The 977287-nt window shown below is 35.6% G+C and overlaps 1 protein-coding gene and 2 non-coding genes across 11 annotated transcripts; all 3 read right to left on the reverse strand.

The window, feature by feature from the left end:
- Positions 1 to 14352: 14352 nt before the first annotated feature.
- DGKB (diacylglycerol kinase beta) lies at positions 14353 to 729193 on the reverse strand. Of its 9 annotated transcripts, none has more exons than XM_027574758.2 (26): positions 728978 to 729193; positions 662502 to 662761; positions 576264 to 576340; positions 572376 to 572396; positions 564382 to 564535; positions 549086 to 549226; positions 530452 to 530501; positions 527138 to 527212; positions 523879 to 523998; positions 515021 to 515138; positions 512783 to 512871; positions 512584 to 512700; positions 502421 to 502519; positions 477115 to 477147; positions 468856 to 468972; positions 458231 to 458304; positions 454432 to 454506; positions 431982 to 432067; positions 428717 to 428806; positions 423517 to 423677; positions 331154 to 331218; positions 208523 to 208613; positions 198325 to 198520; positions 50858 to 50978; positions 49805 to 49865; positions 14353 to 15068 (listed from the first exon to the last, which is right to left on the reverse strand). In XM_027574758.2, the coding sequence occupies exons 2-26, from the start codon at positions 662569 to 662571 to the stop codon at positions 14961 to 14963; spliced, it is 2409 nt and encodes an 802-aa protein (XP_027430559.1). In that variant the 5' UTR covers positions 662572 to 662761; positions 728978 to 729193; the 3' UTR covers positions 14353 to 14960. The 9 variants fall into 9 exon arrangements, with proteins under 9 accessions (XP_027430559.1, XP_027430556.1, XP_027430557.1 ...); XM_027574755.2 differs by having other exon boundaries at positions 477115 to 477150; XM_027574756.2 differs by lacking the exon at positions 728978 to 729193 and adding an exon at positions 728453 to 728644 and having other exon boundaries at positions 477115 to 477150.
- Positions 687642 to 687744, reverse strand: LOC113912051. The gene has a single exon (XR_003516680.1). It is a non-coding gene; the product is annotated as a U6 spliceosomal RNA (small nuclear RNA).
- LOC113912089 lies at positions 718339 to 718491 on the reverse strand. The gene has a single exon (XR_003516709.1). It is a non-coding gene; the product is annotated as a small nucleolar RNA SNORA57 (small nucleolar RNA).
- Positions 729194 to 977287: the final 248094 nt, after the last annotated feature.

Consider the following 977287-nt stretch of genomic DNA (forward strand, 5'->3'; position numbering starts at 1 on the left):
TTAGACCCAAAGACACCTCCAGATTGAAAGTGAGGGGCTGGAAAACCATTTACCATGCTAATGGACACCAAAAGAAAGCTGGGGTGGCAATCCTTATATCAGACAAATTAGATTTTAAACCAAAGACTGTAATGAGAGATGAGGAAGGACACTATATCTTACTTAAAGGGTCTATCCAACAAGAAGATCTAACAATTGTAAATATCTATGCCCCGAACATGGGAGCAGCCAATTATATAAGGCAATTAATAACAAAAGCAAAGAAACACATTGACAACAATACAATAATAGTGGGGGACTTTAACACCCCCGTCACTGAAATGGACAGATCATCTAAGCAAAAGATCAACAAGGAAATAAAGACTTTAAATGACACACTGGACCCAATGGACTTCACAGATCTCTTCAGAACATTCCATCCCACAGCAACGGAATACACATTCTTCTCTAGTGCCTATGGAATATTCTCCAGAATAGATCACATCCTAGGTCACAAATCAGGCCTCCACCGGTACCAAAAGATTGGGATAATTCCCTGCATATTTTCAGACCACAATGCTTTGAAACTAGAACTCAATCACAAGAGAAAAGTCAGAAATAACTGAAATACATGGAGGCTAAAGAGCATCCTACTAAAGAATGAATGGGTCAACCAAGAAATTAAAGAAGAATTAAAAAAATTCATGGAAGCAAATGAAAATGAAAACACAACTGTTCAAAGTCTTTGGGATGCAGCAAAGGCAGTCCTGAGAGGAAAGTATATAGCAATACAAGCCTTTCTCAAGAAACAAAGGTCTCAAATAACCCTACACCTAAAGGAGCTGGAGAAAGAACAGCAAATAAAGCCCAAACCCAGCAGGAGAAGAGAAATCATAAAGATCAGAGCAGAAATCAATGAAACAGAAACCAAAAGAACAGTAGAACAGATCAATGGAACTAGGAGCCGATTCTTTGAAATTCTTTGAAAGAATTAACAAGATTGATAAACCCCTGGCCAGACTTATCAAAAAGAAAAGAGAAATGATCCAAATCAACAAAATCATGAATGAAAGGAGAGATCACAACCAACACCAAAGAAATACAAACAAATATAAGAATATATTATGAGCAACTATATGCCAGCAAATTAGATAATCTGGAAGAAATGGATGCATGCCTAGAGACGTATCAACTACCAAAATTGAACCAGGAAGAAATAGAAAACCTGAGCAGACCTAGAACCACTAAGGATATTGAAGCAGTCATCAAAAATCTCCCAACAAAAGCCCAGGGCCAGTTGGCTTCCCAGGGGAATTCTACCAAACATTTCAAGAAGAATTAATACCTATTCTTCTGAAACTGTTCCAAAAAACAGAAATGGAAGAAAAACTTCCAAACTCATTTTATGAGGCCACCATTAACTCGATCCCAAAATCAGACAAAGACCTCATCAAAAAGGAGAATTACAGACCAATATCCTTGATGAACACGGATGCAAAAATTCTCACCAAAATACTAGCCAATAGGATCCAACAGTACATTAAAAGGATCATTCACCATGACCAAGTGGGATTTATCCCTGGGCTCCAAGTTTGGTTCAACATCTGCAAATCAATCAATGTGATATATTAACAAAAGAAATAACAAGAATCATATGATCCTCTCAATAGATGCAGAAAAAGCATTTGACAAAGTACAGCATCCTTCCTTGATCAAAACTCTTCAGAGTATAGCGATAGAGGGTACATACCTCAATATCACAAAAGCCATCTATGAAAAACCCACAGTGAATATCATTCTCAATAGGGAAAAACTAAGAGCTTTCCCCACAGCAGGGATGTCCACTATCACCACTGCTATTCAACATAGTATTAGAAGTCCTAGCCATAGCAATCAGACAACAGAAAGAAATAAAAGGAATCCGAATTGGCAAAGAAGTGAAACTCTCACTCTTTGCAGATGATATGATACTTTATGTAGAAATGTATCATATTACCCAAAAGACTCCACCCCAAAACTGCTAGAACTCATACAGGAATTCACTAAAGTGGCAGGATATAAAAATCAATGCACAGAAATCAGAAATCCACCACCAACAAGACAGAAGAAAGAGAAATTAAGGAGTCGATCCCAATTACAATTGCACCCAAAACCGTAAGATACCTAGGAATAAATCTAACCAAAGAGGCAAAGATCTGTACTCGCTGAAAGAAACTGAGGAAGACACAAAGAAATGGAAAAACATTCCATGCTCATGGATTGGAAGAATATTGTGAAGATGTTAATGCTACCTAGAGCAAGCTACACATTCAATAAAATCCCTATCAAAATACCATCCACTTTTTTCAAAGAAATAGAACAAATAATCCTACAATTTGTATGGAACCAGAAAAGACCCCGAATAGCCAGAGGAATGTTGAAAAAGAAAAGCAAAGCTGGTGGCATCACAATTCCGGACTTCAAGCTCTATTACAAAGCTGTAATCAAGACAGTGTGGTACTGGCACAAAAACCAACACATAGATCAATGGAACAGAACAGAGAGCCCAGAAATGGACCGTCAACTGTATGGTCAACTTACCTTTGACAAAGCAGGAAAGAATGTCCCATAGAAAAAAGATAGTCTCTTCAACAAATGGTGTTGGGAAAATTGGACAGCCACATGCAGAAGAATGAAACTGGACCATTTCCTTACACCACACACAAAAACAGACTCAAAATGGTTGAAAGACCTCAATGTGAGATAGGAGTCCATCAAAATCCTTGAGGAGAACACAGGCAGCAACCTCTTCGACCTCAGCCACAGCAGTTTCTTCCTAGAGACATCGCCAAAGGCAAGGGAAACAAGGGCAAAAAAGAACTACTGAGACTTCATCAAGATAAAAAGCTTTTGCACAGCAAAAGAAATAGTCAACAAAACCAAAAGACAAGCAACAGAATGGGAGAAGATATTAGAAACTGACTTATCAAATAAAGGGCTAAAGGGCTAGTATCCAAAATCTATAAAGAACTTCTTACACTCAACACCCAAGGAACAAATGATCCAATCAAGAAATGCACAGAAAACATGAACAGACATTTCTGCAAAGACGACATCCAAATGGCCAACAGACACATGAAAAAGTGCTCAACATCGCTCGGCATCAGGGAAATCCAAATCAAAACCTCAATGAGATACCACCTCACACCAGTCAGAATGGCTAAAATTAACAAGTCAGGAAATGACAGATGTTGGCGATGATGCGGAGAAAGGGGAACCCTCCTACACTGTTGGTGGGAATGCAAGCTGGTGCAGTCACTCTGGAAAACAGTATGGAGTTTCCTCAAATAGTTGAAAGTAGAGCTACCATAAGATCCAGCAATTGCTGGGGAGGCGGGGGGTGGGGAGGGAGGCGGGGGGAGGAGGAGGAGGAGGGGGAGGAGGAGGGGGAGGAGGGGGAGGAGGGGGAGGAGGGGGAGGAGGGGGAGGAGGGGGAGGAGGGGGAGGAGGGGGAGGAGGGGGAGGAGGAGGGGGAAGGAGGAGGGGGAAGGAGGAGGGGGAAGGAGGAGGAGGGAAAGAAACCAGTGTAAGATGGAATTCTAGGAAGGAGAACTAGGAAGGCATTTTCAAGTGCCTACTCTTCCTTCTCTAAACTTGACAGGGCTTTTCAGTTTAGGAGCACTTATCAGCTAGGAGAAAAACTAAAAATTAATGTAAGAACAAAGACCTCAGTTTATTCTTGAATTTACAAGTGTCCATGTTCTCAAATTTAATATTAAGTGATTGTTTTCAAATAACTTTATGTTTGCTGTCAAAGGATTTAGAAACCTAATTTATGCATTTATTAATAAAACATTTTTTACATTAGAGTCACCACTGATCTTCCAGCTATGTGATCAAAAGGAACCTCTATTTTGCCTATGTGTTTTCTTAAAAGAAAGCTAGGGTAACAATTGAATGAACATTGCCAAATATTTTACATTATTATAAATGTTAATGTCTTGAAATTAATATAGGCTGTACAGGACTCTCCTATTCTTCAATTAAATTTTCTTTGCCAAATTATGAGGCAGCATGTACATATGTGTGAGTAAATGTGAGACAGAATTTGTCTCTTTTTCCAGAAAGGTGTCTAAAAAGTAGAATATACATACTGAGAAGAAAAAAAAAAATCTATGCTAGAAAAACTTTAAAAGAAATGCCAGATATTTAGAAGTACATATGTTAAGGTAATCTAAAACATTATAAGCCAAAACCCAACTAATTCTTCACAGATGTGAAAATAGAGCTCACAGCATGTAGTTACTAGAGAGCACAGAAAAGTTACAAGCATGTATAAATATTCTGAAAATATTATTTAGCCCATCTGCAGATCTTTATAGATGCTAAGTGCTTCAAACTACAATTTTATCCATTATTTCTTACACCAACTCGTTTGTTTGATGACTGGATGCAGTGAAACAAGCTTTGAATGCATTAAGTTCTCTACTAAACAATGAGATATTCTAACCCATGTATTTTTCTAAGATGGCAAGGATTTTAGAGGGTAAAGGAAATCTGAGGGCAGAGGCCTTGGAAATCCTTGGAGAGCTCCAAGTTGGGCTGAAAGTCTTCTAGATCAGCTATAATTCAGCACCTTTCTATATCAATTTGGTGGTGAGGGTCCATGCAGCACTACCACATGCTTAACTCCACTCAGGACCTTAGGGTTTTTTGGTTTTCAAGTAGGCTCCATGCCCAGCGTGGGACCCAACACAGGGCTTGAACTCATGACCCTGAGATCAAGAGTCAGACACTTAACCAACTGACCCACCCAGGCACTCCTCAATTGGGGTTTTTGCTAAGATATTAAGTGGACTTCTATTATTCTTGTCCTTTCTTTCCTCACTCAAAATAGCTTATTTTAATATAAGAGAGAAAAGACAGTCTCAGGGAAGAATTTTGAAGCTATGCCTATCCATAGGAAAAATAATTCATTTTATTGAGTATACACTGTAATTTCTCTGTATTAGTAGTATATTAATAGTATCTATTGTAGAAAAAAATGTTTACATCATGTGGTAGGATCAAGCAAAAGTAAACCAAACGAAAAGCAGATAGGTCTGAAAAAGTTCTAATGAGACATAAAGGTCAAAAATTGTACAATACACTGGGGGTAGAAATAGAAGGTGAGTGAAAATTAAAGAAATAAATTGAATAGAAAAGATTTGGTGACTGATTAAGAAAGAGTGGGTCATGCTTCCATGAAGTGGAAAGCAAGTAACAGACAGGGAGGCAGGTGGTCATATGAGAATGTGGATGGGTCAAGAGTCAGGAACATTGCATATGTGATGCCCATGGAATATCCAGATAGAGGTGACAGTGTGTCCTTAGATACAGGTCTGCAGCTTGTAAGTGAAGTCCAGAATGTGGTCAAGATCTGACTATGAGGCACTGTTTTCCCCCAAAGCATCTTCCAGAGTTCTGATAGTATAAGCCAGGAAGCTTGAGGGACTATTTTAAGTGACCCATTGCAAACCTGTGGTTTTACTTTAATATTTGTTCCATTTTAAAATGTATATGGATCTATGTTGGTTTTTGCATTAAATTTATTTTTTCCCCACAATCCTTAAATGTCAGGGGTTCCCCAAAAATACTCACTGGCAGATTGTTATCTACCCTCCATTAAGAAGCACATAGGCAGTGAATGGTGAGAAGTACTTTGTGGAGAGTCAAGCCTGTATTCAATTCCTTGTTTTTAGTTGTCTATGCAGAGATTATCCTCAGCTCAATAAAAAACAACATTATAATATATAAATAAATCACCCACCACATTGGACTTGTCCTTTTCCTTTCACTGTGAAGTGGTAAAAGCCCTAAGTCAAAGTTGATTAGGGAAACTGAGTAGAGTAAGTAGAGAGCAAAGAATAAAAAAAAAAAAAAAAAATTTCAAACCTAATACTACCATGAAAGTTACTCCTGCTATAAAAATATTTGCTTGCAAGCATCCCACATATAATATAACCTCATGAAAATTTTTAATTGAAACAGATATTGCCACTTTAAATGGCTTACAGAAATGGTTTAATGGTTGTTAGAGCTAGTATATAATCCACATGAAGACAATGGACTTTGTTTTATTCACAGATCTTTCCTGAGTTCATAGGCATTCAATAAACATAGTAAATTTGTTAAAGGAATCACTAAGAGATACCCAGTATTTCTGTCTCTGTGTTTTGGCACATTTAATTTCAATTGAAATAATTCACATGAACGAGTTATCTAACCCATAATGGAGTCACTTATGCTAAGCCCACATCACCAAAATGAGACTTATAGTTTCAGCCTTTCCAGAAATGGAATCTTAAATCAGTCAATCAGCAATGGCCTGATCAGCACTAGTTACATAATCTGCCTGATAGACCCCTGCCATCCTTCTCCAAAGTGAAGTAACCGTACAATAACCAATCTGATTTTATGCCTCATATAATTTCCTTCTTGTTCCTGCTCTCTTCTGCCTATAAAAGTCTCTCATTTTATACAGCTCCTCAAGCTTCTTTCTATCTCTGCTGGATTGGATGCAGCCCAATTCTAATCAATTTTTGTTCAAATAAACTCCTATAATTTTTAATGAGTCTCAGTCTGTCTTTAATATCCTCTTGGCCTCTTCAGCCATTTGATTTGCAACTTTTTTTTTTTTTTTGACACAGGTCTTTTTGAAAGAGTAACAGCCTTAGGTGGGACCTTAATACTGTCTTTGGGTTCAAACAAGGCTTCCTCAAAACAACACTTCCTCAAAAGCAGAGCCTGAGACAAGGATTTGGATGTTGGTAGTTTATTTGGAAGACAACACCAGGAGACACAAGACAAGTCAATAAAGGCCACATTAATGAGTGCACTACTGGGGCATAGTCCCACTAGGAAGCCTAAAAATTTCAGTGGACCATACCTCTGAATTGTCAAACCTGTAAGAACAGGGAGACTGGGACATTTATCAGTGGTCTCTCATCCCAATTGGCTGAGGATTGAGCTGGGGGTATTATTCTGCCACATTTCAGGGTTCAACCTAGGAATACCCCAGCATGTTTGCTTCCTTGAAAGAGTTTTTTCAGAAGAGTGCTGTGTGTGCAGGAAACTTTCCATGGCAGCAGGTAAACTCAAGGTAGGATCATGGGCAATATGGTTCTCTTACAACCAACTATGTTATGGAATTGCAAATCATCAATTGTTTTAAAGCTTCACATGGGCAATAGTAACTACTCCTACATTCTGTCTTTTTTTAAAAAATGTTTTTTTATTTTATCAATTGTAATATAAAGTAAATTCCCTTGAGAATATTCTTTTATATGACTGAATTTTGCAAGTCTTTAACTTCTGATAATATGCTACCATTATACTGATTTTCCATTATACCCAAAACTAATGTTAAAGAAAAATTCTTGAATGACACTTGTTAAAGCAGGGCAAGAAAGATTTTATTCAAGTGGGGGAGGGGTGGCTATCAGAACAGGCTTAGGGACCACTGAAACGGAATTTGACAGGAGAGAGAGACTGGTTTCAACTCCAAACACAGCATGGTCAAGTGGGCATTAATAGCTAAGGTACAGTGTAGGGGGTCAGTGGATGGCAAATTATTAAAAGAAACAAGAGGGGCAAGGTTAACAGTTATCACCTGGGGATGGTGGAGGCTGAGAAGCCTGGTTAGATAGATACTGAAGGTGATCAGATACGGAGGATGGGGAACTCCAGCTAAACTGACTTAGGATTCCTGCTCAAACTGGACAATGCAGAGACCAAGAAGTCTAGAAGCTAAAGCCTGGGTGAAACAGAGTTCAAGGGAGCCTCGTAGAGTGAAGTCAAGGACAGAATCTTTGTGACTTAACTGTACAGAAAATAGCACTGAATTAATTTCTCCCAGGTGTGTGGATGGCGAGAGAGTCTCTGATACCTTAAACTCACAAGAGAAGGCTCTGGTTAGGAAAAGGACTTGAGTTAAAGGTCTCAAGTTAAAGACATGCTAAGTTTTCATGTGGCTGGCAACCTTTCTAGATGATTCAGGCAAGTCTCATCTATGAACAAGATGAGGCCCAGAAAACCGTTTGCACTGTAAAATATTTGCAAAGTACTTCAAATTTCCCCTCCAAATGCGTAGTCATTTACGCGTAAGCCAGTTTAAATTCATTAGCATTTGCCAAGCACACACCTCTTCAAAAGCTTCAAACCGGGATAGCAATCCAAATGGCAAAGTAGGGCTCTGACCCAGCATGTAGGCGCGGCTTCATTAGCTGACTCTGTTCAGCTGTTGCCCCAGCTGAAGCTCAACTTGTGAAATGAATGCACAGGAAAATGTGGGGCAGATGTACATAAATAATTTAACTTGAGAAGATTACTCTAAACTGCTCATTTACAGTCACCTTTTATTATTTTCTTATTCCTACAGACTCAAGTAGAAAGTGTCCTAAGTGCCCCAGGAAGGGTAAAAAGCATTAATACAAGCAAATATCCAAATAACTAAAAACCAGGATTATAGATATAATCTGAAAAAAATAAATTTTTGAGATTGTTGTCTTCAGCAAAATAAATGTCATCACAACAGAAGCTTTTATTTTTTCTCTTTTCCCCTATTAGAGCACTATCAATCAAAAATGAATGAACTGGAAATAAAATATCTCTCCCTTTCTCCACCCCTCATCAGTTTATCTACATGGGTCAAAGGTGAGGCCATGTGTACTGGATTCTCGAAATTCAAATGCATTTAAGGGAGGATTAAGCAATTCAAATGCATTAAAGATTAAGCAACAGCACTTTTATTCTATTTTAAAAGGCATCAATGCTTCAGCAACAGCCCTGCACATAGTATTCTACCTTCCTACTTCCCTATATTGGTTTCCGATTTACGCGGTAACAAATTACCACTAATTTAGTGGCTTAAAAAACACAAACTTATTATCTTAGTACCGCAACTCAGAAGTTCAAAATGGGTCTCACTAGGTTGAAATTAAAGCTTTTTGTTCCTTCTGGAGGTTCAGGAGGAAAATCCTTTTCCTTACCTTCTGCGGAGACCCCTGCTTTCTGTGGCTTGTGGTCTCCCTTCCGCCATCTTCAAACGAAGCAATACAGTATCTTCAAACCTCGCTCTGACTCTGACCCGTTCCACCTCTCTCGTCCACTTTAAAGGACGCTTGAGATTACATTGAGCACACCTAGATAATCCAGGCTGCTCTTCAGCTTGAACTCAGCTGATTAGCATCTTTAATTCTATCTGTAACCTTAATTCCCTGTGGCTATGTAACATAACATATTCAAAGGCTCCAAATATCAGCATGTGAACATCTTTTGGGGGCCATTATCCTACATAATACCTCTCCAGCATTCCTTGGGAGAATAGAAGACAGCTATCCATGACTTCCAGCCCCACCAGGCACGCGGACCCTGTGCTGGCCCAGTGATAACCACTTATGAGTTAAAGTGCATGCCATTTTGGCTACCGAATTAACCGAAAAGTTGGAAATGTTGTACTACTGCATGTGGGAAAATGACAAGAGGTGAGAAAGACATAAGAATGAACTGTAAGTTTATTCAGCCAAAGTTTATAAGGGATAATAAAATAAAATTGTAAAAAAAGGTCATACTTTTATGATTTATTGAATAGACTATATTTATATAATTTCTTCTGAAAGGAGTAATATACGTTTTATGGGAACTTGGGAATTTTGGTAGCTCGTATTTATTCAAAGATTATTGGATATCTTATAGGGATGGCCCCAGGAGAACAGCAGGGACTAGAACCCAGGGCTGGCTTTCACATGACTCACCAGTTTAACGAGACAATCAGACAAGTAACCATTTGAAATACGGAGGGAAAAACTTTAGCATAGGAATCAGAGTATTAAAGGGGCACAACAGAGACTCACCAGAACTACTCTCATGCATTCTGGACAAAGGTGGGTCCAAGAAATCCTCCCAAACAGAAGTGAACCAACCATTGAGAAAGGGAATGTGCCAGTGAGTATAAAATTTGCCGAAGTGCATAGCCATGAAAAAAACATGGCATATCTGGTGAAATGCAAGTGGAATGGTGTGGCTGGAACCAAGTTTGCACATGGGGTTAGGAGGAAAGTGGACAGAGGAAAGGTTAAGAAGATCCAGCTCATGAAAACCCTTTGCCTGAGGATTTTGGACTTCTATCATGTAAAACAGGGTGATGTGTTGAGGAATATCATCTATTTCTAGAAAACTATCGTTGGTATTGCAGAGGAGGGCCCGAAGTGGGGACGAAGAGGAGTCTCCTGCCACTGCTGATAGAAAATGAGTTAGGGGGGCACCTGGGTAGCTCAGTCGTTGGGCGTCTGCCTTTGGCTTGGGTTGTGATCTCAGGGTCCTGGGATCTCAAGCCCCACATTGGGCTCCCTGCTCACCTGGAAGCCTGCTTCTCCCTCTCCCTCTGCTGCTCCCCCTGCTTGTGTTTTCTCTCTCTCTCTGTCAAATAAATAAAATCTTAAAAAAAAAAAAAAGAAAATGAGTTAGAAAGTTCTCTCTACTTAAATCCTCATAACAACCCTGATACAGGGCCTGTATTTCTGCCTATTGTATGGGTGAGAAGACTGAGGCTTAGAGAGATTAACTCTCCTCTGAACTACATTCTGCCAAATGTGCAGCTAGGATTAAAGTTGACACCTCCGTCTCAGAACCTTCTTACAGCTCCCAGAGGCAGATTCACCTTGAGGTTGTCAAGCTCAATGGGCATGGGCCTATTCCAAAACTTGATGAAGAGAAGGAGGAAGCAGCATTCTGGTCAGTGACATGGCAGTGTCGCAGAGTGCTGTCCCAGCTCTGGGGGCCACCACATCCACGGGGACACCCAACACCCGGGGTAGCCAATCTTGACCTCAAGTAGAAAGAACGCAAAGAACTACTGCCCTTTACCTGCTGTAACCCGTTTGTAAAATATTGGATCCCCAGTCAATGCCCAGGAGAGATTTGCTGAAATCTGCTACACAAAATGAAATTCAAAATGGGTTTCATCCGGAAAATTCAGTTTAAGTCCTCCCAGAACCCCTGACCCCATCTTTCAGTCTCCAATAGTCTATCAGCCGGTGTGTTGGTGTTCCTGGGATCTCTGAAATTGCTGGAATAATGTTCACAGCAGCAACCCGGGGCCAAAGCAGCACAAAATAGAATGATTCCATTCTTAATGACAGAATTCAGTCCCCAGATGCCCAGACTCCTTCCTCCCTGACAGAAGACGGAGATCCAGTGGGGTAGACTGATGGCAACTGCTTGGAAAGTTCAGGTACAGACCAAATCTGGCCAAAATGGCAGGAAGGAATGACACTTAACTGAGTGGTTAACACTTTTATTTCAAAAAGCACGATATTGTATATAACACTTTCTGAAAAATAATTAATAAGATACTGTAATTAAATGAATTCTGTTTTTAAACACAATAAGGATGTATAGAATCCCTCAGTGTGAGTTTATTCAAATTTTATTTAAATGGAATGCAACTTAGTCGGGAGACTAAAGGGGCGATTTCTGTCTGTCACAAAATAAAAGCTCTTTTGCGGGTTTTGTTTGCTTATTTATTTATTTAAATTTTACATCCTTAACATATATTACAAGGGCTTCATTATTTGGTTTAGAATATACATACTGTATTTGAATAATTGTTGGGGAGTTCTATGTGCCATGAAAGGTACATTTTCCTTTTTATAATCAATAAACAATAAACTGACACAAAAAGGAATGGAACCATTTAAAAGTTTTGTCTCATTCAAGTAGAATACAGTCTGAAATTCAAAACAGGTTCTCCCTTGAAAACTGCAATTATTTCCCATCCCCTTAAAAAAGAACAAAATGCAGAAACATATACACAATTCATCAGATTTAAATTTCTACCTGCAGTAGACGACACTAAACAGCTGAGCCTTCTGCTTTGTTATGGCTATAGTCACAGAGATAGTTTAAACATGAAAATTGTTTTAAAAGTTTGTTTTCTTCACCTTCTACAAGATACCTTCTTTCTCCACAAATATATTGACCAGCACTTTTTGCATCGAATACACATGGTATACACATGTATGTGGAAAAATACACTTACGTCCTTTAAACTTTCTGGATCCACATAGACATCTCCATTCCTACTGGAAGCTTGGATAGCCAGGATTCTCCTGGAATGTCTGTTTATCAACTCGGTGTATTGCACTGTTGAGCAAAATGCATATCTCTTCCCCTGTTCCTCTGACCCCTGCAAGTCCAGTGTTAATTTTTTACTTTAGGGTTTCATCTACTTAAAACTTTGTACTATGATGTCTACTATATTTAAAGAGGTTGACTCAACAACTCCAACACCCACACACAGAGAAGAAAAAATTCCATCTTGAAAAGCTAACATTCGTTATTCAATATTTTAATATACCATAAAACTTTCCGTTTAGAATTTTCCTTAAAATATATATGCTTCACTTGAGGCTGCCATAAAAATGGAAAGAATATCTTCTCTGATTTCAAAACCATCAAAGTCAGTTTTTTTTTTTTAAACTACTTTCTAAATCCCAGGAGTAGTGTACTTGAAGGGCAAGCATGTCAGTAGCTTTAGAAAATGAGTTGAAGGCAGTCACATTTGATCTCTATTTGAACATTTATTATTTGTACCAATGAATTCTGACTGAAAATGTAACTACTATTATCACTAATTATAATTCTGTAGCTACACCGAAGTGAAGCTGCATCCCTTGATTTCAACTGTGGAAGTCTGATAGGCAGGTTGTTTGATTTGTCCTAACCCACTGTCTCCTCAGGAGCTTTCCACTGCACAGATTGTTAAGAATGATTCACAAACTGTTGCTGCCTTCACACAACATACTATAAAAGGTAGCCAAGACATAATTGTATGTGTACTGCACATAAAATAATTGGTGGCTTCAGAATATGTTTTGATACAAAGCCTGCCTGCCCATTGTAGAAAATTGTGTCAATTTATGTAAAAATATTTATTACCTGTAACCATAGATACACGAAATCAATGTGTGTGTTATGTAACATTATGTCAGTAATGCATTTGTTACTGTTTAGAGATTTCTTTTGCTCCAGATTACTGCTCTGCCAAATAACTTTTTTTTTTTATTATACTAGGGCAAGTGATTGCTGTGCCACATTTGCAATTGTAATGATAATTTTCCTGGGAATGCTAAATTATGTCTTAATTTTATTCAAAAGCTTTTATTTTCAGAGCAATTAAACTTATTGTTGATTGATATTTACCATCTAATGTTCCTGGAACACTAAAATAATACGCTTTATACATAATCTTCCATTATAGTACATTGCTTGAGAGTAGCTATTTGATATAACAGCATTCAGTTGAGTTTTCAAACCAAAGAACAAAAATTATAGCAATTTCACTTGAAATCCATAAATCCATGCACAGGAGTGTGTTCAACAGAATCACTAAATGCTATTTGTTATTCAAAGATGAATGAATCAATAGAAAAACAGAACTGATAAATCATTAGTACTTTAATGCAGAGTGGAGAGAAAAACTAATAAATCATGCATTTCAAGCACTTGTTTTCCTTATGGCATGTTTAAAAACATAAAACATGCAATGATGAGATGCAGGTCAATATGAATGAACAATACCCAAACTAGTCAGAATAGCATTTCATTTTATAATCATAGATTTAATGAAACACTAAGAAAAGTACATATTCCATAATTTCTTTAAACAGAGACTCCAACCATACCATGAATACCGTAAACGACGATTTGGGCCATCATTTCCAAATAAATATCTGAAATGCCGTAGAGATGGGAGTGGCCTAGGCTGATGGGAGAGGGTTAATTGCATGCATGATTTGCTTAGGTGAACTTGGTATTTCTTACAGGTATCAATTTATACTAGAACAAAATTGATACAATCATTTACTTTCTCAAGTGCACTTAACTGATCCATTAAAAATTACAGATACCTATATTTATAAATGATCAAAAAAAGCTAGAAATCAGCGAATTGAGCTTTGACTGTGTTGTATGGCCTATTGTCTGCATAAGGTGAGAACTTTAATTATAATTAATGGGTAATTCACTCTCTTTCCAGAGTTTAAGTCATCAAAAAATTAATCATAAGAACCATAAATTTTCTCCACAATGCTAATTAATTATACATGAACCCACTTCTCTCAAGCATCTTTTTCTGAATCTTTGGTGGGAGATAGTATATTAGGCACATAGTTTAAAACAGCTATTTGGTTACTGGTGTGGTTATGAATTTTCTTCTAGATCCACATGCAGAAAGGAATAAGGCTTGTCATATTACCACAATTTACTGCCAAGTAACTTATTTCTGTTTTCACTTATTTCTGGAATTAAAAACAAAATGAAACAAAATAAAAATCACTTTTCTATTTTTTTTTAGCACAAGAAAACTTTATACCTGAAATTTTAAAATCCACTCAGAAGCATCAAGATGTTGAAGAAAAACTATTTAGATACAGCGAGGTATCATAGACAGCTATTTAATAAAATCTTCCAATTAAAAGTTTCTTCTCAAGTCATAGTTCAAAGGTCATTGAGACACTGATTCTAAAAGGGAAAAGCATCGCAATCTGTGGTTATGACCATCGTAGCATTACTGATTAGTGCTTATCAATAATTGGAATCACACAGAGAATCACATTTCCCATGGTATTTCCTTTTATGGCTCACAGATTTCTCTCCCAGGTCAGTAAATGGAAACTGGGGGAGGAAGAGTTGGGGGACATAAAAATCTATGGGAATGCATGCAACAAAAATATGCAGGACCACTTCATGTAAACTTCTGCCTTCTTCATGCAAAGATGCCTATAAAAACTGAGACAAATTTTCTAATAGCTGAATTTTACGTTAGCTCAGTAACAAAAACTGTTAAACCAATTCCATGATTTTGCATGAGCAAGAGAATTGAAATGGTTCAAAGATTTCCAGCATAAGTTTCCATGGCCCAATTATGCTAATAAGATCTCGAAGAATAAAATGAGACAGGTTTATTCCTTGCTTCGGTTTCTTGTTCTTTTGACGAGGGAGCAGAACAACCCGGTTTTTGGAGGAGGACCCATCAGCATTGGGGCTTGGTTCTTGTGTGTAATTTTTATCTAGGGAAAGAAAGAGAAAGAGAGTAATCTCCAGATATAATACCGACTTCAGAGAATCTCTGTTAAGGTTAATAATATTCTATGGGCTACTGGAACACCATGGGGGTAAAATGCAGCTTCAGAGTTTTCATTACTTCAAAAATATTTTTAAGGAAGACAAGAATTTGCATTTAAGCCACATTCTAATGCTCAATGTATTAACAAAAAATAAAAATTGACTGAAATCACATTTTAAATATCATGTTACCTCTAACCTCACTTGTGGTAACAGCCCAAAACTCTTTGTTTCAGTCACATGATTACCTAGTATAATTCACTGACCATTTAAAGCAGGATAGGCTGCACCATTCCAGTGTTCAGAATCCTAGTTACAGTCCAACATCAAGATATACCAGGGATCAAGGCAAGCGTTATTTATCTTGCTAATCAGATTGTTTCTCTCTTTCCACATGAACTGCAAGGTTTAATTTCAAAACAATCATTAGGAATGAAAGTCAAAATTTAACGCACAAAAAAGGTCAGAAATGATGAACTAGCTTTCTAATTTGTTAATTAATTGGTAATAGAATAGAATCAAATATTGAAAAGCCTGCTTAAAATACTTTGAGAGACTGTTCTAAAGCTACTCGTTTTGATTTCTTTGATATAAAACTACGAATCACCTTAAATGAGACAACCTTAAAGTAGATTATGTCTGCAATTTTCTCTAATTCAAGTCTAAATTAGAGAAGACATTTTATGAATATATGCTATGCTCAAAGCTAATTGAAAGCAATTATCAAAGTGGCATTTTGTCTGTGACTTTAAGATACATTGTAAGATAATAAATGATTCTCATTATGTAATAAAAAGGTCACATCTTGCCTTTGGGCTAGTGATGCTAGGAGTTTTTCAAAAGCAATCTGAGACATTTTCTTTAGAGAACTGCGACTAATACAAGAACCATCGCTTATTAAATATCAGTTGTCACCTGCACAGCACCCACATCAGAGATGAGTATTTCTTTCAAAAAGAAACACCACCTCATTAAAAGCTGCAAAAATATATCTCTTAAAGTGCATCCCTGACATTTTCAAGTTAAAATGAATATCCTTCACTTGTCATTCATTAATAGCAATAAAACAAAAAAAAATGTATGTCACGTGAACAGGATCATTAAAATCAGCACTGGGGCTTTTGGGAAATGGAGATTCACTTCATAGTCTAGAAAGACAGAAGTATGTCAAAAACCTGGAAAAATGAACAATTTTATTTAAGTCTGTTGGAATCAGGTTATTCTGGGAAGACTCAGTGTTCTTCTCTTTACTGTAAAAATAAATTGCACCTGTAAAAGGCCAGTAGGCTAAGCCAGCCCCAAACTCTCTGAATGTATGATTTTATTTTATTTTTGTTATCTTATGAACTGTGGAATTGATAGCTGGATAGTTAAGATCCCAGAATGTGCACATCTTTATAGATTGAAAAAAGATCTCTACCAGATTTTCTCTCTTAATAAATTCAGTTTTAGATTATGCCATGAATTTTTAAATCCCCCTGAACCCTAGGTTTGTATAATATCTAATACAGCATCATTCATTCATTTATTCATTTCATAAAATTTATTGCACCCCTACTATGCTTCCGACACCCTACCAGTAACTTTTAATGAATAATGCACAATCTATGCTCCCAAGAAGTTCTAGTCAAGTAGGAAAAAGAAATTTAAACAGGCATGTTCAACCTATCATAGGAATTGAAATAGGAGGTTAAGCAGAAAGGCACTATTTTTTAATGATGAAAATAAAAGTGATCTTTTTTTACACAAAAACACAATGTTTAAATGAATGCTTGGGGAAGAAGTTATCACATATTACTTATATGATAACCTTAGATTCAAAAAGAACATTAGCAGCTAAAGTAAGAAGATATACATTTCTGACTCACAGTTGCTAGACTAAATTCCTTGGAGTGTATGAATAGTATTAGGACATTTTGGAAAATAAGTCCATTATTAGCAAATTATTGTTAAGACTTTGGAAGAAATACATCATTCTACTTACTTATATAAGCTTAGTAATAATTTATAACTAAGTGTAACCATAGTACCACAAATTATTGGCTATGAGATTTTGTTCACTCTTTGTGTTATTTCTGCATTTGAATTTTTTTTTTTTTGATCATGGCTATCTTTATACTGGCAATTCTTTTTTGAAAAAAATAACATGTTGCTATTCCTTCATTCAGTGCTCTTGATACAACGGGATCCTTAATCCATGTTACTATTGTGGAGTGCTAGTTTTCAGTTTCTAAGCAAGATGACGGCCACTCCTGTTTTTAAAAATTATCTAAAACCTGTCCTTTTGGTTGTTTGATCATGCCTATGGTCTAAGTATACAACTACTTCTTTAATCTAACATTATTTCCATAAAAAATTAAATCTTTATCTTTATTGTCTATTGTTTATGAAAATGAAAAACAACTGGCTGTGTTTTCCTCTTAGCGGAGATAACATGAAGGAAACTAGCATTCATGAAATGCCTATTATGTATCTGGGCTCTTTGCATACGTAATCTCATTGGATAGTTAAATGTCCTTGTATATTTGAACATAAGCAAAAAGGACTCCATTAAGGATGAGAATAATTCCAGTTCAAATGAGTTAATGGTGTGGTCACAGAAAGTCCAATGTAGGCTCCGGAAAGCTGTAGAGACTTAACTAAGAGTATGTTTAGGTTCAGATTGCCCTTGTGAGGGAACCTGGTTAAGAGGGCATCTCCAGGAATGGAATAATGATTCAGATACCTATTTTGTATACATTCCATACTTTTTGTCTTAAAGATTTTATTTATTTATTTATTTGAGAGAGAGAGAGAGAGAGAGAGCGTGTGCTCACAGGCACGAGTGAGGGGTGGGGCAGAGGGAGAGGGAGAATCTCTCTCTCTTTTTTTTTTTGAGAGGGAGAATCTCAAGCAGACTCCATGCTAAGTACCGAGCACAACCTGGGCCTTGATCCCATGATCCTGAGATCATGACCTGAGCCAAAATCAACAGTCAGATGCTCAAGTGACAGAGCCACCCAGGCACCCCTACATTCCATACTCTTGTATTTTATTTATTTATTTATTTATTTATTTATTTATTATTTAGAGACTGTGATATCTACCAGAAAAACAATGAGTAAGGAGCAGATTTTATCCCTAAAGACTTTAGAATATCTAAGTTTCAGCAATCTGAAGACATGAGCCCAATTTTCAGCAGTCTTCGACTGCTTCCATCTTTCAACAATCAGGCAGTTGCTTCTTAGCTGTTTTTCAATACATCAAATATTTACTGAGCACTGGATATCAGCAATTTGCAACTTGATTTTTATTAGTTTGGAAGAGAATCTGAAATTTATAACTGAGAGAGAATCGTGGGCACTCATAAGAGAGAATTGTGGGTGATGGGGCTTCCAGAAGCTGGGATGGCTGCATGAAGGTAGAAGAACTTTGCTTTAAAAACGAAAGATAAATACTGTCAGTAATACAATACTATCCTATAAAGACTCTTAATTTCTGTGTATTACTTATTCCTTTGCAAAGCAATGGTGGCACAAGAGAGGCACTTCTACAGTTGCATGACTCTTTCTATTTCTATCTTCCTATTACCTATTAAGATTGGACACATCTAAAAATCTAAACATGAAAAAAATTTGGAGTTTTCAGTTTTATAAGTTTTCAGTACAAAATAAAGATGCACACAGGGAAACCAAATCAAGGATTACAAGGCACAGTTTTCTTGTTTCTACTGCATTATCAGTGTTATATAGTGTAACTTCATAATTATAATATTGAGAGTAATAACAAGATCAAAAAATAATAAGATTTGACTCTTGCTGTGTGCTGAGCATTATGCTAAGTATTTTACACAAGTAATTCAGATGCTACCTGTTTCATCTCTTTGAGTTGCCCTCAACAAAAGTCTATTCCCATAAAAGTATTATTGTTGAAGAGTGTAGGACTGAAGTATAATTTCATAAACACGACAGAATAGGGGGTTTATATCTCATAGCAGTAAACAGTGTTTATTCCCATTAGACATTTGTATTCTCTATGAAGAACTTTCATTATATGTCTGTTTTTGTGCCAGTACAGTGCTGTCTTGTGATCACTGCTTTGTAATATAGCTTGAAATCAGTCAACATGATGCCCCCAGCTTTGTTTTTCTTTTCCAACATTTCCTTGGTGATTCGGGATCTTTTCTGATTCCAAACAAATTTTAGGATTGTTTGTTCCAGCACTTTGAAAAATGTCATGGAATTTTGATCGGGATGGCATTGAAGGTATGGATTGCTCTGGGTAGCATAGACATCTTAACAATGTTTATTCTTCTGATCCATGAACATGGAATGTTTTTCCATCTTTTTGTGTCTTCTTCAATTTCTTTCATGAGTGTTCTGTAGTTCCTAGAGTATAGATCCTTTACCTCTTTGGTTAGGTTTATTCCAAGGTATCTTATGGTTTTTGGTGCTGTTGTAAATGGAATTGTTTCTCTAATTTCTCTCTCTTTGTTGCATTGTTAGTGTATAAGAAAGCAACTGATTTCTGTGCATTGATTTTGTATCCTGCCACATTCCTGAATTGTGGTATGAGTTCTAGTAATTTGGGGGTGGAGTCTTTTGGGTCTTCCACATAAAGTATCGTGTCATCTGCGAAGAGAGAGAATTTGACTTCTTCTTTGCCAGTTTGAATACCTTTTATTTCTTTTTGTTGTCTGATTGCTGTTGCTAGGACTTCTAGTACTATGTTGAACAATAGTGGTGAGAGTGGGCATCCTTGTTGTGTTCCTGATCTTAAGGGAAAGGCTCTCAGCTTTTCCCCATTGAGGATGATATTCACTGTGGGTTTTTCATGGATGGATTTTATGAACTTGAGGAATATTCCCTCTACCCCTATACTCTGAAGAGTTTTAATCAGGAAAGGATGCTATATTTCATCAAATGGCTTTTTCTGATCAATTGAGAGGACCATATGGTTCTTCTCTCTCCTCTTATTAATGTGTTCTATCACATTGATTGATTTGTGAATGTTGAACCACTCTTGCATCCTGGGGATAAATCCCACTTGGTTGTGGTGGAACAGAATAGATATGGACCCTCAACTTTATGGTCAAATAATCTTTGACAAAGCAGAAAAAAATGGGCAATGGAAAAAAGACAGTCTCTTCAATAAATGGTGCTGGGAAAACTGGACAGCTATATACAGAATAATGAAACTCGACCATTCTCTAACACCATACACAAAGATAAACTCAAAATGTATTAAAGACCTCAATGTGAGATAGGAATTCATCAGAATCCTAGAGGAGAACATAGGCAGTAACCTCTTTTACATTGGCCACAGCAACTTCTTTCAAGATACATCACCAAAGCCTAGTGAAACAAAAGCAAAAATGAACTTGTGGGACTTCATCAAGATAAAAAGCTTCTGCACAGCAAAGGAAACAGTCAACAAAACAAAAAGGCAACCCACAGAATGGGAGAAGATATTTGCAAATGACACTACAGTTAAAGAGCTGGTATCCAAGATCTATAAAGAACTTTTCAAACTCTACACCCAAAAAACAAATAATCAAGTCAAAAAATGGGTAGAAGACATGAACAGACACTTCTCCGAAGAAGACATACAAATGGCTAACAGACACATGAAAAAAATGTTCATCATCATTAGCCATAAGGGAAATTCAAATCAAAACCACATTGAGATACCACCTTATACCAGTTAGAATGGCAAAAGTGGACAAGGCAAGAAACAACAAATGTTGGAGAGGTTGTGGAGAAAGGGGAACCCTCTTACACTGGTGGTGGGAATGCAAGTTGGTACAGCCACTTTGGAAAACAGTGCCTCAAAAAATTAAAAATAGAGCTACCCTATGACCCAGCAATTGCACTCCTGGGTATTTACCCCAAAGACACAAATGGAGTGAAAAGAAGGGCCATGTGCACCCCAATGTTCATAGCAGCAATGTCCACAATAGCCAAACTGTGGAAAGAGCCCAGATGCCCTTCAACAGACGAATGGATAAAGAAGATGTGGTCCATATATACAATGGAATATTACTCAGCCATTAGAAAGGATTAATACTTTACATCAACATGGATGGGACTGGAGGAGATTATGCTAAGTGAAATAAGTCAAGCCGAGAAAGTCAATGATCATATGGTTTCACTTATCTGTGGAACATAAGGAATAGCATGGAGGACATCAGGAGAAGGAAGGGAAAAATGAAGGGGGAGAAATCGGAGCGAGAGACAAACCATGAGAGACTATGGACTGTGAGAAACAAACTGAGGGTTTTGGAGGGGAGGGGTGGGGAGATGGGTTAGCCTGGTGATGGGTATTAAGAAGGGTCCATATTGCATGGAGCACTGGGTGTTATACGAAAACAATGAATCGTGGATCACTACATCAAAAACTGATGATGTATTGTGGTCACTAACATAACATAAACAAACAAACAAACAAACAAACAAAAAACCCAACTTTTGTTAGCCCAACTAAAATTGAGATAAGAGAGGAAAGTCTTTTCTGACTCATTCTCCAGGCAAGTTCCACATGACTCATTGGATTTTTCTTTCCTAGTTCCCTATTCCCTAACACCAAATATTCTCACTAGCCTTTGTTACAAAGCATAGTGTTTCTTTTCCTCAGGTCATCTGAACACTTTGTTCAATATCCAGTCCCTGGAGGCCCTGGCTACTCACCAAAGGGCTTACTAAGTTTTCTGATAAGAGGGGCATCCAGGATGGCAGTGTAGGAAGATTCTGAACTCACCTTCTCCCATGGATATACCAGATTTGCTACTACATATGGATCATTTCCCTCTGAAAAATATCTGAAAACTAGATGAACTGCTCTCCACAACAAAGGATAAAAGAACCACACTGAGATGGGTAGGAAAAGCCCCACCCTGGTGCAGCAACACACAGTAGGGAGGGATATCATCAGACAAGCACTTCTCCTGGAGAAGCAGGAGGCAGTGACTGGTTCCCCACATTGGATACCCCAGCTCCTGTGTGCACTGGAGAGATGATCCCGAGAAAGTCTGGATTAGAAAACCAGTGGGGCTGACATTTGAGGTTCCCAAAGTGGTACAGGAAAGATTCCCCTCTTGGAGGGCTTACATGCTGTCTTGCTTGCCCTGACACCTAGCAAATTGAAAAGCACCTAGACTATACATGAGGAAGATTCCCATTTGCTGATCTGGGGGCATCAGCTGGAGGGGCAAGGGACAGTTGAGATGCTCTCTGGAGACAGCTCTCTCTCCACACAGCCTACTAGCAAAAGTGGATGAGGTTGGATGTGGCACCCTCCTGTTGCCTTGCTGGGATGGACAGGGACAAGTGGTTGTGGTACTTGCTGAGGCAGGAGGGCATGGGTGGTTGCAATGCTCCCCTTCTCCCTGACTGGGGCAGGGAAACATGAATGGTCACAGAGTCCTCACACTTGCTAACTAAAGTCTGCAAGTAGGGGGGATTGCAACACTGCCCTGGCCTCTGGCTGGGGCTGATGAGTTGAACGATCCCAGCATTCTCCCTTTCCCAGCCTAAAGCTGGTATGTGTGCACAGAACAAACATTCTCCATCTGCCTTACTGAAAAAGTGGGCACAAGCAATCCACATATTTGGGAGCACCCCTTGATCACCTGGCCCTGGTGGCCAAGAGACCTGGCATTCCAGAACTCCACAGGACTGTAACAATTGGAAAGACAGTTCTTGGCAGTCCATGACCCCCAGTGCACTGCACAGACAGCAGCCTGAAACACAACCCCAGTCTTCCTGTGAAAAAGGCCTATTTACTTAGCCTAGAGCTTCAGCTTGAGGGACAGGCTTTAGGTTTCCATACATCTAGAGGCTAAGAAGCACCCCTAGGGAGTGTAAGTGGAGAACACCATCCTTGAACACCCCCTTGGCCTTTCTACAGCTCCACAAAACTTTCCAGAAAGAAGCTTATAGGCTCATCTGAAGCCCTAGTTTTTGCAACTGTTTCCCAGGGGACACCTCCAGATCTCCTGGTCTACAGACTAGCAATGATTACACATGTGGCCCCATAGACTGTAAACATTTCCATCCTTTAAAAGCTGTTACCTGAAAATAGATCCTAAATGAGATTCCTCCTTTTGGATTACTGACAGGCCTTGGCACACACTTAAAAATAGAGACATATCAAGAACAAATTATGTAGTTTAGAAAATCAAAAAGGTTCAAGAGACAACCAAAAACTAGGGCAAGGTTAAATGAGAAGGATCATCACCTATACAGACCATTCCCTCAAGACTGAGAAAGGTAGCAGTTTCAGCTAAAACATAGAAACAGAGAGTCAAACAAATTGAGAAAACAGAGAACTATGTTTCAAATGAAAGAACAAGACAAATCCTCAGGAAAAACATCTTAATGATACAAATATAAGTAATTTACTTGATAAAGAATTCAAAGGAATGATCACAAAGATGCTGATGGAACTTGAGAGAAGAAAGGATGAACATACAAAACCTTCAACAAAGAGATAACATATAGGGAACAAAAGTAAAAAACATAAGTCACAGAACTGAAGAATACAATAATTGAGCTGAAAAACAAGTTTGAGGTGTTCAACAGCAACTGACTCAAGTGGAAGAATAGATCAGCAAGCTGGAAGATAAACGAAACTCACTCAGAGCAACAAAAAGAAAAAAGAATTTTAAAAAATGAAGACAGCTTAAGGCACCTACAGGACCATATCAAATGGAATGACATTTGCATTATAGGGGTCCCAGGAGAAAGGGGCAGAAAACTTATTTGAAGAAAAAATGGCTGTAAACTCCCCTAACCTAAAGAAGGAAACAGATATCAGGTCCCAGAAGAACAGAAAGTGCCACATAAGATGAGCCCCAAAAGAGCCAAGCTAAGTCTCATTATAATTAAAATGTCAAAAGTTAAATAGATAATCTTAAAACCAGTGAGAGAGAGAGAGAGAAAACCAACTTGTTATATACAAGGGAAATCCTATAAGAGTGTCAGCAGATTTATTGGCAGAAACTTTGCAAGTCAGAAGAAGGTGGCATGACATATTCAAAGTGATAAAAGGAAAAACCTTCCAACCAAGAATACTCAGTACGGTTATCATTCAGATTTGCAAGAGAGATAAAGAGTTTCCCAGAAAGCAAAAGCTAAAGGAGTTTATCACTATTAAACTGGCTTTAGAAGAAATGTTAAAGGAACTTCTTTAAGCTGAAAGGAAATGGTACTGGTTAATAACAGAAAAACATGCAAAAGTAAAATTCTCACTGGAAAAAGTAAATACATAGTAAAGGTAGTAGGTTAATTAGTTATAAAGCTACTAAGAAGGCTAAAATACATAAGTATTAAAATTAACTAAAACTATATTAATTAGTTATATAAAATAAAAAGATGTAAAAAGTGACATAAAAAACAAAATGTGGGTGGGATAAAAATGCAGTTTTCAAATGTGTTCAAATTTAAGTTGCTATCAACTTAAAAATAAACTGTCATATACATAGGATGATATATATGTGAATCTCATGATAACCACAAAGCAAAGACTTACAGTAAATACACAAAAGTAAATGAGAAAGGAATCTAAACACAACACTAAAGTCACCAAACCACAGGGAAAGAGAGAAAGAGAAGAAAGAAGCAGACAGGACTCATAAAAACACCAGAAAATCATGAACAAAATGGCAGTAAGTACATACCCATCAATAAATACTTTAAATGTAAGTTGACTAAATTCTCCAATAAAGAGACACAGAGTGCCTGAATGGATTAAAAAACAAACAAACAAAAACAAGACACACTTATATACTGCCTACAAGAGACTCACTTCAGAAGTAAAGACACACACACGGAAAGTGAAGGAATGGAAAAATATCTCCCATACAAATGGAAAAGAATGTTGGTGTAGCTACACTCATATCAGACAAAACAGACTTTAAAACAAAGACTGTAGCAAACTGCATAATGATATAGGGGTCAATCCAGCAAGAAGATATAACGTTTATAAATGTATAGGCATACAATATAGAAACACCTAAATATATAAAGCAAATATTAACAGACCTAAAAGGAGAAATCAATAGCAATACAATAATTGTAGGCGATTTTAATACCCCACTTATATCAATGGATAAATCATCCAGACAGAAAATCAGTAAGGACACTTTGGTCTTAAATGTCACAATAGACCAGATAGACTTAATAAATATATATAGAACAGTCCATCCGAAAGCAGCAGAATACACAATCTTCTTAAGTTCACACAGAACATCCTCCAGAATAGATCACATGTTAGGCTACAAAACAAGTCTCAATAAATTCAGAAAGTGTGAAATCATATCAAACCTCTTTTCAGATCACAATCGTATAAAACTAGATATCAATTACAAAAAGAAAACTGGAAAAAAACCCTACTTCTACATGGAGATTAAACATATTACTGAGCAACTATTGGGTCATAGAAGAAATCAAAGGAGAAATAAAAAAAAATACCTAGAGACAAATAAAAACAGAAATAGGACATAATCTATGGGATGCAGCAAACATGGTTCTAAGAGGAAAGTTCATAACAATGCAGATAGGCCTACCTCAAAACACAAGAAAAATCTCAAATAAACAATTTACCTTTATGCCTAAAGGAATTACAAAAAGAAGTAAAATGAAGCCTAAAATTAGGAGAAGGAAGGAAGTAATAAAGATCAGACTGGAAATAAATAAAACAGAGACTAAAAAGGCAATAGAAAAAAAAATCAATGAAATCAAGAGCTGCTTCTTTGACAAGATAAACAAAATTCACAAAACTTTAGCTAGACTCTCCAAGAAAAAAAGAGAGAGCTCAAATTAAAAAAATCAGAAATAAAGGAGAAGTTACAACTATTACCACAGAAATACAAAAGATCATGAGAAACTACTTTGGATAATTATACACCAACAAATTGGATAGCCTAGAAGAAATAGATAAATTTCTAGAAATTTATAATCTTCCAAAATGATTCATGAAGAAATAGAAAATCATGACTAGTAAGGAGACTGAATCAGTAATTAAGAACTTCAAAAGAAACAACAGTCCAGGACCAAGCAACTTCACTGGTAAATCCTACCAAATATTAAAAGACTTAATACCTATGTTTCTTAAACTCTTCCAAAAACTCAATAGAAGGGTATGCTTCCAATTTCATTTTATGAGGCTACCATCACCATGATACCAAAACCAGACAAAGACAACAAACACACACAAATTACAGGCAGATATCCCTGATGAACACAGAGGTAAAAGATCCTTAACGAAATATTAGCAAACTAAATTCAATACTATGTTGAGAAGATTACACACCAAGATCAAGTGGGATCCAGAGATGTAATAACGGTTCAACATCTGCAAATGAATCAATGTGATACACCATATGAACAAAATGATTAACATAATTATTTCAATAGATGCAGAAAGGCATTTGACAAAATTCAAGATCCATTTAAAGTAAAAACTCTTAACTGAGTATAGATGGAACATATCTCAACATAATAGAGGACACATATAAGTCCACAGCTAACATCATACTCAGTGGTAAGAAGCTGAAATATTTCCTCTAAGATCAAGAACAAGACAAGGATGCGTACTACTCCCACTTTTATTCAACAAAATATTAGGAGTCCTAGACAGAGTAATTAGGCAAGAAAAAGAAATAAAAGGCATCCAAATTGTTAAGAAAGAAGTAAAACTGTCACTATTTGCAGATAACTTGATACATAGAAACATAGAAACCCCTACAGATTCCAACAACAACAAAAAACTGTTAGTACTAAATAAATGAATTCAGTAAAGTTGAAGGATACAAAATTAATGATCAAAATTTTGCAGATTCTACACTATTAATGAATTATCAAAAAAAATCAAGAAAATAATCCCATTTATAATTGGATCAAAAAGAATAAAACATCTAGGAATAAATTTAACCATTTGGGTAAAAGCCCTGAACATTAAAAACTATAAGACACTAAGGAAAGAAATTAAAGAAAACACAATAAATGAAAAGATATTGCATGCTTATGGATGGAAGAATTAGTATTGTTAAAATGTCCATATTACCTAAAGCAATCTACAGATTCAATGCAATCCCTATCAATATTCCCTGGCATTTCTCACAGAACTAGAACAAATCTAAAATGTGTATGGAACCACAGAATACCACAATAGTCAAAAAAAAAAAAAAATCCTGAGAAATAAGAACAAAGCCAGAGGAATTATGCTCCCTGATTTCAAAGTAAATTACAAGGCTAAAGTATACCAAACATTGCAGTATTGGTAGAAAAACTGACACAAAGGGTCAATGGAATAGAGAGCTGAGAAATAAACTCACACATATATGGTCAACAAATTTACAACAAAGGAAGCAAGAACACACAATGGGGAAAGGATAGTCTGTTCAATACATGCTGTTGGCAAAACTGGACAGCCACATGCAAAAGAATAAAACTGGGTCACTATCTTACACCACATACAAAAATAAACTCAAAATGGATTAAAGACCTGAATGTAAAATCTGAAACCATAAAATGCCTAGAAGAAAACTTAAGTAGTAAGCTCCTTAACATTCGTTTTAGCAATAATTTCTGGATCTGACTCCAAAGGCAAGGGAAACAAAAGCAAAACGAAACAAAGACAAATGGATGACATCAAACTAAAAAGCTTCTGCCCAGCAAAGGAAACTATCAACAAAACAAAAAGGCAACCTACTGAATGGGAGAAGATATTTGCAAGTCATACATCTGATAAGGGGCTAATATCAAAAATACATAAAGAACTTATGAAACTCAGTAACAAAAAACAACCTGATTAAAAAATGAGCAGAGGATTTGAATAGGCATTTTTCCAAAGAAGACATACAGATGGTCAAAAGGCTGATGAAACGATGCTCAATATCACTAATTATCAGGGAAATGGAAATCAAAACCACAAGGAGATATCACCTTACACCTGTCAGAATGGCTATTATCAAAGGACAAAAAATATCAAAGGTTGGTGAGGATGTGGAGAAAGGGAACCCTCATGCACTGCTGGTGGGATTATAAATTGGGGCAACCACTCTGAAAAACAGGATGGAAGTTTCTCAAAAAATTAAAAATAGAACTACCCTATGATCCAGCAATTCCATTACTGGTATCTATCTGAAGTAAATGAAAACACTAATTGAAAAGATATAAGCAGCCCCATGTTCACTGCAGTATCATTTACAATAGACAAGATATGGGAACAACCTAAGTGTCCACAGATGAGTGGATGGACAAAGAATATGTGCTATATATATATACAATGGGAGACTACTGAGCATAAAAAGAATGAAATCTTGCATGTGTGACAACACGGGTGTACCTTGAGAGTATTATACTAAGTGAAATAAGTTAGAGAAGGACAAATACCATATGATTTCACCTATATGTATAATATAAAAAAACCAAAATGTACAAAACAAAACAACTCAGGACTCGTATATACAGAGAGTAGATTTGTTGTTGCCAGATTGGAGAGGGCTTGAGTGGGTAACAAAATGTGTGAAGGGGATTAAGAAGTACAAGACCTCCGGTTATAAAATAAATAACTCATAGGGATGTAATGTGCAGCACCGGGAATATAGTTCATAATACTGTATTAACTTTGTAAGGAGACAGATTGTTAACTAGATAGTATGGTGACCATTTTGCAATATATACCAATGTCCAATCATTATGTTGTACACCTGAAACTAATATAATGTTGTATGTCAATTATGCCTCAATAAATAAAAACAAAGAGCAGAAAGGCATTCTAATATGATTAAAACAGAGGTGGATCTGTTCTCTTTTCAAGGAGTTCTCAGACCTGCTAGTAAAAGCATAATTTTTTTAATAATTCTTACATTATTTCATTTTATCTTCCTGCAACCCTTGGAGGTCTGTGTCAACATCCTCAGTTTTCAATATATGACAAAAGTGTGGGTTCTGTAACTTGTGTTACACAGCTCATGTTGGTGAGTGCAAGAACTGGGTTTGAGAACAGACTCTCCAACCTCCCCAGCACTCCTCCTGAACTCCTACCTCTGTGCCCGTGCTACTGCCCTGGAGAGCCTTCCCTTTTTTTCTGCTAATGAAACTTTGATCTCTGTCCTGTCCAGTTCAAATCATGTATTATTGTGAAATTTCAAAGCATAGGGATAAAAAAGAAGATTCTAAATGCCCTCTGAGAGGAAAAACTGGTGACTTACCAAAAAATAAAAGTCACATGGCATCAGGTTTCTCAAAAACATTAATTTTAGAAGAAAATGGAGATACACCTCCAAACCCCAGAGGAAAAGTTAATTTTATCATAGAATTCTATACTTAGTTAATGTATTGATTAAAGGCAAGGGTACAATGAAGACGTTTTCAGTCATAAAACGATTGAGAGCATTTACCTTCTATATGCCCTTTAAAACATATTTGAGGGTGTTCTCCAGCAAAACAAATGGGTGAGCTACAAAGGAGATTAAACAAACAGAGGATCACACTGCCAACACTAAATGCTGGAAGGATGTGGAACAACAGGAACTCTCATATACTACTGGCGGGAAGACAAAATGGTATAGCCACTTTGGAAGACAGTTTGGTAGTTTCTTATAAAACTAAACATACTCTTATCATAGGATCCAGAGATCACACTCCTTGATATTAATCAAGTGATTTGAAAACATGTTCATACAGAAACCTGGGCATGGATGTTTATGGTAGCTTTTCTCATAATTGCCAAAACGTGGAAGCAACCAAGATGTCCTTCAGTAGGCACATAGATACATCAACTATGGTATTTCCAGACAAGGGAATATTATTCAATGCTAAAAAAGAAATGAGCTATCAAGCCATGAAAAGACATGGAGGAACCTTAATTACATACTACAAGGTGAAAGAAGCCAATCTGGAAATACTACGTACAGAATGATTCCAACTTACTGCATTCTAGAAAAGGCAAAACTATGGAGAAGTAAAAATTTATGGTTGCCAGGGGTTATAGCTGAAGTGGGATGAAAAGATGGACCACAAAGAATTTTTAGGGCAGTGAAAATGTTCTCCATGATATAATATTGATAGACATATGTTATTATACATGTGTCCAAACCCACAAACTGTACAACACTAAGAGGAAACCCTAATGTAAACTATGGACTTTGAGTGACTATGTGTTAGTGTAGGTTCAGTGATTATAATAAATGTACAACTTTGGTGAAGGAGGTTATGCACATGTGTAGGCAGGGGGTATATGGGAAATCTGTGTAACTTCTCAATTTTACTGTGAACTTAAAAGCGCTCTAAAAAATCAAGTCTATTAAAAACAATAACAACAACAACAACAAACAGGAGGTCCAACTGAGAGCAAGGATGATAGATTTGCAAGAAACCTAGAAAGACATCTCCAGAGAGGGACTTTTCTATATAAAGAACAAGAGTTGGGGGTTGCCTGGGTGGCTCAGTCAGTTAAGAGTCCCGACTCCTGATTCCAGTTCAGGTCATGATCTCAGGGTTGTGAGATGGAGCCCTATGTTGGGCTCCGTGCTGGGCGTGGAGCCTGCTTAAGATTCTCTTTCTCCCTCTCTGCCTCTACACCCCTCCTCCACTCTCTAAAAATAAACAAATAAATAAAAAATAAAGAACAAGAGTGGGGACAATAGGTAAATTGGTATCTACTTTTAAAAATGAGAATTACTACAATGATGACTTTGAAAAAAGAGATTCCAAAATCTTTATAGAAAAGAAAATGTAATTGTGTGTCAGCATTAGGTTCTGTAGTTGACAACATTTTCATAATCTCAATGATTATATATTTTGTTTTGATTTAAATAAAGTCATTACTTTTTTTCAGAAGCAGAAGAGCATAATGGTTGAAAAATCACACTGCCTGGGTCCACCACTTCCTATCTGGAGACTTTAGCCAAGTGACTATGACTCATTTCCCTCATTAATAATATAGAGACTTTAAAATAGTGTCTGTTTCATTGGTTTCTTGTTAGGACTAAAAATGAATCAAGGCACACAAAATGCTTGGAATGTTACCTGGCACATAAAAATCACTCAGTACAATTGACTATTAGTAAGAGAGTTAAATGGAGTAATGTAAGTGTTAAAAACTACTTTTCTATGCATGAAGTAAATAGAATACACCTAAAAGTAACAGGTGAAAAAAAAAAAAAGATCAAAGCATATTTCTTACAGATGTAGAGTAAATGACAAGAAAAAGCCAAATAATTCAAAGAACAGACCTGGTGACAAAGAAATGAATGATGGGACAGAAGCTTGCTATTTTTCTTGCAATTCTATCCATTCTGTTTTTTTCAGTGTGCATATATTATTTTGGTATAAACATTTAAAAAATTAACAACAACAACAGAAATCCCTCTGTGGATAATTCTCTTGCACTCTAGTGTTCTGTTTCTCCAAATGTGGTCTACAAACCAGGAGAACTGACCTCACTGTTAGAAATGCAGACTCCCCAATCCCAACCCAGACTTTCTGAATCAGCTTCTACTTTGGAGCAAGATCCCCCAGGTGATTCTTATGCACCTTTAAATTTGAGAAGCCCTATCTATTTACACTTGTCATTTTACTTCTCTTCCTAAGGCTTAAGGTCAATGAGTCTGTTGACCGGCTGACGGACTGGCCAGCACCTTCTTATACTCGCTCCCAAAACCTAGGGCTAAGAAATAACCGAATTTATACAACTTAAATTAACTCTGTTGTTAATCTACTAGATACCAGCTTACTTCAGTTTAGTGCTTGGGCTTCCAAGTTGAATAGACATTTTTTAAACATAATTAAGGTGCTTATATTCTAATGATGACAGCATATGCAGTGGTAGAATGCGGTATGCATTGTTACAGAAATATTCTCAGGGTGCAGAGGGAGCACAAAACAATACCATTGAGATCATGGTGGAAAGACAGGATATAATTAAAGTCTTAGCAACATCACTCTGGAAACATAGGTTAGGGGCTGGGTGCCATATAAGAGGCAGGGGATTAGATGGGGGGTTAATATAATAATCTTTTAGGGAAGAATTAAAACGGATTTTAATTGTGGCAGTGGCAATACGAATGGAGTAGGGGGTAGATTTGAGAGATATCAAGGAGGAACATATAGGACATGACCGAATGTGTGGAGTATTGGAAAACGGAAAGATTCTAGTATGATTTCTGTGCTTTTAGCTTTGTTTGCTATGTGTCTGGTGATGCTTTTTAAGAGAAGGAGATGCATTTTTGGCAGGGGTGGAAACTGAGAAGTTCGTGAACTCTGTGTTGAGTGTTGCATTCTGAAGGTGGTGTTCAGTATCTTTAGATATGTAGGTCTGGAGTTCAGAAGGGTGAACGGGTCTTGACTCAGATTTGGGTGGGATGAACCTATAATAATGTCATCCATCGAGAATAGATTACTGAAGGACAGTTTGGCAAATACAAATATCAGATATTAGACTGTGTACCTGGGGAAAGCTGACATTTAGAGGTGAAGCAGGAGAATGATATTCTATGAAAGAATATGAGTACAAATAGCCAGAGACGTAGGAGAAAAACTAGAAAAAACACCATGATATAAACATTCCCAGTCAATCTGTAGTGTGAACTATTCCTCTTCCATGAAGGAGGGCGAGACCTTCAAATTGCATGTTACTTGGCTAGTCATGGCTCAGATTCTCACAATGGTTTGCATATAAGTGATATAAGCTATTGAAATTTTATACTAATTCTAAATCTAGAAGTAATTATATTTGAGATTTATATGCTGTAGGATGTTTGGGTGGTGCTCATGTCATTTAGGGATTGACAAGCATTTCCTTTAAAGCATCTTCTGCTAGATGGTAAATATTTTAGGGTTTGTGGGCCATGGGATCTCTGTAACTACTCATCTCTGCTATTGTAGCACAGAAGTGTCATCAGCTACATGTAAATAAACAGGTGTGACTGTGTTCCAGTAAAACTTTGTTTGAAAGCTAAAATATGAATTTTATATAATCTTAACATTATGAAATATTATCCTTCTTTTGCTTTTTCAACCATTTAAAAATGTAAAAAAAAAAAATCTTAACTCTTTTGCTATACAAAAACAGGCAGCTGTCCAGATTTTGCCCAAAGGCCATAACTTGCTGACCCCTGATGTAATTACAGTCAAATATAATCACATCTAGAATTATAAGGCATAAAGTAGAAGAAAGAAATTTTAATTTAAAGTTATGATTTAATGGGTCCAGAGCTAGAAGATGGATAAAAGTGGAAATAATTTCATATGGCCTATCTCTGATATGCTGAGTGTCACCATTCAGAAATCCTTCTGCAAAGTTCTGGATTAGAATATATGTGAACTTTCCCAATTTTGATAATGTATCAACTGATCATGTTTGGCTCAAATGCACAATCTCTTTATTGCTTTGTACCAGGGTGGGCTTAATAATATTGTGATTCTTAGAAAGTACCTCAGCAGGTAGTATTTTCCTTTTTAAAAATTTCTTCCCATATCTAGCCAACAAAATGTCCTTTTCCTGCTTCTTTTCTTTAAAAGTTTATTATTGCTGGATTTATTCAGCTACCTTAGAAATGAATGGAGTTTTCAGAGCAAAATAAATGTCATAAAATATCTGTGGGGAGAGCTTAATTTTGGAATTATCTGGAACAATCAAAGTTACCTAGCTTGGTTCTGGAATAAGATGGTCTCCTTCCAATAATGGAAACCATTTTGAATTCATGCACGTAGCTGAGCCATATGACAGCAGGAATAAAGAACATGCTAAATTTTTCAGGTCCATAACTGCCAAAAAGCAAAGCAATGGAAACATAACAATTTTCTAAAATCCCTGTGCCAGCTTCTTTATGATTCCAGTCATTATTTTCTGGAATGATAGTAATATCCAAGTTCAATGTTAAAGTCTTTGATCTAACAACAAATTCAGATAAATTATTGTGAAGATTTACAATAAAATCTTTAAAAAATGGGTTTAAGAGGTTTACTCACTGATGAAATTCAAAGCAATTTTAAATACGTATGGTAATGAGAAAAGAGAAACTTTTTCTTGCAAGTGACAGGCTCTTTGGCTACATTAGGAAAGAAATACTTAACACCTGGATTTGAGATCTCTTTTAAGATATAAATTTGGCTCTCCTTTCCAAAATATTTTATGGTTATAAGTTGGTTGCCAGGGAAGGTCAACAACATTTATAAACCTTTTTATAATGTCCATATCTCTAAAGAGAAATTATACCCACAATCTTAACCTAGTAACTGGTTTTCTTTTCCCAGGGCCTCTCCAAATCTTTGGTCATATGGAAAAAATAAAACAACAAACAACAAATAAACAAAATTAAAACAGAACAAAACAACACACAAAAAAATTCCCCTCCTCAACTACAGCCAGAGAATATTCATAATATTCACAACTTATGACTATACTTTTCCTAATGAATAGTATTTTGTATGCCCTTTCCTATGTGGTCTTTTCACATGGCTTAGGGGTTAAAATCATGGACTTGGAACAGGAGGCAAGAGTTTGAGTGCCAGCTTAGCCACTGGCAAAAGGATCTCACTTTTTTTTTTTTAAAGAGGAAGAAAGACAGAGAGAGAGGAAAGAGAGGAGGGGCAGAGGCAGAGGGAGAGAGAACCTTAAGCAGGACCCATGCCCAGTGCAGAGCCCGATGCGGGGCTCAATCTCATAACCCTGAGATCATGACCTGAGCTGAAATCAAGAGTGGAACGCTTAGCCAACTGAGTCACGCAGATGCCCTAGGATCTCACATTTTTGAGCCTCAGTATCTATTTATTAAAGGAGGCTAACAGTACACCTACTTTATAGGACCACTGCAGGTACAAATGAGGTTCTGCATTTCATATATTTGCTTAATAAATATTACTGTTATTTTTAGTGTAATTATGTATAGTCCAGTGGAAAATACATTTTCTTCACCCCTCTTCTATCTGAAACAACAATGCATTTGGGATTCCTCAGGTGACATTATGAAATGGCATATATGGCCATCTGCCTTCTCTCTCAGGCGGCCAGAAGCACCTGGTAGGATTCCAGTGACATTCCAGGCTGTACTTCCACCCAAAGAAAATACCAGAAAAAAAAAAAATCCATGTGTGACATTTAAAAACCCACAGAATGTATTTTCTTTTTAAACCAAGGGAGACCAATATGTGAGAACATATCTCTTTAATGACCCAATTCCTAGACTCAGCTATACCCTTGGCTATTTGAAGCATCGTGGCATTGATCTTAGAGTTTCTCCCCAATGTTAAACTATTTCATGGTAATCCAACAAACATTTCAACATCCATAAAAAACTGCCATCCCATGGTGTAATTGACATTCCTAACAATGTGCCTAGGACTTTGATTAGGGAGTATAATCTAGTTGAGTTAAACTGGAGCAGAGAGGAAATAACCTGATTATTTTCCAGATTCTCCTATTTTAATGAATTGTCCCATCATTTATTCAGTTGTTCAAGCCAGAAATCCCGATCCTCTGTGGTATCTTCTCCTTAACACCCATAAATAACCAGTCTATTACTAAATCTGATCAATTTTATCCCTCAAATATTTTCTGTATCTCCTAACTTTTGTCTTTCTACTTCCACGACTCTAAGGCCTGAACAATTGCAGAAGTCGCCTCACTGGTTATTGCCTTCCCCTCCTATCCATTTCCCACCCAGAATGATCTTATCACCATGCATATCTGATCACATTGCTCTCCTGCTTAAACTCTATTTATAGTTCCACTTGACTCTTAAGTTGAAGCTAAACATCTTTCCTGTGGGCGTCAAGGTCCTGCAGCCCTGACTCCCACTGAATCTCCTGCCTTGCCTCACACCTCCTTTCCTTCTATTCCACACCCATCATGGCATCTTTCTGATCCTTGTACACATGCTCCCTCCTACCTCCTACAGCTCCCTCTGCATATGACACTCTTCCCTCTTTTTATCCTTAGTTCTATGCTCCCCATCCTATGCTTAGTTCTATGCTCCCCTCAGGCCTATTTTGAGTTTCTTTGAAAGTCTTCTTAGACCTACTTTGATGAGGTCAAATCCCTCTTTTATACCCTCTCATAATATCATAGTATCACAGCTCATAGTACCAAAAACATTTCACACACAGACCTTGCATCATTACTGAAATTTTGTGTGATTCTCTGAGTAATGTGTATCTACACTGAGCTCAGAAACCATTCTCTTGTTTGTTTTACTTTGTTTTCTCTCCATTGTAACACTAGGACAAAATATCTGTACCTTCTTAGAGAAGGAATTCAATAAACATTCGTTGAATGAAAAAATGAGTTACTGATATTCTTGATTTGGCTTAGATGAGATAATTGTATTCCATTCTTAGTTTTATTTACTGATTTGAAAATCATCTTTAATAATATCTATTTAATTCACCCCATGGAATTGTCATGTGTATAAGACAATGTAATATGTTAAAAATTTTAAAATTTTCTAAGTCTTCTCAAATAAAACATGTGAGGTTATGTTCTGAATATTCAAGAAAACAAAAACAAATATTATTATATTCTACTCAGTGTATTTTTATTATGAATTTTTTAAATTCAAATTTCTGTTTGAAATTGTTAAGCCATCCAGGTAATATCTCTATGAAACACTGGACCCTGTTCTCTGTTAGTGGATAAGAAGTCTTACTCTTAAAACTTTCAACACTACAGTATGTTACCTTTTGAGGAAAAACTTAGACTATGTTAGCCATATTTTCTAATTTTAATATATAAAGTCAAAGGAAATGAACAGCCAGATAAGATATGATCCCAAGGCAAAAGTGGGAGAAAAGTCAGGCCTTGTGATTCTATAGTTTGTATCGACCAGAAGGGAGACCTCTAAGTGATCTGGAAGGAAAGAAATCAAATCTATGTATTAGTTTGATGATGCCCATCAACTAGGAGACACCAGTAACTACCCATTCTAAAGGAGTATTTTCAATTTTGAACTAGATGTAGATATAAATAAAATAACTATTGGTTCTCTTAAAAATCTAATGACAAAAGTCTAAAAACATACAATTTGATCATTTTTAGCATGTTTAACAATCCTGGAATCAATAGAAATCAATAGAAATGCATAAGGGATTACATATTTAGTATATTTCTCATTTCAATTTCTGATCTTTTATGTTTTTGGACATTGTGTCCAATTTGGGTTAGAAGTTATCATCAAAGCATATGAATATGAGAGACACTACCAACTGAAATGAAATAAACTTTTCTAAATTTAAATTAATAACCAGATTAATTCAGATTTCAACATGAAAAATGAAAGAACAATTTAGGTTTATTTCATAGTACTTAGGTAGAATGTATTCAAGAAAAGAAGTACAAAAAAGGTAAGTCCAATTGTAAACATAATGTTTGGGATAACTTAAAATATAATATGGTAAGAAAAAATTCTTTAAAATATTTTAGTGCAAAATGCAATCAAATCTAATCAGTTTGGCATTAATTAAGCTCTAATAATGTACTTCAGTATCTCTTCTAAGTAGTGTGATCCGTTTCCCCTTCATCCAGGTCGATTTGTGCACATTATGGTGTCATCATAATTTTAAAACATACTGAGAAAATGACAGAGCTGCAAAATTAAAATAAATGATTAATGGTATTTTTTTCATGTTTTGTACTAATAGGTATTACTGAGCCTTTAAATTAATAGAGCTGTCAAGCTCATGGGTGTTACAGATCCAGCAATGAACCAAAATGGAAATTATATATTCCACAGACACCTAAAGATGACACTTTGGAATATTTTAAAATTTAATTAGTAGGTGCAATTGTTTTGTTCCCCATAACCACTGCAAATTAATTGGAAATTAGTCACAACCAATGCTTTTTTTTAACAATCTGAAATGAAGAGATTGGTGCTTTACAGCTTAACATTCTTGTTTGGGGGCCAGAATGCACACATGCAGTAAATTGCATTGTCAATTACAAAAACAACTGTTGTGAAATTAGGAAAAATTATGCACAGGTAAACAAAACTAATTAATGCATAACTAACAGGGGAACACACAAAATAATGCCCAACTAAACATTAACATGCCAGTCTTTGAAAAAAAAAATAAAGGTTTGGAAATGAAAATTTATGCAAAAGAATTTACCAATGAAGTCTTAAGTAAAAGAAACGTTTAGTTTATGTTTTATTTAACTGCATTTGGAGTCTCATTATCACTCACACCTTAAAAAATATACCTACTAGAACAGCAGTCTGCTTACTCAAATATATTTTAAGATGTCAGAATACTGTTAGTTAATTTTCTATTCTTCAGAATATCCACATTCAGACTCATTAAATAACAAATGGTGGTATTTCCTTCCTTAACATTTATCCCTATTCTGTATTTAAATATTAGGCCAAATGCAATTTCCAGGCACATCAAGAAAATATTCATTATCTACATATACCTGTTAAGCATTTTCCTACTGATAATTTACAGGTTACTCTTTCTTCCATCACTAAAACTATACATGTTCCCTTGTCTGCTTTGTCCATCCCTTTCTAAAGTAAGCCATTAGGACAGTTTAAGATTCCTTAAAAATAGTGTGTTTACAAAGTCAACATGCAAGTGCCAAGTTACAAAGGCTGCATAACTTCAAATGAGAAAACAATATTTTATTAAATTGTCAAAACAAGAATAATTTCTAAAAAATCAAACTGGTGCATTAAATATTATTTAGTACTATTTAAAGTAATCAATTTAATGCAAGAGTCTTGGGAGATTCAAGAGTTAGGTAAACTTGCAGATAACTTTCACAGCGCTATTCTGTTTGGATGAGTTATAATATGATTTTCCTTTTAGATAATAATTAAAGATGTTAAATGTTATGGTGAAATGATATCCTCTTCCAATATGAGTTATATGTAAATGATTATGGGAGACAAACCATGAGAGACTATGGGCTCTGAGAAACAAATGGAGGGTTCTAGAAGGGAGGGAGGGGGGTGGGGGGATGGGTTAGCCTGGTGATGGGTATTAAAGAGGGCACGTATTGCATGGAGCACTGGGTGTCATACACAAACAATGAATCATGGAACACTATATCAAAAACTAATGATGTACTGTATGGTGACTAACATAACATAATAAAATTAAATTAAATTTAAAAAATTATGGGAAAACAAAAAAGTCACAGCTACGTTTTCTATAACACTATGGCCAAATCTCAAAATGATTTCAAATTTTGTCCCACCATAAAATTACATTGGTTTAACTTTTTTTCCTACATGACTCAAGATCACAGGGAAGCTAGTTTGAACAATAAAAAAGAAGAAAATTCAAGGGCATTATTAAATATAACAATACTTAACATACACCATCAAATAATACTTTCTTAGTGTTGGAAAATGTGATGTATAGTAATTTTCAACAACCCTTCAATACTACCTTCTGATTTGTAGGTAGCTAGTTTTAGGAATAAGGAAATAGTTTCAAGAAGATTAAGTAATTCTCTGAAGTCTGGAGGTCACTGATATAACAAATATGAAACCCTGGTCTCTGGCTTTTATTCCTGTTTTCTATCCATTGGGATATACTTATTTCTCATGGTAATCTTCCTAAGCAATTTTTTTTTCCTTCCCTCCTTATGGAAATCCCATAAAACTTTGCTTTTAAGAAGTGAAAAATATTCTTAACCCTAGACTACATTAAATTTCTGCTAAAGTGCTAGAAAAGTTTACTATTTCAGTTGTAGATATTAGCTTGTTCAAAATAACTTTTAAAATATTAAACTTTGAATGGGTTTCAGATATAAAGCTAATATATAGAAGTTTTAATAAAATGGTTGTGAATCTATAATAAAAGAATGGTAAGGCTATTTAACTTCTAATCTGTTTTTAGTTCCCAGGTGTGTGATCAGTTAAGTTAGGTAGTAGGTATAAGGGGATCCACCTATCATAGGCAAATTTTAGCTATTTTCCTACTTCCTAAATTTGCACCATTCTCTTCATAGATATTCTCGTGTACTGTTTATCGTTAGGCTTTAGTAGCTTCTTGTTAAGAAACACTCCATGCACAATTTGCCTACACCCATATTTGTTGTATCTCTAGCAATCAAGAGAGGTCTAGATACATAAACTATGGAGAAAATCATTACATTCAGTACCATTATATCTTCTAATATAATATTATATGAAATGCTCATTTAAATGGTATTCCCAAGTAGAAAATATGGTCGTGGTATTCAACTTTATGAGTGGGTTGAGAGGGCCATTAAAATAATCTTTTCTTAAAAAGGTTTATTTTGCTTCTCAACACAAGGGTCCTACACTGTTTGCTGTGGTTACAGCTGCTAGAGAAAGTCAAAGTGCCAAAGAGTCTCTTTGGCTGGCTGCCTGTTTACACTTGGGCTCTTTACTCAACACTATGCATTGCAGAAAGCTTCAGAGACATTGTATTTCCTCCTCTCTGAACTTTTTAACCTTAAGCAAACAGGTTTAATCAAATGCTGACCAGTTTGGGAGTAGAAAAACAAGTTAGGAATAGACCCAGTCTTGTAACTCTGCTTGGTGACCTTAGTTAGACATTTAACTAACCACACCTCCATAGTCTCTAAGTCCCCCATACAGCCACATGGCTTATTTGCAATAGTCTTAATATATGTTCTCCTACAAAGTAATCTAAAAAACATATCTCATGTAGTCATGCACCTCATTACTAGCCTAGAGAAACACCTAAGACTTTATCCTTACAGGTGAGTAGAAAAACTATGCCTTTTTGATCCATTATTTTCAATCAAACAAGGTACATGCTGTCTTAGCTACTTAAATGCAGGACACAAGAATGGACAAGTAATTTATGACATTTTCTCAATGAATAAGATTTAAGATTCAAGGTTTAGTGCATTTCTTAGACGTACTTAGTTCTTTTTTTTTTTTTTTTGTAAGAAATTGGGATTTTGCTGTGAAGTCTCCAAGCTGGCAGATATGCACTTCTGACTAATAATATACCAATCTGATGGGGACAATTCAGACAGATCTTAAAATAGCCATCTAAGAAGAGTGGTGACAGTTTCAGTTCCAGTCAAGGAGCAAGCAAACTCCACCCTGTCTCTCTCACTAATGGCAACTACAAATCCTACATAGAAGAGAGCAGCTATCTGAGGATGCTGAAAGCAAAAGATAGCAGGTAGAATGGAGAAGGAAATCAGAGCATAAAGTGCCATTGAACCAGTGATGAGTTTTCTTTTTTTTTTTCTTCCCTCTTGCATTTCCTAGCCAGAGATCTTGGAGGAGAGGGCGAGCACAAAAAAGCTATTCCTTAAAGTTCCATACAATCTCCTGAGTTTACCCCTGAGCTGTGTATGAATAGATTTGTCCTTAAGAAGCATACTGACAACTTAAAGAACCAAAATAGGGGGTAGAAGACCATCGAGGTTCCACACCAGCCTATGGATCTTGTACATGTAAAATGAATCTGAATAACACTGCAAAGACTTTTCAAGTTGAACTGACATTAGAAACACAACTCACAGGAAGCAGCTCAGGATTTGTGACCTGAACCTCACTGGATTCCATGACCTGCTAAAATAGCAACAACAATGACAAATCAACATTTCCCATAAGAATTAAATAAAACCCGGAGTTCGGCATACATCTCAAAATTTCTCAACATAGGATGATCCAGGAAAATCTCAAAAACTCACAAGGCAAAAGACAGCCAATGATGCAAAGCCTGAGATGATCCAAGTGTTAGAGTTACCACCCAGGACCTTACTGCAGCTACTAAACTGTGCTCCAAGAAGTAATGAGAGATACTCCTGAACTGAAAGGAAAGATAGAAACTATTGACTGAGAAATAGATGATATTAAAAAAAGGAACCAGTTAGAAATTTTACAGCTGAAAAATACAATGGCTGAAGTAAAACAAAACTTACTTGGATGGGCTCAAGAACAGAATGGAGATAAAAGAGGAAAAAGGGAACTTGAATATAGATGAATAAACTTTATCTGGTATGAACAACAGTAAAAAGTAACAAAAAGGAAAGAGGAAAGAAACAGGAGGAAAGAAAAAAAATATCAGACTCAGAGATCTAGAAGATAATAAAAAAAGTATCTAAAACAGGTCATCAGAATTTCAGAAGGAAAGGAGAAAGTGTGGGGCTTAAATTAATATCTGAGGAAATAATGGCTGAAAACTTTCTAACTTGGCAAAGTCATAAACCTAAAGATTTGTGAAGCTCAGAGAAACTAAAACAGAATGAGCCCAAAGAAAGCCATGCCCAGACTCATCAAAATCAAACTACTGAAAACTAAAGACAAAGAGAAAAATCTTGAAAGCAGCCTGAGAAAATGATGCATTACATATTGTGAAGCAATGATTCAAATGACTGTGGATATCTCATCAGAAACCACATTATGTAAAAGACACTATGCGAGATATGAAGGGGAATTAAGGATGAATCTTAAAATGCTTACAATTAAGTCAGAAGAGCTGGATATGTGTATGCATAGCTGAAATACAAGACTGTGCATTGCAGTGGCATTAAGAAGATATCAACAGAGAGCCACAGAAGTACAAAGGATAAGGCAAATATTTCAGACACATGGGGAGTTAAAAAGGCTTCATGAGGAAATTGCTGCTAAGCCTGGCTTTGAAAGAAGGAATTTTATTTTATTTTTAGTTTATATGTATTTATATCTCATTGCCTTTCAGAAAGATTTTGTAGTAAATTATAAAAATACATATATCCCAACAGGATAGGATAATTAATTCAGGCAATCTGAATAAAAGGGAAAATAAATATATCGGAACTAAAAAAACCATAGGTTCAATGAAAGAAATGCCAACCATGGGTCCTACAGAATTGCTGGAAGAAACCACAGATTTCTTGGTAGGTTGCTTGGAGTCCAGGAGAATGAGTTTATTACTAAAACACAAAACAGGAAATGGAGATTTTAGGCACAAAATTAATAGGTATGAGTGGAAAGCTCCTGGAAAGTGGTTCCTATGAAGCATGGCAGCCTCGGGAGAATTATTTAATGCCATTGCAAGGATTCTAAACTTTATTCTGTGTGAAAAAGAAGGCATTGAACTTGGACATCCAGGAGTAAAATGATCATTGTCGTTCAGTAGTAATTCTGGCAGGAATGTGATGGATGGCCTTGGCTATACTGGGAGGCAAAAAATAATATATTAAAGAGAAAAATGTAAATAAGCTGAAAACAATTTGAATTCTGTTATAAATGACAGAGTTGTAATTGATTACTAATATTAGAGCTACATTAAGGGCCAAAAGAGTGACTGAATGAGGCAGCAAAGCATCATAATTAAGAAAAAAGGCATTAGAACCCAGTAGCCTGCCCTATCTCTTACTGCGCAGCCTTGGAAAACTTGCTTGATTTATCTGGATTGTTTGTGTTTGTTTGTTTTTAACGTATAATATGGGGATTGTAATAACCTTACTGACTTCCTAGGGTTTTTGTGAGGATTAAATAAATAATAAACACAAACATACAGAACAGAACCGGTTTTGTGGTAAGTACTCAATAAATGTTAGGCATTGTTACCACGGTTTCCTCCAAACATATCTGGGACATCCAAATGTCTTGAAAATTCTATCAGCCTTCATCTAGTGGAAAAATTTTATAAACTAAAACTTTGGTCTGAGATTAATTTGTATTTAGCTAATAATTTCAGATTAAATAATACTTTCAATTATGATGATTTTTAATAATTACAACTACACACAAATAAAAATTTAATGGACAACAAAACACTGTTCCTCTTTCTAAAGACTTTGCATTTTAAAGTTATGCTGGATATATTCTCTTTGCAAAAACAAGTCAAAATTCAGATAAACTCCAGATAACTGCAGCATCTAGAGCAATAGGAAAAAGATCCAGTCTTCTTAAGCGAGGGTGAAAGCAAAGGCTAGGCAAGTAGCCAGCGTCTGACTCAAGTGGCTGCTAGTGCCAGGGGAAAAACTGGCATTCAAGTCAGAAAACAACATCTCATAGAATGGCCTACACAGTAGAAACGGGACAGGAGGAGACAATTGCTCTTAGGGTACTAGATGACCAAGTGTCTGCCCCAGAAAAAGCAGGCATCAAGCCGAGGGCAGCAAGCACCAACCCGACTTGGCAGGAATTGGCTGAGTATCAGGTCAGGGCTGAGTTTTGTGTTGAAGGTATTCAACTTTGGAAGCTGAGATTGGGCAAGTGGGTTATGGGTGGCTGAGAGGTAAATAAAAAAAGCAAAGAGAGACCAAAACACATGTAAATGCTTTCCAGAAGTTGCCTTGACTTCAGCTACCCTTTTGAGGAGTCTTTATATATTATCTGTGGTCATTTCATCATTTAGCTTATGATCTGTTCATGACTTCCTTCCCATTCTCTACCACACAGAAGAAAGTTTTCAAGAATTTCCTTCATCTTAATCATAGGTGAAGCACCCACAGTAATATTGCATTACAACCTCTTTGGCATTATTTTCATAAAAGTACCACAATTAATAACTAATATATGACTGTTAATATTTCAAAGTATTAACAGAATGCAGTCTATATAATGTGTAAAATAAATACATAATTGATAACACAGAAAGAAATTTAACTGTACCATACCAAAAAACAGAAAGATTAAAGTTTTGAAGGTTAAGGATGTATCTCTTCTTTGATACATTAAAATTCTTTGCTTTGAGAATGAAATGAATAAAGATAACTCAAAATAACTTTTACTTGTACTTATATATGGAAAATATGTGAATGAATTGCTAGCCAACCTACATTATGTTCAGTGAAAGAAGGTTTAGTAGAAAGCATTTTTTAAAATTGCTATACTACCTCAAGAAGTATTTAAGAAATTCACAAACTCAAAATGCACTTGGCATTGGCTGTGTAATTACGTGTAAGGCACGGTGCTATGCTCCAGGGATATAAAGATGATCAAAATTATGGTGCATGACCCCAGTAAGCTTATATCCAACAAGGAACTGGCCGATAAGCTGATAATTTCAATGTAATATCATTAGTGCTTTCATAAAGCTATGACGCACTGAGGCTGGGCTTTCAGACTAGCTGGGGTCAGGGATGGGGTAGAGGAAGTGGCGATGTTCTGGAAGGGCTTTATAGAGGAAGTGCAATATGAAATGAGTCTCAAGCTAAGTTGTGTAACTCAACCAAAGAAGAAAAGCTTATTTGGACACAAGGGAAGTAAATGAAGAGATTAAAAAGAAGTAAGGGATGATATTGGTGAAAGAGGAAGACTGATTCAAATTATATTTTATCAGAAAGAAATTAAGTGATTTTAAGTAGAAGAGTATCATGGTGAGCTTAGTATTTTAGCATGATCATTCTGGTAGAAAGGTAAAGAAAGGATTTAAACAGAGAAGGGAAAAATTAATGTGGTTATTGCCAGGAGTGTGAGAGAAATGAAATGGGCCAAATCTAGGACAGTGGTCATGGGGATGGAAGAAAGGAAAAGATTCCAGAAATATGTCATATTGCTAGGTGGACATGGCATTTGAATTTGAGGGTATGCAGAGAAGTTTGGAATGGCTCTCAGATTCCTAGCTTAGGAAACGTTGGGTACATAATGGTTTCATTAACTCATATGGTAAAGGGAGGAACAAGCATTTTGGAATGTAAGAAGTCAGTATTTGTTTGGGGGAAGGAAAGAGGGAGGCAGGTGATGAGTCCATTTTAGGTATATTGAATTTGAGGCTTAGTAAGGTCACTCCTAACTTCACAGAACTTTACTGGGCACCCATCACTTGTAATGAATGGATACAAAATGAAATCTGACCTAGTTTATGATCTCCCATATCTTACTTTTCTCTTCTCTTCTCTACTCCCAAGTTGCTCCTTTTTTTTTTTTTTTCTTCCCTATGAGAGAAATATATTGATACCAGAATCAGTATGTTTGATATGCTCAGGAAGAAGGATTGCGGAGGAGGAAGACAAAAAGGGGAAAATAATTAGGCTCTGGAGTCCAGCCTAAAAAAAGGCTTTTCTTGAACTATTTTAATATAAAGTCTTCTGGAATTGATTGTCTCTTTAGATTGATATGCTTGTTAACACGGCCAATAGGTATATGGAAATCCATTCTCTGTTAACTCAATGACTATTATGAAACTGTGAGCACAGGAGTACTTGACACATTTCTGTTGATTAGTTTATAGTGAGACAATTTAAAAGTTCATAAATATAATTATTAAGTATTAAGTATATATTGGAAGTTTCAAGTGTTACGTATATATTGGAAGTGTCAAGCTCTTTGGTTTTGCTTTTCCTGATATTTTAATTCTGGATTGGTGAAATTTCTAAGTAAATATTACCTTAGGGTTTTTTTTAATTTCTTTTTATTGTGGTAAAATATATGTAACAGAAAATTGAACATTTTCACCATTCTTAAAGTATACAGCTTAATGACATTAAGTACATTTACTTTGCTGTGCACCCATCAACACTACTGATCTCCAGAACTTATATTACTTTGATTATTTAAAAAAAATCATTTGATGTAAAAATCAAGACCCATTTATCACCTGCGTTTCCATTTTATATGCTCTACTTAAAGAAAAAAAGAACTTCTGCTGTGCTCTAACATTATATCTAAAGCAATTCCTTCAAAAATTAGATATCAGCTAATGGATATTTAAATTCAGCAAAGAATTTTAACATTCTATCAATTCTGATATTCTGTATGAAAAAACATTTCGTTATTCAATTGAAACAAACAACGCTCTTTGGCTAAACCATACCAACGTTATGAAGACTAAATGCTCTCTTCGTTTAAAGTGAAATTTAAAGTTCAGAACTCCATGTGGTTCTAGGAAAAGCAGAGTATGCCAGAATGTGAAATGACAATAATGAGCCATAGTCTAGTACAGCTCTTGGCCCACTATAGACTGGAATAAATGTTTTTAAAAGAATAAGAGAGTTTAAGGAGAGAAAATTAAATATAACTTATATAAAATTATTATTAATTTAACAATTGTAGAGATCACGATAATTAATAGGCAAAATAAATATCCTCTTACTAATTGAAAGGTAAGTTAACAAAAGTATCTTTAGAAGTGCTTGTGTAAAATAAGGTAAAAATTATTCTAAAATACTAGTTAGATTTTCATAGACATAGATTTTTTGAAGCTGGAGAAAGGCAGTAAGTGATTTACTGGAAGTCACACTCCCGCGGGGGTGTCACAAGGATAGCCCAGGGCCTTCACAGGTTGAGATCCATGGTGGGAGTAAGACTGTGGGGCCAGACTACTTGTGTTTTAATTTCTACCCTGCCACTTTTCATCTGTGTAGAATCAGGCAAACTATTTGACCTTTTTCTGCTTCAGTTGCGTTATCTGTAGAGTGAAACTAATCATAGGGTTTTTGTGAAAATTAAATGTGTCAATACAGGACAAGTGTCTCAAACTGTACGTGGCACAAACTAAAAGCTTAATATATGTTAGAAATTATTATTACCATGAATCCTTCTGGATTTAAAACACGGAGGAAGGACGAAACTTCCTTTCCCCCTGAGAAGAATCCAAAAAATACAGAGTCCTTGTGGAAGGTGTTTGGTGTTTCACTGTTTTTCATTTATGATCTTATGAACCAAGCTGATGAAAACTGACCTTTCATTACAGACAATACTGCTACTACCCCCACCACCATCATCCTGCGTCACAACCACCGCCACCACCACCACCACTACCATCGCTACCACCACTTGTAGCAACAGTAGCAACACCTTCAACATTGGTGTGAGTATAAACGTGAACTTAGAAGTGTCATTGGGAGCGTGAAGAATAACAGACAAGATGCAAGTGCCTACATGCTGGTAAAGGGAGAACAGGAATTCTTTTAAGGGTATTTGGAACCAAGTACAAAGACAGCAGAAAACAGGAAGTAGTCAATCAACAGAGATTTTTTAAACAAGTCTGTTTTACGTTATTAGAGAATTAACAGATTCACAATCTTGGGGTTGAAAGTGGCTGAGAAGAATATACCAGGAATAAACAAAAGGTGATATTTATCTGCTGTACACAAAGAGGAAGCCAATAACTTTCGAGTAAAACCACTGGAAAGGTAAAATTAAAAGCTTCCTTTTACATGCTAAACTGCACTGTTTGGAATCTGTAGCTAAATATGTTTAAACTGGTGGTCAAGAGAAGGGGCCTTAGTCAAAGAGTCCTGGGTTTGAGTTCCATTTCTGCTACATATCTGACCTTGAGAAAGTTATGGAACCTTCCAAAGGCTCTGTTTTCTCCATCTGGAAAATGATGAGATCCATTATTTAATGTTTATGTGACTATTTAATAAATACTAATACAATCTTATATGTCAACTATATCTCAACTTAAAAAAACAAAACAAAACAAAACAAAACAAAACTTACATGTAACACCCGCACTTAGCACAGTGCTTATACCAGTCTAAGAGTAAGACCCACCCCCGCCGTCACTCCCTGACTGGCTGCCCTCCCTATCTTAACTATGCAGTAAACGCATCATCGTTCACATGTAAGTGCTAACCTGGATTCATCTCTTTCTCTCAGCCCCAAGGGAACTCAATAGCAAATTCTTCTTGTTCCATTCCAGAATGTAGCTCAAATCTATCCACTTCCCTGTCACCGATCCATGCCCAAGCCCAGACTACTCTGATAGACTCTCTTCCAGCGGCTACTCAGTATAATCCATTCTCCACAAAGCAGCCAAGGTGAACTTTTAACATGTAAATGAGATGATGCTTAGAGGCTTCGAAAGCTTCCCATTGCACATAGAATCAAAAGCTAACCCTTTGCTATCATTTTTTTCTACATGATTGTCCCTGTCCGTCCTTTACTGTTCTCCCTCTACCTCTAGAAACTTTGGTCACACCACCCTCCTTATGGTTTCTTTAACATAGTGAGCTTTTAACTCTTCTTTCATTGAGGTCTCCTAGACCCACTTATCTAAAGTAGCGTCCCCCATACTGCACCCAAATCCTCACCATTTCACCTTATTTTTTTTTCATAACTCTCATAGTCTGAAGTTATACTTACGATGCATCTGTTTGTTTATATTTATCTATGTAATCTGTTATCCAAAAAGAAGTTCCTTGGAACCAATTATATTACTGATCATGTTCTATTACCTGTTCTATTCTTGATTATGATGTATATTACTGATCTTGTTTCTATTGTTGGTGCCAAGAGCAGCGCCTAGCATATGTTTGAAATATAATAAAATATTCACTATACAAATGGAAATTGGAATTTTGAGGGGTCTAAATATTTGACTTAAATAATATTTCCTTCTGGAGAGAACAGCGATAGGGGGAGTTTTCTACAGAGAAGGATGCCCTCAACTCCCCAAGTAGAGGTAAAAGAACAGATGGGTAATAATTCGGGGACACTTATGTCTGAAGGCCCCATAAATAATTTTCTCATAAGGTGTTCTGAAACAAGTACAAGAAAGATTTTTAAAGTTTCATTAATTTCGTTTAGTCCCAGAGTTTATAACTGATCTATGGTATCTAAAAGCTTAGACTAACACAAACATTCAAAAGTTAAATCATTGCCAAGGGCATATAATGCCCCAAACCTGAATGCAATAGCTCTGTCACAACAATAATAAAAAGAAAAAGGTACTTGGTGATAGATCAAAAGCTTAGATATTGTGGTTATTTATTTAGGGTATGTGATTAGTTATACAAGTACATGGTATCTGGAAAGCAAAAATGAAGCAACATAGCCTTTCAACTACTCTGTACTCACTGTGCATGGGGTCTGCATCCATGGTTCCCCGTCGATCTGCATTGGCAGAGACTTGCTAGTCCTGGGGGAAAATATTTCATTTTAAGTATAACACTGAAATATTTTACACAACAGACTATATGTAAGATGTAAGATGATGAGACCAGGGAATGCAAATATGGTAAGAGCTGGCCTTAAATTGATCTCTTCTGAAAGGGACTTCAATTCTTGACTATTAATAAGTACCTGAAAGGTACCTTGGTCACAGGAATATTAAGAGCTTCCTGGTAAATGTGATGATATGAAAAAATTATAGATGTCAAAAGAAAAATGTAGGGCTTATGGTGTTTTCAAATTTTTTATTATTTTTATTTTTATTTATTTTGGGGGGGTTATGTTTAATGATATAATCAGAATTCCTATAGCCAAAAAAGCCTCCTTGGTTTCATCAAAACCTACGCAGCAAACCTGAAGGAAAGGTGTTTGATGTCTCAGATTTTCCAGTATTAACATTTTCACACAAATAACACCAACTATAACTGTGCTATCACCCACGGTTTCACTGTACGGTCAAAGTAGACTTTTTTTCCCTAAAGGTAAAATTCTGGAAAAATGTTTCTTAAAAAGGTTTAAATTTAATACACATAAAAAAATCTGACTTTACAATAAAGTAATTACTTAATTTTATAGAAACAATGGTGTACTTTAGTCCATGAAAGAAGTTAACGGTGCCTCAACAGTGTTTTCATTGGGCAATATACCCAGTAGATCCTTTCATGCTTCAGGAAACTAAACTGTGTGGGAACCATTTGAAAGGGGATGAAGTTTGTATGTTAGAATTGTATCCAGGGTCTGAACAAGAGAACATCAAATTTCAATCAACCTGATAAGTAATAGCTAACCAAAACTTTGTAAAATCTGCCAATTTCCATTATGTGGAAATATATCAGTATTAGTTACTGATAATTTGAGGCACAAATTAGACCAATGTTGTTATCTGAGCCCTGCATACTTTTAATTAGGTTGTACTTATACCATGTCAACCCCCTTTCTCAATTATAAAGAAACAACTACCTGACGACCACAGAAGAACACTGCGCCAGCCGCCGCCCAGCACTTTTCAGTCCTGTGTAGATTTGTCCCATCTCCATGGCTCCTTCCAAGCCAACCACCTCCAGCAGCTGATCACTTAGATCTGAAAGAAAACAGAAGCCTTGTCAGTTACAGTGGAGATCCATATGTGCACAATTTAATGCCATTAGATATTATGAAGATGAAAAATGAAAGCCACTTGACAAAGAAAGCTTGTCTTGGATTCTGAAAGATGGCCTACGTCTAAAGCTCTCAGTTTAACTAAACCTCGCAGTGCTGTGGGAAAAGATCTGCTGTCAACTTGATCTAAAACAAAATAGGAAGAATGAATTCGGAGCCAAATAATGCCAAAAAATATACCAGTAGTTTTTAACATCAACAAACCTAATGTTATTCCACATGTATATATGGAACGTTTATACATTTGGCAGCAAATACACACTTCAACACTATAAATAAAGTATGAGGATATGCTGTCAAACATGATTTTGTTAAATTACTTGAACAAAAGACCCTAGCGCTCATGGAATTACAGTTTCTCATTTTAGAGGTAAGAAGATTGAGTCTCTAAATCATCAGGTGACTTGTCCATAGTCATAGGTAACTTTGTGCAGAAGTTCAAGAAACAGTTTCTTGAAATGTTTTTCTGATGATAAGAAGTATGTTACTAAAATACTATTTGGGAACCAACCTAGAAAATTAGCACAGTGCAATTATTTTTTCTAACAGAGGGCAGTAGAAAGAGGCTAATAGTAGTAGCTTTTGCTTGATGAATGTTTACTAAGTAGTGCCTGTCACTGGACTAATCACTTTATTACCTCATTTGCTTCCCTTTAAAACCAATTGAAGGTAAATTGATCATTCCCTTTTATAGACAGGGAAACTGAACACTAGAGAAGTTAACTAATTTATTCATATTAACATACCTAGGAAGTCACAGAGCCAAAATTTGAACCCAGTGACTTAGACGCATAACCGCTATGTTATATTTGATAAATCAACCATAGAAGAAAAAGAGATGTGAAAATTATATAAATGCTTCTTATATAGAGAAAGAGCCTGGATTGGGTGAGCTTCAAGGTCCCTTCCCAACCTGAAGACTTCTGCTCAGCCAGAGGTAGAGGTTGCACTCACATCAGAGGAATCCCACAGAGCCCAGCCCTAAAACAAAGCCCCTATACAGCTTACCTATTTAGCTCAGAGTACGTGGACCCTTGAGAGAGAGGCAAAATTCTAGGTTCATATATATGGCCCTTTTATATTTTAGTATTCTCATGTATTCCCATGTATTCTCAAATGCAAATAAACAGTTTAATATTATTTTAGTAGCAGAAAAACCTGGTGATTTTAGCACAGGGCGGGAGGGCATGATGATTTTACAAGATAATAACATAATAGCTGGTCATAGCTGAGGCTGGACTTGCAGAAAAACAAGTGTGTTTTATATGGGCTCCATTTTGTATGGAAAACCTTCATTCCCCACGAATGAATCCATTTTAGCATGGAGCTCACAAATGTAGAAGACGCATTTTTAGTGTAGTTCAAGTATATGGCAAATAAGCATTCTGAAATCTCAAAGTTTGTTAGGCTCATGATCATTGGCTAATACAAGCCCTTAAAGCTGAAAGTGTGACCAAGCCATTGTCTTTTTTTAGATGAACTGATAAAAAAAACAATTATTATTTTTTTTAAACTTGAAGCATGAGATTTCTCAACACAACATTCTAGCTACAAAATCAAATGTTAACAAGTCATAATAACTTAGAGCATTCACCTTGCTGTTCTAAACCCTATTTAGACTTATTTCTCATGAAACTTATTCTGTGTTTCTAGTTTAAATTTATGTTGCCAAGAACAGATGGACAAGGAATGGAAACATATTCTTTCAGCTGTAGCCCGCACGAAAATGTACTTGGCTCTATAGCCTGGGTGTTAATATACGCATTTCTTAGATATATGTCAACCAGAAAACTACACTGTGGCAAGCACTAAAACCCCAGATGTGTGTCTGGTGATATTTATAAAACAACAACAACAACAACATTGAAGTTCACATGAAGTATTACATATTTTGCAACTCCCTGATTCCTAAATAGGAATTTTGTGCTAATCTTGTAATGATCTGGTTGATGGGAAAAATTCTACAAGAAATAAAACACTTTCTCATGACAGTTAATCTGTGAGCCCTAACTTTTCCGTGAATCACAGGGATTGTCAATACCCACACCATATTGCTGCTGTCTACCACCCTCCTTCTGATTTTTTTCTTTCTTTTAATTTGTCTTTGTTTTTCTCCCTGCAAAAAATGCCCTGAAAATCAATCTCTACCATTAATAATCAGTAATGAAGATATTTCTTACAGATTTAGAAGACAGGCTTTCAAATCTTCATGTTCTTGATAACACAAAGAACTGCATAGAAATAGTGGAATATTTACTAACTCTAGTAAAGGTAAATTAATACCATATGCTTTTAATTAGGTGTTCAGAAAAAAAAATTAAAAAGAAACCCTAAATTTGTGCTGCACAAATTTGCTTCCATAACATTTCAACATTTTTTAATAGTCTGCACTGTCTATGTAAAATTGAGGCTTCTTACATATTGTCTCTGAGAGCTGGATCTTGATTGATTTCAGACAAAGATAGTTTCCATCTATATAATTTCGAATTTTGTTTCTATATGTAGTATCATCTAAAAACATCAAAGACTTTCTCACTTCATATTCTAGCTAAAATTATTTTACATGCAGGTCCCACTGGGATGTCAAAACCAATCCAAAGAACCTGCTTAATTGGTTTGCTACCTGGCTACAGATTTCACACATAAGAATTGAAGCAGCAAACTACAGCCCACGGACCAAGTCTGGCTGGCTGCTTGTTTTTGTATGGGTTGCTAGTTAAGAATGGTTTTTACACATTTACAAAGTGGAAAGAATTTAAAAAGAACAATAGACTGTAACATCTGAAGGTTCTATAAAATTGAATTTTAGTGTTCATAGTTTCGTTTTGATGGGAGCACAGCCACACTCTTTCATTCGTTTTGTCTATGTCTGCTTTCATACTACAATGGTGGAGTGGTTGCAACAAAGCCCATATAGCCCACAGAGCCTAAGACATACACTATCTGGACCTTTAGAGAAAAGTGCCAACCTCTGCTTAAGAGAAACAATTAATTAGGCCATTGAAATTTTCACTTTAGTACTGTCACTATAAATGCAAAATGGCGTCATAGTGACCTGAAAGGCATAACATCCTTCCTTCATCAGTGGATATATCCTTGAGTAAAACAGTTGTTCTCAACCATAGAATCTCACCACCTTTGTATACTGTGAAGTTCCTCATCAGAAAATTTGTTGTTAATCATGAAGTACTGAAGTTTCCAAATAACTTTATTATAAAATAAATGAGCAGCTTAATGTTCAACATTATGTGCAGTCATTGCATCCAGATCGGACTTTTTGAATGTGAAGGAAAAAAAAAAAATAGTAATACACAGGAATGAACAAATTGTGACCAGACGTGTAGATTCAGGTCAGTATTAGCTCCACCTGTGAGAGTACAGAGTATTGAGACCTCCTGACATCCTGGTAATCAGAAGGGTGCATCTATCCTGAGGAAGAGATTGCTTTTGTTCAGGGGAAAAACAGTACATTTTTGAAAGAGTTAACATGTCTTTCCAAATAGTTCTATAAGGGTAATAGAGGCGAGAGAATCTGCCAAATTTGATATTTTCATATTTAAAATAGAAAGTCCAGAACAGGTACTTCAGAGGGAAGAAACTTAATGAAATAACCTAAATTGAGTCATATTAGGGCAACATTTTTAACACAGGGTCAGTGACTCTTCAACAGTATTTCAATATAATTGGTGTCCTTCGTTACCCTATATATTTTATTTTTATGAATTTTAAAACATGCTCTGAAGAGTTAGTAGATTTCACCAGACTACAGCACAAATATGATAAGAAACACTACTTCAAATTTTAATTTGCCTTTGATTTTATAAATCATTTTCTAAACATTGTTAGTACTGTATCATTTTGTTACACAGGCAATCAGAGGGTATGAATGTAAAACCTGAAAGTAAGGGGTGAGGTATAGATTCGAGGACACAGGAGCAGCACAGCTAATAAGTGGGTAATATTTATTCACAGCTCCGTCTCTTCATTTTTGACAGTTATGCCCTGATAGTATGTCTCATTATGTAATTGTTTCAGACTGCCATATGTGAAGGAACAGAAGAGGATGCATTACAAACACAGACTGAATGTGGGTTGTAGCATTTTAGCATTTCGTAGAATATAATGTGTACTGAAGTGAGGGGAAGGGGGGCAGGGCAGGGCATACTCCTTTCTACATGGTATCCAGCCACATGCTGTAATGTGGTGGGAGGCCATGTCCTGGGGTACACTCAGGGACTCAACAGGGACATTTTGTAATCACCATAAACTGCTAATTATATCAACATCTATTAAGTCCTTATTTGGCCAGGGCGAGTCCAGGATATCCATGGAGTTGTACCTCCTGAGTGTGAATAGATTGTATGCTTTCTAGTGATGCTTCATTTATCTAGCATCTATATGAGACATGCCTGAAGATTCCAGAATAAACTTTTTAAAAGCCAATGTATATATGAAATCCATTCACCTAAGTGAATGCTTTGAGGATTTTTCCTTAATATGTCCATCTATTGTCCCATCAATTATTTAGATGGCTCCTCACATGCATACATGGCTGTTTTCCCTGACCTCCCTAAATTAGAAAATGCAAAGAAGAAAAGGGGGTGATTAGAGAGAACTAAAGCAACAGTTTATTAATATGGACTTCATTTCACATCACAGTATGTAAGCATTAAAGAAGACTTTCAGCACCTAAGGTGATAACCCATGCAATTATAGGTCTATCAAGGAAATGGGGAGAGTTAATATATATATACTCTATGCCCACTATGGGCAGGCTCTCCTTAGGAATTTACATGCATTTTTTCATTTAAGACTCCCAACAATCCTTAGAAGCTGTTATTATTCTCTTCATTTTATTGATGAGAAATCTATGTTACTTGTCCAAGTCTTTACAAATCTGGTTTTTGAACTAGGTATACGTGACTCCAAATTCCATGTTACTGTACTTGCTGACAGTAGTAAGAACTAACCATTAAATGTTATCAGTGATGGGAGAGAGAAAACAAAATGAATAGTACCATCAATAATCCTACCAGTAAATTGTTTCAGATGTTGTCACTAAATTAAATACAGTATAAAACTCTCATTCACAATGACTGTTCCAGGTCATGTGTGAGTTATACTCTGAAGAATCTTATAAGAGGGCTATGAAATGCAAAATGCTTTTTGGAATAATTTCCATCCAAAATGGTTAAAATGAAAAAAACTTAGAAAATTACAGTCTGGTATATAAATGGATTAACTAGAGTTTTTGGAAAATCTAGCTGTATGAAATACCCCATTCCCTTTAAAAACTCTGAAAATAAGGGGTTAAGGTACACATACAGAAATTATATATATATATAGTAGAACCACATGCCTGCTTTTAAAAATGACTTTTAAAGAATGGATTTGATCATCTCTTTTAAAGCCATCTGGTTTTTGAAAACAACCAGCCAGAGCTGACTATAACTTTATGTATTTTCATTCTAAAATTCTGAACTTTCCTAAATGGATCCAAAAAAAGTAAAGACCAGAAATCACAGTGTGGCATACTGTCAACAATTTTCCCTTATTGGGACCAAAGTGATTCAGGGCCTGCAAATCATTTTGTTACATGGCATACTTGAAAAGTGATCTTCACCCCAGGGCACACAACCCAAGAAATCGTAAGCATTTCATTCACAAGGCCCATAGAGAATCAGCTTAAAGACTTCCCATAGCAATCTATTGCTGCACCTGACAATGTGTATCATGAGTAAACGTAAGCAGAGCGTTTGCAAGCACAAACTAGCAGTGATTCTGAACACTGCTCCTTCTGGGTTCTTGAGTCAGTTTGTTCTCGTTAAGCTTTGTGGAGGGCCTGAAGGCTGTTGCTTGTTTTCTGTGTGAATGAGCCATTAGTGTGGGGGGGGGGGGATGTTTTCACAGCACCATGCCTCTGCTGCCCTCTTCCATAAACCAAACTACTTCATGTGTCTCCTCATATTAGCACCATCACTAAACAAAGCAAGCGCTCATGAATGATGGCTGATGTCAGCAAATTCTGAATAGCTTCTGGAGGGGCATCCTGCACCCCAACACTGATGCCTGCTAAGAGGGTGAAGTCACCAGGGAGATGACAAACTGCCGTTCTTCTAAGAATTAAACAGTTCCAACAATTAAAAAAGAAACCACCCCAATTCAAACTCAATTTATTTAGAAGGCGGTGCCAATATGATTTTACATATGACTATGTAGTCTTTACATTCAATTTCCAGAAGCACTATGAAAACGTTATTTTCCTGACATATATTATAAAATATTATGGCATGTTTCACTGTCCTTTATTTTAGTTTCAATGAAGTATGAAAAACACTTGTGCATCAAAAACTAATGATGTAATATAAGGTGATTAACGTAACAATAAAAAATTAAAAAAAACACTTGTGAAAAACAATAAAATTTTAGGAACATGGTAATGCATTTGACCTCACTTATAAACCTAATGCTGAAAATTAAAATAAGGACAAAATATAGTAATGAAGCATAGTTATTTATTGTATAACAGAGCTGAGTTTTATGTCTAGTTTATCCTGGTTACATATAAGTATTGTACTCTGAGCAAGAGATTGAAAGATTCCATTATATTGGGGTTACTGTGCTTTTTCCCACCATTTGCATAAAACCTGGCGGCTCAGAAGGACCTCTTACTCTCTTGGCAGTACGTCTTCAGAAAAGACGTTACACATGACTAAATAAAATTAAATCCCAGTAACCTTCATTTGGAACTTCTTGGTATTGGTAGAATATGGGATTATCTCCTGAAATCTGGTGTGCTGCCAGAGAATCCTTGAAAACCTGCTGGCTTCAGGGCTCTGCACAACAGGAATGCCACAGTCACTGGTTAAAACAGTGTGTGTGTTTAAGGAGTTTTGCTGTTATGCAGGACTGAGGACCCCCTCTCAAATGAGAACAGAACATGAACGCAGATCTGAGACAGGGACTCTCATGGTCTCAAGTTCTAACAACACACTTAATATGATCATTGCCTCACCATTTAAAGACGAGCCATTCTTGACTCACTCATCAGTGCCTCTAATAAAGAATGATTCGAGTCAGAGAAGATTCTGCTTAATTGGTTTTTTTATTTTTTCAAGCTTAAAATAGATTATAGACAGATGGACCATCATACCTAAGAGGCTACCTGTTGACAAGTTAGTACAGCTTAGTGTATGCCTAGATTCTTCTATTTTTATTTTCTTCTGCCTTATAAGATAACCATCTTATTTTGTAACTTATGGCTACAGAAAAAGAATGATATTATGTCTTGGATTACTAAATTGAATTAATGTTGACCTAAGCAGTTTCATTTGGATGGGATTTTAAAATTAATCTCATTTGTAAATACTTGTAAGAAATACAATATCCTTTGTCATGTCAATTACAAAGTTAGCAAAGAAATCCTTTCAACACATGAAATCACTTAGTAGAGAGAATTTGCAATCAACTACTGTCTAGGAGAGTTTCAGTATCTATTCACCTCATGATCTTATTAATCATGTACTGACAAGTTTCCAAAGAGCTTGAATTTTAAAAAAATAAAGAATAAGCCCTTGTATATGGACACGTTGAGGGATTCCGATAAGTACAAAAGGTCTCTGTGAGAAAGTTTTCCTTTACATTTTAAGAAGCGTGTCTTTTATCTTTGTAAAAGAACTGCACTGATATTAATCCAACTTTTAGAAAATACAGCAACATTCATGACTAATAGTTATGTGAAAAGTAGAAGTGGAGCATTCAGAGTACCTTTGCCCCTAACAACACTTGAATACATAGGAGAAGTTCAAATGCAAACTTTCAGATTTTCAACATTGAAAAACTAAGGACTTTATCTCCCCTTTCAAGGAGTTGCTTTGTGGGTAGGGAAAGCCAAAAGCTCTTTTATGTTCCAAACTTTGTTAATATAATTCATTCTTTTCCTACCTCTTCTAATAAGAGATATATTCGTTTTAAAATAGTTTAAAACACTTTTGCATTGATACTCTTGGTACAAAGAAAAATTATTCCATTTAGTTGTATTCTTTTAAAAGTTATTTATTTAAAAGGGCTTCACTGTATTGGTCTTGTAGCCCTTCATACAACAGAACAAAAGCAGTTCTATGAAAGAAGTCTAAACTTGGACAAACCGTAAAAAAAAAAAGCAAAGTTCCTCTCTGTTTTTATCAAATTTGATTGCTGCAGCTGTTCCCAGTTTCTGTATTTTAAAAATAGCCTTATTCAGTGCCTTGTTGGCTAAAGGCCAGAGTGCCATTAGAACATGCTGTACGGAAAACCTCTATTCAGTTACAGATACAGAAATATATTTAAGATCAGTGGGGGTCATCTGCAGCAAACACTTGTAAAAGAAAATAGAATTTTAATGTGTTTAGACTGATCGCCACTTTCGCCACATAATTTAAAGCTCTTGTGCAGAATCTTCCTATTAACCTTTTTTTTTTTTTTTTAATTTCAGTCAGGTAAAAATGCAGAATGAGTATCAAGTTCATTGGAAAAATATTATTAGAAAGGTCTTGTTTCTCAAATAGCAGTTGGATAGCTGAGATGCACATTTCAAAGAATGTTACCAGTGGTTTCTCTTCAACAAGTTCACAGGTATGCATTGATCCAGTGGAAAGGTATGTATTACTGAGCAAATGCTATGAATGGAAACACAACTTGGTCTCTGACTTAGGCCACCTAATCAAGATCTCCAGGTGTGAAACAAACCAACGTGCAAGGAGAAGGAGTCTAGGAACTCATTTCGTACTGATAAATTTATATCTTTGGGCTCCAAGTGTACGGGGATAGGGTCAAAGAACTGAATTATTAGTAGACTTTCACAGCCCAACTCTACAGATATTCAGTTCTTTCCTTTTTCCTCAAGAAATAATTGAAACTAGCATTTGGGACTAAACAGATTCATAAAGAATGCTAATTTGAGTTGTAAGTAAAAAGAATCTGTTCTGCATGGATTATCAATAAAAAAGAAGAGATTTTTGAAGCCAGGAAATGAGAACAGTAAGAAAGAATTAGAAAGCAGGGGTCTAGGGAGAACATGAATGAGAAGAGAAGATTTCATTAGGGAAATGTATATCATTGTCAAGAGGTGAAACACCTGAGATTTTACCTTTCTTGAAAGCTAACATGTTAGTTTTCCACAGTTTTGGGTGGGCTGGCACAAGACAGAAATCTCTGGAGTGAGACACCCAAGACTTCATTACCTACAACATTTATGTCGGTCTTCTGAACCCCAATTTCCACCGGGTGAAGCAATGAGCAATTACATCATAGACTCGAAGGGGCATAGAGAAACTAGGTCAACATTCTGTAGGCTTCTTGGGACAAGATTAGGTCCACTGTGAACCTATGAGCAGAAATAAGGCACAGACTGCTCTTATTTCCACAAGGAATGGGGATGAAGAGAAGCTGCTCAGGTGTTCTAGGTGCAAGACATAGTAGAACCAAAATTCAGTGGGATTGAATTGGTAAGAAGAACAAAGCTGTACTATAACTGGACCATGTGGCAACCCACAGTAATAAAGTTCTTTATTAGGCTATTAATATAATTATTTTACTCTGCCATTGCTTTATGATTTCCAAAATAAAAGTAGTAGTGAGGACAAAGTATACAGTATCTTAGAACTCTGGATAGCAATATTACCAAAAAAGACATTTGCTATTTACCACATCCTTATTATAATCTCAAAAATAGCACCAATAGAAATGTCAAAACAAAAATAAAAATACTAAAATCATATATAGCAATTGCTAGACTTGGTGTTGAATATATATATATATTCATATATATAGTGATAAGCAAGACTCAACAGACTTTTTTTTTAAAGATTTTATTTATTTATTTGAGAGAGAGAATGAGGTAAGAGAGAGAGCATGAGAGGGGGGAGGGTCAGAGGGAGAAGCAGACTCCCCGCCGAGCAGGGAGCCCGATGCGGGACTCGATCCCGGGACTCCAGGATCACGACCTGAGCCGAAGGCAGTTGCCTAACCAACTGAGCCACCCGGGTGCCCTCAACAGAGACTCTTAATACTATCATCAGAAAGGAAAGGTTCTCGGGCACCTGGGTGGCTCGGATGGTTAAGTGTCTGCCTTCGGCTCAGGTCATGATCCCAGAGTCCTGGGATCGAGTCCCGCATCGGGCTCCCTGCTCCTTGGGAGCCTGCTTCTCTCTCTCTCTCTCCCTCTGTCTCTCATGAATAAATAAATAAAATCTTTAGAAAAAAAAAAGAAAGGAGAGGTTTCCATTTACTGTACATTCAGAACTGGGCATAAGTCTGGAGCTTCTGGAGGGCAACTTGCTACCACATGGGAGGAGTCATTCTGGTTTGTAAATTGTTTGAGCACTTGGATTCAGCCATTTCCAAACATAGTCATGGATTTTTCCATTACATGAGCAAATATATCCACTTTGTCTCTTTTAAAATCACTTTAAATTTAAACATATAAAATAAAGACAGACTAGTTTTGTTTACCCGGTTGAATTGGTTTTCTCTCCCCTGCAGCTACATAACACCTGAGTGACATGACTTCCAGTTCTAACTACTGCCAGATTCATTGTCCTCAATATACTTCGGTAATGTCATTCTCCTTCACTGTCACCTTTAATTGATTTATATTCCTTAAAGAGGAAGAGCAAGAACCTTGGCATTCAGCTACCCATAATCTTAACTTTATTTCCAATACTCTTTCATGCAAATTCTCAGACCTTGTCCAAACTACTATTTTCTGTTCCCTTAAGTAGGCTTGATTGCCCCTACTCTGCTGCCCTCAAGTATGGAAACTTTTTCGTCCTCTCCTATTTAAACTCTGTCAGTCCTTTAAGGCTCTGTTAATAACATCTCTTCCGTATTGTTTTCTCTTATGTCATCAATCCACTGCTAAATATTACAAAAACACAGTATAACATTATGACCCTTTCGGCACTCAACTTACACAGGGAGGCAATGATCACAGAATCAAAGATTCACAAAGTGTGGCTCCAGAGTGTAAGACCTAGCAGATAAAAAATGACACAAATCACTTTGCACTTCAGTCATCTCATTGTCTAATGGTCTACATGAGACTCCTTACTGTTTTGCTTGATCATTATCAATATTTTAGTCCAAGTCTGTTTTTTCCTCCACACCACTCACAAAAGTAGTCTCCATTTTGAAATAACTATTACAAATTTCCAATTATCTCATTTGTTTCATCATGATTAGGGATTTTGGCAAGAACTTTTATTTTCCTGGCTTAAATTTGATCTCCATATTTATTTTGTTATATCATACATATTGTTTCATAATATTACATAACTTCCATTGTTCATCTATTCATTTACTTCATACAACACAGTTCCATGGAGTACAAAATAGATGCTCGGTAGATCAATATATGCCAGGTAGTGTGGAAGGTAAGTGAGATGGGTGTGAATGAACTTACAGTTCCTATTCTCAAAGAGCATATTATCCTTAACTGACCCGCAAAAAAATGTACTCTAGTATAATTCATACTACAATAGACATATTCAAAGTACAAACTGTGAAAAATGGAGTGTGTAGCTCTATGGATGTTGACTGGTAGTAGGGAAAGTTGGGGTAGTAAGAGTTTAGGGAAAGTCTTCCTGGAATTGATGATACTGAAAGTCAATTGTAGTTATCTGATGTTGGGATGAGTGAAGCTCTCTCAAAATGAAAAACATGTATGAAAATAAAACAATGTTTAAATCACATGATATGTCCAGTGAATTATAAAAATCTCAATTTTTCTGGCTTATAAATAACAAGGGAAAGAAGGGTTGTGAGAAATGAGATAATGAGGACTCAGTCATGAAGGGCCTTATAAACCTTGCTAGGTTGCTTGAATTCTCCTTGTAGTTGACTTGGGGCCAGTTAAGATTTCTTACTGAAGTAGAGAAGTGATTAGATTGCATTTTAAAAAGGACATCTAAGGAGTCATGTGGAATCTGGATTGTAAGGAAATGAAGGTAGGAAGCAAGGTGATCACTTCGAGAGAAGCACTGAAATAATTCGGGTGAGAGATGACAAGGAGTTAGGTAAGGCTGAGGCCATGTGTAGAAGAGGGAGAGTTGTTTATGAGGCAGAATTGGCAGTAACCAGGACCTGGGAGGTGGGGAGTGTTAGAAGGTATGATGATGTCTAGATTCAGGCTTATGAGACAAGCCGATGACAATGCCACCAATCAATATGGGGAAAATGGTGGTACTGAACTGAGGGAGGACAAGTGAGGAAGTAGGAAACACGATGAGTCTGATTTAGAATGTGCTGATATCACGAGCTCTGTGGGACACTCACACAGAACTCTCTGAAACTCTACAGAGAGGACTGCTTGGAGAAAACATGTCTGTATGTATGAATGCTATTTTCAAATTCATTTAAAATCTTTAAGGGTAAGAATCATATACTGTGTCACTTTATAGTTTGTTGTTGGTTTGTTTTTTAGATCTCCAAATGCACATCCTGGCATAGAACAGGCAATCAATAAGCAAATGTTGAATTAGTAATAATGTACTGTATTAAGTACACTTGAAGCTTTACTGATAGTCTTCTTTAAGCGTTGCCAAAGGATAGACTCACCTTTGAATTTCTCTTACAACGAGTACTAGCTGGAGGGGGAAATGGCCCATGACTTCAGAGACAGTTTCATGAAGTGACAAATGTATTCCTTTGGATTAAACGTAAACATGGAGGGATTATCTTTTATATGGAATGATTTCTTATACTAATCTGGCTCTATTTAGTTTCCGTTTTTTTTTTTTCTTTTCATGACTTACTATACTTGTAGTCTTAAGAACTGTGCTTAAGCCATTGTTAGATCTGTTTTATTTTTTAAACTTGCAACCAAAAAGCATTTCTTATTGATATAATTTTACAGATGGGGAAAAGAAGTCAGAGAAGATAAATTATTTGTCCAGAGTTATTCAGTAAGTGTCTACAGTTCTGATCATGATATCACAATCCCTCCCTGCCTCGCAAGGATACTAATGGAAGATTCTTTGGACAACTGCCATTAATTAATAATATCTCATCATGGCAAATTTTAAAGGCAAAACTTTTTATCTAGCCATTCTCTTTGTTGGAAACTCCTTTGTCATTATTAATCATTCTCTATTCTCATCCTGATTCAAGAATGTTGATAATTTCATTTTTACTGGTTGCTGTAAAAATTGACATCAATTTGCCTCATTCTTTGTTATCTGCACAATAGAGTAAAGAAGTTAGGATTACATCTGTAACAATAAAGTATTATGTAACTACTAAATGTTTTATTTTCAAATATTTTCAAAAATAATTACAATTTGATAGCATTTTAATATTTAAAAATTCTTTAGATCAGATATTTCTGATTATTTAACCTGTATTGCAGGTTACCTATTGTCATAAGATGCTAATCAGATCATCACATTCTTAGTTGTTAGAAGTATTTTATGGATTTGGAATTCTATTAACTTGATGAATTATTTTTTCCAGATAAGTCACCATGCAAGAGGCACTTACTTATTACACGTTTTTCAGCATATGTTGCAAGTTTATTTTAATGCTGAAGAGGCACATTATGATCAAAGCAGAATTCTGCCCAATTTAAACTGTTCCAAGCTATTTTCATACATTCACTCATGTAATACTGTAAAATTTACATTAAAATGAACGCTCCTCTACAATTAAGTGATTCAGTCAACATTAAAAAAAAAGGTGCAAATGTGTGCAACGTGAAAAAAAATCAACAGATGTGCGAATAATCTCTGCTTGGGGATTAGTATCAAAAAGAACAGTAGACCCCCCCCCGAAATTCCAACATTTATTCTTTTTATACTCTGAAGTTTTTCTGCACCCATGTTAAAGGACATACACAAAAACAATCATAAGATCTTCCCCTATGGTGATAACTGGATTAGTCAATAACGAATTGAAGCGAGGAGCATATAATAGTGTCCCAAATCATCAAAAGCTCTTAGAGATGGACGTATATTTTTTGATTTTGCCTCATTCTTATACTCCTCTCTCCTGATAATGTATACATTTCAAAAGTAGCAATGATTCACCCACATTCAGAGAAAATTCATATGTATATGACAGAATATTTAGCATTAAAGCATTTAAATAGGAATTAGCCAGCTAGGACAGAGCAAAAAAAGAAAAGCTTGTCATCCTAGAGGATCTGGCCAATGCATGCAGTTGTCCAGATCGTGTCCCACAATTCACATTCTAGTGATATGAATGGCATCTCCCTAAATTTTACAGAGCATGTCCTTTGCATTCACTTACACTGAGGCCCTGGCAAATATCATGAGGCTATAGGAAATGTGAAGAGATTTCTTTCCATGGGATAAATGAGATCAAAGTGCTTCCTAAAGCTTCTTTTATGTTCCCAGGAGGTATATTTTAGTGACCATTGGAAGAATGTTCAGTCTTCACCTACTTCAGTAGGTGTGAGACAAAGAATAACTTGAAGTGTCAATTGTCAATCTGAATTATTTAGACAATTTGAAGCTTCCTGTCAAATAACACTGGTAAAAGTTACTTAAGTATCATCCTTATTCTCTCCTACCCCGGGGAAATGCTGGATATTTATCCCTCCGTCATTTTAACTGAGCTCCCTAGTGCCATCTCTGAGCAAATACAAAACTAGAAATCACACTAACTGACAAGGCTATTCCTAAGCAGGGGGAAAATGAGTTGATGGAATTGTACTTAAAAATATTATCCATTAATGTTTTTTCAGTTAAGTCACATTTATAGAAATCATTGATATACATCATATTAAACCACATGCTTTAAAACAAGGAAGTGACCTTGTTCACAAATTTCAACATGTTTTATTAGAGTAGGAGAAATTGTAACACATGGAAACGTGTATACTGAGGCTTAACATACCCATCCATGTTCAACTCTGACATGACCCAAAGTTTCAACTATTCTGATTTACTGCAGCTCTTCTACACAGTTCTACAAGTAACATTGGTGACCTGAACCTTCCAAGTGTGTCTGTATGTGTGTCTATCTAGATAAATATGAACGAGGACAATGATTAGCCGGAGGTCTTTGATTGACCATACTTCAATCCATTACATAAGACCGACTTTCCACAGAGATTTTAAATTGGGAAATATAAACCTGCTGAGAAAATACAAGGTTTATGATTTGGTGAGGAGTTAACATGACTTAAATTGTTTCATAAAAATCTTCATTGGCTCTTTGCCCATGAGAACTAAAAGGTTCAAGTTCTCAGTCAACTGGCTAAAAGGAAGTTTAGAGTGTTTCTGGAACATTATGAAACAGCCAAGACCGATGTTATACCATTAGGACAGCAATTATTTTCTGTACAGAAAAAGGATGTTAATAGTAGGGTCATGGGTATGGGAGGGGAACATATGCTCAGGTGGATTAAATCAAGGAGAAAAAGAAATGTATTACTATGAATTGTTTCCGTTTTTTATCTCTGGTAGTTATGTGCATGTAATTCTTTGAAATTGGGAAATCTTTATTTGGAAAAACTTTAAGCACTTGAATAAGCTTTTATCATATGTGTATATGTGTGTGCATATTCACAACATTAGGTGTTCAACAAAAATATCATAATTTTAATTTCCTGCTAATCAACTTAATTCTGCCTCTACGTTCCCATTACTCTATTTTACCAGTAAATTCTATCTCAGATATTTTAAAGGCCAATTAGCTCTCTGAAGTTTGAAAAATAGCCAGGAAAATTTGAAAACAGCCTCTCATTCTTAGTGTGTTATATTGCCACTAATATTCCTATTATATAAGCTGGCCTTCTGATGCACCTGTGGGACTGAGGGAAACTTGCCAAAACTTGTCTTAGGGCTGCCTCCCAGCTCTTCCACTGGAGATGGACGATACCTTCCCAGCTCTTCCATTTGAGGATGTCATACACTCTCCTTGGGACTATTCCAGGGAGCCACTTGTGGTTCTACACTGTTCTTGGGATCCATCACTGTAACCCTTTCCCTCTGCCTGGCCCAGCAGAACCTCTCTTCTCTCTTTCTTGACCCCTAAATTCTTTCTCTTTCTTTGGAATCTCATATCATCTCTTCAGGGAGAAAAAGTCATCAATTGTTGGCCAGATGGCTGAATCTGATCCACAGAATTGTTTGACTTATACTATACCGTGTCGCAAAATTTTAAGTTGTTGCTGACTTTTTTTAATCTGTCAAATTTTTCTTTTTTTTAAACACCTTTACCGAGGTATGATTGCCATACAAAAAGCTGCATATGTTTAATATATATAATTTGATGAGTTCGGAGATTAGTATATCCCCATGGAACCATCACCACAATCTATGCCATAAACATATCTATCACCTCCAAAAGTTTCCTCCTTTTTTTGCTGATAACAACAGCAACGTGTCAGCAACAACCTAAAGAATGAGTCTCAGCCAGGTGAACAGGTAGGTGACGGTGGTTGCAGGTAGGAGAATAGTATGTGCAAAGGAACCATGAAAGGTGAGATAAATCCTGATGCTTAAAATGACCTAGAAATTTTTCAACTTGGCTGCAGCACAGAATTTCATGGGGTATGAAGAAAAGGGCAGGCAGGGTCAAAGAGTAAGCAGATGCACAAATACATAATTTTAAAAACCATGTTAAAGAGTTTAGACTTAGGTGAAGGGCTGTTGGCCTCCCACTGAAATACTGCATGCAGTGGAGAACATAATCAGATTTTTGGTGTTGAGAAATCTTATGATCTCTCCAAAATCTAGTTTCTTTATCTGCGAAGTGAAAAGAATGTCATATATTCTGTTTGCCTCATTGGATTATCACAAAGATCAAATAATATGATATATGCTAAAGCTTGGCAAACTCTAAGATATAAGCAAACCTTATATTGAATAAAATTTAATGATTCAATTGTATTTGTAGGAGGGGAGTGAAGAGGATCTCTGATAAATTTTATTAGGTAGAACAATAGTACTAAAGTACAATGTTTGTAAGTTACTAGCAAATAGCAATAAAAGTACAATGTATATAAGTTACTAGCAAATATTAATTAAGAGAAAGATGATACAGATAACATGAATATTGGGGTAAAAATGAGATGAAGGGTATAGATGTTGCAAATAAATTTAATTTTTTAAAAATTTTAAAAAAATTTTAATTAACATATGATGTATTATTTGTTTCAGGGGTACAGGTCTGTGATTCATCAGTCTTACACAATTCACAGCGCTCACCATAGCACATACCCTCCCCAATGTCCATCACCCAGCCACCCCATCCCTCCCACCCCCCTCCACTCCAGCAAGCCTCAGTTTGTTTCCTGAGATTAAGAGTCTCTTATGGTTTGTCTCCCTCTCTGGTTTTGTCTTGTTTCATTTTTCCCTCTCTTCCCCTATGATCTTCTGTCTTGTTTCTCAAATTCCTCATATCAGTGAGATCATATGATACTTGTCTTTCTCTGATTGACTTATTTCGCTTAGCATAATACCCTCTAGTTCCATCCACATCATTGCAAATGGTAGGATTTCATTTTTTTGGTGGCTGCATAATATTCCATTGTGCATATATATAGACCACATCATGTGTATATACACACACACACACACACACACACCCCACATCTTCTTTATCCATTCATCTGTTGATGGACATCTAGGCTCTTTCCATAGTTCAGCTATTGTGGTCATTGCTGCTATAAACATTGGGGTACATGTGCCCCTTTGGATCACTACATTTGTATCTTTGGGGTAAATACCCAGGAGTGCAATTGCTGGGTCATAGAGTAGCTCTATTTTTAACTCTTTGAGGAACCTCCAGAGTGGCTGCACCAGCTTGCATTCCCACCAACAGTGTAGGAGGGTTCCCCCTTCTCCACATCCTTGCCAACATCTGTCGTTTCCTGGTTTGTTAATTTTAGCCATTCTGACTGGCATGAGGTGGTATCTCATTGAGGTTTTGATTTGGATTTCCCTGATGCCAACTGATGTTGAGCACTTTTTCATGTGTCTGTTGGCCATGCGGATGTCTTCTTTGCAGAAATGTCTGTTCATGTCTTCTGCTCATTTCTTGATTGGATTATTTGTTCTCTGGGTGTTGAGTTTGATAAGTTCTTTATAGATTTTAGATACTAGCCCTTTATCTGATATGTCATTTGCAAATATCTTCTCCCATTCTGTCGGTTGTCTTTTGGTTTGCTGTTTCCTTTGGTGTGCAAAAGCTTTTTATCTTGATGAAGTCCCAATAGTTCATTTTTGCCCTTGCTTCCCTTGCCCTTTGGAGATGTTTCTAGGAAGAAGATGATGAGGCTGAGGTCGAAGAGGTTGCTGTCTATGTTCTCCTCAAGGATTTTGATGGATTCCTGTCTCACATTTAGGTCTTTCATCCATTTTGAGTCTATTTTTGTGTGTGGTGTAAGGAAATGGTCCAGTTTCATTCCTCTGCATATGGTTGTCCAATTTTCCCAACACCATTTGTTGAAGAGACTGTCTTTTTTCCATGGGACATTCTTTCCCGCTTTGTCGAAGATTAGTTGACCATAGAGTTGAGGGTCCATTTCTGGGCTCTCTATTCTGTTCCACTGATCTATGTGTCTGTTTTTGTGCTGGTACCATACTGTCTTGATGATGGCAGCTTTGTAATAGAGCTTGAAGTCCGGAATTGTGATGCCACTGGCTTTGCTTTTCTTCTTCAACATTCCTCTGACTATTCGGGGTCTTTTCTGGTTGCATACAAATTTTAGGATTATTTGTTCCATTTCTTTGAAAAAAGTTGATAGGGATTGCATTAAATGTGTAGATTGCTCTAGGTAGTATTGACATCTTCACAATATTTGTTTTTCCAATCCATAGCATGGAACGTTTTTCCATTTCTTTGTGTCTTCCTCAATTTCTTTCATGAGCATTCTATAGTTTTCTGCGTACAGATTCTTTGCCTCTTTGGTTAGATTTATTCCTAGGTATCTTATGGTTTGGGGTGCAATCATAAATGGGATCAACTCCTTAATTTCTCTTTCTTTTGTCTTGTTGTTAGTGTATAGAAATGCAATGGATTTCTGTGCATTGATTTTAGATGTTGAAAATAACTTTTAATTAACCTTTTCTCTTATTATATTGTTTCTCTTATTAGGTGTTGAAGACATTTGTCTTCTGCTTTATTAGGAGTGGGTTTTTTTTTTAAATTCCAGTTAACATACAGTGTAATATTAGTTTCAGGTGTACAATGTAGTGATTCAACACTTCCCTACATCACCTGGTGCTCATCAAAACAAGTGCACTCCTTAATCCCCATCACCTGTTTCCCCCATACTCTCCCTCCCCACCTCCCCCTTGGTAACCAGTTTGTTCTCTATAGTTGAGTCTGTTTCTTGGTTTGCCTCTCTCTCCTTTTTTCCCCTTTGCTCCTTTGTTTTGTTTCTTAAGTTCCACATATGAATGAAATCATATGGTATTTGTCTTTCTCTGATGGACTTATTTTGCTTAGCATAATACTCTCCAGCTCTATGTCCTTGCAAGTTTTGCCCAATACTTTTTAAGCAACCTCCCTATGTTTCAAGAATATAGATTCTGCTTCAGTAGAAGGCAGAAGCTCACTCCCTCTGCCTCCTTTGGGGTCAGCATGTGATTCATCAGTGTCTGATACATCAGTATGTGACCCATCAGAAGGTGACCCATCAGAAGGTGACCCATTAGATTGTGATCCACCGGCATGTGACTACACTTTACCAATCAGGTGCATCGATGTGAGACTTTAGTTTGGTAATCAGTGGCTTGAAGGAGGAGGTGTCAGGAAGAAATGATTCTGGCCAGGATGGCATGGTGATATTCTGTTCTCTGAAGGAACAGTGTCAGAAGTCCCAGGGGTAGTATCCTGTCTCTAATATCTCTGTGTTAAAGTGTTATACTCCTGCACAGAAGCAGTGACAGTAAAGTTCCCTTTGGAACTTTAAGTCAGGTGATTACTTTGTGTGTGGTTTCTGGCTGAGTGGCTTTTAAGCCTGATCCTCTGTCCCCTGAAGAGACTATGGGGCTACTAATATTATATACACTTCTTTTTTTTCTTACACAAGCAAGGCATGATTCTGTTATTTGCAACTAGAAACTCTGGCTGATATCTGTGTCAAAGTAAAACTATGATATTTATCCTGAAATGGCAAACTTTTTAGTTCCACTCCCTTATTGTACTTGGGAACTAGGACATGAACACAGCGAGGGTGAGGGCATAAATGTGGAACAAAAGGAAGAAATGGATTCCAATGTTATATCCTCAAAGTAAAATAGATTTTTTAAAATTAACAACCTCAAAACTTAATATGGCTTATTAATACAATTTCTCATGTGACCCTTGAATACTTCTACAATATTTTGTAAAGTTCTACTCTATATTCTTCTCTGTAAAATGTTGTAGTGATTAAATATGCCAGCTTTATAATAGGAGTCTGGGTCCAGATTGTTACTCCTTAAGTTGTTAATTGTGTGATCTTGAAAAAATATTTAATCTTTGCAAGCACCTGTCCCTTTGCCTATAAAATGAAATAAAAAATAACCTAGTGAGAATATTTTCAACATTCTTAGTACTGTGCTTGGTACAGGACAGGCACTCAATAGTTTCTTGCTAATGTCATAAATAATAATGACATTATGTTGAACTAGAAAAGTATTCCAAGGATGAAACAGGAGTAGTGAGTACTGATGCTCTGGATTCTTGAACTGTGATGGGAGTTCAGTATTAGAAAGCCTTGAAAACTTGAAGAAAACATAGACTAGTCTAAGATGAAGAAGCATATTTGATCTAACCCTCACATTCTAAGTAGGAGGCAGGAATAATTAACGGGAGTTCAAGTGCTATTTCAAATAGCTCTCACCTATTTTTTTGGTTGCCAGGAATTGCTGACAGCCCCAATTTCTCCCTCTTTATAAATTTTCTCCTTTCCTCTTCCTCCTAAGTTATGGATTAATATTTCTTTGTGCCTGTGTGTACACAAATGCTAGTATTTCTGTACTGAACACAAGAGTTCAAAATGAAGGGACTCCTGCGTGGCTCTGACAGTTAAGTATCTGCCTCTGGTTCAGGTCATGATCTCAGGGTCCGGGGATCGAGCCCCGCAACAGGCTCCCTGCTCCGCGGAGACCCTGCTTCTCTCCTCCCTCTACTGTTCCCTCTACTTGTGCTCATCCTTCTCTCTGTCAAATAAATAAATAAAATTAAAAAAAAAAACAGTTCTCAAAGTGAAGAGTTCAAATAGTTGCATTAATTTTAGAATATCTTCTAAATATTCTGGGTATTTATATAGAATTATATATATAGAATATATATATTATATGTACTATATAGAATATATTATATATATATGGACTACCTGGCTTCTATTTGTTTCTTTCTTCATTTTTCTGCATTCTATCCTTACGCATTTAGCTTTGCAATACAGGGGTAGTAGGTAGTGTCAGCAGCTAACTACATTCTCTACAAACTCTCTGAATTCACTGCTAATGTTTGCTCAGTCCTACTCTAGTGCTCCAAGAATTGTCAGAAATAAACAAAAGGACATTCACAGCCATCTGGATATGGCTAGTTGTTTTTTTTTTTTTTTCCCCATTTACCTCTTTGCTTCTTCATTCTTTCTTTTGCATTCTCTTCTCTTTCTGCTCCATCCCTTGATTAGCTGGCTTCTTAGTAGCCTATATATTTTACACAACAGATTACTAAATTACCAGAGTAATACTGATATAACAGCATGTTCTCTTTTCCCTGTGGGGCACATGTGTAACTCTCCAACAGAATACAACCATGGCTATATGCAGAGTGGAAAACAAGCAGGACATGAGTATAAACCTGGGAAACTATTACTACTGATGAAAAAAAAAACTTTAAAAACCATCACCACTCATCAATTTTTAAAATGTAGCTCATGTTTAAACATTTATTTGTTTCAAATGAATAATGAAAGGCAGTTCTATCTCCCCCCAAACCAAAATTAAGTAGCACTGAAATTCCTTTTCATAAAGCAATATATTTCAAAATTAGGTATTTGGAAAGATACAGACACTGCTTGCAACTATAAAAACAAGATCAAAACATTTTGATGCCCTTTCCCCACTTCAGTAGGACAGCAACTATACAAGGCTATTCTCTAGAGTAATGATCTTCTCTCCCTCCAAAGGTTTTTTTTTTTTTTAATCCCATATTCAGGAGGTCATATCCAGTCTTCAGCTGCACAAAGCTCCACTCCTACTAATTTAAAATGGGGGTTTCAGAGGTTCACACACAGGAAAACCTGCTTCTTAAGAGGCAAGTTCGATCAAAATCCCATCTGAAGAAAAAAATGAGACTACAGCTTTGAGAAAAATAATCTATTTATATAATCTATCTTCTTCACCAATAAAAATAAAGAAAAGCTTAAAACAGAAATTAATAATGTATCATTTGCTTAAACAAAGCTCAGTTTATCTCCATGTTTTAGTAACATTGTTTTGTTTTGTTTTGTGTTTCTTTTTGGATCTGGTATTATTTTTATCATCAACATCATCATCATCATCATCATCATCATCATCATCATCACTCTGTTAAGCTATCTGACATATACAAAAGGTTATTCACCCTATGACTGTCTCATTTAAAAAAATGTTGCACATTCATCGAAAAGAATGAAAGAAATCTGGTTGAAGATGCAGGTGCACTAATAAATGGGTGGTCTTTGGATTACAGTATTTATGTGTACTACGGCAAAGCTGAACAGAAACCTAAATGTTATACATACGAAGTGGTACAACAAGAACATCTGTGTTGGGGGGATTGAACTGGCATGGCTAACACCTCCAGTGCCAGGTGCAAAGGAAATTTCAATACAGCTTGAGTAATCTTGACTGCTAGCATCTGCCTGCATCAGATTATCTCCTATGTTCCTAGTCCACCACTATCCATTAGAATATTTATATGATACATCTGGTGGTGCAATGGCCAAGCAAGAAGTAGCAATGCCTCCATTACTGGGGGCAAATGCCCGACTCTTTAACTCAACATAAAGGCAAACAGGAATTCTTTTCAGGTCCAAGGGCAGCCAGCCAATTCTACAAGACTGATTAGCAGACAGCACTCCAAAAAGATGGCTGCTCTGTCTTTTCAGTATTAGCTAGACACATATTCATGTGCATAATGTGGAGAAGGATAATTCTTCAGTTTAAAATTATGTCTTTAAATATTGTTGCCAGGAAAATAATGGAGTTTTAATGTGTTGCAAGAATCATTACAGAGTTTTACTGTGACTTAGCTCAGTCCAAAGTCCCAACATACATGTGATTTTCAGAATCAATCTGTGCGGGTAGGGTGAGGATGATGGAGATCCTCCATCCAGCAGTCTCCACAACATGAAGCTTCACATAACCAACAAACCATTCTACACAAGGATTATGCCTCTTTCTTCAAATCAGCAAATCACCCTCAACTCACCTTCAATATATGCCCATGCCACTTACTGCAGAGAAAATAGAAGTCAGAAGATGGGCCTGACTTCAACATTCTACCATCTTAGAGCCTACACAAATCAATGCCTACCCTTCCCCCTTGCTTCTGCTTCCTGCTAGAACAGATTTATGGGTCTTTATCTTTATAAAGCAAACCCATCTCCTCCTGATTTATTATCCTCACCTTTTTCTGATTTTTTTTTATGCACTCTCCCTCTCTACTGGATCCTTCCCACCTGAATTTTAAGCCGCTCAGGATTCTCTCCTTAGAAGAAAACCTCTGATTGGCCTATTCTCCTACAATGGTCACCTTCACCATTGTTCTCCTCTTTTTCAACTGAACATCTTCTCAATTTCCTTTTTTTTAAGTTTTTCTTTTAAGATTTTATTTATTTTTGACAGAGAGATAGAGAGCACAAGTAGGCAGAGGGGCAGGCAGAGGGAGAGGCAGAGGGGCTGAGCAGGGAGCCTGATGTGGGGCTCGATCCCAGGACCCTGGGATAATGACCTCAGCCGAAGGCAGCCACTAAACCAACTGAGCCACCCAGGTGCCCCTCTTTTCAAGTTTCTTACCTTGTTCCCCTCCTACTCACCACCCAAACCATTAAATTCTGGCTACTTTCCTCAACATTTCATTAAAATTCACCATTTGTAAGTCATGTCCCTTCATGTTGCTAAAATCAGAGGACTTTATTATTCTAGATATTTCAGCAGCATTTGGCCTATGTGACCACTGTCTTCACGTAGTCTCTTTTCTTAGCCTCTGCTTTTGTGACACTCATTCCCATGTTTTGTTTGGTTTCACTTATTCCTATATCCTTGCACACTTATTCTTGGTCTTCTTTTATCTCCCCCTTTTCTCTATTTAACAATGAAAGGATGGAATGCCACAGGTCTCTGTCTTGGGTTGTCTTTCCACTATACTCTAGCTTTAGAAATTTTCATTCACCTACATGGCTTCAGTTACCACCATTTTTCAGCTGACCTACACATTTTAATCTCTGGTCTTCTAAAATTCAGGCCCTAACAACAAACTGTTCATCCAACATCTGAATTTGGATGACTCAGAAGTACTTCAAATCCAGCACTTCTGCAGTTCATTCCTCATTTCCACTCTCCCCAAGATACCTATTCATTTTCTCAATCCTTCCAAATTTCAATACCATTGACCCAATTCATTAACCCAGATAACTTAAGTCACCTTTGACATTTTTCTTCCTCCTTTCCCAAATCTATCAATAGCCAAGAATTTCCAATTAACTGTTAAAATTAAACAAGTTATAAATAAATATGTACTTTTTACAAAAATGGCAACTTTCACCATGGCTCCCAATCCTTGTCCGTCTTCTTCTTTCTCCAGCCAGAGGTAAAATTAATCATGGATTTGGTGTATATTTGCCCACATATCTTGACTATCCTTATACGTACTCACATATGTACAAGTTCAATTTCAAATATATAGATTGGTTTGTATGTCAGTTTTTAACGAACAAAACAAAAAAGGTAACATACTCTGCAATCTGGTTTATTCAGACAAAAACATGTCCTGGGGAGCTATTTTTGTATATATAAATGTGTTTCATTTTAATTAATGTACAAAATACCACAGTATGAACATTCCACTATTAGACTTTCTTCTATTTAAAGTCAGGCTTTCTCTTTTTTTTTTTTTTTCTATTACAATGGTGCAATGAAAACTTTTATACAGAGCTTCTTCTGTGACTGTTTCTCAAGGTTGAAGAATACAGTTTTAAAAGACACTGCCAGATTATACTCCCAAGTTGTACTAGGCTATTCTTCATGGATTTGTCACATTTTTGTACGTCTGGCAAGTAAGGCTTTGTCCTTTCTCTGCATGATCTTTTCAAAGATGAATAGTGAAGAGTCTTGAAAAAATAACATGTCTCCTGGAGCAAAAGGGAGACATGCTTACTCTACAGTATGATAACGTTTCCTCCAAGCTCAGTAAAGTTCTCTTGCAATACCATCCATTGTACAGGCGGATGTTCTCTGGCCTTCTTTGTGTTGTCCTGTGGCAACTGGAGTTTGGGGAACCAGTACAAAAAGGCTGATATTCTAGTTACTGCTATTATTATGAGTAATAAACTATACTTCATCTCTAACTCAGGATTTGTGTGTCTTCTGCCAGCATTCACAAAACTGTGGTGGTGGCCATACAGTTTGTATCTTCATCATAAGGTTATGGCAAATATAATATTCCTCATATTATAGCTAATAATTGATAGGAATAAACTTTTCTTTTTTGTGTCCAGTACAATAGAAGAAAAAAATGATAGTTCATTGTTTAATTTGCATTTCCCTGGTTATTAGTATGATGATATTACGCATGTTTCTCTCCTCCTTCCCTTCTTTTCCCTTTCCTTGCTCATACTTATTTGCTTTTGTTCATCTCTGCTACCACCCTCCTACTCCAAAGTAATTATAATAGCTTCCCAAATGGTGGCCCCATATCTACTCCATCTCTCTCAAATGCAGATCTGATTACATTACTTCTCTGCTTAAGAACACTTAGTCTTTCCGAGTGCCCTTAGGATAAAACCCTGAAATTTTGGCAGGGCCAACACAACCCCAGATTATCTTCTTCCTGCTGACCTCCCCAACTCTGTCTGTTGCCATTCTCGTCTTCATTTCCAACAGTAAATATAAATGTTCATTTTCTTGAATATGTCTTACTCTTGTTTTTGGGATGTTCATTCATTTATAACATCACATTTCATGTGCCATTTCACATTCATGTTTTCAAAGAAATTTGTTATAATTTCATGTTTTTGGAAATAAATTTTGAAGAACCATGTGTTTTGGTTGCAACACAAATAAAAGAAAAAAGTATAGGAAGAAATATACAGAAATGTTATATGGCAGTTATTTCTGGGTAGTAGTGTACATACATATTTCTCATTTTAGTTGTTTTAGTTTTCCACATTCTTCCCTTTTGTGCAAACATATTTTACTCTATTAGTTAGAATTTTTTTTTCTAAAAAATTGCTTCTTTGTATTTTGCTCTTTTCTTTCACATAATTACAACAAAACAAATAATAAAGATTTGGATGTAGTACCTGATTCTTTCCGTAAGAAGGTAGCACAGTTTTGAAAATACCAAGAGAGGATTAAGTGCATGAATTGCTTTGTCCTCACCTAAATTAACTTTGAGTCAGTAAGTTGTAATGAAATATGGCGCTGAATTGAGAGGAAATTCCACTGATTGCTTCTCAGATTTTAGAGTCCCGTAATACTGTCTTGGCTTCCATTTATGTCTCCCTCCCTCTCACATTCCTTTGCTCTTCCTCCCACTCAACATTGAATAAGCACTATCTGCACACCCGGGAACCTGCTAAGCAAGTCAAAGGAATTCATGGTGAAATGGAGGAGGTGATCTATAAAGACCTTATCATGATGGCCAACGGTAAGAGAAAACATGAAGCCAGTGACTATAATTAGAGGTAGCATTTGAGTGGAATCTTGAGGAAGACATGAACACTTGCTTGGTGGCTGAGGGATATAGTGAGATTTTTTCATTCAGGGTAAACAAGAAGACTATTTCAATTTAGGGTAAATATAAACAATTTCACAAGAGAGATACCTGCAGTATTGGTATGCATGCATGACAAAGTAGTTAATGACAAACTTGGGAGAAAATTAAAGTTTTGAGCCACATTTCCCTCAATGGTAAAATAAGGGTAATATGTTAAAAGCATCTCACAAAGTGCAGGGTCCCAGAGTAATAATATATATTAGTCATTTTTCCTCTTTCTTCTCTCATATGAAAATTCCCTTTCTCTCAAATTTTCTACCAGTCTATTTGTGCAAATGAGCCCAGAATAATAATAAGGATGGTAATAATAACAGAAATAATTATCACTAATATTTTGAGCATTTGTTAAATACAGTTAATATACAACTGTTTTACATGTTTCATCTCATTTAATCCTCAAATAATCCCACAAGGTGGGTACTAGTATTATCTCCATTTTATAGAGGAGACACAGAGTTAACTAACTGGCTTAATTAATTAATTAATTAATGGTGCTACTAGGATTTGCAAGGAGGAATTCTGATTTTGAATTCAAGCTCTTACTTAATAAGCTTACTACCAATGTTATTTCTCTGTGCACTGAAATAATATGGATATAAAAAAAAAGACTTGAAAGGCATTCATGTTATTCACAAAAGTCAAGCACTTTCAAACATATTTGTTTATACAGTTGTAAGCTTTTTTCCCTCTATATGTGTGCCACTGTGTACATACGGCCTGATATTATTTCTTTAAGCAGATTGATGTGCAGATTCACTTACCAATAATAACCAAGCTTTTACTCTGTGTCAAGCCTGTGCTAGGACTTTAAAGGGTTGAAATGGTAGATATCATTCTTGCCTTCCTGGAGTTTGCTGTCTAATAAAGATAACAGATTTAAAACAGAAACTAAGAAATACAATTGCAAATTATAATGAATACTCTGAGGGAAATGAAAAATAATGCCATGATGAGAAAAAAATGATAAGGGAAGAGAGTTTTGATACATTTTCTTTCTTAAACTTATTAACCTCATCAGAAGCTGGAGGTAAGGGATGTGTTTCAGAAGAAGTAAAATGACACTGGTAAGATATGGTAAAATACTTAAATCTCAGTCATGCCCATTTTTTGGACTTCTTAAGGCAAACTAGTGTATTGCTATGGCATGAGTAATAAATCTGGTTTAGAATAGTATTATAAACTCAAATTATAGAAGGAAAAATGTGGATATGAAAATACATATGGTAAGTTACCACTTTTGTCAATGAATATGTGTGGAAGGGGTTTGGGGAGGGAGATGTACGTGTTCAGAAAATAAAGTGAAAGATCTGTATCTTGAAGGATGTGCTGGGCATGGTTATCCCTGAAATATGGAATCATGAATGATATTTTGTTCCTTTTCAACACTATATATTTTCTATTTAATCAGTTGTATATATTATATTTAATAATAAAACCACACAAAAATGTATTGTTTTTTAAAAAATTCTCCTGAACCTCTAACCTAGCTGATTTCATTTGCCCATTGAATGAGAACTTGAATGGACTGATAAAGTCACTTTTTTCTTTACATTCTAACCTATATATCAAATGACAAGAGAAAGGGCTAGAGGGTTTCTAAGGCCCCTTATAGATCCAAAGTGCATTTTATATTTAAAAAATATGCATAAGGATACGAAAATGCCTTTTTTTAATTTACAAGATTTTGTTTGTCACTTTGGTATGACACCGAATATTATATAATCAATACATTTCTCCTAAATATAACAATGCATAAAAAATTCATGATATGGACCCATGTTCTCCATTAGCACAGGTTCTTCTGGATAGATAATGGGCATGATGATGCCTTATTTTCAAACTATGGGTGTTTTGTATAGGAAACCTTCTTTTATTTAATTGAAGTATAATTAACATGAAGTATTATATTAGTTTCAGGTATACAATATAATGATTCAAAAATTCTGTACATTTCTTGGTGTACCCTTAATACCCTTTATGTATTTCATGCATTTCCCCCACCCCCTGCAACCACAGTTTGTTCTCTGTATTTTAGAGTCTGTTTTTTTGTTTGTCCCCTTTTTTCTTTGTTCATTTGCTTTGCTTCTTAAATTCCACAAGAGTGAAATCATATGGTGTCTTTCTCTGACTGACTTATTTCACTTAGCATTATATCCTCTAGATCTATCCATGTTGTTGCAAATGGCAAGATTACATTCATTTTATGCTAAGTGATATCCTACTGCATATATATGTACCACATCTTCTTCATCTATTCATCTACAGATGGACAGTTGGGTTGCTTCTATATCTTGCCTATTGTAAATAATGCTGCAATAAACATAGGTTGCATATGTCTTTCTGAATTAATGTTGTTTTCTTTGCATAAATATCCAGTAGTGAAACTGCTAGATCATGTGGTATTTCTATTTTCAATTTTTTTAGGAACCTCCATACTGCTTTCCACAATGGCTGTACCAATTTGCATTCCCACCAATAGTGCATAAGGAATCCTTTTTCTCTACATCCTCACCAACACTTGTTATTTCTTGTCTTTTTTATTTCAGCCATTTTGACAGATGTAAGGTTAAACTGTGGTTTTGATTTGCATTTCCTTGATGATTAGTGATGTTGAGTATCTTTTTATTTATCTTTTGGCCATCTGTACGTCCTCTTTGGAAAGATATCTGTTCAGGTCCTCTGCCCATTTTTTTAAAAAATATTTATTTATTTATTTATTTATTTTAGTGGAGAGAGGCAGTGGGAGAGGGAGAGAGAGTCTTAAGCAGACTTCACATTGAGCACAGATCCCCACATGGCGTTTGATCTCAGGATCCTGAGATCACGACCTGTGCCGAAAACAAGAGGTAGAAGCTGAACCGACTGTTCCACACAGGTGCCCCAACCTCTGCCCATTTTTAATAGGATTATTATTATTTTTTTTAGTGTTGAGTTATATAAGTTCTTTATGTATTTTGAATATTAACTCCTTATTGGACATATCATTTGCAAATATCTTCTCCCATTCAGTGGGCTGCCTTTTTGTTTCATTGGTGGTTTCCTTCACTGTACAAAAGCTTTTTATTTTGGTATAGCCCCAATAATTTAATTTGCTTTTGTTTCCCTTGCCAGAGGAGACATACCTACAAAAATGTTTCCCCAGCCAATGTCAAAGAAATTACTGCCCATGTTCTCTTCTAGAAATTTTATGGTTTCAGGTGTCACATTTAGGTCCTTAATCTATTCTGAGTTTATTTTATTTTTTTGTATTGTGTAAGGAAGTAGTCCAGTATCATTCTGTTGCATGTAGCTGTCCACTTTTGTCAGCACCATTTGTTGAAGACGCTATCTTTTCCCCATTGTATATTCTTGCCTCCTTTGTTGTAATTTAATTGACCTTATATGTATGGGTTTATTTCTGGGGTGTCTATTCTCTTCCATTGATCTAGATTCCATTGATCTATTTTTGTGTCAGTGCCACACTGATTTGATTACTGTAGATTTGTGGTATACTTGAAAACTGGGATTGTGATGCCTCCAGCTTTGTTCTCCTTTTCTCGAGATTGTTTTGATTATTCAGGGTCTTTTGTGGTTCCATAAATTTTAGGATTATCTGGCATAGTTCTGTGAAGAATGTTGTTGGTAATGTGATAGGAATTGCATTAAATCTGGAGATTGCTTTGGGTAGTATAAATGTTTTAACAGTACTGGCTTGTCCAATCTGTAAGCATGCAATATTATTCCATTTGTTTGTGTCACGACTTTCTTTCATCAATGTTTTGGTTTTTGGAGTATAGGTCTTTCACCTCCTCAGTTAAATTTATTCCTAGGTATTTCATTCCTTTTGTTGCAATTATAAATGGAATTCTTTTCATAATTTTTCTTTCTGCCACTTCATTAATAGTCTATAGAAATGAAAGCAATTTCTGTACATTAATTTTGTATCCTGAAACTTTATTGAATTCATTTGACAGTTCTAGTAGTTTTTTTGTGGAGTCTTTTGGGATTTCTTTTTTTTTTTTTTTTTTTTTTTTTTTTTTTAATTTTTTATTGTTATGTTAAGCACCATATATTACATCATTAGTTTTTGGTGCAGTGTTCCATGATTCATTGTTTGTTCATAACACCCAGTGCTCCATGCAGAACGTGCCCTCCTCAATACCCATCACCAGGCTAACCCATCCCCCCACCCCCCTCCCCTCTAGAACCCTCAGTTTGTTTTTCAGAGTCCATCATCTCTCATGGTCCGTTTCCCCCTCTGACATACTCCCCTTTTCTTCCTCTCCTGTTATCTTCTTTTTCTTTTTTCTGAAAATATGTTGCGTTATTTGTTTCAGAAGTACAGATCTGTGATTCAACAGTCTTGCACAATTCACAGCGCTCACCGTAGCACATACCCTCCCCAATGTCTATCACCCAGCCACCCCATCCCTCCCACCCCCAACCACTCCAGTAACACTCAGTTTCTTTCCTGAGATTAAGAATTCCTCATATCAGTGAGGTCATGTGATACATGTCTTTCTCTGATTGACTTATTTCACTCAGCATAACACCCTCCAGTTCCATCCACGTCGTTGCAAATGGCAAGATCTCATTCCTTTTGATGGCTGCATAATATTCCATTGTGTATATATACCACATCTTCTTTATCCATTCATCTGTCGATGGGCATCTTGGCTCTTTCCACAGTTTGGCTATGGTGGACATTGCTGCTATAAACATTGGGGTACACGTACCCCTTCGGGTCCCTACATTTGTATCTTTGTGGTAAATACCCAGTAGTGCAATTGCTGGATCGAACGGTAGCTCTAATTTCAACTGTTTGAGGAACCTCCATACTGTTTTCCAGAGGGGTTGCACCAGCTTGCATTCCCACCAACAGTGTAGGAGGGTTCCCCTTTCTCCACATCCCCGCCAACATCTGTCGTTCCCTGACTTGTTAATTTTAGCCATTCTGACGGGTGTGAGGTGGTATCTCATTGAGGTTTTGATTTGGATTTCCCTGATGCCAAGCGATGTTGAGCACTTTTTCATGTGCCTGTTGGCCATTTGGATGTCTTCTTTGGAGAAATGTCTGTTCATGTCTTCTGCCCATTTCTTGATTGGATTATTTGTTCTTTGGGTGTTGAGTTTGATAAGTTCTTTATAAATTTTGGATACTAGCCCTTTATCTGATATGTCATTTGCAAATATTTTCTCCCATTCTGTCGGTTGTCTTTTGGTTTTGTGGACTGTTTCTTTTGCTGTGCAGAAGCTTTTTATCTTGATGAAATCCCAATAGTTCATTTTTGCCCTGGCTTCCCGTGCCTTTGGCGATGTTTCTAGGAAGAAGTTGCTGCGGCTAAGGTCGAAAAGGTTGCTACCTGTGTTCTCCTTTAGGATTTGGATGGACTCCTGTCTCACGTTTAGGTCTTTCAACCATTTGGAGTCTATTTTTGTGTGTGGTGTAAGGAAATGGTCCAGTTTCATTCTTCTGCATGTGGCTGTCCAATTTTCCCAACACCATTTGTTGAAGAGACTGTCTTTTTGCCATTGGACATTCTTTCCTGCTTTGTCAAAAATAAGTTGACCATAGAGTTGAGGGTCCATTTCTGGGCTCTCGATTCTGTTCCATTGATCTATGTGTCTGTTTTTGTGCCAGTACCATACTGTCTTGATGATGACAGCTTTGTAATAGAGCTGGAAGTCCGGAATTGTGATGCCGCCAGCTTTGCTTTTCTTTTTCAGTATTCCTCTGGCTATTCTGGGTCTCTTCTGGTTCCATACAAATTTTAGGATTATTTGTTCCATTTCTTTGAAAAAAGTGGATGGTATTTTGATGGGGATTGCATTGAATGTGTAGATTGCTCTAGGTAGCATTGACATCTTCACAATGTTGATTCTCCCAATCCATGAGCATGGAACGTTTTTCCATTTCTTTGTGTCTTCTTCAATTTCTTTCCTGAGTATTTTATAGTTTTCTGTGTACAGATCCTTTGCCTCTTTGGTTAGATTTATTCCTAGGTATCTAATGGTTTTGGGTGCAATTGTAAATGGGATCGACTCCTTGATTTGTCTCTCTTCTGTCTTGTTGTTGGTGTATAGGAATGCCACTGATTTCTGTGCATTGATTTTATATCCTGCTACTTTACTGAATTCCTGTATGAGTTCTAGCAGTTTTGGGGTGGAGTCTTTTGGGTTTTCCACATACAGTATCATATCATCTGCAAAGAGTGAGAGTTTGACTTCCTCTTTGCCGATTTGGATGCCTTTGATTTCTTTTTGTTGTCTGATTGCTGTGGCTAGGACTTCTAATACTATGTTGAATAGCAGTGGTGAGAGTGGACATCCCTGCCGCGTTCCTGACCTTAGGGGAAAAGCTCTCAGCCTTTCCCCATTGAGAATGATATTCGCTGTAGGTTTTTCATAGATGGCTTTTATGATATTGAGGTATGTACCCTCTATCCCTATACTCTGAAGAGTTTTGATCAAGAAAGGATGTTGTACTTTGTCAAATGCTTTTTCTGCATCTATTGAGAGGATCATATGATTCTTGTTCTTTCTTTTGTTAATGTATTGTATCACGTTGATTGATTTGCGGATGTTGAACCAGCCTTGCAGCCCAGGAATAAATCCCACTTGGTCGTGGTGAATAATCCTTTTAATGTACTGTTGGATCCTATTGGCTAGTATTTTGGTGAGAATTTTTGCATCCATGTTCATCAAGGATATTGGTCTGTAATTCTCTTTTTTGATGGGGTCTTTGTCTGGTTTTGGGATCAAGGTAATGCTGGCCTCATAAAATGAGTTTGGAAGTTTCCCTTCCATTTCTATTTTTTGGAACAATTTCAGAAGAATAGGTATTAATTCTTCTTTAAATGTCTGATAGAATTCCCCTGGGAAGCCATCTGGCCCTGGGCTTTTGTTTCTTGGGAGATTTTTGATGACTGTTTCAATTTCCTTAGTGGTTATAGGTCTGTTCAGGTTTTCTATTTCTTCCTGGTTCAATTTTGGTAGTTGATACATCTCTAGGAATGCACCCATTTCTTCCAGGTTATCTAATTTGCTGGCATAGAGTTGCTCATAATATGTTCTTATAATTGTTTGTATTTCTTTGGTGTTGCTTGTGATCTCTCCTCTTTCATTCATGATTTTGTTGATTTGGGTCATTTCTCTTTTCTTTTTGATCAGTCTGGCCAGGGGTTTATCAATCTTGTTAATTCTTTCAAAGAACCAGCTCCTAGTTTCGTTGATCTGTTCTACTGTTCTTTTGCTTTCTAGTTCATTGATTTCTGCTCTGATCTTTATGATTTCTCTTCTCCTGCTGGGTTTAGGCTTTCTTTGCTGTTCTTTCTCCAGCTCCTTTAGGTGTAGGGTTAGGTTGTGTATTTGAGACCTTTCTTGTTTCTTGAGAAAGGCTTGTATTGCTATATACTTTCCTCTCAGGACTGCTTTTGCTGTATCCCAAAGATTTTGAACAGTTGTGTTTTCATTTTCATTGGTTTCCATGAATTTTTTTAATTCTTCTTTAATTTCTTGGTTGACCCATTCATTCTTTAGTAGGATGCTCTTTAGCCTCCATGTATTTGAGTTCTTTCCGACTTTCCTCTTGTGGTTGAGTTCTAGTTTCAAAGCATTGTGGTCTGAAAATATGCAGGGAATGATCCCAATCTTTTGGTACCGATTGAGACCTGATTTGTGACCTAGGATGTGATCAATTCTGGAGAATGTTCCATGGGCACTAGAGAAGAATGTGTATTCCTTTGCTTTGGGATGGAATGTTCTGAATATGTCTGTGAAGTCCATTTGGTCCAGTGTGTCATTTAAAGTCTTTATTTCCTTGTTGATCTTTTGCTTAGATGATCTGTCCATTTCAGTCAGGGGGGTGTTAAAGTCCCCCACTATTATTGTATTGTTGTCAATGTGTTTCTTTGCTTTTGTTATTAATTGCCTTATATAATTGGCCGCTCCCATGTTCGGGGCATAGATATTTACAATTGTTAGATCTTCTTGTTGGATAGACCCTTTAAGTAGGATATAGTGTCCTTCCTCATCTCTTATTACAGTCTTTGTTTTAAAATCTAGTTTGTCTGATATAAGGATTGCCACCCCAGCTTTCTTTTGGTGTCCATTAGCATGGTAAATGGTCTTCCACCCCCTCACTTTCAATCTGGGGGTGTCTTTGGGTGTAAAATGAGTCTCTTGTAGACAGCATATTGATGGGTCTTGTTTTTTAATCCAATCTGATAGCCTGTGTCTTTTGATTGGGGCATTTAGCCCATTTACATTCAGGGTAACTATTGAAAGGTATGAATTTAGTGCCATTGTATTACCTGTAAGGTGACTGTTAACTGTCTGTTGTCTGTGTTCGTTTCTGTTCTTTGCTGCTTTTAGGTTCTCTCTTTGCTTAGAGGACCCCTCTCAATATTTCTTGGAGGGCTGGTTTCGTGTTTGCAAATTCCTTTAGTTTTTGTTTGTTCTGGAAGCTTTTTATCTCTCCTTCTATTTTCAATGATAGCCTAGCTGGATATAGTATTCTTGGCTGCATATTTTTCTCGTTTAGTGCTCTGAAGATATCTTGCCAGTCCTTTCTGGCCTGCCAGGTCTCTGTGGATAGGTCTGTTGCCAATCTAATGTTTCTACCATTGTAGGTTACATATCTCTTCTCCCGAGCTGCTTTCAGGATTTTCTCTTTGTCTCTGAGACTCGTAAGTTTTACTATTAGATGTCGGGGTGTTGACCTATTTTTATTGATTTTGAGAGGGGTTCTCTGTGCCTCCTGGATTTTAATGCCTGTTTCCTTCCTCACATTAGGGAAGTTCTCTGCTATAATTTGCTCCAATATACCTTCTGCCCCTCTCTCTCTCTCTTCTTCTTCTGGGATCCCAATTATTCTAATGTTGTTTCGTCTTATCGTATCACTTATCTCTCGAATTCTGCCCTCGTGATCCTGTAGTTGTTTCTCTCTCTTTTTCTCAGCCTCTTTATTTTCCATCATTTGGTCTTCTATATCACTGATTCTCTCTTCTGCCTCATTTATCCTAGCATTTAGTGCCCCCATTTTTGATTGCACCTCATCAATAGCCTTTTTGATTTCGAGTTGGTTAGATTTTAGTTCTTTTATTTCTCCAGAAAGGGTTTCTCTAATAACTTCCACGCTTTTTTCAAGCCCAGCTAGTATCTTTAAAGTCATGATTCTGAACTCTAGGTCCGACATCGTACTAATGTCCGTATTGAGTAGGTCCCTGGCTGACGGTACTACCTCTTGTTCTTTTTGCTGAGGTGATTTCTTTCGTCTTGTCATTTTGTCCAGAGGAGAATAGATGAATGAGAGAACAAAAGGCTAACAGGTTTACAACGTCCCCAGCAAATATACTGTATGCAAATCAGAAAAGACCTGAAACCAGGGGAAAAGAAAGGGAAAGAAAGAAAAAAGAAAGAGAAAAAGAAAAAAAAAAAAAGAAAAAAAAGATAAAAACAAAAACAAAACAATTCAAAAAAGGCAGAATATGATCAAATATGATCAGGCTAGTGCATAGATCAGTGCCACACACTAGATTTTGGGCGTATTTTGGTCTGTTAGAAAAAGTGCCTCCTAAAATTTTAAAGGAAGAAAGACATATATGTACAAAATAAGGGTTGATACAATGAAGGGATGGAAGATGACTGTAAAGATGAAAATTATAAAAGATTTTATAAAAGGACTTGGTAAGATAAGTTGTTTGAAAAAAGAAAGAAGATTTAAGGAAAAAAAAAAAGGAAAAAGGGAGAGAATGTGATCAGGCAGGAGACTAGAACAAAGCCATACACTAGTGGTTTAGGGTATATTTTGATCTGTTAGAAGAAACTGTACCTCAAAATTTTAAAGAGAGAACAACTTATATATATATGCCAAAAACAAGGATAACTACTATGAAGGGATAAAATATGACTCTAAAAATGAAAAAAAAATAAAAAATGTTTTTTTTTTTTTAAAAAAAAGGGATTTATAAGATGTTGGTTGAAAAAGGGAAAAAGAAAAATAAAAAAAGTCAACAAAAATTAACTTTGATGAAATAATGAATCATGGTAAAAAAAAAAAAAAAAAAAAAAAAAAAAAGAAGGCATGAATCTATGTGTAGTATTCCCCTAGCGCTGGAGTTCTCCTATTCTCCTTGATCGATCAACTTGGTCTTGGCTTGCTGGCTGTTTGTGCTGATCTTCTGGGGGAGGGGCCTGTTGCTGTGGTTTCCAAATGCCTTTGCCGGAGGCGGAATTGCCCCGCCCTTGTCCGTCCGGGCTAAGGAAGCTGCTCCAGTTTGCTCTCAGGAGCTTTTGTTCCCTGCAAGCTCTCGGTACAGCTTTGGAGGACCAGGGCGAAAATGGCGGCCTCCCAGTCTCTGCCCGGAGGAGCCGAGAACTCGGGGCCCCACTCCTCAGTGCGCACCCAGAGAAAAGCAGTCACTCCCGTGTCCCCGGTCTCTGGCCGCACTCCGTGCTCACCTGGCCTGTGACCGAGCGTTTCTATCTCTGGCACCCGACCCCGCTCGGAGTCTCCAAACCCAGCAGATCCCTGCAGTGTGTTCCCGCACCGCTCCTCCCCGGGAAGGAAGGGGAGTCTCCCCGGATCTGCTGCTTGTTGGGTCCCTGCTGGGGGAGCCGTGCCCCGACTGGGCCGCAGATCACAGTTTGTGGCAACCCCGAGCTGAGAGCCCGCGACTCTGCTCCGTCTCTGCAGCCGGCTTCCCTGCTCTGATACCTGGGAGCTCTGCCGCACTCAGGCACCCCCGGTCTCTCTGTGACCCCGAGGGTCCTGAGACCACACTGTCCCGGGAGGATTCCACCCCCCGCTTAGCCACTGCAGCGACGTCCCTCCGCCGAGCCAACTTTTAAAAGGTCCGATTTTGTGCTCCGCGGCTCTAGCACTTGCCAGAAGCGGCCGACGGAGGCCCCTCCCCCGCCGTCTATCCTCCCGAATATCGCCTCGGATTCACTTCTCCGCACGTCCTACCTTCCAGTAAGTGGTCGCTTCTCTGTTCAGAGAGTTGTTGCTACTCTCCTGTTCGATCTCCTGTTGAGTTCGTAGGTGTTCAGAATGGTTTGATCCCTATTCAGCTGTATTCCTGAGACCAGACAAAATCTAGGTCTCCTACTCCTCCGCCATCTTGCTCCGCCTGAGTCTTTTGGGATTTCTATACAGAGTATCATGTCATCTGCAAAGAGTGAAAATTTTACTTCTTCCTTACCAATTTGGATGCTTTTTATTTCTTTTTGCTTTCTGACAGCTGTGGCTAGGACTTCCATTACTATGTTGAATAAAATTGGTGAGATTTTTCTCACCTTGTTTCGTTCCTGATCTTAGATGAAAAGCTCTTAGTTTCTCTTCATTGAATATGTTAGTTGTGGGTTTTTCATATATGGCCTTTATTATGTTGAGGTATGTTCCCTTAAAACCTACTTTGTTGAGAGTTTTTATCAAGAATAAATGTACTTTTTCAAGTGCTTGTTCTGCATCTATTGACATGATCATATGGTTTTTATCCTTTCTCATGTTAATGTGACATATCATATTGATTGATTTGTGAATACTGAACCACCCTTGCATCCTGGAAATAAATCCCATTTGATGGTGGTGAATGATTATTTTTAATGTATTGTTGAATTTGGCGTGCTAATATTTTGTTAAGGATTTTTGCATCTGTGTTCAACAGAGATATTGGCCTGTAGTTTTCTTTTTGTGTATGTCTTTATTTGGTTTTGGTATCAGGGTAATGCTGGTCTCATAGAATGAATTTGGAAACTCTTTTCCTCTTCCATTTTTTTGGAATAGTTTGAGGAGAACAGGTATTAACTTTTCTTTAACATTTAGTAGAATTCACCTGTGAAGTCATCTGGTACTGGACTTTTGTTTGTTGGGAGTTTTTTGATTAGTGATTCAATTTCATTTCTAGTAATCAGTCTGTTCAAATTTTCTATTTCTTCCTAATTCATTTTTGAAGGTTATATGTTTTTCAGAATTTATCCATGTCTAGGCTACCCAATTGATTGGCACATAATTTTTCATATTTTCTTATAATCCTTTGTGTTTCCATGGTGTTGGTTGTTATTTCTCCTCTTTCATTTCTAATTTTCTTAATTTGAGTCTTCTCTCTTTTTTTCTTGTTGAGTCTGGCTAAATGAAACCAGGAGGTGGTTCTTTGGAAAGATAAACAAAATTGATAAGTCTAAAGTGGTATTTGGATATTAAATTTTAAAATGTGAAAACAATTCAAAGGTTTATTTATAAAGAATATTATCTTTTCCAGTAATAATTTTAAGAGTTATAACTGTCAACTAATTTTCTCTGCCTTTAATTGAATTTAATGCTTAGATTTTTGTGTGCTTCCTTGACACATGGATTTTTTTTTAGATACCACATCTCTGAAGCTAGTACTCTAGCACAATTCTCATAATTTCACCTTTTACCATTTTCATCATTCACATTAACCTATAAGAAAAGCAACCATCAGCAATATTCTTTGTGGTTAATCTGAACCAGCATACTAAAGTATTACAAACTTTTCTGATCATTGTCAATGATTAATCATATTAGATTTATATGAAAGTCTATGGTGAACAGTCACATTGGGAATTCCAAAGACCTATTTAGAACATAAATGGAAAACAGCAGAAGAGGTCTCAAAACAAGCTGAAAGCATGAGAGATGTGAGCAGAAAAATGATGGCATCACCCTTCCACATATAGACTTGTATGAAATGTTCCACATAGGGCTCAAGCTATCTATTCCCTTTTTCTCTCTGTGATTTCCCCACAGTTTTGCTAGGCTCTTGACAGAAAGCTATACATCTTTCAAGGCAGTTGATTCTCTACAATTCTCTTTTCCTCATTTTCCTTTTCTCTTTTTCTTCCTTCATCCACTGAAGTATAGGTGGTGACAACTCTACTGAATATGACTCCATGTTCCTGCCCATATCCTATAATAAGTCCCTTTGTAAGTCAACCCTCCATAAGATATCCTAGCTTGAGTGTTTAATCTGTTTTCTATTAAGATCTTTACTAGTAAGCAAATAATAGATTTCATTTGGCTTTGAAACAAACTAAGTTTTACTTGGTAGGATAGATTCATATAAACACACAGATACACCTACCAGACACAGCTTCATGATCTTAAGACTCCAGCCTTCCAAAAGAATTTGAGCAAAAAGAATAATCATTTTCAATATGAGGTATTCTAATATTAATGTGTTCTAAATAGATAACAGAAAAACAAATGTACTGGTTTATTTAAAGGAAATGTTGAAAGAATTTAAAATCTTTTCCAAATAGATAATAAATTTAAGATCTAGCCTAAATTAGCTGTGACACTTAGAGTTATATTTACAAGGTCACAGATTTACAAAGTTATAAATCTTCATCAAGATTGCTCTGTGAGGCTCAATGCAAAATCCATCTTGCAAAAGCACTTGATAGTTAAATAAAAATATCACTCTACAGTAAAAACCACAATGATATTTGCTTAACTTCATAGGTGAATTTGTTGGTGGTCTAAGACGTCTGCCAACAAAAGATTTTTTTGTGCTGTGAAGTGACCAAAGGCCAAATGCTAATGGAAATAAAGACCTGATCTGCTTTGGAAGTAGCTCTCGCTCATAATGAATAAGAGATGGCTTGAAGGAAGAGAAGGGGAAGTTAATCACACTTCTGTCCATTTATGGACTTTCTAGACTGAAATATTACATTACATCCTTTTAAGAAGAAGCTAAACCACTATTCCTGGGACAGAAACCTTTTTCAGCTTTATTGTAATGTAATCCACATATTATATAATTACACATTTAAAGTGTACAATTAAAAGTTTTTCAGTATATTCAAGACATGTGCACCAAAACCAAATAATTTTAGAACATTTTTATTGCCTCAAAAAGATTCCTCCATCATTTAGATATTGTCCCTTTATTATTCCCCAACTTCCAGTCCCATTATTTTCCCAGCAGCTACTAATCTACTTTCCATCTGTAGGTTTTCCTGTTCTGGATATTTCATATAAATAGAATCATATAACATGTGGTCTTTTTGATTTGCTTGTTTCACTTAGTGTAATGCTTTAAGTTTCATCTATGTTGTAGTACAGATCAACAATTTATTCCTTTTTATGGCTAAATGATATTCCGTTCCATGATTATACTAGATTATATTTTATTTATTCATTCATTGATGGACATTGTGGTTGTTTCCATCTTTTCACTGTTATAAGTAATGTTGCTATAAACATTAATGTACATGTCTTTGTGTGAACATATGCTTTCTTTGCCCTGGGACATTTACTTAAAAGTTGAATTGCTGGATCATATGCTAACTCTATGTCTAACCATTTGAGGAATTTCTAGACTGTTTTCCAAAGTGGCAGCACCATTTCAAAATGCATCTAGGAGGATATAAGGGCTATTATATTTCTCCACATCCCATCAACAGTTGTGATTATCTGACTTTTTGATTCCAACTATCATAGTGAATGTGGAATGGTATTTCATTATGGTTTTGATTTGCATTTCCCTGATGCGTAATGATGCTGAGCACCTTTGTATGTGCTTATTGGCCATCTGTATATCTTCTCTGGAGAAATATCTATTCAGAACTTTTGTCCATTTTTGAATCGGGTTACTTATCTTTCTGTTATTGGGATGCAAGAATTTGTTGTATGTTGTACATACAAGTCTCTTATGAGATATATGACTGATAATTATTTTCTCTCATCTCTGTGTTGGTTTTTCACTTTCTTGATAGTGTCCCTTGAAGCATAAGTTTTTAATTTTGATGAATTACAAATTATATATTTCTTTTGTTGCTCATGTTATTGGTACCATATATAAGAATCCACTGTTGAACCAAGAAAATAAAATTTACCACTATGTCTTCTTCTAAAAGTGTTATGGTTTTAGCTCGTACATTTAACCTTTGGTTCAAGTTAATTTTGATATGTAATATGAGGTAAGGATCCAACATCATTGCTTGTATGGGGCTGTCCAGTTGTTCCCTCACTATTTGTTGAAATTACTATCATTTCCCCATTAAATCAAGTCCCCCATTCTTGGCACTCTTGTCAAAATCAGTTGAACATAGACACATGGGTTTATTTCTCAACTCTCATTTTCTATTGCATTGATCTATATGTCTGTCCTCATCTGAAGGCCACACCGTCTTAATTACTAGTGCTTTGTACTAAGGTTTGAAATTGTGAAGTGTGAGTTTTCCAGTTTTATTCATCTTTTACTTGACTACTTTGGCCATCCTAGATCTTGTACAATTCCATATGAATTTTAGAATCAGCATATCAATTTCCACCAAGAAGCCAGCTGGGACTCTGACAGTAATTATGTTGAATCTGTAGATAAATTTGGGGAGTGTTGTCATCTTAACAGTTTTACGTTTTCTAGTCCATGTACAAGAGATGTTTATTTATTTAGATCTTTAATTTCTTTCAACAATGATCTGAGGTTTTCAGAGTATGAGTTTTGAATTTTGTTAATTTTTTCATAGTATTTTATTATTTTCTGATGCTATTATAAATGAAAATATTTTTAAATTTCATTTTTTATTATTAATTGCAAGTGTGTAGAAATACAACTGGCTTTAATATATTAATCTTATATCTATCTTACAAGCATGCTGAACTCATTTATCAATTTTAATCGTATTTTATTAAATTCCTTAAGATTTCTATATACACAATCATGAGAGTGGAAATAGTGTAACTCTTTCTTTTCAATCTGTAGTCTTTTATCTATTTTTCTTTCCTAATTGTCCTTGCTGGAACCTCCAGTACAATGCTGAATAGAAATGATGAGAATGAATGCACTTGTCTTCTTACCTTAGGGGGAAAGCATCCAGTCTTTCACCATTAAGTATAATATTAGCTGTGGGTTTTTCACAGATGCCCTTTATCAGCTTGAGGATTTTTATCCTAGTTTTTTGAGTGTTTTTATCATGAAAAGATGCTGAAGTTTGCTGAATACTTTTTTCTGTCTATTGAGAAGATCATGTGATTTTGGGTTTTTAGTCTTGATATGATGTATTACTTTAATTGATTTTTAGATGTTAAATCAACTCACATTCTTGAGATAAATACCAGTTAGTCATGGTGTATAGTTCATTTTATAGGTTGCTCAAATTGGTTTGCTAGTATTTTGTGAGGTTTTTTGCATCTATATTCATAAAAATATTGTAGTTTTTTTCCTTATTGTGCGATTCTGGTCTCATGGTAATACTGCCCTCATACCATCAGTTATAAAATATTCCCTCCTCTTTTATTTTTTGGAGGAGTTTGTGAATAACTGATATTAAGTTTTCATTAACTGTTGGATAGAATTCACCAGTGAAGCCATCTGGGCCTGCACTTTTCTTTATAGGCAGATTTTGATTACTGCTTCAATTTCTTTACATATCAATTCAGATTTGTTTATTTATTTGTGAGTCTATTTCAGTAGCTTATGTCTTTTGGGGAACTTACCTATTTCATCTAATTAGTCTGATTTATTGGCATACACTTTTTCATAATATTCTCTTAAAGTCTTTTTCCCCTCTGTAAGATCAATAGTAATATTCCCTCTTTCATTTCTGATTCTAGTATGTGAGTATTTTCTCTTTCTTGCTCAATCTGGATAAGGGTTGATTATTCTTGTTGATTTTTAAAAGAACCAGGTTTTGGTTTTTGCTATTGTTTTTCTATCCTCTGTTTAATTATTGTTTTTCTCATTCTCTATTGTTTATATTCTATTTCACTATTTTCTGCTCTATTTACTTTTTTCCTTCCTCTTGCTTGAAGTTTAGTCTGCTCTGCTTTATTCCATCATCTTAAGATGGAAGGTTAGCTTGTTGATGTGACATCTTTCTTCTTTTTTAAAATATGTATTCAGTGTTACAAATTTCTTTCTAATCATCACATCCCATAAATTTTGTATTTTGTATTTTTATTTTCATTCATCTAAATTTCCCTTTTGATTTTTTCCGAACCATTGGTTATTTTGAAAGGTGTTGCTTAATTCATATACTAATGATTTTTCAAATTTCTTTTGCTATTGATTCCTAATTTTGTTCCATTGCGGTCATAGAATATACTTTGTATTCTCTTTTTGTTTTTTGTTTTTGTTTTCTTTTACTTTGTATTATTTCTATCTTTTAAAACTTATCAAGGTTTATTTTATGGTCTAGTATGTGGTTTATAATGGAGAATGTTTCATGTGTTCTTGAGAAGAATGTATAGTGTACTGTTTATTGGACGTACTTCTGTATAGATACTATATAGATGTTCTATAGCTGTTTGTTAAGTAGATGTTTATACAGATGTTATACAGCGGTTTATACCATTGTTCAAATTTTCTATTTCCTTGTTGATCTTCCTACCATTCCTACCATTACTGAAATTGAGATATAGAAGTCTCAATTATCTATTTCTCCCTTCATCTCTATCAGTTTTTGCTTCATGTCCTTTGGTATGTATGTTAGCCCATATATGTTTATAATACTTATATCCTATTGATGAGTTAACACTTTGTCATTATAAAAGGTCCCTCTTTATTTCTGGTATCATTTTTTGTTTTAAAGTCTATTTTTGGTGCAACATTAGTACAGCCAATTCAGCTTTCTTGTGATTGCTATTTGTATAAAATAAGCTTTTCTCAGTCTCTTACTTTCAATCTATTTCTATCTTTGAATCTAAAGTGTGTCTCCTATAGACAGTATATAGTTGGATCTTGTTTTGTTTTGCTTGTTCCATCCTTACAATCTCTATCTTTTGACTGGGTTGTTTTATTCATTCACATTTCATGACATTTTTTTATACAGTTGAATTCATGTTTATTATTTCATTTTTTGTTTTCTGCATGCCTATTTTTTGGTACCTCTTTTTTGTTGGGGAGGGGCAGTGGGAGAGGGCAGAGAGAATCTTAAGCAGCCTCCATGCGCAGTGTGGAGCCCAATGGGGAGGCCTCAATCCCACAACCCTGAGATCATGACTTGAGCCGAAATCAAGAATCTGACTGAGCCACCTAGGCACCCCAATGTTTTAGTACCTCTTTGATGCTTTTTTTGGTGACTGAATATTTTTCTAATATAGCATTTTAATTACTTTAATGATCTTTTCACTATATTTTTGTGAACATCAGTGTTTGCTCTATCAAATACATCTTAATTTATCAGAATCAGCTTCAGATTTATACTAATTCAATTCCAGTAGCTATAGAAATGTAATTACTACAACTGCTCTATTTTCTATATTTTGTTATATTATTTTTACAGTTATTAAATCTGTAAATGTTAAAAACATTTTAACACTGCATTTATAATTATTACTTATATAATTTTATATCTTTAAAGAAGCCAAGAGAAGAAAGGAGAGGAAATAAGAACAGCTTTTGCTAATTAACCTTATTTGTTATATCTGGATCTCTTCATTTTTTCCTGTGGATCTAGTTACTATTTGGAATTAACTCCTTAGCTAAAACAGCTTATATTTCTGCTCACCTCCTTTGTGTTATTATTGCCAAATGTATTACATATCTATATGTTTTAGGCCAAATAATACATTATATGCATAATGTTTTATCTAATAGCTTTTTAAATCAGTTAAAAGGAGAAATGTGCACTTAAATTATACAGTTACATTATTATCTTTACCACTGCTCTTTGTAATTTCATACAGATTCAAGTTATTGTCTGGTGTCAACTGCTTTTAAACTGAAGATTTTTCATTAGTATTTCATGTAAAGTGGGTTTTTTAGCAACAAATTCTCATGGTTTTGCTTATTTGGGATTATGCGTATTTTGTCTTTATTCATGAAATATAGTTTTGGTCAGTATAGTGTTCTTGGTTGACCTTTTTTTCTTTGAGTACTTTTAGTGTTTTATCCCACTTCTTTCCAGCTTCTGCTGTTTCTGAGGGGGAAGTACCTACTAATCTTATTTGAATTCCCTTGTAAATTAGAGTGTTTATTTTTTCTTGCTGCTTGAAAGATTTTTTCCTTGTCTTTGGCTTTCAACATTTGTTCTGTGATGTGTCTGATTGTGAATCTCCTTGTGCTTATACCACTTGGAATTTGCTGAGCTTCCTGGATGTGCAGATTAATGTTTTCAATAAATTTGGGGAGTTTTTAGACATTATCTTTAACATGGTTTTTCTAATCCTTTGTCTCCTTTCCTTATGGTACTCCCATTTTGCATATCTTGGTGCACTTGACATGTCTCATATTTCTCTGCATTGCATTTTTCTTTATTTGGTTTTCTCTTAATTCTTCAGATTGTATAATCTTCATCAATTAATTTTCAAGTCACTAATTTAGCTCAAATCTATTGACTTTTCCACTTTGGTCACTGTACTTTTCAACACCAGCACTTAAATTTGGTTCTTTTTTATAATTTCTATTTCTTTTTTGATATTGTGTTGATATTGTCTATATGATGTAACATTGCCATCATGTTTTCCTTTACTTCTTTAGTCATTGCTTCTTTACTTCTTTGAACATATTTATAATGGTTACTTTGAAGACTGTTGAATCCCACATCTGGCTGTGATCACAGGCAGATTCTATTGTCCACTTTTCCTCCTTGTGTATAGACCACATTTATGTGGGGTTTTTTTCAGTTCTAGTAATTTTTTAGTTGGAAATTGACAATTTAGATTATATATTTTTAGCTACTCCCCCCCACCCTAAGGGTGGGTTATTATTTATGTGCTTAGTGATTATTTTAGTGAAGTCTATTTTACCTTAGTTATCAACCCCTCACTCCCACCCCCTGTAGCAAGAAGCCTCTGATGTTGTTCCTTAGACAACACAGTCTTGGACAAGCCCGTAGTCACTCTGAGATGACAAATATTTTACAGAGCTTTCTCTGTCTCTTACCCTTAACCACAGTCAGGTCCACTACTTAGTTTCAGCAATGCTCTCAGGCACAAATTGTTTGGCAGATTGATAAAACCAAATTTGTGATCATTTGAAGGTATAGTTTCTGCAGTCCATGTCTGAGATTTGTTCTCAACCCAGCTGTGTACTCCCACTGGCACATATGCCGGGTTCTCTCAAGCAAAGTAGCCAATTTGCAGGTTAGGGTGTATCTCCAATGAATCTACCAATCTCCTACCCATTGCCTTTCACCATAACCAACACTGCTTTTTGAGGCCATCCTTCACCTGGAACTTCTCCACATTCTTTTGCAAATGTAATCAGTTCTTACGGAAAGAAATATGAAGTTCTCTATGTTATAGTCTATTTTTTTCCTATTGCAAAATATGTTAGTTACATACAGCTCTGGAGCTAGGGGTGGGAATAATAGTACACTTTTCTCTGCGCCTGACATTACACCTCCAATTTAGGAGTTGAATGTTCAATTGATGGGGGAGGGCATGATAGTTTTAGCAGGTTTCCTGGAATGTTTCTTAATTTATTCATTATATGACCAATGTTTGCCTTCCTTAGAACTATTTCAGAGATTTTGAATGTTTTTCTAGGACCATTTCTAGAAACTTAATTTTTTTTTGGACAATTTTGACCAGTTTCACTAGGGAGTGAGTCTACAGAACTTGTGTTATCATGCTGAAAGTAAAACTTCAACTTTTTTTTTTTTTTTGGCTGGGAGTTGGAGGCTGGATTTACATAGTTCAGCCACATATACTACTTGAAATGTTTGTCCTCCTTTTTAAAGCATGGAAACAGTCAAGGCCACAGAACCAAATAATTATTATATAAAGACATTAAAGACAGAGTGACTAGTAGCATACTGTAATAAATTAGTTTGGATCAAGTGAGCTAATGACATAGATTATCACATTATCTATTAGGAGAAAGTCAAAGAAATCAAGACAATAATAACAAGGAGTGAATTAATTAAGAGTACAATTTTCTGCTTTCCCTATAATACAGTGGCCTAACTTTATTCTCTAAAGTCAGCCAGGTTTATGCTTATGAAATTTGCTGTTTTTACATAACGTGAATATATTTCTGTTTAGCAAAATAATTCAGATTATTTAATATTATAATTGGTTTCTTTAAAGTGAATTAGAAAAAATTACTCTCCTCCATACTTAATAGAATTTCTATTTATTTTTCCCTCCCCCTGAGGGAGGGAAAAATACTACTTTCTAGACTAGATACTAACTTGCAGTCTGAAATATCTGAGGGTCAAATTATTACTTGACTACAGAGATACAAAGATTGAGAAAATCTCTAATCCCATGATAAATAACCTTTCAGAATCCCAATAAGGTATAATAGAAATGAAATAAGTAAAAATAAATCCACACACACAGACAGAAGCATATCAAAAATTATTACAAATGGTTGAATTTCAGGGAAAAATGCTATTACAAATACATAATCCCGAGTTACTCATTTTCCCCTAGATTCTTAGATTTAAAGCCAGATTCCTTCATTATTTCTGACCTGATATGAAACACCATCTGGCATGTGCATGTTAAGAGGATTATATGTAAGCAAAATAGATATTTTCTCCCTTTCTGACTATAAGACTTTTTAAAGGCATGCAGATCATTTATCTTTGAAATGTGAATTACAACAAAACCGATAAAGAGAAAAGATGTTTTTTAGTTTCCATTTTTTTAATTAAAGCAGTTATACATTTAACTATTTTAATTGGCATTCTATAATTTCACTAAAATTTTAGCCTCATGATTATTTTTTTTGAACAAAGATTTTAAAGGGACTCCATAGGGCAAATGGTAAAGAAAATATTTTTATACTTATCTTGTGATGTCAAGCCCATGTCAAACTGAATCACATAATTCACCAAATCTATGTTGGCTAAATTTTCCAGATAATTAGGAAGCATTTATCAATATCCAGCATTTTACTTATAATGTAAGGGAATCATATGTAAAAAATGTAATATGGCATTGGAATCAGCATATGATTACTTTTTTATAGATGAGGCATTTCTGCCATTTTTAACATTTACTTGGAATCATAAATTTTTTAAAACTAGTAGCTAATAGGTCCTGTGGTTAAAAACTTTAATATTAAAGACAAGAAAGCTGAGGTCCAGAAGGTTTATGTAACTTATGTTAGGGCCTACAGTTCTTTAGTGAGAAGTCCAGGGTTAGACTATAAGTTGTCAAACTCTTGGTCCATTTTACTTTGGACTCTACTGTTCTTCATTTATAAATCTGATGAACTACTGTTGTCCAGAAAATGTCACTTTGCAAGGTCTTAGGTATATATAGTTACCCCATCCTCATGCATACCACACTGGAAATTGAAACTAGAGTCACAGTTTCAAAAGTTCTCTTTTCTTAAATTTTTATTCAAACAATCATAGTGGCTAAGTGTTTGAGTTTCAAAACATTTTCCAAATGTGCAAGCTACTAGAGAAATCTATGAGCAAATAGCCAAACAAAACTAGCCAATTCAAATAAAAAGAAGAGACCATAATAAACGTAACCAAAAAGAATTTTCTAAGGTCAGTTCATCAGGAAATAAGCATCAATTAAATTTCCAGTTCAAATATGGAATAACTAAGGCTCATCGGGTTCTACCTTGATAAAATTACACAAGGAGAAGAGAGAAAAAAAAGGAAGTGGAAAGGGGATGAGCAGCAAACTAGTCCAATCCTTTATGCTGGAATATATAAGAAAAAAATATGCAAACACTAAAAGCATGGAACAAGGGTATATAATTACATATATATTCCACATATACCTATGTGACATATATCCATCATTTATTAAAACAAAGCAGCAGAAAAAAATAATGGGACACTTAAAAATTTGAAGTCCTATTAAAGTTTGATCTACTCTTTCACCTTTTACATACAAAATCAAATCTGTCTTCAGAATTCTGGATGACTCTGTGTGCCATTGGAAAATATTAAATAAAATAGTTTCACAAAGTTCATTTGTTGCTGTTAGGGTGTGTCTGCCAAGAATACGATCAACTAAGACAATATTTATTAAGCCATTGTTTATGCTGAACTAGCTACAGTACAGAGTGATTTAATCACTCTCATTCTTTAGACTCAGAGAACTCAAATTAAGCATAATAGAGAATTTCTGGCTTTGAAGACAAAGGTTATTATGTCATCAGCTTCTGTGGCACACTAATTCTGTGATGACATGGTTCTTTGTAATTTATTTTTATTTTATTTTATAACTGATGCCTCTTTGCCTTGTAGATCACAGGATAGAAACAACTGCAGTGCATGTTACTGATTATTTCCCCAATTTGAAGGAACTAAAGATAGAGGATGACAACAACAAAGGACAAAGACTAAGTTGTTGCCGGACATCCTATGGCACACAGGCCAATTCCTATTATAACATGCTCTAAATTAATGCAGAAATTATTTTATATTATTGTTACTTTAATACTACAACCTTTTGAAGTGGCCCATATGTTGTAGTCAAAAGTTTCACCTCCTTTTTCTTTTTGTAAAACCAAAGACCCTAATTTGAAAAGACACTACATTTAGCATGAATAGTCTGAAAACATCTTTAGGGCTATGTTGATAGCATGCATGTGCATGTGCAGTAATACACACACACACACACACACACACACACACACACACACACACACACAGTATAATCCTACATTGGATGCATCATGATGATGGCCATCCAGAGAGTGCTACCCACAAAGCAAGTGGCATTGCCCATAACAGTGGATGTAAGAGAATGCGAAACTGGCAGATGATTTTGCCCTTTGTGGCAATCAGAAAATCATAAGAGAAAAATGAACACTTAACTTGTGTCACTGCACAAAATATGTTAAACTTTTTTTAAAAACTTCTCTTCTGCTTCAAAACTCATTATCTGTTACCAACAAATAGGACTAAAGTTTAAAACTACTTGGCATCAGGTTTTCTTTCTTTGTGCTTGTGTGTGTGTTTTAAAATGTTTTCCTATGAATGATGACAATGAATTAAAAAGGAAAGCATTTAGGATTATTTATTAAATTTGACAATTAAAATTTAATTAAGAATATGATCAGATGGTACTGAAATCATATATACATATATATGTAAATACATATATAATTTGATTTTATATGTATATACATGCACATAAACAATTTAGTATAATAATTAAGACTTGAGGGGCGCCTGGGTGGTTCAGTTGGTTAAGCATCTGCCTTCGGCTCAGGTCATGATCTCATGGTCCTGGGATGGAGCCCCACATCCAGCTCCCCACCCAGTGGGGAGTCTGCTTCTTCCCCTGCCCTTCCTCCCTGCTTGTGCCCTCTATCTCTCTCTCTGTGTCTCAAATAAATAAGTAAAATCTTAAAAAAAAAAAAAGATTTGAGACAAGCCATAGAGATCATCTAGACTGGTTCTTATATTTAATAAAGGAGAAAACCAAGATGCATAGTGTAAAAGTATAACTTTATACTGTATATTCCACAAAACAGGGGCAGAACACATTTTATATTATACCATACATTTAATTATCTTCTATAAAAATCAAATTTGATTATTTATTTACTAAAGATATTCTCCAGTTTTAATCATTCTACATTGTTATAAAATTTTTCATCATTACTGATATATACATATATAAAAATATGTATACATATATGTATGTATATACATCTCATTCATTCCTTTTATTCTATGGAATTTACACCACAATAGAAACGCAAGAAAATTAAGCCATCCAAGACGAGTCTTTGGGTTAGTTTTTAGGGAATATTTCTTTATAAGTAAGTACAAAATGTTATCTTTTGTTCAATGACTGTCATTCATTCCTGAGAAAACAGTCTCTAAATTAAAAGTTGTTCAAAAAATTTTAAGAATTAAAAAAAAAATTAAGAATTAAATAGAGCTACCCTACAACCCAGCAATTGCACTACTGGGTATTTACCATAAAGATACAAATGTAGTGAGCCAAAGGGGCACATGCACCCCAGTGTTTATAGCAGCAATGTCCACAATAGCCAAACTATGGAAAGAGCCTAGATGTCCATCAACAGATGAATGGATAAAGAAGATGTCATACATATACATACACACACACACACACACACACACACACACACAATGGAATATTATGCAGCCATTAAAAATTAAATCTTGCCATTTGCAATGACATGGATGGAACTAGAAGATATTATGCTAAGCAAAATAAGTAAACCAGAGAAAGACAAGTATCATATGATCTCACTGATATGAGGAATTTGAGAAACAAGACAGAGGATCATAGGGGAAGGGAGGGAAAAATGAAACAAGATGAAACCAGAGAGGAAGACAAACCATAAGAGACTCTTAATCTCAGGAAACAAACTGAGGCTTGCTGGAGTGGAGGGGGGTGGGAGGGATGGGGTGGCTGGGTGATGGACACTGAGGAGGGTATGTGTTATGGTGAGTGCTGTGAATTGTGTAAGAATGATGAATCATAGAACGGTACCCCTGAAAAAAATAAAACATACATCATATATTAATAAAAAATTTAAGAATTACTTGTAGTGTGATATTATGGTGTATTCCATCCTAAGCCAAGATAACCAAATAATTTTCTTTATTAGAAAAAAAATAATAGGAAAAGAGTTTATTTGTAATAAATGATAATCCAAAAGTAAACAAATATAGTCTGCATATAAAATGCAATGCACTGAGATTTTTTTTCCAAAAAACAAAACAATTTTATAATGAGACATGGTTTGTGGAGTAAGTATAAAAGAGAGTTGATTCTTGAAAAGTTCATTCTTGCTGCATTAGTTTTTATATATATATATATATATATATATATATATATGTATACATATATATATATACACTTAACTCATATGGGCTCATGCTTTTCCTATACTAAAACTGAAATTATAATAAAGTCACAGGGGTTGGAGAATTTTGGTTCCAAATGTGAGGAGCTTGGAAGTCACCACTCTGTCCTAAGAAGTAAAAACCTGAACACACTGAAAAATCAACACTGCTTCTTGGACCATGAGAGAGGAAACACAGGGCAAACCATGACGTTTAAGACTGGAGAGAAAGACATGCAAATACAGGGAGTCCAGGCAGGCTCAACTTATAAGCAAAAACTGCTGGTGTAACCAGTGCTGGGGTAGGAAAGCCTGAAAAGTAATTGATGAACTGCTAGAGGCTCAGTGCAGGCAAGTCTCAGAGTCAAAAACTTCAAGGGGAGACAGTCACAGGGGACCGCCACAATATTGTGAGATATTGCTTGACCAGATTGCCACAGTATCAGAGAAAAAAATCCCCTCAGGCTACCTGCATGGGGATGGGGGAAAGGAAAATATTTTAAAATATACCAGGGTATTCTGTTCTTTTTTTTTTTAATTTTTTATTGTTATGTTAATCACCATATATTACATCATTTGTTTTGGTGTACTGTTCCATGATTCATTGTTTGTTCATAACACCCAGTGCTCCATGCAGAATGTGCCCTCCTCAATACCCATCACCAGGCTAACCCATCCCCCCACCCTCCTCCCCTCCAGAAACCTCAGTGTGTTTTTCAGAGTCCATCATCTCTCCTGGTGCGTCTCCCCCTCTGACTTACTCCCCTTCATTCTTCCTCTCCTGCTATCTTCTTCTTTTTCTTTTTTCTTAAAATATGTTGCGTTAGAAAATTAACCACAACCTAACCTGCTACAGTATTATCAGAGCCTAACTGACCTGGGGAAGGGAAATACCCAGTTTCAGTTCATTCTAGCCATTCTGATCCATCTAAAGAGGAAGGGAAAAACAAAACAAAATAAAAAAACAAACTAAGAAATACTATTGAAGTTCACAGTCCAAAGGCACAGGCTCACTATAAGACCGAGATCTAATTACAGGACTATAGAATGCTCCCTTCCCCCTACCCCTCACCACCACATTACTAAATGTCTATCTGTAGCAGTTCCTTTTACTTGGTACACCATGTCTTGCTATCAAGAAAAAAAATTACAAAGCATAGAAAAAAGCAGAAAACAAAATTTGAAGAAGCAGAGCAAGCATCCGAAAATCAGGGATGTTGAAATTATCAAACCAGGAACTTAAAACAACTATGACTAATACATTAGTACTCTAATGTAGACAGTATGCAAGAACCAGGAATATTAGCAGAAAAATTAAGATCTTAATAAAGAACAAAAAAGAAATGCTAGAGATTAAAAAAATTGTAACAGATATGAAGAATGCCCTTTAAGAGCTTATTAGTAGACTGGATATAGTTGAGAAAAGAATCTCTGAGCAAAGATTGAAAAACATAGAACAATATACAAGGACTACAGGGCACCTACAGAAGGTGTAACTTAAGTGTAATGGTAATATCAAAAGGAGAAGAAAGGGAGAAAGGAACATAAGAAATATTTGAAGACTGAGAAATTTCCCAATTAATGCCAGACACCATATCAAAGATCCAGGAAGCTCAGAGAACACTAAGTAGGATAAATACCAAAAAAAACTATACCAAGGGATATCATTTTTAAATTACAGAAAATCAAAGCAAAGAAAAAAATCCTGAAAGAAGGCAGAGGGAAAAAAAAATCTTACCTATAGAGGAGCAAATGTAAGAATTATGTCTGACTTTTCCTCAGAAACCATGCAAGCAAAAATATGGGAATGAAATATTTAACATGCTGAGAGAAAAAACAAAACAAAACAAAGAATATAACAAGATAGGATTCTGTACCCTGAAAAATTACCTTTCAGAAATAAGGGGAAAATAACAACTTTGTCAGACAAACAAAAATTGAGGGAATTCGTTGCTAGTACACCTGCCTTGTAAGAAATGTTAAAAGAAGTTCTTTATTTTTTTTTAAGATTTTTTATTTATTTATTTGACAGAGACAGACACAGCGAGAGAGGGAACACAAGCGGGGGAGTGGGAGAGAGATAAGCAGGCTTCCTGCCAAGCAGGGAGCCCAATGCAGGGCTCAATCCCAGGACCCCAGGATCATGACCTGAAGGCAGACGCTTAATGACTGTGCCACCCAGGCGCCCCTAAAAGAAGTTCTTTAGAGAAAAGGAAAATAATACAGGTCAGAAACTCAAATCTACATAAGAAAGGAAGACCATCAAGAAGCAGTAAGTAAATATAAAAGAAAAACTTTTATTCTTATTCATTTTTTTCTTTTCTTTTAATTATTTATATGACAGAGAGAGACAGAGAAAGAGTGCACAAGCAGGGGCAGCAGCAGGCAGAGGCAGAGGGAGAAGCAGGCTCCCCGAAGAGCAGGGAGCCCGATGCGGGGCTTGATCCCAGGACCCTGGGATCATGACCTGAGCGGAGGGCAGATGCCCAATTGACTGAGCCACCCAGGTGCCCCTTTTATTCTTATTCTTAATCTAACAGATAAGTTTATTCAAAATAATGCTGGCAACAATATATTTGAACACACACATAAGCTAGAAACTTATATATGTGAAATTAATGACAGCAATGTTACAAAGGATGGGGGGAAGGAATTAAGATTATTTTGTTATTATAAGGTACTCACACTTCCCATGAAGTGGAAGGGTGTCATTTGAAAGTGGACTTTCAGTAACCACTAAAAAAGGTAAAACAAGAATATCTGATATGCTAAGAAAGGAGAGAAAAAAAGAATCATATACAATGCTCAATTAAAAAAAATGCTCAATTAAAAAAATGCTCAATTAAAAAAATACTCAATTAAGCCTACTGAGGGTGGAAAAATAGTGGAAGACAAATAGGAATGAAGAACAAGGGCAAAATATACAAAACAGTAATGAATAGGTAGACGTTAATCCAACTATATCATCAATCATTTTGAATGTCAAAGGTCTTCATGCACTAACTAAAAGACAGAAATGGTCAGAATCAAAAACTACAACCAGTTATGTGTTGTCTATATGAAATCCACTCAAAATATAAAGACATATAAATTAAAATTAAGTAGAGGAGAAAAATATGCCATGCTAACACTAAATAAAAGAAACCAAGAGTAGTTGTATTAGTATCAGATAGAACATACTTCAAAGTAAGGAAAGTTTTCAGGGAAAAAAGTATACTACATAATGATAAAAGGATCAATTTTCTAAGTAGGCCAAATAATCCTTAACTCATATGTACCTAAGAAAGTGCCAAGCTACATGAAGCAACAACTGATAGAACAGTAAGAGGAAATAGATGGATCCACTATCATAGTTGGAGGCTTCAACACTTCTCTTTCAGAAGTGGACAGATAGAGCAGGCAGAAAAATCAGTATTGACATAATTGAACTCAGTGATACCATCAATCAACTGAATATATTTGACATCGATAGAGTACTTCATTGAACAGAGGCAAAATATATATTTTTCTCAAGCTCACATTCACCAAAACACACAACATTCTGGGCAAGAAGACATACCTTAATAATTAAAAAAATCTTAATCATGCAATGTCTGTTCTCATAACAGAATTAAATTAGAAATTAATAACAGAAAGATAACTAGAAAATTCCAAAATACATGGAGATTAAACAATATACTTTTAAATAACACATAGGTCAAAGATGAACTGAATGGAAATGTAAATATAACTTATAATTTGTGGAATTCAGCAAAAATGATATTTAGAGGGAAATTTCTAGCAATTGAATGCATATATTACAAAAGAAGAAAGATCTAAAATCAATAATACAGTGTTCCACTATAGGAAACTAGAAAAAGAAGATCAAATTAAATTCAAAGTAAGCAGAAGAAAACAACTAATAAGAGTTGAAGTAAAAAAATCAGTGAAATTGAAAACAAGAAATCAACAGACAAAAATCATTGAATCATAAGGTATTTCTTTGAAAAGATCAATAAAATAGATAAACTTCTAGCTAGGCTAACTAAGAAAAAAAGAAGAGAGAATACACGTTACTAATATCAGAAAATGAAGAAGGGGTATCCTACAGATGCCATAGAAATAAAAAGGATAATAAAGAAATAGTATAAGCAACTCTGTGCTCACAAATTTGATAACATAGGTGAAATGGACCAATTCCTTTAAAGACACAATCTGTCAAAACTCACACAAGAAGATAGAGATAATCTGATGAGGACTATATCTAATATATATATAGAATCTACAATTAATAATCTTCCAACACATAAAGGCCCAGATTAGTTCAGCAGTTAATTTTACCAAACATTTAAGAGAGAAATTATACAATTTCTCTTAGAAGACAGAAGCAGAGAATATTTCCTAACTTATTCTGAGGCCAGCGTTGCTCTAATGCCAAAGCTAGACAAAGATAATGCAAGAAAACTACAGACCATGATCTCTCATGAACTTAGATTACAAAAAAAAAATATATATATATATATATATATATGAAAAAATATACATTATGACCAAGTGGGATTTATCCCAGTTATGCAAGACTGGCTTAACATTTGAAAATCAATTAACATATTCCATATCAACAGACAAAATAAAAGAAAATCACATGATCATATTAATAGATGCAGAAAAAGCATTTGACAAAATCCAACACACATTCTTGACAAGAATGCTAAGTACACTAGGAATGGAAGGGAACTTTTTCAACTTGATAAAGACTACCTACCAAAAACCTACAGCTAACATCAAATTTAACGGTAGGAAATCCAAAGCATTCTAAGATCAGGTACAAGATGAGGATGTCTACTTTCACTGCACCTTGTCAACATCATACTGAAAGTCTTTACTAATGCAGTAAGACAGGAAATGGAAAATAAATGGTACACAGAAAGGAAAGGAAGACATAAAACTGTCTTTGTTTTCAGATGATATGATCTTCTATAGAGAAAATCTGAAAGACTTGACGAAAATGAACAAACAAACCCTCCAAAATTCCTGGAGCTAATAAGCAATTATAGCAAAGGTGCAGGACACAATGTTAATATACAAAAGTAAGTTGCTTTCCTATATACCAACGAGTGGAATATGAAATTAAAAACACAATACCATTTACAATACTTAGGTATAAATCTAACAAAACATCTACATAATCTGTATGAGGAAAACCACAAAATTCTGATGAATGAAATCAAAGATAGGAAGATAGGAAGATTCAGTATTGTCAGGGTATTAATTCTTCCCGAATTGATTTATAGATACGATGAAATTCCAATAAAATTCCTAACAAGTTATTTTATGGATATTGACAAACTGATTCTAAAGTTTTGTGGAGAGACAGAAGACTCAGAATAGCTCAGACAATATTGAAGGAGAAGAAAAAAGGAGATTGATGTTATCTGCCTTTGGGACTTATTATATATTAGCAAAAGACACATCTGTTAAAGGACCATTTTCTAAAATGCACCAAAAACTCTTAAAACTCAATAATAAAAAGAACTAAGAAATAGGCCAAAGATCTTTTCTTTTAAAGATTTATTTATTAATTTATGGGGGGAGGGGCAGAGGGAGAGACAGAATCCTCAAACAGACTCCCAGCTGAGGGGGGAGCCCAACGTTGGGCTCAATCCCAGGTCCCCAAGATCATGACTTCAGCCGAAATCAAGAGTCAGACAATCAACTGAGCCACCCAGGCATCCCTTGGCTAAAGATCGTAAAGAACACCTCAACAAAATAATATACAGATGATAAATAAGCCTATGAGAAGATGCTCCACATCTTATGTCATCAGGCAAATGAAAATTAAAACAATGAGATACCACCACACACTTACTAGAATAGCTAAAATCTGAAACAATGGCAACATAAATGCTGATAAGAAAGTGGAACAATAACTCTAATTCATTGCTGGTGGGAAGGCAAAATGGTACAGCCACTTTGCAAGACAGTTTGACAGTTTCTTATAAAACTAAACATACTCTTACCATACAACCATACAATGCAGCAATAATGTTCCTTGGCATTTATCCAAAGGAGTTGAAAATTGATGTCTGCACATGGATGTTTATAGCAGTCTTATTCATAACTGCCAAAACTTGGAAGCAACCAAGATGTCCTTCAGTAGGTGAATGGATAAACAAACTGTACCTCCAGACAATGGATAATTATTTATGCTAAAAAGAAATAAGCTATCAAGCCATGAAATGACATAGGAGAAACTTAAATGGATATTACTAGGTGAAAGAAGACAATCTGAAGTGGCTACATACCATAGGATTCCAACTACTATGATATTATGGAAAAGGCAAAACTATGGGGATAGTAAAAACATCCGTAAAAATATCTGTACAATATTATAACGGTAAATACAGGCCATTCTACACTTGTCCAAACTCACAGAATGTACAATACTAAGATAACGCTAATGTAAGTTATGGACTTTGGATAATCATGTAGGTTAATCGATTTTATAAACAAACCATTTTGATGGGGGATATTGATAATGGGAGAGGTCTGCACGTGTTGATGTTATGGAGACATGGAAAATCTCTGTATCTTCCTCTCAGTTTTGCTGTAAACCTGCACTAAAACTGCACTGAATGTTAAAAAAAAATAAAGTCATAGACCCAAGAGCCAGAAAACATTATTAGGACAAAACAAATACATAACACAAGACTACCTTGAAACTGGAAGACTAGATTGAAGTGTGGTAAAAGATGCTTCCTCTTTAATTCTTCACTTGGCAAATTCATACAATTCAAATTTATCTCATATGATTTATTAGAAAATGTGACTTCCCATAAATTGGTAAATGCACGTTCGCCTAAAACACTAATGTCAACATAATACTTCTTATGGTCTAGTTATTTGGTCAATGTTTTGGGAAAAGGTCATTTCACCGGGAAAAATGGAAATCTCGTCTGAAAAAAGTATATATTTTCAAAAGCTGTTATGGTAAAAAGTCATTAATTGAAGAATTATTATGTGATGTAATCTGTAAAGTCAAAAGTCCCCCATAAATTAAGAAAAAGGAGTAGAAATGAATGACATCAAGTTAAGACAGAATAACAAAATGATTTCAAGTGAAAAATTGGTATAACCTGAGAATTGCTGTAAAATTAACAACTTTGCCACATTTTATTATAGCAATACAGACTCACAAGTATTTTAAAATGTTAACTTAAACTTCAGAATAAATCTGTTACATCAGTAGATCACCCTCACTAGTATTCTCTTTTCATTCTCTTTGAGGTTTACTTTCCTTATTTCAGTTCCTAAAAAGAACCAATCTCCTATACGCAGCGTAACTCACACATGCTATTCTATTTGTCTGGAATAGGACCCTCTCCATAATTACTGCTAAGTCCAAACACCTGAGGGCAGTTTCCCTTCCTCTCCTACCAGATGAGATAAATCTCCAACATGTAGGTCTATTACAAATATCTTTACAGCAATTTGTATCTTCATTACTATGCCATAATCCTCCTCGAGGACAACTGTCCAGTCTCTGTTGTTCATTTTCAGTTGACAAAGCAGATTAAGTAGCAATTTACTTTTGAATGACTATTCAGGTAATGCTCTATTTCCTGATAATGTTCTAGAAAAAAAAAAACTAGTCAATAAAAAAGTACTTAATTAGCATATTGAAGAAGTGATTTTATCAGAAATTCATCAAAAAACTTCTGCAGAATAGTTTGGCATACTGTAAAATCAATTAAATTTTGTGATGTGTGTATATATATAAACACAAACAGAGTATGTTGGTATGGAATGGAAGGTAATTTTTTGCTATTCAGGAAAAATTTGCTTAAAATTAATTACTGCATTATATTCCCTGACAATGCCCAAAGGTTCACTATATTGTAGTTCTGATTAAAGATAATCATGTGTACTGGTTTTGAAAAAGAAAAGTCTAGCTGATGTGCAATTTTGACTTTTCTAAGGAAAAGAGTATATCGTGTTGGAAGCATATCAATATTATTCAAATACCCCAAATTTATCAAGTCTGTCTTATAATGTTCAATTCAGCCTAAGCCCCATCCTATGAGTCTGAGAGAAGTGGATGGAGTTTTATTGAATTTTCTATTAATGTTTCTAATCTAAGAATTCCTAGGATTGTTTTCATGCCACAGAAATCTGCCAGGTGCTTACTTCCTGTAGACCACTGCCCCAACTCTTCTGCTGGTCCACTCCAGCTAGCTCTGGACCACTTGTTCAGACTGTGGTACTCTTTCTGCAACCTTCTGCCTTTCCTTGGATTACCTCCCATATATGATAAAATTAAAAAAAGATTTAAGAGAAGGGAATTAAATGAAGAAAAGTAAAAGGTTAAAGTGGATATTAGATATTCCCTCATCAGTATTGCCTTTCCAGGGACCCCCTACCTATTGGCCTTTTTTATGCTCAATGCTTTAGTCCTTGGGAGTTTTATGAGTCATATGCAAATGACAATTTGACCACTCAAATGACTGCTCAAAATTCCTTCCCTTCAAAGTCCAGAAAAAGCTTGGGAGAGAAAAAAAGAAAGTTCTTCCCCTCAGCAGTCCAAGGCTAACTTCTTAATTTTTGTGAACTTGGGATAATTGACAGTATGACTATGCATTTGTTACAGGAGAAAGTTCCCATCCTACCATATAGGGTGATCTGGACCCTGGACACAAAGGCAAGAAAATCTTTAAAGTAGACCAGGTGCTTTTTAATATCTGTGATTCCATCTTTCCTTACCTGGCATGGAGCATGCACTAAGACAGAACCAGCTCACCTTCCTAATTTGAAAAGCAAGAAAAATAGCTTAAGGGCATAGTCCTGCTAAGGAAGCAGCCAAAATACATTAAGAAAACTTAATATTTACTGTAAATTGCCTGATTATTTTACTAGTTCAAAGCTTATCTCAAAGCCATAAAGAGGTACTTCTAAGCACTTTCATTAAAGTGGCAACTCCCAGAATGATGAGTGTGTCTGCTTTAAGGATAATTTCCAGGCTCTGTCTCATGAGTAAGAGTTTTCTAGAAGCCCTAAGAGATCAGTTTCCAACCTCCAACAATTTTAAGATCTAGACTATAACCAGAGCAACAGGAAGAATCTGCCAGCCACTTTAAAAGAGCATTTTGTTCTTGCTACACAGAGACAACTCAAGCTTATTATTCATGCTTGATAATGTGTCTTAACAGTTGTAAAAAGGAAGAGTGATTTCTTGAGGTGTCTTGGCTAGAGTTGGAAGACAGGGGGGTGAACATGAAGGACACTCAAGACAGTGCAAGCCTGTGTATGAAAAAAAGGCTTGCCTTAAGCTATGTGCAGGCAAAGAAAGAAGAAAAAGGACATATAAAGGAAGTAGGGGGGAAATGATTTTTTCAGACAATTCTCCACCCTAGTCTGGCTAGCCCGTGACAAGTGGAACTATCAAGAGACTCTGAGTACAGAGTTGTGTAAGTCTCTCTGTGTCTTTCTTTTTTCTTTGTACTTTATATCCTAGCCAAGGAGGATGTTCACATTTGCTATTTTGTCAAGCAAGAATTCAGTCTAATGTGGTTTCTTCTTTCCCATAAATTGAGTCGCAAAATTTTTATTTCTGATGTCCCTTTGAGCCCCAGGCCTCATTTTTCAGCACTCTGAGTCCCAAACTGAGCAAGGTAAATGCTCTCACTTGCTCCTTCTGTTTTCTTAGCAAGTGTGAGAGGGTGGACCTGGGGAAAACTTTTCCCCAACAGTGATGCATACTACTCAGTATTAACTCTTCTTAGAAGCACTATGCCTGAATCCCTGAGGTAAAGGTAATAAAGTAGGAATGCATTTGTATTCACTGAAATGAATGTTCTATGCTACTCTACAAACCGCCTAAAGATGATGATCATTATTGAAGAATAATAAGCGAAAGCTATGGTGAGGTAGGAGGAGGGCCGGAAGTCCCACAGGAAAATTATCTATGTAATTAAGAACTAAATGTCAAGAGATAGGAACCAGAGTCTGAGGAGAGCGAGCAGGGTGCACCCACAAGTAGATAGAGAGAAGAGTGCTTGCCAGCCCTCTCCTTGTCATCCTTACTCCTACCTCTCAGAAAGGGAAAGAAAGCTAGAAATAAAGCTTCTGTTTGTCAGTCCCCACATCACAGTGGAGGAAAGGCCTGGCAAGGGCAATTTTAACTGTGAGCTCCAGGGTGTGAAGTGTACCTACGTAAAGCTGGAGAAACCCAAAATGCCTAGAGGGCGTGGTATCTTCCATGCAACTCCTTGCCAGGCAAGTAACAGTCCCTTGTGAGCTATGAATCTCTGCCTCTGGGTTTGTCCCTTGACTTCTCCTTGGGATGAAAGTATCCAACATGGAGAAAAACTAGGAAACCTTGTGATGGACTTAGAAATTCAACACCCTATCTAAATAGCAAAGAAAAAAATAATCCTCTATGTACCCCCCCACCCCCACAAGCATAGTTACATATACACTTGTCGTTGCTAAATGGCTAGGGAAGGAAGGTAAAGTATTAGCTACGGATTTAAAAGGAAAAGAAATATCATACACTCTTCTCCAAAAGTAAGTGTGATTTCTGAAATCCGTAAATACACATGTATTTTATGGTTCTTAAACTATTTGGCCCTATCTTAGCAATATCTCCCTTGCTAAAATAGCCTTTTCTTGCAAACATGAACTACACAATGCTAAGTGAACTACTTATTGTAAATATTTTTTTCCACTGATAAAAATAAACGTTCCAAATGCCTAATAAGTTTCTAGGAATAAAGATAATATTTTTGAAAACCACTTCATGTGAATGGATTGTTTATACAAGCATAGATTTAATAATCTGAATCCAAACAATAAAAATCAGTCCAATATCCTCATTATATTATACCACCCTATTTCAGTTTTTATCAACACTTATAACCGTGGAAAGTTACCTTCTATTAACACTTTTCCACTAGCAACAGTAAAATCCAAAGGGACTAAGAAAAGGTGATGGAGGGGGTGTATGCTCAATCTTATATTACTGCAGTATTCACTTTAAGGCAATGTAATCCATTTCTGTTTCTGCCCCAACATTTCATAATTATGTCATTTTACAAGAATTGTGTAATTTACATAACCACCTAAATTGTCATAATTGCTAGAAAGTGCTGAAAAAGCATACGTTAGGCATTTCAGATTCATTTCTGCTCTGTGTTTTAGACTCATTTGAAATGCTTTTTGCATAAAAATTCTTTTGGTCAACAAAAAAGTAGCTTGGGTGTGATTTGGAAGGAACCATGTCTTCTCAGGCTCAAGCCCTTTTCTCCTCCTCTTCTTCCAGGAGCCCTTGGCCAGGTGGATGCTGAAGTTCTGGCTAAGTACTTAGGGACTACCAGGGGAAACAAGCCCCTCCTCTTGCTTTTACAGAAGAAACTGAGACCCACAGAAGTCAGCTGACTTGATCTGAGCCACACAGGTTATCACCAAAGAGTCAAGATTAGAGCCCCTGTTTTTTGACTTACATATTCTGTTCACTGTCCCACTGCATTTAGAAAGAGGAAAAAGGGAAGATAAAAGAATGGAATGGCCTCTCCACAGTTTTCTCAGCATGCCATTTCCATTATAATTATCTTAACCATCTGTTTTGCTTGGAACAGGCAAAAGAATTTGATATTAAGAAACTAAACTGTCATGCTATACAACAGAGAAGAGTTTCAGAAGTGAGACCCTATATCAGGATGCAGGAGTGAAGATCAATTTTAATAGAGGTTTCACGGGCACTGGTGAAGAACAATGCCACGATCAGATTATTCCTTTTGGAAAATTAATGGCTCATAATTTTACAAGTAAAATTTTATAACTAAAAACCATTGCAGCATATTGTATATGATAGTTGCTAAAAGTGTAATCAGGAAACATGTGAAGTAAAGCACCACTAAACAGTTAAGTCAATGAATTTTTTTGATCTAATTCTGCTTCAATTTCTCCTCTAAAAAGCGAATCTATCCTTGCATACTTAGACAATGTATTAATATTTAGCTTCCTGAAGCTAACTTGACTGTTATATGAAGCTATAAAGTTTTGTGGCAATATAAGTGAGAGATATAAATAGCAAACCACCTTTCTGGCATGTTTACTTCTTGCATGTGCATACATATATAGATCTACATACTGTGCCCAACACACACACACACACACACTCACATGTGCACACACACACACACACACACACACACACTTTAGGATACTACTTATTCAGACTGATGTTTGAAATGGAATACACAAAAAATAACCTCATTTACTTATCTGATATTTTTTGTCAAAAGTTACTACAAAATATGTATTTTAATCCTTATTTTAACATAGAATTTAAAGAGCGGTATTTCTATTTTACAGTTACAGATTTCAGACTTCTCAAATTATAGATTTGAAAGAACCAATAAAACTTCATATTCATCATTTAAAGTGAATTATAACTGTTACTACCTAATCGAGCATCAGAACAAGTAACTATCAACCGAAAAGGCAGCTGATCATTTCCCAAATAAGGAGATTTTCTTAGAAAAATTTTCTTCATTTTTCTTAGAGAAATGAAGAAAGTATTCAATTTAATTAAGAAAGAACAGGAATAATAAATTATCATTTCTGCCCCCCAAATTGGAAAAATAGTAGCAAAACTAAGAGGAAGCAGAAACTCTTTGAATAGCAGTGTCTTTCAGAACATATAACTTATAATAACACTAAAGAAGAAAAAAGAAAAAATACATACATTTAAATAAAAGGACAATTTTGAGTGTTCAATAAATATCGAGAAGCAAATTTTATACAGCTGATAGATAAAACTTAGTCCTGTAATTTTAGCCAAATAATTTTAGAAATGATGGACAATGTTCATCTGACAGAAACAAAATTAAGTTCATAAAATTTACTAAAAATCAAAACAATTAAACTTTTCCCAACTATTTATTACACATGAGAAACAATTCCAAATTTCTCTTTTCTGACATCGTTACCACAAGACGTATCAACCAATGACTTGAAACACTTAAGCCAATTCAATTCTTACAGCAGCAATACTAGTAGCTTGATCAAATCTCAAAAATTAAAATTAAATGGAAAAATTTTTAGTGAAAACAAGCATATATAATATTAAACATTTTCAGAATTTAACTTAAGTGTTTTTTTTCCTTCTGTTCTCTTTTCCTTTCCTAAGTCTTAATGTAATATTTATCTTCCATTTTCTTAATTTTTTGGCAATATGATAGAAAACCAATAAGTCAATCTGGTGTGCTAACCCTAGGAGTACAGAGAAACATCTTTCTGAGATTTCTTACATTTATTTTCTTCTTGTAAATTATGTTCATTTTTAAAGCCACAGGGCACATCTTATAGTATAGCATTACACTTATGTAACACTTTCCTACATTAATCACTCATAATAACCTGTTGCTCTGTTTCAAATATATATGTGTGTATACATATGTAAATGTTATATATATTTGTTTATATATAACATATGTAAATAAAAAATAAGTTGAAATTGACTCTGCTGGAACAAGGAACATGGATATGAATGGTGTGTTCAATTTGTTCATGCTTTTCTTTTCTTCCTTCCTATTATTTTTTATTTTCTAGTTTATGTATTGTCTTTTTTGTTGTTTTCCTTCAAGTGGCTGGCTGTGAAAGTGCTAATAAATGAGGCACTTATTCTTTTTGTTGTTGTTAGTATTTTATTTATTTATTTATTTGAGAGAGAGAGAGAGAGCGCACTTGTGAGCCAGCCAGCAGGAGGAGAGGCAGAGGGGGAGGGAGAGGGACAAGCAGACTCCCCACGGAGCATGGAGACTGACCTGGGGCTCGATCTCAGGACCCTGAGACGTAGGCGCCCAAATGAGGCACTTATTCTTTAAGATAGTATGTTTAAACCACTAATGTGCTTATGTACCCACCAAACAGCCACTAATATGAGAAAATGTTGTCTTGAGTAGGTATACACTTCAATTTTCCTCCTATTTTATAATTATTCAAGATAATTTTTAAAAATTCCATTTGAAGGGTTCCTGGGTGGTTCAGTTGGTTAAGCATCCAACTCTTAGTTTCGGTTTAGGTCGTAGTCTCAGGGTCATGAGATTGAGCCCCATGATGGGCTCTGCACTAATCATGGGGCCTAGCTTCTTCTGCTTAAGCTTCTTTCTCTTCCTCTTCCTTTGCCCCTCCCTCCCCATTCATGCTCTCTTTCTCCAAGATAAATAAATAAATAAAATCCTAAAAATTCCATTTGAATTTTAATCCATATAGGGTTCATGTAATTTACGTAAGATATTTTGAATAGAAGTCAGAAATAGATCTGATAGCAACAAAATCATTTGTAGGGAAGAACCAACAATGTGGTTACCTGAGATATGGAACAAGCCATTATTAAATGCATCTTTAACTTGGCAACAAAGATTAGAAAGTATCAGCATTTTAAGTTCATTAAAATTAAGTTCATCTTTTTAAGATGACAGAAAAAACAAAGTTTTTTTAAATTCATATACATACTTTTCTTGATAGAGTTTTCTTTGTAGTTTAGTGAATCTTAATCATTCAAAATCAATTAAAACACAAAACACAATGAAGAATCCTGTGGTCGTTAGTAGAGTTTATATTAAGGGCTATTTGTATTACTACATATGTCACTGAAACCTTACAAAATAATTTTGATGTTAACACATTTTCAATGTATCTATTACATTGATTAGCATCCTCTATGTACAACCGTATCATAAATACCTCTCAGAGGTGTGGTAAAAAAAAAAAAAAAAAAAAAAAAAAAAAAAGCTTCTCTTAAACCCATGAACTTCCTTTTATCAGAAATAAGCTTAATAAAAATTGTGTTATTTTTGCCTTGTTTTCCAGAAATCCCAGGGCTAAACTGTGGCTTACTTACAATAACTTTTCTTGGAGTGCATTTTCTGATTTAATAAGAATGAAACTTAGCAATGCTATTGCAAATAAGCATTCTCAAAATAGTACAGGACAAAGGGTTAAATTTTTATCTCCTGGGGGAGCAGAGAAATAGGGGGTGAATTTGAATCCAGGCAGAAAAGTTATAGGCAACATTCACTGTGTTGGGTGTCTGGACAGTGATGGGCTGGTCCTCATTCCTCCAAAGCTTCCTTGCCCAATATCCCTGGATTAGACCGGTGGGTGGGAGCATTTTTAGCATTACTACTACTGGCTAGGAAGTCCTTGTGAGTCACAAGACTCATACCATCCATGCTGATATTTAAACCAAAGGATACAAGTGTCTCCATGGGCCAAACTCAATCAAGATGCAAAGGATGTACCCACACCCATGGTTCTCCCAGAAGAGTAGCCGAACAGAAGCCCCCAAAGTCACTTAATTAATTTTACAATGACACAACACCACAGTTTATGGAATTGGATTCACCATATTATGGTGGGAGTTAACAAAGTTTTTCCCCCTTCACAACAGTCTATCATTTCATCTTTCATTTTGGTCCCTTTATTCCTACTTTAAAGATTTTCAATTGTATTGCATCTGTATCTTTTACTGTAAATCTTGAAAATCTTATGGAAATGGGGATAGTCTAAATTCAGGTATGATAATAAGCTTAACAACTCCTGAACTATTATGCTAGTCAGAGACCCTGCAGGAGATGAGAAGGAGAAAAGCCAAGTGAAGTGCACATAGTAGGTATTCAGGAAATGATTCTTATAGCTATTATTAGTGTGAGTAAAATAAAAATTATTTAAATTTATGAAAAATTACACACAGAATGGGTGAATTCAGTTAATCAAGACACGTAATTACTAGTAAGAGCATATATCAAAGCAGCAGTTGAGTACTATGTGAGGAAAATATTAGTTGATATACTACATATTATATCTATATATACACAGTTTAATTTTTAGAAGCTTGTTGAAGTATCATAGGAATATAATATGCTAAGAAAGTTAGCATGCTTTGTCTTAAGTCTTACTTTTTTTTAAGATTTTATTTATTTATTTTGACAGACAGAGAGAGAGGGAACACAAGCAGGGGGAGTGGGAGAGGGAAAAGCAGACTCCCCGCTGAGCAGGGAGCCTGATGCGGGGCTCGATCCCAGGACCCTGGGATCATGACCTGAGCAGAAGGCAGAGGCTTAACGACTGAGCCACCCAGGTGCCCCAAGTCTTAAAATTTTTTTCTTTCTTTCTTTGTCTAACTTGTCAAAAGGAGCTAGAGACACATAAAGCAATGATTATATTACAGTGAAGAAGGATTTTGTTTTGTCAGCAATAGAGCATCTTCCAAGGGAGACAGATGAATGCCCACTCCCCAAACCTAACTTTCTAACTGCTTTTGCTGTTTGTTTCCTCTCATTCATTTTGCATCCGTGTTAGGCTTGCATCTGTTTATGCACTTGTCTATTATTCATCTACAGGATAACTGCTCAGCAGTCGCTACTTCCTTTCATATCTTTTCTGCATCTTTTGTTTCCATGGGTTGTTTTGGCAATAAAACCAAGGAAAGGGTACAAAGCTTATTAAAAAAAAAAGTGCAATTGGAACATCATGTTTTTACAGCTCTAGGAACATTATTGCTGATTTCAAAAAGTTTAAAAAAAATGTGAAAGTGTGTTCAGCAAAGTTTAAAGCTCATAGGTATGATAAATTTGAGAAAATGGAATTTAAAAAGTGTTTTCTAAAATAGCTCACTACTCTTTGATCTTTACATGGCAAACTGCCTTGTGCAATTTTCTATAGACTGTACATTTTAATACCAAAATCTCAAGCAATGCAGTCACAGTAATTCCTTACATTTATATAGCACGTAATAATTTTATTATGTGTTTACTCATTCATTATGTCCTCTGATCTTCCCACGTAGATAATTAGCATTTTCATTTTAAGAATGAAGAAAGGAGAGTGACTATGTTAAATGATGTGCTAAGGGGTCAAAAAGTCAATGAACCTCTGAGCCTACACTGGAATCTACATTTCCCTGACACCCATTCAGCCAGGTGTGGGCTAGGAGAATCCTCACAATATAGATTTGCCCCAGACTTTCTGTGGGCTCAAGGGGGTAAAATATAAATTGGGAATCTTAGATTATGTAAGCATAGTTCTGTATGTGATTTTTTAATTATTATTGTGTTCCTAAATCCAATTAAAGTCCACTACCCCAAAACACAAAAAATTTGTCTGCTGTATCAGAGGGTTCATGGATTCTCTGAAGCCCTTCCAAACACCCTAGAATAAAAACTTCAACTCCGTATGATTAATTTGGTCTTCTCAAACTATATTATTTCTTAAGTGTCTGATTCAACATGCTAGTTTGGGCCCAAGAATACTTCTTAGGTTATTTTCAGAAAAAAAAAATGAAGATATGTGAAACCAATTCAAAGAATCAAAAGCAAGACGTCTGCATTAGCCCATGCATTGAGAATATGCTTATATTTGTTTCTTGGTGAAATCTTCACATAAGATGATTTGTAGATTTTGGGAATAATAGCTTTTTCCCAATTCAGACACTTGTTAGTTCATTCAGTAAGTTTTCATAACTATGAAAAACATAAAGAACCATCAAAAGCAACCACAGTCTCATTCCTTCAAATGCAAGGCATTTAAATCATGAAAATAAGAAATTCTTTCAATTTTGATAAGCACAATAAAAGAAACAATGAGAATCATGATAAAATTCTTATGTAATATTAAGGCTTGGCTGAGATAAAAATGTTGAAAATGATCTGCAGAATTGGTTCTAGTTAGGATGGGGATTTTATCTGAACAATGCAAAATATTCCATGGTTTGGGAAGCCTAAAGGAACTTTCCAGATTTAAAGCAACACAATTCTTTCATTAAATGCCAGAGACTTCCACTGAAGCCTATTAATATAGGTTATGATTTCCAAAATAATGCTAAGTTAGGGTCTCTGGTGATAAGGCCATCCCTCCAGGGGGCCCGATTATTATGAGATTGGATTTTAGTTGGCACTGGGGATTCATATGGGATTAGAGTTTAAAGATAAATCTATAGAGGTAAGTGTACTTTATCATATTACTATTTGTGGAACACATTTTCGGTTTAACTGTTGACATGTAGATATAATTTTAAAATAATTTGATCCTGTTACCTTACTGGTCACTGTACAATAAGTTTTGTTTACAACAAAAGAAGTGAGGACATAGCACACAAGTGAAGAGGCAACAGTCCAGGTACACATAAGTCCGAAATCTGCCTTCATCAATTACATATTGCCAACATATTGCCCATTAATCAGAAAACATGTTTCTGTTACAGAGATTTCATTATTAACTCTCCTTATTAAATCATTTCAACATCCTAGATCCCATAGTTGTAAAAGAACACCAAAGCAGTCCTCCAAAGCCTAGCTTTCATTTAAAAGAAATTTTCTGTTACTGGTCTAGTACTGGTGAAAAAATCACAGAATGTGTACCCAAAACAAGTATGAATGTTTAAACAATTGTGTAATTATTTTAAAAGTTATTATCTTTGGAGTGAGTAAGCTATCATTAAATGATAAATGGCAAAATGATGTTATTTTGGACTGTGCCAGCCAGGATTCTCCAAAGAAATCTGTTTGTGCTTCCTTATCGTCAGAACTCTCACGGTGGCATAACATGACTCGTAAGGAAAAATAAACTACCTCCCTCTTTCAATCCCCTCAAGCAGAAATGTCAGAAAGTGCCCCCTTACCTTTTGTTCCCTCCCCAAAAGAAAACTCCTTGGTGAAAGAACTGAGCTTCTGCCATTTGGGTCTCCTATTTGCTTATAGCAATGAAGAGAGAGAAAAACCAGGGGGCTAGAAGAGATTGCCTCTCTGCTCTGACATCTTGCTCTCCATTGCTGTCTTTCAGTCACTGAGGATTTACTCTTAATATGCTAGCTGACATTTTTCGGTAAATGGTAACAGTGTAGAAAGATTCACAGAACGAGCTATTAAAAAACAACAACTTACTAAGCCACAAAGGTCTCTGAAAATTTTTGCATGTGGCCCTTATTAAATTTACAGGATCTGTGAGTTAACCATTTCATCATCCTTTTTGTGAGGGTCTCCCCAGCTCTCTTTCAAGTAGCTATGGTTATGGCCTTAATGTCTATGTGACTTTGTCCTCTTTTTTGATTCTCACTAATAAATGCCTACCAGTGGTTAGAAACTCAAGCACCATCAAGAAATGATCTGGAAGTGTGACTTCATTGTGTTCTGACTGAGTCTTTCAAAGCATTAATTAAATATATGGAGCTTCTTCTAACCTAGGTCCATTGTCATTTAAATAAATCATTATTATTATTGTTATAAATCATAATATTAATAACTATGCATACTGTATATCAGATAAAAGTTCATGATATAAAAATAATCGGTAGCTTTATTTCATTTAGTAGTTTAAACATACATTTTCTCCTACTTAAGATTTTCATCTTAGCATTTTCTTCCATGGCAATCTATAATTCTGTAAAAATTATCAAAATTCTGACTACACTGACCATGTGAATAAGGGTCCTACATAAATCCTGATACATTAAATTAAATATGTGAATGTTACGTTCCTAAACCCTACTCATACAGCTTATGAAAAACGACATATAAGTAATATCCTATAGCACTTATGTATGTCCTAAAATTGTCATTAAAAAATAAGCTCACTTTTAAACAGCTAATATACACTTAACAAGAAATAGTGCAAATTAAAGGCCTTTAAAAATGTTACTAAATTTGAAAATATTTTGTTTGAAACGGTTGGCTTTTACCCAAAAGTAGGAAAGCAAAGGAAAAAGAACAAGTAAAATTGATTTACCTGAACTCTAAGCAACTTATCATTTTATCAGGAGAACACGTATGTAGACATAAGAACAGAAAGGAGGTGTGTTAGAGAGATAATATGCAGAGTCCAGGGGAAGTTATTAAGAACAAGAAACAATTTTACCAAAAGGATAAAATGACTGCCAACTAGTGATTAAATAATAAAATATAAAGAAAATTCCTTGTAATAAACTACTTTTAGAAATAACATTTATAAAATAACTAGTTGAAATAATAGGAAAAATTGCATTAGGTTACTGACCTCCAGTAATTTATATACTTCAACACATCTATATAAAAAGGGCAATGTGAAGCGAATTGACATTCTTTAGTCCATATTTATTAGGTAGATGATGCCCAATGAATGAGAAAACCCAAGCCAATTTCACTTGATCCTGTCAGTCCCTGACCAGCCTGCAGGCTGACATAATTTTCCTTCACAGAAACCAGTCTCCGGTGGTTACCAGTCTTGATCTCATCCACTGTGGGGTGAGTTCTCTTTGAATTACTGGAGCAGGGTGTATGCTAGGATGGATAAATCAGCCAAACAGAAAGGCCCAAGAGGGCAAAAAAAAAAAAAAACAGTAGGGCAACTGTCCTTATATTGTCCTGAAGGTGACCTCAAGAGTGACTTTCCGCGAGGTACGAGGTAATTCTGTCTCTACTTTGGCTTAGCTTATATCGCTCACAGGAAAGGTCACAAATCGAGACAGCTTTCTGTGCTTGAGAATCAGATTACTGTTTGTCTGAGAAGGAATGGAGAGCCGTGAGGCCGCTTCTCTCAGGAATCTAGGTCAGAATTCATCCAGTAATGCCACCCAGGCCCTTCAAAGCAATATCTTACATTGTGGAAATACTTTGAGCAAATCCTGACGGTTGTTCATAAATTATATTACAACCTGAAGGGAGAAAAAGTTATTCTGTCCCTTTTTTGACTCCAGCTTTTCATAAGATAAGTCATAAAATTTAATTGGTGACCTCAAAGAAAGGTCATAGTCCTTAAATTCAACCATACCCTTCATAACTTCCAAGTCAATAATAAGTGAAGATGATGTTAGTGCTTCTAAATTCAATAGAAATGTCAGCAGCAGTAAATATACAAGAACCACATCCAAATATATGAAAGTTTTTCTTAAAAAAAGGGTTTGATCTTTCTGGGTGCACCTGAAATACTGCATATGCTTAGAATCTGGACTTTACGCAAATAGGGAACATATGCACATGTCTTAACAGAGGTGATGGTATGAACACTGGAGATGGGATGAGCATCTGAGAGACAGAGAACCGTAGTCACAGAAGAATTCTCTTAAAAGCAGTTTGAGATATTAAGTGTAAAAAAAAAATGAGAAAGTCCATAAGCAAATGCATTAAGCCTATTTTTAGGGGAATTTAACCTTTTTCTTAGACCAGAGAGACGAGAAAGAAAAAAAAAAATACTAAACTGGAAAAGGAGAGACTTCTGGGGAAATTTGCTTACTGCTCTGGGGTAGCCAAAGCTATACCCAGTGCATACCAAATGTGGGAAACAGAAATTGGCACTTAATAGAGTATCATGCACATGCGATTCCAAAGTCTGGAAGCCCATTGCTAAGAACTTTTAGTTCCTTCAAGGGGCGGGCAAATCAAAGAAGGTGAATAAGTGCTAGAAATTGGTGGTGAGAAACAAGCAATACAGGGACATTTTTAAATTCCTAGAATCATATGGATGCTAATTATTTGCTTTATAATAACTAACTCATTTAGACCCTGGTATGGCATTTCAGTTCCCCCCCCAAAAAATATATTCAGTTATGTCTTTTGAAGCATTAGTATGTCAAAGCACACCACCATTCAAATACTGCATTCAGAAATAAAATATTTAAGTTGGATTATTTCCTTAGCACACTCTAGCTGATAAATAAAAATCTCCCCTCTTAATATAACCCCAATTCTCCCAATAAAGCTGAGACTACAATTGCCTTTGACTAAAGCCTCTTGCTCAGACTACTCGATGACATTCTTATCATTCTTCCTTCAAAATGACCCTCACCATGTCCTTTTTATTTCTACAACTACTGCGAAAATTTGAAACTAAACTGGGATCATAATTAATTCGGGCCCCACTTTTGCTCTCCTCTCCCTTTATTCTCTAATTGTGAAATGAAGAAGTTGAAGAATGCTAAATCTACTTTTCTATTATTGATATTTTTCTTCTAAATGCATAAGGTACGGGCGATTCTGTGTGCGGGCAGGAGGGTACTTTCCAGGTGCTTATTATCATAGAAAGAGAATAAAGTGACTTCTGGCAAAATGAGAACAATTGGAGAAGACACAAAGAGGAGATGGAACATGGCTCAGGCCTTGAATAATGAGAAGGATGTTAAAAAAACTAGAAGAGAGAAGAACAAGAAGTAATTTATCTACACCATTGGTCTTGTTAACAGTTTTCTCAAAATTCGTTTTTTGTAAAATCTAGCACCATGTCACTAAATACCAGCCACTCTTAGTACTCACGATTCTTATTACCTTTACTCTTTATATCTCATCTGCAGAGAGAGAGCATGTAGGAAGTAATTTCTGAGTGAGAGGAGGAATGAGATTCATGGAGATGTCATAGAAGAGTTGTCCCCAAATTTGAAATGAATTATACCTCAAATTTACTTATATTAGAGAAATACACATACACAGACACTCACACACATGCACACACACTGTGATAACCTTTGAGGATAACAAAGGAAATGGCTATCTGCTATAATAAGTATCCTACTGAAAAGTTTGCTAAATCCCTGACCTCTAATTATGATTATATGATTATTTAGGGGAACTGTCAGGTAAAGAAGATTGAAATATCACTGGAATTGATAAAGCTGAAATATAGAAAACGTGCCTGTTTAATTACATTCCTGTTGGGAAAAAGACCTCACAAACTAAAAGAAGGAAGTTGAATAAGCCAGGTAGTTTAGGGAAATGCGAATCCTAGAGATAGGTGCAGCCCAAAAGGTGAGGAGCCTGCCTAGTGGCCTCCAACTTCCAAACATTGTGGTTCTCTTGGCAAGACCAATGATATAATGAGTAAGAGTGCCCCGAGTTCTGGGGTATTTACCCCAAAGATACAAATGTAGGGATCCGAAGGGGTACGCGCACCCCAATGCTTATAGCAGCAATGTCCACAATAGCCAAACTATGGAAAGAGCCAAGATGTCCATCAACAGATGAATGGATAAAGAAGATGTGGTACACACACACACACACACACGCGCACACACACACACACACACACACACACACACACAATGGAATATTATGCAGCCATCAAAAGGAATGAAATCTTTCCATTTGCAATGACATGGATGGAACTGGAGGGTATTATGCTGAGCGAAATAAGTCAATCAGAGAAAGACATGTATCATATGATCTCACTGATATGAGGAATTCTTAATCTCAGGAAACAAACTGAGGGTTGCTGGAGTGGTGGGGGGTGGGAGGGATGGGGTGACCGGGTCATTGACATTGGCGAGGGTATGTGCTATGGTGAGCATTGTGAATTGTGTAAGACAGATGAATCACAGAGCTGTACCTCTGAAGCAAATAATACATTATATGTTAAAAAAGAAGAAGAAGAAGAAGAAGAAGAAGAAGAAGAAGAAGAAGAAGACAGCAGGAGGGGAAGAATGAAGGGGGGGAAATTGGAGGGGGAGACGAACCATGAGAGACTATGGACTCTGAGAAACAAACTGAGGGTTCTAGAGGGGAGGGGTGGGAGATGGGTTAGACTGGAGATGGGTATTAAGGAGGGCACGTTCTGCATGGAGCACTGGGTGTTATACTACACACATGTATATATACTATATACATAGTTATAGTATACATATATACTATGTCAAAAACTAATGATGTCATGCATGGTGATTAACATAATAAAAAAATGAAAAAAAATAAAAAAAAAGAGTGCCCTGAGCTATTTTAACAAAGGGACAAGTTTACGAACAAAAATTATAATAATTTTACCCTCCATTTAACATGTCTTCATTGAAGAGACTGTGTTGGCTAGATCAAAGTGAAAACAGATTGATTTGTCAATTATACCTCATTGCAAATAAGAATTAGCTTTGTGGTTATAAATTGGCTTTCTACATAAAAAGAGACATTTAAGGGATTTCTTAGCTGGTTTGTTTACAGTGTTCATGAAGGCTTCAATCAGCCCAGGGATCTATGTGTAACACTACCTGATTTTGTTTTAATGTATATATACATATATAATAAAGATTGAATCTAAGTGTAATGGCTAATGTTTATTGGATGGTGACCACTCGCCAGAGGCTGCTCTAAGTGTGTCACATATAATCTTGACAATAATTTTGTTATGCATTTAAAAATTCATCCCATTTTACAGATGAGGAGACTGAGGGACAGAAATTGAAGTAGCTTGCCCAGCTGACACAGCCCTTAAGTGTAGGAGTCAAAATTCAAAAGCAGATAATCTAGTTTCTGTGGCCATGTTCTTAATGACCGTGCCAAAGTGCCTGTTGGATTGTACAGAAAATGCCTAAATCCATCTTCTGTGCTAAGATGGACATACCATTCACTGTAAAGCTATACAACAAATTATAAGTCTAAAGAATCTCCAGTATCTTCTGAAATCCAGCTGTCTGTTTTTTGGCTAAGGAATGAGGAGTAACTTTAAGAAGAATGGCACAGAGATCAGTTCCCTCACTTTGGGATCTGTGCCCTTCTTTGGTCCGCCAGCCAGGTTGTCTGGACTGTCTATCATTTCCTCGAGGGCTCGCATTACCTATTACCTACTCTTAATAACAGATTATTAGCTACCAAAATAGCTATAGCTCTCTTTATGTCTCTATCCTCAATGCTCTGAGGTCTGAAGTCTCTCTGGCAACCAATGTTTTTTCCCTCATGTGGACAAGAGTTTTGAGGACATTTTTAAACACCTTTGGTAAAATCTTCTTTTGTTTCGAGTTGTAAATTAAAATAACTCTTCCCTTCCTGTGCTCTCTCAGAGTGTGTGTGTCTACTCTATGGAGGCTATCTGATGCTACCACACTCAGGGCTCAACTCCTCTCACTCTCCTTTGTCTGCCACCCCTCTTTGTCCTCCCTTTCAGATCCCACAAAAGAAAAGATCCAGTGGGGTCAGTCAGCCACCTACTGAAGTGGACACTTCTGTTAGGCAGTATCTTGTGTTAGGTTGCTTCCATGGTCCACTGTTCTCTTAAATACACTGTACAGATATGTGATTTTGGTTTAAGAACTAATGCTTGTTCAGTATGAGTTATGACCAATGTAATAGGATTATATGAAGAAAAAAAAAAAGACATTTTATGCTCAGACAACAAAGTGCAACTACTTAGAGTTATGGGTATAAAGTTCTTGAGTTACTTATGGCTATCCATAAGAGAGAAAGAGGTGGGGTGGGGGGAGTAAAGGCATGCAGGAGAGAAGGAGAAGCAGACTCCCTGCAAGCACAGAGGCCCACACCGGGCTAAATCTCACGACCCTGAGATCATGACCTGAGTCGAAATCAAGAGTCAGGTGCTTAGCCAACTGAGCCACCCAGGCACCCCCAAAACTTTTTTTTTTAAAGATTTATTTATTTGAGAGAGAGAGAACACATGTGAGCACACGAATGGGGCAGGGGCAGAGAGTGAGGGAGAGAGAATCTCAAGCAGACTCGTCACTGAACATGGAACCCCACCCAGGGCTCTGTCTGACCGTATTGAGATCAGGACCCTGAGATCATGACCTGAGCCGAAACCAAGAGTTAGATGCTTAACCAACTGAGCCACCCAGGTGCCCCTTATAAAGAACTTTTATAAAGAACCTGAAAGTTCTTCTCTACTCTCTTGTGTTCTCCATGTTTTATCATCTCTCTCCCTAGCCCCTTCCATCTTGGTTTCTGTCTCTCCCCCATACAAGCACACACACTCAGAGTACTTTATATATTTCACTTATTATTATTTAAGACTACTTTTAGATATTTTAAAACCTTTTCTAAATATCCAAAACTGTGTTTCTTTCTTTCCTTTCCCTTTTCTCCAAAGCAAACACAATGAATGGTGTGTTAGCAAGTTTATTCTAAAAGATAAGAAATAAATAATAGAACCTAATAGAATAGGATAATGGAATAAAATAGAAAATATAGAAAAATAGAATCCCCCTTTTGAACCCATCCCAAACTTTTCCCTAATACCTCGTAAAGAATTCTTCCTACCATAGGTATTTAGAAATACTGATGATTTCCCTAGAATGAAAAATGTTTCTTAATAACTACAAGGGTAAACAACAGGGCTTTTCTTTTCTACTTGGCAGGGGAGCCAATGGAATCCCATATTTGATTCATCATATAAACTTAACATGAAAAATTCAAAAATTTTTCAGGTAAAGAATGAATTACACCAGGAAAGAAGGTTATAAAGGAAAAGACAGATGTGGAGGACAATGTGATGAAGTCTAAGTGTGGTGTAAACCAATTAGTTAGCCTTCTCTTAAAACTGCTCCGCATTGCCTGGCTAAGAATTATTTGCAATCAACAAACTTGGAAAAGATAGATGTAAATGTTGCAATGAAAATGAAAACATTCCCATATTAAGCCTTGGGAAAAATAAAATAATTTAATTAGAGGCGTTTTAATGATTAAAATATTTTAATATTCATCACCCTCCTATTGCTACTACACATAATGCAATCAGCACAGTCAATATGTGTATACACATGATGATAAAGACCAAGACACAGAATCCAATTAAAGACATTTCACTCTACTCAAAGCGTCTCCCTTGGCCCTTAATTAAGTGAGAAGAAAGAAAAAAATATAAAGACTTCTTGAAATAATTTCACAGAACAGTAAAACAGGAAGCATATCCAGAGTTTACTTGGAGACCTCCATGCTGTTGCAAAGGTAAGAGTGAAAAACAGAGAGACATAAAATAACGTCCTTGACAAAGACTTTCATGCACATAATAATACTATCAGTACCTACTCCTAGTTCCTGAACTCTCTCCCAATGATTCTTTCACTGTAGTTTGTGAAAAACCCTTCCTCTTCATTGTACTATCCTTCCAGTTTTTTTCTTTTTTCTGCCTCTTCTCTTCACAGCTAAGCTTTTAGCACAGTTACTTGTGCTTTATTTGCTACATGCCCTCAACTGCTATCTACTCTTCTGTAAACTGCATCCAAACTTTGACCATGTTGAACTCTGCCAGCAGAGATCACCGAGGGCCTCCTAAGTGTGAAACATAATGCATGTACAAGTCAGTCCCTCTTCCCTTGACCTTTCAGAGGCTTGTTTAACAACTCTATATTCCAGAAATTCTCTTGTTTCAGTATCTTTATCATAATGGTCTCATGATTCTCCTCATTCCTCAAATGATCATTCTATTTAAATCTTTGCAGCAATTTGTCCATTTTTTTAAAATTTCAAAGAACCAGGTTGTTTTATTTGCTTACCTATTGAATTTTTGATATTAATTATTTTACTCTTTCATTTCATATTATTTCTCCTTTCAGAGTTTTTGCATTTGCTCTACTATATCCCTAGCTTTGGTTTGTTTGTTTGTTTGTTTATTTATTTAGATTTATTTATTTAGATTTATTTGAGAGAGAGAGAGAGGGAGAGCACATGAGCAAAGGGAGGGGCAGAGGGAAAAGAACAAGCTGAGTCCTTGCTGAGTGAGGAGCCCAACAGGGGTTCCATCCCAGGACCCTGAGATCATGACCTGAGCCCAAGTCAGATGTTTAACCAACTGATTTACCCAGGTGCCCCCTATTTCCCTAGCTTTGTGAGTTGATTTCTTAGCTCATTAATTTTCAATCTTTCCTTTTTCCCTAGTACTTTTATATTAGAGCTAGGTAATTTTTCTCTACATACCACTGAAGCTGGTACTCTTAAAGTCAGTCTATAGTATTTTATATTTAATTCCATTCTAATATTTTCTTAGTTTCATTTTGGTGTTTTTAAAATTTCAAATGTATAGATGTGTGAAGCGCAACATTTTTGTATTTTATAAAAAATATTTTGAGAATGGAATAATCTGCTTTATGTGTTTTAAAAGATTATTCTGTGGCACCTGGGTGGCTCAGATGGTTAAGCATCTGCCTTCGGCTCAGGTCATGATCCCAGGGTCCTGGGATCGAGTCCCGCATCGGGCTCCCTGCTCGGCGGGGAGCCTGTTTCTCCCTCTGCTTCTCTCTCTCTCTCTCTCTGTCTCTCAGGAATAAATAATAAATAAAATCTTAAAAAAAAAGATTATTCTGGCTTTTGTGTTGACGGTGAATGAAATATGGCCAAAGTGGGTGTTGGGAGGTAAACTGGAGGTCACTGCAGGAGTTTGAGAGAGAATGATGGTCTTATGAGAAGAGTCATAATGCAGATAGAGAAGAAGTGGACTGATACAAAATTGGAGGTAGAATGGAACAAGATAAAGTAGTAGCAAAATGAAAGCATTAAGAAAAAAGGAAATGGGGGATGAGCAAGGGCCAGGAGCAAGTACCTTCTCTCTGCTTTGTCTACATGTGTCCCTTCTAATTAACTAAGAGAAAGTCAATCATCATATGGTTTCACTTATCTGTGGAACATAAGGAATAGCAGGGAGGACATTAGGAGAAGGAAGGGAAAAATGAAGGAGGGGAAATCGGAGGGGGAGACGAACCATGAGAGACTATGGACTCTGAGAAACAAACTGAAGGTTTTAGAGGGGAGGGGGTGGGGGAGATGGGTGAGCCCGGTGATGGGTATTAAGGAGGGCACTTATTGCATGGAGCAGGGGGTGTTATATGCAAACAATGAATTATGGAACACTACATTAAAACTATGCTGTACTGTATGTTGACTAACATAACATAATAAAAAAATTATAAAATAAATAAATAAGAGGAATAACTCATTGGGTCTAAGCTTTAAGTTATCTGAGCAGTAACTGCACTTACGACTTTCAGGATTAACAGAAACACAGATATGATATTTATTATGAACGTTGTAAACAGACTTCAAATGATGTCAATACAAAATAATGACATTCCTTATGTGGAAGGTTTCTGAGTAGAATAAACACATGAAATAAAGGAATATGATGAGCCAAAGTTGACGTATATAATAGTAAGGAAACTTTCACTTAATTGTGAAAAGGCTTAATATAATTCTGTTCAACGTTTACTTTTTTTGTAAACCAATAGGAGTTTGTGATACAATTTACTCAATGTATTTGGTCGTTCTTAATTTTTAATGGGCACCTAGAATAAGAAGAATTTGTGTGTGTGTTAGGGGTAAGGAGGGTTATGCTTGGGGAAGGTACTCTGGATAAGAGGAGGAATACAGATCCTTTTTGTTGGAGCCTTAAGATTTTTTTCCCACAGTCAAGAATCAATTACTAGTCTGAATTAAATAATATTTTGGATTTGTTACCTAAAGGAATAATACATTTTCAAAGACCCCAGATAAAATTTATAGGCAGTTGAAATTAGAGTGAAATGCAATAGAGCATTCACTGCCACTTTGTCCTATGGCTTCCTTGCATAATCCAAGAACATTTAATCAGTTCAAATGTGCCTGAATGGAAGAGAACAAAAATTGCTGGAGGGTGAAAGGGATGGGAGGGAACAGCCCAGAGACGGTGACTGCAGCTGTAGCTCTCCAATGGCAACAAGTGTTATGGAAATACACATAAGCACAATCAAGTCTATGTACAGCAGGAACTTGGTCTTTGGTGCAAAGAGGAACAGACTTTTCACAGTTGATTTAATTTGTTCATGTTACAAAATGGAACAATGACCATATAAAGGAATAAAAAGAGAATCTGTAGCTCTAGGCTAAGTATCTTGCTTCATCTAAGGCCCACTCTTTTAAAAATATGTGATAGCCCTAAGAAAATCAGCAGCTTTTCAAATTATTTTTGGGAGGCATTTATTTTAAACCACGAAACTTTTGATTCTTAAAGCCTTGTTCAAATTTTGTCCTAATTTGTAATGTAAATGTCTGAGGTATTTGTCTATGAAATTTGTTCAAGAAGTTTGAAGCAACTATCCTACAGCAAAACTTCCTTTTTTGTTGTTTTTTTTTTTTTTTTAACTATACACCATTGCCTGTTGAATATGGTTTAAAAAGTCCCTCGGACAAAAATTTCTTTCCTACCTGAAGTATAGATTCATTAATGTGCATTGACTGTCTCTGTCCTACCTAATAAAATGTTCCATCAAAAGACAAAAAGTTAAATAAAAACCCAAAAGAGTAAAGTGCAACTATGTGCAGTAATTTTTGACTCATAAAGACCATTTTATATATTTATCAACAAGAAAAAAATGCAATACTAGCAATGTAACAAGGTCTGTTAAGTTAACCTCAATGAGATTTTTTGCATTTGTTCAAAAAAACAGTAAATGTTCTTCTAGTGAAGAGAATATATTAAAATGTTCATTGCTGCCATTGCATTTCACTTATAACTGTGGAGCATGTGCAATTGCCAATGGCTTAGCGATGGGTTTCTCTTTTTTGGTAAGTAATGGGAATTTCTGATATTGTCACTGAAACATTTAAACATTAAAATTACAAAAATTTCTCATTGTGCTGCTTCCCATTTTTTTTACCTTTGATCTGATGTTAAATGGTGTTTCTTAATTTCACAAGCATCTTATTATGGAAAATAAACACATTTCAAATTGTTGAGCACTTTTATCTTCTAGGTTTGCAATTATGCATGTCTTGACTTTGAAACTTTATTGTGGATTAAAAACAGATTAACACACACACACACAGACTCACACACACACACACACTCACACGCACATATACACAACCTTGAATTTGCTTAGGAAAGAAATTCGTCAAAATAAATAATTCATGTTGGGATGGACTGAAATCTAGTCTTTTAGAAGGTGCCAACAGATGGTTTACATTTATAGAATGCACACTTGCTGACTTCCAAACAGAAATTAAAATTCATAAAGTATATCATTAGTACTCCTTATAAGCAGCATTATGTTTATGATATGAATTTGGATTTTCCCAGGTGAACAGTTTTCCATCATAATTTTACTAAGAAAAAAAAGTGAAACAAATTGCTTTGCAGTTACTATTTTGTGTTAGCAAGTTTTAAATTAAACCCTGCTGGTGACCATCCAGCAACATAAGCCAATAGGCTCAGAGCTAGTTGAGGCTGTTGTTTTCTTGATATTCAAGATCTTATAAGAACTCTTGGACATTTTTCATCATTAAAACAGTAGGCATTATTACAACTAATAAAATAAGGCAGCCTTTCTAGCTTCCATTTCTATTACATCAGTTAAGTTAGGAACTTCCAACCAATATAATTAAGCATGAGACTTCAGCTCATTAAAGTTCAGGCAACTAGGCATTTTTAGTTAATTTTAACAACTCTTTGGCTTAAGTGTGGCCACTTAATACAAGGAATTACAGTAACATTTCATTTTTAGTGGAACTTGCTACCAACCAAAATGTTAACGTTTAACTTGGGTGTGGTTATGATTAAAACTTGCTTTAAGACCATGAAAGAAGATGATTTATTGCTCATTAAGATTTTGTCTACACAGAAAAAAGGAGAATACTGTCAATTATACAATTATACATTTAATAAAAAATCAAGAAAGCCACTAAAAAATTTTAAAAGGCCAAAACTTTATTCACTAAGTATAGCTAGTGGCTTCTTTGATCGAATTAACTAAATAAATGACAAAGCCTCTTCAGAATGGCTGTATTTATACATGCAGAATATAAGAAAATTAACTAAGTCAACCAAACAATTGCTAGATGCTCTTAACCATGTTTTAACTGCTTTAAATTATGCATGCAATTACTTTCATTCTCTTCTTCAACATGCTGGGTTCCACAATGCCAAAATAATTAAGACAACCATGATAGTAGCAAAAATCTGTCATATCAGGAAAAAATTTTTTTAATAAAATAAAGTCACATATAAATGTTTTCTTATCACTAGTGCTTAAGCTAGATTTGTTGCTTTTCAAGCAGTAGTTTTAATAATGTATAGATAGCTCCCATCATATTTTTATGCAGAAATATCTAAGTGCTGGTATGAATCATTCTAAGCAAATATAATATTCTTCCTTTGTAAACTTTAGATATCATATACCCTAGGGCAAATGATGAAGGACAGAAGTTTTGGACACATCTATTCAAAAACACCTAGAATTGAGCTGATATTTTTGCCTTTTTAGTGATTTGATATGCTCAACCAGGGATTAAAAATAGACATATTTAGATTTAATTAATCCAATTATAATTTAATATATAGTATACACATGGAAATATACGAATGCAAAATAAGATTAAGTAAGATCATCTTCCTTAAACTGGGTATAGGAAGCAAACCAAAACATATTTTATATAGCTATATTTTATACTTAGGATGAAATATAGAATACAATTTTGATACTTTAAAAAGGATACAATGATCTGGTGGTATATTTAAAATTTTATGTACCAGAATTTAATATTTCTGTCACTATGGTTCTTTTTCAATTAGACACGTAATATTACAAAAGTTTATATTCTCTATTCTTTTTCAAAAGCAATTGGCATTAAATGCCCTTAAGAACACAAAGCAGAAATAAATTCTCCATGTAAGGCTTCCTAATTAAACAACTTAAGAACAAACTCTGAGAATGAAATTAAGCCTAGTGAAATGTACTTTATACATTACAAAAGACCTTGAATAAATCCTCGGTTCTGTGGTGAATAATTAATAAAATGGATTTATCATCTTTGGCCTTAGGTTAGGAAAGGGTATTTTGAGGGCAGACGGAGCCCTCAGGAGAGTAAGAACTCCCCAGATAATAATAGAGCAGTTGAATTTTCAGCCTAGCAAAAGAAACTCAATAGTCTAGTGGTGTTGGGCAGAAAGAGTTTACATTTTTTAGCTATATCTTTTACCTCTAGCATGTGTAGAACTCAGATGCACTCACTGTGCCTGGTGGAAAGGCTTGGAAGACTTGGGGGCTCAGAGTCAGGGACCTGCCACAGGGCTATTGGAAAGAACAGTTCAAGCAGATTAAGATAAAACACTCCGTGGATATGGAATGACAGACTCAGAATTCTGGACAAACCAGCTCTTACCAGTCAAATCACATTAAACTGAATCACACTACAGCAGAGAACAAACTGGGTAAGCAGCAATTAACTAGACAAGGGTTATGGCCCCAGGAACCAAGGGAGCCAGAAGCTATCTTATCCAACAAGTTAAATTTTCCACTCCCATAATGAGGTGGCTTAGACCATACCCCCCATCGCACAGTAAGATGACATATTGGAATAAATCTGAGGAGGGGGCCAGGTGGCTCAAAACTCCGAGAAGCTACACATTTTATTGTAGAATGACTGAGCATTACATAAAAGCACATTTTAAAACAAATAGGACTATACTATGTTTTTCTTTCCTGCTACTTAGCAGAGGGTGATAAATTAGACTCAATTAATTATTGATAAAATAAATGTGTTCTGTATACCTGGAGTGAGTGACAACCTTACAAAAACAGATAGTATTATTACAGTTTTACAATCTTTATTGTGTGATGTCATGTCCCACCATCCAGGTGAAGGAGGGGGACCATGAAAAGATTGACTTTTTAGTATTCATGTATTTTATCAGAAATATCCCTGAAATAGCCATATCACATGTTCTCAGGTTGGTCCTTGTTTCTACATTAAATACCAGAAGCTAAATGAAAACACCTGATTCTAGGGACCTCCGTGGTCTGACTGTGAGGCCTCTAAGGATGCTCTGCTTGCTTTGTTTTCCAGGCAGGGATCCTAAGAAAATGTTTGTGAGTCCTAATCATAATTAAGGATCTCACTCCGAGTATAGGCTCAACTTTTGTGAGCAGTAGGAATCATCAATGAACAGGGTCTAAATCCTTAAAAAGCTGAGTAGTTACTGTTTTTGCACTTTTTGGAACTCTGAGTCATTTTTTGGAACTCTGGCTATTCTAGAGTGACCATTAAAGAGGACACATGGAGAGTAAGAGTCTCTGAGACTACATGGGAAGAGAGGCCAAGGTGTCCAAGTACGCCAGCATGGGTGAACTATGCGAATGAGCCATCTTGGTGATTGCAGCCCATTTGTGCAAGGTGATGTTTTAGCATCGGCCAACATCCCTAGGAGCAGGAAAATTACCAAGTGGCTCAGTAAATGCACAGAATCTTGAGGAAAAAGAACGACTATTGTTGTTTTAAGTCACTGAAATTTGGGATGGTTAATTATATAGCTGTAAGTGACTAAAACTGAAACTTCATCAGAAGTAGAGTTTTGCTGAAACATAAAGCAAACATATCTCACGTTGGCTTTGTGATAAGGACTGGGTAGAACTTGGGAGAACTTTGAGGAGACTGCTAGTAAGAGCTAGAAAGGCTCCTTTTTTCAGCTTTCCGTTCCCTTCTTGAATTTATGCAACAGTCTCTTGGTCTTTCTGTCTCCAGTCCATTTTTTCCAAGTCAGAGATCATTCTAAAACCAAATATGATGTCAAATTTAAAGACCTTCAAAGATAACTCTACTAAACATTACATAGTATTTTTCATTTTCATACTGAGTGCTTCATGATCTGGTTTACATTTACCCCTCCGGTCCTCCTGGTTAGCTTATACTTTTTGGCTTTACAAAGATTTCTCTGGAATGCTTCCCTTTCTCTTGCATTTTCTTTTAAAAATTTTTTAGCTTAGTAGTGTCAGTTCAGATGTTACTCATCTTACTACTTAAAGCTCCATACGCCTCTGCTACCCTCCCTGTACCACGCTAATTGCTCCAACCAACACTTTTTTTTCTCATCTCCCGACATTTTCATATTCCTTTCCATTCTGCCTTCCACATCTTTTCTTGGCCAGTCTAATTCCCAAATGTCTTTCTGGTACTTCTTTTGGGAAATAGCTCCCCAATTTTTCCAAGACTGAGTTAGATATTCCACCTATGGATCCCATGGTGTCCCATCCTTACCCCAGTGATTGTGTTTTTCAAACTCTAGTGTAACCACCTGTTTATATTTATCTTTCCCTTTAGATTCTCAGTATATCAAAGGCAAGAGCTGTGTATATTAACCTCTATGTCTAAGACTGAAAAAATTATCTGACACACAGTAGGCTCTTTATAAACATGTTCTGAATAATGAATGAATAAAAAATAAATAAATGATTGGGCCAAATACTTTTTCCCAAGTACATTTTTATTCTGGCAAGGTAAACATACATAAAACATCTCCCAACCTGAGATGTTTATGTGAGTTTTAGTTGGCTTCTTGCTTTTACTGAGAGGGGATTACATAGTGGGAATGGTGGTAAACTAGGGGAGCCTGGGTTGTTATTGAAATACCCTCTTGCCCTTGGCCCAGACTAAATAGGTAAATGCTACTGAGTGCATGTTCTACATAAAAGGCAACCTTTTCTATGGTAGTCTATTCTCAGTGCTCATTCAATTGTTATTTTTACAAGGCAAATAGCTATCAGTGTATAAAGAAGCCATCAAGCTCTTATAGATGGTTTTAAAATACTGTTTTTAGTTTGTATGCCTTCAAATTGCACCTAAATAACACAGTTATTTTTGACTGATTGATTCTAAGAATTTTGCTATTACAGCCAAACTATGACATTTTACATCATATATTTTTAGCTTTTTTGAAGAATGAAATGCTTTTCTATTTTTTAAAATGATTTTTCATTTTGAGTTTCAGCCAAATATCTGAAAAATCCATAGCTCCTAGAACTCAGAGAATATTACCAAGGCCAAATAAAATATATGTGGCTTGCTGCTGCAGCTGTATATTTTAAAGAAAGCTAATATATCGACTAATTCTTAGAAGAGCATCCATAAATTGCTGCCTTTGAAAAATGTTTGTGGCTATAAAGGCTACAGATGATGTCATTTTGCTGCTACAGGTAAAGAGGCTTCTGTGTGTTTGACCTTTTAAGTATTTCTATTGAGATTCTAAATACCAATGTACCAAAATATATCCACCACTATTTATCCAACAAGACTCAAAATAAAATGACAACATTCCACTGTATCAATTTATATCCTTATATATTTTTACTCTCTGATTATTTTAATGGTTCAAGTGCCTTTTAATACACAAAGGAATATACATTGGTTTAACTAAATGGACAATACTGTTCATTTTAATACAGCTTCATAATTTAAAATGACTGTTGTTTGTCTAATCAATTTTCTTGATATTAATGGTCACTATTGGCATTAAAATACATTTATATTTAAGCAAACTGACATGCTTCAGTGTAACTGAAGTTTTTTGTTTTGATTTCCTTGTCATGTGAACATTACCTTATATTTCATTTGAAATATAGATGACGGATAGTTTTAGTTTCTCTCTAGTGGTATCTGTGATATATGAGCCATATTTGTATATAAGTGTGTATCTTTGTGTACATTTTAGGGTGTGGCAGATTAAAGATGTCACATTTTTTGATGATTTTTCTGTTAAGTCTTAGAAGGTTCTATAACAGTTTTAACCAAAAGACAATGGCAGAAGTAATACTGTAGGAATTTCTGGGCCAACCCCTTAAAAGAGACAGGCAGCTTTCTTCTCCTTGTCTTGTAACTACATAGAGAACTAGATGGATTCAGATCCACCCACCCTTTCAGCTCTCCACACTAAGGTGCCAAGATGAACACCACCAAGTGATGCCAGTCATACCACATGGGCCCAAGAATTAGCTGCCAAATTACTAACCCACAGAACCATGAGTCTTAAGAAATTGTTGCTATTTTGAGCCACCAAGTTTTGAGTGGATTGTTACACAATAATAGATAACCATAACATAGGGTAAATGGTGAATGCTTTGGGTTGATGCTCCATTTTGTGATTCCCTTTCATCAAAGTATTTCAGAACCATTCTCCTACCAAGGCTACAATAAGACAATCAGAAAGTGATTCACAAGGGTATATGGAAATATTGAAACCATTAAGTCTGTAATCCTAGGGCTAAAGAAGAAAATCAGAGGTACCAGCCACATATTACCCAATTTTAGAGATAAGTCAGGTCACTTTTAGCCCACTGATCTAAGCACTAAGTAGAATTATCTAACTTTTAGATTTTAAACATCTACCTTACACATTCACACACACACACACACACACACACACTCCAAATATTTCTTTCACATCACCAGATTATAAGGTGCTTTACAAGTCATCTTAAAAAGATTCTGTGAGATAAGCAGTGAATTTACCCACCACCCACAGGCAGCTGCTTCTGGCGAGGAATTAATCTACAAGAGCAATAAATAAATAAATAAATAAAATAAAAATGGAACGAAAAACAACATATGCATTTTAGTATTCATATATATGTACATAAATACAGAGATACTTCAAGCATATGCAAGGTTATTGATTTAGAATTCAGCATGAAGAGGTGCCCAAAGAATTCTCGGAATAACAATGTAGAAACATGTAAGAAATTCTTCTTCCCTTTGGTTTCTTTTAAAATTTAAAATTGAAACTAGTGCAATTTAAGAAATGAATAAAAAATATGTTAGAAGATGTAGAATCTTTGGGGATTCCTAATGTTACTAATCAGTTTTGGAGAAAGTTAATTTTGCTTTTCCTTTACGAAAAACATGTAAATCTTCTGTTGATTGAACAATTTAATCCATTTAGCCTCTACAAAATATAACATATTTAGAATACATACTGAACATTTTGAGGATAAGTTATTTTATGTCTAACTTATGATAGACAAGGAGTTATTGAAAAACAATTTGAATATTAGAACATTAAGGAACTTTCACTTTGATGGTGTCTGTGTATGATGTCAGGACAGTGTATTAATTATTATGGGTAACAAATGACCTTTAAATTTAGCGGCTTAAAACAGCAAATATATATTAGCTCCCAGTTTCTGTAGGTCAGGAAATTGGGAGTGGCTTCACAGGGTGTTTGTGGCTTAGAGTCTTTTATGAGATTGCAGCGAAGTCATCAGGGAGTATCTGAAGGTTTAACCAGGGGCTGATCTGCTTCTGTGATGGCTCACTCACATGGTTATTGGCTGGAGACCTTGGTCCCACACTGGCTGTTGGCAGAGGTCTTAGTTCCTTGCCATGTGGATCTCTCCATAGGACTATCTGAGTGCCCTCACGTAATGGCAGAGTGAGGGATTGGAGAGAAAGGAGAAAGCTGCAACGCTTTTATGACCTATTTTCTGCCTTCACATATCACCACTAGCACCGTATTATAAATTAACCACTGAATCCACCCCTACTCAAGAGGAGGGGAATTAGTCTCCACCTAAGTCTTAAGGGGAGCAGTATCAAAGAATTTCTGGGCATATTTTAAAACCATCACTGGCAGGTTCAAAGACGCAATAAGAATCAACTTCTTTTGTCCCAAGTTAGAGGTGACAGTTTAACTAATGTACATCTCATGGTTGTGGACAGTAGTTTGTGTATATTTCTGAAGACTATATTCTTTTAGGAGCTTTTTCTGAATTCACCATTTCTACAATTCCACCTCCGAGTCTCACAAAAATCAAATATATTTTCTTAAAATGCAACTTCATATTCTGACAGCATGGGAGCAATCCAGGTCAAGGTGTTAGCTAGATCAGAGGAAAAATAGTGCATGGTTGAAAACAACCAGCACTGAAATGCAGTTCATGGGTTTAGAAGCTTCTTATTGAGATGCAATCCATTTGTCTTCTTTATTTGATTTGTTAGGGTGATTTTGTTTATAGTACTGAGAAATACTGTAATACAATTTGAATACAAAACAAATCTTAAAATCAACTAGCCAAAGAAAATTTTATAATACATCTTTAAATAGGTGGCAAATATTTAATTACCTGTGCTAAAAGTCCTGTAATACTCCATAAGATAGAGAATTAATAAGTAGGCATTGTGGAGTCATGGAAATACACTCACCTTTCTTGAGTCAGAGGACATGAATTCCTATGCCTTTCTCTAAGTTTATTATTATTATTATTACAAGAGAAGGCCATTCCTCAATTTACCTCATGAGAAAGGGTTTCATTTTCAAGATGCATGTGGAGAGTAGTGGAAACAGAAAAGTAAAGCTGTCAAAAGTGATGCAGGCCCAGCTTCCGGCTGTTCTCACTGTTTCTCTCTTCCACAGGCTTCATCCTCTGTCTCTCATGGCATTTCCACTTTTTCCTGCACATATGCTACATTCTCCTCTCCTTCTCCTTCCTAACCAGGTTCCTCTGCTTAGTCATAGTTTCTACACCCTCCTAGCATTAGCTGGTGTTTGGCCAGCCTATTATAGTCTCTCCCACCCCTCTACATGTTATGCTTTTCAGCTCATCAGCCTACGTTCTGCCCCATGTAATCTGGGTTGGGTCCCTGCCCACCCTTTCAACCTAACAGCTCTAGTTAGGGAAGACAGGGGCATGGGGGTTGCAAAACACTGCCTCTTCAAGAAGGACTATGGCACAGTTGTTCCTCTCAGAAGGGCCTTGTTGGTAATATAGGCATTCTGAGTCCTTGCTCAAGTAGTCCAGTGTTAAACAAATAGGTGATTACATGAATACGATATTTTAGTCCTAACTCTTCTAAAGTCCTATATGACCTTGAGAAAATATTTTTATATGTACACTCTCTTATCTGTCAAAGAGAAATTCATTTATTTATTTACTAAATAGACACACTGGAGGCCTATTTCTGTGAAGCCAAGTGCTAGAACTTGTGGTGTCTTGAAAGATGTTTAAGAAGTTTCCTTACCTTGGGAGCCTCTGGGTGGCTTAGTCAGCTAAGCATCCAACTCTTGATTTTAGCTCAGGTCATGATCTCAGGGTCGTGAGATGGAGCCCCAAGTGGGGTCCACACTGGGTATAGATCCTACTTAAGATTCTCTCTCTCCTTCTCCCTCTGCTCATCCCTCCCTCCCTCTCTCCCTCTCTAAAAACAAACAAACAAAAAGAAGTTTCCTTACCTTCAAAAGCTTTTAGTAATTACTAGAAGGGATGAAGCATGTAAGCAAATAAGTAAAATATGAAGTAGAAAGTGATTTTTATTTATTTATTTATTTTTAAAGATTTTATTTATTTTATTTAAGAGAGAGAATGAGAGATAGAGAGCACGAGAGGGAAGAGGGTCAGAGGGAGAAGCAGACTCCCTGCTGAGCAGGGAGCCTGATGTGGGACTCGATCCCGGGACTCCAGGATCATGACCTGAGCCGAAGGCAGTTGCTTAACCAACTGAGCCACCCAGGCACCCTGGAAAGTGATTTTTAAAAATAGAGTTTAAACATAGCTATTGGGGTTCAGATTAGGTAAATCTGAAATAATAATATTTCCTTTCACTACCTTAGAGAACTGATAATACGTTATCTGATATAATATGGGTACAAATTTGAAGGTAAAAACTTGTATGGACAAGTTTTGAAAAGAATAGAGTCTTAAAGGAACATCTGCTCTCTTATGAGTAAGCAATCATTTACAAATTGATAACTGACCAAAAATTTTTTAAAAGCTGCCTCAAATTATTTAAAATATTTTAATAAGACTCTCAGACCTTTTCTAAAAATGTTTGTGACACTACATCAAAAACTAATGATGTAATGTATGGTCATTAACATAACATAATAAAAAACAAAACAAAAATAAATAAATAAAAATGTTTGTGGCCAAATTTAAATTCATTGTCTTTACTCTTTCAGTAGATATCAGAAATTCTTTTCAAAGAGAAATAACATGGGAAACAGAATGTTCTGTGGTCCGAATGATGTTACTTGCTGTTTTTTTATGTTCTTATGCAAGTCTTTTAATTGCCAAGGCCTCAGTCTTCCTTGAAAACATGAGCTGAGCAGGCCAAAGAATTTGAAGATCCTTGTAGCTCTGTGATTCTATTGAGTCTGGTCCAATTAGTCAAACAGTTACCTGTCATTACAGAGGCTGTGGTGTATACATTTTAGCACCAAACCGCAATTTAATAACAGGGCACAGGAGCCGCAAAACCTCCTATTCTGTTCCATTACTAATTTATCAGAGACTAAAAGCAACCAAACTGAGGAAACCAGGCAGACAATGGTGCCTTTGAGGGGCAAAGGAAGCATCATTTAAAAAGAAAGCATTACCATTCTAAAATAATGGCAAAGCACATGGCCTGAGTGCTTTGAAAGAGAGCACTACAAAAAAGGTATTCTTGGCTTAAATGTCCCAAACATAAAAGCTTTTGGTTGGAACTTTTGAGGGAAAAAGAAAATAGCTCCCAATAAATTGGTTTCACCAGGATCCTTTTGTATGTGTGCTGTTGCCAAGGGGGCGGAGGTAAAGGCAAAGTATAATTTTCCAAAATCTAACAATATTATGGTTCTTATTTGGAACAAAATCTCAACAGCTTGCTAATGAGGATAAAGAAAGCAAAAGAGATATTCTTGTGCTCTTGCCTATTTTGGTTATTGAGAGATCATGCCTACAACCTTATTTGTTCAGTGTGTTAGCTATATAGTTAACATGTTTTTTGCCCACTACTTTCCTTGATACTTTGATTTAAATCAAGTAAATAAACATATAGTACTATATGTGCATGTGATTGAATCTGATCTAATTTGAAGGGCAGCAATAAGACTAGAAACCAAATAACTTACGAATCAAACAACATAAAATGATAATATGTTTATTTGTAGAATTAGCTGAATTGATGGTCTGTCAATTTAAAGAAATATCAAAGATGTATGTGAAAGTAATCTTTTAGTAACCTGATCAGTTTGGAAAGGTATTTGTTCACAGATTCTCAATACTCAAGTTGTTTAATTGTGAAAAATTCTATACACATGCCAGGCATTATCATTACCATACACATACATGTAAAACTACAAGTTGAAAGAAAAATCTGGTATGATAAAAAAGGAATGTTTTTTCTAAATCTGTAAAATCTATGAAGGAACATTTAAAGATTTAGATCAGAGGGGTGCCCAAGTGGCTCAGTTGGTTAAGTGTCCGACTTGACTTTAGTTCAGGTCATGATCTCAGGGTTGTGAGACTGAGCCCCGAGTTGGGCTCTGTGCTTAGCCAGGCCCTGCACTTAGCACAGTCTGCTTAAGATTACTTCTCGCTCCCTCTGCCTTTCCCCCTGCACTCTCTCTCTCTCTCCCGCAAATGAATGAATAAAAATCTTTACAGACTTAGATCAGAAAAACACATTTTCCAATCACTTTTCTGTTGAAATTTATGTTATTGAAGAAGTTATAGACTCAATTACTTGACAATTATAATTGTATAACAGCTTTATCTACCACTCGTTAGAACCTCCTTAACTATACTTTTTGTCACTGTCACTTTGCTTTTGTTGTTTAAGCCAGATGTCATCCATGATTAAAAATATTTTCTGTCTGACCCATTATTGTCTTCATATAGCAAAGTCAATCCCGTAAGAACCAGGAGATGTTCATAATGTATACTGTTGATTAACTATTTAACAACTTGACTTATTTTGTAGACGCTGCCCTAGCATCCTTAACCGAAAGATGGATTCCAACTGCAAATCCCTTCTAAATAATCACAGATTTAAAAAGGAAAGAAGGATAGAAAGTCTGTAGATTATATAATTGAGGGAGCCTATTTGGGGGGGGTGGTAATTGGAATAGTTGAATGAAAGGATGTTTCTGATAATAGGATATCTGGTGTAGCACAACCAGGAAATGAAGGTATTGTAACCCAATATGTTTGTCCCACTATGAGTTCTAAATCCATAAGAAGTGCCACAATTTTCCTCAACAGGACATGTAATGAAGTGTTGGCATCATTTCAGATGTAACAATAGAGTAAGGGCATGAAACTTTGTGCATGTGTAGTTTATGGATTCAGATTGATTGCTTTATTCTCATAGCCAATATATTTATAACAAGCACTGTGGGCTCTCCCGTTTATCATATTGTTATAATGACAGTAAGGCTGGAGTGCTAGGTTTGAAGATAATTTAGGATCTTACTTTCTGGCTAGCATAGTTTAATGCTGGGTCTTCATGTGATATGGTTCAGAGAATAAAATTTAATTGAATGAAAACTCTATATACAATGCTGTGGATATATCCACTGGCTAAGCTCATTTTTCTTGTTTTGAAAAGGCATGTCCTAAAACCGTATAGACATGCTATCCCTCAGTTGTTACTAGTTAAGTGGCTCTAACTTAATCTTTTCTTTCCTTCTTGCTCTTACTCTCATCTATTCATAGTGAGGTGAGTGTGCGTGTGTGTTCAAAAATATTAGAAATTTCTCATGATCCCAGAGTCCTGGGATCCAACCCCATGTTGGGCTCCCTGCTCAGTGGGGAGTCTGCTTCTCCTTTTCCCTCTGCCTCTCCCACTGCTTATGCTCTCCCTGTCTCTCTCTTGTTCAATCTCTTTCTCTCTTTCAAATAAAGAAATAAAATCTTAAAAAAAAACAGTATTAGTAATTTCTCATTGCACCCACAGAGAATCAATACCTAGAATTATTTTAAAATTTTTACGTTCAGAATTATTTTTCAGTATGATTTAAATTATTGGAAGTATATTTATATTTCAATGGTTTGTGTAAGACTGTACTAGACTTGAGCAGCTATGTCCCTTTTGGATGGACTTGAGTAATGAACTTGGGAGGGGCTTTGGCTAATATGAGAGTATCATGACTTGCATGCTCAGTTGCAGTAAGAGTCCAGGATTTTAGGTAGACTGCCGATGTGGTTACTGACTACTGGCCTGCTCTAGAAGAGCTCCTCAAAATAATGTGACAGTCCCATGCTTCACATCCTTCCTTTGGACTTTGTCAATGTGTCCAGAAGATTTCCTGCAGGTGATATGCAATGATTAGTTCTGTTTGGCAATAGCCTCCAAATTTTATCTTACTTTTCTTTCTGACAACAACTAATTCTACCTTTATATACCTGATCAGAATTTTCCTACTAAGATGCACAACTGAAGTCACTTCTTACAAAAAATCTTCAATGATTCCTACTTATCCAAAATTCAATTTGTTGGCATGGCATAAAAGACTATATGAACTGACTTGTCTCTACCTGCCTTTTATTGTCTTTATCAGTTGATACCTTTGCTCATTATCTCAGACTAATAGTTTCTACCTCAATACTGTTTCTACCTGTATGTGTGTGTGCGTGTGCGTGTGTGCACATGTGTGACAAATGCAGTTTCTTCTACTTCAAATGGCCTTCTCCACTGGCCTAGATAAATTCCTCTTCGGGGCGCCTGGGTGGATCAGTTGGTCGGGCATCTGCCTTCAGCTCAGGTCATGATCCCAGGGTCCTGGGATGGAGCCCCACGTCCAGCTCCCTGCTCAGTGGGGAGCCTGCTTCTCCCTCTCCCTCCCCCCACCCCCATGCTCATTCTCTCTCTCCCACTCTCTCTCTCAAATATATAAATAAAATCTTTAAAAAAAAAAAGAAAGAAAAAAATTCCTCTTTGTTGTTTAAAATTCAGATTAAACATCACCACCTCTGAAGTATCCCTCTATCAACATTGGGCAGAAGTAATTAACACTTTTTATGTTACCATTACTTTGATTATACTCAACTTCTACGTTTATCTGCCTTGGATTATAGTTTTGCTGCTGTCTTTAAATGTGTTTGTCTTCTTGAATCCTGAGGCAGGTACCATATCTCCACATCTCTGCAGGCCAACTCCTACCACAGGCCTTGACATAAGGTTGCCACTCAATGAAAAGTCTTTGTAAGAAAACTTACTGAAGTAATATTTATTTAGTTATTTAGTTTTTAAATTTACTTATTTATTATTTTTTTGATGTAGTGTTCCATGATTCATTGTTTGCATGAAGTAATATTTATTAAATTATGAGCATTTTTCCCCCCAGAGATAGATAGAACACAAGGTTCTAGGTCAAAAGTCAACATGAACCTATTTCTTCCGCTAAACCAAGGCTTACACTTTAATCTTTCCACATTTTCCCCTCAAATTGCTTTTCGTTCAGAGAGGAAAGCAACATTTAGCAAGCACTTAATTGCAGCATGTATGGAATGGTCAAATGGCATCTATCTGTGGAAATTTTAATAGTTTCACTTTACATATGGTCTCTGACTGCTGCAATGGCCAGGCTTTCTAGGCCTTAGACATTTGACAGAAGACAAAAAACAGCTAAAACAAACATCTCTTAACAAAAAACAACAAGCAATTCTTAATAGCACTTAACAAATCTAAGATGTCAATGATGTCCTGCCAGTAACAGATTAGAAAAATTCCAGAAGTTTGGAGACACATCTCCAAAACTAGTTCATAATGATGATGAGGCTAATTAAATTCTAGGACAATGTAAATTTTGAGTAACAAAATAAGTTGTCATTTAGTCATATATTTTATAGTATGAGAATATTTATCTAATTCTTAATTCATAAAAAGTAATTTCTTTATTTTTTATGAATATAAATGCAAGAAGTTCTGAAATCTTATTCACAATTTTAGTTGCTAGCCTCATCTGTAGTACTATAACTATTAGTATACAAAAAATATTTTGTTCTTTTTTAATATTCAAAAATTAGATGGTATAAAATTCATATTGTTGTAAAAGTAACAGTTGAAAGTTTATTTTTTTAACTTAGCACTGTTATGTGTATCCCTGGTAAGAAATATAGCCTATTTAGTGACAGAATTTTTTTTGATCCATGATACCACAGAGCTCTCCATTCCACATAATAAAGGCAAGTAAACCTATGCATCATTCTTGTTGAACTGTAGAACTACATGTTTTCTTATATCCTTTCCACTCCCATCAAAGGAACATCTAATAGGTAACATTTCTTGACATTCTACTTTTTTTCAAAAGTATTATTCTTAGTTGATAAAGACACAATAAAACATGAGGTGAATCAATTATAATACATCTACATGATATTTAAACACCACTGAAATACTATCTTAAACATATAATTATGGTATAAGGTAACTACCCAAGGTAAATTTTAAATGAAAATCTTACTTTTGCAATATTATATACAAATTACAAATTGCAATATTATATCCAAATTTGTGCCACATATATATGTGTGTGTATATCACAAACATATGAGAAACATTACTGGAAAATACACACTAAATTATTAGAGGGTTTATGTCCAGATCATCTTAGTATGAATTATTCATAATTTTTCTTTGGTGCTTTTCAGTATTATAAAAATATTAATCATTAACATTTGGAGAATATTATATACTGACCACTTTGCTGAGGTCTTTCCTGTTTATCTCAATTGATACAACAACTAAATGATGCAATCACTATTATAGTCTCTATTTGACAGATGAAGAAACAGAATTTTTTATTGTTTATTACTTTGAAAAAATAAATTGGAAAGTTCTACCCCTAAACATTACTAGCCACACTTTTTCACTCTGCACCCACACAGACCATTATTGCTTTACATTGAATCAAAAGTAACTTGATTTAATCCTAGTTCCTAATATATGTATTTTATTGAGTCTCCCATATATGTATACCTTGCCCTAAATGAGCTCCTAAAATGTACTGCCATTGCACAGGTGCTACGAAATTGAACAAGACACGAAACTTGCTTGTCAAGAGGCAAGTCACTGATGGATTGTACAATTACTGCCATAATAGGGGCTAAAAAGTGCTAATGCAGCAAACTAGTGGGAGGGATGTAGTAAGTAAATGTTTGAGTCTTTTCTATGGGGTGTTTAAGTTGCTCATCCTATTCATCTTTCTTGTAGGCATTCAAAGTACAACAGACTGAATAAGAATGAGAACTAAAATTAAATACACAATGGGTTAGCAGGGACCAGGAAAATGTTATTTTCAGACAAGAAAGTCTCACAGACCACTTTGTGGATGACATATCAGTAGGCTGTGCTCACTGATGGTTCTACCACATTGCATCTTATAATTCATATTGTATATTAAGTAGACATCAATATGTGCCAAAGGACAAATATTAAATGCTTTTTTATTTTGGAAATCAATTATGATACATATTTTTGGAAGGTACACTTATATATGTGGGGAGATGTTACATAAATAATTTAGAGAAACATAGAACACATTTATGAGACAAATTCACATTTAGCATGTTTGAGAAATCTTTGACCTTAACAGCCCTAATCGTTCTCAGCATTTCTGGAGCAGCTTCAAATATTTAAACATCACATCTTCTTTGTGTTTAAAAAAACTTAAAAAGGAGACTTATGTTTGAAACTTCCTTTTCTGTATTACTAGTATTTGTATGCATCAATAGACTAGTATAGGTTTTTACTGCTGTTTTTTTTTTTATATTCCCTTTAGAAGGTGACAGCAATTAGATGCCTGAGACCTCCTTGCCTACTGACCCACAAAGTTTGCAATGTCAGAAATCATTATTTATAATTAGTGCCAGTGCACAGCCAAACATTTTCTACAACCACTGTGGGAAGCTCTTCATGAAATCTATCTTATATAACACACAACACCTGTGAGCCAGCTTTCCCCAGAGCTGTGTGGTATTATTTCCTATCTCTCCAAAAAGTGTACTTCACTGAGCACTGAGGCATAACACTTTGGAAAGGAAGAGTACAAGGGCAAACTTAGGAAACAATATAGCTTCTCATGCTGGCATGGTGATGATATAAACTTTATAGGATCTAGACCGTGAAAGGTGAAAGAATAATGGGAAAGTATTACTTGAGCACTAATGTTTTGCACTAAAGGATATGAGAGCAATCAGGATTTGGAACTGGATTTCAGAATCTCCTCTGATAACTACTGATCTTCAAAAAAGGGAAAGATGTCTGAATTGGGAATTGGGTGAATGTCCATACATGGAAAAAGTCTGCTGACTTAATCACTTATACATTCCATTGCCCTAAATTCTCATTTTTGCAGTCCTTTAAGTACGTTTAAGACAATTCTTTTTTCAGATTTTTCTGGTAAGAACTATTCATAAGTTCACTGAACATCAAATGTCTGGATAATTTCTGAGATTCCAGACTGTGTTTCAATAACTGCAGTTATAAATACATAAGCATATTATAACTTAACATATTTTAGTTATTATTAGAATTATAAAATAATGTGCCAAAAACCTAAGACAATGTTAGAAAAATGTGTTAATGGACAAAAAGACACCAACATCATAAATTTTTCTTCACCTACAACCAGCACATTAGCCATTTAGGCCCATATATTGTTCCTCTATTTGTCACATTTTTGCATATAAAGTGATATACACATATGAACATTTAAAAAATATGTTTATTTTTGATGTGTGTGGGGTGGGAGAAAAGTAGGACCAGGTGATTTCTACCATCTCCTTCAGCATTAAAATTCTGTGACTAGGGTCTAAAATATGCTATTTTTGTCCATTAAAAAATAAAGTGGGAGTACAAAAATAGACATATGGATCAATGGAACAGAATAGAGACCACAAAAATACACCACATCTATATGGTCAATTAATCTATGACAAAGGAGGAAAGAATATAAAACAGGGAAAAGACAGTCTCTTCAGTAAATGGTGCTGGGATGAAAGAACAAAACTTCACCACTTTCTAACCCTATACCAAAATAGAAAGAAGGAAGGAAGGAAGGAAGGAAGGAAGGAAGGAAGGAAGGAAGGAAGGAAGGAAGGAAGGAAGGAAAGAAGGAAGGAAGGAAGGAGGGAGGGAGGGAGGGAGAGAGAGAGAGAGAGAGAGAAAGAAAGAAAGAAAGAAAGAAAGAAAGAAAGAAAGAAAGAAAGAAAGAAAGAAAGAAAGAAAGAAAGAAAGAAAGAAAACAAGCTCAAAATGGATTAAGGACGTACAAGTGAGACTTGAAAGCATAAAAATCCCAGAAGAGTGCACAAGCAGTAATTTCTCTGACATTGGCTATAGCAACATTTTTTAAAGACATGTCTCCTGAGGCAAGGAAAACAAAAGCAAAAATAAACTACTGGGACTACACCAAAATAAAAAGCTGTTGCACAGCAAAAGAAACCACCAGCAAAACAAAAGGACAACCTACTGAATGGGAGAAGGTATTTGCAAATGACATATCTGATAAAGGGCTAATATCCAAAATATATAAAGTACCTATAAAACTCAACACCAAAAAAACCCCCAATCAGATCCAAAAATGAGCAGAGGACCTGAATAGACATTTTTCCAAAGAAGACATACTGATGGCTAACAGACACATGAAAAGATGCTCAACATCACTCATCAGCAGGGAAATGCAAATCAAAACTGCAATGAGATGTCACCTTATGTCAGCTAAAATGGCTAAAATCAAAATGATAAGAAATAAGTGTTGGTGAGAATGTGGAGAAAAAGGAACCCTCATGTGCTATTTGTGGGAACACAAATTGGTATAGCCACTGTGAAAAGCAGTATGGAAGTGCCTAAAATAATAAAGAATAGAAATATCATATGATCCAGTAATTCCACTACTGGGTATTTACACAAAGAAAATGAAAACACTAATTCAAAAAGATACATGCACCCCTGTTTACTGCAGCACTATTTACAATAGTCAAGATACGGAAGCAACCCGTGTCCATCAGTAGACAAATGAATAAGGAAAATGTGGTGTACACACACACATACAGAGGAATATTATGCAGCCACATGAAAGGATTAAATCATAAAATTTGAGACAACATGGGTGGACTTAGAGGGTATCATGCTAAGTGAACTAAGTCAGACTGGGAAAGACAAATACCATATGATTTCACTCATATGTGAATCTAAAGAAAATAAATAAACAACAAAAAAAAGCAGAATAGACCTATGTAGAAAACAAACTGGTGGTTGACAGAGGGGAGGAGGTGGGGGTGTTGAATAAAATAAGTGAAGGGAAATGAGAAATACAGGCTTCCAGTTATGGAATGAATAAGTCATGAGAATAATAGGCACAGAATAAGGAATACAGTCAATGATGTAATAGCAATGTAAGTGGACAGATGGTTAGCTTCACCTGTGATGAACAGTATAATAAATAAATTTGTCAAATCGCTAAGTTGTATACCTGAAACTAATGTAACACTGTGTGTCAACTTTATTCAAATTAAAAAAAAAATTTAAAAAGCAAACAAGTGAATGGATAAATAAACTTTGGTATGTCCATACATTGGAATTAGCATACACCAATAAAATATACTACTGATGCATGCTGCGATATCAATGAATCTCAAAATAATTATGGTGACTAACAAAAATGAACTATTGGGACTTAACAGGATAAAAAGCTTTTGCACAGCAAAGGAAGCAATCAACAAAACTAACAGGCAACTTATGGAATGGGAGAAGATATTTGCAAATGACATATCAGATAAAGGGCTAGTATCCAAAATCTATAAAGAACTTATTAAACTCAACATCCCAAAAATAAAAAATAGTCAAAAAATGTGCAGAAGACATGAACAGACATTTCTCCAAAGAAGACCTTTAAATGGCTATCAGACACATGAAAAAATGTTCAACATCACTCATCATCAGAGAAATACAAATCAAAACCACAATGAGATACCACCTCACACTGGTCAGAATGACTAAAATTAATAACTCAGGAAAAAACAGACATTGGTGAGGATGCAAAGAAAGGGGTACCTTCTTACACTGTTGGTGTGAATACAAACTGGGGCAGCCACTCTGGAAAACAGTATGAAAATTCCTCAAAAAGTTAAAAATAGAACTACTCTTTGACCCAGAAATTTCACTACTAGGTATTTATCCAGAGGATACAAAACTAGTGATTTGAAGGGGTACATACACCCCAATGTTTACAGCAGCAATGTCCACAAAAAAAAAAAAAAAAGCTAAAACATGGAAAGAACCCAGATGTCCAACAGATGAATGGCTAAAGAAGAAGTGGTGTACACACACACACACACACACACACACACACACACACACACACACACACGGGAATGTTACTCAGCCATCAAAAAGAATGAAATCTTGCCATTTACAACAACGTGGATGGAACTAGAGAGTATTATGCTAGGTAAAAAAAAGTCAGTCAGAGAAAGAGAAATACCATATGATTTCATTCATATGTGGAATTTAAGAAACAAAACAGATGAACATAGGGGAAGGGAAGGAAAAATAAAATAAAAACAGAGAGAGGGAGGCAAACCATAAGAGACTATTAACTCTAGGAAACAACCTGACGGCTGCTGGAGGGGAGGTGGGGGGGGGGATGGGGTAACTGGGTGATGGGCATTAAGGAGGGCACTTGATGTAATGAGCATTGGCTAAATGCTCAAACTGATAAATCACTAAATTCTACCATAGAACTACTGATACACTATATATATATATATGTTAACTGACTTGAACTGAAATAAAAAATATAATGAATGAAATAAGCCATTTGGAAAAGAGTATATAAAAACAGATTTTATTAACTTCTTATCATGGTAGAATGCATTACTCAGAATCTACAGACTCCAAAATTCAAATATGGCATAGAATAAAAGGTATGATTTGAGCATGTTATGTCAAATATGTCTAACAAAATAAAAAAGGGAAAGTATAGGTTTTAAGACTATATTGGCACCTGTTATTTTTAGATGTTTTAATGGTTTCTTGAGTTCCACATTTCCGGATTTCTCATCTGTTAAGGTTAGATTGAACCCAACGAAGTAGGGTTTGTGATGCCACCTTTACTTACATTTTTAACAGAAATTTTCAATGGAAAACTATAGGAACCCCTAAGTTGTTCTAAATGTCTGTCACCAAGGTTGGCATTTAGTAGATGCACAGTGAAAATCTGTTGAACTAATATTTATTCACCTATTGTTGTTTTTTACCTACTTCTATTGCATGGTTTATAAATTTTGGTGCCACTCTTATGGTACATTTTCTGAGTTCATATATAATTCAAATTCCTAATTTGCAAAGAACTCACTCAGCTATTGACTAGAAGTATATATTTTAGTAGTGAGGCCTAATTGATAATTGCTATTATTTACTTTTGACCAATGATATATTCCCAGGAACTTTTAACCATTATCCTCTCCTGTTTTCTTCCTTGACACTTTTTTCCTGCTTTTCTATGTTTTCCTTTTCTGCATCCACCTTACTCACACCCTTCTTTCTACTCTCTCTACCTTCATCATTTTGTCCTTGTAGAGCAGCCAAAGTCAGCCTTTGGTTGTTAGTCAGACTCCATGGGCAAGTCCCTCAATGTTTTCATTGTTTACATGAGAGCATCCAAATGTATAGCAAATACACCAGCTGGAAACCTCCCCACAGACAGACGCATCCAAACAGCAGGTTTCTTGGTGTGTTATGGTAGGTCAGTCTGGTTCTGCTACCAGAAAGAACAGCCTACGCCCATATGCACTGTTGCCCCTGAATGCAAGGACTGTGTTAGCATCCACATGGGCTGGACCTCAGCCAAACCTTAGCCCTTAGCACATACAGTGATACCAAAAGATGGAACAACGACAGAGTTCTGGAATACTGTTTGTGACATGCTGTTCTTTGGCATAGTTCTTCAGAATCTAAGAAAAGATTTCTCCTAATTATCCCAAGTCACATTGTTTATTATAGAATCAGACTTTTATAATGACTATAGATTTGAAGGCAATTTATCAATTTAATACTAAACTCAATATTTATTGTAGGTATTTTGGAAATTGTTTTTGAAATGCAACAGAGATTCAGGCTTGAAAACAATACCTAATTTTTAATTTTTTTTTTCAGAATGGAACAAAAGGAACACTCGTAATGGGACAAATACAATAATCCTTGACTTGACTTAGGGAAATACAGTCAAGATTTATCAATAAAAGCAAGTGGCTTAAAAACTGAAGCAAATATACTTAAGCACATTTCACAAACAGAGGCAGTTTTTGAACAAAAATATTTTGTATAAGTATGCATTTATATTACACACGACACTAAAATCCTGTTTAAAAATTAAATACTTCATGCCATTTTAATGATGATAGATATGGGCAAATAACACATTAAATCAGTAAATATTTTTTGTTATAAGTGATTTGAAAGAGTAATCACTTACAAATTTCTAAGTCACAGTAATATGCCATAACAAAGAAAGAACACCATTAATTAAAAATCACTGTCTTAGTTTTAGCTTTAAAAAATATCCCTTTCTATGTCTAATACTATACTTTGAAAATAAAATGAGCAAAAAAAAATATGAAAATGTCTAAGAAAAACCCAATGAAAGCAATTCTGTAATGGTGGTATGGTTAGAAAAATAGATCTTTAGTTTCTTCTAAGCAAATGCCTTATGGAGAGACAATGAGATTTTGCTTACCTGATATGATTATTGTCAAGGAAAACACAGCTGTATTTTTCTGTCCCTTATGTATGTTACTCTAGAATGGTTAACATGAACTACAAACTCAATAAGTGACACTCGAGAAATGTACAAAATCAAATGCTATATCCAAAATGTATTTAGCACTTTCATAAATTTGGCATAAGCCACAACCAACACCAAACTACCCGTGTGGATGATTTGGAACTAACTCCTTGCTCATGCTCACAGGCACACACAGGGAGGCCCTGGCCCAAGCTCAGAGCCCAACAAAGGGTCTGGGTAAAAAGCTGTATGTCTCATTCCAAGCAGCCTCAGATTTTCAATGTGTTGCATTCCAGGAAAGAGTTTTGGAAAATATAAGAGTGAAAATTAAATATCTTATTCCTCTGTGAAAGACATGAAAATGAACCCCACACACTAATCTGCAATTTGAACATCTAGTATAAGGGTGATTCCTCAGACTTTACTTCTGGCCTCAGAAAACCTATAAAAGGTGAGATGAATGTTCTACCAGTCAAGAAAGGCCGGGCTATTTCTCTTTGACAAACAACTCAATGTCTTGGAGGCTTACAATCAAAAAGTTTTATTTTTCCTTCATGCACATATCTGAGATGAGCTGTAGGGTGGCTACATATTTTCTTCAATCTATCTGGAACACTGCTAGTTCTTTTCACAAGGGGAAAAAGGGACACACCAACTACACATACTTTGTGTATGTTCTGCCCCAAGGAAATGCCAACCACTTCTGGGCAAAGAGAGTCTTCATGACACACTGGAGGTCAGTAGGTTAAATGAAGAAATATAATCCTTTCTCCCATCAGGAGAAAGTCTTTATGAACAATAGTCCAGTTTACCACAGATAACATGAGGGAACATAATTCCCAAGGGTAACAGAGAGGAACTGCCTTCTATTGTGGACTGAAGTAGAGAATGTTGGATTAGTAGGCACTTGGATGGATTGTGACCTCCTGACCAAGCAAAATGACCACAAAAGCCAGATTCATTTTAACAGCCCTAAAGTATCGGGGAAGAAGTGCTAGAATACCATGTTATCTAAAAGTAGACAAATGCTGTTCATTGTTAGACATAGGGCAATGGAACATTAAGCAATTTCCTAACTTGTGAAATTTCCTTATTACTGGCCCAGGTATAGAAAAGAATTTATGTCTCAAATAGCCATGAGCTAGAAGTGAAATGTATGTCCTAAAATGTACATTCTCAGATTTTGGCCCTTTCCTTGATAATCCCATATTTAGTTTGGTTCAGGAATCTTGAATCTTCCTCAGAGTGAATTCTCCAATCAGTTTTATAAGGAATCCATAGTTTTGGGGACCCAAAGAACTAAGCCTAATGGAAGCCTGAAACTCTTTCTCTGACATTTTTTTTGTTTTAATGAGAAAATATTTTAGTGTAATCACTTTATGGGGCTGAGATAAAAGTTCCATTTATAGATTTTGAAATAGTAAATAGCAGGAATACATCCAGGTGAATTATTCAATGTAAGCAGAAAATTCTGCCATTAGTAGTAAAAATCACAAACCCTATAAGCAGGCAACAAAGATCTTGTTGCCCTAAACATTTTGCTTCTCTAAGCAGCAGACCATAATGTCATTTTAGACAACAAAGAAAACATTGGCATAGAAAGGCAAGAGCTAATCTCAGGAGTTTCAGATAGAGTAACTTCTGGAAATTGTAGTAGCATCTACTATTTACCTCCTTTTCAATTTCTTCACAAAAGAGGCATAATCTCTGAGGGACAAGTGCTCACTTTTGAAGTTTGAATGTTATGTTTATCAGTGCTACAGAAGGCAACATTTGTTCTGTTTCTGAAAAGTTATGTTGGTCTAGTATTTTTTTGTTTTAAAGAAAAAATCGTGAATATCTTTTTGGAAGCTATTAATTACAGTGTTTGAATTCAAGAGTGCCTGTCTGTGAGACGTTCTCATTCACTGCATTTTCATTTTGGTGGATATATGACATGATTCATTTATGTTGTCTTTTCTCACCCCTGCTGGGTCTTCCCTCCCAAAATGGCGCTGCACCGTCAGCACTGACTCAGAATGAGGAATGTGGTCAGGCTGCCTTTCTCACAGCATTTATGTGTATTCAAGCTGTGAAAAGTGTCACAGCAATACTCCCATTCTGTGTCAGCTGAATTCTATTTGCTCATATTCCTATCTTGGATTGACTACAATTCAAACCTGGTTATTTGCTTTTTTTTTGTTTTTGTTTTGATTTTGTTTTTTTATATAAATTGTCACAAAATAAAAGGCATACTTCAGCAGCATTTTGGGACCCCTAAATAGGAAACCAATTTTTAGACAGATCTATACCATTCCCTCTTTGGGAGTATCAATCCTCAAACCAGCAGGTGAGAGTACATTTTATTAAATGGCTCATTCTAATTCAGGTCCTGAATAGTCTTACTTATGGATGAATAGTGTTGCCATCCCAAGAAAGCCATCTAACTTCTCTGAAATGAGAGGCTTCTGGTTTTGAAATCAGGTTTCTCAGAGGTGCTGGCTTTGACGCTGGCTACTACTTCATTAAAGAAAAAACAAGATAAATACACAGAGTTTTGACCACTTCTCATTTCACATTAGGCCATTTTTACAAGATACAAAACGCCTGATCAAAAAAAAAAATGAGTCATCCAGTGTTCTGCGTTTTCTGGATGGCCAAAGCAGACACTTAGAAAACTTAAATAATTGTGTATAAATCATTCTTATGATGAGAGAGAGAAAAAGGAAAAGAAAAAACAAACAAAAAACCTTCATTGGATACCTATTGACATGTCCTTTAAATATATGTTTAAAAATAATTTTCTTTATATTTTACTAGAGATATTGCTATATGTTGAGTACGTACATTATAGTTTAATACATTATGCTTAGCAAAATGGTAATTATTGAACAGTCTGGCAATTAGGCTTCTTGTATAAATTCGCTCACATAAAAATAAGAAAACTCCTCAGAAATCATGTCAAGAGAAAACAGTTTACCTGAATTTGCAGGTGCATGATAAAAATATCTCAGTGCCCAGCTCCTATTTGTACCTGCCAAGATGAAGGCAAACAGGTAAAACTGTGAAATCTTCCCATGGTTTCTGTGTTTCATTCCATCTTCAGTCATCCAATGTCTTCTTTATTCACAGAATAGGAACTGATATCTTATACCTGTGGCTGATTCATTCTCTATGTGGTAGGGCCACTTATTGTTATTTTTAAAAATATTACTATGTAAAATGTGCTCAACAAAGAAACATGTGGAATAGAAAGAAAGAATGAAAAAGAGAACACATAAATTGTCTGTCATGTCACCACCCAAAATAGCTGATGGTAACATATGGTTTGGCCTTCCAGTAATTTTTCTGTGTCTATTCCTCATCTCTTCCTGGGCTCCCTTCTTTTTTCTATCTGTATACTTCTTCTAGGTGATATCCTCCTAGCAATCCATCCTCCACAGAGCAGACTGAGTTTACTTTTAAAAACTCTCCAGTTTAAAACCTCCCATGGCTTCCTACTGCCCTTTGAATAAATATCAAAGTCCTTATGCTGTTCTTGTGGAGTCTTTACAAGTTTCCTCCATGACTCTGTACAGTCTGGTTGGTTTTCTCTCTTCCCCTTTATCAGTTTTCTATTGCTAAAACAATTTGTTTCAGCAATAATTTAGCTGAGACTTAGTGACTTAAAACAACACAACTTTTTTATCTTTCAGTTCTGGAGGGCAAAAGTCCAAAGTGGGTCTCACTGAACTAAAATCAAAGTGTTGGCAGGCTGAGTTCCTTTCTGGAGGCCCTAAGGGAGAATCCATTCCCTGCCTTTTCCAGTTTCTAGACACTATCTGCAGTGCCTGGCTCGGGCCCCATTCAAAGCCAGCAATGTTGGGCCAAACTTCCCAGGCTATCATCTCTCTGATTTTCTCTCTTCTACTTCCTAATTCCAATTATAAGGACACTTGGAATTACATTGGGCCCACTCAGATAACCCAAGATAATCTCTTTAAAATCAGTTGATTAGCAACCTTAACTCAATCTATAACCATAATTCTTCCTTGCTATGTAAGGACATATCCATAGATTCTGAAGATCAGGATGTATAAATCTTGGGTAGAGGGGCTGGAGCGTGGTATTCTGTTTACTATACTCCTAAACATTCCTTGAAAAGTTGAAGATAGCTTATCAATATCCTCAACATCATCAAGCATGCAGACCCTGGTGGCCGGGCCAGTGACAAACACTGTGATATGAAGAGTGCCATATTGTGCCTAATGAAGTTGGAAATGTTGGAATATTGCAAATGAGAAAATATAAGAGGTAAGTACATTCAGCTAAGAATTATAAGGGATAATAAAAATACTGCTTCATTGTACCGACATCCTTTTATTTTGATTTACCAAATAAATGTTTATTTTTCTTTTCTTTTTATATAATTCCTTTGAAAACAGGTAATATGTTTTATTGCCACTTGGGAAGTGCTTTGGTGGCTGTCTGTTAATTCAATCAGTCAAAGATTATGGAAAATCTATTATGGAATGGCTGTGGGAATATAGTATTGAATAAGACCCAGAACTAGCTTTCAGCAGTTTATTGAGAGAATCAGACAGGTGATCACAAAGTGAGAACTTTAGCATAGGTTTCAAAGGTTCTTATTGGAATTCAAGAGTTTATCCAGGAAGCCACCTAACCTCTGGATCAGGGAGGTTACAGATACCTTTCCAAATGAAGATGACCAGCTGTTGAGGGAGGGGATCTGTCCAAGGGTATCAGATATCTTTGTTGTCATTTTTCTCAATGAGCTTCATGAGAGAAATAAGATTATTTCTCTTGACCATCACTGTTTCCTTAGCACGTAGACTAGTTCCTGGTACACAGGAGGTTCTGTACGTATTTCTAATGAATACAAGAATGATCATATGCTTATAAAAAATGCCATTTTCTCTATTAAGAAGACACCATGCTGAATGAGCTATTGGATAGCATGTTTTGCTTTCACTTATAAATATGTCACTATCATTGTCTGTTCAGATTTTGACTAAAATTCCATCCCAAATAAATGCTGCTTTAACCAAGCCTTTTTATATTAAAGATGCTTTTATGCCTGTCACCTCCCTTATATTTTTTCACACTTTCCCATGAGGCATGCCTTCCACTCCTTCATTCCAGAAGTATTTTCTATCGAGCTACTATTTGTATTATATTTGTGAAGATTACTGAAACAAAATGAAAACAAAATGAAAACAAAATACCAAAAAAATTCCCTATAGTTAGAACTATAGAAACAAAATGAAAACAAAATACCAAAAAAAGTCCCTATAGTTAGAACTATAGAAACAAAACATTTGAAAATGGCATGGTCTTCTATAATATAGGACACATGGTCACTATATTAGTATAACAACTACTTCCAAACACAGGTGGAAGAGTGTAGAATTGTACTTTTATGATTGCTGAAAGAAATCTACCAAGAACCACTAAATAGCTCTAGTCTAATTTCCAAAGTCCACCAACAATCTGAAATCCTGTGATATAAATATTTCCTAGCAAAATTAACGCAACAAATGTTTGTTCCGATTTTAGATGTCACCATTGTTTTAAATGTTGCCATGTAACAGCAAAGTGTACTTCCTTCTTCCTATATTTCAATTCTTTCTCCATTAATCATTATTATGTCAGTTCTTAAATGGCTAATGATTCATGGGTTAGTATATACAATGATACTATTATAATCATCCAGGGTATCACTTACTCTACATTTAAAATGTCTGTGTGAAAATGATCACTTATTTTTATTAGTAATTAATAATTACAAACCCTTTTGATGAAGTTATTCTATAAATCTCTGAATACTTTCAGTCAAGTCTATAATATTCTCTTAAACTTATATTTCCTTCCTCTTTTATTTATTTATTCTTTAAAAGTTTTAAAATTCCAGTTACTTAACATATATACAGTTAATATACTAACAACGTATTAGTTTCAGGTGTGCAATATAATGATTCAATACTTCACACAACACCTGGGGCTCATCACAAATACCCTCTTTAATCCCCATCACCTATTTAACCCATCTGCCTACCCACAAGAAGATGTGGGGTGTGTGTGTGTGTGTATGTGTGTGTGTGTATGTATATATAAATGTGTATATTTATATAATGGAATATTACTCAGTCTTAAAAAGCAATGAAATCTTGCCATTTGCAATGAAGTGGATGGAGGTAGAGAGTATTATGCTAAGTGATATCAGAGAAAGACAATTACCATACGATTTCGCTCATATGTGGAATTTAAAAAAAACAAAAACAAACAAGCAAAGTAAAAAAAAGAGAGAGAGAAGAAAACTAAGAAACAGACTCTTACTTCCTTTCTATTTTAGAAACTTGTTCTTTTTTTTTTTTAAGAGTTGCCATTCTGGATTTTAATCTTAAGCATACTAACTTTATTAAAGACATCCAGAATCCAGTTCTAACAAACATATCATTCATAAAAATATCTCCTCTATGGCTCTACTCTTTTTCAGTTTCCTCCTAGCTTTTAACAGTCTTATTTCTATCATCAACAATGAATTTTAAGGTACCTCATTTCAACTAGAGCACATGATTGTTGAATTTAACAATGAGTTAAATTCAATGAGTCATTCAACAGAGAAATTCATTAGACATTGGTTTATCAGTCAAAGATGACATTTGTTTTGAGCCAGATGGGTTTTCTTGAGGAAATCCTTTAACAGGATGCAGATTTGATTGGATTTTAGCTTTCCTACACTATTAGGCATCAGAGTTTCATATGGCACACACAGCCTGCAATATATTTGTATACAGTTGTCATGATTTAAATAGCTAAGGTTTTAAAAATACAAGTTTGTACTTTTCCTTGAGTCTATTCATCTGTGGTATTTGACATTTTAGTTGTTTAAACACATTCATCATCTTATAAATGTATTTTGTAAACCTAAAATTGGAGAATGTATTTTATTTTTTTAATTCTTTTTTAAAAAATATTTTATTTATTTATTTGTCAGAGAGAGAGAGGGAGAGTTAGAGACAGAGAGGGAGAGAAAACACAAGCAGAAGGAGTGGCAGGCAGAGGGAGAAGCAGGCTCCCTGCTGAGCAAGAAGCTGATTAGGGACTCTATCCCAGGACCCTGGGATCATGACCTAAACAGAAGGCAGATGCTTAACCGACTGAGCCACCCAGGCATCCCTGAGAATATATTTTTAAAGTCAAATGTTAAACAATAAAAACAAAGAACAAAATCTCATTTGACTAGGATGCCTACTAACAGTGAAATAGGAAAAGTTGATCCTGGAGATTCCTGCATAATTTTCCTGTGGATATCAGTCTCCTTAACTCCTCTACTTCCCACATCCTACATATCCTAACAATTAGCAAGCCCTGACATTTCTACCAAAAGAAAAAAATATTTCTCTTCACAGCTATCATACCCAAAGACATCTTTATCTATTATGAAAACAACAGCAATATTGATCTAATTTACATCCTGTCTTCAAGTCTTATCACTTAAATCCATTCTCCTTCAGGCAGTCAGTAATCTTTTAAAAATATAAATTAGGATGACACTCTGTATTGTAATAAGAACTAGGTAATTTGAGCCAACCCTATAAAAAACCGCCACTATATACATGCATATACATATTCATATACTTAAACATACACATGCATGGATACATGTATATGTTTGTGTATGTGTATAAATGTATATATCTGTCTATTTGAAGGTTTATAAAGTTAATAAGAGTAAAAAAAAACTGGGCCCTATCTAAGAATGGAGATCCCCTACAGAGGTGGACTACTTTTGCCCTGTGGGCTTTCATTCATTCTAGGAAGCATGGCTGATAAAGTCAAGAATGTAGTTGTCAGACTCATGGGACTGAGTTTAGGGCCACCAAAGTAGATGTCTTGGGTTGGGACCCCAAATGGCAGTATGCTAGCAATCAGAGTCAAACAAAATTAAGCAGACTCACAAGGACTGCAATTCTGTTTGATTCTCTCAGTCTCTGTGATACTGTGTAGCAACAAATGCAAACAAACTACAGCCAAAAACAACAAAATGAGCAAATTGAGTAAAGGAATGCAAATACAAAAGAATAAATACTAAAGGACTCTATTTTAACACAAATTACACTGCTTAGAAATGCATCCTCAGGTGTTAAAATCAGATGGAAAAATCAAGAAAGCATTTATAATCCAAGCCAGGATAATGTTTCCTATGGTGGACAGAGAATTGCAATTGAGGACAGGGTGTTAAGAAATTTTCTTGGGTGCTGCCAATGTTCTATTTTTGGGTGATATTTACACAAGTGATCACTTTGTGATAAATCACTACGTGTATTTTTTTGTTTTGACATTTGCGTACATCTGTATTATATTTTATTCTAAAACTATTAAAGTATTTAATAGATCATGTTGCTCCCTATTGAAAACCTTCCAATAACCTGCCATTGTCTGTCTCCTACTCTCATCTGGAAATACTTTGCTTTCCCCCAGCTCATTTTATTGTAGGCATACAAAATTTCTTGCTCTTGCTCAGAAAGACAAAAAAAGCTTGCCTACTTTAGAGTCTGTGTTTGAACTTCCTTCTCTTATTGAAATACAGTTTAATTGCATTGTCACAAAAATCTTTCCTTGTTCTTCAGCCTCAAAATAGTTGTAGCTTTCTCTGAGATGCATTCCTTGACCACTCATCCTAAACGGAAAGCCATCCATCAATTACTCTTTATCACCTTGTTTATTTCCTTCATATTGGGAAGCTCCATGTGATGAACTGAATTTGTAAATGTTTGTATATATCTTTTACCTAATGTAAAATCTTCATTATTATGTAGGATCCATGAGGGTAAGTACACTTTTGGTCTTTGTTCTCAGCACTGAATAGATCAGTGTCCAAGAAAATTATTTTCAGAAGGACTTTGTGGAAATTCTAAAGATTAGTCTCTTATACTATGGTTGGAAGGAGAAACCTAAAATCTTATTAGATAACCTGATTATTGTAGCTATGCTGCTAGGCAATAAGGAAATACTTATTTATCCCAACTATCTAGAATTGCTGTAGATAAATTTTCATATGTATTCCAGTTCTCATTTTCAAAATCCTCTCCTTCCCCCCCCTTTTTTTATTACACCCGAGTGAAGTATTTCTTTCAGAGACATTATAAAAACAAGAAAGGAAAATGCCTTACTTTAGTAAGTAATGACAACTGTTTTTCTTAATGACAAAGTTCATTTATAATGTAATATAATGAAAACATTATTGTATTTCATTTTTATTTCAGAAATTCCATATGCCCTTTAAGGAAATCAGCCTTGGTGGTTATGACTATTTTCCCCCCTCCATAGTTAGCTTTATTTTAGAATGTTTCACATGAAAGCATATTCACCTTTCCACAATACTAAATGGTATTTAGCCTTGAACTGAGAAATTATGTTTTCCTTATTGATTATTGATCATTTGAAACTGTGCCTCCTCCTACATCATTAAATACTTACCCGCCATATTTATTAACTGAATATAGTTTACTTTCCCACTTAATTTGTTTCTTTATTATGTGATGTTTCTTTGCTCTGACCAAATCTGGTCTTAAACCAGCTGTACTCTGCTTGTGTTTCAGTTCAAATACATCCACTGAATCATTGTGGCACTTTCTGTTAATTTACAAGCATCAAAGAAAGTCATCCAGAACAGGGATAGAAATTCCAAAGGTCAATTGCCACTTATACTAGAACACCAGCTCTAGGTAAACACTTAGTCATTTCTGTAGTTATGAAGAATGACGTGGCCCAGGAACCTTTACAATGTAGGTTGGCTTAGTGCTTGCTGCGGACTTTTCATGCACTTTGCTTGCAAACACTACTTTTGCCACCATGGAATGCCATCTGAGGATTGAAAAATCTATCAAGAATTAGAGGAGGAAATCTATCAGGTCCACAGATAATTTAATGTTTTAATAAAGCCCTCACTTGGAAAAGAGGCTTCTTCACTCTCATTTTGTCTTATTTTTTTATATTACCTGTCTGCTAGTCTACACAACTTCCTCTTGGAGAACTAACATCATACACACATACACACACAAGCCTCAGGCAAAGAGGAGTTTGCAAACTTCTTTTTCAAAAATAACAAGCCAATCGGTAATTCTTCGTGTGAAAGGTAAGTATTTGTGCATTTGCTTCAAGTTAAAATGACTACCTTTCAAATGAATTATCTTTTTATTTTTAGGTTGTTTTTTTTTTTTTTGAGACCCACCTAGGCTGTCAAGCTTCTACATTTGGCATCATTATGCCCAGTTAATGTAAGACAGCTTATTTTTATTTTTTTTAATTTTTTTTTAAAGATTTTATTTATTTGACAGAGAGAGAGACAGCGAGAGAGGGAACACAAGCAGGGGGAGTGGGAGAGGGAGAAGCAGGCTTCCTGCTGAGCAGGGAGCCCGATGCGGGGTTCGATCCCAGGACCCTGAGATCATGACCTGAGCCGAAGGCAATCGCTTAACAAACTGAGCCACCCAGGCACCCCGACAGCTTATTTTTATAGTGTGGTGTTTTATAGATTTTTTTATTGCACCATTAAGAGCATTTTGATTTCTGCAATATTCCCAGATTTTCTTGTCATAATACACAACATTCTACAGTCCCACTTTGTGCTAAGCCTCACAGCATTCACTTACATTTGGTTTTCTGCCTCAGAAGGCCAGGTAATAAGATGAGTTTTGGAAAAAGAAATTGCCGGTTTAGCTTTTTACATTAGAACCCAAGCAGATTGTTTTCTCTTCAATTGCTAGCCAAAGCTCAGTTCACAGTTATTTCCCCTGGTAAGTAATCAGTGCCAGTTTAGTGTCCAGTAGTGAGCTTAACAGGTTATCAATATCATTTGATTTTCAATTTTTAAACTGAGAAAGAAAATGTCTATTTCAATATTCTGTGAATTTGAATAGAAATTTTGTGAAATTTTTCAATTTCTCAATAAAGTTAAAAAAATTGTCCATTTATGACATGGTAGGCCTATTTTAAGCCTAATGAAACCCATTAAGGGATTTATATTATTAATGTTGATCAGTTTGGATAACATTATAGAACTATTTCCAGGATACGGACAGTCTCCAGTTTTGAAGTTTACAGTTTACTACTGTCTTATCTGTGACTTTTCACTCAAATTACACACAGAATTCATAAAAATACCATTTGAGATTTTTCCTTCCTTTTTTTATGCTAGACATTATTCTTTATTAGTTAACTTAATGTACTTGAGGAGTTTTGGGGTTTTTTTTGGGGGGGATTGGGTTTTTTGTTGTGATTGTCATCTTTTTATCTCATTTCTTTTTTTTTGTTCTGTTTTGTTTTGTTTAGAGAGACAGCGGGAGAGTGGGGGAGAGCAGCAGAGAGAGAAGGAGAGTGAGAATCTCAAACAGGCTCCGCACCCAGCACAGAGCCCCACCTGGGGCTCGATCCCTTGACCCTGAGATCAGGACCTGAGCCGAAAGCAAGAGTCGGATGCTTAACTAACTGAGCCACCCAGGCACCCCTCTTATCTCATTTCTAATGATATTACATAGAGGTCTAATCTTGGGCAGTTAGGTTTCAGGTTGATTTGCCACGGATCTTACAGTGGTAACCACTGTAGTCCTTTCAGGTTTCTTGTTTTACAAGACAAATATTAGAAAGCAGAAGTTTCTGTAGTATTTGCCCTAGTTTGAACAGTTTGTAATAGAGGAGATGACTAGACTGCTAGCCTGCTTGACTGTTTTTCCAGAGGTCTATATTTAAACTTTTACCCAAATGATTAATGTCAGTTTGCATGAAACTAGCAAAGATGAACTTCCAAGGGTTAAAAAATAGGTGAGACATAGTTTAGAACTTAATTTTGAAGATTAGATTTATTCATCTAGTTGGTCTGAAATGTGTTTCTTTCTCTTTCTTTCTTTTTCTTTCTTTCTTTCTTTTCTTCCTTCCTTCCTTCCTTCCTCTTCCTTCCTTCCTTCCTTCCTTCCTTCCTTCCTTCCTTCCTTTCTTTTTCTCTTTCTTTCAGGTGACTGATAGTCCTAAGTAGGATTTTTAAATTAATTCTAAAGCCGTTAAATTTTTTGATAAACAGTTAACTTATTTGGAATCATTCAGTTTTTTCCCAGGGACACTGCGTCTTGATAGATAGATAGACATATAGACAGATGGAAATGGATATTGTCAGTAAAGCAAGATAATGAAGTTAAATAGATTGGAATTGACAAAAGACTTAATAATAATATATACAACTAAACTGAAATGAGCAAGAAGGTAATAAAATAAAGTATATTAGGGGAAAAGCAGAAAAGTTAGTGGAGGGATTAATGATTCTACATTTGATATCTAAGAAGGAGCTGCTAATTAATGTTACAAGAGTTGAGCTGGGTTTTGAACATTGTTTTTTTGCTTTTTGTTTTTGGCCAATATGAATAACAATAATATAGACACTGGTAGAATATTAGCCATCAAATGGTTATTCTGTGTTCACAACTGGGCCTTCATCAGTGATGTCTTATCTCAGAATGTGTGAATAGCTTAGTTGACAGATTAGAGAATGGAATAAAGTGTTCCCTGGATCCTTTAGTTCCGTGTTTCAGAACCAGGCCTATGGTTTTTCTTTCAAGAGTTGTCATATACTTCCTGGGAAACAGACTGGGGTGAAGGAAAATAAAAAAAGAGTCTTCATATATATTGGAAACCACACTGGCTTTGGTTCTTATCCTCACTTCACTCTATACCCACTTTGTGAGTTTGAGCACTGTTTTAAAAAGCTGAGTCAGTTTCCTCACCCGTAATAGGTTGGTTTTGTAAGGATAAGCATTAATATCTCCTTGTGATATGCACAGTTTGTCCTCAGGCTTTCTAGTTGTCCATTTGTTTTTTCACAGATAAGCATTAGGCTACCACTGTGTGCCAGAAACTAAGTTCAGGCCTGGGAATACAAGAGGAAACAAAACAGATACATTCGCTGCCCTCACGGTGTTTACAGTTAAGTAGGACAGAAAGGAACAAAAGCCAAGTATTCAGGTCAGTAATTAGCTAAATCCATTGTGATTTCATACTAAGATGCCTCTGACTCTTCAATGTGTCCTCTTGCCGTACCAGAAACCTGGAAAAATATGAATATCCTTCTCTGTCTTTGTGTACCTAATTCATTCTCATTCTTCAAATCTCAACTTAATCTCATGTATTTTCTAATTTCCTTAATGTCCTCAACAAGATTTGGTGTTCCTAGTATGTATTTCTGTCACCAGTACTTCCCTATCATAGCAGTGACTATACTTACAATATTACTGGTTTAATTTTCTTTTCTACCTTTTTTCTATTTGAATCAACCACATTGCTTGGCACATTATATTGGTACAATAATACTAGTGGCAAAATAGATATATAATTGAGTACTATGCTTAATTTTGTGTTTGGAGCATAATAGGAATCTGAAACCTAACAACTATTATCACTATCTCAAACTATACTTCTCTCTAATTTCTAAAACAGGAGACTTTTGATAGTATAAAAAAAAATGCTTATAGTCATTTAATATTTTCAGACTTCAATTAATTAAAGTCTTCTATAGAAAATGATGTGGTGTTATAAGCTTTCATTCAAGACATTTAATTCTAGTTTTAACATATTTCTAATGTATGACTGGGAATATTAATTGAATAGTCAAATAACAGTAAAGGTTAAAGACTGGAGGATGTTCTAAATGAAAGATGAGCTGTTGGCTGTTATATATGCAGATAGGAAAAGAAAGCTGGAACTTTCTTAGGATTAAAGAAATGTGGTCATACGTGTACAAATTAAATATAAATCTTTTCCATGTATCTTATTGAATTCTAACTTATAAATGAGCTAATCTGCAGACAAAAACTCAAAATCAGTAGTTCATATGAATAACAGTAATGTTGGCAGATTTAAAGCAAGTAATTTATTTTACTTATACTAACTATATCCACTGTGCTTTTCTCTAAATATTGCATCACTCAGTTTTTCTTTTTCTTTTAAAATAATATCTTACTCAAAATTTTATATAAGATCTTTAGTTTTATTTGAAGCCATTCAACTATTCCTATAGTGACATTCTCAAATGATATGAAAGCTTCCTTCACTTCAGCTCAAATGTATCAATAAATTTATCTAATGATGGTACTGGCTTAGGTCTTTAGGGATAAATCCAGTAAGAATTTTCTTTTAAATAAAGAGCTTTTGAAAGAACACATTTTCCTGATGTTAAAGAAATACAAACTACTTTAAAAAATTTAGGAAAATAAAAATAATCTACACTATAGGTTTACTAACTTGAATTTAAATAAAAAATAAATAAAATAATCTATTATCTCATTGTGTGAAATAATCACTTTTAATATACTTCATATATGTGTATATACTAAAAATGAAATAACAATATTACTGCCCATGTAATTTAATGCTAATCTTTCTTAGTGTAATTCCACATCATAAATATTCTCAAAAGTTATTAAAATTCTTCATTCACATTGCTATATATAATGCATCAAATCAACATGTTGCATATTTTAAACTTAAAATTGGTATATGTCAATTGTATCTCAATGAATAAGGTGAAAAAAATGTAAAAAAATAGGGTGCCTGAGTGGCTCAGTTGTTAAGTGTCTGGCTTTGGCTCAGGTCATGATCCCAGCGTCCTGGGATTGAGCCCCACATCGGGCTCCCTGCTCGGCGGGAAGCCTGCTTCTTCCTCTCCCACTCCCCCTGCCTATGTTCCCTCTCTTGCTATATCTCTCTCTGTCAAATAAATAAATAAAATCTTAAAAAAAAACTGTAAAAAAATAAAAACAAAACAGTAATTTAACCTATAATTTGTAATGGCTATGCCATGATTAATTTAATAATTCTCCTAAACTTGGACACTTAAACAATTTATCTTGATGCAATGAACATATTCAGATATAAATCATTTTTATATTTATTAACTTATAATAGATTTCTTTACTAGTGCTTACTAAGTTATATGACCTAAACTTTCTTATATATTATGTCTACTATTAAAATACTATTTAAAGGTACGAAAATATATGCTCAAACGGATAGCCAAATTAAATATAATTTCTCTTTAATTACAAATTTCTTTGCCAAATCTTATAACCACAAGGGAAGTAATATTGAGGCATAAACATCTGCTTTAACATGTGGTACGACCAGGTGAGGATACAGAATTAGTTGCAGACCACAAGCATTAGTTAAAAAGGTATCATGTGCATCTAGAAACAAGTGTGAAACCATAAGACTTACATGGAGAGGAAATGTATGGGCTATATTAGAGTCATGAGAGAGGGCCTAGGGATTATTAAATGTGGTGGGAAGCTTAAGGTAAGAAAGCAATTGGAAGACTGTGCTAGAGTAGAATGAAGTCTTGTCTATCGAATATAGTCGAAATGTGGGACACATTTTCCTCAGTTCCACAAGTAGGTCTCTAACAGTCTTGATGCTCTTTGTTCTACTATTTGAGATAAATGTTCTGAGTTTTTGTCAGCTTAAATTGGCAAAATATTGCTTCCTTTGGAGGACTGTTGTTAGGATTTAAAGGAAATAATCTGCTAGAAGCAGAGCACCATCTTTCTTGGTCACTGTGTATTTTTAGGAGCTAACACATAGTAGATCTTCAATACACTTTGAGGGTTTTTTAATGGCTCTATTGGAAAGCAAATACAACACTGATTAATCACCAATTCCAGGCAAAAAGTGGAAGCCAGAGGGCTTCTTTTGTAAGATTTAAGGAAATCTAATCTTCTTCAGCCGGAGAACAAGAACAAAGGACCAGGCCAGGTACTTAATGATAAAAGCAGGAGACTTCAGAGAAGTCTGGTCTCCTATTCTAAGATCAGAACCCTGAGAGTTACAATGGTGATAAGTGGATACCTGGATAGATGCAATTCAGAAATAAAATTTCCTAGATCTTCTCTGGGCCTGCAGAAATGACCTAATCCCTCTATTTACAAGATGTTACCCTCCCTACCCACTTTTGAAGATCCTGGAGAAACCGAAAAAGAGGTAGATTTCTCACAGATAGTCCTCGCCCTCTGTCAGTATTTACTGCCATCACTTCCCTTGACAATCAGACAAATACTCAAAGTCAAATACCAGTAAACCAGAACAGGGATGCTATGGGGCTATTAAGAGAGAAGGGGGGCTACCACTGAAGTTGCTAAAGGATCTGCTGGGAGATGATGCATAGTGTTGATGTTAAGGATCCTCAACAACAGGTGACAGAATATACATTTTGATACAGTAGTTAATTGATATGGAGCACTCTCCTGTGATACAGGATTTAAAACCCTGTCATATACCCTGAGAGAGAGTGTAAATAGCTGCTAAGAAGCTTGGAAAATTTATTACCCATGCTAAGTGAGGTAGAAATTCCAGAACTGCCATGGAAGATGAAGGAGAAAAGGATCAAAAGACTCAGGGTACTCGGTATGCCTGAGAAAAAATACATATGTAAGGCTAGAAGCCCGTCCAGGTAGCTATAATTGATAGGATAGACCATGGAGCACTCCACTTACCAAACAGTAAGGAATATTCTATGAGGAGGGACAGCAGTATCATTGAGAAGCTCAGTAGTAGCCACTTCCGTAGTCAGGACAAGAGATGATATTACAGAACTGGGATTCCTGATAAAAATGGGAATGACAGAATCTCTAAATAAGAGATACCATAAGGTGTCACTTAATGGACAGGAGAAAAATTAGTGTGATTCTTGCAATGAACAGGAAGACAGAAGCAGCAAACATGGGATCTAAACTTTAGAAAAAAGATAAGAGCAAATAAATAGAATACAGAGTTCCTACAGGCAATACAGATGGGCAGCCACCAAGGGGGTTGCTTAATTTATACAATGAAAATAATTCAGAATAGAATCTAAGGGCAGGTTTCCCTCCTCTCTCCCCTCTCTTCCCACCCGAAGACACCATCTTTTGCCCAGTTTCTAAAGCTGAGCTGATTCTCGGACTTTTGATTGAAGACTCTTGATTACAGGCTAGATCAAATCTCTAAGAGGAAGGACCCAGTTATACTATGAGAGTATGAAGCAGCAATTTCTCAGTCCTTCTCCAAAGGACCTTAGGTCATTTACTCAAGCGACTATGCATGAAATAAAGGAGAACATCCAGAACTTTTTAAAGATTGTTAAATTCACAGTCAAGACCCAAAATGATCCAATAACCCCCCGAGTGAAATGAAGGTATATGGGAGTCAGATAATAAATGGAGTTTGGGGCCTGCCACTGGCTCATGGTAGTCCACAGATTCACCAGGTGGACTTTTTCAAGATTGCCCACGGTGTTTTTGGATTGTATATCTGGTAATTGGTGGATTCCTCACAGTGGTTTCTCGTCCTGTATTTAAAAGCTATCAATACTTGCCACCCATAGTGATTTAAAGAAGGCAGAGGTGACAGTCTGTGGTATATCCTACTTATAACACCAGTCTAGCAGCTCCTAAAAAAATGGATGGACTGTGGCATATGACTGGATAACTGTAAACTTTACCAAATAGTAACCCCAATTGCATTTGCTTTATTAGATGTGGTATTTTTTCTGGAGCCGAGTAAGATGGGTATGAGATACAAAGCCACTGAAATGAAGATGCATTCATTTCTATTCCTTTAAGAAAGGAGAAGCAAAATAAGTTTAGATCCATGTGGAACATACAGAGTCAGCAACATAAAGAGTTTTAGGCTGGGGGTCTGTTAACTCTCTTAACCTCTGTTCTAATCCTTTTAGAAGGATCTGACAAGCCATAAGGTCAGAAATCCATTGCAAGAAGGAAGTAAGACATGGGTAGGGCAAGAAGCACAACATGTGCATGAGAAAGCAGCCTTGATCCCACCACTGCTGGATGAGCAACTCTCCTTCAGCTCCCACCTACAACTTTTGTGTTGGGATGTCAGAAAAGGAAAAAAATCAAAGCATAGTTCATAAATGGTTTGTCCTGTTATGTGTATGTGCATCGAACATGGGCTGCTATTCTACTCCCAGGCTTCTCAGGGATGGTAGTAAAAGAAAATTCTCCCAATGAGGAGAGTTCTGCAAAGCATGTCTGCTCTTCCTTCATGTGAAAAGAGGAGTAGCCCAAGGTGAAAAAATACATGGACTTACATATATCTGGACAGCGTGTTCCAAAGAAGGTCCTAATGCATGGATTTAAAGGAATGGGAACAATGTCTGAAGATCTCTGTATCATAGATTAACATTCACCCCAGAGCTTCCTCCACAATATAACCAGATAGATAGAATGATCCAGTTACTTGATAGGGGAAACTACATAGCATTGTTTGTCCAAGAGATCCCTCTTTCAGCAAAGGAAATAGAGCAGAGGGTATATGATCATAGAGTATACTGGTCCAGTTAGTTATCACAACACCAAGAAAATGCTGAAATGATAGAAGAGTGAAATACCTTTTAAAGAGTCAGCCAAAGTACCAATCAGGAGCTGATATACTACAAGGGTGAGGTGCCACCCTCTAGACACCTAAATCAATAATCATTACTTTGTTCCCAATAAGTAGAATGCACAGATCTAGAAACCAAAGAAAGGAAGTATAAGTGCTCCTATTTACCATCACTCCTACTAACCCACATGGGAAATTTGTGCATCCCATCCCTGCAGCTTTAGGCTCTACAAAACTAGAGATCCTTGTACCGAAGGAGAAAAATATTTCCACCAAGAGACACAGTAACAGTCCCTTTGAACTTTAAGCATTGGCTGCTACTCAGTCATTTCAGTGTCTGGAGTGTCTGTTAACTCTTGTTAACTGAGAGACCAGGAGCTAAGAAAGGAATTCAGCATGCTGGCAGAGATAATTGGTATAATCATCAGAGGAGGTTGGACCATAATGATACACAATGGGGGCAGGAAACAATGTGTTTGATATTTCGGTGATCCACGGTATTGTATCCTGGTGCTTCCATGATCTGTTTTAATGAACAGTGAATAATTGCAGCATCCATGGCCTAGGAAAGATGAGGATCTGGGCAAAAGCATCAGATAAGCCACCCGGTCCAGCAGAGGTGCTAGCTGAATAAGGAGGAGCTAGAATGAGTGATGGTGAAAGAAGAGCATTAGTATTAGTTATTAGTATCAGCATAAGTATTAGTTGTGGCCTCAGGATCAACTGTGGCAGCAAGTATTTCTGTTCATCTCATTAATACATCTCTTATAAGTTCCCCAGGAACTAACATCTAACTTGAATCCTGCATAAGTTGTCCCTACCTGGAAAAAACTGTATGAAGCGGAATGAATGGTCCAACGGGTGGATTAGATATTCTGTTGCCCCACCCAAATCTTCATTTCATGACCAAAGCACGCTGCCCCCAACTTCTAGGAATACTGGTTGCTGGTCACTTCACAGCTGCCCTCCTTGCTAGGATTTGTCATTGCTCCCTGAAAACTGCTTCAACCAGACCTATTCTCCCTTTCAGGAAGTGCCTGTCCAATAGGTTGATGAGAATGTTCAAAAGCCCAACATGTGCCATCCAGCTAGTGACTACGTTTCCCAGGCTCTTTGCTAGGTAGCCAACTAATCAGACATGAGTGGAAGAGAGGAATGTAACCTCCACTCTTCAACCCCTTTCAAAGACCTTTCTTGCTGCTAGAATATGGACCCAGTGGACATGGTGATGAGCCACATTCAACCAAGCGAAAGACGGCCACCCTCTGGGGGATGGGAAGTAACGAGAGAGAGAAAAGCTGGGTTCCTAATACCATACGAATAGAGCCCAGGTCAGCCTTGGACTGTTTGTAATCAGACTGTTACAAGAGGGAGAAATAAATTCTTATCTTGTTTAAACCACTCTTAATTTGGTATCTGTTCAAGCTGGTCAATTAATATTCTATTACTATTTTCACTGTGCAGCTTTTCTTTCAAGAATTCTCACACTTACGTATTTTATAACCATAATTATTAAAATGTTCACTTTATTTTGCTTAATATATTTCAGTGCTTGCAATAATCCTTAATGCCTGAACATCACTCTTTTCATAAATATTTCATTCTAATCATGCTCAGTGGCTCCACTGATATCTTTTCATACCAAAAGACAAATATGGGTGATATATTCCCAGATTTCTTCATCTTTGAATGACAGTTTATTTTTAGAATTTTTGAGTCAAGCCCTTTCTCCCTTAAGTCTCTGGGGATTGCTTATTATTTATTTTTATTTTACTTTATTTTTGTTGTTGTTGCTATCTATCAGGCTACCAGGAGGTTTGAGATTAGCATGATTCTTTCTTCTTTTAAAATAACCTTAAAGTAACCTGACTTTTCTACTAGGGCACTTACAGACTGTAAACTTTAGAATAACAACTTCACAAAAGTTAGGACAGCATTGGTCAATATTTAATCATTTTAAAAGAACACTGTAGACTCTTCAATGTATAGATTTCTGATTTCCATCATTTTTCTTATTATATTCTTTAATTTTTTTCTTCTACTTTCATCTTCAGAAATACCAATGATCTATTTTAACTTATTCATTCATTCAAAAAATACTAAATAAATACTGGCTACTGTGTGCCAGACATTGTTCTATATGCCAACAATAATGAACAGGATAGACAAAGTTTCTACTCCATGGAGCATACCTTTTAGTAGGAGGAGACAGAAAATAATTAAGCAAACAGAGGACCAAACAAGATAATTTCAGCTAGAGGTACGTTCTAGGAAGAAAAAACAGAATGATAGGAGAGTGTGACTGCCACGATGCAGTAGATCAAGGACAACTTCAGTGTTTGAGCTGAACCCTGAATGACCTGAAGAAGCCATTCATCCAGAGATCCTCAACTACTCTTTTTTTGTTACAGTTCACATAAAACACCTCAGAAAATTCTGCTAAGGATTTGTGAAAGTAGATTTCAAAATATATCTTGAATCAGATTACTTCTCACCACCTCTGCTGCTACCACCCTAGACCAAGCTGCCTTTATCTCTCAGGTTTTTCTGCTTCTACTCTTGTACCTACTCTTCTGAGTCTACTTCTCTTTAGCATCCACATTAACTTCTGAAAAATTAGATTGTGTCACTGCCTTGCACAAATCCCTACAATGCCTTCCTATGACAGAGAGTGTTTTAGCTAGGCACAGTTCCCCGCTTCTCTTGCAGCCAGTTTTGGCCATGTAACCAAATTCTGGCCAATAGGATAAGAGCAGAAGTAGTATCAACACTTCTGGGATTATGGTCACAACAAGAAAAGAGGTGTCCTCTCTTTCTCCTTTCTTCTAATTCTGTTGGCGGACATGTGAACCCATGTGGTCCTTCTACCTTCTGCCATGTAAAAAATGGCAAACACTGGGGGAAAATGGAATAACAAAAAGAAATATGGTTTCTAACACTGTAGAGGCCCTTGGGCTGCTTACCCTCAGACAGTTACATGAAAGAGAAATAAACTTCCATACTATTTCAGTCATTGCTATTTTAAGGATATGAGCAAAAATGACGTGTAGCACTTCTGGATTATGTCATTAAAAGAAAAGAGTAACTTGTCTTTCCCTGACTTTGCTGTCTGGGATGCAAACACAGTGGCAGCAGAGGGAGCAGAATCAGAAATGGAAGCATCATCTTGAGGATGACAGAGCCACTTACTAATCCTAAACTGCCTATTTATGAACAGTTATGCGAGAGAGAAATAAACTTCTAATCTGTAGGAACCCTATACTTTTGGGACCTCATTGTTATAGCATCTTATATCCTACCTAACTGCTATATTTCCTTTCAAGCTTAAATTCAATCTGAAGTCATTAAGATGAAGATGGATTTGTCTATCTCATAGGAAGGCTACCACCTAGCACAGTGCTTGAAACTAAGTAACTACTAACAATATACCTGCCCTCTCCTCCCCTCACTTCACTCAGTACATCATTTTTAATGCCTGGAAGTCCTAAGATCTGTGTGACTAAATTTTAATAGGAAATTAAACACCTGTAATTAGAAAACGTTATTCTTAAGAGTACAGCATCACAGCGGGAGGGTGGAGTGGGGTGGAAGAGAGAGAAAATAAAAAGAAAATATTCAAAAGCCCAATCATCTTGACTCAATTTGGGACGACTCTAAAGGGCTGTCACAGGTCCAGGAGGATCACCTTGAGGTCTCAGTGGCAATGCCTTTGTGGTTCTGCCTCTCTACCTTCCCAAACTTGATTTCCTCACTCCTTGAAGGTGTTAACTTCTGAAACTCTTCCCCAGTAAACTTTCTGCATGAAACTCTGTCTCACAGTGTCCAAGGAATCCAATCTAAGAGACAGTATACTTGAATTCCAGGAAATATGCTGATATAAGTAAAGGGAGATTGATAATAATAATAGTGTTTTACAATATATGAATAATTAAATGTGACAAAAATATCATACAAGTCAGGCAATAGTAAAAAAATACTAATATATTTTAGACTTCTATAAATCAAGGATATCCATGTTGCCAAAGAATGTATAATTAAAAAGACAAAAGAGGAAAATGGAATAATTAAAATACTATTTTAATCCAAAAGTAGATGAAACAAGAGAGGAAAGGAACATAAAACAGATAAGAAAAATTAAAAACAATTAAAAGATAATAGATATATCAATGATTATATTAAATATGAATGGATTAAATACTTTATAATAGTATTGTCAGTCTTGGAAACACAAACCTAACCATATGATGCCTATAAGAGACACACCTTAACATGATACAAAAAACAATAAGAATAAAGGATAGAAAAGGATTTACAACACAAGGATAATCAAATAAAGGCAGTCCCACTATGCTAATATAAGATAAAATTGTCTTAAGTAAGAAAGATTACTATAGATAAAGAGGGATATATCATAATGATAAAAGGATTATACCACCAAAAAAAACCATTCTAAGTATGCATGTCTTAAACATATATGCACCTAAAATATAGCATTGGCATAAACAAAACAAAAACTGGCAGAACTATAAGGAAAAATATGTTAAGACATCATCATAATGAAAAAATACCTCCATCCATAACTGATCAAAATCAGTACAGCCAAAAAAGCTTTGGTGAGCACAGTGACATTAAATACTCATTGATCATGTGCTGGGCTGTAAAGCAAGCCTTACCACATTCTGAAAGACTGAAATCCCTTACAGCCATTTCTGACCACAATGATATTAAGCTAGAAATCAATGACAGACAGCAAAAAGCTATTCAAACTATTAGAAATAAAGCAATGGATCAAAAAAGAAGTCAAATTACAATAAGATAATAGAACAATAATAAAACAACATCAAAATCTGAGGGATCGCACTAAAGGCAAGTTTAGAAGGCAATGCAGAGTCATCAATGCATATATTTAAAAAGAAAAATAGCTGAAGTCGATGAGCTAAGTATCCAACTCGGAAAGTTAGAAAAAGAAGAGCAAACTAAAATCAAAGAAAATAGGAGGAAGAAAAACATATTATAAAGGTAAGCAATAAAAAGCTGCATCAATAAATATAATACAGATGTTAATGAGAAAATCAGAGGATACCTGGAACAATTTTATGGCAATATATTTGAAAATGCACATAGCACACATTCTTAGAAAAACAATGCTTCCCAAAAGTGAAACAAGAGAAAATATGGAAATTTATACAGTGTTAAATATACTTTTTAAATAATTGACTTTTTATACAGTGTTAAATATATTTTTAAAATAATTGACTTTTTAAACCTTCCCAAAAAGAAAACCTTGAGTGTAAATGGCTTCAGAGAATACAGTAGGACTGTATACTCCCTAACTTGTATTTTGAGGCCAGCACAATAGCCTTAGTTAACCTTGTTAACTAAATCTAATGATGATACTATAAGAAAAATAATTACTGACAATTCTCATGAAAATCGATGTAAAAATCCTAAAACTATTATTAGTAAATTCAAGCCGGTACTGTGTAAGGAAGGTAATACATCATGCCAAATTAGATTTATTTAAGGAATACACAATTGCCTTAAAATCGAAACATAAATAAATAAATAATAAATAAATAAATATTAAGCAAGGTAATTCACCACATTCACAGAATGGAAAAGCAAATTTGTATGGTTCTCTCAATAGATACAAAACAATAATTTGGTAAAATTCAATACCCATTTGTAATGGAAACTTAGTACACTTAAAGGGGAAATCTTTAATCTGCTAAAGTGAAACTATAAAAGTACAAGGGAAACATCAGATGAATGGTGAAATATTGGAATCTGCCCTCCCACCTATTAATGTCCACTATCACCACTTGTATCCAGCACTGTATTGGAAATATTAACTAGGGAAATAAGAAAAAGAAAAATGATGACACAGTCTAAGAATAGAAAAAGAAAAAAATAAAACTTTCATCACTCATATATGACATGATTACATATATTTAAAATCCACCGATAACTGGCTTTAGAAAGTTTTGTATCTGTATGACAGTAAAGGGCAATTACAAAGTAAATGTTGGAAAACATATTAACTAGAATAGCATACAAAAATATCAAATATCTAGGCATAAGAAGACTACATGGAAAACTATAAACCAGTATCATGAGAAATTAAGAAAGACCTAAATCAATGTAAAGATATACCATGTTCTGAACTGAGAAACACAAACCATAAAGATGTCAATTTTCCCTAAATCATCAGTGCAATTCCAATCAAAATCTCTGCAATTATTTATTCATTTTTTTAGAGGGGAGAAATTAACAAGCTGATTCTAAACTGTGTCAGAAAAATGTAAAGGATATGTTCCTGAAGAATAAAACATTAATTAGGACAGCACAGATTAGCATTTGGGATTGATAAATAGAGCAATGGTGTTGAACTGTTTCAGCAAATTGCAGCCTTGGGCCAAATCTGGCCTGCTGCCTATTTTTGTAAGTAAAGTTTTATTGGAACACAGCCATTTAGGTATTGTCTCTGATTGCTTTTGTGCTAATGTGACAGAGTAGAGTAGGTACAACAAAGAGCATATGACCCCAAAGCTTAAAATATTTATTATCTGACATTATAGAAAAAGTATGCTTAATTTTAGTGCAGAATAGAGAATCCAGAAATAAATCGACACACAAATGGACATGTGAATCAAGATTATATTACCAGTAATAAATGGGGTAGGAATTTTTTCAGTAATCAGTGCTATGTAAATTGATTATCTGACAAATAATATTCCTGGCCTGGATCTTATACCATGCTCAAAAATCAATTTCATTTAAAAGTTGAAGTTAGGATGCTTGGGTGGCTCAGTCAGTTAAGCATCTTGTCTTCAGCTCAGGTCATGATCCCAGGGTTCCGGGATTGAGTCCCGCATCAGGCTCCTTGCTCAGCAGGGAGTCTGCTTCTCCCTCTGCCAGCCATTCCCCCTGCTTGTGCGCTTTCTCTCTCTCTCTCTCTCTCTCTAACAAATAAATAAATAAAATCTTAAAAAAAAAAAGTTGAAGTTAAACAAATAAAGCGTCTCGGAAATAACAGAGATGTTCAACAGATTTAAAAGAAAAAAATAACAGAGATGTTCAACAAATTTAAATTTAAAACTAACCACAGATTTAAAAGTAATAATCAAAAAGGAATAAATTAATACACTGGACTTGAATAAAATTAAGGTGTGATTTTCAAAAGATGCCACTAACAAAGTAAATAGGCAAGCCAAAGTGGGAGAATATAGTTGCAACCCACAGAGCCAATAAAGACTCTAGTTTTTCAAATACAAATAGGTAGATAGGGATAAAGCCAATTAAAAAAAAATTGACAAAAGATTTTGACATACATTTCAAAAAAGAGGATATCCAGTAACTCTGTCACATAAAACACAATAAACTAGAATGGCTAAATTTAAAAGACTCATCATCCAAAGTGTTGCTGAGGGTATGCAGCATCTGAAAGCCTCAGATCCACTGGCTGGAGTGTAAATCCATACAACCGCTTTTAGCAGTATCTAAGAAAATTGGACATACATATACCCCATGACCCAGAAACTTTCTTTCTTCAGTCTATACCAAAAAGAAATACATGTACACATCTAAAGACCTGTACAATAATGTTCACAGTGGTTTTATTTATAACAGCTCCATGCTGGAAAAATAAAAACACAGTAACTGTTTACTCATATAATGGTTACTACCAAATAATGAAAATATGAAATTAAAGAAGCCAGACATAAATGAATATATGCTATATGATTCTGCTTATATCAAATTCAAAAACCAGCAGAACTTAAATTCGTAGCAACAGAACTCAGAAGTAGGGCATGTGCTAGGGGATGGGTGCTTCTGTGGTGTTGGTATTCTATTTCTCGATCTGGGACAGTGGGTCAATAGATGTGTTCACTTTGTCAAAATGCATCAACTGTACATGTATGACACGTGCACTTTTCTGTGCAAATATTAGAGTTCATTAAAGGGTTCAAGTTTTTAAGAAGGATAACACATAGTGGGAGGGTTAGGGAACAGGAGGGACTTCATGGTATTTTAGAAAAATGATCAGAGAAGTTCTCTCCCAGGGGAGCATATTTTTACAGTGACCTGCAAGAAGCAAGGGAGAAGTCATGTGAAACTATGTGAAAATTTGAGGAAAAAACATTCCAAAGAGAGGGAATATCACCGGAAAGGCTCTGAGGCAGTATCATGCTTGGGGTATTTGATGAGCAACAAAAGGGTCAATTGGACTAGAGTGGAATGAGGAAGGCAATCACAAAGCAGACTGGCAGTGCACATATTAAGCTACTGAACGAGTGACTTATGTGTATGTTGACATTTCTGTCTTAATGTGATTGGTCTTTGTTATCTGTCCATTAAATACACAAAGCCCTATGTAAAATGGTTTAAAATCCCCTATCTACTGTCCTTAGGGAAAAAAGATTTAAAATCAGGGTAATCAATTTGCTCAGTTTAAGAGCTGAGCGTCATTTTGTTCAATCTTTACAATTTTGCCCTTCCTACACAATTCTGAATGAAGACAGAAACCAGCAATTAATCAAGAAAATAGGTTGAGAAAAAAGAGGGGGTTAATAAAGCATAATCTGTTCATTCACTGATCATTTATGAGTTATATGTATATTTTATATATATATATATATATATATATATATATATATAGGGTTTACAGAGAAAGAATGCTACATTTAAGACATGACACCAGCAATAATGGAAATAGAACAATAGAAAATTACTTTTTGAAGGGACTTAATTACTCCCAAACACATAATCTACCGTAGGTTGTCCAGGAAGGGCAGGCAATGACATTTGAGACAACTGAAACTTATCCTGTGATGGCAAAAGAATAGGAACAATGATTATACTTTCTACATTTTATGAGAACCTAGACACCCCACACTTTAACTCTGTGAGACTTTTTCCTTTTTAATTTAAAAGTAGTAGCGTCAACATTACCATCAACAATAACACAACACATGCAGGAACACTAAAATAAAGATTCAAAGTCTTTAGACCATGCAAAAGTCTTCCCTGAGAATTCATGCCATGAGATTTCATCTCTGCTGCCCAGAAAGAGTTGTTCAAAAGCAGGATGCACTAAACTTGAAACAAAATCATAGAACTCCTTCAACTTTCCCTTCTTATGGAGTCAGTCTTCAAGGGCCATAAATCTTGTTGACAGTTATTGCCACATCTATTGGCACACAGTCAGTGCCAGTTTGAAAAGAGTTTTGCAGCCTTGCTAGGGCCCATTACCTGCCCCCTGTCCTCCCTTCCAATTTATTTTCACCCCAGCAGGCAGCACCTCACAAGGTCATTAATTTGTTAGGCCGCTTGTGCTTTCCAGTACAGCCTACTTTAGAAAGGGCTCTTATAAACTTCATGGTGAATCACAAGTAACGCTTTGTACCACCAAGAGGGAAACCGAAATTTAAGAGCAGCAAGCACAGTCTGGACTGGTTGCTAAGGTGACTTGTCTTTGCTGCAAAATCAATGGGAAGTGGTCATGGGCAATTGGCTTATAAGGCTCCCAAGGAATCAGAACTATGGGCACCACAATTTTACAATCTTTGTAAGAACGTGAGAGATGAAAGACGTACAAGCAAAGGGAATGCAGAAAGTAAACAATGTATTCCATGATTCACCAGGAGGAAGGAAGTAACAAATGAGTAGACAGGAAGAAACTAACCCGACAGGCATCAGTTAAATATTTCACTCATTTTAACACCTGGGAAGAGTCAACTGTATTTTAATTAACTTCTATTGGTATAAGCATTCTAACAGGAATTGTGCCTTTCTTGGGAAGGGATGATAAATAACTTTTAATTCAAAGGTGCCTCCGAATGCAGTCAGTACCTTACTTCTCCTTTAAAGATTGCAAGTATTGAGAACTTCACTGCTTAATCATAATGCAGTTTTTCAGAAAAGGAAACATTTGTCATGATCTGAAATAGAGATCCTATTTACTTATAATTTTGTGGTGTCAGAATTCATTCTTAGAAGGGTTACTGGTTCCATAGGTAGAGAATGACCACTTAATCTTGGCCTCCTCTCTCACAAATGCTGGCCAAATACTAGAAGTGCTTCACGCTAATTCTAGTGATAGTCTTGTACTATTTTTAAGTTGATGAAATAATAATAAGGCCATCTTACATTTCTATAGTAAATTATTTGAAATGTATTGAAATGTACAAATCACCCTATAAGGTAAAAAAAATCAGAAACGATTATCTCCATTTACACAGGTTAGGAAACAGACTTGGCCAAGTTAATAACTGGTCTGAGATAATGAATTTCTTTCTCTTTTTTACCAAAGCACTTGTTATAGCCATGCACCTATTGAATTGAAAGCTAGAAACTAAAGCCAGCCTCAAGAAATTCACTAGCCGGGGCGCCTGGGTGGCTCAGTCATTAAGCATCCGCCTTCAGCTCAGGTCATGATCCTAGGGTCCTGGGATCGAGCCCTGCATGGGGCTCCCTGCTCCACGGGAAGCCTGCTTATCCCTCTCCCACTCCCTCTGCTGTGTTCCCTCTCTCGCTGTGTCTGTAAAATAAATAAATAAAATCTTAAAATAAAAAAGAAAAGAAATTCACTGGCCTTATGTCCCTGTCAAAAGTCTTTCCCTTGAGAGGCTGCTGACTTGAAAAGAAAATAGGAAGAAGAGAGCCTAGATGAAGATGAGGATTCTATGTAAGACCAACAACTGCTGTGATACGAATTCCTTTGCTTCTTTTCTTCTCATGGAATATAACTTCTTTTTATCATTGGAAGATAGAGAACGAAAAGAGAAAGAAAAATCACTGCAGCATAGTCAACAGTACATCCTATAAACTTCAAAGTTGCTAAAAGACTGGATCTTAATTATTTAATGTGACAGAGGTGTTAGCTAACTCTACAGTGGTAATCCTATTGTAATATATAAGTGTATCAAACCAACAAGTGGTGTAACTTAAACTTACACAGTATTGTATGTCAAGTACGTCTCAGTTTTAAAAATGCAAAAAAAAGTATCACACACACAGTCATTACAGTATTGGAACAAAATTTTCCTACAGACCTTTAGAAGCTACTGTCTTCCGATCCATGAGTAGATGTAAATTTGCTACAAGAGCCAATCAAGGGAGTAAGTTGTTTAGCTACAGGGGCAGGATCATTCTAGAATGAGCCCTCTCATATGGAGGAGGAAGAATGATGAAATCTGAAGAGGGCATTATTCTCCAAGGATGACGTGTAGTAGAAGAAAAGGAAAGTAAGACAAAAAAGGGAATTCCCTTCTACCTGTTTTCATCCTCCTCTTCCCTTGGGATAATGATTTGTACTTCCCTGGGAAAATGTTTAGAGAACATGTTTTACTATCACTGTCTCTTCTGCTATTAAAACAAAAATAAAAGTTATTTTCCTCTTAAAACAATGCTTCATTTGGTTTCCTAGTTTTCTGATTGGAACTTCCAAAATAATTTGTGTTCAAGAGATGTTTTTCTACCACGCATCATTTTGTAATCTGCATGCCCATTATTCTTTCCCCATTAATGAATTCAGTATATATGCACACCCATACAGGCACATACACACCACACAAACACACATGCACTTACACACACAAACTGTGTCACAACACATAACTGATAAAGGCATTTTCTGTGAGTACTCACTAGTAAATATCCTGATTTATTAAACCCTCATCAGAGACATTTAAAATGTCAGATTGTTTTTTAGTTTAATTCAACTTTTATGCCTAAACTAATGTTTGTTTGTAATATTTTGGATAACTGAATAGTTTCTTGATTTGCAAAGGAAGTTAAATTTCATGATAAACACCATAAATTTCAGGATTTACCATAAATCTACCATACCATATTCATTCCCTTCTTCAGGAATGAAGTCAACTGTTTAGAGTTCCTTTTTAATTGTTGACTTCTGTATGAACATTTGGATGAAAAGTTTACAAAGGCAACATATAAAATATTCAGAAGCCGAACAGTAAAAATGAAAAACAAAAAAATGCAATAGAGATCTAAACTGATCTATTTTAACAAGATAAAGATCTTATACAATTCCTTTAGAACAAGATTAATTAATAAAAAGACAGAAAACACATTAATGAAGAATTATAAATAACACCTAACTACAAAAGTGTACAAAACCTCAGACTCAACCTCTGACTCAAAACAGCCCTGCTAATATGTCAGTATATTTTAGTTACACACTTCTAAAATGGTACAGTTAATGCCTTTCATCTCTCTGAGAGCTCTTCAAATCCTACACATGGTTAAAATTGGTATTTAAATTTGATACAGTTACTGTCTTTTAAAAATCAAATAACATTTTTTATACTTTTATCCTGGGTAAAAGATGGTTTACTCCTTTCCTTGCTTCCCACTCTGCGCACTAGCTATCCTGGTACTTCTATTTTAGTGAGCTGGCAGGGCAATGTTAAGAAAAGACTATAATGCAAGGACTCTTAGGGAAGAAAGTGCTTATAATCAAGTACAAAAAGCTTGGCAAAACCATCAATGATTAATATATTATTTCATTACTGCTTAATTATTTACTAGAGAACATTAAGATAAGAGTTAAGGTATTTACTTGCATGTGACCATGGATAGCTTTTTGCACAACACCGAAATGTTTAAATATGAAGTGACTTGTGTCAGACCTAATTTTTACTGAAGTCACATTTTTGTGCACATGACTCTCTTTTTAATTTTGATAAGACATTTAATCACAAATCCCATGAACCTTTCTTGCAGTAAGTTTAAAAACTAAATGTTCATTATATTGGTTGATTTTCTCTCTTACTATTCATCTAACAAGATACTCTGAAAATCTGAATGTCACATACTCAGAAAATGTCTTATGTAGTTTTTTGGATGGAGAAGTACATATTCTCAAGCATCATCAGCAGGGAAAAAAGTCAGTATGCTAAGGGATTTAACCATGAGAAAAGAGATGAATTTAAATCATTGTGCATAAAAAGATTCTTAAATATATTTTGTTATTCAATATTTTGAAAACACTGTGTTTTTCTCAGCCACAGAAATTGAGTTCTACAAATAGCAGCTGATTCTTTCATTAAATCAGAACCAAATTACTAATTTCAGTATTAATGGTTAGCTTTGACATGTTTAAAAAGGGTAGAAGGTACTTAATAGACCTGTCTTCCACCTTGAAATGAACAACTGTTCAGGGAAATGGAATTGTTCAAAGATACATTTTCTTTCAGCCAATCTGTGAAATATAATATAATTATTCTCTTTTAATGAATCTCTCAATGAGGAGCAATCTTTCAGAGCTTGAACAGGTAAAATATAATGATAATGGGAGCAGCTTTGTAAATAAAAGGATGAAGTGAGATTGTTACTTTATGTCATATTACGAGATAATTAGAATAACAGTGCAGTATTCATCAGGCATTTGAACTTTCTAAAAAAATTCCCCAGGGCTCATTTAAATTAGTCATGTTTATCCATGGAGATTATTAGTCTTATTTCAAATGACTGTCACCCTTATAACATTTAGGCCTCGGTTTTTACCTTACTCTGATTAATAGGTTTACTGTACAGCAGCCAAGAGACTCTGCCTAAAATAGACACCAAAAAACCCCTAAGTTTATAAATCCACAGTTTACCAAAAAAAGAACAATAGAACTATTCTTATTAAGCCAGGAGGATAATTATCCAAATGGAGGGAATGATGATCTATATGAATCTCTATCAACTTCTACAAAAATAGTTGGCTGGTTGGGGCGCCTGGGTGGCTCAGTTGTTAGGCAACTGCCTGCGGCTCAGGTTGTGATCCCGGCGTCCTTGGATCGAGCCCCGCATCGGGCTCCCTGCTGGGCGGGAAGCCTGCTTCTCCCTCTCCCACTCCCCCTGCTTGTGTTCCCTCTCCCGCTGTGTCTCTCTCTCTGTGTCAAATAAATAAATAAAATCTTAAAAAAAAAAAAAAACAGTTGGCTGGATACTGTCTAATAAGCTACTACTGATATGTTAACTAGCTCTATATAATAAAAGACTTTATTGATGAAAACTAAATTCATGGCAATGAAACTCCAGTGGTTAGTTGCTTTGGTTAACTCAAATTCATACAGCTCAAAGATAATTAAGTAGGTGGTGGAATTTAATTCTTTTCAAGAAAAAGTTCTCTTTGCTCCCTAATGGACCACCTATGCCACCCTTTGGTAGTTAAAGGAATGAGTGCAAGAACCAGATGATAGATTGTTGTGGTTTCCTCACCTCCATTAAAGTAACTAGAAAAATACTTATAAATAAAGGCAAAATACAAGTCTAATATCTCTCCTGGTATGACTTGAAATCTCTAAATAAGGTGTCATTCCACAAGATGGTGCAATTGAAATTTCATTCTCAATGAGATTAGTTTTTCTTGGTTATTATTTTCTATCTTGATGGAAAAGAAAATATGATTTTTAATACCAATGGAAAAAAAAAGGAACCATGACTCAGGTTTTAACAATTTTTGTAGTTGGTTTTATATCTTTTTGATAGTTCTTTCATGTTTACTATTCTTTTAAAAATTCTAACTATTGCCATATATCCTCATTATAGGAAAAATTATTTTACGTTCCCTGGGGCACATCTATTACATGAGTTTTAAATTATCATTGTCAACTGGCAAGATTACTGTAGAACTTTATATTTAGGAAACTTCTAAGAATGGCCTCATATATAGGAACTTCATGTTACTGCTATTTGAAAGCAAACTCTACAAGTATTATTTAATTAGTTGAGGCTTATATAATCAGTCAATATTTATTTAACTTGGAAATATATTTTATATTTCCACCACTGCGTAAGTTAAATTTACTTAGAATTATAATGCATCCTTAGCCTGGGTAGATGACCTGCTATAATTTTCAACAGACTCAGGGTTGGATACTATGTCACAGAAACAAGTAAGATGGTCCTTTTATCACTGGTATTAGACATCAACCTCATAGAGAAAATGACCCATTAGAGCATTTATATTTTCCATCTTTCTCTGAAGTTGCAATTAAAATCAATAGCTAGAAATGTAGAAGGGTATCAGAATAGCATTAGCATTTGAAAATAAAGAAGGTATTCAGCCTCAGAAGTCAGAAGGTAACAGCTGAGCTTTGATTTAAAACCTCAAATAAACAAATCCCTCTCCTTTTGCATTTACTAGATTGATTGCCAGCTCACATATTTTTCAAAATGCGACTGCTACAAAAATCCAATTTGTTTCAAGTTTTCCCAGATTCATTGTTCTGCCTTTTCCTACTTACCTATTATTTGAATTTTCTCCATTTTCCTATTTCAATCTGTTTTCCAGAATAAACCCTTAATAGCAACAATCTCATTTATGTATTAGAAAACACCACTTACCTGTTTAAATGATTACTTGTCTGTTTATATCGAAATGATTATGTGGACTTACCAATTTTACTATAAGAAGTTCTAGAATTATCCGACATGTCAGATTTTGTTCCCAGAATTATACTACATGCCAGACTTTGTTTCTAGAATACTGCATGTCAGATTTTGAAAATCTGACTGTTGGACATGGGGAAAAAGGACAACGATGCTAGTTCTAAAGACTGCCATCGGATGTTTCAATTGTTCATAAATAATCATTTACTCATATTTATGGTTTCTGATTTCCAAATTTTTAGGAGGCTAGCAGTTTCTCTGCAGTCTTATAGTGCCATGACAAATAGGAATTTCATAAATGCTTATTCATAATATATATGCTTTTATAGGACAGCTAAGCCAAAGATAAGAGTACACAGTCTTATATTTCAAAAATACATACCTGTTTTTATGTACAAGAAATACATTTTATATCCCTTAATTCTTTATTACTGTCTTATACTTTAAAAGCGTGCCTTTTGTAAAAATAGGGAGCTATCACATTAAGACATCCAGGTGTATGATTCAATATACAATTGCAAACAGAAACTTAGATATTTAGATAGTTTTATCAAGTATGTGATATTATTTGCATTAACCACTGCTGGAAATTTTCAAAGGAGGTAGTTTGAAAACGTACAATTAGGAACTCATGAGAGACATCTCCATAAAGTTTACTAGAGAGCAAACCAAATGTTTGGATCTATCTATTTTCAACCAATAAAATTATCATGGTATTAGTATATGCAGGTATTTTTTTGAAATATAACATCTCAAATGCCATAATCTTTTTTCAACAATTTTAAGATTCAGGTATAATAATGCAGCATGAAATCCTTTTCTTGTTTCTAAATTTAATTGATTTAATCACTGAATTTAAATGCTTGGAAATTGTTCTGCTTGCCAGTGTTTGAATGCCAAATACATCATCTACAGTTCTAAAATGAATATTGCAGTTTATATTTAGACAACATAAAACACTGCCTTCTAAATTACCCCAAATAACCCATAGAAATGTCTAGAAAAATTGATAATATTGGATGACAAATGTCCTTACCATCAACTTTCAGAGAAGTATAATTTCTACAAGGCATAGAAAGTCAGGGTCTTACTATTTAAATGCTATTTGTGTACTTATCCAGGTAACACAATGCACAGAGCACGAAGATGAATCTCAACTCTTTCAGAATCCACCATTCCCGTTTTAAAGACAGAGACAAAAGAGCCAATAACCTTATTTATCTTCACAGGCAAAAGAAATTCAAGTTTTGCCAAGTTTTCATAGATATCAGCTCATTTATTCTCTTTGACCAATCTGGTTTAGACTGACTTTTTCTTTCTCCTACTATCTCAGAGTTTTCAAAAAACCAAATAATAATAAAGTCATTTGATGTAGAGAGATTCCTTGACAGTCAGTCAGAGGCGTCGTCTCTCTCCTCTGGCTTCTAAGAAGAATCAGGGGTTTAGTCTTCCCTAGCACAGGGCATGAACGTCAAATAAGGAGGGGTGTAGGAGCGTGGGCAGTGCAAAGTCCACGGAAAAGCTTGTTCTTGGGGAACTGATACACAGTAAATTGTAGGCACGATGATGAAGAAGAAAAAGCATGTTCACAATACATGTTCAAAATCAGGGCTGTGTGAACGAGAGGCGGTGATGACCGAGAGCTGTCATGTTAGCTCAGTGTGACTTTCTAAACTTTATTCCTCCTTGTCCCACCTTTACAATCTTGGCCTTGCTCAAATACCTCCTGTATTATTATTCATTTGGGTTTTTACCCTATTTTTGCTTCGATTTATTTTAGAAATAAACGTGAAGTTAAAATTAGAAATTAAAAAAAACAAACCAGCATCCTCTACCATAAAGAGACAACAATTATAACTGTACATATAAAAACTACTAACCTTTGAAATATCCATCTGTGTACTGCTTAAACCATTTCAGTTCTCCATCAGTGGAGTGCATGCTGCACTTCGGGGAAATCTCCCCAAAAGATTTTAGCATTGGTAAATGGGAGTGAAATCACTGAAAATTTCATGGATAATATCACATGTTAATTAGTTTTTAAAATAAACTTTTATATGACTGGTACTTGGCTAGTTGTATCCATATGAGTGGAGGACAGTCACCTAGTTAATGAGGTTTCAAGCAGGAAATCTAGCTGCTCCCCCACAGTGTCTCCAGTAGCTTCTGGCAAACGTCTGAGACTCTTTGGCTTGAATATAATTACTTTTGCTCAGTGGTTTCAAACTTTTTAAAGTAGTCAACTTTTTTTTAAAATTTTTCAAATGAAACAACACTTTAAAAATCCGTAAATGAAAGAGAAAACTCTTATTTGTACAAATAAATGTTCAAGGTTGAGTTTGCGAACACTTTTAGTACAGTCGATCCATGAAAAAAAACGGAGTTTTTCTGATCAACAGCTGCAGTGTCACAAGCATCCTATTTTCATTGATTTCTGCATTTTGTTTTGGTTGTGTGATACTGAGAATATCCTGATCCAGACAAGTATGTGATTGTAAAGGCTGTGGACTTTTTACATCTCATGCGACTGTTTTGCACCATTTCATTTCTGGAAAGTGGAATAGTTGGACTTGTATCTTCAAAACTAAAACCTTTAGAGTAACTCAAAACTGTTCATATTACTTGAGAGGTCCTCACTGTTTGGTTAAAAGATACTTTTCAAAGGTATCTTTTTAGGATACATGAATCCTTATGTTTATAGCAGCATTAGTTACAACAGCCAAGATAGGGAAGCAGCTCAAATGTCCATGGATCGATGGATAAAGAAAATATGTATATATACATACATAGATACATACACACATATATACATACAATGGAATGTTATTCAACCATAAAAAAGGCTCTTTAGTTACAGTTGTATGTTTATACCACAAATCTCTGATAAAAGTACACTTGATGTATAAGCTAATACAAACCTATTGTTTCCATGAAGTAGTTAACTAATGCAATTTCTTTATGAGCAAGAAATTTTCTAAAACGTAGCATGTCCATTTTCATCAGACATTGGGGAGGGTATGTGCTATGGTGAGTGCTGTGAATTGTGTAAGACTGTTGAACCACAGACCTGTACCTCTGAAACAAATAATACATTATATGTTGTAAAAAAAAAAAAAAAAAACAAGAAGATAGTAGGAAGGGAAAAATGAAGCGGGGGAAATCGGAGGGGGAGACGAACCATGAGAGACTATGGACTCTGAGAAACAAACTGAGGGTTCTAGAGGGGAGGGGGGCGGGGGATGGGTTAGCCTGGTGATGGGTATTAAGGAGGGCACGTTCTGCATGGAGCACTGGGTGTTACACGCCAACAATGAATCATGGAACACTACTAATGATGTAATGTATGGTGACTAACATAACATAATAAAAATAAATAAATAAATTCATAAATACATAAATACATAAAATATTAGCACTTTGTTTTCACTTCCATTGATTGTAATGTACTGTTTCTTGCTTATGTCAAACAGAAGTACCTGAGCTCATGGGCCTTTTAATTGTATGTGATTCACACACACTGTGGTGGCAATGTACCCATTTGTACAATTATCCTCATTAAATATGCAAAGACGTATATTTTTTTAACCGACCATTGCAGAGCTACAGACTTTCTAATTAATGGCACAGTTTTTACTTTGTTTGTTTATATGTGCATTTGGATATAAATGTGTACGTGTAGATATGCATATCTATGTTTTTATCTATCTGTGGAGGAGGAAGATGAGGAGCCGGAGGACAGGAAGTTATTTTTGTCTGGGAGCAGAATTTAATGCTGTTAGAGTCATTAATATGACAAAATGTTTCTATAGAGCACACCTTAGTATGTTTTTATTATAGGGGTTTTTTTGTACTTCCAAAATGAGGCAATAATTAGTTTGAACCAAGTTTTACAGAAACTGTGAAGAGATGCAGTTATAACTCAATGTAACAAAGTTTGAAAAATAATGGTTTAGCTGAAGGCCTTTATTTCTTCTTAAAATGCAAATACCTCTACTTTCATCTGCAATCAGTCATTTATACATTAATGTGAGTGAATTTATTAGACATCTTTCCAAGGCCTAGATTTACTTCAGTGGAGGGGGAAGCAAAGATAAACTCGGCAACAGAAAGTCGTGGGCAAGATTGAGGATGAAGGCCAGGAGTACTGAACAGCTACTTGGCCTACTTTACAATTGTGCTTAAAGACCATGCCAATTCTTTTTTTTTTTTTTTTTTTTTTTAAATTTTTTATTGTTATGTTAATCACCATATATTACATCATTAGTTTTTGGTGCAGTGTTCCATGATTCATTGTTTGTTCATAACACCCAGTGCTCCATGCAGAACGTGCCCTCCTCAATACCCATCACCAGGCTAACCCATCCCCCTACCCCCCTCCCCTCTAGAACCCTCAGTTTGTTTTTCAGAGTCCATCATCTCTCATGCTTCGTCTCCCCCTCTGACATACTCCCCTTTTCTTCCTCTCCTGTTATCTTCTTCTTTTTCTTTTTTCTTAAAATATGTTGCATTATTTGTTTCAGAAGTACAGATCTGTGATTCAACAGTCTTGCACAATTCACAGCGCTCACCGTAGCACATACCCTCCCCAATATCTATCACCCAGCCACCCCATCCCTCCCACCCCCAACCACTCCAGTAACACTCAGTTTCTTTCCTGAGATTAAGAATTCCTCATATCAGTGAGGTCATGTGATACATGAAAGACCATGCCAATTCTATAAAACACACTTATTTGTATTTCCAAAAGCAAAAATGAAACAAAACACAAAGACAAACCCACAAAGAAAATATCTATGGAATCAGATGAGTCTGAATATGTTTCAGAATTGCATCCATCTGTTCTAGAATATTCTGCTAGAACAGTAATGTAATTAAAAGAATTACTTATAATTTTGGTCAACTTGAGTTAAATCAAGCATAACATTTCCAACCAGTGAAATTATTAACTGACGATACTCTGATCTTATGCTGTGAGTATCCTCAAAGACTGCAAACAAATTAATTGTGCAGGAGTCCCAGATAATGTACAGCATAATACAGTTGAGGATTTAATGCTCTAAAATGTGATCCTGTACCTTTGGTCTATGACATGTCTTTAAATTGAAAAAAAGTGTAAACCTATTTCTTAATTTAAATGCTTCTACTAAATAAAATAATTTATCTTTATTATAAAATTCTAGATATGTATGCCTCCCCTACTCTCTGTCCCCCACCAAAAACTTTCTAAAGTTGATGGAAATAAGCATCCATTTCAATACAGTAAAAGTTTAGTTTAAACTTCAAATTTTTTGCAGCAGCATATCAGAAAAGTTGTTTGTTAATATATCAAGAAAGTACTTCCTGAAAAGGAAATTATATTAAGTTTTTTATTTGTTTATATATTTTCTAAGAGTGAAAAATATATTAATGTGAGTCTGGGCTAAAGAAACGTGTTGAACTAGAATTGTATTTTTCATAATTCATTCTAAAGTCAATACTTATAATCATTTTATGTAAATTTGAAAATATATTTAGATTTAAAATACTGATTGACTCTCACATTTAATACTATTGTTTTTGTGTCAAGATATTGAAGACAAAATCAAGTGATAGAAATATGTACCATTTAGGAAAGGGATCTATGCAGATATTTTAAATAGTAAATTTCACTTCTTGACTAGTAAGTATAACATTTACCATTAAGAGAATAGATTTGCAATCAAATCTTAGAAGCATTTTGAGATACGTCTGGCTATTTTGTTGCCAAATATATCAATATGAAAAAAATCTACATAAAATTAATAAAAAAGGAAATACTGGTTAATATAGTCTATTTTTTATATTCAGCTGATAAGGTCATTTTTAATGATGAAATTGTCCTCATCTTGAAATAAAACAACACTCAAAATACTAGTATCGTCGGCTTCAAGAGAGGCAACAAAATGTTGAACCAAATCAGTTATGAACATACTTCTGTTATTGCTCATACAATGATCTTCAAACAAAAACTCTGATTTCTACACTTTTTCCCTACCTTTGTACTGAGAAAAAAATGTATTCATGTCACAAACCCTATAGGTTCCCACTTTCTCTTTCGCCAAATTTATGGAGACTTAGCCCTAATAGTTCCACAACATTAAGTAAGAAGACAAAATGGGAAGAGAGGTCTTTTTGTACAGTTATAAGCAATGACAGTCTATGACAATACTTCTGGCTGATTTGTCTGTGCTTTATTTCAAATGTGTATTACTGAAAAAAGCATACAGAGAGGGGCATGAGTGAGGCCAGCAAATAGTAAGCCTGTAGTAAGCACCATAGGGGTTATATAGACACTTGTCCTGGTTGAGCATAATCATGAGTCTTATAAACTTCAATAGCTCAATAGGCAAACATAGTTGGCAGCTGAACATTGACAATAAATCAGATTTATATATGGATTATCAACATGCAAAGGACATGCCAAGTATTGGCATGTAGTGACCACATTAAAAAATTTAAAATTGTTATAGACATATATAAAACTTTTTTAATTATATGGACTATATTACTCTGTTTTATTAATCTCCTTAGAAAGCTATTAATCTTACATTTAAATATAAATACAATATTAATGTCAATAACCCCTATGAAATAATAATTATATCTAACACTCTACATTTTAAAATCCTCCATGTTTCCATATAGTTATATTCATTCTGAGTATGAAGCATTTTAATTAAGTTGGTATAAATTTGCTTGTACTAAATTACATGACTCTTCAGAATTTACCTCTTTAGGATTACCTATATATTTAAGGGGCTTCAAAAGCTTCTGTCATTGACAGGTTGTAATAAGCACTTCTTTCAAGAGAATAACAACTAATACTTTCTCTGCCAATCTTTGTCACACTCATAGTCACTATATTCCATATAACAGAAGTAACTGCTGGCTACCAGAACTTGAATCAGATACCTGAAGACCCTGAAAGATAAAGCTGTGTCCTACCACCATCAAGCCTACCAACCATCTTCACATTTTTTTGTTATTTATTTTTTAAATATATTTATTTTTTTATTTTTCTTGGGCCCATAAAGGGTTGCCAACCTCTCCATATTCTGCCTTTGCTACACCAACCTGGCCAAGATGCTTTCTTGGCTATCTGAACGGCATCAATAGTATTAATTAGGTAGATTCTGGAATACACAAAAACTATTGGGGCATGACTGCTTATTAGAATACTACCAATTTGAGATCTCTGTCTATAAAATCTATCGACAAGAATTAGTTGTCATGTCCGAGCGTGACCTACATTACAGTGAAATTGAAAATTCTGATGCACAGCTATTCTCTCCCCTTTTGCTAGTCTTTTTTGATCTGTTTCCCAGGTCTCCTCATTGTTGTTATAAAATTTCTGGAAAAATAGCTGCAGATAACCAAAATTTTTTGTAGGGTATTTAAACATGTCATTCTACGTGGTTCTTAGAACAACAGCTTAATGTAAGAGAGCTTTGATGTCTTAACCTGAGTGAACACAGCCGAAGACTAAAAAATCTTGCAACACAACATTGGAAAGCCTTAACGAGGCCCTTGTTACAACAATGAAAACATCCTGACCAAGATGATCACATTTCAGAACTTAATGTGCAATTTATCCTACATTATTATCCACTAACTACCCACACGTATTCTGTTTTCTGTGGGAAGGAGAATAAACAGAATGAAATCCAAAGAAGGAGAATAATGGGAAAAAACCCATGAAAAATATAGCCAGTTTATATACGATTTTAGAATATATTATGATATATTTTAATTAAATATAAGAAAACTTACCCTGACTTGCAAACTTCAATTCTTTCGCATCTGTGAGTGTGGTCCTTTTGTCAGACCCTTTTTTCTCTATTCGGCGATGGCTTCGTCTTTTCTTAGACTCTCCCCAAAGATTGGATCCACCATGCATGCTTGGTATATTCAAAATAGCAATTCCTTCCAGGGAGATGTTTATTAAATCTATTTGTACTCCATCACACTGATCAGTGAAAAGAGAGAAAAAAAAAAAAAAAAAAACAGAAACAGTAAGATATTTGATCTTTTTTCCTTGATTTCCTCTTTTGCATTTCCTTATCTTTCAACAGGAGTTTTTAAGTCCAAAATCCTGCCATATTTAAATAAAACTTTTAAGAACACTTAAATCACTACTCTAAATGTCAATATAAAGGATAAAGCAGCCGCGAACATTAATCAGTTATCATTTAAACATGTCTTTAACATGATCAAATTAAATCATCAGTCTATCTCTGTTTGCAGAAAACCGCTGGGAAGGACACACATTAGTGTCTGCATAACCAGCTACAAATTTCCCATGTGTTACAAAAGAGGTTGAGTCTAAGAAGTCTGGTCAATGTTCAGGCAGAAATTTTAATGATGCTGCCTAGTTAGAACACACCGCAAGTCACTATTGGGACAAAGTAAGGAAACAGAATTCATAATTCGTGGTATCTCTTGTTTGGGCAGAGAAAGAAGTGGCTTAATACACTTTGGGGGAAAAAATAAAGTAAAAAACACCAGTTCAAAGAGACCTGAATGACATCACAGTGGCCAAGGATGGTTTCTTGTACTAGATTAAGTTCCAAGCGAAGTGTTACAGGCAATAAGAGGCACTGTTGTCTAAATGAATATGGAGGACCAGTGAGCCTGAGTGAGAGAAATGCCAAGAACAGCAGAAGCAATGTCCAACCCACCTTTACTCTATAGCTGTAACAATAGATCGAGAAAGGAAAATAATCAGCCAGATTTTTTGTTTGTTTGTTTGCCTGGTGACAAAACACCCTTTGATTGTGAAAAATATGAAACTTGGTAACAGACAATGCTTTGTGATATTCAGAGTGGCCACTTTTTAATCTTTTGATTTTTCTGTCCATTTCCACTGATGGACATGTGTGAAGAGTGCAAGGCCATGCTGTATTTTTGGAATTATTACTTATTTATTCATTTGCTTTGAGGTTTCTAAAGTGGTACTTATTATAAATGCATCCCAGATATCGTTCTCCCTTTGTCAGTTGTAAGTAAGCTGATAGGAGAAGAGATGCAAATTTATAACTCTTTGTTTTGCAGAGAACTTTGTTAGGGATATGCATTTCCTAGACTGAAGTATATTTGCGGTGGGACTGTTATTTGCCACATCTTATTTCAGAAACAAAACAAAACACTGATACTGACTTCATCTTTCTCTTTCTCATGGCAATGATGATTTTTGAACCTAGAAGAGATAATGCTCCACCAAAATGAAAAAAACAAAAAAACAAACAAAAAACCGCTCTTTTTCCACATTTGTCTCTTCGTACTGAATCTAATATTGCATCTTGTTCACTAAAATATAAAAACTGTGAAATAAAGCAACACGTCTTGAGTCTACTTGGCAGGGCAAGAAACAAATTCTAGAGAAGGTGCCAAGTTTTCATTCAATTTGTTTCAAAAGGGGTGAAACCGAGGTCTGGATGATGCCTTTTTTTCCCCCTAGAAACAAGCGATTTTGTTCCTCCTTTTCATGTATTAAATTAAGATGATTTCTTTTTACTAAAGAATTCTGCTCATGTGTATACTCACTTACCGCTATATATTCTAGATAAACAGATATTAATTTCATAATTAAAAGTAATCTTGTGTAAATACCCTGCAGGCCTCAATGAATCAAACACATACTGTGTGTCAGGCCTCCCACTGTCTTCAAGTGGAATGTACTGGCTGGATAATTAGATAGTACATATTTTTTAACCTTATTTGCATGCATATTATATCTTTTGCACACTGACAAGCAGCAGTAACAACAAAAGTCAGATTACCACAGGGAATTCCCACAAAGAAGTCTTCATTCCTTATAATTTGCAGCCTAAATTAAAATAATTTGATCTTTGACAAGGATGAAATGTCAAGCAGAAGGGGGTCCTCTACAAGCCACGGCCTGTGGCTTCTGAAATCTGCCTAATTTATGTCAGTCACTTCTTAATACATATTTAAGTATTACACGAAAAAGATGATAAATATGCAATCTGACACCTTTGGTATTTCCCTGCTGTTAATTTATAAAGGTCTGGCTTTCCCCAAACTGACTAAAATCATTTAAATAACAGAAGAATTGTGAAATAAGCTAGAGTTAGGGCCTGGCTTCCATTTTCACTCAATATTGAACACAGCAGGTAGTACACTAAGACAATTATTTGACTAGGCCTTAGAACCCCACTGTGACAAGTTACTTTCAGAATTAGTGAAGGAGTATTCCTTTGTTCATCTGTAGCAAAGAAGAGCAGTTGCAAATAGGCTTTTTGTTTTAATTGAACCAGGGGAGTTCCATGTGACAGCTGAAAAATATCAGCGTATACTATTATTCATGTTTTCACTCTTCAGAGTCTTATCACGTGTAGTTTCAAGGAAACGGAGTGAGCAGCTTTTCAGAAAAATGAAAAAAAAAAAAAAAACAAACCCTCAAGTTCCCAAAGAAGGACTGATGAACACTGAAGTTCCTAGGAGAGCAGGACAACGTCCTTACATAAATTGCTATTTATTAATGATTTGTTTCCACTAGTTCTTGACCCCAGGTTACCTTCCTCTGTTTGCTTTAACATTATGTTCATTAGTCTGGAAAATTTTGAAGCTAGCTCTGATAGACACCAGGAATTGTAGCATACCAATTGAGTGCATGGAAATAAAAACTGAGGTGAAGGAACAAGTTACAATACTTGGTTAGATAATATTTTCATCCGCTTTGAAAATTTATGATTTTTAAAAAGGTAGCTACGGAGGAAAAGAATATAAAAGCTTAAAAGCTAACAGCCTTGGTTAGTCAATAAATCCTGAATATTTTTATTATGTAGAAAAAAGGTCATTAACATATAGTAAGTACTATGGGAGCTATTTGCAGAGTGCAATTCTGCGAGGCCATTGTCCATTCTTTTCAGTTTTAAAATGGAAGATCTTATTCCAGAGACAAATTTACTTAAAAGAAACGAAGATGATTTAAATTTTTCTGCCAATGTATTTTAATCCTCATTTATAAGCATACTTTGTACCATACTATACAGAGGTGTTAAAGACAAATTTTTTTTAAAATAAGTGTATTATTTCAGATTCAGTTAACATGTCATTTGATAGAAAAATTCAAAATTGTGAGGAACTTTGGACAGCTGTAAGTACGGATAAATTTGATGAGATACAATTAATGATACACCATAAATATTTTTTTCCATAATGAGTTTAATTCTATGCCCAGGTCAGATAAAAATCATACCTAATTGCATTTAATCAAATGTAAAAACATTGCTTTGTTCATTGTATAAAATAGCATGGAGTAAAATGACTCACATAAGTCCAATTTTTAAGAGTTTCTGCAAATTCATATGTAATTCATAAGACAAGATTATGTACGTGTTTGCAGAAAACAACAGCGGCAAATCTACAAATTAAAATACCCATGTACACGTTAATGGCCGAACAGTGTCTCTTCTGATATTTGAGGGCTGTGGTACTCTGTAAGTTTGATGTTTTTTGAAATGCATTTTATAAGTTTTATCTACAAAACACAGTGTGATACGGGGGCTCGGGACATGCCTTTTAGGTCAGTTTACTATTAGTTGGCAGTCCAGTGGTGGTGATGGAAGTGTTGATTGTGGGTAATCACAAGACAGGTCTCAGAGCAGAATGGAAGCTGGTAGGTCAGCAAGAGGAAGATGAAAGCAAACCCGGAAAAGAGGAAAATTTGAGGCCTGTACCATGCAGGCACACACACAGTTGCTCAACATGTTGATAATAATAAAATACTGCTGGCTCAAGATATCCAGTATTAGCCTTAAATATTAGCAAAAAACCAGTCTAGTTTTACATGTTTTCCTCTTTTAGTAGATTCTGTGAAAGCTAAAAACTATTGCTGGGATATTAGAATTCTTACCAGAAATTATCTTATTAAAAATAACTTCTGGTAAACACAGAAGAGAATATTCACCTTTTGGTCATTCGCCCCCTTTTTCCTTGTTTCATTTCTTCCTCATTCTAAGAAAAATTATGATGTTTTATCTTAATAAAATAACACTGTGCCCCACCCCCACTAAATTTCTTACTCTTTTCTGGAATAAGGAGTTATTTTTTATGTTTTGGATTAATGAGCTCAACTTTTGTTTTTAGTGACCATCTTTGTTGAGGTCCACATTTTCACTGTCTCTTTTTATTATTGTTTCTACAATTTCACTGGCCAAAAAAAAAAAAAAAAAAATCACCTAGTAAGCTTTAGAAGAGAGGATAGATCTTTTAAGTGTTCTTATCACTCACACACACACACACACACACACACGTGTGCACACACACACACAGGGCATGTGATAGATATAATGATGTCACTGATTGTGATGATGGTTTCATGGGTACATACTTATACTCAAACTCATCAAGTTGTATACATTAAATATGTACAGCCCTTTGTACGTCAACCATGCCTCAATAAAGCGGTTTATTTTTTTTTAATTTTTTTTAAAGATTTTATTTATTAGAGAGAGAGAATGAGAGATAGCAAGCACGAGAGGGAAGAGGGTCAGAGGGAGAAGCAGACTCCCTGCTGAGCAGGGAGCCCGACACGGGACCCGATCCCGGGACTCCAGGATCATGACCTGAGCCGAAGGCAGTTGCTTAACCAACTGAGCCACCCAGGCGCCCAGTAAAGCGGTTTAAAAAAATATCCATTCACAGTTTCACTTCTCCAGCCCCAGACTGTGGTTTGGTGTGGTGAAGACCAGGCTCAGGTACTCTAAATATGTGTTGAAAGAGCATCCAGGGTAATTGTGATAGGTGGGGCAGAGAATGAGCTATGAAAGTCTGCCCCATTGCCTTTAGAAGCTCTGTGTTTTCCAGATTACCGGGTAATAACAATCTTAACTGTAGAATCCTCCTAATTTATTTTGTATCCCTGATGCTTTTGCACTCTGTTAATTCTTGACATCATTTTGGTTTTATAGAAGTAATTAATCATTAAAACAAATCCTAGTACTTTAGAATGGATATTCTAAATCTTAAAATACACCATCCCTCCCAGTCTAAATGACAACCAAAAGACTGAAATACTTTGGAGAATGGGCTATTTTATTCTCTCATGAATTTTGCCTGGTGCATGGAACAAATTAGAAGTCTACAAACTTTATAACTTCAATTCCAGATGTTGACCTGAGATTCTTAGGTGTACATCTATGCCCCAAATGGTTTAATACAAACTTTGCTTTTAACATAGTATTTTGTAAATTTAAAGTTTTTTCTTCTATTAAGTTATTTATCTTTTGTAACAAATTTAGAAGATTACTGAAATTTTTAACTTTGAAAATTTCAACTTTGTTAATCTCTCTTCCACACCATATATATGTATGCATATTATGAATATGTTATATATATCATATATATCTTGCCATATATATATGTATATACATTATTATATATGTATATATAATTTCCAATTTATTTGTTTCCTTAGATTTAAACATTTTGGCAGCAATACAATTCTTATTACTCTTAAGTTATTAAATAAAATGCTCATCTGCTTATCTCTATAGTGGAGATATTTTAGAATCTCTCTAACTGATAGGATTTTGACAAAGACTTAAATCAGATAATGTATATACATTGCTTATACCAAAAATCAGGTATAATTAATAAGAGCTAAAACATTAGCTATTATTATTATCAACTATTATCCCATGATACTCAAATTTTTCCAAATATTCACCCCCTTGGAAAAAGTTTCCTATATGAAAGAGGAAAGTGTAATAAAGGGTCACACAGCAAATAGCTTGTTTTGAAGAAGCTGCTAATAAAACATATATCTTTTTGAGGTACTCTCGTACTTTTATCCTCTGTTATATATTTTCAAATCATTGTTGGCATAATTTTAGGCCAAGTAGGGAGCAACAGCAAACAGAATCAAATTTCCAAATTGATGTTTTTGTTATATCTAATTATAAAGCAACCTTGAGGGTAAAAAGGCATATTTTGCTAATATGATAGACTGGATTCATTAAAAAGTGAGGGGAGAAGCAGGTTTTGCATTACGATCTATACACAAACACACATACACCTCCCCAAGTTTTAGAATTGAGATAAATATATAACATTATAACAGTATTTTCAAGATATGCAACAATAAAGTGGGGAAGGCACAGTGCTGGTTCTGATTTATAAATGCTAATGCAATGGGCACCAGAATAAGCCAGCAAATGCAGAGCTGGGAAGCCAGACTTGGAGGGCTTATAGAAGCATGACCCCAGGAAGAATAACTTATTCTAGTTGTCCAGATTTCTTGGAGAAGATTCTAAATAGTTTTTCTATAAAATGTAAAAAGCTCTGTGGAACAAAACCACTCAATTTATCATTATAATTTCTTTTTTTTTTTTAAAGAGAGAGAGAGCATGTGTGCATGCAGGAAGATGGGGAGGGGCAGAGGGAGAAAGAGAGAGAGACTCTTACACAGGCTCCATGGACAGCATGAAGCCTGACCCGGGGCTAGATTCACAACCCTGAGATGACCTGAGCCAGAATCAAGAGTCATACACTTAACCGACTGAGCCACCCAGGAGCCCCATAACTTGTTATTTTCATTCAAATGTCCTTGGCTATATTTCCTTAATCATTTTTAAAAAATTTTTTGACATACATATTATACTCTAGATCTAGACTTTATTTTTTTAGAGCAGCTTAAGGTTCACTGCAGAATTGAAGGGAAGGTACAGAGATTTCCCATCTACCCCCTGCCTCCCTCGACATGCACATTCTCCCCATTTATCAACATCCCCAACTGAGTGGTGCATTTATTACAATGGATGAACCTACATTGACACATCACAGTCACCTAAAGTCCACGGTTTACGTTAGGGTTCACTCTTGCCATTTATTCTTTGGGTTTGAACAAATGTATAATGAGATTTATCCACCATCATTGTATTTTACAGAGTATTATAACTGCCCTAAGATGCTCTTTGCTCTGCTTATTCATCCGGCCCTCCCACTACAACCCCTAGCCACCAGTGATCTTTTTACTGTCTTACAGTTTTACCTTTTCCAGAACGTCATATGTTGGTATCATACAGTATGCAGCTCTTTCAAATTGGTTTCTTTCACTTAGGAAAACATATTTTAGTTTCCTCCACATCTTTTCAAGGCTTGACAGCTCATTTCTTTTTAGCACTAAATAATATTCCCTTGTCTGGAAGTACCATAGTTTATTTCTCTACTCACCTACTGAAGGACCTTTTGCTTGCGTCAAAAAATTTTGGCAATTATTAAACTGTTATAAACATCCATGTTCAGGTTTTTGTGTTGACATAAGTTTCCAGCTCCTTTGGGTAATACCAAGGAACATGACTTCTGGATCATATGATAAGAGTAAGCTCAGTCTTGTAACAAACCACCAAACTGTCTTCCAGAGTGGCTGTACCATTTTGCATTCCCACCAGCAATAAATGAGAGTTCCTGTTGCTCTACATCATTACCAGCATTTGGTGTTTTCAGGAATTTAATAGGTACAGAATTGTATCTCATTATTGTTTTAATTTGCATTTCTTTGATGACATGATGTGGAGCATCATTTCATGTTTATTTGCCATCTGTATATCTTTTTTGGTGATGTATCTTTAAGTCATTGGCCCATTTTTTTCAATGGGGTTGTTTATTTCCATATTAAGTGTTTAAGAGTCTGTGTATTTTGGATTAACAGTCTCTTATCAGACATACCTTTGCAATTATTTTCTGTTTGTGGCTTGTTTTCTCATTCTCTTGACATTGCCTTTGACAGAGCAGAAGTTTTTTAATTTCAGTGAAGTCCAGCTTATCAATTATTTTTTCCACTGATTGTGCCTTTGGTGTTGTGTCTAAAAAGGCATCACCATACCCAAGGCCATTTAGGTTTCCTCCTATGTCCTCTTCTAGAAATTTTACAGTTGCACATTTCACATTTAGGTCTGTGATCCAACCTGAGCTCATTTTTGTTAAAGGTGAATTCATTTTTTTAGATTTTTTGTTGCTGTTGCACGAATATCCAGTTGTTCCATCACCATTATTTTAAAAAAAAGACCTCCTTTACTCCACTGCATTGTCTGTCTTACTTTGTCAAAGACAGCTGAGTGCATTTATGGGTTGGGTCTATTGCTAGATTCTCTGTTCTGCTCCACTGATCGATTCATCTGTTCTCAAACCAACACTGCACTGTCTTGATTATGGTAGCTTTATAGTAAGAGTTGGAGTCAGGTAGTATCAGCCCTCCAGCTTTGTTCTCCTTAAACATTGCGTTGGCCATTCTGGGTCTTTTGACTCTCTTTATAAACTTTAGAAACAGTTTATTGATACACACACACACACACACACACACACACACACACATATTGCTGGGATTTTGGGTGAGATTGTTTTGAATCAATTGATCAAGGTGGGTAGAACTGACATCTTGACAATACTGAGATTTCCTATCCATGGAACATCCATTTCTCCTAGTTCAACTTTTTTTTCAATCTGTATTCAGTGGTAGGATGAGGTAAGGAGAGGTGCAAGAGGTTTCAGAGTATCCACCCTACATTCAACCAGAGGCCATACATTTTTTTTCATTTTTGCCTTCTGCTACAGATTGTCTTTGAGCATAGGTTTCTGAAGGTAAGAAAGGATCAAAATCCACTATATTAAGAATTTTTTAAAGTAATGATTTTTGAAGGTAAAGGGATATTTTTATTTTTTTATAAATGTATATGCATATATATGATTACCTAAATATATCACTCTCTACAGATGTACATAAAGATATACATATATAAATCTTGATGAATACTAATCACAGAAAGTCCATGCTGAGCCCCAATTCCTTCATCTTTTGTGATTATATTCCTTTTCGGAGTTATGATCTGATTCAGTCAAGAAGGGTATTTTCCATTCCAAGATCATCAATTCTACTTCTACTTCAATTTATCCACCAAAAATTCCAAAAATGTTACATTTTGAAATAGTGTCACTTTTGCTCTCATTATCATTTAACAGTAAATTAGGAAGCTAGAATAATGAAAAACTTAGCCAGGCCTTTATGATCTAATGGGTCCATAACTACTTTTGTTTACCAAACTTATTACCTGAGTACGTGCCGCTAATGATTTAGGTCTCATGACCATAGTAGACAAGTTATGCATTTATTTTTAAAATGAAAAGTGTTGAAGCCAATATTTCACAAATCATATCAGCTAGTCATTAGGTGTTCTGGTTCCATAATTCTATTCCTTTGGTTTGTCTTTGCCACTCATCAAAATATAACTTTTCCTTTTTCTTTACCCCCTAAAATCTCTCAATAAAACTAAGTCATTTTCTATTATAACCCATCTCCAAAAATTTTAGTCGTACCGTACCTATATTTTTTGGTAGACCTGTTTGCTCCAAATCTTTTCAAAGTGTGTCTTTTCTTGCTGTCTTTGCTCTCTCTTTTTGGCTTTTCCACTTCCTATAAATGTAATGGGGAAATGGCAACCTCAGGAACTGAGAAAAATCTAGTTAATGAATGGGAATGGAAGGAAAAAATATTTTTTTAACCTTTATTCATGAAAGTAAGTACAAATTTTGCAAACTGTGTTTTAAAGGTTATAAGATATTGAGACCTGAAAATAAGGGTTGTTTTTTTTTTTTTTGTATGTATCTTGCAATTTTTTTTCTTTCTTTTCAAATACTTTCCTTTATTTTACATTTTTCTATCCACACTATGCCTAGTAACTTCTCCATTGAGTTCTAAACTTCTCCATTGTTCCACCTCTCATCCTTTAATACTGTATTAAAAGAATTCCTACTCAAAACTTAACTTTATACTAATAATTCAGAGTGCTATTCTACCAACAAGTGACAGAAATGAAATTTTAGAATTGTGAGTTAAAGCTATGTGGATTGCTCAAAGTGTAACTCCTTACATGGGCTGTCAAAAACATATTGATAAACAAACTCAAGTAATTTCATTGTATTACAAAATATAATTAATTTTTCTTACTTCTATTTCTACAGATTCATGTAGCTTCTTGCAGGTGGCTGAGAAAGTTTCAGATGTGCCAAACTCAAAATACCAAAATTTGTTCTTCATTCTGAAAAAGGAAAGGAAGAAGCAGCTTAGGCAATTATCAATAACAGAAGGGATTTTTTAAAATTAAGTAGCCCTGTCTTGTATTATAAGTTATAAAAAAGGTTTGAGGACATATAACATTCATAATGTAATAGATGGTCACATAATTTTCAAAGCTTAAATGTTGGTGTCAAACTGTATGATTGCCCCTGAGGGAATTACAGGAATGTGTTGATCTGACAGATTCAAGTATACCTTTGACTTTTCTATGTATTGGTTGCTCAGATTTTAAAATACGATTTTAGTGCTTATAAATCTTAGCTTGATCTTACACAACTTGATTTAGACCTGCCACTCTATAATCATAAAGAGAAAAAACAATTGGGCTTTTTATGAGAAAAATGAGATTAAGCTAACTATGTTAAATTTTTCTTGATAGTCATGTACTCGTTAGAAATTGGCACGATTGGATAGCATATTAAAAAGAAACAAATCGTAGTTATCCATTAAGCTAAAATTTAGTAACTTTGGGATAACTATTCATTATTTTTTAAGATAGTATCCACCTTTCTATGAATAATAGTGGGAAATTATGATACAATATACAAGAACTAAAGAAGTGGTAATAGTATTTTATCAATATAACAAGAGTTACAAAGAAAGTATGGTTTAAAATATTTCAGTATCAAAATTTATTTTCTCCCATGACCCAAAACCATCTCTTTCTTTGTGCCTGGTAAATAAATTTATGATCATTTAATGTAATTTTACAAGGACTGACTAGGTTTTTATATTACCCAATACTGGATTTAAAAATTCATTCTCATGAAAAAAATGCAGTTCTTAATTATACATATTTTAACAAGGTGTTATGCCCTCAATTAGAAGAAAATACAGGTAAAAGGAGATACATGTTTTCACACACACAGGCAAAACAAAAATTTTTGTCATATTCAAATCTTTCATATTATATTCTTTTTGACTTAGAAATATTGATAATGTGCTTTTCACATTACAACATAAAACATTTCAGCAATTAAAAATACATTTGGCAAGGACCTTACTATTTAATTCAGCCCTATTATTTGTTATGGAAAACAATATGGAACCTAATTCAGTGTTCATTATTACACTGTGTTGAATAGAGTTCTGTGATATGAAACTACAAATTATAAAAGTAATCTCATTTACCTAGACATATTCAGTAATACAGCCTCATACAAGATCTTATTTCCTTACAAGATTTTCACTAGCCATTCTTGTATCAATTGCCTTACCTGTGCCAGTAATCTGAAAATTTCCTATTCCTAGGATTCTGGTACCATGAACCCTCATTCTTTTCTAGAGAATATTTTCCTTGAGTTATGACCTGAGTTCATATATCTGAGTAGTTAAAAATAGATGATAGCTAATTTGATAGAACAGGGGCAAACATTTAACATCAAGATCTGTGGGCCTAAGCCTACATGCAAATTTATATTAATGCAAATATCTGCTTCAGAGAATATATGTAATTTTACAAATTTATTCACTGACTGAAGTTACAAAAATTAAAAATATTTTCCTATTGACTCATCATTCTGATGAAAACATGTTATTCAGTAATTGAGAGAGAAATATTCGTCATATGCAGTAGTTTTGAGACAACCTTAGAATAATAATAAGCAGATGTTTTATGACTGTTTGGAATTGTCTTTCTACATTCAGCAAGTTTTCTGGTAACATTTTTGCGTTAGCATTTTATCCAGACCTTCCTGGATTCATTTACTCATCCATTCATTCATTCAACAAATATTTAGCAAGGACAGCAACTTCCATATGCTACTGTAATAAGTTCTAAATATATAAATATGAATACAATTATCTTTGTCTCCAAGGAACTCAGAATGTTGTAAGATGATGGGCACATAAGTTCATTAAAAAGTTAATGCTCTACAAAAATATGAGCCAAATGTTATGGGGAAACATTTCAGTGTGTCAACTACTTTTACCTGGGAGGGTCCAGAAAGCTTTAGAAGAGAAGGTGACATTTGAATTGGTTAAGTCAAAGGAGGCAAACGAAGAAAGACAAGTTCTGGGCAGTTTTAGGAGTGCAGAATGACTTAAGAGAATGCTGGGTATGAGCTAACAAGGGCCTGTTTCAGAACGTGTATGTCAAGTTAAGGGGTTTGGACCTGATATTCTAGATTAATAGGATGCTGACAGAAGTTTATTACCAGTCAAGTGACATGGCCAGTTCTGTTATATGAGCAACAAGTTTAGCAGAAATGAGTAAGAGGGCTAAAATGTTGAATGCTAGTAGTGTGAACAGAAATGTGGCTGTTGGAATAGTACAAATGAAGTCTCACTGAAGGCCTCAACCAAGTAGGGAGGGAAATGGAGAAGAGAGGCTCAATCCAAGGAGCGTAAGTGAGGTAGCACCGATAGGAATCTAATCGTATTACTAGATTGTACTAATTTCTGCCATACCCAAGTTATTTCTAAGTGTACATGTGGGAATATCAGAGCATTACTCCAGCAAAAGAAGGGCTTTGGGTTTATATTATGACAGGTTCTATCAGGGATATAATGAATACTGTATCGCAGTTTGAATATATATATATATATTCACACACACAGACACACAGACATATGCACACACACACATATACACACAAGACTTCTTATTGCACATAAATGATTACTCCCTATTTTTTTCCACTCTACCCATCAAAATTCTTCATAGCTTAATTAGGATGATGGGGAGCTTGTATCAGCTAACCAAAATATACCAACTTTAGTAAATACATCACAAAAAAAGAAATTCTGAGAATTTACATTCAGCCTTTACTCACCGTATTAGTTAGCATTACTGCTCATGTGCAAAAGCTGCTTTAAATTCTCCATTATTACAACCGTTTTATGTTTCACTTAGATAAATATATGGAGGTAATAAAAAACACATAGAATCAGATTCCACATGACAAATTAAGAGCTGTTAAATTTTATTTTTTCAACCAAACTGGTCTTTAGGTTGTAGAAATGCAAAAAAGCACATTTAAACATGTATGCTATTTATTTTTATGGCTCACATTAGAAAATGATCCAAATAATTCAAACTCAAATTTGTCAAAGAGAACCTATAGCTTTGGACTTTAAGAGTAAGATATCTGGATGTTTGACACCCTATGAAATAGCCACACCAAAGTCAAATTTATTGTATTCTTAGACAGGTTTTGTGATTGTAGGTATGATGACAAATCTCCTACAAAAAAGTTATTCATACTACTATAATTTTAATTAATATATTAAATCCTATTTCAATGAATTTAATTGTAAGTCTACAAGTTTCATTTTAATATTTAAAGTGCTTGGTTACCAGATGTTCAGGTAAAAATTCAGAAAAAAATTAGCGCACATTTATCAAGATTTTCTTACTAATAGTAGCTTTGCCTCTTTTACATATCCTCAGGGAAATGTAAATGATCAGAAATTTTATTCAAGCAAAGACTCATTCTCATCATTATGAAATTTAGGTAACGTTTAGTTTTCTAAGTTCTGAACTTTCAAATAGGTAATTTAAGTTCTAGCAATATACTTCCCTTGGAATTTTTCTTCCTGGTATACATGTCTTTTGATCTGGTTTTAGTCTGCTAAGTATTGTAAATGCAGCAAACACAAAACAAACAAACGGAACATGAATTGGCTAGTACATTTCCCAAAAAGAATAACAAAGAGCCTAATTAGATATTAAGCTCATTTCTAATGAAGATGCAACATTCAGAGAGGGGTCAAACTGCTTCATTTATCTTGCTGTAGAAAGCTCAAAAGTCATAAACACACAGAAGAAAGTTTTAATTCAGTGAAATTACTCTTAAAGGTCAACTTTTTTTTCTCAGAAATGTCTTGCTTTTATTTTTATTATATTATAAATACATATAAAATTACTAATATATTACTACTTAATATGTATAAAACTGAAAAGCCTTCTATTAGACACCTGAATCCCCTTTTCAAGTCCCTTTAACTAAGCTATTCTATCTACATTATATGGATAACAGGCTCATCAGAGTAGAAAATAAAACCCTTTTGATCATTGCTTTTCATATGAAAGTAAACACACAAGGTCTTAAGTAGCTTAGGGTTAAGAAGGATTTAAAACCAATACACTTTTCTAATCATTAAGGATGTTTCAAAAATCTCATCTTTTTCATTAGCTTTCTTTCACTTTTGTCCTGTTACGAAAGTATTTCAACAGTTAACTTCAAATCTGGTTTGAAAATTATTGTCTCGTGGAGAACAAGGTTTCTAACAACTCTCTAACTTTAATGGTAAAATTCAGTCTCCCAATTCTATGGAATAAGCTAGGAGCAGAGCAGGAATTGTAACCTTGTCTAACAATGCCCGTGACAAGAGCTGCAGTACTCGTGGCTCACAGCGATAGGGTCGGTGTTGAAAGTGGGACATTTATGTCATAGGATCTATTCACTTTTATTTGTTTTCACTCTCAAAAGGCATTGCACATAACATTGGTTATAAGGTTACTCATTTATTCCGAAACGTAGTGAGGTATTATGTTTAAAAAGACACCACAAGCCGAGTAGTAGCCCACCCCCCAGTGGAAAAAGCACTCACGGGGTAGGGTGGGGGACAGTAGGGGCCAGTAGGGGTGGGTAGGGGCCGGTAGGGGCGGCCGGACAGCAGGGTGGCAGGGCAGCAGGGCCGCGTTAGGGCCACAACTGACCATAGGTTAACAGAGGGGTAATGGCTGGGGACACCTGCAGTTTATCACCTCTTGAAATCGGTCAACTGTCATCTGTATGGACTAGAGTAATAGGCATTTGTTAAGAATCAACACCATACCCAAGCAAATGAAATGAGCAACTTCTTTTTTTTTTTTTCTTTATTCCTTTTCTTTTCTTCTTTCTTTCTCTTTCTTTTCCTTTTTTCTTTTGATTGGTAACTATACCAACACTAATAAATGGTTGTGAAAAAATAAATGGTTCAAAGTTTGAGATTTTGGAATGAGTGGCAACTTTTACTCCAGTTTATAAAAAAATCATAGTATCAAAGATTTAAGTATAGGGCGCCTGGGTGGCTCAGATGGTTAAGCGTCTGCCTTCGGCTCAGGTCATGATCCCAGGGTCCTGGGATCGAGTCCCGCATCGGGCTCCCTGCTCCTTGGGAGCCTGCTTCTCCCTCTGCTTCTCTCTCTCTCTCTCTTTCTCTCCGCCTCTGTTGCTCATGAATAAATAAATAAAATATTAAAAAAAGATTTAACTATATAAAGAGTTATATTTGCTTATAGAAATTTCAAACATGGGGTGCCTGGGTGGCTCAGTCGGTTAAGCATCTGCCTTCAGCTCAGGTCGTGATCCCAGTGTCCTGGGATCAAGTCCCACGCTTCTCCCTCTCCCTCTCCCTCTGCCTGCAGCTCCCCTTGCTTGTGCTCTCTCTCTCTCTCTGTCAAATAAATAAATAAAATCTTTAAAAAAATAAAATTAAAAAAAGAAATTTGAAACTATAATTTTATGGCAATTACTACCCATAAGAACATACTAGTGGCAGAGGTGACCATACATCTATATCATCAAATACTACACATTTGACTGATACCTTGAAACCCATGTTGTTGTTTTTTAAATAACAATTTATACTCCTTTCATAGCAAGTGAATAATGTTGATAATATTATTTCATGAGGAAGCATCACAGCTATAATGACTACAGTGGGGATATTTTGTATTCATACCAAAGAGAGCAAACATTTTTCATCTCTCCAAACAATAGGTAAAGATACAATTTTTTTAAATGACATATAAAAAATGCTTGTATCTAACGCTTATTCATAAGATATGCTTGGTAAGTCCCTCGAAGACAACGAAACAAGCTATAGAAACTTCAGAAAGAATCATATAATACTCCATCTTAGTTTGTAAAAAAATGATGGATATTCTAAAAATACAATTTTTAACCTGAATTACTTATATAAGTAAAGAAGTTTCTCATACAAAAGGATGCATCCAAAGATCAAAAAATTTCAGTATGATTTTTCAATTATTTTTTCATTCTCTTTATAAAAGAAAGAATATGCGGTGATATAGGAGTGATTTCATATATAAGAACTTTCTATAGTATTGCAAATCGATTATTTCTTTCCTAAATATTTTCTCTTTTTTATTAGAAATAATTAGGAGAATTACAATGGAAAAGTACAAAAGCACTACTGATGCCACATTGCAAAGTCCATACCAAAGAAATATATATACAGAGTAAGTTCTCAAAGAGTAGTGATAAATTAATAATTATATAAAATGTAAAACTAAACCTATAAAATGTGTAAACAATGTCAAAGCATGTTTACAACAGAATATCTTTCAATAATAATTAGATCTTTACTATTAAATATTTCATAATATTAAAAGTTTCTCTAAGAAAATTGTTAGAAAGATTAAATGAAATTTGTGATAGCAATAATTGCTACTGTTATTGAGCACAGCACCATCACAGGTGAACCCAGTGAGGCTGAGAACTCATTCTCCCAACATCACATAGGAAGGAGCATAACCTAACTCAAGAAATCCTAGCTCTTTTGCCATACTGTCTCTCATTAAATACAATAATGAATGCAGCATCACCTGAAGCTTTTTTTCTAAGCCAAAAGGGAAATGTTAGAGGTCAGATAGGTCATCATTAGATGACTCCTTTGTTCATATTTCTATTTTAAAAGAACTTTTATTCCCCTCTCCTGAAATAAGCCAACTAAAGATAACAATGGAATCTAGAGCTGACTGATGGGACCCGAAGGGAGTACACTGTGGGTTTCTATGAAAGATTTTCTACTCTGGTAAAGAGACACACACAAAGTGAAAGCTTGCCCCTCCTTTCCTGTTTTTGCATGTGGTCAAGTAAGGAGGTTATAACTGGAAATGGAGCAGCCATCTTGCCAACACGAAGGAAAAGGCAAGGGAACCCAGAGATGCTAACCCAGATCCCTGAGAGAGTTAACTGCCTTATCAGCCAACTCTAAAACAGTCCATCTCTGGATTTCTACTCATGTGATATTTATAAACAAACTTTGATTTATTTTGTGTAGTCTGTTACTTGCAGCTGATGCACAGCTCATTTTTGTTTATAAGAGAATTTTCACATAAGTTATTATGAATGAGATATTTGAAAAATCTAAATGAGGTCATCTATTTGTCATACAATACTATTTTTCTAGATGTGAAATTCTATGGTAACAAATAAAGGAGTTAAGAAGGACAATTTCTATTCAGCATAATGACTCGTGCTTATCTTTTGACTAGACATGACACTATAACTGAATTTGCTCTTGTCATTTGACTTGCTGCCCCCCCCCCGAATTTTCTAAGAATTATTTCCATGTATATATATTTGAAATAATTTTGGAAAAAAACTAAAAATAAAATCCCTTTTTGAACTGTCTCCATTTGTACCTGATGCTTTTATTATATTCAATGAACTCTGTAATGACTATTAAGCAGCTAGTAAGTTCGTAAGTCTTACTTTAGCCCATATCATATATTCAATAACTTAGAAACAGAGTCACCTGGTGATATGTGAATTGATGAAATACACCAGAATATCTGAGATCACTGTAGAAATATTTAAGATACAGTATTTTTCACTAATAAAAACAGGAATATCTAGGGCCTACCCAAAATTGATAGTCAAAATGTAATTAAGCCTTGTATGCCTCAACATAAAAGAAAGCTATGCTTTATTTATATTATTTTATTCATAATTAGAAAGTGGCTACTACACGAACACTGTCTTCAGTATGTTTAAAAACAAAAAGAGGAGGGGCACCTGGGTGGCTGAGTCGGTTAAGCGTCTGCCTTCGGCTCAGGTCATGATCCCAGGGTCCTGGGATGGAGTCCTGCATTGTTCTCCCTGCTCATGAGGGAGCCTGCTTCTACCTCTATCTCTGTCCCTCCTCCCTGCTTATGCTCTCTCTCTCTCTCTCTCTCAAATAAATAAAATCTTTAAAAAATAAAAACAAAAATACAGAAGCACTACAAATGTGAGAATTAGCATGTCTCTATACTTAACTCTATATCAGGAAAAGCTAGACTGCTCTTCTCTCTAGTGGGATAGGAACATCATTTATTCAATATTCTGAGCACCTAATCTAGGCATGGTACTACAAAAGGCATTGGAATTACATTTGTACATAAAATAAATCTCTGCTTGCACAACACTTAATTTCTAGTCAGGAAAATATATTAAATTATTTCAAATTAATAGTTGTAAGTGTTAAAACAAAGGTTTACAGGATGCTGTAAACAGGTACACAATAAAAGGGAATAGCAAGCTGAGGGTTCGGGGTGGAGGGTGGGGCATGGGTTAGCCTGGTGATGGGTATTAAAGAGGGCACACACTGAATGGAGCACTGGGCGTTATATGCAAACAATGAATCATGGAACACTACATCAAAAACTAATGATGTAATGTATGGTGATTAACATAACATAAAAAAAAAAAAAAAAGGAATAACAAGACTTCTTAAGGAAGGAGATTGGTCAGGTTTTCCAAAGACTCTAACACAGTTCCTCAACCCATCCCTTTTGCCTTTTTTTTTTTTAAGATTTTATTTATTTATTTGACAGAGAGAGACACAGTGAGAGAGGGAACACAAGCAGGGGGAGTGGGAGAGGGAGAAGCATGCTTCCCACCGAGCAGGGAGCCCGATCCCGGGACCCCGGGATCATGACCTGAGCCGAAGGCAGACACTTAACGACTGAGCCACCCAGGCGTCCCCTTTTTGCCTTGTTCTAATTCCATGACTACCAAGCAATCTGGGAGTTAATTTGGTTTTCATGGATTTTGATGTCTACGGCTTTGATGTCCTGAATGATGGAACTGTATTCTAATCCCTGGTAAGGAATTACCACCTCCTCTCCTGTATTTTAAGTGATATATAGAATTTATTACTTGGTAAACGAGCAAATGAGTAAGAGCCTAATCACTTCAGAGTGCCATGATACAATTATGCTTTTGCATTTACCAAAATGAGGATGAGACTATAATCACACGCGTAAAATACTGCCCGCTGGGAGGCCTGCCAGGGAGCCCAAAGAGCCTTCAGAGGCAGCAGGGACAATTCGCTGGATAAAATGAATGGAGTATGTTGAGCTAGATAGTGAAAGAATTGCTTGCTCACCCCCTCTCTTTCTGCCATCTACCAACTGACTCTCCTTCCTTCTCTTTCACTTTTTCTGTCTCTCTGTCTCTGTCACCCTCTCTCTCTCTTTTTCTCTGTCCTATTTGCTTTTACTGAATGTTCTAAACCAATTATTTAAGCACCAGTTATAAGAACATAGTGTTAAAATAGTTCAACAGATACTTAAAATGTACCTACCTAGCTCTGGGGAAATTAATTAAATGCAAAAAAGTTTCAGCAGACTTACAGTAAAGACAGTTCCCGTTTTTTGTCCTGACTCATGGACAACTCCTACAACCAGAATATAAATTGACTGGTAACTTTATACATTTAAGCACTACAAGGAGTTCGCATTATTAAATAGCTCTGTTTAATGACATTTGCTTTGCATATTAAAATATGAATGACAAATCACTAGACAAAACAGCTTCGTAATACATTAGGAGTTCAACATGAGGAAAAAGATATTATACAAATATTTTTGAAAACAGATTTACTTTCCATCACTGAAAAGACCATTAATACTTCTCTATTACTACAGTCAGTATTATAGAGTAATTTTAAATTAGTAATTATGTTCATTAGAACACATTATACCTGGTTGCATTTTAATGTTTCTCTTAACCAATTTTTAGGTGTTATATTTTATAAAACTTGCAAAAATAAAGAAAAAACTTACACCTCTCTAGCTCCTTCACACATTATTTCCCTTACCTTTATTCTGTGAAGACTACTGCGGTTTCATAACTTAAAAAAAAAAAAAAAAAAAAACTTCAATAAAACTTGTTTCTATTTGAAAATTAGTTAAGTGTTTTACCTTTTGTTTTTCTTCACACATCAGCAGTCCTTTTCCAATTCTGTGATAAGTATAACTTTGCATTTTGAAAATGCTGTTCACCTTAAAACTTCTCTCACACTACAACTAAAAAAAAGGGGACAATTCTCCTTTTTCCAGTGTTACAGAGGAGTGGTGTTACAAACACATTAATTATTGTGTATAAAAATGATATGGAAAGGAATCAGATATTTGAGTTATATTGAAAATATTGGTACTTTTAATCAAATTGAAGAATTATATAGTCTAACACCTGAGTCAGTAAATCCATTCTTACTTAGATTGCATTTTTTGTCACTGATTTATATCTTAAGGGACCCAGATGACTCCCTGAAATACCATGATCTGTTTTTGTTTATAGTAAATATGCTATAACTTATATAAAATATTCAGGCTGACTTGTACATAAACTAATTGACAGAAGTAGACTTTATAATTTGGAGATTTATCATTGTGCTGGTATATTCAAGTACATGTTGGATAATTCTAAGACATGTGAAAGAAACATTTCCTCTCTTTTTCTCTCTACTATTATCTACTATTTTATTTTAAAAATATGCCTAGCCCATACTGTTTCCTTCTATTTGAAATCATGCTCATATAAACAGATAATAAATGAAGATGAAATCCATTTGGAAATATTTTATAAGATAAAACTATTTTCAATTTATATGACCAATATTACCATAAACAAATCAACAAATCACCATTTTTTTTGCTATATTAAAACACTTAGGAACAAGTTGCATTGTTTTCCAGAATTTAAATAAAAAGCATCTTCATTTTTCAACTGAGGTAGACAAAATGAGATCCTTGTCCACAAAACTGGTACTACAATCTGAACCTAGATACAGTGTTGAAGTCATTACATTCTGAATAGTATTGGATATTTATAGTCACTCATTTAGGTTAATGACTCATTTAGAGATGTTTCCTATTCTGAACAGATTATACAGATTAGAGAGAATATCTCATTGTCATTTTGCATCCATCAATACGAAAAGAAAATTTCTTGGAGGCACTTTTTAGTGAATGGTCAAATATTCATAAAATAACAAGATTATTCATAATTATATAATATGTTTTAGTGTCGCTAAATCTCGCCAGAGTTCATTATCATGGATTCATGAAATCACATATGTGAGTAGGAACTCTACTTCCCATTCAGCTATTTCCCTAAAAATTTAGAACCTAATCATTTGAGACAGATGAAAACAAAAAGCAACTTCCTTAGGAACATGAAAGAAAAAAACAAAAAGGAATGTCTATTAGCTGTGTTCACTCATTCATTCAACAAATACTTACTGAAAATCTCTTACGTGCCAAGCACTGTTTTAGTTGCTGCAAATTCATCAATGATTAAAATAAAGTTCCTATTTTCATATTGCTCATAGCCATTATTTGTCTAAATGTGAGATTAGATTGTCTACTCTCCCTTTGAATTAGTAAACCACTCTCTCCAACTCTTATTCTTAGAGCAGAGTATATATAAAATAAAAGCCCAAAACAAACATAACAAAATATAAACATTTTAATCAGCCAATTCCTGGACTTCAAAATTAAATGACAGTTATATTAAATAATTAAAGTAGTGTTTAACACAATGTAGATTATTTAATGGACACAAATTCTTCCCAGTCCTGTATGTATGCCCCTATGCAGTGGAACTATGCCACTTTTCCCTTCTGGAGGTAAGTCTCTTTCTCCAACCCCTTGAACCTGGGCCTTAGGGAATTACTGTGACCAACAGAATGAAGCAGAAGTGATGGTGTGCAAGTTCCAGAGCCTAGGCCTCAAGGGGCTTGTAAATGCCACTTTCCCCCCTCTTGGAGCACTGTGCCAAGGACTCAATGCTGTGAAGAGGCCCAGGATGGAAAATGATGTGAGGAGGAAGATCCAATATACAAGTTGAACCCTGCTCATCCATTGGTTTCCTGAAGCTGAAGAGCTGCCCAGCCAACTCACAGAAATACAAGAAATAATAAACTGCTGTTGTTTTAAGTCACAAAGTTTGATGTGTTGCTAAAATGAAGAAAAGACACAAAAAGATATTACATATCTTATAATGTGCTAAGCACAACACATACAAAAGTCAGTAAAACTTTCCATAGCTCTGCTTACAGTCCTTGCCCTACAGTATAGTGGAAAAGATAGGAATTTCTCAAATACACAAATATTGTGAAATTGCTATGGTAATATGAGGCAGAAGGAAAAGTAAAGATACTTCACGAGAAGTTATAATTACTGGGAGGGAAGCTCATTTCTGGCACAGGTGATTATAAGCACAAAGGCACTGTGGTAGAAAGCAGATACCTAAAACTAAATGAAAGAAGGCCGAAGAGCCTAGAAGAGACATTGTAAGATTGTACTAGCATGTTAGGGGCAGGTATTTATCTGTATAGCCTATGTGTCTTATGATGAATACTGTTAGTAGCAGTGCATATATAATATTTATATTTCTTTGGTCTGTGGATGTTCTTTGATGCAATTATTGGCGTATGAACATTGAGGAAATGGCAGCAAAACATGTTATAAAAAGATCACCAAAGCAATAGCTGAATTTCATTCTTCAGAATCTTTGTGTATTCAAACCCTCTGAGTTGAAACTAAATAAATATAATAATGGAAATGAATGAGAGAGAAATGAGCTCCAGTGATTGTGGTTGTATTTGTCTTTCAATTGAAAAACTAGACCTTTACTTTGAAGAAAAGAGTATGATAGAGCAAATCAATATAGTAATATCCAGGCAAATCAACAAGTTTCTCTTCTATTTGTTGGCTCTGTACTATGTGGTCATCAACTTTATTAATTCAGTATAATGTAGAGACTATGCAAAATTCTTAAAGTGTGATGAAATTTCCAAACTCTTACTGTTTTCACAAAAGTGCCTTGTGAAAAAGTAATGATTATTTCCAATCAGATAAAACTAGTGAAATATTTCTTTTGGAAACCAACTTTTGCTTTCCTCTCAGTTAAGAAAACACAGATTTTGCCATTAACAACCCTAAAGTTCCCTTCCTTTGCCTTCTAGACTCACAATAATATTATCGCCCAAAGTAGAGGCAAGTGACAATGAAGAGGACACATTTTGAGAGATTACTGATTTAAGCAATAACCCCTTAAAGAAAGGCAAACAAAAAGAAAAAAAAGAAAGAAAAGAAAAATTCTGAATTCTTTTTGTTACATTCAATCGTCACAATAGAGTAATTTTCTCTCATCATCCATAAATCTATCATCTTGCTAATACTTTAGTAAAATCATTTCATTGTAGCACATAATATATATTAATAAGCTACTAGACTTTTTCTAATAATCTACTTTCCTTTCCACTTTAGATTTAACAATCATATCATAATCACTGTTCTGCTTGCAAATGAATCATATGCAATAGTAAGGAAATAGCTGTGAGAGAGATGCAGCCCAGGAGAGATTTAATCATAGGAAATGGCTGACTTTTTATTTCCAATAACCATCTGCACTCATGGTAAATCAGGTGCTAATGAAGCTTAGGACCAGACTGCACAGGAGCATAAATCTCAAGAACCAAAAGTCGTGGAGCAACAGACTTCAGAAAAAAACAGAATTTGCTAAGGAAATGCACCAAGATTATCATATAGAAGGTCACCATCTGCAAATGTGTCACATAAAGGAATATATTTGGTAGTCCAAACACCACTTTATGACACTGGCTACAAACATTAAATATGTATCTTTCTTTTGAAACTTACCACTTTAAAATATTAAGAACATTTATGGGTTTCCTCCTAGACAGTCAACATCTTGAGGGTAGGGGTTATCCCTGCCAATTTCATTTTAATCTCCTTCATAGCGCCTTAGACTTATAAACACTCAATATTTGAAGAATAAATGACGGGAATAAAATTATTACTTGTAGACTTCCACTTTTAGTACAGAAAAGCATTGCAGAATTTTTTTTCTAGTAGATGAAGAAGCCAAATCTAAATTTGTTGGAAGTTATGCCAGACATGAGATTGGACTCAAGACTTCTCAGCATCAGTCAATATGACTATGTTTTCTAAGACTATGGTCTCTGTCATTGCAATCCTCAGCTTCATGCCTCCCTCAGTCATTGTTGGAGTGATATCCAAAATATGAATTAGGATGGAAGTATAGTGGCAGAGGCCAGCCCAGAACCACCAGTATAATTCAAATTCTGTATCACAGAAAAAGAATTGACAGCTGAGGACTTGACAAAATATTGACCTTTTTCTGTATGCTAGTATAAAACATGGACCATATCTATACCCATGATTATTAATGATTGCATTTTTAAACATTTGCAAATAATACAAAAGCAAGAACCTGGAATCATAGGTAAAGATGATGTATGAGATTTCTACTAACACTAGAATCAACTTGAATTCCCCATCATCCCCAACTTAATACGGCTTAGCATTCTCAATTGTTTACCATGTATGCAGAAATCCTAGTGAAGTGCTAAAAAGTCCTTTCTCCCACTTTTGTAAAAATAAACCTGTAAAACACACACACACACACACACACACACACACACACACACACACACAATCTAGACACTTGAGCCAATTAGTCTGTAGTTAGCTTTATGAATTACATAAGGTAAAAAGAGCAGCAGTTCTTAATTTTCAGTGGGCCATGATACTTTGAGAATTTGATAAGAATCATGAACCTTCTTTCCTAAAACATACACATGATTCATATGTAAAGGATCATGCCTAAAATTTCAGAAATTTTATAGTCTCCTTGAAATCAACTGACAGTGCCCACAACTATATAAACCCAGGTTAAAAGTCCTGACTATGATTGTATTTGCAACCTCAAGGATCAACAAAAATCCCCAAGGTGTCATAAATGACAGATCTTGAAGTAAATTATTTTTTATTTCTTTTTCAAAGTCATTTGGTATCAGCATGTATCACGTTAGATCACAAATGCAATTTTCAACTTGTGTTTTCATATATCTCCATGAAATCCATGTGAAAGAAAATAATTGTTCTCATTTAAATTGAGAAGACAAACGCAGTTTACCATTTAATAGATATGATAGATTGAGAACAAAATACATAGAGCTACAGTCAGATATTTATTTTGCTATTCTAATGAGAATTCACAAAATTAGAGTTGATTACATTTTATGGGTGGGATTTAACCCTCAAGTATTTTACTTGAAGCCAAATCCTAGTCTTTTCTCAATTCCACAAATAATACAAACTGAAAAGGGATTTCATAGTATCTCATATTGTTATTAGGCATCTTTTATAATAATGAATTATTATTAAAGATAGATTTGAAACCTAAATATTACATTTATTTTTTAAACTATTTTTTGAAAGATTTTATTTCTTTATTTAACAGAGAGAGAGAGAGAAAGATCACAAGCAGCGAGAGTAGCAGAAGGAGAGGGAGAAGCAGGACCTCCATGGAGCAGGGAGCCTGACGCAGGGTTCGATCCCAGGACCCTGGGATCATGATCCGAGCCGAAGGCAGATGCCCAACCAACTAAGCCACGCAGGTGCCCCCTAAATATTAAATTTAAACTTGATGTTTTCTTCAAAAATTTCCTTTAGAAAGCAATATATTTTCATAATTATATCCTTTATTGTGTTAAAAAATAGAAATAATTAAAAAATATGTGAAGGAACATACAATTAACAACACAGCCTGTAATGCAAATAACTCATAACTTGTGGTAACAAGCAGCAATGAGTTTAAGAAACACATGCCAGGGATGCCTGGGTGGCTCAGTCGGTTAAGCATCTGTCTTCAGCTCAGGTCATGATGCCAGGGTCCTGGGATGCAGCCCCGCATCGGGCTCCCTGCTCGGTGAGGAGTCTGCCTCTCTCCTGCCTGCTATTCCCCCTGCTTGTGCTTGCTGTCTCCCCCTCTTTCTCTATCAAATAAATAAATAAAATCTTAAAAAAGAAAAAGCAACACATGCCAAAGCACTGCAGTCGTAAGTATCTGCATCCTTGTGACTTGGCTTTTACTTGTTTTGTGATATCTGTACCATTACGAGAGATGTGTATAATAGGATTTACACATACTGATGATTTCTTAGAGCATTTCCTAGAGCAATTAGCAGGTACCAAATCATGTTTGTATGTATTATATTAATCTATCACTTTATATATTCACGTTGTTTTAGTACTCATATACTTTCTTAGAAAACATACAAATGGTGAATATTCTTAACTTTGAATATTATTCAGCCATAAAAAAGAATGGACTCTTGCCATTTGCTAAGTGAAGTCAGAGGGAAACAGATACCATATGATTTCACTCATATGTGGCATTTGACAAAGAAATGAGCAAAGGAAAAAAAAAAGAGAGAGAGACAAACCAAGAAAAAGACTCTTAACTATAGAAAACTGATGGTCACCAGAGGGGAGGAAATTGGGGGATGGGTAAAATAGGTGACAGGGATTTAGGAGCGCACTTGCGATGAGCACCAGGTGTTGTATGGAAGTGTTGAATCACTGTATTACACAACTGACGCTAATATTACACCCTATGTTAACTTCTGACCAACGACCTTTCTGACCGAGGCTACTTCTGTCCAAAGAGGTGTTAGTTAATAAACATGATGTGAGTCATTTCAGGAGTGGAACATTTAATTGCCAAGGTGAGCTCCTCTGGAATTCTTTTCTTTCACACTGAATGGCAAGGTTCAAATATGTGGCTGTGCTATCAATTTGGATTTTCTTTTTTTTTTTTAAAGATTGACTTATTTGAAAGAGAGAAAGAGAGTGGGGAGGGGAAGGGGCAGAGGGAGAGAATCTCAAGCAGACTCTCCAATGAGTGCCACGTGGGGCTCAACCTGGGGCTGGATCACAACCTGAGCCAAAATCACAAGTTGGACACTCAACCAACTGAGTCACCCAGGTGCCCCTTGACTTAGATTCTTGATTGAACAGAGTAAACAATGTTCCCCTGCCCTTGCAAAGAACTTGGAACATGAAAGAGATACTTTGTGGTCGGAACATGAAAGAGATATTTTGTGGTTTTCAGTCACCTTTATTTCTGGGGTTGTTTCTTGTCTTGGCATACCACTTCCTATCATGTTGAAACATGCTCTAACATACATTTTCAAACATTGTTGCTCCACTCCCAGACTATTCTCCAAAGAGGAGCCATGTTGTGTTTCATTATTTCAATTTGTGAGTTACTGTTATATTGAATCAAACTGGTTGAAGCATTATCACACACTAAATCATTTTTGAAATTTGTCTTTAAATTTGTTCTATAGAATTAATTTTTTGTTCAAAATAAAGTTTCAGTTCATTAATTAAAATGTTAGTTTCATCAAAACTCCTAACCTAAGGCTGAAATGTCTCCCCTGTCCTAGTTCACGACTGATGAAAGAAGAAAGTTGATAAGGAAGAGGGGAAGGTTCTTTCCTCATTTCTCACCTAGGACTTCTTTTCTTCCTGCTCCACCTTATTATCCATGTTCTCTGACTCTTCCGATTTAGAGCACCAGGTAGGATAAGAGGTAAAGAGATAGTTCTACTTGATTTGTATCACAACTTCAATTAGTACTTTCTAGTTTTGTCATATTTTTAACATTGACTGTGCTCTTGAGCCCTCCTTGCTTTCATTTTCTCAGAGATTCCTCCCTGTACAGTCCTCCACCCTTTACCTCTAACACTAAAGATACTTCTGCTGCAATCCTTGGCATGGTCAAGAGCTTTGCCACTCCTCATTTTGACCTCCTCCACATCCAGTGGACGGCTGCCCATCTAACTTCCATAATCGTTCTGCTGAGGTGACTTTTTTCTTTCTGAAAGACTCAAAACAATCCCAAAGCAGCTCATGGTATTCCCTCTCCTCTCTGCAGAGCTCACACATCTAGCCTTCAGGCTACATGTCTGCCTGATGAACTCAGAGACCACACACTGCAGTCTTCTGTTCTATTATCAATAGCCACTTTAGTCAGCTTCCTGCCCTTTACCTCACCCAGACCTGACTCACACACGATGTGCTTGCTGCAAAGCAGTGGACACGTATAAAGATCTCTAAGTGAACTTCTTAAACCTCCCCTCCCACTTTTGGGTTAGGTGGGGTTAGCAGGGATTGGCTTTACTGGGAGGACTGAAGTGCACCTGACAGAGTATCTCCCTCCAGAGAAATCCTCTTGGAAATTCTTCCAATCTCCACCCCTTGGCTCTTTTATACCTTTGGTGGGGTGGAGTGCTTTAACTGTCTTAAAACTGGTTCTGTATTAGCACCTCTCTTTGGAATGTGCCTCAACTGAAACTCCCATTATAATAATCTCTTCCAAATAAATATAAATCAAGTTTTACCAACCCCACCTCTCCCCCAGGCTCTCACCCACATCCTTATTAAAATCCTTCAGCGACTTTATGTGAATTTAGCATACAATCAAATTAAGCCTATGAAGCCCTACATGATCTAGAGCCTACCTGTTTTAATAATGTTGTGATAATAAGAGCTAGTTATAGGGGTCTTCTTTGATTCTTATATGAAGGCACTTTCTGGCCTTAGAGCAGGGTTCCTCAGTCTCGGGACTACTGATAATTTACTGCCAGATTATTCTTTGTTGTGTAGGACAATGCTGTGCATTGCAGGATGCTCAGCAGTATACCAGTCCTCTCCCTACTATATGCCAGTTGTACTTCTGCCTTGTGACAATCAAAAATGTTTCCAGGCACTGCCAAATGTCCCCTGAGGAGAGGGCAAATCATCCACCTGTTGCCTTAGAAATTTCACATGATACTCCCTCTCCCTAGAAGTTTCTCTTTCTCATTCTTCACTTAGAAAATTCTTACTTGTCTTTAGCCCTGGATGACCAAAACTAAATCTTATTATAAAGCATCCCATACCTCACTTTTTCTTTGCGACCAGACAGGTTTTTAAGAATCTCCTTCCCATCCTTTCCAAGGAGATCCTTTCTGAAGGTTGGTACCTGGCACGTGGCACACGCCAAGGTTAGAACAACAAAATGAGGCCATTGATCAGGCAAGTGAGGGGTGAGGGATGAGGGTGAGGGGTGAGGGTGAGGGGTGAGGAAAAGCCATGTCTCTGTTGGGAGAACTCTCCAGGCAGTATAAGTTTTAATTTTCTTTTAGATATGCAATTTGCTAAATCCCAAGCCTTCACTGATGTTTCCTCTGAGAGTGGAATAGATACAAAGGAATGAGGAACGAGAGCTAACGTGGAATGAACATACACTATGTGCCTTACACAAAATGACAGGTTCTGTCCTCACAATGGATTTGTGACCAGCCTCAACTTTATTTTACAGAGGACAAAACTGAGACACAGAAAAAAATAAATTATTAGTTCAAAGTCAGGTATTGGCTTCAATACTGACAGCTTTGTGCAGGCGAGGCACAGACCTGTCTTCGGTCTTCATACTTGCTCTACTCTCTGCCTGCAATTTTCCTCCCCCTGAATAACCACATGCCTTTCAGGTCTCTGGTCACATGCCACCTTCTCAGAGAGGACTTCTTGACTACTGTGTTTAAAATTCAACCCCGGCCCTGTCCTGGCATTCCTTGCCATGTTTTCTTCCACAGAACTTCCTACCTTCCAAAATACTGATGTTTTAGTTGTCGATTATCTATGTCTCTCAAAAGACTAGAAATTCCTCGAAGGTAAGGATCTTGTTGCATGGCTCTGTCCTCAGTGCCTACAACATGCTTTAAATGTGGTAAATTGTCCACAATATTTGTTGAGTAAGTTGAGTACATTTCCAACCTCAACACGGCGGTCTTAGTATTTGAGTCAAACCAGACAGCATAGAGACCTGGGCTGAAATGTTGGCTCAAACTTGTTTCAAGCATGATTTAATTTTAGTTTTCTACAAATAAGGATACCAGCAGTGAAACGGTATACAGATAATCCAGGAGACAGGAGTATAGAAGTGGCCCTCTCATGCCTCTCTAGTTTCTGCTCAGAAAGCAAAAGCAGTGGACACCCAGCTTGCACTTATGGGAAGCTGCCCCATGAGTTGAACCTAGGCTGGCACAGAACATCCAAGACAGCCGTGGCTGAAATCAGAAGGAGCCTGAGAGGATTCTTCATGGGGCACCAAAGTCACCTGCTCTGATAATCCACAATAGTAACCTTTTCTAGTTCTCAAAATTCTCTTTAATTTCATAACTAATCTAACTCTTCATGCAATATTTTAAATATATGTTCTATCCTTCTTGTCACAGATATTGTGAAAACAGATGCTTACTCTTATCACAAAAATAACCTTTTATCAGATGAAGATTTTACTGCCCCCCCCACCAAAAATTAACGAAGTTACCAACTAGGCAGTTTCTCATTTTAATTAAATCATAGGAATAATTTTCCTCTCTCCCTAAACCTATTAAAAGTCCAGTACTTTATAGCAGAGATGTCAGGGAATGATTCACAAATTAATGAAACTGTAGTTACAGTGCTCTAAACTTTAGGGAAGAGAATTATAAAGGCCTTATACAATCATGATTGCACCCCTCCCCTGCCCCTTCAGCAGCATGTGTGTTGCTTATTTAAATACTAAACCTATGTAAAGCCACTTTATGAACAATTTTGCACTAATTTTCTAAGGTGATTAAGGAATACCCAGATATTTCCATGCAGGCAGATTGGCGAGTTTGATCAAACATTCAGACCATAATCTTGTTCCTTGACGCAGAAGTGGGCTTTCTATAAATGGCCAAACTTGGAAATTTTGTAGACAGCGTAAGAGTATGGGGCCCCTTCCTCGCTCGCAAAGCCATGGAGGGAACATTTCCAGGAAACCCATAGCACAAGGCTGCATGTGGCCTTTGAAACTTAAAGGCAATACTTAGAAAGTGTTAAGTATAGGACTATCTCTGTTGTGCAGTCCAAGTTGTGATGTTAGAGCACCCAGATAATAGGATAGGGGGTTCAGAACCATGAGAACCCCTAAATTTGAGATACTTTTGTGTCATAATGTTCTGAGTTCTGTCTCCAAGGATTTTATCCTTTGACCCAGTGTGCAAAATTGTTTCCTGATTAGGCCGTTTCAAGGCTAAAGGGACAAAAATAGGGCTGAGCAGCCAGCCAGCCAAATGTACCTTTTATAAATCTATCTCTAAACTTGCAGAGAACTCTAACAATGGTTTCATTAATTTAGCAATCATTCAATGTCATATCTATTATAATGTACTGAGCTCTTAAGAGAGAAAGAAAAAAGAAAATTGTTTTATTCTCATGATTTAATTTAAAATGGAAAATGAAAAATTGCATTGATGGTAGTCTTGTTAAACTTTTTTGATTTGCTTTATGATTTAAAGTATAGACTTTCTTTTCCTGAGGCCTGTGCTTTTGTCTACTATTTTACAACTCCTCGGTGAACATTCTTATCTTTCCAGGACAGATATGAAAACACTTAAGCGATTTTAATAAAACTGGTAATATGTACTTAAAACTTGGTAACAAGTACAGTCCCAAAAGATAGTCGTACTAAAACAGTATATATCAAAACAATATACCTAGCCAGGACGCTTGCAAGTCATCTGTGCTAATGATGAAGCACTGTGTTCTCCGTCAACCATCATGCACCTTACCTTGGCTGGGCCCCTCTCCCGATCCCTAGAGCCCTCCTGGGGACATCTGCCAAAACCAGTGCCCCACTCCCAGGGTGAACTGTGCTCCCCTTGGCTGTGTGCAGAATTGTTCACAGTGGGGGCTTGGGATTTTCCCTCTGAAGTTTTCCTCAGAGTGCTTCTTTGATGATGGTCTAAAATTTCTGTCTTTCTAATTCACAAAAGGTGTTCCTAGAATGGAAATTTCTTGGATCTGCCGGCCTACTAAGGGTCCCCTATGATTCTTCAGTGCAGTTGAAGTGTATCAGACTCACTCAGTCAGACACTCTTGGGATAGCTCAGACTTAACCCAGGCTGGCCCAGCAGAAACTGTGTAAATTGTGTGACTGGACTCCTGGACAAAGACTTCTACTGAAAGCAGCACATAATGAAAGACAAATGAATTTAATTCTGGCTCATGAGGCCTCTACTGATTTTTAAAAGCTGTTGTTTTTATGAACATTGGTTCTCTTTGGAGGTTCAGCCATTTCTAGGGGACAAGAAGATGACATTCTAATCCATCCGCCTATATAAACAGACTCAAAAATATAACAATGTTAATTTCGTAGTTGTGAATGTTCACTTCTTAGTTTGGTAAATGTATCATAACTATGTAAGGATGTTAAGGGTAAACTAGATAAAAGGTATACAGAAATTTTCTACACCACTTTTGAAAATTTCTGTAAATTTAAAATTATTTCAAAATAAAAATTGTCTTTAAAAAATTAGTGGCAGAGGAGATATCCAGTAATTCAAAAAGTCAAACACACCCTAGGGAATGATGTAATCAGTCTTTATAAAGGATGGAAAATTATCTGATATCTATTTTTAGAACCACTGACTATTTTTATTAAAGACTAACACTAAATTCCTCAACCACTGTATTTCTGTATAAAACACTCATAGATTTAGGGAAATGCATATGGTAGGATAGGTACTGAAAACTTAAAACCTCAAAGGGACCCTTACAGATCCCTTATTTTAAATAAATGATGTATTGGAAAGCATTTACCTACTTTTTTTCTTTAGACCTCCTTTTACTAGGTGATTATGCAAATAGAATTAAAAAGGGGGAAAAAAACAATCTTTGTTTTTGCTCTTGTCCATTATAATTATTTACACAATTTGGTAAAGTACGAAAGTGGTTGTTAGGAAAACTAATTTGGAACGATAGGAGGAAATTTTCATTAAAAATAAGGTAAGGCCTAATGAGATTGGGAAAATGTCATCTGAAGAAAAAAAATTAACATATATATTTAATACCTATGATGTATTAATATTATTGTAAACATATATATGTTAAATATATATATATACTAGTTTTACCAACATCCTTTTTAAAGAATACTGTAGACAATTATGCCACACACACATTTTAAGACTTTTTCCCATTACACTAGATTTCTTCATTTTCTAAATTTGTTATTTGTAAATCTAATTCATTTCTCTGGCTTCATTTTCTTGTCTCATTATGCTGAATTCAGTGAGTGTTTGTTTTGAAACCCTTTATAAACAAGAGCTTCCATTTCTTTTCATCATCTTTAAATCCTTACTCATGTACAAAATCATTTTTGTTGGACCAACTTTCCAGTTCACACACCAGTTACCAGAAATTCTAGAATGAAATCCATCATTATATGCCTCAAAGAAAGTGTAGATTTATTTTTTTCCCCACTTTCTGTTTCTCGTCTGTACTTGGGAAACTTTCAGGGAAAGAAGAAAGAGGGTGGCAGGACTCCTGATTGATGCCAGGTGTTGGTGAGTTCAGTTGGCTTTAAGAAATTGCTTCTAAAATAATAATTCCTCCTTTAATCTCTGCTCAAATAGGTCCCTACCTACTTCTAGAGCCTGGACAATCCTCTTCTCTGATGACAGAATATGCTGGTGTGTACCTTTAGGTCTAAGGTTGGCCAAAGAGCCGCTAGATGCAGGAGATGTGTGCAGATTTTTATAGATGAAAGTGAAGCTTCTCAAAGTGCCTGATGGAGCTGGGGGTGGAAAAAGAAGAGAAAAGGCTATCACTGAGAGCTGAGGCCAGGGGCTCATTCCCTCTGTGCTGTCACCTCCAGGTGAGAAACTCCCAAAGAGTTAGAACCTGGCCTTCTCTTTTGTGGCACCAAGGTAATCAGAGTCTATTTTATTTAACATCAATAAGCAAGCTGGTTAGATGGATTTAAAACTTTTAAATATTTGATATATAGTGTGTGGACCACCATTTGTACTTTTGCTCCAGGTCCTGAAAGCCTCAAGGTGCAGCCTTGAGGATAATAATTCTAGTGATTAAGATTTATGGAATGGCTTCTACATGGCAGATACTATGTAAAACGCTTTGCATGTACTATTTTATTTAATTCATATAATAATCGTTTGATGTGGGAACGATTCATATGCACATCCTACAGATGAGAAAATGGGAATTAGAGGAGTAGAGTGATCCCACTAATAGATTCTCCTTTTAGCCACACAGAGTTTTCAGGAATGTTCTCTCTTTGCCATTCAGGAAGCAGTCATCCACACAATTTCTTCTTGTTTTTAGCCATGTCCTAATCATAAACTTTTTCCTAAATTATATTGGTCTTACAGGAATGGTGATAATGTTTGCCAGTTATAGTTTCCATCTGTGCTTGAAGTGGAATAGCACCCAAACTCAGCAATCCATGGCTTTGCTTATTGATGCAACCCATGGCTTTGGTTATTGATTCTGCAAACTTTTGATAATAATGCAATCTTTCCATTCTGTCAGTGTGATTTCTCTTTGGATCCTGAGGTGTGTGTTTCACATGGGTTCAAATTCAGCCATCTTTCTTCTCCATCTTAATTTTACAAGACAATTTATTCTTAGGACCAAAAGAGTTTTCATCTCTGATCTCACCCCTGATAGGCTGGTAGCAGCTGCCTGGGTGGTTCTGCTAAGGGCTGCATGTGGATGTAGCAGGAATGAGCAACATAGAAATGTGGAGTGAGAGTACGCTTTCTATAAATTTCTTATCCACAATTAACAGAGTTCTTATGCACAGATACATAAAAGATAGCCTTTTTGTCCACCAGAGTGTTATTCAAAGAGGCATATACAAAGTACAGAGGAAAATGCTTATGTATTTGCTCATAGATATATTCCTTTTGCATTTTTCATCATTTACTCCCAATGATCTCTTTAATATTTGCATAAATGTACACACATGAACACACGCACTCATGCACTCATGCACACACATCACAAAGTCTGTAAAACGTAAAGTATAGGTGCCTTTATAGAAAGAAAAGGCTTGATCCTGCTCACAAGAGTGTTCCTATACATCCTACTGATAGGCATGACCAGTTAGGAAAACTTACTAAAGGACAATCAAAGGCCGGAATAGCAAGTCTTAGGAAATTAAGCATTTCAAAAAACCCAACAGATATATTTTAAAAGAGGAGTGTTTACAATATGAAGTGCCATAAAGTGTATGAGTTTTTATTGCCCTGGGCTTTTTCCTGTAGTTACAGATCAAGAAGAAATAACAGAAGGTGCCTGGGGGTTAGGATGACTTGGTTGGGACAACATCAAGTCTTGGAATGGCCAGCTCTGGTTAGTCTCAGTGAGGCTAACTGTGCAGCAGCAGGAGGGCACAGTGGAAAGTGACAGCAGAATAGACAGTGAGGAAGAGGGGACTCTTTAGGAAACTGAAAATATGTAAAATAAGATAACAGCATGCTGGTTAGGCAAAACAAAACAAAACAAAACAAAAACAAAAACAAATAATGTCATTCCTCTTCTGATTGTTGATTTGGTCATATTTTGATAGTTCTGAGCAAGAATAACTTCCTTTTCCTTTTGTTTTGGAGTAGAATGAAGAGGAAGATCTGTGATAAAAACACAATTCAACAGAAACTTTTTTTTTTTTCAGTAACTGTTCCTGTTTATAATGGCTCCTCTCTCTCTCAGAAAAGAACATCTGAAGAGAACAAAGGGTCTCTAAATACCATTCCATGTCTCTTCACCTCCTCTCCTTTGGAACTGATGCCTTGGTATTCTGTCTGAGGTATAGCAGTTCCTGAGGAATACTTAGAAACTCAGGGTTTCATATGATCATCAAATGAGTATTAGAATCATTTTGAATCCTATAACTAATTCAGTCAATTATGATATTTTACAATCCAAATCATATTAGCTTAAAGATTATGGGAGTTTACCTATTTTCCATTTAGACAGCATCAGGAGGTGCACAGTCCTATGTGTTGGCTTCTTGGTGCCCTCAGGGAACCAGATTTCTATCTTTTGTTCTGCCATCCTCAGTGTATAGTTTCTATGCTCATGGTCCAAAATGGCCCCTGTTCCTTCAGTCCTCATTTATTTATGTGCCGAGCCAGCAGAATGAAGGAGCAAGGAGGCTCTTCTTGAATCAACATTTTTTTTTAAGCAGCCTTCCTGGATGTCCCACACAACGTATTTGCATATGTCTCACAGGACATACATTCTCTTAGTCACACAGCCACATGGAATTTCAGAAGAAGCTGGGAAGCATCGTCTTTTAGCTGAATGCACTATCACCCTGAATTAAAGCCAGGGTTCTAATTCTAAGAAAGAAGGGGAGCATGGCTATTGAGCGGTGCCATTTAACATAGCCTATCTATAAAGGACATGTTAATTGGCATTCACACTGATGTTTTAATAAACCATGTAGTTTGTGTACAAAAACCAAGACTGACTATACTTTGTGGCTGTCTTTGGTCATCATCAATCATGAACTGAGAGGCTTTTATAAAGATGAGGTCTGCACTGCCTAGCATTTCTGTAAAAACCCACTTAGTCATGTCCACGTTAATTTCAGACACAAGATACCAAAATGTTAACAAATTTGTGAGGAACTGGCCAAGCTGATTCATTAATTTCTGTAAACAAATTCTTAGATAAAAGGCAATGCCAATTTTGAAAATTAGTATGGTTTAATGATTAATTAAATGTATATCAAATACATAAAATCATATTTTCTTCGAAAACATCTTTCCTTATTCCAGACCTAAAATTAATAAGTAGTATTTAAGGCAAGGGTTGGCAAAGACAGGCTGCTGGCCAAATTTGGCTTGCCATGTTATTGTGTAAAGAAAGTTTTATTAAAACAGAGTCACTCTTAAATGCTTGCATATCCTCAGTGGCTGTTTTCACCATATAATGGCAGATTCAAGTAGCTGTGTCAGACAGTCTAGCCCTAAAGCCTTTAATACGTACTATCTAGATTCATACCGAAAAGGTTTGCTGATACCTAGTGTAAAGTATAACAAAATAAGTACGAGACATATTAAATTCCCCTCACATTTAAAAGGGCCCACAGAACTTTCTTGAAAAATATCACAGCTATATTTTTAAATTATATAGCAAATTAATCAGTTTTTATCTTGGCTCTGACTTGTTCCTAGAGACTGGCAAATTCCTTCTTCTTATAAGTTAAACATTTATTCTAATGGATCTCAAATGGGGGACATTTGGCAACATCTGGAGACATTTCTAGTTGTCACAACCAGAGCAAGAAGGAGGGTAAGCGGCTGCCACTAGCATCTAGTGGGTAGAGACCAGGAGTGCTGCTAACCGGCCTACAAAGTACAGATTCCCACCATAAAGAACTATCTGGCTCAAAATGTCAACAGTGCCAACGTTGAGAAACCGCGCGGCAAGAGAGAACTCCCCAGGACCAAACAGATGATTGCCATTAACCAACCATTTTCTTTGGAAGAAAAGCGTCTTATGGTTTTCTGCCTCAGGGGCAATATCTTTGTCATATTCCCTCATCTCTTTTCTCTAAAACAAAACACCATTTTTATCTGCACTTAGCAATTCAAAGTTTCCATCTATCACTTAAAATGTACTGACACAGTATTTCACACGTGGGTGTCATACCAAAGGCTAGCTACCGAGCTCTGTTCTGAAAGAGAAAAGGGTTTCATGGACAAAAGAACTGGGGGAAGGATGCCTATAATATAATCATCTTGGAGATTCACTGTGAGCAAGGATATTAAAGGTCTGGTGGTGAAGACACCTGTGAACTTCGGGCTTGTTGATCCTGTTAAGGCAGCCTGTCATAGGCAAAGTTCTAGGGCAAATGCATTAGGTCAGCAGAACAAAGGTCCTGCCAAAATTTTCCAAACAGTATTCCTTAGACGACTCATTCAAACATGGCCATCGGTGGGAAAAATACAAGGATTCCTAAATAAAGAAGTTGGAAGATTACCAGGTTGGACAGAGTTTAATGAGTTTACTTATAACAAAGGCTTTTAATCATTTTTTTGTGTGAAGACAGACCCTCTTGACAGTCAGAGGTCCCTTTTCAGAATAATGTTGTTAAATATATAAAACAAAGTGTATACGGTTTTAAAGGAAATTAATTGTAAGGAAGTACAATGATCAAAATAGAAAAATACATTTGTGGCATATTAATGCAAGTATTTCTTTGTTAAGACATTTAAAAAAATCTAGTAGTGGGGCCAATAACTACCATAACTGTGAAATAGTAATGAGTATAAACAATATTTCACAGTAATCTCTTATGAAAACGTGTGATTGTTAATGGGGACAAAGTCTCAGGTATTGTTCTTATTACTGGAGCTTGTCTTCAATCAAACTGGAAATATTGCCAGGGAGAGGTTAGTAGAAACTAAAATGTAAAACATCACAGAGCTTTTCAAAATGTTACGTTGATTGTAAATTTCCAAGAGTGAGGGTTGTGGGACTTATTTGAACTTGCTTGAAGATGGGAACTATTAATTTATTCTGAAATACAGTTCCACGTGCCATGTGGGAGATTCTGCTCTGAACTCATGCTTTAGGCCTAGAAGTTTCTAATGTCATGATGCGGTGTTGCATTTTTAATCATTGTTTTAATTTAGCATTTTCAAATCCAGTTCAGCTCCATGATAACAGCTGTTGTTTTCTTTACTGATGTATTTCACTTTCAGAAGTGACTTTTTTCCTTTGAGTTTCATACTTGTTCCTAGCAAGTATCTCCACTTACATGCCAAGGATGAAAGGAAAAATGAGATGTCTCACACCTCTACGCTTATGGGATCTAGGTTGATTGTGAACTTTTGCCCTAACATGTGACTCAGTATCAAGTATAATCCTCTTCTCATTAAGGAACCTCATTTGTCAAGAAGGATCTGTGGTGATGAGGTATTTTTTGACACAGGAATCATGGTCCAACCATGTGCCAGTTGCTGAAATAGTTGCACAGATTTTAGTGAAAAGCAAGAGATAAGTGAGAAAGAAAGTGTAAATTGTCAGCCCATAAATTACTGCTGCCCTCGGTCTACAGTAATTACAGCAAAGCTGTAGCTAACTGTCCCTCTGGTGAACTCCAGCAAACACGGTCTTTCAAGCTTATCAGCATATATATGTACAGCTCCTCTCCCAGGAGGGCTGGCCTCTTCTAAGTGATCAAACATTTTGATGGGAGAAATAAAAGACAAAGAGGGGTGGAGGGAGAGAGACAGAGAGAGAAAGAGTAACATTAATTAATTTTTACATTTATTATATTTAAAAGGTCTATCTCATAGGAACCTTCTATCTATTTTATGGTTTCCCTAAGTGGTGCTTGCCATTTTAATGACAATTAATAGGCATGACAGAAAACAGGGAGCTAGATTTTACACTGTGAGAGCAAAATATACGAAAGACTCACATAAACAGTTTCTGAATTGCAAACTAAAATGATTGATCACCATTCCTATTACTTCTTTTTTACATTTTTATCCTCTCAAAAATCACAATGAGGTGCTCTACTATGATTCCCATTCTACAGGTTAGTAGTGTCAATTGGAGAAATGTCCTTTTCAAGCTCCCATTGCTAGGAATCAGTGGAACCATGATTTGAAGGAAGACTCTATTACTAATTATGTAAAAGGCTTCTGAAACAGCGTTAAGTAGAAACAATGTGCAGTTGTTCCATTTTTTTTATCATTAAGCAAATATACATAAACACCTAAGCAAAAAAAAAAAGAGCGAAAAAGACTGAAAGGAAAAATACCAAAAAAGACAACAGCGCTTACTGCAGGCTTATGGGATTATGGGTGCTCTTTTCAATATTTAAAATTTTATGTATTATCTAAATTTCCTACAATACTCAACTACAGTTTTATTGTCAGGAAAACATATTATGAAATATAAATGATTGTATATCTTTGCAAAATGTAAGAATAAGTAGATTGATGAATGCAAAATTGTAAAGTGATTTTTATTGATAGGATTTTTAAAATTCTTCTTTAAGGTGAAGAAAATAAAGAACATGGACAACTTTCCCAAACAGCACCATTTCATAAAATTTACAAAATGGTGGCTGCAGGGATGACAACACAAAAAAGCAGAGATGAAATCAGAAGCTTGCCGAACTCCCTTCTCCCTGTCTTGCCAACATGGAACAGACAGCTTTTACAAAGAACGTCAAGTGCTGTCCTTCACTCCTTTGTTAACTCATTCTAAACGTGAAGGCAAACACTCTTGGAAAGATCATTTAAAACACTAACTGACCTCTCATCAAAGCCTCTTCACATCTTGCTAGCATGAAGAGTCAATGACAAATCATTTTTTGTTGTTATTGTTGAAGCATATTTTTCCATATTATCACTGATTTAAGAGTTGATGTCTTTTTGAAAGTCAGACTAACATGGTAGCATTTGGGATGAGGCTTCTTTTGTGTGTCTGCTTCATTCCTTTGTTGGAGTTCCACATTTTCTGTGTGTGGGATTGAGGAATCATGGAAAATTGCCATTTGTGTGATAAATTACTGTTTTCACCCATCAAACATCAAAAACGCTCCATACGAGCCTTGCACACCATTATGTTGTCCCATCTAGGACCCTTTGAAAGTCAGCAGGGTGCATCTGGCTGAAATTCAGTCAAGCGATTAAATTTATTCAAGCTTGGTGAACTTGAGAGCTTTCAAAAGGAGAGTAGCTGAAGGGATGAGATTATAGTCCTGACAGGGCTCTGGAAAGGTGTCTGACATCTGACTGCTCAGAGTGAGGCATGATACCTGTTCCCATTGATTTGCAACAAAGTCTCTCTCAATAAGTATTTCCACTTAACATTTCCTCTCAGGGAACCTGTGCAGTTGAAGATATTTACGAGTTGCTTTCAGCTTAAAAATAAATCACCTCTAATTCCTCTAAGCGAAATCAATCAAAAACCTGTAAAAAATGGACTGGTTGTTTGGTCGATTCTGGCAGAAAAGTAAACAGCACTTCAGCTTTTCTCCGCCATTAAGGCCTAAATGGCCTAGAAAGTAAATCAATATTTCTAGTCAGCCTCTGGCTATTGTTTAGCCAGTAGATATAGATTTGCTCTGGCTTACTGCACTCCTTTGGGACCAACCTATAATCCTCCGAGAGAAATAATAAGTTCGTTATCTAGTTCAGCTCTCTGTTGTACATTTAAATGGACCACATCCATCAGCGGTCTTTGTTAAAGTTAAAAGATGAGGGCATCCCATTCAAGCCCCTTTAGAGTGAAACGCTTCCAACGTAGTGAGGAGGCATTGTAACTCAAAGTTGTACTGATTGGCAAATAACCGAAAAACCCTAAGAGTTGGGGTACAGACAGTAATTTGAGTAGGAAGAGGCATATGCCACTGCTGTTGCAAGACAGGAAATACTACTTCCTTTTCCGAGCAAACTATGATACAGTCATAAAGCTATAGGGCTACAGAAATTTTCATTCTGTCTACTAATCCTTCTTGACAATTTCTGTTGAAATACTGGTGTGATTCCAAACAGGAACAGCTAGTCAGAACTTCCTTCTCTTCTGATGTGGCAGACCAAAATGCCTCCCTGTCTCCATGTCAGAAAATGAAAGTCTCTGACATTCTTATGACTTTCACATTAATAATTTGTTGTAATAACTTGTCAATAAAGTTCTTGGGGATTGTGGAAGCAAAGAATCTTGGGAAAAAGATAATTGCTTAAAGGAATTAATTTTTACTCGCTTTTTCAACTTTCTTCTTTCAATGCCATCTGCGTTTCCTGGCTTTCCTGGCTTAATATGAGGATGTTATCATGAAGAAATAATGTGTCTTTGAACTCTTTTATACACTTAAGCATATGTCACTCTATGGATTTCTGGATAAGAGCCAAAAAGAAGATGAACTGTGAACCACTAAGACTTTCAAATATAGATATTTATGGGTCACAAGATATTTCTTCAATAAAACAACCACCACCACAACAACACAGAAGAAATTTGGGGTTATTTTTATTCACCCAAGAGTGACAGGGATCTCTCACTATGCCTTGGTCTGGTTTCATTCAGATATTCTTCACAATTTTAATTAAATAAAATTATTACAACAGATTGAGAAGGGGAAATACAATTATTTAAGTAAAATATCACAACAGAACTTACAAGATGGAATATATTCCAAAATATACTCATTTAGGAAAGGAAGTGCACTAATGAATGAATATTTAGATTAGGTAAAATGACGTTCTGTTTTTGCCGTTTCATTCTTTATGGACTCACCTCTTCGATTTAGGGGAAGTTTGTTTCAGCTTCAAATAAATTAGATCTTAAATTAGAGAAAATATTTAATCCTTCAGAAATTCATTTTTTGGGAAAAATTTAATTCAGGAAAAATCAACATAAAACTAGTATATACTCAGTTTGATACATTTATCACCTATTAGAGGTATTTTTGTGATGAAAATAATAACTTCAGTAACAATATGGCATTATTTCACTTTGATGACTCAGCTAAAAATTAATGGGGCCCCTAGGTGGATCAGCCAGTTAAGCCTCTACTTTAGGCTCACGTCATGATCTCCGGTTCCTGGGATCGAGCCCCACATGGGCCTCCCTGCTCAGTGGGGAGTCTGCTTCTCCCTCTGCCTGTGCCCTTCTGCCTGCTTATGCTCTCTCTCTCAGATAAATAAATAAAATCTTTCAAAAAATTAAGTTTGTATGGAATTGTACAGCTTTATCTGTTTTGTTTTTCACTGTATTTTGAGTAAGTCTATGGTGAGAGTCTGTGCAAGATCTTGCTACTTGCAAGTCAAGCCAACTTTCTCTCTCCCCAACCTTCCATGTTCTCCAACCCTGCTCCAACCTGTATGAGGTTCTAAGGAACAGAGAAGGTAACCTGAAAGGTAATGCAAAAGGGCTATTTTGTATCTTTCAGATAAAATATATGAAAACTTAAAATTCGTATTTTTAATTCTTTTGTAATGTATATGTTAAAAATAAAATGATTGTAGAATGCTAACTATATTCTCATTGCATCATTGGATTACAAATATATAATATTGAGAGACTAATCATATAAATGAGAATTAGGCAAATACATGAATTTATTTGGAAAAATGAGTTGATTTTTATCTTTGATTATATTTGAAAATCCCCACATTAAAAGAATCTTAACTAAAATTGCCTGAAAATTAGCATAAGAGAAATAACTCCCAGCATATTTATAATCTAAATTAGTGTGCTTCCCCAAGAATAGGGTATAAATAGCCTGACAGCACTGAAGAGTACCTGACCATTTTTTGTCTATCAAGAAACTTTTATCTATACTTCCGATATTGACTGATCTGGAAATTTTAATGCATATAAATTTGCTGTTTTTATTTGCTTCATTTTTATTCTGATGTTTAAAAAACACTAATTGATATAAAAAATAAAAAATACTGTTATATCGATAGGGCTGAATTTGCCAGTTAAAACTCTGTAAGAGGGGCACCTGAGTGGCTCAGTTGTTAAGCAGCTGCCTTCGGCTCAGGTCATGATCCCAGGGTCCTGGGATCGAGCCCCGCATCAGGCTCCCTGTTGGGCAGGAAGCCTGTTTCTCCCTCTCCCACTCCCCCTGCTTGTGTTCCCTCTCTTGCTGTGTCTCTCTCTGTCAAATAAATAAATAAAATCTTAAAAAAATATATAAAATAAAATAAAACTCTGTAAGATTATAAGATTACAGCCTTTATCCGGAAATTGTCACTACTAGAGGACATGGCTAAAAAAAGTAGCATGTCTATGGAAAATATTCATAAAATATTTCTGTACCCTCAAAATTATCAGTGAGTAGAACATAGCATGTACTGAACACATGATTGTTAAATAAATAACTAAATTAATAAGTAAATGAATGTGTATGAATATAAATTAACACTATTATTTTGTTTCCACAGTGTAAGTTTAGACCATTTATCAGTAAATAGCTCAGATCTCACCAGGGCATCAAGAGGAAGCTGTCAGAGTGAGTTCACCAAGTAAAGCAGACTTGGTGATGCTATCTGCACTCAGAAAGTGAAGAATGGTTGAAAATAAATGAGTTTGGTCAATTCCTATCAGAAATTCCAAATTCCACTGGCAAAAGCAGTTCTGAATTACAATTACAACTAAAAAACAGAACTCAAGGATATTCGATTAGTCAAATTTAATTGATCAGAAAACCTTTATTCTATACTTTGGGGGTATAGATATACTTTGGGGTAAGAATTTCCCTACTATTCTCTCATACAGGAGGATAAAACCTCTAGAGAAATAGCTCTATCTCAGGTCAAAAGTGGTTTAAGAATGGACTTGGCAAACTATGGCCTACAGGTTTGTTTCTCCATAGCCTTTACATTTGCAATTGATTTGAGGACAAAGAACACCAGCTTTGAACCCCAATCAAGCAAAATGTTACTGCCCTCGAACAGAAATCCATTCTTTGCATTAGTAAACATGTATGACCAAAAAAGCATTCAATGAATCTTTTATTTTAATGTTATCAATAAAATTATATGGAAATTTGTTTTCTTTCCTGTTCTATAATAATCTATATAATACCCTTAAGTTTGCATCTTGGCCTGCAAATACTAAGTATTCACTCTTCGGCCTTAAGAGAAAAAGTCTGTCAAACCCTGTTGCAGGGTTTTTGCACTTCTCTCTAAAGATCATAAAACATTTACATTGCTAATTCAGCTAAGGTAACATCTTTGGGCCTTTCTCTTTTCTCCCTTTCCCTCACCATTTATTTATCTATCTTTCTGTTCTACCACTTGCTATGGAGCAGCCAAAGATAATGCTTTCATAATTTCTAATGACGTACTTGTTTCTAAATCAGGACCAGAAACCCTGTGTCTACTATTTTATTCTAGAAATACTGTAAGCCAGCTCTCTGACCTGACTTATTTAACATGAACCGTGTGTCTACCACCTCAGGGCCACACAAGTAGGAACCCTGAGTCTGATGACACAGGCAAAAAGGGAAAGGAGACTGCAGACATAGCCTTATGCTGAATTAAAAAAAAAAAAAAAAATGTAAGCACTTGTAAGTTCAGTTCATTTCTTTTTATCTTAAACAGCAAAAAATTAACCTTTTTTCGTTTAATTCATACCAGTATCTAAAATCGGTGATGGAAAAGAAGATCAATTAGGTCATTTAGTTCCTTTCCTAGGTTCCAATTTTCTCATTCAGCATAATAACTTTGGCCTGTCCAAATTTAAGTGACTGAAGAGATGGGTTTCCACAACTTAACTTGGGAGATATTTCTAAATCAAATTCATCTGCACCAAAGCATCATTAAAGACTTTGCTATTAGAATTATACTAAATTGTTCTCTGCCTAATTGCATCTCATTTGTCCTTTATTCCCCTTGGCTACCCAAAGCAAACTTTTTTTTTTCTTACACTAGATTTATTTTAGACCAGCTAGTCCACATATATTATTGATAAAGAATATATCATTAATGGTTTCCGTTTAGTGGATGTGTTGTTTTTAAATATTTGTGTTTTTTTTGCTTAAACTAGTGTGAAAAGGAGATGTCTTTTATTAAAAATTACATTTCATAGGAAAATTTCTTAAATTCAGCAAGGATTCCAGTGGCTTATGTACAACCCCTTCTAGCTTCATTTTTCAACACATCAAACCATGAACACCCATATAATTTGCTATTATATGTGCACTTTCTTCCTGCTATCCATTTCCCCATCAATGCTTATATTTTGACTTTCTGAAACCTCAATCACATTAAGCTTTTCTTTTTCTGAAATAAAGCATAGCTCCCCTACCCCTCATTGATTAAGACTAACTCAAGAAATTGTAAGGATGTTAGGTTCAACAGCATATTGTTCTCTCTTCCTGCCCAATTGATGGATATCCTGTAACACAATCTTGAATCCAAAAATGAGCTGATTAAAGAAGTATTAAGAAAATCCATATATACGACTAAGTCAATCCATCAGTGTTTTGCTCAGTAGGGTCAACTTTTTCTGTATGTAGAAAATACCACTGCCAGGAGATAGTAATGAACTACAACCTCTGAGAGTGTTGCAACAGGAACTAACGACAAGGAAACATTTGCTATTAGAGCAAATAGACTCCTAATCAACATATTATCGATTCTTCATTTTTGTCAAGGTCATTTTGTGCTTTAAAAAATGATCCTACAGTATGGCTTTAATAGGAAAAGTGGACTAATTTGATTTAAAGAGTAAATGCTATTAATTATGAAAGACAGTCAATAAAAAGCTTGTTCTTCCAAACATAAAGGCAAATCTTACACTGCCTTTGATTTATGGTAATGAATACAATGATGAAATATTTTCACCAGTATCTCTTACTCACTTCCATCCCACTTTTTGCTCTTTTTCTTGCTCACACATTAGAAAAATCTCATCTTTGTAATTCAAACTGAATTTTGGTTAATTTTATTACTATGCTTTTTATTTTCATTAGATAAATCTGTTATTCAGTAGTTTGAAGTTATTTCTGCAATAAATGTAAGAAAAAGAAAAAAGTTCCATTTTATAATTAAAGATCTAGGTAAAATTTTTTAAGTAGCTTATCATAAATTGTTGACTTCCAAACTTCCATATAGTAGTAAGATTTAAGAATTCTAGGTAAGTACAAGTTTAGAGAATGATACATATAAGTAATATCTTACCATATGTACAAATATGTATTTTACCATATGTATAAATATGTACAACTACCAAATATGTAATATTTTAGATTCTTGGAACTATTAAAGTCATTCTACTTTCAATTAATTTATTCTTCACATTATTTTACCCAAAAGAAACTAATGTATAAATTACTTAACTGGTAATAAAATAAACTCAGTGAATATATGATAAGTAAAATCCTTGACCACCTAGGCTTACCCTATTGAGAATTACTGGTTTCTCCTAAAAGTGTAAATGGTTTTTCCTCTGAAAATGACTTCACGAAAGCAACACAAGCTATTTATAGATCACCTCAATAACATACAATTTCTTTGTTATAAAATATGCATTTGAAAAACTGCCTTCAATGTAAGTTTTCCCATTGTGAATCACGAATATGTGAATTAAAGTTTGCCCTCCCGGACTGTAATTATGTGACTATGTCACCAGAGATTGGTAGGGCACGTTAACCTTACCTATATATAATGATACTATTTTCTTTTTTTTTTTTTAAGATTTTATTTATTTGACAGAGAGAGACACAGCGAGAGAGGGAACACAAGCAGGAGGAGTGGGAGAGGGAGAAGCAGGCTTCCCGCGGAGCAGGGAGCCTGATGTGGGGCTCAATCCCAGGACCCTGGGATCATGACCTGAGCCGAAGGCAGCCGCTTAACAGCTGAGCCACCCAGGTGCCCCTATTTTCTTCTTTTTATAAAAAAGTTTACTGATTAGGAAATAATACATTTTAAATATAACTAAATGTAAGTAAATGCAAATTCCCAGTCTACTTTGCTTGCAAACTTACCTGAGAACTCCCAAGTGTTATTCTAAATTTTACTGAAGATTTACTTATTTGAAAAAAAGTGGAAATGCAGTAGTTTATCTTGTAGGAAAACAAAAGGCACAGAAGTCTAGCTTTGCATGGTGATTAAATGATCAAAACTTTATACCAAACAAATATTTCAGGCCACTTACCTAAATTATTAGAAGGTTGTATTTTCAAGAAAAAGAAATTATGTTGGTTTACCATGAGTTATGAATTCATAGACATTATTAGTCAAACCTTATGTAGTTAGTTAGATTTAATGTAAAGACAATACTCAAACTCACATCAAAGCAGGAAGAACCCCAACTTTATGTGGCCACGGACCAAAAATCTGTTGTGAGCTTTTATTTTTTGATGGGGTTTCTCCAATAGCATAATATTTAACAATACTGATGATATGTAGGTCCAAGGAGATAACATATTTAAACAGAATCAGTATTTTATTTTTAAAAATGCTACACGCACTGTGTTTTATAGTGTTTCTGGTTGTATTTCATGCTAGGGTGACAATACGTTTCAATCCACACCCAGTCCTCCCATAGCTGAAGCTGCCATGCTATGCAAATATCTCCTAAGTTTTATAGAGTCATAAAACTTTCCAAAACCAGGACCAGAATGAAAACATACAGGTTTTCACTGAATGACAGAAGAATATGTTGCTCTGTATCTGCCTGATTCAGAGAAGGGAGAATTCCCAACTCTGAACTGGACTGAGAAACTGCCTAATTAATTCCCATGCTTCTTATTATAAAAATTGTTATACGTAAATATTGAAGGGATGAAATATTCTGGACAAGGTACTTTTCAAGATTTCTGAGAGACTTTTGTGTTTTGTTTTGCTTTTACTGACAGACTGGAACTTGGAAATCACAGTAAGAATTACTGGTTTCCTTGCAAGTTCATGTGGTGCGACTGGACATGACTTAAACTTTCTTGATGACAGAAGATGAACATTAGTACTTGGGCTATACTACAGGAAAAGCTGAAGTTACAAATGTCAATGTTATTGGGGAAGAACCATTCCTGCACTGAGCTGTGGATGTTTGCTGCCTCAGACTACTGAACTACACTGGGGTTATTTGGGGGATACAGAAGTATCAGTGCTTATTCACCTCTTTCCCCTTTTCTATAACCCAATCATTGGAAATATTCTCAGTATATCTTCAGGTTTTTATTGTGGTTAGTTAGCTCTTTGCTTCTTTTCTCCTTTTAAGGTAGTAATGATCACCTCTAATGTATGGTTTCTGCAAGTTCTGTAGTCAGAACCACTGTGTCCTTCTACCAACAGAGCTGCTTTTCCTACTGTGCTTCTTCATTGTTCATTTTCTTCAGCATTACAGGCTCATTCACTCTTTCCAACACTACTGTTGACCTGCATCATTACCACCATGGCCCAGTGGACCTTTCCTTGCTGTGTTCTTTTTATTGCACATTTTCACTTCTGTATGGTCACATCTTAATATTGCCTCTCTTATGTTCTCACTTTCATGTGAAAAAACTGACTTTTCTTATCAGCTACTCAGAGCATTTATTATTTGGCTGCTTTCTTACACCAGGTGTAATCTTTGGATCTTCCATTTATTTTAGGGAAATTAATTGTTCCCGGGGGCCCCAACAATTAGACGTTGTTTTAAAAAACCTGGGAGGCTTCTTTTGTGTTTATATTTGTTCAAGATGAATGGAGGTGCAAGAAGTCTGATTTTAGATAGACAAAATTTTATTGCAACCTCTGAACACTTAACATTGATATAAATATTGGATTCACTTCAAAGAATACCTTACACATTGGGGAAAATGTGACGTAGGCACCATAAATGCTCACCTTCAGCAACCACCTAAATACCTACTTTGATCTCATCCTCCTGAATGATTTTGATCAATGATAATGACGGGTTGAAAAGATTAAAGATGGTAAAAATGAAGAAACGCCAAGTTTTATAGTACTCATTGTGAAACTTTATGCTAAACCACATTTACCAATAAATAGTCTCTTCTGTTTCCTATGAGCTGAGGCCTTGAAAATGTCCTTGTAAGTACAACATGAGTAATTAGGAAAACAGAAAGGCAACTTCATAATGAACATCAGTATGATTAGTATATGATTTTTAAAGGCATAACTCATTCAAAAGGCTGAGCAACTGACAATCAATGCTTTAAGGACAAATTCACATTATGATTTTGACAAATTTACACTATTATTTTGAAAATGAACAGTGTGACAAAGCTACAACTTTTATAAAAAGGAAAACTAACTGCCATGTGTGAAGGTAAAGTCTTAGACTCTGTTTGTATTAGTATTTTGTTGTTCTCAAATGAGCAAATCATCTACACAAGTAAAGGACTTAGAAATAATTTATTTCTGACAAGCTAGAACGAGGGTGTAGCCAGAACAATGATTAAAAACATATCATGGGAATGGAATTAAAGTGAACAGTGGTTGACATTTATTATCTGGAGTCATCTATAAAGTAATGTGAGCTCTGATTCTAACCCATAATCTTTGACTGAAAAAAATGCAGGAACAAAGATAAAGCAAGGTATTTGTCTATGCGAGGCCATGATTTTGAAAGCCATTTAGGTTTTAAGTTGGTTGTCAGTGGTGGGCCCAGTCTGAGGCTCGGGAAGATCTAAGGGCTACTTGAGTGAACCTTCAGCAAGTCACCTGAGATGAGACATGCTTGCAAGTCCTACATATCTGGAAATCCTACTCACAGTAACACCTGGTGGACATGGAAGAAGGGTCTGGTGAGATCAGTAAAAAATTTGGAATCAAGAGATGAATCCATGAGTTTGCTCTGTAACATGTAAAACATAAGAATCTGAATTAATATTTGAACTTCTCTAAGCTTCATTTTGTCACTAGCAAAATAGGAGTACTATCATTCCTAAACAAAAAACTGATCTCAAACTTTTCAGAATATATAGAGAATATACCTGAAAGCACTTTCGTATACAAAACAATATAGTACTATCTATTACTATAAATAAATAAGAATAATTCTATATCCACAATGTTTTTGGATATGGATCTAATTATTAAAAAAAAAATACCATTCCACCTGAGTATTCAGTTCTCCAAGAATTACCAAAGCTCTATTTATTGCCATAAACATAAATATTAATTAGACAGAAGTATTTAATTTATCTGACATTAGTTAAAATCAGAATTATATTTTATCATTAATACAAGATTACTCATAGTACCTTCAATTATGAAAAAAAGATATTTCTATAATTAAAACAATGATGACCATTTAGAAACCATATGGAACCACATTATAACCTTTAACTAATTCTATACCCAAGCATTAAAGTTTGAGGAAAAAAGTGAGTTGATTACCATGTACAGTGATTGTCCTATATATTTGCTTCCATGAAAAAGAGATCTTTGATTTGGGCTTAAGAAAAAAGAAAACTTAAAGTTGATCATGCTTTAATTGAGACAGACTACAGGATGACATCCAAATTATATGTTTCTAGAATGGCAAAGAAAATGTACTTCAATAGGGTGTTCTTTGAAAAAGCCATTTCTCTTGAAGTTCTCAAAAGAGACAGAAGAGGGAACAGGCTATTCTGAGGCCTTTGAAAATAATAAAATGAAAAAAAAATTAACAATCCTCAGACTGCCAGATTTTTTCCCCTTTGATAAAAGAGATATATAAAAACAATAGTAACAAAAGTTTTAGATTATTATAAAAGCCACCATGAATTTTGGCAAAAACAATAGAATTTCTTTTCAAAGTATTTTAAGGGAAGTCCTACTCAAGTATTTAATAAGACTCAAAAAAAAATAAAAAAGCATTTGTACACTGAAGTGTGTGTAAAGATATTTTTCTAAAAATCCATTTTGAAGTACCATATAAATCTCTTCAACTAAATGGGGAGTCTAAGATAAAAACATCCTTAAGGTCTGCCTTAGAGTCAGGACCATGATTTTACTTCTTTCCGACTCTCAGTAATGCCAAACATAATGCATATTCTGTAAATAGTCAGAAGAATCCACAGATTTCCTGGCATTATGTTTAAAAATTTGTGACTCTTAGAAAAGGTAAGCAACAATTCCTTGGAGAAATCACTCAAGTAATCCAATCAAATTTTTGTGTATTTCAGGCCTCTTCTGCTGTTTCTGCACTGGCCAAATACAAGCACATACCCTGGCATTTGGACAAATACCGGTGCCTATAGAGAAAGCACCATATTCTCCAGAGATCTGGCAAGTAACAGACTTTATCTTGCCAGTGTAGAAATAGCATTAGAGCAAGACTAATTGCTGGAAAGCCTGTTAAGAAAGATTTGTCATTCAGGATGATAAAAATAATCCCACTTTTCAGAGTACATTCAAACTTTTTTTTTAATTTCCAGTATTTAATAGAGATCAAAACATTTCCATTTCTACAAGTGAATGCATTTTATGTAATACAGCTTTTTCCTTTGATTTGAGTTCAAGCAGGGAAGCTAAAACGAAAAAAAAAATTCTGTCTAGACGTACCATGTTTGTTCCTTGTATAACATGAAATTTATTAAGCCTGAAATGTGGCTGAAGGAAGTATTTATGTGTTCCATAAATATCTTACTGAAAAGTAGTAATTCCAAGAGGGAGAGTACTCTTAGACATACACTTGAAAATACAGTAGAGTGTAAGCAGGTTAGACTGCCGTGATGAGTCTAGAAATTTATAGTGAAGGGAGAGTTTCAGGGAACCATTTGCCAAGCTATCCTTGACTACTTCCCAATTCAGTGTGCTGCCCTGTACTGGCAGTGATGTCTTCTAACTTACAAAATTAGGACCAAATACGCCTGCTTATAGCAACAGCTTCCAGCACCTCTCATGACCTTATAACCTGATTCGGCCAGGGACAACATCTCTAATAAAATCCACGGCCTCTGATGATTTTAACCTTTGGTTCAAACTTCTGATTTTTAGAAGAATGTTCATCCTTTGAATTATAGTCAGAATCAAAATGTCTTCTCTTGTGCAGGGCCAAGTTGCCACGGTCTTATCTAAACAAAGTCCAGATTAAGCCACTTTCTTCACTTTCAAACTTCAGTGGTAATGTGAACACAGTCGTTGGATTTCCAGCATCCAGTTTCCTTAGCTACCCTCCCATGAGCCCAAGAAAGCACATCCGTAACACAAGAGAGCCAACATAACCACAGTAAATAAAAGAGAAACATGTTATGATGTTAAGCCATGTGCACTGCTTGGCATTCATTCAGTTCACTGTAGCTGAAAAAATAACTGTGAGGCTCCATATCCCATTAACACAGTGTTAATTATTGTCATTGTCTCATCAGTGGTTTGTTTATGACAGCTCTGGCTGACAGGAATAGTGGGATGTTCTGTCAAGGCCATCACCTGATGAGATTTTTATTGGCAAAAGATCTTTCTTTCCTTTACTCAACTATGTTAGGGGAATCAGTGCTTCATTAACTCCAAACATAATCGCTTGCATTAGGCCAGTTTTTAAAAGTCTCAAATAACTGGTATAATAGCTCCTTTCTAGCATTATTAGTTAACCAACCCACTTTCTATAAATGAGAGACTCTTCAATCTTTCTTAGCTCAAAAGGATTCTACTCGATGGCAGTGAAAGGGAAATCCTGTCTTACTGGGGGAGACTTTTTAAATACTGAGAGGATTTTTAATTCCCTTATGTGTGACACCTGTGAGTAAGAGTGATTCCACAGGGAGAAGAATTTACATCAAGAAAAAAAGCACAATAATGTGTATACATGCACACACACACACACACAACACACACATCCTATTGAACTAATATGAATCACTGCCCCACCCCTTTTTTTAAGATGTGGGGAGAAGACTTTTGAATCTTTCTCAATGAGAGGGGTATTTCATATTTTTTGGCAGGAATAAATATTTACCACTCTGTATCTCTAGATATAAAGATTATATAAGAAAAGTACATCTATTTGATTTCTTACATGATTTTAATTTTTTAAATAAAAAGGTATCAGTCATACCATTAAAACTGCTTTATCACAATTTACCTATTTCTATAGGTGAAAATATTTCAAGCTAAATGTAAGTTGCTTACAATTTCAAATTAATATCATAATTCTAATTTAATGATAAAGATGACACTCCCACCCACATCAAATAATGTCTAATTTTAATTCCAAGAATATATTTTCTTACATTGTTTTTAACTTTTTCTTTTATTGGCTGCTAAGAATATTTTTTATGACATTGGATATGGACTTCAATCTACAACTTAAGAACTATGTTTTTCAAAAAACAGAAAGAAATTAAGGAGAGAGAAAATTAACTTTTAGAAAAACAAAAAGTTGTATATGGGGGGAAAAGTACTTACAGTATAATACACGGCTAATGTGAGTAAGTTCACTTGGTCATGATCATATATTCACTAAATATTGGTAGGATGGAGGGGGCAGGAAGTGTGCATATGTGCTGTGTAGGTATGGTGAAAGAGTAAAATCCTCAATTCCCCTAGTAAATGTCAAGAGATAAGGTCTCACATTGAAAAAACAAGATGTAACAATATAAACATGTTATTCAGAGATCTGGAGAGACACCAAGGAATTAACTGAAGTGAAGGTAGAAGCGACTGCCTCTGACAAATACGAAATGAAGGGAAAACAGGAGACTGATCTTTTTCTAAACAAGCCTATTATTTAACTCTTTAAGCTCTTTAAATTTTTATTTATAAGTAAATGTCACTTGGACAAGAATAAAACTAAAGCAAAAGAATTAATATGTTTTTAATGATTCTGTTTTCTCAGGTAGGTCATTGGAGTCAAATTTGCTGCCTGGCTTAACCTGCAATTCCATCATGAGAATATGAAATTTATGACTATGACTGTGTAAGAACAGTTATCAAAATATAAGAGATTATGATCAATAGCATGGAGCTGGGTGATAGGTACAGTAACTGTGATGGTTAATTTTTGGTGTCAGTATGGCTAGTCTATGATGCCCAGTTGTTTGACTGAACACTAGTCTACTGTGAAGCTGCATTTTTTAAGATGTGAGTAACATTTAAATCAGTACATTCTGAATAAAGCGGATAACTCTCCATAATGTGGGTGGGCTTTATCCAATCACTTGAAGGCCTTAAGAAAAGACAGCGGTCCCTATAGAAGAAGGAATTCTGCTATGCAGATTGCAACATAGAAGTTCTGTCTCAGTTTCCAGTCTTTGGATTCATGACTGCAACACCAACTTTAGCCAAAATTTCCAGCCCACCAGCTTGCCCTGTGGATTTCAGATGTACCAGAGCCCACAATTCAATTGCATAAGCCAATTCCTTAAAATAAATCCCCCTCCATGTTTGTGTGTCTGTGTATATGTATATATATTAACATATATTATAATATATATATTTTACGTACACGTCTGTGTATGTATACACACACACATCTATATCTATCCTATTAGTTCTGTTTCTTTGAAGAACCCTGACTAATACATTATTTTCAGAAGAAATTATATACATTTACATACCCCGCTCACAAAGTGAATTCAGAATATCTCCCTTAAATAATAAAAAGCCATGTACTTTAGAGTAAGGTCTCTTGTGTCATAATCATTTTCTGCTCCTAGACAGCAGTACATTTCTTCCAAAATATACCACCTCCTCCTTCCTCTAGCCTTATGCAAGCATGAAAGTAATTAATTCTCATGCTTACTTGAGTTTGGTTTGGCTTTGGCACAGCATGCTTTCCTTAGCAAACCATAATTGATTCTGAATAATTGATCAGTGATGAACATTCAATTTTCTTTATCTTCTCTTCCTCTCATTCTCCTATGATATATGTTTTCATTGGGGAACCATTTTCCACTTGAAAAGAAGCCCCAAATGCAAGGCCTTTTAGTGATCAAATCAATTTATGCTGCTTTCTGCCAATTCACATCAACTCCAATACAACTCCTCTTGGAGAACTCTTAGAGAACACTAATTCGCATTCCTTGTACGCATTAGTTTTCAATAAGGAAGTAAACTTCTCAGGTAAAGATCTAGGAAACTATTTACGTATGACTGGTTTGCCATCTATCTAACCACCACGCTGATTTGCTCTTTTCATATATCCTTTGATAAGGATTGTTATTGAAACCACCAAGCCCCACACGAGTCACGGTATCTGGCAGGATGAAGAAACCTAAGATCAGGACCCGTGATACCCATGTAAGGTTTGCTAATTTGCCCAGTGATTATGCTCTTCAGTTTTCTCTTATGTAAAATAAGGTTACATTATAATCATGCCCCACTTACCTAATTATTACAATTCTTTAGCTAGCAGAATGAAACCTCTTTTTTCCAAAGAAGTAAAAGATTCCTTTGAGGAAGGTAGTTTTCAGAAAACCCATGTATTCTATTATGTCATAGAGAAGTAGGTGGCTTTTCAACCACAGACATGCTTTGCTTTTCTTTTTTTTCATCCAAAGGCATGCTTAGTGAATTATGCAAAGTTGATTTACAAAGGTTGAATATCTACATTCCTCTTATAGTCAAACACATAGTAGATCAAACCTAAGAATGGAATAGATTAGAAACTGTTGGATGCTGACACTATGAGATGTATCACACATATTCTCAGATATCTCCTTTTAACCTATTGTTCCCTTCAGATGCAATGCCCTTCCTTCCTCCTTAAACTTCTGAAACAGGAATGTTGACCATGCCTTCTCTTTATTGAATGCTATGCTTGCCATGCTATGTGATCCACATTTGCCAGTCTGAAGGAACCAACGGTTAAAAGGGCAAATCCACAAATGGACTTTTTCCATTGTTCGTTCACCCTAAGAGCAAATTAGTATGTCCATTCAACTGCTCCCTCTGCTATAATTCCTCAAATCAAATTTTAATTCAATATTCAGTTCAATCCTGTTGTGTGAAATCAACATTTGCTGGGTAGGCACTATGTGCCAGAAACTGAGCCCAGTGATGAAAACAGAGCTGCAGCCTTATTGTATAACAGAACTTCCCAATGCAGTGGTCTCAAATCACTTTTTCTATTACCTTACCCCAATTCTCACTCTACCTCATCCCTTCAGTAGAACTTCTCCAGTACACCACAAAAGTGTTTTTATGCTCTGCTCTTGTCTTACCTTGACTTCATCAAAATCTGTTCTTCTTGAATCACTCTTTCCTGTTCATGTTTATGAATCTATACCTCCATTATTTTCCTTTTACTGTGCTGGCTGTTCCTTCTCAGTTCCCTCTGTTCACTCCCCCTTCTCACTTCAGCCACTGAATGCTGGTCCTCCAGTTTCAGTCAAGTATTCTGAGCCCACTTTCTCTCCCTGGACACTCTCAGGATGATCTCATACAGCTCTGAGGCTTAAAGCATCAGGGAGAACGTGATCATTCCCAGATTCATACCTGAAATCCCAAACTCCAACAGGTTACTTGATATCACCATTCAGATCTCATATCTAATGTGTCTAGGCCTAAATTCTGAATTTTCACATTTTTAAATCAACCCCACCTCTGGCTTCTCAAAACCAGTAATTGTACTCATTATGGCACATCTGGATAGCTAAGACATTATAGATGGAAAAAAAAAAAGAAAAATTCTCTTACATGGCCACGTCAATTATCTTTATTTTAGATGATTTTTCAGAAAAAATTAATTCTGGTGAAGAGTATGAATTAGGGAACCAAAAAACCTCTCCTTTAATACAGAATCCACCATATATTAGCTTTTTAATAAGTTACTTAATCTTATGACTTCTGAAATAACTCATGACAAGCTACTTAATCTCTATAAATGTCAGGGTCCTCACTTGTTAAATTGGATAATAATAGTAATTATGACATTGGCTTGCAGTAAGAATTAAATAAAATAGGCTTCCTAACATCCATAATCAGATTTTATTAATTCATTTGTTCTTTTGACTCATTCAAGAAATATGTATCATAATTTTACTATGTGCCATTCTAGGTGTTAAAGACAGATAATCAAGACAGACAAGGTTTCAGTCATCATGGAGCTATAATCCAATTGGAGAAGAAAGTCAACATGCAAGTTAAACAATAATCATAGAAGTTATACAGATTGTGATGCACAGAATGAAAGGATTCCATGTGACAGAGAGTAACAGAAGCCAGGTACAGCTTTGCAAGGACAGGACACTTGGGATGAGAGCTAAAGAAAAAGCAGCTCTCCACTCAAAAAGTGAAAAAAAGCCATTCCACATCACGGGCACTAGAAAGGACAAAGGAACTATGGCGAGAAAAAACTTGGTGTCTTTTAGGAATAGATGTGACTCCAAATGGGGCTGGGGGCATCGCAAGATTAGCAAGAGCCGGAAGCCACTACTACCTCCAACATGCTGGGGCAAAAAAGGAAGGTGGTATGACCAGAGCCCAGGAGAAGGGTCATTTGGCATAAGGTGAAATTTTAGGTGGTCTGCCCAAGGAAAGCTGGAGCCAATGAGGAGATAGAGCCACTGCTAGAGATGCTGGCCCCGAGAGAGGAAAAGAGATAGCTTTAAAATTCCCCTTCATCCTTCCTATATCATTCCATTATCAGTGAAAGTCTACATTATCAATGACATTCAGTGGCTTAACCAAATCAGTTGTCAGATGACACAATTTGTCTGGCAAATATAACCCAAGAACTAAGGCCCCTTTATACCAGGAGAAAAAGCAAAGGACAAGGAATTGATCTGAGAGCAAGTTGGTTCAGAACTAGAAGATCCTTCAGGTTCTTAAGGGTTACCTTCTTTAATACTTTGGGAAAACCCAGAAATGTTTTATTTTTAGGGACATAAAGAAAAATACTGCCTGGGCCTGATACAAGGAACTCAGACAAAAGATTTGGGACTACTCAAGACCACACTTCCTGGTCTTATCTGGTTGACGTTGAGAAAGATGGCTATGTATGTAAAACCAGAAAGAAAATTTTGACAGTGACCATCATTTCTTAAAAACAAAACAAAATAAGCAAGTAAACAAACAAAACAAAATAAGTGGCTCTTAGGTTGAAGACAACTGGCCCACTTTGGGAATGTCTAAACCTAGGGACCTTAGAAAATGCACAGAGTGAGAGAAACCTCTAGAAGATTTTAAACTTTCTGTTATTATTTTGCTATGATTTCTGCTAACTGGCATCTTGAATGATTAATTTGTATGATATGAAATATAACCAATTCGCATCTCATTTTGTGGAGTTATTTAAGTTATATACAATTTTCTCAAGTGCTATTACTAGTCTGGATGAAGGAGTGAAGAGCATAAATTGTGGGGTGGATCCATGCTTGGAGTTTTCAGGGAAGCTATAGCTAATGAGAGATTAATGGATTGGTTGAGGATATAATCGAGTGAGGACCTAAAGTTTTTGTATTGAACAGAAAATCTAGTTCAAGAAGATGCTGATACTTACGAGACAAAACATAGGAAATTTGGAAAATCCTTCCAAATTCATGGAACAAATGCTATTTCTGACTTATTTTATAATTCTATTCTAGTTCACTGATTTTTTTCTCATTTTATTTTTTAAAATTTTCATATTTTTTTGTTCATTTATAGCAATAGTCATTGGATTTCCATAAATAAAACTGTGGTGCCATAATAAACAAAACCTCTATTCATCCTCAGATTTCTTAGATATTCTTTCATCAATTTTTATGAACTTTTAATCACACTAAGCCTGTTTACAACAATAATATATATATACTCTTTTTTAAAAATAATCTTCCAGCAGAAGCTCTTAACGTATTTTAAAATTTATAATATAGCTGTATATTTTTATAAAGTCTGGTTCTGGGTAACTTTCTTATCATTTTGCTCCCAATTCGTCTCATGTGTACATTCATTCTATTTCTAAAACCCTTTGCTATTCCTATCTCTAAGACATTTTTATTCAGAAAGACACATCTAAAATAGATTTCATCTACATTCACTTATATAACCAACCATATTTATAATTTATATTTCTAAGCACTTTTCTTTCAAGAATTATTTAACCTTTATCCATCATTAAGATGTTTTCAAAAGTCAAATCATGCATATGGTAAAAGATGATGGCTATGAATTTTTGGCTATACAAAAGAGTTAAAATGACTGTCATTGAAAGTACACACACAGATGCACATACATATCCCCATAAACAAAATTAAAAGTTAATTGACAAAATGGGAAAATATTTGCAATATATGAGGTGCACAGTTAGTGTTCTTAATATAGAAAGAGTTCTGATGAATCAATTATATTAAAAAAGTATACCAATAAAAATGATTAAAACCAGACAACGCACAGATAAATACAAACGTATTGAGCCTTACTTGGATTCAAACAGGTAAGGTACTAAAACTGAATTCCTATATTTTTAAATGCCAAAATATTTTTCCTTAGTAATAATAATAATCAAAGCAAAATAATAGTGATGGCACAGATAGAGATGTACAGAGTATAGGTTAATAAAAATCTCTGGTGGGCACATGACAATAAAATTAAGAAATTTAAATAAGTACAGTTCATTAAATTCCACACAAGTGAAATCATATGGTATTTATCTTTCTGACTTATTTTGCTTAGCCTAGTACTCTCTAGCTCCATCCATGTTGTTGTAAATGGCAAGATTTCATTCTTTCTTTTTAATGGCTGAGTAACATTCCAGTGTGTGTGTGTGTGTGTGTGTGTGTGTGTGTGTGTGTGTGTGTGTGTATCACATCTTTTTTTTTTTTTAAAGATTTTATTTATTTATTCATGAGAGAGAGAGAGAGAGAGAGAGAGGCAGAGGGAGAAGCGGGCTCCCAAGGGGCAGGGAGCTCGATGCGGGACTCGATCCCAGGACCCTGGGATCATGACCTGAGCCGAAGGCAGACGCTTAACCATCTGAGCCACCCAGGCGCCCTGTGTATCACATCTTTAACCATTCACTTCTCAATGGTCACTAACACATAAGCAAAGGAAAAATAAAAAGAGAGAGGGAGGCAAACCAAGAAAGATTCCTAACTATAGAGGACAACCTGATGGTTACCAAAGGGGAGGAGGGTGGAGGGTTGGGTTAAACAGGTGATGGGGATTAAGGAGTGCACTTGTGATGCGCAGCAGGTGATGTATGGAAGCGTTGAATCACTATATTGTACATCTGAAACAAATACTACACTGTATGTAACTGGAATTTAAATAAAAACTTAAACTTTTAAATAAAAACTTAAAAAAATAAAATGATCTACACAATCAGATCACAGTTTTGTCCAAATATACAGATTACATTTCAATGCATGAAAAATATTGGAAAGAAATATATATATGAATGTTAACAGATTATATTTGGATGGTAGAATTGTAATAATGAAATGCGCATACAAGTACTTTGTAAACAATAAATCACTCCACAAAAGGAAAAAATAATAATAAAATAAATGATTACAGTTTATTATTATCAAGTCAAGGGTAATCATATAGTCCAGGGCTCAAGTTGGTGGTCTTTCACTTGCTTGTTACATAATCTCAGTAATTTACTTCATTCTCTAAGACTAGCTCCTGTATAATGGGGACCATAATAACCATCTTCCAGGGTGGTTATAAAATAAACAATATAATACATAAGTACATCTTGGCACATTTTTTAACAAATGATAATTTTTCTTTGGATGAAAATTCTAGTATCTCATCATTCTCCTCTGCCTCATTTTCCTCTGGTAATAATTGCAGCTATAAACAAAGCTTAATATACAAAGATATTAACCAAGGTATCATCTTTAACAGTAAAATAAGAGGGCACTGATTTAATGTATCTTGGCACATTCCTAAAGTGCAACAATATGTGGCCATTTAAATACTATTATATAAAAAATAATGAAATCATTTAGTAAAAATAGGCCATATTGATACAACAAAAAAATCCAGTTGTATAAATAATAAGTTTTTTATCACAATTTTGTTTACATTCATATATGGGGTATGTGTAAGGGCAGGTATATATGTGTGCAGATCATATGTGAGCATAATGTGATGTATATGCATGTGTAATAATATGTATGTGTGAGCAAAGAGAAATACCAGATGTCTATAAACATTCAACTATTCAAAAATATATGATGAGGGGCACCTGGGTGGCTCAGTCGTCAAGCATCTGCCTTCGGCTCAGGTCATGATCCCAGGGTCCTGGGATCGAGCCCCACATCGGGCTCCCTGCTCAGCGGGAAGCCTGCTTCTCCCCCTTCTACTCCCCCTGCTTGTTTTCCTTCTCTTGCTTTGTCTCTCTCTGTCAAATAAATAAAATCTTATATATATCTTATATATATGTATATATATATATACATATATATATATAATGAATTCCTGCTATAAAGCAGATACCATACTAATTTTCAGTGATAAAATTCTCAGAAAAGATAAATACAAAACACAAACACAAGCCTGTTTCTCGAACAATGTACTGGGGAAACAGATACTGTGAGAAAAATCTCACGAATAGATTTCAAATTGCAAGTGGAATAAGACTACAAAGTGAAGACATATGGGAAAGCATATAATGGGGCACTGACTTCTAAAATGAAGTCAGATCAGGCTTCCCTACTAAAGACACATTTGAAAACTGAATTTTGAAGGAAGAGCAGGAGATAGTAAATACTGGAGGAAAGACAGCTCAAGGAATACCTGAGGTAGAAAGGACCAAAGGAATTTGGTGTGGTTTTAATAGATGAACATGGTACCCAGTGAGGCTGGAGAGTCAGGTGCATGACAAATCTCACAAGGTTTAGAGGACACTATTAAGGAGATTTAAGGAGGTGGTCATATAGGTGAAATAATGAGAGACCTGTTTGAAAAACATCACTCTGGCTACAGATTGAAGAGAGGCAAAAATCAATGAAGAGTATTGGGAAGTTATGGGGCAAGTGAGAGACTGCAAAAGCCTGGATTTGAAAAAAAAGTTGGTAAAAATAAAATGCAGTGATGGATCTAGGAGCTACTTACAAAACAAAACTAAAATGACATAATAACGAATTGATTATAGAGAGGACAATGTGGAGACAATATTAATATCTTCCTTACATGGTTATGAGAATTTTTAAAAAGTATGTCATGTAAGCAGTCAGGATAAGTCCCAGACACCTTCTGATGGATATTAGGTGAGAAGGTGGTTTATAGGATCCTAACCGGTATAATGAGATAGACAGCATTGCCATTCAAAGGATGGAAAATGCCTGAACAGCATCAAGTTTGAGGAGGAAAATCTTAAGTTCAGTTTTATATGTCCTGACCTTGAATTACCCTCAAAATATAAAAGAGAAAATGTCAATGAGGTAATTGGAAAAATTAGCCTGGATTTGAAGAGAGCTCCGAATTGTATGCCAAATTTAGAAGTTATATGAAGGGGTCAATAAAGCCAAAGGTAAAAGGGCCTAGTAAAAAAATCTATTCCAGATAAAGGAGAATTATCCTGAAGAGGAGACAGAGCAGGAGAGACCAGAGATATGGTACTAGAGAAGCCAAGTGGAAAAAGTGCCTCAAGAAGTATCCAACTACAATGAATCCTGAAGACAGCTCATGCAAGATGTAGTTAAAAGATGTCTCACTGAAAAAAGTTTGATGGAAGTCATGGGTGCCCACAGCAAGAGTGATCAGTATGTGGACAAGACTGGATCAGACGTGAGTAGTGAAAATAAAGGGTATTACCTAGAATGGTATGAATGAGGCAAATGAAAGTGGAATTTGTTTTTTAATGGGAGAGATTTGAGAACATTTAGAACAAAGATTTGCTCTTAGGACTTAAAGGCTAAATATATATTAAGCTTTTTCTTCAATATTCAAAAATATCTATTGTTTATTTTCAAGAAGTCATACTGTTTTTAAAAGACAACGTGTTTTATGATTACAGCATTACAACTTTTCATAGATAATTCAAGATAAAGAATGAGTAAGTAGATTCTAGTAAAAAGTGACAGGTTTCAATATTTAGCAATAAAAAGATGAAGGAGATGGATTGGGGACTATTGTGTATCCTTTCCAGATGTCTAGAACTTGGAAAGTGAACACTCACTGTAAGTGACTGGGATGCGACAGATCAAAGATAAGTGAGCATAAGGAATCTGAAAGGGAGTTCAGAGAAGTTTATCCTCTGAAAGCAGAAAGGAACAGGCTTTGGAAAGATTTAAAAACTTACTTGAACAAGTAAAAATAAAAGAAACGTGGAAAGAATCCCATGATGTTAAGGAGGCCATTTCATTATTATGTGACATACAAATATTCTGCAGAGGTACAGTACAGGAGAAAAAACCCTTCCCTTGAATCCGGGTACAAGGGTTTGCTCTTGTCTCTGCCAATAGTAAAGAAAAGTACTTTGGATAAGTCATTTAATTAATCCAAGCCCTAGTTTCTTAACACGTGTAATTAATAAATTTCCCTCTATTATCTGTAAGTCTCTTACATTAAAATTCTTTGCTTCCATTAATAAAAGAAGAGGAAAGATATGCTAAAAGAAAAAATACATCTGTATAGCATGATATTTTCAGAACTTATATTATAAATCCCCCTGTAAATGAAGATAAAAGCTCTACATATTCCTTGACTTAATTCTAATAGGTTGGCAGGGATGTGAAACGACATTCTCCAGCCTTCGGGATGTGTGAGGGTACTTCACATTTCTGACAAGCTGAATCATTTGACATTATTCCCTATGCAACTTATTCATTAAAATCCTATCTCTTGTGCACATGATTTTTAACTACATAAAACTTAAATACTCTGAATAAAGCAGCCAGTCATTTTTGAGACTTTTTTTATGTGATCTGTATTGAAACAAACAAAACCAAAAACTATAGGAGAGTATCAGAAAAGAATAGATTTAAAAGTAAAAACAGATTTCTAGAAGTAAACATACTAAGTAAACATATTAAATAAGCATATAAAATAATTAATTTATGATATATACTGTGATTACATGTAAATTTATTCCTTTCAGAATTTGTATTTTCCAGTGAATATTAAAATAACCTTGACTTAAGGCATCAAACTAATGAACATTGAGTCAAATGACATTCATGTATTTTTTAAATAGGATTTTGCTTTGATACCATTATATCTAAAAATATAAAATTCTATGCTGTCTCTTCTCAGCTATGTTTTATAGAATCTAGGTAAGTTCTGAAATTTTGGAAGATAAGAGGAACTCACTTCCATTCTTAAACAGTGCTTCTTAACTTTGTAAAAATATATGTTGTTTAAAAATATATACTTTTAAATTTCTTTACATTATGAATCAGGACCAAAATCTTACTCTTGGCCTCAAATTCTTTCCTGAAGTGTTTAAATTAGTTCATTTCTATTACTTCAAGTAATTTAATTTTAATTCCAGTGTAGTTATGTTTATGTGTAACATAAACAGTGTTATGTTACTTTCAGATGTACATTATAGTGATTCAACAACTCCATTACTCAGTACTCATCAAGGTAAGTGTACTCTTAATCCCTCAACCCACCTCCCCTCTGGTAACTATCAATTTATTCTTTAGAGTTAAGAGTCTGTTTTCAGGTTTGTCTCTTTTTTCTTTGTTCCTTTTGTTATGTACTTCCACATATGAGTGAAAGCACAGGGTATTTGTCTTTCTCTGACTGCCTTATTTCACTGAGCATTAGACACTCTAGATCCACCCTGTTGTTGCAAACAGCAAGATTTGATTCCTTTTTACGGCCGAATAATACTCCATTGTGTGTGTGTGTGTGTGTGTGTGTGTGTGTGTGTGTGTGTGTGTGTGTGTGTGTATACACACACCACATTCTTTATCCATTCATCTACTGATGGATACTTGGGCTGCTTCCATAATTTGGCTATTGTAAATAATGCTGCAATGCACATAGGGGTGCATATATCCCTTTGAATTAGTATTCTGATTTTTTTGGGTAAATAACCAGTAGTGTGATTCCTGGAACATATGGTAGTTCTATTTTTAATTTTTGGAGGGACCTCTACGCTGTCTTGTGCAGTGGCTACACCAGTTTACATCCCCCCTCCCCCCGCCAAATGCACCAAGGTTCCTTTTTCTCCACATCCTTGTCAACACTTGTTTCTTGAGTTTCTTTATTTTAGCCATTCTGACAGGTATGGAGTGATATCTCACTGTAGTTTTGATTTGCATTTATTTCCCTGATGTCGAATGATGTTGAGCATCTTTTCATGTGTCTGTTGGCCATCTGTATGCCATCTTTGGGAAATGTCTGTTCATGTCTTCTGCTCATTTTTTAGTTGGATTATTTGCTGTTTTGGTATTGAGTTCTCTAAGTTCTTCATATATTTTGAACACTGGCCCTTTAGGTATGTCATATGAAACACAATTCAGTAGTTTAGTTTTAGTTTTGTTGGTTTTCTGCTTTTCTATGCAGAAACTTTTAATTTTGATATAGTCTCAATAGTTTATTTTTGCTTTTGTTTCCTCTGCCTCAGGAGACATATCTAGAAAAACATTGTTATAGCTGATGTCAGAGAAATTACTGCCTGTGCTCTCTTCTAGGACTTTTTTTACACTTTCAGGTCTCACATTTAGGTCCTAATTTGCTTTGAGTTTATTTTTGCATATGGTGTAAAAAAGTGGTCCAGTTTCATTCTTTTGCATGTAGAGGTCCAGTTTTCCCAACACCATTTGTTGAAGAGACTTTTTCCCATTGCAAATTTTTGCCTCCTTTGTAGAAGATTAATTGACCATAACACTGTGGGTTTATTTCTGGGCTTTCTATTCTGTTTCATTGATCTATGTGTCTATTTTTGTGCCAGTACCATACTGTTTTGATGACTACAGCTCTGCAACTTAACTTGAAATCTAGAATTGTGATACCTCCAGTTTTGTTCTTCTCCTTCAAGTTTGCATTGGCTATTCAAAGGTCTTGTGTGGTTTCATACAAATTTTAGGATTCTTTGTGTGAATCCTTTCTGTGAAAAATGCTGTTGGGTATAACACCCAGTGCTCCATCACCAGGCTAACCCATCTCCCCACCCCGCTACCCTCTAGAACCCTCAATTTGTTTCTTAGAGTCCGTAGTCTCTCATGGTTCGTCTCCCCCACCGATATCTCCCCCTTCATTTCTCCCCTCCTACTATCTTCTTTTTAGCACTGGGTGTTATATGCAAACAATGCATCATGGGACACTACATCAAAAACTAATGATGTAATGTATGGTGATTAACATAACACAACAAAATAAAAAAATGCTCTTGGCATTTTCAGAGGGATTGCATTAAATCTGTAGATTGCTTTGGGTCGTAGGGATATTTTGGTAATATTTGTTTTTCCAATCCATGAGCATGGAATGTCCTATTTCTTTGTGTCAGTTTTATACTTTTCAGAGTACAGATCTTTCACATCTTTGGTTAAGTTTATTCCTAGGTATTTTACTATTTTTGGTGCAATTGTAAATGTGATTGTTTTTTTTTTAATTTCTCTTTCTGCTGCTTCATTATTCATGTATAGAAACGCAATCGATTTTTGTACACTGATTTTGTATTCTGGGATGTTACTAAAGTCATTGATCCATTGTAGTAGTTTTTTTGGTGGAGTCTTCAAGGTTTTGATATTTAATAAGTCACCTGCAAACAATGAAAATTTTACTTCTTCCTTACCAATTTAGATGGCTTTTATTTCTTTTGTGGTCTGACTGCTGTGGCTAGGACTTCCAATACTATGTTGAAAAAGTTGCTGAGAATAGACATCCTTATCTTGTTCGTGACCTTAGGGAAAAAGCTCTCAGTTTTTCCCACTGAGCATGATGTTAGCTGAGGGTTTTTCATATATGGCCTTTATTATGTTGAAGTATGTTCCTGCTAAACCTACTTTGTTGAGGGGTTTTATCATGAATGGATGTTGTACTTTGTCAAATGCTTTTTCTGAATTTACTGAAATGATCATATGTTTTTTACCCTTTCTCTGATTTATGTGATGTATCATACTGATTGATTTCCAAAGACTGAACCACCTTGCATCTCAGGAGTAAATCCCACTTGATCATGGTGAATGATTCTCTTAATGGATTGTTGGATGCGGTTTGCTAATATTTTGTTGAGGATTTTTGCATCTATGTTTATCAGAGATAATTACCTGTAGTTCATTTTTTTGTGGTGCCTTTATCTGGTTTTGATATCAGGGTAATGCTGGTCTAGAGAATGAGTTTGGAAGTTTTCCTTCCTCTTGTATTTTTTGGAATAGTTTGAGAAGAATAGGTATTAACTCTTTAAGTATTTGGTAGAATTCACCTGTGAAGCTGTCTGGTCCTGGACTTTTGTCACTGGATTTTATTTATTTGAGTCCTCTCTCTCTCTTCTTTTTTGGTTTGTTTTCTTTTTATGACTATGGAGAGAGGTTTATCAATTTTGTTGATTTTTTCAAAGAACCAGCTCCTGGTTTTATTGATCTGTTCTATTGTTTTATGTTTTTTGTTTTATTTAGTTTCTATCTATAATTCCAAGTAAATTTACTCAACATTTCCTTTGTTGCTGACCCACTCAAAACTTTTCCAAAGTTCTAATCCATGCCTTCAACTGACAATACTGGACTCTGCGCATCAAGCATCACTCCTGGATAATTTTCTTCCTTTGTGTCAATATTCCTATAATATCACATTCTAAGTTACCATGAGTATCACTGATTTTAAGGATACACATTTCTAATATGAAAAACTAGGATTACAGGAAGAAATATTATATTTTAGTTTTTCCATTAACTCACTCTTTCACCTTGGGAAAGTTCTCTGCTCCCCTACTGGTTTTAGCATAGATTAAATATAGATTAAACATTTTCTAAAATTCCTTTCCCTCTCAAGTTCTGGGGTTCTACGTTTTTCAGTATATTGTAATTATGATGATTAATTCCAGTATATCAAAGATTTCAGTGTTTACACTTTTTTGATACTGTTAAATACAGTAATACAATAGTATTAGAATAAAACTTTCTGAATGGTTTTTTTTTTACCTCACCTGGGAAAAATTATTCTCTAACTTCAACAGAGAGATTTGATAAGTAATATTTAAAATAATTAAAAATCATTCACCCAATTTAAGGAACTCTAAGTAATGATCTACAATTCAATTGTGCTTAAATTTTTATATTGACATGTGAAAACTGGAAAGTATTATGAATTATTTCTGGTAATTATTTACTCTTTCATTTGCAAACTATACATTTTTTCTACTAAAAATGCTAGGAAGGAATTAAAAATAAATTTCATTAGCTATCTTCTCCAGAATTTCAGATGAGTAGGATGTTTGAATAGCTGTTTTCTAGATATCTGAAGGTATGTAACATTCAACAACAAAAGAAAGAAAACAAAAATTTTTCACTTTGTTTGAATGGAAACCTGAATGTATTATGTATTCATTTGGTATTTTTAGAAAAACCAGGGAATCACAAACATAAGTAAACTTGGACTTGCTTATGCAAAGCTATTATTTGTTTATCAATGACTGCAAGCTTTCTGCATCATAGAAGTGTTTGTAGGACTCTGTAGAACTTTTATGCCTCAGATTATAATGCTTCTATATAACACTGTATAGATCTACACAGATCTACGCAGATATATACCTTTCCTTTATAGTACAGTATATAATATCAATGCCCTCTAATTAAAATAAACAAGCATACAAGGCAAAATGAAAGTGTCTGGCACATAGCAACTACTCTATAGATGTTAGTTATCATTACTACTATTAAATAACTATAGAAAGTTTGACACTTTATATCAACCCATTTATTTGTTTTTAATATACTACTGTTCTGTTATAAAAAAACAAGCAAACAATCTTGAACTATGTTGAAAAATGATCTAGTTTTAAGTAAAAAAAAAAAAATCTTGGGTTTAAGATAATGTTTCTTAATTGCTGTGTTAATTTCATTAGCCTTGTTATCCCTCTGAGCTTACTGTCTTACATACCAAGTAGGAACAATAATATTTACCTCAAAGATTTGTTATATAAGAAGTAAAATAAAAATCAACTTGAGAACAATTAAAACAATTAGAGAACAAATTGATGGTTACCAGAGAGGAGGTGGGGGGGGGGGCTGGGGGAAGGAGGGGATGGAGATTAAAGAGTACACTTATCATGATGAAAAAAATAAAATGAGAAAAATCAATTTGATAAAAATATGTGAATTGGCCTATCACATAGAAGACATTCAATAAGAGCTAGCTGAACCTGAAATAAAGAAATAAGGTTGCTTCTTGAAACACAAACATCTGTAAACATTTGTGATGTTCCAGGCCATATGTTCTCTATAGCTCATCACAGAAAGAGGACCCACTTCCACTGAGAGGCCCATCATTGAATATGTTTATTATAATTGAGAAAGCAGAAGAGAGAGTATATTAGAATCTTTACTCTAGGGCAGGACAGTGTCCTGTACCATTAAAAACCCTCTTCACACAATTATAATGAATTATTATATTTGAAAAAATAAATTCATTATAGTTAAGAAAGTATACACAAATTAACCTCTACAAAAATTATTTCTCCTATGGGAAAAGGAAAAGAATATAGAGTGAGAAAGTAGTTTGAATAAATTCTATGCTTAATATGATATATAACACATTTCTTAGTTTAAAACCTGTTAAAAATATGAATAAAGTTATGCTATGATCAAAACTTTACTAGGAATACATATGGAAAGATATTCCAAAATATTTTTCATCCAATTCTCATAAATTATGAAACTACTGAGTTTCTTAGATACAAACTGGTTTTGCAAAAGCTCAAATCACATTCCTTTTTGGCTTTTACTTAAACTGAAGGAAATTGTGATCATCTGTTTGTTGCTACTGGCTATGTGGCTAAAGGCAATGTAAAAAAAAAAAAAAAGTCATTTTGCCAGGTCTTGGTGATTATCACTAAACTCAATGTTTTCTTTGAAACTGTGTTGAGACTATGCAAAATAAAGTCACTTAATTTGAAAAAAAAAATCATGTGACATTGATGGTATTCCAGTGAAGTTGAATGAAACTATGAGCAAAAAAATTTTTCACTAACAATCGAATTAGATTTAAAGACTCCTAATTAGCTGTAAAAAAAGGCCCCCTCCCTTATCAAGATATAAAGTATGTGAAAAATAATGTTAAATACCAAATAACAGTCCCAAAGGCCCTGAATTTCATACTCTGGCCCATGGGTTGCTAAAAAGAAATATGCTTGGCCAGACCAAAGAGCAACATGGGTATTGTATCTGGTATTTGGGCCTGGGAGAGGAGGGGAGTAAGGAGACCATCCAAGTTCTTAAATAATGTCAACTTGTACTGTAGCACTTTCACTTGGCAGACATATTTAACGCTTTAAATATATCCAACCTGAAAAGTCAAGTGACAAGCATCAATATTTTTGCTTATTTTATATATTTTAAAAATTCAAACCAAAATGCAGTCATTGACATGGAAAACTAGTGTTTAAAAAGGTTCATATTTTAGACTTGCTAAATGAGAATAAAGCCCCTAAAAATGATCTCATGAGCAAAAAAACGAAAAAAAGTGTTGGGAGGAAATCAAATATTATCCAGTGTATATTAAAGATGAATTTAGGCGACAATATTTCCCGTGTGATAATACTAAACAATATTTTGAGTCTTGTGAAGAAATCCTTTCCTCAATGATCTTCAGTCTTTTAAAAATAATCTGCAGGAGGGTTTTCAGATTTCAGTTTCAATCCATTTGCCAATATAACTTCTAGAAAATCACTTTAGAGAAAATCCGGGTAAAGTGTCTCTCTGCTTACTAAAAATTCAGTGAGCAGACTTTTTGGGTCTCTGCCTATTTATATCAATATAGCTTCCAGAACGTGTTTTGTTGTTTTTTTCCCCTATACTTCTGAAATGAAAAATGAATCATCATGGTAGATTTGCATGTAAAAGAGCCTGCACTGTCCATAATCTTCTACCTGATCCATGATATAAACTCAGAAGACTTGGCTCACTTGGACATCCTTAGAGGCATCAACTACTATACTCAGCTTTATTTACTTGAAACTTGAAATTTAAGTTTCCACTATATATGGCTGAGATAATCTATTTCAACTCAAATACTAGGTAACAAAATCATTATCTAGCTGATAAGAAAGAAACATATGAACATAGAGGGGGATAAGCAAAAAAAGAGGGAGGCAAACTGAGAAACAGACTCTTAACTATAGAAAACTGAGGGTTGGTGGAAGGGAGGTTCATAGAGGGAATGGGTTAAATGGGTGATGGGATTAAGGAGGTATGTACAGGTATGTAGTGAAGAGCTCTGAGTGCTGTAAGTGATGAATCACTAAATTCTACACCTGAAACTAATACTATACTGTATGTTAACTAACTGGAATTTAAACAAAAATTTGGAGATTAAAAAAGAAGAAATTGCTCATACTTTACATACATATATGCTCATTTTAATTTTTAAAGTAATTCCATGGAATTCACTTGCTCAGTCAATGAAAAGTCCCATAGTATTTTGGAAATGTTAATGTAACTCTCAAGAACAGGGACTCTAATGCTCAAAGTGTTCAGTCAAGCCTTGTATCTGTCATTTACTAGCTGTTTGAACATCAGCAAATAATCTTCACCAATCAGTCAATTGATAGATAAATAAATAGTGATAATAATAAATATATTTCACAAGGTTTTGCTCAGGCTTAAATAATTTATATTAAAAGTACATAGTAAACTGTAAACTATTATGTAATGTATCACTTATTATTTTTTTTCTGGTCAGATAAAATAGAAGGTAGATATTTGTTCTAAAATAAGCTATTCAAGGGCGCCTGGGTGGCTCAGATGGTTAAGCGTCTGCCTTCGGCTCAGGTCATGATCCCAGGGTCCTGGGATCGAGTCCCGCATCAGGCTCCCTGCTCCTTGGGAGCCTGCTTCTCCCTCTGCCTCTCTCTCTCTCTCTCTCTGTCTCTCATGAATAAATAAATAAAATCTTTTAAAAAAATAAAATAAAATAAAATAAGCTATTCAAACGACTTCGGTCAATTGCCTCTTGAATTTTTAATTAAAAAAAAGGAAACATTTTGCCTTTCAACCTTTATCAATGGATAACATTTCACTCAATCTCAGAATACAATTTCCACAGATATTTTATTGGGTAGAGTACTTCTTAAAAGCTCTAAAATAAGAATAGGGTGGTAATGGAAAACAGTTTAGTATCAACATTGAATAGGCACAAAGAGCACTTCTGTAATTAGACACACTTAGACATGTAGCTAAAGAAAATATACCTCTGGGAGAAACTTGAACTGCTGTTACTATTTTCAAAAAAATATGGGACTCAAAAGTACCTATCTCAGTGCTGATATTAAATGTCTCACCATGTTTCCATTGGGCTGCAAAAATTCACTACAGGCACTCCTTAGCATCCAAAAAAGCTATTACAGCCTCCTGAGAAAATAATAAGCATATTTATAGAATATATATATATATAGATATATTGTGTTTACCTATTTTTAAAAATGCACTTGTGAAAACTAATCTCCTTTATCAATTTGCTGAATCATATTACCTTCTTCAGTTCCATTAACCTAAAAGGAAAACTACAATTAAATTCAGTGTCCTTTCAATTGTTTCTAAATATGATTAATCTCATGTCAACAAAGTATCACTGTAATTCAAAATTTGCTTGCTGGCCTCTAAAAAAAAATCAAGAGAGGAGCCAATCCCCTTCAGTGGTAATAAACTCATATTTATTTTCCTCAAGGTTACTTTACTTTATTATTGTTGAGAAGTGCTATTGCAAAAATTGTGTTCAATCAAAAATGCTATTATATTAAAGAAATTTAGAGACTTAATAAGGAGTACAAATGTTGTCTTTGGATCATTTCTTTAGAATCGAGACAGCTTGAAAACCATCAATAGTTTTTTCAGGTAAAAGACCATTCAGTTTTTCCACAGTTAATCACATACAGCACCAAGGAAACACAAACTTCTTCGGCTTTATTTCAAATATCAAAGGACCTTCCTGAAAATAAAATGCCTTTATTGTATTTTATTTGATAGTGCAGTCCTAAGATTCTATTTCTCTGACAGGATATTTTTAATCTTAACTGTTGAAAAGTTCTCCCCATTAAGGCATTTTAAAGTGCTTAATCCTGTGATGTTCATATAGGAGTCTGTGTCATTACAAATGCTATAAATATAACTGTATTCAAAGTATAATAATAAGAAGGAGGAGGGGGAGGGGGATGATGAAGGGGAGAAGAAGTAGCAGCAACAATAATAGTAGCAGTCCTAGTATAAGGAATACTAACAGCAAGCTCCCTTTACTGATTACTTTCTCTATCTCTGGTAGGGTATGAGGTTCTTTGTATGCATTATGTCATGAATTATATCCCCCAAATCACTCCATGAGATCAGTGCATACTTTGATGGGAAAACTACTCTCTAAAGAACAAAATGACTGATACAATATGATATAGCTAATCACTGTCAATGCTGGGACTCAAATTTTATTCTGAGGCTAAAACCTATGTTTGATGATCATGTTCTACATATCCTCTCTACGCTAGATGAATACCATTATGATTTGGTAAATTAAGTGTTCTAACAATAAAAACAGTATAGCTGACCCAAGTAATAGATGAATAACTAGATGGCAAGATAGCCAGATGGCTTGATAGTAAATAAAACTATAGAATATCTTTTTTTTCTCAAATTCAGAATACATTTTTGCCACCCTAGTAATTAGTCTTTAAACTTACTACAAACCTTGTTATTCCAGTCTGAAATGTAAGAGGAAAAAAGGCCTATCTTTAAAATAACTGTCAAAAAGAATAATGCTATTTATCTTTTGAAATCAGCAATGGAATATTAATTACATGAAAACTAATAAAATTATCTGACATTTCGGAAGTTGTAAATTGCTTCATAACTCTCACACTTTTAGTCTTTACCAAATAGGTACTCAAATATCATCTGGTCCATAATGAGTATATAAAAGCCAATGAATCTAGTTATGCATAACTAATTAGTTTTTTATGTAACAGTGTAATTACTCCTTAGCAGTTCATAAAATTGGCTTGGAAAAATTCTAAAAGACTTAGCAATAGCTTTACATCTTTTAACTCCAGAGATTGTGATTCCTTATAAAGTTGGACTAAAATTCATAAAGGAGAATTTCTAAAAAAAAGTTAACAGAAACCATTGATATTTCACACAGTGATGATTACATTAAAACCACTGACATACATTTAACATTTATAACTGCTCCAATCTTTGAATTTGGTACATGGAAATATAATGAAAATAAAAGTCTTGATGTCCTCCTTATCAATCTGTCTGCCTACAACATTCTCCTCTTAAAATGCTTAATAATTACTCATCTAATAGCTCAGGCTCAAATATTTAAATTTATTACTTATTTCTCTTTCACACCCCATTTAAACCAATCAGCAAATCGTTAACATCACCTTCAAAATGTTCCAGAATCTAGACACATCTCACCAACTTCACTCATCACCACTGCCCCAGTCCAACCAATGTCTCACTCCCTACTTGCACTTGGGCAGTAGCCTCCTAACAGGTCTTGCCACTTAAATCCTTACCCCCCACTCAGTCTTCCATGCAGAAATCAGAGTCGTCCCTGTAAAACTTGCCAAACGCCACCATTCAGTAAAACTTAATCCTCATCACTATCTATGAGTCCACATGTGGCCTGGACCTCTGCTCTTCCGTCCTTACTCTCCCTGCCCCCACTTTTCCATTTGCTCACTCTCTTCCTACCACATGGTCTCCTCACTCTGAATACACTAAGCCTGGATCTGTCCCTGGGCCTTCATGCCAGTTCTCCTCAGGACTCAAAACACTCTTCCTACAGATTTCTGCATGTCACACTCCCTCCCTTTTTTCCAAGTCTCTGTTCAAATGTCATTTAGCAACAAGCTTTCTCTGACCTGCCCTACACAAAAGTTAGCTACATCACTTTCTCTCTGAAAGCTTTATTATATTAATATTCTGGGCACTCTGCTACATGTACTATATATGCTGCCATAACCTCCAAAATAATTCTAAGAAGTAGGCTTTATTTTTTTATTTATACTGGAGGCTAAGAACTTAAATAACTTACTAAAATTTACACAGCACACCTAGATATATGGCTAAGATTCAAGCCATTGTTCTTTATCAACTACCTCATCCTATTTATTCTTTAGGATGCTCCCAATTTTATAAACAGAGATGTGAGGGTCAAGAGTTTAAGATAATTGTCCAAGATCACACAGCTAGTAAATGGTAGAACGGAGATTCAAATGCAGGTCAGTCAAACCTGATGATTACTCCCCTGAGTCACACTGTCTTCTTAAGGAAGACATGATGTCACTGTTGTCAATCAAGGGCCAAAGATAAAGCATTTGTTCACCCTGCATGTATTCCGGGCTTTGTTTTTACTCACTTACCCAAGCTCTCCTGTAAACAAATGCTTATTTCCCATATACAATATAGCTGCTGTAGAAATATATGTATACACATGATATAGAATATTACCAATATTGACTTTATCCCCAAAATTATTTACATTGAGATTTATGGTTTCTATTGATTTTCCCTTCTTTTATTTGCTAATATTCTATCCTCTTAATGTAACGGGTAAACTTCCCATTTTTCAAAGTTCACACTATACTATTAAATTAAAACCCCTGTTAAATAATAACTTGGATATCTTTTACACATACTTTTAACCATGATATAGAGCACAGTTTTTCAGAATCTTTGTGATGAACCATTGCACTAGGGCCATAATAAAAATTCCCTTTTATTGTCTGTGTACTTAGTGAAAGATAAAGGTCAATTGCCAAATATTCATTTGTACATGTAAATCAGTCTTTACATATTTAACTGCATTTCATAACTGTCATGGGTGAAAATCCCCTTTACATGCTGGAATCAAATATAATCTAACACAAAGGGCATAAATTTACAACTCCTGTTATAGCCATATCCAACACATAGAACCAATCAACCACAAGCAATAATCTGACAGTCAGTATTAGATATAGTCATTGAAATAGAACTTGGTTACAAGATTAATGCCTCTTGCTCTGAGTATCATGTTTCAGTTTGTCTCAGCATTTATCAAATAGCAGGAAAAAGACCAAGTTATCTTTTGACAATATTCTGCAGTATCATTGACATTATTTCATAATCAGGCTTGCATTAAAGAGGATTAGGAGTGTCTTTGGGGTCTAATTGCATTAAAGAGGATTAGGAGTGTCTTTGGGGTCTAATCAGGGTAGTCCCACGTCAGTGTATACAAAAAGGAATATTTTACATAATTTTAAGTCAATATTAGCAATAACAGTTTCATTCCATTCTCCTCAAAGTCATCTCAAATTAAATAACAAAAAAAAAATTTTCATGAACATTTTTTTGCAAGTTTGAGAGGAAATACCACAAGTATTTAGTATTACTGAGATTTGACTTTTATGTAATTAACCTCAAACCCCTGTACTTTTTTAAAAAATCCAGATTTAAGCTACTACTGTAACCACAGCTCCTATTTATGAGTTCATAGAAAAAGGGATATATACTTGAAGAGAAATAAACCACAGACTAGTTTTATGTGTAGTCAACATAGTTTCATGAATTTCCTAATCCAGATTATCTGTGGGCATGGGAGAAGTGGCTCAGTCTACTATTAGCAATACAAACTCAATGCGGTAGAAATTTGCTCTCTGTGCATTAAAGAGTAAGACTGGAATTACAAAACTAGGCTAAGTGATTTAAAGTCATGCAATCTGCATCTGAGAGATATGAAATCAAAACCTGGTGCTTTGCTGTAATGTAAAACTGCCGAGGAAGTAACATTCATGTGTGCCTAGCATACAGTGGGAAATCAATAAAATTGTCGAACCAATGTATGAATGGATGGAGTGGATTCAATGCACATGAAAGCCATGTATCACAAAAGTTAAGGGGCAATGAGAGAAATAACAAGCACTTACAAAGTGACTGGACTAAAAGATCTTTAACCTCACCCACTATCTGTCTGCTGTGCTTGAGATTTAGGTGATTTCTTGATAATGAAGTAGTCCAATCATCTCTGCTAAAATTATGAGTAGAAGAAAAATAAACTCTTAAGCAGGCTACAGATCCTCATGAAGGCTATCACTGAGCCTTGAGTTTGAAGTTTGTTGAATCTAATATATTTAATAGTTCCAGGAACTCTGTATTAAACAATACTACTATGGTAACTTTTCTTTTCTTTCTTTCTTTTTTTAATTAAAAGGACTGCCATATCTCCAATTCCATTTGTTTCATTATTGGTATACGGATCAACAAGTGAAAATTTAAGTAACATTTTTTTAAAGTGATTTGAAACAAGTCTATCTACAGGACAAATGTAAGGATTCAAATATAAATAATAAATATTTCTTACATCACTAAAAAGTATCACTTAAGATTTTCTCAATGTTTTTAAACCATTTCCTTATTCTATTTAATTTTACTTTAAAATTTCAAAAAATATGTTCAATTTTCAATTAACTTGCATTTGTTTCTTCCTTAATTCAGTTTTATTTCTATTTGACTGTTTGAATAATTGACATTTCTTCAATGTGAACATTAAAACTGACCATAATGTTCATATAAGTGCTTAAACAATGGTAATATAAACAGATGACCACTTTGCTGTTTCTAATGATAAAGTTGCCATTCTAATTTATTTTATTAACCATATTTATGTGAATCTTGATGTCCTACATCCAATTCTTCTCTATTAAAGATGGAGTAAATGCAGCTGGGTAAGACAGACAAGGGGGCTTAGTGCTCTGGTTTCTCAAAAGCCCTTATTTGAACAATGTTCTTGAAATCTCCGTATATTTTTCTGACTTGCTTATGATTTCAACTAAACTTTTAACTAAGGTAAACTAAAACAGTTAAGTTTAAAATAAATGCATTTATTATAATAAATTCACTTTATAAATTATTAAATATATATTTGACCTTTATTTCTTCATTATCTTAAAACAAATTAACTGTTCAGTTCGTATTTGTTTTCATTCATGCCTTTTTTTTGTTTAAATAATGTGTACAGAATTTTATAAGATTTTTTATTCTTAGTCTATGGTTAAATTATTTGTATGCAACTGCAATTCTTTCATTGTAGCATCCCCAGTAATGTTCTTTGCCTATTCAAAAATATTTGCTTAATATTGATAGATTTGTGTCCAAATGACATTTTGGCTGGTTATAAATTTGGGCGTTCACCCTTTATACATCTAATCATTTTGTAAGTAAATTTTCCTAGTACCTAGCTTCTAGAATTGTTTGTGAGAAGTCTGAGGCCAAACAGAGATATTTTTCTTTAGAATCAACTTGAAAATTTTGGCCCAGACCTTTTATTTTTTCTGTATTTCAAATTCATTTAATATAATATAGTAAGTTTTAGTGTTGGTCATTTCATTTTAATCTTTGAACACAGTGTCCCTATAAAACTGTAAATTCAAGTCTGCATTCATTTCTGGGAAGTTTTCTTGAAGTATATCTTTTCATGTTATCTTTTTTCTATTTGTGCAGATGTTTTCTTCCAGAACACTAATTTTGTATTGGTTTATTCCTTTGTTCAACTGGCAATCAGTGATAATAGGCAATTATTTGATGCCATTAAGTACTAGGCACTGTTCTAGGCTGTATGTTTTATAAGTTTTTCTGATATATATATATATATCACATATATATATATATACATTTATATATATATATAATTCTCTATAATGTTACTCAGTTCCACTTTCCTTCCAATTTGCTTTGCTTACTTTATCAAATCTGTTCTCTGCTTCCCTTACTTCTTCTATTCTATCAGTGCCTTTTTGTGCTGCTCCTATTTTGGGTTTCATTCCTGTAATTTTTTTATATCCACATCATTCTTTTTTTTTATTATGTTATGTTAATCACCATACATTACATCATTAGTTTCTGATGTAGTGTTCCATGATTCATTGTTTGCATGTAACACCCAGTGCTCCATGCAATACCCAATACCTCTTTAATACCCATCACCAGGCTAACCCATCCCCCCACACCCTCCCCTCTAGAACCCTCAGTTTGTTTCTCAGAGTCCATAGTCTCTCATGGTTTGTCTCCCCCTCCGATTTCCCCTCCTTCATTCTTCCCCTCCTACTATCTTCTTCTTCTTTTTTTTTTTTAAACATATAATGTATTATTTGTTTCAGAGGTACAGGTCTGTGATTCAACAGTCTTACACAGTTCACAGCACTCCCCATAGAACATACCCTCCCCAATGTCCATCACCCAGCCACCAATCCCTCCCAACCCCTCCCCTCCAGCAACGCTCAGTTTGTTTCCTGAGATTAAGAATTCCTCATATCAGTGAGGTCATATGATACATGCCTTTCTCTGACTGGCTTATTTTGCTCAGCATAATACCCTCCAGTTCCATCCACGTCATTGCAAATGGCAAGATTTCATTCCTTTTGAGAGCTGCATAATATTCCAATGTGTGTGTGTGTGTATGTGTGTATATATATCACTTCTTCTTTATCCATAGGTGTATATATATATACACATATATATCCATATATGTGTGCGTGTATATGTATACCACTTCTTTATCCATTCATCTGTGGATGGACATCTTGGCTCTTTCCACAGTTTGGCTATTGTGGACATTGCTGCTAAAAACATTGGGGTGCACATACCCCTTCAGATCCCTACATTTGTATCTTTGGGGTAAATACCCAGTAGTACAATTACTGGATCGTACAGTAGCTCTATTTTCAACTTTTTGAGGAACCTCCATACCGTTTTCCAGACTGGCTGCACCTGTTTGCATTCCCACCAACAGTGTAGGAGGGTTCCCCTTTCTCCGCATCCTCTCCAACATCTGTCATTTCCTGACTTGTTAATTTTAGCCATTCTGACTGGTGTGGGGTGATATCTCATTGAGGTTTTGATTTGGACTTCCCTGATGCCGAGCGATGTTGAGCACTTTTTCATGTGTCTGTTGGCCATTTGGATGTCTTCTTTGGAAAAATGTCTGTTCATGTCTTCTGCCCATTTCCTGATGGGATCATTTGTTATTTGGGTGTTGAGTTTAATAAGTTCTTTATAGATTTTGGATACTAGCCCTTTATCTGATATGTCATTGGCAAATATCTTCTCCCATTCTGGTTGTCTTTTGGTTTTGTTGATTGTCTCTTTTGCTGTGCAACACTTTTTATCTTGATGAAGTCCCAATAGTTCATTTTTCCCCTTGCTTCCCTTGCCTTTGGCGATGTTTCTAGGAAGAAGTTGCTGCAGCTGAGGTTGAAGAGGTTGCTGCCTGTGTCCTCCTTTAGGATTCTGATGGATTCCTGTCTCACATTTAGGTCTTTCTACCATTTTGAGTTTATTTTTGTGTGTGTGCTGTAAGGAAATTGTCCAGTTTCATTCTTCTGCATGTGGCTGTCCAATTTTCCCAACACCATTTGTTGAAGAGACTGTCTTTTTCCCACTGGACATTCTTTCCTGTTTTGTTGAAGATTAGTTGACTATAGAAGTGAGGGTCCATTTCTGGGCTCTCTATTCTGTTCCATTGATCTATGTGTCTGTTTTTGTGTCAGTACCATACTGTCTCGATGATGACAGCTTTGTAATAGAGCTTGAAGTCTGGAATCGTGATGCCACCAGCTTTGCTTTTCTTTCTCAACATTCCTCTGGCTATTCGGGGTCTCTTCTGGTTCCATACAAATTTTAGGATTATTTGTTCCATTTCTTTGAAAAAAGTGGATGGTATTTTGATAGGGATTGTATTGAATGTGTAGATTACTCTAGGTAGCATTGACATCTTCACAATATTTGTTCTTCCAGTCCATAAGCATGGAACATTTTTCCATTTCTTTGTGTCTTCCTCAATTTCTTTCATGAGTATTTTATAGTTTTCTGAGTACAGATCCTTTGCCTCTTTGGTTAGATTTATTCCTAGGTATCTTATGGTTTTGGGTGCAATTGTAAATGGGATCGACTCCTTAATTTCTCTTTCTTCTGTCTTGTTGTTGGTGTATAGAAATGCCACTGATTTCTGTGCATTGATTTTATATCCTGCGACTTTACTGAATTCCTGTATGAGTTCGAGCAGTTTTGGGGTGGAGGCTTTTGGGTTTTCCACATAAAGTGTCATATCATCTGCAAAGTGTGAGAGTTTGACTTCTTTGCCGATTTGGATGCCTTTGATTTCTATTTGTTGTCTGATTGCTGTGGCTAGGTCTTCTAATGCTATGTTGAATAGCAGTGGTGATAGTGAACATCCCTGCCATGTTCCTGACGTTAGGAGGAAAGCTTTCAGTTTTTCCCCATGGAGAATGATATTCGCTGTGGGTTTTTCATAGATGGCTTTTATGATATTGAGGTATGGACCCTCTATCCCCATACTCTGAAGAGTTTTGATCAAGAAAGGATGCTGTACTATGTCAAATGCTTTTTCTGCATCTATTGAGAGGATCATATGGTTCTTGTTCTTTTATTAATGTATTGTATCACATTGATTGATTTGCGGATGTTGAACCAACCTTGCAGCCCAGGAATAAATCCCACTTGGTCGTGGTGAATAATCCTTTTAATGTACTGTTGGATCCTATTGGCTAGTATTTTGGTGAGAATTTTTGCATCCGTGTTCATCAAGGATATTGGTCTGTAATTCTCCTTTTTGATGGGGTCTTTGTCTGGTTTGGGGATCAAGGTAATGGTGGCCACATAAAATGAGTTTGGAAGTTTCCCTCCATTTCTATTTTTTGGAACAGTTTCAGAAGAATGGATATTAATTCTTCTTTAAATGTTGGGTAGAAATCTCCTGGGAAGCCATCTGGCCCTGGGCTCTTGTTTGTTGGGAGATTTTTGATGACTGCTTCAATTTCCTTAGTGGTTATAGGTCTGTTCAGGTTTTCTATTTCTTCCTGGTTCAGTTTTGGTAGTTGATACATCTCTAGGAATGCATCCATTTCTTCCAGATTATCTAATTTGCTGGCATATAGTTGTTCATAATATGTTCTTATAATTGTTTGTATTTCTTTGGTGTTGGTTGTGATCTCTCCTCGTTCATTCATGATTTTATTTATTTGGGTCATTTCTCTTTTCTTTTTGATAAGTCTGTCCAGGGGTTTATCATTCTTGTTAATTCTCTCAAAGAACCATCTCCTAGTTTCGTTGATCTGTTCTACTGTTCTTTTGGTTTCTAGTTCATTGATTTCTGCTCTGATCTTTATTATTTCTCTTGTCCTGCTGTGTTTAGGCTTTATTTCCTATTCTTTCTCTGGCTCCTCTAGGTGTAGGGTTAGGTTGTGTATTTGAGACCTTTCTTGTTTCTTGAGAAAGGCTTGTATTGCTATATACTTTCCTCTTAGGACTGCCTTTACTGCATCCCAAAGATTTTGAATAGTTATGTTTTCATTTTCATTTCCATGAATTTTTTTAATTCTTCTTAATTTCCTGGTTGTTCCATACATTCTTTGGTAGGATGCTCTTTAGCCTCCATGTATTTGAGTTCTTTCCGACTTTTCTCTTGTGATTGAGTTCCGACTGTGGTCTGAAAATATGAAGGGAATGATCCCAAACTTGTCCCGAGCTACTTTCAGGATTTTCTCTTTGTTGCTGAGACTCGTAAGTTTTACTATTAGATGTCGGGGTGTTAACCTATTTTTATTGATTTTGAGAGGGGTTCTCTGTGCCTCCTGGATTTTGATGCCTGTTTCCTTCCCCAAATTAGGGAAGTTCTCTGCTATAATTTGCTCCAGTATACCCCCTACCCTCTCTCTCTTTCTTCTTCTGGGATCCCAATTATTTTAATATTGTTTCGTCTTATGGTATCACCTATCTCTCGAATTCTGCCCTCGTGATCCAGTAGTTGTTTATCTCTTCTTCTCAGCTTCTTTATTTTCCATCATTTGGTCTTCTATATCACTAATTCTCTCTTCTGCCTCATTTATCCTAGCAGAGCCTCCATTTTTTATTGCACCTTATTAATAGCCTTTTTGATTTCGACTTGGTTAGATTTTAGTTCTTTTATTTCTCCAGAAAAGGTTTCTCTAATAACTTCCATGCTTTTTTCAAGCCCAGCTAGTATCTTTAAAATCATCATTCTGAACTCTAGTTCCGACATCTTACTAATGTCCGTGTTGATTAGGTCCCTGGCAGTCGGTAATGCCTCTTGTTCTTTTTTTTTTTTTTTGAGGTGGTTTTTTCCATCTTGTCATTTTGTCCAGAGAAGAAGAGATGAATGAGAGAACAAAATGCTAAGAGCGTAACAACGTCCCCAGAAAATACACCCTAAATGAACCAGAAAAGACCTTCCACAATGTGGTTGCTTTTCTGTTCAGAGAGTTGTTGCTACTCTTTTCTTCGATCTCCTGTTGAGTTCGTAGGTGTTTAAAATGGTTTAATCCCTATCCAGCTGAATTCCTGGGACCAGACGAAATCCAGGTCTCCTACTCTTCTGCCATATTGCTCCCGCCCCCATATCCACATTATTCTTAATCTCTCTTCTGGTTCAGGTTTAGCTTTGTCTCATTGTAAATTCTGAGGTATTGAAATTTTATTTGATCTGTTGCTCTGAGGTTTTTGGCAGGCCTGGGGGAGTGAATGGTTCATGATAATAAGATAGTTGTGATTACCTTCTGCTCATGGCCATATTGTTCTAGCCTATTTTCTCTGCCTGCCATTTTTTTCCTTCTTTCTTTTCTTCCTTTTGTTTCTCTATATCATTGTACAGAGTTTATATTGATTTATTTTCTTCATTATTATTCTTAAATGAAGTAAGTAGTACCTGGACCCTGGGGATAAATTGGGAATGCTAGTGCAAGACAAAAGAAAAATTTCCAACTTAGAGAAAGCTAAATGTTAGGACAGAAACAGAAGTTTGTATAAGTGTGTTCATGTGTGTGTTTGTATGTTACACTGTACAGTCCCTCCTCCTTTAACCTTGACAGTTACTGATTTAGTTTAAGGAAAGACCTAAGAGCAAATTAAATTGAGCCCTGTAGCCAGAGGCCTTTATAAAATTACTAACCAAGGCAGTTATCCTGGGAAGGGAAAATTATATTTTGAGGGGGGAAACAGGAATTTCTGTATTATTGACAATACTCATTTACCAATGCTTTTAGATGTTTTTAGTCCTTGAACTCTCATGTAGGTTATATCTTAAAGGGGCTGATCTCTACTTCATGTTGGGCCCTTTCTACTATCTTCCAGGGTTCCAGAATATATATATATATATATATATATATATATATATATATATATATATATATATATAAAATCTATTTTGGAGAAATCCCTGCAAGCCTGGGAACACATATTGGTCTGGCTTCACTTGGTAACTTATTGTTTCTTACTAGTTTTTCTTTTTTGCCTTTTCTAGACTTCTTACTTTTATTCTTTCACAGGAACTATGTTGAATTAGATGAAGCTGTCTTTTGTTGTTAATGAATGTATGGAAAGTGACTTTTTGGTTCATTCTGGGTCCTGGCAAGATGATGGTTGGCTTGCACTTCCACAGATCAATGGCACCTTCCTGAGCAAAATAAAGTAAGACACCAAAATACATGCAACTATACATGCTTGGATACATGCAAAATACATGCAAAATTTATCCATCTATAAATTAATCTTTCAAAATATTATTTCAAATTGTAATTCTGTCTTAAATGGCTAATAATTTGTATAAAACTTTCATTAAGTTTTTGAGATTCATGTGACTTGCATCTATATTTTTGAATCATTAAAATAAATAACTGCATAATTAGATATCATATATAACTTAATCTGTCAATTTATCATTCTTTCAATGACATCCAAAATCAAAATCCATGATTGTTTCCCATGTGCTGTGTTTCCATTTACCTTATTCAGAATAAATTATCAGAAGCCACATCCAAAGTTTTAAATCTAAAATTTCACAGTTCTCTTTAAAAAAAAAAAAAAAGATTTTATTTATTTTGAGAGAGAGAAAGAGAAAGCGTAGAGGGGAGGGGCAGAGGGAGAGATTTAATCTCAAGCTGACTCCTCCCTGAGAGCAGAACCCGACTCAGGGCTTGATCTCATTACCTTGAGATCATGACCTGAGCTGAAATCAAGAGTCGGATGCTTAACCAACTGAGCAAATGAGGTGTCCCTAAAATTTCATAGTTCTCTAATTTATAAAGCACTCCAAGTCAAATCTCTAGTACACTGAATATACAAATGTTTATTAAAGTTATTTCCAATACAAAGACACTATTAGGCTGTACTTTAAACGGGTATAATATAAATTGAATTAGTGATTCAATATTTATTGCATAGAGGATTAATATGTTCAGGTAACTCTATTCAGACATACAAATTTTATATACATCAATCCCTTTACATTTCTGAGTGATTTTATTGGCACATTTCCACGCTTCAGAGAAGATCTTTATAATTTGATGGAAACAATAATTATCTAATTTTATTCATACCATGCGACAGCCATACATAAAAATCTGCATTTATTTTCTGTAATAACCTCCCTGTAGACAATTTTACCTCTAGATTTGTTTTCAATTCTACCTAGAAATATCTACCTGCACTTGCCTACCTCAGAATTTCTTCTAATGCATCATTTCCTTGGAGATATCTCCCACCTTTTTTTTTTTTTAATTTATCAGTTGACATAACTTTTCTAACTGTAGTTGATTTCCTGGATCTCTAATCATCTCACAGCGTAAACGGTTTCTTCTACCTTGTACCACCTTCTGGTTTTCTATTTCATTTTTATGTGTCCTCTGATTTCTCCTTTCTTGATTGGTTGAATTTCTTCCCTGGCCCATCTGAGTCAGATGTCTGTCTTCCTGAATTCTTACCTGGCACCTGACCATTATTATCTGTTCTACAATATCACCTTTACAACATTTTGGGGTTCCTTAAACCTCACACTTTTATCTACCTCTAGTGTGATGCCTTTAAACTCTTTTTTTAGATTTATTTATTTACTTACTTATTTATTTATTTGAGAGAGCGAGAGAGAGAGCACACAGGAGAATGAGGGGGAGGGGCAGAGGGGCAGGGAAGTGGAGAGGGAGAGAGAATCTTGAGCAGATTCAGCTCTGAGTGCGAAGCCCAACTTGGGGCTCAATCTCAGGACCCCAAGGTCATGACCTGACCTTAAATCAAGAGTCAGATGCTGGAACAACTGAGCCATCTAGGTTCCTCTGGAACTTTAATATTATAGCTTATAATATTCACTTGAAACAGAAATTATCTGCTTGTATAAGCGAAAAAGTGGTTGAATAACAGCAATTTAATTGGATCAACCAATTAAGTTAAGTTTTGTTGCTGAAAATATTTGGAAATTAAAACTCTCTACTTCAAAGCTCTGACACTATTTCATGAACCAAAGGAGCAATCTGGTATCTCTTACATATTAGACGTTTAACTTATCATCAAATAACTTTAAGTGTTTATTTTCTTTAAGGTGATGCTCCAGGGGCTTTAATTGTTAAACCTTACCTGTAATTAAATACTAAACAAAAATTTTCTGATAATATTTAAACAGTTTTGCATTTAGTTCAATACTTAGGTTATATCTATATTACTTAAGAATTGACAAATTCTTGAGAAAACGATGTACACATTGATGTATACAAAACTTCTCATAAAAACTATATTAAAGCAAAATAAAATATTTGTATGTAATCATGGGTAAGCCACACTAATACATAGTATAGCTATGGCATAGGAGATCATGTGCTTATTATAATCTTGGCTTGTACATTTATACGATTATATATAAATGTACCTTTTGCAATGTCTTAACATTGGTTAGCTGTGAAAGGTTACACCAGATATGCTTCAGGGGAAAATGAAAGTACTTGCTGAGAAATATTAAAATGATGATGTCTCTTCTCCCAATATTTACCCACTTTTATTTCTGTTGATAAAAATAGAGCTCAATACACTTTCATCTATACATGCAAAATTTCTGACTTACAAAATCTCTCACAATTACTGGTTTCCCATTGGTAAGTATAGAAATTGCTACCATCAAATAAAAAGATACATCCCTTTGTGACTATCTATCCTGCTGTTGCCCTATCATCCCTATAAAAGGGTCCTCTTTGTCACTTTGACTAAGAACTGATCCAATTTGCAAAAAGTAATGAGGAGGCGTGGACATCACAGCCTCCCTAGAGCCATGCACTCATGTACCACCACTACCTCTTTTCGGTGAAAAAAAAAGGGGAGGGGGCTGCAAACACTAGCAATGTCTGTAGCTGTCTTTTCCAGGATCTGTGCTCTTTCAAGATATACTCCTAAACTGACTCAGCCCAAAGCTATTTCCCATTCTTCTGTCCCTTATTCATGATTCTACTTCTACTTCCCAGGTTTGGTCTGTGGCTCTTCTCTCTATAGTGACTTTCAATCTCCCTTCATGGACCCTGGCTTGAATTTTACCCACTGGATTCCCTGGCTTGCCACTACTTTTTAAAATTTATACACAGGGGTGCCTGGTGGCTCAGTCATTAAGCGTCTGCCTTCAGCTCAGATCATGCTCCGCGGGAAGACTGCTTCTCCCTCTCCTGCTCCCCCTTCTTGTGTTCCTGCTCTCGCTATCTCCCTCTGTCAAATAAATAAAATCTTTAAAAAAAATAAAATAAAATTTATACACAGAAACTGACCTCTAACAAGCAGTCCACTAACCATAATCCCAAGAAGGATATGTGAGGAGTGGTTCTTATGTATGTCTCCATCTCTGCCTGAGTTCTGACTCTCTAATACTCCTCCTCCTTTCAAGCTACTGGAGGGCCATTGTTCTTTCTCAAATGACATGTTCCACCTGTGTCACCTGGGAGGAATAACTATGAAGCCCAGAAATCACATCTGAGGGAAGAAAATCAAGTGCAATGAATGCAAGGAATTTTAATAAGCACACATGGAAAGAGCACAGGTATAGTGGACACTTTGGTGATCTTCCCAGACCTCTCCGTGGGTATCACTGTACTCATTCCTCTAGCTGCTGGGAACACTGACAGTTGACAACAACTGGGCAGCGGAGAGCTTCTTTGAGGTCACAACTTCTCACAAGGAGTAGCTCATTTCCACTAAATTGACAACTGAGGATAAAAGACTTGGCTTCTTGGTTTAGGGATTACTCTCAAGGGCCATTACAGTTCCAGAGCTCCGCAGGGAATCAGGTAAAGTCTTTTTTGAGATTTTATTAAAATTCAGATCTTCTCAATCCAATTTCATTTGGTCCCTCTCTGACGCTGATTTCCAAAAACTTCCTGCATGCAAATCTCCATCTCAGAATTTTTTTCCCCAGGGCACTTTATGTGAAAAAATAGGCTTTTGGGTCAGATGGATCTAGGTTTGAAACTGATCAATTTAACTTGCTGTGTAACCCTGAATTCTTTAGTCTCTTCAGCATCTTTTAGTCTCATAGTCTTTTAGTTTCAATAGACATTCCTTATTATATAACAATTATCCAGCACCACAAATAGAGTCTTTTTCCTTAAGGCTATATATGATCTGTTAAACCAGCAGTGGAATTTTATATAATCAATAATCCAACTACAAAAATTAGCTAGATATTTAAAGAAAAAAGTAATCTCACTTGAACATAATATATTTAAAATACTTCATTTTGCAGGATACTCAGGAAATTTTATTTTCATTTTTTAACCTCGGGGAGATTGAGAAAAATGAGAAGGTAATTAAGCACAAATAGTTAACTAAAATAATTGTATTACTGTGTTTAGAGTATTATATAACCTAGTCATCTCATAATCAAAAAGATCCTCACTTGCTCTAATTGAACCAAAAAATTAAAGCTAAACAAGCATACCATTTGACATTTGCTGAGTTATAACTGCAAATCTTAAATGCTTTGTACTAGGCAGAATAATATCTACCTTCTCCAAAGATATCTTACCATTTTTTTGTCTAACCTTCCAGAACCTATGAATTTGTTACTCTATAGAGTAAAGAGGGCTTTGTAGATTTGATTAAATCTAGGACTTTGAAATGGGGAGATTATCCCGGATACCTGGATGAGGCTAAAGCGGTCACAGAAGTCCTTAAAAGTAGAAGGCAGAAGAGAATCAGAGGGACACAGGACTACAACGAGGTTAAAGTGATGTAATGTGAGAAGAACTCAGCCTGTCATCGCTGGCTCTGAAGATAGAGAAAAAGAGGCTATACTGCAAAGGACCTAGAAATCAATTCTCAGGGAGAGCCCACATTCCTAGAGCCTCTAGAGAAGAGTGCAGCCCTGTCAGTACTCTTGTTTTTAACCCAGTGTGTCAAGCTTCTGACCTAAAGAACTGTAAGATAACATGTTTAATATATTTTTGTGTGTTGTTTTAGGCTACTAGGTTTGAGGTGATTTGTTACAGCAGCAAAATAAAATAAATACCCATTCGTGATTCATGGGAAGGATGACAACAAGTAGACCAGGTATAGCTGTGTGTGCAGGGACCAAAAGGCCTCAACCATGTGGAAAGGAAGGGACCAAAACTGGGACACCAGTGAGCACGTGACATAAATCACTCGACTAAAATATATTTGGTAACAGACCTTCCTTGACTTACAATGTGATGACGTCCAGATAAACCCATTTGACTTGAAAATATTTTAAGTTGAAAATGCATTTAATACACCTAACCTAAGAAACATCAGAGCTTAGCCTAACCTACCTTAAAGGTGTTCAGAATACTTACATTAAAATTGGGCAGACTCGGGGCGCCTGGGTGGCTCAGTCAGTTGAGCATCTGCCTTCGGCTTGGGTCATGATCCCAGGGTCCCCTCATCATTGGGATCCCTGCTCAGCAGGGCGTTTACTTCCCCTCTTCCTCTCCCTCTGCCCCTCCCCCCACTTGTGTGCACACGTGCACGCGCTCTAATAAGTAAAGTTCTTTGAAAGTTGGGCAAAATCATCTAATACAAGGCCTATTTTATAATAAAGTATTTAATATCTTATGTTGTTTGCCGAAAACCATATTGAAAGTGAAAAAGAGATTTTTTTGTATGAGTACAGGATGGTTGAAAATATAGCAGTTGTTTACCCTCATGATCACCTGGCTGACTGGGAACTGCAACTCGCTGCCACTGCCTACCATATAAAAATATTGTATCACATATTTCTAGCCTTGGAAAATACCAAAATTCAAAATTCAAAGCACAGTTTCTGCTGAATGCATAACATTTTCACATAAAGTCAAAAAATCCTCAATCAAACCATCGTAAGTGGGGGACTGTTTGCCAATGGTTGAGTTTAACATTTATGCCATAGTTTTTCCACTCCAGGCTTCTTTGGCCAGTTCCATGCTCCCGCCCTTCCAATGTGCCCTCTCTTCCCTATCTCCCCTCAAATTCAGAAAATTTTGTTGTTTCCAGTCTATAAAACTATCACATCAGAAAAGTTTATTTCTCTAGCTTTATATTATTATTGCTTTTTGGCCGAATATTAACACCTAGTTAATTCAAGCTAGCTCTTGATTTAGATTTGTAACTCTTTCAACCTCTACCTAACTTAATCTATATCTTCTTACTTCTTGAGAAATAAGCACTGGCTCTCATTTGCTTTTTTGCTCTTTATTTGTACCACAAAGAAAGACTATAATCATGACTAACCATATATTGATTCATCAAAATAAAATAAAGAAAATCTCTGAATTTTATGTGATTTGGGCATAAACAAAGTTCAAGATAAAGGTGCAATATGCAGTGGGCTGAATGAAGTCACAGAAACCTGAGTTCGGTCTCTGTTCCGCATGTGGTCAGTATCTGATGTCAACATTTAAATATTTTTTTTTTTCTTTTTTTTTTTTTTTTCATGGTTAATGTATTTTATTTTATTTTATTTATTTTTTTAATTTTTTATTGTTATGTTAATCACCATATATTACATCATTAGTTTTTGGTGCAGTGTTCCATGATTCATTGTTTGTTCATAACACCCAGTGCTCCATGCAGAACGTGCCCTCCTCAATACCCATCACCAGGCCAACCCATCCCCCCACCCCCCTCCCCTCCAGAACCCTCAGTTTGTTTTTCAGAGTCCATCATCTCTCATGGTTCGTCTCCCCCTCTGACATACTCCCCTTTTCTTCCTCTCCTGTTATCTTCTTCTTTTTCTTTTTTCTTAAAATATGTTGCATTATTTGTTTCAGAAGTACAGATCTGTGATTCAACAGTCTTGCACAATTCACAGCGCTCACCGTAGCACATACCCTCCCCAATATCTATCACCCAGCCACCCCATCCCTCCCACCCCCAACCACTCCAGTAACACTCAGTTTCTTTCCTGAGATTAAGAATTCCTCATATCAGTGAGGTCATGTGATACATGTCTTTCTCTGATTGACTTATTTCACTCAGCATAACACCCTCCAGTTCCATCCACGTCGTTGCAAATGGCAAGAACATTTAAATATTTAAAGCACAGTTATCTCCTCTGAAAAAATGGGTTGTGCTGATCCAACAGGGTAGTTTTGAATAAATACACATAAAGCACTATGTCAAGTAAATTAAAAAAAATAAACTTTCAGTAAATGTTACTGATTATTTTTATTACAAGAATCAATGGCATTAATAAATAATGCCCTGACAAAGCTTTCAACATCATATTCAATGTCATATGATCTTCAGTGGTCTATTTGCTCATGTCCATACACTCTTTACAAATTTTTCCCATATGCAAAAGTGAGATTAGTTGATTTTACCAACTTGAAAATTTATCTTTGCAAATAATATTTAATTTTCTATTGTAAACAATGACAGAAAGCAACATAGCTTACTTAATGAAACCTATCTCTGGAAATATGTTCTGAGCTCCCAGCAATCATGTGTAGTTGAATTTTTATATATATTGTACTAATATTTCTTTTATAGAAATATAGGGCAAATGGGTACTCTAATAGATTATGATTTAGAATAATATCAACGTAAAGATCAACAAGAATCATCATTGTTCTCCAGGCACCAAATATTTCAAGTGGAATTTAATGCCTAATTTTCCAATTATATGTATTAGCATATGAATTTAGAAATTGTAGAATTAAAAAAAATTAATCCCCAGTACCAATGATTATTTTAAGAGTACTAAATATTTAGCTCTTTGTACAAATGTCATTAAATAAATAAAAAGCTAAATATTAAATTCAACAAACTATTATTTATTACAAGAGTTGGATTCATTTGCTAACACTATGGATATTCCTCCTCCTGTGGGCCATGGCTGAGGACAGAGAATTCTTACTCCCCCTCCTTTTTTTTTTTTTTTAAAGCTTTATTTATTTACTTGAGAGAGAGAGAGAACACGAACAAGGGGAGGACCAAGGGAGCGGGAAAGAATCTCGCAGAGCCCAGTGTGGGATCGATCTCAAGACCATGACCTGAGCCGAAATCAAGAGTCGGCTGTTTAACCAACTGAGCCATCCAGGCACCCAGCTCCCTCTCTTTTAAAAGCATTTCTAACTCCCACGACAGTTGTCTTGGCATGTTGTCCACTTGGGGACAGGTTGCTAGAGCCCTGCCTACTGTTCTCTGGCCTCCTGACAAAGAAGCCACTCTTCTAAAATGCACTATTTTGTTTTTAAGCTAAATTCAGTAATTACAAACTTAAACGTTATTAGATGTTCTTTTGATTCTTCACTTCACTCTTAGTGACTTCCCAGTGATTCATCCGCAAGTTTTGCACCTATTTCTATGATAAATTCATTCAAGATAGTCTAGCCTTAGCTCAAATTCTAGAAGCCTAACCTCTGCCTTAAGAGTTTGTAGTATCATATCACTAGATGTAATTGAACCAAACAAAGCAGGTATCATCCTTGAAAATATATATTTTTTTAAGTTTTTATTTATTTGAGAGAGAGAAAGAGAGAGTGTGTGAGAGAGAGAAGGAGCATGGAAGGGGCAGAGGAAGAGGGAGAAAAAGACTCCCGCTGAGCAGGGAGTATAATGCTGGGCTGGATCCTAGGATTTTGAGACCATGACCTGAGCCGAAAGCAGGTGCTCAACTGGCTGAGCCACCCAGGAATCCCCCTTGAAAATATTTTAATGAACCTCAGAGCAAAATTGCCTAGGTGAACTATTAAAAATCGTATCATTGTTAAAATGCTTTCACAGTATTTACTAATTAAGACAACTAATTTTACCTTCCTTAATGGACTGAACTCATTTGGCCTTTCGGTTTTTCTTCCTCTTTTTTGGATTTTTTTTTTGTGTGTGTGTGGTTTATTTGTGTATTTTTGCAGTAAGGAATTGCAACCTCAGCAAACCATAAATTTTGGTTTTTATATACAAAATATTTTTCTGGGAATAACTTACTCATTTATGGAGATACATTTCATTTTTAAATATATAAAAGAGATGGAACAATGACAACTACAATAGAAAAAAAAACTTATATCAGACCCAGAAAAAGTGATTATATTTAAAAATTAAGCTGGAGTTGATTAATTCAGTAACCAATCCATGGGAGTAGAGATTCAATTTTTATATTACTTACTAATGCAGAATTAACATAAATTGACTTTGATAATTCATTCATGCTTGTTTTTATTTGAGTCTCCTACACATTTACTTATTACTTCATTAATTTCTGGATTAGAAAAGTAAAATTTAGCATGAACTGAGGAACAGTACTGACTCTACAGAAAATATGCTCCACTCTTAAAAGTATGCTAAACGTACTCCTTAAAGTTTCTCATTAGAAATTATTTACTTACCAAATGTGATTGCACATGCCAGCTTTATTTAACTGATTATTTTGATTACATACCTCTTAAATATGTTTTCAACTAAGATAATTGTATTAATTTGCATCTTGAAAAGTGAACCTTTCAAAACTGAGAATTGTCTTTAAGATAATCTCTGGAGAGTTAAAAAAATATTTCTAAAAATTTATCATGAGATTTTTTTAAGTTAATTCCTCACTCTGTAATTATTCCCTCGAGTTCTCTTTTAAACCTTCTCAGAAAATAACTGTACGATCATGCTTTAGAGAATTCTAGGGAAAGTATTTTAAAGGCAGAATTTACTGGTCTTTAAGGTGAAATATAAGACAAAGAAATAGAAGCTGAGAGTTTTTTTTTCCCTTCAGCATAGAAAAGATAAAATTACAAAAAATGGATTTTTTTTTGCAAGATTACAAAGTGACAAAAACAATTAATATGTCATAGTGTCCAAATGACAAAGCCCTTGTAATCAAGCCTGAAGCGTGGAATGTTTCAAAGTTTCCAAACAGAATTTTTTTCCCCTTGCAAGTATCTATCTAAAATAAAAACTCAGGGGTACTAGAACAAATTAATTCAGACTTGACCAACTGCTCATGCAATTTGTCATTGTAACATTAGAATAGCCAGGATTAAGAAAACAGGGCTCAAGCTCTCTGCCTTGTTAGCAGGTTATAAATTGTCACTTAGTGAGGCTGATGGAGTTGCATTAGTAGGTCAAGAGAGCCAAGCTAGTCATTTTTTTTTAAAACAACAGTCCAACCAAATATGTGACATTTACTAAGGAGGACTTGGTAAAGAACCTATCAGGAACATTTTGTTATTTTTATACTCATGTTCTATGTTCTAAAAAAGAGAAGTCAATGCAGATTCTCTCTTTTAAGGGATACTGTCAAGTCAGAACTTTTATCTGTTCATTGAGAACGATTTACTGCTAAAACCCTCTACATGGTTAACAAAATAATTTAGATTAAAAAAAAGAAATCAAAGTTCATGAATCTTGTTTGCTGGAATGACAAAGGTTGGAGCCCTGGCGAGATTTCAATCAACTACACTTACGAGTAGCCATGAATTACAGATGTCAGCATAGCTAACTATGCATTATTTTATCTCAAATTAGAGCCAAGACTGTGAAGCAAGATGCCCTTCTAGCAATCTTAGTAAGTGTTGGCAGCAAGAATAGGTTTCAATGAAGCAATACAGTCCTTAAAGAAACAGACAATTAAGTATCTCCTAATTATGTTCTCCATAAATTTTGAAAGGAAAGACACTTCTATGTTTTAAAATCTAATAAGAAAAATATATATACAGTGACCTGAAGATATTCTCTAACCTTTAACTATTTCTAGAATGTTTTTAACTTTTCAAGTCCTATAGTAATGGATAAATTATATAATAATGGAGAAAAGCTTACTTTTTTTTTCTCTTTCAAAGAGTGCCTTGTATTTTATGGAAAGATAGCCAAGTAAAATGTGTTTAAGGGAAACAAACAAACAAATATGAGGGGGGGGGGTGGGTTTCCTCAAAGAGGACTTGGCTTTTATTACCTGTATTTATATCCAAACTGCATCTTTACATTTTTTCTTCATCATACTCATCCCTGAATACAAGTTGATGTATTGTCAATATTACTTCTACTTCAGTAGAAAAGAAAACAAGGCTTCTTATGACATTTGTAAATGTGTGTTTAAGCAGAATTTTCATATAAAGGCAATAAAATATTTTTATTTCTAGTGAATTATCATTACAAAGGATTTTAGATATACAAGGATGAATAAAAATACCAAAAAAACCTGGGTTTCCTTCAGATATTGAAAAAATAAAATGTAACAAATATAAGTGAAGATCTCTGTGACCTCCTCTTCACTCATTCTCCCTACCTCTCTCCACACAGATAACCACTATCTTCAGTTTGGCATTTACATCTACATGAATCTGCTTTCTCTATGTAGACATGGATCTCCAAAACGTTTAACAATTTTTGCAAGTTTTAAAACTTCATGAAAATGCTATCAAAGATACATATTTTTTCTCGCTTTTCTCTTTTAAAACCCATCATTGGAGTTTGTGAGATAGATCCAGGTTGACAGATACAAATTAAATGCTTATCACTGATGAAAGATAATTCTATTGTTTGAATTTGCTAACACAGGTTATTATCGATCCACTGTTGACGGCACAGTAGGTTGACTCCAATTTGCAAGTATAAACAATGCAAAGAGTACTTAACTTTCTTAAACAAGTCTCATGGTACACATGTGAGAATTTCTCTACAATGTATACCGAGAAATGGAAGTTCTGGGTCTTAGTATATGCACATCTTTAAATTTATATTTACTAAGGTGCTCTTCAAAGTGTTTCTATCAATATATATGCATGACAGTATTTATTACCTGCCTTTGTTCCTCAATGCATGCCAACACTTGGTACTGTCAAGGGTTTAATTCTAATTATTTTGATAGCTGTGAAATGGAGCTTTTCATGTGCTTTTTCTTAATGCAATGTAGTTAAATAGCTTTTCTTCTGTTTATTGGGCATTTTTTTTCCTCTTTCAGAATTGCTTTTTTCTGTATCTTTTGCCCATTTTAATACAAAGTGGCTCATTTTTCTCCTTATAATCACAGAAGTCCTTTTCATATTCTAAATAATAATCCTTTGTCAGTTATAGACATTACACTGATTCTCTTCCTAGCTGCAGCTGATCTTTTGTTTTACTGTTGCTTGACATACGGAAGTTTTACACTTTTAGGAAGACAAATATTTTAACCTTAAAAAAATAAAGTTCTGTTTATTACATTTACATCCTCAGTGCAGTAAGAATTGTGTGTGTGTGTGTGTGTGTGTGTCTGTATGTGTGTGGTATTAAAGAGGGATTCAATTTAATTTTTTTTTCCAAAATGGATAACTCATCTCCCAATACAATTTAAATAATCTCCCCTGATTTGCAATGCCACCTCTCTCATAGATCAGTCTTTCCTATGTGTGTGGGCACATTTCCAGCATTCCTTTGTAATGGTCTTTTTTTGTACTTGTAACACCAACACCACATTCCACATTGGCTTAATTATCATTGCTTCATAATAAATACTGATAATTTGGTTAAGGCAAACTTTGTTTTGATTGTTATTAAACATTTGCCTTCCATACACATTTTAAGATAAGCTTCTCTAGTTTCTTTAAAAAAAATACCCTTTTAAGATTATGAATGGAATTAGGATGAGGAGAACTGACATTTTTATGATACACAGTCTTCTGATAGGGTCTTGCACTCCACTTATTTAATTCTACTTTAATGTCTTTCCACAAATGCATCGTTTTTTTGTTTTTTGTTTTTTTGTCCTTGAAGGTCTTGTGCAACTTTGTTAAATGTATTCCAATGTAATTTGCACTTTCTGACATATTTTTAAATAGGATCTAGTTTCTTTTTCAATTATATTTCATAACTCCCTGTTAAATAGCAGATTGGGGCAGGGGGTAAGGGAGACCAGGGAGGCAAGTTGACCAAAGTAAAGTTATTTTTGGTTTTAGGCTGACCCTCAACGTAAAAGTCAGCAGGTCCTAAAAAGAGTCACAAGATCTGCCTCATGGAAAATCACAAGACCCCATTCCCTCAGGCAGTAAAAGCCACAAAGGCTGGACAGTCTTAAAATTGCTCCCTGTGGGTAATTCCACAACCTTAAGACAATGGAAAAACTAATTGCCCAAAGTGAATGATAAACCCAAAGTTAAAAAATAAGCCACTCCCTATACAGTTAGCTAATTAAAAAAAAAAAAAAAAAAAGCTTAAAAAACCCTTCATTAAAGGCAACAAGGGGTTGGTTCCCTTTCTCATCTGAGAGGAGAGACTGCTACTTTATGAAGTATCTGCTTTCTTACTTCTTTGCTTAATAAATCTTTCTTCCTTTCTCTAAATGGCTTGCTTATGAATTCTTTCCTGCACAAAGCCAAGAACTCTCTCGGCAATGGGCCTTAGGCCCTTCTTCAGGGGACATGAGCTGTCTGGCATTGAGATGACATACTATTTCCAGTAATTTGAATGTAGACTCTTTAGTGTTATCCAAATAATCATGTATGTGACAAATAAGGATAATCTAATTTCCTTCCCAATCATTATGATTTTTATTTTGTTTCATTTCATGTTTTTTACTTACTGTTCTGGTGATAACTTCTACTACATTATTTCTACAGAAATAATGATTGTAAGTATCTTCATCTTTTATTGATGATATGTTAAGAATTTTAATTACGAGTGGATATTTAATTTCATTTACTCCCTTTCTTTTTTCAATGAGAAATTTAATATACTATTTCCAAACATATTCTCTCTGACATATGTGTCTTCTATAATAAATATCCTAATCTTGAGCCATCCTTGTATTCATGGGATAAACCAACTTGGTGTAAGTTAATAGATATTTTTATTTATTTATTTTTTTAAGGTTAATTTTTTTATTTTAATATGTTTTTAAATGTTTTATTTATTTATCCATGAGAGTCAGAGAGAGAGAGAGAGAGAGAGAGAGGCAGAGGCAGAGGGAGAAGCAGGCTCCCCGCCTAGCAGGGAGCCCAATGCGGGACTCGATCCCAGGACCCTGGGATCATGACCTGAGCCTAAGGCAGATGCTTAACCATCTGAGCCACCCAGGCGCCCCGGTAATAGATATTTTTAAACTTATGTACCTCAGGATTTGATTTCCTAGTATTTGCTTAAAATTTGCATCTATGTTAGCATTTGAAATTAGATTTTAAATTTTCCTTTCTCATTCTGGCTTGAATTATTTTTATCAATATATTCAAACTCCATAAAACGAATGGGAAGGGTTTTCTCTTTTATAACCTCTAGCTGGTAAAGATTCTGTTTAAATTAACTCCTCAGTATTTGTTCAAAGCTGTCTTTAAAAATTGGTGAATAGAGTGCATTAATTTTTAACTACTGACTCAGTGTCTTCAATAATTTTTGCCCAATAAATTTTTATTTTCTTTTTTTATCAGTTTTATAAAGTGCATTTTCTTTTCTTTTTTTTTTTAAGATTTTATTTATTTATTTTAGAGAGAGGAGAAGCGTGAGCAGGGGGAGGAGCAGAGAGGGAGGGAAGGAGGAGGAAAGACACTCAAGCCCACTCCTCACTGAGCATGGAGTCCAGTGCAGGGCTAGATCTCAAGACCCTGAGATCATGACCTGAGCCAAAACCAAGAGTTACACACTTACTGGCTGAGTCACCCAGGTACCCCTAAATTGTATTTTCTTGAAAACTGTCTAGGTTTTAAATGTACTGAAATAAAGTTATCATATTCTTTTATTTCTATTATTTTGATTTCCCCATTTTAATTTGCAAATTATATTCATAAAATTCTTTATCATTTTTTGTGACCTATCTTGATGGAATTTCTGTCATTTCAATAAGCAAACATTTAATTTTGTTTATCCTCTCGAATTTAGGTTTTTATTCTATTCCTTTAGTATTGTTTCTTATAAATATTTTTAAATCTCCTTAAATTTCTTTTAGTTTAATTCTTAAGTTAAATGATTGGCTCATGAAGTTTTTGGCCTTTTCTTTCCATAAAATTCATGTTTGCAGCTATAACTTTCCTCTAATTATTTACCAACTCTATCATAAAAGTTTTAATATATAGTGTTATTATAATTTATTTCTACATATTTTCTTTCTAATATACATATGACTTTTTTCTTTGATCTATAATTTTTATGTATGATTCTGAATTTCTAAATAAGGGCTTTACATATTTTCTTTCTGTGACTGATAATGATAATTGATATTGATGAAAATATCACTCACATAATAACAATTCTTGAAAACATAACATCATGGGGCACCTGGGTGGCTCAGTCCTTAAGTGTCTGCGCTCGGCTCAGGTCATGATCCCAGGCTCCTGGGATTGAGCCCTACATCGGGCTCCCTGCTCGGCGGGAAGCCTGCTTCTCCCTCTACCACTCCCCCTGCTTGTGTTCCCTCTCTTGTTGTCTCTCTCTCTCTCTGTCAAATAAATAAATAAATAAAATCTATAAAAATAAATAAATAAAACATAGCATCATTTACATATTGGTCAATCTCATAATTCCAAACAAGTAATCTCTGTTTTGAAATTTATCAAGTTTAATCGAAAATGATACGCTGGATATGCCTTTCTTTTGTGTTTTCTATTTTTATTGCCTTTTCTATAGTCCTTTTACAAAGTCTGCCTCACCTTCCTTTGCCTCACTTGAGGTTTATTTCCTTATTTTTTCCCTTAGTGGTTTGAAAAGTAAGGGTCCTATTCCTGAAGCATACAATGAACTTAGAACATTTAAATTGCATCATTTCTCTTTCAACTCACATGTCTGAATTATATTTTATTGTCTACCTCTCAATTAGACATTAGTTATTCAGCTGGTTTAATGTGTTCATTTTTATACAGATTTCTTATATGCTAAATTTTTTATTGTGAGAAGAAATAAATTTTAGGATGCTCTGAAGAGAAGGTTTAATGCGGGTAAGCTCTCTTACTTTCCATAGGAACATATTTTCTTTTGCTTTTTGGTCCCCAAATTATAAATTAGCTTATTTTCAAATTATGGGCTGACAAATATTTTTTCAGAACTTTGAGGATACAATTCTGTAGCACTTGGGCTTCTGTTGTTGATGTTGAATAATTCAATTGCCTCTTTTGTTGTGTTTTGAAGGCTATCTGTCCTTTCTCTTTGACACTCTCAAGATATCCCCCAACCCTTCTCTCTTAATTGCTCTATCTGGTCCTCTGTTGTTTTACTAAAATCACTCCAGAGGTTTTGCCCGTTTCTTCGTTTCTGAGCTGTTGTTGTTATCCTGCATAGGATTTATTATGATTCCTGGATTTAGAATTTATGTTCTTTATTAGTTCTGTAAAATTTTTATGCACATATTTCCAATATGAGCTCTCTCACCTTTTGTTTATTACTTCTGGAATATAATCACACACTTCTCTACTTTGCTTTTTTTATCATTTTTTAAATCTCTATTCCTCATGTGTTGCTCCATCTTCCATTTCACTAACACTCACTTAAGCTGTGTTCTAATATGTTTATTAGTTTTCCATTGAGGATTTATTTTTTTCAAATTTCAGTAATCATATTTTGCATTTACAGACATTTGATGTGGGTTGTTTTCCAGTCTGATTAGAACTTTTTAAAAATAATCATGTTCCTTTCTGAAATTTTGATTTTTCTTACACTTGACCTTTTAAAAACATTAACTTTATATACTTGCTTCCAGTTAAACTTATATCTTTAGTTTTCCTCTCTCTCTTAGTTTATGGACACTGGGAAATTTCCTCTTACTTGCAACACAGTCATGCATTCATATTTTATATTTTACCATTTCATCATAGCCATGCAATTTTATTTTACCCAGCATCTTCATTGGTTTGAGATTTTTCATAATATCTATCCACTGTAATGTCAAGAAATAAAAGACTACATTTAATTATTTTCAATTTTGACTTTGGAAAAGAAATTTACAAGTAAACTGGATTTTATATGAAAAATAATATACTTTATACATCTTAACAAGCTTATACACTCCTCTCCACATACATACGGATGATGTTGCCAACCCTATTACCTGAATTTTGTAAAGACCTTTATATCTACAACTGCAGTAATTTGATAATAATGCTTGTTAACAATATTAATAATGATTGGTCATCTGTAAAATAAGTCACATGAGAATTATTTATTTTTCTTCCCTAAAAAATTCTAAATTTTTTGTGTCAAATTTTGATATTGTATATGATATTTATTACTTTTAGTATTACTCAGTTGGTAATGTATGAACATAATTTTATCTTACTAAAAATTGCATATTATTCTTCTTAGTACAATTATAATTTAATGTTACAGCAAAGTGATGTATGACAAAAAGATAATCTGTGTGTTCGTTAACATTATAGCATGGCTGCCAAAAGCAGGGACTCTGAAGGTGCACGGATAAGAATTCAAATGTGGTATCCAACAATTACAAGTTTTAAAAATGATTTGACCTCTCATCTTCAGTGTCTTCTTCTGGAAAATTTGGATAGTAAATATTGTAGCATGAAGTGCTAAAATGATGATGATGATAATAACAATAAAATAGATAACATAGGACAGTCATTAAACACTGTTGTAAGCACTTAGTATTGATCAAACATTTTCATCTTCACAGGAAAGTATAAAAGAGGTCCTATTAATATTCCCACTTTACAAATATCTGTGATGCATGCAAAGGTCTTAGCATAACACCTATTGTGGTATAAATGCCTTAAATAATAGAAGCTAATATTATTAAACTTAAAACCCTGTAATTTCAAGATGAACTTATGAATACTGTGTTCTTAAGAATGGCATGAGAAAGGAATAAAAATAATAAATAATATACTATCACATCTGAAATGTCCTGAACCACTAATGGATATATTTGTTTATTCCCTATAGCCAGTTGAGAAATACAATTATTTGGTTACTAAATTAAAAATGCTTCTTTTTCAATTAATGAGTGATAGAGGCATGGAAATAATTCAGTACATTTCAGGCTGTCTACCAGTACTATGGTTCCTCACCTCTGTCATTTATATACTTTTAATTCAAATAATAAATATAAAGGAGCCATCATGGTTCCCTTATTTTCTATAGAATCCAAGGCTGAAATTTTTTCTGGCCATTATGGTTACCTGATAACAAAATCCTAGCTTTTATTACAGTATTAAAAAATGCACAGTGGTGTATTTTTTTAAGGTCAAAATAATAAAAATCAAGAAGAGAAGTTAATTTTATTTTTCTAAATTATAGGTTCTATAAATGATGGTTTTATGAAAGATCTTGTTCCATATTTTCTATGTAATAAATGGAAAAGGACTGCATTTATCTTTTTTCCTCCACTGAAAGAATGACTTTAAATTATTACAAGGTACATCAAAATGCATACGTACATATTAGTTGTAAAATGGAGGCTTACAAATTATAAAACACAAAGACAAAATAAAATAAAACTTTAATTTGGAAGACTAATATATAGGATCATACACCTGAATAACTTCACTATCAAAAACATAGTATAGAAAACAAAAGTAACTTCGAACGGTTATTCATAATGTCAGTTCCTAAATGATTCCTTACTTTAAGTTCATACAATCATATAAATGACATTGGATCTTCAAGAAAGTAATTGTTCAAAGATAAAGGAAGATTTAAAGGTTATTATGACCAAGTTAATAACAAAAATTGATTAAATATTCGCATGAAAAATTTGTGAGGGCAAATTTTAGCAACATCTTTTAGCAGACAACCATTGTGTAGAGATATTTAGTGGAAAAGAAATTTGGGTAAATGTGCTAATGCCTCAGGTATATGCAAAACTCAGTTTAAATTCAAATCAACTCATTAAATACTTTAAAAACATTTCAGGAAAAAAAGTTGTAAGAATTTGAATTAACCTTTTTCGTATCTTGTTTCATTATTTTTGCTGTTTCTTTTCTTTGTGGCCCCTTGTTATGATATATGCTGTAAAACCTGCATGTTGTCTAAGATGACAAATACTGAAGGAAGTAAAGCAAAGCCTCTGACCTTTTGATGTGTTCTTTTTCCACTACATATTTTAGATATATCGTCTCAAAGACTGCCCACATTCCATTGCATTATTGTGTGCAAAGTCAAACTAGTAATCATTATGAAGCAAAAGTCAATCAATGCTAAGAAAAAAAAAATCCAAATAGAAATATTCTCCAAAATTTGTAATAGAATTTATTATGAATTTGTCAACTATATTTCCTCTTATTTTCCCAAATTATTTAAAAATGTTTACTAGGACACATAAATTCAAGAATGTACTTGAATAAGAAGAACTAGCAGAAAGGAGATAATGGAAAGATGGCCATAACAATATAGCCCAAAATAAAGCTAAAATGCAAAAGGTGAACTTTGTAATTAACCATGACTATAAGATTAAACCCTTTCTGATCTTAACAAGTAAAAACCGCTTCCAAGGTTCATAAAGAGAACCCTGCCTCTTAAAAAGAAAAGTGTCCCTAATGACATGCATACATTAAACATAGCCACAAGTTTCATGTTTCTTATAAACCATGACATCTATCAAAATGCTATTTTTTTTGAGAATCATGATTTGCCAAAAGCAAGTCCTAAAATGCTGCTTTCCATGAAACTCAACTAATTTTTGCTGACATAATTCCCTAGAACTCCAAATCCTACCAGAAGAAAATATCTGTATGGAATTGTTCAGAGGCATTGCTTTGCTGGTAAGTTAAACTCCAATCACTATAATTTGTAACATGAGGAAAAGCCATGTTTCATTGGTTTCCTTGGCCATTTAGTCTCTCTTTAGTTCACATTACAACCAAAGTTTCTCCAAACACTTCTCTCAATCTCCTGTTTAGTGAATGTATACGGTTTCCCCCTATTTCAGGAAAGCAATTCCCTTTGAAGTTGATTTGTGCTCTGAAAAGCATGGAGAAAATCCCGTCAATAATGGACCCAAGAGCCATACAAATTTTTTTGTGTGTTTTGAAAAGCAGCTACTTAACTGAAGTTCCATTCAAGCAGAATGTGTCCTATTTTAGGATGGTTATTTGCAAATCCTTATAAACTCTTCTAAGAACCTTATTAAACCTTCAGGAGAACGTAGATAAATTGGTTTAGTTTTTTATCCCATTGTTCTATTAACTCCTTAAAGTGATATAATAGGGTAAAAGGGTATAGTTTGCTTCAACTGAAACTTGCCTCCTTAGCTTTTACACACTCCACATATTACTTTAAACACATGGCATACTGCCAGAAATTGAGTGTTATCATAAGCGGCAAGGTAAAAAATAGTTCAACTATATACTGACAAATGATCAAATTTTTGAATAATAATAAATCCAACAAAATATACCAAAAACACCAACCTGTATGCCATGTATCCTGAGAGCTCTCTGAATTTCTCTCTTACCCAGATCAACATTTGCTCTATTTGTACCTAGGGTCCTGTTTAAAGTAGTAGGCCCAGGGTTCTGGGTAAGAGTTTTGTCTATGGACACACAGAGGTTCATATAAAAACAAGTTCATAAATTTGGCTTCATTAATGCCATGCTTGATTCCAATAGCTTCTAAAATGTGGATCATGGGTGGGAGACGTCACTATATTACAAAGGGTGTGCAAATTCACATATACAGAAAGACAACTGTAGGAATACTATTTTGCATTTATATACACTGATAATTTTCAAAAATACTATTTTAATTAGATTCTAAAATGCACTTATTTTGTACATTTTCTAAATATACATATTGGTATATTTATGATACTTTGTATCATTTTATATTTTCTTAGTCACGGGGCACTAAAAGTACAACTACCAACGTGTAAATCTCAGACCTGAAACAGTGAAATCTCAGATGTGAAACAGTGCTAACTCTTCTTCTAGACACCTACATTGATAATCACACAACGGCTACCACAGGTGCATTTGCCATAGCACACCCACTGGTTATCAGAAAGTTATAACCCATCAGCTGTTCCTAAGCTTCTTTGTATATTAGAATATTTCCCTAACTTTGGTGATCTCAGGAGACAAAAATTCTGTGCTTTCACTGGGAATTTTAGACTATTTATCCAATTTTTAAAGATATCACCTAAAACCTGACAGAGTAACGTTGGCATTCCAAGAACCTTACACCTTTCAGGCTCTTTAAACCACAATAAATCCACCTCAAAACAAAACAAAACAAAACAAAAACAAAAAACCCACAATAAATCCCTTTGATGAATAGTCCAGTTTATGCATGTATTTACTTATGTCTCATTCATTTTCTCATTCATCATATACTTGTTGAGCACCTTTTATGTGCAAGTCCATATACCGAGTGCTGGTTCTATGTTCTCTAAGAATTCAGCACCTTAGTTGGAGAGAGATTATGAATTACAGAAACAATAACAACGTTATACACATGGCTTAAGCTAGTAATGTCGGAGGAATTTGGAAGGAGAAGATAGGAAAAATATGAAAAGGGAAAACATTGCATGGGAGGAAAGATTAAAGGAGGACTCTGAAGTTGTGCATGATCTAGTGTGTAGGTTGGGGGTTCAGAGATGGGTGTGGTATTGGAATGTCAATCAGCATCCTAGTTTGCAGAAAGCAAAGGGTTAAAAGATGCAAGCAAGAAAGCGCCAAGCAAACGGAATACTGACTGAACAGAATGCTTGCCTCTAGACAGAAAGTTGGGTAAGACTAGAAAATGGGAGGCAGATGGTTGAAAAGACAATGACTAAGAATCCTGAACTTTCTGTTATGAAACAGGGAGTCCTAAAGTCTCTGGAGCATGATCATGACCATTAATTAAACACTTATAGTTCACTTGTAATGTGTCTAGCACTGCTTAAAATATTTTACAAATAATTACTAATTTGTTCTTCCTAACAACATTCTAAGGTAGATAATCTTATTACTCAAGCATTTTATACTTGTAGAGGTGAGAAAGTGAGAAGTTAAATAAGCTGCCCAAGGTCACAACGAGAAAGTGGCAAGGCTAGGATTCAAATGTAAGGACTCTGTTTCCAGATTCGGTGTTCTTACTCATGACACTATCAAGTGAATGAGCAAAATCAAATTTTAAGAAAATCAATCTGAGAACAACATATGTGTTTAAAGAACTGAAAAGACCGAGAAAGGAATTCAATTAGAAAAATTTTCAGCAGTATGAGCATGAGGTAATGTATTTTAAACCAGAATGTTGGCTGTAAGAAATATATTGAATAGGTTAGATTCAGGAGTCAATCTTGAACTTAAAACCAAATATAATGACTATGCAATAAGTTAAACCATGTCATTTTTTATAATGTTATGTTAATCACCATACATTACATCATTAGTTTTTGATGTAATGTTCCATGATTCATTGTTTGTGTATAACACCCAGTGCTCCATGCAGAACGTGCCCTCTTTAATACCCAGTACCAGGCTAACCCATCCCCCACCCCCTCCCCTCTAGAACCTTCAGTTTGTTTTTCAGAGTCCATAGTCTCTCATGGTTCGTCTCCCCCTCCGATTTACCCGCCCTTCATTCTTCCCCTCCTGCTATCTTCTTCTTCTTTTTTTTTTCTTAACATAATTGCATTATTTGTTTCAGAGGCACAGGTCTGTGATTCAACAGTCTTACACAATTCACAGCTTTTTAAAGAATCTATGCCTACCAAATATACAAATAAGATATTAGAGTTTAAGACTCATATCTTTTATTTTTTTTTATTTTTTTTAAAGATTTTATTTATTTATTTGAGACAGAATGAGAGAGAGAGAGAGAGAGCACATGAGACGGGGGAGGGTCAGAGGGAGAAGCAGACTCCCCGCTGAGCAGGGAGCCCGATGCGGGACTCCATCCCGGGACTCCAGGATCATGACCTGAGCCGAAGGCAGTCGCTTAACCAACTGAGCCACCCAGGCGCCCAAGACTCATATCTTTTAAATACTTGATGAGATCTGTTCTTTTAAAAATCAGAAGTGGGGGCGCCTGGGTGGCTCAGTCATTAAGCGTCTGCCTTCGGCTCAGGTCATGATCCCAGGGTCCTGGGATTGAGCCCTGCATCGGGTTCCTGCTCAGCAGGAACCCTGCTTCTCTGTCTCCCGCTCCCCCTGCTTGTGTTCCTCTCTCACTGTGTCTCTCTGTCAAATAAATAAATAAAATCTTTAAAAATATATATAAAAATTAAAATAAAAAAATAAAAATCAGAAGTAGTTTTAGTATAGAATTAGGAAATAATTGTTTTTTTGTGGATGAGTAAGAGAAAACTGTAAATGTGAAAATATTGGCCATGGTTGGCTTAGTTCTATTTTATGCGGTGTTAGCTCTCTGTTTGCATAATTTTGCATTTTACTGATTCCTTACAGACAAAACTGTGTCTTTGTGAATTGTCTGTAAGTTTTTGGAGATAAAAATTCCAGGTTATTTTGAAGTTATGCCTGTTTATCATTCGCCCACTCAAGACATCACACATTCTTCCAACCACCCCCTACACTTGGAACAGGCACCAAGTTAATATACGCCAGGCAGGCCACCTTGCTCTTCTCCTTCAAAAACTCCTATAAAACCATCTGCTCTGGGAGTCATTCCAACTACAATAACCACCTACTACTTTCAATTGCCTATAATATCTACATCCACTTTTGTGAGCACTGCTGACATATTTTACCATTAAAAAATCCATAAGACAAGATATTTTCTAGATATCTTATAGTGATACTTAACCTCCCACCAGACATCTACATTCTCTTAATGTAATAGCGTATTCTTCTAAGCCTTTTTTTCATGACAGATTAAGAAATATCAGCTTCAAAAGAGTAAAAGAATTAACATTTAATATGTATGTGACTCTTGGATCAAAATGTTTAGCCAACCCAGTTAGTTATTCTGATTCAGGTTTTGTGCCAAACTCTCATGGAAAAAATGTTCAGTGAAATTATCTAATTGGATACTTTATGAACATATATAGTGTAGAAAGTAAATAATGTAGTGAATTGTTTTTAAATCAGTAGACTCTGATTTTCAAAGTTCATTATAGATTACTTTCTAGGCAAGAACTAATTTTGATCATATGGTTTTTAAAAAGATTTTATTTATTTATTTATTTATTTATTTATTTATTTATTTATTTATTTGAAACAGGGAGAAAAAGAGAGAGAGAGCACGGGGGCAGGGAAGCAGAAGGAGAGGGAGAAGCAGACTCCCCACTGAGCAGGGAGCCTGCCACAGGGCTCAATCCCAGGACCCCGAGATCATGACTTGAGCTGAAGGCCGATGCTTAGCCGACTGAGCCACCCAGGCACCCCTGATCTTATGATACTTTTGATAAACTATTCCATGGAATAAAAAAAACAAAATATAACAAAACCCATTTTATCATTACGAAAAAGTGGTTATGACAGAATAATTCCTTTTTATGTTTGAGACATTAAATCTATGTATTCTCATGCTGCTTAACACCAGAATCCCAATGCCCGTGAACTCCCTAATAATTATATTAACAACATGCACATCTTCATTGGGATGGCATTAGCCAGGTAATAATCTGAAAACATGCAGTTTTGACTTTTGCAAAAGTCCCACCTCACTGTAAAATAAAGGACCTTTCTTTATATTTCCACAGCAAAGATCTACAGATCAAGAGACAGGTACCAGAAGACTGAGAACAGAAGAATTAATACACTGAAGCTACAGGGGCACCTGGGTGGCTCAGTCGGTTAAGCGACTGCCTTCGGCTCAGGTCATGATCCCAGGGTCCTGGGATTGAGCCCCGCATCGGGCTCCCTGCTTAGCAGAAAGCCTGCTTCTCCCTTTCCCTCTGCCTGCCCCTCTGCCTACCTGTGCTCTCTGTCAAATAAATAAATAAAAATATCTTTAAAAAAAAATACACTGAAGCTACAGAATAAGGAAGCACAGCGGGGGATTTCTGCCAAACTAAAAGGGCAAAGCCTTGCTGTTGCTGGGTGGAGGTGGTGGGTGGGAAGATAAGAGAGCCAAAATACTGAAAACAGGAAGACACGATATTAGATATACTGGCCTCCTCATTCTTCTGATGGAAAAGGAAAATATCCAAATAGGGCAAGGCAATCAAAGAATCCTAGGAGTAACCTCCGACAGACCCTATCTGTGACTAAGAAGAACAATGCTGTTTTCATAATTCCATGTCCTCTATGGCATGGGAGCAGTGAAGTAACAATGGTTGAAGGAGATGTCCAGTCAAGTGGATCTGAACAAAGCTCTTGCAAGGTCACATAGACCTTACGGTGAAAAAAACACCCAGAATTACAAGGCCCTCTTACAACATGGACTCAAAATAGAAACAATATAGGTTCAGGACAAGTAGGTGGTGAGTGTGGAACATTAAGAATAAAGACCATTACATGGTCCACAATCATCAGAACCAAGTGTCAGCCAGAAACCCACAATATCAGGTAGGTGTCCACAGAAGACACCAAAGGAAGCTACACAGTGACCACGTGACTTCTGTTACACTTCACCAGGGAGAGCAGGGACAGTGTCTTCCTCCATGTTAACGGAAAATATAAGATGGCCTTTGTACACAAGTACTCTCTGTGAAGGAGCGTAAAGGCAAAGCCAGTGAGCAGAGAAAGATACCCAGAAACACTGGTAGTTAAATGAAAGAGAAACATTTTTAAATCAGAAAAGACTCAAGTATCTTAAATGACAAAACCAATTGTTTTTTCCATCAGTGAGAGTGTTGACTCCAGAACAAGAAAAGACCAACCAAAGAAATTACAGCACTCTTTTGCACAGTTTAACTTTTGATTACTTTATATTTTACTGCTTGTATTAATGTGTTTCTTGACACTGCTAAGTTTTATGTAATAATGTGAAATTAACTTAGCTACTCTTACCAACAACTCTAACCCACAAACACTTAGATACAAAATGAAAGAGATCATTAAAACTTACATTAAAAGACAACTAGAGAAGTTTAAAATGTCTATCACGTAATGCATATTGAATGCCTACTGTGTTTTAGGTACTTGTGAGCAATGAAGGAACACAGATTGAATAAAGCATGATTCTTACCGTTAAAAACTTTAATATGATAATTATTTCTAACAATATTCCTAATCTGAAGCCTTTCAGGACAATTTTTACTTTATTTTTTTGAGTTTTTTTTTGAAGTCATTCAACAAGTTTGTTTTGAAATTTATGTGGATTTATTTGGAAAGGTACACCTGTTTTTTGACTGTTTAGAAAATATTAATTATCATCATCAATATGTTTGCAATATTTCCTGCCAAATAGAAAAGAGCATGCATGGCATACATTTCTGTGCTTACACATCTCAAGATCACATAAAATAATAAACATAAAAGCAAAATTTAAGACAGCAAATCAGTACATGTACATACCTTCTCATCTGAATGTTAAGAGTAAAAAAAAATCTTAGAATATAAAAACAACCAGGTAATTACCTAGAATCTGTTAACTTTTTTCTCATATGACTCCCAATCAATTCAACTATATATTTTTAAAATAGTAGTTATTTTGAAAGTAAGGAAAAACCTGTGACCCTAGAATTGTAAATTTTGTCTTTTAGTACCAAAGTATTTAGGCTTCACTTTAATTTATTAAGGCCCCAAAGAAATATTTATATAGCAATTAACATTTGGATAACTATTATTTACTAATCATTTTATAGTACAATTTCTTAACTTAAAGATTCCATTTGTCCAAACAGAGAAATCTATTTGAAGGTAAATTTAAATAAGAGCCCTATAAAGACAAAAATGAATCAGATGAGACTGACTGAATTCACACTATACGCTGAAGATCAGACAATATATATAATAGACGCTAAGTTGTATATGTGCATGGAAATGCAAGTAGCAAAGACTTGCACATAATATGACTACTACATGCCAGGAACTGTTGAGTTTTACACGGATTAACTCATATATCCCTTTATACACTTTAGGGTAGGAACTATGGCTACACCTTTTTACATAGAAGGAAACCGAGGCACAGAGAGGAGTAAGCCACTTACTTTCTCAGGGTCACCAGGTTGTTAAGCAAAGTATTTGGATTTGGATTTAGACTACCAAGTTTCAGAGTGTGTCCTCATCATCACTACAGCCCTTTCAAAGATCAAATGACATGGTTGATATGTATTGCCTTTCCTAACAAACAAGTAAGAAAAGCTGACACAGATACAAGACTGTCAACTCAAGAGTTTCTATTTAACATACTGTCCCCATTCACTATTTTGTGTAGCACACCATGAATCTGAACTAGAATTTATTATAGTCTGCAGAGAATCTTAGTTTTTCCACATTACTCAAAATTCACATGGCACTTGAGATTAGATTTCTACTAAAATTCCTCACCCACTCTATTTCTCAATTATCTTTATTGTAAAGGTCCCTCTACTATAGAACGTGAGGTTTCCACTCCTTTCATATGCTCTGGAAATCTATCCACACTCTTCTAAATACTTTCTCTCACAGTTACAGATTTCCATCTGTAGCAGGGGTAAACTTTTTATGTAAAAAGCCAGATAGTAAATATCTTAAGCCATGTGGATCATATGGTCTCTGTCACAACTCAACTCTGCCCTTGTGGTTAAAAGGCAGGCATAGACAGAAGGAAAGCCAACGAGCTTGGCTGTGTTCCAACAAAACTCTATTGACTGATTGACTGACAGACTGTGCAAAGCAAGCATAGGACTGGAATTACTGTGTGTGCCATAGTTTTCCAACCCCTTATCTCTCCTGTTACACAACACTGGGAAGTGTTTATACTTTTGGGAGGGAAGTATGATTTAAAAACACTCTCCCATTTAAAAAATTCACTTAATTCTACAACAATCTCTGTGTATCTCTATTTTCTTCTTGACCACGATTTCAGCTGGAAAATGGTCTTGAGCCAATTCTTGTACAGCCTGTGTTTTTACAAACATTATTACACTCAAAATAGCCACAATAACCCTGTGAGTTATCTAACTAAAATTATTCCAATTTACAGAAGAGGTAACTTCCACACCAGTAAGTATAAAATGGATTCTTAATCTAAATCCTGTGCCCTCTTTCCTATTAACACAATTTTTGCATTACACAGAAAAATCTTATGTGCTTATTATCAGACACACGTTACCTCTTAAATAGTATATTTTTCCAAAACTTCCAACTCCATTTCCCACTTTCTACAAATCATTTAATATTTCTGACCTGCCTTCCTAAATACCAGAGAATTACTGAACCCCTGCATCATGACATCAATGCCCCTCATGAGCATGAGTCAGATGATAGTTTTGATAGCAAATTCTGGTGGGGATAAAAACGAAAGGAAATGGTATTATATTAGCTACATTATATGCATTATTAAATTTAACTTAATCTTATAACAACCCTAAGAACTAGTAATTAGTAATTACTATTCTGTTATAGGTAATGAAACAGATGATCATAAATTCTAAATAATTTACCCAAGGTTTTAGAGCTGGTAAGAAGCAGAATCAGAATTCAGACATAAATAGAAGTGAAAATTGGTATACTTTGTATGACATCATATCGTGTTTCATGGTTGAGTTATTTATGGAACCCAGTATCAGGTCCAAACTTCCAAATCATCAGTGTACTTTTTCTTGCGTAAACTCTGCTTAGAATTCTCTACATTTCTTAATGAGGACCAGAAAAAGTTGCTTGTATCATTTGAACAGTGAAGTTAAAAATCACAAAAATAGCTTCAATATGAGTTTTATTACTGTTTATGTCCTAGAGAACTTGGAACATTCTGAATGAAATTAAAATGCATTTCACTGGTGTGGAATCATGAACATTTGTCAAAATTGTTTTGTACAAAACTAGGTTTTCACAGCTGTATAAAAGCTTCTTCAAAGAAATAAGTGCAGGATGAATAAAAACAGATGTGGCTTCTTTGTATATTATCAACAAAAATCTCTTTTTTATCTTGCCAATATCTTACCATAACTTCATTTATGCCATAATTCTGTACACAACATGTGCAAAGCAAGTACATGACATTTTCAGTACATATACAATGGTCTTCAATAAGATTTCTTGGTTACTTATATTTCTCTAGAGATTACCTTTGCACAGGAACTAATTTTGTATGTTTTCTAACTAAAACCAACCATTCATGCTATGTACTCAAAGCTACACCAAACATTCTTCACTCTATTAAAAGTAATTGAGTCAGAACATTTAAAGATATTTTAAATGAAAGTGCACTGAACAGTCTCCAACTTGGTTCAGGAAATAGATTTGGAGAAGTTTTTAATACTCTACAAACTTTAAGAAGCAGAAATTACCTTTGGTTTATGTAAAGCTAGAGAAGATAAGGCTTTATAACAATGAGCTATCATCAACCCCCAAGGCAATGAAAGAGTCTTTCTTTTTAAAAAAGTCACTTAATGGCTTGTTTTTTATAAACAGTGTTTTCACTGTTGGACATTCAAACACCATGGAGTACTTTTTAAGGTATTCAGATGTGGGATCCAGTTAATGTTGTGTAATATAAGGCTAAAATTGAAATGTAATCATGTACAATATCTAACAATAATTTAAGCTCTCCAAAACATTAGAAATTGAGGGTGTTAATACACATGCACAAAATGATTCTATGTGATTTTTCAAAGATTAAATTGCACATTTTGTATGGACAAAAGAAGAAATTAAATCAGTATATGAATGAGTGCTATTTTATTAGGTAGATGTTCTGGCACAGCCTAATACCACTGTTTTACTTGAAAAGATAATCACTTCTTATATTATTTTTTAAATTGTTAACTTTTCAGAGAGTCACGCTAGCTTAAAATTAACTTAGTGTATTAGCTGTGTTCACCTAAAAGTTCACACGGAAAAATATTTTACAGCTTTTAATTGTTTCAGGTTTATATAGAAGATTAAATATATTTTAACAAGCATCTACATAAGTGACATGATTATTTTATTATAATCTGAAAACCTAATTATCACCTTTTTATGGAGGACAAGGAACAGCTCTAGAGGCAAATTAATGTATCCTATCAGTGGGACAGTTTGTCACTTTATTAAATAATCCTCATCTTGGCAAATAAAATTGTTATAAGCTTCATTGAATGAAGACAAGAGATGGGACCCCCTCACACTATTACACATTAAAATTAACTTCCCACAGGTTTTTAAACAGTTTACTACACTTTCACTGTGTTGGATCATAAGGTAAAAATGACAGCATTAACTTCTCTTTAAAACATAAAAAGCAAATATGTTTCATATCAGTGTTTAAAAGTAAACATATTTCTGGCATTACACAGATATATCATATATTTAATTGTATATAAGTTTAAAAGCATGCTGTGTGTTATAATAACAAGAAGTCATGATATACTAGTAAAGAGGTATGTAAAAGGTTGTTCATCATTAAAAACAAGTCAATATTAAGTGATAACCTAAAATACACAGTGGTCAATAATTTCTGCACATTAAAGAGCCACTATATACTTAAAAACATAAATGTATTCTTTACCTGTTTTTATCTAAATGGGAAATACAAGAAAAATTATAATAAATGTAAAATATGAGATTTTTTTAAATGCTTTTAAAAAATATAGTATTACTTGCCTTTTTGAAATATTTATAAAATATTTTGAAAGATCATTAAATACTTCTAAACCAGATACATACATAGAAGAAAAATCCTTCAAATAATCTATGCATTACACCATAGCAAAGCTCTTGTTCCTAAATTATCTAAGAATTTTTTTTTAATAAGAATTTTTTCTTAGAATGCCCTCAGTTCCAATTAGAAAATTGTTTCAGACATTCTGGCATTTATTTAATTAGAAATGCTACAATTACAAAGGAGTCAACACTTTGACTTTTAGTTTCACTGAAGTAAAGTCCCTTCCACATCAGATTAAAACTGCTCTTGTTCATCAAATGTGATGGAAAGCTCCTTAATTAGTCATCAGGACTCAGGTAACAGATGGCCTTTGACCTCCACCACAGACTGCTCAGATTTTGGCATTTTATTTCAGACTCTCAAGTGTGCTGGCTGGCATTCAAATACAATTCAAAGTACACTTTGCTAAAAGACAAGAAAACTTCCACAAGAGAAACACTACTGGCATAAATATCTAAGTTCTGACATTAATACAACACTCAACAAAAAAGACTGCTTTGCCAGTGTGCTTATTAAGAAAGGACTCTTCCGGTGTTTTCTTGATCACAAGGATCACTGCAAAGATGGAGTGCATGTGCGCCACCGCCCTCTGCTGGCTGTATTCTTCAACTTCATTAAATCAGAAAATCTTTTCAAGCCTCGCTTATATAAGGATGCCCTAAAGCTTCTTTCTTTCTGGAATTCAGAATGTATGGAAACTTTACATAAGGATATGGATTTTGACCTGAATTATAAGCATTCTGACAACATGAATTTTCTGTGAAGGTCACAATGAAGTTAGATTCCTAAATTGCTTGTACCAAAAATTAAAGGAACAATTTAATAACTTATTATGCCTAAATAAACAAATACTTCTAACAGTCTAGATAAACAAAATGATTTAAATAAATGCTAAATAAATGTTTCTGATAAAACCAGTAATTAACAATATCTATATAATTATAGTACTTTAATTATGTATAATTATATTTTATAATACATGAAAATATAATTCACCATTGATTTTAAGTCACTGTCTTCAAAATCTTAACTAATATTTATAATAATAAGTATAGTTCAAATCCAGTCAAATAACCCAGTTATCACTACTCTGGATTTTATCAATGCTCCAGTTTACAGATGATGGAGCAGGAATTGCTCCTTTATTATACTAGCTCTTCATGTCCATCCTAGACATCTCACCGAATCCTAGGCCAGTAAAATGACCTACTGTCTATGTAACTGACCTGGATATCCCACAGATACCTCCCATTCAACAGACACAGAACCAAATTCATAATCTTCCTCCAACCACCATCTCTTCTTCCTACAGTCACCTCTTAATTAGTATTGCTACTATTCTGCCTTCCTTCACATCCACATTCATACCCAGATCAATCACTAAGCTTGGGAACAGTAACCACTTTTCTCATCTAAAAGTACATTTCCTTAGTCTTATGTTCTTGTTTAAAATCCCATGATTATTTCATATTACCTTAAATATGAAGTATATGTTTCGCAAAGGACTACCTGAGATCTTTTTGATAGGAGTATGATCAACAAATCCCCTTCAATCCTTCATTTCTCACATTTCAAATTGACTTTCTCTCCTCCCTACCTTCCTTCCTTCCCTACCTCCAACCCTACCTCCTTCCTTCTTGGTCCCTACCACATATTGATATTTTTATGCCACTTTACTTTAATACATGATATTCTTCTACTGACTCCAGTTATTTGTAAAATACCTCATCTTTTAGAACCATATCCAGGTATTATGTCTTTTGTAAAGCCTTCTTAGCACCACCACCCCACCACTACATGAGAGTTATTTTCTCCTTTGTATTCTTTGTGATCCGATGAGTACTGCATTCATCTCACAACACTTTGTTTGTTTACATGCATCTTTCCCCATACTAACTCAGAGATTGGAATGGTATCAAGCTCATCTTTTACCCTGAGCAATGAAAATCTTTTCTGGTTAGCAGATATGTATTAACTATTTATCTGGACCATTTTTGGTTAGGTAAGGGCAAATTACTTATATTTCTGTATTCTAATAGGTAAAGAAGGGATGATAGTAACCAACTCCTAGGGTTGTGTGTTGATTAAATAAAATAATTCAGCAGAACCATTTGGCATACTATCTAGAACACAGTCCCACCTTCGAGAAGAATTAATGATGAACTTTGTTATAATACACTGGTATAACAAAAGACAACTATTCGATCTATAAGTCTATGTACAAGGCTACAAGAATTCACAATAAAAATAAGATGGGTACTAAGTATTGTGGCATTATTTTAAGTTTTCAGGGTAACCCAAGCCCTTTTTTCCTTCCAAAATAAATTTTAATAAAAAAATGGCAAAATTGGAGCACCTGGGTGGCTCAGTCAGTTAAGCGTCTGCCTTTGGCTCAGGTCGTGATCCCTGGGTCCTGGATAAAGTCCCGCATCCAGCTCCCTGCTCAGTGGGGAGTCTCCTTCTCCCTCTCCCTCTGCCCCTCCCACCCACTCGTGCTCTCTTTCCCTCAAATAAATAAATAAAATCTTTTAAAAAATGGCAAAATTCATAGATATATAGAAAGCTTTTATAAGATTGTGCATTCTTTCCTTTATGTCACATGATAGTTTGTTTAAATATATTTGAACATTGCTTAAATCATTGGGTGAATACAAAACAGATTAAAATATCTAGTATGAAATGTAAAAAAAAGCCAATAAAATTAAAGTAATTGAGTGTGAACATAGATTTCATATTCATAAATTCACAGATTACATGAATGTTTCTGTGCCTTAGATGTTATTATAAAAGCTCCAAATGACCTTCTTAATTCAAACATGGCTTAAAAATTAATACAGAATGGAGAAAAATGTTAATGACAGTAAGGTGAAAATATGCAAAAAACTGTGTAAATAATTGAATACAGCTATGTGTAAAAATAAAATAAATTATGCCATCACAGTGAATAATAAACTTATCAGCAAATTACAAGGGTGGCATAAGTGGTATGTGCTCTGCTTGAAGATGAATGGACATGTAAAGATTTAAACTTACAGACTTATAAACCATATAAATGTGGTGCTGACAGCTTATGCCACAAGCAGGTTTTATGTCATAGTTTTCTCATAGTACCTAGAAGTACTTCTATTACATTATTAAATAGATCCAATAGAAGATGAGAGCCTTAGAAATTTAGATGTGACTTGCTTAAAGCCAAGAAAATGAATTAAGAAACCTGAAGGCTATGAAAAGCCAAACTCGTTTTTATAATATAGGAAAGTTTTGGTGAGACTGCTGGTTGACCCCTATTATCCGTTTTCTTTTTTTTTTTTTTTTAAGATTTTATTTATTTATTTGACAGACACAGAGAAACAGCACAAGCAGGCTCCCCTCTGAGCAGAGAGCCGGACGTGAGGCTTGATCCCAGGACCCTGGGATCACGACCCAAGCTGAAGGCAGACCCTTAACCGAATGAGCCACCCAGGCACCCCTATCCATTTTCCTTTCTTTCTGCAAATACTAACACCTCCCAGGCTTTAGGTGGGCACACGACCCCTCTCCCTCAGAAGGAGATGGCATTTGTTTGAATTCCTCCTGCCTTGTAGGGTGAGTGACTCACAGAGTGAGGCATAATGTGAGTAGAAGTGATATGTTTGACTTCTGGTGGAGGAACTTGGTGACAATGCCTAAGGAGTGGATATAAGCACAAGAACACCTTTTGGAGGGATGTCTTCTCTCCTTACTTCAGACAGAAATAGACACTTACCCCTGGCAGCACATTGCACTCAATTCTGCACTTAACCTCAGTGACAGTTTTTATCACATTTTATTATGATTAAATGTTTGGTTTGTCTTCCCCACTGGCCTACAGAATTTCAAGGGCAGGCAGAATATTTAATTATTAACCTTACTTATCATATTATAATAAATATTTCTCAAGTTACACATTAAAAATAATGGAGAATAATATAAAATGGCATTATGGGTGCTTGTGTTAAAGTTGTGGGCTTTGTTTTTGTTTTTCAAAATTTAGTAGTAATCGTTTTGTTTTCAAAATGAAAAGAAATATGCAAATCTTTAATTCTTTACTGAATAAATGATAGGGAAATGAGTATTTTTAGAATATTTGAACAGTGGACCATAAAATGAGAAGTCATTAATTTCTTATGAGTCAATCATTTGTCTAAGGAAATTATATATATTTTATGTATGTACATAAAGCATTTACATTTTGGTTATGGGGTACATCTCCTATCTGGTGATTACTTAGTTTCTTAAATACTTATACTCAGTTTTCTCTTAGCACTTATAAAAATTTTCAGAGAAGAGCAGTGACCTAGTTTTAAAAAGACATATTACATAGCAAGTAAAAGAAATACTAAAATAAGAGGATCATCGAGGCTCTAAAGAAAAATCAGTGTTGAACAAATACTTCTCTTTCTGTTATATTCCAAAGATGGGGGGATGTGGGGGAGAGAAACAGAGGGGGGGGGAAGGAAGAAATGAATAAAGAAAGGAAGGAAAGAAAGAAGAGAATGAAACCCAGAAAACACACAATTAATTAATTATTGGAAGACCCAGATGTCCTAGGCCCTATCTAATGTCCATTCTGGAATAAAATTATTCTAATGTAGATTATAAGTCTTTTTAAACTTGATTTTCAAGAGTTTAAAATGCTTTTAAAAATTAGCTTAGGACATGGACAGATATTTGTACATCACTATTCACAGCGGTTTTATTCACAATAGCCAAGAGATGGAAACAACTCAAATGTCCATCAGCAGATAACTGGATAAACAAAATGAAATATATACATACATTGGACCATTATTTAGCCTTAGGAAGGCAGGAGGAAATTGTGACACATGCTACAAAATGGACTAAACTGAAGACGGTATGTTAAATGAAAGAATACAAAAAAGGACAAATATTTCATGGTTCCATTTATAGGAGGTATACCTAGAGTAGTCAAATTTATAGATACATAAAGGAGAATGGCGGTTGCCAGGGACGAGGAGGAGGGCAAAGATAAAAGTCATTGTTTAACAGGTACAGAGCTTTAGTTTGGGAAGATAAAGACATTTTGGAGATGGATGGTGGTAATGATTGCACAACAATATCAATGTACCTAATGCCACTGAAGCGTACACAAAAAATAATTAAAGTGGAACATTTTGTGTTATATATATTTTCCCACAATAAGAAAGGAAAAAATAGTTTAAAAATACAAAACATCAAATTGCAAAAAAATCTCTAAAACAAAATAAACATCTGACTTCCTTCCTATAACTTTAATAAAAGCCACATACATGTGTCTACATAAACAAAAATAAACTTTATTCTCTACAGAATTCTGTAAATTTGCTAGGCTTAGAATTATAGCGAAGCCTATATTAAAAAATGAAGTTGAGAATTGTGAAAATTTGAAAGTCTGACAAAACCATAATCAGATTTTTAAAAATAAAAATGAAAAATTCTAACAATCAGAAACAATATCATAAATAGCAATCAGTAAAATCTGCCTTTATTTGTAATATTTGCCTGGCCTAGTCCCACTATCATGCTTTCCCGCGTACCACCAGTTTCAACAGTAATTTCCTAAGTGCTACGTAACTCTTTATTGCCAAATTCCGTGGAGGTGCCATAAAAAATACACATATTTTGGGGCACCTGGGTGGCTCAGTCGTTAAGCATCTGCCTTCAGCTCAGGTCATGATCCCAGGGTCCTGGGATGGAGCCCCGCATCGGGCTCCCTGCTCCACGGGAAGCCTGCTTCTCCCTCTCCCTCTGCTGCTCCCCCTGCTTGTGTTCCCTCTCTAGCTGTGTCTCTCTCTGTCACATAAATGAATAAAATCTTTAAAAAAAATACACATATTTTTAAATAAAGCTTTTCTATTATTTCAGATTGCTTCAAGGACTCTATGATATCAGAATCATGATTTTAACACACATCTCATACTTTGAATCCTTCAGGACTTTACTTTTGATATTTACAAGTCAGAATTATGAAATTTCCAAAACTATTCTCAAACTTTTGTCCCTGACATGAAGTTCAAGTCTCTTGAAATTTAATCACTCAGAACTGTGATCTCTTTCTTCCTAACCCAGCCATGAAGTGGTAAATGCATTAGAGCATTGTTTGGGAAAAGGATGGGCCAGAGAGTTAAATCAAAATACATGAAGGAATTTAAAACAATATTATCAAATAATATTTCAAATTATTAATCCTCTACAAACTCTACAAAAAGAAGTGCAGGGTGGTTTGGGAGTCCGATCTAGATGGTAGAACAAGGGAGCACTATCCTTAGGAAGTAGCATCTAAGCAGGTATCTTCAGTCTAATGAGCCCCAATAGCCAAATTAAAAGGCTGGGAAGGGCAGACATCATAACAAAAGACAAAGATAAAATTCAGAGAAAAGGCCAAAAGTCAGGCCAGGAACCAGATGGTAGAGGGCCTAGTAAGGATTTGAAAAATTAATGGGTTTAAAAAAAGAAAGTGGGTCAGCATTTTAAAAAGATCACTCTTTTGATGCAGTTTCAAGAGATTTGAGAAGAGAGGGTAAACTAAGTGTATCTCAAAATTCTGAGGACCACTAACAATTAAGGATTGATTAGACAGAAGTCATAAATAAGCTCGAACTGAGTAGGAACAGTTAAAATGCTGTATTTTATGGACCAAGCAAGAGAAGTTTTAGGAAGAGAGAGTAAATGACAAATTCAATTTCTGTAGAGGCCAAAAAACCCCACATATTCCATATATATATATATGTATATACACACCCACAGACACACACATATATATGTGTGTATATATATATATATTCCATATATATGTATATATATATATACATATATATGGAATGGTTTTCAGAAGGGAATGAATGAGCAATGGGACAGTACTGAAAATTTATTCAGAGTTTGGTTGTGAAGAGGATAAAGTACATGAGGCAAGCTGAAGAAAAGATCAGGAGGCTTTTTTTTTTTTTTTAAACGATGAAGAGAAACCACATAGAGCTTGTTTGGAAGCTGTTAGAATTTGTAGTGGTAGGGCAGGAAAGATGTAGGAGAGAGGGATAAAGTCTCTCTTGCCCTCAAGGTCGAGGGAAACAGAAGGTGGCAGTGGGACAGAACAGATACTGGTCACAAGGTGCAGTGGCCCCGGACCAATGGAAGGCTAGCTTATCGGCCGTAATCGAAGGATGAGGGAAGGATGGATGTGGACGTAGACACATTGTTGCTTTGGCATTGGGAGTTCAGTTCATCACGTTTGATTGGGTGTTTTTTATTTTTTCTTATTGAAATAGAAGTCAGGGTATCTCTAAGAGTAAATCAAGAAGGCTTGAAAAGAATGGAGGAATGTTGGAAATGGGTGTTGTGAGGATGGAGAGAGGAAGAGGATAAGGAAATATATGCAGGATTAATATTCGATGCTGAATTGTCCGGTTAGTTTGGTGATCATAAAAATCTGTTAATACAAGTACAGTGACTATGAAGCTGTAAGACTTCCAAAGCTAAGTGAAGAAAGGGCATAGAACTTCCTCCTGTTCTCTTGGGATACTCACTTGTGGAGGCCTGAGCTGCCATTCACAAGTACGGCCATCCTAGGCCATCACACTGTGAGAAAGCCCGGGCCACATAAAGAAGGCAACAGCAGGTGCTGTGATGGTTAATGTTATGTGACAACTTGACTGACCACAGGGTGCCCAGATTAAACATTATTTCTGTGTGGGTGTGGGTGTGTGGGTGTGTGTGTGTGTGTGTGTGTGTGTGTGTGTGAACATTTCTGGATGAGATTAGCATTAAATTGGAGGACTCAGTAAAGTAGATGACCCTCCCCAGTGTGGGTAGGCATCATCTAAACTGTTAAGGACCTGAATGGAACAAAACACAGAGGAAGGAGAGGACCCTGACCAACACAGTGCTCCGGGTAAGGTCTCAACCAACAACCAGCATGAGCCACCAGACATGAGAGTAACCATGCCTCCAGCCAATCCAATCACTTCCAATCCTGTTTCCCCGGCTGAGGACCTGGAGATGATGAAAGAGATAAGCCATCCCTGCTTTGCCCTGTTTGAACTGCTGACCCATGGGAGCCATGCACATAATAAAATGGCTATTTTATATTGCCAATCTTTCAAGTAGTTTGTTATGTAGCCACAGTAAACAGAGAGATTTTGAAATGTTGAAGTGGAATGTTGCCACAACATTTGCTTCAGAACTGAAGGATGAACAGAATCTAGAAGGACAGGTAGACAATGACAAGCCTTAGGAAGCCATTAGTGAGGGCATAGACTACACAGGAACAATCTTAACTGGTAAAGGAAATTGAACCCTAGTTATATGGTGGCAAATAGCTTGTTATGAAATGATGGTAACAGGGATACCTTGACAGTTCTTAGCATATTTTTGGTCCCTTATAAGGGGTTGTCAAATAAAATCTTAAAAAATATAATAAAGCTATGTAGAGTTTCTGGTATTTTTCTTGCTAGAAGCAGAGATGGGAAGAGAGAAAATTCAGAGAAATTAGAATTAGAAGTCATAATAAATCAAAATGTTGTACTTCTACTTTCTGATTCTCTTCAGAAATCTTATCCATTGAGGAAATAATTTCTTCATATTTTAGGACTAGTGTATGTGTATATATATGGGTTGCTTAAGTAAGATTCTCCACCATGTGAAAACACTAGTCATGTAGAAATATAAAACAGAATAAACAAACTTCAAAATGTTTCCTAAGTGAGAAGATGATTTTTCTCTTCAAAAAAAATTATGTCAGGGAACTCTTTTTTTTTTTTTAAAGTATATTAGCCATTGAGGTTAATATATTAGGATTAATTATGCTCAGTCAGAAAATAATGCTGAACATATCTATATAAGAATATGTATTCCAGAAGGAAAGGCATTAGTAACTGATGCTCAGGTAGAGCAAGGGGCAATGGAGAGCACCAGATTAGTTCCAATTAGCCATGCCAGGGATTATTCCAGGCAAAATTACCTTATAATGAGGTGATTAACTTCTTTGGAAAGAGTTCAAGATAGGCTTACTTTATACTTAATATGTCCTATAAAAAGGGGATATAAAAAGCGTTCTCAAAACTGTTTCCAGGGATAATTTCTACCAAGAATCAAGAGATTTTATTCTCTAACAACCAAAAAACACTTTTATTATATTATTGATAGACTGAATTCTAAAGCATATGGATATTATAAATTAGATATTTAAACTTAACATAAAATTAACTAACATATGTAATTAGCTGTATCTATACGAAAGAATATAACAATTGGATGATACTCAATTCCAAATATCTATGAAGATCAAAAGCAAATTTTCTGTCATTGACATTGGCCAAGGTCAAAGGCTCATTCCCCAAAGTCAGCTGTCCATTGTCTAATTAGTTTAGTGGATCCCCTCAGTCCCCAGGGCACAACTGGCTCTTGTTACAGTTTGACAGACTAATATGAAATAGGGAGTAGGCCTGAATACAAAGGAAATGGGAGCTTTAGTGTTTTTAATACAAAAGCACTTTGTAAACTAGGGATAAGGTTCCCAGAAACAGCAGCTTTAACTGCTGGCTAAGCTTATCTTTGGTTGTTGCCTAAAAATTGATCATTTATTTACTATGCACTAATTGAAATTTACATATATATATAATCATACATATATAAATCTAAAAATAAAATTTATACACAAATATATGTAGGTGTGTGTGTGTGTGTGTGTGTATACACACACACACACATACACAGATGCTATCATCTTGTAATAAACAAGAAATAATTTACTTAAGTGCTTTAATTTCACAAATATTTCCCAAAAGTTTCCATGTAGGCGTCAAATATGTAATAATGGGTAGAAATGTTTTCCCTGAACTCCTTTCTTACTGTTTAGTACTCTTATAGAAAATATACTGTATCTTAGATTATTCAGTTGTGATTTTGTAGACATCCCTGAATTAACTACTGTCACTTCACAAATCTCTTTTCTTAATTTGGTATCCTAGGAAGTGACTGTGTGCTTGTTTGTGTGTATGTGAGTGTGTGTATATGAAACTTTTGCATAAAACACATGCAAATTCATGTAAAGCAAAAACACAAATCCTAGGAAAAGAAAGGCAAAATCAAACAAGAAAATTTTTAGAATATTTGCATGAAAATGATACTAATAAAACGTATCTCGCAAACAGAAACTAGAAATAAATGTTTCTTTTTCTTCAGCTAAATCAGAGAACATATAAGCAACCCCTACTTCCATATATATCCTTTAGAGCTCAATGGTCACCTTAACTTGGGAACCTCAGGAAATATCCTCTCCTCTGTATTAATATAATGTAACTTTTTCTTCCTGTTTATATTTTTCTGCACAACCTATGATTAAGTTTCCTATGTAACCCCAAATTCATTTTCCTCATTTGCCTCAGATATATGAAAGATTAGTGTCTAGCTGGATGTCCATCATATAAAAAGAGCTCCTTAAATAAGTGTCTGCAAAATAAATAATCAACCAAATCAATAGTAGATAAGCACTATTTTATCCAAACTTCAGGACCTTCCATTGATACTTGTGTTACTCCACTGTAGTAGCAAGAGTACAGAAAAAAAGAGAGAGAGACTGAGAGAGAGAGAGAGAGAGTAGAAATAAGAACTTAGGAGAGAACAAAGAGAGGCAAAAAAGGAAGGAAGAAAAGTTATTGGATCTCTTCCTTATTTATCCTCGAGTTCTCACTCCATCCCAAAGACCTATCTTATACACATGATTTTGAACAGCCTGGACAGAAAATGAGTATACTGATTTAATAAAACCAGGAAATAATGCAGGAAGATTCAGGTGAATTGAATCCCCTGCATCAGTATGCACACAACTCTGACTCATTTAACCATTCATATTTCTACCTGCTCAGACGAAATATTTAAATGTGTTCCAACATACAAATGAAAATATATGAATAGAATGGCACAACTACTAGTAAATTATTTTAAAAGCCTTATATTATAAATTTATGTATAATAAGAATATAGTTATGAAAAATTTACATAATATGAAAAAGTGAAACTCAGAAAATATATATGTACACATAGATATAAATCTATGCATCATAAATATATATGTATACAGATATATAAGTCTATATATTACCAATCCACCTATTTATCTATGCACTAAATGGCTTATACACAGATCATGGTTTAGTCATGTGGGAACACTGACTTAGTGATAGTGCTGACACAAAAAATTTCAAGAAATGTTATTTAAAAGGTATAATTGAGTAGTCTTTCTAGGTGAGAATGAAAAATGAGTATGTTTCTATTTTTTAAAAAGACCAAAATTGGTTAGGTACAAAGAAAATGAAAACATAAAAAAAATGATTTAGGATACAGAATTCTCACGAGAATATAATCTTGTCCAAAAAGTCCCTGTACAACACTAACTTTTCTGATGAATATAGATTTTATTCAACATACTAAAGATGAAAATGTTTAACTTTTAGTATCAGTAGTACTATTTCCCTAATTTATAAAAGATGGTACCCCTTACATAAGGTGGAATTATGTACATTCTTAAATAGATAAAATGTTTCACTATACAATAACAAAGGTGTCTTGACTGATGGTTGCAAAAGTGAGGTCAAATGCCTTAAAGACAATGCAGACTCCATTCTGTCTTCACTTACATTGTTTTTAATGGAGTGTGAATATGTCTTTAATTTAAAAATCAATTATTCTACAGATTTAAAAAATACCAATAAAAGTTATTATGTAAATTTTTTTAATTTCTATAATTTCAAAGTATAAGAAGAAATGAATTCCTACAAATGAAATTCTATAAATATGTGTACTTAAAACAGAGAGAAAACAGAAGGAATATCTTATTTTCTTTGCTATATTGTGATTAACTTAAAAATACATGTAACCTCACTGATACGAGGAATTCTTAATCTCAGGAAACAAACAGGGTTGCTGGAGTGGTGGGGGGTGGGAGGGAGGGGGTGGCTGGGTGATAGACATTGGGGAGGGTATGTGCTATGGTGAGTGCTGTGAATTGTGCAAGACTGTTGAATCACAGATCTGTACCTCTGAAACAAATAATGCAATATATGTAAAGAAAAAAAAAAAAAAGAAGAAGATAGCAGGAGGGGAAGAATGAAGGGGAGTAAGTCGGAGGGGGAGACGAACCATGAGAGACTATGGACTCTGAGAAACAAACTGAGGGTTCTAGAGGGGAGGGGGTGGGGGGATGGGTTAGCCTGCTGATGGGTATTAAAGAGGACCCGTTCTGCATGGAGCACTGGGTGTTATACACAAACAATGAATCATGGAACACTACATCAAAAACTAATGATGTAATGTATGGTGATTAACATAACAATAAAAAATTAAAAAATATATATGTAAGTTTATATTTTTCTGCACAACCTATGATTAAGTTTCCTATGTAACCCCAAAAGTATGTAAGACACTATATCGTGACATTCATTGAAAGACAATTTAAATTGGATTTTACTAAACACACATTAAAAATATTTATCGTATATGAAGAAAGTTCAATATATGAATATGTCATCATGATATAAGACAGAATTTGAGCATTGCTCTTAAAGCTTTGAAAAATGTATTTTACTTAATTCAGAGAAACAACTTCTCATTGGTCTTTAAATAATAAATAAAAATATCTGGCTACGATACAACATTTTTCTATCACTACTGAAACATTTTATTCTTAACCCCACGTTCTATTCTAGAACTTTAGCTGGAACTTTTTTGACTAGATAACAATCAACAATTCTATTTCATTATTCTTGTCTGTCTGCTATGCCTCTACAACACCAAGGTGGAAAGTTTAAAAAAAAAAAAAGGATTCGGAAGTTTTATTTCTCTATTAACTTGGAAATTATAGTATGTCACATATAATGTAGTATAGAATACATGGAAAAATATAATTTCCAAGTTAAGAACAGATATACATATACACAGTTTAAAATAAATACAGGTATAACATTGCCATTTCAAGATCAATAAGAATATTTTATGAGTTATTTTGACCAATAAAAATATTTGCTTCCATAAAATATCTTTTCTTATCATTTATGCAAAATTTGTTTGTCTTTAGCTTAATATCACAGGATATGCAACTTATAAAATTACTACATAGAGAGAGAGAGAGAGAGAGTGATTTTTTTATACTCAGTCTTCAGTTCACCATCACCAGGAAAATATTAATAATTGGTTGATAATTACATATTGTTGACCTATAAAGTTGATGATAACAAGTGCTAAACAAATGTACAAAGCTTGTATTATTCATTAGCAAGACATTCACAGTGCTCAGAGATTTATACATAGGATTTTCACTTGTTTATTAATATTGCTGGGATTTTTGTAAATGAAGTACATGAACACTGTAGTGAAAAACTAAAAGGCATTATTAGTTCCTGAAAAAATAATTATTTATAATGAAGACTCATTCTAGGCATATTTCAACTTTATTTTTCCTATTCATTTTTGGCACTATAAAAAGGGTAAACTATAAAAGTAGTTAGGTATTTAAAAGACAAATATACCACTCAATAATAAATAATTTAGTAAATAAATTTAGCAAATATCTACAAGGGTGCTCATTATGTTCCATGCCATGTATAGATACTAAAGTCCCAGAAAGTCTCATTCTATGATCTCACCAAGCCTATTGTCAGGGGAAAAAAAAAAAAAAGAGAGAGAAAGAGAGAGAGAATTACTCCACAGAATGAGTGTGATTTTTAAAGGCAAAGGCAAATTTTCTAAATTCATGTCTGCTCTTAATTTCTTGGGTAATTTGGAGAGCCTATCTTCTTTTTTATATCAGGTTTTATTAATATAGTGATGAAGTATAAGTCTGGTATACCAATTTGTCAGTTTGGTTTCTTCCTTCACACACGTGCAGGCTAAGGCACTCTGACATATCTGGTACCACTACACAGATTATGAGTTAAACTGCTTTATTTAAATTCACACACCAATTTCAGTTTTCCAGTTGTAGATTTCTTCATAAAAAGCAGAAAGTAGAACAGGAATGAAGTATATTCCTCTGAAAAGGAGGCTAAGAAAACGATCTTTGTTTCATTCAGGGGGTTTGAGACCAGATACTTTTAAATAAGTACTTACTTGTGGACTTAGTGAATTAGTATCTTTGTGGAGTACTGCGGGCCATCAGTGTTTGCTAGCAAATGGTATCAAGTATTGCTTATTAAAAACTTGAATTAGTTCTTTGAAAACAAGCTATAACTACAATATTAATAAATCTTTGTAAGATCACCAATACTTTTTCTATAACTAGTTCCATTTTGCATATTACTTGTAAGTCCTTGTTAATGTTGCAAGATTTCACTCATGGATGAATTAAACGGTTTTGTATTTTTTTTCAAAATTATTATAAGCCTTCATAATGATCATTTTAATGGATGCATATTTTATTGTGCCAATATACAATGATATCATTTTTTTAAAGTAAGAACTTACAGTGCTCTACTCTACACTTGATCTTAGCCAAAAGGCTGAGAAGGAATACAATGCTCTACTATCAATAGACCAGGAGAACCAGTAATATATGTTAATTATAAGGGCACAAATGTGATTGTTAATAGTAATAGTCAATTTAATGTTTTAAATACTGATATCATGTAATAAATGGTTTTAAATAATTGTAGCATAAATACTTTAAGGATTATTTGAATCTAAAATAATGAAAAAGATTTCTGTTTGACTCAAGAATATCTTAAAGTTTAGAAAGTTAAACAGCATACTTCCTTTTAAAAGTTAACTTAGATTCACATAAAAATTTGGAAAAGAACAAGACATAAACCTCTCAACTAGCACTTTCTTAAGCACCGGAAAAATCATTATCTTTCCCAGTTCTTTCAATTTCTGTCAGAAGAAGCATGGAGAGAACTATATATTTTGGTAATTAATTTCCTTAAGATAATGTTAGAAACATCAGGTTCTTTAAAATATAAATGAATTTCAAGGTGAGCATGCTAGAGGATAATATTAATGGCATATGATTTATTGTGACAAGAGATCTGATCTGAAACACCATTATTAGGAGTATTTAAAAAAATCCATTTGCAAATTCCTCAAAATACGGAAGAGTGCTATGGCTGAACGTATCTCAAAGTTGAAATCTGAAAATCTGCCCTTTTAAGTATAAAATAGCTTGTGCACAATATGTGGCATGTCTTCCTCATAAAAATTTATTAGAAAATTTTCATATTCTGAATATGTTGCATTACAGTTTAGGGAATTATCTAAATAATAATAATAATAATAATAAATAATAAATAATATTAATAAATAATAATGCTTGTAATTCTGAGTGAAGACAATCTGCAAAAGTACAGATTGAAATGTATATGCCTAACTGACCTGGTAATATATGCAATTTTAGAGCTGTTAACTGAAAAACAGATAATACACTGAGCATCTACTATATACCTGGCATTCTTCGAACTCACAATAGAAACATGTGAGCTGTGTCAATCTAAAAGGTGTTTTCTAAAAAAAAAAAAAAAAAAAAAAGTGTTTTCTATATTATCACTATTCCAAATGAAATATTCCCTTTAAACTATGCAAGATTTATTCATCTCTCAAATTTACAAATAAGCTTCAATAGGATGTAGTTTAACACCTTTAAAAAACATTGGGATGTACAAACACATCGCTGTACATAGTATTCAACCACACATTGGGCAGTGAGGAATGTCATAAATTAGTACTGCAATCAATAATAAAAAATTAAGTATATATATGCGAACAATAGAAGTCTTATTAAGCAGAATTAAAATTATTCTGGAGAACAGATTGCACTAACCTCAGATACTTGAGAAGGATCATAAATATTGGCATTCTTATATATAGTATGTTAATTTGATTATCACATAAATATATTGATACACTTTCTCTATACTTTTAATTCTCCTTTCTTCCCTCTGCCCTCATCTCTTCTGTTTCTCCCTTTTTCTCTCTCTCTCTCTCTGCTAAGTTTGGAACCCAAGTTTTTTTTTCCCCAGGTATTTCTTAAAGCCTTAATGGACTTTTAAATTGTGAAACTCCTGGATGGGGGACACTGCATGCCTCATTCTCAAACAACAATTATTTTTTTTTGAAGTCTATTTTAACATATGAATATCAACATATGAATGCTGCATGGGATGGCATTTGAGTAAGCATAGGCTAGATTTTGTAATATGGTTTTATGTACATTAACAAATACGTTCATTTTCAGGACATTCAAGGTATATTAATATGTGTTGAAATCTATAAGGTGAATATGATTTCATTGTTAGATCAATTTATTTTCATATATCACATGAAACAAAACTAAATCTTGTAAAATGAAAATGTCTATTCTACACACAAAGAAAACTTACAGGTACAAAATTTAATGAGATCGCTACTAAATTTTATAATACACATGGCACAAAATTCACACAAAAAAGTATACAGTAAAAATTTAGTCTCCACCTCAACTATTTAGTTCCCTTTTCCAGGAGGAACCAGAGTTAAGAGATTTTTGTGAATTCCTCTAAAGATATGATGTGCACATGTACATACTCATATATACATTTCCTCCATTTTCTATAAACCAAAATTGTACCTGGCTGAACTATGAGAGAAAAGGCAAAACATAATATCATGATTTATGATTTCCATTGTTAAACTAGCCAAACACAGGGACTATAGAGACTTGGGCTTTGAACATTAATATATAAATCACTCAAATATCTGCATAGAAAGGCAGATTATGATTTTCTAACTTTGTGAAATGAACATAGTAGAAATGGGTATAATTGAAGCAAAGATGATTCACTTTTCTGTCCCATATTTCTAGGGGGTTGAGGGGAGATAGCCCTATTTCTGTCTAGAAATGGGAAAGATACAAAACCAAACCCTCCCCTAAGTCCTTGAATATCCAAAAAAGTCAACATCTACATTTGGAAGGGAAAAATGTGTATTACTATAGTAGCAAAACTAATTCTGATTGTCAAGGCTCTTCTCCTTAAAGAATAAATCTTTAAAATTAGTTTATGTTAGCATTGATAATTCTCTGGTTTATTTTCCATTTGGTTGAGGTCAATACTGGACAGACAGTACAGAGATGCCAGGGCTTAACTGATGCCTTTGTAATACACAGTTACTCAGCATTATCAAATCACAGTCTCATGTTTTTCTTTGGGATTTAGGATGATCATCCCTCATACCCTTAGCCATGTAAAGACTTCCCATGAATCTTATTATTTTCACCTTATATACTTGAAATTCTTATTTTCAACATGAGAATGGACCAGAGATCACAACTGCATTCCTCAGTGTAGTCTCATTAAAACCAAAGAGGAAAAATTAAATTCATTTACACTTTTGTCCCAATATTTACACACACCCCAATGTTATTCAGCCATTATATGTAAAATGTTTTATACCATATAGTAATCCTTTTCATGACATAATTCATCAACAGCAACCACAATTATAATTCTATCATTTGTTACCTTACCTACTGTTGAATTTTTCTGGGTGTTTTTCTCTCATGATGTGGAATCTGTGTGCAATGGAAGCATCCTAAGGAGAAAAATAGAAAAGTAAAATGAAGCAGTTGATGATCCTACTATCTTGTGGAAATAAAGATTAAAAGACAAAAATTAACTAATAATATTTTTAAAGTAACTCTTTCTTAACACTATCACTGCCCAGAAGATAGTCTGAAATTAGGCAGAAATGAGTAATCTACACAAATTCAGTGTGTGATTCATGTCATCATTTCACCACTGGTTACTTGTCACATTGACTTCTAGGAACTGATTTCTATTTAATTTATGTATCTCCTTTACTACCTGGTTTTGGCCTCATGATCAAAGTATGTTTAAGAGAGTGTCCATGAACATAAATGTTAAAAGTAGTTGAAAATATTGTTACATGTAGCTGGAAGAATGGCCTAAGTAGAGGAGTAATCAGGTGGAGTATTTTCTAGTCCTGTGAGATTAATTATGAGTAAAAAAATAGTATGAGGGTGCATATATAATAAAGTTAAGTATAATACAGGACTTCAAAGTTTGCTGAGTGTCTTGAATGTGTAATTATTAACTGTTCACTCCACAAGCAACTTTCTGACATATCTTATCTTGCTTAATGGAGAAAAAAAAGCAACAAAGAGAAAAAAAAAAATATTTCTGGAAAATTGATGACAAGTGTAACTAGGCTCTGAGACTCCAAATGCACCAGTTATGAACCCTAATGGATTTCTTTCTTTTAAGAAATCCACTCAGAGTTTCTATGAGACAGAATCACACTGAGCATGGGAGATTGGTGAAATAGTGTGATTCAAGCTTTTCAAATACAGACTGTCCTTGCTGACTTTAAACAGTTGCCCTTGTTATATTCCAAGCAAGAAGATATTTTCCCATTCTTCATCTACACAATTAATCACGCCAATGAGAAACTAATATATTTACCAGTCATCTCAGTAGAAACAGGGCTACTGTTGCGATTAACTGTTAATTTTGTTTCATAGTGCAGATAAAAAAAAAAAAAGAAACCAAACACAAAGGAAATAAAGAAGTTGTGTATTTGAGAGAATCTAGAAAACATCAATCAAGGATTAAAAGTCTAATGAATGAAATGAAAAGGCTAATGTGCTTACTCATGCATAACAAAGCATGAGGCACAACAAGAGAGGGACCAATGCCCACTGCAGATGGCAGACTGAGTTGCTTTCCCTACAAGATAAAGCTGTAATAGCAATTTTTCCCGTACATTTTATCCTCTAAAAATCATTAAGGAATTGAATTAATCTACAAGAGAAAAGGACACAAAGATACAGACAGGTGTACATAGAAGCACTTAATAAAAAGTTACCAAAAAACCCCTGTATGGTTTGATATTGTAAGATATCTTTGTTATATATACATGGTCAACTTCCTGGTTTGCTAAGAAGTAGGCATATCAAGATGGTTCACTTTTATTGGTTCAATAGCTCTCAAATCCAGTCACAGAGTGTCTTCCTTTTTTTTTTTAATTCTCACTAATAAGTCATAAATATATTCTATCTTAGAGTGTTGTCTTATTGTGGTATGAAATTATAGATAAAAATGTGAGCTGGGCTCTATGATATATTATGTGCCTTGATCATTAATTTTTTAAAACCATTTATTTTGACTTTATCCCTAATCTGGTTCAAAATCAATTTGTAATACCTTATAATTAAATGCATACATCCAGTAGACCAGTTGAACAAAAAGCAAAGGAATATGATTCAAGTCCTAAGAATGGATGGTCAATTTTGGTTATCCATAGGGAGATTATCATTGAACTTACTTCCTCTTGAATTACTTGTTCCTGCTAATGTAGAGAACTGAGATTTTAAAAATAGACTGTGTAGACTCATTTGCTTCACAAGCATCTATTTTTGCAATAACAGATCTCTTCCTTTTCAAAGCAACATAAAAAGGACGGGGTGGGGGAAGAAGGAAGGAGAGAAAAGGGAAAGAAGAAGAAAAGAGAGTATCTGAAGAAGATCATTTAATTAGACTGGATATAACTGAGTAACCGCCCAGAAATATAGAACACCAAATAGCCAAGGATAAACTGAATGTTAGCTCTATCTCCAAGATACTTGGGCAATGGATTACGTGGTAAAAGAGGGGATAAATAAAAACTAGTGAGAAACACTGGCATGCCTTTTCCATGTGTTGAATGGGTTTCACCACAAAGAGAGTGTTGGCATTGCTAACTACAGGATTGATAAGACACAATGACAGCAGGTGTTCATTTGGATGAGAATTCAGACCAAATTCCCATGGGACCCTGTCCCTTTGGCATAACCCCAAGAGGCTTAAAAGAGAACTGCCAAACACTGTAAACTTATCCAGCAGCCATATTTCAGAGACACTTAGGACTTCCTAATAGGAGACCAAATAAGAAAAAGATAAAGTAATGTCAGGTTTTTACATAAATTTTGCCCCTTCTCTATGTACCACACTCTTAAGGGACAAAAATTAATCAACATAACGTCCATACCCGAGAATGGACAAAATTTAAATTTAGACAGACTTTTACTTCCAAGACTTGTAACTTTGAGGCAATTACTTATTTACTGTAAGTTGCAGCTTCCTTATCTTTAATAAAGGTAAATGATACTCCATTACAGTATTTTGGTGAGATTTTTTGAGATTATTTTGTATAGCTGAGGTGTTCATATATTTTATATCCACTTCAGAATTTTATTGAAAGTAAAAGGGGATTTTGAAATATGTATTTAATGACTTTCAAATTGGTTTTATTATTTCCTGAAATATAAAATACTTTTATTTTAATTTAAAACAAAATCAGATTTAAGAAATAAAAATAAAATATACCCATCTTTATTAAAGCAAAACAAATTTAAATATCATGTTAATTTTCTAAGCAGCAGAAAGTACTAATACACACACACACACACAATATACAAATATTCATATATCAGAGAATCAGCTTCTTAGCTGTCACTGTTATTTTTCTGATGAGTGTTTCTTCTTTTTCTATAAGGGCTCATTATTTTATTTTTTAAAAAATAAAGTCACTCTAAATCTCCAAAGTTGCATTTTGAGTTATTAATTTAAAATTTTTGACTATTTCTGTGGACAACGCTGGGTTTTTTTTGGATCATAACAATTTAAATTGAGAAAATACTCTATAAGTGCTGAGATACTTGCACCTATAACAAATTCTACTAAATATTTCCAATGGGTTTTTTTGAGGTATTATTTACATACCATAAAATTCATCAATTTTAAGTGTACCATTCAATGAGTTTGAACAAAGGTATACAATAACCACTTTCATAAACATGATATAGAAAATTTGCACCACCCCAAAATGTTCCCTAATGCCCTCTGCATTTATATACTTTTATACTTACACATATCCCCACCACCACCCTCAAAAGACACTGATCTGCTTTCTCTCAACATAGATTTCCTTTCTAAAAATTCCTGTAAATGGAATTTAAAAGTACTTTTTTATGTCTGGCTTTCTTCACTTATTGTAATACTTTTAGGATTCGGCCATTTGTTCCAGTATCAGTGGTTTGTCAGTATTCAATTGAATAGACATACCACAATATGTTTACTTACTAATTGTTGGCATTTGTCTTTTTATGAATAAAACTGCTATGAACTTCTGAACACAATTCCTTTCATAGATATATGTGATTATATCTTTTGAGTAAATACCTAGGATTGAGACTGCCCAGCTGTATGATAAAGTTTAAATATAACTTTATAGAAGACTACATTATTTTTCAGAGTAATTGTACCACTTTGCATTTCTACCAGTAATTTTTGAGAGTTCCAGTTACTCCACATCTTTACCAACATTCCACATCCACAACAACCCTTGACAATTTTTTTAAATTTTATCATTCTAATAAATATGCAATGGTATCCTTGCTTAGCGTTAACCATTTGAGCCAGCACCATCTGCTTCACTAGAGGGGTCAATTCTGATGAAAATATAAGATATGAAAGTTCTGGTGTAGACTTAATGGATGTTTCCAGCTCTACCACAGCCATTCATCCGTGAAGCTCTTACACGTTCTCAGCAATGAGCACTCTCTGGAATCCCACCTCACACAATTACCCTACATACAGCTTCAAGGGTTTTAAAGGATTCTTCTTTTTCTATTAAATTTCTCTGAAAAAGATATGCAGAGACTATATGCTTAGAATCTCCCTTGAAGAAGTTTATTTAAGCTGTCAAACTGATAATGATCTTTTTCTTTGGTTTAACTAAACTTTAAATAAAAAAGTTAAAAATTCAATATATCATAATTGTTTAAATAAATTTTCCTTATCGTTTACAGAAGTTGATTATCTTTTCATATATTTTTGTCCATATTTATTTTTGTGTGGAGTACCTAGTCAAGTCCTTTATCCATTTTGTCTATGCACATTAAAATAATTATTTATATTAATAACCATAATGACAGTGATTAATAATAATTAAATATTTACTACTCTTAAGGCACTATTTTAAGAGCTTTACATGTAGTATCTCATTCAATCTTCACAAAAAAAAATTTGTAAAGATTTTATTCATTTATTTGAGAGAGAGAGAATGAGAGAGAGCACATGAGAGGGGTTAGGGTCAGAGGGAGAAGCAGACTCCCCGCTAAGCAGAGAGCCCGATGCAGGACTCGATCCTGGGACTCCATAATCATGACCTGAGCCGAAGGCAGTCGCCTAACCAACTGAGCCACCCAGGAGCCCCTAAACTTCACAAAAATTTTTTGAGCTATCTACTGTTATCTACATTTTATGAATGAGAAAACAGGATTATGGATTTTAGAACCCTTCTAAACCATACAGAAAAAGCTGTGGAACTCACAGGTGAATACAGGTAATTGCCTTCAGGTCTTTTATATTTTTTGCTAGCATTGAGAAAGCCATGCGATTGTAAATATTCCCCCCCCCTTTTTTTTTTACTTTTTTTTTGTTTACCTTGTAGTGTTCTGAATTTCTGTATTTCATACATATCAACCCTTTTTTGAGTTTTGAGTCATTTTTAGAAACAGCCTTTTTCATAATTAAGCAGGATACTTTTACCTTAAAACTTCATATTTTACACTGTATTATTAGAATCATTTCAGATTTATACATATTATATATACTAATAGAATTTGTTTAATAATCTACTTTCCCTCTTTGTTTGAATACAGTTAATTCTATAATAAATTTCCACCTCTCTCCATATGTTACTTCTGAACTACAGCAAACTATTTTAAATATTCTAGTTTTGTACTACATTTTCAAATTTGTTTTGGCTAGAATCACCCAAATTGATTCTAATCACTGGAACTTGGTAAAGTTTTTGCAGATGTGATCAAGTTAAAGATTAATATTGCTTGGGACCAATGATTCCTTTCTGCCTTGCACTTTCTTTCTTCTGGAAAAGGAATGTCTATTCTACTATGCTATTTTGAAAGCAGATAACTTGTTTTCTAGTTTCACAGGTCCACAATAGAGAAGAAACTTCCCCAGTATGAATCATATGCTGAGTCTCACCTATAACAATTTCAATGATTGAAGCGGTAAGGTTTGGGACTTGGAGCTGAAGATACTGATGTGGGCCTTTTGACTCGAGTTGATATAATGGACTGGGACGTGGAGATACTGAAATGAGGTGAAAATATTTGCATGGGGGATAGAATAAATCTATGAGGGACAACAGGCAGATACTAGTGGGATGAATGGCGACTCCTAAATATATCTGTCCTTAATCCCTGGAACCTGAAAATGTCACCTTATATGGTAAACTTTTTACAAATGTGATTAAAGATCTTGAAATGAGGAGATTATCCTGAATAACTTAAATAAGACCTAAATGCCTTTACAAGTGTCCTTATAAGAGAGAGACACAGGGAAATTTGACAGACAGAAGAGGAGGAGGCAATGTGACCATACAGGTAGAGATTTCAGTGATGCAGCCAGACAACAGGCAACGCTGACAGCCACCGAAGTGGCAAAGAACAGATGCCCCCCTATAGCCTTTCCAGGACCATGAACCTGTTGACACCATGATTTCTGCCTAGGGATATGAAATTTGGACTTCCAGACCCTTGCACTGTGAGAGAGTACACTTCTGTTGTTTTAAGCCACCAAGTTTGTAGTAATTTGTTACAGCAGGCACAGGAAATTTATACATCATTTATTCTTATAGCTTGTTTCAGGAAAGCATTATCTTAATTTTGTCTGAATCCTTATTTTATTCTCTCAATTCCAATTGCATTATTTTTCTGTATTTAACATGATGTTCAGAATCTGTAATTTAACAAAAAGGAATATAAGATGAAAATAGGCATCACAAATTCTATATGTCAACTACCTAAAGTGGGCATGAAACAAACAGCAAAACCATAGAAAGGTAGAACTTCTTGCCTTTACAGGAAAGACTTAATTCAACCCCAGATACTCCTGCTGAGTATCTATTTAACATGGCATTGGAGGTCTTTAGAAATACAATAGATAAAAAAGAGATATATGTATTATAAAGAAAGAGAAAAACTACCCTTATTTATAGGTGACATAATATTCTATATAGAAAATCCAAAGGAATCAAATGAAATCCACATAACTTAAGGGTTTAAGGAGCTGTCCAGATATACAAATAGTGTATAAAATTAGTAGAATTAAACACATTAAAACAAAGTAATAGAAAATTATCCTATTCACAATAACGATAACAATTACAAGTACCAGGGGAAAATACTACCAGTTTGAGTCCTACAGAAGAAAATGATAATTACTGAAAGACACAGATGCATACTATTCTGAATTGCAATGATTTATGGAGTCGGAGTTAGAGGATATGAGTGGTACAGTATCTTCTGAACCTGAGCATCAGTGGAAGCACATGGACTTTTCTCTATTGCATGGCATTTACTATCTCTTGGAATTGGTTTTTGAGGTGTGTGTGTGTGTGAATCCTCAGGAACTCTGAGGCATCAAGTCGCACATCTGCAACTTATCCTGTTGTGAAAACTTCAGATGCAACCCATTGTGGACTTCTGTTAGCTAGCTTTTGATTATACTCCCAGGACAACCAGGGCATTTTTCTAGAATTAAAAATTTAGACTTAGAGAAATACATTACTGAGAGCAAGATGACAGGTGTTAGTCATTTAGAGCCAGTCCCTGAGGTAGGATATGAGATTTGCTGGATGGTAGATGCAGCCTCAAAATCTTTCAATGAAGAGACTTTTGCAAAGTCTTCATTGGCTTCATTGCGAGCAGACTTCTCATGAATTTTTTAAATTAAGAAATTTCTTTAAATTACCTTCTCTTGGATGATGGCAAAAATTATAATTAAGTTTCAGTTTAAATTACTGCTCTCAAATTTTATAATTCTCTTTTGTTTTGTTTTGTTCCCAAGTATTCAGTCAAATTGGAGAAAGCCATGCCACTCACTCTGTGTGTCCATGTTCTAGAGGGAAGTGAGACTTGGGGTTATATGTGAGATGAAGCCTGTCCCCATACAAGCATCTTCCCACTCTCTTTTCCATTTATCAAGAGACCCTTAGGAACGTGGTAGCTTTACACTGAGAGAAGCTGCATCATCATTGTCCCATAAAAAACAGATGATATACTAGGGGCTCCTGGGTGGCTCAGTCGGTTAAGCGTCTGCCTTTGGCTCGGAGAGAGAGAATCCCAAGCCCCTCACATGGCACTCAATCTGATGATCCTGAGATGATGACCTGAGCCGAAATCAGGAGTCAGGCGCTTAACCATCTGAGCCACCCAGGCACACCAGTATACACTTTATTCTTAATGCATACATCTAAACTTACAGGGTGCTTTTAGGTAATGACGGCAACTTTGGTTTCATTTTTTGAAATAAAAACACAAATTATTTCAGGTGTTTTGCTTTTTAAAATGATAAAGTTTAGTATTTATTTCCAGGTACCATGTAATGACTATTTTATTTAATTAAGCATTTTACTTTTTTATTTTTTTAAGATTTTATTTATTTATTTGACAGAGAGAGAGCGAGCGAGAAAGGGAACACAAGCCGGGGGAGTAGGAGAGGGAGAAGCAGGCTTCCCGCCGAGTAGGGAGCCCAATATAGAGCTCCATCCCAGGACCCCAGGATCATGACCTGAGCCGAAGGCAGGCGCTTAACTGACTAAACCACGCAGGCGTCCCTAATTAAAAATTTTAAATGCATATTTTATATACACATATACGCTTCTTTATTATAGTTAATTGATACTTTTGTTGATATCACAATGCCACCTGTCAATCCTTTTCCATATATTTGGTGCTTATGCTTCTTAGACTTGTGTACTTTTACACATAGGTTTTTATTCTGCTTTGAGTATTGAGCCTTAAGGACTATAATTCCTCTATTCTGGATTGCTTCTGTTTGCTTCTCTAGATCCTCTCTCTACCCTTCTCCATCATGCTTTCTGACTGGGCAGTGTCCTGTATACCTGTCAGATTCCTCTTGTTCTTTGGCTTCTAATTGTCCTTGCCAGTTGAGAGCCCCAGCTAGAGATGGGAAGGAGACATGTGAGTTAGGGTAATTAAATCCCTGGCCCCCTCACTGAAAAGTCAGTTGCGACTGACTGGATGTCTTTTTCTCTCGGGGCTGTCTTCTATACGTCACTCCATCCTTCTGGGTCTAGTAGCTATCTTGTCATATGGTCTGCAAGGATTTAGTTGTGGTAACAGCTTCCATTTACTTATCCCAGTATTCTGCATGACCCTTTCGGCTTCCCAAAGACTTTTTGAGAGTGATTTAACAAGAATAAGCTTCTTTCCATTTGGGATAATGCACTTCCTCAGATTAGAGTGTATCATCTGCTTTTTTTTTTTTCTTAAGATTCTATTCATTTATTTGAGAAAGAGTGAGAACTAGAGAGAGAGAGAGAGAGTGCACACAGAGGGGGAGGGAGAGAGAGAAGCAGACTCCCCACCAAGCAGGGAGCCTGATGCGGGGCTCGATCCCAGGACCCTGAGATCATGACCTGAGCTGAAGGCAGATGCTTAACCGACTGAGCCACCCACGCGCCCCTAGTATATCATCTGTTTTTTATGGGACACTGATGATGCAGCTTCTCTCAGTGTAAAGCTACCACCTTCCTAAGGGTCTCTTGATAAATGACCACCCAACCCTGGCATGTACTCACTCCCTCTCTCTTAATTAATGAAGTGTATACACAGAAACTTTTCCAGCTTTATCAAAGAGTGATGCATCCCATATAAATATATTTCCACTATATGTTACACACCAAACTTTTCAATTTAACTAATTTGGGCTAAAAACTATTTTGTTATATCTATAGATGTAACTTAGTTAAGCTTAATAGATCAATCCCTTGTCTCAATAAAATTGATATACAGCAGCACCTTTAAGCTACTCTTAATGGCTTGGGCCATCCTGTTAGGTATCACAGACCTTGTACAGCGACACACCGTGGCCCTCAGTGTGAGAAGGTCTGTTCACACTACTGTGAATCGCTTCAAACTATTATGTTGTGCTTTTTAGTGTTCTAAGACTTTTTTTTTTATTCCTTTCTTTTTGCATCATATCAAACGCTTAACTTTCACTTCTTGCTATAAAGAACACACCTTTCCTGCTGAGGAAACTGCTAAGTTTCACTGATTTCAATTTTCATATTTTGAAAAGAAATGGAGCCTTAGGATCTGAAAACTAGAATTGACCATAAATATTGCTCATAGCCTGGACGAGCAAAAAGGATTAAACAAAACCAATACAGGTATGGAATATGGCCAAGAAGCACAAAAGAGGCTGAAATAGTCTATGGGTTCTCCTACAAGTGAATTTCAGAAATTTTGCACATGAACTTTTTAGATAATCTTTATAAGCTAAACATTTTATTATACATAATTCCTAGATGGCCATTTTACTCTGAAAGCAAAAGCTAGTAGGACGATTATCTTTGATAAGTAAATATTATTGGGATGTAAATATTGTATTTTCATCTCCTATAAAAATTTTTAAAAACTGTAAGAGATTATGGCAAGAGTGAAAAGAAATGTACAAATGATTAGTTTGAGTTTCAATTCTGAAACAGAAAACCCATACTTAAAATTACATAGTAAAATGAGAAGATTCTACTTACATTTTAATAATCTCATTAAAAATCCCTGTTGTTTAAATATATTTTATACAGAAGAGATCATGAAACCAAGCAAACTAGTTCAAGGCATTAGGAAAAAAAATCTGACCTCTGAGAATCTAAAGAGACATGCCAAGAAGGGAACCTAAATCATAAATCTCACTCTTGCTCTATAACATGTAACATTTGGGATTAGAACTATCAGAAAACTTCTAGAACAGTTTCTTCACCTTATCCTTAAGCTTCATGAGCAAACTTATCAAAAGAATAAACTTAGTATACATATACCATTATCACAACTATATAATTTCTATGATCGAAATGTTCCTTTAAATACAAATTTTGTTTTACTAAACAAATTCTAACTTGTTTTTATTGGATTAAAAAGACTACATTCCTCTTAAAGTGCTTCTTTTGATTAAAAAATTCCTAGATTTGGAGGCCTAGAAATCTCAAATGAAGCAAACAGTATAGACTACATAAGTAGTGAATGAAGTGTAATTCAAATAAATTGCTTTATAATTTTAGTTTTATTCCTAATGTGGAACAATCTAAGAAGATCTTAACTACATGAAAATCCATGAAAGCCAAATTTATAACAGATTTAGTAACAGTAAATCATTTGATCAGGAGCTCCCTCTCTAAAATGCCTAAGGCCAAAACTAAAGAAAGGCGTGTACAGTAATATAGACAAATTGGTGTCTAAGTAGCAAAGCTAATATTTATTTTTTTTATTATTATGTTATGTTAATCACCATACATTACATCATTGGTTTTTGATGTAGTGTTCCATGATTCATTGTTTGCGTATAACACCCAGTGCTCCATGCAGAACATGCCCTCTTTAATACCCATCACCAGGCTAACCCATCCCCCCACCCCCCTCCCCTCTAGAACCCTCAGTTTGTTTCTCAGAGTCCATCGTCTCTCATGGTTTGTCTCCCCCTCCGATTCCCCCCCTTCATTTTTCCCTTCCTGCTATTTTCTTCTTCTTCTTTGTTAACATATAATGTATTATTTGTTTCAGGGCTACAGATCTGTGATTCAACAGTCTTGCACAATTCACAGCGCTCACCATAGCACATACCCTCCCCAATGTCTATCACCCAGCCACCCCATCCTTCCCACCCCCCCACCACTCCAGCAACCCTCAGTTTGTTTCCTGAGATTAAGAATTCCTCATATCAGTGAGGTCATATGATACATATCTTTCTCTGATTGACTTATTTCACTCAGCATAACACTCTCCAGTTCCATCTATGTTGTTGCAAATGTGGTATATACACATTTGATGCAGCCATCAAAAGGAATGAAATCTTGCCAAAGCTAATATTTAAATCAACATGATTATTTTAAAAGCCTGCACAATAAAATTTAAGATTTTCAAATTTCACAGTTTTGGTGAGGCAGTGATTAAATTAGCCTATAGTAAAACTCTCCACATAGTAAAACTCAACTCAAACCACGACATAAAGCTGAAATTCTGGAGAGACACTAGTGTTACAGAGTCGTCCTGGAAAGGCAAACTAGACATTCCTCTTCAGAGGGTACAGAGAGAATCAAACCCATACGAAAATGTCCTGCTTTGGGTCTACACAGGAGGACACCAGCCAGTATGGAAAGATACTCTTCTCATGCCTAACAAGTGAGAAGTCTATACCTTTCTCACATGTAAGGTCTAGGATAGGCCCAAAGTCAACGAAAACAGGCCAAGGCCCCCAGGAATGAGAAACTGGAATGCTACACATGATGTTAAGGCACTAAGGACATTAAACAGTGTCCAATTTACTGAAACAAGAAAGAAAGTGGCTTGCTCCTTGCCAGGGAGCACAGAAATTAAAAGCACATGCTCTACAATCTCTACAATCTGACAAATAGTTCCTATACTCATGCCATCACTACACTGATGTTTCTTCATCTGAAAAATGAAAACAGCCCATATCTCCCTCATCAGGTTAATACTAAGATCATTTATCAAGGATCATTTTTGTAAGGATTTTTACCCCTTGGCATAAAGCCTGACAGTAAACAAAACAAGAAAGGTATTATTCCATTGCTCAGGTCCTGGGCAAATAAAAACTACTAGTCTAAGAGAAGAAGAAACAAATTGATGGCACCTTAACAAAGAACAGATCTGCTTCCTTATGTATCACCTGACTAGAAAATATTTACCAAAAAAACTTTGCAAAGATGACCAAATGCCTAGAATATTTCACAAAATCTGCTAGTGTCCATTGAATATTGAATAACGTGTTGGTTGTTAAATTTTTTTTTAATCTCTCCATAGTAGAATTCTTATAATTTGCATTCTTCTTTTCCAATTTGGGAAAAAATTAACAAGTATATGACCTTAGATACTGAAGTATTTTTCACAGTAAACTAGATCCTTAGCTCTGTTTTAGTTTCCACAAACCTTGGGTATTTTGTTGATATTTGTTATCTTCAATAATCAAGATATCTTTTTCAGTTAAAACATAAAGATTGAATCCATCAACTACATTTATGTCTGAGGTTGACTTGGTCATTACAGTACTCATTCAATCTGATACAACCTGCAAATGTATTCACTGCTTTGATGTAATTTCAGTATATGTGCAAAAAAAGTCTTGTCTTTGAATACCCAGGGGGTTGAAATGTGAATAGCATTTTCCATAATACCTGAAAAGGCCTATTTCTTGCATTTGCAAAATAAAGTTGACGGCTGCTGTGTGACTGCCAGTCATTAAACTGGGTTGGTAATGACCAAGGTGGTATGACGGCCACCAGTGAACTGAATAAAATGGGGTGAAGGAGAGTGGGGAAACAAGTAGGCATGGGGACTGAGGTAGAGCAGAGTGGGGAGAGAACTGAGACCGAAGAAAACAGAAGAAGTTCTACCTACTCTCTGTAAGTAGAAATGGGAGTAGGTCTCAAAGGTGAGGGTGAAGAGAAGCCTGCACATGCGAGACCGGGGTGGGAGGGAAGGCAGAGACTGGAATACCATATTGGGGCAGGGAGATGGACAGTTTATTAGAACCCAAAATAATTTGTATGGAAAAAGTATAAAAATAAGGATCTCTATAGAATATTCATGAAGCCAAATTACAATAGGACAATCATCGGTATTAAGGATAAGGTGCAATTATATCATCTTTATCCCATTTAAATCTATAAGGTAAGTACTACTGTAGAGAAAAAAAGGGAAGGTTCATTGGTTTATATAACTACATAACTCAACAAGTTGGAGTAGCCAAACATAAACCAGAACATATGTGTCTATATGTAAATAGTTTACAGTCCTATAGTCTACTGCTTTAAAGGCCATATCTTAAAAATTCCTTCAAAAATGACTCTAGCTTTATTGCAGGAATGGTTTCCAAATAGGACTATATATTCTTTGTGTCTGAACAACAATTGATACTACTAGTTTGGTTGATTTCAATAAGATATCTCAGAGTGACACCACATGATCTATTTATTTGCTTCATCTCAGGGGAAAAATCACTGAGGAATATCACACCACACTGCATTCTCCACACTGCATTTCCCTGTTCCCTCTCCCACCTCCACCCCTCCACCTTCTCCTCTGTCTGTCTGTCAGTCCTCATTCTGTGTCCTCCTAAATACACCATAGGAAAGTCCCTTAGGAAGAGTTCATCATGTTTTTAGAAAATATTTCTTTCCTAGAACTGTATACCTACAAAAGGCACTTACAGGGTAAAACTGGGCTGTGGCAGGTGCTGCTTGTTACCTTCCAATACATATTTCCTTCCTCTTTCTAATCAAAAGAACTCTTACTTCATCTGGGCTGCCATGTACCAAGCTAATCAATAAGCAAACAACCAAGCAACGAAACCCTAAATCCCCCAGGGTTCTTTTGTAGCTAGGAAAGGTGATCTAGATAAAATTCCTTTCCACCTTCGACCCCCATCATCACTACCATACTCACAAGCATATGGATGTAATACCTAAAAGCTATAGCAGATAACTTGAAAAAATAAGAATAAAAGCTATTGCTGAGAACTGCTGGGGGCCAAAAAAAAAAAAAAAAAAAAAGATGCGCGGTCCTATCAAACATCTTGATGGCCAAGATGACTTCCTCCAGATGAAGAAAGCTCAGACAGGAAGCCCCTGACTTGTAACTTGGTTACTGTTCCGTTCAGCCAAACCCAATCTTCTCTGAAACATAGATGATCACCTCCCTAGCATCTCATTCCTCTGAAAACATTAAGATACAGATTCTGTGAATTCTGTAATGGTGTTTTCTGAGAAATATTCCACTCGATTACTTTTCTTCATGGTTAAAACTACAAAACTTTGTATTTTTGTACAGAGCTCTGTGATTTCTAAAGGGTTTTCTTGCAAATTATATATGTTGACCCCATTACTCTTGCTAAATTAAATATCTGACCTTTTTTGACAGAAACTGCAGATATAATATCTTTATTTTAGGGGAAAAAAAGTCTTTCTGGGCTTAAGGCGCATTCCTGAGGTTATGAAGCTTGCAGGGTGTGACTTCCTTATTTATCCCTGCAATATAGTCAGTTCACTTGATATTCATTTTTACAATGGTCTTGTATCTAAGGTATTCCAACATCAATTGCTGTTAATGCCATTAATAACCCATATGTCCTAAAACAACTAATATTACTCAGAAAATCAGGAGAAGCTGCTTGCGTCCATAATTCTATTCACAGTCTAACAGCAGGTTTCATTTAATTAATGATGTATTTCCTAGATAATATTAGAAAACAAAATAATGTTGATTGGTTCTCATTAAATAATAAATAGCAGTTTTACTTATTCTTTGTTCTCCAGAATAAGTACAACTTTGAGTGTCCTTTCCTGTAATCATAGTCCTTAAAAAAATGAAATCAGTAAGTCAGTAGCTTGAGACCATAATCAAAAACTCCTAATTTACTTAAGTAAGAAGAACTTGAATTCAAAATTCTTCAACAAAGATAACCATATGCCTCAATGCTACAAAGAACATCATACAAAGTGACCACAGAGAACTCTCACATCAGTAAACTAGTACTTTAAAGAGGACAAAGAGCTATGATATCATACTCATGAATGAATAATACTGGTAAGTGAATTTGCAGCAGACTTCAGGTATAAAATTACATTGCTTCAAATGTAATATAAAATTAAAATCTACTCAATATCTAGAAAAAATTAAACTTATAAGGAAAACTTGTTCCTGTTAGTCTGCTTTTACTATCCCCAAACAAGGCTGTAACTAGTCTATTAAGAATCTTCCTATGGGCAGCAAGAGAAAGGAACAATCACCTCAACAGGTTTTATGTACTGGACAAGGGAGCAGCTCTGCTGGGGAGTGACGGGTGAGCAAAAGTCTGAGGTGAGAGTTCTAGCTCAGAGACTTAGGAGAAAATCCATAAATAACAATCAAAGAGCATATATCAAGCACTACTTCACTAATATTTAAACTACTTGGTGATGTTTTCCAACTTAAAAGTAAAGGCCTAATCCTTATGAAGGGAAAGTATCTTGCATTGTGGCTCATTTGAAGTAAATACAGTGGTCACATTCGTTAATACAGATGACACAGATGCACAGAAGTAATGGATATTAGAAACATTACTCTCTGCCTTATACAAATCATGAACCCCAGTGAAGTGGCCCCAAAAGTCCATAACAGGAAGAGCAACAAAATCTTAAATTCCTAAATATCATCAAATTACAAATATCAAATTACACAGGATTCAGTACTCTGTGTTCTACAAATGATTTATCATAGTGGCAAGCTGTTAAGACATACAACCCTTAAAAGTTATATACAACTATATTTGTGACAGAATGCCAATTATTAAAACACAGGACTCATAACTTCTTCCTCCTCTGATTGCCCATTTAATATCTTTATCTTCCCATATTTGCTGCGGAAACAAAGTTCAGATATCATTTGATCTGATTTTTTCTGGAGAAAAGCACTAGAAGAAAAGGATTTATACGTCTTATATGAGGTATCTAAAAAAGACAAATTCACAGAATCCAAAAGTGGAATGGTGGTTGCCAAGGGCCGGGGAGAAGGAGACATAGGAGTTACTAATCAAAGGCAATAAAGTTTCAGCCACACTTGGATAAATAAACTCCAGAGATCTGCTATACAACACTGTACCTATAGTAAATGATACACAGTATACCTAAAACTTTGTTAAGGGGTAGATCTCATGTTAGTGTTCTCTACATAATAAAACAAAACAAAACAAATTAAAATTAAAAAAAAAAAACGGATTACAATCCGCAGGGGGCTACTTACTGAAAAAAACTGTGGGGCTGTGTCATGAATAAGAGTGAAGAGATCAGGATGTTAATACAATGGAAGGGAAATGAGGGAGTTCTGTTTAAAGTGAAGAGGTTAGAGGTGCTAGGGATTAGGAATAGACAATGTTTATAGGAGTTGCTGTGTTCAAGGCAAATATGAATACAGATGAAAGATTCTGTTTGGGTCATCCTTTAAATTCAAAATAGGACTTCAGAGGTTATTTCTTTATAAGCAATTCAGAGGCATTTTATTTTTTAAGTAGTTTTGAAATACTTAAAACTATTCTTCTGTGAAACCTTTCTTCCATGAACACCTATTTTTCATGATGAAATTACCTACAAGGAAAAGAACATAAGAAGATTCTCCTAAGAATAGAACTGAGTAATTATAACCTTATGGTTTTGGAGTGCTAATCAAACCTGTGCTTGACAAATATGTGGGCCAACTGCCTGAACTGAAAGTAAAGTTTTCTACAGGTGTTGTAAACCTGATGTCTTCCCACGTCTGATCTTTGACTGATGGCATCCTACTGGGTTCTGATTTGGGCTTGGAATCTGCTCAAGCCCTCTCCACCCTAGTTGGCCAAGAGAGTTTCACATACAGACTTTGACCTTTTGGACATAATAGACATTCTTTTATGATAGAAAAATAGACTTTTCTCACACCTGTGCAGGTGGCCTCATCTCCTACACACACACACACACACACACACACGTGTGTGCATGCACACGAGTGCACACGCACAAAGCTAAACTAAGGGACTTGCCAATATCCTGTCACCAAACCTAACACATATAACTGTTTTCAAACACACCCTGTTCTTTCAACTGTTACAACAGAGGTTTCCTTCCTTCACTCTAAGACCAGTCTCCTGTGCTTGAATCATATTCCTTCTAAATCTCTTAAAAACCATAATACATTAGGAGTTTATGTCCTCTCCTGCACTTCATACTCTCTCTCTCTCTCTCTCTCTCTCTCTCTCTCTCAATAGAAACTGTTTAGGTATCAAAATGTAAACAAAAATCTCTTAACCTCCTGTGCCTGCAAAATACTGGCACTTTGTTTTCCACCTTTTACCCCGACTTCTTAAAACTACTGACTAGAATCTTTCACTTCACTTCTACCTCTGACTCTCTAATCCACTGCAATCTGGCTTTCTACTTCACCGCTTAAAAGTATTAGCCATTCAAATAAATAAATAAAATATTTAAAAAAAAAAAAACAAAAAAAAAAAGTATTAGCCATGTCTCCTTGCTTCCTCTACTAACTTCCACTCCTTATACAACCAGAGTTTGGAGGGTAATTTATCAGTCCATTGTAAATTACATCCCTGACCTCTTGGCAATTTTGCCTCTGTTTCTTTTCCTTCCCTCCTATTTGCCCTGACTTGAATCAGACCAAGTCCTGGTTTTTCTCCTATTTCCCAGGCCATCTACCTGTTTACTTGGCAGGCTACTCCCCGTTCTGTATCCTCATACTCTTTTTTTCTAACTCTGCACAAGTGGGTCTGAAAAGGAAAGGCTTGGAATCATATTAGGGAGATGAAACTTGATTTGAAAACAAAGTAAACCACAGAAATGTTTCAAACAGGGCATCGTATTTGCATTTTAGAACAATCACTTGGATGCTGCATGGAAGATTTATGTGGTAGGCTCAATACTGGGGAGCAATCAAATAATTGAATTAGAATAGTAGTGGTAGTATGGATAGAAAGGAAGGTTCTCGTTCACTAAATATTTAAGTGGTAAATACTGACCTTGATGATTGATTATGCATTGAGTGATTGAGTTGTAAGAGGGAGGAAAGGATCACAAATGACTCTGATTTTTGACTTGGGTAACTGGATTATTTTGGTGCCTCCAACTGAAGATAGAGAAAGAATAGGAAGTTCAGCAGAGATGAGAGTCAGCTTGAGTCACAGTGAAGCTCTTTGTTTGTGTAACTTTACATTGAGATTTAATATCTAGTTTTAGAAAGTATACACAATGAATAAATGGATATAACTGTGTTAACCACATCCAAAATAAAAAAAAAAAAAGAGTACATTTGTATGGTCTCCAAAACTCCAGTTCCATTATAAGAAGTTGAGTTTTAGTCCTTTCCTAATTAGCCTTGACTCTGGCTCAAGTATAGATCATATATAAAAATTACACACACCCAGAGAATAACTGCCTTCAGCCAAATATTATGGTAAATATGACATTTGACAATAGTCACTGCCTATGTCTTTAAAAGGTTGAACAACTAAAAGCCTATCTAAAGTTATTTCTGGCACCCACAAACTTATGTGTATTTATAATCATGTGATGGTGGGTGTTAATAACTTTCAACTAATTAACCAAGTAGGAGAGATTGATGGTTATGAGAATACTTAAAAAGACTGTGTCAACAAGAAAATATTATAAAAAATATTAGAATCTCAAATAAAAACTTATGTGACACATTGCAATAATATTAACATTCATTTCTTTCCAGAATTTATCTTTCCTTTGAAAATTGCCAATTATTATCGATACTTATATAAAAACTTAAAATATACGAACAAATTTATGGAATGTTTACATATGATGGATGATGAATGATTCAAGTAATACTATTTCATTTTCCTACAATGTTGATTTCTGACTTTATTTGATACAGTTTGAAACAACCATTCAAACTTTCAGTATGAAACAATCACACAAATTAGAGATTTTAAATCATATAGTCCTTATTTTCTCTGTCGCTTGCAAGCAGTGAGATTCTGGGAAAATTATTTTCTGTCTTAGAAGTTACGGTAAAGAATAAGTAAGAAAACAGTTTGGTAAAAAAGTCAAACCAATACCTGCCAGACAGAAAATATCTAACAATGATATTTATTCTTTTTTTTTTCATTGTATTTGGATTTGCTAGTGTAAGACTCATCACTGGAAATTTGGTATAAGAAAAGTATCAGATTTCTGATTTCATAAGTTGTGACATTTTTAAATACCTACATATATTTATTTTTATTTATATTTTAAGATTTTATTTATTAATTTTAAAGGGAGAGAGAGTGAGCAGGGGGATGAGCAGAGGGGGAAAGAGAAAGAGAGCAAAAGAATCTTAAACAGACTCTGTGCTGAGCGCAGAGCCCGATGTTGGACTCGATCTCATGACCCTGAGATCATGACCTAAGCCTAAACCAAGAGTCGGTTGCTTAACTGACGGAACCACCCAGGCATCCCAATATTATCTTTTAAGTATATCAAACAAACAAACAAAAAACTGTTTTTGCTTGTGAGTTGCATACAATATACTGACCTAATTAAAAAAATAAGAACTAGAGCATTTTCTTTAGTAAAGCAACTTCACACATAAAAATTTGATACAATTATTGGTTTTGTCCCTGGCTTTTCCTTATCTTTCCAATAATTCTTAAAGTTTCTGCATTTAAAACATGTCATACATTTGTTTCAAGACTTTTCTAAGTAATACTGGGACATATTTCATTGACAGTTTTCATGAGAGATCAAAGTTACTAGAAAGCTGACAGCATGAGAAAATAACCCAAATCACTAAACCCCAAAGGCTTTTTTAGAATTGTTCTCTGAAGCCCTTCAACATTCAGCACTGCGCTCCATTTCTTTCAAACTCATAATCTTAAAATCACAACATTTTTGGTTACACTTTCTTCTACAGATTTCAACTTTTGATACAATCTAGTTAAGTATTTGCAGCTCTGACTACTCTCTTAATATTCAGTTGCATTTTTCCAAATCCATGTTTTATGTTGCCATGCAGGTATCATGCTGATAATTCAAACTCAGCATTATCTTTTCCCCCAAAATGGATCTTCTTCTCAAAACTGTTATTTCTAACAGTCATGTCATCATTCTACTCCTGGTGACCGGCTTCAAGTTCAAACTTATTTCTGATTCCTCCCCTTTCTCCCACGACTTGTCTATAACCAGTCCTGTCAATCTACTTGTATCTTTTCATTTCTGTGCCCTTGCCTTAGTCCAGGTATGATCACATTCCAGCTAACCCTGCTACAGAGGTGCTTTATCCTGCTACTAATCTGACACACTAATACAATCCATTCTAAGTGATAATTACTCTGGGCCATCAAAGTTTCAAATCTGAGATCTAGTTTTCAAGGACTTCCACTCTCTGGCTACTCTCCATTCAAAACTTATCTGCCTCTAGAATTCTACTCAAATATTTACAAATATTTAAAATATAATCTGTGTACTTCTACCTCATAATGCATCTGTTTCTAATTAACAAGAAAACAAATCTAATCTGCCATTAAAGTAATTTCACAAACACAAAACTCTTTTAAGCATCCCATGTAATTATTGAACCTGTAAAATAAAGATACATGGGTCACCTCAAAAAGTAATAGGTGCAAAGAAATTTCAGTCATTTTCACATTTCACATTCAAATAGCCATAAAAACCAAAACAAAAATTACATATTTGTGGTACACAGAAATAAAATAAACTATTATAGTAGTTAAATAGTAATAACCACAGTCAAATTTTGTAAGATTAAACTATCCACATTTACTTACAAAAACATAACCATTTTTCAATACATCTACTTTGAATGCTTAACCTATGCAAACTCTGTAGAGGCATGTTTGTGTAGTGTTGCTATTTCCGATAAAATAGTCTTATATTAATGTTTTTAGCAAAATGGTTCTACGATTGGGCACAAAATAATTTCAGGTATGCTTATTTGAATAAATTATGTGTTAAAAATGGAGTTTCATGTCTCCGTTGCTATCTGAAAGCTAAAAAAAGAGACACTAATGCTGGATAAATTAATGGATAGCTTTCTAAGACTCTGGACTTATTCAGCTCTCACATACAAAACTATTACTATTAAATCTAAGAAGAAGAAAAAAAAGTCACAGAATTACATATTATGGATATGTATACATCAGAGTAATTAAACAAACACAACCTTAATCAAATGCCATAATCTAACATAAAATCTATAAATACATAAATTCCATTTATTTTGGTGCCAACATATCGGTTTAAATTTTTAAGGGCTCTGAAGATTTAAAATGTATGAAAATGCTCTTCAACTAAGATTATAAAGTCCCCCCGCTTAGAGCAGATATATAACCACAATATATTGTTTTATGGAAGTTTTCCTTTAAAAAGTGCATTTTCTATTACATTAGTATTTTATATCATTTACCATTTGCCTTTTCATTTTATATGTTAATGTAATATTTTAGTTTAATGTTTTATAATATGACCAGATTTTAGATGTCTAACTCAAAATGTATGAACAGCTTGAGGCAAGTTATATTTAGTATTTCCAGTGGGATAATTTGTTTCTGTTTTATGCTGATCTTAATTCAGGACCCCACTATCCAAAAGGGGTACAAAATCACTGTTTTTATAAATATAAGAGTATAAATTTAATCCAAACTTTGGTCCAACTCTTTTCAAATAAGCAACATTGGAAAAAATTATTTTCGCTTGTTAAGAATTAGAATCACCTTAGTCTCACAAACAAAATAGTATGGTGCACCTTGGACTGAAATGTTTTGCCAGGCAAAACATCACTGACTCTCTTACATCAAATATGCAAAGTGAACACGAGGAATAAAGCTCCTATGACTCTTCAAAGATATTCAAAGTTTTACATTTGTAAAACAGTACTTTGTTTCCATGATTTAGTTAAATCATTTTATGTATGTCAAATTATAAGCCATTCTTTTGCTATAATGTGAAATGAAAAAATACACATAGACACTAACCCAGTATCTAGTACTACCAGTGTTTGCAAGCCCAGTGGATGTATGTGATATGGCTTCATGATAAACAGTTACCCTCCCATGATTAACAATACTGGTTCAAAAAAAGGTCTTGAGAAAGGCAAAAAAATTAAGAGGGAGTATAAGTCAAATTTGAAAGTATTATTTGTATTATCATAATCACATTATTTTTATTGTTTAAATGAAAAGTCCAAATACATTCCTATTATATTTCAGGTTGACCTGCGAGTCGGTAAATGTAGTCACCACTAATTAGTGGCACCATGGAATTCAGAGAAAAATCCTTTCTAATACACACAATGGAAAAGACTTTAATAAGTGAACACCTAAGAATCTATAATACCATTACACAAAGAGAACTATAATAATGGTCAACAAATGGCTCTTTAAAAATGCACTATTTGTCACTAAATACACTGCCATTATAACAAGAAACCTTTTGTGCTTTAAAAGGGTATGTTTCTCTCAGTGAAATATTTATGTTTTTAGAAATTACCAAGCTATATAGCTCATCCACAACAATTTCACTGTTATTGCATAAAATTGTAAATTATTTCTTTTAAATTATTAATGCAATAGAAAAAAAATCTTCAGGCTTATAGTCTTTTGAAAGGACAGCAAAATAGATGAAACAAAACCAAGATGACAATTTCAGCATTTCAAATCTACACATGATAATTCAAACAAATGTTATGACATTTAAGATAATGAAACCCTTCGTTTATTCTACTATCTGGTATGAGTTTTATTTCACATATAAGGAGTCAGAACAGATGTCCAAGTATTGTAATGCCAAAAGAAAGTTAGGGCATATCTTGATTAATACCCCCAAAGCAGCCTGTAGTGTCTCTTTAAAACTGGCATGCATTACCTCAAAACAACTATTCAAAATTCATTCTAGGAAATAAAGCTAGACAAAGCATTCCCAAGACTAAAGGAAAACAATAAAGCTCAGTATAACCCTTTTAGCAATGTGAGTTACATATTATTGACAGACCATTCATTGCAATCAGCAAATGATTAATTGCAAATTTGTTGCTAAATTGACCACAAAAGAAAAAAAAAATGACAAGCTTCAGGGTACTGTTAAAGAGGAAAAACGTATGTTAAAAATGACTGGAGACTTTTTGTAGTGAATTAATTCTAATCAATACGCTTGTTGACTATACAGTGGAATAATGACTTCCTTAAATAGCAGAAGTACCCATTATTGTAGACATTCAAATTAATATTTAACCTACTGACTTGCATTTTTTCCAATTTATTGAAGTAGCATTTTCTTGCCTTACCTTTAATAAATGGTCCAGGTTTTATCAAATGTGTGCCTAAGATTTGTTTTTTCCATTTCAAATGTAGATTGCAGAAGCAAGGCCCATATGGTCAAACTTACAATAACTGCCTGAAGCAATTTGTTCTTGGATTTTTTAAAGATAAACCTCAGTGGCATATTAGAAATATAAAAGGTGATAAGATAGTAAGATGGATGAGTATTTGTTTCTTAGTTACAAATGGCTCTTATTTCTTTACAAACATAGCACCTTTCAGGTTCTTTACTCAGAACAGTGATTCAACTGAAAAAGAACGGTGCAGTGGGATATTATGATACTTTGTTCAAAAGTACCATTTTCATCCAACTAACTTCAAAGTCATTTCCTGAATAAATATTTACCGAGCACCTACTATGTGCCAAACATTGTGCTGGGTTCCAAGCTGACAAGATCAAAATAAAACAAAGACCTGCACTTAGGAAAATTTACTATTTGTAAATCTTTTCTTTCCAATCTTACTTGTCCTTGAACCTTATTGGGTATGCATCAGCAATAAAAAGGCAGAAACAATATTCTGAAGTTCTTGAAAACAATAGAAGCAGTATTTTTTTTAATAAAGCTAAAAACAGAAGGAGAGAGTAGAGTTGTTTTAGATATTTCTAGTAATTTAATTATTACTAAAATTATATTGGTATGTTGTCTCTTTTTCAGGTATGATATCAAAAGTCAAAACACCTATATTTTTTAAAATATGTGTGGGTGCCTCAAGGTGTAAATTTTACAAGGAGGGAGAGTGGTTAGAGAAATGAGTTTCTTAAGTTTTCAACACAAGCCTTCCATGACAACACTGCATTATACTTTTGGGAAAACTACATCAAGCTTTCTCAACTCCATTCCCCGTATCACAAAAAGTATCTCCCTAGGTTCTTCATCAGGGCACTGAACAGAATGTGTCACTATATTCCTCAGTATACATCCAGTCAGGTACAAGTGAGCATAAAGAGCCTCTGCTAAATCACCAAGTGAACACCAAATGACCCAGAGCTAGTGGGTAAGAATCATAACTTGGTTGGATCATCTAGAGTAATAATAACTTATTGAAGTTATCAAAGTTTGGATGTTATTATACATATAATTGAGCAAACTGAGGTTCACCAATATTAGTTGGGCAATATTACAAAAGCATATATGGTTTCCACTGCTATTTAATTAAACCCGGTTCAAATGCCTCCCTCCGCCCAAGAGATGGCTGGGTATCTTACGGATTCAGTCGCACTGAATGCTCCAAGAACTGGTGTACATCACCAAGTACCACTCAAAAAAGGACTACTGATATGGCGCTAATAAAACTCAAATGTTGTTGCACATTTAACACTAAATATGTCTTTACTATTTTTAGATTTTTATTTTCTATTTGTATTGACTTAAATTCTTACCCTTTTAAAATGCATGGGGTAAATAATAATGTTTTATTCTTTCTGAAGACTTTAAGTCCAGAATAAGAATATTTTCCATTTTAAGAAGTATGTTAAAAAAAGCATGTAATTTGTATCTATTCCTTTTAATTTGTGATAAATGTCTTTTAAAGCAAACAAACATTGTCTTAGTGAAGCAAATTTGCCACCTTATACATTCTCCTTAGGAGAATTCGTTAAAGATGCTTACCTTGCTTAAATGTCTTTAAATCTCATTAAAATATATTCAAAAACTTAAGTGCTCCATGTTTTAAAATTGCTGTTAAGAATATATTAATACAGCCAGCTTAATTAACACACAGTATCATAAAATCATAGCGACACAAATTTAAAAGAAAAATAGCACAGGTAACAAGCCATGGAGTTTTAAAAATTTGGACCATTTTTAGAGATACAAGCTCAGAGATTCAAAGAATAAAGTAACTTGTCTAAGTGTCAGTGCTGAACCAGGAGTTAAACAAAAGTCCCCAAAATTAAGATGCAGGTGTCCTTTTCATTTTATGATAAATCATCCAAATTAAGGTCTATTGAAAGTAATTTCAGGGAATCACCAAACTTGTTAGTTTTTTGGGGTTTTTTGTTTTGTTTTTGTTTTCTTTTCTTTTTGCCTCAAAATGTGTACTATTATGTCAATGAGCACCAGGATTAATTCATGAGCACCTCTCAGATTTTTGCTAGCAAGGACAAACAGGACCAAACTAATCTGGATTTTACCATGAGAAAATATTCATTTCAACAGATTGAAAATATCAAAACTAATTATTTTACAGGGTTAGAGTTTACTAACTTGTCCTAAATTTACTAAATTGTTTGCATGTGGGAAGTGAATTCCAACTGGTAGAGGAGAGGAGTCATCACTTGGAGACAGCTAGAAGAAAAGAGGGTTTGAAGAGGACAAAAAGACACTGAGGAAACATGAAAGCCTTGAGAATGGAAAAGAGTTTTAATTTGATGTGATTGACAACTGAGTCCTCATCATAAATTCTTGAGCAGGGGGAGGGAAAAGGTATTTCTTAGAGATGGGCCTCATTCTAAAAAGGTAACTGTGATTCTGTTTTGGAGAGCTTACATTATTACCATGAAAGAGAAAGGTTTTTACAAAGGTTTTTGAAGTGATAAAATGTAGCAAATAATGCCCCAAACATATTTATGCTCAAACTTACTTTCTGTCCTTTCTACCAGTTTTTACCCAGAAATATAACTCTGTTCTGGGTTGGCATCTTGGAGTTGTTTGGGGCAGAGAATTACCAGCTTCGGTGGGAAGCAAGGTTTCATTTGATTAAAAAAATATACGGTTCCATTTTTCCGTATGTTTGCTCATTTGGAACTCTTCAAAAAAAATGTAAGTTCTTTGCTACCCTAATCTATAAATATATAATCTATAATTTTTACTGGCTATCAATATCACTCCCCAAAGATTCATTTTGGTCTGACCACTCTCTCTTCTGGTCCGTGTTCTTGAATACCAAAAATGAAAATGAAGACATCCCTGATCAGGGATAGACTAACATAATCATAAAACCATAAATTTGGAATATCCCAAGTCATCTTGTTTGAAAACTTCTCTGACAAGCAAGAAAACTGAAGTAAACATCTTAAGAGGAATGATTTGCAAACAGTTAATGTGCTGGTGGCATGTCTCTTGATTCCCACTATATATCCTTTATATTATATAAACCTAACTTGAATGCCAAGTAATAAAGAAATGAAATACCTTCTGGAAATGCCTACTTCTGGAAAGCGAGTGGCAGAAGTTGCTCAAAGCATGGCCTTGTGTAGAAAGATAAGGGTAGTAACGATAAGTATTTTTCCACATCCTGAAAAGAGAAAACCTACGAACTGTCAGACTCAGTATTTTCTGTCTCGCAGGGGCAATGGAAAAGGTCACATTTCTTCTCCCACAGGTCAACCTCAAAAGTTAGAAAATAAAGTAAGTTGAATCAAGACTATAACTCAACATCTTATTTACCCTTGTGGAGTTATTATTAATAAATTCTGTGGCTTTAAACATTTTTTTAAAATATCTTTCTGTTCCCCAATTTGATGCTCCATAAAAAATATTCTTGATTGAGTTTTCATTTACTGAAAACTAACTTAAACTTTTAAAAATCACACAGTGGCCCTTTTTCTATTTTTAAGGTGATTAACATCTTTGCCTGTATCACATTATTGACCTAGACTATAAGTTATCTTAAGCTTCATCTTTTTGAATGAAAATGTCCATAAGGTTTTCGTATCATTTTTACTGATCAGCCTTTCAAATAAAATTATTTAACCTTTCTCTGCATTTAAAATTGCTCACTTTTTACTCTTAACTCATGAATTTATTCATTGAATCCTTAATATATGTTTGGTACTGGAGTAGGAGCTTCGAATAAGAAAACAAACATGACTGAAAAGGCCCTTGGTTTCCTATTACTGTTGTAACTTTTCTCAAGTGATATAAGCAGAAGTAAAGTAGGATCTCTAATAGGATTTCCATACACTTTGTAAAATCATTGTTAACAATAATAAATATAAAGCATAAGTGATATACACTACTCCCAGACATAAGCAGTCTGTGATATTATAAGCATGGTAGCTGCGAGTGGGGTATGGCATTGGCTTTGGGACTGGCTGATGAGCAGGAGCTCAGAGGGCTTTAGGGAACCTACTGGTGAGGATCTGAACTACAGTGAGGAAAATGTGACTAGGAGCTGGAGAAAAGGGACCCTTGTTCTACAGTGGTGAAATGCTCAGTGACATTCCTCCTTGTTACATGAAGATAGGAATGGGATTTGTGAATCCCAGCCACTTATGAATATGGCTGCAAAAATTCCTAGGCAAAGTGTAGAAGAGTACCTACTCATATCTTCTAGATGTCTATAATAAAATATGAGAGATGAAATGACAAACTTAACAAGTTCTAAAGCAAAATTTAAGAAAAAAATTAGTAAGCGAGGATTTAATGGGTTTAAAAATAAAACTGCTTCTCATCCCCTGTCCTTCCCATCAAAAAATTCTCAAGAACTGGCTTCAGGGAAAAGATCAAGTCTGGGCACTCCAAATAATCCATGGAATCAGAGTTAAAATCACAAGGTTGTGACTAAGACTCTTTATTAAAACCTCAAAAATGTAGGGGCGCCTGGCTGGCTCAGTCCATAGAGCCTGCTATGCTTGATCTCGGGGTCATGAGTTCAAGCACCAGGTTTGTTATAAAGCCTACTTAAAAAAACAAGACCTCAAAAATACTTAAGGTGCTGCCTGGTAGAACTTCTAAGGCTCTTATGAGTATGCTTTATAGACTCTTACAGTTAATAGGGTTTGTAAGAATCTTAAGGGCACTGTCTCACAGCAGCCTCCTAAGGAACCCAAGTTAGAGAAAAGTCTATCAGGAAAAGCCAAATGGGAACAATCGTTGTCTAATGGAATGGATTTATAATTTGACACATAAGAAGCACACAAAGTTTTTAAAGGAACTCTTCCAGCTGGGCTGAAAGGGACAGAAACCATACAAATTGAAAAGAGGTTGCTGAAGCCCCAGCCCACTATGGGAAGTTAGCAGGTGGAGTAAATTGTTTACAAGAATATATCGATTACCTTTTTCTGGTAAAGACACAGTGATCAGGATGGTAGAACCGAGAGCTCAGAGACTCATCTCCAAGAAGCTGAACCGAACACTAACCAAGAAATGGGTACTATATGCTCTGTTGGATTTTAGAACAGCCATGAATCAAGTGACAGGTCTGCAGTTCACATTCCCTCCCTTTTTGAATGGGAGCAGATACGGCTGTGATCCTAGGTCTGGTTATGTTGGCTGTGCCTACAGAGTGTAGATAACTTGTCTCTGTAGCTAATAGGTTTTTATTTCAAGATGAATCATACTTAAGGAGCTGAACCTGAGTACACTCAGGAACGTCATCTATAACTGAACCTGATTTAAATAATGAGGCTCTGGACTTTGAGCTGATGCCATAGAATAAGTAGAATAAGACTTTTGAGGTCTTGAGAGACAGTGATTATATTTTGCATATGGGATGGCCACAAATTTGGGGGGCAAAAGGGTGGATGCTGTAGTTTATACCAATAACTGTCATTAATTTTATCCCTATCTAATTACACATGTCATACCCCAGTGAAAAGTGCAGCCTATTTCTCTCTCCTTGAATCTGGGCCTAACAGAATACAGTGAAAGCAACATTCTAGGTCGTAAGGCTTCCAACTGTGTCTATTGGAAATCTTACTTTAAAAAAATAAAATAAAATAAAATAAAATGTTTGCTTTGGAGGGAGCCAGGCTCCATGTAAGGAGCCCAACTAACCTGAAACCTCCATGTTGTGGTAAGAGAGAGAAAAGACCAAGCAGAATCGAGCTATCACATCTGTGGCTGAAACTAATTTGGAAGTGTCTCCAGCTTCAGCTGCCAGGGCCAAAGTCTGTGAATCACAGATAAATCACCCACTCATCAATTTCCAAATTCCTGCCCCACAAAACTGTGAGCAAAAGAAAATGGTTTTTGTTTGTTTGTTTAAGATTTTATTTATCTGAGAGAGAGAGAGAAAGAGAGAGAACGAGTTGGGGGAGGGGCAGAGGGAGCAGCAGATTCCCTAAAGAGCAGGGAGCCCAACGTGGGACTCGATCCCAGGACCCTGGGATCATGACCTGAGCAAAAGGCAGATGCTTAACGACTGAGCCACCTAGGTGCCCAGAAAATGGTTGTTTTAAACCATTACCTTTTGTAGCAGTTGCTGCACAGTGCAATAGATAACTCTTAAGCAAGCTAAACATACCTTCACTGTCATTTCAGTATTCATTTATGATTTGAAATATTTGTGGGAATAGTTATTTTTCTGGTACTAAATCGTAATTTACAAAAGCTGGAGCCTTAAATATATCTGATAGAAATGTAAAGATCACAAATGTTGAAAGCTTATTTCGATGTTTAATTTTGACCGTCTTGGGTTTTATAATTTTGGTTAAAATGTCATCACACAGTCTTTGAACATACAATATAATTTATACCACCGTTCTCATCACAGTGTATCCTACCTGCAAAACCCCTCCTGGTAGCACTCATCATTCAAAGAGCCGCACAATTCTTACCGTCTTACACTTCCTTTCTCTTCTCCTTGACCTCAGAGCTTTATACTACCTGCAACTTTAACTCTTGCCAATCTTCCCTTCAAGGATTTGTTTACATAGAGGAAACTGGAATCAGTGAATGCACCAGTAGACAGCTTAACATTAGAAAGACCTTGTTCTGGTCCTTCTTTGACTTTTCACATTCACTCCAGTAATTAAATTATCTCGTGTGATTACATGCCTCTCCAGGATCTAATTCATGTTAAGTAACTCTATGATGTCCTGAGTTCTTGCTTTAGAACATCAGCACACCTGTACCTCTGCCATTTTTTAGCAGCTCAACTTCTCAAAAACAATAACAAAAAGCTTCTTATGTACTTCAACATCTGTGTAAGATCTACTGCTGAACCTACCTGATATTAATTGTTCTTACGAAGAAACATATTTGGTAAAACATTCTTCTTAAATTTCTTTGCAAAGACGAACTCCCTATGTATGTGACCATCTTTTCCAGAATCTTATCAATCCTTGTCTGTTTTGTTGGGCTGAAGAGGAGATAGTGGTTTTAACAAACTGCTTTTACTCTGCTGTAACACGGCGTGGATTACTTATAGAATCTGATTTTTCACATGTTTTGAAGTTATATCATGATCTATGTTTTGGCTCATTTTAAGTAAAAGTGTTAATCATTTTATTAAATTGGGACTACCCTCAAGGCAAGAATTAGATTATTATCTGTGGCATCCTTATTACAGAAGTAATTTTCGGAGATTAGTATAAATGAAATTAACTCCTCCACTAATTCAGTGGGTCTGGGATAGAGCTAAAATAGCTGCCTTCCAGTTACTTCTGGATTCCAGCTGATTCTCGCACAGATGGCCTGAGACCAAATTATAAAACACAGGTGTATGCAATGGGGATGTGATTTCAGACAATTTTCTAATAGTAACGTAGGGCCGTGAGACACTAGAGGAACAAGTCCAGTTAGAAAAACTTTACAAAAGTGCAAAGGAGAGCTAACAGAGGCCGATCTAGACAGTGGCATTGGGGATAGAAAGGAGGTGACAGATGGAAACTAAACTAGCTATTAACAAGTTCCTGAAAGTGTTTTCTATTAAAGCTGCCTTAGAAAATGAAAATGCACTGTTGTAAGCACTAAAACAAACACAACCCAAAAGACGTTTTCTTAACTGGGAAATTATGATGTGCAGTTATGTTTGGTATCTAAATGCAAATTTTGCATGTAGGCTGCATTTATGGAAGAACTGAAAACAACCACAATATACTATATCATAGTGGAAACAAAACAAACTAGCTGTACTTGGCATAGTAATGATAAGCCCTTTAAATTAAATCTTTATGCAGATTCTATTTTATACTCCAAACTTTTCATGGAGACTTGTGTAATTCTGATGTGTAAACCAACAAATAGATATGCTCTGTGTATTGAGTAGCCGGTTTGGGTACCAGCTGGCTTGGCTGTATGCCTTTCTAATGGTAATGAAGTCACACAGCTGCTAGGACAATCAGCTGGAGTTCAGATTATCACTAGCTAAATGGATATCCATTGACTAGCTTCTTATCCGGACTCATTAAAGTTCAGTATTGACAAATGAAGAGTGGCTAGAGGTTTACAGCTAAGAGGCATCTAGAAATGAACTTGTTGACTTTTTTTTTCTATAGCTCTCTCCTTGTGATTCACACAGTATCATTCATCTATTTGAGATGTGCGATTACTAATGTACTGTAAAATTTTAAGCACTCTTCCATTTACGGTTTTTAAAGTAAACAAATGCTCTGAAGCAAGTAGTCACATGCATCACTGAGAAGCTATCAACATAGGAAAACAAAAGAATTTCCAAAAAGTGCTGTTTTTTCTTTAAAACAAAGAGAAAAAGACATGATTTCCACAAAAAGTTTAAAGTTAACTTGAAATTTATTTTTATTTCAGAGGCTCACTTTAGGCATTTGCATGGATAATTTCCAAGATTTGACTCCATCTACAGTGGTCAACAGGTCCCTAAGAGCTAAATTTTCTCGTAAATAACAAATTACATAAAGTGCAATCAGTGGTAACTTACTTAATCTTATACTCATCCACTGAACATGCTACAGCTTTTCTGAAACTTCAAACTAACAAAGACTAGAAATCTAAAGGTTGGAGGCAGAGAACAAGCCTTCACATTATGGCCATCTCGTACCCCACGCTGAAGTCCAAGTATAGAGCTTGAATATAATGTCCATTCCTTGCACTCATATCCTATTTATTTCATGTATTTAAACATTATTTTTGTTTCATTTTGTTCCAGGATTTCCTAACCTTATTTCGCACACTTATTTTCATCCTCCCGTACATCGTGAATGAGCATCTACCTCCTAAGTTTACCGCCTTGTGAAGATTTTGAAAATACTTAGCCCACGTTATGCAACTCCCGCCTTCCTAAGACTCAATTGAAAATTGTCTCCTAACTGAATACATATCTATTTGCCTTAGCCTTTGATTAAATATCGTTTAGACACTTCCTCTTCTTGAAACAGAAAGAAATTTTAACAGACATTCCTCAAGAAAATATGTAAGTAAAAATGGTTGGCACAGTACAAATGTGAATGTCACTCAAAAACCCAGGGTATTCACTTTGGACAATGTCTTCATGAAAATTCTCTATCCCCTCTCTCAATCTGCAATAGACTTAATTTCCAAGTCTCTTCACTGCTGATAATAAAGACAAAACAACATTCTTCCCTTGCCAGTAATGAGATTTAAAATGCTTTCACTTTCAGCTGTGCCCAGATATTTCTGTAGATCTGCCTAATATTTTCAAGTGTTCCTTCTTTTCAACAGGAAGGAACATCAGCAATGTGAGGCTAGGAGTGATAAGACAAACGTCTTACAGGAAATAAATATGGCAAATCTTCATTTAGCAGCAACACGGTCGCGGTTTGGTCCCTGTGACTCAATGTCACCCCTGGCTTAGGTATTTTCCCTGGGGTATTCTACCATATATTTTGCCTCTTAATATCATCAGAATCTCTTTATCCACTCCACCTCCACCCACCCCCCAGGAACACACTTTCCACGGAACCAGCAGCTCCCATTTTGCATGACCCACCACTACAAGTTTCACTACTCAGATATGCAACCTGAATTCGCCTGTTGTTGTAGGTAGGTCCAGATCCTATAAAATGCAGGACTTATGGCGTTATTAAATATATATTCTCTAGCTCACAGTGTGCATTACACAGTGACTAACCACACTTCCTGGTAACTCAGACTAAAGATTTTGGTAGAATCCTCTTATTAGAGAAGAACAAAATTCCAGGCCTCCTATAAACCAGTAAAGGTAAACTCACCCACATGAAGGATGTTGTCCTGACTCCACAGAGCATGCTCACAGCAAGTCCAGAGCTTCATATAAACTACATTTTGGGGGAAGACAAAATGGCAAATTCCTACAGTCAAAAACTACTTCCTAGTCAGTTTTTAAAATTTCTTCAAGGGGACAATTAGGTTGTCTAGCTTTAAAACATTTATGTGAAAAAGGTAGATGATATGTAAATAAAGTTTCCCAAGATTGGCAAAAAGCTGCACCAGGAGTCAGATGATCTAGATAACTCTGGGAATTTATGAGAGTCATTCAATCTCTTTCGAGCTCATATATAAAACGGGAGTTTAGATAATAATCATTCATTTAAAAAACAAAGTTGTGCCATAGGCTTCGCAAGGCACCACGAGGACGGAGGTAGAAAGCCATGCACAGATTTCTGAGGAGATCAGATCTAGCATCCCTAGAACCCCTGATGATTCAAGAATTCTGTAAGTAGGTGAATGGGTGGAGATACCATTACTTCTTTGGATTTTCCACACACACAAAAGACAGTCTCCGCTACAGCAAAGGCTGTTGATACCCCCTGATAATCTGTGCTCTGCAGTATTTCCCAGGAGGTTGGCCATTGACCAGCTCTAGCCAGTAGACTCTAAGTGTCCAAGATTCCTTCTTTTTGCCCTCTTTCCCATCCCATCTGTAGTCTGGATGATGCCAAGGTGACACTGTACTTACAATATGACAGAAGTACTAGCTGCAAGTACCTGGGGCTTGGATTATTTAAAGGATAATTTAAGCTGCCTGACCCATGGATGAAATACATCTTCTACTGTGTTAAGCCCCAGAGATTTGGAGGCTTGCTTGTTGTTGCAGCATAACTTAGCACAGCATGCTTGATTCAAACAATTCTAAGTCTCACTCACTGAAATAAAAAATTAAGATCAATATATTTCTCAGGGCTTTTCAAGATAATTCCAAAACCTAGCATCTCCTTCTCTGGCCCTCAAAACTTAACAGTAGCATTTAAGCTCTGTTATTTTCTCAAAGGAATAGTGTCAATTTTAATGAAATACTTAACTCCCCAGAGCATCCCGTGAGGGATGATCCTGAAATATTAAATATGCCGTGTAAAAATCTTAATGATCTCTTACTAATCATTTTCATGGAGAATCCACATATGATTTAATGTTAAATATGTCAAGCCATAAGGTGTGTGAGGATGTTTTCATTTCGTACTTTGCACAGAGATTTTTCACAGTGTTCTTATTTTTGTTGCCATTTGGAAGTATCTGTGGATTTCATGTCTTTGTTCAACCTTTCTCCTCAGGTATCCACAGAAGGCCATATGTTGAACCAATGTGGTGCCCCTGAAGCAGGTTTTCCTTTTTAAAATGCTATATTTTGCAGCATTCAATGTACCATCCATCGACATTCCACTATGTTGGCACAGGTCTGCCCAACTTGCTAGCAGGCACAGTGCCAAACACGCAGATGGCATGAGGGGAGAGAGCCAAAAAAAAACATGTGAATCAACTGTGGGTACTGATGGCATAATTCCCAGACATGGAGGTCCAAACACTTGTCCATCCTAAGCTTATAGTACATACTTACAGATACACAGATTTGTCAACAATATTCTAGTACTGACAGATTTTTTTTTTTAATATTTTTTTTAAAGCTACCTTTGGCTGCAGAGTATAACTCCAGGGCAGTAGTTACAAAAAGGCTGATGTAGGTTTTTATCTTGACCCAGGTGACTCTTCAAAAGATAAGCAAGCAGCACCTTTTAAAAATATATATTTCTAACAAAATTAGTTAGAAATAAAGTAAAAGGGGGCATTTTAGCTTTATTCATATAAACTGTATAATAAAAACTGAAAACAAATGTTGAAACAAACAAACAAACTATATGCTAGGACCCAAGATAGTTTGCCCAGGAGGCTTCAAACTGTGGCTCTAGTAAATATTCATCTTTGACCCTTCTGCCTGTATGTTCAAAAAATATATTGTTCTATAAACTAGTAAACTTTATTATCAGGATTGGACCTCTGAGCCCATAAAGTGGACAGTATGTGATTTGAGGATCTTTAAATGGATCATCCACTTAAAGAATCCCCTCCCAGCTGTTCTGGCAGTTTGCCTGAAATTTCTTAAAATATGGAGCCACTTTAGTTAGGTTAAGCTGTTATATCTGCTGAAGGTGCCTAGTAGAAGGAAAATATCCTACTAGGGAAAGAAAAACAAGTAGAACTTGGATTTTTGGGAAGGATGAGGTGGAATTATTCAGCAAAGTCCCGCTGGACCTGTTGCAAAGGACCCCCCGAATCTCTTCATCTTACTCACAGACTTCACTGTGAGTAAATTGGTTTTAGGGTTAAGTATCTATTAGAGAACTTGGCACTGGCCTTCTCAAGGTGGAAAATACTTACAAAGTTCATTTGGGACATAAATAACCAAATTAATATGTCCAAAGTGACTCAGTGAGTCATATATTTAACCCAGGTTCTTGACCCCAAATCCAGCACTACTCTTATTATTCTATCATCCTGCCATTTTAGAGCTGAACTAGTTCATTTGTGTAACTTTTATTGTTTAAGATGTGAGCAGGAATATTACATTCAATTTTCAAGTGAGCATTCATTATATGACCACTGGCATATAAACTCAGGATTTCAATCTAGCATGGAGAAAATTGTTGCCCTTTCTAAGAGGGTGGTTAAATCATGTTACATTCTATAATTTACTTAAATTCCATAGCATTTAGTACACACAGACATCTTGTCTCTTCTATGATCAGACAGCACACCACCACTTTAGTCTTGATTCCTGGTCAATTTATGTCCATTTCCTATGGATACATCTATCCCACTCATCCATGCTGAATGCATACTTGTAAAACAACATATTCATGTTTTCAGAACATCAAACACAACCACAGAAACTGGTATTTGAGAAGTCCGCTTAATCCTTATTATAAGATGGAATTATGTGGCTTGCTTTGATTACAAAGAAAGATTTTAATAACTGATACATATATTCAAAGACTACCCAGAGAGTCAAGTTTATCTATCATAACTGTTTTTTTCTTGAAAGACACTAAAATGTTTATAGGCTTATTCTTCAAGCTTAACGTGGATATGAGACATATCTGTCTTACTTACTTACTGGAACATTCTTTCTAAAATCTCACCCTGAAAACTCACTCTCTTTTATTTTTAATTTGTCTTAAAACATTCATATAGACAGCTCAGGCTTTAGAAAGTGACTATAGCCATTCCTAAAACAAAGAAGTGAGTACAGTACTATATGTTTTCTCAAATTATATTTAAGATAAACAGCTTGTAAAAATTTAATTATATTTAAGATAAACAACTTGTAAAAACTTACTGTTTTATCAATTTTTCCTTACTAAATGAAACTGAGAAATTCCTTATTAAAATATTGTAGAACTCAATTATAACACAAGTCATCGTCACATAGGTTTTAAAACACCACAAGTCATAAAATCTCCATGACAGCAAAAGTTTAAACACCAAACCTGAAACAGCCTATTCGAACTAAACAAAGTGGTTTTGCTCTATGACAATTCATTTATTCTTTTTTATTCCTTCCTTCATTCAATCATGTGGTCACTTATTCATTCACGAAGTAATTGTTGAACATTTATTACACATCAAGAACTGGGGCAGATACAAAGAAGATATGGCATGTAGTAAAAAAAAAAATCCTTTGGTACAAGATTCGGAATTTAAAAGATTATATAACTTCTGCAATGAATACATGAAAGGAGATGAGGTTTTCATTCAAGGTAGAAAATGACATCCATTATAAAAGTGCTATTAATAACAGCTCTTTAATATTTAATAGAGAAGAGTGATTAAGACGGAATCCATACTTTATTATTCTATCTTCTACATGTATTAAGTAGGTTTAACCACATTTGGGGGTATTACATATAATTAAGAATAAAACTAAAAAGTTTTTAGGTTTTTTTTAATCCATATGAGACATAGTAGATGGCTGTGTTCATTTAAAACAATCATATTCATGTCAACAGCTTTTGTGCTTTTATTGATGTAAATTTGTTGTGTAATTTCCACTTTCTCACCAAAAAAGATAATAATAATGAATTAGCTATGTGAGCATGATGAGGGGAAGGTCTTTGAGAGTTTATTCACCTGACCTGAAGACAGAGTCAAACTTAATCTAATTATAGCAGTAATTAAGACTCATAATTACTACCTATATTACAGTAACACCATTTTTGTTAAAACAAGATTTTTTTTTTCAGTACAAATGGAGGATTTTAAATACTATAGCTGAAGGTCTTTTTTATTATGTTATAAATTGAAATACAAATGAAAGACCATGCTTTCCTAGATTATAAATGTTTTTACAGGTAGAACTATATGTTGTTCATCTTTGTATACCCCCCAGGACACAGCATAATGTTTCATTTAAGGAAAGAGTTAGAATGAAATTAAAATGGTGAACATATGGATGGGTTTTCTAAATATAAAAATATTCTATGTAGTTACTATGTTCTTCTGGTTACTAGTGGTTAAAACGTTCTACCTGCTATTTTGTACCTAAATTTGCTGGCATTGCTTTTGGTCTACAGACATTTCTAGGCAGTTAATTACCGAAAAAGTACTATGATTCTCTTTTTAAAGTTCCATTTCTTTTCAGTGTAAATTAAAACCTTTAAATCCATGATAAATGTTAAACATGTATGAAATGCCAATGAAAATCCTACTAATTAACTGAGAACTGATTATATTTTGGATACTACTTCAATCACAAGGCAGTAATAGTTCTAGTCAAAGAAATACTTTCTATAATATCTTTTTTTTAAATTATGATGTAAATAAGAAGTCAAAATTTGATCTTACTGAATCATGCGGTAGTCCCCCACCCCATGTACAAAACAATGAATAAATGTTATTTCCCAAAATTCAAAAATTTTCATTCAGCTTTGATAAATGAAAACATATATATGAGGATCATATTCCCACCTCAAAATAACTTTTAAAAATAGGCTATTAACTTGACTTTCTTAAAAGCTACACACAAATAGAACTCTAGAAATATCAACTGCATTATGTAGACAACGTGTGCAGATTTCCAACTATTACTTGCACTTTGTACAATTTGATTATAACTGCAAATAATCCCTTATCTAAATATTTGAATATAAAATTTATTATGGATTAGTAATCTAATTATAAAACAAGCAAGTGATTAAACATTTCTGCTGTTAGCTAAACAGATATCTATCAGAATCATAAAGACATTATTTAACATATATTTAAATATTATTTTATATCAAGTGAACATATTAATCTTACCCTATCTATATATTTGGTAATAAATATATATATACATACATATGTATATAGTAATAAAATGAATATTCTCAATTTTTACCACAACATAATAGTAGAGTACTACTAATTTCCCATTTAAAAGATAAGTAGAGTAAGAATTAGTGACCTCAAGATCCCCCATTCAGAGCTGGGACATTCTCCCAATAATAAAAAATTCTTATGTAACAATTCTCATCTTTAGAGCACTAGAAAGTCAGTTAACAAACATTAAAATCAGATAACAAAAATAAAAAATGGAAACACTCATCAGGATATAAATATATTGTTTCATTATTCCTATCCCATTAGCAATTGCAGGAAAGCTACTCAACATCTTTGAGGTAACCGATTATAGCAGATTTTGTGACTATTTGCCAAGAAAATAATGAAATCAGTGATGGCAGTGTTCAAGGTCCTATAATAAGAAAAGAAGTCGTTTGCTTTGAGATGGATTGTCTCTTAGGTGTTCCTGACAGGCAGACCAAACACTTTTTTCACCCTATTATTAGGAATAAATCAAAAACAACAATTCAAACAATCTAAAATGTTTAATAATTAAAATTTATTAAACTATTTTTTCATTTATCTATTAACTTGCATATCAATTGGTTTCAGAAAGGATTTAAGCACCTCATCCAAAAATGTATGAATCAGGGAGAGGAAGAAAATCAATAAATTTCACATTTCAAGTATCTAATACCAAAGTATTCACACAGCTTTGCTACAATCTGGCCAACATACTCAACATTCTGCCTTTTCATCTAGAAGTAAGAACTTTATCACTAAATTATTTGAATAATCACCTTGGCCATTTTTGTTAAAACTAGTTGGATTATAAATAAGTGACATGGTTATTACAGAAATGCAAGAAGACTTCTCATTCTAAATTGCTAGCGTAGAAGTTAGATTCTTCTAAGAAGAAAACAATTGTTTCACAAGAGAAGTAAACAAAACAATCTATTACTCTGGGAATGAGTAAGCTATTGTTGGAATTCCCAGCAGATGAAACAGAAAAGTGAACAAAAAGTAAATGAAGACATGCACCATTTGAACAAATCATTGAACTAAAAATATGGCTATAAAATCAAACTCTATCTATAATGGTACTCCCTCAGTACCATTATAGCAACACTATCTTAAAATATTTTCTCATATACCCTTTGAAGAATTCAATGTTCCTTACAAATTCCTTAATTTTCAATCAAATGGTTCTGAATTGCATTAAAGATCAGGGGTAAACAAATTAGATAGAGATGGTCCATATAAATAGCAGAGTTGAGTGAAGAAAGCTGTGTAAATGGAGGCACATTGAAGAGCCCATGCTGTCTCAAGAGCTACCTAGAGCCTGCTCCAGCTCAATACTGCTATGCAGGGAACATGAAAGAACTCTTGCCTCATTACGTGATTTTTCAAAAGAAACATGAAAGTTAGAATTTTATAGATAATACTTCTACTTAAAATTATTTGCCTAAAGGGGAACATAGGCAGCAAACTCTTTGACTTCTTGCTAGACACATCTCCAAAGGCAAGGGAAACAAAAGCAAACATCAATTATTAGGACTTCATCAAGATAAAAAGCTTTTGCACAGCAAAGGAAACAATCCACAAAACTAAGAAGCAAACTTCAGAGTGGGAGAAGATATCTGCAGATGACATATCTGATAAAGGTTTAGCATCCAAAATGTATAAAGAACTTATCAAATTCAACAACCAAAAGAACAAATAATCCAGTTAAGAAATGGGCTGAAGACACGAACAGACATTTTTCTGAAGAAGACATCCAAATGGCCAACAGACACATGAAAAATTGCTCCACGTCACTCAGCATCAGGGAAATACAAATCAAAACTACAATGAGATACCACCTCATACCTGCCAAAATGGCTAAAATTAACAGGACAGGAAACAACAAATGTTGGCGAGGATGTGGAGAAAGGAGCACCCACCTACACTGTAGGTGGGATTGCAAAGTGGTGCGTCCACTCTGGAAAACAGTATGGAGGTTCCTCAAAAAGTTAAAAATAGAACTACCCTATGATCTAGCAACTGTACTATTAGATATTTACCCAAAGATAGAGAAATACTAATTCAAAGGGATGCATACACCCTGTATATAGCAGCATTATCAACAATAGCCAAATTATGGAAAAAGCCCAAATGTCCATCGACTGATGAACAGATAAAGAAGTTGTGGTATATTTACACAATGGAATATTACTCAGCCATCAGAAAGAATGAAATCTTGCCATTTGCAATGATCTGGATGGAGTTAGAGTGTATTATGCTAAACAAAATAAGTTACAGAAAGATAAATACCATATGATTTCACTCATATGTGGAATTTAAGAAACAAAACAGATGAACACACAGGAAAAAAAGAGAGGGGGACAAACCATAAAACAGACTCTTAACTATAGAGAACAAACCGAGGGTTACTGGAGGGGAGGTGGGTGGGTGGGGGGTGTGCTAAATGAGTGATGGGTATTCAAGGGGGCACTTATTGTGATGAGCACTGGATGTTGTGTGTAAGTGATCAATCATTAAATTCTACTCCTGAGACTAGTATTGTACTACATGTTAACTGAAATTTAAATAAAAACTTGAAACAAACAAAAAATTAAGAATAAAAATACTTGCCTATTCAACCCTTAAATGTTTTTTTAAAGCATTTGGTTTGCAGGGATATAGGAGATACAAGCTTTTTCTCAAGAAGAAAGAGAACCATACTGCTACAGGAATCTGAAGGTAAGGGGCTCTCAAATTTTAGCATGGACCAGAATCACTTAGAAGGCTTGTTGAAAGACAGTTTGTAATTCAGTAGGTCTGGGTTAGGGTTTAAGAACTTACATTTCCAAATTCCTCAGGGCTGCTTCTCCACTGACTTACATGCTGGGTCTTCTGTTTTAATGAAAAAGAACAAAACCGGGCCCCTGGGTGGCTCAGTCAGTTAAGAAACCAATTCTTGATTCTGGCTTAGGTCATGATCTCAGGGTCATGAGATCGAGCCCCATGGGTGGCTCTGCACTTGACATGGAGCTTGCTTATGATTCTCTCTCTCCTTCTTCCTCTGCCCCCTCCCCCCACCCACCCATCACTTGTGTGTTCTCTCTAAAAAAATTAAAAAAAAGAAAAAAGAAACAAATCATGAGCCTCCATTAACTTTTTAAACATTACTTAGGTATGATATACACACAAGTATTTGCAGGGACATGAATTTTCATTTCTCTTGGTGTATACTTGTAGGTGTGGTATTAACTTTTCAAGAAACTACCAAACTGTTACTCAAAGTGGCTATTTTACTTTTCCTACAAGAAATTAATGAGTGCTCCAGGTTTTGCATATCCTTTTCATCACTTCATATAATCTGGCTTTTGATTATAGTCTTTTTAGTGGGTTGGTAGCAGTATCTAATGGTAATTTTAATTTGCATTTCCCTAATGATTGATAATGTATTCCTTATAAGCTTATTAGCATTTAAAAATATTTTTGGTGAAATGTCAATTCATTTTTCCGTTTTTTTAAATTGGCTTAAGATTTTTTTTTATTATTTGACAGAGAGAGAGAGAGCACACACACAAGCAGGAGTGGGAGAAACAGAAGGTTCCCCACTGAGTGGGGAGCCCAACGTGGGGCTCGATCCCAGCACCCCAGGATCATGACCTGACCTGAGGCAGATGCTCAACCAGCTGAGCTACCCAGGCGCCCCTAAAATGGATTGTCTTATAATTCTTGGATATGATTTATTTCTATAATCTGGATGCAAGTCATTTATCAGATATATGATTTGCAAATATGTTTCCTACTCTGACGTGTCTTTTCATTTGCTTAATGATGTCTTTTAAAGGGCAAACATTTCAAATTTTATTGGAGTCCAGTTTATCATTTTTTAATACATAGGTTGTTGTCACACTGTGCCTAACCCAAAGTCAGAAAGATTTCACCTGTTTTCTTCTAGAAGTTTACAATTTTAGTTCTCATTATACTGGATTTTGGTAACCTGTACCATTTATCATAATTTCTTGGTCAGTCTAGCTAAGTTTTGTCGGTTTTGTTCATCTTTTCTCAGAAAAAATCTTTGGTTTCATTGATTTTCTCTATTGATTTCTCTATCTCTATTATTTTTATATTTTTATATTTCATTGATTTTTGTTCTAATATTTATTATTTCATTCCTTCTGTTTGCTTTGAATTTGCTTTTTCTTTCCTGGTTTCCCAAGGTGGAAACTTAGATTATTGATTTGAGATCTTTGTTCTCCACTTATACAGATGTTTAAATCTATAAATTTCCCCCTAAACATTACTTTAACAGCATCCCATAGATTTATAAATGTTGGGGTTTAATTTTCATTTTAAAATATTTTCAATCTCCTTTGTGATTTCTTTCTTTGATCATGGGTGATTAGAAGTGTCTTGTTTAATTTCCACTACTTGGGATTTTCCCAGATTCCTCTCTATTGTGGATTTTAAATACAATTTTACTGTGGTCAAAGCAACTCCTTGTATGATGTCAATATTTTTACATTCATTGAGACTTATTTTGTGTTACAGCAAATGGTTTCTATTGGAAAATATTCCCTGAATGTGTTTGAATACAATGTGTATTCTATGGTCATTTGGTCGAATGTTTTATATAGCTCAATAAAATCAAGTTGGTTGATAGTGTTGTTCAAGATTCCTATATTTTTGATATTTTCAGCCTGATCTTCCTATACATTTCTAAGAGTAAAATACTGAAAACTCCAAGAAATATTGTATATTTTTTTTCCTTTCTTTTTCATCTTTCAGTTCTTGCACCACAAATTTTAGGGACTATTTATTCAGAAATGCATATATGTTTATAACATACTCCATAGGCTCATACACATTTATAACTATTATATTTTCCTGATGCACTGACATTTATTATTTTAAAACATTCCTCTTTGCAATATATTTTATCTTTAAGCATGGTAGTTCTTGGGACGCCTAGGTGGCTCAGTTGGTTAAGCGACTGCCTTCAGCTCAGGTCATGATCCTGGAGTCCCAGGATTGAGTCCCACAACAATCAGGCTCCCTGCTCAGCAGGGAGTCTGCTTTTCCCTCTGACCCTCCCCTCTCTCATGTGAGCTCTCTCTCACTCATTTTCTCTCAAATAAATAAAATTTTTAAAAAAAAGCATGGTAGTTCTTTTATGGTTACTGTATGCATGGTATTTTACCATTAGCCTATCTACACATTTGAATTTATATACAACATATAGTTGGATTATTTTTTGGTTGATTTTTTAAAATTCAGTCTGCCAAATCTCTGTTTTTGTTGGGTATTTAGTCCATTCCCATTTAATGTAAGTATTGATACAGTTGGATTCATGTCTGCATTTTGTTGTTTCATAACTTCTTGATCTTCTGTTTCTCCTATACTGCTTTCTTTTGTGATATTCTTAAGTGTATCCATTTAATCTCTCTGCTGAGTTTTAAAATTAGAGCTCTTTTCTTAGTGATTTTGCTAGTGTTAACACTATGTATCTAAACTTACCAAAAACTAATTCAACTTAATTCTGATAAAGTATAGAAACTTTGCTCCAGTATATCACCTTTTCCTCCCTCAATTTTATGCTATTATTGCTACAAATCGTTATATGTTATAATGAATATTACACCATATATTCACACTGTGTTATATTCATTGCCATACAGCATATTATGTATTTTAAATTAAGGGAAAAAATAAGAAAAAAATCACAGAATATTTTATATTTACCCACATATTTACCATTTCCAGTAATTTCTTTCTGTGAATTTGAATTATTTGCTGGTATTACTTTCTCCTAACCTGAAAGACTTCCTGTAGTATCTCTTGTATGGCAAGGAATCCTAGATGAAATCTATCAGCTTTGTTTATCTGAAAAGATCATTATGCACCTTCATTATTAAAATATAACTTTGCTAAATATACTATTCTTGTTTGACAGAATTTTTTTCTTGCAGCACTTTGAATATGCTATCCCACTACCTTTGGTCCTTCACTGTCTGAGGACATGGTAGCTATTTCCTGAATTATCATTCCTTGCTATGTGAACAGTTGTTTCTCTCATCTACTTTCAAGATTTTCACTGTTTTTCAATAGTTTCACTATAGTGTCTCTATAGGGATCACTTAGTACTTATCTTACTTGTAGTTTGTTGACTTCTGGAATCTGTAGATTTACATGTTTTCATTGAATTCGGGGAGTTTTCAACCATTATGTCTCACACTCTTCTACCTTTTTACTCTCTCTTCTCTTTCTGGGACTCTCATTATGTTTAGGTTGGCATCCATGATATCGTCCCACAAGTTTCATGCTCTTAATTGATCTTCAAGTCTTTTTTCTGTGTGTTCTTCTGATTAAACCATTTCTACTTATCTGTGTTTATGTTCACTGGTTGTTTATCCTTTGTGTTTCAAAGAACTGCTATTGAGGCATTCCAGTGCATTTTTTTTAATTTTTCAGTTATTGTACCTATCACTTCCATAATTTCCATTTATATAATACTTATGTTTTTCTTTTTTGAGATCATCTATTCATTGATTCACTGTTTTCATATGTGCTATTTATTTTTTTATTTTTATTTTTTTTAAAGATTTTATTTATTTATTTCACAGAGAGAGACACAGTGAGAGAGGGAACACAAGCAGGGGGAGTGGGAGAGGGAGAAGCAGGCTCTCCGCGGAGCAGAGAGCCCGATGCGGGGCTCGATCCCAGGACCCTGGGATCATGACCTGAGCCGAAGGCAGACGCTTAATGACTGAGCCACCCAGGTGCCCCTGCTCTTATTTCTTTAAACAAGATTTATTTTTAACGTATTTACAATAGCTGCTTTGAAAACTTTTCTACTACTTTCAAAATCTGGAAAAGAAACAGTTTCTACAGACTGCTTTTTTTTCTGAGTCACACTTTCTTACTTCTCTGCATATCTCATCATTTTGAACACTGGAGTTTTTAGATATTATAGCAACTCTATAGATTATGACTCTCCCCACTTAAGACTGCTGTTTTGCTGAGCTTCTTGTTTAGATAACTTGCCTGGACCATATATGTTAAGTCTATCTCTATAGCAGTGCAAGATCTTCTACAATGTATCTCTCTGCTCAGTTGTTTTGTTTTTTTTTTTTTTTAAGCCTGATATCCTAGAGGACACCTGTGTGACCATATAGCTTAGTGTTCCACCAAAGATTGGTCAAAGTTTGTGCTCAACACTCTCAGCCATTAAGGGTTTTATTTTCTGCTGATGGATCTGCGACCCAGACAGTACATTAAACCTTTAAACTGTGTTTTCAAGTTTGTACAGGCTTTCCCTTTCTATATGGGTCTCTGATGTTGCTGCCACACAGATAGAGGCTTTATAGTCTAAGAAGGTGTGAGTGGCTTGCTCTGATCTGTTGTGTATGTATACAAACTCTTGTCAACTTGGAATATATAAGAAGTTTATTAAGCCTTCTGTGTCTGCCTGACCTCCCATACTTCTCTATAAAATTCTTGGTTCTAAAACAGTTTCTTAGGAGATACATTAACAGTTTAAACTTGAAAAAAATCCAATGTTATGGGAAAATAGCATTCCCAGTGAACTGGTTAGAGTCCCTTCCTCTGAGTTTAGGAAACTGCTCTCACTCCTCACTAAACTGAGGCCAGGGGAGTGTAGAAGGCAACACCTTTCATCCAGATACAAGCCAGGCTACTGAACTATCTCTTGTCATTTTGTTATCTCCTAAATCCACCTACCTCTTCTGAAATAGTTTATTCACTAAACTCCACTTTAAAGGATCCCAACTTGAATGTGGGATCCTATTGGGATTATGAAAATTTTAGGGAATTGTTAATTTTGTTAAATATGATAAAATCATGGTAGCTATAAAATAAATAAAATGTCTGTAAGTTAGACACACATACTAAAATATTTATAGGTAAGTGAAGATTGGCAACATGCTGGTAGTTACTAAAGCTGCACGGTAAATACAATACCTTCATTATATCCTTCTCCATTTTGTGGCACAGTTGAAGGTTTCCATAGCAAAAAGTTAATTTTGGTTACTACTAATCCTTTGATTCCTTTGATTAAATTATAAATTAGTTATAATTATTATCTCTGGTTTAGTGGCCCTGACATGAGTACAAACAGAACAAGCATTTCTAAGACAAATAAGTCTAGGTAACACTCTCAGTTAAAAATTTGTTTGTGCATGATCCCAACCTTCATCTTCAGTTGGTTCCAGGGCAACTCGAAGATGTACATGTGTCCCAGATGATAAAGAAGACATTCTAAGTGGTTCAAGGTAGACTGCTCTGGAAATGAGAATGACTGTTCTGGAAATTATACTCTTTTGCTCCATTTATACCATGTATTGAAAAGAGTGTTATCAAGTTGTCTTCATTAAGCAGCAGAGGAAAAATCATTCTGTCCAACAGGGAATTCTCTCTCATTTGGTTAATGATTGGGTACACATCCTTGGTAGGTCATTTAAGTGACTTACTCTGATGACCTTTAAATTAGAGTCATAACATTGTTGATTGTGGGCAAGACATGATCCAATCACTGTAATGGATTTAGAGACATTGACAATTCACAAGAAATCTAGAGTAAAATAGTTTTATTTTTAGGAAAATATTTTCGGGTTTTTTTGTTGTTGCTGTTATTTAACTACCTATCTCACCTTATTCTAGGACTTATTATTCTATATTAGTAATACCGTAATAATTAGTCCAGTGTTGAATTATGAAGTAAAAGGACAGTATTTGAAAAAAGAAAACAGCATTAAGGGAAAGTTTTGGAATTTTTAAGTCATCAAAACTAATGATTTAATATAGCATTTTACATATGCTGGAAAGTATGTGCCCACTCCTAAACAACTAGATGAACTAGTTTTTGTTTCATATTTTGTTTAATATATTTTTCAAACTCAATTGCAAGGAAATATGTTTCATTTGTGGAATTTTGAGGAAAAACAAACATTCTGCTAAAAGTCCCTATGATTAATTATAAACTATCAAGATCAATGTATGTTCGTTCCTTTAAAGCGAGGTTTTCCAACTTCAAAGCTATGGAAATTGGGCTGGGTAATATTTTGCTGTGGAGGGCTATACTGTATACTATAGGATATTTGGCATTATCATTGGCCTTTACTTAATAGAAGACGCTAATATTCCTTTCACCAAGCTGTGAAAACTAAAAATGTCTCTAGACACTGCCAGATGTCCCCAGGGATGCAAAATCACTCTCCCACCCCAATTACAAATGGATGCTTTCAAGTGAGTTTTGCTTTACATCTGCCTAAATTCCAATTATTCCCCAAGGATTACAACACAAATAATGACAGAAAAAGAAATGATGATACTGAGAAAGGGAATCTGATAAGAGACAGCTTTTCAATTACAAACATTTTTTAAACTAAATAATTTTAAGTAGCGTGCGCTGAACGCGAGGCTCTGTAAGGGAAGACCACAAGAAGATGCTGTTTAAAAACTCAAGTTGCTTGTTAAGCCTGGAGAAGTTGTAGGATGGCAAACAAAGCCGTTTTCGTCAAATTGCTTGGATCTTTCTTCATCTAGAGCAGTTCACCATAGAAAAAGAAAAATGTTAAACCATCTCACATGCATACCAAAATTGGTCAGATGTAAACACACACACACACACACACACACACACACACACACACATTTTGATACAAATAAACACCACTTTTTATTTACCAGTTCGCCTATTTTTCCTCCCTCCTTTTTTTTTTAAGTCAAATGATAATGTTAAATGGGTTGCTTGAAGACCTAATTAATCTTACACTTATGTATTTACAAAGCCTATTAGTAATAATATATTCATTTTTTTTTTTTTTTTTTTTTTTAGTTTTCAAAGATCTTTATCTTGGGCGCCTGGGCGGCTCAGTCGTTAAGCGTCTGCCTTCAGCTCAGGTCATGATCCCAGGGTCCTGGGATCGAGTCCCGCATCAGGCTCCCTGCTTCGCGGGAAGCCTGCTTCTCCCTCTCCCACTCCCCCTGCTTGTGTTCCTGCTCTCGCTCTCTCTCTCTCTGTCAAATAAATAAATAAAACCTTCAAAGATCTTTATCTTATTCTAAATGTAATCAGCATTTATGTTCAAAGATGGGTCTAAAACTACACTGAACTTGTTGGCATATCTTAGCATTGATCTCTGGTTGATTTATTTCCTCTCTACAACCACATATACATAGGAAGCTCATTTTAGCATTGCCCACTGTATACTGAAAGGCACTGGGGACAGAATAAAACCTGAATAAATATTTGAAGACTCAAATTGAGAGGTTTTTTTTTTTTTTCCTGTTTTGTGGTCAAATTAGCTTTAGCATCTCCATCAGACAAGCCAAAATTAAAAAAAACAGTAAAATTAAACATCTAAATTGCTGGCAAACCAGCAACTTTGCAAATTTTGGCACTAGAGAAGGCACTAAGAAAATTAAGGTTAGAATGTATTTCAATTCAAAGTTTTCCTGGGATTCTTATATATGCTTAACTTTGCCTAAATCACCTTTGGAAGTTTCAGGGAAAGTGCCAGACAATATTATCATAAAGTGTTATAAGTCTGGTTGGCTTTAAGATGTATTTTTCCCTGTTAACACAAATAATTCTAATGTCATTGAATAAAATCTGACTGTAATGAAGATGAACATGTAGAAAATAAAACAATACAGAATTAAATAAATTACATAGTTCAGTAGGAAAATACAATCATGTAAAACTATTTCTAAAGCAACAACATTTATTAAACTCTCAGAGTGGAAAATATCAATTCTTGTCATGCAACAACTCAATAAAAAGAAAATGTGCTAACTATGATCTTTTGTTGAGGTGCCAGGTGCTGGCACTTAAAACTTCTTGCTAGATGGAAGCGAGATAGAAATTTTTGTTGTGAACCTTATACTATATAATTTTAAATGGTCCATTAGTAGCCCCCTCCAAAAAGCATCTTTGGGTAAAGTGAAAAGAGATACTTTAGAGAAAATGACTTACGGAAAAGAACAAGTTGATGGATTTTTTTAAAATGTCAACAGTCAGTATAAACTCTGGGTTTTCCCTTTCTGTCCATCTTTTGTATTTATTAACCATATTTTAAAAATCCTAAAATCCAGTTACCACTACTCTCCTTTAAAAGGCTTTTCCACTGCCTTGCCACATATTCTCACCTTTACAAAAGGCCCGCTTTCTCAGGCAATTTCCCCAATACAGCCTGCAGTGACCTTTCTATGACTGAGTCATAAATCCCTAAACATAGGGGATGAAATCACTGACAGTGTCTTGCATATGGTGTGAATGCACTACGATAACTGCTTGGTAATTACATGGTAATTATTGACCATTTAAGTACATTTAAGAACAGGGTGAGTACTATGTAATCAAAGACTAATTATCTGATTATTTCTGTCTTTTAAACTGCAGGCTTACAAGATATAAAAATTGCAAGTAACATGGTGATTAGTCATTGAACTATGTGGTAACTTGAAGTGTAATTATGAAGTAATCCGTAGAAATTGTATTTGTATTGTGGTCCTTCTGAACAGTAATTGCAGAGTAGTTATATTGTAATACACATTCTATGAAGTGATAACAAAAAATCATCAATACATACTAATAGATCATAAATATATAAATACCAAAAATATTACACAATTCATTAAAGAAACATGTGAATGGGGATTTTTATTTTGTTAACAGGTAATTGGTATCTGAAATATGGACTGTTACAGTATGCTTATAAAATACAGAAGTGCTATTGTATCTTTTAATAGTGTTATGTAATTTCTCTACACATTCCTTAAAAAAACTCTGATAAGGCAAATAAATGAGACAAAGATAGAGAAATGGGATTAATACTGTAAGGTCAAAAGAGATGAAGTTCAGAAATTGGTCAACTGCACTGGGGTTTAGTGACTAAATCCAGACCAACAGTGTAACTTGACTTCATTACTAACTGATGGGACCCGGGTCAGAGTCATTCACAAACCCTTACTCTCTTTCTCCTGAAATTACCAAGTGACATGAGAACTATTTGGATAACTATTTACAATGATGTTAAAATACTCTAAAGATATTAAAATTATTTTCAAAGCCTCTACCTTAAGTTTGAAAGTTAATAAATAAAGGATTCTTTCCTCGAACTTTACCTGATATAGGCTGAATGTACCTACTTCCCAAACAAATACAAAATTTTTGAGTGGTGAAGATGGGCGCCAGGATAAGTACTGGGGGAGTGCGGGGAGCGGGAGGGAACACTATGGTATACGCATGTATTATAAAAGGCAATCAACTATTTTGATGTTCAATGGTGCTAAAAATTAATAATCCATAAAGTCTACTTAAGTGAGTAACTATTTCTTTGGTAATATCATTGAAAACACCAATAATATGAGCCCTGAAATTATCTTATTGATTCTACTACTAAGTAATTAGGATGATATTTTGTATGTAATCATGGCATTGAGCTCTGAAATATGTTATTACCATCACTCTCCATGAAAAATATCTTTGAATAGATAAAAATTCCTTACCTAAGGAATAAGGGTGATTTGCTAGCATCCAAAGAAATGATAATACTCCAAAATACAGGTTGGTAGCTTTTAAATTCTTTCTAGTATTTTTCAACATAAGCTTAATGTAGTTATTTTTAGTGTTTGTCTATTTTCTCCCACAGTGCTATACAACACAACATACCTCCAAGGATTTTTGCATGTTTTATTTTAAATTAAGCCTTGATTTATATCATTTTGCTTGTTATATTCCTTCTCCATGGAATTCTACACTACAGTAAATTGCCATCTAAAGTACTTTCAGATACTGTCTTGTACAATTAGCTAGATACAAATGCATAGTCAAGTGGAATGCTATTAGTAGTCACTTATGAACTTGTTAATCTTTTGACCTGAGCAGCTACTCATAAAGTGAAATCCAAAATGGACTGGAGAAGATTTATATGATCACCATCGATTAATTCATGTATCATTACTGAAGTATTTCCTTTGACTGAGATCTCATTAAAGGTCTTTGCCTTATATCAAAATGTCAATAATCTTTCTAAGACAGGAATGTCATTTTATTAAGACTATATTTTTTAATGTAGAAACTAAAAATTATTTACAACTGCCTTCCCAAAAGTGAATCTTTATACTTTTAATTTTTAAAATAAATTGCTATATACTGTTTTGTGAAATATAAAAATTGGGAAGTAATGAATAAAGATCATATATTGAGTAATGCCTTTGGTCAGCCTGAGGAAAGGGGTTAGTAAGTAATTAACATGACTTGCCATTTTGTATAAACAATAACTCATGTCAAACTGGCTCCCCCCTTGATCACTTCTTAATTGATACAGCCTACAATTTAAAATTCCTGTATCCTTCATAGATGGGTGAGTTGAAAAGTGGATGGCATATATAAAATGTGAGAAGATGCTTAAAGTGAGTTTACCATATAATATTGGGTGTCCCATGAAAACACAGATGAGATCAACCTACCTATTATATTAAGTTCTTAAGGAGGAATGTGCTATCATAAAAGATACAGCAAGGTGGTTCAAACTGCCTTCTTAACAATCTTGCCATGAATCATTTATATAATTTACCATTAAACTGAGCCTCTCCTTTGTCTTTCTTTTTCCCTACTAATTCACTGCTCTTGTATACAATGATATTACTCATACAATAAAAAAGCTAGCCAAAAATGTCATAAATGAATATAAACTAAGTTTCCCAGTTCATTTTATCTAACTTAAGAAAATATATAGTATAGGGCGCCTGGGTGGCTCAGTCGTTAAGCGTCTGCCTTCGGCTCAGGTCATGATCCCAGGGTCCTGGGATCGAGCCCCGCATCGGGCTCCCTGCTCCACAGGAAGCCTGCTTCTCCCTCTCCCACTCCCCCTGCTTGTGTTCCTGCTCTCGCTATCTCTCTCTCTGTCAAATAAATAAAATCTTTAAAAAAAAAAAAAAGAAAATATATAGTATAGCTAATAATCTAAATCTAAAGCAACACATATAAAAACTTATTACATAATAAGGAGTAAAAAGAAAGTAATTTCAGTCTATAGTAACATTACCAGTGCTATCACAATGTTTTGCAAGAATTTCTACATCTCTATACTGACGAGCATATAAAGAGAAACATATGTCCCCCAGATATGCTTGAATCTATCCCTTGAAAGACTGATACACCAAAGGGAATATCCACTTTGACCACTTATATTCAATATTTCACTGGAGATTATAGCAATAAAGAAAAAAGAAATTTAAAACATGCAAATTGGGAAGGAGGAAAGAAAAAACTATTTTGTTCACTTGATTCTGTATGCAGAAAGTCCCAACCCAAAAAGCCCAATAAAAAATTACTAGAACTAATAATAAATAATGGTCACAGGGATAGCATGCTCACAGAATACAAAAATCCATCCAGAAAAATGAACTGTTTTTCTCTATACTAGCATTGAAAAATCTTAAAGATTAAGAAAATAATTTCATTTATAATGGTTCCTAAGATTAAAATATTTAGGAATATATTTTTTAAAAGTAGAAGGCTTGCACAATGAAAACCACAAAACACTGCTGAGAACTGAAGAAGACCTAAGTAAAGCAAGAGATATTTTATTGGAAAAATGAATATTGTCAAGATAGATTTCTGTAGAAATGACCTATAGATCTAATGAAATCCTTATCATAATGCCAGTAGGATATTTTAGAGAAACTAATGAAACAAACTTCAGTATATGAGAAAATAAAGGACCCGGAATAGTCAAAACAATGTTGAAAATGAAGAACAAAATTGGAGGACTGGCACCATCTGATTTGGAAACTTCCTATAAAGCTATAGCAATCAGGAGTGCGGCATTACCATAAGGATATACATGTAGACCAACAGAACATATTTATAGTCAACCAATTTTTGACAAAGATATCAAACTAATTCAATGAGAAAGAGGACAGAATTTTTAGTCATTGGCAGTGGGGTAAACGGTTATCAATAGGCAAAAAAAAAAAAAATCTTTTGAACCACACATAAAAATTAATTCAAAATGGATCCTACGTCTATATAGATGTGTTTAATGCACAGAACTTCTAGAATAACATACAGGAGAAAATCTTTATGAATTTGGGTTGGCAAAAGAGTTCTTAGATATGACATCAAAAGAATAATCCACAATGGACTTCATTAAAATCAAAACTACTCTACATCAAAGGCACTGTTAAAAAATGGAAAAGACAAGTCACATTGTAGGAAAGTATTTGCAAATATATATCTAATAATGGGATTTTATCTAGAATATATAAAGAATTCTTATAATCAATAATAAGAAAACCAAAGATCCAACTTTTTAAAATGGGCCAAAAATGTAAATACATATTTTATCAAATAAGATATTTCAATATACGTAAGAATAAATGATCACCATCAACAGTCAATAGGGAAATATATTTAAAATCATAATGAGATCCCCCTACATACCTACTACAATGGCTATGATAAAAAGCAAAGATTCTATTAAGAGTTGGTGATGATACAGAGAAATGGGAATGTTCACGTTAATTCTGATGGCAATGTAAAATGGTACAGCCCCTTTTGAAAAAAAGATTTGTAGTTTCTTAAATTATTAAAGTTACTTGTCAAACAACTTAGCAATTCCATTCTTAAGAGTTTATCCAAGAGAAATGAAAATATTTGTCCACGCAAAGAAACGTATATAAATGCTGCACTGTTTATAATAGCCCAAACTGGGAAAAACCCAAATACACATTAATTAATGAAGGACAGGTAATATTTGATATAACCATACAGTGAAATACCATCAAATAACTTCTTCAAAAAATTACTGATGCATGCCATAATATTAATGAACTTAAACCATGCTAAGTGAAAGAGAGCAGATGTAAAAGACTGCATAGTGCAGGATTCCATTTATATGAAATGTCTAGGAAAGACAAATTTATAGATATAAAATATGTTTCTATAAACATACGTGTTTGTGGCTAAAGATGAGTTTTTATTAACTGCAAATGAATATTAAAAAAACTACTGAGTTGTATACTTAAAAATTTAGATTGTAAATTATACCTCAATTGCCATCAAAAAAAATCAGAGGAATATAAACTATACAGAACAAAAATTTGCTTAATAGCCATTAAAAACAGTAAATGACAAAGGAACAAAATTTCATGATACCTACAGAAAAATAAGACATGGCAGATGTAAAAACAGCCATAACAATAACAATGGAAATATTAAAAGGGCTATTACCTGAATCAAATAGCAGAGATTGTCAGCCTAAATCCAAAACAAGATCCACCTATATTCTGTCTACAAGAAACATGCTTTAAATTCAGAGACATTGGGGCACCTGGGTGGTTCAGTTGGTTAAGCATCTGCTTTCAGCTCAGGTCATGATCCTAGGTTCCTGGGATCAAGCCAGCAACCCATCCCTACCCCCACCCACTCCCTGTTCAGAGGGGAGCCTGCTTCTCCCTCTCCTTCCTCTGCCCTTCACCCCTGCTCATGCTCTCTCTTGCTCTCTCTCAAATAATTAAATATAATAAATATAATATAATATAATTAATATAATAAATTCAGGGACATAAATAGGCTGAAAGCAAATGGATGGAAAACAGCTATACCAGGTGCCCAGCAACCATAAGAGAGATGGAGGAGATAGAGTAACATATAAGAAAATGAACTTTAAAACATGAAATACTGTTAGAGACAGAGAATGAGATTTCAGGTTAATAAATGGCCAAACATAAAGAAGATATAATAATTATAAACATATACACACACAAAAACTAATCCCTAGAAGTAAAATGACAAAAGTGAAAGAAAAAATTAAGACACTTTATCAATTACATTTGGAGATTTAAATACCCCACTTTTTTTTTTTAATATTTTTTTTAAAGATTTTATTTATTTATTTGAGAGAGAGAATGAGAGATAGAGAGCACGAGAGGGAAGAGGGTCACAGGGAGAAGCAGACCCCCTGCTGAGCAGGGAGCCCGATGCGGGACTCGATCCCGGGACTCCAGGATCATGACCTGAGCCGAAGGCAGTCGCTTAACCAACTGAGCCACCCAGGCGCCCTAAATACCCCACTCTTAATAGTTGATAAAACAATTAGAAAACCAGTAAAGACATCAACAACTAAAACACACTACCAACGAAATGGACTAAGCAGATGCTTTGTGAAGACCCAACTACAGGAGCTACAGTCTTTCCAAGTGCCATGGGGTATTATCCAGGCTAGACCTTACATTAGATCAATAAAAAGTATCAATAATTAAAATTTACTATAATCATCCAAAGGATGTACTTCAAACCACAACAAAATGAAGTGATAAATCAACCACAGCAAAAAAAATTGAGAACTCCCCAAATATTTGTTGAATCCTGCACTTCTAAATACCCACTGATCATAAAGGAAATCATGAAGAAAACTAGAAAATTTCTGAACTGAATGCATATCAAAACATAAAAAAATGTATGGATTGCAGTTAAAGCAGTGTATAGAGGGAAACTGATATCTTTAAAAATGTTATCATTTCAGTAGACAGAAAAATCATTTGATACAATCTAATGAAACTCATTATGATGAAACAATATCAACAATCCAGGATTAAAAGTGAATTTCCTCAGCTTTACAAAATATTCTCATAAAAAGCTAACCTCGCATTTAATGGTGAAAGACTGAATGATTTTTCCCTAAAACTGTTAAAGGAAAATACACCTGCCCACTGGCACTACTAGCCAGTGCAAAAGGTAAGGAAAGGAGAGAAAAAAGGAGATTGGTGGCTGCCACATGTTGGAGGTGGGGGCAGGGACTAAATGCAAAGGAACATAGGGGAACTTTGGGGGATGGTAAACAGGTTCTAAAACTATTTTATGGAGATGGATACACAACTGTTTAAATTTACAAACAAAAATAATCATTGAATCATATCCTTATAATGAATTCATTCATTGGTATATAAATTATGTTTCTGACCTCTGTTTTAAAAATATTGCTGAGGGACACCTAGGTGGCTCAGTCAGTTAAGCATCTGACTCTTGGTTTCGGCTCAGGTCATGACCTCAGGGTCGTGGGGTCGAGTCCCATGTCAAATTTGGCACAGAGTCTGCTTGTCTCTTTCCCTCCCTCCCACCTCTTCCCCTGCTCATGTGTGTGCTCTCTCACTCTCTCTCTCTCTCTCAAATAGAGTCTAAAAAAGTATCACTGAGATACAAAAGTTGAGCAAGTTACTTATTGTCTTCAAGAATTTTTTAAATTTTCATTTTTAAGTGGACAGCCACATGCAAGAAAAAAGAAACTGGACTACTTTCTAACACCATACAGAAAACTGAATTCAAAATTAAAGACCTAAGTTTGAGACCTGAAACCACAAAAATCCCAGACTACATCAAAATAAAAGGCCTCTATATAAAACAAAGGAAAGAATTAATAAAACAAAAAGGCAACATACTGAATGGGAGAAGATACCTGCAATGATATCTCCAATAAGGGGTTAATATCCAAAATATATAAAGAACTATACAACTTAACACCAAAAAACAATCCAATTAAAAAATGGGCAGAGGACCTGAATAGACATTTTTACAAATAAGACATACAGAATGGCCAACATGAAAAGATGTTCAACATCACTAGCCATCAGGGAAATGCAAATCAAAACCACAATCAGATATTACACCTGTCAAATGGCTAAAATTAAAAAGACTAGAAAAAACAAGTGTTGGTGAGAATGTGGGAAAAAAGGAGCCCTGTACACTGTTAGTGGGAATGTAAATTGGTGCAGTTACTATGGAAAGCAGTATGGAGTTTCCTCAAAAAATTAAAAATAGAAATGCCATGTGATCCAATAATTCCACTACTGGGTATTTACCTAAAGAAAACAAAAACACTAATTTGAAAAGATACATGCACCGCTATGTTTACTGCAGCATTATTTATAACAGCCAAGCTACGGAAGCAGTCCAAGTGTCCAATGATAGATCAATGGATAAACACACACAATGGAAAGTTACACAGCCATAAAAAAAGAACAATGAGATCTTGTCATTTGTGACAACATGGATTGGCTTAGAGGGTATCATGTTAAGTGAAATAAGTCAGACTGAGAAAGACTAATACTATACGATTTCACTCATATGTGGACTCCAAAACAAAACAAATGAATAAACAAACAAAAAGCAGAATCAGACTTACAAATACAGAGAACTGCTGGTTGCCAAGGGAAAGGGGGTAGAAGGATGGGCGAAAAGGGTGAACAGGAGTAGAAGACACAAGCTTCCAGTTACGGAAGCAAAGGGTTCATATGATATGTACATAAAAGGTACAGCATATGGAATATAGTCAATGATAAAATAGCATTGTATGGTGACAAATGGCAGTTATACTTGTGGGTGAACAGAGCATAATGTATAGAGACACTGAATCACTATGTTGTACACCTGAAACTAATGTAACATTGTGTGTCAACTATACTCAAATTCCATTAAAAAATAAAATTTTCATTTTTAATTTCCAAAAACTCATGTAATGCACATTCAAAGCCATGGTAATTCAGAAATAAAAAGCACAATCCTAGAGTTGCTATCCAGTTCTTCAAACAGCACATTAAAAAGGTTTATGCTTGGTACATCTTTTATAGAGTTTGACACTACTGATTTGCTTCAATACTTAATCAAGATCCAGAGATGCATATTGGACCACTACCTGTGGATGAATTTTCAGGGGTAAACACTTCAGGATATAATGCTCAGACTTTTTATTACTGACCAGAATACACCTTGTTAATTCTCTGTAATAATTTGCAAAATAATTTTGACTAATCTCCTGTAGCATGAATTTTCAGGTAACAAACAGAAAAAAACATCAGCCGGCCTGTTTCCCTGTTACCACTCATTTGTGGACCTACCACATCAGTGGTCTCATTTAAGTGAACTATTTGATAGCATGCACACACCCTATATTTGCTGAAGGTGTAAGTCAGTGATAATATGTCAGAATCAACAGTATCATATGAAAAAGGAATTTTCCCATATATCATTTTTGGCCTTATAATATTTGTTACTAACCCTGCAGTTGTTTTGATACTTTCAGCGACCACGTGACATACTTACAACAAAAATGTGACTTAAATGATGCTTTTCAAGTGCTGGTCTCTTCCTTGCCTTTGGCAAAAATAATAGTAATCAGTTTTGTAAACTCTATATTATGAATGTTCTGAAATAACTCAATTAAGGTTTACCAGAGAGGTTACTGCGCTTTGTTTGAAAATTAAGCAAAAGTTCATGACCCCCATTGGCAGAGATCTCTAACCTGAAAAGTTCTAGGGGAAAGTAAAAAAAAAATTTTCAATCCAATAAAATCTAATTTTAAAAGATTTTTATCTTCATATTACCCATCATATCACTTTCCGTTGTGGCTACTTGTACAGTCTTCACACACTAATTTGCTTCTCTGCAAATATACAGTTTTACCTGTCACACTTGTAATATAGTCTGGTTCGCAATTTGAGTTACAATTTCATGACTGATTTTATCATTACATTTATATTCCAATAGCTTATTTCAATGCTTTCGTTCATTTTCAATGAATTGCGGATAAAACTCACAATAATAGTAACAACAGCAAATGCATATTTAAAACACACAAGCAATAAATGCAAATAATATGAAAATATTAGGTGAGAGGAAACTTACCCTATTGTCTGAACATGGTCTGAAACAAACCAATCAATATTGTCTTTTTAGCATGGATATAACCTTTCAAATGCAGTGATGATTAACAATATCACAGAGTATGTATAAATATAGTAATTAATGCTACTTTTCAAATTTGTGCAATATATGTGAACAAAACTACTTCATTGTGGTTTCATCTGAAGCTATGAGATAGCTTATGGACCATTTGATAGAATATAAAGATCCACTAAAAGTCCACGGTTTACACTTTAAGAAATACTGCATTAAAAATGTTTTCTCCCCTGGCCCCGACATACTCATGTGACAATGATGCCCTATCTAAAGATCCGTGATAGTCCTTCACTCATTGGAGTTGCCAAGTGAATAGCAGCTGCAGTAGTATGATGATGACTAGGATTCTATGCTAATAAAAATTAAAATGAAAACCATTCACAAACATAGGTCACTTACAGTGCCATTTCATATGTGAGCCCCGCTGAAGTGCACATAACCGACATTCTCTTACTCAAGTCTCAGACTACTTTCTTTTACATTCTATAGGATTTTTCCAACAATCACATCTACATCAATCTACTCTCAAATTTTTTCCCACCACACCTTCTTTCCTGTGTTACAAACCTGAAAGAGTTTCAAATTGGACATCAGTATGTCAGAGAATGTTTTTGAAGTCATAACATTTTTTAAGATTTTATTTATTTATTTGACAGAGTAAGAGAACACAAGCAGGAGCGCCTGGGTGGCTCAGTTGGTTAGGCGACTGCCTTCGGCTCAGGTCATGATCCTGGAGTCCCTGGATCGGGTCCCACATTGGGCTCCCTGCTCAGCGGGGAGCCTGTTTCTCCCTCTAACCCTCCCCCCCTCTCATGTATTCTCTCTCTCTCTCTCTCATTCTCGTTCTCTCAAATAAATAAATCTTTAAAAAAGAGAGAGAGAGAGAGAGAGAGCACAAGCAGGAGGAACAGTAGAGGGAGAGGGAGAAGCAGGCTCTCCATGGAGCGGGGAGCCCAATGCGGGGCTTGATCCCAGGGCCCTGGGATCATGACCTGAGCCGAAGGCAGTCGCTTAACCGACTGAGCCACCCAGGCGTCCCGAAGTCATAACATTTTTAACAGACACATTAAACTCAATTCATTATCAAATTCTATCAATTGTTCCTTTTGTCCTTAGCACATTTTGACTTAATATACCCAATGTAATAATCCTATTCTGGTTTATTATATTAACATCTTGTACCATGGAAACTGTGCTAGCCTGTGAATATGTTGTTGGCTGCTCTGCCTCCATTTCTTTAAATTTTATTATGTTATGTTAATCACCATACATTACATCACTAGTTTTTGATGTAGTGTTCCATGATTCATTGTTTGCGTATAACACCCAGTGCTCCGTTCAATAAGTGCCCTCCTTAATACCCATGCCTCCGTTTTTAAATAAATTTTCTTGGCCGTAGTCATCTTATTCTTCCTAAAACACCATTCCTTTCAAATGACCAACTGTTTCTTCAGAATCTCCCCATGGCTCCTTTACACTACATCTTAACCCCCAACTCATATCAATTTTTGAAGGTGCACCATATTGCTATTTTGAAGTTCCTTAGGATTATTTACTTCTCCCCTGTATGAACCTCTTTCCAGCCACAGTGATCATTCTCCCCTAAACATGGCTTATACTAACTGGATTCTCCACTGTAAAATTTTTGCTGATATCATTCCTCTTATTCAGAAAAGCTCTGCATAGTTTATTTCCCTATTTAATTCCTACACTCCCTGAAATGATCCTTGAGAAGATTTTCTCAGTTTTAAATTTCACTACTTTGCCTGGTCACCTAAACCAACCTGTAACTGTCTCTCCCTTGCAGAGGCAAAAGATTCAGACAGCCAAATATGAATAATACACTTCTGCTTGCCAGTAATCCAAGCACAAACTTCAAGGGTTCTCTGGAGAGGAGGATTCTGCATAGGAATATCTTCCTGAGACTTCAACCATGCCTCTCCTCTCGGCGCAGACTGCCAGCTCAGTTACCACCATGGCCAGAAGATTTTAGGCAATTTTGGTGCACAAAGAAATGCCCTGTATCTAGAACCATACTGCTCCCAAATCTATTTTCACAGAGACCCTTAAGAAGTGTGTTTTAGCTGACTTCACTGTAACGGCTTTGAAAAAAAGAAGATACGTCCATCGGGACCATTTAAGAATTTTGAGATAAAGATTTATTTGCATAGTTTCACACTACGGGCTGCAACACATTGCTGGTCTATGTCATGTTTTATTCTGTCTTAAAAATGTCAGAAATTAATTTCTAAATATACAATGATAAATTGATTTCCATTTTATCAGTGCTAGTCTATAAAAAGCGTATGTTTATAAAGAAATAATAGAGTTAGAAGAACTACCTGAAACAACCAAAAAAAAGTCTGAAATTTTCTATCATTCTCCCTCCTATTAGCTGCATGAACTTGGGAAAATTTATCTCTCCTAACCTCAGGTTTTTTCATCAATGGAATGAGACAAAAATAATAGTGACCAGTTCACAGTGATGTGGAAATTATCAAATAAAATGACATTTGTCGAGCATCTAGGACAAAGTAACATGCAGTAGAAGCTCAAAAACTAATAGCTCACTGCTATGACATGAATTTAAAAATCAGGACTTACTAGCTCAGAAGATACTGATTGGTTATAAATCCTAAAGAAGCAGCTTCATAAATCCTTTCCAGACATCTGCATACACCTCAGGACAGAAAGGAACATTTTATTTTTTAAATGATTTATTTATTTTAGAGACAGAGCAGAACCAAGAGGGGCAGAGGGTGAGAATCTCAAGCAGACTCCACGCTGAGGACGGAGCCCAACACAAAGCTCGATCTCATGACCCAAGATCACGACCTGAGCTGAAACCAAGAGCTGGACGCTTAACCGACTACACCACCCTGGTGTCCCAAGGAACGTTTTAAAGTGTAGGATATCATGTGCATTTAAAAAAAAAATTTCATTTTGATAAAAATGAAAATATTAACTAAAATTTCATTTTCATGCATTATTAAACATATTACATGGCTTTCAGGATATAATTTTACTTCCCTATAATCCAGTCATTAATTCTGAAATTTCAAATGATCTTAAGATGAGAAATATTTTTTTAGTTACAATTGTAAGACAATTATCAGATATGTGAAAATCACATATATTCAGGACATTTCAACGGTACATCAAAAGAAAGCCTTTGAGGTGGTGCAGGTTGTAATAATGAAAGAAAAAATTTCTCATATTTAATACCTTATGACTGAACTAGGTGAAGTCACTGAGAATAAGAACTGACTAAACTCAGTGAATACGAATTACACAATATATTTTTTTATGATTGTGTTTTTGTAAATCATTAGTTGGTGGGAATATAAATCAGTGCAGTCACTATGGAAAACAATATGGAGGTTCCTGAAGAAGTTACAAGTAGAACTATCGTTATGATCTAGCAATTCCATTTGGGGTGTATATCCAAAGGAAGTGAAAACAGGATCTGGAACAGATATCTGCACTCTCACATTCACTGCAGCATCATTCACAATGGCCAGAATATGAAAATAACCCAAAAGCCCATCTATGGATGAATGGATAAAAATGTGGTGTGTGTGTGTGTGTGTATATACACACATACATGTACATACACACGCACCAAGTAGAGTATTATTCAACCATCAGAAAAACAAACATCCTGCTGTCCATGACAACCTGGATGGACCTTGAGGGCATTGTGCTAAGTGAAAGAAGTCCAAGAAAGATGAATACTGTATGATGTAACTTAGATTTGTTATCTAAAAAGCTGAGCTCATAGAAACAGAAGCTAGAATGATAGTTAACAGAAGCTGTGGATGAAATGAAAGAGGCTATTTGTCATCTAAGAGTACACGCTTTCAGCAGTAATTTGAATAAGTTCTGAGGATATAATGTAGAGCATAGTGATCGAAGTTAATAACATTGTACTGTATACATACAGATCACAGAGTAATTTTAAATTTCCTCACCACAAAAAAATGGTAATTATGTGATGCAGTGCAGGTGTTACTAACACTATAGTGATAATCATTTTATAATATGTAAAGATATCAAATTAACATGTTGTACATCTTAAATGTATACAGTGTTATAGGTCAATTATATCTCAATAAAGCTGGGAAAAAAAACCCATGATTTTGTATTTGCAAATGTTCAGAGGAAGAGCAGTGGTTTAAATCAGCTTTGAAGGTATTTATCAAGAGATATATACATATAGAACAAAGTAAATAAACCCAAACTTCAAAATCATTCAAATAACGAAAAATCTTCAGTATAGGAATTTAAAAATCATTAACACATATTTGAAGATTCACTAATTTTTGTGCATAAGAAACGTCAATAACATCTTTTATTCTCATGGTTCTCTAACACTGCTAATATGCAAGTCAAATTTTTGTCCCTAATGAAAAACAATTCAGATTATTTTTCAAAGAAAGAATATCTAAATTAAATCAGGCACATTTATAATACTGCTAATCAAAAATACTGGGGCATGAATAATAGTGATAATAAAAGTTTCACATGATGTTTTTTTACAGGAAATTTCTTTTAGGACAAGGTGTTAAATTCCTTAGTGGTGGTGTTTTCTCTTATAGAAATCTATTTTTGCTTTTTAATCCCAGCACACTGGGTTTCCCCCCGCCCCCCGTAAGTCAGTTCTTTCTCTTTCTCTGCTTTCTAGGCTTGTTACCAAATGTCAATTTTTCATCTCATTCACTCCCACTTATATTTCTACTATCAGATGCTTCTTCATGTCCATGCCAAAATATGTTTTTTTTTAATTCAGCTTTTGAAAATCTCCCATTTCCTTTATACCTGCTACTATTTTATCCTATCACCATCCCTTTGAAATTCCCTCTATTGCTAAATGTTTTATCTCATCAGATTTTTCTAAAATTGCATTTACTCTTTCTACTTCTCTCTGTGCATCCATGCTAGGATAGTCATTACAACTGTTTGTCCAAATTTCATTTCATATTTCAGTTCTCCTCTCTCTGAGAACTTTCAGGTTAGGAGTGGCTTTGTGACTTGCTTTAGGCGGGAAAAAGAAAAAAGTGAACCGAAGTGATACATGCCATTGTCAGTCAGATGCCTTGAAGAGCCAGAGTGTGATTCACTATGTATCCTTTCTGCTCCCAAGACAACCATCAACTTCCCAAGTTGTGGAGACAACATCCAATTGTGGATCCATGAATGAGGATGATATGGATCAGAGAATCTTGGCAACACATGCTGGACACATAGCATGAATGAAAACTAAACTTCAATTCACTGGGATTTGGAGTGTTTTGGGTTACCACATCCCAGCAAAAATTGTTACCTTATACAGGATGTTGCTATGACTTTAAAAAAAAGAAAAAGAAAGAAAACATGGGACATTGGCTCAGCAGTTAGGTATAGGACGGTGCATGGTGAGGAGACTATTGTCAGAGGTAGTAGGAAAGGAAGTGATGATTCACCTTCTGCCCTGGTGAAAGAGAAGTAGACCAGGTGCTTAAATATCTTAAGCTCTAGGAGAAAAGGTTAAAAAAAATGGTAAGTAGTATGTGGTATTTGGCAGGGTATTCCAAGAGGTGAGCACAGAAAAGGTCTGAAGTGTGTGCCATCAAGAATTTTAAGAAAGGGGGAATTTATTAGAGCTGGAAGAAGAAACTTCTTCTTAGCCCGATAAAGTCCAACATAAAATTGAGACAGCTTTAGGGAAACAAAAGTAGATTAAAACTCAGCTTTTATAAAGAAAAAATATTAATTCATACTTGTTATTAAAAACTTTCAATTTATTAAACTGCCTCAGGACAAAGAAGTGATTAAATGTGTGGCCTTCCTTTCCATTGTTCTAACCTCTGAAAGATTAAGATGCACTGGAGAAAAGTTAAGCTAGTATGCATGGCCCATAGTAAATTCGTTTAATGGTAAAAGATGACTCAAGGAAAAAAAAGAGATGAAGGGTGTCTCCAGCTTGAGTTAATATAATTGAAGTTTCCTCAGTTAAAAGAAATTGTGAATGTGGATATTGGACCATGTTCCTGACTGGAATCAAATAGTTAACAAGCCAACTATGCAGTCAAAATATACTTCCTAAAGCATGGCCTACAACAGACTGTGAGTCTACAAGACTTGAGATGACCCATGCGGTCCCAACAATCTAAGAAAAGAAAGTATATTGAAAAAAATCTCTCCCAAAAAAGACATATCACCAAATGTCTGTATCAGCTATGGCCAAAGAGGATAATAAAGACTAGAGCAAAGGAACTATGAACGATGTTCAATGGGGCTTCTAGAAAGCAGAAAAAAAGACTTAATTAGCTTCCATCACACCGTTCCAGAGTTGGAACACTCACAGTTAGTTGCATGTTCAGCAACCTTTAAGAATTGCTACAAACCAAGTTCAGCTGCATGATTCCCATTCTTTTCCTTTCTGGGAGCAGGTATTTTGGTTATCCTGTTCCTGATCCATGTCATACATCAGCTGAGCAAGAGGGCAGAAAATGGTTATTTTTAATTCTATGTCTTTAGCTCAAAAGAGGCCACACAAAGAACTGAGGTAGACTATTTTCCTCACCTTCTGAAGAAGAGACAAGTATGATTAAGGCAAAGTGGAACTTTGAAGTCTGGATGTGAGTGGCTGGAACTATAGGGTAGCTTCCTTGATCAGGGCATGAGTGTAGTGGGTATTGGGCAGAGATTAAACTGAAAATTTTCTAACAGGAAGAGCTCATTCTGATAATCATTTGACATGTTCCTCAATATTCTGGTTCTTCTAATGGATACATGGAAAAAGTAAACTTTCCTGCTGTCTTGAAGTTATCTTATTCTTCAGTAATAAAATGTAAGTGGAAGTAATTTGTGTCAACTTTGGGTAAAAGCCTTTAAATCCAGTACTGAATTCACCATTTCTTCATCCCCCGCCATAGTGAATGATGTTCCAGATGGAGAAAGTTCTATCAGCCTGAGTCCCCGAATTAGCACACCCAGAATATAGTTCCTTCTGGACTGTGATGAATGCACATTACCAAGAAACAGACCTTTGATATTTTTTTTTAAGCCCTAAAATCTTGAGAGTTTGTTACCTCAGCATAACCTAGCCCATTTTGGCCAATGCACATATTACTTTAACTTGTTACTCTGCCTTTTATGTAATAACTGTATCTGTAAAAATACTAAGTCAGAAATAACTTTTTTCTTAAGTTCTTAAATCTTTTTCACTAGCTGACAAGCTTCTTTATAGGAAATATCACTTATTATGATACTTAGGAAATACAGCAACAAAAACATTTACTTGCAGGTATATGGCACCCAACCATTTAAAATTCTGCTTATCTTTCAGTTTCTTTCTTAAGTGACTTTCCAAGGTCTTAAATGACTTCTGATGGGTATCTTTTTGACTTTCCTATCAAGTACTCCTTCTCTCCCTTCTCATAATAAAATCTCTCTTTACAATAGGGAACTTACTCTTTGTGGCTGAAATAGAAATAAATGCATCACCATCAGCACTACTCTTCTGCTTTGTGGTAGTAGCTCAGAACACAATGATGACTGTAGGAATGAGTCCATGCAGGGATGGCTTCAGGGGCATAGGACCTGCACAAAGAGAGCTCAACTCTTAACTCAAAAGGGCCTTTCAGTAAGTTTAATGTTCTACTGCTACATTCTTGAAACTCTTAACTTCTGAGCAAGAGATTCTTCACTTTCACTTTGCAATGGGCCCTGCAAATTATGTAGCCTCTCCTGAGTGCATGTCCAACACATTTTCAATCAAATATCTCTTTAGGGTTTGCTGCTGGAAGTATTGGGTAAGACTGTGTCTTTGCACTATGGATCCAGAATTTCAGGAAGTGATTTTTTTCCACTGATCACAGAAGTCTGAGGTAAGCAAACCCAAAAATGGAGAGAGAAATTGAATACAGAAATTGAATCCAAATTAGATCCAGCTAGAAAAGAAGTCAAAGATCAACAGAACCAAAGAGATAGAATAGTAATATGGTATTGATAACGTTGTCAAGCCTCTAATCCCATCCTAAAGCTTGAAATACTACTGGATCAGTTATGTGAGTCAATAACACTTCCATTTTAGCTTAAACTAGCATGAGCAGGATTTTGGCCATGTGAATCCCAAGCAGTTCTCACCAAAACATGTTTTATTTTTGTGCTAAGTCTCATTTGTTTTTCTACTTCCCTAAAACGTTCTTGGAGATGTCTAGAAAAGCACCATACTTTGCATAAAATAAGCTCCTTTCCTAGTTAACTAACACCCATAGCAATCACTGAATGCTTGAAACTGTTACAGATTCAGTACTCAATACGGAGTGATCAGCATGGAACAAAAACCTAGATATAGGTTTCAAAGGTCAGAAATTCCTTATGCTATTTCTTGGAATTTTTTTTACTAACAGGTCCTCAATGCAGACCGAATGTTATACCTCTACTTTGAAGTAATATTTATTATATACACCTCCACATTCTCAGAGAATCCAAAATAAACGTGTTAAATCCAGCGCCAGTGAGAACTAATCTAATCACAAGAAATCAGGCTTTATCTTTAAAGTATTAATTTCTGTACATCCAACATAAAGAATACAAATTTACTTCTGCTTTTCAAACAAACGGTAAATGGAATTAAATGAAAATATATGACAATTATATTATGATAATATGACTAAAGTACTAAGATGAATTGTTAATCATTACTTAGCAAATTACAACTTTCATATGGAGAAAATAATACCTTACATATATAATGAATAATATTACACTTGGACTAATACGGTTGTAAGTTAATTATAGACTACACAGCTGATTTAGTTTCATTTACCTAAGGAGCTGTTCTGACCCTGTTGCAGATTAATTACATCTTCAGGAATACACTCTCATTTATCATTGTCACTTGCAGCATTCTAGCTCTTAGCAAGAGTGGAGTGCTTTTTTTAATGTAAAAAAAAAAATTCCTTAGCTGTGATACATTTTGTAAGTTTACTCATTAAAAGCACATGACAGCTAAAACCAGGTAAGATTAAATTAGCTATGGAACATTAGGAATGTTCATGTCACAGAAATTAAATGACTGTAAGAAAGTCAAAATTCTGTTAAAATCATTCAAGTCAGACAAAGGCCTCCTCTATACTTCACAACATTTTTTAGAAGATCCTATACTTTGAAATGTATGTATAGAAAACGTATGGCAGGGTGCCTGGGTGGCTCAGATGGTTAAGCGTCTGCCTTTGGCTAGGGTCATGATCCTGGGGTCCTGGGATCGAGTCCCTCATCGGGCTTCCTGTTCCTTGGGAGGCTGCTTCTCCCTCTGCTTCTCTCTCTCTCTCCCTCCCTCTGTCTCTCATGAATAAATAAGTAAAATCTTTAAAAAAAAAAAAAAAAAAGAAAACGTATGGCCCATTAGGAATCCCTTTATGCTTAGGTAGCTTTTTAATACTCCCATTTTCTAAAACTGTTAGAAATATTCAAAAGAATAACATGCTCACTTTTATATACCTAAAGGATATTATAATTATGATGGAAATTTTATACTATTTGCTGTTCTCTAACAATGAAAATGTTGTTAATTAAATATGAGCAGGAGAAAGAACCAAAGACATCTGTCTGTAGATTGGAATAGAGTAGAACATTTATTCATTCATAATAAATGATCATTTAATATCTGCTGAGAAATGCCATATGCTAATGTATGTGCAAAGAGTAGGCATAGTTGAAAATTTACATTCCTGATCTCAAGGAGCTCAGATTTTAGGGGAAAAAATACAGATTACTATATAAATAAAGTGGACTTGTGATTCATGTTAAATAGGGAGATGTGAAAAGCAATAGGAGGGACCAAAAAGGAGTGGCAAACCCAGTCTGGTAGCTTAGGAAAGGCTCTCTTTAGAGAAGAGTAGTGAGTTGATTTGATTACTGAAATATGGACAGGAGTTAACCTAATAACTTGCAAATAAGGAAGGGGTGGGTATATTTGGGGGAAATTAGAGGTGGGGGGGAGAGGACAGTGGTCAGTTTCATCCAGGGTTGATGACATGAGCAAGCAACAGAGTCAAGAAAAAGTATTTCAGAAACTGAAGGAAGTTTCCAAAATGGAGATGAAGAAGGGCCAGAACGTAGTAAGGAGTTCGGAATTCATTGGTATGATACAGTGGGCCAGTGAAGGCAAGGCTGTCTAGGAGGAGTTTGAATTTCAGGAATCAAGACTGGAGGCAGAGAAGAGCAAGGAGGAAACACTACAATCGTGCAAATGAGAGATGACGAGACCCTGAGCTACTTATGAGCTGGGGGTGCAGAGAGAAAAATCATTTGGAGGATATTCAGATATAGAATCATCGGGTTTCCTTCACTGGTTGTGGGAATTTGTGAAACTCCAGGAGACCTAAGATAGGTGACAGAGAGAATATGGTCATCTACAGAGATGATGGCTAAAACCCTGAGAATGAAACACCCCAGGTCGATGCAAAGATAAAAGACCAGAACAGAACAATAATCCTGGTGACCATCAACAATTAAAGGGCTGTTGGAAGTCAGAAAGGCACTCGAAGGTGACACACACCCAGCAAGGGGGTCACGGAACTGTAAGACTTGAGAGGGTATGGGGTTGAGGAAGCCCAAGGAAGAAAAGAAATTGAGAAAATAGAAGTGATGCCAGGTTAAGTGCAGCAAAATATCGAGAAAGATAGTGTTATTGGAATGGTAAATTTGAAAGTCAAGAGGACAAGAGCCAGAAAAGTTTTAGCAAAGTGGTATGGGAGAGAGTAAGTAGACAGCAGAACCAGTTTGCACTGGTTCAGCAAAAGGGTGAAGTAGTGGCAACTAAAAAATAATTGTTGTATACTCAGAAATTAGATAGAAATCAAGATTTCTTTTTAAAAAATTGACATGTCTTCCGTTTTCTTCTTTCCCCAAATATTTTGTACATTTATTTTAAAATAGTCTGTTTAACATTTTGTATCTTACTTTAAAAAATTTTAAATTAAACCCTGCATTATACCATCTTCAAAAATCAGATATTCTTTTTAATAATCAAAACCCACTGTAAACCTTTTTGAGTGATAAAGAAAATGCAAGAAAAATAACTCAAAAGTACTGAAGTCTGAACATTAAAAGAAAAATTACCTGGTAGGAAAAAAAGGCAAATGAAAAATATAACAATGAACTGCTTAATAAAATTTTTTTGCAAATTTATTAATAAAATATGAACAACAATCTTGTTTCAGCCTCTGATTTGATATTCTAGCTTGGGGTTTTTAGTTTATGGAGTAAAATCAAATTATAGTATCCACTATTAGTTTTTAAATGATGGAGCTGTTTGACAAAAATCCCCAGTGTTTTGTATCTGATGCTCAATGAATAACTTATTTATCATTCATTAAAGAATAAGTTATTCATTTTTCTAAAAATAATTTACTAGACAGTTGATGTGGCCTGGCCAATAAAAGAGGAACACTATGTAAATGAAAGAAAATGGTTGGAATTAAATTTGCATTAAAATTCTGTAAGTAAAATAAACTGTTTTCAAGTAAAATTATCAAGTATTTGAGATTATTGACCTTTCTGTGGTTGACAATTCATTCAAATAACGTAAAATTTTCTTGAGATAAATAACCTATTTCAGAAGCAAATGCCCTAGGAGACAGCATCTCCCAACAAAAATATGAAGTTGACTTTACAGGAAAAACATTTTATATCAGTATAGCATTAATGTCATTCTAAATTTCTTCTTCTCATAAAACGGGGAAAATGCATTTCAAAACAATGTCTTTCTACAATGAGAATTATAGTCTTCATTTGATTAGCTTGTAATTTCTCAAATATATAATCCAGGTTCCTCATTTAAGAATCACCTAACAATTATTCTTGTCTGCATTACAATGGAATTGTCTTTAGACCAACAGAATTAGCCAAAACAAATTTAAAGGTGGTAGCTTTAAAATTACATAATGTTTATAATAAGGAGGTAGATGAAGTGGACAAATCAAAGAAAATAAGATTTAAAAAACAAATTCTGATCATGTTCAGACCCAATTTTATTGATTTCAGGACCAGACAAAGAACTCTATGTTCTTAGCCAGTCTGTGATCATAACTACATTTCTACAGTTATTTCCTTTGTATTTTCAGTAAAGGCATAGGAAAATATATAATGTAAGAAAGGGCTGATGCTAAAAGAATTCTGATCGGTAACTATTCCACTAACTTGAAATTTATGGTTATGAGAACTAAGCAGTCATATTTTTCCTACACTGGCGGAATAAGAGGCTCTTAGTGACTGAGTAAGGCTGAAGGATATTAAATCATAACATGCAAATATCTACTTGATAGAACATTTGGGTGGTGATATATACGGTGCACTAAAAGTCCACTTGTCTTTGTCAGATTTCTTCCAGACGCGGAGGGTAATTCCACAGTGAGTATAGACCCATTTCCAATTTCAGAAGTACTAATGTGGATAAGGTTTTCATTTTCATGTTGGCTTTCACTTTTTACACAGTGTGTGATACTAATTTGTTTCTGGATATGTTCTACAAAAATTGGAGGACCCTTCCAGAAGCCTTTGAAATTCTTATTGCCTTGCTTGTTTCTGCTCACAGTGCTGACTTCTGTGTTGAAGAGTGTCCAAATTGGAACTTGCTGGGATGATTAACAGCTGCTACAAAATCAATACTCTATGTAGGGAAAACAGAATTGGGCTAAGATGGTCTTACATGAGCACTATTCTGTGGCAGAGTATCTATCTATGTCAGCAAGCCAAATATAATTTATGTTGGTGGAAGCATTTCCATGGATATAATCCATGGGCTTTTCAGACTCGACCCCAGAGACCTAGGGGGTGAGGAAGATAATTCATAGGTTTTAATTATGCATAATTATGCATATTCTCAGTTGCAAAAATGATCACTGTTACAGTTAGTAAGAAAACGGTTTACTTAAATCTTTCATTATTTTAACATTTATTATGGTTGAAACACTAGGTCATATTATTATCACTATAGCAATCTGCTTCAAAATGAGTCATATTTTTTCTCCACAAATTAAATTGAAAGGTAATACAGATGTTTGTGTTTTCATTTACGATACATTGATGCTCCAATTACAGAGCAGTAAGACAATTGCTGACATATGCCCTAAAAATCCTTTATATTTCTGTAGACGAAATAAATTTTTTACAACAAATTATTATACTATTTACAATAACTTAATATAATAACTTTATAATAACATGATAAATATGCTAACAGTTTAAGGGAAAAAATTAATTCCATGAACAATTACTTTCTTTTACTTCACCTTCAAGCGAAGATATATATGCCTAATATTTTACCTCCAATATATGGGAATTAACACTTCTTTCTGGCACAATGTTCATCTTTGTATCTATTATAATGCTTATTCCAGGAGTCAGAGCAGACAGCCAGTCAGTATTTACGGAAAGAACTAATGGATAAACTCCTTTGGAACTAAAATACTAAGCAGCACTAGGGCACTAAGCCATGATAATTCAGTATTTTAGATTTCTTACACTGATGTAAAGTACAGCATACCATCAGAAGTTAAGATATGTTTATTCAGCAATATGGTTTACAAATCCTAGTAAGAGGCCCATAAAAGGAATATTTCGCTGATCTGCTTGACTCAGTCTTCCATCAGGAATACCTATGAGTATTAACACTTCTCTCCCTGATACTGCATGTAATACTCTCCTTACTTCAATATCGCATGTTTTGCTTAGGTGAAGGATACATCTCAGGGAAGGAAAAAAAAAAATAATGCATAAAGGGATTTAAAATATTTTGTGTATCTGTGAGGCATCTACCATTAATCTGAACTATACCCCTTGCATATTAAATATGTAATCTCTCTTGCTTTCTGTGCTGTTGGAAAAGTGAATATTTTTGAACACAGAGAAATCATTTGAGTATGGATTCTATTGTTCCCAGATGTGTGGGCTTCCCATCCGCATTTTATCCAGAAATTGATACTCCAGCCCAAAGCCAAAATGACAAAAGCATGAGAAGTCAGGGTCAGTGTTGTAATAAACTGGAAAAATCAGCTATCCACAAAAACAGAAAGCTAGAAAATTAAATTAATGAGACAGTAGTCTTAAGGCTAATACTGAGGGCCTTGAGACATATATAAGGCCCAACCCCAAAAGGAGGATAGCCAAAGAGAAACCGGAGCTTTAAGAAGTAAATGGAAGAAGAAGGAAAAAAAAAAAAAAAAAAAACACTAATTCAAAAAGACATATGTACTGTCATGTTCACTGCAGCATTATTTACAATAGCCAAGATATGGAAACAACCTAAGAGTCCAACAATGGATGAATGGATAAAAACAATGTAATATAAATATACACACACACACACACACACACACACACACACACAACGAAATACTATTCAGTGATGAAAAAGAATGGAATCTTACCATTTGCAACAACATAGATGGCCTCTGAGGGCATCATGCCATGTGAAATAAGTCAAACAGAAAAACAAACACATATGATCTCACTTATATGTGGAACCTAAAAAACTAAAAAAAAACAAAACCAAAACAAAAAAAAAACCAAGCTCATAAATACAGAGAACAGATTAGTGGTTGCTGAAGGAGCCAAAGGGGTAAAGGGGGTCAAAAGGTATAAACTCCTAGCTATAAAATAGTCGTGGCGATATAAAATAAAGACACTATGTGACTTTCTAAGTCACTTTCATCATAGTACCTACAAATGGCGACTCAATGAGAACTCCAGTTTTACCGGCCTTATTCTCCAGTATGGATTTGCATTGTATCATCATCCAATGTTTAGATGAGTGTCCATAACACAATGGCGACTGGCATAAACAAAATTAAATTGTTGTACAAATGAATGAAAGGAAAAGACATGAAAATGTGCAAAACAAAAGAATCAATAGAATAGCAATTATAGTTTAGTAAAGTTTATCCACTTAAAATGTGATCTAAGCAAATAAAATCATACCAAATCTCAAATCATTATTAATTCTATAAGAGGTGGGGATATAAAGCAGGCTAAAGGTGAATTTGAATGAGAATTTAAGTATTACGGCAGTAGGTTTGAAAATATTTAAATACATGTGAATAATCCTGTGAAATTTTAAATATCTTTTATTTACTTCTTTTTTAAAGATTTTATTTATTTGATTGAGAGAGAAAGCACAAGTGGGCAGAGGGGCATAGGGAGAAGGAGAAACAGACTCACTGATGAGCAGGGGGCCTGTTGCAGGGCTGCATCCCAGGACCCTGAGATCATGACCTGAGCTGAAGACATACCCTTAACTGCCTGAGCCACCCAGGTTCCTCAATCCTGTGAAATTTTAAAGATTACCCATTGTCCCACAATATTTTTGAATTAAGAAGAGAAAGTTTTATTTTCCTTTCCATGCCTTCGTGTTCAAATATTTGAACATATATTTACTTTTTTTTTAAGATTTATTTATTTGAGAAAGAGAGCAAGGGCTCGTGCAAGGGGAGGGATAGAGGGAGAAAGAGAGAGGGAGAGAATCTCAAGCAGACTCCCTGCTGAGCAAGGAGCTTTATCTCACAACCAAGATCATGCATGATCTGACACGAGATCATGCAGGACCTGAGACGAAATCAAGAGTCGGATGCTTAACTAACTGAGCTACCCAGGTGCCCCTATTTACTATAAGTCCTTAGACCCAGAACTATATAAAACCATTCATGTTTTATCACCATCATCATCCCTAACATTTATTAAGTGCCAATGCTATGTATTGTTTGGAGTCTGTAACTCAATCCCCACAACTTCCTTAAGAAAGCCTCTATATCATCCCCATTCACAAAAGAAGAATAGAAGAAACAATGCTTACTTACAGACAATTTGCTTTTGTGATTTAATATTATACTTTTGGGACCTCTTTTCCTGTTGTATAACATCTAAAAATTGAGAGACTTTTAGGTTGTTACATTTGTATGTCATTAAATATAACTGGTGCAGCTCAGGCTTTTGTATTATTTATTTCTTCAGAATGGATTCTTAGAAATGGGATTGATGGTTCAAAAGTTATTCACATTTTAAATTTTAACAAATGCAATCGATTATTCTCCAAAGATTATTTAAATTTATAGATCACACAATTATGAATGTGCCTATTTTTATACTTATTGACATTAGATATTATCATTTTTTGTGAATTTTAATAGTCTGAAAGACAAAATATGCTACCTACTACATAATTTTTCATTTCCCTGTAAACTAATAACATTTGGAATATTTTCATCTGGCTATTCATTATAATTCTCATAGTCTTAGTCTATTTTTCTATTAGATGCTTAACTTTTATTAAGAATTTCTATTTTTATTAAGCCCATGTTTATTACTTGTGCTGAAAATATCTTCACTGACTTTTAATTGTTAATGAATTTTAACATTTTTTCTAAATGAAAGGTTATGAAAAGTAATAGTAATTTCCTTTTCTTTTATGGGCTCTAAGTTTCCTATTTGTCTGAGACAGGTTTCTCCTATCCTAAGCAATATACTTCTATATTTTCTTCTAATATCTTTTAAGAGTATTACATTAATTTGCATTTTAATCTATTTGACATATATTTCACATGGATATGAATGGGAATATAAATTTATTTTCATTCAAATTAGTAACCAATTATGTAACCTAATTTATTAGGCATTTCATTCTTACCCAATGATCTGAAAATTCAACACTAAACAAATATTAAATCCCCTGCAATATAGTGATGTAATTTTTTGCTCTCACTTTTTATATTCCCTTCTATTTATCAGTTTTTGTGCCACTATATTTTAGTTACAGTAACTTGGTAGTATTTTGCACATAGCAAGGAAATTGACCACTATAGGACATTATTTACAAAAAATTAGAAAGACAATATTTCCAATTATAAATTACTATTTATCAAAACAACTACTAGTAATCTTATAAGAATTCTCAGTAGCAATAGACAATGTATAAATTAATTTGAGGAGACTTGGTTCCTTAATATTAAACATTTCTAGGAGATGACTTATTATTCAGGTTCTATTTTATAATTTTGAATAAAATTAGTTTTCCCCACATAGGCTAGATATTTTTCTTACTAAAATAAACCTCAGTATTTTATAGTTTTCAGATATTTTTAACTAATTTCTATTTATATTAATATATTAACTGGTAATTTCATAAAGGAAAGCTACATGGTCATTTTTTTGACCTCATATTGATTCACCAATTTTTAGTTTATGCATATTTACTATATTATGTCATCATTTAACTTTCAAATAATAATCTTGTCTCTTACTTTTCAAGATTTATAACTTATTTAAATTTGTTATTATTAAATTAGCTTACTTCTTTAAAAGTGTTAACTGAAGTAGTGATTGAAAAATTCCTGTATTCTTCCTGATTTTATTTGGAACGCCTTTAGCATGCCCCAATTAATATATTAACTACTAATTTGTAGAAAAGATTTTACATATTGTCAATAGTTTTTAATTATGAAAGATGACAAACCTAGTTTTTCCTTAAATTAAATAATTATGCTAATATTTACCTATTTGGCTTTCTTAAAATCTTCCTTAGTCAATAGATTTTAGTCCTTAAATATAATACTTAAATTTATTCGCTAATTATGTTGTTTGTAACTGTGGCATTTATATTTACATGTGTATTTTATTTTTGGGGTTCATGAAGAACTGAAAATTGAGATTTGCAAGTTATCTGAAATGGATGGGAAAACATTCTATTTTAAACTATATATTTTTTTAAGATTTTTATTTATTTATTTGAGAGAGAGTGAGAGCACATGAGCAGCAGGAGGGAAAGGAAGAGGGAAAGAATCTCAAGCTGACTCCCGGCTGAGCACAGAGCCCTACCACACGGGTCTTGATATCACTACCCTGAGATCCTGACCTTAGCCGAAACCAAGAGCTGGATGCTTAACGGACTGAGCAACCCAGGCACCCCCATTTTAGTCTATTTTCTGAAATGACTTTTAACATATAAGAATTATTTGTGCTGTGCAGGATCATTTTCAATGACAACAGTACTACTACTAAAGCCGTTCTTTTACTACATTTTACTTCTCTCGTCTTTGTCTACATGCTTAGGGCAGGGGTTCTCAAAGTATGATCCTAGAAGAGCAATACTGCGATCACCTGCGAACTTGTTAGAACCATAAATTCTTGGGCCCCATCTCAGACCTAATGAAATAGAAAGGCAGGGTATGAGGATCATCAATCAGGAGTTCAACAAGCCCTTCAGCTGATTCTAATATATACCCAAGTTCGAGAACTACTGGCCTAGGCTTGCTTCTCCTTCCTCTTCAGCAAATTTCAGCTATTTGTATTTGAATGCAAAATATTCAATTTCTTCCATATGATAAAGCTTAACGACATAAAGATGCAAACCACATACTCATAATTATTTAAATATTTTTCACAGCTGTAGTTAGATCTTCAAACATATTAAGCTGTGTATTTAATTTCTTTGTTAAAAAAGAATATTCAAAAAAAAAAAATACATATTCTTGGAGAGTAACATCACCAAGATGGCAGAGTAGCAGTTTTCAGCTATCATTCCCCCCCAAAGAACACGAAAGTGACAACCACTCACGGATGAGTACCTTTGTGGGAGTCAGAGTCCAGCGAAGTTCCGGGACATCACCGGAGCAAAAAATCCGAGAATAGAGGGAGGAGGGCAAGAACACTTTCACTTCACCTGCCACGCCCCTTCCCCAAGGTGGCACCGCTCAGTACCAAGAGCACTGACCCTCAGCAGCTTCCCAAGGCTTGCAGCACGCTGCCGGACACACCACTTCTTTTTTTGCCCTTTAGAATACTGAGGGCATCGGCACAGCTGCGTGGTAATGAGAAGCTGGGAGCAGGCAGGAGAGGCGAGGCCTCAGCCAAAATGCGCTTGGAACTCAATAGAAGGTGATGGCCCCTTCAAACCACGGACTGCATCCGCCCTGCCCACAAGCGGCTTTTAACCTCAACCGAGGAAACCCCAAATGGCCCAAGGGGCGCCCACAAAGCCCCATTTATCCCCACAAAAGCACCCCCCCCGGAACGTGCCCCCGAGCGTGCCCCGCCCAGGAGCGTGCCCTTCCACGCGGAAAGGCAAGCCTTGGCCGCCAGCTCCTAAGCATGTGCAGACTGCTAGGTCGACTGCAGGACTGCAGGAAGGCACGTAAATTTCAGCACTCTAGGGCACTGCCCTAGTGAAAACAGACAGGAGAGGAGCTTCACAATACCCAGGCAGGCTTTGCGGATGGAGAGAAAGGCATACGATCTTAAGACTTAGCCCCCTCTCCTCACCCCAACATGCGGGAAATGGGCGCATCTAAAGAAAAGCTCTGAGAGAGCCTCAGACTTCCTAACTGGGTTGACCGAAACCAGTGAGTAGAGTGGAGTTGACTGCTTCTTCAAGTGCAGTCTGTGGATTTGGAAGCAGCGCTGTAAGCTCCCTCCGGTTCCTCTTAGCAGTGGTCTGGGAGTGGCCCTGCCTGTGCAGGACCCAGAGGGGGACATGCTCATCCCCTCCGTGCGCCCACAGGCAAGCTTGCCAGAATCCCTCCCAACTGCAGATACTGAAGCAACCCTGTAATTCAGGTCTAGCCCCTCTCAGCTCCAACTTTATAGTAAACCTGCATGTTTCTGTTTCCACATTTTGAGGTTTACACTTACCAAGAATGACTTTTGTTGTTTCCAACACTGTTTATACCAATTTTAGTTTCTATTATAATTATATAATTTAATCACACGCTATATAAAAGGAAAAATATGATTACAGACAGAAAAAGGTTTTGTTTTATAATGAAACGAAGGTTTGGGAAGATGTGATATAAATGCAATGCTGAAACTGCTATAGAATTATATAATCTTTGCTATAGAATTACCTGCAAGAAAAATCATTATAAAGGATTTAACTATTGTAAAAATCTAGACGGATTTTATACTCAGATTGCATCTTAAGTGTCTTTTGAATTTTTATTCTGCTTAAAAGAAACTACAAATGGAAATTATTAGATGGATTTTGATTGAATGTGATTTACAAACACAGACTTTGTAGAACCCCAGATCCACATTCAAAGAAATATTAGCTGGGCCTATAAGGGAAGATTGGACAATTCAATTATATTTATAAGTTTTAGGTTAAAGCATTAAAAATCCTGGGGTGCCTGGGTGGCTCAGTTGCTTAAGTGGCTGCCTTCGGCTCAGGTCATGATCTCAGGGTCCTGGGATCAAGCCCTGTGTTGGGCTCCCTGCTCTCTCAAATAAATAAATACAATTAAAAAAAATTTTTTAATTAAAAATTCTATGTATCATTTTTATGACACCTTATCTTTCTGTTGTTATGTAGAAGAGCTCCTGTTGTACATAAATTGGACTACTTCATATCCTGATTATAATCATTAAACCACTTAATGGCTCCTCTTGAAAGACAAACACCACACATTGGCTTCCAGGAGTCTTCAAGACAAGGCAGCAGCCAGCTCGGCAACAGCACTTTTTTGTCAATCGCTTCCACCTTCCTCTCTAAGTTCCAGGCACATGGACCTTTCAGGTCTTTGAACACATCAGGTTTTTTCTCACCTCAATCTCTTCACATACAGTTATACCTGCTTGCTATGCTCTGTCCATCTCTTTTGTGGCCCGCTCACTTGTGTATTCCTCAGAGGAAGGTGGAAGTGAGCTCTTCTACATATTAAATGTGTCTTCTTTTCTAGGCTTTCCCTGACCATGAGATCTAAAATTGTCCCTTATTCTAGTTCATGATGACATCAGTTTTCTTTCATTGAAGTTATCATAATCCTCCAAAAAATCTGTATTTGTGCATCTGTTTTTTAATGCTTCTCTCTACCATTAAACTCCAAGTTCTAATAATGAGGTGATCTCTTTAACTCATGCCTATAACTCTAGGGCCTGACCAAAAAAAATGTGACTTAATTTGTTTATTAAACAAATGAATGAAGAATCAACTATGAGGATAAAAGTAATAGCATATGTGATATGGTGGTAATACAGTGTGTGGACAGTTTTCTTCCTGGGATTTTTGAGATTATCTATAGTTATATTAAAGTGCAAAATAAGAATGAAATCTGGCACATACCAGTAGTTTTTTGTTAATTTCTATAATCTGTGCTTCTAATTTCCTGCTGTTTAGCCTTTCTTGACAATTCTCTCTCACCCACCTTACTATAATGTAAAGTTAGCAATTACATAAATTTCTTGTATCTAGTTCACTGCCTATCTTCAAACAGTATCTGGCACATAGTAGGTGCAATATAATTATGCTGTTATTGAAGGACTACCACTGTACAAGAATATCTATGTTCAGAGTTAATTATGATTTCAGGATTATTTGCAATTGTTCTAATATTGAAAACTATTACACAGAAGGAATTAGCTGAAATGGGCTGGTTATTTACCAATTTCCCTTTCCTTCCTAGGCAGAGAGTTCCTTCCCCAGCTTCCTTAAAATTAGGCATAGCAAAATGATTAATATATGACCCGTGGGTTATTAGTGGAGCATTTTCCAGGCTTGGCCCATAAACCTCCTCCTCCTACAGCCCACTGTTTCTCTGTCATCTGGTTGTTGACCAGATAGGGTGCTGAGTTGTTAGAGGAGTATGGAGCCACAGGATGGAAGGACCTGGGTCACTGACTGACCAAATGGACTAGAACCTCTCCCTAAATATGAATTTATGCTGTTCTATTATGTTGAGGGAAGAACTAATTTTTAATTGTTATCAGACCACTAATATTTTGGGGGTTTTGTGCCAATACTCAACCCACTGTGACTAATACAAGGGCATATAATAATGCATATGAAGATGATATTTATGTATTTTTTTTTTAAGATTTTATTTATTTATTCATGAGAGACAGAGAGAGAGAGAGAGAGAGAAGAGCAGAGGGAGAAGCAGGCTCCCTTGCAAAACTCGATCCCAGGACTCTGGGATCATGACCTGAGCCGAGGGCAGCTGCTTAACCATCTGAGCCACCCAGGCACCCAATATTTATGTATTTCTGACCATCATAGGTTTTTCTAAAAATTTGAAGCAATTTCTGTGTAAACTGTAAGACACTTATGGTCAATAAATGAAGGGCAATAGTTGAAATAATGAAAACCATACTGAGAGTATAGTCAAACTTTGAGATCACCTTGTAACTAGCAGGTAGTGAGGTTCCAAGAACTAATTTCAAGTACAAAACATGTGCCCTCTTAATCTTTCCCATGCTGGTGGTAAGAAAAAGTTGAAACGCCCCCTCATCTTTTTTGTACTCTAATTCCACACTTCTTATATACTCAGGAATAGCTTGAGATAGCTAATTCGTTTCATTTTATTGTTTTCTGGATTCACTGGTTAAAGCAGAGGAATACAAGTCGCTAAGTAGAAGGCGGCCTTGCTGAGTGACAGCCAAGTCTTGAACTCTTTGATTGTTCTGATTGTGACCCCAAGTGTTGAGCCTTTGGCTTACTGGGGCAGAAGAAAGTATTTCAGGAAGAGATGCTCTACATACCGCCCCTGCCATATTATACTCACTGAAAGAGGCTCCAAGTCAAATGAAACAAGAACCTTTTAAAATAAGCTCAGTCAAAATCCACCTGTTTAGTTAGTTCTGGTCTACTTCAAAATACATAAATAAATAAATATAAAATATATTTTATTATATATTCTTTTATTAGGTTTTAAGCTTTGCATTTCAAATTTGGTACTTTAATATATCTAGCAACTACCTATGTAATGTGAGGTCAAGTTCTAACAAAATTTTCTCTTCCTCGGAGGCTAATTTTTAAATTTGCAATCTGAACTAAGCAATCTATTTCTCCAAAGAATCCTTGGCCACATCTATACTGACTTTCAGTTATGTGTCTCTCTTCCTCTCTGATTCATTCTTCTTTTCATTTCACAGCACCATTCTATTATAATTTCCAGGCAACTTGGATCATGTCTAGTAAAATAGTTCTCCATCTTTCTTTTTATTAAAATTGACTCACTTTATCATATATATTTTAGAGTAAGTTTTACAAGTTTGTCATAAAATCCAGCTATACATTATAGATTAAATGCATAATTTAATTTATATATTATATATTATATAATATTATATATATATTATATTAAGTGGTCTAGTCTAAGAATAAGAAATGTCTCTGTTCTGATCCTTTATGTTTTTGTAGAAAGTTTTAACATTTTCTGTATGTAGGTCTTGGATATTTTTTATTAATTCTTAGATATTTTCAGTTTTTATTGCTGTTTTTATAAATTCATTGATTATTACTGATATAATGGAATACTACTGAATATTTACATTGATTTTATATTTGGCAATTTTGCTACTCTCCCATATGTAGTCCTGATATGTTTAAAATGGGGAAATTACATTTTGTGTTTATGGGTTTTTAATTTTTTGTTTTTCTGGTGTTTTACACTCCACATCGTTTATTTGTAATTCTCTTTACAATAATTTTATAAAATCAATTTTGCAATAGAGCTGATCAATTCTTTTCAATAATCCAGTATTTAGTTTTGCCAATGTTCTCTATTTTTTTCTTGTTACTATTCTTTATTTCCCATCTTATTTTCATCAGTTTCCCTTCTCATTTCTTTGGGTTTTAGCTATTTCTCCTTTTTCAACACGTTGAGTTCTGTATTTAATATGTCTGTTTCTTGATATCAGAGTTTCCCAACCTCAGCACTATTGACATTTTTGAGCTGTATAATTCCTTCTTGTATGTTCAGGGAGCTGCTTTGTGCACTGGGAGTATTTAGCAGCATCCTTAGCCTCTACCCACTAGCTGCCAGTAGCAATCCCCTTTCAGTCCTGACAATCAAAGGGTGTGCAAACATTGCCAAGTGGCTCCTGTGGTGGGGAGGAATTATCTGCTGTTGAGGGCCAATGGAAACTGAATAAAAGCGTATAAAAATTGAGAAGTGTTTATTCAGGAAACACTATGAAACCTCAGATAAAAACAGTGGTAATCTGTAATGATTCCACTTTGGGCTGACCCCTTATCCCCCAGCTCCATCGGTGCTGTGGTTCTACCATGGTAGGCAAGCCATGAAAGCAAGCAACTTTACTGTCAAGGGAACTGACTGGATTTGGAGTGGAAGGTAGAAAAACTCCATGACCCAGAAAGTTATCTAAAACAAGAGTAATCTCAGTGGCAAACGGATAAGGAAAGCCAATGTCACAGCTTGCTGAGTTTGCAGAACTGATTAAGGCAAGAAACTAGCCAGCCAACCAGCCAGAAACTCAACAGATCTTGGAAATGAGATAGCCATAATGGGCCTTGACAATTTGCCACATATCACTGGCTGTCTGAAAGGCTCTATGCATGCACAAGGCTGCAAACATGTTCAGAAAAGACCAAAAAGGGCCTTAGTAATCTATATATCATAGGCTAAGTGAGAATTCTTATATATGGGCAAAGGAGACAAAAGAAGGGTCAGCAGACATTAAAAGCTGAACCTAAAGTTTATGGGTGTTCCCTAATGAACACACAGATCCAGTGGCAAACAGATGAAGACTTACTGGCTCAAATTAACTGAGCACAAACTCTGATCAATCATGCTGACACAGGGGTGATCCCCAGGAAGCCAGGATTAAGATAAAAACAAGAATTAAAAAGACAAAACAAAACAAAAAGACAAAACAAAACAAAACATCATATGCCCCAGGAGAGAAAGTTTCCACAAAATTAGCATGGGCAAGTCACTAAACAAACACAGAAACAACCATAACCACTGTGAGTGAACCCAAATCTGATGTTCTTACAATAAATTATATAAAATATCCAGTTCCCAACAAAATATTAGCAGACATGCAGAGAAGTAGCAAAATGTGACACATACTTCGAGGGAAAATTGTCTTGGATGTAGTTCAGATGTTTTTAAACTCTCTGAGGAGCCTCAGATGTTGAACTTGTAAGACAAAAACTTCACAACAGCTATTTTAAACATGTCAAAAGAACTAAAGTAAACCATGTTTAAAGAATAAAGGAAAGTATAACAACAATGACTCTTCAAATAGAGAATACAAATTAAAAACATAGAAATTATAAAAAGAGAACCAAATGGAAACCCTGGATTTAAAAAGTGTATTAACCAAAACAAACAAATAAAAATATACCGAAGGAACCCAAGAGAACAGCATTATTCCTAATATCCAAAGACTCAAAACAATCTAAATGCCCATCAACTGGTGAATGGCTAAACAATACGTGCTATGTCCATACAATGGGATGCTACTCAGCAATAAAAAAGAATATGGTATTCACGCAGTTCATATGGGTGAACTTCAAAAATATTTTTTTAAAGATTTAATTTATTTATTTGAGAGAGAGAGAACGAGAGATAGAGAGCATGAGAGGGAAGAGGGTCAGAGGGAGAAGCAGACTCCCCACTGAGCAGGGAGCCCGATGCGGGACTCGATCCTGGGACTCCAGGATCATGACCCGAGCCGAAGGCAGTCGCTTAACCAACTGAGCCACCCAGGCGCCCCTGAACTTCAAAAATATTATGTGAAATGAAAGAAGCCAGATGCAAAAGACCACATATTGTCTGATTTCTTTTCTATGAAATATCCATAAAAGGTAGTTCTTAGATGCAAAAGATTAGTTGTTGCTTAGAACTGGGGGAAGGAGCCAGAACTGATAACAAATGGGCATGAGGGTTCTTGTTTAGGTAATGAAAATCCTCTAAAATTGGATGGATTTAGTAAAATCATTGAAAGCTTCACTTAAAATGAGTGAACTAGGTTGTGCATAAGTTACATGCCAGTAAAGCTGTTAAAAACATTATGTGTATTCATATCAAAGATAAATAGGAGGAATTTTATGGATCAAAGCATTACACTTTTCTTGCAAATAATAACTGTGATAGTATTAGTAAGGATTGCATATTTAGCCTTCATTATGTATCATTATTTGAGGCTCTTTAAATATATAAAACATTATTTGAGGGAGGAGCAAGATGGCAGAGAATAGGAGACCTAAATTCCGTCTGGTCCCAGGAATTCAGCTATATAGGGAACAAACCATTCTGAACACCTACAAACTCAACAGGAGATCGAAGAAAAGACTGGCAGCAACTCTCTGAACAGAAAAGCGACCACTTTCTGGAAGGTAGGACATGCAGAGAAGTGAATCCAAGGCCATACTCGGGAAGATGGATGGCTGGGGGGGGGGGGCGCTCCATCAGCCACTACCAGCAAGTGATAGAGCAGCGGAGCACAAAATCAGAACTAACTTTTAGAAGTCGGCTCCGCTGAGGGACATCGCTCCAGTGGCTAAGTGTGTGTGGTGGGGGGGGGGGGGGCGGGGGGGAGAACCCTCGCTGGGACAGTGTGGTCTCAGGACCCTCAGGATCACAGAAAGACCGGGGGTGCCTGAGTGTGGCAAAGCTCAGGTCGGACGGAGCAGGGAAGCTGGCCGCAGAGACAGAGCGGAGGAGTAGGCTCTCAGCTCGGGGTTGCCATAAAGTGTGATCTGTGACCCAGTCAGGCCGCTGCTCCTCCAGCAGGGACCCAACAAGCAGCAGATCCAGGGAGACTCCTCTTCCTCCACTGGCAGGAGCGGTGTGAGAGTGAACCGCAGGGATCTGCTGGGTTTGGAGACTCCACATGGGGTCGGGTGCAAGAGATAGAAACGCTTGATCACAGGCTGGGTGTGTATGGAGTGCGGCGGGAGACCGGGGAGATGGGAATGATTGACTGCTTTTCTCTGGGGGCGCACTGAGGAGCAGCCCCGAGTTCTCTGCTCCTCTGGGGCAGAGATTGGGAGGCCGCCATTTTCACTCTCATGCTCCAAAGGAGCACGGAAGCTTGCAGGGAACAAAAGCTCCAGAGCAAACCCGAGCAGATTTACTTAGCCTGGCCCCGGCAAGGGCAGGGCAATTCCGCCTCGGGCAAAGACATTTGGGAACTACGGCAACAGACCCCTCCCCCAGAAGATCAGCAAGAATAGCCAGCCAAGACCAAGTTTACCGAAAAATGAGAATGGCAGAACTCTAGCACTAGGGGAATACAACATGTAGAATTCATGGCTTTTTTTCACCTGATTCTTTAGTCTTTCAAAGTTAATTTTTTAATTTTTCTTTTTTTTTCTTTTTCTATTTTTTTTTTAATTTTTCTTTTTCCATTTTTGACCAACATCTTATCAATCCCTTTTTTAAAAATCTTTTTTCTTGTTCATTTTTAGAGTCTATCCCTTCATAGTAGTTAACCTTATTTTTGGTATATGTATAAGTTGTTCATTTAGTCTATCCCTTCATAGTAGTTAACCTTATTTTTGGTATATGTATAAGTAGTTCTCTCTTTAAAATTTGGGATACAGTTGCTTCTAACAGACCCAAACACCCTAAATCTCTAGGGTATGGTTTTGTTCTAGTCTCCTCCATGATCACATTCTCTCCTTTTTTTTTTTTTAATTTATCTTCCTTCTTTTTTCAACCAACTTCTTATCAATTCCTTTTATAAATCTTTTATAATTTTCATCTTTACATTCATATTTCATCCCTTCATCGTATTTACCCTTATTTTTGTACATATATAAGTTTTTCTTTCTTTAAAATATTGGGAGGCAGTTTCTCCTAACAGACCAAAATATGCCCAAAATCTAGTGTGTGGCACTGATCTATTCACCAGCCGGATTATATTTGATCATATCCTTTTTTTTTTCTTCTTTTTGTTCTTTTCTTTTTTCTTTTCCTTTCTTTTCCCCTGGTGTCAGGTCTCTTCTGAAGTGTTTAGTGTATATTTTTCTGGGGTCGTTCTTACCCTGTTAGCATTTTGTTCTCTCATTCATCTGTTCTACCTCTGGACAAAATGACAAGATGGAAAAAAATCACCTCAAAAAAAAGAACAAGAGCCATTACTGACTGTCAGGGACCTAATCAATACGGACATTAGTAAGATGTTGGGAATAGAGTTCAGAATGACAATTATAAAGATACTAGCTGGGCTTGAAAAAAGCATGGAAGATACTAGAGAAACCCTATCTGGAGAAATAAAAGAACTAAAATCTAACCAAGTCGAAATCAAAAAGATTATTAATGAGGTGCAATCAAAAATGGAGGCTCTAACTGCTAGGATTAATGAGGCAGAAGAGAGAATTAGTGATATAGAAGACCAAATGATGGAAAATAAAGAAGCTCAGAAAAAGAGAGATCAATAACTACTGGATCATGAGGGAAGAATTCGAGAGATAAGTGATACCATAAGACAAAACAATATTAGAATAATTGGGATCCCAGAAGAAGAAGAAAGAGAGAGAGGGGCAGAAGGTATATTGGAGCAAATTATAGCAGAGAACGTCCCTAATTTGGGGAAGGAAACAGGCATCAAAATCCAGGAGGCACAGAGAACCCCCCTCAAAATCAATAAAAATAGGTCAACACCCTGATATCTAATAGTAAAACTTACGAGTCTCAAAGACAAAGAGAAAATCCTGAAAGCAACTTGGGACAAGAGGTCTACAATCTATAATGGTAGAGACATTAGAATGGCAACAGACCTATCCACAGAGACCTGGCAGGCCAGAAAGGACTGGCATGATATATTCAGAGCACTAAATGAGAAAAATGTGCAGCCAAGAATACTATATCCAGCTAGGCTGTCACTGAATATAGAAGGAGAGAGAAAAAGTTTCCAGGACAAACAAAAACTAAAGGAATTTGCAAACATGAAACCAGCCCTACAAGAAATATTGAAAGGGGTCCTCTAAGCAAAGAGAGAGCCTAAAAGTAACATAGACCAGAAAGGAACAGAGACAATATACAATAACAGTCACCTTACAGGCAATACAATGGCACTAAATTCCTATCTTTCAATAGTTACCCTGAATGTAAATGGGCTAAATGCCCCAATCAAAAGACACAGGTTATCAGATTGGATAAAAAAACAAGACCCATCGATATGCTGTCTGCAAGAGACTCATTGTAGACCCAAAGACACCTCCTGTACCTCTGAAACAAATAATGCAATATATGTAAAGAAAAAAAAAAAAAGAAAGAAGAAGAAGAAAGCAGGAGGGGAAGAATGAAGGGGGGAAATTGGAGGGGGAGATGAACCATGAGAGATGATGGACTCTGAATAACAAACTGAGGGTCCTAGAGGGGTGGGGGGTGGAGGGATGGGTTAGCCTGGTGATGGGTATTAAAGAGGGCACGTTCTGCATGGAGCACTGCGTGTTATATGCAAATAACGAATCATGGAACACTACATCAAAAACTAATGATGTAATGTATCGTGATTAACATAAAAATAAAAAATTTAAAGAAAAAAAAGAAAGTGAGGGGGGTGGAAAACCATTTACCATGCTAATGGACACCAAAAGAAAGCTGGGGTGGCAATCCTTCTATCAGACAAATTAGATTTTAAACCAAAGACTATAATAAGAGATGAAGAAGGACACTATATCATACTTAAAGATTCTATTCAACAAGAAAATCTAACAATTGTAAATATCTATGCCCCTAACATGGGAGCAGCAAATTATATAAGCCAATTAATAACAAAAGCAAAGAAACACATCGACAACAATGCAATAATAGTAGGGGAATTTAACACCCCCCTCATTGAAATGGACAGATCATCTAAGCAAAAGATCAGCAAGGAAATAAAGACTTTAAATGACACACTGGACCAAATGGACTTCACAGATATATTCAGAACATTCCATCCCAAAGCAACAGAATACACATTTTTTTCTACTGCCCATGGAACATTCTCCAGAATACATCACATCCTAGCTCACAAATCAGGTCTCAACTAGTACCAAAAGATTGGGATCATTCCCTGCATATTTTCGGACCACAATACTTTGAAACTAGAACTCAATCACAAGAGAAAAGTCAGAAAGAACTCAAATACATGGAAGCTAACGAGCATCCTACTAAAGAATGAATGGGTCAACCAGGAAATAAAGAACAATTTAAAAAATTCATGGAAACAAATGAAAATGAAAACACAACTATTCAAAATCTTTCCGATGCAGTAAAAGAAAGTATATAGCAATACAAGCCTTTCTCAAGAAACAAGAAAGATCTCAAATACACAATCTAACCCTACACCTAAAGGGGCTGGAGAAAGAACAGCAAATAAAGCCTAAACACAGCAGGACAAGAGAAATAATAAAGATCAGAGCAGAAATCAATGAAATAGAAACCATAAGAACAGTAGAACAGATCAACGAAACTAGGAGATGGTTCTTTGAAAGAATTAATAAGATTGATAAACCCCTGGACAGTCTTATCAAAAAGAAAAGAGAAAGGACCCAAATAAATAAAATAATGAATGAAAGAGGAGAGATCACAACCAACACCAAAGAAATACAATTATAAGAACATATTATGAGCAACTATATGCCAGCAAATTAGATAATCTGGAAGAAATGGATGCATTCCTAGAGATGTATAAACTACCAAAATTGAACCAGGAAGAAATAGAAAACCTGAACAGACCTATAACCACTAAGGAAATTGAAGCAGTCATCAAAAATCTCCCAACAAACAAGAGCCCAGGGTCAGATGGCTTCCCAGGGGAATTCTACCAAACATTTTAAGAAGAATTAATACCTATTCTTCTGAAACTGTTCCAAAAAATAGAAATGGAAGGAAAACTTCCAAACTCATTTTATGAGGCCAGCATTACCTTGATCCCAAAACCAGACAAAGACCCCCATCAAAAAGGAGAATTACAGACCAATATCCCTGATGAACATGGATGCAAAAATTCTCACCAAAATACTAGCCAACAGGATCTAACAGTACATTAAAAGGATTATTCACCATGACCAAGTGGGATTTATTCCTGGGCTGCAAGTTTGGTCCAACATCCACAAATCAATGTGATACAATACATTAATAAAAGAAAGAACAAGAACGATATGATTCTCTCAATAGATGCAGAAAAAAGCATTTGACAAATACAACATCCCTTCTTGCTCAAAACTCAGAGTACGGGGATAGAAGGTACATATCTCAATATCATAAAAGCCATCTATGAAAAACCCACACTGAATATCATTCTCAATGGGGAAAAACCGAGAGCTTTCCCCCTAAGATCAGGAATATGGCAGGGATGTCCACTGTCACCACTGCTATTCAACATAGTACTAGTCTAAGTGCTAGCCACAGCAATCAGACAACAAAAAGAAAGAAAAGGCATCCAAATCGGCATAGAAGAAGTCAAACTCTCACTCTTTGCAGATGATATACTTTATGTGGAAAACCCAAAAGACTCCACCCCAAAACTGCTAGAACTCATACAGGAATTCAGTAAAGTGGCAGGATATAAAATCAATGCACAGAAATCAGTGGTATTTCTATACACCAACAACAAGACAGAAGAAAGAGAAATTAAGGAGTCGATTCCATTTACAATTGCACCCAAAACCATAAGATACCTAGGAATAAATCTAACCAAGGAAGCAAAGGATCTGTACTCAGAAAACTATAAAATACTCATGAAAGAAATTGAGGAAGACACAAAGAAATGGAAAAATATTCCATGCTCATGGATTGGAAGAGCAAATATTGTGAAGATGTCAATGCTACCTAGAGCAACCTACACATTTAATGCAATCCTTTTCAAAATACCAGGAAAGAAACTGAGCATTGCTGGAGTGGTGGGGGGTGGGAGGGATGGAGTAGCTGGGTGATAGACATTGGGGAGGGTATGTGCTATGGTTAGCGCTGTGAATTGTGTAAGACTGTTGAATCACAGACCTGTACTGCTGAAACAAATAATACATTACATGTTAAATAAAAAAAAAAAGAAGAAGAAGAAAATAGTAGGAAGGGAAAAATGAAGGGGGGGTGGGTTTGGAGGGGGAGATGAACCATGAGAGACTATGGACTCCGAGAAGCAAACTGATGGTTCTAGAGGGGAGGGGGGTGGAGGGATGGGTTAGCCTGGTGATGGGTATTAAAGAAGGCACATACTGAATGGAGAACTCTGTGTTATATGCAAACAATGAATCATGGAACACTACATCAAAAACTAATGATGTAATGTATGGTGATTAACATAACATAATAAAATAAAATTAAAAAAACAAAGTTAAAAGAAAGGAAAAAAAATTATTTGTAACAATGAGAGAAAAATAATACCTTAGCCTAGGATATCTAGACTATTATTTTTATAGAGTATTATTCCAGGTAGCTTGACTTCCTAAGTTCATGAATTCAATCAGTGCCTTTTATAATCTACTAGTGATGTGTGTGTGTGTGCATGCATGCACATGACAGAGAAATACATGAGATTAATATTGAGCAACATATGATAAATAGAATACAATTTTGTACACAATATATTTTAAGAATTCATAACTACCAGGTAAAATATATGTACACATATATAAAATCACTGTTAAAATTATTAATTCTTAGGGATTAAAATTACAAAAACTATTTCAATTGCCAAATGATATTCTATTTTCAGTCTAAGATTTTTCAAGAAATTAAGTGAAAAGTTATCCCTTTGACTTATTAAGCACTTGAGAATCATAGTAGCATTTTTCTTAGACTTCAGACCTAACCATAAATTTTAAAATAATGTCTATTTGTAAAACCCTAATTGGTTATAATATTTGAATACATATCTCAAAATAACATAAAATTTGATGAATCAATTTCACATTTTAACTTTTTATGTGGAGCTTTAGTCTATATTCTAAAACAAGTATCTTACAAACCATTCTACCCTTTACTTTAGTAACACAAATAGTCAAATCAATTGCAAAAAAAGTTTCTTTCTTTTGTTTAATGCATGAAAAATGTATTTATTGCTGATTTTCTGACTTTGAATAAAAGCTTATGCATATAAGTTTTATTATTGCACATTAAAGAGGTGTTTTGTTGAGACAAAAATAAAATAAATTATTCATAATCAGTAAATCTTTGTAGTGTAAGAGTTTAAACACAGTGATTATTTTGGACTGGTTAAAAGAACAGTTAGTGCAAAGTCTTACCACGCCAATGGAAAAGTAATTATTGATGATACTGTAAGGCACTGGGTCTCCCTTCTCATCTTTGTCATTAGGTATGACTTCAAACTTCCACCTGTCCAACATGATTTCTGTGCTGTTTTCAATGTCTTTTAGGATTTTCATCAGATTCTCACCTTCATAACCTAATGAAAAAAAATTATCTTGAGAAAAAATATAACCAAATAACAAAAGCTGTATTTATATGTGTTTGAGTGTGTGTATGTGGATTCTAAAGCCAAACAATGCATTTTACAGCAAATTCTAACACACATAAAGAATTAACTATAATTGTGAGCCCATACAAATATTTTATTTTTAGCTTTAATTTGCAACTCATACTTCTCTCTCGTGGTGCCAATTCTCAGTATAGTCAAATGCCAAGTGGACATCTCCACTGCATACGCTCATAAAAGTTTATATCAATGTATTCAAAAATAAATGCCTCCATATCTTCTTACTGTTAACTCTCTTTCAGACAGGCAACACCCTCTACCCAATTATGGAAGTAAAAAGCTTGGATGCGATTTTAGACTTGTCCCTTTCCATCCCTCAATGATTCTCACACTTTACCCTCTTTTGATACAGAACAATTTTTGTTTAAATTGAAGGTCCTTCTCTTTTTCATTTTGTGACATTTCATCTCTTATTCTATATATCCAGAGTATCCCTTTTCTTTTGGTTGCCTTGCTTGTGTTCCTGCTGCAAGTTTTATATTTGATAGCACTTCTTTCCAGGAGCCACCCTCCCAAAATAATGGATTTTCTACAGTTCCACAGTGCACAATTCTCCAAACTAGCCCTACCTAAAAACTAGGACACTGTATTATAGTTATTTGTATCTTTCTCACTACAAGTTTCTTTTACCAGGTCTGCCTTAGAGTAAATGCTCAACAAATCTAGTTTCAATGGATCTACTGCAGATAATCAACATGGCCTGAAAATAAAGGTATTCCTGAATATTAACATTTTCTCTTAAATGTGTCGCTATAACATTATAGTCCAAACTGTAGCCTAATCCTGGTTGTGTTAATGTTTGCTTTTAACCTCACTAAATAGTGTCCTCCTCTGTAAAAACTTCTGTTCATTGTGAGAATTAAATGAGAAAATGCGTAAAAGTTCTTAGTACATGAGGCATAAGAGTAGAAAGTTCTCAACCGTATAATGATAACAATTTGAATTATTGTACTAAGTTAAATAATATCTCTTTAACTCTACACACAGACATATACACACATTCTTGAATTGATATTTTGAGTTGGCACAATATTTTCATAGATTTTTTTTTTCTGTGTCCAACTTTGGTCTATATTTTAATAATGTATTCATTGAACAAGTAAATGCCAGAGGCTATGAGTCCTCATTAGAGGTGTTAGCACACATAACGCTGGAAAAACTAATTGGGTTAGAGGAAAAAAAGAAGAGGCACTGTAATATGTGAACACTCTCTAAAGATAAATAAATTACATTCATGATGTATTAGTTTAATTATTAGAAATTCAAGGCAGCCAGAATCTGGGAGTGCCTATTTAGGCACCCACCATTACTTTTATCTTCCACAGATAAAATAGTCATGTACTAGTTAATACATACAACAAAGAGTACAACAAACAATGACTAGGCAGGTATAAGCATTAAAAGTACCAAATAGTATTTTAACAAATGTTCAATTGCATTTTGTAGCATAATTCAAAAACTATGAATATACATAATAATTTGTGTATAATAGTACTCAATACAAACACTGAATTATTTAAAGTACAAGATTATAATAAACTTACATATATTTCACATTTTTAATAGTTCTACCCTCATTCTCAAAGTTTAATTATAAATTTTTAATTTCTTTTAAAAATAATAAATATTAGCCTCCAAGTACATTTTATATGTTTTCCTCATTGATCTGAATAAAAAAAGTATATTCACCTCTTTTACAAACTCTACTCATTTGAAAATAAGTATGATGATTTTCAGACATAAATGGATTTACACATATTAATGTAATATAGTATAATATAGCATGGAAGTACACTGTAATATATAATAAAATATAATATGATATTTATATATATGCATTCAGCAGATATACAAGCAAATAATAATTATTTAAGTAAAATTTTAAGCTTGTCCCTAGCTACATCTCAAGTTAATAGCAGCATGGTTCATTACAACACTAGAAAAATGTAAAAACAGCACCTGACCAGGAGAGAACAAAGTAGGAATGGATTTAGTGAAAATTAATTACCACAGCTAGATTCTACTAATGCCACTCACCTTAAAATCTTTAGCACTGGTTATGTTGTCTAAGTTTTTATGGATAAGTATGAAAGAGGTTAATATCAATTAGCCTTCTAGCCAAATAAAAATGGAAAAAGATAGGCCATAAATCTATTTTGAGACTCACAGCATCTGCAGGTCAGAGCTAATCTACAAAGATGAAAAATTCCAAATTGTAGTCCCCAAATTTAACATATAACTACACCCTACTTGTATTTATCTATGCTCAAGCTTGTTACATAATGATTCATAGCTATAAATAGGATTGCAAAACTCAAGATCATATTTTTTAAAAAAAGACATATTAAACTTACTAAATATAGAAGTAAAAGCTTATTCCCAGAAAAGAATGATGTTATTTTGCTTCCATTATTTTAATTTAAACCTATAATCCCTCTAGGCTAAGAAACAAAATAAAAACATAATTAGTATTTATTTTCTATTTAATGATACAATGTTATTACCAAATCTATCTACAAAGCCACAGAAATTTTTAAAAAGGAAAGTCACATAAAGGAAAGCAACAATATAGATTTGTCAGTGTGTGCTCCATCTAAAACTCTTACTCTTCATGAAACATTTTTCCTGAAATAATTTTAGATTTTAGACTACTTAGTACTAGAAAAATTGCAAAGAGAATGTAAATTAAGTATTTGCAAATGCCCTAGGACATCCTACATTCTTACAGTGTTGTATTTTCCCAAATATATTCTTGTAAAAAATAAGCTTCAAATCAATATATTCCAGTGACCTAAAGTGAACCAAATGATTATTGGTTGAATAAAGTCCTTTCTTTCCCCAATGCTAAGCATGATGATACTTGCTACAAATATATACTCAGCACAAACACTAGGCAAACAATTTGATGGTTTGGTGTAAGAACCTACAAGGCAGGTACTATCATTTTTTCAAGCTCTAATGAGGAATCTGAAGCCCACGGTTGGTAAGCAACTTGCTCAAAGTTAGTTACACACCTGGCAAGAAATAATCACACCTCACAGCATGTTTCTTTATTAGTAAACTCTATCAAATGGCATCTGCGTTTTCCTAATCATTCAACTTAGGCATCTTGCAGTCCCCCTTAATACCTTGGTTTTCCCAAAGCCCCTCTCCAATCCAGGGACAAGTTCTACCAGTCCTTCCCTAAAAATAGAACTCCACCGTGTCTACTTGTCTCATTTCCATTACCACCACCCGGGTCCAATCCCTTCATTCTCTAATTAGAAAAACTGTAACACAAGTTATTTGGAAAACTATGATTCTCTACATTTTCACAATTTCTTAATTTTCTTCAGTGTATTTTATACCTCCCAATTAATCTATTTTTGAAAAAATAAATGTCATTGTATCATGCTGCTTTTGAAACTCTTTCCAAGCTTCACTTTGTGCTTCAGATTCAATCAAATAAAGCCCCTGTATTATTTGGCTCTTGATTGCCTCTCCAATCTCATACTAGTCACTGTCTCCCCTACCCCACTCCCTACCTAACCCCTGCCTCACAGATGATTAAAGAGTCACATCAGCCTTCCTTGAGCCCTTTCAATTTCAGAAGCTATTTTTCTTCCTTACATTTTAAATCTAGCTTAAATGTTACTTCCTTGGAGAGGGCTTCTAGATCATTTAGCTGAATAGTTCCCCTCTACTATTCTCTAAATAAGTTTGAGTCTTACATAGCTTTGATCTTATTTTGTATTTATATATTTTATTGTTCATTGATTTATTACCTATGTACTCAATTAAAGCATAATCTCTAGAAGGTAGGAATTTTATTTATTTTTTCACTCTAAATCCAGGACGTAAAACAGTGTCAACACATGCAAGGCACAGACAGAGAGTTTTTTAATAATATATGCTTTGGCATATACTACAATTTGTGTGTCTTTGACTACCGATAATAATATATCTTAAACTGTTTCATAAGAAAATCATTAGAAGATGACCCAAATGGAACTTCCATGTCAATTTTGAGATTGGAGCCATTTATGAATTTGGAATCTAAATGAAACCATTAATTTTCAAATATCAAAAATAGTTTTCAAAAGAATACACAAGAAGGCACATGTGTGATTCTCTTCCTTTTAATCAATATAGATATGTAAGCACTAGCAAATATAAGCATCTTATAAGCAATGGTTCTATCCATCTGTCTGTCTGTCTTTAGATTCTATGAGATTTAACTCAGTGTTTCATGATATTATTTTACTAATTTATACCCTTAATGAAAATTATAAATATCTCATATATCAAGTTTTTAACTTAGTCTCCAACTCTGTCTGTTATATACATATACACATACATACACATACACATATACAAAACACAGCTTAGAGTTTACCAGTTGGTTTGATACTCATGGAAAAATTGTTCTTATATGTGCCACAAGAATTCAAAGCCTCTTTGAAGGTAGACCTTGTTTTCTGTCCTTAACCCTCTACCCCAAGAATAGAACATACCTACTTGGTATAAAGTGGGTCTCAAAAAATAAATGTTATTTAATGTATTCATTCCTGGACAAGTCATTCATTAGCCTTTCAATTTTTTTCTTTGTTAGTGATGTTACTACACAACTCAGATTAAAAACCTGAACATTACTTTAGATTTAATCCATGCTTATCTTATTTTTTAAGTTAGAAACCCCAAATCAAGGAAGTTTAGAAACTTGCCTTGCCCCATCAAGTCTATAATTAGTATCAGATTAAAGGCCAGCACTCACAGTCCAGCTCCTTGTCCACTATTCCCTTCTCTACCCCAGACTATTGTTCAAAATTATATACTATATCTCTCACAGCAATTATATTTGCTAAATTCACATGGCAGTTGCCATATATTAAAAATGATGGGCTTAGTTTTGGGGGGAAAATGCTCTGCACTGTATTTCTGTTTTTCAAGATTTTCGTTAGCTATTTTACCTCCTCCCCATCGCAGGCATCTTGCTAGATCATTGCCGGTCCCAAGAGGCAGAATTGCAACTGGAGGATGCTTGACAACATTAGCCTTTTCTGTGGAATCAAAAATTAAAATAAAATAAAATTTTGATCACAGATGGAACAACAGTAGAAAAGACAGCTTGGCATGAAATGAAGGCATTCCACTAAGTACATAAAAACAGAAAAAGTTATGTTTTATAGCTATATACAATTAGAAAGTAAGATTAATTTGTATGTATTTGTAGCAATTTATAAAACACAGATGAATACCATAATTCACGAAGTGATAGGAATTTTCAAGATTCATGTCTGAATCTTTAAAATCTTAACTCAGGGAATGCCTCAGTGGCTCAGTTGGTTAAGTGTCTGCCTTTGGCTCAGGTCATGATCCTGGGGTCCTGAAATCAAGCCCTGCATCAGGCTCCCTGCCCAGCAGGAAGCCTGCTTCTCCCTCTGCCTGCCATTCCCCCTGCTTGTATGCATACGCGCTCTCTCTGACAAATAAATAAATAAATTCTTTAAAAAATAAAATAGAATCTTAACTCAGTTAAAAATTGTTGTGGATTTGGGACACCTGGGTGGCTCAGCTGGTTAAGCGACTGCCTTCAGCTCAGGTCATGATCCTGGAGTCCTGGGATCGAGTCCCGCATCGGGCTCCCTGCTCAGCAGGGAGTCTGCTTCTTCCTATGACCCTCCCCCCTCTCATGTGCTTCTCTCTCTCTCTCATTCTCTCTCTCTCAAATAAATAAATAAAATCTTTAAAAAAATTGTTGTGGATTTAACATCATGGAAATTTCAAGGATGCATATATATGCATCATAAGAATATACTAGAGAGACATCACCAAAGTTGAGGTGTGGGTTCCTATAAAAAGTTCTTTTGGAACACCAACTCTAGATGCATTTCACTCTAAGGAATAAAATATTTTGAAAAATCAAACTCTAAAAGCTAGTAAAATTCGAAAAATGTTTCACTGTGTTGTTCCTGCCCATGGTGCTGCTTTGGGTCAGAGTAAGCAATGTAAGAACTGGGTAACTCTGAGATCAGCAGGTTTTCTTTGAGATTAAGCTTTACAGAACATAATGCTTTGGGCTCAGAGCAGTAAAGATCACTACCATTGAAATTCCACATTTTTTAAAAGATTTTATTTATTTATTTGAGAGAGAGCACAAGAGCAGGGGCAGGAGGAGCAGAGGGAGAGGGAGAGGGAGAAGCCGACTCCCCACTGAGCAGGGAGCCAGACTCCATCCCAGGACCTGGGATCATGATCTCAGCTGAAGACAGATGCTTAACTGACTGAGCCACCCAGGCACCCCAAAGTTCCACATGGTTTTGCTTATATTGATTGATAGAGAGAGAGAGAGAGAGAGAGAGAGCACACACATGCACGCCCATGAACAAGCAGGAGGGTTGGGGGAGGGGCAGAGGCAGAGGGAGAGAGAGAATCTCAAGCAGACTCCCTGCTGGGCATGGAGCTCCATGCGGGGCTCAATCTCACAACCCTGAGATCATGACCTGAACCAAAACCAAGAGTTAATGCTTAACCAACTGAGCCACCCCTGTGCCCCCACATAGTTTTGTTTAAGCCATCATATGGCTTGAATGACTCTCACAAGCATATATTATTTTCTTCATTTTTTCTACTTTCTCAGCCCCTCAAAGTGAGTATTTGCCTATGTGGAAGAATGGGGAGGGAACAGATTATTTAGAGATGGATTTGTCATGGTGTAAGAGCCAAGGCTTAGATGTGAGCTAAAATAAACTCCTCATATCCTACCATTTTCACTAAAATTCTCACAAGTATTCAGACTCTGTTCAAGCAACTCTAATTTCTGCAGTTTCTGAATTCTGATTTTCTCCTTAGATATTGCATATTATACTACTTACATCTTTTATTGGAAGGCCAAAGAGCACAATTTTCACTGTTGCTTTAAAAAAAGAAAGTTAGTAGACTAAAATCATAAGATGCTTACCAAAAGTGTGCTGACAACATGTATTTACTTTTAATTTGAATACTTTTGTGTGCATGAGAAGATAGAATACACTCACCTGCATTAACTAAATAAAAGTGTTTCAATTTATATAGGCAGTAAAACTTATTTTGAACAAATTATTTCCCTTTTGTGAAAGGGCCCATTTAAAAAAATATATTTATTTGAGAGAAAAAGAGAGAGAGAGCACAAGCAGGAGGGGTAGAGGGAAAGGGAGAGAGAATCTCAAGCAGACTCTAAGCTAAGTGCAGAGCCCAACACGGGGCTTGATCTCAGGATCCTGAGATCACGACCTGAGCCAAAACCAAGAATTGGATATTCAACCAATTGTGCCACCCAAGTGCCCTGAAACGGGCCATTTTTAACAAAGAATTAGTCAATAAAGAAATGGATATTTGTTTGGGATTTATCTCCTAATGAAGGCCAATTCATGATCATTTTACTGCTTAGTATCACTTCTGACAGCTGACTGTCTCTGAAAAACCTGATAATATTTCTAAATCATCAAGATTTTGTGATACCTTCTACATTTTATCCTCAGTCATGTATCTGCTTTGTTTGCTTATAAAAATGAAGTTGTAAAAATGTCAAGAGAGAAGCAATCTAGGTTAAGGTTAAAGGATGAGCTCTAATCCCAGTTCTGTCAATTTACAGCTCTCAGACTCCATTCTAATTATTTAACTTCTCCGCACCTTAGAGCCTCTCTCTAAAATAGGATTATCTATACTGTGTCACAGAGTTGTGAGAATTAAGATGAATCGGGGAGGGGGTAAAAATCTTAGCACAACATCTATGAGAGAGTACATGATAAATAAAAAATAGCTATGGTAATAATAATGATAAGAATGTCCACAGAGGGTAAGGTTTTGAGGTGACATGCTTAAATAAAATAAGCACATCTATTTGACATAAATTTTATCACAAATTCTAAGATTCTCTTTGGCTCCCTCCCCAGGTCAAAGAAACAAATGGAATTTGTAGAGCCTGATTTGAAAATAACTCTGGGGGTTTAGTAAGTTCCACAAGAAGTGGATTAAAAAAGAAAGATTTTTAGATACTTGCAAATTATTTTGTCAATTAAAACTTTGAAATATAGAAAACACATTAAACCAGTAAGTAATGTGCAACAATGCCAGGTATCCGATTATATCACTGTAGCATCCAAAGATATCAATGCATTAATAAAATAAATAAAATATACAGAATTTTAGGTTACCACTCTCAACCCAGCCATGTTAAGTATGTGTCTTCATTACCTATGCAGTCCAAAATCCACCCCACGGTTCCATCTCCACCACAGGCTAACACTCTGAAATCAGGAACATCACGGAAAAAGTTTAACCTGCAAAATAAGCACGTTATGGCACATGATTGATACTTTAAAATTCAGACTTGTAAAGTTTTGTATTCTTAGCATTTTATCTAATAAAAGACATTTTTATTTGATGAGAACTGTAAGATAATCTCAACAATTTTATTGAAAAATATTAAATTCTTATCTAGAATAAAATTCTAAAATTAAAGAATTAACATCTTGATTTAAACATATATTAGATAATATATTTTATTTTTTCTTTTTTCAACTCAAGTTTAAAAAAACAAAACTAATACATTATAATACCTTGTATTAAAATATTCTCATTTTGATTATATGTGATCTGCATTTCACATATAATCCAAAGTGACATTTACTACAGCATTTCATTGAATAATTGAGATTCAATTATTGAATTGAAAAAATTCTTTTGAATCATTATATAAATACAACTATTCTGCCAGCAAATATGTCTTTGAGAGTTTTCAGCCTTTTCCATTACTGGAAGAAATTGATCACACTGCTTTGGGGTTCTGTTTCAGTGTTTCCTTTGACTTAGAATTTGCAAATGGGAGCCAGCCTTCCACTTGTCTTTGGACATGGCCCTCAGTGTCTGCTACCTCGGAACACTCAAGCCTAGTTGCTGGGTGCCCATAGGTTCTGTTGCTACTGCATACAGCACTATGCTTATTAAAGCAACCTACCTTGGAGAAAGTTAAAAAGGCAGGTAACACAGCCAGTTATACAACTGTACATGCCTATTTTCTTGCAATAAAAAAGAATTGAAACAAGACAGAAATATGTGGAATGTGTCTGTTTACCTCCCTTGCCCAGGAATAACCACTGGTAGTAATATAATATGCAGTCAACCAAGAAATTTTTCTATATATTTACATATGAATTTTATTATGCACATATTTTTAACATGAATAGGATCATGCTATACATCCTGTTAATTTGTGTGCATTTTTTAGTTTAAAAATGTCTAAGAGATCTTTCTGTGTCAGCTCATACAATGTTGCATCATGATTTACAATAAGTGAATGTATTACATAAGGTATTCATTATGTGATCAAATAAACCATTTCTCTTCAGGTACTGTTAAACTAATTCTAGTGTTTCACTATTACAAAAAATAAGTATTATAGTTAACACTATTTGAAGTACATATATGTGAACATAGGCATATGTTTTGAAGGTTAATCTTCTAGAAGGGAAATCCACTATACCATCATACTACTCTATGAACAGCTCCTGCTATAAAAGATGTCAATTTCTGTCAAATCCAAAACACTACATGTAAACAACTTTATGATATTTCTTCAATAATAATGAAAAATCAAATTATGTTTTTATTGTAAAATCACACATTCCTGTTTGCAAGTGGGTTGAGCATATTTTTGTAGGTTTACAGGTATGTGATCTCTTCTGCGAACTGCATCTTCAAACTCTTGCCCATCTTTTCCATTGAGTTGTCTTTTATTATTATCTTATAAATTCTACATATTATGAGTGTTGTTTTTCATTTAAATTAGCATTATTAGAAAAACATTTTGTTGAAGTAATACAAATAATGCATAAACATAATAGAAATGTATAAAAATTAACTAAAACCCCACCACCTGATATTAAGAGCCATGAATATTTAGAATATCAAACTTTCACGTATTTCCTTAGGTATTATATTGTGGATATTTACCTTTTGTTAGACATGTTGCAATATTTTGAGTCTTTTTCCCATTTGTTTGCTTATATCTTGTATAATATTATTCATAATTTAAGTATCTATGTACCAATTGCCCACCCCAAAGGGAGAACATTTCTAAAACTTACATAGACTGCTGTGCAGTCCATTTCTCCTCATCCACAAAAGTGAGCACTATTCTAAATTTTCAGTTATCCTGCACATGCCATAGACAGCATTCTGTTCATTTTTTGCTTTTCCCACTTAGTATTGTTATTAAGACTCATTCATGTGATAGCTGAAGTTCTCTCCATGCATAGTTGAAGTTATTTAATTTTTACTGCTAATTATCATTTATGTGAGTGTGCCTTTTTAAACCCATGTCAATGGACATTTGGATTGGTTAGTTTATGTTCTTAGAAAAACTGCATTATTGGACATGCTTCCTAGTGCTCATGGACAAAGGATACTTTCAGAGTAGGGTATACTTTTACGGAAATTTTTGTTTCCCCAAAAAGTTGTATCAATGCCTGCATTCATTTTCAACATAGATATTTGACTGAGTACATTCTTTCTAACACTTTTAATGTCACACTTCTTAATTTCATGGGTTTCCTCTTTTGTGAAATGGCTATTCTTGACTTTTGTTTTCTTTCTCTACTTTTTCTCTTCTTGATTTGTAAAAATTCTTTACTTGTTCTTAATTTTAATGCTTTTTTGCAAGTATCTTCTACACAAATTGAATTTTTTAACTTTAACATGTATTTTAATAAACAAGATTTGGTTTTAATGTATTCAAATTTATCAACCTTTTCATAAGTGGTTAGCACTGTCACCTGTATTGTGTAATAAAAGTTTGCCTACTCAGAGGTCAGAAGATAATTCATGTATACTCTTTTTTAAAATTTCAGTTTTACTTTTAACAGTTCTATGTTGTGGTGTGAGGTAGGGATCCCTTTATTTGCTTCCCTTCCTCTTCCTTTCCCCCTCCCTCCATCCTCTTTCTTTCCTTTTCCCTCTTCCTTTTTCCCTTCCTCCCTCCTTTCTTTCCCTGTGGCTGTTGTGCACCAAGTTTTCTCTCTTCTTTAATCCATCCTTTTATTTATTACATAATTCCGCTTCCTACCATGCAAGCTCCATCATAAATCAGATTTCCATATGAGTAAATTTCTTTTTGAACTGTTTTATTTTATTCATATTTTGTCCACCCCTGCACCAGTACCACATTCTTATAATTCCTTAAGTAGTTTTATAGTAAGTCTATATCTCACAGAGCATGAAGAATCTAGGGTATTATTCCTTCTTTGATTTTCTATATATATTTTAAAGTTAACATGTCCTATTCCACAATAATAAAGATAAAAATAAATAAAAACCAATTGTGACTTTGATCAGAGTAACATTAAGCCTATAGATCACTTTTGGGACAAATAAAATCCATATAATGTTAATTAGGTTTCCTCATCCATGACTATAGTATACCAATAATGATGGTACTATTGGTGATCTCCAATCCTTATAATTGTTATTTCTTATTGTGCTGTCCAGAGCTCCAAAACATCGCTGAATTCGGATATTCATAGGCAATGCTCCTATCTTGTTTCTAAATTTAAATGGAATATTTCTATATTTTTCCCATTTAATATGATGTTTTCATACAGATTTTCTTTTTTTTTAAATTTTTTATTGTTATGTTAATCACCATATATTACTTTCTTTTCTTTTTTGAGAGACATCTTTTATAAGGTAATAAAATTTCCTTTTATCTACTATAGTAAGGGTTTTTATTATGAATCTGTTAAATTTTTTTGCTGCATCTTGAGATGTTAACATGGTTTATCTCATTTAACCAACAGTGTGGGAATATATATTTAAATATTTTTGTATCATTAAAGCACACTTATGATATTTTTATATACCCAAATTGGACACTGTTTATTAATATTTTTATAGAGAACTGGATTCAGTTTGCTAATATTTTGCTTAGACATTTTGAATCTATATTCCTGAACACAAGACTTACTATTTTTCTTCCTGATACCATCTCTAAGTTTTTGACAAAATTATTCTGTCTCAGAAGGTGAGTTGCAGAATAGGCCCTCATCTCAATTTGTGGAAGCATCTGTACAATTTTGGAAGTTCCTTAAAACTCATAGTACTTGCATATAAGCTATTCTATTTCTGGTGAGTCTTTGGTTTCTCTCTTTCTTTCTATTTTTAAATAATTGTTTGAATTCCTTTAAAGATTATTGAACAAAATTTCTATTTTTCTAATTCTCCCTAAATCAGTTTTTGCCAGTTACATATCCTATCAATTTGTCTATGTCCTAATTTGCAAACATTGTCTCATCGAAGCCTAGAAAACTTTTTCAAAATTAGCTGGCAGCTGAAAAGTTTACCATAGAGCTAATTGTTTTTGGTGAAAGCCTAACCATCCATTTGACTCACCATTGTTCTTCTATTCCATGATGATGTTTCATCTGTTATTCATTCTTGTTTCTTTTAAAATTGTCATCATTGGTTCTTCAGCAGCATCCTACCCCCAAACATAAACCCCATGTGACTGTCAGACCAGCTTACTCTCTGTAAATTGATTGCTAAATGGATTGAAAACTTGACCTATCTCAGCCTCTTAATCCACTCAATCCATGCTGTTTTCCCTAGAGATTCATTCATTCCTTATTTCATTCATTCAATGAACTGTAGCCTTGGAAAATTATTTAATCATTCTCAGCCTTGGTTTCCTTATCTTTAAAATGGAGTTAATGCCATTTGCTTCATTGGGCTATTTCAAGAAATAAACAATATGTGTATGTAAATTAAATTGTATTATCCATAGGTTATTACTAATTCAATTATTTTTCCCTTCATTAATAGTAGTATATATGTTTTATAGGTCAGAGTGCCACTCCTCTATTTTCACCCCCCTCCCCCAGTGTTCTGGCAAAATAATCTCAAAGAGAACTTCCTATCAAGCAAAGCTGGATGGACAGTGAGTTTTCCTACCTTCAATCTGAAACTATAGCCAATGAACCATAGTTCATTGGCTTGCTTATGGCATTGCCTTAGGGACAGAAAGTGCAGAGGAAAGTAGGTCTGATTGAGAACAAACAAATCCAAGAGACTTGGTAAGAACCAAATACAGGGCTCTGCATGGGTACTAACTTTTCACTCATTAAGCTGTGAAGACCAGCAGATGTGGGGCTCCCACTTCAAAAGATATCCTAACAACAAGAAGGATGAGGGAATAAGAAGTGACTGGAAAGATGCCTGTTAGTAGAAATTTTAGTACTGTGTACTATACTTTCACCTACCAATTTCAGAGGTTCACTTGCAGAATTAATACCTATAAACATTTTGTAATGAAGGCATCATGCATGGCCCCGGAATTTATTTAGACTATTTTTTATGGAAATTTATGAAATTAAAACTTAAAATGACTTATGAAGTGGATTAATAGTTTTCGAGTTTCCAGTGTTGGTTATTAATGCTCTCCTAGAGTTTTTACTATTTATCTACAATAGCTAAATTTGAAGGCGATCTTATGTTAATATGCAGGTTTAGTAGCTCCGTGTCAGATGCTTTCCTATCACATTGCTCAATAGCCACCACTATAGCTCACCCTATAAAAAAGTGGATGGGGAGGTTTTGAACCATTAAAAGCAAATCAAGATACTAAGATTTAGAAGTCTACTTTCCATTGGTAAAAAGTGTTAAGATAAAACTAATATAGAAAATTTAGGAAGTTTTGGGCGCCTGGGTGGCTCAGTTGGTTAAGCGACTGCCTTCGGCTCAGGTCATGATCCTGGAGTCCCGGGATCGAGTCCCACATCGGGCTCCCTGCTCAGCAGGGAGTCTGCTTCTCCCTCTGACCCTCTTCCCTCTCGTGCTCTCTCTCTATCTCATTCTCTCTCTCAAATAAATAAATAAAATCTATAAAAAAAAAAAAAAAAAAAGAAAATTTAGGAAGTTTTAATTTGTACCTGACAATAGTAATTAAAAAGCACACTGGGACATTTTTTTAAAAAAAGAAGAAAGAAAACCTGCAGTACTAATTCCATAATCTTGGAAAGTGTCTTATAATTGGATTTCTTAAATGACAATATGTAGGAATTTCTTTTTATTCCAATCTCCTGTTTTATCATTTAAAAAAATAAATGATCCTGTCATTTATATATACTTGGGCTATATCAGTTAGAAATCAGATTGAACATATAAAAATAAATTAATGTATAGCAATTAAACAATGTACATATTATAAAACTATATTCTGTGATATTTAGAAGAAACCAGTATGAGATTCATAAATATTGTTATCATAATAGCATGGAATGAATGCTCATTTAATTGTACCTACTCATATTTCTTTGTATTAAAGTAACACGAGGTTGAAGAATCGAAAATAACTTTATTATATGCCCTCAACTTTCCTTTTCCTCTTCTTTGTCAAGAGCTTGCCTTAAGAAAGGTCTGCATTCTGATATAAGCATTTTGAGCCAGGAACAAACATTCTTATCTCTTATTATTCAGCTCAATTCATACTCATACCTGCATGTAGACAGTTACATATTATTCTTAGAGTTATAAGATTAAATGGCTTCACAATTGCCTCACTAAAATTAGGTTGAATTTTCTGATTTGTGATGTTGTTATTGTTTTCAAAACCATATTTATAGTCTAGAAAACCAATTCCTAATACCTTCCACCTCATTTCCTGATACCCAAAGTACATCTATACATACATTGGCATCACTGGATACTATTATTGCTGCTGCAGTCAGGTTGAAAAATCTATGCATGAAGCAATTATGCCCCCCAAAAGTTTCTTCTATACTATATATTACCAAATTGGGGGAGGGTTATATTTGATCTTTTCTTGTGGATCTTGATAATGTCAGCTTCAAAGTGATTAATTATCAACTATAATGTGCCTCCCCCAACATTTCAGCTTAAAGTATAACTAATTATAACCATGTCCCCTTGTCTCATATCTTAGGTGCTCTATTTTACTAATAAATTATAAAGGTTAGGTAAACTAGAAAGTGCACATGTTTTAACAAATTTGGCTAGTCTTTTGAGGATATTGTATGAAAGATAAATTTACACTGTTTTGGGCAAGGGGACATTTCATGTAATAAGTGGGACAGTCAAAAAATGTAATTTGGACTCACTGATATGAACCAAGTATAACTTAATGCTATTACCATCACAGCCAGAAATAACTTCCAGAAATAATTTGACAAAATATATATACCAGTGCACCATTAACAATTGAAACATTAATTCCATTATCTTTGGAAATATCAAAAACATATTTTATGCATATGTGTATTTTATAAGAGAAGGAGAGAGAAAGAGTAAGGGAGAAAGGCAGTGAGAAATGCCAAAGAGATCATGAGAGACAGAAAATGAGGGGGAACATTTGTTCCTGGGAAACCCCCGTTATTTTATTAAATAACTTTAATATTCTCCCTGGCATAAAATGAATTAGAAAGGAGAAATCAGGAAACAATAGGCTCCACAATGTGGTCCAAATATTTGTTCCTTTTTGACTAGTGCACATAATTCTTGGAAAATTAATGTGTTACAAAATATCAAACTCTCTCAGATCATTTTTTAATGAATAAAGACAAAGTAGTAGTACTTAGCTAAAATGGTCTTAACATTTTATTAAAACTATTCATGATTTTATTTGTATAATAAAATGCTTTTATAAAGATCTTACTTTAAAATATAAATTTATTCTGGTATGAAGAAAATAACAACCCTTTTAGGATGTTTTAAATATATATAAACATAAATTAGTATTTAAGGTCCAAGTAACTGAAGAACATAAAACAACCTTTTTGTAGAAAAAATAAAATAAATAAAATCTAAAAAAAAAAAAGAGGACTTACATAGTTAGGATAAAAAGGCAGTAGAAGAGAACAGCTCAAGATGTGATAGCAAAAGGGTGGGAAAATGAATGAAGAGTCAAAAAAGCTAGGGGAGCAGGGATCCAGAGAGAACGTTGAATACACTTTATTTAGGAGAGATGCCACATCTGATAAAAGAATAGGAGAGGGAGTCAAGATAGATCTGAATATCAATGTGTTCATAATGGTAGGAATAATAAACATAAGTTGAAGTAATTTCCTTTCCATGATATCTCATTGATAAATTAGGAGCAAAGGTGAATACTGATTTTGTGAGATGTGATATTTATAAAATTTGATTCCCTCTTTAAGAAAAATATGTAAAAATCAGGTTTTATAAATCATATATAAATATGTATATATGTATATTTATTTAGAATAAGAAAAGAAATCACAACAGATTGCAAATTCAAGATAGCACACAGACACTACATCATAAGATCAAGAATAATAGCATCATAATTTCATTTATGTTCATTTCTCGGTCTTTTGGCTAAGATCAAGTATAATAATTTCATTAATGAACTGCCTGATAGACTTAAACATTTTTTATATTTGATTGGCTTTTCATAAGACAATAATTTTGAGTAATACTTTTATGAAGAGATGACAAGATGAAATCAAGTTGTAGATTTCTATAGGTTGATTATCTCTATGTTAGACTATTTTAAACTTGCATACTTCTTCAGTGGTAGAGTTTTAAATGAAAGAGAAGGTTATAACCTGAAAAAGCCTTACTGGAGTAGTATTATCCAGAGAGACTTTAAGGACTCCATTACTTAAATGATCTGAGATTTGAGCCTTACTTGTTTTTTCCAGAAGGTTCCTTAGTGACTATAGAATCAGTAGCAGAATAACTGAGTAATTTGTGTGTATTTGTGTGTATGTTCATGCTCATATATGCACACACATAGAATTTGACAATTAAGGCTTATATTTTAATTAATAATATATTAAAATTTATTTGGATGCAATTATGATTTATGTGTATACCACAACCAATTCAGAGCATATTTTTATCTATTGTTTCTTACTTTAATCAAAACCATATTTTTGCCATGATTATGTGCTCCAACAAAATCTGTATTCAGATTATCACCATAGGAACAAATAATAAAATCATTAGTGCTTTACTTTTTAATGGATTTTCTGTTTAAAACATTCTGATTACTCTGATATAAAAATGGTATTGCTTAATCTTTTTAAAGTTCTTCCACCAGTGAAGCCAAAATATTAACAGTTAATCACTTCACTTATAACACACATAAGAAAACTTGGAATTGAATATGAACATTAACTTAGGACAGTCATTTGATCTAAATGAAAAGTCATGCTTCAAAGAGTGATAGGCAAAGCGATTTTCTGCAGTTTCAATGGTTGTTTTGAGCAGATAATTAGCTATTAATTTTGAATCAGATACTGATGCTTCTACAGCATATTTGTGCTTATAGTTTCAATCTGTTAAATGATACCACTAAAGCTCCCATTGGCAATGGTACGGTTGATAAGTACTTCATAAAATCATATATTCATCATCAATTATTTCAGAGAAAATAGAAACTCAGACCTGAATTTTTCATCTAAGATGCATTTTCATTTTTAGTTGATTTTTGCTGAAAAGTTTTATTGCAAAATAAGTGTATAAAACATAAATATTTATAGATTTAAACTACATGTTTAATTAAAAAAAAAAACACTGAATAAGAGTATTCAAACCATTCATTAAAAATATTTGCAGGACTGCTCATCTTCTCTTCCTCACATTTATTTAATATACATCTAGCCTATGATTCCCCCCAGTCTCCACGGACATTGCTGGTTGGTATATTTGTTCTCCTATGCATCTCACAGGCAGATGAGAGTCCATGGCCACAGCATAATGGCCTGGTATACCAGTTGGCCAACAGGGTTTTTAGTGCATGTTTATTTTTTTCTTTTAATTCACAATATACTGTACTTCAGAAGAAACTGTGGCTTGTTTTTGCATGTGGGAATGGTTGGGAAAAACAGTTATTTTTCTGATTATGTTTCAGATTTAATGATTATATGTAAAAGTGAGAACACCATTCATTGGACAGATGTGTCTTACATCCTCCTAGAGAAAAACATAAGCAGAGACTGGATATACAAACTGGAGAGATCCCAAACCCATTATCATCAGAGTTTATTATAATGCACTCAGTAATAATAATACTTAAATTAAAAATACAAATTTCCTGACTAAATATTAAACTGGAATAGATGCTAGAAAGCCAGGAATAGACCAGAAGAAACCTGGATAAACCTAATTATTATAAAACCTCAATGAGATACCACCTCACCAGTCAGAATGGCTAAAATTAACAAGTCAGGAAATGATAGATGTTGGCGAGAATGCAGAGAAAGGGGAACCCTCCTACACTGTTGGTGGGAATGCAAGCTGATGCAGCCACTCCGGAAAACAGTATGGGGGAGCCCCAAAAAGTCGAAAACAGAGCTACCCTATGACCCAGCAATTGCACTCCTGGGTATTTACCCCAAAGATACAAATGTAGTGATCTGAAGGGGCACATGCACCCCAATGTTTAGAGCAGCAATGTCTACAATAGCCAAACTACGGAAAGAGCCTTGATGTCCATCAACAGATGAATGGATAAAGAAGATGTGGTGTGTGTGTGTGTGTGTGTGTGTGTGTATATATATATATATATATATATATATATATATATATATATATATGGAATATTATGCAGCCATCAAAAAATGAAATCTTGCCATCTGCAATGATGTGGATGGAACTAGAGGGTATTACGCTAAGTGAAATAAGTCAGTCAGAGAAAGACAAGTATCATATGATCTCACTGATATGAGGAATTTGAGAAACAAGACAGAGGATCATAGGGGAAAGGAGGGAAAAAAGGAAATAAGATGAAACCAGAGAGGGAGACAAACAATAAGAGACTCTTAATCTCAGGAAACAAACTGAGGGTTGCTGGAGTGGAGGTGGGAGGGATGGGGTGGCCGGGTGATGGACATTGGAGAGGGTAAGTACTATGTTGAGCACTGCGAATTGTGTAAGACTGATGAATCACAGACCTGTACCCCTGAAACAAATAATACATTATATGTTTATAATAAAAAAACTAATTATTATACTCATGGTAACCCTAAGCACCTAAACGATTTGGCCTCTCAGTACCATTCTCATACGCTACTCATACATTCTGCTTCAGCCACCCTGGCCATCTTGCTAATGTCCCCAACCATGTGAAATATTGTCCTGTCATGATGCTTTTATTTCTGTTCCTCCCTCTGCCTCAAACACTCTTCTGTGAGCTGGCCAAATGGCTTGCTCCCTCATCTCCTTCACGTCTATACTCAGCGAGTTCTTCCCTGCTCAGCCTATATAGAAGAACAAACAGAACACTCACTACCAATATATATTCTATTTACCTTCTCCACTGACATAATGTACATTTTGTTAGTTTAATCTGTCTTCCTCCAATGAAACATAAGGCCATGTGAGCAGAAAGTGTTATTTGTTTTGCTCAAAGTGGACTGGCAGTTATAAGACTTGTTCCTGACATCTGTTAGCTATTTAAAAGTATATGCTGGGTCAATTTATGTTACTATTATTATTGTTATTATTAAGCTATCATTTTACTTTTTACTTAGCTGTTGCATCGTTAGTTTATTTGAGTGTGGACTACACTGTCCACTTTTATTGTTTTTAATTAAATTATAGGAGTAAGCTACATGATCATCATTCCTAAAAGATTCTGAGATAATCATCTACTCTGAGTTTCCTTTTTTTCAATCACTAGTAAGGAGGTGTCCTTTAACAGCCTGGGGCTGATGGAAAAGTTGTGCCAGCGAAACATGCTGGGCAGGCTTAGCAAATGGTGAATATTCAAATAAAACAGTTTGTTATTTATTAGAAACTTGTCTTTTGTTGAATAAAACAAGGAACAGGTTAAATCATATAGACAAATGAATTGATTTTTTTCAAGCAGCCAATTCAGGTGAAACTGTTCTTTTTAGAGTGTTCAGGAACTTTAGATAAGTAATAATTTCTAAATAATAACATAGATGTCTAGTCTGTTATTCCGCAGCCATCTACTATTGCTTTCTTTTTGAGATGAATAATAAAATTTCACATTTTTCAACATCTTTAAAGTTATAATGCATTTGCTGATATATGTGGAAGGTGACTATAGAGTTTTAATACCCAAAATGGGGAAGTTCTACAAGGCAGGCAATTATGTAACTTTGTTAATTGTAGCAGCATGTTAATGTTTTTGTTACTTTTACTAACCTATAGATTTTTTTTCAGTACAATTCATTTTATTATACCATCAAGAAAACATTTCCAGGTTTATTATCGATTTCAGTTTCAAAACAAACTGACTGAAACGTATAGCCTTTAATATCTAGTGGTCATCAAAAAATTGGTAAGTATATAAAAAATTAACTTAGTACTCCAAATTCAATGCACAAGAATCTTTTCTATCTCAAGCATTTTTTTAAAAACTGAACAATCTAAAAATCTGTTCATTTAAAAGCACTTATGCGTTAAAATAATATATTTCAGTTGGTTATGGATACCATAAATAGAATGTAAAGGGTATGTTCTCCAAATCCATTTGTTTCATTCTGTTCGATTTTGAGTTTCCTGCTATCCATTTTAATATAAAAACATAAACCGAATTTCAAACTCAATTGCTCTAGTGATAAAGACAGAATTATGCTCACCCATTTAGGGGCACCAGGGTGGTTCAGTTGGTTAAGCATCTGACTCTTGATTTTGGCTCAGGTCATGATCTCAGGGTAGTGAGAACAAGCCCCACATCAGGCTCCACACTTGGTAGGGAGTCTGCTTGAGAGTTTCTCTCTCCATCTCCCTCTGCCACTACCACCTCTCAAATAAATAAATTAATTAAAAAAAAAAAAACAGAGTGGCTCACAAATCATCATAAAATATGATTAATCATAAGGATTGAAAGGGTGAGCTGAGTGATTTATTTTTACATTACCAACACTTTTTACAACTAGCAACATTTTTTTTCTGGAAATTTCCAGTAGAGCTGGATTGAATTTTGATGAACTTTTTCTCAGCCTTCTGAGGATTTTGTTTAGCTCTCTGACATAACAAGTTTCCGTAACAAGAGACATATGTAGTAGGTCATAAGTTCTGATTCAAGATGGATTTTATTTGGTAGAAACTTTGTTATATAAAATTATATCTTAAACTAAGAAAATAATAAAATCTGTGGAATCTGTTATCTTTCCTAAGTTACACATTTATTTTAATAGAATATATTAAAAGATTTCACTATGCAAATATGTATGATACTTAGAATATGTGAATTTGTAGACTGTTAAATTTTATTTTTAATATTATATATGTTTTGCATTTAGTTCAGTTATTCGAAACCCAAGATTTCTATAAAGCACCTTTCATAAAAATTCATTATACCGAACTATGCTAACAATCTAGAAAGCAATTTGCATGATTTGAAAAGATTTATCTTACATTTTGTTTCAGTTCAATAAATACTTGATTTTTTTTCTGAAATATTTTAGGGATGATATGAGAATAAAATAAACTATCTGTACTTTCACAAAGCTTTGAGTCAGAAAAGAAAAAGCTGTGTCACAAGTACATAAAAACTTGATATTGACTTTTCATAGGCCACATTAGCACATACAGTTTTAACAGTCAGAGATGTGCATATTTACCTTAATGTTGTAAAGGAAAAAAACACCTCATCATTCTCTGACCAGAAAGCAATACATATTTTATATTTCATCTTTTCCAACTAGTTTATACTTCCAAATAATTTATTCAATTAGAACACAATATGCATTATCAGGAAGAAACCAATTTTATGACATAGATACTAGTTTTAGAGATCACTAAATAGAATAGGATCAGAGAGAATTTATATAAGGAGATATAATGAAAATAAGCAAATAGCCATTTCTGTCTTGAAAACAATTAAAGACAAAAAGAGAAATGTCCAAAGAGTTTGGTATTTACTAAATAATTCACACTAAGGGTTAGCATAGTTTTAATACACCGAGAAAGGTTTCTACTCTATAATCAAGCTGTCAGAAAAGAAAAAAATAAATAAAGATGGGATAAGAGAAGAGATGCAAATAATTTAAAAAACTGATGTGGTAGGGCGCCTGGGTGGCTCAGTTGGTTAAGCGACTGCCTTCGGCTCAGGTCATGATCCTGGAGTCCCAAGATCAAGTCCCCCATCGGGCTCCCTGCTCAGCAGGGAGTCTGCTTCTCCTTCTGACCCTCCCCCCACTCATGTGCTCTCTCTCTCTCTCTCTCTCTCTCATTCTCTCTCTCTTTCAAATAAATAAATAAATCTTTAAAAAAAATTTGATGTGGTAAAAAGGAAAAATGGGAAAAAGGGAAATTAAAATAACGAATAAGGGGAGCCTGGGTGGCTCAGTTGGTTGAGCATCTGCCTTCAGCTCAGGTCATGACCCTGGAGTCCCAGGACTGAGTCCCATGTTGGGCTCCCTGCTCAGCAGGGAGTCTGCTTCTCCCTCTGACCCCCCCTCAATGCTCTCTCTCTCCCATTCTCTCTCTCTCTCTCTAAAATAAATACATAAACAAAATTTTAAAAAATAAAATAACAACTGCAGGCTCATGATGGCAGATAAAATATATATATATTTATATATTATATATATTATATATGATATATATATCTTCTAGCAGTGGGAAAGTAATACACCAGAAACAAAGATGAAACTAAATCACAATGAATATTAGATTAGCAGAGAGACCTTACAGAATGGAACAGTTTCCAAAGCAAAACACTAAAAGGGAACGACTACAAAAGTAGCTCTGTCAACAAAGCTTGATTAGGGATAGCATAGCTAAAAATAAGTGTAGGAAGAGTTAAGACAAGCAAGCAGGTCAGTCCTGGGACTAAGTGGAGGCTTACAGCACAGCCTGGCCACCATCCCCATTAAGAGCAGCTACCTCCAGAATAACAAGGAACAGCTCTCCACGGAAGCTCAGGTCTGCCAATGGGGACACAGTGTGGGCACTGGTATCAGAAACAGAGCATTCTCATAGTAATCCAATTGAAACTAGAAATTCAGTGCAATTGCATTCAAACTCATTAAAAATAAAAAACAAACTTGAGACATGAACAAAGAAGGAAGAGAAAATGTCACTAAATTTTGAGAGAATAATTAGGGAGTTAAAGTATATGAAATAGTCTATCGTTAGAATCAACAAACAGATTAACAGAGCAAGGGAAAGAGCAGCAATACTCTAACATATATATTATTTCATCATATATGAAATAGTCAAAGCAGTGGCAAAACAGTGAACTAATGAACAGCTTTTTTGGGACAATTACTTTTTTTTTTTTTTTTACGAGAGCAGGGGAGGGACAGGGGGAGAGGGGGAGAGAAAATCTTAAGCAGGCTTCATGCCGAGCATGGAGTCCAATGCAAGGCTCAATCTCACAACCCTGAGGTGGATGACCTGAGATGAAATCAAGTCAGACACTTAATTGACCAAGCCATGCAGACGCCCTGGACAATTACATTTCAATGTAAGGGGGAAAATGAGTTCCATCTCTACTTAATCTATATCTTTCAATGCACTTCTAAGAGAAAATGCAATCTTTAAAGGTTAAAGGTCAGAGGGGCACCTGGGCAGCTCAGTTGGTTAAGCGTCTGCCGTCGGCTCAGGTCATGGTCCTGGGATCGAGCCCCACATTAGGCTCCCTGCTCGGCAGGCAGCCTCTCCCTCTCCCTCTGCCATTCCTCCCACTTGTACTCTCTGGCTCTATCTCTCTGTCAAATAAATAAATAAAATCTTAAAAAAAAAAGATTAAAGTTCAGAAATTTAAAACAATGAAAAAGTAATAAAAGAAGATATAAAGGAACATTTCATAATCTTGGCTTGAGGAAGGGGTTTTCTAAAATAAAAGAGAGAAATCATTCTTCGTAGAATTAGTAGATGAAAGTTTTGAATACTTACATGGATAAAAAAGAAGAAAATACATAAATTGGAAGCACACAGAGCAAACTTGAAAAAAACATTTGCAAGGTATATAAAATGATGGTGTTAGTATTTATGCAGTGAGATCTCAAAATGAACATAAAAAACAACAAATAAATCAAAAGGAAAATGGGCAAATAAAAGAGCTTATCCTGTACGCAAGAAATATGAAAGGTTAGTATACATAAGAAAAAAATACTTGTTTGGACCATCTGTTCTTTTGGCCTTATTTGATTATGGGGAAACAGTCCCGAGAACGGTTTCAGTAGATCTATCAAACAAGTAAACCAACCATATTGACCCAAACAATAAGGTAGGCCTATGGCCAAACCAGGCCAATGAGACAATTTTTCTCTGAAATCTGAATTTGAATTTTGATCTAAGAGATAATTATGGGTTACTGATTCATCCATATGTGACAACCTGTAAAAATGTAGTGCCAAAGGCTGATGATTGTCTAAGAATCTACAATGATTATTATAAATGTAATTGGGAAGTTACCCCAATTGCACCAGATCATATGTCCTTTATAGCAATTGATCTACTTATTCAGTGGTTCTCCATGCTGATTGCATAGAATCAACTGGTGAGATTTTAAGACCTTCAAACGCTTGGGACCACCCCGCACACATTCAGAATCTGCCTATACTCTGCACCACTCCTTCAACCCATACCTGTGTCCTCATAGGAATTTTTTTATTCTCACTCTTTAAGGATAAAAAACTGGTTTACCAATGCCTCTCCGTGACACGCCAGAGGTAGCAGGAAGTAGACTGCTGTGGCAGTACAACTATACTGGGAGTAATATGAGGAGGACAGGAAAGGCCAGTTGATCAGGGGGCAGTATTTTACACAATAAAGCTTGTTGTCTACCTTCTCTGGGCAGAATGATGTCCAGAGTTTATGAAACACACCAATGCAACAGTACTGGCTAACAATATGTCTTGCGCTACGAAGGACTTGGAAAGGCCAAGAATGGGAGAATTAGTGATGAAAGGAAAGCTTATATAGGTGAACTTCTGAGAATGAACCCGTAGTTGGGACTGTAAATAACCCGAAGGAATCCCAATCATCATTTTTTCTTAGTTATTCCTAGTCAGTGTGAAAAAAAGGCTCATGTTCATATTAGTAGGAGGGGAGGCTATGGAAGAGATAAGTAACACTAATTTATCTTCAACAAGAAGGGTAGTTACTGACTCTGGAGTGCTCAGCTGTCATCAAAGAAACCAAAGAGTGAACTCCAATATGTTGATTTACTTTAAGGGACTCAGCCAACTATTCAGGAGTAGCCTAAGTTCACCTGACCCCTTTCATAATGGAACTGTAGCCTTTGCCTCACTGCACTAGACATTTATTCCAGCAACTGGATTTACTTTTCCTTCCCATTATATCTTTGTCAATGGTCATAGCAACTGATTTATTGAATGATTTATATACTATCATAGTGTCTCACATACTGCTGTATCCTTTCAAAAAATTTCTTTCACTGAGAAGGAAGAAAGACAGTGAGCTGGCCCCCAAGACTGAAAAGTATTCTCTTATATTTCATCAGGCAGAAGCAGTTGGTCTGTAGAATGCTGAAACAGCCTTCTAAAGACTCAGTCACCGAATCAGTGTGAACACTTAAAAGGTGTACATAAACTGCTGTTGCATATGCTCTAAACTATATGATGCTGCTTACTCATGTGAAAAAACATGGTCCTGGGGCCAAAAGGTAAAGTTTGAGTGATGAAACTTACAATTAGACTTAACAGCCATTGTGATGGTTAACGTTACGTGTCAACTTGGTTGGGTCATGGGGTGACCAGATAATTGATCAAATATTTTTCTGGGTGTTTCTGTGAGGGTGTTTTTAGATGAGATTAACACTTAAATTGGTAGACTGGGTAAAGGAGATTGCCCTCCATAATGTGGGTGGGCCCCATCCAATCAGTTGAAGGTCAAAAATAGAATAAAAGACGGACCCTACTCCAGAAAGAGAGAACTCTTTTGCTTGATGCCTTCAAACTAGGACATTGGCTCTTTCTGGTTCTAAAAGAGCTTGCCAGCTTTTAGATTCAAACTGAAACATCAACTCTGTAGACTTTGTACTTGTCAGTCTCCAATAGCATATAAGCCAATTCCTTATAATAAATTCCTCTCTATATAACCTATTGGATCTGTTTCTCTGAAGAACAGATTAGTACATCCACTTTCCAAATTTTGCTTCCCATCCCTTTGGTTTTTAACTATCATGGTTTAGATGCCTTAACTTCAAAGTGAAGAATGTTGCCATATAAGACAATAAAGTTTTCATTGAATTAGGAGCTGAAACTGACACCTAGACATTTCTGAGGCTTTTCATAGCACTAGGCAACAAGCAAAAAAAGAAAAAAAAAAAGATATGATGTTAACTGATATAGTTGATTCTGATTCCCAAGGAGAAATAGGTTTGCTGCTCTACAATGGAAATAGAGAGTACTAACAGGACCTCTCCTTCTAGCATTGGTTTGTCATGAAAGGCTAGGTTATATATAATGACAAATAACCCAAAATCATAGGGGCACAGCCTTAGAGAGGTTTATTTATCCCTCATTCCATGGAGATCATGAGTAAAGCAGTGTGTGTTGCTGGGGGTGGGGTGTCTTTCTATCTCTCTTCACTCTGTGATCCGAGGTAACAAAAGAGTCAGTATCTGGAATATTGCTGGTTACTGTGGTAAAAAATAAGAAAGCATGAAAAATCTACTTTCTGCCCAAAGTTTATTATGAGAAAGCCATATGGACACTGTATTGCTATGGTTAAAGGAAATAAAATAAAATCAAATGCCTGGAAGGAGACCTGGAAATATTTGATAGATAACTCTAATACTGCCATGTACCACCATGCCTTTCAGTAATGGTAAATAAGAGACTAATTCAGCCCTATGCAAAAAATACTACCAAGGTCTCAGAACTATCAGGTAAAAACAGGTCACTGTGCTGGGTAAAAATGTATATGCAGAAGAAATGTTTTAAGTTTCAGCTACAACTTTTAACCAGTTGCAAAACCAGTGCCACAGACTTTACATGGATTTCATTCTTTATATCATTAAAAGCATCATTTGATTAAATTCATATTTGTAGTTAAATTTTTAACTTTCTCATTACATTTCTGTATGTTAAGCCTAAATGTATGGAGAGCGAGGAGAAAATAGTCATCTCCATAGACGTTTCCAGCGAACCAGGACTTGGAGTTGGATATGGTAACTGTATGAAACTTTGGGGTATGTATCTGCATTTTAGGAGAATGTGTGCTTTCACTTGTGCATTTGGTAGTAGCAATATATTGACTAGTATCATTTTGTTTTTTAATTGTTGTGTTCAGAAAAGAAGGGATATTGGACAGACCTATGGCTGGACTGTGCTGACTACCTACTGTCTGTCCCCTCCAAGGATTCATCTTTCATCCTCAGGTTAGAGCATCCTTGTGTATCTTTGTGGGAACAAAGCATATACATAAAGCCTTGACAGGACAGTCAGTCAAGATCCCCCATCCTAAACAAGCCAAGGCTGTGGCATGGGAAATGAGAGAAACCAATAAATACACTTCTCCCTGGGATCTGAATGTTGAGCAGAGAAATAATACCAAAAGCAACCGGAATCAATTCCTCTCAGCAATAACCACCACGGGACTTTGTCCGTTTAGTCCTGCTACTCCGTTTCCTCAGACTGTCCTGACCCGTATCTGTCCTGAAACAGAGTTCTTTATTTTTCTATTAATTCTAGGAGTAACTTCATAATTGAACTTTATTTTGGATAATAAGCCAGGGTACATTTCTGTTGTTTATAGAAAAGTATATCTAATTAATGCCATATTAAACCTTATAATTGATCAAACACATGCAAATGAAAATGACACAAATATATTTTCACCTATCACATTGGACAAAAATAGAAATTACTGAAGAGAGTCAATTTAAAGAACATTGTGGGAAATAAGCTTATATACTGCTTCTGGGGTTAAAACTTGGGCAGAACTTTACACAATTAAAATGGAAAATATTCTCAATCAAGCAATTCTACCTATATCAACCTATTCTATGAAAACATTTGAACATGCTTTCAAAAAACATAAATACTTTGATAAATGTTAACTTTGCACATGGTAATAATTTAAAAGTACAATCTCAATGTTTATCAATAACAGAATAGCTAACAAAACCATGGAATATTTTGCAGCTCTTAAAAATAATGAAACCAATCAATATCTGCTGAACTCAAGCAATATCCACCATATGCTTTTGAGTTAAAAAAAAAAAAGCAAGTTGCAGAGCAATAAAGGACCTATACTCCAAGTTATATTACAAAATCTACTTATGGGTGGCTGGGTGATAGACATTGGGGAGGGTATGTGCTATGGTGATCCTGTGAATTGTGTAAGACTGTTGAATCACAGACCTGTACCTCTGAAACAATTAATACATTATATGTTATAAAAAAAAAAAAAGAAGATAGCAGGAAGGGAAAAATGAAGGGGAGTAAGTCAGAGGGGGAGACGAACCATGAGAGACTATGGACTCTGAGAAACAAAGTGAGGGTTCTAGAGGGTAGGAGGATCGGGGGATGGGTTAGCCTGGTGATGGATATTAAAGAGGGCACGTATTGAATGGAGCACTGGGTGTTATACGCAAACAGTGAATCGTGGAACGCTACATCAAAAAATAACGATGTAATGTATGGTGATTAACATAACAATAAAAAATTAAAAAAAACTAATGAAGTAATGTATGGTGATTAACATAACAAAAATCTACTTATTTATAACACACATATGCGTGTGTATGTGTGTGTAGTGTATGCATGAATCATATGCATGAATACATTATATGTAAATATATCACATACATACACTAGGTTTTATGTTCATATAAGAAGTTCTGGGAGGATACACATAATTTGCAGTGCCATTACCTGAGGAGTGTTAATGCTTGAAGGGGGGCCTTTAACTTACTTTCTAAATGATACTCATTGTAGTGTGGATTTTCACAAGTACGTATATTACTTTTATTTTTTCAATATATTAAAATCGAGTACAGGATAATAAAATGCCTAAAATTGAAAGAGTGAAAGGACTCATGTAGTACATATTTAAAGTGGAGTGGGAAAAAATGAAATGATAAAAACAAGGCTAATATCATTGCTGTATATTTACATAGTTACAAACATGTAATTATTAATTATTAACTAATATTACTATAAACAGTATTGAGATTAATGAACATTAATTGAGGGCCTATGTAGTAAGCATATTTTTATATGCTTCATAGGCATCATCCCATTTAACTTCACAACTATCCTATGAGACAGGTACCATTTTTCTCATTTTACAGAAATGAGTCAAAGAAGGCACATAGGCTTATAATTAGCAGTTAGTAGGCATTGCATTTAATCATGGAATACAGGCAAATCCTTGATGTATTGGTCTGCATAGAACTGCAGAGGTCCTGGAATGGCTAAACTTTTGAACACACCATTGCTTAAGCCTACAGAATAAGAGCTACCACTGCTCTGAAATTCAGAGAATATTGAAGAACAAGAAAAAGAGCCATCCTGACTAAGCTCCTGTGTTAACATTAAGACTTTACTTTTGCATGGCTCTATCTAGATTAGGACTTCCTGCATGTGGCTCAAATAGCCAATAATCTGATCATGATCCTTTACTGGATGGAGTCTGGAGCTTGACAAAGACACTGTTCTGAACTAAATGTTTATGAGGATCCTGCCTTCTCCAGCAAGGAGGTTCTACAGATTGCGGCTCAGCTGGTGCTGGACAGCAGGTAACAGGGAGTGGAAGAAAGAGATGAATATATTGTGGGAGCCTGTGCAAATTAATTGTATTTTACTTACATTTATTTAACACTAGACACAACAGTATACACTTTATTCTGAGCATTTAAAAGAGTCCAATTTCAATATTTGGTTTCTAGTTTCTGAGAATAACCCAGAAAACTTATTTTAATCACACTGATGTTTTTTGCTGTTGTTTTTTTGTTTGTTTGTTTATAAAGAAGCTCATGTAAGTAAGTGTTCTAGAGCTTCCTTCTTCTTCATCTGGTCTAAATTCACTCAAGTTGTTAGAACAGGTCAGTGGAAGATGATTAGTTAACTAGGCCAAATTAGTGATGATTGATTTCAGCATATACTTGTGGTGTTAATAACACATGGTTACTGTTGGAAAAAATAAACTTATTTTGCTATGTGTTACCTATTAATAATGTGTCTCGTAAGAAAGTCGTAGTCACTAGATTTTGTAAGTAGTAAATGAAAAAATCCTATTATGATTTCTATTCTTTGTTAACTAGCTTTTTCCTCTATAGTAGATCCTCTTTCTATATTTAAAAAGGAAAAGAAAAGGCAGTGGTTCTTCAAACAGATGGTTTGGATATTTAGGTACCCAGCGAGTGTGTTTGTGTGATTAGTAGCAGTAGTAGTAGTAGTAGTAGTAGTAGTAGTAGTAGTAGTAGTAGTAGTAGCAGTAGTAGTAGTAGTAGTAGTAGTAGTAGTAGTAGCAGCCATGGTAGGAGGGCAGTACTTCACAATACTTAGAAGGGAAAAAAAAATCTGCTTGAAACAGGCTATTTTGAAAAATAGCATCTGTACTGGTAACTCTTATATAGTTGATATTCAATGTTTTTATGTATACTAATCTGGCTGCTGTATTCAAATAACATTATTTCTAGGTACATCAGGCTGCTTATTTTATTAATTAATGTTCAAAGAGTCAATGGTAATGATATTATCCTTGGACTTACCCTGGCATTGGTCCATTTCCAGAAAGACTGTAAACCTGACGAGGATTTAGTAGATATTGGAATTTTCTATAAATTCTATAAAGATGAAAATATGGAAAAAAAAAAAGAAATTTAGTGATACTCTCCAATTTTTAAATAAATAGCACCTCTTAATGTTAAAATTATATACACGGTTGTAACTAAATATATTTGATAAATTTTACGTTAATAATACTAGAAGTATAACAGCTCAATAAGAACTTATGGTTCTTTGAAAAAGACACTTACTAGCCAATTAAAGGCAATAAAGCTTATAAATTAGAAATAGTGATATTTGCATTCTAAATATGGATATGCATTTAGAGTACTGTTTATCCTGCTTTTGAATATTATTTAGCTAAGTAGATTTCAAATACATTTTTTAAGAGTATCAGAATAAAATTATTTACATACCTTCCCCTAATTGATCCTTGTGAAGTTTCAGGTTATTGGGCCAATCTAATCGAGATGAAAACTATCCCAAATATAAAATGTGACTGTGCATGTTGTATGTATGTATGTAATCAAAAAATGTGACCGAATCTGCTTAATTATTGCACATAAACAATCATCTGATCAGTCAGCTCACACAATTGCTAAACTGTTTCAACGGGCACATATTAAATAATTCATTTTTTCCAAAGGATATCAATCATTGTCCAACAAATGCAACACAATTATTTCTAAGTAGATACACATTCCATATTAGTATTCTTAGATGAAATACTAAAAATGAAGGAATACATTTAGTTTTTTAAAAGTTAGTTTTTGCCTAAATGTAAAAATATTACCATATATTTTACAAACACATTCAGACTATCCTTACTGGTAGAAATTGTCCAAATTCACTATGTAGTATCTGCTTATATCACCCCACTCCCAAATCTGCAATAACCTCACATTCTAGTTCCCGATTACTTATATGAACCAGTGTCTCAAGAAATAATCTAAGAGTCATTCTCAGTACTTCTTTTTCCCCAGCATCTGAACCCGATTGGAGAACAGTCCTGCACCTTCTAATAGTAATGTCTATTGAACTGGGCAATTCTATCTCACTGCCTTTGCTCAGGCTTTCTAGCTCTCTCATCAGCTCTATACAACCTTGGCCTATCTAGCCCTCTTACATAGGGCTGGTTAATTACAGCCACGTTGTTTCTGTGATGAAAAGTTCCTAGGGTCAAGTTACTTATAATAAAAAATATTTTATTATATTTAAAATAGGTTATGTCTTCTCTTTCCCTGCTTTTGCCTTAAACTTTAACTTCAGGGATTATCTCTTGGTTCCCTAAAAACACCACACCCTTTCACAAATCTTTCTCTTTCCTTTTACCTTATCAACTCAAAAGCTACTTCCTGTCCAAAGACTTCTCAGTCTTCAGATAGCCTTTCTTCCTCTGAACTTTGACAGCACCTTTATTTTAAACATTTCTAGTTTAGAATTCACCTTGTGGTATTGTGGTGTATCTGTTTGTGCCTGCCTCCATGCATGGCTGCATTCTAGGTCTTCTAGCCCCAGTTCCTAGTAGAGTTTGGATGCACTCAGGTGTTGCTGTTTGAATGAATAAATGCTATGTGAATATTTTCACACCCGTTGACTGGTTTGCGAAACTCTGAGTGAATATATAATTTTGTAACCTTTTACTACTTATCTAACATATCAAAGTCAAGAAACCCAAATATTTTTAAAGGAAATTCTGAATGGAATTTCATTGTTTGTGAAAGATGACTCTTATTCATTCAGGAAAATTTATATTTGCATTCATAATAGGTTTCCTTTACATGTTTACATATTTACATTTCCTGTGACTTTGGTCCTGTTCATGTATGAAGAACAAAACATAAGTGGGTGTACATATAGGAACACTCAAATATCCCCCCCATTAAGTTTAATTTATTATGACTTTAGTGTATCTATGAATTTATTATTTATTTATTTATTATTTATTTATTTATTTTATTTTTAAGCTTTTATTTATTCATTTGACAGAGATAGATACAGCAAGACAGGGAACACAAGCAGGGGGTAGTGGGAGAGGGAGAACCAGGCCTTCCGCGGAGCGGGGAGTCCGATGCGGGGCGGGGAGTCCGATGCGGGGCGGGGAATCCGATGCGGGGCGGGGAGCCCGATGCGGGGCGGGGAGCCAGATGCGGGGCTTGATCCCAGGACGCTGGGATCATGACCTGAGCCGAAGGCTGACCCTTAAAGACTGAGCCACCCAGGCGCCCCGAAATTTTTTCTTAATGGGAGAAGGGGAAGTCAGATATTCAGTTAAGGGTCATCCTGCATGATCCATATTCTAATTTGAGGGGAATGTTTTCCTTTTGAAAATATACTTTTTCGGGGTGCCTGGGTGGCTCAGTCATTAAGCATCTGCCTTCGGCTCAGGTCATGATCCCAGAGTCCTGGGATCGAGACCCGCATCAGGCTCCCTGCTCCGCGGGAAGATTGCTTCTCTCTCTCCCTCTCCCAATCCCCCTGTTTGTGTTCTCTCTCTCTCACTGTGTCTCCCTCTGTCAAATAAATAAATAAAAAACTTAAAAAAAAAAAGAAAATATACTTTTTCTTTCTTTCTTTCTCTTGGTACTTCATCTGTTTCTAATTTCCAACACGAATTTAATTCCTATCTAATTCTATGTGAAGAGTACTTTTTTCCCAAATATCCATAATACATAAAGTTGACAGACTACACAAAGTAAAAAAGAAAATCATTTTAGCATTATTATTTAATCACTATTTAGTATCTCTAAAAATGAGGCAACTATTCTTTTTAATAAAACAATGTAAATATTTTAATTGTCACTAGTTATTTAAAATAATTTCTACCATGTTTAGCACAGTAAAAAAATATACAACTATATGTTAGGAAAAAATCTAGGCAGAAATAATATTTTGTTGATTGGAAAATGAGTAGCACTCTTCATTTCATTGAAATAAAGCTGGAAAGTTAGATGGTTGGAAAAGAAATTACAAAATTCCACTTATCATGAAAACATTTCAACTTCATTATTTCATGAACCACAATGGAAATTTCTGTTTTGTCATAGTGCTTATATGAATGCTTTTATTTGATTGCTCATTTTTGGGTTGAGATTAGTAAAGACTTCTAGAAATTACTGAAGCAGGTGCAACTTCATTTTTATGACACCCCTTTTAAGAAGCACATGAGATTTACACGTCAATGTGGTGATTTTCAGATTTTATTAAATATTATGATTTAACCATTAATTTATTACAAAAATGAAAATTTTGTGCTGTCTGCCAATATATTGGGACACTTGATAATGCAGCTCATTATAATTCAGATTAAATATATTGTGCTCCTCCAGGATATATGGCATCATGTACTCCAAAAACACACATGCAGAAAATCATTATAATGTAATTTGTCTAGAAGCTGGACATAAATTCTGTTCCTCACTAGTGAATGATGATTTATTTGAAGTCATCTTGTTGACCATTTAGAGAACCAATTTGCATTCAGCAGTATTTATGGAGCCATGTTGTATGCAATGCTCTTTGTTAAGGGCTAGAGGTAATAGGTAGAGAGAATTCAGATACCCAATATATGATAATAAAAATATCTACAAAGGCCATTATTGTATTAATATTTGAACTGTAAAAATAAGGAGATATATTACATATAGATGCTAGAATTACTTATTTGACATTAAAATTGTTAACCATAGAGAATAATGTTTTAAAATGTTTTACACTGTAATTTTAGTTTATCTTTTTACATATATACGACACAGAAAATAAACCTGATTTCTAAAAACATACCGTTCTCCTTGCTTCCCACCACTTTTGGGGTTCACAAAAACTAAAAGCGGATGAGTACCAGGAACAGGAGTAATCTAGAAGAAAAGTTGGATAGATGGACAAATAATTCACATTATCTATAAAGAGGACCCTTGTTATTTCTAATTCATGAAATACCAATTAACAATTTTAAGAATATGGCTCTTAAGTTCTGTAATATGGATGGATAGATAGATCTACCTAGCAACTCAATTAAACCCTGTGCTTTGACTATATATACATTAACAGGCATACTCACTCCACAAAGAGAGGGAGTGTCTGGTTTGGTATAGGGCAGAGAGGAAGGCAGCTATGGAGACGAAATGGTGTTTGAAGAGCCATGAGATGAAAACAAAAGGTACAATTTGTGGGAGAGGAATAAAGCAGCCAGAATATAGTGGGGGGAAAAAAGATTAGAAGAAAGGGGTCAAATGATAGAGGCCCTGATTTTACAGACAACACCTACTTTAGAGCTCTGTGGCATGTATACAATCCATCTACCGAATCACTTGTCAATTAGAATCTCAGGAAGATGGTTTGAGGTCTCTTTCAACCTAACCGTCCCCCTCTACACAATGTTTCCTCAATGCTTTCTTTCCCTGCCTGGGGAGTAGAGGGCCAGTTAACTAGGTCTGTTTGCTAAACAGGAATCTGTAAATTGATGGTGCTCCTACTCTATGCTGTGCACTGCTTTTGTCACTACTGGTTTCTTGGTTGAACAAGAAAAAGTGCCTGTTCTAGTGGAGCTTATATGCTAATGGAGAAATAGACAATAAACAAATATACAGTTAGCAGTGAAACACGCCGTGAAACAAAATAAATCAAATAAAATGATAGCTCTTTATTGGTGTGTGGGGAGGTAAAGTTGTTTTCAATAGGGTAGTAAAGAAGAGCTCTTGCATTTTACCTGAGTTTAATGTTAATAGGTAGACTCTTAAATACAAGCTTTTCCTCTTCAATCTACTGCTATATAAATCCCATCTAAATATAGTTTGACAAAAAATATTTAGTAACAAAATGTGCAACTACTGGAGCCCTCTTAACATTAAGTTGAATAGTTCTAGATCAGTTTACTTTCTGAAAGTAGATTCAAGGTATCCTTTATTGCTATGAATTTATCTCTTAGAAAGTATTCTTAAATATGTAATGAGACATGGGCACCTGGGTGGCTCAGTCATTAAGCATCTGCCTTCGGCTCAGGTCATGATCCCAGGGTCCTGGGATTGAGCCCCACGTCGGGCTCCCTGCTCCACGGGAAGCCTGCTTCTCCCTCTCCCACTCCCCCTGCTTGTGTTCCTGCTCTCACTATCTCTCTCTCTGTCAAATAAATAAATAAAATCTTTAAAAAAATAAAAATAAAAAAATATGTAATGAGACAAAAACACCCATTTAAATATATGATGGGGGAACCTAAGTGGCTCAGATGGTTAAGTGTCTGCCTTTGGTTCAGGTCATGATCTCAGGGTCCTGGGATCAAGTCCCGCATAGGGCTCTCTGCCCCATGGAGCCTGCTTCTCCCTCTCCCTCTGCCTCTCCCCATGCTTGTGCTCTCTCTGACTCTCCCTCTCAAATGTATAAATAAAATCTTTTAAAAAATTAAAAAATAAATATAATAAACATATGATGTCTTTCCTGTTTGTTTAAACAACCTAAATTAAAATATTCTTCAAATATATATTCCTCCAATCTTAGGTGAAATGTAATTTTTCTAATGAGTATATAGGCACCGGGGAAATGTTAAAATCTTCACATTAGTTATAATATATTAAAATATTCTTAATTTTTCTACTCTTACTCTACTTGTCATCATTATAATCTATTTTATCTGTCTTTATTTTACTTTCCTCTGTAAAGAGGACAAAGGTTCCTTGTTCCTGGTGTGGCTCTAATTCAGTTAGAAGGTAAGACAGATGAGCTGGGTTTGTAGTAACTTTCCAGTTCTCTCCTGAACCAAATGTGCTCAATCAATTAATATATAGAAAGTGCCTATTAGGTTAAGCTACTGACTTGCAATGTTGCCCTTCTCCCCTCATTTAAAAGCTAAAATAAAGAAACACTAAAACACAACTTTATCTAAAGACTTGTATTCAATTTATTTTTCAACCGATTATAAAATCAGATAGAACTCCTCAAGTTTGCACATGCAAAAAAAGGAATGCTAACACATGTGGATTTTAGTTGATTTTTTGCACTTAATTTGAACTGTTACTCCTTATTTTTAAATAAAGGTGAGAATCTCAAGGTAAATAAAGGTTTTGGAGCAAAACACTAAATCTGAACTCACTCATTAGGATGATCTTCAAACTCAATATTCAGCTTACCATTCTATTAAAATAAATTAGATCTTATTAAACTTACACTGGGTCCAATATTTACAATTTATTTGAAAATATGTTTTGGAATACCTTTCAAAACTACATATTTATTGGACTATTTAAAGGCATCATAACTATTTATTAATAAAGGTCAGTACCAAGCTACAGAACAATTGCATTCTAAGGTGTACATTATTACCAGCAAATATATATCCCACTAAAACACAGGCTATAGAGGATTACAAAATCCAAAAATGAAGATGTCATTTTTAGAGGTGGATAAATGGATAAATAGGTCAAATACACTAGGAAAATGGAAGATAAGTTAGAGAGAGTGAATTTAGAAGAATGATGATGATCTACAAGTGATAAAAGTCAAATATTCCAATTGGTTAAGCGACTGCCTTCGGGTCAGGTCATGATCCTGGAGTCCCGGGATCGAGTCCCACATCGGGCTCCCTGCTCAGCGGGGAGTCTGCTTCTCCCTCTGACCCCTCCCCCTCTCCTCTCTCTCTCTCTCTCATTCTCTCTCTCAAATAAATAAAATCTTAAAAAAAAATTAGGCTTACAAAATAAGACTACATAAAAATAAAACCCTGAAAACTTTAGATATCTATTTGCAGGTTACCAGGCATTGTGGAATAGAACCCCTTTGATAATGATGTTAGATAAAACTCCTGACCTAATACATTCTACATTTAAGGAATGATATGTGATTAAACATCAGCACCACTGAGACTCTGGTGTTAAGGGATCACTGAATGGTGCTATACTAGAAATGTCAAGGTTTTAGGCAAATCTGGCATGTTTTTCAATGCCCATTTACAAAGCTTTAAAATTCAGCTAAACTTTGTTGCTCTGAAAAAAAGGCCAATCCATGGGGCGCCTGGGTGGCTCAGTGGTTAAGCGTCTGCCTTCGGCTCAGGTCATGATCCCAGGGTCCTGGATTCGAGCCCCGCATCGGGTTCCCTGCTTGGCGGGAAGCCTGCTTCTCCCTCCCCCACTCCCCCTGCTTGTGCTCTCTCTGTCTCTCTCTCAAATAAATAAATAAAATCTTGAAAGGAAGGAAGGAAGGAAAGAAGGGACGAAAGAAAGAAAGAAAGCCAATCCAGCAGAGTAAATCTGGGGGCCAGAAGACCAAAGAGAATTTTTAAATTTGACAGCACCAAACCTGAAGTATTGCATAGTCATTTTCAAGTCCGGCAAGTTAACAATAAACAACTACTCCGTGCACTAACACTCCTGAAGTAAGGAGGAAGATCTTACTGTCAAAGACTGCTACTATCACTACTATCACATATTCCTCATCAACCTTAGAGAAAGAACTCTGGGCAAGGGGTAATTTTGAAAGACTGGCAGCTCCCATCACACCTGTATCTTGGAAACCGCTGCTGCTGTTTGCAGCATTTAAAATATACTTCTTTTGAAGAGCTTTAAGAAGGTGTGACTTTTGGTGTCTTGTCATCTAAGAATGCAAATAAATAGTCTAAGTAAAAAAAAAAAATGTGTCTATATTTTGTCTATAATTGGAAGTTGCTATGGACTGAATTGTGTTTCCCCAAATTTTATGTTGAAACCCTACCCACGCAGCATGGTGGTATTTGGAGACAGAGGGCCTTTGGGAAGCAAGGAAGGTTAGATGAAGTCATGAGAGTGGGAGCTTCATGATGGGATTAGTACCCTTATCAAAGAAAGATCTACTCCCGCATCTGCACACACAAGAAGGTCACGTGAGCACACAGAGCAATCACTGTCACCTCTAAGCCAAGGGAAAAGGATTCAGAATAAAATGTAACTTGTTACCTTGATCTTGAGTTTTCCAGCTTTGAGAACTGTGATAAATAAATGTCTGTTGTTGAACCCACCCATCTATGATACTTTATTATAGCAGCCCAATGTGACTAATGTGGAAGTGTTTTATGGAGACTCAAGACATGATCTTCACAAAGGAAGAGGGAGAGCTTCTAGTCATCTTCCTCTGGATGCCAGCATGAAACCTGACATTATAAGGACTGGCAGCCATCTTTGATAACAAGGTGACCTTGAAGATACAACAGATGGAGGACAGGAAAGATAGTGCCAGCCCTGATAAAAATGTGGAGCTGTCTTATTAGCTCTATTTCTGGAGATTCTGCTTCTGGACTTGATTTACATGAAAGAAAAATTTATGCATATGTTGTTTAAACCACTGTTAATGTTTTATTCGTTTTCATTTTTGTTTCCCTGTTACACACTGCAGATCTTAATTATAACTGGTATGAGAGACAAGATCCACAAGAGCACAGAATTGAATACCAATAGAACAAGGCATAGAAACTGTTTTAAAAAAAGATTTTATTTATTTATTTGAGAGAGAGAGAGAGAGCACAAGCAGGGGGAGCGGCAGAGAGAGAAGCAGACTCCCTGCGGAGCAGAGAGCCCAACGTGGGACTCAATTCCAGGACCCCGGGATCATGACCTGAGCTGAAGGCAGATGCTTAACTGACTGAGCTACCCAGGCGCCCCTAGAAATTGTATACTTCATCAAACTTGTAAATATTTCTAGACCCCTAGTGAAGGACAGAAACTTGATATCAAAATCCCTGAAGATACTCTATATTTCATTTTATTTTACATTATGTTATTCTCCTTATTGAGTAGGGGCATAATCATTTTCAGTTAATCCTTTTGTAACTTAAAGAGTCTGAGATAAAAAAAAATACATAGGTATCACTAGATGTGATATTTCAATTACTTAATTCAATCTATTTGCTTCCAGATTTTGTTTTCCAGAGAGGTTAAAATCAGGTAAGAACTTATAGAATTCAGAATTCAGTCTAGCAGAGCTAATGTGTATTGTAATGTAAATCATTTATACAAAAAATAACTTCAGGAGGTTAAAAGAATACAAAGTTTTCTAGTTTCTGAAACTCAGTATATCTCACTTCGATGAATAAAGTTCTATGGAAATATCTTACAATATTTTTTTATATTTTGAAGTGATATTTTTATTTTTATACTTTATTTTTTTAAAGATTTTATTTATTTATTTGACAGAGAAAGGGACAGAGAGAGAGAGGGAACACAAGCAGGGGGAGTGGGAGAGGGAGATGCAGGCTTCCCGCCGAGCAGGGGCCCCAACTCAGGGCTCGATGTGGGGCTCAATCGCAGGACTCTGGGATCATGACCTGAGCTGAAGGCAGACACTTCACAACTGAGCCACCCACGTGCCCCTATTTTTATACTTTAAAACAATTTCAAATTTACAGAAAAGTTAAAAGGACTGTTCGAATAACATTTTTTTCCCAACCATTTGAGACTAAGTTGCCAAAATGATATTTTATCACTCTTGTTTACTTTAGGATAGCCTATACACAAGAACATTCTCTTATATAAACACAACACAACTGTCAAAACCAGGAAATTTACATGATTCTGTACTAGCTGCTTGTGTTATAAAAGCCATTATTGGGACAACTGGTAAAACATGAATGGGATCCAGGAATTAAATAGCACTAATATATCAATCTTATATTCAAGGTTACTAATTCTCTTTGATCTATATCTACTATAGTCTTTAATATGATGAATTTTCAATTTTTACTGCATACAAAATTTTGAAATAACATGTAAAATTCAGTCATTTTAAACACTGACTTACTGCTGTCCTAAAATATTGTACCCTTTTTGTTACAGATCTTGGTGGAATGGGAGGGAAAACTAAAACATACATATCTAAAAAAATTCTGTCAGCCTAAACCTATTTGTTCTTGGAAGTAAATATTTATACAGCATTTGAAATAATCTTAAGTGGAACAGTATCTGAGACAGATGAAAGGTAAGTTGCTCTGTTTGAAGCATGAAAGAACCCTGAACCTGCTCTCAGCCTCCCATCTCACCATCGTGCTTGAGGCATCTCCACAGAGCCCTGGGTTTCTCAGACCAGTTTTTAAGGTACATTGAGATAGGGAATACAGTATAGCACAGAAAATATTGACAAAGGGAAAAATGTTCAAGACACTTGAAAACTTGAAGAATGGTTATAAATTGGGTACAAAGGACTTTCCAAAAGTTGACAGATTATACTGGGTTCTTCTCTATAGAGAAAGAGCTAATCCTGTGAAAACTTATTTACTCACATAAAAGAGTTATTCCATATAGTAAATATTAAAAGGCATGACTTGAGTCAGACTGGTTTTAGGTTCCAGTTTAACAATTCCTTTCTCTATATATTCTCTCTCGGTAATCTTATTTTATCTGAGGGTTTTAAGTGCCATCAATATGCCTTTCACTTCCAAATTTATATCTACCCTCTGCCCTGAATTCTAGATTCACATATCTGTCTGCCTACTTAAACATCTCCATTTAGATTTCAAACGGCACCAAAAATTTCTCTCTAAAACCTATTCACCCAGACCCTTCTCTATCTCAGTCAATGGCATTGACGAGTCATTTCAGGTGACTTGGCCAAACATCTTAAGAGATGTCCCTAATTCCCTAATTTCTAATAAGCCCTATATCTGATCTATCAGCATATCCTGTTGACTCTGTCTTCAAAATATATGGAGCATCTCTGCACCTCCCCTTCTCTACACTGGATATGCCTCCATCCTATAATCCCTAAATAATTGGTGGCTATCTCCAAAGTTGACTCTTTGCTCCCTAACAATCTAACCTCAATAGGGGTAAGACTTTCAACATTTTAGTCAGGATCATGTTATATTTTGCCATCAGTTTCAGATGGAAAGTCAGAGTTCTTATGCAGACCTTGAAGGCTCTGTAGCATCTAGCTCCTATTACTTCTCTAAAGTACTCTTCACTAATTTCCATATTGCTCAGCCTGCTCTAACCATGCAGTTGTTCTTGTTGATCCTAGAACTTGCCAGGCATGCACCTATCTTAGGGCTGACCATCCCCTAGATATCCACAGACCAAAGGACTCACCTAAGTCTTTACTCAAATACCACATTTTAATGAGGCCCAGTCTGGCCATGTTACATAAAATTAGAGACAACTCTAACTCTCAGTCTTGACACTTATTACTGAGCTCCATTTTTTTCCATATTATTTATAATCTAGCATATTATAAGTTGGGAACAGGGACTCAGTTTAAAGGATAATGTATTAAAGTGTAGAATAATAATTCTGGACTTAGGGAGTTAAATGACAATGAAGAACTAATTATGGAAGAGCCAAATGGTTTGAGGATCCTAAAGTAGTCAAGGGGCACACATGCATGCACAAGTATGTACACACACACACACCAGTCAAATAAATATACACACACTATATAGTTGTATATAGTACACATGGATATAGATGGATAGATAGATAGATAGATGATAGATAGATAGATAGATGATAGATAGATAGATAGATATACACATATGTTTGTTTACAGTCTTGGTGATTATGAGAACGAGACAATGCAAATAAGAAAGACAATAAGAACAGGGAGAAGCAGTTGTGGTAGGGGATGGCACTGGCTTGGTTTTAAGTGTTTAAATATAAAGGTTCCCCATTTTTTTCTGGTGTTAAGAGTATTACAAACTAGACTTTCTGGTTCTCAAGTGACCTTTTTATTTGGAAATTTTTTCTCAGAGAATAATTAAGGACAAGGTAACTTCAGTTTAATACAGTTTACACAATGGTTCTGTTTCACTTGTTTGTTCACATGTGAATAATTATCTGCATCTCTACATCTCGTGCCTGTTAGAAATTGTAGTTTCAATTACATTTGATCATATGTATTAAGTGTAAACCTATGGTGTGAGCAGTGACAAAGACAGAGTGCCTAACCACCTCTATTTGAAGTCCCCTAGGACCCGGGTTAATTAATGAGACTCATCCTAAGGTTATACATGATCTATTACTTCCTCTAATTAGAAATAATAATCCTGATCATTATGCTGGTTAGCTGGAAAGAAGTAAGATGAATGTGCTTAACTATGATTAATAGTCTTCTTTAAGCAGTGTAGATCTCCTCTGTCATGGACTTATATGCAAACCAGGCTGCAACTCAATGCTTTTTCATGATATACATTTTTTTAAAACTCACAGAAAAAATAATTTTCTGGCATATCTTTTTACCTTTCCTGACAAAGAACAACCATTTTATAATTTTAAAGTTGATTACCACAACAAAATTCATTTTTCTACCTCATATTAGTTATCCAATAATTGATTCTTTTACCTTTTTTATATTTTCCTCAAAATTATGTGAATAGATATGTGTATCACAGTTTAGTCCATACTGCTGAGGTAAAATAGATTGCTGCACATGATTATAAACCAACAGTTATCATTCAAAAAAATTATGACGATAATAATCATGGTATTTATTTAACGCTGTTTTATAAGGGCTGATGTGTACCCTATGCTTACTAACAACTTTCCCAGATAAATTCATATGCAAAAGAAAGTTATGAAAAGTTATTATCTGGTTTGAGAGATGCAATATACTCAAAGAGAAAGGCAGGTGGTCAGAAAGGTAGCATTTATATACCTGTTAAACTTTTTTAACCAAGGAGACCGGGTATTCTAAGAGTAAGACATAATACACTCTGAGCCAGATGGTGGTCCTTATTCGACTTTGGCTTTACAAACTAACTGTGAGGCCCTGGGAATAACTTTACCTTTGAACATTTTGAAAGTGGTGAAAATAATGATGACATTTGTCATATGATTATTGAGAGAATTAAGAATATTTATCTCCTATGTTTATTGAGAGGATTCATTTACTTAATAGGCATAAAATACTATCATGGTGTCTAGCAAATGGTACATGTTTCCCTTTCATGTTGAAAAATGTCTAGCCATGTGTGAAATGTACTTGAATTTCAAAATTAATTTTCTTTTCTGATATTTTCACGACTGGAACTCAGAGTGACTAAAGATTTAACTAATCAATATTTGTAACTGAAGTACTAAATTTATCAATGTTGGGTTTTTTTTCACTAAAAATTTTACAGGACCACTTAAATTATTTTGCCATCTTTTTTTTTTTTTTGGCTATCAAGGTAGATAGACTTCATATCTGAGTCTGTCAATGAGATTGCTAAACATACAGAGATGACTACCAAAAGTGTAGGTCCTGATTTATTCTTTTGATAATTAATTTCTAAACTTTCTAACCAGTATAATAATTTTATCATTTAGAATTTTCTCTTTTTATATTTGAGTTTAATAATTATTTAAAAAATTTCTATTCACAATGTGTTTTATTAGATCAGAACAAATCATTAATCTGGTTATTAATATTTAAGCAATTATTATTAAATTTTCAATGAGATATTGAAAATAATGAGGAAACACGCATTTAGGCAACTACTATGTGCTCTGAACGCTGCTTCCAAATTAAGGGATATAAAACACATAATCCATCATATCACAGATAAAATACTAAATGAAAAATAAAAATACAAAATTACGTATATTGAAGGCAAGTATGTGATAAAATATATTTTTGTTTGGTAAGTGGTTGGTAAATTTTCCCAGAGAACATGAAACTTGAAGCATATTGATAAAGAAAGGAAATGAAAAGTAGAAGAGAGAAACGTATAGGCAAAAAAGCAAAAAGCAAAAATGAACTCGCAATTTCTTTAATACGGCCAACTTCACCGAATGTTTTTATGTTGGAGTGAGGGACAGAGGCAAATAAATACAATACATACAATCTACAGAATGTCTTATAATGCAGACTGAAAGAAATCTTACTCCTGATGTCAGAGATCCTAGGGATATTAAAGGTTTTTAAAGTACTAAAACATGATTTTGAGCTACTTGTGTTTACTTAAACTAGAAATATATATGGGCTTTCAATTTTGAATTTAAACTTCAGAAGATACGGATAAATCATAATAAATCCTTTATTTTATTATTTACTTAGGAACAAAAGTATCCACACACGAAATTCATTTTATTTTTTCCTTGACATTTTTTGCCACCAAAATGACTCTTTCAAATATATAAACAATATATAGGAAGAAAGTAAACTTGTAAATAAATAATATGTATGCATATAAAAATGTGTATATTTAGCGATATTTGCAAAACCTTCAGATTGACAAAAGATCTCTTACCAACTTGAGTTCAAATGCAGAGAACATCAGAAGTGATTAATATAACTGGAGTGGGACTCTGTCAATCAAATATAAAACTGACATCTTGCTAAAGTAATAAAGATCTTTCCGAAGTCCTCTGCTAAGCTAATCTGCACATTAAATGAATGTGTTGCTAGCTGGACATATGTGTGCAAGAGCACAGAAATTACAAATGTGAAAACTACTCAAATTTGGATTTAAAAAGTCATACCTGTAGGCCTTGCCCATCCACCGTCACAGAGTTGGCTCTTTGCATTTTGTTCTTATCTGTCACTTTGTTTGAGTGCTGGGAACCACCTTTTTCCTTTTTCACTGTTGCTTGTCTTTCCTATAAGGAGGAAATCTTTTGTTAAGAATGTTGTTTTACTAAAAAGGCCAACACAAAGAAAACTTTTATGGCTACAAACTTGGGCCCACATTCCTAATTTGGAGTTCCTAGTGAATACTAAGAATGCTGTTGCCTTTCTACTGGCTTAGTCCATGTGATAGATGCATAATAAAAATACCAGTTAAAGAGACTATGAGAAAGAAAACCAGATGGCATTCCCCCTATGTGCCCAACTAGGACTGTTCATCAGAAGTCTCAAGGACCACTAAGGCTAATCATTTTCATAAGGAATGGTAGAAATAAATAATATAGAGTTACAAAAAATTATTGAGCACTAAAAAATAATGCTTATAAATACAGGTAATATCAAAAATGTATACATGATGAACTTCTAAGCTGCTACTTATATCCAGGATGGCATAAAATTTAAAACACACATTCCACCCCAGCTAATTCTTTTGCTCACCATAGTGGAAACACTGCTTGTGGTTGTCCGCTTCCTGTTTCTATTTTCCCTTCCTCTCACTCTCTCTTCGACCCAACCCCAAAGCTTTTTTCACCATTAATCCACCACATCTGCTCTTCTTAAAATCATCAATGACCTACTCATTGTCACACCTATTGGTCCGCCTTCCTCTTTTCCACCTTTTAGCAGCATTTGACAGAACTGAGCTCTTCCTCCCTCTTGAACACTTGCTGGGCTTCTGAACACATCTTTCTCTTACTTTAGCTCTCTTCTTACTTGACGAACTGCTTCCTCAGAGGCTCTTCCATCATTCCTCCTCCAAATTTACAGACCATAACATTTAACTCTTCCTTGAACGTCTCAACTTCACCCTCTACACTCACTCCCTAGGTAGCTTCATTAAATCCCAAGGCTCTGAATTTCAACTTCATGAGGAGGACTTCTAAAGCTATAGTTCCTGTTCAGATTTCTCCCCGGAACTTTAACTCCTACATACAAATGCCCTTTCTATCTTTCCATGTGTCTAAAACATACATTGATCCTAAAATATCCAAAACTTTTTTTTCCCTTTAATTTCCTGCCTATCCTCCTTGAAAACAAATCCCAAACTGGATGATGACTCACCACTTCCATCATTACATACTTTAGGCCTATTTTCTTCTTCGCCTGGCTTATTGCAGCCCTCAGCTAATGGGTCAATCTGCTTCCATCTTTGTCTCCCTACAGTAGGTTCTCTATACAACAGCTACCCTCATCTTATTTCACTCCACTCCAGCTACTCCCACCTCCTCATTATTCCTTGATCACAAGTATGCTCTTAATTCAGAACTTTTGCAATCACTCCTCACTCTGCTGGAAAGCTCTTTTCTGCATATTTGTTGGGCTTGCTCCTCACTTCCTTCAGATTTCTGTTCAAATGTCAGGTAGGCTTCTCTATTCCCTTTAGCCTCCTTTTATAGAAACATAAAAATATACTTATACACATAATTACATATTATCTATATGTAATATAGATACAATTTGTTACAACCTGAAATGTTTTTCATTTAATTAGTTTAATGCTGGTCTTTCCCCACTTTAGTCAAAGCTCCATAAGAGAAAGTCCTTTGTTTGCTTCACTGTTGTACGTCAGATCCTAAATCAGTGCCTGACAAAAGTCAGGATAAAGGAATGGAGAAATAAATGAATCAACATTAAAAAAATTTTAAGTGCCTGAAATATTGTACTGAGAGGGAATCTTGGGTCATGTCTAGGCTTGGTATGTAAAGTTGTTCTGATCTAATAGCACTGTCTTCCATGTGTGCTTAAATACTTGAGTGAATATATTTTCTGGTCCCTATATTTGCTTTATAGCGCATCATTTCACTTTCAGTCATTTTGGAACATATTTTAACTGGACTTGAAAGCAAAGCTCTTTTTTTCTAAGTGGGCTCTACGCCCAGCTGTGGAGCCCAACACCAGGCTTGAACTCACACCCTGAGGTATCAGGCGTTGGACGCCTAACCAACTGAGCCACTGAGGTGCCCCCAAATAAAGCTCTTTTTAACTATATTAGGATCAGATGGATCAGAAAATTTCTCAGACCCAAATAGAGGCTAAACAGTATACTCCATTTACCTTGCAATTTCAGGGTGTACAATCACTGACTATATTTTTGTGTGGTTAAAAATGGATGGTGTAATAGGATTCCTGAAATTCACATTCTTTGGAAAATGATATACTTTCATATAAGTATAATTTCTGGCAAAAATATTGATTTTTTAAAGATAGATATTTCTTTCTAAACTTGCAAATTATAATTTTATCCATAGAGAGTTAAGAGTATAATGCATAGAAAGAGTGGATTATAGGATGAGGTTTGGAAGTCAGAAAGCCAGAGCTGAATCCCATCTCTGCTACTTAAATATTATGTAATCTTAGAGAACTTAAACTCCTATTCAAAATGGAGTTAGTAATACCTATTTCTCAGAGTTGTGTAAGGTTTAAGAGAAAATACATAAATTCCTAACATTGTCCTGTATTAGAATATGTGCTCAATAAATGAAAGTTATTTATGAATAACAAAGTGTGGCTCTCCCTTTAGGGTGCTCATTAGTACTACAATTATGCAAAGTGTTTATTATATTTCCAAGTGCATGTATATGAAAAAATTACACTTAGTTACACTTAAGTATATGTTTAAATAAGTAGGGCTCAATGTTTACAACTGAAAATCCATAGCTTGCATTAAGAGTTCAAAAATGTAATACTGGTGGAAAGTAAGGGAATAATTTCTTTCTGGATTCTGCATGCAGGTATATATGACATGGCAACAATACTCTATAAAAATCTACAGTGTAGAAGATATACATTATCTTATGTACCTTATATTCTATCATACCTTATATACCTTGTAGTCTGCCATATAATCCAACAATTGCTATTTGGCATTTAATTCCTAAAATGTTTGGTTTACAAGAATTAAGTGTAATTTACGTTGGTTGGTCACATTGGAACTGGGTATTTATGACAAAACTATTTATATTTGTAGTGTTGGAAGTTTAACACATGTTAAGTGTATGTCTGTAAAGAGCTACCACATCATCTATGAACATGAGTTTATTCTTAGTTATGCTCATAGCTAGGGGAATTCCTTTGCTGGTAAGAATCTCCAACTAGCAGAAAGCAGTTGATTAAGTAGCTTCAGGTCTCTTCAGGGAGTCACCTTTCTGAGTAAATTGGAGTCGAAACAAATGCTTTATAGAAGCCTTTGTAAAATATAAAAACAAAATTTTAGGGGCGCCTGGGTGGCTCAGTCGTTAAGCGTCTGCCTTCGGCTCAGGTCATGATCCCAGGGTCCTGGGATCGAGCCCCGCATCAGGCTCCGGGCTCAGCGGGAAGCCTGCTTCTCCCTCTCCCACTCCCCCTGCTTGTGTTCCTGCTCTCGCTGTGTCTCTCTCTGTCAGATAAATAAATAAAACCTTTAAAAAAAATAAAAAAAATTTAAATCCTAAATTGAATGTTCAACTAAGGCATTATTTTTGAAATCTTAAATTATAAGAAAAGGTATATAACAAGTTAACAGAAAAATCCTCGGTCTATCCTGAAGTTGTCAAAGAGCTTCATGAAGAACTCACCGACCTGATTTTGCATCATTATTAAGGATACAATTGCTCTCTGGTAACAGGGGGCAGTGCTCACCACGTCACCTTCCGGTTTTTTGTTTTTTTAAGTGTTTGGGCTCTAAACCACAAAATAAATGTGTGAATTTTATTATATAATTTAGATAATACTAAAATAGTAAACATTTGTTTAAACACACACACACACACACACACACACACACACACACACACACACACCAAGAAAACCAAGTGGTTTCTTTTTGGGGGGGAAATATGCCTATTGGGTAAAATTTGTGGAATTAATCTAGGCTGAAAATTTTAAACAGGAGAAACTCATAAGCATTTAATTTTTCCCAGAGTTTTCTTTTTAATACACTCATTTGTTTCACTTTTATTTCCAAATTGTATAGAAGTCTCTCTGAGATATTCACTATACTTTATTTAAGCAGCATAAGCTCACAGTAGGAAAGTTGGGTACTTTTTCCTATTTCCACTGAGAAAATCTTTACTTCTTTCATATTTTACATGAGGGACAGGAAGGGGGAGCAATTGCACCCCTGAAAGATCTGCTGTCCACAAAAATTTCACTAGCCTGTTTTGGGGGTTAATTAACTCTGAATGGCAGAACTCTATTATGGAATTTAAGAGAATTACTCTCAGGGTTGAAATTATTGAAAAGTTCCAGGAAGAGATCACCAACCTGATTCTGCATCATTATTAAGGATAAAATTGCTCTCTGGTAACAGGGGGCACTGTTTACCACCCCACCTTCTGCTTTTTCTTTCTTTTTTTTTTTAAGTTTTTGGGCTCTAAACCACAAAATAAAGTACCCTTATTATAATTAAGGCAAATTTTTTCTGCCAGAAAAATTATCCCAGATATAAAAAGAGTTGGAAAATTATTGCTTTAATCAATAGAAATTATTCAAACACTGAAAAGAGCTACTCTAACCACAAAAAAAGAATATAGAAAACATAACTCTGAATTATAAAATATTGATATTTCAACATTTTCAAATATCAACCATTTGTGTTTGCTATGCAGACATTTTAAATATAGAATTTAATGTTTTGCGATCCTTAGCGTCTATAAGTAGCACAACAGATCTTAACTGGGGAATACATTGTAATAGAATTCCAAAAGAATAATCACCACAATTAACAAAGAAGAAAAGCTGAAAAGACCATTCATAGAAAACAGAAAGATGAAATAAATGACATAAAAAGACCTCACTTTAAATATGTGTTCTAAAAAAATTTTTTTTTTATATCATGCTGATTCTCAGAGGTAGAGTATTTGTGCATTGCTGAAAACTGCTTTCACAAAAGGGATGTTTACCACAATATCTCTGCCTGCTGTTATCGATCACTCACAAACTACCAGCAGCAAGTGATGATTACCTCAAACACAGGGTTTTCTTCTTTTTGTCCAGTCTCAGCATGAGAGACAGGCAGGCAGCAGCTAAGCACCTTGATTGGTACGAAGCCACAGAAAGGGTGGGGAGGGGGTGCATCGCTGCCACCGCCTCCTTCACGTGAGTCCTGGAACTCGTTTTATCTGCTACAGCCCCACTCGCCTCGATGGAGACTTAGCCTTTTCTGCCACTGAAGCTAGGCCACAAGAATTTCCCAGAAACTCTAGAATTTGAACCTGGGGCACAACTTGGATATTCCCAATATAAAAGATCTTGCCAAAGCAGAACTGTCCCCCAAATTCATTGCTGCTTATAATGGTTATGGGCTCTAAGAAGGCAAGGCTCAGTTGCAAAGCTGCACTTTTAATTATTGTGACCTTATTGTGAAATTGGAGTAGTTTCCTGCCGAGAGAAACTAATTCCTTTGGAAAATGGCAAAGACTCTAAGTCTACTAGGAATCCTTGGAAGTTGCAGCAAAATTTATTATTGCTGCATAGCAAAGTAGTCTTGATTTTTAAAAAAAATAATTTATACAGTTTTAAACATAAATATAATAATTGATATAAAGATTTTCATTTCTTTTTTTAATTTAGTTAAGTAAGGGCTTGCTAAAAACAAAAACTACTTTGGGCAAAGTCATAAATATGGGCTTGGAGGCCAAATCCCAGCTTTGTCTCTTACTTGCTGTGCAAACTTGGGCAAGTTATTTACTATCTCTAAGCCACCAATTAATTCATCTATAAAACAAGAAGATTTGTGTGATGATAAATTGAGAAAATGTAGATAAAGGTACTGGCATAAAATAGGCACTTAGTAAATGGCAGTGATTTTTAAAATATAAAAAAGGTATATTGTTATATGTTATCATTAAGGTATCACGCGTATGCTGCTTAGATCATAGGAGTTAAAGTTGGGTGTTTGAAAGAAGTTCATTTACTTTGTAGTACTTTATGTGTCCATTCAATCACCGTAACTGGGGATAAGTGGTGTAATGATCCAGGTGGAGTCTTTTGGGGCAGATGGGAGGCAAAAAATTAGAATGACAGCTAGTCTCAAGTACCCAGAAGTGCTACTCTCCAACTAAACCTGGAGGTACAGTTTGCAACTGGATCCCCAAGTCCTGGTTTTCACACATCACACATGCTGTGAATATTTTCTCTTAGGATAATTTCATACCAGGTATAAACCACTTTCAAGATTTCTGTTCAAGAAATCCTGATCAGAAGAAATGAAATTTAGGAATGAGAAGGACCTTGTCGGTGGCTGGGTGATAGACATTGGGGAGGGTATGTGCTACAGTGAGCGCTGTGAATTGTGCAAGACTGTTGAATCACAGATCTGTACCTCTGAAACAAATAACGCAACATATTTTAAGAAAAAAGAAAAAGAAGAAGATAGCAGGAGAGGAAGAATGAAGGGGAGTAAGTCAGAGGGGGAGACGAACCAGGAGAGATGATGGACTCTGAAAAACAAACTGAGGGTTCTAGAGGGGAGGGGGTGGGGGATGGGTTAGCCTGGTGATGGGTATTAAAGAGGGCACGTTCTGCGTGGAGCACTGGGTGTTATGAACAAACAATGAATCATGGAACACTACACCAAAACAAATGATGTAATATATGGTGATTAACATAACAATAAAAAATTAAAAAAAAAATCTTTTACTTTGGGCTGTTTACCTGTATTATGGTAGTGACTTTCTAAAAGTATGTGTGTGCATACAGACCTCAGAGGTTGGTGAAAAGTCTAAGTTAATATAAATCAATATAACTTGCCAGAAAAAAAAAATCAGGTAGGAAGTTACTTTACAAAAGAAAAAAATTTTTTTTTTTTTTTTACAAATGAGAAAAGTGTATTATGAAAACTACAATTTTGGTCTATTTATTCTATCTATATGATATATAGATTATACAGTTGAATATGGGATACCTATGGAGATTAACAAGTCTAAAGAGAAAACTTTAAATCTCAAATACAGTGCCTATATTTACTTGATGGGCTATGATAGGGACAAAAATAAACTTAAACCCCTGAATATACAAAACTTATTATCTTACACTTAAATAATTAAACTGAGTGATACACTTTCCAAGTACCTTTGTTGCTTAAGTGTGTAATTCAATATTTTTATTTTTATAATAACTATGATAATAGTGGTATCAATGGACTTAAAGCATACAAAAATAGTTGAATATGTCTCTTAGATTAGAAGCATTATTTTTCAAGCATATCTCCAGTGTATTTTTAAGTATATCTCTGATTACAAAATGAATTTTTAAGTTTCATGAGGCAGTCTACGCTGACTCAAAAACTTTTTAGGGGGCAGGGGAGAGAGTTTAATACTTTTTCATGCAATTACATGTGTTCCTCTAAAGAAATTCACAGTCTTATATAGTATTCATATATTATAAATAATACCTCTCCTAAGCAAGCAGATTTAAATTATAATTTTAAGGGAAACAATACCATTTGAGCATATCTTTTAAAGATAAAAACAATCAAATAGGATAGGGTCACAGAAAAATGTGGAGGCTTTGCTTTGTTAATCAAAGGTAATGCTAACACTTTACTAAAAATAAATGATGTGGCAATGCCTATATTTATTTTCAAAATAAAAGTCATTTATTCTGTCACTATATTTTATTCCAGTGACTTTCTATATAATGGCATATGCTAAGTGATAAATGCAGATGTACTCTTTTTAAAATGACAGACATTTCAAAGTGAACAAGAGTTTCGCAACCAACTAGCACTGAAAACTATATTTTAATGGTACAGAGGATTGAACTGTTTGGGTTTTCTGTAAGGTATTTACATTTTAACTTGACACATAGGAATGATGTTATTCTTATACATAAGACAAAACTCTTTGCAAAGTAACTTTAATTATTCTCTGTATACTTTGTTTTATATAACTTTTTGCTTTCCTAATGTTTGTCACAAAAGTAGACTGGAACAGTTTCAAGTCTATCCCATCATGAAAATATCAAAGTCCCCAATTCCAAATATCATTACATGAGACAAAATAAACTATACAAACTGATACTAGTAGGTCACTGATACAGCTACGAATGTTCTAACAACATGAGATGTATAATGACTTATAATTCCAAGTGTGAAAATTTTTATGCTTTTTTTTTTTTTTTTTTTGCTTACGCACCTCAGGGACTGAAACTCCTGAAGTGGGCAGAGTCTGCTGAAAAAGAGAAGTTCATATTAAAGCTTAAAAAAACAAAAGTCAAACTGAAAACAAATGCCAATGAAGTTCTTATATCACTACTCTCCTGTGAAATAAGTGAATAAATATAAAATGCATTTCCTTGTCAGATTTTTTCTGCTTAATTTCATTAAATAAATGAGTAAATATCTTTTCACAAAAAAAGGAATGCTACAATGAAGAGTGGATTAGATTGTGAATTACTTATCCAAAATGCAATTTCATCACCCAAAGCAGACTGATCAACATCCTTGGCCGGCTTCACAGACCTCTCTGAAACAACATGGATGTATTACATTTATATTTTGCAATAAGAACTCATCTCCAAGTCCCATTACCCTTCATAAACCATTCCTACTAATTTTTTAAGTTGCCCAATTACCCGTCCCACTTTTCAATTTTCCAGTCCAACTCTCATTCCTTCCTAAAAATACTCAGTGTCTTTTTCATGGAGGCATAGCTTATGGTGTTGGTTTTATTTTGTGATTTTTCTGGAAATAAGAAAAAATATTCCATTAGTATCAGTAAAAAGTAAAAATATTATTAAATACGTAGAAAAATTTTCCTTGAGAGTAATTAGAAAAAAAACAAAAAAGATGAGGTTAAATACACTGAAGCTGGTCTTTGTGACAGTGCATCTTCAATTATCCACCACCCCTCCTTTTCTGAGTCACAGTGGGAAGCTTTTTTTCTGGCAAGAAACAGAAAAAAGGGTTACCAAATTCCAAAAGTGTATGTCCCATGGGACTCAGAACAAATTTGGAAAATTGTTGACAAATCACACGCATAGTACTAGCCAAAGTTTTCCTGTGGTAGGCTGTGTGTGGCGAGGGGAAGTATGAAAGCTGAATGTGAAGCTAGGAGTTCTTAGACATTTCTGTGTCTCTGAAAAGGAGGGAGTGGTCAGCATTTTCATTTCCTCCCCAGAACTGAGCTATTTGAAGGTGACTCTAAATGGATGTCCAAGATGGGTCTGAACAATCTGAGAACACAGATATCGGTTGACTCCCTTATGCAGTCTACTGAGATTAATGAAGAAGCAGGCACCTTCATAGCGACTCATCACAGAGATGGACCAGAAAGATCCAATGCACCCAAAAGTGGATGAGAAGAAGGGGTCTAGGGCAGCCCTAGAGAAAATTAAAGTGTCCAAGAATGCAACTCCATTTTGAAGATATTTTTATAACATAGATAAAAAAAATGTTGCAGCTGCAGATTTTTCATCAAAAGAAGTCATCAAGTCTGGGAGGATGAACTCGGGTTAACTATCCCATTAACAGGAGAACCTTACAGAAGTAATTGCTATTTCTAAGATGGATTGAAAACAGATTTAATAGAACTTTCATTGAAAGCTTTCTGATTTCAGTAATATTCTGGACTTTGAGTCCAAGTCAGTCTACATAACACCTGGGGCAATGGGCAGAATGTGCTAGCTTCAATCTAGGTCACCTGAAATTTTTTGTCAGCTTTCCTATTTTTCTTTCTTAGCTCTTAGTTCAAGTTTATATCTCAATAAACATTTTAAGACATGAATGTTGTTCTTCCAACTTTATTATAGTATATAAATGCTTCTTCTCCCTCAAATCCAGATCAAGTGTCTTATCTTATGATTCCTTATCCTATCCTAGGCCATAAGCCCAGGAAAGTCCCAGAGGCTCTCAAGCAACCAACCTACGCTGTCCATCAAGCTGTCTCCACAGCATGAGTCACAGATGCCTTCGACTTTGGGAAGAATCCATGCTCACTGTACATACGTCCATACCAAAGCAGCACAATGGAAAGCCAGTGAAGATTAGAGTTGTCAAAATGGTTCAGAAAAACAGCCAAGTGTGATGCAAAAATTTCGAATAGATACTGTCCACCCCACTTCAACCACCAAAAAAAAAAAAAATCTATGAAAGACATTTTTGACATACTTTTAAGCATTTGAACATAGACAGGATAATGACTGATATTATGGAATTATTGTTAATATTCCTAGGTGTGATAATAGTATGGTAATTGTATAGAAAACTGTCCTTAATCTTGGAAGATACCTGCTGACATATTTAGAGATGTAGTGTTATACTATCTGCAATTTATTTGCAAAAGGTTGAATGCAATAAAATATATATTTCTGCATATATGATGGCAAAATAATAATGTAGGCTGGGGATATACTGGATTCCTGTGGCTTGATGTCACAAAAAGCAAAATCCATGCCAACTAAGATAATGCCTTAAAAGGCATTCTCTCCCAAAAAGAGACCGTAGGATGAAATTAAACCCTGGCTGGCACTTTGCTACCACCTGTGTGGAGAACTGGTAATATACAGATATTCAGGTATATGGGCTTCTTCCTTCTTAAGGTAGTAGGGGTACTGGTCATCTACTGAGAGTGAGGAATGTCGGCAGAGAGATAGTGACATGAAGAAAGCAAGGAAATAGTAGAGAGTTTGCCACGACCTCTCCGAGAATGGGAAAGCAGTTGACAAAGAATGAGTAACAGAATCAAGCAAAATTCAGAGCGAGTGGGGCTAGAAGTCATAAATATGTAAGAAAACCACCAGCTCAGAGAACTTTCTCCAGCAACACTCAGACGTCTGAGAGCAACACTAAAAATTCACTCCAAGAATAGGAGTGATGAAACAATGTATATATATATATATGATTTTTAAATATCAAGGATGAGCAGAGTAAATGTTTTAGTTTTTTGAAAATTATCATGAGTGTATAATTCTAAATGTAATATATTTTTAATCAGAATTAATACAGGAACTGTATATTTGTATTTAATCAAATGTGAGGTGTGACTACAGAGGAATGTGATTGATTTTATTTAATCAGTATCATTTTAATATTAAATAGAATACACAGTACAGATAATTAGTTTAAAAGATGCATTTGTCTTCAGGGCACTTATTAAGTTCAACCTAATATCAAAGAATTTTTAAAAATCCTATTATTCTAAAGTATTGAGATATCTCTTGTCTTTGTAGTTTCTAACATGTAATCATTTTAAATTGACAATTTAATCCAAATTGTCATAGGGCAAAGAAAAATCTTTTGTGGAGAGATTGTTGGGAGGTTTGAGTTAAAAATATAAGAGCATAGTAGTCACATTAAAAGGGTCTTTAGTTATTTCAAGACAAAAGTAAAATTGACAGAATTATATGCTATACCTATATAGGAATGTTTATGTTTTTGAAAAATTGCTTTTATGCTTATTGTCTCATTGAATCCTCCTTCTAAGCCAAGATATTCCACTTCTCAGACTGAGAAACTGAAAATCAGAAAGATCAGACAGCTAACCTAAGAAAATAAAGTTAATGACGGACTCCAAATATAGTAGTTCCCTGTCCTGGGCTCCATTTACTCAAACAACAAGTTCAATAAGAATTTCTTTTCTAACTTTCTTTCTCGCCATGTCTCTATTTTTTAAGTGATTTGAAAATCAAATTATTTTAAGACAGTGAACACTGGGAAGTATTTAGAGACCACAATATGCATTTGTTCTGCCTGAAAGAAGGGGCTTGAATATCAATATGGAGTAATTTAACACAGTAACTTCTAGTACAGAGGTAAATTGAAGTGGCCAAATAAAACTGTTCTAAATAGCTGCTTTCCTTACATGCAATTGGATATCTCTGGCATCAAAAAAGAAGTGAGAGAAAGAAAAGCAAGTTTGGGAAAAGAACAATTGTCTTCCTAAAATTGTACCCGTCTGCCTGAAAGGGAGAAGTTGTTCTCTCACCTTGATGATAAAAATGTATCAAGGCCATCTCTACCCTATAGAAAGTAAACACATTTGCTTTTGGTGAATTTTACTGTCACATTCCAGATTCATAATTTGTTTAAGCTTTTATGATTTTGCAGGTCCTTAAGTGTATACACCACACATTTGAACACAATACAAATTTTATTTTATTTTTTAAGGATTTTATTTATTCATTTGAGAGAGAGGGACAGAGAGAGACAGAGAGAGCACAAGCAGGAGGAGAGGGAGAGGGAGAAGTAGACTCCTGGCTGAGCTGGGAGCCAAACGTGGGGCTTGATCCCAGGACCTGGAGAACATGATTCTAGCCAAAGGCAGAGCTTAACCAACTGAGCCACCCAGGCGCTCCACAAAACAAACTTTTAAAAGGAAGTGAGACTGGGGGCACCTGGGTGGCTCAGTCGTTAAGCATCTGCCTTCGACTCAGGTCAGGACCCCAGGGTCCTGGGATCGAGCCCCGCATCGGGCTCCCTGCTCAGCGGGAAGCCTGCTTCTCCCTCTCCCACTCCCCCTGCTTGTGTTCCCTCTCTTGCTGTGTCTCTCTCTCTCTGTCAAATAAATAAATAAATAATCTTTAAAAAAACCGGAAGTGAGACAAATAATTTTTATGCTACAAATAATTTTTATAACCAATGATTATTTCAATGTATGGGGAGTCTTTCAATTAGAAGGATCATTAATTTTTTTTTTCAGCAGCACTTTGACATACCTAATTAAAATGTAAATACCAAAAATAAAATATTTTTAGAAGAACACATATGGGATGCCTGGGTGGCTCAGTCAGTTAAGCAACTGCCTTGGGCTCCGGTCATGATCCCAGGGTCCTGGGATGGAGTCCCACATCTCCTTGCTCAGCAGGGAGCCTGCTTTTCCCTCTGCCTGCCACTCCCCCTGCTTGTGTTCTCTCTCTCTCTCTCTGACAAATAAATAAATTAAATCTTTAAAAAAAAGGAAGATACACATATTATAATCTTAATTCAGGGTCCCTTGACTAACCACTTCTCACTTGAGCCAAATTTTTAAGCCTGAACCAAATAAATTTAATGGTAAGAATATTTTTAATTGAGATCACTTCATTCCCCTTATAATTTTAATTGCTCACAAGAATGTCTATTCTTATTCTTGTAAATGTGATTGTTTACACATATTTGCAGAGTTTAGTTCAGAAGATTTTGCACAGAAGGGATTGTGAGGCTCCCTCCTTAATTGCTCCCCCAGTATGAGTGCATGTTTGTGTTTAGAAAGGAAGCACCCTGAGCCTTCAGGGAAAGTACACCTAGTGCAATGGATATTTGGAAAATTAAGGGGCACCAAATGTTTTTACTAAAAATGTTAAAAATATATCTTTATAGAGATATCCAAGTTTCAAAGATAGCTTTCTACATATAAAAGCGATCAGCAACAACTAAACCCTTTCTAATGTTATTTTTATTGTTATTGTCTTGCTTACTTGACTAGCTATTGAAATAAAACCATTAGAAATGTTATCCTACTTGGTTAGGTCTCATAAAATCATCAGAAGCCCATATGGTGAAGAAGGGTTCTTCAATTTCTTTTTAGCTCTGATCCATAGTAACAATACGTGTATATTTACATACTTGTAAAATAATTTCACAAAGACCACCTACTTTGGATGCCCCCCTCTCTGATATATTCTATTCTTTTCTCTCTTCGCTTCTATTCTCCTCTACTTTGGTAATGGCTATTGTTTCCATTCCTTTTTGAAATGCTGATCGAGACCCCCCAAATGAATTCGTGTCTCACCAACTGTTGGGGAATGCAGCATGAACACCAAAAATGGGTTTAGAACATGGAATTTGGGCAGGGCATGTATGGCTTGTGCCACCTGCAAGTTGTGTGACTTCAGGTAAATTTCTTCAATCTCTCCATGCTTCACTTTCCTCACATGTCCCGTGGCATGATAATGATAGCTACCTTCATGATTAAAAGGGTGTCTAACAAATTTAAGTTTCCAATAAATGGTAACTATTTTATTAACTTTAGAACCTAAATGATTCCCCTCGTTTCCACTGCCTGCCTAGAGCTCAGCAAAAAAGGACTTAATCACACTTTCTTCATCTGAAACTATGTTTGTTGCTCATAAATACATGGAACCAAAAGATTTATTTTTATTTTTTTAATGAAATGTATATGTTAGGGCTGTCACAGGACAGAGAAAAAAGGAAAGATGCAGGAGAGGAGAGAAGAGACCTAAGAGAGAAAACAATGCAGAAAAAGAGAGAGGGAGACAAGAGAAGCTAAGAAAAAGAAAAGAAGAAAAAGTCTTCCTTGCTATACTCCTCAATCCCCAAATGGACCGGGGGCATCAAATGACACCTACCGTTTTGGAGAAGAATGTCCTTTCATTCAAAGAAAACAATGACATTGAGTAAAGGAAGGATGAGAGCTAGTATCTAGACATGGCTTTAGTGCTGTTGTTGTGTTTTCTTTTGTTTTTTTTTTTTTTAAGATTTATTTTAGAGACAGAGAGAGTGCAAGAGCACATGAGTGGAGGGGAGAGGCAGAGGGAGAGGGAAAGAATACTCAAGCAGACTCCGTGCTGAGTGCAAAGCCTGACTCAGGACTTGATCCCAGGACCCTGAGATCATGACCTGAGCTGAAATAAAGAGTTGGACACTTAAGCAACTGAGTCACCCAGGTGCCCCATGGTTTTAGCTTTACTTTGAAGTATTGCAAAATCCTTAAACATCAGATTCAACCATCTTCAAAATACATTTCAAGATGAAATTCACATGTCTTATTATTTATTTGTGTCAGATAATTCTTTAAAACTCTTCCTTACATAAAGATAATTAACACACCTATTTATGAGTATGTATGTATGTGTATGATTCTGTTTGTGATGCTTGGGACAGGGATCTGAGTGCAGGTGGTAGTTTTAAATAAAAAATCACCCTTAAAAAACCACATCTAATATAATAGTTTAATATCTACTGAATTTTATGTGAATAAAATTAATCAATAATACTTCCTGATATGACTATTCTTATTCTCAACATGATCTCATTCTCAAAATGTATCATGGTGGCTTTCTAAAATACAGAAAAATCACTGTAGGTAGTGAAAGAATATTGATAATAATATTTAGAATTAAAGCATTAGGCTGATAACTTTCCCTTTTCATCAATCTTGGAAAAGACCTCGAATTAAAAAACAAATAAGTTATAATGAAATTTGTTCTTATCCTTTGCCCCTCCACTGATCTCACACCAAAGCATTTTCTAACCAGGTTAAAGTCCAATTCTGCACTCACATTGGGCTAAGATTCAATTGAGTTAAAATTTTACACTGACTGCCAGTCAACCTTATCATGAACTTTCATTATGTGCATGTAATTAATTGGGTCCAACGAACAATATCAGTACTGAGTTATAGACTCTTTTCCCCCGACCATATAATTAGAATATAATTACCCACAGGATATCAGAATGATGCAAAACCTTTCCTCTAAATGCGCCCTCATTAGGAAACAAGTCTCAATGTACATTTATTCAATCAGTGTGAATTAATTAAAATGTTACTGAAATAAAAGAGGGCAGCAATAAAGAGTATCTGACATCTATTAAGAGACTATCACTTGAGATCTGCATGCACAGTTTATATTTAAACCCATTTAGCTCAAGTAGGAACTTGGCCGTGTAATGTTATATACATCCAGTATACTAGGAAATCTGAGTAAATGAATCAGCGTGTGTTACTGTTCTTGAAAAGAACATAATATGCAATGCACACAAAATCTTAAAGGGCCTGAGCAGGATTCTAGAAGCCCCTTTATTCCCTGATGAGTCCATAAAGATGTTATCATTACATACTGGTGGACAGAAATCATGTTTAACTCCAAGTATCCAGGAAAACAGTTGTTTATCCCACACTTTTCTACTACAAATCTGGCATGTTTGTGTTGATATGGCTTAGGAGATAATGGTCAGAAAAGCCTAGACTTAGCAAAGAACTAATTATTGTTTTTTTAATAAATAAAATAACCTCCGTTACTTAAGCTAGCTCAAGGTATTTCAATAGCATATTTTCCTTAAACAGAACATTCATATCCACCTAAGACTATATTCTTTTTAAGAGGATGCATAATATAACATATTCAGATTTTATAAAACATGGAAAAAACAGTAAACACATAAAGAAACCAAAGAGCATATGCTCCTGATTCATGTAAAAATGTTCTTCTTAAAAGCTATTTATCTTGGTTTCTCTAGTACTTGGCATACTGTCACATACAATAAAAGATTACTGAATAAACTAACAAATAAACAACCCTAATACAAAGGAATACTCACCAATATTCAAGAACAGTATCAGAAACAGTAGCAAAAATTTTAAAAAGCTACATGCAACACAAGGTTTCTATGTTATCACATAATTCCTCAGACCTTTTTAGCTTTAGAAATAGGTCTTGTAAAACTTAGTTCTGATAATCAATATTTGGCATTCATTCTTACATATTATGGCACTTTAAAATGGAAATACCAATGAGCACTAAGATAAATAAGGCTATTTACAAACTGCTACTTTTCATATGCTCCTTAGGAACAAACTCTAATCAGTTCTTATTATTACTTTTTAAAAAAATATATATTAACTCCATAAGATCATACGTATTTTTAAATGTTCTGAATGCATGCTATATTTACAAAACAGTATAATGTTCTATTCAGATATTAGACTAGTTTTGGTAGAGACCAACATATGAAAGAAATAATGAACTCACTCTAAGTAAAAAGGAGATTGTCTCACACAGGCCTGCTTTATTTTTAACATAAAATTTTCTGTAGAATTTCAGTGACAAAGACATGCTGCTGCTATAATTTCTTGCTGAAAATGTTGTTATTTGAGTAACAGTGAGTAATCACCACATTAAAAAAAAACTACTAATAGAATAGGAACAATTTTTAAGTTCCATTTAGTAGTAAACATCAATTTTCATTTTCTGAGCTAGACTAAGAATGAATATTTATGATTTTTTACATGGACTACTATATTGCTTAAACCATATTTTTAGAAATCAGATTTTAAATATAATTTGACATCCAGAGAAAATGTCTTGATTCTCTTCAGAATTCTGAAATGTTCCCTTTAAGCTCTCTACCTGCAATGCCATTTTATTTTAAATATTAGGCATTTCACAGTACCATCTATTGGATATTTTATATAACTACAATAACATAACAATCACAAGTTTTCTGAAATTTAGTAAAAATTACAAAATACTTCAAGTGCCTCTCCAGAAACTAAACACAATGCTCATTAGACATCCACTAACATTACCTCATCTTCACATACTTTAAACTCAATTTTATTGGCTTGTAACAGTAAGATTTAATTACCCATGTGTTACGAATGATTTTTAAAACTAAGCCTCCATGCCACATACCCATTTTAATTTGTTATTGGATATTTATGTCACTGTCTGATGTATTTTCTTCTTGACTCAAGAGAAAGTGATAACTGATGGGGATAAAAAGAGACAATTGACTGTGATTCATTAATTCAGTCAATATTTGTTGAACATCTAATATTTGTCACAATGAATTAGATGCTAAAGATAAAGAGGTCTACCCTTTCATGTGAGCAATGAGAGTGATGGCAGAGGGGTCAGTGAGCACAGGGAAGAGCTTCACAAGAAACAATTTAAGTTCAGTTCCTGAAGTGACCTTGAGGCCTCTGTGGGACATCCAAGAGGAAAGCCACAAGGTGAAGCTGAGTATTTGCATCAAGCTTACACAGATGTATTCAAAGGTGGTAGTTGGTGTCATGGAATTGGATGAGATAATTTACAGCGAGCATAATGATGTAAGTATATAGTTAAAAATGGAAACATATTTAAGAATAGAAGGAGGCCTAGGAATTTAGCAATATGGATTGAGTGTGGCTAGAGAGGTAGCATAAAACCGAGTAGAAACGTGTGAGGTGATTGCCACAGTTTGAGAACAGAGCACTTAAAATACTGTCAATGCTGCAGGGCATTCAAAAAAGAGGATTCTTGAAAAGGCGGTCTAGTGGATGTTGTTGGTAGTCCAAAGCAGATCCTTTGTCACCTGGCCAAAGTACCTTTCCCCCACTGCTACGAGTGTGGACCACTGAGAATTCCCAATTGTCACATTTTCCAAAGAGTTACTCTTTACTCCAGGAGCGGGCTCTCCAGCGAGCAAGCACCTCCTATGCTGGAGGAAGCCACTGCTAATGAATGACTGATAATGGGTTAGAAAAAGCCAGCCCCTTGTCTTAAGAACAATTTTATGGTATGATTTTATGCCCGAACTCCCAGGGTTTAGGCCAACGCTTACACTCTCCCTATAACCCCTTTCTTGCACAAAGTTCCCTTCCTCTCTTGTTTCCTCCCTCCCTTGCAGATGGTTTTATAAAGAAACATTCCTCCCTCTCTAAATCACAAACAGCTAAACCCCCGGTTCATGCTCTGCTCCTTGGGAATCCATCCAAAAAGAGTGCCACTGGATTTGGGACAAACAGCAAGAATAGTTTTCTACCCATTTTATAGTCAGGAATTAGAATACTGTGAGTTGAGGTAGAAGGAGGAGGAAAATTTGACACGGTGAGTGTATCTTCACAGCTGCATATACTTATGGCTACTTAAGATGCAGACAAGGTCACATCCATATACAAACAGAAAAATAGCAGAAAAGAACAGCTATCCCTCTAGTGTGAGTTTAAGGGCAGGCACATCACTAAGAGTAGAAACAGAGAAATTCTAGTGCTGGACTCAAATCATGGTGCTGTCCAGTGCTACCTATCACAAGCATGTTAGGTGACACTTTATCTGAGTGTTTTAATAATTGGAAATTAGTCAATATATTGTGGGGCAGATGCCATGAAAAGAGAAAAGTGGCGAGAAAGAGAAGCAGAAAGTGCTAGAATGAAAGAAACTGGAGGGATACAGGCATTGGTGACTCCAGGATGTTGGAGTAATGGTAACCAAACGGAAGAATTCAAGAATATTTGAGGTTGGGGTGAAATAGGAATAATATTACAGGGAATAGAATATGGTGTGGTGAGCTGTATTCCTACAGGATTTGGGTTTCCTTGGGAAAGTGAGGCCAAATTGGTTAAAGCTTCTATGAGTATCAGCAACAGAATTTGAAATGATATATTGTACCATCTAGACTGAAAGGCAAGGAATGAGTATGGCAGCCTCAAAAGAACTAAATAATCTTTATTCCACAGAAAGGGGAAATATAGGTTGAACTAAGGAAAAAAGACAAAAGAGCGTCAAAAATCACTGCATTGTGCATGAAATTGGCGTACAGACCAAAAGTTTTAAATGAATCAATTCTTGCTCAGGTTTCAAGTTGAAAGTTGAAAACAGACAAGTTATATTTAATAGTAAAACAGAGAAAAGCATGTATATAAATACTTTATGATCACCACCACTTCATCTGGAATCATTAAAACCACAGGTTACCTTTGCAAGGTGGAATTTATCCTTAAATGTCTAGTGGTGAAGGGATCTGATTTTTATTGCACTCAAAATTTAAGAGTTAGAAGAGAGAAATGATTTAAAGTATTTGTTTCTACTGTAATGCAGTTAGTTCTGGATATTTGCCCTGCCCTAACCCCAGTCTTCCTTTGGAGGGCATAAGCAGAAATACCAAAACAGAGGTTCACATATTTGGGAACATTTATGCCACACTTTGTGACAATCGTGTCTCACTGGATAGAAAAGGTATGATCTCTGACTTGTTTTAATATGTTTTTCTCAATTATTGATGAGTTAAGTTTTTAAATTATTTTATAGTTATTTGCATTAATTTTACAAAACAAGGCTTTATTTGTTATAATGCTTATGTTTGGCTTAATTTGTGGTTTTGGTCCTCACCATTTTTAAAAGAAACTTTTGATTGGTCAAGTCTGTCAACATTTTCTTTAATGTCTTCCTTTTAGGAAGAAGGTCAAAAGGCAAAAAAAAAATAAATCTTTTTATAGGTCAAAAATAAATCTTCAATCCATGTTTGATTTGTTTTGGAATAGGTATAAAGTGGAATTTATCTTAATTTACTTTCCCATATGGCTACACAATAATCTCAACACAACCGATCCCCACCATCCCCCTCCAGACTTAATATGCAGTCTTCATCATACACTACATTACTACATATAGTTTACCGTGTTTTAGACTTTCTACCAGGTCCTTATATCTTCTAGAGCAACTATTACATTATTTTGATCACTGAGATTTTAATAAGCACAATCTTAAGGTTTGCTAAAAACAGGTCTTTCCTGTGGCACCTGGGTGCCTCAGTCGGTTAAACGGCTGCCTTCAGCTCAAGTCATGATCTCAGGGTCCTGGGATCAAGCCCCCTGTCGGGCTCCTTACTCAGTGGGGTGTCTGCTTCTCCCTCTCCCTCTGCTGCCTCTAGCTCATGTGCTCTTTCTAATAAATGAATAAAATCTTAAAAAAAAACACAGGTCTTTCCTTACTATTGTTTATGGTTTTATGAATTTATAATGTATTTGTGCATATTTATTCTTCCAGGTAAACTGTGGAATCATTTTGCCAAGCAAAAAATAAATAAATAAATACTATTTGGGAATCACATTAAATAGACGAGTGAATTTGAAGAAATGTTGGTTCTTTTTAGCTTAATTTGATTTTCTTCAGTATACTTAGACCTAAGAAAATATTTTAATTTTTTCTTTAGGGATAGCACCTTGTTTCTATTCTCCTTGCACTAAAGGAGATTTTCTTAACCCTCTCCTTCAGATCACTGCTTCAGTTGTCCTCAGAAGTTGATTCTTCCCTATATAGACACAGATATATTTTAGTTTCTGCTAAGGTATTTTTTTTCTCAACCTTGCAGTTATTCCTTTTAAATCAGTATATTATAAAGTAGATGTTTTCTTTAGTATTCTTGATCATGTAAAACAATTGCTGTTAACATTTTCTTCTGCTCAATACAATAAATCTTCATGAATGACACCCATCTAACTTTTAACTACTATGTTTCTTTCTTTTCTTTTTTTTATTTTAAGATTTTTTTTATTTATTTGACAGAGAGAGAGAGACAGCAAGAGAGGGAACACAAGCAGTGGGAGTGGGAGAGGAAGTAGGCTTCCCGCGGAGCAGGGAGCCCGATGTGGGGCTCGATCCCAGGACTCTGGGATCCTGACCTGAGCTGAAGGCAGATACTTAATGACTGAGCCACCCAGGTGCCCCTGCTTCTTTCTTTTTTCTTGCGGCAGAATTATTACTATTTTATTTTTGCAACAGGTAGACTTCTTTATACTAAAATGCACTTTGGCCATAAGCCATCAGTCTGCATTGACAGTTATTATAAAAAAGAGAAACCAAAGGAAACAAACACTACTACGATTATAGCAATATTGTTGAGGCGTAGTGCCCTCCTGATACAATTTGCTTTGGAAGAAATTAATCTCAGATCTCAGTAACAACAGTAACAATAAAAAGTGTTTCTGCTAAGTGAATGATTTATTTTTATGTTGTGAAGACTGACAAGACTATATTTCCCCTTTTCATGAGGCTACTAAGAAACTCAGGGTCAAATTTGCAAACTACCTCTGTCAACTTTTTTAGGATATTAGTGACATGAATTTCTAAGTCTAATTTGATTTCGGTGTACATTTATTGTTTTAGATTGCTGCTTACTTATATAAGCTGCTTTGAATGTTATTGGTAGTAAGTTGTAGAATAACTTAATTCATTAATAGATAATGGCATATACTCACTTTTGAATCAGGTACATACAAAATATTCTTTGCTTTAGCCTATTTCCTAGATTTTAGCTATCAAATATTTTTTATTCTTCTTTAGATAATGCTAATTTTTGCTTACATGATTTAGATTTCCATCAGATTTTTGATTAATTGAACTTCCAGTTTATGTCATATCAGCCTTTTGCTTTTGTTTTCCTATAAACCATGACAAAATTAACAGACTCCAAGTTTGTTTCCTTAAAAAAATTATTATAATTTGCTCTGGGTACAGCTACATGTTAGGCATAAAATATCATAGAAATGTGGAAAAATATCTTTGCAGCCCTATTAAAAAAAAACAAACTAAAAATAGTATTTTAGAATCCTAAAAATAGAACTCTATCATACTCAGGTAGAAACAAATACAATTTGCTGCAATATAACCATTTTTTTCTTCTAGATTAGACCTTATTTGTAAGTATACATATTCTCTATTATATAGCCTAAGCTACCACAAAGATGGGTTCTTCAGAAACCTCTAAAATCAATCTAAGACAATGTAACAGATAAATGGTTCATCTCACAAGTGTAGATGATGGAATCATCACTTAGTGAGGCAGGGTCCTTGCCCATTTCTTATCCTATGTACCTTTAAAATAAAAATACATGAAGACTCTGTCCAACCAAAATGGATGTACACATATTTTATAAACATTATAGAGCTTTAATGCTTAAATATGTGTTCCTCACTGGAATTTGACTCAGAAAACCATTGGCAAAAAATAGAGGAAAGTTCAGAATTTAATTCTACATATTTTTTAAATAAATAAATAAAAAGCAGCTATCTTTTATGAATAATAACATAAAAATGAGTCTGAGTTAGATTTTCAAAGTATGGAAAAAATTAGATTCTTTTTTGCCTATCATTACTATGATGACAATTATGAATTGATCTATAATGAATATTAATTAAATGAATATTAAGTAATGGCATTGATGAAACATTTATTAAGCACTGACAATGGGCTTTGTCCCCACTCTTTAGACAAAAAAGAAAATTGCACAGGCACAAACCCATGGTACATTACATAAAGAATTTCAAGAAAATAGATGACTTCAGTAACTGTGGTTAAAGGTTAAAGAGGTAAATGCAAGAAGGGAGAAGCAGCCGAAATGATGTTAAATAAAAACTGAAGCTCAGTGCAGGAAGTCACATCCTTAGCCAACTGTTCACACCTCTCCACCAGACTTCTGGGAGCCCTACAACTAGTATAGGAAGTTAAGGTTCCAGAGCATTCAAAATCCAAATTTCAGAATCACAAGGAATTCAAACATTTCTCCCCCTCCTTAAATTGGCTAATGTATACTATTGAAATTGTTATTATTAACTATTCTGGTTGCAGTTAAGTGACAGAGAATACAGAAAGAGCCCATAATAGCTGGACTGTGAGGAACATACACACACACCATGCTTTCAACTCTAAAAGAACTTTTGACATCATTGAGGAGTAACGACTTGATTAAACACATACTTTCAGGAAAGATTTAACATACCCGATGCTACGCAAGACTTAATCACCATATCTACAATGCATAATTTAGTAGAATTCTTATAATTGTAGAAGAGCAAGCAAGATTGGAAGAAGAGAAGGTAATATAGACATATGGTTCTCCAAGGGTGTTATATGTAGAGAAGCGTGGACTGTGTATTTCAGCAACACCATGTTGTCCAAGTTTTCAGTCACAGTAAAGAAGAGAGGTGGTTGGAAAAATGTGAATCAAGTCTAAGGATAGGTCTAGAAATCGTATTATCCAAATAGCTTTATTTTCCCTTCTCTGAGTTAACGAGCTTCATTATTGATTTTGTTGGCATTCTTTGAGGTTTATTTAAGGTAATACAGAATATTACAACAAGAATATATTCTGGGGAGAAGAGACCACAACTGGTCCCAAAGGGGCACAATACTGAACGTACACTTTATTTTTTACCATATCACCTTCTGCCAATGAATACTATTTTGACTGTATATTCTGAAAATACTATGTTTGTTTAAACATAAGATAAAATTATCATCTAAAATTAGTTACTTAAATGTTTAAATTAATAGTTTTTTGTTTTGTTTTAGGAAACATTCCAAACATTATGTTCCTGATTTAGAAATGTTTATAGTACAGAAAGAACTAAACAACTGTGAAATCTGATTCATGTGTAGAACAAAATAATACAGCATGAGCAAAACAAGGATACTTTGCAATATCGATTACAGAGTAACCAGGAAAAGCCATTCTTCATAAAGATGTTCACTAAGGTGTTATATATCATAACAAAATAAATAATTGGAAACATGCTAGGCATAAACATTATTTCAACTAAATTATAATATCTTCATTTAATAAGATATTATATAGCCATGAATAGCAATGTTCCATAGTATATAGAAACACATACGTTTAATGATATTAGTTTAAGTGTAAATATAAGGTGTCACATGATACATCAAGTTTAATTACAGATATGTCAAAAATATACATCTAAGAATCAAGAGGAAGCTTTTAATAGTGCTTCCATTTATATATTAAGAATTGTTCTTATATATCTTATTCCAATTTTTAAATTTTTTCTCTTAATTTTTATGTTGTTTTTATAAATTTTATTTTATAATAAATGGTTAAAATTTATTTTTTAAATTCCAACATCATATTTAAAATAACAGTAATAGTAGGTGATATCAACTGAACACTCGCTATGTACTGGGCATACTTCTAAGCAGTTTTCATGAATTAATTTGTTTAATTCCATTTTACAAATGGAATACAGATGTACGAAATATGAATAGCTTGCCTCATATTACAAAATTAGTGAAAAGGCCAGGATTCAAATACAAAGAGTATATTACCACACAGTATTGTAACATGGCTGAACCAATTTATTCTCCCACCTGCAATGTATGAACAATCCACTTGCTTCTTATCCTTTCCAAAGCTTAGGATTTGTAATTGTCTTAATAATTCTGAGGAGTGTGTAGTGTTATCTATTGAGATTTAAACATGTATTTTCCTGACGGAGTAAAGATGGTGTGCATACATTTATATGTTTATAGGTGATTTGTGTATGTGTATTTTATTCAAAGCCTATTTTAGGTCTTTTGCCCTTTTGGATTGGCTTGTTACTTATTATTTATTTACATGAATTATTTTTTATATCCTGAGCACAAATCATTTGTTACCAGTCTTGTAACCCTTTGAAGGAAACAACTTGCCCACAGATCCAGAGTTCATGTGCAACTTAAGTTTCTAGTCTCCATCCTTTCTGGTCATCACTATCCCAAGCTTATCTCTGCTTTCTTTCTCCTAAATTGATCTTCTATATCTCACCCCATTTCTAAAACTTTTCATTGGGCTTTCTGAATCTTTGCTTAAAATAAACAAATTACTGTTTTTCTTTCTAAGTCACTGCCACTTTCCCTAGTACATTTCTGAAAAGAGGTTGCTCATTCTCTCAACCAGTACTTGTTCTATAGTTTTTATAATTTTTTTTTAAAGATTTTATTTATTTATTTGACAGAGAGAGACAGCGAGAGCAGGAACACGAGCAGGGGGAGTGGGAGAGGGAGAAGCAGGCTTCCCGCCGAGCAGGGAGCCCGATGTGGGACTCGATCCCAGGACCCTGGGATCATGACCCGAGCCGAAGGCAGACGCTTAACAACTGAGCCACCCAGGCGCCCTTGTTCTATAGTTTTTATGGAAATCTCTCGGCTTTCCATCCAACTCATCATTCTTGCGGACTCAGAGTAGAATATCCCTTATCATATGAAACTCATGGAACCTCATAGCTCTCCCCGCTGTTCTTATTCATTATGCTTATACAGCAACCATTTCATCGAGACCCTATAATTATCTTGGGATGTTTTAAGGACAACATACAATAAACTATCCCCAGAGCTACTCGACCTCTTGATAGCTAGTGAACCTCCTCTCCCCACAAGGTGAGCCTCCCAGACCCGTGGCTGCAAACTGGATTTTACAGTCCTCTGGGACTAATCTACTCTGAAATCAAATCAGACACTCTAATTCCACTTTCTGCTACAATCTCCTCTTCTGATTCCCTCATTTTCTTACTCTGTTGGTGTTTCTGATTGTTCAAATCACAATCCTGTATTTATACTCTCATATCTCCTGTGCTCCCAGCTTTATTTTTCCCCCAGCTTTAAATCTATTTTAGATTACACTGCTACCAGTATTTTCTTCCTAAAGCCTGATAATGTAGTCCTCTATTTATACTGGATAAGCCCAACTCCTTGACAAGACAGAACAGACTTTCCACTATCTCAGACCTTATCTTGTCCATCTCTCCAAGCCTGACCTCTATATATAACCCTTAATTAACTTTTCTTAGTTTCAAGATCTCACTCTGTCCTCTCTGATTGCTGAGACTACTCATATGGCATTCACTGTGCATCTGGCGGTCAAATCCCCACTTATTATATTCTTCAAAAGTAAGGCATCATTTCTTCAAGAAAGTTTTCATTTACTCTTTGAATTACCGTCTGGAAGAATTAAGAGTCTGTTCTCTAGAGCCCCTATAAGTTAATATTTATCTTGCCATAATATGTAATCTGCTTACCTGTCTTGACCAATAGAGTGTAATTTGTAGGAAATAAGATAAATGCTCTTATCTGGATTTTTAGCTCCAGTAACTTAAAAAGACAATGGGAAGAAGAAAGGAAGAAGCAGAGAAAAGAAGATGGTAAAACAAAAGAATCTTGCACTGCAGATATTGTATATAAAAATAATGCACAGAAATTATCAGTAATGATCTTAAAATAAAAACAGTCATTATAGTATATAAACAGTAGATACTTATCTCTAATATAAACTCTGGTTTAGGGGCACCTGCATGGCTCAGTTGGTTAGGCATCCAACTCTTGTTTCAGCTCAGATCACGATCTCAGAGTTGTGAGACTGAGCCCTGCTTCAGGCTCTGTGCTCAGTGCAGAGTCTGCTTAGGATTCTTTTTCCCCTCTTTCTCTCCCTCCCCCTCTGCATCTCTCCCTCCTTACATGCTCACCTGCGCATGCTCTCTCTTTCTCTCTCTCTAATAAATAAATAAAATCTTTAAAAAGTAAAGTCTAGTTTAAAGTAATTAACATTATATCATCCCTATATTAAATTTATTAGCTTTACTAGCATATATTGATATAGAAAATGACTAATAATCAATCCCTTATTTAGAAAAAAGGAATCTTGCTCTTAAATAATAATGTACAATAATCATTCTATGCATGGAGAAAACTAAATTAAATCATGGAGCTAAATATAATAAAAATGATATTTATGATGATCTGTTTCATTTCACTGTTCAAACATAAAGTTTAAAATGCCACCTCCCCATGAGACATCTCAAGTTTTCCTTTGTTGAGAGTGAAAAAATCAGTGTAATAAAAGCCTCCCTCAAACTGAAGAATCGTTATAAAAACATGCACACTCCTAGAGAACCAATTTGACTGATCATAAAAAAAAAATATAAAACCTGGAATGAACATATTGACTACACTACAGTTCTAGAGAAGTTGATCAAATTTGTAGCTTCCTTTACAAAATTACTCTAAGAATCAAAAGACTTTAGCCTCTTTCATTGATTTCTGTGATCTAACAAATTTATGTACTATTAGAAATAATTTTAGAAGTTCTGAGGCCATTATAATGAAGAGAAATTTATGGATGAGATAGTAATAAAGTTATGGATTAGCACAAAGAAGTAAATAACAAAATTCATGCATCATTGTCAAACGTGGTATGCATTTACCTCTGTGCATTCTAAGGATAGAAGATAAAACATGAAAGTAATAGATCCAGGCATTGTGTTTTATCCTAAATGCATACATGGAATCTTCTTTTTATTTTTTATTTAATTTAAACACAACGCCTGCATCTATTGTATTCAGCCTTTCGGGGGGGGCGGGCAGGGGGCTAACATATATGTGTGTGTGTTGTGTGTTGTGTGTGTGTTGAGTGTAAATAATAAATATGTAATAATTATAATTTTAAAAAAAAAACCATGACAGTAATAGGATTGATAGGGTACAAAAGATAACAAACCATGATAAAGAGAATTGGGAAGGATTTCTGCTAGGTAATGAAGGCATCTCTAAAAACATAGCTTTTGTTGTTACAGTAAGGAGTTCTATATGACTTTTAAAATGTCTTTCAATGTAGGTTAATGACGTAATAGTGAGTCCGAATAAAATTAAAGCAATTCAGTAAGGGACTAAAACAAATGGACCAAGTCTGTCTTTGGTTGGGGGTAAAGTTTAGAACATAAAAGAACATAAAAGGTGTGTTTCATGCTTATCAGGCCATGTTCTACATGAAATTATTACAATTTTTTGCATTGTCACTTTGAGATTGGACAACAGAAATTTCCAACTTCAATCTATAAGGAGAATCAAGAATATATTTTTTAATGGATTCCATTCAAAGGAGAAATATTCATTTTAACAATCAGTTGGGAAGGATTAATGGCCTTTTATGGAAATTAAGTTGTTTATCAAGAGTCCCCACTGAATAGATTGGAATCACTTTACATTTGTTTGGAGGTAGGATAAGGGAAGGCCTTCAAGAAATCTGCCTTTGCAAACAGTTCTGAATTTTCTTCGATATGACAGTAAATGGACCATGAGTGTCATCATTTTTGCTGGAAGATTTTTCAAAGAAAGCATTATAAGTATTCAAACACAGTCATAGGAGTATCTTGACAAAAATCTCTAAATTACATAAATTTTAAGCAATATGGTTTTTTGATAATACTCTCGAAACATGCCAGAGATCAACTGCAATCCCAGAAAACAGTGATTATATCTGATGTCTAGACTCACTGGTCACATTTCAATTTTAATTTCAGAGTAGCTGGTTTCAATCCATTTTTATGGCAATAGGCACTTTCAAGACCAATTATGTGTGGAAGCCGTTGGTAGTATATGCCAATAAAAGCGTGTCATCAGTGCAAAGAAGGTGCTTACCTTGCTAATCTCCATAACAGGTGAGCACATATCTACTGAATCATTAACTTGAAGTTAATAACAAGTGTTGGGGAGCAATTGGGAGGCTGAGAAACGTGATGCAGGATTTTTTAAAAGATAAATAACACCTAAAAAGATGTTCTAAAATATCAAAAGACTGCTGCTGTGGACCATGACATTGTAGTGTGTTATTTAGATGCTTCATCCAGGAATTAGGCTCTGTATTAAGTTTATGTCACTCATTCAACAGCTAATCCCTGACTATATAGTCAAGGCAAAGGAAAAAAAAAAAAACCTCAATAAACATAGGTATCTTAAGTTCTTCATTTTATATTTCCTAGAATAGAGATAAATTTCTTCTATTCACGTCCATCTTGCAGTGATTCTGAACCTCACCTGCTCTTCTTCAAGAATATCAGCATGAGAAAATGGGACTCATAATTTTTAAGAAGGAAACTGTTATTGAAAACAAAAAGGAAAACAGGATTATATTATTTGTGAAAACTAATGATATTCTTTAAACAAAAGTTAAAAATTTACAATGGGTGACATGGTGTGGAGTTATTCCTGGGATGTCAAATGAGAATTTACAAATTAAAAAGTCTCAGAGCCCATCAGTCAGAACAGATTACGCAATTTAGTGGGCAGAACAACTGCATAATTTCTTTATATTATTAGTATTTAAATAGTTAATGGGTCCAATAGTAGTATGAGTATTTATTCCAGGCTAAAAAAGTAACCTTTAATTTCTACTTAGCAAGGCAGGGGAAATTTTAAAGTAAAGAGATTCAGGCTGATTTATTAACATATACAAAATTCCAAAAGCTTTAGAAAGTGGGTGTACTTAAGAGAACTACAGTAGTTCCAATTATCCTTGATTTCTAGTGTGCAACTGGCATATGAGGGATTAGGTGAGTTGACCTAGTTAGAGCCTTGCTTACCATGCTAGATAAACTGGAATTCAAATAGAGAATTACTGGATATTTACTTATTTTAAATATGTTAAAATATTTAAGCAGGAAAATATTAGATTGCCTTTTGGCAAGTGGATCCATTCTGTTTCCGCAGAATGAAGATTGTATGGAATGGAGGCAATTCAGTAAGGATACCATTAGGACAATCCTGGAGAATAATTTGTGATGGTGACATGTGAGGCAGTTACAGTTGGGCTGAAGAAAAGAAAAAGGATTGAGAACTTTAGAATAGGCTGCCCAGTGATTAATCTATTTAAGATGAGTCATCAATGATAATTCTTAGGTTTCTGTGTTGGGAAAGTTAAGATATGAATGTTCTAGTCACCAAGATAAGACAAACAGGAGAGGGAGGGGACCTGTTTTGGGATTTGGAGAAAGGGTGAGAATGATGAATTCCGCGCATGAGTTTTGGAGTGATACTTCTTGGGTTCCAATTCTGGTCTGTCACCTCATAGCCATGTGACACAGGAAATTTACTTAACCTCTCTGTTTCTCAGTTTATTCATAAATAAAATGGAGATAGTTATAATATTTATCTTGTGGTGTCATTGTGAGGATTAAACAAATTCATACGTATCATTACCAGTGACCACAACCCCTTCATAATCTCAGTTTGCTACCCCACTCACTCTCACAACCTGACACCAATAACCTTGATTTCAACAATCTTGGATTCAACTATAATCTACAACATATTCTTCCTAACACCCATTAGTGTACCTCCCTCTTCATGTCCTTACTTCCCTCACCTCCCAGCTTAAATTCCATGGTCAATCCTTACACTCACTCTATTGCATAAATGCTCTACTCCCTGGCTACTCTCCCTTTTTATCATATTTAGCAAAACACAGTCTCCTTAAGGCTAGGCTATGCCTATCCTTCTCCTGGAACTAGACTAAACTGGAGAAATATGACTGTATGTGACCAGAGAAATATACTCATCCAAGCTTACTGGTTTTATTCTAACTTTATGATGACAAACAAGTGGCTGCTCATTACTCCCTGCCAAACAAATGGTATTTCCTCGACCCGTTAAGCTCCCACTTTCCTCAGTGCCTGTTGTGTGTGTGTGACTTCTTCCCAATCCTCAAACTTCTCAAACATTTTATACCGTCCTTGCTCTCAGCAATATCCCAGGTTCCTAATTCTCTGAGAAAAGAGAAGTGTCACATATGTTTTTGTTCATTGCTGCCCCCTCAACAGTTACATTGTTCTTTTTAATAATATATATATAAGTCAGATCATTCCCTTTTCTGGTCAAAATCCTCTAACAGCTTCCAACCTCACTCGGAATAAAAGCTAAAGACCTTACAGTGGCCTAAATTGCCCTACAGGGTATGAAAATTTTATGACATTTTTGACCTTCTCCTTTACTCTTCCTCCTCCTTTTCACTTAGGCCCAGCCAATAATCTCCTTGATACCCTTCAGATAGGACAGTTTTCTCCTGCCTCTGGGTCTTTACTTGTCCATCCTTGGTGACTCCTCTGTGAAGTTCCATCCCCAGAGAGTCATGTGGGTGACTCCCTCACATTCTTCACCTGTTCATTCAACTATCCCCTTAGTGAACTCTTTCTTGACTACCGCTTTCGTAACTACAGCCCCACATTTCTTCTCTTCTTGCTTCAATTTTGTCCTTTATATTTAAAGTACAACCAGGTATGAAATAATTTTCTTATTTCATTGTTTATTGCTGGAATGAAAACTCCACAAAAGCAAAGATTTAGTTTAGCTTTTACCCCCCTACCTATAATACTATTTGGCAGCAACTAGACACTCAATAAATACTTGCTGAATTAATGAATGAATATGTTTAGCATACTAGCTGGTATGGTATATGTGCTCTCTATATACGAGCTACCATTAGTACATTGAATAATGATAATATATTAGGCATGTGAGACAGCATGGGACCTTCAAGTTGCAGCTTTATAGGTGTGAGATGCAAACCTATGGATGGAGGATGAACTGAATATAAATTAACATAATAATGAAGTCAACTAAATAAACAAGATCCCACTGGGAAGAATGTTAAGAGTGAAAAGCTATGACACATGAGGGTTGAGCAAAGGGATGCACCAGCATGGAGCAGGATGAAGTCACGAAAGCCAGGAAAGATAAAAAGGAAGTATCCAGAGAAACAGAAGAAAGCCCAAGAGAGTGTGGTATAATGGCAGTCAGTGAAAGGTAGGCATTCATGAAGGATGAAGTAGTCAATAATGCCAGATATTATAGAGTAGGTAGTACCAAGGAAATGATAAGAGAGCAAATGTTGAGATGCAAATCATGATTAAAACTGTAGGAAGATTTAATGTTTGAAAATAAATCTTCAGAATCAAGAGTATCTAAAAAAAAAAAACGAGAGCGATTTGTAAGATCGTTAGAAGATAAGAATATTCATGTAACACATGTTCTTTACCTTTGAGTCTCTCAAAGAAAGAAAAGATAGAGAAATAAAAAGAATGCAATTCATGCTTGACTTTATGTGACCAGAGGTTGACATAAGTGTAGTCCCCTGGTTCAATGAACTGAGTAGGGTTTTATATAGGCAGCCAGATGGTAGGGCAGCATGATGAATTTCTAGGGTTAAAATCTGAGATCAAGGTTGCATCAAAACTAGTAAAATTACTATAATTTTAAAAAGAATGTAAACATGTAAAAACTGTACAAGTCCTTTCTCTTTAAGACAATACTATGAAAGAAAAAAATAACACCCAAATTCATCTAAAATGTATTTTTATATGGCATTCATTATTTTTAATTAATCTTATTTACTACAGAATGTCTAATGAATCTCACATGAAAAAAGGAAACTTGGAATTAGTTATTGCTATCCTCAGCAACGTGGAGGTATTTTCTTTTGCTCTATATTTGTAGTTTGAGAAAACGAAGAGTTTTAAATAATTTTTAAATAAAGACATTTAAAATACAACCAGTATTTTACAGATAATTACAAAATGAATCATAAGTGGGTGCAAATTGAGTAATTTGATTAATTTCTAGGTTGACCTTTAGAAAAGTATTTGTCTAACATTTCTTAGTTGTTGTATTTTTATTATATCAAGCTAAAGTTCCAGCCACTTAATTTCCATGTCATTTTTAAAAATGCGAACTGCATTATGGATATAAAATAGTTTGTTTTGTAAAATAAGTGTTTCACTTAGGAAACAATTTGGATTTCAAAATGTAAAATGAATATTACCTTTGAATATCTACTTCTCTTTCTATCAAGGTTTGCTCTTCTCTGGGCTGCCTCAGTTATGCATTTCCCACTTACATATTTATTTAATTAAGTATTTTGCAGGTGGTTAAATTTATTGTTCACTAATAAAAAATACAATACACCTAATGGCAGTACATAACTTTCTTTAGCATATGTGTCCTCAGTCTAGGTAGCCTCTGACCTAGATAGAAGAACTCAACATTGCAGATATATAATGTGCATCCCCAGCAAAATTGCCCCTAAGAATAACTTCATTATTCTGGGAAGCTAGATCTATAAAACATGTAAAATGTAGAAGTGTTCTGCCTATACAATTTCTGGTAAGTACAGCATGACTAAGTGGTAAAGCCTGAGTCAGCTTCAGTTAGAACATACCTTACTAAAACGTTTATTGTGCCACAAAGAAAAAAGGAAATATAGTGGGCAAAGGTGTCTACTCGGCAGTAATGAGGTATTTTAGATCTATAGAGCACTGCCTTGATCAATGGAAAATCAGCCCTGGAAGCATTTAGTGGTATAGCGTACCGGTTTGTCATAAAAATGCCAAATTAGAGCAGAATGATGAGAAGGAAAAACTCACCAGTACTACTGGACAGATTGTTGTGGGTGGTAAAATATGGTCCTTCAAAGGTCCGCAGTCACATTCAGGTTTGAGATGAGAAGCACATTTATTATGCAGCTAGGAAAGAGAAAGAAGACACTATCATTTGGAACGACAATAGCAAATATGGAGCAGATATTTCAACCGAGATACAGCAAATGCATTAAAAATACATCAAAAGAATTCCAAGAACAATTAAGAGGATCATAAAGGGAATGATGTTACATTTGCCCTTATATATCTACCTTAAATCCACCATTCAGCAACTTCTGTGACCCAGACTATATATTTTATGAGAAATGTTTATATTAAAAATGTAGTTTAGGTTTTACACCAATAAAAGCCTGATTTCTTTGAAAACACAAATTATTGTCTCTTCCTTTGCTTATCTGTTAGCATAATCTTGAAACCACTGTGCACTGTGGATGCTTTTTTTTTTTTCTTTTTTGACCCTCCTGTTTTCTCAAAGTCATTCCAAAGTGCACAGCTCAGTATGGGGCATAATTGATCCCATCATTAGTTTTAACTTTGTAATTCAATATGTAAATGTAACCAGAGATTCAGCTCAGTAGGAGCAGGATATAAATATAAGAAGATGATTATGATTATAAAAATTTATCTTTATATTGTATTTATCAGCTCTACATTAAGTTAGTGTATAATCATATAATGTGTTATTTACTTTTCAACATGTATGAACCTAAACTGGTATTTTTATCCATCTTGGTCACAAGTTTAAATTAAGGTGTTATAACATGGTGCATTAAATAGTGATTTTTAAAATTGAGGTGATAGTTATTATTGGAATCATACAAATTTGCTAAAGGCATCTAGGGATTTCTCACTCCGTATTAATTTAATATACAATTATTAAAATATACGATTTAATATAAAATATTACTACTTTAGAACAATTATACATGTTAATAAAGTAACATGTTTTGTTCAAAACAAAAATGGAGCTGCATCATTTTTCAGTTTTGAACCAAAGTCACTCCATTTAAGTCATGACTACATTAATTTTCAAAACAAGCCTACCTTAGTAAGCAGTTAATTAGCAATCAAACATAAACCCCTAAAGAATGTTGATTTGCTGTTGGTGATAGAACTCCCCTGAAGGGGTATTTCTGTTGTCCTTCAATCAAAAACATCTGTCATGTTAACTCCTTGCCCTGAGTTAAGGCTACTTGGGCAATGATTACTGCACATTAGGCCACTTTACAAAAATGAAAAAACCTCTCCATATTCATCCATAGTTAGCAGCTGCTTCTCAGTGACATGTAAACTCCTTCTAAAACAGTGGTTTAATCTTCTTACCAAGCACTGCTGATCTATGTCAAGAGGCAAGAGGGGTTAAAGAAGTTCAAGCCACATGTACAAAAGAACTAAATAAATAGATGTTCTGATTTGGCGAGTGAAAATTTGGTGGTGAAATATATTATTAATTTATTGGACTTAATCTATTTCCTTAGAATAAATCATGGCTCTGGAATTTGGACATAATGGACAATGGATTCCTCAAAAGGTACAGTGAAGTCCTCACTCTTGGTACCTGTGAATGTGAACTTATTTGGAAATAAGATATCTGTAGATGTATTCAGGTTCAGATGAAGTTTTACTGGATGAAGAGGAGCTCTGATCCAATGACTGGTGTCCTCATAAGAAGAGAAAAATCTGGACCTAGAGGGACAGAAATGGAGGGAAGAGGCCATGGGGCAACAGAAGCAGAGATTTGGAGATGCAGCCTCAAGCCAAGGAACAGCAAGAATGGCGGGCAAGGAGCAGAGCCTAGGAAGGCTCAAGGAAGCATTCTCCCAGACAATCTTCAAATGGACTATGACCCTGCTAACATCGTGATTTCAAATTTCTGGCCTCCAGACCTAAAAAAGAATAAACCTCTGTTGTTTTAAGCTAGTCATTTTGTGGCATTTTGTTATGGTAGTCCTAGGAAACTTACATATCAATCACTATGAAAAATGAACCAAAACCAAAGACAAACGATGAATCTTAAGGCTCTTCTATACCAGGGTTCACAGCAAAAAGGCTTTTGCTTTTTGATCCTTTAGGAACTCTTTAAAACTGAGAATGCAGATTCCAAGAAGCCTCTAATTTGTAGAGGCACGATCCACAATAAAAATCCTTGCATGTACAGAATGAGAAAGTCCTGAATTTTTTCCTCTTGACCGAAGTTCATGAAGCCTCACATGTGACTCTGAAGGACACCGGGGCAGGGCCCTCTGAATGCCGCACTGACCACAGATATGCCCTCTGAGGGCCTCAGCCTCCTCCACACCTCCATTCCATGTGTTTCCAACAATTTGCAACTGATATGGTAAAGGATAACTACCCTTTCTGTGTAGTTATTTGAGGATTACCAGATGTAAGAAGAGATGGCAAACATAAAATGAACTTAATGACAGCTTCTTTCTTTCTTTCTTCTTTTTTTTAAGACCTGTTTTCCAGCCAAAAAGAAAGAACTAATGACTCCAAGAGAATCACACTTGATGAGCTAAATAGAGAATGTGTGTAGGGGGTAACTCTGCATATTTGGGTTTGAGGATTTCAGAACATAAACGACAAATGAAACTATCATGGGCCTTTTTAGTTTGCCTGTCTCGTTGCCTTATCCCTGAGCTTTGTGCAGGCAGCTGTGAGGCAGAATCCTGCAGGAACATGGGCAAGTAGCAGAGTCTAGAAGAAAGTCGGTAGCCATATGATCATCAGTAAAACAGGGACAGGCGGTACAAGAAAAATCTCCTACGCCAGAAGTCTGTATTAACTAATAATGTGCAGTGATACCTTATACTTTTTTTTTAAGCCTGGAATCTGACAGCTGCTAAATATATTTGGATGGCCATCAACACCATGACATTGCATGAAGCCCAAAGTGTCAAGATGGAGGACACCATATGGGAACTACTGATGATTCTCATCATTTTAAAACCTAGAAGACAAATTTGTATAGCCGGTCTAGTTTATTCACCATATTGCTCAGAGACACACTGGAAGACAAAGTGCAAAATGGGAAAGCCAAAAAAACTAACTTAGAGTTCCCACTACTATTTATCAAGATTAAAAGTGAACATTATTTGGGGAGCCTAGGTAGTTCAGTTAGTTGAGGGACCCACTCTTGGTTTTTGCTCAGGTCATAATCTCAGGGTCATGGGATGGAGCAGAGCCCCAGTTGGAGCCCCCCACTTGGAGCCCCCTGCTTGGAGCCTGCTTTGGGCTCCCTGCTCAGAGTAGAGACTGCTGGAGATTCTCTCTCCTCCCTCCCCATCCGCTCCTCCCCTGCTCACCTGCTCTCTCTCCTTCTCTCTCAAGTAAATAAATTAAAATCTTTTCTAAAAAGTGAGGATCATTTTTTGCTGTGAACCCTAAACTACTCTAAAATAAAAATAAAAAGTCTATTAAAAATGGCAAATATCAAAAAATACAAGCCATCTGATAGAATTTAAAAAGCTCCTTCCTTCCCCCCCCACATAAAATCTTAGGTTACTGGTAATGTTTTATTTCTTGATCAGATTCTTCTTATATGAGGTGTTCATTTATGCAAAATTCATTCAGCTCTACCCTTAGGATATTTATACTCTTCTGCAAGCATACTATTTTTCAATATAATTTTAAAAAGGAAAAAAGTGAACATAATCAGCAATAAAAACAATTTGCTTAAACTTGTCACCATGACATTTTACAGACAAGCATATAAGAAAAAGACACAGCTGAGTCCTTTTCAGTGTCAATAAGATGCTGAAGACTGAAAATTGTCTTAAAGATAACCCAGATCCCAAATCAGCCGAAGTGTAAAGACAAAAATCCTCATCAAGAATAGAAATAAACTAGAGCATCGATGAATCCTGCCTCTTCTATAAAATGGCCAAAGGAGCCCCAGAGATAAGAAATTGTTACCTTCTTTTAAGTGTTTTTATTTTGATTCATGGGTGTCTTTGCATTTTTTAAGAGTAAGGCATAGAAATCCTTAGGTCATTTTATTTTTATATGTACAGAAATTCTCTTTTGTATTAAGCAAATCAGTCCTAGATCTAGGAAATTCATAAAATATGAACCAGCTTTTCCTGGAAGTGAATTAAACACTTGGAAATAATTTCAGAGTTTATGACAATTTCCAATGGCACCTAATTTACAGCCAGGTCTATGTTTGTTGGGAAAAGCGATCTCAAGTTAGGCAGAAAAAGAAAACATGTGAGAGTATGTATGTGTGTGAATGTGTGTGTGTGCACATGTGTGTATTTACAGGGTGGAGTTGTGAAAAGAGTTGGAGTACTATATTGAGAAGAAAGCACTGGAATCTAACAAGTCAAAGGAGGAAAAAATAGAAAATAAATTTCCATATGTATTTGTAGGAAAATAAGACACAGAAGTCATTCTTCTAAAGAAAACTAAGTGACCTGATTTAAAGGAACATTGTTGGCTTATACATTCTTTTGTTTCTAACATTTTGCAAAATCAGGGTGCTGCTTTAATGCAGACATTTGCTAAAGCATAAATGTTCCTATTAGAAAGGCACTGGAAACCTTTAAACGCTGCTATTCATAACTTAATATTTTAATAAAGGAGTAGCCCTACATGATACCAAAAGTAAAAAATTCATAGCCATAGTAGGCTTTCTTTCGTCAGGTTTAAATGAAATATATCACCCTCCTATCTTGCTGAGTCCTACCTCACCAGGGACATTTTACTACAACCAGGAGCAAATTACAACTTGTTTTAAATAGAATGTCAAGGAAATACACTCTCAGCAGAAATGAACTCATATTCACAGTGGGATCTTAGGAACAGAGAATGTAAGCAAGAGAAGGAAAAGAGAACTAATGAAGATATTTAGCCTGGCTGATTGAATTATAAAACACAAGAAAATGGTTGCATAAATGCTAGAAGGTAGTTCACAGTCTTCTTAGGAGTTTTCTGTTTTTATTTTTTTAAGTGGTTAGATTTGCAACAGGATATAAAACTCAGTTTCCTAAGAGCTTAACTTCATATCTACAAGATGGCAAATTAGTATCATTTCAAGAAGCCACAAGTGCTGACTAAAAAGACGGTGTTAAAATGAGTTCTTATCTTTAATATTTGTCTAAACCTACTTGTATGCCTGGTACAGATTTAGGTATTACAGGATGATCTTCTAAAAAAAAACAGAATTTAAGACGTGCATTTAAAATTCAATATTTAACATTAAGAAGACAAATATATCAGTCATTAAAGTGAACTCATCGGGGCGCCTGAGTGGCTCAGTTGGTTAAGCGGCTGATCCGGCTCCCTGCTCAGCAGGGAGTCTGCTTCTCCCTCTGACCCTCCCCCCTCTCATGCTCTCTCTATCTCATTCTCTCTCTCAAATAAATAAATAAAATCTTTAAAAAAAAAATAAAGTGAACTTATCAAGGACCTCCTCTAAGCTCCATACTCTGTCAAGCATTTTAGGTGATGAGGAAAAAATGTGTATTTTTGACCAGGAGCTCGATCACATTGTAATCTAAAAGCGTTCACAACCTTAATATGCAGACATGAAACCTCTGGAGAGCATTTAGTCTTTCTTTCTGGTATGGAATAAAAGTACAGAAAGTATTCAAAAAAAGAGAACTCTTAGTGTCAAGGAAAATTTCAAGGCAGATACAGAACTTAATTTGGTTTTTCAGGTGTAGTTAGAATTGAAGGGGGGTACACTCAAGGGGATAGAGTCAGAAAAGTAACAGGTAAGGGGGAAGGGTGGCTGTCCAAGGGACGGCCAATAGCTCTTCACAGCTACAGCAGGGGCTGTGTGTAGAAAGGAATAACATATACGTCATGTGCTTAGGTTTGGGTCTGATATTTGAGGAACTGAAAACCAGGTCGGGTAGGAGGAAGTGAGGGCTGCATTTATTATCACAGAACTATTATAGGGTGCTGAAGGTGGCATATGATAACAAACTAGTATTTTCAGAAGATGATTCTGGAGGTGGTTTGCAGCCTGCATTATAGGAAAAGTACCTTCTGTTAGGGAGATAAGCCAAGAGACTCTGACTCTAATCTAGTTAAGAGGTGCTAAGAGTTTGCACTTGGGCTGTGAATGATGGCTACAAAAATTAAAATCCGAGAGAGATATTTTAAGGAGAAAATGTCAAGGCTCAGTGATAGGTTGAATATATGAGAGAAAGGTGAAAGACAAGAATAAAAGAAATTGACTTCTAACTTTATTTCCAATGACTGCAAGCATGATGATACCATGTCTGATAGAAGAGAGAAAGCTGGAATACTTGCTTTTTGTGAATATAAATAAATCCGCTTAGTCTAAGATTTAGTGAGATTCAGGACCACATGGTTCTGGATGATTTTAGAATATGCAGATGCTATTCTATTCTGACTTAGACTGGGCAACTAGATCCTTCCAGAGGTGAAAGAGAAAGGGCATGAGTAATATTCATGGAGCGCCTTCTGTGAGCCAGGGGTTGGATTTTGTGCCCCTGTGGTATTTTACCCAGTTTTCACTACAATAATAATTGTCAATTACTGAATACTTATTATGTGTGAGGTCTTGCCCTAAACACACCTACACAGATTTTTTTTAACTCATTTAATTCTTATAACAATCCTGTAATATAGGTATTGTTAACTCCATTTTACAACTTAGGAAACTGCCTGGTCCAAGATTAAACAACTACTATCTTAATTGTTGAACAGTGAACATGTTAAGAATCTGGTCAGCCTGACTTATAAGACTCAACCCATTTCCAAAAATAATACATAAAAGAAAGCAATAGCCTTGGGGAAACTTGTGAAATGAAGCCAAGTTTCATTCTTTTTGTTTCTCTTTGCAATCTATTTCGTATAGACTCCATTCAGATAGGTCTTCCTAAAGCTTAGCATTGCTGGTGCCAGAGCCCATCTCTTTCTCAACTTCTGCTAGATATTTGCTATATTAATAGTACTTTCAGGGAAGCATGAGGACATGAGAAAGGAGATTCAGTCTGTTTAAAGGCAATCAGTAGTAGTAGTAGGAAAACACTGGGGTCAAGAACAGATCAACCTTACGCTAAAATCTTCCATAATGGTTCAAGAAGAAAGTATAGGTTATACTAAATATATAAATATTCTGGGGTAAATATATTTTGTTTAACCTAGGTACAAAATCATTAAATTAATGAATATGTCCTTAAAATGGCTTACAGTTAAAAATCCAAAAGTGCATAGAGAATGAACTTACTTTGAAGAAGGCTACATATTCTTCTGGAAATATGAGAACTTCAAAAAAAAATTATGCAAGTCTTGTTTCGAGAACCAAATACCCATAGGACCTCTAGAGATCATAGTTTGTGAAAAATAAGGCCAAGGCTCACCAGAAGACTCTGGACTTCTCAGAGCTTAGTAAATTGGCAGCCATATATATATATATATATGTATGTATATATATATATATATTTTTTTTTTTTTACTCTTCCTTAAACCTCTCAGTGCTCCCTTGTTTCCTCAGCAGAACCAAAGGATTTAAAGACATTTGCAGTTTATGCTGTGCTCTGCTATAGTGACAAATAGAATCATCTTCATTTACACATTGATCTTTACTTAAGAATAAGATGTTAGGGGCATGTTGTCTGAATTAATTTGGGCATGAAATCCTGAGATTTTTAAAAGTATAGTTTATTCAGAGGCAACACCCTTTTTCCTACAAAAGAGAGGCCCAATTTCTTTCTTTTTCCAAAATTTTATTTATTTATTTGAGAGAAAGTGTGGGGCGGAGAAGCAGAAGGAGAGAGACAAGCACACTTCGTGCTGAGTGAGGAACCCAATGCAGGGCTTGATTCTATGATGCTGAGATCATGACCTGAGCCAAAACCAAGAGTTGGATGCTTAACTGACTGAGCCACCCAGGTGCCCCAGGGAGGCCCAATTTGTTACAAGGCTGGGGCCAAGATTAAGATCAAATATAAATGTACAACTGATAAGTAGCAATGTCAGAAAGAGGTAGCAATGTAGATTTATGGAATTACAGACAAGAGGAACATTAAAACGTAAGAAAGAAAACTAGGAAAACAAATGGAATATAAACAAGAAAAGAATCTAAAGATTCCTTGAATATCAATAGCAGACTACTAGCAATGGTAACTTCAAGGAGAGTCATTTCCATAGACTTGAAAGGGCAGAAGACATATTTCATGGAGATTAAAAAAGGAAAGAAAGAGATCAGTCAAATGAAAATTCTAGAAGCTCACAAGCCTTTGTATTAGGAGAGACAGTAATGCATATTTTTAGAGTATTCAAAATGATTACACATTTAAAATACATTAATTTTTAGGGTGCCTGGGTGGCTCAGTCATTAAGTGTCTGCCTTCGGCTCAGGTCAGGATCCCAGGGTCCTGGGATCGAGCCCGGCATTGGGCTCCCTGCTATGCGGGAAGCCTGCTTCTCCCTCTCCCACTCCCCCGGCTTGTGTTCCCTCTCTCGCTGTCTCTCTCTCTGTCAAATAAATAAATAAAATCTTAAAAACACATAAATTTTTTAAGAAATAAAAAAAGAAAAGAAAAATAATAAACCTAAGACATTACACTTGAAATTTACGAAGAATGGGAAAATAACTTGAAGTACAAACGAGAAATAAATTCTGATATTCTCCAAATTCAGCTTATGTTAAAGACAGAACTAAGGAAATATGCACTATATGGGGAAAGTAAGGGAAACAGGCTTCTACAAGATTGAAACAAAAACTACATATTTTTATAGATACTTAGCAAAAAAAACTAATATTACATAATGGATACAAATTTTCTAAAAAATTAAACAGTTGTGGTCTTCTTAAAACTGAGGACTCAACAAGTTTAAGTAATCCATATGTGTAGTTTAAATCATTGTCAGACATTTTATTATAATAACCAAACACTTCAAAAAACAAAACTCTTTCATAACTGAGGAAATTTCAACTGTAAATGTAATTTAACCAAGTAATAGCTGAAAATGATTGCAGAAAATGTGTTCATTTAAAAAAAAGTATGTAATCGTATTTTTGAAATGCAAGTCACAGTTTGTTTCTCTCATTATCCTGTGTGTATGCATATGTGTGTTTAAGAAAAATTGTAAATGGTTTGTGGGGTATGGGGTTGAGGGGCACTACAGAAAAATGTACTTAGCTGAAACACTGCTCCCTACTGTTTTAATCCCACAAAAGCAAGAACAATTTCTCCTACAACAGGAGGGCTCATACACTAGCTGGAAAAACAAAACAAAATTAACGTGTGTGTGTGGGAGGGGAAACAATCCCCTAAATATTTTTGTACTCTATTATAAAAATGACATTCTAATTAATTTCCAGAAATTAAACACAAAACTCTAGCATTACCATCTAACAACTGCATTTATTCCGGAAGTTATTTGAAACAGGCATTGATAATTATGCAAATCAGGCAGAGTCCTAAAATTTCCCAGAAAAAGACCAATTTACCTCTTCTTTCTCAATTGTCAATATCATTATAATGACTAGAGTTTACATCTATAAACACTATATGTAAATACCATATGTAAAATCTTATACCTCAAATTATGATATAAGTGAAGGAGCAAGGCAACAACATGTTGTGAGGAAGGGCAAAATAAGTTCTTAAAAGGATCAAGAACTGAAATATGGACCTACTTGCATGTCTACCTAGCCATGTGGTCAACGACAATTTGCTGTCTTTTTCTTGGTCTTAGTGTCTTCACTGTATAATGAGATCTTTGGACCACATTATTCATCTGTCTACCCTTTGTAAGCCCATAGATTCTGTGATTAAAATAAATTTACAACATGTAAAATAGAAATTTCTTCCAAAATAGCATTAGGGATGGAGGGAGAGCTGAATTCTACTCAGACTGTGTCCTACATGCATCGCCCACCCCTAGCCATGGCTTCTCATTACCTTCCTGGTACCTCCTAGAGCTCTGTGGAACATAGGTGGAATCTGCATAATGGTATAATCTCTAAGGTTGTCACTAGCTCTAAAACTCTGGATTCTGTGAGGACAAATCTGACTTCGACCCTTATCCCTTTGGGAGATATATGGTTTTATGCTTAGTCTAAAATTCAGCACGATCATCCCGGATAAAACTCTTGGAAAGTATGGGATACACAGTCTCCATTGTGAGTGAATGCTAGAGATTTGTTTTCCGATGTTACTCACTGTGATCTGACACCAAACACAATGCAGTCCTGTCAGGCCCTGGTAACATTTAACCGTTTTGTGGCACTTATCACACTTGGTTGGGCAGTTACCTTCAACCCAGTAATGATGCATGACCTAGAGTAGAACAAGAGCACTTTGATAAGAAGAGGCATCCATAACCACCACCCTAAGAAAGTAAGCAGAGCCGCACACTTACATCAGTGTTCTTCTTGGACTTCACATAGGTCTTGATGCAAGAAGGAGGTGCTCTAGCCACACAGCGCTCATGGACTGTATACTTGCAAACTGAAAAGAAACATGTACACCCATTCAGAGCTAATCCTGGTCCTGATTGCAATTTTATAGGGAAAGAATGACATTAACAGAACCTCATTTCATATCCACTGCTCCCTAATCAATCCAATCAGCTACATCAAGAAAAAGTCTAAGTTGACTGTTTTTACCATGGAATACAAAAGGCCAATTAGTACAGGAAATATTATGCATGTGAAAAACCAAGACTCCTCTATCACGGCATAGCAGGAAATGCTTAATTAAATCAGGCCTCACTCAAATTTTTCACAATAATTCCCAGATGACAGAAATATTAAAGACAAATTGATGACTGCCAAATGGCTTGGTGTCATTTGCTAGAAGGAAGAGATCTATATTTTACAAAGTATAGGCATGAGAGCAGCTGGAGGGCATGGAAATAAAAGCCCATGAGTTTATGCTACTTTCTCTATTGATTTATCTAAACCTTAAATGGCTGATTAGTCCATTTCCAGAGAGTAGATTTCATCACACATGCCAGGCCTTCAGTATAAGTTTATCCCTCATTTGCCATCATGGTACTGTTTGTCCAAAAGGAACAACCTTTTCTGAAAATGTATAAATAAATAGAACAAAAACTAAAGAAAAAATGACCATGCATCCCTCTCAATAAAACAAAAACAAACCACTACATAGAATTAGAATGAAAAATACTAAATCTACATAATAGTCATATAGTAAAACTGTTCCAAAATATCCACATTGTGATTTCCTTTGGTCACATTGAGAAAGAAGCCAGACTTTTTCTTCTTTCCCATATTGGTGATAATGTTGAGTAATGCATTTGCCACACTGGTCAGTTACAATTTGTGAACAAAATTCTCACTCTCCATATGACATCACTCACATTATTTGAGTTACCATTTTGTTTCATATGCTCCCATCCATAGAATCTACCATGAAAAACCCTTTACTTTAAAAATAACAAGACTTGAAAAACAAATTACTTCCTTTGTACATAAAGAATGTCCTAGCATAACTAGCTTTTCAAATGTGGCCACCAGAAACTGCCCTCTGAAGTGACATATTACAATTTCATATAAACTTATTAATATCACTTAAATGTGGTTAATTGATATCACTAAAACATGGTTTTTAATGTCAAAGAATACATGTGAAAGGAAATCAATTCTCAGATATACTACCAAAGACACTGCTGCCTAAAAATAGTATTGGAAAACCATATACTGTATGGAAGCCAAATAAGAAATTAGATTTAATGTAAATGCACAAAAATGGGCTGTGTTTAATAAACTTGATATTTTCAGTAACTCCATAGAGAGCAGAAAAGGAAATGGATGGACAAATTGCTGGACCAAGAGAATGTTATACTTTAATGAGGAGGACACAGTATCCCTTGTTTTAACAGGGGCATTAGAGAATGTAACATTTCTTGGGTATAAATATTGTTTATTTAAAAATACTTAGGTGATTTTTATAAATTAATTGTTATATATTCCACCAGAAAATTCTAGTGGGCAGTACTCACTCAATGGAATACAATGAAAATTGCAAAGATAAGTGTACTGAAGTGGAAATAATGGCCACAACTCATGAGATGGCAATCCTTCAGGTTCCAATATCCATTAACTATACAGGAAGATTTTCCTCATGATAGCATTAAAAATCATGTGCGTGAGGTGTAAGATTGGTTTGTATTCTTAATTTGAATGCAAATTAATAATCAATTAATCTAATTGTTTCTTAAAAGACCTAAAAGAATTGGCTCATTATAGGAAGACAATGTGAATAAAGTGGCTAACTTGAAAATTAAAGGACAAATACGAGTAAAATACAAATATGAGAAACCGGTGGGTTTTTTTTATAATTATCCCAGAAAAAAATGGGAATCATATGTAAGTCAAACTACAATGGAAAGAAAATGGCTGATGAATTGGCAAATGCCCTTAACTCTTTTCCAAAGGGAGAGTTTCCTAAAACTGAAGAAAGTTAAAGCTAGAGTGACCTAAACATTTAGGAACATACTGCAGGGAAACATAAATCCTAGGTACAGAGAGGTCAGAATGATTTCTTAGGTCTCCATCTACAAATAGGACTATTCCATGAAATCAACCTTTCCTCACTGGAGGCGATGACATCCAGGCAAAGCAAGTATACTCACAGGAACAGCAGAGGCCCTGCTTCCCCACACCAATCAGCATGTTCAGACAAAGATTGCAGTAGGCAGGTTTGTTAAAGTGCTTGAGTCGCCACACATGCTGTCCATCATCCTTCACGTTCTGCACAGGACGTAAGAGAAACAGATTTCACTTAATGAAATAAACAGAGGAATATGCAAGTGCCAATAAAACTCAGAGCTGGACGGAGGCATTTGAAGACAATCTGTTATTTCATCCCTGACTTTCTCCAAGATCGCCAAAGAGTCTAGAAAAACACATGTGCTCTAGTGGAATGAGATCCTGCTAACAAATCTCGGATACTATAGCAACGCACACATTCTTGTCTAATGTCAACAGTCCGACAGCATGTCCCAAACCATCATAATGACCTGCCAAACTGAGCACTCCCTAAGAACGAGGACATGTCTGTCTCGCCTTTGAATATTTTATCCTTAGCACAATTCCAGAAACAAATAAATGAATAAAGAAAGAGAAAACACTCTTCAGTGGAAGAACCTGACAAATAAAAACTTGGAAAGAATGTTAACCCTTGCTTAGTAGTAGGAATGTGCAAATTTCTTGAGGGTGGGGTCTTAAAGGAGGCAGTGGGATGGGACAGAATGGGATGGGAAAACACAATACTTAAAGGTAAGTTATTGGTAATATTTTAAGACATCAGTTGGGGATTACTTACAGCTTATAATTTACATTAGCATATTTTTATATGTCACAAACAGCAAATTTTAAAAGGTAAAATTTTTTAAGGACCTAATTATATTATCATGTTGGTTGTTCCTCTTTTGTAAAATATGAATATTTTAATCTCATAGAAAGGTGCTAAAATATTAAAACTATATTACTGTATTTATATCAATTACTGTAGTTATTTGCTGCAATAAAACCTTAGGTTTAAATTAATTCACATTTAGCATAACAACTATAATTATGATTTATTTTTCTAAGTAAAACTATATAGTATCATAATAGCTACTTCTCTAATAGGTATGTAATTACATCTGTATTGTTCAGATTGAAGTAAAATGAAATAATATGATGCTCATGAGTCTCTTGAATTCCTTACAAGAAGGTCAAGATACTAAATGAAGTTATTATGTATCATTACTTTTGTCACTATCATTTTCTGCATTCACATGTAGTCCTTGTACACCACTCACCAACTTGTATCAAATTCGGATTCATTTTAGACATCACTTATTCTACAGAAACCATTATGGGACATGATTTTTCACATTAGCCTAATTGTCATATTTTTCAGAATACATTCACCTAATAAAACTTTTGGATCACCTGCTGCGTGCTGGGACACTAACACAATTTCTGTAGTAGTGGGACAGCATACACATGTCCAGATCCTTTAATTTCTCTTGATACTAACATATTAATAATGCATCCCGACCACTTTTTTCCTATTTCTAGTCAAGAGATAAACCACCAAATTTGAAATACTTGATTACATCCATAGTAACTAATTCTCACATTAGAACCAGAAATGTCAAATTTGCATCATAATATGAAACATTAATGAAAAAGCTTCCTGGGAGATAACTCTCTGTGGGTGTCTTGAATTTCTGCACAATTTGTAACCAGCAGAACCGTCCTTTATTTCCAGGCTATCTTTTCAATGATATTTGAAAAACAAACAGCCTTGGGCAATAGAGATGTATCTCCCTCCGGAGGAGAGGGCAGGTTTACTTATTGTCCAGTATAATAAAAATAATCTCTCCCTTCTAGGAAAAGGTCAAGTAGGTTTGTTTACTGCACATTATAAAAGATTTAGTTTCCCCAAGCCAAGGGTTCCAAGCTCTGATGCTGTGCACAGTGATTCCTTGGGCCACACCCCATCACCCCTGGGGGACTCTACAGGCCCGGAGAACTAGCTCAGACATGCAGCTCCTATTGTTTGCTTTGCTGTAAATAAAGAAGTCCTTTGTTTCTGACCCAGGTGTCTCATGTCCTCTGCCAGTATTCATGAAATGTTAGCAAGCTAACTTGTTAACTTACAAGTAGGGTAACTCTCAGACCCTTCACAGTTCTTGACAATGCTCAGATTCCTTTTTTTTTTTTTTTTTTTTTGACAAAGGACTAACAAGCTCTCAACAAAAGCAATTATGTAGAGTGTGTCACGGAGAGGACATCAGAAGACACTTGCGTTTCAATTTTCTTCCACAAATTAAGAAATACGTTTTATAGTAATTTCTGAATCCAGGGCTGGTTTGTTTGAATCACAAGATTTCTAATATCATTATTATATGAATGGAACATTTTATATATTTGTTTAGCATTGCTGTATTTTTCAAACTGTCAATATTTTAAAATTGCTATTCCTTCAAATAAGAATAAAACATCCTTAGTGAAAAGTGTAAGTAATGGGGTTGTTAATTTAATATACAGAGAGAGAGATGGATAGATAGATAGGTATAATATAGAGATATAGATAAAGTTGGCTTAAACTAAGATTCTTAAGTGAAAAGAGGAAAGGGAAAAAACCTAATTTTCATATGTATTACTGTTCTCATAATCCTTGTCATTTTATTTTTAAATGAGTGTCCATTACATGTGAATAAGCCTCATCCTGTTGAAGAGCACATATGGACTAAGTTAGCTGGCATTTTCCTTATCAAAAAATAAACAAGTCTGAACGTGGGTGTTCTGTCAATCAGAACACTTAGCCATGTTACAGGCTGCAACTGATGTACAAATCCATTACCCAGACATAAAATACTTTACCAAAAAACAAATTAAATAGCTTTATAACTCTTAACTGGATACATTGCCAAAATATGCAAAGGATGAAATATGTATGTGACTTCAAGAGAAGAAATTGAAACCAGGAGCCAACTATTTCTCAGCAGTGCAAATTATACTCCAGTGCTCTGTATTTTCATGTCTTGTCTTGTTTGTCTTATTTAGATGGTAAACTTAGTGGGGGACGGGGAGAATCTGTCCCTTACTATATTCTATCAGCCACTAAAGCATAGTCCTATTAGTACTTCTATTGCAAATAAATATTTATTGTCATAGAAAGGAATTCATTTTTCTAAACAAGAAATGATGAAGAAATCCAGAAGGTTCTGTTCCTGGCCTACTATGAAAATGTACATAAGGCATTTCACATTTCTTCTTATTTTCCTCTCTAATAAAATGGAAGCACCTACTTTCCTCTACCAGGCCGTGGTGTGAGCTTTCATTATACAATATCTGTGAAGTCAATTTAGCTCCTCAGAACACTGGTGTTATATAAACAGCAAGTATTATTACCATCATTGGGTTGAGCTGTGTAACATCTCAATGTTTCAGCCAAAGGACTTGAGAAGGATGTTTGTAGGTTTACTATACTTTGTTTCATAAAAATTTTGTTCTCACTTTTTCATTACCAGACATCACTCTTAAGGGAAATTTATTCCTGATATTTATAAAACACTATGTTTTAAAATTGAAACAGTTCAGTTCTGTGAACCGATTACGACCGAGAAATACTTAATGAAATGTAAGCAAGTTCACATGGAGAAGGAGCTCCACGTTCTTCCTCCCCTTTTTTTACCCTATAGTCAAAAGGAGGTTTCAAAGGCAAGTATGCCCTTTGGAACTTTTTGAAACCTATTTCATTATTCTAGTGATTTCTAAAATTTTAGTTTTTCCTTAAATGCATCTAAGATCACACATCATGTTCAAGTGAACTAGGACTATTATAAATAATATCATTTTTTTCAAAAGACCTCAAGGAGAAATTGTACTAATGTCATAGCCAAAATGCTCCTAACCTCCATACATGGCCACATCCCTGTTTTAACTGACCTCACTTAAAACACATTTAAGAGCTAATGTTGCAAATTAATTCCAACTCATTAAATAATAAGGACCATTAAATTACCTTACTTTTCTACTCAAGGTCTCCAAAAAAACTATAACAATACAAAAGAAACTGCTCTTTTAGACAAAAAGATGAGCTGTATCAGGTCTGGACAAGGAAAATGCAGAGAGACATTTTAAAATTCTGAGTGGAGTTGATATCAACTGCTTATCTCCAGACCCCACTTTCTTAGGTCAGGCTCAGGCCCTGCCATTCTTGGGTTCAAATGAAAATGCAGCAGCCCATCACATCGCATAGTCATTTCCCTTGAATGACCCAATCTGGAATCTCAAGAATTGTTGCATTTATCCAGCTTCATAATTCCTTTCTAGATTGAGCAATGTATAAACAGCAAAACAACATCTCAACCAAATTAAATTTTAAAAAATAGAGTGAGAAGCATTAGTTTTCCAAATATAGCTTAGTCTATTAAGAATGCATCGTCTTCAGCTCTCCATTATATTCAGAAATTTCATCAGGAAATAGATTCCATCAGAAATCAGGAGGCACACCAAACATTTACTTTCACTTTGCTGAGTCAGGTGAAAAAAAAAAAAAATACGTCCTAAAACATTTTGATCAACAGCAAATTTTAAATTACACATAGTGTTTAAAGTCCAGGATTCTGAGAATACATATAGAGAAGTCAAAACACATATCCATTCAAAAGTCATACATGCCAGACTACAATCCAAGACTAAGAAGTTAAGGGAGTCTTATATTAAGCCAGGCTCCTACGTAAATGTGTACTTCTGTTTTTATGATAATATGAATTCAGGAATTTTCCTTGAAAAATCTAATAATGATCCAAGATTACACACTCTAGGAATTGGAGCAGTACTAATTACCTTGTTCACCTAAGAAAAGGAATGTCCAAACTGACATAATATTAGAAAAAGAAAAGGACATTCTTGCCTAGCTTCTTTTTAATGTGTCCAGAGAGGATGACTGGCTAGCACAAAATGACCTCGTTAGTTAAGAATAGATCCAAGGTAAAGATCAATTTGTTGAACTTGACTACTAGCATACTATCTCTTCATTAGTCCACACATCTTGCTGGGGTTGTCTTAAGTGAGTTAAATAAAGGGTATTAGATTCCTTTCTCCTCAATGACTAAAAATAAACTAAAACTTTTTCTGTGTAATATGACAGATTAGTGACAGAATAAATCAGGGGCCAGAAAACTATGGCCCTTGGGTCAAATCTGACTGGCAACCTATTTTTGTAAATAAAGTTTTATTGGACCATGGCCTCGCTCTTTCCTTTACCTAGTGTCTGTGATTGCTTTTACGCCAGCCGTAACAGAGGAATTGGGCATTTGCAAAAGAGACTTTATAGTCCACAAAGCCTAAATTATTTACTATCTATCTGTTCCCTTACAGACAAAGTTTGCTAATCACTACAGCAGAGTTATTGCTAGATGCAATTAATTTCAAATAAAATATTTTCATTCAAAATTGAATTTGTAAAATTCTTCAGTGAGGTGAACGCCAAAGGAAGAATGAGTAAGTCTCCTGTATAAATGACTATGCCTCAGGTGTAATCAAATCCACAAGTGCCACCCAAACTCTCAGTTTTCCTTCAGACTTAAGAGACTGTACCATTTCATATTGGGTATGCTAAGTCTGATGGACTTCTTATAAGAGAAAGGATAGAGATAGAAAGTTAGGTTCTGATAAACTACATTTCTGATTTTGGTTCCCAAACAGATAATATTCAAAATAGAGTAGCTTTTTAAATTCTGTTGATAGAGAAAAATAAACTACAATGAAATCACAACTGTTCTGCTTTGCATTAAAAGTAAGGATTGCTCTCCCAAGACAATGTTCATATCTGTGTAATTTGGCTAGTACACCACAGTCACTTTCAAATACACCATGCTATTTAACATGCACTCTCAATTAGAATCTACTCCCTGAGCTCATAATTGACAGAAGACAAGAATATATAGGACAACATAACAAGACAGGCTGCACAATAAATGGTTGGATTCAACCTAAAGCTGCTAGATTTCCAATTTGATTAGCAAAAGCGGGGGGGTTAGGGGGAGGGGGGAAATGGCATCATGAATCACATTCTCTATAGGTAATAACATAACACATTAACTGCCTACAGAAAAGGAAATAAATCTCAATTACTAAAAAAGGTCCCTCATCACTCAGTTGTCATTGTGTCATTCCTGCTTTGTAAAACACTTTCCATGCCTTGGAATTAAAAAGCTGCTTCTAACAAATAAATGCTCTGTTTTGTGATCATAATTACATGGCTTATACATTTTATTAAAAGACAATTCAAAAGATTATTGGCTTATTCTTTTTTTAAAAAAAGCGAAGGAAAAGGGATTTAACTCTCTGAATTGTTCCGTACAGGGGGGAAAAAAAATGCCATCTCCTACTTAAATTGATCTGTAAATGTTAAACGATGTTGTCCTGCCATCTAGTGGCCTCGACTGGGAACACAGTGTTGAAACGTAGCACTGGGTACTGCTTTGAAACCCTTAATTGATTTCCCCTGTTAAGCCCCAAAAACATCTCCTATGACTAAAAACACAAACCATAAATTTAAGAATAGGGTTATAAAGTAAATTAGGTATGCTTAACCTGACAGAAATTAATGACAAAGAATTCTCATTCCGTTGAAATAAAGTTACTGCTACACCAGAAACTGATGAGGTACTGTTTATTTAAAAGAGTTTGAATTAAATCCATATAGATCTGCGGAGTATATTTACCCATGCTATTTTCATAACTTTAAAAATACCCATATTTATTAATTGAATTACAAAGTATTTCTAAATAATAGTTTCCAAAAATGAACATCATTTCAAAATCTTTCTGTACTATTTTAAATATAGATGACTAAGTCTGCATTTCTGCGTTTTGCTGTCCAACAACCCCAACTACCAAGTGGTTTACTTACTCATTCCTGCACATTCTCTCACACTAAAATTTCCACAAATATTTAGAATAAGTGCAATTTTAGCCTCAAAAATATAAAATTCTCTTTGGGAGCACTGTTATTATCAGAAATTCCTTGACTAGCATCTGACAACTTTTTCTGTGTAAAATATACACTAAACCTTAAAATATTAACATTTTACAAATTTTCTTTTTGTTTTCTCCTGATTGGCTTACATACACTTTGTCAGAAGGTGTATTAAACAAATGAACAAATATTTATAATATAGAGCTATACAACAGGTTATTACAAAAAGATACCTGGTTATATATAGTATGAGAACATCAGATACAAGGAAATACTGCTTCATTTATTATCAAAATGTAGAAATATGTATGTATTAACAATAAGATCTATATTATCTTTGTTCTAATGTTTACTTTAAGGATAACATCCTCTATATCATCTATTAGTAATTTTTCTCTGCCTTCCTCTGGCCATATCTAAAATCCTATGGGCCTCATGAAGGGTAAGATTCACCTGAATAGAAAAGAATTTGAAGATTCAGGTGAAAAAGAGACAAAAGTTACTTTCCTGAAGCCCACTTATACATTCCCAAACCCATATGAAAATATGTACAAACATATTTGTATGTATTCTTACATGTTTTACAAACACAGACTGTAAGATTTCTTGAGGGTTTTTAAAAATCTGGTCTCTTGAGTAACTGTGGCATAGTCTTGAATCTGCAAAACTGTTATCTCTGGTAACAAGAAGTATGCAAAGTGTTGGAGTCAGCAGCCAAGTGGTGGACGTTATGTTCTTGCGGCTCAAAATTCTAAATACTGTATGCGTGCTTTCCATCAGTAAAGCTCTTTGAATCTAACTATACATTTTACTATATGCATGTTATGGTTAATTCTTGTTTATTAATGCTAAATACAAAAATTCAGTAGTGACTCACTGAGTTTGAAATTAACGATTACTGAAATTGACATCAAGGCTGGGTAGCAAGTTTTGGCTTCAAAGTCGCTGTCATATCCCATTCTGAGCTTAGGTTGATTTCTTTTCCCCCAAAGCACTATTTAATTACCACTGGAGGCACTGATACAAGAAAACTTTTGCTAAGCTTAGAATGAAAGCCTGGCTGATCTGATGATATGTAAGAAAAATTTATGTTTCTCGGGGCGCCTGGGTGCCTCAGTTGTTAAGCGTCTGCCTTCGGCTCAGGTCATGATCCCGGGGTCCTGGGATTGAGCCCTGCATTGAGCTCCCTGCTCGGAGGGAAGCCTGCTTCTCCCTCTCCCACTCCCCCTGCTTGTGTTCCCTCTCTCCCTGTTTCTCTCTCTGTCAAATAAATAAATAAAATCTTTAAAAAAAAGAAAAATTTGTTTCTCATATATATATAAAATATATGTCACAATATATAATATGTATATATTATATATTCTCAACTACCTCAATATATAATTGGCTTCTCCAAGTACTGGTTATCAATAAAGCAGGTTTTCTTCATGGGGAGGGTGATTGTGGAATGAGATAGAGCCCCCAAGAACCAGAGAATGCAATAATTTTAGGGCGTTTCTCGCAGTAAATAAAATGATAAGAAGGTCAATAGTTTTTTAAACTAGATTGTACTTTGAATAGAGAAAAAAGAGAGAAATTATGTATTAAATAATAAGGTAGCACCTAAAATGAATCAATGTGTTTGTGGCAAGGATGACTACAGGACTTATTATTAAATTGCCCTGTGGCATACTTATTAAAAGGTCCAGACACTCACTACATGCTTAATGATAGAAAATGGCCAGATCAATTTATAATCAAAATGTGTAATAGAAAAACAAACTGAGGGTTCTAGAGGGGAGGGTGGTGGGGGGATGGGTTAGCCTGGTGATGGGTATTAAGGAGGGCACGTTCTGCGTGGAGCACTGGGTGTTAGGCACAAACAATGAATCATGGAACACTACATGAAGAACTAATGATGTAATGTATGGTGATTAACATAACAATAAAAAAATTTAAAAAAAATGTGTAATAGAGAACCCCACTGACTTACCACCAGGCCACCCTCTTTGTGTAAATGCTTACATTTTCCAAGCCCAGAAGCACAAGAAGTGGAATTGTTGTCATTCCTCCTTGGATCCATTCCTCCAGAGAGACTGTCCCATCATGATCATAGTCAATTTCTTCCATCATTTCGTGGAGGATCTGGAGTAGAAGACATGAAGGAAAACTTGCTATGAATCAATAAAATAAATTTCATAAGAGAGAACAAAGCATTGCACTGAATTGGTTATAACAAACTGACTAGCAGCTAAGTGCAGAGTAGAGATAAATATCTAGGTAACCTGGTACAATGTCAATTCAATAACTGAGGATAGAGTGGCTTTGTTATGATTTCTACAACCTCACTTCTCATACTATTCAACTTTTAGAAGTAATTGCTTAACTTTTTAATACTTTGTCACTGAATGGTACAGTTAAATCAAGAAAGTATCTTTAATTTAAGGGTGAAAGTGGTCTTTAATTGCTTCCTCTAGATTTTTTTAATTCATATGTATGCCAGATAATGTCTGAACAAATTAACTTCATGGCAAAGAGCTGAAATGACTCTTTGCTAAGTGGTAAGGGGTGGGGAAATTAAGTTGCTTTTAATTGCCTATCAGAACTTAATAAAGCCAAGAAGTTAAACCATCAAGTCATTTTTGATTAGATTTCTCTTTAAAGATGACTTGCACAGAGTGTCCCAAAATGTTCTCCACAGTGTTTGTTGGTAATACATTGATCTCTCACTTGTATTGTGGTAATATCAGTATTTATTCCAAAGGATTGTTGTGAGGGTTAAATGTGTTAATATACTATAAAGATCCTGAAAGAGCATGTAGCATGTATAGTAAGTATCATATAGGTGTTGTTATGTTATATGAGCAGAAACTATATGTGAGTTTCAAACATATTACCGTTCATTGCTGGGAAGGTGAAGTATTTCTCATCCAACAGCACCAAAATGGCAAACATGGTAGAACTTCAATAAAGAAAGTAACTCACCCCTTTATCTAATACAGAAATTTTCATCAATTCAGAAAAAAAAAAAGAGAGAGAGCATTGGAACCAAAATTTGAAAGGTGCAATAAATGGAATACTTGATATGTTGATAGAAGTGCTGTTTGCCTAAAAACTCTTGAACTTCATGGATGGGTGTGTTTCCTCATGAAGTATTTGAAAATGAGGTTATTTTCCTTCATACAAATTTAAATATAGGTATTGAGAAAAAGACTTTTTGGGACAAAATGGTACTGAAATAATTATTTTATTATTCTCAAAATGAAAAACAAGGGATATGATTTAGAATTTGGCAAAATGGTACAGGATCTTTTAAAACGTCTGCCCCTTGAACGCACTTTGATGAACTAGGAGAAATGAATAAATGAGAACTAGAACACAGAGCATTGTTTCAGATGGTTGATGCTTTCATTTTGTACCTAATAAATCTCATGTGAGAGCATGGGTTCATTTTTTAAAAACCTCTTCCAAGGACGTCTCAATCTTCCCTGTTAACTGCCATGGACCTCAAACGTTCAATTATCTTTATTCATATATGCAAATGTATCAAGGCTCTGACAACGTGTACAAATGTATGCACTGGTTTAAAATGGGCAGAGTTGGTGAATCATTAGGCAGGATGACGTAGTCACTATGACAGCAAACATACTACCCAACGTAAATCTCTTCATCTTCACTTTCTACTATTTGTACTACTCATAGAAGTGGCAAATTTATCAATGTGTGCCACAAATGACAAATAATGCAATATAGTTTATCATTTGTATTTTCCAGTAGGTATTTGTCATAATTAGACTGCCTAGCCACCAACTGTCTGCTTCTTCAAATCACCCAGATCCCCCCTTTCCTCAAGTGTATAGTCCCCCTCCCCCACTATTTTTTGTGGGGAAGCTGCGGTGCCCCCTTCTGTTCTGAAAACTGATAGAAAAACATCTTCCTTCCTTCCATCACTCCAGTGAGGGCAAGAGACTTGACTGAAAGATGTACAATATTCACGGGTATTGAGGTGAGCAGGATGGAGAAAGTTGGTGTAGACAAACATAACCAAAAAGGGCAACAGAACTTAAAAGAAGTCCCTTGATTTCAGGGCAAATAGTATTAAGATGAATCAAGCAGTATTCTTAGAATTAAATACAAGTTACCACTATTAGTTATTATTCCATATACAAATTGCAACTTTGTGAACAATATCTGCTATGCATTATGCGCACAGCATGGTGTATTTCGACATCCTCCCAAAAGAAAAACTGGTTGAGTTAAAACTTGGAAAACCCCAATCCCAGTAAGAATGGTGCCACTTCTTTATACATGACACTGCACATAACTTTGTTGTACTTTCCTGGCACTAGTCTCCACAGCAAAGGAAATGCTACCACGGCTCTATTCTATAATCATGCCACTATCATGCTGTTACAGGCTTTTAAAATTCTTATAAAATGTAAGCCATTTAAATAAAATTGATTTGTATATACTTAATTCATTTACAATGTGCTCAACTTAGTTGGTTTCAAGATAAACTAGTCAATAACGTACTTATCAACTCCCTCCAAAATATTACTTGTAGCGAAAGTCAAAGTTTCTAATCAAGTATGTTTTAAAATACATTTGAATAATGTATTTGGTGTAAATCTATTAAAAATAAGAAGTTGTTATGTTCTTAAAAGCCTCCTTAGATACCATTTCTTTAAACAAATTATTACAACTTTCTAGCTCTATCTTTAAGTAGCTGAAGAGCTCTGAGAAGTTTCTTGAACATGCTGGGATCCCAATTCCCTTATCTGTAAAATGAATAAAATAGTAGTGTCTATCTCAGAGAGTTGCAAGCATTGAGTAACACGTATACAGGAACTAACACAGTGCAGTGTACACAGTCAACCATCAGCATCTTAAGTGACTTCATCTTCTTTTAGAATGAATATTTAGCTATTTCCATAAAAGGAAAATATAGAGATCATGAATAACATACATTAATTCTGACTATTTTGTTGCATGGCATAACCTTGACAGTATCCACCAGCAGCTCCTGCTTACCTAAAGACATCTGAGATCGCCATTCAAATTAATTTCCATGAAGAAGAAAAGCAAAAGTTACTGCTAAGAGCTTCAGAACACCACGTATACCTTTTCTTGTTCAGAATCCACTTTTGCTACTGAATAGAAATAGTAACTTCGGGTTATCAAAAGAAAATATCAAATGGCAGTAGTATATTGAGGTTCCAAAAAAGAGAAAAGAGAAACGGGCCTTCAAGAATGTAGGCAACAGTTAAATTGTCCATATACCTACTGGATTAAGTTCAGTGACATCCCATTCAAGGTATTCTGCGACATGCATCATCTGACTGATGATATTTTCTAGCTCCTGGAGAGGATACACAGAGAGAGAGAGACAGAGACAGAGAAAAGGGAGAACACATGAATACAGGGTCTTTGTAAGTTTTTCAAACTTTGACTTTATAAGAATTGTTTAACATGTAGTTCAAAAACTAAGAGTTACATGATTAATTTATGTATTATATCTAATTTATACATATGCATTAATTTTTATATATAATATATCCTTTCAACAGTCTGATTGACTATACATAAAAGAAGCACTTGAATATAAATTTATTTTGTACTTTGTCTAGAAATCTTCACCAGAAGAGGGCACAACTACATAAAAAAAGCTTTTCTTCCAGAGCAGATTTTTTTTTTTTTAAAGAAGAAAATCTATCTTTAGAAAGGAAGATCTGATTGAAGTAGGAGCAGGCATATTTTCACAAGCTGTGATATTTAAGTCATCGAGTGTCCTGACCCTTTGGCTTGGAAACAGGTGTGGAAGGATGGAAGGAAGCGTTTGAGGGCAACTGAGAGGTTTATTTTTATTCTGATACACTGAGAACGTATATCTACTGTTCCAGCCATTAATTGGTATAATTTGCTCTGCGAGAGGTGTGTTCAGGGTCAAGGTTTGGAGGCTTAAGTACATATAGAGTTTATTTTATGAGGAAATAGAATTTTAGTTAGCATTTTCATACTATTGGGCTCAAGTGTCAACTCTTTGAAGAACGGTTAGTTAATACATATGCCTTGACCAAATAAATTAAAACATTTGCTCATACCTATATTTTTAATACTTTAATTTTTCCCTATCTCCAGAAAAGATTAAATATACTTCGTAAATGCTAGTAATTTTAAATATAGTCACTGAGATAATTAAATGTGGTGTCTTAACAGTATAATAATTTAAAATATAAGAAGTATAAAAAAGCACATTAATCAAAGATTATTCTACTCAAATCTCTGATGTAATATATGTAATTGATATTCATAGATTGAAGAAGGAAATGTGGTAAAAGAGGTTGTCTTTTGGGGGACAATGGATCCATCTGAGAAACTGATGAAAGCTCCATTCCTCTCTCCAGAAAAAATGTAATCATGAAAATGTTGTTTAGGTAACACAGATTGCCCCAGAAAAAAATACAAATATAAATACAAATACAAAAATATAAATATAAAAAATACAAATATATAAATATAAATTTACTTATTACAGTTAAGAAAAAATTTCAACTAAAATATCTTGGAATTATAGGTTAGAATTGTGTGTGTGGGTGTTACTCTATCTTTGCCTGTTTATGCCTTGATGGTTTGGAGTGGTGAAAGCCCCTGGACATGTTTTTAGGAACAGAAACCCTTTTTATGTAGGCATGTGACATTAGATAAGTCATCTGACCTAAGACTCAGCTTTCTCATCCGTAAAATGAGTATTCTAATCTTACCTACTGCACAGAGTTGCTGCAAAGAGTAAGCATGCTATGATATGAAATACATTTATGCCGCCTGGCATACTGAAAGGGATCAATAAATATTCAGTAGTTTTATTACACATAGTGGTTATTTTTCAAAATATCAATTTTCCTCTGTTTGGCCTCCAATATGTGAAGTGCTACACCTTTAAATTTCCAAGATTAAGGACATCAGAATGTGCAATTTAAACCCGATAATGAAGAAAATATAATGAAGTGGTAAGTTGTCTGGGGAAAATTATAGAAATAAAATTCAGGTTTTTAATTACAAAACAGACTAGTTTAATCATAAATCAATTTATTTATCTCCAACTTATTGTTTACTATTAGATGATAGTTATAAATAATGCAATGTATTATATGTTAACAACAACAAAAAATGGCCAGAGACCAGAAAAAGAATTTGACTGAATTTTCAAATCAGCTGCCAACCCGTGGCTAGAAGCCTAGTAAAGAAACATCCTTTTAATTTAATTAAAAAGGAACACTAAATAAAACAAATTTGCATTTAAATATAATTTGCAGTAGTATACTCAGAAGTGCTACAATAAGCATATGGAAATATCTAGAAAAGTCTAAACTCCTCGCTGTGAAATGCCACCAGAAAATGAGCAAATGTATCCTGTAGCTTAATATTCCTAAATGGATAACTGGATACTACTAAGCACTTAAAAATGATAGCGTTTGAAAAATTGGAGAGACTTAAACATAAGGAATCCCACAATCACAGCATCAATTTAGAATGGTGGACATTTCCTAAAGTAGGAATTATATATTTTTGTCTCTCTCTGGAGAAGCTAATGTGCCATTATCCTACTCAGCGTTACATAAATATGTATCCAACTTCATTGCTTTGCTTGTAGAATTCTGTTTGAGCTCTGCTAAAGGGAGATGTATCAGATGAGGAGAGAAACTCACTCATTATCAGAAGTAATGTTCATTTTAATCAATTTAAAAGTATCAAAACATTTGCTATTTAATGTACCTGTGTACTCCAAAATTTCCATAACCTGACACTTATTATTTTTTTAAGATTCTTCTATTTTCTTTATAGAAGAATTAATAATATATGAAAAATATGTCACTAGCAAATATAAGATGCATTATTGGATGGAACCTGAAATGGATTTATATTCGAAGCACTGAGTTGTGCAGTAAAACTAAGAATCTAACTACTGCTCTGAAAACTATCAAGGATTTGTGTATGTTACAATAAACATTTAATTATTCCTTTTAGTTCAATCATATAGAGATGGTATTTTTATCCTATTGCATTTTATGACTAAATGACAGAGAACAAGTTGCATTTAAATTGGATGAGACATTTTAAAAAGGGAAGTTTGTTAAAGTAATTTGTAAATGTATGTATTTTAACAGCATATATGACTAAAAAACTTTTAAAATGTGCAAAAATGATAAAATGATTAAATTGACTTGATAATTCCCTTCAATTCTACTGGTATTCTTGTTATTTTTCTTAGTGTCAAAGCTCAATTTTTTTTTTCTTTCTAGATCAACAATCTCAACTTTCTCATGTATTATTCAAAGGAGTTGGGGTCTTTTTTATCTTTCCATGCATAAAAAGTCACTTTTTTCTAGCAAAATTATTCAACAGAACAACTGTAATCCTACAGTTTTATTTATTTTTTTTCAGATCACTCTCTTTCAAAAAGATGATCAAAATGCTGTGTGAGTGCATGGAAATTATATTAAGTGTGTCTTCTGTGGTAATAGCTATAAATTTATTCATTGCATTTTTCAGAACAAACTACTTTGAAATTTTCACAGAAAATTTAAAGAAAAAAATTACCGAGCTGTCCAGGAAGCCATTCCCATCTGTGTCATAGAGGCGAAACATAACTAGAAATAAAAGGTGTTGAAAAAAAAATTAGAGGAGAGTAAGATCAATGTAGTAAAAATCCCCTTTCTATCAAAGGGTGCCTGGGTGGCTCAGTGGTTAAGCATCTGTCTTCGGCTCAGGTCATGGTCCCAGGGTCCTGGGACCGAGCCCGGCAACGGGCTCCCCGCTCAGCAGGAAGCCTGCTTCTCCCTCTCCCCACCCCCTGCTTGTGTTCCCTCTCTCGCTGCGTCTCTCTCTGTCAAATAAATAAATGAAATCTTTTAAAAAATAAAATAAAATTTTCTTTCCATTGAAAGCAAATTTTCAATTCTTTCCTATTCAAAGACATTGATTTGTAGGATCATTTCTCAAGTTAATTTGAGAATGAATTAGTCAGTTAATAAAAATACTAAATATCAGATATAAGGTCAAAACAATTTTTGTTATATATGTAGAAAACACTAAAAGGTACCATTATTTGCTCAATTTTTTAATTACAAGATTAAATGAAAACTCAAAAATAAAAGAAGAGAACGAATTTTAGATATTCGGAGTCCAGATATTAAAGGGCAGAGTGAGTAAGAAAAAACAAACTGATTCGGAGTTCTGTAAACCAAATTTGGAATCTGCGATCCACTAGTACATGAGCATAGTCCAACACTGTTTTATCTGTCAAATGAGAATAACCACCCTGTCATAAGACACACTTGTTGTAAAAGTTAAGTGAGGTGATACACACAAATGCACAGCAAAAGCTGTAGGTCACTACACAAATATAAGCCGTTGTTTTGATTGATCGCTAAGCAGCATGGGAAAGGATTAGTACAAAATAAGGGAATTTTTCTGATGCAGGGCAACAAGACACAAAATGCATTATTATCACGGTTATAATGGTGTATGTGTTGTAATCTGAGATGTACTTTCAGAGGGTAACCACTCTGAACTAAAGAAGTAAGGAAAAGGAGAGTGTTGTCTCTGTGGTAGTGAGCACAGGAAAGCAGGAGGACAGAGGGCCTCTCTGGCCAGAGGATTCCCTCATAAATTCACACACCACCCCAAGACTCCAGAAGGGGTTGCAGGTGCCATTTTGAGATAAACAGAGAAGAATGACACAGCTGTTAAAACAGAGGAGTGGAAGTGAGAGTTTTTGTTGGGTTTGTATAATTTCTGGGAGAATCTTGATGTCTGGGGTCTATAATATTAAATAAAGACACTGATAACAAGGAGGCATAATTGTGCAATGACCTTAATCATATATCTGTTAACTAATTATTATTTTTGTATTTAAAATAATTATTATAATTTCACCAACCTAAGATATGATTGTTTATTTATAAGATGCTATAACCAGCCTGCATACAACTAATAGAAAAAATGCTTACAATCTAATCATCATGGTCTATTTATTGGAAAATGGAAAAAGACTTTAAAGATGCTAAAATGTATGGGGAAAATGTGTACCCACTGAATTAAGGAACATAATGTTATGCTGGCTAATGACCTAAATATCTTTATTTGCAAACCATAATGATTACTGTCTTTCATATACTCAATAAATGAGAAAAATTCAGAAAGAAAAATCCTACCAGAACATGGATCCTAAGCAATTCAAGGTTTTCTAGTAAAGCAGAAACTAGAAACATCACTTTGTGAGTGACAAGAATTCACACACCAAAGAATGGATTCAGTACCACGAACAAGGCAAGTATTTACAAAAACCTAGCTGTATTTTATTGTATTTATTTTATTTTTTTAAAGATTTTATTTATTTATTTGACAGAGAGAGACACAGCGAGAGAGGGATCACAAGCAGGGGGAGTGGGAGAGGGAAAAGCAGGCTTCCCACCAAGCAGGGAGCCTGATGTGGGGCTCGATCCCGGGACCCCAGGATCATGACCTGAGCTGAAGGCAGATGCTTAACGACTGAGCCACCCAGGTGCCCCGCCTAGCTGTATTTTAGAATGAGGGGCACTGGTGACTCTATGAATCCTTACTGTAATAAATGACTGCCTGGCCATTTTTAGGTGATCAGATATAGGGAAACCCTATACCTCTTGGTAAGACTTGTCAGAAACATGAGCTCAAAGACATATACACAAGTGGACTCTGTATGGGGGTACCTGCCATTCATTTCTGGCAGCATCTGAAACTTCTTCCTATGCTCTCAAAGCCACACTTTACAAAACAGTAACAGATGAAACACAAGGTACCTTGTCTTTACTGGCCTGACTTGAAGGTAGAGTTTGCACATGACCCAGGCTCCATCAATCAGAATAAAAACCCAGTTGATCAATCAGAGGCTGGTGACCCAAGAAAAAAGGGGGCTACCCAAAGTCATCCTGGTGATGTGAGCAACAGCAGTAGCAGTGGTCGAAGAGAGAGCAACCAGGGTCCTGGATGTGTCAGGGGTGTTGGCAATGACGTGTGCCCTGCTAGTGCACCAAGAGGCAGCAATGGGATTTTCCCCAGGAAAATTTAGCACTTAATTTCATCAATGATCCTAGAGAAACATCCTCCAAATCTGGTTCTCTATCCCTCTTAATGATTCTGTGTGTTTCTCAACATCATTTAAAAAACAATAACCTGGGAAGTGCCTGGGTGGCTCAGTCAGTTAAGCATCCGACTCTTGATTTTGGCTCAGGTCATGATCTCAGGGTTGTGAGACAGAGCCCTGGGGCAAACTCCATGCTGGGCACTGAGCCTGCTTAAGATTCTCTCCCTTTCCTTCTGCCCCACCAACCCCTCTAAAAAAAAATAAAACAACATAAAAATAAAAACCAATAACCAGCTATATTAAAAATAAAATTAATTAAAACTAGCCTGTTTTATTGTCTTCCCCAGTGATACTGTGCACTCAACATTGGCACTTACTTCACATCAAACAAAGATTAGGTCAAAATAAATTTTAAGTTTAAACTAAACTTTATTTTTAAGAAAAAAATGAAACTTTAACATTAAAGTAAACTATAAAGCTGCTAGAAGAAAATATAGGAAGATATCTTTACAACCTTAAGGTAAGCCAACATGAACCATCAATGACTAAAAAAAAAGGTAAATTAAAGTTCATCAGGTTTAGAACTTCTACTCATCAAAAAAAAAAAAAGAAAGAAAGAAAGAAAAAAAAAGAAAGATGAAGAAAAGAAAGAATAGGGAAAAAAAAAACAAGCCAGCCAGACTTGGGAACTTTTCAGAACACATATATCTGATGAAGGGCTTATTTCTCGAATATATGGACAAACCCTATAACTCAGTAATAAAATGACAAACAACCCAAATAAAGAAAGGCAAAAAAAAAATTGAACAGATATTTCAAAAATGGAAAATACAGGAATGGCCAGTCAAAATAAAGTGCTCAACATTGCCAATAAAATAAAACTTTAAACCACAGAGACAACAATATATCTATTTCTGGAATTCAAGTTTTGGTCTTTTGTTTTTTATTTTCCCTCAAGACCAGTCTCCTCAAACTGCTTAGCTTCTCAGCCTTGTTTAAGAATTTGCCATTTAAAAATAGTGGCAAAAGCCAGGGTTCCCTCTCCCAGAAATTTGACCCACAAAACCAATATGCCTTGACAAGTCCCTGAAGCTTTCAACTAGTTTAAAAAAATATAGTACATACAAATTTTCTAGTTGTTCCCAGTAGCAATGTTGGTTTTGAAAACACGTTGTTCATTACTGTCTATAGTAGAAGTCCTGACATCTTTTAAATAATTTCTAAACACATTAACAGGGGTTAATTGTTGTCTATGAATTATGTCTAATTCATCAAAGAAAAAGTTAGAGGAATTTAAGTTCTAGTCAATCACAATAGCAATAAGAAACACTGCATACATATATTGAGGACTAAATATAATGTACTCTAAATCTGACCAAGTCAAAATAAAAAAATCAAAGTTTCCTTTGGTCCTGAATAAGAGAGAGAAATTCTAGGATTTTGATTTTCAGATATAAGCCTATTTTCCTAATTTAAAATCATAGTGGGGTCATGCAAAATAGGGAGAACTGAACACACCTCTCTACCTTGGCTTTCTACTGAAGTGCTACTATAGTAAAAATACAGTATGAAATAGGCATAAATCAAAAAGCACAAAGAAGATGTGAGAGGAAAAAAGAACCATCGATTTTAAGAAGCTGGGAAACACATGCTGACTGACCTAGAAACCAGAGAAATATAAACAGGAGCTGGTAGTAAAGAAGCAAAGATTTCCACAGAAAGGGTGATGAGATGGAAAACAAAGTGATAGTCTTCACAGATAGAAGTCAGACCCTCAAATACCATCCTTCACACCTTCTACATGACAGTATGCCAGTTCCCTGCCCCAGCAGAAGACTAGACGCTTGGGCTGAATAGCACTCAAACTAAGAGAACGCTGAGCTCAGGATGCTCAGGACTTCTGATGGTAGGGGTACTATCCCCAAAACAAGGTATTTATGTGAAAGTCTAAACAGTGAATACTGACAGTATAAGTCCTCTTCCTTATCTCCAGTGAGTCACACTTAAACCTCCCCCACACACCCACCTATGCACCACACCCAGGAGTCCTTCCAAAACAAGTAATTTGAGGAAAACAGCAACAACAAAGCAGGGAGGCAGAATAAAACCTTGTAAGAGGAAAGCTGCAATCCACAAAGCAAGAAGAGGAGCATATAAAAATCATTCTGAGAACAAAATGAATCCTCTGTGAAGTTAAAAGCATGATAGAAAAAGTAAAACAGGAGTAAGATGGTGGAGGAGTAGGAGACGTAAATTTCGGCTGGTCCTAGGAATTCAGCTACACAGGGATCAAACTATTCTGAACACCTACAACTCAAAGAAAAGAATAGCAGCAACTATCTGAACAGAAAAGCGACCACTTTCTGGAAGCAGGAACCCAACAAGAGGCAGATCCAGGAAGACTCTCCTTCTTCCCCTGGGAGGAGCAGTGCAAGAGCACGCAGCAGGGATCTGCTAGGTTTGGAGACTCCACACGAGGTTGGGTGCCAGAGATAGAAATGGTCACAGGCCGGGTGAGCTCGGAGTGCGGCCAGAGACCGGGGAGACGGGAGTGACTGACTGCTTTTCTCTGGGGTCGCACTGAGAAGCAGGGCCCCCGAGTTCTTGGCTCCTCCAGGGTAGAGAGTGGGAGGCCGCCATTTTCACTCTCATCCTCCAAAGGTGCACGGAAAGCTCGCAGGGAACAAAAGCTCCCGAGAGGGGCGCCTGGGTGGCTCAGTTGTTAAGCATCTGCCTTCGGCTCGGGTCATGATCCCAGGGTCCTGGGATCGAGCCCCGCATTGGGCTCCCCGCTCAGCGGGAAGCCTGCTTCTCCCTCTCCCACTCCCCCTGCTTGTGTTCCCTCTCTCGCTGTGTCTCTCTCTGTCAAATAAATAAATAAAATCTTTAAAAAAAAAAAAAAAGAAAGCTCCCGAGAGCAAACCCCAGTAGATTACTTAGCCCAGCCCCTGACGAGGGTGGGGCAATTCCGCTCCCGCAAAGACATTTGAGAACCATGGCAACAGGCCCCTTCCCCAGAAGATCAGCAAGAACAGCCAGCAAGCCAAGACAAAGTTTACCGATCAATGAGAACGGCAGAACTTCAGTGCTAGGGGAATACTGCACGTAGAATTCATGGCTTTTTTCCCCTGATTTAGTCTTTCAAAGTTATTTTTTTAATTTTTTTTTACTATTTTTTTTAATTTTTTCCTTTTCCCTTTTTCAACCAACATCTTATCAATCCCTTTTTTAAAACCCTTTTTTATTTTTCATTTTGAGTCATATTCCATCCCTTCATTGTAGTTAACCTTATATTTGGTACATATATAAGTTGTTCTCTCTTTAAAATTTTGGGATACAGTTTCTTCTAACACAACAAAATATACCCTAAATCTCTACTGTATGGCTTTGTTCTAGTCTCTGCCTGATCACATTCTCTCCCTTTTTTTTTTTAAATTTCTCTTCTTTATTTTTCCAACCAACTTCTTATCAATTCCTTTTATAAAATCTTTTATAATATTCATCTTTGCATTCATATTCTATCCCTTCATCGTATCTACCCTTATTTTTGTACATATATAAGTTTTTCTTTCTTTAAAATTTTGGAAGGCAGTTTCTTCTAACAGATCAAAACACGCCCAAAATCTAGTGTGTGCCACTGATCTATTCACCAGCCAGGTCATATTTGATCATATTCTTTTTTTTTTTCTTTTTCTTTTCTTTCTTTCCCTTTCTTTTCCCCCAGTGTCAGGGCTCTTCTGATATGTTTAAGTGTATATTTTTCTGGGGTCGTTGTTACCCTGTTAGCATTTTGTTCTCCCATACATCTGTTCTCCTCTGGACAAAGTGACAAGACAGAAAAAAATCACCTCAAAAAAAAAAAAAAGAACAGGAGGCAGTACTGACTGCCAGGGACCTAATCAATAGGGACATTAGTAAGATGTCGGTCCTAGAGTTCAGAATGATGATTATAAAGATACTAGTTGGGCTTGAAAAAAGCATGGAAGATACAAGAGGAACACTTTCTGGAGAAATAAAAGAACTAAAATCTAACCAAGTCGAAATCAAAAAAGGCTATTAATGAGGTGCAATAAAAAAATGAAGGCTCTAACTGCTAGGATAAATGAGGTAGAAGGGAGAATTAGTGATATAGAAGACCAAATGATGGAAAATAAAGAAGCTGAGAAAGAGATCAACAACTACTGGATCACAAGGGAAGAATTTGACAAATAAGTGATACCATAAGACGAAACAATATTAGAAAAATTGGGATCCCAGAAGAAGAAAGAGAGAGGGGCGCAGAAGGTATACTGGAGAAAATTATAGCAGAGAATGTCCCTAATGTGGGGAAGGAAACAGGCATCAAAATCCAGGAGGCACAGAGAACCCCCCTCAAAATCAATAAAAATAGGTGAACACCCCGACATCGAATAGTAAAACTTACAAGGCTCAGAGACAAAGAGAAAATCATGAAAACAGCTCAGGACAAGAGGTCTGTAACCTACAATGATAGAAACATTACATTGGCAACAGACCTATCCACAGAGACCTGGCAGGCCAAAAAGGACTGGCATGACATCGTTAGAGCACTAAACGAGAAAAATATGGAGCCAAGAATACTATATCCAGCTAGGCTGTCATTGAAAACAGGAGAGATAAAAAGCTTCCAGGACAAATAAAAACTAAAAGAATTTGCAAACATGAAACCAGCCATACAAGAAATATTGAAAGGGGTCCTCAAAGCAAAGAGAGAGCCTAAAAGTAACATAGACAAGAAAGGAACAGAGACAATATACAGTAACAGTCCCTTACAGGCAATACAGTGGCACTAAATTCATTCTTTCAATAGTTACCCTGAATGTAAATGAGCTAAATGCCCCAATCAAGAGACACAGGCTATCAGATTGGATAAAAAAAAAAAAAAAAACAAGACCCATTGATATGCTGTCTATAAGAGACTCATTGTAGACCCAAAGACACTCCCAGATTGAAAGTGAGGGGGTGGAAAACCATTTACCATGCTAAAGGACACCAAAAGAAAGCTGGAGTGGAAATCCTTATATTAGACAAATTAGATTTTAAAATAAAGACTGTAATAAGAGATGAAGAAGGACACTATATCCTACTTAAAGGGTCTATCCAACAAGAAGATCTAACAATTGTAAAGTTCTATGCCCCTAACATGGGAGCAGCCAATTATATAAGCCAATTAATAACAAAATCAAAGAAACACATCGACAAAAATACAATAATAGTAGAGGACTTTAACACACCCCTCACTGAAATGGACAGATCAGGGGCGCCTGGGTGGCTCAGATAGCTAAGTGTCTGCCTTCGGCATAGGTCATAAACTCAGGGTCCTAGGATCGAGCCCCATGTCAGGCTCCCTGCTCAGAAGGAAGCCTGCTTCTCTCTCTCCCTCTACTACTCCTCCCTGTTTGTACTCTCTCACTCTCTCTGTCAAATAAATAAATAAAATTTTTGAAATGGACAGATTATCTAAGCAAAAGATCAACAAGGAAATAAAGACTTTAAATGACACACTGCACCAAATGGACTTCACAGACATATTCAGAACATTACACCCCAAAGCAACAGAATACACATTCTTCTCTAGTGCCCATGAAACATTCTCCAGAATACATCACATCTTGGTCACAAATCAGGTCTCCACCAGTAACAAAAGATTGGGATCATTCCCTGCAATTTTTCAGACCACAATGCTTTGAAACTAGAACTCAATCACAAGAGGAAAGTCAAAAAGAACTCAAATACATAGAGGCTAAAGAGCATCCTACTAAAGAATGAATGGGTCAACCAGAAAATTAAAAAAGTAATTAAAAAATTCATAGAAAACAATGAAAATGAAAACACAACTGTTCAAAATCTTTGGAATGCAGCAAAGGCAGTCCTAAGAGAAAAGTATATAGCAATACAGGCCTTTCTCAAGAAAAGAAAGGTCTCAAATACACAACCTAACCCTACACCTAAAGGAGCTGGAGAAAGAACAGCAAATAAAGCCTAAACTCAGCAGGAGAAGAGAAATAATAAAGATCAGAGCAGAAATCAATGTAACAGAAACCAAAAGAACAGTAGAACAGATCAACGAAGCTAGCAGCTGGTTCTTTGAAAGAATTAATAAGATTGATAAACCCCTGGACAGACTTACCAAAAAGAAAAGAGAAAGGACCCAAATAAATGAAATCATGAATGAAAGAGGAGAGGTCACAACCAACACCAAAGAAACACAAACAATTATAAGAACATATTATGAACAACTATATGCCAGCATTATTAGATAATCTGGAAGAAATGGATGCATTCCTAGAGATGTATCAACTACCAAAACTGAACCAGGAAGAAATAAAAAACCTGAATAGACCTACAACCACTAAGGAAATTGAAGCAGTCATCAAAAATCTCCCAACAAACAAAAGCCCAGGGCCAGATGGCTTCCCAGGGGAATTCTACCAAACATTTTAAGAAGAATTAATACCTATTCTTCTGAAACTGTTCCAAAAAATAGAAATAGAAGGTAAACTTCCAAACTCATTTTACGAGGCCAGCATTACCTTGATCCCCAAATCAGACAAAGACCCCATCAAAAGAATTACAGACCAATATCCCTGATGAACATGGATGCAAAAATTCTCACCAAAATACCAGCTAATAGGATCCAACAGTACATTATAAGGATTATTCACCATGACCAAGTGGGATTTATTCCTGGACTGCAAGGTTGGCTTAACATCCGCAAATCAATCAACGTAATACAATACATTAATAAAAGAAAGAACAAGAACCATATGATCCTCTCAGTTGATACAGGAAAAGCATTTGACATAGTACAGCATCCTCTCTTGACTAAAACTCTTCAGATTGTAGGGACAGAGAGTACATACCTCAATATCATAAAAGCCATCTATGAAAAACCCAGAGCGAATATCATTCTCAATGGAGAAAAACTGAGAGCTTTCCCCTAAGGTCAGGAACACGGCAGGGATGTCCACTATCACCACTGCTATTCAACATAGTATTGGAAGTCCAAGCCACAGCAATCAGACAACAAAAGGAAAGAAAAGGCATCCGAATCGGCAAAGAAGAAGTCAAACTCTCACTCTTTGCAGATGATATGATACCTTATGTGGAAAACCGAAAAGACTCCACCCCAAAACTGCTAGACCTCACGGGAATTCAGTAAAGTGGCAAGATATAAAATCTATTCACAGAAATAAGATGCATTTCTACACACCAACAAGACAGAAGAAAGAGAAATTAAGGAGTTAACCCCATTTACAATTGCACCCAAAACTATAAGATACCTAAGAATAAATCTAACCAAAGAGGTAAAGAATCTGTACTCAGAAAACTACAAAATACTCATGAAAGAAATTGAGGAAGACACAAAGAAATGGAAAAACGTTCCATGCTCATGGATTGGAAGAACAAATATTGTGAAGATGTCAATGCTACCTAGAGCAATCTATACATTTAAAGCAATCTCTATCAAAATACCATCAACTTTGTTCAAAGAAATGGAACAAATAATCCTAAAATTTGAATGGAACCAGAAAAGACCCCAAATAGCCAGAGGAATGTTGAAAAAGAAAAGCAAAGCTGGCGGCATCACAAATCCGGACTTCTAGCTCTATTACAAAGCTGTCATTATCAAGACAGTCTGGTACTGGCACAAAAACAGACACATAGATCAATGGAACAGAATAGAGAGTCCAGAAATGGACCCTCAACTCTATGGTCAACTCATCTTTGACAAAGCAGGAAGGAATGTCCAATGGAAAAAAAAAACAGTCTCTTCAACAAATGGTGTTGAGAAAATTAGACAGCCACATGCAGAAGAATGGAACTGGATCATTTCCTTACAGCACACACAAAAATAAACTCAAAATGGATGAAAGACCTACATGTGAGACAGGAGTCTATCAAAATCCTAGAGAAGAACACAGGCAGCAACCTTTTCTACCTCAGCCACAGCAACTTCTTCCTAGACACATCGCCAAAGGCAAGGGAAGCAAGGGCAAAAATGAAATACTGGGACTTCATCAAGATAAAAAGCTTTGGCACAGCAAAGGAAACAGTCAACAAAACCAAAAGACAACCGACAGAATGGGAGAAGATATTTGCAAATGATGTATCAGATAAAGGGCTAGTATCCAAAATCTATAAAGAACTTATCAAACTCAACACCCAAAGAACAAATAATCCAATCAAGAATGGGCAGAGGACATAAACAGACATTTTTCCAAAGAAGACAACCAAATGGCCAAAAGACACATGAAAAAGTGCTCAACATCGCTCGGCATCAGGGAAATCCAAATCAAAACGCATTCAATGAGATACCACCTCACACCAGTCAGAATGGCTAAAATTAACAAGTCAGGAAACGACAGATGTTGGCGGGGATGCGGAGAAAGGGGAACCCTCCTACACTGTTGGTGGGAATGCAAGCTGGTGCAACCACTCTGGAAAACAGTATGGAGGTTCCTCAAACAGTTGAAAATAGAGCTACCATACGACTAAGCAATTGCACTACTGGTTATTTACCCCAAAGATACAAATGTAGGGATCGGAAAGGGTATATGCACCCCGATGTTTACAGCGGTAATGTCCACAACAGCCAAACTATGGAAAGAGCCAAGATGTCAATTAAATGGATAAAGAAGATGTGGTGTATATATAAAATGGAATAGTATGCAGCCATCAAAAAAAGAAATCTTGCCATTTGCAACGACGTGGATGGAACTGGAGGGTGTTATGCTAAGTGACATAAGTCGATCAGAGAAAGACATATATCATATGACCTCACCGATATGAGGAATTCTTAATCTCAGGAAACAAACTGAGGTTTGCTGGCATGGTGGGGGTGGGAGGGATGGGGTGGCTGGGTGATAGACACTGGGGAGGGTATGTGCTATGGTGAGCGCTCAAACTGAGTAAGACCGATGAATCACAGACCTGTACCTCTGAAACAAATAATACATTATATGTTAAAAAAAAAAGAAAAGATAACTAGGAATAAATCTAACCAAAGAGGTAAGATAGTAGGAAGGGAAAAATGAAGGGGGGGAAATCGGAGGGGGAGATGAACCACGGAGAGACTATGGACTCTGAGAAACAAACTGAGGGTTCTAGAGGGGAAGGGGGGGATGGCTTAGCCTGGTGATGGGGATTAAAGAGGGCATGTATTGATTGGAGCACTGGGTGTTATACACAGACAATGAATTATGGAACACTACATCAAAAACTAATGATATAAGGTATGGTGATTAACATGACAGAATAAAATAAAATTTAAAAAAAGTAAAACAAAAACTTATCACAGATGTAGAAGATGTCCCCGATGTCCAAAGGAAAAAAAAAAGACATAGCAGGAATGTTGGAAAATAGGAAAATAAAGAAAAATAATTCAAATTTCTGTTTTGGGAGTGTCAACATCCAATAATAATGGTTCTAGGAAGAGAGAACAAGTAAACTAAAGGAGAAAGTTATTAACAATGAAAAGATTAAAGAACAAATGAAGGACACAAATTTCCAGACCAGAATTTATGGTGGAGGATTTGGAAATTGATTAGTTATACAGAAATAGAGAAACTAATGAAATAAAAATGGCAGTTATTAGCACCATGGGAAAAAAATTGTCTTGGTAAGCCTATAGGATCCTTCCCTTTTAAAACTACATTTGAATAATATTAAATACCTATGATAAAATTAATACCTATCTTCAAATATTATTATAAGATTATTTCTTCTTAGAATTTAAAAGTAAAGTTAGGCTCCAAGGTCAAGTTAAACAGTGAACAGTTCTTATTCTTAAAACGAACATAATAAGGATACACATTTTTAGGTGCAAAAATATTTTAAGCCCAATATAAAATTACTCTGTCAACATGATAACTTCCAAATGTGGGTACCTTTTTCAAAGTTACAAGCTAGTTTAACCCACTTTTTCTCTATTTTTAAATTCATGTAACTTCCCTTTATATAGAAACAATTATGCACCCACACATGAATTTGGTTAAAGGATCAGGGCAAAGGCATATTATGCAATATAAGGTTCATTCTTTATATCTAGAATTTTTTCTTTTCCAAAAGATTCACAAGTTTTTTTTTTTAAACTTTTTATTTATTTATTCATGAGAGACAGAGACAGAGAGAGAGAGAGAGAGAGGCAGAGGGAGAAGCAGGCTCCCAAGGAGCAGGGAGCCTGATGCGGGACTCGATCCCAGGACGCTGGGATCATGACCTGAGCCGACGGCAGACGCTTAACCATCTGAGCCACCCAGGCACCCAAGATTCACAAATTTTCAATCTGTCTTCTCCTTGAACATCCTACCAAATACACTCCAGTGTTTTTAATACTTGGCATAACATATTATTGATAATAAAAATATTAATATGGAATTTGTTATTAAGCATTAGACAGTGTATTTTTAAAAGGCATTTAAGCTGGAATTTTTTAATTCATAATTTTTTACTGTTTTATATATTTTAAGACCTACTTAATAAGCTCTCGGGGCAGAGGTGAAAAAAAAATTAGCTGCTTGGAGTTTGTGACATTGTGACATCTAATGTAATGAAGCAATATTTTCTCCTTTTTCCCTCAGAGAAATGATAATAAAGATAAGGAAAGGAAGCTTTTCAAAATAAAAAGAGCACTTATACAGTAAAGCAGAAGTCACGGGTATTAGTCACAGCCAGATAAACTAGTGCAATAATTAATAACAAGTCTCTCTGGGCTTTAGTTTTTTCATTGACACTATAGGGGAATTGACTACCTGATCTTTAGGATCTCTTCAGTGTTAAATCCAATGGTTCTACGATTAATACATAGCAGTGACTTTAACATACAGGTTAGTCTTCATTATCTGTAGACCAATTATCTATTTTCTGGTTATTTTCCAACCGATTTCTCTTCAGTAATACATTTTCGTTAAATATAAGCTAACAAAAATTATTCTACTTAAATTATTAATAATTTATAAACACCTCTCCAAATGTGAACACTGTGTACCTTAAAGTCACAGTATAGGGGCACCTGTATGGCTCATTCGGTTAAGGGTCTGCCTTCAGCTCAGGTCATAATCCTGGGGCCCTGGGATCGAGTCCCGCATCGAGTTCCCTGTTCAGCAGAGAGTGATCTCCCTTTCCCTCTGCTCCTCCTCCTCACTTGTGTTCTCTCTCTCTCTCTCAAATAAATAAATAAAATCTTTTTTTTTAAAGTTGCAGTGTAAATGAATTTAGTATCATTCCATGTCCTAAATAATTCACATTATTTTTCTCTTCTCAAGCACCCACTGACTTCAATACAATTCTATTTAAGTATCATTTAATGAGCATCTGTCTGTTGAAATACACACACACGTGGTAGGTGCTAGGGTGGGAAGTTAGACACAGCACAAGGGTCCAAGAAAGAGTAAAATGAATTTGATTAGGAGGTGGCAAGAGGATTCATGACATGAGCTGAGCCTCAAGTGAATACTGGAGTGGCTCTGTTATACACTGAGAAAGAACACCCCCAACAAATGCACATGAGAAGCAAAGGTATAAAGATGGAAAAGTTTGGGGTTTGTCTGATGATTGAAAAGTAGATCCAGGTGAAGGGGACAGTGCTCATGCCTGTGTGTGCAGGTCAAAGTCAAATGCAAGAGTGACAAAGGAAGGGGGATCAAATTGTGGAGTAAAGTCAGTTTATAGCTGCTAAGTCAAGGCCTTCGGTTTATGTATTATTCAACAGGGAACTGTCAAAGGGACACATTCATCCTGAGTCAGAAGAGGAAGAGGAAAGAACATGTCTAGAAGTTGACAAGTTTTAGGTAACATGAGAGAAAGTTACAAGAATTCATACCTAATGAGTGAGATGATGATTAAACAGGTAGGTGTTGGAACAATGAAGTATCTGGATTAACTTTTAGCTAGAAGTTGATGACTAGCGAAACACCGAAGTCATGTAGGCCAACTGAGGTTTTGAGTAGAGTTCTGACCCATAGAATAATCTTTTTATTTTACTAAATCTCTGCCACCTCAGTATACAAACAAAGAAATTGTGTGCCTAAAACTAAGTGTCAAAGAATGGTCGGCATCATGGATTATGGCGGTCAGTCTATAGTTGAAGGGACGGGGGTCCAAAGAGCAGCAGGCAAATTCAGGAGGAAGGGAAATGGTTAAGAGACAAAAATACTTAACTTATTTTATTTCACAGAACAAATATTTATGTGAACTAGGAAATGTGAAGGAATTTATGTGAGCAAATACTGGTTCATTTAATTTTCATAGCAAACATATGAGATAAATATTACTATGATTCTAGTTTTACAAGTTGGAGAAACTGAGCCTAAGGAGTTTTTTTGTTTTTTTCAATGTCTCCCAGTCACTCATAAGTGTCAAAGCTAGGCTGCGTTCAGTTAGTGAAACCAAGAGTCTAGGCTCTTAAATACTGTGCTATGCTATTATTTAAAAGTAGGAGAGGGGGAAGTTAAGTGACCATACTCTGTGGTCAAAGTAAACTATTAGAGTTTAAAATTTTAGAAAAAGAACAATCTTTGGAAATTACAAGGCATGGGGTATTGCTGCAGAAGTGGGAGGCTGAAATAAAATGGGGGTGAGGTCACAGAATTTGAGGAGTGCAAGGAAACTAAAAGAGGAAGATACTGAAAGAGTCCCCACAAAGTATTGTAGCAGGCTTAGGGTGGAGAGGGCAAATCTGCCTTGGTACAGTGTTCTCATCCATGCATCAGTGTGGTTGGTAACTGATACCAACAAGGAGAGAGAAAAATGGAATCCCCCACAACCTCAACACGTATGCACAAAAACCTGCATGCACACGCATGCACATGCACACCTACTCTGCAAGGGTCCACGGCAGCAGGTGAGTAAACACCATCTACCTGATCAGGCCTCAGTATAAGCAAAGTTCTCGGTGAGAAAATATGATTGGAGCAAGTAAAGTAATGTGAAGAAACGACATATAAACAGTGGAAAGTTCAAGAGCTTTTGTTTGTTTCCTTTCAATGAAAAGAAAAAGATTTTTCTAAATATTTTGTAAACGCCTGACAAAAAAGACAGGTGGGAAGATGAGAGGTGCTAGTTAAGTGATGAACAGATTTATAAAACATTATTTTGGGGGAAAAAAGTATTCCTTTTATAAACATTTCCAACAATGCCATTATTTTATCTAATAACCCAGGTCAAAGAACCTACCAAATACTGCCGCCATTCAGTAATTACGAGAAACAATCCTCCTTTTAGAGAAATTGTGTGTGTGTCTCTCTTTTCATGGACCAGAGGAACTACATAAATCAGGGCTCCTCAAAATGTGGTCTCTAGAGCTGAAATTTCAGCATCACCTGGAAACTTGTTATAAATAAAAATTCTAAGGGCCCCCTCCAGGCCTGCTGAATTGCCTATACTGCATTTGGGGCCCAGAACAAGCTGTGTGTTCATAAGCCCTGCAGGTGATCTTATATGTGATAAAGTTCAAGAACTTCTGGTCTAAGCCAATGTACATGTATTCCTTTTTGTTTAGCTACCTAGAAATTAAGATCCAAATTCAGCATTCAACAGCCAAAGTTAAATGCATTAGGCACTTGTTCATATTTATTTCTATGTTAATTTTAATTACCTTTTCCATTTTATTTTTTCTTTCCTCTAGTTTATATTGTGTTTAATAAGTTGCCACCCTTTTGGAAATAGTATATATTAACCACAAATATTCAATTTCTTTCAAGTATTACTGAAAATAAATTTCAAGTTTAAAAATTTAAAAATCCATGACCATAGAAGGATACATGAAATGTTTGATGGTAGACGAGGAACAAGGTCTAGTCCATTGACAGGAGAGTGGGTGAGAGGAATGGATTCTGAATTAACTGATGTGGGAAGGGGCCGGGCACCGGCATTTAAGAAACAGACAAAAAACAAGCTCCCAATAATTAAGGACCAAGTTAAGTTCCTTCGCATCGGAGGACAGCGGAGATGAGAAATGGAGCGGAGCAGGATCGGAGGCACAACTTCATGTATTCTGAAGCGGACATTCATGTACTTTGAAGACTCTGGTGAAAATCACAGTGATGGTGTCAGGCCCCAACAATTCTACCCATGACAAGAGTCTGAAGCAACAGTTAAGGAAAAAGGAAAACACGCCTGGATCTGATGTAGGCTTGAAAAAGAGCTGGAAAATTCAGGAGTGCCTGGGCAGCTCAGTGTGTTAAGCATCTGCCTTCGGCTCAGGTCATGATCTCAGGGTCCTGGGATCGAGCTCTACATCGAGCTCCCTGCTCAGCAGGGAGTCTGCTTCTCCCTCCCCACCCCCCTACCCCCGCTCGTGCTTTCTCTCTCACTCTCTCTCTAATAAAAATCTTTAAAAAAATAAAATAAAAAGAGATGGAAAATTCAAAGACAGCACAGAGGGAAGGGATTTAAAAACAATGAAGAATTGGGTGCCTGGGTGGCTCAGTTGATTAAGCGACTGCCTTTGGCTCAGGTCATGATCCTGGAGTCCCACGGTCGAGTTCCGCATCGGGCTCTCTGCTCAGCAGGGAGTCTGCTTCTCCCTCTGACCTTCCTCCCTCTCATGCTCTCTCTCTACCATTCTCTCTCTCTCAATAAATAAATAAAAACCTTTAAAAAAAATGAAGAATGTTCAGTGGCACGTCGGGTTTGACCTGATTCATCAAGTGTTTTTAAGTTTAAGTGACATTTTGCCTGTAGTTGTGGACAAAGACTGTTGATACATAAACCCACATTGAAAATTTAAAAGCATGCCTCTCAGGAATTCTACCTTAAAAATAAAACCACCCTGATGCGTAGTTCCAGTTGACATAAAAATAATTAAATTGCGACACAAAGAGCATGTTAAACAAGAGTGGTGGTGGCTTCATTTCTTCTCAGACTTGGAAAAAATTCTGTGCCTTTGTATTTTTAAAATCATCCCAAACACGGACCTGATAACACCTGAGCAAACTTTCTCCTTGGCCATCGCTTCAATAGAAATTCCCTGAACATTAATATTTATTTTGGAATGAGAGAGATTTCTGTATGTTCTTAGGAATACAAATAAATCTTGAAATGCAAATATTCGACATTTAGGAATAATAAATATGTATTTTAAAAAATGATGCTAATATGGTTTATTCATAACTTACACAGGTATGACTTAGTCATACTATAGTAAATTCTTTGTTAGTAAGAGAAATATTATCAACATGTTACATAATTGTGAGACCTCACGGTGTTCTATATTTGCTTGAAAATAACAAATTTAGGATTTATTATCTTCACTATCGTTTCAGTAGCAAGAACTTTTAATTCATTTTAATGCCATCCAATACAATCAAGTTAATCAAATTACTGAACAAGCCACCAGCTCTATGTTTAGCAGGGGCTTTGGAGACAGACAATGTTATTAAATGTTCAGGCTTAGAGTAAATACTTGAGAAATAGTTTCCTGCATTGCAATGAGTACAGTTTGCCACCAGAGGGAGCTCAGACACTATAGTTTATTAAAGACAGCCATTTACTTCCTTTCAACTAGATGGAAATTCTCTGTCTGAAATACCCGCTCTATTGTAGAAGAGAAAAAAAAAACAGAGCTATTGTTTACTTATAATATCCAGAGTCAACTCCTATACATGAAACTTTCATGTGTGACATGTGAGAAATCATTTATCCCTGGCAAAGAAAGTATCAGTGCTGAAGTTTTCAAGGAAGATGGCCAACAGACACTCAGGTTGTCTGTGTACAGTGAACCCCCTTGTTGACTAAGGGGAAGACCTCCTCACATACTAGAAATAAAGGTTTTTTCAAAACAACTCAAATGACACTTTCCAATATCATCGTGTTACCAAACTGAGGGACAGTCAAGAAAAAGTCATTTGACAGACCAACACGCTCAAGAAATACTCCCTAATAAATGGAACCTGATAAAAACCTGAAATTGATAGATTCATAATATCTTTTGTCTAATTCCCAATTGAAGGAATTTTTATTTATTAACCAAAGTCACTTCATTTAATGAAAACTCAGACAACCGTAGTAGATACAGTTTTAAATTCATCACTATCTAGTGCCTTCCCTACGCCCTGCTGTGATAAGTAAACGAAATAAAGAAACACATACATTCGAGTTTATCCTCCGGTCTTCCTCTTTCAAGAAGAGACAGATAACAGACAATGTCCTTCAGATGGATTACTTCTGGGGAACACGTATTTGCAGGAGAAGTACGGGGAGGGGTGATGGCACCTTTATTCATTCTCAGACCTGGAAAAAAAAAATTGCCTTTATATTCTTAAAGGTATCCATACAGTGCTTTCAAAGAAAAAGACAACTAAGGAAATAGAAAATGCACAGACCTTTTAGAGAACTATATATTTTTAGGTAAAAAATAGCCAAATTCTCTGGAACTCTAGGATAGCAGAGTCAGACATATTCTATGATTACTGTAAATAATTCAGAGTTTTTTGGTATTCAGGGACATGGAGATTGCTCCTCCTGCCTGTAAGAGCATGTTGGGGTCAGAATCCTCTTGTCCAGGGTGAGCTGATGGACAGATTTGAACACATGAAAAACCACTTTCCTCTTCCACCTTTCTCTGCTTTAGGAAGTGGCAAGAACAAATCAGCTAAGAAGATACTAAAAATTGGCCTTTCACGAAACACTGAAGAAGAGACTTGAGTCTGTCACAGTATGATTTATATGTTGATAATCAGGAATCATTCATTCAGAAAAACACAAATTTATGTCAAATATTTGTGGGCACCATGAATAAAACATCCTTTTTCCCATCAAGAAATCGGCCCATGCGTAAGAAAGGGAACATAAACAACAATCGGCTTGAATACCACAGACATTTGATTAGAGAGGAAAGAACATATGACCGTACTTTAGTTTTAATATGGTTCATAACTTTATTTCTGAAACCCATTCACTGTGCTTATTCCAAGACAAGGGTAGAGAACTGGAATGCCTGTTTGCAATAGCTGATGACAGCAGATTATTTAGGCGATAATGATTGAACTGAAACTCCTTTATAATAAATGGTTAATTCCATCTAACAGAGATGCATGTGAAACCAGATCATGTGTACCTGACAAGACCTGAAGGCAAACCCCAATTATCATTTAAGGTTCATTTGGCAAACAAGAGGTGTTTGGGTGAAATGGCTAATGGGCTGAATGGCTGCTAGATTCCTAATCAAATGGGAGTTACTAGAATGGAGGGAATAATCCCAACCAAACACAGTTCTATAAGCCTATCAGTCCAGAGCATGCCTCTACCTAACCACATCTCATGCTCTTGTCCATTTTCTTGGATAAGTAACTTTGATGGAGTACCTGGCATCTCCTCCAGCCATCTCAAGAACCCAGCATATCATTTAATGGATTATGAAATTACTTTCAACATTCACAGTGTTAATATGAAAAGCTACTATTTATTGAGTGTTGAATATGTGGCAGGAACCGTCCTGGAGGCTTTAACATGGATCGTCTCACTTAATTCCCACGTTAACTCTTCGAGGTAGATTGCAATATTCCCATTTTACAGGCTTAGAGTTACACAGCTGGCAAATCCACCCTCTTTATTCTGCACTAATGGATGACAGACCAAGGCCAAGGGTAAGAAAAAGTAAGAAAAACAATTTACACGTGAATCCAGTAGAAGCCTTTTATTCTCCCTCTCTCGCCCTCAACATTAGTAGGTTCTGTAACTGCCCCAAGCTTTCTTTTCCATGTTAATCTCTTCTCTTTTCTTCTATTTCATTCTTAAAATTCTGTCAAAGACCCTCTAAATTGAATTTACCAACCATTAATGGGTCACAAACCACATTTCGAAAAACACTGCTTTACATCTTTCTTTCAGTTTTTTGTTTTTACTGAAGTCGTACTTATTTCAAATACAGCTCTATGCTTCACATTAATTCTATTTGATAATAGCTATCAAAAAAGATATAATTATAAATTGATTTTTCTTAACAAAAGTGTCACTGTATGTCTAATACAAACTAATATAGTTATTTTTAAAAAAAACAAAAGAAGGCAGAGAATTGAAGACAATCCTGAGTTTTCAAAAATATACATACCTGACTAATTCTACCTAACCAACTAAAGCTTGGCCAGCTGCAGGAATAAGCAGTTCACACTTACGATAAAAGACATTTTGGAACTGACCTTTGACATGACCGTAACTTCCAGACTTGGAAAACACAGCACTTGAGTTATGTTCGGATAAACTATGACCTAACCCATTCTGCCTGATGAGCTAATCCTCTCTTCTCTGCTTCCCTCCCCCTTACGGTACTGAAATGATTTAATCAGCTTGATTTAACTCTTATACAAAACCTCAGAACAAAACAAGAAAGAAGGAAAATAACATGTTATGACATTCATTTGAAAGAATGCCAACCACATTATATATTTTCACTGATTCAGAATACTTCATGATCATTTGTTTGTATAAAACTAAAGTGCATGCTATTTCTTTATCAGCTTTCATAATATTGAATATAAAAAATCTGGAGAATGTGAGGACCATATAATTTTCTGTTTGCCTTTCTTGTAAGTAATATACATATTGAAAAGAAGCATACAAATATAACTTATATCCAGCCCCACCTTTTTGAAAAAGCATATTATTACACTAAAATGATTTTTGACAAAATGAGTAAATATTTTTCATTTTCTGTTCATGAAATGTTATAAACTAAAAGCTGTATCATATTCATGTCACAGTCTTATATTTAAAAGAATTTAGTTTATTATTTTTTTTTAATTATGGGCTTATATGGCAACACACATTGATGAACTAATCAACTCTTCCTCAAATCCAAAGTTTTTGTTTTGGTTCTTAAGTGAGTGATAAAGCATACAGTTTTTACAATGATTGTTAGGGTGCGTCAAAGGTCTTTTTCTCAATTACTTCATAACAAAAAACTTTGGGAGAGCAGGACTTGAGTAAATTTTGAGCTGCTGAACTGAGGAAGTCTCACAGGCTTTTTCCTATTCCTACTCTCGTCCCCCAAATCAGCTCACTTTCTCTTCTGTGGTGAAAATGTTTCTTCATATTTTCATTTAATTTTCTGAAAGCAGGCCCTGGGGCCTCAATCTGTCTTCATAGAGACTTTTTCCACCCTACTCTACCATTAATATACATTTTTTCCTTTCCTTAAATCTGGCTGGAGTTCTTTTCCTCTACTTGTCTCCTTCACTGTCCTAAAAAATTCTTTTTCTTTCAAGCAGACTGTACTAAGGCTTATGTGGAACACAGGAAACAACACAAGTGGCAAACAAGAGGTTGAAAGCCCCATTTCCTAACTACAGCTTTTCAAGGAGATAGTAAATGGAACCGTACGTTCCTCTTTAGCAGCAGTGGCCTCTGAAGAAGGGGCCCAAAATTCTATGTTCCATTAAGGAAGGCCATTTTAATCCATCCCATCTTTGGCAAAACTCTTCAGAGTTGGAACCGAACACAAAACTAGGCAAAACTTTTGCCTCAAGTGGTCAATATTTGGCTTTAAAGAAAATGTGATTGACACCCAATTTGCAGGCTCACTGACTTGCCAAAGGCTATGCTTCTTTTAATATTTCCTCACAAAAGTGAAGCAAGTGTACACACACACACCATTTATGTCCACGCACGAATATACATCTATATGTATATATACTGTATGCAGTATACATATACTGCAGTGAACAAGAAAGCACAAAATAAAGTGAAAAACTAAGCATTGTGATAAAGAGTGTATTAGTTCCGGGGCGCCTGGGTGGCTCAGTCGTTAAGCCTCTGCCTTCGGCTCAGGTCATGATCCCAGGGTCCTGGGATTGAGCCCCGCATCGGGCTCCTGGCTCAGCAGTAAGCCTGCTTCTCCCTCTCCCTCTGCCTCTCCCCCTGTTCATGCTCTCTCTCTCTCTGTATCTCTGTGTCTCAAATGAATAAATAAAATCTTTTTTAAAGGAAAGAGTGTATTAGTTTCATTAGGAAAAATTACCTTGTACTTTGAAAACATTTTTCTGTTTTATGATGATTTAAGTGGGTACGTTTGTACACCTCCTTACATATAAACATTCTTCAAAGTTTTAACTACCAAAATAGTTAGCATTAGTCAAGTTGAGCATTGCCTACTAGTACCACATTCTTCAAGCACATGATTTTCATTGTACTTCATTCTAGACGCTCCATTTCTTGACACAAAAACCTAAAAAGTTTTGTTTTAATAGATACTTTTAATCCTAGCTTCAAGGTGGAATTATTAGCAAATACATTTTGGGTACATGTTCAATTATTGCCTCTGTTCCAGTTTGTTTTATTGTCAAACACGTAGCTCAGATAATGAAAAGGTACTGTTGTATCCATTGTTTCCCTTCATCTATCACAATGGAATATTCAAAACTAATAACATAAATTACATTTCTAAACTTATAAGGCAAGAGAAAAACAACACTGGCAATTTGGCTTTTCTATTTTTCCATACTGGTTCAATTTTCAGAAATTTATCAGGCTTAGAAACAATTTGTCATAGTATAATCATATTTCCAATATCCATGTTAATTTAAGTCACAATGAGTAGCACAGACAATCAAGATTAAAAACAATTGTTTGGTATTGTCAGACATTTCATGATTTTCAGAGTTAACCTTCCAACTATGCTTGCCTTAGCATAGCATTATAATTTTTTTTTATGCTTCTACAAACTGGCAGCAAAATGAGATAGACAGGGTTACAAACCAACAAGGGAAGTAAAATATACATAAAGTGGGGTCAGGCAGTGGGATACCTTCCCTGACAGGAGACTGGTGCCGGCAAATCTTCTGTAAGAAATCTGTTTGGACGTTGGCAAAAACCCCAAACAAATAATAATAAGGAACAGGGCTTGAAGCACAGGTCTTTGTGGGTGATGTTCTGGAAGTAGAGCAACCTCTGTGAAGGAGTAGTAACAATAACACCTCTGGCCGTGTGCCAACAACACTTAAACAGAGTGGTCTGATTTGACCCTACAATTCTATTTTAGAGACTAGAGGGTGGAAAATCAGAGAGTAAAGTAAACCTCTGATCATCATGTAGCAATCTGGGGAGTCAAGAGTTGAAGACAGGATATCTAATTCCAAACTTTAGGGTCTTTTAAAGTGGTACAATCAAGATCTGTCTACATCAATTATGTCTAGTAAAATATTCCGCAAAGATAGAAATATGCTATATATGTACCGTCCAATATGGTAGTATTAACCATATATAGCTGTTAAGCCCATGAAATACGACTGGTGCGACTGAGGAATTGAATTTTTGTCTTATTTACTTGCTAACTAATTTAAATTTAAATTAAAGAGGTACATCGTGTTAATGGCTACCATATTAGACAGTGTTGGCGACATACCATCTACAGGTAAAAAAGTGAAAGTTGGTTGAATTACCCCGTTTCTTGAGTATGCCTACATATGAGAATAAAACTACCACATATAAAAAAAAGTCAGGATAACATCTTTAATTTTTGTCATATTAAAAAGAAATCCCAATACCACCAATGGGTATTTACCCAAAGAAAATAAAAACACTCACTTGAAAAGATATATGCATCCTTACGGGTACTGCAGCACTATTTACAATAGCCAAGACAGGGAAGGACCCCAAGTGTCCATCCACAGATGAATAGATAAAGAAGCTATGGCTTTTACATAATGTGGAATATTATACAGTCACAAAAAAGGTTGAGATTTTTGTCACTTGTGACAACATGGATGGACCTGAAGAGTATTATGCTAAGTGAAATAAGTCAGTCAGAGAAACACAAATACTATATGATTTCACTCATATGTGTAATCTGAGAGGTAAAACAAATGAAAAAGCAGAAGCAGACCCATTACAGAAGAAACTTATCGTTTCCAGAAGGAAGGGGGCTGGGGAGATGGTGGCAATATAGGTGAAAAGGAGTGAGAGATACAGGCTTCCAGTTATGGAATGATTAAGTCACAGGAATAAAGGGTACAGCAGAGGGAATATAGTCAGTTATTTAATAGCACTATATGGTCACAGACGGTAGCCACACTTGTGGGTAAGCATAGATAACATAACCTATAAACTTGTTCAATCACTTTGTTGTACACCTGAAACTAATCTAATGTTGTATGTCAACTATACTTCAGTTAAAAAAAATAAGTACGGGTACCTGGGTGACTCAGTCGGTTAAGTGTCTGCCTTTGGCTCAGGTCATGATCCCAGGGTCCTGGGATTGAGCCCCACATCAATGCTCCCTGCTCAGCGGGGAGTCTGTTTCTCCCTCTCCTTCTGCCCCTCCCCCGGCTCTTTCTCTCTCTCTCTCTCTCTCTCATTCACTCTCGCTTAAATAAATAAATAATATCTTTAAAAAATAAAAAATAAAGTAAAAAAAGTACAAGTCATGGAGATGAGGTGGAGGGAGGGGAATTGCAGGAACATGGTCAAAATGGGATGTAAGTTACAACATGATAACTGCAGTTAACACTACTCTATGACGTAACTGTATACAGTAGTTGTTAAGAGAGTACATCCTGACTTCTCATTACAAGGAAAAAAACTGTTTTTGTTTTTGCTTTTGCTTTTTATTGTACCTGTATAAAATTATGCATAGTACCTAAACTTATTTTGGCAATCATTTCATAATATATTTAAGTCAAACCAGTATGCTGTTCACCTTAAACTTGTACAATGATGTATGTCAATTCTATCTTAATGATACAAAAAATCAAAACAAACCAAAAGAAATCCCAATAATACTCCATAATTCTTACTGTACTCTTTCAGAATGAATGACATTTGGGGAGGTGAAACTATATTGAATTTGATCTTTCCCTATGTCTGCAAACTAAAATGCTGGAAAATAATCTGTTTAATAAAAAATGACATGCACTGAACACTTACAATGTACCTAACACATTATGTTTTTGAGTCCCCCAGCACCCAGTACAATGCCCGCACTTATTTTCTCCATTTTACATTTGCCAGAACAGAGGCAAAAAACAAGGAGGGTAGCCACAATTCAAAAGGCAGTCTGAATGGAGATTTTACATGAAGTATAATTCTGTGGGGCTAGAGAAAAAACTAAATCAGAGAAATTTGTCTCCTGCCTCTCAGTAAATGACCTTTTGTCTTTGGAGTCTGGTTTTCAAGACTCTTAAGAGTGTGTACATTGATTATTTCATAAACTTTTGGAATGAAATTAGAAATCCTAGTCATAGCTGAGAGCTCTAAATGTTCATCCGCCACTCAGCCCATTCCCTGGGCCATCTATAAAAACCACATTTGTGGATGCACACACACACACACACACACACAGATATATGTTTGCCCATGTAAAAATAATCATGCATATATTCATATTTACCAAATCTTTACCAGCATTTTGTTATAGGGAAATGGATTATGGATACATTTTCTTTTTGCTTATCTGCATTTTCTAATAGGTATATAACAAGCATGCCTTTATAAATATAAACCCAAATAGATATTAAGAACTTTTAATATTAGCTGTGTAAAACCAAGTTCTAGGATAAAGCACTGAACACAGCAGATAAAAAAAGAATCCCATTTTTATTTTATTTTTTTTAAAGATTTTATTTATTTATTTGACAGAGACAGACACAGCAAGAGAGGGAACACAAGCAGGGGGAGTGGGAGAGGGAGAAGCAGGCTTCCTTCAGAGCAGGGAACCTGATGTGGGGCTCGATCCCAGGACCCTGGGATCGTGACCTGAGCCGAAGGCAGACGCTTAACAACTGAGCCACCCAGGCACTCCTAGAATCCCATTTTTATAGGGCTTTCTTTCTAATGGATCAAAGCCAATGTTCAGTACCACTGCATTTTTTCCTAGCATTACTAGGTATTTTAGAGCATATCATAAGTTAAGTAGAGCTATGACTGATTTGGGGGCACCTGCGTGACTCAGTCAGTTAAGTGTCCGACTCTTGATTTCCACTCAGGTCATGATCTCACAAGTCATGAGATCCAGTCCTGTGTCAGGCTCTGCACTGGGCATGGAGCCTGCTTAAAACTCTCTCTCCCTCTCCCTCTGCCTCTGCCTCTGCCACTTCCCCTCTCCCCTTCTCAAAAAGAAAAGAAAAGAAAAGAAAAGAAAAGAAAAGAAAAGAAAAAAGTTATGACTGTTTTTGGACTCTGAAAAGTACTAAATATCATATTTGCTTTTATTAGAATAAAAAGCTATAAATAATATTCATGAACATGGCAGTGCCACAATCTTAAGATAATACTATCATTTAAGATGCAATCATTAACATGGAACTGAAAATACAAAAATCCCTTTACAGTGGGTAAATAAATCTAATGGTAAAGATGGCAAATTTGAAGATCAGCATTTTACTTAGAATATTCAGATAGAAGAACAAAGAAACCTATATAATAAAGTCCAATATATTCAAACCCATTTAATAATTAAAGGGGAGGTTTGGGGGAACTTTTCCTTTACTGACAGTAATTTTATCATGAATAGGGCCTTGAAGTGAGGATTTTTCTATGGTTTCCATGAATAGTTTTCAGAGTTTCAGGATAAAAGATTTATTGGAGTAAAATAATTTGTGGATTACTACTACTACAAATAACAATAATTAGAAGAGTGAATTTGGTGCTATAAAAGCATAAGAAATGTAATGGTTGATGTAGATAAATGCCTATTGGTCAATGGATAGGAATTATCTTTATTTCTAGAGCCCTTGTATGTAGGTATATAAGTCTACCAACATTAACAAATGCACAAATGTATCTTAAATGCCTACTATGTGCCAACAAGCTCCCTATCTCACAGTCACACAAGCCTTGAACTCTGTTCAGTTTGTGTTTTTTGGGACCTTGTCTGCCCTTTTTTGTATTGTGGAAACTTTAGTAGTTTATTAGACACAAAAGACCTATAAAGCTACCTATAGTGAAAATATGCATGAACATGCACACACACACATATTTTTAATATCCTCAAGACAGTCCTGATAAGAGTAATAATTTCTTCTCAGCACAATTAATGAAGTGTGTCTTTTGGCAAGAACATCCAGGAAGGTCATTTGGCAAAACAACATTTTCCCAAGGGTTCAAATACCTCATTTTCATTATACAATTTTCTGTCCTTAATTTGATTAACTTCCTTATAGACAAAAAGAAATTCTTTCTCCCTTTCTGCCTAAAAATATTACCTGTGGTATGACTCTCTGGTTGTACTGAAAACATAAAAAGAATTACATTCACTAATGATACTGTGGCTTAATAGCATAAATCAATTAGCTATTGCCATATAGGATGGGCAATGAAAGGGACCAAAAATAAAATGCTTTAACTCTTTCAGAGGTGGCTGTTATTATTCCCAATCTTAAATATCTTGACTCTTCTGTACCTTCAAGCCTCACGTACCTTCATGATAGCTTCCACCCCACTGGCTTCAAACTGTGTAACAACTCCCCAGGTTCACCATGGGGCCTTGGCTCCCTCCTTGGCCTCTTCTCCAGCTGCTCTCTTCCAGTCACTTCATCGGCCCCGGCCCAAGGATTCAAGGCATAGACCCAGATCTCTCGGTACTCAGCAAGCCTATCTTCTTCTAACTCCTAAGGCCACAGGACTCTGCCCCTGCCAGGACCACTCCCCCAACCCTTCCTCCAGCCATGATGGTACTTCCAAGGTCATAACTACCATCTAATCTGGGACCATCAAAAATGATCTTCAGGGAACCTGGGTGGCTCAGTTGGTTACCTTTCTGCCTTCAGCTCAGATCATGATCTCAGGTGTCTGGGATGCCCCAGGCGCCACATGTTGGGCTCCCTGCTCAGTGGGGAGTCTGCTTCTCCTTCTCCCTCTGCCCCTCCCCACCACTTGTGCTCTCTCTCTCTCTCTCTCAAATAAATCAAAATAAAATCTTTTTTTTAAAAATGGTCTTCTTGTGACTCATATCCCAGTTTCAGTCATTCATGAGAAATTCGGGGCTCCCAGTCATCCTCAGTTTCGACCTGTACTTTCTATCTAACCAATGTTTGCTAATAGCATTCCTTACCTTACCTTCCGACATGCTATGTATATTTTTACTTATTTACTAAAATGTAATTGACTATAGAGGAAGGGAAGTAGTTTCATTTTGCTCACTGAAATATGAATAGTGTGTGTGGGTAGGCACATTGTAAGTGATCAATAAATATTTGTGAATGATATAAAATACTACTCAGCCATAAGGAAGAATGAAATCTTGCCAACTGCAACAACACAGATGGAGCTAGAGAGTATAATGCTAAGCGAAATAAGTCAGTCAGAGAACGACAAATACCATACGATTTCACTCATATGTAGAATTTAAGAAACAAGATAAATGAGCAAAGGGAAAAAGAGAGAGAGACAAACCAAGAGACAAACTCTTAATTATAGAGAACAAACTGACGGTTACCAGAGGTGAGGTGGATGCAGGGATGGGTGAAATAAATGGGGATTAAGGAGTGCACTTGTCATGATGAGCACTGAGTAATACACAGAATTGTTGAATCACTGTATTATACACCTGAAACTAATATAACACTGTATGTAAACTATGCTGGATTTAAAATTTATTTAAAAATTTAAAAATAAGTAAATATTTATGAATGAAATAATAAGGAGTTTCTTACAGTTCACACACTATACTTTCATGGGGCATTTATTTTTTTAATTGGAGTAGAAATGTACATGTTTTCTCTTCTTGAAACTCCCTTCCATGCTCTCCTACAAGTACCTGTCCCTACCTCTATTTAAACTACATAATTTCAATTTATGATTAAAATCTCAGATGATCTTGATAAATAGATGACAACTTTTATTTTATTGTAATATGACTGATCACCTAATTGACTATCTTTTTCTGTGTGGCTCTAAAGGATCCTCAGTTTTCTGGTGCAATTCTGGCACATAAGTTATTTTTAAAAAAAGAATGGTGGAGGGGCACCTGGGTAGATCAGTCAGTTAAATGTCTGACTCTTGATTTCGGCTCAGGTCATGATCTCAGGGTTGTGAGATTGAGCCCCACGTCCCTTTCTCTCTCTCTCCCTCTCCCTCTGCTCCTCCCCCACGCCTCTAAAAAAAAAAAAACAGTGGACTGCATGAATTAATGAATTAATAAAATAAATAATTAAGAATTACAACTGGACAAGTCACTACATGACCTGATATAAAGGGTGCTAGGAAATCTTCTTTTTTTCTGCCCTATAAAACTAATAATAACAACAAGAAACACTTGCCCTAACCTATAGCTAATAACAGACATTTACTGTTATAGAGTCAACATTTTAGACATTGTGGAGCCAAACAGAAATATACAGTATAAGTGTTTGAACCAGTTAACAAATCAATTCCATTCTCTTTTAACTACTACATTCTTAGAGAAAGTAGAAGTTACTAATAAGTACCATTAACTGCTACCCTATACAAGACTAGTGATCATTGAGCTGAAGGTGGTTCATTCCCAGAGCTGCCGTGCAGAGCTGGTCTAGGTGGGAGTTGGGGAGGAGAGGGACACACCAGTTCTTGTACAAGAAGAAGAAGGTGTGACTTTTACATGTTGCCAGCGTTGCTTCCCAGTGGCACACCCCAGGTGTCCCATCCCAGCAGGTGCTATTCAACTAGAGTGACACATTCGCTGAGACTTGAAGGAGTTGGGTTTTGTTGTGAGATAAGAGACCACAGCAGACTTAAGTCACAGCAAACCCTTTGGTATGTAAAGGGTCTGTTGCATGGGTCAAGAGAGAGAGAATTGGGACTGTAGGCAGGTCAACAAGCTACATGGCATTGTGCTCACTACTATGAAACTCAGATTTTATCATTTTCTTAACTGCAATGCCCAGGCCTTGGAGTGGCATTAAAGCCATCTTGGTAGGGGGAGCGGGGGGAGTCTCAAAAGGTGTGGGAAGGCCAGTGGCTGGGACTTCCTGTACTTACATCTCTCCTGCACCCCCTCCCTTCACCAAAGCAGCACTGCTTTAATCCACTTTAACTATCAAGGATTTAAGTTTACATGAAAAATAAAAAATTTAAAAAACTTTCCATAAGATGATAGTGAAGGCCTGAAACTTGGAAACCCAAGACGAATCTAATCAGGCTTCAGTGTTAGAAAGCATATCGTGGAGATGGAAGTCCAGGGCCCAGCTGGAGCCATGCTAATGGCTACTCTCTAACACAAACAATGATGGATCATACCCACACTGGCAGAATGTTTGAGAAGTTATAATGAGCAATAGAGAGCATTTTGTGATTAACTAAACATGAGGCATGAGGCGGTGCAGGGTGGAAGAGTCCAAGATTTTAGGATTGGAAAAGTGATAGATACTTGGGTTCCATTCACCAAGAGACAAGAAAGAAAGAAGCAGGTGTGGGCAGAATAGCATTATTTGACTTTCAAACACATTTAGTTCGATTCCTTATGGAACATCCAAGGAAGAGCTCCATCTGGAATATAGTTAATACATATTCTCTGTGAGCTGAAGAAACATGTCTGGGTTGTATGGGGAATAATTGAGGCATTTTATGTTAGTGCCTATTTTTTGTATGATATGAAAAATAATTAACCTATTGAGAATGAGGGGAAAGATTTGAATAAACTAAAGGAAGTTTGAAAATTTTAGCCTAACTGAGCTAGGAGACAGTATCAAGAATAAATACTTTTTATGGTAGATTTTTTAAAAAGCTGAAGTGGTATTAAGGCCATGTTAAAATTGGATGTTAAGAATTTGCAGAGGCAACAATCTGCATATTTATGAAATTTCTCTTTGGTTATTCTCAGTATTCAAGTTGAAGGGCCTGAAATATGAACTCATAATATTGATTCATGGTCAAGGGTATATGAGCCACTTGCCAAAAAACAAAGGTTCCAAATGATTCAACCATTCTGTAAAGAGAATAGTTCAGGTGATAGATTCTGGGGATGAAGGTAAAATCAGAAGTTAGTCACTGGGCTGGCAAACATGTGAGGCATCAGGGACCTGACATTCACAATGAAGCAGAAGAGGTTATGAGAAAGCCGGAAAGATAAAGCATTAGGGGATATCTTCAAAAATTAAAAGCCCAACTTGGGAACAGTAGAAAGAATCATCTTACATTTTAAGTAGGTGATAAGAGGCACTTACACTGCAACAAAATATTCCCCCCAAAAATCATTCACTACACAAAATACCAGACGGATCAGTAGCTACTACAAGTTCCAACAAAAACCAACTACACCACACACACACAACTTTTATGCATCTAACTATTTAAAATTTTTGTTCTAGGGCGCCTGGGTGGCTCAGATGGTTAAGCGTCTGCCTTCGGCTCAGGTCATGATCCCGGGGTCCTGGGATCGAGTCCCGCATCGGGCTCCCTGCTCCTTCGGAGCCTGCTTCTCCCTCTACTTCTCTCTCTCTCTCTCCCTCTCTCTCCCTCTGTCTCTCATGAATAAATAAATAAAATCTTAATAAATAATAAATAAATAAATAAATAAAATTTTTGATTCTATAAGAACTAAATGTTTTACATTTACCATATCTCCAATACTTGAATACTGTTCACTACAAGAATAACATTTTTCCCAATTTAGTTTTGCTTTTATTGAGAAACCATTTTTTCAGTTGATACAGAGTCAAGAATGGTTATCACACCCTTGTTGGTACTGTAGTAATGAAATATAGTGAACTCTCCTCAGGGTGGGGTGGGGTGGAGGGGTGGTAAACAAAACAGATTATAGCTCTTTTCTATTCAAAATTTATTTGTGATTTTTTCAACCCAAATATATCTTGTGTAGATAACTTCGATTATGGCAAAGCAGGGTTCTAAAAATAAAAATACATGTATTTTTTACTATCAAAGGTAAGTCTGAAAGAATATGGGGTTGAAAACAGTCCTACAAAGAACCCCATGCACTTATGTTTTAAAATGTGGAGACCAAGTTTTGAAAAGGAATTCCAGTTTGATTTATTTTTTGCTGTATGAGAGCTACACAGCCCATCTTGCAACTCCTTTCAAGTAGATCTGCGCAGAATATGTGGCTGTCCCAAAAGAAGTACAAGCTGTTACCCTTTAATTTTTTTTTTCCATTTTGGAACCTGATTTGATTTCTACTCCTTGTAAATTTGGCATCTTATATGTAATACTTACTACATGCTATTTGGAGACAAGAAGGTTTGAGATTTTAATTTCTTACAAACCTACCTAATTAATTAGAATCTCTCCTCTCTTCTCTCCAAGTCTGACACAATTACTCAGACACACAACATCTCAAAAAGTACCCCCCTTCTTTCTCCATACACAAGAATAGTTTTGTTTCATATAAAATGAAAGAGACAATTTTATTATTTTATTCAGTCTATGGTATGTGCAATCCATTTATAGCATGAAATGGGAGAACAAGGAAGTTTTAATTTCTAGATCAAAGTAAGGAATTATCCCATTTTAAAATGTTCAGCCCAGAACACTGGTAAGCCCCACACTGTAAGAACAGACAAAATAAGGAGCAACAGGCTCTAGTCTCCAGCTCATTTCCACATTGAGAAAGGCACAATGAGCCTGGCTACACAATCCTGCACAGACCATGGTGATACTCCTAAGATGTCTGACTCCCCTCTTGAGCTCCTGAGCTACCAAACCCAGAAGGAAGTCATACCCTCCACAGAAGTCCCAGGGCGAGTTCTGCCAGGCAACACCTTCCCCACAGAATCCTACATCCCAGTTCAAAGAAGTCCTTCTTCCAAGATTCTGAGTTTTGATTACTCCAACCTAGGAGTGGCACATGCTTCCTGTGGTTCTACCTCTGCATTACCTTAGTATTCCTCTTTGGTTTTTCAACCCTCCAACCCTGTTTAACAAATCACCTATTTTACATTCAGTAGAGTAATACAGTGAGATATTTGTTCTCCTGACTGGATGGAGCTGGACACAATTAGCAACAGGTATTAATTCATTAGACATCTCTGAAAAGCTACCCATAATGACAGAACCAATCAACTCCATGGTGATATTAAATTTAAAAAAAATAAGTGTCTAAGAGAAAAATCAAAACTCTTCTATGAAAGTATGTTAGAAATTTACAGAAGTGATATAAATATTATGTTTCCTACACAGAACTGCTCTGTGACTACATTTTCATATATAAAGTTACCTATATTTAACTAGTCATTTCAAAGAGCACTTTTCCAGTTTTGACAGAAGTTTTTCTTAAAATTTTTACCTAAACATAGACTTCTAAGACTTTGAATGACAAGTGATGGATAATGATAAAGTATATTTTCTCTAGTGTTTAGCTATTACTATATTGGAGACACTTTAAATATTTTGCACTATCAGTATAAATCCTGAAAGAAAGATATTTCCTAAGCAAATCATCTCTTCTCTTATAGAGAACTTGATACTGATTTTCCCTTCAAGCATTTTACTACATATACATTTTTAAAGTATATAATTAGACTTACCTCCTGAAAGGAGAGCAGGCTTACTTTTTACCATTGGACTAGAATGAGGAAATTTGTTGCTAAATGACATGAAAAGGTGTGCTGTGAAATCATCAGGAAGCTCTGCCTCTAGGAATGTCTTCATAAAGAGCTTAAAACCTTCAAAATCTATTGTCTGGAAAAAAAATTAAACATTTATTTTAAAACTCAGCCAATGTTAAGATTATGTTCTAAGTTCAAAATCAACAGTTGTAGAAATGACCTCAAACATTTCTATACCCAAGTCCACAAAAGGACGGTAACTATTTGAGAAATACATGGAGCAGTCCTAGGCTAACAGCGTGCTTAGATATATATAAATCTCACCTGTTGCAGGGCAACAAGAAAGGCAGAAGCTTTCCAGTCAGACATTTCTATCTCCCCACTATCTGTATCCCCTTAAAAAATCTACTCTTTGAAACTTAGTTTCCTCCTCTGTAAATTGGGAGTAATATTCCCAATCCTGCAGAGTTACTATTATAACTAAATCAGGCAACTAACGTGAACGTGCTAATAAACAAATGAACACAGCATGAATACTCTGAAATAAAAGAATTTCTCTTTTCTCCTTTCCTTGTCTCTAATGGTGAATCTTGTTCTCGACAGCTGGAGAAAGGGGTTAATGTAAAAGTTTCACCAAAACACCAACATCAATTGATATGAAATTCCAAAACTTCCCATGCAAACTTTCAAAGAAACCTATTTCAATATCCTTGCCCACTCATACTCACTGCAGGTCTATAAAAAACATACAAGCAAAACACCAGACATTTAGGGGCACCTGGGTGGCTCAGTTGGTTGAGCGACTGCCTTCGGCTCAGGTCATGATCCTGGAGTCCCTGGATCGAGTCCTGCATAGGGCTCCCTGCTCAGCAGGGAGTCTGCTTCTCCCTCTGACCCTCCCCCCATCTCATGTGCTTTCTCTCTCTCTCATTCTCCCTCTCTCAAATAAATAAATAAAATCTTTAAAAAAAAAAACCAGACATTTATGTGAAGAGAACCATCGCTACATTGAGACTCTCCATGTCCACTCGGGGAAATGGTGATGAGAACCACCTTCTATCCTCTAGTTCAGTAGGGAATTTCACAGGAGCCACCTGGAGAGCTTGCTTTCTCTGAGCAGAGGACAGTGGACCAGGATCTGACTCTTGCCTGAAAACTGAGGACAAGGGTGTAGGTACTTTGGGACAAAGTCAAGTAAATGGTACTGTACTGGGCTTGGCCAACACCCTCCTGACTGCAGGGACAGTGACGCATAAATGTTTCCTGGGAAATCAATATGGACCTTATGGAAGAGGCCAGTGGGGTTGTGTTGGGTCCCATCCAGGAGGCCATTTGAAAGGACAAGGAGACTTACAGAGAAGAATCTGGAATAAAGCCACAACTGTCCAGATCAAGAGAGTGCAAGGTCAATGGGCCTCAAAGGAAGCACGTGTAGGGCATTTTTTTTTTCTACCCAGTTCAGTGTAACTGAGATGAAACTAAAAATAGGACAAAAATGAAATTTGGCAGACTGATGTTCTTAATTTTGATCAAACTTCTGGCAGATGAGAATAAAATTAATTCCTTAAACTGCTATTTTGGATAGAAAAAGTATTTGTTCCATGTAATTATATTGGGGTAAGATGGTACAGAATGACCAATTTTATTATAATATTATTTTGAATAAACCTAAAATGGAATATGACATACAGGGATATCACTAGAGAAAGTACATTTTTGTAGATGAGATCATATGCCAATTAAGAACATGTATATGTATGCTTCTGCACCTAATAGAATCTCAAGACAATAAAAAACCAAACCAAAGCCAAAACCAAACCAAAACCAAAACCAAAACAAAAAAACTTCACTTTGTTTATTAATGGTTGCAAAACTCTGCCTACCCCTTATTCTGACATTTTTAGTTAGTTTAATCTTGCTAACTAGATTTCAGACATTTACACTGGTAGCAGTAAAAAGACTTTATTTTCTTCCATATATAAGAAATCACCACCACCACAAAATATAATAAATTCTACTAGTAGAGTGAACCACATAATTAAAAACCATGAATAAAATAAAAATATAAAGAATAGCCTCAGGTAGCAGAAGTACTTCTGAAAAGCAATTTGCTACCACGAATGAAACTGAGGTTCCAAAAAATTCAGATAAGGCCAAAAGCCTGACCATAATATCCAAATGCGTTTTCTTGAGCAGAAACACCTACTCTTGCTACTAGGGTTCCTTAAAACCTATAACCCATAACCCCATGGCCTATCTCGAGAGAAGTAATCCACACTCAGTAGGATTAGTAACCAACTCCGATAGACAATCCTCAAATGTGTGAAGCCTCATGGGACACCTGGAGTTAATTTTATTACACATATATGGAAACTTTGTGTAACAAACATATTCATAGGCATTGTGGTTAGAAGCATGGTTATTTGTATTCACTCTTGCTTCTTAGCCCTAAGCCTTTCGGGGTCAGCATTGTGTTTGCCAACATAACAGCTGACAAGAACACAGTTTTGAAGTTAGACTACTTGAATCTGCACTCAGATCCAACACCTTCTAGCTGTGTCAAGGTGGGCAATTTATTAATCTCTCTGTGCCTTAATTTTTCCATCTATAAGTAAGAATAACAATAACTACCTCTTTAGAAAGGTAGTGGTCTGTTAGAAATTTCAAACAATTTTTGAAGAGTAAGTCTCAAAACCGCATTACCTCAGATGTTTTTATATGCATTTAACAAGTTATTCCATGGTTCAACCTTTTTGGTTATTGTGATTACTTGTTTTAGAAAGCTGGTGAAAAAATATGAACAAAGGACTAGAATTGTTGACAGTTTTTCTCTGGATCGTCTGTTGGGATATGATTATATTTTACAACAGAACTATTTCAAGGCAAGAGTTTCAAATGAGAACAAAGGAAAACAATAACAACAAACCAACAAACAAAAACAAAACAGACTTGAGAATAAAATACTTTTGTGTCATATTCCAATATCTCCGCTTGCCACCTGAGTGATTTGGGGCAAGGAAATGGTCTGCTCTTTTAAAGAAAAAATCTGCCACATCCCAAGTGTGTGCTCTTTATAAAGCAGTACATAGCCTAAATAGAACCTCTTTGAAATTAGCATCTATAATTTAATGATGAAAACCAGAAAAATAAACAACCAAAAAGAAAAAAAATAAATAAATGTATAGCATCCCTGTTAATAAGGAATGCATTACTCCTTGGTCCTTCTTTTTCATTTCTCAGGAAAACTTTCTAAAATTAAATGCTGCAGCTCTGCCTTGCTCAGTAAGCAAAAAGCAGTTTAGTTTTATTCTCTGACAGCTCAGAGCCTTAATTTTTTCCATATAAAATGATATATAAGATCAACCATTCAGGATTGTCATCTAAATGTAATAATAAATCAATATAAAGCACTTAACATGCCCTTGGGCACACAACATGTAAAATAAATGAAATAATAAAATAATAAAAGGAAGTCCTGGTTTGAGGTTTAATGGATTTTTTATTATCTTAATTTTCCTTCCTCTTCATTAGTCCAGAAAACCAGAAAATTCACTGCATCTTCCTGAATCAAGCCTGCAGTTTTTGTGTTTTAGACATTTTGCAACTATTGTTCTGTATCAGGCAACATTGACTAATCACGGCTTTTAGAACATGAGCATTTATAAACAGATATTTTACTTTAAAAATAAAACCTTATTATCAAAATAAGAATGAAGTTTTCTATGGTATCATATCTTAGAAAGTTTTCTAAGATATCATCCTATTAGGTTTTACTGACGATGTAAACTTCTCTTTCAAACTTCTTCACAGTGTTGGTGGGAGCAAAATTCCCCTCCTTTACATTTCGGTTATTACACACAGCTTACAAACTTGTAAAACTCACACTTCTTTACAGCCAAAAATTAGCTATTTCAGAGTTTCCAATTCATAGAGGAATTATTCTTCAACACCTTTTCTGGTTAACCCATCTCCTTCTTTTCTTGTATGGTAAAAGATTTTCAAATCTCTTTTAAAAATTCTATGTTGTCCAGCATATCAGATATTTTTGTAAGTGGATACGTCCTCCACCTATATGTTTTCCTTATTTCATGATTCAGTAGAATATCGCCGAATTTAAGTATCTTGTTTTCTACTGCTGTCGTGGAGCAGCATTAGAATTGGTTTTTGAACACTGTGACCTTTAAATAGAATGAGATCACTTATATGCACATCAGTGGAAACACTAATGAAAAACGATGGGCTGGACTTAAGTGAATGAGTGTTCAAAAATCAAACTGGCTATAAGCTCAGAGACATACACACCACACAATATTTAAAATTTTGAGAACTGCTTTTTCATTTTTTTTTCTTAAGGAGCAGCCACAGACTACTTAGGGAGGTAACATAGAGAATCTGCAAAGATTCAGACTGAGGGAGCTGCTCAGATGTTGCTGCCAAATTGGCACAAATTCAAAACACATTTCTATATGCCTTTCATTATTATATCTGACCATCTGGATTCTTTGTTCTGAAATCCCAGTTAATACTAAAGAAATGACACTAGTATTCATCCAAGTAAATTCAAAGTGAAGGAAAATAAATGTCATCACTCTATCATTAATTTATTCTGGTGGTTTCAGGATGGAGATTTTCTCATATTCAGCAAATGTTTGTGGTACACCCACTTTGTACTAGACTCTGCCCTAGCTCTTGGGGTAAAGATGCTACTGGCACATGCGAAAATCCTTCCACCAGAGGTTTATCTTCTAACAAAGGGAATAAGTAAATAGAAAAATAAATAGGCTAAATGTACAATGTTTGACAGTATTAAGTGTTGTAGGGGGAAAAAAAAGAAGGAAAATGTTTATATATTTTGCGAGGGGGGGTGCCTGTAGTTTCAAATCTGATGATCAGGAAATGAGAATCTGTTCTTTGAATACAGATTTAAAGGAAATGAGGGAGATAGCTTTGCATATTTTTGAGAAAGAACATCTCAGATAGACAAAACAGGTAGTGCAAATGTCCTGAGGTATAAAAATGCTCCTGTTTTAGAGGCATTTCTATAAAAGCTAGTGGGGAGGGGCAGGAGAGCAGAGCAGGAGTGAGGGCAGACTAGAGTAGCAGGAAATACATTTCTGTGTGTTTATTATAGAAGGTTAGGGGAGAACAGCATCAACTGTGACAGATATCACCTAGCCACTTGAAACAGTCAAATACTAAGTTTTCAATTTAGGATACAATACTGCAGATGGCCCATTCTCAAATTCTACATGTTGTCATAGATACAAGATAGTATATTTTTTGGCAATATCAAGATTGGATCCTCAGTGCGGTTACAGGAAACCTGTAAGATGCTATTCAAATTGATGTGTTTAATTATGATAAGACGTAGCTAATTAAGCTCATAAGTAAGTAAATATCTTCTCAAACTGTTTTTACATGGTTCCATTCTAACTGAGGTCACATCTTGAAAAGAAGGTTACTATATATTTCAACAATAATTAGTACATAGTCAATATGAGGTCATTAATACAGAATTAGAGAAGGCGTTTTATTATTCAGTTTGGTGGTCTGTCTTCAAAACTGCTCTGGTTGTAGGTTTGATAAGAAGAGGAAAAGGACTGATTTTGGGTTAGGAGTCAGAGGGCAGAGAAGCAGAAATACCAGGTACCAGGTTACTTCCATTCCTTGCTAACTAACTGGCCCAGCACTTAAGCAGTCGTGGGAGAGGAACAGATACAGCACACACAGTAAGTCTAGTCCCAGGACAGCATTCTGGCTTGTGGCCAGGCTCGGCAGGGGAAACGAATCACATCTCAGGTCCTCCACTCATACCTCATGGTAGAAGAAAATCACTTTAGAGTTGGAAAGACACATCAGAGTTCTTTTTTCTTACTTTATAGTTGAGAAAAGTGAGGCTCAGAAAATAAAGGTGACAGGATTGGTTGGTGGTGTATCTCAGATATTCCCACTTTTACTTTTCATGTGTATTCTAGAACTTTTGTATGAAATCACTAAAGTGTGACCAACAGCCACTGCCTTTAAACATCAATGGAACACCTATATATCAGGCACAGAGCTAATTATTTCATATACACTTTAGAATGTAACCCTTTGAACAACTCAATAAGGCCAATATTCTTTTCACTGGATAGCTGAACAAACTGAGGCTAGTAACTTGTCCAAAACCTGCTAATATGTGGCAGATGTGGGATTTGAACTCAGTTCAGTTGGACTCCTAAAACCACGTTTTCTCTGTTATACTTTCCAGATGCTTTCTTTAATGGGAAAGGTTGAATTTGGTTCTGGGAGGACAATTAAAGCTTACAATAAAATGGTGTTTATATCTTTGCTAATAATTATATCAGTGTAAATATCCTTGTTAAAGACACTTAAAATATTACATTAGGCAGCAGCACTACCAAACGTAGGTTATGAATTCCCAGGTTTCTTATTAAGGGAATGAAGCAACTCAGTTGTCTAAATGTAAAGGTTATACACATTAGCAGAATCTACAGTGCAGAGTACCAAGTACAAAGATAAGGGAAGCCCAGGGAACTATGAAATTAATTCAGCCTTGGGCCAAGGATCATCTACTAACAGGAAATGTAAAGAGAAAATCCTACACTCACAGAACACTGATAGACCAAGAACACCACAGAGCAATAAATACACATGCCCTTCTCCCCCCAACCCCCACTTTGGCTGACCTCAGCTTTCCCTGTTCCTTCTATTCTGCAGCTGAAATTGCATGCCTACTAAACATCTCCATATGGAACAGAGACTGAGCAAGGAAAAGGAAGAAACTCATTCTGCTGACCCCGAGAAAAGGCAGGGCTAATATTGACACCAGTTTTCAGACAGCCTCTAGTAGGAATGCAGGTTGTGCAGAAAGGAGTGTTTGTTGACCAAGGTGTTCAATAAATATCTCTTAATAGCTAAATCCTGCTGCATTGAAGCAGCCATTTTACTCTGAAGAGTTGTCTCCTAAAACCATAAAGCCCACGTAGTCTGTCTTTGGGGGATTTGGTAGGTTTCCACAGAGGTCGGGGTAAGATCAAGGAAGTGTCATCCTCTGAAAGAGACTAGTAAAAGTCCTAACAGTCAATGGGTTGCCACTTCAGCCTTGCCTCATCCTAGGAGACTATAATAGGTAGGAGCTGTATCTAAGCCAATCAAGATCATTCTGGTGTAACCAACTGTACTGTAACATGTTGAGTACGAGATCACAGTGTTTGCTGTCATTGAAGCCATAGGGACACTTGTGAATAAAAAGCTAGTACATACCCATTACTGTCCTGGGGAGACATTATTATGGTTTTAAGTATCTCATGCATTTTGATAAGACATATTCCTAGTATGATAGAAAAATCCATTCAGAGATCCCCAAAATGTGTTGTAATTCTATGCACCCTGCTGAACTATGGACCCAAAACTTGCTTTAGAAACTGGGCTGAAGTTTCTAAACTTGCTTTAGAAACTGGGCTGAGAGTGACTGAAGCAACAGATGGGTTATTCTTTTTCTCAGAAAGGCAAAGATCAATGGCTTTTCAGTTCTAGTTCCCTCACAGATTCTAATAGCACTAGATATGCCTAATCTTCCCCACAAAGAAATCCCTTTCAATTGCATCTACATGCAATTATAAACCTCCTATTGTAAATTAATAAATTAAGACTTTCATTAAATGAATTATTTTACTGGAGTCTGATCATGTTTTGGTGAAATTAGAAAATTAAATTCAAGGGTCTACAAAACTATAGCCCACCCTCTAGACCCTCTTTGATTACATTAAGGTATTAACTTCTCCATTTGAGACTTTGATTTGAACAAGTATCAGTCAGTTATAACTTTATAAGGATTACATATAGCCTTGCATATTACACAAATCTTAATGGTACAGAAGTACAGGTCAGTGATATGGATGAGAAATTCATAGCTCACATCAGAATAAAGAAAGAAAAGACAGATTTTAATAGAAAAGAAAATGTCTTACTTGGTTAAGAATGTCTTGTTTCTGTGAATGCAAGGAAAGAAAGAATACAGGTGTTAATGTAAGATAATTTATACTCATTATCTCATACTGCTGATAACTTAATTAAAAGGTCAATTTTACAGAATGATTTTAAAACATACCCCAGACCCATGGATCTCAGAATGTGGTCCTGAAACAGTATCATTATCATCAACTGTGAAACTGATAGAAATATACATTTTTGAGCCTCACCCTAGAAATACAGAAACTAAGGACAGGGCAGGAGAGCAGGCAGCAATCTGTGTTTTAAGGAGACCCCCAGGTAATTCTGATACAAGCTAAAACTTGAGAATGATTTACTAGATCAATTTGGGAGTGTAATCAGCACACAGTTCTAATAGGAGATAAATATAATGAATAACACATATAAGATAATTAAAACCTTCCAGAGAAGACTATGAAAACACAACAGTATATATGAATCTATATTAGATTATTAATCTTTATTTCCCCCTCCTAATGCTTCCATCTTTGAGAATAACATGCGTGGCCCATTACTATGCCTTTAAAGATAAAGATCTTCCCATACTTATAACACTGCTTAATTTCTTTCCATGTCTTTAGATATCAATGGAACAATTTAGAATTGAATTTGAAATCCAGGGGGGAAATATATATATATATATATATAAAAATTATTATATTATATCAATATATTTCTGTATTAATATTAATATTAAATAATTAATATTATCACATTAACATATATATTTACTTATACTATAATATACTATACATATTTTACATATATAAAATGCAATGCCAAACTGGTTCTTTCTCATATGATCAAATTTAATTACTTTATGAATCATTTATCTCTGAGATTTCCTGACTATATTTTACTGTGAACCATCTCACCAAGACTGGATGGCTACTACAAACTAGTTATAATCATGCTCTTAATATTGTATCATTCATGTAGGATTAGCTGGAGATGAGTAAGAATCTCTTACCTTGCTGGACATGAGTTAGTAATTATATGCACTGGAAAATGCCATACTCATTACATAAGAAATGCCATTCAGTGTATGTGAAATACCTTTCTCTTCCCTTTACTCTCATCTCCCACGCCTTGCCTTTCATTCCATGGCCCAGTCAATGAAGTGAAGAGAAAAGGGCATTATTCTTAAACTGGGATTCCAGACAATTAGGTTTTAATCATGGCTCTTGTCATGAAACTAGCTGGTTAATCTTGGAAAGGTCATTTTACTTTTCCTACAGTGACTTTCTTCATTTAAAAACTTTATAATCTTATAAACTTTATAATCTATAATCTTTATAATCTTCCGTTTGGGAATCTCCAGACCTTCTTAAAGTTTTTATTCTTGGTGAATCTTTAAAGCCATTGTTTAGATTTATATTTTTTGATTCTTTTTTTCAAAGAAAGATTTTTAAATGATCTTTAAGAAATACAAATTAAAAATAAACGACTCATCTGTACAATGCACTTAACATTTCTTCTCCTTTAAAATAGACCACAGGTCACATATTCATTGTATTAAGTTTTTACACAGAGACCTTTTAGAAAGCAGTAATTCAAGTAAATGATAAGAAATACAATGCACCTAAGGTTTAAGGAGGTTTACTTTGTAAGAGGAGATATTTGGCCTGTTCTTTCTTTGTTTCTTTGCAAGTACGTTTATATGGATGATACATGCAATATTTATTTTAGAAAACAAAGGATTATTTATTCTAAAAGTAGTGCATAAAATGACATCAGTTGAGTAGTCACCTCTGCCAACAAATTTAGGATTAACCTGACCAGTCAATAGAGTGTGATAATTTCCCATGTGAATGGACAGTATGAATTCTGTCATACTGTTAGAGTAACCTTTTATAAACTGAAGTCATGTACTGAAGAGAACCTCAAGGCATTAAAGATTTCTTTCTCAACACTGAATATCCCTAATTACTTCCTATCAGCTTTTGTAAAATACATACTAGTGTTTAAGAGTCATATAAGCTTTCATTGCTTTTTGGGGCTTTTTTTTTTCCTCCTAAAGGGAAAAGACCTATCTGTTAAATTAGAGAGTGGTTTCACTCTTAAATTAGAATTAGTGTGGGGTCATGATGAGATCTGACTTTTTTGTTTTTCAACTGTTCATTATTTTAATAATGCATTTCAAGAGCAGATCTGTGCATTTATGGAGAGTTATTACATTATTGAAAAGGCTGACATCATATGTGTGTCTACGAATGAATCTAGTAATTACCTCAATAAATCCAATATACAGTGACTGATAATCCTCATGAAATATATAATATCAGTAAGACCAAGTCTTGAGAGTCTTTTAAATAAGAAATCATTGAAGCAAAAAGGCTACTTTGCAAACAAGATCACATTCCAACTGAATTTATAGCCAGCAGCTATCCTCAGGGAGAAAAAAAAAAACTGGTTTTATCCCTGTAGATAGATTAGAAAACATGCACGTTTTCAAGTATTGGTTTGGAATGTAAATATTAATGACATTTTTGGGTCTTATAGCAATTCCACAGAGTTGTCATCTTTAGCTTTCCCACTCTGCTTTCCTGGTCTTTGAGATTTTCGGTTCTACAAATTTATCTGGCAAATTTTTTTCTTTCACACTGTGGTATCTAGGAAAATTAAATATGAGGGAAATGTAGGCTGGATATCTGCTTTTGTTCCTGATATAGGAAAATGGGAATGGCTTTAAATTGCTTTATTTTCCCCGTTATTTGTAGGCTCTAAATACTAACTTTCCTTGAAAAAGAAAATAAATCTTAGGTTAAAGACTTTTACAAGGTACGTTAATATATCAGAATATAGACAGAATAAGAAAATACAGCATGAAAAGTAGCTATTAGAAATACTGGAAGGAAATTATAAAACAATATGGATGTTTTAAGGTTAGAATTGGAGATTTGGTTTTCACTAATATGTAAATTCTATAAATCCCAAAGAAATATAATATTGAAGGATAACCAAGAACTGTGCTCTTATAAATAACCAAATCAGAATGACAACGATAACAAAAAACAAATCACATTTTAATCAGCAAACAAATCTCTCTAGCTGACTAGATAATCCATCCAAGGGAATGTTTCTTTTGCAAAGGGTCATTTGTTTTAATTCCCATACAACGAAACCATCACTTGGTGAAACTGCAGAAGAACTCACAGCTAAGATGCTCATACATTTAAAACATAACATCTCTCAGCTAACATTAAAAGGAAGGTTATTTAACAAATAATTAGGAAATGATGGACACTCATTCAAGCCAAGGGTTCAAAAGCCATCAACAAGACAAGAAGTTTTTATACGGAAGGAATTTCAGGGACTTGTTGGCTCACTGGTTGTAGGTTAAAAAAGATAGGGGGAAGAAGTTCCTCATTTTTTATCTAAGCTGGCTTTTTAAAATTACAGACCAGTTATATGCATCACAGAATCTTCCCGTAGTCAGGGGAATAATTCTCTAAAAGGAGTAACCCTCCTGCCCCCCCCCACCAGTGTTCATTTGGGGTTAAAATTTGTAGGTCACAGAGTGAGCAGCAGACAACTTGGTCTTCCCTTCCATCCATCCTGTTTCCTGATCATACCTGACCAAGCAATCTCAGAATTACAATATATTTAACGTCTAGGAAAAGAACCGACGGTTATATTACAGATGACCTATACTCTTTCAAGCACACAATACAGAAATATTATTTTCATTAGCAAATGGTTTTTGAATGAAAAAGGTAGTACACTATTTTAGGTGTTTTCCAGAATAGCATTTCACTATGAATTTCATTTTGTTTATGGTATATGTATTTCCAAGGACTTCTCATTAAGAAATCCCTCCTCCAAGTGTATATATGAAACCAATATAAAGAAAAAAAAAGTTTTACCCCTTCAGGATTATACTTTGCAAGCACACCGTTACCATGGAATTCTTCAAGAACATCCTTTAATTTCTTTGTAGAATCTATAAAGAAATAGAGAACACACAAACTGTTTATATATGCCTACTGTGGTAAAATAACCCAATTCGGAAACAAGGACCTATTAAAATATAATCACCAAAGATATTAAATTTTAAAATGCACATGTAAAATGTTATCATTTTTGAAAGGCTATTTGATTGAAAAAAGCAATCACACAAAAAAAGAAAGGAAAAGAAAAAAGTATGTTTTGTCCAAGTGTATTGCCTATGTATTAGAAAATACCATTAGGCAAGGCCATTTACCTATGTATCATACCTATGTATCAATTAAGAGCAAATATATAAATAGGTAGTATCTTCTCCCGTTGTTTTGATAACATAACATCTAAATGAATGAACTAAGCTTTGTTTAAAAAGAAAACATAGGCATCCCTTGTTGAACTACACAACTAATGCAGTGCATTTTTCATATTTTACTCCATTAACTAATAATAACCCTATGGACAAATAAGAACAGTAAAATGTATAGCTAAGCCTCAATGGTGAACCCAGTCAGAGGCAAGGTACAGATTTTAGTGTTCTGCAGATATTTTTAGAATTTTCTAAATATACACAAAAAACTAAAGTTTATCTTAATTCAATTAAGAAACAAAGTTTAGGGGGAAACAAAAAGAAACAAGGTTTAGGAAGCATCTCTACTTGCTATACGGGATGCTGCCCAATTCATGAAGTGCTTAAGAAAGCCATTTAAGTCTCCAAATCCCCCCCCAAAAAAAGTTTAGATATATTACCAAAAGATTTTTAAATTGCTCTTTCAATTTTGAAATATTTTTAGGACATTTATCATATCAAGACTGTGACAAAAGAATTCTTAGTTAATATGGGAAATAATGTCATGAAAGAACATAAATAGTATTAGAAAAATATATGTAAATAGAATACAAATATATGCATTCAATCTACTAAAACAATACTCTCATAGTTAACAAAATATAATTTGATTAGGCAATCTCAGACTTACAACATATTTAAGTTAGAGAAAAATAACTCATAAATATTGATGAGTCATCTAAATATTCAATCAAGTTTGAATAACAGTGATAAAACAAGACTGAAACTGGGAAATAAGCAGAAGATTCTTAGCTTTCCATTAGGCAACGGGGCATGGATATTATTTCCTAGCATATGAATATAATCCTCCCTGCCTTTCCCCAATATTTCCCAGCTCCAAAAATACTAATTTACAAATCAGTTAGGAAATTAACTCGTAGATGTCCCTCCAATGCATCATGCCTATATTTTATAAATTATACTTTCATTTGGAGTATACAATTTTGTTTATGTTGCAAATTCTGCAGTTTTTGTTAGGTGTGACTGTTTTTATTGCATTAAAATTCACATAACATAGATTCATTAATTTAACCATTTTAAAGTATACGATTCAGTGGGTTTTTTTAGTATATGCACATTGCTGTCCAAATATCCCCACTAAATAATTCCAGAGTATTTCCATCACCCCAAAAAGAACTCCCATATTCTGGGCATTCCATACAACTGGAATCATATAATTTCTTGTCTTTGTTCGGCTTCTTTCACTTCAAGGCCCATAGGTGTTATAGCATGTATTAGTACTTCATTCCCTTTTGTAGCAAAAATATATTTCATTTTATGGATATACCACTTTTGTTTATCCACTCATTAGCTCATGTACATTTGAGTTATTTCCATGTTTTGGTTATTATGAATAATACTGCTATGAACATTCAAGTATACATAATTTTGTGCAAATATATGTTTTGATGCTCGTGGGTAAACCCTTAAGTGGAGAACTGCTAAATCATATGAAAACCTACATTTAACATTTTGAGGCACTGTCAAACAGTTTTTCACAGGGCTATATACTATTTCACGTTCCTTCCAGCAATGTATGTGAATTCCAATTTCTCTACATCTTTGCCACTCTTGTTATTTTCTAGTTTTTCTTTTATTATGGCCATCTTAATGGACATGAAATGCTTTCTATTTGTATTTCATTAGGTATTTGCTAATGACTAATGCTACTGAACATTTTTTCAAATGCTTATTGGCCATTTCTGTATCTTCTTTGAAGAGATGTCTATTCAAGTCTTTTGGCTAGTTTTTAATTTGGTTGTTTCTCTTTTTGCTGTTGAGATTGTTTGGGGTGTGTGGTATGCTATAGCATGTTTGAAGCCTGTACAGTGTCCTATACATTTCTTTTTCAGTATATATTTTGCTAGCACTTTCCATACTATCTATGATCAGAGTTAATTTGTTATGCCTTGTCTCCTGCTGGATTGTAGGCTGCTCTGGGGAAGAAAACATACATTTTCACTTTTGCATAGCACTCAAATTTATTAAAAAGATGGATAAAAAATCATAATAAATATTGTGATTCAAATGATCAGAGCTATTCCTAAATTACAACAAATTAGAGTAATTGCTTTGACATTTACCTTGGCAGAAATGTAAAGTACTTTAGAGACCAGTTCCTATATTAAAGAGAGATATGAAGCTGATTTTTTATTCCTGAATCCTTCTTTGTCGATGATTAAGGCATTATTCTAACTTAGCAGAACACCTTTTACTTCTTCACGTTTATAGATGCAGACCCTTCTGTAGATACCTATATAGACATACACATATCTAGATGCACAAACTCTAGAATAACATATCCCAAAGACTATGTTTATTTTAACCATATCTGAGCCCCATGATAAAATGGAAGGAGGAGAAGAAAATTCGCTTTCTTATACCTAGGCCTTCCATAGAATGTTAGAGACACTGCCTAAAGATAGGCTTTTCATTTCAGGATTCCATAGGAGTAAAAAAACACATTCAGTAATCACTTATAAATGTTCCAGAGAAGGCAACAGTCCTTAAAATTATTCATGTCATTTTTTAGTGCTTTCTTGGTCAGTTTATATTAGCATATTCTTAGTTGGGAGGCTATGAGGAATAAATTAATAAATTAAGACCAAAATATCTGTGTCTCAATGATATCTTGGTCTGGGACAATTTAAGAAGCATTAATTCACATTTAGATGGATCACTATTAACCCAATTTACTCCTTTTTCAATTCTCAATCCCATTTTTAATATCCTGATATCTAAAGTTTATTCATGATCCCATCCCCACTTCATAATCTAGTTTAGAAACTGGAACATTATCTTATTCTTCTATTCCTGTCCCAACAACCTCTCTTGGGCCCAATCTCTCAAAGGCTGAGGACTTGACTTACCCAACCAATCTTCTATAGGTTACGATTTTGGTATGAGACACCAAAGGATTCCAATACCTGCCTGGGGCCCCTAACCTTTAACCAGAATTCCCTTATGTGAACAATCTACATATCTGTACGGATTCCCAAAATGCACTAGATGGTGAAGTTCCTGCTGTTGTGTTCTCCCTACCCTCAAAGGAGAATAGTCATTTACTTATTTTATAATTCAGCTGCTTTTCCGGATTTGTTTCTATCACCTATTACCAAAACATTCCTATCTGTTTGATTTTGTCAGCTCTGGATCATGTCTGTCCAAGTAGCACTGGGGTAGTGAAGAGGAGAAAGGATGCATGACGGAATCTAACCTACCCTCTAGTAAAAGAGAGATACCAAGGAGTGACACCTGGATGAATAGATAGTAGCTGAGTGAAAGATAGAATCTCAATCATATTTCAGTGAATATTGGAGCTTTAAGTACGAGAGCACAGTGACAGATTCTGGGCTGAGCAATGCTGAGAAAGCCAGGCAGGTAGCTGTGAACTGGGAGGTCAATTCACAGGTAATATATATCTGTAATGAAACAAAGGTCTGGCATCAAAGAAGAATGGCAACTGAAGTGCTGGGCAGCGAGGTTCAAACAGCTGGCTTAATCCTCAGACAAGGGATCAGGACAGATGCTTAGTACAAAATATTGGGTCTTCTAGAAAGCAAAGGAGTGTCATGACATGAAATACCTGATTCCAGAGGCACTGATGCTTCAAAGCTTGGCTAATAGGTCAGGAGACTTGGAGAAGAACACCAGATACAAATTACTGCCCAAGGCTAGCATATCCGTCTTACCAGAAAGTAATTTAATATTAATAGCCACAGAGACATGGAATTATTTAAGGTTCTCAGCTCTATCACCAACAGAATCACCTAAGAACTAAGGGGTACTGAACCTAACAAAGAGGAATCATTTTGTTCAGCAAATACCTTTTTCATATGCAAAGACAGAAGAAATGCATATGGGGACTGATAGAGTAGATTTCTTATTTATGGCTTGTCTTTCTAACACCTGTTCAAGGGTATGAGTCATTCTAGAGGCCCCCTAAAGTGCTCACATTCTATGAATCTTCTCATGTTTGGCTGAGTCACATACTATATAACGCCATGAAAGTTAAACTAGCTACATTTTAGGAATGTACGGTTAGGAATGTTTTGAATTTTTACATGATTATTAAGGAAAATTTAATTCCTTTTACTAATTCTGAAATACAAATAAATCCATAAGAACATTCAGCAACATTTAGAAAACAGAAGAATCAAGCTCATGGGTCCTAAAAATATGTTGCAAAAAAAAAGGAAACACTTTTGGCTTACTTCACATCTCCCTAGGAGTCTGCTACATCTTGAAAGAACTTCCTTTGTGATTTCACAGACTTTTGTCTCTTTATTCTAAAAAACTCAGCACACACTTGTCATATTAATTACAAAGGTCTCATGGAGTAATGGAAAGATTTAAAGCCAGAGAGTTTTAGATTTGAGTCCTGGCTCCAGAATTTTTGGCTGAATATCCCTGGGTGTATTTTTTGATGTCTCTGTGGCTCAGTTTTCCAATATGTAAAATAGGAATAATGAAACGGACCTTGCAGTACTGTGTCTAGCAACGTATCTGGTGCCCAATAAGTTCCTGTTCCTTCGTTCCACCCTAAACATGACTTCAAACATATCATCCCTCTTCAACAGTTTCCTGTTATCTTTAAATTGAAGCACAAACTCCTCCTTTTGGCATGATAGGTGTGTCAAAATACCTACCTACCATTAATTATTTTCAATGACTCCCTTATTTACAGTTCTATATCCATCGTCACGTAATCCATGATTTTAGAGCCCCTCCTTTACTTGTGATGTTCTCTTTGTCCAGAATTCTCCTCCATGTCAAATGAAGTTCAAAAATAATGCATGCCATAGTTTACCTGCCACCTTGTTCATGAAACCTCTCAGGACTTCCTTCTAACTTTCCATGGAACTCCCTACAATAACGCTTTTAGAATCTACACCTGTTTTATGCATTGAGTACGATTAACACTCTTAACTGAAGTTTGCACAGCTAGATTCTTTTAGCGGTTGCAACGTCTAGTATCTTATTTTTTTTAAATGTTGTACCTCATTATTTCATTTAAAACTCACAATTACCATATGGATTTTTTCAAACTCCTCCATTAAACACATGAAGAAATCAACATTAAAGCAATCATTACTTATTCAAAACCACACAAGTAGTGATCCAAGCTTTTGTATATGACCCAAATCTGTTTTCTTTACTTTGTAAAAAACAAAAACAAAAACAAAACAAATGGAAGTTACCATTAGAGCCACGGCATTTACTTTGGAGTCCATGATTTCTGTTAATTTAGCTCAGGAAATTGTATTACCTATTTTTCTAGTACATGGAAACATTCTATTTCTTTTTTTGCCAACTTAAATTAACAGATGAAAAGTATCTTGTATATATATATATATATATATATATATATATATATGAAATATAAGAAAAAGTAAAACAAAAAGGTCATATGGATATTTTAAAGTGTTTTATAGCATTTTATTTCATTTATTTTTTAAAGATTTTTTATTTATTCATTTGAGAGAGAGAGAATGAGAGAGATGAGATGGGGGAGGGTCAGAGGGAGAAGCAGACTCCCTGCTGAGCAGGGAGCCAAATGAGGGACTCGATCCTGGGACTCCAGGATCATGACCTGAGCCAAAGGCAGTCGCTTAACCCAACTGAGCCACCCAGGCACCCTCACAGCATTTTGTTTTTGTTTAGAATTGTGTTTCTTTTGATAATGGAATTAGAATATATATACAATTCTTTTTGAAAACTTTAAAATATATGCAACTTTTACATGATATATGTATTTCATATAGTTATTATTTAAAAAGTCATCTTAAAGAATAAATATTAAAATTGCTTGTGCTGCATTATAAAGGGAAAGTATATAGAAAAGACAAAACTATTTGAAAAAAAATCCTAAAAATGGGGGCACCTGGGTGGCTCAGTCGTTAAGTGTCTGCCTTTGGCTCAGGTCATGATCCCAGGGTCCTGGGATCGAGCCCCACATCGGGCTCCTGGCTCGGGGGGAAGCCTGCTTCTCCCTCTCCCACTCCCCCTGCTTGTGTTCCCTCTCTTGCTGTGTTTCTCTCTGTCAAATAAATAAAATCTTAAAAAAAAAAATGTTCTGCAAATAACACAATCTCATTATGCCTCACAAGAAAATATTTTTTTCGTTTGTTCCAAGGTAAATATTCTTTAGATCAAGACCAATAGTTTTAACATCCAAACAGTAGTCTTAGCTCCTGTGAAAAGACGATCATATTCCACCATTAACACCAAGACTATCCAACTTATAAAGTGTATTTGTCATTTTTATAAATAACAAATAACCTCCTGTAGATTAATCTAGTCCTTTATTTGCCAAAATAGCACCATGGGTCCCTGTTTCAGGGAGGACAGTGGGTTTCCAGGAAAAATGCAGCTCTGCCAATGTGAGAGAGGCTGCCAATGCCTGTAATCTCAACATGGAACTATGGAAGAGTCATCTTTTGGTCCTCCCAACTCAGTGCTTCAAAAGTTTTCTTCAAAATCTAAGCTTCCCGAAATAAGTTAATCAGAGAAAGATAATTATCATATGATCTCACTGATAATGTGGAATTTGAGAAACAAGGCAGAGGATCATAGGGGAAGGGAGGGAAAAATGAAACAAGACGAAACCAGAGAGGGAGACAAACCATAAGATACTCTTAATCTCAGGAAACAAACTGAGGGTGGCTGGAGTGGTGGGGGGTGGGAAGGATGGGGTGGCTGGGTGATGGACATTGGGGAGCGTATGCGCTATGGTGAGCGCTCTGAACTGTATAAGACTGTTGAATCACAGACCTGTACCTCTGAAACAAATAATACATTACATGTTAATTTAAAAAAAAATATGTAGGGCACCTGGGTGGCTCAGTTGGTTAAGCGACTGCCTTCGGCTCAGGTCATGATCCTGGAGTCCCGGGATCGAGTTCCATATCAGGCTCCCTGCTCAGCGGGGAGTCTGCTTCTCCCTCTGACCCTCTCTCCTCTTGTGCTCTCTGTCTCTCATTCTCTCTCTCTCAAATAAATAAATAAAATCTTTAAAAAAAATAAAGATAAAAAAATATGTACAGTTAAAAAAAATCTAAGCTTCCCAACACAGTTTCTTCCCCTTATCACAGAGGATATTTGTGGCCTAGAAATCTCTTTCTGCACTCAACCAAAAGCATCTTTGCAGTGGCTGCTTTCACCCTGTAGTAAGTAAGGTTTGTAGCTTCAACTGTTTAAAGAGAAAACTTTCTAGTTTAAATACCGAGCTAGCATTAACATGCACATAACATAATATTCAGTACAAAGTTAAATGTGACAAAGTTTCCCTTAGCTATTTAGTATTTCAAATTAGCAAAAGAGCTTTATCTTGGTCTAAGTGAATATGTGTCCAACCCAGTGGTACTCAAACTGGGATCCAGTTTAGGATCATCCAGGTAGCTTTTAAGATACTGATGGGCTCAAAATACACTGAGGATGACTGAATCCACTAGAGAGGACCCCACCAGACATGGGGATTTTTTTTTTTTTAAGATTTTACTTATTAACAGAGAGAGAGCACAAGTGGAGGGAGGGGCAGAGGGAGAGACAGAATCTCAAGCTGACTCTACCCTGAGACAGAGCCCCACCAAGGTCTCAATTTCATGACCCTGAGATCATGACCTGAGCCAAAATCAAGACACTTAACCAACTGAGCCACCCAGGAACCCCAAGACATGGGGATATTTCAAAAGCTCCTCACAGGGCGCCTGGGTGGCTCAGCCATTAAGCGTCTGCCTTCAGCTCAGGTCATGATCCCAGGGTCCTGGGATCAAGCCCCGCATTGGGCTCCCTGCTCAGCAGGAAGCCTGCTTCTCCCTCTCCCACTCCCCCTGCTTGTGTTCCCTCTCTCGCTGTGTCTCACTCTGTCCAATAAATAAATAAAATCTTTTATAAATAAATAAATAAATAAATAAATAAATAAATAACTCCTCACATGATTCTTATATGCAGCTAAGGTTAAATTAACCACGACTCTTATCCTTAAAGAGAAGCTTTAAGAAACTGAGAACTAATTAGCAGAATTTTTGCTGCTATATTTTCCAAAATGGGTCCCTGTTTCAGTGAGAACATTGGGTTTCCAGGAAAAAATTAAAGCTCTTACAACACAGAGAGGCTGCCAATGCCTTTAATCTGAATGAATATATATTTCATCTGGTTGTAAAGATTATATACCATCTTTAATAAGTATATATTTGGGCTGGCTTTTGCTCAGGGGGCTTCTATTGGGGGAAAAAAAAAACCTTATTAAAGCATTTTATTTAAATAATGATTTAGCCTCATTTTGAGGTCAAAATAGCCAAAAATAGTATGTTAGAAATCGAGAAGATCCAGAAATTGATATTGCTATTAATGTAATCCCCCAGGTGATATAAAAAGTGTTCTATTTAAATTGTAGTCAGCAGCAGTAAATAAACACCTACAGTGCTATAAAATAAAATATTTGGAGAACTAGTCAGTCAAACACATTCATATCTACTTGTGTGAAATAGTCATATCTACTTGTATTTGTGTACAAAAGCTTGAAAAAATATGGAACTATTGTTAAAAATAAGTTATACGCCTGGATTTTTAAAAACATCCCAAGAATATTCTAAAGATACAGCTACATTAGGAAGAGTTTTTTTAAAAAGCTATTAAGCTGTTCTGAGTACAAGTTCCCTCTCTACATGTTTCTGCTAAGCTCTTGGGGTCATTATTAACTTGAAAAGATGGTGGCCATAATATCTTAGGGAAAACTGTTATACACACTGCAGTAACTGTTTCTATTTATCTGGAAAGACAACTATTTAATTTCAGAATTATTGTTAATGTGAGACTATGAAGAAAATTCCCTTTCTCTTTTTGATATTCATTATTTGCTGATAATACTCTTAAATAACCAATGCTTAAAAACGTTTTTCTGCATTTGCTATTATTTTTTCCCTTATTCAATCTACCTATACTCAACTTTTTGATATGTACACTAGTCCAATGCCTTGGATAAAATATTTATAAGAGTAATTTCTTCGATAGACAACATATCTAGTAATTTGTCTTCCAGCTGAACACTGTCCTAGACACCCATGAAATAATTAACATTTTATACAGATTTTCTTGTGTAGAAAATTAAGAAAATAAACACTTGCACTGGAGCTACTCATCTACAAAATAACTAAAGATTGATACTGAAAACATAATTTCAATTAAGAATTATAATCAGTGCCTCGGACTCCCGGCTCAGCAGGGAGTCTGCTTCTCCCTCTGACCCTCTTCCCTCTCGTGCTCTCTATCTCTCACTCTCTCTCTCAAATAAATAAATAAAATCTTTAAAAAAAAAAGAATTATAATCAGTGCCTAAATTGACTGGTATGATTCAGTGGTGTGCTGGTATTGTATTTAACAACTGTTGAAAATTCAGAGTGCTGACTTGTGGTGTTTGCTGATTTACCTGTTGTAAACATCCCCCCACCTAGGCCATATCAAGCCCCCAACATGACCTCATGAATGTGGAGTTAGGAAGAAATGTTAACGTTTGACTCACACGAGCAGTAATTAATGAATTAACATAGAATTTTATATAATTTAGGGAGAATGAACAAGTCTTTCGAAACAAATAGAGATCAAGAGCAGAAACAAAAGGCCAATTGTGGGGACACCTGCCTGCCTCAGTCGGCAGAGCACACAACTCATGATCTCGGGGTCAGGAGTTTGAGCCCCACGTTGGGTGTAACGATAACTTAAAACAAAAGGCCCAGTTGTGACTGCTCAGTCATTCTTGCAAATAGTTGAGAGGCATGTATTGAGTTTAGAACAAGCATTGTTCCAAGTACTTGGAATATATCAATGCACAAGGCAGAAAATATTCTTGGTTCATGTAGTTTGTAGGCTAGTGCAAGACAGAAAATACACATAGTAAGTAAATGTAGTATATTAGAAGATTTCAACTGCTATGGAAAAAATAATAAATGATAAGGAAAATTATCAACTTGCAGGACATAGTTTGCAATTTTTTTTTTTTAAGATTTTATTTATTTGACAGAGAGAGACACAGCGAGAGAGGGAACACAAGCAGGGGGAGTGGGAGAGGGAGAAGCAGGCTTCCTGCTGAGCAGGGAGCCCGATGTGGGGCTCGAACCCAGGACCCTGGGATCAGGACCTGAGCCGAAGGCAGACCCTTAATGACTGAGCCACCCAGGCACCCCCATAGTTTGCAATTTTAAATAGCAAGAATAGACGTTGTGAAAAGATGACATTTGGGAAAAACTTTGAATCTGACTTAAGTTATAAAAGAAGTACTCTGTTCATGTAAAACTGATGAAATCTGAATAAATTCTGGATTACAACATCAATTTTCTGATTTTGATGGTATTTTATAAACTGTAGTTATGCAATTTTTAAACTGGTATGTGTGGCCTCCTCATACATATTTTTTGTAAGCTCCTGTGAATCTATCATTATGTCAAAATGTTTTTTAAAAGGAGTGCTCTGGCTATTGTTTTGAAAACAGACTATAGAGGACTTAAAAGCTTAAAACAGGGAAATAATTATGAAATTATTATATTAATTCAGACTAGAGAATTGATGACTTTGTATGAATGTGTTAGTGGTAGAGTAGGAAACATGGATTATTTTGAAAGTGGAGTCAAAAGCATATCCTGATGGATTGGATGTAAGGTTTGAAACTGAAAAAGAAAGGAAGGAAGGAAAGAAGAAGGAAAGAAGGAAGGAAGGAAGGAAGGAGGAAGGAAGGAAGGAAGGAAAAAGAAGAAAGAAAGAAGAAAGAAAGAAAAGAAAGAAAGAAAGAAAGAAAGAAGAAAGAAAGAAAGAAAGAAAGAAAGAAAGAAAGAAAGAAAAGAAAGAAAGAAAGAAAGAAAGAAAAAAGAAAGAAGAAAGAAAGAAAGAAAGAAAGAAAGAAAAAGAAAGAAGAAAGAAGAAGAAGAAAGAAAGAAAGAAAGAAAGAGAAAGAAAAGAAAGAAAGAAAGAAAGAAAGAAAGAAAGAAAGAAAGAAGAAAGAAAGAGAAAGAAAGAAAAAAGAAAGAAGAAGAAGAAAGAAAGAAAGAAAGAAAGAAAAAGAAAAAAGAAAGAAAGAAAGAAAGAAAGAAAGAGAAAGAAAGAAAGAAAGAAAGAAAGAAAGAAAGAAAGAAAAAAGAAGAAAGAAAGAAAGAAAGAAAGAAGAAGAAAGAAAGAAAGAAAGAAAGAAAAGAGAAAAGAAACTGAAAAACCGTTTGAGGAACTGGTGGGATTAAGCTGCACAAAGAGGAACGGGGAACACTGAAGATGGCACAGGTTTGAGATGGCAAGTTCTCAATTTTAGTTTTAGGCAATTTATAAATGAGAATTCTATCAGACATCCAAGTATAACCATTAAGAAAATAGTTATAATGGGAAGGAAATGTACAAAGTACAACTTAGGGAATATGTTCAATAATATTGCCATGTACTTACTGTGATGAGCATGTCGTAATGTAATAATTCTTGAATCACTACATTGTGCACCTGAAACTAATTTAATGTTGTATGTCAACTATACTTCCATTAGATTTTTTAATTAAAAAATAAAGCAGTTATATATGAGTGTAGAATTCAGGAGAAGATCTAGGTTAAAGAACCGAATTGCAGTGTTATTCGTATAAGTGGTATTTAAAGCCTTAGAACTGAGTCTCACACGGAGAGTGACATAGAGAAGATACCAAAGACTGAGTTCTGGGATACTCCGAAGTTCAGATGTTAGGAAAAATGAAGAATCTGCAAGGAGATTAAGAATGAGTATCTAGTGAAATAGCAAGAAAACCAGGAGAAGCAATGGGTCATGGAAGCAAAATGTCAACACAATGTCAAGTTAAATGAGGAGAAGCTGATCACTGAATTCAGTAAAAAGATAGTCATTCATGTCCCTGTCAAGAACTGTTTCAGTTTAGTGGTTGGGGCAGCAGCCCAGAGTGAATTAAGAGAAAATAAAATGGAAGGAACAAAAAGCAGCAAATAAGAGGCAACTCATTCAAACAGATTTGCTGCAATGGAAGCGAAGAATTTGAGCAGTAGCTGAACTATAAGAAGTGAACTCAAGATGACTTTTCTAAAGGAGAGAAAAGAGCACTTTGATAAAAATGATCCAGTGGAGAAGGAAAAATTAAAAATTAAGTTAAAAGAAGAGAAAACCACTTGAATGATACATTTTAAGTGGATAAGAAAGAATGCAATCTTGTTCACAGCAGATGGCCTGCCTTAGGACAGAGGGCATGGACAGTTCACCCAAGTGAGAAGGCAGAGTATACGGGTTCAAATGCTGAGGGGCAGGTCAATGTCCAGTTGGTGTATGCAAAGTTCTCTTGTGGTAACTTCACTTTAGTCAGTGAAAGACTTCAGTGGAAGAGAGACCATCAGCTGACAAAAGGTGAGAGGGGAAGTAATGGAGATTTGAGGAGAGTACTGAGGTGTTGAAAAGCCATCCAGGACAAGGAACATGTGATTGATTTCTGGGTCACATGGAAGGTCAATCAGCTACAAAGTAACTGGAGAGTTAACATTAACTACTGTTATAGTTTGTTCATCCAAGTGCTTTGCAGTGAGAAGGGGCAAGAAAGTTGAGGAAGGAAGCAAGAGATGACTTTAATGACTTTTAGATTATGATGTCAGTTCAGGAAGAGCCCACTGTGTGACTCTGCTGATCATTCTATCTCTTTGAGAAAGAAACATTTCTGACAGTTATTGTACTTTCCAGAACTTTATGCCCCCTCCTCAGATGCCAACCTCCTCTGTACCATCCATAAGGGGATATGGAAAAGAGAAATCCGTATTTCACATTGCTTTGCATGCGTGTTTCCCAAGAGTTAACAGTACCTCAGTGATTCTTGTTTTTCTTTTTCTTTTCCTCCTTTCTTCATTTTCCTCTCATTTTGTAAAGCACTTAATGATACTTGGACACATTCAGTTCTGGATAATAATTGTCTTTCCCGTCTTTTTCCTTGTTCAGAGAATAAAGTACAAAGCCCGCATAGTTCAGCTCTATGTGGAGCCATCGTTTTTAGTGGCGAAAAAGGTTATTTCTCTAGAGAGACATTCTAAGCCTCCTGTCCCCACTTCACTGCTCCTGCTGCTCCCTTCTCATTTGATGATGCTCTAACCATCCTCAGCACATACCCCCACTTAATTCATTTTGGAGAGGCTGAAAAATAAGTGAGAGGATTCTGGAGACTTTCTGCCCCTGGAAAACACTTACATGGTTGAAGTTACATAATTTTTCCCAGCTCCTTTGGCTTAAAGATTGCTCATTTATTCTCTCTGTATTTTTTTCTTCCTTTTTAAAAAGAGATTTTGAGTCATTCGTGTTAGGTTTGGTGGGGGGAGGCTTTATAAATCGTACTCGTTGTATTGTCCCAAAAAGATAGACTAGATTTAAAAAGTATATATTAAGGCAAGGAATGTCATCTCATGCAGTATTATTCAAGCAGATCCTTCACAAATATCATGCAGAATCTCCAAACTAATGACCTCATTTTCAACGAAATATCCAGATTTTAGATTGACGAATGCTGCTTAGCTACCAACGATCTGTGGTGTTGTTATTGCTATTGGTAAATGGGGATAATGAAAATATTTTCCTTGGGCTTTTGGTGGGATAAGTACCTGATGCATAAGAAATACTCATCAAGTGAGAGTTTATCATCTGTGCTGTCAGATTTACACTATGTCCTTGGGATTTTTTTCTTTCATAACTGTTGGGTTGTTTTTTGTCTTTTCTTTTAAGATCTATTTATTTTAGAGAGACAGAGACAGAGCATGAGTGGGAGGGGCAGTGGGGGAAGGAGAGAAAATCTCAAGCAGACTCCACGCTGAGCATGGAGCCCGGCCCAGGGCTCGATGCCAGGATCCTAAGATCGTGACCCGAGTGGAAACCAAGAGTCGGACGCTTAACTGACTGCATTGCTCAGGTGCCCCTCTTCCATAACCTTAATTTCAAATCATACTCAATTTTCTTCCTTTTCTTTTGCATTTTCACAGGCTGCTTTAAATTTCCTATTTAAACCAATAACCAGGATATATAATACAAAACATTTTAAATTAAAGATAATCATCAATTTTAATTTTCTTTGTGATGGTTAATTCACTTTCAGAGGCAACCGAATTAAGTATGGCCATTGCATGTGCTTCAGTCAAATGATTCATGAAGCGCAAATGTGAGTTACCAATTTTGAATCTGTACGTTATTTAAAAACGTTAAACCCACACTAGCTCAGAAGATGAAAGTTTTATTTATTTATTTTTGTAAAGTTCTTGTGTGGGTTGCGAAAACCAGACATCCTGGCAACAGCAGTGTATTCTCTAGTGGCACTGCTAATAACAACTTGTTTTAAGACAATGCAAAACTACTAAAGTTTTCAATTCGTTTCTGACCATAAAAATTTGCAGCTTTCTGTATATTTACCAACAAGCACAGTATTAGGCAATATTGAAGAACCAAAGTCTATTTATGTTGCTGGCGCACATATTTCAAAGACTACAATTTGCTCACATACCTAGTTTAAAGAGCATAAAACTCTTAAAATATTGTCCCCAAGTAAATTCAAAACAGAAGTCAGGGAAATGTGTTATATTTATCTTGTGGCTTTATGTATCTCATCTTTAGCGTGCCTCTGGGGGGCTGTGAAAGCTTTATTGCGAAAAAGAAGGCCCTAGCTCTACATGAAATTAGAAAGTAGTTGAAAGATTTGTTTCCAGATCTTGGCTCTTAGATGATCTGTAAGATAGTGGTCTCATAAAATTGACCTCCATTTTCTCCCTCTAACACTGAGGGAGTCAGAAGAAACAGTATTGAGGAACTCTTCCAGCCAGGACATTCTGTGATCCAAAAGATAAAAATGTCTCCAGATATCATAGAAGGATAGTCAGACCCACACCCCCTAAATACTCCCCTCCTAATATCCCCATCTCTAATTCCCACTTCCTTTAATTCTTACCCAGCTTTTTTTTTATATATAAGATTTTATTTGACAGAGAGAGAGAGAGCATAAACGGGAGGGAGCAGCAGAGGGAGAGGGAGAAGCAGGCTCCCCACTAAGCAGGGAAACCCATGCAGGGCTCAATCCCAAGACCCTGGGATCATGACCTGAGCCGAAGGAAGATGCTTAATGACTGAGCCACCCAGGCACCTCAATTCTTACCGAACTTTTGAACAGAAACCTCAGATTGAGGAAATTGGAAATTTCATTTTTAGAAATTTGAGAGAAAGAGAGTGCAAGTGCGTGCGAATTGGGGGGGGGGGCAAAGGGAGAGAAACTTCAAGCCAACTCCCTGCTGAGCACAGAGGCCCATGCAGGAATTGATCCCATGACCCATGAGATCATGACCTGAGCCAAAACCCAGTTGGATGCTCGATCCACTGAGCCACGCAGGCGCCCGGAATTGGAAAGTTTTAATCCTACTGCCAGATAAACTGACAAAGGAGGAGAGTAGCAATAATTCCAGTTCAGAAAGGCGGAGGTTTTTCTGGCATGTCAAATTCCCCAGTGATACTGGAACCTCTAGTAACAGTACTACTAGTATTATTTTTGTGACATATATTTAAATGTATACTTATTACTTTGAAAAGTGATAAACTTTGATCAAGGTCCGTTAAAGCTTAACTTGACAATTTTTTAAAAGATTTTATTTATTTATTTGACAGAGAGAGACACAGCAAAGAGAGGGAACACAAGCAGGGGGAGTAGGAGAGGGAGAAGCAGGCTCCCCACAGAGCAGGGAGCCCAATGTGGGGTTCAGTCCCAGGACCCTGGGACCGTGACCTGTGCCAAAGGCAGATGCTTAAGGAATGAGCCACACAGATGCCCCTTGGCAATTTTAAATGGAGAACTTTACCTACAATGTGATAATCAATTTTTATATTTTCAAAAATTATCGGGTGGAGAATAGACTGGAGCTGAAACCCTATGTGCATGGATACTGTCACTTAGTTCTTCTAAATATCCCTGTTGTGCAGTGTTGAGAAGGAAAATTCATGGCATTGTTTTTTATTAAATGGTATCTCTCACAATCTACATTCTTACATCAGAATATTTGCTATAACAACTTCCAAGAGACTTTGCTATAATGTGCTGTCAAATAAAACAACCTCCTAAAATGCTGGCAAAATGTGCTGGCTATGCTGAAGGAGAGGATTTCCAATGCACCTTTGCTGTATTTCAGCTATTCACCTAACAGGATAAAGGCAAGTCCCACCTGTTTAAATATTTTTGAAGATCTAAAAAAGAAGGGAACAATTAAGGGTGATGATTATTTAAAGGAATTTAGTTATAAAGGAAGTCTGAGATGATTTGGGGGATTTAAGGTCCATGGGACATCACACAATATAAAATTCAGGAATGGGGAGATTCCAGTGACTGAGGCTGCAGCAGCCTCCCAAGTGAACTGCAGAAATCCATTAATCAAAGTGCTTCTCCTACAAAGAGAATTCTCAGTCATGACGGAAAACAAAAAACACAAAAAAAGACTACCAGGAGCATAAAAGCTCCAAAAGTAAGCTAACACTGTTCATTAGTTTCTTACAGCTGCTGTAAAAAAATTACCAAAACCTGATGGCTTAAAACAACAGAAATTTGGGGCACCTGGGTCACACAGTCAGTTAAACGCTGGACTCTTGGTTTCAGTTCAGGTCATGATCTCATGGGTCATGGGATGGAGCCCCAAGTGGGGCTCTGTGCTCAGTGGCGAGTCTGCTTGAGATTCTCTCTCCCTCTCCCTCTGCCCCTCCCACTCGTGCTCTCTCTCTCTCAAAATAAATAAATCTTAAAAAAAAAAAAAGCAGAAATGTATTTTTCCATAACTCTGGAGGCCAGAGGTCTGAAACCAAGGTATTCACAGGGTTAGTTCCTTCTGGAGGCTCCGGGGAAGAATCATTTTCATGCCTCTCCTTTAGCTTCTGGAGGCTACTGGAAATCGTTGGCAATCCCTGGCTTGTCGACCCCCAGTGATCTCTGCCACTATCATCATATGGTCTTCTCCTCTGTTTCTCTGTGTGTTCTCCCCTTTTGTCTTTTATAAGGACACCAGCCACTGGATTTAGAGCCCACCCTAAATCCAGGATGAGCTCATCTTGAGATCCTTAACTCTATTTGCAAAATCCTTCTCACAAATAAGGTCACCTTCACAGGTTCTAGAGATTAAGACTCAGATATACCTTTTTAGGAACTGTGGGCACTATTCATCTACAATACACTGGTTTTAGGTCAAAAATTTTAGAGGTGATGCTCTGCCAAGACTTTGATTGATTTATTACTCCGAAATACGCAGGAATCTTAATGGAATTTTGTGAAGTTTATTTTTTGTTAAATGGTATATCAGTTCAGGTCCTGTGAGGAGCACATGCCAGAAACTGGAGAGACATCTGTGAAGGTCAAAGGGAAGCAGGAGTAGGCAGAGAGAACCTCCAGTTAGTGAAGCAGATCTAACACTTGGGAAAGGGCACAAGAAGGAAGACAACTGGGTAGCAAGGCCTCAGATACGGTGCAGCTCTGAGAAAGTCTCCACAAGGCCAATGAGAAGCTCCTGAGCAAACAATGCCCATTGGAAGAGTGCTATGTTAGAACTTGGATTTACCACCTCGACGGTGCTTGGTCATTGCCTGTGAGCAGTCCAGGAAGAGCATGGCCCAGCATTAATAATGTACTAAGTCCAAAGTGTAATGCCTAAATGATGAGGAGCTGGTCAAGGTTCAGATGAAAAGGTTTCTGTTACTATTCATCGAAGTTCCAAGAATTCAAGAAGAAAAATTTTGCAAACACAGCTCTTTGGCTATCTCTAGCGTATGTGCTACTCTAAAACATCTTTCTAGGGTTGTTGAGGATGAGATAAGGGATCCTTATGTCTCCTAATACCACCATTATTAGTACAGCCAAGGGTACAGGCAACCTTGAGGACGTATCACGTTACAGTGATGCAATATCTGGAGTGGGATGCTGATGCAGATGACTTTGCTCTAATGAAGTGCTAACTGAGTGGTCCTAATAGCAAGATACTCAGCTTGATGAGCTGGGCTGCAAAAGAGATCTCATGCCTAATAACAAATGAAGTATTACAAAAATACACTGTTCTATACTTTTTTACTAAACTTTTTTATGATTTTTTTTTTTTTTTTTTTTGAAGAGAGCTAACCAAACAGACATCTTAGATCTAGTACAGAGGCCAGATTTGCTACTGGGGACAGTGAATAGTTCAGCAGAGGATTTGTTCATTTAATGATTGTTGTGAACTGGAAGAAGAGAAAGCATAAACGCTTGATGCAAATCTTCAAATACATTTTGGATCATACAGGTAAAAATCGTTTGGCAAGCGTAGGTGATCATGACATGAAAATGAGCATCCCAAGTTATCGTTGTATCACCAGTTATTCTGGTACAAGCAGAGCAAATGGAAATAGAGGTGGAATTAGAGTCTTAGGGAGACCTATTATTGCTGTCTATGACATCAGTGGATGGTTCACAGCCATCTGTTTCCAGAGTCAAAAGAGCCAACAGCAGAAATTGTCCACTGCTTCCATGTACTTGGACATGACCTTGTACCTGGACATTGCCAAACCTCAGGCATGTATTCTTGCCTCTCTTCCCTTTCCCAGTTCCCTCCTGCTCATCCTTCCCCTCCAGCAAGCAGCAGCTTCCACATCTCTTTGCACCACTAAACTTCAATCAGGAAGTCTGCAAGTATTTAATTAAAAAAAAAAAAAACTGCCCTGTTTCTTTGTTGTTTTTGTTTTGTTAAAGGTTATTTTTATTCACTGCATCTTCAACATATTATTCATTCTTCAAATTTCTGCTTAGAAGGAAAGGGTTATTTGTATCTAATACCTGATATAACAGTATCATTGCATACTGCACACATATGCACCAATAAGCTCATAAAGTGCTAAATAATTAAGTGTTTAATTAAGTAATTGGCGATTCAGTGTTTTATATTACACAAAAGTCATTGCTGAATTTTATGTATGTCTTTCAGTAATTATTAATCCTTGGGAAAATTTGCTGGGGTATTTTCATAGGCAGCAAATGCATTCTTATTTTCCCTATTAAAAAATAATGGCATAGAGGCCTTGATGATTACAAAAAATTCAATAGTCAACACATTCTCAATAATAGATTAGATTCAGATTGTAAGGGACACATGCATTAAACCTACTAAGTAGGAAAAGAATGTATATAGTTAGGGAATTCAGGCCAAGTAACTGAAGAATAACAAAGGTAAAGAAGAGACAAGAGTGAGAAAAGCCAAAAATAGCACTGGAGTTTAACTGAGCAGATCAGAGGATCAAAATAAATCTGAAGAATACAGTCCACAACATCAGCTGCTGTAAATAAGGGGTCATACCCTCAGGTTTATTCTGAAAAAAAAAAAAAGTGAAATAACCAATAATGAGGAGCCAAGAAACACATAATCAAAATGCCCGTACTGGACTACAAGTCCTGGAAAGGAGTACAGGAGAGCTTTTGCAGTGGACAAAAGATGATATCATTAGGAGATCTATCAGGAATTCTTTTGTATTGTGATCTGTCAACAACATGATAAAACTGTATTAATATTAGTTACATTTTCATAAACCTGTATTGACTCATAATTATTCTATAGAATCCAGTGCAAAGTGGGGGGCAGGAAACAAAGCCTGGAAAACACACTCATTCTCCTGAAGATAGAACTTCAGTGCATTGGCTTGAGTTAGTAGAAAGTGTGTCTGAATCACTGGACAGAAATGATTTACAAGCTCTGGAGAAATCACCTTGATGTTATTGTTGTGATAGAAAGAGACCAAGAAAGACTAGGAAAGTATCTCCTCCAAAGTTAAACTTGGTCTGGGGAAAAAAAAGAACATTTAAATAAAGAAAATTCCAAAATATTAAAATACACTCCAATTATTACCTAGCAAGAGCTTTGCCTAAGGCACATTGTCCAAGTGCATACAAAATTATAAAGGAGATTCAAAGTGGTTGGATATTTGTTCCACTTAAAATCTGAAATTAAAGAAAAGCCAAGAAGAGGTAGTGTGAAACACAAGGTGTCAAAAATCTTAGATTTCCTCTTATTCACACCTTAGTATACTGGTTTTGCTTGAATGCTGCTCTGAATTAGAGTATCTCATGACTTTTTAAACAACTGGTGCTTTGCTAATGTTATTTAAATCTTAATCAGATTATAATTGGCTATCAATCATCTCTTTTTGAACCTAAGTATCTATATAGTCATACACAACAGTCTTCTTCAAATTGTTAGATTTTCTGAATTAATAAAGACTAAGTCAGCTAAGTAAAATTAGCAGAAATTTATTTAAATTTGTGAGATTAAAAAAGTAATTTGTTGTTGCCTTAGAATTCTCCAATTTCTCTCCTTTCCTAAGTCTCATTGGTGTATGTGTCTGGCTCTCATTGTCCAGTTTGACATCATATTAAATGGCATGTATTCCTTTGCTGTTAAGATGGAAGTGACAAGATCATTGTATTTTTTAGTGCCCATGAGAATTACAACCCTAAGAACAGACATTGCCTAAATATAAAAGATATAATTACCCTTAATCTCGCTACCTGGAAATAATTATTATTATCACTGTAATGATATCTTCCCAGAATTTCTGTAATATGCATATATAAATGCAAATTTATAAAACTGGAATCAGAAGTCATGACACGTGGGAAAAATGAAATGGCATTTTAAACCTGCTTTTGACTTAATATATTTTTTAAAGTTTTTATGTTAATAAACATATATCCATATCATTATTAGTATTGGTTGAATAGTGTTTCCCTGCATAGTTGTACCATAATTTCATTTAGTAGTCTATTTGGTTATTTAAACTACTGTTAAATTTTTAATAATATTAAAGGTAAAATAAAAATGATAGACATACATCTTTGGAACATATTTGATTCTAGGTGTAGTCTATCCTTAGGATAAATTCCTAATGGCAGCATGGATGGGTCAAAGTTTTCATACATTTTAAGACAATTTTTACATTATGCCAATTTATACTTCAGCAAGTTTAAACCAATTTATCTTGTCATAACAGTGTATAAGAGTAAAGTATTTGTTGTGTATAGAATCTGGACATAATTCAAATATGATGCAAATATATTTACAGTCTAGCTTTAATTATCATATGCTCAAGTAAAAACTGCCACATTAATTCAGATTTCATATAGCTAGGAATAAATTAAGTAGACATAGGTGTTACTAGTGAATTTTCTCTTTCTCCTGCATTGTAGTAGAGGGATTAATAAGCATCATGCTCTTAAATGGTATCAGGATAAAGAGATTGAAGAAGAAACATGCTCTGAAGTGGAAAGAGGACACGATTCAGTTAGGAGACCTATATATATACACATATATATATATTTAAGATTTTATTTGTTTATTTGACAGAGAAAGACAGCGAGAGAGGGAACACACGCTGGGGAGTGGGAGAGGGAGAAGCAGGCTTCCCGTGGGAGCAGGGAGGTGGATGCGGGGCTCGATCCCAGGAACCCTGGGATCATGACCTGAAGCCACCCAGGCGCCCCCTAGGAGACTATATTACCAGAGTAAATAACATTCCTTGACCTGATTTTTTTTTTAAATCCGTAAATAAGATGACGGATTGGGCAATTTCTAAGCCTTTTTTCCAGCTGTGAAGCACTATATACGCTATGCTGCAAGCTCCATTAAGCTAATGACCATGACTTATTTTCTTAGTTTTTTCCATAGCACCTAGCACATAAAGTACTTTGCATAAAATAGTCATTTATATGTGCTAAACGAATCATATTAAAATCTATTTTTAAATGAGTATGCTAGGCTGCTTATTAATCAAATCTCATTTCATAGGATCATATAAAAATAAAGTACAAAACTGATTTTTCTAGTACTAATTACTCTATAACCCTTTGCAAATGGAACCGTTCTACAATTTTCTTGATTTTTTAGAAAGTGAAGAGAATAAAGTTAACTGAGTCTCATACAAAGTTTACCTAATATGAAATATTCAGTCAACTAAGAAGCCTGCTTTTATATTTCTTGTCTTCAGCTAAACTAGAGTTGAAGAAGGAGTTGACAATTACATTTGCTCTTACAATGGGTAGTTCTGAATTTTAAATGTGTATATTATTTTTGGAACTTTTAAGTCAAATATGAATTATTTGGTGGAAGGAATGAAAACGTTTGTTTTTATTTTTATGCCAATTGCTTCAATTAATAAGGAAATTGAGAAAGATTTGCCATGTTTAATTAAGAGACCATAGTTGCCCCGTTTTAAACATTATCCCATTTTACTTATAAAAGTACCACGCTCATAATCATCACTTAAAAGTAATGTGGTTGAAGTAAATTAATTAAAAATCTTCCATCCAATACCAAAGAATATAAAGCAAAAAGGAAAGGCTCCCAAAAACCCCAGAAATATTTTGCCATTTCTGTTCTACTGACTACTTTTTTTATTAATTTTTTATTGTTATGTTAATCACCATACATTACGTCATTACTTTTTGATGTATTGCTCCATGATTCATTCTTTGTGCATACACCCAGAGCTCCATGCAGAATGTGCCCTCTTTAATACCCATCACCAGGCTAACCCATCCCCCCACCCTCATCCCCTCTAAAACCCTCAGTTTGTTTCTCAGAGTCCATCATCTCTCTTGGTCGTCTCTCCCTCCGATTTTCCACCCCTCTTCATTCTTCCCCTCCTGCTATTATTCTTCCTGATATTTTTTTTTAACATATATTGCATTATTTGTTTCAGAGGTACAGATCTGTGATTCAACAGTCTTGCACAATTCCACGGCACTCACCATAACACATACCTGCCCCAATGTCTATCACCCAGCCACCCCATCACTCCAGCAACACTCTGTTTGTTTTCCTGAGATTAAGAATTCCTCATATCAGTGAGGTAATATGATACATGGGTTTCGCTGATTGACTAATTTCGCTCAGCATAACACCCTCCTATTCCATCCACGTCCTTGCAAATGGCAAGATCTCATTCCTTTTAATGGCTGCATAATATTCCACTGTATGTGTATACCATATCTTCTTATGAATTCCTCTGTCAATGGACATCTTGGCTCATTCCACAGTTTGGCTATTGTGGACATTCCTGCTATAAACATCAGGGAGCCCGTACCCCTTCAGATCCCTACATTTGTACCTTTAGGGTAACTAACCCAGTAGTGCAACTTGCTTGATCGTATGATAGCTCTATTTTCAACTTTTTGAGGAACCTCCATACTGTTTTCCAGAGGGGTTGCACCAGCTTGCATTCCCACCAACAGTGTAGGAGGGTTCTCCTTTCTCCACATACCCGCAAAATCTCTCGTTTCCTGACATTTTTAGCCATTCTGACTGGTGTGAGGAGGTATCACAGTGAGGTTTTGATTTGGATTTCCCTGATGCCAAGCAATGTTGAGTAGTTTTTTCATGTTGGCCATTTGGATGCCTTCTTTGGAAAAATGTCTGTTCCTGTCTTCTGCCCATTTCTTGATTGCATTATTTGTTCTTTGGGTGTTGAGTTTGATAAGTTCTTTATAGATTGTGGATACTAGCCCTTTATCTGATATGTCATGGCAAATATCTTCTCCATTTCTGTCGGTTGTCTTTTGGTTTTGTGGACTGTTTCTTTTGCTGTGTAAAAGCTTTTTCTCTTGATGAAGTCCCAAGAGTTCATTTTTGCCCTTGCTTCCCTTGCCTTTGGCGATGTTTCCAGGAAGAAGTTGCTGTGGCTGAGGTCGAAGAGGTTGCTGCCCGTGTTCTCCTTTAGGATTTTGATGGACTCCTGTCTCACATTTAAGTATTTCAATCATTTTGATCTATTTCTGTGTGTGGTGTATGGAAATGGTCCAGTTTCATTCTTCTGCATGTGGCCGTCCAATTTTCCGAACACCATTTATTGAAGAGACTGTCTTTTTTACCATTGGACATTCTTTCCTACTTTGTCAAAGATAAGTTGACCATAGAGTTGAGGGTCCATTTTGGGCTTTCTATTCTGTTCGATTGATCTGTGTGTCTCTTTTTGTGCCAATACCACACTGTCTTGATGATTACACCTTCGTAATAGAGCTTGAAGTCCGGAATTGTGATGCCATCAGCTTTGCTTTTCTTTTTCAACATTCCTCTGGCTATTCGGGGTCTCTTCTGGTTCCATACAAATTTTAGGATTACTTGTTCCATTTCTTTGAAAAAAGTGGATGGTATTTTGATGGGGATTGCATTGAATGTGTAGATTGCTCTAAGTAGCATTGACATCTTCACAATGTTCTTCCAATCCATGAGCATGGAACGTTTTTCCATTTCTTTGTGTCTTCCTCAATTTCTTTCCTGAGTATTTCATAGTTTTCTGAGTACAGATCCTTTGTCTCTTTGGTTAGATTTATTCCTAGGTATCTTATGGTTTTGGGTGCAATTGTAAATGGGATCGACTCCTTGATTTGTCTCTCTTCTGTCTTGTTGTTGGTGTATAGGAATGCCACTGGTTTCTGTGCATTGATTTTATATCCTGCCACTTTACTGAATTCCTGTATGAGTTCTAGCAGTTTTGGGGTGGAGTCTTTTGGGTTTTCCACATAAAGTATCCTATCATCTGCAAAGAGTGAGAGTTTGAGTTCCTCTTTGCCGATTTGGATGCCTTTGATTTCTTTTTGTTGTCTGATTGCTGTGGCTAGGACTTCTAATACTATGTTGAATAGCAGTGGTGAGAGTGGACATCCCTGCCACATTCTTGACCTTAGGGGGAAAGCTCTCAGCTTTTCCCGATTGAGAATGATATTCGCTGTAGGTTTTTCATAGATGGCTTTTATGATATTGAGGTATGTACCCTCGATCCCTATACTCGGAGTAGTTTTGATCAAGAAATGATGCTGTACTTTGTCAAATGATTTTTCTGCATCTATTGAGAGGATCATATTCTTGTTCTTTTTTTTGTTAATGTACTGGATCACGTTGATTGTTTTTCAGATATTGAACCCACCTTGCAGCCCAGGGATAAATCACACTTGGTCATGGTGAATAATCCTTTTATTATACTGTTGAATCCTATTGGCTAGTATTTTGGTGAGAATTTTTGCATCCATGTTCATCAGGGATATTGGTCTGTAATTCTCCTTTTGATGGGGTCTTTTTCTAGTTTTTAGATCAAGGTAATGATGGCGTCATAAAACGAGTTTGGAAGTTTTCCTTCCATTTCTATTTTTTGGAACACTTTCAGAAGAATAGGTATTAATTCTTCTTTAAATATTTGGTAGAATTCCCCTGAGAAGCCATCTGGCCCTGCACTTTTGTTTGTTGGGAGATTTTTGATGACTGTTTCAATTTCCTTAGTGGTTGTGGGTCTGTTCAGGTTTTCTATTTCTTCCTGATTCAGTTTTGGTAGTTGATACATTGCTAGGAATGCACCCATTTCTTCCAGGTTATCTAATTTGCTGGCATAGAGTTGTTCATAATATGTTCATATAATTGTTTGTATTTCTTTGGTGTTGGTTGTGATCTCTCCTCTTTCATTCATGATTTTGTTGATTTGGGTCCTTTCTCTTTTCTTTTTGATAAGTCTGGCCAGGAGTTTATCAATCTTGTTAATAATTTTAAAGAACACTTTTAAAGAAATAATTTTGCTGTGCTTTTGCACAGCAAAAGAAACAGTCCACAAAACCTAGTTTCGTTTATCTGTTCTACTGTTATTTTGGTTTCTATTTCATTGATTTCTGCTCTGATCTTTATTATTTCTCTTCTTCTGCTGGGTTTAGGCTTTATTTATTATTTTTTCTCTAGCTCCCTTAGATGTAGGGTTAGGTTTTGTATTTGAGACCTTTCTTGTTTCTTGAGAAAGGCTTGTATTGCTATATACTTTCCTCTCAGGACTGCCTTTGCTGCATCCCAAAGATTTTGAAGAGTTGTGTTTTCATTTTCATTGGTTTCCATGAATTTTTTAATTCTTCTTTAATTTCCTGGTTGACCCATTCATTCTTTAGTAGGATGCTTTTTAGGCTCCATGTATTTGAGTTCTTTCCGACTTTCCTCTTGTGATTGAGGTCTAGTTTCAAAGCATTGTGGTCTGAAAATATGCAGGGAATGATCCCAAACTTTTGGTACTGGTTGAGACCTGATTTGTGACCTAGGATGTGATCAATTCTGGAGAATGTTCCATGGGCACTAGAGAAGAATGTGTATTCCATTGCTTTGGGATGGAATGTTCTGAATATGTCTGTGAAGTCCATTTGGTCCAGTGTATCATTTAAGTCTTTATTTCCCTGTTGATCTTTTGTTTAGATGATCTGTCCATTTCAGTGAGGGGGGTGTTAAAGTCCCCCACTATTATTGTATTGTTGTCAGTGTGTTTCTTTGCTTTTGTTATTAATTGCCATATATAATTGGCTGCTCCCATGTTAGGGGCATAGATATTTACAACTGTTAGACCTTCTTGTTGGATAGACCCTTTAAATAGGATATAGTGTCCTTCCTCATCTCTTTACAGTCTTTGGTTTAAAATCTAATTTGTCTGATATAAGGATTGTCACCCCAGCTTTCTTTTGGTGTCCATTAGCATGGTAAATGGTCTTCCACCCCCTCACTGTCAATTTGGGGGTGTCTCTGGGTCTAAAATAAGTCTCTTGCAGACAGCATATCGATGGGTCTTGTTTTTTAATCCAATCTGATAGCCTGTGTCTTTTGATTGGGGCATTTAGCCCATTTACATTCAGGGTAACTATTGAAAGATAGGAATTTAGTGCCATTGTATTGCCTGTAAGGTGACTGTTACTGTATGCTGTCTCTGTTCCTTTCTGGTCTATGTTACTTTTAGGCTCTCTCTTTGCTTAGAGAACCCCTTTCAATATTTCTTGTAGGGCTGGTTTCATGTTTACAAATTCCTTTAGTTTTTGTTTGTCCTGGAAGCTTTTTATCTCTCCTTCTATTTTCAATGACAGCCTAGCTGGATATAATATTCTCGGCTGAATATTTTTCTCGTTTAGTGCTTTGAATATATCATGCCAGTCTTTTCTGGCCTGCCAGGTCTCTGTGGATATTGCCAATCTAATGTTTCTACCATTGTAGGTTACATATCTCTTCTCCCGAGCTGTTTTCAAGATTTTCTCTTTGTCTCTGAGACTTGTAAGTTCTACTATTAGATGTTGGGGTGTTCACCTATTTTTATTGATTTTGAGGGGGATTCTCCGTGCCTCCTGGATTTTGAAGTCTGTTTCCTTCCCCAAATTAGGGAAGTTCTCTGCTATAATTTGCTCCAATATACCTTCTGTCCCTCTCTCTCTTTCTTCTTCTTCTGGGATCCCAATTATTCTAATGTTGTTTCATCTTATTGTATCGCTTATCTCTCGAATTCTGCCCTCGTGATCCAGTAGTTGTTGATCTCTTTTTCTCAGCTTCTTTATTTTCCATCATTTTGTCTTCTATATCGCATGATTCTCTCTTCTGCCTCATTTACCCTAGCAGTCAGCATCATTTTTGATTGCACCTCATTAATAGCCTTTTTGATTTTGATTTGGTTAGATTTTAGTTCTTTTATTTCTCCAGAAAGTGTTTCTCTAATAACTTCCATGTTTTTGTCAAGCCCAGCTAGTATCTTTAAAATCATGATTCTGAACTCTAGGTCCAACATCGTACTAATGTCCGTATTGAGTAGGTCCCTGGCAGTCGGTACTACCTCTTGTTCTTTTTGTTGAGGTGTTTTTTTCCATCTTGTCACTTTGTCCAGAGGAGAATAGATGAATGAGAGAACAAAATGCTAACAGGGTAACAATGTACCCAGAAAATATACTCTAAACAAATCAGAAAAGACCTGAAACCGGGGGGAAAGAGAGGGAAAGAAAGAAAAAAGAAAAAGAAAAAAAGAAAAAGAAAAAGGTAAAAACAAACAAAAACAGAACAAAAGAAAAAAAACAATATGATCAAATATGATCAGGCTGGTGCATAGATCAGTGCCACCCACACACTAGATTCTGGGTGTATTTTGGTCTGTTAGAAGAAAGTGCCTCCCTAAATTTTAAAGAAAGAAAAACTTATATATGTACAAAAATAAGGGTTGATATGATGAAGGAATGGAATATGACTGTAAAGATGAAAATTATAAAAAATTTTATAAAAGGAATTGATAAGTTAAGAAGTTGTTTGAAAAAAGAAAGAAGAGGATTTAACAGAAAAAAAGAAAAAAAAAGGGAGAGAATGTGATCAGGCAGGAGACTTGAACAAAGCCACACACTAGAGATTTAGGGTATATTTTGCTCTGTTAGAAGAACTGTATCTCAAAATTTTAAAGAGAGAACAACTTATATATATATATATGCCAAAAATAAGGGTAACTATGAAGGGATAGAATATGACTCTAAAAATGAAAAATAAAAATGTATTTTAAAAAAGGGATTGATAAGATGTTGGTTGAAAAAGGGAAAAAGAAAAATTAAAAAAAAAAACAGTTAAAAAAATTAACTTTGAAAGACTAAAGAATCATGGGAAAAAAGCCATGAATTCTATGTGCAGTATTCCCCTAGCGCTGGAGTTCTGCCGTTCTCATTGATCGGTAAACTTGGTATTGGCTGGCTGTTCTTGCTGATATTCTGGGGGAGGGGCCTGTTGCTGAGGTTCCCAAATGTCTGTGCTGGAGGCGGAATTGCCCCACCCTTGCCTGGTCCGGGCTACGTAATCTGCTCGGGTTTGCTCTGGGGAGCTTTTGTTCCCTGCAAGCTTTCGGTACAGCTTTGGAAGACGAGAGTGAAAATGGCGGCCTCCCAATCTCTGCCCCAGAGGAACCGAGAACTCGGGGCCCCGCTTCTCAGTGCAGCCCCAGAGAAAAGCAGTCAGTCACTCCCGACTCCCTGGTCTCCGGCTGCACTCCGTGCTCACCCGGCCTGTGACCGAGTGTTTCTATCTCTGGCACCCGACCCTGTGTGGAGTCTCCAAACCCAGCAGATCCCTGCGGTGCGCTCCCGCGCCACTCCTCCTGGGGGAGGAAGGGGAGTCTCCCTGGATCTGCCGCTTGTTGGGTCCCTGCTGGAGGAGCAGTGGCCCGACTGTGCCATGGATCATGGTTTATGGCAACCCCGAGCTGAGAGCCCGCGCCTCGGCTCCATCTCTGCAGCCGGCTTCCCCACTCCCGTACCTGGGAGCTCTGCCGCACTCAGGCACCCCCAGTCTTTCTGTGACCCCGAGGGTCCTGAGACCCCACTGTCCCGCGAGGGTTCCATCCCCCGCTTAGCCACTGGAGTGACGTCCCTCAGCGGAGCTGACTTCTAAAAGTTCCGATTTTGTGCTCCGCGGCTCTATCACTTGCCAGAAGCGGCTGACGGAGGCCCCACTCCCCCGCCATCTATCCTCCTGAATATCGCCTCGGATTCACTTCTCCACATGTCCTATGTTCCAGAAAGTGGTCACTTTTCTGTTCAGAGAGTTGTTGCTATTCTTTTCTTCGATCTCCTGCTGAGTTCATAGGTGTTCAGAATGGTTTGATCCTTATCCAGCTGAATTCCTGAAACTAGATGAAATCCAGGTCTCCTACTCCTCCGCCATCTTGCTCCGCCCCCCCTCATCTATTTCTGTTGACTGTCACAATATTTATTTATCTCCTGATATAAAAGAAGGTAAATATGTTGTATATATACTTCCCCCCAGAAAACACAGAGATAGTCAACATTTTACTGGTTATGTTAGTAGTTAAAGTTCTTTTGACTGGCATTTTATAACTGTAAGTATTTTACAAACAAAACAAAACAAAAAACCTGTGTCTTGATTCTTTTTTTTTTTTTAAAGATTTTATTTATTTATTTGACAGAGACACAGCGAGAGAGGGAACACAAGCAGGGGGAGAGGGAGAGGGAGAAGCAGGTTCCCTGAGGAGCAGGGAGCCTGATGTGGGGCTCGATCCCAGGATTCTGGGATCATGACCCGAGCCGAAGGCAGACACTTACCGACTTAGCCACCCAGCTTCCCCTGTGTCTTGATTCTTTAATTTCAGAGTATCTATTGTCTGTTCTCATCTCTACGGAGCCAGAAAAAATTGTTTGACCTACCTCTCTTTAATTCACTGCCCTTTCTTCCAACTTTTTTTTTATAGGAAATATGTTTATTATTGATTGTCGCAATTCAAAAATATTCTTTTTTCAGGGCTGGTCCACCGTCTTCTGTCTCTTTAGAGATATTAAATACATCAAAACTGTGAGCAATTTTGTTTTACAGGACATAGAAATTTCTGTGTGGTAAGCAAGATAGGAATTTCTAACAACGAAACAATGTCTCCAGAAGTTGCCAGTTAAAACAAAGGAAGCATCTCCAATGACAAGACATAGGAATCCACTGGTAAAATCTAGCCGAATACGTGCTGGAAAATGGGATCAAGAAATTTTATAATCCACCTGCACTCTGAGTTTTCTCTGGGATAGTGCAAGCATGTCCTGTGTGTCCTGTGAAAGAAGCTTAGAGATAGAATCACTCTGGTCTGAAGGAAAGGTCCTTTGGGTGTGGGACTCATGTCACCCAAGTGTTCCAAAGCCACTTGTTTTTCCAACTTCTTGTCCACATAATCATGACCAGAGGTTTCAAGGAGAAGAGCACGGAGTATCTAGCTTAATTCTACCTTTATTTCTACATTTTTATTCTCTGATTGAGATGCTTCTCTTTCTAAAGTTAATGCTGTAGCTGGGCATTTGGCCAGCTTAGATGTAAAAACGGGACATGGACGACAAAGAAGTGATCTCTGCTAATTCTAAGTTGGGACTGTTAAATGGTGATATGCCTTCCTCATGCTTTCTCTTTCTTGTTTTTGCCACCTGGAAAATGATTAAAGACCTACACACAGCCTGGAGTGTGCAGGAAATGACAGGGCAGTGAAGTAAAAGCAAATGACCCTATGCTATAGAACCACCCACAAATCTGGAACATTCCCCAGTTGACTATTTTGTGCAGGAAGGATATTAACTTTGTTCTTTTCATTTTGGAAATCCTGGTCTCTCTGTTTTAGCATTGTAGCCCACTTTAACAAACACACACTTTAGTATTTTGTCGATCTGTTGATTTCTAAAATTTTAAAACCCTATAGCAGTCTTTACAACAATAGGCATTTAATAGTATAATTTACTTCTGAACCAAATAGTGTGACAGGTCCCTGTGTGACAGAGCTTGAAGGCTAGATTAAACCAGTGTCATTTGAAAAGAATGTTAGATTTTATTTTCTTATATTCAATCCATTGTTCAAACCACGCCATACTTTGGTTTGCATAGTATTTTGAGCATGATATTCTTATAGAGATTTTTTTCACAATAACTAAATGCCTTTTTTTAATTCTTTCTGAGACATTTACTAAATGAATACTAGACCTAATATCTCTCTGTTATTCTGCCTTATGTTCAAAATGGATTCCTTATTTACAGTCAAATCATTAAGGTCTTCATCAACTATATATATTGTATTAACTCTTCTTTAATCGTGGCATCATAATTTTAACTTCAAAGAAGTCTTGCTAATCTTTGTTTTTATTTCATTACAGACGTATATTACAACAGTCTCTAAACTATCACTAACAATAATATTTGAAAATGCTTTTTTATTATAACTAAACCCATAGCTTATATTCTCCTAATTTGAGGAGAATTGATAATTTTTTTTCAATACTGGGTCTGCCTAGTCATGAATATAAAATAGTTTCTTTTATTTACAATAGCTTAAATATGTTTTCATCGAGTTTTATAAGTTTCTCCATTAGGTTGTTGTACATATTTTGTTAGATTTATTGTCAGACACAGTATATTATTGTTGTTATTTTGAGTAATATCTTTTTTCTTTGTAATTACATTTTCTAGTTGTTACTTTTGGAATGCAGAACTTTTTTTCTCTATTGGTCTTACACTAGCAACTGGTTACTTCAATTATTAATTATCAAAATGTGTCCATAAAATCTTTGAATTTTAACAAATAGATAATCACATCATCCAAATTAATTTGTTCCTTCTAATCCAATCCTGTATCTTTTTTTTCTTCTTTTCTTATTGTACTGACAGGAACCTCCATTATAATGTTCCACAATAATCGTGACAATGAGGGTGCCTGGGTGGCTCAGTCAGTTAAGCGTCCACCTTCGGCTCAGGTCATGATCCCGGAGTCCTGGGATTCAACCCTTCATTGGGCTCCCTGTTCGGCAGGGAGCCTGCTTCTCCCTCCACCCCTTACCCTGCCCACGCTTTCTCTCTCTCTCTCACTTGCTCTCACTCTCTCTCTCTTTCAGATAAGTAAATAAAATCTTAAAAAAGAAAAAGAAATAGTGACAATGAGCATCTTTGCTGATTTCCTAATTTTAGAGGGAATACTTGTACTGCTTTGCCATTGAAAATGATATTTATTATACTTCTCTGTTAAGTACTTTCAATCCAGTTGAGGATATTTTCTTGTTCTGGTTTACCAAGAATTTTTAATGACTCTTTTTCAACATGAACCTTTTATTGAATGTTTATTGAATGACTCTTTTTCAACATGAAACTTTTATTGTAAATTGCATTAGTTGCAGGGTCTTGGGTGTGAGCTCAGTCAGTTAAGCATCTGCCCTCCGCTCAGGTCATGATCCCAGTGTCCTGGGATCAAGCCCCGTGTCAGGCTCCCCACTCAGTGCAGAGTTTTTCTCCCTGACCTTCTGCCCCTTCCCCTGCTCATGCTCTCTCTTTCTCTAATAAATAAATAAAATCTTTTAAAAAGTTACATTAGTTGCATTTTAAATTTTAAAAACTCTTTCATTCCTGAAGTAAATGCAATGAGATTAAAATGTATTTTTTTCAATTATTAATACTTACTGACTAGTCCCTCTCAGCCCATGTTCTTTTACTTACCATATTCTTTGTCTGTTGTATTCTGTAATCTATTCTTTGAATGGTTACACTAAAGATGAGACTAAACTAACTTATATCAGTAAAGTCTAATTTAAATAAAATCTGAACCATCAAAGAGACATTGAACATTTTAACAATATTCACCTCCTTCCCAAACTATATGCTATTTTGATTAGGATTTTATAGCTATTTGTTTTTCATCACAAGAAATCATTATTATTATTTATATAATTAAGATTGGTTTAGTTTTCTGGTATTAGCCTTTTCCTCAGGACAAGCTGGCTTCTTTGTTTCTTTACCCCTCCTGTGTCAGCTTCTTTTTTTTCTCTTTTACCCTTTGGGAATTTTCCATACTTCCTGTGAATTCAATAACTATACATTTTAATGTATATTTACTGTTGAAAGACTTTTCAATATGGCTAGTCTGCCACACTGATGACAAAGAAAGTCTCTAAAAAAAAAAAAAATTTTTTTTTTAAAGAGGTTCCTGGCTGGCTTAGTTGGTGGAGTATGCAACTCTTGATCTTAGGGTTATAAGTTCAAATCCCACATTGGGTGTAGAGTTTACATAAAAAATATATACTAAAAAAAGAAGAAGAACGTCTTTCATTCTTTTACCAGAGCACGGCTAAACTAAGTTTCCGATTGCATTCCACTAACATATCCTACATCCCTATGGTCTGTACAATGAAGCTAACAATGTACATTCCATGAAAAAGAGCAAGAAAGAGTTATCTAAGTATTATGAGTGACTTTTATCTACATTTTCCATTTTCCCTTGGCAGTTCACACTTATTTTATAACATGACTTTCAAAGTCTCAGAAAAAAAGATAGAGTAAAAAGTAATATAATATAAAAGTATGACACTTCAAAGGTTTAGAAATCGCTAAATGGCTCTTAAAAATCATTTTGAGGTACTTTATTATCAGTGTTTCAAGAAAAGTAGAGAAAATGGCTGGTAAACTCACTCTAATAAAGACCTTCAGTCCTTCCTTTTCTAACCTTGCCTTTTCATTCAATTTATTTTTAAGCAAAACATTTTGGCTCTTAATATTGACTCCTTCCATCTAGTTCATTGAAAGCATCTATATATATATATATATATATATATATATATAGCCATATATATGGCAAAAACCTTATTGCAATTCACAATTAAATTACATTAAATCCATCGTACTTTTTGTCAGCAGATCAGAAAGAGGACAGAGGTCTCCTTAGAACTGAACTAGAAATCTAAGGCCACCTGCATCAAAAACATGTGGGAAAAAGCACGTAACGGGAAGACTGTGACACAAAAAAACTTAAGCCTGCTCTTCCAAGCTGAAATTCTGAAATAAAAAAATCAAATATTGGATCATAACCTCAAAATATATAGCTATTGTACACTCCACAGTCATGAATAAGACTACTTCTGAAGCAGCAGATTAAGTTAAACATTCATTTCACAATCCAAAGTTTAGGATTACTCAAATTTATCTGAATATTCTTGGAAAGTACAATATTCAGATATGAAAGGAAGAAGGATTTTTCTTTTTTGCAACAGCTGAAAGATCTAAGGGTTAAAGAAAGCTACATTACAGTTCTTTATCCCAGAAGCTCAAAGAATTATTTACAAAATAGTTTTTGAACTCTGTGGCAGAAAATCATTGGCGAGAGTCATCTTTCTTTTTTTTCCTTTTCATGATATTTGTATGCAATTGTACAGAGACCTCCTGTGTTACAAACTTCATAGGATGCAAAGGTCAAAAGAAAATTTTGAGGGAAATGCATGTGCATGCACACGCACATGTACACACACACACTTAAAATATTATAAATCTGGCAAAAGTTGATGGCTAAGACTGGAGCTGGAGCAGAAGAATGAAGACATGCCCTGGGCCATTAGGAGAACTTGACTGAGTAAAAAGCCCCTCAGGACACTGTTGGGAAAGAGAAAGACGATGGTATCCCAGATCCCAGGCAAAAACTTGCTGCTATTGGAAGAGGAGCAGAGAAAGCTCTAATGACCAGAGCATTGCCCTGATACAAAGCAGAGGTCAGGAGAGCTGAGAACAACCCCAGCCCTGAGGACCTGGTCTATAGAAACTTTCTCAGTCTGAGGATACAAACTTTCTCAGTATGAAATCCTCCACTGCCATCTCCATCCCACCGAGAGCCATGTATGTGAACCATGCCTTTTATTTTCTGTAGTCAAATGCTTTGATATTTTGGGGCCTTGCTGGACCAGAAGGGACTGCCCCTTCTTACAAGGGTTAGCTAATTCCTAGAGATAACAAAAATCTTGCCTGTGAGCATGTCTTTCATATACAAATTAATCAATCCAAACCTTATACCCCAGTCATCTCCTTTATCAGTCTCTTACACCCTGGGCCACTATCTGTTAAATTACTCCAGGGCCACGTACCAAAGAACTAAGGGTGAGCCGCTTCTCCTAGGATCTGTGAGTACAATAAAGTACCTTCTCAAGGGCAATCATTCCCTGATCTGTTGGCCTTGCCATACCTAAATAACAATAGAATCTATTTTTAAAAACACTTTATCAAGTGTTTTATAAAGTTTTTATAAAGTGTTACTTTATATCAAGTAACATACAACTGAAGGATATGAAACAGCACAGAGAACCTGCTTTACTGCATAGCATTGAGGGTCGGCTGAAAGATGGCAGTGAAGCAAGTACACTAAGGAAAATCCTTCAGTATTCCAGACCTGACCTTTAACACAATAAAGTTGCAGCTTACCAATGGAAGAATTTTTTTAATTAAACACCTAAATTTGGGATGATTACAGAATTCCTATGTAACTCTAAGAAAGAGACATCTCATTGTCTTCTCCTTAGTTTTCCTCAATGATAGTATCTTGCAAAAATATAGTACAATATCTAACCAGAAGAGTGACATTGACCTAGTCAAGTTACAGGAACATTCTGTCCCCACAAGGATTCCTCATGCCCTTTTATAGCCATATAAAGAGCCTCTAGCTCCCATCTCCTCCTTAGCCCCTGACAAGCACTCATCTGGTCTTCATTCCCATAATTTTGTCATTTCAAAAATACTGTACACATGGAATTCTACAGCATGTAACATTTTGGGTTGGCTTTTTTCTCTCAGCAGTATTTCCTGGTTTCATCCAGGCTGTTGCATGATTCAATAGTTCATTTATTTTTATTACTGAATACTATTCTTAAGATATGTAGCTAACCACAATTTGTTTAACCATTCAACAGCCGGAAGACAATTAGGTTGAATTTTATTAATCTTTTCAAAGAACCAGTTCTTTGTTTCATTTATTTTTTCCTATTGTGTTTGCTTCAATTTCATTGATTTCTACTATCTTCAGTATTTCATCCTCACTCCTTACCTTGGAGTTAGTTTGCTCTTGTTTTTCTAGCCTCGTAAGGTGGAACATGAAGAGTATTGACTTGGATTTTTCCTCTTTTCTAATATATGCATTTAGTGTTCTAAATTTCCCTCTCAGTCTTTATTAGCTGTGTTCCATAAATATTGATATATTTGCATTTCATTAAGTTCAAACTAATTTTTTTATTTCCCATGAGAGTTCCTCTCTGACTCATTGTTTATTTAGAAGCGTATGGTTTAGTTTCCAAGTAGTTTGAGGTTTCCTCTTTTCTTCCTCTTAAGGACCTCTCATTTGATTCCACTGTGGTCAAAGAATACACTCTATTTGATTTCAGTTCTTTGTTAAAGATTTGTTAAAGTTTGTTTTATGGCCCAGGATATGGTCCATTTGGTGTATATCTTACAGGCACCGGAAAAGTGACATATAAGTATTTTACTGCTGTTGCATAGAAAATTCAATAAATAATTATTGGATCCTATTGGTTGATAGTGCTGTTAAATTCTTTTATGTCCTTGCTCCTTAAGTATCTACTTGTTCTATCAATTACTGAGAAAGAGGTATTAAGGTTCCAACTCTAATCATGGATTTGAGTATTTCTATTTTCAGTTCTCTCAACTTTTGCTTTACATATTTTGAAGCTCTACCGTTTGGTGTAAATACATTAGGATTGTTCTGCTTAATTAGCAGACTGATCCTTTTATTGTTATATAATGTCCCTCTCTATTTCTGGAAATCTTCTTTGCTCTGACATCTATATCATCTGATATTAATTTTCCATCCTACTTTATTTTGATTAATATTTGCATGTTACATTCTTTTTCCTTTTACTTTCAATCTGCCTGTATCCTTATATTTGAATTGAATTGGTCATGATTTTGAATCCACTTTGCTGCTATGTATCTTTTAATTGGCCTACTCAGACTATTCGTATTTAGTGCAATTATTTATGCACTAGGGCTTCAGCCTACTTTTGTTTTATTCTGTTTTCTATGTGTTCTCTCTGTTTTTGTTTCTCCTTTTTCTTGCCTTCCTGGGGGTTACTTGAATATATTTATAATTCCATTTTGATTTATTGTTAGTGTTTTTGTGTGTATCTCTTTAACAGACTTTAATGGTTGCTCTATGTATTATACTACATACATATAAGTTATAATATTCACTTCACTATTTTACAAGATAAGCAAAATATAGAAAACTTACCTTCTTTTACATCCTTTATCCTCCCCCATAAATGATATAATTGCTTTAAATATTCTTCTATACACATTTAATTATTTGTAAAGAAAAAATATTTATGGATAAATTTAATTCTATTTAAATATTCAAAGCAAGATCATTCATGATTGCTGAAAACTGATAGCATTCAGTTCAGTAGGTGAACTGATAAACAAATGTTGGTACACTGATACAGTGAAATGTTGTGGGAATAATAAGAATAAACTACTGATACATACAATAAGGATGCATTGCAAAGCATTATGCCAAGTGAAAGGGGGCAGAAAAAAGAAAAACACGAAACAGCAACAACAAAATAAAAACCAAAAATATATATGCTACATGACTTGATTTTTATGATATTCTTACCAAGATAAAACTGTAATGACAAAAATTAAATCCATAGTTGCTAAGGGGCTAGGTGTAGTAGGAGTGAATTGACTGAAAATGGGCTAAAGGCAACTCTCCAATATGATGTAACTTGCAAATTAAAATTCTTAAATGAGCTAAAGTAATACATTACTACATGTCTAAAGTATTTTGCAGAATGTTTTCATACGTTATCTCATTTAACCATCATATATACCGCTGCATGTAGCTAGCTGTGCTAAACTTAATGAGACTGATGCTTCCTGAGAACCCAGTTTTCCCAAGACCATGTAGAAAAGATGCAGTAAAGCAGCAACTGGACTGATTAAGCTATAGGTTTTCCATATATTTTTTACTATATTCCTTACACAAATATGCTATACTATGTCAATATAGGATTTTTAAAAACTTTACACATCAGGTAGAGTAGGTCTTGCATGTAAGTAAAAAAATGCAACCATGTGTTTTAAAGGATGACCTTCACAGGGGTGGTTATGGGAGCAAAAGGGTGAGAGAATAATACTAAGGAGGCTAAGGAGGCACAAACCAAGTCCTTGCAGACAAGGGAAACACAATACAGGTGGAATGATTGGCTTTGTTTTGCTGATATCAACAAATAAATTCTAAACAAATAGAAAAATGATTTTGGCATCTTAACACTTAAGTTTTTAATCTGCTTCTCAGAAAGGTTCACAGAATTTGTTTTCAGCTTTACATGATGGTTTCCATTAGAAATTAAATATGAGCACACCTGTTTTCTTATTGGCTATTCCTTCGTCAAATGTTCCAAAGTGATTAAAAAAAATGAACAATAAGATGAGTCATAGATCAGAGGGCATCTTGCCAGCTGAAATTGTCTAAAGAATATTCTGACAGTTTTCAGTACTCTATTACTTAAAATAGCCAACTAGATGGGTGGGGTTGTTATTACTGTTTTAGGAATAGATTTAATTACAAATGGCAGGAAGCCTTGACAGAATTCTGATTGATAGTCGTTCAGTCATTTACCTTGTTTCAGACCTATCATTTGCTTTGTCTTCCCAGAGCAAAATGTTCTAACAGTCACCAAATATGAGAATGAAGAGGTGCAGCAGCTTATTCATGCCACTCTAATCCCCAAATCCAATTAGCATTCAGCCTTGTCATGTAGCTACCCTTCTAATACTTTTCAGCTACATGCAGTTCTGTGGCTCTGATTAAAAACAGTGGGTGGCCTTGATCACTTAAGATGCTTCTTATAAAATCATTGGAAGCTTGGCAGGGAAAGAGAATGAGACCCAACTGAAAGACAGAGGCTATATAATAGTCCAAAAGAAAACCACATTGATATATGCCAAGAAAGGCATTTTCATCCTAAACCATTCATTAACAAGATTAGATGAGGAAAATGGAAAACCTGATAATACTCTTATTTCTACATATTAACTTGAACAATACAATACAGAGAAGATAGAAAACATAATTACTGTGGCTACTATATGCCACATAATCTTCAGATTTATATTAATTACATCATTCATCTTCATAATGATCTTTTGAGGTACATGTCATTTTCCTTAATTTAAAAAGGAGGGAAATGAAGATCAGAGACACTATACAACTTACCAATGGTCACAGGTCCAGTCAGCAGCACAGAAGATTTCAAATCCAAGTCTCCTTGATCCTAATGATCAAGCTACATTTTTCTCTCCCAAATCTATCATTATATAAATCTATTTTTTAAGTTTATCAATTACCTTCTTAGCCTTTCATTAACTACACCTTCTTTTAATCACGCTGCTATATCTTTGAGTTACCTATTTAAATGATTTGTTTCTATAATTATGGATAAATGAGGTGATTAACTACCAGGAGTGAAAGAAGAATACTGCCCAATTAATAAAACAAATATAGATAACTTTGGGGATTGTCAACAAAGGACTGTTAGAAATTTCATTTGGTAATAAAGAATACAATGTAGCTATAAAGAAACAAGGAGAAAAGTTCTCTATATACTACTAAAAAATAGTTGCAGGATTTAAGTAAAATGGCAGAGTAGAGTGCAAGAGAAGTCTTATTTAAGAAGGATAATTATATATATTAGGTTTTGCTTTGCAAAAAGAGACCCTGGAAAGGTAAATAAGAAACCAATAAAAACAGTTACCAATAGAGAATCAGCAGTGACGAAAAAGATGAAGGGGGGGCAGCCTCTCATTCTTACAGAAATGAGACTTATCAGATTATTCCCTTTTTGATGGTTTTGACTTTCAAACCATATACATAATTACGTTATTCAAAAACAATTTAAGGAGAAAAATGGTAAGAACCCACTTTACAAGCTATGTCAGTAGTAGATAAGGGTTATCTAGTGCCAAGGTTTCAGTAACTTACTGTTCTGCTCAAGTAAAGGGTAAGGAAACTTTAAGATGAGACACCGGGTTAAACAATTCTGAGTTCAAATTTTAGCCTTCTTGTTTTCTAACTATGTAATATTTGCAGGTTACTTAACATCTCTGAGTTTCAACCGTATGATTTGCAGTAATAATGGTATCAACTTCAAAAGGATATAATGAAAATTAAAATAATGAACATAAGGTACTTGGATATAGAAAGTGTTTGATGGGAATTAAGAATTTCCATCATTCTCATCACCACTCTCATCATAGAAGTAGGAAGGAAACAGGTGGACAACTCTCAGAAGCCACCCAAAGAAGGACAGTGAGACTAGGAAAGTCTCAGATCAGGGAGTTGCACAATGATAATGGTAGGCAGAACTAAAGAAAGGGTTTTTCATTCTGAGCAAAATTCACCTTTTTCTAATGTTTCTATAAATGACAACACTGGGGGCTTGAGTTATCTTCATATTTACAGTAAAAATAGGCCGGCAGACTCAAGCCAAAAAAGGGATACAAAGTAAAACAAACAAAAACCTGTTGTGCAAACTTTGAAAGTTACTGTAAATGTAGTATTAGAATACTTGTGGTTTGTTTAATATAGTCACACCTCTTTTTTTTTTTTTTTTTACAGAACAGCTTTAAGGAAAAAGCACCATATCTATAATATTATCATTAACCCTTTCATCCTTTTTCTATTGAAATACTTTTAATTCAATCCACTAGAGAAACTTCCCCCATGGGAACATAATACTAATCTTATAAAAAGGAATTTCATAGGCAATTCATTCCACTTTAAATTTCTTGAATTCATCAATTAAGAATATACAAATGAAATCTGAAGAAAAATGTTCTTTCTGCAGAAGCATTAACATTCCAATTAAGGACAAAAGGAAAACACAGGTATGTGAAAATATACAGACACAAAAGCCATGTGAGAAAATCACCAACTGAGATCCTTGAAGAAAGATTGTACATTCCAACCATACTTGAATATAATATATATTTTAGAGGAAAGAGGAAAGTAAAAACATGAGACAAGAGCTAGAGAAGCTTCTCAAAATTCCTAGAGGAAAATGGGCATTGGCCATTCTACATGAACTTTATAGTGAATCTTAAGAAAAATAACAGAAGTCCTGGGGTGCCTAGGTGGCTCGGTCGTTAAACATCTGCCTTCGGCTCAGGTTGTGATCCCAAGATCCTGGGATCGAGCCCCGCATCGAGCTCCCTGCTCAGTGGAAAGCCTGCTTCTCCCTCTCCGACACCCCTGCTTGTGTTCCCTCTCTCGCTGTGTCTCTCTCTAGCAAATAAATAAATAAAATCTTTAAAAAAAAATAACAGAAATCCTTCTGGCAAATGGCTATTGGAAATGCATTCTATAAGAAATGTTACACGAAACTACTTAGATTCAGAAAAGACAGAATTATGAGAATGGGACGCCTCTCCTCATCTGACCTTATCAGGACATCATTCCACCACGAAGGTCCCAAGAAGACATTCCTGCCTTTTTCCCCACACCTGTCACTTGTGACACTCAAATACTCTATTTCCCTTCTGCTGCCCAGAAGGACCCTGCTTTGCCTTCTCTGTCTGGGTTTCTGAGCCTCCTTAGGATATTCACCTTTGAGATATCAGAGAAGATTATGCACTTTTTAAAATATCGCTCAAATATTTTATCTAATTAGTACTTGAGTTTTTATTAAGATGATTAATATTGTTTGCCAAAGGAGAGAGATGTACAGACATCTCAGTTTTTACAGAGAGTGTATGTATAAGGTGACTTTAAATGAAAAAATTATTAGATTAACTATCTTCATGAGAAGTTCTTATAGTACATCACAGTGTTACTGTCAAAGTCTAGGATTTCATCCCCAATTTATAGTCCTTTTAAATTAAGAATTTGTTATTTTATTACAAATTAAAAACCATTAAGATGATATTGTTTCTATACTTGACTTAATTCCAATTTACAAAATCACTGCCACTACTATAATTACAATCTAATTTTATTTATTATTTATTTGCTTTTATTTTTTTAGAGAGAGAGTGTGTAGGGGTGGAAGGAGGGGCAGAGGGAGAGAGAGAATCTCCACACCCAATGCAGAGCCCGACGTGGGGCTCGATCTCAACACCCTGAGATCATGACCTGAGCCCAAATCAAGAGTTAGAGGCCACCTGACTGAGCCACTTGGGGCTCCATAACTGCAATCTAATTTTAAAGGAGTAATTATTTCTACAATTTTTTTTGCCTGTCTCATTTTCTTTTTTGTTATTAACTTTACAAATGCAGTTCTTTTTCTGCAAAAGTCCATTACAATCAATAGGAATGTGGAGCTATAGAATTTATGTTGGGAGACTCAATAAAAAGACTTTAGAAAGTATTACTTTTTAAATTTCTGTGAATTTCTATGAATATTTCTTAAAAATCTTTGTTAACATTCTTAATGTAATTAATTTATAAAAACAATGTTGAATTTTTACCAAATTATGATGGATGAAATTACCATCCTATTAGAAATATTTCAAATATGCACAGAAGTTTAGAGAATAAAATCATGAGCATCTGTGCAACCACCATGTAGATTTAACAACTGTTAAAATGTCATATTTTTCTTCAGTTCATTTATAAAAATCAACATAGAAATTACAGATTTACAAAAATCTGCATAACACATTGCTCTCAGTTCTACCTGGAAATAACCACAATCCTGAAACTGAAGTGAATCTTCATAATTTGATTTTTCATACATTTCATACATTATGTTTACATAAACATATAAAGAATATTTATTTTTCTAATATTTGCATAAAAGTTTTCATTTTCATAAGCATTTTCTTCAGTTTATCTTCATAAAATAAAAAATAAACTACAAATGTAATGAAAAATGTAGAAGTGAATTTGCTGAAAAAGAAAACAGATATGGAAGATTTGGAGTGCATGAGTTGGACATAAGTTGCAATTCAAATAGAGGAATGGATACAGGCCTCTTGGACAAGGTGTCACGAGCAAACATTTTAAGAGGACAGAGGATGATTTATTTTCCACATCTATTATTACACGGGATTAGACTTTTCAATACAAGGATCGAGCCCTCTTTATCCTTACTAATGCTTTTATCTAATATTGCTGTACTAGCTAATTGTGTGTATGCATGTGTGTGTAAGGAGGGATTATAACTTAAGTATTTCTGTCATTCTCTTATTTTCACCTCGTCTTGCTTTATTTCTTTTATTTATTTTTGGTTAATTTAAAAGCATTAAATGGCACTCCTTTTTCCTTCAAACTTTTTAGACACTTTCCCTTCATGACTGAGTTAATCTGTTTGAATTCATTACAATTGTTTTTTAATTGAATTTATTTCTATCACCTGGTATGTGTGTGTGTTTCTTTGCTCATTTAGTCTTCCTTTCCAACTTCTAAGAATACAGTTTTGTTTATTATTTACTATGATCTTTGAAACTGCAAATACCACTTTTAAAAGCAATTACTCGTATACATTTAGTATAATAAATATAATTTTCTAACGATTCCTAAAATAGTTCAATATTTCTATTATTGTTCCAAAAATTGCCCTTAGCATGGTCACAAGTGAACATCCTCCTCACTTTCATTGTAACTCACATCTAGAATTTTAGTACTTTCTTTTGAAACACAAATATCACTAATTATTATTTATTCCACTAAACGATGCATTACGTTGACATGCATTACATGAGTTTATAGCTTCCCATGACTGATTTTTTTCCCCAGAGACTTCTTTCACTCTCTTCAGGTACACCTGCTTTTGTTTCACTTTAATTTATTGTGTCTTGTTGCTGCTGTTGTCTATTTATAAATTCTATTTCTTTCTGAGAATTTTCAGTCATTATAAAATTATTATAATTCTTCTCCTAAAGCTGGTTTTTAGTGGTGGTTTTCCTTCTGATTGGTTTTTCTTATTGGTTACCATTCTTTGATTTTTTTTAGAGGGATTTTGAGTAGAAGATTTTCTTCCTCGTTTTATGCTCACCGCTTCCTTCGTAGAAATTTATAGTTATCTCCATTCAGTCCTGAAGCCCACCGCCCAAAAACAAGATTCTGGCTGGTGAATTGCTGACATGGAGCCATCACTGTGCAACTCCATTTATTTGGATACCCCTTGATAACTGTAATAAACCATCTACCCCCGTAGGCTGCTGCCTTGGGAAACCCCACCCAACAGTGGGAATGAGAATATCACAGACCAAGTCGTAAGCAAGCGGGCGGAATCACTGTAAGATCCCAGCTGCTTTGTTCTTCCCTGTATGTGCTGCTTTAGGCAGCAAGTACATCATTTCTAAGCTTCTTTTCACTAACTGGTTAGACTCACCATAGCACTTGGTTTCTGACTTTGGACACACTTCTGATAGCTGACCTTTGTGGAGTCCTCTTAGTTCCCATCCATACACAGGAACTAAAATCTCAGCTCTTACATTTGAGTCTAAAAGCCAAGTCCAGCATGCCTGCAGACTTAGTTACTTAAACTGTTTTATGTTTCCTTCCAGATTGTGGTCCAGGAGGATGTATATCTTATGTTTTAGATAAACCATAATTTGGTTTTCAGTTTTGGAATGTCTAATTTATTAACACTAGTAATTGTTCAGAATAAAAGGGTGTGAAGTTATAATTCCATCTTGAGAAGAATTCCAAGGAAATGTTCCATGTGATTCTTCTTGATTCTCAAATATTATAAACCTGTAACTCCCACAGTTATTTTACCAAAATTTCACAAAATTTGAAACCAAAGTATATTGACATATTTTTAATTAAATTAGATCCTATATTTGTAATTATGCTTTAGAAAATATCTTTATACCAACTCAAGTCATTTCAGCCTATTCGAACTTTGTCTTTTTTCTTTTCATGTAATAAGTTCATTATTATATTTGTATATGCTAGGATATTAAGATTAATGGTTTCTCATATTTTACTTCAAAAATAGTTGAAATTTTTTTTTACAAATTTATATTACAAAATGACTTGGTATTCCCTACTACCCCATCACAGGTATACGAAGCAGCTTTTAGTTTCCATTCTTCTTATAACTGTAGCTTAATTTGCAGTCCTCCTGAGAGCTAACTTAAAACAAAACACTACATGGTGAGGTCCAGAAAGATCAAAAAGTATTTTTGGGGCACCTGGGTGGCCCAGTCGGTTAAGTGTCTGACTCTTGATTTTTGGCTCAAGTCATGATCTCAGGCTTGTGAGACGGAGCCCCACCTCGGGCTCTGCACTCTTGGGGGAGTCTGCTCCTCTCCCTGCTTCTCTCCCTCTGCCCCTCCCCTGCCGCTGTTTGCATGTGCTCGCTCTCTCTCTCTCTCTCTCGCTCGCTCAAAAATTAAAAAGTAAAGTGTTCTTTATGCAGTTTATATTTAGATAATTTTAACTAATATTTTCTTGCCTAGCACTGTACTATATGCACTTATTTTATAGCTATAGATCCTACACTAAAGTTCTTCAGAATAATCTGGGTGTTTGTAGTTAAGATCTTGACATAGTATCTAGTTCTTCATGACTAGTTATGTAAATATGTGATTCCAAACAAAGGGAATCGTAAACACAAATGGGCAGTTGATAATTGTTTTCTGCATTTGAAAAATATATGAATGGCACCTATATTGCTATAGTTTGTAAAGTAAAAACTTTAAAATATGGTATTGTACTCACATTCTTCTTTTTTAGAGAGAGAGGAAGGGAGTACACACAAGCGGGGGTGGGGGAGTGAGGGATGGGAGGGTGGGAGAGAGAATCTTGAGCAGCTTCCACACTCAGCACGGAGCCAGATGCAGGAGTTCAATCTCATGAGCCTGTGATCATGACCTGAGCCAAACTCAAGAGTTGGACACCTAACCGACTGAGCCACCCAAAAGCACCCCTGTACTCACATTCTTAACTCTTTGTTGTTAGTGTATAGTGTCCCCCATGCATTCCCACAGTTCTTGTAATTGTCACATCTATTTCCCATAATGACTACCTGGTATACTTGCCTCCTTAGTATTCATAAGCTGCCTTCTCCTTTCTGATAAAATACCAATTTGTTTCAAAAATCCACTCCACTCCTACTCTCAGACTGTGACACCAGAGGTCCTCCCTATCCCATGACTGACTATTAGAACGACAATACAATCTAGGCCCAGACAATTGTTGCGGCAATGAGCAAGGGAGCTGAGACGCCATTTACCATCAGCAGCTTTAGAACTTTCCCTGAGCAATTAGAAACAATGATATCTCTTTCTTCAGGTTTGTACACTAGTAAGCTTCTTATCCATCACTGCTAGAGTCACCCTGCTGCCAGAAGGAAAAACAATGAAGCTCTTTAAAGAAAAATCATAACTGACAGATGGAAATAAACTCCTCAGGGCATGAAGCTATGCCTAAAGCAAGCAGTCCTGAAATTTTTCAATTAAGTCTGTACATTTTTTTTCTCTCTCTCTCATAGTAGCCAATTACAATATAGTTTCTCTCTGAGTGCAGGAGTTTTACCTCATAGATCATATATTATAATTGTCCATTCTTTCCTCTATGTCACCCACTATATTGTGTTTCTTGAGAACGGAGGTGATGTCTTGTCAACCATTTTAGATTTAGTTCCTATCATGCTGCCCAGCTCAAATATGTAATAAACAAAAAAGGCATAAACAAATGAGTAAGTACTAGTTCTCTTAGCTATATTACTATAGTCATCATTAATTTAAAATAATTGAAGGACAATTTTGTCTAAAAATCTGAATTCAATATCTGAAATGGCACAAAATAAGTATTTCCCTTCTACTCTGACCCATGGGAGATCATTATGAAGAAATGGAGCATCAGATTAGAAAAAAGTTATCAAGTTTGGTGTCAAATTACATTGATAAGATCAATATTGATGTGTATCAGAAATGATATAAATGACATAAAAAGGGCTGGAATTGAAAGTCCTGGAAATACCTTATAACACGTATTCTCTTATCTCTGCCACAGAAGCTCCTGCTTTCTATAACCATATCATCAAACAAATACGTCATGTTAGGAAAGGTTTGAGCATTACTGCTTAGGGCATATTCTTAGAATAATAGTTCTTTTTTTTGTTTTAGTTATGGAAGTTATGAAAAATTGTAGTTATAAAAGTTATGAAAAATTACACATTATGAAAAACATAACCTCAAACTAATTTTAACAGGGGTAGTATTTTGGCATATTTGTTTATCTTTCATATATCTGGGCATATACATATTCTGGTATCACTTTAAATAAATTACAGACATCATGACACCTAACCTATACATTCTTTATTATGAAAGTCCTAGGACTAAGGATAATCTCTTACAAAGCCACCATGCCATTATGTCACCTAAAATAATGGACAAAAATTCCTAATCTACATCTGAACCATGTTCAAATGTCCTCAGTTGTCACAAGAATACCCTTTAGAGCTTCCTTTTTTAAACTAGGTTTATGTATTGCAAATGATTGTTTCGTCTCTTTTTTCTAGACTAACAAGATTTCTGTGAGGGACGGTTACAAGAACAAACAGATCAGATTATCATTTCCTGAATATTCCTCCAATCCTAAAGTCAAAAAAATGTTGCTATTTACTACAAAGAAAATAGTATATGAAGCAAATAATTTCTTAAAGAAGAAAAGTCCCATATAAAAGCCATAAGTAATTAGCAATACGAAGAGGGCACACTGTTTAACAAGTTGGGTAGTTATCAAAAAGATTCTGTACTATTCAAGAAGCATGCGTTAATACTTACTAAACATTCATCACCCTCCACCAAAACTACAAAGAGTCCAAAAGAAATGTAATAAGATTGAATAGAAAAAAATAGATTGCACTCTAAAGGATTTCAAGGATAATAAAAGGACAGGAGCTTGAATCAGTAGTCAGTGATGGAATTTTACACGAGATAAACAAAGGCTTGATGAAAATAATAATTGAGAAAAAAAATAAATGGAACACAAGAGATTGCGAAAAGGAAGTAGAACATGGACATAGGTTGTTACAGTAACCCAGGTGAAAACTGATGAGGGCAGAATGTTTGCTTTTAATTCATAAGTTTAATTTTGCCAAAAAGGCCAAGAGGCTCTTTAGAAACAGTGGAAATAATTACACTGGGGTACAGGCACTCCACGTCCTTACCACAGACCTGTCACTAATTAGCTATGTGACCTCGGATAACTCAGGAAACATACCCAACCCTCAAAATCTTCAATTGTAAACTGAGGGGGCAAAATAGGGGACAACTAAGACCCAGCTCTGTGTTCCTCTTCAGTCAGGAATGGCCCTTCCAGCCATCTCCCACTTGCACTTAAAGTTTCTTGCAGTTTTCAAATTATGCAGATATAAGCACATTAAATTTTAACTGAGGTTAAACAAAACTTTAGAAGCAAAATTTAAAGAAGTGGTAACTGTAAATGTAGGCAAATTTTCTCCTAAATTTCTGTTTTTGACTATTGTGGACAAGTGTAATAAAACTACTTTAAGAGGCAAAGATACGATCTGAGTATCTCATAAGAAAGTCTATCTAGAAATTTAAGGATTCTGGCTGAATTACTTATCTTAGACATTTAAATATATTTTTTCTACATGTGTCATTTTAATTGTGATTTAATTTACACTAGTATTAACTACTCACCTAAAAGCACTAGGCTTCCTGTGATAGGCTAGTTGTTCTCACTTTTGATATTTCAGGTCGAATACTAACAGAGACCATGTTTTCAAGGTCAAATCGAAAGAAGTGAGTGAAACATCAAGTTTAAGACTTCAAGTTCAACTGAAGCTAAAGCCAAGGAGTCTGTGAATTACACTGGAGGCATTTTATCCCCATAAACATGGAGGTTGTATTTTATCTTCCACCTATGTAAGAAATGGAGAGTTTTTCAAAGAAATATTCTAACACATTTCGAATCTTCTAATAAGTTTTCATTAATAAAGAAAGCGCAATGCACTTCTTTTTGCTAAAAATTATTTTGTTATTAGATTCTTAATACTTTTCCCAAAGTATTAACTTGAATACATGCCTGACAGACAGATCTTAAATCAAAAACATATAATAATTTAATGCCAATGATACAGCAGTATTTCAGGTAATAAAGGAGTAGGGAGTGAGGAACATCAAAAGTAGTCACTGTAATTCTTCCCTCAAGAAAAGTATTGTCTTGTTGCTTTCACCACGTATATGAAAGTGAGCAAGAGATCCTTTATTCAGCATCCCATGGCACATTTTAGGAATGTGAGGATGCTAACATGAAAACATGAAAAATATATCTCTGTAGATTTCCAATCTCAAACTTCTAGGATTGCGTTTGCTTTCCTTGTTTTCCACTTAAATCTGGTGCACAAGCGAATCACTGTTAAACATGTTAAAATCCTACGTTACTTCCTTCAGATCACTAAATTCCACTTCCTTTAGTCCTATATTTAAGTTTTTCCTAGAGACTTGACAGAATGTATCCATATTGCAAATATGAATTCTTTTGTATATTTAGAAACGGGTCTGAAACAGGAAATATGGTTCTCTAAGGGTAGACTCAGAGATTAATGGCAGAAGCATCCACATGGCTACTCTCAAGATACACAATGATATCAGAAAAAAAAACAAAAAACAAAAAAAAACAAATGCACTGTGGTCTGGTTTCTGGTACTCTGGTAAAACCACGTCACTCCTGGCAATTAATGTGTATTCTGAGTGAATATAAATCATCCAGAACTTGGATTCTTATTGTTGGTCTCAGTTATATCTACGTTATAACATTCTAGGACAGAACTGGCAGTGATATCAATATTAATGGAAGCCACAGATGTGTGCCACAAAACTTAGTTAAAATTGTGTAGTAGCCTCATACTAAAAAGTAAAAAGAAATAGGTCAGATCAATTTTAATAATTTATTTAATTCAATGTTTCCAAAATATTAACATTTCTACACATAACTTTTTTTTTAAAATATTAATGAATATTTATTTTCCTAAGTCTTGGAAATCCAATGTTCATTTCACATTTATGGCACATCTCAATTTAGAGTAGCCACATTTCACACAGCCAATAGCCACACATGACTAGTGGCTACCGTATTAGACAATGCACAATGCAGTTATAGAAATGTTATGGTTTCAAATGCATTAAGCAGTGCCAAGCAAAGTACCATGAGCTTGAAGATTATTAAAATGCTCTTTGATTTTAATGGTTTAACTAAAAGGTGGAGCTCTGGAGGCCCAGAAGAGACCTAGTGGAAATAAGCCAGATTTCTCAATCTCTAGTACTACAAGATTGTGTTGCTTCAAAGCCAAGTAGTAAGGGCAATGTTTAAATTGTTCTCAGTGTTTAATTATAAAGAATTATAACTAAGAGCTATAAAATAAGGGATAGTACAGACTTTTAAACACTGGCTTTTGCAGATCAGAAACCATACTTCTCATAAAATTCTTAGTATTCAAAATTTTAATATTTTATTTATTCCAAACTGGTAATAGTGGAAATGGAAAATGGATAAATCATATATATATTTTGAGAGGAAATATTTAAATTAGTTATATAATTGGTTAAAACACCCTAAAATCAGAGTTCCCTGAATTGATCATTTTCCTCCTATTACCATTATTTCTAAAATTGGGCTTTCTCTTTTTTGTTGTTGTGTCTGATAAAATATATATAACATAAAATTACCATTTTAACCATTTTTAGTGTACAGTACTTAATGTGGCATTAGGTACATTCACACTGTGGTGCAACCATCACTAGCATCTACCCCTAGAACTTCTTCATTCTTCCCCAACTGACACACTGCACCCATTAAACATTAACTTTCCCTTCCCCCCTCCCCCAGCCCCTGGAAACCACCATTCTACTCTCTGTTCCTAGGACTTTGACTACTCCGTAAGTACAATCAGACAGTATTTGCACCTTGGAGACTGCCTTATTTCACTTAGCATAATCAATTCAAGGCTCATTCAAGTAGCAGCAGGTAACAGAACTTTCTTCTTTTTAAGGCTCATTTTCCTTCCTATGTATAAACTGCATTTAGCTTACATACACATCCTCTGATGGACATGTATTTGGGTTATTTCTACCTTTTGGCTACTGTGACCAATACTGCTATGAACATGGTGTACAACTAGCTGTTTGAGTCGTGGGCTTTCACTTTTATTATGTGCCCCGAGTCTGAGGAACACTTATCTTTCCTTTTTTTTTTTTTTTCTTTTTCATTAAATTGGTGGCAGATTTCTCTTTCTCTTTAGAATGAAAAAACAAAATAAAATCTTTCCTCTTTGTGCCGGTGGTATATGCAGTCTTCCTTCTAGCGGAACAAATGTACTGCCCTGACCACTTTCATTTTTTCTGCCCCTTATTTCCTAGTTCTTATTCCACTATACTCTTCCAAGGTCATCATCCTGTAATATTAAATCATTTTACATGTAGAAATATTAGCATACTGAATTCTGAAAATTAAAAGTATCTGTGGAATATTCTCAGCTTCAGCTCCTGGGGTCTCCGATAAATTATCCCGGTTTCACATTTTGGTTGGAATTTATCTTGTCACGTACTCCAGTCTTCAGTCTTTCAAACCTCTTCACTCTATTTATTAGTTCTCTCAGCTCCCACATGTGAACTATTCTTGGTATTAAAAACTCATTTTTAAAGCAATACAATGTCAACAACTAAAATACCCTGTGTGCTTGGTTAGGTTAAATTTAGCCTTGCGAAATTTCACCTTAGCAATTTTGCAGCATCAACAAGGACTTCTATCTCTAGTCCTCTTTATTCCCAATCCACAACTTGCCTTGCATTCAATTGTAATTTCTTCCTCTCTAGTAAATACGGCTTTGAGGACACAAGATCCAAACTAAGGAGAAAAATAAACACAGGGATGTACCAACGATGATCTAAAAATAAGAAAACAAAACTCATGAAATCCTGAGATTTGATGCGCATAGCAAAAGTAGCCTGTTCTCTAACTTTTTCAATGCCATATTTAGAGTATTTCAAAGACTTGTGAGAAGCATATGATAATTTTATTAATAACCAGAACTATTCCAAAGACCTTTACTGTCTGAATTGCTAACACATTCAGTGCTCCTTATTTCCAGCAATTTCCCTTAGCAAGTCTTAGTAGGAAAGGAAAAGAAATACAGAGGAGCAGCTGTAAATAATGCAATATTTAATTTTTCCTTCAATTGCAATAGAAGAACTACTCTCATATTTAGTATACCTACAGGCACATTTCTCCCACTTGCCCCAAGCAGGACTGCTCTTGGGAACATCAAGCTATCACATGAATGAAGAGCAGTGAGATAAACATGACATGGGGGAAAAAAAATAGACATATATAGGGTGTAGCCACTTTGAGTCAGGATTTCTATTACTGTGGCTGAGAATACATGCCACGGTAAGATTTTTTTTTCAAGTAATACATTTTTCCTTTATTAATAAAGGACTAATTTTTAAGATCACAAATGGATACAAATGCTTGGGTATTGTTCTCTGTTCTATTCATTTATGAATGGAAATATGGTTGGGTTTGGAATTTTAGAGTCTCTTTCCACCCATCAGTTCACTAACATAACTTCATTTTCGTCTAAAATTAGTTTTGAAGAGGTAAATTCTAAAACTAGACTAAACTTTCTTACTTTAGAGATTACCGGCTTAAGTGCTTATAAATATTTTCTTTATTGTTCAGGGTTTAAAATATCATGACAGTACTTTAGGTGTTTTTTTTTTTTCTTATTAGCTCTATTTAATTAACTATTTTGGTCAGCAGACTTATATTCTTCAGCTCAGAAAGCCTATTCTAAAATATAATTAATTGATGTTTATGATTGATTTCTTCTGTTCCCTTATGCTGGCATTTCAATTACAGTATTTTATGGTTTCTCTAATCTGCGTATTTACTATCTTTTCTCTCTCATAATTAAAAATTTATTTACTGTTCTGTATTATTGTAAATGAAACATCACACGAATGAAATATTGTGAACTACAGATTAATACAGAGGGGTATACACAGAAAATGGAGGGATTAGAAAAGCAGATAAAATTTTTGTCTTCTTTTGTTTGTTTGCTTCTTTGTTGTTTCCTTGTTTCCATCTGGATTGTGGTTGCCTGTCTGCTTAGGACTGCTGGTTGTCATTATTCACCGTGGGGCAGGCATCCAAAGCCAGCCTTCTGATGTGCAGGTATGAAATCTTCATTCAGTGCCTCCCATTGCTCATGCCTCCTACACCAGAAATGTAGCTCCCGCTCATCCTGTCTTCTAGACACTAAGCTAGTGGGCCTCTTGCCTTAAGGTCCCCTTACCACCAGGTGTCCCTCTGGGGTGTGACACCTGTAGAAGAGTTCAAGCCTGGCCAGCTTTCACTGAATCCACTTAACCTAGGGCAAACTCACTCATCCTTGCTACGACAAAAAATAACATATGTCTGCCCATCTTTTTCCAGCCACTCAACTTCACATGATTGTTTATTCTCTTGCTTAGGTAGGTGTATGGCACATTACCAAGCCCACCGTGTAAGCCAAGATCCCAACAGAGAAATAGGTTTTGTTCTCTTCCAGTGGCCATCCTGATCTCTAGGAGTGGATGCCTTGGAAACCCAGGCCCCTGGCATTCGTGTTGGGGAGTGGAGGACTTCAAACCACAGAACTACCCACCAGGCAGGCTCAACATTCCCTCTCTCCACCTTTTGTTATTTTCTTATATCAACAATAGCATAAAAAGCGGTCATGAGATCACAGACTGTGCACAGTCATGAAAAGAAAGAAAGCTATTAGGAACATATTGTGAAAGACAATTCCCTGGACCAGACATTGGTCACCAGGGGATGGAGAAAATACAACCTCAGGTTAAACTGAAGTAGAGGCGCAGCTAGGTGGTTCAATCAGTTAAGTGTCTGACTTGGGCTCAGGTCATGATTTTCAGGGTCCTGGGATCAAGCCCCGTGTCAGGCTCCCTGCTCAGTAGGGGGTCTTCTTGTCCCTCTGCTCCTTCCTACTGCCTCCCACTCTGTCCCGCTCATGCTCTCTCTTTTCAAATAAAGACGTAAAATCTTTAAAAATAAAATAAAATAAACTGAAGGAGAAAGATCAGATTTTAAATAGAGAAGGCTTACATTGCAGGCTACTAAAATATACTTATATTGTATATCTATAGAGAATAGCTACAAAGTCCCTCTGCTTGTTTATTAGGAATTACCTTTATGTTCCTTTTCATTCTCCACTAGGTTGCCATTTTGCCTCAAGTTTTTCTAGTCTCTTATCTATGTTGTTGGCTGGCAGTTATTGAAATCGTCGTTGCTCGTTGTTACTGGCCTCTAGATGTTGTCAAGCAGGAGGAACTGTGGTCACTAGTCAGAACGTCAAGTGAATAAAGACCATGGACCATGGAATCAGACACACACAAGTTCCATATCTGAGTGCGTATTATAGCTGTGCCACATCTCTAAATCTTAATTTTATTGGTCTAAAGACTAGCATAAGTACTGCCATCTCATAATTTTGGTGCAAAGACTAAATGAGGTAATGCAAGCAAAGGATACAGCACAATATTACATGTGTGCATAAAAATCTACTCTTATTATAGGATAACACATTCTTCATCAATACTTTTATTGGAATAGCAAAAATAAACAAAAAAATCTGGACCAGTGTACACTGATAATAACGATCACTTCCTCTAGGTACCCAACATATAATGCAGGTGTTATTCAAGAATGAACTCATGGTAAGGAGTTTGCTTTTATGTTCTATGCTGCTGATGGGATACACTTAACACTTAAAAGCCCAAAGACTATTGACCCAGTTTTCTGCCTGTAAGTTGCTCTTTCTCAGAACATGCATCAACATTTGTATTTTTAATTTCCTCACTTCAAATCCATGCTAAAGTTCAGAGCCAGATCCAGTTTGAGATTTCAGGAAATAACTAAGGGCTGAGGATATCATGAAGTTCATCTCCAAGTTACAGTAATTTGATTATAATCTCTTAAGGATCTTGAACTTCACTTCTGATGATACCAGTTTACGGCCACATCTACCATTCACACATATGTGACTAAATACCATTGGGATAGTTTAAATTATTTGTCCCAAAACAGTGCAGCTCACAGTGTGGTAAATGTTGCAAGTTTTAATTTGTTAATCATAACACATGTCTAGTTACACTATAATAAGAATTAAATTACAAAAAGCCCAGGTACAAAATTTGGCTTTCATTTGAAATGAAAATAATGAAATCGCGTTAGACATGATTATATTTTTAAAAGTCAAACAACCAACCAAATAGAAATAAAAACACAAAAGCTCCTAAGGGATTAACTATGGTAAAAATTATCAAGGGGAAGCTAAAGAGTAATAAAAAAACTGAGTAAACATTAGATTTTGATTTGAAAAGTTTAAAAAATGTTTTCTTTTTTGAGGTGTGTAATATCTATGCTTCTGCAGTAATTTACCCATTTTTAGAATTTGAATCAGAGTTAGATATTTTAATTAACATATATTTTTCCTTCTTACCAGGGAAATGCATGTTTTCATCTAAAAGAAGCACAAATAACACAATGTTTAGATTATATTGTCAAAACCAATTGTCTGCTTAGTGTCTGTTCCCATATCCCTGCCACAGATATTGACAATAATAATGCATTACAAAGTAAAGTCTATTTTAATCACTTCCCAGTGAAATATAATAATACGAATGTACACGTGCATGCAGAAGCACACAAATTATGGCATGATGCTGATAGCAAGAATCAATTCTGGTAACAATGACAACAAAAAATCAGTAGGCGGCTCATGTATCTGCCAAGTCTAATTCTGAATTTCTCTACTATGTGCTAATATAAGAGAGAGCAGCCCAGACACCAACTGGGAGAAACTCCAAATTTTCTCTTGGGTATACAAATCGTGACTTCTGCTAAGAAACTGTGATAATACCAATGTTCCAGAAGATTAGAACGTGGATTCTTAAGAAACTTAAACCACCACAGGCTCATTGAAGGGGGGCCCTTAACAACTAAGAACATTTGTCTCAAAAATATCAACGGAAAGTGGGCCATTGTCACAATCCTTCTACCAGGCTCTATTGAAAGTCATTTTAAAGGTGTTTTCCAGAAATGTAAATAAAAAGGCAAAATCAGGGGTGGTCCGATTTCTATTCTTTATTAATTCAAACACTTAACTCTGCCCCCTCTAATGCATGCAGTTCTACAATCTTGAACCATCAGGCTATGATGAGAATTCCAACCTGCATACCTAAAAGAAAAGCAATAAATAGCTGGGCAAGGTGGCCTGCTATGTTCCTCAGCAGCATGGAGAAACTTAGCCCATTAGACTCCTGCAGTTACCCCTTTCCCTTCTGCCTCCTGCCATCTTGCCACAGTGTCAGAAAACTTCTGAATAAGGTCCTAAGTAGAGGTCATGAAGGAAACATAAAATAGCTGTAACATAAGAGAACTAGAAGCAGAGGTAAAGGCTCTTTGGAAAAGAAAAAGAAAGAGTAAAGAATATAAATACCTCCAAATTATATTATCAGTCAGGATTTTAGATTTAACTTTTAGTTGTCAAGTGGAAGTTTCTACTTTGCAGGTGAGAAGAGAAGAATGATGATTAAGACAGTAATATGTTGTCATTGAAACTATATTTGGACTACTGTATGATCAAAATCTACCTATTAGGGAGGGTATTATTTGAGAGAGAAAACAACTAGACATGATGGTATTTGTAAGGGAGTGCAGAGACACAAAGACATAAGACATAAGTGCCACTACAAAAATAGGCATAGTTCATAGGCAATTCAAACATGAATATAAAGTAGTCAACACTTCATTATTCATTAAAAGAACTGATCGCATCTAGTCTTTAGACTACGTGCTCTTTCCTTTATGCTACTCCTCTGTCCACTTCTCTCCCTCCTGGTTTCCCTTAGTTTATGCGCCAATCATTTCCAGATGCCAAGGATTCACTTGATTTCCATATTCAGTTTTTTTCCCCATTATCTTCCACTTTTTAAATACACACAGAGAATCTAGTGTGTATAACACAGAGGGAAAATTGGACATAGAGGCCTTGCCTTTAAGTCATATGTATTCTTTTTGGGTAAATCAATTGTTTGATTGACGATTTAACAATAATCGGTAATGTTGCCAAGGTTGCCTCCCATCCCACTGAGCAGAAGCCAGCCCTATCTTTTTTTCTTTTCAAAAGTTACAGGCAAAACAAGAACTAGCCATAATTGCTTGGATCCAAGATGGCAGCAGGAGACTGGGGGGAACTCAATCATAGTTGGTTAGACTATGTTTTTGACTGCATGACTGACTAATAGTTTGACTGCAAAAGAACCCCACACCTGATTATAGGCTGGTTATATAATACATTAGCATGCTAGATGACATACGTGCGAATGCCATAATGGTTCCAATCAAAGCCAGCCACATAAGGAGAAAAAAAGATGTGGCACCCCTAGTCTGAGAAAAAAAACTGACTCATTCAAAGAAAACTTACGTATATCTCTCCCCTTTATTACCCCAGGTCCACAAGACCCTTCTTGAGATACACCCCAGTGAAGTTGATTTGTGAATTCAGTTCCTGCTTCTGCATTGTTAGGCCACTGAGTAAAACTTGTGCTGTCCAAAGTGTAGCTTCAGTTTAGTGTTTGCCTTTGCAACAGGGAACAGAGAAAGGACTATCCAGGAGAGGCAGAGGGCTTCCCCAGGTCTCAACCCCTTTTAGGGGAAAGGGAAAAATCAAACAGCAACAGTAATCATAATTACTAGGACCATGTCACTATAGCATATATACTACAATTATTCTATAGATTCTGCATTCTACAGAAGAGGAAACTGAGGCACAGAGATGAAATAACTTGCCCATAGTTGCATAGTTTGTAGAATTCAAATTCAAACCTAGGCAGTTTAATTCTAAACCCATGTTCTTAACCAGTATACCATATGCATTAAGAGTTAAAAAAATACATATAATAAACATACTAGGTTAATTCATAAAACTAAATGAAGAGTCAAATGAACAATATAACCAATAAATACAACAAATTCTAAAAAGATAGAGATTAGTAGAGGTCGAAATACTCTGAGAAATCTTTATAACACCCTCTCCCCTCACTCATATGTTTTGGCATATTGTAGGGAAGGAAGACTCATGAAGAAAAAAAAGGTGGAAAAAAAGAGGTAGAAGTTACCTTTTTTTTTTCCATTATTTCAATAAATTGTCCGATATCAGCTCATTGTAGGAATTACGTAGTGACATTCAATCATCAATCATCTGATGATTCTCTATGCTTTAAGACATGATTGGTCATCTTCCATATAAACAACAGAGATTCTGTATCAACAAAAAAACTGCCTAAACCCAGTTTAAATTTACCCTTTTTTTAAACACCATCTAGAAAATCCTACTCCTTTACTATTATAATATGTAGACAATCTTGTTTTATATAACATCAAGATATAGCAGTGTTTCATTGTTTTGCAAATTGTTTATACCATACTTTATTTCAACACAGAGTTGACTATTTCTATAACCTACTTCAGTAAGTGCCAAAAAAAAAAAAAAATCCTTAAAAACAAAACAAAACAAAACTCCCAAAACTTGGCAGTGGTGTTTCGCAGTGCCTGATATTATAATACTTGCAAAAATTTCCTTGGGTTGGGCATTTTAAAGCATTTCCAGTTTTTAACTGCACATATAATTAGGAAATGCTGTTTATCATCTATGGTTTCCAATTAACTAAAGTATTATAGTAAATAAGCTTGTTGAAAAACTTATTATTTCAATTTAATAAAGATAAGCACAAGAAAGAAGCCAATGTTCTTAATGCACTTATAATTGATCACTGGATGGATAATTGGAGAGGGGATAATGTGAGGGGATTGTATATGAAATGCTATGGAGGATATAGTGTTCTTTCCTTGATGCTACTTTTCTATTGGATTTAAGGCAAGAAATTCTAACAGAGTTGACCTAAAATTATCACAGAGATTTATCTCACAGCTAGAACTTTGCAAAGTCTGGAGCAAAGTATGTCTCTGTACTTAAATCAAGTTACACCTGGAGAATGGCAGGGGGGTTCACTGAATACTTTCTGACCCAAATTCCATAGTTAAAATCTCAGACCTGGCTTTTTGGACACATCTCAGGTATTTACAGTAGGTATGCTGAGTTGTCTATCTTCTCTGTGAACAGGTTCGACCAGATTCCGGAAGGGTCTTTGTCTCTGCTTTACAGTCACTTAATTACATAAAGATTAAAAAAAAAAAAAAGTCTATTCATAGCTAAGTTACATTCACATGACTGGGAAGAGTGAAATCTTGAAGTCAGAAAAGTTCATTTTTTGTATCAGAGCCTCTTTCAACAGCTTACCGTGTCACTTTCTATATACACAGGGTAGGACCATTTTCCTCACTTGCTTTAAGTTTCACTGATTCATTAGATCCATATTTATTGAGTATCCATTGTGTGTTAAATGCTATGTTTACAAATTGGATATATATTTGTGAATAAGTAAACTACCGTCAGAAACCAAAGATGATAAAAACAAATAATTAAAAACAAATGAGGGGTACCTGACTGGCTCAGCGAGTAGAGTGTATGACTCTTGATCTCAGGGTTGTGAGTTCAAGCCCCATGTTGGGCATGGAGCCTACTGAAAAAAAATTAAAGATCTTAAAAAATGCAAATCACAGTAACTGTGGTACAGAAGATGAATAGAGTACAAAGGTAGATAGTATCAAGGAAGAGGAACTTCAAGTGACACAGAGGAGGCCTCATAGAGGGGTTGACATTTAGACTGAGAACTGAAAGATAAAAAGGAAGCAGCCTGGGACAAAATCAAAAAGAAAATTTATCCAGAAAAAAAGGACAGAATATGACAATATAGTGTGGCTGAGCAGAGTGGGCAAAAGAGACTGGTGTCAGACGGTGTCGTACACTGGATGAGAGGCTGCCCACCCAAGTCTTAGACTGAATGGTAAGGAATCTGGCTCGCTCTTGTACAAGTGGACATTACTTCAAACTTTTATGCAGGAGAATGGCATAATTGGATTTATATTTCCCAAAGATTACTCTGGCTTCTCCATGGAGGATATTTTGGAGAGGGACTTGGGGGGATGCAGGAAGACCAAGAATGAAGGTACTGTGGTAATCTGGGAGAGAAATACCGGTGACGGGGTTTAGTGTGGAAGCAACATAATTTAAAAAATGGAGTAATTATTTTAGAGGTAGACTTGCTGACAGCTTATATGTTGAGAGAGAGGGAAAGATGAATATTGAGTTTCAGTATTAACTTTTCTTCCAAAGTTTTAGAGAATGATAATAGCACAAATTCAACATGCATAACCTAAGGGAAGAACAGAGTTGTGTTTTAATTTTGGTTTTATTTGGATGGAGCAGAAGGGAATCAAGAATTCAGTTTTAGATCTGTCAAATGTGAAATGTCAATGAGCATCCAATTGAAGATGTCAACTAGACAGTTGCATATTTAAAGCTGAAGTTGAGAGGAGAGAATTGGGTTAGAAATATACATTTGGAAGTCATTGTCACATACATGGTATTTAAAGCCTTGGAACAGATGATCCCAAAAGAAATGAAAGTTGAGCTTTAGGAGGGAACATAATCTAGGAACCAGCAAACATTTAGAAAGGAGGTTTAGAAGAATCTACACTCCAAAAATGGTCAAGGAAAGAGGAAATCACAGATCTGGAAGCAAGAGATATGAGAGTTTTAGAAAGGAATGATCTGGTTATCTATGTGAATTAATTTGAAGAGTTCAGGTAAAATAAACAATGAATACTGACCATGAAAACCTTAGCTTTCCAAATCGATGAGGGCAAACGTCAAGGCAGATAAATGGAACAGTATATACAGATGTCTAGCAAAGCTCTTATAGGATGGACAATTCTAGAGTACGTCTGTAGGTTGTTAAAGATGTAGAGGAGGAAAAAACAGTTTTACCTGTATCTTTCTAGATTCTGGAATAAAAGACAGATTAACAGGAAAAAACAACCAACTTTAATAACATGTACACCTCCCCTGTATACAAAAGAGACACACAAGAAAACTGAATAACTCTCCAAAATGACCCAAGAGATGCATAACTCTTCAGATGACTTAGCTACCTAAGCTAAGGTAAAAAAACCTTACATACCATTTCCGGGTGGGGATAAATTAAAGATGTGGTGGAGGAGGCCAATGATGGGAGGCCAGGAAAAGCTGTTAAAGAAGGGTATGGTTGTTGGGGCGCCTGGGTGGCTCAGTCGGTTAAGCGTCTGCCTTCGGCTCAGGTCATGATCCCAGGGTCCTGGGATCGAGCCCCACATCGGGCTCCCTGCTCGGCGGGGAGCCTGCTTCTCCCTCTGCCTCTGCCTGCCTGCCTGCCTACTTGTGCTCTCTCTCTCTCTCTCTCTGTCAAATAAATAAATAAAATCTTAAAAAAAAAAAAAAGAAGGGTATGGTTGTTATGCAGATTTACAACCAGTGTCTTCTCCACAGATAAGAGTTTCTAGAGATTCAGTCATCCGCACACTTACTAACGGAGATTTCTTTTATGAATGAAAATGTCCTTTACGAAAGGGCAACTTATACTCAGTTTTCAGAGCTTCTCCTGTGTCTTCAGTTTTTTAAAATAACTAGTTCACAATAATCCTTATGCCAAAGAGGTATATTTTGGGGGAGGGGGGCAAATTCTCCTTCCCTTCAAAGTAAAGAAGTAGGTAAGAGACTACAGAATGTGAGAAGTCCTTGAGATCAATGAACAAGCGAGCTAGTGGGCTTATGAAAACATAAACTGCCAAACAGATAAAAGCGATCCTTGCATAACTGTTCTAACAAACATGAAATCACATATTAAAGACTTGAAGTTCAGATTATAAATATCTATTTCTAGGAAAATTTTCTTTCTTCTCAGAAATTAGGGATGTCTTCAACTATAATAGTTCTTGACTCATATCTCAAGCACAGTTGATGTGATTTACTTTCAAATGAACTCAACAAGGATTTCAGCCAATTTATGTTTTTTATTGTAATCAAAATATTTTATAATTTTAGAATTAATTTTATATCTACTTATGTCATTTCATACAATTATAGAAAGCCCAAGATATCTTAACACGTTAAAAGAAAACTAAATAAGGGGTGCTGGGTGGCTCAGCTGGTTAAGTGACTGCCTTCGGCTCAGGTCATGATCCCAGAGTTCTGGGATTGAGTCCCACATCGGGATCCCGGCACAGTGGAGAGCCTGCTTCTCCCTCTGACCTTCTCCCCTCTCATGCTGTTTCTCTCTCTCTCTCTCTTTCTCTCAAATAAATAAAATCTTTAAAAAAAAAAGAAAACTAAATAAAAAAATTGTTTAAAAACTCTAATTGAGGAAGCAGTGAGTTCTCAGTACAAACTAAAATTTAGGTAGGAGACAAAAATGACTAAATTTTAATGGGTAAAATACTAAAATATGTAGATAAGCTATAACATATAATATTTAATTAATTCTCATTTCTTGTGTCTTCAACTACTACTTTTTATTCCTAGGGTGAGCAGATACTTAAAATATTTTCTTAAAATATTTAGAAATTTATCTCTGTGGTATACTAGATATAGGATATTTTTGCTATATCAGATATCAGCCTGGGGCACCTGGGTGGCTCAGTCTGTTAAGCGGTTAAGCATTTGTCTTCAGCTGGGGTCATGATCCCAGGGTCCTGGGATAGAGCCCCGTAATCAGGCTCCTTGCTTGGCAGAGAGCCTGTTTCTCCCTCTCCCTCTGCCTGCCACTCCCTCTGCTTGTTTGCATGTGCTCTCTCTCTCTCTCTCTCTCTGTCAAATATATAAATTTTTAAAAAATCTGAAAAAAAAAAAGAAAAGAAATCAGCCTTTGGGTGGGAGGACATGGTTATTATAGTATCTTATTAAAAGTAAAAATCACAAGGACATATTGATGTGGAAATGTTGGGATCTGGAGCAAATGATCCATTAAGAATTTTTGAGAGATTTTTGGTGCAAAAAAGTGGTTTTATCAAAGCACTGGTACAGTACCAGTGGGCAGAAAGAGTTGCACTAGGGTTGTGAGGGGTGACTATATACTTTCAAGTTGGGAGGGTGTTAGGGATAGTTTAAGTCCCTTAGGAACTTTGGAAGCAACATTTCCAGGAACTTGAGGGGGCTAGCCATGGGTTAGGAAAAGGTCATTTATTACTGTCTAGTAAAACCTTAGTCATGAGACCCTTCAGATGTATACCAGTGGGCCATATGCTTAAAGGATGATTACCAACATATATCTTGCGGGGGGTAGAGATAAAAGAAGTTTCCAAATGAATTTTTATATGTTAAAGTACACTTATAGAATCCAGGAGGTTGGGATAATGCTAAGCTAAGATTGCCTTTTGCCCTTCGCAAAGTATTAACATGGAGGCAGCTGAGTTCCAAGAGGAAGGTCACTCTCTCTGTTTCAAGGAATTCTCAATGGAATGTAAGTAGTAAGGAAATTTAATTTTTTTCTTTGGCCTTTGTTTCCACATCAATAGATTTTATATTTTAGTTAATTTCAACTAAGATAACTTAAAGTTGACTATGCTTTATGGTGTCAGATTTTAAAATTTCTCTCTGCCCTAAAAATATGATTATATTTTAGTTGAGGAAAACAAACAAACAAAAACAATGTTTAAAAAGCAATTACCTGCCTGGGGGCGGCTGGCTGACTCAGTCAGTTGGGCATCCGACTCCTGATTTTGGCTCAGGTCATAATCTCAGGGTTGTGAGATCGAGCCCCACATTGGGCACCACAGTGGGCATGGATCCTGCTTAGGATTCTCTCTCTCCCTCTCCCTCTGACCCCGACCCCCCCCCAAAAAAAGTCCCCCAAACAAACAACTCTCACCAAAATAACCTGAATAGCAAAAACAACTGTTAAAAGGAGACAACAGGCACAAAATGGAGTCACTTGTGTTAAATACCATATTGGTAACCCAAGACTTAATACCTAACCCAAATGCAGTTTCAACCCCCAAAGAGTATAAAATTCAACCAGTCAGGCTGGAATGAACTGGTCAGCACTAGTAAAATAATCTGCCAGATAGATCCTTCCACTCACCTGAGGAGGGAGAATTTACCTAAAATGATGCATTCTTTGTTAATAATTTCCTTTTTCTGCCCTCTTTATCACTTGATAAGCTTTTCTTATCTAGAATCCATGGAGGTCCTTTCTATTTGCTAGATGGGATGCTTCCCCATTCATTATGAATTGTTAAATAAAGCCAATTTGATCTTTAAATTTACGCAGTTGACTTTTTGTTATTTAACACAATAAAACTACGATTAACAATCAAGAAGAAAGTGAAACTAAGAGTATTAATTTTTTTCCAGCTTCTCCACATTTTGCAGACTACCTGCAAATAATATATATGGCTTCTAAAAATAAAACTTAATTTCTTTAATTGCCCTTACTCATCAAACCTATAATAACACAACCTGTATCACCATTGACTTTTCTTTTAGAGGCATGATCTTTTACTCATTGTTTTTCCTTTCCCTAAATAGCAATATCTAAATAGTTTATATGTTAAAGAATATAGTAATTTTGTTCTTGCCAATTAGGATATGGACTATGACAAAGAAAGGAAATAGAGGGTTTCAGAGAGGAAAATAGAGAAATAGAATGATGAAAGATACAGATTGAGAAAGAGGGCATGAGAGATGAATCAAATTTAATCACTTTGGAGAAGGAAACTTTAGCAAAGTATCTTTATGACTGATAAGAGCTCAGAAAGCTACATTATATTATATATCTGAAAAATTACTAAGATTCTCAAAAGTCCCTTCACTAGTCTACACTTGGAGAAATTTTTGTATATGGTTTGCTGTGTCACAACCAAGGTGAGTTTCATCAGAGATTAGAAACCATACAGTTTATTTACACTCACCCTTTGAAAAATTACTAAATTGGCCTCATCTTTGTCAGTTAAGATCATATTACAAAGTTATAGAAAGCATCATTTAAAGGTCTATTTTTATTAATTATAAAATTATAGAATTTTAGACTTTTTGATTCTCATCAGAAACGGTCTGTTCCATATAGATTAGTCCCAACAGAAACAGCCTGTTTAATGGAAGTATAAATTAGCAACAAAGAAAATTATAGACCAGGTAAGCAGAGATACTAAAGAGCATTCTTTTAGCTGTTGTTCTGTTTGTGCTCCTGAGTTGTGTGAAATGTGTGGCTCCCAACAGGCTTGAACTGAGAGCTCCTCTCTAGGGCAGGATTGTGTTTCAGGTGGACTAAGCCATTTAGCTGGCTGCTGGCTAACAAGGCAATGCCACCCTTCTCCAAAAATACATTTTTAAAGGTTCACAACTTAAACATACGACCCAGGCTATTTCCCCTTCCCTTAAAATTGACTCTCTATTCAAAACAGAAGTATAACTGAATCCTTACCTACTAAAAACAAAAACATAACTGAACTCTTACCTCTATGTTATATCAACAAAGGATATACTGTGATGTAGAAAACTAAAGGAACACAAATACAGAGGTATCTTGGGCTTTCTGACATTCACTTCAGTTTTATTAATTGCATTAACTCTCCAATTGCAAACTTCCCTTTGCCCACTTACTGCAGCATCATACCTTCAGTATTTCTTGTTACTCCCGTTGCCCTGAGGCAGCCTATTTGATTTTGTCTATGCCGCTCAGGGATTGCACAGAACAGCAGTGTTAAACTTGCGTAAAAATGAGACAAGCCTTTAAATGCTTACGCTAACAACTTGACTGACCTCATCATGTTTCTTCCTACTAAAGCCTGGAAATGGATTCTGCTTGAAGAAATGTATCTCGTCATCAAAGCTTCTGTTCATAATCTTCGATTTTTTCATGAAGCTCTCACGGCTTTCAAAGTGACTGTAAACTCCCTGCCCATCAGAACTATCTCAAAACCATTTTAAAGGATATACTAGAAACACTTGGAAAATCATCCATGTCTCAGCCCAGCAGCTTCCAAGAAATTTCATGCTTCATATTTTGTCTCCTTCCTCATAGCAAACATTTATATCCTTTATGAATAACTTGAACTTTGGAAGAATGGAGCACCCTTGTTCTCTTATTCATTCTCTTCCTTACTATTCTCATTCTTGCTGGGGAGCAGTTTTTCTTGATTATGCTTTGTTTTTAAACTAATGATTACCCAAAGGATAACAAAAAGAGTCAGTAGAGCAGTAATTAAAGGCATGGACTCCAGGCACAGTTCACCTGATTTGAACTATGGCTCTAGAATTTAAAATCTCTATGATCTTGTGCAACGTAATTTAAATTCTCTGGGCTTCAATTTCCTCATCTGTGAAATGACAATAATAATAATTGCTGGCCTCAGAGGGTTGCTATGATTAAATATGTAAATACTGTTAAAGCACAGATACTTAGAAAAATGTGAGCTATAATAAATTCATGATAGTCTCCTTTTTAAGTGTTAGATATTATACTATATTTGCCATCCAATATATGCTCTCAGTGATAATAAATATCAGCATGTAACATTTGGCTTGCCTTAAAACTACACTGCTCTGAACACGCTAAAATAGACCCAAATTCTTCAATGAGCCATCTTTTGCCCTCATGAGATGAAGCCATGAATAACAGCTGACCTAGACTACACAGGATACCAAAATAATGGTCTTGTGAGCTTTGACCTGCAGGGCTCTGGCAGGATGGAGCCAAGACACTGCAAAGAGCTACAAAAAAGAAAGAGAAAGGGAAACAGGAGAAGAAAGGGCATAGAACAAAGGAACAAATGTTTTGTCCCATCCTTTGCACTCTAGATATGTTTTTTATCAGCTACTCATAGTATTACATTCTTTGTGAAAGATGGACTGTATTGGAACACCCTTTAAAACACTGTATGAAGTAAGAACATAGGAACAGTTGGAGAAGGCATTGCTTAGGATTCTTGACCCTTGGAATGGCCACATCTAAATATAGGCATACCATAGCAAGTTTAAGAAGCTTACTACTGTAGCCTTTAAACTGACAGTAGAGAGGGGTAGAACATTTTGAAAGAGAGACACTGACAAAATGGAGACATAAGACTCTGCAGTGAATGTGCTGAAGAAAGATAAGCTTTGACAATAGTGTTTCTACTCCAAAGCACGACCAAGCTACATTTTGTGGCTTTATCAAAATGTTCCCTCAAAGAAACTTCCTGCAGAAAGCATTCAGTAAAGGGGCCTGCTACATAATGACTTATCTATTTATTATACAATGTTTAGAAAGAAAGTTGGGGATTCTTTATAGAGAATAAAGCCCCATGAGGAATATGGTATAGCTTAGGGCGTCTACATCACATCTTAGCCCTCCACATAGAGACCCCGTGTGGATAATAACAGATGAGTTACACAGCTTCTGCAAGATATCATTAGACACTAAATTTCAAAATACTTGAGAGACTGTTAGAAAAGTTCCAGGGAAAGACACTTTGAACTGTCAATTGAAGAAGTCATAGTTAGAAAAATGAACTCTGAAATACAAAATATGAGGAAGTTAAAATACCATTTTTGAAGTGGTTTGTGGAGGAGAATCTGGAAAAATGTGGGTAAAGTTGTAGTACCTCTGTGCCAAGTTCTGTGCTAATAGTATTTTAGAAAGTAAATCATTCAGTTAGGAAGTGCCAAGATATATATGCTAAGTTCTTTACCATCTGGAGAAAAGAAGATAAAATATAGGCAATTTTGTGATGTACTAGAAAGTTTTTACAAAAGATGCTAGAATGGAGGGTTTAGGCAAAGATGGCCCATTGAGACTCAAACACCTAATAGGAGCAATATATGGCCCAGTGCCAAGTTTTGCCAGCCATCAATCTCCCCAAGGTATCTGAGAATCCTTCTAGTTTTAATTCAAGGAGGGTCAAGAGAAATCAGAGATTATGGAGAACCAGGAAAAAAATCAGAAATAGTTGAAGACACAAGGATCATATACTAACTCAAGAAAATATATCTGGTAGAAAGCTAAGATGCTGGTGGACATTTTATATCATTTGAATGAGGACTTCCAATCCTCAGTTTTATGAGTAGAGGTGGTGTCATGAATGAGCTATGGGATTCCACTCAAAAGGACACCCTACCTATTGCTACTAATGCAGTCTGGGGGAGTGCATTAATTATTAATTAGTCCTGGATATCTCTGGACATTACTGTCCACAATTCCCTAGAAAGACTATTGACATAACTCCCCATGGTCTAAATGTACAAAGTTACCTGGGCTGGCTACAGCATGCAGCTCTTGAAGTTGGCAGGAGAGACTGAGGAAGTCAAAAAAATGGTGCATATGGACCCAGCACTTGTAACCGGACTATTGTTGCAATTCCAATCTCTTTTAGGTACAGACTTATTCTTTATGTCATATGGGATAGATGGACTAGCATTTTTTCATGCTCTCCTTGCATGTCTTTGTTCCAACTTGCTTGGTCAGATAGAAGTCAAAAGCATCATGAGAATATCTCTAAATGTCTCAGCCTACAGGCCATGATGAAAGGAGCCACACACAAAGTATAAACTTTTTTGACACTGTAAGTTTTCATATACCCAAGGACCTAAAAGAATGGATGACAGGGAAACTACAAGGTAGGAGGAAGGGTTTTCTCATTTTACATAGAATGTGGATCAGGAACAGTGGAGCAATTACAGGACACATGGAATGTTATCAGTGATTATTTTAGGAACATCTATTTCTCCAAGATGAATCTCTAAGGGATTACATTAAGAAATTCTTAAGTTAGTGGTATTATATTTTATTTCTCAGCTCTATGCTTTTTGATCATACCAGGAGATAATGCAACAAAAGGAAAATTACCACAGAACTCAATATAATGATCATGGCAGCCATTTGTGAAAAAAGGAAGAATTTTACAAGGTACCTTCAGAAAACAACTTTGGAAATGGCAGAAACTATAATTACATGAAGGACTTCCATATAGTATTTCCAGATAAATGCTCTGTGGAAGCAGTTATTGCTGTTTTAGAAATACCTCCCAGAGCTGCTGAGAGCAATACCTGAAGTCTTTGATACCTAGGAAAAGAGAAAAGACTGGACATCATTAGGGTACAGTTTTTGTGATCCCAAAGAGTCCAATATGTTAAAATGTTATTTTTTTTTAAATTCTGGCACTTGTGAAGTGAGTATGAAGGAGGTAGAAGGGAAAATGTGCCCTTTCAGAAATATTTCAAAATATTTAGAATTCTGACTCTTAAGTTTTTAAAAAATTGTATGCATTGATTTTATTTTCCATCATAGCCAGCTAACCTGATATTGGTAATAGACTATTTAGTAGTCACATCAAATCACATTTTACCAATAATCAAAATGTATCCTCTGTTCTATGAATCTGTGGGATTCATTATAGACTACCTTCCTTGAATACCTTCTAACTAAGGCAGAGCTTTTATGAGTTAATTTCTAGAGAAACACTCATTTGGCAGGAAAAAAATGACTAATCTCTAATATCCATGGGGAAACTACAAACCAGGAATAGTTGGCAGAATTTTGTAAACAGCTGGGAGACTCTCCTGTCCAAGTCAAAGCTGCAGCTACCAGCATTTTGCTCTTCTCTTGATTTTTAATGTGAGAGCCTTTGTTCTCCACTGACTTCAGTTTGAGGGTAAGTTTCAAGGGACAGTGGATTATCGCAATCTAGTAAAAAAACTAAGCTTAAAAATGGTCTAGAAGTCACTTATCATTTGGCAGCTATAGCAGCTCAAATAGTAACGCATTCTGCTTCAAAGGCACTTAGAACATTGGACAGAAGGTCAATTGCATCTTCAACATTTATTCAATTCCAAGTTCTCAAACCATTCAGCAAAAGGAGAGACTATCTAGTCTATGTGTCCCTTTTCCCCCAAATCCTTCCTTTCTGTGTTCGTTCAACAATAAAGCACTAAAAAATAAGTTAATGGTGATTGATACTTGTGTGAGGGCCCAGGGCAGCCTGCCCCAAAATATGACCCTTTGGCATATTGATTATGCTACATTAAAGTTACTTAAGAAAGAGTCAGGGCAAGAAAAACACTCTGACCCATCTTTTTCTCTAGAAAGCAGGAAATAAACCTCCCACATGAACGATATCCTCCTGTACCAGGAGGTAAAGAGACATTCTGAGCACCAGAGTTAGGGATTTGAGAGCTGAGAAGACTATGTAAACAAACCTTGTTACTTTTACTAAATACTCTAGCCCAAATCCTGTTTAGAATTCCTTACCAATTAAAGTTCCCAAGTATAAGTTTTCTTTGTCTTGTCAAGTCTCACATATTTATGTTTCTTTGTCTAAAAAGTATAAAAACTGCCTGTTTTGGTCATTTCTTTTAAGTTTTTATTCAAATTCTAGTTAGTTGACATACAGTGTAATATTAGTTTCAGTTGTACAATATAGTGATTGAACACTTCCATACAACACTCAATGTTCATCACAAGTGTACTTCTTAATCCCCATACCTATTTAATGCATATCCCAACCCACCTCCCCTCTGATAGCTTTGGTCGTTTCTTTAGGTTTCAATTTTATTATTGGGCCTTTATGTGCATGTAATTAAACTTTGGGTTTTTTTCTCCTGTTAATTGGTCTCATTGTCAATTTAATTCTTAGGTTAGCTAAAAGAACATTAAAAGGTATAAGAAAAATTTTCCTCCATGACACTTGCAAGAAAAAGATGTGTGCGTGGGGGAGGGATATGTCTGTGTTTTAAGAGGTTTACTTCTTCGATAAAATGGAAGAATTAAGCCTATTTTTAATGGCTTGGTTCTAAAATACTACCAACTAAATGGATTCCCTTTCAACCTTCCTTGATGAATACAGACAAGTGGTGAGTCTACCTCTAACTTGAAAATGTTCACAGATAGGAATCTGAAAACAGAGAATTAGAATAAAGGGAAAGAAAGAAGGTCAGAGATGAAGACAAAGAGACTCTGGGCCCAAATATAAGGCTACCTTTATATAAACTAAAAGGCAATCTGATAGGAAAACGTGTTTTCATCAACCTCTGGAACTGATTATGGTGGTAATGACTATCATAAGCTTATGTTTACTGGGGAATAATTCTCAATATTTCTTTCATGTTTCTGCAAGTCTTAACAAACAGAGATGACTTTTATTCCAGACCATCATTTCACAGATATTTTTGTAGTGAAAACCCTTGGGAGACATAGATTGTGACCTTCTCTTGAGCAAAAGGCAACTTTGTTTCCCATCCATTATAAAAGATTCAGGTTCCCTAAACTTAGGATTCCTCTCCTATAACTCAACTCACTGCTTGTACAGAGGTCACCTGGCCTTTTCATGTTTCCCCATGAGAACTAAAGTGGAGATAACAATGAAAACCTGAGGTGATTGCTGTCTGTTGTGACATGGTTAATAATGTTCTTTTCCTATGATCCAGGAGTATCATGTCTTCTAGCATCATAAATCCGCAGCACACTAAATTGCTACATTGTGAGTGGGGTAAAATCTTGGCAATGTTCTCCCCCACAATAGGTAAAAGTGAAAAAATTGGGGCACAATGAGCAGGTGGGTATTTTTCATATAATCCATTGAAGCAAACTGTAAAATTTAACAAACAGTGAAATTATAAATGTGTATTTGGGATAAGCAGAGATATTGTACTGCAGAAGAAGAAAAGAAATAGTATAAAGATAACTCAGAACATTCTAATGGTAACTATAATGAAAGCAGTAATTAACTTACATATGGTGGTTTGCAGTTTACAAAGCATTTCCATACATAGTATTTTATTTGAGTCTTCCAGCGATCTTGTGAGATAGGCTTTATTATTTTCTTAATTACACAGTTGAGAAAATTAAAGTTTAGAAAGATTATGTAACTTGTTAAAGGCTAAAACTAATATGTTAAAAAAATAAAGAGTAGAGGTGAACTTAAGAAAATTGAATAAAACCAAAACAAAAATTAAGATTTGGCCATAGGTTCAGAATCTTTCATCACAAGTTGTTCCCTTGATATGATGCCCTTTCTGCCACTATGGACATGTCTTCTCTCCTATGTGAAAGAACAAAATCCTTCTCTTTACTGTATTCATTTTAGCCATAATTTTTGCTCTTTCTTTTAATGGCTCAGATTCTATTAAAAAAAATAGTGTGTATGTATTCTCTCTCTCTTCCACTCATCCCACTGCATTTACTATTCTAAGAAAAAAAAAATCTTTGTTAAAATCACCAGTAACACTGTGAATGATGAAAATTCTGGGCACATTTTGGTTATTAAGTTACATCTCACCTTCTGAAAACACTTTTCTTTAGATTGTAGAATACTAGTCATTCAGTTATTTCCTCCTTCCTTTCTAGGTACTATATTCCAATTGCTTTCACAGATATCTCATCTTCTAACTGCCTTGTGAACACAATGATCTCTAGCACTCCTTCTCCATCTTTCTCTCCTTGCTTAATTTTCTTCCACTGGGTCACCTAATCTATTCTCATTGTATGATTACCACCCACGATGCAAAAGCACAACCATTCTATAACTCCAGTTCTGATTTCTTTCTTGAGCTCCAGATCTGTATGCCAAAGAATCTAATTCATATCTTCAATCATTAGATGGATAGAAAACTATGGTTTAAAATGTCCAAAATCAAGCCATTTCTCTCTAAACCTGTTATTAATTAATTAATTAGTTATCTTGTTTTTTCTTTGTATTCCTTTCCTGGATTAAGAAAACCACACTATTCCCAAGCTGGAGTACCCCATCTACCTTCCTTAGTCCTCATACCCCACTGGTGATTGTACCTGATTTATTCTACCTCTAGATACTCTCTCTAATATGTAATTATCTCTCTGTTAGCAATACCTTAAACTTCATTTAACCCTGTGTATTCAACAACTTGTACTAGAAAAATATTCTCCTAATTGTTTTAGTCTCCCTTTAATCAAAAAGTTATTCTATACATACTTCTTTCTGAAATTAAAATCTTATAATTTCACTATCCTTTCTAATACTATCTTCAATGTCTCCCAATAAGTATATGATAATAGACAATCTTTTATTATGGCATTCACAGACCCATCTTTTATGACTATTGCTGATCAGCCTTGTCTTAAGCACTTTTATGCATGTACATGTAAACACATCATACATGCTCCTACAAAAATATGTACATACACCAACACACACGTCCAACTATCTGCTAATGTGTCACAGTATGTCATGCCTCAGCACATGTTCTGATAACTGCTTGGAATTTCCCTATTTTTCTTACCCCTATCCAATACTTTCAATTAAAATTAAAATACCATTCCCCTCTCAACTCCTATCCACAGGAAGCAGAATTAAAAGCTCTCCAAGTGTCTTGCACAGACTTTGAATCAAGATGGCAATGTAAGAGGCTCCTGAACTCACCTCCACCCATGAACACACCAAATCTACAGTTACATATAGAGCAATTCCATATGAAAGAAATCCATAAGCTAGAATGACTTTGACACATCAGGCAAATGAGAAAACCCACAATGAAACAGGTAGAAGGGACTGAGACACAATCTTGCCATAAACCCTACCCCCATCATGGTAACAGAGAATCAGAAGGAAACAAAACTGCCAGCTTAACCCTGAGGAGCTGAAGGAGGTTGAACATGAGATGTTGAACCCCACATCTGGTTTCCCAAATCTTATTACCTCCTTCTGAGAAATGAACCCCCAAAACATCTAGCTTTGAAAGCCAACAGTGCTGGTGTCCAGGAAACGGGCTATAGTGAACTAAGAAACAGTTCTTTTTTTTTTTTTAATTTTATTTATTTGTCAGAGAGAGAAATTGAGAGAGCACAAGAAGGGGTAGCGGCAGGCAGAGAGAGGGAGAGAAGCAGACACCCCGCTAAGCAGGGAGCTTGATGCAAGACTCGATACCAGAACCCTGAGATCATGACCTGAGCCGAAGGCAGACACTTAACTGACTGAGCCACCCAGGCACCCCAAGAAACAGTTCTTAACATACTCGCCCAAACTCAATGGAGCTAAGCCCCAGGTCCAGCACAGAGGCAGCAGACTAAAGGCCTATTTGCTTATCTTAAAAGCTGTGGCCTATTAAAAATAAATTTTCTGAAAAAGGAAATAAAGAAATCGATCCCATTTACAATAGCATTGAAACAATAAAATACTTAGGATTAAATTTAACTAAAGAGGTAAACAATCTCTACTCTGAAAACTGTATGACACTCATAAAAGAAATCAAAGGAGACACACATAAGTGAAAAGGTATCCAGTGTGTATGGATGGGAAGATTACTGTCAAAATGTCAACACTACCAAAATCTATTTATAGATTCAATGTAATGTCTATCAAGATTCCAATGGCATTTTTTATAGAAGTAGAAAAACACTCCTAAAATATATAAGGAACCACAAGGACCCTGAATAGCTAAAGAAATCCCAAGACAAAACAGGAGGTATCACACTTCCTGATTTTGAGTTATACTATAAAGTTATGGTCATCAAAACAGTATGGTAATGACATAAAAACAGACAAATAGACCAATGAAACAGTATCAAGAGTCCAAAAATAAACCCAATGTATAAAGTCAACTAATATTTGACAAGGAAGGCAAGACCACTCAAAGGAGAAAAGACAATTTTTTAATAAATAATGCTGGGATAATTAGATATTCACATGTAAAAAAATTAAACTGGACCCATAACAACACCACTCACAAAAATTAATACAAAATGGATTAAGGACTTAAATATAAGACCTAAAGGCATGAAACTCCTAGAAGAAAACAAGGGGAAATAAAGCTCCTTGATATGGGTCTTGTAATGAGTCCTAGATATGAGTCCTAAAGCACAAGCAACAAAATAAAAAAAATACAAGTAGGTCTATATCAAAATAAAAACAAACAACAAGTAGGTCTATATCAAAGTAAGAAAGCTCTCCAATTAAAAATAAACCATCAAAAAAAAAAAGGAAAAGAAAAGGAAAAAAGAAAGGGAACAAAACATAGGAGACTCTTAAAAGCAGAGAACAAACTTAGGATCAATGGAGAGAGGTGGGTGGGGGATGGGCTAGATGGGTGATGGGTATTAGGGGAGCACTTGCTGTGATGAACATTGGGTGTTGTATGTAAGTGATGAATCACTGAATTTTATTCCTGAAACAAATATTGCACTGTATGTTAACTAACTACAATTTAATTAAAAAATTTTAAAAAGGAAAAATAAGAAAAACCAACAACAACATGAAAAAAAAAATCCATGGAATGGGGAAAAATATTTGCAAACCATATATCTGATAAGGTGTAATAATCAAAATCTATAAAGAACTCATACAACTCAATAGCAAAACCACAAATAACCCAATTTAAAAATGGGCAAAGGACATGAATTGGCATTTCTCCAAAGATATATCAATGGCCGACAGGTACATGAGAAGATGCTCAACATCACTAGTCACTGAGAAAATGGAAATTAAAATCACAGTGATATATTACCTCATGCCTGTTAGAATAGCCACCATCAAAAAGATGAGAGGCAACAAGTGCTGGTGTGGATGCAAAGAAAAATGAACCCCCATGTACTGTTGGTGGGAATGTAAATTGGTGCGCCACTATGGAAAACAGTATAGAAGATCCTCAAAAAATGAAAAATAGAACTAACATATGATCCAGCAATTCCACTCCTGGGAATATAGCCAAAGGAAGTGAAAACCCTAGCTCAAAAACATATCTGCATGCCCATGTTTACAGGAGCATTATTTGCAATAGCCAAGACATGGAAATAACCTAAGCGTCCTTTGATAGATGCATGGATCAATAAGGTGTGTGTGTGTATGTATGTTTCTGTATAGTGGTATTATTCAGCCATTAAAAAACCAAGAAATCCATTGTGATGAAGAATCCATGGGTGGAATTTGAAGGCATTATGCTAAGTGAAATAAGTCAGATAAAGACAAACACCATTTGACCTCACTTACATGTGGAATCTAAAAACAAACAAACAAACAAACCTTATAGAAAAAGAGATAAGCTTGTGGTTACCAAAGGTGGAGGCTCGTGGGACAGGGGTGTTGGAAGAAGGTGATCAAAAAGTACAAACTACCCCTTTTAAGATAAATAAATGCTAGGGATGTATGTATATCATGATGATCATAGCTAACATTGCTGTATGATACATAAGAATGTTGTTAAAAGAGTAAATCCTAAGAGTTCTCATCACAAGAAGAAGACTTTTTTCTCTTTTTTCTATCTTTTATTTTATCTATAAGAGAAAACAGATGTTAGCTGAACCTATTGTAATCATTTCACAATGTATGTGAGTCAAACCACCACACTGTATGCCTCTAACCTAAACAGTGACATATGTCAATTACTTCTCAATAAAACTGGAAGACAAAAAAAAAAAGGCTGTGGCCTAAGGGGCAATCTTCTAATTTAACACATATCTAAAGGACCTAATGCAATATTCCCCAAGACATAGGGAAGCTAGCGCTCCCCCTCTCTCTATATCAACTGGAAAGGAACCAGTACACATATCGGGTACCAGGCTTTTGCGGCTGCTGCCCAGGGGATGCATCCCTTGATCATCTGGCTCTGCTGGCCAGCAGGGCTTATGTTTGCAGGTCCCGCCAGTCCATAGCAAATAGAATTCGTTCTTAACTACTACCCCCCTGCCCCCAGGGCACAAAGCAGAGATGGCAGAGGAAAATTCCCTGGCTGTGTAAGAGGCATATTTGCAGATCATATACCAATAAGTACATAAGAAGATGCTCAATATCACTAAACATTAGAGAAATGCAAATCAAAATACAACGAGATATCATTGCACACCTGTTAAAATGGCTATTATCAAAAAGGCAAAACATAAGTGCTGGAGAAGATGTGGAAAAAAGGGAAACTTTGTACACTGTTGGTAGAAATGTAAATTGGTACAACTACTGTGAAAAAGAGTGTGGAGGTCCCTCAAAAATTAAACATAGAACCACCATATGATCTAGCAATCCCACTTTTGGGACTATATCCAAAGGAAATGAAAACCCTAACTCGAAAAGATATTTGCACCTCCATGTTTGTTGCAGTATTATTTACAATAGCCAAGACACAGAAACAATCTATCCACAGACGAATGAATAGATAAAGAAAACGTGTTATACACACACACACACACACACATACACACACACAAATATTATTCAGCCATGAGAAAGGACATCCAGCTGTTTGTGACATGTGTGGACTTTGAGGCATTATGCTAAGTAAAAAATGTCAGACATGAAAGACAAATGCGGTATGATCTCACTTATATGTGGAATCTTAAAAAGCCTGAACTTGCAGATCTAGAAAACAGACCGAAGGTTGCCCAAGGATAAGGGTAGGGTATGTGGGTTTGGTGAAAATGAGGGAAGGAGGTCAAAAGGTATAAACTTCTAATTATAAGTAAGTCCTGAGAACATAATGTACAGTATGGTGACTACAGTTAATAATACCATATCGTGTTATTTGGAAGTTGCTAAGAGAGTAGATCTTAAAGGTTCTCACCATAAAAAAAAAAAAAAATTGTAACTATGTGTGGTGACAGATGTTAACTTAACTTATCATGGTGATCATTTTGCAATACATCTTAAATCATTATGTTGTACACCTAAAATTAAAACAGTCTTATAGTTAACTATATCTCAATAAAATGCCTTGTATATATAACACTCAGAGAATATATTTAATTGCTTTATCATCATCTGCCACATTATTTGTCTATCTGAATATACTAGGTTCTTTGACTGAAAGCACCAAAATATTCATTTCTGTATTAACCAAAGCCAAATGTAATAAAGAATAAAAGGTTCTAAGTACTGTTGGCTGAATAACGACCATTGAGTAAAATTAAGTCCCTCTAGTCTGTGTACTTGCATCTGTGTGTATAGCACTTCTGCTATAATGGGGAAGGTGATGATGAAGGAAACTTTCGGCAAATAACAACCTTTATAACTGAGTTAAGAATGAAGTACAGAATTCAATATGCATGATTATTAGTGATAAATTTTGTTATGAATTTATCATATTAATGTTAGTGATAAAATAATAGTTGTTATTTTTTGATGGGAATTAACATCCTCATTTTATAGGAAAATAGAAGCTTAAAGAGATTATGATGATTAAGGTTCCAAAGTCAATGGTAGGTTCCATTTTATTTGTGTGATACTGGCCACATTAATAATTTTCACCAAATGTTTTAGTGCTCCCCTGACAGTGGGCAGACAGAAATAAGGCATTTCTCTACTCACTTGGAATTAGATGATTCATGTGGCTTGCTTAGGCAAAATAAATCTAAGCATATCATTGCCAGGGAGAAGGCTTAAGAGCCAACCCTCAATTCTCAAGCTCTCTGTTTGTCTCTGCCATAGCATCTGCCAATTTTTGAAGTTGACGACTGTTCCATCTAACTGGGACTTGATCAAGGACAAAGTGAAATTAACCATTTGCTGACTCAGATTTGGAAATAAAATATGATCAAGAAATCAGCTCCTATTTCATTAAGCCACTGAGATTTTGTGAATTTTTCAGTCGTTAACAATTTGGCCCACCTCGACCAATACTTCATAGAAGTCCTAACTTCAATATTAAAGTTTGTTTGAACATAAGCCTTAAAAGAGCTGTTTTTGAGTTGATTTTTTTTTTTTTTGGCAAGTTTGAGAAGTTGGAAAAATAGATGTTTAAAATAATTATTGGAGATTTGTTGTCTTTAGGACACAAAAATAATGGAATTTAGACATTGATAGATATTACTTTCTTTCACCATTGCAAATTTCATTATTAAAAGATTTAAGATGGGCACCTGGGTGGCTCAGTTGGTTAAGCGCCTGCCTTCGGCTCAGGTCATGATCTTGGAGTTCCGGGATCGAGTCCCACATCGGGCTACCTGCTCGGTGGGGAGTCTGCTTCTTCCTCTGACCCTTCCCCCCTCATGCTATCTCTCTATCTCTCATTCTCTCTCTCTCTCTCTCTCTCAAATAAATAAAATCTGTAAAAAAAAAAAAAAAAAGATTTAAGACATATATGTACCCAGAGAAGCTACCAAGGAGAAAATCAGTCTGAAACAGTACAACAAATAGGAAACAGAGCCAGAAATGAGGCAAAAGAGATTATGCAGCCAACATACATTCCAGAAATAAAATCTGGGTCAAAGCCAGGAACTGCTGAGTTAATCAATGTGAATCAGAAGAAACAGGGTCGGAAATGAGAGACATGTATTATCTAAAATAGAGTTGCTGATTCCAATTTCAGACCAAGTATCAGGGCAAAGTCAAGACTTTTCACATAAGTAATATAAATGAATAGGCCTAAAAATTTTTTATTAAAAAAAAGCTCTCTTCTGATATCAAACTACCTCATTTATCACCATCATGATCATCATCATAACAATAACATATTGAGTCCTGAGCATTTACGGGCATTTTCACATTTAACCATCATCACAATCCCAGGACATGGGTGAGGAGACTGAACACAGCACTAGAACTCGCCTCATTTTATAAAATACCAAATTACGTACTCCCAGTCACTCTGCTACATGACCCTGTGTCATTTATTCTTTTGTCTTATGCAAAGAAAGTAATTATCATTAAATGGTTTGGCCTCCCAAAATAGAGCCAATCTAATACAGGGCAGAGGCCAAAATCAAAAGCAAACTGCATCATGACAAATTAGAAAGAGGACTAATATGTGACCTAAATTTGCTTAACAATAAATTTAATGGCCACAGGGGAGAGGTCAGGTCTCTTTCCCTCCATTTTCTTTGTCCCATCTTGTATGGATCAAGCACAAAACATATCTCAAACACACATTAGATCATCATGCTAGAGGGTAGAGTTTCTCAGGAGAGTAAGGCTACTTAGAATGGAAAAGGGTTTTACCATATTTCTATTTACAATTGTTTCACGATTTTCTTATCTCTCTTTCTCCTCCCATGCTTTTCATAAAGGAAGAGTGAGGGAGGTTCCAGGCACCGGCAGAATGAATGCAGGAGGAATACTGAAATCTGCCTCTATTTTAGGTAGAGCTTCACTGACGTTCACACATGGTCCAGTCCAATCTACCACGGTAAGAGACCAGAAAGATATTTTGAGGCCAAAGCCATAGTTAGCAGCTTTGCCTCCCTGCTTTGTCCTGTATATAAAAACCTTTGAGAGATGGCTATGGCTGGTGGAGATGTGAGGACCTAAATCCCAGAGTCCAGCTTTCCCTATTTTGGAAACATGATTAATAACCCATTTATTAACATACTGATCTTCATAAGAAACATAAATGAATTATGACCGTTTTGATCTTCATCATTCATTGTGCCATTGCTATGTGCTGGGTAATCTGCCTGGAAGAGATAGACCATTTGCCTCCCTCTGAGGTGTGTTGTATTAAATGAGTTAACACTCGTACATTGTTTAGATTAGGGCACTCAAAATCTATTATTTGTTCTGATGATGTTTACTGTCTCATTAAATCCTACAACAATTCTTTGAAGTGGATTCTACTTTTCCAGGTGTCAAAGCTGAGGCCCGAGTAGTCTATGTAACATTCCAAATAAAGGTCAAACCACTCAAAGTACAGAACGGTGGTGGGGCTGGGGCTCAACACTATCAAATATTAGTCTGCCTGCAAAGCCTGTGCTCTTTCCACTAAGCCAGGCGACATGCCTCTCTCCAAGGAAGAAACTGTACAGTAGGGCCAAATATTAGGCATACTGGTCCTTACTGAAAAGAACACGTTCGTCATAATTCTGCACCTCTCCACAATGCCAGCTGCTATAAAGAGCATAAAATTTATGAAAATTTGGAAGTGCTCCCACCGTAATAACACAGTATTTTTCAAAAATAATTGGCATGCTATATAACACACTTTATATATAACAAATAAAGAGCTAAACCTAAGTGACAATATGTGGGCAGATAATGAATCACTTGGAAACAGCGTGTAGATTTTACAAAGACAATATTGTCATCCATGAAAAGACCTGGAGTATCTTAACCCTTTGCTATGCCGTGAAACCACAGCAGGAAGCCCTGGCAAACTAATAATGTGATAAGCTCAATTCTCTACACGGCAGGAGCGAGAGCTCTCTATCTCGTAACAACAGTTTGGATGACTTTATATAAAGAGTGGGAAAGAAAATTATACGGCTCTCCCACATATCAATGGAAATGTTTCCCATGGAGTGACTCAGCCTAAAACCCTAAACAGGAGCATGGTCTCAGCATGCTGTAGGCAACCACAGCAGGCTTCACATTAGCTGCCTTAAGCATTTGTGGGGACAACACAGAACCGAGGCTGCCAATAGCACCAGAAGTTTCTACCTTGTGGGAAGAATCTAGTCTTAGAGCAGCGGGGGAAGACACTGACTGTGCTCCAAAACGTGGCACTTTTCTATTGATCACCAACAATACATTCAAACAGCCCAAAGAACACACTCACTTCCTTCTTATTAAAACAATCATTGTAAACAGCTATATCACTTACAACTTGCCAGGCACTGCTATCATGATTTGACATATATTATTAACTCATTAGATTTAATACTCGCAACCCTTGACATATTGATTTTTTTCCGCATTTTACAAGTGTGAAAAATGGGACACAGAGATGTTAAGTAACTTTCCCCAAATGAGAAATCTAAAATATGGAGGCTGAGGATTTGAATACAAGCTGTCTGATGTGCTAGCTGTCTAACTAGGAGTGATGTGCCAATATCACTCTGTTTTTCCCCAAATGATCACAAGAAAAGCCCAAGTTGAGAAACTAAAATGTGTCCCCACCAAAGGCATACGTTGATATACTAGACTCCAATAGAAGCCGTCTTTGGGAGGTAATTAGAACGAGCTGAAGTCATGAGAGTGGGGCCCCAACTGGATTAGTGTCCTTATAATAGTCCCTGGGAACTTACTGCTCCTCTTACTCTTTGCATATGAAACACTTATTTGATATATATAGCACATATAATCTTAGCGTGCTGCAAATTTAACCTTAAAACAGTAACTTGTTTTTCATTTAATTTAATGCATACAAACAGCTTCTTATTGAAAGCTACAAAACAAAGTCAAGAAAGTGAATCCAATATACCATTTTCTATTAGACAATGGAGGAATGTAACTGTCAATGCTGCACTGCAATATGAAAAATCTGATGCTTAAATCCTGCTGACAAACTGATCACATGCACTAAACTGCATGGAAAATATACTACTTTCATAATCTTCAGAATAATGTTTGTTTCCAGCTATATTTTGACAATGGCAATTTATTATACAAGGATACATTCTAATCACAATATTCTTTGCCTCCTAGTTACACAGGAAATTTCTTGGGGTATTAAGTCTAGCACTTTTCATTCAGTCTTGCTTATTTAAAAAAGAGTAGCAAGTCTAATGATCATGGAATCTGCACTATTTTTTTTTTAACTCTCAGTTATTCAGTTAATTTATGTCCTCATAAAATCAATTTTAAAATGTTCTTATACTCAATGTGTCACTTCTTACTACCAATTTATTGAATGCTCATTAATCTTTGTCTCAATATGTTACAACTTTTACATTTATGACAATTTTTATTACCACTTGTTTTAGGTACTTCCACAAATTAATTACTAAATCTAGCATTTTTATGATATAATTAAATGAATGCCATATTCCTTAGGCAATAAAATGAAAGTAGCAGTATTTAATACTTCAGTATTAAATTCTGTTTATCAATTCAAGTGGAATCTTAATATCTGAGCAGTCTTTATAAATGATAATTTAGCTATTATGGCAATAATTTACCTAATTTGTTTTAATGCTTCCATAAACAATAACATATATTTTAATTATCCAGCTAAATTCATCATAAACTAAACCAAACTCCATGTTTTCTTTACTTGGGGGATTATGTCACCAAATTCTCCAATTCTTCAAGTCAAATCTTTGGAACTAAATTTTCGATTTCTCTTTCTCTCTCTCTCTGTTTTATTATTTCCCAAGCTCTCTGTTAGTTTTAATGCTATAATATCTGAATCTACACTTTTCTGGTCATCTTTCATTATCCACATTATTTAGTCTATTCCAGTAGCCCACTGGCATGATGCTAGTCTCTTTCCATTACCTTATACCATCCTTGAATTTGCCAAGTTAAACTCGTTGTTCTTGTTGTTCTGCCCTTAAAATCCTACAATTGGGGTGCCTGGGTGGCTCAGTCGTTAAGTTTCTGCCTTCGGCTCAGGTCATGATCCCAGGGTCCTGGGATCCAGCCCGGCATCGAGCCCGGCATCGAGCCCCGCATCGGGCTCCCTGCTCCGCGGGAAGGCTGCTTCTCCCTCTCCCACTCCCCCTGCTTGTGTTCCCTCTCTCGCTGTGTTTCTGTCAAATAAATAAATAAAATCTTAAAAAAAAAAAAAATCCTACAATTACTCCTCACTGCTTTACTCAAGTTTAGCACTGTATATTTTAATTTAATCTCATTTTTACATCCTTAACTGTACTTACACCCTTAATTTGTGGTATAGCTAAATATGACTCCTCTCCCTCAAATATACGCTGAATTTTCCTTTTTATCTATATTATTTTCTTCTCCATTTACCTTAAACCTACCTTTTTTTTTTGTAGTTTAAAGAGGTTTATTAATGCAATAAATCAACTTCGTACACATTTTTATATATATAAAAAAACTAGCAAGTGATTTCAGAATGTTGTAGGCTTCATTAGAGCTTGGTCTCCAAAAACCTGTTTGAAAAAAGCAACATGTTCTTCACAGTGTTCTGGTGTGACGTTAGGGTTCCCTCGCAAACGCTGGTTTCGCTGTTCAAAAAACTGAAATATAGTATAGAAAAGCATGTTGTCTTCAGTCTGCTCCGCAGCATCCAAAAATTTTCGTGCAGAAATGTTGTCATGGCCGCCAATGCCCCGGATAAAGTGTAAGGCCGCTAACACTTGGTGTTTGGAAAGAAGCACTTCCACGATCTCTTAAACCTACTTTTAAGATTCACTTCAAACCTTACTTCTTCCATGAAGATTTCCCTTTCCCCATCTCCAACTGCATACTAAGGCCCTACAGAACCCCAAACTTTGTGGCACTTAAAATATTCTGCCTAGATACAGAGACATTTATTTATCCATTTGTTTCTAGCCTTCGTTAAACATCCTTGAACATATCTGTTCCTATCTGTGGTTCCTTCAGTGCCAAGCAGAATATTCTCCCTAAAGAAAATGCTAAGAATTATTTACTTAATTATTGGATATAACACAACAGCAGAGAGCATATAGAAATTGGAAAACATCGGTAAATCATTTTTTAGTCAATTTCCAAAATTATCAAGTATAAAAATGCAGATAAGAATTCAGCCATTTTGGACGAAATGGGACAAGAGGGTGAATTGTGCTCTCAGCTGCTCGAAACAGTTTTTGAATATGAGGAGCACATTTTGATGGCAGAAATTTCTGCCCCCCGCCAGCGATAGCTATTGTAATTTTTGTTATTGACTAAGAACATACACATGTTCTTATGGCTTTGCATATTCATTGCAAACACCCGGCAGCACCCTCACAACCTCACCCAGAACACTTCAGCCCACAAGTGAGGAAGATTCTAGAAAACCTGTGAAGTTGGCCTTTTCAGATAATATGCATAAACACTTGTTTATTAATGTTCCTGACTTATCTGTACCCCATAAATGTATGTTATTATTCACTATCATCAACGTATCTATTACTTATTATTTCAAATTCTTCTTCTCTCTGCCTCTCCTTCATAGTCTTACTCCATCCATTCCTCTACTCCTGTATGCCACACCTCCTCTCTGCATAAGCATCCCAGCTGCTTCAATTTTTCGTCTTCCATTCTTGCATGCCATCAGTTGTTGTCCTCTTTCTAAAGCTTCTTTCATTCTCTTCTTCCAGGCACCATGTTATTCCCCCACTCTCTTCAATCTTCTACGTTCTCTACGTGTTATTTTTTTCTCTACTCATCATCTTCCCAACCTTTTGGTGCCTCAGACTTTTTAGGTACCCCCTTTTCTCTCTTTAACACCTTGACCCAGGTGTTATTCATATTTATAGTTGAAACTCATTTCATGAAACAGATATATTCCTGAAAATCCATGTTAAAAATAAAATTCTTTATAGATAAAATCTTACTGTTTATGTGTAAAGAAACTTAATATTTAAAAATAGCCTACTATAAATTGAATTGCCATGGCCTATCTTTTGTATAAATATACACATTTGAAAAAGTTGGCTTAAAGTCCTGATACCTTCTCTCTAACAACCTCTAATTCCGACTCCACAATGTATCTATGCCTCCCAACTACAAGTCCTTTTCCTATGTTATGCTAACAAACAGAAAATATAAGAAGCAACAGTAACAAACTCTCACTTTTCCCCCTTACTTCTGTTTGTCCTTCTCAGTTGCAGTATCACCAATTTCCTTTCACCCAAATTGTCTTATCTTTTGCTTTACTTCTGTTACACCTGGAATGTTTCAGTTTTAGTTTTGCATCTAACACCCTAGTTCCTTTTTTTCTAGATTTTATACTTGATTTAATTTAGCTTTTTGCCTTTTCCTTTTTCTCATGCCAAAAGGTAGTCTCAAGTAGACTTACTTGCAAACACAAAAGACATACCTACATCGATTTCGATGCTGAACAGGATGTATAATCTGTTCTTATAAATAATCAGTATCTTGTTTAACACAAATGCCAAATCAAGTCATATTATCAATATGAATACTTACACTCAGCATATTTCTGAAGTTGGGAAAATTCTGAGGGACTAAGGTGAGCCCACTTCTCCTGGTTTGTCATGGTGGTAGTGAGAAGTCTCTTACATACCAGGTGAGGAATTCTTTATTCAGGTGTTTGTCAGAATTCTATGCTTCAAAATTTCCACATGGCATGTTTCATTATAAAATATCTCAAGCTTTCAAAATATGAAATCTGTCAACATGAAGCCACTGTGGATGCGAGTATGTAGTTTCAATAATCTATTAAAGACCTGCAGAAAAAGAAACATAAAAATAAAAAGATCAGCATTATTGCACAAAGAAAAAGTTGACAAACTATACAATGTTAAGAATTTTTAATTTCTAACAACATTAGTTCTTCCAATCCATGAGCATGGAACATTTTTCCATTTGTGTCTTCCTCAATTGCTTTCATGAGTGTTCTATAATTTTCTGAGTACAGATCCTTTGCCTCTTTGGTTAGGTTTATTCCTAGGTATTTTATGATTTTTGCTGCAATTATATATGGGATTGATGCCTTAATTTCTCTTTCTTCTCTCTCATTGTTAGTGTATAGAAATGCAGCTGATTTCTGTGCATTGATTTTATATCCTGACACTTTGCTGAATTCCTGTTTGAGCTCTAGCAAGTTTTGTGTGGAGTCTTTTGGGTTTTCCACATAGAGTATCATGTCATCTGCAAAGAGTGAGAGTTTGACATCTTCTTTGTCAATTCAGATGTTTTTCATTTCTTTCTGTTGTCTGATTGCTGGGGCTAGGACTTCTAGTACTATGTTGAACAGTAGTGGTGTTAGTGGACATCCCTGTCATGTTCCTGGCCTTAGGGGAAAAGCTCTCAGTTTTTCCCCACTGAGAATGATATTTGCTTTTCATATATGGCTTTTAAAATATTGAGGTATGTTCCCTATATCCCTACACTGTGAAGAGTTTTAATCAAGAAAGGACACTATACTTTGTCAAATTCTTTTTCTCCTCCTATTGAAAGGATCATATGGTTCTTCTCTCTCCTTTTATTAATGTGTTCTATCACATTGATTGATTTGCGGATGTTGAACCACCCTTGCAGCCAGGAATAAATCCCACTTGGTCAGGCTGAATAATCCTTTTAATGTACTGTTGGATCCCATTGGCTAGTATCTTGGTGAAAATTTGCACCCATGTTCACCAGGGATATGGGTCTGTAATTCTCCTTTTTGCTGATTTTGGGATCAAGGTAATGCTGGCCTTATGGAAAGAGTTTGGAAGTTTTCCTTCCATTTCAGAACAAATATTGTTAAAATGTCTGTGCTACCTAGAGTAATCTATACATTCAATGCAATCCCCATTAAAATAGCATCAATGTTTTCCCTGGAGCTGGAACAAATAATCCTAAAATTTGTGTGGAACAAGAAGAGACCCCAAATAGCCAAAGGAACACTGAAATTGAAAACCAAAGTTGGTGGTATCATAATTCCAGACCTCAAGCTATATTACAAAGCTGTAATCATCAAGATGTGTGGTACTGGCACAAAAACAGACACATAGATCAGTGGGAAGAAATAGAGAGCCCAGAAATGGACCTTCAACTCTATGGTCGACTAATCTTTGACAAAGCAGGAAAGAATATCCAATGGAAAAAAGACAGTCTCTTCAACAAATGGTGTTGGGAAAATTGGACAGCCATGTGCAGAAGAATGAAACTGGACCATTTCCTTACACCATCCGCAAAAATAGACCCAAAATGGATGAAAGACCTAAATGTGAGACAAGAATCCATCAGCATCCTAGAGAACACAGGTAGCTACCTCTTTGACCTCAGCCAGAGCAACTTCTTCCTAGACACATCGCCAAAGACAAGGGAAGCAAGGGCAAAAATGAACTAGTGAAACTTCCATCAGGATAAAAAGCTTTTGCACAGCAAAGGAAACAGTCGACAAAAACAAAGACAAAACCAAAAGACAACCGACAGAATGGGAGAAGATATTTGCAAATGACATATCAGATAAAGGGCTAGTATCCAAAATCTATAAAGATCTTATCAAACTCAACACCCAAAAAACAAATAATCCAATCAAGAAACGGGCAGAAAACAGGAAAGACATTTCTCCAGACAAGACATACAAACACCCAACAGACATATAAAAAAATGCTTAACATCACTCGGCATCAGGGAAATACAAATCAAAACCACAATCAAGATACCACCTCACACCAGTCAGAATGGCTAAAATTAACAAGTCAGGAAACGACAGATGTTGGCAAAGATGTGGAGAAAGGGGAACCCTCCTACACTGTTGGTGGGAATGCAAGCTGGTGCAGCCACTCTGGACAATAGTATAGAGGTTCCCCAAAAAGTTGAAAATAGAGCTACTATGACCCAGCAATTGCACTAGTAGGTATTGACCCCAAAGATACAAATGTAGTGATCTGAAGGGGCACCTGCACCCCAATATTTATAGTAGCAATGTCCATAATTGCCAAACTGTGGAAAGAGCCCTGATGTCCATCAACAGATGAATGGATAAAGAAGAGGTGGCATGTATGTATGTGTATATATATAGATAGATAAAATGGAATATACTCAGCCATCAAAAAAAATGAAATCTTTCCATTTGCAATAATGTGGATGGAACTAGAGGGTATTATACTAAGTGAAATAAGTCAATCAGAGAAAGACAATTACTATATGATCTTACTCATATGTGAAATTTAAGAAATAAAACAGAGGATCATAGGGGAAGGGAGGGAAAAATAAAAGAAGACAAAATCAGAGAGGGCAATAAACCATAAGAGACTCTTAATCATAGGAAACAAACCGAGGGTTGCTGGAGTGGGGGTGGGGGTGGGGAGATGGGCTAACTGGGTGATGGACATTAAGGAGGGCATGTGATGTAATAAGCACTGGGTATTATACAAGACTGATGAATCACTGAACTCTACTTTGGAAACTAATAATACACTATATGTTAGTTAATTGAATTTAAATAAAAAATAAAAAGAATTTTTAATTTCTAAATAATGCATTCCAAAGTTATTTTAGTTTGTGTAATACTTAATTTTTAATGGTTCATGCACTCTTTAATGGCATTTTTATATATATTTCCTAATGTCAGATCACAGAAATAAATGACTAAAATACAAAAAGAAGAAAATTTTATAAAGCCTATTTCATAAAAGTAGATTTTTCTTTGCTGTTCAATTTTATAAGTTCCACATTTCCAGAGCAAACAAGGGTGTCATTTTTATCAATCTGAACTTATTAATCTTGTAATATCTAAACAATTACTATGTAAAAATCTAAACCAAATCATTAAAGGAGCTAAGCAAGCTCTATAGCTCCCTGCACATACAATCGGCTAGCATAGTAGATTTCCAGCAACGGTTTGGAATGGCCTTCAGTAGTAGCGCATATATTTGAAATCAGGCAAATGAATTCTGGGAGTCATATAAATTGAGGATTTTTTCTAGCAATAAAATGAAGAGAATAATTTTAATTTTACAATTTGTAAAAATCCCAATAAAATTTACCAAATTAAAGCAATTCCAAATGTCTGACAGACTTGCATAATGATAGTAGAAAAACTACTATGAATCATGCTTAAAAATAAATCTCTGGGTTGTCATGGACCTACATTCACTGCTACATCTATAAAGGCAAACAAAATGAAAAACCATCTGGTCTCAACTTTTTATTAGAGAGAGTAATCAATTGCTAAAACCAGACTGGCATTGTGATCATTATAGAAAATGAAATATTTAGCAACAATGACTTAAGTTTATGAAATTGTATGACTGGAAAGCTTATTTATGCAGATGTCATTATCTCAAGCCAAGTACCTATATTTGGCATTAGTGCATAACCTTTCTTCAGCATCTGTTTTTTGGTCTTCAATATCAACCCCAGGACCTTACTGTCACATCGTGTCATCTTTATCTTTAAAAAAGATTCTTGTTGGTCTCATCCATTCAGAGTCCCTGCACTCAGTTTTACAAAATGACAGTTCACTTTTAATTGGAAAAAATGAAGATACTGATGTGTTAACAGAGGCCAAATTGCTAGGTCTCTTTTTCCTCCCAGGGAATGCTCTTAAATCACAACCATGACTTTGTGGAAATAACGCAAACCAAAAGGAATGGGAACATGTGATGGACATTTCTGTTTTCCACCCAGTGTCTTCCAGCTGATTTCATCCTTCTCACTGATTTCATCTTAATTATTTGCTTCCCCCGGTTACATGCAGCTTTGATGAGACTATAAAACAAGGTGTCTTATCCTTTCCTATCCAAAGAGAGAGAGATGATTCAGTACCATTTGGCACATGAGAGTGTCTCATGGGGCTTTAAATGTTGGATGGAGTTATTCAAGGACGGGATGAAAATAGTTGTACCTAAATGATTACAGAAATAATTGGATGCCTGTCGATGCCTGAGCCTGACTATCCAGCTATCTTGTCACTTCTAGAAGCAAATAACATTCTTTCAATTAAGAGTTAAGTGGGCCAGAATCAATTTCTGTTGCCTACAACCCCCAAATCTTAACCAATCATAATGGAAGTTCATTTATTCATTCAGAATACGTTGATTTATCCCGTGTGTGTGCCAGAAAGCATTCTAGACACTAGAAATACAGCAAAAATCAAAAGATACCAAAAAAATGAAAATAATGCTAATTACAACAATGTGTCAGCTTTACTGAGAGCTTACTGAGAGTATGCATGGCACTCTCCTCACAGTATTTGTGTGTTAGATTATTCCATCTTCACAAAATAACTTTGTGAGGAGCCAATAGTCTCTGATTTCAAAAAATAAAGAAACTGACACCGGATGATTAGAATCTGGTAAAACACGACAGACACTGCTAGAAACCTAAACAATCTCCACTCTCCCTTGCTTCCTTGGTAACAGAACTCTAATCTTATTGAATGAAAATATATCCATCTAAAGAACTACATTCTTGGGCAGCTGGGTGGCTCAGTTAAGTTCGGCCTTCGGCTCAGGTTAGAATCCCAGGGTCTTGGGACTGAGCCCCACATAGGGCTCCCTGCCCAGTAGGGAGCCTGCTTCTCCATCTCCTGCTCCCCGTTTATGCACACGCAATCCTGCGCGCTCTCTCTCATCCTGTCAAATAAATAAAAAATCTTAAAAAAAAAAAAAAGGAAGAACTACATTCCTCGGGTTATTTCCATAATGGAGTGATCAATGAGATGTTAATAGATGTTGGGTAAGGTATATAGAAAGGTTCTATTTGGCAAGTGCTCTTTTAACCTTTTTTTTTCTCTTCCTGAAACTTCCTACCTGGAATGTTAACATTTTGGCTACAAATGCAGCAGTTTTTTATACTTTTGAGATAACTTTTAGAATGGAAGGCATGTGCTAAGAATAGCAGAATCCCATAAAGTAGACCAGGTAAGCAAACAGCTAACTGCAGAAAAATTTGGCCCACCACCTATTTTTGTGAATAAAGTTTTATTGGAACCAGCAAAAGGCCATTTTTTGAAGGAATTTCAATGCTAAATAAAGTCTGGGGAATTATTCTGAAGGCAGTCATAAACAATGGATGAACAACAAAAAAGACCAGAAATCTAATCATTTTGGAAAAATATCAATATGGAAAAATGCCAATGTCTTTATTTTGTTTCTTTATCTCACTTGTATTGTTGCAGTTGCTTCTTAACTGGCCCCCTGAGCTCCCTCCTTTCCTTAATGTGCCCTATTTCTTGAGTCCATGGATAGTCATGAACTAAGGTGATTCCAGAGTCCTGTCTTATAAATTATCAATAAAAAGTTAATTAATATATGAGAATAATAATAAATTAGTTAATTAAATATAGCTTTCTACCTTGCTACTTGCTCTGAAATTTATTAAAATTCCTGGATTACTTAAGTAACTCCAATTTAAAATTCAAATTGAAAATGATGGGTTAACTGACATCTTTCAGACCTCTACATGAATCCTATCTTCACAGTAAAGTGATACCTGGTCATTCAATTTAAAATTGCACATTCATACACACCATCCCTCCATCATGCTTTTATTTGTTTTGCATATCTTATCAAATATTTAACTTATACTATTTAATACTTGTTTCCTCATGCTACAAATTAGGGGTAGCATGAATGGTTTTGAGCCCTGATAGAAGTCCAGAAAAAGGACAAAGGAAGTAAAAATACTTATTGCATTTCCCCTCGATTTTCATCCAGATGTATGTGAGGGACCTAGGGCATTCCTCCAGATGTATGTGTAGGGGCCTAGGGTAGGCCACCTCAAGATGGGCCACTTTGGCATAAAGATTATTCTGAGATGAAGTCAATAGAGACTCTACAGGATCAAGAGAAATTTTTGCTCCTCAGATAACTACATAGAAGAATCTGGACTGGGGTTCTTTCCCAGAATAAGGGTTATTAGCAGAGATAAATTTTGTCTGAGTGACCCATCTTTATGGCTGGGCAAACATCTAATTACCCAACATCTGCTCTTATTCTTATCACCCTGTGAATTGCATCCCTTTCCACTTAAATCCCAAAGCCCTATACCCTTCTCCTTAGTTCAGTATGATATATACACCTCATTTTGCCTGTCTTTGGAATTTCACTATCTGTGTAGGTTCTCTGTACATACGCTTTTAAATTTGATTTTCTCCTGTTAATCTGTCTCATGTCAATTGGATTCTTAGTCCAGCTAAAAGGACCTTGGAGGGAACAGGACATTCTTTCTCCCCAACATGTGTATTAGATTTTATGTCACCACATCCTCTCCTGTGCTCTAAGACTAAGTCCCATGAGGGCGGGGATTATTGTCTTTTCACTGCTATTTTCCTAGAGTTTAAAAGAATGCTTGGTATATAGTAGTTGGTAAATAAATAATTCTAGTATGAATTCACTTTTATGCTTTTTTTTTTTTTTTTGTAAAGGAAAACCTGAGTAGGGGCACCTAGGTGACTCAGTCGCTTAAGCATCTACCTTCGGCTCAGGTCATAATCTTGGGGTCCTGGAATCAAGCCCCATGTGGGGCTTCCTGCTCAGCAGGGAGCCTACATCTCCTTCTCTCTGCCCCTCTCCCCCACTATCTCTTGCTCTCTCTCTCTCAAATAAATAAAATGGTGCAGAAAGGAGTTAGGAACAGCAGTCATTACATGTTTCCTTCTTCCTAGGGGCCACCTATTTTGTTCAACTCAACAGACATAAACAAAAGAAGTTCTAGTTAGAGGTACAAAACTTCAGCTGTTAAAAAAAAAGACTTAAGGGGCATCGGACTCTTGGTTTTGGCTCAGGTCATGATATCAGGGTTGTGAGATTGAGCCCTTTGTCTGAGCTCTGAGCTCAGCAGGGAGTCTACCTGAGATTTTTCTCTCTCTCTGCCCCTGCCCCTGCTCTTCTGTCTTTTTCTCTCTCTCAAATAAATCTTAAAAAAAACCTTTATTTTACATAGTTTTTGAATATTTTCTTTTTGTTTTTTTGTTAAACATAACTCCATATATTTTTTAATTTTTATTGTTATGTTAATCACCATACATTACATCATTAGTTTTTGATGTAGTGTTCCATGATTCATTGTTTGTGCATAACACCCAGTGCTCCACGCTAACTCCCTATTTTTTTTTAATGAGTTTATTTATTTATTTGCCAGAGAGAGAGAGAGCACAAGCAGGGGGAGCGGGAGGCAGAGGGAGAAGCAGGTTCCTTGCTGAGCAAGGAGACCGACGTGGGACTTGATCCTAGGACTCTGCGATCATGACCTGAGCCAAAGGCAGACGCTTAACTGACTGAATAATCCAGGCATCCCAACTAACTCCATATAAATGAGCAACACTTCCAAGCGATGCTTTCATTAATATGTTAACCAACTATAGTAACACATGAGCATCAGGACTATCTTAAAATTAAAATTAAATTAAATTAAATTAAATTAAATTAAATTTTAAATTAAAATTAATTTAAATAAATTAAAATGTTTTCTGACAAAAACATTACATAGCTTTCTTTTATTTAGTATGAGCTTGTCAACACAAGCCATAGCTTTTTATATCAAGAAGAGCTTCTCTGAATTAATCTAACACAATTTGCATTTTTATTAGAGGTATTTAAAGGGTAATGGAAGCCCTAAAGGACCCAAAGTAAATTTTCTTTGGTTCTTGGATTTGGTTTATTCCAACACTAATACACTCTGAATAAAACTTCCTTCTAATCCTTCTAGTGGAAGCCTTTGGTTTTATAATCCTGGTAGTGCCAACTCTCATGATGTGATGTGACATGTAGTCAAGTAAGAACAAATAAGGGTGGAGTGCAAATGGAGTTTTCCAATTCAAATATTTTAAACTAGTTGAACATATCACAACTCTGTGTAAAGAGAAAAGTTGCATGATTACATGCAACTTTTAAATCGAGAGGCACAGCTAGTCTTCATGCCTCAGAAGGAGATGGGAATGATAGCGACACTTTCTTATCATCTCTGCCTCTTTATAAACGTGTGGAAAGAGAATGACAATAGAGATTCCCTATGGTACATTCAAAGATTTCCTGTTCCCAAGCAAGGGGTTTCTTCAGGGGCATAAAATGAAAGCCAGGAAGGATCCACTTTGCTGGCTGCTGGAAAGCAATCTAATGCTGGCATTCTCATCTAGTCAATGAATGTGCCGTTTTGCTTAGTTGTTGGCATGAAATAACTATGTTGGAGGAATTGGAGAAGGCTCTTTGGCCTATTGTACCTGGACTAAAACACATTCTCCACAATTAGGGAAGGAAATCAATCTCCTATGAAGAAGTTACAGGCAGTATCTAGATGAATGAGTCTGATGGACTGGATTCATTATTTGTTAATCACATTAAGCATAGATTTTTAAATAATTATTAAAAGTCAACACATCGTGACTCCAATCATTGAAAAAAGTTAATACACATTAAGGTACTGAAAACTATATGTATACAAATGTAAGGTATTATGATGAGTGAAAATATTTACTGGGTCTGAAGGATCATAAACCCTAAATTATTAGGTAACCAATAGAGAAATCATAGGAAAAAGGATGGGAGCCAAAATATCAATTAGAATTTCTGAAAGAAAATTAGGATGAAACTAAATGGAATATTAATGCTATCTTGTAATTTATAATTATTTGTTCATTTATTCATGAAAAGAACATGCTAGGCACTATGCCAGGTGCTGGGGATATAGTTACAAGCAAAACAGATATAATATCTGAGTTATTGGATCTTGTTTGGGGGAAAGATCTACATTAAACAAACCAAGTACACAAATAAATCAAAGGCAACGGAATTCTGTGAAAGAGTACAACAGTGTCCTAATTTACAGATTCAAAGAGCAACTCATAGACAAAGTTTCATTTAAATTGAATGATTAAAGTTGAGTAACAGTTAAAAATTTGAGTGAGAGGAAAAACATGAGCAGAAACCTAGAAGTGAGAATTTTAAAAAAAAAGTAGATCTTCTAAGAAAGCAAATGTGATTGGAGCCTGGTGAGCAAGAGGGAATGGGGCACAAGGTTAGATTGGAAAAAACAGATAAGAACTACATCATGCAGATTCTTAAAGGCCATAATTGAAGATTGATCATAACTGGCTTATGAAGCCATTGACATATTCTGAGCAGGAGATAAACATGATCCACTTATATTTTAAGAAGTCCATTCTAATCAATGGATGGGAAGGTGACAAGAATGGAAATGGAAAGACAAATTAGGAGGCTGTTGCGGTACTACATAGAGCTGGCAGTGGTTTCCACTATGAAATGGCAGTAAAGATGAAGTAAAAGGGCAAACTCAATATATATTTTAGAAGCAGGATTTTACAATGAATGGGATATATTTTGTGTAGAATGAGGGGATCAAGAATGACTCCTATAGTTTTGGCTTGAGCACAGCATACAGAGAAGGTGTAGTATAAAGAATTACTATTTACTGGAATAGTATCAGGTGTGAAGAGAAGAGGCAGATTAGTATTTTGTTTGGGGATGTGTTAAATTTGCAGAAGGGTTATCTAAATGGACAGAACTAGTAGCTAGTGAGATAAGCCTAGGGTTAATAAAAGAGAGACAGAGGTCAGATGTTGAGAGTTGTCTGGAATAGATAGTATTTTTTATGATACAGGCATTCATATGTTTGCCTGATGTAGCAGCCATAAAGCTATGTCTCTAAGCTCTGATTGTAGAAAGAACATGCTTTCAGCTGCAAAGACTGTATATAGTAGCTGACAGCCTCTACTCTTAGAGCTTTCAGAATACATTCAGCTTTGAACCACGGTCACAGTCTTCACAGGCAGAGGTCAAAGACTAAAGATGATGGATATACTAGGACCATGCCGATTTTGTCCAATGGAGGACTCCTGTAATGTTCCGTATCTGCTTCAGAACGACCCATTGGACTGGCTGAGATTTTGTTAGACCTGCATTATGATGTAAAGCTCTTCCTGATGAACTCAGCATCCCCCACACCTACTTTCTTTTCTCAGGTATCAAATCTGCATCATTGTTTGAAGGCTGTCTCTGCCCAATACTGCTTTTTCTCCCTTTATCTTTCACAGGAAAAATTTCCTGGTAAGCCTCTGTATCTCTAACTGCATTTTAGTGTTTGTTTCCTTATGAAGGACCCCATGTGTCAGGATTCCTAGTAGGAAACAGATAGTACATTTAAAATTGGTAAGTAGGAGCTTAATAAAAGGATTATTGAGAAAGTGTGGACAGGGATCAGGGAGTTATTAAAGGCTGGTCCAGTATACTGGTCTAGCAAAAGTTGGGAACTTATTGATCCTAAGCCTGAAAGCACTGGGGATGTTGCAGGTAAGAAACCTCAGAGTAGCTATATATACAGGGTCACCTGATAGGAGCCATGGTCTTAGGTAGCAGGATTCACCCATTTTCAAAGGACTTCGCTGGGGAGGAGTTGGGGGGAAAATGACTTCCCTAACCCTGTACTCTTCCAACTCTCCAATCTTTTCTAGTGCCTCACATTAACCAAACCCAATCATAAGTCAGAGGGCAAAGACAACCAGTGATTTCATCTGTATGAAACAGCCTTAGGAGGCACCAAACAAAATGGAAGAGGGTAAAAGGGGAATCTGAAGGGGCAAATATGAAATATTAAGCACATGTGGGGAATGAGTATGGTGTGAGAAAGAAGGCCCAGGACAAAGCTCCAAAGAGTTCCCATATTTAGAGATTAGAAATAGAAAAAGACCCCCCAAAATATAGTATGATGTCAGAAAGACAACAAAAGAAGAAGAAAAGAATCCTTCAAGGAAAGGGTAGAGGGCACTTATCAAAAGTTGCTGGGCAGTTAAATGAGATGAGGAATGAAACATCCCATGGCAACATGATGGTCACTGGGGACCTTAGCAAAACAATTTCCCTGAGGCTAGGCAAGTCAAGTTGGAACGGGTTGCAGAGTAGAACTGAATTTGGGAGGGCTGTGAATACCATCAACTCTCAGAGAACTGTGATTGTGAGGAGGAGTGGAAAGCTAAAAGTAGCTATCCAAAAAGAATGTGGAATCAAGGAATTTTGCTTGCTTTTTTTGTTTGTTTGTTTGTTTGTAGGAATCACTGGAACAAATTTTAAAATTGAAGAGAAAGGTTTATAGTGAGAATGGTTCAAGTTTAGGAGAGTGGAAGTGATCAGTATTTCAAAATCCTTATAAGGCCTTTAAAAGCCCTTGTTAGCAAGAGAGATAAGTTCCAGAAAATATGTGAGGGCCAAAATTAATCTTAACAATGAGAACAGATGCAAGTAGTTTTGTAGATTTGGTGCTTAGAAAATGGAAGATTTCTGGCTGATAACTTCTCTTTTCTCAATGATATATAAACCTTAGTAATTAGCAGATGGTTTAGTTAGGCAATGATGGGGGAAGGGAGAAATAAGAGTGGGAAGGTAAGAAAAAAATAAATACAAATGTAGGGCACCTGACTGGCTCAGGCGGTAGAGCATGCGACTCTTAATCTCAGGGTTGTAAGTTTGAGCCCCACATTAAGTATAAAGATTACTTAAAGATAAAATCTTACCAAAAAATAAGAATAAATAAATACAAATGTCAGTAAAGCGAGCTCACTGAAAGCATGTAGTAAGAACAGCAGACAGAGTTAAAAGCCAATGGGATATTGCTATTCATAAATTTGAACTAAAACAGCCTGTTTTTATATTATTAATTTATAGGCTAAAGCATCTAAAGGACAATTAATCATAGTCTTAACCTACCACTTTTGAATCAGATAGATCTGTATTCTCATTCAAATTCTGAGCTGTCTTCCCTATGTACAGTGAACCATTTAACTTGAGTTTCAGTTCCTTTCTCATGAAAAGTCGATAATACCACCCACTTCCCAGAGGTATTAGCAGTTAATGAAATAACATGTGCATAATACATAAGAAATAAAAGCTTCTCAATAAAAATTATTCTTTCCTTGCTTTTGTAAGTAAGGATTTAAGATATATTTGTAGTATAGAATGTGAACATACATGCAGTATGCATTTAGGGGAAATAGACTGGAAGTCTACAAACCTTTCAGAAGACTATGTGGGTGGTTTAATATAAGATTCGTAATTGTGTTATTTTTGGACTCTGCTGACACATAAAAATCTAAAAGAAAGAATTCAAGGGAAATCTTTGGTGATACAAAACAGGGAAATATATCAAGCTTTGTATTGTCTGTATTTTGCAGTCATGATTTCAAAGTTGGATTATCATTTTATTTTTTTCTTTTTAAGAAAATTACTTGAATTGAATTTTCAATTCTGTCTTTTTAGACCTGGTTTTAAGGAGAATACCCTTTAGAATAGAGACTGGAGGGTTAGGTAAAAATGGTGATCGTGTACAGAGGCAGAACCTCTCTCAATATGAAATACTAAATGCAAAGTGCTCAGCTAAGATTCTACTTTCCAACCATGACCACAACTATATTGCTTCATCTCACATGCCATTGTGGAACCCTGTTGCACCCCTTCTGATGTGGGAAACAAAGGCAGAAGAAACATTATTAAATTTCCTTACTACTTGCAGTCCATTGACAAGTCCTTGAGGCAGGCAGAGTGACCTTCCTCTAGGGACTCAACTGCCTGGATATTGACACTTTGCTAAGGGCAAAAGTCAATCTTAACCCAACCCCCAGGATCCTGTAAGTCTACTTTAACATATAAAAATTCCTTTGGAAACTTCCTTTATCTCTTACCACCCACCCCAGGATACAAGTTGGCAATCATCCCCGCGTATATGACCCACCGATATACATCTGAAGGGTCTCATTGAATAAGAGACAGGTGGGGCTAGGTAGGGAGAAATAGGTATCAGAAATAGGGAGCAGACTCAGAGAAATCCCAGAAATGCTGAGGTGTGAGGAAACCAGAAATAAGGGAACAAACCAGACCACCCTGCCCTGGGTGTCAGAGGTGGGGTCTTTTTACGGCAGTCACATTGTGACCATGAAGAATGACCAGACCCCAAAGAAGAAGTAAGCCATTAAAGATGTTATCACCAGTCCTTACTCAAACCAAGACATCACAAGAATGATAAGGCCACAAGCTCCCTGGTCAGTCCAAAATAAAGATGAAGACCCACGTTGGCAACCCTGCAGTGGTCCCTCTCACTCCAGAGAGTTTTTCTGTATCATTGCTTAATAAAACTCTATCACTTTACTCACTCTCCTTTGTCCACAAGATTCATTCTTCAACTCTGTGAGACAAGAACTTTGCTCTCCCCCTTCACTTCAACAAATGCCTATTTTTCCTCCTCTTGTACTTGTGAGTACCTTTGTGGCTACCTTTTAACCAAGAGATTACAGCAGAAGTAATGCCGTATGACTTATGTAGCTAGATCATAAAACTATCACACAATTCAGTTTTGCTTTCTTTCTTAAGACACTTGCTCTTGGAAGCTAACCAACATATTCTAAGAAAGTCCCAACTGGCCCATGTGAAGAGACCACTTGGAGACTTCATGTATATGTGCACCAGCCAACAGCCCAGCTGAAGTGTCAGTCAACAACAAGCATCAACCCCCAAATATGTGAGTGAAGATGCCTTCACATTCTAGCCCAAGCTGTCAAATAGCCCCTTCTCCAAGCTAGAAGTCTTTCTAGATGAGGCATCAAATAGACACCAACAGAGACAACCCAACCCAGTATGCCCATTCTAAAGGCTGACTCCTGAATCCACGAGCCCAGTAAAATGTTTGTGTTACAGCACTGAGTATTTTGTGGTTTGTTATACAAGAGTAAAAAGAACAAGTAACTTAGGACAATATTTGCCACGAATAAAAAGGACCAAAAATATTATTTTACTGTTATTACTATTACATTTTTACATATGCTGAATGAGTTGTGTGTGTGTGCATGTAACTCTTAATTTGCCCTTCCTACATTACATGGTCTGGTCCATATTGCTATGAATTTTCCATCTCCCTCTGAAGTGAGGAATAAAGTCTTTGGGAGGTGAGTATAAATATTTAACATAGGTTTTCTTCTAACTTTGGACTTTACAGTGATGGATTGATGAAAGATTGAGAGTCATGGAATAAAAAATAAGAACCCAGTGGAATACTTTTAGAAAAAGATAAAGATCTTGGTGCCAGAAAGAGAAAAGATCCATTTTGTGGGCCATTGTTTTGTTATGTTTTATCAGGGAACAAGGCCTGTTTGTGTTTTTTACAAAGATTTTCTAAATACAAACATAATCCCACATGAGAAAGAGAAAATGTGAAAGGATAAAAGGTAACCCCCAGATATGGAATACTGATTAAAGAAAAATGCCATTGAGTGTTTCTGTTTATTTTTCCAATCTATTTGACCTGGGACTTTTTCAACAGAAATGTATTTCCTAGAATGGTAATATTTACAAGTTGATAAATTTATCATTACTGTTTCTCATGCCCAACTCAAAAAAGCAGAAATTCCCTAAAATAATTCTCTAGCTCTTTGCCAAAGAGCCTCTGATAAAATACATTCAGACTTTGTATTAAGAATGCATGTGTTTACAATTTTTTTCTATTAATTAAAAAAATAATAAATTCAGTCTCAGGCACTTCCTGGAATTTGATGATTGCTGGTAAGGAACTAATATCTTTCAAACCTTTAATCCCTAGAAAATAATCGACTCTAATGCTGTTATTCAACTTCAAGTTAGAGTACGCAACTGCCTAAGGAAAATCATTATTGCAGTACGCTGGGGACCTTTTTACCAAATGAAATTTGATGTCTACTCTGAGAAACAAGCACTGCTTGAAGTAAATCCACAGTATAAAACCAGAGAGCTGTATTCAATTTACAGACACAGAAAGAGATGTCAGCAAAAGGAAAATATATATCTTGGTCATAGAGTTTTGCTTTCTTCTTAAAAAACCCACTATCTTCAACTTTCCATGTACATCATGGTTCACCAAAGACACCACAGAAAAACAATGTCATTTCCTCATTTGATTTCTTTGTTGTTGTTGTTGTTGTTGCTAACATGGAAATATAAAATGATACTGTTCCCTGCATGAGAAAATATGAAACTTTTCTGTTTTAAAATTATCAAGAGCTCTAGGGCATTTGGGTGCCTCAGTCAGTTAAGTGTCTGACTCTTGATTTTAGCTCAGGTCATGATCTCAGGGTTGTGAGACTGAGCCCTGCGTTGGGTTCTGTGCTGGGCGTGGAGCCTGATTAAGATTCTCTCTCTGCCCCTTCTCTCCTCTTAAAAAAAAAAAAAAAAAAAATTACCAAGGATTCAGGATTAGTGATATTTTAACCATAAACTGTAGAAACTTTTAGAAGTGAGCTTGAGAAACTTTTGGAATATAACTGTTCTTCTCCAAAACTTATGTAAAAAATGGTGATTATTTGAAATTTCACATGACATTCGACAAGCAAATATACACTGTGTCCATCCCTCTGGTCATTGTATTACTAAAAACCTTTATCACATCTCCCCTCACTCATTAACAGGATGCCCTCTTTATTCCATTATCAGCACTGCAATCAAAGTACTCTTTCTAAAAGTCCATCTGCATAAGTGACTCCCACATTTGGCATCCTGTAATAGTTCTTTATTGCCTATAACATCTAAGCATAGTTAAACATATAATAATTCATCATAAACTCTAAACTAGTTAAATGCATGACATTTTGTTACAGTAACTTTATTTTATTTTTTAAAATATTTTATTTAGTTAGTTGTCATAGAGAGAGAGAGAGCGCATGTGAGTGCACAAGCAGGGTGAGTGGCAGGCAGAAGGAGAAGCAGACTTCCCGCTGAGCAAGGAGCCCAGTGTGAGACTCAGTCCCAGGACCCTGGGATCATAACTTGAGCCAAAGGCAGACGCTTGACCAACTGAGCCACCCAGGCGTCCCTACAGTAACTTTAGAATTGTCTATGCACTTAAACTTTGAACATTATTTAACCTCTTTATATTCTATTCACCTTTTGGAAGAAATGACAACACAAATGATCTTAAGAGGACTAAATCAGTTGTTTAAGGCACCATGTTTATTATAACCCTTGATTGAACTGAAAAAAATAATCTCTTTTTTTACAAATTAAGTTTTATTCTTATCCCATAGAAGATTATCCATAGAATTACAAAAGAACAAATTAACTAATGAAATTAGTCTACTGTGTTTGTTACTTGACCTATAGAAACAACAACATTTAAAAGTTTTTATAACCAAATTAGGATAAAAAAGGAATCAAATTCTCAATTGGAATAATTGCTGGGTAGCAGCATAATGGAGTGTAATGCATTCAAGAGAGCCTGCAGGACATCCTTAAAGAAAAAAACAAGACAAAACAGAAATGTTGACAAATTAAGCAATATTACAAAGGTTTTAATGTAGGTTTCTAAAAAAAGGTACTGAAATTAAATTACTCTTCTTAAGAAGAATTCAAGGTGTGAAACAAGGCTGTAATATTTTAAATCAGGTCTACATCAGAAAAGATTGGTGAGAGCAGCAGCTGTTTGGAGATCAGCAAAGAAATAGCACGCCTCGGCCTCTCATGGTTAGAATGGCCTAAATTTAGCAGCTCTTGGAAATCCAGGGAGAGCCTCAATCACCCTGTGAGATCTACTTTGAATTAACAAATTCTTTCTTCAAGGTTCTTTCAGAGACAGGATATATATCCCTTCCACTTAGGTGTACAGTTTTAATCTGAAGATATTTGTTATAAATATGTGTCTATGACACATCAGAAAGGGATTAAGAATTGAAAATTTGATTATGCAAACCCGCATTTCCATTGACCAACAGACACAGTTGACTCCCAACACAAATAAACACACACATGCACACATGCATACACACACACAAACATCCACACAAAAACACATATGGACACATTTCGTCCAAGACCAATTGAGCATTTTGCCTTCCTCCGTCATAAATGATTAAGCTCTTTAAAATCTCAGACATTTACCAAAAGATTTTTTTGAATGCAATGTTTTCTGAAAGCTCAGTTTCTTTCCATACTTAAATTGTTGTCTTTATTTTTGTTTCTAAATATTGATACCCTATTTGATGTTGATTAGATGACATTTTTATATAACTCCCCTTCTATTCTTTTGAAGAGCAGTTCCTGTGTACTCTAAAATATATTTTTTTAACCTGAGAATAAGGCATAAACAATAAAAACAAACTTTAATAGATAACATATAAAAATATTGTTTTATAGTATAGTAATGGTATTCAGTATATCAATATAGTAGGTAGAAGCTATATGTGGGCAGTGGAAGGAACGTCCTTGACACAGAGTCCCAAGTCCTTGAGGGGTGAATGATAGAGACACTAGATGGAGGCAAAGACAGTGATAGATCAGTTACACATTAGAAGCTCAGGGGCAAAACATCCTGGCCTTGTGGCTTCCAAGACTTCGGGGCTAACAGACAAAGAGCCACAGGTGCAGAGCACGCATTCTCCTCTTCTACCTCTGCCCCAGGGTCATCCCTAGACTCATTATAATACATTTGCATTGGGGTTAAACCCCCCCAAGGAGAAAGGCTGCCATGCTGATTCTGGTACAAACCTTGTGGAGTCAAAAATTCCCAGTCCCAACCTGTGGGAGCAATCCCCTTCCATTAGAATCCACCCCACTGTACGTCACAGCTGCTCCCAGCCCAGAAAGACCCAACAAATATGCAATCCCAAAACAACCTAGGGGCTCACTCTCCCACTTTGAGAGAATACTTTCCACTTTAATAAACTGCTTTGTGCTTGTACTTTCCTTCTGGCTGTCTTTATTCCAGCAGGGATCCTCATGTAAATCTTTTCATGGGGAACCTAAGAACCAAGACCTCCATTCACACAACACGGACTCTCCCATCCATAACAAATATACTAATTTAAAAAATATATGTATTAGTAATTAACATCTTGCTCAACCTGTAGTGTGCACTTGAATCTCTGAAGCACACATTTTTACCCATTTTAATGATAAAAATAATGCCTCAATAAAATATAAAATCTGATAGCATTCAAGATACTTTTTATTTGGGAACTCGTAAGTAAACAACTTTCAATTTATAAAATCATCCTTATTACCCACCTGAGGTTTATTTCCATGAGTTGAAAAATCCCATATTAAAATTTGAAAACTGTCTCAGTTGAACATAACATAAAGATCCCAACCTATCCTTTGAAAAAAAATATATTCCCATTGAAGTGAAAATATAAAAGTATACAGTTACAACTGATCTTCTTCTGATTGGTAAGCATATATTTTTTTGACTCATACATACACACACTTTTTAGGGTCTAGATGTTAACACTGCTATTTATTTCTATGCTTCCTTTATTCTTTTACTCCATGTGCAATATATATATATGTATTATGAACACTGCATAGTACTACTTTATGTTTTGAAACTTTATATAATTTGTATCATACCGCCTATCTTTTTTTCCGCAACTTCCATTTTTCACTCAATTTTTTTCAGATGTATACATATTAGCATATGTGGCTCTGAATCATTCATTGTCACTGCTATGGAGTAAAAGTTTTCATTGTATGAATACCCCAAATTTATTCAACTAGTCTTTCATTCATGGAACTTGGGTTTTATATATAATTTCTCATTATTAAAAATAATGCAATTGACATTTTTGCATGTTTGTTGGGCACATAACTATACATAGAATTGCTGGATTTTAGATACTCTTTGCTCTATGCTACCAAATTCTTCTTCATAATATAGTTATTTTAGTCAGTTTCTTAAGCTTTTGCCCATAAGATGAATGTGGAAGACACACTCTTTGGGTGAAGCCCAATGAGTCACAATCTTAGGTAATCCTTTCCCCCTGAATGTGGGTGAGACCAGTGACTTGCTTTTAACCCGGAGAACATGGCAATGGTCACTCCTTTGATTAGATTACATTATATGGCAAACGTACAGACATTTTGCAGATAATGAAAGTTCCTAATTAGCTGACTTTAAGTCTATCAAAGTAAGATCACCCTGGTAGACTTGATCTAGTCAGAGGAGCAAATTCTTTAAAAGTGGGTGTGTGGGAGGGGGAATGGGTAAAATAGGTGATGGGGATTAAGGAGTGCTTTTGTAGCAATGAATACCTGGTGATGTATGGAAGTGCCGAATCACTGGATTATATACCTGAAACTAATAAAACACTGTATGTCAACTTTTGGGAATTAAAATTTTATAAAAAGTGGGTCTAGATGTCAGAGACTTGAAGCAGCAAAATGTCTCTTCCATCCTGCCTTTCCCCATTCCCAGATTTGAAGAAGCAAGCTTCCATGAATTCTACAGTCTCAGGGAAATAAACCCTGCCAAAGTACCTCCTTCCCTAGTCAAGCCTTCAGACAGGAACACAGCTAGCTCTGCAGACATCTTGATTTCAGCTTTGTGAGACCTTGAGCAGAGAATCAGGCTAAGCCACACCCAGATTCCTTACCTACAGAAAATAAGATACAATAAATGAATGTTGTTGGGTTTTTTTTTAAGATTTTATTTATTTATTTGACAGAGAGAGAGAGAGAGAGCACAAGCAGGGGGAGCAGCAGGCAGAGGGAGAGGGAGAAGCAGGCTCTCCGCAGAGCAGGGAGCCCGATGCAGAGCTTGATCCCAGGATTCTGGGATCATGACCTGAACCTAAGGCAGATGCTTAATGGTCTGAGCTGCCCAGGTGCCGCAATAAATGTTGTTTAAAACTACAAAATCTGTGGTGATTTGTTAAGGAGGTGTAGAAAACTAATACAGTGGTTTTAAGATGCTACCTTATTTTTGTTTTAACTTACATATTTTAGATTCTAGGACAAAGAGCACCTTTTCACATATACCTTGGCCATTCAAGATATCCTTTTCAGTACATTGCCCGTTGATATCCTTTTTCCATGTATTTATGGGGTTATTTTCCTTTTTCTCTTTCATATACAAATTAATGGCTTTAAGCATATTTCAGTTGTTGATGGTATCTTTGTTGTCAGAATTTAAAATTTTACCTTGTTTAAACATACTAATTTTTATAACTTACTGTACACTTTTAAATACTACTTGAAATTCTAAGTATCTCAAGAGAAGAAAGTCTAGAAAATATAAACATCCAAAGTAAATGAATCTTCTACTACATGGATAATGTTTTACTTGACCTGTAACCTATCAGAATTAATACTCAAGGGATACTAGTTCTCAGCTATTAGTAAGACTCAGTCACCTATAACAGTATTTTTCAATGTAATGCAAACAAATATTCAAGACTAAGGTGAGGAATGAGTATGTGAATATTGGCCAAAACTGACCTACAACACTTTAAAAACATACCCAGAAACCATGTGTTAGCATTTATCATTTGTTTCCAATTGTCTCAATAAGATGCTGCTTCACTGGAAATAACCAGCATTTCAGTATGGTTATGTTCTTGGGTCTAATTGCCACTGCCAGATTGCCCACAGCAGATCTCTGTGTTCAAAAATGACTACAATTAAAAGGACTTTGAAGACCAGCAGTAATATAATGCCAAAGAATCAGCATGATTATACTCTTCTCATATTCATTTTAGGATATGAATGTATTTTCTTCTGAGAAAAATAAAAACAGAATATATGTAGAGATATCCAGAGGAATATAAATAAAAACAATGGAAGATGCATGTAAGAGAGGACAATAAACTCTACATTAAATTCAGATCCTGCTCTGTGAAACACAAATAAGATTTAAGGGAGGTGGCAGCTTTGCAGGAAATATAATTACTTGGCCTGCAAGATGTGTATTATCATTATGTAGCAGAGCACCATGAGGGATATTAAGTTCTCATGGTGTCAGGTGGCAACAGATCAAGGAGTCAGGGGAAGAGAAAGAACCACTAGAATAGCAGAAAGCCAAGTGATAGGAGTAGGAAACTCAGTTAATTGACCAAGAGATAGAGACAAAATAGACGAGTTTTTATTTTTGATAAAAACTAGCCAGAGTAGAATAAGGCACAGATATTCAAATCAAACAGTCATCAAGTGACAAGTACATGTCACTGTCTAGTTTTGGGGGAAAATAAACATGATTAGCCTGGGGACTTAGAGCTCAGTGATCTCAGACTATTTGGAACAATGGACTGAAATACATCCACCTTTCTATGAGGCAGCTTGGTGACTAACAGAGGGCTTCAGACGCACAGAGGTGCAAGTGTGATTCTAACTGGGAAGATGAGGGAAAGCTACAAAGAGGTGTACAGTCAAGTCAGACCTTGAGTTATGTGTTCACTGGGAGAGAGAAAACATGAGAGATGGCATTCCAGGCAGCAGAAACACTGATCAGCAATCAGGAAACGAGCCAGGCAGAGAGTACAGGTTGTGGGTGGATGTCAAGAACAGAAACCATAATCTGTGCACAAAGGGTTGTACTTGGAGGAGGGATCTGAATATCAAGGAAAGAAAGTAAGGGGAAGCCCAGGCAGAGTCGAGTAGAGTCTCATTATTAGTCTTGGTACTGAGTTGTGATTCCTCAGTCATATATGAAAATATAACATATTGTCATTACTTCCTTAAATATATATTTATTCAGAATCAGGAACAGACTGTTTAAGGAAGAAGGAAAGAAGATAGGAAAGCTTGACTTCAAAAGGTGAGCCAAGAGAGCTAAAGTACATGGCACCATTTCTTTTAATCTTCATAATATATAAGAGTAGATAACAAGGTGACCAGTAGAGAAGAATGGTAGGAAAGACATATTTTCAGGGTTTTTTTTTTCATTATTGTTTTAAGAGTTTACGAATTTCCTATCCATTCTCCTCCTACCAAACAACTGAAGATTACGGTCATATTTTTTTGAAGCAACATTTACTTTAGATCATTAGTTACACAGTTGTTTAATAAATATTTCCCTTTCTCCCCTCACCTCCTTTCCTGACTAAATGTAAACACTGGGAATGAATAAATGTACCTCTTACAACAGTTTTGTTAGATCCAAGGATTCCAACTACCTTATAATGTCACTTACAGTAAACTAAGAGCAACTGATTAGACACATCATGTAGCCAAAGTTGTAACCAAGGCCTAGTAGCAAAAACTTAGGTGATTTTTTTTTTTAAGGTTTTATTTCTTTATTTGAGAGAGAGTGAGGGAGAGACAGAGCGAGGGAGTGAGAGAGCGAGAGAGAGTGAGCATGAGCAGGGGAGGGGGCAGACGGAGAGGGAGAAGTAGACTCCCCACTGAGCAGGGAGCCTGACTCGGGGCTCAATACCAGGACCCTGGGATCATGACCTGAGCCGAAGGCAGATGACTGAGCCACCCAGGCGCCCCTTAAGTGATTTAAATAAGCAGTCATATAACCAGAAAATTACACCAAGAAATAAGAAATAACTGGATAACATCTATTTACTTAGTTTCTCTGTCACAAACAAAATGACAAGAAACAATATCATTAGCTATAGAAATAATGGAAAAATCAGCTCTACATTTCATACTTAAAATGATATATTTTAACAATAATGTGCCGGGTGTTTTCTTTGTTAAACACCTTCTTTTTTTTTTTTTTTTTTTAGATTTTGTTTATTTATCTGAGAGAGAGACAGAGATAGTGAGAGAGAGCACAAGTGGGGAGGAGAGGGAGAAGCAGGCTCCCCGCAGAGCAAGGAGCCCGAAGCAGGACTCCATCCCAGGACCCCGGGATCACGACCCGAGCCAAAGGGAGATGCCCAACCAACTGAGCCACCCAGGTGCCCTGTTAAACACCTTCTTTGACTAAAAAAGATGGAGTAATATATACTTAAAATATAAACTATCATTTGTCTCCTTAAATATTGTGAATTTTTATAACACATAGCACTTATTTAAAAGCATTCTACATTTCAAATCTATAAAGGAGTAAGCATTGTCTTTCAAAGGACAAATGTCATTTGTTCTGGATAATTCATTGCCTCTCGTAACAAAAGTGCTCCTTGGACAAAATTTGAAATTTGATGACAATCATATAGATCTACATCTGTCCCTCACTGTTTACTTTTTCATATTTGTACATGATGCCTAATAAACTGGTTCTCAGTAAATTATTCTGTGAAAGGCAGACAAAAACTGAGATAAGCTGGGAAGAAAAAGGAAATGATTTAAAATGGTATTTTGGTGTCATTTGCCAAAGACAGATATTCCATTCTCACCACACCGTAAAACTGGATGGCATGCAAGTGGTAAAAGATGAATATAGTTCAGTGACAGAATATTCATGCCGAGAAAATTTTAATTAGATGCTTTTACATTTAGTTATTTATCAGTTTTATACTTTTAAATGGCACAGCTATAAATTATTTACATTTACATGATTGTGTAAAACAATCTTCTTCCTTGAGTTCCCCGCGCCCCCCTCAGGATATTAAATTGTTTATGTACAATGTCAGGGGCTCCTTGAGCACTCTGTTATTATGTGGAAAATTGCATGAACATGTGTGCAGACTTGGGAGAGAAAAGTCATGACTTTTGTGACTATCTTTAAAGGTTATATGATTCCAGATATTGAGGTCATGCATTTTTCTGGGAATTTAAAATGATGCGATGTACTTCCTTCATAAACAGTGAATGGACAAATTATATCCCTACATTTACCTATATCCTGTCAAGAAAATGATTAGTAGCAGTGATAAAAGACATCATTGTAGGGGAAATTCAAACTTTGGAATTCAAATTCAGGATGATTTCACACAAACCCATTTTATTTTAGGTAGCTGGCATATGTGTGTAATGAATCTAGACCACTGAAATTCTTTGACCATTATACTGAGTACATGAATCATATAAATTGATTGGGTTGTCCACTATTTATATTTTTTATATATTTCTCAGACACTGAGGTATCTTATAAAATAGACAAAGTTACTTCTGCTCAGTTATACTTTCCAAAAAGGCAATGTGTGATTAAGTAGATTCTATAATATAAAAATATGTATTCAAATATTTGATTTTCAGGGGCACCTACGTGGTGCAGTTGGTTATGCCTCTGACTCTTGGTTTCAGTTCAGATCACAATCTAGGGCCCTGAGATCGAGCCCCCAAGTCAAGCTCCGCACTCAGCAAAGATTCGGTTTGGGAATCTCTCTCCCTCTCCCTCTGCCCCTCCACTCATGCTCTCTCTCTCTCAAATAAATACATAAATCTTTAAAATGTTTGACTTTTAGCATAATACATATTTAAGAAATGTGTGATATGGTTTAGAAAGTAAAAGCAGGGGTTCCTGGGTGGCTCACTCAGTTAAACACCTGACTCTTCGTTTCCACTCATGTCATGATCTCAGGGTCCTGAGATCGAGCCCCATGTGTGGCTCTGCCCTCATCCTGGAGTCTGCTTGCAATTCTCTCTCCCTCTCTTAGCCCCTCCCCCAGCTTGCTCTCACACTCTCTCTCTCTCTAAAATAAAATAAATAAAATCTTTTTTAAAAAGGAAAAGCAACTTTTTATTAATAAAGAGGAAAACAGGTAACAACTATTAAGTGCTCACTACAACCCAGGTACATTTTTAACTCTATATTTATTTAGTGGTTATAAGAACTTTATGGGTGAGGTAATACTATTTTTGCATATTACAGATAAGAAAACTGAGATGCAGCGTTTAAGTTATTTGCCTCAAAATCCCACAGTTAATAAGTGATGGAGCCAGAAATCAAACTCATGGAGTCCAATGGAGGAAATTCTACTCTTAGCCAATTGTAAACACTATATTCTATTGCTTCCCTAAAAAAATCTTCCCACAAAAGGTTAAACATTTTATGCTTATATTTTTTCATGTCATCCTTGTGCAGGGGCCATGCTAATCTTTCTGTATCATTCCAATTTTAGTATATGTGCTGCCGAAGTGAGCACTATGCTTACATTTTTTCAAGTCTAAGATTCAGTGGGAAAAGACTAAAAGGCTTTACCACTTCTCTTTACAAAGTGTTCTCTTCCCCCCTTTTTTATGAACATATAATGCAGTTGTATCTCATTTGCCTTTATAATTTTTTACATATTTGTATTTTATTTCAATCACTTTGGGTCGATTGCATTAAATGTATTTTATACAGGTCACAAAAATCATTAAATATGTTTTTTATTTTTTTCCTACACTTTCCCTCAGAAATGATTACTTAAAATAATTTTCAATAGAACTCATTTTACATTAGGCACTGATAAAAACATGAATACGGAGTCAGAAAATGTACTCTGGTCATGGTAGTGAGCCCTGAAGAAATGTTTGAATTATTTTTAACAATATTATTTTTAATTTACTTTTATTTGATGGTCCAGAAATGGCAAACCGTTTTAAATTGTACTTCTTTCAGTTCTGGTGAAGTTGTGAAACTCTTATATTTATTAGGCATTTATAATTTTTTGTGTGTATGTGAATTGTCTGTTCAAATTATTTTATCCATTTTTCTACTTTTTTAAAAACATATTTTGTTAATATAATATTTTACACTATGTATTAACCAAATAGGTCTTGTGTATTATAAATATTCTCTCTCATTTAAACTCTAAAAGACATTGGGCATAGTTTGTACTTATGGTAAAAAAAACTAATAAAATTTCTATTAAAGCTATATATTTTATAATTAAATATAAAACTACAATTTTACAACATAATATTTTATATAAGAAATTAGAAAATCGGGGTACCTGGGAGGCTTAAACGGTTAATCTGACTTTGGCTCAGGTCATGATCTCAGTATCCTGGGATTGAGCCAGCCTCAACCTCATGCTCAATGGGATATCTGGAAGTCCCTCTCCCTCTGCCCCTACCCCCCCACACCCTACTCGTGCTCACGCTCTCCCTCTCTCTCTCAAATAAATAAAATCTTTAAAAAATAAAGAATTGGAAAAATCCCTTCAAACCCAAGAAAAATGGACATCTACTACATATAGTTGTATAAATAAGCAAGGATGCTATAATATGAATTAAAATATAGTTTTAAATTTGGGGGCACTTTTTGTTAAAATTAAATACTAAATTAAAAGTGGGGCACTGACTTTTCAGAATTAAAATTATTTAAGAATTTTTGTCTCAATTTAATTTGCCTCCAGAAGTTATTTCATGATTATAATTATTTCTATTTTACACAGTAGTTTTGTGTAGATAGCTATCTGTAGATATTCCCACTTGTTCTTAAATCACTTAAATGACAATCTATATGTCAAATACTTACCAAAAAAAAAAAAAAAAAATGAACACACACATGCACACCAATGCATGCATACAACCAGAATAGAAGTGTTTTAATGGACCATAAGAGCACTAGAAATGTGCCATTCTCCAATCAAGGAGCATTTGTGTAGCATCTGCAACAGGCCTAGCATGTTTCCATGTTCTAGTGATACAAGGGTAAATAAAACACAGTACTCGCCCTTGAGAAGTACATAGTCTGGTTGAATATGGGAGATATATATATTCTTAAGAGGTATGGAGGTAAATACAAATAGAGTTACATTCAGGCACAGTGATGGGAAAACAACCGAGTCTGGATAAAAAGTTTCAGAGAAAGGATTCACGGAAAATGAGGTATTTGAACAGAATCCTATAGAAGCACTAGGAATTAGCCGGGCAAAGGAAACAATATATGTAAAGACAGAGAAATGTGTAACAGTCAATGGTGTTATGAGCCATTTAATAAGACTGAGCAGAGGCTGAGGACAAAAAGATGGTAAGTGAGGATGGGAAAAAATGGGAGTCAGAAGCCATATCATACCAGTTTGAGGCCTTAAGATTTTAGTCTTGAGGTGAAGGATAATTTAAAATACATATACACACATGCATACATATCTGTATATATGTATATATATATATAATATATATATATTATATATATATACATGAGAATCTCATGGTTTCATTCATATTCCAGATGGAATTCTGCTGGCAGTTATGAAAAGACTGGAGGCAGAGATGCTAGTGGGAGGCCTGGCAAAGGTGCAAGTAGAGATTCATGAAGGATAGGCACAAAGTCACAGCAGTAGGGATGAAGAGGACATGGCAAATTCTAGAAATACTCCAGACTTAAAACTGTGAAGAGGTGATGACACATTGAAGAACTAAGGGAGGATAAAAAAAAAAAAATTTAAAAAGGAGCCATGTAAATGTTAATTCCGTTAATGGGACTCTGACAGAGCAATGGATTTGTGTTAGGGTTAAGGAAAATGACTTTAATGAAATTATGTTGCATTTCTGATGCCTCTGAGTTCCAGCCCTTGCTTATTTATACTCAGGTCTATTCCCTATTTCCCTTAGGGCATTTCTCTGCCTCCCTTGCTAAATGGCTTTAGCAAGCCAGGAAAAAAAGGAGGGAGGAAGAGGGGAGGAAGAGGGGAGTAGTCAAGATTTTTTTCTCTTGGTCTGCCTGGATGTGAAGGATCCATTTTCTGGTAGTGACTGCCATGTCCTCTGTTCTTCTAGCTTCTCACCTTACTCCCCATCCTGCCATGGCCTGAGCTCTCCCAGGACTTTGGGGATTCTTGTTAAACCTTCCCTTTACTGAGTTTCTTCAGCCCTAAGATACTAGTGACTTCCTGCTGTTGCTAGTTTCTATCTGGCTTCTCTTTCTTCCATCGCCTTTGTTACCAAATGCCTGAAATGGTTCCTGTCTCTTGGCTGAACTCTGATAGATGCTCTGTGGAATATTCAAACTACTGTGTACAGTTAGGAGGAATATGCAGGAAGGGACCCAGGGCACAGTTCTAGGTTGAATTTAAAGATGTAGGAGTCATCATGTATACATAGAGAAGGTAACTGTTCAAAGAGTGTATGGGTTGAAAAACAGTCAAGGATTGAGCTAAACTGGAATAAGAGAAAGAAAAATTGGGAGAAGGCATTTTATGGTTCAGAATAATTTCAAATGAACTCATGAAAAAGTGAAATTTAAAGAGAAACTGAAAATAACTATAATTTTCATGAGTTAAGGTAGAAGAGTAAGGCTTTCTTGGTACAAATATACTATAAGCACAAGCATGGAGATGAATACAAAAATACAGATAAAGATGGAAGGGGTTGAGAGGTAGTGATGGAGAAAGGTTATTTCCTGAACTGAAAAGTCTGGACTTAGAGAGGCAAAGACTTTTAAAAAAATGTTTTATTTGGATTAATAGTCCTCAATATTCAGGAGTTACCTTTTGGCAATCTGTTATCAAGATCCTAACTCCCATACAGAAATTAGTGCACATAAGGAAGTCAGAAAAACCAATCTGGTTTTATATTTTTGAAATAGTTTCAACAAAGTTTGGGATACAAATGGCACCTAATTTGGGCACCTGGGTGGCTCAGTCGTTAAGCGTCTGCCTTCGGCTCAGGTCATGATCCCAGGGTCCTGGGATGGAGTCCCACATCAGGCTCCCTGCTCCGCAGGAAGCCTGCTTCTCCCTCTCCCACTCCACCTGCTTGTGTTCCTGCTCTCGCTATGTCTCTCTCTGTCAAAGAAATAAATAAAATCTTTAAAAAAAAAAAAAGGCACCTAATTTTCCAGGTATATTTGAATTTATTGTGCTCTCCCTTGGATGTAATAACTCCATTTCTAAAAAGTAAAATAAAAATAGCTATCAGTGAGTTTGACAGCCACCAACAAAATAAATCCATTCATAGGCAGGGTGTTCTACAAATACAGCCAGCAAAGACCATGCAGAATGCCATATTGAACATACCTAGATTTTAATTAATCTCAAGAATGAGTTTTATCTCTTTCCATTACTTTCTAAAGTGTAGTCCCTGTATGGAGTTTGCCAAAGAGATGGTTAGTAGTTCCAAAAATTTGTGTTTTCAGCCACGTTAGATGTTTCAACTTCTCATTATTTTAAGTCTTCTGAAGAGTTTCCTAAAATAACTTTTATTCATTCATTCATTAATAGTAAATAATATTTTTGTCTGACAGAGATGGTGTACTACTAATAGTCTTTGGAGCTACAGTATTATACAAAGCTTCTAGAAAGGAAGCATAAATAGACTGCCTAAATTATCTGTAATAATTATGAATAACATAAGTAAATATTAAGCCTAAAATAATGTATAAAGGCAGCTCAAATGGAGTCAAGTATGATTTTTATAGAGCCGTGGTTCTCAACCTGAGATTATTTTGCTCTGTAAGAGCCTTTGGCACTGCTGGGAGAGAGTTTTGATGATCACAACAGTGGGATGGGGGTGGGGGGTGCTACTGACATCTAGTAGAGGCCAGAGATGCTGCTACATAACCAGCACATGACAAGCCCCAAAGAATTATCTGGCTGAGAAGGTTAACAGTGCCAACGCTGAGAAATCTTGCTACAGGGCCCTGCAATACAAAGTGGCACTTTTTAGATATTGTTATACATAAGCTTATGTGGAGTAGATTTTTATGATGATGGTGACTATTTCATAGGTCATCTAATTATCTGAAGATAGCAGTCCTGTTCCTTAATACATCCACATATATTAAGTAGTGTTTCAGAAAATACCCATTTTCTAATTAAACTATTTTTCTGAAATGTCATACATTTTGTGTTTCGAGTGCTTTAAAGAACTAATTTCTTAATGCAACACATAAAATATATTAAGGCCCACATTTTTATTTGTTTACATGTTTTTATAATAATAAATTCTTGAAATGTTTTATTTCCTTTAACTGAGATGGCACTTGTTAAGTTACTCTTTAAATTTAAAAACTGTGTTTTCTGAAATTGGAGCACTAAATTTTCAAATTCATTTGCTTAACAGTATTTGTGGAAAATAATAATAAAGCTCTAAATATTTATAAATTATTAAAAGCAAATGTAATTAACCCCTATAAGTATCTCAAATGAATCATATTTTCTCCTTTACATTTAATAGTGTGTGAAACTAATTTGACTTCTATTTACTCCTTTGAGAACCATCTTTATAAATATTACTGGCAGATCAGAGGAAATACCATTTCTTACAATACGTATGCAAGAACAACTAGCACTGATTTCTTGACTGATCTAATTCTAACAGATATCTGCCAAAACAATCAAATCAGCTGTCCAGTCAGACATTGTTAACAGAATACTACCTAAGGTATCATCACCAAAAGCTTCTACAATGTCCTTGCGGTATTCTCCTTGGATTTAGAGCTCATTTCAAATTGTATGGGAAGTGAAGTAGTAACAGAGGTATGAGATTTGGAGTCAGACCTAGATTGGATTCCATTTTTAATCCAAATTAACACCTCTGTGTCTGCATGTCATCGTCATCATGTAATCCCCACATAACTGTTCTTGTTCTGGCTCTGATCTAAGAACTGCACCCCCCCACCCTACACTGGAGTCAGTCTTTCATTGAAAATAATGTGGATTATATGGAAGGTTTTGTGGTAAAACACAGGAGAAGGAGCTATTGCACACATTTTCCAAAGCAATTTATCCTTTAAACATCTGCATGATCTCTGTTCCCTTCGGTAGCTGCCCCACAGGGTTGTCTCTGTTGCCTCTTGTACTGACTCTCCTTCAGAAACCTCCTACACACAGTAGCCCTGGCTCTGATGCGGGAAACAAAGGCAGAAGAAAAATTATTAAATTTCCTGACTACCTAGAGTCCACTGACAAGTCCTTGAAACAGGCAGACTGACATTCCTCTAGGGACTCAACTGCCTCAATGTTAATACTTTGCTAAGGGCAAAAGGCAATCCTAGCCTGCCCTCCCCCACCCCTCCCAGGACCCTGTAAGTCTACTTTATTTATTTATTTATTTTAAAGATTGTATTTATTTATTTGCTAGAGAGAGAGAGCACAGGCGAGTGAGAGTGAGCAAGAGTACAAGCAGGGGGAGCTGCAGACAGAGGGAGAAGCAGGCTCCCTGCTGAGCAAGGAGTACGATGCGGGACTTGATCCCAGGACCCTGGGATCATGACCTGAGCTGAAGGCAGCCGCTTAACCGACTGAGCCACCCAGGCATCCCTAAGTCTACTTTAATGTATAAAAATACCTTTGGAAACTTCCTTTATCTCTAAACCCCCCAAGTTATGTTTTGGCAATCATCCCCCAAACATATGGCTCACTGGGTCTCATGACTAAGGTTTTATTAAACCAAATAAATGACATTTTCCCAACAATAGCTAGCCTTCGCAAGGTCCTGGAAACTTTGCTTCCAAAATTCCTTAGAGACTTAACGCTATCCGTAACCCCCTCCCAACTTGTAAGTATATAATGGACCACTCCCCATGACCCCCATGCAGCTTTTTCTGCCCACGGGTCCTCTCCCCATGCTTTAATAAAACCACCTTTTTGCACCAAAGATGTCTCAAGAATTCTTTCTTGGCCCTCGTCTTCGAAACTACATCAGCTCTGCTCCCCCACATCTTGCCTTCCCACCTTCTTTCCTTTAACTCTCCCCACCATTTTGCCTTTGATGAACAATTTCTCTTCCCTCCAGCCTCTCTTTTTTTCACTTTCCAGTTGCCCTCTTTAGAAGTGGAAAAGTCTGAATTTTCTCCCTTAAATATAATGGGAGGCAAGAGTACCTACCTCTAGGAGCTATTGTGAAATTAAAGTTAAGGCCTAAGAATCTAGCACACTCTGTTGCATATTTAAACATTCAATCAATGTTAGTAAATTGCTAGTTCCTTGCTTCCTTGTATAAAAGCAAATTTTAAATTTCTCAGGGAAGATGAAGACATAAAACAGCCCTATGAAGAAATTAGAAAAAAGAAATCCTCATCATTGTTTGGCTTAGAGGTAAAAATAAAACATTTTTGTCAAACTGCAAGGGCAGTCCTTCTAGATATTATAATCTAAACATTGTCAAAATTCCTCATAACTAAATGTTATAAATTCAATGTTGAGATGGCAATCACTAAAATAACCAAGCCCACAGAAATTGAGCAATGGCATCTTGCCAAAGATAATATTATATACAAAAGAAAATCGTTCCTCATCAAAATGAGTAATGAAGAACTAAAAACAACCTACGTAAATTCTTGGAAAATGAAATTCAATTAAAAATTTAGTGTTGAGTTTTTACTTCATATTTGGGCCCATTTGGAGACTTTTAGACTATTAGGTTTTGACAGGATTAAACACAAGCTTTTACTGGGTCCATAATTTCCTATACGTTTTAAAGTTGAAAAGGTCGTTGTTGTTTTTTTTAAGTAATGCATTTTATTACAACCTTAAGTAGTTGAGCATGCGTTCCTCTAAAATGGGAATGTTCTTTCCATTTGTACAAAAATGTTTAAGCTGATGGGCTGTATCATAGCATCATTATTAATGCCCATTCTTAAATTTATATCAAACATTAAGCATTTCTTAAAAAAATACAATCAGTCTTATCTAAATACAAGGTTTTCTAATTTCCTTTATCAAATTTTCTTTCTTTATCCAACACCTTGACCCAAATTTGCATCTTTAGTCTTGGCTCTACACATCTTTCCCAGAATTATCTCACTCACATCTTTGGATTCCACTGTTCACCAGGTGAAAATACCTCCTCAACTAATCTCAGCCCATAATTTTCACCTGACATCCAAGCCCACAGAGTTATCTATTAACTAGGGATCTTCATCTAGGTATCCTGCAGATACCTTAAATGATATGCTCTCTTTCTTCCCCTGATTAACCTCCTTGGAGCTTCCTATAACCTGCATTGTCGGTGCACAAGCAATTTCTTTTTGACGTAGACTAAATAAGTGAAATCGAATGAACATGTGAATTAATGAGTTAATTCTTTAGAAAATATCTTGGGCTTCTGTGCAGAATATTTTCCCTACTGTCTTTGAAAAAAAATCTTTGTCATTTTCTCTCATTATAATAATTCTGACAAAAATTAACTTAAGTCTGACCTTGAGAATATTCATCTCTAGCTACCATGAGTCACCCTAGTCTGACCTACTCTCCTAAGGTCAGTGCCATACAGTTTATCACTTATTTATAACATGCTTGTTGTTCTCTGTTTTTGGTAATGTTAGTATGTCCAGATGTTTGGTATGCTAACATTACCTAGAATTTGGACTAACTGAGAAGGGCAAGGCTCCTATTTCTTACAAAACATGCATAGCACAATGCTGACAAAAAATTCTTGGCACACACAGATCACTTATCTACCAAATCATTAACAGGCATTTAGTGAGCCTTTACTAAGCACCCAACACTGTTTAGATTCTGCAAAAATATTAACATATTTATTATGTTAATTGCTATTTGTGGAGAGATATAAAGATGGAGGCATGATACAGACATTAGCTGATCATTATCAAAATGAATTTTAATGTTTACCCATTTAGTTTTTGTACTTTCATCTTAAACAACCTCTAGAAGTTTGAAATGTAAGCATTCTCTAATGCTTTTTGCTAAAACTTCTATCATCAATGGCACTTTGCCCAAAACAAAGCTATCATTGAGACAGGCCTGAGAGTCTCAAGAACATTAACCTCCCTAAGCATTTTGTGAAGCAAAGGGCAAAATGGTGATTCATTAGATCTAAAAATAAATATGAGTTTGTAAAGGATGAAAAACTGAGCATCGTAAGTCACTTCTACAGTTTAGTATAAGAATCTATCATATCCTAATCTGTTCATATTGTTCATTATAAACTATGCTACCTTTAAAGTGCATCTACTTTTCCAGTGAAATACTGATTCTAAATAAGAAAATGGCAGAACAGGGATAACAGGTATATTATATATAATATGTATATTATATATAATATATATAAAACAAATATTTGTATTTGTTAAATATATATTATATAATGTAAATTATAGTATTATATATTTAATAATATATATGTTATATAAAAATATATTATGTATATAACAAATATAGACATGCTACCACTAAGCACTGCCCTCCCAACACTCAGACAGCTACAGTCATAAATAAATGATTAAAATCGTTTACTATTGAGCCCAGAGGCAGTCTCAGAATCCCGCTCTACACAACACTAGAGGCAAACACTACCAGTTGATTAATATGGGTATATGTAGTAAACCTATTTCTCACCTGCTCTAGAATCAGAACTTACAGAAAGTTGCCCAAAAAAGTATCTGTCTTATTTTATGCTTCAAATGACTAGCACAGCTCCTGATTTAGGACAGACACTAAATAAATTATATATCCTTTATTTATACATATATGTATATGCACTTGCTTTAAATGACAAGTAAAGACACAACTTATAGCTAATTCTGAGCTCCATTATCTCTAGGCAATTACCATTACAGTCCAAAATTATAGATTCATCGCTGAAGGTCTCTGAATTGAATGAAATTGTTTAATTGTCATTTAGTTACTTTAAAGAAATATAATCAGTAGAATTCAGTAATGACACTATTCATGCATTCTATTAGTAACTTATATGTAAAATATGCTATAGGCAATTTGTACAAAAATATGGAATGGGAGAAGATATTTGCAAATGATATATCCAATAAGGGGTTAATATCCAAAATAAAGAACTTAAACAGCTCAATGCCAAAAAAAAAAAAACTCACAAAATACAAAAACAAATAGTCTGATTAAAAATGTGCAGAGGATTTGAAGAGATGTTTTCCCAAAGAAGACATACAAATGGCCAACAGGCACATGAAAAGATACTCAACCTCACTCATCATCAGGGAAATTCAAATCCAAATCACCATGAGGTATCACCTCACACCAGTCAGAATGGCTAAAATCAAAAAGATAAGAAATGATAAGTGTTGGTGAGGACATGGGGAAAAGGGGGCCCTTGTGCACTACTGGTAGAAAGGGAAATTGGTGCAACTATTTTCGAAAACAGTGTGAATCTTCCTCAAAAAAATTAAAAGTTGAAATACCATGTGATCCGCTATACCACTACTGGGTATTTACTCAAAGAAAATGGAAACACTAATTTGAAAAGGTGTATACACCCCTCTGTTTATTGCAGCATCACTTACAATAGCCAAGATATGGAAGCAACATAAATGTCCATCCATAAATGAATGGATAAAGAAGATGTGATATATATATATATATGTATACATATATATATACACACATACACAATGCATATATGTACAATGCAACACCAGCCATAAAAAAAGAATAAAATCTTACCATCTACAGCAACATAGATGTATCTAGAGAGTATTATGCTAAGTGACATGAATTAGAGAAAGCTAAATACCGTAAGATTTCACTTATATGTGGAATCTAAAAAACAAAACAAATGAAGAAATGAACTAAAAGCAGAATCAGACCCATAAATATGGAGAACAAACTGGTGCTGGCCAGAGGGGAGGGAGATGGGGCAAAATGGATGAAGGAGAGTAGGAGACAATGGCTTTCAGTTATGGATTGGTTAAGTCACGGGGATACAAGGTACAGCATAAGGAATATAGTCAATGATATTATGATAGCATTGTATGGTGACAGATGGTAGCTACAGCAGTGACCATAGCAGAACATAAAGAGATGATGAATCACTATGCTGTACACCTGCACCCAATGGATTACTGTGTGTCAACTATACTTCAAGTGAAAAAAAGTCATTCAGTTTCTTTAAAGAAAATGTAATTGGTAGCATTCAGTAATGACACTATTTATTTATTCTACTAGTAACTTATTTGTAAGATATCACATAGGTAGTTATTACAAAATATGGAATAATTGTATTAATCAAAATATGAAAAAATAGAACACTGAGTTACCAAGAATGAAACAAAAATATAGAGTAGTGAGTCTTAAACATTTTTAAGTGGATTTAATAGGACTCACTTCTTGGGACTAAGTTTTTGTCTTGTTTGGTTTTTTGTTTTAAGTAAGCTCTAGGTCAAACATAGGGCTTGAACTCAGGACTCTTAGATTAAGAGTCACATGCTCTACTGACCCCAATTTTTAAACATTTTAGGAACAGTATTCTTTCTTTGAATAAAATTCTACTCATCCAGCCAATGTATCAGAGGTTGAATTTTTCTAGTCGAAGATGAAGAGGTATACCTAGTTAATCTTGCAGTACCACTTAAACACACACACACATAAATCTATCCTCAAGAAAACTGTTTTGAAAAATGCTCAGAAAATTAGGACCTGAGTTTCTCTGCTCTATCACATAGTCTTCAGTTGTCTCACCCACTTTCCTTTCATCAGGATTTCCTTTATCACAATTGAACTCATGGATCATTTCACTAGATACGCATTTACTATAATGTACTTTTTGTGACGGCAAATTAGTTGACATAGCTTAGCAATGGAAATAGCATATATTTTCCACATTTCACATTAAATCCATTATGGTAAATAATATAAATATTTTGTTTTCATTCATTTATATTAATGTAGGAGATGTACTTAATATATGAGAATCCCAAATTTTTTGTCTATAAAATCTCATCATGAGGGGTGCCTGGGTGGCTCAGATGGTTAAGCGTCTGCCTTCGGCTCAGGTCATGATCTCAGGGTCCTGGGATTGAGCCCCGTATCGGGCTCCCTGCTTGGCTTCTCCCTCTTCCTCTACTGTTTCCCTGCTTGTGCTCTCACTCTCTCTGTCAAATAAAAAAAATCTTTAAAAAAATAAAAACAAAATAAAAAAATAATAAAATAAAATCTCATCATGAGATTATGAGAAAAAATACTATACTATTTTATAGTACAGTAAAAACATATTAATATATCACACTAAATATTAATAGATTATAGATAATACTATATACACATGACAAAAAAGTGAGGGAGTATTGCCACAAATGATTAAAGTCAACTGAAATACTGCTTTTTTAAACTATTACTGAAAAAAGCAACAATTGCAGCAAAATCCATTGTACCCTGAGCTCCAAAGCATTATTCAAGATCAATGCCCCCACAAAGATTTATTATTAGATACAATATAAAGTCTTAGATTGCACAGTCCCCTGAATGTAAATTTTCAAGTTGTTTCTCCAAAGTAAGTAGGAGGGAAAATAACTTTGCAATATCTTCCCTTCCCAAACTCGTTTTTTATTTTGCTAAGCTTAATGAAAAAACATTTTCCTTCTGTGTTAAAAAACAATACCCATTTTCTAGAGAGGAGTTTGGTGTGTCATTAAGAAGTTAAGTAGATATAATGGAATTAAGAGGAATTTCCCTGAAAGCCAGGGACAGCATACAAAGAATAATATAATTTAACAATAGTTGATCAACATCATATTAAAAGGATTATGGAGAAATGAAGCTGTCTCTACAAGCCACAGATAAAATAAATGTCATTCCTCTAAAGCTATTTGCCATCTAGGGCCTTTTATTCTTTTCAAACATCCTCACTGAATGCTAAATGTTACTTCTTTTATTTAGTAAGAAAAATTCTGCTTCGTGTATCTGCTTGTAGCTTAAAATCTAGGAAAACATTAACTATTCACTTTTTAGAAGTTATCATACTTTTTTTATTAGACCACATGGATGACTTAACAGTATATAGCCGAAATATATCAATTTGTATCCCTCCACAAAATAAAAAATGCTTTTTTCTAATTGTAAGTTGATGTAATGTCTTGCGCTTACCTATTTAGTTATACAAACAAATCATGCAAAACTATCAAGACCACTGTTAATCTTACTGCTCAATACCCGTCCATAAAAATCATTATGAAATTTATGTGAGTATGTTCATACATAGTAAATATTTTAAATTCGTGTGTGTATACGCATATGTGCAAACCATCTTATCTCAAAATGACCAGTATTGGGAAAAAGAAATTATGTTTCCTAACACACTATTAAGCATCATTTGAGTAAATAATAAGACTCTTATAACTATCAGGTCTACATCTTTGCCTTGACTACTGAGAAGAGTAAAGCTAGAACCCAACAAACTTTCCTAACCCATTTTCTTGTGTTTCTTAGGTTTTCATGTTTCTTTAGTAACAGTGCTACCGTATCAGTTCTATATTGCTGTTGCTATTATAAGTTGGCAGCAAATTCAGCTCAACATAACTTAGTTGCCTTTCTGAGTTTTTTCTGCACAAATGATATTCGACTCTAATCACATGATGCTCTATACTGTCATTCTCAACCAGCTAGGCTACATAGTTTGTACTTTTTTAAAGTTCGCTGTGCCTAGCACTGCTGTAGTACATTCAGTTATCAAGAGAATCACATCATAAAAAAAATTTAACCTATATGTCAACCTACTTTTCTTAGATACTCAATGTTATTTAACCCAGATAAGTAGCAACCACCAAATTCTGTTTTCCAGGGGAAAAAAATTAGTCAATGTCTGCAATTTCAATATCTCCATGCATTTTACGTGCTAAGAACTGTGCTTAGTTCTGAGAAGATAATTATGAAGACATTAATATTTTTACACTTGCATGTGAAAAAAAAGTTAAAGGACCTAAATGACCACAGTTCATCCAGAGTTTTTTCTCTCATGTAACAATCCTGGGATCCTAGGGGAAGTTTCGTAACTATGCACCACTTACTGTCACTGAAGTCTCTGAGGATTCACATGTGTAATTTACCCTCTGTAATATTATTGCTGAAATTCAGCCAAATTCTTGGTCTCATTACTACTGAAATAGTCTTTTGAAACAATCTGTTTTGGGAAATAATGCTAGCTTTGCATTTCTATCACGATTGTGTGCAGCTTTGCTGCTTTGTATGTCAGTAGTTTATAACTTAGTATACTTTTGTTTTGTTTTGGAATGTTCTCCACAAAACCAAGTTTGTGATAGATGCTTAATAAATGTTTATTTACTGAGGTAACTTCACATTTTAAACTTTTCCCAAGAAATAATTAAATAACTCTCCACAGTGCCGAGTTCCACAAAAAATAGGCCCCTGGAGCTTTTGAAAATATGCTGATTTGTTTTGGGGAAAAATCATATATAGGAGAATTAAATCAAACTCCTAGCTTTGAGGACTGATTATCATTTTATGACTTTTTGCATCCCTAGTGACTAGTTTATAGGAGCATGTACTCGAAACCGAATTTGTATTTGTGCCTTACAGTAGGGCAAAAATAGAATTTTTATTCCATCTAACTTACCATGACTCTGGGAATGCCCAATTAAGGTGGGGAAAAAGCCAATAATATTTTATCCATGAAATATGCACATACGCAGTCTGTTAACAAAAATTCTTTATGTCTGACCCTTACACATATTAATTTATAAATCAAGCTAACCAGAAAAAAAAGATCATGCCAGTAATAATTCAGAAATTAACACTTCTACTTCTTTCTTTATTTCATCTGCATTCATAAATGGCAATGTAGAGTAAAACTTTTACCAGTTGCTTCATCTTTCTCTTTTGCAATTGCACTAATGTTCCTTCACTGAAGCTTTAAAAAACTATCACAAGAAAAATAGTTATACGACTACACATTTTACTGCATAATTTGCAAGCTGATGAAAAGTCCTTATGAACTACATTTTATCAGGTACAAAAAATTGAAAGAGATAGGTATTTATTGTTTATCCCATGTGATCTCTTAAAATATCTCACACGCTAACCTGGCTTTCTTCCTATTGAATTCATTCTGAATCTTGAATAGGTTTTAGTTTATGGGCAATAATAATAACCCATTCAACTTTGTATCAAAAGCCAACAACATCTATTTAAACACCACCACCAAAATAAATGCTATAGCTCTATAAATTGTTATATTTATAGTGCTCTAAAAATCCATGCTTTTATTTGATAATAATAAATGATATACTCATGGCCTCATATTACCAGACAGAACAAAATGTCATACAGATTCCTGATATATCGTATTATTAAAGAAGTAATGTGTATCAAGACATATCACAGCTCAAGGTAATGTAACTCCTACCAAATAATGACAAACAAAAATGATCTATATTAATGTATTTCAAAATATTCATGACCTAAGGTAAAGGATATCCTGTTTACATGCCTGATTTGTTTCTGTTAGCTAGCCAAGTCTAATTTTGAAACAATTTAATATGGTAAACTTTCACTATGCATTCAGTTAAAGAATGTGCTTAGATATATCACTTGAAAGAGATAAACTGTTTCTATCACTTCAGATGGGAGTTTGCTCCCTAAATATAAAACACTTAGCTCTTCTTCCAAGTTATTTGGATATTTCATACTTTATCTTGTCAGAACCTCCTTGCAGTCTATCTAAATATTTATGTCTTTAGAAGGTTCTAATCCAATGGGCCAAAACCATTTTTTTTCCCTATCTGAAATGACCTAGGGCTATAAAGTCTAAAGAATATGCCTACGACTCTAAATAGGTATGTTACTAAACAAATTTGTGAAACTCCTTTTCTTTTATCAAACAAAAACCTTCATACTAACAGCTCCTACAGCTGGGAAGAAAAATCAAGGAAGAGCATTCATTTTCTCCACAGTAAATTAACCCTATGTTGAAATAATCATACCACATAAGACTTGTGTGACAAGTTGAAATTCTTTTAAAGTGAAATAATCCAGAAGCGTTCATGTAAGTAATAAATGACAATTGTATGCATGATTCTTTTTGTCTCTAATAATAGGATTCTAGTTTTTAAAAATTACATTTACTGAATATTTATCTAGCTCAATTTGCACAGCATACTCAAAATCTTCATTTAGTAATTCTGAGAGTCATAGGCATCATTCTATTAAAGAAAAAAAAACTACATTCCTCAGAATGCTAATGAGTTAATAACTGGGGGACATAATTTTTACTGAATGATCAAAGTGGCAATTTTAGGGATGTGACATTTAAACTGACTCAGCCAGAGAATGGGAAAGGTGGTTCTAGCCAGAGGGTATACTGGTGAGTGTGAAGCCTTTACAGTAAGAAAGAATTGCAACTTAGCAAAATAAACTAAAAATTGGCTATTGTTTCCTTTTTCTTTAAATTTTTTATTGTTATGTTAATCACCATACATTACATCATTAGTTTTTGATGTAGTGTTCCATGATTCATTGTTTGTGCATAATACTCAGTGCTCCAGGCAGAACGTGCCCTCTTTAATACCCATCACCAGGCTAACCCACCCCCCCACCCTCCTCCCCTCTAGAACCCTCAGTTTGTTTTTCAGAGTCCATCCTCTCTCATGGTTCGTCTCCCCCTCCAATTTACTCCCCTTCATTCTTCCCCTCCTGCTATCTTCTTCTTCTTCTTTTTTTTTTCTTAACATATATTGCATTATTTGTTTCAGAAGTACAGATCTGTGATTCAACAGTCTTGCACAATTCATAGCGCTCACCATAGCACATACCCTCCCCAATGTCTATCACCCAGCCACCCCATCCCTCCCACCCCCCACCACTCCAGCAACCCTCAGTTTGTTTCCTGAGATTAAGAATTCCTCATATCAGTGAGGTCATATGATACATGTCTTTCTCTGATTGACTTATTTCACTCAGCATAATACCCTCCAGTTCCATCCACGTCATTGCAAATGGCAAGATCTCATTCTTTTTGATGGCTGCATAATATTCCATTGTGTATATATACCACACCTTCTTTATCCATTCATCTGTTGATGGACATCTTGGCTCTTTCCACAGTTTGACTACTGTGGACATTGCTGCTATAAACATCGGGGTGCATGTACCCCTTCGGCTCCCTACATTTGTATCTTTGGGGAGTGCTAGAATTGCTCAATATCAAGTTGGAGCAGTAAGGAGAACCAAATCAGAGGAGACTTAGATGGGGGTAAGAGGTTTGGGTTGCATTCTAATTCCATAATAAGCCCCTTGCGAGATTTTGAGCATATGGGCAGTCATATATATAATATGGTATAGTAATTTAAAATTACATGTATAATAGTAAAATTAATGTTCTTTTTAACAAAATGATAAACTATCAAAATTAACTATATCTTTAGGAGCCTCATATCAATCTCATAACCTAATCTACACACTGGTAAAGCTTTGTGTATAACTTCTCTCTGCTTATACAACCTCTTCATACATAGGGTATATGTATGTGTATATTCTATATGTATATATATGTCTATATGTCTATATATGTATATGTACATTCTATAATTTAACAATTTTAAAATGTAATGGACATACAGACAATTACAGCTCATTCTTTATGATAGCCAGAGCATTACAGAATATGGATGTATAATTTACTCAACCATATCCCTACTGATGTGATTTGCTCTTATTTCTCCAGTTTCATGCTATAATAAATAATGCTGCAATAAAAAAATCTCTATCATATCTCTTTATATTCTAGTACCTTTATCTTTATATTCTAGTACCATATAGTGCTCACTTTGGCAGCACATATATTCTAGTACCATATATCTTTATATTCTAGTAAATAATAATGATGTTGTCAGGTCAAAAATGATGGGGAATTTATATTTTAATAAGTTACAGCAACATGATTTCCAAATATTCCACAGCATTTATAGAATTGCCGTTAGTTGTAGGAGAGCAATTTCCTTATACCCTTGTCAAGACTGGGTACTATTAAATGCTTTTAAATTTTGCCAATCTGATGGGCAAACTTTGAATTATATGGCTGTGGGGGGGTGGTCCTCATTTCATTTCAGTGACAATTGAGACTGGGCCTCTTTTCATAGGATTGGCCATTAAAATCACTTCTATAAATTGATTGCTCTTACCCTGAATTATTTCCATGGCTCTGAAATCTTTAAAATTGGTTTTTATATCTTTGAACACTGAAGGAACTAACCCTTTACCTATTATATAAAGAAAAAGTATTTTCTCCCAACAAATTGCTCATGTTTGATTTTGAGTTATTTTTTATAAAGTTGTTTTAAAGTTCTATGTAATAAAACTGTCAAAAGAATATCCTTGGTTTTCCATAATTATTAGAATATATAAATATTCTAAATATTTTACAAAAAATTCTAAAATATATTCTATAATCTGTTAAGAGTTAAGAGTGTGTGCGGAACAATTAAATCATAAACATGGGTCTGCATTTGGGAATAGGCAAAAGGATTACTAGGTACCATTTCAATTTAGTGGCTGGGTTTTATATACCAGACATAACCTAACTGGAGATTTTTTGATTTTCTAGGCTTACATACCTCCATCCAACTTCCTATTTACTATTGCTCAGAATATGTTGCAAGTATCTAAGAATGAAGGTTAACTTTAAAACTGAGTGAAATGCCAATGATAATTCTCTGAGAAAATTTTATATTGCTTTTCTTGTCCAAAAGAAATGACTCCAATGACTTGTATACCATACCTGAAATGTTATTTTTTATTGCCTAGTATGACTGTAACTACTTTTATATCTTTTTTTAATTTCATTTTTTTCATTTTTTCTGTAATTTCTACCCCCAATGTGGGCCTTGAACTCATGACTCTGAGAACAAGAGTCACGTGCTCTACCAACTAAGCCAGCCAGGTGTCCCAACCACTTAATATCTTTTAGTAAATTAATTTCTTTATTCCTTTAACTAGATAGCTCTATAAATCTCACATCCTCTACTTCTCTTTTGAATCATCCTGACATTTTACTAAATCCTTCACTAATTAATGAGTTGAATAAAGTCTTTGAAATGCGTCCATTTTGTATTTCTAAAGTCATTTTTTTTTATTTGAGTGTAGTTGACACACAGTGTTACATTCGTTTCAGGTGTACAACATAGTGAGTTGACAAGTTTATACATTATGTTCTGCTCAACAAGGGTGCAGCTACCATTTGTCACCATACAACGCCATTATGATACCATTGACTATATTCCTCACGCTGTGCATTTTATTCCCATAATTTATTAATTCTATAATTTAGTTGTAACTTTAGCAGATGTTTCCTAGGCAAAAGATTTTGGTGGTCTCAAATGGGAGTGATGAAAATAGAGAGTAGTGGGTTTTGGAGGTAAAAAGACAGAAACTAACTATGAGTACATTTGAGAGTTTGAGAGAGAAAGAGGAATCATGGATGGACAGCAAGAGCAAGAATGAAATGGATAACTGATAAGCTAGTCCAAGAAGGAGGATATTGGAAGGTCAGAGTATACACTAAGGTTCTAGATTCCACCCAAGGACCAAAACTTCTCTCACAACAGCAAAGGGGGGGGAGTAGTCTTATAAGCTGATAGGCAGCATTGAATTTCCTGTTTTAAGGTTTTTATAGTATATAATTCCTGTTATATGTTTCTATATAAAATATGGGCCATGGCAATCTGAGAATTCAATAGAAGGTGATGGCTGAAGTTTTAAGAATGGAAAAGTTAAATGTCACTTTTGAGCATATAAAAACAGAGGAAAATCAATTGATAAGATTGTTAGAATGAAGTACTTAGTGTACTTGTAAACGTATAGAGATATGTTCATGGGATATGTTTTTGCCTCTCATCTTGGCTTTGCTTAACTTCTTACTTTCATCTTAGCTAAACTGCTATTCTATTAGGGGAAGCTTGAGGAACTCTTCTATCCACATCATGGTCCCCTTCAATAAACTCTGTTTTGGGGCACCTGGGTGGCTCAGTCAGTTAAGCCGACTCTTGATTTCAGCTCAAGTCATGATCTCAGGGTTATGGGATTGGGATTGGGCCCCATGTTGGCTCCATGCTCAGTGGGGAGTCTGCTTGAGATTCTCTCTCTCTCTCCCTTTGCCCCTCTCCTTGCTCGCATGTGCTCACGTGCACAATCTCTCTCTAAAATAAGTAAATCTTAAAAAACAAAAAACTCTTCTTTCATCTTCTGTATATGGAACATGTTAAATTTGTATGTGTTTTTTTAATGTGTATGTGTTAGATAAAGAAATAAGTACAACAAATAGGAATATATATTATATATGTACTTATATAAAAAATTGTATGCAATATAATACTACCTTGTTATACAAAATGCTCGGGGTGGTCAAAAGCACAAAGACATTGAAACGGATCAAGAGAAGGAAAAAGGCAAGTGTTGCAAGCTCTTGTGTCAGCAGACCAGGCCGGTGACAAAACCAACGTGAGCCATAGGGGCCCAGAGAGACCACACCCTCCATTAGGGACCACTAGCTGCTCCAGCTTCAGCAGGCCACTGGCTGGAGGGACTGCACATGCTCAGGATTGCCAGAAATTACTTTTCAAAGGAGGGCAGAAATGCAGATTTCCCGATCTATAAATATCAGAAACTCAATGTTTTAGAACCTCAGATTTGAATCTCTCAGGTCAGGCCATGGTTTTCCTTGGAAAATGGGGCCAAAGGAGAAAGGACACCATCAGGATTGCAGGGTATGTTCTGCATCTTGTTCTGGGCTGGTTATGTGTGTGTGTGTGTGTGTGTGTGTGTGTGCAATCTGTGAACATTTCATGGAGCCATACACTTATTATTTGTGCCTTTCTTCTCAGATAAAAAGGTAAAAAAAAGAAATACATATGTAATTTGTTTATACTGTACTAAATGTCTATCTTCCTCAAATATGAAAATGTGATGAAGTTAGGAAGCCTTTTTGCTCCCCTTTAGCACCTAGCACAGTGCTAATATTTGATTAGATAAATATTAATGTGTGCTAGGATATGCTAAATATGTAAATACATGAAATATATAATAAATTCAGATTTTCCAGTTTCTTTAAGAAATATTTAGGATGGATGAACACACACACATTCACACAGCGATAGAGGCAGAAGTGATAGAAATAGGTAAAGATAGGGGCGCCTGGGTGGCTCAGATGGTTAAGCGTCTGCCTTCGGCTCAGGTCATGATCCCAGGGTCCTGGGATCGAGTCCCGCGTCGGGCTTCCTTCTCCTTGGGAGCCTGCTTCTCCCTCTGCCTCTCTCTCTCTCTCTCTGTCTTTCATGAATAAATAAATAAAATCTTTAAAAAAAAAAAAAAAAAGAAAAGAAATAGGTAAAGATAGGATCTGCACAGTTTTTCCTAGGAGTCTATACTCAAAGCCATACGGTTTACATTAACCACTGTCACTGTTCCTACTGCTGAATAAATTGGAGGGTTACTTTTTGGAAACCACTTAGAAGAGGGGATCTGAACCTTGAAGTTTAATTGACATTTTGCTCACATATACAGACTCAGTAGCTCTGCAAACAATACCTAACTCTGTGATATCCAATTAAGACCCAACTGAATGCTTTAGTTGGATGAGGCAGATTATACCCAACAAACAAATAAATCTACAGAGTAAGACCACCAATTAATAAATAGATGCTCCCACTACAATCCTGTCATCTCTCACTACTAAAGCAAACTTATTAATGTCATTACAGAAAAAAAAAAAGAGTAGAATCTTCCTTTTGTGACAAAATTTCCTTCCAGGCTAGGGGACAACAAACTTCTTCAAGAACCAGAGAATAAGTGGGGAGTCTGGGTGGCTCAGTCAGTCAAGTGTCCGACTCTTAATTTCGGCTCAGGTCATGATCTCAGGGTGGTAAGATGGAGCCTCGTGTGGGGCTCCCTGCTGGGCATGGAACCTGCTTAAAATGCTCTCTCTCTCCCTCTGCCCCTCCCCCACGCTTGCTTATGCACACACTCTCTCTGTAAAAAAAAAATAAAATAAAAAAATAACAATAATAATAATAATAAAAAGAGCCAAAGAGGAACTATGTTAGGCTTTGTGAGCCAAAAGGACTCTGTTGCAACTACACAACTCTGCTAGTTGTAGTGCAAAAGCTGCCATAAATAATATGTAAACAAATTACTTCGGCCATGTTCCAATAACATGTTATCGACAAAAATAGGCAGGCTTCTACTTTAGGCAAACCTAGGAAAATATTTTTTAAATACAATTATTTGTTTCTCTTATATCATGGTATCTCCAGGATAAAACAGAGCCATTTAACTATCAAGTTTTCCTCAGTACTATATTACTATAGGAAAAAACAATGTTCATCTTGAATGATCATGGATTTTAGAGTATTCTTTACCCCCATGTAGCCCATAAATTATAAAGAAAGTGGATATAAAGCCATGTCAGATTGATCTTCTCCCTTACCTTAGAAAGTTTTCACACAGGTTTTTTAAAAGGTCTGTACTTATTTTGCTCTGCTTCCCAAATGTGGAGATAAATATGTTCCCTGACAACCTGACTTTCTGAGGCAGCACTCAATTTATTATTGCTCCTGGAGCACATTTTCCAAAACCTGACAAAAACATCCCTGAAGCCTTCGGAGGGGAAAAATAAACCCTCATCTCAGGCTGTGTAAGTTACCACCAAGTATAGCGATGAATAAAATAAGAATCAGGGTGCCTGGGTGGCTCAGTCGTTAAGTGTCTGCCTCCGGCTCAGGTCATGATCCCAGGGTCCTGGGATGGAGCCCCACATCGGGCTCCCTGCTCGGCGGGAGGCCTGCTTCTCCCTCTCCCCCTCCCCCTGCTTGTGTTCCCTCTCTCGCTGTGTCTCTCTCTGTCAAATAAAGAAATGAAATCTTAAATAAATAAATAAATAAATAAATAAATAAATAAATAAATAAAATAAGAATCAATCCTGATTCATGATTTTGGAACATCTTAAAAAGAGGCAGCTCAAAATCCAAAGGCCATGGCTTGGCAGAACTTAAACCACAGGAAATTAGTCAGGAAACAGAAAAGATATTAAATATTATTTTTATGTCACTTTTTTTTTATTTTAAAGAAGCCTATTATTGGAGATCTCCGAGTGGAACGGTATTAAGCTGGTGCTCAGTTACCTCTCCTAAAGCTGCTTCCTTCAAGTTACGTATAACAGAAAAACAAGACAAAACAAAACTAACAACTTGGAACATAAAAGCGGAGCCACTGTTGCCAGAAGGGCTTAGTTAAATGCACTTAGTTCCTGAGAGCACTGAGAGCACATTAGCCCTGATGGGTTTAGCAGATTGCTGACTTGAAAGCTCCTGTCCTTAAGGAAAAGATCTGGGACAGGTAACTTGATGTTTCTTGATGAGGAGTAGAGCCAAAACCAGTTTGTGTGAGAAGGAAAAAAGAATATCCACAGACAACTGAGGGAATTGCCCAGGAACAATGCAATCTTTTGTTCACTAATACTGTAAAAATTATAGACACTGCACAAATAAACTCCCTATACTCAAGGACCACCCTGCAGTAGATGCAAAAAAGCTACATACCTAACTATATACGAGGAGCTGATAAGATATATGTAGAAATACATAAAAATATTGGGTAACCACACCTGAGATTGGGGAGGGGTCAGGCTGGGGAAGACAGGAATATGTCCTAAAAAAAAAAAAAGTGGCATAAAAAAATACTTCCTGGGGAGAAAAAAGAGCTGGTCCTTGAAGAGATGAACAGATTTAGACAGGAAGAAATTATATTGTGAGGTGCCAAGAGAGGAAGAAGAAAGCCTTCTAGGCAGAAGAACGCAAGGAGTATAAAATGGCACAAAAGAGAAATAAATGGCATGCTCACAAAGTGGTTAAATGTGCCCGTGTACATAGAGGGGACACGGTGGGAGGCTTGCAGAATAATAATAGAAGCTGAATTAATTGAGGGCTAGCTTTGTGCCGGGGACTGTGCTAAGAGAATTTAATGGATTTAGACTTTAAAACAACCATGTAAATGAGTTGCTATTTTTAATCTGGTTTGAAAAAGAGAAAATTATGATTAAATAACTCAGCCAAAATCACACAACTAGTAAGTACTAAAGTCAGGATTTAACCCAGGCAGTTCTTAATCAATCTATTCCACATTGTGGCAGGTTAAGAAAAATTCTACAGACTTTTTTTTTTTTTTTCAGAGTGAGCACCAGGCCAAAGTGAATCTACAGCTTATTTAGAAGGAATAGAAGAGACACTGAATTATTTTGAGAAAGGATATGGGGAAATCAGAATCTTAAATACGAAAACTGATACGATAAAAAAAATATCAAGCAAGGGATGATTTGGAAATAAAAAGACCACGTAGTAGGCTAAGAGCAGAGTCAAGTGAAATTAAGGAGTCTAAAATTGCCTAGTATGGGTAAAATGGAAAAGGGCAAATGTGAGAGAGAACAATCAGGAAAGAGCAAGAGATAGAATGTGAGTCTGCTGATACAGAAGCTGAGAAGGTACTAGGAAGAAAAAACATTTCAAGATGACTGAGTCTGGAATTCTGGGAAGGAGAAATTTTAGAGGGATGAAGACAGATTCAGTTTTAATAATATTTTTGAGGAGTCAGTGCGATATATAGATAGAAAAGTCTAGTCGGCAGATGAAATTGGTTCACACATCCCTCTAATTCAACATGCATAAACTAAATCCATCAAGGCCCACAAAAGTAACAGCAAACCAGTGGCATTCTGCTCTAATTCTCTCCCAATTGATGCCAAGACACTGCCTCTCCCGTGAATGCCAGAAGCTTAGGGGTCAGGCTTGCCTCCTCTGTTACATTTCCTCCTCTACTCATATCCGGACTGTCATAAGCACTATCAATTTCACTTCATAAATATCACTCAGATTTATCTTTCTCTCCATTGACACCTTTACTGCTGTAATGCTGGCTAAACTTATCACTCGCCTTTATTACCAAGACGGCTTAGGGTAATGGCTTACCCAACTTTCATCTGGCCGACCTACCACTCACCCTATACACAGTACAGCCAGAGCAATCCCACCAAAAGATAATGCGGTCCACATATCCCCACCTACCTTTAATCATTATGACCAATGCTCTAAGGTTAAAGATAAAACAGTCTTGTGCCCCCGACTCCTCTTTAAATTCAGACATACCTACTCCAACCTCTATCAACTTCTTTCAGTCCTCAAGTTTGCTTGCAGTAATAGTCTTTTTACAAGCTTTTCTACTTTTTCTTCTTTTGCTACCAACTCATCCTTCTGACCTCAGTTTACAATCATTTCTTCATTAAGCTTTTCAAACCCTCTTGATGAGGACAAATAATACTGTTATATTTGGGCCATTCATTTCAGGTGCCATTTACAACTGATTTATATTGTTATCTGATTTGTTTTTCCTCCACTTCAACACCAACAATTCTCACTTCAGTCTACCTCAGTCTAACTTGTGCTCCACCATTCAACTGAAATTGCCCTTTTCCAGATCAACAAAGACCTAACATTCCCAATCCTGTGGTCAACCCATGGTCATTTTGCTCGTCCTCTCAGTAACAAGTGACATATTTCAACAGCCCTTTCTTACTGACTACGTACCTGGCATCCAGGGAAGTGTACATTCTCCTGGCTTTCTCCTGCTGTTCCCTCCTACTTACCTTTGCAGACTCCTCCACCCCTTCTCTAACCCACAAAATGTCGGTTTTCCCCAAGGCTCAGCATTGGACCTTCTTCTCTATCTACTCTCCATCCCTACATGATCTCTCCTGGTCCCAGGTCTATACACAACTCTCACATTTCCATCTCCAGCAACTTCTTTTTCATTTCAGCCTCATGTATTCAACTGCCTATTTAACAACACCTCTCAGATATGTTAAAAGGCATTTCAAGTGTAATATGTCCATGGAAGAATGGGACATATTTAATAAATCTAAAACAGTACATTATTTAAAATAGCACCCAATCTCTATCACTTCCTTTCCTATTGCCCTAACTTACTTTTCTTCATGGTGCTTATATAAAAACTATATTAAATATTTGTTACTTTCTATCTCCTCCATGAAAATATAAGTTTTTCCATGCACTCTTTTTACACTGCATTTCTGATGCCTAGGACAAAACCTGGCACCAGGTAGGTACTCAAAATATATTTATTAAATCAAATAATAAGTTACTAATATCAATCACTTGCACTAAGCTATAAAGTCTCTGGGGACAGAAACTATTTATGTGTTTAATTGTTTTCCAAGTGCCTGGCATATAGTGGTCATTGAATAATTTTTGACAGCTTGAATAAATTGAAATAACACTACAGGATTGCAGTCTTACCAATAACAAAGTAGGGTTTGCAAAAATGAGTGAAGCTATCAAAAATGGCAAATTCTAAAAAGAAGCTAAAGATAGCAAAAACTGATAAAAAGTAAATGCATTTGATAATTAGGAAATTATTAATGAATTTTAAGACCAATTTAAGTATAGGTGTATATGATGGCAAAGTTATAATTGGCTAAGGAATTAGTGGAAGGCACAGAGGTCCTGAGGGTAAGCATGATAGAGTAGATACTATTCCTAACACCTAGGTTTCCTTTGTTCCAAATGCCAGTGCTGAAATTTTCTGCACCATTATATCAACTTGGACTTCAATACCTATCTGCCATGCCCTTAAAGAGTCTATTTCTGTGGGGTATCTTAAATCCAAAGAACTGACCATCTTTATTTTTATCTCTGCGTGAATAAGGAGCCATACAACTGAAAGTTATGAGGAGAGGCCATTACTTAGAATGTTTCAAGGCTGGCATGTAGGTAGTGTTTGAGTCCTCTTATTTAAATACTGAAATTGGGAAGAAAAGTAAGTAAGAGCTGGTAACTGTAATATTTACTGGCCTGTTAGAATTTTTCTAAGCTTAATGACTTTTAAAACATTTAATAAGACTACATAGTTTGTATTGTGGTAGGTAAGATATGGGCAAAGAGGAACACCCTCCAATTGTAGAAACCAGGAAGTGCTGATGTTATGCAGGAAGTGGCCAGGAATCTACGAGCCAGCTCAGTAAAATCATTTTTAACATCATTCACTCTAAGCTGGTTAGACCAAAAAAGCTGGTGCAGGGTCCAGAAATGGCAAGATTTAGGGTCATGACTCAACTATGTTTGGCTTTCACTTTGATTTACAATTACACTGGCAAATAATTCTTGCAAAGAATAAACACAAGCTTAAGAATGCAAGTGAGTAGATGCTCCCTGAGGCTTTGTTTTATTCCACACAAGGGCATAGCCAAAGTTCAATACTACCAGAATCCCATGCAGAGGAAGGAATCCTCCCAGTCAGCACAGTACAAAATGTGGGATTGTGGTCTTTTATAACCATTTGAGTGTGGGGCCATACCAGCACACCAGCCCTCTTCCTTTTAGGGACAGCATTGCTGCACCATAGAGATGTATTCAAACTTCTGGGTTTTATTGTTTGTGCTTCATCAGGACAACCAAACTTCCAGTGCAACAGGCTTGGCTATGGCCTCCCACACACCCCATTTGGAAATTCTTCCTCACCCGTTAAGTAGATGGGAGAGGAAGCACATTTCACAAATCAGTACTCAGTTTAAGAAACAGAAGTACAGTGGTGCCTGGGTGGCTCAGTCAGTTAAGCATCTGCCTTTGGCTCAGGTCATGATCCCAGGGTCCTGGGATTGAGCCCTGTGTCAGGCTCCTTGCTCAGCAGGGAGTCTGCTTCTCCCTCCCTCTCTGCCCCTCTCCCCCACTCTCTCTCTCGCTCTCTCTCAAATAAATAAATAAATAAATAAATAAAATATTTTTTAAAAAAATAAAGAAACAGCAATGCATATCACCTAAGAGTGAATGAGCATTCTTTGGGTAGTAATAGGTCACCAATGTTTTGTTCATCATAAAAAACTGACAAACAAAAAAACAAGTCTTCACAGGAATCAATGAATTGTTTGTACTTAGTCTCTTGGCAATCAAAAACAGAGAGGAGAAGAAAAAGAGTCCTAAAATAAAAAAAATGAAATTCCACCCTGATCCTACAAAAACGAAAAGTGTGGAATGAGCAGAATCTGGACAACATAAGGCAAAAGGAAACTTGACCTCCAATGTCTTCAACCCAGACCTATCAAAGAAGTCATTTCTACAAACTGAAAATTAAGTTTTCAATTTTTTTTCCTGTTTGGCCTGGAATAAATATCATAGAGAATAAACTCCTTTCACGGCCAAAACCAATTAAAAAAAAAGGAAAAATCAAACACATATACATTAAAAATATGTCAGCTTATCAGAATTTACCCAATCATAAGCTCTGAGAGTGTCCCAGTCTGAAAGTCATTTCTTTCCACATGGTTTTCATTTCATTGTGAAGTTAGACTTTTTAATATCCCACAAATAAAATTAATTAGGGCACATACCATATTGTGTTCTTAGCAAAATGACTGAGTATACTTTTTTTAGGTCACAGCTAACCTTACTTATATTGCTTAGATAAAACTATATAGAAAAGAAATATCAGAAATCCAAAAGTTATTCCAAAGACAACCTAATTCTATAATTTCTAAAACTTCATATAAGTGAAGAACATATACTTATGAGGTAGACTAGTGTACTGCTGTGGACAAATCCACTTTGAAACGAAGGTTTGATATAAATCATGTTTTCCCCCTAAAAATGTTTTCCTTTATTTTATTAGTTGATATCTGATTCTGTGGAAAGAATGGAGGGAAGATAGGGCTATGGGAAAGTAAAAATCTGAGCAAGTGACCACCCACTCATGAATTACACCCAGAAATCATGATAAAAAACCTTTTATAAGCATTCATTCACACTCCTTATAGTAAGTATTGATAATAAGCATAATAAGTATTTGGCTGAGAAAAATATTTTCTTTCGGCTGTCATTGGTACATCATTGCTTAAATGAGACTCTGAGAAAGTGCCATAGCAGTGGGGAATATGGAATAGATTATTTTCTATTCTCTCCACATGTGTGACCTCTTAGCCTACTGTTTACTTCCAATAAAGCCCTCAAAGTCTCCATGTTGGTTCATGTCAGATACTGAAAATAACTCTGATCCTTCCACTTCTTTGACAACTGAATGCCAGTAATCAATTCACAGATTGTGTCACAAATAAAACAAGTGCCTAAATCTAACTTAAACTGCTAATATTGTAGAAATAAAGCACCAATTATTGCATTTGGTCAAATTAAGAATAACCTCGTTCTCTCAAAACAGAATAACATGATTGAATATTATTTCCAGAGTAAGCAAATATATTTTTTACTACTGTGTATGAAGAGGAAAACATGCTAAAGGACAGGCCCTTGTTCCGAATCAATGCAAACTATACTGAGAAATGGACAGAGAGGAGGTAAGAAACAGTAGAGTATTTCAGAGAACAGAGATGGTCACTTACCGCTCTAACAGAGTAAACGGAAAGAGAAAAACAATGATGACCCAGGGAAATTCTTTATGAGATGATTCATCACCTTCAATCAAGAAAGAGGCATTTTCAAGGTTCACTTGTTCACTCGGTGTTTTTGTTTTTGTTTTTGCTTTCTTTGTTTTCTTTGGTACCTGCTTTATACCAGGTACTGTTGTAATCACAGAAGAAAACAAAGAATCAGAGCACAGTGAGAATGAAAGTAAAGTAAGAAAGGAGTACTGATAGAAAGGATATTTTACGTAGCTTAATGTCAAAGAAACATTGGATCGGAAGAGAATACAGTGGCAATAGATATTCTTGAAAAGATAAAGAGGGGCCTTGTTATGAAACTTTGTCTAAAGGCTGGGGTATGGGAAGGGGGCGTAGTGGGGAGAAAGGTGGATATAATTGTGAATATTAATAATTTTTAATTAAAATCTAAATTTAATTAAAATGTTTAAATGCCAATACCAAAAATAAAAGTAAATGGCACAAAGAGGAAGAGGGAAACAAGACCTAAGTCCTTCTTTTCTTAAGGAAACACCAAGTACATGTGTGGCAGAGCTTTAAGAGAAGGCTCCTAGGGACAACGGAAAGGTAAATAAAACATGTGCACCTTGAAGTATTACCAGGGTCAGACTGAGATGGGAGATCACAAATTTATTATGACACCAGTTTTCACAGCTTTGTGATTTTTCAATAGCATTGAAGTGAAAAAGCAAAGCCAAACTGCTCAGTTGAGAAAGGGTAAGGATTTTGCCAGATGTAAAATGGAAGGAAAAGAGTTCAAAGAAATCAAGATTTGGGCAAAAGGACTATTTAAATGGCCGGGATAGCAAGGAGATTGTGAATGAGTTGAGTCATGAAGAGAACAAGGTGTGTCAAGGCACTGGAGAATGGTGGGAGGTGAAGACAATAGGTGATTAATGTTTTGTAATTCATGATTTTAAAGATGAGAAGCTTCAGATATCAAGATTCAGAATAGAGTCATTGACCAATGGTTAGCATGGAATGGAGTGGAATGCCAATGAAGGTAAGGTGGTTAAGAATTTCTGTAGGCTATTAATTGACTTGTCAACCTATGTACTTTAAAATCAATCATAATGATAATAGGAGATAAGATAAAGGAAAATTTTCATCCAAATTTTTCTAAATCTGAAGAAGTGATAAAGAAGATGACATGATACTGAGAGATTAGGTGATGACAATATAAAAGGCAAAATGAAGTAGAACAATACATCTTGGATGAGCTCTCTATTTTTCAATGCCACATCACCAGCTGCTGAAAGGAATCACGTATTCAGGTAAACCGTTAATCGTTGTAAAGTCATGACCATCTACTCAAATGCCCCTTCCCCCAATATCACCCAGATCCTAGCAAATGTCTCTGGTCAATAACTTCTTCAACCCTGTCTGAAAACTTCTAACTCTCCGCTTTGTTCAAATTCTGCCAAGAGAATTTAAATTCCAAAATTATCCTCAATTTAGCACTACAAAGCCTATCTACCTATTCAGATTGCTCCCTTCTCTCCCTCATTCCCTCTTTCTCTATAGAAGGTATTACTGCTGGTCAAAGTCAACTCATACTCCATGTCTTGGAACCTATTCAATTCCATATTTTTAGGTACCCATCAAACATCCCCTTACTTTTTGAAATTTTGCTATGTTTTTGTTTTTGTTTTTGTTTTTGTAATCCATGTCCTGATGCTTGAGGATATAACTGGTGGACTGAAAGCCGTGGGTACCAAAGACATGGTGTGGAAGGGGGCTGGAGCCCTTTCTCTCTGCCTCAATACATAATGGGGGCAGGGACCACACACCATTTGACCCCCACCAAGAAAAGAAGGAAGGAGAGTACACTTTTTTCTTTTCTTTTCTTTCTTCCTTTCTTTTTTTTTTTTTTTTTTTGAGAGACAGAGTGTGTGCACGAGGCAGGGGGAGGGGCAGAGGAAGAGGGAAAGAGAGCATCTTAAGCAGGCTCCAAGCCCAACACAGAGCTCCAAGCCCCACACAGGCTGGATCATGACCCTCAGATCATGACCTGAACCAAAATAAAGAGCCTACATTTAAGCGACTGAGGCATCCAGGCAACCCAAGGAGAACACACTTTCTAATCATTTGGACTTCTCATAGATATTTAGACATGCTTAAAAAAATCCATCTTAGAAAAGCTCCTTCAAACTTCCATTATTCTCCAGAAACAATTTTTTTTTTCAAACCTTCATACACAAACTTTTTCAATGAGTCACTCCCTGTCTCCATTTCCTGAGCTCCTACTCACTCCTTCACACATTTTCACCTGGGTTTCACCCCAGTCACCATGGCAACACATCTTTAGCTAAAATCACCAATGATCTCCTTGTGTTCAAATCCAATGGATATTTTTCATTTCTTATCTCAACCTCTCAGCAACATCTGGCAGTGATGATTACTTTGTCTTTCTTATAAGATGTTCTTCCCTAGTCTTTGGAATACCACAGATTTCTGCTATTGTTTTCCTCCTCTGTGACAGTTCATTTTCACTCTTAATATTCCAATATACTCTAAAGATATTAAAATTCATCAAGATTTGTTCCTAAATTATCTTTTTCTCACTCTACATTCTTTTCCCAGGGATTCACATCTACTTCAAAGAAATCAATTACAATCTGTATCACCAAATTTATATCTTCTTCCCAGTTTGCTCTCCCATCTCTTTATTCACGTTAGCCAACTAGTCACTCAAGAGTTATGCTTGGATGAATGAAAAGAGTACGGTTTTCACATGAGAGTAAAATAATCATGATTTCTAAATACATCTTTGTAAGTGTTTTTATTGTCCTTTTTTTTTGACTACCTTCCCTCAAGACCCGACTCATTCTAAATTATCTGTAATGAATTTCTTATTCTCTTACTCTCATCTCCTATAGCAGCCTACTCTGTGCTTCCTGCCCATCTCTCTTCTAGCACTGCCCATAACCCATGGTGTTATAATTTCTACATCCGTGTGTCTTCCTCTAACCCTCAATTTAAGAGCTACTTAATGTCAGGCCCAGGTTCTAGTCATAATTTTCTTTCCAGAACCTAGTACTCCTACGTATGAGAGATGCTCAAAAGTTTTTAAATGAATAACTGAATGCCAAGAGACCAGTAAATTGTGATCTGAGGTTTTCAAAGAGATATTAATAGATGTTCCCAAAAGAAGGGATTCTGTGATCAAATAAGGTCAGGGAAAATTGGACTAAATCCCACTCCTAGAGATTCTGACATACACTTGCATCCGAAGAACTGTTGAGAAGTCCTTAAAATAGAAAACTATTTAATTTTGTTTAATGTTTAGATACGGAAACCTTTCTTGCCCTTTTCCTCTTTTAACACACATAATAGCATTCCTCAAACAATTTTTCCTTATGTCTTAACATAGTTTGGATTTTGATGCATTAGGAACAGCAAAAGAAATGTTAAAAAAACAGCGTGTATGCATTCTCTTTATCCAGGATGCTCCCCAAAGTAAGACATAGGTGTTAATTCCAATATAGCTTTGACACTTAGTAGTGGAGAAAAAGTTTTGATCAATATCGTACTCCCATACTACTGACATATACACCAAATCTTTTTTTTCCTTAAAGATTTTTATTTATTCGAGAGTGCACACACACACACACACAAGAAAGAAAGAGAGAGAGAGAGAGAGAGAGAGAGCACAGAGGGAAAGGGAGAAGCAGGCTGAGTAAGGAGCCCAGTGTGGGGTTGGATACCAGGACCTGTATCATGACCTGAGCCAAAGGCTTAACTGACTGAACCACCCAGGACCCCGACATATACACCAAATCTAAAAGAATATTACTGCTTTCTTTTTTTATAAAGTTTCTAATTTTAAGAATTAGAAAACACTGTCTAACCATAAAGAATAGCAATATTATTACAGTCACATTGAAACCATTGTTTTGTTTTGTTTTGCTTTGAAAGCGTTCTTACAAAGATAATACAGCTACCTGAACACTAAATGTACCACCAAGCAGTTATGCAAGTAGCTTGAATGATAAAAGCATTAGTAGTTCTAAAATACAATTTCCACATGAAGGTCAAAATCCTTTACCACTTCACCTTCACTATGTAGTGTGATGGAGTTTGGAGTACATTCAAAAAACCAGGAACCCAAACACAACAATACTCCTGCTCTGAATAGCTGTTATGCTATGCTTTCTTCAGTGGGTGACAGGGAAGGAACCTCTATTTGCCAAACAGAAAGTTCTGACATATGGGGTGGCAAATAACATTATGTAACGATAAAGCACCCATCCTGGTAACCAGAACTCTTATTAAGAACAACAGGATAGCAAAGTGACTCATCAGCTGGTGTGCTCTGTTTCAATTCTAGTAATTTGGGACAAGTGTGGGGAAGTTACAAGTTGTTTATGTGCAACCCAAAATGACAGCAACACAAGTTACTAAGCAACATTAAGTCCTTGCATTTTTCTAATCTTCAAAAGCTGCCACAAGCTGAATAATCCTGTAATATAAAGGTAAGGGGAATAGCAATGTGGGAGTCATGTTTCTGACTGAATGAAATGTTTTGCTCAATAATTCTAAAATTCTGATTCCCCATGAGTTCATCTGTCTTGGTTTTAGGATTACTTCAGGTAATCCTCCTCTGCTCACTGTCAGCACCAGAAACTTGTTCTATAATGAAAAAAAGGATAATGGAGGGCAGGTGTGTGGAAGTGGTTCCTATGAGTCTTGAAACCGGTTTGTTCCCCAGTCAATAGGACCTCTGTTCTTCTCTATTTCAGCTCTTTGTCTCTTTCATAGGGCTTATTACAACAACAACAATAAATCGTGTATATGCTTCCTCGTTCGGGTGTGTGTGCTTCTGTCTGTCTTTGTCTTTCACTGAAGTACCTTGAGTTTTGTGGGAATTTGCCCCTTATCTTACTCTTTCCTTTCCTGAGCCTGGCACATTGCCTGAAACAAAGTAGCCCATCGATAACTAAAGAATGAAATCAAATAAAGCACAGGATCATGGTGTCAGTAGTTCTGTTTCTTAAGGTACAAGTTTTAATAACTGTGTTTATTCATAGGAACCTTCAAATTTCCCAGAAGTAGCCAAGCGTTACTTGGGATCCCTAAAATACAATGTTAAGAAAAGCAGGCAAGCGAGAATTCCCCAGTCTTTATTTCTCTTCATTAAGTAACCAGCGAAGGGATTCCTTGGTCAAAGGCCCAGGAAAAAAAAAAAAAAAAAAAAAGTTTCGTTACATTCTCTGTCTCAGCAGAACAAGTTGCTGAATAAACTACAAACTCATCTTTTGTGCTTGAAGCTCTGTTTTCAGGTCAAGGATCCTGAAATGCTCTTCCACAGGACCTCCATTTCTTCCTCCTTTCCAGTTCATATGATTCAAAGGGAGGCAATCTAGGCAATAACAGATTTCCTCACACCAGGGATCATCTTTTTCCCAGTCTGCATAGGTACAAATAGGAGAAGAGTTGATATAGACGAAAACAGAATATCGGTTTATACATTAAATGGATGATGGCTGTGACTACCTCTTGAGACGGTCAGAGGAAGACAAATGAAAGGCCTCACATCATGGTGATAGCCAAAGGGAAGAGAAGTGACATGGCTAAGGGCTGATTGTGTGCCCGCCACTCTCCTGGAAGTATTTGCATGTGTTCTCTAATTTATCCTTGTTACCAGTTACCATTTTTTTTAATAATTCAATAAAAACCTTTTGGGCAAAATAGTAAGTAGAGATGACCCTATAAAGATGTTTACTATAACATTTAATAAGCTTTAGGAGTCTCGTATTTTATTAATATAAAACTAGAATGAAAACAGCTTTTAGATTTTACTTAGAACATTTTCTTTGCTATTGGCACTTTACTTTTTACCTGAAACAACACCCTAAATAAATAGAAAATACTAAATAGCTATTATTTCTGGGTATTTATTATGTTCCTTCCGTTCTAAGCCTCTTATACACATGATTAAATCACATAATTCTATGAAGTGGATATCATGTTCATTATCCCTATTTTACAAAGAGAAATGTAAACCAGAGAATTTAAGTTACTTGCTCAAAGTCACCCAAATAGTAAAGATTTGAGCACAGGCAATTTGAAGGCAAAGAATAAATATTAACCCCTGTATCGCAGTGCCTAAGAAGGAAATGATGAAATTCAAACGAGCATCTGTGCATACTGAGAAATTTTACATGGAGTTGATTTCTCCACACCTTTAACCACAATTCCATCATCACGAAGATGCTACAAAGAAAAAGAAATATTATAAAGGAAGGCCCAGCTATGTCACTGGGTTACTCTCATCCTGAGATAACTTTATTGATGGAACTCCAGAGGGATCTTAAATAGCTACCACACATCTCCACATCTCATCACTGCTGTTCTTCCCCTGGTTATAACTGCATATTTGACAACTGATTTGCATGGATTAGAAAGAGAATAAAGTGGGAAAAAAAGAGTAAAAAAGAATTATTTGACCAAAGATGATACTTTTAATAAAAATACTGTATTTGGAAAGCCCTATAGCCTTGCCCATCCAGTTCACATTGTTATAATGTTTGAATACTTAATGAAAGAAATTTACATATCATTCATAACTAAAATCCAAATTATCCCATAAACTGAAAATGCTTCTTTGGGGGAGGGAGAGTAGGGATTGATTTTCCCACCATTATCCATTTTTTCATTTTCCTCTGGTGGTAGTCAACTTTCTAATGTCTGTTCCTGATAGGACTCAATATTTATTAGCCATGACTAAATCAAAATCTTCTCAGGACTTTTCCTCAAAGAAAATGAGAATTCAAGAAACAATTTTTCAAAAGCACCATTTCACAACTTCATTCTACTGGCCGACAAAAGCAAAACATCTTTGATGAGCCATTTATTCTAATACTTGCTTTTCCCCCCCTCAAGATACATTAGTACCAGAAATTAGGTATTGTTACAAATTTCAATATTGGAGTCTGGAATAGCCATCTGTCATATTCTAAAATATTGTCTCCTACATTCTAAATATGCAATACCACAGGGGGTGGTAAATATCTTTTGAGTTATTTTATACAAATTATGAGTTCACCCAATTAAAATATACTATCTGGCTCAGACCATGTAACTTGCATTTGAAAGACCATTCTCTAGTCTTTTGGGGGGTAAAAACTATGGAATTGGAACTACGGATCCCTCAGGGAACTGAATTAGAGCACTGAATTCAGTATTTTTTGAGTTTTACTATTGTATTAGACATAACGCTCAGCACTAACATTCCAAAGATAAATAAGGCTTGGTTTCCTTCCTCAATGCAGAAAATAGATTATTTCAGTCCTCTGTGGCATATTCAATAATAAAGGCAAGCACGAGTTGCAGTGGAACCACAGAAAAGGACAGTTGGGCTAGTGGTAGACTCCAAATAGAATCCTGGAAGGTTGTGATGCTAGAGCAAAAGCCTAAAGATCCATCATAAGGTGAAACACTAATGGAGTAAGGACAGAGGAATCCGGGTGTCAAGAAAGAAATTACAGAGACAGGTGTAAGCAGAAACAAAAGAGGTAAACAAATATCATGAATTGTAGAGGGTTATAAAAAGCCAGTAAGAGTTAATAAGTAGACTTGGAGCCTTTGGGTTAAAAGCATGGGCTCTAGAGACAGATTTCTGGTTCATACCCCAGCTCCAAAACTACTAATTTCAAACTGTGGGTAAGTCCTTTATCCCTCTTGATGCCTCAGTTTGTTCCTCTATAAAATGGAATGCAGATGATAATAGGATTATCCTATAAGGGTATTGTCAAGATTAAAATGCAAGATGCTTATACAAGCAACTGGTACGTGGCAAGCACTCAACAAAAGTTCCTGTCATTATTTTTAAACTGTAAGGGGAAAAGAGCCAAAACACCACATTCAAAAATCAACCCCTGAAGTTAATTGTCCTAACTCTATTCCTAACCTCAACCTGCAGTGTCACAAGTGACAAGAGACATGACTAAGAATCAGCCCTGACAATGTAAATGTATTTGCAAAGCTCCGTCAAAGTTCATCAACTTTCCTTATGGAGCAGATATATTTATACTCTGATTTTGAAGGTAATAACTTTTGTGCTCCTTGCTCTGTAGTGATTGGCATATTGCCAATAAAAAATAACAGAGTCAAGGACATTGTGTTTCAAACTTACAAGGCAATACAGATTCCCTGTTCAAGACAAATCCTTCATTTCAAATTGTTGACTCAGATAATACTTAAAAAAGAATTCCAGCTGTTTAAATTTAGCATGCTGAGAAAGACCAATCTTAAAATATTGTTTGGCGTTATGCCCGTAACATTTTCATTTTATTCCTTGTTAGTGTTTGTCTTCTGTGATAAGAAGACAAGTGACAGTAATCACGTTATTCTCCTTAACACTTCAGATTTTACCTACATGAACCATTTTGTTTTTATCCTCACCAGTTAAAGATGGCCTTTCATTTCCTGGCAAATTTTCAGAAAGTGATTATGCAAGAACCAGTGATATTTCCACACACTGTTTTACCTCTTTGGTCATCATCAGGCCTTTCAGCCCCCACTTTCCTTTGAATCACTTTTACTCTTTAAAAAAAAAGTGTAAAGGAGATTATCTGAAGATAAGCCTAATCTAATTTTTATATTTAGACCTTACAACTACTTAAAGAGATGGTTTAAATCTGTGCTTTATCTATCCATCCCACATGCGGTCCAAAGAGTTTGTTTTTAGCACCCCTCAGGACGCAGTATCTGGACAATTCCTCATACCAGTCTCCCACCATGATAAGCCTCCTCTTATTTCCCTTTTATCCCTCTTGGTTTTTGGGTCTTTCAACTTCTCTCCTCCCATATTAACTCCATCATTTTCCTTCCTGACAAAGATGTCCCCAGCCTCATTCTCATGTTTCATGAAGCCAGAGAAGAACACTGAAATTGGAATAGTTGAGTATGCCATGTTTGGATTTGGGGTCAATTCAAGTTTTAATTTGGATAGATCCAGTCTTGGGTAGCAGTAGAGCAGGGAGTTTTCTCCTGATTGTTATGTTTTCTCAAGCACTCTCAACGTACTTCACCTATAAATCGACAAGCTCACTCCACTAGAACATGGTAGAGCACCACTTTAATAAAACAAAAGGGCAAAGTGATTTAGAGTTAATCCTAGCCCACCATTTACTATAAATATGTTGCTTTAGGTAATCTGCCTATTTGCTCTGTGATTTAGTTTCTTATAAAGGGGAGAAAATGCCATCTCTCCTGTAGCTATTATCCCATAAATGAGAAGACATTTGCAAACCACTTAACCTAGTACCTGCCATTTGTGTACTCACAATAACTGTGAACAATTCATGTACTGTATGGTGAATAAATCATACATGCAAATAAACCAAAGAGCTATCAAGGGGTTGAAACTACTTCATAATTAATACCTAAAGGTGACCCAATACGTAGGATTCTTGCTTGTGGTCAGATTTTGTATTGGTGTTTTAAAAGAGAGAGAAAATGTCATGAATGGGAGAGAAGCAATAGGAAGAGGTTTCAAACTTTTGCCTAGATCTTCCTCCAGGCAGATGCTCCTAGGCTAGAAGTATTACCCTTAAGAGAATATTGCAACAGCATCATGCATACATAAGTACAGTTCTGTTCCTGAGGCCAGCCAGGGGAAGAAGCATCCAGTAAAGGATATTCTTAATATGTCATCTCCACCCTATATATCAACATCATAGTCACTATTAGCAGGCCCAATTAGACTGAGAGACCAGCAGCTATCTTTGGCTTGTCTGGCTACAACTCTTCCTTCTTTCCGTAGTGTGCAAGGGAAGCATGAGTCATAGGATACTTGCCTAGTTCAGACACTTTTCCCAGCAAAACTTACCAATGGTTTAAACTTTAAAATAATGGCTTTATTTCAAAAATAGTTTTGAAAATCTTCTCACACATAACATGAGGTGTACCATGAGGCTTATAGTGAGGTCAACCAAATGATGAAAAGAAGGTATTTCCAAAACTCGACTTCTTCTACCTGTGTTTCTATCTTAAAAGATATTCTGAATGAATCCCTGTGCAATTCAAATTCCTAGCAATTCCATTCAGGCTCTTAGCCGGATTTTTCTTCTCTTTAGCTAATACTTGAGGTTCAGCTAGTGATCTGTTCTAGAGTTGCTCACAAACTGGCTCCAACCAGATTCTTTTAGTTCTTTTGTGTAGATGCTTCTTTTTCTTTTTTATTGCTGTCTAAAGATTTTAAGCACTCTCACTCATGCACCAGCACAATATATCTTCTGGATTATATTTTCCTCAGTGATTTACGAAGTTATACAGAGAGTTTTGCACCAAGAAATAACATGTGTATGGAGTAAGTTACCTCTAATAACTGGGTATTTCCCAGAATGACAAAAATATTTTATCAGGAGATCCTTGAGAAGAGTAGGCAAAGTAACTCAAATTACATTCAGGATATGTTTTATTTCTTAATAAAATAATGAAGATTAGGTGGCTTCGAGAAGGAGTAACTCAATTAAAAACTGAAATAGCTGGATAAGAGTGATCCTTAGTTTCCTTTTTTCTAAAGATGGAGAGTTTCTGAATTACTTTGCATTTCACAGTAGCTATTTCCTAAGTTTTGATACCTCTTTATCCTATAGAATTTATGACAGCATATGAAGAGTCCAGCTTAAAATCCTGGATTCTGTTTTGAGCACTCTCTGTTTTTTCATTAATCTTTCTGGGAGAAAACTATAGTAATAGCACAATTTTTCCAGTGATCCTACAACTAGGTCTGATATTTTTGCGCAACATGTCCTTTCTGCTTGAGAGATTCCTTCTTCTTTGCTTCATTAAAAAAAAAATCTGGTCAGTGTAAAAGAGGACCTGGTTAGAAATACGCCAGCATTTTTAGATTAATTATTTCTGGTTTCCCTCTAAAAGAGACCTTTAGTATTCTGCCTGCATTCACATTTATTTGGTCATTTGCTTTACAATGGGCTGGCTGTCACTGACCTGTTTTTACCTCCTTTTAAGAGTTTGTTATCTGCAATCTGAGCAACCAGTTGCAGTAGTTTTCTGAAAGTTTTTTTAACCTTCCTTTTTTTTTGCCAGGGACCACAGTGCTGCTTGGTTCGAAGTACAACGCCGGCTATGTAAAAACTCCCCACTTTGAAATCACAAGGAAGGGAGCGCTTAGCAAGTGGAGAAGATGACTGCAGTAGTAAGAAACTGGGGGAATCCAGCACGTCCACCCACTAAAGAGTATTTGCATGTTTATCATATCATCAGTGTCGTCAAGGCTGTTGCCTGGCAGTTACCTAAAGAACTACTTCACATTTTATTTTAATATAATAAAGTAAATCAAAGACCTTTGTTTCATTTTGTTTGTGGGATTGCTTCTTTATTTTGCAGATTAGGAATAAGTCTAGAATGAAACTTGGAACAATTAGCTGGGCGCTTGAAAGTCTAAGCGGCCTCTTCACAATTTTCTTTTGAAAGGGCTAAGTGTCATCCATTAGTAAATTTCAGGAGCTCCCTCTTGTAATTAAATGTAGGACGCTTTTGCCAGGTCTGTTGCCTAAAATCACAATGCACTAGGCGCTTTATGCACACCTAACCAACAAGCCACATCCGTCAGCAAATAACCAAGAGTAAACCAACTAAGAGCATAACTAGGACGGGAGTCAGAGAGACAAACCGACTGAACATCTCAAGGAGAATTCAAAGCTTTGCTTTTCTAACTTTCCTCGCCATTTCTTCTCAGCCTCCATTCCCCCCGCAGCACAAACCCAGAAGCCACTCAAATTGCCAACCGTGTCGAGTTTAACTTACTGCAGTGTGATGCAGGCGAAGGCTGGGCGCATCTCCGACGCGAGAGCAACCGCTTTTCCGGAGAGGACCCGGGACCAGCCAGCTCTCAGGATCCCTTCCAATTCACACGCTCTCGGCTCGGTAAAGGAGGCTGCCTCACAGCTCGGCTTCCCCAGAGGAGTGGAGCGTCAAGAACTCCGCTCGCCGCATCTCCTCCCCTCGACTGCCACCCCCTTCCACCACGCATGGCCCATTCTAACTAGTGTCTGAAAGATGGAAATCGACTTCCAGTCCACAACACAGGCTGCCGGCAGCCCACCCGCCCCTGACAATTTGCAACTCAAAAACAGCGGAGGCTGAGAGACGTAGGTTTCCGGAGCCTGAAAGTCATCTTTGGCATCCCCGCTCCCCACCTCGCACTCCCGCTTCCCCTCCTCTGCGCGGCCACCTCCAGTCTCCCACTCAGGCTAGAAATCACAAATGGTTATTTTATTATCCATACCAATAAGCATCAGAAGAAAACAGGATTTGTCAGAGATGAAATACCTGTTGTCCATGACTCATGCTCTTCTCTCATCTCGTGGAGTCCTTCATTTCTATCAAGACGCGTTGATACTGGAAATCTGTGCAGTGCGTGTGTGTATGTGCGTGCGTGTGGTGAGGAGGAGGCAATCTGCGCGGCTGCAAGCAACAGCCCTATCTCTAGCTGCCGCTTCTACAGCTGCTGTTGCTACTATTGCTGTTGGAGCTCAGGGAGAAGGAGACAGAGAGACAGTGCTTTACAGCTATTTAACTGCGGGACCAGTTATAAGAGGAGGGTGGAGACTGTGCAGGTATGAGTGGCTGTTGTCGAGACATTAAGCTTGATTCACTGCAATTACTACCATTCAGGATACATTTCCCCTGCAACAGGAAACTGGATACCTTGTCTCCCCACCCTTTTGCTAACTCTAGTCCTTGATGGGTCACTGTTCATCAACCACTCGCCTAACCCACTTCTAGCAATTCTAACAGCTGCACACTCTCTTTCTGCATTCTAACTTGGTAGCCTGGGAGCAGGGGACTGGAAGATATATGAGGATAAAGTAAGAAGGGAAGGGAAAAGGCAGGTGAATATTAAAAGGGAAATCGTTTGTATGTGTAACCCGTCAGGGTACAGAGAAGAATGGTAATTTTGAGCCACGTGTGTAAAATAATGCATTGGAGTAATAAAAATGTAAGCCAGTAAATAATCATGTCTATTTTACAAAATGTGTGCAAAACCAGAGAGCTATTAAGGTGGGTGTTTCTGAGCTTAAATGCAGGGTATCTTGATATACACACGTCCCTTGTTGGCTCTTGTCTTCCACGCATAGTAGCCACTATGATTTCAGTGCATCAATATTTCTGTCAGCTAGAAATTCTGGTGAAACCTAATGGTTACTGCTGCCCGTGGAGTCTCCCTTTCTGTCCTTATTGGTGGCTCATTCTCTGCCCTGATTTATCTCCAGCTTATTCTCACATAAGGTGAAGCGGAGCTGAATTTAGGACTTAACAAAGTTTTCAAAACCCCTAAAGACAAGAATACTTCTTAATAGCTAACTTAATTTGCTCTAGCAATAGTTTGTCTTTGTATTCTGGTTCTGTAATAGACTGGATGAACAACCCTCCTAGACACACATGTATGTGCACACACATATGTACACATGCACGACACTTAATTGATAGTACTATTAATCCACTTTGAGCATTCAGTTGTCTAAGCTAAAAATAAACTTAATTCCTTTTGATTGTAATCATAATGCACACCATTAATTATTTCTGCTCTGCTCTGAGCAATTTTTATATTTGCCATATATTTTCCCATTTGTTAGAGTTTGTCTAATCAGGGTTAATTTGGACAGATGTTAATACAAAAAGAAGGAAGCGTAACAAATAGAGGACTCAGAAGGAGGAAAGGAACCCAAAAGGATTAAGTAATACATCTTCTCCTGATCTGTTTATATTAGAAAATCACTGCTTTTAGCTAAACAAAGGCCAGTTAATGTGCAAAGCATTTATTAATTATCCAATAAATATCAATTTACCACAACCAACCTTACTACAATTATAACAGAAAATATATTGTTTGTTTTAAAAGTCATACAATACTAAATTTGAAGAGTATACAGAATTTTTTTAAATGTCACAATCCTAATAAAACACGCCAAATAGTAACATATTTTTGCCCTTCTAATCTTTGTTCATTAAATAACTCTAATAAAACACACTATTAACATTATTAAAAATCTGTAACTTCACATTTTCATACTTATATTAAATGCAATGTAAGGAAGTAGGCAAAGATTGTCCACTCTACTTAGAAATATATTTGATGCAGAAGGGCAATTTGTCCATAATGCCCCCATCAGTGTTTTTTTAGAAACTTCATGAGGATCTTTGTACAATTAATCAATCTCAAAGAAAAGTGGCAGAAAAATAAACTTGATCTACAAATTTCCATTAATCAACAAAATCAACAACTTACAGGTATATAGAAATAAATAGTATCTTAATTCCCAACTAAATTTCTTTTGTCATCAAAACATGTATTCCCAAATTTCTTCTGTAATTTAATTCATATTTGTTCACTGTACAAAAGCCCAAGGATGGCAAGCTCTGTAGCAACAGAAGCCATGTCTGTTTAGTTCACTCATGTGTCTCTAACATCCAGCAAAGTGTTTAAAATGTGCTATGGGTACAGTAGGTAGTTTTCTAATAAATAAGTGGATGAATAAATAAACTAATTTCTGGACGCAAGATATTGGGAAGATAAGTGAGAATAAGGATGTTTAAATTCTTCCAGTCTTTACTCTGCTGCTAAATTAACTGTGACACTTTCTTGACTCACTTCTTATTGTCCTGAAGTAACCTTTCACAGACTCTACAAAACTTCATAATAAATGTCGGTCCCCAATACTTTTCCAAAATGATTTTTCTACTTACTATATGAATTCAATCAACATGAATTCCCTAAAGTCTCATTTCCTGAGAATTTTGCAAATCAGTAACATCAGGACCTATTCATCCCTAAGGAAATGTACACTTTGACTTCCAAATCTGTACCCAGTCTAGTGGGTACTAGACTAGATGTTTAAAAAAATAAGTTGTTCACAGGAAACAGTTGGTTTTGGGGAGGATGAGGAGAAAGGGGAACACTCTTACACTCTTGGTAGGAATGCAAACTGGTGCAGTCCCTCTGGAAAACAGTATGGAGGTTCCTCAAAAAGCTAAAAGTAGAGCTATCCTATGATCCAGCAAATGCACTACTAGGTATTTGCCCAAAGGATACACAAGAGCTAATTCAAAGGGATACATGTACCTTGATATTTATAGCAGTCTTATCAACAATAGCCAAATTATGGAAAAAGCCCAAATGTCCATCAACTGATGAATGGATAAAGAAATGGGGTATATATATATATATATATATATATATATATATATATATATATATATATATATATATAATGAAATATTACTCAGCCATAAGAAAGAATTAAATCTTGCCATTTGCAAGGATGTGGATGGAGCTAATGAGTATTATGAAAAGTGACATAAGTCAGTCAGAGAAAGGCAAATACCGTATGATTTCACTCATGTGGAATTTAAGAAACAAAACAAATGAACACGGGGGGAGGAAAAGAGAGGAACACCAAGAAACAGACTCTTAATTATAGAGAACAAACTGATGGCTATTAGAGGGGAGGAGAATGGGGGGATGGGTGAAATAGGTGATGGGAATTAGGAGGGCACTTGTTGTGATGAGTACTGGGTGTTGTATGGAAGTGTTGAATCACTAAATTCTACATGTGAAACTAATATCACACTGTATGTTAACTAATAAAAACTTGGGGGGCGGGGAACATTCCCTAGAAGTTATAGGCTTATCCAAAAGGAAAAAGAAAATAGGTCATTACACATTTATGTGTGTGTGTTCCTAAAAATGTTCTTACTTTATAATTGAAACATTTTTTAACATTGTTATGTTTGAGAAAAATCAAATTGCTTAATTTATATCAAGTGTGATTAAAATCTTTACCAACTTTGACTTAAATGATGAGAGGACAGTTACTTCCTAAATAGAGTAGACTGTAACACGGGAACTTTTCCAGTGGTTTTCAAACCGTGGATAAGTACATGTAGACTGGAAAGTTATGAAAGATCCAGAGAGGGCCCTACCTTTAAAAAGAATAAAAATCATAAAATACTGGATATGTTGAATAGGCTTTTAGGCCAAATCTAGTCCAGTTCTCACATTTTATAGGATTGGAAATAACATAGCAGGTCACAAGGGCATATTGCTGAGGTCATTTACCAATCTCCACTAGACTCTCTGGCTAGGCATAGCAATGTTAGACATGCAAGCTTTGGCACAATAAAAGGTATGTTTTAATTCCTAGGTGTGTCAATGACTAAGCATATGACCTTGGAAAAACTGTCTTTCCAGAGGCGCCTGGGTGGCTCAGTCGGTTAAGCATCTGTCTACAGCGCAGGTCATGATCCCAGGGTCCTGGGATCAAGCCCTGCACTGGGCTCCTTGCTCTGCCAGAAGCCCACTTCTCCCTCTCCCTCTCCCACTTGTGGTCTCTCACGGTCTCTCCTTCTCTCTCTCAAATAAATAAATAAAATCTTTAAAAAGAACACAAAAACTATCTTTCCATGCCTCAGTTTTCACATTTATAAAATAAGGATATTTTTCAGTTTTATTAGAATACAATTTGTAAAATTGGAATATATTTAAAATGTCCACTGTGATGATTTGATGTGTATATACTATGCAAAAAGATTCCCATACCAAGTTATTTAATATATGTTACCTCACATATTTGATTTTTTTTTGCCGAAACACTTAAGTTCTACTCTCTCTCTCAGCAAATTTGAATTATACAATACAGTATTATCAAAGATAGTCACTATGTTATTCATTAGATCCTCCCTTACTCATCTTGTAACTGAAAGTTCCTATCATATTACCAGTCTCTCCCCATTTTCCCAACCCCTAGCCCATGACAACAACCATTCTGATTCTCTATTAGAAGTTCAACTTTTTGGGGGCGCCTGGGTGGCTCAGATGGTTAAGTGTCTGCCTTCGGCTCAGGTCATGATCCCGGACCTGGGATCGAGCCCCGTATTGGGCCCCTTGCTCAGCGGGGAGCCTGCTTCTCCCTCTCCCGTTCCCTGTGCCTATGCACGCTATCTCTATCTGTCAAATAAATAAAATCCTTAAAAAATATATAAAAAAATAAAAGAAGTTCAACCTTTTTTTTTTTAATTCCACATGTAAGTGTAATCAATGCAGTATTTCTGTCTGGTTCATTTAACTTAGCATAAGCACTCCAGTTTCATTCATATTGTTGCAAATGGCAAATGGTAGAATTTCCTTCTCTTTTAAGGCTAGATAATATTCCACTATGTGTGTGTATGTGTGTGTGTGTGTGTGTGTGTGTGTGTATCCTCACACTTGTTATGATGTTTATTATCAAAAATACAAGAGATAGGTATTGGTGAGGTCATAGCGAAAAGAGAACCCTTATATACTATTGGTCTGAATGTAAAGTGGTACAGCCACTATGGAAAACAGTATGAGGTTCCTCAAGAAACTAAAAACAGAACTACCATATGGTCCAATATTCCCATTTCTGCATATATCCAAAGGAAATGGAATCAGAATCTTGAAGAGGTATCTACACTTTCATGTTCTTTGCAGCATTATTCCCAAAAGCTAAGATAGGGAAACAACCTAAGTGTCTGTCAGTGGATGGATGAATGGATAAAGAAGATATGATATATATTAAGTGAAAGAAGCCAGACAGAGAAAGCCAATTACTGCATAGTATCACTTATATGTGAAACCTGATAAACAAACAAAAAACAAAATCTCACGGAAAGAGAGAGCAGAAGAGTGATCATAGCGGTTTGAAGTGGGGTAAATAGGGAAATCTTGGGAAAAGAGTACAAACTTTCAACTTTAATGTGAATAAGGTCTGAAGATCTTATGTAAAATATGATGACTACAATTGATAATACTATACTGTATAACTGAAATTTGCTGAGAGTAAACTTAAATGTTGTCAATAAATAAATAAATGGGTGATGGATGTCTTAATTAAGTAGATGGGGGCATCCTTTCACAATGGATACATATATCAAATCATCATGTACATTTGAAATATCTCAACATTTTACATGTCACTTATACCTCAATAAAGCTGTAAAGAGTAATATTTTTAATTAATGGTTTATTTATTCTAGAGAGGAAGAGTGGGGGAGGGGTAGAGGAAGAGGGAGAGAATCCCAAGCCGACTCCCCGCTGAGCACAGAGCCCAACACAGAGCTTGATCCCACGACCCTCAGATCATGACCCAGGCCGAAATCAAGAGCCAGATGCTTAACCACCTGAGCCTCCAGGGGCTCCTGTAATTAATAAAATTTTTTAAAAATAAAACTCCTTCTGTGTTTGCTATAGTCCTGTTGGAATCATGAAAACAAGAACTGTTGACTATCAGGGCCAGGTGCTCAGGGGTCCCAATCCTCAGGTGGCAGCCATAAAAGCTTGGGCACCAGTCATGAGTACAAACTCCTTCCAGAGAGATGTTGGCAATTTGGTTTTATCCTTAAAGCATGTCAGAGAAAGAAGGCAATGCAATTGTCCATATCTCAAAATGAGGAAAATAGCATCCACCACATAGAATGGTTTAGAGAATCAAAAAATTTGGTACAGGTAAATTATACAGCACACTGCCTGGGATAATTCTGCCTGTGTGGGGCATGTGCATGCATATGCCTACACATGCATACACACCCATACTCATATGCACAGGAGTGCGTGTGCGTGTGTGTGCACGCGCACACACACACAAGGACTTTTACCTCTTCCTTCATGAGAGTCATGATTTCTGGGGTTAATGTTTACACACTTGACTTTCCAGTTATTTAATTTTTTTAAACTGAATAACATTGGCAGACTCTACATGATTTCCCTGGGGACAGCAAGCATACTGCTGACCCTAAGAGATAATTTTTTAAATCAGAGAGAATTCTCACTCTACTTCAAAGAGGGTAACTCATGTTGTAAAGAAGTCTGACTGAACAGTGATAAATCACCTGAATTACTGAAGAAGCCTTCAATCAAACTTTCTTAAGCACCCACAACACCCACAGCTACATACATACTTAAGGAACCATAGAAAATGCAGCAAAACATGATTTAAAGCACAAAATAGAAAGCTTGTGACAGAGAAATTGTAGTTTTGAAATTGAAGTTTTATGAGGGAAATTAGCAAACTCTAATATAACCTAGCCATTTATTTGGCTGTCTCTATGATAGATGTGGATTACAGTATAATTGATTTAGCAATGGTCATCCACACAGTGAATTTCACGACAAATTCCTAAAAATGGCCAGATTGTATATTGCATGACCTCACTATTATTTAGACCAATGTTTTTTGTTTTAAAGACGCAGGATACATATTCTGTCGTGACTTTTTTCTTTTCTTTCTTTCTTTTTTTTTTCTAAGAAGCCAGATAGGTAGATTTAATTAATTCCTCTCCTGGGACTTCTCTAATCCTAGAATGATATCCCATTAGTCTCTCTAACACTTTGGAGGCCATTTATTTGTTTGTCTCTTCATTGGACTTACAGGCCAATTTATATTTATATTTGCACAAAGCCCTACGAACAGAAAGTATTCAAAGATTTTTCAATTGTATTGATATGGAGTTATAACAAAAATTATTTTAAATGTCATTTTTTAAAAGAGAAGAGATAGCTTTCATTTAGCTGCTAAATATTTAAAAACATCAGGCTATATATTTCAAGCAAATAGATACTTTAGATTTAAGCTATTTAACTGGTAAAATAAGGTTTATCTTGGGGTGCCTGGGTGGCTCAGTCGATTAAGCGTCTGCCTTTGGCTCACGTCATGATCTCAGGTTCCTGGAATCAAGCCCTGCTCAGCAGGGAGTCTGCTTCTCCCACTCTCTGCTCATGCTCTCTCTCTCTCAAATAAATAAAATCTTTAAAAAAAAAATAAGGTTTATCTTGTCTACATTTTAAACAAGACTACCTTAAGATGAATGGTAGGGGTTTTCTTTGTTTGGGTGGGGGCTTAAATGCTTTCTATTGTATCTTATGTGATTTAATCTTCAAGTACATTTTTATTAAATTGACACATTTCTATAACTTCTAGAATGGCAAGGAACCTGAAAAGAAGAATCTGTATTAAAATTTGTAACAGGAGGAGCACCTGGGTGGCTCAGTCAGTTAAGCATCTGTCTTCACCTCAGGTCCTGATCTCAGGGTCCTGGGATAGAGCCCTGTGTCGGGTTCCCTGCTCAGTGGGGAGTCTGCTTCTCCCTCTGCCCCTCCCCCTCCCCTGTCCATGAGCATGCACTCTCTCTCTCAAATAGATAAATAAAATCTTTTAAAAAAAATTTAACAGGAATCATAGCTACCTGAACTATGTATTAAAAATGCATATACAGGGCGCCTGGGTGGCTCAGTCGTTAAGCGTCTGCCTTTGGCTCAGGTCATGATCCCAGGGTTCTGGGATCGAGTCCCACATTGGGCTCCCTGCTTGGCGGGAAGCCTGCTTCTCCCTCTCCCACTCCCCCTGCTTGTGTTCCCTCTCTCGCTGTCTGTCTCTGTCAAATAAATAAAATCTTTAAAATAAATAAATAAATAAAAATAAAAAAATAAAAAATAAAAAATAAATAAAAATGCATATACAAAGAGATCGTTTTGGGGTGGATTTAACAGAGCATTTTGTTAAAAAGGCAAATGCTATAAGATTGCGGAAATTTAATAACAAGAGTTGTTATCTTTATATTCACTGTAGTGAAATTAACAATCTGTGTGGTATATGTCATTGAAGTTAGTTTGAGAAACTGAGGATGCATTTCTTCAGTTAACCTTCTCAGTCTATACCGGCTGTGAGGTAAATATAAATATTCATATAATAAAGTGTGTTTGCAAATAGAGAAGCATATTCTAGACTTCAATAAATGTTTCTTAAAAATTGAACTCTTGTTTTTGTGCTGGCTTCTTATTTTTTTTTTACTGATAACATTTATTCCGCATTTTATTTTATTTTATTTATGTTTCACGGTGTTTCTTTTTTTATTATGTTATGTTAATCATCATTAGTTTTTGATGTAGTGTTCCATGATTCATGGTTTGCGTATAACACCCAGTGCTCCATGCAGTATGTGCCCCCTTTAATACCCATCACCAGACTAACCCATCCCCCCACCCGCCTCCCCTCTACAACCCTCAGTGTGTTTCTCAGAGTCCATAGTCTCTCATGGTTCGTCTCCCCCTCTGATTCCCCCCCTTCATTTTTCCCTTCCTACTATCTTCTTTTTTTTTTTTAACATATAATGTATTATTTGTTTCAAAGGCACAAGTCTGTGATTCAACAGTCTTGCACAATTCACAGCGCTCACCATAGCACATACCCTCCCCAATGTCTATCTCCCAGCCACCCCATCCCTCCCACCCCCCACTACTCCAGCAACCCTCAGTTTGTTTCCTGAGAGTAAGGATTCCTCATATCAGTGCTGGCTTCTTATTGATTTCCCAGCATGAAGAGTACGAAGGAGGAAAAGTTTGATCCTATATGTGACCTTGTACAGTCCCCAAACAGGTATGTCTATTGAAGCCAATTCATTTTACCCTACAGTGAATAATTTCTTGTCTTCCTATTATAACCATATTTTTAAAAGTCAGATTCTCAAAAAACTCAGCATAAAGGAAGGTCTCCTGAAAAATGGAGTGTTTTGCACAATGTTGTCTTTTCCTAAACCTTTTTATATGCTTTTCATAGCTTCATCATTCTTACCTATCCCAATATCATGTATACATTACGTTACTAAGATTCAGCTTTGAAGCTCTTCTTAAGAGTGTTGTGAAGAGGAACTTCAATAATTTGTAGAAATAGAAAGAAAAATAATTTTCATTGGAGATTTTCTAAATACTTATAACCATATCCAACCCAATGTTTACAACTAAGGTTTCTTAGACAGTATGAAAAATTTATTTTGCAAACTGACTTCATTACATGTCAGTTTGCAAATTAAAAATAAATTGCATAATTAAAACAGACAATGACTAAATATATTTTTTAAAAAGCAGTCACTTTTTTCTCAGTTGGCATGACCTGAATTCAGAGACCATATTTGCCCTGGATGATTTATCTAAAAATGGCTTTTGAGGTTGAATAGTTCCATGAAACACTGAAATAAGCACTTTTACATCCATAGGAATTGACGTCAAAACTGTTAGGCAAAAATTGCCACCCATTGTGATAATCCTGGGAAGCTGTGATGTCATGATACTTTATACAAGCAAAATATATATTATTTGAAAAAGAGAAAAACTAAGACATATAGTAAACAATTTTTTTCGTGGAAAGACTTACTCCAAAATACAAAAAACAAACAAAAAACTTAGAAGAACATACAACTTTATGTTAACTTTATGTTCCCTTTTTTTGTCCACCAAAATATGTTCACTTTTAGTAAGAGCAAATACTTTTATGCTAGCCACTAACCTCAGAGCATATACTAAATAATGGCACCACATTTAATTATCACAACTATTTTATGAGGCAGATACTCTTGTTACTTCCAATTTTCAGATGAAGAAACAGAGAAGTACAAAGAACTTAAATTATCCAGGGACCAAAACCTCTGATGATCAGCAAAGACACTGGATCTTCATTAGCTGACTCTAGACCTCATATTCTTAATAGTTCCGCTATAATGTCTCTCTACTTCTAATAGGTAAATATCATTTAAGATCTGAAATTAGAACGCTTAAGGCAGTATAACAGATAATTGCTTAATTTATGTTTAATCAGTACTAATGTACCTAACACTTGAAATGTCAATAATTTATATTAGCTTTAAATCATGTGGAAATAGAATTCTTGACAATTTAATATCCTCATTAACTGTGAATTCAAGATTCCTTATATTTTTTCATGTTATAATCTATTTCAAGTATTTGCATACTTATTAGAACTAATAATTTGTATCAGATATACTTCATGTCAGGGTAAAGAATAATTAATAGAGCCATTAATTTATGCATTTTATTTTATTTTTTTAAGGATTATTTATTTATTTGACAGAGAGAGAGCAAGTGTGCACAAGTTGGGGGGACAGACAGAAGAAGGAAAGGGAGAAGCGGGCTTCCCTCTGGGTGGGGAGCCTGATTTGGGGCTCGATCCCAGGACCCCAGGATCATGACCTGAGCCAAAGGCAGACGCTTAACTGACTGAGCCACCCAGGTGCCCAATTTATGCATTTTAATAACTATGTTAACTTCACAATGTATACATGCAGTGAAACATATTATTATAGTTAGTTTTTCAGTGGCTCTCCCTCATTATGCTATAAATTCAATGAAGGAACGACTATATCTTATTTGCCTTTGTAGCTTTAGTTCTTTGAAAAATGTCTGGAATAAGAAACATTGCCAAAATGATCACAACATCAATAAATGTGTTTGTGTAAGGATCTGTCCAAATGCTGAAAATACTTTAAAGAGTTGATTTTACATTATGTAAACTTTACAGTCTGGTGTTGGAGAATAAGTGTTTATGGTTTGCTTTCATACAGCTTAGGATAATTATTAATTATACAGTATATTTGTTGTTTATTTGCTTACTATTTTGTCAATATCACTAATTTTAAGTTCTATGAGGGGCAGGATTCTGCCATTTTTATTTGCCACTATAGCTCCAACACTTAGCCCAATGCTTGGCAGAAGGGCACTCAAGTTTAATGATATATTAATTATGTACATCTACAAAAATTAATAAATTCAGGAAGAGTTGGTAAATCTCTTTCTTTTCTTCGTTTCCCTTCAAAACACATATTGGCTTTTCCAAGTCTAAATCATCTGGGAAAGATGTGCATGTTCACCTGAGGCTCTCATGAGTGCCTTAAGCTATAGAGTAAGCATCTAGGTACCATGGCCCAGAGAAGTCCAACTGTAGCAACACTGTTTCATTTAACCTAAGACAGGAGACCAAAGATGTAAAAATAAAAAAAGGAAGGCAATTAATTAAATCAATGGGCGATTTTTTTTTGTTATGCATTTTCTGACTCTGTTTATACAACAATAAATTGGAAATTTTTTAGGACACTAAAACAGTATATAGAAACCAGAGAAAAAAAGAAGTTGCCTATGAGGCTAAGATATTTGGACTATGTTCAAAGCCCATCTGACTTTTGATTGTTTTGGACTTGTTTTAGTTTCTATTTACTACTACTCAGTGTCCAGTTCCCTATCTTCTAGTAACAAACTCTGATTTTTCTTTGGATACAATTTTTTTGAAATGTAAATAAAAACACCCTATTCCCAATGCCAAGGGAATCTAATCTAAGCCAACTAGTCTTTCTCCCTAGAAATCTGAGGTTCCCAAACCAAGTGAAGCCATTGGAGATGACAAATTCCAAGAAAAAGACTCCCAAATGTTTCTATCCAGATATTCAAACCAATCTGTTTTCTAACCTTCCTAAGCCTGATTGTATTGTGGTTTATTTTAGCTTATGAACCACTTTATATTTCTTGAAGAGTATTATAAAGTAGCCAGAGTCAGTTTAACTTGCCTGCAACAAGAACATCATCAGCTAGATTCTGATTTTTCATCAGAGGGATGAATTCATTGGGGGAGTGGTTAGGTTAATTCATCTGGTGGTAATGATTGCAATGTATCAGAATAAAAAGAGACAAGCACCAGGAGGATCAAACAGGAGGCTGTTGAAAAGATTACATAAGAAGCCAGAATTGTTTCATGGAGTTAAAATGAAAAGTATTTAGTGTTATATAGATTCAGCCACAAAATTCGTCATTGCCTCTTAACCCTAGCTGCCACTAAGTAAGGTAAGTGAATGCCAATGCCAAAGCTAACTATTGTAGTGGAAACCTGTCAAGTTGTCCATTCCATCACCATTGTCTTTCTCATGATTTTAATGATCACTCAAGGCTCTACTTCTCTTGTAGGCATGCACCACACATATGATTGCCCCACCTCTTCCCTACTTACAGACCATCTCTCATATTGCCTTTTGCAAGAAATGCTTCTCTGTTCCTTGTTTTAAATCACTGTCCCCTATTTAATTTGTCAAAGGTCATTATTATAATTTTGAAAAAAATTGAGTATATTTAACACACAATGTTATATTAGTTTCAGGTATACAACATAGTTATTCCACATCTCTATATGTTATGCTGTGTTCACCACAAGTATAGCTATCATCTGTCACCATACAACACTATTAAATATCATTGACTATATTCCTTATGCTGTACCTTTTATTCCTGTGACTTACTCATTCCGTAACTGGAAGCCTGTATCTCCCACTCCCCTTCACCCATTTTGCTCATCCCCCCACTCCCTTCCCTCTGGCAACCATCAGTTTGTTTTCTGTATTTATAGATCTGATTGTGCTTTTTGTTTGTTTATTCATTTGTTTTGTTTTTTTAAGATTTTATTTATTTATTTGACAGAGAAAGACACAGCAAGAGAGGGAACACAAGCAGGGGGAGTGGGAGAGGGAGAAGCAGGCTTCCCGCAGAGCAGGGACCCCGATGCGGGGCTCAATCCCAGGACCCTGGGATCATGACCTGAGCCAAAGGCAGATGCTTAATGACTGAGCCACCCAGATGCCTCTCTTTTTTGGATTTTATATATGAGTTAAATCATATGGTATTTGTCCTTCTCAGTCTGACTTACTTCACTCAGCATAAATGAAACCCTCTAAGGACCCTCTAGGTCCATCCATGTTGTCACAAATGGCAAAATATCATCCTTTATATGGCTGCATACTATTCCTTTGTATAAATGTACCACCTTTTCTTTATTCATTCATCTATGGATGGACCCTTAGGTTGCTTCCATATCTTGACTATTGTAAATAATGCTGCAATAAACATAGGGATGCATATATCTTTTTGAATTAGCATTTTTGGTTTTTGGGGGTGGCTGCCTAGTAGTAGAATTACTGGATCTTATGGTAATCCTATTTTTAAGTTTTTGAGAAATCTCCATACTGGTTTCCACATTGGCTTTACCAGTTTATATTGCCATCAACAGTGTATGAGGGCTCCTTTTTCTCTGAATCCTCACCAACACTTGTTATTTCTTGTCTTTTTCATTCTAGCCATTCTGACAGTTGAAAGGTATTATCTCATTTTGGTTCTGATTTGCACTTCCCTCATGATTAGTGATGTTGAATATCTTTTCATGTATCTATATGTCTTCTTTGGAAAAATGTCTATTCAGGTCCTCTGCCCATTTTTAAATCAGATTTTTTTTATATTGAGCTATTTTAAGTTTTTTATTTTGGGTATTAACCCCTTATGGGATATACCATTTTCAAATAACTTCTCCCATTCAGTAGGTTGTCTTTTTGTTTTGTTGATGGTTTCCTTCACTGTGTAAAAAACTGTTGTTATTATCACTCTATGTTTTTTAATATACTATTTCAGACTTCATGGTTCTCCACTTTGTTCAAACTTCCCACTCAGAGCAAGTGATGTGGTCTTCCACTTCATTAAGAAATATGATGCTATTAAGCATTTTGCTCAGCTTCAGCCAGCCCATGGTTAGTGAATATTTACCCCACCATGCTGTCATTCATTTTCATACTCTTACTTAAGATATCTTCTCTGATTCCCCTATGACCATCCCTTGCTTTGCTTGGCTCACAGCAACCGTTTCTTTCATAGGAGGTCTCTTCTACTCTGGAAAACTTGCAATTTCCCCTCTTGTTGACCCTCATAGCATCCATGCACTCAGCAATTGTTGTACTTTTCACATTGCAGATAAAATTCCTATTAGGAATTTTCTGGTACCAGTTCCTGGTACTCCTACTAAACATGTGACTTCTTAAGGTTAGGCATTACATTCATCATAATATCCATTATCCTTCCATGAGAAAATCCTGTTCTATGTGCTGGATATGGTGCTAGGCACTGTAAATACAAAGATGAAAGACACATATTTCCCCAAGATCAAGGACTTTAAACTAGGTGAATCCCAGAAAAGCAATTTGAAGATTACAGATGAAAGTGATAGCTTGGGCACCTGGGTGGCTCAGTCGTTAAGCATCTGCCTTCAGCTCAGGTTATGATCCAGGGTCCTGGGGTCGAGCCCTGCATCAGGGTCCCTGCTCGGTGGGAAGCCTGCTTCTCCCTCTCCCACTCCCCCTGCTTGTGTTCCCTCTCTCACTGTGTCTCTCTCTGTCAAATAAATAAATAAAATCTTTAAAAAAAAGTGACAGCTTAATAAAAGTAGTGCTAAGGGAATAAAGAAGAGCATGAGGTAAATCATGTAAAACTGGGAAGTAAATGACATGGAAGTTTTTTTCATGGGATAGTTTACACTTGAGAATTTTCAAGAATAACTTGCTGGTTGAAAAAAAAAAAGTAGTTTTTTTTACTTACAGCCTCAAATCTGACATATAAAGATCTCAGAAATCATCATTGCCATTCTCACATTAAAAAAAATGGCTGAATAAACTGAAAATCAATGACTTTTTCAGATTAATCAGAAATTTGTAGTCACAGGGCAACTGCCACCTAAAAGCTGGAGAGGCAAGCAAACACAGGGAATCACAGTTTAATGGTAGCAGAAGCCACTGGACCGAAAGGTTAACTGGTGGTAACAGTTAAACGGAGCTATGGACATTTAGGAACCAGTTTTTGTATGAACATGCATTTTATTGCTTTAGGATTAATTTCTGGATCATACAGTAATTGTGATTGGTGCCTCTTCTTTGGTGAAATGTCTGTTACATCTTTTGCATAGTTTTCTAATCAGTTTTTTAAATCATTATTGTTGAGTTTTGAGAGTTTATATATTCTAGATACAAGAACTTGCTTGGATTTTGGTAAAATATCATTAAACTCATGTATTAGTTTGTGGAGAATTTATAACTTTACTATGTTGAACTGTCAAATTTATGAACATGGTATATGTATTTAGGTCTTTTTAAAATCTATTTCATCAACATTTTTATGTTTCAGCAGACATAGTCTATGTGTGTTTTATTAGATTTATACATAAGTATTTTAGTTGTCTTTGGAGCAATTATAAATTGTATTATGTTTTTAATTTTAGTTTCCATATATTCATTGTTAATATACAGAAATGCAATTTTTTTGGTGTTTTGCTCTTGTATCCTGCAACCTTGGTAAACTCACTTATTGTTCTAGGAGATAATTTGCTTAATTGTTTTTAATTAAATTTTTTTTAGATTATTTGGAATTTTCTATATAGAAATCTTGTTAACTGCAAATAGGGATAGTTTTAGTATTCCTTTCCAACATGTATTCTTCTATTTCTTTTTCTTGTCTTATTACAGTAGCTAGAAGGTCTGGTATTTTGCTGAATGAAAGTGAAACAGCAGACATTATTGACTTCATCAAAATTCAATCTTTTACCATTAAGTATGATGTCAGCTGTTGGTTTTATAGATGTTTTTATCAAGTTGAGGAAGTTCCCCTCTATTCCTTAAAGTAAATTTCTTGTAGATGCATATTGTTGGATTATGCTTATTTTTAATCCTCTCTGCCAATCTCTGTCTTTTAATTGGTGTATTTTGACTATATTTTTGTAAGTATCGATTTATTAAATATGACATTTTATTTTCTGTATTTCATTTGTTTCCTCATTTTTTCTTTTCTTACTTTCCTGTAGGTGACTTGAATTTTTTTTTTTTGTAGGATTGCATTTTGACTTCTTTAGGTTTTGTCTTTTGTTTTTTGGTTTGTTTTAGTATACTGCTTTTATGTGTTTCTTAGTGGTTGTTCTGGGTATTACAATATATATACATGTAACTTAGCACATTCTACTGATATTGATGTTTTACTGCTTCCACTGAAGTTTAGAAAACTTCCCTTTAAAATGCTTTACCATCCTTACCTTTAAGGAGAAATTTCCTCAGGTGTAGGTTTACTGACAACAGGTTTTCTTAGTTTCATTTTGTCTTGAGAGTGTCTTTATTTCCTCTCCATTCCTGATATTTACTTTCACTGAATAAAAACTTTGTGGTTGCATTTTTCTCTCAGTACTTGAAAACTGTCATACACTTCCTACTGGTTCCTATAAATTTCAGATGAGAAATCTGCTGTGATTCAAATCAGTGTTTATTATTAAAGGGTTTTCTCTGGTCACTTTAGAGAGTTTTTTTCTTTGTCTTTAGTTTTCATAAGCTTAATTATAATGGGTCCTGGTATGGATTTATTTGAATCTATCATTTTTAGAGTTCATTCACCTTCTTTGGTCTTTGTCTTTAAGCAAATTTGGGAAGTTTTCAGCCATTATTTATTTGAATAGTTTTGTAGTCCCAGCTCTCTGTTCTCTGCTTCTGGGATTCAGATGATAGGAACTTTTATTGTAAATTTTAAAAATACGTATTTTCTGGCTGCCTCAACATCCCCACAAATAGGCTGTAAGCACTTCACCCAGGTGGCTAGCACTAGTGTGATAAAGTTTGTCACTGCCACAAGTTCTCCTTCTTACTCTCCTACGACCCAGTGACATTCAAATGTACCAGTGACATTCCTTCACACATTTTGCTTATAAACTCCCACCCTGGTTCCCAATGAAAGCACTTGTCCACAAGTCCTCCCTCTGTTTCAGCTTGCAACTGCATGGTTGAGCAAGCTCCCTTGGTTCTACCCCCATGCCTCCTCATGACAGGTAGTGACTGTTTCTCCAAGACCTGTAAGTATAATAAACTTTGTTCTCCTATGCCGCTCCTGTGTTTCCTTTTGTGACCGTGCTTGAGTGGCCATCTCATGAAAAACTACAAAACATAACTCTTTACTTATTGGTCCACAGATTACTGAGGCTATGCTAATTTTGTGGTTGTTTTTGTTATTCAAACTATGTTCTCTCTGTTTTTTAGAGTGGGTAAATTCTACTGATCTGTCATTAAGTTCAAGGAGTCTATCTTCTGTCATATCTGGTCTACTACTGAGACCATTCCAAATTTTGTTCTGTTTTTGGTATTTTATCTTATTTTTCAGTTCTATAACATTGGATTATTTGTATAATTTCTTTTTCTTTGCTGGAATTAACATTTTTTTTGTTGTTTCAAGAGAATATGTAATTGCTTTCTGGATTTCATTTTTATTACGGCTATTTTTAAAATTCTTGTCAGATAACTACACCATCTGATTCATTTTGTTGTTGGTATCTGCTGACTTTCTTTTCTCATTCAGTTTGTGATTTCCCTTGTTCTTATTATGAGTGATTTTCCATTGTATGTTTGAATGTTTTATTTTTCAAGTCCTACAGCTCCTAAACAGTCTGACATCTTTTTTCCACCTATCAGAATCTTTCTATTTCTTGTTGTTTTTTGGTGCATTATGTTTAGTGTTTTTTAGTTGCAACTAGGAGAATTTGAGGAGAATAAAGATACTCTATCTTTATGGAATCAAGAATCCCATATTTCTAGATTACTTTTTTTTGTTTTATTTTGACAAATCTGATTGGTTACTTTTTATGTCTTGTGCTTCATTCTCATATATTTAAGCCTTATTTTTATTTCTTTAAATACATATATATTTTTAAAGATGTATTTATTTATTTAAGAGAGAGAGACAGTAGAGGGAAAGAGAATCTTAAGCAGACTCCACACTGAGCACAGGGCCCAACCCAGGACTCAGTGTCACCACCTTGAAGTCACAACCTGAGCCAAAACCAAGAGTCAGACACTCAACCAACTGTGCCACGCAGGCACCCCTCCTTTAAATAGATTTAACATAAGTATTTTACATTTTATATCTGACATAACCAATATTTTTTGTTTCTGCATCTGAATGTGATATTATTTCTTCTGATTCTTGCTTGTTGTGCCTGCTTGTGTTTATGTTTTGTAAGTTTTAGAAATCAGCTTATTTTCCCTTAAAATTTACCACAGGAATTCTTTGATACCTTGCTGAATGTGATTCTCTATAGAACGTTTGCATTTGTTTCCATCTGTTTGGAATGGTACTGGAGATCCTTCCAACCCAGGACCATTTGAATATAAATTTTGAGCTTTAGATTCTTGTTTTCTGAAGATGAGGATGACATGACATCTGTTTCAACATACACTATTCTTATCATTTAAAAAATATGTATGCTGACCTAGGAGGATGAATGCTAGGTTTTGTTTTGTTATATATCATTTCTAAAAACAAGAAGTTTTAAAGGCATTTTAAAAAAATCCCTTGCAAATTCCTACATAAATCCTGCAGTATTATACAGAGAAGTCATGGTTAAGAAATATTAAGATAAAGGTTAACATAACAGAGGATTGTATTTACTTGGAAAAAGTTTATTGCTTCTTCCTTTCTATGAAGAAAAGTAACATCTATTTCTCCTCAAGCTATGGTCTGTGTTCAGAGAAAAGAGAACTCAAAAAAATTAAAAAGAAAATCTTTCCAAAAATTTTAACCAGTTCTAAGTAGCAGTAGATTTGCATTTTGCAGCTCCCTCTTCCCTAAATATTTATATGCAAAATCAACCTCTAAAATCCCTGATTTTAAGATATCAGCACAGATTTAATTTACACAAAGTACATTGTTGACTAGTTTGTTTAGAAGGCAATTCATAATCAATTATGAATCAATCTATAAAAAAGCAAGATTGTTACTATAAACATATCCCTCATAATACTATGTCTAGATAATATGACAAGAGTAACTAATGGAGTAGCCTGGGAATTTGAGAAATATAAATAAATAAAATTTTCTTACAGAAGACTTTTGAATTTTAGAACAAAAATCTATTTTAAATTAGACTTACATATGAGTTCAATAAAAATAGATATAATAAAATATAGATTCATTCTTTCAACAAATACTTAATGAGCAGCTATTATTTACTAGGTACTGATAATTCAAAGTGAACATAAGGCCTTGAACTCATGGAACCTGCATCCTAGTGGGTGAGTTTATAGAAATTTATTTAGTAGCAGTCATATCAAACCAGAGATTTATCAAGTACGTAAAAACATTAGCCATATATATATCCTGTTTTCCTAGTAATACTCTAACTATATCAAAATTTTCTCAAAAAAATTCTCAGAATTTTACTTAAGCCATTAGCATCTCAAAATAATAAATAAATATGTTATTTTCTCCAACAGAATAGGAAAAAATCTCTAGATCGCACATATTTTTTCAGATGTTATGGAATTTCTGCGTTCTTTCAAGGCCAAATATTTTTTTTAAGATTTTATTTATTAATTTGAGAGGAAAGAGTGAACAACAGGGCAAGAAAGAGAGAGAGAGCGAGAGCACAAGCGGGGGAGCAGCAGAGGGAAAATCAGGCTCCCCATTGAGCACGGAGCCTAATGCAGAACTTGATCCCAGGACCCCGGGATCAAGACATGAGCTGAAGGCAGCTGCTTAACCAATTGAGCCACCCAGGCACCCTAAGGCCAAATATTTTTTAATAATGAGGTACACGTGCTAGATTAACTTCCCTTAGGGCTTCAACTCACTGCTATCTATATTCTATAGTCAATATGCTACTGAGACTGCTCTTAACAGCATCACCAGTGACCTCTCTTCTGTCAAAATCAAATTACACTCTTCCCTTTACCTGAATCACTAGTAGTCTTCCCAAAGGACTGCTATACTTCCAGTTGGCACACATTCTATAAATCCTGCAAACTATAAAATTATGTTTTTAAAAGCACATGGCTGGTTATGCCACCTCCATGGTCAAAATCTTTCAATGCTTCTATATCAGTTAGGTAAGATACATTCAAGAAAGAGAAAGCAAGCTTGGCATGTCAAACAAAGATCACTTAATATAGATAATTGGTTACTCGGATATGAAAAGGCTACAGCAAAAATGATTGCTGAAAGCATTATGGTCACTAAGCCTTGAGAAACAAAGGGCCAGAAGTGTCACCAGAAACTAGGAATTCAACAAAGCTACTGTGCTGACTACCATGGGGATTTTAGATGGCACATTGGCACATGAATAGGGGCTTTGGGGAAGAAAGAGGAGGTGGGGGAGTGTGGTGGGAACTTTATAGTTAATTCTTGGGCCATCTTGCAAAGTGCAATCAAATGGCATTGAAGCTGCTACTATCTGCTGATGCTGAAATGACTGATAGAAGCTAGAGGCGGAGAGTCCCTTTTCCTCTCCTCTAAACTTTCAATCCACACCATTGCCTCCCAGATAGTAAGGAAATCACAGGAATGATTCTCATCTTCAGTATAACAGAGCATATTATAAAATTGGTAGCCTGACACTGAGAGATAATAACCACCACTGTTTATCCATTCATGATAAACCCTTGCTTCCATATTAATCTACTACTACAAGTATCACTATTAATTCTTTATTAGATTATTCTCTATCTCCTGAACACACTGAACTTGCCATTATACCTATTACATCATCACAATTTTGTATCCCTAGAGTATACTTCCTCTTCTTTCTCCATCACTGGGAATTTTATCTATCAGTCCTCTAGGTCCCCTCTTAAATTTGATGTCCTTATAACGATTTTCCTTAGCCCCAGGGTTAGTTTTTTTTTTTTTCTTAACATAGTATTTGGCATATAGTCTATGGGAATTTTGTGTGTTTAATGAGTGAAGTACATTTTCTATCTCCATTTGTATCTCTCTCAAAGACTATACTCTAGTTGTTTAAAAGAAAATAAACACTGTTGTGAAAATTCTATCACTTCACAAGTTCCTTCAGGGTAGAAATGATTTCTTACTCACATCTGCAGTCCCCAGATGTTAAGTGCTCATCAATTGATGGAATTTCCCAAACTGATGCATACAAAAATAGAAAAGCAATCAAGGTCTTATGAATATATGAACTTTAATTTTAGGAAGGCAAAAAGTTTAGCTTTTTCAGAACACAGATTTATTTAGTTTTTTGCTTTATGCTTTGCTACTCTTTAATTATGATTAATATTTAAGAGACAAAAGGTACCTGATTTTCAACAGCACCAGAAATTTTTCTATTAGGTTGATGTTTGAAAATTCCAAGGCATTAATTTATTATTTTTTTTCCTTTATCAATTATGGCACATAAGTCAAGAACTGTGAAAAGTTCTATGTCACCTAACTATGTGACATCTCAATATGTTCCTCTCTGGAATCCATCTCCTGACTGTAAAAAAAGGATGTACTGTCAGTAGTAATTTTTCTTCATGACAGAGCAAAAAATGATGCCCTTTCTGAATACCCTTTTATTATTTTATATCTGCAAATGATCAATGTCTTCAGGAAAAAGTGAGCATTTGAATAACCTGTTAGCTCTGAGTTCGATAAACAAGGTTTTGGTGAGTGCTTCAACATTAAGAGTAGTTTCAAATTCCATTTGATCAACAGAAAAATAATTCAAGTTATTTTTCTCTTTTGACATCACTAACTTCAAAATTACTATGTTAATAGATTGCTCACAGGAGAGGAAAATCACTTTTTTAAATTTCAATGACAAATCATACTTATTTGTATGTCAATATTCTAAATAAGCATGTGTAATAAGAATAAAAATTATGCTATATGTAAAAGCAAGCAATTATCCAAGAATCTGCTGGATTGTCAATCCTTTGAGTGCAGGAATGCTTGACGTTCTATAAATCATCAATCTATGATCTTATTGAGTTAAAAATTCATTTTCATTTATTAATTTTTAGTCCTTGCCATGAGATCAAGGTATTTCTTTCTGAATGTGCTGGTTGAGGACTCCAAATTAAGGAAGAGGTAAGCAATAAAAAAATCATTAAATGCTAATTTTAAGAATAATCAAGACTGAACCTATTTAAATACATTCTACCATAATTTGCTCCTGTTCATATCTCTAAAAATACATTATGCTTAATATAATACATTTTATTGTATAAAAATAATGCAAAATTGGTATATTTCAAAATGAATGCTCATTTAGCAGATGAAGGACAAATAAAGCCAAACAATTAAAATAAGGAATTGTTACTGCCTTCTTAGCGCAGGGGGCAGCAGGTCAGTCTCATAAAATAAGGAACTGTTAGCTAGGATGTAGTAGGGAATTACTCAGATGAGAGAGCTATCAACAGAAGGGAAGAAGAAGGGACAAAATTAGGGAAAGAATGTGTCTGTTCTCCAGAACAAGCAGCTCCCACCAAGAAGATGTATAGCCAGGTGTTCCACCAGATACCTCCTTGGGTGAACAAGTTTCAGCAAGATTGGAGGTAGGGATCTGTGCAGAAGCCCCCTGAATTGCCCTAAAGTTACATTTAGCTCTTTATAATACTAAGATCTCCTCATATGGTTGGGGTTTTCTGCCATTTTTTGGAACATACAATGTATGCACTAGAATGTTGACGTGCTAGGCATGCCCAGTTGAACCTAAATGCCTAAGTAACAAAATATGTGTAAGTTACTCAATGTATCAAGCTACCTGCTTTGCCTCATCAGCACACTGAATAAAAGCTTCCTTCACTAAACCCAAAGGGAAAGAGTGCTTTGAGAACTATTTCGGTGTCTCCTTACTTGTTGCAAGTAATCAAAACAAAACACAACAAAACAAAAACACAAAAAACTTTTTACTCAAAACAAAAGACTTGGGCTGGTCTCTTGGCTGACACACCCCAAGCAAGGGATCCTCTGGGCTTGGTGACAGAATGCCTGCTTCAATCAGTCCCTTTAATTTGATTTAAAACTCTATGTAGAATATTGAGCTGTACTTGACATCTGCCCAACTTTTTTAATTCAATCATTTTTATCAGTGGCTGAAACAAACAAAAGTAAATCCACATAACTGAATTTCTTTGCAGTCATAATTTTACCTACAGCCTAATATTACATTTGGAGTCTTGTGGTTCTAAAAGCATGTTATTAATGCTGAGACAGGCTTTAGAGCCAATTTGAGTATTATTGGACAACAAAGCATTCAACTGCTTGCTTTTTTCTGAGCATATCAGCTAACAAATCAGCGATGACCAAGACCTGTCTTATTGTGGGCTTCAATGAGCCGGCAAATGAGATCCCAATTTAAAGTGACTTTGGCAGCCTCAGAGATGTGTGAAATCCCTATATTTTACAGGGAATTTCCAAAAGAAAGATAGTGTTTATTATGAAAATGTGCAAGAAAGGTGGGTGTGTCACAATTAGGGTTTTTTTTGTTTGTTTATCAAGGAGAAAAATTAAATTTCTCTTACAGCAACAGCAGGATGAACTCTATAGGTCTTGAATGGATAGCAAAATTCTTACCAAGACTCAATAACACACTTCAATTTTAAGAATGCCTAGTAAGGATTTTTTTTTTCTCAAAACATCCCACCAGACATTTCCTGACCAAAAAAAAGTTTATATAGGGTGCCTGGGTGGCTCAGTTGGTTAAGCGACTGCCTTCGGCTCAGGTCATGATCCTGGAGTCCCGGGATCGAGTCCCGCATCGGGCTCCCTGCTCGGCAGGGAGTCTGCTTCTCCCTCTGGCCCTCCCCCCTCTCATGTGCTCTCTCTCTCATTCTTTCTCTCAAGTAAATAAATAAAATCTTTTTAAAAAAGTTTATATAAAAATAATATAGTGAAACTATTACATGCATTTTGACTAAAAGCATTCAAATGAATCTTTTGATTGGTTGTTTGCAATAGGCTTCTGGTAATCATAAATAATACCAGTAATTTCACATAACTTTTTTTTTAAAATGAGGAAATCAGTGAATGTAGAACAGGTGCTATGTATATAATGCTCTTTACAAGACCTTCCATATATATTACATACAGAATATTCCTTTTCTTCCACTAGAAAGCTTTAAATAGGCTAATTGTACTGTGAAAATCCAAGAGGAGAAAGATACGTCCATTATTCTCTTGGCCCTCTTCTATCTTCTCCTCTTGTCTTCCTTCCCCTGCTTTCCTCCCTCCTCCTCCATTTCTATCTGTTCATCTCTCTCTGTTTCTCCCCCTCTGAGAACAATTTCATGGAACTCATATTTAAAAGAAAAATGCTTCTCAAAACAAGTCACTTCAAAATAAAGGATCTTGTTAAAATGTAAATTCCAATTCGGTAAGGTCTGAGGATTCTTCATTTCTAAAACATTCTTTGGTGATGCCTATATTCCTGGCCCGTCAACCAAATTTTCAGTAAGAAGACTAAAGCACTCATTTTGAGAAATGCTAATCAAGGCAAAAGATAATGATCAGTTAATCAAGAAGTGTTGGCCATAAGACGGAGAATGATTTTTCAGAGCCATGAGCTTGAGGGATGAGGAGCATCTGCAGGTATTTAACAAGGTTGACAAGAAGAAAGATGCTATTACTAGCAGAAAGAGAAGTGAAGGTATTACCAGTGGATTCGACCTGGAAAATGAGTCCCATTTTGGCATGACTGAGGTACCAGTATGACAATAGGAGAAGATACGAAAACAATAGTTAGAAATAAAGTTGGGGAAGAGAAATGAAATGAAAATGGTTGGGGAACAGAGCTCAGAGAACATAATATATTTTGGAGGTGGAGTAATAAGTGTCTCATAGAAGAGATAGAGAGAAGCTATCAGAAACAGAAGGATAACCAGATACTAAGTGCCTGAAGAGTGAGAGAAAAATCCTTTAAAAAGCAACTTATGAAGAGTTCAGGATCAGACACCAAAGTGTAGGTAAGAATTATTTCTTATGAAAGAGTAAATAAACATAGTGGGTACAGGGTAATTTTTAAAAATAAAAGGCAACAAGAAGGGCTGAGAGGGTAACAAGGCTGAAGAAAAGATTTCTTTTGTTTTGCTTTATCTGCAATAGGCAAGCTTGAAAGTATTGTTAGAGGCCTGTGAGGTCTCCAGATAGGAGAGAGACTATACAGACAAAAATAAGGAAAATTGCACAACAGTTTTCAATGTACAATAATCCCTGTGAAAATTGGTTAAATTGGATCAAAATCACAAGTGTAAGTATTGCACTTGAAAAAAGAGGAACCCTATTTCAAGAGAAGAATGGAAAGGAGGATGAGGGTAAAAGAGTCTCTGGAAGCTTCTCAACGGTACAATTAGAGGGACTAGAACCCTGCTCTTGGTTTTTTCTCTCATCATGTGAATGTTCAACTTTGACTTTGATTCTAATTCTCTTCTTCTATTCTAATTTTCACCCACAATTGTTTCTAATGTAATTTGGACAAAATTCGTTTCACAACTAAAGGACCTTTACTAATGTATTAAGTATTGGAGGTGACAACTGGACTTGTTATTTGGCAGTTTCTTACAAGGAACAGAGAGACATTCAATATAGAGAAATTTACCTTACTCATTCTTTTGGAAAATATATTTTCAAGTCTCCAGACACAGTTAAATGTCCTTCTTGCATGTCCTTCTAGCATTGTGGGTGCAAACATCACATCACATTAAATTAATTTTATATGTCTATCTCCCCACCCAATTTTAAGCTCTTTAAAGCTGGACTAGGTCTTAATTTTATTTCCATCCTGTGCATTTAATTCTGTGCCAATCACCAAGTAGTTGCTCAATAAAGATATAATTTTATATATGAAAGAGATAGTAATAGATCAAACCTTTTATCCTATATGTTGTAAAGAATCAGTCTCAAAATTAAAACCATCACTTGAGCTTATTTTTGGTAAGATATAAATATTTAGTGGTTTGTGAAATGTCCAAAGATCCCATACAGTGTTTTATTTTTAACCTTGGTAGTAATATATTTTTCCTCTCTTCAAATTCTTTTTTTTTTTAATTTTATTTATTTATTTATTTGAGAGAGAGAGAGCACATGAGAGGGGGAAGGGTCAGAGGGAGAAGCAAACTCCCCGCTGAGCAGGGAGCCCGATGCGGGACTCGATCCTGAGACTCCAGGATCATGACCTGAGCCAAAAGCAGTCGCTTAACCAACTGAGCCACCCAGGCGCCCTCTCTTCAAATTCTTCTGCATGCAATGCTCAAATTCTGGCAAAAGGTAACAGAACAGAGACTCCTGAAAGAGTCACAAAGCTGACATATTCAGAATTTTCAAGAAAATTTTAGCACAATCAATATTCCTGATATGTCAAAAATCTTTGGCTGGTAATATGACTATTAAAAATAAAAGGTTATGTACATGGTTAATTATTTTCTAAAATTAGGGACAATGTTCATTAATGAACAAGAAGAACAAGAAGAATGATGGCCTCCTGTGTTAGTTTGCAAAATTCATGATCTGATGTTCAATTTTGTCTTTCAGGTAGTTTTAGAAGACTATTTGATAAAACAGAATTTTACTTATATATAATTCACCCTGGAGAGAGTTAAATATCCCTTTATAATGACTTTCTGCTTAAGTGTTATAAAAACAACTTTTGGTCTGATTGTTTTTCTTTTTTTTAAAAGATTTTATTTAGTTATTTGTCAGCAGGGGGAGCGACAGGCAGAGGGACAGGGAGAAGCAGGCTCCCCACTGAGCAAGGACTCCAATGTGGGACTTGATCCCAGGACTCTGGGATCATGATCTGAGATGAAGGCAGATGTTTGACTGAGCCATCCAGGCACCCCTGATTCACTGTTTTTCATCCCAAATCAGCTTGACTTGACTTCTTCCTTAGATTATTGAGTGTCATGGCAATAACATGATTACATCCCTATGATTATATTTATAATTACCCTTCATTTTTCACATTTTTATTATTGCAGATAATACGTCTATTCTTACCTTTCACAGTATACCTACTATCAGTGCTGGATGCTTGAACTCTGTTAATAACACAACTGAGTTATATCAACATCTTAGAAAGGAACATGGAACAGAAAAAACACAAAATGGAAAAGCCAGCAGGCAGTAAAAAGTAACCTGAGCAATTAAATTTAGTATATTGCATAAATATTTTGGGCAGAATTTGACATAAATACTTTTTAAGATTTTGTGTATTTATTTGAGAGAGAGAGTGCCAGTATTAGTGGGGGGAGGGGCAAGAGAGGGACAAGCAGACTCCCCTCCAAGCCAGGAGCCTGATGTGGGGCTCAATGTGCGGCTCCATCCCAGGATCTAGGGATCATGACCTGAGCTGAAGTTAGACGCTTAACTGACGAAACCACCCAGGCACCCCTGATATAAATACTTTTACAGTAAGATTGTATAGTTATGTTGCCTGGACAGATTTTTAGATTTTAAAATTATTTCAACTAACTTCATCTTTTTTGTATTAATTGTAAAAGTGTTGTTTATGTCAAAACTATACATTTAAAATTTGTCTTCCCAAATCACACAAATTTATTTTATGGTATAGAGTTTTCCCCCGGAAATGTTTTTAAAAACATTCTTAGGCTTGGGGCAACTGGGTGGCTCAGCTGGTTAAGCATCTGACTCTTGATTTTGGTTCAGGTCATGATCTCAGGATTGTGAGATCGGCTCCATGATGGGCTCCTCACTGGGCATCGAACCTGCTTAAGATTCTCTCTCTCCCTCTGCCCCTCCCATTGCTCTCTATCTCTCTCTCTAAAAAATAAACACAACACATTATTAGGCATCTCATTGTCAAATAAAATTATCATAATATCTGAAATGAAAATAAATCTACTGCTGTATTACTAATAGAAATAAAATTTCTGTTATGCTTATAAATGTAGCTTAATTTTTTAAGTATATCCAAACCCTAATTGAATATAAAGTTCATATGGAGGGAGGATCTCTTATGGAAATATGCTCCTTTGAAAGGAAAGAGACAATAATACATATCTGTCTTTATAAGAATCCAGATAGGTTGCATAACTAGCATATTATGAACAAATCAGCTCCAGCTACTGCATAACCATGATCATACATACATATGGATATAGATTTTGAACTCCAAGTTCATTGTTCTTCCTTTTCTTTTATAAAATTACTATACGTGTATGTTTATATGTGTGTATATATATATATATATATATACATATATATAAAACCTAATTTGTTATCTCATTTGTAAAATGAGAACCCTGTTGCAAAGCAACATTGTTGCTTTATAACATTGTTGCAAAGACTAAATGAAATAATGTATATAAAATGCTTGGACAGTACTTGACACATACTAAGCAATAAATAAGATATTTGTTCATTATCTTTCCTTTTCTCTATTATTTTTGTGGCCTTTCTCTTTGCCCAGCTCTAATATATATATGAACATGCACATACAAACACACAATACCCAAACATCTCATATGTTTGTACACACACATATGCAAAGAGTGATTTAGAAAACTATGGACATACTGCATGTTGTTTTGAACTCTGCAGAAGACACAAAATTTCAAATTGCTTAAAAAATACACACATGTTGCCCATTTCCAGAAGGTTCTGAAAGGGCTTCTAAATATAATTTAAAGATATTTAAGAGATAAAATAGAATATAAAGCAAGTAAAAAAAAACCCTAGAGTAGACATTATTAGACATTTGAGATAGGCTAATTATATTAGGTGAGCACATAATTAGGTTGGAGTTCTCATAACAAAAAGGAATAAGTAAAATTTTTATTCCATTGGGGATTTTTTTGTGTTATAAAATAAAATGTATAAACAAGTAAGTAGAGACAAAGATAAATATTTTTTCTAGAATTACACAAATATTTTTCTGCAAGGCACATTTGTCTGGGGCCACATTTTGTCAAGAGTATAAAATCACTATTCAAAATTTAACATTTCCTATGTTATTTTTCTATAACAACTAAGGACATCAATAAATCCTATTTCAGTTTATGTATATATCTTTGGACAATAAGATGAGATTCCAGGTATTTTGTTTTCTGGTAGCCTGACATTAACTAATTTTTAGTAATTCCTTAAGACTCTTTTTAAGTAACATATGTCTAAATTATGACTTTGGAGAAAGAATATAAATTATAGCAGAGAATATAAATTTATTATTGAGTACTCAAAATTGTACAGATCATAACAGATCATACCTCTTGTTATGGTAGGGACCATGATTTAAATACTAGATTGAGGAAGACATATTTTTTTAATGAAAATTTATGAGATGAATTACTTATTCTTGCTCAAACAAAGGTCAAGTAACTTCAGTAGGGCATTGACATTCGGAAAGATCACAAATGGAACTGATATATAAAAAACTGCATCTTTTCAAGCTTTTACAAAAAATAATAAATTATTTAAACAGTAGTGCTCTGTATAATGAAAAAGAATCTTAGTCTGAGATTGTATGGGGCAGGACTTAGGAAGGGATTGCCTTTTTCATAAAAGAATTCACCATGTGATTTGGAATATAACTATATCATAAGGGGATCCAGCTACTTAAATATAGCTGAAGGAAATGAATAAGAAATAGATGATTTTTAAAAATATTAATTTAAATATTAACCCGTGGTCCACAGATTCATGGATTACTTCAGTGAATTTTATGGAAAATGTTTACTTTAGAAATTTTATGCATAATCTGTAAATATACAGTAGTATCCATTGAGATGATTTATAGTTTACACAAAATTCTTGAAGTGCTCCTCAAACAATTAATAATAATGATTCAAATACTGGTGAAAAATATCAAATACAAACTTAGGGTTTTTTACTACTTATTCTGAAAAACCCTCTGTAAGACTAATAAGAAAGGTTAATTCCTAATCACAATAAAAATCACATAGAAAAAATTACACTAGATTCCAGATTTGGCTATAAAGGAAAGATACTGAAAGACTATACTAAACAGTTAAGATACACTTTAAGAAAAGGGATGTTTGGAAGCAGTAGAGATATAAAAAGATATAATTTCATAGTTTATTAAATTAATATTTCCAACTCAACTTTATTAACAGTCAATTTTAGAATCTAATTAGTAATAGTTTCTTTGGAGCCATGCTCATTTATGCTAATTTAGTTCACAGATTTGTCTTTGCAACTGAATGAAAATTTAACAGTTCAAATACATTGAGGAATATAAAGTGACAGATATTATTGTTTGCCCACGCAAGGGTTATTTTGTTCAACCTCTTCTTCCTTATTAGCAAAATCACACATTTATTCAAAAAAATTTTAGACTTAGGTAGAGCCATTTATGGAAGTATTGTGGGCCCTTTGCCCTTTTCCCCAACTCAGATGATGTATTAAGGATTGTCCAGAATGGGTAATTCTGTCCTTCTTCGTTAGTGACTAATTTCTACTGGGACTTGCATAGAAGTCTTTTATCTTGATTCAAAAAAGAAGAGATGAGGAAATGAGGTACACTTGGACAGCCTCTTAGAGGTTGGTCAAAGACATGATACATAAAGCAACAAAAGTGATCCTTGGGCCATCAGAAAGAATGGAAAATTGTGTGGTAATTCATGCTGCTCTGAAATGTTGAGATTTTGAACCCATCCTAGAGCTGCCTAACTCCAGGCTTCTGGTTTGAGAAAAAAAATAGTAAATAAATATCTCTATCTTTAAGGTACTTTGAGAAGTTTCTATTCCTTGCAACTAAAAGCATCCCAAGTAAGTGCAGTGACATCCCGTTTTCAGGGTGTTATATGGAAACATTCACAAAACCGAACTCTAAGTTTTAGCCATAATAAAGTTTCACAGATGAGCACTATTTCAATAATAATCTATCAACCATGGATGTAGAAGCATTTATTATAAGCACGTGAGTTCTAAAAATTCAGATATCATATTAAAAAAGAATTGCATAGCTGATGATGAATTAAAAAGTCTGTTAGAGGGCCAGAACATCAAGAGACTCTAAAATGTCTTTGTAATAATTTGAAATATACAATTGAATATGTAATGTTATAAAACCACTGAGAACACAAAATATTTTTATTATACTTTTTAAATTATACTTTTTATCTCTTATTCCTACAAAAGATCCTGACACAAAATAAAGAAATATTCGGTAAAAAAATAATAATTTTTTCCCAAGAAATCTTAGTGTAATTAAAATGTACAGAATGTTGAGATACAACTTAACAGGAATAGCATTATTTCCTTTCCTGTTCATTTGTACTTTTATATAATATTTATATTATTAATAATAACTTAAATCTTATTTTAAACTTCCTCAATGTTTATATTTTTTATGAAGCAAGGATAGTCTCCTGATCCTTAGTTTAATACTGGGTTATATCCTACCTAATAGGGCTTGGGCAATTATAGCTTCAGTCTATGATTTTGCCCCTGGCTATCTCTTCGATTTGCATCTTCCCTGGCTTAGTATGTTTCAAGTGTACTCACTTCCTTCTGTTACTTGAACTCTCTAAACATGCTTTTGCCTGAGGGCCATTTTCTCTGCTTGGAATTCTCTTCCCCCAGATACTTGCATTTTATTTCCTTGTTTTGTTCCTTATTTTATTTAGGTCTTAACTTAAATGTCACCTTTTTAAGTTCTTCCTTCACCAGTTTATCTAAAATACATTCTTCATTTCACTTGTAATCCTCTTATCACGGATTATTTTATTTTCATAGCAATTACTTGTTTCAAAACCTGACCTAGCATTATATATATATTTTTTTTGCCATTGGTTCATTGTCTGTCTTTTCAAAAAACAAATGTAAATAAAATGAAATAAATGAAAAGCCATGGAATGGAAGCTCTAGAAGTGTAGGGATGTGGTCGATTTGACTCATACCTAGAATAGTTGAAGGCACACATCATAATTGATCACTAAATACTGACTGAATGGCCAACTGGCTTACTGATAAATGTGTAAGCTTCATTTTCTTTGTTTTTATATTTAATATAGAAAAGTGTTTTTAAAATACCGTGATTTCATTCCTCAATGGAGATAAGATGTTCTTAAAAGGAAGAAAACTTTAAATATTATTAAAGTTAAGGAAGTCTGAGTTTTTGTTTTTTTTATGTTTTGTTTTGTTTTTAATTTTTTTTAATTTAAACATAGTTGACACACAATGTTGCATTAGTTTCAGGTGTACAACATAGTGATTTCACAACTTTAGATATTATACTATGCTCACCACAAGTGTAGCTCCCATCTGTCACCATACAATGCTATTACAGTATCATTGACTATACTCCCTCGGATGTACCTTTTATTCCCATGACTTATTCATTCCATAACTGGAAGCCTGTATCTCCTACTCCCCTTCACCATTTTGCCCATCCCCCACCCCCTTCCCTCTGGCAACCATCAGTTTGTTTTCTGTATTTACAAGTCTGATGCTGCTTTTTGTTTATTCATTTGTTTTGTTTTTCAGATTCCACATATGAGTGAAATCATATGGCATTTATTTTTTCTCAGTCTGACTTTTTGCACTTGGCATAATACCCTCTAGGTCCACCCATGTTGTTGCAAATGGCAAGAGCTCATCCTTTTTATGGTTGTATAATATGCGCGCGCGCGCGCGTGTGTGTGTGTGTGTGTGTGTGACCTCTTCTTTATCCATTAATCTACCTATAGACAGGCTGCTTCCATATCTTGGCTATCATAAGTAATGCTGCAATGAGGACAGGGATGCAGTTATCTTTTTTGAATTAGTGTTTTTATTTTCTTTAGGTACTAGAATTACTGAATTATATAGTAATTCTATTTTTAAGTTTTTTGTTTTTTTTTAAGTTTTTCAGGAACCTCCATACTGTTTTCCACAGTGGCTGTACCGATTTACACTCCCACCAACAGCGCACAAGGCTTCCCTTTTCTCCACATCTTCACCATCAATTATTATTTCTTGTGTTATTGATTTTAGCCATTCTGAAAGGTATTAGGTGTTATTTCATTGTGGTTTTGATTTGCATTTCCCCTGATGAATAATGATGTTGAGCATCTTTTCATGTGTCTGTTAACCATCCGTATGTCTTCTTTGGAAAACTGTCTATTTAGGTCCTCTGCCCATTTTTTAATCAGATTTTTTTTTTTTTTTTTGGTGTTGAGTAGTCTTTGACTTGTTGATAATGTATGTACTGTCTAGTATTAATATTTTTCTTGCCAAGTTTTCCATATTTTTTACCCAGTTGATTTTTGTAGTTTAGTTCCATATAGGTTGTACAGCATTTTTGCTTTTGGTTTTCCATGATCTACTCAACATTTCCGGGAGAATTTAAATTAGACATTGACAGAATTTTAAGAGGAAAAAAAAATAGAACAATTCTTGCAGAGGAAATCAAAGAACCTACCATTTCCTTAACTACCACCTTTATTTAGGCCAAACTCACACTTGCTTTTACACTGGTTTCTTAATTAATTCTCTCCCTCCAGATCCTGATAATCTTTCCTTCAAACTGATCTCTCTCCCTTTTTAATACACACATGTACTGCATACAAAATAAAATCTACATATCATTGGTTGGTATTTAATCCTATAACTTTTTATGTGATATAACTCAGTAGCAACATCCACACGCCTCTTTAAACTACACAAATACAAGCACACAACATCAGGCCCTCAATTTCCTGAATGTTTTTCATTCAAAAGAAGTCTATGACATAACATAAGGGAGGAAACTGAGAAGTCTCAAAAGGAGACATGACTTGCCCACAATTGCAGCCAATGACTAATCAAAAAAGGAATATAATTCAGTCTTCTGAAAGTCCAGTTCCAAGCTCCTTTTTCAATATTGCTTACCATTGTATCCACACTTCTTGGCAAGATTCTTCTAACATTTGAATCAAACTCCTTCAATTTAATCCACTTTTATTATACTCGGTTGATTGCTCATGAAAACCATCCACCTTATATTTATTATCAGATAGAAATAATTGGAAAATGTTTCAAAATAAAATACATTATTTGCAACAACCAGGAAATAAAACTATAATCTAAAAATATATTGAAGGGATATTATATTTTTAAAAAGGGATAAATTCACATAGCCAGGTTGTTGTTAAGTTAAAGATTAACAGGGCGCCTGGGTGGCTCAGTCATTAAGCATCTGCCTTTGGCTCAGGTGTTGATCCCAGGGTCCTGGGATCAAGTCCCGCATCCGGCTCCCTGCTCAGCGGGAAGCCTGCTTCTCCCTCTCCCACTCCCCCTGCTTGTGTTCCCTCTCTCGCTGTGTCTCTCTCTGTCAAATAAATAAATAAAATCTTTAAAAAAGATAAGGATTAACAAAAAAAGGAAAAACAGGAGAAAAATCTTAAAAAGTAATATCTGTTGTACACAATGTCAAGGACTTCTAGTGGGAAAGAGAAATTCTAATTTTTATAATGAGTCACCTTCTTATTTTACTAAGCATCTTTATAATGCTACAGTTTGTTATGTTTAAACCTAAAAAGTGCAAGGTCTGTTTAGGTATCTAAGAGCCTAGCAACAAGAACATTGTTTTAAGCCATTTGTTACTTTGCTTGTAAAACAAACGCCTTTATATAGAAATGGAAAAACAAAACTGTTCTGTAATGAATCTTTTCAGTTATGTTTCTGGCATTCCACTTGTTTCTAGATGAATTATTATTTGAATGTAAATTTTTACTGAATAATATTTATTCTTGTATCCTTAGCTTTTTGAAACATATATAGAAATTATTTATACATATATATATATAAAACTGGAATTTTTAAGTTAAAGTAATGAGATTATACTCAGCACAATGGAGTCAAATTAATGTAATTATATGATTATATAATAATACCCATAGAAGAAAAACACTCCTCTAGGTTTATACAAATGAAGAGCTTTAAAAACAAAACTAAAAACAGGTGTGCGTCTTGATTTATATAATGTATTTTTTATAATATATGTTCAATGAGAAGTTGGGGAAAATCAAATGTTGAAATAATTATACTAGATAGAGCTCTATATATGTAGTTTTCCCCCACCATTTTTGTCCAAGTATCTGCTATCTGTCTCTGTATCAATAGGCTCAATATTCTTAGTCCATTTTTAGTTTTTTCCAGCCTATTATCATGAATCTACTGCTTTCTTTGCAGACCTTCTTTTTATATTCATTTTTACTCTTTTCCATTTATTTGCTTTCATTTATTATGAGGATTGAAAAAAAAAAATAACAACACCCCCGAAACCTCAGGCCCAAAGGATAAAGGATGAAAAGTCATTTGTTCAAATAACACACCAGAAGCAATAATACTCTTTAAGTAGGTAGCTCACAAATCTAAGTATAATATATTGGCAATTGTGTTTTCCTTAACTGAAAAGAAACGTGTCAAGAAGGGAAATAATTTTTATGGGATGTAGAAAATGATAATCTGGAGCAAGAATGTATCAGAGTTTCTGAAACAGAATAACAAAACTGAGATTACAAACAGTCTAATCTTACCCCTTTCTGCCTTCAGTATTTTCTTTTTCTAATCTGGACTAAAAGATTATTTACTTTAAATTTATTTATTATGAAAATTCTTGACAACTTTTCCCCCTTATGTTTCTACAGAAATTTGTCTTGTAAAATTTCAAACTTAGCAGTATGGTATTTAAAATAGTGGTTTGGGAGATCCATCCTCTAGAGCTCCCCTCCCCCTGCTGAAATATATTAAGCCTCTGTCTTAACTACAACATGCAAGAAATTTAATGCACTACTAGATTCAATAGAATGTAAAGGACATTTCCAAATTGTAAAACAACCACAGAAATACAGAGTTTAAATTTTAGCAGAGATAAGAGATAAGGAAAATATAAAACTTAAAAAAATATTTTCACCTTAAGATATCCGGAATCAGAGATTAGTATACAAATTATAGGTCCCTCAGGACACTAAAGAGGCTGAAGCTAAACCTCCTGTATTAATCTAAGAATCATTAGAAAGGTCCCATAAATTTTTTTAAGATTTTATTTATTTGAGAGAGAGAGAGAGAGCACACGAGCAGGGGTGAATTTTACCTGTGTAGTAAGTTCCCAGGTGAGAACTGGGGTACAGAGGGAGAGGGAAAAGGAGAGGGAGAAGCAGACTCTCCACCGATCAGGAGCTTGATCCCAGGACACTGATATCATGACTTGAGTTGAAGTCAGATCCTTAACCAGCTGAGCCACCCAGCCACCCCTAGAAATGTACCAGAAATTTTGATTTAATTGGCTTACAGTGTGGTGTGTGGTACTAGCATCAGGGTTTTTTAAAAAACTCCCCTAGGTGATTTTACTGTGCAGTTAAGGCTGAGAACTACTTATCAGAGCCACGGTTCTTAAAGGGTAGTCCCCAAACCTGCAGCATCAGCATCACCTGGGGACTTACCACACAGGTAAAATTTACCCCTTTCTCACCAGTCCTACTAAATAAGAAATGCTGGTGGTGAGGCCCAGCAATTTGTGATTTGCTAAGCCCTAAGATGACTTTGATGCTGGTCTAATTTGAGAATCACTTTAAAAGGGGATAAAAGAAGGAATTTCTGAAGTATTTTTATCTATTTTAAGACCTCACATTTAAGTAGATGTGGAGACGGAGGAAGATATAGTCTCTACTTGCTCAAGTCAGAAACCTGAGAGTCATCTCTGACTCTTCCCACCTCCAAGTTTAATTGTTCACTATGTGCTGAGATTCTGCATTTCTAAGAGGCTGCCAAGTGATGTCCATGGTGCTGACCATGTCTATTAGTAGTGGTTGGGGAGCATTTCAGGTGGAGGAGCACTGAGGATGAAAGAGTTTGGAGAGATACACTAAATGTCATGTAGAATGTTCTTAGATGACCCTAAAAAAATACACAGTAAAATCATGCAAAGCCTTGTAAGGACTACCAAGCTCATGAATTTTATCCTTAGTTAGAGGAAGTTATTAATGACTGAAGCAATGTAGAGATGTAATTAGATTTGCATTTAAAAAAAATCACTCCAGCCAATGAATTGAAATTCAACTGCAAGAAAAGCAAAAGTACAAGTTAGAATATTATGAGGAGGCTATTAGAGTCATTCAAGTAGGTGTGGTGATTTTTTTTTATTACAGATATGGTGGCAAAATAGATATTTGAGATATATTCTGGAGGAAGAATGAGAAATTCTTTATATATTAGATATGAGATAAAAGCAAGAGGAAATGTGAATAACAAGATATATGTTTAATGAAATACATACAACTTTAGATGCCTACTAGATAACCAGGTAGAGATGACAAGTAAATAGCTGGCTATATAAGTGTGGAGCTCTGAAGAGGTTTAGGTTCAAGTTCAAATTTGAGTGTTGCTGGTATGTAGATATTTTTCCAAATCCATTACAAGCTGTGGAGAGTGTATACAAAAAGAAACTGGCCAAGGGACAGCTGGGTGGCTCAGTCGGTTAAGCATCTGCCTTCAGCCCAGGTCATGATCTCAGGGTCCTGGAATCGAGTCCCACATCAGGCTCCTTGCTCAGTGGGGAGTCTGCTTCTCCCCCTGCCTCTGCCTCTCTCTCTCTCTCTCTCTGTGTCTCATGAATAAACAAAATCTTTAAAAAAAAAAAAAGAAACTGGCCAAAAACTGAGCTTGAGGAAATGTTAACATTAAGAGATTTGGTAGAAGAGTGGCCATCAAAGGAGGCTGAAGAGAAGCAGCTAGAGTTAGGAAGAACTCCTAGAAGACTGTGGAGTTGTGAAAAGCAAAAGAAAGAGAGAAAAAGAGAGAGAGAAAGAGAGAAAAAAGGAAGGAAGGAAGGAAGGAAGGAAGGAAGGAAGGAAGGAAGGAAGGAAGGAAGGAAGAAGAAGAAAGAAAAAGAAAGAAAGAAAGAAAGAAAGAAAGAAAGAAAGAAAAAAGAAAGAGAAAAGAAAGAAAGAAAGAAAGAAAGAAAGAAGAAAGAAAAGAAAGAAAGAAAGAAAGAAAAAGAAAAGAAAGAAAAAAGAAAAGAAAGAAGAAAGAAAGAAAAGAAAGAAAGAAAGAAAGAAAGAAAAAGAAAGAAAGAAAGAAAGAAAGAAGAAAGAAAGAAAGAAAGAAAGAAGAAAAAAAGAAAGAAAGAAAAAGAAAGAAAGAAAAGAAAGAAGGAAGGAAGGAAGGAAGGAAGGAAGGAAGGAAGGAAGAAAGAAAAAGAAAGAAAGAAAGGAAAGGAAAGAAAAGAAAAGAAAGAAAAGAAGAAAGAAAGAAAAGAAAGAAAGAAAGAAAGAAAAAGAAAGAAAGAAAGAAAGAAAAAGAAAGAAAGAGAAAGAAGAAAGAAAGAAAGAAAGAAAGAAAGAAGAAAGAAAGAAAAAGAAAGAAAAGGATTGAAAAAGAAAGAAAAGGAAGGAAGGAAGGAGGGAGGGAGGGAGGGAAGGAAGGAAGTTTCTGAAATAAGGTGATACCAACACTGAAAAGTTGCTGGGATGTCAGATAAAAATAGGACTTGGCAGTGCACATTTGACTTAACGAAAAGATAATTCGCAAGAGCAAGTTCAATGGAAAAGTTAGGGCAGAAACCACATTTTTTTCAGTTGCAGAATGATGAAGAAGAGAAGTTGAGAAAATGTGGGTGAACCATTCTCATCAAAAATCAGTGATGCTTAATCTCTTTGGTAAGCATCTCATTCTCTTTTAATTTCACAAATGCTGGGATTCCTCTCTTTGACTCTCATTCTACATACTTTTCAAAAATTATCTAAACTATAGCCTTTCCTTTAAACAAAACTTGGTATTCAGGGAGTTTCTTATATTCATGTAACTTTCTTCTGGAAGTGGAATTGTATTTTGAAATTCTCTCTGGTACGTCAGTCTCATCTGAAATAAGGGCACCTGGGTGGCTCAGTCGTTAAGCATCTGCCTTTGGCTCAGGTCATGATCCCAGGATCCTGGGATCAAGCCCCACATCCAGCTCCCTGCTAGGCGGGAAGCCTGCTTCTCCCTTTCCCACTTCCCCTGTTTGTTTTCCCTCTCTCTGTCAAATAAATAAATAAAATCTTAAAAAAATAATAATAAAATAAAATTTAGTGCCTGAAATATACAATTGGACAATGAAGGAAATAATCTTGTTTACAGAATCTTAAATGAATGATATAAATGAATACTAACATGTAGTGAAATTTCAAAATTTAGTTTACATCCATGGCAATGTAAAATCAAAAACTCTAAGTATTGCTTTAAAATATTTTTATCAGAAATATATCTTGGGTAGTAAATAATTATTTGATAAACACTTAAGTTTGTGAAGCATTTATTACACTGTATAATCTGTTATATTATACATATGTAATTTAAATGCATTAGTTTGAGAGGCACCCAGGTGGCTCAGTCGGTTGTGTCCGACTCTTGGTTTCAGCTCAGGTCATGATCTCAGGGTCCTGAGATCTAGCCCCACATTGGGCTCTGCACTCAGTGTGGAGTCTGCTTGCCCCCCACCAAATAAATAAATAAATAAATAAATGCATTAGTTTGAAACCCTAAGATAAGTTCTAAGTTGTTCTTATAGTATTCCAACAATTTTGGCAGTATCAGTTCACAAGAGTTAAATCAACATCCAGTGAACCCTTGCACCCATATGACTGGATACAGCAGCAACCATACATGTGGTGATAGGCATTAATTTCCCCTCTATATGAAAAGTTGTCTGTGATGTAACTAAGAAAGCCTCCAGGAGGTTCTTGTGGCCTCATGAGGCTGAGGACCAGTTGAGGGAAGGGTACATGTGACATCATGTTTTAGACAAGAGAGTAGATGGCAGATGGTAGACATGTAAACTGAATTAGGTGGTTAAGCATCCCTAATTAAATGATAAACTGAGAGGTACCTGGCTGGCTCAGTCATTGGAATATGTGACTCCTGATCTCAGGGTTGTGAGTTCAAGCCCCATGTTGGGCATAGAGCTTACTTGAAAAAAAAAAAAATCCTAGTTCAATAAAAGTAGCTGTTTTTTCTTTTTTTAAAGATAAATTGAGGCACATTAAAATTTTCAAGAATTTGTTCAAGCATACATTGATTCAAATCACACAGAGCCAAACCAAAGGTGGTTAGCTAAAAGGAGCTAGGGTAAAGGTTTTTACAGAGAAAGTGTATAAGCAAAACAAGGAAATATTTGATTGGCTATAGCTTAAGTAACTGCCTTATTTGTGGAAACCAGTTGGCTGTTTATGGTTGGTTGTTCTCAGGTTTCATTTTCTCAGATGCACTTGCATTGACCTGTGCCTACACTTTCATTTGCTTAGGGAGACTACCAAGGCATTAAAGCCACCTCAATGTAATGGCTTCCTTGTTTAATTATGTTACCACCCCTCTCCACAAATGGCTCTAGACACACAGACACACAAACACACACAGACACAGACAGACAGATAGACACACACAAACCCCTCTTCCAGGAGATGTGAATAAAATAGAAAAAAGAAAAAAGTATAAGCTCTAGGAAAATTTTAAGTATTTTAAGCCCAAAACACCTGATTTACTCCTTTCTTGACCAAATGTTCCAAAGATGTCATACATTTCCCTTTCTTTTTTTTTAATGAGACAGCAGGGTGGTGGGGGTGTGGGGAGAAGGGGCAGAGGGAGAGGGAGAGGGAGAGGATCTTAAGCAGTTTCCATGCCCAGCTCAGAGTGCAAAGCCTGATACAGGGCTCAATCTCAGGATTCTGAGATCATGACCTGAGCTGAAATCAAGAGTCAGATACTTAATTGACCAAGCCACCTAGGCACCACTTATTTCCCTTTTTTTTTTTAAGTAATCTACTTTTCATTATGTCAAGGTTTCCAACTCCAGCCTCTTTGTATAATATCTTCATAAGAGTACTATGCATATCCTTGGCCATATTTTATTTTTATTTTTATGTCAGAGGTCTTATTTTGACAAATGAATGCAATATAAAAATTTTCATCTGAAAAGGAAAAAAATGCAAGTAAGAATAAATATATTTACAAATTACTGTAGATAGCAAAAGAGGGTTAAAATTCTTAAGGAGACGATAACAAAATATGTCCAATTTATTAAGACTCTCCCCTTGAAAGAAATGGGAATAAAGTTGAAGACCCAGTTTGATTTCACTGCTGAAAAATGTACAAAATAATAGAAAAACCAGTCGAGTTCAAACGTGTGAGCCCACTACTTGTACCTGGGTACTTTTGATGTGAGGAAGGTTGATAACCCCAGTGCAAAGAAGAGCTTTCATGAAGTTTCCTACCACCTGGTGGGCACATAGTTGACTGCTGTGGCCATATGTTGTGCTGTGGTCCCTCCTTCCTCCACAGGAGCTTCTCTTGGGAAGGATCATTTTGGTTGGTTGAAAGTCTAGGCATAAGGAAATGTCCCAGTTCCTATCTGAATAATCTAGATTCTTATGTCAGAAGCCAAAAAAGAAACTAACCACATAATTCCAAAGTTTCATTCTGGATAATTTTTCTGAATTCATTTCTTTCATTTGGTTGAAAAATCACTGATATTAATTCAGTATTGTATTTGGTATTTTGTTTGGGATTCCATTGAGTTATAGATCAATGGGACGGGGAGTTGGATGAAACCTGAAATCTGTACGAATGTGTCTTCACATTTAAAAATATTGAATATGTTTCCACTTGCTCAATTCTTTTATGTTCTTTAGTAATATATTATAAACTTCTTCACAGAATCAGTAAACATTTGTTGATAGGTTTATTCCTAGGTATTTATAGATATTTTTTAAGTTACATTTTCTGACTGGTTGTAATATGAAAGCTATTGTAATATGAAAGCTATGTAATATGAAAGCTATTGATTTTGACAAACTGATTTTATACCTAGTTTATAACTCTCTCACTTGCCAGTAATAGTAAAGAAATTTTTTAAACATATTTTTCATTCTTTTAAGGTGTTTTAGGTGGATGAGGAGTTACATGCCTTTATTCATTGAGTCTTCCATCATGATCCAGTTTCTGGAATTTAGTATTTTTAAATTTGGGGGAAGGAAACTAATTTGGGTATTCATAGCTCTACAGTTCACTGAGGACAGCATAACTCATTTGTAACCTAGTAACCACGTTTGTCACTAAATTACATATTTGCCAGACTAGCTAAGTAACTGCTCCAGCATGTCAAGCTGAAAGAGGTCACTGAAAATCTCAGTAATTTAAACGTTTTAGGTCTGGAGAGGAAAATGTAATTCCTCCACAATCACAGCTGTGAGGAAAAATGGAAAGCTCTATCATATGATGCTAGATTTTTATCACTGAAAGTAAAAAAGAAAACCACAGTGGTTTTCTCTGGTAGTTCCCCTTCATTTTAAATCAATGTACCAAAAAGATTTTATCTCACTTCATGAAAATAGCTATCTGCATAGGGATATTCTCTATCTCTACCTATCCATTTATCTATCCATCTATATATATAAACTTATTATATTCCTAAAAAATATCCATATCTTTCTTTAAGCAAAATTATTTTGATATTTAACCCTGAGTGACAGCATAATATTTTTTTACACGGCTTCTCAACAAAGTGGTCACGTTTTCCTATATTTTTTTAAATGAAGACAAACTCCATCATCAGTTATTTTGTGACCATAGGCAGGAGTTAAAATTTGGAAATATATGTCAGCCTGTCTTTTTTTTTTTTAAGATTGTATTTATTTATCAGAAAGAGAGACTGAGAGCACAAGCAGGGGGAACGGCAGGCAGAGGGAGAAGCTGGGTCCCCACTGAGCTAAGAGCCTGATGTGGGACTTGATTCCAGGACCCTGGGATCATGACCTGAGCTGAAGGCAGACGCTTAACCAACTGAGCCACCCAGGCATCCCTTAGCCTGTCTTTTGGAGGCTAAGTTTACCTTCAAAATTATAAATGTGATAATTAACATCAGCCTCTTAACTTTTATCTGTTACTCTTACAGACTCCATAGATCAATTTGTGAAAGAATTAGATTCAAGTACTGAGGTGTGGTAAGTGCATTTGGTTCATTTAATGTAAAATTATGCTACCGCTCAAAATAGTACTCAAAAGAATATATAACGGTTTGAAATACCATGATGTAGTAAAAGGAAAAAGAAACCCAAATTTTTATATATTACTTGATGATAAAAAATGTTTGCCTTGGGGCGGCTGGGTGGCTCAGTCGGTTAAGTGTCTGACTCTTGATTTTGACTCAGGTCATGATCTCAGGGTCCTGAGATTGAGCCTAGGGTTGGGCTCCATGCTCAGTGGGGAGTCTGCTTGAGATTCTTTCTCTCCTTTTCCCTCCCCCTTTGCCCCTCCCCCCACTTCTCTTTCTCTCTAATATAAATGAATAGATCTTTTTTAAAAAGAATATTTGTCTGAAATTTAAAAATGAAAGAAAAATATTAGCAATACTTAGATACAAAAATTATAAGTAATCCCCGACTTCATTTTTTTCTTGTTTTATAAAATTGCCTTAAAAACTGTATTATTTTAGTTAAAACATATTTCAAAGATATTATCAATAAAAACATATTATGGTAAAGGTAAGTAAAAGTAGAAAGAAAGTAAACTTGTTTCTATTATAATTTGAGAAAATGTATTCTACAAATACCATTTTATATAATAAAGTCAAAGCAAATCCAGCCAAGGAATGAAAATGACATTGACAATGGTGATTTCCTCCCAAAACTTCATTTGCTACTGACTAGTGTAATGCCATTGTCAATGTCAAATCACAGAAATTTTGATCCGTTCTAAAGTTGATATGAATACTGTGTACTTAGTACTGTGAATCCATTTATTTTCTCCTCCCAGATTTTACAAGTTATACCAACAAATACTTCTCTTGCTGTCAAATCAAATTAAATGTAAGCCACTAATAAATTTTTCATTAACCAGGATCTCAGGCAGAAAAGCACAGGACAAAAAGCAGAGAACATGACATTCCAATTTAAGGATCTATTGTATCTTAAAATACCACAAATTCCCTTGCACATCCTGGCAATCTCATTCTTGGAGGTGGTAGTTAGGGGAGGGGTTGGGCTGGGCACAGGCACGCTCTAAGAGCAATGCAGAATGGAGGTCTTAAAGATTGTATAGCTTATTTTAATGTGCATTCCACTTTGGAAATTATTTTTTTTCTAGTTCTTCCCGTATCCCACTCTTTTTGGCATGTGTCGAGTTGAATTCCTTTTCTATTTCCCTTTATTTCTGAACTTGTTTCCATATTTTAAAAATGGACTTGTGTTTTGTTTGCTTTGTTTTGGAGATTTGTGTACATCCAAATTAGCTTGTTTATTGTTGTTGTTGTTTTTACATAATAAAGTTTTATTGAACAAAACAGGATTTACTCCACAATAACTTTTATAGGCCTTCTGAACTTCAAGCTCAGCATGTGCTTCTCACAGGATCCAAACTTCATATAATACAAAAATTATATACACTAAACAAAATTATTGCAGGGTGATTAGTTATCATATCTATCCACATTTATCCTATCCTAAATTCTCCTATTTTTCCAATTTTAGAAGTAAAAAAGGCACTTTTCAATTTGAGAATAGCTGTCTTCATTGACATTTTTTACTTTGGTTGAAGAATTTTAGAGGAAATCACCCTTTTTCCTTAAAACAACAAGAGTAACAGTACCAGCAAAAGCATCGCAGTGCCTTTTTCAAAGATCAGAATCATATTATCAATTTATGTTTTGAATAAAACGCCTTATTCTGGGGTAGAGAATATATGTTTACAATAGAAAACATAAACCTTTTATCATGATCCTGGCAAATTAAGATTTTGTCTTTTTTTCACTCATTCACAATATAATGAAATGCCTCCTGTTCTTCCTCAGAACACCTTAATGTTTATGAAATTCTTTATAAGTAGATATAGGAGTGTGTGTGTGTGTGTGTGTGTGTGTGTATGCAAAAGAGTACTAGCAAGATTAATAAATGTTCCTACAATCATTTTAAGTGATACATAATTTATTTAAAAAGATTTATTTATTTATTTTAGAGAGAGAGAGGGAGAACATGCAAGTGCAGGAAGGAGCAGAGGGGAGGGAGAGGTGGGGGGTTGGGGGGGAGAATCTCAGGCAGACTCTGCGCTGAGCATGGATCCTGATGCAGGGCTTGATCTCAAGACCTGAGATCATAACCTGAGCTGAAACCAAGAGTCTGTTGCTCAACTGACTGAGCCATCCAGGCATCCCGAGTGATATTTAACTTTTAATTTTCCATTTTATTATTTTCAACAAACATACAAATTTTCATGACTGTTAATATATAAGCTGTTACATTATTTAGGATTCTACTGGTTGCAAGTGAAAAAAGTGCAAGTAAAATGAGCCTGGGCAAGATGTGGACCATACAGAATATACTGGCACATTAATTAAACTACAGGTCTCTGAGCAATCATAATCAAGACCTTGTGGTCCACCTGGACTCTCTCTCTGTCTCTCACATTTGCATCCATTGGCCTGCTTGCTTGCTTCTTGAATTCACATTTCAGTTGGGGCAGTGGTGTCATATCTGTCTCTTGAAAGTCAATTACTAGGGAATGGTGGAATAAAACTTAGTTGACAGGCCTGTTCTAGAGCTCCTAGTTTTTAAAATGTTCTATATTCCCATTCTACAACTAACATTTATTGAGATATTTCTTGGTATTGTTTCTAGTAGTTGGGAGATAAATTCTAATTCAATATTAATATATTATACTAATATATTAATCAATACTAATATATTGATTACTATATACTAATAAATACTAATCAATATTAATAAAAACTTACCATGTTGCAGGCACTATGTTAAGCAATAGTGACAGGTGGATAAACACAGTACAGACCTTACTTTGTAGTAGTACATAATTCAATAAGGAAAACAGAAAGGTAAAAATAAATTTATATAAATGTGCACATATATATGATATTTGCTATAATAAAGTTATATACAAATCTTTTCATAAGTAAAAATTGATTATCTTTGCAGAAAAGGGTGGAAATTTGGGTGTAGGGAGAGATTTTTTACATTGGAAGTGATGCTTGACTAATATTTGGAAGAATTAACGTATTTAACGTTGAATTATGAATAAGAATATAAAGTGTTAAGGCATAGAATCACAGAATAACACGGTACTTTGAAAGAGTTGTAAATATTTCAGATAGAAATTAAAGCATATGAGTAATTTTTACATACAAAGAGTTAGATGGATAGCCAAAATAAAAAACAAGGAAAGATTTTGTACGTTATGCTAAGGATACTGGAATTTATTCTAACTTGATTCAAAGTTTTTAAACGGGAGTTGAGTGAGCCAGGGGGCAATGACAAGATCAAATTTTCATTTTAAAGAGATCTTGCTGGCAGCACTGCAGAGAGAAGTTTGCTGAGGAATTGATGGTTGGCCATTAAATGAGATAGGAGGCAACAGGTATAATTTCTTGAGCCAAGTCAGTGATGCTCAAGACTGATGACTGATGATAGAAACCTGAGCATCCTTTATAACATGATTTGTCAGAAAACTGTGGTACAAATTTTAAAAGACATTAAATAAAACAAAACAAAAATATTTGTCTCTTCATTGTGGGTTAGTTGTGATTTGTATTCATCATATGGTAGATACCCCTTGGTTATCAACTCAAGATGACTAAACTTACATTCATTAGTAAATTTATAATTTGGTTCAACATATAGAAGAATGAAATAGGACTGAGTGACAACAACATTAACACCATCATTCATGCCCTGTTAAAATTTACACAGGCCTAACATCAGAAGAATATACAACATTATGGAAAAACATTCTTATCAGTTCTAAAATCACATATTTGATTTTCCAAAGCTTTCCATTATTTGGCGGCACTCCTACCCATTGAGAACCATTTCCATCCCACACATATTGGACACACAACAAAATGGCCATTTTTTTCTCTCTCTGTAATACTTCTGGCTCCATACTTCCCATTATATATTCTCCCATCATGATAATGTCTTTCATTCTTCTGTCAACAAAACCATATCCTCCCAAATTCTTAAGGCCTGGCTGGAGTCTTTCTTGCATGGTGATTTTACTACAACAGCCCATACTAACTATTTTCTTCTCTTATTTCCTATGAGTGAATGAGTAAGTACAATTTGGCTTTTAAACTTGTCTCCATAATTAGACACATAGTGCCTTGATAGAATAACTAAGTTTTAAAAGGCTTTTTTATATTTCACATAGCACAGCATTGGAAACAGCAAAGTTTGCTAAATGACCTTTTAGTGATTCATGTTGGTAGTATCAGAATGGATTGCCATCATTTTCCTTATCCAAGGAAAAATCCTAATTAAATAGGAATAGTAGACTTTTTATTTTATTTTATTATTTTTTAAAGATTTTATTTATTTATTTGACAGTGAGAGAGAGAGAACACAAGCAGGAGGAGCAGCAGGGAGAGGGGAGAAGCAGGCTCCTTGCCGAGCAGGGAGCCTGATGCGGGGCTCGATCCCAGGACCCCAGGATCATGACCTGAGCCGAAGGCAGATGCTTAACAACTGAGCCACCCAGGTGCCCCAGAGTAGACTTTTTAAAATGGATATTCAATCATCATTGTTTACTTCCTCAGCTTATGCTGCTTCTACTACAACAGACTGACCAAATGAGAGCTCTAGCTGGAGTTTTTCTTTGGCTCCATTCCATGACTACCTTAGGCAATCTAATTAATTCTTAATTTTATTTTTTTGTCAACTCAAGTGTAGAGATGTTGTAAAGACAAACAACTGAGAATTTGAGAAGGAAATACTTCTATTTGATTACTAAAAAAAAATGTTAAAATATCCTTTGTAAAAACCACATTGTAGACAGTTAAATATAAAATGACAGATGATTCCTAACAACTAAAACTCTTTAAAATTTCATCTTAAGGAGGTAATATATACAAATCGTATATTTTACAATAGAGTATGACATGTTTTATTCATTTTACATAGCATGCAAATCTTTACAATGAGCCAGTTATTTGAAATGAACCTTATTTGGTGATAGGCCTGATGGCAGTTATTGGTTCAGTTAAACTACTGAATTAATATTAATTTTATTTTTAGATGAAACTTCAGCTGGTTAGCTGCAGATTTTTTTACATGAAAAATTTTAAATGAAAAAATTAATCCAGTATGCTAGGGAAAAATCTAAGAGGATTTTTAAAACTCCTACATAATGTAAGCAAACTCTGTATTTCATCCACAGCATAACCCAAACAAAAAATGCTTTCTAGCCCTAAACCCAGCAGGAGAAGAGAAATAATAAAGATCAGAGCAGAAATCAATGAAATAGAAACCAAAAGAATAGTAGAACAGATCAACGAAACTAGGAGCTGGTTCTTTGAAAGAATTAACAAGATTGATAAACCCCTGGCCAGACTGATCAAAAAGAAAAGAGAAATGACCCAAATCAACAAAATCATGAATGAAAGAGGAGAGATCACAACCAACACCAAAGAAATACAAACAATTATAAGAACATATTATGAGCAACTCTATGCCAGCAAATTAGATAACCTGGAAGAAATGAGTGCATTCCTAGAGATGTATCAACTACCAAAACTGAACCAGGAAGAAATAGAAAACCTGAACAGACCTATAACCACTAAGGAAATTGAAACAGTCATCAAAAATCTCCCAAGAAACAAAAGCCCAGGGCCAGATGGCTTCCCAGGGGAATTCTATCAGATATTTAAAGAAGAATTAATACCTATTCTCATGAAACTGTTCCAAAAAATAGAAATGGAAGGAAAACTTCCAAATTCATTTTATGAGGCACCATTACCTGATCCCAAAACCAGACAAGACCCCATCAAAAAGGAGAATTACAGACCAATATCCTTGATGAACATGGATGCAAAAATTCTCACCAAAATACTAGCCAATAGGATCCAACAGTACATTCAAAGGATTATTCACCACGACCAAGTGGGATTTATCCCTGGGCTGCAAGGCTGGTTCAACATCCACAAATCAATCAACGTGATATAATACATTAACAAAAGAAAGAACAAGAATCATATGATCCTCTCAATAGATGCAGAAAAAGCATTTGACAAAGTACAGCATCCTTTCGTGATCAAAACTCTTCAGAGTATAGGGATAGAGGGTACATACCTCAATATCATAAAAGCCATCTATGAAAAACCTACAGCGAATATCATTCTCAATGGGGAAAGGCTGAGAGCTTTTCCCCTAAGGTCAGGAACGCGGCAGGGATGTCCACTCTCACCACTGCTTTTCAACATAGTATTAGAAGTCCTAGCCACAGCTATCAGACAACAATAAGAAATCAAAGGCATCCAAATCGGCAAAGAGGAAGTCAAACTCTCACTCTTTGCAGATGATATGATACTTTATGTGGAAAACCAAAAAGACTCCACCCCAAACTGCTAGAACTCATACACGAATTCAGTCAAGGAGCAGGCTATAAAATCAATGCACAGAAATCAGTGGCATTCCTATACACCAACAACAAGACAGAAGAGAGACAAATCAAGGAGTCGATCCCATTCACAATTGCACCCCAAACCATAAGATACCTAGGAATAAATTTAACCAAAGAGGCAAAGGATCTGTACTCAGAAAACTATAAAATACTCAGGAAAGAAATTGAAGAAGACACAAAGAAATGGAAAAACGTTCATGCTCATGGATTGGAAGAACCAACATTGTGAAGATGTCAGTGCTACCTAGAGCAATCTACACATTCAATGCAATTTCCATCAAAATACCATCCACTTTTTTCAAAGAAATGGAACAAATAATCCTAAAATTTGTATGGAACCAGAAGAGACCCCGAATAGCCAGAGGAATATTGAAAAAGAAAAGCAAAGCTGGCGGCATCACAATTCCGGACTTCCAGCTCTATTACAAAGCTGTCATCATCAAACAGTATGGTACTGGCACAAAAACAGACACATCGATCAATGGAACACAACAGAGAGCCCAGAAATGGACCCTCACTCTATGGTCAACTTATCTTTGACAAAGCAGGAAAGAATGTCCAGTGGAAAAAAGACAGTCTCTTCAACAAATGGTGTTGGGAAAATTGGACAGCCACATGCAGAAGAATGAAACTGGACCATTTCCTTACACCACACACAAAAATAGACTCCAAATAGTTGAAAGACCTAAACGTGAGACAGGAGTCCATCAAAATCCTAAAGGAGAACACAGGCAGCAATCTCTTCCACCTCAGCCATAGCAACTTCTTCCTTGAAACATCGCCAAAGGCAAGGGAAGCCAGGGCAAAAATGAACTATTGGGAGTTCATCAAGATAAAAAGCTTTTGCACAGCAAAAGAAACAGTCCACAAAACCAAAAGACAACCGACAGAATGGGAGAAAATATTTGCAAATGACATATCAGATAAAGGGCTACTATCCAAAATCTATAAAGAACTTATCAAACTCAACACCCAAAGAACAAATAATCCAATCAAGAAATGGGCAGAAGACATGAACAGACATTTTTCCAAAGAAGACATCCAAATGGCCAACAGGCACATGAAAAAGTGCTCCACATCGCTCGGCATCAGGGAAATCCAAATCAAAACCTCAATGAGATATCACCTCACACCCATCAGAATGGCTAAAACTAACAAGTCAGGGAATGACAGATGTTGGCGGGGATGTGGAGAAAGGGGAACCCGCCTACACCGTTGGTGGGAATGCAAGCTGGTTCAACCACTCTGGAAAACAGTATGGAGGTTCCTCAAACAGTTGAAATTAGAGCTACCATTCGATCCAGCAATTGCACTACTGGGTATTTACCCCAATGATACAAATGTAGGGATCCGAAGGGGTATGTGCACCCTAATGTTTATAGCAGCAATGTCCACAATAGCCAAACTGTGGAAAGAGCCAAGATGTCCATCGACAGGTGAATGGATAAAGAAGTTGTGGTATATATACACAATGGAATATTATGCAGCCATCAAAAGGAATGAGATCTTGCCATTTGCAACGACGTGGATGGAACTGGAGGGTGTTATGCTGAGTGAAAGAAGTCAATCAGAGAAAGACATGTATCATATGACCTCATTGATAGGAGGAATTCTTAATCTCAGGAACAAACTGAGGGTTGTTGGAGTGGTCGGGGGTGGGAGGAATGGGGCTGCTGGGTGATAGACATTGGGGAAGATATGTGCTATGGTGAGCGCTGTGAATTGTGTAAGACTGTTGAATCACAGATCTGTACTTCTGAAACAAATAACACAACATATTTAAAGAAAAAAGAAAAAGAAGAAGATAGCAGGAGAGGAAGAATGAAGGGGAGTAAGTCAGAGGGGGAGACGAACCAGGAGAGATGATGGACTCTGAAAAACAAACTGAGGTTTCTAGAGGGGAGGAGGGTGGGGGGATGGGCTGGCCTGGTGATGGGTATTGAGGAGGGCACATTCTGCATGGAGCACTGGGTGTTATGAACAAACAATGAATCATGGAACACTACACCAAAACAAATGATGTAATATATGGTGATTAACATAACAATAAAAAATTTAAAAAAATAAAAAAAATGCTTTCTAGCTTTATTAGTACATGGCTGACTCTTTCAAGGAGAATGTCTTTCATAATTAAAAACAAAATTTTAAAAATTCTTTGACATAATTTCAGACTCGATTTTTAGGATAAATGTAACTGTAGACCTTAAACTATTTGAATTATCCTGGCTAGTGAACAATCTTGTTTAAAAGTCAGTAAAGTATCATGGAACACTACACCAAAACAAATGATGTAATATATGGTGATTAACCTAACAATAAAAAATTAAAAAAAAAAGTCAGTAAAGTATATAAGACTAATGAATTCCACTGGAGAATTTTAGCCAGAAGAATAATTACAGCAAAAGGTATTAAAGAAATGGAGAAAGAAAAAGAGAGATAGAAAAAAGAGATCTAAGTCTAGTCCAAAGCAATAACCTACTCTAATAATTGCTAGGGATCAGCAAATATTATTCTTTCTGACAAAGCCATGGAGAGGAGTGTGGTAGCCCTTTCAGCCACATTCCATGTATTAGAGAAATTCTGAACTGAAATAAATACTTTGATCACTTTCTGCTTAATGTTACTGGTAGCAGAGAAGTCATAAATATTTATATTATCTTTCTCATATCTTTCTCTCTTAGACAAGTTTGATCCTTTTTTCTCCCTTCTTTTCCCCCCACTAAACACTAAAGTATTAGAATGATAAAAACAATCTTCCATTGATTTTACTGTCATATTAGCCAACAAACATTATATATATAACAAGCTTGCTTTTAGCTGATAAGCAACAATTAGAGCATGAATAATTTAAAAAAGAGTTCTTAACTTTAGGCTTTAGAACATTTTACTTGATAGATTTTTGATTTATTGTGTTTGTGTGTGTGGCTAAATGAATCAAGCTAAATGTAGTACTGCTGTTATCACAGTGAAAAAAATCTGTGATAATAAACTTCCCATTTTTAGATCTTTTCTAGATAGCAAGTAAAATTAAAATCATAGGTTTTCAAGAGAGCTCTTTATAAGAAATAATATATTCTACCTTTGATGACTAGAAAGAAAAGATCTTTCACTTTTCTGAGGGTTTTTTTGTTTGTTTGTTTGTTTGTTTGTTTTTTGGCCTTGAATAATTTACCCCATAATCAAATCTAAGATATGGAAAGAACATATCATCCACCCCTTTGTACCATCCATTGCACAGATTCTCCCTACAACTGAATGAAAGACAGCTATTCATTCCTGACCCAAACATTTCCTGTGGCAAAGTTCAGGCCTCATCACTCTGGAAAAGCAGGGAATAAATTAAATTGACCATTGACCATTAAATTGACCATTGACCAATCTTCCATTGTTCAAATGGAAGTAAATTTTTAGTGTCAATCTTAAAATACAGAGCATGGTATCCTTTATTTGAGCATATATGTTTATCAAAGCATATGAGATTTCATATTTTTAGCATATTCACCATACATTTGCATCATTCAAAGAATGGGATGTGTTCTGTTTTCACACTAACACCATTATTCCGGGAATTTTCTTATTATATATTAACTACTTTTTAAACCTAAATGCAAGATTTCCCATTCATATTTGTAAAATTCTAGATCTTTATTTTGACTTGTTTTCAGCCTGTCGAAGTTAATTTGACTAATCATTGCTCACCTAAACTTTTCACTGCCCTGTACCATGTTATGCCATTTGTACAAGAGTTAACAAAAACAGTACCACCAGCAACTAGGCCAGAAGCAGATGATGTCAGAGACAAATTGAAGGTAGAATCTTGGTGTTACCATCAGTTTTCCTTAAGGATTTTTTTCTTTTTTTAAAAGATTTATCTATTTATTTGAAAGAAGGAGAGAGAGAGTGGTGAAGGGTCAGAGGAAGAGAACCTGAAGCAGATTCCCCACTGAGTGCAGAGGGCACAACCCACGTCCCTGAGATCATAAGCTGGATTGAAACCAACAGTTGGACGCCCAATCAACTGACCCATCCAGGTGCCCCTCTCCTCAAGGATTCTTGTATCATAAGCAAATGTATGAACAATTAGGGGCTCAGGACTCAAGCAAATATCCATTTTCTACTTTAAGATCTTAAGTGAATATCCATTTAATACTTTATCAAGATATCACAAAAAAATGCCATTCTCATTCCTGGAAGTGTGCCTGGAAGATAATAAAGAGTGACTTTATTATCACTCTCTGACTTTAGGAAACCGGGTTATTTGAAAGTGAAGATTTATGAAGGCAATAGATCATTAAGTACAGTAACATAATTTGGGCCTCACTAATCTTGATGAATCCTATAGTATGACTCCAGTCATTCATTCTTTCATTCATTGAACAAACATTTTAAAATTTTAGCAAAATTGGGGTGCCTGGTTGGCTCAGTTGGTTAAGTGACTGCCTTCGGCTCAGGTCATGATCCCGGAGTCCTGGGATTGAGTCCCACATCGGGCTCTCTGCTCAGCAGGGAGTCTGCTTCTTCCTCTGACCCTACCCCCTCTTGGGCTCTCTCTCTCACTCTCTCTCAAATAAATAAATAAAATCTTTAAAAATAAAATAAAATAAAATAAAATTTTAGCAAAAGTTAGCTGCTATTATTATTATTATTATTATTACTGGCATTTATTATCAACACTAGATGCCAGGCAAGCCCCTAGATCTGGGAAATTCAGCATTGAACGACACATAGAATTTTTCTCCTCAGGAAGATTATCAAGTGATGAGAGGGAAACAGACAATGTAGCAAAAAAAAAAAAAGTAAAATGGTCTCAGCAGTGATAATGCATTGAAGAAATCAAAGAGGATAATAGGAAAATGTAAAGTCTAGAGGTAGGAAAAAGTCTGGCCAATAAAGTAAAAAATAAAGTGGCTCATAATGCTATAATATTCACTAAATGTTAGTTGACTGAATAAAAGAAAAAAATAACTGACACAAAGGAAAAAGGAAATGAATAATTTGGAGGAGAAAATGGCAAATAGATAGAAATCATCCTTAAAATGTACACCATTTCATCAATGACACACACACACACACACACACACAAAGCAGGTTAAGTTGTCCCCCAGATTTTCCAGCATATTCCCCAAAGTTGCATGATTGTCTTTTTGTAATTTGTCCCCCCTTGAAAGGCTATATTTTTATTTGATCTGGTTTTAACAGGGATACAAATCTTGTTGACAACATACTGTGTAGAATTCCTAGACCCTCTCTTCCAAAAGGTAGCCCTAAACTCCCCCTGCCATGAAGACCGTTTACGGACTGTCTGGAGTGCAGACCAACCACATATGCTAGGATGGCATAGAATATGGGGTAGGGGGTAGAGGTGTTACAGGGCTCTTGAACCATTTTTGTGTAAAACCCTAAAGTGAAGTTTTAAATGCAAATCTGAATGAAAAACAATTAGCATTTTCTTTCCTTATCCCAAGGAGTCTAATTAAGTAAACTATTGTATAATCATGAAAAGAAATATAAACTCATGCTCCCTAAATGATGATTTCAGTTGTTGGGATTAATTTCTCAGTTCAACAGCATCTGCAGGTAGGATTATTCTTTTGCTGCTTCTGTTCAACTCAAAATATTTCGTGACAGATGGTGAGAGCAAGTAAATAAGGCCTGTGTATTTCAAAGGTTGGAGAATGCCTGGGCTTATGAAAAAAAAATGTAATCATAAATAAATATATTCCAAGGTATCCCTATGTTTGCTGAGCTCTGAGATAATGGGGGGTGGGAAATCTCATTTATACTGAAGAATATAAAGTTTCCTGCCTTCTTTCTCACTTCTGCGTAATACTAACAAAAAGCTTGTGGTATATTTTTGGCTGAAAACTGGCCACAGGACATCTCTTCATACTAAATATAGTACTTTTTAAATGGTTATTTGGTTTAAGATTTGTAACTGAGTAAAAATATCTAGCTTATTTTCCATATCTTAACTGTAAGACAGAATCACCTGAATTTAAAACAAACATTTGTGAAACCAATTAGGTTTATTCAGGAAAAAGAAAGAAAAGATATTAAGTTCATTAACATTAAGTTTATCAAATTCAATACTGTCTGAGTAAAAATTCTTGGGTTGGTGAAAACCTTTAATTTTTTTTAAAGTCATAGTCTTACCTAAATTTGCTTATAAAAGAATACTAAGTATAATTTTAAGGCAAATCAAGATGATATTGCTTTAGTAAAATAATGACAGGCTACTGTGCCTTGGGATCTGAATATGCAAAAAATCAGTGTCTAGGATCCCTGCCATTATATTCACAAATGCCATTTTTACCGTGAATTGCAAATAAACTAAGGCTTGGTATATACTCTAACTTTACTATACATACCAGAAAAAGTTTTCCATTTTAGATTAAATACCTTTTGAAATGTCAGAATTCCTTATGCACTATAAAAGCTATCTCATGTAACTTACACTGACAAACTAGAATAACTCAGACTCCATGTATAACACAGAGATTTTGCTGGCCTTTTGTCCTACATTCATAAGCAGCAATTTTTATTTATTTCCAAATCAATTAACAAAAACATTTGCTTTTTAAATCCAAAAGAAAAAAAAAAAAGATTACCTTGCTGTCTTCTATTTCTGATTGCTATAAAATCACTGAACTCAAGTGAATTCAAAACACTAGATGAGGGAGTAATCATCACATTAAAGTGATTAACTTAACATCTAATAGTCTATTAGATCTGAACTATTTCTTAAGATTTGAACTCCTTTTGTAAGAATATGATTTTGATGTCCTAGTTCTCTGAAAGATGAAAAAAATTGACTGTTTTTAATCTTCAAATAAAAAGTTGTTTTTAGGGAATTGAGTTTTAAATTTGTTTGCTTCTGCAAGAATTTTAAAGGAGAGATGTAAAAAATAAAAATATGGTGAAACATTTCATTTGAATTACAGAGAAAAATAAACACAAAAGCACATGAGTGTATGTCTGTGTACGTGTGGTGGTAATGGGGGGTGGTTAGAAAGTGGGTTAACTTTATACAGGATATAGGAAATCTAATGCTTGTCTTATTATATGGTAAAAATAGGTTAGATGGATGGTGTCGAGCAGATTTTTTTAGTGATATGCAATATGCTCTGCTAAAGGCTTATTTTAAAATAGAAACTACAATTTGCAAGGGAATCATGCCTCATGAAAACAAATCTCTTAAAGCAATCAGTTTTGAAGTTTTTTCATTAAGATACAAGTTAGAATCCTCTCCCCTTGAAGTTTCTAAATAACCAATAGATTTTTTATTGTATTTCTCCTCTTTATATCTATGCTTATCTATGTTCACTTTTTGCTTAAAATGCTATTGAGGCATATTCAAAATGTCTTCCATTGAAACGAAAATGTTTTTCTTTGTTTAGAAGGTGTATAGCACATCTATCGTCAATATAATTTGAAAAACAAAAATCATTTAGTTAAAAATAGTATAATCAGAACATGTACCTCTGAGTTCTAATAGAGACTGAGGCAACAAAATACAACAAAATTGAATATTAAGTTAATCATATTTCACAGAAAAACCTCAAGCTGCTTATAATAAACATTATCCATCTTCAACTTTTTAGAATTGTTAGTTTTTCTCAGTTGTTCTAAATAGATACTTGAATAACACAAAAGACATACTTGAGTTTTTGCATCAGATAATGTACTCAGAATAGCACACCCTGCACCAAGAATGTTTCTGCTTTTCTTTCAGTGTCTCTGGCACCAAATGATCATTACAAAAAAAGAAATAGCCTCTCCAATCAAGTTCATTAAGAATTTTGCAGTGAAGAAGTTATAAGAGAATACGTTGTCCATCTCTATGATTACAGCCCATATTTATATATGATGTCTAATGTTATTAATTGCTCAAAATAAAAAGTAGGCTTTTAAAATCAAGACAGATTACACCTTTGTTTTTCTTTTTATAAATCTACAAAATCTTATAAGGAAGGAATTCTTCTAAAGAGTTTCAGATTTGGCTCAAATCAAATAAAAAGGCAAACATTACTGGGAAAATTGCCATTTGTCAACTGTTCCATGTCATATCATGTGGTGATGCAGTTCTCTAAACAGCAAATGTCAGAATGCTGACACTCTACTGTACAAACTAAAACAAGTACAAAATTGAGCATAAACGATCCACAAATATTGGCAGCAGTGCATTTCTAGATGAATGGTGTTTGTGATGACTAATATTTTCTTCCTAAGGTTCTAGTATGCCTTCATTTATTTTCTATAGGACACCCCTGGGGGAAGGGGACAGAGAACACATGAGAGTCAAGTTATTTTTAAAGTTAACAATGAAAAAATGATTTTGAATTCTTGCTTAAGGAAATATGGAACAGTATAGAAGGGTGACTCACTTCCATCATAAGAAGCTGAAAATTAAAAATCATGCAATATCATGAAAGTAGAAAGATTGATTCCATATTGCTTCATACAAAAAAACCTTCAAATCCATCCCAAAATTCACCTATTTAGACTATTTGTTGATATCACTGCATTGTGCTTTTTTAAATGCAAAAATATAACAAAGCATGTAAAAAGGTCATTTATTACATCACATAGTAGCTTCTAATGATCAAACAATTGCTTTCTTTTTAATTGACTGAAAAGTTAAAGTATACATTCTTCAAATATTCACATCTTACCTTTAGAGAGACATTAACATGAATTGTTTCTTCATCCAATTGTGATTCAACATTCCCTAACCATCAAGGTACAAATTTATATAAGAAAGCAGAGGTCCTAATATGTGTTATATTTTATTCAGAAATACAGATGACAGTTCCCTTTACTAGGTAGCCTTAGAGTGACTAGTTCTTGTCATAATGTTGTCATAGTGATAGTGACATCAATGTACTTCATGGTAATCACTGCAGCGATTTATCTGAGAAAAATATCAGTGCTGATTCCTGGTGCATTTTATATTTCAAAATGCTGTAAAGTGTACCATTAATATATTACAGGTAAATGGGTTTTACTTTAGTAAAGCATGCAAAAATAAAAACTAACATGGATATATGTATCTGTGAAATGTAGATATAAACATAAGTGTCTGAATGAATGATGATGAACATAGCCAAGAGATCATGATTAACTGGTTGCTAAGGAAGATTCTGCTCTCAAGTGCCTTTGCCAAATACAAAAGCTCCTCAAGTCATGAGCTCAGTTTAATTATTTTGTTAAATCCTTTTTAATTTTTTTGGACTCCAAGAGTGATATGGTGGTGATAGTCCTGAATTCTGGATTCCATCCCTCACAGTCTTGGCAAAACACTTTCAGGAATCACTTTTCATGCCAAAGGGATGCTACTGAAACTTCAGATGGTACACGTAGTGGTTTCAATTACCTCTTAACTCCATTGCTTTGAAGACTGACATCACAATAAGCAATGAGAACAACATTGTCAGAACATCTTAGAGATGGACAGAGAATCCCCATTTTTAGGTCACTGACTCATTAAAAATGAAAAATGTATACATGAAAAGGTTACTTTTGTATATTTAAAACCTCTTCTTTTAATAAACAAATTATTTTAATACCAAACTATGATATAATAATTGAGCTTTTTCCACAAGATCACAGGATTTATTTTTAAAATAATTCATAAAGAACCATAGATGTTGACCAGTAAGGGATCTCATGCTGAAATTTGGAAGAAAATACTCCCTCCTCCAATCCAGGAAACATGTCACTGTAATTGACTATGCAGCCTCATTTTGAGAAGACCTTAATGTCCTTCATGAATCTGTTAGTCCGGCCAGTAATTAATTCCTTATCTAAAAGTAATTAATTCTAATTAAAATAAAGCCTCTCTGGGCACAGTAGAACCTCCTGATTTGTGTAAAATCTATCACTTTGTGGAGGATAAACTATGAAAAACACAACCAGATAACTTTCAGTCAGAGATTTGCTTCATTTATCATTCTCATCAGTTAGACTCTGAGAAGTAGCATTGCTACTTTGTCACCCCTGTAATTTTACTTTAAAAACAGTGACTTAGATGGCATCAAACATAATGACCTGTTTGCATTGAAAGGACTATCTTTTAGTTGATTAAAAAAATAATGTGCTTACTCAGGGCTCTATTGAGATGGGTTGAGAACAAGTCTCCCCAAACTGCTTTTGTCATGGGTACTAAACACTCCTCCCCTTGAAAGTCCCAGGCCCTTTTCTCATTCCTTAGTTCAAGATGGCATATAATCCTCAATTGCCCAGCTTGTCTTTCAGTCTCATATCCTTATGAGACACCTACACATAGATCATTGAATTTGTTCTTCTGCTAATCTGTTTTACATTCATTTGATTACTAGATCAGCCAAAGAACCTACAAGGGTAGAAGTATGTCTTCCTCCCCAACAACAGCTTTCATGGAGCTGATTTTGATTCAGTATTATTAATAAAGGATTTTATTTCCATTTAGGAAGATTTCACAAGTCACTGAGTTGACATTTGAAGTTCTGAATATTTACTTTATGCCATACCATCTCAGACTCCTTTAGTGTGGGGCTGGAGACCAAAAGCCCTATTGAATGCATGCTGTCAGTAGCATATTTATATGTCGTATTTACATCTACAGGAACATATATATGAACACATTTATGTTGTTTAATAAAATGTATATTTTTGTTGCATCATTTAAGTTTAGTCATTATTAGTGTCTTTGCGATCTCAACTCATAAACTATCATAGACCAGTGCTTCCCAAATACAAGCTATTTTGTCCCCAGGAGATTTTTGCCAACATCTGGAGACACAGTTGTTTGTTACAACTGCATATGAGGAAGTGCTACTGGTACCTAGTGGTTGGAGGCCATGGATTGCTGCTAAACATTCTGCAATGCATAAGATGTCCTGCATAACAAAGATTTACACAGTCTCAAATACCTCAAATGTCAAGAGTGTCAAGGTTTGCCAAAGACAAAAACACAGATACATACACACTGAGGATATATAAAACCAGCTGATAATGATGACCGTATTCTGTTCCTCTGGAGAGCAGATCAAATAATTTGCATCTTATAAATATGTTAATTTATCAAGGCTTAATCTCAAGCATGTTATGTGGTGTACCATACCAATTTTCAGATACATGTTCAGGCTCCTTAAATATCAGTACCGGTGTTGAACATTGATTCTCATAGGTTGTAAATAGGCATGTAGTTTGCTGAATTGAAATGAATATGTCCTGATAACGATGCATATACCCTTGGGAAAGTAAGCATACTTCCATTCAGCAAGACTTGCTAAAAAGTACAGTCCTAAAGAATGCATAATCTTTTACATTGTGCATGTGCTCTGTCTAGAAGCCTAACCATCTTATCAGAGAAGTCTTCCCAGTGTTGTGAAAGAGCATATGCTTCATTTTTGTTTCATATTACTGAACCCATGTTAAAGAAAACATTTACCACCCAGAAGAGTAGAGATCAAATCCAAGATAACAAAGTATTTCTGGTTAACAGAGAGAAAGGAAAGAGACAGAGACTAACAGAAATATCCAGATTGCGTAGAATCTTTTATCATAATTGGTATAGATCTGTTTTCTTTAGCTTAAAAATGGTTTATTTTACTTTATTTTATTTTATTTTATTTTTAAGTCATCTCCACACCCAATGTGGGGCTTGAACTCACAAACCTGAGATCAAGAGTCACATGCTCTACTGACTAAGCCAGACAGGTGCCCCAAAATGGGTTTTCTTTACTGCATGTTTTGCTTCTTACTTTCTGTCACACTTTTTCTCCCAGACTACCCTATTTTATTCTTCAGTTAACAAATAGTCACCCAAAATTTCCAATAGATCCTACAAAACTATTCCTACAAATAATGCTGAAAGTAGATGAGATAATTAATAGGCACTTGTATTGTAGAAGAGAGCTGTCTGAAATAACTTTTTCTGTTTTGAAGAAAATGTACTCCTGTATGGACCAAAATAGTCAGACCTTGTTACCTGTGCCTACTGAGACTGTGAAATGTGGCTACTATGACTTAGAAATGGATTTTCAATTTTATTTAATTAAAAAATTAGTTTTAATTGTTTTTTTAAATGTTTAAATTTTACCTAATTTTGACTAGTAGCTCCTATATTGAAGAGTTCAATTCTAGAATACCAACAACTCAAAGAAAGTAAGATAAAAGAAACAGATAAAATTGATTTGAATGACAGACAGAAGAAATATTAAGACAAAAAAGTTTATGATGAATCAATGACTATAAAAGTTTAATCTTCTTTCAACATTTAGGTTCTGATATTTAGGTAACAAGGCTTTACTTAAGGCAAAAATGTATTATCTAATTTTTTTTAAATGATGTGACTTTTTTTGCTTTGGGGCAATTCTAAGAATTTAGAAAACTTCAGAATAAGGTGGAACATTCCTGAAATGGCTTTAGAATGAAAGAAAAAAAACTACATGTTTTCTAAGATTTAAAGACTTTTTTGATGGTGGGATACGACACGCTGACACTTGAATAGATAGATGAAAGGCAGAACTCTGTTATTTAGAGCTCCAAGGGAGAGATGGCTGCCAGGCGGGGCTACACAAAAATTTCCCTCCCCACCTCTCATAAGATAATAGTAAACTGTTGCTATAGTGGGAGAGGGGTGGCATTAGCTTGGTTTAGAGGACTCCTTGTGGATCCATTAATTTGAAAGATTTTTCAGTCTCAGGCCATAGGGGCTGTTCCTAGTTGTCTGGTTCCTTGCCCTGAAACAGTTAGGGTAGGTAATGGTGGTCCTGAATGTGAGAGCCTGATAAGGGAAGTAGTTGGGGTTTGGGCTTGCTCAGCTACTCAAGGAGAACTGACCAGCTTTAAGCCAGGTCCTCAAGACAGGGTCAAGATAGTACAAAAACAAAACAAAACAAAACTGCAATACAATTGACTTCATGTTGTCTTAACATGAGTTTTGACCTCAATTATTTGGAGAATTCTAGGAGCTTAAGCAGTAAGCAGTAGTTTTAGAGAAGAGGGTATATGTTCCCCTAGACTATGTAGAAAAACATTTTTTAATGAGAGTCAAAGGAAGGGAAATAGAAATATATGTAGGTCAACCTGTAACCAAATTTTCTGTTTATATGGCAAGAACAGATCTGAAATTTTGGGAGCTCTAAGAATATCATGGTAGAATTGTAAAGTATGTTAAAATATAAGTTATATATTTTTACAATAATAATATCTTGGTGTATTCCTTGAGTCAAGATGGTAGGTACAGAATTTTGTTTTTGGAGGTTATAAACTGATAGTTTAGTAAAATATGTGTAAAGGTTAATGGTATTTGTTTGTAACTAAGTAAAGAGGTGATCATAGTACATGAGAGGTTGTGGTGGCAGGCTGGATGGAGGGGGGTATGTAGGAGAAGGCTCTGGGGAGTAGGAGGTCCACTCAAAGGGTGAGACGGTTACCTCCTGGGGGGATCAATAATATGCATTAATCTTTAGAATAGCACAGATAGTAGTAATCTCTATAAGATCTACCTTTAGGTATAAAAATATAGAGTAAGGAACATACCAGCAACATTGGAAACATAATACAATCTCTAATAATAATTTACAAAGCAATAAATGTTCCATGTCCAATTTATCATCATCTTAGGAGACAGGAGAGGCCCCCCATGGGTATTGCTAGTATGGTGGTCTCTGTGTCTGGGGAGAAATTGTCTCTGGCACAGGGTGCGAAGTCTTTTCCAATGGTGAGGTCTTTGTGCCATGCGATGTCATCTGAGGTCACATCTTCTCCAAGAGCAAACTCCTGAGCTAGGGCAATGTGGTTTGGATATGAGACTGGGGTATCCTGTTTAAGTGGGTACCCATTTGCATTGATATGGGCCTTGTTTTGGTGGCTCTATGGTATTATAGCAAGCCTGAGTTTCTTGTAGTTGTCTCTAAAATCTGAAGGCAATGCTGGGCTTGAAAGCCTCACTTATAAATATCTTTTAGGTCAATGCTTTGTGGGTACACAGCCAGCAAAGATGATGCTTCATCATCAAGGATGTTGCCATAATTGTACTGAAGTGCCAGAAACTGACTGGCACAATTAAATCTTTAAGTGTTCAAAGTTTGATTGAGATGGGTGATGAAGGAGATTCTACTATGGATAGGTTTTAAATCATATGGCCAGGTTTGGGTGCATGTTGTTAATAGGATGTCATATTTGTCAATTAAAGTATCTGTGGCTGCATTTGGAGCTTCAGCATTATCCTGTAGGCAGGTCTCCAATTTAGCCGATTAGCATGGACTCTTCACCTCAGTTGGTTTGGTTGGTGATGGACAAGCCAGTGAAGACTTTGGATTTTGTCTTCAGCATCCACCAAGTTCAGATGAAACAATGGCTTACTTGTAGGGTTTGAGACTCTGAATTGCGAACCAGTGAAATCATCCAGACCAATAGCAATGAGACCAACAGTTAACAGAATGGTGTGTAGCTGCACTTCACAGATCTTTGTTGTCTAATGTTGACTTTCCTCTGGCGTGATTATTACCAATAAGGGATCATCTGATTGTATCATTATGGGATATAGTGTTGATTTTATATTCTCTGAGTGTCATTTTTATTTTATTTACTAAGTCTAGTTTTCTATCTCCCTTTTGTTAGTCTACACTATTAGAATGGCCCTGAAAAAGTAATTTTAATTTTCTGGAGGGAATCAGAAGTATTGCAGGAATTAAGTATCCACCCCTTATAACCTGAATATTGACCAAGATTTTTAGAGTAGTGGAAATTGAGGCTCAAAAGAATCCTATGTCAGATGGGCATGGTCCTGGTCCATGGGACAACCTATGATTAATGGGTCCCAGGAGAGTATGTACCCCAGATCTGGCCTCCAACTCTATGGGATGGGGGCAGAATTTAAAATCCGTTAAGATAGGAGGAGACACCATTAAAGAACTTCATATATAAGGTTTGTTTATATACATGTAGGTCAGACATATTCTACCTTTAAGTATAGGAAAGGTCGGGGCGCCTGGGTGGCTCAGTCATTAAGTGTCTGCCTTTGGCTCAGGTCATGGTCCCAGGGTCCTGGGATCGAGCCCCACACCGGGATCCCTGCTCTGCAGGAAGCCTGCTTCTCCCTCTCCCACTCCCCCTGCTTGTGTTCCCTCTCTCACTGTGTCTCTCTCTGTCAAAAAAATAAAATATTAAAAAAAAAAAGTATAGGAAAAGTCTATAGGAAGGTTTTTCTTTAAGTTGGTGTGTGGTGTGAGTTGGCTAAAGGGCCTTGAGTTAAGAGAGATTAATGCCTGGGGCAAGATAGACACCATTTAGTGGTTTATTTTGTAACTGAAAGGAGAGTTCTCTGAGGCACCCATTAGGCCTCTCAATTAAACCAACTGTCTCGGACCTCCTCCTGGGGAAATGAGTTTTATTGAATGCCTTCTCCAAGCAGCCTATATAAGCATACCTTGGAGATAATTGCAAATTTGGTTCCAGATCATAGCAATAAAGCAAGTATCACAATAAAGCAAAATCAAATGAATGTTTTCATTTCCCAGTGCATATAAAAGTTATGTTTAGGGGCGCCTGGGTGGCTCAGTCATTAAGCGTCTGCCTTCGGCTCAGGTCATGATCCCAGGGTCCTGGGATCTAGCCCTGCATCGGGCTCCCTGCTCAGCAGGAAACCTGCTTCTCCTTCTCCTTCTGCCTGCTGCTCCCCCTCCTTGTGTTCTCTCTCTGACAAATAAATAAATAAAAATCTTAAAAAAAAGTTATACTTATACTCTACCATAGTCTGTTAAGTGTATAATAACATTATGTCTAAAAACACTGTATATACTTTAATTAAAAATACTTTATTGCTTAAAAGGCTAATTCTCATCTGAGCTTTCAGCAAGTTGTAATCTTTGTGCTGGTGGAGGGTTTTGACTTGATGTTGATGGCTGCTGACTAATCAGGGTGGTGGTTGATGAAGGATGGAATGGCTGTGGCAATTTCTTAAAATAAAGCAGCAATAAAGTTTGCCACATGGATTGACTCTTCTTTTCACTTCAACACTTAGAGGCCATTGTAGGGTTAATAAATGGCCTAATTTCCATATTGTGATGTCTCAGGGAATAGGGAGGCCAGAGAGAGGCAGAGAGAGATGGGGGAATAGAAAGTCAGTGGAATAGTCAGAACACACACATTTGCTGATTAAATTTGCCACCTTATATGGGTGTGGTTTGTGGCACACCAAAACAATTTCAATAGTAACGTCAAAGATATTAATGTCAATGATGGAAAAGTTTGACATGTGAGAACTACCAAAATGTGACAGAGACATGATGCGAGCAAATGCTGCTGGAAAAATAGCTATGATAGACTTGCTTGACACAGGGTTGTCACAAATCTTCTAAATAAATAAATAAATAAATAAATAAATAAATAAATAAATAAATGTAATATATGTAAAGTACAATAAAGCAAACACAGTAAAATGAGGTAGGTCTGCATCGTGCATTCTGAGAAAGTTCGGAAAATCCAAAGGGGATACGGAGTATTTTGATGAGGCCTTATATTGTAGCCTCAGATTATATAGAAAAACATGTGACTTTGATTTATATTTTGGGTATCTGTGACATAAGGGATTCATAGAGTTTTTTACCCTAAACAGGGGATGACTCTTAGGCAATGATTCAAAAGTTCATTAAAAAAAATTGTATAGATAAGGTATTTTGCTGACCAGGACATCCAGTACTAAGATGGGTGTTTGAAGTTCGGCAAATTTGCAGACTTTGGGGCAGTACACCTTATCTGGGACACACCAGCTAGGGGATAGAAAGCAACACCATACAACTGTGAGCTCCATCCCTTTGATGGTGGCAATGCCATCCATATAGTTTATGAACTCCCACGGCGTCATTCACTTGATCCCAAGGGAGTGGCTAAGTTGTCTGGGAGAATGGCAACCTTATCCAGTATCCTGGCTCTGGCAAGGGACTCAGAACAGGAGAGACTACACACACTCTTCCAGGTAAAATGTGCCAGAAGGCCCAGGTTTGGCTCTGTCCTATTATCAAGGAAGCCTCCGTAGAGGTGTTGAGCTTGAGGGATGCTACATTTATAACCCAGGCATAATGGGCAACTAGGTGTAGAGAGTCACAGGTTCAGGGATCTGTAAGAGCCACTGTTTTTAGGAAGGGCTAGTAAGGGGCCAATAATTTTTGCTCGAATGTTGTATAGCACAGAGCCAAGGTCAGACTCCAGCATCCAAACCCAAAGGCAACCTAAGGCTGTCATAGGTGTTCAGATACTAGGGAGGACTGAGAAGAGGCTGAGAAGCCTCTATGGTGAAGTAGTCTCTGAGAGCATTTCGGAGAGTGCCAGCCATTTTGATTTTTCTAAATCAGGATTGCAACGAAGACAAATGTGCTTCTGAGAGAAAATAACTGAGCTTGTCAGTTTATTGTGCTCTAGACAGTATAATCTGATATTTGGCTGAGAGTAAGTATTGTAACTATTTACATCAATACCATTCAGTGTCTCTGTTTTGTAAGCAAAGATAAGCCTATTGGTATTTCCTTTCAGAAGGGATATATACACTAAGATGATAGGCCAAACTCGATTCTCCATGTCTTTACTTTGATCTTCATTTCCTTCTTGTTACAATCATGCATGGCAGCATGCCTCATGAGACGGTTTTTCATTGCAAATCTTTTGCAACAGCCAGCATGTTCACACTTAAACAGGTGCTTTTCCTCATGAAAAAGAAAATATGGCTCTGGAGACTAAGCACAGCTGTGTTGTTTCTACCAGTCTTCCCCTGGATGTTGACACATATCCCTTTCTGGGGCATGTGTTTTGTATGTTGCTTACCTTCACCTTTGTGCTTGGATATTCTCCACCACACTTCCATGTTATTTCCTTTTTCATGGGTTTCTCTCACATGTTTTTGCCACAGTGGAACATCCCTTTTGATAATACACAGTGCTTGTGGACCTTCCCATGTCCTTCTAGACTACTGGGTGAAGCAGAATGTTTTGCACGTCTTTCATGGTTTCACTTGAATTCCATTTATCGAATTCATTTTTCTGCTGGTACTGATGGATTTTCACCTGCTGATGTTTCTTAAAGGCCTCCTTACAACCTTCAAAATGGCAGACATATTATTTTTGCTGATTTTCATGTTTGCATTCATAATGTTTCTTCAAGTCTGATTTCTTGTTAAATCTTTGTCACAGCCACTAGCTGCAAAAATAAACAACTTTTCTCCAGTGTGGATCAGGATGTGCCAACTAAGATGGTAGTCCCTGATGAAGGCTTGGCCACTCTTCTTTGTCACAAATAAGTTTGTCTATGAGCTTGCACAGGTGCATATCTAGCTTTCAGGACTTATAATCAGCTCTGCAGTCTGGTAAGGTGAGGAAAACCTTTTGGGGGCCATGGGGAGTGGGGAAGTGAGTGAGGGTCACTGGGGCAGGGCTGAATTGTGCTATCTCCTATCCCAGTGAACAGCCTCTGCCATTGAATGCATCTGTGATAATCAGGGAGGGTACCTCCTCAGAGACAGAGGCCTGGGCATCCCTATGCAGGTCTAGGAAGACAACCACATGTGTGGCCACTTGAGGTAACCAGGTGTAGATAGCCACAGCTTCTCCAAGAGTGAACCATTGTGGTCAAACCCCATGCACCACCCAATTGCACTTTATGGAGTGGTCCCCCCGCCAAACTCCCCTCCACCTAAGGCCTATCAATTTTAATTTGGACAGATTTATTTTATTTTTTATTTATTTTTTTAAGATTTTATTTATTTATTTGAGAGAGAGAGAATGAGAGACAGAAAGCATGAGAGGGAGGAGGATCAGAGGGAGAAGGAGACTCCCCGCCGAGCAGGGAGCCCGATGAGGGACTCAATCCCGGGACACCAAGATCATGACCTGAGCCGAAGGCAGTTGCTTAACCAACTGAGCCACCCAGGTGCCCCAAATTTGGACAGATTTTAGAGCCTTTGTTGGAGAGGACCCCATTTAAGGTAGGCTGATTTGTACATAGCAGTATCAGAGAGATTAAGTAGAATATCTAAATGAAGACTATGTTGCTTCCAGGATGCAAAAAAGACTAAACTAAAACATGTTGGACTTTTATGTCCTTAATGAGTGTGTAAAATAAAACTCCTTGGAGGAGGATGTCATCACTGTAATGTCATACTTGTGCTGATGAGGAAAGGTGGATGCGCTTAAGATACTGTCTGTAAATATTTTATGCAATGGCAAAGCTGTTGAGATACTCTGGAGGGTAACCTTGAAAAGGTGTATTGCTTCCCTTAGAAACTGCAACTAAGAAGCTATTGAAATAGGCAGCCAATCTCTGCTACCAAAATATTTACTGGTTGTTGATTGCATGAACTCAATAATTTTAATAATATAGGGTATTGGGTATGGGGACCTTAATAGGTGGAACCACAGCATTAAAGTTACAGTAATCTACTATGAGGTACTATTCTTTTTCTTTCTTTTCTTTAATTTTTGAAAATTTAAGAGTAGACAAAATTTGACTGTTATGGAGGATGAGTGGGCATAATCACCCCTTTATTAATTAGGTCTTATATAATAAGTTTGAGTTCTTAAAAGTGCTGTTTTACTTACATTGGGCCATCTTAACTCTTTTAACCGGTACGTTAATGGGGTTCATTTTTGTCAAGCCAATTTGTAAGTACCAAAGACTTTATTTAGTTTCAAATAATTACTCATGATCTGAGTGTCTTTGTCCAATATAGAATAGTAGGACAATGGATATTATGGGTATGGGAAATTTAGGCAAGGCTATACTTAAAGGGAGAAATACCTGTTTTTTTTTTTTCTTTGTTTTATATTTAGTTACTCTCCTAAGGTTATTGGGGGTGCCATGTTTACATTTAATGGAATCTTCTGGTAAAATGGAAATTTGAGACACAGTTGATGAAGTTCTTTAAGCTCTGTCACCTGGTACATGTTAGCAGTTGTTAAAGCTAATTTAGAGCCTGTGTTATAGAGGCAAAAAAGGCAATCAGCATCTTTTTAATCTTTTTGTTACAAAAATTCTTTTAATAAATTTTAGATTTCCAATTGGGTCAAGTTATGGACATTTGTTTGAATTTAGTTACATCTATCTCTCTATATATATATTTTAATTTTTTCTCATTGCATCTATATTCCCCCCCCCCCATTCCATTATTTTCCCCCTGTTTTGGGCTTATAGCTACATAAGTTTGTGGTTTTAATTTCTCTCTCTGTCTGATAACTTATAGTGTGAAACTTCTGGTTGGTTATAGAAAATGAGGGGAAGAGGACCCAGTGGCCTGCCTTATAGGCAGCTAGCTCTTGCTCTAGGCTTCCCAGTCCACCTCTCAAGGACTGAGTTTGCACTTGAGAGGTAGAGCAGCCTTTCCGTGGGACAGTGCAGTAAGCAACACTGACAGAAGGTACCAGCCCCATCATATATTATGTTGGGGTACTTACAAAAGCCCAAGCATACTGGCTGCAGGACTTGCATTGCTTTAATAACCTATTACTGGCAGGTATTCTAAAGGGGGTTGTTGGGTTGAGATATTAGTTTCCTTGCCCCAGAGATCTCCTTTGGATTACACATTTGGTGGCTGGTCTCCAAAGATACAGTGTATGATGTTCGTGAGGGTCTAGAAAGTATAAAGTTCCCTAGTGATAACAATAAGGTATACAGCAGCAAAGAAGCAGGTAGCACGGAAGATGCGGGGGGGGGGGGGGGAGGCAAGATGGCAGAGGAGTAGCAGACCTGGATTTTGTCTGGTCTCAGGAATTCAGCTGCATAGGGATCACACCATTCTGAACACCTACGAACTCAACAGGAGATTGAAGAAAAGAATAGCAACAACTCTCTGAACAGAAAAGCGACCACTTTCTGGAAGGTAGGACGTGTGGAGAAGTGAATCCAAGGCGATATTCGGGAGGATAGGCGGCGGGGGAGGGGGCCTCCATTGGCCGCTTCTGGCAAGTGATAGAGCCGCGGAGCACAAAATTGGAACTTTTAGAAGTCGGCTCCGCTGAGGGACGTCGCTCCAGTGGCTAAGCAGGGGTGGAATCCTTGCAGGACAGTGTGGTCTCAGGACCCTCAGGGTCACAGAAAAACCGGGGGTGCCTGAGTGTGGCAGAGCTCCCAGGTATCTGAGCGGGGAAGCCGGCTGCAGAGACGGAGCCGAGGTGCGGGCTCTGAGCTCGGGGTTGCCATAAACCATGATCCGTGGCACAGTCGGGCCACTGCTCCTCCAGCAGGGACCCAACAAGCGGCAGAGCCGGGAAGACTCCCCTTCCTCCCCCGGGAGGAGCGGCGCGAGAGTGCACCACAGGGATCTGCTGGGTTTGGAGACTCCACACCGGGTTGGGTGCCAGAGATAGAAACGCTCGGTCACAGGCTGGGTGAGCACGGAGTGCAGCTGGAGACTGGGGAGATGGGAGTGACTGCTTTTCTCTGGGGGTGCACTGAGGAGCGGGGCCCCGAGTTCTCAGCTCCTCTGGGGCGGAGATTGGGAGGCTGCTGTTTTCACTCTCATCCTCTAAAGCCAAACGGAAAGCTTGCAGGGAACAAAAGCTTCCCAGAGCAAACCCGAGCAGATTACTTAGCCCGGACCTGACAAGGGCGGGGCAATGCCGCCTCCGCAAAGTCATTTGGGAACCATGGCAACAGGCCCCTCCCCCAGAATATCAGCAAGAACAGCCAGCCAAGACCAAGTTTACCGATCACTAAGAATGGCAGAACTCCAGAGCTAGGGGAATATTGCACATAGAATCCATGGCTTTTTTCCCATGAGTCTTTGGTCTTTCAAAGTTAATTTTTTTAACTTTTTTTTTTAATTTTTCTTTTTCCCTTTTTCAACCAACATCTTATCAACCTTTTTTTTAAAAAAACAATTTTAATTTTCATTTTTAGAGTCATATTCTATCCTTTCATAGAAGTTACCCTTATTTTTGGCATATATATATAAATTGTTCTCTCTTTAAAATTTTGAGATACAGTTTCTTCTAATAGATCAAAATATACCCTAAATCTCTAGTGTATGGCTTTGTTCTAGTCTCCTGCCTGATCACATTCTCTCCCTTTTTTTTTCTTTTTTTTAAATCCTCTTCTTTCTTTTTTCAAATGACTTATCAATTCCTTTTATAAAATTTTTTATAATTTTCATCTTTACAGTCATATTCCATCCCTTCATCATATCAACCCTTATTTTTATACATATATAAGTTTTTCTTTCTTTAAAACTTTGGGAGGCACTTCCTTCTAACAGACCAAAATACACACAAAATCTAGTGTGTGGCACTGATCTATGCACCAGCCTGAACATATTTGATCGTATTCTGTTTTTTTTGTTTTGTTATTTTTATCTTTTGCTTTTTCTTTTCTTTTTCTTTTTTCTTTCTTTCCCGTTCTTTTCCCCCAGCTTCAGGTCTTTTCTGATTTGTTTAGAGTAAATTTTCTGGGTGCGTTGTTACCCTGTTAGCATTTTGTTCTCTCATTCATCTATCCTCTGCACAAAATGACAAGACGGAAAAAATCACCTAACAAAAACAACAAGAGGTAGTACTGACTGCCAGGGACCTACTCAATACGGACATTAGTACAATGTTGGACCTAGAGTTCAGAATCATGATTATAAAGATACTAGCTGGGCTTGGAAAAAGCATGGAAGTTATTAGAGAAACACTTTCTGTAGAAATAAAAGAACTGAAATCTAATCAAGTCAAATCAAATAGGCTATTAATGAGGTGCAATCAAAAATGGGGGTGCTAACTGCTAGGATAAATGCGGCAGAAGAGAGAATCAGTGATATAGAAGACCAAATGATGGAAAATAAAGAAGATGAGAAAAAGAGAGATAAACGACTACTGGATCACGAGGGCAGAATTCGAGAGATAAGTGATACCATAAGACGAAACAACATTAGAATAATTGGGATCCCAGAAGAAGAAGAAAGAGAGAGGGGCAGAAGGTATATTGGAGCAAATTATAGCAGAGAACTTCCCTAATGTGGGGAAGGAAACAGGCATCAAAATCCAGGAGGCACAGAGAACCCCTCTCAAAATCAATAAAAATAGGTCAACACCCCGACATCTGATTGTAAAACTTACGAGTCTCAGAGACAAAGAGAAAATTTTGAAAGCAGCTCGGGAGAAGAGATCTGTAACCTACAATGGTAGAAATATCAGATTGGCAACAGACCTATTCACAGAGACCTGGCAGGCCAGAAAAGACTGGCATGATATATTCAGAGCACTAAACGAGAAAAATATGAAGCCAAGAATACTATATCCAGCTAGGCTGTCATTGAAAATAGAAGGAGAGATAAAAAGCTTCCAGGACAAACAAAAACTAAAGGAATTTGTAAACAAGAAACCAGCCCTCCAAGAAATATTGAAAGGTGTCCTCTAAGCAAAGAGAGAGCCTAAAAGCAAATAGACCAGAAAGAAAACACAGACAATATACAGTAACAGTCACCTTACAGCCAATACAATGGCACTAAATTCATATCTTTCAATAGTACCCTGAATGTAAATGGGCTAAATGCCCCAATCAAAAGACACAGGCTATCAGATTGGATAAAAAAAAAAAAAAAAAAAAAAAAAACAAGACCCATCAATATGCTGCCTGCAAGAGACCCATTTTAGACCCAAAGACACCCCCAGATTGAAAATGAGGGGGTGGAAAACCATTTACCATGCTAATGGACACCAAAAGAAAGCTGGGGTGGCAATCCTTATATCAGACAAATTAGATTTTAAACCAAAGACACTAATAAGAGATGAGGAAGGACACTATATCCTACTTACGGGGTATATCCAACAAGAAGATCTAACAATTGTAAATATCTATGCCCCTAATGTGGGAGCAGCCAATTATATAAGGCAATTAATAACAAAAGCAAAGAAACACATCGACAACAATACAATAATAGTGGGGGACTTTAACACCCTCACTGAAATGGACAGATCATCTAAGCAAAAATCAACAAGGAAATAAAGACTTTAAATGACACACAGGAACAAATGGACTTCACAGACATATTCAGAACCTTCCATCCCAAAGCAACAGAATACACATTCTTCTCTAGTGCCCATGGAACATTCTCCAAAACTGATCACATCCTAGGTCACAAATCAGGTCTCAAACGGTACCAGATTGGGATTATTCCCTGTATATTTTCAGACCACAGTGCTTTGAAACTAGAACTCAACCACAAGAGGAAAGTTGGAAAGAACTCAAATACATGGAGGCTAAAGAACATCCTTCTAAAGAATGAATGGGTCAACCAGGAAATTAAAGAAGAATTAAAAAAAATCATGGAAACCAATGAAAACTAAAACACAACTGTTCAAAATCTTTGGGATACAGCAAAGGCAGTCCTAAGAGGAAAGTATATAGCAATACAAGCCTTTCTCAAGAAATAAGAAAGGTCTCAAATACACAACCTAACCCTACACCTAAAGGAGCTAGAGAAAAAACAGCAAATAAAGCCTAAACCCAGCAGGAGAAGAGAAATAATCAAGATCAGAGCAGAAATTAATGAAATAGAAACCCAAAGAACAGTAGAACAGATCAACGAAACTAGGAGTTGGTTCTTTGAAAGAATTAACAAGATTGATAAACCCCTGGCCAGACTTATCAAAAAGAGAAGACAAAGGACCCAAATCAACAAAATCATGAATGAAAGAGGAGAGATCACAACCAACACCAAAGACATACAAACAATTCTAAGAACATATTATGAGCAACTCTATGCCAGCAAATTAGATAATCTGGAAGAAATGGATGCATTCCTAGAGATGTATCAACTACCAAAATTGAACCAGGAAGAAACAGAAAACCTAAACAGACCTATAACCACTAAGGAAATGGAAGCAGTCATCAAAAATCTCCCAACAAACAAAAGCCCAGGGCCAGATGGCTTCCCAGGGGAATTCTACCAAACACTTAAAGAATTAATACCTATTCTCCTGAAACTGTTCCAAAAAATAGAAATGGAAGGGAAACTTCCAAACTCATTTTTTGAGGCCACCATTACCTGGATCCCACAACCAGACAAAGACCCCATCAAAAAGGAGAATTACAGACCAATATCCTTGATGAACATGGATGCAAAAATTCTCACCAAAATACTAGCCAATAGGATCCAACAGCACATTCAAAGGATTATTCACCATGACCAAGTGGGATTTATCCCTCGGCTGCAAGGTTGGTTCAACAACCCCAAATCAATCAATGTGCTACAATATATTAACAAAGAAAGAACAAGAATCATATGATCCTCTCAATAGACGCAGAAAAAGCATTTGACAAAGTACAGCATCCTTTCTTGATCAAAACTCTTCAGAGTATAGGGATAGAGGGTACATACCTCAATATCATAAAAGCCATTTATGAAAAACCTACAGCGAATATCATCGTCAATGGGGAAAAGCTGAGAGCTTTCCCCCTAAGGTCAGGAACGCGGCAGGGATGACCACTCTCACCACTGCTATTCAACATAGTATTAGAAGTCCTAGCCACAGCTATCAGACAACAAAAAGAAATCAAAGGCATCCAAATCGGCAAAGAGGAAGTCAAACTCTCACTCTTTGCAGATGATAGGATACTTTATGTGGAAAACCCAAAAGACTCCACCCCAAAACTGCTAGAACTCCTACAGGAATTCAGTAAAGTAGCAGGATATAAAATCAGTGGACAGAAATCAGTGGCATTCCTATACACCAACAACAAGACAGAAGAGAGACAAATGAAGGAGTCGATCCCATTTACAACTGCACCCAAAACCATAAGATACCTAGGAATAAATCTAACTAAAGAGGCAAAGGATCTGAACTCAGAAAACTATGAAATACTCAGGAAAGAAATTGAGGAAGACACAAAAAATGGAAAAACGTTCCATGCTCATGGACTGGAAGAACAAACATTGTGAAGATGTCAATGCTACCTAGAGCAATCTACACATTCATTGCAATCCCCATCAAAATACCATCCACTTTTTTCAAAGAAATGGAACAAATAATCCTAAAATTTGTATGGAACCAGAAGAGACCCTGAATAGCCAGAGGAATGTTGAAAAAGAAAAGCAAAGCTGGTGGCATCACAATTCTGGACTTCCAGCTCTATTACAAAGCTGTCTTCATCAAGAAGGTATGGTCCTGGCACAAAAACAGACACATCGATCAATGGAACAGAATCGAGAGCCCAGAAATGGACCCTCAACTCTACGGTCAACTCATCTTTGGCAAAGCAGGAAAGAATGTCCAATGGAAAAAAGACAGTCTCTTCAACAAATGGTGTTGGGAAAATTGGACAGCCACATGCAGAAGAATGAAACTGGACCATTTCCTTACACCACACACAAAAATAGACTCCAAGTGGTTGAAAGACCTAAACGTGAGACAGGAGTCCATCAAAATCCTAGAGGAGAACACAGGCAGCAATCTCTTCGACCTCAGCCACAGCAACTTCTTCCTGGAAGCATCGCCAAAGGAAGGGAAGCAAGGGCAAAAATGAACTCTTGGGACTTCATCAAGAGAAAAAGCTTTTGCACAGCAAAAGAAACAGTCCACAAAACGAAAAGACAACCGACAGAATGGGAGAAGATATTTACAAATGACATATCAGATAAAGGGCTAGTATCCAAAATCTATAAAGAACTTATCAAACTCAACACCCAAAGAACAAATAATCCAATCAAGAAATGGGCAGAAGACATGAACAGACATTTTTGCAAAGAAGACATCCGCATGGCCAACAGACACATGAAAAAGTGCTCAACATCGCTCGGCATCAGGGAAATCCAAATCAAAACCTCAGTGAGATACCACCTCATACCAGTCAGAATGGCTAAAATTAACAAGTTAGGAAACGCCAGATGTTGGCAGGGATGCGGAGAAAGGGGAACCCTCCTACACGGTTGGTGGGAATGCAAGCTGGTGCAACCCCTCTGGAAAACAGTATGGAGGTTCCTCAAACAGTTGAAAATAGAGCTGCCATACGATCCAGCAATTGCACTACTGGGTATTTACCCCAAAGATACAAATGTAGGTATCTGAAGGGGTAGGTGCACCCCAATGTTTATAGCAGCAATGTCCACAATAGCCAAACTGTGGAAAGAGCCAAGATGTCTATAGACAGATAAATGGGTAAAGAAGATGTGGTATATATATATATATATATATATATATATATATATATATATATACACACACACACACACACACAATGGAATATTATGGAACCATTAAAAGGAATGAGATCTTGCCATTTGCAACGACGTAGATGGAACTGGAGAGTGTTATGCTGAACGAAATAAGTCAATCAGAGAAACACATGTATCATATGACCTCACTGATATGAGGAATTCTTAATCTCAGGAAACAAAGTGAAGGTTGCTGGAGTTGGGGGGGCGCCATGGGAGGGATGGAGTGTCTGGGTGATTGACATTGGGAAGGGTATGTGCTATGGTGAGTGCTGTGAATCGTGCAAGACTGTTGAATCACAGATCTGTACCTCTGAAACAAATAATGCAATATATGTTAAAAAAAAAAAAAGAAGAAGAAGATAGCAGGAGATCAAGAATGAAGGGGGCGGAATCGGAGGAGGAGATGAACCATGGGAGACAATGGACTCTGAAAAACAAAGTGAGGGTTCTAGAGGGAAGGGGGGTGGGAGGATGGGTTCGCCTGGTGATGGGTATTAAAGAGGGCACATTCTGCATGGAGCACTGGGTGTTATACACAAACAATGAATCATGGAACACTACATCAAAAAGTAATGATGTAATGTATGGTGATTAACATAACAATAAAACATAAAAAAAAAAAAAAGAAGCAGGTAGCTGCTACCCCCACCTAAGCAAAAGCAATGGGAGACCCAGGTGCCATTTCTCTACCATGGGGGAGCCCCACAAACATCTTTCTGCATTGGAGCTGATGAAACAGATAGGCAAATGAGAATTCTGCCCCAAAGTATAATGAAAAAACATCAAAGTCAAAGAAATAGGAGGCCACTGGAATAGGCCTCTGCCGAATACAGACTGTGACTGGAAGCACAGCAGAACACAGACCCAGGAAAGCACAACTCAAGTGGCCTATTACTTCTAGCTGTACAGTGTGTCCCCACCTGGACCAGTAGCTAGCCCCCAGAGGTGAGCCAATTAGCACTGCTCATTTTGAACATTCTCAGACATGGGAACCACCAGTAGACACAGCAGCAGGCCACAAGACTAAAGCACAAGCTTAAATTCCATCCCAAATGACCCTCTCGGAGGTATGGAACCAATTAGTAAAACAAGAGCAGTCTCCCAAGAAGTTATCCAGAAGTCAGTGGTTATGACTACAGTGTCAGTTTTTTTTTTTTTTAAGACTTTAAGAATTCTTTTGATGGTAGGAGACAACACACTGACATTCATGTAGATAAAAGGCTGATTTTTGTTATTGTTGTTCCTTACATCTATCTACTAAGTAAAGAGAGCGGCTAAGCAAGGCCAAACAGTGAAATGAACAAGGCGGGATAAAAGCAAACTAAAGCTGGGGGGGGAAGCTATGTAGGGATGCTATGGCTAGCAGGGGGGGATTAGTTAGGTTTTGCAGGCTCCCGGAGGATTGGCTAATTTGAATGATTAGCATAGGGTAGGGGTTATCCCTAGTTGTCTGGTACTTGGGGTAATTAGGGTAGTTCAAAAAGCCCAGAGTATAAGATCCAATAAGGGAAGTTAACTTTTCAGAGCAACATGGTAAGCTTTTGTAATGTGCACATTACGCTCAGATGCCTCAAACAGCCGGACTACATACAAGGGTGGAAGCAGGCCGTTGAACAAACATTCAGGTCACTTCAATGTACAGGCACCTTGAGATTTCATTTAAAAAATACATTTAATGATCAAGAAATGCCCATTCCCCACCCCCCTCCCATTTCTGGACACATAAGCTGAATGTGAAACGAGGCACTCAATTTCTTTAATGATTTTCCTACAAACAGGAAGCACTGGTTCATGTGATAAGCTTCTTTTCAGAATTTTCTAAAATTCCAACAAAATATAGAGAAATGATGCCAACTTTTTAAAAGCTCTTCTATGAGTGTTCATTGTGAAGCCATAAGAGAATGACTGAGTTTCACAAAGTTCTATTTTTGTAATAAACCTGACTAGAGAATTCCCAACACAGATTAATTAAGCAGGATTAGGCAAAAATAAAATATCATAGTTTTATACTCTTGGCCAGTTTTTTAAATGTTTTTAAAAGGAAAAAAAAATTAACAGAGAAACGAATAAATGTAATTTTTAGGGCTTATTAGCATCCAAATAATATAGCAAACTAATGTAACACTAAAATGCTGTTACAATGATTTTATGTAGATTTGTGCAAAATGACTTCAAATAGGTCTCTAATACTATTCAGCAATCAATCTTTGTTACTCTAGAAACTTCCTCTCTCAATTTCCCCAATGATTACTTCAGTTTTCTTCTTTCTCCATACATCTCCTTTTTTCCTGTTACATTAGAGGGAGGGTTTTGTTTTTTTTTTGTTTCTTTTTCCTAACAGAGATCACCCCTCCCATCTGTACTTTTGGATCCCATTAGACGTTCTCAAGCATATTACCCAACTTTCCTTTCCTGAATACTCAACCACACTTTCTCAACTAGATCTTTTCCACCAATATGTAATCATTCCTCGAACTCCATCCTTTATCATCCTTCACTTACAGCCCTATCTCTCTACCACTCCATCGTCAATCTTTTTTTAAACAGTTATTTATATTTTGCTGTCTTCATTTTCTCATCTTCTATACATTTACTAACATAGTCTATGCCAACACAGCTTCTATACCATTATTTTATGAAACAACTCTTCCTAAGGTCATAAATGGCTTCCACTTTGCCAAAATAGGAGACATTTTTAGTGCTCATTTCATTGATCACTCAGCAGCATGTGACACTGTAAACTGGGCAATCTCTCTTGAATTACCCTCTTACTTTAGCTTCCATGATGCACTACTCTTACATAATGCCAGAATTAAAGTGCCAGACTGAAAGCAACATCAATAGGAATGTAAGAAAAAGTAAAGATAAAACACATCACCAGTAAACCTGATTGTCCAAAGATAATTATGTAATTGTTGCAGAGACTATCAGATGTCTACCAAAGTCCCTTTTCCTTTCTTTTTTAGTAACCGGGCACATTATGAGTCAGCTATATTACACTTCTCAGCGTCCCTTGCAATTGCCTATGACCATGTGCTGAAATTCCCTTGAAAAGTATATAGGAAGCATTATAATTACCCTATGAAGCTTTCCACATATCCTGCTCTATGCACTCACTCCCTTTATGTGGGCAAGCTGAGAATGGCAGTGATACAGTCAGCTTGGGTCTTTGAATGGCTAAGTGGAGCAGAGGTACCCCCTTTTACAGGCACACACATTCATCTCTCTAGGTTGGAAAACTGCCCCACAGACTTCAAACTTTAGTGAGCATCAAGAACACTTGAAAGATTTGTTTAAACATGGATTGCTGGCCCTCAGTACCAGAGTGTCTGCTTCAGGAGATCTAGAGTCAGGCTCCAGAATCTTCTTTTCTAACAGCTCTCACAATTTGTGAAGTACTGCCTTAGACTATGGTGTAGAAATACACAAGTGTCTTTGTTTGTTTGTTATCCATTGCATTTTCAGTCTACTGTTAAATCACTTTATCCTCTTTTATCTAATTCAGAAACAATATGGAAACTTGATCAGAACTATCAGAATTATCCTATTTTCATACTGATATGAGTATGTAATTTGATATAAAATACAACAAAACCCTATAAGCACATTGATGATGAGGAAATGGGTCAAACTGTCTAAATTATCTGGTTTCTTATTGTTATATAGATTGTCCTATTTCTCCTAAAACTGACCTAGCTCTTACCCATGGTATCCTGCCCAAAGATGCTCAAATGCATGAAAAATTAAGGAATCAGGCTTAGAGTAGAAGAAAGAAGTAGACAAAAAAAATGAAGGGGGTAGGTGTTTCACAAAGCAATATAACATTTAAAAAATAAGAAATAGAAAAATATTTGTCCCAAAGTTTGTTTTGTATCATTGGGTGGGGAAGCTGAGGATGGGGAAGGGAATAAATGTGTGTACTATTTGGAGCCAAGAAAAAAAAATTACAAATGCTATTCAGAGAGGATGGGTACACTGGACAGGAGTCAGAAGAAATGGCAACTAATTCAAACTCTGTCCCTGATTAGAAGAGAAACCTTGGAAAACTGAATTCAACCATGAGGGGAGTCATCTAGATGGGCCCTAAGACCCCAACAGATTTGACACTCAGCAACTGTTACTGAACTGCTTATTTTATAACAGTGCAAAGAAAAGACCTTTATTGTTCTGTAATGACACATATGTTGTAAACTCAAAAAATTATGATGGATTATATATTTTTATGATATTTAATTAGAATGGAGTCATCCAGCACTAAACTTGACATAGTTCAGCTTAAATGTTTTGAATTCTCATTATTAATAAGATCTAAGGTATGAAATGGAAAATTGAGTAATGCTGGTTCTTAGCAATTTCCAAGTGACCCAGGACAAAGAGAGATTTCTCTCTTCAATTTTGTGTAACAACTTCACTAATATTTAGTGTTTCAATTTGTCTTGGGTTTAGGAGATGCTTTTATTTAATTATCTTCTAAATGTCTTTAGGCTATTTAATGACTGAATGTAGGTTTTTTCCTTTCCCATTATTATTATTATTCATCTATTTCCTATAAAGGACTTTGTTATTTCAATTGACAGTCTTTACTGGTTGACATTCAAGACACTGAATTTTTCAAGAAACCATTTAGACAAAGTAATGATCTCCATCTTTCCTCCTTCTCTCCTTTATTTCAAATCATAAACCCTAAAGACCACAAAAATATAGTCCCTAGGTTATCAAAGATACCCTAAATTGGCTTCTGGAAGTGTATCTTTTAACTTATTATCTTCTCAAGTCTCTCTCCCACTTGACTATTACATGAAAAAATGGAAAAATTTCCAAGCAAAAATAAAGTGTGGCAAGTTAGACAAACCAAAAATTCAGAGAATAAATTGAAAAATATTCACCTAGGAAGTCTACGGTTAATCTGATTTTGTAAGACTGGTAAATTTTACAGAGAATTTGTCAAGTCTCTAAATGGCAGATGACCACTAAAATTGGTGTATTGTATAAAATACTATAAAGGGATATTCACTGCAAACAAAAAACATGGGAGACTAAATTCTAATGTTAGGGTAATTTCTAAGGATATTAGACCCTGATATGCCATCATATGAAGAAAACTTGACAGTAATATGGGAGGTCTAGTCTCATGCTCCAGCTGCTCCATCCCACATCTGTGAGGCTAAGTGGTATACTTCATGAACTAAATTTGATGGAAGTATATTCTGGAAGCTCCTTTATTTTTCACCAGCTATTCCTCTGAAACATTCTTTTTGGATCAACTTTCCCTGCCCCCTTGATCATACATTATGTAAATCTCATAAACTCCAAGTCACTTCTATTTCCTGTTCAATCATTATGACTCGCTCTCATTTATTCAAAGGTCCAATCCAGTCTAAGTCAGAGCTCCAATCTCTAATTCCATTCAAAGCTGCTCTCTTCTCCACAACCCAAGACTGACCCATAGCTCAAAGGCTTCTTGTGAGAAAGGACATTTTGACTTTTCTTTCACTTTCCCTCACCCTTCTTCTCCTTCTTTTCCTGCTTCCTCCTTGAGTGAGGAGAGAAACGGGGAACTGTGGAGGAGGTTCAAAACCATCCCTTCTATTTTTAAGGATGGCCTTCGATGGCTTTGCACAACAACATTTATATGGGTACTCTCTTAGGGCATATGTATGAATTCTTTCAGTGGGCTGATGAAGATCTCCACAATGCATAGTACTATAATGTGGGTGTTAAGCTGTGGAGACTCTTCTTACAGGCTCTCCTCTTCTGTGGGGCACATTAAAGAAGACTTAAGCTGGGCTACTCTGTCCTGCATCTATTGGCCCATGAATCCTTGCCATATCCAATGGTGGGAGCGCAAGCTACTTCACCCCCTTAGGTCTCTTTGCAGTTGTGGATCTTTCCAGCTATTCTTCCACCCATAGAAGACTGCTGGCCATAAACAGCCCTAAGCCTTCATGAATGCCTCCACACTGCAGGGACTCAGTTAAGCACTGTCTTGTGCTCTACTCCAAGGGAAATTCCAAGATGAGACTGTGAGTTCTATAGCTCTTAAGCATTCATTCATGGTATGAGAAGCAGTCTACCTCTTGTAAAAGTACTGCCAGTCTCTGTATGCTTTTCTTAGATCACCTTGCCTTGGGAGGGAAAGAGGCTCTGTGCCCTAGTTCTCTCTTCTGAGTTCACAGCTCAACAACCCAATGAATTCCCTATTTTCAGAAAGTCCCCTAGAACTTATCTAGGCTGAATAAGATGTGAGTGTGAGTAACAAAAGACCTGTGTTAAGTGAAATACAAAGAAGCATATGGTACAGCTCCTTCTATTTTATTACAGCAACCAAATCTGGGTTTCAGCACCAAAAGAAAAAAAAAAAAAAAGGCAACGAGGAAGACTCATAGGAGAGGCAAGTTCATCTTAGACAAAGAGTTCGATTTCAGGATGACACATCAAATAAAAACCACCTGGGCTATGGTCCTGGCCTCACTTACCTCTGGACATGAGGACTGGGTGCTGTTTGTCTGCTTGATGGACTCCTCACAGTGGGGAGGGTCTTTGGTCTTGGGGATACGTCTCCCAAACAGAGAGTGTTGGATGACAAACTGTTGGATGGATGGGTGCACAAGGCCCTGGAGAACGCTGGAGGAACACAGGTCAGCTCTGGGCAGTCAGCTCCTCCTGCTCTGGCTAGGCTCAGCTCTGCTGCTCCTCACATCCAGCCAAATCGTGGAATTCCTAAGCAGGTGAGGTTTATGACCTAAGGAAGACCTGTGAGGCTGACAGCACTGGTGGGCCATCTTGTGTAAGAGGGGACATCTTCACTGAGATAACAGCTAAGCTGCCCCTTAACAATTATTGTTATGGTATTTTCAGCTATTTCTCCAATACTCAGTCATTCCAAGCCTAAAGCATGAGGCTTTGCAATGATTTTGTACCTCAGTTAGTGTTGTGACTGCTGGACAATCATTGCAGGATTATCTTGTTTGAAGTGTTAGGTCCATCTGGCACAGAGAAAAGCACAGCATTTCTGGGTTGAAGAATGCTACTGGATATCTCATTAATAAAGGGCTTCTGGACCACTGGAGAAGTTGGCCTCTGATATGGAAGAATCATATTTAATGCCAAGTTTGTGAAAATCTGTAATGAATAAATATTTCCACATCAAAGCCAAACCAAACAAATAAAACAATAAAACAAAAACAGAAACTTGTCCTGCCATCTTCTATTAAGAACTATTAATAAAGTTGCTTATAGCTATTTGACATTCTATTTAAAACACGGGATCAGTTTCTGCTTTTAATGATAAGTTTTGGAATACTGGCTGTGAGTATAGGAAGAGAACATTTAACCTTCTGTTACATAGGTGTTATGATATTGAACAAGCTACCTAACCCTTACCTGAGTTCCCCAGCTGGGCTACTGTATGAATTTCCTATGGGAGCTATAACAAATTACCACAAATTTGGTGGCCTAAAACAACACAAATTTATTATCTTACAGTTCTGGAGGCCAGAAGTCTCAAATCAGTTTCACTGGGCTAAAGTCAAGGTGTTGACAAGACTGCTTTCTTATAGAGGTTATAGGGGATTTTCCATTTCCTCGCCTTTTTTAGCTTTTAGAGGCCATGTGCATTCATTGGCTCACACCACACCTCATCCTCACACCACTTCCACATCATATCTGCTTCCTCTCTGATATCCTATTGCCCTCTTATGAGAACCCCTGTGATTACACAGGCCCACCTGGACTCATCTCAAGATCTTTAGCTAAATTACATCCGCAAAGTCTCTTTGTTATCAGGTATCAGTTATAAGTTCTGAGGATTAGGATGTGGATATTGTGGGGGCCAGTATTTAGCCTATTACAGTTGCTTTAAAAATTAAATTAGTTATTATATATATAGTACCAATCACGATGTCTGGTACATATTAATATTCAGCTTATGTTCATTTTCTTCTTCTTACTTCCTCATCCTATTAACTAGATTGTATGATTTTGGTTAAGACACCTGACCACTGAAGGGCCTTTGCTGCCTCATCTGTAAAACTAGATATAATATTCCCTCTAGGGATACAATGATGAGCAAAACCACCTTTGCCATCCTTAAGGGAGCAGATAATAAAACAATTATATATATGTATATATAATATATATGACATTAATTAGTGCCACAAAACAATTCAGTTAAGGAAGAAGAGATAGAAGGATGGGGGACAGACAGGATCATGCATGGTCCACTCTCCCCATTTATTTGGCACCTGTCATATATTACCTCTATATGAATGATATGATTGACCACATGAGCTAAGAGTGTCCCTTCCACTGTACTCACTATTCTCTTTTTCCCTGACTCTAATTCTCATGGCACTGATGACTACCTCATTATTTATTTATTTATTTATTTATTTACTATTGTATTGTCTGTTGCCTGAAAACTTCAAGACACTGAGGGTTAAGTTGGCCTTGTTCATCATTATATGCCTAGAAGAGTCTGACAAGTGTAGGAGCTCAATTAATGTTTATCAATGAATGAAGGCGTTATATAAATCTCATTAAATACTAATACTAAAATTCTATATACTTCTTTTTAGACAGTGGTAGATGTAGTTGTTTCATATTTAACTGGTAAAAGACACACAAATAAATAAATTTTTGAGTATTTATAGCATCTACCCAAAGATTGTAGTAAAACTCATGGGTGAACTTGTGTGACTATTTATCAGAAATTTATACCTTTATTTTTTTAAAGCATTTATGTGAGAAAATAAATAAACTGAGAGAAACTCTAATCCATAAATAAAATGTGAGAAGATAATCTATATACATAATTTTATTTAAAAACCTCATACACATAACTTGTCTAAACTTGAAAAAAGTTGAAAATGTTACTCTCATAATCTTTTTCTGGGGATCGAATAACTATAGAACACATGCAAGAGAGAATTTTACCATAGATAGGGTAGGAAGTATACAGTATTATAAACATGTATGTAGACCTATAATAATTATGAAAATAGGAAAGTATTTCAATTCTAGTTGGCTGAATAATCTATGGCACTTTTGTGTCTAATCAACATAGATAATTCATTAAAATACAGGTTTATTAAAATAAAAGGAAATGATAGCCTTTAAATAAAAATTATTCTAGCTGGAATTCAATTCCAATTACACAGGTTATAATTGTTATAATTGCCAATTTAACTTGATGATGTGTTAACAGACTAGTAACTCTTAATTTATGGTTTTCAAGATGTTGGTCATTTAAACTGATGTCCTTATTAATAAACTGTTGATTGAAAATAAGAACATATGGTATTTACCTGTCAGTTAAATTAGTCACCTTCCATATATCATTTTGTTTACATGTGCACAGTGGTCATTAAGGGGATTCTGGATTTGGAATTACGTTTAAGTAAACAATATTCAACAGAAAAATAGTGCTTGTTTTAGATTCTCATTCAAGAATCTAATTTATTTTCAAAATTAGGTTGGTATAAGTTATCTTAAAATTCAAACAGTTTTCCTAAAATATATGTTGGTTACCTGATCTACAAAAATTAAAGCAGAGTTTAGGTCTGTCACTATCCCAGACACTTCCCCTAGTTCCAACAGTCTACGTTGTAACTCAACTTGGTTGTTTTGAGAATTGGTGAATATGAGCCCTCCAAATTGTTTACAAGATATATTTTTCCATGATAAGGTAAAAAAGTATATATGTTTTTAAAGAGTTTATTTTATTTATTTATTTTTTTATTTATTGAAGAGGAACAGAGGAGGGGCAGAGGGAGAGAGAAAGAATCTCAGGCAGACTCCATGCTGGGCATGGAGCCTGACATGGGGCTTGATCTCATGACCCTGAGATCATGACCTGAACTGAAATCAAGAGCCAGACACTTAACTGACTAAGCCACTTAAGCACTCCAAAAGATATTTTTAGCAAAAAATACTAGTGGGCATCAGGATGGGTGATAGCGTTTCAAGCATCACTAGCTCCTTGAGGACTGATATGCTCAGAAGACAGTAAACAGATTCTCCTTGTGTAGGGTAAGGTCCTACCAGGTTATAAGCAGTAGGTAGATGCATCACCTAACTTTTCACTCTCCTATGGCAAATTAAATGACCACAAATGCTTTGGCACCCTACCCATCATGAGTTGGCTGTTCCTGGCCCTCCCTTTTAATTTGGCTGGCCTATGACAACTTTGACCAATAGAGTTTAGAATCATTGAAACTATTGCAGTTTGGGGTTTCGCTTTTAAGAGTATGGTAGCTTCCACTTTGGTCCTTGGGAGCCCTGAACTTTCACCTAAGTAGTCCAATTACCTTGCTATTGAGATGATGGGGTGAAGCCCTGAGACTACATGAAAAAAAGAAAAGAGAAGCCCAGCTCAGTTCAGCCTTCCAACAATCCCCATCAAAACACAAAATGTGTGAGTGAAGCAGCCTCAGATCTTCCAGTTCAGCTCAGCCCCCAACTAAATACCCCCTAGTGATCCTCATCATTTCCTTGTAGAGCAGAAGGATTGCCCAACTGAGCACTGCCTGAATTTCTGACCCTAAAATCACAAGATATATTAAAGTAGGTGTTATTTTTAAGCCACTAACTTTTAGGTAGGTTCGTTAGGCCGCAGTAAGGTAACCAGAACAACTGCTAAATAAACAGTCTAGAAACTTTAGCATAGCTACTTATATGTTTGAAAATAGTCTTTGTCAAGCCACATGACCAGACTCAACCCCAGAAATGGATGGAGTGTCTTTATATCACCTGTGCCATCCTCTGCCATGGCTACAGTGATGAATTGTGGAGATGAATATCTCACACTTGCACAGTAAATCAAAACTGTGTAATGTTATAATGAGAATACAAAATCATTCATGTTCTGTTTCACAAGGTCTAGGAGAAACTGAGAAGGGCAGATCTGTCAGTATATACATATTTCAAAATCATTTGGTCTAAAGCAGATCAACTTGATTTTCCTCTTTAGGAAAGAGCTAAGTGGTCAGTCAGCTCAATTCAAGATGCTAGAACCATCTACAACTACTGCTCAAATAAAATTAATATCAAAGCTTTTTCTGTTGTCTATGCCTGAATTTACTTTTTTACTTCAAAATGGTGGTCAGTAGATCTAACTATAGTCAATATCCAATCCTGAAAAGGAAAAAAAAACAATGGGGATAAAAGTACATTTTTTAAAATAATTTTTATTGTTATATTAATCACCATACATTACATCATTAGTTGTTGATGTAGTGTTCCATGATTCATTGTTTGTGCATAACACCCAGTGCTCCATGCAGAATGTGCCCTCTTTAATACCCATCACCAGGCTAACCCATCCCCCCACCCCCTCCCTTCTAGAACCCTCAGTTTGTTTTTCAGAGTCCATCGTCTCAAATAGTTCGTCTCCCCCTCCGACTTACTCCCCTTCATTCTTCCCCTCCTGATATCTTCTTCTTCTTCATTTTCTTAACATATATTGCATTATTTGTTTCAGAAGTACAGATCCGTGATTCATCAGTCTTGTACAATTCACAGTGCTCACCGTAGCACATACCCTCCCCAATGTCTATCACCCAGCCACCCCATCCCTCCCACCCCCCACCACTCCAGCAACCCTCAGTTTGTTTCCTGAGATTAAGAATTCCTCATATCAGTGAGGTCATATGATACATGTCTTTCTCTGATTGACTTATTTCACTCAGCATAACACTCTCCAGTTCCATCTACGTCGTTGCAAATGGCAAGATCTCATTCCTTTTGATGGCTGCATAATATTCCATTGTGTATATATACCACCTCTTCTTTATCCAGTCATCTGTTGATGGACATCTTGGCTCTTTCCACAGTTTGGCTATTGTGGACATTGCTGCTATAAACATTGGGGTGCACGTACCCCTTCGGATCCCTATATTTGTATCTTTGGGGTAAATACCCAGTAGTGCAATTGCTGGATCGTATGGTAGCTCTATATTCAACTGTTTGAGGAACCTCCATACTGTTTCCAGAGTGGTTGCACCAGCTTGCATTCCCACCAACCGTGTAGGAGGGTTCCCCTTTCACCGCATCCCCGCCAACATCTGTCGTTTCCTAACTTGTTAATTTTAGCCATTCTGACTGGTGTGAGGTGGTATCTCCTTGAGGTTTTCATTTGGATTTCCCTAATGCCGAGCGATGTTGAGCACTTTTTCATGTGTCTGTTGGCCATTTGGATGTCTTCTTTGGAAAAATGTCTGTTCATGTCTTCTGCCCATTTCTTGATTGGATTATTTGTTCTTTGGGTGTTGAGTTTGATTAAGTTCTTTATAGATTTTGGATACTAGCCCTTTATCTGATATGTCATTTGCAAATATTTTCCCCCATTCTGTCGGTTGTCTTTTGGTTTTGTTGACTGTTTCTTTTGCTGTGCAAAAGCTTTTTATCTTGATGAACTCCCAATAGTTCATTTTTGCCCTGGCTTCCCTTGCCTTTGGCAATGTTTCAGGGAAGAAGTTGCTATGGCTGAGGTGGAAGAGATTGCTGCCTGTGTTCTCCTTTAGGATTTTGATGGACTCCTGTCTCACGTTTAGGTCTTTCAACCATTTGGAGTCTATTTTTGTGTGTGGTGTAAGGAAATGGTCCAGTTTCATTCTTCTGCATGTGGCTGTCCAATTTTCCCAACACCATTTGTTGAAGAGACTGTCTTTTTGCCATTGGACATTCTTTCCTGCTTTGTCAAAGATGAGTTGACCATAGAGTTGAGGGTCCATTTCTGGGCTCTCGATTCTGTTCCATTGATCTCTGTGTCTGTTTTTGTGTCAGTACCAGACTGTCTTGATGATGACAGCTTTGTAATAGAGCTGGAAGTCCAGAATTGTGATGCTGCCGGCTTTGCTTTTCTTTTTCAATATTCCTCTGGCTATTCAGGGTCTCTTCTGGTTCCATACAAATTTTAGGATTATTTGTTCCATTTCTTTGAAAAAGGTGGATGGTATTTTGATGGGGATTGCATTGAATGTGTAGATTGCTCTAGGTAGCATTGACATCTTCACAATGTTGGTTCTTCCAATCCGTGAGCATGAACGTTTTTCCATTTCTTTGTGTCTTCTTCAATTTCTTTCCTGCGTATTTGATAGTTTTCTGAGTACAGATCCTTTGCCTCTTTGGTTAGATTTATTCCTAGGTATCTAATGGTTTTGGGTGCAGTTGTAAATGCGATCGACTCCTTCATTTGTCTCTCTTCTGTCTTGTTGTTGGTGTATAGGAATGCCACTGATTTCTGTCCACTGATTTTATATCCTGCTACTTTACTGAATTCCTGTAGGAGTTCTAGCAGTTTTGGGGTGGAGTCTTTTGGGTTTTCCACATAAAGTATCCTATCATCTGCAAAGAGTGAGAGTTTGACTTCTTCTTTGCCGATTTGGATGCCTTTGATTTCTTTTTGTTGTCTGATTGCTGTGGCTAGGTCTTCTAATACTATGTTGAATAGCAGTGGTGAGAGTGGTTATCCCTGCCGCGTTCCTGACCTTAGGGGGAAAGCTCTCAGCTTTTCCCCATTGACGATGATATTCGTTGTAGGTTTTTCATAGATGGCTTTTATGATATTGAGGTATGTACCCTCTATCCCTATACTCTGAAGAGTTTTGATCAAGAAAGGATGCTGTACTTTGTCAGATGCTTTTTCTGCATCTATTGAGAGGATCATATGATTCTTGTTCTTTCTTTTGTTAATGTATTATATCACGTTGATTGATTTGCAGATGTTGAACCAACCTTGTAGCCCAGGGATAAATCCCACTTGGTCATGGTGAATAATCCTTTGAATGTACTGTTGGATCCTATTGGCTAGTACTTTGGTGAGAATTTTTGCATCCATGTTCATCAAGGATACTGGTCTGTAATTCTCCTTTTTGATGGGGTGTTTGTCTGGTTTTGGGATTAAGGTAATGGTGGCCTCCTAAAATGAGTTTGGAAGTTTTCCTTCCATTTCTATTTTTTGGAACACTTTCAGGAGAATAGGTATTAATTTTTCCTTAAATATCTGATAGAATTCCCCTGGGAAGCCATCTGGCCCTGGGCTTTTGTTTGTTGGGAGATTTTTGATGACTGCTTCCCTTTCCTTAGTGGTTATAGGTCTGTTCAGGTTTTCTATTTCTTCCTGGTTCAATTTTGGTAGTTGATACATCTCTAGGAATGCACCCATTTCTTTCAGGTTATCTAATTTGCTGGCATAGAGTTGCTCATAATATGTTCTTATAATTGTTTGTATTTCTTTGGTGTTGGTTGTGATCTCTCCTCTTTCATTCATGATTTTGTTGATTTGGGTCATTTCTCTTTTCTTTTTGATAAGTCCGGCCAGGGGTTTATCAATCTTGTTAATTCTTTCAAAGAACCAACTCCTAGTTTCATTGATCTGTTCTACTGTTCTTTTGGTTTCTATTTCATTTATTTCTGCTCTGATCTTTACTATTTCTCTTCTCCTGCTGGGTTTAGGCTTATTTGCTGTTCTTTCTCCAGCTCCTTTAGGTGTAGGGTTAGGTTGTGTATTTGAGACCTTTCTTGTTTCTTGAGAAAGGCCTGTATTGCTATATACTTTTGTCTCAGGACTGCCTTTGCTGTATCCCAAAGATTTCGAACAGTTGTGTTTTCATTTTCATTGGTTTCCATGAATTTTTTTAAATTCTTCTTTAATTTCCTGGTTGACCCATTCATTCTTTATTAGGATGCTCTTTAGCCTCCATGTATTTGAGTTCTTTCCGACTTTCCTCTTGTGATTGAGTTCCAGTTTCAAAGCATTGTGGTCTGAAAATATGCAGGGAATAATCCCAATCTTTTGGTACCGGTTGAGACCTGGTTTGTGACCTAGGATGTGATCTATTCTGGAGAATGTTCCATGGGCACTAGAGAAGAATGTGTATTCTGTTGCTTTGGGATGGAATGTTCTGAATATGTCTGTAAAGTCCATTTGGTCCTGTGTGTCATTTAAAGTCTTTATTTCCTTGTTGATCTTTTGCTTAGATGATCTGTCCATTTCAGTTAGGGGGGGTGTTAAAGTCCCCCACTATTATTGTATTGTTGCCAATGTGTTTCTTTGCTTTTGTTATTAATTGCCTTATATAATTGGCTGCTCCCACGTTAGGGGCATAGATATTTACAATTGTTAGATCTTCTTGTTGGATAGACCCTTTAAGTAAGATATAGTGTCCTTCTTCATCTCTTATTACAGTCTTTGTTTTAAAAACTAATTTGTCTCATATAAGGATTGCCACCTCAGCTTTCTTTTGGTGTCCATTAGCATGGTAAATGGTTTTCCACCCCTTCACTTTCAATCTGGGGGTGTCTTTGGGTCTAAAATGGGTCTCTTGCAGACAGCATATTGATGGGTCTTGTTTTTTAATCCAATCTGATAGCCTAAGTCCTTTGATTGGGGCATTGAGCCCATTTACATTCAGGGTAACTATTGAAAGGTATGAATTTAGTGCCATTGTATTGGCTGTAAGGTGACTGTTACTGTATATTGTCTGTGTTCCTTTCTGATCTATGCTGCTTTTAGGCTCTCTTTTTGCTTAGAGGACCTCTTTCAATATTTCTTGGAGGGCTGGTTTTGTGTTTGCAAATTCCTTTAGTTTTTGTTTGTCCTGGAAGCTTTTTATCTCTCCTTCTATTTTCAATGACAGCCTAGCTGGATATAGTATTCTTGGCTTCATATTTTTCTCGTTTAGTGCTCTGAATATATCATGCCTGTCCTTTCTGGCCTGCCAGGTCTCTGTGGATAGGTCTGTTGCCAATCTAATGTTTCTACCATTGTAGGTTACAGATCTCTTCTCCCGAGCTGCTTTCAGGATTTTCTCTTTGTCTCTGAGACTCGTAAGTTTTACTATTAGATGTCGGGGTGTTGACCTATTTTTATTGATTTTGAGAGGGGTTCTCTGTGCCTCTTGGATTTTGATGCCTGTTTCCTTCCCCACATTAGGGACGTTCTCTGCTATTATTTGCTCCAATATACATTCTGCCCCTCTCTCTCTTCTTCTGGGAACCCAATTATTCTAATGTTCTTTCGTCTTATCGTATCACTTATCTCTCGAATTCTGCCTTCGTGATCCTGTAGTTGTTTATCTCTCTTTTTCTCATCTTCTTTATTTTCCATCATTTGGTCTTCTATATCGCTGATTCTTTCTTCTGCCTCATTTATCCTAGCAGTTAGTGCCCCCATTTTTGATTGCACCTCATTAATAGCTTTTTTGATTTCGACTTGGTTAGATTTCAGTTCTTTTATTTCTCCAGAAAGGGTTTCTCTAATAACTTCCACACTTTTTTCAAGCCCAGCTAGTATCTTTAAAGTCATGATTCTGAACTTTAGGTCCGACATCGTACTAATGTCAGTATTGAGTAGGTCCCTGGCAGACGGTACTACCTTTTGTTCTTTTTGCTGAGGTGACTTTTTTCGTCTTGTCATTTTGTCCAGAGCAGAAGAGATGAATGAGAACAGAATGCTAACAGGTTAACAACGTCTCCAGCAAATATACTCTATACAAATCAGAAAAGACCTGAAACCATGGGACAAGAATGGGAAAGAAAGAAGAGAAAAAAAAAGGAAAAAGAAAAAGATAAAAACAAACAAAAACAGAACAAAAGAAAAAAAAAACAGAATATGATCAAATATGATCAGGCTGGTGCATAGATCAGTGCCACACACTAGCTTTTGGGCATATTTTGGTCTGTAGAAGAAAGTGCCTGCTAAAATTTTAAAGGAAGAAAGACATACATGTACAAAATAAGGGTTGATAAAATGAAGGGATGGCAGATGACTGTAAAGATGAAAATTATAAAAGATTTTATAAAAGGAATTGATAAGAGAAGTTTTTTTTTATAAAGAAAGAAGAAGATTTAAAAAGAAAAAGAAAAAAGAAAAAAAAGAAAAAAAAAGGGAGAGAATGTGATCAGGCAGGAGAATAGAACAAAGCCATACACTAGTGATTTAGGGTATATTTTGATCTGTTAGAAGAAATTGTGTCTCAAAATTTTAAAGAGAGAAGAACTTATATATATATGCCAAAAATAAGGGTAAGTACTATGAAGGGATAAAAATATGACTCTAAAAATGAAAAATAAAAAATGTTTTTTTTAAAAAAGGGATTGATAAGATGTTGTTTGAAAAAGGGAAAAAGAAAAATTCAAAAAAAAAAACAGTTAAAAAATTAACTTTGAAAAACTAATGAATTATGGTAAAAAAGCCATGAATTCTATGTGCAGTATTCCCCTAGCGCTGGAGTTCTCCCGTTCTTGATGGGTAAACTTGGTCTTGGCTTGCTGGCTGTTGGTGCTGATCTTCTGGGTGAGGGGCCTGTTGCCGTGGTTCCCAAATGTCTTTGCCAGAGGCGGAATTGCCCCGCCCTTGTGAGTCCGGGCTAAGCAAGCTGCTCCAGTTTGCTCTCAGGAGCTTTTGTTCCCTGCAAGCTCTCGGTACAGCTTTGGAGGACCAGGGTGAAAGTGGTGGCCTCCCAATCTCCGCCCGGAGGAGATGAGAACTCGGGGCCCTGCTCCTCAGTGTGCCCCCAGAGAAAAGCAGTCACTCCCATCTCCCTGGTCTCCGGCCGCACTGCGGGCTCACCCGGCCTGTGATCGAGCATTTCTATCTCTGGCACCCACCCGACCCCTTGTGGAGTCTCCAAACCCAGCAGATCCCTGCAGTGCACTCCCATGCCGCTCCTCCCTGGGGGGGAAGGGGAGTCTCCCCGGCTTGGCCGCTTGTTGGGTCCCTGCTGGAGGAGCAGTAGCCCGACTGGGCCGCGGATCACAGTTTATGGCAACCCCAAGCTGAGAGCCCGCACCTCGGCTCTGTCTCTGCAGCCAGCTTCCCCGCTCCAATACCCGGGAGCTCTGCCGCACTCAGGCACCCCCGGTCTTTCTGTGACCCCGAGGCTCCTGAGACCACACTGTCCCGCGAGGTTTCCACCCCCCGCTTAGCCCCTGGAGGGACGTCCCTCAGAGGAGCTAACTTCTAAATGTTCCGATTTTGTGCTCTGCGGCTCTATCACTTGCCAGAAGCGGCCGATGGAGGTCCCCTCCCCCACCGTCTATCCTCCCAAATATCACCTCGGATTCACTTCTCCGCACGTCCTACCTTCCAGAAAGTGGTCGCTTTTCTGTTCAGAGTGTTGTTACTCTTCTTATCTTCGATCTCCTGTTGAGTTCGTAGGTGTTCAGAATGGTTTGATCCCTATTCAGCTGAATTCCTGAGACCAGACGAAATCCAGGTCTCCTACTCCTCCTAAAAGTACATTTTTATTTGGTGAAAGAGAAAACTGATGGTGAGGCTTATACAGACAGACATAAATTATTCTAAATGAAGTTTCAAATGTAAGAGGAAACATTCTAGGGGCGACTGGGTGGCTCCGTTTGTTGAGGGTCCGACTCTTGATTTTGGCTCCGGTCATGATCTCAGGGTTGTGAGATCAAGCCCTGCGTGCTCAGCATGGAGTTTGCTTGAGATTCTCTCTCTCTCTCTCTCTCTCCCCCTCTCCTTCTGCCCCTTCCTCCACTTGTGCTCTATAAAATCTTAAAAAAAAAGAAAATAAAACATTCTAATCCATCCATATTCTAGATTTTTTGCCTTGGTTAAATGTAGCATGATAGAGTTGAATAGGTAAAAGGGGCTCAGGTCCAAATACTTGGAGCCTTTCAGATCATGACAATAGGGTTAAAATCCATTGAGAAAATGCTTGATGGACCTTCTTAAAGGTATTAATTCATAAATCACAATAATAGACATGTATCAATGAATACGACGAGAAACATTTCTCCTTGGTTAAAATATTTCTACTAAGGGCCCATAACCAATCAGCATATATCTTCTTCTTCTATCAACCTACCAGTCTTAACTGATACTCTGTTTTTGCACCTTAAAACCATTTAAACAAAGCCCTAATACCCTATAAAGGCCAGTCATAACTTCGTCAGTTTAAGAAACTCCTAAGTCTTGCCTTTGGAGTGTTTTCCTTTACTACACCAAGCTAAATAAACTTGACATTGTATGACTTCAGGTGTGTCCCTGGTAGCCTCTGGCCAATGAGCTTCAAGACTACCACTAATCAAATATGTGTTCTTGGCCTAGTTACTTAATAATCATGAACTTCATGAACCTCATAATCATGACTCTCAACCAATTTCTTTTTCCTTGTGTAATAGTCATAATACCTATCTTGTAGTATATTGTGAGGTTTAGAGACAAGGTATGAAACGTACATAATGTGATACATAGCAGGTAGTAAACATCAGTAAGTAGTGGGTAATTATTTTATTAGCATATTTAATTTTTTTTTAATGCACTGCACCTAATAGAAATTTGGCAGTGTTCCTGATATAACTCCTGGTTTATTCCTTTTAAACTTCATTTTTAGAGTAGCCCAAGTATGGGAATATAAATCTGAATGAACTGTCAGACAGGGACGTCTCAAATAGAGATGACTAATGCTAATTTGGAGGACTGAATAGAATGTTCATAGTCTATTGGCTTTTGAAACTATAACTAAAACTGGATTCAATGACCTTTCAAAATTTTCTGTCCTTATTAAACCATTCATCTAGAAAAGAAAAATTCAATGTCCTGTATTCTTGATGTGATCAGAATTTGATGAAGAATATAGGAGAGGAAAAAGAGGAGAGCATTATAAGGATTTTTGAAACAAGTAACATATTTTAATAAAATGACAGTAGGGTAATAATAAAATGCAGAGTATGACCAATTTCCTGTTATAGTGTATGCAGTTTCAAAATGTAATTAATTAAGAAGGACACCAATGCCAAGGTTAGTTTCCCTCAGAGGCAGACTCTAAGACTGACATTTGCATGAATGTGGTTTATTTGGTAGAGCTCTTCAGAACAACACCTGAAAGTTAAGGAAGTAGGCGTGACTGAGCAGAGGGAGAAGGTGAACTGCAATAGAATCTACACAGAAGATTTAGTTGATCCCTTGGGAGCTCTGGAGTTGGTGTTCCCCTTGAAAGATTTCCCAAATTAAGGCAGATAAGTTCACCTCTGCACCCTTTCCCACCTGGAGAGATAGCTCCCTTTGTCAGAAAGCACTTCTTGGGGAGGGTCTTGGCTGTGAGCCAGACAACACTCTGAGGCATGGGAAAAACTGATATGTTGGTCCTAACAGGGGATCAGTGTAGCTCAGCATCCATTATGGTGAATTTACAATTTTATCTACTTCTGGTAGGACATATTATCTACTTATCTTCTCTTTGACCTTTGAGAAAACAAAGTAAACTAATTTAAGATGTATTTAGGAAAGAAATTTTAATGAATCTGTATTATTAAATCCAATTATTAAGATTTTCTTAAAATGATCATCTCCCTACCTTTGTTCATGTAGATGATTGTACTGCATTTTGACAACTATTTTGACCTCACTTCTTTTATATCTACTCTTTGAAATATTGACCTAGGCTTTTGTGTGCTGAAGATGAATGTGTTCTGTTACAGAGTTGCTAATGTCTTTGTTATTTCTGGGGGGAGTTCTTATCTATTATTTTGTTAATGGCATAATTAGTTCTAATTTTGTTCTTTTTCTTACTCAAAATTGATGGAAGCTGCATGAGACAAATGGTGCACCAAGTCCAGCACAGCTATTAAATTATTTCCATTGAATATTCGATTGCTATGGTATGGAAGAAGGAAAAGCTTTAGAGATGTTTATGAGACATGCATCACATACCAATTTTATGAGCTGAACTTTCCCCAAGTGCATTTGTTTTATATATGAGACTGTTACTATGTGATTAATTTATTTAAAGGGTGATAGAACATAATGTAAGTCAACCATTTATGATATTTTTATCTGTTTTTGTTTTTCCTCTGTTCAATTTTTGAATGTCACCTAAACGCTGATGTATGTTAGTCTATTTCCTGCTGCGATTCCCAGATCCATAAAGGCTATGTACTTCATCAGGCAAACATGGGAATTTGGTGAATTATTTTCTGATGTGGATCATGTGACTAGGCACCAAATTCTTTAAGAAGAAATGCTGGTTAATAATATACTCCATCATATTTATATATTTTTTCTTTCTTCAGACGTCAGTTTCTGTGATACCATTTTGAAGTCTTATAGTCATTTATGAGGAATGCTAAATAAGTAAAGATAAAATGTTTCCCTGCAAATATTTGAAGTATATATTTTAAAAGAAAACATTTTCCTTAGCAAGCCACTAGAATAGGATGTTATCGGAGACATAGAGAGTAAAATATGAGGCTAACATTCATCTAGAAATGATGGCTTGTTCTGCTTGAGATGAGTGATATGCACTTAGTAGTTAACCTATGCTTCATTCTACACTGGGCATAGCCATTATTTATGCTCTGCCCATTAGTCTTTAAATTGATTGTGGGAGGTTAAAAGACCATTTTAACTTATCTGTAGGAACAGACTTTTGGTTAGTGTTGGTCATTTTCCATTCTCTATTGAGACTTTAAAATCTCTCAGTGGGCACCTTATTTTATTATCTCATTGATCAGGTAATCCATAGTACCCGTTGAACACCTTCGTCACCTTTAGTAAATTTCTGAAGGGTGTAATAATCCTAGAAATGAGAAAAAAAAATGTGCTCATCAGTCATTTGTGTTGTTTGGGATACATAAAACTCTCATTTTAAAATGAATTATCCTTGCTTATCCTTTTTGAGATAAACAGAGCTAAACACATTTTTTTTTCTGTCATACTCTGTTTTGAGTGTGCTATTCTGATTTGCCAGCACCAAGTTGAAGAAAACAGAAATGAATTGATACATTTTTAGGACTTCCTTCACCTGATACGTTTGATGAATAAAGTAATGTGATGGTTAAAATTTTCAAGTTAATTAGAAGTTATGTATATTTTTACCCTCTTTAATGTGTATGTATAATGTTATATGTCTACAACAAATTTGGTTGCTATTTTTAAAACCAACAATTAGTGTTTTAGACTTTAGCATGATAGGACACGCTTTTAGAATTTAGAATAAAACGATCCTCTATTTCACCAGAGCCCCAAGAAAACCTCTAAAGGCACCCACTCATAGGCTCCATTTTACAAATGAGCCCTCAGCTCAGACAAATTAAACATCTTGCTTGAGTCCACAGTACATGATAGAGCTGGTGTCCTTCCTGGATACCAGCTTCGTCACACCGCAGGGTCTGTGCACTTGTTCTTTTCTCTGGAAAGCTCTTCCCACAAACATATTTGCATGACTTGCTCCCTCACCTCTTTCAAGTCTTTTCTCAAATGTTATTTCTCAGTGAGGTTACTCCTGACCACCCTGTTTAAGGCTGTAACTTTCTGGCCCTTCCTACCCCTTCCCTGCTTTATTTTTTCACAGGGCTATGACTTTGTATGTGCAAAATGATTTAGTTATTTATTTTGACTTTTAGTGTTTCCTTCCCCACCAGCTCAACTAAAATATAAGCTCTGTGGATGTGAAATATTGCTTAGTTTGTGCAATGATATATCCTTAGTACCTAGAAAAATGACTGATTACTTGCTAGAGGCTCAGGTAAAATTTGTTGAGTCAACAAATGAGTCTTCCTAGAACACTGCAGCAGAAAATTTGCACTTGGGGGAGGGCAGATATATCTCACAGTCCCAACTCCTGGTCCCAGATTCTTCTTTCTCATGCGGATCTTACCAAGTATGGCTGCCAAAACATTGCTGGCTCCAGGTTATGCTGTTCTCCCCCTTACCACTCTGGCTCAGGTGTGGCTACAGAGCTTGCCTATAAGGCCCACAACAAAATGAAATGAAGTTGTCAGGACATCATTCAAGGTCCAGGGTTAACAGGAGATACAGAAAAAAAAAGATAATTTATAATTAGCTTCCTAGGTTGTCTCTTGAATTGGCTCAGTGGGTCCTGCCTAGACATTGGCTGTCATTCCCCTACTTCTTCCTTGCTTATGGGATTCCTCTGAGGGCAATTTTCTCAGATCAAGCCAGGGGTATATCTATTTCAATCAAGGTACTGCTAATCTTCTTGACAGTGACTAATTCAGAAGGAATATGAATGGCTGATGGAAGGCTAGAGGCATGTGGGTTGAGGTAACCTCTGGGAAGATTTCCGGGCTCTTCAAAAGGTATACCAGGAGGTTACATGCTCTTCCCCACACACCACTCCCTGCTTTGGGACACTGGGTATTGTACTTTGAAGATATGATTCTTGGGAGTACAGAAGCTATTACATTCACAAAAGGACAAAACCCCAAGGATGTAAGCCAACGTTGTGAGGTCGGCAGAAGGGAGTGATAGAGCCATGAAAGTGAAAAACTATCCTTGATTACTGTTGATCCTCTGATTCAGCCCACCCTGGGAATGGCTGATCTCCAGGCTTCTCATAAGATGAAATAATAAATCATCAATTGTTTGAGACATTTTAAGTTGGATATTTCTTTGAAGTGAAGCCAAAGTCATTCTCACTGACAGGAATCCTCTAGCCACAGCCCCTCCCATTTTGCTGATGTTTCCTAATAGCAGAGCAGAGATACCTTTCCTTTAGGAATTTTAATATTCCCTGAATATCAAGCCAAAGAGAGACGTGTGTGTGTGTGTGTGTGTGTGTGTGTATGTGTGTGTGTGTTGGGAGAGAGATTCTCTTCTAAATTCAAAGGTTCCATTCCCCCAAATTTGTTCTCAGGAAGTTGTTGAACCCTATGGCCTCAACAGAACCGCTGGGACATATAAATGCATTCACTTTCTAAACAAGAAGCACCACCCAGGTTTTTTTTTTTTTTTTCTCTAGTGTTTAACAAGTTGTAGCCTGAATATTGCTCAATGAAAGTTTCAGATTCCTGTGGGCCGGAAGCAAGCATTCTAGTGTGAATTGATATGGGTCTATTCTGAACCAGTAGTTGTTTATCTCTCAAGTCCCGAGTCTGCAATAAGAGCAGCAGGTTTTTCTGTGAGATAAACCATTTAAATAATGCATTCATGAATGTGACCTAAAATTAAATGGGTGAAAGGCAACTTATGGAATGGGAGAAGATATTTACAAATCAAATATCTGATAAGGGGTTAATATCCAAAATATATAAAGAACTCATAGAACTCAATAGCAACACACACACACACACACAATTTGATTGCCTCCTAGGCAGAGGAACTGAATAGGAATTTTTTTTTAAAGACATACAAATATCCTATAGGTACATGAAAAGGTACTCAACATCACTAATTACCAGGGAAATGCAAATCAAAACTACAAAGAGATATTACCTCACACCTGTTAGGATGACTATCATCAAAAAGACTAGAAATAAGGGGCACCTGGCAGGCTCAGTCAAAAAAGCATGCACTCTTGATCTCAGGGTCATGAGTTCAAGACTGATGTGGGGTGTAGAGATTACTTAAATAAATAAAACTTAAAAAAATAGTAGAACTAATAAGTGTTGGGAAAGATGTGGAGAAAAAGGAACCATTATGCACTGGCATGGGAATGTAAATTAGTGTAGCAGCTATTGAAAACACTAGGGAGGTTTCTCAAAAAATTAAAAAATAAAACTTCCATATGATCCAGTGATCTCACATCTGGGTATATATCCAAAGCAAATGAAAATGGAATCTCGAAGAGATTTAGGCACCCCCATGTTCCTTGCAGCGTTATTCACAATAGCCAGGATATGGAAACAACCTGAGTGTCAACACATGAATGAAAGGTAGATGAATGGTTATAGCAGATGTGATATATATACAATAGAATATCATGCAGTCATGAGAAAGAAAGATATCCTGTCATTTGTGATAATATGGATGGACCTTGCGAGCATTATGCTGGCTGAAATTAAGTCAGACAGAAAAAGACAAACACTGCATGATATCACTTACATGTGGAATCTAAAAAAGCCTAACTCATAGAAATAGAGACTAGAATAGTGCTTACCAGGGGCTGGGGTGGAGGAAAAAAGGCGAGATGTTGATCAAAGAGTACAAACTTCCAGGTATGAACTGAATAAGTTCTGGGGATCTAGAGTACAATATAGTGATTATAGTTAGTAATACTGCATTATATGTTTGAACTATAAAGTAAGTAGGAGAGAGTAGGTCTTAAATGTTCTCTTTATGTAAAAGAAATGGTAATTAGGTGATGTGAAGGAGGTGTTAGCTACTGCTATGGTTGTAATCATTTTAATATTATATCAGTGTATCAAATCAACATGTTGTACACCTTAAATGTACACGTGTTACTATGTCAGTTATATCTCAGTAAAACTAAAAAAAAAAAAATCAAATGAGCAGTCTTTTATTTTTTCTGATTAAACAGCTTTTCGAGGGAAAACCAGTTGAAAAATTTGAGAGGCCTAATTTGGGGCTGTATTGCCTATGTTAGCCAAGACTTGGCACATTTATGGGGAGGCGTTGCAGGTATGTGAAGGATTTTACAAAGTCTCCCCCCGTTTCTACATATCTGTATGTACTGTATCTGTGACCAATGTGGAGAGAAGTACACTTAAGGCTTAGGTGGAAAATGCAAATGACAGTACAAATCAGGGTATTGTAGTAAAACTCTCCTCCCCATAATATTACATCAGGAAACTGCGCCTTTGGTGTAAGCATGTTCCTTTCTAGTTGGGTCCTTTTTTATTCTTTTTAGTTTTTATTTTTTTTTATTTTTTAAAATTCTTTATATAAATTCAATTTTGTTAACATATAATGTATTATTAGTTTCAGGGGTAGAATTTAGTGATTCATCAGTGCATACAACACCCAGTGCTCATCACATCACGTGCCCTCCTTAATGCCCATCACTCATTTACCCCATCCCCTCCCACAACCCTCAGTTTGTTTCCTAGAGTTCGGTGTCTCTTAAGGTTTGCCTCCCTCTCTCTTTTCCTTTTTTAAGTTGTCAATACCCTAGGAAAGGTATCGTGCAACTTAACTGTTATCTTCATGAGTTTATCAAGTCCTTTCTTCTCTATCAGGAAGGAAGGAAGTATTAAAATATGGAGGGAGGTCTGGTAGGGGCTACGGGGTGGGTGTGATGACAACCTAAAGGAAAGTGGGCAGGTTGGAAAAGAGGTAGCTCTCAGTAGGTCCATTTTACACGTCAATACCAGGTTGAGATGCTAGCCTGCCAAATACTGAATGAAGCCTAGATATGCACGTATTTCTAGCTGACTCCAAAATCCATAAGATTCTTTACTAGACCAAAGTCAAGTTGACATGAAGGTTAATTATGTTCAGTGTTATCAAGCTGCCTTCCTTTCCTTTGTTCTTTCTCTCTTTTGTCATAAACAAATCATACCACCAGATTATTTTGGAAAATGAAAGGCAGAATAGCGTGGTCGTTTTTAGTGCTAAGTAATCTTGGCCAAGTTGTCTGTATTCCTCAGTTCCCTCATCTGAAAAAAAAAAATGAGATAAAAATACTTACATCCTAGGGTTGTTGTGAGAATCAAATGAGTGCTTAGAATACTGCCTGGCACACAGAGAGCATTCAGTAAAAGTTTTGCTTTTACTGGAGATATTTGTTTCATTTAAGTTCTGTATCTTATTTTTTTTTCAACTGATCAGGATGTCTTCATCTTCAAATAACTTTAAAAAATTGGGGGGGTTAGTTTTGTATTTTTAAAAATATTATACAATCTCCCAATGTAATAAGAAGCAAAACTGTTCAAATCAGAAAATTAAAGTGCCCACCTTCTTCCCTTAATACCATTTCTTGGATGTTACAAATATGTTTTCCTGAACTGTTACCTTGCTCTTCACAATTTCTGGCTACCAGTGACCATGAAATGAAATTGAAACATTTGCTTATCTTACAACAAACTAGCTCTAACAACAGATTTAAATGTGCAAAAGGTACACTTGGAGCACACGGTGAAGAGATTGGGTGCACATCTCTCCATCTGCAAACTCCCATGTTGAGGTGAAAAGAGAGGTATGTTTCATGCAGCTGATGCGGATCCTATTGATCACAAACAGGAATAAAATATCCCCCAAATGGCCCAGGCTACATCCTGAAAAGAGTGTGAACCAACAGCAAAAATTCTCAACGGCAAAGCCTAGGTCCTCACTCTCCCCTCCCGTGTTTTTTTTTTTCTCCATCCCCAGACACATGTCAATACAGGTGCACTCCGTTTAACATCAACTCCAAGGGCAGAGGCAGTTAGTGAGAAGGGGAGGGAGACTGGGGTTGCTGGAATGGAGGAGGTGGGAAAGGAGCAGGCTGCCCGGGTTGCCTTGGCAATACAAAGAATGTCAAGGGGGAGGGATTTATATGCTGATGTTAATCGCATTCGCTAATTGCATCTATTGTGCTGACCTGCCTGCTTCCCCAGTTCGTCATTCTGAGTCATTAAGCCGTTCCCTGAGCCTCTCTAAGCATCAGGTCTCCTCCCCTCTTTCAGACCCCGGTCTCAGTTACCAGAGTGCTACCTTTGGCAAGGCACTGGGGAAGGCTCTGTTATAACTGATTATGCAAGGTTTTAGAAATCCTGTAGGAAAATATTTTCCTGCTGGAGTTTGCTGGAATATTGCTTTACTGCTCAACCACAGCATGGATTTACAACGAAAAAAAGCAGCTGAAAAACCAGAGAAAATAAATCTGAGAGAAACTTCCCACAGTGAAATGCAGGCTGCAAATGATTCACCAGGAAAAAAAAAGAAAAAGAAAAAGAAAGAAAGTACTGAGCAGTTCCCTGTGGAATCCAGTGTACCTTCAGTTGGAAAGGTGCCTGGACTCAGTGCTTTGAGATTTATTCCCTTACTCCCCCTGGTGGGAGTTTGATTTAATTACAAGAATCAGAATGAGCACATCTCAATACACAGACACCTACCGTGAATAACACTTCTTTATAACCCCCTCATCACTGGCATGAAGTATTAGCTCCCATCACTTCATGTATGTGGTAAGTCAACAAAGACATTACAAAGCATACAGTTTCAATCGCGATGTGGACACATTCATAAATCTTGCAATATATTTAAATATTTTAAAAAGTAATATATATGAAATCTGTGCTTCTCTCTCATGCTTTTTGTTTCTAGCCATATTCATCTTTCCCGATGATCTCTCTTTACAAGCATGGCCTAAGAAATGGCTCTTCAGTCTATTTTTGATTCTCTTATTTTTATTCCTCTTGATTTAAACCTTTGCTCTTCTCAGTTTGTTCTGTCTCTACTAATTTTCTAAGAGTAAAATTTCTATTTTGTTCCAACTCTTACATTTTAACAACAGACCTTTTCTGAATTCTCACCTGGTGTATCTGTATTTCTCAAGCACCGACACATTTCACTGCTCAGAGCTCAGATTGGCTCCTGGAAGGCAGTAAAAGGCAGGTCAGGCCATCTCAAGGCTGCTGTCTATCATCCTGTTTTGCATTTGGTCATAAAGTATGACAGATTTATCTGAGTGGAAATTTTTTTCTGTGGAAAAATTTAGTCACTACACATTGGGGAAAAAAACATTCCCTGCAAAAGAGCAGGCTCCATACCTTTCCTTGTCTTTGGTTTCACATCAGCATTTTTCCCTTTTTTAAGCATATGGCATTCCTTGCAATCATCAGTGATGGTAGGGGAAAAGAGAGAAGGAAGGAGGCTTTGGCTAGGATCCCTGAATATTATGATGGATTTGCTATAAATATATCTGAAATCTAGGCCCTTTAAGGGCTCTGTGATGCTGAAACCATATTAATTATTTTGCCTTTGTAGAGTGTCACAATACATAATGATATGGGGTGGTTCATCAGGCTATATTGTAAAGGGGAGCAGAATTTGTCACCTCAAAATATGCCCATTTGGCATAAGGATTATTTTAGGATGACTACTTTTTTTAAAGATTTATTTATTTATTGTGGGGGGGTACGTGCTTGAGCAGGGGGAGGGGCAGAGGGAGAGAATTTTCAAGCAGAAACCCTGCTGATGCAGAGCCAAAGGGATCTTGATCCCATCACCCATGAGATCATAACCTGAGCTGAAACCAAGTGCCCGAGGCTCAAATGAAAAAGCCACCCAGGTGCCCCTTTGGCTGATTATTTTTCAGAAACAACAGACATAGGAAAACCTCTGAAAACTGAGAAGTTACACTTTTGTAAAAGACATTTACATTCACAAGAAAAAAAATCTCCATTCCTAAAGGTGTCTGCCTCTCTGTACCGGGAAGAGAAGGCTGACTCTATTATCAGTGGTGAAGGCATGGATTTAAATCTGCATAAAACCCTTACCCTTGTTTACTGTGCTTTTCCTAGTAACCTCCCATAACTGGCCTCCTTCTCACCCCAACATCTTTGTCTTTAGCTGGAGGTTTATATACCAAAAGCTATTTGGTAGCTTGGGGCCATTTCCAGGAGTTACTCAGTTTTCCTGTGTATCTACCATGTATGCAGGAGGTATGCACGTTATCAGATTTCTGCTTATTTTTCTCCTGTTAATCTGTCTTTTATTACAAGGGGGGTCTCAGTCAAGAACCTAGACCGGTGGGTAAAAAATTATTTTTGCTTGCTTGCAATTGCAAAGCATTTTCCATTAGACCTCAAAACAGGTCCCAAATCTACCTGGTTTCTATGTTTGTTTTCTTACTGAAACAAAATTTGAAGATGAGTATGAGAACGTTCAATTGTATTCCAAAGTCTGCGAAATGCATTGGACATACTCTCCTGGTATTTATGTGTGTAAGTGATGTAAGAAGACCCTCCTGGGTGAGAGATGTGTTTGAACCATACCAAAGCCTCAACTATCAGAAGGGTAGAGTGATTCTGAGAAAATCAGGGAACCATCACTGAATTTGTATCTCGTCAGGGCATCATGGATCTGTGCCTGAACCCTAAAAGAGGTGGACACCTCTATTCTTTAGAAAGCATAAAGTTGTAATTCAAGAGAAAAATGAGGACCCCTTTCTCTCTTCTGGATACAACTCAATGGAATGGGTGCACAGAAAAAGTCTTTAAACACTTCACACTTCCAGAGACGCAGGAGCACAGAGGGTGGCAGAGACTGGCAGCAGTGCCAAAGGTAACAGATGCAAGTCTACCTTGCTGAAAGCTTGGGGCAGCGTCCGGTTACCTTCCCACAGCTCCTCTGATGGCAAACATTATTACTAGAGCTGTGGGTCAGGGTGGAGGAGAGAAAATAGCAGACTTCTTGGAGGCTGACAGGATGGCTCATGAGCAGACACGCAAATCCCTCAAGATTTCCCCAAAATAATGGAGGATGGCTTTTAAGATTTTTATTTATTTATTTGACAGAGAGAGAGAGAGAGACAGTGAGAGAGGGAACACAAGCAGGGGGAGTGGGAGAGGGAGAAGCAGACTCCCTACTGAGCAGGGAGCCCGATGTGGAGCTCAACCCCAGGACCCTAGGATCATGACCTGACCCGAGGGCAGAAGCTTAATGACCGAGCCACCCAGGCGCCCCTGGAGGATGACTTTTTAGGGAATGAAGGCCCTGATTTAGAAGTTTAGGGTAAAAAGTTAATTAATTTCTGTTAATGTTTAATTAATTTGTACCCTAAGGGAACAGGGACAGTGGAAAAGCCAGTTCTGTATTTTCATTTGCCACTCACTGACAAGTGTTTGTCAAGGAATATTTATTTAGTTACAACTCTGCTCTAGGAGGTTTGTAAGAAGTTACTGATGTTGCAGTAAGTGAGACAGACTTGGTCCTTACAGGTGGTAAACAAATAACAAGAAAACAGGATGATTACAATTGGGATAAGGGATACAAATGAGAAGTACATGAAAGCATATTTTTGGGGGAAAACTATGTAAAGATCAGGTGGTGGGATGTGAGGCAGGCAGGGGAATCTTCACTGTGAAACAACATTCAGTTTGAGATTTGGGGATGAACAGAGTAAGAGTAAGGAATAGGGGTTGAAAGATCATTTTGGACAGAAGAAACAGCATCTATGACAATAATAAGTGAGGAATTATGTGGCTGATTCACAGAGAGTTAGGAGAGTAGTGCTGATTGTAGTGATGAATGTAGGTTAGGTCCAGGTAACGTAGGACATGTTAAGAAATTGAGGCTTTTTGTATAATGGTGATGTCTTCATGCTAAATGTGCTTCTACAGGTATTCAAGCCATTTATCCCCTCAAATATTTAACTGGGAAGAGCCAGGCTAGGTACTACGACTACTAAAACAAACAAGACAGATAAGATCTCTGCCTTCATAGAGTATACATTCCAGTGGGAACTGATAGCTACTGAAAAAATACATAAAACTATAAGATAATAGTAGTGTGTAAATGAAGAAGGTAAATTAGGTGATGTGAGATGGAGAAATTGAGTAGAGAGGGCTGCTGTAGATAAGATAGTCAGGAAGTGTCTCTGAGGAGATATTTGAGCTGAGACATGAAATTGAGGAGCCAACTATTCAAAGTACCAGGAGAAAAGCAAACACTCTGATCCTGAGATGGATAAGAGCTAGTCCTCTTTAATGACACTGGGAAGACTAATATAGCCCAAGAATAATGAGTGACGTGGGATATTATAAAGACGTAGGACATGGAAAAAAATATGGCTTTTATTCCAACTGCAATGGGAAGTCATTGAAAGATTTTAGTGGAGGAATTATGTTGTTCTTATTTTTATTTACTCATGTCTGAACCAAATGGGAGGGAAAAAAAGATAACCCTGAAGACTCTGCTGTATTTGTATCCAGCTTGCATTCTACATCTTACTCATCTATATTTACCGTAAATTACTTACAGGCATTTGAGGTTGTGGACTCCCGCACCGCCATATAAATCAGATTTCACAGCATAGGAGTGAGTGGGAATGTAGACAGAAAGAAAAAGGGGACCCCATAAAAGAGTTCAAGGTCCTGACGCTGTCATATGATGTGACTCTTTCCCAGTTGTATTTTACTGTACTGAATGATTAGATCCTATCAGGAAGGGAGTTAGCCGAAGATGAGAGAAGGAAGCTAGAGAAAAGGACATCAAGAAGGCAAAACTAAGGATAGCAAAGGAAAATTCATACTGAAATTTCCCCACAATGGATGGAAAATGATGAGGTAAAACACACACACACACACACACACACACACACACACACACACAGAATGAGTGAGAGAGAGAGAGAGAGAGAGAGAGAACAAATGCTCCCTCAATATCTACTTAAGAATATTGAAGGATGGGGATGCCTGGGTGGTTCAGTCGGTTAAGCTCCTGCCTTTGGCTCAGGTCATGATTCCAGGGTCCTGGCATTGGGCCCCTCAGTGGGGAGCCTGTTTCTCCCTCTGCCTGCCACTTCTCCTGCTTGTGCCCTCTCCCTCTCTCTCTGACAAATAAATAAAATCTTAAAAAAAAAATTTGAAGGACAGCCACAGTGAGATCTTGTCATGGATACTAAACTCATTGTGGAGCTCATGCTATTACAGCTGAGAGCATTAACAGGAAAACTCATGGGGAAAAAAAAAATCCTCTTTTCTGATGTAATGAAGGAATGTGGTATTCTAGTTAGTCAATTATTCTAAGGAATAAAGTGGTCATATCACCCACATTGGTATATCATATATACCATAAATGTATTTCCACACTTCAAATTTCTGAAAAGGATGACTAGTCTTATGCAGAGGAGGTAGCTGCTTCCATAATACCCATGTCTTAAAATATTTTCATCACCAGGCTGCTTTAGACATCAAACTTCTATTACTCCTCAGACTTAGAGTAGCTTAGCCAAAATAAATATTCCACCTTGTCATTCTATACACTTTCCACACCTGAGAGTGGTGATACAGTTATCAGTTGTCGAGGTAATGAAAGCAAGAGCAAATGTCAAGTGAATGGATATTTCTAGATGTTAAGGTAATAGCTGCCTTTGAATATAATGTTTTGTGTGTATAATATGTATTTATGTGTCATGTAAGAAGCTGTGTTCACTTACTAAATGCATATTTAAAACACATAAACAGAAGAAGACAATGGGTCAGATCTGATTCAAAACCCAGTTGGCCTGGTCATTACCCTATCAAGGGATAGAGTCTGTTTTCTCTCTCCTTTGCACCTGTGCAATCCTTTTGATGGCTTTGACCAGCAGAATACAGTGGAGATGATGCTGTGCCAGTTCTGGGCACAGCCCTTAACTGGGTTTGACAGCTCCTCTCTCTTGGAAGCCAGACACCACGTAAGAGGGACAACTGTGAGATAACCATGCTGTGAGAAGTCAAAGCCACATGGAGAGGCTCTAAAGGATGTAATGCCAGGTGGAAAGAGAGAGAAAGAAGCTAAGAGGCACTGAGACACCAGGCCAAGAGTGAAGAAGCCATATTGGTAGTGGATCCTCTGTTCCTAGATGCTCCAGCTGGGACCACAGTGGGTCAGAGACACACCTCCCAACCAAAACTTTTCAAAATCCTGATGCACATAACTGTGCGCAAAGACTTGAGCTACTCATGTGGGATGGTTTACTTTGTAGCAATTGTTAACAAGAACACTATTCAATTGAGTTGTTTGGAAAAGCAAACAAAGTAAGATATATGAAGTACCACATATTTTATAACTTGTACACCCTTTATAAATTGCAGTAAAAATAGTAGCAAACAATCATTCACATAGTCTATTACAATTACAGAGGATTTAAAGAATGTAATCCTTACAATCCTTCTATGAGGCAAAATTATCACCTTCATTTTATAAATAAGAGTTTAGAGAAGATAAATGATGTGACCAAGACACCACGTGAGTGTGCCAGAAACAACACCTGTCTTCTAATTCTAAGCCAGGTGCCCATCCACAGCTGTCCAATAAAAAAAAAAATAATTTTCTCTTCTCGGTACTGATTAGACCATGAGACTGTCCACACAAGGAGAAAAACAGCTAATCATCACTCTTCTTTTGTATAGAGTATCTGATTTTACATTGTAGGGAAAGGATTTCTAAGAACATCCCTATGATTAATTCATGAAGCTCTTGAACTACCATCTATTTCCATAATAAACAGAGGGCAAATCAAAGACAATTTCTTCTAGGGGTAATACACTTTGTGGCACAAAAAATATGATTTAAACCAAATCTAGTTTCTAATTAGGACCAATGATGCCTAATTATAATAAAAGTAAACATATTTATATATATATATGTATATCTATATCCATTTAAGTTTTTCAAGAACAAATTACACTTTTTCTCCTTGTGCATTTATGAAACTCCAACACTCAGTCTTGTTCCAAAACTTCTGGAAATTTTTGCCTAATAATCATTTGAGAGTCAAATAACATGGATGTGGGTAAAAGCAATCCCTCGCTGGGCCCTTCACCCAAAGATACTCAAAATACTCATTGGTGGCACCTGCTGGGATTGACTATAGTCATGATTTGCATGATACTATCACTACTAAATAATAGCAACCACCTCTAGTTTCACATCATTCTCCCCAGATGCCAGGTTACGGCACCATAGTGATATAGGCTATACGTATCATCAGTGAACTTGCTCTTGTTCCTGGTAGGAAGGCGGGGGTGGAGGGAGCACCAAGAGAGAATCGTGCATAAATATACACACATGCACAAAATATATATATATATTATAAATTTATAACTATTATACTATTATATTATTGTAAATATATAATATATAAATGTATACATATATAAATACATTATATATAAATAATATAATACATTTATAGTAACTATATAAATACATATTATATATGTTATATATATATATATATAAGTGAAGCTTTTTAGTTCATGCATAAAAACTGTATACTTATCTAGTCAAAATTCTCTAAAATTAAATTGCAATAAGGGACAGGTATGGCAAATCATCACAAGTTGTTATTGCTGCTGAAGGTATCTTTACGTGACTGAAAGCAGTGGGTATTACTCCTTTCGAGTACTAAGAGCAAATGTGACCTCTCTTTGGCATGAAGTATCATGCAATTGGGGAAAGGAGATGGAGGGTTGGAGGGAGGAGAGATTTAGCATTAGTATGGCACCTCTAAAAATAATAATTTGAAAAGATTGTAATGCTTTGTTTTAAGGATACATGAATTACAGTTACTTGATCATTGTGTTTAAACAGAATTATATATTTTACAACCTCACTATATTAAATCAGGCTAATATAACCCATATGCTGCCCTTTAAATTATTGTATTTCACCTAATACTTTAAAAAATATATTCCCTTTTTAACAAAATATTTTCCTTCTCTGGGAAAGTTTTCTTTATCCACCCCTCCCCTCTTTCCAACCCACACACAAGCACAGCCAGAATAAGAATGGAAGTATTTTACCACACCTTTGTTTTCCCACTGCTTTCCTATCTCTCTTTGGTATCTTTTCCATTTTTCCAGTTTCTAATATTCTTTAAATCTGAAAACCTCTGATTTGTTTACTCAGTTTGTAATCTTATTCTCTAGAACTCTAATATAAGTAAAGGGGCTTTAAAAAAAATACGACATGGAAGGCATGTTTTTTGTTCTCATGCACTCTCTCTCTCTATAGTTTTATATATAATTATATATTAATAATATGTTAATATACATTGTAGAAATATACATTAATATATCATTTATAATATATTAATATATATTTTAATATGTTACATATAAAAATTTACATACACACATATATAAAATGAACAAAAGTAAATTTCTTATAGCCAAAGAGGCCAGGCCCACATTAGTTGATAGCAGCGTTACCCTTAAAACAAATGAGGACAGGAAGAATTGAAATTATTTTATTTATATATTATATATTATATTATATTACATTATATTATATTATATTATATTATATTGTATATTATATTAATTTGTATTCTTATTCATGTCTTTGGTATAGCAGAGTGCTGGAGACCAATGGCCACTAAACCCAACGTTATTATTCATCTTCAGAAAAACAAGCCAAATCCTGGTTATGTAAATGGAGTGAATACATATTCTATTGGGAAGTTAAACAGAACAAAAGAGAAGTAATTCTAAGTCAAATAACTAGTGCTGATTGTTTTTCTAACATATGTAGATATGACTACATTATACTGTGTGTACATTGCTATGGTCTTATTCGAAAGAAAGAGCAAATTGGTCCTAGCTTAGTGCATCACTTGGCATCTGTCTCCTACTCAGCTGATGTACATCTGTGATCACTGAGACTATATTAGTTTTGGCTGGAATTAAGCTTAGCTGGAAATGAGAACTGCCTAAGGATCATTTAACACTTACCAATGCCTAACGCCCATCCTAGACCAGTTAAGTCAGAAACTCTGATGGTGAGATCTCTACAGTGAAAAAACTTCCCCAAAGATTTAGGGCTAGGTCTGCTGAAGCATTCTCATCCCATTATTGAAAGACCAGTTGTTGCCAAGGCCACACACTTTGACATTCCAGCCCTCTGGATTCATTATATAAAACCCAGTGATTTGTCTCTCAGCTGCAACAGTGAATGGTCTATAGTTTCATAAGGATTATAAACCTGAAACAAAACCATGGTGCAAAGATAATCCTTTGAGCTTATTAAGCCAGGAAACCTAAGTCTAGATTTCATCTGGCAATCTGCTTCAAACCAGGTATGGAGGTACCAAAGGTTAAGTAGCCATGAGGAAAAACTCTAATCTGATATATGGGTTCAACATAGCAATCACAATGAACAGAAGAGGAAAATGAATTCTGTCAATCAATAGATCCTGTTTTCAGATAAATCATCATTACACTTGAGGATGATAACTTAGCCTTAATGGATTTTGAAGGGTAGCCAAACCACAAATGCAGAGGTCCTGGCATCTAAGAATAACTAGGCAAAGGAACCAAGAAAATGGAGACGGGGGTTCCATTAAAATTATTTCCCTACATTAACAATTTTAGGCCTATTTTTATATGCCTATAATTATATTAACATAATTAATAATCATTAATTATTGGGATTCCAGACTAAGGATCTATGATTTTTCAGGCTATGGATTCTTAACCTGTTCAGCTTTTTGACCTAATTGTAGGTCTCTAAAGTTAGTATCTTAGCTCAGGAAGAAAAACATAACCTTAAAAATGTAGTCAGTCAAACTAATTTGTCTACCCAAAATTATTTTTCTAGCAGGCATAATAATATTTGGTTACATTAAGATTCAACTGTGAAAAAAAAATTTTTGCACCTAGTTACAAATGTGCTAAATGGCAAGAAACAACTTATTCTTCTATTTTTGGTTCAGTTAATGAGCTTTCTCGAAGGAAATGACTGTAGTGAATTAAAATAAATCAAGTCAAATGTTTTTCCCAAACCAAATTAACTATAATCTGTTGGAGTTTAAATAAATTTGTGATAGCATCAATAGTTCTTATATACTAAAATAAAATAAGCAGTATTCTCCCTGTACTTTCCTATGAATTTCTTACCACTTGCATCCTCTCTGGTAGTAGTTATCAAGGTGTATGGATTGATGTAGTGGAGAATGTCCTGCTTTAGAAACCAGGACACCTGGGTCCCAGCTCTGCTTGTGTTATAATCCATTCTATAACTTCTGGTAAATCATTAAACTGCCACCCTTTAAACTTCTCCATCTTTTAAAAAGGAGCAATACACCTTATCTCCTTCTGAAGATCTTTGTGAGACTAGTAAACTCTAATGGAATAACACAAAAGCACATTAAAAATTTACAGAACTTCTTATGTTCAACAACTGTCTCTTTTTGGTATTGGGTGGACATACAGTTTGTGGAAATAATGTATATGGATACACAGATACACTAATTTCTGCCTGTGTGAATTTTCAGTCTCTGGATAGAAATACAAACTTAACGAAAAGGCAATTATTATAGCCATGAACAGAGGAAGTCAAGGTGGGGGGAGGCGGTGATAGACCCTTGTCAAGTGGTATCATCTGGCTTCACACAGAGAAAAGAGATCGAAAATGATGATGATACCCCCATTGTCAAAGAGTAAACACAGTAGGAGATAAAATGAGAAAGACCCACCAACAAGGTCAGGCTCATAGCAAAAGTGACTCTGGAGAGGGCCTGCAGGTAGTTGTTGAAGTGGAAAAGCTCTTACGGTTGTTTCGGCTGTTTCGAAGGACAAAATTTTCCTTCCTTCCAATTACTGAGGGACAAACCTATTCTAATATTTTCTTCAATTGGTATTAGCAGATGGCTCATAAATAATGTCGAATGCTGTCAAATAATTACAACAGATTTTCTTCACTCAATTGAGAAATTAAACACATTTTTAGACTCAGAACTAGGTTTTCAGTTTTGTCTGAAAAAGATAAGAAATTAAACTTCACCGAGAGGAAAAATCCATTTCATATTTAAAAATGGCCTACACTTTGTCATAAAATGGCATGTATAATCCAATTTTTATTTAAAAATTCCATTTATATATCTCTAGTCTCCTATCCATGTAGTCTTCTATCAACACACACAATAGAAATGCCTGGAATGGGGTTAATCTGATTTCTAACAGTATTTACTTACATATAAGTTATTAAGTAAACTTTTACTTTTTTTTCCTTTGGATTTCATGTATTTTTTTTTTTAAGATTTATTTATTTATTTTAGAGAGGGTGAGGGAGAGAAAAATTGAAGCAGACTCCACACTGAGTGCAGAGCCTGCCACGGGGCTAAAATCAGGACCCTGAGATCATGACCTGAGCTGAAACCAAGACTCGGACACCTAACCAACTGAACCACCCAGGTGCCCCTGGATTTCACGTATCTTTAAAAAATAATAAACATTCATTGTTTTTAAAAAATAGTAAGTTCATTTTGAAAACACTATTCAAATATTTAAATATGACTTAACAGTTACAGTAGAAATTCTCAAGGACCTACTAATGTATGGTAGTTTTGTTTGTTTCAGTCACAGCGAGAAAAATGTGGGAACTCAGACTTTATCACTGGAATAATATATGGTCTCTGTCATGGTAGTCTGCACATTTGTAAGCACATTTATTATCGGTGACAGTGCTAGAAACTTTGAATGGAATACATTCACAAACAAGAACATGGTTGGGTATCAAATTAAAGATAGCAGAACAAATTCTGTAACTGCTGCTTTGAAGCTATACTTATTATTTCAGTTGGCATTAACAATAATTAGTATTATTCGTCATTATACTATCCGATTGTTAAAGCAATGTTTGTTCAATTTTTGCAAATCACTCTGCTTGGAGATGTTTAAATTGCAAAAAAACTCAGCTGTAAGGTTCTTGAGAGTAGGTATCATGTCTCATTCAACTTTACGTTTTTTTCCTAATACAGAACTGAGGCTCTCTAAAGTATAGCAGAGAATCAATAAATGTTTGAAGAAGGAAGGAAGGAAGGGGAGGGAGGGAGGAAGGGAAGAAGGAAGGAAGGAAGGGTGGGCAGACAGGAGGGAGGGAGGGAGGAATGGGAAAATCATGGCTCTCACTTCCTTGAGTGTCTAGTAAAATGAGAAAAGCAATAAAGGATTCTTCTGACATTTTATGTGATAGAGTATGGTCTTTGAATCAGACAAACCTGAACTTGACTTTTCACTTGATCATTTAATAATATCTATTTTCTCTATCCTAGTGTTTTCCAGCCTACCAAGGAAGGGCTCAGTAACTTTCTTTGTGTGTAGGATTACTGTGAAAAGAAAATCAAATTGAGATTCGAATCCCAAATAGCTTCTGGCACAAAAATTGGCAGATGGATTTTTTTTTCTTTTGGTTAAGTTAGAGGAATAAAGAATGACTACATGATTTGGTTTGTGAGACTACAAAAATGTGGACAATATGAATAAATTCATGGGATACAGGAAGACTCAGGTTTGAGGGTAGGGATGTTAAAGGGGAAGAGTGAGTCCGGACTGGAATGAATGGACTCTAACTGAATGTTCTAGTTCAGGAGACAAGTCTTTCTTAAAGACACAGATTTGAGGATAATTTTTATCTTGATGGTTACTGAAGTCTTAGAAGTGATGTACTTACCCAAATGAAGACTCAACTTTCCTAACCTTTTCTGTAATTCTCCCCTTCGATAGACTGGTAAAGTCTATAACAGCCTTCTTGGATAAGTCATTTGAATGTGTAGAATTCAATATACAGGCTCCTAAGGAAAACCATTTATTAAAATTAGTTATAATATAAAGCACATTTGAGTTATGGTCACACATTTGCTTATTTACTAACAAATCAATAACAGGCTCTAGTGGAAAACCTAATAGCTACTATAATTCCAAACTAGTGGTGGGTCTAAATGATATATTGTATATCTATAACATCTGTCATGTGATAGAAAATACTCAATTTCTTTTAGTCACAGGGATATAGCTACTATTACTGATATTGATATTGAGGTTTGGGTCTTACATTCAAAATTTAAGTTAAAGATACAAATATAATTGTAATTCTTTTTTTTTTAAAGGTTTTATTTATTTATTTGACAGAGAGAGAGCAGGAGAACACAAGCCAGGGGAGCGGCAGAGGGAGAGGGAGAAGCAGGCTCTCCACTGAGAAGTGAGAGCCAACCTGATGAGGGGCCCTGGACCCTGGCTGGGATCATGACCCGAGCCAAAGGTAGTCACTTAACCAGGTGCCCCCGTAATTCTTTTTCTTATTCAAGTTCCAAGATTCCCTCTGAATTCCAAGAACAACTTTGAGGTTTGTAAATCCTGTTAAGAACGCCTGATTTGCAGTGACAGAACCCTGGGGAGAACTAATCCTTAAGGAGGGCACATAGGATAAAAGGCTGCCAGCTAAGGAATTTAGGAAAAAAAGAGTCAGGAGAGAAAAAAAATTCAAGACAGAGTAGTCATCTCAAAGTCAAAGAGGAATGCAGTATCTACCCGTAGGTGGTGGCCAATGCAATACAATGCTTGAAGGAGATCAAATTGAACAAAATTGGAAAGCAATCATTCAATTAGCAATTGGGATGCCATTGGTGTTCCAATGCTCCAGGCTCCATTAAACACACAAGAAGAACCCAATGCTTATTTTGAATACAAAATAGAACTTGAGATATTGAAAAAAGTATTCAGGTAATTTTGAACATATATGTTAGACATTAGATATTGCAAAATAGGAATTAAAACAATTAAAAAGTTAACAGATGGACACTTACAGATTAACATGGTCCACAGTACGTCATATTACGTCTCCTTGTTATTAAACTTTGTGTTTTTGCCAAAGTAGAGAAAAACATCTCCTTGTTATTTTAATTGCATTTATTTAACTATAAGTGAGAATGAGCACCCTTTCAATATTTTAGGACACTATTTACCCCACATCTAGATGGCCAAAATAAATCTGAGTGCATGCAGTTGACCTCATTCTTTACGATATTTCCACAACAGGTTCAGACACAATCCTATGAAAGCTGGTTCAGTAGAGTCTTCGAGGCACACGAAATAACAAGATTGGAGTCAATCTTGATCTCCCTCTTTCTGTCATACCCTACATCCTTTCCATCAGTCGATCTTTATGTAGCATCTCAACTCTTTTCAGCCCCTCCATAGCTATGCTTTAGTCCAACAGTCAGCTCCTGCCTGGATTAGTATGGTAAAGCCTACTAATAGATTCCATTTACTCCACCCTTTCTACTTTGTCTCTATTCTCAATACCCTGCAAAAGGATCCTGTCAAAATGGAATCCACATCAAATCCACCCAAGTAAATCAAAAATCATTATCAAAAGAAAAAGAATGCCTAAAAGCCCTCCACGAGCAGGGCTTCTACAGGATTTGAGGTTTTACCTGCTGCTAAGTCTGCTGTTCTACTTAAGATAAGGTCCAGCTACTCTGACCTCTTTGCTGTATAGTAAACATGGCCGTTAGTTCAGAAATTTAACATTTCTTGAAGCTTCTCTTCAGAGACAAAAACAAAAAAATAAACTGTACATGGAAAAGACAGAGAGGAGCATTGTCGTTGGTGGTGATTTGATTCAGTCATTTGGTTTTGGAATCAGGAGTTTGAAATACCTATGAATTCATAATAGCACCATATCTGTATACTGATAGAAGTGGAAAGCTCATCTTAATTTTATAAAATATAGCCAAAGAATAAATGAATGAGAGCTTATGCTATTTATAAAGGTAGTATAACTTTTCATTAAGGAATTTTAGCTATGTCATCAGATGCTTCGCTCTAGTTTGGGAAATTTTGATAAGAGAGGCATATGCAGACCTAAGAAGGAAGTGTTAACAAAGGACTGTCATAGCTGTTACACAGGGATAGCTTGTTAGATGCTATCTATGCCAAAGATCGTCTTGAGAATCCATACACAATTAAAACTGTTTTCTCTGATATCCATTGAGCTGCCTAGGGCAGAACACCCTGACTGGCTTCTTTGTTTGAGGCTTGCTAATGAAAGAAAAAAAAATAACTTTTTCAAAATCATCTGTATTTCTTTCTTCTCTCTCTCATCTTTTATATAAATCATGCCCTTTTCCCTTTGTTGAATGAAAACAATCTATTGATTATTATATCTTATATACAAGTGAAAGAATTTCCAAAAAATTAACTATATGTTTTTGAATTATTCTTTGGAAGTGTTTATAATAACAAAATCTAATCTCCAGATGCAAAACTTGGGTTTACTTTTTATTTTTTTAATTTTTTATTATGTTAATCACCATACACTACATCATTAGTTTTTGATGTAGTGTTCCATGATTCATTGTTTGTGCATAACACCCAGTGCTCCACGCAGAACGTGCCCTCTTTTGGGTTTACTTTTTAAAAGAAGATATCCTTGTACTTGTTCAAAGTACTAAGTACAAAAGGCATCTATGTACATGTTCCTCTTTTGTCAACAGCATCAAAAACTACTTTGAAAGGATAACATGAGCACAGAGCTCTGATAGTCATGGTGATGCATCACATCTCCTAGTTTGCTTTCTTATAAGAGTTTTAAGTCCAGTGGGATACAGACACTGAACTAAATCTATATCTAATTTAACTGTAGTCCAATTTCTGCTAGCATTGAGGAGAAACCCTCTCTGTCCCTATTCCTCTCCCTGCCAACTTTGTACATGTTGTTGGGTAGAAAGAGTAGATGAACATGAAGATGAGGATACGCTACACACTTCTTAGACTGCTTCTGTAAGAAAGAAGACCAGAAATTAATAGAACTATTTCTTCATGAGATAGTGAGGTTCTCACTGATGGATCAATGGATTGAAGGCACACGAGTCACCATTTTGAGGATATTCAGCCTCAACTGGAGGGTAATATTAACCAATTCTGTGGTGTGATGGCAAAAGTTAACAACTAGTCCTGAAAGTTTTCCTGATGTAGAGCTATTATATGCCTAGGATCATGAATTGTTTTTTTTTTTTTTTTTCCCCCACAAACTTTCAATGTGTTTGAGATTCTATGTTGAACTTTCAGGAGAACTTTCACGGATATAGAAGACTTGAATTAAAAAAAAAGCACTGTAGTATATTAGCCAGCAGAATATATTGCTAACCTAAAAATCTGGATCATTTTTAAGTGAGTAGAGAGTCTAAGTGTCAGTAGAGACTGGGAGTATGTGCAGAACAAATAATAAGAAATAAGGGAGAAAGAAAAGAGGGACTTGGGTGGAAGAACGTGAAGGAGACAGACAATTTGGGAATAATGAACAAAAGTGGATGACTGGGTGAAATGAAATAGAAAAACATGGAAGAGAAGAACTTCATACTCAAAACATTATTATTAAATTTGCCTTTAGTACCAGCATATTTGGAAGAACTGAGTAATGCTACAATAACTAAGTGGGACAATATTCATTCTGTGCATTAAAGTAGAGAAAAGCTTGTAAAAAGATAATTGCAATAATTCTAAAAACCATGTGTTCAGGAAATTGATCCTCTTTGGACAACTAAACTCTTTTTTTCTTAAACATTTAAATTGAAGTAGCCATATGACCAACTACTTAAAATAAGAAAGTAGTCATAAGTGATATTTGAATAATTGCAATTTCTTGAAAGATTAACTGTTAAATTACAAAATATTTCCTTATTTTTTATTTTCATAGCTCACTAGGAGTTATTTTTCCTTTACTTTTCTCTCACAATGGCTTCAGAATTTTTTAAATGGTTTAAAAATATTTTACTTAATAAATGTGACATATAACATTGTGTAAGTTTAAGGTGTACAGCGTGTTACTTTGATATATTTATACATTTTAATATGATTGCCAGTGTAATGGTATTTATCACTGTTTTGAGGTCGAGGTTAAATTCCCCATTGTCAAACAACTCTCAGGAAACAAAGAAAAAAGAGATGGAATTTCAAGATACTTTTGAAGGTCTTTCTAATCCTGTTTTTTTTTCATGCATTTATGCTTTTTTTTAGTTTCTATTACAAGTCTTTTTAATGGTTAGTATATTCCCCCAGCAATGAATTTTGAAATGAATCATTCAGCAGTATGTTTGGAAATATCCCATTTACTGTCCATTTTCATTTCAATGATTGCACATTCCTAAATAATGTTGGAATATAAGTATCATTGAGAGACTTAAGTTATATGTGTATGGCATTCAGAATAACATCTTTATAAAAAAAAATCTACTAAGTACCAGAGAGTTATTTTCTACATAACAGGGAAGGAGTCTATCTCTTTAATATTTTTACCTATGACTGACATAGCCAAGGAAACATAACAACAAACATAATGCATAATGCAAAAGAAATACAATCTTCCAGGCTATTATGTGGTATTCAACAACACACACTGACAAGAAATAGACTCTCCAGAGTTGAAAGTTAAAAAAAATTTACATGTCCACATATTTCAGTATTCTTTGCTAATTTAATAGATTGCCTTGCATGTGTTGTTGAGGGAACTAAGGGAAGTCTTAGAGGGAAACCTACAGTGATCAGAATAAATGAGATGAGAATGTCAAATAGGTGGCCCAAACACAAAATGTGAGAGGGGTATTAGGAAAAATAGAGAAGAAAAGAAAATTAAAAAGGAGATTGAGTTTGATGATTCAAGGATAGTTTAAAGATATACAATGAGATTACACTGGAGTATTTTAGAACTGATAGGTAAAATCAATAGATAGATAAATATAGGCAGAAAACACAATAGACCTCAATTTCCCTTCGCAAATTTTGCTTTAAGAGGATCAAGACCAAATAATGTGAATTTTTTAATCTCCTTCTCCTTCCTTTCTTTATATAATCCCTGGCCAATCTGTATATCAAGTTTTCTATATCTTAAATTTTCTCATCAGTTTCTGACAGTAATAACTAAAGCACCAAGTTTTCTCTTTCTTTAAAACAATGTAACCAATGAATGATAAAACTCATTTCGTCTATCTACTCAAAAGACTATTCAATCATTTTTCTTTCTGTGTATGACTGAATTTAAAATTTAACTATTAGGGGCACCTGGGTAGCTCAGTTGGTTAAGCGTTCAATTCTTGGTTTTGGCTCAGGTCATGATCACAGGGTCTTGGGATAGAGCCCCTGTGTGGGGCTCTGAACTCAGCGCAGAGCCTGCTTGTCCCTCTGCTCCTCCCTGCATGCTCTCTCTCTCTTTCTCTGTCTCTCTCTCTCTCAAAGAAATAAATTAAAAAATCTTAAAAAAATTTTAAAAATTTAATTATTAAATTCTAAACCATATACAAGTACATTACACAAAATTCAACAAGCTAAGAAAAAAATCGACAAAAAAGTGCAAAAATATAAGTGCATTATAAGACAGTTTAAAAATAGAAGAAATTTTCAAAATTCATTCAAAATTCTATTTATAGTTAGCAACTTAGTAAATTTATTCTGCCTTTTAAAAAAGATCATTGATTGATTTCAAATTAATTTAAAAGTTTTCTTTTCTTTTTTAATTACATTAGCCTTTATTGACCACTAGTTGTTCAAAGGACAGAACTCACTTTTTGGTGTTTACCGCAAGCAGTTTTAGATATAGAGCAGTAAGGGCGGGGCGCCTGGGTGACTCAATTGGTTAAGTGTCTGGCTCTTGGTTCCTGCTCAGGTTGTGATCTCCTGTGTCCTCAGATGAAGCCCCTGGCGATCCTCTGCACTCAGCAGGGAGTCAGCTTGAGGATTCTCTCCCTCTGCCCCTCTCCCAACATGTGTGTGCACTCTCTCTCTCAAATAAATCTTAAAAATAAAAATAAAAAAGAAATAGAGCATTAGGTCTAATCTAAAATGGATTGGAAAAACAAACTAACTAAAAAACAATTTACAGGAGGGAAGAGAGCAAAGCATTTAGTAGAAGGAATCACAAGGTAATCCTATTGTGAGAAGGATGGAAGTAGAGAAAGGGCCAGAGAGAACGAAGGGGTTAGTGTGTACCTTCTACTCACTGCATGGTAAAACCTATCATCTACCAAGATGAAAATGGAGTTATTTTTAGGTTTATCATAATTTCTCTCTTAAAATATGTCTTCTTGGAATATCTGTATGTGTATTCCTGTTATCCCAGCCAATATTCTGGAGATTTTAAAGATACTTCCAAGAGTAACTGTAAAAAAATAGTATCAACAAATCATCAAATATCAAGACACCGTTCTCTGGCTATACAAAAGAACTCTGTATATGAAAAGAAATTTGCATATGTGTAGGCTTTTAAGTTCCTGAAAATATCACAAATTTTAAAGAACTCTTTAGCTTTGAAGAAATTGTATTGTAAATAGTCCCTGGTGACTGGGTTTATTTATTTATTTTTGGCACGCATACAGATACAAAACTTGGGCATCATGTCAGTCTGTTAAGAGACAGCTATGGCTGATAAAATTAAGTGTTACTGATACTTTAGGACCTAGGCAAGCTCTACTTTCTTGAAAAGATGTTTTCCACTATTTTGGCTGTCTTTAAAACTCTGTTGTTCTAATATACTGAATAATATACTATGTATATGTTTTAAAATAAATTTTTGAAAATGAGATATAATTTACACAAAGTGGAAAGTACAGTAGATTATAAAGTTAGGTGACATTTAACAAATGCACACACGAGCTTTAGGTAGCCCATACCCCTCTCAAGATATGGAAAAATTTTATCACCCAGAACAATTCCTCATTTTTCTTCCCAGAAATTTCTACCCATCCTCCCCCTACTCCCTACAACCCTACCATCCCAAAACAACTGTATTTTTGTCAGTTCTAAAACTTTATATAGATGGAATAATACCATTTGCATATACTGGATCTAGTACCTATTCTTATCCAGTATGGCCTCATCTTAACTAACTACATCCGCATAGAACCTATTTCCCAATAAGGTGACATTGTGAAGTTGCAGATGAACATGAATTTTGGAAGGACACTACTGAAACCAGTACACACCCTCCAGGCTTGATGGTTCAGAAGTGTCTCCAGGCAGGAACCATCGTGACTTTGGAGCATACTATATTTATTTCCCCTCTATCCAAAATATTCCTGCTCTGTTGTCCAATATTCAAAAGTTCCTTTTTTTCTTTCCATATATTTTATCTACATTAAAAGAAAAGATAGATTGATTGATTTGAGAGAGAGAGAGAGAGAGAGGGAGGGAGCACAGTGGGGAGGGGCGGAGGGAGACAGAGAGAAGCAGACTCCTGCTAAGCTCAGGCCCTGACATGGGGCTTGAAGTGGGGCTCGATCTCATGACCCTGAGATCACAATTCCAGCCATAACCAAGAGTTGGTTGCTTAACCGACTGGGTTACCCAGGCACACCTTATCTACATTTTTAATTGTTTAGTGAGTCTCATGACTAGTTACTAGTGAGTCTGATACTAGTTACTACATCATAGCCAGAAGTGGAAATTCCTCTAAATATATAAAGTTTTAAAAGTTTCCAGTAGAGAGTGCAGGGGTGGCTCAGTTGGTTAATGTCTGACTCTTGACTTTGGGCAGGTCATGATCTCAGGTCATGAGATCCAGCCCCATGTCAAGCCCCACCTTGGGCCCTGCACTCAGCTGGGAGTCTGCTTGAGATTCTCTCTTTCCCTCTGCCCCTCCCCTCCATGCTCTGTCTCTCAAATAAATATATCTTTTAAAAAAAGTTTCAAGTAGAAATTCCAATTAATTTTGATATTTAAGTAGACTTTTTTTTTTTAAGTTCTAGCTGTGAAACCAACCTAAACTCAAAAAAACACCAAATTTTGATTTTCCTTCTCAGCCATTTAGCGTACTTTATAAAAAAACAAACAAACAAACAAAAAACACAAAGCAAAACAAAAAATATCTATTGGCATTGGGTCCTCTGTGAAGCATATCCAGAGACAGTTAGGAGTGCAATAGGTTTAACTGGAGAGTAGTACCAATGAAAGGTAATAGGTAGAAGCAGGAATGGAAAGGGGAAGCCTTCAGACCATAACACAGAATCGACAAATTCCCAAAGCCCAATATGGAGGATAGTTTCACCCTTAAAGAAGTCGTGCTTTGGATGGAAATGACTGGGCCTTGGTACCAGAGTGCTTCTCAGTCAGTGACTGGGGCCACCAGAAGAGTGTGATCTCAGCTCAAAAGTGGAGGCTAACCTAAAGGAGTTAGCAGCTGAGGCTGCCAGCTCACCACAGTCCTTGCAGCCAGCCGAGTCCTTTCTAGAAGAAGGTCAAGCAGTGCACCTCCACATCTGTCACTGTCCACTCCTTGTACTATGTGAGCCTACTTGTCCATACACATTTGGAGATCCCTTCTCCAGAATTTGAGTGGGCCTGCCTTAGTGTGGGGCCACTTAAAGAATGATGTTAATGTGGACAAAGTATAGTCGCTCTCATAGTTTTTCCCACAACTGGTATTTGTGTCCTCTTTTTTTCACTTTCAAGTCTAAACTCCCTTTAACTCTCAGCTCTCCTCTGGCTCTCATTGGGTGCTTACATGGAAGTAGAAGAAACCTTTGTTCCTAGAGTCCTGAGTCACTGGTAACACACTCTCCTCAGTGGCTGCCTTTGGTTATTCCATGTGAATATAAACTGATTTTCTTACCTGATTGGGATAGGACATAACTGATTCACAAAATTAGAGGTGACATACCACATACCTGAGGGCTCTAGCAATGATACCACATTAGCCTGGTAGGTGCAACTTTATTACGTGAAGGAACTTTGGTAGTCTATTCATACTTCAGGATCCACTCAGTTTCTGCAGGAGCCAAGTTTGCAAATACAATGGACACATGATAGAGACCATCACTGCAGTGCTTATATCTCTGCTATTATCTTCCTAGAAATAATGGCTGTAGGGGTAATTCACAGACTTCTACTTGTCTTTCCCTACTATGACATTCCATAGGCTAAAGACACAATACAGTGGTAGTTACTCCAACTGTCATACACATATACAGCAATTATACATTCCAAAGTTGTGGAAATGGCCACTAATTGGGTTTATGGATCCAGTGCACCCCATCATATGCCCAACTTAGTTCAGGATCTATTTATTACCTAACTTCTCTATGCCCCCACTATTTTAACAGCTTGCAGCTAGACAGAGTCCTTGCTTAAAGGGGGAATCTTAGTGGTGCATTTCAATGTCTCCCATAAGTAGCTAAATAACCAACTAACTGAACAAATGAATTAAAAAAAACAAATAAATTAAATACTCTAACAGCAACAAGAATTTCACTAGTAAATCAGCATGTCCTGGGTAAGTTCATGATGTGTTGAAAATCAAAAGTCAATTCAGGTTTATCTTCCAGGTCGTGCTATAAAAACTTTGGGCAATGATGAGTAGCACATCTTCTAATGTTAATTTAAGAATCCTGGGTTGTATTGTGAATCAGAAGCCATTTTTAGAGTGATCCATTAAGGACAAACACATCATTGATTTTGTTGAATATGCATTATCCATATGTAATTCAGTATCACAAATGCTTTTTCCAATGCTGCAGTTTATTGAAAGTACCACCTTTTGTACAAATGCTATTGTCTTTGATGGGAAACATTTATTGTGTTATGTATATAAACCAGACTCCAGCTTTTCACCGAGCCATAGGACAAGGCAATTGTGGAGATTAGTAGAGAAGATAATAAACTTGTCTATAGAGAATGCACTAGGAACACGTAAAAACAGTTTTAAAGTAGAGTTGACAGTGAGTGGGCTGTTGAGAGTTTTCTGAAATAATATACTTGTGGTAGGTGGAAAGAACGTGAGGACTATTATTAAGACTGTACAAAATGCACTTTCAGAGAGTAAACCGAGAAATACAGAGAGTGTCACAGACTGGGAGCTTACCATTTAGAAAAAAACAAAAACAAAAAAATCAACAATTAGATATTAGAGGATATGAACTGGATATTTAGAGAAGCAAGAATGAGTTCCAGATTGAATTATATTTGCTAAGGGAGATCAACTAGAAAGTAATAAAGATCATGGAAGTAAAGCACAGACAAGCACATTTTCTATATCTTTTTCCCTTTCTTATCCCAGGTAGATAGATCTGAGGGAAGGGCAATGGGAAGACCAAGACATAATGTCCCTAGTTAGACAAAGAGCTCTTTCTAGGATCAGCCATGGAGGAATAAGCATGTTTCTGTTTGTTTATCTGTACGTATACTTTAGAGTGATATAAGAGAAGGCAAGATAATTTGAATAAAAATTTGGAGGTAGGCACTTCACAGAATGCAGATTTTTTTTCAATTTGATATTACAAACACTTGAAATCTCTTTTTAACCCCCATGTTGTAATTTTATGTTTTGAAAACAATCTTCCAATTATAGATTGGCTTTCCCAGATTTTGTCCACAGAGAAACAATGTATACAGGAACTTAGTCCCTGTATAGCTGGCTTTGTAGATTTTTTTTTCTTTTTTTTTTTTTAATTTTTTATTGTTATGTTAATCACCATATATTACATCATTAGTTTTTGGTGCAGTGTTCCATGATTCTGGCTTTGTAGATTTTAATGTAGGCCTGTGAATCAGTGCTTTTGTAATAGACACTGGTGTCGCGAAGTTAACAATTCTACCTGTGATAGACGCAGCACCATTTGGCATATACTCTATGTCAGTTTTCTTTAGCGAAGTGGCTAAGGCTAGCCTGTGAAATGAGCTGATTTCTCAAAGATAAGGGCCAATTTGTGCAGGCCCGTCTGATGGGCATCCCATCCCAGGCCCCTTATTCATTGTGAGATATCTGAAATTTTCACATAACTATGAATATAAATGATTGTTAAAATCTTGTAGAACATAAACTCAATGACTAAAGGCAATTTCGCTTCATTCACCAATATATCTTAAGTGCCTTAGAACAATGCTTAGCATAAGCATTGTTGCCATGTACAGTTTAAGTTTTAGATAAATATATTCCTATAGATAATTTGGGATTATGGATTTATATTCTTTGTACCCTCGAATAATTCCTAGGGATCCTGAAGCAAAGAGCAAAACATCACTCTCTCTCTATTTCATTATTTATTATAAGCAACCTAGACTGGCAGGCTTTTTTAAAAAAGATTTATTTATTGTTTGTTTATTTAGAGAGAGCATGCAAGCAGGGGGAGGGGCAGAAGGAGAAGGAGAGACGGTTTTAGGCACTCTTCCCTGAGCGCAGAGCCCGAGGTGGGGCTGGATCTCACACCCCGGGGATCATAACCCTAAGATCACGCCCTGAGCCAAAACCAAGTCAGTCCTTTAACTGACTACATCACCCAGGCGCCCCAGATTGGCAGCTTTTACAATAACGCAGTTAATATTCCAATGTATCTAAAATTATCTAGTTTACTATAAGCTGTTTATTTTCTTCATTTGTATTTTCATCCATTTTAGATTTTTCTGAGGATGATATTTTCATATTTGATATCCTTTTTTCTCTACGGAGTAATTTCTCTAGGTGCTGAGAGATGTCACAGATGAAATTATAATTTTCAATATAAATGGAAAAGTTGATGCAATCAGTTCTCATCTTACAAGTGAGTGTAGAAAAAGGTTTGGCTCTTACGAAAGCTAGAAAAGCTGGTTTACACTTTTCTGTTTTTCTTGCGGGTATAAAATGTTCTTGAATTCCAACATGCAATATGATTTCAGGTATTCCACTGTAACTTGAAATTAAGTTAAAGATGTTTACACTAGTCACACTGTAAATGTATTCTTTGAGTTTGTTAAGCGTGATGTTTTTCTAAAATATTTAAAAAAGATTGAACCACCTGTCAAAGTGAAGTACTCTCAAGGAAGTGAGAAAAGGATAGAGTCAAAAAGTGGTGGAGGGTGTTAAAACATGAAAATAGTGCTGGACTGTCATGGTGATTGCTTCTGATTGCGCAAAATGGTTTTCTCCCACGCACCTTCTTCTGGCAATGGACCCTGAGCCTGGGAACAGAGTGAGCACGGTACCCAAGCAAACTCCACAATAATGCCCAGGCACATAACCCAGTAGGGCCAATCGGTATCCTCTGAACATTTGAATGAGTGTAAGGGGAGGAAATTTCTGCTCCAGATGTTAACCTGCGTAAAGTAAACAGGAGCAGGCTTTTCCCCAAGCCACAAGGTAGATGTTTGTTCATGGAAGGAGGCAACACAAAAAGGAAAACTGAACTGAGAAATAGAGGAGGAGATCAAGGGACGAGCAGGTCATAGTAAAACTAGTTTACAGAGGCTCATTCATGTGGTGTAGGGTGTCACCAAGGACTTGCATCACTTGATTAGACTAATTGGACTGTCATAACAAAATATCACAGACTGGGTGGCTTAACCAACAGAAATGTATTTCTCACAATCCCAGGAGCTGGGAAGCCCAAGACCAAGGTGCTGGCAGGTACGCTTCTGATAAGAGCTCTCTTTCTGGCTCGCAGAGAGAGCTACCTTCTTGTTCATGTACTCTCCTGGTCTTCCTCTTCCTCTTCTTATATTACCACCAATCCTATCAGATTAGGATCCCATTTATCACCTCATTTAACCTTAACTACCTCTTAAAAGCCCCATCTCCAAATACAATCACACTGAAGATTAGGGCTTCAACATACACATTTTGGGAGGACACATGTCACTTCATAGCAATCAGAAAGTAAAATTCACTTCTTTACTATTGGTTGATCTCTCCCACATTAGTGCCTTTATGCTGTTCCACTTTGCCCAGTTAACTATTACTCATTCACAGCTAAGCTAATCATCATTTCTTTGTGAAAACTTTCTCTGACCTCTATCATTAGCTGAAATCTTATTATAGTCTTATTATATGCTCTCATACTGCCACATGCTTTTCTTTCAAAGCACTTTCATACCTGTCAGATTATTTGTGCAAGTATTTGCTCCAGGTCTATTTTCCTATTTGGACTCTAATATCCCTGGGGACAAAGACCGTGTCTAATGTTGCTCACCAGTTTATCTGCACTACCACAGCACACCATAGGTAGAAGTTTCTTGAATGAATAAAAGGATAAAATATAAAAACAAAATTCATCTGGACCAATTATTTTCCAGGCAGAGGTAATAGCATACGCAAAAAGTCTGAATATGTCAGAATCTTATCTCCACAAAGGAGCTATATAAAAGAAAAGTGTGGGGCCCCTGGGTGCTGCAGTTGGCTGAGCTTCCACCTCTTGGTTTTGGCTCAGGTCAGTATCTCAAGGTTGTGAGAGAGAGCCCCGTGTCGGGCTTCACAGTCAGTGTGGAGTCTGCTTGGATTCTCTCACCCTCTCCCTCTGCACCGTCCCCCCCCCCCCACAAACACTGTGAGTGCATGCTTTCTCTCAAATAAATAAATAAATCTTTAAAAAAGAGGACAATGAGTGGAACAGGGAGAGTGAAGAGGGTGGAAAGCTTTGAAGAGAGTTGATTCTGCAGGTTGTTGTCTTTGACGTCATGGACTTTTGTCTTTTTTTGCTAAGAGAAATGAGCAAATATTGAATAATTTTAAGTGGGAAAATGACATGATTTATTTTGCACATTACCAGAATCTGTCTGGCTCCTACATGGAAGATGGACAAGAGCAATGTGGATACAGGTAGAAGAGATGGGAGGCCTTGCTAAGAATTGAGCAAGGAGATAATGAGCTGAATGGGGGTGGTGATAGTTGAGACAAGGAGCTAAGAATATTAAAAGATGTTTGAATTTGGACATACAAATTACATTTAACCTGTAGTAAGAAAGTACAATATTTTTATTATAACTGGATAATGCTCCCTTTTTGCAAACAATATGTCAATTTTCCATTTATGTCAAAACTACACAATACATGCTGTTATGGTTAAGATTATTTAGAGCCAAGTAAATAGAAATGAGGAGTAGTACTAAATGAATGGAAAGTCAATGATTTGGTATTAAAATCCTTCAGGCACTGAATTTTATGGAGGCTCTGCAACCAACTAAGAAAGAAACCAATTCATAAAAATACATAAGTGCACTTCATAATGTTCAGGCTATGCTCACTTGTATTTGGCTGTATTAATAATAAATACCAGAGATTAAATCTATAGGTACACAATCATATAATCTTTCTGTAAAGTATGAGATATTTAATTCCATTAAACATGAAAAGAATTTCAATGTGAGGTTTATAAAAACTCAATAATCACAAAACATTAGTAAAGTTTCTGAAGGACATAGGCTGTTTTGTTCTTTGTTTTGTTCTTCCACTGACTTTGAGTCAATAGCTGAGAGTCGCAATTTCCTTATTATTCTAAAATTAGTTTGAAGCTAAAGCACTGATGGAAAACACCTGCATAGTAATGAAATGTCCAGGTCAAAATGGATGATTAAACACTCAGGTTTTTCTCACCTTTTGAAAAACCTATTGAAATGCCAAAAATAAATACTAATAAAAGAAGACCTGTGCTAGTGACCTCAAAAGATTGCAGAGACCTAGCAAACAAGAGGACTGAGGAGTTAATGAATGGAATTGACTATTGAACTAAAGGGGTCCAGTATAACTGTGAAACTTAAGGTAACTGAGGACGTGGTCATTCTAAGACATTAAAAAACAGGAAATACCTTCAAAGGTGAGTTTTCATAACAGAATCTGGGAGTCATCATCAGAAGGGGCCTGAAGACAGACCTTAAGGGTCTGCCAAAGAGTGACAAAACAACTATTCTTATTTTCTTTCTCTAAGAGCTGCTGGCTCTAGGGTTTGTCATGGCTTCAAGAGGGGGAAATAGCTCTCCAAATGAAATATGGAGGTTCTGATGTGGGAAATTATAAAAAAGAGCACTGTGGTTATTGAAGTGAGGGACTGCCATAAGAGAAAGAGACCCCAAAACAACAACAAAAAAAGAAACTATAAATGAAAATTCACCTGGTCTTGGTCCTAACAGTCTCACTTTGCATTTCCATTTTAGAAACATTTTGTTAATTTCCACAAAGATAACCTGCTAGGATTTTGATATGGATTGTGTTAAATATATGAGGAATTAGGAGAGAAATCACACCTTTATGTTATGTCTTTCAACTAGGAGTACAGTATTCCCTGCCACCTTATTTTGGCTTTCTCTGATTGATCTCTGCAATATTTTGTAGATTTCTACTGTAAAGTTCTTGCACATATTTTTCATATTTATTCCAAAATATTGCCTATTTTGATATTAAGTATTATCATTTAAAAATATTTTATGTTACTTGTTATTTGGCACTGTAATAGGATTTTATATATTGATTATATGTCTAGCAATCTTGGTAAATTTTGGATTTTCCACATACACATATTTTCTACATATTATAATGACAGTTTTTCCCCCCCTTTTATTTCCTATTTGTACATATATTATTTTATTATCTGGATTTGTTAAGTGAATTAGGACCTCTAGAAATGATTGACAGAAAGGGCGAGTATGAGCATTTTTTGACTCGTTAGATCTAGAGGGAAATGTTTTTGAAATTTCACTAGTATGTATGATATAGATCGTAGAAATTTGTGGGTATGCTGTATCGGACTAAGAAAGTTATTTTTTTCCTTGTTTGCTTAAGAAGATTTTTTAAAAAATTATGTTTCACTGATAAATTTTATCAAGCGCTTGTTCTACATTTATTAGTAGAACTATATGAAATTTTCTCTTTTTCATCCTACTAAAATGTAAGGTACTTTAATTAACTTTCAACTGTTATACATGGCTTTATTCCTAAAATAAATCCAACTTGGTTTTGATGTGTCATGGCTTATATATATTGTTGGATTGGTTTATTTGGATTTTAGTATTTATGTTCATGAGAAATATTAGCTGACAAATTTCCTTTCTTTTAAAGTCTTTGTTAGGTTTCAGTATCAATATTATCCTGGCCATATAAAATAAGTTGGGAAATATTCTGTTCTTTTCTATCTTGTGTCGACTTGATAGAAATTATTTCTTGAATTCACCAACAATGTCTTTCAGTCTGCTGTTTTCTTTGTATCGTGTCTTAAAAAAAATAAAATTAAATAGCTTGGGGCGCCTGGCTGGCACAGTCAGATAAGTGTTGACTCTTGGTTTTGGCTCAGGTCATAATCTCAGGGTCCTGAGATTAAGCCCTGAGTTGGACTCCAAGAGTGCAGAGTCTGCTTGAGATTCTCTCTCCCTCTCTCTCTGCCTCTACCACTTAGGCTCTTTCTCTTTCTAAAATAAATAAATAAATCTTTAAAAAAGTAGCTTTATGGAAACAAAACTCACACTCCACAATTCAGACATTTAAAGTGTACAATTCAACATTTTTAGTATATTCACAGAATGGTACAATCATCACTTCCATCAATTTTAGAACATATTTATCACCCTGAACAGAAACCACATACCCATTAGTAGTCACTCCCCATTTATTCCCAACCATCCAGACCTAAACAACCACTAATCTACTTTCCAACTGTATAGGTATGTCTCTTCTAGACTTTACATATATATGAAATCATAAAATATATGGTCTTTAATGACTGGCTTCTTATGCTTAGTGTAATGTTTGTAAGGCTCATGAATGTTGTAGCATGCACCAGTACTTCACTTCTTTTGTTTGACAAATAATATTTATTGTATGGATATATCACATTTTATTTAACCATTATTGAGTTGTCTCCGATTTTTACTAACATGAATAATTCTGCTATTAACATTTGTGTGTAAGTTTTTGTTTGGACATATGTTTCCAATTCTCTTGAGTATATACCTACAAGGACTTGCTGAGTCATATGATAACTCTATGCTTAACCTTTTGAGTAACTGCCAAAATGTTTTCCAAAGCAGCTGCACCATTTTGCATCCTCACCAACAATGTATGAGGCTTTCATCTTCTCCACATGCTCTACAACACTTGTTATTATATGTTGTTTTGATTATAGTCATTTTAGAGTGTGATATGATATCTAAGTATGGATTTGATTTGCCATTGCCTAATGAATAACGGTGGAGAACATCTTTTCATGTGCTTATTGGCCAGTTTTTGGAGTAATGTCTATTCAAATCCGTTGTTCCTTTTTAAATTTGGTTATTTGTCTTCCTTGTTGAGTGTAAGAGTTTTTAATATATTCTGGATACAAATCCCCTATCAAATATATGATTTGCTCATGTTATGATAAAAGGATCCAGGCTCTAAGAAGAGGCAACATAACCAAATGTTACTATACCTCACAACAGTTTCAAAATACATTCAGCAAAAACAGACAGAATCCATACATGTTGTAATGCCTAAAAATAAAGGCCGATATTATGTGCTGTCTTGATAAGTGGTGAATTCAAAAGGGCCTTGAAAGGCCTAACTGTAAGTTCCCCTCCTGCCTCTGTTCCCATGGAGAAGGTCCCCTATCCAAACGGACCAACTACAGTTCCTGCTTATTTTTGAATAGCTTGTTTTCGTTTTCTGCCTGGCCATGGAATTATTCAACAAGCCAATTACATCATCCATCAGAACAAGGAGTCATCCTACCTTCTGGATGCTACAAAGGTTGCCTCTCCTAACCCATACTTATTCCCTCCATGCCTGAGTATAAACTGTCTGTGGTCCCGCATGGCATGTGGTGTTCTCCTCCCACAGGCTGTGAGTATATGTGACTAAATAAACTGCTGTTGATCCCATCTGTCCAGGATCAGGTGTCCTGTACTTGGCCACCCCCTTACCCGGGATAGAACCCCTTCCTCACCAATGGGGTGAACAGGAGGCAAACAGAAGAGTTGGCCTAACAAATAGCATGGCCTAACCAAAACCTAGGACCCCTCATCAGCTTTAATTAGCTGCTCTTGACTAGCTGACCATTCTGAGATATAGTGCAGGCCACCTGGGACACTGGTTAGAGGGTCTGCACTTTTACTTGCATACACTTTATCTTTCTCAAGTGTCATCATTTCTTCCATTGCTAAAACACTCTCATCTCTAAGATGAGAACTGTTGTTAATTGACTATATCCCAGTATGATGTGCTGTCAGGTCCAGACTGTTTGGCAGGTCATCTCCAAAGCTCCCACCATAAGGGTAGCCATGACATAGTGCCTTTAACCAGTCAGTGCTTGAGTCCTGCTTACCAAGCATCAGGCAATAGCTCTCTGGTCACTGTAGCTAGCCTGGTGACTATCACTGGCAGCCTAGGGCAGCTATAAGGACATTTATTGGTCAATGTGCCTACCTGGGGAGATGGGGCACGGAAGGCTCTCTGTGGAGTCTGTGAAAATAAAGAAGACCACCAGCCTAGGGAGAATTAAGCATGGCACCAGTTTACCTGACAAGAATCATGTTGTTCAGGCAACCCTAGTGACCTTGCCCATCTTCTGTGCTGCTTCTCTTGATGCTGTCATGACCACTGTTAAAAAATAGAGCCAATAGACCTAAAAAACAGATGGGAATTTGATATCTGATAAAGGTGACATTTTAAATAATTAGAAAGCCGGGGTTATCTCATAAGCCCCCTAAGAAAACTGCCTAGGGATTTGGGGGGAAAAATGATGTGAAACCTCTAATCCTTCCTTATGAAAAGTGAGCAGGATCAAATATTTACTGTAAAAATATGTAGCCATAAAATTCACAAATATTTACTGTAAAAATCTGTAGCCATAAAATTCACAATATAATTTAAATTATATTGAAGAAATTGTTTCCAAGTCAAAAACAAAACCCAGAAGCCATTTAAGCAAATTTTAACTATATAAAATTTAGGAGTGTTTTAACAGTAAATGATACAATATACAAAATACAAATTTTCTGTAACAAAAATTATAAAGAAAAAATAAAAAAGAAATGATTCTCAAATGTTAACTTCCCAAAATTAATCTATAGAATTTGGCCTATATAAAAATATTACTAATTGAGCATTGTATTTGATTTGTTTTGTTTTCTTGTAGTGTTTCAAGACCAATCAACATTTATTGAGGTAAATGTTAGGTTACTTTTACAGATTTGCTGTCACCTCATAGCATGTAGAAATGTTCTTTAATCTTTCAACTATCCAACTAGTCAGGTCCAACTTCAATGACAGTTTAAGTAATAGTACACTAATTAAATAAATTAAAATGCAATAATTATATGACCTAATTCTGGACGTGTCAATAAAATAAAATTACATGCTCTTGAAAATAATGGTAAAACTATCTGTATTCTGGAAACAATATCTTGGAGTTTATAACTGTATAAAACTTCAAAAACGTAAGTGCAGTATCGATTAAGTAACAAATTAAACTGAAAGGCATCCACCAGAATTAATTTAAGGAGAGAAAACAAGTCCAATACCCTGCTGAGTATGTAGATATTTGGGAGCTGGCTGCTGCAAGCCTCAATCAAACCTACACATCACCTTGGATCCTTCAGCCTTCCCACCTCACCCTGCATGTTCTTCCAGGGATCTGATGAGAAAGGGGATGCCTTGACTCTGTAGGACCACTGCCTTGGGACATGGGGAATAGAAGGCAGAAAGGGGCCACTTGGAAAAAGTTGGATTTCAAACTCTAATTCAGCCAGTTTTTGCCTGTTGTTGGGGTTAATGTAGAGCATGAAATCATCCATAATACCTGGCTTGCTAAAATGTAATGGAGGCTGCTGAGGCGAGGGAAGGTTTTGGAGAAGGGTGTAGGCCTTTGGAATGCCAAGGCCTGTGTGACCATTCCGTCATTGGAATGCTCTCCTCTTTCCCAGCAAAGTTTGGAGTAATCTTTCATCCGTTGGTACAGGGATTGATGGCCATTCTCGGCAGCCTATTGTGACCCTCTTCTTTCTTTAGATCATCGAGCTTTCTCTTGGTTGAAATCACAACCAGCGAACTTTCTCAAAAGAGTTATTTTCTCATAGGAATTGATCCATCTTGGATTGAAGGGAATGGAAAATCCAAATGTTTCCCTAGGACTTTGGCTATCTTTCTTTAGAAGTCAAGGTTTTGATGTATAAGGCTAATGTCTTCATATACTTTGTGAAGTATCTCCTCTGTTTCTAAGCAGTAAATTCCTTCCCCCAGTGATTTTCTGCAAAATCGCATTTCATGTTCTTGTTTTAGCTCAGGCAGTCTGGAGATTCAGAGGAAGCTTTTGAATCTCACCTCCAAACTGTGCATTTTCTCACTGCATAGAAAGATGCCTGCTCTGTTCGGGAACTTTTAAAATACTCTTTGTTTCTCTTTTTTTAAGTTTTTTAAAGGAAACATGTAAGTTAACAGCATCAATGAGCCTCAAATTGACCTCTGAAAGTCTTGATTTCCATTTTTTTTTTTTTTGCATCCTTTTTGTGTAATGCCAATTTGTCACCATCAGGGTAATCATCCCTAAAGATAACATGTAAGTTTATCATCTTCAGCACAGATTCAGTAAGAAATTTTAACTCGTTCTCTTTATAATCGACCTCCTACTCCCTTTGTGTATTGACATTTCCTATCCTTGTTTTTTTCCTGTTGCTACAATTCTTGTACTCTTTTCCTTTCAGCACCTTTTTGGGCAAGAAGCCTTAAGCTTTCCTGAAACTAAAAATTTTCATCAAAGCTCTGAACGGTTTCCCCCTGATTTTGCTCTATATTCTTCTGAAATTACTTTAAGATATTTCTAGCCTCAGTCACTTGGGACTACAGGGATTTTGGTGCCGCTTTTGAGTAACCTGTCTGTCTTGCAAGACCAGCCATCCACATATCATGAAATGAAATTTTAGGGGACTAATTTTTCTATTCTGTTCCCACTGAACAAGTGAACCTGTTTGCATCTTTACCAAATGTTGCCAAACCCAGAGTTTGTAACTTCAGAAGACTGGCCTCTGCTGTGGCTAGGTGGAATGGTATGGCTTCAAAAGTGTCTATAATGGAGTGCAATCTTCTCACTTGCCTTTTATGACTCTTCAGTTTAGGCAGCAAGTCTCTTGGCTAGATCTTTTCCCCTTAAAGTGTACTGTCTTTTTACAAAAAAGTAATCAAAACACCATATATCAAAATTTCCAAGGGAAAAATCAAGCAGATCTCAGCCTGTGTCTGTAATTCAGACCACCATGAAAGCACTGCACATCTGCTACAGAATTAGCTGGAAAGATCTTTTTTGTGGTCATTAACAGGTCGGGCCCTCTGTGTCTCCCATGGTCACTGCAGCTCTGCCTCTGGCTAGCACACTATGGGATACAATTTCCTGCCTAGAACCACGTGAGATTTCTCCCTTAAAACAAAACAAGTCTCTGACTACCAGGGGGACATCAGTGGGGCTGTGGGGTGAGGGGTGTGGGCAAGTTTATAAAGTAGTACTCTTTAACTTTGCTCTGGTCACTGCACAAGTAGAAAGGGTTATTACTTATAGTACACTGGGGGAAATGGAAAAGACTTGATTACAGCCAGAGAAAACCAACCAGCCCACAGGCTGTGACCCACGGGAAACCATGGGTCTCCAAGGAGATGTATGCCATACCCAAACCTACAAGACTAAAAATGAATTAAGATGAGTTTCCAGTTTGGGGTGCCTGGTTAAGCTTCGTGGCTCAGTGGGTTAAGCTTTTGCCTTCAGCTAAGGTCATGACCCCAGGGCCTGGGATAAAACCCCACACTGGCTTCCTTCTCAGTGGGGAGCCTGCTTCTCCCCCTGCCTGCCATTCCCCCTGCTTGTGCTCTCTCCCTCTCTCTGTCAAATAAATAAATGAAATCTTTAAAAAAAAAAAAAAAAGATGAGTTTTCAGTTCTATTTCTGATTGTTCATTAACTTTATAACCCAGGGCTTCAAAATCACAACTAGTATGATGAAAACAATGCAGATGATGAACCATTATCCTATAGAGTGTCCTCCTTAAGCCTGACTAACCTATGAAGTTGGCAATCCCATGAATTTAAAAATCCTATCAAGTTGTTAAATTTCTTGTAATTGAAAAGCTTAAGCTTAGACAGGTTAAATGGCTTGTTCAAAGATACTATTAAGTTGCAGGATTAGATTTTGAATCAAAATCATCTGACTGCAAGTTTAGTGTTTTATAAGAAATATTTTTATATTCCTTCATGTGGACAACCTGCTCACCCATCCTCCACTGTTAAAATAAAGGAATTGGTAAACACTATCTACAGACCACGAAGCTTGAAAGTTCTAATTCCATCATTATGCTTTTTGTTTTTTTAATACAAAGTAAAATGTCCATTTTTGTCTCATGTGTTATTCACCCATTTAACAATTAGTGATGAAACAAGTACTGGTGTTATAAAAACAATCTGGTCAGGAGACAAACAAGTTAAAAGACAACTGCAACCTACTGTGAAAGTGCTTTGGAGAAGCTAGTTCAAGCCTAGGGCAGATACACAACCAGTAAGAGTCAAGGAGTGGAGATGGACCAAAACCTCAGTACCATGGAGAATTACAATAAAGGAATTTTGAAAGAAAAGTAGGAGTTAATTCCAATGCTGTGGCCAGAAGATAGAGTTTTTAAGGTAAAGGAAACAATACATGTTAAGACAGAGAAAAAATAAAACTGGTTTTCAAAATGACAAGTAGCTTGATAGCTGAAGCACAAGGCATGACAAATGAAGTGACAAGATATCATCTGTATATATTCTCATAGAGCAATTGTATTAAAAACTTGGCAAGGACTTCTGGTTCGGAGTCTAACATGTAAGGAACTTAGAAGTTGTCACGCTCATTTTCACATCAGAAAAAATGTTGAGAAACCTGAAAAAGTATGTTTTGAAATATGCCCAGAGCTCTCTGGGTTCTTTAACAAAACCTTCCCTCATGGGAATGTATTTTACCAGAGCCCAGCTGAGTGTGGTTTTACCAAGCCTAACCTGCCTGGAGGAAGGGAAATGCACCAATCTAGTCTTCTCTAGTTTTTGACATGGGGACACCTTCTGGCACACCTTAATACCACATCTATAGGGCTCCCGAATAATAACAAGTAATGACAACAAAAAGAACTATAAGTTTCAACTCTATTTGACTCTCCAAGGGTACCCAAAGACAATATGAGAGATAAAAACAGGATATTAGAGGGAATTTTAGTGTCTGATACCACAGCTACAGCAAAGAATAAACACAGCCTAACCCCTAGCCCACTAAACATAAAGCCACACACTAACAGCCTATCTACTGCAGTTCCTCTTACCTGATACAGCATGTGTGGCTTTTGACAAAAAATTTATAAGACATGCTAAAAGTGAGAAGACAGTTTGAAGAAAAGATCAATACAATTGATAAAACACTAGAGAGGCTAACCATGAAAAACAAAAAAGAGAGAGAAAGAAGATACATGCAAATTTGATAACTTAGAGGAAATTCACCTATTTCTTGAAAGATGCAATCAACAGAAACACACACAAGAATAATCTCAATATGGCCTATATGGATTAAAGAAATTAAATTAAAAAAAACTTTCTAAAACATAATGTACCATACCCAGAGAGATTCACTGGTGAATTCTACCAAATATTTAAAGAAGAAGAAATACTAATTCTCTACAATCTATTCCAGAAAAAAGAAGCAGAGAGAACATTTCCTAACTCATTCTGTGAGCCGAGCATTACCCTAATACCCAAACCAGACAAAGACATTAGAAGAAAGTAAAACTACAGACCAATATCTCTCATGAAGATGGATACAAAAACCTGAACAAAACATTAGCAAATGAAACCCAACAATGTATGAAAAGAATTATACATCATGACCATGTCAGATTTATTCCAAGTATTCAAACTTGACTCAATATTTGAAAATCATTTATATACCTTGAGACTTTTCTACACACATACACATCTAAAATTGTTATGAATTCCATTTTATCATTATGAAGTATTCCTCTTATGATCCACAGATACCTTCAGCAGAAAATATGGTCTGGCTTTAAGTAATAAGAATATTTTTTTCCATATGTGCATTAGAAATACAGTTGAGTCATTTAATATAAATTACTCAATTTAGCCTATTATTATACTAAAAATCTTGATTTTATACATTTATTGACATATGTGAAATCTTCAAGTCATCTTATAATTAATGTTTTATCTTTAAATTAAACAAAAAAGACATATGTATCCTGTATGGGAGACTAGCTAATCTGAGACCAATTTTCTTATCAAGAACAATTAGCAAAGCCAGAAAAAGAGAAATATAACCTTATGCTTGAAGGCATCAGAGAATTACCAAGACTATAGGACTTGAGGAGCTAACATTGTATAGAGGAAATAGTTAAGTAGAGAGAAGAAAATTTCCACTTCCACTTTCAAAACTTTTAAAACAACATTAACAAGACTTATTTGCTTTACTCTATAACTTTAAGATTCAAAAATATTTCAAAATTATCTTCTTTATATTTCTAGAAACAGTCCTCAAATTTCCACACTTGTGTCCTTAAGTATAGATAAGAGTCTCTAGGAATCTAAAATCTGACCATAGCAAATCCATCATCAATATACATCTAAAAAATAGGAATTTAATTTTTAATTTTTATCTTTTAAGATTTATATATTTATTTAGAGAATGACAGAGAATGAATGTGGGGAGGGGCAGAGGGAGGAGAGAGAGAGAAACTTTAGCAGACTCCGTGCTGAGCATGGAGCCCCATGCGTGGCTCAATCTCATGACCCTTAGATCATGACCTGAGCTGAAACCAAGAGTATGACACTTAACCGACTAAGTCACCCAGATGCCCCAACAATAGGAATTTTAAATTTACAGAGTGAGTATATAATCTTTTCTACATATAGGCTTCACTTAAAAAAAAAAAAAAAGGAAATCTAATCAGATAAAGTTTCTTACTGAAATAAATTAGGAATTGGGGCAAATAAATTATAATCATATCTAAATCTTTTGTGGATGCAAGCTTATACATTTCCTCATTGGTTTCATATGGAAATGCTCTGCACTGAAGAAGCAGGAGGATTAACTCGCTGTCAAATAGGAATGAAAACTAATCCTTGCTGACAACACATATATGTTGTGAATGAAGCTGATGACGCTTTCTTCCACTCAATTTTCCAAATGTTCCTTACCCAAATGTTGTGTTTTCTAAGAAAAATATTTCATATAGCCAATTTCTCAGTAAGCAATGTTTTAAAAAATCTGATAAAAGATACGCTAATATGATGCCTCAATTTGTATATGATTTGCTGATGGCCTATTGATTTTTTTTGTTTAGTGAAAAAAATGCAGGTGGGGAAATTTAAGATATTCACATCTATGTTCTTATCAGAGACACTTTTTTCTCAGCTTTGGAAGAACACTACTCTAAAATGGTACACCTTTCTAAGCATGTTTTAAGTATGTAACTCAATTTGACTTGTTATGTAACAGTATGTCAGGCTGAGAGAATTTTGAAAAGAAACATTCTTGTCCAAAAGACTAGCAATTCAAGATATTGAAAATATAAACCTTGCAAGATTTGAGGGATTTTTAATCTCAAATATGTAACAAAAATAATAAAAGTCTATAATTTTGGCACATTAGCTTTCATAAATAAATTATTTATTTTGCTTCTTGTCTGGAAGAGCATTTTTAGAAAAACTCAACATTGATTTTTAGGCTAATTACACATTTCAAGATATTCTCCATCATATTGAAGTGCTATGATTTTACAAATAGTTTTTCCCATTTGAGGTCTCCCATCTAAGATTTATCATTCTATTAAGTACACCTTAGACATTTATCTGCATAGCAAAACATACAGAAATAAAGAGTAGGCCATAATGGACCATGACTAGGAATCTCCTTGTTGACAAGATCCATCATTTTGCTGCCAGGTTCAATTTTGTAGTAGAGTAATAACCAGTGTGTAGAACAGAAAATAATCTGGCTGCAGTGGAATTGAACAAATATTTAGTTGAACAATTTTTCATTTTACAGAGTACTGGGACCAAAGACATTGACACTTGTCTAATTCTCAATAATAGTATGAAAAAATATCAAATCTGAAATTTGGACTCCTACATATCTGTATACTATATGCTACATTTAAGCAGATCAATGTCCTCTGAACTGGGAACAGAGAGGTCAGTGATGGTGAAGAAAAGAACTAGGTCTGGGCACTCACCAACAGTTTTATTTTCAGCATGAACAATAGAGCACTGAAAAAGCAACTAAAGTCATTGTGAAAAATGACTTGGATTTGAAGTTGAAAGTCGAAAGCAGGTTCAAAGGCACTTATTATTCTGGTTTAGGTCCCAAACAGATCACTTTACAACCCTAGCAATGAGATATCACCTTACTCCTGCCAGAATGGCTAGAATCAAAAAGACAAGAAATAACAAGTGTTGGTCAGGATGTAAAGAAAAAGGAACCCTCATGTGTTGTTGCTGGGAATGCAAATTTGTGCAGCTCCTGTGGAAAAGAGAGGTTCTTCAAAAATTAAAAATAGAATTACCATATGATTCAGTATTTCCACTACTGGGTATTAACCCCCCAAAAATGAAAACACTACTTTGAAAAGATACATATACCCCTGGGGTGCCTGGGTGGCTCAGTCAGTTGAGTGTCTGACTCTCAGTTTAGGCTCAGGTCATGATCTCATGGTCATGGGATTGAGCTCTGTGTTAGGCTCCACACTCAGTGAGGAGTCTGCGTGGGATTCTCTCTCTCCCCCTCCCTGTGCCCCTCTCCCTGTCCCCCTGCTCTCTCCCTCAAATAAATATTAAAAAAAAGATATATGCACTCCTATTCTATGTTTATTAAAGCATTATTTGTAGTAGCTAAGATATGTCTATCCATAAATGATTGGGTAAAGATGTGATGTGTGATGTGTGTGTGTGTGCACGCATGCATTACTCAGCCACAAAAAGAATGAGATCTTGCTATTTGCAACAACATGGATGGACCTAGAAGGTATAACAGTAAGTGAAATAAATCACACAGAGAAAGACAAATACCATATCATTTCACTCATTTGTGGAATTTAAGAAACAAAACAAAGAAAAAAGAGACAAAAGCACTCTTAGGTACAGAGAACAAGCTGGTGATTGCCAGAGGGTAGGTGGGTAGGGAAATGGGTGAAATAGATATAGGGGATTAAGAGACACTGCCGGGGCGCCTGGGTGGCTCAGTTGGTTAAGTGACTGCCTTCGGCTCAGGTCATGATCCTGGAGTCCCGGGATCGAGTCCCACATCAGGCTCCCTACTCAGTGGGGAGTCTGCTTCTCCCTCTGACCCTCTTCCCTCTCGTGCTCTCTATCTCTCATTCTCTCTCTCTCAAATAAATAAATAAATACATAATAAAAAAATAAAAAAAAGAGACACTTACTGCCTGAAGTGAGGATGATGTGAACTTCAAGATGCCTATCAGTTTTAAATAGATGTGAACTTCAAGATGCCTATCAGTTTTAAATAGTGTATTGCAATGAAAAAAGTACACTTATTATGATTACAATGAGCACTGAATGATGTATAGAATTGTTGAATCATCATATTGTACATCTGAAACTAATATAACACTGTATGTTAATTATAATTCAACTAAAATTTTTCAAAAAAGTAAATGTATTGCTCAAATTTTAGAAAGCTATTTCATTATAATGTATTTGTCAATGATAAACATCAGTTAATTTGCTTCTGAAGTCAATGAGCATGCGGATATTCATCAAAATATTTAGTAATCAGTTTAGGCTCCCAGCTATCAATGATTTGGGTCCTTTTTTGTGAAATGAGTCAAGTTGTAAATTGTTACACTCTATGCAATATGTTGTGAAGAGACTGATATTTTATTTCAAGAAGAAATATGGAAACTTTTATACATTTCTATTTTTACTAACAACTTATTAAGCAATATTCCAGAACATATTATGTAAAGCTAATAATACTAAAATTCAAAAAAGCTTGAATCATACTATTTTATAGTTACATGTAGCAATGTGCCCATTTTAGGTGAGAGCTAAGAGGGAATACACTTATCAGGTAAACTTACAAGTTTTGAATAGTGCACAGTTCCTCTGGAACCCCTTGGGGAAAATTTTAAAATGAAATAAACAATTGACATTAGGGATTATGTAGAGATAGATTTGGTAGATTTGAAGGAACAAATGGAAACCAAATTGTAGGAAATCAATGAGGTATATGATAGATTTCACCATAATGGAAAATGTTTGGTATAGAAAGTCCAACTTAGCATCAGGATATATGTTTTAGATGGGACTGGTGGTGTTGAGAATGAGAATCAGCCCAATCCAGCAGCTAAGTGGTATAAAAATGTCTAGGAAAAATCATTATTCATTTGAATTGAAAGAACTGTTAAACTCTATAACATGAAAAAAGTGTGTGCATATTTTAGAAGAGAGAGAGAAAAATCTCAGTGATTCAGTAGCCCACAATTTTAAGAATATCAGGAGATAAACTCTATAGATATAAATTTAAAGTAATTGTGGTGATTTAAAACTCTGAACCATATTTGAAAATATAAATATGATTTTACTTGTAAGAACTGCTTTCTTTTACAGACTAGAAGGGCCAAATAAAAGGTAAGTATTATTTTCAGTATAAATTTTTTCTATGTTTTAAAATTATTTGTGGGGATCACAAAACAAGAAAACTCTGCAATAAACCATAATGAATTTATTGAAGTGGGGATGATGGTATACATACAGTTTTATTTCGTCCTGAGGTTTTCCAATATGAAGCATGTTTTTTTTTCTTTTCCTTCTTCCCTTTCTATTTTCCTACCTCTCCTCCATCCTACATTCTTTTCTAACATTTCAAAATGTTTCAAAATTTCAAACATTTCCTTATTTGTCTCAAGAACTCTATTTAAATCATAACATTACTGGTCACCTTCAGGGTTTCCTTAAGGGAAGCCAGATAAAATGCACAGAATCTTTGTAGAGAGTAACACAATTTCACTAGACATGACTTTTCTTGATTGATTGAGGAAGCAATCTTAAGAGAAAAGAAATACATGTGATGACCGAAAAATGACTTGAATACAAATGTTTGTCATTTTCCTCTAAAATGATAAATGGAATGAATGTGGTTCAAAGACTCATGAATTAACAAATCATTCACTCATTGACCACTGAGACAGATGTCTCAACTAAAAGTAGCTAATATTACACTGTATGTTAACTAACTGGAAATATTTTTAAAGATTTTTATTTATTTATTTGACAGAGAGAGAGACGGCGAGAGAGGGAACACAAGCAGGGAGAGTGGGAGAGGAAGAAGCAGCTTTCCCGCTGAGCAGGGAGCCTGATGTGGGGCTCAGTCCCAGGACCCTGGGATCATGACCTGAGCCAAAGGCAGATGCTTTAGTGAGCCACCCAGGCGCCGCAAGTAACTGGAATTTAAATAAAAACTTAAAAAAAAGAAAAAAAGTGAATTGAAAACAATACCTCCCAATCACCTTACTACTACTAAAATTTTGAAATATTTATGTTCTAAAACTATTTCCTTTTAAGATTAAAGGTACTAAGAATTTAAAAATTTACTGTATATATTTGATGTAATAATATAATGAATGTAATAACTTAATAAAATTAATGGCGACATATGTTAGGATAAAATGCTAGTATGTAAAATCATTTGGCTGTTTTAATAAATTAGACAATCTAAAATGAAATAGGCAGTTTATACCTCACCATGAAAAATGTGGTTAGTAAACTGCATATTATAAGATCCCATACAAAGTTCTCAAGTATATACATTAAAAAAATCTATATACTGAACAGTTATCTCCAGCAATTAATTTACAAGTTATTAATGAATGGTATACAAACTTGCAAATAGGAAAACCAACCAACCCAGAATACAGTATGTCCTTTTAATGTCACTGTGTGTCTTTTTTAATGAGGATCTTTCATTTTCTAGATTCCAGGAGAATTTATCTGTTTTTGACTTTCCTATTCACTATTTAATTGTAGCTCCCACACTGGGATGTTATACATTAACCTGTAGGTTTCCATCTGGTAGATAAGACTAGCCCAAAGGCTATACATTTATTGCCATGTAGGACATTAAGCAGGATTATACCGAATTAACAATCTTACCCTTGCATCATTCTTCTACTCTTCCTGCTACTCCTCCTTCTCTTCTATACCTGTAAATGCCCAGTTTCTCAAACGCTCTTGTAGTCAGCTTTACCATTTTAGTGATTTCCTCATTCTTCTACTCTTCCTGCTACTCCTCCTTCTCTTCTATACCTGTAAATGCCCAGTTTCTCAAACGCTCTTGTAGTCAGCTTTACCATTTTAGTGATTTCCTCATTAATGGGTGATAGTTATTTGACATTTTATTAAGGTGTGGGATAGATCCTTGGAGTTTTTTCCCAAGTGCCAAAGGGATTTTTATCTCTTTCCACCTCTCTCTCTCTTTTTCTAGATTCCGCTTTGGTTGTGTTTCAGGTTTTTGATGAAGTTTGGTTCTGGTTCTGGTTTGTGTATGGCCAATAACTTATTTTTCACTGGCTGGCAGCAACGATTGGGATTCTGGTTTTATGATGTGAACATTTGGTGATCTCTATTGAGATGATGGGGATCTTTTTTTGGTCAGGTAAGAGATGATCAAAATCTGGCTATATAGATCTTTATTTTGTGTGCTTTTTCTATTTGTGAGCTTAACTCACTGAAGAAAACATTTCTTGCCCATTGGAAAAGAACAATCCTTTGAGATCTGCAACAGTGATTTCTTCGTTGTTATGTATTTATTTTGAACTTGTGGTGGTGACTGTAGAGCTGAACCTGCTAGCTCTCTATCAGTCTCTGTTTTTAATTGGGGAACACCTGTAATTCTTTTAAGTTCAAAGTATTTCCTTCACAGTATATCAATACATTGAATTATAAAATCTCTTAACCTGAGACTGAGAGAACCTAGGGGAACAAAACAACTGAATTTCTAAAACTTTAAATATGCTAGTATTTTAAGAATTTAGAACTATTAATTATTAATTAAGAATTCATAAGTATTCTGTACCATTTGGACATGTGAACTTAAAAAAAATTTCCAATATCCTTCCTTAAGTTAAGGACTTGGACTAATATTTTTTTTAAAGATTTTTTATTTATTTATTTGACAGAGAGAGAGAGAGAGAGCACAAGCAGGAGGAACAGCAGAGGGAGAGGGAGAAGCAGGCTCCCCACAAAGCAGGGAGTCCAATGCCAGTCTCGATCCCTGGACCCTGGGATCATGACCTGAGCTGAAGGCAGACGCTTGACCATCTGAGCCACCCAGGCGCCCCAGGACTTGGACTAATATTAAATCAAGTAATTAGTAAATGATATTTAGATGCCTGGTAAAATATTAAGTAACTAAGTAACTAAGTAACATTGAATACTAAACTTTAGTGTGTGTGTGTGTGTATTTTACGACTCAATTTAGTATGTACTGAGGGGCCATACTTTGGGTCAAGTTAATAAGCATGTCCATTTAGTCACTTTAAAAATGAATAAGAAGAATGTAGGTATTAGTAGGTGGTCACTATTTTGCTCATGAGCCTTCTCTGTCAACTGATTGGCATTGACAGTCAGCTATCAATCACTACATCCCAGTTTTCTCCTTGCAATAGAACTTTCATGATTAAAAGTCATAAAGAATATTGGTGTTTGTGATTATAGTAGGAATGCTAATGGCTTGGATAAACAAGTCTGTATATTAAGTTTTTGAATTTAAGATAAGATAAGATAGTAGTTTTCTCTTAAATTTGTCAGGTCGTTTTGGAATATACAAAAGTCAAGTAAAGGGAAACACTTGAGTGTATATAGCAAGTTTTAGAAGATTTGAGAAAGGTTAATTTTACTTACCTTAGAAATAATCTACCTGCAAGTAATACATGTGAAAAGAAGCAAATAAATATGTTAAAGATTTGGTATAATTTTAGTATTGACGGCCTTATCAAAAACATACTTTAAAATGAACTTTTTAATTTTTATTGACATATTAATGGAAAACGGAATCCACTCATTCATTAGGGTGATAATCAACGTATTTAGTCATGTTTAACAAGGGGTATTAAAACAAAGGCATGCCCAAACAGCTGAGTGTTCATACTTGATCAGAATAACTGAGTAATTTTCTGTGCTTTGTCTTATAATTTATCATATACTTTAGTTTTAAACAATGAAAAGATATTTCTGTATCTGAAGGAGCTGAGGTTTCTTCTCTTATGATTATCTAAAATATTATAGTGCTCCATTGATTAACTGTTCTTAAGAACTCAGGATCCTGTTTTAATCAAATGACCAAATCTTCATTAATCTTTTTTTATTTTGCCTGCCTCTAAATAAGGCTCTAAATTTAGTGGGGAAAAAACTGCATGTCTTTTACATCTAAAACCAAAGTTTAGAGTTCTCAGAGGGACTTGGGAAATCACAAAGGCTTGTTCTTTCACCTTATCAAAAGAGAAATATGAGAAAAAAATTAGACTCATTTGATATGCTTCATATTTCTTGACTAGCTTAACACTATTATGAAAGATACATGGAAAGGGATTTCAAACTAAAGCATAATTTTATGCAAGTTGACTGTGAATAATATAAATATTTCAGAGATTTTACAATTTGCAAAATGGATTTGAAGCTCCTGAAGATTTGTCAATGCCCTCGCTGTCCTTAATATGTTCTCAGAGGCAACACTGATAAAATTCTTATGAAAGAGTAATTCATTGCATCCTAGTAAAGAACTTCACTCCTCTCCACACTGGTATCATTGGTTCTGTGATAAACTAAGCACAGCGATTCAGTCTCATCAACTGATGTTTTCTGCTATTATCTCATGCTTGCCTGAAGTCTCTCTAATAGGCTGGAGAGTAAATTTTTGTCTTCAACAAAGAAAGGCATGCTCATGGAAAGCAATATACCAGGTACTTTTAGCTACTGATAACTTCAAAAAGTAGACTTACAGTTAAAGAGTTTGAAGCTTAGATTTGACATCATTTAGACAGCTGCCAGACTGTACCGGGAGACTCAGTTACAAAATCCAGGTGTTTTATTTTTGTTTTTTGATCCAGAAGTAGAAAATGTTATGTAAAAACAAATAACTGACCTATGACTCAGTAAAAGAACTAACCCCTTGGACAGAACTAATGAGGAAATTAAAATGTGGTTCTTCCTTTGAAATACTGTTGATATAATTTCATTGTTTTATTTTCTGATGAGTATATTGGTAAACTCATTCTCTTCCCCTTGATCTATGTCAAAAGTCAACTCACTAGTGTCTTTTGCCCCTCATGCTTTAGAAACAAATGTTTCTACTGAGTTTCTGCATTTCTCATGACAATATAATGATTTGCAGAGGTTAAATAAAAATCTGTGTTTATTTTACTAAGATATAATTGGAGATATCAATGGTGAATCCAAGAGCATACCTAAAGTGTCAAATTGAGAATGCTATTCATTTAATCAGAGTATGCCAAGACCACTCTTGAGTGAGTTTCCATGTGGGGCCTATGTTAACAGATTGCTTCTCACTGGCCTGCATAACTGTTACACATTTATAGCTTCTTCAGTAAGGAAGGTCCTTCCTGACAGGCCAGAGACCTTAGCAGATTTTACAACCTCATAAAGTAGAAATTCCCTCAAATTTATAGGGGAGACTTTCTTGCTCTTGGTTTCCTGGACTTGGTATAAAAGAACAAATAACATGACCTTGTAAAAACCCAAACTGACTATCTTGATAAAAATTTCCAGAGAGAGGGATACCTGGGTGGCTCAGTCGTTAAGCGTCTGCCTTCGGCTCAGGTCATGATCCCAGGGTCCTGGGATAGAGTCCCACGTCGGGCTCCTCGCTCAGTGAGGAGCCTGCTTCTCCGTCTCCCTCTGCTGCTCCCCCTGCTTGTGTTCTCCCTCTCTGACAAATAAATAAATAAAAATCTTAAAAAAAAAATTTCCAGAGAGAGTTAAGTCTCTGGTAGATGCTCAGTAGTCGTTCAAAGTTGTGTGCAGATTGTTAATCAATACTTCTTACTGTAACTATATACACAAGCAATCCAACCATACTGCGGTCAATCTTTGTGATCAAGAATACTCTCTGGAGATTATTTATCAAAATGGGGGGGCTGTTAACAAAAACCTCAAAATCTGGAAAAAGGCAAAAGAAAGTACATGATATTCTTTAGATATTATACTGGAGCACTGTTTTCACAGGGTCAGGCAAGGTTATTCAATTCTCTAGAAGAATATACCTGCTTTTGACATTGTGCTTTACTATTTGATTAAAGGTCAAAAAACTACAGTGGCATAGTAACTTGCAGATTTCTGTCTAGGAGAAAAGATAAGCCCAATTTGATTTTATTGCCCTTTAAGACATTAACAAGTTTTATATCTAAAATAGAATTCTTATTCTAACATTTCCTTTTAAAAAAGGATTATAAATACCTGTTGCAGTGGCAAGCATGTTTGATATTCTACTTGTTCCTTCATTGAGGAATTAAAAAAATCATTAAATGTTCATTCCATATATATATGTCCAGTTTTTATATTTTGGAAAAAAAAATATTTTGAGAAGGTGAATTTGACAATCTAATATGTGTATCTTTTTAAAAAAGTTTACATTGATTTTGTATTACTTTGTTATCAGAAAAAAAGTTACAAAGAATGGAAATCAATTATTCTGTGTCTGATATAGCAAAGCTATTTTGGGTAGGTACATTTAATTATCACTTGTTGTGTTTTAAGACAAGGAAATTCAATTTGTTGATCTTTCATATCCAAAAAAAGCCACAGTTATTTGATACTGAGCATCAAGTCCACCCAAAATATATCTGAAAAAATACATGATACAGAGCCAAGATATGGTGGAAGTAAGCAATCATTCAGGTACATGCTTGGGGGCACTATTGTTTTCTTGCATTGATCATAAGTATTTTTACCCTTCCTGACACTGTTGGTCGTGCCCTCTTTCTAAGTTATATGAACTGGGTCTGTCAGATAGTGGCAGTCTGCAAGCAAGTGATGGAGAAGAGTAGAAAGACTAACGCTAGATGGCAAAACTTCTGAAAATAGAGAAATTCAGCAACACTCATCTTTTTCTACCCACACTGTTATTCCCTTGAAGGAAAGGACTGCAAGCCCTTGTCCTACAAAATACCATAATGTTACAATGGAAGCCCAATTGCATAAAATCAATCAAAATTTGTCTAGAAAGAAATTTTGGTAATTTATTTTGATGTTATTTTGGGTGAGGCAGGCTAGAAAGTAAAACTATGAATAAAACTGGATTTTTATCAAAATTTTATTTCACAAATGGATTTTCTAAATGGAAAAGAAATCACATCCTTTGCTAAACTCCTGTTGGGTGTGAGTGTAAGACTGAAGAGAACTTTTTCATGTGACTTCTCTGGGGCAAGAAAGTTGTTTTTCAGTTAAAATAAAGAGAATTTAATTTTTAGAACAAGAGACTGTATTGCAGGTTGCTTTTTGTTTTTGAGGAGTTTCTAATTCTTTCTAGTGATTCCTTTTTTCCTTGCTGGTATTTGTAGTTTGCACAAATTGTATCAAATATTAGAGAAATTTTAAGGATTTCCAAAAAAAAAAAAAAAAGTAGTTTTAGGCCCAGCAGTCTTTTATGGAAGGGTCTTTATGTAGCACTTAAAGTTTGAAAGAAAACACAAAATAATTGTGTATCCTAATCTCAGAGGAAAGAAACATAGGCTGTGTTGAACAACGAGATCATAATACATTGATGCTGTTTTTGGAACTGTAAATTTGTTCTGATAATTCAAAGATGTCGGTGTCATCTAGAGGCTTAGCCTATCTCTAAAGGGATACAAGTTTCTGAAATACATCTTCAGATGCAGAAAGTTTTGTTTGTAACTTTCAGGAAGGAAGGTATTAAACTAAGAAGATTAATTTAAATATGTTACTCCATTAACCAAACCATTAACCAACTGTATTTATTCTACCAGAATTACCAGATTAAAATGTCAAAAAAATATTTAGGTATAAAATTATCAAGATTGGTATAATCATTTGGAAATGTATATCTTCGCTGTTCTTGACAGGACACTATCACAGACATTTTTTATAACACAAAAATCAGGAAACATCCACCCCCAACACCAATGAGCTGACTGGAAGCCCAGTTGCAATCTGCTATAAAAAGTGGGAATAACAAATGCTCAAACTCATCTCCAGAGGGCGCCACCCAATTAGAATTTCTCACTTCTTGCCATTACTTTACTCTGCTGCGTAAGTTGTCGATAATTCTTTCCCTTCACTTCCCTCTTGATGACTGTTGGCTCCATTCAGCCAATTGACTTGAATGAATTTGACAATAAATAAGCTGTATATTTTCTGCAATCCATTTGCTTCCAGCGGGATTTTCTTTATTTTTGGAAACAAAGCTCTAAGAAAAAAATGTGTCCCATGTGACTTATTTAGCTGATTTTTGTTCATGGGTGTGTGTGTGTGTGTGTATACACATACATATACATACATAAAGAGTTTTATTTGAAAGGTCTACTTCAATTTAGAGAAGCAGCTGAATGTTAGACAATGCTAAAAAATACATTATGTATCCATTCTTTAATGACTTTGTCATATCCATCTAAGCAGATTCAAGAACATAGGGGAAAAATATGTTTCTAATGCATCAGAGAACATATGTGGCCTTAGATTACAAATTTCCAATTCAAACAACAGAGGAAAAAAAAAGAAGTCTTCTAAGGAATGAATTGAAACTGAAAATTAATTCAAAGAACTGTTTGTTTTTGTTCTTAAATCACTTAGTCATTAAAAAAAAGTCAAAGCAGAAGAAAATAATAGTCTACAACTATTTCAAAGCAATCTGCAGAAAATCTTAGGCTATTTTGAGATACTGTATGAATTCTAACATGGCAAAATCATAATAATACTGGTATTACGACTTCCCTATTCTGTTTTATTCTCACTTCTACTATGAACAAATGATTTCTTTTAAAAATGACTGTTTCTAAGGCTACTTTAAAAAAGAATGGTGCTTTAAAGTATTTAATAACAAATAACTTTAGTTGGCCCTTCCCACACTTTTCCAACCTATTTTGTCAAGGGGAAAATAGTTATATGTGTATGTGTAGAAGAAGAAGAAGTTAAAAATCTGAAAATCAATGGCTTTGCTTAGAGGAAATTCAACATCCTTGTATGTTAATCCTACATGTTTGTGTAAATCACATTAATAAATGTTAACTTATTAGTATTTTATTTCTTTTTTTCCTATTATTAGTAGAAATATTACTTTAGCCCGGAGATATTACTTCTGTCTTTTCCTCTAGTAAATCACTATTTTAAATTATGTTTATGTATACATATTATTACATGATACACACATATGTACATATATTTATCCATTAAAAGAGGATTGATAACTCATCTATTTTTTTTTAAAGATTTTATTTATTTATTTGAGAGAGAGAGAATGAGAGATAGAGAGCACAAGAGGGAAGCGGGTCAGCGGGAGAAGCAGACCCCCTGCTGAGCAGGGAGCCTGATGTGGGACTCGATCCTGGGACTCCAGGATCATGACCTGAGCCGAAGGCAGTCGCTTAACCAACTGAGCCACCCAGGCACCCGATAACTCATCTATTTTTTAAAAAGATGAGAGAAAACCAGTAAGATAATTTGATTATCCCTTGCAAAAACTAAATTTAATGTGTGAAATAATTGGCATTAAGTGTACATACTTAGAAATTAATTGGTATCATTACTGATTACAATATCAACAATATGCTGGCTTAGTAAAAATAGACACGTCTGAACTTTTAACCATTTAGTAAAAAACTACTTAGTATCCAAATGATATTCCTTAAAACAAAACCAAAAACAAATGGTTTTCCTTGAGCAAAGCATTGATAATTCATATAATGGACATTCCGTGGTGGAAAAACTTTTTAAAATAAATTGGTAAAAAGTATATGTTCATCACATCAAGGAATAAAATCAGATCTTTAAGAAAATAAATAGAGTAGGACGGAATACATGTAAATACTTTTTTTAGGGCTCCTCTCTTAATCAAATTTTTACTACCATCTTAATATTTGGCAAAATATACCAATAATAGAGTATGAAAGCCATTTATAGAAGGGAGAAAATATTGGCAGTATATACATCCAATGAAGAAAAGATAACCAAAATAAAGTTTTTATAAAAAAAAGAAAATCCAACAGAACATGCAAAAAGACTTGCTCAGACATTTCACCAAAGATGCCAGTTATTTAAAAACCAATAAATATTTGAAGAGTTGGGGCACCTGGGTGGCTCAGATGGTTAAGCATCTGCCTTTGGCTTGGGTCATGGTCTCCAGGTCCTGGGATTGAGCCCCACGTCGGGGCTCCCAGCTCAGTGGGAAGCCTGCTTCTCCCTCTCCCTCTGCCCCTCCCTCTGCTTGTGCTCTCTCTGTCTCTTTCAAATGAATAAATAAAAAATCTTTAAAAAATATAAATAAATAAATATTTGGAAACTTATTCAACTTCCTATTGTCACTTATAAATCACTAGAATGACGAAAATGGAATATCCTCACAATGGGATACTAAATAATAGGAATAATCGATCTGTAATTATATGCAATGGATTGATAAATTTAAAAAGTAAGTTTTGAGACAAAAAAGGCAGATATAAAAATGTACATCATGTATGATTCTATTTATATTGATAACAAAAGAAGGCAGAAGTAATCTATGCTCTTGGAAATCAGATAGCAATTACCCTTCTGGGGGATGGTACTAAGCATAATAAGGTAGCTAAGGGACATTTCTGGTATTCTGGTAATGCTCTATCTCTTGACCTGGGTGTTAGTCACATCATTGTGCTCAATTTTGTGAATAGTCATTGAGTTTGAATTACATCCCCTTCCATTCACTGATATGGCCTGTGGCTAAAACCTTGTGGATCATAGTAGATAATGACGGTCTACTGTAACTTTATTGAAATGGTAATCTCACTTGAAACTGCCATACCTCATATGGAATAACTCAAGAAAGCAGAGTCACTGGCACTTAGTATGCAGCAAGTGATGTGACAAAAAAAAAAAAAAAAAAAATTGAGCCCTAGGATGAGGATGCCAAAAGCACTTTGCCTTTATACATTAAGGCCAGCAGTACAGCTTCAATGTAGAATTCAAGTTAATTTTCTTCTGTCATAAGCTATCCAAACAGACTGATATTCTTTGATATTCCATGGAACCTCACACATGATGTACTGTACATGGTCGACAGATTATCACACACAATCTGTTATCAATAATACCATTTTGATTCTCATGAGCAGAATGCTGCAAGTACCTTAGATATCCTAGAAATTTATCATCAGAATATGAAAGATATTTGTTGGAGTTGGCATGCTACAGCTTGTGAGATCCAAGTGTGCATATCTCTTCCCAAGCACAGATTTAGGGGTGCTCCTCTGAGATAGTTTGAAATCTGCTGTAGTGGGGGTATTTACATGAAAGAAAATGAAATGACAAAGCTAAACAATTTGTATTTTTTTAAATTTGTAGACAGTTGACTAAGGAACATTTGCCAGCACACTTCTTGGGAAACTCTTATAGATATTGAGGGGTTTACAACATTGGCAAAATTTGGGGTTCTAGATATAATGGTCTAGGATGTTCTGGGGTATCACTTCTAAGATAAAGAGGAAGTTTTTGTGCCTTGTACTTCTTACTACTAAAAAATAAACACAACAGTTTTAGGCTTTTTCAGTTTAGAAAGAGCATATAATAACTTGAGAATCATGTTCTGCCTGGTTTATCACAAATTGTGGAAGGTTGTTAGCTGTGAGTAAATCCCAGGGGAAAAGAGGGCTCTGAATCAAGACCAAACCGTGGGTTGTTTCCCTGACAATCAAACTATATTACCCAGTACATTTGACAGGGCTGGAGTTTTCCTTGGGGAATTGGGATGCTGAACGGAGTCTCTGGTAAGCCCCAGTAAGTGAATTGCAATGCAGATCCCTAGGAATCCGGACCAAAAACGTGCCCATCATGACAGAGAAAAGATTCTAGTTGGAAAAAAACATCTCTCAGTACACACTAATGAGCTTTTCTAGAAGGAGATAATCTGACCATGGGATGATGAGTAACAACGAGTCTAAACTGCCATCTATGAGCTGCATGTCATTATGGTACTAAGTCACGTGTGTTTCAGGAATTCATCATGCAATAGAAATAATACAGTTAGGATAGGATGCAAGAAGGTTCAATAAGCATGAGCAAATTACACCAATAGCCACTGTTTCATAAAGAAACATGTCCGTTACCTCAGCCAAAGTGTACAGTTCTAAGCAAGCTGTGCAAATACCGTCTTTCAGAAAACTACAGTGGGAGGCATGAAAAGGGTAGTTTATCTTCTTTGCATTTCTGCCACCAACTCCTGCTAGTCAAACTTCACAACACAGGAAGTTAGTATCCTTGACTTTCAAGTTGTATTATGGGGTCCTTTGACAACCATTGGGGAAGTTGATTTCTTGTCATGTGGTGTGGTATTTCATCTGAAAGTGGTGGAAGGATTGTAAGACTCTGGGCATCAGCCTCAGATAGACAGAACATGACCCCATGTAGTTGGCTGCCATGATAGAAGCTAGTAGAGCAAGCAGCTAAAAGACCAGGAGTCAAGTGAGGTTGAAGTAATCTAGCATCCCACCATGCATATGTCCAATTTATACCCAATAAAATTCACAAATCTCACACAAGACTTTAAAAATCTAATTATATTTTGTTTACTGGAAACAAAATATTAACATAAAGCACTTACCATATGTTACTTTTTAAGTGATTTCCCTCTCTATTATTAGTTTAATCCCCATCAAATTTTATAAAATAGGTATTCTGATCTATAAAGTTTAAAAATAAAAGGAGAGAAAAACCTAAATAGGAAAATCATGAAAAGTAAAGATGATGAATTATAAATATGAAGCAAAGTAGCATTCAAAGCAAAAAGGAGGAGTAAATGAGAAAACAAGTCACTATAATGTAAACACATATTACAAAGACATAAGAGCTAAAAACATGTGCCAGCAATGGAACAATAACATTATCTACCCAAGGAAAATGAGCTAAGATTTAGTCCATTTACCTCTATCTAGTAATAATGCACTAGCAATACAATAAGAATGGAAAATTACATACCGTATGAGACTGGTGCTTCTAGGGCAGTTCCTTAATAATTTTATTAGGAAATTGTTAAAGCTATCCCACTCTGTTGGGGTTAATTTCAGTATTCTGTACTTCCCTAGGAAATTATCCATTTCATCTAGGTTTTCAAGTCTGTTTGCATAGAGGCCTACAAAGCAGTCTCTAAATTTCTTACGTTTCAATGGTTACTCCTCCTTGTTATTTCTTATTTTGACTATTTATGGCCGTGTGTGCTGAAAATTCAGACTCAGAAATATACGTGGAAACAAAACAAAACAGCTCACTTTGCCAAACTGTTGAGGAACATGAGAATTCTCTAATAGTCTTCAAGGTGAATTTATGCTATAATTGCCTTTGCATTTGTGCCAATTAAATAATTTCTGTCTGGGTTTGTGTCAAAGTGCTATTTATATCTGCAAAGAAACAATTGAGAAACCACCCTCACATTTGAGGTAATCTGAGCAGGTAACCTTCGGAAGAGTTTTGCAATGTTTCCAGGTGACTGAGTATTTTAACTTCCAGAGACAATAAAAACTATTATCACTCTCATTTTTCAACACTTACAAAACTTTAACTTAGAAGAATACATGGTTGAACATTTCCAACATATGTAAAGGAGATTCAGAATATCTTAAAGAAATACTATGCTTACACAGAGGCTATTTGAAATCTCAATAAGTTAATGATTTTTCTAAACATACATATGGATAAAAAATAAACATATATATGGATAAAATTGACTCGAGAAAGAGAAAATATGAATAAATCAAAAACTAATAAAAATGTTGAAAAATTTGAAAATTACATCCAAATAAAGCTCTGGGATAAAGTAACTTAACAGTGATTTCTTTCAAGTTTTTAAAAAATAGATAATTGCACCTTATACCATCTATGCATGCATTTTAAAGTTTCTTTGGGTTGCCAGGTCATCTAAAACCTAATTCAGACAATAAAAAATTATCTAAATATATGAGAAAGTTAAAAAAAAGAAAGAGCTGAACAATCAAACTTCACAAAAGGATAAGAACTGGTAATCACCCTAAAATTCAGCTCTACTGGCCCATTTACCTCAACCTCCCCATAGCAGATATTTATTGTTACCTAGTCTAGCACTTCTTATTTACACCAACCACTTTGTTTTTTTAAATCTATTTTGTGTTATTGACTTTGGCTCTCTTTGTACACTTAGAGTTCAAATGCCTCTTGGGAAGAGGTGACAAAACAAAAGAAACATATAACCACTTTGGTAAGTCAATATCCATTATTGATCATCTAGATTGAATAGAATTAGTATTTTTTCCCCTATAAGCTCGATATGCACAGGGCATAGATTCAATCAATCAATAAAAGAACTTTATGCACACATACGTGTATATCTCAAAAATTATACATATATATATCAAAGTTTGTAAATAAAAAGACTATATAGAAACAATAAGATAAATATAGATGTCAAAATCCTAAATAAATTCTAGGCAACTGAAATCAAACATCATAATGAACTAGATATAGCCTGTCAATTAAATAATAATTTATTCTTATAAAATCACTATATTACATTCCAGGCAACTAGGAAAACTGTTCACAATTAATTTAATAGATGTCATTAGGGAATTCAATCATGCTGTTCCTAATTAAGTTTTTTGGAAATAATAAAAAAGAAATCCCCTTAAACTAAGAGCTAATATGATAGATTTATTCACATTAAAATTAGAAGGTGGTCACCAATAGTATTATTTGGTCCTTTATTTGGAACATCTGGCCAATAAATAAATAAATAAATAAATACTGTGTTACTAATGGAAAAGAAGAATCAAAACTTTTGTTTTGTTTGTGCAAGTAATGTATCTGAGTTATTCTGCCTAGAAATCCAAAGCAATGATTTGGAATATAAGAAAAATTGATGACTGATTTCAGTAAAGTGGATGTGGATCATGATTAGGGTTGGTAAATACTGCCAGCAGACCAAATCAGTCCACTGACCATTTTTGTACATAAAGTTTTATTGGGACATAACCATGCCCATTCATTTACATATAATCTATGACTGCTTTTATAGACAGAGTTGAATAGTTGTGCCAAGCACTCTATGTTCTGCTAAACCCTAAAATATTTAATATCTGGCCCTTTGCAGAAAATGTTTGCTGACCCCTGATTAATATTGCATAATCAAAACATTTTAACCAGCAATTAAATATTGCAGAAAGAGATAATAAAGATGCTACAAGAAAAATTTCTCAGACCTGAAGGAGACTGTATGGGCTCACTGATTACTCTATAATGCAAGAAGAAAAACATCACATCAAGCCAGACATGATCAGGTAACACTTGAGACCTACATTCAGATCCTAGAAACTTACAGAGAAGAAAAAAGATTGCATACAAAATTTGCAACTTATTTCTCAAGATCAACCTAGGAAACTAAGAGCTGCTAAAATAATTCCATTCTCTATATTCAGTATACTCAAGTCATGCTTAGACATAAAAGGTGTTTACATCTTTTACTTCTGAGAATGAACACTAAAAAAAAGGCATGAGATAAAGATGATCCAACAGAGAAGAGAGGGGAAGAATATTCCCAGGATGGTGAAAACATGGTAATTTTCCAAAGCTATACATAACAGTAGGCTTTCTGAATAAACAGGCCAGCTGGGAGCAGGGGGTAGAGAGGTCTAGGAGGGACATATCAAGGGAGAAATTATGACACTTATATGAAGTATCTGACCATATTGAAGATCATTTTCCAGTTCCGTCAGAACATTTTGGTGCTTGAATTAGTGATAAATATACAGGAAAAAAAAAAAGCAATTGAAGAGAATGAGGTAACTCCAGGATAAAGAAAAACTCATACGAACAATGAAGTGTTAGTGTCTTTAGTACAGAAATGAAGTGTGAGAGTTCTGACAATGGCCCAACTGAGAGCAATATCTGCAAAACCATAAAAATGTAAACATTGAAATTTGACTTAACCAGGAACTGAATATTAGTATTTTAAAAGAATGGCTATAGACGTGGAGTCACAAAGGGAAGAAGAACTAACTGTATGACCGAAATCCTCCCCTTCTGTAAAGTCAGTAAGTAATGTCCAACAGTGAAAAATGAAGAAATAGCTCTAGAAATTATATTAAAAATGTGGAATAATTTTTTTTAAGAAAGAGTAGAATGGGGTTATAAGGGAAGTAGTAATTAGTGATGGCAAAAAAGGGCATTTTTATTAATGGCTTTTTAGTACTGTTGGATATCTAAAAACAAGAAAGAGGGGTGCCTGGGTGGCTCAGTCTTTAAGCATCTGCCTTCGGCTCAGGTCATGATCCCAGGGTCCTGGGATAGAGCCCCACATTGGGCTCCCTGCTCGGCGGGAAGCTTGCTTCTCCCTCTCCCACTCCCCCCTCTCCCACTCCCCCTGCTTGTGTTCCCTCTCTCGCTGTGTCTCTCTCTGTCAAATAAATAATAAAATTAAAAAAAATAAAAATAAAAACAAGAAAGAATTGGTCAGTTATACCAAAGCAAGTTCTTTCTTTCTCCCTTTCTCTCTTTCCTTTCCTTCTTTCTTTCTTCCTCCCTTCCTTTCTCTTCCTTCCTTTCTCTTCCTTCTTTCCTTCCTTTCTCTTTCTTTCTTTCTTCCTTACTTCCTTTTCTTTCTTTCTTTCTTTCAATACTTTATTCAAGACCTATCAGAGAAATGGAGACGGTTTAGTTCCGGAACATAGTGTTGTGTTTTAAAGTATAGGTCACTAATTATATATGAGAGTATAACCTGCTACATACAAATTAAATGACCAAATTTTCCATTTTTAAAACAATAAGCTTCCATGTAAAAACAGCACCTTTGTGACATTTTTAATTTCAGTATTCCTCTCTTTCTTCCTCACCCTCTCCTTCAATAGAATCCACACCAACTTCCTCATAAGCCATGTCCTCATGGCCTCAGAAAACTTTTCTTCCTCCATATCCTCAACCACATGCCAGTGAACAAAGGCACACTTGGCATACATTAGGTCAAACTTGTGGTCCAGGTGAACCCAGGCTTCAGCAATGGCTGTGATTGCTCAGCATGCACACATCTCACTGTACTTTGGCCAGATCTCCACCAGGTACCATGGTGGGAGACTGATAATTAATATCAACTTTGAACCCAGTGGAGCACCAGTCCATAGACTGGATGGTATGTTTGGTCTTGATGGTGGCAATGACAGCAATAGCATCTTTGGGAACCATGCTACCATGGTACAGTAGGCAGCAAGCCATGTAATTACCATGGCGAGGATCACACTTCACCATCTGCTTGGCTGGCTCAAAGCACTCATTGGTGATCTCTGTTACAGAAAGCTGTTCATAGTAGATAGAGCACCAGGTTGGTCTGGAATTCTGTCAGATCAACATTCAGGGCTCCACCAAATCTGAGGGAAGCAGTGATGGGACGACACAATTTGACCTATCAGCCTATTCAGGTTAGTATAGATTAGGCTCTCAGGGCTAAGGTTTCAGGACGGATGTCACAGCCTCACTGTCCACCCTGAAGGCACAATCAGTGTGCTCCAGGGTGGTGTGGGTGGTGAGGATGGAGTTGTGGGGCACAATTGCAGCTGTAGAAACCCAGGGGGCAAGGTAAATGGAAAACTCCAGTTTGGACTTCTTGCCACACTCAGGAGAGAGACGTTCTATCAGCAGGAAGGTGAACTCAAAACCACTTCCCCCTTCAAAGCTGTGAAAAAACAAAAAGCCCTGAAGACCTGTGCACTGTTCAGCCAGTTTTCAAATTTGGTCCAAGACTAGGTCAATCTCCTTGCCAATGGTGTAGTGCCCTCAGGCACAGTTAATGGCAGCATCTTCCTTGCCTGTGATGAGATGCTCGGGATGGAAGAGTTGGCAGTAGGTGCCAGTGTGAACTTCATCAATAACTGTGGGTTCCAGATCTACAAACACTACCGTGTGCACATGCTTGCCAGCAAATATGTCACTGAGGAAGTTGTTGAAGGAGTCCTATCCTCCCCCAGTAGTTTTGTTACCTGGCATCTGGCCATTGGGCTGGATGCTGTGTTCCAGGCAACAGAGCTCCCAGCAGGCATTGCCTATCTGTACACCATCCTGGCCAACGTGGACAGAGATGCATTCACACATGGTTGTTGCTTTGCGGCTGCTAAGCAGATGGCGGAGAGGAAGAAGAGAGGTTTTTGCTTCTTATAGCACAACTGTTAGGCAATTGATGTAAGAGAACCTGCCACAGGTTCTATATTTAAAAGGCCTATGTATAATCAGAACTTAGCCATTTACTAACTGTAACTGCATAAACTTCCATATGCCTCAATTTTTTTCCTTCTTAAAATGGGGATAATAGATGTAACTACTTAAAAGAGGCATGAAAGATGTAATAGATCTTGAGTGAATAGATGTAAAGATATTTTAATTATGTACTTTGATAAAAAAGCAATTACAGTTTTACAATATTATTGACTATATTCCCTATGCTGTGCTTCTCATCTCTGTGACTTATTTATTTTATAAACGTGTGTACTACTTCGCTTCCTTCACCTATTGTACCCATCTCCTACACGCCTCCCCCGGCAACCACCAGTTTTCTTTTTAATTTTTTTATTATTTACTCATAATTATTTAACCCATCCCCCACCCACTTCCCCTCTGGTCACCATCAGTTTGTTCTCTATAGTTAAGAGTCTGTTTCTTGGTTTTCCTCTCTTTTTCCCCCGTATGTTAATTTGTTTTGTTTTTTAAATTACACATATGAGGGAAATCATATGGTATTTGTCTTTCTCAGCCAGACATATTTCTCTAGGTCCATCTAAATGGTCACAAATGGCAAGATCTCATTCTTTTTTATGTCTGTGTAATATTCCAGTATATGTGTATATGTACACACCACATTTTCGTTATCCATTCATCTCTTGACAGACACTTGGGTTGCTTCCATATGTTGGCTATTATAAAAAATGCTGCAATAGATATAGAAGGGCATATATCTTTTCAAATTAGTGTTTCCATATTCTTTGGGTAATTACCCAGTATTGGAATTACTGGATTAGATGGTAGTTCTATTTTTAATTTTTTTTTGGACCCTCCATTTTCCACAGTGATTGCATCAACTGACCTTCTCACCACCAGTACTCAAAGGTTTCCTTTTCTCCACATCTTCGTGAACACTTGTTATTTCTTGTCTTTTTGATATTAGTCATTCCAATGGATGTAAAGTAATATCACATCATAGTTTTGATTTGCATTTCCCTGATGACTAGCTATATTGAGCATCTTTTCAAGTGTCCATTGGCCATATATGCTTTGGGAAAGAATGTCTATTCAAGGTCCTCTGCCCATTTTTTAAAATTGGATTGTTTGGGGTTTTTTGTAGGAGTTCTTTTTTTTTAAATCTCAATATAGTTGATACAATATTGCATTAGTTTCAAGCATACAACATAGTGATTCAACAGGTTTATACATTATGCTATATACACTACAAGTATAGCTACCATTTGTCACCATAAAACACTATTACAATATCATTGACTATATTCCTGATGCTATGCCTTTTATTCCCATAACTTATTCATTCCACACCTGAAGGGCTGTATCTCCCACTTCCCTTCACCCATTTTTCCCATCCTTCCATCCTCCTGCCCTCTGGCAACCATCAATTTTTTTCTGTATTTATGGGTATGATTCTGCTTTTTGATTGCTTATTCATTTTTTTTAGATTCCACATATGAGTGAAATCATACGGTATTTGTCTTTCTCAGTTTTAGCATAATACTCTCTAGGTCCATTCACATTGTCACAAATGACATGATCTCATCTTTTTATATGGCTACATAATATTCCAGTACATACACACCACATCTGCCTTATCCATTCATCTCTTGATGGACCCTAAGGTTGCTTCCATATCTTGGCTATTGTAAGCAATGCTGTAACAAATATAGGGATGTATATATCTTTTTGAATTAGTGTTTTGGTTTTCCTTGGGTAAATCCCCAGTACTGGAACTATTGGATTATATGGTATTTCTCTTTTTATTTTTTTGAGGTATCTCCATACTGTTTTCCACACTGGATGTACCAATTTACATTCCCACCAACAGGGTATGAAGGTTCCTTCTTCTCCACATCCTTGCCCACATTTGTTATTTCTTGTCTTTTTGATACTAGTCTTCTGAATGGTGTGAGGCAATATCACATTGTGGTTTTGATTTGCATTTCTCTGATGATTAGTGATGTTGATCATCTTTTTAAAAATTTTTGAGCACCTTTTCTTGTGTCCATTGGCCATCTTTATGCCTTCTTTGGGAAAAAAATGTCTATTCAGTTCTCTATCCTTTTTTAACTGGATTTATTATTTTTTTTTGGTGTTGAGTTGTATGATTGCTTTATATATTTTGGAAATTAACTCTTTATCAGATATATCATTTGCAAATATCTTCTCCCATTCAGTAGGTTGCCCTTTTGTTTTGTTGATGGAGCAATTGCAATTTTAAAAGTAATATAAAATACTAGAAAAGGGTCTCCTCACAATATATTTACAAAGAAATAATCTGTATTAGTAGTGTATAAGACTTACACAAAGCATTTAACAAGTTGATAGAGACAAAAGTTTTGAAAAATCCTGAATATGAAATCAGTCCATTTAAAATTATTATTAATTCTAATAATAAAAGTTATGTTTTCCATGTTCCTGAAGCAGATTATTTGGAGATAAATGCACACAGGGCATTTATGAAGATGAGTAAAATAATTTTCATAAAATTTTATAGAGTTTTAGAAGTCCACTGGCTCTTAGATACTTCCCCTTAGGGAGAAAATGTTAAGCTCATGTATAAAAGAAAGAGGTGCTGAGAACATCAGAATTTTGAGTAATTTTAGCAATGTTTCCAAGGACCTACTTTTTCCAAATCAGCCTTTCAAATAGACTTTATATTTTTTTCATTGTCTATTTATATCACTATTTGAAGCTATCAGATATAATTCCCAATGTACCATTAATGTTTATGAATAATTCCTGGTTATTCAAACACTAAGATTCTTTTGATGAAATAGGGAGGGAGAAGTGCTTTAAAATGTATATATACACCTAAAAGCTTGGTCCAGAGATAATCATTTAAAAATATATAAAATAGGCTGAACTGTAAGGAAAGCAAAAGTTTGTTAACCTCCCCCTCTTTTCCAAAATGGAATGATTATTATGAATAAAAACTGACCTCATAACAATCCTGAATTTAACTACTCAATGTGTGATATCAATGGAACTTACAATCACAAAGTAATTTGCCTGAATACTCACCCTCTCCAAAACAGACACACACGCACACGCACATGCACACACACACGTGCACACAAAAGATTTACACTTATGAAAATGTCCTAGCATAGTGGATAAAAAGTCTAGAAGAACATGTAATTTACTTTGTTGGTTCGATCTTGCTCTCATCATTATTATGTACAAACAGGTTAGTTATGACCTCCTCCTTGGCTTACCTGGAAAAGCTTCTCATTTTTCTAAGGGACCTGATAAATTTTAGGATCTTCTGGAGAAAACAGTGATATAAAATTTCACCACATTTTTCTGCAAGGGTGGTCCTTTAACAGGGACACAATACGTATCCACTTACACGGTATTTTAAAATAATTTCCAAAGGTTTCTCTTTCAAAGTATTTCGGTGATCAAGTAGAGGCATAATTTAGTAGTTCCTTGCCAGAGAAAAAGGACAATTAATATCTGGACATAAGCAAATTTTGTTGGGGACACTTGGCAGAAATGTATATTACAGCTAACTCCTGGGTGAACAAGCCAAGGTGAGATGATCATAGTTGGTAAGGCAAGAATGGAGCAGCAGAGACAGCACAAGGAGGTGGAGGAAGCATGTCATAGCTGTTGGAAGCCCAATCTGGAACTCTGATGAATGGATTTGAATCACAGCTCAGTCACTTACTAGCTATGTCCTGGACAACTGATTTACCTACTGTGTGCCTTGGTCATGCCATCTGTAAAATAGAGAAATATTAGTACCCTTTCTTAGGATTATAGTGGAGAATAAATTCACTCCAGTATATGTCTAGAGTAGTTCCCAATAGTGAGAAACAGCTATGTTTTTCTGAGAAGCATCACCAAGAAGGAGCATCCAGCTGGGCAACCAAAGATATAAACTACTTGCCCCTCAATTCTGTCCAGGTCTGTATCTGATTATTATTTTGTTACCACACATTTGCTGCACAATGGCCTTTTAGACACTATTTCACATCTGTGTGAAATACTTCATGTGAAAATTCAAGCAGAGGGCTGACCTCCCTCAAAGGAGAATTAACTGGTAAATGATTGCCAAGCGCTAGGAACACTTGAAGAGTTCCAAAAATGTTTCTTGCTAATTCTCCTCATCCTGAGAAGGGCCAGCTGATGACAATTCTAGGCTGAAGTGTCTCCTGTCATATAAATAATCAATACAAAGTTGTTGCGAAACTTCCAGTTTGCAAGCGGCCGGAGGGCACGCTAAGAACACATTCACTGAAGAACAGCACATTCTGCACCTGGCATAAGATTACCGACTACTTAAAGAAAATGTTTATTTCCGGCATTTGGTTTTCAGTTTAGTTTACTTTTTCACATTTTCACATCTGACTCATTTAGGAAGCTTCACATAGCAATCTTCTTCTCATATGCAAGAAGATCATATGGTGAAAGACCATATTATTGAGAAAAATCTGCTAGATTGAGACTGTGGAAATAAATTAAAGTTTTTGTGTGTTTAGTAAGGTCTGCAGATGACATTACATTCACAATTTTTATTGTATCGTAATCCTCTAGGAAAGATACTTAATGGTCCCAAAGGCATTTTCAGCAAAAGTACATGATGAAATCTAAAGGGAAACAGTTTTCATGGAATTATGGAATTGCACAGGAGTTCCATCTAGAGATAAATATTCATAAGTCATTAACAAATTCCAGATCAGTTCATGATTATTCATTATTAGAGCACATGTACTCGATTTTATATGAATTATTCATTGGCTTTGTTTATGAACATCTTTAACTGATTAATGGCAAATCTTGACAAATATTCCTGAATCATTCAAACTGAAGCATAGATCATAATGAATGAAGTCATGCATTGCTTTTCAGGAGTGTGAGATGAATAGCTGATACAGAAAGAAATATAAGAAACTGCAATGGTTTTTGCAAATATGTCTGGTTTAGAAATCTGAGGGCTTAACTTTTTATTAGTAACACATTGACAATCAACATCCCACCCTTTAAGCTACGAGTCTTGGCTTCAGAGTCTGAAAAGGTGATGTAACACAGGACCAGGAAACACACCCCAAGCATTTCTCTGGCCCAGATTTCTGAAACCAGGCCTCAAGGTAGATCATGCATTTAAACAGCTTCCTCAAATAGAGTACTTAACTCTAATTTATTCAGTAATATACCTTTTAATTTTTTTATTGTGGTGACTTAGATTTTAATTGCATAATATAGCATTCATCTTTGAATTACTGAACTTTAAAAATGTTTTAATTTTTAACTTTTATTTCTATTTTTATTTATTGAATTAGAGTTGACATGCATTACATTATTTCAGGTGTGGAACATAGTGATTTGACCATTATAAACTTCTGATATACTCACCACAAGTGTAGTTACCATCTGTCAGCAAAGCTATTACAGTATTACTGAATATATTCCTTATGCTGTACTTTTCATCCCTGTGACTTATTTTATAACTGTAAGTTTGTATCTTTTAATCCCCTTCATCTATTTTGTCCATCATTCCTGGAGCTTTTTACCCACTGATTAGCAGCTTCCCGTTTTCTCTTCACTGCTACCCCTGGCAACCACCTTTCTGCTCTCTACTTCTAGGAGTTTGACTGAGATAACTCATATAAGTGGAATCATGCAATATTTGCCCTTCTGTCAATGACTTGTTTCACTTAACATGATGTACTTAAAGTCCATCCATGTTTTCAAGTATTGCAGAATTTCCTTCTTTTTTAAGGCTGGAAAAATAGTCCTGTGTGTGTGTGTGTGTGTGTGTGTGTGTGTGTGTGTGTGTGTGTATTTATACACCACATCCTCTTTATTCATCTGTTGGTGGATATTTAGGTTGTTTCTACATCTGGTTATTGCAAATGGTGGTGCAGTGAGCATGAGAGCTAATTTCTCTTTGAGATCCTAATTTCAATTTCAATTATTTTAAATAAATATTTAGAATTGCTGGATCACATGGTACTTTCATTTTAAATTTTTTGAGTAAACTCCATATTGTTTTTCTTAGTGGCCTCACCATTGTTGCATTCCCACCAACAGTGTACAAGAGTTCTAATTTTTTGGGCACCTGGGTGGCTCAGTTGGTTGAGCGGCTGCCTTCGGCTCGGGTCATGATCCTGGAGTCCCAGGATCGAGTCCCGCATCGGGCTCCCTGCTCGGCGGGGAGTCTGCTTCTCCCTCTGACCCTCCCCTCTCTCATGTGCTCTCTCTCTCTCAAATAAATAAATAAAATCTTTTAAAAAAAAGAGTTCTAATTTCTCCACAACCTTGACAACACTTCCCTTTAAAAAAATTTTTTTATAATACCCATCCTAACAGATGTTAGGTGATACCTCATTGTAGTTTTGATTTGCATTTTTCTGATGATTGGTGATGTTGAGTAGCTTTTCATAAACCTGTCAGCTAACTATTTGCACATCTTTGGAGAAAGGTCTATTCAAGGCCTTAGCCCATTTTTAATGGGGTTATTAATTTTTTTTCCTATTGAGTTATAGGAGTTCCTTATATATTTTGGAAAGTAATCCCTTATTGGATATATGGTTTGCAAATATTTTCCCCCATTCTGTATGCTGCTTTTGACTCTAATGATTGTTTCTTTTGTTGTGGAAATGCTTTTTTTGTTAGACTGGAAGATTTAATACTGTTAAAATGTTCATACTACCCAATGCGATCTACAGATTCAGTGCAATCCCTATCAAAATCCCAATGGCATTTTTTTTGCAGAAGTAGAAAAAACAATTCTAAAATTCATGTGGAATCAGAAAGGACCTCAAATAGCCAAAACAATCTTGAGAAGGAAGGATAAAGCTGGAGGTATTGCACTTCCTGATTTCAAAAAATATTACAGTTACAACAATTAAAACAGTAAGGTATTGGCATAAAAACAGACTCTTAGACTAATGGGACAGAACAGAGAGATGCAGAAATAAATTCACACATTAAACAGTCAACTGATCTTTGACAAGGATGCCAAGAACACAATGGGAGAAGGATGGTGTCATCAACAACTGGTGATGGTAAGAATGGATATTTCCATGCATAAAGATGAAATAGGACCCTGACCTTACACCACACACAAAAATCAACTCAAAACTGATTAGAGACTTAAACTTAACCCCGGAAACTGTATCTAAGTGAAAACAGGAAGAAAGCTTCATGCCATTGTCCTTGGCAGTGATTTCATAGACATAACACCAAAACCATAGGCAACAAAAGCAAAAACAGACAAATGGGATTATACCAATTATATTCTTGACCACCAAAAATGAACTTACTATATCATAAGAATTAAAGTTTCTTAATGAGAAATTATTTAAAAGCCAGTCAATAAAGCACACTGAATATGGAGACAAAGAAAAAGATAAGCCATATTTTTGCCTATTTTAAAACTTAGTAGAGTCTTGGTATGTATTTGTGTCTTTCCATGAATCAATTTTCATATATATTTTTCTTATTTCTATATTTTAAACTGATTTGTGATAATCCAAGATATTTATACTAAAGGAAATTTCCATGACAAAACTGGAAAATCATGCTCTCATATTATTAATTAGAATGACACTTAAAGACTAAAGAAAAAAATTAGTTTGTGGCACAGGCTTTAGTCAGAGTTTATTACTAAGTTATTATTTGAATGGTTCACTGAGTCAGAGCAAGTCACAGAATGAAGTTAGACCCTATGTGAAGCCTGGATAAAGGGGGAAAACTGTACTATAAAATGAAGTAGGTAGTAAAACCAAGTGAAAACATGAAACAGGGAATCTAAGAGGAAAGTTTTATTGAAGTTGGATTACTGTTCTTGATTTTTACATTCTGGAAAGTAAGCACAAGGGGGATAAATCACAAGACCTACAGAGTAAAATTTCCCGTTTATTCATGGCTTCCTCTCCCAAAATTTTTATGGATGCCTTGAACCTGATAAAGATTTCTGACTATTCCTAAAATATAAGCACACTCTGCTTAGGCCAATTAAATTGCCATGTCATATCCTTTGGTATTAATTTCATTAGACTAGTGATTCTCAATCAGGTTATAAATTTCAATCATCTATATGGATTTTTGAACACATATATACTTTGAGAATTTTTAAGGCCCAGAGGCTTTGTTGAAAGGGAAAGGTCAATATGCTCCACAGAATATTAAGACCCCTTAAAGTAGCATTCAATGTGTTTATTCTAATGTGGTATATCAATTTCATTATTGACCCTTATTCCACTCTCCACTGAGTGCCCATGTTCTTTAATCTAAAGCCAGGTAGTACTCTCCCACTCTTACTCTGGATTTGGGCACATGACTCGCTCTTTCCAAAGAAACGCTAGAGTTTTATAAACAAGAACTTAAAAAGTACTTGCAAGTTTCATTTGTGCCCTTGAATCTCTGCCATCACTATGAGAATATGCACATTCTAGACAGTTAAAGAAACATGGAGCAAAGAGGTTTGCCTCAGTTTTTCCACAGCCAGCCTATATCAGCCTACAGCCAGGCAATTCCTAGACCCAAGAGTAAGCCCAAACAAAACGAGCAGAACTGATCAGCCAAGTTCATCTTAAATCACTGAACTGCAGGCTCATAGGCCAAAAATTCTTATTGTTTTAAGCCATTACATTTTCAGGAGTTTCTACCCCCCACGCCAGGAGTTTTGTTATGCAGCATTAGTGTCAAAAAAGTTGATATACCATATTAAATAATAAATCATTGAGATTTGATTCCAATTTATAGTTCCAATTACAATTCTTTGTAAAAGTCAAAAGTAGTGTAGAAGACTTATGAAAAATATAGTTGGATAGATGGATAAGCTTATTTAGTGAGAAGTAAACAATGTTTTTTTTTTTCATTTTTTATTAAGATTTTATTTATTTATTTGACAGAGTGAAAGAGAGAGAGCACAAGTAGGGGGAGAAGCAGGCAGAGGGAGAGGGAGAAGCAGGCTCCCCACTGAGCAAGGAGCTCAATGGAGGGCTCCATCCCAGGACCCCAGAATCATGACATGAGCTGAAGGCAGACTCTTTTTTTTTTTTTTAAGATTTTATTTATTTGTCAGAGAGAGAGAGAGTACAAGCAGGGGGAACAGCAGGGAGAGGGAGAAGCAGTCTCCCGCTGAGCAGAGAGCACGACACAGGGCTCCATCCCAGGACCCTGGGATCATGACCCAAGCTGAAGGCAGAAGCTTAACTGACTGAGCCACCCAGGCGCCCCTGAAGGCAAACTCTTAAGTGACTGAGGCACACAGACATCCTGAAAAGTAAACAATATTTTAAAGTTAGTAATTTTGGGAGCGCCTGGGTGGCTCAGTCGTTAAAGCGTCTGCCTTGTGCCCAGGGTCCTGGGATCAGCCCTGCAACGAGCTCCCTGCTTAGTGGGAAGCATGCTTCTCTCTCCCACTCCTCCTGCTTGTGTTCCCTCTCTCACTGTCTCTCTCTCTCTGTCTGATAAAGAAATAAAATCTCTAAAAAAAATTAAAAAAATAAATTTAGTAATTTTGGTCATTTGAACTACCCAATATGACTAACATGTGATATATATGGTAAACATTTTAATCTTTTATTTCCATCATAAATGCTATAATTATGTTCACTGAGTCTAATAAAATTTTAAAAACAAGCTAAGTAAATATTAATGGAGTAAGTAATGTATATTTAAAAATTATTTAATTCATTGATTTGATACATTTTTAAGAATGAAAATTTGCTGTTCTGTTGTATATAAATATATATGAATTATGATATACCTATATTATGTTATATACATATGTAGTAAATTGAATAAATAGTATAAAATATATAAGAAAAACTTATACCACCTCTCAAATGTAAGCAATTTTAATATTACAGAGCACATTCTTCATTTTGTAACATGCTAAGTGATCACAAATGTTTTAAGTTTTTTTTGTTTATTTTATTTACTTATTTGGAGAGAGAGAGAGAGCATGAGCTGGGTGAAGGGGCAGAGGCAGAGGGATAGATAATCTCAAGCAGACTCCACACTGTGTGTGGAGCCCAATGTGGAGCTTGATCCCACAACTGAGAGAACATGACCTGAGCCAAAATCAAGAGTTGGATGCTTAACCGAGTGAGCCACCCAGGCACCCACCCCTTAATTTTTTTTAAATTAATGTCAATCTTTTTGATATAATTACATATTCCTTTTTTCAAGGGCATTTAAATGACTGATACATTATCATATATATAAGAAGATATGTACATAGAGATGCATTATATATAAATACATTATATAGAGAGAAAATATACTGTTATGTATACATTATTATGTATATAGAAAGGTGAAAGCTCCAAAACATAGCCAAAACATTCCATATTTAGATTAGAAAGTAAAGTGAGGACCAGCAACCAGCAAAGGAAGCTCAGAAGTAAAAGAGAAGAGAGGTAGGAAGAAAATCAGGAAAGTGTGATGTCCTGTCAGTTAGAGAAGCTAATGTTGCAAAAAGAGGGCATGTTCAGTTGTGTCTCCTATTGCTGAAAGTCATTAACCTTCATGGGAGCCACACCCAGGAACAGGCGGTACTACGACAAGGAGAAGGTGAAACACTAAACATAGAACACATAGAAACTTGCCATAGATAACTGCCTCTGTCTCTGATACATCATCCAATTATTCAATGTCTTGGCCTATGTTAAGTGGGATTGTTGAATAGGTACTGGATGGTTGGTTGGCAGTCACATGGAGATTTTAAATATTGTGAGATTCCAGAAATCCAGGATGAATGGAGACACCAGAATGTTTAGTAACATCACAAAAGAAGAAGAAAAAAATAGACCTTACAGGTAAATATGAGAAATCTGACTCTGTCTTCCAAGTTAAAGATGTTAGGTGTCTATTATATAATGTGTGATGTTATCACAGAAAGCAGGGGAGAGATGGGGGTGTGACTGAATAAGATCTTGAAAACTTGCTCAGAAATTCTGTCTTTTAAATAAAACTTAATATAGAATCTAACCTACTTCTACTGTTTCTTTCCTTGCACAGCAGAAGCCAATATAAAATTTGAATTCAGTGAGCTAGCCATACCTTTCTTTTTTTCTTTAGAACTACCACAAAACACAGAGTTCTAATTCCAGTAACCAAGAGTGTGGAATATGTGAAATATTTTGTGGGGAATATATGTGGGAGCAGGGGAAGACAGATGATGCAAGTGGGAAAAAAAATGCTTGACAAAGAGTAGAGAATTCAAGTACAGTTAACTAAAAGGTACTTTTCTATAGAAATTATTAATTCCATGCTTGAAATTTGATTTCCTGGGTTTTTTATTTCAAATTTTTCCAATATACCATTCAGTTGTATAGCCTTCTTTATCAATAGGGATATCTGAAAGCTCCTGTATTTAAAAGCTTAAGTGATCTCAACTTTTTCTCATGGCAGTGGAAAAAAAGGAAATATTTTGAAGCAAAATAATGTAACCTGTCTTTAAATAGCAAAAGAAAGCTCTTACAAAACAAAAACAAAAACAAAACTCCATAAAGTGGTTGAAGAGAAGGGAAGCTAAATGATTACTTTTTAAAGTATTTTATAAGTAGACTACGCTTTTTAAACACTTGAAAAATATGTTATTTAAAACCCTGGATCCTCCCAGTTCTATCACTCATAAGTTAGGTACCTTTGTAAAGTTACCTAGTCCTGTTCTTCATCTGTAAGGTGGGGAAAAGATCAGTCCTTAAATCAAGTTGTACAAATGAAAACACCTAAAGTTCTTAGCACAGTACATGAGCTAAATAAACAACTATGAAGAGAGCTGTTTTATGCTATTAGGGTCAAAAAAGCTAATGGTGCATCTATTATTAATGATACACAAACAATATGGGAGGCTTATGAATATGGTAGATTGGATCTCTTACCATATGACTTATTATAATGTTGTCAACATTTTTTACCAGCTTTGTCTGCTGTTTTTGTTATTTTTGTTATCTCACCATCTATTCAGAGAAAGTGATTTTTTTTTTAAGTATGCTCCATGACAAGTGTGGAGCCCAACGTGGGGCTTGGACTCACAACCCTAAGATCAAAATCCGAGCTGAGATCAAGAGTTGGATGCTTAACTGACTGAACCACCAGGTGCCCCCAGAGAAAGGGATATTTTAACCAATAATGGAAGGAGGTGAGTCCATACCTATCTAGGGAAAAGAGTTAAGTAGGGAGGGGAAACAATTAGAGCTTAGACTATAATTGGAGTATTCTGGGTTTATTCCAGGAACAAGTAAGAAGGTAATTGTTACTGGAACAAGAAAAAGAAGAGGAGATTAGCAGGATATGAAAGGGGTTAGGGAGGACCAGATCACATAGTGTTCCAAAGACTTTGATAAGGACATTGCTATACTTTGAGGAAAGTATTTCCCTTCTTTATAACTTAACCCAGATAGTGGTGAGTGATGGCACTATGAGATGCCAATGTGTATGCAAAAAAAATTTAAACAAAATATATTAAATCACAAGTTCTAGCCGAGTGTTGGGACCTTCTAAGAAAGATCAATCACATAATTACTATATTATCCTATTATATTTTCAAACTATTCTACTATAGACCATATAGAATCTAATGTATTAAAAAGATACTCATCTAAACAATTACCAGAAGAATAAAGAAATAAGGAAAATTTTAGAATCTTAATTTCAAAGCAAATATAATGAATGTTATTTTTAAAATGAGCAAAAATTAGTATGTAAACTGTATTTAAATGATACCATGGTTGTATGACTGTCTACTATCAAAAATTAAGAGCCAAATTATAATTAGAAATGTCTTTTCTTTTCAATTCTACAGCACCATGGACAGTGACTTACCAACACCAATAGTTAGGCCATCTGTTGGTTTTAATCAGGAAAATTCATAAATACCAGCAGTTTTATAAAGAAGGGTCAACTGCATAACAAAGTTCTGAGGCAATAATTGTAATCAGATACTTGATTTAGTTTCTGTGTTTCTAGGAAAAGCATAGTATACTGGAAAGAAAAATAGACTAGGAATCAAATCAAGTGTTTTACACATAGCTTTAAATAAAGCTCTTCAAAATATAGATAGCTAGGCTATCTTTGGTAAGCCAATTAACATTTCTTTCTTTTTCCAGTTAACATTTCTGGAGTTCATTGTATTCTTTGTAAAATGGTGAGGTAGAAAGAAAATATGAAGAAAGTTACCTAAGGTCTTCTGCTCTAAATTTGAATAATATTATCAAAAAGTAGTCTGACAAATTAAGATAAATGAAATCCTTATATCAGGATATAAATATAACTTATTTATAAGTTATATAAATAACTTATATACCCATGCCATTGATAGAGACCCAATTCTCCCAAATCCACTCAGATAGAAAGATTATCTTATACAAATACGTTCTTCAATATATGGAATACCTAAGCATCAGTTATGATGCAGGTGAGAGAGGCACCAAATAAAAATAACTTGGCAATATAGAAATTTAATATCGCATGTAAAAAGAAGTTCAGAGAGAGAATGATTAATTAATTTAGTGGATAAATTATATCATAATGACTCGTTCTTTGTATGATTGTTTTTTCTTTCTTTTTTTGCCTGCATGTGTGTTTACCGGCTCTACTCATGTTCCCAAAATGACTGCCAAATTTTCACCTCTCACAACAGAAACCAAAAAGGAAGACTTTTATTTTGCATCTATTTGTCCTTGTTATTAGTGAGAATAACAGTCTTTTCAGGTATCTCCCTTGCAGATTTTCCTTTATGTCTACAGGACCAGAATTCAATCACATGTTTATACCTATACCAGCCATTGGCATGAAAACTGAATTACAATCATACGCTTAGCTGAACAAAATTAGCTACTGATATGTACAATTTAAAATATATGACCTCTTTAGTATATGCCTATCCAATAAATGAGCAGAATTGGGGTTCTCTTAACAACAACAACAAAAGAGAAATGGCTGTCAGGTCTACCTTACTTAACTTAAAAAGAAATGTTGGTTCTATCCTATTGTGCATTTTTCTCTCTATGCAAGGTGGCACTGGCAGACATGTACAACTGCTTTGCAATAAGGTATCATTTAGGATATTAACCTTCTCTTAATAGGAAGATTCTTCAGCCATGGCTTTTCAAACTCTTTGTTGTTTTATCAGTTGTGAGCATCACTGTTCTATGATTTAGATGAACAAATACTAATCAATATCTTATTAGTACAGTGCTTATAACTCTAGTTCAACGGATAGCATGTTGACAATGAGTATCACTACCCACCTTATTTTACACATTTATCCCATTAAATTTATCCCAAAGACTTATAATCAACCCTGACATTTCCTGTCACTATCATTTGCAATTAGATGCTAAATTATATCTAAAACTATTTGCTAAATTACCTTTTACAGGGTGTAATGCAACATTGTCTTACCTAAAACCAGATCCTCTCTTTGAAATTCCATGTTATCACTTTCCCTCCAATCCTAATATACCCCGAATATCTACATTTTAATTTTTACCTGAGGCTAATAACTCTAAATTCTATGATATAAAGGTGATAGCTAACTTACTTAAAATACTAATATAATTATTCACTTAAAATCCTCTTCAAATCATCATTAGAGAGTATGCCTTAGCTTTCCTTGCCAGGGAGAGCCATTAGCATCTGAATAATATAAAAAATTTCAAGTAACACACAAAATGTGAAATCACCTCCCAAAGTCCTGAGCCAGTAAGGAGGATTATGCATTATTATCCTTACTTTGCCAATGACACAATGTGCAGACAGGTCAACAGATTTGCCACACCAAAACTGGAGACTGAGAACGAGGTCATCATGATTCTAATAACCAACTCTATTCTTAATTCTCTTAGTCACAAAAATATGATTAATGCAGCAAATGCAGGCTTGTTACCTGATTATTATCCCCTCTGGGTATGACATAATTCTGTCTGTCTCTTTACAAATACATTCCATGTGTGATGTTGATCCAGTGCTCTGCAAAATACACCAGGAAGGCATTAAAGTCTCTGCTCAAGAGAAAAAAAAAATCAGATTTATGCAAGCACTGAAATAGAGATTTGTATTTTTAAATGCCATATGCCATTTTAGAGAGGGCTTCAGTTTTTCCACATGTGACATCGTAATTGTCCTGTGAGGAAGATGAGAAATACTAAAAGTGGTTATTAGTTGATCCTTCAGAGGGTTACGTCTCTTGGATCTTAAAATGGATTACTCAGTATTAATTTTCTGGTGATACATTTTGGCTTTATTTAGTTGAACATAAATGATATGAAAGATATTTCATCCACAAGCATGAGCTAAGTTTCATCCTTAGTGTCAACGTCTAAAGTCAAGAGCAATGGCTGTAAGAACACTGCTCATGATCTCTCCATCACAGAATGCATTTAATACGTTACAGTTATGGAAGTGGGGGAAGAGACAAAGACAGAGGAAATAAAAAAAAGTCTGAAGACCCTCTAGATCAGAAGGTGTGCATTATCCTTTTATTTATCCTGCTTACTACATAATAGTTGCATTTTTGAGAAGCTCAACTGCCCCCTGAATGACAAACTTGCCACAGATAACTTGCCACATCCTTACAGAACTCATTGCTTGCAGACAAGTGTGGCATGATACACCTGGATGGAATATTATCACATGGAATTATTTCTCAGAGACTCAAAGACAGGATGTCTTGCTTTGTGAAATCTGCACGTATGAAAGAATTGCCATTAAAAATTTTCTGCATGTAAACAATGATTTACTAGAATCTGGGAAAAAGTTCCTCAGTAAAATGATGGAATAAAATACATAAATCCTTTATTATTGCATAATTAAGTAGAAATAAATTATTTTCAGGAAAAATATTTATCAAAAATGTAAATATGGATATAAATTGGTATTTAGTTTCTGCAATGAATTCAAGACCACAGGTCCACAGCCATTCTAAAAAAGGCAATTTGAGTTCAACAAAATCCGCCAAAATTTCAGAGCAGTTGTCCTTCCAAATTGGATTTACAGATCACTGAATGGTGTAAGAATATAAAATGGATTTGTTGATGTATGCAAGTGGAAAGAAGATCCAAAAAAAGAATAACAATTCAAAATGAAGCAATAAATGAATAATGGACAAACAATTCCTGTGAACATCGACATAATACAATAGATGAGCAATATAATCCATGGGGTTTATTTATAGAATTTTTTTTTTCCAAGGCCCTGAAGTTTTGTATAGAAATTTCTCAGGGTCTGTAAATCAAATGTTCTGACTTTTAACTGTACTTTTCCTGTAGAAATAGCTATAAATTAATTTTACTTTTGTTTTAAAAATATTTTCTATTCATTTTTCAAAATGTAGAAGTTGTAAATCAATGTGAGGAAGAAAACATGCAACACCCATAATAAATGGATGAAAATATGCTTTTTTTCTGATTATCCTGAAAGGTGTCTAACAAATTCACTAGGAAAAATGTAGTGATATTAAAAATACTATCTTTGTTTAGACAAAACCTGGCCTTTAAAAACATGTTTCTTTTCAATAATTTCTTTGATAGATGTTGAAGGGTTTGGAAGAGCTTAATAGTCAAAAGACTGAATTAATTTAATTTATATTAGTCAATTCAGGTACTTCATCTCTTCATCTATTGAACTGCATACAATCTGAGGTTTCTTTCACCAAAAGATGAGAATCGATTACCAAAGAAGAAAACCTGGAATACATGACTCCAAAAGACACACTGTGTTAATGTTTCAGTTTTCTAAACTACAATGCTTATAAATCTGTTATGAGATTCTTAATTAAAATTACTACTCCAAATGGAAAAGAAGCACTAGAAATGAGAATCAATAGGAAGTAAACACAAAAAATAACTAAAAATTAAAGAATTGTTGACCCTCTAATGTAAAATGGTATTTACTTGAACTATTTCAGATTTATTATATGAAGAAAGCATATGAAGAAACTTTTATGCACTTGTTTTCAGATCTTTGCAATTAAGAAATTATTTTTCGTATCATACTGTGTAAGATGTAGCTACACTTACATAAATCTATGAGTTTTTACATTTGTGGCAAAGCGATAGTATAGTTGTCACTGTATATTTTTATTAAAATTGAGTAAAGCACTAAAATATTATCTAGTAATAATAATTACTAGTTATTGCATATACTCTATGATAGACAATACCAGGCACTTCACATGAGGTCGAAGTCACAACAAACCAAAAAGATGTAGATAATATAAGAGGAAATTAGAGCTCTAAGAGATAAAGTGATATCTCAAAGTCACTCAGTTAATTAGTAAGTAACAGAACCAAGATTGAACCCAAGTCTGTTGGACTCAATTTTGAACTCTCAGTAATAATTACAAATTACCTTGCCAGCTAATATCCTTGCCAAGCAGTGAGAATGATTACAAAAGAAAACAAAAAGTATGCTAGAAATCTGTTTCAAATGTTTTCCTTAAATTTCATTCAAAACATTTTGTTTGACATAACTGAAGTCACATTCTCAAACTATTGACAAAGATTTTACATGGGAGAACTAGCTATAGAAAGCTAACATTTCTATCATTTAATATTTATATGTTACTTCCTCCCTAAAGGAGTTGAGGCATTTCCAGAATTGACAATGCTAAAACATTTATAATAGTTTCTATCTTCTTGAATAAAGTGGCAGAAAAAAGACTGGCTGACCATGGCATTTCCTATCTTAAAAACTAACAAATTAAATTAATGAGGATATCAGGGTTGTGTGTTTTCTGGAAGCAAACTGATCTAAATGCATCAGGGGAAAATTCAAAGCTCAAGAATACCTCAAAAAAATGGTAGCATATATTCCACTCATGTGGTTTAGACTCTGTAACATAACTACTGACAAATTGCCAGTTTCCAAACTGAACATAGTTCTGACTTAGCACTTTCCATCCTAACCCACTCTCAGTTTTCCCCTAAACCTACACAAATACAAGCACATTCTCAGACTCTTAGAAAACCAAAATGAAGAACATATAATTTATATATATATATATTTAAGATTTTATTTATTTATTTGAGATAGAGAGAGAGAGAGTGAGCATGAGCGGGGGGGGGGGGGGCAGAGGGAAAGGGAGAAGCAGACTCCTGCTGAGCAGAGAGCCGGATGTGGGGCTTGATCCCAGGACCCTGAGATCATGACCTGAGCTGAAGGCAGATGCTTAACCAACTGAGGCACCCAGGTACCCCTATAATTTATATTTCTTAAATAAAATCTCAGATGTGGAGATAAACATATCTTAGATAATGTAGTAAAAGAATTAAGGAAAAAATAACTATAGTATATCAGAAAAACAAAATTTTGAATATTTTTTGAGAGTGAATTGTTTGAGTCAGAAATAAAATGAAAAGAGTCAGAATGGCATATATCTACAACACACTAAGAAGGTAAACCAAAGATGTAAAAATTACAAAATGATGAAGGGTTCAATTCTGAGATTAAATTAAACTCAAGACTCAGAAAAATAACTGCACTAATGTTTGGTTATTTCCATAGAAGAATTTAACTTAATGAAATTTAATTTAATGAAATCAGGTATTAAATATGAATTGACAAAATTGCATGAACAGGAAGGCTGCAGACTTAGAGGAACAAAATCATGAATCAAGCAACAACGTTACAAAAGCAATGAGTTTGAAACGAGAAAGAGAATAAAAATGGCTGAAATAAATTAATAGATAGAGAAAGGGATTTAGAAATTACTGTGAAAACCAAATACAGGAAAAAGATTATGGCAACTAAACGAACATAGTAGAGAAGGTGAATAAAGATGGTTAAATATCACTATAATTTGTGTCTATTTCAACACATAGAATAGAAAAAATATTAAAGGACATAATAGAAAAAATGAAGGAAAAATTAAATTAGTGTATTTTTTTAAAGATTTTATTTATTTGAGAGAGAGAGAGAGAGTGAGAGAGCACAAGCAGGGGGAGCAGCAGAGGGCAGACTCCTCCCTGAGCAGGGAGCCCCATGTGGGGCTCGATTCCAAGACCCTGAGATCATGACCTGAGCTGAAGGCAGATGCTAAACTGATTGAGCCACCCAGGTGCCCCCAAATTAGTGTATTAAAAAGACATATTGCGTTACTAAAAATCTTTATTGGATTATTTTGGAAAAAAGATGGATATTGAGACATACTCTGGTTAAGACACTATGTTTTTGAGATAATAATTTTTCAGGGTACCATGTACAAAAGTATGAAGGAAAGACTTTCAGGAGGGGGGCGTGAGAAAATGAGACTGGCCTCAGATCTTTCACATCAGTATTCAATATAATAAAAAATTACTATGAATACCAAATACTAAGGAAAAAACTAATTAAGACAACTAAAAAGAACAAAACAGACAATAACAGATACTAATCTCCAGAAACCCCTTGCAGACACAACCAGAATCAGTGTTTAATCTGGGTATCCTTTGGTGCAAATTGACATAAAATTAGCCATCACTATCCTTTTGTTGAAAATAGCTAAGATAGAGGATATAATCTTTAAGTCATCTTTAAAAAATACTTTAATTTGTCCAACAGTAAGGAGAATACAAAGACCCTGAAAGTGAAGTGAGAACAGTATGACTGGCGTGGGCATACCGTAATTCTTTTAGTCATTGTAAATAGACCAGTTTTCTTCATCAGTATAATCTACAGTAGAGATTATAATCTGTAGATAACTCTAAATTTTATGTTATCTGTAATTCCCAGCTATAAACTGTAAGCCTGATCTAAGGTATAGCACAGTGATAGTTAAATTACATGGCAATGTGTTGAAGAAAACTTAAAGTCACTGAAATTTTCAACTATTCTGTCATTAATAATTTCCTACTACATTGGAATATATATGATGTGGCAAATATGGCAAATGTTCCCTTTTACTGACCAGCTAGGGAGCCATGTGGTATATTTAAATGGGTTTGCAAATATAATTGTTTTCCTACTATTTTATTTTTTTTTTTTATTTTTTTTTTTTAAAGATTTTATTTATTTATTCATGAGAGACAGAGAGAGAGAGAGAGAGAGAGGCAGAGGGAGAAGCAGGCTCCCAAGGAGCAGGGAGCCTGATGCGGGACTCGATCCCAGGACCCTGGGATCATGACCTGAGCCGAAGGCAGACGCTTAACCATCTGAGCCACCCAGGCGCCCATGTTTTCCTACTATTTTATATCTTTTCATCTGAGAGTGACTGTAGAGGCTCTGTAATTAACTCCATTCTTTCAGGGTTTTTGTATGATTCTAAGTCTTCATCCTAGCACTTATGTGGAAAACTTATATTGAAAATATCTGTTTAACTGTCAGTTTTCCTCAATTCATTATAAACTCCTCCAGGACCAGGGAGTGTGACTTTTATATTTACACCATCCGGTTTTTCTCACAGTGCCCCATTTAAAAAACATGTGTGGACTGAACTATACTGATTCCCCACTAGGAGTGCTGTTATCATTGCCTACTCTCATCTTAATTAGCTCTCTGCTCAAATACAAGATTACATATTGTATAAATATGTGCTTCAGATTTAATTTGTGTTTTTACATATAGAAAAGGGAAGAGTAGAATCAATGTTGTTATTGAGAAAAATTGACAAAAACATTTTGATTTTGGTCTGGTTAGTGGAAAATAAATGCTCTCCTTAATTGCCTGATTCTTCATTTGCTTTTTGGGTCTAGCTATAGCTAAATTACATATAAATGAAATGGTCGGTCATGGCAATATTAAGGACATGTGGTTTTGTGTTTGTTTCTTCAGGGGAAATTACTGACATTCAAAATTGGTTGCAATGTAAACATTAGAGAAGCAATTACTATTACATTAATTATTTTTAAAAAAATCAAGCAGGAGACCCTCAAATATTATTGATGGAGGCTGCTAATTCTGATACTCCTCTGGGAACTTTCACCAAATAAGATGTGTTCAATATGTCATCAGTCTGTCTATGCCACAACAGCAGAGAAAGATAGTTCAAATCTAAGACATCTCCATAAACAAATCAATGAACTGGAGGCCTCAAACCAATTTGTATAGACCTTGTAGCAGTAATACATTTCACTGGATGTGGCTTTAAGTGTCTCGTTAGCTGTCCATTTAGAATAAGACATTCTCTTCTCTACCTCCCCCCACCCTGGGGGGTTCACCTGTGTGCTATCTGGTGACAGAATGTCATTATCAAGCTTACGGGGATGCACAATTCTTTTGTGTGTGCGTGTGTTTAATTTTTTATTGTTATGTTAATCACCATACATTACATCATTAGTTTTTGATGTAGTGTTCCATGATTCATTGTTTGTGCATAACACCCAGTGCTCCATGCAGAATGGGGGATGCACAATTCTTTATTCACAGTGCCAAAAAGGAACGATTTCTGAGAATGCAAGAAGCCATTCAAGTAAAGCCTCAGAGATAGTGGTTTCCCTGCGGAAGTTTTTAATCTCAATTACCAGTCTTCTGATATTTTTAACATGATGGAAAGATTACCAGATAAAGCACTGACTTTTCCTTTTATAATCACCATACATTTTAATAATAAAATTATCATAATTTATAATGTGTTCAAGGAAAATTATATGTACTCCAGGTATTTTTCAAGGGACATTCTCAGTGTTTTTTTTTTCTTTTTTAACATGAAAAGTAATGCTCATGAAGGAAGCAAAATAGAAGAGTAATTACCAGACCAGATACTCTCACGTGAAAGTTAACAAAGATGTAAAAATTAGAGATGGCACAATTATTATACTTTGTCAGTATAAGAGCAGGGATGAGCATCCAAAGTAGATGAGAAGGGACAGGACTCTTTCATTTCAAGTGGAATTGTGGAACAAATAGATATTATTGTCATTATACTGGCAAAATTTTTCTTCAGAATGTGTGTTCTTTGGTTCTTTGAAGACGTATTTGTCTCTGTGATCCAGATAACATTTTGTTCTTAACTCTGCAGCTAATCATAAAACAATGTTGAGTTAAATTTCTTCATATTATTTAAAAATGAAGTTACCAGTAGAATAAGGAAAAAATACCATGTTGTATTCAATACAACAATGGTTTATTTTTGGTCCTAGTTTGCATATATGCAAAATACTTTTCTTCACCTTACAGTCTCTCTAGAAAATCTATAGTTTGGTTATCTCTCTAGGCAGCTATATCCAAACATATTTTCAGCTTAGATCTCACTGGACCATTCTTTGTCCCCAAACTAATACTGTTCAACTAATCTGTTCCAGGTAAATCTTTACCAGCTTTCTTAGTCTTAATAAATAGGACTACCATTATCCTATTTACCTAAATTAGCATGTTGGGAGAAATTATAGATTGTTCTCTAGTTCAACTTATCCTCTATAATCCAGCTAACCATTTTAACTCCTAAATATGTGCTGAGGCACAAAATAATAAAGTGGACTTAAAGGAGGGACTCTAGATTGTGTGATTAAAAATTTATCTCTAATTTTAAGTATCTCTACAATCTTTAGCAAATTACTCAAACTTTTTAAGGATTAATTTCCTCTTTTTTCAAATGCACATAAAAATAGGTCTCAACTTCTAAGGTCTCAACTCAAATTGCAAGGATCATGCAATATAATTTATGTAATAAACTTTTCACAGTACATGTCAAATAGTAAGTGCTCAAAACTGTTACCTGCAATTATCATCAGCAGCAGTAACAGCATCACCATCCTCATCAGCACCATCATTATCATAATCATCATTTTGAATCTATTCTTTCTTCTCTATTCACAGTTCTCTGCCTTCATCAGATTTCCAGCTCATGACCTTTGGCTGATAGGATACATCCCTAACTGGTCTTCCTGTTTTCAAACTTACCACTGTTTGAAAAGTAGTCTTTTTAAATGAAAAATGATGATGTCTCTCTCCTGCTTAAAATATATATATGTAGCAAAATCCATCTCTGTAATTGAATACAGAAGTTTTGGTCATCTGCTTCACCTGACTCATCACACAGAATCCATTTATTAAGAAAACTATACTTTGGGTGTTTCAGAAGTGCAAGCATTGCTTAACAAAAATTCCATCTGGCAACAACCCCATCTTCATCTGGAAAATGCCTATTGTTTTTCCCCCAGGGAAACTCTCTCTGATTCTCCCAGTCTAAGATGTGTGCTCATGTACATCCAAAGCACCTCCTTCATATTGCTGTCATTCATGTCATTATCTTGCAGTTGTTTGTCCACCTTTCCAAGATATTATTCTTCGTAACTGCAGAGACTATATCTTATACCTACCTCTGGATCTCCAGTCCCTGCACAGTGCCTCACACAGAGCTGAACCACACATGGATGGAAAAGCTATAATTTCTTTTCTTCAGCATTCCTTTTATAAAGACTTCTTACTGTCTTTAATCTTACTGTCTCCAACAAACTGCATCCAACTGTTAGAAAAACCTACAGAAGTATCTTTATCAGTGACTTATACATCCAATCCCAATTCCTCTGACTGCTATATAAATATATATATATATATAATATATATTTACTTCCAATTTCTTTATTCTCTATTTTTTTCCTTTATCTCATGCACCTCTACATTACCCTGGATCTTCCAAAGGGAGAGGGGGCAACTCTCAGATCAGACTCAGACTCATCAGCTCACCAGTGTTTTTCCCCGCTTTCCTCACATTTGCTCCAATATACATTTCTATTTGAATTTCCACTGCCCAGCCATACACACTATCTTCCAGCTAAACATCCTTCCTCCTCCCTTTTCTGAACATCTCTCTCTCTCTCAAATCTATGTCATTATTTACTGTTTCTTTAGATTGCAATGCTCTTATCCCCCCCACTTGACTGATAAAAATATTACCAATAAGATGCACAACTCATAAACTTATATGCTCGCTTATAACAACAACAACAACGACAACAACAACAGTTCTTTTCCCATGATGATTACATAATGTATCTTTTTTGGGAATCATCGTAGGACTTCTGTTATTCTCTTAAGACACTGGATATGTTCTATGTTTTACATTAACTTTTTAGCTTAAATGAGCTATCTGCTTAATCTAGCTTTACCCCAAAAAGAAGGCTGAAAATGTTATTGTACTTTAAACTGAATAAATTAAACCCTGTATGGTTTTTAATTACGTATTTTATTGAAAGCCAAGGATAAGCAACTTTGCTTATTACTGGAAAGCTGATGTAAATATTTCAGGTATTATTAGAGTTCTACTCATAAGAGTAGGATGTTTTCTTGCCTTTTCTTTTGGCATTTTGGACATCATTGACTTTTTTTTCTAGTAATGCTATAATCTTATTTTTTCCATTGTTAGTGGTAGTTTTTCATCAAGCATCAGTGTCAGGATGAAATTATTTTGCAGTCAAGGTATCATTTACTACTCATAAATCATGACTAAACTTAAATCTGCCTTCCAACTTGATTACTGATTTTATTTAAAAGTGTATAGTAGTTGATGGATCTCTAAGACAAGGGTTCAAGCTTCACTGGAATGAAAGCAACTTCATGTTATGTATCCAAGATATAAGACAATAGTATCACACCTTGTTAGCATGTATAAGAATGCTCCCGGACTGGGAGATAGAAAACCTGAGACCATTTGTAAATATGGGCTCATCAAGATGGAAACTTTCTTGATTCTAGAATGCTGTAAAAAAGAGTCTTATACACTATCAGTTCAAACATTTTGGGCCTACAAGGAGAAAATCATACTACTTCCTATTGATGTCACTTAATCTAGGATTTCAAATCTTTTTTTTTTTTTAGATTTTTATTTATTTATTTGAGAGAGAATGAGAGAGAGAGAGAGAGAGCATGAGAGGGGGGAGGGTTCCGAGGGAGAAGCAGACTCACCGCTGAGCAGGGAGCCCGATGCGGGACTCGATCCCGGGACTCCAGGATCATGACCCGAGCCGAAGGCAGTCGCTTAACCAACTGAGCCACCCAGGCGCCCTAGGATTTCAAATCTTTTGATACTTGTGAAATATACTTGTTTCAAAAAAACATTACTTCTGTTCTTTTAAGCTCTATATGCGATGACTATCTCTTGAAAAATGACACAAATTTAAATAATTCATTTTGAGAATTTTTTTAAGAAGGATAAAATTTTACCCTAAAACAAGGGCTGGGAATCAATATTCTCTAGGCAAAAAAGTAAATTTTTCATAGATGTAATCTTACTAAAAATGATTATGCTGTTTTTTTTTTTTCTTTATAAAAACCTCTTTCCAAAAAGTATTTTGAAGTTACTTGATCATGTTGAAGCCGTACCTGCAAACTTGACTTGTGCTATGGGTATGTTTTTAAGGAAACTCATTTTAATCTTTCCTTTGGGGTAAATACAATTTTTCACATCCACTATGGATAGTGTGCATTCGTCCATTTATGTACCATATGACCTCCATGTGCCAGGCATATATTATATACTGTGTCATTAAATGGCTGAGACTATGTAGTGAGACACTGGCTAAAGGGTTTACTCTTTGAAATGGTTCAGAGCAAGTCTCTACAAAATGTGGCACTTTGGCATGTGGACTATTTTAAGCCAAAAGGCAATTGTGACCCTGCAGGCTCAAGAGAGAATTTTGCCCCACCCTTAACTACCTAGAAAAATCTTTTTTTTTTTAAAGATTTTTTATTTATTTATTTGAGAGAGAGAGAATGAGAGATAGAGAGCACGAGAGGGAAGAGGGTCAGAGGGAGAAGCAGACTCCCTGCCGAGCAGGGAGCCCGACGTGGGACTCGATCCTGGGACTCCGGGATCATGACCCGAGCCGAAGGCAGTCGCTTAACCAACTGAGCCACCCAGGCGCCCCCTAGAAAAATCTTAATTAGGAGTCTTTCTCAGAATTGGAGTTACTGTAAGAGATACACTGTATCTGAAGTGACTCATCTGTGTGGCAGGGCAAACATCTGGTTATCAACCAAATTTCTTATCGCCCTATGAATTGCCCTCCTCACCTTTGAAGCCCTAGGCCCCTATTGCATTCCGTAGCTCAGGATGGCATATGTACCTCATTTTACCTTTCTGCTTTTGAATCTTTCATGTATGTGCCATTCCTGTGTATGTACAAAATTAATTTTGGTTTCCTCCTGCTAATCTATCTTGTGTCAATTCAAATCTTAGACCAGCAAGAAGAATCTTTGAAGAGAAAAAATTTTCCTCCCCTACATCTTCTGTTGTACTTTTTATCTAAAGGAATTCTATTATGTGGATCTTTCCTAAAGTGTATTTCCCTAGGAATTCTTAGGAAATTTTCTTAGGAAACTTGGGACCACTTCTAGAGTCACTCAAACCCCTATGTGGAACAATCCTTTATTTGTATGGTAAAATTCCAGGGATATTAGTACAGCTCCTCTAAAATCCAAAACTAAAAACTAAACAAGCAGAACTACCCAATCCTGTTGGATAATGCTTGAATTCCCAATAATAAAGAATCTTTCATTTTGCTTTATTAAGATTTAGCTCTTGTTTAACAAATGTATTTTATAAGAGATCCTCTGAAATGTAAAGTCATACCGGGTTACATTTTATTCATGTGTATATTATTAGCCAATATTTATGCATGATTTTCTCTCCATAGAAGACAAACATGTTTCAGAAATTTCCTCAGGGCAAACTTTGAGAGAGGCTATGTTTGGTAAACATATGGTCTCAGGCTCACCGGGGGATTATTATCATGGTGGAGCAAGAAGGAATTGAAGACATTTCTCACACCTCACAATGTGATCTTGTGAGGATTAAGAAAAGGAAATCCCATTTAGAAGAGTTGGGAGGCCAGGATGGGGAACTCCCATGCCTAGCAGACCCAATATGAAGAGAGGAACCTTGCAGGTGAACACTACTACAGCAGCGGGAGAAAAAATGTTTGTCCCCCATCTCCCACAACAGCCCACCCAATGAGAGACAGTCCCAACTCAGGGAATGAAAAACCACCACAGTGAGAACTCCCCCTCCCAACTTCTCCCCTCTCCTCTGTAAAAGAGCCTCTCTCCTTTGTTTTGTAGACTTGCCTATGATTTTGTTGTAGCTTGCTTGTCTCAGATTGTAATTTGTTGCTATTCCTGAATAAACCCATTTTTTAAAGATTTTATTTATTTATTTGACAGAGAGAGAGAGACAGGGAGAGAGGGAACACAAGCAGGGGAAGTAGGAGAGGGAGAAGCAGGTTTCCCGTGGAGCAGGGAGCCCCATGCGGGGCTTGATCCCAGGACCCGGAGATCATGACCTGAGCTGAAGGCAGATGCTTAATGACTGAGCCACCCAGGCGCCCTGAGAATAAACCCATTTTTGCCGGTAAAATAACTGGCAGTTTTATTTTTAAGGTTAATAATCTAGACCTGTATTTGGTTTAACAACCTGTTTCTACAGACATCTCAGAAATTTCCATTCAGATGCATTCTCTAAATTAAACCAATTAGCTTTCCTGATAAGGCCATTGGAAAAGAAGTCTCCTTAAGCCTAAGGATCATGTTCAAATGTTTACTGACATTCAAACACATTCACCAAATGAAATGCAAATAAAATTAACAAAAATACCAAATGTTTGCAAAGCTATGTTAAATAGTGACAGTCATCCACATATTTGAATATTATATTTAAGCCAGAAGTGAAGTCTGTTTCATACCAATGAAAATTGCTATGGTGATAAATGCAAAACAATTTAAGTCCACTTTTGATTAGATTCCCCCTCTTAATATCAGTGTAATATTTTTATCTCATGTGTTTTTGTGTTTACTATGTAATTTCTTTATATCCTATTTTTCTTTCTTTTTCTTAAGATTTCTTTTTTTGTCAGACAGAGAGAGCACAAATGGGGGTGGGGAGCGGCCGGAAGAGGGTAGAAGCAGGCTCCCCGCTGAGCAGGGAGACCTGATGCAGGACCTATTTTTCTTTTTATTTGTCCTACTTTCAATGACCTCAGTAGGTTTTCTGTCACTTTTTAGCATTGTTTATGTATCCTCTTTTTGTAGTTATTTTTAAGTAAAGATAGCTATTGGTTTGGAGAGTACAGGATCTTGTAAATTGTGCTATATTTGGGTAACGTTAAAATTAAGGATTTGGTAATTCAGTTTTATTAAAGGGAAATACAATATTTTAAAATACAACTTTTGAGTTGTTTTAGTTCTAAGTATAAAATTCAAGACAAAGTTAGATATAACTTAAAAGTCTTTTCAACCAATATTACTGTTTTGAAAACACACCAGGGAAACATTACAATATATGAGACAATCATTCTATACTCTTTAAAGTTGCTTAGAATATCTCTATTGCTCACTCTACGTACAAGAATTTGTTCAGGTTTTGACGACTTACAAGTTAAATATTCTGGAATTCTGGGATGGCATCACTAATGAAAAGGCAATGATTGCACAACCACTGGTTCACACATATGGTTATGCACAATAACAGGCAGACAGAATAAAATAAAAACGAAAACCAAGCAACCAACCAACAAACGAGCTAACAGCACTGTTCTTTGCTTACTTATGACTGACCAGCTTTTTCTCCTACCCTGTCTTTTATAAGAGCCACTTAATCTCTGTAGACACCTTGGTGTCTCCTTGTAACATTCCTTTTGTGTGATACAACATACACAATCCAGATCTTTGCCCATAGCCTGTACGGAGTGTCATTTATCATGACAATAGAATTTTCCAGCAGTCCACACTGTGTTGTAGTTGGCCTAACATGATCCAGGATATAGGAAGATCCTAGACAAAAACTGGAGCAATTTACACTTTTCAATCCAGAGTCATTTAACTTGAATCAGATAAAGCATTTTCCTGCTTGTAAAATGTTCAATTCACTGATCTCTAAAAGGACACTAGAGATGATGTTGTCTTCCTCTCCATCTCTTTAGTATTCATGTGATTTCTTTTTTTTCCCCAGTGGCACAATAGGTTTATTGGTTATTGTACAAAAAAGAATGTGAGCATCTTGCAAATATTCAATATAAAAAGGGCTTAGTACAAGTTGCCTTCCTTTCACCCTAAGAAAGTATACCAAATTGGGGCACCTGGCTGCTTCCATCAGTAGAGAATGCAACTCTTGATCTCAGGGTCATAAGTTCAAGCCCCACGCTGGATGTGGAGCCTACTTCATGTGATTTCTTTTCTACAACTAAAGATAGACATTTTTCAACAACAGTAGAGTATTTATCAGATTTTACATTGGACTCCAGCATAATAACCACTTCTTAAGATATAATGAAAATGCTAGAATTGTTTGTAACTGGATTCAGACTCTATGAATGTTCTAAGAGTACTGCCTCCTACAAAGCCTGAAGTCATAGCAGAACTTAAGTGATGAAAGTCAGTAAGATACAGAATTGCTGTCAGGAAGAACATTAATGTAATGGCTAAGGATGAACAGAAAAGGGCACAGAAATCAGTCATGACAATAGGGTTTGATTAGTTTTATAATAAAATTATGAAATACTGTAGAATTCTAAAAAATGGAGAAAGAACTATTTTTGGACTAGGATGGTTTCAGAAAACAATTGAAAACTGAGCTGGGAATCTTCTACTCGGAATATTTTCGTTACACCAAGACCAAGATATTTCCATGGCTAAGCTCGAATCTGTTTTCCAATCTATAAGAACAGTGTTCAGTAGTTTGTGTATCTTTGAAAACATATTTATTAGCTTCTTACATAGTTGGGAAGTTGGGTTTGTCCTTAGAGCATAAGGGCCAGGATGTTGCCTCCCTCCACCCTCCTTCTGTGCCCTACTCACGAAGTAACTAATGGGGGCGGAGGGGGCAGGGTGGTGCTGAGTGATTTCTGCAGGTTGGGGCCAGAAACACACTAGAGGTAGGTTTTTATTAGCAGACTACTGTCAAGAGACCTATGACTCATTGCTAAGAAGTGACTGATTTTGATATAAAGAACCATACACAGAGGAGGACCCCTAAATCTCTCCCCGCCATATTTTATCTTTTGCCTCAGCCTCAACTCCAGAATGCTTTATCTATTATTAATCTCTTCTTTTGGCAATGCTACCTTTTTAAAACACTCTTGCAATGTTTATGTTTACCAGGTATCTTGTGTTTCTCTTCCAGACAATGCATATACATATAACTGATAGCTTAGAGAAATCGACAGGCTACATAAATTAACCAACTGGTAGGCCTTTGGGAAGCCAAGTAAGAAGACTTAACAATAGAGTGACATAAAAATAAAGAGGTGTTTTCTTTCTAAGGGAACAGGAAATCCTGGAAGAAGCATAAAATCAAACAGAGATGGGTATGAATTCTGTCAACTGAGTGACCACAGATATGTTATTTAATATCTCTGAATATCAATTTTCTTATCTAAAAATGGAGATAATATAACTACTTTTTAAAATTACTGTAAGCATTAGAGAGAATATCTGCAAATCACTAAATATAGTATCTGTTGTTTAATAGGTATTCTATAGTTTATTAAGTAGTAATGAATGTTCTGCAAATGCTAGGATTGCATGTAACAAGGTTCAAGCATTCATTGAAGTTGTGTATTCTATAATTCCAGGCCCAGGTAAGCCCCCATCCAGTGAGACATAAATAGCATAATGGAAACGATAATTAGTTTGAAATTAGAAGACATGGGTTCTAATTTAGACAGTGTTTACCTATTTCCATAAAAATACTTAAACTCTTAGAGGCCTAAGTTCCTCATATGAAACCAATTCTAATAAACCTTAGTAACACTGTAAATAGCAAAGAGATGTTTGTAGAACAGAGTATACACTGTGAAGTGCAAAAAAGATATAAGAAATGCAACATCTAAATTTATATGAATCATAAAGCATGATTGTTAGCTAAGCAGATGTATAGAATCTACTATAATAGCCTCTTATTGTGATCTGCTGCTTATAATCATGGGAAATAAAAGAATGTGCACTCCTGCTAAATACCATATGAAAACAAAATTCAAGTGATCAAATCTAAAAAATGAAATACAAACACATACATATATGATTCTAAGATACATTCTTTTCCAAAATACCCTTTTCATAATGTGGCATTGTTGTGGCCTTTCGTGCTGAAATGGCATTTTCTCAACCTTGGGAATTACTATGAGTAATATGTAAATAAATCTCCCAACAAACCTTTTCTCCAGTATAAGCAACAGGGTCTTCAGGAACTTTTCACACCGAGAAAAATTTTATTAAGTCAGCTCTAATGGGAGATAGTGACAGAGCTATGTTATAAATTGGTGACTGGAAACTAAATCTTTACCTTTTTCAAGACTGAGTGATAAGAATCCACTTGTGCTGGTCTAGAAGCAAAATTCCAAATCACTCCAAAGTAAAATTGTTAAAGTAAAACTGAAGGCTTAATTTCAAATTATTCCAAAGGAGAGTTTGTTTTAATATTCATAATGTGGTTTGATATTTGTATTTAATTATTTGTCTTAAAGTAAATATTTTAATAAAATCACATTTTTTTTTTCCTACAGAACCTGTTAAATCTGATATTCTGGTTGTAAATTTGTCCACTAAGTATCTTAAGTTTTTGGAACTGCAGTCTTGGAAATACAGTCAAAGTGGGTGGTTGTAATTCACATAATTTCTCTTCTTCCCAACTGTATCTTCAGGAATTTACAGTGTTTTCCTCCCTCTTCACTCCCTTTTCCTTCGGCGACACTCCCGTCTTCAGCCTTCAATTCTTGCCTGTCCCCCACCCATTACATTCTTATCTGTTTTCCCCTGTTCTAAACCATTGCTTTTAGTTTAGACACACAAGTATTTAAAATGAATTTCTTATTTTCTTCTCTCCGTTTTACAGCACTACTGCTCTTTTGCTTGCCCTGAATCCCAACACGGCCACCCTATAATTTGCCTCTTTTACTAGAGCTTCCTTGCCCATGCAGACCTTCTTAAAGAGAAGATGGTTGGCATGTGTGATAATAGGTATGCCCTGGGTACACCAAGGAGATGCCGTAGGTGGCCATATCTCCATGTAGCTGGGGGTTGGGAGGGGATTTCTAAGGGAAAAGGAAAGAAAGAAAAGGAGAGGTAAATTAGTGAAATTGAAGAAGTTACTCCAAGTCACCAGTGTAGTCGAGGATATTCTTAGGTAAGCTCTGTTTGGCTTGTTTGTTTTACAAATTGTATTTTGTTATTAGTAGTCAATAATGTCTCTAAGACTACTGTTTATGCATGTGCCCACTAGGAACCTTATGGTAATTCCTTTGTACAGGTGATGACAGGTGATGTGTCTTAGCTCTTTAAAGAAAACAAAATCTAGTTCTCTAATGGAAACAAAACTTTATTTCTTATTATTTAAAATGATTTTGGAATCAGTGTGAAATTAAGTCCATAAAATAAAAATATATAAATATGTGTGTGTATATTTGTAGTAAAAAATGAAGATCACCCAAAACATCAGATGTATTCCCCAGAAATAATCACTTTAAACAGTTTAAAGTGTATCTCAAAACCAGTATTAACCTAAAATCTTAAAAATTCATGTACACATTTTAAGAACATTAACTTGTTATGGAAATAGATGAACACCACCTAAATGAGAACAAACAGGCTATTTATTCAGAACTCGCTCTAGCTAGGGAGTCAGCCACGATCGATTACATTTGGCAGATACTTAAAGGCAGTCAGGGGAGTGGAGAACTTTCTAATGAAAAAGGAAAAACTTCAGGTAAGCTCTGATTGGGGGTTTCTGAATAGGGCAGCAGGAGGTAGACTAACTAGGAGTAGGGCATCTTACGTGATTACCTTGGAGAACATATTTGGCTTTCTCTAGGTGACCCTGCGTTGGAGGCAGGCAAGGGAAGGGGACAGGATAGGGAAGCTGGCATTTTTTGGCTAAATCAATCATTTTACAATGACTGCCACATAGGTGTTGTTTCACTTCTTGGATTGGTTGCTGCAGAAGTTATTGTTTGGCTTCCCAAACTGGTTCCCACAGAGATGTGGGTTAGAGTTCTCTACTATTTTTTTTCATTAAGTCCATTCATTGTTTAATTGTATACCCAACCTCTCCATTCACACATAGATTCATTTTATTTCTACTACATGGTTTACCAAATTATTTTATATATTATATGAAGAAAAGAATAAAACAGGGAAAGGTGATACATGTTTCACAGCATATTTGTGAAAAACGAGGAAAAGCAATCCATCCTGACCAATTTAAGATTTTCTACTGCAGTGACTTATAAAATCACTAATATATTATTAGTGTTTCAAAGGTAAAGTCTGTACTACTAAAAAAAGTCCTTTAAAAGTGTATTATTTGAAAAGACCAGTCCTCAAAGGAATATGAACAGAGTATGTATGAGTGGCTCACCACCTGGGGCCAAGATGAGGTGTTTTCCCTCAGGGGTATAGAATTGCATATCCATCCAATTGCATTATGGGTGGTTTTGCCCTTCTTTGGAAGCATCTGGTAGAGGTTGCTTCCCAGACAGGATATTGAACAAGAGTTCTGTTCTGGTATGACAATAACCACAGGCAGGTCTTGCAAATATTCATTTAGTGATAGTGTCTGTGCTTAACTCAATACAGCCTTGTTGTCGCTTGTCAGGTAAATCAAAGGCACATAGTGTGTATTGAATGCCTGATAGTATCTAAGTGTATCAGTCATGCTTGAATAATCCCAAAGGTTTAATTTACAGAGAGGATTGGAAAACCTGCATTGTAGAAAGGTTGGGGGTCTAGGATATATGTTCTAGAAATAGTAAATCATAAAATGGTACATAAAATTCCTCTCCTTTTTGCAATTTTAATATTTTATTTGGTGTATTAATTTAAAAATTTATTTTAAATAGTATAGATATATATTTAATTTGGTCTCTAACTGCTTAAGTGTGTTAGGGCAATGGTTCCCAAATTTATTACAATAATTATTTTACAGAAATTCTTCAGTTAATATTTATTTTCTTTTTCTTTTCTTATGTTTAAAATGAGATTGCTTTTACACTCACAAATACTTACTCCTATTTTTTTCTGTGTATGGTCAAGTCTTTTGTTGTTGTTGTTATTGTTGTTATAGTTTGTTTTTCTCTCCTATGACTAAAAACAATACTCTAGAACAATGGAACATTTTCATGAATGCCAGTATTGTATTTTCAATGTCATTTCTCTATTCCTTCCTCCCCACCTTTCAAAAAAAATGATTAGGCCTGGAAATCATTAAAAAAATGCTCTAATATTTAGAAGAAAAAGATTCTCCAATTGCTATAAGGTATAATAAGACTATTGTAAATGTTTGAACAAGGAAAAGAATACTTGAAGACAAAGGAACAGTTTAGCATATTAATATTCCAATATGTAATCTATATAATTTTTAGAAATAATGTACTTGGCCATTGGTTTTATGGTGGAGGGAATTTTGTGTTTGTGTGAAGTGTTGCTTAGAGAAATAGAGAAATGAAAAAAAGTGTTAAAGTGATGACATCCTTTAAATTCAATGATATGACATCTGGCTTATGTGTAGGAGTTATGAATATATACATATATTTCTCAGCAGTGAGCAATGCTTCCCATTCCTTTTTTTAAAGATTTACTTATTTATTTGAGAGAGAGAGAGAGTACATGCACACGTGCGCATGCTGGGAGGGAAGAGGAGAGGAAGAAAGAATCTTAAGAGTCTGTGCTGAGTGTGAAGCCCAATGTGGGGCTGGATCTCACAACCCGGAGATCACGACCTGAGCCGAAACCAGGAGTTAGATGATCAACCAACGATGCCACCCAGGATTCCGTGCTTTCCATTCCTGAGTAACACATCTGTTGTATTGTTTAATATATTTAACTTCCTTGAACATATAACCTTGGTTCATGCAAAATAACTATAGAAGATCAAAATCATTTATTAAGCTTCCAAAACTCTTAAACTTCCCAATGCCTTTAGTTGTATCATTCTGTTTCAAATCATTTTGCTTGAAAAAAAATTTTTTTTTTTCTGGAGAGATGAAACCACTTTGTAAAAGGGGAGGCAACTTCAGAAAGACGTATTAGAAAGAGAAGTTTCTTTCCCCTGCCTCCTGAGAGTCTTGGCTTAAACAGTGGTTCCATCGACATTGTAGATGTGTTTATCTGTGGAATAGTCTCTATCACTGGTAAATAGAACACTGTTTTTGGGAGAGCGGAAAAGTGCTTGATTACTTGCAAAATGGAGTTAGAGGCTTGCAACTGATTGGGTAACAGGGCCTGATGTTAGGCATTTCCTGGCTCTAGGATTAGGTTAGGTTGTATTAACTTATGATTGGGAATGATTTAATGATCTATATTCCGCAACTGATTGATACCTTTCTAGGTCTTGAATCCTAGACTGAACACTATTTTCCCTTAGAACTTTGAGGCCTTTTTCCACAGCCCTCAGATGTACAGCATTTTTTATCACTTTTGCCCACTTGTCAAGTGACTTATATCTCTAGAAAATTTTAGAATATGCTTTTCATTCATGCTGTTCAGACATTTCAGAATCATGTATGCTGGAGCAATTATTTTTTTTTATACATTTTACTTGGAAAGTAGTACATAGTTTTGATCTGACTTATGCTCCTCATCCCTGAAGATCTTTTATTTTCGTGACTTTTTTTCCCCTTTCCATATTCTCTGTTTTCTGTCATTTAAATTAAAAGCTTAGTGTTATAGTCTTTGGACTGTAAAGAAACTTGAAGAGAAAAAAAAATTCCTCAGGAATTTAGGGAATGTTTTGGAGAGAGGAGGACTTGCTACGTGTCTTGAAAACAGGTGTCAAAGGGTGTGATGTGGCAGAGGGGGAGACCTGTAAAACCACGTAGACATGTAATGGTAGGAATGTACTGGTGGTAGACCTGGAAAATCAAATGCAGACCAACATGCAAATCAAAGAAGACAGAAGATAGTGGACAGATTCATTTGATGAAATCGTTTTATAGTAGATTAGTAGGAATGATGGTTCAAAGAACTATTAGGATCATATTGAGGAGGTCCTTGAGTTCAAACTCCAGAAAATACTTTTGCCATGTGGAAGGGGAAGGTCAGTGAATAGTTTTACCTGGGAGTGACATGACTGAAAGTATTTTTAAGAGATTAATCTGACTGTTTGGAGGAGGAGAGATAGTAGAAAGATGAGGTAAGAGGCAATGAAACAATACAGGAAGGCTTTAGCTTGAAAAACTGCTTTCCTTGCTTCCCTGTTTTCTGAGAACTATAGTCTTCTCATCACTTCAGAGTCCCCAACACTGTCCTGCCTTTGCTCAGGGTGTAGCCGGGCTCTCCTTGATCCTCTTTACTCACCAAGGGTTATTTTATACCCTCTTCAACTCTAGCTCAACTCCCAAATTGTCCATTTGCTACCAGTTCCCCAAACCTAGTTCGAATGAACCTCTCCCCTCTGATCACATGTCTCTTTTTTAGTACATTTATTACTGGTACCTTTATTTTGCATAATCTTTACTTATTTCTGAACCTCCTCCCCTAGATGGTCCTAGAGACAGTGCACTCTGTTTTATTCACTCATATGCTCAGAGAAACTGTTTGTGAAATCCCAGTTAAGTAGTAATAACAAGGTACATGTTCCATGTCTGGTGACTTTACATACACATGTATGATGTACGCAAAGAGTAAAAGACACAACATGTAATTAGATTCCATTGCATCAATGGGACAAGGTAAATTGTAATCATGGCATCCTACATATTCTATACATTCTGAGGCAATGAGCAGTTGAATCAGTATTTATCAAGCTTAGTCATACAAAATAAAATTCAATTATCTATATAAGAAATATATTCTATGCAAAAAGGCAGAGATATAAATTAACCTGAAAGGATTTAAAGCAACTTGGTTGTCTAGGTGATACATTACAGCACATACAGCTAAGAGTTAGTTAAGCAGAGAGGAGCAGAACAAACTCTTACCCAAATACCACTGTTTCATTACTTATCTTTTCACAAATAACATACAGCCTGAGATGGTAAAATATCAATTTATCAATTAACTTTAATGAAGCTGATCAACAGAAGATGAAACCCTTCTATAAATAAAATTTTTATAAAAATTATAAATTGACTTTTAAATTCCTAAAAATGTTATTAGATATTATTTGACAAAGGTAAATATCATATATATGATATTTGTGTTATATGTATATATAACATATATATACATATATATGAGTTTGATATATATATCACATATGTAAATTATGAAGCTTACTAACAAAATAATACCTCTCCCTGAACTCACCACCCAAATTAAGGTCTAGAGCATTTCCAACACCCCTTGTTTCTATCTGTGTCTTCTATCCCCTCCTCTACAGAGTACCAACCATGGAGCCACTATCTAAAATTTTACATTTATAATTCCCTTGCCATATTTTTTATGATCTTTATCACATATAACATGCAACTCCAGGCAATATGTACTTTTTGTTTCTCAGTTTTCTAAAATGGTATTATAGTGTATGCTGTCATCTTTGACTTACTTTTTCCACTCACAACTGTTTCTAAATTTCATACAAATTGGTATCTATAGCTGTTGTTTACTCATTTTTACTGCTTAGAATATTCATTCTCTTGAAAACGGTCATTTGAATTGCTTCCAACTTTTTTTATTTTTGGTAGTACTGTTATGAATATCCTTGCCTGTTGGTGGTTACATACAGGAATATTTTGGGGGTGGGGAATGGGTGCAGATTAGAAAGAGCACTGCTGAATCATTTGGTATATGAATGTTTAATCTTATAAAATGATTTCAAATGTATTCCAACAATGGATAAGAGTTGCCTTTGAGTCACATCCTTGCCATCAGTTACCATTTTACCAAAATACATTTAAATACAGGGGATGCGTTAAATATATTAGACTTTGACTATGGCAGGAAATGGTAGGGAGCAGAATAAAAGTAGGGATTTAGACGAAAAGGAACTAAAAATGAACAAAAAGAGAGGAAATTTTCACTTGCCAATAATTAAAACATGATATGAATTATATATATGTAAGCTATGTATATAAAATATAATTTAAGAATAGAAATGGGAACAATGATTCACTCAGACAAATGAAATAGAATTAAACACTAAGGAATAAAATTAATTTGGTTAACAACAAAAAACTAGGTTTATACTTATTTTCACAGCAGTTGGAAGATATTTTCTATTCCCTATTGCATCCATTATTGCTGTTGGAAAACAACTGTTAGTCAAAGTCACTTCCCTTTGAGGAGAATTGTCTTTTGTGTCTATTATCTTTCAAAATTGTCTTTGTTTTTTTTTTTTCATTTTGTGTTTTAAGTATTTGTTACTGTTTACTGTACCTTTCAGCAGTAACAGAAATGGTGCAGTCATCATTTCCCGAGGTATTTCCTCTCTTTCATTTCATTTATTCTATCCTTACGGGACTCAAACTAGATATATGCCAGGCCTTCTATTCTCAAAATAGCTTGATCTTGTTTTTATTTTTTCAATCCCCTTGCTTCTTTGTACCATATTATAATTTTTTCAGCTCTGTTTTCCAGGTCACCAGTCTCTCTTCAGTTTTGTCTAATCTACAGTTCAACAATACATTGATTTAAAAAATATCATTTCAATAAATATATTTTTCTCTCTAAAAGCTAATTTTGGTTCTTCCAGATTTCCTGATCATTTTGAATAGTGTCTTGAAATTTTTCCTTTTTACAATTTTTTTTATTTAAACATCTCAGACATGGTTATTTTATATTTTATATATGATGATTCTGAAGAGTGACAGAATATGCCACCCCAAGATATGCTACTTTGGCATAAGGACTATTTCCAGTTAAAGGTACTTAAAAAACAGCAGATGTAAGAAGAGCATGCTCTTTTCTTTTTGGAATAGTAGATAAAACTGTCACATGAAAGATGCCTCCTTATACCAGGAGAAAAGAAACATTCTTTGATGGGGATTCCAAAGCCTAGACAATTCTTTATTAGCAGAGAGAATTCTTAATTCCCATTAGCCTCTCCATATATTTTAGCTACTTTTCCACAATTGCCTCTCTCTGTTCAAACTACAGATCTTCCTTTAATTACAATGCAGTTATATCCTAATAAAGGTATCATACATAGAAAATGTTGTAAGTCACAAATGTATTTAATACACTTAATTTACCAAACATCGCAGCTTACTCTAGCCTATTTTAAATGTGCTTAGTACACTTACATTAGCCTACAGTTGTGCAAAATCATCGAATACAAAGCTATTTTATAATGAATTGATGAATATCTGATGTAGTTTATTGAATACTGAAAGTGAAAAACAGAATGGCTGTATGAGTTCAGAATGGTTCTAAGTATTCAGGTGTTCACTCCTGTGATTAGGAGGCTGACTGGGGGCTGGGTCTGCTGCCGCCGCAAATCACAAAAGAGTGTTGTACAGCATATTGCTAGCCCAGGAAAAGATCAGAATTCAAAATACAGTTTCTACTGAATGCCTATCACTTTCACACCATCGTAAAGTTGAAATATCATAACCCAAATCGTCATACGTAAGGACCGTCTGTACTATAAAAGTATTTAGGTTTTGTCCCTTCTCTGGGTCTTCCTTGCCTGATGTCATGTAAAACTTTTATCTGTATGCTTTTCTCCCATTAATGTGTCTTATGTCAATTAAATTCTCAGGCCCCACTGAAAACCCCAAGAAGGCAAAGGCAGAGTTTTGCCTCTCCTACAATTCTAGGAGATAAAGTTCTTGGTGCTCTTAAACTAGTACCTGTTTCCTGCTGACTCTCATTCATGGTCATTTGCGTTTTTGTGTGTTTGGTGCTCTTTGATCATAGGCCTGTAGGTAAACTTTATTAGTGATCTTCTGGAGTAGGTATGCATTTCCTCCTCCCAGGAATCAGGGGAGATAGCAAATGAGACCAATTTATCTACCTTCCAGGGTCCTGGCCTTAATTAAGGAGTCTTAGGATTTCAGTCTTCAAACAGCTCCTGGTCCAGTCACCTGACTGCAGCACTGATGGCATTTACCCTTAGAGAAACCCAGTCTCTGGGCGTGCAAATCAGGCTCTAGTTCTAGTTTTCTCTGTCTTTGTTGTTTGTCTCCTTGGAGACGTTCTCAACTTCTGATTAATCCAGTAATATAATAAAACTATGTGTTATACAAGATCTAGTTCTGTTTTGTGTTCCTAAAGGCCATTCAAAGCCACTGATGGGAATGAAAATTGTACAAATTTGACTTTTATGGAGGTTAGGACACTTGATTTGTATTTCCAAGTAAAAATAATAGTTATACTATTTGGGTTAATTTTTTTAAGGGTCTTTTTTTTTAAAGATTTTATTTATTTATTTGAGTAAGAGAGAGAGAGAGCCAGCATAAGGGGGGGCGGGGGAAGGGTGGGTAGAGAGAGAAGCAGGCTCCCTGCTGAGCAGGGAGCCCGATGCGGGGGCTCGATCCCAGGACCCTGGGATCATGACCAGAGCCAAAGGCAGACGCTTAACAAACTGAGCCACCCAGGTGCCCCTTATTTGAGTTAATCTTAAAGTCTATAACTACAGTACAAAATCATCCTTGAAAATTAAATTGATATTATTGTCAAATAATACTTAATTTTTTTTTTGTAAAAGCTTAGAACTAAATAAGGACTCTTACTCTGTAAAGCCCCAGAGCTCCTTAAAGCACATGTTGAACGTTCGTAAAAAAAAATCACCTCAGGCAGCATTTTTCTTCCTCCCAAGAGGTTGGTCGGTGTGTCTTTGCCTGTGGTCTTAGCCTTACACTAATTCCCAAAGTCAGATATTGCCTGACCCACGCAGGATTCGTTGAGCTCCAGCTCTAGATAGTGGAGTTCAGTCAAAAGGGTCAGAACTCTTATAATATTCCTAATCTCTGAGTCCTTACTTACACACGGGGGCTAATCATTACAGTGTAGAGAATGGGAATCACAATTCACTAACTCTAGTATATAGGAAATAGCCATTTTTAATCTTTTTTAAAAATAAAATGGATTCTATGCCTTCACACATGGCTGGTGGGAAATTTTCATTCAGTCATTACTAGGGCCCCTTTCTATCTCAAGGTCTCAGGGAAATATGTTCGGAGAAGGAAGCCAGACCCACTAACATTTGTACCATAGCAGTCTTGCCAAAAATGTTACTGCATATGTGTGAAGAGGTTTTTGAGATCTAGAAACTGTTTTCACGGTTTGCTTGGAGTACAGATACTGTACTGACACTAGGATTTCTGATGTTTAGCTTCATTAATCTCTCGTTATGACCTTTACCTTCGGTGTCTCCTCACCTATTATTAAGTAAGAGGAGATACCTTTGTCTTTTCTCTCGATCTTTCAAATTTTCATTCTCTACTTACACTCATGAGCATTTTACTTAATCACTTTATCCCAAGACTTTTAAGACATCCAAGAAAGGCTTTAAGGCGAGAAAGGATGTATCCTCTAAATGGCTTTTACTCTTGGCCGCGCAAAGCAACTTCCCTTGGGACTGTGAAATAGTAAAGATCTTGGATACCTCAATGAAGCAAAGGCAGAGGGGAATCACAGAGAGAAAAGACAGAAGTGATTATCTTGCCACAATAATTACTGCTAATATTTAATTTTTTCTTTAATGCCTGGTACACTCCAGATATGAAGCTCAAAAACTTACTATACAGTAATTATCTCATTTAATCCTCACAACAGCTTTATGATAGAGGTACTGTTATTCAGTTTTATAAAACGCTAAAGAGAGTTTATTATTTTTATTTTTTTAAGATTTATTTATTTATTTTAGAGAGTGAGAGCATGGGGGGAGGGACAGAGGGAGAGACAGTTTTAAGCAGGCTGTGCTGAGTGAGAGCCCGACGCACAACTCAGTCTCACAATCCTGAGGACACAATCTGAGCCAAAACCAAGAGTCGGATGCTTAACTGACTGTGCCATCCAGGTGCCCCACACTAAAGAGAGTTTAAATCACAGCCCCTGATCTGAAACTGAAGAGCCAGGATTTAAACCTCTGTGATCCCACAGTAAAATGTATTGCCTTTGGTCACTGATTAGGTTCCTAGTTTCTCTTTTAGTAACACCTAAATTACCAATCTAGGAATCCCAATTAGCTTTGGTTGCCCATATTTCTTCTGACAGTTTTCTCTGAGGATATGGAGTCCTCCTAATATTGAACCTCAGACTGAGGAATGGAAATCTCACTATCTTTTTGTTGACAGATTTCTCTAAGGCCAACCTCTAATCACAGACAGCCATGCCCCAGAATGCCCTAAAGTCATGCTCTATAAATCTGGAACAACTTGTTGCTATTGCCCTAAACTCCTATGTGAGAAGCTGAGGTAGTAGCATGTGGGGTTTGTCAGTCCCATCAGTATGGCTATATTCTGTACCTGTCTCTTCTCCCATTCCTCCTCTTTACTAGACACCTGGCACAACCCACCAGATGCCAAGGTATGACTAACTGAACGTTTAGTCTATAGTAAATGGAGAGGTACTTTAACAGTAAAAACCACTTTGGTCAATGAGTAAATATTTATACTATATAAGTATTTGGTCTTTGGTGCCATATGTATAATTAAAACTAACTTAAAAATATACTTCTATTTAGTCAAGCAAAGCTTACAGAGGGAATTGGCATGAATTTTTTTTTTACTTAAAAATGTGTAAAACATACACAGTAATAGTTTCTGACGGTATAGAACAGCTTGCTCATTAAAATTTCATGTTTTCTTAGAATGGAAGGAGCGATAAGAAGATTTTCAGAATGTCTAATCATCCTGGAGAACACTATCTCAGTTCTATTCATTTTGCAAATCCTAAAATAGGGTAGATTATGCAGAAATTAAAAATCAAGAACATTCTACATTTAAGAAATTGGTAGGTAGTGTCACTATAAATTATATATTACAATAGGAAGGTTCATGGTATAAACAAATTTTGATATTATGATAAAAGATGTATTGGCTATATCACTGCTGTATTGAACAATCTTACATGTTTACTGCTTCACCTGGATAAAAAGATAAGTACCAGGGTTAAAAGGAATAATTCTCTTTCACATGCATAAACTCTTGTCAAACCCAGAAAGGGAAATGTATAGTGTTTTCTTAAAGTCTGGAAACTTGGGCTAAAATTGGTGTTATTAGGTAGATGGTCACAAATACATCAAATATTTTATAAGATAATAAAAAAGACAGCACCTGTTTGACTTTTTCAATAGTGGTCTATCTACACTAATTTTTGATTTATTAAAAATTATATTTTAATTACTTAAATGATATTAGAGTACAGTACATTCTCCTAATGTGTTTCAGAGTAGAAACTGAAGATTTTAAAAATTAATTAAATACCTTAAAAGGTTATTTACCTGTAACCCAGAAAAGCATAAGAAAACATAAAACGAACCAAAAAAGTACAAAGTTCTTACAAATCCCTAACATTATTATTGGTGTGGGGAGTGGTAATGCATATGTTTAGTAAGGAATAATAAATGCCTTCAAAACATATTATATTTACCTATACCAGTATCACTTCCTCAGTTGTAATGATGTGTTTACATGTCTGTTTGCACCTGCTTCTTTAAGGTAGGCTACCAAGTTTTGGGTATCATCGCAATTTAAGTGCCAAGATGTTCTGTATAGTCACCTGGTGTTTGGAGTCTTTTTTTTTTTTAAGATTTTATTTATTTGATGGAGAGAGAGACAGCGAGAGAGGGAACACAAGCAGGGGGAGTGAGAGAGGGAGAAGCAGGCTCCCCGCGGAACAAAGAGCCCAATGTGGGGCTCAATCCCAGGACCTGGGATCATGACCTGAGCTGAAGGCAGACGCTTAACAACTGAGCCACCCAGGCACCCCTGGAATCATTTTATACATATTATTTGCAAAGGAGTGGGGCAAATGGCATAATAACTTTATCTTCATCAATAGGGTCAAAATATCACATGACTACTGCCCTACACTTTTGAAAAAAAGATGAGTAAAACATTGAATAAATAAATGTTTCAACTGTGATTTTCAAATTGCTTCCTATTAATAGTATTTGAAAGATAATTGTTTCCTTTAAATATCTCCAAAATAATTACAAAAATCTTAAGAAATAAAATAGTTATTAAAAACCCTATTTAAAATATATGAAAGTGCTCACACTACCAAAGTCTGAATACAATATAAATGTACTATAATAAAATTATAGATATATATGTAAGCTTATATGTTTAGAATAACAGAAGAGAAATATGTATAAAAATATTACTGATAGATCTCTAGTGATATTATAGGTAATTGTCTTTCTTGTATTTTCTGTATTTTTAAACTAATAAACTGTAGTATTTAAATGGAAAACTAAATGTTATTTTTACCATATTTTAAACTATTCTTACCGTTCGTGTTTTTCCATGTACTTCACAATATTAATCTCCATTATTTTCACCACAGAATATGCTAGGATTATTATCCCTTGTTGGTTTAGGATATTCTGTAACAGAGAAATTTAATGATTATTTCATGATTACACTATAAACTTATATCCAATATTACACTATAGATTTATATCCAGCATGGTTACACTTTAGACTTTCTTCCAAAGCAGAACAAATTGGAAAATTTGATTTCATCATCAAATTTTAGGGATAATATGTTCTAAAGTGTTACTCATTATATGATTTCAAGGGAAAATTTATGTTCGAAAAGAAGCAAAAGTGTTCTTGTTAAAGTACCTGTACACCCACATTTTACTTATGAAAATTAAGATGTTGAAAATTTTCTATTCTTCAGAGTTGATTTATTATATATAAAATATTGAAAACTAACATAAAGCACAAATCTAATCCTGCACTCAAAACGTAACTAACAAATAGGCTTCTGAGAAGACTGTGGGGTACGAGGACCCTAAGCTCGCCTCCTCACATGGATACAAGTAAATAACACTCACATCAGTTTAAATATCCCAGAAAGTGACCCAAAGACTGGCAGAATGAACTCCACAACTGAAAGTAGAGAAGAGGCCACATTGAAAAATTTAGGAAACATGGAGATAGGATTGGAGACCTAAAGGCATTGTAGCCATCACAGGACAGAGCCAGGAGTGCAGTAAAGGGCAAGAAATAGATGATCACAGTGGGGGCCCCACACAGGGAAGACAAACCCCCATAAAAATTGGCTGTGAAAGCAAGAGAAGATGAATTTCATGAGTTCCTCCAAGCAGTGGGACTTAAAGCCTGAAATTCCTAAAATCACTGTGCTGGGCTCTGGGAGAGCCCTGAGGGCATTAGGAAGCAGAGGCCCTGCCCTGAAAGATGCAGCACTACAGTCTGAGCAGATCAGCGGGACACCTCCAGGAACAAAGGAACTGGCAGGTACCGTTGCCCTCCAACACCCCTCAGCACAAACACTTGGCCATCTGTGGGAACCAGCACTGTGCCCACATTCAGTACCTAACTTGCTTGCACCAAGCCCCGCCCCCCTGTTCTTCAGCACCTCTGCCCTTTCCAGTCATTTTTGCATCAGTCCCAGAGCTGCAGGGCCCCTCCCCTCGAAGCCCAACACAAACCTTGCCCCCGTCATCCCCTGACCAGTGCCTTTTGCAGGGCCTAGATCTTGGCAGCTGCCGCAGCAGTGGCAAACTTTTCAGAAGCCTGAGGAGCACCTTGTTAAACAAGTGTGGGACCCATGCACCCACCTTTGCAGCTCCATTTGGGCTGGCCAGTCCTGACCCAGCAGCTCCAGGTCTCAATTAACAAGTAGACCCAGCGTGTACCTTGTTAAAATGCACCCTACACCTGGCGGGGACCAAACACTGCTGACAGCAGGCAAAGAGAGCCACCGCAGACAACTGAACCGAACGGAAAAGAGGCAAGAACACAACAAGGCACATACAATGCAAGCAAGAGATACTCCCTGAAGCACCAGTTCCTGGGGAATGGAGGACACTGCCCTGCAGGACATTTCAGATCTCTTCCTCATAAGGCCACTACCTTTAAGAGCAGGAGACAGAGCTGAATTCCCTAACATGCAAAAACAGACCCAGAGAAAAAATGAGGAGACAGAGATATATGTCCTAAAGGGAAGAACAGAACCAAACCACAGCAAAGGACTTAAGCAAAATGGATAGAAGCAATATGCTTAATAGAGAATTTAAAGTAATGATCATTAAGATACTCATGGGACATTAGAACAGAGTAAAGGACATCAGCGAGATCCTTAAGAAAAAAGATAAAGAATCAGAGATGAAGAACACAATAAATTAAATTAAAAACACACTGGATGCAATAAATCGTAGGCTAGTTGAAGCTGATAAGTGAATTAATGACCTGGAAGACAGAGTAATGGAAACTAACCAACCTGAGCAAATGGGAGGAAAAAACATGCAAATTGAGAATAGTCTTAGGGAACTTAGTCAAGTGTAATAACATTTGCATTATCGGGATCCCAAAGGAAGAAGAGAAAATGGGGGCAGCTGAAAACTTCCCTAATCTGGGGAAGGAAACAGATATCCAGATCCAGAAAGCATGAGATCCACCCTCCCCCCACCCAAAAAAAAAAAAAAATTTCAACCCCAGGAGAGCCATGCCAAGGCACATAGTATTAAAATGGCAAAAAGTAGTGATAAAGAAAAAAATCTTACAAGCAACAAGAGAAAAGAAGACTCCATTAAAAAAGCTACTAGAAGTGATCAATGAATTCAATAAAATGTTAGGATACAGAGTCAATGTACAGAAATCTGTTTCGTTTCTATACACTAATAATGAAGGAGCAGAAAGAGAAACTAAGAAAATTCTAATTACAATTGCACCAAAAATAATAAAGTACCTAGAAATAAACTCAACCAAATTGGTGAAAGACCTGCACTCCGAAAACTATAAAGCACTGATGAAAGAAACTGAAGATGACACAGACAAATGGAATCCATGCTCACTGATTGAAGGACAAATATTGTTAAAATGTCTATTCTATCCAAAGCAATCTACACATTTAATACAATCCTTATCAAAATACCAACAGCATTTTTGCAGTGCTAGAACAAACAATCCTAAAATTTATAAGGAACCACCAAAGACCCCGAACAGCCAAAGCAATTTTGAAAAAGAAAAGCAAAGCTCGAGGTATCATCATTCCAGACTTCAAGTTATATTACAAAACTGTAGTAATCAAAACAGTATGGTGCTGGCACAAAAACAGACACATAGATCAATAGAAAACTCAGAAATAAGCCCACAATTATATGGTCAATTAATCTTTGAAAAGCCCGAAAGAATATCTAATGGGAAAAAGACAATCTCTTCAATAAATAGTATTGGAATAATTGGACAGCTACATGCCAATGAATGAAACTGGACCATTCTCTTACACCATACATCAAAATAAGTTCAAAATGCATTAAAGACCTAAATGTGAGATCTGAAAACATAAAAATCCTAGGGGAGCGCACAGGCAATAATGTCTCTAACATCGGCTGTACAACTTTTTTCTAGATAAGTCTCCTGAGGCAAGGAAAACAAAAGCAAAACTGAACTATTGGGACTTCATCAAAATAAAAAACTTCTGCACAGCAAAGGAAACAATCAATAATACTAAAAGGCACTCTACTAAATGGAAGAAGATCATTTGCAAACAACATATCCAATAAAAGGTTGGTATCAAAATATATAAAGAAATGATACAACTCAACACCCAAGAAACAAATAACCCAACTAAAAAATGGGAAGAAGACATGAACAGACGTTTCTCCAAAGAAGACATATACATCGGGAACAGACACATGAGAAGATGCTTGACATCACTAATTATCTGGGAAATACAAACAAAAACTAATGAGATATCACCTTACACCTGTCAGAATGGCTAAAATAAAAAACACAGGCAACAACAAATACTGGTAAAGGTGTGGAGAAAAAGGAACCCTGTGCACTGATGGGAATACAAACCGGTGCAGCCATTGTGGAAAACGGTATGGGGGTTCCTCAAAAAGTTACAAATAGTACTACCCTATGATCCAGTAATCACATTAGTGGGTAGTTATCCAAAAAATACAAAAATATTAATTCAACGGGATACATGCACCCTTATGTTTATAGCAGCATTATTTACAATAGCCAAATTATGGAAGCAGCCCAAGTGTCCATCAATAGATGAATGGATAGAAAATAAGGTGTGTGTGTGTGTGTGTGTGTGTGTGTGTGTGTGTGTGTGTGTGTGTGTGTATAATGGAATTTTATTCAGCCATAAAGAAGAATGAAAGCCTGCCATTTGTGACAACATGGAGAGAGCTAGAGAGTATAATGGTAAGTGAAGTTAGTGAGTCAGAGAAAGACAAATACTATCTGATTTCACTCATGTGTGGAATTTAGGAAACAAAACAAACGAGCAAAGAAAAGAAAAAGAGAGAGGGAGAGATCAACCAAGAAACAGACCCTTAACTATAGAGAATCAACTCATGGTTACCAGAGTGGGGGGAGGGATGAGGGAAATGGGTGATGGGGATTAAGGAGCTCACTTGTGATGAGCACCTGACGATGTATGGAAGTGTTGAATCACTATATTGTACACCTGAAACTAATATAACACTGTATGTTAACTACACTTGAATTAAAATAAAAACTTAAGGAAAAAATAAAAGTGTGATATAAAATGGTTAATACAAACACACTGTTAATTCTGATACATCATACAATTTTAAAAATATAAGCACTTAGTCTTATCAAGTTAATGCCATAAAAATAGGTATTTTCAGATTTTTGGTGACTGATTCTTTCAGTCTCTAAGGTTAGTATTTTCTTATTGTAAATCTTTCTTAGTCACGACTTTTTTTTAGGAGAACAAAGAATGTAAATATATATGAAACATGAAACTTAACATATGTGGTTCAAATACTGTAATCCCAAATGAATTACTAAAAGAAAGATGTGATAGAATTATTTAGAGTTGCATGAAAGCGAGGCTTAAATATTGTGTAATTTAATCATATTCTCTAATATTTTAAGAAGCTTAGCTTTATACATTCTACAGAGTAATTTTGCCAAGACTAAGGAAACAGCTATTTTTGTCAAAATTTTCTTCATTACAATTAAGTGATTAGATATGTTAGTTTTTGTCTCGGTTCTGAGACTTCATTAGAGTTTTATTAAAATTAAAGCAAAAAACCCCCATTCTCTATTATTCTTGCTATTACTTGAAATTATCTATCCACTGGATAGAATGTATACAGAAATTTACAGCATACAAAATTTAGCATGAGATACAAAACAGCAATGGCTTAAAAAAGCATAAGAGTCCGGGTTGATGAGGTGCTCTGCAGTGTCAGAGACTAAGATTTCTTCTTTCTGTTACTCTGCTGTCCCCAGGGTGGGCTCCTCCTTCTCAGTGGCAAAATGACTCACCACCGCATCCACAGTCTAGCCTTAAAAAAGTGGGTGCGGCAGGCAGTCTGGAGTACAGTGATTCTGGGCGTCCTGGAAATTGCTCACATTACCTTTTAATGTATTTCATTGGCCATAATTTAATCTCAGGGCTACAGCTAGCTACCAGGGGGACTAGGAAATGGAGTCTATTCTGGGTGGCTACGGGACCAATTAAAAATAAGGAACTCTTGTCTCTACCAAAGAAGGGAAAAATATATACCAGAAGAAACCTAGTAGCCTCTGCTGTAGTCATAAGTGGCATAAATTCTAAAAGTCTAGTCCTTGAAAATTTGTAATGGCTAAAAGAATACTGAAACATAGAATCTTTTTCTTAATTTATACACTATACTTGTACTAGACTGAGCATTACTATTTTGACTTTTATTCAGTATGGAATCTGCTTGTCATAGCATCAAATTTAGGTGTCAGTTTGGAACATTTTCCAAATTTAAGATTTCCAAATTTCCAAATTTTCCAGTGTGAGAGGGAGGCCCCCAATAAAACAAGACAGCTAAATGTTGTTTGTTTCCTACAGCAAAGACTCAACCAAGTACAAAAACCCTGGTGAGTCTTGCTCAGTGGGAAAAGTATATCAGAAGGAATCAGTTACTAAAAGTATTAGTATTAATATTATTTTTAAAAGAGTTAATATTTAGATTTAGTAGCATGTTACATCTTTGATTACTACTTGTTTTTTACATTTCAAATCTTCTTTCTAGAATTATTTTCCTTCCACCTAAAATACGTATTTTGGAATTTCCATTAAACTATTTCTTTGTGGTAGATCTCTTATGTGTGAAATGTATCTTGCCTTTATTCTTGATAGTTTTGTGGATATGGAGTTCTAGTTTGACAGTTATTTTCTCTCAGCACATTGAAGATATTATTCCTTTAGTTTCTATTGGCTCTCAAAGTTGCTATTACAAACAAAAAGTAGAGTCAGACCTATAAATGCATAAGACAAGCTGATGGCTGCCAAAGGGCCGGGGGTGGTCGGGGAAAGGGAAAAATGGGTGAAGTGGAGTGGGAGATACAACTTGCAGTTATAGAATGGATAAGTCATGAGAATAAAAGGTACAGCTAGGGAATATGGTCTATGGTATTGTAACAGCCTTGAATGATGACAGATAGCTACACACACTTGTGGTGAGCATAGCATAATGTAGAGGAATGTTGAATCACTACCTTGTACACCTGAAACTAATGTAACATTGTGTGTCAACTATCCTCAAATAATTTTTTTAAGTTTAAAAAAAAAAGCTTCTGTTTGAAAATCAGCCAGCTAATGATTGTTCCTTTTAGGTAGTCTGAATCTTCTAAGTATTAAATTCTCAAGACCACAAATAAAACTGTTATTGGATGCAGATTTAGAATAATCTTTATAGTTATATTACACTCCTCTGAACTGTAACCTATAGTATAAGTAATAATAATACAGGCATACCTCCAAGATATTGCAAGTTGGGTTCCAGACTACCACTTCAAGTAAATCGGGTCAAATGAATTGTTTTGGTTTCCCAGTACATATAAAAGTTATGTTTACACTATCCTGCTGTCTATTAAGTGTGCAATAGGATTATGTCTAAAAAAAACTGAAAATGAAAAATGTAAAAGATTGTGAGAATTACAAATTGTGACAGGGAGACACAAATGAGCAAAGGCTGTTGGAAAAATGGCGCGGAGAGAGGTGCTCCAGGCCGGGTTGCCACAAACTTTCAATTTGTAAAACACGCAATACCTGCAAAGTGCAATAAAGCAAAGGGCAATAAAACCAGGTCTGCCTGCAGTAACTAACATTTGTTTAGCGCTTACTTTGTGCCTGACACCGTGGTAAACACACCCCTCCTTATTTGTCTCATTCAGTTCTCACAGTAATCTTTGGCGGTAGGTACTCTTCTTATCTCCGTTTTGCGTGAGGAATGAGACTCAGGAAAGTTAGATAACCTCTGTCAGATCACACAGCCAGGAGCGAGAGGGGAGGAGAGAACAAACTGAGGTCAGTGGGAGTAACACCACCCAGGCTCAGGTGAAAATTACTTGCCGTCTGAGTGTAGACGGTGCAGCGATTTGCTGCCCATTGGGTTACGCTGGAACTACATTTCCCAGAATCCCTCTCCCCCTTGCTTCCCGGAGAGTGTCCGCGGAGGGAAAGAATTGCGGGAGATTTAGAAGGTGGGAGTGAGGAAAGAGCGGTTCCTCTCTGGAAGTCATCCAGTTACTGGGGTGGGAATCCAACACAGAGGTCCCCGCCAGTGCATTCAGGCTTGCCCAGGCCCTTGCTTGATGTCCCACTCTCCAGCCCTGGGGACAAACAGTGACGCCAGCCACAGCTCCCACCCACAGCTCCCAGAGGCAACGGCCGAGCTGAGATTTTTTTCCTCCTTTCACCACCCTTGTCCTGCTCCCTGAGCTGGACAAGCCCACTTCCCAGCCTCCCTTGCCAGCGTCCACCCTTCCATTTGTGCCCCAGCTCAGGAGAGCTGGCCTCCAAATCCTCTTTCCAGACCCACAAATATGTATGGTCTATCTCCTTTAACAAATCCCTATTCCATAATAACTGCAATGATTCCATATCCTTAATTGAACCCGGACTGAACCTGGAGGTGATACAGTGTTAAAATACTGCCCAAGAGCGGTGTTTAAAAAAAAAAAAAAACTCCTTTGTGTGTGTTCCTTGAAATGTAGATTTTGGGGTCCCTGTCTTAGATATTTTGATTACTGGGCAGGGTTAGATTCTGACTTTCATGGGCCCTAGGCACCTCTCCTTCAGTGTACCCCTTTATCCATAAAAAATATTAAACATATTTTACAAATGTGTTGGTATAAAGACAAATAGAATCCAAGCTGAATTATATCTATTTTTTCTTCTAATTTTAAAGAAGAGTAAACATTTTCTTGGATCCTAAAAATATTGTGGATCCTAGGCGCTGTGTCTACTGTGGCTAATGTCCAAGCTCACCCTGTTAGTAGGTTTGGAGAGGGGCCAGGAATATGAATTTTAGTAGCCTCTCCTGGTGATTCTTCTCCTTAGGCAAGTTTGAAAAGCGCTGCTAGAGGATATGTGTACCTCAGGAGCTGGAGGAAGCTCTGTAAACACATCGTTAAAGGGTAAATAACAAAAAACAACCTTCATATGGAAGGGAACACATTTGTGGAGGAAACACTTTTTAAAAAAGTATAATAACAACAACAAAACCTAGCCCTGCAAAATAGCAACAGATATCCTGCCCTGTGCCTTACTCTTATAACACATCTGATTTTGCAAATTTTGTCTCATTTCCATGCATTGGTCTTACAGTAGAATCACTGTAGCATTGTTTCCGTAAGAAATAGTATACCAATGAATCACTGAATCTCTCTTACAAGCTCCTCTGAGAATTAAGGTCCAAAAGCAAAGGAAAGTTACGATAAAACAAACAAACAAAAAGGTCCATTCATAAGGCATAATTTCCCAGGCTGCTGTGCTTATAAAGTTCTAGCATAAAATTGATTTGCCTTTATTTGTTTCCTGTCTCTGAATTAAATTTTAATCTCCTTCCTGGAGGGAAATAAATTGTATAATATAACTAAGGATTTAGAGCAGTGCTCTAATCAATGTGGACTCCTTGAGAAACACTAAAGATAAAAGTCAAGAGTACAAGTAAATAGGTTTTTTTCTGACCCTGAAAATAAATCCAAAATGCTAAGCAAAGACAAATACTCAAAATTTCATGTTGCTTTTTTTTTTTTGGTGAAACTATAGTCTCTTAAGCAACTTCTATGTGTATGTCTTATCTCTATTACTAGATGGTTTGTTGAGTATATTTTCTCTGTTTCTCTGTTTCCCAATGGCACCTGTGTATTACCATGAAAGTAGATGTTCCTCAAAAATAACTTTTTGTACTTAATGAAAGAAGAAAAAACTTGAGATAGATTTTTAAGATATATTTCTGGTTTTTTGTTGTGGGGACTGGGAAATGGGATTAATGTATTTATGATGTCAAAGTTTGCAGACTTTGGTTGAAATGAACTTTTCAAAGTATCTCAAGGTTGAACTCTGAAAAAATATCTTTAAGGTCTAAAGAAGGATTAGGAGACATTAGAGATTTATTGCTTTGTTTTCAATTCTTCTGCGGAGATTCTACTTCTTCTGTTTCTTCTCAGTGTGTGCTCCCAGGGCATGTTTCCAGTATTTGGAAAGAACAGAGGTTTAGTGCATTCTCCCTATGCTCATCCTCAGCTAAAACACAGGTTAAAAAGAAATCCTATCTTTGCTTTTCCTAGGGAAAACAGGAACCAGACAGGGAGCAAAAGAGCTTAAAAGGAGTAAGCACAATACATACAATAACAGGCCCCGACACCAATCTGAGAAATGTCACTTTCCATCTGTCCTAAAAGGTACAGAATATCGACATGCTACACAATGGGGCAGGACAATGCTTTCAGATATGTTTCAGTTACCCCAACTTTAGGTTTATCATAGTACAGTTAAATTACTTTGTTAATTTGTGAATTCTCAGAAAAAAATTGCAAAGCACACTATAAATTAGATTTGCTGCATAGAATTTTCAGAATACATACAAAGAAAGCAATAGAGGAAAGGAGACTGTGTGCCTAAGTGTCACTTAATTGGCTATCCTGGTGTGATGATGCAGAGAACTTTGGAGCTCTAAGAAGCTTAACTGCTGATGGTTTGCTAGAGCATGGCCATTAAAAACAGTCCTGATGCTTCAGTTCTTGAGGCTAGCTCTTCTCTTAGAACGTGGTTACCATCTCATAAGAGTGGTAGAGATACTGAAAATATTATTCTGTACCTGCAGACACATTCTTTGATTTTTAAGGTTAATAAATCCTCACTATTTTGAATATCAAGACATGCTGCCCATTAATCTAGCATATTTAGAGTTAAGAACATTTTTTCGTAGAAACTTGAAATGATAGAGGCAGAGGACAGTTGGGTATTTTCCTGATTCCTGGGGAAATGACAATAAACCTCTCCTAATATTTGAAGTAGGCATACTTTTATCCCTCACTTCTTCCTCACACTACTTCCCAAGATGTCCCTGAATGGAAGATCAGAATATAAGCAAAGTCAGTGAAGTAAAGTAAAAAGTGTAGCACAAGTTGACAGTTGTACAGTAAGTGAAATTTCTATGTTTATTTCATAAGCATTGTGAATTACAAGAGTACGTTTGCCTTCAGAATTTTTAAGATCCCAAACTGATAAAACAAAAAGAAATGTCTTTTTACTTTTCCTAAAGAGGTTGCTTTTATTACCTGTAGAAGACAATATTTGACATAGCCCCCAACTTCACAACGACACTTTTCCTAAGATCTACATTCACCAAAACAAGAATCTCATGAGGAAAGTCTGTGGAAGCTGTTTATACCTATGACTGCATTCTCTGGGCCAGTTGCCTATGATGGACAATTGATCCAACTTTAGCCAAATTCCCTCCAGTAAAATGGAAGGTGAGATTAGCAGATATTTTGCACCTGGTCTCTGTAGGTAGTTGGTACCAAGGTGATGGGAAGCTCCGTAGCTGGGGAACTTGTGTATAGAGAAACAAGGAAAGTAGAACTGGAGATATAACAATGTAGGAGATGTAAAAGAACAGATGTAAAAATATATATTACTCCAAAGGAAAAGAGAGAGAGAGACCAAAGAATGACCCCCAGGATTCTCTAGTTCTCTCATTTCCATTATAGATCTCCAGTGTACTTTTTTTATTTTTTAAGATTTTATTTATTTGAGAAAGAGAGCAGGAGAGAGCACGAGCAGGGTGGAGGGACAGAGGGAGAGGGAGAAGCGAATCCCCGCGGGTCAGGGAGCCTGATGCGGGGCTCCATCCCAGGAGCCTGGGATCATGACCTGAGCTGAAGGCAGACGCTTAACTGACTGAGCCACCCAGGCATCCCACCAGTGTACTTTTTATTCTTAGCTTTTGTAAGATAGCTTTGTACCCTCAAAATAGATCTCTCCCTTTTTGCATAATCTTGTTCTAAGCATGTTCTACAAGATAAATCCAAAATATCTCTAAAATATCATCCCATAGTTATCAATTGCAAACACTGGCCTCCCAAAAATTTACTTTCATTTCTTTAGACATTTTAATACTCATTGAATAGCAAATGTTCTATTCTTTTTCCTATTTAATATATCCAATATACCAAATTGAGCTGCATTAACAAGTATGAATAACAGACCATATGTTCACAGGTACAATGGCGATTTTCTGATCATGCTGCCTGCTCACATTTCCAAAACAATCAATCAAATAATAAATTAATAATGAAAAGTTAATCGAATACAACTTTTAAATATTGGACTTGGTGCTGTGGGGGATACAAAAAGAAAATAATGCAATTCATGCAAGGGCACATCATTTTCAATAACAGATTATTTCCTATATGTGAAAAGTAGTGATCTATTCAGTAAATTAAAAAAAAAATGTTCAGAGCGGGATAAGTTTAACCACACAAATAGTTCCATCTAATTTTCTGAAGAAATCACATCATGAAATAATTTAATCCAGGTTTTCAGAATTCGTTATATAGTATTTTGACATGGAAGCAATTCTAAGTGGTTTGAATGGACTTTCAAAATGATTTCTCCTTATATAAGGAGATAATGGCTTGGTATTATTAGTTATAAGTAACATAAGTCAGCTCTAGCTGAATAAAGCAGAAAATGAATTTATCACAGAATATTGAGTAATACATAGCATCATGAGAAGGGCTGAAGAACTAAGACATACAACAATGGATAATGCTCAGAACTGTGCGGGAGAAGTGGTCTAGCGAGGACACCGCCTGCACCCACAGGGACTACAAGCTTTCCCACAGCCAAAAATGGCTGCCATGGATGTTTTATATGGTTGTCAATACAGTCAGCACTCCATCTCAGGAACTGTTTCCCTGCAGCCACCCCTCTTTCAGAGAGAATTCTGTAGCTTTCCTTCTTTTCATCACTAGCCTCCAAATCACAGTCCAGCAGAGCATTGGACATATAGCTGTGCCCTACCTGCAAGGGAGGCTGGGAAATCATGAATATGGCACTTTCAGCTTCACAGGAAGAGGTAAGCTCTCACAGGATTTAAGGAATTGAGAATGCCCTAACATGGCAAGGTGGTCCCTATCCTGAGCTGCCAAAAAGTGTGAGAACTGTCTAGGATGTCATGTGTGCCAAGGGCTAGTACAATTAATGTCAGTTCTTTTCCTCTTTTTGTATTCTTTTTAGTACTTCTTCTCCTTTCAAGTTGTTTTCTGCAGCAGTGATTTAGGGCAAGTGTATCCAGAAAAGTTCTTATCCCAATAAAAGGTCATGGATTGAAAATATTTTTATGTTTCACATGTCTTACTGCTTTTCAGTGGAACAAAAATATGAGTAGATAAAATAAAATTCATATATAGGAAACACTGAGGCTTAGTTCAAGTTCTTTTCAAAGCGATTGCGCATGCCTAACTCACAGTGATGGCAGGGATTTTCAGAATCTCCTTGATAAGTATTTGAGCTATAGGATAGGCTATTCCTCAAAAAAAGAAAGATGTATGCCTGTATTTTCTTGATTTCTAGGAAGAAAAAAGAAAAAGAAAAAAAAAACCCCACCCTTTCCAAAGTCTACAAATTTGAAGAGTTGTGGGAAATAGCAATTTCGTCTGAGCTGTGCATGAACTGGTGACTACAATTTGTGATTAAGAAGAAAAAATTATGCCTAGGAATTTGGGAGCATCGCTAGACATAATTACAGAGATGGATATATTCATATGAAGGAATGAAATAATGTGTCCTTTGAGCTCCATATCATACTTCCAAAATAAAGAAGGGAAGAAAAATATGGTGCCATAAGCTGCCCTAGAGATCTTTAATGCTGTCCCACGGAAGTATTCCCTCATTGCTCACTCACGATTATGCTGATGTTGGTTGTTTTGGGGGAGAGAATCTTTCTCCTTCTCCCCTTCTAGGTTCTTTGGCTTTAAATTGACATAAGACAGATTAACAGGAGAAAAACAAATTTAATTAGGTATGGGTGGGAGCCCCACAAAGACATGAGAGGCTGCCTGAAAGTCAGGCAATTGAGGTTTATATGTAAGCTTGAGCTAAGGAGAAAGGGGTAAGAGCCTGGGACTTCAAAGGGGAAGAAGACAATCCACAGGAAGATGGAAAGAACCAGTTTGCCATGCTCTTCAGATAAGTATTTCTGATGTAGAAAGCGATCTCTAGCGTAGCTCTCTTCCTGAACCGGGCTATCTAAATTATTTTAGGCAGTTAAAGGGGAAGCAAAGAGTTCCTTCTGAGTCCTTTGGGCCCCAGTTGTTTTCAGCTCGAAATAATCCACATGCCAAAATGGCACATTCTCGGGTGAACTGCCCCAAAGCCCATCATTTTTATTTATATTCTCCCTAAATTTTATACTTTGTCATTGAAAATGGAGTTTGCATTTTCTCCTATGATGGAAAGAGTTTCAAAGGCAAGTGAAGTGTGGCCATGAAATCCCCATTTGTACCTTCTTCCTCACCTCTCTCCTTAACCCCCTCCCTGAGACATACACACAAAGTGGCCAGGGCCCTTTAAGCCAACAAAACCTTAATTAGAGGAGTTACATATATACAGATGCCACAAGTATGAATTAATTTTGAATTGTTCATTGGTTTCTATAATGTTTTACTCCTAATTCTTAGTGAAGTAATTTCTTAGAGAAAAATACAAGTAACCAGAAATACCAGGAAATGTGACAATGTGACTTCACAAACCAAGCAATAAAAAAATAGGAAAACTAAGGACTGACTCAAATCAATCATGTCCCTACTGTGGCTATTATGTGGCTAGAGAAGTCACTGAATTACCTCAGCTTCCATGCCACATCCTAGAAAAAGAAAGACATTTTCCTGTGAAGGGAAGCAGAATTTGCCACTCCCAAAGACGTGTCCTTGGCACAGGATTATCTTGAGCTGGTTATTTCTGAGAAACGGCAGACACAGGAGAAGCTCTGGAAATTACATAGCAGTTCCCCTTTTATAAGAGACACACTTATAAGGGTGACAGATGATAACTAGACTTATCGTGGGGATCATTTTGTGATGTATAAAAATATGGAATGACTATGATATATCCCTGAAACTAATAGAATATTATATGTCAACTGTACTTCAATAAAAAAAAATTACTTCACCTTCACTGAAATATATGAAAGAATATTCCGGGGAGAGTTAGAAAACACTATTTAGAAATACTGATTGATCAGTCTGGGTTATATTCAGTGTTGAAGGCGAACAACTTATGTAAAACATTGTCCTAAAACATTGCTTTATTGGGGCACCTGGGTGGCTCAGTCACTTAAGCATCTACCTTTGGCTGAGGTCATGATACCAGGATCCTGGGATTGGACCCCGCTTCATGCTCCCTGCTCAGCAGGGAGTCTGCTTCTCCCTCCTCCTCTGCCCCTTCCCCTGGCTTGTGCTCTCTCTCTCTCTCTCTCTCTCTCAAATAAATAAATAAATAAAATCTTCAAAAAAATAAAAAACCCATTGTTTTATTAATGAAGCTAGTTATTAATATATACTGAAAATAAAGGAATAAATTTTTTCCTTCAGATTTGTTTTATTTGAAAGAATTATCATGGAAGAGCTTTCTATCCAATAATAGTAGGCATGTTGCAAGTGACATTCTTCAGGAAGAACTAAAAAGAAAATTCTGACAAAAGAAACTGTGTAACTACGTTAAACTTTTTTACACAAGCTGCCCATTCTTGAACAGTACAATTCAAAGAAGACCACGTGCTTTAAAGTTTGTGTACTTAGAAGGCCATTACAACCTACTAAGAAGGGAAGAAAGAAATCACAGAGCTTTTTTCAAGCACTTATAACACATTTCAGCCATTCACTGGGTTTTCAGAACAGACTGAAAACTGAAAGTTCATGTCTATCTAAAGTTGCTTGGCTAAGATCACTTTCTGAGAGCTTTTCAACCACATTAGAAGCTTCTCCAAGGCCAAACCAAAGAAGAAACTTAAATCTACCACCCATTCTCAATGTTTTGGCATCAAGAACCTATCAATGTACCTTCTCAACTGTATAACAGGCGTTTAAAATTCCAAACCCTGTGGTTTTGCAAGATGTTCCAGACCTGTAAGTGTAACGGACTTTAAATGCTGTGTCCTGGGGGAATAGTTCTAAATCTTAATAAATATAAGTTGTAGGCATCATCAGGGGCGCCTGGGTGGCTCAGATGGTTAAGCGTCTGCCTTCGGCTCAGGTCATGATCCCAGGGTCCTGGGATCAAGCCCCACATCGGGCTCCTGGCTCAGCGGGGAGTCTGCTTCTCCCTCTCCCTCTGCCTCTTTCCCTGCTCATGCTCTCTCTCTCTATCTCTGTGTCTCAAATAAATAAATAAAAAATTTTAAAAAAATTTTAAATAAGATGTAGGCATCATCATTCATTGCAGCAGAAGGCAATCTTGTCCACTGGCAACTGGCTGTCTCTCTAGAAATCTAGTGAGTACACTGAGTCAAAGTAGGTCCCAGCAGTGGTGCAGGGGCCAAACTTATCTCAGCAAACATATAGCTGTGCGATATGGACAAACGCTGTAGGCTCTGGTTGCATGGGGATTAGCAAGTGATGCCAGCTGACCTGGCCTCAGTAAAGGAACAGGCCAGTAGCTTTGGCAACCTCAGAGTACGTACAGTCAGTTTGACTTTGGCTTTAAACGCAGCCTGGCACATCCACTTCAGGGGGAGGAGATGGTCAGCATATGCTAGCAGGTCTCTAGGGCCTTAATAGCAGTGCAACAGAAGTAAGGATTTAAGAAAAGCAAAGAGAAAAAAGAAAGAAAGAAAGCAGAGGGGGCCTCCATAGACCTTTTATATATTGATGGTTAGATCAATTTTTCCTGTTTTTAAACTGCAAAGTATTATCGAGGTCTTAAGCTTAAAATTATTTGGACATCACCTGGTTAGGCAGTGTGCTGCCCAAATATTAATGTGCCTACAGAGCCAAGGAGGGAGTTTTGGAGCGTTAGCTTTGGACTCCAGGGCTTGTCCTCAGGCTTTAGTATCACCCCCACCACTTAGTCTTCATTTGGTTCTGCACTGGTTAATTACATAAGAGGAAGTATCTTTCTCTAGGAGGCAGGCTATTTTTAGGCCTAAGTGCTTTCATAGCAAGAGGCAGTGGAAACAGTTCCTAAGATACAGGGCTGAAAATACTCACAAGAGAGTATGTGTGCTCTGTCACTAGATGGAGCTCACACTCAATTCACTTTTGGGGTGTTAGAAACCTCTGACTCAAAAGCAACAGGAGAATTAAAATGCTTTAGATATGTTGGATATGAAAGAAATGCACCTAAAATAAACCCATGCCTTCATGCCAATTTCCAGTCTTTGCGAGAGGGTGCCTATGTCTTTCATGCCACTCTCACTGCAGAAATTCTAATAAGCCATATGCAACAACATAGTTGGAAATTATGTGGACGGAACAATGGGAATAAAGATCTTTTTCAGCCTTGGAGTTGGACTAATGCATGTGCTGTTCTGACCTAATTCAGAGCCCCCTGGGAGAGTTGTTCCAGGGGCAAAATCCATCTGCTTGTCATTGATTTCAGGAGGATAACCAGAAGAGCAGTGGTTTGTATTGGGAGAGAAACCTCACCGAGTTGGGCACAGACTTGGCTGGAGAGATTACTCCACTAAGGGAGGTAGCAACATCCCTGATTGACTGCAGGTCAGCTGCTGGCTCTTTTCCTATAAAGGGCCATACAGTAAATATCTTCTGCTCTGTAGGCCAGATGGTCTTTTTCACAACTACCCAACTCTTCCAACATGTAGTGCAAAAGTAGCCACAGACAAGATGTAAATAAACAAGGGTAGCTGTGGCCAATGAAACTTTATTTATGGACACCGAACTTTCAATTCCATTTAATTTTCGTGTGTTACAAAATATTACTCTGTTAAATTTTTTTCCTACCATTTAAAAACACTGAAGCCCATTCTTACCTCCCCGGCTGCACAAAAACATTGCGGAAGGCTGGAATGGGCCTGTAGGCTACCATCTGGGCTGACTGCTGTACTAGGTTAAAATGTAAGCCCCGTGTGTTAAGGTGGGAGCTCCTTTTGCCCACTTGCAATGTTTTCTTCTCTGAGAATGATATCTGTCAGAATGACACTTCTGGCCTCTTGTTCTACCCCTTATTTTTTTTTCATGGACATAGATTTCCCAGATTGGTGGATCGTATCATTAGTTTATTTATCTTAAGTGGACAGAACTAAGCTATTGAAGGTCCCAACTGCAGGTAGATTGTGAGTGGTTGGTGGTCCATTCCTACTATTTTATTTAGCCTGTGGGAGTCAATCGCCTGGGCAGGTGTGGCTTGTATGCATACTGAAACTTTCCTTCAGGAGGTCTGTCACAGACTTTGTTTTGTCCTCTCCAGGCAACCCATGTATCAGGAGACATTAACTCCTTTCCCAGTCCCAAGTGGATCCTGACTTGACCTAAGCCATGATTCCCAACTCCCTTGACATTGACTGGTTCAGGACACATGGCTTAAAACAGTGAGCATTTGTATTAGGTGGTGGCGAATGCTACCAGTTAGGGGTAGGCACAGTGATCTGATTTGGTTCTAATCTTTTTCCAAGGTTGGAGGAGATGGCTTTCCTCTCTTCCAGTGCATAGGAGCAAGAAAGCATGTTGTCAAGAAATTAATACTGTCATTTATCTTGTGACCATGAGGGAAGCAAGCCTGAGGACAAGGCTGGCATGCTGAGGACACAGAGCCAAAAGAGTACAGTCCTTCCAGAGCTCTGCTGTACATATGAGGAGAATCCACCTTCCTTCTGGATCTCTTGTTTTGTGAGAAAATACATGACTATATTGTATAAGATTTTTATTGCTTACAGATAAAATGAGCTACTTAAAAGGGGACAGAAGATTGATTTTACATTTGTTTATTTTTTATTGTACAATAAGTAACTAATATAGAAAAAATATAGATAAAAAAAGAAAGCCCACCATCAAAGGACAACCAAGGTTAGCATATTATAATGTCATGCCACATGTCTTGTTAAATATATGCATACATGTGAACACATATTTTAACATTAACAAAGATATACCATGCACAATGTTTATGTTTATTTTTTAACATTCATAATATTTTAAATAGTTTTAGATTTACAAAAAATTTGTACATAAAAGTAGTCTTTCCATATGACCCATATCCGGTTTGTTACATTAGTATGGTATATTTATCACAATTAAGAAACTAGTGTGATATATAGATCATTGGAACAAAGTAGAAAACCCAGAAATAACCCCCAACATATATGGTCAATTAATTTATGACAAAGGAGCCAAGAATATACAACGGAGAAAGGACAGTATCTTCAATAAATGGTGTTCAAAAAACTGGAAAGCCACATGCAAAAGAGTAACATTGGACCGCTATCTTACACCACACACAAAAATGAGCTCAAAATGGAAGAAAGACCTGATACATCATTATTAACTAACGTCCATACTGCATGCTATTTTTTTTTTTTTTTTTTTTTTTTTTTTTTAGTTTTTACCTAATGTCCCTTTTCTGTTTCAGGATCCCCTCCAGAATATCACATTTTTGTGCAGCTGTCCTCTTGGCTATGAGAATTTCCAAGACTTTCCTTGTTTTTGAAGATCTTGATGGTCTTGAAGAGTACTGGTCAGGTATTTTGCAGAATGTCACTGTATTTGGTTTAACTTTTTTTTTTCTCATGGTTAGACTGGGGAATTTGGAAGGAAGATCACATAGGTAAAGTGCCATCACCACATCATATCAAGGGTCTACACTATCAACATAACATCATTATTGATGTTGACCTTGTTTACCTGATGAGGTAGTGTTTGTCAATGTGAAGTATATACTTTTTTTCCCCTTCCCGTACCGTACTCTTTGGAAGGAAGTCACTATGCACAGCCTACACTTATGTTGTGGGGAGTTAAGTTCCATCTCTTTGAGGGCAGAGTATCTGTATAAGTTATTTGGAATTACTCTGCATGGGAGATTTGTCTATTTTAATGTAACTAACCACCACTTTCTTCCACCAAGCAACTTGCTATGTCTTTTCATGTTAATAACAAAAAGATTTGCATGATTATTTAATTAGCCACCTAGTATTCCACTACGTGTGTATCATAAATTATTTTTAATGAATTCTTATGAATTAGCATTTAAATTGTCTTTCTTTTAACTGTTACAAACCCTGAAATAATTCTTAAGGAACTTCAGAAATTAATGGACAGTGTCATGCCACAGTTGTGAGTTGAGTTTAAAGAATGTCAGAAATAGTGAAAAGATGCACTATCTCAGAGATGGTGGCAAACCCCCGTATCTAAGTAATCATCTCAGTGGCCAAGCACTGTGGCCACATATGGAACAGGTATTGAAGGCCTGGTATAATCTCAAATTTATAACTACATCTCACAAGGCAGTGAAGAATGCTCTTCTTTTGGGTTACAACACAAAGACATACCAGAGAGGTCTATGTACCACCGTTAAGACTTGGAGGCACAGATGTTGCTGATTAAATTTGTTAGTTAATTGTTTGTAGCCAAGAAATCCTAAATTAAACTATAGTCTTCATTGTAACCCTGAGGCTATCTCAGTCAGGAATGAGGAGGTAGGAAGTGTGTATGACTAGCTATCCTTGTCACATGCTAACATCTGACAGAGGTAGGGAGCTGTCCACAGTGGATATACGCCAGACATCAAGTAAATCTCAGTGAGTATCGGTAGGTAAGGATGTGTTACTTAAACAATTCCAATTCAAGTTTCTTCCAGAAGTGTCTCAGGGTCAGGTTGAAGTACTTACTTAGTTACTTCAAGTCCCACAGAGAGTGCCAGAAGTGAGACTACAATAGTCATTTTAGGCCTTGGAAAAAATGAGGTAGATCCCTCGATTGTGCTTTGATTGACTAAAATTTCAAAACCTAAAGAAAACCATACATTTGACCTAGTTGGAGTGAAGAGCAGCATTTGTTGACAGGCTGCAACTCTAAGACTTCCATTGCTGGTCAGAAACATTCTTTTTTTGGAAGTTAAGTGTGAGAGATCCAGGAGAGTTCCACAATCCCCAGTCCCAGTACAGTAGGAACGGACTTTGAGAACTCAGCCAGTTTAGCATCTCACTGCCTCCATAAGCTGGAGAGAAGAATGATGCTTATCCAGAGTCCAGAATGCATGGAGAGGAACAGATAGGTGACATACTAGGAAAGAGGGTGGTGTTCTGCTGCGTTCCTCTCCTTTGCACTCAGATACAAACACTATCTGGTAAAGATGTTAGATCTGAAACATCTTACCATCCTAACTGATAGACATAAATAACTTAGATGAGAGGTAAATCTCAAAGAGAAGGGCTTTTGAAATAATTATATCCCATTGCATCTGCTTTAAGAGGTAAAATATTTCTTTATATCTTCTCTTTGGCTCTTATCTATCTATCTATCATCTATCATCTATATTTTATCTTTTTTTGTGTTTTTTACTGAATTTGATTTTTTTCACCTTCGTTCTACTGAATAAAGTTCTTTGTACACTCTGGAGAGGCCAAGCGCATGCAAAGGAGCTTGTTGAAAGGATACCCCTGTATAGATTTTTTAAAAAGCCAACAAAAAGCAAACAAAAACAAAGAGAAAGCATGATATAGGTCATTTTATAGGAAGAGCAAAAATGTCATCTGTTTTTATGAAATCAATGCTCCATCTCTTGGTCTTTTATATAGCATTGACCCTAAAAAATTTTAAAGTCACACTGATTTCTTATATCACTATGAGTAAGATCTATTCCCTATAACACAAATTGCAGTTAAGCTGTATTATCTGGCCCATAGATCATCACCCTGAAATTCAAAAGGAAGCTATGAATGCAGCAGGCAAATGGAACGGACTTTGAGGACTCAGCCATTTGAGCATGAAATGTTAATATAACATAATAAAAATATATAAATGAAAGAAAAAATAGATAAAAATAAAACTGCTAAGTACTTACGGAAACATGACTATGTACAACTAATAAGGCTAAAAAAATGGGATAAGGACTGAAAAGGGAGTTGGGAGCTTAAGTTTACAAAATTCTTTATCTTGCACAGAAAAGAGCCAATAGACACTGTATACATTTGAAAATATAGTTCAAGGAAAATTACGTTTTAATTTCTATTTCTTTATAGTATCTTCATATTTTTCCTATCATGTTTAGTGGGACCTATCTTTAGGAATTAATATTTTTTGGTGTAAAGAAACATTTATCTAAAGCCCAATGGTTCCTTTGGCTTTATTTCAATTTATTTTAATTCTGTAAATGTCATGTTAACTTTAATACATTTCAGGTTTTCCAATAATGTGAAGAGTATGATCACATTTTATCTTTCGTATTTATATCTTACTTTATAGATGTGAGAAGTCTGAAATGATGTTCACAAAATATTGAGGACAAATGTTCCTTGACAGCAGTGAGGGTATTGTGACTTCTTTAAAATTTTTAAGTTTTTGAAGTTAACAGTTGTTATCTGGGAGGAGGAAAGTAGCAAGTGAGGCAAAGAGGAATTATCACTTCTTACCCTACATACTATTTGCCTTTGTATAACAATCATATATTTTGTAATTTTTGTAAAACAAACATTTACATTTTGGAAGTTAAATTTTAAGAAAAATACTTTTCTCCCTCACATTCTTGATTTTTTTTTTTATATATTGGTAAAAGCCCAGAGAGAAATAATGGGATATTTGGTAAAGCCTGCGACCAAGCCTGATATATACTTCCCAGGCAGTTTTATCGAACAGGTTGTGTGTCCTGTATCTCCCTGGTGCTGAGAGTTCTTTAGACATGAAACAATCCATGTAGGCTCAGTAGGTAGATCTATAATTTAAAGAGAGATTTAGGTACTAGTTACATAGTGAGCATAACATGCTTCATTGGCATACATATTTTTGCCCAAGTGCCAAACAGATTTAGAAAAACTTACTTAAAATTTTCCCCAAATATTTTTTGGCGGATAGAATTGAATCAATTAACGTATTTCAAATAACTGTCTTTTCTTTATGTTATTGAGTCATAATGGTAGAAGAAAAATCTTCTGAGAGCCTGATAGAGAACACTTGAACTTAAATCAAACTTGACTCTTTCACTAGCTAATGTTCAATTGTTATTTTGAATCATGAGCACATTACCTAGAGTGCATGGGTTTTAAAGGATATATAATTATATTTGCAATAACAACTACTGCTTTAAACGAGGTCTATGTGATTAAAAACTCATATAATTGTGTTTTGGGACAGTTAGAGAATAGTACCATTAAAATGATTAATCTATTATACACTTTTAATTTTTATTTTAAATTGAGACCTTAAATTTAATTGGTTTTTATTTGATTTCAAAAAACAACATACACATATTCTCCTGTTTTCCAATAGATGTCAGTATCAAAAAAGAAAAGGGATGTTTAATATGACTGTCTTGCTGTGCAAAGGAGAATATTTTTTTCCGTTCTTTCAGGCTTCATGTACTTAGCATTGCTATAGCCAGTCTAAGCAGTCTAACAGGGGACAGTAGTTTTTAAACACAGAATAATTATTATTTTGGGGGTGGGGGGAATTCACGTGATTAGTATATGTAGGGATTATGGCGCTTGAAGCAGAATGTAATAATAAGGAAACATCCGACTGTTTTCAAAATAGTCCCTAGTTCCTTTATTTCTTTGTGGTTCTATTATTCCGTCTCTTCTCTATGTAAGATCTAACCTCTATCTTGAGTTTCCATTTCCTACTTTTAATTTGCAAATGATATTATATTCAAAAAAGGGGTTTACCTACGTTCGCATGGCATTTTGATCTTTGAAATCTACTATATATATATATATATTTCTTTAAAGATTTTATTTATTTATTTGAGAGACAGAGAGATAGTGAGAGAGAGAGCACGAGCAGTGGGGAGAGGGAGAAGCAGACTCCCCAGGAGCAGGAAGCCCAACACAGGGCTAGATCCTGGGACTCTGAGACCATGACCTGAGCCGAAGGTGGACGCTTAACCAACTGAGCCACCCAGGCACTCCTACAATATATTTTTTAAAATAATAATAACATGAGTAGTCCTTATCATCCATTCCATTTTCACTATTGTAGAACTTTAAATAATGTATCATATATAGACAAAATAGTAGTTAACAGGGTTTTCAAATTAGTTCATCTACACCATATAGAATTCAAGGCTGGAGAGAATTGGGAATTGAGAATTTTGTTAAAAATGGGAAAGATTCATCCTGTAATTTGTATCTAATCCTATCTTGTCAGTAGGCATGGAGTCCTAGCAGGTATAATGGCATCAGGAGAAAAGGCTAACAAAATTCATGACATGCCTGCCATTTCCTTTTATTACATTATAGCAATCTAAATTTACCTTTGTCTAATTGCCTACTTCAGTATTTATCACCTACTTGTGTTATCAAGAGAGAAATGAAAAAAGAATCTCATACATTCTATTATTTACATGTCCTTTTGCAGTGGTTGAAGCATCAAAAAGAAGTCCATCATCTTGTTCCCTCAGGATTTTCACTTTTGCATGAGGGCGAGGACCTGAAGCACAGATGGACTAAGAGACAAACTGTATGCAAGTTTCTGATCTGCACCAGATTCAGTTTTGCCAGTAAGTGTGCAAATTTTTCGGGTTTAGAATTGAACAGATGAAAGACTGTTTCCTGCTTGTGATCAGAAAGGACACTTTGTACAATAGAAGAGTGTAGTGAGCACATGTCGCTATTTGTATTCTCCTGTAACAAGAGAAAGCACAATAGGAGAACAGTTTTAATGTTACTGAAATGACAGGTTTCTGATAGAATTTGTAGGATGCTATGCATTCATACACAAAAATGTAGGCACTTTTGTTTGACTTTTTGCCTGAGTCAAAAAGATGTGGGCTCTTATTACTTGTCACTCATCAATGATGTGACCTAGACATGTCATTTACTCTGTCACAACAGGATACCGTATGCTTGCCTCACAGGTTAGATTTATTGTGAAGGTATTGGTAAAGCGCTTCATGAACACTAAAAGATAATGCAGATCTAATGTTCTCAAAAGAAAAAAAAAAACAATGATTTAGAACCATTTTTTGTTGGCTCTAGAGTACTTTTGCCAATTAAGGAATCCATCAGCTCTCTCCAAAATCTTAGAGACTAATGGGCATAAGGACAGTGTTTTTAATGAGGTGAGGTTTATGAATATGAAAAAAAAATCAAGCAAAGAATAAAGGTAGTATCTGAGTTAATAGAAAGGGGAAAAAAGGTGTTGTTTGTAGTTTGCACAGATCCCATCATCCTAGTATTTACTTTCCTTTAAATTAAGGACTTAGATAAAATAAAATAAATATTCACGTTGTTTAAAGAATGTAAGAAGGATTATATAATAATAAAAATAATATCAAATAATGAAAATAAACAGTGCCCTCCCAGCCCACCAACAGTTCTCTTCCTTCTAAAGCAAATCTTTCTGTTTTCTGGTTTGGGTTCCACTGATGTTTACCTTGATCTCTAAATTTTCTTTTACACGCTTTTTATTTTTATTTTTATTTTATTTTATTTTATTGTTATGTTAATCACCATACATTACATCATTAATTTTTGATGTAGTGTTCCACGATTCATTGTTTGCGTATAACACCCAGTGCTCCATTCAATACGTGCCCTCCTTAATACCCATCACCGGGCTAACCCATCCCCCCACCCCCCTCCCCTCTAGAACCCTCAGTTTGTTTCTCAGAGTCCATAGTCTCTCATGGTTCGTCTCCCCCTCCAAATTCCCCCCCCTTCATTTTTCCTTTCCTACTATCTTCTTTTTTTTAACATATAATGTATTATTTGTTTCAGAGGTACAGGTCTGTGATTCAACAGTCTTGCACAATTCACAGCGCTCACCATAGCACATACCCTCCCCAATGTCTATCACCCAGCCACCCCATCCCTCCCACCCCCCACCACTCCAGCAACCCTCAGTTTGTTCCCTGAGATTAAGAATTCCTCATATCGGTGAGTTCATATGATACATGTCTTTCTCTGATTGACTTTTTTCGCTCAACATAATACCCTCCATTTCCATCCAGGTCGTTGCACATGGCAAGATTTCATTCCTTTTGATGGCTGCATAATATTCCATTGTGTATATATATATACCACATCTTCTTTATCCATTCACCTGTCGATGGACATCTCGGCTCTTTTCATAGTTTGGCTATTGTGGACATTGCTGCTATAAACATCGGGGTGCATGTACCCCTTCAGATCACTACATTTGTATCTTTGGGGTAAATACCCATACAACACTTTTTATTGATTCACAAAACGTAGACATTGTCTACTAATTCGTTATGGTAAGAAAGTAATTGGTTCACATCTATCCCATGCTACATCTCTCTTCCCCTCTGTTTCAGAGGACTTTCTTAAATCCCCATTTTTAATCTATTTTTTATCCATAAATAGCATCTCTTGACCCCTCTCTGTAAAATAGAAGATATTAGAGCTTCTACTAATCTCTCCACTTTTCTTTATCCCCTTCCACCTTTCTACTTGTTTTCTGAACCTCCAGTTTTAGAATTTTAAGGTTAATGACATACACATTCTATTCAACAGCCATGGTTATACTGTACACCATTTCTAAGAACCATTCTAAGAAGTAAAAGCCTATAAAGACTTTTTAACTATATTATGATACTTATTTTTATGGGTCCAGTCTCCACACCCATGTCTCTGAATAACAAATATTTGGGGCACAAATTAAAATTAATTTTCATTTTTATACCCCCCAATCCTCATTTATTCCCAAGTTCTTTTTTTTTTAAGATTTTATTTCTTTATTTGAGAGAAAGAATGAGAGAGAGAGAGAGAGCACATGAGAGGGGGGAGGGTCAGAGGGAAAAGCAGACTCCCTGCCGAGCAGGGAGCCCGATGCGGGACTCGATCCCGGGACTCCAGGATCATGACCTGAGCTGAAGGCAGTCGCTTAACCAACTGAGCCACCCAGGCGCCCTATTCCCAAGTTCTTACTCATATTATCAGTTTTACTCCACTCCCACTATCCCTCCTTACTCAGCCTATCTCTTTCCTGTGCCAATGTCTTCATGCTTGTTAGCTTCATCCTGGAAAATCCTCTCACTGTCTTCTTGGAGGAGCTGAAACTGTTTCTTGGATCACCATTTCTTTTCTCTGTTTATTTCTTGTTTTGTCAGAGTGCTTCCTCCAAAGTTCTCTGAGAGAAATTTTCCTAGGAAAGCTTTGCTGAGGCACCGTACGCTTTAAATGCCTTTATTCTGTGTACCCACTTCATTGATAGATTGGCTGATTTAGAATTCTAGGTTAAATTTTCTTTTCCCTCAGACTTTGAAGGTATATAGAAAGGCCTATCTTCCACCAGAGTGCTGCTGTGCAAGAGTCTGAAACCCCTTTGCGACATACTCTTATCTTTCTCCCTGGAAACACTTAGGATCCTTTAGTGCATGTAAATTTCATGGGAATGTGTCTGATTACAGATCTTTGTTACAGCTTTTTTCTGTTACTATTTTTATAAGTTGTTGTTTCTTTTTTGTTTTGCTGACTTTCCCCATATATCTGGTGCTTCTCCGTGCCTCTTCTCAGCTGAGAAAGAGGCTGCAGTAAAAATGAGTATATATACTTTGTACCTAAGTAGAGATTCTTGACTCTCACTTTTAGCTTTCAGGTGAACAAGAAAGGAGCGTTGTATTACATTTTGAAACCATGAAATGCTAAAAGGAAAGAGGCTTTGTTCCAGGTACCATTCCTAAATTGCTCAAAGTTTATTAGAGAAGAAGTCTCCTTTTTCCTTTCTGGGATGGTATCACCTGGCTCTTGGCATTTCATTCATGCTAAATGCAGAGAAGTCTTCAACATAAAATTTCCATTAATTCTTATTTTAATACTGGTATTTCATTCTTACTTTCCACTTTTATCTGTAGAGATTCTTCAGAGACAAACCTATCTCCCCTTTAGCTAGAGCCCTCTACTACCTATATTCTTCGCTGGGCCTTATGTTGTAATACTTTACCAGTCATTACTCATCCAGGAATTGGCTTTCTGGCTTTCTAATCCCTCTCCTCCTATTCTCTTCTTTGTTTGTAGATACATACTTTATTCCATTCCTCCTAATGTAACAGATTTTTAGGAAGAAGGGGGATAGACTTGTAGTTCACTATATTATCATAAGTTGGAATTTTCTCTTAGTTTTTCTTTAATTTTAATACTCACTATAACATGAAATTATAGGCATTTGGATATCTGGGTTTTTTGATGGTAATGGTTTTGTTTTGATTTGCTTTGTTTAGTTTTAGTAGATGCAGCTCCTAAGAAAGTAAACAGGAAAGTTTGTTAATGGTGAATGATGGGATGTCCCAAACTTCTGAGAGTGTCTAGTTAAAACTTATAATTATAGATAAAAACATACATTGTACACCCATCTTCAGAGTAGCATTTCATAATGGCCAAAAGGTAGAAGCAGACCAAATGTCCAGCAGTGGATGAAAGGATAAATAAAATGTGATACACATACATAGTGTAATATTCAGCTTTAAAAGAATAGGAAATTCTAACAAATACTCTAGTATGGATGAATTTTGAAAACATTCTGCTAAATGAAACAAGCCCATCACAATGGTGATATGGTATGATTCCACTTCTATGAGATATCTAGAGTACTCAAACTCACAGAGACAGAAAGCAGAATGGTAATTTTCAAGAAATGGAGGGAGATGAGGAATGGAAAGTTAGTGTTTAATGAGTACTTAGTTTCAGTTTTGGAAGATGAAAAGTTCTGGAAATAGATGGTGGTGAGAGTTATACAACATGTGAATGTATTTAATGCTACTGAACTGTACACTTAAAAAGCATAAAATGGCCAATTTATGTTATGTATATTTTACCACAATAAAAATACATATTGGAGAAAGTATTTCTTTAGTTTAAATATGGTTTTAAATTTTTTTTATCATGATGGCAATTGAGGTGGGTCTGCCTTTAGATGTGTACTTTCTTCTCTTTACATATTTCCTGTGCTCCTTCCTGACTTCAGGGAAAATAGAATTTTTCATATCCAAAACTCACACAGTTGGAAGAAGTTCCAAGTAAATGCATCTCATAGTGTCCATCCATTCTGCAGGATGAACGAGAATAGTAGACCAGGTGTTTGAAATTGGCAAGTATTCATTTTTTTATTACCTATCATAATATTCTGATGCTTCAAATTCCAATGTGCAAAATGGTTATTTCATATTTTAGATGAGTCACTTTTCTTGAAAAAGCTGACTACTTTATCAAGACCATCTTCACTTCAATACCTTTGTTTGTCTAGACTTTGTTCCTGGCTTTTAGTTCAGTGAGAAACAAGGTAATATACCAGACTCTAGATTTCAGTACTCCTAGTCCTCCTTCAGATTCTGTTTAACCACTTTTACCAAGTTGCTTACCCTCTCAAAGGCTCACTTTCCTCAACTAGAAAACGGAGATAATACTACTTAGTAGGGACAAGTGAAGATTCACTGAGTTAATACATGAGCCACGAAATTGATAATCTGTAGCCCCTAGGTATAGAGGTCAAATTGCAGTCACACTAGAGTGAATTAGGCCTTTTAGCCTAATATTGAATAGTTGTATTCAAATGAAAATAGTTGTATTCAAATGAAAACTGTATAAAACCAATTCTCTTTAATGCCATGAGGGACTCTACAAAGACAACATTGAGATTTTAATAATTTCAGTTTATTAAACTCATAAAATTAGATAACTGCCTCCTTTGCAAGTACAGTTTTCTACAATGGGATTGTCAAGCACAGTTTAATTAGGCAAAAAAGAGAATGGTTTAGTAAGTTAAAAACACTGTTAAAAATAATTCCTCCTGGGGAAACAGTCTTTAATTTTATCTCATAACCACCAATCTGAATATTTTGACAATTATTTTACACTTAATCTGTATTTCCAATACCTGGATGCTCATTTGAATCTGAAGTTCTCAATCTTTAAAAGTACACAAAATGACATCTCTCTCTGGAGAAAAGGAAAGAAAGAAAAAGAAGGGAGGTAGGAAGGAAGGGAGGAAACAAAGATTATTTAAGGGAATCATGAGAGTTACAAATGAATTGTTTTGTTGTGTGAGTACCTGTTATACATGTAGTACTGGCATTATATAATAAAATAAATATCTATTCTTTTAAACCTCCTCCAGAATATAGAAGAATATTTCTGTAAGATTTAAATTCATGAGATTCTTTTTTATTGATTTTATAATATAACCTTAATATCAAGCTTTAAAGAGGTCATCACCATATTTACTATTTTTCTTCAGCGTACCATTTTGGTTGAGTATTTATCTTAATCAGACTATCTCTTAGAAAAATAAATAGAAACTAAAAGGCACGATGTATTTAGGTTAGAAAATCTAGGGTCTTTCAGTTTGCTTGTCTGTTTTTTGGCAGTAAACGCATTGGGTCTCAACTTCGCTCTAACTTTATGGTATTTTGTTGGAAAAAAAAAAAAACTACTGACGAATATATTTCTGTTTCTGCTGGGTGAGTGAACGAAGCCTAGGATTTCTGAGTGTGCTTGACATCTCCTAAGCCATGCACTTAGGCGATATATGATATATGGCCCCAGGATAAATATTTCTTTCATGAAAGACAGCGGGGTTTCTGCCTTATGCCTGCCAGTCTGCATCCCAAGAAGGCTGCTCTTCTCATGAATGCCAGGTGTGAACCGGGAGGGGTGAAGGTAGATGATTTGTCTGAGACCTATTCATAGCCAGGGCTAGAAATTTCTTTGTCAAGATTAGAGCCCAGAAGGCTGGCTCACTTAGGCTCTGAACCAAAGGTGAATAGTGAACACCACAATCCAGAAAGAATGTATGTCTTGTTTTCTACGAGAATAAGATTAATAGAATTTCAATACCATTCCACTTAAGAGACTTATTAAATTGGCCCATAATCAAAACTAATTAAGCAGTTTCCATCAGTCTGTGGCATGTGTTCTTCCAGTCCAATCTTCTAAGTATAGCTCTGCCCCATATGATTTTCAAAACTCTGTACACTGAATTTTAATTTTCCTCATGCATAAGCTATTGCGGGGGGGTAAGATGTCTAGTCACACGTGCTGTAGACTAAAACAAACCAATCCATAATACTCATCTGTGAGCATTTACAGGTATATCAGTGTTCTTGTCACTCTCAATACCTTGGCCATTACAGTTGGAGAGTCTCCCTTTTATTGGACAAGGCAACTCTAAGGCTGATTATTGTTTCACTAATACTCTGTTGGTAATGTGCCACTTGGTAAAACTCACTTCATGAGTTCCAGAAAGCATTTGGCTCCCAACAGTACAAAGAACCATTGCAAGCATTTTTGGTCAGTTTTGATTGAATGCAGATTGTAGGATTGTTTTGCGAAACCACATTATTCTTTCAAATGTTTCTTCAGTAGTTGCATATTACTTTCTAATGATAATCATTTGCATTTCCAGAGCCCTTTTTGCCCCTGATGTTTTACAACAAACTTACTCGGAATTCATCTGTCTTCCCTGTGCTTCCTTCTGGTTTGAGCGGAGACCTGTAGCTCCTGGGCTTTGCATGGCCACCTTAATAAGTGGCTGCAAAGGAAGGGGAGGAAGAAGACCAAGAAAACCACCCAGCTTGGGCTCTCTAGAGGGTGGTGTGTAAAGCAGAATGCTAACATTTCCCATCCTCACAGAAAAAAAAAAAGTTTTTTTGAAGGGTATGCTATGAATTCTATTTTACCACTATTAAAAAAATGTTTTTCATATGAGTGTTATTGCTCTTAGACGTCTTATATAACACAAAAGGTAACCTGAAGGTTAGGCTATTCCGTTGAATGTTTGGGCCCAACCAGCTCCTAGTTTTTCTTTTATTGTCTGCCGCCTCCGCCCCCACATACTTCTTTCTCACTCCAAGTCTGGTGGTCCATGGCGCACTCTGCAGATGTTTCTCCCACACAGTGGAATCATTCCCTAGTGTGTCTGTGCACTTCCAGGCTATGCTCATATGGGAAAAGGAAAAACCGGAGAGAAATAATAAATTTCTGGATGGGTCTTATTTCCTTTCGTGCCTCTCAAAAGTGCTGAAACAGAGAAGAAAATAAGTTTAGACCTATTCACCTTTCCCACACTGCTAGCTATAGAAAGTGGTGTATAAAGTGATTTTTTTTATTTTAAAAAGTAAATAAATAAACAAAAAATCTTATTATGCCATCTTCCAGAAGTCTCAGGAGGGTTATTCTGTATTAGGAAACTTTGTTTAAATTGTATTGTTTTTAAAAATGAGAGTTAGAAACTCTGCATACTTGGAAAATGAGGATGTCTGTGGTATATACTGCATACAGTTTATAGACTGCATCCCATCATTTTGAAACAATTTTCATAAAGAAGATGAAAATTCCCTGTTTGCACAGGGGAATAGGGGACCCGTATGCTGAAAAAGCAGGCCTCATAGATAACAAAAGAAAACAACCATTTTGATTTTCTCTGCTCCCCTTCTCTTGTCTACTACTAACTATTTATTTGCCCTTGACTGACATCTTACAAAGCATCCATAATTTGCCTGGGTACTCTTCAAAAACGGTAACTGTTTTAGTAATTTCAGTTATAAAAATATTCAGTTCAAAATAAATGTGTAAATGTCTATGTTTGAGGGGCGCCTGGGTGGCTCAGTCAGTTAGACAGCTGCCTTCGGCTCAGGTCATGATCCCGGGGTCCTGGGATTGAGCCCCACATCGGGCTCCCTGCTCAGCAGGGAGTCTGCTTCTCCCTCTCCCTCTGCTGTTCCCCCTGCTTGTGCTCTCTCTCTAAATATATAAATAAATAAATCTTTAAAAAAAATAAATAAATGTCTATGTTTGAAAAACAGCTCTGAACTGCACTAAAATTAGGATTTCTCCTGCTCTAGCACACCATTCCCTCCCAATTTGGCTTACTGACTGTGAGAAGTGTGCAGTGAATGGGTGTGTGTGTGTGTGTGTGTGTGTGTGTGTGTGTGTGTGTGTGTGTGTGTGTGTGTGTGTGTAGAAGGGGTACTGGGGGTTTAGTCTTAGTTTCTCTTTATTCCCTTACATCTTCTCTCTCTCTCTCTCCTGAAGCCCACAGCTTAGTCATAGTTGAAGCAGAGGGGAGGAAAACAGTCAGGAAAAAGTTTTCATACAGTTTCCCCATGCTCTGGTGGCATTTAAGGCTAACTACCAGCTAGGCTCTCTCAGGTAAATTCCTGACAAGGGTGATATCTCCCCATCTGAGGGATGCCTTTTAACTATATAATTTGAGAGAAGGTGTAGCATGTTTTAGGGGATGACAATATAGATTCTGGAACCATTGCTGGTTGTATGACCTTGCATAAATCACTTAATCTTTTTCTCATTCATTATTCCTAGCTGAAAAGTAAGGATAACACTATCTACCTCATAAGGTTGTTGTGAGGATTAAATGAGTTAATATGTGTAAAATACTAAGAGTGTCAGGAACACGGTAAGCTCTGTTAATTTTTTACCTGTTACTATAATTGAGGAAGCAATGTCAGTAGGATATAGGTCTATAAGTAAGGGGAGAATTATAAGTCAAAGATACACATTTGGGGATTTAAGTCTACAGGTGTTACAGATGGTGCTAGTTCTATGAGATTGGATAATGGCACCTACAAGGGGAGTGCATACAATTAGAATGGTCAAGGATTGAGTTCTAAACCCTGAACACTGAGAGGACTAGGGATTGTGGAGATGAGAAAACCCCAGCAAGAGGGATACATGACTGCAGAGAAAAACTAGGTGAGGGAGGTGTCCTATAAACAGAGGGAAAAGTATTTTAAGGAGGACTGTGTGATAACGGGGTCAAATGCTGCTGAAGAGTCAGTAAGCTAGGGACCTTGAACTGGCTATGGGATTTAACACCATGGGCATTGTGCTGCCTTTGGTAACAGCGATTTCAGTGGAGCAGTGGGGTGGGGGGTGGGTGCGGGGGTAGGTAATTCCCAACTGGAGTATATTCAAGGGAGAATGGGAAGAGGAAAATTAGAAAGATTGATTATAGACAACTCTGAAGGGAATTTGAGATAAAGTAAATGGAGATGAATAGGGGCAGCTGGAAGCAAAGGAGGAGTGAAATAAAAACTTTAAAGTTGGAGGAAAAATAACACCCTTTTTTGCATGTTGACAGGAATAATCTAGTAGACAGAGGAAAACCGAGATTTACTGAAGCAGATGGGAATTGGGACACAAGCACAAAGTGTAGCCCTATTTAAGACCATGAGCACTGCATTCTGGGAACAAGTTTGGGTGGTGGTGTTACGTCAGTGAAGTTCTCTTTGATGGCTTCTAGTTTTTGTTTTCAGTGAACTGAGGAACACCGTCATCAATCAATACTGAGAACATGGTGCAAGTCTGAAGGGTATGAAACGGTCACTGTGGAGTGGGGAAGAATAAATAGGACTGGAGAAGTATCGTATGGTTGCTGGGCAGGATTAAGAGCTTACTTCAGGTATGTAATCATGGTAGGTGAGACTAGTTTCATGGTTGTGTATTTTTCTCTGTTCTTACTTAATGACAAGAGTGCAGATAGAAAAAAAACATACAGTTGGATTTAATCTTTTTTATGATTAATAAGACCAAATTAGTGATTATAATGATTGACCATGAAATTTAACCACCTAAGAAAATAAGTAAATACATGAGGAAGGGAGAGACAATGGAAGGGTGATAGGAATGCCTCACACCCCAAGATAGTGAGCTGGAAAGACGAGATGAAGCGATCAGAGAAGGACATGTTTAAAGTTGAAAAGATGACAGAATTACAGTTATTGGTAATGACAATATGACTGACGTAAATCATTCGGCAAGGAGACCTAAATATGAAGATGCTAGGATACTAGGAAGATCAGTTATGGGATATTGAATTGCCTGGAATTACAACAGGACTGTTGGAGAAAATGAGAGTAAGCTACCAGTAAAAGTCTTCAAGGGATTAGGGGAGTGATCCACGCAGTGGTAAAAACTGCCACAAGGAAATTGACCTGTAAAGGATTTACAAATGGGATTTACAAGATCTTCTAAAAGAGAGAAGATGCCAACTGATTTTGACATTTCTTTAGGACTTCTTTTTTTTTTTTAATTCTCAAAGACCTATGGAAATAAGATCTCATTTTATAAAATTTTCAAAGTCTCTATTCCTTTTAGAGAACTGTAAGGAAACCCAATCACTGCCAGCTGAATTTGTTAGCCAATAAAATGTTAACAAACTATCAGCATCTGCCTCAATCCCCTGCCTTCCACCCCACCCTGGGGTCTCCTGAGGATACACAGTGAATTTCAGTTATCAAGAAATCCAAATAAAGCTAACTTTTATACTTCATCTTTGCCTCTCCTATATTCTAGTACAGAGAGCTAAGCACAGAAAAGGTTATTTCTGGTTGCATTTTTCAGGCTGATAGGTTACATTTCTGAAAAGCTATAATAGTTCTGTAATAAATGTTGTTTACCATTCATGTTTAATAATAAATTAAAAACCCAAATGTTTTCCTGATACAATAAGCAATTTCCTTTTGTGTTCTGGGACTTTCCCTGTTGCTCCACGGGGCTGGCTACACTCACATGTATCAGATGACCTGAATTTCCTGAGTTGTCTATGTACTCCCTGTACTCAAGGTTCCCAAGTATGACATACGCAGTGAATGGCTGTTTGTTTGTTTTCAATTTTAGACAAAATACCCATTAAGGGACTCCCTGAGATTTTTCACTCCAAAAAAAGTAAAAAGAAGGCCAAAGAAGAAATTTATTAAATAGTAAATCAAAATGTGGTGGTCATAATAAACACACAGAAGGTAAAGTAGACCACTCTTCACATAAAACTGCTTTAATTTAATTGTAGTAGAAATAAGGGAGGGAAAAAAAATGGAAGGAACAGAATAAAATACAGAGAGCCAAGAAAAGACAACAGGCATTAGAAAGGGAATCATGTTTGAAAAATAAGAATTAGAGTTTGAAAATTGTTCTAGATTTCTTAGATAGATGAAGGACACTTTATTTTTTGTATTATAACTTCATTCTAAGGTTGTCCCCATTGACTTGATTCTAATGAACATACTCTGAAATAGAAGCTCATTAATGCATTATTGACCCAAGTCCAAATTTCATCATATTTTCAAAAGAAATGTAGTTTTAGTACTTTAAAATACAGAAGTAATTTAGGGGCCCCCTGGGTGGCTCAGTCAGTTAAGCATCTGCCTTCAGGTCGGGTCCTGATCTCAGGGTCCTGAGATCGAGACCTGCGTTGGGCTCTCTTCTCAGCAGGGAGTCTGCTTCTCTCTCTCCCCCCACTCCCGCTTGTGCTTCTCTCTCTCTCAAGCTCTTTCTCATTTTAAAAAATAAAATAAAATATAGATGTAATTTGGATTGACTGCCCACTGGAAGCTCAGAGTTACAAAGGACCATAAACATGATCTGGTCCAGCGCTCATATTTTTGTGATGAAGAGCCTGGGACACCAGATGACCAGACCGGGTTTGGAGGCTTTTATTCTAACGACTGCGCAGCCATTTTCTATCTCTATGTGTAACAGTCAAAGCATTTCTTTGGGGAAACTTTTATTCTTAACTGTTTAAATGAGGTCCCAGGTATTTTGCTGTAAACGTTATGTAACATTCATATTTCAAAGTAATAGAAAAGAATAGTTTATTTATACAGAGTGGAAAGAAAATTTCAGACTAGTCAAGGACCAGTGATCACAAGCTCAAAAGGAAGCTTCTGGTCACCAGAAGTACTGCTGGGGACAAGACATCTTGCTAAATAGGAGAGGATATATGGATCTCCTTTCCATTAGAACAAGGATTTTTACATGTTAGAGTGCAAATAATCCTCCCGGGGAGCTATTTATTTATGCAGATGCCAGAACCCTTCTCCTGAGGTCCAGATTCCTTAAATCTGAAGCGGAGCCCTGAAAGTAGCAGGGTGTTTTGATGCAGATAAATGTCAGCCCACAAACTGAGAAATACTACTCTAGTCAGGCGCCATAAATGAGATTTAACATCAAGCCACTCAACATTATATTTGTCAGATACCTTTTCATGCATAAAAGCTAAATCTCTCACATCTAAGAGCTACAAAATAAGTCTTCATCACCTTGAACGGACTCGAAGTGATCAGTGTTCAAAAGCACAAGGATCTCAATACATTACATCATTTTTTATCACTTTGTAAGGGTTTTTAAGGCACTGACATATTCTTATCTTCACTAAATTTGTATGCTTAGCATTTAAAATATTAAAGGTGCTTAGTTCCATTTCCAGTACTTCAACATAGGATATACCACATCAGTTTTAAAGAATGTGAAAGAATTTTCTCTTTAGAACACTTATAAATGCATTACAGAGGGTTTATTGGAGTGTCTAAATTATTGATCAAATAGAAATGATTTTTCTCTCTCACTCTCTCTCATACACCCCCCACCCGCTAAGGCCTTATGTATTAACCAAAAATCTGTTTTATTATATTAGTTAGACTTATATAATAGTATATTCAAAACTATTTCCAAGGATAACATTTTTTAAAAAATGAAAATAACAAAACCATGTGAAGAAAGCAAATTAACAACAACAAAAACCCCTCCATACTGATTATCCAGATTCTAGGACATTAAGAATAACATAAAGAGACTATTTTCTTGTTACATATAAAATACTTTAATCAGTTGCTTAAGTGCTCCTATCTGTAATAACATGTCACTGGTATTTCTCTGAAGATTTTTTTCTCAATACAGTCTTATTATTTTGAACTTGTATTATTTTGAGTCTTGTCTGTACAAGATTAATTGTGAAAATTCTCTTTATTAGGTATTTACTAAGCTCAGAAAAAATATATATGGCTAAGGAATGATATTTTTTCTATTTTTTGAAAAATGTAAATATTTAAGTGCAATAATTAGAATAGACTTTGTATTTTTGTTTTCATTCAGACTGATCTGCTTGAAATAGAATTTAAAAAAGACTCATCAATTTTTCTTTCTTTCTTATTGTTTTTATTGCTTCATCATTTTTATTGTTTATATGCTGCAAAATTATAGGCCTTCTCTATTTTGCTCCTTTTTGGTACATAATGTAAAATTATCCATTTAAAAACAGGAGCTTAGGGGCGTCTGGGTGGCTCTGTTGTTTAAGCGGCTGCCTTCAGCTCAGGTCATGATCCCAGGGTCCTGGGATCAAGCCCCATGTTGGGCTCCCTGCTTGGTAGCCTGCTTCTCCCTCTTGCTCTGCCTACTTGTGCTCTCTCTCTCTCTGTCAAATAAATAAATAAAATCTTTAAAAAAACAAACAACAACAAAAAAACAAACCAGGAGCTTCTTTAATAGTTTTTTAAATCCGCACAAATAAAGATATTCTCAAATTAAATGATAGGATTTCAAAATTAAATGTCATATGAAGTTTGAACTCTTTAATTTGTTCAGTTTTCCCCTACTTTCATAGGAACAAATTTCAATATATCCCTGCTTGCAAGCTCTGTTTTCAGTAAGTGAGATTTGCTAATAGCATCAATAGCCGAAGTTTTGTTACTTCATTCATTGGTATTTGCCTAAGGATTTCTAACTGGTCTTGGACAAAATGCAACCAAGTTTAACAAACTCTACCATGTACTTAAATACTGGAGGACACAGGATGGCTTACAAAATTGTTCTTCAAAGGCTCACACATTTCTAAAATCTGTTGGGATGTCTGGCAGCAAAACATATTGTCTTGCTGATGTATTCTTTTGTATTGAACATCACCTTCACAACAACTTTCTAGATAAATTGTAACAGTATATATAAAATATTTTTCAATCCTAAAAATATACCTCTTTGAATACTATTATTAAATATGTCTAACACAATTTCAAAAATTTCTCTACATCAGTTTCTTTTTGTTTTTTAAAGATTTATTTACTTATTTTTAGAGAGAGTGAGAGGGAGCGCACGTGAGTGGGGTGGGTAAGGGTAGAAGGAGAGGGAGAGAGAGAATCTCAAGCAGACTCCCCATTGAGCATGGAGTCTGATGTGAGGCTCCATCTCACGACCCTGAGATCATGACCTGAGCCAAAATCAAGAGTCGGACGCCTAACTGAATGAGCCACCCAGGTGTCCCAACTACCATCAGTTTCTTAATTTAGAAAGAACACTGCTTTTATCACTATACTATATTCCACCAAAGTTTGTATTTATAATATCACAACACAAAAATAATTGTATCTTTACTATTAAAAATTTTAATTGACACAGGAGTATCAGATGTTTCACATTTGGGAGGACAGGCTATTAAAAACTGCTTTGATTCCATGAAATGGATGAAAATTTTGGCTTATTCTTGGTATTAGCTGATTTTCCGTTGGGAACATCGGGTGACACTGAGATAAAACTGGTATCATTGAACTGATTGCAAAGTTCTTTGGCTAATGGAGCCAACACATTACCAGCTACAACTTCACTTTCTGTTTGTGCACAAGAAAACCTGTAATAGTTACAAGTGAAATGAACCTATTAGAGTCTTTTAATCTAGATAAGGTCAAGTTTCAGAAAGCATGTACACCTTCTACAAATGATATATCTGATAAGGGGTTAATATCCAAAATATATAAAGAACTTATACAACTCAATACCAAAACAAAACAAAAAACGAAAAGAAAAACCAAAAACCAAAACCAAAACAAATAATCTGATTAAAAATAGGCAGAAGATGGGAGCAGACATTTTTTCAAAGAACACATACAGATGGCCAATAGACACATGAAAATATGCTCAACATCACTCATCAGCAGGGAAATATAAATCAAAACCACATGAGGTATCATGTTACATCAGTCAGAATGGCTACTAGTAAAAAGACTAAGAGGAAATAACAAGTGTTGGTGAGGATGTGGAGAAAAAGCAATCCTTGTGCACTGTTGTTGGGCATTTAAATTGGTACAATTATTGTGGAAAATAGTATGAAAAAAATTAAAAATAGAAATGTATGATCCAGTACTCCACTACTGGATAATTGCCTAAAGAGAACAAAAACGCTAACTCAAAAAGATATATGCACCTCTGTTTATGGCAGCATTATTTACAATAGCTAAGATATGGAAGCAACTTAAAGGTCCACCAAAAGATGAATGGATAAAGAAGATGTGGTATATATATATATATATATATATATATATATATATATATATATACTACTCAGCCAAACAAAACAAGATTAGATTTTTCAGAGGGTAGGCTAAATAGGTAAAGGGGATTAAGAGGTACAAACTTCCAATTACAAAACAAGTAAATCAGAGCACCTAGGTGGTGCAGTCAGTTGAGCATATGACTTTGGGTTTCAGCTCAGGTCATGATCTTAGGGTTGATCTTGGGATTGAGCTCCGCTGAGCGTGGAGTCTGCTGGAGATTCTATCTCCCTCTCCCTTGGCCCCACCCACTTATGTTCTCTTTCTCTCTCTGAAATAAATAAATAAATCTTAAAAAATACAAAACAAGTAAGTCACAGAGAGGAAAAAGTACAGCATATGGAATGTAGTCAGAAATATTGCAATAATGTTGTGTTGTGACAGACAGAAATTACACTTATTGTGGTGAATACTCAGTAGTATATAGAATTTTTTAATCATTATGTTGTGTACCCAAAATTAATATAACATTGTATGTCAACTATACTTCAATAATAAAAAAGAACAAATAAACTGGACAAAAATTTTCAAACAAAGGTGAAAAATCAGAGGCAAACATAAACAGGGCCTTCGGTGACTATATTTTTTGAGTACGTCTCCTTTGCCTGCTAGACTTCCCTGTATTTTCTATCTCTCTGATGCTAACCTAATTTTTTTTAACTTTTAGGCTTTTAAAAATATATGTAAAAATAATCTCACGCTAAACTGATATTTAGCATATCTAAATATCCATGCTTACTTAATCAGTACCATCTCTTTCTTTTAATTAAAATCTTTGTCATGGAAACAATATTCCCTTATATTGTGCATCTTTCCTGTGTATTTCTGAAACTCAGGGTAGGGGGGTCTAGAAAACTGTCTTCCACTCCAGATTGGTTATGGCCTCTGTACCTTATTATTGGCAGAACTTTGAAGAGTACAGATGCTCTGGCACCACTTTAATCTTACTAAATCAGAATTCCAATGATCCACAGATACTACTGAGGCACAAAGATTGCTTCTTTCTGTTTCCTGTAAGTCTTTACAAGAGACAATTTGAGATTTTTTTGCTGCTAAAACAAAAGGAGAACACACTCAATGGATGAACTTATTATTGATGGGTACTGAGGTGTCTGGAATTATTGGAAATTCTGACTGCAGAGGTGTTAGGGTTGCAGAATTCCAAAAAGAAGATAAGAGACAGCCACCAATGCTTGCTTCTTTTGCTAATAACTTTTCCTAATTGAGTCTTTGGGGAGGAAGGTGTTTAATATGTCATGCTATTGAGAAGAAAGGAATGCAGACTGCTGTGAGATTTGAAAAAATACTCTAATAAAAGAAAAACATTGTTAATTTCCTTTCGCTGAGGCAGGCTTGAGATAGAGCCAGCTTGCTTCCACAGTGTTGCTGACAATCATGACATCAAAAATGTTTTAAGATTCTGAAAACCAAACTAGCCTCTGTGTTTTCTACCTTTCCTTCCTTCCTTGAGATTCTGGAAGCTATGAAAAAGAAAAAAAAAATAGAGGTGGGGGCATAAAAGAGGAAGCTCATTTCTAATTACCGTTGCTGTCTTGGTTAAATGACATCACCCCATAATGTGTACCATATCTTACAGAATTCCACTCAGGGTTTCAATTGCAAATGCCACAGTGAATGAGATATTACCAGTAAAATAAAATTTGAGAACCTTTAATAAACATTAATCCAAGCTGCCAATGTTAAGTATAACCAGGGTTCATATACTTCGGTGGTTAATTCAACTTCAGATACATAATTACAGATCCACATATTGCTGAATATCATGGCCATGAGGTGATTAGATTAAGTTTAACAAAAATAATTAGAAAGAACAAGATGAAGGGGAAATAAATGATATAGAGCTAAAGT

This window comes from Zalophus californianus, chromosome 12 (assembly GCF_009762305.2).
Source record: "Zalophus californianus isolate mZalCal1 chromosome 12, mZalCal1.pri.v2, whole genome shotgun sequence".
NCBI lineage: Eukaryota > Metazoa > Chordata > Mammalia > Carnivora > Otariidae > Zalophus > Zalophus californianus.

Excerpts from the sequence above, each read along its gene's own strand:
- DGKB (XM_027574755.2), bottom strand. The coding sequence starts at position 662,571 with ATGACAAACCAGGAGAAGTGGGCTCACCTTAGTCCCTCAGAATTTTCC. Across the intron at positions 564,536-572,375 it reads AACAAGACATTCTTAACCAA|ACAATAGATTTTGAAGGTTT; the intron begins GTAAGACATTTT and ends TTTTTTTTCCAG. Across the intron at positions 423,678-428,716 it reads ATGCCTGCGATGGGGAGGAG|GTTATGAAGGTGAGAATCTG; the intron begins GTAAAATAGCTA and ends TTTTTTCATTAG.